The 1,153,433-nt window shown below is 36.9% G+C and overlaps 1 protein-coding gene and 1 long non-coding RNA gene across 2 annotated transcripts; both read left to right on the top strand.

Moving 5' to 3' along the window:
• Window positions 1-31,667: 31,667 nt before the first annotated feature.
• Window positions 31,668-35,572, top strand: LOC148126446 (uncharacterized). The gene is made up of 3 exons (XR_015742633.1): window positions 31,668-31,840; window positions 33,364-33,550; window positions 34,871-35,572. It is a non-coding gene; the product is annotated as an uncharacterized LOC148126446 (long non-coding RNA).
• Window positions 35,573-331,112: 295,540 nt separating this feature from the next.
• On the top strand, window positions 331,113-977,186 carry CSMD3 (CUB and Sushi multiple domains 3). The gene is made up of 70 exons (XM_087931634.1): window positions 331,113-331,322; window positions 444,869-445,091; window positions 484,251-484,363; window positions 533,095-533,289; window positions 562,414-562,621; window positions 589,124-589,236; window positions 642,939-643,016; window positions 653,767-653,854; window positions 657,034-657,158; window positions 671,903-672,024; window positions 707,718-707,821; window positions 712,967-713,079; window positions 731,439-731,621; window positions 732,294-732,620; window positions 734,745-734,939; window positions 739,386-739,524; window positions 746,487-746,674; window positions 748,327-748,515; window positions 753,610-753,726; window positions 754,480-754,695; window positions 755,376-755,564; window positions 759,382-759,551; window positions 764,277-764,433; window positions 765,394-765,585; window positions 768,825-768,951; window positions 769,704-769,906; window positions 783,829-784,020; window positions 791,814-791,952; window positions 796,095-796,282; window positions 797,695-797,889; window positions 805,814-805,930; window positions 829,466-829,579; window positions 836,381-836,476; window positions 837,702-837,905; window positions 840,372-840,496; window positions 847,387-847,483; window positions 851,128-851,232; window positions 855,802-855,920; window positions 856,996-857,065; window positions 857,694-857,810; window positions 858,330-858,539; window positions 860,506-860,694; window positions 861,945-862,122; window positions 864,990-865,135; window positions 867,765-867,845; window positions 869,445-869,558; window positions 874,101-874,289; window positions 874,537-874,683; window positions 876,499-876,687; window positions 886,022-886,207; window positions 889,513-889,707; window positions 892,526-892,699; window positions 898,300-898,473; window positions 899,667-899,840; window positions 905,110-905,295; window positions 910,094-910,267; window positions 912,277-912,459; window positions 915,831-916,007; window positions 917,823-918,002; window positions 919,633-919,806; window positions 927,795-927,968; window positions 930,173-930,246; window positions 934,173-934,284; window positions 936,634-936,813; window positions 940,633-940,698; window positions 950,133-950,291; window positions 958,222-958,334; window positions 960,336-960,423; window positions 964,735-964,870; window positions 974,265-977,186. The coding sequence occupies exons 1-70, from the start codon at window positions 331,121-331,123 to the stop codon at window positions 974,422-974,424; spliced, it is 10,836 nt and encodes a 3,611-aa protein (XP_087787760.1). The 5' UTR covers window positions 331,113-331,120; the 3' UTR covers window positions 974,425-977,186.
• The last annotated feature ends 176,247 nt before the right edge of the window (window positions 977,187-1,153,433 follow it).

Here is a 1,153,433-nt window from a genome sequence, read left to right as displayed (position 1 = left end):
CACAAAGTAGCTATTAATTTATAAAGAAATAAGATAAATATATTTTTTTAAAAGAAACATTGTCCATCTCTAAAGTAATGTTACCTACTATCAGCACATTGGGCAAATTTTGGGCAAATTTTGGCAAGTATAGTATACTACCCTATGACAGTCAGTTTCTTTGGATGGTGTCAGATAGAAATGGACAGCATAGACTGTCCAATGTCAGGGAATACAAGTAAAAGAAGCAGCTAAGAACAGCCTAAAACAATGTTTTTGTTCTTGGATGTGTTCCAAAATATAAGACATCAAGATGTAAGCAATATCACAGTAAACATTGTTAGAATCAGACATTTCTTTCTCAGTATGGACAAAAAAATGTTTTCACACTGAATTTCCGTGAAGTTTACAGGATTCTAGCTTTCACGAGTTTTAATAACACTTGCTCTTTCCTTATAAGTTGTCATCTGTTCATTCACCTTCATGAGATCAACATGGACCTTTTTTTCCAATCCCACAAAATTGTCCACTTGTAGACAATTTAACACTTCACTTCACTTCCCGGCCATTTGTGATAACTATACTGAAGGGTAAGGGGTCCTGACTAATTGAAGACGTCCTTTGGTCAAATAAATTGTTAGCAGTTAAAACAAGGAAAAGGTATAGCTGAGCTGTAGATCATAGGCTTTTCATGGAAAAACTTACAGGTTCAATTCTGTTTCTCCTCTTCCTCCCCACCTTTCCAGCCAGAGTTGAATTTTCTCTTTAAAGTGTTGAATTATTTCTAATCAATGACTCAATCTGTACAAGACGTTAATCTTTTTTAGTTCTAACCTTGATTTTTCATTTCCAATATACTATGTAGTAAAAATTCTGCTTGGCTTCTTTGTGAATGAGTTACAATAGATTAATTCAGTAACCAAATTAAGTGCGTTATAGGGATTCAGTCATAGTACATTAAGGCCTTTTTGGGAGAAGGGGTAAATGATTTGTCTTTGCGTATGGAAGTGTTGTAGTATGACTATTTGAAAATGATAAATGGATCAATATTTTACATTCAGGATAATAAATTTATCAATTAAAATAAGATTGCATTAATACTGCAGTAGTCGGGTTTCCTGCATGGTACAATTTACTAGACCACCGATTTCAAGAAAAAAAAAGAAAGAAGAAAGAAAGAACAAGTATAAGAAGAAAATGATAAAGCAGTTACAAAATTAAATAATTCTACATTTAAATAGGGGAGATGCTAATACAGATTCTGGGTGTTTAAGTATGAAAATGTATTGTTATCTGAAATGGATGCAATATATAAGAAATTTCTGAGTTTTTATAGCTGCATTGGTAGATATGATGAATGAATTTTTGTACAGTTACCAAACATCTTGGTTTTTAGTTTAAATGTCTACACACACACACACACACACAGAGTATTTATATGAATGAATTTGTGCCATCAAGTTAGTGGTAAACCTTCTTCAGGATGATCTGTCTCCAATCTTGCCCTTACAGATTACTGTATTATAATTATATGGATAATTGCATTAAAATAATTTTTGTATTGTGTTTTATCATTTCTCATATGGGCACTGATATAAAAAGTTGCAAGGAATGAACAAAAATATAATGGATTGTATGTATACAATTACAAATAGACTCCTAGAGCATGGTATTTTGTCAATTTTTATCAATGAGCATGGACACAAATAAACAGTGATGCATATAAAAGTTGCATATTTGCAATTAGAAATTTCACAGGAACTGGATTTCTGTGAACTTGTCAGTGAGTTAATGTATTTGTATTTCGCTCTCAATCCCAGATAAAATAATCTAAGTGCTGCCATCTATTCAAAAGTAACACCCTCCCTCGACAAACTATTATTTATACAAGCAAAGAAAAAAAAAAAGAAGACTCAGTGAATTTGGTAGGATTTTCTTCCAGGTTTGCGGGTATACTATTTTAGCTTTAAGAAACATGTTTTAGAAATCAATCAAAAATAAAATTGGAATCAAGAAGAATCTTGAATAAAAGTCAAGTATCTTCTCTTTTTCTCTCACTCTCTCTGCGTTGGGTGTGTTTGTATGTAGTCACAAATATATGTCTGTGAGAAAGAAAGAGTAACAATGAACTATTTTATTGTGTGAAAGGAACTACGGGGCTATTCTGATGTATTTTCTTGGGAAAGAGAATGATTTCACAACTGTAGGACTAATTTTCTGTTGTATATTCTCAGCTGAAAGTCCTTAAAGATAAAGGTAAAGGTTCCCTTCAGACATACATATTAGTTTCCAGCTCTAGGGGGCAAAGAGGCCAAAGAGTCAGCGCTGTCCGAACACGTGTCTGTGGTCATGTGGCCGGCATGACTAAATGCCAAAGGCACATGGAACGCTTTACCTTCCCACTTTCTACTTGCATTTTTACATGCTTTCAAACTGCTAGGTTGGCAGAAGCTGGGACAAGTAACGGGAGCTCACTCCATTATGCGGCGGTAGAGATTCGAACTGCCGAACTGCTGACCTTTCTGATCGACAAGCTCAGCATCTTAGCCACTGAGCCACCGTGTCCCCCTGAAAGTCTTTAGGAAGCCCTTATAAATGGTCTAAAGTTCTAAAAACCAGAAATTGGGAGAAAATACATTCTTATTTATCCTGTTTGTAAACTACAGATTTTCAAAGTTCACCTAATCTTAATGATTAAGAGGAAGTTAGAACATTGGTATAGTGCATTCAAAATAAACATCAGATAGAGAATTCTACAGCAATGTTCTTTTTTTTTCTTTACATGATCATATTAACAGCTTGAATGAATAGCAGTACATACCAACTGTTGACCGTAATTGGACTAAGGTGAGACAAAAAGGCTGTTTGTTTAATTTCTTTCTCATTGTTATAGTGACTACCTGAATGGAGTTCATGGGTCTCTTTTGCTTAATTTCAAAGCTTCTTTAAATACTTTTTGGATTGAATCTCAGAATGCTTTTACCTAGTAAATAATTTTCAATATTTTTTTGAACTTATTGTATTCAACAACATTTTTATTTTGATATATAATAGAGGTTCATATTGTCAGCTTTAGAGGAAGAAAATATTTCTATTGATTTTGATTAATGTAGAGAACTGTGAATTGATAAAATGGAGAAAGAAGGGAAGGGAAGGAATATACATTTCTGATATAGTAAACAAAAATATTCTTGAATATGAATATGCTTAGTTCTAAGGTGCCACCTTGGACTCAGATCATATTTCCAATCTTGCTAATGGTGCTGCATTGCCAATTAGAGTGCTGATGAGCATATCTTTGGAAGACTTGAAAGAACAAGTTAAGGATAGATCATCATGGAGAAAATATATGGTATCACTAGAATTAAAAAATAATTTGATGGCACATAATTAATCAGTCAAACAATCAACCATCAATCAATATCTTTAAAAGTTTTTTTAAAGTTCCTTCATGGCAAAATAAAACTAATAATACTATCTGTTCCTATACAAAATTGAATTTGTTGAAATGTCCATTAACTTCTCTACACAATGATAACTAATAGGAGTGATCAAAACATGACAGAAGTAGCATGCAATTCAAGGCGCCCCTTTTACTTATTCCATCTTGACTGTTTTGACTAGTCTTGACTAGTTTCCATAGTTGCAGATTCATAACCACAGTATTGTGGTTGTAAGAGTGGAAATTAAATTAAAATATTTTACTGCAAACAATATTTTTCATATGTAGAAATAATTCTGCTTTGCTCTGATTTTTCCCCTAAGTCTTGAAAACCAGGGCATTCTTTAGCTGCTTATTGAGTATAATCAGTACCTCATGGATTGGATCAAGATGGTTTCTTTTTCAATTATAAATTAGTGACAAACATTACAGAGTTGTGGTAAAGTTTTCTGATCAGTTTACAAATATCTAAATTCAGAAAAAAATGTAGTGAAAGTCGAGATGGTTTCTAAGAAAAATAATTAGAAAGGCACCCTAGGATATTTTCTGATGTAATCTGAAAAAAAAAATTCAATATTTTATCAAATAAAAGCTTCTGCTTGAACACAGTGAGAGTTCTTATTGGTCTCAGCAAAATCTAGTGATTTTGTTTTCTTTGCATTCACAATCAACCCAGGAAGAGGTGGGTGGATACAAGGCCCTTGAAGTATGTATGTGTCTTTTAGGTTTAAGCTTCTAATGATTTCCATTTTCAGCAGATAAAGAGAATAAAACATGATTAAAGAAGCTCATGGAATGATGCACAGAACAGATATCATATAGTTCTTGTTGACTGGTTTTATAAAGTTTCTTCTTTAGTTGTAAAATTACTGCTGTAGAGATCTAGTGTGTAGTTTGCCTATGCTTAGAGGTTTATCCCAAAGGTGCTTTTTCAAGAAGCAACTGGACTTTCTGATTTTTATTTGAAGACATTTAGCTTTTCATCCAACAAGCTTCTTGGATTAAAAACCAGAAAGTCTAGTTCATAAATGTATGGCACAACATAGGATAACAAACCCATCAGGACTAGATTCAGAAGTCTATTTGTATTTAAAAGACAAAGATCACTTTTTTGAAGACAGAAAAGTCCACATGTTGGACAGAGAGGAAAGAGGGATCAAAGAGGCTATCTATGTCAAAATTGAACAGCCCTCTCTCAACAGACAGTAGGGATACGACATCATTTATCTCCAATCTGTAACACAGTCCTTTCAACACTTCCAAGAAGGCTCCACACCCATTTGCACTACTAAGATGGCCGTGATGACACAGATAAACCTCCAAGTGGCCTTAATGACTTGCTAAAAGAATGCAAATGACCAGCTGTCTGCAAAGGAATGTAAATCCTTCTATTCCTCACCATCCAGTCAGAGCTGAAGATGTTTCTTGGATGAGAAGCAAAATGTCTTCAAAGAAAAACCAAAAAGTCCAGTTGCCTCTTGAAAAAGCACCTTTGGGACAGCCATGACCTGGATGACTGAGAATCTCCAAATATTTATAGGTTTATGTATTGCCTTTTTATACATCTTATGTCCATGGAAGTTCAGATGAGATGTTCAGTTGAATCTATATGTGTCTGTCGAGAAATATACTGTATGGTTGGGTGTTGTAATCCAACTTTACACGTAGATATCTGTAGGCCTCATTTGTAATATTGTTGATAAAAGTATTAATAACTTATTGATAAAGTTTATTTATCTTACTGGTAAATGTTGATGGTCAAGCCCATACATTATTTCATGATATATCTGCATCATGACCTAAATGTTTATAACCTCTTTTGAGTTATTTTTCTTCTTTAGAAAAATAGTTAATCCATTAAAATACTTGCCTTGTGCAAACATGAAAAATCAGTTCAGAATATTGCTGGTTTGTATAGTTTACTCCAACTAAATAAAAAAATGGGCATGTTAGCAATCACCAGAAACTCCACCCTATCTTGCTATCTGTACATTCAAACTTTACAGTAAATGGGATATTTATTTAAGCTAATTAGCTTATTTTAATTCAATGTAAATAATACTAGAAAATAAATTAGTATGATTATGTGACTTCAGAAGAGATGATAAATTATATGCAATTTATTTTAAGTCTATTTTTATTTTCCATATATTTGGATGACTTTGACTTTTGATTGTGAAATTAAATCTTTGTTTGCTTTACTGAATTTGTAATCTTTCTATCAATAAAAAATAATATTATTCTGATTTATTATCCTGTCCTGCCCATAAAAAATATCTTATTAAAGCTTCTTTTTTCTCTCTGCCAGAATGTCCACATGAAATAAGACTTTTTTTAAAAAGAAAATTATGGGAAATACTTATTTTTTTATTCAATAATACCACTTTGGCTATTGACTAGTCTTACTATATGCTCTGTCTGGACAGTCAAAACACAATTAAAATGAAATTCAAAATATGCAAAGAAAGGCAAATAATAAAGACAGGAAAAATGAATTAAATAACCTATCAAACCCTACTTTAAAAGAATTAGTATATTTTTCAGTGCAAGTGAATTAGTAACTAAGAGTGGTCTAATTTTACTTATCTTGGCAGAAGGTTCTATGCTCTGGAAGAATTGTGTCTTCAGTTTCCAACAAATATTGTTACAAAAATTAATAACAGGACCAGGAAAGTGTTTCCTTCAAAGACATTAAAGTCATGAGCAAAGTTGTCAAAGAAAAAAACAGCCTTTCAAATAATCTGATTTGAATTAGTTAAAGTTTCATGTATCATAATGAGCATTTCTATATCTGCTAAATAAATACCTGAAGCTGTGATTAGAGTAGAACCTAGAACCTGACACTCTGTATAGCTGATCTCAGTCAATAGTCCAGTCACTACTGATAATACCTTAAAATCAGTGGTGGGATTCAATTTTTTTTACTACCAGTTCTTTGGGCGTGGCTTGGTGGGCATGACAAGGGAAGGATACTATAAAATCTCCAGTCCGAGGTGGTATTTGCTGGTTCTCTGAACTACTCATAATTCTGCTACCGGTTCTCCAGAACTGGTCAGAACCTGCTGAATAACATCTTTGCTTAAAATATGTAATTAAATTTAAATTAGTGTATAGAGATACATCTTTTATGCCACAGAATCATGTCGTGAGTGAAAGGGAAATAACAAAAATGGATAAATGTTATTTTAAGGGTCTATATAAATGAGAAAGAGTTGTGGAAATAAGATGTCATGACCAGAAAGTCCTTTCTTTTACAGTCACTGACTTCATCTGATTTGTTGGTGACATTTAGCAGTAGAAAAAGGGGGGATATTTTAAAAGTGTGGTTGCAAGGTTGAACAAGTGAGAGATGATGGTATTAAAAGAAACCTACTCAGGCAAAGGACTGTTATAGAATTGCTGTTATCAACTTTCTATTGGGAGCAAAACAATAAATTAATTTTTAAGAGTAAAAAAATGACTCAAAAGTACATACTTTTTATATATATTCCACAGACAATTGATTTGAATGTATCTTGCATTCAATCTCATACATGTCTACTCAAAAGTAGTTTGAACCCACTTATTTTAGTTTCAGTTACCCAAAATGATCTTTTAGGACACTGGCAAATGTTTTTTTTTCCTTATGTCAAATCAAGTTTACAGCATTTCTTGAAAATTTAAAGAAACAAGGTAAAAAATGTTAATTTTTTTTTAGCTTAAATAAGCACTTTGCAGGCAAATTTATCAGAGCAACAAAGATGATTAGGGGACTGGTGGCTAAAACAAATAAAGAATGGTTGCTGAAAGTGGATATGTCTAGTTTAGTGAAAAGAAGGACTAGGAGTGACATGATAGCAGTATTCCAGTATTTCAGGGGTTGCCACAGAGGGCCAAGCTATTCTCCAAAGCACTTGAGGACAGGACAAGAAGCAATGGATGGAAACTAATAAAGGAGAAAAGCAACCTAGAATGAAGGAGTTAGGATAAAGGAATGTTCTTGATAGTTAAACAATCAACCAATGGAACAGCTTGCCTCCAGAAGTTGTGAATGGAAGTTTGGAAGTTTTTAGAGATAGGACAACCATTTGTCTGAAATAGTATAGGATTTCATGTCTCAGCAAAGTGTTGGACTAGAAGACCTCTAAGGGCCCCTCCAACTCTGTTATTCTGTTCATTCTGTTATCTCATTGGGAAAGAGTAAAGCATCTGTGTGTTGTTTTAAGAATTTCTATGGGGTTCTATGGTACAATAAAGGTTAATGGAAATTTTAAAAATCAGTCTCACCATAAGGAACATTTTATAAGAAGGAAACAGCAGGTATGGAGAAATGATTAAACTTCTGAGAGTCATTAGAACAAGAACAGGAAAAAATAAGATGAATTTCAAGAGAACAATTGGTTACAGAGGAATTTCCTTTCTAATGGTTTTCATATGCACATCTAAGAGAAAAATTCAAGATAGATAACAACAGCACATTTAGAATTGAGCAACAAAGACAGAATTTGAAGTTGTGTCATGTACAGATAATGAATATGTAATTGCCAAAATGTGCAAACTCTTGCTAAAATTTGTAATGAAAGATAAAGAATGTCAATAAAATGGGCTAAGAATTTTGGCCATATCATTTTGTTGAAAGAGTGGGAAAACATGTAGTTGAAAGGATTGAAATATGCATAATGTTACAACCAAAAAGAAAGTGTTTACAAAAATGATATTCCATTGGTAAATAACTCCAGAAGAATTGTCTAGAATGTATTAAGACACTTCAAATTTATCCTGGATATATCAAGGCATGAAGGGTCTTTTATCATGTCTCACAGACTTGTAAAAGATTTCAGAAAAATGTTGGGCTCAAATCCATGTACTGATACAAAGAACCCAAGAACAGGTTACAGGAATGAATGAAACTTCAGTGATATAAGTTGAATTCTTATCTTTAGATTTGTTTCATTTATAGGGTTTTCAGATCCTTTGCATTTGCAGCTATCAGGATATTGTAATAAGGAAAGTATTCATTTCTGATGTTTCTTCCTCCAATTTTAAATACAATAATTCCAGTGTTATAACAGTTCAAAACAGTGCCAAACAAACTTTAATAATTGATAATATTAGAAAATGAACTAATAAAATGCTAAAATCAGAGTCACCTTGATCTTCTAAATGAATGGCAAATAAATATGATAATAACAGAACTGTAATAAATTAACCCCACCCCCCAAAATACAGTATATGGAGGTTGATTTGATGGAGAAAAAGTTGGATTCTGGGGATGTCCTTCTCCAGAAGGAGCTGATTCATATTCTGAGAGTTTTCCTTAATCACCAACTTTTCGTGGATTGGAAAATAGCTGCTGTCATATGGAATATATTGGCACATACTCATAGAAGAAGCATATAATCACTGTACTGCCATAGAAGAAGCACTATACTCACTGGCTACATTGGTCTGCAGCCTAGAAGATGTATTTTGTCTTAATTGACTGAGCAGTCAAGATATCTTACCTATCATCTATTGCAGTAATCAAGATGTTATGGAACCAGAGCATGGATAAATGCTGGCAAGATCTGTCAGAGTATATTCATGAATTGGAATAGAGCATGGTAACAAGGTCAGCCAATGAATAGGCATAGCAACTAAATCAGCCAATGAGGACTGTTTGGAAACTGAAACTAGAAATAGCCTAGGCGTGGCTCTATATTAAGCTCTGCAGCTCTGCACCTATGTTAAGTTCTGAGTATGTCTATTGAAAATGAAACTGCTTCTCTGCTGTGAGACTTGCTTGCTTGCTGAAGACTGGACCTCTGCTCTGAACTTGTAACATGTCTGCTTCTGTTTGAGTTTGCTCCACGTTGGGGAAATCTACAACTGGTATTGTAGAATTTACTTAATATGTTTATAAAGACATTAAATGAAGCGTCAGCCATCTGTGTGGCTGGCACTGAATTTATTCTGCAAAATTCTGAACAAGATCATCTCGTTCAAGAAATTTGCAGTTGTCCCATTACCCATAATTGTCCCAACATATTACAAATGCCACACCCACTAATATAGATTCACATTCATCTTGGGATTTAAAAAGTACATCTATGTTTTCCATAAGAAACAAATAAGCTTGCTTCAAGACATGCATTTTCTAAGAGATCAGTGTTGATTTTAAAAGGAAATGGATAGAAGTTTATTGAAGCCAAATGAGAAATGATTTATTTTTCCTCCCCTATCAGAATTTAATGTGGAATAGTCACATTTAAATTATTGCCAGATAAATGCAAGAAGCTGAACTAATTGGCTGGTGAAATAAGTAATTAATTCAAATAGTAAGTTTTGAGCTTGAATCTTATAAAAGACTTAAATGTTACTATATTAAAACAAACAAATAAAAGCACTAATCTAAAAGAAATAACATTTCTGTAGTAGTACCGTGTTTCTCACAAAATAAGGCCGGGCCTTATTTTTTTTTTGATCCCCGAAAAAATGGCTAGGTCTTCTTTTTGGGGGTGACTTAATTCCCCCCCTTGCATCCTCAGGTGGGTGGGCAGCGATGGCTTGGATGTTGACCTCAGCATTGGTGGGGCACTTCGTATCGGGAGGCCTTCCACCACTGTTGCTTTCCCTTCTCCCGTGCTGCCGCGGCATTTAAAGCAATGCCGCGGTGTTTGGCACAGCCATGTGTGGCCAGCCAGGGCTCCTCCCTGCAACCAGAGCCTGGTGGAGACACAGCTTCAGGTGCTCCTGTCGCCGCCTTCCCTTCGCCTTTGAAGGCAAAGCCAATTCTTTTAAAAACGACGCCCTACTACCAGTACGACAAAGCCTCCCCTGCCTGAGAGGGCAGCCCAACCCCACATGGGGAGGTGAATCTCCCGGGGCTGCAGCGCAGGATCGGCCCACCCCGGGAGAAGCACCCAGCCACCATCCCTGCCTGGCGCCAGGCAGAGCACAAAGAGCTTCACCTGGAGTGCCCAGCACAGCTGACAAGCGGGGCCTCCTGCCCGGCGGTGGAGCTCTTGCCAAGGGACCGAGCACCTCCCTGCCGGACCCTCCACTCATCCCACCAGGGCTGCACCAGAGCCATGCGGGCTGGGCAGAGCCAGGAAAGTGAACCACAGGTGCGCGCCAGCCTGACAAGCAAAAAAGCCAGGCTGACCCAAGCTTGGCTTTCTTCCCAAGTCCCTCCAGCCCGAACCTGAAGGGGTGACCAGGAGAGGCTGCCCGAGGCAGTGATAGTGCCCACCCATCTGCAGACAGGGAGGCGAGGCAACGGCAGCACTGCTTCCCTGGCTGGCGGGTCTGGTGGAGAGAGCCCGAAGCTGCCCATCCTTTCCACCCCTCACCCAGTCCATCCCCAACCACACGCATCTCCCAATGTGCTGACAGCTCAAAACGCTGCAGCGGCACAGGCATTGGGCAGAGGTGCTGACTCAGTGGGGCTCAGCTCGGAGGAGGATGTGGTGCAGGCCATCGCCTTGCCTCCCTGTCCAAAGATGGGTGGGCGCTCTCACTGCTTTGGGTGGCCTCTCCTTGTGGCCCCTTCGGGTTCGGGCTGGAGGGACTTGGTAAGGAAGCCAAGCTCGGGTCAGCCCAGCTCTTTTGCTTGGCAGGCAAGCGCACACCCATGGCTCGCTTTCCCGGCTCTGCCCAGCCTGCATGGCCCTGGCGGGATGAGCAGAGGGCCTGGCAGGGAGGCACTCACTGCCTTGGTGAGAGCTCCACCACTGGGCAGGAGGGCCTGCCTGTCAGCTGCGCTAGGTGCCCCAGACAAAGCTCTTCGCGCTCTGCCTGGCACCAGGCAGGGATGGCAGCTGGGCGCTTTTCCCAGGGTGGGCCGATCCTGCGCTGCGGCCCTGGGAGATTCACCTCCCGACATGGGGTTGGGCTGCCCTCTTGGGCAGGAGAGGCTTTGTCATACTGGTAGTAGGGCGTTGTTTTTAAAAGAATTGGCTTTGCCTTTGAAGGCGAAGGGAAGGCGGTGACAGGAGACCCTGAAGCCAAGTGTCTCCACCAGGCTCCAGTTGCAGGGAGGAACCCTGGCTGGCTGTGCGTGGCTGTGACAAATGCCATGGCATTGCTCTAAACGCCACGGCAGCACAGGGAGAAGGGAAAGCAATGGTGGTGGAAGGTCTCCTGATACGAAGTGTCCCACCAACGGTCCAAAGTCAATGCAGGCAGCACCATATCCGGGTATGCAACAAAAGTACTTCCTAATGGCAAGCCCCCCCTCCATTCCCCCCCATTTCACATGTTTAATATAGGCCTTAATTTGTGGGGAGGGGCTTAATTTGATTTTATGCCTATAAAACATGCTGGAACTTCCTATTGGGGGAGGCCGTATTATTGGAGAAACACGGTAAATACCTGGTATGTTCCATATACCATGTTGAAGGAGGTATACTGGACCAAAACTCAACAGCTGAATAGTTGTTAATGAGTCAACCTGGCCATCTCATGGATACATACACCCCGAATCTATCTCTAAGACATATGTTCACATTTAAATATAACTGAAATTGTATGTTTTTTCTAGGACACATTTTACCTGCTTCTCTAAATATGCATATTCCAGTGAGGTTTGAATGGCTTTGGAAATTATCCATTACACTTGTGAAAATTATATTGGAAAAATAATTTCTCAGAAGAAGAAAACACAAATCCAAAATCTCAAAGGCAGGATGCACAAATATGCACACATATATACATATAATCATTCGAAACCATAAAACTCAACAAAATTGGCACCACTCAGTTCTAATGATCATCTAATTTTCTCCCAAAGATTGGAGGAATGTCCAGGTCTTTATGGAAGACTAAGAGGGCGGAGGCCTGGCAAACCTCAGAAGGCTGAGTGTTTCATAAAATAGGGTGTCCTTGGTAAAGACACCTCTTCTAATTAGGATGACAATATTTACGGGAAGGAACTAGGAGTGCAGCCACTCTAGATGAGCTGGTGGATGGGTAGATACCCTCAGGAAATATGGTCCTGCAGATAACCTGGTTGTTGTAGAGCGATGGTAAGGAAGAGGCAGGAACCAGAGCGTACAACGAACAAGGCTTTATTGCAGAGAATAAAGGGTTGTCGCGTCTGCTTGCTAACTGGCAGACTAGCTGGCGACAACGGGGCTGGCTCTGCTCGACAGCCGGCTTTTATAGCCGACTGTCAAACGGAGCCAGCCAATGGGAGCGGCTGGTGCTCCTGCTCAAACAGTGGACCTGGTTGGGAACTCCAACCAGTTCCACAGACATAACACTGGTCCTGTGCCATATAAGGTTTAAAGTTGATAATCAGGATCTTGAATTAATTCTAGAAAGAGACTGGAAGCCACTGCAACTTACACATCGGAGGTGTTGCATAGGCAAACTAGGGACCCCCATTACTGTGCATGCTGTTGTATTATGGACCAATTCAAAATTCCAGTGGTCCTTAAGTTCAGTTCCAAAAACCACTGTGAGAAAATCCTGTATTTCCTTGGAAAGTTAATAGAAGCATGAAAAGTGGCTACAATAATTGTACATCGTGATGTCACAACCCAAGATCCAAACTTTTATATTTGTGTTGCAACTACTGCATTCAAGTGTGCAAGGCATGGAGTCTGCATCATAATTTCATGACACTCTTTTTATTACTTGCCCTCTTCTACCTATCCAGATGCCTATGGTACAAAACATTGGCAAGAAGAATGTACAGGGAAATGCATGGCATTCAAAGACTCTTTGGCTAACTCCTAGTGCAAGAACAGTCTGATCTCAACATAAAGAATGATGGAAATGGATAGGAAATCTGACATTTTCATGCCTTTTCTCTTTTCACATGCAGAAGTTACAAGTCAATGAACAAATTTGTTTCAAGTATATCAAATAATGAATTTAAACATGATTTAGTGCAATTCCACAGGGCAATCTCTTTACTGGTTGCACTCGTTTGGCATAAAAAGTCAGACCTTCTGATTTTTCAAAAATCCTTAACGTTTGCAAAGGGACAGTGATTGCATCAGTGATCACGTCACTTCATTGTGACACTAAACAATTTTTTTTTTTTTTTGCATTAGTAAGTTTCATAGTCAGGTATGTGGCACAGAGTATTTATCATAAATGTAAAGCAATCTTAGGTAAATGTTTTAGGCCTGAGGCAGATCTGAATTTTCAGACCAATGGTAGGAACTTTCATCAAACATCTGTCATGGGGATTAGAGGTTTGCTTAGTTACAAAATGGCTGCCATGCGGAATATAGCCAGTCACCAAATAACTACTCATCAATAGGTGAACTAACCTCCTGTCTCTTTATCATTCTAGAGGGAATTCTGTGGAGTACAAAGGCATTCTAAGGTTGACATGCTGTATTTCTTATTACAAAGAAATAAAATGACTTTATGCATTTTATAGAGTGAGGAGGGGTATAGAACCAAGAATTTAATTTAGTTTACTTTGGTTTACTTTATTGTCATTGCACCTTATACAATGAAATCAAACACCATCTTCAGTGCACATCATGACCATGAAAATAAACACAAACACACATCCTTCACACTCCACACATTGAACCGAAAACCCACAACACTGCACCAACACTACACTATACAGTAGAATTCAAAAGAGCTACTGCCCTGGGATAAAAGCTTGTTTTTTAGCCTATTTGTGCTTGTTTTTGTTGTTCTGTACCGTCTGCCAGATGGTAATAGTTCAAAAAAGGGTTCCCAGGATGAGATGGATCTTTGAGAATGTTTTGAACTTTCTTAAGCCAGTGGGAACTATAAAGTTCTTCCAAAAAGGGGAGAGAGCAACCCATGATATTCTGGGTAATGATGTTAAACCTCTGGAGTGCTGTCCTATCTGCCACTGTGCAATTGACAAACCATACAGAGGTGCAGTGAGTTAAGATACTTTCTATGGTGCTGCGGTAGAAGGTTACCAGCAGTTTTTCATTCAGTTGTTGTTTGCTGAGAAGTCTCAGGTAGTATAATCTCTGCTGGCCCCTTTTGACCAGTGCTGCAATGTGAGCCCCAGATCAGGTCCTCTTTTATGGTAACACCCAGAAACTTAAAAATGGCCACTTGCTCCACTCGGTCTCCATTGATAAGCAAGGGCTGGATGTCTGATCTGTCCCTTCTATAGTCCACTGTAAGCTCCTTGGTCTTATTGGTGTTGAGGACCAAGTTATTGTCTCTACACCATGAAAGCAACCGTTCCACCTCATTTCAGTAGGCAAACTCATCCCACCTGGAGATGAGTCCCACCACTGTTGTTTCATCTGCAAATTTAGTAATATTATTACTAGTATGAGTGGGAATGCAGTCATGCACATAAAGAGTATAGAGCAAGGGACTCAACATGCAACCCTATGGTGTACCACTATTAATAATAAGGACTGAAGAGGTATGATTACCTAATTTGACCCTCTGTGAGCAGCCAGATAGGAAATCCATAATCCAAAGGCAGATTGAAAAGAAAGTCCAAGGTCCAGAAGTTTAGACACTAGTACATGTGGAAGAATGGTGTTAAATGCAGAACTAAAATCTACAAAAAACATACTCACATAGCTCCTCCCCCGCTGTTCTAGATGAGTCAGAGTAGTGTGAAATGTGATAGCTATAGCGTCCTCTGTAGATCTATTTCTTCTGTATGCAAACAGGTGTTTATCAAATGTATGCAGAAGACCAGGAAGGATGTGCCGGCAGACCAATTTTTCAAAGCACTTCATGATGATAGGAGTGAGTGCCACTGATCTTTAATCATTGAGGTTATTGATAGGAACTTCTTTGGCAGCAGAACAATGGTGGAAGCCTTCAAACAAGATGGAATAGTGGACTGGGATAAAGACCGATTGAAGATCCTGGTAAAGACTCCAGCCAACTGATCAGCACAGTCTTTAAGCACTCAGCCAGAGATACGGGCCGGGACTGGCAGCCTTTTTAGGGTCCACAGCCCTCAGAATGCTCCTTACCTCCTGTTCTTCCACAATGAGGTGGGGTCTACAATTGGCTGGTGGTTGTATTTTAATCTGTCTCTGATGTCTTCACTTCAAAGTAAGCAAAGAAATGATTCAGTTCCTCTGCCAATGAAACATCCCCTTCAGCAGGGATGACATTGATTGGTTGATGGTTGGTAATTTGTTGAATCCCTTGCCACACCTGCTTCGTGTTATTGCTATAAAAATTATCCTCAATCTTCCTATGACTGGGAACACAGCACTATCTATAGGGATCATGTTACTTCTTCTCAGTAAATGCCCCCAAATAAATTTCTTATTACTGACAGTTCCTATCATTTTTCAGCTAATGGTTTAGGATTAATAATTAATGGCTTAGGATAAAAGGAATACTTATTCAAAAATAAGTGAAATTGCTTAGGAAAAAGGCCTTATAAATTTTAATTTCTGCATTTATTACATCAGCAATTCAACTACCTTCCTTTTTCCCTCCTCCTTTCTTCTTTCCTTTGCTTCCCTTCCCTTCTGAAATTCATTTATTACAGGAAAAGATAGATATGCATTTTTATGCTATTTTATTTATTTATATGTCAAATTTAGAGACCACCAAATCACAGTAATTCTAGGTAGTGGATTTGGATTTGCACTGAGGCAAACACAACAGTAGCATCTAACCATGATTAACTTCAATATTATGGAAAAGCATCTCAAAAAAAATATTATGATACTTTGAAACCAATTTACTCAAAGATGGGGGAAAAAAATCCACTCAAATTTGAAGAAAGAAATTGTTACCCTCTCAGATACTGTGAATTCAATTGACATTAGCAATCAGATATTGAAAAGACCCAACAAAATGGAAGTTGATGATGGAAGCACAGAACGATAGAAAAAGTTATGGAGTCCAATGATATCATTGTGCCCTAACTTTACTTTATATCAGCAGCTTATCAATGTCAACGCAGCAACTCGTGGCTGTTCCAGTCTGTACATTGCATGAATAAATTCCCTCCCCTTGGTTGCCACTGGAGAAAATCAGCTAACAAAAAAAATAAACCCAGCAAGGGAAGGAAAAGTGGCGATGGCACTCCTCACACCCTTCTGCTTTGCTAATCCATTGCCAGCAGGGTTTTGAAATTGTTGGAAGCTCCGATGTTGGAGCTCTTTACAACATGTGGTAGGATTGCCCTGCCCATCTGTTTCCAGCCCTGTGGTTGGGTTTCTCATCATATTTTTGGATGCAGAACTTGCCAAAATAGCAACCACAAATATATCATCAAGGAATGGGGAGGGGGGAGAGAAACAAAAAAGCAGATGGAGATGTCTATAAAATTTTCAAAGAAGTTTTCACTGATGCATTAATAGGAGAAAATTCTTCAAAAACAAGGCTGCCTCCAAATCCAGATTCTATTTAGGATGTGAAAAGAGCCTTCTTCTTAAAAAAAAAATCATTTAGGGCAAAGAAATGCTGTTAAAAGAGTTTTGAAAGCATTGAAAAGTTGAGGCAATTTTTGTGTACTTACTCTTTCAGTTTCCTTTCAAATCCATGTGGTCAACATCTGTGGCAGGGATGAAACATTTTTTTTTCCTTTCCTCTTTGCTATGTCATTTCTTCATTGCCTTAAGAATCTTGGTTAAAATGCTGGGGCAGCAACAACTCTAATTTGATCCTATAATTAGTTTTTCAATAGGTTTTTCCTTCAAACTTTGAATTCAATCGACTGGTGTTTTTTTTTTTTTTGGGGGGGGGGAGCTTCAGTCTTTGTTACTGTTTATATGATATGCCTAACTCAATCCTACATATGTGTTGGGAAAGCAGCATGTTTTGATTGGACTCCAGAAGTGAATATCAGCTAATTTCCCTATCATGTGAATTGTTTTCAGGCAGGTTAATTGTCACTTTCAATTTTCATGATTGAAATAAAATTCAAGAGATACCCTAGGAAAATAGAGATTCCTGTAGGCAATACTTTTCTGAGGAGATTTCAATTTATTCCTTTCATTTTGTCCTTCACACACATGGATAGAAAAAGAAAGAAAAGAGAAAGGAAAAAAGAGGGGAAAAGAGGAGGAGAAGGAAAGTTTACTTTACTTTATCATCATTGCACCTCATATAACGAAATCAAACATCATCTTCAGTGCACATCATGATCATGAAAATAAACACAAACACACATCCTTCGCATTCTACACATTGAACCAAAAACCCAAAACACCGCACCAACACTGCACTATACAGAAGAATTCAAAAGAGCTACTGCTCTGGGATAGAAGCTGTTTTTTAGCCTATTTGTGCTTGTTTTTAATATTCTGTACCATCTGCCAGATGGTTATAGTTCAAAAAAAGGTGCCCAGCATGAGATGGATCTTTGAGAATATTTTGAACTTTCTTAAGGCAGCGGGGAGAGGGCAACCAATGATCTTTTGGGCAATGATGTTAACCCTCTGGAGTGCTGTCCTATCTGCCACTGTGCAATTGACAAACCGTACAGAGGTGCAGTAAGTTTAGATACTCTATGGTGCAGCAGTAGAAGGTCACCAGCAGTTTTTCATTCAGTTGTTATTTTCTGAGAATCTCAGTAGTAGAAAAAGAAGAGGCTGAATGGACCACTTTTCTGCAACATCTTAATGACATTTTCTGAAATGGAATGAGAACATTACAAACTACAGGTAGTTCTGGACTGGTTTCAACTGAGATTGTAATTTGAGAACTACCTATAACTTAAAGACAGAGCTGTCAAGCTTGCCCACCTACTGGCTGGATGCCTCACACATTGGCCACATCCTCACCAGTTCGGCGAAGAGGGGGGAAAGTCCCGATACAGCACGTGACTCCATGAGTTTGACATCCCTGCTTAAAGATATGAGACACACTCAAGAACTGGGATAGCTACCACCCCATCTCTGATATTTGCATGTTGATCTCTGGAAGCATTTTCTTTTTCTGCAACAGTTCACCACTTTATAATAGGCAGTGATATTTAAAACAGTTAGATGTAGATAAAGGAAAATGAAGACCTTTGACCTTTGGTAGTAATTACATTACCTTTTAGGACTTTTGTTTAAAAGTACAGCTAAAGCAGCTTTAGATATAGAATTGGTATTATATTGCTTTTAGGCATGAGACAAAATTCCTGCTATTAATAGCCCTTTATTTTTCATTGTATGTATGACAGTTAGTTAAATTATTTATTTCTGATAACTCTCTTTTCTTTTAATTTTGATACTTTTTGGAGAATATTTTTACTAAGTCATTTATATATTTTCCCCTAGACTGTTTTTTTATAAAAAAATATGCAGTCTATAGGCACTGTTGAGATAATGAAAGGCCTTTTCTTTCAATTTTGCTTTTCAGAGCAAGTTCCAAGACTTTCAATTCCCAGTGAACTTAAAACCCATGATCTTTGTACCAATCATGAACGGAGACAAATTACCTTTTTGCAGTTGTTTTTTTTCCCATTGCAGAAAACTACTTCATTGGAATTCAGGTTTATAATTCTTTTCTTTTCGAAGTGTTTTTAAGCATATCTGAATAGTAGATGGGTCTCACAATATGACTATTCTCTGTAGGAATTGTACATGGATTGTTATGCTGCTGAGATTTAAAAAAAAAAAGAAAAATAGGGTTTTTTTCCCCTTAAATAAAAGAAACACTAGCTTTCCTCAGAGTATTTTTAAAAATATACATATACAGTAAGATTATCAATGATTGAACTAACCGTTGTGGGAGTGTATTATATAGTTTACAGATCTTACATCTTTAACTAAATCTAGAAAGTCATGAAGAACAAATAAATAATTCACTACTATGTAAAATTGCAAACATAATTGCTCTTTTGTGATAAGCAGAGAATATAAATTATATTTGTCCCTGAAAATGATGTTATTTCTGTTTCTTAGGATGTTTTGCTTTCTGGATATTCTCTTCCATTCTTTGTTTTCGAAGGTATTTCCCTCCTAAATAATTATGCAGTTAATAAATAATGTATTAATTAAATAATGAAACAGCAAATAAAAGCCTTGAGGTTGACTATGTTTAGATCCAAGGACCCAACAGATCTTGGCTGGTCTAAAGGAGTTCAGCAAATAACCTATTGTTGGGAAATACTAAGTGCAGTAGTGTCAAACTTGATCCCATTGTGGGTCATATCAGGATTTTGTTGCCCTTGGGGGGCTGGGGTGGGTGTGGCCTGGTCATTGAGGCTGACTGAATGGGCATGGCTGGGTGGGCCTGGGCCAGGACTGGGCCAGCAGGGATTGATTCCTCACCATCTCTGGGACTGCCCCACAGGACAACTATGGGCTTGCTTATTTATTTATTTATTTATTTATTTATTTATTTATTTATTTATTTATTTATTTGATTTGTCAATCGCTTACAAGATACAGATATAAGAATAAACATAGTTTCGAATACATGAGATGGATACTTATAAGAAAAATAAAAAGAAACATAAAAAGAAACAATAGGACAGGGACTGTAGGCACAATTGGTGTGACCTGCTGGGCAAGCAACTTAGCCCACTAGCGCTTACAATGATTTCTCGGCAAGTCAACATGCCATCAATGACAACTGCCACACTCAATCCACAGGCAGCAGCGTTCCTGCCACAACCCCAACACCACTCCGGCTCCCAGGTACAACAAGATAACTGCGCCTGGCCTACACAGCAGAGTGAAGCTCCACCATCAACTCTGGAATGGCAGGATGACATCCTCCATAAACACTGTGAGGAAGGCTTCAACCCATCATTGACATACAACTCGAGCCTACTCTATGAGAATCCAAGGGACGACCCTCTATGTCAATGCCCCTCCCCAACTCTACAGATGATGCAGACAACTGGAGAGAGTTGACAGTAAGCAGAGGAAAGCTAGATTTAGCCACTAACGGTGTATACAAATTCTCTGATGAGCGAGGTGGTGCATATCTTCGATGGAAGAAAATTTTCCTGCGCCCCATTCAGGCTGCATGCCTGAAATCCAATGAAGTACTCGTACACTTGATTGCGTGGCTAGGGCTGTGGACTGCCGCAGCAATGCAGGCACTTTATGCCTCACACTTAGATGACCCAGACACTGCCCTACGGTTGTCATGGAAAAGACTCAATGAATTGTACAGTGCTGCCACAGCAGTAGAATCAACACTCTTGAATAGCATCAACGGATTTCCTAAAATTCCTATCAACAAGCCTCACTTGATCACAGAACTCTCTAATATACTTATAAAACTGAAAGCAGCACAACAGGATCCCAGGTTAGTGGGACTCACTTGTCTTGACCATGTCGACATGCAAAACAGAATCATTTGAAAAGTCCTGCAGGTGCTAATTGAACAGTGGCTCCAGTTGTCTGACACCTTCATGGCCAAGTGTCGCCACAACTTTATACTCTTTACCATTCCCAAAGAATTCGTGGCCGATGAGGCAACAGTTTGCAACACCCCCAGGGCCTGCGGACTCAGAGCTGTTAGTCCTCCCACTGACAAAAGGTACAACAGCAACCATATATCATCCACAGGCCCTATGCATGATATTAAAAACTTGAAGTCCTGAAGCCAATCAGTATAGAGACAGTTAATTTGGATTTTGTGATAAAGCAAAGTAATATTGAATCCAAGAGTGAATATTCAATGCTAATCTAAGCCTGAATTCTCATCATCTCTCTCTCTCTCTGTGCAATGTAAACTTTAAAAAGCCTGTTTGGATGCTGGAAGGGGCCATATTCCCCACTTCTCTTCAGCAAAGAAGCCTCTTTGTCTCAAATTACAACTCCTAACTCAGAAAGAACTAATTTGTAAAACAAAGGGAGGAGCCAGGTTTTACCCATCTACCCCTGTCTTCCCTCAGTCACCACCTACAAACTCCTTTTAAATGCAGATGAAGAGTCAAAAGTAGAAACTGGTTGTATTCTAAAAAAAAAGCTACATTCAGGCCAGATCCAGCCTGTGGGCCACGTGTTTGACACCTCTAACCAAAAGCTATCAATTCTAGGCTGGAAGACATCTCAGCTTAGTGTCAAGGTACAATTGTTGCCAAAAAAAAAAAAAAAAAACCCTACATAGATGGGTCATGCAGTCATCATTATTTGAATCAGCAAACATTTGAGTTGAGAGAAAAAAACACAAAAGTGAGACTTATGTTGGTGTTTTTTATTATTATTATAATTGGATTTTGATGCTAAGATGGTTCTTATTGTTAAGGAGCCTCTTAACCTTTTTCAAGGTTGCAAGAAAAAGCGTTGTCAGGGATTTTATCCCTTATTGGCTGGAATAGGACAAGAACAAATTCAATAGAATGGAAAAAATGGAATAATGAAGTAAAATGGTATTTGCCAAAATGGACATAGACTTCTTTTTAAATTTCTGCCTCTCCGGTTCCAAGAATGTTTTATCCCAATATCTTAATATTGTAACATTAGATGAAATATAAAAATCAATAAGCAAATGAACAAGCAGCTTGGATCTGCAGTGTTTTGTTTATAAATTATCATTAGTAAAATTATGTATAAGCTACCCAAGTTGCAGAATGGCTTTGGGTAGCTTTATATTTATAGAAACATAAAAGATTTTTAAAATAGATTTAAATTATAATGCAATATAACTTTAGCTGAAATATGACATATATTAGAAGGTTTCACTGAAGTTATTTTATTTAAAAAATCCAACTTCTTCCAAGGTTCTTTGCTTGCAAAAAGCTGCCCTAAATACCAATCATTAGATTAAAAAAACCTGAAAGCTGGAGTTACAAATCAGGCAGGGTGCCAGAGTACCTTGAGGAATTAAAGTAGTTAAAATGCAATGATAACTATCAGCAGCCAACTCTTGCTCATAAAGTGAAACCCTTTACCAGAGAGGTCATTTAAGCTCTCCAGAAAGAGCACACCCAGGAAAATCAATCCTTAGATCCATTTGCACCACTTAAAGATACCAGCTGGTTTCATTCACCTCACAAGATATCCTAAGTGAATCATCCAGATTTAAGCAAAGGTCACATGCCCCCCAGAAAGGCAGTAAAAAAAAATCAGTGCTGAGCTTGCATCCTGCATCTTGGAAGTACACCTCAAAAGGACAGTGCCAGATACCACTAAAGCAGTGAAGGAAGACTCCCTCCCCAGATAGAAAAAGGAACCATGAGGCAGAAAAAAATTCAAACACGATACAAATAATTGAATCACAACAGTAGCTGTTGCTTGTTAAACCAATTACCAGAACAGACACAGGAATTAGCCAGATTTCTCAACCCAGTTTCTTTTCAGGAAGAGAGATTAATCTTTTTCCTTCCAAACAAAGCTGAATAGAGAAAATTATCACATTAATAAATGCAAGATTAACCGTCACAAAACACAGAATTAAACTTCACCAAAAACGAGTTTTAGACCAAAACTCAGGGTTTGTAAACTCACATTTGAATGTCAATCTTTCTAACTAGTCAAGAAGCCTTGCTGAATGTCACTTCTCTTGGTTCCTTGTCATTAAAAAGCCCCAGCTCTGCTTTGTTGTTCAATTATTTCTTCAAAGTGCTGATCACTGCATGCTCAGGGGAGTATTTCCTCCCAACAGCAGTGTAAAAAGCTTAAAACAACTCTTCCCCTTTAAAAAAGAATCAAGAAACAAAAAAAATCTCCTTAGTCTAGACATACTGCCAAGAATGTAATAAGGGTGGAAAAAAAGAAAAGGAGATTTCTTCTAACTACCGGTTCTCTGAACTGCTTAGAAAGTTAACAAGGGGTTCTATAGAACCTGTTAGAATCAGTAGAATGCCACCCCTGAATATGAGACCTGTGGACTGGAGTTTTACAACTCTGATAAACTCTATTTTATCATCTCTGTGAAAATAAGCTATAATCTTATATTTCTGTAAAGCCATGATGGCCTTCTACTTAGTTCATATTTTACAGAAAATGATCAAGTTTGGGATTCTTCTGCTTTATATTAAGATTTTGGGAATCACTAAGATATATCTGGACTGGCCAAACTCTTCTCTTCCCTTCCCTTCCCTTCCCTTCCCTTCCTTTAAGATTACAATTTGATAATAAATTTGAAATAGTCTCAAGGTGTCACAAATTGGATTTTAAAAGATAGTGAGAGGGATCTTTGAGACCTTGGTTTTTGCTTTTGCTTTGAAATAGTGTTTATCTGAGATTCATTTTAATATAATGGTTAAGGCACCAGGATAAATCCTGAGAAAGTTTAAGCACAAATCCAGCTAGCTAGTCCAGGCAATGGCAAACCAGTTCTGAAATTTTGCGAAGAAAACAGCAGGGACCAATCCAGGACTGAAAGGTACATGTACACACAGAGAGACACAAATTCTTTATATGAGTAGCTAATAAAATGAATTTGTTCTGATGGATAATAGACAAAAGATAATATCTTTTTAAAATACACACTGGTAATTTAACAAACAACAATTTAAGAAAAATAATAAAAAATAATTAACCCCAAAAGATCACTTGATACTTTAGACTACATGCCGAAGAAAGGAGTGGATCCTAATTTCTATACTATCTCCTGTCCCCAAGTTGAACTTTAATAAACTAGGTCTACTGTTTCATTATGCATAATTCATTGTCAAGATTTATATATAAGTGAACGAACATAAAAGAAAATGAGTCTTACAAAACAGTGAATGACAATCAGATAATGAGAAAATGTAATAGCTAGCCACAGAAATTTCCCTAACCATCTCTTCAAAACATTGCAACAGGTAATTAGATATTTCTAAGTAACGGTTATCCACAGAAAGTAGCAATTTTCTGTTGTCAAGTAACTCTGTTCCTCTCTTAAATTAGCAATAATGTTTGAAATCTTTTTGATATATGTTTAATTTTGTTTTGTATCCTTTTTTTGTGCAGAAGCACACTTGATATTTTTAATAAAAAACTTTAATTCAAAAATGTCTCATTTTAAATTAAATCCACTAATTCCAGAAGAGAGCAATTAAAGCTAACCAGATTGCAACCTTCTCTCTCTTTGTACTTCCTACTGTCCTACTGCAACATTCTCCCAATTTTTACAATAGGAGAATATATATTAAAATCAAGGCTAAATTTTCATCCCAAATTATTCTATTTAGTTTTATGTAAGGAACTATTACAGAGATTATGGTGTATATAGTTTCAAATATGCTAAAGATGCAATATTAAGATAAAAGTATGAATTCTTGAATTTTCAGTTCTAGTTTAAAAATTTGGAACCAGTACATGAATTTACATATTATGAAGCTATTCTTTAAAATTCAGATGTCCTAATTTTGTGTTGCAATTCTACATTAAAAAAAAAAAAAGATTGCATATCTGAACATCAGAGAAAGTGTGCAGTCACGCATACGTAATCAAAAAAGACTTAAAAGCAATTGCTTTTAAGACAATTGCTTGCTCATTTTAAAAAGTTGCTTGCACATTTTTTGTAAAGAGATGTGCAAAGAAGCATGCTATATAGTAAAAGAAATGTACAAAAAAAAAAGAATTACATTCAAATGTGATTTTTTAAAAATGTAAATCAATATTGAAACAGGACAATTCCACCTCAACAATGGAAAAATGGGAAAACAAAACTGGACGATTTATATATGTCTACTTATCAGCATTGAACTTGTCGAGGAATCCGCTGTAATGATTATGACATTCTTTCATGGCTACCATCTAGTTCCAGCAATGTGGTTCAAAGTTCTAACTTGGTAGAGCACAGTCCACATCTACTGCAACAGAATTTATAGACAGTAAAACTTGACTTAATTTCCACTTTCTGAAAAGGAAGAGGGGGTTTTCTATCCAGTCTTTTTTTCCTGGAGTTCCCTGTATAAAGATATATATTGACCCATGGTGGTACAGTGGTTAGAATGCAGTATTGCAGGCTACCTTTGCCGACTGCCACGAGTTTGATGCTCATTGGCTCAAAGTTGACTCAGCCTTCCATCCTTCTGAAGTTGGTAAAATAAGGATCTGCATTGTTAAGGGCAATATGCTGATTCTGTAAACCACTTAGAGAGTGTTGTAAAGCACTATGAAGTAGTATATAAATCTAAGTGCTATTGCTATATAGAAGCAATGTGGAAGAACTGGTTGGGGACAACCTGCAAGCTACCTGTGTCCTATCAGTAATCAAAGCTTATGCTGTTGAAATGCAACAATGTAGTGAAAGCCTGCATCATAGTCAGGTAAAATGAATGGGGTTTCTAAGATTGTGAGCTGTCCTCACCATCTTGACTTTCTTGAACCAAGTGCTTTGGCTTTAATTTAAACCACAGTGAAAGACAGCATGATCTGGGTCTATGAAATGCAGGAAGCCAGGGAATATCAGAGTACTAATAAAATGTGCAACAGAAAGCAAAACTTCCACCACTGGCCGTCTTCTTCCAGCCTGCAATATTATTATACTATATATAAGCTGTGGTTTACCAAAGCTTACAGTATATAATAATTCTGTTTGATGTAAAGGTGTTATAATACTTGTTTTGTTTTCTTTTTCTATAAAATACTACCACAGCTCTGAAAGGTTTTCCATATTTTTATTTCAAGGTGTAAATAGAGTTTAGATAAGTACTTACCTATAAGCCTGGCTTCAGACCTGGGTAGTATGGTTCTCTGGTAACTGCCCTCAGTCTGAAGATGCTTGCATAGTGTAGACATAACATTAATTGTCAAGGAAAGTTAAGGACGACCTTATTACAGTAAGGATGGTGAAGTGCTACTACTTTTCTACCCTTATTGCATCTGCAAGTTGTCACTACACAACCCTGTTTTGGGTGATACAAGCCCTCTCTGGGCTAAAGGGGATTCAAAAACATCTTACAGGGCTATGCATGCTCAATATCTGTCATTGCTAGGATTCATTTCTAGTTGGATGTCAACCTTATGGAGGTCTGGAGTAGATGCGCAAAGAAGAATGTAGCCTGGTTATCTGGGAATGGTTCATCCTGTTGTAACTCAGGATGTGGACATTGAGCCAAAATGTCTGCTTAGTCAACTGAACATGCATACAAACATTCCTGAAATAGGCAGGTTTTCAGTTTTACTGATATGTGCAAATCATTCCAAACAAGTCTATTTCAGCTCTCCTTCTGACACATCTAAGCAATAATACTTAGACACTTTGAATACAGAAGCCAAGTACACCTTCATATTAATCATGCTTTTAACCCTTGTGTGTAGATTTAATATTGCAGACACCTTGAAAAGTCCATAGACTGTTGAAGTTGATAGGGACAATTTTGGAGAAGACTTGAATCCTTAACCTTTTTTAAAAATCCAATATTTATTTAGAAAATGTATGACCACACAACTCACTCATAGTGATCCTTAATTGGGAAGGAGACCAATAATATTCCTAGTCTGTGGTAGGTTGGATAGATGTAGCTGGGAAAAGATGGCCATTCAAATAACTTGGTTCCTAGCCATGTAATGTAACTTGATATAATGTAAGCCTAATGTCAGTACAATATAACATATCATTTCCCTATCTTTAAGGAATTGCTAGTGAGAGACATATATCTGTTTTATATACCTGTCTAAATCATACTCTAAAAGAACTCTGTCCCAATCTTGTACAAAAATATGTGATCCTTCTAATGTGGTTGTATAATGTAGCTGTACTAGCAAAAAAGGAGAGAGAGAGAGAGAGAGAGAGAGAGAGAGAGAGAGAGAGAGAGAATGAGAATGTATGGAAGTAAAAGGGAAGATGAAGGTGATTGCATTTAAAATGGAAGAAAGAAAAACTGCCTTGAGCCTGTCTTTGGTTTTACCTATTTATGTGATCAAAATAAAATTTCTGATATGGAAACAGCCTGAATCTATTTCATATTACTATGACAAGTTTAAGATGTCAGGAACACAGATCTTTCTGGATGAAAATCAACTGGCTGATTAAATTTGATAGCCTTCTAATAGAATTTTATAAAACTTCTGCAGAGGTGTACTGCTTAAAAGGAAAAGAAAAGAAATTATGCATGCTGCATAAGTTTTTTTTTCCCTTCTAGATTTATTACCACCCACTTCCTTAAACCCAGGTTTACATTTCTTTTACTCTTCACTTAAAAGAGCTGCTAAATTTAATGTGTAGAGAAGGAACAGCAAATAGGAACAGTCTAAATGGTTTTGATACATAAAGAAGTAAAGTAATAAAACTCAATTCCACAAACCCAAAATATACATATATGCATTTATGCATATACGTGTATATACATACACATATACATGCATATACTCTCATTTTGTGTGTGTGCATGTATGTGTGTGTGTGTGTGTGTGTCTGTAATCTAATCTGTAGAATAGTGCTTGCAGATAGAAAGCTCCATCACACCACAGTTGGTTTCCCAGGCAATGCGTTTGATCAGTGTTAACATCTTTCCTTGCAGTTGGTGAGAAGCATATCAAATCTGCATGCATAAACAAATGACAGAGTTCATTTGCAAGTTAAATAGCCCTGGGAAAGACACTGATACATTTTCATTTACTTCTGAAAACAAAAGATGTTTTCTGTTTCCTGTCACTAAACTGGTTTGCTTTTCTGTCTAAGACAGCTTGCTTCTTTCCAGGGATCCTATATAGGAGATAACTTGGAAGCATATTTTGGTCCTACTAACTGGGACATGTCTTGCCTAAAATCTGAAGGGCTACTTTGATGGGATCATTCCTGGCTGTCCTCGTTTCCCATTTTCTTTGGCTTCGTTAGTTCAAATTAGTCTCACAATACATGGTTTGTTTCTCTGCTTTTATCCCTATTGTAATTTTTCTTCAGTCTGCCATTTTATTCATATAAAGGTATTCATTCTTCTTGGATTCCATAATTGTAAAGAACAAGTGTTATTTTACTTGGACATGAGCTTTTTCTTGAGTGTGTGGGAGGAGAGAAATGGACATTTCCAGGGAAAAAGACTTTCACAGACCTGTTGACATGTTTGAAGTAGGACAAGGTTTGAAGTAGGACAGGTTTGAAGTAGGACAAGAATGGAAAAAGTGCTGGGTTGAATGGCATGGAGCATCAGGCCCAGTGGAATTCTGATGGAATGGGGGACCATACCAGACCAAGCCAAGTCCAAAAACACTAGGGAATATCTAGAAGACTATCATTCAATAGATACATAGGCATGAACTGTCATGCCCCAACATATAATTTGTGTATATACTGTTGTTCTCTGGCCCCATCTAGTGGCCTGGGTCAAATACCAATCTGTACTGTTTGGAAGCTGACTCACCACTTAAGAGGCATCTTCACAGCAACCCTCACTCCCAAAACAAGTGCATCCTATGAAGCCAGATGCCACTTCCTTTAGCATTCGGGAGGAAACAGAAGCACCAGAAAGAATCCAGCGTAATTTGTGGCACATGCTTATCTGCGGACAAAAATCCACATCCCATACATATACCATTGCTGGTGAGATTTAGATTTCTCTGTATTTGTTATGCTCACCAGCAACTCAATGCTGTATTTTTATTTGGCTTCTTTTTGTATGTATTTCTATTTTTTCCCAGTTTTGCCCATCCTGTTCCTTTAATAAAGCATCCAGATCTACACACATGATCTGTTTTTATTGAAAGACTAGCTGATAACCCGGCTGTTGCCTAGATATTTATTTATCCTAATCCTGTATTAGAAAGGAAAATCCTATAGTCAGGACTCACACTGTTGTACTGTATCTCGCAGGGCATTGCAAATCTTCTATTCCTCTCCTTGGGAGTTTCTTGTCTATGCTGGTGTTTCATTTTTTTGATTGCACTTGGCCAATAGCCTGAAGTTTTCTTGGAGGGCTGAGAGAGAGCCCCTTTGTGGAGTACTGGAGTACTGTGAAGCTGTTACCAAGGCAAGTCCACTGTGCTGTACAGTAGAAGCCATTTTAAAGCACACACACCCCAAGGGGTGTCTTACCCCCATAGTGTTTGTTTCCAGAGAGTAAGTCAACTGTGTACCAAGTTTGGTTGATTTGCTCGAGGCTTTCCAGAATTATGCTGGAACACACACACACACACACACACACACACACTGATAGATAGATAGATAGATAGATAGATAGATAGATAGATAGATAGATAGATAGATAGATAGATAGATGGGTTTTGCTGCAAGTCAAGTTGCACACAGAGTAACATGTAGCGAGGACAGAACATAAACAATAACTACATACTGTGTGGAAGAGACAATTAACAAGCCAAAAAGGAATAAAAAGATCAAAACATCTCCCCACCAAAAATCAGCACCCAGATCAGCATGAGTCACTTTCAAGATCAGACCAACAATCAAGAAGTAAACAGTCCAACCAAAGACCCTCCAAGGCTACTCCCACCAACATCGACAAGGTAAGCCACTAGAACAGGGGTATTAAACTCACATTGTCATGGTGGCATCACATGATGTATTGGGACTTTTTTTCCCTTTGCTAAACCAGGTATAGGCATGGCCACCATGTGATGCATCCAGCCTGCGGGCCGGGAGTTTGACAGCCCTGCACTAGAATATAAACCTCACTACTTTCTAGAATCAAGATGTTACCTAGTTTGGATAATGAAGCATGTACAAGAAAACAACCTAACTCAAGAGCACCAAGGACTTCTTACAAAGGGATCCTAAAACCTTGTTAAGAATCCTGTTTTGAAGAATAGCCGTGATTTTGTTTCCATTTCATTTTTATTGAATGTTTTTTTTTATAACAAACATCTGATTTGAGAATTCTTTCTTTCCCCTAATGGAAGTTCAAAAACTTTAAAGACTAATTTTAAAGACTCCTTTTACACAATCTGTCTACCGCTCAGGAAGTTTGCTGCTGAAGTTTCTGCCTTTCAGAAAATAAATACATTGGCTTCACTGGCAGCTGCCACTTCAAATTTATCCATGTGCATTTCCCATAGGAAACAGTTGGAAAACAGCATCTTGCTTGCAGTTAAGGGTGAAAAGAATATGTCAGTTTTATTTTATTTTATTTCATTGAGTTTTCAATATCTCAAGTTCTTTCCATCTAGTTTAAAAAGAAAGAGGTTGATTGCTTCAATGAGCCTGGAGCACCTTGAAGCACTTTGTTTCTCATGAAGCAGCTTCCTTTTAATTGCAAGAATAACAGCAAAGGTAAAATTATTTGTGTTTATGAATAATGAGCTGGACCTAACTATCTGCAACATTTCAAGTTCTTTTGATCTCATTTAGGAAAGTGGTTGTGAGTTGTAACTGGAAAAACCTAAAGCAGCTGTTTCTCAAGAAGATACTTTTTACTCATCACATCAGCAGGAACATATATAGGACACCCTATATATGAAAAAGAGGGAGGTAGATCTATTTGTTGAATACAACCCATATTATCACTCCCTAATTCTGCAGAAAACTAACTTTTTTTAAAAGGAAATCTTTCCTTCTTTCCACATGCTCTGAAACTCTTGTCACCTCAAACAGTTAAGAAAACAATTATTTAAATTAACGCTATTTTTTCATTTTGTCTGAAAGTGTAAGCATGATTTTATTTTTTGGTTGAGTTTGCTATGTTCAGCTATTTTTGCCCTACATCCATTCTTCATCTACATGAATTTTATTATTTTAAAAGACATTTTCTTGAAATATTCTAGCATATATTTCATACTTTGTGGACTGCACAGTTATGATGATAAGATATAAATGGTATATTTACATCATTCCTAGGAATTTTGCATCCTTTCAGGTATGAAACAAAAGCTATTTTTAAATGGGTAGGAAATTCCAAATATCTGGACTGACACTATTTTTAACACTATCATCTCAGCTTATGAGTTGGTAATTCATTATGACTATATTTTGGTGGCCATTCCAAAGTGGGAAGTCCCATTCAGACTCTGGAGCATTTGTGGGGGATGAGGAGGAAGAATTAAAAGATGGCACATTGGATCATATGATCAAAGCCCTGTTCCATTTTATCTGAGTTTGAGAAGCCAACTATTCAGTTGTAGCTATCATATTATCTTTTTTGACCCCTCCCCCATAGCTCTGTCAGGCACTACTGTAGGCTGAATGGTAAAAAAAATGCCTTAATTCATACAGGTGTTCCTTATCACAAGTTTGATATGCTCATTCATGTAGGCGAGACTGAACCTGAAGGAGGGGTCAAAAATGCCAAGAGTCAATGCCAAAGATATCTAAAGCCAGCCTACCTTTAATTCCCACTTGTTTCCCTTGGCTGTCTATAGTCCAGATTTTGCAATGAGCTCAAGATTGTAATAAATATTTATATGCATTTGAACTGCCTGCATCTCCTATCTGTGTCAGCACTTTCACTATTCAAGCTTGCTTCTATAGCACTAGCACTTAAACCAGGGATGTGAAACTTGCAACAGCATGCCATCATGTGATGTATCACAACTTCCCCCCCTTTGCTAAACCAGGGGTGGGCGTGGCCAGTGCATGACATATCTGGTCCACAAGTTTAACTTAGAATTATATACTGCTTAACAGTGCTTTATAGCCCTCTCTAAGCAGTTTACAGAGTCAACATGCTGCCCCTCAACAATCTGGGTCCTCCCTTTACTGACTTCAGAAGGATGGAAGGCTGAGTCAAACGTTGAGCTGGTAAGAATCAAACTTCTGGAGTGAGCGGTAGTTAGCCTGCAATACTGCATTCTAACTTCTGTATTACCATGGTTCTTTAAGCACAGAGAATGGAATGGATAAAATAAAAAATAACTCTTTTCTGGGCTTTTTGGAGTTCCAAATGCTTTCTCAGACTCCTTGACGTCTGGTCTGTCCTTTCAACATACTGCAGTCTGTTTCCACTGGCCTGATGGCTCAGTAAAATCCTGCTGGGCCTTCAGCTGCATATTCCTCCTCCAGCTGTGATTCTCCTTTGATTCTTTGGAGAAGATTCCTTCTCCAGCTGTGCGTGGATTTATGCAGCAAGTGCAATTAGCACAACACATACACCATACTGGCAATCTCCACCGATCTCCTTTGCCTAACTCTCCTGCTCTTTTATTTATTTTCATCAAAAAGCAGACCTCTCTATCCTATTGATTCTTTTTATTTTTCTTATATGTATCCATTTCATGTATTCATAACTATGTTTATACTTATAACTATTATCCTGTAAGTGATTGACAAATCAAATAAATTAGGAAGATAGTTTTTAAGCATCTATATTACAGTTCACCTGATGCCAACACAAAGAGAAAGAAAGAAAGAAAGAAAGAAAGAAAGAAAGAAAGAAAGAAAGAAAGAAAGAAAGAAAGAAAGAAAGAAAGAAAAAGAAAGATAACCTTTTTTAATTTTGAAACCATTTTGTCAAGCATGGGCCCATCACTTCATTATATCTTGTCACGAAGACTTCATTCTAAGGGCTGAAGTTTTAAATTTATAAGAAGGAATGTTTTGCAACTTTTCATTGCAAAACATATATAAAGGAATCATAAAAAAGAGGCTTCCCTAATCTCTAGATCATGCTTGAAGATATTAAGACACAAATTCTGCATAACTGCCATTATATTGCAGTGTTTCTCAACCTTGGCATCTTGTATGGATTTCTACTCCCAGAATTCCCCAGCCAGCAAGAGGAAATACAAGGAATTGAAGTCCACACCTCTTCAAGTTGCCAAGATTGAAAAACACTATATTATATAACACAGAATCTGCATTATAGACTAATACAGATTTAAAAAATATATAGAATAGTACAGGTTTTGTTGGGGAAAAAAAGAAAAAGCCAGTGAGGAAACTATAAACCAAGTAACTCCCATTTTACAACTCAGTTCATTTTACTCACCTTCTTCTGCTGAGGAGAAATAAGTTCCTTTCACGTGATATTTGATTTCGTGTCTGCTTTTTCATGGGCTAATAAGCAATGTTGTCAAGCCTTTTATTTTTTTTTCATGTATATTTTCAATACTTTGGATCAGACAGTTGGTAGTTATTTGGCTTGTTAATACATCTCTGTCTGTAAGTGCAAAGGCTCTACTCTACTTGTATGGGTTCTTTTTTCATCTCACACCTTCAGCATAACAAATAAAGAAATGTATGTTTATAAATAGAATCTCTTCTGGCCTCAAACTTCTGCAGTGAACTTCCCCTGATAGCCTAAGAGAATCCAATTTTCTCCACAGAGCTGATTCTTCTCTTCCAAGTTGTGCAGTTAACTCTTTGAGAAAGAGGTGTCACTCCCAGTTTAGTCTGCAAAATAGCAGTTATTTCCTCCATTGACAAAAGAGTTGATGACCAACTACAGTTGAAGGAGTAGAGTAAATGTATGTGTTCCAATCAGCTGTGGTTAATCCAAAGGTTAATTTTGAGGTAAGTATCATTCTAGTATTTGTCCTATTCATTTACATTGGTATGGGTAGATATATCTATATATATCTATATATGGCTGAAATCTCTCTATTTTTTAAGAAGGGGAATTTTCCCCCCCATTAAGATTCATCCAGATTCACAGGAGAGTGTTCTACTGCATGGATAAAAATGACAGAACCTCTTTTTTTTTTTTTTAGATATAGAGTTTGGGTAATGAAATGTCTCCAAGAGAACAATCAAGTCCAGAGAATACCAAGGACCTCTCATTTCAATCCCAAACTAAAAATATTCTCCTTTATTGGTTCTTTTTTCTTTCCATTCTTTCTGCTCCTCTATTCTTTCTTCTGTTTTTCTATTTTTTATTCTTTTTTGTATTTTATATTATTATAAATGTTAATATTTTTAAAGTATTTTTTTTAAAAAAAGATACTTGGAACCTTATTTGAGGTGTGCTGCATCATCAGTTTAGCAAGTCTTAAGTATTTATTTTCAATTCTACAATAGATTAAATTAAAATTTGCAAATAAATTAATGGGTCAAGCTTTCCTTCTTTATTCAAAAGTAATGAAAACTGAGGTCAATGGAATTTGCTTGTTTAATTTGCTTTTAGTGAATCTCAATTTTCTTAAACACACACGTCCAACCCTGCCGTATCACATACCCTTCAAAAGATTCAGCCTTCAAATGTAATTCCCAAACCATGTCTTCAAAATTAAGTATATTAGAATATACTTATACTTTAGAATAAATAGATACAGGTGTTTAAAGTAAAATTTAAATAGAACAGATGGATGTCAGGTTCTAAGAACGAATAAAAAATTCATACATTTACTTCTAAATACATTCCTTTATGGTTCCTCACCTATAGACAGAGAACTTTCCAAAATAAAAGAACTATTTGCTTCATTAATATATATTCTGAGAATTGCTAGGGAGGAACCATCTTAAGACTTTTTCTCCTAACCAAACTTTCTAAACTTTTGTCTCCTTGACTGAGGTGGTATTCAAGTTTTGACCAGTTCTGGAGAACCGGTAGCAGAAATTTTAAGTACTTTGGAGAACTGGCAAATACCACCTCTGACTGGAGGTTTTACAGTATCCTTCCCCTGTCACGCCCACAGAACTGGTAGTAAAAAAATTTGAATCCCACCACTGCTCCTTGCTCCTGGAATGCAACCCGTCTCTTCTGGGAACCCAGGGTACCTTCCAACACAATGAGATAGATAAACCACAATTAAGATTTTAAAAAGGAAAGGCTTGAAATTTTGTATAGAAAAATATTGTGGCCTAATATCATCAGATCTTTTTTCTCTTAACCAGGAATGGAAAGATATGAAAGAAAGAAAAATGAAAACTTCCACTGCCTAACAAAATTCATCATTCATTCATAAAAATTGTAAGTCCTAGTCACTTGGGCTCTTGCTGTAGTCGTCTGTTAAAATTGCAAATATGCATTTTCAAAAAGCAATTTAACTTTGTTTTTCCATGAAGATGTTTCACTCCACATTTTCAAGAAAGGTGCTTTTTTTTTTTTCCCAAAAGCTAACTGACTTTGTTTTTCTTCAAGGAAAAGCAAAGTCCAGTTCCTTTTGAAAAAGCACCTTCAGGACCTTCAAATTGCCATGAACTGGATGACTGAGAATCTCCATAGATGTCTTTCTATTCAAGGAAATCTAAACTCTCCCAAGGTCTTCTGACTCATCTACTATGGCAATTTTTGCCTCCAAATCCTCTCCTTACCATGATTTCTCAAGATGTGGTAAAACATAAGCTGCTCAGAAACATTGTTTTAAAAGACCTTCTTCCTCTGTGCCATCACTGAATGTCAGTCTGATCCTCTCAAAATGAAAGGACCAAGACTGGCTCCTTGCAAGGAACACCAAACCATGAAAGAGGAAGACAATCAACAAGAACCTCAATCCTTTTCCTCAGCTACAAGACTGAAGAGGACACAAAACAACCACAGACTGGAAAAAGACAGTGAGACATACAAGTAGCCAAGGAAACATCCTGGATGACCAGTTCAACTACCATATTCTTTCACCTTATTAAAAAAAATCTTTCAAGTTGCTTTGTGTAAAGCCTTATTGTACACATGTGGCAATGTTTCCAAAAGCTATAAAGCTGAGGTGCCAAAGCTTTTGCTTTGCTTTTTGCTTTGCTAGTAGCAGGAAGCCTGTCACTAAGCAGGAGCAGCAGCTGATTGGTTGTTCTCTTCAACCAATCATTGTAATGTTCAGTGCTTGCTGGAATCTGAAAAGGACTAGACAGCCTAGATTTTCCAACAATTCTGTAATCCTAAATCTTTTTCTTGAGAGACTAAGTAGGAAGAGCTAAATAGTTGCCCCACATTTCACTGGATTCTAGTATTTTAAGAGACCCAACTGGCCAAGAGAGGTGCTTTGATACAAAACAAGACTATACAAGATTTGTGATTAGAATTGTCTCCCAGCATACAGTTAACATATTTAAATATCCCCTCCTTGTGATCTATATTCTTATTTCTATGGAATTGAAATACTAACCATAAATAGAAATTATTGTTATATTAAACCCAAAGATATACTGTCTACAAGTCCCTTGCAAAGACTGGAAAAATCATTGGTGTCTTTTATCTACTACCTATAGTACCTACCTACCTACCTACCTACCATCTCTCATCTCCTATTTCTCTTTCTGTCTCTCTCTTTCTCTCTTGTGCCTGCTATAATCTCTGTAATCTGCCTGCCTGCCTGCCTGCCTGTGTAGCTATCTAGCTATCTAGCTGTCTACCTGCTCTATCTATCTATCTATCTATCTATCTATCTATCTATCTATCTATCTATCTATCTATCTATCTATCTATCGTATCCATCATCCATCCATCCAGTTTTACCCATTCTTTACAAGCTAGAATACTAATTTGAAGTGCCTCAGAGCTAAACCCAAAGAAAAATAATACAAGCATACATCTGAAAGAGAATAACTTTCTCCAGTGTTTTATGATGACAACAACTCATAGAAATGATGCTTGACTGCAAATTCTGGAAGGTTTTTTCCCAATACGCTTAGCAGGCACCTGGTGGGAAATAAAGTCAGAAATAATGAGAGGTAGGTTTTTCTAAGAGTTCCAAGAAATATTCTCCTTTGATTAACATCCATGCATGACAGAAAAGCATGTAGACTTAACAAACATTATGAAGCACCAGAAATTGTATTTCATTTTTGCAAGAATATTGTTCTTCCAAAATTAATGACCCATAAATCTAAAATATGTTGCTTCTAAAAAAATTTAAAAGGAGGATGGAAGACAAACTTTACTGTTTGTCAATCATTATCAAAAGGGAACATATCACTTACGTTAACTAGTTTACAAAAAAAGAGGAATATATATTGGTATATCATAATACATTTTTCTTTTGAATGTTATTAAAATTACTTAACCAGAAAGCAAGGGGGAAAGAGCAACATATTTCATCAAATTTTACTGCAAGGATGTTTGTCAAACTTAGGAGATGGAAAACGAAGACTTGAAAGACTATTTGAAATTATATTTTGCATTAAAATAGGAAGACAATTTTGAAAGTTGATGAGAAATGAAACAGGTTCTTAGTAGCATTTCAAGAATCACTTGTTGCTGTGTCAAATTATTTTTAATTATTTAATTTTAATGATTTATGCTGAATGCTCAACTTCATTTTTAAATCTCTTGGCTCATTATTAAAAAATAAAGGAGGGATTAAAGGTTCCTGACAAAAGGTTTTTTTACAATTTTTGGATATTCTATTGGGTAGAGACATACCAAAACATTTAATGCTTCCTCTACACTGCCACGTAATGCACAAAATAGGACAAGGTGCAAAAATATGGTCCTTGGGCCACAGATTGCCCATCAGAATTCCTTTGATTCCTTTAGAACAGAACAGAACAGAACAGCCTAGAACAGAACAGAACAGAATAGAATAGAATAGACTTCTTTATTGGTCAAGTGTAATTGGACACACAAGGAATTTGTCTTTGGTGCATATGCTGTCAGTGTACATAAAGAAAAAATAAAATACATTCATCAAGAATCATAAGATACAACACTTAGGGATAGTCATAAGTTACTAATAAGCAATTAAATCATGCTAGGAAACAAATAAAACAATATAAGTGGTAAAGATACAAGCAACATGGTTGTAGGCATAAGCAGAAGAGATAGGTACCAGGAAGGATGAGAAGAATAATAGCAATGCAGTCTTAGTAAATAATTTGACAGTGTTGTGGGAATTAGTTGAGAGTGAATGGTATTAGTTGAGAGTGAATGGTATTTGGACAGAGGGATGGCATTCGAGGGTCAATATATTGAAAAATTCTTTAAAAACCCATGGGTGTTTTGTATTTATCATGATTTTAAAAATCCAAATAGGCAAGTGGAGTTATGCATGGGCTTAACCAGGGGTCTTCAAACTTGACAGCTTTTAGACTTGTGGACTTCAACTCCCAGAATTCCTCCTCCAGTCATGATAGCTCAGGAATTCTGGGAGTTGTAGTCCACAAGTCTTAAACTTGCCAAGTTTGAAGACCCTTGGGCTTAACACATTCATTTCATGTCTTAAATACTCCCAAACTGGATCCATTTAAAGTGTTGGTCCCATTCATTGATGTATGACATTCAATATTCTGCACAAAGTTCCAGTTCTAGATGAAGAGCAGTTGTATGCTCCTAATTTAGGTTATTTGGTTGAATTAATATATGATTATTTCAGGGGTGTGATACAACAGGGTTAACTACCGGTTCGGGATTTATGAGCTTCCCACACACCTGTTAATTGTCATTAGCACACTATGTGCCAGTGCTGAGAAGTAGCCTTTGAAACAGCCCTCATTTCTTGTTTTTTTAACTGCAGCTGTGTCTCATTCGGCAGCTGAAGTTGAAAAAACAGGAAGTAAAGATCAGATAAGAGCCCGGGTCGGCAAAAATATCAGCAGACATAGAACCAGTTTTATGTCTGCTGCTCTTCAGAGCTACCGGTTCTACAGAAGTGGACAGAACCGGTAGAAACCCACCTCTGGATTATTTCATATGTTAGGAAAAAGGGAAATGCAAGGCAAGAGATTATTGTGAGAAAGAGAGAACATAAACAGAATCAACTTTTAAATACCAATTAAAAATTCAGTGAATGTGGAAGAAATTTTGAATTGCCAAACAGATTTTCTTTTAAGTTTCATTTCTTACAGCAGATTAAAAATGACAACAAAGTTCTTCCTTTGTGTTTTGTTTTGCTTCTTTAAAATATTACACAAAATCTTTTCTGCAAGAATTTAAAATTAAAAGATAACTTACCATGATCGATTCTCCTCTTTCCTGTGTTCCCAATGAAGAATATATCACCCAGAAGCTATTTGTATATTCTGGTGTATTTAATTCAGTACACAAATGGTACTTGAAAGCAAATCTGGGAAAAGAAAAATCCAATAATCTACCAAAAAACCCAGAAATCCTTCTCCTTGATTATTATTATTTTTTAGCTTACCACTTACAGGCTCTCTGTTTTTGACCTCTGGGACCTAAATTATTACTGCTGGAGGTGGTGCATGCCAACAGGAGTGAATGCAATATTTCTGACTGATGGTCCATCTCTAGCATAAATACAACTATAATGCCTCATGCTTTGAAGGGTTAGCTATTTGCAATCACATTAATAGAGAATGGAAACTTTTCTTACAGTTGCCTCAGTTATTAGGAACAAAGTGCACCAAAGACTTTCTGTAGACAGGACATGAAGCCACAGCTGCAAAGACTCTTCTCAATATAAGTACTAGATAGGAAGACTCGGGATTACACATAAATTCCATAACTAAGTAACCAAATACATAAAGAAATAAAGAGCAAAAGCTGAATCGTTCAAACCGATACATAAGACTCTGGTCAACTACTGGTCACCACTATATTGACCCTAGATTAAAGTTAGTGGAATTTAAGGGGACTGATTTGGAGCCTTCGTGGACACATAACAATTCTAGTCTGAGTTCTCTCTTGACTCTATCCCCAGGTTCTCTCTGCTCTTCTCCTATACTAACAGTGGAATATTGATGGTGGTACCACTGACATTATAATCATGTCACTTTGCCTACTGTAGTTATTCATACTGTACTTATACTGTACTTAATAGAAACTTGTTCCGAGATAAAATAATAAAGCCAAGAAATTTAATTTGATAACTTACTTTTAAATATAGTAATAATAACAGCAGCAACAACAATAATTTATTAATAAATTATTTTTTTCTTTTAATAAGAATAATAAGAATAAGTCATCTCAAATAGTGCAGCTTAAGAAACTACAAACTTGGTCAAGCTGTTGATGTTAAATTCTAAATGCATTTTTTTTAAAAAAATAACCATTAATATCAAAAGGGAGAAAATTTGACTTTTTAGGGAAGAGATTTCTCAATGATCAGGGTTGTAAATCATTCATGATGGTAACTATATCATTTTTTTTAAAAAAAAAGCAAAGTCTGAAAATAATATCTTGGCAAGCTGTGATTTTTTTTAGGATTAGGTGTCTGATAACAGCCTCAGACCTGCAGGGTGCACTTGCTAAGTTTTCTTCAATGTCAGAACCATATAGAAGATGCTACAGTACTCCAAACAAGGGAATCTCAGACTATTGTGGTCTGATGACACCCATCCATGAAATTTCAGAGGCAAGTACTGTATAGGAACCATTAGGCACTTCACTCTCTTTCTCTCACGCAAACTATCTGAACTCAGTTGTCTCCTACTTGTCTGGAAGTCATCCTTCTCTCCTGGGAATCAGCCCACTACATTCCATTACAAAGATGAAATATAGAAAAAGTGTTTTGTTTTATTTTCAAAGAAAGTGAGAAGTTACTGTGTTAAAAGGAAAGAAAATGAAATATAAAGATGGTTTATTTGATTGAGGTTAAAATATGGATGTATGTAGCTATTTCTGGTAATGCTTAATGGACTTTTGATGATTAGGACTGAATTATGAGCTTTAAAGAATCTGTTTATAGATGAGAGATGAAATATGGGAAGAAGAAATCCTTTATGATAGAATCAGAGGTGATAAATTATTGAAATTGTACTTGCAATGAAGGGGAAGTATTTCCTTATATGACTTTTCTTTTTTTTCTTCACGATTTAGGATTGTATGTTTGTATGCTGTTTTCATCACTCTAAGCATGCTGGTGAATAAAATCCTCATGACATTAGAAGGATTTTCTCTTCTCTGTGTGCACATAATCTTCAGAAACATGAAGCCAAGGGTGTGTGTGTGTGTGTGTGTGTGTGTGTGTGTGTGTGTGTGTGTGTCAAACTCAAGGTCTGTGACCAGATCTAGCCCATGGGGTGCTTAGATTTCCCACGGGGCCAGCCTGGAAACTGCCAAGGACCGGTTTGCAGGGCTTCTGCCAGCAAAAATAGATCAGTCTCCCAAGCTTGATTTTTGCTGGCAGAGGGCTTCAGATCACCGTCGTGGCTTAAAATGGGGTGCATGGGGAACACACTTGGCCCTCCTAGGCTCCATTGGTGCTGGTAGAGGGCTAGCAAAATAATCTAAAAGCAAAACAAAAAAGAGAAATGTTTCCCCTAGGTATCGGACCACAGCCCAGGAGTTGGAGACCCCTGACTTAGGCTACAATAAGGAATATCTTAGATAAAAACCAGGCAGGATGACAGGCAAAGAACGAACATAGAGTACGTCTGTAATTCTTCTATTTCCACTTCCTTGTGGTCAGTAGGTCATGAGACCAACTGAAGAATCATTATCATTGGAAATCCCCCTCCAATACTACTACATATTGGAGAGTTATAGAACCAATGCAAACAAACATTATGGGTTATGAGGTAAAGTTATGGGTTATGAGGTACTGGAGATTGTGGTCCGGGATTTGGATAGGCACTATTACTTTAAGAGGACTGTTGTGTTTCATATACTTTATTTTAATAGAAATGGACATTGCTTCATTATATTACTGCAAGGAGAGAGGTTATTTTATCTTGTCTGATTGAAGCAAACATTGCTTTATTATGTACTCCAAAATGAAGAGAGATTTGATTTGCAACAATGATTCAGTGCTGGTTAGCTTTCTTTCCCTCAGATGTTATTTGGATGTGTGTGCAGTTAAGATTAGGCTTTAAAAAAAAAAACAGATAAAATCAAACAATATTTTGCACACAGTCTCTGCTTTCCATAACATCTTCCCATTGGTTAAAAACATTTTATTTAGGGCATTGTAAAAAGATAAAAGTTGATAAATTCTCCTTTTAATATACAACTTTTTTTGATAAATATATTCAAGAATGCATCATTTATTTTATTTTATTCAGCCAACTATACCTCTAGACTTTAGGAAGAGTTCATTAATCGTTTATCTTACTTGGAATGATACAGTGGTGGTATTCTACCAGTTTAGCCCAGTTCTGTCAAGCCAGTAGCAGCGATGAGCAGCAGAGGCTGAACTGGTTCTCTCCGCCGCTCTGCCGTTGGGCCCACCCGACTGCCCGGACTCCCATATTCACCTTTATCCTCTGAATATGAAGCGCAGCTGCTTTGCACGGCACAGAAGAGTGCTGTGCAGCAGCAGCTGAAGTGACCGGGATTGTGCAGGCTTGCAGGAGGCAAGTAAGAACGCCTCTGCGCCTGCGCAAAGACCTCTGCGCCTGCGCAAAGACCTCTGCGCCTGCGCAAAGTACGCATTTGGCATGCATGCGCATACAAAATATGTGCATGCGTGCAAAGTGCACCCACCCACCAAGCCACACCCACCGAACTGGTGTTAAAAATATTTGAATCCCACCACTGAAATGATAAAATGGAAATGACCATCATCTAAACAATAGCAGAGAACTTTGTGCCTACCCCCATAATACAAGTAGTCCTCAACTTACAACAGTTTGTTTAGTGATTATTTGAAGTTACAATGGTACTGAAAATAGTGACTTATAACCATTTTTCATGCTTATGACTGTTGCAGCATCTCTATGCCGACATGATTTACATTTGGATGCTTGACAGCTGACTCACATTTATGATGGTGGCAGTGTCCTGGGGTCACGTGATCCCCTTTTGTAGCTTTGTGAAAAGCAAAGTCAATGGGGAAGTCAGGTTTATTTAACAACCGGGTTACTAACTTAACAACTGCAGCGGTTGACTTAAGAGATGTGGCAAGAAAAGTTGTAAAATGGGGGCAGAACTCACTTAACAAATTTCTCACTTAGCAACATAAATTTTGGGCTCGGTTGTGGTGGTAAGTTGAGGAATACCTGTCATTTGAGTTAGAATCCAACCAGCTCCAGGTGGCAAGAAAAGAGATCAAAGATTGCAGCAGTTAAAGCCGAAATATTCAGTGTGCCAAACCGTGTTGTATATTCATTGAGATAAACTCTTCAAATTTATCTAACTTCAAGTTTATCTAACTTCAAGTATCCCTCCCCCTTAATCAAACCACAAAATACTGCAAAATGTGTCTCTAGTACTGAAGGTTTTTTTTCCCCCTATTTGGAATATTGCATAAGGTAGGGAAACAAACAAAAAAAAACCCTCAGTATTTTAAGCCTAAAATATTTTTTTCTTTCTTTCCAGCAAATATCAAGATCCTACCAACTAAATCAAGATGTCAGTAATGGCTACCATTGCTCAGAAAATTACATAGTTGCTAGTATAAAGAACCAGAAGTTCATCTTCTCACTCTGAATAAGTCTTGTCTTTTCATGAGCTAAATGTGGAAATGTGAAACAGTCCTTTTTAGTGCAGCGAGGCTTTTTAATATATGCATTAGATAAGATTATTAAATTTATTTGTGTTAATTAGATGTTAGAAATACTGCATAGCAATAAATGTAAAAGTATTCTCAGAAATGCATAAATATTAGGGCTATGCAGTGCTTCAGATCCAATTTCAAAGAAAGGCCTATGTAGCATATGGCAATGCCTGCCTCCAACTCTTAAAAATAACTGTGTCTTAATCAGAGATCGCACAACAGATACAAAGCCTTAGTAGTCACATGATTCTAGAAAAAGCTACAAACGAATTTCAGGTGGATATCGTATTCCTTTTCCTGTGGGTATAGTATTCCTTTTTCTGCATGCCCCAAATCACATGGTTCAAAGGCATTTAATGCAAATAATACATAAACATAAATGAATACCAACTAATTAGAAAAAAGTAGACTGACAAAAATGAATATAGCAAATGAAAAAAAACCACATATCCAACCATTTCTAGAGTATTTGGTTTTCTATATCATCTTACTGTCACTTTGTCATACCTTTATTTAAATATCTGCACAATAACATAATACCCTGTAATTGACTCTAAACTGTTAAAATGCAATCCTTGCTGAACACAAGAAAATACTAGACCCAGAACTGTTATTCACAGCTGGTGAAGGCATAGGATTAATTTAGATTCAGGTGTTTTTCCTACATAAATTAAGTAACTACCATTAAGGCTACCCCTTAGTTAAACTTGGCTTCCTGCATTTTGAAAAACAGACTGGCTCTGTTGAAGTAACCATAATGTAATGTTTTTTATGACATTAGATTCATCATGCAATCTAACAGATTAGATGGCATAATCTGAATACCATTCTGTTCTTAATCAATTAGATTGCATGAGGGATCTTAGGTCATTTGACGTTTGTGAACCCCACCAGAAACAATCTTTGCAAACTTCAAATCTGGAATTTTGAGAGAAAGTTGGAAACACAAAATGACTGCTGTCTGAGGATTCTTTTTCACAAAAATGCCTGATGATTACAAAGTATCAGATTTTGTATATCATGCCATATCAAAGGGCTATATTATTGGGGTTGTTCCCTCTCTTTCATTGCCCCCCCCCCCATTTCATTGAATATAATATTGCTTAGGAAAGTGGAACAGAGGAGCTGTATGTAACTTAACGTTTGTATGAAGGCCAATGTGAAAATACATCATTTATAACCTATATTTCTCATATATCTGTCTGGTCATCTGTCTATTTCTTTTGCTAATGCTTACATATGCAATTCCTAAAAGGAGACCTCTAGAAATAAGTGGTCAATAATATAAACATGAATTGGAATCTTAAAATTGTATAAAATATAAATCTTGTAATGAACTCCAGATAGGACCAGTTACCTTGAAATAGGTATTTGACAAGTCAAGTTCTGTGTCACTGGTTGGGAAAGTGAAGGAATTAGCTGGGATTTGTTAGGAAACAAAATCAGTTCCAAATTGATTAAGCTTTCCTGGATTGATTATTTTGCTTTGTAAATATGCTATTCTAGTAAGCATGATCATTTCTCAGATTGTTTGATCCAACATATCCAAAGTTCAATATATGGAATGCAACCAGATGTAGATTTTTGCCTCAGACTACAGGGCGTGAAATCTTACTTTATGCCCTAGTAACCTGAATTATGGATCCATTTGTGTTAATGCTGGAGAAACATATTAAAAGATATAAAGTTTTGAAGGGTCTTTAATTCAAAGAAAGATTGAGTGAAGCATCAGAGCAAATGGTCTAGTCCTGAAGCATATTCCTGTTATTCTTAAGAGAATGGAGAAATTGTTTTCCACATAAAGTCATGCAGAAATCTGTCTTCTTTTCCATTCTATGAAAAAGTTTTCTGTGTTTGATATCCTTCTCAGTGTAATGGGGGACTTTTATTTTCCGAATTTCTCCTAGTCATTTTTCTAAACTTATTTCATTCTAGAAGAGTGGTTGCTGATAATGTGGGGTTTTTTTAAATATACATTTTTGTTTTTCATGCTAAAGTCTCCCTCTTCTGTCATTCTTCACACATAGAAAAAGTCAAAGGGAAGGAATTGTGAAATTCCTTTGGTTTTACTGGAAACCTAGAAATTGGAAAGGCTGCACATTGTTGCAGAAGAAATACTCCAATGAAACACAGGACATTCAAATACTCCCCGTTTCTGTGAAGTATAGTAGCCACAAGTTTTCCCTCTGGTTTAGAAGAAAAAGTTATTTCCAGCATAAGACAATTTAGATCCTACCTAGATATTTCTCTTCACTTATACTTGTTTATGCCACTGATGCCTTAAATATTAGATGGAAATCAGTGCGTGAATTATTAATGTTTCAAGTTCTAATTTGAACTTTTCGTCCTATTAGAGAATTGAAAGAAAATCATTTATAAACCAAAATTGTCTCATTGGAAATGAGTGGGAGGTTGATATGCCATACACCTCCCCCCCTCCAAAGATATAAAGGCTGTGGGAGGACATTTTTCAACATTAAGGGCATTAACATATATCTGATAAAAATGACTAATACTTTAATAGCTGAAAAAATATATTGTTGTTGAGTCATTTTAAAAGTACTAGAAGTGACTGGCAGTTAGCTGGGACTACATGAAGATTTATTCCATTTAGTAACATCTAGAGTTAACTGACAGTGAAGAGTTGTTTCAGTGGTGGTATTTAATTTGTTTTACTACCGGTTCTGTGGGCGTAGCTTGATGGGCGTGGCAGGGGAAGGATACTGTAAAATCCCCATTTCCACCCCACTCCAGGGGAAGGATACTATAAAATTCCCATTCCCTCCCCACCCTACTAATCTGCTTTCCAGCTCCATTCTCCTGTGCAGGGCAACAAAAGAAGACCTAGCCAATCACCTGGGACTCAGGAGGCAGTGAGTAGATGGGAGTCAGAGGTGGTATTTGCTGATTCTCCAAACTATTCAAAATTTCCACTACTGGAAATTTTTTACTGGTTTTTACTGGTTCTCCAGAACCTGTCAGAACTGGCTGAATACCACCCATAGTTGCTTCACTTATATATCATGATTCCAGATCCATTTGTTAATTTTAGTATTTATTTAGTATTTATTTGATTTGTCAATTGCTTACAAGATACAGGTATAAGAATAAATATAGTTTTGAATACATGAGATAGATACTTATCAGAAAAAAAAAACAATAGGACAGGGACGGTAGGCACAATTGGTGTGCTTATGCATGCCCCCTACAGGCCTCTTAGGAAGGGGATGAGGTCAATAGTAGACAGTCTAAAGTTTTGGTGGTTTGGGGAAGAAACCACAGAGTCAGGTAGAGTATTCGAAACATTGACCACTCTGTTGCTGAAGTCGTATTTTCTGCAGTCAATTTTGGTGTAGTTAACCTTGACTTTGTATTTATTGTGTGCTCTTGTATTGTTATGATTAAAGCTGAAGTATTTATTTGCAGGTAGGACATTGCAATGTATGATTTTATATTTAGATCAGACCGGAGATGGCATAGTTCTAGGTTTTCTAGGTCTAGAGTTTCAAGTCTGGTGGCATAAGGTATTCTGCAATGAATAGAGGAGTGGAGAACTCTTCTTGTGAAATATTTCTGAACTTTTTCAATTGTGTTAATATCAAATACATGATATGGGTTCCAGACTGATGAGCTGCATTCAAGTATTGGTCTAACAAATGTTTTGTATGCTCTAGTTAGTAGTGTGATATTACCAGAGTAGAAGCTACGTAGGATTAGATTAACAACTCTTAATGCCTTTTTGGCTATGTAGTTACAGTGGGCTCTAGCACTTAGATCATTTAAGATGAGTACTCCAAGGTCCTTGACAAAGTTTGAATCCTCAACAAGGTCTTAACTATTTAGCCTGTATTTTATTTTCTGATCTTTTTCTCCAATATGTAAGACAGAGCATTTATTTGTTGAGATTTAAAGTTGCCATTTGATTGACCATTCTGATACATAGTTAAGGTCTTTTTGGAGGGTAGTAGTATTGTCTGTGGTGTTGAATAGCTTTACATCATCAGCAAAAAGAATGCAGTTGTTCTTAATATGATCACAGAGGTCATTTATGTAGAGTATGAAGAGAGTCGGTCCTAAAACACTGCCTTGGGGGAACACCACTGTTGACAGATACAGAATTTGAATAGATGCTCCCAATTTTGACAATTTGTTGTCTGTTTGACAGGAATGCTTCTATCCATTTATGTAGGTGTCCAGAGATACCATAAGATTTTAGTTTTAGGAGTAGTTTGTTGTGTACCACTGAATCGAAGGCTTTACAGAAGTCTATGTAGATTGCATCTATTGCTTTTCCCTGATCGAGTTGTGTAGTCCATATGTTTTTGCAGTGTAAGAGTTGCAGATTACAGGATAGTTTTTTTCTGAAACCAAATTGTTTATTAGACAGTAGGTTGTTTGTCTCTAAGTGGAGGATAATGGATTGGTTAATAATTGATTCCATGACTTTACAGGTGACACAGCATAAGAAGATTGTAATTCTCAACTGGGCTGGGGTCTCCCTTTTTGAAGATGGGAATGACTATAGCTTGTGACCATAGTTTTGGCAAGAGCTGGTCCTGAAAGATTTTTCGAAGATTATGCTTAGAGGTTCGGCTATGGCAGTGGGTAGCTTTTTTAAGAAGTAGACACATATTCCATCCGGTCCAATAGATAGGAATGGTTTTAGATTGCACAGTGGTTTTTCAACAATGACTCCTGTAAAATCGATATGTATTAGATCATTGTAGTTGTCTGTGGTTCGACCAGAAAGTACTGGGCTTGATCCATTGCTGTTTACAAATACTGAGCCAAAGAATGTGTTAAAGAAAACTGCCTCTTGATCATGTAAATCTTCAAGTTGGCCATTGAGTCCAACCTTTTCATCAGTGCAAGGATTCAAATGTAACCATCAGATGGCTTTCTAGATAGGTCTAGTTCCAGTTAAGAAGAACCCATCCTTTTTCGGACTAACTGATTTCATTGATACTGTGATTTTCGGAACTCCACTTGTGAAGACTAACCACAAGCTATAAGTAAAGGAAAACTATAAAATGCTTCCGGGTCAATCCAAAACATTTTATACACTAGGCACTTAACCGGCAGTTCAAACATTCATCATTGTTAATTTTGGGGCAATGTTTCTACTAAAGAGACACTTCTGAAGGCAGGAAGTTTAGCAAGCTGCATACATGAAGCTTTATCCTCTATCACTTTATTTCTATATCCCAAAACCAGATGCCTGAAACAGTTATATGATAAGGTCAGAATTGAGATTGATGAGAATTAAGGATAGATTTAGAGGTTAAATATGAAGCCAGAGCTGCAGAACAAGAAACAAAGCAAGTCTTTAATTGCAAAACTTCAGAGTGGAATTACATTTATTTCTCTAAGATGGAACTATGACAGTGTATGCTACATGTGATACAGAATTTAGTTTTAGGTGCATTTTGTTAAAATTATTTATACCTACATGCACTTTTGTACTCCTGGAGACAGTAAAGACATTTTGCATAACCCCAAAGTGGCAAAGGGCCACTGAGAGAAGGTGGATGAATAAATTATCTAGTGGATAAAAGGGAGATGAGTGGGTGGGAGCTTGAGTGCTTTGAATTCTATAACTTGAGCAGAATAAAATTATGCAAAATAAGACGTGCTGATTTTTATGGACCGCCAAATTCTGATGTTCTTGGCAACATAATGGATCACCTTGTGGCTTTGACAATAGCATATTCCATTGTATACTGTCTCTGTGTTGCTAAGTGGTTGGAAAAGATGAAAGATTAGTCTTATGTTTTTGATGAACAAGTATTTCTCTATAGGAAAAGTGGCAGGCTAAAGTCAAAACTGCTGAATTATCTATAATAGGAAAGGAAAAAGATGAAAAATGTGAAAACATAAATCATGCTTTCCTTATGCTAATATTTATAAATTAAATGAGAAACTATAAATTCAGAAAAATCCAAAGCAGAAATATTTTCAATAGGACTGTAACATCCACAAAAGATAACACTGTCACTTCCCAAATGAACTTTTCACCTCTTTCTTAGCTTTCGTACTATTGTTGAATCTTACATTTTGCTTTCTTTTGTAGTATAAGAATTATCTAAAGACTAGGATAATGGCTACAACTCATTCCTTCGTGCTCTGGCCGAATGCTTCTTTGTCTCCTTTGTAGGAAGGAATTTCATTTCAGCCTCTGGATGTAAATGTAAAGCAACAGAGACAAAATCCAATCTTATTAAAAAGTGAGAAGCAAAAAAAAAAAAAGCATATACACCAGAGACATAAAAAAATAGATCAAAAAAGCCTAGGAAGAACAAATAAGTTTCCATTAAAAACAAAACTCTGAAAGATAACATAGTAAGTGTAACATATATAAATATATATATAAATATATATATAAATATATATATAAATATATATATATATATATATATATATATATATATATATATATATATATATATATATATATATATATATATATATATATATATAACATAGTAACCTTAGACTATCTACTATTGACCTCACCCCTTTCTTAAGAGGTCTGTAGGGGGCGTGCATAGGTGCACCAACGTGCCTACCGTCTTTGTCCTATTGTTTCTTTTATTTTTTATTTTTCTTATAGGTATCCATATATTCATAACTGTTTCTACTTATACCTATTATCTTGTAAGCAATTGACTAAATAAATAAATAAATAAATAAAATAAAGTAAGTAGGGAGTAAGAAACCAAAGAGAAAGGGACATTCTCCAAGCTTGTGGGTCAGTTTCTGAATATTTTGGTACAAGGTTGGGTAATTCTTCAGCAGAGTTTAGAGGCTTTTAATGTCAGTGTTCTTCTGTTTATAAGGGCTTTGTGTGGTCAGTAGGTCTTGTGATGGGTCAGGTATGGGTCAGGTATAATATTTTTATTACTCACCATCCAGTTAGAGCTGCAGAAGCTCCTTAGATGAAAAGCAAAACGTCTTTAAAGAAAATCCAGAAAGTCCAGTTGCCTCCTGAAAAAAAGCACCTTTGGTAGATGGATAGATGGATAGATGGATAGATGGATAGATGGATAGATGGATAGATGGATAGATGGATAGATGGATAGATGGATAGATGGATAGATGGATAGATGGATAGATGGATAGATGGATAGATGGATAGATGGAAAGGAATGCAAAGGAATGGAAAGGAGAAAGGAAAGGAAAGGAAAAGAGGAAAGAAGGAAAGGAAAGGAAAGGAAGCGAAAGGAAAGGAAGAAAGAAGGAAAGGAACAGAGGAAAGAAGGACCAGAAAGGAATGGAAACGGCAAAGGAAAGGAAAGAAAACCATTATGTGTTTCAATCACTGATCACCACTGAGACAAAGGAATGTGAACTGAATTTCTCCTGCATAGCCCGATCACATAGTTTCGTTGCAAAATCCATAATAAGTAACTGATGGAAGCATATTATCAGATTTGTATGCAAGTTATTCAGGATGTCTATATTGATTTTATTCTACATCTGGATTCTATACAATGTTGTACATAAAACCCAGTTTGAATCTATATTAACTAGAATCTGAATATTACCTCAATGAACAATTTGAATTGGATGAGAGCTGAGTCTCATCCATCATCTGTGGGATGCCCAGCCTTCTCCTGAAATAATGATTCATTAGAGGCATTATTGGAAACCAGGGGGGAAAAGGGTCCAAGTTCTGTTGTTCAAAGACTAACAAATTGAAAATAGTTCTATCAGACAGCATACTAAAAACTCACCTTATTTCATCCTATGTGTTATCCTCTCCCAGATGAGGTCTGCAGAGAATCACAAAGTAAAATTAAAAAGATAAAATGACCAAAATCATGTGTCAACCTCAAATCTCAGCAGACTTTTTGATTGCTAAAAATGGGAAAATCTTGAGATTTGTTAATCTCTTTAAATTTGGGGCATAAAAAAAGGGAATGTGATCTTGGCTACTGCAGCAAGGTCCATTTGAAGAGTTGTCACAGACCACTTGTGCTCCCAAGTTTAGAAACATGTATGTCATTTACAGTATTGGGCAAGTCCAGAATAGTCTAGGAAATGAGTATGATTTATACAATGAACTAAAAAGTTGCATCTTATTAGTAGATTAATATAGCATGTCACTTTTAGTTGAGGGCACCATAGCATGGAAGACAGGCACTAGTGGAGGAAACTGGGTGAGACATTAATGAAAGAGATATTCAGGGGTGGGCTGCTGGAGGTTCACAGGGGTTCGAAAGAACCCCTAGCTAAGATTCTGTACAGTTTGGAGAATTCCCAAATCCCACTCCTGGCTGGCCCTGCCCCGCCCACCCCAATTGCCCCTCCCAAGAGTCTCCATGGCCCATTTTGGATGCATTTCTGGCTCACAGAGAGCCTCTGGAGCCCAGTTTTCACCCTCCTGGAGGCTTGAGGAAAGCCTCTGGAGCCCGGAGAGGGAACCCCCACCACCATGTAGAGGAGGCCAATGAGGCCATGCTCACCATGGCCATGCCACCCAGCAACCAGGAAGAGGACCCTTTGCTAAAATTTGTGAAGCCCACCCCTGGAGATAGACTTCATTCCTATCTTTGGTGCTCTTTGAGCTTGTTTTTAGTAGACATTTCAGGTGACATCATTGGTGGGTAATGAAATGTCTGCAAGGAAACAACCAAACTCAGAAAGCACCAGGGACCCTCATTTCAACTCTGAACTACAAATATTGGTTCTTCAGTATCTTTTTAATATCCTTTTTTTCAAGTGAGATTCTCTCTCCCTCTCTTTTATCTTATTCTTCTCTCCTTATTCAAAGGAGGCAACCATTTCACATTTACCCCAATCTTGTCTGCCTGTTAACTTCTGCCATCCCATACTTTCAAGATATTTTTAGTTTATAATGAGACCAAATGCCTCAAGCAACTCTCAGTGTCCAAAATTATATGTCAGACTACTGTAGGTTATTAAGGGCATTCACAAAGGTTTGCTAAAAAAATACTGATAATTGTGGATCGATCATGAGTAAAACTTAGGGTCTTTCCTATCATTATTAAGACCTCCTCCATAGACTTTAAGAGAATCTTCTGAATTACAAAATAGTTAAACAAGGCCAAGTCACAGTAACTAGTTAGGAAGGTGTTTCTGAATTTAAGGTGAACACATTCCTATACTTCACCACCACCATAAAATAATAGACCAAAGAAAAAATTGCAAGATAGAACAATGTACACTGCCCAGCTTTTCAACCTAACTAGGGTCTCCAACTCTTAATATAACTTATCCAGGAAGTCCTTTCTTCATAAAAAATATATAACACCCTTGTGTCAGCATTCCGAGTAATGCACCCATTGAAAGCAGAACTCCAAGGCATGTAGATTCCTGAAAGAACAAGTTTATTGGACATATCATATCAGCAGAACCAACTCTAACAGTTCCCATAATAATTTTCACATAATTGGACTTCCAGTTTGAGCTTCTTTGGAGACAGACCGAAATCCGCGATCATGCGTGGTTTCAATCCATGCTTGCTGCTGGAGCTCTCCGAGCTGGCTGGTTTTGGGGCTAACCCATCCCGTAGAGGTGGTGAAGAGGGGGGAGACTGCCAGAAGGGTCAAGGAGAGCCGCATCTCTCCTCCCCAGCTGGCCATTACTCCCTTTCCTGGTTGCAGAGGTGGTCAGAAATGGCCACCTCAAAGAAGAACTCAACCAGAAAAGAATGTACAGGAGGAAGATAAGAAGAGAAAGTTTTGGCTGACTGGGTTGAACTGAAAAAGCAACAACATAAGGTACCCTGGAATTTGAACTATAAAGAATAACATTGCTCCCAAAGAAGATTTTGAAACGGTGAATGAGAGAGGGAAGGGAAAGAATTTGGGGTTTTTTCTTTCCTTTCCCATATTGACAACTAAAAGATTTAAGTAAGAAACTGACAAAAATCCACTTTGACATTAACAGGCATTTAAGCTGAAAAATAAAATGTCAAAGGGATAATAAAGATTTCTGGATTTTCAAAAAAAATTAGAAGGAAAGGAGAGAAAAGGAAAAAAAACAAAAGGGTGGGATCTGGAAAAATGGAGGAGACCACCTGAAAGTGAAAGGAATTAACAGTGAAACTTTAACAAGATTCCTAAAAGATACATTCTAACTGAAACCTTGTAACAAGATAATAGAACCCCAGGAAGAGAAAGTGGAAAAAGGATGCAAGAAGAAACAGCTTTGGGTTATTTGGATTACTTGGTGATTTTTGGTTATTGGATCTAAAGGACTAAAATCAATTGGGTGGTTGTTTAAAAGTTTTTTAAATGGTATCACTCTTGGAATAACTGAAAATGGAACTTAAAAAACAGAAAGAAGATGGAAGGAAGGAAGAGGTTTTTTTGGCTTCATATTTCAATTTTATAAATGGAGATCCTGAACTATGAGAAACAACAAGAAATGCCTGTAGAACAAGAAGGGCAGGACAAAGAAGAAGCCAGCTTCAATGACCAAGTAATTCTATGTGGGGAAAAGAAAAGAAAGGGGGGAAAGAGAGTGAAAAAATTAAGATCTGAAAAAAACAACCAAAAAAGTATAGTTTGAAAAGTAATTACAACATTAGGAAGGAACAGAAGAGAAGATTACAGAAGAGAGAATCAGAATTAGAGAGACAAGGGGTCAAAAAGGGGAAGGAGAAGAAAAGGGGGAAGAGGGAAAGGAAAAGAAATTATAAAGGGCAGAAACAGGATATAGAGAAACTGGGAAAACGTACGAGGATTAAAGGTATAAGCCTATTTAGAAGACACGGAGATAATGGGTGAAAACTTAATTGAAAGGGGGATTCTGCAACGGTACATAAGATAGTATTGTTATATTAGTAATAGAAATGAACTTCAAAAATATGAAACAAGTGTGATTAAAATGATAGATAAAATACTCATTGTCATGTAATGGAATGTTTGTTAATAAATAAATGAAATAAAGAGAATGAGAGAATGAAATTAGGAAAGGAGGGGAACATTTTAATTATTATTAATGAGATAAAAATTTAAGTGAAGAGGAATATGAAAGAAATATGAAAAAAATATGGAAATATTATAAGTGTTCCTAAGGAAGTATGATATCCCATTGAAAAGAAATGTTAAAGATGTTAAAGATTATAACTTGCATTAATGATAGAGCTGAATTGGAATAGAATAAGTATTTTATTTATTATTGTTATATATATACTTTCTATTTAAGAACTTAGTGTGTATTTTAAGAATGTACCAAGCAGAATTTGACTGGAAGTTATGTGTTATATTGAATGTTATAATTGTAAAGGCATAAACTGAAGTTTAAATAAGAGTTGAATGGACAAAAATTAAAAGATACAAAGGTGTCATATTCCAATATATATATCCATATATCCATACATATATATGTGTGTGTGTGTGTGTGTGTGTGTGTTTTCTTAAGTTTTGTTTTCTTAAGTTTTCACGGGAACTTACATGTATGGTATTCAGCTTTGTTCGGGTATTTTCCCACGTCATTATAGTTGTGCTTTTAAAGTTGTAGCAATGTTTCGACAGAATCTCATCTGCCATCATCATTGCTACAACTTTGCTGCAACTTTGCTACAACTTTAAAAGCACAACTATAATGATGTGGGTAAATACTCGAACAAAGCTGAATACCATACATACATACATACATACATGTAGGTCTAGGTGTGTTCGGGTCTTTTCCCATGTAAGATTAAGAGTATCTTGGTGACATTTCGGTGAGGTCCCACTTGCCATCCCACTCGTCATCCTGCTTTCGGCTTCGTGCCAGTGCAAGGAGTGCCGTCTCTCTATAAATACTGGTGGTGGGGGCTGGTGTGCTGGGCTGGTTGGCTGCGCTGCTGCCTCTTGATTGGTTGATGGAGTTGTTGTGTATCCTGGGTCCTGCGTTGTAATCTCCTGGGTTGTTTGTGTTTTGATCTCTTTTCCATTAGCCTCCTGTGTAGTAACAGCTTGGGTAATGGGTTGTGTGATGACCTTGTGAGACTTATTGCTGTGGTATCCTTGGTCTTGTGCTGTGATATTCTGGGTCATTTGCTGTGTTGCAACTTCTTGAGTTCTTGTGGTGTAATTTCCTAAGTTTTCTGATGTGATATCCTGAGCGGGTGGCTGTGATGTAGCATTCTGGGTTTTAGTCTGGCTTCGAGTTTGGGGTCTGGGTCTGTGTTCTTGGTGTGTGTCAGCTTGTTTGGTTTTGGGGTCAGAGGGTGCAACAGCTGGCGAAGCAGCTGTGGTCTGTTTTCTGGATGGTGGTGGTCCTTCGTTTATAGGATGGGCTTGGTCTGATAAGGGGGATTGGCAGAACACAGACCCAGACCCCAAACTTGAAGCCAGGGTTATGGCTACCCTACACAGGAGGCTAATGGAAAAGAGATCAAAACATAAACGACCCAGGAGATTACAACGCAGGACCCAGGATACCACAACAAAAGAACGCGCAAGCCCATCACACAACCCATTACCCAAGCCATTAAAACATGAGAGGCTAATGGAACAAAGATCACTACAAAACAAACGACCCAGGAGATTACAGCACAAGATCCAGGATATCTCCACTACAAAACTCACAAGGCCATCACACAGCCCATTATACCAACATCAACTCCATCAACCAATCAAGAGGCAGGAGTGCAGCCAACCAGCCCATCACACCAGCCCCCACCACCAGTATTGATAGAGAGACGGCAGCTCCAATCACACACTGCTTGCACTGGCACGAAGCCGAAAGCACCAGCCTGAGGATGGCGAGTGGGACCTCACCGAAACATCTCCAAGATACTCTTAATCTTACATGGGAAAAGACTGGAACACACCTAGACCTACATACCTGTACCCATGAAAATCTACGAATGTGTGTGTGTGTGTGTGTGTGTGTATTTTCTTAAGTTTTCGCAGGTACTTACATGTATGTTAGTTGTGCTTTTAAAGTTGTAGCAATGTTTTGGCAGAATTTCATCTGCCATCATCAGGCTTCTGTACTGTGTTTGTCTTTTACAGTTGTTTCAGATTTAAATTTGGGGCTAGCCTACTGCTGTGCCAGAATGGTTTTTTCTTCATCCTGATTGGTTGGGAGTCTTGGTCTGTGTTTATTGGTCTTGGAGTTTGCTGTGTTCTGCTTGATTGGTGTTTCTAATATCTTCTGTCTGTTTTGTGGCTTTTTTTGTGTCTTGATTGGCTGGCAACATTGTGTTCCTGTTTTGGAGGCTTTTAGTGCAGCTTGGCTCTGAGTAAATGGATGGCTACCATTTGTTAGGAAGCTAGCTTCCTATCTATCTATCTATCTATCTATCTATCTATCTATCTATCTATCTATCTGTTAGGTATAACATAGGTCACCTAACGTAGTTTGGGTAAAATAATATATATAAGCTATGATTATTGGTTTAAGTGTGTGTCACTTTAACTGCAAAGCATGTAATTTTGGGTGTGGTGTGAAACCACCATAAGAGGGAGCAAGAGACACTGATGAGACGCTGACGGTTTGCTGGCAATTACTGACAATTTACTGGATTGATTGGATGCTTGATGGTTTGTTAGCTGCGTATTTTCCCTACTGAAGAGTTGCTAAAGGAAGAGAGGAGTTTTTGAGTTATTCATATCTCTCTACTGCGAGGAGATATATCACCGGACTGATATTTGTAAGTGTACTGACCTCTCTTTTTCGACACTGGAATTTGCAAATGAATAATCCCTGGACGGACTGAACTAAGTGAATGATATATGGACTGTTTTGACTATGCTTTAACTCTTGCCGGAATAAAACTATTTAATTAGCACTGTGCCTCTGTTTTACTGTGTGTAAGCTACAAAACACTTATCTCACATATTTTGCCTGCCTGCCTGACTGCCCTGCAGATCTTGCTAGGGGTGTATCCCTAACACTGGTTATGGGCCCAGCTGCACAGTCAGACTAACCAGGATATAACAGGCTTATATAAAGTGAGAGTTAGTGTGGTTACACAATACTGTAAACAGACAGCTGTGTTTTATTAATTATAGTTTAATATCCAGAGAAAGATGGCACAAGTCAATTTACCAAGTTTGTCTCTAATATCCAAACTGGATGGAACAAACTATGTTTCATGGTCTATGAAATGCAGCCTACTTCTATGCAGAGAAGGTTTGTGGAATATAATTCAAAACCCACCAGAGGTAGATGCTTGGGATCCAGAGGATGAAGATGATGCCCACAAAATACAAGAATATAAACTGAAAAATGAGCAAGCTCTCTGTATAATAGGACTGACACTCAGTGACCAGCAGCTTGTCCATATTCGTGGAGAAGAAACAGCTGCTAAGTGCTGGGAGAATTTAAAGAAGATTTATGTTCGAGACAGTGTAGGAGCTCATATAAATCTTACACGGAAGCTGTTCAGAACACATCTTCAAAAGAATGGAGACATGTTGACTCATATAAACACTATGAAGAGAATTTTTCAGGAGCTGCATGAAAAAGAGCTTATCTTCACTGAACTGCATCAGGTTTATATAATTTTGTCTTCATTAGATCAGAGCTATGACGACTATGTAACTTCATTGGAAGTGCTGCCAAAGGATAACCTCACATTAACTGACATTACTGGCAGATTAATTGAAGAAGCCAGGAGAAGGCTTGAAAGGGATCAACTCAGAAGGGAACAACCACAAGAAGAGAAATTATCTTCTTCAGCCTACACAATTAGAAAATGTTTTAATTGTGGAAGAAAAGGACATTTGGCTAGATTCTGCAAGAAAGAAAAACGCCAAAATGCCAGCCAGAATGCTAAAAGGCATCAAAAGGATAAAAAATGCTTAGAGTTAGCCATGTATAGCAACCAAACTGTGAACAATAATAATTTTTGGGTTGTAGATAGTGGAGCATCGCACTGCATAACAAAAGATAAGAAAAGATTTATTAAGATGTCCACGAGTTCACAGCAGATATCGTTACCTAATGGGTGGAAACCGAAAGCAAAAGCTGAAGGTACAGCATATTGTTCTTGCATAAAAGAAAATGTAAAAATGTTATATGTACCACAACTTAAGTTTAATTTGCTTTCGGTTAGAGTTTTGATTAAACTAGGTTATGTAGTTACCTTTAGGGGAGAAAACTGCATAATAGAAAAGGAAGGTAAAAAAGTGACTGCAACTTTAAAAGGTGAATTGTATGTGTTAAATGATAATCAATTAGAGGTGGCTAACACAGTGTATAATAACGTTAAACCTCATGATGAATGCATACATTTGTTACACAGATGTTTAGGGCATATAAATTTTAAAATGCTCAAGCAAACAGTTGAACAGTCTAAAGGTATAAAACTGAAGCCTTGCAGTAAGTATTTGCACTGCAATGCTTGCAGTCAAGAAAAAAGCAAGGTAATACCAGCAAATAGAATTAATGGATTTAAGACTAAGGAGCCTCTAGAGGTCGTATTTGCTGATATTATAGGTCCTAAAAAACCAAGTGTGGGAGGTGCTCGTTATATATTAAGTATAATGGATCATTATTCTAGATATGGTTTCTGTTATTTAATGAAGAGTAAAACGGAAACATATCAAAATTTCTTTAATTGGTTGAAGTTTGCAGAGAGAAAAACTAAAAGGAAACTAGTAACTCTTGTAACTGATAGTGGTACGGAATTTATAAATAATAAATTCCAAAATAGACTGAAGATGGCAGGTGTAGAACATAAAAAGTCTGCACCATATAGGCCACAACATAATTCCTTTATAGAAAGGCGAGGTCAAACACTGCAGGCAATGGCTCGTACTATGTTGTCAGATTCAGGATTACCTGAGAATTTGTAGGGAGAAGCAACAATGTGTGGTAATCATATATTGAATAATGTTGTTAACTCAACAACAGGTGAATTACCATTCACATGGTGGCATGGTAGAAAACCTGACCTAAGCTATATGCACACATTTGGAGCACCAGCATGGGTGCATATTCCCACACAACTGAGACATAAGGGACAGCATAGGGCTAAAAGATTATATTTTGTAGGTTACGAATCAAACCATAGATCTTACAGGTTCTGGGAAGAGGGCACAACTAAAATTTATTGTAGTGCTAGTGCTCAATTCCTGGAACATGTGGGATGGCACAAATTGGAACAAGATTCGAATAAAAGTGTAATCATAGAAACCTACAGGGGCCCGAGCCACCATACTAGTGATGAGGAAAATTCAATTAAAGAGAAAATAAAGGAAGTGAAAATAGAACCAATTAAGGAAGAAATAAGTGAAGAAGAAATAGATAACCAGGAACAGGTGATAGATAAAAGTCCACCTGTAAGTCCTGTTCTACCTAGACGGTCAACACGAGTAAGTAGACCACCTGATAGGTATCAGGCAAGTGTGGTGTGCCAGATTAGCAAGATTCCAACTACTGTGGAAGAACTGAAATTGTATCCTGCGAAGGATCAGGAGAACTGGCATATAGCAATGCAAAAAGAACTGAATTCATTAAGACAGATGGGAGTCTATGAGAATGCTAAATTACCTCCAGGTGAAAAGTCCATTGGATGCAAATGGATATTTAAATTAAAAACAGGTAAAAATGGGACTGTTACCCATAAGGCTAGGTTGGTAGCTCAAGGATTTAATCAAACTGCATGTGATTATGATGAAGTGTTTGCACCGAGTCTAAAAGCAACAACCTTGAGAGCAGCTTTAGTGTGGGCAGCTAAGAAAAACTATATCATAAATCATTTAGATGTAGAAACTGCCTATCTGCATGCACCATTGCAGCACACTATATACCTAAAGAAACCTGTAGGAATTAAGGATGATAAAACTAATAATGACTGTTGGAAACTTAAAAAGAGTCTCTATGGATTAAAACAATCTGGTTATGAATGGAACCAATATATTGTTAAGGAGTTAAACAATATAGGGTTTAAAGCAGGTTTAGCTGATCCATGTTTATTTAAAAGAGAGACAAATGGAATAGTGTCATTATTATTGTTGTTTACAGATGATATTGCTTTAATTACAAAAACTAATAATGAAGCTACTGAAATAATATCATTATTAGGTAAGAGGATAAAATTAAAGCAATTAGGAGAGATAAAACAGTATCTCGGATTGACAATAAATAAAACCAATCGTGGCTATAAGATATCTCAAGAGGATAAGATTTATCAATTACTAAAAACATATAAGATGGAACTTTGTAAACCAGCAAAAACTCCAATGAGTCAGGAATTTTGCCGGACTGATGTTCAGAGTTCAAAATTCGATAAGACTATCTATCAGTCGCTAATTGGCAGTCTATCATACATTAGTAATTGGTCAAGGCCAGATATTGCCTATAGCGTTAATCAATTGGCTCGATTCAACGCTGAACCCGCTGAACGACACTGGCAAGCAGCAAAACGTATCTTAAGATATCTTAAAAGGACAATGCACTATGCATTGTATTTGGAGCCAAAAGATGATTTGATTTTAAGTGCATATGCTGATGCAAGTTTTGCAACAGATATAAATACTAGGAAATCAACTTCAGGAATGGCTATACTATTAGGAAAAGCTTTAATTGGTTGGAGGTCAATTAGACAGCAACACATAAGTATGTCCACAATGGAAGCAGAATTTTCATGTCTATCCTTATTATGTACTGATTTAATTCTGTATAAACAGTTGTTGTTGGATATGGGATTAACTGTTAATGATTCCATTGTTGTGTATGAGGACAATCAAGCAGCCATACAGATGGCTACAAATATTGCTGTAAAAACGAGAGCTAAGCATACAGATCTTAGATATCTGAATGTAAGACAATCTGTAAAAGATGGTTTAATAAGATTGGAATATTGTATGACTGAGCAAAATATTGCTGATCAGTTCACAAAAGCCCAAGGTGCAGTGAAACACAAAGAGAGTTGTGATGACTATGGTTTAAGGTTGTAAATAGATATATATATATTATTATATTACCCAAAAGGGGAGAATGTTAGGTATAACATAGGTCACCTAACGTAGTTTGGGTAAAATAATATATATAAGCTATGATTATTGGTTTAAGTGTGTGTCACTTTAACTGCAAAGCATGTAATTTTGGGTGTGGTGTGAAACCTCCATAAGAGGGAGCAAGAGACACTGACGAGACGCTGACGGTTTGCTGGCAATTACTGACAATTTACTGGATTGATTGGATGCTTGATGGTTTGTTAGCTGCGTATTTTCCCTACTGAAGAGTTGCTAAAGGAAGAGAGGAGTTTTTGAGTTATTCATATCTCTCTACTGCGAGGAGATATATCACCGGACTGATATTTGTAAGTGTACTGACCTCTCTTTTTCAACACTGGAATTTGCAAATGAATAATCCCTGGATGGACTGAACTAAGTGAATGATATATGGACTGTTTTGACTATGCTTTAACTCTTGCCGGAATAAAACTATTTAATTAGCACTGTGCCTCTGTTTTACTGTGTGTAAGCTACAAAACACTTATCTCACATATTTTGCCTGCCTGCCTGACTGCCCTGCAGATCTTGCTAGGGGTGTATCCCTAACACTATCTATCTATCTATCTATCTATCTATCTATCTATCTATCTATCCATCCATCCATCCATCTATCTATTGATAGGTACCTATCTTCAATACTCTTCAATACTCAAGGACTGGCTGAAAGGTAGGTAGGTAGAGAGATATAGAGATATAGATATATTTATAGATATAAATATATGCAAATGTGTATAGTCTCTCACACACCTAGAAATATAAACATACATTAATGAGAGGTTACGTTTTAGAAAGTAAACCCACCAAAATACCATTGAATGAACAAATAGTTAAAAATTCATTGCCAGTAAAACTAAACATTACCTTCATGAAATTAAGTCATTTCCTCATATTCTGTGGTGGCCACATGCTGGGAAGAAGAGCCTAGAAATCTCAGCTCAGCAAGTAGAAGCTTACTGCTTACTGGAATAGATCCAATTGACTTCAGTGGCTTTTATTCTCACTTGAGTATCTATCGGCTACTGCTTTTACTTGGATTTATTTAGCCCGGCTTATTCTGTGTAAATTAGAGTGGAAACTGGAAAAAACAAAATCCTTGATCCACCAACTTGTTTCTTTCATCCTATTTGTGATGTGCAGACAGGTTGATAGAGAAATTGTGATTGCTAGCACACAAAAGACAATGAAAGAAGGGCGAGACTGGTGTACTCATCTCAGGACTCTTTGAAGTTAGAGTGGAGGCTTCCTCTCTCCTGTTTTTGTTTCAGCCACTTGCTTTCATGATTTGTGCAAGCTACCTATTTACTCCTTTCAAAATAATTTTCTCTGGCTGTATTCTCAGAAAATGAGGAGAGCAGAACTGGCATATTTGTTCCCCTCAAAGCAATGGTTCATTTTCAAATTGCTTATTTTCCACAACATTTTCCTCTGTTACTATATTACAAGAGAATCCAAAATGTGCTATTGGATTCAATTGGCCCTGGTAGTTTCTATCTGAATTGACTCAGATTATGTGATAATCTGAAATTGTGGTAAAATAACAGGCTGGTGATTTGGACACTGCCCAGGTCTCTTGATATGCCAGCCTTGAGTCCCTCCAGCATGCACTGAAATTATCCCAGGCTTCTACAAAGACTAGGAACAGTCCTGACATTACCCAACATTGGACAATGCTGTGGGAGAATCCTTCTTCTGGATCAGTGGTCAAAGCAATTTCAGATCACATAATATGTTTCATGGAGGCAAAATGGGTGACCTCTATGTTTCAACAAAGTGAACTGGACCACTTCCATGGCTTAGATCATTTCATTTAAGGGAATCTGTGTTATTTCTAACTGGCCTAGTTGTCAGGACTGGATGGTTGTGCATTTGTATCTCTGACAAGTACATTTATTCACTTGCTTTGCTATTCAGTCATATCATGATATGAAAATGATATTGCAAATAATTCTAGGTTGGGGATCAGGAAGAAATAAAGCATCTCTCTGTTGAATAAGGAAAACAGTTACAAAATATAAGAGAACTACTGCAAATTGGATAAACATAAATATTAGATTTAATAGGAGTGTTAGAACATAGGGATATAGGCAAGAAATTGCCTGAAACTCTATAAAGCAAATATATCTTTTTTCCAGGGATTACTAATGTCTTTAAGATCCTCTGATGAAGTCTTAATCTAAATTTAATTATATAATGCTTAGATGCTAAATAAATTTTCCACCCACTGTCTTAGAAATCTCCATTAGTTTATATTTTTACACTCCGTTTTAGTGTACTCAGCTTGCCCTGAGTGGACTCACTCATTCAGATATTTATTTCTGTGGACTTCAAGGAAATAGATTTACCAAATAGTTTCCTGCCTAACTACTGTAGATGTTGGTAAATACAACCTCAAAGCATTGATTATATATTGTGCCTTCAGATTATGCCCTTGTTCATTGTAAACAGGGCACCAGAGGAAAAAAATCACAGAGCTGCTGAGAACCATAGAAAGAGCTTGACTGCTTTGTCCAAGGTTAAATGAATTTTGTCTGAAATGCAGCTGAGAATATCTGTCTCAAATGGAATAATCAATCATTTGCTGAATCTCAAATTAGTACACATAGGAAATCAAGCAAAACCACCAAAGGATAACAAAAGAGAAAATGGTTATCATGACCTTTGTTCTGTACAATCCAAAAATCAAGTTGATTTTCTATTTGGGCAGCCATGGCTAAATTAATGTTACATATTGCAGTCAAGTGCTTGAAATGTTCAAGTCCCTCTGCATTACCTACTAGTTCAACTACTGTATGAAGTAGAAATGTGTCAAAATTTGTACTTGCCATCTATGCTAAAGAAATAGTAAGGACTGTGAAAATGTATATCTATTGAATATGTGTAATCTGCAGTTTATTGAAAATTACTGGCAGTGCATGATTGTACAACAGGGCTTGAATATCTTTCTCCCCCCCGCCCCCATCTCTTAATTTATTTTCCTACCTAGCTGAATGCAAAAACAGGATTATCAAATGCTTGGCAGTACACAATACATGAACTATAGCAAAGGGACTATGTAAAATTTCTATTTTTGGATGAAAATCCTGGCTATCCATGTATGACATACATCCCTTCATTCCCATATTTGGAGATACTTAAATTGAGGATCACATGTTCATACCAGCTTTAAGGCTGCAGAAAATCATTTTGTTTTAGAAAACAAAAATCTAACTAATCAATGCTGGGAAAATGCTGGGCTCTTAGGATAAATCAAGATTCTTTAATTCAGAATTCTGTTTGGTTTTTAAGGAAATATTGATAATAGGACATATTAAGTAGCTATTTATTCGGTGCAATCACGATTGTGAGGCAAGAGAATCTTACTTCCATATTGTCACCATATTCATGGCACATTTAGACAGTAAAGGTGGTATAAAACTACAGTTTTTAAAAAGGGGAATTTAAAAAATACTACAGTTCTATGGGTATTTTTTTTGCTTTTTCGTGTCAGATTTTCAGAGTCTGCCTGGACAAATCCCTGCAGTTGTCTTGGCAAAGATTTTCAGAAGTGGTTTGTCATTGCGTTTTGTCATAATGTTGAAGCCCATCGTTATGTGCTCAGTTTTGAAGGATGATTCCAGAACTTCTAAATCTCCCTCCAGTACTTTTAATTTTTTTTTTAGTTAGAAATTTAGACTGGATGGTGTTAGAAAGTGAGGGCAGCCTTTTAAACAGAAGACTATCCTTTTGAATTAGGACATAGGGCACCCTAGGCATTAAGAAGAGAACAATGTGCACTCAGCAATATTGTTTTTATAGGAGAGCATATAATTGAGAGGAATGTTAATCTTGTTAAGCACTAAGATTGCTTTGGAGTTCTTTATGTTTTAATAATAATAATAAAAAATTGCATAAGCTAGTGTGAGTTGGTGGAGAGAACAACACTTTGCAAGGATGCCAGTCCTCTAGGAAATTTGCTTTTCATCTGCTCACTCTATGAACATTTCAAATATCAATTCAGCAAATACAGCCTTAATTGTTTCTGAACCATTGGCTTGGGAGGAAGACTTTTCTTTCTTTTACAGTCCCAAGTGGCAAAGTAATTCCAAGGGAAATAGCACAATTAAAAAAAAGGGAAGTATATTGTACAGGGGAGGTGGGAGAGGGCATGGCAAAGAATGAATACTGAGCAGTGATGAACAAATCACAAGTGTAGAGAGAAACCAATGTGGAATAAAGTCTTAAAGAACATTGTGCTTTGCATCCAGTGATGGAACTAGTTGTTACAAATGATATATTTGTTTTGCAGCCCTGGAAACTGCATTGGTAAGATTCACTTGCATTTCTATTCATTCATTTTATTTATCAATTTTACAAGGTGCCTACAACTTTATTACTTTTCAGCCTGAATGATACATATTCAACAATATTGAACAAAAGAGTCAGCACAAATGGCCACTGTTCAAAGCTACAGGGATATATTGTCTTGTATCTATGGAGACTACTGGACACCGGAGATGGTCTCTGCTCTGGCAGTTCAAGTCCTAACAAGTAAAATGAGCTTTCATAACTTGCCTCAGGTTCTGCCCATCTAGCAGTTCCAAGGCATGCTACATGTGAGTAGATAAACGGTACTACTTTGGTGGGAAACATGGCAACATTTTGTGCAGACAGTCAAATCCTTGTTGGTGCTGGACCTGCTGGTGCTGGACCTCACCTAATTGCAAGATGGCATTGAGTAGGGAGAGAAGCAGAATACACTGAATACCCAGAATACACTGCAGGACATCACTTCTGGTGTGGAATTAGTTCATCCCCTGATGTGACCCCGGATAGCACATGAACAAAAAGGACTAGCACTCTTCAATAGCCAAATAACTACTATGTACTAAGATTCTAGTTTCCTGGCTAATTCACCATATGTTAAATAAAATAAATTAAGAATATGGAGACTATTGGATTGGGAGAAGCTTGTCCTATGCTTGTTACAGGTGTTATTCATGTTGTTTGGTTAACATAAAAAGGGGAAGATGTTACAGGTGTTATGTCTACCTTATATGCAGCTCTATCATTCCTCTCTATCATAGTTGCCACTCTAGGATTCATCTCTATGTTCCTGTGATGCATTTGCTGTTCCTGTTGTATTACTCACTCTCAAGTAAAATAGTTTCTGCACAGTGATGGCTTGTAGTGTGCATACTTGTCAATGCTTGCCAAGTGACCTCGACTGAATCTATTATTGGAGAACCAGAAGAGTTTATGAGGTCTGAGATTAGCAGTTGAGTAAAATAGAGGAAGTGGTATTATATAAAGTGAACAAAAAGTCCAGATCTCTAAACACGATATCTTTAAAAAAAAAAAGAACTCTTGATTCCTACAAGAAAGGGAGATATCCATCCCTTTCTTTGCTGCCTATCATTTTTAGCAAAAACAAACCGAACAAATACACATGTCAGAACTTATAATTCTAGAATAGAATAATATTTTTTTTAAAAAAATCATGCTATGACCACAGATAATGGTCCAACTTTTGAAGAAACTTGGTGAAAGGAACCTTTCTTTTTTTCCCTTCTTCTAAACAACATGGGAAATTTAAGAGAATGTTGCTCAAGATTTTATGGTCCAAACTGTATGGATCAAACTATAGTGTCTCATTCTACAATTTGCCACCAAATTAAGATCTCTTTCCCCCACCAAAAGAGAAGGGATATTATAATGATTCATAGAAGGGCATTCAATGGTTAATAGTTTGTAGTCATGCAATAGGTGGTTCTTTCAAGATAGTTTATTTTATTACAGAATTCCATCCAACACCCCATGTTCCCACTGACAACATACAGTATCATCAATTTTTGTGGTGGCTTCCATTTTATTAGTAAATCATCCAATAGGATAAACATGGATTCATTAATTTGTTGAAGTCTTGATGTGAGGACATTTGCCTACTTCATAAATGTGAATCAAAAGGTAGAAAGGAAATAGGCAGCAGTTGTAGATGGCTGTGGATAGATGTTCTGGTTCTTTTGGCTGTTGGATGTCACTCAAACTGAAATTCTGCAAATGAATGCTTCTTATATTCTGATTAACCAGCTCTCTGAGCTACCTATGACCCAACTCCCAAGGATCACTATTGTAATCTTGCTAAGGAATTACTATGACCTTTATTCTGAGCAGGCTGCAATCATGTAATTGCTTGTGAAACTGGTTTTTCTCATAACTTAGGAAGAATTAGACTTTATTATTCTATTCTACCACTATCTTGTTAAACTGTTTGCACACATTGGAACTACAGTATGTCATTTCATTTTTAATCTAGACCATGGCTGATGAAATTCTAGAGATTAATCATGAGTTAAATCAATTTGAAAATTGAAAGGAAAGAACCAGAGTACCAGTTTGATTCTTCTGTTTCCTTTTCCAATTTCTCTACCATCCTAGAAAAACTGACAGCACTAATAATTTGTGTGGCAGTGCCGTGCCAATGCTCTGGAAAACCACATGTTCCTCTTCAACATCTAGCACAAACTGTGTGAAATTTAGCAAACCAATCCAAGATGATTATGATGCTTTTTTGTGGTGTTATTTATTAGCAAATGATCAAGAAAACTAACTTAAAGCTTAAACAGCAAGATAAAATGTTGATGATACATCTTACAAAGAGTTTTGGTTCATCATTAAATATTAAAAATATATTATTATATACATTTTTACAGATAGAATTCTGCTCCATCAAAAATATAATACTTTAGCACAATTTATTTATTAGTGAATCATTAAATATATACCTGCAAATTATTTATTATTTTATTTATAAGGTTTTCTTCTAGGAGATCAATCTTGTGTACAAAAATATACAAAGAGTCATAGAAATACAGAGATATGTACAGTCTATTCTGTGTATAAAACAGCCTCAATAGATAGCAACATCAAGATAAATCTTGGAAGTTAACTATCTGCTCAGAACTTGGATCAGTAGCTACTAAGGATATCATGATTGTAGTATTAGGTTGAAAATAATGAAGACAATATTAAAAAAATCAACTGTTTCCAAGAAAACTGAATAGACATGTCCATAAATGGCATAGCATATAAGGAGCAATTCATGAATTGCATCACTAAAAATACTTGGCAGAGGTACAACAAAAGAGGCAAAAACTAGATTTAATTAACTGAGATATATTCAAGAGGATTATTCTTTGGTGATGTGTTTCTCTCCCATCACTTAAAATTATGATTTCATAACAACAGAAAAACAAAACGGATATAGTGTTCTTCATGATATTAATATTTTTACTGTCCATGAAGCTTTTCTGCTGTATCCCCTCCTTCATGAAATATCCTTCTCCCAAAGTGAGCTTGGCTTCATCCTTTTTAACTTACTGGAAATCCTTCAAGTCTCATTAGGCTTGGGGACCTCCGGGGACCAGAAAAATATTGAGGTTGCTCCAATAGTAATTAATAGTAGTAAGTAAATGACATCTGCTGTTCACCCAAACTCTTTATTTAGTTTTGTACCATTTATAATTTTTTAAAAATAATATCAATAACATTACTATGAATGTATGTGTGTGTGTAAGTTTCTTATATGTCATTCAGAGTCATTTGATTATGAGGTAGGCAGCCATATAAAGATGACAAATAATTAAATATGCTAGAAAAATATTGTGCAGGTATGCTTTCATTTATTCGGTATGTTCACTGACCGTAATAAAGCAACTAACTCAAATTTAGTCAAACAGGTTCTTTAATTTAGCGTGTAATTGCTTATATCTGTGTGAAAAGTAGGCCTCTCCTATTTCCTAAAATAGGGAAATGCACAATGCTATTCAGGTCAAGGACCACTCTTGGCATAAAAGAGGCAATCCACGAATTGCGTTCTTAAAAGTACAGCATTTGGCAGGACCATAGTAGAAGAGACAAAAAATCCCCACCCCTAAATTTAATTTAAATTTAATTAAAATTAAATATAATCAAGATGATTACTCTCTGGTGATCTGGACAATGTTTTTCTTTTCCATCATATTTAAAATTATTATTTGATAACATGTGGATGCCCAATGGGCAAAAATCAAGAGAGACAGATTTTGGGAAAACCAGGCTCTAGGATCCTAGGAAAATCACTTTGCCTATGTACTTTTCCAAATTAACTGTATATCATGCTACAAATGGTTTCTTTCCAGTGGTGGGATTAAGAAAATTTTGCCACTGGTTTGGTAGGTGTGGTTTGGTGGGCATGCTTTGTGCACTTGCTCATACTTTGCATGTGTATGTGTGTGCCAAATGCACACTTTGCGCAGGCGCAGAGGCATTTGCGCAGGCACAGAGGTGTTCCAACTCACTCGGAAAGCAGCTGTGCTTCAAAAGCAGAGGATAAAGGTGAATATGGGAGCCCAGATGGGCATGTGGGTCCAACAGCAGAGTGGCAGAGAGAACTGGTTCGGTCTCCACTGCTCATTGCTGTGACCAGCTTGGCAGAACCGGGCTGAACCAACAGAATACCAGCACTGTTCCTTTCCTTTCCTCTCCCCTCTTCACTCTCCTCTCTCCCCTCTCCTCTCCCATCTCCTCCCCCTTCCCTTTATCCTTTTGTGTAGATGAGCTTAACTTTTTAGCAGAATAACAGAATAACAAATGTTATTCATTCAAAAGAGTGGTGAAATGGTGGTGAGGTACCATGAATTTGGAAAGAAGTGGACAAGCGCTGAGGTGCTAAGAAGGTGGAGTGAAGTGGAGGTTGTCATCCATTGCAAACTCTATATCCTGAAGTTTCAGCTCAGGTATAGAAGAATTGTAAAGGTTTCAGAGGACATGAACAAGGCACAGGATCAAATTTTACATATTGATATGTTCTTGGTTTTTGATAGTTCAGTTACTGTGCAATAAAAGGCTTGTATGATAGCTATCTGATGTAGTAGTTAAAGGCACCAGACTAGAAATTTGGAGACTGTCAGTTTTAGTCCTACCTAAAGAGGAAGCCTGCTGTCTCAGGCCAGTCACTCTCTCTCAGCCCAATGAAGAAAGCAAAGGCCAACCACTTCTTTCATATTGTCAAGAAAACTGCAAGGACTTGCCCAGGCAGTCACCAAAGCTCAAGAGTAATTGAAAAGCAAAATAAAAATTAGAAAAACCACAAAAACCTCACAACCCTATAATTCAAATGTAGCTAAGATATATGACAGATTTCTTGCATAATGCTGATAAACTTGTTTTCTCATTTTCTCAAAAACAATACTATCCTGCCTGTGTAAAAATTCAGAGCACTTAAAGAAGGTCCATTTTAAACCCCAATGGAAGCAATTATGATAATCTCCCTTTATGGCAGGCAGAACCAATAAAGAGTATCTGATTCTATAATCAAGGCCATTGCTGCGTGGAATATGTTCAAACAAAAGAATGAATAAATAAATACATTCCCATTCTCAGTCTTTCCAGTTGAGTTGCACTGCAGAATTTCCAGTCCTTGACCTTGTTGAGGAATTGGGGGAATTGAAGTCTGCTATATCTGGATAGCACAAATTTCAGAAATGAACGTTAAATATTACAGATAGATACCAAGTACAATCCTCTTTGTATCTATTCAGAAATGGACTTATGCCTACATTCAAACAAACGAGGATGACAAAGAGATTGGTGCCTCTATCATTACACAGAGATAATATTTCAATGTCAGGAAAGTCTCATGTGGTTATTTATTTATTTAATTTATATGCCACTCATCTCACTATACAAAGCAACTCTGGTGGCTTACACTAGAATGAAAACACAAATCTAAAAACATCCACAAGAGTAGATAAAACCAAGTATATAAGGAGGTAGAATCTATGCTTACTCTACTAGCTACTTTCAACATAGAACACCACCATCATGGCCCCAATCCAGTTGACAGAACCAGGTTTTGAGACCCTTCCAGAGGGCTAAGGAGGTGGGTTTAGATCTCAACTCTAGTAGCAAGTTGTTCTAAAGAGCAGGGACCATGTCAGAAAAGAGTCTTCTCCTAGATCCCATCATGGATGAGAAGCCAAACGTATTCAAGCAAAAGCAAAGAAAGTCCAGTTCCCTTCTGAAAAAGCACCTTTGGTTTCATGACCTGGATGATCTCCATAGGCCTTGACTGATAAGGTCCACAGCATACCCCTTCCGCTTCTTTGCTTCTTTTAATTCTTTTAATTGCACAGCTCTCCTATGCAGACTGGTTCATTTACTGTGATCCTAAACTGAAATGCTATTGTTTTTTGAAAGAAAATGAAGAGCTGATCTTATGAAAAGATTCCTGAAATAAATACCAGTCTGCCGTTATGTTCTCTAACTGAAATGGGCTCACTCTAAAAAGATGGTTACAAATGGGTTATCACTCTGTACATGCTGTACAAGGAAATTGTATCTATCCTTAAGGAAACTCAAAGTGAAAGTCACTGCAATAGTTATCTCTTCGGGAGTCGTCATTTGTGATATTTGGAAAAATTGGAACTGTAGGCCATTTATAGCTTTTTAGTACACAGTAAGAAAAATGGGCCATTCTCATTTCTGCAGATGGGAGTCGATTTCAAACAAATCAAAAGAAGATAGCAGCCCAGTGGGGATGAGTGGGTAGGTGGTGATCAAAAGAACATTGTTGGATGAAGAGCAGCAACAAAGTTTACCAAGTACTACTGAAAATATGATTGAAGTTACATGTATAACTTGCAGACTGGGCTGGATTTGCTTCAGATTCTTCTTCATCTGAAGGATTTAAGCCTATGTGTATGTGGCTTTGTAGATTATGTGAACCAAAAGATACTGAGTTTGTAAAATTTGGTGCTAAATTTTTTGTCAGGATCTATTTTTATTAAAACCAATAATCCACTGGGAGGCATGTCACTATATCATGAATCTAGACCAAAAGAGTGTTAGCGATGGATATTGGTGAATAACATTTCCCTTGTTCAATATTTATATGAACTGGTCAAAATTTACAAATGTTGATTCCTTATCAATGTTTAAAAACAAATATGGCATAAAGCAATAAATCCACATTTTGAGAGCTCTGGATGATGGTTATATGCCATCAAATCAAAAGAGTGTTGACTCTTAGTGACCACATAGATGTATTTGAATGTTTGAGTTTTTAAAAATCTTAGTCTGTTTTCCACTGTTTTCACCATGTGATGAACTGGAGATTCTAGATGTGGTTCGATTTCTCTTTCATAGAATTCTCATTTTTACCAGTTATATGGGAGGATATAAAATTCCCTGAACCAGTCTTGAATATTTAACTACATTGAGAATTAAAGTTGGTGAGAACTTATCAAAATCCACAAATACAATTAAGAGGACAACAAAGAGTTTATCAATGTCAATATGGGACAAAATAAAATGATCGGCCTCATCATTCCTTATTGGCTTGCTAATACCAGCTTTATAGCATGAGAACCATTCTTGTCCTATAGAGACAGGAATAGTTCTCGTTCTATAAATCATGCCTCGTTCACATGTTTAATTCCATAGTATGCAAGAATTCATATAATTCATATTTTCCTGATGAGATAATAATATATGTAGCAGTAGATGGTGATTTTGTTTCCCTCCAGAGCTGGTAAACTCACTGACCCAGACTTTAGAACACAATGAACCCTAAATGTGGAGTGCTAATGATTGGCTGACATCAAAGAATATAACTCCTTCCAAGCACCATAAGTTAGTTGGAACTAAAGAAGCTTCTTGAATGAGAAAGGAAACATTTTTAAATAAAAAAACCAAGAAAGTCCAGTTTCTTTTGAAACAAGCACCTTTGGGACAACATGACCTGAATTATTGAGAATCTCCTTAGACATTGAACCTTAATGTTTAGAAGCTCTTAGAAGATGCCATATTTAATGAAAGCTGAAACATGAAATATGAATATTCAGTGAAGTATTAACTCATTCAGCAGGCACATTTTCTAAGATGAATCTGTTATAGATAGTGGCAAAACTTAGTTGATCACTTCTTTGATCACCAAAAAGTTAAGCTGGTTAGCTTAACTTGTTAGTACATGGAAGGAGGAATGCTGGGAAATCTCAACTAAATTTGAACAATGAAAGAGAATATATGTAGCTCAGGGTTGAACTGTGTAGTCTTGGTGCTCTCTGAGCTTAGTAGTTTGCTTGCAGATATTTCATTACCCAACAAAGTAACATCATCTCTTCTTATGATAGATAGCCAAGTCCAGAGAGTACCAAGGACTCCACACACTGGAACGAATCAGAGGCAAATAATTTATATATTCCTGCCAAGAAAACTACATAGGTGTGTCCAGATAGGCAACCATAACTGAGATTGAGAAGCCTTTTCTTTTATTCTTCATGTATCATGCATGATATTTTCCTTTAGTATTTTAACCCTCAAGTCAATCCTGACTTCTGGCAACTGCCCAGATTAGTCCCTGCAGTTTTCCTGACAATATTTTAGAAGGGTTTTACATTCTCTTTTCCCTTCAGCTGTGAGAGAAAGACTGGCCTAACATCACCCAGCTTGCTTTGTGCTTAAGGCTATAACTCATGTTCTCCTAGTTTCTACCCCAGTCTTTAACTTCTCCATCAAATTGACTCTCACATACCATGTTATCATTCTTTAAGTCAAGATTTCAGATCTAAAATTCATCGTAATTACAGCCAAATTAATTGTTCCTTTGGATAGTGTGCTGCCTAAAAACATTTTAAATAACTTAAATAATTTAATTTAATAAATAATTTAAAATGTTTTTTTAAATAAAAAACATTTTAAATATTAAAAAGAGGCATGCATAAGTGCACCATCATGCCTCCTGTCCCTGTCCTATTGTCCCCATTTATTCATATCTATTTCCTGTATTCTTACTCATGTTTATACTTATACCTATTATCTTGTAAGCAATTGACAAATAAAATAAAAATTAAAATAAATAAATAAATAAAACTTTCTGGTGGAATACAGATGATAGTATATCAAATACAGGATGTGTTCTGTCCTCACTACACATTACCCTGTGTGTAGTTTGATATTCAGCTAAACCCTCTTATCCTTTAATAAACCAGACTATGTACATAGATCTTGATGCTTTATTGAAGAACAGGATAAGGTAAAACAGTGATGCTGTGTATTTTGTCTTCAGAAAAACATGTGTCACAGACTAAACTGGATTCTTCTGGATGTTTCTGTTACTTCAGAACATTACAAAATGGATTCTGGCTTCTCAGGCAGTATGGGTACTCATTAAGGTCAAAATATTACCAAAACTAACATTCTAAGCAATGAAAGATTGTGGTTGGCCACCAAATGGAGCTTAAGATACACTGGATAACAATAGCAATAAAATGCACAAATTATATGCTGGAGGCATGACAATATGCAAATAAAATGCTCTTTCATTGCCAGATATAACAACCATTTGCGGGTAAAGGTCAACAGATAAACACCAATGCATTACTGTAGCAAAAATATGGCTAGTTTTATTATGCTTCTTTATGAGAAATAAATTTAAATTTGAATACTGTATCTCAAACAAGTACAAATTGTTTTACCAATTAGCTACCATAAAATAGATCACAGATAATAAGTTTTTCTTCAACATGTTACTGAGTACAACTTAATTGTAAATCAAAACATTTAAGGTAATTTGCCTATAGATAGATGGGAAAAATGAAGAAATTAACCTTTGTCAAATGTACCACAAAAGATAATTTAAAACTCTTCATCTAGTTCAGAAGCATTTCTTATTATTCATTTTCTCTGCCTCTCCAGTTACATTGAAATCCTAAAAAAGAAAAAGAATGCATATACAACATCCCAATGGTACTGTTCCATTGCTGATACTATCCCAGATAAATGTTTACAGTTTATCAGATTAAGCTTTCAGAACTTATGTTTTATGTTCATGCAACAATGTTTATGCTTGAAATATCATACATTTTTCACAAAATCTGTATGCTTTTTAACCTTTCACAAAATTTCTGTGAAAAGAAATATTATTAATATTTGGCTTTATTTTATTCATTTTATTGTTGTTGAATTGTCTGGGACAGCAATTTTATGCAGTGTTGATGTATTCTTTAGTTAAAACTGTTCCCTCATGCTTACATTTTTTTAAAGACTGGGCCTGGATAATACCACATACTTAAAACTCAGAATAACAAAATACACTTTGGTTTGGCCATACAACATGAACAAAATGCCTGAACAAAAATAGCATACCTTAAGGAGCAATATGACGATTGTCCTCCTCACACAACATGGTAAGGCAATGGCAGATTGTCACAACGTCTCCAATCTCACTGTAGCCTGATTTAGGATAGTGCCTAAAGTCAACATGTTAGCTACTAGCCATTTTTTAATTTTTTAAAAAAAAGATCCAGTTTGACTGTTAGTTATTTCTCGTGGAACATAACTTACTTATTAGATTCTGAAATTTTAGATACCTAGATTTGCACATCAACTTTGACTTTCATTAAGTGTATTTTCTCTTTCAATGAATACATTTTCTTTTCTCTTTGGTGGCATAATTGTTATTTATTGTGAAGCTCTTGACTTGAGAGATAAAATACAATAATTACAGCAAGGAAATTCTCTCCGTTGAAGAGACTCTGTCCTGCTATGGGAAAGCAGCACACAAATATGTTGGAAATGGAAAGCAGATTAAGTTAAGCAGTTGATTAAGATTATAGACCTGCCTTGATAACTGTATTTCTTGATTAAAAAAAAACCTGTATTTCTATCCATGTCAGGAATTTAATATAGCCTGATGACTTCCAGAATGTATGAAACAAGCAACATATGCTATGGAATTGTATTTAACATGTTCACAAGTAATGTAGAAGTATGTGCCATGGTGGTATAGTGGTTAGAGTACAATAAAGCAGGTTATTTCTGCTGACTGTTGGCTGACTGCAATTCGAATCTCACCAGGCTCAAGGTTGACTCAGCCATCCATCCTTCTGAGGACCCAGATTGTTGGGGGCAATATGCTGACTCTGTAAACCGCTTAGAGAGACCTGTAAAGTACTGTGAAACAGTATATAAGTTAAATGCTATTGCTATGCGAAATTCTTGAAACATTTCTCTGGTTTATCATAACTCTTTAGATTAAATGTTGAAGGATAATCATCTGATTCCTTATTGTATAATCATGATGATAGGATTATTGTGCAATCTTATAGAGGTCTACTTTGTGGTAAACTCCATTGAGTTTATTGCATTATTATAGATTCAGTAGCTATAGCCATAATTGATTTATTGATCACATGCTATTTTTTTTATCCAGTCCTTTTATTTTTATAAAGGTAGTGAACATATTTATATGAACTTTCATCATACTCCTTCCTCCTCCTCTTATCCTCCCAGCAAATACCATGTGGGGCAATTTGGGGTAAAAGAGAGGGAATGTCCTAAAGTCATCATCTAACTTTCATACCTAAGGGGAGATTAGAAGTCATAGTTTCTTTATTTCTAGCATGATGTCTTCATCACTAGACTAAATATCAACAAACTTTAGTTAATGAGTTTGTTTCCTTGTAATAACTAAGCATACAACAGTTATAGGCACTTATCTGACATTTCATTGAGTGCAGTCCCCTAATCTTGAGTTAATTTGTATTGCATTTTGAAATCACATTTAAATTCAAATATGAAGATATTTTTTCAAAAATAATAAATGTGTATTTATTCTATAAAAAGGCCAAAATGTATTTTATTTCTAAAGACAAAATTTTTATTTTACAAATGCATACTACTGTGATTAGTGATATACAGATGGAAAAGTGAAAAAAAAAGATACAGGAAAAATAGTCTGTCAATTCCATGTTAATATTAATGTATTATTAAAGTTTCTTTTGAAATCCAGTAAAGTGATATAATATTTAGTACAAAAATCACAAAATGTCACATTTGATCCATTGTTTTTTAAAAAAACAAAAAAAAAACCCACAAGCTGCTTTCAAGTAACTACTCACTAGAAAAAAAAAAACTATGTTTTTCATGGGTGGAAGAAATAAAACAAAGTTCAAAAAAATATGAAGAAAGAAAGGTGCATGGTTCAAAGTATAAAACATATAATTTAGTTTAGCTTAGTTTAGTTTATTGTCATTGCACCTCATACAATGAAATTAAATACCATCTTCACTGTATATTATAACTATAAAAATAAAATACAAACATGCATCTTTCTCTTTCTATAAAATTGAATTGAAAACCTCTGATATTCCATTAATATTGCACTACACAGCAGAATTCAACAGAGCTACTGCCCTGGGATAGAAGCTGTTTTTCAGCCTATTCGTCCTTGTTTTTATTATCCCGTACCATCTTCCGGATGGTAATAGTTCAAAAAAGGGTGCCCAGGATGAGATGGAACTCTGAGAATGTTTTGAACTTTCTTAAGGCAGTGGAAGCTGTAAAGCTCTTTCAAAGAGGGGAAAGGGCAAATAATGTTCCTCTGGGCAATGATGTTAACCCTCTGGAGTGCTGTCCTATCTGCCTCTGTGCAATTGGCAAACCATACAGAGGTGTAGTAAGTTAAACTATTCTCTATCATGCAGCAGTAGAAGGACACCAGCAGTTTTTCATTCAGTTGTTGTTTCCTGAGAAGTCTCAGGCAGTATAATCTCTGTTGGGCCCTTTTGACCAGTGCTGCAATGTGAGTGCCCCAGGTCAGGTCCACTTTTATAACACTCAGAAACTTAAAACTGGCCACTTGCTCCACTCAGTCTCCATTGATAAGCTAGGGCTGGATGTCTGATCTATTCCTTCTATAGTCTACTATAAGCTCCTTGGTCTTAATGGTGTTAAGGACCAAGTTATTGTCTCCATACCACAAAAGCAACTAGTCCACCTCATCTTGATAGGCAGATCCACACCTCCCCCGGAGATGAGTCTCACCACTGTTGTATCATCTGCAAATGTAATAGTATTACTGGCATGACTGGGAATACAGTCATGTCCATAAAGAGTATAGAGTAAGGGACTCAACATGCAACCCTGTGGTATACCAGTGTTAAGAATAAGAGCTAATATATAAATATAAGAATGAGAATAATATATAAATATTTGTAGGAAGTATTAAAAGAAAATGTCTGTGAAGATTAATTCACTCAGGTCATGGTTGTCCCAGAGGTACTGTTTCCAAAAGGGAAGTGGAATTTCTTGGTAAGTCTAAAGGACCACATTTTGGGGATCCCCCCCCCCCCATCCTGAGTCTTAATTATCCTGCAACAAATAGTTGAGAGTTCACCTATAATGTGACAGTCTGCATTTGAGAATTACAAAAAAGCATGGACAGGAATAATAACATTTTAATGATAATGAATGTTAATACACTACCTTAATGTGCAGCTTTGTGGAATTTTTAAGCTGTCCTTTAAAATAATAATCAGTTTTCAGCAAACGTTCACTGTCTTGAAATGTAAAGTCTAATTTTTCATTTTAGTATACCAGTAAATGAAGAAATACAGAGATTTTGCAGCATGGATATGAATCATGCATTCCTTGGTAATTAGACTTTTGGATTCATTCTTAGACACAAAAAATGTTGGTGTGAGTAAATTCTCCAAGCTAGTAGCCAGTTTGGAAAGAGAAATGTCAAAATGTAATGGTAGCTAGACATCAATCTCCTGAAATCCTGTAAAGATTAACAAACATAAGGAAGGGAAAATCCCTTCAATAGCTTGGAGTTTTTCCGTCTACAATATGAAAACAAAAGATATGATCCAGATCATTACCCCTACTGAATTTTAAATTGAATATATTTGGTTGATGCTAATGAAACTAAAATATAAGAGGAGGAGGAGAGGAAGGAGAAGGGGAAGAAGGAGAAGATGGAGAATGATAAAATGGAGAAGACTGAAAAGGGGGTATTATTATTATTATTATTATTATTATTATTATTATTATTATCATTATCATTATTATTGGCATGAGGAGTCCCCCATCTAGAAAAGAACACAAATCACTTTAATACTGACAATTACAGACCAAGAAAAATATGATTATATGGGAGGGATACAAATCTCCAGAATGGCAGAAAATTATAACATTATAATCCAAGGATGGTTTCCAGTCAGAATGAAGTCTGCATCAGTTTTGCCTTTTATATAGGCAATATTGACATTGAAGCATAATCCCACCATTAGTTGAGCCATTCTTCCAAAGAAAGAATCAAAAACCTTTTCCAATCAGAAACTTAACAATCCTTGCAGCTATTACACACAGCGATGGTTCAGTGACTTTTGAAATAATATATGGTTTGGTGAAATTAAATAAAAATATCTCAGTTGAAATGGAATTTACAACTTGCAACAGTGGGAATCTTAACACAATAACAATAAATGTACGTTAAGTGCTATATTTTATTTTATATTATACTTCGAGAAAAGAGGTACAAGATGTCTCTATATATTACTCTAGCATTAATTGCTAATATAGTTCATTTTCAAAACATTGTTTAAAACACACACAAAAGAAATCAATTGGAAGTCAGGTGAAAACAACAACAATAAAGCTTGGAGTATTAGAGCATGACTAGTCAAGGGAAAATCTCAGAATGTGAATTAAAAATTCAGTTGCATAAAAGTATTATAGCTCAGTTTGTTATCATTTGCCCAGATGTTTAGCCACGTACTATCATGGATAGAGACTTTCTATAGTTAATAAATTCCATATAGACAAGCGTTTTATGTAGACCTATAATTAGACATGTAAATCAGATTCCTTTCCCTGTTGTGTTTCTTTCGCCCTACCTAATTCAAGAATCAGTAAAACATTATTATGTTAATTGAATAAAACTTTATCTTATCAGTGAAATAATTGTCAGCACATTATTTTATATACATTATTCATCCTTCAGCCCATGTATGAACAAATTATTGTTTACTAGTAAAATGAGCAAGAGAAATAATTAAACCTTAAGTGAAATAATTTCATCATCATCAGTCATTTGGAAGTACATTGATTTGAGATGTTAAATATGTAGAAACTATGCAAAGCATTTAGGCTTCATAGATGCATTAATATTATTTCTACTCTATGAAGACAGTCATTTAATTTGGGAGGTTAGTTTGCTATTCTGACTATGAAACTAAAATGGACATTCATTCGCATCAGGCTGAAAACATAAAATATATACATTGGCTTATCCAACTTTAGTTATCAAATCATATCCCATATAATTCATTTAATGCTCATTTTAAGGTAGAATTTAACTGCATTAATATCACTTGCTTTACTTTTTAAAAAAAAATATGGTTACTATTCTAGCTGGTCAAATGGGAAGAAAAATTGTCTACCAATCTAGTAAGAAATGATAAAACAGAGCATCAGATGATAGTCCAGTGAATAGTCCAGTCCACTGCGAGTTCATGTCCAGTGACATGAATTACATCATTTTGCATCATCACCTTAATGATGACATCATGATAACTTGATGTCATTTGGAAATCTTTGTGGTTTCTCCCATATGCACATGATTTCAACCTGTAGCATTATTTCCAACTATGCATATTAATAGTTGAGTTCTCCTGCCCCGCATGGACACACTTCTCTTTATTATGTGCTATATTTATGTAATAACTACTGATAAACTGTTGTGCGCTTTAGGGAATTTTTATGCAAACTGGCACCCACATTGGTCGCCTTTTTGAAACAAATGTATTTTCTGTCCTCCATCCTTTATCTACCATGTCTAGTCAGTATTATTGCAACCTAGGAATCTCGTTGCCTCCCCCCCCTCCCCCATTAGCCCCTTTTCAAAGAAATAGCTCCCTCTACTGACTGTAACTGATGGTACACCCAATGTAGTTTGCTTCTGCAGTTTCTTAAAAGAATGTCTGTCTTAGTTTTGGCAAAAGCTCATTTTATTGGCTGAAGCCTTTAGAAACTAGCCAATAGAGATTCAAACAGATTTTCTAGGGAAATGAATATTCCATGTGATTATGGAAATTCAGATCCACATTCCAGTTTCTGTGGGTTTCCAAATGAATGCTTATAATAAAAGTTTTAAAAATCAGGGATTTATAATGAAAAGGGAGCAAAAAACTCTATTTCAGACTGGAAGATAAAATGTATTTCAAATGCAGCTGGACATAAATCAACACTCTGGGAAAGAACCAAGTATCTTTCCTCTGTCTTCCTAGATTTGGTTATCTTTTTTCCAACCTGGGATCTCAGATAATTGATCTGCTACAGTTTGATTTTCCTCATTCCTTCAGATTTCTGTAATGTTTTCAGATGGCCATGAGTTGCATTTCTGTCCCATCATATTTCAATATATGCATGATCTCTTTTGTCAACTATGCTGAAAACTTTCTTTTTATTAGCTGAGCACAACAAATTGAGTAATATTGCCGGTTCATTGATTTCTTAAATCCGTTTTCCCTTTTCCTGGATGTGTCATGAAACTAAGCACACATCCATCATTTTGACATATTGAAGCAGCCTCCAAGCACTTTTAATATTACACTTCATTATTTTATTTATTTTATTTTTTATTTATTTTATTTTTTTATTTTTTTTATTTAAATGGATTGGTTGCCTAGCTTCAAAGAACTCTGGGCAGTGCACATTAACTTTGATAAAAATACACAAGAACCCCAGTGAAAATCTAGATGTCATGCACACTAATCTTCAGTCATCTGATCTTAAAAAGGTTGCCCTCCTTTGGACTAAAGGATATTATCCTGCAGCATGGTGTAAATAACATCTCATTGTTTGTTTTATTTTTTCTCTCCTCTCATTTCCAGCTGTTCCTGACTATCCATTAAATGTCTACTAGTTTATTCTCTGACATAGTGTTGACTCCTTTTTGCTCTCAATTGACCTCCTCCGAAGTCAGGTCTCCTGAAGTGTTGATAAGTGGCTTTAATTTTGTTAACCAAACGATATTTGTTCTTTTGGTTCTAGCTTTCAAAAAAAAAACTAGCTTTAAAAGGAAGGCCCATCCAGTGTTTATTTTGGACCAACAGAAGCTCCATATTTACAATTGTAAATGATAACAGAAATATGGAAAGATCCCATTTACTGACAATGCAGTTTCCTTTCATAAAGTGTTCAATAGTTCCTTTGTAATGCTGGAATAAGCCAAGCAATTCTGTTTCTTGTAATTGAATCTTCATTCAGACTAAGTCCCTAGGCAGCTTTTTGGTATGCTCCAGTCTTCTTATCTTCATCTTTGCCAGAGGCTATTGAAATTTCTTCTTTTATGTCTGGTAATTTTGGAAGATACTTTTTGGCCAGTGTTGAAATGCTTCAGGCTTCTTTTCCTATGCAGGGCGCATTCCTATTAATCCAAATATGTTGTCTTCTTGTTTTTCACTTTTTCCAGTTGCCATTTGTTTTATTACCTAAAATAGTCTCAAAGTTGAACAGTGCGGTGGCCTAGAAGTGAAGACGCTAGTCTCCCACTCAGGAGATTGAGAGTTCAGGTGGTGGCGGATGTTTCTCTATCAGAAGGCAAAGAGAAAATATCTACTGCAAACTCCATGTAGGCATCAGGAAGGGCATCTGGCTAGTAGATGCTCAGTTCCATTCAGTTACCCTAACTCCATCCCAATAAAATGGATTACAAATAAAAGGGTTGTAAAAAGAAAAAAAAATTCTCAAAGTTCCTATATAACATATCCTGCCAATTCTTTTCTTTCCTTCCCATATGTGTTTATTCCTGCTTCTGTTCTGATGTTCTTAACTAGTTGAATTTTTCTTTGATGGCTAGTATTTTTTACAGAGTCTCTAAAATATGCAGGTTAGCTGTTATATATACATCAATGAGAGCCAAGATTATTCTGTCCTAGCCTTGAATGATGCAATGTGACCTTCTCTCTCTTAACGCCTTAACTGCAATCTTCAACTGGATTAATTTAAGTTAAACCTTGATAAGACTGAGGATTTTTCATTCCAATCATTCTCCTCTATTACCTTTGTTTCTTTTTTACTTTTTAGAACTGTCGGGTAAAGGGATCTTCTGTGGTATTTGATTTCGGAAACATACTTCAGAGATAAAATCAGAAGATTGGATATTTGAATTATTCATGTGTAAAAAAACGGTAGGCAGCTATTGATGATATCCTATTACCTATATATAGTTCATTGGCAGACCTTCCTGATTCTGTTTTCCACCCACTGATTCAGGCACAGGATAGTGGACTTAATGTGGTCATAAATATTTCTTGATTCATCGCTATATCATCTTTAGCCACATCTACTTTGGTTAGATATTTGGAAGCATTTTTAATTTAAGAGTCTAATAAATAAAATTATTTCTGCTACCAGATTATTCCAAAGGTGCTTTTTCAAGAGGCAACTGGACTTTCTTCTTTTTCCTTGAAGATGTTTCATTTAACATCCAAGAAGTTTCTTCAGAATTTTGGGACATCCATGACCTGGATGACTGTGAATCTTTATATCCAGCTACCATAATTACTACCAGCCTCTATCCTTTGGAAAGATCAGTGATGTTGCCTTATGATAGGTTAAACAATTAGCCCATCTATACAATTTTCTAGGGTAACTAGTAATAGCTCTCTAGGACATTATGCAAACACCTTTCTCACCACGAGCAAACTTCAGCTTTTATCTAGAAATGCTGGAAAATTGACTGTATCTTGTTTTCTGTATAAGATACACAACAGCCCATAGTGACCAAACCATGGTCCTTTGCCAGTTCAAGCCTTAATTGAAAAACTAACTTTCATTCATGCAGAAAGCCTGGGGGGGGGCATACATTAAATGTTCATTTTGTTATCAAGACTTTTTTGGCTATTAGAGCTGGGCAAATATTGAGTGTTTGCTGTTTTTTGCCTCAGATCAGATCCTTTCAGTTTCAAATCCCAGATGATTCCTTAAGTCCAAATAGTTACTGCAGAGTTAAGTATGTATCAATTTCCCTGTTAATATGTGCAGCAAAAACTAGAACTTTTAAGACAAAATATTATGTCATGAGTAGATATAGTCAATGAACATTCAGGCCATATTACAATGAATGCTGTTTAAGGTTCTACCAGACTTTCCTAATTCCAAAGTATTTTACAGGTGTCTCTAAAATAAAATGTTTGCTTTTAAATCTATACATCAGAGATCTTGAGATGATCATATTTCTTTCATCTGAAGTTGTTCCTTTCTATTGATCATGACTGTAAATAGTTTATTAAAAGTTATAAATGTTTTCTTTGGAGACAGGAGAGGGCAATGTGCCATTATATAGTTTTGCATAGCATTGCAGCTGATGTAAACTCAGCTATGATCCCATTTCTGAAGCATCGAATTCCCTAAGTTCCATAGTTATGTAATGGTTATTTATGCTTTTACAGCAGGATACAATGAGATGTAAAACAGCCCACTACACCATGCAATGCAGCTAAAGATGTAACAGTGCAACAACACTGTGTCTTTATAATGAGCCATAAACCTGATTTATTAAACAAACCCCATTAATGTTACACCAGGGACAGAGTGATTACAAAACCCTTTACATTGTAAGAATGTATAATTATGACTTCTCCTTAAGAAGAGTGCCTCATATTTACAAAATGCTCACTAGCTATTCCACATGCTGGGCTGGATAAAAACTGATAATGACTTGAAAATTAAGACTGTCAGCAGCATATCTCCCTTGCAAACATATACATAGTTAAATCCAAACACAATTATAGGTACTCATTCATCTTCCTTCCTTCCTACTTTGCCTTCCTTCCACCCAGTTCATTAAAAATATAGAAAGCTTCTCAAGAAGTAGGCAGATAGAATGAAAATACCATTTACAAACTGAGTACTTAATAACACAAATAGTAAATATTTAATGGGCTAAGCTAGCCAGCAATTGAGAATACTTCTGCTCCGAAATTTGCAACAGAAGAAATGGGAAATGAGAACTTTTCCTTAGCATCACCAATGCTGCTTCATTTACATAGCATGATCTTAATCATGAATACTTAGAAATAATTCCCACTGATTTCAATGGACTTTGTACTTAAGTGACCTAAATATTGTTAAGTGAGTGGTGTAAACCCAGTTCATTTGGTTCATTTATGATTCAATGCAGTAACTGTAAAAATGGGTTAATTCAATAACTTAGTTGAACGTGTTATAGGAATGAAACGAAACAAAATTCCTAGTCAGATCAGTTACCTAAGCTAAATAATTAAATAAGAGCTTAAATTTGCCTCATTTAAGTCTCAGACCAACACCAAATCATGCTTAGTGAATAAATAGAAAGCCTTTTCAGATTGTTTGAAAGCTTTGAATTACAAGATATGTGTATCCTGCAAGCATAATTGCGTGAGTGGAGAATGCTTTTTGCTAATTTATATATGGACTATATATATTAGATATTATATAAGTTGGTTCAACTTTTATCAGCCTAATAAGGAACATCTTGAAGGAGAGTCCAGATTAAAAGAAGGTTCTTACTAACAGCTAGGGATTAGATTGATTAGATGGGCCATTTGATAGGCCAGATAAAATCTATGAGCTGGAGATTCCCTGTGCCTAGCTCAGATTCTTCTCTTGGGATCCTTGGAAAATTAATCAGTGCTAGCCTCTTCCTTGAAAGTGAGCTCCTGGACCGCAATAATTATCTTTCTTTGTAATGCATAGCTGGAGTTAGAAATGGATGTGTTTATAAGTGTGCTTAATTCACATGAGAGAAATTGAGGCTGAAGAAGCCTGGTTAATATTTTGCTTGCTAATTATGCATGCAAGTCCAGAATCCTCCACTGGAAACAGCTGTTCTTTGACAAATACACAGGCTGTCCTTCCAGATATGATAATGTATTTTTTTTTAACAGCAAAGAGTTTTAAAATCTGTGCCTTAGACAATAACCCCAATAGTTATTTAACATGATAAAAATAATCATTACTGGCCGGAACAGGCTTTTAAAACTTGTCATGTGCTGACTTATGATTATGAACTCTTCAGTGGGTATCAAACCGACAAGGGGACTTTCTACACACGTGAAAAGAGCTAATATCTACAAACAAATGAAAGCCTGGGTAGGATGTCATAGATGAACAGGAGAGATACAGTGTGTAGGAAGACATAAAAACTTTTCTTTGTTTACTAAGGAAAGGTCACCTTTGACAAAGTTTTCTGCATACGGCCTGCATTCCTTTAAACTACTGATGTTTCAGCAGAAACACACAATCCAGGATTTGGCATAATTACAGATCTGATCTATCAGCAGAGATGCATTTTGCATCTGTTTTTTTTCCCCAAGATCACGTTTTACATTTTTTTTAATAGTCCTTCCTTATGTACAATCAATAACAACCATGTACATATTGAGAGTGCTATGTTTTAGATTCTCCCTAACACATGATTTTAAAGAAAATCTATATTGAATTAAACCTTTAATATATGGATGTTGCTGTTTTTAAGGCTTTGGATTAATGTGAGTTTTTGCTAGCATTGTTTTCACATGAAATGCAGATTCTCAATTTACCGTTGAGAATGAGAAACATGTTTTTATTGATACGACTTCATAATTAGAGATGTATTTTTAATGTTTCCACAAGATTGCTCTATCCATCATAGACAAAGGGAGAAGAAACTTAATTTTCTAGAGAACAGGAAATTTGGAGATGGTTTTATCAAGTTCTTGTATAGGTTGTCCTTGACGTACAATCACAATTGAACCCGAAATTTCTGTTGCTAAGTGAGAAAGTGGTTTAGTTGTTAAGTGAATATCAACCCATTTTGAAACCTTTCTTGCCACAGTGATTAAGTGAATCACTAAAGTTGTTAAGCTAGAAATACAGTTGTTAAATAAACCTGGCCTCCCCATTGACTTTGTTTTCAGAAAGTCGCAAAAGCTGATTATGTCTTCTTCTTTCTTCTTCTTTCTCTTCCTTCTTTCTCTTTCTCTTCCTTCTTTCTCTTTCTCTTCCTTCTTTCTCCTTCTCCTTCTTCTTCCTAGCATATTCCTGCAGGTGCAGGGTCCACTTTTCAGATCATTGAATGCCACTTTGCACGGTCAGCTGCATTCCAGGGCACAGGGCCACGGCTCGCATATCTTTATTGATGGTGTCTTGCCATCTCTGTTTTGGGCACCTGCGAGGTCCCTGGCCATTGACTTCTAGTTTGTAGGCAGTCTTGGCAATAGTGGAAGCTGCTGCTCTCAGGTCATGTCCATACCAGCGGAGCCGCCCTCCTCTCATCTTCTCTATAATTGGTACCACATCAAAATGTTTGTGATGTTGTCAAGAAGGGAAATGTCCAATATCCAATAGAGCATTTGTATTTCCATGGCATGGAGATAGCTTTCGGTCTCTGTTGTTGCTGCCCAGCATTCAGTGCCATACAGTGCAACAGGGCGATTGTTTGTCTTGTAAATCTTAGATTTAAGGTGCGTTATGTGACAGATTCATTTGTCACATAACACACCAGTGAGTTCTGTCTAATGCATCCAGGCTGCATTCACCCTTGCTCATACCTCATCATTGATGTTGCCATTGCCTTGGAGATGGGATCCCAGATACCAAAAAATATCCACATTCTTTAGGTTTTCTCACAAAAGGTGATTATGTGACCAGGGACATTGCAACCATCATAAATATGAGTCAGTTGCCAAGCTTCTGAATTTTGATCATGGGGACGCTGCAAGTAATATGTGTGAAAAATGGTCAGAGGTCATTTTTTTCAGTGCCATTATAACTTCAAACACAGGCACTAAATGAACTGTTGTAAGTCAAGGACTACCTATATTAACTAAACAAAAATGTTAAGCAGTTGGATGATTTCTTTAACAAGAGAAGAAATTATCTGGTAATATTTCAGAGGCAAAATATTTCTTTAGTAGTGAAACTGTACTAGAAAATACCAATAGCTGATAATGTGGGAAGCTAGAAAACCCAAATGAAATTGTATTATAAAAGAGAGTATCTCTTTCTGCCATCTCCATTTGCTAAATAAAGCAGCTAAATAAAATAAGAGTTATCTGGATGCCTGATAAATTAACAGATTACCTGGACCTCTTCCAGTCAGAGATCAGTCTTGGGTATGAGAAGAGAAATAGTATTGATTGCTTTAGTTAATATTGCACCCATTAGATCTCTCAGCAGTATTAAATGCCATCAGCATGTTATGGTTCTGGATTGCTTGAAAAGGTTAGGCATAAGAGACATCCTTTTGGTGTTCCTGCCCCTTATAAAGATAAGAACTTCATCTGGTGGTATTTGTCTGGGAGGAATTGTTGAGCCCTTGATTATTCTTGAGTGTGGGATGTTATGGAACTTGATCTTTTCCTTAATTCCTTAACTTAATTTCTGTATAAAGTGGCTGAGAGAGACCATCCATTTATTTAGAGCCAGGTGTCAGGATGATAGGATGATTTATTTAGAGCCAGCCAGGATGATACTCAATGATATGTTGTCATCCCAATGATACTACATTCCTCTGTGAAGATCCTAATTAGTGTTTATATATTTTGAAGATTGGGGTTTAATAAGGAAACTACAAATCCTACATGGCTGAATGGCTGTTCACTAGACCAGAATCAACACAAATTGATTCTGGTTGAATGAATGAATGAATGAATGAATGAATGAATGAATGAATGAATGAATGATCCAAGACTTCATGATGTTGGAAAATGGAAGCAGAGGGCAAGGGAGCTTCTTCCATATCTGACAGGTATTCCAGTTGCAGACCTTTGTGCTGGACATGGCTCATTGTAGTGACTCATGATCTTGTGTTTAAAATACAGTAATACTCTATTTGTGAGGCTTTCCCTGAAAATGACTCAGAAGCTGCAGTTGGTTCAAAATGCAGTTTCCTGGTTCCTCTTGAGAAGGTATAGTATTAGCAGCATTGTGCCAGTGTTTTAGTATCTTTGTTGGTTGTCCAATCCTTAATTTTGTTATATATTTATTGCAGTTGCCTTTATCTTTGTCAACATCAGAAAGATCCCCAAGCCTTTTGAGATGTGTGATACAGAAATGTTTCAGTAAATGAATAAAACTGCAACTTTGGTCTTCAGAGTTCATCATTTTCTATCCATATGTTTTCATTGAGAGAAATATTTTAATTTTAAATGTGAGATCCCCCTTTTTCCTAGATCTATGGCATGGAAGGAGCCATGGATCACTACAAATAAGTGCAATACTATTAGATAGCTGTTGCTTAAATATGTTATGACCCTTCTGGGGGATGCTAAAAGATAGGTCTTCAGATAAGGATGAAGGAAAGATAGAGTCAAAAGCAGCCAGAACTATTAGTTGAAATAGGTGTCTATAAAAATCAAGTAAATAACTAGTAGCAGTTCAGAAATATTGAATAATATTCAGCAATATTGGATATAGTGATCCCGACTCTGATTTTGACAAACCCAGCAAATTCACAGGACCCCTCATTCGCACTAATTTAGGATGAAAGGTTCAGCCACATAGTTCTAGGCAAGGCACTTACTGATCTGAACTTCATCTGAGAAGCTAGTCAAAAGGTTTGTGAGTACTAACAGAAGAATATACTCTGCAGCTGAGGGTTGTCTCAGTTATACTTATTGTATTCTGATGAGACTCTCTCTTATCAGCTCTTGGGTGTTAATATCTTCTGTTGGTTTCTCTGGTCCTTGGACTTTCTTTGACCTTGTGTTTTCTCTTTTGGATTTCTCATCTGATTAATAGCTTATGGGTCTTGATCTCTGTTTGCCTGTTTCAGTATCCTCAAATGGATTCTTTGACTCCAGCTAACTACAATAAAGCTTAAATTTGTTTATGTCTAGCCTGCTGGAGATTTATAGCCTGCTAATTTGTTTCCTGGCAACTTGCCCTATTGGTCCAGGAGAGTAAGCCCTTAAGTTATGGTGGAATATAGGTTTAAATAAATAAATAAACCAGCATGTATATTTGCAGAAATGTAGCTAAAAGCATTATTGTAAAACTAACAGTATATAATATTTTCTCCTTGCAATTCTAGACAGCTCACTGCTAAGTGTAATAATGCAATATTGCCAGTATATTAAAAAGTGGACTTCTAATAGCATATAAAAAAACAATATACCAGTTTTTATTAACTCCTCCAAATTTGTTTGGGTTGTCTACTAATCAAATTCTAGAATCCACTATAAATGTTATTTTAGCTTGCATTTCTCTTTCTTAATGTACAGATTCATTTCACTTGAGATAAGAGAGCCATTAGATGGCACTCTGTGTAAAGTTGAAGGAATTATTTAACAAGGCTGGTGTAAGCTTCATTACTTGGGCAAAACAGAACAGGAAAAAAACTGGCAAACAAATTAGTCAGCAAATGAAAAAAAAGGGTTTTTTTTTTTCTGTTTCACATTTTAACAGCTTGGTTCTTTGAAACAGATTTTAGAACCAATCATTAGCTCAATTTGTAAGGAAATAAATTCATTTTTTAAAGGAAAGGAAATTCAAAGACATTAATGAAGCTCTTTGTGTACAAGGACTGCATTTCTTCCTCCTATTTTCATTTTTGGGTAGCTCTTTGAAAAATGGAGTAAAAGATTAGATTAATACAGAAGGTCAAAAGAAAATAGATTGGACTGAAAATATGGTGTTGTTACAGAATAATAGGAAAAAGCTTCCACAGTCTATTGTAGTTTGTTTTCTTCCATCCTATGCAATATGGCAAATGTGAATACTTTCAAACACACCACTGTACAGTTTCCTTCAACTTCATTTATATCAAATCAGTCAATGCTCCTCAATGGAATCAATGTCAAAAAATATTCTGTGCTTTTTTCAACTGGATTCATTCACTGCTGATAGGAAACAATTACATTTAAAATGTATTTAAAAGAAACAAAAAACAATGACCATAAGCAAAGAACAAGGTTCTGATTTTCTAATGATATGATCAAGAGCTTTACTGGAGAAACCACGTTTGTCTCTGAAAGAAAATAGTCTGCCATTAGATTTGAGCTTTCAGATACAAGCATAGTTTCATAGGGCTGGATAAAAGCTTGGCAGTCTTCTAGTCCAGGGGTTGTAAATATTATAAATATTTATATAAATATTATATTTTTTTATAAAAAAGAGCAACTTTTACTCAAAATCAGGCAAAGTGGGCAGATTGAGTTGTTCACAGAATCACAGATTTGCTCAGAGATCTATCTATCTGCAATTGGCTAGCTCAGTCTGTCACATAAAATTTGCTTGCAAGCAAATCCACAAAATTAACTCACAACACACCATGCATGTAAATATTGAATTTCTTATAAAAAAGAGCAACTTTTACCCAAAATCAGGCAAAGCAGGCAGATTGAGTTGCTCATAGAATCATTCAGTGATCTATCTATCTCCTATTGGCTAGCTCAGTCTCTCAAATTTGCTTGTGGTGAGTCTGCATTGAATGTGCTTGCAAGCAAACCTTCAGTCCTAAGGGAGGTTCAGCTATGCTGAGCCAAAGAGCCAAAGACTAGCTAGAAAGCAAGGAATCCAACCATTTCCTGCTTCCTAGCTAATCTAAATCTCCCAGCACAGCAGAACAGATGATGGTTGGAAAAAAAGAAAAATAGAAATTTAGCAGGCAAGTTTACCGGCTAAGGAGTGAGCGGGCGGGGAGGGTTCCCGCGGGCCATGTGGATGGCACAGCCTTGTGTTTCTGCACAGCCTGGATTAATTGCTTTGGGGGGTGCTCTGGGGATGAGATTTCTCTGCAGCCCACCAAAATTTTCTCACGGGCCACAAGTGGGCCACGGCCCACTGGTTGGCAACCGCTGTTCTAGTCCAACCCCCTACCCAAGGCAGAGGCCTTGTACTATCCTGGACAAATGGTTGTCAAATATTTTCTTGAAAACTTCTAGTGATGGAGTATGCACAACTCTGAGATGCAAGCAACTCCATTGATTAATCATTCTCATTGAAACTTCCCCTTAGTTCCAGGTTGGCACTGATTCCATTGACTAGTTTTCACCAATTGCTTCTTGTCCTACTCTTCAAGTGCTTAGGACAATAAGTCAACGCCTTCTTTTCTGTGAGAGCTCCTCAGGTATTGGAAGACTGCTATCACATCAACTTTAAACCTTCCCTTTATGAAGCTAAACATGTCTAATTCCTTAATGGTTCCTCCTCTGATTTATCCTCAGGACCCGTTATCAATTTAGTTGATCTTCTCTACACTCTTTCTAGGACCTCAGCATCTTTTTTTTGGGGGGGGGGGGTATTTTGATGATCAGAATTGTATGAAATATTTCAAATGTGGCCTCATTAGTGCAATATAAACCAGTACTGTCACCTCTTTATCTTTTTTTTACACTGAAAGCTATTGATTTCAATGGGTATGTTTCCCCCACAGGGAAAAAACAATCTAAATATATTCTGGACTTGGTAAGTAATCAGTGGAGGTGGTTAGTCTAAAAAGATAATTTTGCTCTGAATTTCACAATGGCATTTACAATGTGCCTTGAACAGCATCTCAGCAACATTTTGTTCCTGTGGACCTCCTTACAGGCTGCTATCCATTAAACGGAACCATCAGCCCATGGTTGGATTTATGTTCCCATCCATTCTTCTACCTATAAAGGTTAAAACAGCCAAGGAGAAATAAGGGGAAAATAATCTTTTACAGTAATGAAAAAGAATAAATGGTACGTAATAAAATTCCATTAAAATCAAAAGAAGAATCAGCATCTTCTGCAACTCAGCATCTTCAAACTGCTTACAAACCTCCATAAATATAAATCTTGCCTGTACATAAATATAATAAAACAGAAGGCAAACTGATCTCCTCTGACAGATACTGCTAATACACAACAAGCCATATGCTTAAATTGAAGTCCACAAATAGACAATAGCACCTTTCCACCTGCATTTTGTTCCAACAAATTGTTTTCACCGACCTATTGCTTCTGATCCTAGGGACAATATATTGTTATTATGACTAGTTCTGAAATACAATCAGTGGTGGGATTCAGTCAGTTTGCACCACTTCGGAAGAATCATTTGTTACCTTTCTGAGCAGTTTGGTGAACTGGTTGTTGGAAGAAATCAATAGGGCAAATCATTGGTTGTTAAATTATTGGAATCCCACCATTGAATACAATCCCTTTAACCATGAATTTATCTAATCCTCATTTGTTCAGCCACTGTCATCACATATTGTGGTGCCCAACTAAACTATGTATTATGTGAAGACATGCTTATATTTTTCCTGATCTCTAATTCCTACATTCTAGTACTTTTTAGAACAACTAAAACTAAGTCGCTTAGCAAGGTTCATGATGAGTTACTTAAATCAGTAAGAATTGGTTGACTTTTATTTGACATATAGATCAATAAAAATACAAATATCACTAAGCTGAAAATTGGTCATTTCAATTTTATTTTCCTGGATAATGTTTCAGCACTGGAGAGTATCCATATGAAGGACAGGTCACAGAAACAGTCATAAACCATATGGTCTGCATCAGTGGTGGGATTCATTTTTTTTTACTATCGGTTCTGTGGGCATAGCAGGGGAAGGATACTGTAAAACCTTCAGTCAGAGGTGGTCTTTGCCTGTTCTCCAAACTACTCAAAATTTCCGCTACCGGTTATCCAGAACTGGTCAGAACCTGCTGAATACCACCACTGGTGTGGATGTAGCAAATTAGACAAAGGTACAGAGGTGAGAGAGTCTAGTAGTAGACATTCAGATCTAACAGATAGGTCTTGATGGAGATGGTCACCTGAAGTAGCCTGAAGCTATACATACGTAGGTAGGTAGATAGATAGATAGATAGATAGATAGATAGATAGATAGATAGATAGATAGATAGATTTATTGGCCAAGTGTGATTGACACACAAGGAATTTGTCTGGTGCATACATACAACAAGTGATAAATCATGATCTTAATAATAATATAATATAAGTCATGAGATATGGAACCTAGACACATGAATGTGTCTACTGTTGATACTGTGTACGAAACACAGTCGCTCGTAAAATCTACCATCTCTACAGTTTTGAGTGTGTTCAGTTCAAGATTGTTCTGACCGGTTGCAAAAGAAGATGCTATTGCATACTTAATATTAAAAATTGAATTGTTGCTGCTTTGGTACATGGGGTGTTCTTTAGTTTAGGCATAAGATGATATGAAGAACACTGCTGGAGGAAGCCAGAGGCCAGTCCTGCCTTCTGATCACCTGGATGCATTGGGAAATTCAGAAATCTATAGTGCACAATTGTAGCTACCTTGTACAATTGCTTCCTTCAACCAGTATTTAAAGCATAATGTCTAGGTGACTTAGGAAGCTGCATAGTCTACTTTATAAGCCTAATTGGCTGTCATGTCCAAACAGGTGGCAGAAAATCTCAGTTTAACTATGTACTCTATGAAAAGCTATTTTCTTCTGCTGGCCCTAAATCTTTCTGCATTTGATTTCAACCTCAAGTTGTAACAGTTTGAGGAAAAGCAAACACATAAGCAAAAACTCTCTCTGTGTGTGATCTATGCCACTCATAATTGTATAGATAATAGAATAACAGTGTTGGAAGATCTTGGAGATCTTTTAGTGCAAACCCTGCTCAAGCAGGAAACTCTATACCATTTTAGACATAGGGTTTTCCAATCTCTTCTTAAAAACCTCCAATGTTGGACCCAGAACTTCCAGAACTTTCTAGAGGCAAGTTGTTCCACTGATTAATTGTTCTAACTATCAGGAAATTTCTCCTTAGTTCTAGGTTGCTTCTCTCCTTGATTAGTTTCCAACCATTGCTTCTTGCCCTGCCTTCAGGAGCTTTGGAGAATAGATTGACATCTCCCCCTCTTCTTTGTGGCAGCCTCTGAGATATTGGAACACTGCTATATAATTTTTGTAACATTACTGGGAAGATGCTGCTTCAGCCTGCTAATAGTTTTAGGTGTCCTTTGTTTTGTAGCTTGACCCTTTTATGTTGGGTCAGTTCTGGCTAGAAGCATTTTAGAGCTCCAGCACTTCCTGGAAATACTATAATTTGATGTTTGTGAGACTTCAGGTCCCTATCTCCCACTCTTCACCCCAGATTGTCAACTCTGTGGCATGATTCAGGTTGTCTGAAGAATCATCTCATCTTACCCCAAAGGGCTTCTCCCATTCATGCTAGTAGAGGGGGCGTGCTGCAGAGCCCACTAGTCAAGAATTTTCAATAGAGAGGGTCTAGGAAAAGAGCCAGCCATTTTTGATTTGGCTTCTGCCCTTTGGAACATTATATCTCTGAAGTTAGATCCATACTCACACTTCTGACCTTTCATAAGAACCTGAAGTCCTGTCATAAGAACCTGAAGTCCTGGTTGGCCTGGGGCCCCAAAGGAGGTGCACAATTCTCCTCCTCCCAATCTTTTGACAGTATTATTATTGTTTTTATTTATTGTTTTATTATTTTAATTTGTAATAGTTTAAATGTTTGCAAGTCATCCAGAATCATCTCTCACAAACCAAGGGAAAAAAATACAAAAAATGTATGTTCTAATAAAAATATCTAACAGTATGCATAAATGTATGTAAGAGACAATTCAATTTCCATATTTTTCTTACAAATGTGAAAGACTATACATTAAGTGGTATCATAGGTAGAAGGAAAGTTAAATGACCACAAATAAAGCAGGGAAATGTGGTTTTTGCAAATACATCTAAAGGACACTTTTCTGAAATAAAGGACCGGCCTTTAATATTATGGATATATGTAGCTGTTTATCCCTTGGAATCCTGTCATGCTTTAATAAAATAGGATTATACTATGTACAGGCAGAGATAAGAGGATAGGATCAGGGCCATATGGAGTAGGAGGTATGGAATGAGAGATGTATCTGAAATGCCAAATTTATCTCATTTTAATTCTTCTGGTGGAACGATATTTTGCCCTGACAGATGACCAAGAAATTGCTGCCTCAAATCTGCTTCCAAGCTGCTGTTCCCATGTAATGCTTCATAGAACCAGCAATATTTTTTTAAAGTAGCTGGCTGCTATGAAATAGCAGTGTTTACACGTCCCCAAATTCAACAGTGACTCTGCGCAAGTCATTCAGCTGCGCCACCAGTAGCCTGCTGTTTTCAGAAATCTGAAAGCAGCAAGGAGTATAGCGGAAAAATGGACCTTGAGCCTCTCGTTGCTTTCCTAAAACGAAAATGACAGGTTGCAGATGGGAAACTTGATTTTGTTTCACACAGCAGAAGGAATGGAAGATGAGAACAACCAGCTGCAAGTCAAATGATCACATTGCAGAGAGAAACCCACTCCTGCTGAATGGGAAAGAAACATCTTACTGCAGAAAGTTATTTCAACTCACTTTTCTATGAAGGCTTAGTATTTCACTATTTATGTATATATGTATGTATGTATCTATGTACGTATGTATGTATGTATGTATTTATTTATTTGATTTGTCAATCACTTACAAGATAATAGTATAAGAATAAACATGAGTATAAATACAGGAAATAGCTATGAATAAATGGGGACAATAGATAGGCACGATTGTGCACTTATGCATGCTCCTTACATTAGCTTATTATCTTAGTATGCTATCAGAAGATTCCAAAAGATTTTGCTGGCCACTAAGAAAAATTAGATAATAGAAGATAAGCCTTCCTCTATTCTTATAAGAGTTGCAAATAAATACTTTCATTAAAACAATTGGGTGATTGAAACTTATGTATCTTTTCCAGAAAAAGAAAATCTCTGAATTTATAGTTCAATGAAACTTGCTTGTTTCACATATTCAGTAGGATAAGATTTAGCTGACTTTGCACAAATACTTATCAAGAAGACCCACAATCCCAATTGACAAACTGTCTAAAGGTGCCAACATTTATACAGCTATGTAGCATAATAATTCAAGTCCTATAACTTTTCTCTGATGTCTCTCCAAGAAAGGTATGAATCACCAGCATTAGGTAAACATAATTGTAGTGTGTCTTGTGGTCTGTGTCAATTGAATATAATTCCACAGTCCTATGACAAGGATATATTCCTTTAAATATATTTCTACATTAACAACTTCAAAGTTAAATAAGGGTTAAATACTGAAGTCATATTATCAGTCCTCTAGCAGCAAATTCAATTCCCACATTCAGCCAGAAATAATAATGAGCCACTATAGATTATCAAGAAACAAGTGGAAGAGATCAGGAATTGTAGGGGGAAATTCATGTCTTGCGGAATTGAGGTCAACCTCTCTCTCTCTCTCTCTCTCTCTCTCTCTCTCTCTCTCTCTCTCTCTCTCTCTCTCTCTCTCTCCCCCCCATACAGAAATACTGACCCACCCACACTTATTTATATATCAAATTTGGAGACCACCCCATCTCACCCACAGAGCAAACATGTTAAATAATGCAAACACTGCTAAAATAATGCAGCCTAAATGCAAAATAAGAGCTGACTAAAACATCACATATTTTTAATAGAAAAAGCTGCAGAAATATTTTAGAAATGATAACGAAAAGAGTTGCTGAATTCTATAAACTACCATTTCAATATTGCATTGCAGTTTTTACTTAGAATTTTTTTCTTCTTCTTCCAAAGCTATTAGAACTGGAAGTTACTTGGCCACAGACAGTTCAGAAATTTCATCTCTGTACCTCACAGTTCATGGGATAGTTGTTTAAATGTGAAGAACCTTCCATGCCTGGATAAAAAAAAATAGCATGTTATTAGTAAGAAATAGATTTTTTTCTGTTGCTGAGGAGTTTTTAACACAGTAAAATAATTTTCGCCTATGTACTGATTACACATTGTTTCAAGCAGCAGATCTTCAAATATCTCTTCTTGAGGCTGAAGGACCCACATGGTGCTATTAACCAGAAGATGAAGAAGAAACTATAGTTATGAACAGCAAGTAGTCCAGCTCCATTTATAAGATGTAATATGCCAGAATATAAAGATGAAATGGGATGGAAAGAAATGCTATAATTTCTTAGCTTGCATTTCTGAAACAGCATTCAATGCTGCTACAGCACTGGCTTACAGGATAAATTTGGAGCTGAATGGAATAGTAAAAGTAAATGGAAGCAGTATTCTCCATCCCATAATTGGGTAGACTAGGTTGCCCTGATAGACCGGTCCTACCGGAGAAAAAACACTTAATCTCTCCCCTGATATAGCCAGCAATGCAAGGAGAACCTGTGGCTTAGAGGTTAATATATTTACCTGGTATGTAAGCAGCCCTGGTTTGAATTACATAAGGGTATGGCTAACTGATGAGAGCTAAATAGTTGATGAGAGCTAAATAGATCTATACTAGTCTCCCTTTATTTCTTTGTTGGTAGAACATAAATTTAATACAGTGGTTAAAGTAGCTTTCTTCCTCTATTTCCATATCTTTAAAAAAAGACAATGCAATATGTCAATATAGTGTACTGGTAAACAGTATCCCCCACATACATGTGAACTGAGACAACTGCCAAACTTAAGAAATACCCACTTCTCATACTTGTGAACTGCTCAAAGTGCACTTGTAATGCACTTTGTATAATGCATATACTCCCTGGCATATAATATAGTGCATATACTCCTTGGCCATATTTCAGAGCATGCTAACCTAGTAGGAAGGGATAAATATTGAAAAGGCCATCCAGATGTATTTACTGAAAGTCTTGTTGTAATTTCCACTGTGTCTGCCATTTCCTTTGTCTTGCTTGGAAATATTGTAGGCCAAAGGTATATAAGTTCTGGTTTCATTTTTGAATAGGGCTGCTATACTTTGATAGGAGGTCAATGTACATGTTTGTTGCTTTCATGTTTAATACATTTAAAACATTTACATTTAAAAAATACTTCAAAGTGATTTGGTTGTTTTAAGTGAGCCAAGTTTTACACACAGCACCTACTAGGAGATGGCAAGAAACTGAGGTGATGCATCATAATTATGCCCAAATAGTTTTGGAAGGCAACATTTGAAAGGAGACACTGTCCCATTTCTTCCCAAGATCAGCATATCTTGATCAGGTTAAGCTGGAGAAGGAATATAATTTTTCAGCTAACAGTTTTATCAATAGAGCTGTGGTGGCATAGCACAGAAATGTAGTGTTGCAAGCTAACTCTGCCCAAAGCTTGGAGTTCGATCCTCACCAGCTCAAGGTTGACTTGGCCTTCCATCCTTCCAAGGTTGGTAAAATGAGGACACAGATTGATGAGGATAATATGCTGACATGGTAAACTGCTCAGAGAATCTATAAAGCACTGACTGGAAAAAAGTCTAAGTACTATTGCTATTACTTTCATATTTAACCCTAATGACAGGGTTCTTCGAAATAAATAAAAGGCTCTTACGCTTTCTCTTCTCCATTTACGTCATTGTAGGCTTGTAGTAGCAGTAGCAGAAGCAGAAGCAGCAGGAGCAGCACTGGCCAGCACTTACTTATCTGTCTGCAGTGCTGTCCACATATGTTCTTCTCAACCTAGGACCGAAAATCTGAGTAAAACTTCCCTAACATTTTGTATCTCATGCCAGTGATTTAACTTAGAAAAGTAGAAGCTTTACACAACAAATGAATATATTCAGGAGAATTAATTCTACCACTGCTGGTAGTAAGAACAATTACCCCAATGATGTACAGATAGTCCTCAACTGACAATCATAATTAGGACCAAAATTCCCATGGGTCAGCATGTTGTGCCTGACTTTACAATCTTTTTTGCATTGGTTGTTAAGTGAATGACTGTGGTTAAGTGAAACATGTGATTGTTAAGAAAATCTGCTTCTCCCATTGACTTTACTTGCTGGAAGCTGGCTGGGAAGTGATGATCATGTGATCCCAGGATGCTTCAACCATCATAAATACATGGCAGTTGCCAAGCACTCAAATTTTCATTTTGATGTGATCATGGGGATGCAGCAACCATCAGAAGTGCAAAGACCAGTCATAAAACACTTTTTCCAGTTCCTCTGTAATTTTAAATGGTCACTAAATGAATGATTGTAAGTTGAGGACTATCTATAATGTCTGGAAAGGCCGATGGTTTTTTGGCTGAGGATCCTATTAAGCCTATATATTTGTCATTCAATAATTTCTCATTTATTCCAAGTCATACAATTCCTCAGCAGGATGCAAAAAAAATCTACACATTCATATAAATGCTGACAAATTTGGGAGGACCATTCTTTATTATAGAGGAAGGCAGAATATTTAAGTATTCCACTGAATCATCAGTGGTGTAAACATCTCTGGCAGCATGTTCCTCTGAGACTATATTTCCTTTGAATATTTTGCAAGAGAAATAATAAAATCTATGAGAGGGTCACCTAAGGCACAAACTCAAGATTCGTAAACAGCCCTGGGAAGATTTCCAGAAGGACTTTGTAAGAAGCTGGCAGCAGGGAGATTTTTTTTTAAAAAAAACAACTTTTTCCAGACTAACAACATCTACAAATATCATTGTAAAAACTATTAAGATCAAGGGTTTTTAAAACTGTTAATTAAAATGAATGTTAGTGAATTCAGTGACTAATCAAAATAGTTGTGAGACCAAAAGAACTGTCTATCTTTGAGGAAAAACAAACTTTTGTAGCTTGTTGCTCTGGTGCGAAGATCTTCACAAGTATGACCAAAAGCTTCAAGGTGGTAGCACAAGGTTGTAATAATTTTGCTTCATGTGCTTTTTTATGAGCAGTACTGCTACCTTGAAGGCTTTTACCATAATTTACCAACACCTCAGCTGATACCTTCTCCAATATTTTATTTTGTACTCAGGCATTCAACAATTAATATTGAACTTAACCAAGTGGTAGCCAATATTGGTTAATCTCAAAAAGCTGTGTTAAGTTAGTATTTGTTTGGAAGACAGTGGGGAATGTTACAGACTGGAAATATATATATATATTTTAAAACATGTAAAAGTCAATGGTGAAAAGTCATGAAAACTCAATAGACATGTCCAAAAAGTATACAGGATACAAGCTTAATTCAAAGTGTCAGTTTTACTTGCTGTTGACTGTTATATACGGTATGTATGAGTCATTGAACAACTTTATTTTTATGTGCAGGGTTCCTCTTTTTGTCCATTTCACATGCACACAAAACCATTTATATGTTATTATCCTGCAGTTGCTCTCCTAGTTTATCCACTGGCATGAGGTAGCAGCAATCAAATTTAAACCAACAATACATAAAAAGTCCACACTTCCCTGTTAAAAAGCCAGGGTTTTTTAAAAACCAGATTAGGATAAATGACTTCACAATTTGTCCACTTTTAATATAACATATAAGATGTACAATTCAATTAAAAAAACTTTTCAGGGTTAGCAAGATGTGAAAAGTACAACACTGCCATACATCAAAAACATATCAGAAACAACCAACAGGCTATTACAACAATATAGCACCAGCGTAGCACACAAACCAACTAAAGCTCTTCAAAACATCAAAAGTAAACCAAAAGGCTTAGTAGCCCTGGAAGAAAAACAACAACAAACGAGTCATTTACAACATACAGTACAATGTAAAGACTGCAACAGCCAGCATGTAGGAAAAATAGGCAGAAAACTAGCAGAATACACCAAGTAGCAGTTAAAGGCACAATTTCACAAAACATGAACAGACTTAACCATAGTGTCAACTGGAAAATTGTGAACATCCTAAACTAAGGCAAGCCCCAAAATGCTAGAGAATTCCTGGGACTAGCATTCTGACAAATCAATCATCAACAAGCACAAAGGCAGAAACAACATTTATATACAATTAAAAAGAAACAAATAACAAGCCAGAAAGGGGAATAAAAAGACCAGAACACCAGCAATCAACACCAGAACACCTCCTCACCAGCAATCAACACCCAGATGAGCAGAGATTAACACCAATATTAACATTACACCAACTATCAAGCAGCAAACAATACCCTGATCAAGCAATTGAGAAACAAACTAAAAGTAAACAGCCTAACCAATGAACCACCAAGACTACCCACACAGGGCAAGCCACTATAATTTAAATAAGAGCAAACCCCATTCCTTACTAGCAATGATGATGTTACCTAGTACCTGTCAACAGTGGTGTCCCCCAAGGCAGTGTTCTAGGACCAACCCCCTTCATACTCTACATAAATGACCTCTGTGATCATATTAAGACTAACTGCGTTCTTTTCACTGATGATATAAAGCTATTCAACAGCACCGACAATACTGCTACCCTTCAAAAGGACCTCGACTGTGTATCAGAATGGTCAAACAAATGGCAATTTCAAATCTCAACAAATAAATGCTCTGTCTTACATATTGGCAAAAAATACAAACTGAATAGTGAAGACCTTGTTGATTATCCAAATTCTGTCAAGGACCTTGAAGTACTCATCTCTAATTATCCAAGTGCTAAAGCCCACTGTAACTACATAGCCAAAAAGGCATTAAGAGTTGTTAACCTAATCCTGCATAACTTTTTCTCCGGTAATATCACACTACTAACTAGAGCATACAAAACATTTGCTAGACCAATGCTTGAATACAGCTCATCAGTCTGGAACCCGCTTTACGTATCTGATATTAACACAGTTGAAAAAGTCCAGAAATATTTCACAAGGAGAGTTCTCCACTCCTCTACTCGTTGCAGAATACCTTATGCCACCTGACTTGAAATTCTAGACCTAGAAAACTAGAACTACACCACCTTTGGTCCAATCTAAGTATTGTACATAAAATTATATATTGCAATGTCCTACCTGTCAATGAATACTTCAGCTTCAATCATAACAACACAAGAGCATACAAAAGATACAAACTCAAGGTAAACCACACCAAACTTGATTGCAGGAAATATTTCAGCAACAGAGTGGTCAATGTCTGGAATACTCTATCTGACTCTGTGGTTTCTTCCCCAAACCCCGAAAACTTTAACCTTAAACTGTGTACTATTGACCTCACCTGTTTCCTAAAAGGTCTGTAGGGGGCGTGCATAAGCGCACCAATGTGCCTACCATCCCTGTCCTATTGTTTCTTTATTCTTCTTATTCGTATCCATTTAATGTATTCATAACTATGTTTATATTTATATCTGTTATCTTATAATTGTTTGACTAAATAAAATAAATAAATAAATAAAATAGTCTGCAAAAAAGTAATCAAGCTCAGACATCACCGAGGACCCTCATTTCAACTACAGATATTCTCTTCTATGAGTCTGATTTTACATCTGACATTTTAACAAGGGTGTATACTCTTTTTATATTTTCTGCAGTTGCTAATTAGTAGTTACTAAGTGGAGAAGTAATTATTGGTTTTTCATTTCTGTGATTTCTCTTATCTTTCTGTTTATGGGTAGCTTAAAATTAAAAATAGAATGAAAAAGAAGTTAATGATACAACAGTTAAAGCCAACTTCAAAACTAATTCAAATGGAGACCAGCTAGCTGAAGAGAAAATACTTCATTCATTCTTAATAGTGGAGAGAGAGAATGTTCAAAGAAGTGGTGGGATTCAAAATGTTTTATTACTGGTTCTGTGGGCATGGCTTGGTGGGCATGGCATGGCTTGGTGAATGTGGCTTGGTGGGCATGGCAGGGGAAGGATACTGCAAAATCTCCATTCCCCACCCCCCCACCCCACTAACCTGCTTTCCAGCTCTGTTCTCTGTGCAGGGCAACAAAAGGAGACCCAACTGATCAGCTGGGACTCGGGGGCAGAGAATAGATGGGGGCGGGGCCAATCAGAGGTAGTTCTCCAGAACTGGTCAGAACCTGCTGAATACCACCTCTGTTTCAAAGGTAAGAGAAGAATGGAAGTGTTTTCTGTAATTAGGTGCACTTGTAGCATTTAATAACAATGTCTATGGAGATTCTCAGTCATCCAAGTCATGGTTGTCTCAAAGGTGGTTTTTCAGGAGTCAACTGGACTTTCTTGTTCTTGTTTGAAGACTTCTCATTCAAGAAGCTTCTTCAGCTCTTCCATTCCCCACCATCCAGTCAGAGCTGAAGAAGCTTCTTGAATGAGGAGCAAAATGTTTTCCAAGAAAAACAAGAAAGTCCAGTTGCCTCCTGAAAAACCACCTTTGGGATTTAATAACAATGTGCTGGAAATGGGTCAATAAATCATTGTACATGGTTCAATACAATTCAATTATCAAGAATGAACTTATTTTCCATGCACCATCACAATGAATGCCACAGGTTGTTCAGCATCTCAGAATATAATTTTGAACATATTTTCCAATTTCTCAGTTATTTTCTTCTCTTGAGAAAGATTGTTTTTCAATTTACAGTTGGAATGGACTTTGGAGGACTCCTAAACCAATCCCATATCCAGGACATGAATTTTCAAAAATTTCCTCTTTGATAGTGCTGTGAACTTATTGTTGTGGAAATTCTGTTGTTTGTTGTTGCAGAGATTAATTATATGGTTGTTGCTACTATTATCTGTTTCACAATCTGCAGCTTTGCTGCTTGCCGAGTCTTCCAATCTGGAAAAAAATAAATCAGAAATTTCCCTTTATGGTATTGATAACATAGCAACACATTTAAAATTCAAATCTTTTGCTCATAGCAAAACAACATCAAGGACTTTTTAAGGATTTTTTATCAAAAATATATTCAATAACTTTTATTTGTTTTTTTAGTAGAATAACTCATAATCAATAAACCCTAAATCAAATCCAAAATCCTTTCAGGGTGTTGCAGTTTTGATATGTGGGATGTTTTCAAAGAGGCACACTGATAAATCCTTAACAGAAGATATTTTACTGATTGTCAAGATCATAATAATTATGATAGAAACTATTTTACTTGCAAAGGCCTGTGTGTATCTGTGTGTATGTGTGTGCTTTTACATACAGATACATATAGTGTGTGTGCGTGTGTGTGTGTGTGTGTGTGTGTGTAAATTTATATCTGTATATACAGGTACTCCTCAACCTACAACCTCAATTGGGACCAGAATTTTCATTTCTAAGCATGTCAAGTAAATCATGCCAGGTTTTATGACCTTTATTTGCCACAGTTGTTAAATGAATCACTGCAATTGTTAACTTTACTCATTGGAAGCCAACAAAGAAGATATCAAATGGTGATTTCATTATCCCAGGATGCTGAAACCATCACTAATACATGATGGTTGCCAAGCACCCGAATTTTGATCATGTGACCACAGAGCTACTATGATGGTTGTGTGTGTAAGAACCAGTGATAAGTCATTTTTTAAAAGTGCTGTTGTAACTTCAAATAGTTGCTAAAAGTTGTAGCCCAGCTATTGAATAGATCAATATGTATGGTTATATATTAATGTCATGTCCCCATCGGATCTGTGGGGGAAGATGAGTTGGAACAAGATCCAACAGAGATTGAGAGGACGGCTCTGTTGACCTTGGAGGAAACTGGGAGTTAGTCCAGGCAAGGCATATCTGAATTAGTAAGGCCTGCAAACAGAGAGGAGCAGGAGAGACAGAGCTCAGGAGAAGAACAAGGACTACCCGCTCCTGATCTTAGAACAAGGAGGGAAAAGAGAATGTGAAATCAATGCAGATTAAGCCAGACTATGAGGGAGGAGAGTGCCCTGTCTCTTTTCACAAGGCACTTCTGGCGATTAAGATGTAAGGAGGTGCCAGTGGGAGGGGCATTTGTCAGGAACAAGTGCTTGGCTTACTGGAGGTTGCTGTATTGCTGCCGCCCGGGTGCCGCTTCACTGAAGGTGCATGTGATGGCTTTGTTCCAGGACTTGCATTAACTGTAGTCCGGTGTTTGATAACCTGGATTGGAGCAATGGCTGGAGTTGTTAGACCTGTTCTCGGTTGCTGTTGTACCTCAATTCGCAGCCAGAGGCTTCTGAAGGTGCATGTGAGAGCTTTGTTCCAGGACTTGCAGTTAATGGGGGGCACAATTGGAGCAATAAAGGAGAGTTAGACCTGTTCTCTGGTTGTGTTGCTTTCATGCCCCAGGTTGTCACAATTAGGCACCTTAGTTTTCTTTATTTGTTTTCTTCTTTGTCTTTTCTTTTCTTTTCTTTTTATATTAGTTTATTGTCTGTATTTTTATCACTGTTGTTAGCCACCCAGACTTATGTGCTACAAGATGGCTGGCCATATAAATGAATATTAAATAAAAAAGTAAAACATTGCACAAAGTTAATTTTTCTAGGTTATTTTCAGTAAGGATAACAAATATAGTAAAATGACACTAATGGGCCTCCCTTTCATATTCAAGTATTCTCAGCCAAACATCAAGGACATGGTAGAAGGAAGGGCATTAGCTATCTGTGGGAAGTTTGGGTTGAAAAATTTGACCCCATACTTCCATGCTGATTACTCTGGTTTCTTCAGACAACAGATTTAATAACCAATGGCCTTTTTCCAAAAACAGTTGTATCACTTACCCTGAGCTCTTTTTCTGCAGATTGACAGTTCCATTTTTCCCAAGGAAATTAGTTGTCAGGAAAGATCATGATCTTGGAGAAGGGGTGGTTTTTCATACATCTTGGGCCAGTCCCAGGGAAAAGTTTAAGAGCAAGAGTCAACTTTTCATACATTGGCCTCAAGTGGGGAATCAAAATAAGAAGTAAATAAATATGCACTCTGACCAGGCTTTCTTGCCAAGCAAGCAAGCTACTATGCACCCAATAAAAGTGATCATTTTAAATGCATACATATATTCATGCTTTAAAATAAAAATGCTGAATATTCACACCAAATTATGAAAGGAAAGAGTTTTTTCTCTCCCTTGATAATGAAAGGCAGAGGAAAGTTAATCAGGAAAGCAACTTTAAAATTAAAATAATACAGACTTTCTTCCCTTTCCTGAAGATAAAATATAACATAATGAATAAATTGGAAGCTCATGCTATCAACAGGTATGGCTATAACTTTATTGCTGTCTATTACAAAAGGAAAGAGATTGTGATTCTCCAACTATGATCTATAGCTTGTCATATTCATAATCCCAAGTGATGCAAATGTCACAACAGATATCGAGCTAGACACTACAATGTCTAAACAGAAGATAATATGAAGGTTCTTCTGCAATTTCCATGTAGTCAATGGGAAGTAGGCTTTCGACAATGGCCTTTTTCGGAACCTGCACTACATATGATGACAACATACTAATTAACAGAATTCAGGGCATGTTGTGTTGCCAATATAACCTGTTGTGTTGGCCACCCTTCCTCAGTTTCTCCTAACTTCATCAAATGATATCTTTCCTGTCTCATGCACAGAGGTGGATTTGTAGCTGTGCAGATGAAGATAGATATATCTCACAAAACAGCCATAACAAAGTACATTTATTGGTACATCAGGTATCTTCATAACTCACATTTGTGATGAAGTTCTTCTATAATGACCAATCCTTTGTATATCAGCCTTGCAGGTGAAAGATGGTTATCTCCTAACCCATCTCGTAGCAGTAGAAAAGCTACTATCAGTTCATAAGTCCAAGCAAGAATGGAGGGAAACCTCTCCAAAGCCCTCGAGGGTCAATTTAGTGACCAATCGGGATTACAGATGTGGCCATGTGACATGAACTACATTTCCCAGGTTATCTTTAACTACATTTACCATGATGCATTCCCTTAAGGGGACAGCTCATAATTCCTAAGTAACTATCCAATTCCCATAGACTGGCTGGGACAGCACAATATCACAAACCATGAATTGTAACTTGAAAGGTGGTTCCTATTTTTCCCCAAAATCTAGTTGAGCAGGGGCCTGAGGATTCCCAAAAGCTGTTTTTAATATAATTATCTAGTGAAAGAGATTAGCTCCTGAAATCATTACTTTCATAAATGTACTATGGACAGATATGTATCTATACTAATGTATCCCTTCTGAACCAATTGGATTTATCTTTATGAAAATTCAGAATGAAATTTTATGAAAAATGAAGACTATCATGTATAGATAAAGAGAAAGTGAAACCAGGAGACACTGCAATACATATGTATCTCAGATTCTATGTTTTTAGAATTATTTTGTAACTGAGGAAATCCATACAAAATATATGTATTGGAGAATGTGTATATTCTGACTATATTAAGAAAAATATAATCACTTTCCATACTTTTTAAAAAATGTATGTTAAGGGAAATGGTCATCACAATGTATGCAAACAAATAAAGAAGACATGACAACTGCAGTTGGAACCCAGATAGATAAATGCATAGTATTTGGTGAAAATGGAGAACAAAATTAAAGGGCTCATCTTGTTAGTTAACATGTACATTTATGAAAAAAATATAGATTTCACCTATCTCTCTCTCTGTCTCTATCTATCTCTCTATCTCTCATAATGGAATAATTTGTATTCTTGTCTCTAAGTATAGTAATTCAGCCTCTCTGCCTGAAGGGTCATTAACAATTCTCTGACATGTCCTGTCAAAGGAAGACTGATATGAGCAGCATGGATGCCCTTAACGAGCCCACAGAGGTCTTTCATCCTAAATATATCTCAGATCAACTAGAAATATTTCAGAGCTAATATTCTAAATATCTCAATTTCTCCTCTGAAAGTCCAACCTATTTCTGATAATCTTAACACTGCAGAATAGAGGCAATTTAACTACATTATTCTTGGAAGCTAACATTCATTCCTGCTTAGATCTCTCTCTCTGTTTCTCTCTGTTTCTCTCTCTCTCTCTCTCTCTCTATCACACAAACACACACACACACAAAGGCACATGTGAATGATTGATATTTTATCAAGAATATGCAAGAATGAGAGACACACCTGAGATTTCAATTGATACGTTGGGAGGGGAAATAGCAAATTGAAAATGGTTCCACAAAAGCAGAACTGACAACCTCAATGACATGAGGAAACTGCGGGTAGACCTATCTGGATAAGGAGAAGACTTGAGATCACCTACAAATGTTTCAGAGAGTTGCTTCTCATAAGGATATTGCAGAATAGCAGGATTTTTTGGCAGGTTTAGAATTCTGGAAAATAAGAGAATAGCTCTTGCTCAAACCATGGTTGGTGTCTTCAAAAGGACACTGGATTTCCATATTTCATTTTCTAATCACTTTCAGAAATTGCTTGTAAACTCCTTTCCAGCTATTAGAAACCTATGGATTGACAAGTCTGAAAATACTTGATGTGTTTCCTTCAATTCTCAGTGAAAGATTAATGCAAATTTTAAAAGTTAAGGACGTCTTTTTTAATAAACAGCAAAAGTGTGATCAGAAGTTGATTTTAGAAAGTAACAAACAGAAGAAGAACAGATAGAATTTGGAATTAATTATAATAATCTTCCTGTTAGAAAAGGTTTTTGTTTTGAATTATTTTAGGAAAAAATGATAAGATGGAACTTTGAAAACTAAACACTGGGGGGAACTAGAAAGAACTAAATATTACAATTAAAGAAAAAGACTACTTAAATTTAACTAATTCAGTTGGAGCAAAATACTTTTGAACAATGGACACAGAAGTTAGGAAAGGCATGGGTCATAGAAAGTCTGTGAAAATATCTTATATAGACCCAAGACCTCAAATTTTGTATCTCCATTTCAAACAACATGAACTGGGCATGACTCAAGTCTATTATTTCTCTCAATTTTAAAATTATTGTCACAGTTTCCTCTATTTTTTCCTTTAAAAGTCATTTTTAAAATTAAAAGTTCATTTGCATATAGGGGACACTGAGGTTAGAAGAATATTTTTTTTGACTGGCAGCTATTGATTCTTTTTTTAAAAATTGAGTTTAAGGCAGAACATGAAGCTCAACCCTAATATATTATATTGTCTGGACTTAAATAAAATTGATTGACCACGATCCAAAAGAAAGCCTAGTCCAAGCAACTCCCTTTTATTGCACAGGGTAGCTACTCACCTGTAGTTGACATATACAATGGAAAATTATCTTCATGAGTCCAATTTGTCACTGAATCTAAATGCAGTAACAAAATGGCAATCTGTATAAATCAAAGTTCCAGAAATAAGCAATCACTCTCTGCTTGTACTCAGATCCAGTTCATTTTCTGGATCAGGATGGAAATCTAGATAACAGAATTCAAATCCCCATCTTTTTTCCCCCATAGCTATAGCTAATTGGGTTTTTCAGTGAAGGGGACAAAATGTTCACATAAACTAGAGCTCAAGGAAGGGATGAATCCTGCCAGCAATTATAGAATTGAATGTAGGGATTAAAAAATTTTCTGAGTGTTTTACTGATTTATTTTTTTAAGTAAGTAATTTTATTTAGGAATAAAACATGGTGAAATTAGCAGCTACAATAACTCCCACCTGTGGACAACAACTCTGTAGGAATTTCAAAAATTCACCCTGCATGTTTTCTGTATCTTTGGATATAGTTCTACATAAAGCACCATCAATTAATTTTCTTCAAATACAGTTTAATTCCTGGTGTTTTTCTTATGATCTCATCTAAGTAGTTTTCTTAAGAACAAGACAGAAGTAATTTAACTCTACATGGAGAACTCTGCAATGGATACTAGACACAAGGAGAGAATATGTCCTCCAATGGCTGCCTTATATAAACACCTCTTAAAGAGGTAACACTTCTGTGGATCTATCCTTAGTTTTAAAGAGACAATACCAATGCTGATTCATCTTCATTGCATCAGCCTTACATTGCATCAGCTTTACAACTGGTCAGCTCTTAAATTTCAATACCTTAACAAAATGTTTATAATGTCAGTTCTTGTTCTTCATCTTCTACATGGTGATATTTGAATTTATAGCTCTACATCTATTCTTGACAGACTTCTTGATATGGGCTTGGGTATAAATAATGGGCAAAAAGATAATAGTGTAATTTTTAAGTTATTTTTTTCCACTGCAAGATGGAAAAATTTAACAAAATAAATAAATTTAACAAATAAGTAAATAAGTAAATAAATAATGTACAATGATTTATTTTATAACAGAATAATTACTTTAAGAATATATGATGACAAAGAATATACTACATACTGTATATGGCTATCATCTTACTATTTAGCCAAAGAGTTAAAAATATATATTTCACAATTCTGTACTATATATTGTGAAATATATATTTGCATCTCAGAGTTTCTACTGAGGTTTCAAAGGCAGATGGTGTGTATTTGTGTTTGACATATTTGAAGGGGAAATGTAAGCTAGTTTTAATGTACGTAGCCTCAAAAGAGCATAATGGAAATTTAAAAAAGAACACTGGAATAACCTGAAGAACTGAATCAATAATTTTAGAAAACATAACTTTATGAAACATTATCTAATTGCCTAGAATTTTAATATAAACATATTTTCCCTTTGGGTAATGACTTAAAATGTTTGGTTTTAAAACATTTTATATGTTTTCCACTTAAATATTACAAAGCATTTTATAGATAGTGTCAAACTTAAGGAAGTGTTTCAGGTTTCTTTAACAACTGAGAAAAAGGTAAGGTAGAGGAGAAGCTTTACTTGAAACCCACCAGTGGGGGGAGAACAAATGATATGCAACCCTTTCCATCAGTGTGTGTGTGTATGTGTGTGTGACTACTATTATGAGACAACCCAGGAGCAAAACACAGCACTCAGAGACTTAGACATTTAACAGTGGTTTATAAACAAAACATATGCAGTAATATATGTGGTAGGCAAATATCTGATGTGCAGTCAATCTTCCTAATTCTACATGGAGAACTCTGCAATGGATATCAGACATAAGAAAAGAAAATATTCCCTCTAATGGCTGCCTCATATGAACACCTCTTAAAGAGGTAACACTTCTGTGACCCATCCTCAGTCTTAAAGAGGCAATACCAATGCTCCAACATCACCACAGATGGGTGATTATTAAATGGAAATTAAAAGACACTTGCTTCTGGGGGGGAAAGCGGAACAAATCTAGACAGTATACTAAAAAGCAGAAACATCACCCTGCCAACAAAAGTTGGTATAGTCAAGGCTATGGTTTTCCCAGTTGCAATATATGGCTATGAAAGTTGGACCATAAGAAAGGCTGAGCACCAAAGAATTGAGGCCTTTGAACTAGGGTGCTGGAGAAGACTCCTGCAAGTCTCTTGGACTGCAAGGCGATCAAACTGGTCAGTCCTAGAGGAGATCAACCCTGACTGCTCTTTAGAAGGCCAGATCCTGAGGATAAAACTCAAATACTTTGGCCACCTAATGAGAAGGAAGGACTCACTGGAGAAGAGCCTAATGCTGGGAAAGATCAAGGGCAAAAGAAGGGAAAGACAGAGAATGAGGTGGCTGGATGGAGCAGTAGGCGTGAGCTTAAATGGACTCCAGAGGAAGACAGGAAAGCCTGGGGGAACATGGGTCAGACACAACTTCGCAACTAACAACAACAACAAATGTTTTAAGGTATTCTCATAGCATAACTATATCTACAGTTTTCATGAAGTAAACCCATATTAATTCTTAACCATATTAATTCTTAGTAAGGAGTAAATAACTTCTTAAAAAATTAAGAATATATAGATATTGTATACTCTATAAGTTTGTTCTGCCTTCCTGCCTCTCCACCCACCCACCCACCCATCCATCCAGGTTTGCTATTTATTCAAAGAAAGCCTCATTGATTTCATATGCTGCAGTTGCAGAAATAGTTCCAACTAGCAGGCACAAAATGTCACATCAGGACTGGACTTCCCCTCTGCTTTTTCTGAACAGATTGTGACTTTTCTAAAGGATTGCCACTGACGTTCTGATAGCTTCTAATGAACATGAAGCATTGTCAGAGGTCCTGCTCAGAGAAGACTGAAAAACTGTCAGCTTTTTGACCAAACAGGAACAGAGCCAGAAGAATTAATTCCACTTTACTGTGAGGTTACATTAACAGACTCTTGCAAGTTTGAAAGAACAATTCCCCCATCACCTTTAGAGCCTGGGAAAGGAAGGACCCTTCTGAGATTTTTTTTCTCCCCACCTATGCTCCTGCTATGGGGTAAGGTGTCTCTTATCTGACTATTCCCATGGCTGCATCTCTTCACTTTATCTCCAAAGCTCACCCCTACATCCTTACAATCAGGGGAGGAATTCTGCCAGCGCAGACTGATTCAGGTGAACCCCTTGCTCTGAAGATCAGCTGTCTCTGAACCAGTTCGCTGTGATGATCATGTGGGCCCACCTGCCCCTCTGCTGCACTGACCTTTATCGTACCAGCTGATCAGTGTGGACAAGTGGATTGCCGCTCCTCAGCTGTGTTATTCCCCTGAAGTAACATAGTAGATAAGGACTTTTTCATTGTGTTGGTGCACAATGCAAACAGCATCCCACATCTGCCTATGATTACAAAGACTAACAGACATCAGTAGTGAATTTATTATACAAGTATCTATCCTTACAGGGCAAATATGATTCAAGAGGGATATCAGCAAAACTAGGGAAAGGCCATGATTTACAGATAGGGCACAGAAAGATCTAAAATGTCAGAGGGGAAAGATATAACTGATGAATGAAGGGCAGAGAAGAAGTAGAAAAGGTGGGGAAAGTTAATGGATTGCTAGCTGAGACTTTGAAAAGTTATTAAAATGTATATTAGGAATCCAAATTATGAGCAATGAACAGGCAGCAAAGCAATCTTCACCTATTACAGGATTTAGTATAATATTGTGGCATAATATTATAACAATGTGATGGAAATGGTGCAGCCAGTGAAGGACAGATACATACCCTCTGATGATTAAATTTAGAAATGTATTAGTGTGAAAGAGATTTGGAGCTTTGTTTCAAATTTCCCATGTTAAGAAGCAACATAACTGACATTAGAAGCAAGATAAATGCAGAAATGGCAGCTAGATCATATATAAATTACATAAAGCTGTCTTTGGAATAATCTGTAAAGCTCCATTCCTGATTTTAAAATGCTACATAGATCCAGAAATCCTACCATAAAGAGTAACCTATGAATCAAGAAACCAGAGAGCTTCTTACTCTGCTAAATAAATGGGGTATTCTGTCTCTTAGAAGAGAAAGAGCTTAGCAAGAGACCTTGCGGGCAACATATAATTATTTGGCAGAGAACAGATAATGACAAAAGGCAATTAGCATCAGTTGGGACCCTGGATATAGCTAGAAGGACATGAACATATGTTACAAAAGGGCAACATCTTCTTTAGGGCTGAATCTTGTTTTGTTTTAACATTGTGCAAAAATAGTTCATATATACAGTTATAAAACAATCTACTATATCTGGATATGCAAAGACTGTCATTATTAAATATAATGGCTACTGGTTCTTATTTTAGCCCAATTATGTAGTATGATCACAGGAGAAACAATTGAGAGCCATCCATTCCAAAGTAGATATTAAGGACTAAGGGATGGGTAGAGTCAAACCTTTGTGTATTTGATCTGAACCATTAAAAATATTTTATGGGGCTTTTAGTATTCCTGAAAGCTGATTGACAGGGTCAGGGGACAACATAAAGAATCAAAAGAAAAAGAAGCAGCTGAGGTAGAAAAGGGAGAAGAGACATCACAGATGGAGATGTGAAATCTAACCTTTTCATCCCACAAAGACACAAACTTAACAGTAAACAAAGTAAGTAACGAGCTTTAGTCTTTATTATACTTCAGCCTTAGTCAATATAATCAGCTTAAATTTAATCTAAACACAGAAAACAAGAAAAAAGAAAGAATGTGGGTAAACACATTTCAAGTTTGTTTGCTAGTTGCAGTCGAAGACAGAAGATATTTATATTTCTTTCTTGTTTTACTGATTACTATCCGGATATTTAATGATGTCCTGAAAGAGGAAAACAAGCAGACACATAAACATATTTCAATATTGCAAGCAAAATTGAAGCAATATTTGTTTTATGGATGCTGATGTTAGCCAAAAGCATACTTTCATCTTTCTTGAGTGCTTCTTACAAGAAATGGCAGAATTGTTAGGTATTAGTGTATTTATTGTTATTGTTATTAATTATTATTATCTCTTTTATTCATTAAACATGAAACTCAGTCAACTGAACATTTAAAAATGTATCACAAGTATCATTGATTGGTGCTGATGATTGATATGGTTTGCTGCCAACATTAACCAAGTATCTTCTTAAAATGTACAAAGTAGCACAGTTTTTTGCAGGTCTGCTAGTGTTGTTGTAGGAAGCTGTAATTTCTTGATGTGTTTTGTAAAATTCTTGGACATGGTACCAAGTGCCCCGATGACCATGGGTATCACTGTTACACGTTTCATCCATAACCATGTAGCTTCGATGGCCAGGTCACAATATTTCATGATTTTCACAGTTCTTTTTCTTCGACTCTGGCATCTCCTGGTACAGCAATATCAATAAATTGTACACTCTGATTTTCAACAACTGTGATATCTGGTGTGTTGTGTTCCAAATGATGATCCATCTGTATTCGAAAGTTTACGTGTTTTCCAGTCCAGGTTTTCCAGTTCAGTCACAGTTCGGTTGATTATTCTAGCTGGGTAGTGTATCACTGGAACTGCCCATGTATTAATGGCTTTAATTATGGTTCCAGTATTGAGTTTTGATTTTAATATTTTACAGAGCCTTCTGATGTATTCATTTTGTGTTGACTCTTTGACTTTTCCATTCAAATTATCTGCTTCCAATATGCTTAGGTATTTGTAGCCAGCATCCTTTGCTAATGCTTTAATGATGCTTCCAATTATTATTATTATTATTATTATTATTATTATTATTATTATTATTATTATTATTATTATTAGTAGTAGTAGTAGTAGTAGTAGTAGTAGTAGTAGTAGTAGTAGTATATATATATTATCTTCAAATAATGCTGGGCAGCTCAAACAACTTTCTGTGCCCCAGTTCCTTTACTGCTAATTGGATCTCTATCTGGGGACCAACTTCTCTGCTAGTGCTAGGGATCAGTTTGGGAAATCCATGCTTGTTAAGACCTAATCTTTCTGACTTCTCCCTAGGGTTGAGCTTTAGCCAATACAGAAGAAACAGTTCTTTATCAGACTGATATATTAGCTTGTGCCTCTTATTAGGCAATTCTTCCCACTTGTAAGATTATTTCAATCAAATCACCTTCTGCATCTCTCTTTGGGTGATGCCAGACACAAGGCAGGTGGGGGTTAAGTTGAATCTCACACATGATGCTTCGGTTAGTATACACCTTATATAGACCCATGAGACTTTGACCTACTATATTTGTTCATTTCAAAGAGTACCCAAAACTTTTTTTTATGTCTAGTTCATATCCACCCTGTTCTTTCTCCCATCATTCCATCTGTATGATGATACTCTTGCCTTCCCTTTCTAATGCTTAATTTTTTGGCCATTGTTATATTTTTGCAGGATGGGCAATATATGAAATTCTATACAGGATGGAATGCCTTGTTGTTCCTCTGCACATTTCTTGGGTGAGTTCCATCAGTTTCCTCGTCTAATTCTGACTTCATTCATTCATTAATTCATTAATTAATTAATTCATTCATTCATTCATTCATTATACAGCACAACCCATTTCACCCTGCAACTCTTGCCATCAAATTCCAGGCACATGATGAAGTCCTTCTTTGAACCTCATGGACTTGTTTCTTATCTGGAGGTAATTAACAGAATCTGACATTACAAAGTTATTTTTTTCCTCTCATCAAAATCAGCCACACCCTCTGTTTTAATAACTTATATGGTGTGATATACGTATCTAAAGAAACTAGTTAAGGAGAAAACAACCTAGAATGAAGGAGACATTTCTTGGCAGAACAATTAACCAGTGAAATGGCTTGCCTTCAGAAGTGATGGGGTGCTCCATCACTGGATACGTTGAAGAAGAAACTGGACAGCCACTTATCTAGAATGGTATAGGCTCTCCTGCTTGAACAGTGGGCTGGATTAGAAGATCTCCAAGGTCCTTTCCAATTCTCTTTTTCTGAACCTCTATCTCCTGCAGTATTGTTAATATTATGTCATTATTCTTTCCAGATATCTACAATTTAATTGCTTATTCATTTGTTTGTTTGTTTATTTAGACATAAACCTTAGAACCAGATATTGTAATGTCCTCAAGTTGGACTTCCTTCCATACCATTTTATGTCATTGATTGTACAGCTAGTTCTTGACTGACAACAGTTCGTTTAGTAATTGTTCAAAGTTAACAATGGCATTGAAAAAGTGACCATTTTTCAAATGCACGATCATTGTGGCATCCCCAAGCTCACATGATCAAAATTCAGATGCTTGGCAACTGATTCATGTTTATGATGGTTGAAATGTCTCGGGGTCATGTGATCAACATTTATGACCTTCTGCCAAGAAAGTGGACTCGTGGTCATAAGTCGAAGACTACTTTATTGGAAACCTATTTTTCAAGTGGGTAAGTAGTATTGACTCTTCCCCTCACAATTTTTATTAAAGAGTTGTATATTCCCTCCCTGTTACACTATTCCATTCTGTCAAATAAGGCATATACTGTGATGTAAGATCCTGTCTCCCCTAAATTTCTTCTTTAATGGTAAATATACCGTCCCATTATCTGGCAACTGAGGATTTGTTTGTTTGTTTTTTTGCCAAATTTCTGATCTTGGTTGTTTCTTGCAGGTGTTTTATTACCTAACTAGGCAACCTCTTGTTTGTTACCTAATTGGGTAACTAATTGGGAAACCTTTGCAAAAAAAGAAAAAATCACTCAAAGAGCATCAAGGATGTGACAGTTCAACCCTGACCAAAAATATTATCTTTTATCCTTTTGTCAAATTTCTGGATTACCAAAGCTGTGTGGGTTTAGAATTTCTCTAGGTCTTCATTCTTTTCACTAAGAAAGTAGCAAAATGCAAACCAAATAATCTATTGATATTTGGTACCTCTATTAATTAGCATCTGGATTTGCTTGATGCAGCTATTTGCACTGAACCATAAATTTTGCAGTGGATGAATTATAATGATTGCTTTTCCCCCCGCCTTTGCATCCTCTCTCTGGAATTGAAGGTCTGGTTCTTTTTCTCTTTATACAGCAGAGCCACTCTGGCTGGGCTACACATGGTTGGATTCAGAGTCCTTTTGCTAGATTCTCTAATTTCTCATTTGTTTTGTTGCAGAGAATTACAGCTCCCAAATGCTAAGCACATATTTCCTCTACTGGAACAAATCGGATATTCTATTTCTATGACTTCTTCTCAGCAGGTCACAGCGAAAGTTTATTGCATTAGTATTTGTAAGTGACTTCTTCACCTACGAGGCTGCTAAAATTATGCAAACAATTATGCAGTGCAAATTATCATTATTAATTTTACTTATTCCAGAGTGTCTCTATGCAAGCCAAGACTGTATAAAATGGTTGGGAGCAACAAGTCAGCTTATTTAATCTGATCTATTTCTACTTGGCTGTGAGATGTCCTGAGAGCACCTTATGCAGAAGCCATCAAACGCATATTTAATTTCAGCTGTCACTGGGAAAGAAATCCCTCACTAAGCAGCAAATGGTCTTTACTATTCATGTCCTTTCCCTAAAATTCAAATTTCAAACTTAATGTATTACAAAAACACACATACTATTTCATGTGTACAATTAATTTTGACAGTGGTAATCATAGTCAAATACACCAAGGTTTTCTCAATTTCCTTCCCCTTAAGTTTAATATTTGTCATTATTTCAATTATCGCCTTTTTAGATGTAAATGTTTTTATGCTGAACTTGTAGAAAGATATCAGACTGCAAAGCTTTCTACATTTCAACTAGCCTACAACTGCCATCTATACAATTCCAAAATAATCAAGATGAATTGATTGTTAGTAAGACATGTTGACTCATATTAATATAGAGAACACAGATATTACTGTAGTAATCATTGAGAGATGCATGAGTAAACCCACCTTCAGTTTTAAAATTATTGTAACTGTGTAAAAAAAAAAAAAGACTTCCTAACACCCTGTCAAAACTGGAGTACACACCTCTTAGTATTTCTTTAAATTAAATGTATCTTATTTAGTTATTGCATACAAGGACACTAAAAGATAAGTGTGTGGGGGGGGGGAGGGGCCTGCAACTCCAAAACCAAAAGGCATAGTTGTTATCTGTTTTTCTGGTAACACAGAACAACTTTGTAGACTGCTTCGCTGGAACCTCTTGGAAGCAGAAAACACAAAAGGCCCCCTCTTGACCGCACGAGAACCGGGGTAGCACCCCCTGACAACCAACAGAGAAAAACTGGCCCGGAAATCGACTGAAGGGTCACCCTGCTTCTCTCCTCCCTTTTAGAGCTTAGGGGGTAAAGCGCAATGTGCCACCGCCTCCTTTTTTTTTTCTTTTCTATTCCTTTCATGTTTTTTATTCCTTTTTTTTCTGTAAACAATTGACAAATAAATAAAATAAAATAAAATAAAATAAACTTGTTTAAGAACCCACTACAAATGTAACATATATTTGGCAATGTATATGTCAGGAGAAAGCAATCAAAGCCACTCACGAATAGCAAAAGTTAGTAAACTTTACAGTCTACTGCCCATATTACAAGAATCTCACTAGTCTGCTTGCCTTCCCCTGAGAATGACCACATAAGGCTTTATTGATCTTGGGGTAAATCCATGAACAGGTATTGCTGTTTGTGGCTGTGCAAGGACTCCAAGCTCTGTCCCTACTTGACCCCTCCTTCCAGACTACCTGCCAGTTTCCCAATATATACTCCTTGAAATCCAGTTCATTGCACAGCCTTAGTGGCAAGCAGGTAATGTAATGGACAAAAAAACCCCTATAGAGAAACGTAGAACAATAGGACAGAGGATAATTGTATGATCAAGTATATTAGAAGAAAAGACTTGGAAGAGATAGAATTTGTATGGGAGGTAGGCCATAATGATAAATATTTGCCCCATGTTATAGTTATAAGGTATACTCAACTCAATAGTACCTAACTGATCTCCAGTAATATACAGTCATACAGTGCTGATACCACAGTGTTAAAAAATATAGAAATATTCTGCCACTTTAAGCATAGTAAAAACCATGTCTAAGTTGCTATGTGATAAAATATTGTCAAGCCATTATATTTTATTATATTACTGACAATAAGGTTGTTTCCTTCATGTAATGTAATTTTCTTAGCAACATTATAAATATGCTTTGCCATTCCTTTCTTCTATAATAGTTTTTGATATCCCAAGCTTATATAAACGCTGGAAGTAATTTCTTATCCAAGTACCAATAAGATTTGACCCGGTTTAGCTTTTGAAGATCAGCCAAGATGTTCTGTTTGATAGTATCAGGACAATTTATCCAGAAGATCTCCAGTAACCTGCTACCCTTATATTTTTCAAAATCAGTAGTTAAAACAATGATTCAATGGTAGACTTCCAAGGCATATTAAAATGCAGCAATGATTCCAAAAACTCCTGTAAGCAGCCAGTGTAGATAAATTAATTATTATTATTATTATTATTGCATAAAAAGATGTATAGTGAATTATTTGCAACCTAACAGGTCATTTGTAAAAGTATGTATTCATTAATGATAAACATGCACATAACTAAAGTTGTAATGAAGCAGAGATAGAAAGGAGACAAAGTTCCTAATATATTTCGAAGATAGAGAAGGTTGTAGTAATTTTAGTAATGCTTTTCAAGGATTTACTTTGTTACTTTGGTATTTCTTAGAAAAAGTTCTTAATCATGGTTCCATTCCAATTTCTCTGTAGCTTCAACTTGGTTCGTTGCATTTTAGCAGAATAAGAAACAATACTTCTGGAAATATTTATTTTTAAAGGATGGCAAGAAGACTTTAATGACAGAATAGCAGTTGAAAAAACAAAACAAAATTTGGATCTGGTGAACAGCAACACCACTGAATGGCATTTCTTTAAAGAGAACAATTGCAAACTTTGTTACACTGATATTCTTTGCCAATTGGAGATTATACCTTTTTTAATGACAGATAACCAATTTTCCCTTTCATATCAGCCAAGGACTTAAGGATGAATAGATCATTTATTTCTTTGTCCACTGTAATCTGTTAAATCACATATTTGATAATATAAATTTATCCTTTTGTTATCTATGTTACATCTACTGGTGAAAAAGAAAATCCCAATAGGTGAAAATAAGAGATGGATGCTCAAGCTTCTGAAGATGAGAACAGGAGAAATGACTCAATCTGTGGCACATTTGGGAAGAAAAAATTTCACCATGTGAAATCTTGACCTAGGATTGCTTTGCAAATAAAAATGGAAATCGTTTACAATTCCAAGAGTTTTGGAACACTGCCATTTCCTGAAGTTCTATCATCATGAAATTATTCCCAAAATCTTCTCTTAAGGGTTCGGGATCTTTTGGGTAAACATGACTTGTACCTTTTACCCATCCTTTTTTGGAAATCTCACCCAATAACATCTGTATCAATATGAATCTAACAGGCTTCTGCAAAATTAGGTTTAGGAACATTGCAGGTAGAGGTACAAAAGCCACACAGGCAGTTTATAACCAGAGAGAAGATTCAAACTATTCCTCTCTTTGTATCTATTGCTTTTGATGGAAGAAGCAGCTAATGTCTTGAAGAGGTACTGATCACATAAGTCTTTGTCTGTTATAAAACGGCTAACCGGCTTGGTGCATTAGTTTAGGAATGAGGCTAGAAAGAGAACAAGTAATTGACCCAAGGACACTCCACTGGTTTTGTACCTAATTAAACTAAAACTGAGTTTTAGTTTGGGTCTCTTTTTCAGCCTGGGAAGAAAGCAATGGGCAATGTTCCAGCTACTACTCCAGGAATCATAACAATAATGGGAAGCCCCCACCATGTGTTTGTGTGTTAGAAGGTCTATGGACCAAACCCCAAAAACTTTAGACTGTCTACTATTGACCTCACCCCTTTCCTAAGAGGTCTCTAGGGGGCGTGCATAAGCACACCAATGTGCCTACCGTCCCTGTCCTATTGTTTCTTTTATTTTTCTTTTATTTTTCTTATATGTACCCATTTCATGTATTCATAACTATGTATACACTTATACTTATTATCTTGTAAACAATTGACAAATCAAATCAAATCAAATCAAATCAAATCAAATATTGTATGACATTATCCGTTACACCAAAATTTTCATTGCTCTACTTCCTTTCAGAACTCTACTTCTTTTCAGAATGGAAGCAATGAAAGACTTAATTTCAAATACTAATAATAACAACCTAAAAATAGAAATTAATCTTTCCTTCAATAAGTTCCAGACTTTTCTGAAAGAAAAAAAGTGAATTACTTTAAGACCATTAGTCAGTTAATTATCTAAATTTGTACTTCTTACCACTCCTTGAAAAATGTCCATATTCACCAAACTAGACCTAAGGAGGCTTTTAATCTGCTACAAATTGACAAGGGTAACAAGTGGAAAAACTGCTTTTCATATCTTCTATGCCCATGCTTTAATACTCTATGATGTTGTTTGTCTCTTCATGACACATTCCAGGGTTTCATGACCCAGTTTGTCTTTGTCTATTTAGATGACTTTTTAATTTATTCTTTCTCTTCAAGGAGAACATACATAATATATTGGCAGTTTGTAGACACGATGGGACCATTATCTGAATGCCAAAGCTTGAGAAGGAGAAGTTCTCATGTTTCACTTCATGGACTACTGCATTTTATCATCATCATCTTTGCATGAGTGTTGCCAGCCAGGCTGAGAGGTTTGGGTGAAGCCATTTAGGAGAGCCCAGTCAGCAACTCATAACCTTGTGCAAAGGGTATGAATGTCAGGGAAAGGTGGGCATGAACCGAGGAATGTGTTGATGTATAGATGTGTTAGGAAGCTTTCCAGTCAGTTGGATAACAAAACTATGTGATGGACAAGGGGATCATGGATCTGGTCCAGCAGTGATGTTACTAGACATTATATGAGCTGTGGTGGCACAGTGGTTAGACTGCGGTACTGCTCACTCCAAAAGTTCAATTCTTACCAAGCTCAAGGTTAACTCAACCTTCCATCTTTCTGAGGTCAGTAAAATGAGGACTCCAGTTTTGATGGCAATATGCTGATTCTCTAAAACCACTTAAAGAGGGCTGTAAAGCAACGTGAAACAGTATATAAGCAAACAACCTACTCTCTAATAAAACAACCAATCTACTCTCTAATAAACAATTTGGTTTCAGAAAAAAAACTATCCTGTAATCTGCAACTCTTACACTACAAAAACATATGGACTACACAACTCGATCAGGGCAAAGCAATAGACACAACCTACATGGACTTCTGTAAAGCCTTTGATTCAGTAGTACACAACAAACTACTACTAAAACTAAAATCTTATGGTATCTCTGGACACCTACATAACTGGATAGAAGCATTCCTGTCAAATAGACAACAAATGGTCAAAATTGGGAGTGTCCCATCAAATTCTGTACCTGTCAACAGTGGTGTCCTCCAAGGCAGTATTTTAGGACCAACTCTCTTCATAATCTACATAAAAGACCTCTGTGATCATATTAAGAGCAACTGAGATCTCTTAGCTGACAATGTAAAGCTATTCAACACCACAGACAATACTCTACCATTCAAAAAGACCTTGACTATGTATCAGAATGGTCAAACAAATGGCAACTTCAAATCTTAACAAATAAATGCTCTGTCTTACATATTGGCAAAAAAATCAGAAAAAAACTTGAATTATGCCACCTTCGGTCTGATCTAAGTATAGTATATAAAATCATACATTGCAATGTCTTACCTGCAAATGAATACTTCAGCTTCAATCGTAACAATACAAGAGCACACAATAGATACAAACTCAAGGTTAACCGCACCAAACTTGATTGCAGAAAACACAACTTCCGCAACAGAATGGTCAATGTTTGGAAGACTCTACCTGACTCTGTGGGTTCTTCCCAAAACCCCAAAAACTTTAGACTGTCTACTATTGACCTCACCCCCTTCGTAAGAGGCCTGTAGGGGGCGTGCATAAGCACACCAATTGGGCTTACCGTCCCTGTCCTATTATTGTTGTTTTTTTCTGATAAGTATCTATTTCATGTATTCAAAACTATGTTTATTCTTATACCTGTATATTGTAAGTGATTGACAAATCAATCAATCAAACAAACAAACAAACAAATAAGTCTAAGTGCTAGTGCAATTGCTAGACTGTACTTCTAATTTTTTTTGAAAATGAACTGGGGGATGCTGTCATTCCCATAGAGTTGTCATTTTTTTTAGGCAAGCTTGGGATGATGAGAAGGCATCAGCAGTTGAGAAAAATAGCACTGGAAGGATGGATGTGGTGGTCCTTAGAATGGACATTTGCTGGCCTTCAGAAATTGTGAGTGCTCCATTTCTGGAGAGTTTCAAGAAGAGTCTGGACAGCTGGTTATCCAGAATAAAATGTAGAGTACCTTACTCAAGCAGGGGCTTGGACTACAAGACCTCCAATTTCTCTTCCAACCCTATTATTCTATGTTCCTGAAAATAAAAATGGTGGCAATCTTTCTTGGAATCATCAGTGAACTCTTCAGTCTCTCAGTGAAGGATAAAATATCTATGGCTATATGTTTTCTTGGATCAATCAGTGATAAATTCTTTTTGAAAGTGATTTACAGAAAAAGGATCTCAGGACTCAAGGGGAAATATGCAATAAATTTCTAGGGACTTCCAGTATACTTATCAGACAAAGAATTGGAAGACTATAACTAAAAACTGTCATTACTGCTGCTGAACCTATAGCTCCAGGCTCTTGCAAATCCTGGTGGAAGCTCATTCTTAGCACTCATTTGTTGGTTTTCCTGGGTCACTGCCTGGTTTGAATGCTAGCCATTGAATGCCTGGTTTGAATGCTAGCCATTTTATGTTCACTCCATTTCCCAACTGTTATTAACATTGATTATGACCCAGCTTTACAAGATACAATCCATACAATTTTTGATACTGATTTTTGGATATATAGCCAATCTTCAGTGAAATCATTATTAATGACTATCACATGCTACATTTTCAAAGAGAAAATGACTTTGCTTCTTAACTGCTATGTTGATCCACAGGAGAAAAACCACACTGTTCTATCAGGTTTTATCTATCTATCAAATTTTTATTTTCATTGAGAGGATTCAGCCCCAACTTCATTTCCATTAGTAATCTTTACCACGTTAAAGGTAAAAGTTCCCCTTGCACATATGTGCTAGTTGTTTCCAGCTCTATGGGGTGGTGCTCATCTCTGTTACAAAGCCAAAGAGCCAGCGCTGTCCAAAGATGTCTCTGTGGTCATGTAGCCGGCGTGACAAATGCCGAAGGTGAACAGAATGCTGTTACCTTCCCACCAAAGCGAACCCTATTTTTCTACTTGCATTTTTACATGCTTTCAAGCTGTTAGGTTGTCAGAAGCTGGGACGAGTAATGGGAGCTTACTCTATTCTGTGGTGCTAGGAATTCGAACCACCAAACTGCCAACCTTTCTGATCGACAACCTCAGTGTCTTAGCCCCTGCGTCCCACTCTTTACCACATTACTTCCTGGTTATTTTAAATGTTACAGGTTTCTGTAACCTACATGTCTATCAGAAAATGACTAGGTGACCTCTTGGAGCAAAAGGACATCTTGCAAGCTATGCCACCAAAGCCTTCTAAAGACATTTCAATGCTACTAATTACATGTGTCAGCAGAGACACTTCTGAATGATACACTTGCTAAATAATGCATGGGAGTTCTATAAAGCTTTTGATTATGAATATTAACCCCTCTCTTTCAGGTTACAGAGAAAGAAGAGATTTGTGCACCAACAGTGTTTGAACATAAAATACCCAATTTTTAGGAGTTGTAATTGTGGAGTTCTAATTTCAAACTGTCTCCAGATAGTGTGGTTGTTCCATCACTAGAGATTTTTAAGAAGAGGTTGGAGAGTCATATGTCCAGAATGGCATAGGGTCCCCTGTTTGAAGAGAAGGTTGGACTAGAAGATCTCCAAGGTCCCTCCCAACTCTCTTATTCTGTATTCCATATGGAAATACAAATTATGAGCTTTAAGATATTATCTTATGTTAGTGCACTTCAGGTAAGTACATTTAACAATTTAATTTTATCCCAAAGAAACAACAGAGTGATCAACAATGGAAGGGATATATTATCAGCACAATTCTATGACATTGTATTAAAAGCTATAACTTGATATATTTAAACGTCTCTTCATTGAACTTTCAAGAGTTCTATCCAGCTTTAGAAAAATACATTTGTGATTTACTGTGGTGTTTTATGAGAATTTCAGTGAAAATACATTAAAAATGAAGAATCAATAACCTCTAAAAATAAAAAAGATGACACGGCAATTGCTTTTCATCAACATTTAAGGTGGTTAGTTGAACTGATCTATTCACAGTTTCTACGTTAATGCATTATTATACATCTACTCTTTAGATTTTATACTTGTCTGTAAATGTAGGACCCAGATCTGAAACTGCATATAAAATAGGTTCATAAAGAATAGCTGTACACAAAAAAATTTGAAAGGAAAAATTGAGTACAAGTTGCATATAAACATTTTATAAGAAAATTAATGCAAACCTTAATTAATTCATTCCTTCTTAAAATCTCTTGCAGAGTGATATAAAATATAATTTTGTGGAAGTCTCCATGTGACTGTCATACCAAAAACTGTTAGGAATTTCTTTTTAACAACTCCTGGTGGCATACTTGTTGACAACAGATCAGAGACCACGATAGTATGTGGCTTTGATCCATGCTTACCCTGTTGGAGGGGTCCTTAAAAGACCAGATACATCTGACCCACCTCGTAGGGGTGACGGGAAGACGGGGAGACTACCAGCTGGGATGAGGGGAGCCACATCTCCCCTTCCTGCTTGGTAAACTCCCCTAGAAGACAGGGAGAAGCAGCTATCTTTAATGGCTGACCTGGAGATGGGAAGCTGCCAGGACACAAGTTTTGTGCTGGAGAGTGAAAGTGGTAAGCGGCGTGTAACTGGATAAAAGACTTTGAATATTCTTTTTGAAAACCCTGAAAAAGTCGAAAGAAGGAGCCCTCATTTGGAAGAATGGTAGTTGCAAACGAGAAATAAGAGGAAAATATAAGGTAAAGAAAAAAACCTGAAATAAAAGAATTATATACAATTAGAGACTAAATTTGGAACAACATATAGAATTGCACATTAATCAGGCATTATATAAAATGCTGGAATTATTTTGAACTGATAAAATTTAATATTAGTACTATGGAAAAGTGATTTAAAATTAAAGAATTCTAAGAAGAAAGTGATATAGAGCACTACCAAAGGGTTAATGATTTCCTTCTTTTTCCTTCTTCCATTCTGGCACAGCAGTAGGCTAGCCCCAAATTTAAAACTGAAACGGCTGTGAAAGTCTGACTCACAGACAAAAACAATACAGAAGCCTGATGATGGCAGATGAGAATCTGCCAAATATATATATAAAACTGTATATGAATTATGCTGCCATGAACCCTTAAATTGGAGGAATAAAACAGGAGAAGAGAAATGTATTAAAATATATAGACAAATTTTGGATAAGTGGTAAGGAAGAAAAAATATGATTATTAATGATTATAAGAAAAGTGAAATGTATTAAAATATATAAATTTTGGCTAAGTAGAAAAGGAAAAAAATATGATTATTAATGATTAAAAGAAAAGTCAAAATGAAATGAGATATATTAGGAAGTCATTTCAGCAATTCTAGGGGGGATACCTTGAAATATACATGTTTTAAAATAGACAGTTGATTATTTAATGTTAATATGCTTAAAGTTGGGGAAAGAATTATTAAATTAGATAGATTGAGGGGATATACCATGTGGATCCTACATGTATTGGTTTTGTTTTATTCTTGCATTTTTAAGATTGTTTATTATATAATTGGCTTAGTGAAAATTAAGGACAAGAATGATATGTAATATTTAATAAAATAGGTGGTAAACTAAAAACAGAAATAATATGGGATAAAGAACTGGGAATCTATATTTGGATGAAATGATACTGATATTGAATTAATGAATTGAAATATAAAATGGAAATTTATTTAAAGATAAGCAAAATGGATAATGATATGAAATGATATTATATAAGATTGGTGGAAAATAAAGTACGATTATGTATAAGTGTTATAATCTGGAACCACGTTGCTCACATAAAGAGATGTGTAAAAATTACAAAATAAAAAGCTTTTTGAAAAAAAAAAGGAATTTCTTTTTAACATTTGCAAGATCTTCCTTTTCATATATTTGGAATGATCAAAGGACTCTGGACAATTCTTCTGTTGACTATTTCATCTTCTTAATTCCAATTTTGGCTCATATTCCCTTTTTGCCCATGAGAGAGTTTCATCTGCCTATTTCAGCTGTCTCAAATGCATTCAACATGATATATTTGTGCAATATTCATGTAACTGAGTTGTCAATTAATAAAAGTCTGCAGAATCTGCCTGTGCGAATATATCTGTCATTGGGCAAAAGAAACAATTTGAACATGAGATTTTATCACTAGTGGCAGGCACAAGAGCCCTGGGCTTTTCTCTTTCTTAATTAATTGGTTCAACTCATTTCAACAAAATACATGCTACTAATTTCTAAGATTCTTATTGCATAGCATGACTGGGCTGCAAATCCAGACAGCCACACATATATCATTTGCAGGTATTCAGGATAAGCACATGATGATGTTTTAAGTAATTATTGGTATTTTATTCCATAAGTGGGTAGGAAAAGGAGTAGGAATATTCTTTACTGGTCAAGTGTGATTGGACACACAAGGAATTTGTCTCTGATGCATATCACAAGTCATAAGATACAAGCAAATGATAAATCATAAGATACAAGAAGGTATTCAGAAAGATGAGAAAGGTAAAAAGATGAGAAAAATAATAACAATAAAGTCTTATTACATTGGTAAATATCTTGAGGCATAAGACAGTGCTTTAGGAATTAAATGTTTAGCAGGTGACGGCATGGGGAGGGGAGAATTATCATTGTGTCTAGTTATTTTGGCATGCAATGCCCTGTAGTGGCATCCTGAGGGGCAAAGTTGAAACAGATGACATTGTACACAGCATGATGTCACATGGAAGTGGTATAAATAACAAATACTAAACAATTTGTATCACAAGATTATAATATGTCTGATGTAACATAATTACATAATTTACATCATGCACAGTGACATCATTACCTGTGTGAGGTATCATTTTACCGGATGCTTCTGATAGTTGTTTCATTTCTGTTATATTTCATTTGGTTTTATAGTTAACCACGTGAACAGATCTATAATTCCAGAAGTGTCCTAAAATAGTTGATGAATAACTATATAATTTACTAAACTTGCAGTAAATACAAATTTTGTATGGTAACAACGTGCAACCTTTACACCATGAATAACTGACAAGATACATAGGGAGGTACAGAAAATATGAGGGAACAGTAATGTAGCAGAGAAAGGAAGCAGCCAAGAAAAGGAGAATCTACTTAGTAGCTGAAAAAAAAATGTCATTGGTTTGTTTGCTTCCTATACCCTTTATAAAGCAGATGTATAGTTGTCACTGATTCTTTCCATGCATAATTTTCTCAGTCTTCTCCTTTCACACTCTTTTCATTCATATATTGGTTCTGAAATTCAATTCACATTCATTGTGTGAATATAGCCAAACTCTCTATCTATTTCTTTTGTACTGCTCAATCCATGTCAGTCAACCTCAATCCATGTCAGTCAACCACTTGTTCTTGACCTTCTCTTATATGTGGTTTGTCCTGGTCTATCCAACCTTCAGTTTTTATAAAATGTGCTGCTATTTTTATTTTGTTTCTACAAATATTCATTCTTCCAATAGATCATTAAACTACTGTACTCATATTTCATGCTATGGTGAGTGTCTAACCTTTTATATTTCAATGTATTGGGTATTTATTTCTAAGTAATACTTTGACAAGAGATAATTGTATGTCTGCTTCTAAATTTCATAATAGCCTTTCCTTTTTTGTCCCTGTATGTGTCTGGTTTTATTATTAATATGAAATAAAGGAATAGAAACTTCCAGCTAAAACTTTCAATTTGAATTAATCCAATTCTAGTGGGTCATCAGGAGCACAATACACGTATTTTCAAACTGACTTTAGATTTTTGAGAACTATACATGTTGTCAGTAATTTATTGAATGGTGGTTGAATTTTTAAAGGTCATTTTCTCATTTGGATTTCATCACCGTGGTCTTGATTTGCAGATAATATAAATATATGGGTTCAGCACTTCTATAAAAAGTAATATTTTAAAAAATATTTGGAACTCTACTTACTATCCCCTCCTTTGTTGGTACAATAAAAAAGTTGTATAGTAGATTAATGGAGTTTTAGTCTTTAAACCTGTAGGCTGTAGCTGTATCAATTTGGATTCAGTGAAGGTTATTTGAAGTGTGAATGTATTTGGTTGTACTAAAAATTCACTTAAATCTTCTCTTTGTGCTAATGTTCCTTCTTCAAGTTGACCTCAGGAATTGATAAAACTGAATCAGGTTATACAGAGTCATTTAAGGCCTGCTTAAATAAATGGGAAGTAAAGAAGACACTAAAATAATATAAGAAAAGATAATAGGTTGGAAGCAGACTAGATCTGCATTTATCATAAATGAATTTGATTATATCATTGTACTGGGCAATGCATTTAATTAAATCTGAGGAGATTCACATAAGACTGCATTATTGATCTTTGCTATTGAACCAAACTTTGAGTTGGAGAACTTTCATCACACCCATTACTTTCCCACTTTATTTTAGAATGCCTTGGCAGCAATAGCAATCACCCATGGTATTTCCTTGGGGTATTACTATTATTTAAATCTTATGTGGAAAATGATAGAGTAAAAACAAGTCAGTTTTTCCTTCTGCTACCTTTGTATAATGAAGCTTTGTGATGACCCCATGGAAGCATCTTCATTATCAAGCGTCTTTACTGTCAAGCAATTCAAAATGAAAGCCAAGGCAGGAAATCATGCTTCATTTCTTTAGGTTTGTATTCTCCTTGGTAAGAAGTGATAACAAAATATAATGGAAATATTCCCCTGTGAAAACAGGAATCAATTTTCTGATTTTAGTGGGGATAGGGTGGGAATGAAGAACATTTCAGCAAGGAGAAATCTGGATACCTGATTCAGCTCTATGACTCAGTTGAAGGTTTTCCAGTTCTCCCTTTGCTTTCAAATCTCATTCAGCTCTAAACCATTTAGAGGCAGATGACTGTCTCTTCAAATTTCCAAGGTTGTACTTCTTGAAATGCCTTGAAAGTAAAGGAACTCTCAAGGTATTCCATTAAGTACTGTCAATGGAAAACAGAAACAGAAAAGCTTTCCATTTCTGAGGATGCCACAGTAGGAGGGCAACATGACATGATGACTCTTCTAAACCCATTCCAAAAAGATAGGCTGTTGAAAAGTTTCAGAGAGCCTTCTTTATTATTTTATGAGATTAGTATCCTTTTCTGACATCCTGAAGACTTCATTCTTCTATGGTGGTAATGGTAGCTATGACAAACAAACAAACAAACCAACACATTTTATGTAGCAAATTGCTAAGAGATATCAAAGTTTTGATAAATGACAAATGGTTTCAGATTTCTCTGTTAGTTGATGCCAAAGTCCCAGGAAGTCAATAGAACACAAGCATGATGTATGAGGCTCATATAATAACTAGGACTGAACATGAACATCCAGTTTTTTATTCCAGGTTAAAAAAATAACAATCTTTGTTCTTGGAAATGAGAAATAGTAATAAATGCTGAACAGTAAAATAACCCTAAGACATAAGTGTTCCTTCTCCCTTTAATTATAGAGCTTTACTAAAGCCAGTCATAGAAATTACGAAACAGGGTCTCCTCTCTTCATCCCATTGATTCTTTTAATTGGGGAGATAGATAGACATATTTGCAGACTTTGTTTCAGAATTATCAAATGTCTAAATCCTCAGTCAGATTCAAATCTGATTTACTTGGGAAAAACTTTATTTTGATTTTATTATCTTTCAAATTCTGGATGTAGTATATAAAGATAACCATTGCACTTTGCTTAGGTGGTAGAACTATGATTTTCAAACTATGTTTTCGGAAGCAACACTTTTTTTAAAAAAAGGGACTTGTCTTATATGTTATATGCATGTTTCACCATATATATTATTGGTATTCCTTTAATTTTAATGGGTGAACACAATTACTTTTGGGGGGGTTGATTTTACTGTTGTTGTGGTTGTCATTTTTAGCTAGTCCTACTTGAATATGTCTGTGAATATAATTGCTCTTACATACATTTTACTGACAACTGAAGTATTACGGAATTAATGTCTAATACCATTATTGAGTACTTTTTCTTGCTGTTGAGTGGGAGACATCTAACACAATAATGAAAGTATTTCCTCCTTGAAAGTTTCAAAGATTGGTACTCAAGTCTTATAATAGGTGTTTATTGATTATGCTGTATCACTGTATCTTGTATTTTTTTTTTCCTGACTTACAAAGGAAGAATTGTATGCTCTTCAGAGTCAGCACCTCGCAGGGCAGCCTGTAAATCATGCAAATAAATATATAAAGAAACAAACTGCTTAAAACTCTAGACAATGTAAAAGGATCTCAACTACACATTTTGCATATGTCATCCCCTTAAGAGCCATGGTGTCGCAGTGGTTAGAGTGCAGTGCTGCAGGCTAACTCATTGCTCACTCCAGATGGTCCATCCTGAGCAGCTCAAGGTTGACTCAGCCTTCCATCCTCTTGAGGTCAGTAAAATGAGGACCCAGATTATTGGGGCAATATGCTAATTCTGTAAAACCACTTAGAAATGGCTGTAAAGCACTATGAAGTGGTATAGAAGTCTAAGTGTTATTGCTTTAAGTAGGCAATCCAAGAAACAGGCTTGCAGAAATTTCAAGAATGGTCTTTATTGTTGTAGTGTAGAATCACAGAATCTTTAAAAGAATCGGTTTCTGCCAGTCACATCCAATAAAATTAAGGTAGTGTTAGCCTGAGTTTCTTTCTCATACTTTCCTCTTTAAGGTGTCCTTGCAGATGTTTCATTTTCCAAACTAGTGCACTGATAATGTTACCTAGTTTGGGTAAGGAAACATCTGCACAAAATCAACCAAGTTCAGAGGAAACCAAGGACCCTCATTCCAACCTGAGCTACAAATATTCTCCTTTATTGATACATTCCTTTTTCTTGGGACTAAGTTTGATTGTTTTTCTGTGAGAATTCTCCTTCATGGTTTGCACATCCCTTTATTATTCCCAAGATTGTGTCTACATTCATTCACACCACACAAACAGTGACATCTGGGGAAAGTATTAAAAAAACCCATCAATGTGGAATGTGTAAACATATAATGAAAACCCTGGCTCCTTTTATATTTCACCTAAAAAAGACAGGGGCTTCAGGAGATGCAGCCACAATCTTCATCCCTTAGTGGTCAACTTGATGACATCAAGAAAAAAAAAACAGTTACAGAATTAAAAAAAAGTTACTAACTTCTTCAATGGGCCAAAAAGTAATCAGAGACTCACTCAAAAACAGTATCCAGAGTTTTCTAAAACTCATAAAGGAAGATGGCTATTATGTCTCCATAATATGTTCCAGAGTTAGAGGCACGACTAAGATAAAAAAAAATTGTAGGTCATATCTTCTCATTTCATCTTATGTTGTAAACTTTTATAAGATGTTAATAAACAGTTTCTATTCTTTTTTTAAAGAATGTATTGCTTTACAGGGAAGAGATACCACTGAAATATTGAGGTAGGTTAAATATGCCTTTGCCGTTAAAATTCATGCTTAAACAAAGAAGGAAAATGATAGAGTAAAGCATTCTTAGTAGCCTCAAAAGTGGATTTCTTCTTAATACAAATAGGAAATAGAATGAATTCATTTTGGAAAGCAGAAAGAAATTAATAAATTCTGCTTTTCAGATTTTTTTTCTCCTCCCTATTAGGCAACACTGTAACATTTCAAAAAAAAAATTTTTTAAGCATTCTTTTTTTAAAAAAATGTGCATATTGAATGTCAGGACATTTTTAAAGAAATTAAAATTTTGTTTGGCTCTTAGGAAGCTGTAAAGGAAGATTCCAGCAGAATTGTTAGAATGAAGAAGATTAACAGACAGTCAGAATCAAGATCAAAGATCTCTTCATCGACATATGGAAGTTACAAAGATAGATTGCCTCTGATTTTAAAGGTCATTCTATTTGAGGGGAATTAAATATTTTTGAGGCTAGATCATCATTTAGCTCTGTAGAGGATGTCAGATTGACAAACCCCATTAATACACCTACTATAAAGAGGTCAACAAACCATAAATAACATGATTTGGCCTTTTGGTGGTTTGGAATCAGTCATCACAACTTATAGAATATTTGAAGCACACACACAAAAAAATCTTCCTAAAAAGAGGAAATGTTTATTGTAAAGGATTTTAAAATGCAGCTGTGTTTTTCTCTCTGTGAAATATGTATTGCATCTTCCCAGGGAAAAAAAATGCTGACTCCACAGAAGACAACATTATAGTACTGTTGAGAAATATCAGTGAAGTCACCAGGATTCACATTCAGTTTGAATAAGTCTATGAAGTTTGATCTAATAGTTAAGGTGCTGGAAAGTGGTACACCATGAATTCTAGTCCCACTTTAACCATGAAAGCTAAGGTGACTTTGAACCAATCAATCTCCCTCAGTTCAACTCACCCATGGGGTTGCTGTGGGAAAAATAACAGAATAAAGGAACAGAATAACAGAATTGGGAGGGACCTTGTAGGTCATCTAGTCCAACTCTTTGCCCAGCAGGAGACCATACATCATTTCTGACATATGGCAGTTCAATCTTTTCTTGAAAGCTTCCAGTAATGAAACTCCCATAACTTCCAAAGACAAGCTGTTCCATTGGTTGATTGTTCTCACTGTCAGATAATTTCTCCTTATTTCTCTAGGTTGAATTTTTCCTTGATCAGTTTCCATCCATTATTCCTTGTCTGGATTTTGGAAGGTGCTTTGGAAAATAGCTTGACCCACTTCCTCTCTGTGGCAGCCCCTCAAATATTGAAACACTCCGATCATGTCTCCCTTGGTCCTTGTCTTCCCTAAACTAGTGGAGGAATAATAGAAGGAGGAAAGTGTGTTGGATACATTTACTGTCTTGAGCTTTTGCAAAAATAATAAAAATGGGATAGAAATAAATAAAATAAAATAAAATAAAAATAATAAAATATAATAAAATAATAAAATGTAAAATTTTGGAACTGCCAGAAGAATAGCTTAAGTTATTCAGAGTTATTTATTCATTTATTTTTGCCTAATCTATTTAACTTGTTTATACATTTTTGCATAGATTCCTGCAACATTACATTCATAAAAATAAGATTTAACCAAAACTTTATTATGAAAACATAATACAATAACAGAAAGATATAGGTGACAGCCATTCATTAATGCTAAAGTGCCCTTGGAACTATTCTGTTTTTACTAACTTCCTAAAGATCCTCAAGAAGGGCACTAACCTAGCCTCAAAAAGGAAGCTGTTCCATAACATAGGGGTTCTAATGGAAAAAGCATTATATGTTGTCACTTGTCACTTTCAATGCATGGGACAACTAACTGATTTTGTCAGGAAGCTCATACTGGATGAATTTCTCTCTCTCTTTTTTTTTTTTTACCTATATGGCATTTTATACATTAAAACTAGCTCTTTGAAGTACAGCCAGAAACCTGCAATCAAGGTAACACCCACAGTACAGATTTGACACAACATAGCAATTTTTGTTTGCCAACAAATGACACACATGATTTTGTACTATTTTTGGTGTCTGGTGTAAAGTGCATTTCAATAATCTACACTGGTGGTGGTAAGAGCATGTCACTGTTGCCAAGGCCCACTGTTCCAAATAGAAGTATCTTGGGTGTAGCCTCAAAGTACCTTTTGAATGAATCAAGGAGGACTTGGTCATTGACTTGCTCCTTGAAGGAAGGGACACCCACCCAGAACTGACAAAGAGTCTTTCTAAATATATGACAGAAAATGACCATTGGGAGCAATTGCATCAAGCATTCAGATTTCCTTCAAGTCTCAGAAATCTACCAGATGCTATCTGAACCTTATTGTCAGCTTGTTAGAAAACTTCCCCAGAAACGTTTGGAATCCATGCAGATGCATTAGGCATCTTCATTGGTCCATCCAACAGCAAGACCACTCATTAACATCAGGAAGTGACCTGACCACAACACAGGACTTTCTAATGTCTTCCACACCTAGATCACATTTCAACTACTCCAAGATGAAGTTAAGTGTATTTTCACCTGCATGTATTGGGGAGGAGAGGGGAGATATTATCTAGGAAAACCTCATATTGTTGTGAAAGCAATTAATGACCCAGATTGTTGTGAAAGCAATTAATGATCGATATTGATTCAGCTTTCCATCCTTCTGAGATCAATGACCCAGACTGTTGTGACAGTATGCTGACTATGTAAATCGCTTAGAGAGAGCTATAGCCACTATGAAGCTGTATATAAGTCTAAGTGCTATTACTGTTGCTATTGCTAATACCTGAACCTTTTTAGAACCCACTTCCAAAATATGAATGTTGAAATTTCCTGGCTACACCAGCTGAGATAACTTTAAAACCAATCCAAAAGCAAAGTTCAGGAAGAGGTCTTGGACCCACGAATGATGTATTCAGGCCAGAATCAGATACAAATGGTTCTGATGCCCCAAAATACATTTCCACTAGAATGCCCATGGAGATTCTCGCTCAGCCAGGCATGATTGTCCCAACAGTGTTTTTTGAAAAGGCAACTGGACTTGAAAAAATAAAGTCCAGTTGCCTTTTGAAAAAGCAACTTTTGGATTGCCGCTGGAATGTGCTCATCCCTGTTCCCCATAGTAAATCATCAACAATATCTCTGCACTTCCCTGGTAAATTCCACACTCCTAAATACCATGACCCATAATGTCAACCTCAAATAACTCTGACTTGCACAGTCCTGGTCCAATAAGCCTTTTACCTTGCTCAAGACCACTCCAATTGATTTATTAGGCTTCTTTCAATCATACATCACTACCCTTACTGTACCTACTAGATTCCTAACCAAACATACTGTAGCTCAAAATAAAATACATCAGCTGCACTACCAAGTAACTAGATTTCATCAGGTTTCCCAATTATAGAAATAATTTTAAGAAGAGGATACAGAGGTGTGTGTGTGTATGTGTATGTGTGTGTGTTTGTGTATGTGGTGGTTTTTGTTGTTTTTGAAGTAGCTGAAGCAGTTGGCTGAAAAATGCACAGCAAAGCACTATTCTACATTCATCCAATTAAAACTAATCAGAGAGAACATACAATAATGAACAAGGTATATGTACTGATAAATATACTTTATCAGTACATACCAATGGCATCAGTTTCTATTTTCCCAAGAAGAAAGGGTATTTCTGCAAATCTAATTTCTCCTCTTAACATATACAAGCATTATAATATTGTTATACTGGATTGTAATATTATACAACATTATTGTAAGTTGCCTAGAGTAACCCCATAGTGAAATAGGTGGCAAATAAATTTAATAAATAAAAGAAATACACATAAAAGTCACATTAAGGTCCAATTACAACAGACTCCATCTTGAGGACTTTTTTCTTAAAGTCATATCCTGCAGATACCCTTGTTTGGTACAATTTGGAAGTACCCTCAGATTTTTTCCCTCTCCCTTCAGCTAGGATTATTTTATTGCTCTGCCAGTTAAAATATATTGTCATCATTTGTGAAGGAGAAATTTGCCTTGACAGGTAGAGCTTGTGTTGTGCCTTTTATTTATAAGTGATTAAAGTCAGTTCAGCATGGATAATTTGGGAAGGGGAAAGTGACAGCTTCTTACTAAGATCTCAGTATGCTCATATGTTTCTGGCATACTGTCTGTTGGTTACTCACAAAAATGGTTTCATAGACTGGAAAATGGTTATCAATTAGCTGTTTGTACCTGGAGAGAAGCCATTAAGTTCATTGAGCAAAAGTGGATTGCTCAGTAGGCAAATATATTTAATACAAAATTCTGTCTCAGTAAAAATATATGAAAAAGGAGAAGGCTAACTATCGGTCATGGGTCCTGTGTAGTGTGGACTGAACCCAGACATAAATGTGGATCAATACATAAGTCATAAATATCTTCTTCCAATAATTAAAAACTTTTTCATTTCTTTAGGCCATTTTGCATAAGTTACTTAGAACTGTGCCCTAACATTAAGTGGGTCAGTTAAGGATGAATTTTTAATTCACATGCAGTAAACAGAGAGATCAAGCAAGAATCTTTATATCTATACTAATTTGATCCATACATCTTTGATTTTTCTTCCATTAGAAAAAAGAACTGTGGTGGCACAGTAGTTAGAATGCAGGCTAATTCTGTTGACTGCCAGCAGTTTGATTCTCACTGGCTCAGGGTTGACTCAGCCTTCCATCCTTCCACGGGCAGTAAAATGATGACCCAGATTGTTGGGGAAAATATGCTGACTCTGTAAACGACTTAGCAAGGCACTAAAGCAGTATATGAGTGTAAGTCTAAGTGCTATTGCAACTGATGTTAATTTATTCAACCCTTTCCTGCTTCTCAATTCCTTCCCTTCCTTCCTTCCATTATGTATTACACTCTTCTTCTTTCTCATTCTACTTTAAGGTTATATAGAGAGCTTGGAAACTGTGGGGCATGTGCTGTAACCAAAGCACTACATAATTTGGAGATCTTGTGTTAGAAAACTTCATACAAAATTTTGACTTATGAAATTTCCTCACGATAATGTAATACTTTGAGCAGCACATTGTCAGACAGATGTTGAGAAGTTAGAACAAGTCCAGATGAGTATAATAAAGATCTTGCACGGACTTAAAGATATTTCATATTTAGACAGAGTGATGGAACTTGAGCTGTTCAGAAAATTGGGGAAGACAAATGTATCAGTGTTCATGTACATAAACGGTGCCATTGAGAATATGATCAGGAACAATATATATTCTCACAGAAAGTAAAACCAGAAATAAGAAATATAAATGACTTGAATAAGAAGATCCTTGTGGTCCCTTTCAACTCTGAATTTACAAGTCTACACTTTTTAGAACATTTTATCAAAACAAGAATACAACTGTAAGGTTGAAGATATTTATCTTTTTTTCCATACAGTTCAAAATCCAGACTGAAAACAAGCCAGGATTGGCTATTCCATGAACTGAACAAAAAGAACAGGACTAATTCAAAGGTCAAGGATTTTGGTTGTTATCCTGATATCCAGGTCAACTTGATTGTCTCAGAAGGCTCTTCAGCCATTCATTTTGAAATAAATAAAATGAGCCGTGGTGATGCAGTGATTAGAATTTAGCATTGCAGGCTAATTCTGCTGACTGCCAGCAATTCGATTTTACCAACTCAAGGCTGACCCAGCCTTCCATCCACTGAGGTCGGTAAAATGAGGATACAGATTATTGGGGCAATATGCTGACTCTCTAAACTGCATAGAAAGGGCTATAAAGGACTATGAAGCTGTATATGTCTAATTTTTTTTTGCTATTGCTCAAATAAAAGAGTAAAGATTGCGCCATTCACCAATGTCATTGCCCATTAACATTTTCACTTACAAAGAAAACTGATTATCCAATTATACAACTGTTGCAATTCATGTAATTCTTCAATTATAAGCTGAAAATCAATCATTACCCAAAATCAATCATACGGTATTTCAATGCACAGTGATAAGTAATTCTTCACTGTGGCTTTCATATAGTTAAGCATGAGTCATATTCAAGTTTAAGAGAATCATGCATCAGTCTTGTTCCTAAGCAGTTTGACATAAACCTGACAAGAAAGGTTTAAGAAGATGCTGTGTTCTACTTTGAGAAAACAAGATAAGCTGACAGAAGGAAGAACATAGTGTGACCTTCTTGTACTCATTTGTGTTGTTTTCTCTGCCAATATCAATTTCTTACTGGAAATAAATGAGATTTTGTGTTAACCCTTCAAATATAATTCTAAGTCCATTTTGGCTACTGCTAAATGTTTATCAGTGGTTTTCCTAATTAATGAAGTATTCACTCAATAAAAGAACTAAGAATTAAATAATCCCGAGAAACAGAACTTGATACAGCATTATAAAACCCATATAATTATGAAAGCACTTGGTGACTGGTAGAACTCTATCCATATACGGCTACTGTTAAATTGCTGATTAATGAACTAATCTCCATATGCAAAGCTCTCTATCTTCCTGAAGCTAAAATGACATCATTCATGTCTAGGAGAAATGCCAGCAGATTTGGAGGAGCTTTGTATTTTTTCTCAAGTACAAGCAGGGGGATTTAAAATGTCTAGTGAGAATAAGCAAAAAGCATGGAAAAAGTAAGAGGTTCAGTATCTCAGTAGCTTAATGATGCTGGAGATTATTTTTGCTCCAGTGGTTTGAGTCCTGGCACTGTGCAGCAGGGTGAGCTCCTATCATTTGCCTCAGCTTCTGCCCACCTAACAATTGAAAAGCATGTTATATGCAAGTAGATAAATAGGTACCACTTTGGTGAGAAGACAATCTGGTGCTTTGTGTGGACAATCAGAATCCTGTTGGCACTGAACCTTCTCAGTTGTGATGCCTATTTGCAAGGTGGCTTCAGTGGGAGGACTCCAGATGATGATGCAATGTGCCATTCATCTTTCTTTCTGGTATGGAGCTAGTTCGCTCCCTGTGGTGTACCTTGGAAAGCACACAAATATGAACCAAACAGGGCTAGCAGTCTTAGGCAGTCAAAGTATTACTCTTTATTAGTCTCTGGCTAATGGAACATAACCATACACTAAATAAATACATGAAAAAAGTAAGGAGAAATACATGAATAGGATATTTTGGGAAGACATGATTTGCTTTATCAAAGGCAGAACAGGAACATTCTTACATTTTATTACAAATTATATTGGATTTGTGTTTGTGTCTCTCTCTGTGTTTCTCTCTGTGTTACAATTTAACATTAAAGTACAGTGGAGTCAAGTGCCCAATGAATAAGATTTTCTTTCTTCAAATTGAAATATTATTACTAGGATCAGTATGCTACTTAGCAATCATAACTCTGGGTAGCAACTTTTTGTATTGATGCTAAATCAGGAGTGATTAAATCTGGGATGCAAAGGTGTGGACAACCACTAGGTGGCAAAAAGGCACCACAAATGCCAGCCCTTTGGTGCCATCCAGTTGTCACCCAGGGTTCTGTTCTGCAGCTTACAATTAATGGCTTGATACTTGAATGCAGAAACATAGTAGTGAGATGCCACATGGCAGCACTCTCTCTGGTTGCTAAAGAATTGCACTAGTACATGTTCATAGCCACTTTTTGTTTTTGTTTTGCTAATCCTTTTCCTTCAGATCTAATGTGGGATAGATTGAAGAAATTAGATAACGTAATACATGCCAACCTAATTGCTTTGCTGCTAGAATCTGGTACGAGAAGCCTTTCAAAATTATCCAGCGCAATGTCTAGACAGAGTGAATGGGTGGGAGATTTCTTAATTTCTCTAGGAAGGGAGACATTTTCAAATGATTTCTTGAGGGCAGGATCTTGAGATTCAACCAAAAAGAAAGCAAAACATTGCTGTCTTCCATGGTTGTACCATGGACGACAGATCAAAAGGTGCTTTTTTCAAGAGGCAACTGTACTTTCTGGTTTTGTTTTGAAGACATTTCACTTCTCATCCAAAAAGCTTCTTTGGCTTAGAGTTGAAGAAGCTTCTTGGATGAGAAGCGAAATGTCTTTAAAAAAAACCCCAGAAAGTCCAGATGCTTCTTGAAAAAAAGCACCTTTGGGTCAACCAAGACCTGGATGACTGAGAATTCCCATAGGCATGGAAGACCTATTTTTCTGATATATCCCATGGGCTGCATTGTCACTAAATAAATGCCAAAATTTCACTCTCAGTTCATGAAAATTTCACCAAAGTTGTCTTCTCCTTTGAAATAATGTCAGAAGCAATTCCTTTCTGTCATAAAAGGTGTTGGATACATCTAGCATGGTTGATATAAGAATGAAAACTACTAGACAAAAACATAAAAAATATGTCTCTTGTCCTTCAAAATAATCTTCTTCAGCATAAATTCATGTTATTGCTGAATACTTTAAGAATGAATTCATAATACTGTATATCATAACTCAGAATGCTGAACCACACCAGTGCATGTTGATCATGACAAAAGATGAGCTAGAAACTATTTCATGAAGGACTGAGAGTTTGTATCTAAGAAATAGATGTGGTCAGGTTGTTTTCATCTACATTATGCTCTGAAGATGATATTATATTTTCATATATGAGCATATATATAATTTATTTATAGGTTCTGATGACAGAAGATAAAAAGAAAATTCATTTCATTTGTACATATTATTTTCCATAATAGAGTTCCTTTGCAGCCTTTAGCAATTGTTCTATTACTTGAGATGTTAAGAAACTGTAAATGTCCTTGATTTAATGTGTTTTCTTAATGGCTTAATGGTGCATAACTCAAAAGAGTATTAACAATTGCTAATGCACATTCATATAACATCCTTCTAGTAGCATCTTGGAAATGGATTCCTTTCTACAAAAAATTCAACCCTATGAATTATGTACCAATCTGTCTAAAAACTAATAAATTTTAACCATCATTTTGATATTATCTTGTGTCTCGATTTCATCAGCCTGTTTTGTCCAAAATCTAGTTAAGATTGGCCCTCGTTCTGCTAAAATGTGTTCAAGTGCACCCTTGTTCATTTTTGGCTGATACATAGATGAATGAAATCTATCATACACATCCAGGTGTTCTAACAGCTGCAGTTGTCACCTAAGACTTATTCTCTAGGAAAGAAGCCAAACATTGCAAAACAGAAATAGACATCAGTGTATAATTACAAAATTCTTTTTTTAAAAAAAATCAAGCTTGATGTACTTAGTCAATGCCATCTTTGCAGAAACGGTGTGATACATATGCATCAGCTAAAACTGCTTTATAGCAAGTCACTCACATCTGCATCCAGATTGGGTACAACAGTGAGCCTTCTGTAATCCATAGGTCTTTTGTGACCACTGCAACCAACAGTATCTCTCAGGCAGAACTACTAAATTGAGAAGCAAATCAGAGTCAATAGTAATTTTCAGCCAAATTTGGGCACAGAAACATAAAAACTCAGTGAATCTTGACAGATTTGAACACTTGGCACTAACTAACAAAATGAAATTCAGTGTAAAAATGTAAGGTTCTACATTTAGGCAAGAAAAACAACATGCACAGGTACAGTATATGTTGGTACCTCACTCAATAGTAGTAACTCCAAGAAGGATTTTGGAGTCTTAGTGGACAATCATTTAAATATGAGCCAGCAGTGTGCTGCAGTTGCTAAAATAAGCCAAGAGAGTTCTAGACTGCATAAACAGAGGTATAGAATCAAGATCATGTGAAATATTAATACAAGTTTATAATGTCTTGGTAAGGCTACACTTGGAATACTGCATCCAGTTTTGGTTGCCACAATATAAAAAAAGATGTTGAGATTCTAGAAAGAGTGCAGAGAAGAGCAACAAAGATGATTAGGGGACTGGAGGCTAAAATATATAAAGAACGGTTGCTGGTATTGGGTATGTCTAGTTTAATGAAAAGAAGGACTAGGGGTGACATGATAGCATTGTTCCGATATCTCAGGGGTTACCACAGAGAAGAGAGAGTCAAGATATTCTCCAAAGCTTGTGAGAGAAGGACAAGAAGCAATGGATGAAAACTAAAAAGAAATAATGAGAGAAGCATCCTAGAATAGCATAGGATAGGATAGGATAGGATAGGATAGGATAGGATAGGATAGGATAGGAAAGGAAAGGAAAGGATAGAATTCTTTATTTGCCAAGCAAATAACTGGACACACAAGGAATTTGTCTTGGTACATATGCTCTCAGTATACATAAAAGAAAAGATACATTCATCAAGAGTCAAGAATCATAAGGTACAACACTTAATAATAGTCATAAGGGACATTAAGCAATCAAATCATACTAGGAAACAATAAAAATCAAGCAACAAGGTTACAGTCATACAGTCATAAGTGGGAGGAGATGGGTGAAAGGAAGGATGTGAGAATTAATAGTAATAGTAATGCAGACTTAGTAAATAGTTTGACAGTGTTGAGGGAATTATTTGTTTAGCAGAGTGATGACATTCAGGAAAAAAACTGTTCTTGTGTCTAGTTTTTCTGATGTGTAGGGCTCTATGGTCTCATTTTGAGGGTAGGAGTTGAAACAGTTTATGTCCAAGGTATGAGGGGATCTGTAAATATTTTCACAGCCCTCTTTTTGACTTGTACAGTATACAGGTCCTCAGTGGAAGGCAAGTTGGTAGTAATTGTTTTTTATGCAATTCTAATTTCTCTCTGAAGTCTGTGTCTGTCTCTATTATTGAACTAAGAATACATTTCCTGACATTTACAACAATTAATCAGTGGAATAACTTGCCTCCAGAAGTTGTGAATGCTCCAACACTGGAAGTTTTTAAGAAGAGATTGGATAACCATTTGACTGATTACTGGTGGAGAGGTGCTGAAATCTTTTGGGCTGGTTGATTGTCTCTTTTGCATAGTCTATATATGTTGTTAATGTCTATGTGTCTATTAATGGCTGATTTGTCAGAGTCCCAGGCTTCTATAACTTCTCTCCCTAGAAGTGAATTAGCTCCATCCCTCAAGACCTGACTATTTTGCCAGCCCTGGGGATCCCAGGGAATCAGGGAGATTTTGCAATGGCTCTGTTGTGGTTCACCACAACAGTCTGTGGAGCTGGCAGCAGAGTCAGACAGTGGGGAGAAACATGGGCCAGTCCAGAAGTCTGGGAAGGACTTGGATGAGAGTTCTGCTTCTGATACAGAGATGGGGCAAGGGCCATCTGTGACCTATGTGCTGACTCCAGAATCTGACAGCAGTGAGAGAGTAGAACAGAGAGAGCCTGTTACCAGTGCATGTGTGTGCCAGAAGTCAAAAACAGTTAAGACAAAAGGGGCAATTCGGGAGTAAGGCTTGGAGGTGATTGGCCCTCCCATAAAGACATAAAGTTGGAGCAAAGGGACAGGAAACTTTGCAGGAAGCAACTTTGTTCATACTGGTTGGTTTGAAACCCGAAGCTCTGTGCTGACTTTGTGCTCCATTTTATTTTGTATAATTAATTGGAAATTTAGCAGTTGGCAGTATTTCATGGGAGATAAAAGTGTGTGCTTATCAGACTTATCCTGAAGGACTTTGGCAGACTTCCATGGGAATATTAACAAACTTTTGAGACTCATAATGGGCTGTGAAATAAAGAAAAAGGGGTTTTGGAACTAACATGTGTTTGTTAGTGTCTCAATAAGCCTTGGTCAGAACAGGCTCCCTTATTGTGCCTGACATTATCCTCTCCTCTTTTGAGTCTTTTTATAGTTAATTTTAAAGTGTGATTGTTTTTTTTTTAAAAAAATGTGCTGTATACTGCTCTTGTGTAAGATGGGTAGGTTTACAAATATGAAAAATAAATAAATAAAATATACAATTATGTATCTGACCCATATAAATAGTTGCACAAATGCTGCCTATTGATTTATTTGTGCTGCTTTCAGTTGGGAAAACTATGAAATTGCAAGTTGAGAATGTAGCCATACAAATGCAATACACAGAGGCCTGTTTATTGCAATGCCCTGTTTCCTTCAATAGTCAACCATTGCTTCAAAGACAATAGGAGGATATTCAGTAATATTCCCCAATGATGGCTATCCAAAGCCATGATTTCTAACACACAAGATTCATCTGTCATGACAAGTAACCACTGATAGCCTAACTCTCCATGAATTTGGTTGATGCTCTTTTAAAAGCCTTTGGGTACTTAATTCCCCGGTGGTTAACACATTCGGTAAAACATTTGCACTGAAAAATGAAATATTGGCTTTCTTTAAACAGTAAACTAGTACGATCAGCATGTAAGAATAAAGGGATGTGTCAGATACACCCCGGCCTACCCCTTTGCTTTCAGCCTACAGGTCTGATATATTTTTTCAAATAACATTTTTTTTTTTGCCTTAGCACCAAAGAAGATCAGTGGATAGATGGAATTGGCTCCCTGTTGGGAATTAATCAGAGCTTAAATAGCTGCCTTTATTTTCAGGATATACCATCTCCTGTAGACTATCATGCCATGTGAGTTAAAGCTATATTATGCATGGAATTCTTAGCTGGAGATTTTATTTATATAATATTACTGAACAGAATACCTCCCTCCACTGTTCCTGACATGTTCACTCTCCCTTCCTTCCTCCCTCTCTCTCTCTCCCTCATATTCATATATATACTGTATATATATATATATACTGTATATATATATATATGTGTGTGTGTGTGTGTGTGTGTGTGTGTGTGTGTTATTCAGCACAACTATAATGACGTGGAAAACACCCGAACAAAGCTGAATAACATACATGTAAGTACCCATGAAAACTTAAGAAAACACATATATATATATATATATATATATATATATATATATATATATATATATATATATATATATATATATATGTTTTATACACACACACACACACACACACACACACACACACACACACATATATATATATGGTATTCAGCTTTGTTCGGGTATTTTCCCATGTCATTGTAGTTGTGCTTTTAAAGTTGTAGCAATGTTTCACCAGAATCTCATCTGCCATCATCAGGCTTCTGTATTGTGTTCGTCTGTGAGTCAGACTTTTACAGTTGTTTCAGTTTTAAATTTGGGACTAGCCTACTGCTGTGCCAGAATGGTTTTTTCTTCATCCTGATTGGTTGGGAGTCTTGGTCTGTGTTTATTGGTCTTGGAGTTTGCTGTGTTCTGCTTGATTGGTGTTTATAATATCTTCTGTCTGTTTTGTAGCTTTTTTTCTGGCAACATTGTGTTCCTGTGTTGGAGGCTTTTAGTGCAGCTTGGCTTTGAGTAAACAGACGGCTATCATGTATTAGGAAGCTAGGTTTCATCTGGGTGCCTGGTTGGGGTATGTTTGAGCTGGAGGTATCAGGGGGGAATCTGTTTGTGCCCAGGTGTTTGCCTGGCTTGTGGTTTGGAGATTTTTTTGTTTGTGTGTGCAGGCTTCCAAATAATTGACAGTCTGGTGGAATCATCTCTTCTTCTTCATGCTTTCAGGTCTTTTTTCAATCTCTGTGGCTTCTCTGATAATTCTGTGGCTGGGATTTTCTATAGTGGCTAGGGTTTTGGTGCCATTGAAGTTGATGCTATGACCTGTGGCTTTTGTGTGTTGGACTAGTGAGGAAGTGTGTTCCAGTTTTTTTACTGCATTTTTGTGTTCATCCAGGTGGGTACTTATTCTTTTATTGGTCTGTCCAATGTATGTGGTAGGGCATGATGCACAGGGGACTTTATATATGCTTTGGTTTTCCAGGTCAATTTTATCTTTGGGGTTTCTAAGGATGGCTGCTATTTTTCTGTCTGTTTTGAGGGCAGTCTTGATGTGATGCCTGTGTAGTATCTTACTGATTTTGTCTATAGTACCTCTTGTGTAGGGCAGGACAGCTGTTCCATAGGTCTGTTCATCTTCTAGGTCTTCATTATGTCTCAGTGTGTTTTTGTGGATCAAGCTGGTGATTTTGATTTTGTGGAAACTGTTGGCTGTCAGTACTTTAGTCAGGGTGCATAGTTCAGTCTTTATGTGTGTCTTGTCTGCCAGGCGTTTGGTTCTGGTGATTAGTATTTTGGAGTTTATCTGTGCTGGGTGGTGGTGGGATTGGCCGTTGAGGTAGCGGTTGGTGTGTGTTTTCTTCTGGTATATAGTGTGTCCTAGCTGAATACCATACATGTAAGTATCAGCGAAAACTTAAGAAAACACACATATATGTGTGTGTGTGTGTGTGTGTATGTGTAATGCGTATGTGTATGTATGTATGTGTATGTATGTATGTATGTATGTATGTATGTATGTATATATATGTGTGTGGATCTTTGGTTATTCAGGTTTTCTCCCGCGTAAAATTGAAAGTGTCTAGGCGACATTTTGATGAAGTCTCATTCATCATCTTCAGGCTTGTGTCTTTGGCTTTGTGCTTCTCGGAAACAAAGCCGAAGACACAAGCCTGAAGATGATGAATGAGACTTCATCGAAACATCGCCTAGACACTTCCAATTTTACGTGGGAGAAAACCTGAATAACCAAAGATCCACATACAAATACCCTCAAAAACCTCAGAATATGTATGTATGTATGTATGTATGTATGTATGTATGTATGTATGTATGTATGTGTATAGATAGATAGATAGATAGATAGATAGATAGATAGATAGATAGATAGATAGATAGATAGATATTTGTAGATTTTCACGGATACAGGTATGTAGGTCTAGGTGTGTTCGGGTCTTTTGTGATGGCCTTGTGAGTTTTGTTGTGGAGATATCCTGGATCTTGTTCTGTAATCTCCTGGGTCATTTATTTTGTAGTGATTTTTTTTCCATTAGCCTCTCGTGTTTTAATGGCTTGGGTAATGGGTTGTGTGATGGGCTTGCGAGTTCTTTTGTTGTGGTATCCTGGGTCCTGCATTGTAATCTCCTGGGTCATCACACAGCCCATTATACCAACATCAACTCCATCAACCAATCAAGAGGCAGCAGTGCAGCCAACCAGCCCATCACACCACCACCACCCCACCCAGTATTTATAGAGAGATGGCAGCTCCGATCACACACTGCTTGCACTGGCACAAAGCCAAAAGCACCAGCCTGAGGATGGCGAGTGGTACCTCGCTGAAATGTCACCAAGATACTCTTAATCTTACACAGGAAAAGACCCGAACACACCTAGACCTACACACACTCACATATATACATATACATATACATATACATATACATATACATATACATACATACAAACATACATACATACATATATATATATGTATGTATTACACTAGAGGAAAAGCAGATAAAAAACATTCAGCAGCAAATAATCTTGCATCTTTAATGAGATTTTTGCATTTTCAATCTCTAAAGTCTTTGAGGAAAGCAAATAAATCACAAGAAAAGAAACTTGGATCATAAATTGTTGAGCTACAAGTATAATTTTCTGACAACTTAAATATTTAGGATGGATCAGAATAAATATTAAGAGAAGCTTACTACGCAGGAAGCTGATTTATTCTGAATAATTCTGATTGAACCTTTTTTTTGTTTTAATGGGGGAGGAAGCACATGTAAGCTTGAATGGAGGAGATAGGATGACAATCCCAGAAGCAATATTGCAGAATGATGGACCTGTATCAAAAATAAGAATGTGACCACACACACACACACACACACAGAGAGAGAGAGAGAGAGAGAGAGAGAGAAAGAGAGAGAGACATGAGAGAGGGATGGAAGGATGGATGGATGAACGGATGGATGAATGGATCAACAGATATGTTTGGATGATGTATGTATGGATGAATAGTTGAATATTGGATAAATGGATGGCAGATGGGTAGATGGATAGAATAATAGGTAAGTAGATGGGTATTTAAGAAAGGGATGAAAGTCATTTTTTGTTTGTTAAAACTACTGCTATACTGTTTATGTTCCCATGACACAATGTAAAAACATAGAATATCAGTATATCATATCTTCTTAAAAAAAGAACCTTCCTATGTAGGTAACCTTGAACCCTTGGAGAAAAGACAGGACTAGTTTTATAGGACTAATTTTACAAAAGGCAAAACACATTCTCTACATTATCAGCCATTGCAATGGAGAAGGGTGCCTTAGAGTTGCATGCAGCTCTGGGGCTTCAGATCAGTTGCCTTTTGAAAAAGCAACTTTGGGACTCTTTGGGCACTATATATATATCTGATGAAATAAATGCCAATTTATGAAAAATTTAAATTAAATCTATTAATCATGAAAGATCTTGCCAGATTACTCTCCTCTTTTTTCCTCCCCTTCTTCCTCTTCCTTTTCTCAGTTCCATTTGCTTTAGTGGAATCTCTTTGTTAATCTCATCACATATTTCTAAAATATTATTTTCATCAAAATCACTCTGCATTTGTTCTGCATCTGTTCTCATCATTGCATCAAACATCACTTTCTTATTTCCCACTAGCATCGTGATGGCCAACCTATGGCACACGTACCAGAAGTGGCATACAGAGCCACTTCTGCCAGCACATGAGAGGTTACTCGGAAGAGCCCCACTGTGCATGAGCACCTGCCACCCACCCAAAAGTTGATTGATGGGTATCTGGCGTGCATGCGCAGGGGCCGGAAGTATGCGGGATATTCATGTGCATGCGCAGACATGCACGGGTCACATGGGATGGGGGTCTCGCACACATGTGCAGGGGGCATGGGGGGGCACACACATTGCCTTCTGGGTGCTGGCATGTGAGCATGCATGAGCTAGCACGTGTGCAGTTTTTGACACGGGAGCCCAAAAAGGTTAGCCACCACTGCACTAGCATATCTGAGCCAGCTTAGCCTAGTAGTTCCTCCTTCCTTCACTAGTGTAACTACATTTTGTAGCATTTTGTAATGTAAATAGGTATAAGAAGATTTATTTATTCACTCATTTAATATAAATCGTTTCAGTTTAAGAACTCTGTTCTAAATAACACCCATGCCGTTTCCCTGACATTCGTTTTCTTTTCCTTCTGTTGAGAAATTCATCTATCTTCTAGTATTTTTTTTATTCTTTTTGTTTCTGAAGTCATTTTCCTATTGTGGTTTTTTTATGTTCATTTTCCTCCTGAATCTGCTCTTAAAACGATAAAATGGAGTCCTTTCTTACATTTAGAATTTCACGTCACCTTTGCATCCTACATTTATTCTTTCACTCCTTCATAATAAACAATTGAATCAATCATGCATTGAGGTTTACATTCTTTCCTTTTCTGTATATGTATTTATGCTTGTACCAAATAATCAAAACAAGCAGCATTTTTTCAAAGCAGATTCTCACTAATCAACATTTTCCTTTTTTTTCCCCTCCCTCTTTTAATAGTTTAAATTGCATTTAAAATAATGACAGAGAAAGAAGAAAAAACAAGTGTGAACTATATACTATACATAATAGAAAAATACAGCTCAAGTGCTTAAAAATGAGTGGAAAAATAAAAGAAAAAAATATGGCATTGCAATAAACATTTATAATCCCAAGTGGGCTTGATATATCTATACCTTTCCATAAAGAGTGATTAAAAAGTCTACCAGTAGTTTATCTACTTTTCAAGTTATAGAAAGAACTGTGAGAGACAAATCGGACTTTTCTTTGAGTTTATTTGCTGGCTTAGAGGTGAAACTTGGGAGTATATGAGCCATGGAGGTACAGTGGTTAGAGTGCAGTATTGCAGACTAACTCTGCCCACTGCCAGGAGTTTGATATTTACTTGCTCAAGGTTGCTCAGCCTTACATCCTTCTGAATTTGGTAAAATGAGGACCCACATTGTTGTGGCAATGCTGACATTGTAAATAGCTCAGAGAATGCTGTAAAGCACTGTGGAGCAATGTATAAGTCTAAGTGTTATTGCTATATATAATTATATTTTTCTGTCTCTAAAAACATTCCTTATTCTCTCATATTATTCTACCCATCCGTTGGTACCATATAAGAAAATATTCACTTATTCACAATGTTGCATATTTTCCCCCAAAGTAATACGGTACATGGCTTTTCCATTATCACCATTCATAAGCCCCCTATACAATTTATAGTTTATACAACCAGTTCTTAGTTGGTGGGTGTTGTGATTAGCCAGCAGCAGGTGCAGATGGCTGAGGAGAGTGATGACTCTGATGAGGGGCCAGGACCATCAGGGAGTGGACTCCTGCCTTCAGAGATTGTGGGGTTTGGCAGCAGTGATGAGGAGGTTCCCGAGGAACCTGTGCCAAGTGCACATGCATGGAGGATTACTCAGAGGAAAGAACAATTACAGCAGCACAGGTGACTCAGGAGTAAGGCTGCAAGGTAATGGCCCCTTCCTCAAGAGGATAAAAGCCAGGTTTGGAAAAACGTTCTTTGCAGACAGCAAAGAAGCCTGAAACTCAACTGGTGGACATCTTAGTTCATGTTTGGAGAATTTTGTAAATTAGTTCTTATCTCTGGGTTTCTGTCACCCTTGACAAATAACTTGGCAAGGCTCTTTCTTGTCGGGGCTAATTAGTGGAAAGCAGCCTTCAGAACAGAATTCGTTATAAAACCTTAAAACGTGGGGGCTGCTACCTTTGTCTGTGTTTGTTCTTTGGGAACCCGGTTGGGTCAGAACAGTGGGATACATCATAGCCCTTCATTCATTATTCAATCTACATTTTTAGTTCCTTGCTAGCATTCATCAACTTTATTACTGAAGAAAAACAACATCCTTATTGAGATCTATTACAGGTAATCCTTGACTTACAACAGTTTGTTTAGTGACAGTTCAAAGTCACAACACTGAAAAGTGACTTATGACCATTTTTCACAGTTATGGTCATTTTAGCATCCCCTTGGTCAGGTGATCAAAATTCAGATGCTCGGCAACTGACTCATACTTATGAGAGTTGTAGTATCCCAGGGTCAAGTGATCACATTTTGTAACCTTCTGACAAGCAAAGTCAATGGGGAAACCCAATTCACTTGACAGCCATGATACTAACTTAACAACTGCAGTGATTCCCTTAACAACTGTGGCAAGAAAGGTCATAAAATAGGACAAAACTCCCTTGACAAATGTCTCACTTAGTAACAGAAATTTTGGGATCAATTTTAAGTCATAAATCATACATTTTTGTTCTTTTGTTCTTAATTCTACAGCCACAAATCTTCCTTCCTTCCTTCCATCTGTCCTTCCTTCCTTCCTTCCTTCCTTCCTTCCTTCCTTCCTTCCTTCCTTCCTTCCTTCCTTCCTCCCTCTCTCCCTCCCTCCCCCTCCCTGCCTCTGTATCATTTACTCATCTTCCTTCATCTTTCTGCAATCTTTCATATGCCTCGGTTAGCACCAGATGGATTCATAAATATTAATTTTCAACTGAGTCTTTCATTTTCAAATTGACTGGTATGCACAACCAATGCCTATTCTATTTCTTGCATGTTTGTGCCATTGTATACAAAGCAGGATCTTTAACCTGGAGACTATTAATAATTTTGGGGGAAATGGATACAAAGTAGAGGAAATAAAAAGATTTTGATTATATATTTTTTTAAAATGAATTTCACAGAAAGATTTCACATCCCTGCAAAAGGAGATAAATTGTTTCTAAAATATAAATATTAATATGTTTTATATGTAATATAAATATTTCACAGAAAACTAACGTATATTAGGAACTATAAAATTAATTGAGACATAAAGAATTACAGATTGGTACTTCATTGTCTTACATTTACTCAATGAAGATAATGGCTTAGGAAATTATATTACATTTTTCTATAATGATTGTAATAATTTGTACAATATGGGTATCAGTAATTAATTCATACAATGAGCTCAACCTTGGTTTGCTTAAAAAAATTAAAGTCTGGAGGCAGTTCATGAATCTTTGTTATAGCTTAGTTATTAAGATTTATTCAATGCAATTTCCCAAGGAGATTTTAATTTGCTTTCATATTGTATTCTGTGGATGAGACACAAGGTGATCAAGGCAAATAATATTTGAATTTCAAGCAGAAAATTTTGTATTCAGAAATGTTAGGTAGATAAACTGCAATCTTCTGCAAAAATATATGAAAATATAGTTATAAGTAGAAATCTCATGTATTGCCAAATAGAAAAAAAATATAAACCTATGCTGAAATGTATAATAGCATTGTCATCTGAAATCTTTAGCCATTTTAAATCACATCTCCTTAAACTTAATACTAGATCAAATTTAAATTTAAATTGTTTTTGTTAAGAAATGTGACACCAAATTCATCTATTTCATGTAGCTCACCATCTGTCATACATTTTGAAATTGATAAGCATACTTGGGATGGTACTTTCATAGACAGAATTAATTTTCAATAAATATAGGTGGGCTTGATATACCTTTCCAGAAAGAGTGATAAAAAGACTACCTGCAGTTTATCTACTTTTCAAGATATGGGAAGATGTGGATGAGGTGTGGATGTGAGAAATATTGAAAATCTGATTTTTCTTTGAGTTTTCTTTGAGTTTACTTGCCAGTTTGGGATATATGAGCCGTGGAGCCATGGAGGCACAATGGTTAAAGTGCAGTATTACAGGCTAACCCTGCCTACTGCCAGGAGTTTGATCTTGACCTGCTCAAAGTTGACTCAGCCTTACATGCTTCAGAGTTGTTAAAATGAGGATCCAGATTGTGGGCGACAATATGCTGACATTGTAAACTGCTCAGAGAGTGCTGGAAAGCACTATGGAGCAGTATATAGTCTAAATGTTATTGTTATATATATATATATAGTATTTCTCAGGCTTGGCCACTTTCAGCTTTGTGGACTTCAACTTTCAGAGTTCCCGAGGCAGGATTTCTAGGGGGAGAAATCAGGTTTGAAGTCCCCAAAGCTTTCAGTCAGTGGCCAAGATTGAGAAACACTGATATATAGCAATAGCACTTGACTTATATACTGAGCCTTACTCTGAATCATATAACCTTCTTTTCAAATTAGCATCCAACACTACAAATTATTTATTTATTTGTTTATATGTTTATTTATTTATTTTTCTTTTCACCTTTATTATTTTTATAATAAAGGTGAAATATAATAAACCTGCATTACATATCGGATATTAATACAGTTGATAAAGTCCAGAAATATTTCACGAGAAGAGTTCTCCACTCCTCTACTCATAGCAGAATACCTTATGCCACCAGACTTGAAATTTTAGATCTACACAACCTAGAACTACGTCGCCTTTGGTCTGATCTAAGTATAGTACATAAAATTATCTACTGCAATGTCCTACCTGTCAATGAATACTTCAGCTTCAACCACAACAATACAAGAGTACACAATAGATACAAACTCAAGGTAAACCGCACCAAACTTGATTGCAGGAAATACAACTTCAGCAACAGACTAGTCAATGTCTGGAATGCACTACCTGACTCTGTGGTTTTTTTTTCCCAAACTCCAAAAACTTTAATCTTAAACTGTCTACTATTGACTTCACCCCTTTCCTAAGAGGTCTGTAGAAGGTATGCATAAGCGCACCAACCTGCCTACCGGCCCTGTCCTATTGTTTCTTTTTATTCATATCTATTTCATGTATTCATAACCATGTTTATACTTATACCTGTTATCTAACACTTGCTTGACAAATAATAAATAAATAAATAATATAAATAAATAAATAAATAGCTCAAGGTGCTGAGCATACCTAATACTCCTTCCTCCTCCTATGTTCCCTATAATAACCACCTTGTGAGTTGAGTTGAGTTGAGAATGAATGACTGGGCCATAATCAACCAGTTGGCTTTCACACCTAAGTCAGGTCTGAAACTCACAATCTTCTTGGTTTCTAATCTGGTGCCTTAACTACAGGACCAAATTGTCTAACTATATAAATAGGGGCTACCCTGTAATTTTGTGTTGGCCATCCTTTTTTTCTAAAAGTCCCAGTCAAGATATCTTGTGTCTACCAGAAGCTTATTGCTGTTTTCATAGAGGATTTGTTTTCCTCTTGGAAAAGACTAATGCTAACCAGATTTGTTCCTTCTAATGTTTCTCTCACTTGGATGCATTTGAGGAAAGCATCTATTCGCATGTGATCTGTGACCAGTTCTTTCAAACATCTGTGAAAAATCAATAGGGGATGGAGATTATTTCTCTTTCTCTCTCCCCCCCCACTTTCTCCTTCTACCTCCTTCCTCCACTCTTTCTCTTGTTCCTTTTCTTATCCCATCAGCCATTTAAGAATTCTGAGCAAAACACAATTATTTTGAGGCTCATGTATAAAGATTAAATTTCTGTACTGAAGGATTTTATTTCTTACTCTGTTTGAAGTGGTTTCTGTTGGTTTTATAGTGGTGCTTTATCACTTTATTTTTTTGTTTTCTTTTATAGAAAGCTGCTAGGATTCAACGGTTCCTCTCCCTGTCCCTAACATTGCAACTAAGCTGGAGGCTGCAAGCTGTATAAACTATTCTATTTACTTATTAAACTTTTTCCTTCTCTCTCTGAATATGTGTGGGTGTAATATATAATTTTGAGAAGGACTTTATGGTGGCAATGGTAATTGGTGCTCTTTGCTTCCTTATTCTAAACAAACTATATTTTCTTGCAAATTTCAAGGAACTGTGCCAAAAGGAAAGACATACATCTGCTTATTCCCTGCTATCGGAGGTCTCAAACCAGATTTTAAAGTGAAACAAATGCTTCTGTCTATCCTTCCAGATGCCTAACTGTGTTTTCCAATTATCTAGTATAAAAAGATCTAAGATTTTTAGACTATTTTACACTTGTGACATGTCAGTCTGCTGCACAAATAAGGAAGCTAACCTGACTGTAATATGAGGCAATGTATATTTTATGCCTAGATTTTAGAACACACACAATAAAATCCTTCAAGCTAAAGTGCATGTGTCTTTTAACATATATTCAAAAAATAATTTTTAACATGAAGTATTAAAAAATGAAGAGCCATGGCATTCAAGACCAAAATGTATTTCTGAAGTGTTTGAACTCCCCCTCTCCAGTTTCTTACCTAAAATTGTTCAGACTTGATGGCATCATGTGCCCTAAAGCACAGTTAAAATAGGAGTTTCAATTACTGCTGTAACTATATGTAATTGCTACAATACATAATTAATTTAGTTATGCATTCTAAACAGAGTGCATTGCAAAACACGAGGGAGGGAGGGAGAAAGTAAGGATACAAAAAACAAAACAGATACCAAATGCACAGGTGTAGAATAGTTGGTACCTGGTACAACTGTAGGAGGATTTAAGAGTCCTAGGGAAACCACTATATGAGCCAGCAGTGCGCTACAGCTGCCAAATAAGCCAATGCAATCCTAGGCTGCATTAACAAAGGGTTAATGAAGTTTTAGTACTGCTTTATAATGCCTTGGTAAGACCATACTTGGAAATTAGCATACAGTTTTGGTCACCATGATACAAAAAAGATGTTGAGACTCTAGAAAGAGTGCAGAAAAAAGCAACAAAGATGATTAAGGGACTGGAGACTAAAACATATGAAGAATGATTGCAAGGATTTTGGTATATCTAGTCTAATTAAGAGACGGATGCCAGTATCATGATAGCAGTCTTCAAATAGGGGGCTGCCACAAATTAGATGAGTTCATCATTTTCTCCAAAGCATCTGAAGGCAGGACAAGAAGCAGTGGATGAAAAATTATAAGGAGAGACTCAACCTAGAAGTAAGAAGAAAGTCCCTGACAGTTAAAACAATTAATGAATGGAACGGCTTGCCTTCAAAAGTTGTAAGTGCTCCATTACTGAAGGTTTTTAAGAAAACTATTTGTCTGACATGGTATAGGCAGGGTCTCTGGCTTGAGCAGAGAGACTAGAAGATCTCCAAGGTTCCTTCAAATTCGATTTGTTAGAAGGAGGAGGAGGAGGAGGAGGCGGCGGGGGGGGGGGGAGGAAGTGGAGATAAACAAATCTGCTCTCCAATCACTGCAATCAGCTCTTTGCAGTCAGAACACAATCACAGTTTCTTGAGAGGATTAGAAAGTACTTAAGAATCAAGTGACATGCCAATTATTTTATATGATTGTTGACCAGGGCTCTCTGAAGCAGTTTAATGTGTATATTAACTACCTGAACTGATTTAAGGAATTAATAGTTTATGAAAACGATTGGTGAATTATAATAACTTCCATTGCATTCAGGAAAAAGAGCATGGTTCCTTTCTTATAAATATATTTTTCTGTTGCCCAAATTCCAGAATATTAGTCTGAAATGTTTACACCAATGTTCCCCATGTTATTAGAGTTCATTAATTTTAGTTACAAGCTTAAGAGAAGATCATATTTGAGAAAACAAAAGGTTAAAAATAACAAACTTATAAGCTTCCTCACCTCATAAAACTTTTCACTTTCCTGTAAATTGCCTCCTGTTGTCACAAAAATCAAAATCTGACAACCTGTAATGGCTTCCCTGTTATACAGAAAAGAGAACTTTTTTTTTTCTCCCCTGAAACTTATGCCAGAACTGAATTTCTAATCAGATCAAGTTTCCTAAATGACCTGAACCACTCCCAAACCATCAATCTAGGTTCAGGAACAGAAGCAGATAATTTCTGCCAAGCCTTCATTTCGATGCTGGACTGGTTCATACAAACAAAAATGCTGAATTAAAAGACAAGCAACTTGCGGTGTCTTATATGTAACATTGCTTTTCAAAATATCATTCACTCCACTGCTAACAGTTTACTGGTAATATTTCACCTTTGAAACTTTATACTTTGAGATCATCACTTTCCCCCCTTATTTCATTCAACCCCATTCCCCTGAACATATTTTGTATTGCTTAATCTTGAACATGAAGTTTACAAGGTAAAAATAATTTATTCGCAAACACAGAAATGTGGTTACCCTAGAGGACATCAATTCATTTGTCAATAGCTAAGTACTACCAATGCAATTACCTAAGTAATATAAACTTTTTTTTCTTTCTATTTTGTGATAGTTGTAGAAATTAAGGCTTCTATTTCTCCATGGGAAGCAATGGCATTTTGAATTATTAGTCTATTTGTAATGTAGGGCTAAAGATTAAAAGATGTAAAGCTCAGCCTAAATTAAAAAGAATAGGTCAGAAGTGAAATTGTAAAGAGGAAATCAATTTTCTACATTAGAAGCTAAGATGTTTACAAATTAAATCACTTTCTATAAGTGAAAGGACATCAGAATAAACACTCTAAAAAGACATCCACTCTCCTGCCACCAACTACTTTGCAACTTGTAGCAGCAACCATGAAAAGGATCTAAATAAGTGACTTTAAGAAGATTTTTGAATCTGATTCTCTAAAAAATTGCAAGACTGCCACAGGTACCATAAAAACGATATAAAATATTATATTATAATATCTGTTTTGGTATTTTAAACTTGGAATCTGATGAAGATTGTTACAAGCAATCATATACTAAAATCTGTTTCACAAATACTCTCTTTTTAGGTAGTCCTACACCATGGTAGAAATGCAGAGAGGTGGAGGAGCAGGACTCTGGGGTCCTTGGTGCCCTCTGAATGGGGTGGTTTACTTGAAGATGTTTCATGACCCAACTAGGTAACCTCATCAGTGCCAAGGTCAGGAAATTCTGCAAGAAATCCATCAAGCTCAGGGAGCACCGGACACCCCACCATCCCATCCTCCTTTTCCTTACTACCTATCACACTCTGAACATATATAACAGAAACCTTCCATTTATTCCCATGTTGCTGAATCCAATACGCCACTTAATAGGTAGTTAAAAAGAAAATCACACTAGCTGTAGTAATTGTAAAAATATCTCTTTTGCACCTTAGAGAGTAGAGAGACATAGATAACATGTGCACACACACCACATTGAAAAGAGAGAAATCGCTTGTTCACACCCCAGGTTGAGCTAATCTTCTCTCTTGCAAGCCTGGACTATCTTTTGCTTCTATATTACAAGGAAACCCATAAACCAGGCTTCTACCCCAAGTGTAAATATTTTTGTGTCAGTGGTATAAACCACTAATAAATATACAGGACTATATAACGACCACAATTAGGCCAGAATCTATGTTGCTAAGTGAAAAAAGTGAGTTTTGCCCCATTTTAAAAATGTTCTTGCCACAGTTGTTAAGTGAATCACTGCAGTTGTTAAAATAGTAGCATGGATGTTAAATGAATCTGGCTTCCTCATTGACTTTGCTTGTCACAAAGTTGCAAAGAGGGATCACATGACCCCAGGACACAGTCATAAATAGAATTGGTTGTCAAGCATCCGAATGCAAATCACATCACTGTGGGAATGGGACAATGGTCATAAATGTGAAAAATGGTCATGTGTCACTTTTTTGAGTACCATTGTAACTTTGAATAGTCACTAAGTAAACTGTTGTAAATCAAGAACTGCCTGTACTCCACATTAAACACAAGATCATGGATTGCACCATTGGCTGAAATCTTCTGTCCCTTTGTCAAGCATGTAATGAGATGTGGCTCAGTGCAAATGAAGAGATAGAGTCTAGGTCCATGATGGTGAACCTATGGCATGCGTACCACAGGTGGCACAAAAAGCCATTTGTGCAGGCATGTGAGCCCCAGTAAAACCTACCTTCATTGCGCATTTGTGTGCCTCCCAGCTGATTTTCGGCCCATTTGAGGCCTTTTACAGCCTCCCAGAGGCTTGAGGGAAGCATCTGTAGCCTCGGGAGGCCAAAAAAACGGGCCTTCTGGAAATACTGGAAGCGCCCATTTTCAGCCTCTGGAGGGCCTCTGGAACATCTGGAGCCTGGGGGAGACTGTTTTTGCCCTTCCAAAGGCTCAAGGGAAGCCTTTGCATTCTTTGGAGGCTGAAGAACGGGCCCGTTTCATCACTTCTGGTATATTAATACTGATTTAAAATATCATTTATTAAAACAAAAGTGGTAAAATCCATATCATTTACATGATATTTACTGTATATATAATATTATGAACAGCCATGGCTTTGTTTAGCTGTCCATTGATCTGTATATCCCTAGCAGCTACATCTCTATTCCTCCTCTGAATCAAAGTAAGTTTGAATGAAATAATCCCTTTCATAATTTGACAATCTGTCATGCTCATTTGAAAGTAACTAATTCATCAAGTAGTTCAATGCACCAGCTGTGCATCAAGGCATGGAAAATACAAGATTTTAAAATTTAAGCATGAAGGATTTAGTTTATCAGGAGCCATGACAGAAACTTGTGATCCTTCACATATGAAGAGTGAAGAATAAGGCTCCAAATTCTGCTGTTGTCACAAAATCCCGCAGAGGAATAATTTTGGAACAGTGCTTGTTGTTTTCCAAATATCTACACTAGCAGAGGAATGAACTGATGAAAATCTCTACTAAAACTCAGTTGAACAAAATGTATTTAATGGTAGCTCTGAAGGAACAGCAATTCGGGTGAAAAATTGAGCTCTAAAGAATGTTTTGTAATCATCCAAGTTCTGTTTGTCTTCCTTATCTTTCATTCCTATCCAATAAATAATCTAATGCTGTTTTTGGTTTATAAGATTAAAAAAAAATCCTAGATAAAGACAACAAATAAAAATTTGAAATGATAGCACAGCTAGTGAATAGCAGATATGGAAAGCAGAGCTTGGTTTAAAACTAATGATAAAGTAAAACCATAAATTGAAGTTTTAAATATAACTTGGCATAGAAACAGCTCTTGAGTGACCCATGGACCAGATCTATCCTCATAACACTTCAATTATCTTTTAATCGTTATATGAAAAATGTTAATCCAACCCTTTTATATATTGAGGACATTTGGTTCAGTACATTAAGGGAAGTAAAAGATTGGAAAAGCTGGAAGTTACCAGTAAACTGAAGTATTTAGAAAAAAAAATAGTATGAAACAAAAACCATTGCAGTACCAAATGCTTTAATTTGTCTCCAAATATTTCTTAGTCTAAAACTATACACAGCATTGTATATTTGCAGAAGGTCCATGAAAAAATATCCACACACTTCGCATTAAATAATTTTACATATTTATTTACAGCCTGCCTTTATAATTTTAATAAATAACCCAATATTTAATGACAATAATATTTAATAACAATAATACAAACACAATACTGTTTCCTCCTCCTTTCTGCTTCTAGAGTAGCAACATTGTAAGATAAATTGGGCTGAGAGGGAATCACTGCCCCAAAGACATCCAACCGGCTTTCCTGCCTAAGGCAGGATTAGAACTCACAGACACCTTGCTTCTAGCCTGGTGCCTTAACCTACAAAAATGCATGAGTAAAAATGTTAAAGATATAAATGTATTTATTGGAGGAAAAAATGCATATGAAGACCAATTCTATTAACCTATCAAATAAATGAGAAAGAAGAAATAATTGAATTGCATTATGAACTTTTAATACAGTATTCATCTGAAGATGGCCATGGCTTATTTTTTTTTCTTTATGCAGAAGAAAACATAGAAATACAATGTGGGAAAAACATGAAAATGATATTCTACTGAAATCCTTATGTTAATTTCCCCGCTAAATTAAAACTATATTTTTCATTTATGTGGTTGACACTTACCACAATCATTTATCACAGAATGAAAAATAAATAGACAGTAGGCCAAAATATATTGGTAGATTTCTAGGTTACTTTTATTATCTTTTCCTGAAATTTCTGAGCCCAGTTGTCTGGTAGCAGACAGGCTATTATTTGCCTAGCTGAAATCTGAAAATCAAAATCAAATTCAATTTGAAATTAAATTAAAATGTAAATATTTCCACATTTCTACCAAAAATATTTTGAACTGTGTTATGGCAGGTGTCCCCATCTGTGGATGACCAGGTTCCAGCATGCCAGAAACCAGGCCATGCAAACAAGTGAATCCCCATCCATGGGATAGAGGCAGAACACAGATCCATACCCTCTCCGGTCTGCTGAGAAACCGGTACTGATGCCCAGAAGATTGGGGACCATTGTGTTTTGGGATAGATGGATGGATGGATGGATGGATGGATGGATGGATGGATGGATGGATGGATAGATAGATAGATAGATAGATAGATAGATAGATAGATAGATAGATAGAAATGGATTGATCAATAGTTAAATCCATGCATTCATTTCACCATCTATCTATCTGTGTCAATATCTGTCTGTCTGTCTGTCTGTCTGTCTGTCTGTCTGTCTGTCTGTCTATCTATCTATCTATCTAAATTATAAATTAATTAAACAAATAAATGAGCCACCAGAAAATAGCATTCCTTTTGACACACATTAGTTGCTGAGGTATTTACTCCATTTAAAGTCAATAATGTTTATTTCTCTTCCAAAACGCTCAGTTCCTTTTCAGTTGGCATAGTCAAGTCTCCAGTTTAAATTGCTTCTCTTCAGAGGACAGTTCATTAGTCACACAAACTAAACATTCTATAAGCAAACAGACACCTTGCATCTCACATAATGGATTTGGGTGGATGTTCATTTCCTAGATTGCTTCCAGTACGAATGAACATATTTATATGTTTCTGTCTCAGGCATGAAGAGGATATATATATATATGCTTAAGTTTTCGCGCATACTTACATGTATGGTATTCAGCTTTGTTCAGGTATTCTGTATTGTGTTCATCTATGAGTCAGACTTTCACAGCCATTTCAGTTTTAAATTTGGGGCTAGCCTACTGCTGTGCCAGAATGAGTTTTTTTCTTCATCCTGATTGGTTGGGAGTCTTGGTCTGTGTTTATTGGTCTTGGAATTTGCTGTGTTCTGCTTGATTGGTTGTTTCTAATATCTTCTGTCTGTTTTGTGGCTTTTTTTGTCTTAATTGGCTGGCAACATTGTGTTTCCTGCTTTTAGTGTGGCTTGGCTCCAAGTAAATGGACGGCTATCATTTATTAGGAAGCTAGGTTTCATCTGGGTGCTTGGTTGGGGTGTGTTTGAGCTGGAGGTATCAGGGGGGATCTGTTTGTGCCCAGATGTTTGGCTGGCTTGTGATATGGAGATTTTTTTGTTTGAAAGTGCAGGCTTCCAGATAATTGACAGTCTGGTGGAGATGAACACTATACAGAAGCCTGATGATGGCAGATGAGATTCTGCCGAAATGTGCTACAACTTTAAAAGCACAACTATAATGACGTGGGAAAATACCCGAACAAAGCTGAATACCATACATATAAATACCCGCAAAAACTTAAGAACACACACACACTCACACACACACACACACACATACATATACATATACATACACATAAACATACATATACATATACATACATATACATACATACATATATCATGGGAAAAAGACATTAAAGACTAAGTTTTCTGCCTTTTCTTGTAAGAAGTTTATTTGGATAGTTCCTAACATCAGTTATTGAACCCTTGGAATAGGCATAGCAATAGCACTTAGACTTATGTACCATTTTACAATGCTTTACAGCCCTCTCTAAGCAGTTTACAGAATCAACATATTGCCCCCAACAATTTTGGGTACTCATTTTACCCACCTTGGAAGGATGAAAGGTAAGGTACCTGAGGGTACCTTGGAGATTGTAATGATCCATCTTGATACCGGACCATTTCCAGACATTGAATGAGCTTTCTGAAATAATGTTTTACATACTTTCATTCTTAAAGAATAACTGTTCTTCTAAATAATATCTTATTATAACCCTTTTGTCAATGAAGATAAAGTATTATTTGGTGATTGTGAGAAAGCCACCAGAGCCATGTTTGATGGATTTTAATGCCAAGTTCATAATACACTCAATTTATTATCACCTGGCTGTAACATTATATGTACATTAAAAGCTTATGCACCAGAGACAAATTCCTTGTGTGTCCAATCACACTTGTCCAATAAAGAATTCTGTTCTGTTCCATTCCTTTCCATTCCATTCCATTCCATTCCATTCCATTCCATTCCATTCCATTCTATTCTATTCTATTCTATTCTATTCTATTCTATTCTATTCTATTCTATTCTATTCTAGGTATTTCTATTATTTATAAGAATAGGTTGGTTTCCATTAAGAAACAATAATATAACTAAACAATGATAGTGTTCTGACCAGGGGTGGGATTCTATCAGTTCGCACCTATTTGCTAGAACTGGTTGTTAACATTCTAAGCAGTTCAGAGAACCGGTTGCTAGAAGAAATTACTGGACTAATCCTGTAGGGAAGGCAGGAAGGAAACATTCTGGTGTTGCTTACAGAAACTGCCTCTTCATTAACCCTTATTACATTCTTGGCAGGACAAGACTTCTTCTCTCTGGAACTTCTCTGGAGTTTTTTTCCTCCCCTTTCCTGGTACTTTGCTTATGTGGAGCGACCATTCAAAGTTACAATGGCACTGAAAAAAGTGACTTATGACCATTTTTCACACTTACGACTGTTGCAGCATCCCCACAGTCATGAGAGGCCAGGTGAGTAGATGTGTGCCTCAATGTGAGTGATATTGAGTTGGCCATGCCCAGCCAATAACATGACCACCAAGCCACACCCACCCAGTCACATGATCAGCAAACCACACCCACCAACTAAGCCTCGCCCATGGAACCAGTTGTTAAAAAATTTGAATCCCACCCCTGGTCAGAACAGAGTCATATGGGAGCCAAATATCTCACAGAAAATGACATAAAATGTACAATGGAGATAAGTAATGATAAATTAGTTATAAATCTAATGATGGGTTCTTCTCCATCACTGGGGGCTTTGAAAAAAAGAGGCTGGACAACCATTTGTCTGAAATGGTATAGGATCTCCTGCTCAAACTGGTTATTGAACTATAAGGCCTCCAAGGTCTCTTCCAACTCTTTTAGTCTATGTTCTATGAAATTTTGTATCTAAACAAATAAAAACTAGTTAACAGCTTAATGTAAATTCCCATGGAAAATTAGTATCTCTAATCTATTAATCTCCAGTTAATATTTTATGATATAATTATGCAGTATGATTCTATGTACAACATTAATTCCACAATACATGTTAAAGGACACAGATACAACGGCTATATTTTTAATCTTTGTTCTTTCATTGAAAATCCGCTATATGCTTGCTTTCCAAATAATAATATGTTCTGTAGGTGGAATAATTTCATATTTGCATTGCACAGTTGTTTCATCGTTTGGAAGCCAATGATTTCCCCCCTTCCAAACATCAAGATGAACTAATATTTCAAAATAACTTTGCCATTTGACATGAAAATAATTGTTATTACAGAGCCCTGTATTTAGTGAAAACGCTCTCATTATTTTCAAAGTGGGTCAGATGTTCTGCATCTGGCAACCTGTAAAATTGTCGGGTTATTCTAACAAGCTTTCAAATTCCATGGCAATCTGATTTGATTGAACCACAAAGATGAGGGTCTAAGTATTGCCGAAAATGTCATTTCAAAGTTCAGAGTAATGTAGAAGGATTGTTGTTCAACAATTCAACAGTGAAAAGAAAATAATGTAAAGATTAGGCATACTTTTTATTGTACAATATTTTTAGCAGCAGTAGTCTCATTTCTTAGTCCACGTTTTTCAAATAATATTGTAATAATACATTTTGAATGGATGACTTCTTCCAAATTTCCTCCTTCCTTCCTTCCTTCCTTCCTTCCTCCCTCCCCTCCCTCCCTCCCTCTCTCCCTCCCTCCCTCCCTCTCTTCCTCCCTCCCTCCCTCTCTTCCTTCCTTCCTTCCTTCCTTCCTGCCTGCCTGCCTGCCTGCCTGCCTGCCTACCTATCTGCTTATATTACTTTTTTCTGTTTTCCACGTTACATTATTTCACAAACTGAACAATGCATCATTTTTTAAAATTTTCATGGTAATGACATTTGTACCAATTATTCTAATTATTACTTGGAAAAAAGATAAAATAGACAGATATACGTTATGGTTTTTCTTTTTTTTTTAGAAGTTGCAGTAACCAATGAATTTTTTGTAGCAGATCTAAATGTGATAAAATAAATAGGCTCTCAAATTATTTTGTTAAAGGAACTTGTACATTCCCATCTCTGCTTACACAAAGAAGAGTTCATTATTAAAATTTGAACTGCAGCACATGGATATGTCATCACCATATGTGATTGACCCATCATTTGAAACTTTTGTCTTTGCTCATTTTAATATTCTAACACCTGCATTTCATCATTGTACTTATCTGTTTGACTTCAACAAGGCTCTATTTGACTCCATTTTTAAATAGAAAAGAGTAACACAGCTGGAGGAATGGATTGTGGAAATGTCAGCTTTTGAAGAAATGGCAAAAATTGACTGTTGTTCAGAGAAGGGGAAAAAAAATTTTTTTTTTGAAAGACTGGAAACTGTATATGGACTTTTTACTGAAATAAGAAATGAAATGATGATTTATAGATTTGAAGCTTTAAAAGATGTGGAATGAATGAGGGGCTGAAGAGATTTATATATAACAATGAGATGACAATTACCTCTTAAAAAGAAGGTTGGAAGTCAATTATACATTTCTAACCTTTCTTTCTTTCCTTTTTCTTTCCTTCCCTTGCGTGCAATCTCAAAACAGTTGGAGCAGCATTAATAAAATCACCATCAGTCAATTGTAAAGGCAGCTTCACTCACAACAGCTTACATTGTGCAGTGATACTTTGAACACAATCAAAAAACAATATCTCCCTAACCCATGTCCTTGGGAAGAACTCGATAGGTGAACAGAAATGCTAAATCCAATCTAAATATCTGGCTGACTTTCCGATAAACCATAATAATAAATAATACTAACACAGGTACACATTTAGAAATATTAGTTCTAATTCTGAAAGGCACCTCCAAAATTTCCTGGAGATTGGATCATGCTGCCAAAGGACTTATCCATTTTTGCTCTTAGTTTGCAGTGGTATAACATAAATAAATGTAGTTCAGGAGTCTGTTTTATGTAGCAATCTATATAACTCCTGGTAATCCCTTAATTTAGGGGAAGAGTCAGGCCAACTGATGGAACTGAGCATTTACTGGCTGGATGCCTTTTCTGACTCTATGCAGAGTTAGCAGCAGATAGTTTTTCTTTGTGCCCTAGGAGAGAAACATCTGCTGTTGCTTAGGATTGAACTCTCAACTTTCTGAATGGGAGGTGAGTGTCTTCACCACTAGACTGCTTGTAGCAATCTATACAACTATTCCTTTGGGTATATTCTAATGTATCAAGTAGTTCCAAAGTCAGAATGATAAATCTCAAGTTCTTGCAGATATTTTTAAATTGATTTTTAGAAAATTCAACAACAGTTGTGAGGAAAAATAGACTTGGACTTAGAATAACTTTATTGACACTTTGAATGTACACTAATCAGCATACATTAAAATGAAATTTCATTGCATACAGCTCTCAAACGCTCACCACCTCCAATATACACTACATAAACACGACTAAATAAATAAATAAATACAAAATTATGCATATAGACACATATATTATATGACACAGTCTAGTTTAGATGTATACATGTTGTTGCTGTTGTTGTTATTAGTTGTGGAGTCATGTCCGATCCATCATGACCCCATGCACAACATTCCTCCAGGCCTTCCTGTCCTCTAACATCTTCTGGAGTCCATTTAAGCTCATGTCTACTGCTTCAGTGACTCCATCCAGCCACCTCATTCTCTATCATCCCCTTCTTCTATTGCCCTCAATCTTTCCCAGTATTATACTATTCTCCACTGAGTCCTTCCTTCTCATTAGATGTATACATGTACACATGTACATGGTGAGAAAACAGTCTTGCGAGATGGCATATGGATGGAATAGGAAACCAAGCTGTTGCAGAATCTGGTAGTCCTGCTAGAAAGACTTTGAAACCTCCTGCCAGATGGAAGCAACAGAAACCGACTGTAAAATAGGTGTGTGGGTCTTTAATAGAAAATTTCCCTTAGGATTACAAGTAGGAAGTGGGGGACAATTGGCTCCTTGATCTTTTTAAAGATCCATTATTTATATGTTATATTTTGTAATACAAAATACTGGGGCACTCACCTCTGGAGGTGGCTGATGGAATAAGAAGATCTCATCTCCATCCCATCTATCTCTTGTGGGTGTGGTTTTCAAGTGCAGTTTTTAATAATATTTTTATATTGGTTTGCTTTAATCTTTTAACTATTTTCTACTTGTTTCTATAATTTGTAAGCCTTGTGGGAGACATGGGCAGCATAGAAACATCATTATTATTTCTGTAACTGGGTTAAGACAAAGCTTTACATATTTTGAACTATTTTTATCTTAAGTATTATCAGATGAACATAAGATTAATTGGAACAAAATAAGTGTCTTTGAATAATTAACAAATACAATCTAATTTTCTAAATGTTCAAATTTATCCCAGGAATTAACATGATGAACAAAAGTATATGGCATAAAGATTGAATAGTCTATCTTACTCATGCATCCCTTGAAGGACTTTTAGACTTTATTTACAGAAAGGAAAATGCATAGGCACATAAACTGACAGAATCATGTATAACATTACCTTGAAGAGATGTAAGGCATTCTTTATACTGTTGGAGTTTACAGAGTTATAGGATTGGAGTATAAATCAGGGTTGGTACTTTCTGTACATTTCAATATTGTGGTTTAAAAAACATAATGGGATATTTCATCTTTTCTTCTGTGTGACTGATCCCTAAGGAAAATATCTACCCATAAATCAATATTTTTCAGACAGCACTTTAAATCTTGACTTCTATCATCAGTGACCTCTTTCATAACAAGAGTGAAGCACTAACATGCTAGTAACTTTGACAAGTAAGCAGAGGAAACCTCTTCAGAAAGTCAAGAGGACAGAAAGTTACAGCAATAGGGACATCATAAACTGTTGCTGACTGTTAGATTGTAAGAGATAAGCTGTTCATCATCACTTTTCAACCATCTAGTGCAGTGGTGGCTAACCTTTTTGGGCTCCTGTGCCAAAAATTGTATGCGTGCTCACACACACTTATGTACCAGCATCCAGAAGGCAATGCGCCCCCCCATGACCCCTGCGCATGTGCGCGCAATCCCCCCTGCCACCCCCTTACCTGCATTGTGCCTCCCAGCTGATCTTTGGCCCATTTGAGGCCTTTTTCAGCCCCCCAGAGGCTTGAGGACAGCTTCTGCAGCCTTTGCAGGCCAAAACATAGACCCATTTCATCACTTCTGGTATTACAGAATACAAAAATCAGCTGGGAGGCACGTGCATGTGCAGTAAGGTAAGTTTGCCTGTGGCTCGCATGCTGGCACAAATGACTCTGTGTGCCACCTGTGGCAAATATGTCATAGGTTCACCATCACAGATCTGTATATGGATATATGGATTTTTGCTGATATTCCCAATGAAGGTCCATAATCTTGTTGAGACACTTTATAAATACTCTCCTTCCTCAAAGAATGTATCCTTTACATTTATCAAGAGTTTTTTATTAGTTCATAATGTATCATATAAAGAAAATACAAGTAAATAATCAGAAAGATAGGGAAAGGAAAAGGAAAAGAAAAAGGGAGGGAAAGAAAAGGCAAAAAAGAAAGAAAGAAAAGGCATTGACTTCCGACTCCCTTTGGTGCAGTAGAATAAGACATTAACATCAAATCTCCACTTTTTACTTTTACATAATAGTTTACCCTAGCCATTTCTATAACAACAAATCTACCTAATTGATAAACCTGGAATCAAAGTTTTATTTTTTTCCACCTCAAGCACAAAGTCCATAAGCAGTTAATTTGTATTTTTTTCTTTGATCAAAGCAGTCAGTTTAACCATCTCTGCTAACTCCATAAATTTTTGCAGCCACTTGTCCATTTTGGGGATTGAGATGACCTTCCATCTCTGTGCATAGAGTAGCCTTGCTACCATCAACATATATAACATCAAAGTTCCACATTTTTTTTCCAAGTCTTTTTTCATTAAACCCAAAAGAAAAGTGTCTGGTTTCCTCTTTATATTCACTTTAAATATGATATGAATCCTACTCCAATATTCTCAAAGAACATATCCTTGTAAGAAACTCAATTGAGTTCTTGAGACACATATTATTTCATTAGTCTTTTTACAGGCGATCCTGGACAATTTTATTTATCCTACCTTGAAAAAACTGTTGGTCAAATAACATGGCTTTCATTTCCATTTCTGTCTGACCATTATTCAGCTACAACCTTTCATATTCACCTATCTTTAGACCTTGAAAAATCTGCCTTAACTGTTCTCCCCCACCCTTTTGGGTTTAATTTATCTTCAATTTTCCCTTTTTTTGTGTTTCTATTAGCTTATATTCTACTATCTGTTCAGTGAAAAAAAAAGGAGTAATCTCTCTTTTAAAATAGTTCCAAATAGCCTCTCTTTATTTGCTGAAAAGTGATGATGATGAGGAGGAGGAGCAGGAGGAGGAGGAGGAGCCTTTGAGGTAGTCTTTACTAATGGCAAAAACCAAAATATTCCTACGTGATTTTCTCATAGTTTTCTCCATACTTTTTGGAAGTGCTTTGTAATTGCTTTCTTTCTAGGTCTGAGATAGAGTGACTGACTCCCTGATTAACTCATAGACCTTTGATCACTATGCCAAATTTATGAATAGCCATAAATGAAATAAAATTGATTGAAGAGACTGTAAGATTTTGAAGATTTCTATCATCCCATATCTCCGTTGCCTGTTTTATCTTGTGAGTTTGTTCTTGGCATGAAAGAAATCCTTTCCCAGGGCACTGGGAAATGAATTTTCTCAGATTGAAACAGAGATCAGGTGCTTTGTACTTTGTTTACATCTATGCTAAGGAACATGGAGAAGAGTCAGCTTGTATGCCTTCCACAGGTGGAGAATAAGAAATGTAAAGCTAGAAATTGAACTGTTACAGATAAATACAGAAAATGGTATGTCTTATTCAATTCAAAATCTGTTTCCAGTCATGTCTCAAAAATTACTTAGTCCCTGAATTGGTAAGCTTCTTGATTCTTGGTTGCAACCAAACTGGACTTAATATGTAAATTGGCAAATTTCATTTTCCACTCTACATAATCCTGCCTATTATTCATCTAAGGTTTTAACCATTGATACAGGTTAAATTCATACTAGAATATGAATTGTATGAAGTTATCAAATATGTAAGAACTCCCCTGCCCTCCCAGGATAAAAACAACTTTTAAAGGCCAGGATAAGTTCATTAGACCCATCAATTTATTTCCCAAAATCAGTCTTGTAAAGAGTTATAGCTGCTGCAAGCCATTATGTCTACCATATTGATGTTGCTTACCATGAACATTGTGTTTTCTCAATCTTGAGTGAATCTCTAGATTTACTTGAACTGATGTTGAATCTTACTTTCTTCTCTGAGATGTGACAATTTAGCCTTTTGCAATTTATCATTCTACTGAAAGTGGAAGGAATGAATACATTAATACTGGGATATGCTAAATATATATGCTTTGCATTTGCAGGGATATTTCCTATATGAGTAAGCTTTGAAATTAAATGCTGGGTATCTCCAAATAGTGTCTTCCATAATAATTTTTACCTCCAGCTTTCTGTAATCATTCAACATTTTTGCATGTTAAAAGTAGACTCCCTTCAAAATATTATTTTCTCTGTCAAGATCTATTGGGAGGCATATGCAAAGAGGAAAGGAACAAAGCAATCAATCAATGAAACCAAGAGAAGTAGTTGGGACCAGGTCTAAAGTCCAAGTAGGCACTGTTCTATGAGTGCCAAATTTTAAAGGGCGTCAGCACCGAAAAGACTTCAGGGAAAAAAAACAAAAAGCAAATAATGGTAATCACAGACTCTGTGAGCCAGCATATCCATTTGAGAGCTGAATATAATAAGTTCACAATGTAAATAAGGTGAAAAAGCAGGGGTGCGATTCAGCAGGTATAACAACTGGTTTGGTGAGCGTGCGCTTTGAATGCACACACACACTTTGTGTGCATGCGCGCCAAACATGTGCTCTATGCGTGTGTTCCGCATTTAAAACAACTAATGCTTATTTTCAACTGCAGCTGAATAAAATAGCTGAGGCATGGCAAATCGCTCTGCCATGCGAATCAGCTGTGCTCTAACAAAAAGACATAGAGCACAGGAAAAAGCAGGGGCAGGCAGGCAGGCTCACATGCTCATCTCATCAGAGTGAACCAGTCTGGAGCCAGATGATCCTTGCGTTGCAACAGAAATTAGCCAATTGACTAGGAATTGCACAGTGTTTAGTTCAGAGCTACCTTTGAGAAGGGACATTTTCCAGCAGCACCAAAGAAGAGCAGATCTCAATACCTTTAATACATCTTTATGTCGTATCATAATATGGATAGTATCAAAGGTGATATTCAGCAAGTTCTGACCAGTTCTGGAGAACCGGTAGTGGAAATTTTGAGTAGTTTGAAGAATTGGCAAATACCACCTCTGACTGGAGATTTTATATATCCTTCCCCTGCCACCCGCATTAAGCCACCCTATCTCTATACATTTTAACTGCTTAATGAACAGTTCCTTTCAATTCAAATAAATGCCCTTTGTTGCTTCCATGTGTACTTAACATACCGTTTATCTTGTCATACTTCTATTTATGCTATTTATTTACACTGACATTGTTAGACTTTCATGTTTCAGTCATTCCTTTAAGAAGCTCTGAAAATGAAAGGTACTTTCCATGCAGTAAAGCAATGTTCTGATTAAATATGCTTTGCTCCTCTTAGTCTTTGAAGGAAATCCATTGATAGAATGACTTAATGTCCTGTTCAGAGGAAGATACAATCCCAGGATATGTTGACTGGAAAGCTTCACAAAGTATACACAATTCACACAATGCTCCATCAGTGAAAGATAGGCATTTCAGGTTCTCTAATTGGGCAAGCAGGAAAGCATCTTGCTTATTTCACAGCAGTTTTATCTCTATGTAGATAATTCATCACATTTTCTTTGCCTTGTACAATATCTTTATCACTGAAAGTGACAAATTATTCTCTCTCTCTCTCTCTCTCTCTCTCTCACACACACACACACACACACACACACACACACACACATCAGTGAAAGGATCCATCATGAAAGGGAAGGCAGTGAAATCTCAGTTAACAAATTAAAAGAGGTAAACTTTTAAATTTTTAAATTAAACTTTTGACTGGGTATGTAACAATTAAAAACACCTTATGATTCCAATGCAGATAACCTCTGCTAAAATAAGTAAAAGCTTCCTTTTCTTAAGAAGGTTTAGGTAAGATGATGTTACACTATTGTCAGACAAAAATATGTTGTGCATTTCATGTGAATATTTAGCTTGAAGGCAATTTGATTTGAATAATCAAATCACTTTTCCAAATCAATCCAGGTCATACAATTTAACTGAATCAATGATCCAATTGAGAGTAATGATCTGGTGAGATGATGGCCCTATGTGATGAATAAGTAAAAAATAATAAATTTGGATCAGATCAGAGTCTATTTCTATACCTCTAATATCCTATAGACAAACTATAAACAAACTGAAGAGGTTCTTAGCAGAGAAGGCTCCTCCAACTTTGCTTATTTCTTCATCATTGCATAGATTTACTGCAGGATCTATTTTAAAAAAGTCCTTTGCAGTGAACAAAATATGATCCATTTGTAATCTAACTTAGTTCTCATAGTCATTATATGCATTGATTCTTTCAAGACTAAGACTTTCCTTTCACAATCTACTTGTGCTTTTTTAATGAGTCAATAGATTCTTCTACTTGTTAGGAAGTGAATTATTATTTGTTCTTAAGAAAATTCAGATTGCACTGTTATCCCATGAAAATAATGAAGGAAGTGTAATTTAGCAAGGTGTCACAAAGTGCCAAGAGGAAAGGAGAATAATATTCCAAAAGAGGGTTGGCACATATAATTGAGAAGCATGATATTGCAGGGTAACCATACAACATTTTATTACCAAAGGTAAAGAATACGATGGCATCATTTTCTTTTTTCAGAGTTAATTCCACTGGTTCTCCCACAATACTATTAGAGCACTATTCCACATTATTAAATTTGGCTTCATGGGATCTGCCTGTACTCCACACAAATTTACAAAACTCCGAGGAAGAATAAAAATATTTAAACTTAGTTAAAACTAAGGCAAAATATAAATATATGCCAAAAGAGAGATACAGATGATGTTTACAGGTTCTCTCCAAGCTAACACTTTAGATGAAATTTCCATCTGCACCCTAGAGCAGTATCTTCTCATTTCAACTCTGTACAATAATGTTCACACTTAAAATGTAAACTTCCCTTTCCTTAGCATTTATGTATCTTTACATTTACAATCTTTACACATTCATTATCCATCACTGGGACAACAGAAATACCACTTGTATTGGGTTTCCAATCAGATTGCTTAATGTCTCATTGTATTTATAACTAAGATGGAGTTTTACACCCTTTTGGTTAAGAAAATTCTTTTTTCAAATTGTTGCCAAGAAAATTACATGGATTTATGAATTCATCAAGAGTTCAGTTTGAGTTGAAGGTAACTTTATCTTAACATATATAATTCAAACTTTTTGTTTAAGTAATTGTTTGGGACAGGATGGAGATTAATGTTATTTTTTCTCATAAATAGAGGTGAAATGATGGGTCCATTTAAGATGAACATTTATAGAACACTTTTCATAATTGAAAACTCTAACAGAAAGTATTGATAAATGTAACTAGATTGAAAAAGAAGATTCATTTATAATGCCTCACTGAAGGAATCTGAAGGAGAGAAACAGCTGCATGATACTGATTGTTAAAACTGATTGTTAAAAACCCAATACAAATAACTTTAGCAACCTATTTGCTTAGTTACTAGTCTTGAAGGAAGTGTTTAGGATTGTCTTCCGGTTCGGGCTTCTTCAGCGACAGACCAAAATCCACGATCATGTGTAGTTTTGATCTGTGCTCACCGCTGGAGCACCCCGAGTTGCCTGGATTTGGGGCTAAAGCCACCCTGTGGGGGTGGTGAAGAAGGGGGAGCTGTCAGTGGGGTTGAGGAGAACTGCATCTCTCCTCCTCGGCTGGCCATTACTCCCTTTCCCAAAAGGGAGCAGGTTGCAGAGGTGGTCAGAAATGGCCACCTCAAAGAAGAACCCGACTGGACAAGATTGTGCAGGAAAGTTTAAAGGAGAAAGTTTGACCAGGTTGAATAGAGAGCATCTATTTAAGGTACCTGGAACCTGAATTTTAAAGACTAATGCTATTCCTAAAAAAGATCTTAAGTGGCAAAAGAAAAAGGGAAAGGAAACGGAATTGGCTTTTTTTCCCTCTCCCATTGACAGTTTTAATTGACTTGGAACATTAAGAATAAGAAATTGATACTAACCCACTTTGACATTAATAGGCTATTTCTAGCTGAAAATAAAGTGTCAAAGGGATAAAGATTCTTGGATAATTTAAACATTTTCTTTAAAAAAGAAAGAAAGCAGAGGAGGGAAAAAGGAAACAAGAGGGTGGAATCTGGAAAATGGAGGAGACCACCTGGAACTTTAAAAAATCAATAGTGGAATTTAACAAGGCTTGCAAAAGATACATTGTAGCTGAAACTTTGTTACAAGATAACAAAGCCCCTGGAAAGAGAAAGTGAGAAAAGAAGCAAGAAAAAGTTTTGGATTATTGGATGATTCCTGGAATTTTGGATGGTGGATCCTAATGAAACAAAATAAAATCAATTGGGGGCTGTTTAAATTTTTTAAAAAATGGCATCACTCCTTGATGAGCTAAAATGAGACTTAAAGAACAGAAAGAAGAAGCACAAGAGGGAAGAGGATCTTTTGGCTTCATATTTCAATTTTTAGAAATGGAGATTTTGAACTATGAAAAACAAGAAATGCTGGCAGAACAAGAAGAGCGGGATAAAGAAGAAGCCATCTTTAATGACCAAGCAACTTTAAGTGGGGTAAAAAAGGGAAAGGGGGGAAAGGGAGTTAAAAGCTTAAGCATTGAAGCAACAACAAAAAATAAGAGTAATTTGAAAAGCAATCATAATATCAGGAAGAAGCAGAAGGGAGGATCACAGAAGGGAGAATCAGATAGAAAAGGGAATAAAAAAGGGACAAGAAGAGAGGGAAGAGGGAAAGGAAAAGAAGCTACAAAGGACGGAAACAAGATATAAAGGTACAGGAAAAGCATACAAGAATTGAAGGTATAAACCTATTTAAAAGGCACAGAGACGATTGTTAAAATTTAACTTAAGGAGAGGATTCTGCAAGGGTGCATGGGATAGCATTGTTATATTAGAAATAGAAAAGGGTTAGAAAATGTGTTTAGATGATTAAAGTGATAGAAAAAAAATTGTATTCCATTGTGTAATGGAATATTTGTTTGTAAAGAGAATAAGCCTCTCAATGATTTAAAAAGAATGTTTAAAAAAAACTGAAAAGAAACAGGAATTTTTTATCAGTTAACAAGATGAATTTGAATAAGAATAATAATTTTATTGACTACTGTTAATAACTATTGTTTTGTTTTTTATTTAAAGACAGTAATAAGTAAAATATGAAATATAGATGATTAAGTGAAAGACAACTGATATTACTAGGTAATGTTTGTTAAAAAAAATAGAAATGTAAAAGATTGTTATTAATATTAATGGCAGAGCTGTACTCGAATAGAATAATTATTCCATTTACTATTGTTATACATATGTACACAGATATATATACATATATACTTTTTTTCTTTTAAGAATTAGTGTGTATTTTTAAGGGAATGTACCAAGCAGAATTTGATTGAAAATAGATATGTGTTATAAAATGAATGTTATAACTGTAAAGGTGTAACTTAAATTTTTAAACAAGATTTGAAAAAAGATACAAAGGTGCTACACTCCAGTCTAGTAATTACAGGGGAAAATTTGTCTTATGAGAAAAGATAATATGAAATTATAAACAGGACAGACGAAAGCAATAAAAACATTGATTAGAAAGATTTTAAAAATTAGAAAAATATATTTAATTGAATTAAGAAAGGAATGAGTTGATTTAAAATAAGGCTATATAGGAAGTAAAGAAAGGGAAAAGCTATTGAAAAAATGCAAAAATAGTTATCTTATAAGATATGTATTAGAATGTATAAGATAAATATGTATTGAGTTTATGTCTGTATGGAGAAATGATAAACCGGGGTCAAGCTGTTCTCAAAAAAAGATATTTTATTTGTATTTGTATGTTTTGTGAACACTTAAATAAAACTTTTATTTTAAAAAAGGAAGTTTTTAGGATTGACTATGAATAAGTAAAAGAGCCAGTCATCAAGAATTAAGATGCAGATTAGAACTTGATAGGAGAGCATGTTACAAATGCCTTCAAAGATTATAATCCTACAGACAGTGGTTTTCCCTATATCATTTTATGGTTGAGAAAGTTAGTCTTTAAAGAAGCAGTATAAAAAGACTATTGATGTTTTTGAACTTTGGTGTCAGAGAAAACACTTGAACATACTCTGGATAGCAAGAAAACAAATCTAGAGTTCTTACTTGAGGCACAAATAACCCAGGCCCAAATATCAGATTCTGAATTCTTACAAAAAAACCCAAGCTTTCTGAGGAGACATAAACTGCTGGAAAAGATGAAAGGAAAGAATTAAAAAACAGCTAACAGTAAAATAGATGGACTCAACTGCAACAGCCAGGGTGAATACAGATCATCCAGGGTCAACTTTATTTATGGTTACTAAAATCTGACAAGTCTGTTATTTTGTTACATGAGAAAGTCAATGGTTATAATGCAGTTCTAAAGCCTTTCAAAAATGTTATTCTAACGTGTAAGTCTTTGGCAGCAATAAATGTTCACAGCCTTGGACCACAAAAGCCCATGAGCAAAAAAACATCAGTGCCAGTTTTAAATGCCCACTTGATCATCAACAGGATGTAAAATCAGGTTTCTATTTACTCACATATTATACATGGGTCAGCTGTTCCTCTTCACTACAAAAGCCAAAAGCCAATACTTTGCACATGAACAATTGTTTCAACTGCAGATATTGTATATACCGTCAGCTATTTCATTCTTATTATGCTGCCAGTACAGTGGCCTTGCTTTCTTCACTCAGCTAATATTACAAAATGAACAACTATGCTCCACATTCTGGGATTAGGTTCATTCCAGCTAATCCTTGAGCTAGATGGATCAGTAGACCATGCTACCAGAACAAGTAATTATCATCAACTACTAATGATGCAGTTGGCTATACAATATTGAAGGCGTAGTTCCTGACTTCAAAGCAGTAGAGATCTCACCAAAGGATATTTCACCTGAGGAGATCTCACTCAGGGATACTAATTCTGATCGGAAGGATGAAAGGGCTCCTTTGCAAAGTAGAAGATTTCTCAGATGTATTGTTAAGCTTCAATTCCTGCCATCCCAACTATGATGAATTCCTATTGGGCAAACTTTGTAGGGTTGAATGAACATAAGCATATACTGTATGTGTGTTGATTATAATAGTAGAGTCAGGTGAAAAGAGTGGATATGCATGGATGAGATATTAATCGAATGGATTTATGCATGCATTTAAAAAAAAACCTCTATATTTTACAGCTAATTAAGGGATGATGGTTTATCCAAATCTCTTCATATTTGTTTTGTAGTAAAGAAAGAATTTCCTAGGATTTGAAGCAGGGGGAAAATCCTTTAAAATAAGAAAAAAATAATAAAATTAAGAAGATGAGAAAAATAAAAACATTAAAAAGTACATCAGGCCATCCATGTCCAGATGTTTATTAATGGTACTTTGGAGGAAAAATTGGAAGAAAAATGAAAAACTGATTTAAAAGCACAGTGAATTTTGCTTTCCCAAAAGCAAGGGTAGGATTTTTCTCCCTACATAATAATTATTATTTTTGCCTGCTTCTATGTTGTACATGAGCATGAATTACCTAGGGATGTATTTATTTCCTAGGAATGTATGCAATATGACCCTACATTCCTATAAAACTCCCAGCAGTTCAATCCCATCAGGGCAGGTATCCATAGAAATCCAGGAGAGTTGCAAATTATCTTGGACTTTTTCAACAAATGTGTGTGTCTTACCCAGGTTTGTATCTTTAGTACAGCTTGTACAATGGTTACAAAGTCCATCAGTAATTCTGCAAGCTTAATTCTTGAGGATTTATATTACTCTAGAGGGAAAACTTGAGTTAGTGTCTGCTTTTCAGTGAATAAATTTTCACAGACTACTCTTAAGAAGCAGGAAGATGATGTTTGTTTTGTTCACTGCTGTTTTGGGGATGCTCATGAATTGCATAATGAAAACTTTTCATTGTCATAGGGGATCATTAGGAAAAGAACTAAAATGGCGTATTTCAACGCTAAAGGAGAAAATTATATATTCTATCCATTAAATCTCAAAATAGATAGTATAGAACTGGAAGAAATGCAGAAAAGGGGAGTCAAAATAACATAGGGGCTAAAGTAATTTTTTTATCCTAAAATCATAAACTTGTAGGGGATCTCAGAGGTCCTCTAATCAAACTTCTACATGGTGGACGACCTCCTACATATTTTTATTTAGTTACTGTCAGTAGACTACCAAAGGAATATATTATTTCATGAGACAACCTCTTCCACTGGTTGACAGTTTTTCAACCAATCAATTATGGTCCCTCCCTCCACAGTGACAGAGAACAAGTCTACATTTCCCCTTAAATGGCAGGCTTTTAGATGTTTGAAGACTGCTAACATATATCCCCTCAGTCATCTCTTCTACAGTCTAAAAGTGTTCCTTTAATTTTTTCTTACAGGACTTGATTTCCAACATGTTTTTAACTTTAGACTGCTTCACTTCTCCGTTTCTTTTTTCTATGTGAGGAGGGGGTTCCTTTTGCTTAAAAAATAAAGAATCAATGAGGATACAATACAGATCAATCAAATAATGCATAATGGGAGAGAAAGTGGTTAATTAGTCACACATTTTCCCACTTAACTTTTTTTAATACTAAAATGTCTAAACATAATTGTCTTGATAATTACAACTTTTTTTACAACTTGTAAAGTGGAACAGCAGAAACATAGCACATAATACAGAGCATTAGTGTGCTGCAAACATGCATGAAAGCATTGTGATAGGAGCAATTTGAATCTTATAAGTCTTATAATCTCTTTCATAAATTATTGTCCCCTGTATTTACAAGCTGAGTTGTCAGTTGCTTTAATATTCACCACAGTTCCAAGGTCTGTTTCAATTCTCCTTAAGAAGAGACTGGAGAGCTACTTGACTGAAATGGTAAACGGGAAGGGGTGTCAAACTCACATTGTCACAGTGTCATCACATGATGTACTGGGACTTTTTTCCCCTTCGTTAAATTGGGTGTGGGGGAATATGACACATCCAGCCCACAAGCCAGGAGTTTGACAGCCTTGGTATGGGGTCTCCTTGAGCAAGAAATCTCCAAGGTCTCTTCAAACTCTGATATTCTATGTTCTATGTCAGTGTTTCTTAACCTCGACAACTTTAAGATGTGTGGACTTCAACTCCCAGGATTCCCCAATCAGCCATGCTAGTTGAGGAATTCTGGGAATTGAAGTCCACAGGTCTTAAAGTTGGTAAGAATGAGAAACACTGTTCTATATTCTATCTTCTCCTGCTTATTCAGCACCAACTTAAATCCCTTCAGAGTAAGTGTGAAGGGCAAATTTTGTTTGTTTGTGATCCCAACATGTTTCACTTGTAGTTACATTGATTTCCTGCTTATGCCACATATTGATAACTTAAGTGTAGTGTTTTTCATATGAAAGCAGCTGGTTCTCTAATGCAGGAATCATGTGGCAACTTACCAAACACTTCACTCTTTCATAACAGCTTGGAGAGATTCTATCATAAGTAAGGGTTATATTGAACAAGGAGGAGAAAAAAAAAAGAGCTTTCACTTCCATTTCAAGCCTTAGTGCAAAGATTTCATTATCATCAGAGAAGATACCAGATTTTCCCTCTGTTCAGGTTTAAAGCTGCACAAGGTTAGAAAGAAAGAAAACTAAGCAAGGGGAAATAAGAAATGGCCCTCTGGGGTGCCATTTCTTTTGCTTAGGATCAGAGGGATTAGCCCTGAACTATATTGCTGGCTAGTGTTATTACAAGTGGTGTCATTTCTTCACCTATTAAGATGCTTTGTGGAACTCACCAGGGTTGTCTTTTATCTCTTTCTATATTTAATTTGGTATTGAAACTATTGGGCTGTGCAATTAGCCTATCAAAATAAATGTTGGGTATCAAGATGGCTGGACTGAAACACAAATTGTTATTGTGTGCAGATTATATTCTGCTAGTTATTGATTCTCTCTTTAAATTTATGAATGTGATACCACAATATGGTAAACCATTATCTTATTCAATTTGTGTTATTGCTCAAACTGGAACATTCTGAACAATTTTATATGAGAATTTGCAGGAAGATTATATTTGTTGGCCAAAGCAAAAATTGGAAACTGATATAAATAGTTGATTGAAAGTGGTGATGCATTTATGAGGAAAAATTCATGTGGTCAAAAGTATTATTTATTTATAAATTTTGGCATTTCTATGATAATTGCTTTATAATTGATAAAAGTATTGAGTATCTTTCCATTGAATGGATAATTCCACAGATTTTGTCTGATAAACTTAGAATTTCTTGCAGAAAGGTTATATTTGGGGCTTTATATCTGGCTAATCATCATCCCTTTCATTTATATGTTCCTTTGAAAACTTGACAAACTCACCTTTAAGTGAACATTCAATTATTTTCCCTGCTTTAAATGCAACAGGACACTGGTGTCCTCCCCAATGAAAACATGTTGTTGGTAAAAGCAGAAAAAGTGATTAATCCTTTAAATGATTCTTTAAATATTTTGACCCATTATAACAAGAACTTCACTGGCCTAAAATGCTTAATGAACTTGCCTAATTAAAACATTTGCTTTTCTCTTAGTTTGGATGTGACATGTTGATAGCCTTTAAAACTGATAACATATTTGGGGTACTAGAAAATGTCTCAGTGTAGCATAATTCCACAGCTCAGTTATATAATAAATTTAATTAAGAACATCATATTAGTTACTGCAAGAATTTTGGGACTAACAAGTGGAATATTCCCATTTTACAACTGATTACAATTAATATTGCATTCTAAAAAGTATTAGACATGGCTTCTGGGTGAGACTCTATGGCAGACAAGATATCCCTAAAGAGCAGGGATGACATTACAGCAGAGATTGGCTGCCTGAAAGCAAATTTTGAGTGGCATTCTCTTTTCCAAAAAGCAGAGATTGTCCACTTTTACTCAGGTCAGCTGCTTCTCATTAGGAAATACTAGGAACTGAGATTTTTGTGGTTGACTTTTAATCATGCTCATTAGACATGATGCAGCTACATGGACACAAGGTTCACACAAGGCTCACTTTCTTAAATATATTTGGATGTAATTAATGTACAGCTAGAGAAAGATTTTCTGAGCAGAAGGATAAGAGAATCCACTTGGTCAGTTAATGTTCTTTCTGGACTAAAAAGAAAAAAAGAATTTAAAACTTTTGGCAAAAGGCTTAACAAGAACTGGGGGTTCAAATTTACTAGTTCTACTGCTATTCTTAGAAAGAGTTGAAGTAGACAAAAGAGTTTATGGTTTTGAACATTGTAAAGCTAAGTTTAGAATGGAATTATGTACAAATGAACATGAGATTAAATGTATACATGTCTATTAAAATTTGAAACAGAAATAGAACTGAAAGAAGGTAGGTTAAAGTCAGCTAAATATGGTTATAAAATACATTGAGAAAATATGTGATTATAATATTTGAAATTTACATTAAGTGATGCAGCTTTGGTATGTGTCACCAGAGAAATTGTCTCAAATGTACATAGGCACTCAAATATGTGTTCAAATTGTAGAACTACAAAAGAAGGAATTTTTTAATCATATAAAAATTAAAAAAAAATGCATTAAAATACACACTTTGATTCAGAGGATTTCAGAGATTAATATACAATAAAACTCAGAAATTTTCTTTTGGGATTGATGGAGAAACAGTTGGAAAAAAGTAATGTAGATTTGCTTTTGTATATAATAACTGCAGCAAAATTATTGTGTGCATAAAGATTAAAAGATTCAACAGTACCCACAGTGGGGGAATGTTTGTTGAAGATGATGAAACTTGCTGAAATGGACATTTTGTGAGGTATTTAATTTTAGTTCTATTTAGTTCTATTTTTTCTTTTTATATTTAAAATATTCAAGAAAATATATTGTCATAATAAGAAGTGGTTTAGCTACAGTTAAGATATCAGTGAAGTTTGTGAATAATGCTTTATTCTCTTACTGTACTATTGAATGTTATGGAAAAACAGCCCTTTATGTACATTGAATTTATTGGTTATTTGTTTTTCTGATAATTTATTTCCTGTTTCCAGCTTTGTGTCATATTTATATTCCTGTTTTAATCAAGGTGTGTAATAGATATATTTCTACACTTAAATTAAATATTAAGTAAGCTGGTGTCCAGGCTTCACTCCTGACAGCTCTCATTCTTTTAACCTTGGTAATATGCATGGATTTGATCTGTTTTTGTCACTCCAATTCAACTAGGATCATACACATTCTGAACTATTTACTCATATCCATTTCTAAGTTGTATAAGGTTTTGTGACTAAGTGACCTTGAGTGAAAAATAGACAGCTGTCATGGCCCACTGGGACATATCATCTTCATCTAAAGATCTGCAAACTGAACAACCTGTCAACTCAGAAGCAGAGGAGTTGGGCTCAAGTACCAGTGGGGAAACAGATTCAGGTCTTGCCATCTCAAGTCCTACTGGATCTGCCAGATTTAGACCTCAAACTATAGTCAAGGCTATCTAGCCCTTGGGAACATCATTGTCAGCAAGTGGAAAGCGAAAAAATAAATAAAAATAAATTACAAGACAAAGAAATGGCAGTTTGCAAGTGACTGCTTGTTCCTGACAGAAGCCAAGGTTTTGTAGAGTCTGACTTCAATAAATAGATTTTTTCAGCTTCTAGTGGTACATCTGGAAGGGAATGAAGGAGCCTTGGATATTGATGGCTCTTTTGAACTAGGATTTAGGCTAAAAAAGACCTTTGCAATAGTGGCAAATATCTGTAGCTTGGGTGTAGGATGAGGGTGAAGGTTCATTCTCCGAGCTTGTGGGTTAGTTTCTAAACATTTCATTACCAGGCTAGGTAACACTTTCAGCAGAGTTTAGGTGATGTCAATGTCACTGTTCTTTTTATAAGGGCTTCAGGTGTGGGCTTCAAGTGTTCTGATGGATCATCTGTGAGTCATCAGTGAGTCTTGTGATGGGTCTTGTGATAAGTAGATTACATCAAGTCAGGGTCATTGGGAGGTGAACTGCTGGTGGACCTTCTGTATTAGTCCATACATTCAAGATGCAATGGTATGCAGGGACGACCTTGGGAAATAAGGCAAGGAGACAGAGCCAAAGAAGAATCAGATAAAAGCAGCTTAGCCCACAACAGAAATGTGGGTGGGTGAAATTCAGGAGAGATTCCCCTTTTGTTCTTTGGACTGTAAAGGGCATGTGAGGAATACAGAAATATCTTTAGACCTACAAGATCCTATTAATATCATTTTAAAATGAAAGAGAACTCACTCATCTGGTCTTGTTTCTTACCTGCCAAGTCTGACAGATGCCTTATAATGTTCTTGCTGCTTCATATCCTGACCCTCATATTGTCCATTCTGAGGTCCAGTTCTAAAGAACTTCATTACATTGCAAGCTCTTCTACCATGACTGAGTCTTCTTGTTTGCTAGAATTCCAACTCTGGGTTTTATCTGAAACATTATTATAGAATTATTGGCTTTCTACAACTCAAATGGAAGGTTTGGATTTATGATTAGCCAAGCAGTTGCAACCATAAATATCTCTGTGACTAATGCCCCCAGACTGTTTACATTTTTTGCAAGCACTGAGTTAATCCATGAAATCAGTTCACTTGTATGACTGCAGTCAAAGTTTTCATCTTTATTTATATATGTACATAGATGAATGGAGAATAGATGCTTTAGCAAGCATTTTAGCAAAGGAAAAGAACTCCTCTGTATAACACAACACACATCTTCAGAAGACGAGATGAAGCTACAAATGTAATTAAATTTCCCCACAAATTGACTGTAGGGTCTTTCAAGATGCATTTTTTAAAATTCTGCAGGGAATGGATTATACTAAAAATGGCACCAAACAGCTGTTGATGGACATAATAAAAATGAAGAAAGCGCATATTTCAATAATGCTCCAGACTGTTTATATTTTTTAAAAACATGCATTGGAAGTATAAACATACTCAAACCATAAGAAGGGTGGCAACTAAATTTAATAAACAAGCAAACAAATAAACAACTAAATAAATGCTTTGCAAATGTCAAGGGTGAACTCATACTTGCACTCAGCCAAATTAAATAGATCTCATTTTATTTATTTATGACGATATTTTCATTTAAGTGAACTCTTGACTGCTAACAGAAGTAGTCCTCCAATTTGAAGCATCCTGAGAATGCACATATGAAGATCGGACTGCTGAAACTGCTGAATCATGGGTGCCAGATTGCAACAAAAAAACCAACAACTAATAATAAAGATCTGAAATGATAATTTGCAATTGCTACACATGTGCGCGTGCGCGCGTGCATGCACACACACACATTTAATAAAGTTAAAAGTTTATGATGTTATGGTGCCTCTTTACTAGATGTCTAGGGACATATGTGCAGGGGTGGGATTCTACCAGTTCTGACTGGTTCTATAGAACCCTTTGTTAACTTTCTGTGTCTATTTGTTCTGGTAATTGGTTTAACAAGCAGCAGCTACTGTTGTGATTTAATTATTTGTATTGTGTTTGAATTTTTTCCTACTTCATGGTTTCTTTTTCTATCTGAGGAGGGGGTCGTCCTTCACTGCTTTAGTGGTATCTGGCACTGTCCTTTTGGGGTGCACTTCCAAGAGGGAGGATGAAAGCTTTCCCTTTCTGGGGAGCATTTGGCCTTTCATTAAATCTGGATGATTTCCTTAGGATATCTTATGAGGTGAGTGAGACCAGCTGGTATCTTTAAGTGGTGCAAATGGATCTAAGGATTGCTTTTCTTGAGTGTGCTCTTTCTGGAAAGCTTAAATGACCTCTCTGCTAAAGGGTTTCACTTTATGAGCAAGAGTTGGCTGCTGATAGTTACCATTGCATTTTAACTATTTTAATTCCTCAAGGTGCTCTGGTACCCTGACTGAATTGTAACTCTGGCTTGCAGGTATTTTTAATCTAATGATTGGTATTTAGGGCAGCTTTTTTCAAGCAAAGAAGCTGTTTGTATTTTTGTACAGGTGACTTACAACAGTTCATTTAGTGATCATTCAAAGTTACAATGGCACTGAAAAAAGTGATTTATGACCATTTGCAAACTTACGACCATTGCAGCATCCCCACTGTCATGAGGGCCAGGCAAGGAGAAGTGCCCCTTGACGTGAGTGACATTGAGTTGGCCATGCCCACCCAGTCACATGACCACCAAGCCACACCCACCAACTAAGCCACACCTACAGAACAGGTTGTTAAAAAAAAAATCAATCCCACCCCTGCGTATGTGGCCCAGGGACCATGGATTGGCCACACCTGCATTAAAGGATGAAAACAAGATTTATTATTATCTCTATCCTGAAGATATTAATTCACAGACATGGAGAGAGAGGGAGAGAGAGAGATACATGACTTAAGGACTGCAATTGCGGAAAGATTGGGTAAGCCCATCAGTTTCAATAATGAAATTAAATGCAAAATCATTTTCAATTGATATAGACATGAATTTGCAGTTGCTTTTTAAATTTACCTTTGCTAGCAAGATTCTAATAAGCAACTATCTTTCTCCTCCCATGAGTACACCTATCTTGTCCAAATCTGTTTTTTTAAACTAACAACAATAACTTTGTTTTTCCACATACAGAAAACAGTTTTACTGGTCTACATTTCAACTGAGACATTGTACTCTAAACTCTGCACCTTCTTGTTTTTGATTCCCCCCACACATATACACATGTATCAGCTTTTTGTCCAAACTGTCATTACAACAGCATCAAAGCAATTCATTTTATATAATTATTCTGATGGTCGAATATATGAAGTGGTGCGAGATAAGCTATCCAAGATCTCAAAACCAGAGACATGATATCAGAGTTGGTGTCTGCTTCATTCCAGCTCTTGCAGGCAGAAAAACATTTTAAATGATTCTCTGTCAAACTCCCTTTTTCTTTGTAACCCTTTGGGTGATACCAATGGTGCCCAGCTGCACTAATTGAAAAAAATGATATTTCTTTAGAGATTCACGTATTGGCTGTAAAATTCAGGAGACAAATTTATTTACTGGGAAGCTTGCAGTGCCTCACAGCAAATGATCAGATGTAAAACTATTAATCTGTCTCTGCCCTTGTGTGCTAGTAAGTATTTAATCCCTTATTGAAAGCCTTATAAATTTCTGGCATCCAAGCAGGCAATAACAGGACAAGTGAATGTGATTATTGAGTCACTGTTTTAAATCAAGGGCAGCTAGGGTTGGATAGGATTTGCTAAGGAGAACCTACTATTTTGAATATTCTTTTGGTGCTCCATTATTTGCTATAGACATGTTGAACTGTCCTCCAGAGAATTACCTCAGTGCATTAGAGTTTACTGTTTATCTCCAGCATCAGCTAGGTTAGCAGAATGTTTTCAGTAGGTATTTATAAAAGGGTTTTGAAGAGGCAAAAGGAAAAGTGAATTGAAAATTGAGGGTAGGTCCTGAAACATTGTGCCACCAACTTTCTTTTATCAGGAAGGTCGATCCAATGAGCCACCATTACAGAAGAAGATCCGAAGACAGTTATTTCTTGATAATTAGATTCTATGCAGTCATTTCTCACTTAAAAAAGAAGACAATTAAAAAAAACTGAATAAAATCTAAGATACAAGAAAGCTGCGACATAAACATCCCAGAGGGTGGTAGAGGCCTTACATATTGTCAAAATATAAATACAGCAAGCCATTCTCCTGTTTGTATCACTGGTTTCTTCTGTAATCTGGTCTTCAGAAGAGAACTCTATCCCATCCCACACACAAGAAAAGGAAAGAAAATATAGTGTATTTCTGTCAGGTAGCAGTGGGTTAAAAAAAGCATTCTGTTTCTAGGTGAGGGCCTTTTTCATTGTGCAATAATGCATGAGGATACTATACAATTCACTACACAACTCAAGAAAAATAGCTTGCACCCTGCAAAAAAAACGGGAAGAAGGAGGAGGAGGTGGGAGGTGAGGAGGAGGAAGGTGAGGAGGAGAAGGAAGAGGAGGAGGAGGAGGAGGAGGAGGAGGAGAAGGAGAAGGAGAAGGGAAGAGGAAGAGGAAGAAGAAGAAGAAGAAGAAGAAGAAGAAGAAGAAGAAGAAGAAGAAGAAGAAGAAGAAGAAGAAGAAGAAGAAGAAGAAGAAGAAGAAGAAGAAGAAGAAGAAGAAGAAGAAGAAGAAGAAGAAGAAGAAGAAAAGTTTTGTGTAATGTTCATGCTATTCAACCAGCAAAATTAAAAGCTGGATATTTTGATAACCATACCTATCCACCTATGGAAATTTGCTCTACACAGTACTGGAAACAAGAAAGGTAATGACTGGTTCTGAACAGGCAATCATATTTTTAGAAATATCCTCCACCATTTGGGTAATTGTAGGTGAGTTTGATGGACTATGAATATGCCTTTCTCAGTTGTGTTCTATATAAGTCATTTATGCCTGCAAGGATATAGGAGTTAGTAATAATTGCTTGGGTTTTTATTTTATTGATTAAATCATATTTGCACAAGCACCTGCCTTCCTGTATTAATGACATATGTTGAAACATAGCTATGTAGATTCCCTCCCTCCCAAATAATAGCTGACTTTGATTGAGAAAGTAGATCTATATTTATGTTCAATTTCTGATGCATCTAGTCTGTGATAACTTGTCCAACATGATGCTTCCATGCATGCAGGAACTGCAGCTCTCAGAAGGTAGCAGTCAAATATATTTAGGAGATGCCAGCTTGAAGGAAGCTATTATGTAGAGTTATTTCCTCTTTCATCATTCCACAAACATGTCTAACGTGACCTTGCAGAAATTGCCCATTTAGAAGGTAATGCTGTTGTCTTCTCCTCTGACCCTGTCTGTCATTCAGAATTTTTTTTTTTTAACCAATCTCTGGCATGTAATGGATGAGCAATTTTTTTCTACCATAGAGTAAATTAATAAAGTGAACTCTGGTTTCAAAAATTCAGACTAAGCATATAATTGTCCCAGTGGGGTAACTTCCTCAGCATCCTTTTTAGATGCCACTTTGTTTATTTTTAAATTAAAATTAGGGCTTAAGTGGTTGATTTCAAGCCTTCACAGTCCTGGTCAAAATTTTGGAAGACCAGACATCATTTACAGTTGTCAAAGGGGGTGTGCATGCATTTCCCAGGGAGGCATGGCGGGAAGACAAATTGCTGATAGAAGAATTGCTTCTATTGTTTAAGGCTAATCACAGAGAAGCAACTGGATTGCTTGGTAAACAAAGGGATTACGGGATATGCTGAATCTTTCCCTGGCTCACCTTTTAGCTCAGCATATCTAACTGTAGTTTTCCATTTAATGCTCCTGTCATCTTCCTGCTTTCTTTGCTGCCAGGTCAAACTAAATTGCAAGCTCTTTTGTACTTTTGTAAAGGACTATGTGCCTTGAGATCATAGCAATAATAATATGTAACCTTGAATTCAGAACAATAACTGTAGGAGTGGATGCTACAACATATATTTCCTCTCTCTTCCTCAGTGTTGTTTTCTGATCAAGAATTGAGTCCGAAAACAACATTGTCTTCAGGAGAATATCCCATGGGTGTGTGCCAGAGGTGGTATTCAGCAGGTTCTGACCAGTTCTGAAGAACTGGTCGTGGAAATTTTGAATAGTTCGGAGAATTGTCAAATACCACCTCAGACTGGAGATTTTAAAGTATCCTTCCCCTGCCACGCCCATCAAGCCACACCCACAGAACCAGTAGTAAAAAAATGGTGTGTGCCCATATGTCCAGTGGATCATAATGACATCACACATGTCCTGATATAACTAGCCAAATAAATATGCCATTTGATCCACTCACATCAGGCAATCATGCCCCAAGTAACCTACTTTGGGTCATTTATGCTAGAAGTGGAGAACTATGGCATTTTATAACTTGTGGAGTAGTATGAACCAGTATGGTTCAAGAATTCTGGGAGTTGAAGTTCACAAATCATAAAGGGGCTGTAGTTTCCCACCTCCGATTTATGCAATGACATCATGTAATACATGCCATTTGCTTCTCCTCCCTCCCCACTTTGCTCCCTAGAAAGATCCATGACTGTGAATTTCTGTGAACTTTAGTTAGTTCAAAACAATGGTGCTCTGGAAAGCATAGGGGCTTATGACAGGAGTATTTCCCTAACTCTATCACTTTGCTATTATGACCCTTTGTCAAAGCCAATAAATAAATATTAGGTTCCTTTTACAGCTCATGTGATTCGTTCCTAGTGTCCAAGAGGCAACAGGCTAATTGAAGCTTGATTAGACCAACTGATCCCATATTATTAGGGCATCCTTGTGCTATCAGTTTATAATGGATCTATTCTAACTCTGACTAAGTATGCTAAAGCATTAGCAGAGCAAGAAACCTTTCATCAACCTGCTGTATTATCTTTGTCTTGCTGGTCCTGGCTAGCCCATGGCATCTTAAATTCATACTGTCCCACTCTGTAGGCAGTCTCATCAGTCAGTCTGCTAACTCTGCAATAAAACCAACTCCTGTAGAGCACAACACCGCAGGGGCTGAAATGTAGCATGCCCTTCAAGTGGTTTTGCTACACACATTCCTAAGATTATGGTTCCAGGCACAAATTGTAAAATGTACAGATATGACAGAGTAAAAATAACCACTGAGGATAAAGTTAACAGTAATTACTCATTAACCAAAGGTCTTTACATTTTCTGGGATTATTAATATACAGACTTTCCACTGACAATTTTAACATCTGCACAATAAGTTCTGAATATGAAAAATGAATCTGAGCATTAATCATAGTCTCAATTTTAACTTAACACTGTTGATTGATTACAAAATTGAATAGTGAGCGTGTTTGTTATTGTCAACTGATATGGGCAGAAAGGAGTTACCATATTTCTTTTTGTATTGTCTTATAATTGATTTTTTTCACATACTCATGATTTAACTGTTGATTTCCCAATGCTTGATGGATGTGGAGACTAGGTGTGGATCAACAACTGTGTGGAGTATGCTTGTAGACCACTGTGCTTAGCATAAGATATGATGAAATTTTTAAGGGAGATTCTGCTGTTTATATTGTTCATAGAAACCTAGACTTTCCTTAATTAAATATAGAACAACTATAAAGATTCAAAACATATGGTCAAACATATTTTTTTAAATTTTACGATGATACATTCAAATGAGTATACATTCATTTCAAAATAGGTTGCTTATTTGCAAGCCTTAATGTTCTTAATGAGACTAAATTCAAAATATTCAGAAGCTTGACCATTTATATAAAAATCATATAGTCTTACAAAGGACAAATCAGTTGCTTTTAACAAGGTCATTAATATTTCATCCATCCTGAATTAAATGGATAGTTATGGAACTTACCATGTTAGAGTGTGGAAATGGCATTGAAAATTATCTGCGGCTGTATACTTACAGATGCCATGGAAGAGAGGAAACCAGAAATAGTTTGATATCCCGTAGATATGTGCACTGATGTGGGTAAGCAGAACTTGGATTAGTCATTCTACATTTAGGGAAGAAAAATCAAATGCACAGGTACAGTATATTTGGTACCTTGTTAAATAGTAGTAACTGTGAGAGGGATCTCGGAGTCCTAGAAAACAACCATTTAAATATGAGCCAGCAGTGTGCAGCAACTGCCAAAAAAGCCAACATAGTCCTAGACTGCAAAAACAGACAGATAGAATCAAGATCAAGTGAAGTGTTAATACCACTTTATGATGCCTTGGTAAAGTCATACTTGGAACACTGCATTCAGTTTTGGTTACCACTATGTAAAAAAGATGTTGAGACTCTAGAAAGAGTGCAGAGAAGTGCAACAAAGATGATTAGGGGACTGGCGGCTAAAACATATGAAGAACAGTTGCAGGAACTGGGTATGTGTCAGCTATGTAATTCATCACTGTCACATAGTTGGAGAAAGTGGGAGGGGGTGATGTTAATTAGTAGACAAAATATAATTATTTTGATAGTTCAAGGCTACAGAGTGTGGCGCAGAAAGAATTAGAACTTACTTTGGGATTGGTTCATGTGATGTCGTGATGAGGGAAAAGGGGATGGTTTGTAGGTTGGGACTTTGTGGGGAAGCTGGGAAGCTTTAGTTCTGGAATTCCACAGAAGGTGCCAGGTGATATTCTAATAAAAGTACTTTGACATGACATGTGTCTTGGAGTTACTGATGGGAATTGATTTTCCCTGGAACTCTGGCATTATGTCTAGTCTAATGAAAAGAAGGACTAGGGAGATATGATAGCAGCGTTCCAATATTTCAGGGGCTGCCACAAAGAAGAGGGAGTCAAGCTATTCTCCAAAGCACCTGAGGGCAGGACAAGAAGCAATGGGTGGAAACTAATCAAGGAGAGAAGCAACTTAGAACTAAGGAGAAATTTCCTGACAGTTAGAACAATTAATCAGTGGAATAACTTGCCTCCAGAAGTTGTGAATGCTCCAACACTGGAAGTTTTTAAAAAGATGTTGGATAGTCATTTGTCTGAAATGGTGTAGGGTTTCCTGCCTAAGCAGGAAGTTGGACTTGAAGACCTCCAAGGTCCCTTCCAACTCTGTTATTCTATTCTATTCTATTCTGTTGTGTTCTGCTCTATTCGATTTTTGCTCCCAATTCTGTTTTTTAAAATGTTCACACAAGATGTGGTATAGGAGATGACCAGGCTGAGCCTGAGGGAGGAGTCAAATGAATCATAAGTCATGAATCTCTGCATGCCTGAAAGAGATTTAAGTCCAGCCCACCTTGAATGCCTTCTTATTGCCACTCATTTCCCTCGACCTTAGTAGCTCAGATTTTTGTAGAGAGTTTAAGCTTGCTGTAAATCTTTATACTCATTGGAACTGCCTCAATCTCCTGATTTCTCCAAGGCTTGTCAGGTGGTCATTTAGCATTCAGAACTGTTAGAATGCAAGTAGGATGAATGGCAAAGCAACTAGGAAAGATATTTTACCAAATTAGAAATTTTGGTCAGAAGTGTGCTAGCTGCAATCTCATTTCAAATACAGGCAGGAACTTTCCATTCCTCGATGGATGAAGGAACAGAAGAATGTCAGAAACCAAGCAGCAGGTAATATAGATGGCTGGTATAATCCTCAATTATGTCATAATGAACAATTAGTCGTGCCATTTACACAGTGTCATCATGATGCTAGCAATGAATACTTGTATCCCCACAGTTACCCAGAGGTGCCCCCCACTTTTTTTTACTTTGTACACATTTATATCCAGAAGATAAATAAGCCATGTTGGAAAACAGTTTTCTTTTGTGAATATTGTCTTTGTCTATGCAAAAAAATAATGGAAGAAGAAAAGCCTAATGAATATATAGAGAAGAGGATAGAATCGGGTTATTTTGCTTCACTGTTAGAAGGGGGGAAGTTATTACAAAGTTGACAGATGTTAATTCCATTTACGATATAATTGCTCTATCTTTGGATTAAAGATTCTCAGTATTTTTTTTTCTCTACTGGGGAAACAGATATTTAATCACATATAAACTTTCAATGATAGTATCCATTAAAAAACTAATTTCTAAGTGATGCTGCATCATCATTTTATACTTAATGATCCTGAATTTCTGCAAAAAGGGCTAACTTAACCAGCTGTGTATAGCAGGAAAGTTGTATATAATGAATAGTCTTCCAAGTGACCTTCTAAGCAACAATGGGTTTATAAAATTTGGAACACCATGATTAGGTGCACATTTATTCAGCTTCTCCAGAATCATTTCCTTGCTTTTAAGAAAACAAGGAATGACACTGCAAGCACCTGTTTATTGTCTTTATGAAAATCTTTTTCTTATTAAATTCCACTTAACAATGGCCATGTTTTATTTTCTTCATCTGATGATCTCCAGTACAGGTTATTTATTTATTTATTTATTTATTTTTCTCCTAGCTTTGTACTCTAAGTATCCTAGAGAATTCCCACTTGTCCAGGATTGTGCCATTCTTGACTCTTTCTGGAATTTAGATCCTCAGCAACAGTAGACTCACAGTCTGAGGATCATTCTAGATTCATGGCTGATGTTCCAAATGGAGACTGTGGCTAGGTGGACTTTTGAACAGCTGTAGCTGGTATGCCAGTTGCTGTCTTACCTCGAAGATGATGCACTGAAGATGGTCATTCATTCTTGGGGAGGGCGGAGCTGGTGTCATGACGATACGGCATGCGATCTTGGAGGTCTGAGATCGCTGCCAATATCTTTGCTCCTGGACGGTCCTATCGGATCTAAACCATCCCGAAGAGATGGTGAAAGTGAAGAGTGCATCCTATTGATCCCAGGGATACCACAAAGTCCCTGGTAGATCCAGGAGAAGCTCTTCTTGCCAGCAGCAAACAGGCAGCCATTAAAGCTGCTGAAGTTGGGACAGCTCCAAAACGGAAGAGAACAGAAAGAGAGAGTGTGTCAGTTTGGTGAGAACTTTTTCTTTATTCTAAGATCTGAAAGGACACCCTAAGGAAAAGAAAGAATCTGTAAAAGTTTTGACAGAACTTATTAAGCAGCAATTTTAAACAGGAATGTCAAAGTAATGTTTTTTTTTCTCATTGCTGGATTTTCTATACACGATCTTGTATTTTGAAACTGGACTGGTTTTTTCATTTACATCTATTTTTTTTCCTTTTTGATTTTGTAATATTTTAGGCTAGAGGCTCCCTTTGGTTATCTCTTTTTTAAAACATCTTTTTCTTTTTTTTTTTATTAATTCTTATTATATCTTGCTTGGAAAAGGAGGGGGGAAATGAAAGCAAAGAAACTTTGTAACACTGCCAACTAGAGGCTTGAAAATATTCTATTTCATTGTGACCAGACAAAGCTGAGAAAGAAAGAACTGAGACTCTTTTTCAAGGACATTGTCATTTAATAAGATAGAGGGAAGAGCATGGGAGAGTATTGTTGCAGGTGCTCTTCTGGTTTCCATCAACAGCTGGAGTCTGGTGTTGAAACTGAGGGGGGGAAAAGGTGAAAGTTTTTGGAGAAGAGAGCTATAATAAGAGCCTTGGATAATTAAACAAAGTGCAGTGTGCTCTTTTTACTTTTTCTAAGTTGTGCTATCCCTCCTCACCAGCTTTATTGTATTTCATTTTTTTTTTGTAATAACTATTTGGTTTTTTGGCTTTGTTGGAGCTTGTCTTTGTTTTTCTTTTTTTCTTTGGAAGTCCAATCTCTACATTTGCTTTTTATTTTAAAGGGAAAGCCTTTAAGTATTAATGTTTTTTTTAAGGGAATCGCCTTTTTTTTTCCTTTCCTGGTATTTTTGTTTTTTTATCTACCTTTCTGGTTTATTCTTATGCACTCTTTTCTGTTTGAGACCTTTTAATTGGATTAAGGTGTTGAAGAACCTGAAGAATTTTTCTTTTTTCTTTTTTCCTTTTTATTCAAGCCTTTTTCTTCATCTAACTATTGATTGGATTAAGGTGTTGAAGAACCTGAAGAAATTTTGTCCTCCCTTTTTAAAAATCATTATTATTGGGCTTCTTTTTTGTACTATTTTTATTTTTGACCTATAATTGGTTACTTCACAATTGGATTAAGGTTTAGAAGAACCTGAAGATTTTGAATTGCTTAAAATGAGTAGGAAATTTACACCTCCTGGTTCTTCAACTTCTACTTCTTCCTCTCCACCATCTGGAGGATAACGTTCAATACAGACAATGTTAAAGCAAGAAAAAGAATATTGATTGAAGATCAGAGAATATTGAAAAGAGAATAGAGAACATTGAACAAAGAACAGAGAACACTGAACAAAGAATAGAGAACATTGAACAAAGAACAGGGAAAACCGATGAAAAAGTGGAGAACATCGAACAAATGATGTTGAAGTATGATGAGAGATTCCAAAAAATTGAAGAAGAAGATAAACAAAGAGACAAGAAGATTGGAGATATTGATAATAGATTAACAGTGGTTGAACAAGATAAAAGTGGTATGTTGAGATGGGAGATGGATAGATCAGAATTCTATCTTAGATTCCAAAATGTAGAGGAAGAAAAAGGACAAAACTTAGCTGAGATAATGATAGAAATACTGGCTGAAGCTTTGGAAATAACTCAAGAGAAGATGATGGATGGAATAGATGAGGTTTATTGATTTTTCACAAGATATGTGATGAGAAATAGCTTACCAAGAGAAGTTCGCATTAGATTTACAAAGAAGGCCATTAAAATGCAAATATTGCAAGTGGCAAAAGAAAAAACATTGAAATATAAAGACAAGGAGATTGTGGTCTTGAAACAAATACCCAGAAGAGTGAGAGAGATGAGAAGAGAATACCGATTCCTGATTAAAATGCTACTTAAAAAAGAGGTGAACTATAGATGGCTGATTCCAGAAGGCTTAATGTTCACATGGCAAGAACAGAGACATAGAATTGACTCAATTGAGAAAGCGGAATTATTTTATACAGAATTTTTTGGAGGGAAAGAGGAAGAGGCAGAAAAAGAGATCTCACTAATTGAATTCCAAGAGGACTGCCAAATGGTGACTGAAAAAGAAGAAGGTGCAGTTGGTGGAAAGGTGGAAGCCAAAGAACAATGTGAACTAAGATCTACAAGAGCTGCTAAACTTAACTACAAAATATAACCATGGAAGAGAAAAAATTGATTACAATTAATATAAATGGACTTTACTCAGCCGTTAAAAGAAGGAAAACCTTTCATAAATTAGAGAAGTTAAAATTTGATATAATTTGTCTACAAGAAGTACATATTAAAAAAACAATATGAACAATTGTTGATACAGCCAAAATTAGGGAAAATATTTACTTCCTTGACACAATGTAAGAAAAGAGGAGTGGTTTTATATATTAAAGAGAACACCCCATCAAAATTGATTTATACTAATGATGATGGAGGCAAGTTGTTCCCTTGATGAATTGTTCTAACAGGAAATTTCTCCTTAGTTCTAGGCTGGTTCTCTCCTTGATCAGTTTTGTTAGGAATCTGTCCACCAATTAGTTGGGTTGGCAATATAAAAACCAACAATGTATGTTTGTGGCTTTAAGACAAAGTCACTGTGTTGATTTGTACTATATTCTGATTGGTTGATTGTATTGTGAATTGCCATAAGAGGGATCTGGAGATCATGGCTTGCTCTCTCTGACATTCTGTATCTCTGACATTGTGTTGCTATCCAAGCTGAGCTTATCTTTGTTTACTGTAAATGACAAAGGCAACTGGTAAGAAGATTTTGTAATTGGATATTCTTTCGACTGTTAAACGTATATGACCTGGACCATATATTGGGTTGTGCTCTTTCTTAAAGTAAACTTTAACTCAATTTAATGTATCTGTGTATGGATGAATAATTATTCATAACTACTCTCGTAAATGTTTCCATGTGCATATCCTTGTTACTCAAGGGTTATTCTGTACATATCATAACATTGGTTATGGGCCCAGAGAGATATTTATTTATTTATTTATTTATTTATTTGATTTGTCACTTGTTTACAAGATAATAGGTATACGTATATACATACTTATGAATACACGAAATGGGTACTTATAAGAAAAAATAAAAGAAACAATAGGACAGGGATGGTAGGCACGTTGGTGCGCTTTTGCACGCCCCCTACAGACCTCGTAAGAAAGGGGTGAGGTCAATAGTAGAAGTCTAAGGTTAAAGTTTTTGGGGTTTGGGGAAGAAACTACAGAGTCAAGTAGAGTATTCCAAACATTGACCACTCTGTTGCTGAAGTCGTATTTCCTGCAATCAAGTTTAGTGCACTTTACCTTGAGTTTGTATCTATTGTGTGCTCTTGTGTTGTTATGGTTGAAGCTGAAGTATTCATTGACAGGTAAGGCATTGCAGTGTATGATTTTATATACCATACTTAGATCAGACCAAAGACTACATAATTCAAGGTTTTCTCTGTCTAGAATTTCAAGTCTGGTGGCATAAGGTATTCTATAACGAGTAGAGGAGTGGAGAACTTTTGTGAAATATTTCTGGACTTTCTCAACTGTGTTAATATCAGATACGTAATGTGGGTTCCAGACTGATGAGCTGTATTCGAGTATTGGTCTAGCAAATGTTTTGTATGCTCTAGTTTTTAGTGTAATATTACCAGAGAAAAAGCTATGTAAGATTAGATTAACAATTCTTAACGTCTTTTTGGCTATGTAGTTACAGTGGGCTCTAGCATTTAGATCATTAGAGATGAGTACTCCAAGATCCTTGACAGAGTTTGGGTCATCAACAAGGTCTTGACTATTCAGCCTGTATTTTATTTTCTGATTTTTTTTGGCCAATTTGTAAGATAGAGCATTTATTTGTTGAGATCTGAAGTTGCCATTTGTTTTTACCATTCTGATACATAGTCAAAGTCTTTTTGAAGGGTAGCAGTATTGTCGGTGGTGTTGAATAGCTTTACATCATCAGCGAAGAGAACACAGTTGCTCTTAATATGATCACAGAAGTCATTTATGTAGAGTACGAAAAGAGTTGGTCCTAGAACACTGCCTTGGGGGACACCACTGTTGACAGGTACAGAATTTAATAGGACACTCCCAATTTTGACCATTTGTTGTCTGTTTGACAGGAATGCTTCTATCCAGTTATGTAGGTGTCCAGAGATACAGTAAGATTTTAGTTTGAGTAGTTTGTCATGTACCACTGAATCAAAGGCTTTACAGAAGTCTATGTAGATTGCATCTATTGCTTTTCCCTGATTGAGTTGTGTAGTCCATATGTTTTTGCAGTGTAAGAGTTGCAGATTACAAGATAGTTTTTTTCTGAAACCAAATTGTTTATTAGAGACTAGGTTGTTTGTCTCTAAGTGGAGGATGATGGATTTGTTAACTTAAGTAGATCCACTTAAGATATCAGGCTTGATTATATTCAAGGTTAGATTCAGAAAACACATTTCCAGATCAAGGGATTCTTTCTTTCTAGGCAGTTTCATTTCTGCTGAGATGGAAATAACTTGTTTTAAACTGGATGCTGTTGGACTTCATTGCTACCACACCAGTTAGCATTTTGAAAGTTTTTGGGAAGCAGGTACCTTGCCAAGTCTTGAGATAGAACTGGTCCACTTCAACTGAAAATTACACTTTGAGGGAAGTAACTTCTGCACATGAACTCTGTGCTTACAAAGGAGACCACAGAACAGTTAGAAATGCAGCCAATTTACTGTAAATCAGCACAACCACGCAGTCTGATATAGAAAAGTGCTGCACTGATTTGTAGTGTAGATTGGCTTTGATAGAGTGAATCAGATTCAAATGGAATCCCCCCAAAGAAGATTTATGCAGACATAATGGGCTTTGAGAGAAGACATTGATGCTCTTTCTTAGGCAACAATGCATCCTTGGCTTGCTTTGATATTTACAACTTCTTGAGATTGCCCAACAGCTGGATTCAGGATTAAAGATCTTAAGAACTCAAGTTTTTGCCAACTACAAGGGGAAGGAATTTTAAATGCTTACACCTTGATTGTGGAAGCCCCCATCTGGAACTAATACATTATCTGTCATATCAACCATATCATGATTGAGTTTGTTGGTTATGCTTAGCAAGTTCAGTTTACTTGCTCCCATCTGTTGAATTGAATTTCATTTTTTTTGCCCAGAAAAGAAGGGGAATTGAGTTGGGGTAAAATTATGAATACTCCTTAAGGTATTGTCTTTGCAGGAAGTGAACACAGATCAAAGAATAGGGTTTATTGTAGTAGCATCTAAACTATATAGCAGCCCTCTTATATTTCTGAAAAAATCATCTAGAGTCCACTCCTTAGCATTCAAGAAGATACTGAACACTTTTCTTTTTAGACAGTCCTTTTGTGCCTAAGCTACATGGCAAAATATCAGATAATTTGAAATGTGGGTTAATTCTATTTACTAAGGCAATGAGATGTTTAATTGTTCTATATTGTTGAATATTGCCCAGAATTTTGGGAAAGAGCAAATGCAGACATTTTCATAATAAACAAACCAACCAATCAATCAATAAATAATATACACTTTGAATAATATATGTCCCTGCTAATGCCTCGTGGATGGTAGGGAAGGGCAGGATGAATGAAGAATGTCATGAGTATATGTCAAGAGTGTATAGTGATACCCTTTGACAATATTTGTAGCTCATTGTTGAAGGGTCCTTGATGCTCTGTGAGCTTGGTTATCTTTTAGACATTTCAATACCCAGTAGGCAATGCAAGATGATAACCAAGCTCACAGAGCACCAATGACCCCTCAAGACACCAATAGGGTCATCTGACATGTGAAGGTCATCATCCCAGCTGCCTAGCTAAAGTAAGCTGGCACCTATATTGAACAGCAGTGACACAGGAAGATGCTGAAGACAGACTATTAAATTAGTGATTTCATCACTTGGAAGCCTGACACATACTTTATTTTACATATCCAGCCCTCTGGATATGCCATCTCTCTGAAGTATCTCAGGTGGCACATACATTTTTCTCTCCTTTCCTTTCTCCTCCATGCCTTTCTGTTTCTCAGATCTCTTTGATCTAAGATCCAAGCTCAGAGAATACTAAGGACTCCTCATATCTCTTTCCCAAGCCTGTCTGTCTCTGTTTCATTTTTCTTTTTCTTTTTGAAAATAGTTATCAGTTTTCTTTATCTCATTATTCCTTTGCAACCACAGAAGATGCTAAGATCCTACACCGTGATGTTCTATGTGTGTCCAACATCATGACTACAGGAGGTATACTCACTGAAAAATGAAGATGCTCACCAAAATTGGTTGCCAGTTTGCTTTCAGCTTCAATTCAAAGTGGTGGTGGTGATCTATAAAGCCCTATAGGGCATGGGGCTGAGTTACTTGAGGTCTATGGAGATTCTGAATCATCATCATTTTCCTGAACTGAATAAGCTTCTTGGATTTTTCAAGAAAAGAAAAAAAAACAATAAAATCCAGTTGACTTTTGAGAAACGTGTATGGAAGTTACTAGAGGAATCACCTCTTCCCAATTACATCTGCCCATCTCATCAGGTCCAACAAGAGGAGCATGCTGCAGATCCCATCAGCCAAGGAATGACCTGATAAGATTCAGGAAAAAGAAACTTTTCTACTGTGGCACCCACTTATGGAATACCATCCCTCAAATCAGATTGACCTTTTGCCAGGCATTGAAACCATGGCTTTGGCAATGGGCATAGGGACCTAGGAATCTGATAGAGCTGATAGAATGGTTATACAGAGTGTTTTCCTGGATATGATTGCCTAAGCTGTGTGTTCTACATAATTAATGATAGCTTTAATAACTTTTTATAGTTTTCCCTTGTTTTAATTGTTGTATTGTTTGTTGCCCTTTTACAAATATGTCTCTGTGTGTAGGTGTGAGAAGGTATCTATATATATTTGAATAATAAATGCCTAGAAAAATTAATGTAAGTGTGCGTGCATTTGAATCTGGGTATTAGGTATTAAATAGCTGTCTTCCTATGAATATCAGGTATAAAAATAAACTTGCCAGCCTCATTTATATTCAGAAGTATATTTAACTTTTGCTTAAAAACTTCATTTGAGATAGATCCCCTTGGAAATTCATAACACCTTTTTTGTAGCCTTGTTTTCTCTCTCTCTCTCTCTCTCTCTCTCTCTCTCTCACACACACACACACACACACACACACACACACACACACACTATAAATAATTTCATGGTGGTTTCTTGTTGTTTACCACAAATAGTGAAAAGATTGTTCTTTTACAAAATTGGCAACTTGTAAATCATTGCAATACTGCTATTTCCAAATTTGTTTTGTTAGTGACATAGTATTTCTAGGAACCCCAAAATGTACAAGCTGTTGAACAAAACTAATCATGTTTCAAATTAGATACGGCAGCAGCTTTCAGGGTGGCATTTGGCTGGAGCAACAGAAGAGAAAGGCTGATGGCATGAGTTAATGCTATTAAATCATCACAGGCCAAGTAAAGATATCACGGAGGCACCTCCAATTATAACAAAACATGGCTGCTGTTGTGGATTAGTTATTTATGAAAATGCCCTCAGGCAAGTTCTTTTTTTTTTTCCTCCAGATGATTAAAATATAAAGAGATCTAGGCTTAAATATTTCCTAAATGTACAATATACATTCAGTTTGCAATTATGGATTAAAAAGAATTCAGCAACAAACCATGCAAAACAAAAACAACAAACCAACCAACTGCAAATCCATTGTGAGGACAGATGGATATGCAGAAATTTCAGGGCTATCATATTTGAGTTACAAAAATCCAGATGGCTAACTCAAAGCAGAAAATGATACAGAAACCCATCACTCTTTTCTGCTGTGTAGTAGAATCCAGATTTTTATGGTCCAGAAAACAGGTAGTCCTCAACTTATGACCAAAATTGGAGTCAGAATTTCCATTCCTAAGCAAAGGGAAGTGAGTTTTATGAGTCTTTTCACCACAATTGTTAAGGTGATTCACAGTGAATCACACGGTCATTAAAGGAATGTAGCTTCCCCCATTGATTAACCTTCATCACTGGATGTTTTTAAGAAGAGACTGGACAGTCACTTATCTGAAATGGTTCAGGGTCTCCTGCTTGAGCAGGTGGCTGGACTAGAAGACCTCCAAGGTCCCTTCCACCTCTATTCTGATTGCTTGATTTTTCTTGTTGAAAGCCAGAAGTGAAAGTCACAAATCACAATCCCACGATCCTGGGATACTGCAACCACTATAAATACATGCCAGTTGCCAAGCGCCTGAATTTTGATCTTATGACCAAAGGATGCTGTGATGGTTGTAAGTGTGAGAATTGGTCATAAGTCTCTTTTTTTCAGCATCCTTGTTACTTTGAAGAGTGCTAAACAAATGGTTGCAAGCTGCAGAGTATATTTAAAATAGTGATAACAAAGTGAACAAAGAGTGATTTCTCTCTTTAATTTTTCAAAAAGATATATGTTTTAATGGAAGGCCTGATCTCTGCAACTTCCAAGGGCAAGCTGTTCCATTGGTTGATTGTTCTCACTGTCAGAAAGTTTCTCCTTATTTCCAGGTTAAATCTCTCCTTGTTCAGTTTCCATCTGGCCTACAGGTGCTTTAGAAAATAGCTTGACCCCTTCCTCCCTATGGCAGCCCCTAAAATATTGGAAGACCTCTATCATGTCTCTCCTGGTCCTTCTCTTTACTAGACTAGCCAAGCCCAGTTCCTGCAACTGTTCATTGTATGTTTTAGCCTCCAGTCCCCTAATCATCCTGGTTGCTCTTCTATGTACTTTTTCTAGAGTCTCAACATCTTTTTTATAATGTGATAAACAAAACTGGATGCAGTACTCTAGGTGTGGTCTTACTAAGGCTTTATAGAGTGGTATTAGTACTTCCCTTGATCTTGTTTATATCCCTCTGTAAATACAATTTAGGATTGCATTAGCTTTTTGGGCGGCTGCTGTACACTGCTGGCTCATATATAGCTGGTTGTCCACTAGGACTCTAAGATCCCTCTCACAGTTACTGCTATTGAGCCTGGTTTCACCCAGTGTATATGTGTACTTTTGGTTTTTCTTGCCTAAGTGTAGGACTTTACTTTTCTCTACATTGAATTTCATTTTGTTAGATACTCCCCAGTGTTCTAGTCTGTCAAGATCCATCTGGGTCTTGAGCCTATCTTCTTGGATGTTAGCTATTCCTCCCAGCTTAGTATCATCTGCAAATTTAGTAAGTTCCCCTTCTATTCCCTCATCTAAGTCATTAATGAAGATATTGAAGAGTACTGGGCCTAAGATGGAACCTTGTGGCTCCCCACTGCTTACTTCCCTCCATGTAGACTTAGACCCATTAAGGACTACTCATTGAGTACGGTTTGCCAGCCACCTGCAAGTCCATCTAGTGGTGGTGCTATTTATTCCACTTTTTTCTAGCTTACTAAGAAGTAGGTTGTGGTCTACTTTGTCGAATGCTTTGCTGAAATCTAAATATATTTTGTCCACAGTATTTTGCTGGTCTACTAATTTAGTCACTGTGTTGAAGAATGAAATAAGATTGGTTTGGCATGATCTGTTCTTAACAAACCCGTGCTGACTGCTAGTTATTACTTGTTTCTAGATGTTGGCAGATCTGTTTTTGTATTATCTTTTCCTGTATCTTCCCAGGTATTGATGTTAGGCTGATTGGTGTATAGTTTCCTGGGTCTGTTTTTTTCTCTCCCTTTTTTGAAGATGGGAACCACATCAGCTCTTTTCCAGTTCTCTGGTAGTTCCCCTGTGCTCCAGGATTTTTGAAAGATATGGTGCAGTGGTTCTGAGATGACCTCGGCCAGCTCCTGTTTAATTTTTTTTGCTTTATTTATGTTAGGATTGATCTTACATTTTAAACTGTTGTTGTGTTGTACGCTATCCAGAGTCATGTCTTTGTGAGATGGGAAGTTATATAAATATGATAACAAAATTAATAAAATAAAATAATAAAAATATTTCTCCAACCTGTTCCTCACATACACTGAATGTACAGCTGAGAAAAAAAATGTAAACCATGGTCCAAGATATCTAAAACAGGCTTATTTGGGAGACAAGGCACCAATGAATGAGCTAGGCATTTCTTCAAAATAAAATAGAATGTCAACCTCTAGATTCTTGTCACCCAAATTGTCAAATTGTTCATTTGAAGCTTGAAAGTAATAGCACTGAAAGTCGTTTATAACACATTTGCTTTTCCTTTCCTTTTTTTTAAAGGTAGGCTGATTCACAGACTCTCAGAATAGGAATGTAATGAGCACAAATTGCTAGGGGTTTTACACATAAAATATCCTCCTAAATTCTAAATTTAAATGTAATGGGGGAAGAAAAGTTTGAAAATCTGCTTCTGTTGAATACGTGATCCAGATGAGTTTTCATGCATCTGAATTTGTTATCCTGGGTTCCTGACTTTGGTTGAACTACAGATATCCAAATAATTTGAACTGAAGTGCATATTAACCCGTAAAAGGGCTTCTCAATTATAGTGCTTTAATTTTTGGACAGGATTTTCTAGGAGTACTAATGCAATTTTAAATATTCCCCCACTCCACTCTCAAAATTTCACTACTTTACATTGTTGATTGTGCTCATATTTTAGGAATTATCTCAATCAAACTAAACTTTACTTATTTTAGTTATATGAACAGGATCATCTTCAGGGAAGGTGGGGATACAATGCACTTAAAATTATAGGTTCTACATTTAGGCAAGAAAAATCAAATGCACAAATGTAGAATAGGTGGTACCTGGATCAATAGTAGTAATTCCAAGCCCAAGTCCAAAAACCCCAAAGAATTTCTAGAAGATTGACATATAGACATTAACAGCATTTATAGACTATGCAAAAGAGACTATCACCCAAGCCAAAAAGAAATAAGAATACCCAAGCATCTCACTGCCAGCAATCAGCACCCCAATCAGCAAAATTAATTAAAAGGTTAACATCAGACCAACAATCAAGTAAACAATACCCCAATCAAGAAGCTGCCAAAGTATCTTTAAGACCAGCCCCGCCAACACTGACAAGGCAAGCCATCAGAATATAAACTTACAACAAACTGTGCTCCTTACTAGCACTTACCTAGCCAGTAATGAGTAACCTAGTTTGAGTAATGAAATGACTGCAAGAAAACAAGCAAATTCAGAGAGCATGAAGGACCCCGCATATCAACCCTGAGCTGTAGACATTCTCCTTTATTAATAGTTATTGTGAGAGGGATCTTGGAGTCGTAGTGGACAATCACTTAGTGATTTGCTAAGGGATCTGCTGCAGCTGCCAAAAATGCCAACATAGTCTTGGATTGCATTAAAAGAGGAACAGAATTAAGATCACGTGAATTATTAATACCACTCTATAATGCTTTGATAAGACCACACTTGGAATACTGCATCCAGTTTTGGTCATCACAATGTTGAGATGTATAGAGTATAGAGATGATTAGGGGACTGGAGGCTAAAATATATAAAGATCTGACTACGTGTTATGTCTAGTTTAATGAAAAGAGTGGCTAGGGGTGATATGACAGTACTGTAATGTACTTATAGGTAAGGGGTTACCATAAAGAAGAGGGACTTAAGCTATTCTCCAAAGCACATGAAGGCAGACAAGAAGCAATTGATAGAAACTAATCAAGGAGAGAATCAGCCTAACTAAGGAGAAATTTCCTGACAATTAGAAGAATTAATCAGTTGGAATGACTTGTCTCCAACATTTGTAGAGTTGTGGATGCTCCAACATTGGAGGTTTCAAGAAGAGATTGGGCAAGGGTTTCCTGCCTGAGCAGGGGATTGAGCTAGAAGATCTCCAAGGTTCCTTCCAACTGTTATTTTGTTCTTCTCTTACAGAGATAGAGATGCCCTGACCCTGGATTTCTGGAGCATTTAAATTCAGTACACTGTAAAAGAAAGACCTAAATTATTATAACAGATGTGTCCAAATCCATGAAGATTAAACCAAAGCGAGTCCATTAAGCCAATTTAGACTTTGATCATGTCAAACATATTATGTAGTTGTTGTATCCATAAAATTAGACAATCAAGTCATGGTTCTTTATCTTTAAAAAATGCATAAAACAAGAAGTGCAAGCTGGCCACCACAGACAAGGAGGAGAGTAGGAAACTATAACATACAAATATCAAAAAAGGATAAAATATATTTAAAAGATTCTGCTTTCATTGTCACAGCAGCAGTCCTAGCCTTTTATCCTCCAATCATCTAACCCAGATGCCCCTGGCTGGAAATAGTTTATCCTGTGATCCAGACAATAAGGGCCAGACTCTTTCCCCTTCAGACAATAAGAATTAACTTTTGAAAACTGAATATTTCAAAAGGAATTCTTTATTGAAAAGGAAGATATCCAGGTGATGTTCAAAGCATGGTCTAATACCCCTCTAGGCATGCAGCTTAAATAAAGGGTGTTAGAACCAGAGGAGGTATTCAGCAGGTTCTGACCAGTTCTGGAGAACTGGTAGCAGAAATTTTGAGTAGTTTGGAGAACCACTACTGGAAATTTTGAGTAGTTCAGAGAACTGGCAAATACCACGGCTGACTGTCCCTGCTCCATCTATTCTCTGCCTCCTGAGTCCCAGATGATTGGCTGGGTCTTCTTTTGTTGCCCTGCACAGAAGAATGGAGCTGGAAAGCAGGTTAGTGGGGTGGGGAGGGAATGGAAATTTTACAGTATCTTTCCCCTGCCACGCCCAGCAAGCCACGCCATACTCATCAAGCCACACCGGTAGTAAAAAAAATTTGAATCCCACCATTGGTAGAACTCCTCCCCTTAGTCCAGTATGGATTTCATCTATACAGAGAAGCAACATGTTAATTTCCCCCTCTTTTCTGGGAACGTAGTTGAAAAGCGCTTCCTAGGAAGTTTCTTTTGGAGCTGGAATTTTTATGGTCTCTTCTCCTCTTGCTATCTCTCCAAGAGGAGACAAGTTTTCAGGCATCTGGGCTCCAGTACCCAGTTGTAAATCCTGAACAGCAAATACAGATTCAATACAAGAATTAAGATATTCAGGTTACATCAAAAAGGATTACTTGTATCAACCTCCCCCTCTTCTTCCATTGAAGAATGGCAGATACACAGATCTGACAAAGAGCAGCTTCCATTATAAAATCTCTCTATGACAGTTAAAAAAAATGTATAGTGTTGGCCACTTTATGAATTGTCACTGTTAACACCATAAAATGCATTGAATGTGAGCCATGGAGGTTACAACAGTGGTTATAATTGTAGTATTGCAAGCTGACTCGCTTCTTAGAATTTGATTCTAACTGGCTCAAAGTTGATTCTGCATCCATCCTTCTGAGGTTGGTAAAATGAGGACCTAGATGGTTGGGGGCAATATGCTGACTCTGTATACCACTTAGAGTTGTAAAGCACTGTGAAGCTATATATAAGTTTAAGTGCTATTTTTATTGCTATTGAATGCTATGAATCTTGATCTGTTTTGTTGATATTACCTCAGGTTTGTGCCTTGCTTCAAATAATTTCACCCATTCAGTTGGAATTCAGGGTTGTTGTTGTTTTAACCTTCTAATTTTAATCTCAAGTGTTAAAACTTTACTTGTCTGTCTCCCAAGTCAATTAGTCTTCTCGTTTGTAGAAAACATAACTGGAAACTTTCTGAATATTGTATAGTACAGAGTTGAATCTGATGAATAACTCAGCAGTACTGCTAAGAGAGGCCTCAGAAGAAAAATGCTGCACACATCTCTAACCATCTTTTAGGTTCTCCAAAATGAATTACTTACCCCCTGTACAATGAAAAGCTATCTTCAGATTTTTTTGTGGAAATTATATATTACATAATTTTAACTAGTTCAGAAAAGTAGAGGAAATTGATAAACAGCAGTAGTAAACTGATAAATGATTTCCTTGTCTTCCGAACAGTAGAGAGGGAACATTGGTTGGTTAAGCTTTTTACCCATTCCATCAATTGTTCTAAAAGTAACTTTTTCTTCAGATCCCAAGAGCATGCTCACTTCACTATTGTGCTTCATTTGAATAAATGAAATATCTGCAACAATTATTGCTCAACAAAGTGATAGAAATGGGATGATTTTAAGTGGACAGGAAGAGACAAATACAACAGCTGTTCAGAAACAGATATCATGGAAAATCTGTAAACAGTCTTCGCAGTTCACAGCTGGTGTTTTTTTTTTTTTGTAATTTTTAAATGTTTTTAATTATTTTAGATATTTATTGCAATAATTATTTTAGATATTTATTGTTTTAGTTTTGCTGTAAGCGACCCAGAGTCACTTGATTGTGAGATTAGCAGCAATGTACATTAATTAATTAAATACATAAATAAACTGTTAAGGAGAAAGCCGATGGACCTGACAAAAATGTGCACATCATGAATATGACCTTCACAATCCGGAGGAATCAGAGCAGTATTACTTTTTATGCCAATTCTACACAGTTGTTTAATTTTCTAACCTCTATTCCTCATTACTAGCCATATGTCTTTTCAACTGATTGGTGCCATGAAATCATGATCATTTGCCAAGTCTTCATTTTAGAAGTTACTGATGCTCAAATGTTCTGCACAGATGGCAATAAGGCTTTTGCAGTTGTGCTGTGTGCTCTAGCCTATGTCTAGGAGGCCTACCGTATTTCCCCATGTATAAGCACCCCCTTTGTATAAGCCACTCCCCCCCAATTTTTGGACTGTGAAGTTTTGAAAAAAATATTTTATTAGAGAAACAAGTTATGAAGAAAGAAAATTTACAAAGAAACAAAATTCAACGTCTAGATCTACAACTTCGGTCATGACGCCGAAAGCGGTGCGGGCGACGCTAGCAATCTACGCATCGGAACAAGAGTAGGAACGAAGCATTCAGGCCGATGCCTAGCGTATGCATTTCTATCGCGTACTCGCACTCGTAATCATATCATCACGTACAATTTTTACAAAAAAGTATAGCATACTGCTGGAAAACCAGTTTATTCCTACTTTATTATTTTATGCATTTTTCACGTATAAAAAGTGTACCTGCTTTGTATATGCCACCCCCCTACTTTTTGGGCTTGAAAATTTTGGAAAAAAGGGGTGGCTTATACATGGGGAAATACGGTAGTAGCTATTTCAGAATCCAGTAAATACACCTGCATTGGTTTAAAATGCATGCCACTGGCTATTTTGATCCCAACGATAGTAAACAGAAAGAAAATGATTCTTTGTGCTAATCCTGTGTGAACATTTGCACAGTGGATCTCTATCGTGTATCAGTTGAATGGAAGGTTATCTAAGGAAAGAGAGAGAAAAGAAAATCCTTTGGTTTTCATTTCAGTTTTGTCACATGTTGCACTAATTCAAGGTGAAAGCAGAATTGTTCTTTTGACACAGTATCAGTTTACTATTTATCCTCAACTGCTTGGATGAGATGCCTGTTCAATTGGTTTCGACAGCTAAGTAAAATGGGCAATTCTTTTCAGAACAGTTAATTTTTGCTGAGTTTTGGATAGTTGCCTGTTCAGTGATAACATCTGTACCTTTCCTTGCCATCTGGTATAAGTAAAACTTTAACTGGAAATGGAACTTTAAAGAGAAAAACCTGTTATTGATTTTTTTTTGTTTAAGTTGCACACACATCCGCTTTTGTTATCTTCTCAAGATGAATCACATCTCCTTAAATCCTTCCTAGTCTTGTCCTTTCTTCTGTGTGATTGTCAGCAAAGTGGACCAAATACATTTTTAAATTTTCTCTGTCATCAGAAATAAGCTCCTCCAAAGTCAGCTAACCTTTACAAGACACAAGAATATTGGACTGAAATGAATATAAATAAATGATGGTGTAGAATAAAAAGAAAAGCTTTATAATTTAAGATGAAATTTTGAAGAAGTCAAGTATCTCTTGTTATAAAAGATGAAAAAGTATCCAATACTTCCTGTCTGCTAATACAAACTCCACGACAGAAGTCCTGGTTTCATTGTAATATATGACCAAATACCATCATTCTTGTACAAAACTGCTGCATTACCCATCTTAAAAAAATTTCCACAGTTCACCTTCATATTGTTTCACAGAATGTAAGACAACTTTATACGCTAGATCACAGATGCACAACCTGAATTCCCAAGGAACAAAACAACTCTCTAACGCTTTAAGTTGGTAATTAGCAATGACTCCAAAAGTAATCAACTAGTAGTTATTAATTTGAAGAAAAAAAAAGAAAATAAAGAAAATGGGTATCTCTGTATATCAAAATATTGAAATGGGTCCCCCTGCCTCCCTTTCTCTCTCTTTCTCTCTTTTTCCCCATGGGTAGGTGTGTATATGAACACACACACAGAGATGCTATATATAAACACCCCAATAGCACAGATGAATCAACTGCTAATATCTCTTACCCAGAATAACAAGGAAAGACAGTGCTTATTATGTAAGACCCCCCACAAGAGAACAACAGTGTCCAACTACTAGTCAAATAGCTGCCTTTCCATAACGTAGACAGTGTATCAGAATAACAGAGTTGGAAAGGACTTCTAATCTAACCCCCTGATCAAGCAGGAAAACCTATACGATGTCAGAATATGGCCACTCAATCAGAAGTGGTATTCAGCAAGTTTTGACCAGTTCTTGGGAACCGTTAGCGGAAACTTTGAGTAGTTCAGAGAACAGGTGGTAATCTCCCTGTTGTAGAGCGGTGGAATAACCTGAGGCAAACTTGGAGCGAACTTCAGCTTTTACTTTATTGAAACAATAAAGGGTTGCCACGGCTGCCGCACTAACGAGGCAGCCAGCTGGCAGACAACAGCTGATGCCATTTGACAGTTCCCTTTTATAGCCAGCTGTCAAATGTCATCAGCCAATAGGAACAGTCCATGTTCCCACTGGAAACACAGACCGGAGTGAAGACTTCAGCTCAGTCTTTTCCGAATGCCACACTCCTTTCCCCCAGAACGGAGCATGCGTAATCCTTCAGATAACTCGGGCGCTTGCGCAGGCAGCCAGATCTTCTAAGTCCTGATGAAGCTGCTGCTGGAAGGAACTTTTCTGCTTACTGGGCAACTTCTGGTGCCGACGAAGCTGGCGTCTCGGCTTCACGTGTTTCTGGGCAAGGGACAGATGGCTGTTCAGGTGGCTTGCATTCTTGTTGGATCCGAAGGAAGTTTCTTTGGGCACCGGCAGTTTCTCTGTTGCAGGAACTTCTTGAGGGCCATCTGCAGACGCACTCCAATGCCTTCTAATCTGATCGATATGGCGGCACCATATGCGCCCATCTTGCAGTAGGACCCTGTAAGACTTAGGACCAGTTACTGCCACAATTTGCCCAGGCATCCACAAAGGGTGTCCCACATAGTTCCGGGCATAGACCTGGTCATTCTCAGTGAACTCCCTTGCCTGGCTTTTTGACCCTAGGGGTGTGACTGGGGCATAATGCGGATGGAGTCAGTCTAGGGTGGTCCTCAGACATTTACCTATGAGAAGTTCAGCTGGAGACCTATTAGTGGTGGCACAGGGGGTTGTGTGCTGGGACAGGAGATACTTAGCAAGCCTAGAGTGCCAATCTATAGGCCCAAACTGTTATGTCCTGAGAACTCTAGGAGTTCTCACTCAGGTCCACTCACTTTGCGTGGGCGTTCTTCCCTTCACCCATTGGTTGGTTCTCCCCAGCAGCCAGCTACAAAAGCAGGCTGCGGGGTCCCACCAGTTGCTGATTGCTGCGAGCCAGTTCCAGGCGTGGCAAGCACGGTCAGCCCTTTATTGTTTCAATAAAGTATTCATTGCATTCATGCTCTGGTTCAGCCTCTCTTTTCCCAAACTTAACACTGGCGACGAGGATGGGATGGCTACCAGAAGCACCATGCAACCGCTGAGTCACTAGCCGCCAATCCGCAGCCAGAGAGAGCGATCGGCCGGCGATAGAGCAACACTGATCCGCAGCCAGAGAGAGCGGTCAGTAAATAAAAAGAGCAAACAAAAAGAGCAAACGCTGATCCGCTGACAGAGAAAGCAGCCAGCAAGCGATAAGAAGCGAACGCTGATCCGCAGCCAGAGAGAGCGGTCAGAATCGAAAGTTAGAAGCGTCTGTAGCCGCTTGTTAGCCCAGCTACAGGGAAAGTGAAGCGCTGCGAGCCGCAGCCGCTCAGTATTAGGCGCAAAATTCAAACGGCTGTCATTTGAATTTCAAACCTAAAAGGCACAGCACAGCGCTGTAGTCCAGTCACTGACGCCCACACAGGCGCGAATCTAGACGCCGCCAACGGCTAACAGCAAAACGTGGTTAACCCAGAGAGAAAGAGAGGATTGCGAAAAGCCTCTCCTGAGCTGAAATCACTCGCCTACCACAGGCACTAAAACATTGTCTGCTGCCCCAGAGAGATTTTTTCCACAGGTAGTTCAACCGGCCCCAGCACCATGAGTTCCAACCCAGTCTTCCCGGCGTTCAAACCAGACGAGGAGAAGTGGGAATCGTATAAGAACCGCTTTAATCATTATATCGATGCAGTCGGCCTGGCGGATGCGGGAGAGCATCGAAAAAATCCTATTTCCTAATCTACTGTGGAGCCACCGCTCACGATACTGCCACGGCACTCGTGGCTCCTCGTGAGCTGAAAAACGCCCGTGGTCTGAGTTACTTGAAATCCTCACTAACCACTATTCTCCCAGGCCCTCACAGATTGCCAGGAGATTCACCTTCCGTATGAGGAAGCAATCGAGCAAGGAGACCATCAATCAATATATGGCCACTCTCAGAACAGCAGCATTGCATTGTGGGTTTGGAACCTACCTGGAGGACATGCTCCTCGATCAACTAGTCTGTGGGGTTAAGGACCTCCACCTGCAAAGGCGCCTTCTCGCCAAAAAAGACCTCAACCTCGCACAAGCAGTCGAGGAGGCCTTGGCAGCTGAGTTGGCAACGAACTCAGCCACCAAATCCAGGGCCCAAGTGCCAAGCTGACATCACTTCCAGTCCACTCCGAGGAGGTGGTAGCAGAGGGAGCCATCAGTGATGAAAACGACGTCCACCGCCTCTCCAACGACAGACGGCCGCAGGTAGGAGCCAAACAAGAAAACATCGGTCCACCCAAGCACATCACCCTGTGCCTAGCCTGTGGGGGATCTCATCAGAGGGCCACCTGCAAGTTTAAAGGAGCCACCTGCAATAACTGCCATAAAAGGGGACACATCGCGAGAGTCTGCCAAGCCCCCAAAGCGCAGCACAAAGACACCCCCGCACTCGGGACCACAGAGGCAAGTATTGAACTGTCGCACGCACCACCTTGCCAAGCACACTTGCCACACTGTTAGTAAAATTTCTCTCTCTCCGTTTCCTAGAAGGTAAACCGTGCCGCATGGAGGTTGACACAGGGTCAGCGCTCTCAATTATCTCGTGGAACACCCTCAAGAGGCTCCAACCCAGCCTATCCACTAGCCGGCTCCAGAGATGCCAGTTTAGCCTGAAGGACTACCAGGGAAGACCATTCCTGTAATCGGCAGAGGCAAGTTCCTTGTCAGTTTTAAAGCTTTTTAAAGGTCACCTACCTCTAGTGGTAGTTAACGGCAATCTACCCACCTTATTGGGGCTCGATTGGTTTCCCCATCTCGGCCTAGGGCTAACAGGAGTCCATGCTGTCTCAACCTCAGACACTGACTCCTTATTCGCTGATTACTCAGATGTGTTCAGCGAAGAGCTGGGGTGTTATAACGGTACCCCATCTCATTCTCAGTTGACCCCAGGCAGTCCCAATCAGGCTAAAACCGCGTAGGGTCCCATTTGCTATTCGGCCAAAACTAGATGCAGAATTGGATAAACTGTTAAAACAAGGGGTCATTGAGCCAACAGATTTCGCCAAATGGGAGACGCCCATTGTCACACCCTCAAAAAGACGGTAGCCTGAGAATTTGCTCGACTACAAGACGACAATCAATAAATTTTTGCAAGTTAGCGCTTATCCTGTGCCCGTCATTCAGCATTTATTACACACATTCGAACCAGGCAGCATTTTTGCTAAATTGGACATGTCTCAAGCATATCAGCAGTTCCCTGTTGATAACCAAACAGCGGAACTCCAGACCATTGTCACTCACAGGGGTACTTTCCGATGCAAGCGCCTCCAATTTGGTGTAAGTGTTGCCCCAGGTATTTTTCAATCCCTCATGGAGCCGGATTTTGCAGGGCCTCCTGGTGTAGTACCTACTGACGACATCTTAGTCTCGGCCAGGGACAGACCCCAACTCTTCCAGAGAGTTCGAGCAGTGTTAGAGAGGTTCAGACAGCATGGCCTCAGGTTGAAAAAAGAAAAATGTGCCATTGCCACTAGACAGGTGGACTTTCTGGGTTATAAAATTGACGCCTCTGGCATCCACCCCTGGAGTCCAAGGTTAAGGCAATCCACGAGGCACCCACTCCAACCTCCAAAACTGAACTGCAGGCTTTCTTGGGGCTATTGAACTTTTATGCATCCTTCTTGCCCCATAAAGCATCAGTAGCTGAACCCCACACAGATTACTGGATAAAAAGTCACCGTGGCACTGGGGGCACAAAGAAGATCAGGCTTTCCACGCAGCCACAAATCACTACTCACGTCAGAGGCGGTACTTATTCAATTCGACCCTAACCTTCCTTTAGTGCTGGCAGCAGACGCATCCCTTTGGAATTGGGGCGGCCTAAGTCACAGGCTCCCCAATGGCGCCGAGGCCCCCATCGCCTTTTTCTCAAGGACGCCTCTGCAACGGAGCGCAATTACAGCCAGATCGATAAGGAAGCCCTAGCAGCTGTTGCAGCCGTGAAAAATTTCACGAATTTCTTTTGGCCATTTTTTCGAGCTGGTCACGGACCACAAGCCCCTCCTGGGCCTACTAGCCGGGACAAACAGACCCCCTCAAGTCCTTTCCCCTAGGATGACAAGGTGGACCCTCTTCCTAGCAGCCTACTCCTACAGACTTATACACCGCCCGGGTAAAACACTGTCCCACGCTGACGCTCTCAGTCGCTGCCCCTTGCCGGCTCTGGCTGAAGACCCTGCTCCTGTCCACGTGATTTTCGAGATCACCCAGTTGGACCTACCCATCACTGCCCTTGATATTGCGGCTAAAACCAAGGCAGATCAAACGCTCGCCCAGGTGCTCGACTGGGTGAGGAGGGGGTGGCCAGGGGCAATGTTGAAAACAAATTCACACCCTTCAAGACTCGCATGCAGGAGTTGTCCAGTTTGCAGGGCTGTCACTATGGGGCACTCGAGTGGTCATCCCGACCTCACTGCGTACCCGAGTTCTGGAAGCGTTGCACGAGGGACACCCTGGCATCGTGAGAATGAAGGCATTAGCACGCAGCTACGTGTGGTGGCGGGTCTCGACGAGGACGTTGTCAATTGGGTAAGTTCCTGCAGCATTTGCCAGGAATCCCGTCCTGCTCCCCCATTGCCACCCCTACTAGATGGGAAAGCGCCAGCGCTCCTTGGTCCAGAATTCACATCGACCTGGCCGGCCCTTGCATGGGAAGATGTTCCTAGTGGTCGTGGATGCCTATTCTAAATGGATTGACGTAGCACAGCTATCCACGACCACCACACTAGCAATCACCAACGTGTTAACACGCCTGTTCGTAACACACGGCTACCCGACGCCATTGTTTCCGACAATGGCCCACAGTTCGCATCGACCGAGTTCAGCCGTTTCATGGCCAACCTGGGCATCCGCTACATTTTCACAGCCCCATTTCATCCTGCCAGTAACGGATTGGCTGAAAGGGCCGCCAGGACCACTAAAGAAGCCCTGGCTAGGTTCAGCAGGGATGACTGGCACCACAAACTCTCGCGGTTCCTGATGAGCCAGCACTCAACTCCTTGCTCAGCCACCAATAAGTCCCCAGCCGAACTCCTGATGGGCAGGCGCCTGAGGACTGTATTGGACAGACTCCACCCACAATATTGCCCTGACTCTCCCTCGCTTCCACATCGGGGTTAGACATTTTATCTTACAGGAGCCAGTATTCGCGAGGAACTTCGCTGGAGACCCCTGTGGATCCCGGCGAGATCGTAGCCATCACCGGACCGCGGTCGTATCGGGTCAGACTAGAGGATGGCCGCATCTGGAGAAGGCACATAGACCAACTCGCGGAGGCGCCTCAGCACCCTCGCCAGCAGGGATCCAGAGTCACACGATGAAGGGAGACCTCATCAGCAGCCCCACATCCACATCATGCCCGGCGACCAGTTCACACCAACAGCTGATCCCGAAGGCCCGAACACGGACAGCGGCACCCAGACGGCTGACCAACCCAATCCTGTCTACGGAGCGCATCCCCAGAGACCAACCCTACGAGCCCCGGGCATGCCTGAACCGAGGGGCATACTGATGACACCTTGTCGGCTCTGCCTTCCCAGGCAGACCCGAACGGACAGACAGTGTTCCAGAGCTGCGCCTGCTCCGGGCGCCAACATAAACCTCCGGCCTACCTCAGAGACTATGCGTGTTCCGCATCTGGGGGAAGGGGTGTTATGTTCTGAGAACTCTAGGAGTTCTCACCAGGTCCACTCACTTTGCGTGGGCTGTTCTTCCCTTCACCCATTGGTTGGAGCCTCCCCAGCAGCCAGCTATAAAAGCAGGCTGCGGGTCCCACCAGTTGCTGATTGCTGCGAGCCAGTTCCAGGCGTGGCAAGCACGGTCAGCCCTTTATTGTTTCAATAAAGTATTCGTTGCATTCATGCTCTGGTTCAGCCTCTCTTTTCCCAAACTTAACACAAACCTTGCCAGGGCCTCCTTAACTGATCCGACTGCCCTTTCAGCCAGACCATTAAGTGTGTGCCTTATTCCTAGGTTGGCTAGGAAGGCCTCAAACTCACAGGAAGTAAACTGGGGGCCATTATCAGACACAGTGGTGTCAGGGAGGCCATGGGTAGCGAATATCCTTGATAGAGCCTTAGTGACAGCTTCTAAAGTTGTGGTGGTCATCAAGGTCAGTTCTACCCATTTAGAAAAAGAATCAACCATCACCAGGAATGTACGCCCATGAACGGGGCCAGCCAGATCAATATGCACCCAGGACCAAGGGGCCACAGGATCTTCCCACCTGCCTGGAGTGGATGTGGGTGGAGCAGGTCTGGTAGTTTGGCATGGCTGACAAGCATTCACCCAACTTGTAATCTGAGCATACATGCCTGGCCACCATACATAACTGTGAGCCAGGGCCTTCATCCTGACAATGCCAGGATGGCCCTCTTGCAGGACCTTTAAAACTGAGCCTTGCAACTTGGAAGGGATAACTACCCTTGTTCCCCAAAGTAAACAGCCTTGCAAAGAAGATAGTTCTTGCTGGTGAATTTTGAAAGGCAGGAATTCAGGGGCATAAGGAATTGCTGGCCACCCCCTTCCCACCCAGTCAAGAACTTGGGTGATTACCTTGTCCCTGGAAGAGCGGGCAGCAATATCGAGGGCAGTGATGGGGAGTTTGAGATCGTTGATCTGGAAAATAGCATTAGTTGGTGCAGGATCTTCCCAGGAACAGGCAGGGGGCAGCGACTAAGAGCATCAGCATGGCATAGACTCTTGCCAGGTCGATGAACCGGTGTATAGGAATAGGCAGCCAGAAATAAGCTCCACCTGGTCATTCTTGGAGACAAAATCTGAAGAGTTTGTCTTTTGCCATACAGAAGGCCTAACAGAGGCTTGTGATCCGTGATCAACTCGAAATAGTGTCCATATAGAAACTCATGGAATTTTTTGACAGAAGAAGCTGCAGTCAAAGCCTCCTTGCCAATTTGGCTGTAGTTGCACTCATCTGGGGAAAAAGTTCTGGAGAAAAAGGCAATGAGTGCCTCAGAACCATTAGGTAGTCTATGACTTAAAACAGCACCTATGCCAAAAGGAGAAGCATCTGCTGCTAAAACTAAAGGTAACTGTTATTTAAATTGTATCAGGACAGCATTGGATGTAAGTAATGATTTGACAGCATGCAAGGCATGGGCTTCCCTAGGTCCCCAGTGCCAGGGGGATTGCTTGTCCAAGAGTCTGTGCAGAGGCTCTGCAATGGAAGCTTTGTGAGGCAAGAATGAAGCATAAAAGTTTAGAAGTCCTAAAAAGGCCTGGAGCTCAGTTTTGTTAGTTGGCATGGGTGCCTTGTGGATAGCCCTTACTTTGGATTCGATTGGGTGAATACCAGAGGCGTCAATTCTGTATCCCAAAAATTCTACCTGTGGGGTGGCAATAGTGCACTTGTCTTTCTTTAACTTTCTTTAAATACGGAATTATGCTCAGTAATCCTTGAAGAAGTCTTTCCATTAAGGATTGGAAAATTCCTGGGGCTACACTTACGCCAAATTGGAGGCGCCTACATTTGAAAGCACCCCTGTGCGTTACAATAGTTTGTAGTTCAGCAGCTGTGTCATTAACAGGGAACTGTTGATAGGCCTGTAACATGTCTAATTTACCGAAAATGGTTCCTGGCTCAAAAGAATGTAGTAGGTGCTGGATAACAGGGACTGGATAGACGCTGATTTGTAAATATTTGTTCGATGATGTCTTGTAATCCGCGCAGATTTTTACACTCCTGTCTTTCTTCAGGAGTGTCACTATTGGGGTTTCCCATTTTGCGAAGTCCACAGGCTCTAATACACCTTGTTTAATTAATTTGTCAAGCTCCATGTCTAATTTGGGGCAGATTGCAAAAGGTACCTTTCAAGGCTTTAAACGGATTGGTACTGCCTGAGGGTCCAAGTTGAAAGATATTGGGGTTCCTGAATAACAGCCCAGCCTCTCGCTGAACACATCAGCATAGTCATTAAACAAGGTATCCACTTCAGGATTTGTAATAGAGTGGATTCCGCTTATATGGAGGCCAAGGGCAGGGAACCAGTCTAACCCCAACAGGCTAGGGAGGGCACCATCCACTACCACTAAAGGCAAGTGACCTTTAAAATTTTGAAATTGTACAAAAAACTTGCCTTTTCTGATGACTGGGATGGTCCTGCCTTGTTAGTCGCGTAGGGTTAACTGTCAGCCGTGAAGCTTCTTCTTAGCCATTCTGGGAAGTAGTTGTTTCAAGGTGCTCCATGAGATGATGGACAGTGCTGAGCCTGTGTCAACCTCCATTCTGCAAGGTTTCCCTTCTATAGAAACAAAAACACTGATTTTGTTAGAGCCTTTGTTAGCCAGCTTGGCTTGATAGCAGGTAAAACAGTCTTCAACTTGTTTTTGAAAATGTTGGGTTGTCTGAGGCTTTTGGGCAAAAGTCTTCCTGCTTGACAGATCCTGGCTAAATGACCCTTCCTTTGGCATTTTAGACAAATGGCATTCCTGAACTTGCAGGATGCCCTGAGGTGGTTTTCCCCACAGCTTAGACAAATGGGCTGATGCCGTGGAGGTAGATTGGGGTTTGGCCTGTTTTCCCCTTGACTGTTTTGTTGCTGCCTGAGGCAATTTACATCATTAGCCTCTTCAGAGCCTTCTTCTGAGGAGGCTTCATCATAATGGATGGCTGAACTGCCCTGGCTAATTGGATTTCCCTGAATTTCTGCTGCTGAAAGTGCAGATAGTTCAGCAGCTTGAGACTCTTCAATTGCTAATTTAAGGGTTAAATCCCTTTTAGCCAATAGATGCCTTTGTAGCCTTAAATCCCTGACTCCACAAACTAGTTGGTCTAATAACATGTCTTCCAGATAGTATCTAAACCCACAATGCAAGGCAGCTGTTTGTAGGGCAGCCATGTACCCACTAATAGTCTCTCCCTCAGCCTGAATCCATCTCCTAAAAGCATGATGCCTGGCAATTTGGGAAGTCTTAGGGGAATAGCGGTTGAAAAAAATTTCCTGCAATTCTTCCCATGGAACAGTCTTAATTGAACGTGGAGCCAATAATGCCATAGCAGTGTCAAACACTGTGGTCCACAAAAACTTAAAAAGTAGGACTTTTTCCTATGGTTGGAAATGTCAGCAAGGTCTATGGCATCTAGAAAACAGTCAAATCGGTTTCTGTAGGACTCCCATGTTTCCGCTATCGGTCTGAAAGACAGGAATGCAGGGTTCGAAGTCATCTCGACTCAGCGGTGCCGTATCTTTCGAAGAAAGTTGAAATTCGTGCTCGCAAATAGTGACAATAGCTCTTAAAGTGAAATTCAGAGACTTTGGCTCTTTTTGTAGTGACTTTGCTCACGATTCTTTGTCCAGTTGTCTCTTATAGGAATCCCGCCCTCGTCACCAGTGTTGTAGAGCGGTGGAATAACCTGAGGCAAACACGGAGCGAACTTCAGCTTTTACTTTATTGTAATAATAAAGGGTTGCCGCGGCTGCCGTGCTAACAAGGCAGCCAGCTGGTGGACAACAGCTGATGCCAGCTCCCTTTTATAGCCGGCTGTCAAACAGCATCAGCCAATAGGAACAGTCCATGTTCCCGCTGGAAACACGGACTGGAGTGAAGACTTCAGCTCAGTCTTTTCTGAACGCCACACTCCCCCCCTGGAGTAGGGTGGGAATGGAGATTTTACAATATCCTTTCCCTGCCACACCCACCAAGCCACTCCCACAGAATTGGTAGTAAAAACTTTTGAATCCCTCCACCGCACCCAATCTAATCTCTTCTTAAAAACCTCCAGAACATCCACAACTTCTGGAGGCAAGTCCACCAATCAATTGTTCTCACTGTCAGAAAATTTCTCCTTAGTTCTAGGTTTGTTCTTTCCTAGATTAATTTCCATCCATTACTTCTTACACTGACTTCAGGAGCTTTGGAGAATAGGTTGAGCCCCTTTTCTTTACTGCAGTCCCTTAGATATTGGAATACTGCATTCATATCACCTCCCTAGTCCTTCTTTTCATTAAGACATACCCTGACATACTAGACATGCCCAACTCCTGCAACCATTCTTCGTATGTTTTTTACTCCAGTTCCCTAATCATATTTGTTGTTCTTTCCTATCAGGTATCACACCTGCCAAGTTATAAAACTATCTTTAGATGTACATAAGCACATCTCAAAAGGGCATTGGAACAACCACAAAGGCTCATCTACTAGATGCTGATAGATAGAGCTAGTATCCAGGTAGATAGATAGAGCTAGTATCCATGAGTTTAAGCACAATCTGCCCTGATTACAGGAAAGTTATGTCTCAATGCCACACACATGGCACTATACAAAAATTGCAGGACACTAAGAACTTTCTTCAGGAACTCATTTGGATTGTGGAAGACAACACTGAAGGTAAACTCAAGAGATACTAGAAACCAGAAGCCTGTGTGTTTTAGTTCTGCCTTAGGTATAAAACCGAGTGAGTGTCTTTGGGTTCTCTTAGTCCCAGGAAGTAGGCAAACCGCTTCTGAAAAACCTTGCCAATAAAACTGTAGGGACTTGTCCAAGCAGTCACCAATAGTCAAGACTAATTGAAAGGCACACATATAACAATTAGTATAAATTAAGGAGTTGGTGTGGATTTTACTCTGCTAGTTATGGTTTTCATCTTTGTTTCAAGGGCCATTGAGCCAGCACTGCCCAAAGATATTTCCATGCTGACATGGCCAGCATGACATCACAGAGTGCTGATACTTTCCCACCAAATGATACTTATTTATCTACTTGCATTCCATGCTTTTGAACTGCTAGGTTGGCAGGAGCTAGGCGAGGACAAGATTTCACCTAATACATGGCACTCAGATCTCAAATCTGGGCTTCCAGCTTTCCAGCTGACACGTCTGGCATATTAACTGCAATATAAATCCCGCTTTTGTTCTAGGCTTACCTATTTCTTCATTTTATGCAATTTTGGAAGTGCAGTCCTTCACCTGACATATACAATATGCTGTGAAACCCAGGCTGAGTGATGTTTATCCAAATTGGACTATTGTTGTACTTGCATAAGTCAAATAGCAGTTGATTAACAATAGAACAAAGAAAATAAGAATGTGAAAAATCCTGATGCATATTAATAACCTCCTCTCCCTCCTTCATTGATTATCTAAACAAATCAATAGCCATAAAATCCTATTTAATAAAATTACTTTACAACTTAACCCCCATCTAGCAAAATCAATGCTAAGAATTATAACAAATCAAAGACAATCAGCACACCATTTAAAGGAAAATGATATAAATACAGCAGAATGCACAGTTTCATGATTAATATAAAACTCATATGCTGTGAGGAACATAAGGAATGATCAGGGTTAGACGGGAAAGCAAGAACAGATACTGATGAGTTGAAATTGGAGGGGATTTGTGTTTAAAAAAATACTCATAAAAATTATTTAGGACTACTTAACTTCTGACACATCTAAAATCTGTGAGGAAGAAAATGTGGATGTATCCACTTTTTGCTTTGCTTCAGATCTGGCCTTTCAGTTGGTTTCCTCCTTTTATTATTCTGCAGCAGTGTATATTGTACTGTTATTGCTTGTGCAAATTGCCTACAGTTAGATAAAACCATAAAAACTAACCTTAAGAATTGTATTTTTCAGCAGACCTGAGATAGAGATTGTACACTGAGTGTGTAATGGCTTTGAAGTGCAGATCTCATAGCTGAAACATTTGCTTAATATTCACTTCTCTAGTTTCTTCCCCCACCCAAGATCTTGCCAATAAATAATTCTGAAGAACTGCAAATATTTTATACTCCATGATGCCATTAGGGTTAATCCTAATAAATATACTACTGAGCTATGGATATTTTCCCCATTAACCAAATAAAATATGATTGCTTCTCATTTTGTCTTTGAAATAATAAAATAAAATCTCAATCTGTAGAAATTTGAATAACAAACAAAAACTATATGTGTTTTATGATAGCTCTACTATATTTCTTTTTTACAAATATTCTAAACTACTGTGTAATTTACATGGGAATCTTATTGTCTAAAATGAGATGTGATTGAATGCAATCACATTTAACACTTTGTGCAAGTTTGCTGGAAAAAGATGTTCATATTAGGAGTGTAAAGTAGTACAATGTTGTGTTGTTTAACTTATCATAGGGAAATATTTGCAGAGGAAAAGGAAAGATTATTAAATTGCTATTAGTGATAAAGTATTAAATTGCCAGAGGAGCATTAGGAAGTAAAGCTAAAATGGACTAGACAGCTCTATTGTTTTGTTTATTAAAACCACATATCTATTATAGATCTATGGTTTTAATAAAAATATTTTGGGTTGGGAATCTCCAGTTGAATTGGTCAGTGTTTACAATGCTGATTTTTTTTCTTGGTGGATAGAAGCCTTAAGGCCAAGATACAAGAACATATCCTGGAAATATGTCCAAAAAGGAAAAAAGAAATACCACAGGACCTGCCTATCAAAAATTGGTGATCCGATAGGAGTCAAAGTTGATGGAAGATCAAGGCTTTTACCAGGTTGGTCCACAGAAGAAAATTGGCTTCAGCATTTGTAAGCTCTTCCTTAACTCTAGATTTTTACAGTCTAGAAATAGAATATTTGCACATACAGAAAAAAGCTCAGTCATTCTCTATTATAGAATTTCAAGCAGTTGCTGTGATCACAAAATGGATAACAGAAGAAGAGTGCAATGGAATGCAGAGTTGGTTGTAAACTATACCCAGAGAAACCAAAGGTGCTTCGTCTTTAAAATATTTCAATTATCATCCAAGAAGCATCTTCAATTCATATAACAGGAGAACTTCAAAAAGTTATTGAGGATAGAAACTAATTGTATGCTTGGGGGAAAAGAATGTGTTACATTGTATTTTGATCAAATCCTGATACCCTTAAGAAGCTGTGTGTTTCCAGGTCTGTTTCCAGGTCTTACATTTGTTTAATAGTAACTGGTCTTATCAAAGAAATGCTAGGTAGGGCCTTGAGTTTATTGCAAGGAGACTCAGAGAACTCAGAACTGCAGAGTAGAGTCAGAAGTAAAAAATTTTTTACATATAAGAAAACTGCATGCATCTCTGATCTCACAGGAGATCAACTTAACTTGAAAAACATTTTATCTTTTTGGACTTCCGGTTTGCACGGCTTCGGCAGCGGCAGGAATCCGCGATCGTGTGCGGTTTCTGCTTGCGCTTGCCGCTGGAGTGCCCCGATCCAGCTGGATTTGGGGCTATAGTTATAGAGGTAACTGAAGATAGGGGAGATCCAGCAGGGGTCAGGGGGAATTGCAACCCCCCCTCTTCAGCTGGCTTAACTCCCTTTTCTGAAAGCGGTGGAGCAGCAGTCAAAAATGGCCACCACAAAGAAGCTCTCATCTGGAAAAGAATGTGCAGGAGGAAGCTGAGAAAGTGAAAGTTTTGGCTGACCGGAATAACAAGCAACATTTAAAATACCCTGGAATTTAAATTTCATCAAAGATACACTGCTCCCAAAGAAGATCTGGAAGCAGCGAATGAAAGTGAAAAGGGAAAAAAGAAATTCTCACTCTCCTTCCTTACAATGACAGCAGATGAATGAGAAATTGGAAAACCCCGCTTTGGCATCAGCAGGTAATTAAACTGGAAAATTAAAGCCAAAGGGACAATAAAGATTTCTGAACATTGAAAAAAATGCTGTAAGTGGGAAGGGAGAGGAAAAGAATTAAGATTAAGATTTTGCTGGAGGAGGCTGCTTGGAGTTTACAAAACTAGAGCTAAATTGTAACAAGACTTTTAAAAGATACATTTTAATTGGAACTTTGCAACTGAATTGTAACCCCAGGAAGAGAAAGTGTAAAAAGAAGAAAGTGTTAAATGAAACAGTCTGTTTGTATTTGGATTGCTTGGTGACTTTGGGACCTTTGGAAACTATTATTTGAAAGACTAAAAACATTTCGGTTGTTTAAAAAAATTTCTACAATGGCATTACTTGTCGATGAACTGAAAATGGAATTTAAAAAGTATAAAGAAGAGGAACAAGAAGGGAAGGGCTCTTTTGGCTCTATTTTTCATTTCTTAGAAATGGCAATTTCTACTTATGAGAAACTACAAGAACAAGAAGATTGGGATGAAGAAGAAGCCATCTTTAATGAACGAGCAACTCTAGCTGGGGAAGAAAAGGGAAAGGGGGAAAAGTGAATGGAGAATTTAAGATTTAAAAGACAACCCAAAAAGGGAAAAATAAGGTGAAAAGTCGATACAATGTCAGAAAGCAACAGAAAAGAGGAATACAGAAGAGGGTGGAGATCAAGAGACAAGGGGGTAAAAAGGCTAGACTGGAGAAGCATGGAGGGAAAAAAAGGGAAGAGAAGTTACAAAGGTTTGAAACAAGATGTAAAGAAACAGGATTTATTTAGAGACAATGGGTAAAAATATAATTAAAAAAGAGATCCTGCAAAAGTACATAAGATTATGTTGTTGTATTTATATTTGAAATAATGTTAGAAAATTGGAACAATATATGATTATAAAATGGGATAAAATATTTAATGTAATTTAATGATATATTTTTTTGAATAAAAATGAAATGAAATATGAGAGAATCGCACTAAGAAGTAATGGGAACATTTTAATTTCATAATACTTTAAAATATAAGTGAAACGGGGAGGAAGTAATTAAGCAAAATTTATAAGTGTGCCCATAGAAGCATGACACTGTGTGTAAAATGTTTAAGATTTAAATGAATATTAATTTTAATGATAGAGTTTAATTGCTATGGATTATTGTTTTAATTATATTATAAACTTATAATTTTTTTCTTATTTTAAAATATAGTACATAGCTTTAGAATGTACTACGCAGAATCTGAATGAAAATTATGTATTATTTTAAGTGTTAAATTCAGGGGAAAGATATAAAGGCGTCATACTCCAATCAGTGATTACAGGAGAAATTTTGTGTTAATGAGAAAAGATAATAGGCAGCTGAAATAGAACAGACAAAGGATATAAGTATAATGATTTAAATTGAGATGAAATAAATAAAACAGAATTAAGAGAGTGAAAAGAGGGGAGAAGCTATATAAAAAATGTAGAATGGTAAATAAGATATGAAATGGTATATAAAAGTGAGCATGAATTTGAATTTATGTCTGTACAAAAAGATGTAACCCGGGACTAAGCTGCTTTCCAAAAAGATGTTTTATGTTTTCATGTTTTGTGTTTTGTTTGCATATGTTTGTTTATTGAAAATTAATAAAAAAAATTAAAAAAACATTTTATCTTTTTATAGAGCCATTGTTATTAATTAAAATATCTCAGGGTTGCCACAAAGAAGAGGGAGTCAAATTATACTCAAAAAGCACCTGAGTGCAGGACAAGAAGCAATTGATGGAAAGTTGTTATGATATGTACAGAATAACCCTTGAGTAACAAGGATATGCACATGAAAACGTTTATGAGAGTAGTTATGAATAATTATTCAGCCATACACAGATACATTAAATTGAGTTAAAGTTTACTTTAAGAAATAGCACAATCCAATATACGGTCCAGGTCACATACGTTTTACAGTCCAAAGAATATCTAATTACAAAGTCTTCTTACCAGTTGCCTTTGTCATTTACAGTAAACAAAGATATCAAAGTATAAGCACAGCTTAGATAGCAACAGAATGTCAGAGATACAGAATGTCGGAGAGAGCAAGCCATGATCTCTAGCTTCCTCTTATGGCAATTCGCAACACTACCAACCAATCAGAATATAGTACAAATCAACACAGTGGCTTTGTCTTCAAGCCACAAACATACATTTTTGGTTTATATATTGCCAACCCAACTAATTGGTGGACAGATTCCTAACAAAACTGATCAAGGAGAGAAGCAGCCTAGAACTAAGGAGAAATTTCCTGTTAGAACAATTCATCAAGGGAACAACTTGTCTTCAGAAATTGTGAATGGTCCAACACTGGAAGTTTTTAAGAAGAGATTGGACAACCTTTTGTCTAAATGGTATAGGGTTCCTGCGTGACCAGGGAGTTGGACTAGAAGACCTCCAAGGTTCCTTCCAACTGTGTTGTTCCCTTCCCTTCCCTTCCTTCTCTTCCCTTCCCTTCCACTCCACTCCACTCCACTCCACTCCACTCCACTCCACTCCACCCCACCCCACCCCACCCCACTCCGTTCCATTCCTTTCCGTTCTGTTCCGTTCCGTTCTGTTCTGTTCTGTTCTATTCTATTCTAATATGCTCCTCAAAGACTTTAATATCTGCTCAAAGACTTTAACGCTATGATATGGAAGTGCTCCAATGTATTATGCCACCCCCCCCACCCCCCACATACAGGTGATGAACATATTTTAAATAAAACTGCCTTGACTAAACATATTACTTCTAGAAATATTTTTTCCTCCATGCATTTTTTAAAAAAAACGACACTCCACTGTTCCAAAGCAAGAACAGAAGGTGGGTGGTATTTCTTTAGCCAAGCACTTAAGAGAGGCCAATAGATCATCAACCTCCATCAAAAGGAAGCACTTCACAGAGCTTTGTATGTTCCTAATTAATGGAACCAATAATAATAAAACTTCCCTACTTTGATTAAAAAAAAATTGAGAAGTGATTCAGAACTGTAAAAATGTAACAAAGGTAACAAAGAAAATATCAGAAATGCTTTATTCTTGCTTCTTTGTGATTTATTTTAGTGTGAAATCAGTTCTGGTTTATATATTTTGTCGAGAAGGCCTGACATTGTTGTATTGCCTTGAGTTCAGTAACTTATTTGTCACTCTTTTTTGTATTTAATCTTATGGACTACAGGGCACTGATCCATTTGTAAGTTGCAGCTCTGCCTTTTATATAACTTTTTTTTTGTCACCTAAGCATCATTTGACAATGAAAAAAGAGATGAAAACCATCCATCAAAAATCTACACTTCTCTGAAGTTTAAAAATAAAAGTGGCAGATGTTGCAATATGTTTAAAACATAGAAGCAGGAAATATGCAGTAAAAATAAATGCTCACATATGGAAATGCTATTTTTTAAAGAGAGAAAGAGAGAGAGAAGAATATTATTTCATTACTTTGCAAACATACTTGTAGACATGCTCAATTTGCTGTGACAAGATAAACCCCAGAAAGCATGGTGTATTTATTTTGCTGATTCAGCCCCAAGACTTAGGCCATAGATTACAGGTATCTGCGGACAGACTGTCAGAAATCAAATCCCAATAAAGTGTTTCTTCCTCTTCTGTGTGACATTCTAACATATTCAACATATGTCATAAAATTATTTACTTCACCTTTTAGATTTACCTATATTGTTTGAGTAGATAAGCAGCATGGTGGCCTAAAGGTGAATATGCTCACCTCCCACTTGGAAGGTTGAGAGTTCGGTCCCAGGAAGATGTTTCTCTATCATAAAATATCTGCTGTGAACTCTGCATAGACGTCAGGAAGGACTTGTGGCCAGTTAACACTCAGCTCCATTCAGTTGTCCTGACTGCACCCTGATTATGGGGTTGTACAAAGAAAAAAATTGCTTGAGTAGATAGAGAATTCAGTAGAAAGCATCTGCTTTGCAAATAGAAGTCTTCATTCAATCACACCAGATTTTGATAGGGCTGTAAGAGTCTGCTTCCTATCTAAAATTTAGGAAAATCACTGTTAAAAATCTCAGTAAAGAGTTAAAGTATTCATGATATGATTAAGTACAGTTTTAGGCATTTTCCTTTCTTTGGACAATCAGGATTGTACCTTCTAGCACTATACTCAATGTTCTATAAATTATGCAGCTGCATGAAATTGTAGGGCTACCTCTGGGATTATGGATTAATTCTGTTCCAGAGCTGGCAAACTGTCAACCCAAGGAATATTGAGAAGAACACTTTGAAGTGTTGATATGTTTAAGGGATTCCCTGGTCTTCTTTTTATTTTTTCTCCCTATATGCTTCTGTAAATAATGCTAATAACACAAAGAAAAATAGTCTAAGAATACAAAGCATTTTTCCATACCATAAGCAACAAATTTGTACTATACCAGTGGTGGGATTCAATTTATTTTTTTTTACTACCGGTTCTGTGGGCCTGGTTTGGTGGGCATGGCATGGCTTGGTGGGCGTGGCTTGGTAGGTGTGGTGGGGAAGGATACTATAAAATCTCCATTCCCACCCCACTCCAGGAGGAAGGTTATTGCAAAATACTATTTCCTTCACATCCCACTAACCTGCTTTCCAGCTTTGTTCTCCTGTGCAGGGCAACAAAAGAAGACCCAGCCGATCAGCTGGGATCAGGGACGCAGAGAATAGATGGGGGATGGGCCAGTCAGAGGTGGTATTTGCCAGTTCTCTGAACTACTCAAAATTTCTGATACCGGTTCTCCAGAACTCGTAAGAACCTGCTGAATACCACCTCTGTACTGCACCAAATAATTCTGTAGGATAATCTGATCAGATATAGGCAGTGAAAATTCAATTTTTGCTTAACCTTTGTGGAGAAAGAAAGAAAGATATGGGGGGTGGAAGGATGGATGGATGGATGGATGGATGGATGGAAGGAAGGAAGGAAGGAAGGAAGGAAGGAAGGAAGGAAGGAAGGAAGGAAGGAAAATAAATTCAATTTTTGCTTAACCTTTGTGGAGAAAGAAAGAAAGATATGGGGGGGTGGAAGGAGGGAAGGAAGGAAGGAAGGAAGGAAGGAAGGAAGGAAGGAAGGAAAGAAAGAAAGAAAGAAAGAAAGAAAGAAAGAAAGAAAGAAAGAAAGAAAGAAAGAAAGAAAGAGGCAGGAAGTCAGAAAGGAAGAAAATGACCCAATGTTGTTATTATTTAGGTATAATAAATTTACATAATAATAACTCTTTTATTCCTCCTAAGAAAAAATGAATATTTCTCCCCACTTTTGGGGCCATAGATAGAGGTACATGTAAAAAAAATGGGAATACCAATAATGCACAATATTTTTTATTTCCTATTCTTCATGGTTATGACTACCATATTGACTTTTATTGACTTCTCACAAAAGTGTTCTCCCCCCATTATCCTTGGAGAATAATTGGATCAATACTATTTCTTGCAAAATCGGTTCCAATTTTTCTGGAAAAACATTCCAGGTTTAAAATTTTCAAATTTTCAGACTTCCTTCGAACAAAGAATTTCCAGTGTGTTCACAGAAATTTTCCCAATTTTCAACTTATTCTCATTCACAGGGTAGCTGTAAAAATGAACAAATGAGTGAGAGAAAAACCTTCATGAAAATTATTTCCATTGAAGATAGTTAAAAGAAAAAAATAATATATGATAAACTATAATGGATAGAATTTATGTAATTGTGCATACTTGATTGTATCATAAGAGATATATATGAGTATCCCATATTTCATTGCACAATCACCCCTTCATTGGGCTTATGATCCCTTTGGCACCCCACACTTCAATTAAAACCCAAAGGAAGACATCATGAAGAAACTCAAAGAGTTTTTTTTTTTTTTCAGTAGCTTTCAAAGGAAAGCTACCTTTGAGAAATTAATGAAGAATTTCTTTATCCTCTGGAGATATTCAAAGGACTTGTCTGTGCAATCTTCAGCCTATAAATTTGATGGAACATTGCAAAAGGTTATTCGTACTCAGTTCTAAAGATATATTAGGGAAAGTAGGAAGTATTGGAGAGGAGGAGGAGGACAGCTTTATATTCCCTTTAAAGATGAAATTCCCTTTAATAAGTTGAAAATCTATGAAAATATGTTGAAAACCTCTCTGAAAATTCACAGATGCACCAACAGATGCTTCGGAATATATACTGTAAACTGATTATGCATAATAGGTAACCTCATAATAAAATTGTGCATATTTTTATTTAACTATTTATCCAAATTAAAAGGCTGCCTGACTGCTTAAAACTCTGGATGGCTTACCTATAAAAAACAAAGGAGGGGGGGTGGGGAACCTGCGTATGAAGACACAAAGAGACCAGAGAGAAAATGCAATGAGCCCCTTACCAGACCTGCAATCCCTCTATCCCAAGCAGTGGGGAGACCAACCTGGTTTTTAACGGTTTCATAAATATTACAAGTAGGTAATGTCATTGCATAGGGCAAGCACTGCAAGAGAGAAGGATTGTTTGTTGGATCTTTCAAGATAACACTGTTTAACTCCCCAACCTGGAGTATACCCATTCTGCCTGACTAAACCAGCTTTTTTTAAAAAAAGCATCTAATACTTTACTAATCATCCATTCTGAATTCTGAGATTTGCTGTAACTTTTGAATCCAGGTTCTCTGTTTGAATATCTTGTTAAACAGCCATTTGGAGACAGAAGAAATTCACCATGTATTTCTGCATTATCAAGTATGGGATTAAGATTTTACTGGTGGACTGCTAAACAAAAACCTTAGGCTGGTTAGGAGCTCAAAATACTAAAACTATGTCTTCGTTGTCTGTAACTGCATACGAAAAGCATTGCCCCATCATATGATATGGGAGAGAAGAAAGTTCCCATTCCATTATTATATGACAAATGTCTCAGTTTAAGGCATTCATGCTGAGTTCCTAAAATTAATTAAATTCTTGCACACACTGAAGGAAGCAACAACAGCTCCAGCACATCTCCACCTACATACCTTGCAGTGCTCTCTCTGTCATGAAATTAAAGTTTGGATTAGCTTTCAGATTTGATTAATCAGTGCTCAAAGAGTTTTACTTGTGCACATGGTTGAAGCAATAGGGTTGAAATGAATTAAAAGAAATATTTCTATCCTTCCTCTGTCCCTGCAAAGCTCCAGACTTGAGCTCTGAAATTTCTCAAAGTATAATTATTAGTCCTCTTATCTCATGATTTGTCTCATTTATTTCATCAGTTTTGCAAAAAGTAGAGCTGCTGGTTGATGATGTGTTAGTCATCCTTTCATATAAAATCGATTATAGTAATAAGGAAAGAAAGAGTTGTGCTTCCTATTGACTAGTATGACAAACAAAAACATTATTACAATCTTCTTTTTCCCTTTTAATGAAATCAGAATGCATCTGTAAGCACAATACATTTTTTTTGATGCAATGGAGCTTGTTCGGGAATTAGGCTGGGTATAAATTTTAATTCTCTGAAATAGAAAAAAAAGAAAGAGAAGGGGTGAAGGTGAAAGGGGAAGGGAGGGAGGGAGGGAGGGAGGGAGGAAGGTAAAGAAGAAGGAAGACAAAGCCATGGAAAAAAAAAAAACAAGACCAGGTGTAAAGGATAAGAGCCAAAAGGAAAAAGAAAACAAATCTTTATCCTAAGAGCTGGGTAAGAGCTAAATCTTTAAAACTCATAAGAAAGAGCATATGACACTTGGAACAGGGGTGTCAAACTCAAGGACTGTGGGCCGAATCCAGCCCACGGGGTGGATCTCTGCCAATGAAAATGGAGCTCGAGAGGGTCGTGCACACACCCCCTCCCCATTTTTGGCCATAATGGCCTCCTGCAGCTCTCTGCCAGCAAAAATGGAGTCAGGGACCATGCAGCATGCTCTGTTTTTGTTGGCAGAGGGCTGCAGGAGGTTGTCACAACACAAGTGACATTGAGCTGGCCACACCCACCCTAGCCATGGGCATCTAATCCCCTGAGGTCACACACAACCCTGATGCGGCCCACAATGAAATCGAGTTTGACTCCCCCTGATTTAGAGGAATGCCATTGACAGAAAAAGTACATTTCCTCAGACATATGATATGTTTTCAAGGATGCCCATCTGCTGGGTATTATACATGGGGGGGCAGAGGGGATGGGAAGAAGGTATTCTTTAAGGAATTAGCTCCTATGCCATAACACAGTTTGCTAATGTAGTTAGCCAGTTAGATCAATTTACTGAAAGATTAAGATGTAACAGTTGCATCTAATACTTACTCTGTTGAGGAATACCTATGTCCCTGTTGGAGTTTTTAGAAATCGCTTGCCCTTTCCTTTGCTCTTTGACCACGGAGTCTCTGATTGTTATTTTAAAAATTTATTTAATAGTTGCCCAATTCAACCAAGAGATTCTGGGAGGCTTATAATGCTAAAATTATAAACCAATTAAAATATATTTTTTTAAAAAAACAATCAAAAATAAGCAAGTATAAACAGCCACGATGATTAATCAATCAATCAATCAATCAGAATAGCTCAGGAAGGAGCTTTGGAGGTCTTCTAGTCCATCCCCCAGCTCAGGCAGGAGACCCTACATCATTTCAGAGAGGATCTTTGGCAATCTCTTCTTAAAAACCTCCAGTGTTGAATTACCCACAACTTCTGAAGGCAAGTAGTTTCACTAATTAATTGTTCTCATTGTTAGAAAGTTTCTCCTTAATTTCAGGTTGCTTCTTTCCTTGATTAGTTTCCATCCATTTTTTCTTGTCCTGCCCTCTGGTGCCTTGGAAAATAAATTGACCCCATCTTCTTTGTGGCAGCCCCTCAAATAGTGGAATGCTGCTATCATGTCACACTAAGTCCTTCTTTTCTCTAGACTAGCCAAACCCAGTTCCTACAACCATTCTTCATATGTTTTAGTCTTCAGGCCTTTAATCATCCTAGTTGCTTTTCTCTGCACTTTTTCAAAGTATCAACATCTTTTTTGTTATGTGGTAACCAAAACTGGATGTAATATTCCAAGTGTGGTCTTACCAAGGTTTTATGAAGTGGTACTAATACTTTATATGATTTTGATTCTATGCCTCTGTTTAAACAACCAAGGATTGACAACCATGACCTGGATAGCTGAGAATCTCCATATACCAACAATTGTATTAATGTTTTTGGCTGCTGCACACTACTGGTTCATATATCAGTAATTGTCCACAAGCACTTACAGGTTCTTCTTATAGTTACTGTTTCTGAGTCAGATTTTGCCTAATCTGTACTTGTACCTTTGGTTTTCCTACCTAAATGTAAAACCTTACTTTTCTCTACATTAAATTTCATTTTGTTGGTTAAGACCTATTAGTCAAGTCTGTCAAGAACTTCTTTGTCTTCTAGGGTGTTGACTATCAACTGATCAACTAATGGTTAAGTCAGGTAATGGGGCATTTAACACATTCTGAGCCCCAAACCTAGCTACATAATCAAGTTTTTTAAAGCTTTGCAAAAAGCCAACATGACTGAGGGCTTTTCCTTTCCTTTATTTTTTTTATTTCTTTCCTTTATGTCTTTTCATATTGTGTTCTCTTTATCCTTTACCTTGTTCCACCTTTTTCTTTTTTTTTACTTACTCATCTAATATGGCATATATTTATGAATCATTTTGTACAAGATGGGTGGCAAACAAATTCCACAAATGCATAGCATTTGATGTATTTTTATTATTGGCCTTGGATATAAACAATCACTTCTACATTGTTTTAAGATCTTGAGTGGACTGCTGTGCAAAATGCCTAACTACTTCTTCCTTTGGTCATTCCTATAATCCTTCCTTCTTGGGAGTTAGGGTTTGGGGAAGAAGGGAAGTTGTATTGCATAGGCTGCAGCAGGTCATGGTTTCTTCTCAGAATTTCAAATTAGCATAATCACACAACATTTTTCATCTGCTTGTGCAGGACTTCAAAGGTACTATGTTGGGGATGGTTAACTTGTGTATAATTTCAAGAGAAAGATTGAAGGTAAAAGAAAAAGAGGGTGTCAGAGGATGAGATGGTTAGATAATGTCATTGATGTGGTGAACATGATGTCAAGTCTCTGACTAACAAACTCAAGCAAATCAGAACCCTGAGACGTAACTCCTTCTCAAAGGTCTTCTTTAATGAGTTCATCATATCGGCACAGCTTCAATGGAAAACTAAATCTAAATCTTTCCTGTGGCTTCAGTAGAAGTGCCACAGGTCATGTTGGCCAATTGAGTTAATTGGTGGGCTCTTCAGGGACTCTTTTCCCAACCTTATCTGGGAGTGAAGATGACCCCGGTTCTCATGAGAAAGCTCTTGGTTACATCTAGTAAGGCATTCCAATTTCTTTTCCCCTTTCTCCCTCTGTGTGGCAACTGAAGAACAGAGAGATGGCTGTGACCAGTTTAAAGCTGACACATGAATTTGAGCAAACTCTGGAAGAAAGTATGCTGTGAAGATTGGACAGGACGCAGCAAATGAACAAAAAATAATTCCAAGATATTTCTTGAAATTCAGCTCTTTCTACCCTCCAGTTTGTAATGAGTACTTTGCAGTCATTAACACTTACATGCTGCATGACATAAAATATTCATGAAACTTTCTAGGCCAACTGTCCATGCAACATCTTTTGACGCCGATATTCCAAGTTATTGCCTGTCAAATTCCTTTAATCCCAAGTTTCTAGTAGTCACATTGGGGGAGAGCAGTGGGAAGAATAAAATGCAATCTCTATGCTAGCTCCTGCTATGTTTTTTTTAAGATAATGGTATTTCTTTAAAGTTTGTCACAGCCTAAGCTGAGCGATTAGTCATTGACTTTGATCAATATTTTAAAGCCCATCACTAATAGAAAGAATGGGAAACAATTATAGAGCATTAACATTGAAGCATTATTCAAGCTTCAGCATGTCTTTAAAATCTTCTGCCTTTTTTCCATCAAAGAAGATGTTCTATAAATAATCTGGCATAAGAAATCGCTTTTTACCCTGAAAAAGTAGACAGCATTTTTCTTCAAATTAACCACTATTGACAAAAGATTCTTTGCCATGCAGAATGTTGGCAAAGAATCCTATATCAATTTCTATAACACGATCTTCTTTTAAAAAGCAGTCTTCTCTTTTCATGGTATTGAATAAGCTGTTGGCTTTTTGGTTTCTTGCCAAGCTGTTTGTTCCTTGTTCCTACCTGAAATGTCCTTAGTATATTGGAAAAATCCTTCATTAACTAGAACAAATTTCTTTCTTTACTGGAGTTCTACAATGAAAACATACCCTTTTAAGCATGGTAACATTATCTGTTTTCAGCTAGAAGAAGACTTGATTTAACAAATTAAGTTCAGCTCTTTTTTAAAAAAAAGTTCAGCTATATTCTATACTCTTCTATAAGATTGTTCAAACTTTTGATGTAAGATCGGGAAGGAGAATAACTAAGACCTTTCACAATTTCATGGTAGGAAGTCAAGTCTGACTGTAATGAAAGGAGGTTGTAAAAAGTGGTCGTATGATGCATAAGAGCCATTGTGGTGCAGTGATGTTTAGAATGCAGTACTGTAGGCGACTTTTGCTGGCTGCAGGCTACCGGCAGTTTGGCAGTTTGGCAGTTTGAGTCTCACCAACTCAAGGTTGACTTTAGCCTTCCATCTTTTTTTTTTTTTGGTGCTAATCTTTCCTTTTTATCCTTGTCTCTTTCTTCTTGGTATCAGCTGCCCTCAAAGAAACTATTTGACAATCATGTCACAAATGCCTTTTGTTGAATAAGTAGCACTAACAATCACTTGTTGCTAGTTTTCTTCCTTGTGTAGAAGACACCTGATCCTATATACAATACGAAAAGAATACTATAAAAACATATTGGAGATTATGTTACAACGTACCCCTAAGCCGTGGTGGTGCAGTGGTTAATATGCAGTAACAGATACCAGATAATCAGAGTTGGAAGGGAGCTTGTAGGTCATCTAGTCCAAACCACCACCACCCCAAGAAGGAGACCCTACACCATTTCTGACAGATGGGAGTCCAATCTCTTCTTGAAAGTCTCAAGTGATGGTGCTCCCACAACTTCTGAGGGCAAGATGTTCCATTGGTTGATTGTTCTCACAGAACATGATACAAATAAAATATCTTTTTTTGAGAATAGCATGGTCCTGGGTTATCACTTCTCCATACAGACACAAACTCAATTTCATATTCATCTTTGTGTTCTATTCCATATCTTATTAGTATTTTAACATTTTCTCAATAATTTTTCCCTTCCCTTAGTTTTCTCAACTTTGCTTTTAATTATCTCATTCCTTTCTAAATTCAATTATAGTATATTTTTTCTAAGTTTCAATATCTTTCTAATCATTATATTTATACTTTTGTCTGTCCTGTTTCAATTTCATATTTCTTTTCTCAAGTTTTGTTCCATTTTATGACTTTTCTTGCTGTGGTTATTAAATTAATCCCTGCAGGTGTTAAGTTAGTAACCCTGTTGTTGAGTAAATCTGGGTTCCCCATTGACTTTGCTTCTCAGAAGGTTGCAAAAGGGAATTACATGACCCCAGGACACTGCAACCATCATAAATATGAGTCAGTTGCCCAAGTGTATGAATTTGAACCATGGACATGCTGCAAAAATTGTAAGTGTAAAAAAAATGATCATAAGACATTATTTTGGTGCTGTTGTTAATTTTGAATGATTGCAATGTGAACTTGTGTATGTCAAGGATTACCTGTATATTTTATGGGTCATGGATATGCAGATTACAGGACTTTAAATAATCCATCCCAAACAGTGATGGGATTCAAAAAAATTTAGTACCAGTTCTGTGGGTGTGGCTTGGTGGGTGTGGCATGGCTTGGTGGATGTGGCTTGGTGGGCATGGCAGGCGAAGGATACTGTAAAATCTCCATTCCCTACCTACTCCTGGGGGAAGATTTGTCTTGGTGCAAATACTCTCAGTATACGTAAAAGAAAAGATACTTTCATCAAGAGTCAAGAATCATAAGGTACAATACCCAATGATAGGACAACAAGCAATCAAATCATACTAGGAAACAGTCAATATAAATTGTAAGGATACAAGCAATTATGTTTTTTTTAAGACTACCATATAGCCTACCAAAGTGCAGAATATCACTTCTTGAGCTATGTTTATACATGTTTAGATTCCTGCATACTTTTGATATCTGGATGGATTAGTCAATCCCACTGATCAAAGTGAGACTTACAATGTGAACTTCCTAATGAAGTTTTAATGTTCCTCCCTAGAAAAGGAATAAAGAAGACAGTGATAGAATCAGAGAGCCTTTTAGCACTGACTCATTTTATTTTTGGAAAAATCATGCCAATGAAGCTTCACCGAATTTAAATTGGGTGTGGGAGGTAGGGATCCACATACAACTGCATTTTCTTTCCACCTAGAATCATAGAATCAAAGGGCAGGAAGAGAACTTGGAGGTCTTTTAGTCCAACCTGCTGCCCAAGGCAGGAGTTTTAATACCATCTCAAATGGTTGACCAATCTTTTCTTCAAAGAGTGAGTTGAACCCACAACTCTGTTCCATTGATTAATCATTCTTATCATCCTTATTTACAGGCTGAATCTTCTTTTGATGAACTTTCACTCATGGCTTCTTCTCCTGCCCTGAACTGCTATGGAGATAAAATCTTCCTTGTGACAGCCCCTCAAGTACCCCTTGAGCCTTTTTCTCATTAGGCTAAACATACCTTAACCATTGACTTAAATGTTTGTTATATGATTTAGGCTTATCATCTTTGGTATTCTCTGTGTTCTTTCTAGGGCATCAGCATTGTTTTTTAATCATGGTGACCAAAACTGGATGCAATATTCCAAGTGTGATCTCACCAATACAGTATAAAGTTGTTTTCAGCGTTCCAGCAAATCTCCATTCCAATCAGTAACTCCAAGGCAAGCATAATCTCGAAAGTTCCTTTATTAGAATAGCACCTGGTACATCTGTGGAATCTCAAAACTAAAAGTTTCCCAGACTTCCCACAATGTCCCAAACAACAATCCATCCCCTTTTGACTATTATCACATCACATAACAGATAACAGATAATCAAAGTTGGAAGGGACCTTGTAGGTCATCTAGTCCAACCTCCCACCCAAGCAGAAAGCCCTACACCATTTCTGACAAATGGCAGTCCAATCTCTTTTTGAAAGTCTCAAGTGATGGCGCTCCCACAACTTCCGAGGGCAAGGTGTTCTATTGGTTGATTGTTCTCACTGTCAGAAAGTTTCTCCTTATTTCCAGGTTAAATCTCTCCTTGTTCAGTTTTCATCCATTATTCCTTGTCTGGCCTACAGGCACTTTAGAAAATAGCTTGACACCTTCCTCTCTGTGGCAGCCCCGCAAAGATTGGAAGACTGCTATCATGTCTCCCCTGGTCTTTCTCTTTACTAGACTAGCCAAGCCCAGTTCCTGCAACTGTTCGTTGTATGTTTTAGCCTCCAGTCTCCTAATCATCCTGGTTGCTCTTTGTACCTTTTCTAGAGTCTCAACATCTTTTTTGTAATGTGATGAACAAAACTGGATGCAGATTGTAGGTGTGGTCTTACTAAGGCTTTATAGAATGGTATTAGTACCTCCCTTGATCTTGATTGTATCCCTCTGTTAATACATTTAGGATTGCATTAGCTTTTTTGTCTGTTGCTGCACCCTGCTGGCTCATATTTAGCTGGTTGTCCACTAAGAGTCCAAGTTCCCACTCACAGTTACTGCTATTGAGCCTGGTTTTACCCAGTCTGTATATGGACCAATCACAATCCATTCCAGAGTAAGATCCTTTTTCCATCCTCTGCTATACTTAATATACTTGAACAAACAAAAGAATTTTATTTTGTCTACTCAGAACTACTCAATTGAAAAGACCCCTTCCCACTTTCTCAGGCTATGTGGCAGCATGGAATATGGCTTCCAAAGCTGACAGCTGTACTATCACTTCCTGTTACCTTAATACTATCTATCCCTCTGTTTTTGTAGCCTAGAACTGCATTGGGGTTTTTTGGCAGCTATTTTTGTTCCTGTTAGTTGCAAAGTCATGTCCAACCCATTGCGACCCCATGGACAATGTTCCTCCAGGCCTTTCTGTCCTGTACCACCTTTTCGAGTCCATTTAAGCTCATGCCTGTTGCTTCAGTGACTCCATCCAGTCGCCTCATTCTCTGTTGTCCCATTCTTCTATTGCTCTCAATCATTCCCAGCATTAGGCTCTTCTCCAGTGAGTCCTTCCTTCTCATTAGGTGGCTAAAGTATTTGAGTTTCATCTTCAGGATCTGGCCTTCTAAAGAGCAGACAATTGATCTCTTCTAGGACTGACCGGTTTGATCACCTTACAGTCCAAGGGATTCACAGGAGTCTTCTCCAGCACTATAGTTCAAAGGCCTCAATTCTTTGGTGCTTATCCTTTCTTATGGCCCACTTTTCACATTGCAACTGCACACTGTTAACTATCTGAGGAAAAAATGTAGAATACTGCATCCAATTTTGGTCACCACACTATAAAAAAGATGCTGAGATGCTAGAAAGAGTGCAGGCAAGAGCAACCAGGATGATTAGGGGACTGGAGACTAAAACATATGAAGAATGGTTAGAGGAATTGGGGATGGCTAGTCTAATGAAGAGAAAGACCAGGTGAGACACGATAGCAGTCTTCCAATATTTGAGGGGCTGCCACAGGGAGGAAGGAGTCAAGCTATTTTCCAAAGCACCTGAAGGCCAGACAGGAATAATGGATGGAAACTGATAAAGAAGAGATTCAATCTAGAAATAAGGAGAAATTTTCTGACAGTGAGAACAATCATCCAATGGAACAACCTGCCTTTGGAAGTTGTGGGAGCATCATCACTGGAAGCTTTCAAGAAGAGATTGTACTGCCATTTGTTAGAAATGGCATAGGGTCTCCTGCTTGGGTGGGGGTTTGGACTAGATGACCTACAAGGTCCCTTCCAACTCTGTTAATCTGTTAATCTTAATGATCTACCAGGACACCCAGATTCCTCCCACAGTTACTGCTACTGTTGAGCCAGATACCTCATATAATGATGCATTTGTTTTTTTCCTGCTTAAATGCGGGGCCTTACTTTTCTCATCACTGAACTTCATCTTGTCACAATGCTTAAGTCTAGGAGAAGAGCGTTTTCTGCTATGGCTCCTGGACTTTCTGTCACCAGAGGTGGGATCTACCCTCACACTCTTGACCTTCTGGATGAGCCTCAAAAACTTGCTCTGCCATTTGTATTGGGGCCCCAATGAAACCATATTATGCTAGAGGTGACTTAGTAGACTAAGAGAGAAGAACCCGCCTCCATATTGAGTGTGAATACTTATTGTTTTAAGGTTTCAATATTAAGGTTTTTATTGTATTTGAAAGCCACCCAGAGTTGTTTTGGATGGTGAAGTGAACAACATATAAATTCAATTAATAAATAAAAATCAGTATGCTACTTTCTAAAGACTGTATCTCATATATTAATATAGAACTTAAACTACCTTGCCATACACAGTCAATGTGTAAATCAGCTTCATACACGGCTACTTTTGAAATTTATCTGAAAGTTGCAACTGGTGTAAAATGGATTAGTTTGCAGGGCTGTGTGAAATATGATTATACAATGCCTGTAAGGAAAGATCTGCACCAGCTGCCAATTGCCCACTAAGCACAATTTAGAGATGCTATTACCATCTCTTGCATTTTGAATCTGCTGAGTTGCTTCAGATGAGACATTTAAAACTTGATTATCTGATATAGAGGATTTACCCAAGTGGATTTTGCAACACCTTGCATTCACAAAAGTAGTGGGCTTGGCCACATTTTCCCTACTGTTTAAGAAAATGGCAAAAACAAATCTCTTTCTTTAACTGCTGCAATTATTTTCATGGTACCACATTGAAGTTCTGATGTTAATTGGAAAGATTTTACAGAGAAAAGTTTTCTCCAGACAATATGTTGTCCATTTGCCATTGACCCAATGGTAGATATATCCTTCCCATAGTATCCATGTAAAAAGATTCAGATGTGATTGCATCTACCACATTGATTTTTTTTTTTTGACACTAGCCTCTGCCCTTATAGAGACTCTTATCCCAGGCAAGGCATAAATTCAAACTCTGATTTACTGACCCTAAAAATTATGGAGTGTAAGTTTGAGAGAGGGGCAGTCTTCTGAGAAATTTGAGTCTTCAATATGTTCTAGGAAATGTTATTACTTGAGCAATCAATTGCAATACTAAATATTTTGTTTATAGTCCTTGTTATCACAATTGTTTTAGTTTCATGATTTCTTTAGCTCAGCATAAGATTTTTACACACTTCCACATACATGCCAAAAGACTTCCTCTTGCAAGTTACAGCCCTAAATGCAAATAACAACAATTTAGAAAATTTTGGATGTAATTCACCATTCATTTAAAAAAAATCTGTGGAATTAGTGAGCTATAACTACAGTGAAGGAATGTCCAGCCTTTTCATGCTGTGGGCCAAACTTTAGCTGTTAATTTTATCTTCTGTTAAATAAGAAAATATAGGCAACTTTTCTACACTGCAACTTCTCCTTGTGGATAAGTCAGAAAAAAACAGAGAAAGAAAATCTCCTTCATGATATAATTATTCCATCCTGATGTGGCCAGATGTTATGAGACAATAACATCACTAGGTCCTATGCGTCTGTTATACCACCTATTTCTACTGATGATCAAAAGAGTCCTCAAAGTCTTTTTCTCAAATACATTTGCTTTTATGGACACCTTGCACAAAGCATGATTTTTTTGTGGAGGTGGTCAGGAGAAAGAAATTCAGGTATTTGGCTGAAAACTGATGTTCTGATGCAATCGGAGATGTAGTAATAATAGACATAGAAGAGAGAGTGGGAGGAGGTTAGTAGAAGTTCACAGAAAAGAGAAAATTTAGTAGAAGAGAGAAACTGCAGTAGGTATGGTGAAGTTCCATGTATATATGAAAACCGCTGGGAATGTTTGTGCCAAGTCAAGTGAAATTAAGAACATATTTTAACGACAACAACAAACGTTTAAATGTAGTTATATCCAGCGTTGAGTAGATAGTTCCAAGTCTTTATGCATTTGTTCTCCATCACTCTGACCTACATCTGCTCACTGATTAGCTTCATTTACTTGTCTGCTGAAAGAGTAATGTTACATGAGGTACAAACTTCAATTAAAATAGTTTTTCAAGATAGTCACATCAAACATATAATTAAGGCAGGTACACTTTATAAAATGAAACTTCAAGACAGATGCGCTGTACAGAAGTAAAAAATAATTTATCGAAGTATCTATTAACTTGTAGTGTATCCATTCTTTTCCTTTGCTCTCCTATAATTTGTTAGTTTAATTAATAAACGTATATGTTCTTCATCTTTAAAGCAGCCCATTATAAATGGCAGTAATGTTAATAGGTTACTAACACTTAAGTGTGCTCTGCTTAACCTTCTGTTACAAAACAAAATCTCTCAAAAGCCAAACTAACTTTTGGGGAAGGAATGGAAGTATACTTTTCTTGACAGCAATAGAGAAATGGTTTGGCATTGCTGACTCTTGGGAATTTTTTTTCTAATTTCCTAATCTACAGCACCACATAGGATATTCTTTGCATCCTTCTAAAAAGCATACTTAGGAAGATAGTTCCAAAAGATAGTGTCATGCCCTTGTTAGAATCGGACTCTGAGGGAGAGGAGGAACAGTTGACAGGGAGTGGAAGTGTGGCTGCGGAGGTTGTGGAGGAGGCTGGGGGAGGGCAGAGGCCAGCTGGGCAGTCAGAGGAAGAACCAGGCCCATCCCTTCTTCATCCTAAGACATGCAAGGAGGAACAGAGAAGGAAATAACTTGGCTTACGAGAGAGGAAGTGGTCATGATTGGTTGCAGCTGGGGAGAATAGTATATAAGAGAGACAGTTAAAACATAGTGATGCCAGAAGCAAAGTGTGTTTTATTTTGGGCTGAAGTTATCTTGGTTGGTGTCCTTCCAACAGACTGTGCCTTGTTATCTCCTTGGAGTTGGTAATTAGTTATCCTGTTCCATTGTGGAATTTCCTTCATTGTAGTTTGTTGGTTTGGTTTTTTATTTCACCTCTATCTGCTCATAAAGTTTGGACTGTATTGCTTTCTTTTGAAGATTATTTTTGAATAAATTTTTTCTCCAACTGAGAATTATTGAACAGTGGGGCCAAGTTGGAGGCGTTTTGGATTTTGTTACATTTGTGTTATACTCTGGGTCATCACAGATAGAATCATCTCGACTGTGATCCTTCACATATGTAAAGCCATTTTAAGAAGATCCTAGCCCAAAGGTGTCAAACTCATGGCCTGCAGGGCAGAGGTGTCACATGCTGATAACCCCCATACCCACCCCAGTTTATTGAAGGGGGAGAAAGTCATGTGACAACAATGTGACAACACAAGTTTGACATCCCTATTCTAGCCTAAACTGTGGTTCTTCTAGGCATATTTGTCATTACTTCAAATATTTTATGCTCATATTGCATTGCAGGTACTGTTATCTAAGCACTACATCGAGTATATTATGTATTTTTTCTTTTCTATTTATTAAAATATAGATTTTTAGAAAGTCTTTTTAATATTTTATTTATTTATTTTTTAAACAAGTTTTATTCAGTTTTCCATATTTTAACATCTCTTTTTAGCGAACAGCATGATTACAGGTTTCACATATACATACAAATATGACCATGATTACATATTAAATTTTTATATCCAATTCCTTATCTTAACAGTGCTTTTATACATTTTCTATTTTATTGTATTATTCCAAATATTTATCTCATTATTTAATTCACTTATGATAACTTCATAATTATTATACTTTAGTACTTTTAACTGTCACATTTGTATATTTCATCTTAAATTCTAATTAAAAAAGACACTTTTTCTATAAATTGGTTTCCCCACTGAAATCTCAACATAAGTGCGCCACCTCTAAGTTATAAATTCATTTATTTTCACCCCTTTTAAATCTCGTTAAAACATTTAACGTTATTATCTAAAACATTAAACTTAATAATCCCTTTAAAACTACATATCATATATAAATCAGATTCTGCATGATTTTTCTCCTTTTAAATTTCATTAAATTCCCCTCCACCAAAAAAGGACATATTAATCTACTCATTCAAACAGTAAAACAATCCTAAACCCTAAAGTTAATTCCATTTCAGCTCTCCTCCTATATCATTTCATTTATTTCCATATATTTAATACACATATTCCATTAACTATTCCATTCATATTTAAACCAAGAAAAGCCAACATTCCAATCTTAAAAAATATTTCAATATATCTAATATACTTATTCCATTATTTGTTACAATTATCTCTCTACATAAAGAGGAAGAGCATTAGATTCCATTATCCCAAAAATAACAATTCTGTTTTTCCATCTAGTCAGTCTATATGTCCCTATTTTGTAACTATTAATTTATTTATATTACCCCCCAATACCTTGCATATTTCAGAAATATCCCATATTTCTTTGTTTCCAAATCCTGTTTCTTGTCCCTTCATTCCCCCTTTCTTTTCTCCTTTGTTCTTTCACTCCAGTTATTATCCCTCTCTCTATTTATAGCTTCCTTTCGCCCTTTGAATTTCTGCTGACTCTTTTCCCTTTTTTAATTTTTCGGATATTTCCCTTTTTATTTAATTTCTTAAATCTCCTGTATTTATTTCCAACTCTTTTCTTCTTTCTTTTCAAGAGTTCTTGGTTCTCGATGATCACTAAAGATGGTCTCTTCTATGATTTGCTCCATCTCCTCTTCTGCCTTTTGTCTTTGTTGTTCATATTCTGCTATCTCATTTTCAATAAATTTTAAAGCAAAACCCAATGATTCACCTCATTCTTGTAGTGTTTCTTTCATTTTTCTGAGTTCCATTTTTAATGCCAAAAGAGAAATTGCCATTTTACAACTTTCTGGTTCACAATTTAATCCAAATAGTATCTTTAAAGTTTATTTCCAACAGTCAACTTTTCTTTCACTCAAGTTTTTAAGTCTCCATTAATCCAGTGCCAAATTCATCTCAGAGTCAGCAACTAATCCAAAGGCAGAATCTTCCTAATTCTTTCTTTGTTACAATGTTTCAATTTTTCAAAGTTCTTGATTTATTGTATCAATTTCCATGCAATTTCAAGAAACAAGAGTTTTTTTAGAAGAAAAACAAGTTGAGTTTAACTGAGATGGCACTCTTTATTATGCTAAGTCTTCACCCACTCTTTTCTTTTTTCTTCTCTATTATTCAGAACTTTTTAAACCACAATTTTCCAACAAGAAAAAGATCAAATCCAGCTGATATTAAATTTCCTCTTTAACAGTCTATAGTTCAGCTTTATTAGTGCCAATATAAAATCAAAGTATACTTATCCAAGTTGATTATATAGTTCCTTCTCCAGCTTCTACCTTTTGCGGTTTCAAAGCCCCGACGCTATCAAAAGCAATTTACACCTTTTTTCTCTCTCTCTTTCTCTTCTTTTTAATGTTTTAAATAATGTTGTAATTCACCCTGGAGAATTCTGACTGGCTGGGTTAAGCATATAATAAAATATAACTACATATCACAGAAGAGAATACATGTAGCTCAGAATATACGTAGAATGAACTATGAAGTCTTTGGTGTTCTCTGAGCTGGGTTGCTTGCTTGCAGATGTTTCATTATCTTACTAGATAACATCATCAGTGCTAGCATGTGGAGTTTTAATAAAGAAGAATATTTCTGACTCAGGGTTGAAATGAAGGGTTCTAGGTTCTCTCTGAGCTTGGTTGTTTTCTTGCAGACATTTCATTATCCAAGCTAAGTAATAACATCATATTGTGATCATGATGTTACCTAGTTTGGGTAATGAAACATCTGCAAGAAAACAACTAAGCTCAGAGAGCAACAAGGGCTCCTGAGTGTGGAGTTTGCTCCCTGCCAGTGTTGGTGAGAATATGATTTTTCTCTTTGTCTGTTCTTTGATTAGGATATTGTTTTCTGTTTGTTTGTTTTGTACCAGTCCTTGCTTATCTGGATGTTCGCTGTTGGAGATGTTCATTATTTTTGTTTTCTTGGATTGTTTTATTGTCTCTTTTGAATGTCTTTGAATTGTCTCTTTTATTGTCTCTTTTGGTTTATCTCTAGATGGTTATTCATGGCTAATTTATCTGAAAGCTAAGCCTCTGGAATTTCTAGCATTTTTGGATGTACCTTGATTTGGATGCTCACAGTTTTCCAGTTGAAATTAGGTTTACTCTGTCCATGTGTTCTGACATTAAGGATTTTTCATTGTGTCTTCTGACAGATGGCCAGGTGGGCGCCCACAAATGCATTTTACTTCTGCCTGTCAGTCTTTACACTGTCCTTAAACTGTATGTTGTAAATGATCCCTGTTGTTTCTTCTTGGACTGTTGATTCTTTTGGTTTAATTAAGATGTTATATAAGGGTTTACTTGATTTGTGTGGTGTGGTGACGCTGTGTGATTGTTATAGTCTACTGGTTGTTTCTGAGATGTTTTTGATCTATCACAGTATTATCCTTTTTATAGCTTGTGTTGTACTGACACAATTGTCTGAAATGGACTGAGTGGTCAGGCACTTTTTGACAAAGTTGTGTGGGTATCCATTCTGTTGCAAGATGTTGTACAAGAGGCTGCCTGTTTCATTTTTCTCGTATTCTGAACTGAATAATATTGCCAATCTTCTTGTGGGAGTTTGGAGTGCTACTTTGGTAATGGAGCACTTGCTTAGTGTGGGTTGTCTTTCAATAGACAAACTGCCACTGTAATGCAATCTAGGTGGAATTGTATTTGAAAAATGACTTAAATTGATTATAGTTGTGAGAATACTGCAAGGGAGAACTGCTATTGAAACATAACTCCTAAACTCCAATTGTCGTACTGGTTGCTGTTTTTAATTATATGATACAATATTTTAAGTATATTGTTTTATTTAGTGTGTTGTTTAAATAATGTAATATTTTGTTACAATTAAGCCATTTTTACCTTGACTTGAATTCATTTGTTAGGTGGTGTTAAATACCAAAATAAAACAAAAATCATAATGGTAATTCTTATATGTGTATGTGAAAGACACATACAAGAGCTGCACAAAGCAGGAGAACCATTTGGCTTAAAAATAAATCTAAAAAAGAGCCATGTCATGTTTAGTAAATTCATCAAAGAAAGATTTTTTGTATACCTGGAGAAGAACTGGATGTAGTAGAGCACTACAAATGTCTTTGCCTATGGATCTCAATGGAAGCTGAGACAATAATGGAAATTGAATGGTATCAGAGGTGGTATTCAGGTTTTGGAGAACCATTAGCAGAAATTTTGAGTAGTTTGGAGAACTGGTAATTACCACCTCTGGTTGGCCCACCCCCATCTATTCACTGCCTCCCGAGTCCCAACTGATTGCTGGGTTTTCTTTTGTTGCCCTGCACAGGAGAACGGAGCTGGAAAGCAGGTTAGTGGGGTGGGGAGGGAATGGGGTTTAACAGTATCCTTCCCCTGGAGAGGGGTAGAAATGGAGATTTTGCAGTATATCCTTCCCCTGCCACACCCACCAAGCTGTGCCCACCAAGCCACACCCACAGAACTGGAAGGTAAAAAATTGAATACCATCACTGAACGGTATGTTAAATGTGGTTGCCACACATTCAGTAAGCTAAGTGTCATTTTCAAGAACAACCTCCCACTGTAATGTTAATAAATATTTGATAGTGCTAGTTATTTTTATTTTTTTAATGCAATAATAACAATAACAACAATATAACATAGTCACCAACATAATTGCACTGAACATCCATAAAATTATCTTGTGCCAGTAATGAAAAATTGGTTGGCAACACAAATTTGAAAAAGTAATTGAAAATGACCAAAACATCTAAAGCACTACTTGAACACCACCAGAATTTACAAAATCATCATTGGTCAATTGCAAAAGGCAGCTTTAATCAGAACAGCTTACATTCTGGGATAATATCTTTAACAGCATCAAACCACAATGTCTACCTATAGGTCCCTGGGAAGGAATCAACAGTTAGAAGCCAAATCCAAAGCCAGCCTAAACGTCTGGCTAACTGTGCAACCAACTATAATTGAATTTCATCTCTATAATCTACCATTTGTAAATGGAGATTATTTGCTTATTAAGACTTAGAATACCTTTATTGTCACTTTAAATATACACTAATCAGTATACCTTAAAATGAAAATTCATTGCATACAGCTCTCAAAAGATATACCACATCCAATATACACTACATAACAAATAAATAAACAAATAAAAATTATGCATATACACACAAACCCAAATATATGACACAAGGAAACAAGACAGTCTAGTTCAGATGTATACATGTAGATGGCGAGAAAAACGAATCTTGCAAGTTTACTTGACAGATGGCATAGGGAACAAAGAACATAACATCATATTGATGCTATGGTACACAATTTTGTAAGAGACAATGAGCGATTAATTAAAGGTGTCATTCTCAAATAATGATTTTAGTGTAATTTAGGAAATATTCTGTGGACAGATCATACAAAAATCTAGCTCTCTGAAGAAGATTAAAATGCTGGAAAGGCAGAAGGAAAAAGAAGAGGATGAACAGCAATGAGGAAGATCGGGGGTGTCAGACTGGTGGCCCATGGGTCAGGTGCATCACGTGCAGGTCCACGAAGGGGAAAAACATCGTGAAATGTCACATGATGCTAATGTGATGCTGCAAGTTTGACATCTGTGATAAAGTTAATTACAGTGAATGAGTACACAGAAGGCTTGAAGGATGGAGTTAGGGAACAGTTCAGATTTCCTGAAGGAAATCTTTCTATGTGATTGCTAAGAGTTAACACTAGCCAGATAAGATATAATCAAAAGGAAATATGTATGTATGTATGTATGTATTATATATTTACTTATAACCCACCCAATCTCAAAGAACTCTGGGTGGGTGATATGCTACAGCAACACAAACAAAACACCCTTCATAGTAACAAATACCTAAATGAGAGTTGTTTAGAAAAAAAAAATCCAAATAAAATGCAAGATAGGTGCTACAATCAGTCAGCTGAGACTAACTGTATATTGCAATGATGTTAATGCTGGGCTGAAAGTTATATCTGCATGTTTTTGTGTGCCTATTTATACCCATAAAAGCAAGAAGGAATAAAACAGTGATCAGACTATTTCTAATTATCTTCCTCTCTATGTAGCCATTCTTCCTTCCTAATCATTACCTACTCACCCACTAGCACTTACTAAAATGGCACATTTACCCTGCCTTTTAAAAATAGAGAACAAAGAAAAAAGACTTTTTATGTCAAAGTAAATACCTTCTCACTTCCATACAAAGATAGAAAAACACACACATGCTTTAAAAAATAGGAATGAATATTTTCAGCTCAGATCTAATAGTCTTTGGATATATTATTATTATGGTTTATTGTATGAGCCACGATAGTGCAGCAATTAGAGTGCAGCATTGCAGGCTATTTCTGCTGCCTGCAATTTGGCAGTTGAAATCTCACTAGGCTCAGGGTTGACTCAGCCTTTCATCCTTCTAATGTTGGTAAAATGAGGACCCAGATTGTTGGGGGCTGACCCTGTAAACCACTTAGAGAGGGCTGTAAAGCACTGTGAAGAAGTATATAAGTCTGAGTGCTATTGGTATAGGGAGCCAGATGTTTAGGATGGATTTGGCATTTTTGTTCAACTATTGAGTCTTTCCCAAGAATAGGCAGATGATGATATCTGATGGTATTAGGAGTACTGTTACAGAATGTAAGCTTTTCCAAGTAAAGCTGCCTTTTGCAACTGACTGATAGTGATTTTGTCAATGTCAGTGGTGTTTAAGTGAATTACACCCAAGGCACCTATTGACATTATCTTTGCTTTCTTTTGCCACAGTTGTTCTACTTCTATTTTCAGGTCTTTATATGTTGTACGTTTCTCCAATTCTTTCTCTTCTGCTATCTCTGGGTATACAGTGTCTACTATGCAGACTTATTTTTTCTTTCTGATCAACAATGATTAAGTCTGAGATGTTGTGTGATAGATGTTTGTCAGTTTGAATTATAAAGTCCCAGAGTATTATTCCTCCTCCTCCTCCTCCTCCTCCTCCTCCTCCTCCTCCTCCTCCTCCTCCTCCTCCTCCTCCTCCTCCTCCTCCTCCAAACAAAGAAAAAATATTTAGCCTATATTTGGTGAACATTATAGCTTTAAGAAGACAGCATTTTGTTGGCTGCAAATTCATTCTCTTTAAGAGTCTACTGTACTAATGTTACAAAGAAAAGGTGAGCAGTTCTGTTGATGCACTGTGCTTAAAGAACAAAGCCAGTGAATGTTAAATCATATTGAAGAAGATGCAGGCAGGGAAACCTTGTTGAAATAAAACTGATATTCATTTTAGTTTTCTGAGTTTATTGTCAACAAATATGTTCTCAGTAATATTTGTCTCATTTCATAGCCAGTTATGTATTTTTTAAAAGCTTATTTTTCTGAAACTGATTAGTTTGCCCATGATTGTAAACATGGAAATAGAATTGTTTGGGAACTTGGCACAAAAAGATATAGTGTGTGTGTGTGTGTTTATAACAAGACTACCACAAGTTTTGTTTTTGTCTTCATGTACATATATACATCTGGACTAGATTGTGTTATTTCTCTGTGTCATATAATATATGTGGGTATATGCATAATTTTGTATTTATTTACTTATTTATTATTTATTTTGTCATGCTTATGTAGTGTATATTGGAGATGGTGACCCTTTGGGAGCTGCATACAATGAAATTTCATTTTAATCTATGGCGATTAGTGTACATTCAAAGTGACAATAAGGTTGTTCTAAGTTCTAATAGATTTAGATAGATAGATAGATAGATAGATAGATAGATAGATAGATAGATAGATAGATAGATAGATAGATGGTATAAATTTATACCTATCTATATAGTTATAGATAGGTATAGATTATGGATAATATAGATACAATATAGATACAGATACAGATACATACATATAGATTGTTATACTGTACATTCCAAATACAAATAAGAAGGAAGAGAGAGCAGAAAAAAATCGATGATGGAGCAAAGCTAAAGAACCATAGAATTGGCAGATGGTATTAACTAGCCACTAACTGAATATATGATAGGATAGATAATAGCTTATTGATCCACAGGAGCAATATCAAGGATTAGTGAATTTTTCTGCTTTTAAGGAGTTGCTGATAAAATCAATGCTTCTCAAAAATGGTTGCAACTGGAGATGCAGATGATGATCCTGTAATGGTTATTGAATGTTCTAAATTAGTATAATTTTAAGCTGTACAGTCCCAAGGACAAGTCAATGCACCATGAAATTGGTATTATTTCTTGACTGATGGAGTCATTTAAAAGAGACTCTGCTAGCACAAACTGTCTAATTTTTTTTTTTTGTTTTATATGTGAAACAAAAGCCCATTATAAAATGGCATTGCCCTAACCAACATTTTAATATAATTAGTTTAATATTATTAGTGATAGATTCTCATATATGTGTAGTAGCAGCAACACCCTGAAGTTAGGCTTAAATGAATAGGAGTCCAGATTAAATGTCAATGTTAGACAGAGTTCAGGGTTATTTGTACTTTAGGCTGTGATGAAACAACCTTTTACAGCAGCATCTTTTACAGGCAGAAAACCACTTTGAAACTTCCAAATGGTGTCTATGGAAATTCTTAATTATCCAAGTCATGGTTGTCCCAAAGGTGCTTTTTCTAAAAGCTAACTGGATTTTCTTGTGGTTGTTTTTTAATAAACATTTTAAACATTTTGCATCCCATCCAAGAAGCAGTCTTCATTTTTAACCAGTTTTGATTGCCACAATATAAAAAATATATATTGAGACTTTGGAAACAGCACAGAGAACAGCAACAAAAATGTTTAGGGGCCTGGAGGTTAAAACATATGTAGAATGGTTGCAAAAATTGGACATGTCTAGCCTAGTGAAAAGAAGGCCCGGGGAAACATGATAGCAGTGTTCCAATATTTAAGGGGCTGCCACAGAGAGGAGAGGGCCAAGCTATTTATCAAAGCATCAAAAGGAGGACAAGAAGCAATGGAGGGTAACTAATTAAGGAGAAAACCAATCTAAAACTAAGAAGAAATTTCCTGGCAGTTATAACAATTAACCGGTGGAACCATATGCCTTCAGCAGTTGTGGGTGCTCCACCACTGGAGGTTTTTAAGAAGATATTGGACAGTCATTTGTCCATAATGATATAAGATCTCCTGTTAGTGCAGGGGGTTGTGCCATCTGAAAAGTAAAACTGTATAGCTGTCCAAAGAATTTGATGTCCCAATCCAAGCAAAAAAAAAATGCATGAGTGGCACAGGATTCAGCTGCTTGAAGAAGAGAAAAAAATATCTGAAAATGTAAAGACAGCTCTTGAAGATAGCTACAGATTGAAGTACAAACACCAGTAATATTTATGAGGTGTGTATGAATGTGCCCTTTGTAATGTTTAATTTGGTGGATGTGCAGCTCTGAGGAAGTATTCTGTTGGACTTTTATTAAGTTTACAGATCTTCCCCTTTAATGTGTGTCTGGCTGGCTCTGGCACCACATCTTTGTGCACAGGAAAGCTTGTTTTGTGAAAGGATTGTCCTTCTTTGCTATTATTTGCACAGGTTAATTACTTTAGCCTGGATGTTACTTATGAGTGGCAGAAGTGATAAATAAAAGAAACTGCACAACCATACAAACATTCAAAAAATGATGTATTTTTTAAAGGGAACAAAAATTAGGAAAAAATTGCAACATTGTATTGTCTTTGCAACATAGTTTTCTACTTTTGGTTTCTTGCATGTCATGTTAATGATCAAAAAGGGGGGGATTAGAGACAGTAGATGGATAAATTTAATTTAGAATGAAAATTCTTTCCACATAATGTAGATGTAGAAAAGGTGGAGGAGTGTTATTAGACTCATAAGAAAGACATCAGATTTCTAAGTATCTGGAGAAAATTTTAAGCATTGAAAATTTTAGAATGTAGTCCTTCAGACAAGCATAAAGAACTATGAATCTAGAAGTTCTGCTCTTCTTTGTTGCCTGAATCTGACTAAATAATAATAATAATAATAATAATAATAATAATAATAATAATAAAAAAAAACTTGGCATCAGCGAGAAATAATTCTTTAGAAACTTCTGTCTTAAAGTACCTTTGTGTTTACACCAGCACTGTTAGTCAATATTTCCTTATACTTTGAGATTAGCACACAAACGCACACAAATGCACACACACACACACACACACACAAAGACACTGTGACTTCCCCTCTGACTTCCAACTGAGTGTGAAGAAAGTCAATATTTGAAAGAAGAAACGTCTGATTGTTACATCATTTATGTAAGTGCCCAGATGTTAAATTGACTGGAAACATCCCCTTGAAAGTCTCTTATTGATCAAATATTTGCCATGCAACAACTTAAGCAAAAGAGTTTTTAACAGAGGAACCAAGGCTGTTGAATTCCTTCCCTGTCTACAGAAAATATTGGAGTTAACTAAAGACATTACAGTTCACACAGACTGAATTCATATCACTGTTTTACTGTTGTTGTTTTGGTAGTCTGGTCCTTTCTTACAGTATTATTTTTTCTAATTTTGTAATGGCTTTTTCCTTTAAAAAATACACAATATTTTGAATTTCTCTATGGTTTGTGCCATTTGTTTTATTGTATTCTGTTTTAGGATTACTTTTATTTGAAAATGGGCTAAAATCAATCAATATTGTGAATATAGCTCAGTTTACACTTCTTTGTACTAAACTTTCATGCAAGTTTAGAATAAGTTCCCAAGGCTTTGCTCAGATCAATACCATGAAGTATTAAGTGCTGAATGGTAGTTGGTTCAATGATCTTACTGTACTTTGTTAAATATTATAAGATTGATTTTAATTTGGGCAGAGAGAGTTGACAAACTTGATAGAACATAACAATTAATTTAAGGACATGAAACTCAACTCAGAACATGACTGTAGGGCATTGCATGACAAAACAACTAGACACAAAGATAGTTTTTCACCTTTCAAAAGAGTGCCATCATTCTTTTGAACACCTAATTACCACAGTATAGTCTTATCTCTAAGCATATTTATCCATACAATTTGACTTACTTATTATTATCCTTCTCCTCTTTACTTCTTTCTTCTATTGGTATCTTATGACTACAATTTGTTGTTTGTATGTACACTGAGAGCTTATGCACTGAGGACAAATATCTTCTGTGTCCAGTCACACTTGGCAAATAAAGTACATTCTATTCTATTCTATTCTATTCTATTCTATTCTATTCTATTCTATTCTATTCTATTCTATTCTATTCTGTTCTGTTCTGTTCTGTTCTGTTCAAATCTCTGCAATGCAAAACTCCCCCCTCTCTTTATCAACTACTTCAATGACGTTGGCACTCTAGAGTTATTTTTGTTACATTGCTCACTCAATTTCAAAGTCAATATGGCAGAATCTAATTAAAAATCCTAAACTCAACTTTTTGGTCTGAAGGTTCTACTGATTTATCATCTCCTCTGATATTCAGCTAGCAAATAAGAATACAGCCCACGTATTTACAAAAATCAGGGAGACAACAGAGCAGAAAATGTGCATATAAAAAGCTTTGGATTTCACAGTATGGCTTTGTTATTCATATTTTTAGCACAAGTGTGATATGTGGAGATCTTGAAAAATCAGCAAATAGTGGTCATGATAATGTGTCAAAGTCAACTTACTACAGGTAAAATTGATGGGTATAATTCAAGATAGCAAATTCCAAAGTTGCATTTGCATAGGCATCTTGTACATTACAGTGGCTTCTATGAACATTAACCAAAATATCAAGCATCAACAGGGGAGGATTTATAATGAATGTTCAGAGATGTCTGTCAAATGAATAAACAAACATGACCCCGGATAATGTTTCAGGATCCAATCTGGGTCTTTCAGACTTGTGCTGGAGCCCATCTTTAGGGAATTTCTCTCTAGCAGAGTGTGTGTGGCATTTATAGTGCCTGTTGTAAGTGGCTTTTTGGATGATGATTGGGGTATGTTGATGGCTGGCTTTTAAATCATTAGCTGTCCTTTGCTTGTGCTGCCCAGCCCTTGCCTTCTAAGTACTTGATAGTCTGGTGGTAAATAAGCATTTATGTTGATTGCTGAAAGGCCTGTTTTCAGGCTTCAATCACTTTCCTAGCTGTTTTTGTGCTTGCTTGTCCAACAATCTTAGTAGCTGGCAAAGTGGACTGTGTGTCATTGTTCATTACAGTGTGGCGAATGGGTACCAATGACTACCCATTCTGCTTGAATTGTTCATGTAGCTACCTGTTCTTCAGCTGTTTAGCTTGCTGGGTACTACAGTGGGTTCTCACCCTGCCATATAGTACTCTGATGCAACTCTTTTTCTGTGAGAGTAGATGGTTGCTGTTGAAATTCAGAATGCATGCAGGTGTTGGTGGCCTTGTGATAAACTCTCGTTTCTAGGTTTCCATTCTCTTGTCTATTGACAAGTGCATTTAAAAATGGTAATTGCCTAACTGTTTCTTCCTCCACAGAGCTATCTGTGTCTGCAAAACCACAGCCAATACAGTGGAATAACAAAATAACATAACAGAGCTGAAAGAACCTGGAGGTCTTCTAGTCCAGGGGTGGCCAACCTTTTGGACCTCAGAGACTACCAAACACATAATTTCAAATCCCAGGGACCAATAACTGGTTCTGTGGACATGGCCTAATTTGTGGGTGTGGCTTAGTGGTCATGTGACTGGCTGGGCATGGCTTGTATGTAAATATTATAAACATTTATATAAATATTGATTTTTTTTAATAAAAAAGAGCAACTTTCACCCAAAATCAGACAAATCAGGCAGGCAGATTGAGTTGCTCATAGAATCATTCAGTGATCTATCCATCTGTCATCGGCTAGCTCAGTCTGTCACATAAAATTTGCTTGCTGTGAGTCTGCACCGAATAATAGAACCTTCAGTCCTAAAGGAGGTTCAACAGCAGAGCCAAAGATCTAAAGATTAGCTAGAAAGCAAGATATGCAACTGTTTCCTTTTTCTAGCTAATCTAAATCTCCCAGCACAGCAGAACAGCTGATAGTTGGAAAAAGGAAAAATAGCAATTATGCAGGCAAGTTTGCCACATAAGGAGTGAGTGGGAGGAGAGAGTTTCTGCAGGCCATGTGGGTAGAGCAGCCTTATGTTCCTGCACAGCCTGGATTAATTGCTTTGAGGGAGGGTGTTCTGGGGGTGAGTTTTCTCTGCGGACCACCAAAATTTTCTCATGGCCCACTGGTGAGAGACCACTGTTCTAGTCCAATCTTCTGCTCAAGCAGGAAATCCTGCATCATTTCAGACAAATTTTGTCCAATCTCTTCTTTAAAACCTTCAGTGTTGAAGCATCCGCAGTAAGTAAGTAAGTAAGTAAACAAAGTTTTAGTTTTGTAAATTGTGTGATCTTGAGATGATATTGGTTTTATTTTGTTTATTAATTTAAAGTAGTTGTAGGGATGCCTATCATAAAACACCACATTGGCCTTCATCGGACCCCTACCTTCAATTTTGCTTTAAAAATTGTGTAATTTCTTCATTACGTACCCTTCATATTTAAATAGCTGAACAAAATGCCACAGAGATTTGGAAACTTAGGAAGACTGAATATTGACAGAGATAAGCCAATATTTTGGAACATTTCAGATATAGTGATAAATTAGATTGGGAAATCAGCTTTGCTAAATTGTAGAGAATGGAATTACATATAACTTTGGGTTTTTTTTAAGCGAGATCAATTACTCTTGATAAAATAGTTATTGTTCTGGTGGTAGAGTCATTCAAACAGACTTCACTGTTTTTATAAAAGGAGATCAATTGAAAATTAAACCATTAGATTTAAATTATATCTTTGCTCTATTCTGTTATAAAAATTCTTAAATTCTGCATGCCACCAGAGTAAAGGAAGTAAGCCCTGGAGAAATAAGTGAATTTCTTCTTGAAATCAACTTTCAGAACAGAATAAACATATCAATATCCATATAACTCTGACAGGTTTCAGCTATTACATGTAATATAGTTTTCCACCAGTCATTTATATTTTATTTATATTTTTCAAGGCTGGCATTTTATTTATTCATTAATTATTAAGATTTTTATTATTTTTTTATGCTATGAATGCATCAGAACATCACACAATAAATAAAAACTAATATTTTTAAAAAATAATAAATTCTACAAATTACCCTAAAACATTAAGGTAGCAATAAAACACCAACCACATTTTTTTAAAAAAAGTGAAATATATGTGTGAATATGTGTTTTCTTTTAAGTTAGAAGTATAGTATAGAAAAAATAGATTTTGCAATTCAGGAACAATGTGTGAAATATTTTTTTCAGGGACTAAAAACTGTTGAACATGTCAACTTTTTGAGAATCAGTGCAAAACAGCCTTTGTTCTTTTATTACCTGTTTACTTATTCTGAAGTCAGAAACCTGATTTAAACAAGTAACTAAAATCACAAGATTGACATTTTTTCTGTTTAATAGAATATGAAAAGTTGCTTTTTAGAGCAAGGAAATTATGATGTATAAAATATCATTTCTATCAAAAGTGAACATCTATTTTGACAGCTTTTTTCAATTCTAGGCAGCCTTGTGCTAAAATCACTGAGAAAAATTGAAAATTACAAAATTATTATATTTCCAATACTGCTTTTTAACAAAGTTTTTTTTAAAAAATTATTTCTTTCAGACCTGTTGAACAGCTCAATTTCCTGTTTGTTACATTTTCAAATATAGCAATATTTTTTTCATGTAACATTCCTCACAAGAAGAAAGGGAAGGGAAGGAAAGGGAAGGGAAGGAAAAGTTGAACACAATTTTAAAACCAACAAAAATCAAAGTGATGACACAATCTTGAACTTTCAGGATTCCATCAAAACAGTTATGGATAGACAAACATGGTAAACTGATGTCCACAAAGAGAAAGAACTGAATAATAATATTTTTAGCTAACCAATTTTACTTTATAGAAACTATTTCCATACAGGCTTAATATTCAATCCCCAAAAATATTGAATTTCTTGGAAAGGAATGTGAGACTCCAAGCAGAGTTTTCTAATTCTGTTTTTAAAGGTGAAAAATTCTCAATATTTCTCAGTCTTACAAAAAAAAAAGTACCATTAAGTGGTACTTAAATATCTCCATATTCTATAGCATGTATTTTGAATGCACTGTGCGTTCCTTGTTAAGTGGGGAAAATGTGCACACAATGACCCATTGAATATAAGAGTTGTATCAGGCATCTTTATTGTGGACCGGGGGTAGATTCAATAAAGGGAACTTTGGATCATCTCAGGTTTAAAAAACTGTTGTTTTTGTTCAGAAATATTAGCAAGGTTCCTGGTTGATATAATTCTTCTTCCATGCCCGCTATTAAACCCAAGTTCAGAAATAAACTAGGTGACAAGTAGTAGGTGAAGAGAAAACTATGGAGTGAAGGAAGATGTAACAGTAGAAAAACAACTCTTTCTTCAAATTTTACTGCAAAGTACTGGCTGTTCTGACAGCAAGTAATAAAGGATCTTGTAGCTAGCAGAATCCCAAGCTAGACAGTGGGTGGCTACGAAGAAGAGGCAGTTGCTACTGACTTCTTTGTAATGATAAAAAATCATCACTATGACACCTAGTTTTGCAAAAGTGAAATGGAATGGGCAGAATGGGATTCACAGAAAACAAAACAATAAAAAGGATAGTAGCATGAAACTACTTATCAGCAGAAGATATTGGACAATCTATAATGGTAAAAGAAATCACAACACATAGTTGACAAATCGGTCTAGTTAGATATGACCTTTTAAAAAAAGAACTAGAGAAGGAACTTTTCTCAAATGAGCACTGAATCTATAAATATTAGGAACTTGCAAAAGAACTGACAAGAGTTTTGGGAAGCATTTATCAGATATTATATGGGTAATTGCATGTGCAGAAGCCAGCTATTTGGTTTCTCTTGTAGCTTATACCAAAATGGCCATTAAATGCTGTTTTCCATGGCCACAAAGGCAAAGGCATTTCCACTGAAGGTTAAAATGACCAATAGGGTCAAGGCAGATCCCAACCTGGTTACATCATCAAATTTTGGGGGGTAAAGTGTCGTATCCAAGACAAAGAAATATTGTTACATCTCTTTAAAGACATCAGTTCAAAGTTTGATGAAAACCTGACCTAAACAGCTTCTTTCTCACTTTGTGAAATCACCTCTGAAAGAAATTGGGGTTTAGCAATAGCAATACTACTTAGACTTATAGACCACTTTACAGTGCTTTACAGCCCTTTCTAAGTGGTTTGCAGAGTCAGCATATTGCCCCCAACAATTTGGGTCCTCATTTTACCCACGTCAGAAGGATAGAAGGCTGAGTCAACCTTGAGCCAGAGAGATTTGATCTGCCAAATTGCAGGCAGCCAGCTGTCAGCAGAAATAGCCTGTAGTACCACATTCTAACTGCTGGGCCACTGAGGCTCTCTCCATTTTGTATTTCTTTGACATTTTCTTTGCAACCTACCTTAATTGCTACAAAATATTTTAAATAAGTTAGGGAGCCAAAAGCTAAGAGTACCACAATGTTGTATGAGAAACGGATATGGATTGATCTGTCTGTTATTATCAGTCATGATGAATGTTTTCTGGAAGTGCAGATTCATCTTATATTTTTAACACAGGAATGGCCTAAACATTATTAGAGAAAATATAACCATTTACTCATCAAATGCAGTCGGTAAATTTATCCAATTGATCAGAGGAAGGTTAAACTTCAGTTATGCGTAAATTTGTGATCTGAGGGGGGTGGTTAGAGATGTTACAAATTCTCCCTACTTTTTAAAATGAAATTTCAGCCATCTCATCAGGAATAGTTCATTCATCTAATGCATATTGGAATACATACATAATATATGGAATGACTTGGTCCAATACAGCCACAGAAAATAAAACAGACTTAAGTTGGGCCCTAGATGATTTTTGGTGTAGCACTACTGCTCAAAACTGAATCATACTTGCTTAAATAAAATTATGAATAGTAGTGTTAATCTTACCATAGAAATTAGAAAAATCCCGTAGAAGACATTGCATTAAGAGTTAGCAAGGATTTTTGCTAAAAAAGGATGTCATACATCCTAGGAATCACATTTATACCAGGAAAGCTCTAAAGTTTACTATTTCTCACTGGTAGTAGGCTACAAAATAAGATACAATAGCCCAGAGTTTTCCCATCTCACTAATGAGATAAACAATAAACGGTGAGAGGCTACCACAAAGAGGAGGAAGTCAATTTATTCTCCAAAGCATCTGATTGCAGGACAAGAAACAATGGATGGAAACTAATCAAGGAGAGAAGCAACTTGGAATTAAGGAGAAACTTCCTAAAAATGAGGACAGTTAACCAGTAGAACAGCTTGCCTTCAGACATTGTGGGTGCTTCATCACTGGTGGTTTTTAAGAAGAGACTCAGTAATCACTTGTCTGAAATGGTATAGGATATCCTGCTTGAGCAGGGGGATGGACTAGAAGACCTCCAGGTCCTTCCAGCTCGATTTTGATTCCAAAATAAAAAGGAGTCCCGGCAGACTGTATTCCACTAGTTGTGTTGCCAACTATCAGAGGCAATGCTCATATCTGTTTCAAGGCAATTGAGCCAGTGCTGTCTCAATATATCTCTATGGTCATGTGGCCAGCATGACATCACAGATCATTGTTACCTTGTTATCACTAAAATGGTAACTATTTTTCTACTTGTATTTGCATGCTATTGAGCTGCTAGGTTGGCGGGAGCTGGGGCAATGACAGGAACTCACCACATCATCTGGTGCTTGGGTCTTGAACCTGGGCTGCTGGCTTTCCAGCCAACAAATCCAGTGTCTTAACTTCTGAGCCACCACATTGCTAACTATATTGAGTAATAATTGAGTAATAATTACTAAAAAGAAGGAGAAGCACAAAAAAAAAGAGAAAAAAAGAGCTTCCAAGTGAAAAATTGGGAGAAGTAATCAGGCATCTATATGTGCGTGACTGTGAAACATTCAGGACCTGAAAGATGTAATGAATTTGCCATTTTACCTGCATTCTCATCTAAAATTGCTTTGTATATTGGAATCTTATATTCAAGTTTGATCAATGGGATTTACTTCCAAGATAAATATAATTTTAATAATAGCCTTCTAGGTGGAGTAATGAAAGAGGGAGTCAAGGGATATCTGCTTCCTTGTGACATTCAATGTCCTTTCATTTATACTAACATTTCTTCAGCATTCTTCAGTGTCCCAAGTTTTCTATACTCCAGTGAAATCTGGGCAGAAGGCATAGGGGAGTTTCTCTGAATAGTGCTACCATAACCACTAAGAGAAAATCTTGTTCTTAAGAAACTGTTAGAAACTTTATCCTTGCCTAGAGAATCTATCTACCCATTTCTTAGCACATACCATAACTCTAATGAGGAATTTTGAAATCCATCTACAACGAGGTCTATTAGATGCTTAACAGTGTTTAAAAACTAAATTTCCCAAAACATAAAAACTTAAAATTTCCCACCATGGATATTTCATATCATTGTACTAAGTTCTATCCAAAAAAAAGGAAAAGGAGAAGGAGGAGTGGGAATGGGTGTGGGGAGGAGGAGGAGGAAGAGAAAGGGAAAGGGAAGGAGAATAAATGTTATCTAGCATCAATGTTACTAACAAATGTGTATCTTCAATGTTACTAAGAGATGAATATCTTATAGTTCAAGAAAGTCCACCTACAAACTAATGTGTGGTGAAGGGATTTATCGATTCATAAATATCAGCACATTATTTTTAATAACAAAGAAAGCAAAAACAAAAGCTGATTTAAAAATATGCTGGCTTATCTAGTGTGTATTGGCTGTTGCACATTAGTTGGAAGAAAATTTAAAAGAGGAAAGAGTGTATTGCTCAAAGTACCCCTCAGAAAGGGGGCAGCTTGTTAACACCCACTGAAATAGATACTACTGCACTAGATAAGAATATATTGAAACATTGTGCTGGAGGTATTTCTTATTTGTACCAGTCTTAAAACACAATCAATATTTTTATGTGTCATAATTTTATATCAAAAGATACATTACTGATATTATACAGTCAACAACCGCAGTCCTGAATCTTTTAGTATTTTTATCTGCCTTGCTTTCCTTATTTTTCCATTACAATATTATTATTTTTTGCAAACAATGTAACCATGGTGACCATGAAAGAATAAACAAATAAATAACTATCCATAGCACACTTTTTAACAAATTGCAGAACAAACAAGCAATTCAAAGAAGCATAAGAAAGACAGTCATTATAAATCTTTACATAATATAATTGCAAAAGCACAACAACCTATAAAAGCAATTAATTTATAATCACTGAAACAATAACACTGATTAAGACATTCAATTTCATACTCTAAGATAGCAAATTTTTAAACATCAAATATAATATGTAAGCAACAATAAAACTGAACTTCTGTATCTTATTTTACCAGGTTAAATATATTTTACAATATTAACCATGGTGTTTCAAGCATTCTCTTACAGCATTCTCTTGCAAAGATCATGCCACTGAAAAAGACTGAAAAAAGTTTTTCTGGTGAGCGTGGAAGAAGAAGGGTGAAGGACTCTTTTCCCATAGTGCTAGCTAGAAGCAGGGGTGGGATTCAACTGGTGTTACAACCGGTTTGGTGAGGACACACTTCATCCGTGTGCATGTGCTTTGCATGCATAGCGTTTGCAACTCACCTTCTGCTGCAAGCCCTTTGTGTAAACAGGTGATATGCCACATGAAGCAACTGACCTGAAAAAAACAGAAATAAAGCACAGACTAGAGCTGGGTCAGGCGGGTGGACCCAACAGCTGATTATCGGAGAAAATTGGTTCACTCACAGCTGATCTTTGGAACTACCGATTCACCTGAACTGACCCAAACTGGTAGAATCCCACCCCTGGCTAGAAGTCATCTTCACTGGATTGTTTTTGGTAAATTGTGAAGGATTGTGTACATAATACATGGAAGGCAGTTATTCTTCCACCCCCATGGCAAAGATAGGGCCATGATTAGTGGTTTACTCATTTACAGTAGTTATGAGCTGACTGGGGGTACATAGGAAGGTTCTGCCTATTTTTGTCTCTACAATTGTCTCTCCATCTGCCTGCAACTTCCCATCCTTCAACTGATTCCCCAAAAAATATCTCATGAGAACATTATCCATTGTTTAAATCATGGCATTCCACACAAAAAATGAGAATATTATTCCTGTTTGGCATTTTCAGATTACTTTGCTAAAGGGTAGTCATGCTTTTGAATAATTGACTGTTTCCTAGTATGATTTGATTGCCTATTTGTACCCTATGACTATATTAAGTGTTGTACCTTATGATTCTTGATGAATGTATCTTTTCTTTTTATGTACACTGAGAGCATATGCATCAAGACTCCTTGTGCGTCTAATCACACACGGACAATAAAGAATTCATTCATTCATTCATTCATTCATTTCTCTTCCTCTGAAAAAAAAATGTGGAAATTGTCCATACAGTTTCTCTGTCCCCAAGCATGGTGGAAAACTTTGGAAGGTCATTCCTAGCCAGCATTAGCTGAAACCATTATAACTCAATACGTATCTCAACCAATAAAGAAATAACTATGTCTTTCTGACATAATGTATGATCTATGATAATCATTACATTATATTATCTTGCATATTATACCATTCCTCTTTATAACCTATTTTACTTTTATTCGTGCAGAAAATAGGAAATACTAATTCTTCCCTGTTGGAAGCAATGAAGTGCTTCTATGGTGAAAGGATTTGCTAGTGACATCACTGTTGTCTGGAGGATGCCCAGTTGGGGGCCTCTTTCATATGCCCATGAAGGTACTCACTAAAGTGATACTCATTTATCTATTTGTAGTCGCCCACTTTCAATGTGCTGGGTCTGCAGGAGCTGAGAGTGTGATGGAAGCTCAGCCTTCCCCATGGCAGCAACAGGTCTCGAACACAAACCTGCTGATTGTGAGCCCAGCCTTCTAACCTTTTGAGTCACTGTGCTCCCTAATATAAGAAATTACAAGCATGGTAGATGGTGATTAGGGAAATAATAAAGGGAAATACAGTTGAAAATGGAGACATTGAAGTCAAGCAAATGGGCAGAACCAGGTCTTCCCATCTCTTATTATTGAAGGTTGGTCCCCCTATTCTATCTCACCAACAGTGTTTAGCTCATTTTAGGGCTTTCCATTTCAAAGTAACAGGAAACTTCACAAATACTTTTCATCATCAATTCTCGCTATGAAAACTAAGTGTGGTTATTACTTTTATTAAAGATGAAATAGGGTGTAAATATTCCTTTGTCCAACTATCCTTTAAAATGCAGACCAGCCTAAATACGAACAATTTCACAATGTCATTATTTAAAGAATGGAAAATTTAAAAAAATATGTGAATCTCTCTTAAAGGATTTTTTAACCAGTTAAGGACTTATTTTAATTTACATCCATATCCATTAAAAAAAAAAATCCAGATTAAAATGTGGAGGTAATGTTTAATGCCTGATAGTATTTTTAAAACTAAGCAGAATAAATTTTTTAAATCTAGAAAACTAGCAAATTCAGATTTCAGAAGACCCAAATTTACATGCTAAAAAAGAAAGAAAGAAAGTAGAAGTGAAACAAACACTTGAAAGAGCTGAGCTGCAGTTCAGCCGGAAAATTCAATATTTGTTCTTTTGGGAAACACAGGATTGGTCTGCCAAAGAAGCTGTCATTAAGAAAAGTGGGTTGAGGATTGCTCTGTATATGCGTACAGCTCAAGAATGATGTTATATTTGTATTTTACTGCTGTCAAAAGAAGTGAAGAATCACAGAAAGATCCTAAGTAAGATGGTGCCAGAACTATACTATATCACATTAAGGGTTGAATGCTTCCAAGTAAATGGTAACCATATCCTGTCTTCCGCAGTTCCAGCAACTTTCTGGACCATGTTGTGTGATATATTACTTTCGAGTAAGATGGCAGGCTGGAGTTATATAAAGCAAACTTTTGTTTTGATTAAACAATATTTCTGAATCTGATTTCCTTACTGAGTCTTTTTTTCTTTTAAACCCGTGTCATTTCCTCTGTCCTACCATCTCACACTGAATTCCTTCAGAAGATAGGGAACATAATAAACTGAGTCTATGCAGACATAGTTATAATTATATAGGTAAGATTCTTATTAACTCAGTTAAGGTAGAAAACATCTAAGTCATGACCTTCAATTATAACAGAGGCATGCAACTTCAGCATTTTAACACCATGGTTGTCTTCCTGTTAGTTACTTGAAGCTGTTCTTAATGTGCCCTTTCTGTAAGCATTTCATCTTTAATTGCCTGACAGCCTTCTCTTTTCAGGGTTTTCATGTTGGCCTGGTCTCTCTTCTTTCCCCATGCTCCTTCTAAAAAAAATGCAAGAAATGATATTGCTGTGCATAATGAGAACAGTTTAGTTCAGGGGTGAGAACAATATTCAGTCCAAAGGCACAATTTGTACGGGGGGGGGGGGGGGATTCCACAACTGGAAAGAGTCAAATGAATGTGGGAGTAATTAAAGAAAGCAGGGAAGGAATGGAAGTGAAATAGAAAAGGGCATAACACTTTGTGAGAGCTGTCATCCAGAAAAAAGAGAGCAGAATGCTACTCATACTTGCTGAGAAGCAACAGTGGAGTTACACCCAAATAACAACATACTATAATATCATAACACAAAAACTACCATTCCATATTTCATTCTCAACTTGTGCAGCATTTGCATGATGATGTTGAATTACTACTAACCCACCTCTTCTCTTATATAGACCTGATAGAAATTAAAAACCTCTTATCTGCCCCCCCTCCTTTTGGCACATCACTGGCTCCATGGGGTGGGGGGGAGGAATCCTCCAGAATAAAGGGAGACAGCAGAGGTAGAATTTACATATCTGAAGGCAATTTTCATTTCCTGATTTAACATGCACCTCAGGATCAAAGTTCAAGGGCAGAGGCATCCCAGTTTGCACATCTGCCCAGGAAGAATATAACTCTCTGGTTTGGCTCTGCAACCAAACAAGACAGACACAAATTTCAGTGGATAATTAGAACTGCAGAAAAAACAATTGCTACCAACCCACCTTTCATTGAGGACCTGTCTACTGCACAAGTCAAACAAAGGGCTGTGAAAATTTCTACAGACCCCTCACATCCTGGACATAAATTGTTTTAACTTCTACCCTCAAAATGACACTATAGGCACTGCACATCAGGACAACTAGGCACAAGGACATTTTTTTTCCCAAATACCATCACTCTGTTAAACAACTAATTGCCACAATACTGTCAAACTATTTACTAAGACTGTATTACTATTATTCCTCTCATCCTTCCTAATACCCATCTCTTCCCACTTCCTATGACCATACTGCTTATATCTTTACAATTCATATTGTTTTGTTTGTTTCCTGGTATGTTTTGATTGCTTATTAACAGCTATGTACAATTTGATTTCTTTTTAGTAACCTATGACTATCACTAAGTGTTGTATCTTATGATTCTTGATGAATGTATTTATGATACCTATTATCATGATTTATCACTTATATCTTTTATGTACACTGAGAGCTTATGCACCAAAGACAAATTCCTTGTGTGTCCAATCACACTTGGCCAATAAAGAATTCTATTCTATTTTATTCTACCTATTGTTAAAACCAGCAAATATACATACCACACCTCTGAGCTCACACCAAGCACCAGTCCCATTATAAAACCAAGTCTTTAAACCTCATTTTCTCTATAGCTATCCCCTAAAACAAATGTATTTGTTCTTGGGACTAAAATTAATCTTCATTCTCACAGTACTGTATTCCTGGATTTCATTTTTGATTTCTTCTAACACTTTTAAGAACCCCACCACCAAGACAAATACAATTTATATCCAAACATATTATGAACTGGAACAAGTAGAATTTATTATTCATCTGTAGAGAACAGTGTTTGCATCAGCTACTTCATCCTGAACTGATTATTCCAATTATTTTCAAAATAATATGGGAAATAAGTGAATCAAAACTTCAGAACTTCAAACAGAATAAGGGGTTTATTTATTTATGATGCAATATTTCTACATTTGAAAACCTTATTTACATTTTCATTTCCATAAATCTTAGCACTAAATGGCTAAGTAGAATTATGACAAAGGGGTTTCTACATAATAAATACAATTTTCATTTATAAAATGAATAAATTAAGATGCATGTCTAAAGAATTTAAGTTTTCCTTCCATTATTGGCTTATTAAAATGTACACTTAATCTCTCTGGAATTTCACTACTGGAACCACATATAGTTTCATTTTGAATTGTTTGAAGATAATGCCAGTAAATCAATATTCATTATGTTTCATTTGCATGTCATTAATTATGGTTAACAAAGGGGAAAGACAATATTATTATACAGTGTTTTGAAAGGGAAAGGAGGAAAGGACAGGGTAGCATAATTTTCTAAAAGGTCTTGTATTCCTTTGTTGCAAGCCCATATATTTTAAATGTAATATTTTATAGAATCTGTTCTAATTACATTTAGTAATAGGCTTAAGTATGCTCTGCCTCTTTTCAATGGAGAATAATTTCTCCCAATGTTAGATCCTATTCTTTTAACCATAAATCATTGTTTTACCAAGCTAACAAGCCTGACATCTTTTTTTCTTTCCTTCCTCCTTATTTTGTTTTTTGTTTTTGCCTGTTTTTCATCCTGGAAAAATTAGGAATCACAGCTCACCAAAATGATTTTTCTAATGTAAAGTGGGGAATTTCTTGAAGGCAACGATGTGCTATGTATGAATGGATATATTTCAACAAGTAAACACACACACACACACACACACACACACTTTGTTTCTGGGTAATTTTACATACCTTATTAAGCCAAACATTCATCATGCTGCTATTTTTCAAATAGAAAAGGAATTTCAGAAGCCAACAACAACAACAATAAATAAGAAGCATAGGTCCATTATCAGAGACCATATTCAGAGTTGTAAAGATAGTTTTAAAACCATTTCAAATATTGGCCAATGAGGAAATTTCTTGAACTTTTAAATAATTAATACTTATGTTGATATTTCTCCTGTCTTTTTGCAGGAGAATCTTTAATATTTTGAAGCATCTTGATCCTTTACTTTGGTGTATATAGTTTTTTTTTCTGCAAGAAAAACTATGTAGAATAGTCTTATCAAGATGAAAACAGGAATCATTGGCATTTATCAGTCCCATATATTGTCATTATGATATAAAAACTGACCACTTGTTTTTTAAACGAGTGCTCAATACATTTGTACATTGAACTAAAACACATACGGTAGGATAATATATTATGTGCATGAAGAAATATAACCTTATAAAATTGGATAATAGAAAAAAAAATAGTTCTTTTTGTAATCAAACATATTTTTCCTGCAAAGGAAACTGGGAACTTCTATTTCTTTTGGAGTTTTATTCTGCAGAGGGAGATCTAAACTTAAAACATGGAGGAGTTTTGTGACTGGGAGAGCTGTTAAATAGTGGAATAACAGCATGTAACCTAGAGTTGTGGGAGTTCCATCACCAGTCATTTCTGAGAAAAGATTGAGCAGCTATTTTGGGGGGATAGTCTGAGGTTTTCTGTACAGGACAGGGAGTTGACATATAGAAGACCTCCTCTTGTAACCCAAAAAAATTATCTAATGTTTTGTCATTGTCTAGGATGTCTTTCAATTTGGGCAACACATCCTAAGTAACTTGGTGTCAACCCTGAAGCTGCCCTGGCTGTGGTCATTTTGAGGCTTCAGTGCTGCCACAATTGGAGCTGTGGGAAAGAGAGAGAGAAGTAGAGATAGCTGGGGTCAGAGGTGGTATTCAGCAGGTTCTGACCAGTTCTGGAGAAACGGTAGCAGAAATTTTGAGAAGTTCAACTTCAGAGAACTGGCAAATACTACCTCTGATTGGCCCACCCCCATCTATTCTCTGCCTTCCAAGTGCCAGCTGATTAGCTGAGTCTTCTTTTGTTGCTCTGCACAGGAGAATGGAACTGGAAAGCAGGCTAGTGGGGTGGGGAGGGAATGGGATTTTGTAGTAACCTTCCCCTGCCTTGCCCACCAAGCCACGCCCACCAAGCCACACCATGCCCACCAAGCCATGCTCACAGAACCGGTAGTAAAAAAAAATAGAATCCCACCACTGGCTGGGGTGCTGTAACCAAAATAAAATGCTTTCTCTTGGGAATCAAGGACATCCCCACCAGGTTTCCAGGAGGAAGGAACTGAAATCATCTAGCGACTGAATTGTATCCTAATTAGACCATGTGACTGATTGCTTGGAGAAAGTGAAAGAACTTTTACTTTTAATTAGGTAAAAACCCTGGGAGTATTAAGAGCTGATTTTCATCAGGTGGTACCAATATGACATGTCTAATAAATCTATTCTTTGAGGAATCCACTTGCCTCGGAGTTTTGATTGCTATGGTGTGTTACTTGGAACTCTGACACTAGGTCTGATTTATTAAAATAAGGTCAACCAGATGCTGCCACCCTCTGAGAATAATTAAACTATTTTTTTATTTATTGTGTAATTATTATTTCCATACTGTATACTAAAATGCAAGTGAAACCAACAAAAAAGTAAACGTATAATAAAATTAGATCTGAGCTCTATACTGCTCTGTATTTGGTTCAGTGGTGGGATACAAATTCTTTTATTACTGGTTCTGTGGGTGTGGCTTGGTGGGCATGGCAGTTGAAAGATACTGTAAAATCTCCAGTCAGAGGTAGTATTTGCTGTTTCTCTGAACACTCAAAATTTCCGCTACCAGTTCTCCAGAACTGGTCAGGACCTGTTGAATACCACCTCTGATTTGGTTCCTATTTTTATCTAGTTCCTGTTAATTTTAATGTTTTTATTGCATTGCAAACCTTCCAGAGTCACCTGGATAGTGAAATGGGGTGGCATATGAATTAAATAAGTACATACATATAAATAAATACAAACATATAATCCAAATGTCACTTCACAATTAAGCCAACAAATATCAATCCCCACCCTTGAGAAATTCACTGGAATTTGCTTCTCTTTTGAAAGAATTATTCCAGCAAATTTTCATTCATTAAATAGAATAGGAACTGGTAGAAACCTTTATGCAAGGTGCATAAAGAAACACTGGAAATCCATTGAAAACCTACAGTAGATACACAATGAAGTAAATGCAATAGAATGGAATTGAGCTAATTCTATTTTGTCTTCCATCCTAAACTTTTTGAACCAAGCACCACCTTTCTCCAAAAAGCTTGCCCTTTTTCCCATAGCAGAAAACATACACACCATAATTGTAATTTATTACTTTGCACATCATCCTTTATGTCTCAGAATTGGCCTGCCGTGTTACCAAATTTAGTTTTCAGGTTCCTTTTGGGAGGGGGACTGTTCTCACACCTCCTTATTGTCGGAAAAAAAAAGGGTGATTTGAAAAGAAAATGTCTAGGGAAAGGTGGCACAAAGCCTAGCGGTCTGGATTTTTAAAACATACATTGTTCTCTACTTTCAGCTAGAGAGATTCTTTTGTTCTTTCCAGAGCATCAATTTTAAAGTGACAGGAAAATATAAATTTGCCTGTCTGTTTTATGGACTCTTGCATACATTAAAAAAATAAATAAATGAGGAAATCAATTCAGTCTGCAAATCCTGAACCTCTAGGGTCAGGAAAGCTTGCATTCGCCATCTGCTTACCTTCTAAATAATAGTTTAGCTATTTTCCTCCTACTAAACCTGGACAGAATTATTTTTCATCTATGTCTATTACACACTCCTCAATGTTTTCATTAATGTAAAATCCACATAAAAGTATGCAAGGAGCCAAAGAATTATCCATGTATAAAGAATCCAACAACCCAGTAAAACACTAACCCAATACAAAAATCAGACAACTTGATCAAAAAACTAAGAAATGTCAAATGATAAAAGAAGAATAGAAGATGAAAACGAATAGTTCTATCTTTCCACATTTCTTTGGACACCCAAAAATACACAAACCCAATGTATCTTTTTGTCCAATTTATCATTACCAAACACCTTAACATATCACTAAGCAAAAGAATTAACAAAAAAGCTTGGACATCAGGAGTGAATATTCTATTAACATTATTCTATTATTACAGTGCCTCCAGAAACTCAAAAACCTAAAATAAATAAATAGAAGATTATGGTTTCATTCAATGCCACATCATTGTTCATTGACCAAAAACTGGTAAAATAATCTATGGCAGCAGTCTTACATAATATAGCTAACATAGCTAAATACACTAATATGGAAATAGGCAGAATGATGGACCTCATCAATCTCTACCTACTGTTAACTTTACTTATTTTTAATTTGATGGACAAATATGAATGAATGAATTCATTATTGGCTAAGTGTGATTAGACACACAAGGAATTTGTTTTGGTGCATATGCTCTCAGTGTACATAAAAAGAAAAGATATATTCATCAAGATATATCAACAAATCAGAGAAAAACTCATGAGATCACTAATCTTAGAAACTATAGTATTCCTACATATATATTCAAAGATATTGAGCTTGTATTTCAATCCACTTGATTGAAATTTGGTTTCCTCCCCAACCTTCCCAACCTCTGACATCCTCTTCAGTCATAGTCCAGAGTATCTTTGGAATACTTCTAAGAGTTACAGGTTTTCCATACCTTTGGATATATACATCTTTGGGAGAATCTAATTACATCTAGGGGGAAAAGTACACTGGATTATATATTATCTTTCTTGACCCATTATTTGTTTATTTATGTAGCATTAACAGCTATTTGATCTTCCATAATCTACAGCTGAAAGATTTCATAGAAACTGGTTCATTCTTTTGATTGTATGGGTATGCAAAGGTCAGTTAAAATATTGAAATTGTTATCATTGGATAACATATCTTTTTTTCACTCAGATTCATTGTCAATATTCTTTTCACTCCATGAAAATGTAGACCTGCTGTTTCATATTGCTATCTATCTTGTTCTGGAACAGCAAGCTGAAAATTATTTTTTTCTTTTCTTTTTGTAAATTTTATTTGAGTTTTCACACACACAAAAATACAAATAAAAAATCTTTTTTGAAAGTGGCGTAATCCTGGGTTACATTTCTTTGTACAGACACAAATTCAACTTCATGCTCATTTTTATGCTCAATTCCATATCTTATTACTGTTTTACATTTTCTACATAGCTTCTCTTTTAATTTCTCAATTTTATTTTAATTATCTCATCTCAATTCAAATCATTATATTTATATTTTTTGTCTGTCCTGTTTAAATTATCTATTATCTTTTCTCATTAAACAAAGTTTCTCCTGTAGTTGCTGATTGGAGTATAACACCTTTATATCTTTTAAGTTTATCCATTTAACTCTTATTTAGGCTTCAATATATACCTTAAAGTTATAACATTCAATATAATACATTCAATATATAATACATAACTTCCATTCGGATTCTGCTTGGTACATTCTTAAAATACACACTATATTCTTAATAAAAAAGAAAAAATTATAAATATATGTAATTAAAACAACACATTCCATTCCAATTCAATTCTATCATTAATGTTAATATTCATTAAAATCTTAACTTCTTTAACATTACTTTTCAATTAAATATCATACTTCTATGGGACAGTTATAAGCTTTCCATAATTAATCCCCCCACTTCACTTATATTTTATAAAACATTAACTAGTTAAAATGTTCCCGTCCCTTCCTACCTTCCTAATTCAATTTTCTCATTTATTTTATTTCACTTATTTTATTAACAAACATTTGACTAAATTACACTATTTTCTCCTCATTTTAATCATACATTGTTTCCAATTTTCTAAAGATATATATATATATATATATATATATATATATATATATATATATATATATATATATATATATATATATATCTTTAGTGGATCTTTGTTTGTTCGGGTTTTCTCCGCGTAAGATTCAAGTATCTAGGCAACGTTTCGATGAAGTCTCATTCATCATCTTCAGGCTTCTGTCTCCAGCTCTGTGCTTCTCAGAGTAATGGAGATTGCAGCTGCTTCCTCCTTTTAACTGCCAGTGGGGTGGGACTTGATTGGGTGGGGGCTTGGCTGTGTTCTGATTGGGTGGGGTGTGTTCTCATTGGTAGGGGGTTTGGCTGTGTTCTGATTGGCTGGGGGTTAGCCGTGTTCTGATTGGTTGGAGGCGTGTTCTGTTCAGGTGGGGGCTTGGTTGTGCTCAGGTTAGTCTTAGTTGCTGGGGGATTTGAGCTGGTGAGCTGTGATCTTGCTGTTTGGCTTGAGTTCGTGGTCGTGCTGCATCTTCATAGTGGGTGTCGGTTTGCTTCATGTATGGCTCGGAGGGGTTTGAAGTGGGTAGTGATGCAGCTGCAGTGCAGCTTCTGGTCCATGGTCGTGTCTCATCTTCTGAGTGGGTGTGAGTCTGTTTTCTACATGGAAGTGTGGTGGTGGCATCTTGTGTGGCTCTCATGGGTGTGGGTCTGGTGTCCTTCTTCATGTTAGGTACTCGTCTGTTCATGAGGGCGGGTTTCCAAATGGCTGGAAGGCGGGAGGTGTCATCTCGTTTGTTCATGCTGTGTGGGCGTTTTTCTATCTCTATGGCTTCTCTGATTATTCTGCTGTTGAAGTGTTCGGTTTGGCGATGGTTCTGGTATTTTTAAAATCAATTTCATGTCCTGTGGCTTTGAGGTGTTGGACCAGGGAAGAGGTCGTTTCTTCTTTTTGATTGAGTTCTTATGTTCTTCAATGCGTGCACTTATTCTTCTGTTAGTTTGTCCAATGTATGTGGTAGGGCAGGCAGTGCAGGGGATTTCGTATACTCCTTGGTTTTCTAATTCGATTTTGTCTTTGGGGTTTCTTAGGATGGTGGATATTTTTCTGTTTGTGCAGAATGCTGTTTTGATGTTGTGTTTTTGGAGGATCTTGCTAATTTTGTCTGTAGTGCCTTTTATATATGGGAGGACGGCTTTGCCGTTTTCTTGTTCTCTGTCTTGGATTTTGGTTGGGGTTTCTTTTTGGATTAAGTGGGTAATCTTCTTTCTTTGGAATCCATTGGCTGTAAGTACGTTGGTGAGAGTGTGTAGTTCGGTTTTTGGTGTTGTTCATCGGCTAAGCATTTTGTTCTGGAGATGAGTGTCTTGGCTACGGAATTGATCTGTGCTGGGTGGTGGTGTGAGAGTGCATGTAGATAGCGGTTTGTATGTGTTTTCTTCTGGTAGATGGTGTGTCCTAGGGAGCCATTGGATCTTTTGTATACCAAGACATCTAGGAAAGGAAGTTGATTGTTGGCTTCTGTTTCCATGGTGAATTGTATTTTGGGGTGTAGGCTGTTGAGGTGTGTGAGGAAGTTGTTCAGTTTTTCTTTCCCGTGTGGCCAGATTATGAAGGTGTCATCTACGTATCTGAGCCAGAGTTTGGGTTTGTGGTCATATTTTTCTAGAGCTTGTGTTTCAAAGTGTTCCATGTAGAGGTTTGCGATGACAGGTGAGAGGGGTGATCCCATGGGTGCTCCTTCTATTTGTTTGTATTTTTGTTCGTTGTAGGTGAAGTATGTATTGGATAGGCAGTGGTTGGTCAGATCTAGGATGTGCTTGGGGGGGTTGTATTTGTTTCGGATGGCTGTCAAGGCTTCTTTTATTGGCACTTGGGTGAAGAGGGATATGACATCGAAGCTTACTAGTAGGTCGTTAGGTTGTAAGTTTTGTTACTAATATAACAATACAATCATGTACTTTTACAGAATCCCCTTTTCAGTTAAATTTTCACCCATTATCTCTAAATAGGCCCTGTTTCTCTATATCTTGTTTGGGTCTTTTGTAACTTCTTTTCCTTTCCTTCTTCCCTCTCTTCTTCTTTCTCTCCTTTTTACCCCCTTGTCTCTCTACCTCTATTTCTCTCTTCTGTATTCCCCTCTTCTGTTGCTTTCCAGTATTATACTTATTTTTTGAATTATTTTTCTTTTCTTTGGTTGTTTTTTTAAGTCTTAAATACTCCTTTCTCTTTCCCCCATTTCCTTTTTCTTCCCCACATAGAATTACTTATTCATTAAAGATGTCTTCTTCTTTGTCCCAGTCTTCTTATTTTGCAGACATTTCTTGTTGTTTCTCATAGTTCCAAATCTCCATTTCTAAGAATTGAAAAATGAAGCCAAAAGAACCCCTCCCTTCTCATGCATCTTCTTTGTACTTTTTAAGTTCCATTTTCAATTCATCCAGAAGTGGTGCCATTGTATAAATTTTTAAACAACCACCTGCTTAATTTTAGTCATTCAAATTCAATAACCAAGAATCCAAAGATCACCAAGTAATCCAAATACTCGCAAACTGTTTCTTTTTGCTCTTTTTTTTCACTTTCTCTTCCTGGGGTTCTACTGTTTAGTTACAAAGTTTCAGTTAAAATGTATCTTTTAGAAGTCTTGTTGAAGTTTTACTGTAGATTCCTTTTAATTCCAGGCAGTCTCCTCCCTCTTTCCAGATCCTGCCCTTTTATTCTTTTTCTCTACTTTCCTGCTTATGAAAATTTTTTAGTGTCTATAAATCTTTACTATCCCTTTGACATTTTGTTTTATTTTCAGCTTAATTGCCTGTTGATGTCAAAGCGGATTTTTCCAATTTCTTATTTAAGTCTCTTAGTTGTCAGTATAGGGAAAGAGAGAGAAGAAAAAAACCCCAAATCTTTCCCTTTTCACTTTCCTTCGCTGCTTCAGACTCTTCTTTGGGAACGATGTTATTTTTTTGTAAGTTTAAATTCCAGGGTATCTTAGTTGTTGCTTTTGCAATTTAACCCAGTCAGACAAAACTTTCACTTCTTATCTTCCTCCTGCACATTCTTTTCCAGTCAAGTTCTTCTTTGAGGTGGCCATTTCTGACCACCGCTGCAACCGCCTTTGGGAAAGGGAGTAATGGCCAGCTGAGGAGGAGAGATGCGGCTCTCCTCAACCGTGCTGGCAGTCTCCCCCCTCTTCACCACCTTTACGGGGTGGCTTAGCCCTGAAACCAGCTGGCTCGGGGCGCTCCGGCTCCAAGCCCAGACCGAAACCACGCATGATCGCGGAATTCTGTCTGTCACCGAAGGAACTCAAACCGGAAGCCAGCAAGCTGAAAATTCTGTTTAAAAAAAAAAAGCAACTTTTGATTTCATGTTCACACCCTAGTCAATCAAATGTCATAATCTTTCATTTGTTCCAGATCTTTCTTCTCACTGTTGCTGTTTGATAGACCTTTTTCAGGCTCTGTAATTTCAGATGAAGCACAAAATCTATAGAGTCACAAGTTTTGTTGCTAGGAGACACTTGGGGATCCATATAATATAAACTGTGTATGATGTTGTTCTCCAGGATGATCAGACTTTAAACAGTGTATTTTAATAACAGGCTTCAAAAATATATAAACCTTGAGCCACGTTAGCATTTTCAGTGAATTGTACAGTGCTATTTGTTCTTGGAATAAATTCATATAAAAACAAGTGAGATTTTTTTTATATGCGTTTAGTGGCTGTCACAAAGAAGAGGGGGCCAATCTATTTTCCAAAACACCAGAAGGCAAGAGGGGAAATGATGGATGGAAACTAATCAAGGAAAGAAGCAACCCAGAACTAAAAAATTTCTTGAAAGTTAGAACAGGAGTTGGGATAGAACATCTCCAAGATCTATTCCCACTCTGTTATTCTTTTAAATTTTAATGGTTAAAAAACCAGCAGTAAATATGCATTGTTCCAGAAAAGTAGAAAGTTATCTGTCAGCAACTTATTCTATCATCTAACTTATGTTAATCATTTTCAATTCTGAGTGACTCAGCATATATTATTATTCTTTGCCTTCTCTGTGCATTCAGGAAGCCAGTTTTTCTTTTTCTTTTTTCTTTTTGTAAACTTTATTGGTTTTTAAAAACAAACATAAACAAACAAAACATAAAAACATAAAACTTTCTTCCATAGGTATACAAGCAGTGTGCCGGTTGGTTTACAATTTTTTTTTTTGTGCATCCATTTCGTAGTCTTCAGTTACAGTTACATTGCATAATAGCTCATATTATCAATCAAAAATTGAATACCCTAGTATCATCATTAATCAATCATTTGACTATAGTTTTATTCATTCATATTTTATGAGATAACCATAATTTACTTAGTTTATTTTATAACAATTCATATTATCCTCCCAAATCTATCCTAAAAACATTTTGTAGATATAATAAAAAAGAAGTACATCTTTATATATTTATTATTTTCTAAAAATCTACATATTTAATTATTGTATTTTATTATCTAACCATTGATAGAAAAGGTCCCAAATTTTATAAAATTGTTTATCCTCTTGTTCTGTAATTTCAAATGTCAATCTACTCATTTCAGCACATTCCAATATTTTCTTAATGATTTCCTCCTGCGATGGTATTTTCTCATTTTTCCAGTTTTTAGCAAATACAATCCTAGCCGCTGTTAATACATTTACAATCAGGTATTTCAAATCTTTGCTATATGTACAGGTAAAATTCCCAATAAAAATATCTCTGGTTTCAAATCTATATGTTTTTTTGTCATTTTTTCCAACCACATGTAGATTTTAGTCCAGTATTTTCTAGCGTCCGCACAAGTCCACCACATATGGTAATATGAACCAGGTGACTGATGACATTTCCAACATTTTTCGGATTTATTCTTGAACATTCTTGCTATTCTTGTTGGGGGAAAATGCCACCTGTAAAACATCTTATACAAATTTTCTTTATAAGCTGTTGACATTGTCATTTTATAATTTTGAGACCACAGTTTTTGCCATTTCTCTAAATCAATTCTGTATCCAAAGTTCTTTCCCCAAACAATCATAGTTTCTTTAACTTGTTCCTCTTCTAGTTTAGTTTCTAATAAATATCCATACAGTTTTTAAATTACCTTTTCATCAGTACTTGTCAGAATCTTATCTAGATCAGTCAATTTATCATAGAAACCTTCTGTTTTAAAATCTTTATCATACCTTGAATGTATTTGCGCATATGAAAACCAATTCATCTTTATACCTTGTTCCTCTAGTTTTTGCATAGATTTAAGTTCACCCTTTTCATTCAATATTTCCCCATATCTAACTGCTTGTTCCTTCTTGTATATTATAGGATAGGAAAATGCTTCAATAGTTGATAACCAGACTGGAATTTTCAAATAACATTGTCTTTTAATCTTCTCCCAAGGAATCCAGTTTTTCTAAAGTTTTCCAAAGGTGTGGAAAGAATTTTCCATAGATACAATTATATGTTAAAGAACTTGTAGTGTCAGGGCTCCAACAAATCCACCCTCATTCAAATCAAAAGTCTCTAGCCGCATCTCAGAGAAAAGGAAATTGGTTTATTAGGAGTGGCCATGTTGGATGCAGACAATACTGAATTACATTTCCCCCTTGACCCTGGTCTTCCCCTCACTCCCTTATGTGACTTCTCCAATGGGACACATCCATCTTCAAGAGTCATCCATCATGCTGTCCAATAAACTTCTTATGCTCTCCAATAACCTTCTTATGCTCCGACAACTTTGGGCTGCCGGGGTGATTATCTAGGTATTTCAAGAATGTCTTGTTTCCCCCACTCCCTTTTTCTGGCAGCTAAAAAGATCAAAGGAGTATCTTTTTAGTTGACATGTAGTTTGTGTAGATGGATGAGTGATCCACAGGCACTATTCAGATAAACCTCCAAGTGGCCTCAATGACTCTCTAAAAGAATGCAAAGGAATAAAATTATTCCATTCCCCACCATCCAGTCAAAGCTGATTAAACTTCTTGGATGAGAAGTGAAACATAACAGATAACAGATAATCAGAGTTGGAAGGGACCTTGTAGGTCATCTAGTCCAACCCTGATTATCTGTTATCTGTTATGTTTCACTTCTCATCCAAGAAAGTCCAGTTGTCTCTTGAAAAAACACCTTTGGGATTCCCATCAGGAAGTACATTTTTCTTCTATATAGCCATGTAAACTGCTTCAGATCTGAAGGAGAGAAAGAAACTTTAGACTGTATGGAGTTCATCATGTAGCAATGATTGGCATCTCCTTAAATCTACTTCTCAGTATCAGATAGCCATTCTATACAGATGCAATGGAATACCAGGAGAAAATATCTTTGCCTACAGGTTGCCTATGTACACCAGGGCACACTCAAAGGCATAGCTTTGAATATAAAGCACTACACAGCCTTAGTATTATATTTCTCTATAGGTTTTTAAACCATTTTTAAATAAGTTGACTCTTTCTTTGCCAGATCTTTTTTAAAAACAAAAAATCCTTTTACTTTTTTAAAAAACTGAGTTAGAGGCAATTTGCTCAGTTAAAGAATCTAGATCAAAGAGACTCAAGATCAAAGTGAGACAATGTTCTGACCCAGGCTTTGTCAAATGTTCTGAAACACAAACTTGTTTGAAAAGCAAAACTTATTTTAATGCAATGCTGGGAATTACTTTCATTTCCAGCCAGAACTAATTATAAACAGTTCCCCAAGATAAGCCCATGCTTGTCAGTGTTGGGGAATGCTGCCAAAAACAGAAGTCTCCAAAGTAATTGTAACAGAACCCACCCGAAGTACAAGAAAAAAACATCCAAAGTACACAGAGCTTCAAGGAGGACTCAGAACCGATCAAACTACTTTGCTTCCTGCAAAAGTTTTGTCATCTTGGTCTGACTTTTATCCCTTATGGGAGGGGCAACTACCTCCCAGCCTTACTCCAGAGTTGCCCCTTCTGTTTCAGCTGCTTTCGCCTTCTAGCAGCTCTGTGCACATGCGCACTGGGAACAGGCTCTCCTGGGTCCTCTGCTTCACTGCTGCCAGACTCTGAAGGGTCCAAAGGCAGCACCCCACTCCCAGATGGTTCTGGCCCCATCCCTGCATCGGATGCAGGACCCTCAATCCAAGTCCTCTCCAGACTCCCTGATTGGTTCCCTTTCTTCCTCACTGTCCAACTCTATTTCCATCTGCACCAGCTGCCGGCGAACCACAACAGACAAGACATTTACTTATCAGGCATCAGGGATAGAGAAATCAAGAATTATGTCTCATTACCTCATGTTCCTCTTTTATTTTTCAATGTCCCTTCCAGCGCTGTTTATTCTATTCTATTCTATTCTATTCTATTCTATTCTATTCTATTCTATTCTATTCTATTCTATTCTACTCTACTCTACTCTACTCTACTCTACTCTACTCTACTCTACTCTACTCTACTCTATTCTATTCTATTCTATTCTATTCTATTCTATTCTATTCTATTCTATTCTATTATCTCTATGTTGACTGTGATATTTTTTCCATTTCTTGAGAATGGTGAATGAAAAAAAAAATTATCTCTTTTAACTAAGAGAAAAGTTGCCTTCTTAGATTATTTTTTTTAAAGGAGTGACCATGGTAAGAAAAAAATAAATATGTACTTGTAAGGTTCCAAAGATTATACATACATACATACATACATACATACATACATACATACATACATACATATTAATGAAAAGAGGACAAAAGAGGAGATATCAGTGTTCTGACCCAGCTTTCACAAGCCAAGTGAGTAAAACAAGCCACTTTTATAAAAGAGCAGTAACAATCTTTTATTCACAGGGATAAACAAAAAATTAAACGTAATTAGTCCCTGGGTTTATCCAAAAAATATGAATTGCTTGCTGTGTACTAGAAATGAATGGTTGTCTGTGACAACGGGCCACTTCCAAACCCTTCCTATTTATTTCTCAGCAGGGAGAGGCTGACTATCACCTGTGTCTGCCTCTTCCTGAGAGCCATCTTACTACTGTCCTTTGTTCTCCTCTCCCTTCCTCTCTGTGCATATGCCCATCTAGGATGAGCCCCATCTGTTCCTCCCCCTCACTCAGCTCAGGCCCAGAAGACAGCTGCCTCTCCCACCTGGACGAGGACAGAAGGCCTCGGCTCTGCCTCTGTCTCTGATGCTGTTCCTTATTAGAGCCTTCCAAAGGCTCTAAAGCTGACCCAGGCTCTCCCTCCACTTTGTCCTCATCTGACTCTGCAACTATTTCTGCTGGCAGCCAACAGGCCACAACAATCAAAGCCAAACATGTAATTTAAACCTAGATACTGACATAAAATTAGTATAGTCCAGAGAACTGACACCAGTCCGTGGCATTCCAGCAACCAGTCTGCAAACAAGTGAAGCCACATCCATGAGATCCAGGCAGGATGCAAAGCCATCTCCCCTCCAGTTCATGGAAAAGCATCTCTCCATGGAACTGGTCCCTGGTGCCCAAAAGATTGGGGGCCAATGAATCAATAATGGCCATGTTCTGTTAGTCAGCTGTAATTTATCCCCTTGATCAGGTAAAGAGTCACAAGTCTTTTTCCAAAATTGCACTATAGTTACATATTAGCTTTTGATCAGGTTAAAAGTTGAATGGGAGGTCTCAAAAAAGCGCACCATCTCAATTTTCACCATTGAAATCTCCTCTAAGCTGGTGAAAAAAAAAAAAACCCAGCTTCCAAGGTAATTGCCAAAATGTTTCCTTACAGAAGCTTCCAATTCCTGTTCCCACATTTATTTATTTTTAAGAAAGAAATTTCAAGAAACCAAGCCATCAAACATGATCCTTTTTACTTCTCTATTTCAAAGATAAAGTTTTCTGATGATTAATTATGTGCCACCAAGTTGTTTTTGACTCCTATGTAGATTTTTCTTCCATGATGATGTATTCCCTTTTCTATCTTTGCAAACAATCTACCTTATTCTTTTGGACTTTATAACATGCAGGTCAGTGGTGGGATTCAATTTGTTTTACTACCAGTTCTGTGGGCATGGTTTGGTGGACGTGGCAGGGGAAGGATACTGTAAAATCTCCAGTCAGAGGTGGCATTTGCCGGTTCTCTGAACTACTCAAAATTTCTGCTACCAGTTCTCCAGAACTGGTCAGAACCTGCTGAATACCACCTCTGATTCAGGTTCTTCCTTAATGTGCACCAGTGCCTTTCATGCATAAAGCAGTGTAGGGAGAATGATGAAAGCTAAGATTATTTGCAAGGATAAACATGATGGAAATGATATTATTTTTCCAGAAGTCAGATAAATCATGAACAAAACTTGACCTCTGACAGCTTCATCAAAGAAATTATGCTCTAACCCTAACCCAATAAAAACAATGAGAGGTGCTTTCTTAAGTCCTATATTTTATGGCATCTGGGCCTCTATCTGTCTTTCATCTTGTTTAGGCCTCTAACTCTGTTTAACCTTTATTTTATCTTCATGCCAGTGGTGGGATTCAAATTTTTTTACTACTGGTTCTGTGGGCATGGCTTAGTGGCAGTGGCAGGGGAAGGATACTGTAAAATCTCCAGTCAGGGGTAGTATTTGCTGGTTCTCCGAACTACTCAAAATTTCCACTACTGGCTCTTCAGAACTGGTCAGAACCTGCTTAATACCACCTCTGTTTCATGCTATTGTAGATCCCAGAAAACCTTTGTCATAACCTGGAGAACTCCATTCTAAATAACAAAGAACTCCTTACATCATACATCAGTAGTGGGAGCAGGAAGAGAAGGAAGACTATACCCAGCACAGAGGCACATGCTTATATCCTTGTGAAGAAAATATATGCTACAGAAAGAGTTCTTGAAACAGTATGTTCAAATTCCAAGTAGATCTTTGAAGTGCATGCTTGAATAGAGTATAAAAGATCAAGATGAAGAAAAGAATAAGCCTTCTTTAGTTGCATAACAGACATTGTATCCCCTTAACAACACAAATATAATATACCAACAAAAGATATGACAAAGAATAGTGATGATTTAAGCCTTCTGCACTGGGTGGAATTTGCCAACTCATTGAGAAAATCGATCCGTGACACAAAACAAGGATTATTCAGGTTTATATCCTTGAAGAGCTATTTACAAAAAGGAAAAAAAAAACACAACTGCATAATATTCATGGTCCCTGTACAATGAGAAATAACTCACCTTTCCATGCTGCTGAGAAAATATAATAGCCTGAGAGGCATGAAACACCAGGGTGATAGGCACCAATGTTAGAGATGAAACATTTTACTAATCTAGAGAGATGACACTGAAATACAAAAAAATCCCAATCTAAAAGCTTAGATACGAATCAAGTTTGCAATGTGAAATCCATTAGCTCTCTATGAATTTCTTAGTAGGAATATTTGATCTGGTCCTGACTGGCATTGGAGACACCCAAAAATTAAGCCACAGAACACAATTTGCATAATATTTTCCTTTTCCTGTTTTTAAGCTATTATCGTGTCAGATCTTTCTGTACAGTACAGATAATGCCAGGCAGCTATTTAGACTTTGCCTATTAGATACAAGCTTATAAGAGTTAGTTTATGGAACACAGGTTAGCATCAAGAAAGAAGGGTCAGTTCAGATAATGTTCCTCTATTTCCTGTAGCCCTAATTAAGCATAAATGGATATAATACCTCCTAATCAAATCCACTTCCACTGTAATGGCAATTATGTGTCATTTAAAAGCAGAATTTGATCTCTTCACATGTACAATTTATCTTCATTGTAGCATTGCAAAATACCATGTTTTTAAGTATGATAAACATTCTGGCTAATTTGGCACTTATATAAACAGGGTTTTGTTTTGTTTTTGTTTTTAGAGATCCAATGCAGTCCTTCTTGTATTACAACATAAATTTATGATATATAGAAAAATATCAATTGTGATTTGTTCCACTATTATTTCCAATGAAAATCAGGGCTGTTTTAATTACAGTTCTTTTAAAAACAGACATGCTCAAAACCATAATCAAATATTCTTTAAGGGCTGGGTTGAAGGCTGCAATCCTGACAAGTTTATATTCTTTCCTAATTCAGTTTAGCCACACTTTTCAGCCCTTTACGTTTTACAAAATTTCATTTTCTTTCCTCCTTTAGAAGTTCAGACTCTCTTCTTCCTATACAGCCCTTCGTCTAACCTGTTGATATAATCAAAAGGTTGATCTGGGAAAGCTTAGTAAAAGGGGTCTCCAGTGACAATACAAAATCAGCAAAGCTTTCAGAAGTAGGATTTCTTCTGATCTATATGTTTCCTTTCAGAAATGTTCACAGGTTGTCTTCCAAAAAAACACATGGGCCAATTTCGGATTGCCAGCTAAGATTAGCCCTGAATAAAACTAACTTACTTTCTTTCTTTCTTTCTTTCTTTCTTTCTTTCTTTCTTTCTTTCTTTCTTTCTTTCTTTCTTTTACCCCCCCCCTCCCAAAAAAAGGAAAATAATAGCTGATCATAAACAAACAAAAGCACAGGATTTTGATGTGTACAAATTTTTCTTTTAAGGTCAATCATGCCATAATATCATTAATAATATGATGGGGATACAAACCGCATATTCACACCTATGAAGAGAAATCTTAATTAATTAAAACAGTCTTCCGATTCCAATTCATCATGGTGCTAACGCTAATTGGATAGAAACATATTTAGATGAGAGCATATGATTTTTTAAGGAAACTGGCAGAGTCACAAATCTTCATTATAGGATAATTCATATGGTAATCTGATCACGTAAGTAAGTTCCTCTTCCTCACCTTCGCCAATATTGTTAATATTTTAAAACATTACATTTGCATTTTTTTCACAATAGGAATTGTAAATTACTGGCACTTTATATAGATAAAGGTCCATATAGATATTCATGTTTAAAAACATCCAGTAAGCATGATCTCTGTCCTTTTAAAAAAAAAGCATGTAACATCATATATGATAGGAAGAAATTGGCCATGCTCATTTTATGGTTAGCTAATTTTATCTGACCATATTTGTTGTAAAGATGAGTCATATCTTGGAATACATTTCCAGATCTCGGATTACCTTTAGTTGGCCAAATAAAAAGGTATATCAATTGTTTGTATATGTCCTTTTTTCCCCCTAGGTGAAACACCTTTAAGTCTTCCAGAAAGATATCCAGGAATCTTAGGAAGTAAAGAATTACATTTCTTTGTTAGGATTAAAAGTATTTTTATTAGAGTATTAAACAAATATTTACTTATTAAATAGGATTAAATAGAAAACAATAACTCCTCCAAATCTAACCAAACCTTCAATTACTACCCTAAGAAGAAAATTTAAAAAATAATATACTGTATATTCTTAAGTGAGAGGCTCTAGCTGGTTATCAAAGAGGGGGGAACATTAGGCCTTGAATCAGAAGTGGTATTCAGCTGGTTCTGACCAATTCTGGAGAACCGGTAGCAGAAATTTTAAGTAGTTCGGAGAACTGGCAAATACTACCTCTGACTGGAGATTTTACAGTATCCTTCCCCTGCCACACCCACCAAGCCACGCCCACAGAACTAGTGGTAAAAAAATTTTAATCCCACCATTGCCTTGAATGTTCCAATGTGGGGTACCTCAAGACTTGAACTTCTCCTGTTTTTACTTAACATTTGTGAAAAACCACAAATAGACCGGTATAGGGTGGGGATGCAGTGACTCACTGGCTAAGATGCTGAACTTGTCAATCAGAAAGGCAGGCAGTGCAGCAGTTCGAATCCCTAGCACCATGTAATGGAGTGAGCACCCGTTACTTATCTCAGTTTCTGCCAACCTGGCAGTTTGAAAGCATGTAAAAATGCAAGTAGAAAAATAGGGACCACTTTGATGGGAAGGTTCCCCACATCTTTGGCATTTAATCATGCTGGCCACATGACCACAAAGATGTCTTAGGACAGTGCTGGCTCTTTGGCTTTGCAACGGAGATGAGCATTGCTCCCTAGAGCTGGAAACAACTAGCATGTATGTGCAAGGGGAACCTTTACCTTTACTTAAAAGGGTAAGGGATTATCAGTGTACAGATAACACCTAGATTTATATGTCTGTTACACTTTAAGCACTTTAATCATATAACTCTTAAGAGTCAGCATAACATAGAATAAGATAGGAGTCCCTGCGGATTTTACTCTGCTAGTCATTACTGACTGTAGGGGCCAGAGCTCATCTCCATTTCAAGGCCATTGAGCCATCACTGTCTGAAAATTATTCTGGAAACATGTGGCCATCAAACATGATTTTATTGAGTATTGTTACTTTCCCACTGAAGTGGTACCTATTTATCTACTCACATTTGCATGCTTTTGAACTGATAAGTTGGCAGGAGCTGGACAAAGCTCACCTCATTGCATGGAGCTCGGGTCTGAAACTTGGTTGCCGGATTTCCAGCCAGCAAGCCTAATATCTTAAATGCTGAGCCACCATGCTGCCTTTGTAACATAAAATACATAATATTTAATAATTACCTTTAAAATATTTTTTTGTTAAAGTAAAATAAAAGTTCAAAAACCCCAAAGATTTGCATTTGTTACCAATAAATAACTCTGACATCTTAACTACAGCAAGTTCTTGACTTACAACCACTGATTTGAAGTTGCAACGACAGTGAAAAAGTGACTTATGACCAGTGACTTACAAGTATTGTAGCATCTCCAAAGCCATCTAATCAAAATTTGAATGCATGGCAACCAGCATGTATATGTAATGGTTACAGCATTCTAGGATCATGTGGATTGCCCTTTGCATCCTTTCTATCAACTTCTGATAAGCAAAATCAATGGGGGGAGTTGGATTCATTTAATGAACATGTAATTCATTTTAAAACTTCAGTGATTTGCTTAAATGCCATAGCAAAAAAAGTTTGCAAAATTGTGTGCAACTCACTTAACAACTGCCTTGCTTGGCAATGGAAATCTGACTCCAGTTGTTGTAAGTTGAGGACTGTCTGTCTGTCTGTCTGTCTGTCTATCATCTATCTATCATCTATCTATCTATCTATCTATCTATCTATCTATCTATCTATCTGATACCATCTAAAATGTATTACAATAATTAATAAAATAATAGTCATTAAACTATTGCTCTGCTGAGTTTGAGAATATGAATGCCATATAATGATGTGTGCTATTTTATCATTTTATTTGGAAAAGGAACAGAAAAAGTATTCTAAATACAACATTCATACAATCTGTCATTCCAGTCTCTGTTTGAAATTGATCTGATTTTAAGAACATCTGACATGTTGAGAAGTCTTCAAATCACCTTTAACAAAATGATCCCTTGGACATTACCAGAAGATTGATGCTGACAACCGAGTCAATGTAACTTGCAAGATAAGAATAGATTGAAGTTTATTTGATTTTTAAGACTAGTCATATATAACTTACAGCAATTTCATGAAGACTAGAATTGCCAGTGAATGTCAGCCAAAGGAAAAATGTGGGGTGAATGTAAAATTTTATCTATGTAGAATAAATGAGGAGGAGGTCTCCCAAAATTTCAGAACTTTTTTCCCAATGCAGGAAGTTTTGCTTTTATATCAAATGATTACATTGGTTGACATTCATAAGAACTCTAGCCTTCAAATAATAGCTATAATCTTGCTAAATTACTCCCTCCCTCTATTTCTTTCTGTCTTATAAGGCTAATGGTATTCCTTAGGGCAGTTTGACCATCCATTGTTTTCAGTGAATGGTGTATAAATCAACATTTCAAGGTGAACTTCACAACAAAAAAAGTCAGAAGAATTCAGGAACTTTAAAGAGATTTAATGACCATAATGAAATTTCTCATGGACAACAAATCACATATCCCTGCAAAAAACAATAAAGAAATCTGTGTAGAGCCGCCCTTTTTAGACCTTTTTAAAGATGTTCTCAACTTCAGACCAGAAATGATGTATTTTTTGTGCATGTTTAATATTGGACAGCGATAAGGATGGCATATAAATTTAATAAATAAATGAATAAATAAATAAATCAGGAGATGATCAGACTGAACCAAAGGGTAGGGTCAGATGCATCATTTGGAGACACTACTCTCACAAGAAACCTAAGTCCAGTCTCCTCTTTGAAGTCTATCTGGTGCCAATTTCTCTTGACCATTAGTAGATCTGATTCTAATGTAGAGGTAACATGAAATAAATTCATCGTACTTTTGAACTCTATTCTGACTCTTGGTGTCTTGCTCCTGACAATAAATGTTCCTAAGCAAGTGTGCTTCCTAATTTTTTTCAGTGAAGAAACTTTCACAGACTTCAAGGAATGAGTGTATAATAAATATTAGATTGAATTGTTTTATATGTTAAGAAGTAATCATCACATATTCAGTAGAAGGAACATCAGCTGTGAACATTCCAAGTAATAGCTCCACAAAAAGCAGAAGTCCAAGACAGAGGGGTTTCTCAAAAACAGTTTTATTGGAGATATCATATTGGCGCAAGCTTATGAAAACTAACTCTAAAAGTTCCCATGGTTTTCACCTGATTAAAAGTGAACATTTCCCCCTTTCCCCAAACAGTCACATTATCCAATCCAGGTGCTGGCTGGTTGCCTGGTTACTTCATCCCTCCAGCCACCTGTTGGAATGTCCTTAGTTCCCACAGAAACTATTTTGTTTTGGCTATAAAATCCCGCCATTTAACTATGTTTCCCCTCCTTATCCTTTCTTCACATCCTGAAGCCTCCAAAATGGACCCAGTCAGGTTCCCTTCAGAGTTGATAAGCTTCCTTTCAAAAGGTGGCCATTTTTTTTAAAAAAAATCTGTTTTGAATCAGTGAGTGGAGGAATGGTGATCACGCCTCAATTAGATATGTTGAAGCAAATGTTAGATATTCATTTGTCATGGATACTTTGATTTAGATTTCTGTACTGATCAAAATGTTGGGTTTTATAGTCTCAATGAGCCTTCTTATTCTGGCATTCAATGAGTCTGTCTTCCAATTGATGAAGTTTTAATAATGAGAAATCAGAATCCTTGAATTTTGAGAAGACTGACTAGCATAGGTTAACACAGTGAATCTCAGGTATAATTGTGGTGTAGAAAAAGCATGGATCTGCTATCATATGAAAAATATCATCATAATTGATGAAGACAGTCTAACGCAGTATTGTAAAAGAATACAACATTACTGAAGATTGTTATGATTATTCACTCATATAATAAATCAATTATGTAACAGTTGGAATACATCCCACTCACAAACACATACACACAGAGAACTAGCTTATATTTGATTGTAGCATGACAGAGCAGTTGCACTGTATCCACTATTATTTGTCATAGCTGATTCATTTAACAACCACTTGACTGTAAAACTTAAACAAATGTAATCAATGTACATTGATATTCTTTTTGTATATGCTTCATTATATAATTGATATATTTTTGACTCAAGATCTGATCTTTCTTCATGAAAACATTCTCAGTTTTTAGTGTTTATTTGATGTCCTTATTGATTCTTAGTAATTTAGAACCTATGCAAATCTCAAATTGCCACATAATTAAATCACTAGATCTTTATCAATAATGTTTTAGTGTGTATTCAACGATCATCTGTATCAATTCACCAGTGTGGACTACTCAGCTAAGGAGAAAAAACATATGATGTCTGATATATGTCTGATATATTTCTCTTAAAAACACTTATTTAACCAGCTTTGTTGCTAAGCTGATTGATGAAAAACACACTTTGATTTCTTTAACAATTCCTCTGTCCTATATATTCATATATTTCCTATAAAAGTAATATAAATTGCTTTCACAAGCCACAGCCTAACTTTATATGTGGTAACAAACAGTAAGTAATTTTATTTCCATTTACACATGTAAAATGCAATAGGCTGAATGAAATAGAATAAAATAAGGCCCTAACCCCACAAAACACACAATTATTACCATTACTCATCATATCAGCTGAAGATCCTTTATAAGCTCCTTAACACTTGGGTTGACTGAGACTACAACAGGGGTGTTTCCTGGAAAAGCTATCAATTAGTAAACCAGAGTTTTAATGTTAAAGCTAAGATAGTCTAGAACATCTTCCGAGTAGGAGGTATGAGATTACATAACTAACAAACTAATACAAATGTTGTATTTGGCTGACTTGCCAGCTTGATTACCAGGGAAGGTTTGGTAATTAATAGTTTAATTCTGAACTTGAACTCTTGGTTTGATCTCATGCACTTAGTAAGCCTTACTACATCACAAGCTCTAGGATTTGCGGTGCATGAGATTTTAGTCAATCTTTCTTATCCTCGCTTTGTAGTTTTTAACAGAAAGATGGAAGAGGGGAAAGGGCACTTCAAAGCTGCACTAAATAAGTCTTTCACATTCTTTTCATTGCTCATTAGAAAGTTTGGCATTGATTGGAGCTTTTTGTTTACTGATGGAAAGAGAGACAGAGACAGAGATTACAGAGAGAGACAGAGTCAGAGAAAGAGATAGAGGGAGAGACAGAGAGAAAGACAGACAGACACAGAGAGAGAGAGAGGGAGAGAGAAAGAGAGAGATAGACATACACAGAGAGAGACAGAGAGAGAGAGACAGAGAGATTGCCATATATTCTGCCTATACCTGAGGCATTGGGAGGAACCAAATTAGGTTCTGAAGTCATAAACAGCAGTTGAAAGTGTCTTGTTGCTTTTATTTGTCTCCACACTTTCCTGTTTCATCCGAACACTAAAGGCAGTACTGGTATGGGATTTATTCTGCATGTGAAAGACATTGAAGCCTTCATCTCAGGAGCTGATAGAATAATACACTAACATTAGTGGACACTCAGCAGAGGTCTATATGGCCAATTACCATAATGATAAGCCTTTAGGGCAGCTTTCTGGAACACAGACCCAAATCCCAAAAGTTTCTGTCAGGCATTGAAAATGCACTGTTCATGGCAACTACCTTAATGTCCCTGCCTTCATGTAACATATTTTGCTGTTATAGTGAAACTTATAGGTTTGGAAAGGAAGAAGGGATGACCCTTAAGGAATGAATGGGGAGGGAACAATGGAGAGGTGCAGGTTCTTTTGGCTAATGGTAGCCCTCCTTAGTTCTCTCTGGGGTAATTTTGTACTTCTGTACTTGGGAACAAGCCCAATTATTGACAATGGTTTTACTTTTTACAAAGTAAAGACACAGGATCACAATGTCAACAGTTTACAAGTCTTTTCAGCATTACATTTTATTTGGAATTACTCACAGTGTGCATAAACTAAAGCCTCCAATATCTGACGTTCATTTGTTCTGCTTGATGGCTGAGCAGCTCAATGGCACTTTGCACACTCTATTTATGTTTATCTTTATAGGGCTCTCTGGCAATGCTTGCCAGAGTAGGTTTGAAGAATGAAAACACTACTTTGCTTAGTATTTAACTGTGTTTAATACAGCACAGTTCATGGATCTGTCGAGTGGAGAATAGAGGAGAGAAAATTTGCAATGGAGAAACTACAAGAGAATAACACGTATCAATATCAAACACACATTTTTGCAATCAACATCTTAATTTCCTTTTTTAATACCCAACTGTTTAGTACAAGACAGAAAGAAATACTTCATCCAGAATGCATTAAGAAAAAGTCATTAAAAACATTTAAGTATTGATTCACCATTAAAAAATAATACTCTTTTAAAAACTGGATCATTTGATTCAGTTTCAACAAAAAATTATTGCAATTTGGGATTTAACTGCAGGATTGAGATGAAATCAATTCCAGTGCATATATTCTTTTTGAATCACTTAGCATTATTATAAGTTATAAAGAGAAACAGATGGCTTGAGAGGTATACCTAGGGTCTATTTTTTAAGTCATAATTATCTGATTTCACACTTGGAAGCTAATGGTGAAAGCAAAGGTGTAAGAGGCACCAATATATTTGGAACTTCATCAAGTTAGAGCAGAGCGGATTAAATAATATATAAACTCACTTAAAGCTACAACCAAGGGTGGGATTCTGTTCACCTCTGTAGAACTGGTAGTTCTGAAGAGCAGCAGGCATAGAACCGGTTCTGCTGCTCTTTTGGCTCACCCGCCTGCCTGGGCTCTTACCTGACCTTTATTTCCTGCTTTTTCAACCGCAGCTGCTTTGTGCGACACAGCTGCGGTTGAAAAAGCAGGAAAAAAAGGGCTTTTCCAACTGCTGCACACTTGAACACAGCACTGCTCAGCTGTCCGGGCAGCTCAGCAGGTCGTAAATTGTACTCGCATGACTCGCGCGACTCGCACATGCGCACGTGATGCACAGCAACAGAACCGGTAGTTATACCGGTCGGATCCCATCCCTGGCTACAACTCTATGTATCTGAGAATAAACTCAATAGATAGTATTCCCTGACTTCTGAATAAATGCATAGACAATGCATAGACAATCATGCAAAAAAAATTAACAATAATTTATAATAATAAAGTCTTTTCAGACTTTTAGATTTCAAGAAGAAGATAAAGAATTTCTGACTTCTGGTTTGTTTGTCATCAGAGCAAAGCGGAATCCATGATCGTGCATGGTTTCACCTGAACTCACTTGCTGGAGGGTCCCAATCAGGGCCAGAGCCATCCTGGTGAGGTGGTGAAGATGAGGGAAATTGCCTGGAGTGTCGAGGGGAGTTGTAAAGGAAAATCCTGAAAGGAAAATCCTTCCCAAAGGCAAGTTGCTGCAATGGTCCTGAAATGGCCACCACAAAGACGAAGAACAGTCTGGGAAACTAAGTTTGTGCTGGAGCAGAGAAGTAGCGAGCAGAGTATGAACCAGGCAAAGGACATCACTTTTGAAGTACCCCGGTATCAAACTAAAGGGTTATTCTGGAGGAAAGTGTGTGGAAGCGGTGACCAGAGAAAGTGAGAAAGGAATTGGATTTTATAAATTTGGATTGGATTACTGTATTCGACTAATTTGGAGGAAGAATTTAAAGGAAAATACTTTAACACAACAAAGGTTTAGAAATTAAACTGGACCTATATTGAACTGTGGGCACTTAAGGGGCATAACTAAATGCTGGAATTGAGTGTGCTGAAAAGAAAATAAATAATAGCTAATGATTGAAATTAGTGAACTTAATAAAAATATATTCAACAAGGAAAGTTAAAGAGAAAAAGAGTCAAGAGCACCACCTGATGTTACAGGAAAACTTTAGTACATTTTAAAAAGAGTATCTGGTCTTTTTGAGAGTTTGGACTTTGGAACCTAAAAGAAAATAAAAGGAACTTTAATATTGTCATAGAACCACCTGATAATTTGGGAAGCAGTTGGGAAAGGGCCAATTAGAAGACCCAGAATAAACACTCAAGAGTATGAATTGTTGAAAATAAACCCAAAAGATATTGAATGAAATAATAGACTGGACTCTGAGATTGAATATATCTATTAAAGATGTGGATTTCAGCTATTAAAGAAGAGGAAAGAAAAAGAAAAAAGGAGAAGATATAATGGACTTACAAGACATAAGATCGGATATGGAAGATACAAGGGACATGATAAAAAATAAACTTGAAATGTGTAATTATGTTCTACAGAAATTAGAAATGGTGACTCAGCATACACAAAAACACAATAAACCAGAGGGGGAGGAGTTCTATAAAGAAGAAGCCAACTTAGAAGGACAAAATGAACAACAATTATTTAAGCAGGGGGGAAAACGAATTAGAATTAAAAATTTGTGGTCTGATGGGATGATAAAAGGGAGAATGGTTTGGAAAACAGTTAAAGAGAGAGGGGAAAAAGCAGAAAAAGGAAGTGCAAAAGAAAAATCAAAAGAGGGAGAGAGAAGAGTTTAATAACTGGAATGAGAAAAGGAGGGGAATAAGAATGGGAAAAAAAGGAATTAAGAGAAAGGACCAGAAAATAAAGAGGAACAGGAAACAAACAAGAAGGTACATTGTCCAAAGAGTGAGAGATAGTGGGTGAAAAAAAGGAATAAGGAAGGGGATTCTGAAAGGTAATATGTTGTGATGTATAAGAAAATATTGAAAATAGTATTTTGTAATGTATAGATATTTATAGAGAAAATATAATGTGAAATCTGAGAAAAATATATATATTTGTGTTTTATACTAGATAGGTAGATTGATATTAAGGAAGAATAAAGGTGGTTAGTTTGAATTACTAACTAGAGAATGTTGAGTTAATTCCCCGTGAGGAGAATGAGTGCACACAGGGAGATGTAGTGAGAGTGGTGAGGAATAACACACAACCAGCACAGATACACTGTATAGTAAAATGTAGGTTTTTACTTCCAGTAAAAGCAAAGTCCAAACACAGTCCAAGTCATTCACTGTTAAAGCAGTCAGTTTTCAGTCCAGGGATAATTCCAATAAACAAAATCCAGTATCAAAAACAGTTCAGTAAAAGACTCACATCAAATCCAAGAATAACTATGATCAGTAACAGTCAATAGGGAAATGTAGGAACACACTCTCAGCAACAACAGAACAGGACAGAAACAACCCAGGTTTCTGGCTCCATCTTATGGCCGTTTGAGAAACCACACCCAATTACAATTTTAGCATTCCCTTAAAGAGACGGTATGAAAATGTCTATCCTGTTTTATATATTTTCCAACCCAACTGTTAGGTGACTTACATTCCTAACAAGGGGACAATTATATTTACAGATAAAGATTGATAAAATGACAAATGTGACAGAAAAAATAATAATATAAGAAATGACAATAGAAAGATGAGAATTTTAGATAACATTGTAAAATAAGATATGAGAATATACTAAGAAAAATGGAAGGAGATATAACAGGATTTGGAATTGAATAAAGATAACATTGTAAAATAAGATATGAGAACATAAATTGGGATTGGATAATATAAGCATAATATTCAGTAAATGATAAGGATGATGCAATATGAAATTAAACAAATAAAATGAATAGGTAACTATGGTCATGTTTGTATTGAGATGTGAAACCTGGAACCACACTGTTTGCCAAATGAGAATTTTTTTATTTAAAAATAAAATGAAAACAGAGAAAATTTAATAATGGAATTACTAGGTATGCTTAATTGATATGGTGGTAGGCATTTATTTTATTTATTTATTTATTGTTGTCAATTGCTTACAAAATAATAGGTATAAGTAAAAACATAGTTATGAACACATGGATACATATAAGAAAAATAAAAAATAAAAATAAAAGAAACAATAGGGCAGGATTGGTGCGCTTATGCATGTCTCCTACAGACCTCTTAGGAAAGGGGTGAGGTCAATAGTAGACAGTCTAAGGTTAAAGTTTTTGGGGTTTGGGGAAGAAGCCACAGAGTCAGATAGAGTATTCCAGACATTGACCACTCTGTTGCTGAAGTCATATTTCCTGCAATCAAGTTTGGTGAGATTAACCTTGAGTTTGTATCTATTGTTTGCTCTTGTATTGTTATGGTTGAAGCTGAAGTATTCATTGACAGGTAGGACATTGCAATGTATGATTTTATATACTGTACTTAGATCGGACTGAAGGAGGAATAGTTCTAGATTTTCTAGGTCTAGAATTTCAAGTCTGGTGGCATAAGGTATTCTGCAATGAGTAAAGGAATGGAGAACTCTTCCTGTGAAATATTTCTGGACTTTCTCAACTGTGTTAATATCAGATATGTAATGTGGGTTCCAGACTGATGAGCTGTATTCGAGTATTGATCTAGCAAATGTTTTGTATGCTCTAGTTATTAGTGTAATATTACCAGAAAAAAAAAAACTACGTAAGATTAAGTTAAGAACTCTTAATGCCTTTTTGGCTATGTAGTTACATATTTACTATTTACTATTACATATTTACTATTTGGAGAGACTAAGGTTGAAAATGAATATTGAAGAATTATGAATTAATATGAATATATGCAATGAGAGATGTATGATATATTGATGCCACATTGTTAACATATTGTTGTTATATGTAGATTGAAATAAAAAAAATGGAAAAAAAAGAATAATATAAAAATTTCTAAGCAATGATGATAAAAGCTGACAGCAGTAATGGCTGTATAAATTTTCCTGGGTCATAAATATTTGACTACATTACAAATTGCATTCCCTTATTAAGATCAAACATGTTGTGAGTGGATGTGCTGAATTGTACATGTGCATGATCAATGCTTATTGGACTTGGCATTCAAAATTACGAAGTGTGGTCTTGGAACAAGAAAACTATCTTAAGTAGCTGAAACAAAATCAAAACTTCAAAAAGTAAAATGTAAATGCACTTATTCATAGTTATTAATATCTAGTGAAGATAAGAAATGTATAAAAATGACTTAAGTCCCATGACTGGAGATGATTGGAAATATTGTGTTTCTGTACTGGATTCATTTCTATCCAGGAATTTACACATTGAAAGACATGTGGAAATCTGGTATAGTGCTCATGGCCAGATTCCTTCCAAAATTCATCACAAATTTTATTGTTTATGTGACCAAAGGTGAATTTTTATAAATTTAATTGTCATTTGTTTATCAATAATTTTGATCAAGTTATTTTTTTTACCTTTAGCTTTCTTTTTGTTCAAAATTTATTTATTTAATTTAATTTATTAACTTTTGTGCCTCCCATATTCCCTACAGGGTGACTTTGGGCCGTTATTCACATTATCAATTCAACCTAATTGATTGATTGATTGGTAACTAATGGATGGATGATAGCTGGATGGCTGATGGTTGGATAGATGGATGGACAGATGGACAGATGGATAGATAGATATAGATAATATTCTAATGCAAAACAGAGAGAGATATAATATCTATCTGTCTACCTATCATCTTTCATAAAATTAGTTTGCTAGATTCTGATTTTGCTTTCCCGACTTTCTTAAATTACTCTGAAACATTCTACGTTGTACTGACTTTTGTTTCTGATCCCCCCCCTCCCCCCCCGCAATTACTATTTTGGCCTCATAATTTAGTTTCTCTAATTCTGTTTGCTGTATAGTAGGAATTCAATGTAACATTCTTTTTTTAAAATGTATTTTTCCCTATCAAAGGGGAAACTACAACTCTTCCCTGAAACACAATATGTTTCACTCACTGTATTACCTAAGAATTTTTTCCCCTCAACCTTATTGCCTGCACTTGTGGATGTGTACATCTTGTAGAAGCAAATGCTGCCAGCTGTACCTGTAATGTGATAGCCAATGTTTGATTATCACTTCTACTGTTGCCTTGCCAGGTTTCCACTGAACTTCTGATGGTTTACTGAAGCCTTGGTGAGCTACCATATGTTACTTGTTGGCTGTATATGGCTTGAAGGGATGCACAAAATGCAAGTTAATGCTAATGCCAAACATCCAGTTATAAGAAGATTTTGAGCCATGGGGAGCTTTTTTAATTGGACTATGAATCACTTGCATAACTTAAAGAAATAACATTTCTTCTTTGCAGACTTCAAAGGCATTTCTTTCCCACTTCAGTATCAGAAGAAAACAAACTGTCCATGGGCATTTATGAGGTTTTTTTTCCCCCCTCCTTTAACCTCCTCTCTCTGCTTTTCTTTAAAAATGTCACTTGTGTGTGACAGTCCTGAAAGCCAAAATCCCCACTTATAGAGAGATCTCATATAGGGTAGGCATCTGCCATGATACACATAATTTTGACATGATTGGTGGAAAATGTAAAACTGACCCCCGTGTTTTGTCTACTGCATCACTGCAGTTCTAAAAACTCCAAACCATCTTTTTGAAACACTGGGGAGGTGCTGCTGAAGTATTAGAGAGGATAAAGACAAGAACAACACACAGAGCTTCTGAATTACAGTTTTAAAACTAAGTTGTGGCCAGGGGCATGACTTAGTCAAACCTTTGATTGCAAAGAGTGACTATTAAGCATGTGATATTAAGGATGAGACTGTATACATCACTATAAAGTTTACTATGTATCTCCTTTTCTTTGCATTAATGTACAATTCAGTTCATTACAGTCAGCAAGTGGAAAAAGAAAAACAAAGAGGAAAAAAGGGCAAGTTGTCTAATTTCTTCCTATATTCTGTCTGGAGTCTGACAGCATAGAACTAATTCTTACCTTGCAACTTAGAAAGATTAGTGCAATAGAGGGTTCTCTAATTAAATGTGAATAATGAATGTATCCTACAACTGGAAAACTAAAGTCACTTTCTTGTCATTTAATTGGAATAGGTATACTTAATTCTGATGGTTTTAATGCTTTTATACTGTAAGCTGTGCAGAGTCGCTTTGAAACGAGATAGGTGTCAAATCAAATAAACATACATACATACATACATACATACATACATACATACATACATGTCTATTAATCATTGTACAAGAGTGGCTTGTGAAAAAAATGCAGAAATTAACATGCGATAGGAAACAATTAGCATCAGTCTTGCCATCTGTGATATGGAGATAACAATTATGATCCTAATACACAAGATTTTGAAATGTATGTTAAATGTCAAGCATATATATTACATTTTATCAAAGTCTGTCTGTCTGTCTATCTATCAATCATCATCTATCTATCATCTATCATCTCTCTGTATCTCTATCATCTCTGTCTATCTCTATCTCTGTCCCTCCATCACATTATTTCTTTTTGAACTAAGCCAAACTATACACATTTCTGACCTTAACTAAAAATAATAGTATAAATGTAAAGTTAGAAAAAGACACAAACAGAATTAAGTCTAATTTATAGTACTGTTCACTATAATTCTCCATAGTGTTTTAATCTTGTAAACCCTCCTTGTTTCCACCACATAGATAGATCAAATCAAGCATTGCTATTTCTCTTTTAATTGCTAAAAAGTATATAATTGGATCTTGAATTAAAACAAGTATATTCTGTTGCCTAATTTCTATAAATGGAAACCAATTAGCTTATATAAATCTGGTACATGAAAACATCTACCTGATATGGAAATTTTGTCCTTTCATTCTCCCATTGATTTTAGGTATATTATGATGGATTTTATAAAAAGTGTGACTGTGTATGATGTTCCTAAATTAAGTTACATTTGTGAGCTTTCCTTGCAACAGAGGAACAGGTGGCCAACAGCATAGACATCATTCAGTCAAGATTGTATCAATTTATTTCCATTGCTTTATGAAGAATCAACCAATTTAGAAATATAAAGATTTCAGGGAAATTAAAGTCTAATAGCTCTACCGTATGGGTACATTGCTGATAGAAGTGTGAATTTTAAACCAATTTATACATTCTATCTTTATTCATGCAAAGATAGAACCTGGTTTATGCATGCTTCACATAAAAACTGGATGTCCCCTTAAAGTAGGGCTGTCAAACTCCCGACCCACGGGCTGGATGCGCCATGCGCTGGCCATGCCCACGTCAGGTTTAGCGAAGGGGGAAAAAGTCCTGATATATCATGTGATGCCACTGTGACAATGTGTGTTTGACACCCCTGCCTTAAAGGCCGTATTATATTCCTGGAGCAAAAGTAAGGAAGTGAGAAACATTAGAAAACAAATCAAATGTCACTTTAACTTCTATTGATAATGATCTCAGTCTTTTGGCCTTCAACACTTGATCTTCTAGAATGCCAGGAAAACAATTTGGAGTGAAACATGCCAGGCATTGAAATTCATTGGCTATAAATTAACTACCAGAAAATGAATTCAGGTCAAGTTACTGGTTGCTCTGGTTAAAGAGACTGGTTAAACATTCTTTATAAAACTTTACATGGCAGTTTCATAGGTATTTCTGAAGCTTAAATGGCTTCTAATGTCAGCGTTCCAGCAAACCTCCATTCCAATCAATAACTCCGAGACAGACATATCTTAAAGATATCTTTATTTGGATAGAAACTGGCACATCTGTGGAATCCCGAATCTGACAGTTTTCAGGCTTCCTTGCAATATTCAAAACTACAAATCTACCCCGCCTTGGCCATTATCATATCGCATGGCCCAATCACAATCTGTCTTAAAGTAAGATTATTTTTCATTCTGCGCCATACTCAATGACCTTGAACTAACCAAAAGAAATTATTTTGTCTACTTAGAGATACTCAATTGAATCCCACCCTCCCACTTTCTTAGGCTTGTGGCAGTGTGGGAGTATTGAATCTCAATATGGCTTTCAAAGCTGACATCTGAATGACTGTGTGACCTTCAGTTTCTTCTCTTTCAGAAGACGGATTTGACCACAGTGATATTTGCCTTGGTCACTTGTCATTAAAAATACTAAATTGTTCTACTCTAAAGCAGTGGAAGTTCAGGACCTGCAAAACAGTTTCTTGGGGATCAGTAACAAGGGCAGAATGTTTTTCTTCTAGATTGAGAATCTCTAAATAAGAGATGAGCAACCTTCATACCCAGACTGTGTGCCAATCTAAATCTAATTTGGAAACTCTGCAATTGTTCAGGTCAAAACTTGTAAAAGCAACCTACTGCTTTTAACAGTTCACACTCTGTAATTCTATTTCTTTGAAGCAATTACCTAATGCTTGGTGAGTCTTCGTAGAGGAGGAATACATTACCTTTTTTATTGTGGTAAGAGGTAAAATTGTACAACATTTCAGCTTGCAGCACATTCTTTGTTTGTCTGAATTCAAATATCCTGATTGTAATAGCTTCCCCATTGTAGTAGCTGTGGAATTCAGCATTCAGAATGCTCAGCAGTAACCTTGCTGTCCATTGGGGAATTCTGTAAGTTAATGTCCATACCAAAGCATGGAACATTCCCAGCTTGAAGAAGACTGATCAACTTAACCTTTGAAAGCCCATTTCAAAGGTAGTTAAACTATGGCATGGAGTTATTTTTAAGCTTTGAAAAAAGAATGAATGAGCATAGATTGAATATTGTAGTCCCAGAAATTTAAATACAGGTAGTCCTTGACTTACAGCCACAATGGAGCCCAAAATTTCTGTTGTTAAGTGAGACATTTGTGAAGTGAGTTTTTGCCCCATTTTACAGCATTTCTTGGCAAAATAGTTAAGGGAATCACTACAGTTGATAAGTTAGTACCATGGTTGTTATGTGAATCTGGCTTCCCCATTCACTTTGCTTGTCAAGAAGATTACAGAAGATGATCACACGATCCTGGGACATTTCAACCGTCATAGATATGAGTCAATTGTGTGAGATGGTGTATGACTTTGCTAGTCAAAATGGGATCACATGACTGTGCGACCATCATAATTATGAACCAGTTGCCAAATACATAAATTTTGATCATATGTTCATGGGGCTGCTACAAAGCTCGTAAGTGTGAAAAATAGTCATAGCTCACTTTTTTCAATGTCATTGTAACTTTGAACAATCACTAAATGAACTGTTGTAAGTTGAGGACTACCTGTAGTTTCGAGTCAGAATGGTTTCAGAGAATCATAGAACTATGGTGTTTGAAGGCACAATAAAAATATCTAGTTCAACTGTCCACAACATTCAGGAATATATCCAGTATTTCTGCTTCTAGTTTCTGTGGCCATTCTCAGTGGAAGTCTTTTATTGACTTGAACACTGATAGCAGAGCCCTCTTTAATCTTCATTTCTTCAGATAGAACATCCCATCTTCATCCCCTGTCCACATAGAGCACATCCCTTTTATTAATTTTTGTCATGATCCTAAACATGCCAATGTCCTTATATATTTAAATTTCAGATATAAATCATAATCTACATTTAATAATAACCTGTTTTCAGGTTAAATGTTAATTTAATATAAAATGTTTTTATCTTTCTAACGTCTTAATTTATAAGGGTCATGCATTGACCCGTTATCTAAGATGTTCCAGTGAAAGTTAACTTTTCAAATTTACATGGGAAAATATCTGATGAAAAGCTATGGAGTGTAAAGAGGGTACCCACAGGTCATGGAATATATTATTTATGTGGAAAAATATGAATATTTATGATTTCAGAGGAAAAGAAGCAACTAGTTTTTAGATCTAACAGAATATATACTGTTCCGGTATATACCAGTAACAGTTTACACTGAGAAAATCAATATACTGCTATTGACAGAATTAGTAGAGTTATATTTAAAAAATAACACTTAGAACATAGAATAAAAGAGTTGGAAGGGTCCTTGGAAGCATCTAGTCCAACCCTCTGCTCAAACAGGAGAGTCTATACCACTTCAGACAAAGAGTTGTCCAGCCTCTTCTTGAAAGCCTCCAATGATGGGGCACCACAACTTCTGAAGGCAAGCCATTCCACTAGTTGATTGTTCTCACCATTAAGAAATTTCTCCTTAGTTCTATGTTTCTTCACTCCTTGATTAGTTTCCATCCATTAGTTCATGTCTTAAAACTTAACTGTAGAACTTTTACTTCTGTTCTTTGAATAACTGATATCCTTGTCACCAGTTCCCTCTTTAGCTTCAAGAGAAGTGTGATGTAACACAGCACTGGAAAAGGCCTTATGTATCCATGCAGTTGCTCTTTAAATAAGCTGAGTTTGAATTATTTATATAACTAATTTAATTGATATTCACATACAGTGAATGCCCCATACAGTGAATGAATGATATCTCAATGGCAATCTCTGCAAAGATTTTACTTTAAGAAACTTCTTGTAATCTACAAATTTGGACTTTCTCACAGCATGAAAAATGACATTCAATATTCTCAACTCAAAACACCACCACAAACCAGGTAAAGGTACATGAACAACCACCACCAATCTATGTAGTGGAAATATCTATGTACAAAAAAAAAAAGAACATACAAAATTGTCCCTTCAAAACTCTACTAATGTTGTTAGTAGAAACCAGATGAATATACTGACTTTCAACAGGATAAGAAAAGGTCTGGAAGTCTGCTGTTCAATTGGAATGAAAGAGTGGATTTTGTTGACAACTAAAAGAATTTTAGAATTGAAAGAACACAATAAGAGATTTGGACACCGTGGTTTTCTATGGTATGACAAAGTTAAGGTTAAGGTAGATTTTAAGAATCATATTTAAGAATGACATGGTGGCCCAGTGGTGAAGACGCTCACCTCCCACTCAGAATATTGAGAGTTCAATCCTAGGCAGCAGCAGATATTTCTCTCCTAGGCACAAAGAAAAAAATATCTGCTGAGAACTCTACATGGCATCAGAAAGGGCATCTGCCTAGTAAATGCTCAGCTGCATCCAGTCAATCTGACTCTACCTTCCATAATTTTCATTTGCACAGTTAAAAGAAAGATTTAAGGTAAGTAATAGGACATTTGGAATTGACCAGACAGAAATTGAAGCTGAACTATGTATCATCATTCCGATCAATGAACTCGGGGAAGTCAGGACTCTGATACTTGGGTTAGGTTTAGAAAGTTCTTTTTTGAGTATATCGTGTTGGCAATTAGAAAAGTGAAGCTAGCTCTAAATAGTTCCCACGCTTAAGGATAGTTAAAAGAATAGGATACTCTCCCCCCCACCCCTTGGTGTCTTTTAGGTCACATGGCCAATCAGATCAGCCACAGGTTTCTGCTCAGTTCCGACAGGTATCATTGACATGACCTTGATTCACGCTGGCTGTTAGATGTTTTGATTAGCAGATGAGGCACCACACTCCTAAGCTCCCCCATCTCTCCCTCCATTAATGGCAACCAAGAAACAAAGAAGAAATAAGTGTGAGAAAGAATGGCTTTAGCTGAAGTCATTTTGCAGGTTGATACTATGTACAGTTGAACAGTATTCATCTACTAACATGTAAACTTTTATGGAAATTTGAAATGGAAAAACAAGTGAAAGTGTTTGATAAAGAACCTGAGACATAGCATATTGGAACAGTGGGAAAAGATATAGTCAGAAGGATTGACAGTTATATTATGGTATAATGTAAAAATGAATTTTTATAAAATGATGTATCATGGGTTTATGACTCCAGAAAAATAGTCTAGAGGTACTTCAAATTTATGATGGAAATGTGAACAGCATGAAGAATAATATCATCATATCTGGTAGACTGATAAAGAAGCAAGAAATGTTTAGGTTCATATACATATAATTATATAAAGATTTTAAAAATCAATATTTGATTGAAACCAAAACTTTTCTTGATTAATCAACAGTCAATTAGAAAAGAACCAATCAAGATTATGTTTCTATATGCTACAAGACTATTATATGAACAAAATTAGAGAGTAATTGCTAAATGGTGAGGTATATATTTTACATCCTAAAGGTCAAAATATATGATCATTGATTCTAGTAAACATATAGAAACATACCTATACTACAAATACATGAATTAATATATAGGAAACTTTATTTAAACTTATGGTTTATATTGCCTTTATTTAAATCAGTATATAATTCTAGATAGAGGTGAGAACATGGTGGATTCAGTTGGAATCACTACTTTCATAAATAAAGTAACTTAATGAAACTCACCATTGATATATCTAGATATTCACAATATTTTTATTTATTTTTATACCAAACATACAATACTTTTTCCCTGAAAAATGCCTTTGAGAAACTGATTCCACATGAAGCAACATTCTTTGTCAGACAGTTAGATACATACATTTATGCTTTCTAATTTCTTTAAAGTATTTATCATTTGAGAATAGTATTTCTTTGCTCAGCTCACAGAAAGAATTTTCTAACAGTAGGTTGAATCCAACAAGTAAATTTCCCCTGTGGTTCAAGCCATATAATTTTCTTAATTTCCAGCTGCTGCCCAAATGTTAGAGAGATAGGTGCATCAGCAGAAAGGCTATTTCTGCTGATCTGAATTCAATAGTATCTGATCTTGTCATAGGACAAGACAAATCACTAAACCAAATAAGCTTGGTGTTGAAATTTTGGAAATATAGACACATTTTTGAGTATATTCCAAATTTGAACTAGCTTTTCATCACAGTGGATCACAAAAATGATATCCCAAATCTTGGCTCTAAAACGGAAGGAATAATTGCTCTCTAAATTCTGTGTTCCATTGTACAGCTTTCTGAGCCATAGAATAAAAATATAATTCTTTATCTTCTACACAGAAAGATTACAGCTAGAGAGAGGGAGGAATTGAGTCATGGTTTTTTATAAACTTTCCACATGGTATTTGCATGGAAAGAAACATTCAACATGGTTTGATTCAGCAATATATATCTTTCTAATCTGTTGAAACATGAACTTTTCTGAAAAAATATTGTTTTCTTTCCCTGGAGCCCAAGAGATGCCCTATTCCTAGCAATATTGGTTGTTTATTGGTTGTGGGGGGGGTATGAAACTATTGTATCGTAGATAAATACATCAGTATTTTAGCTTTCTAGCCCCTATTTATTTATTTTTATTAAAAGGTCATTCCACCTTGGAACAATAGAGTTGAGAATGATCTATGATCTACCATGATCTATTCAGTATTTGGGGATAATTGTTTAAAATTAGTATTGATCACATCTTCTCCAAATACACCCAAAGAATTATCCTATGATAGGGCATATTCCTACAGCAATTTAAGGAAGAAATATGGTTGCTACGATTGTCTAACAATTTGGTGTAGTGATTAAGGCACAGGGCTAAAAATCAGGAAACTACAAATTATTGTTCTGCCTTTGGTGACTTTTCTATCAGCCCTAGAAAGAAGTTAATGGCACACCATTCCTGGAGATCTTGTCAAGGAAACCAAAATAATTCTCTTCATTAAAATTATATATGTCATGTATTTCCATCAGAATAATTTGTTGACCATGATGGGTGGAACATGCTTTCCTCCCAATAATTTCTCTGGGAGTTATGACATATCACAATTTGGTACTATGTCCATAATATTTTGTTTGAGAAATTTAGTCAAAATGCTACTCTTTGAAGTAGTGTAACACATTTTGTTCAAGAAAAAACATGGTTTGCTGAAAACCATTCTCTCTCCAAAAGCTATTGACTATCTCTCCTTCCCAGTTCCAAAGAAGGAATGGTGGAAAAAATAAAAATCCCAGCTCTAATTAACTCATGCTATTTTTTTAAAAAAAATGTTACTATTAATTTCTCAGTAATAAAAATAAACTGTAACTTAAAAGGAATTATACAAAAAATATATTTCCTTTCACTATATATATATATGCCACCAGATGTTGGGTTAGAATTGGGATATCATTAATGGCATTAAAATCCAGTTGCAAAAGGTCTCTGTAATACAAAATTAGCAGCTGCTGTTGTTTAAACAAAAGCAAAACATAAAAATTGAGATCCTCCTAGATGCTACTTATAAAACAGGCAAAAAAGTGCTAATGGAGGCAATACCAGGCAGCTTAGGAAGGAGTTAGGGTAAGAGTCCAAAACCATAATGGAAATTGGAATGAGTGTGCCAGGTTAAAAAAATAGAGTACAAATTTGCTTCCTGGGCTCTATAATTAGAGGAATCACAGGAAATTACTTTGGTAGGGCACAGAACAAGAAATAACCCATTTATGGTAGACACGTATGAGTCAAAGGCTCTTCCTCCAAAAGGATAAATACCATGGCAGAAAATGAAATTTAGGTGATAGGACACATATGAAAATGTGTCAACTATGAATTCAGAAAGAATGAAGCATGAAGAGAAGGAAGAAGTATCATCTAAGACAGGCAGTCTAAAAAGAGAAGAGATTCTTTTCTGATTCTGAAACAAAAAAGAAAGAAAGGAGCCTGTGAGGAGGGCAAAGAGGTGGATGGGAGAAAGCATAATTTTCTTCCTGCAAGCTTCTTCTCAACAGGAGTTCCTTTTCATTAGGAAACATGGAGGAGGGAAGAAGAGAAGGAGTTTCAGTTGGAAACATCTTGGCCTACAAAAGAAGAAGAAGCTGGTACACTTTAGGAAGAAAAACACCTAGGACTCATCTAGGGGTAGGTTGAGACTTGAAGAACCAAAGAGATCAAATAATCAGGATGTAAGAGAGAACAACCCAGAAAGCGAGGAGAGGAAAAAAAATGGGGGGGTTAGTATCAACCAGTAAGAAAAAAAAGACGTCTGCAAAACCTCTATTCCATATGGAGTATTTTACAAGGGGAGAGTGTTAAATATGTGTTAGCCTATTAATATGAGCTATTCTTTTAAGACTGTTCAGTCTGCAGCAGGTGTATGCAAAGTGGAACATCACATTGATTTCAATAGTATAGCATTGTTTCAGATTATTCATGTTACAGTGTTGGTTCTGGTTTCATAACTGAATTGTTGATATTTATCTTTAATAGCAGCAAACTCATTATTGCTCTCTCTTGAAACATGCAATTTGGAAAATTGCAAGTGGGAGGGAAATTAATTCATTGGCTCCTTGCCATCACTGAATGATGACAATAGAATAGAATAGAATAGAATAGAATAGAATAGAATAGAATAGAATAGAATAGAATAGAATAGAACTCTTTATTGGCCAAGTGTGATTGGACACACAAGGAATTTATCTTTGGTGCATAAGCTCTCAGTGTACATAAAAGATATAAATGATAAATCATGATAATAGGTATCATAAATACATTCATCATGAATCATAAGATACAACACTTAGTGCCACCTTAAAATAAATCGCAACAGTTATCTGGGCAAATGGTATAGGGTTTGGACTACAAGACCTCCAAGTTATCTTCCAACTCTATTCTGATTGAAACCAGACTCTGTAAATCAGAAGAATGTCTAGACCAGTGTTTCTCAATTAAGAAATGTGCACTTCAACTTCCAGAATTCCTCAGCCAGCCATGAATTCTGGGGTTTGAAGTCCACAAATTTTAAAGTTCATAAAATTGAGAAGCATTGCTCCAGGTTAACTCAGTGACTACATCTATGGATGAATAGCTACAGTCAGCAAGAACTGTAGGTTGAGATTATTCTGTTCTTAAATACATACAGATCTAGCTCTAGTTCTCTTTATATAAGATCCTATAAGATGAGAAAAAATAGAAGTCATAGAAAATCAGCTGTGGATGTTTTAATAATTACATTATATCCCCTATACTTATAAGTCCTAGATGTTGAAACATTGTGCCTTATAAATTAGATATGTTGTTTTTCCTTCAATCCCCACAGTAATCATACGATGACTTGTTTTTAAATAGCTCTCATTTACCCATTTAAATTACAAAACAGCATCTGTTCCAGCTACGTGACTAGATGTGTTTCATCAAAATACACAAGAAGCTCCACATCTGAATGGCAACCACTCAGATTTCCTTTCTCCTGTCAGATGAGGGAAAACAGCATGACACATCCATAGATACATGCCACCCCTGTCTTAACATGTAATGACTTTCAGTCAATATAAAAAGGATGTAAAGGAGTATGGAATATACTTGAAACCTCAACAATTAGACAAAATTTTATTAGGCCCAGATTAAAAAAAAATACCAAAATTTACAAGTATCTCCTAGAAGAAGAATTAGAAGAAGAAGTAGTGAAAGGATGCATGATCACATGGGGTCAAAATATTGGTCATAACATAAAGTTATCAGAGTGGGAGACTGTATGGAATAGAAACCACAAATTAACAAAATCAGTAACATACAAAGAAAATGTATTATCATATGTGGTGGTCTTGCCCAGAGGCTCAAAAATACTGGCTCAAAATTCAAAATTGGCTACAAGAAATCACCAATGAACAACTACACCTAGAACCAGAACTCTTCCTATTGGGGATCTTAAAAAAAAAATGTAAAGAGTACAAAATACTTATTATTACAAATACTGACTGCTGCCAGAATTGCCTTTGCCCAGTGTTGGAGACAGCCATATACACCTGTAGAGGAACTGGTTATACAAAAAGTTATAAATTGTTCTGAAATGGATAAATTAACTTTGAGTTTAAAAGATAAGGAATCTTCAATATTTCATAAGATATGGGAACAATGGTATAACTGGATAGATTGGAGACAGACTAAGGATAAGTAATTATTAAATATAGAATATAGATAAAATAAGAACATAATTATGCACAAATTAAGATTTGTAAATATCGTACAAATGATTGTTACACGATAAGCACCAGAAACAGCTGTTATTATATATTTTTTATGTTTTTTATGTAATAGAATTCAATAAAGTTTATTTAAAAAAACATGTAATGACTTTCACAACTGGTTTCATGGCCTCAAATAATTAATATCTGTTGAGGTATTCCCCGTTAGGAGAATGAGTTCACTCAGGGAAACGTAGTGAAAGTGATGAGGAATAACACACAACCAGCATACAGATACACTGAAATGTAGGTTTTACTTCTTGTAAATGGGTAAACAAAGTCCAACAAACAGTACAAATCATACATGGTTAAAGCAGGTAGTATTCAATACAATCAGTCCAGGGATAATTCAAAAATGAAGTCCAGTATCATAAACAAAGTTCAGTAAATGGAGTTTGCTAACAGTTTGCAAGACTCACAGCAATTCCAGCAGAACAACGATCAGGCAAAGGCAATAGGGAAAATGCAAGAAGAGAACAAATCAGGTTTCTGGCTCCATCTTATGGCCGTCGGAGGAACCTCAGCCAATCACAATTACAGCACTCTCTTAAAGATACAACAGTATTAAATAACTATCCTGGTTTATATATTGCCAACTCAACTGTTAGGTGACTATCATTCCTAACAATATCTCTTTCATGAGACGTGGCTGTCCTGATGCCATAGCTGAAGACAGAATTGTGATTAACCCTAATCATCTGCTTCTAATATCATCTTGTCTATTTTTATGTTGTCAGTAGCCAGTTTGACTTTAGCCAAAACATTTGTATCTAGCTATTACTATGGTTACAATGACTGGGACCCAAAAAAACAGAGATGGAACCTAGAGCTCTTGATGATATGAAATTGTCCTCCTATGGAGAGGATAACAATAAAAGTAAATTTGTGATTGAAATTAATTTTTAAAAAAAACTTCAGCAGTTACACAGGTTTTATAGGCACGAGTGAACTAATAAGGGTCTGAAAATTAGTTGAAGGAACAGTTCTGCGTACCGCATCATGTGGTTCTTAGTACAAATGGAATTCTAATTCCTACATCTAAATATTTCCAAAGTGCCAAATCCTGATAACTTTCAGAATATTCATAGAATTCCTGATATAGATATAGTAGACCGGATGAATGGGAAGATTCTGACAAAGAATAATTTAATCTTGCACCTAAGTGTTGCACTGACTAGGAATGGTTGATAAGTGTGGTTCTTGTGTCTGTAAGGGATGCTTTAACATTACAGAGGCTAACTATAACTATTTTTCCACTTCCATTGCCTAAAAAATACAAAAAGGGCCTTCAAAGATCCCCCACAATTGTTATCCAGAAAGACTTAGAGGAGTTGCCAGAATGAAGACGGAGTTGCATTTGGCCCTTGTAGAATAGGAGTATTTATCTCTACTAGAAATGGAAATAGAACGTAGAATACCACAATGCAATCCATACCAGACAAGAAAATCTCTTGCCTCCATCTGGATATTGTTTAACAAGGTAGTCTACGTTAAGTAGCCTACCATGAGGACAATGAACATGCTAAGAATGGCTATAAATACACTTTATGTAACTGTTATACCACAACTCCATAAAGTAGGCAGTTTTATTCCTATCATGGAAATTAAAAAAATAGTGAAAATTTGGCTGCAAGGGATGTAGATTAAGGAATATGTTTGATGGTGGACTTGAAGTATTCTCCAACATAAGTTTATCTGCAAACTCTCTCTCTCTCTCTCTGTGTGTGTGTGTGTGTGAGAGAGAGAGAGAGAGAGAGAGGCAGACAGGCAGACAGAGACAGAGAGAGGGAGAGAGACAGAGAGAGAGAGAGAGAGAGAGTGGGGGGGGGGATTAATTCAGAATAATAACAGATTTATCATTTAGAGGAAAATGCTTTTGCATGCCACTGCTTTCTCTGACACTATTATTTTCTTTCTTTCTTTTTTCTTTCTTTTCTTTTTTCTTTCTTTTCTTTTTTCTTTTTTCTCCTCCAGAGGCCATTAAGATGTCATGACAGAACTGTTTTCTCCCAAATGGAATAATCTTTCTCTAAAAAGCCAGAGAAAGAGAGATCTGTACAGCTAACTATTCAATAAGCTACATCCCATTTTCATTCTTATAATGGTTACAAAAATCTGTAGTGACAGAAACCAGGCCCTGACCAAAAGTATGTCTGACTATGCTTCAGAAAAGATGCAAGGAACCTTAATGAAAAGGAAAAGACATCTGGAAAACCAGAGAAGATATTTATAGAAGGGAGAAGATCTTCCTGAGCAATTAATTGTATATTGCGGTTCTATCATGCTTTTCTTCAAAAGATTTGAGGGTATATTTTGTATCTGCTCAGCAACTCAAAGTATATAATTTAGTTTGAAAAAGCACACACACAATCACCCTCATATATGTCTGTGTGTGTGAGAGAGAGGGGGAGAGAGAGAGAGAACATTTTTTCAACACTACCAACACTACACAATACAGTTGTTTTGATATGCAGTAATTAATGTAATTATCCTAATCAGGACTTTTGTGTGACTGTGTTGCTCAAATTTTCTGCAATGAAGCTGTAGTTTATCAGTTGTTAACATTTCTATAAGTGCCAGGCAGCCAAAACCTACCACTCTGTCTTAGCATTATAATAGCCAGTCCCCTGGCTATTATAACATCATTGTATCAGAGGTGGCATTCAGCAGGTTCTGACCAGTTCTGAAGAACTGGTAGCGGAAATTTTGAGTAGTTCAGAGAACCGGCAAATACCACCTCTGACTGCCCACACCCCCATTTTTCTCTGCTTCCCGAGTCCTAGCTGATCATCTGGATCTTCTTTTGTTGCCCTGCACAGGAGAATGGAGCTGAAAAGCAGGTTAGTGGGAAGGGGAGGGAATGAGGATTTTGCAGAACCTTCCCCTGCCATGCCCACCCAGCCACGCCCACTAAGCCATGCCCACCAAGCCACACCCACAGAACTGGTAGTAAAAAAAATTGAATCCACCACTGCACCATATGCTAAATAAATAAATTTCTATAAGCTTCTCTATCAAATCCAGTTTGATCTGGGTTGCTCGCAAACAACAAATAAAAATAACATAATTCAGCTTCTTAAATAAAAGTATTTTCAGCCAGGATTAAGGTAAAAAATAAATAAAACGCTTTATTCAATTTTATTTTATTGATTCCATTCTTTTACTCTCTGCTGATTACCTACATTTTCACCCTGTTAATCCTTCCCGTTCTTTGATTTCCTGATCAGAAAATGCTGATTGAGATGAATAGGGGTGCTTCATAATCAGCAGGTGCATTCTGAGTTATAGTTCCATTTTTATCATCTCTGTCAAGGTTACAATATTGCAGATTGAAAGGTTTATGGCTATGATTAAGGAATAACAAAAGGGAAAAATTGTGGTACTGTAATAAGAGTACTTCCAATCAACTTGTATTGCACATTATTTGTAAATACATACATTTTTGCTGAATCCAAATCCCTTCTTTCAACCTAGCTGTAAAATACAAGAATTCTGTTTCCAATCCTGCTTAATAATTCCCTATTATTAGTCAGAAATAATAGACTATGATTTCCATAATTTTGGGGCATTATTAAACTTTTGGATTTCTTGTATTGAAGAAGCCACTTATGAAATAATCAATTTTCCAAATTTTAATGTGTTTCCTTGTTTAGAACCACATTAGCTAAACCCTTGAATTTTTTTTTCTCCAATCTGGTGTTTTCTAGTGTCTGGAATTTCAATTCACTGTTATCATATGACAAGATCATCAATGATGTTACTTCTGAAATTACGGAACTGAAATACAATAAATAAAAAGTTCAACAGGATGGGAAAACTGCCTTTTGTATATATACTTGTGGAATATAAATCTGGTATTTGAATGTTCACTATTCAGTCCAATGCTTATTGTTGTGTCCTACTCTTTGCGACCATAGCACCATAGCACACCAGTCTGTTATGGACCATAGTGTCAGCTATGGAATTCATCGCTGCCACACAGTTGAAAAATGTGGGAGGGGGTGATGTAAATTGAATAGCTCTTAGTAGACAAAATATATTATTTTGATAGTTCAAGGTTACAGAGTGTGGCACAGAGAAGAATAAAACTTACTGCTGTGATTGGTTCACAGTAATGTGAAAGGAAAGGGGTGGGTGTAGGTTGAGTCTTGTGGGAAGTCTGGGAGGAAACTTTAGTTTCGGAATTCCACAGACGTGCCAAGTTCTGTTTTAATAAAGTACTTTGAGATTATGGTTGTCTCAGAGCTACTGATTGGAATGGATAATTTCTGGAACCTTGACACATAGCACACCAGTCTGCCATATTCTCCATAGTCTCCCAGAGTTTGCTTAAGTTCTTTTCAATGTAGACTTCTGGTTCGGGCTTCTTCAGCGATTGACCGAAATCCATGATCGTGCACGGTTTTGATCCGTGCTCACCGCTGGAGTGCCTCGAACCACCCGGATTCAGGGCTGAAGCCACCCCATAGAGGTGGCAGCCATCAGCAGGGTTGAGGAGAGCCACATCTCTCCTCCTCAGCTGGCCATTACTTCCTTTCCCAAAGGCGGTTGCAACGGTGGTCAGAAATAGCCACCTCAAAGAAGAACCTGACTGGACAAGATTGTGCAGGAGGAAGTTTAAAGGAGAAAGTTTGATTGACCGGGTTGAATGGAGAATATCCATTTAAGGTACCTGGAACCTGAATTTTAAAGACTAATACTATTCCTAAAAAAGATCTTAAGTGGTGAAAGAGAAAGGCAAAGGAAATGGAATTGACTTTTTTTCCCTCTCATATTGACAGTGGCTGTGATGTGACGTTCCGGGTTTTGGTTTGGCTCAGAGTTTTTTCTTGTAGCCAATAGTATCAACATTATAACCTCACTACCTTATATATATAAATAACAAAGTATATAATTCATTATAAATATTATCCTTCTATATGATTATGTCTATTCTTTGTTGCGTTCCACATAGTATTCCTTTTCATCTCTTAAATATTAATCACTTTTTATCTTCCATGAACATTTTTCTGTCTTGCTTGGTTAATCTATTATCAATTCTTATTTTCATGTCTGTTTTATTTTAATTATTCTTATTCTAGTTCTTAGTCCAAGCTCCTCAAAATCTATTTTATATATTTTACCACTAAAATACCTTTTCATGTAGAGTCCCCTTCTTTTCCATTTCTAACCATTGTCTCTAAGTCTCTCTTTTATATTAATTCATTATTTCTTTGCTTGCTTATCATTTTCTATTATGTTTTGGCTTTCCCACTTAGTCCTTCCTCTATTCTTAATCAGTTTCTGATATTTTTTCTCCCATTTTTTGAAGTTTATCCCCATCCACTTCTGATCTCCTTTCTGTAATTTCCTAGCCATTTCATTTATCAGCATTCCAATCTCAGTCTTTCTCCCCTTATTTATTACATCTATCATAAACATCTCAAATTCAATTTCCTTTTTCTTCTTCTGCATTATTTGTTATTCTTTTTGTACCATTTCACTGTTTTCTCTCTCTTCTGCCCCCTCCCTTTCTTTGTTCTTTGTTCTTCTTCTACTATCATCACCATTTCTAAATGTTTATGTATTCTGTATTTTTGTACATAAATACTTCAGCTTCAACCAAAACAATACAAGAGCACAAAATAGATACAAACTAAAGATAAACTGCACCAAACTTGATTGCAGGAAATACGACTTCAGCAACAGAGTGGTCAATGTCTGGAATATTCTACCTGACTCTGTGGTTTCTTCCCCAAACCCCAAAATCTGCAACTGTCTACTATTGACCTCACTCCTTTCCTAAGAGGTCTTTAGGGGTCGTGCATAAGTGCACCAAAACGTGCCTACCGTCCCTGTCCTATTGTTTCTCTTTTTTCTTATTCGTATCCATTTCATGTATTTATAACCATGTTTATACTTATACCTGTTATCTAATAATTGTTTGACTAAATAAACAAACAAACAAACAAACAAACAAATAAATCCAACATTCTGTTTTACATCTCATTCATGGCTCGAAGGTCCATCTTTATTTCTTTACATAAGTCACTCATCTTTGTATTGCTTATTATTCCAATTGTCCAGTATCCACTAATTTTATTTTATTTGATCCAGTGTCTCTTTTTTAATATCAATATTCTTAGATCTTTCTTTCCAGTTAATCAATCCAAGTCACCAATAATTCCAAAGATAATGTCCTCTTATATTCTTTGCTCTTTAATTATATTTCAGCTTCCAGGGGTCTTACTGTAGTGTCTTTCTTTTATTCCTTTTTAACTTCTTCTTTTGGTTAAAACATTAGTTTGAAGGGATCTGCAGGATTTTCTTTTCATCAGCAAGTGGTGCTTTTAGTCCAGTTTCACTGCCACTCTTTTTTGTTTCTTTCAATTAGCTTCACAAATTTTGTTTTAAAAAATCAAATATTATTTCTCTTTTAGAACAATTATTTCCAGCATTCAAATTAATGCCTTCCAATGCCAAATCCTGTCTGATTGCCAATTCTGAATTAGTGTTCTTCCAAATTTATTGCTTTTAAGATTTTAAAAGTTTACGCTCTTTTTATTTCCTATTTCTTCTTCCCTCTTCCAAATCGCCTCTCAGTTCTTTAATCTTCTCTCTTATAGTCTTTTTGGGGTAGGCAAAAAATAAAATGAATTCTTCTCACTCTTCTCTGAACACCGTTCCCAGTCTCCATTCCAACACTGTGCTTAGATGTTTTTCAGCTGTCCCAACTCTGTAGTGGCCATCTTGGTTGCTCTTCTCTCCATCAGGGCATAGAGAGAAATCTCTTTTTCAAATGTATCTATGATACGAAAGAGGTACACCACCAGATTTATATATGAATACGAGCTAAGAATAATGTTCCACCCCATTTCTAATTGGCCCAATATTCAGACTGTTCCATGAGGAACAATACATGTTTGAATTCAGGTACCTATTAAGCAGGTGTGGGATTCAAAAAAAATTACTACCAGTTTTGTGGGCATGGGTTGCTGGGTGTGGCTTGATGAGCATGGCAGGGGAAAGATATTGTAAAATCTCCATTCCCACACCACTTCAGAGGAAGGTTACTGCAAAATCCCATTCCCTCCCCATCCCACTAACCTGCTTTCCAGCTCTCTTCTCCTGCACAGTGCAACAAAAGGAGACCCGCCTATCAGCTGGGATTCGGGAGGCAGAGAATAGATGGCAATTTTCTGAACTATTCAAAATTTCTGCTACCGGTTCTCCAGAACTGGTCAGAGCCTGCTGAATAACACCTCTGCTATTAAGACACTGATGAATCAGATAAGACTTTCCATGCTTTTCTCATTCACTATTAATAGAATTTAAAAGTCTAAAACTGAAGAAAAAAAAAAGAATACTGAAGAAAAAACTCTCAACCCTGAAAGTGATATCATGAGAATGGAGTCAAAATTATGTTTTATAACTCAGAAGCAATTACTTTAGCTAATAAAATAAGTACTGCATAATTTTTCCCAACTGTTATCTTGAATATTAAATTACATATTAGCATTATAAACTGTTTTTTTCTTTTAATCATTGAGAGGAATTTTAATCCTATCTGACATACAGATGGTCTCAGATTTAGCTTGTATTTTTAGCTAAAAAAGTTTCTGTCTCTCACATAATCATATCTTTTTTTGCAAATGTAGGGATAGAGGGGAGTATATAATATTGTATAATAAAGTTGGCTTGGAATAAAAGAATTGATATAAAACCAAATTTATGGCATTCCAATTCCTCCCCTTTTTTTGCATCCATTTCTCTTTATCTGCCTGATGCTGTTATTTTTTTTCCTTCTCTCTTTTTCCTTCTCACATGGCAGCAAGCTGGGAAATGAAATGATGCATTTATATATCATATATATATTCTAGAGCAGGAGTGTCAAACTCATGTTGTCATGGCAGCATCATGTGACATATCAAGACTTTTCCCCCCCCTTTGCTGAAATGGGTGTGGGCGTGACCAGCGCGTGCTGCATCCGGCCCGTGGGACAGTTGGACAGGCCTTTTCTAGAGGCATAAATTGCTTACTTAGAGAGGGTTCTGAAATTAAACTAGGGCCCCTGTAAAAATAAGAAGAGGGTCTCATACATCCCTAGGGTTTTAGAATGCCCAGTGCTGCATTAGCTTTTATAGATATAGAAATTTAAGTAATAGATGAAGATGTGATCTTCATTTCACCTAAGATTCATGGAATTTCTTGATGTCAAGGCAAAAATAATGAACTTTGTTGGAATATTTGCGTTTGGTGTGCAAGACCATGGGTGTATAAACAGACTTCAGGTTTATTTTCCCTTTGCAAATAGTTATTTAACACTTAAGTTTCCAGCTTTTTCTAGCAATCTGCTTTGCTTTGCCAGGGTAATATATATGAAGTTGCTTATACTCTGCCAACTATTGGCCACTCCATTCTAGTTGGCATGTGTACAATAGAGTCTAAGGCAGCTTTCCTTCCCAGTTTATCTTCTCAAGCTCTATTAAGATGGCTCACATGGTAGTTACTGGAACTGGAAAATTGTATTTCTAATCTTTCTTTATATCTCTCCCCAATGTTTAGGAAATGAGGAGTGGTTGTGGTTCATAGTCCTTATTGACTTTAAAATCATGAGGAGGAGGAGGAGGAGGAGGAGGAAGAGGAGGAGGAGGAGGAGGAAGAGGAGGAGGAGGAGGAGAAGGAGGAAGAGGAGGAAGAAGACAAGGAAGAAGAAGAGGAGGAGGAGGAAGAAGAAGAAAAAGGAGAAGGAGGAAGAGGAAGAGGAAAAGGAAGAAGACAGGATGAGGACAATTCTTTATTAAAAACAAAACAAAACAAAAAATCCTGGCAACTTCAACCAACATTTTGAGTTCCTAATTTTATCTAGGCCCTTTATACATTCTTATCAAATAAAAATGGTGAGTATATGTAGCCTGGTGTTTTGTTTTTAAATGTATATATTGTCTAGAGAAAAAGACAATAAAGTGAGGGAGGGATTAAGAGTAAGTATCTTGGAGACCTAAAAAGGCAACATCACCAGTTTCTGTTTGTGTTCTGACCCAAGCCTCGTTCAAAGTAAACAAACACCAGAGATAAAAGCAAAATCTTTTTAATGCTTCTCTGTCAATTCCGCTCATTCACAGTAAATGCTATTAAAAATAGATAAGAACAAGCCTTGCCAAGGTTGTGCAAGGCTGCCAAGAACACTAGATTAAATTGCAAGGAAATAATCAAAACCAACAGTCTCAAACCAGGATAGTCTGAACTTCTACAAGACTTGAAGTGCAAGAACTTCTTTGCTTCCTGCAAATAACACCACCTCTGGGGGCTGGCTTTTATCCCTTAAGGGAGGGGCCATCACCTTGAAGCCTTATTCCGGAGTCGCTGTGCTGCTGCAGCTGCTCTTTCCTTCGAGCAGCCCTGTGCACACGCACACTGGGCACAGGCTCCTTAGGGTCCTCTGCATCCCTGCTGCCAGCCTCCACAAGCTCCAAAGGCAGCACTCCACTCTCTGATAATACTGGCCCCATCCCTGCATCATACGCAGGCCCCTCATCTGAGTCCTCACTCTCTGAGACCTCAACTGTCTGTACCTGCTGCTAGTGAACCATAAAAGTTTGTTAGTTAAGAGTTAATAGAACTGGACAGCTAAACTTTAGATTGCAACAAAACGAGCCAAGATTCTAATATTTGCCGACATCTAGTGCTCATAAGGATGTGCACAGTCCAAATCTAGTAGCCCTAACACAGTCTGCATTTGTTTTAGGAGCCATGTCCTTTTATAAAGATTTTTGTTCACAACAGTCATTGGGTGGGTATTCAGTCATGGTCTCAGATTTTTGAGTATATATCCCCTTGCCCTGAATGCCTCCTCTTAAAAGTCCAAGTCAATCCCCAAAGAACTTTGGTTGTTCCATTTTCTAACTCCTATTTGTTTGATCTTCAGTTTGAGAAAGTGCCTCTACATTAAAAGAGATTTAGAAACCCAAGCTGGTATAACCAATCTTGAGAGCCCAGAGCCTATCTTTAAGAGTTATACATCTTTTAAGTGACTGTTCACAGATGGGGAGCATTTATCATTAAATTCCAGCACAAAAGTGTCAAAGACATGACTAATTATGATAATGGGAAATATTAAGACTGAATCAATCAGAAAAAAAATCTGTTTTTTGTTGCCAAGCATAAAGGGATCCAGCAGATTTCTTTTGGATAAGTAGCTTCCAATGAGGGGTGGGATTCACATTTTTAGCAACCAGTTCTGTGGGCATGGCTTAGTTGGTGGGTGTGGCTTGGTGGTCATGTGACTGGCTGGGTGTGGCCAACTCAACATCACTCACATCGAGGCATGCATCTCCTCGCCTCATGACTGGGGATGCTGCAACAGTCGTAAGTGTGAAAAATGGTCATAAGTCACTTTTTTCAGTGCTACTGTAACTTTGAATGGTCACGCCACACAAGCAAAGTACCAGCAAAGGAGGGGAAAAAAACTCCAGAGACATTCCTGCGAAAGGAAGTCTAGTCCTGCCAATAATGTAATAAGGGTTAACAGAGAGGCAGTTTCTGAAAGCAACACCAGAATGTTTCCTTCCTGCCTTCCTTACAGGATTAGCCCAGTAATATCTTCTAACAACCAGTTCTCTGAACTGCTTAGAATGTTAACAACCATTTCTAGCGAATAGGTGCAAACCTGTAGAATCCCACCCCTGCTTCCAATCAACTAGAAGGTGTATGGAAAAAAATCATAGAACCTAGTTAATTAGCAATTATAACAGAAAAAATATTTTATGTACTTCCTTAGAAGGCACACTAATTTCAAATCAATGTTCTTATTATTTGCTCATATAGGAGTGCTGATAACTATTACTCATCACATGAAAAATTAAGCTAAATGTTGGCCATGAACAATCTGACTGCAAATCTATTTACAACATCATTTAACAAAGGAATGTGTCTTCCATTAAAGTTTGCATATGGGTTACAATCCTGGGAACACTGCAAAAATGCACAAACACATTTGATACTATATAAGGTAAAGTCAGGTTATTTCAATGAGCAAGTCTTCCAAAAATGTAAGAAATTGGAAAACCCTTAGTTTGATGGATAGGTTGATGGAAGAGGAAAAACCGGGAACAGGAGTTAGGAAGAAAAAACAAATGAAAGAAAAGTTGTCCCTCAGAAGCAATAAATAGATTCCCATAAAACTGTGACTCCCGTTAATGGCATTTCTGGTAAAATTGAGAGTTTTGCTGTGGGTAATCAAGGGAGACAATATTGAGCTAAATGGAACAGTGGCATAACTTGGTCTTGATGCAAAATCCAAATGGCCATTAGATGGCAGCAAAGAACTGGAAATTTCTATAACTGCTGCCATCTTGTGATCATGCAAATGTGTGCAGTCCAGATCAGGAAGCCCTACTGACAATTCAGATTAGATTCACCCTATACAGTGAATCACAACATAGCTATATTGGCTGGCTTTGCCTTTTAGCTTAGAATGACTATGAATTCAGCTTTCAATAAATGCCTTGAGGTGAGAAAATAAGCCAAACAGACAACTCAGTAGTGAAAAGCCGGAATTAATGAACCACAAAAGTGATTTTGATTTGAATACATGTCTGATTTTAATCTAAGTTACAATAGCTAACTTGGAAACTGATGAAAGCCATTGATTTCACTTGTATTTCTGTAGATGCTTTTCTCTCAGGTAAATTGGTATCCTCTCTGCTTTCAGACTTTAGCAAAAAGCCAATGGATAGACCAATACTAGTGCTTTATAGAAGGGGTCTCCAACCTTGGCAACTTTAAGCCTGGAGGACTTCAACTCCCAGAATTCCCCAGAGCTGGCTGGGGAGTTCTGGGAGTTGAAGTCCTCCAGGCTTAAAGTTGCTAAGGTTGGAGACCCGTTTTAGAGCAGGGGTCACCAACCTTTTGGACCTCAGGGACCACTAAAATCATAATTTTAAATCCTGCAGACCAGAGACCCTTTTTGGGAAAATCCCCCAAAAAGTCTTCAGGAAAATTCCCCACCCCATTTTCCTATCATTTGATCATTCTTTATTTGGGATCGCAGGATACCATCTCCAGCTCCATTTTCAGGGAGAGAGAGAAGGAGGGAGGGTGGGGGAGAGAGAGAGAGAGAGAGGGAGAAGAAAAGGGAGAGTGAGACTTTTGGCTTCATGCAAGGAAAGCAGCAGAAGCAGCAGAAGTCTTTCTTTCTCTCCCCCAAACTCTGCCAGAAATAAGTCTTTGTGAGACTTGTCAAAACCAATGCAGCCTCTTGGAGCAGGATGCCTTGCAGGGTCCCAAAGACTCATTTCTGACAGAGTTTGGTGGAGACAAAGAACAACTTTTGTTGCTTTTCTTGTGTGCAGCCAAAAGCAGAAGAAAGAAGTAGATCGAAGCAGCCCAGTGGCCAGGCAAGGTGTGTGGGGTGAGTGGGACAAGTTTGCCCCTCTGCCTTTTCCCCCTCCCCTCACTATGTGTTGTTTGCAATGCAAGTGACGCAAGCCGTATGTTCCCATGGACCATGTGGGCGTCACAACCTTATGTTCCTGCACAGCCTGGATTAATTGCTTTGGGGGATGCTTTGGGGGTGACATTTCTCTGTGGACCACCAAAATTTTCTCGCAGGCCACCAGCGGTTCCCTGCCCACTGGTTGGCGACCACTGCTTTAGAGGATTCAACAGGCTTGTTTCTTGTTCTCCACCCAACAGATTGATATCTTTGCCTTATGAGCCATTCAAACTACTCAACCAGCATGAGCTGGCCCATCTCACTCTTGAGTGATTAGAAAAAGATGTCAGGTATACAAAATAAAGCAGCAAAGTCATCAGGAGAGCTCATCACACATCATCATTTCCCAGTGGCATCTTTTAGCAAGCATGACCCTGATGATTGGATTATTGAAATAGCTTTCTATTCCCCATCTCAACACTCTACTCAAAATCCGGAGAGTATTTAATCATGGGGATTGAGTTAATGGGCCTTGGCAAGTCATTTTCATCCTTGACCTCTACCCATGGGATCAATAGGATATTTTATCATGCCAAAAAGCAAATATGCTGCAAGAATTTGTTTACTTATTTACAGTTTAAAACTGCCCAATAGCTAAACTCAATGACAACATACTAAAAATATGGTTTGAATAAAAAGTGCAAGATACAAAATGAAATTAGGTAGTGTAGAGTGGTCATTCAAATGGTAAAGCAATATCAATTAAAATGCAATTAAGGTACAATTAAATGCCAGCTGAAAAGTCTAGAAACATGACATAATCCACATTTACACCCCAACTCTTATATATTTCATGGAGGTGGAATTCTGGAGAACTCTCATAAATTGAAATTTCTGAATATATTGAAAATCATTTTTTTTAAAAAAATCAAAAGATGTACTTCAACACATAATCTTATCTTTCTTACTAACATATGTGAATGTGCATGTCTGAATATGACTAAACCTTTGTATATAAATATGTTTTATTAAAGTAAAGAAAAAATGAAAACACGAAGCGTGTGTCAAAGCATTTTAATATGGCTGATATTGCATAATATTGCTAGTCCTAACTAGGAATTCCTTCCATAAAAAGAGTCTGCTTTTATAATTCACATCAAGGCCTGTGCAACATAGAATCAATCATAGAACCCAATATTTTATCACATTTTATTGGTTGGTTGCCTAGTAAAATTATCCATTTATGTTTTGGGTTCATCAAATAACAAATTCATTAGAGCACATGCTGCCAGGTTACCATTTTGAAAATCGGAAGATCTTCCCTGTAGATCCTGCCCAATAAACCTAAAATTATTTGGATCACTTAAAATGATCTTGCTTTTCATACAAGGAACATTCAGTTGAACTTAATCCTCATTTTAACCTTATCACTTCGAGCATATGCATAATCCAAATAATGTCTTGATCAACCCCTCAAGAAAAAAAATCAGTCATTATTCAATAAATGATTGCTTTTTTTCTGAGGGGATGAGAATCTTAATAACTAATTCCTAATCTAGGATGTAAAGATCTCTATAAACCTTACCTCACTTTTTCTAAGCATCCAGTTTTTCAAAGACATGCATTGTGTCTCCATCCTACACTGTTATGTTTATACAGTTCAAATATCTTTTTCTTCCAGGTTCCTCCAATTCTTAAACTTATGTATTCCAATGATCTATGAGCAGTTATACATTCTTTATTCATGGCCTATCAAAGGGCTTTTAGTTTGTGGACAATTTTTTTTCCGTAGCTTTCTCAATTGTATCTGTAATAAGTGCTTCTGAGAATGAAGATGGAGTCACTGAAGCAGTAGGCATGAGCTTAAATGGACTCCAGAACATGGTAGAGGACAGGAAGGCCTAGAGGAATGTTGTCCATGGGGTCACAATGGGTTGGACAAGACTTCACAACTAACAACAACAAATACTGTAAGTGGGTATATCTGCATTTATTAGATTCCCAAGAAAAATGAATGAACAAACTCAAAGTGAACTGCACCAAACTTGATTGCGGGAAATACAACTTCAGCAACAGAGTGGTCAATGTCTGGAATACTCTACTTGACTCTGTGGTTTCTTCCCCAAACCCCCAAAACTTTAATCTTAGACTGTCTGCTATTGACCTTACTCCTTTCCTAAGGGGTCTGTAGGGGGTGTGCATAAGCGCACCAACGTGCCTACCGTCCCTGTCCTATTGTTTCTTTTATTTTTCTTATATGTGCCCATTTCATGTATTCATAATTATGTATATACTTATACCTGTTATCTTGTAAGCGATTGACAAATCAAAATAAAAAAAATAAAGATAATGCAGAAAATATTTTATATATCTATACATCCATTTGTTAGATACTTACCCCACACAAATCTTTTTTTTTTTGACAGAGGAGTAGAGTTGAATATTAGCAATCAAATAAACAATTAGCAACTGTTTGCCATCTTATTTTGATTCATATAGGGAATACAGTCTAAGGAAGCAATAGTCTATTTAATATTGGAGATAATGTAACTTTTTTATTCTGTCTTCAGGTCATGAAAATCTGTAGCTTGACTTTGGTGTAGTAACCTACTGAAAATCAGTGAAATAGATATAGAAATGGAGTAATATGTCTTAATGTTAGGCTATACATGATAAATATAAGCTGACACTTTGAAATTCACTTTTAAAAATGCTGTGCATTTTATCACTTTTCATTTTAAAAAAAGCATAGTAGAGGGAATCTCTTATGGAAATGCATAAGACCTCATGAAATAGGCATAAATGGAATATAGCAGAAAACACTATTTGCATAAAAGTATACTAAGTAACACTGCAAACAAAATGCATATGTTTCAGAAATGCTGTACCAAAATACACACAAGTTTTAGGGCATTTGAAAGCATAAATCTCAAGCTTGGCAAACAATCCAACAGATTCATAAAAATAAGCAACATAGAGAAACAGAAGTTGATATATTCACCCCTCTCAAATACGCATCAATGATTTAAAAGAAGTACACTTTTGAGTGAAAAAAGACATTATGCGTAAGTAGTCTGCTGCCTTATTTTTGGCAGCCTTTCTTTATAACAAAGTCAGCTTTCTCCAACGGAGAAATGGAAATATGAATTATGGACCAGGCTGGGATGTTTTATTTCTGATATTTCAGGTAATCAAGAAATATTTTAGATCCACTATCCTTTCCTGGAGAAGTGGCCATCATACTTCATTTCTCATCACTGTGGGAGACACCTATTCAAATTATATTTGATAGAAGCATTTACGGAAGGAAACTGCCCCTTTCCTTTCAGTGTCAAGCCAGGATATTTACCTTCAAATATATCAAGTTACAACTCCAATCATGTATGGGTGTTCTGGCAAAGGATACTGAGATTCATAGTGAAAATTGAAAATTACTGGGTTGAGGAAAGCTGAGCTATTGGAGATAGTCCATAGGAGAATGAATGGAAAAACTGGGGGGCAGAGTTAAAAGGGGAATTAGTCTAGAACAGTGATGGGATTCAAAAATTTTTACTACCGGTTCTGTGGGTGTGGCTTTTTGGGCGTGGTGTGGCTTGGTGGGTGTGGCTTGGTGGGTGTGGTAGGGGAAGGATACTGTAAAATCTTCATTCCCACCCCACTCCTGGGGTGGGGTTCCATTCTCTCCCCACCCCACTAACCTGCTTTTCAGCTCCGTTCTCCTGTGCAGGGCAACCAAAGAAGACCCAGCCAATCAGCTGGGACTTGGGAAGCAGAGAATGGGGGCGGGGCCAGTCAGAGGTGATATTTGCCGGTTCTCCGAATTACTCAAAATTTCTGGTACTGGTTCTCCAGAACTGGTCAGAACCTGCTGAATACCACCTCTGGCTTAGAATCATAACATAGCCACAAATGAACTTAAATCCAACTTCCCCCTGAATTCTCTTGGCCTTTATTTAACTCTAAGCAGTTGCTATTATTTGAGAAGATTCTTGTAAATAGGCTTTGTAGCAATAAATCAGTTTAATTGGATTTTCATGTATGGACCTGACATAGACATCCCAAATTCTTCATTATGTACTTTTAGAAAATGAATTCCTGGATGATTAAAAAAAAGGTACCTATATTCATCTGCTTAATAGATTCATGCAGAGGAGGTAATCTTCTGTGAATGGCTGGTTTCCCAGACCTCAGAAAGAATTTGTTTGATTGTTTTTTTATTAAATGATTACTGATGGCTTACAATTAAAAAAAACACATTTTTTTAAAAAAATGTTTATCTTCAAACTCTTCAATGTTTCACCTATAAATTCCTACAGACATGAAGATGTTAAATTAAAATAAAATAAAATAAAGAAAATTGGTGAACGTTTTTAAAAATGGACTCAGCTTTCCAATTATTTGATGGGTCCCCAGAATTTGTTAGACTAACCTGAAAAGGTAATTCAGGTTGTAGGCTGTGGGAACCCAGCCTTTAAACTGGACCTACTATTGAAAAAGACTTTTTTGAAATGTGTAGATCACACTTCTAATCCAGGACCACATGAGTGAGGCACACATTATTTCTCTGGCTGAAATTTCTTTCTGTTGCTTGAGATCACTTTCTACCAGCAGAGGACTCTGCCAGCAGCACAAATAATTTTGCTTTCAGAAAACCAGAAAACTGGATGAAGAGAGATAGAGAGGACAAGCCAAGTTGTATGGTGCTGAATCCCAAGTCAAACAAGGAAGACAATTAAAGAATGCAAAATCCTAAAGAATGTCCAGTGGGAATTAAGCAGCCAAACAGGCAAACCATAACTTTGCTTTTCAGGTTTGTTTCAGTGATATGCTAGATCAGAGATCTCTTAACTTGGCAACTTTAAGACTTGTGGACCTCAACTCCTAGAATTCCTCAACTGAGGAATTCTGGAGTTGAAGTCTACAAGACTTAAAGTTGTCAAGTTTGGGGACCTCTGTGCTAGATCCACATGTCGCACTAAATGATAAAGATCATTTGTTTGGTCAGTTTGTTCTAGCAAGGCACCAGGCTGGAAACCAGGACACAAGGAGTTCTAATCCTACTTTAAACAAGAAAATTAGCTGGATGATTTGGGGGTACTTTCTCTCAGCCTAATTCACTCACAGGATCGTTGTTGTGGGGAAAGTAGGAGAAAGCAACATTGAGTATCTTTGCCATCTTGACATTTATAAAATGACAATGGGGAGATAAAATGAAACAAACAAAATATAATGGGTGAACCTACCTATTGTATCTAATTTGTAAATTCTTTGGCTTAAGTGGGGTGCGTGAGTGAAGCTAATTATGGTTTACCCATGGTTAAGCAAACTAAGATTATCCTTCTGCTCTTGGGAAAAAATATAGAAAGAAAACAAATTTCCCTCTTCCAAATATACAACAGTGACTTTTCTAAGCTCAGGAATATATTTTAAAACACAGGAAACTGACACTCATTGGGTCAGACTCAATTTAGCCATATCTTTCTAAACTACAAGTCTCATTGTCCTTCACTATTAACTATGTTGGCTAGAACTGCTGGGAGTTGCAACCAAGACCTGGAAACCAGCTGGTTCTCCATTAAACCAGCCTGGCATTATTGCTACTGACTTTTAGACTTTCAACCATGATTTCTTTTTTTTACAGCTTCAATAGCGATATCAGTTATTCAGTTGGCAAAATTAATCTGTGTGCAAGGCAAATGCCCTACTCATGAACTCTGTTGCCTTTAAAAAAAAAATTTCTCTGCAATTATGATGTGGACGTGGGAACTCAACAGCATCTTGTTTGGATTCAAAAAGGTTAAGCCAAGGTGGCCCCTTGGTTAAAATTGGATGGGAAGAGTACCACAGAGATTGTAAATATGTCCTGAAAGAGTGGAATGACAAATTGCTTCTAAAACTACATGGATGATGGTTACCAAGAGTCAATCCTAACTGCATGGAGACCTTACCTTATGGTTCAGTCTCAGATGAAAAACCAAAACTTGCAACTCTGACTGTACTTCCAGATATTTTACTTAGCCTGTCGAAGCAGAGATCTACTCAAAACCACTGTCTTCTAAAGGTGGATATCAATCCAATGAAAACAGATATTAAATTACCTACAGGCAAATGCCGAGCTCACAAGTAGATGGAAGATCACTCCTAAGAATAGAGCCAGTCCTACAAAATAGAATAGAATAACAGAGTTGGGAAGCACCTTGGAGGTCTTCTAGTCCAACCCCCTGCTTAGGCAAGAAGCGCTATATACCATTTCAGACAAACGGTTGTCCAATCTCTTCTTAAAAACCGTCCAGTGTTGGAGCTTTCACAACTTCAAGGAAGACAAGGAAGCGAATCTCGTTTTCCTTCCACCACCCCACCCACCACCACCCGCCTCTAGCACCTTCTCTCTGCTCAGCCCGCCGCCCAGCATCGCTTTCACACGATATCCCAAGATTGGCGCCGCTTTTCACAAGTGAAGGTGGAGGAAGGGAGCGCCGGGAGCAGCTGTGGAAAACCTCTGCTCTGCTCTCTCCCCCTCCCCGACACAGGCGCGCGCACGCACCCCCTCCCTCCCCTCCCCCTGCGCTAACTTTCCCGCCCTTTTGCCCCCACGCTCTTCATCTCTCATGCCTTCGCTGACAAAACGTGGCCTTCACCGGCCATAGTGGCGTTGAGGATGAGGATAGAAACCCCAAAGCGGCTTTCCTCTTTAGGTGGGGGCTGACCCCGCCGACCACCCCCACCTTTACAGATATCAAAAAGAAGCCGCCACTCCTTTGGCGTGCGGTAGATGGCGCAAAAGCTCTTTCCTTGCCTGATCTTAACCCTTTCGGACCACCAGTCGAGCGCGCCTCTTTGCGGTTCCAGCCGGGCATCCCTCTCCTCTCTTCCCCGCTCCCTCCCTTCCTTCCCCCCCCCGCCGCGCCTCAGTTGCAAAAAGCTCTTCTTCTGTCTCTCTTTCTCTCCACTCACCCACCCCGCCAATCGCTCCGGGTTGGGGTCCCCGCCCTCTTTTCGGGCAACTTGTCAAATTTAAGAGCCACGGTTGGGCTCTCATGTCTAGGAGAGGTGAGGGGGGGGGATGGGTGGGGTAGGGGGACTCGGAGAGGAAGCCAGAAGAGGCCTTTGATGGGGAGGGGAAACACTCGGGAAGGAAGGGAAGGCGTCTGTATTGCTTTGGGGTGGACGCCAAAATCGAGGCCTGTTCGCCCAGCTTGCTAGTTTCCCGTCCCTCTCCAACCCCCCTTGCCCCCCCCCCCCCGGTCGCTGGTATTAGCGTCAACCTTGACCGCACCACCGTCGTTATCCAGGACACTGCACGTCCGAGGGGAACACAGGGAGCCATGATTGAGGGGGAAGTGGGGGGAAGAACAAGGTAGTCACCGGCGCGGGCGCTCTTGGGCCCGGCTGCCCTTCGCGCACGTTTGTGCGCTGAGCGACCGTTCCAGGCTCCAGGGCAGCTGCGTCCTCTCTCCCTTCTTTTATATACCGTCCGCCTGCGGGCATGGAACAACGCCTGCTTCAACGGGTTCTCGGTTGTTTCTTGACGAGGGTGCTGAATCCTATCCCGCGAACATCCGATTTGGGGTATTAAGGATGTTTATTTTATTTTATTTTTCCCTACGGGAAGGCTAGCTTTTCCCCCGCCCCAACCTTCTCCCCCAACCCCCCCGACCCCCCAATCATAATTATTCCCAATAGAAATCCCCTCCCCCCCAACAGTAACACTGCCCCCCACACACACACACACACGCCAAGGTTTCCTAAAGAGTGGCGAAAGAATAAGGAAAAGAGGAGAAGCCGCTTTTGCTCCATAGACCCCCGCAAACTGAGAGAGCGAGAGAGCGCGAAGCTAGTCAATTTCGAAACGCCAGTAAGTCAATTTCGTGGCGCTCCGCTCCTGAGATGTGCTTCCCGCAGCTCGTTTCTTGATTCTTTATATATACATATAAAGAATCATTCCTCTCGAGAGAACGAAGAAAGCTAGTGGCAAGGCGTTCGGGGCAGCCTCGGTCTGGCTTGGCGGCAGAATCGGCTTGCTTGAGCCGAGAGCCTCGCTGCCCCCGCCGAAGAGATGGTTGAGTCCTGCTCGTCAAGGTTGCTGTGGTATCCCAGAAACGCCGTTCACTTGGAGCTGTGACCGCGCACCATCAACACACACACACACACACACCCCACACACATACGCCACTCCGCGCGAACTCCTCCACTGCGCCTTGGACCGAAGCGAACAAGGAGGAGAGGAGGAGGAGGAAGAAGAAGAAGGCGAAGAAGAAGGGGTGGGTTGGGGGGCAACGGCTAAGGCAGGCAGGCAAGCCAGCAGTTCCTTCCTATCGGGGTGGGGGTGGGGTGGTGACGGCGTAAGGAGAAGCTCGTTCGCTCCGCTCGTTCGCTTCGGAGGAAAAGATGCAAAGGATTTCCTACAACTGCAAAGACACTACCTGGCCAAGGAAAGCCGACGCCGTCGCCGTCGCCGCAGATCTGGGGCAAAGGGGATGTGGGAAATGCGGCCGCCCGGACTTGTGCATCTTGGGCAAAATCATGGGGATTAAAAGTGGATTTACCTTGGGGAACCTCGTCTTTTTCTGGATGCTCTCCTCTGTGAAAGGTAAGGGCGCGGGGCAAAGGGATGTGACACCCCCTCCCCTCCCCAAGAAGCCGGAGGAGAGAGAGAGAGAGGTGGGGAGGAGGAAAAAAGGGGGGGTTTGCAAGTGAACGCTGGGAGGATGGTGGGGATGGTGGCCGGCGACTCGGGCTTTTCCCGAGGTGTGCGGACGCCGCGTTGTCCTTTCTCAAGGTTTCCCCTCGTTTATTCCGCGAACCTCGTTCATTCCGCGAATCCGGAATCGGATGGCTTTGCCAAATCAGCGGTCACTGGGGAAAGAGGAGTGGAGAGGGAGCGAGCGAGGGAGATGGGATTGAGGTTTCTTTTCTTTTCTTCCCATGAAAGAACGGGGGAGAGAGAGAGAGGGAATCCAGGCTCCCTCAACTGCGATAGGAAATGCAATTTGCTTGCCAAGGCTGGCGTTCAATGCAGTGACTGAAAATTGTGCCGAATAAATATTCTTGCAGGACGCTCAATCGGAGACGTGAGTTGGGTCCTGCACGCCACTGAAACGTGTGGATATTCCAACAAAATTAGCGGTGGAGGATTCATTCTCTTCCATTCCTCCCCCTCGCCCCCACAATCAACCCTGAGGTTGCTATTTAGAAAGTGGGGCTAAAAAACAAGACAAAATAGTCTGTCTGTCTGTCTGTCTATCTATCTATCTATCTATCTATCTATCTATCTATCTATCTATCTATCTATCTATCATGTATCTGCACACACAATATTTTTTTTTAAGCATACAAGTAGACCTTGGTAGAAATAAACATGCAGACACCAGTTGGCAGATGCTGTTCATTTTCCTTGAAGGAGTTTCTCCTTATTGTTTTAATTCCAACCAGCTTCCCATTGGTAAGTTAGGAAGGCTGGGGGAGTGAGACTCACAAATATTTTCAGCAGTCTGGGTTGTAGGTTGGATAGCAGTGTGTGTGTGTGTGTGTGGTATGGAATGGACTCTGTATTTCTTTTGTTGTTGTTGTTGTTGTTTAATTAAGCATTTCTTGTAGACTGGATCATCCAGGGATGGCCACAATTCTGCTAATTTTATCTGTCCCTCCTAATCTCTCAACAAGAGAAGTGGGCAAGCAGGAGGCACTTGGGAAGGTTTGGAGATCAGAGCATTTTGGCCAAGTATGGGGAAGATGGCATTTCATAAATCTGACTGAATGGAGAAATTGTTTCCTGAATACTTTCCAGAAATACTGAATTTGGGAGATCTTAGGAAAAAGCGATGAACATGGCTGGAAGAAGAGACTGTTTGTTTTTAAGAAACCAATTGCAGAATCAATCTATATCTATCTATCTATCTATCTATCTATCTATCTATCTATCTATCTATCTATCTATCTATCTATCTATCTATCTATCTATCTATCTCAGCCATGGCATCCCAATCTTCCCTATGAGCATGGTGGCAAAAGGGATTTAGGTGAACCTCCCAGGAGTTTGAAGAAATCAGAGTTTGTATTCCTTCTTTCCCTCTGGATTCTTTGGCTGTTCTTTTGAAAGGAGCTGGCATTTTCACTTCTTGTCTTTCCTACCCAGCCAATACTGAACTGGGTCCTTTTTTAATGAAACACTTGATTGTCTTGCTTCGCAGCTGGTTCAGTCCCCATTTGCATGGCAGGAGGGGTGAAGGAAAGGATGGAGCAGGATCATTCAGGGTTGGTTAGGCTCCTGGTGCTGGTGTGGGGGGGGGGGGAAGGAAGGGATTTACCTCATTTTCCCCCCACCCCCTCCAATCCTGGCTTAGAAAGGGACATGCTTGGAATTTTAATGCACCTTCTAATTACAGAAAGCTGGTCCTGGTTTTGTGGCATTGACGCAATCTGTTCCTTCACCACCCTTTTGCCTAATTTCTTCAGAGAAATGATTCAGCTAAGAGACTGAAATACCATTTGTTGAGAGTCAGAAAGAGCTGTTAGTGGAGTACATGGGGACAAAAAAGAGAGCAAAAGGGAGAAAAGGAGAGCGGGAGAGAACCAGATAGGTATGTTGATCAGATTAGAAAATAGCAATGCTCATTAATAACCATCCACCATCCTGCCCCCATCTGAATTCCTAGTGTGTGACTTGCTGGTTTGAATATGGCTATACTTTACCCATGTGAGGTCTTTGAATAACACACACACACACACACACACACACTGACATGGGGGAAGAAGGGAGACACCAGCAGACTAGAAGAGTGAAACAAAGTTTGCATGGAGGCAAATTCCAAAATCTCTAAGATGTAGATACCTCGTCTGCATCTGCATCAGGGATGGGTTGTATAGCACTTGTTGGACCAAGATTGCAATATCTTGAAAAGTGGGACGGAAAATACTGAATACTGAAATACTGATACTGAACTCGTTCAATAGGGGGGGGAAAAAAGGGAGGCGGGGTTAAATGCCTGCATTATCCTTGGTGGATCAGAAATTATTTGCGTGTTTGAAAAGACCATCATAGATCCAGTATCACTTTAGATTGTTTCAAACAAAATGAGTTTTTCCCCCTCTCATAATGGAGTTAATTCACTTCCTATTTTTATTTGTAGTAATAAGTCGTACAAATAAAGTAATGAGAAATTATGATATGATTTTCAATGAGTACACTAGACTACAGTTAAGATAGGAAGAGCCTTTTATGAAAGGCTCAAAGAAAATGTAGGAAGTAGATTAAATGATATTTTATAAAACCAAAAAAGTAATGAAAGCTGAAGGAAATTGCTGGTACGAATCAAAAGATGGCCCAGGGAGTTGGAAATGAATAATTACTTTGCACTTCCAGGGGGTGGGAGAACTGGAAGCAATGGGCTTCAAGCCATAGGAAAACAGCACAGTGCCATCACTACTAATAGTAGTATGGAAAAAAAGTAGCACAATAGGAAGTTTGTGCAAATGGGATACCACCTATTTCATTTAAATCAATGATTTAAACTTGCTTTAAGAGTATGTGATGGCTTTACAATGAATAATGGATTAAAAATGAATAAGTCTGGGGACAGTGCCAGATTTTAATGGATGAGAGAGTATGTAAAGGTGTGTCAGGCCTCCCTTGACAAACTGGACAGGAGATAGGCACAACTGGCCTTCAGGATTGAAGGAACTTCTAATAAGTAGATTGATTATAGAAAAGTTAATGAAATCATTGAGAAAAACAAAAACTCCAGGGATTGCTTTGATTCAAATGCATGTTTTATTTATATTGAACTCAAGGTTCCATTTGTATAACTTTTTGTTTAACTTTTTTGTTTAATCCCATCCTACCTGAAAGAGGTTTGAAGCCAGTCTTTTAGGCAGAAGAGATGATTGTTTTAATCTGCCCCATTTTTTTTAAACAAACTGGATTTAAACTATTTTCTTCTGTTGCTAGGACAGCTGGCTTTTGTAGGCCCAAAAAACATTGTGGAACATTTGTATAAGGAGATTAGAAATAAAGGATGCAGGTTAAACTTCTGAAGATGTACCTACTGCCAGAAGATTGGCTCTCCAGCTTGCGCGAGAAGACCTTCTTCTTGGGTCACAAGTTAAAGAATGTTCTCCCAGTGAAGTTGATTTAGCCTTCACTCTCCCAGTATCTGTGAAAGAAAGCAACCCTGATTTGGAAGGACAAATACTGAAGCTGAAGCTCAAATACTTTGGAAGCTAAATGAGAAGAGTGAAGTATTTGGAAAAGACTGATGTTGGGAAGGATTGAAGGCAAAAGGGAGAAGGGGACAGCAGAGAAGTAAATGGTTAGATAGAGTCATTGATGGAGTGGGCATGGGCTTGAGAAGACTTTGGGAGACAGTGGAGAATCAGGGCACCTGACATGCTGTGGTCCATGGAAACGTGAAGAGTTAGACATGACTTAATAACTAAACAACAACTCCCAGTATTTAGGAAAACAACAAATGCATCACTCACCATCCCTTTAATTGTTATTGATTTTAGATTTTAATTGCAATTTATCTCACTATCAAGTTTTATATTTTTGTGTAATTCTTCTTGGATGTCTGTCTAAGCAGAAAAGCTGCATATAAGTGTAATAAATAATTACTATTTCCAAGAAAATATATTACATCTCCTAGGATATTTGAATAAAAAGTGTTTAAGCATCTAACAGGGTTAATTATTTTGTCTCACTATTGATGTTGTCTTATTCTCTGATACTATAAACTGATCTATATTTCAAAGTATTATCTCCTGTATATAGCGAATCACTATTAAACCAATTTAACTAGATTAAATCAGTTTTTCTCAGATAGAAAAGATCGAAAGAGAACATCATTGCAGTCTTTGAATATATGAAGACAAAATGTTGCTGAAGAAGGCAGGACTGTAAATGGTGGGTAGGAATCTTGAGAAGTCTTGTCAGCCAAATATTAAGATTTATTTTCTAATTGCTTGAACTATTACTAGAAATATGCTGCTGTGTGGGCTTTTCTTGCTTGAATGAATTTAAACATACACAAGGTTGCTATTTTTAAGGAATGCTGTAGTAGAAGGTTCCTATTTCTGAGGATCATTTCCAAGACGTCTTCTAATTCTAAAATCAATTCTGGAGTATTTGCATCCAGTTTCTTCCTGAAAAATGCCAAAATTTTCATTCAATTGCTAATCTAAATATGTTTGTTTCCACATATGAATCCTAATTGATTGAAGTTTTCAGGCCAACCCTAATGTTTTTTCCACAAATAATATACAATCAGCGATGAGCTTATGGGTTTCCAGGGGAAACTTCTATTCTAAAATAATACAAATAAAAGAAATACTGGATTTCTGGAATTAAATATGGTAGGGAAGAGTTGATACTAAAAGGTTTGTGTTTGATGAAGCAGGACTACTCTATAAAATAGGTAAGCAAGTTATTGAAGTTGAGTTCTCTGTAACCCTGGCATCTGTGGTAAAGGACTCTTAAAATCTTAGAAATCTTTTGGAAAGTATTGTTAGAATGAAGGTTTGTAGGTAGCTTTGGTTTTGTACCATTCTGTTCCCCTTGGGTTTGAAAATGAGAATTAGTTAACACTTATTTTGTTATGGAAGAATGTCTTGTGTTGAACACAGCCAGCACGGTCATTGGGAGATGCTGTAGTTCTAGCTAGTAAGAAAATGAAGTGAGGCCTTGCCTGATACTTTTCAATGACTTAGAAATCATAAAAAAAAAAAAAAAAAACAAAAAAACAGGATGGACAGATGAAGAAAAAGAAAAGCTAAAGGAAAGCAGAGAGGAAGAGCAGAAAGGGAGAACAGACAGGTGGGTGTGAGGTAGGGGTGAATGAAAGTGGAATGCAAAAAACTGGAGGGTCACAGGGATTTCGACAACCTTATGAGAATGTTCCCAAGAAAGATGGGCCATAGATAATCAAGCTAGTGCCAGCATTGTTGGAAAATAGTCAGTGTGATAACCTAAAGTCAATACATGAAAAACATAAAGAGGAAGGATAAAGATTCTGCACATGCCAAGCTAATTGCCCACTGGCATATTGGTGTTAAGGATACCACAGCAGGGTTTTTCAAATTTAAGTTGTGTGGACTTCAAATCCCACAATTGTCCAACCTGTAAGCTGGTTGGAGGAAAGTGTGCTGATTCTGGAAATTGAATCCCACAGATCTTAAGGTTGTTAAGGTTGAAAAACACAACTCTAGAGAGCTGAGATGAAATTTTATCATAAGGTTTTTATTTGATTGTATTTTGTGATTTGAGATTACTGGCAGTTAACCTTGTGGTTTGTATGAATTATGCAGTATTGTGGAAGAATTAGGTGAAAAGAAAGGTCAATTTAATTTTACTTGACATCTACTGATGAATAAGTTATGTTCTCTGAAGGCGAACTTTGATGTTCCTTTATATGGAAACAACACAAGTTAGTTGGGGCAATGTTTTATCTCATGTATTACTTTTGCAAAATCTGTACCAATTGAATACATTGTATAAGATGATGGGCATATTCCTCCCTCCATCAAGAAAATGGTTCTTCCTGAATAAAAAGAACATACATGATTTGTAAACAAAACTGATCTCTACTTTTTCCCCTCTAAATTCAGAAATAGTAGTTCTAGGCAAGTAATATTAGTTATCTAAAATATGTTCAGCTACTGATTTACAGGATTCTTTGTAAAAGATCACTGGAGATAAGGTATAAGATACATTCATTCAGTTTCACAAATTTGGTTTTAAAAACAGAAGTAGGGGAAAAGATTATAAATGTTTCCTTCAGTCTACTTGCCAGGTCTTCATATTTGGAATAATTTATATGATTGCTGATGTTGCCTGGAAGCTGAAGATTTCAATTTTTTCTTAATATTAACCCTTCAAATTGTATGATCTTTGAGGTGAATTATGACTATAGATTATCTCAATCTTAACCTTCATCCATTAACTTCATGACAATGGTTTGGAACAATGCCAATTCAAACTTAGAACATGATTTTAACAGCTGAAACTCAACAGTCTTGTGACAAAGTCTGTATTTGCAATTGGCCTCATTGGATAGCCTGAGAATCTCAGGTTTAATACATTTTACAAGATGACACTTGAAGAATGTTATCTATGCGTGTATGGGAGAAGAAATTTCAGTCCTCAGAAATATAGACATCTGCATATGCATATTTTATGCATCTCTTTATTATCTTCAAGACTGCACTACTTCAACAATTTCAGCAGCACAACAGTGAGAAGAACCATTACCCCAAAATGTCAATCAATGTGGGTGTTGGAGGACTAAAAAGAATATTAGACATGTCAGCACTAGTAAGGAAGAGGAGGAGGGCAAGATAAGTAAATGGCAACACAAAAAGAGAAATAAAAATCATCTTTCAGAAATGATATTCTTGTCTGCCAAAGAATAAAAGAATTTATTTCAAGAGAAGAGCTGTGCAGTTGCTTTTAACTAAATCTTTCAAAACGTCTCTACTCCAAGCAAAAACTATATATTTTTCAAATTATTATGAATGCCATTGCATTAATCTGGCATTCATGTGCTATATAACTTTTTGATGGAAACAATATAAATTAAACTAATGAATCAGATTTTGTAGACTTCCCACTGTTTGTCCTTTGTTTTTATGTAGAAGATGATACCTAAATAAATATTACACATCATAATGGAATGTGGTGAAGATTATGGGAAAAATTCAATAATCTGTAATTGTAACCACCATCATTCCCTCTTTAAGATTTCTGGGGGAAAGGAAGGTATAATAAAGAAAAACTAGCCAACAGCTTATATCTCAGCAGCAGCATTACTTATTGTCTAATGACATCTTTTAAAAATTGATCATTTCTTGCACTATATCAATTCAGCTTAAGTGTATTGGCTGTAGTATCCTATCTGATTGGCCCATATTATAGCTATGCTCCTTTTTACACAATAATCTCTTTAAACTCAGGAAACACAATTATGTAGGTGTTTTGTCCCTCATCTAGAGGACAAAAAAAGATTGCTTTACAGAGTAGATAAACCAGCCAGACAGGATAAAGGAGAATTTTTAAAAATGGAGCTAAAAATATTATTTCAAATAGCATGGAAATGATCATAGCAGTGGTCTCTAATTGCTTAAAAAATGACTTTCAGCATAGTCAAAGCCAAATTCAAACATGGAGTTTGGATCGAAGTTTCTGTTTATATTTGTCAGGCCCAACCCCCAGAAATGACACAATGAGTCCAGATCTTTATTAACTCACACCTAATTGACAGGATCTTACCAAACTAAAACTATAACCTAACAGATATATAACCTGGGAAATATTAGGGTGTGCTTGAACCTTTTCCTCTCTACAACATCCAGTTCAGGACTGTACATTCGCTGGCTTTGAACCCCTTTCTGGAATGTGCTGCGTCCTCCTTAAGAATCTGAGACGTTATTGCTAATCCCACCCCACATTTCTGTTTCAGTTGCACATTTCATCACAATACTGGAATCCAGTCATATACCCCAAAATTCCACATAAGATCAGTTGTAAAAAAAATGCGATTAAAACAATATAGAATGCTAAGCTAGTGTGGTATCATCATTAAACTCTCAGATGTGAAAAAGCAGGTCCATCCATGAAAGTCCAATTAAGCGGATGTATTCCTAAAATGCCTTTGCACAAGAATCTTCTCAACCAACAGTTAACACTTGAACGGAGTTAGGTAAGAGTCAATGGAATTCAAGGAGAGTTAGACTTAGACTACCTGCTACTACACAGAGATTCTAGGCTGCGCCCTCTTTTAACTCTGTCTCCAGGTTCTGCTATTTCTTCTTCTGCAGGTGCAATGATTAGAATATGCAAGTTCAAATCCATTTATAGTTAATAAATAAAAATATTGCCAGCAAGCCTGGGGATCCGAGGTTGATATGGAGCCCATCAAGTGATTTGTCCTCAAGGAATTGGGTGCATATTTGAATTTGTATCAGGGTTTTATTTCTGTAAGCCACCAGGAGTCACCACAAGTGAGTTAGACAGTGATATAAATTTCCTACATATATATATTATACATTATATATATTATAATATAATGTAATGTAAATTATATAATATATAACATAATATAAAAACTCATTGAATAACTTCAGGCCCAATCCAGATTACAGAAATAAACTGGAAAGACATTCACAATGTAAACCACAATGAACTCCTGGAGGCACTGCAGGCTATACATGTAGTAAATATATATATCTAAAAATAAATATACACATCTCACTGAACCATGGTAGCACAGTGGTTAGAAAGCAGTACTGTAGGTTTCTATGGAGATTTTCTGTCATCCAGGTCATGGTTGTCCCAAAGGTGCTTTTTCAAAAAGCAACTGGACTTTCTTGTTTTTCTTTGAAGGTGTTTCGCTTCTCATCCAAGAAGCTTCTTCAGCTCTGATTGGATAGTGGGGAATGGAAGGATTTATGTTCCTTGCAGAGAACTGGTCATTTGCATTCTTTTATTGAGTCCATTTGGGGTTGATCTGTGTCCTCAGGGTCACTAAGTAGTGCGTGCATCTCAAACTGAAGTGCAAATGTAGTCTGCAATTTTTTTGGAAATTCGTTCATACTCTTGCATCATTCAAGGGTGTTCATCCCAAAGTGCATAGCTGAGTGTCTATGGAGATTCTTCAGCTATGACCTTGATAGCTGAGAATCTCCTAAGAATAACAAGAAAGTCTAGTTGTCTCTTGAAAAAGCACCTTTGGGCCAGTAGTGCAAGCTAATTCTGCCAACTGACAGCAGTTCGATCCGTACCATCTCAAGGTTGAATCAGGTTTCCATCCTTCCAAAGTTGGTAAAATGAAGACCTAGATTATTGGGGTCAATATACTGACTCAATAAGCCACTTAGAGAGGGTTGTAAATCAATATGAAGTAGTATATAAGTCTAAGTGTTAAGTGCTATTTAGTACATTGCTTTGGTTTCTTTAACAATACCAATTAACTTAAATAAATAACTGATCCTAATGTCTGATGGAGAAGTATTTTGAATTGGCATTTAGAGAGATCTATTTTTGTTGTGGTTAATATTAAAGTTTGAAAGAAAACATTGGATCCTCTTCATGAACATCCTTTGTATCTTATGTATATGAAAAAACATACAACTGATGGTGTTGAACATAACATTTGTAGCATTTTATGAAAAGCAAGAATAAATCTTCAGTTATTTCAGTGACACCTATTAGTCATTACTTGCCTATAAAATAGAATTAGTTGAACTGTATTATCATTTTAGCTCATATTGAATTTGTGGCAATTTGAAATCTGGATTTTATATTTCTAAGTGCAGAAGGGAAAAGGATTCTGTCACCTTAAATAACTGTAAATATCTTTGATTCTTTAATTGGAAAGCCTTAAGTTCTTTAGTTCTTTCAATAAACCTGTATTGGCCCAGTATATTTAATTATGTTTATTTGCATCTTCATCTACTGTATTAAGCTGATTATCCAGATTTGCAAATTTAATGATAAATCAGCCAAACATGATTTTGTTTAGTTTATGGTGGGAACCCAACCTTCACATTCATGGACCAGATTAGGTCAGAGTAAGATAAAATTTATTCAGGCCAGGCACCAATTTTTTTAAAAATAAGTTAACTGTTTAGCTGTCAATGACACTAGAAAAGTAGGGGTGGGGAGGGGAAAGACTGCAGGAAAACTGAACTTTTTTCTTTCTGGTTTGGATTTTGGTCAGGAGATTTGGAGACTTTCTTGAGGTTCAAAAATGGATAATTGGCCACCTGTGGTCTAGCAGCCTACATTAGGAACTTGCTTGTTATTTTAGGAAGCACACGTAGTCTTTTTTAAAATGCTATCGATCAGGTTTATAATGAAAAACTTTTTCCTGCAAGAAAAGTGTTTGCCTTATCTCATTTTCTTGTCCATTTCTGAATCTTCTGTCCATGGAAACTGTACACTTATAAGTGGTATGGCATTAAATGTTCCTCTTTAAATGGCACACTGATAGAAGTACATTGTTTTTTCTGGTTGGTTTTTAAATGAATATCTTAGTCCCAAAATTTCAATTGACATTCTCAGAGAATTGCAAGGATCTAGTCTTCAGGCTGTATCTTCATGCAACTGATCCTTTCAGCCAGTCCTGCCCTCTGACTAAATCCAGTCAATGATTAGGTTAATGTGAAAAAGAATAAATCAAATCAATTTGGTCCCAGAACTGAGGAAGGAAATTGCTCATTGGCTATATGACCTGTAGCAATCTATACTGAAGATGCTGAATCTGCAGGACATGACTTGAATATGTATATAATCTGCATTCATTAGTGGGAAACAAAATCAAGTAACAATCCTAAGCACGTTGCTCTGTAAAATACCAACAGTTTAAGGGGGTGTTGAATTTTGCCCATGGTTTAATGAAGATTGTTCAAAATTCTATTATTGAGGCTACGTAGAATAATTTCACTCTCAATGACAAACTGCTTCATTTCTCCGATTACCTAATAGGTAGAAAGAACTTACACAGAAGGATCTTCTGGAATTTTGTCAGCTGATAGAAACACAAGAAGTTTTTTTGTACATGTGCAACTCATGTATATAATCTCCTCAGGGCAACTAAAAGTATCAAATAAATGAACTGGAATGATGTGAAGCATCTCAAATGAAAACCAGTGTGATCTTGACAATTCTCTAATACTTTAACCTGGATTAAAGTATTGAGCAGCAAGTTGTATTCAATGCCTTAAGTAGTTCAACTGTATGATTCCATGTAGTTAAAGACTAAGCTAAACTAATTCAGATGTTCTTGATCTGGATAAGGGTAATCATTTAAGAACCATGGACAGCAGCTGCTTAAGCCCTTGGAATTGGGTTTGGGTGGACTTTTCAGAGAGGTCTTTTTTAATTCTCAAAAAATAACTCATGAATGATGCAATCTCTTGTTAAACATGACAACAGATCCAAGAAGTGGCTTCTCAGTCAAATCACTGAGGCATTTTAGAATGTCCATATTGCTAAGTGAAATATTGAAAACTTTTCTTTCAGGAAAATATATCACTGTGTAAAAGCATTTATTTAAGCATGCCTGCTTGGAAAACACCCATCTAGTCATCCCAAGATGGAATCTCTATTTTTGAAATAATGAAAATGATACCAAAGTAATAGGTGATAGAAATCCATTAGCTTTAATGAAATATGGCACCCAGCTGATGTGGTGAACACAGCCATAACTGGCATATAGGAATGATTGTGCATTGATATATTATGCACTAAGCATGTGATGGCAGTCTTTCCAAATTTAATGCAATGACAACAGAATAATTAAACCTCTGTTTAATATATACAGGGCTACAGAGAGATTGAACTTTTAAACATTTCTTGGCAAAACATTAGTTGAATTGTTGCCAGCTTTCAACCTGTTTTCAATGTTTTTGATTAAAAACTTTGGCATGCAATGAAAATGTTCTATAGTCAGTAAGGCATGTGAAGCTCCTTTAAGGCTTGTCTGTAAAATGTTTCCAAGCTTAATTATATTAGTGGATTATATTTCTTTTTCTTACCAGATGAAAATGGGAATAGTTTAGTAACACTAAGGGGATAAAGCTAAAGAAGAAGGGGGGAGAGATTGAATGGAGGCCTAGATGTTAGGATGATTTTAATCGCCATATCTCTTGATAATCAAAATCTTTAAAACTGCTTAAGGACAATATGAACCAGTGTGAAAAAGTTTGGGATAAACCGACAGTTTTTTACTCATTCATCAGATTGACTAGCTGAATGTGGTAAATAGCTATTTCTTAACACAAATCACCTGACAAGATTTGTGCTTGTTTTCTAACTTGAAAAACAGGGGATTCTTGTGCTTGGACAGGGCAATTTGTAGAAGGGCACTTAAGTTAGAGATATCCACACTTAATTAATAGGAATAATGGATCTACTTACTGGCCTTCAAAAATGCTAAATGTGTATAAAAACATGGATGGGTGGAAAATATTTGCAGAATAATGAATATTGCAAAGGAGAATTTCATCTACATAATTCTTTTACATTCCAGAAAATTCTAGGCTTATTTTCTGTTCTTGTGAGAGATTAACTAGTGCTGATGGATCTTGCTCAGTGATCTGAGAATAAGCCTTTTCACCTCAGCAGAAAGCAAGCTTTTAGTAAGGAGCCTTTCCCTTTCCCTTTCCTTTTCCTTTTCTCTTTCCTCTTTCCCCTTTCTCTTTTCCCTTTCCCCTATTTGGGGAGAAGCAGACTACAGATACTCATTGGGTATAGTGAGTATCTGTAGGGTGCATCTATAGTGAACACGGATTTCTGGAGTTTCCTAGTATAAACATTCCTCTGGCTACATTTGCTACCCCATTTATCTGCTTACCAATTCTATTCTTTGGATTGTTATTTCATTATGGAATATTGAAATTTGGCCCTGGGATTCTCCTTTAGCTACCCCATGACTCATAGGAAATTTCAGTTAAATTGGCTTTATAAAAAAATGGGGATCAATTCTTCCTATTTCTCTGTTTCCACAGAGAAACAGGGCATTATTGTGGTGGTGTATGCACTTATCAACAAGTCCAGCTGAGACTATAATATATTGGTAGAGAGGAAACAGTTGGCTGTGAATATTTCTATGGTAGCTTTCCATACTTACATACAATTTGTCTTACCACAGAACGTCTTGTGTGGACCTCAGCAACAAAAATAAAAGTTTGACCTGTTAAAATTTAAATAATTGAAAAGCTATCTGTCTGTCTATCATCTATCTACCTACTTCCCTACCTGTCCTGCATTGTGTGATAAATTATCACCCAAACAAAAGCAAAAATAGAGGTGGTAAAAGCTTTTTAGGCAATTCAGTAGCATTCTTTTGTTTTCTTAAATTCAGTAGAACTGTATCTCAATAAAAAGGATGGAAATATAGAGGAATGAGATCAGTGTGTTGTTGTTTTTGTTTTTGTTAAGCCCTTCCAGATTGTTGTACCTTGATGAAGAATTTGGCTGAATCACATAAAAGGAAAGAATCTTTGAAGTTTCAGTTTTCTGGCTGGTTTGTAAATTAAAAAGCAGCTGAACAAATTTAAATATTTTGTGTAAACAAATTTGCATCTTGGCTGCTAATCTGCGTGCCAGCTTTCCGTCTGACATTTTTCTGAAATGATAGAAATGCTAACAACTCCCACTCTCCCCACTCCCCCCCTCCACTAAGTGGATTTTATAATGGAAATGCTGGTGGATCTATAATTACTTGCTTGTGATTCTGCTGAATGATTATTATGAGAGAATTCCACATATAAACCTTAACTAGGGAAATGTATCTGAGTAGCATGCAGAGACATAGTTTAGCATTGTGATAGTCTAAAAATTACATTTGGACAGGATAGTCAGGGATATACAGTATATCAGTATATGCCACCTGTAGAAAGTTAGCACCCACGCCTCTCCTAGAAGAATGAAATATTTTGAGGAATATTAAAAAGGCAGGATAAAAAAATATTTCCTCTAGAAGAGAAATAAAAATCCTAAGGGAGACAGAAACTCAGAGCTCCAGCTCCCTCCCTCCAGCAGATATTTGGTGCCCATTAAGAAAGCCTGGGCTATCCTATTTACAAAACAAAACACCTTCATGTGTTTTGTTGGGATGGGTGATGGGATTAAGACACGAACCTAATAGGGACATAATAGAATTATCTATCAGCAGAGCTCACTGCATTGTAAAATCACCTGGGGACATTGCATCACTCTCCAGGGTTCAACCAGTTATCTCAGACAAGCTCCTAGATTTGCACATGACCCCTACAACCGCCAGTAGAATACACACTCTTGCACAGGAACAGGAAGCTCAACTTCAAATCTGAGAGAAGGTATAAATAATCCTCATTCTCCACTCCATGTGGTCACCTGCCCAGGAGCTCAAACCCATTTGGTCCTGTCCATCAATAAACCATCTTTCCAATCAGCCTCCATGTTTCCACTGTCTTCCTCACTACTTGGAACTAAACCAGATGGATATTTCTTCCAACACGCCCAAATATAAGAAAGTTTTAAAATGCCCTTGTAAATAATCATTCACACCAAGCTGAATTTACTGAGTGGTGACAGGCAGAAAACTTGGTCAGGAACCTATGGCCCAATATGTTTCTATCATATCTCAAAGACAGGATAGGTAGCATGATGACCTAATAGAAAGGAATAAATAATAATACGGACATATGAATGAGTTTATGTAAAATATTACAACATTATGGTGAAATTTGTCTGTATTTTTTTTGTCTTTCTTTGTTTTGCAATAGTAGGCCAAAGGTATATAAGTCCTGTTTTTTTTGCTCAGTGCCATTCAGTAAAGTATCAAAGCTTTTCTAAAATATATTATTGTATTGTTGCTTGTATGCATGGAAATCAAATTATGTTGTATCTTAAAAGTGATTTGGCTGCTTTAGATGAACCTGGTTTTGCCACAATGATAGATGACATATAGTAGATAGATACAATAAATAGAAAGATGGAAAAAGAAAGGAAAGAAAGAAAGATGAAGCATACTTGTATGTATTTCACTTTTATTGTACAGTTTGATCTGAAATTAGATGAATTAATACTTTGCCTGGAATCCAAGAGTAAATGAATAATATGTTGACACTAAAATACGCATTCAGTTTGTCACAGCAATACTATAGGGAACTTCATTTTCCCCTCCAGTATGCTATCTTATTGGCTGCTACTGTATTAATAGAAAAAATATACAAAAATGTGCAATTTTATAAAGTCAAATTATTGGGAAATTCTATCCTGTTGATACTGTCTTAGCAGTAATCAGCAGAATAATATAACATATCAGTAAACCTTTTTCAATGTAGTGCCATTCAAATGTATTGAAATTATATATAATATATTTGTGAAGATAATGAGTGGTCCAGTGACCTAGAGGTGGATCTCTCACCTCATAATCAGGAGGCTATGAGTTTGATCCTAGGTAGAGGCAGATATTTCTTTCTCTGGGCACAATCAGCAAATATCAGGTGTGAACTCTGCATTGGTGACAAGAAGGGCATCTGGCCAAAACCTTGGGAAATTCATGGAAGCAACTGTTTTCTCCTTCGGCACTCCTGTTGACTCCTGTGTGTTAATTTATATTTTGGATATAACTGCAAACAGAAAAGAGAAATATAGGATTTCTGTAACCAAAGTGAAGAAAGAATACAAAGCAATACCACTATCTCTGACAATGCCAATTTCACCAATTGCAGTATTTGAAGAAGATTTTTTTTTCCCCATGCAAGAAGACGTCTTCTTTGGGTATGGCCAAATATCAGAATGATGATCTCCATCTTGGGTGTGCCCATCCAATAGTGTTGGATGTTGAAAAAAATAACATATATCTGTAAAAAAAAAAAAGAGAGAGAAACCTTTGGTGAATCCTTTGGCTAATCCAACCATGCAGTTTTCATATTGTGGATTTGTATTTGTGTTTTGCATTCAAAAATACTCCCAGCTGACAGAATAAGGAAAGTGTGTGTCCCATTCTGTACATGCCAAAAGAGGGCTTGTATATCACCACGGATTCCTTACCTAGAAATCCTTTACAAATGTGATACACTAACTCAAAGGGCATAATAGTATATTTGTGTATTGTATATTGTATATTGTATATAGATACATAGAGTATTGGTATATATTGCATATAATATATTAATTGCTTATAGTAACCTATGACTATCAATAAGTGTTGTATCTTATGATTCTTGATGAATGTATTTTATTTTTTCTTATGTACACTAAGAGCACATGCACCAAAGACAAATTCCTTGGGTGTCCAATCACACTTGGCCAATAAAGAATTCTATCCATCTATCCATCTGAATATTGATAAAGAAGTAATATCCATATTACCCCAAATTAATTTGAAAATGAGCTGCTCCTTAGTTTCATCCTTCCTTCCCTGCCACCCTCCACCCTTCCTTCCACCCATCCCTCCATCTATCCATCCATCCAGGACATATAAATTAATTTTATTTAATTTATAAAATAATTTAGGATGAGAAAAAGTGTTGGACTGATCCAAGGTTACTGATTTTCCATAGCCCTGGTTGGATATTGTAACCATTAAACTGTTAAATGAAGTCAATATCCCTAGGGACAAAATACATGAAAACAGTGATCACAGAAATATATTTGAATGTGTGGTTAACAGATGGACAGCAGAACAGGATTCACAGATGGTAAAATGAGAGGTTTGATGAAAACAAGATTGATAGAAATATGCATCTGTATTCAAAAACTGTGGAAGAAATTGCTTTTGGAGTTAAGCCAGACCAAAGCCTTTCTTAAAGTATATTTATTTATGCAGACATTTAAATGATGTTGTTTTAGTTTGTCTTTTCTATCTGTTAGGCTTTTAATGCTACCTTATGGATGTTTTTATTATATTTCTGTAAATCACCGAGAACCATTAAAGGGTAGATGACATTTTCTGAATAATAAATGAATCTAAATCAAATAGCTATTCCACTTTTTCGAGTATGGAAGCGGTTGCCTCTTAGTTCTTTAATTTCACAGGAGACCATGTTGACTCTGTTTGGTCACAAGTTATCCCATGACAGTTCTCATAAGATTAGAGTTAAGAGATGGAATTGCAGGAGAGAGGGAAATAGATTCGATTTTTAACTTCAGTAAGACACAGAAATAACATATTACCCACCTTCTATTTTGAAGCATAATTTTTACTCTATTGTATAGGGCTTGCAGAACTGTTGAATTGATCTAGAGAATAGAGAACATAGAAGAACAGAGAATATAGAAAAACAGAGTTGGAAGGGATCTTGGAGGTCCTCTAGTCCAACCCTCTGCTCAAGCAGGAGACCTTGTATCATTTCAGACAAATGATTGTTCAGTCTCTTTTTGAAAACCTCCAGTGATGGAGCACCCACAACTTCTGAAGGCAAGCTATTCAGAGGTGGTATTCAACAGGTTCTGACCAGTTCTGGAGAACCATAGCAGAAATTTTGAGTAGTTTGGAGAACCGGCAACCACCACCTCTGACTGGTCCCGCCCCCATCTATTATCTGCCTCCCAAGTCCCAGCTGATTGGCTGGTTCTTCTTTTGTTGCCCTGCACAGGAGAATGGAGCTGGAAAGCAGGTTAGTGGGGTGGGAAGGGAATGGAGATTTTACAGTATCCTTCCCCTGCCACGCCCACCAAGCCACACCATGCTCATCAAGCCACACCCACAGAACCAGTAGTAAAAAATTTTTGAATCCCACCACTGAAGCTATTCCGTTTGTTAATTGCTCTCACAGTTAGGAAATTTCTCCTTATTTCCAGGTTGCTTCTCTCCTTAGTTTCCATCCATTGTTTCTTACCTTTTGGTATTTTGGAAAATAGTTTGACACTTTTGTCTTTGTAGGAGCCCCTCAAATATTGGAACAGTGCTATCATGTCACCCCAGTCTTTCTTTTTATTAGACTTATACATACCCAATTCTTGTATCCATTCTTCATATGTTTCAGCCTCCAGCCCCCTGATCATTCTTATTGCTCTTCTCTGCAAAATGTGTTCAAGATCAAACATGCTCATGAAAGAGATCTGAATTTCGTTTATGAGTATTTTTGAACTTGAACACATTATTATTGCACTGACAAATACATTACTTCTAAATAGGAAAAATCCTCAGGGAACCTGTTGCACTATTAGTCATGCTTCCTTCAGTGGTAGTAAATTGGAAGGGAGGATTTTGGAAAGGAGCCATGAAAAATTATGTTTTTCAGAAATATACAGTAAGATTAGATATAATGACTGTAATGAATGAGAATGTAAATATGGCAATTAATATTTTTAGGAAATGGGGCTTAAAGTGAGAGTTCTTTGGGAAATGGCTAGTAATAGAAGTTAATTAAAAATTATACTGCTACAAATAGGAAGTATATTGAAATATTGAAGCATGGCAGATTTTTTTCAAGGTACTCCACTCAATTAATTTTCCTAGTTTTGTGTTGTTCTCTATCAATAAGCATTTTGTGACTATGGAATTTGTACAGTTTTGTAAACATAGTAGACAGCATTTTTTCCCCCATCTTACAGCTTATTTTCCTAAAGTTTCCTAAAGTCTTCTATATGTCTATAGAGATTCTCAGTTATTGAAGTCATTGTTGTCTCAAATGATCGCTTTTCAAAAGGTAACTGGACTTTCTTGATTTTTTACTTGAAAACATTTTGCTTAACATTCAAGAAGCTTATTCAGTCCTCAGTTCAGTTCTCAGAATTGAAGAAGCTTATTGGATGAAAAGTGAAATTTATTCAACTAAAAACCCGAGAAAATCCAGTTACTTTTGAAAAGCACCTTTGGGATTTTCTAGATGTACTTTTCTAAGCTTTCTTAGATCTTCTTGTGATGACCCAGAGTGTGGCCCAAAGGCAACACAGTCAGATAATCAATAAGAGTTCATTTGTTAGCTCCAATTTTGTCCCCAATGTCCAGGTTACCTTCTGGCTGGATAAAATTTATCCCAGGAACAGCCTTTGACTGCAGATAATTAAGTCCAAAACATGGTCAACACAAACTGTAACTATAAATCCAATCAGGAGCAAGAATTCCAAACATGAAGGCACAGCAAAACTCACAAATTGGGAAGATTCCAGGAATACAGATAAGCCACGACAACACAGGATAAAGTCACGTTTGCTTCCAGCAGTTGCCACACTCAGCATTTAGTTCTTTTGAACTTTCATTCCCAGGTATGGCTAATGAAGGTAATCAGGGCCCTTTCCTCCCCCGTAAACTATGCAACCCATGTTGCTCTCTTCTCCATTCCTCCCTGCATGCTCTAGGATGAAGAGGGGGTGGGCCTGGGTCTTCCTCTGAACTCCCTCTACCTTGTTCTACCTCTTCCCTGCTCTACCCAGCCAGACTTTGCCCTTCCCCAGCCTCTTCCACAGACAAAGGAGCCACACACCCACTCCCTGTCAGCTGTTAGTCTTCTTCCTCAGATTCAAGCGCTGACAGGGGTAAGACACTTCTCAAAGTGTAGTCCTAATACAATTTACTATTAAGGTAAAGGTAAAGATATCCTTTGCACATATGAGCTAGTTGTTTCAGGCTCTAGGGTGTGGTACTCATCTCCATTACAAAGCCAAAGAGCCAGCGCTGTCTGAAGATGTCTTCATGTTCATGTGACCGTCATAACTAAATGCCAAAGGTGCATGGAACACTGTTACCTTCTCACCAAAGTGGTCCCTATTTTTCTACTTGCATTTTTACATGCTTTCGAACTACTAGGTTGGCAGAAGCTGGGACAAGTAACGGGAGCTCCTTCCTTTACGCGGTGCTAGGGATTTGATCTGCTGAACTGCTATTACATGTCTACAAACAAAAGACAATGTGTAACAACTAAACTGAAACATAGATAAAAGCCACATATTAACACTAAAATAGAAGTATACCTATAGAAAGAGTTGATATGCTAGAGTGCAAGGTCCTGGTGAGACAGTAACTCATATCTAAGTAACTCATGCTTTCATCATCACAGAGATGAAAGAGACTTCTGTAAGTGCTGAAGTGTAAGAACCCCATTAATCATATAGTACCCAATTGTGGTTGCAATGTTGGTTTTCAATGGGTTTTTATGTACAATTCAAAGTGATGGGTTTGATCTCTAAAGCTTTATGTGACTAGGTTGTCTAGTACTTGTAGGATTGTCAGCCCCACTAGAATTGACCAACCAGTATTTTCATCTTACTTGCAGATGCTAAGAACAGAGAAAGGCCTAGTGACAATATTTCTCTGGCCTCCTTCTAAAGAGGGATCTTCAAACTTGACAGCTTTAAGACTTGTGGACTTCAACTCCCAGAATTCCTTCCCCAGTCATGTTAGCTCAGGAATTCTGGGAGTTGAAGTCCACAAGTCTTAAATTTGCTAAGTTTGAAGACCATTGTTCTAAAGTCTACTTAGGCCTATTCTGAAAAGCTTTAAGACAGAGCTTTTCAACAAAACCTTTGAAAATAAGTGTAATTGGATCATTGGTGCTTGGTAACTGTTATGGCCTATTGATTCTGTTCTTGTTTTGTTTATGCTTTTTAATCGACTTTTAAGCCATTTTTCCCACTTGTATTATTTTTATAAATGACTCCAGGAAGCAAACAAACACAATACTCCTTCTTGTTCTTATTTTTCCCACAACAGCAACCCTGTGAGGTGGGCTTGATTGAGAGAGAGGGCATTCAGCCATCTTCCATGCCTAAGGCAGGGCTAGAATTCATACTTTCATGATTTCTAGATCAGCACCTTAACCACTACGCAAGTGGGCTCTCTGTTTAGTCTTTTAGTGGTAAATTGCTTTGAGTTACAAGATTTGGAGTGTAAGATCATAAGAAATAAAAGAGACAAATATGAGAACAATACATATTTGTCACAATCAAAAGAAAAATATATATATGCATAATTCTTCTAAAAATAATTGGAAAAGGAAGTCCCAATTAACTAAAGTTCATGTTGCTTTCAGTGGGATTTGCAACACAATAATAAATATGCTAATTCAATGGGGCAAACTCTTTAATAACCCCTCTTTAGAATAGCATCTAGAGTAGAATTAATTTTTAAATCCATTTTTATGACTAAATATTGGAGGATAAATGAAGCATTTCTCTGCGAATGCTCATAGAATTATACAAATAAAACAGAATGTAAAATTGTTGTGCTCTTTCAGACATGGCTTTGATTCTTTTGCTTCTATGAAGAACTTTTCTCCTATTTATAGAATTCAGTTAGAAATTAGGCCTGTGATGAATGTGGAACATGTTCAGTCCACAGGGAACATTTGCTGTGACTGTGGAGCACAAAGACTTCCCACAGAATCAAAGACCATTTGAAGCAAAGTGTTTGCTCAAAATCCATTTTTTCACAATCAATATTATGTCCATTTCAGCATAAATCAAATACGGAGCTCCAATGATTGTCCTATTTGTGAGAGTTTCCGAATTCCTGAAAGAATTTCCTGACAATCATTTTTTTCTTCTGCTATGCAGTCAGTTAAGAGGAAGACTATATTTATCTTCTTCTTCTTCTTCTTCTTCTTCTTCTTCTTCTTCTTCTTCTTCTTCTTCTTCTTCTTCTTCTTCTTCTTCTTCTTCTTCTTCTTCTTCTTCTTCTTCTTCTTCTTCTTCTTCTTCTTCTTCTTCTTCTTCTTCTTGAAATCAAGAAGCTCAGCAACTGATTTACACATTCACTGCTTTCATGTTCCTATTTCATATTTTAGTAATGATAACTTTCACAACCTTCATAAAAGTTGGATTCTTTCCACTTGGATTCTTTCATCCTTAATTTCTTCTATCTCTCAATGCATGGAGAATGGAGAGTGTTATTCCTCCTATTATGGCCAAGTTTTGATGTTCTAATGGGGAGCCAAGTGACACACTGAGGATGCCCAGTGCTAGCTTGACACATTTTTATTGCTTATTATAACCCACATATGTAACTGAGATGAGGTGTTAAAATATATTTAGTCAATTCCAGTGCGATCTCGGGCTCTTTCAGAGGCTGGTTTATGAGTTCTGTAAATGCCTTATAGAGTACAATTTGCCATCTACTTGGCAGTGAGATTAGTTATCTTGCTCACTCAGACAAGAGGAGAAAATGGGAAACACACATTGTTCCTTTGATGCAAGAAAGGGAATGCAATGGATATTTTTCAGAACTCGGGGACAGCTACCTGAAGTAAATTTCACTGCCAATAAGCAGGATTTACTTCAGAGCAATGTGTTCAAGACTGAGCTGTAAAATGTTTCACCCATTAAGCTACTTCAGCAAATCACTCAGGTGTATTTAGGAGTTATGCTTAGAAGACTTCTGTTTCAAGCCAGCTAAATTTCAACAAGAAGTAAGGAAACGGTATTGCCTGTAGAACTCTGCATTACAATATACTTTTTAACAATTCAGCATTAAGGGCCTTTTTTCTGTAATGCTGCAGAAAGCTATCTAGATAATTGGTTACCTGGCTTTCAAGATAATATTCCCCAAGTGACTTCTATTTAGTACAGCATCAAAACTAATCAATCCAGTTAGCATACTGTTACCTTAATAATAATAACCTTCAACTGATGTTTATGCAAGTATCATAACATTTGCCCATACCATCTGTACCTGTTATTCTGCTTTATTTTGTGGAAACATTCATGAAAACTATTAGGCAAATATACAAAACGACAATTTCAAATTGAAAGAGGTTTGAAGGAGATGGTGTAGAATCTGAAAATCAAGATCTTTGAGGAAAAACCAGAAGTTCTGGTTATGTTTAGCTTATTTATATTGGTAGAGCCAATTGAAATGAAATATGACAGGAGTTTTAAATATGTGAAGGGTATATATAACCAACATGTATTACCAAGTATGGTTATAATCCAGTTAAGTAGTGTATGAGCATTATTTGAACAATTTTCAATTATGAAAATGTGCAAATTAGAGGCAAAGAATACCCTTTGAAACAGTTTTCCTATAACAAAAGAACCTCAAGGCTTTATTTCTTAAATGTTTATAATTGAATTATTTATTACTGAATGTAAATTACAGTAGTAGCAACATTTCTTGGGGAAACTGTGAAAAGCAACAACAGAGGCTTCTAAAATGGCTTGCTACGCAATTTTAAGGAAAGAAATTCTCAGTCATTTCATCAGTATGGAATAATGGTACCATTTGAACTAGAGTTTGGGGAAGGATAAGAATAAGTCATGTCCTCTCCTTCTACCTGCCCAGGTAGTCCTGCAGACTAAGGGGAAAACATTCTCATCAAAGGATATTCTTTTTATTTCAAGATGAATATGCTATTCAAATCCATCAATGTTTTACCAACACATATATGAATACTCTTGTGAGTTAGTATCATCATTTATTTTTAAACTTACTTGAGACTATTCAGCACAGTTTTGTTTGATAAAGAGAGCCCTGGAAAAAAGAGTTGAGGTCATAGAAGCTGCCATAGGTATAGCCACCTTGATTATGGTGCATTCTTGGTCAGAATATCTTAAGTAGTCAGGTAATGTTCTCATTCCAGTAAAATGGTCAGCAAAGGCAACAAAGCCTCCAAATTAATAGGAAGCTACTGCAAGAATTCCTTAGGAGATGCTTGACAATTCTGACCTCTCATACCAGCTGCATATTGGGAATCAGTCCACTTATCATAGACAGACACTTCTTTTTATGTTAAATAGCATTTGAGCATTAGAATTGGTATGCTAGACCTCACTGAAATATTCTGAATCCAAGTTAAAAGACTGGACAGTGATAGTATTGCAAAATACTAAAATCAAAACAGCCACTAGTTGGCAGCAAAGAGATGTCTGCATCTCACATCAGTTGCTGCCCCCTATAGAGCATCTAGATTGTTTCAGGCCAGAACTGGTAGCTTTCCATCCAAAAGTTTGATGAAACTAAAGGCCAGAGAAACATTTCAGTTCCTCCCTCTTTGTCTTTCTCTTTAACATCCAAGCACTGTATTCTCCATGACAAACTGAAGACAATCTTGTCATTGCTTGGAGGGTTTTGAATTTAGTTCACACACAAGTGATCTAGTTAGGAAACAATCAGTGCCATTGACAGTGAGATGCATTATTGATAAAGAAAGATGAAGAGAGAAGAGGAAGTAGGTACTTCGTTTCAAAACACCTATTTTGCTTACAAAAGAAAACATGGGATTGTTCCCTATGGGTTGTTTTGATTCCTCACAGATGGAAATAAAGCTTGAAGCAATGAATCAGAAAAATAATGATGGGAAAATGAGTAAGCTTCACTTCTATTTGAATTTAAGACTCAGATAGTAGTGTCAATTGAAATAAATGCAAAAGAAGGATGTCCTTTAAGATGCACAGTCTTAAAGCTTTATTTGATTATTTTATCAGTGTGAAATAAGCAAACCTCAGTATTTTTGTAAGATGTAATTTAGTACTAATAATGTTCATATTGATTTTCTTTCTTTCCACATATTTCATTATGTTGCACATAGCACTTATTGAAGGCTATTTTTTCCTTCTCTACTTCATCTAAATGATTGAAAGATGACACAGAGCCAATACATATATAAATGTTATGGAATGTAGCGAGGAATGGATTTCCATGAAGAAGGCAGTCTATTTCAGAGGGGTAAGAGGCAACTCAGCTCAGATATCATATGTGAGAGAAATAGGGTGAAGACAACACCACTCCAATGGTGCCGTCTTCACCCTATTTCTCTCTCACACAATGAGTTCATAAAATATATTGCATATGCAAATAATAGAGTCTTCATTCTAGCAAGATTTTGTCTATACGAGTAGAACTTATTTTAAAACAATCAGCATGTGTCTTGGTTTGGGGCCTAACAATAATTCACAGAAGGATGGATCCTTGCAATCTGGAGCCTTTTCTTTGGCAAAGGGACAAATTGTATAGATGTATAATGTTCAAATAGGCCACAAACTCCTCTGAATGCACCAAGTAAGCATGGTTCATATCGTTTTTATTCCTCCCTGGATACTTAATTTAATATAATTGTGACATATCCTTTTTCATGCAATTTTGGTGATCCATAATCAGAGAGAGTTTAATTCATATTTTCATGTGAATTTTCCTAAGGAACTGAAACACAATTTCCTTTCAAAAGTTGAATTTTGTAATGAACAAACAGTCATAGGATTCTATAGATGTAGGTGACTTTACTTCTTACGTATCATGCTGCATTTTATTTGTATTAAGTTTCTATGACTGGAGACTTCAGGAGTATATTCTAGTCTGCCTTAGGTAGGGAAGCTTCACTGGGTGACTTTGGACCATTCACGCTTCTCATCTCAACCCATCTCATAACTATTGTGAGCTGTTGTGGGGAAAGGAGGATAAGTATTTGCTACCTTGAGTTATTTATAAAAAAAATAATATAGGTATTCAGTTCTTCAGTTGGTATTGGCCTTAATATACATCAAGTTCTCCTCAACAGCTTAGGATGTCATAATATATTGGTGCAATCCAATAATAAGGTGTGGATCCAAGCCTTTTGAAATTTAGAGATGAAAAGTGTCCTTCTCTCTCTCTCTCTCTCTCTCTCTCTCTCTCTCTCTCTCTCTCTCTGTATTTAATTATATACATTACTTTAATAAACTGAGAACAAATTGCTCTGCAATTAGATGGTCCAAACCAAATCCAAATATCTGAAATACTGTTTACAAAAATATGCATAACATTTCATATAATTTTATTGCATCTCTTAATTCAGTCTGGTATGGAAATCAGACACCTGGATTTAACCTTCCAAACAACATAAAGGGACAGCTGTATCCACCACATGGCTCAGTCACTTTTTAACTCTAAATCCAGAACCTAGAGGGGGAAAAAACCCATCAAAACTAGTAAAAAAGAAATGAAAGTGGAGTCAGTTAAAAGAACAGCTGCATGTTTGAAAGCTTGTGGAGTGTGAATAAGATGAGATGAGGTGGGATGAGATGGGCAGGGGTAGAAAATGTATCTTCAGAGAACTGGAAAAGAGCCTGTTACAGTTTTTGAGACCTCTTTTAACTAGACTATTTGCTTTGTTCTTTCATTGTCGCTTTTAATACCTTAGGCTTTTGTTTTCTTCCTGTTACCAGAAAGTCTGTTATAATCACATATTTTAATCCGGAATTTCTCTTCTGACTTGAGTATTGTTTACATAACTATGTAATGCTATATCTGCTCATTACTCAGCAAGCTCAGGGTGAGGTGCTTTGGATCAAAATGTCAAAATAAGCTTTCTGGTGGGTTCACTACTTCTTTTTCCTGATTTGAAAAAAAATATTGCAAACATTTTGTAAGTAGTTTATTGGCTGTGGATTAGATGCCAGTATGATTTAAATAGTAAAACCAGTGACAACTTAGCAGTGACTTTGTCAATACGTTGCAGATGCATTGCGTGGCTAAGAGCTCAAGTTCTCTATTTGAGACAATGCTTTGTGCAGAATAGTCTGGTGAGTTTCCTTTGTAAGCCAGGTTGAAAGCAATGAAAACATACTTTTCTTATTTTTTTTTAAATGTTGCTGAAACTGAAGAAGTGGCATTGGCTTACTGCCAAAAAATATTTGCGTCGTACAATCAAAATTGGAATCTTTTCTCTCTTCAAATGCAGCAGATTAGACTGCTGATTATTGTCTATTCTTCTGAACAAGCAAAGGTTAGTAAATCACTTCTCTTTATATCAATACTATCGCATCTACAACTGTCATAGTTTTTGATATAAAGATAATACATTTTGAGGAAAGGTCTAGTTGACTGGGGGAGAAATTCCTTATGTCATATAAAGATCCTTTTAAGGACTAACTCATTTAGGCCAACTATGCTATATTAATACTCGGTCTTTTTCTCCAGTCGAAATGGAAACTATGTTCTATGGCAGCATTGCAAAAAATAAAAATAAAAATAAAAATTTGTCTAGAATCTATGTTTCCGTGTATTTTTAAATGTTCTCACCCACCTCTCCTCTGGGGCTACACAGTGACTAGAAACTGATAAGAAAGGAACAGAATGAGCAATCTTTCCTTCTTCAGATAGGTGGATAGAATCATTTGGAAAATGAGACCTTCTCCACATCTTTGGGAAGATTGTTCCCAGATGTCATGCTTGATCTCCTGTTATGGTGCATAGGGCTGACTGAGATGTCAATGAAACAACTGACTCAACAGTGATTAGTATGCTAGTGAACTTCATGTTAGTTGGGTTTCTAGGATTTGTAAGGTTAAGGAAGACTAGTGTATGCAAAGTTGTTTTAAGAACATATAATGTAGAATAATAGAGTTGGAAGAGTTTTCTAGTCTAATCCCTGCTCAACCTTATACAAAGGGTGTCAAACTCAAGGCTCACAAGCCAGATCTGGCTGTGGGGTACTTAGATCTGGCTCATGCAGACACCCTGGAAACAGCAAAGGACCAGCCTGTAGTGCCTCTGCCAGTGGAAATGGAGTTCAGGAGGACTGCATGCCGTGACAGCCTCCTGCAACCCTCTACCAGTGAAAATGGAGCTCAGGGGGGGAGCATGCATACCCCCCCTCTGTTTTTGCTGACAGGGTGCTGCAGGAAGCCATCATGGCTGAAAATGAGACCTCGATGAGTGATGTCAAGCTGGCCCCACACCTCCCCTCTCCCAAGGTCAAATCAACCTTGATGTGACTCTCAATGACATTGAGTTTGACACCCCTGCCCTATACCATTTCACACAGAAAGTTGTCCAGTTTCTTTTTGAAGGAGTAACCACAACTTCCGAAGGCAAGCTATTCCATTGGTTAATTGCTCTCACCATTAGGAAATCTCTCCTCTACATTGCTTCTGTCTTTGGTTAGTTTGCAACCATTGTTTCATGTCTTGCTTTTGGTGCTTTGGAAAATAGTTTCAATCCTTTGTCTTTGTAGGAGCCCCTCAAATATTGGAACAGTGCTATCATGTCGTCCCTAGTCTTTCTCTTCAGTAGACTAGAATTTGCATGCATTCCAGTAATGTCAGATCATACATGGTGCTGAAGATGGGTGTGCAGTGACTCGATATTTAACATATGTTTAAAACACTTCTTATCAGTAAAATGTGCTGCCCGTAAGAAAGTGCCCCTTCTGGTGTTAAGTAAATTCTGATGTTTTCCCCTTACTTCCCTCTCAACACACTATATGTACAATATAAAATCAGTTTTAGTCTGTTGCATAAAATTGTGCATCTGTAACATGTTAAGTAATATATATTGTTGATATGACTGCATTGCTGATGACAATTTTTTTGAAATATAGAATAAATACTCTCATGAAGAACAAAGATTTATAAAACAAGATTGGAAGGATTGTGTCTTTGTGTGTGTGTGTGTAAAGTTTTTGGGATTTGGCTAATTGACAAGGGATACAGTTATAAACTACAAAACAAACATGTGCATGAAGAATTGTCTTAGTCAGAAATGTTATATGTAAACAATTGTATCCCCTTAGCTGAATTGGAATAACAGCCCCAAATTGTACTGAAACTTTAAACAATAAAACTCTGAGAAGCTCAGAGCCGAAGACACAAGCCTGAAGATCGGGTACTTACATGTATGGTATTTAGCTTTGTTCGGGTATTTTCCCACGTCATTGTAGTTGTGCTTTTAAAGTTGTAGCAACGTTTAGGCAGAATCTCATCTGCCATCATCAGGCTTCTGTATAGTGTTCATCTGTGAGTCAGACTTTTATAGTGGTTTCAGATTTAAATTTGGGGCAGCCTATTGCTGTGCCAGAATAGTTTTTTCTTCATCCTGATTGGTTGGGAGTCTTGGTCTGTGTTTATTGGTCTTGGAGTTTGCTGTGTTCTGCTTGATTGGTGTTTCTAATATCTTTTGTCTGTTTTGGGGCTCTTTTTGTATCTTGATTGGCTGGCAACATTGTGTTACTTTATTGGAGGCCTTTAGTGCAGCTTGGCTCTGGGTAAATGGACGGCTATCATTTGTTAGGAAGCTAGGTTTCATCTGGGTGCCTGGTTGGGGTGTGTTTGAGCTGGAGTATCAGGGGGGATCTGTCTGTGCCCAGGTGTTTGCCTGGCTTGTTGTGTGGAGATTTTTTTGTTTGTGAGTGCAGGTTTCCAAATGATTGACAGTCTGGTGGCATCATCTCTTCTATTCATGCTTTCTGGTCTTTTATCAATCTGTATGGCTTCTCTGATGATTCTGTGGCTGGGGTTTTCTATAGTGGCTAGGGTTTTGGTGCCATTGAAGTTGATGCTATGACCTGTGGCTTCCATTTGTTGGACTAGTGAGGAAGTGTGTTCCAGCTTTTTGACTGCATTTTTGTGTTCATCCAGGAGGGTACTTATTCTTCTATTGGTCTGTCCAATGTATGTGGCCGGGCATGATGCACAGGGGACTTCATATATGCCTTGGTTTTTCCAGGCACCCAGATAAAACCTTTCATTGTCTTTCATTGTTTCCAGGGTGGCCCAGCAGGCCAGATCTAAGTACCCCGCAGGCCAGATTCAGCCTGTGGGCCTTGAGTTTGACACCCCTGATCTAGTTGAACCATATTTTCTCATAGTGAGATATCAGTTGCCTGCCATATACTAAATAAATAATAAAATCAGTTGCCTGAGAAAGTTCATTGTAGTTCATAAAGTGTGGGTTTCAGCACACTATTGTCAAACCCACTATTCAGGGTTTGATCTGAATGTTGGAGGTATGAACTAAATAAACTCGAAAAGAAAACCAGACAATTTTGTTACCCAGGCCTATAACTAACACCACATAGTGGATTTTGTTTGGTAGGCATTGAATGCATTTTGAATTCATAATATGGAAAAAAGTGAATGGTTGTGCATAAATCTGTCTACAATTTTACAATCAACAGTTTCTAATAGCGGCACAACTGTTCTGTCCCTTTCATATGGGAATGTGTACATTTACTCATCTATTTCCAGATACCTGCTTTCCTGCCTTTGTTTCACCCATATCCCCACCATATTTTTTATTGCAATGGAAATGAATTTCTGTGCCAAGATTAGAATCTGTGTTCACTATCCATTTTTGCAACCTAATAAAATAGCATGTCCTTCTAATCAAAGGTTAGACATACGACTTAAGTGTTTAAAGTGGTCCAAGGTCCATCAGTCAAGATTCTTTTCAATGAAAATCTTGTTGTTTTTCACAAGCCACTGAGATCTTTCTTTGGGTTGCTTTGAAATCCCATGCTAATTTCCTTTGATGGTTTATGATAACAAGGGTGACCCAGGTTTACTTTATAATTATTCTGACAGAAGTGCCAAACATAACATTCTTATTTAACCATTAGTAATATTGAACTCCCAGTTTCATGTTCTTTGTTAAGTGAGTTTGAAAGGCCAATTGTATACTCTAAGGAGACAGAAAATATTAAGTGACATTTGCAAGTATAATTTGCGTGGAACTCAATTTGGCTGCAAGAACAATTGTGGGAAAAGCTTCTTGTTTAGAGAGATTAAAGCTCCAGAAAGTGAAATCAAGTTCTAAAATGCCCCTTCTGTAAACCTGCATTTTCCCCTTTTTATTTGGGTACCAAAAGAATATTCCTCCTTTAAAGATTGTGATGTATTTGTAGCTGTCGGCAAGTTAGTACAGATTTCTAATAGTTGTTTTCACAGTTTTTAATATACCATTTAATATACCCCAAGAAATAATATGACTTTTCAAGGAATTATCCTGAATATAAGGGCACATTTTTACAACCACAGGCAGCTCATCTGTATTCAAAATCAGTTTGTTGTGTAAAATCAATATCTCTCCAAGCATGATAGATTTGGATATTTTATGTCTCTCTTCTTCCCATCCTATGCTGGAATTTATTTATTGAATACATTTTCAGGCCACCTGATTCATAGGGGCTCTGTACAACTTCACAGGATTACAAGAAAACAGCAATTCCAGAACAATCATCCATAAAACAGAAACCAATGCAAGGAAATAAAACTACCCTCCAGTCCTGTAACCTTTTTCAAAAAGTATATGCTGAAATACCATATATAGGTGGTCACTGACTTACAACCATTCAGTTCGAGACTATTCCAAGTTACAATAGCACCAAAAATTATTTACAACTGGTCCTTGAATTTACAACCATTATAGCAGTTCCATGTATGGACACATGATCAGAATTTAGGTGTTTGGCAACTAACATGTAATTACAATCGTATGATTGCCATTTACAATCTTCCCAGCTGGCTTCTGTCCAGCATAGTCAATGGAGGAAGCTGGATTCACTTAAAAAATCATGCAATTCACTTAACAACCACAATGACCTTCCAGCAAAGAAATTGAGCACAGCTCACTTAATAACTGACTTGCCTAGTAATAGAAATTCTGGGCCCATTGTGGTCAAAAGTCATTTAGCATGGTGAGGTGCGAACAAGGATGAATACAGCCTGGATGCATTGGTGAGAACTTACGGTGTATTATGTGATAGGTGAATGCCAACCCATCTTAAATCTAAGATTTACAAGACAACCATTTGCCCCATTGCACTGTATGGCACTGAATGCTGGACAGCAACAACATCTCCATGCCATGGAAATGAGAATATTCTGTTGGATATCACATCACAAATAATACCATTTGACAACATTTTGATGTGGCACCAATTATACAGAAGATGAGAGAAGGGCGACTCCACTGGTATGGACATCCTGAGAGCAGCACCTTCCACCGTGGCCAAGACTGCCAAGCAACTAGAAGTCAATGGCTGGTGACTTCACAGCGGAACTGGTATTCAGCAGGTTCTGGCCAGTTCTGGTGAACAGGCAAATATTACCTCCTGACTGGCCCCTTGCCCATCTATCCTCTGCCTCCCAAGTCCCAGCTGATTGGCTGGGCCTTCTTTTGTTGCTCTGCATAGGGGAACAGAGCTGGAAATCAGGTTAGTTGGGTGGGGAGGGAATGGGATTTTGCAATAACCTTCCACCAGGAGTGGGGAGGGAATGGAGATTTTGCAGTATACTTCCCCTGCCACACCCATCAAGCCATGCCCACCAAGCCATGCCCACAGAACCGGCAGTAAAAATTTTTTGAATCCCACCACTGCTTCGTGGGCATCCAAAACAGAGATGGCAAGACACCATCAACAAGCAAGCCATGGGCCTGCACCCTGGAAATGCAGCTGACTGTGCAAAGTGGCGTTCAATGAAACGAAAAGCAGACCGTGTACCTGCAGGAATACGCTAGGAAGAAGAAGTTTGTGGTCGTAGGTCAAGGACTACTCTTAATAATGTGTATGTATGTATGTATGTATGTATATGTGTATATATGTGTGTGTGTGTGTGTGTGTGTGTATGTATATGTATATATATATATATATATATATATATATATATATATATATATATGTGTGTGTGTGTGTGTGTGTGTGTGTGTGTGTGTGTGTGTGTGTGTTTTTGTAGATTTTCACGGGTACAGGTACATAGGTCTAAGTGTGTTCGGGTCTTTTCCTGTGTAAGATTAAGAGTATCTTGGCGACGTTTCGGTGAGGTCCCACTCGCCATCCTCAGGTTGGTGCTTTCGGCTTCGTGCCAGTGCAAGCAGTGTGTGATCGGAGCTGCCATCTTTCTATAAGTTCTGGCGGTGGGGGATGGTATGCTGGGCTGGTTGGCTGCACTGCTGCCTCTTGATTGGTTGATGGAGTTGATGTTGGTATAATGGGCTGTGTGATGGCCTTGTGAGTTTTGTTGTGGAGATATCCTGGATCTTGTGCTGTAATCTCCTGGGTCATTTGTTTTGTAGTGATCTTTTTTCCATTACCCTCTCGTGTTTTAACGGCTTGGGTAATGGGTTGTGTGATGGGCTTGCGAGTTCTTTTGTTGTGGTATCTTGGGTCCTGCATTGTAATCTCCTGGGTCGTTTGTGTTTTGATCTCTTTTCCATTAGTCTCCTGTGTAGTAACGGCTTGGGTAATGGGTTGTGTGATGACCTTGTGAGATTTATTCCTGTGTTATCCTTGGTCTTGTGCTGTAATATCCTGGGTCATTTGCTGTGTTGCAACTTCTTGAGATCTTGTGGTGTAATTTCCTGAGTTTTCTGATGTGATGTCCTGAGTGGGTGGCTGTGATGTAGCATTCTGGGTTTTAGTCTGGCTTCAAGTTTGGGGTCTGGGTCTGTGTTCTTGGCATGTGTCAGCTTGTTTGGTTTTGGGGTCGGAGGGTGTGACAGCTGGTGGTTTATTTTCTGGATGGTGGTTGTCCTTTGTTTATAGGATGGGCTTGGGGCTGGGTCTGATGAGGAAGATTGGTGGAGGTGTCCTGTGTTGTTTTGGGTCTGGTGTTGGTTTTTGTGGCTGGGACTCATTTGTTTGTGAGGGCTAGCTTCCAGATGTCTGGTAGGCGGGAGGTATTGTCCCATCTATTCATGTTAAGGGGGTGTTTCTCTATCTTGATGGCTTCTCTGATTATTCTCTTGCTCTTGCTGTTCAGTGTTGGATATTAATTTGGTTCCTTCAAAATTAATTTCATGTCCTGTGGCTTTAAGGTGCCTGGAAGAGAGAGGAAGTATTTTCTTCTCTTCTGACTGCGTTTTTGTGTTCTGCAATGCATTCATTTATTCTTCTGTTGGTTTGTCCAATGTATGTGGCTGGACAATTGTTGCATGGTATTTCATAAACTCTTTGGTTTTCTAGCTGGAACTTGTCTTTGGGGTTTCTTAGGGAAAGAAACATCACACAACCCATTACCCAAGCCGTTAAAACATGAGAGGCTAATGGAAAAAAGATCACTACAAAACAAACAACCCAGGAGATTACAGCACAAGATCCAGGATATCCCCACAACAAAACTCACAAGGCCATCACACAGCCCATTATACCAACATCAACTCCATCAACCAATCAAGAGGCAGCAGCGCAGCCAACCAGCCCAGCACACCAGCCCCCACCACCAGTATATATAGAGAGACAGCAACTCCAATCACACACTGCTTGCACTGGCACGAAGCCGAAAGCCCCAGCCTGAGGATGGTGAGTGGGACCTCACCAAAACGTCGCCAAGATACTCTTAATCTTACACAGGAAAAGACTCGAACACACACACACACACACACACACACACACACACACACACACACACATATATATGCAATTCATTCTACATTCTACTTTCTAGGTCTTTAGATATCAAGTTTAGGAATCAAAAATCATTATTATTTCTCATTAAAACAACCCAGTAGTAAGGCAGATATTCCTTTAAGACAGCTAATTCTGTCTGGCTTGCTAAATGGCCGAAAGCAATCTTTGCTTGGGATAATCTGAAGCAGAATTCAAGACAACAATTTTTATGGGCTAGTTTTAAAATAATAATAAATAGTTAGCAAATCAAATGTGAAAGTGAATACTAGAATTCCATAAAGCAAGCAATCTTAGAGTTTTGTAACCTGCCTGACTGCCTGCCTTTCTTCTTTCTTTTCTTTCTTCCTTCCTTCCTTCCCCCTCCTTTTTTTTCCTTCCTTCCTTCCTTCCTTCCTTCCCTCCCTCCCTCCCTCCTTCCTTCCTTCCTTCCTTCCTTTTGTATTCCACTGAATCCTCCAAGGCTTTTAATGGCTAACAACAGCAGCACTATAAAACACAAAAGATTAAAGTGGCCACCATGGGACCTTGAAGCATTGTTGGTGTTTCTTGCCATCTTTTCTGTTTGCAAGACATTCTAATTATTCCATCTCACAACTTCTTTCCTGTCCTCATTTCCATAAACTAATATGGAGACCAAATTGCTGCCTTCTAGTGATTGTATAAATTGGTTCTCTTGTGCATTATCCTTTGCTGATGGATTAGTGATGAATTACTTATTTAGCCATGGGGGTTCACCTCCATAGTCCCTCTACTGATGAAGTCGCATGAATCGGGTTAGCTTATCACCCTTTTTAGTTTTATCTTTCACTCTTCTTTTTATTCTTATTCGACCCTAAGCACCAAAAATGCATGTCTGCCATCAAGAGGATATTAAAATGTACAGTGCCTTAGTAGTTCTCCTAAGCTACAATTTATGCCATGGTAAATTACAGATTTGAAAGCAACTGAGATGGAAAAGGTTGTGTAACCATCATGACATAAATTCTGCAATTGTTAATGACACCTAACAGGACTTGATTATAACAGTTACCTTGTAATGTTATTTTTTTCTTTATTTTTTTTTCTTTATGATGAGCAGTTTTTCTTGCTTTTCTGCTTCATCATATTCCTCAATTCCTCCTTTTGTGCTTTGTGATAGCACCTGGAATCAATCCATCCTACCAATTCCTGGATCTATATTTTTAAGACTAGAAGATTGTGCAACAGTTAAAAATGGTAGACATTAAAGAGTGGTTGGAGAATTGCAGGAAATTTAATGGAAAACTCAAATATGGAACATTATCTCTAAGAAAGTACTGACAATAAAACTTGGAGAAAATAAACATAAAAATAAGCAATTCAAAAGATTAGGGATCATGGTTTGCACTTGGAATGAAGAGAAATAGGTAAAATTGAACACTACTTGCGTCTTTTAATGATAAAATATCTTAGAATGGATTTGCCACTGCTAAAACCCATGAACATTTTCAAATAATTTGCCCTGCTTACAAGCCCCCAGTTCTCATTACCCACTGGCTAAAGGATACTCACAGTTGTCATCCAATATGTCTGGGGAATGCTAGGTTGGAGGATAGGGAAAAATAGTATTACATATATGCATAAAATTACAATTTTCCAAAATAACCTTCTAAGCAGATGAATACTAAGCAAGCGATCTTAATACTTACACACAAAAAAGAAACAAAACAAAACAAAACAAAACCCCATGATTTCAACTTATCTCCTGGAGGCTTTCAATCAAGTAGAGATGAAAGTACATTGCCTTGGCTTATCTCTCTTGGAAGACAATGTAGAAAGAGTCAAAATATGATAATGGAGGAACCTCATATGATTTCAGTCACATAGGAGATTTGAATGGGAAAACAGAATTCTATTATTTATACATTTCAATGTTATTGTTGTTGCTTCTGATTTAAAGAAATACATGAAAAATAAAGGAAGCTACTGGCAAAAATGAGAGAAGGAAAAAAAGAAAACAAGATTCTTGTTAAAACATTTGTGTGGGACCCTTTTTGGATTGAATTATTATTACTATGGCATGATAGTCAGCCAAAGCACATGGGCTAGGGCTAATCAGAAACTGTCTTCTCATTTTTTCAGATTCGTGGATGGTTTCAGCAGTGGAAAGTTTTCTTTTTTTCTTTTTCTTTTGCAAATAACATGGATTTGAAGCTTCCTTCCACCCAGGCCTTTTTATACTGTTATTTTCTCTCTCTTTCGTATTCAAGGAGTTGTATTCATATTAATTATGCTTCATGCTCCTCCTAACGTCCACCCACCATCTAGAAACAATCAATTAGAACTAAGTCTACCCTAATTTTATATATTTCCTAAACCTCAGCTCTGACAATGATTGATCTTTCTTCTTAAGGCAGAGGTCAACTCTTCTTCTTCTCACAGAATACCATACCATAATATGTTGGCAAAAAGTCCTGAAAGTCCTGTACATTCAAAGAATGATTCAGGAAATGGGTATACCTAGTGTAATGAGAAGAAGGACCAGGGTTGGCATGATAGCAGCCTTCCAATACTTGAAGGACTGCCCCAAGGAAGAGGGGGACAACTTATTTACCAAAATACCTAAAAGCAAGACAAGGAACAATGGATGGAAACTAATCAAGGAGAGAAGCAACCTAGAACTAAGGATAAATTTCATTACAGTGAGAACAATCAATCAGTGAAACAAATGACCTCAGAAGTTGTGGGTTCCGCACTGTGGAGGCTTTTAAGAAAAGGCTGTACAGCCATTTGTTAGAAATAGTATAAGTTTTCTGTGTGAGCAGACAGTTGGACTATATAATTTTCCAAATCTGTTACTGTTACTCTTAGCTCTGAGTCCCCCACAACACTGAGTAGAGCTGTAGTTAACATAAGGACACAATGCTTATTTCTAATGCTGTCCTTGGAAGGAAACAGATTTCCTTCCTGAAAAAAGCTACATTTAGAAAGTATGAGATGGCCTTTTGGATAAAAGAGATATTGAAAGAAAACGTGATTTCAGCCGAGCTAACTGCTTAGCCTCACAGATACAATTCTGACCTTTCTTAGGTTGGTGTTGTACTAGGGCAGTTGTTCAGACAGAATAAATTGCAAGTGTGGGAATTGGGATTCTAGAAAGAAGCAATAGATATGTAAACGAAAAGGGGTAATATAAAATATTGGTAAAACCACGAGAGATTAACCTCATATTAAAATTGGTTTTCCTCTCATCCATCAATTTTAATCTTTGTCTTTTCCAGTTCTCTTCCAGTTTGCTTTTGGATCTGTTGTCAAAATTAATTGTTTTTATGAAAAACATTGACCTTTTCATGAAACAAGCAAAACAAGTCATCAAATCGTATCAATCTTTTTGAAAGAATTTGTGGGTATTTTCTAAATAAAGCTCATATAGCTTAAAGAAAGTATGTACTTCCTGAAATAAAATTCATTTCTACAATATTTGTTTGCCCATAAAATCACTGGGATTTTGAACTCTCTGTGTGTCTGACACACACCCTTCTCCAAAGAATTAATATAAGTTTTCCCAAACATTTAAACTAAGCAATATTTGAAACTCCCAACTGTTACAAATTTCCACAGAGACATTGAAACCCATAGAAATTATGTGAGAATTAAACTGTTAAACTACTGAACTGTTCCACAATAACAATAGGTTTTAGCAGATAATAACTGAGGATATACAATGGACAATTACCACATAGTAACAATTTTTTTCACTGTTGAACTTGAATAATTCCATGAGATATTTTGGTAAAAGAAGAGACAATTCAATTTAGTGCACCTTAGTGTAGGTGGTAGGATAATACATCTTGATCCAACTGAAAAAAAAATGTATTTATGAAGTTGGTACTAATTATTTTTTAAAGATGTCTCAGAATAATCCATGGGAATGTTCTAATTTTGAAAGGGAACTTGCCATTTCCAGTCGAAATTTCTTCCCCTTTTAAGTGGAAGGCTTTATCTCCCAAATTCTACATCTCCCTTGTAGACCAAACTGTTCAGTCTATTCTTATTTAAAAGGTGTTTTACAATTTCTTCAGCATCTGCATTGGTGCTGTGCTGTTGTAAGAGTTGGTGTTTGTTTGGAAAACTGTATTTGTTTTTAACTACCACCTCAGAAATTAGAGAGGCTAATGGAGGGAGGGAAGGTTATAGAACAAAACCCAGCTTAACTTTCCAAATGGTGAGCTATCTTGCAAGTTTGAGTATCTGTCCCCTTTTTCCTTTCCTTTCCTTTTTCCTTTTCTTTCCCCTTCCCTTTCCCTTTCTTTTTGCTTTTCTTTTTTTCTTTTCTTAAATTAACTTATTTTCCCTTAAAGCAAGTAAAAATGTTTTTAAGAAAATCTGTGGGAAAAGATTAGCACTAAACTATTCTCAACAATCTGTTTTTGGTATTTTTGCCCAGTCTTCATTAATAGCCCTGAGATTAAATGGTATGCTGATGTAATTGAAGAGATCAAATTATTTTTGTTCATTTTGGGGTGTTTATAGAGTTTATAGAGATATTATTTATGAATATCCACATTTTACCCCACCCCAAATAGTACAATAAAGTAATGCTCATTATTATTATTTTTAGCATATATTGTGGGCTCACTATAACAATATTTGTTAAGTTTGGGCAATGAGAGGCTGAACCAGAGCATGAGTGCAACAATACTTTATTATAACAATAAAGGGCTGACCGTGCTTGCCACGCCTGGAACTGGCTCGCAGCAATCAGCAACTGGTTGGACCCCGCAGCCTGCTTTTATAGCTGGCTGCTGGGGAGAACCAACCAATGAGGAAAGGGGGAAGAACGCCCACACAAAGTGAGTGGACCTGAGTGAGAACTCCTAGAGTTCTCAGGACATAACACCCCTTCCCCCCAGATGCGAACATGCATAGTCTTTGAGGTAGGCAGGAGGTTTATGTTGGCGCCCAGAACGGCGTAGCTCTGGAACGTCGTCTGTCCGTCCGGGGTCTGCCTGGGCAGGCAGAGTCGGCAAAGTGTCACCAGTGTGCCCCTCGGTTCGGGCCTGCCCGGGGCTCGTAGGGTTGATCACTGGGGATGTGCTCCCGTAGACTGGATCGGGCTGGTCAACTGTCTGGGCGCCGCTGTCTGTGTTCGGGCTTTCGGAACCGGCTGTGGGTGTGAACTGATCGCTGGGCGTGATGTGGATGTGAGGCTGAGGATGAAGCCTCCCCTCGTCTTGCGCCTCTGGGTCCCTGCTGGCGATGGTGCTGGGGCGTCTACGCAGTTGGTCTATGTGCCTTCTCCAGACGCGACCATCCTCCAGTCTGACCCGATACGACCGCGGCCCAGTGATAGCTACGATCTCGCCCGGGATCCACAGGGGGCCTCCAGCGAAGTTCCTCGCGAAAACTGGCTCCTGTAAGATAAAATGTCTAACCCCCGATGTGGAAGCGAGGGGAGAGTCAGGGCAGTATTGTGGGTGTAGTCTGTCCAATACAGTCCTCAGACACCTGCCCATCAGGAGCTCAGCTGGGGACTTATTGGTGACTGAACAAGGAGTTGAGTGCTGGCTCATCAGGAACCGCGAGAGTTTGTGGTGCCAGTCATCCTTGTTGAACCTTGCCAGGGCTTCTTTAGTGGTCCTGACGGCTCTTTCAGCCAATCCATTACTGGCAGGATGAAATGGGGCTGTGAAAATGTGGCGGATACCCAGGTTGGCAGCGAAACGGCTGAACTCAGTCGATGCGAACTGTGGGCCATTGTCGGAGACAATGGAGTCGGGTAGCCCGTGCGTTATGAACAGGCGTGTTAGCACATTGGTGATTGCTAGTGTGGTGGTCGTGGATAGCTGTGCTACGTCAATCCATTTGGAATAGGCGTCCACGACCACTAGGAACATCTTCCCATGCAGAGGGCCGGCCAGGTCGATGTGAATTCTGGACCACGGAGCGCTGGCGCTTTCCCATCTAGTAGGGGTGGCAATGGGGGGAGCAGGATGGGATTCCTGGCAAATGCTGCAGGAACTTACACAATTGACAATGTCCTCGTCTAGACCCGGCCACCACACGTAGCTGCGTGCTAACGCCTTCATTCTCACAATGCCAGGATGTCCCTCATGCAACGCTTCCAGAACTCGGGTACGCAGTGAGGCCGGGATGACCACTCGAGTGCCCCATAGTAGACAGCCCTGCAGACTGGACAACTCCTGCATGCGAGTCTTAAAAGGTGTGAATTTGTTATCAACATTGCCACCCGGCCACCCCCTCACCCAGTTGAGCACCTGGGCGAGCGTTTGGTCTGCCTTGGTTTTAGCAGCAATGTCCAGGGCAGTGATGGGTAGGTCCAACTGGGTGATCTCGAAAATAGCGTGGACAGGAGCAGGGTCTTCAGCCGGGGCCGGCAAGGGGCAGCGACTGAGTGCGTCAGCGTGGGACAGTGTTTTACCCGGGCGGTATATAAGTCTGTAGGCGTAGGCTGCTAGGAAGAGAGTCCACCTTGTCATCCTAGGGGAGAGGACTTGAGGGGTCTGTTTGTCCCCGGCTAGTAGGCCCAGGAGGGGTTTGTGGTCCGTGACCAGCTTGAAAAAATGGCCAAAAAGGAATTCGTGAAATTTTTTCATGGCTGCAACAGCTGCTAGGGCTTCCTTATCGATCTGGCTGTAATTGCGCTCCGTTGCAGAGAGCGTCCTTGAGAAAAAGGCGATGGGAGCCTCGGCGCCATTGGGAAGCCTGTGATTGAGTACCGCCCCAATTCCAAAAGGGGAGGTGTCTGCTGCCAGTACTAAAGGGAGGTTAGGGTCGAATTGAATAAGTACCGCCTCTGACGTGAGTAGTGATTTGACGGCGTGAAAAGCATGGTCTTCTTTGTGCCCCCAGTGCCACGGTGACTTTTTATCCAGTAATCTGTGTAGGGGTTCGGCTACTGATGCTTTATGGGGCAAAAAGGATGCGTAAAAGTTCAATAGCCCCAAGAACGCCTGTAGTTCAGTTTTGGAGGTTGGAGTGGGTGCCTCGTGGATTGCCTTAACCTTGGACTCCAGGGGGTGAATGCCAGAGGTGTCAATTTTATAACCCAGAAAGTCCACCTGTCTAGTGGCAATGGCACATTTTTCTTTTTTTAACTTGAGGCCATGCTGTCTGAACCTCTCTAACACAGCTCGAACTCTTTGGAAGAGTTGGGGTCTGTCCCTGGCCGAGACTAAGATGTCGTCGAAGTAGGGTACTACACCAGGGAGGCCCTGCAAAATCCGCTCCATGAGGGATTGAAAAATACCCGGGGCAACACTTACGCCAAATTGGAGACGCTTGCATTGGATGGCACCCCTGTGAGTGACAATTGTCTGGAGTTCCGCTGTTTGGTTATCTACAGGGAACTGCTGATATGCTTGAGACATGTCCAATTTAGCAAAAATGCTGCCTGGTTCGAATGTGTGTAATAAGTGCTGGATGACGGGCACAGGATAAGCACTAACTTGTAGAAATTTATTGATTGTCGTCTTGTAGTCCAAGCAAATTCTCAGGCTACCGTCTTTTTTGAGGGGTGTGACAATGGGCGTCTCCCATTTGGCGAAATCTGTTGGCTCAATGACCCCTTGTTTTAATAGTTTATCCAATTCCGCATCTAGTTTTGGCCGAATAGCAAATGGGACCCTACGCGGTTTTAGCCTGATTGGGACTGCTTGGGGGTCAACTGAGAATGAGATGGGGGTACCGTTATAACACCCCAGCTCTTCACTGAATACATCTGAGTAATCAGCGAATAAGGAGTCAGTGTCTGAGGTTGAGACAGCATGGACTCCTGTTAGCCCTAGGCCGAGATGGGGAAACCAATCGAGCCCCAATAAGGTGGGTAGATTGCCGTTAACTACCACTAGAGGTAGGTGACCTTTAAAAGCTTTAAAACTGACAAGAAACTTGCCTCTGCCGATTACAGGAATGGTCTTCCCCTGGTAGTCCTTCAGGCCAAACTGGCATCTCTGGAGCCGGCTAGTGGATAGGCTAGGTTGGAGCCTCTTGAGGGTGTTCCACGAGATAATTGAGAGCGCTGACCCTGTGTCAACCTCCATGCGGCATGGTTTACCTTCTAGGGAAACGGAGAGAGAAATTTTACTAACTGTGTGGAAAGTGTGCTTGGCAAGGTGGTGCGTGCGACAGTTCAAGACTTGCCTCTGTGGCCCCGAGTGCGAGGGGGGGGTGCCTTTGTGCTGCGCTTTGGGGAGCTTGGCAGACTCTCGCGATGTGTCCCCTTTTATGGCAGTTATTGCAGGTGGCTCCTTTAAACTTGCAGGTGGCCCTCTGATGAGATCCTCCACAGGCTAGGCACAGGGTGATGTGCTTGGGTGGCCCGATGTTTTTTTGTTTGGCTCCTACCTGCGGCCGTCTGTCGTTGGAGAGGCGGTGGACTTCGTTTTCATCACTGATGGTTTCCTCTGCTACCACCTCCTCGGAGTGGACTGGAAGTGTTGTCAGCTTGGCACTTGGGCCCTGGATTTCGGTGGCTGAGTTTGTTGCCAGCTCAGCTGCCAAGGCCTCCTCGACTGCTTGTGCAAGGTTGAGGTCTTTTTTGCAAGAAGGCGTCTTTGCAGGTGGAGTTCCTTGACCCCGCAGACTAATTGATCGAGGAGCATGTCCTCCAGGTAGGTTCCAAACCCACAATGCAGTGCTGCTGTTCTGAGAGCGGCCATATATTGATTGATGGTCTCCTTGCTCGATTGCTTCCTCATACGGAAGGTGAATCTCCTGGCAATCTGTGAGGGCCTGGGGGAATAGTGGTTAGTGAGAATTTCAAGTAATTCAGACCACGGAACGTTTTTCAACTCACGAGGAGCCACGAGTGCCGTGGCAGTATCGTAGACGGTGGCTCCACAGTAGATTAGGAAATACGATTTTTTCCGATGCTCCCCGCATCCGCCAGGCCAACTGCATCGATATAATGAATAAAGCGGTTCTTATACGATTCCAACTTCTCCTCGTCTGGTTTGAACGCCGGAAGACTGGATTGGAGCTCATGGTGCTGGGACCGGTTGAACAACCTGTGGAAAGAATCTCTCTGGGGCAGCAGACAGTTTTAGTGCCCGTGGTGGGCAAGTGATTTCAGCTCAGGAGAGGCTGTTTGCAATCCTCTTTCTCTCTGGGTTAACAACGTTCTGTTAGCCGTTGACTGCTTTGATTCGCGCCCTGTGGGCGCCAGTGACTGGCTACAGCGCTGTGCTGTACCTTTTAGGTTTGAAATTCAAATGACAACGCTTGAATTTGCGCCTGATCAGCGCTCACTTCCTGCTTAAGCGCTACAGCTTTAACTTTTTCTGACCGCTTTTTCTGGCTGCGATCAGCTTTTGTTTGCTGTCAGCGGATCAGCGTTGCTCTTTGTTCGCTGTTTGCTGACCGCTTCTCTGGCTGCGGATCAGCGTTTCTCTTCGCCGCCGATCGCTCTCTCTGGACTGTGGATCGGCGGCTAGTGACTCAGCGGTTGCATGGTGCTTCTGGTAGCCATCCCACCTTCGTCGCCAGTGTTAAGTTTGGGCAATGAGAGGCTGAACCAGAGCATGAGTGCAACAATACTTTATTATAACAATAAAGGGCTGACCGTGCTTGCCACGCCTGGAACTGGCTCGCAGCAATCAGCAACTGGTTGGACCCCGCAGCCTGCTTTTATAGCTGGCTGCTGGGGAGAACCAACCAATGAGGAAAGGGGGAAGAACGCCCACACAAAGTGAGTGGACCTGAGTGAGAACTCCTAGAGTTCTCAGGACATAACAATATTTATCAAATATTTTTCTTGCTTTGTAAAAAAAAAATGAATCACCTGACAGCTGTTGTGGAATTTAGCAGATTAAACAACTTTTGTTTATGTATTTATTGGATATACATCTTGGCTTTCAGACAGCAGCTCAAGGTAGAATACAGACTCACTTTTTCTAGTCTCACCCAGAATAATAACTGTGTGAGATTGGTTAGGTTAACAAAGAATGTTGGGGCCAGAGTTACTGGAGGAGATATTTCACAGCTAAGCAAAGATTAGAACCTAACTCTCCCTGATGACAGTTTAATACCTTAACCATTACATCACACCACCTCTCTTTTCTTACAGTTTTGCAAGTCAAATGGAGATATAATTCATATGTGAATACCTATAGTGTTAACTTGCATATGCAACAATTTTGTGAAGTGATGTGTAGCATTTGCCATCTTCAGCACTGCCTCATGCTTAGCATCCATCTTACTTCAGCAATCCATCATTTTCCATTAAGTTGCAACACACTTGAACGGAGCTGATCTGCAGACCATTGCAGAGAATTGATTAGAAGAAAGTTGAACATAACAAGAATATGGAGTATGCTTTGAAATGGGGGAAGTTGTCAGCAATGCACATATATAAACACATTATTTTGCCCATCGAAAAGTAATTTGCAATTAATGCAAAAGCCAAGAATAGAACACAGAACCAAAATAGGTCAAGGACAGAGTCAAATCAGAATAAAAACAGTGCATTAAAAAGACCAACATTGAGAAAAATGAATGACTGTGGATGGCCAGCTTAAAAAGATATCAAAATAACAGAGTTGGAAGGGACCCTGGAGGTCTTCTAGTCCAAGCAGGAAACCTTATACCAGGGGTGTCCAACCTTCCACCTTCCCTGGGCCACATTAGAAGATGAAAATTTGGTTTGGGCCGCACATAAAATAAAATAACAGTAACGATACCCGATCATCCCAAAAAACCATAGAAAACATAGTTAACATATTAAATTTATTTGGAAATAAAGTTAGTGAGATGTTTTTATTATTTGTTATTAATTATTTATTAAAAATTATTTATTTTTTATCACGGTTTTTTTATCACACTTTTTTTTATCACAGTTTATTTTCCGGCCAAATTTTGCGGAGGGGGGGGGGAGAAAGCTCGCCTGCCTCACGCCTACCTCTCCTCCTGCAAATAGCCTGGCTGGATGAGGCAGGACTGGAAGGCAGAAGCAGCAGCAGCAGCGGCGGGGGCAGAAGCAGCGGTGGGGAAGGCTTCTGCCCCCGCTGCTGCTGCTGCAGCAGCGGGGAACACTTCTGCCCCCGCCGCCACCACCGCTTCTGCCGCTGCCGCCGCTGCTGCTTCTGCCCCCGCCGCCGCTTCTTCCCCCACCCCGCTGCTGCTTCTGCCCCCGCCGCCACCGTTTCTTCCCCGGCATCGCTGCTGCTTCTGCCGCTGCCGTTTCTGCCGCCGCCACCACCCCCGCCGCCGCCTCTGCCGCCTCTGCCACTTCTTCCCCCGCCACTGCTGCTGCTTCTGCCGCCGCCATTTCTGCCCCCGCCACCACCCCCGCCGCCGCCGCCGCTTCTTCCACCGCCGCCGCTTCTTCCACCGCCGCCGCTTCTTCCCCCGCCACGGGGGCAGCGGCGGCGGGGGCAGAAGCAGCAGCGGTGGCGGGAGAAGAAGCGGTGGCGGCGGGGGCAGAAGCGGCGGGGGTGGCGGCGGGAGAAGAAGCGGCAGCGGCGGGGACAGCAGCAGTGGTGGGGGCAGAAGCAGCAGCAGTGGCAGGGCAGAAGCGGCAGGGGTGGCGGCGGGGCAGAAGTGGCAGGGGTGGCGGCGGGGGCAGAAGCAGCAGGGGTGGCGGCGGGGGAGGCAGCGGGGCAGAAGCGGCGGGGGTGGCGGCGGGGGCAGAAGCGGCAGGGGTAACAGCAGGAGGTGGCGCTCTGACGGCGCCCGCCTTTTCTCTTGCTGCTTGGCCTGGCGCTTGCCTCGCCCCGCCTCGCGCCTGCCTCTCCTCCTCCTTCTCGCTGGCTGTGGCACGATGGTTGGGGTGGGCACTGGGCCGCATTACGAGGCGACCTGGGCCGCATGCGGCCCATGGGCCACGGGTTGGACAAGCCTGCCTTATACCATTTCAGACAAATGGTTGTCCAATCTCTTCTTAAAAACTTCCAGTGTTAGAGCACCTACAATTTCTGGAAGCTTAATTCTTCATTGTTCTGTCAGGGAATTTCTCCTCAGTTTTAGGTTGCTTCTCTCCTTGATTAGTTTCCACCCACCCCTCTTCTGAACACTTTTAAAAATCCCTGTAAATCGTTAAAAGGGGAGCTTAGTGCAATCATTTCCCATGGTAAATATCAGCACAGAAAAGGTTGCTCTTTATGGGTGTCTCAGCTCATAATTCTCTATCAACTGTGGAAGACCATTAGCAATTCCTGTGAAGAATGCAGGTAGTCATCAACTTACAAACATTAATTTAGAGACAATTTGAAGTTGCAGTGGCATTGAAAAAAAGCTATTTATTATAGGTTTTCACACTTGCAACCATTGCAGACTCTTCACTATCATGTCATTCAGATGCTTGGCAACCAGCACATATTAACAATGGTTGCAACGTCCCATCCACTATCCCATGTGATCACCATTTGCAACCTCTCCAGTAAGCATTTGATAAGTGAAGTCCATCCAAGAAGCCAAATATCCTTAAGGACTGCAGGATTCACTTAATAATTGCAGTGATTCATTTAATGGTGGCAAAAAGGCCATTAAATTGGGTGTGATTCACTTAACCTTAACTTAGCAATGAGAATTTGGTGCCTGGTTGTGATTCTGAACCAAGGACTACATGTATGGGAGGGCTGATATAACTGAAAGATAAGAATACTTACGGTACTCTTTAATAGTTAGTCACCAGTTTTATCTGTTAAATCTTCATGGATTTCTGTAGCAATGTTGATTGCTAAAAGCTGAGATGACCATAATGTCCCCTTTTAAATTCTTTGTAATTGTCATTCAATGATCCTCTGGGATATAACAAAAGATGAATGATACCTAGTGAGCTTCCAGGTAATCAGAATTACCTAATCTAGAAAAGATAAGGAAAGCTAACACAATATCTTGGCTGACTTCTTCTTTAGAGATTTTTCTTCCAAGGGTTCAGGAAGACAAGGATCTTCAATCTTATAGTATAAGCTGAAATAAACCAAAACAACCTTAAATCCATAAATATGTGGTACATCGGGCCATTTTACATCCATGGTAACTGAATAAAACATGAATCCTTTCTTCTTGGGTGCCAACACGCTTCTGTCTCAGAAATAGTGTTATTATTTGCCTAAATCCTATTGCACGGCCATGACATCTTGGCTAGAGAAGCTGAGAAGGGAGACATAAACAGATGCATTTCCTAGATCAAACTGTTACAGAGGGACCATTCCCTCCCTCACAGCAGATGACTCTTCTTTCTTAGCCAGAATTGTAAATGGAAGAGAAAAGAGAGAATTTGCTAGCTATTGATTCCTTCATTGGCACCAAGATGTATATCCTGTGTGATGTGAGTTACCAGATTTGGAAATCATGCATTTGTTGATCAAATCTTCCTGGAGAGAATCACTTGCATTCTTGGCTCCAATATCCATCCTGGATATTTCCAAACAGACATCATCTAGATTACATTGAAAATTGCCTTCCAGCCAAATAAAGTCATCCAGCCACAAACATTGTTCCCCAATACAGTGGCTGGGTTAATATATTGCCCTTTGTTATAGTATAGAGCGGGCCGGTTTTGTCTTAGCATATTGTTTAAATTTAGATATTATGGTTTTAATATCTATCTATCTATCTATCTATCTATCTATCTATCTATCTATCTATCTATCTATCTATCTACAGGTGAAACTTGAAAAATTAAATATCATGCAAAAGTTCATTTATTTCAGTAATGCAACTTAAAAGGTGAAACTAATATATGAGATAGACTCATTGCATGCAAAGCAAGATAGTTCAAGCCATGATTTGTCATAATTCAGATGATTATGGCGTACAGCTCATGAAACCCCAAATCCACAATCTCAGAAAATTAGAATATTGTGAAAAGGTTCAATATTCTAGGATCAAAGTGTCCCACTCTAATCAACTAATTAAGCCATAACACCTGCAAAGGGTTCCTGAGCCTTTAAATGGTCTCTCAGTCAGGTTCAGTAGGAATCATAATCATGGGAAAGACTGCTGACTGACAGTTGTGCAGAAAACCATCATTGACACCCTCCATAAGGAGGGAAAGCCTCAAAAGGTAATTGCAAACGAAGTTGGATGTTCCCAAAGTGCTGTATCAAAGCACATTAATAGAAATTTATGTGGAATGGAAAAGTGTGGAATAAAAAGGTGCACAAGCAGCAGGGATGATCGCAGCTTGGAGAGGATTGTCAGAAAAAGGCCATTCAAAAGTATTGGGGACTTTCACAAGGAGTGGACTGAGGCTGGAGTCAGTGCATCAAGAGCCACCACACAGAGACGGATCCTGGACATGGGTTTCAAATGTTGTATTCCTCTTGTCAAGCCACTTGTAAACAACAATGTCAGAAGCATCTTACCTGGGCTAAAGAAAAACAGACCTGGTCTGTTGCTCAGTGGTCCAAAGTCCTCTTTTCTGATGAGAACAACTTTTGAATCTCATTTAGAAACTAAGGACCCAGAGTCTGGATGAAGAATGGACAGGCATACACTGCAAGATGCTTGAAGTCCAGTGTGAAGTTTTCACAGTCTGTGTTGATTTGGGGAGCCATGTCATCTGCTGGTGTTGGTCCACTGTGCTTCATTAAATCCAGGGTCAACTCAGCCATCTACCAGGAGATTTTGGATCACTTCATGCTTCCTTCCACAGATGAGCTTTATGGGGATGCTGACTTCATTTTCCAGCAGGACTTGGCACCTGCCCATACTGCCAAAAGCACCAAAACCTGGTTCAATGATTGTGGGATTACTGTGCTTGATTGGCGAGCAAACTCACCTGACCTGAACCCCATAGAGAATCTATGGGGCATTGCCAAGAGAAAGATGAGAGACATGAGACTGAACAATGCAGAAGAGCTGCAGGCCGCTACTGAAGCATCCTGGTCTTCCATAACACCTCAGCAGTGCCACAAGCTGATAGCTTCCATGCCATGCCGCATTGAGGCAGTAATTGCTGCAAAAGGGGCCCAAACCAAGTACTGAGTACATATGCATGCTTATACTTTTCAGAGGTCTGATATTGTTCTATGTACAATCCTTGTTTTATTGATTGCATGTAATATTCTAATTTCCTGTGATTGTGGATTTGGGGTTTTCATGAGCTGTAAGTCATAATCATCTGAATTATGACAAATCATGGCTTGAACTATCTTGCTTTGCATGTAATGAGTCTATCTCATATATTAGTTTCACCTTTTAAGTTGCATTACTGAAATAAATGAACTTTTGCATGATATTCTAATTTTTCAAGTTTCACCCCACCCCCCCTCTCTCTCTCACCACGATTTATCATTCAGGGCCTAGTATTGTTAGTGAATTCAATCTCTAGTAATTTTGAAGCCCTGAGGTCCAAACAATACTGCAGCACTGAAATTCGACATGGAAAATTCATGATACTCATTAGAAATTTTGCATCAAATATAAAATTGGGATACAGATTTCAGATTAAAATGTATGCATAGTGTTCGAATTGGACAGTAATGTGTATAAAGGAACATAAATTGGACAGTAATGTTTAAAAAGAACATAAAGTAATTCATCATATCAGGATAAAAATGACTTGTTAAAAAGTCTGCAGACTACTGCACATAATAATGCACATATTGGGAAAAATATGGAATGAATTTCTGATGATACAATAAGAATGGAACATAGATAGAAGTTCCAGGTATTCCTATCCTACTTTTTCTGAGGTCTTTGACAGAAGTTCTGGGACCTCATCTAAGGAACAAAGAAACCCAAATATATATTTGTTCCAGGTGTCATTTATATCTATTGTTGTCATCATTGCTTCCATTTATGGAAACAGTTTGCTTAGCATTGTGTAGGTTTATTTCAAATTTAGCTGATGTGAAATTTAACCTTGCAAGCAAGTCGCCAAACTGAGATCTCTTGATGCTTTTTCTGATCAAGTAGAAGGCAGGTGCTCTGGAGCTGCATCTATGAAGATGGAAGGAAAATTGATAAGAAATGGCTGTTCCAAAAAGTAGTGTTTTCTGGATTTGCATGGGTCAAAGAAAAAAAAAAGCATAGTGTAGATTTCCTTGGTAATCTCATCAATGGATAGTTCCATTTGGAGAAGGTTGCTGACTTTTCTGATCATTTTGGAACTAGATACACACACACACAAACTCTAACTGGTAGTTGAGTCATTTTAATGTCCCCTAAACATAGAATATAGCCTTCAATTCTTCTCATAATCCTGCATAGTCTGTTGTATTAAAGATGAACATCCCATGAATATTTTTTGAACTTTGCAGAATCATAATTTACTTTTTAGTTTCAGGGTTAGACACTGGTTCATCACCTTTAAAATATGGTTAAGAAGGTACTCATATTTCAAATTAGAACTGGAAAGCAAATCAGTGTGCCGCACAATGGAAATTTGTAATCTTCCCATGGAGATCTAGGCAAATTAGTCCACAGTTGCCATTATGAATTCTCCTCTGCAAACTCTTGAGCTAGAAGGAAGCCTTTATTGTTGTTAATCAACAGTCTGTACAGATTTTTTTTTTTTGGGGGGGGGGGTAAGGAAAGGTATTGGGAGTTTTATATAACACTAATAACTCAATTCTGTTTTGCATGGTACATTTTTGTACACTTATTTATGCATATGTGGGAGCTGTACATTTCCATGCTCGGAAAATGACATTTAAAGTGAGTTTTTCCCATACTATTTTCATAAAAGATTTGACATTTTTGATAGATATTAGCACAAGTTCCTGTTTTATTTATAATTCCTGTGATTCATCTTGCCCTTAGTTTGCTATTTTCCCAGATCCAGCTTTGGATGCCCATTGTGATCTTATGAAGACTATTCATATTTTATGGTATTTCCCAATTTTTTGGTTTCATCTTCAAAGAAAAAATCAGTAAAATGAGCAAGAAATTGTAAGATAACATGTTGAAAAGTCATGTATCATTCTATGTGTAAAATTTGTGTCCCACCAGAAAAAGAATTCCTTCTTTCTTTCATTTGTTTGTTCTTTCTTTCTTTCCTTCCTTCCTTCTTTCCTTCCTTCTTTCCTTTCACCCTCCCTCCCTCCCCTCCCCTCCTCTCCTGTTCTCTCACTGAAACTGACAAGAGGAAGGGACATATAATATTTTACCTACGATATGTATTTTCATTGATTTTATTGCATGTGTTTGTATATGTTGACTAGTTTATTATATTTATTTTGATATACTGTGCATTTTACTTGAATTTGGCATATGGGTGTATATCTAGAAATGTCCACGTCATTTCTATCTTTATACTTCATATATGCATGATGTATATTTCACAAGTGTAGCATGTTTGTGTGTTTTGGGAACCTGCAACTGACATACAGATGCACACACCTACCACATATGTTTTTTCTTGCTTCATGTCAGCATTTCTCTGAGCCGCAACAATTTCTTATCTGTAAAATCTGAGTTCAGCATCATTCTGTTCCTGAAAGTGATTGACCCAAAACATCCAAATTGGCTCCAGCAGAATCTGCAGCAATCATTTTAATTGGTATTCTAGTTGTGATAAATAGCTGTAACTATTTAACTGAAAGCTAAAATCCTGTAGCTTCTTCTGTATCTTAATAGCTGCCCTGAAGACCTAAGGAACAGAGCAGGGATTGCAGAAGAGAGGAGAGTTGATGGAAAAAATATTCTCCCCATAGAATATTTTGCTGGGTCTCTTTTCTGCCCATGAGCAGAAAGCTTTATGTGTATTCATGGATACCTAATTAGTAATCTGGGTAACATAGTGATCCACTATATCATCTGATGTGCAAAGGTGCTATTTATCTCCTAACATTCAGTTTCAATCTAGCGTGATAGAAAATGGGGATTATACTCTAGAATAAACATGAACTTCACATTCTTTGGTCAAGGATCATTATTTCTTGTTTATTTATTGGGTAATGTCTGGGTTTTTTGCACTCCCATAATGCAAATGATATTCATTTATCACTTGGCAATACTCAAATAACCTTCTGCAATATACTTATAAGGCACATTGATTTACTATTTCATTATGTTAGTTGCAACTGCAAATATATTGGTTGGCTGGAAAGGAAATCATTCTGGGTTATCTTTACCAAATCCGTACAAGATTGGTACTATTAATTATCATATTGCAACTGCACAGGGAGTGGTTGAGGAATATATAATTTAATTGAAGGAAAAGAAGAAAAATAAATAACATGCATGCCAGTAAACCATTCTAATTAGAAACTGTATTAGTCCTCCAAGAGAAGAAAATCAGTTGAACAATTACATTGTTTATTATTGTTTATTATTTATAATAGACTCTTGGAACATCTTGCTTCTGTAGGAAAACAGCAGGCAGACCTTGGGGGTGGAGTTAAATGTTTCATCAGCTTAGAGTCCTTACATTGCCACAAACAATCCAAATCCAGCGCCCACCCCTTGAATTCCTTTGACCCTTATCTAGTGCCAATTTAGTGCTGACTATTAGTTAACTAAATTATTCTGTATAGGCTTGACTAAATCTTCTGTGCTTCAGGAAACAATGGATGGAAAGTAATCCCAGGAGAGAAGCAACCTAGAACTAAGAAAAATTTTCCTGACAGTGATAACAATTAATCAGTGGAATGACTTGGCTCCAAAAGTTGTAGATGCTCCAACACTGGACGTTTTTAAGCAGAAATAAGACAATTTTTTGTCTGAAATAGTATTGGGTTTCTGCCTGAGCAAGGGCTTGGACTAGAAGACCTCCAAGGTCCCTTCCAACTCAGTTATTGTGTTATTCTGCCTAACAACAGCTGTTTTTTATTACATTTGGGGTGATACACTTTCAATGTAGGCCATAATATAACCAAATTGCCCAAGCCTTTCCTACAATGAAGCATATATTCTACAACTAAAAGCCACTGTCCTCTCACCTACATTACAATTATATGCAAACATTGATGTAAAATATTTCTTGAATGCTTTTTATCTGTATTTGGCATGGAATAATGTTTGGTTTCAGTGTTTTACAGTGAATACATAATTTCTTTTTATATTTATTATTTTAACCTCTTTAAGTCAGAAGAAACGTTTGATTTCATTGATTATGTGTTATCAAGTGATTTTCATCTCCTAACAAGATACTTTTTTAAAAATGACAACCTATCCCTAATTTGTTCTTTCAGAACTCAGTGCATTCATTGCTACCATTAAGTCTGTCCACTTTTGCTGCTGGTCATTCTCCTTTTATCACCTTTCCCAGTATTTAAGTCTTTTCCAAAGAACTAAATGTTTGTATTCTGTGTCTGAAGGAGGATAATTTGAGCCTGGGCATTTGCATTTTGAGTGAGAACTCTAGAATGATTTGTTTGATGATCCATCAGTTTGTTTTCTTGATTCTCCACAGTATTCTCAGGAGTCTTCTCTCATTCTAACATTTAAAAGTGCCAATGCTCTTCCTATCTTGCTTCTTCAATGTTCAATTTCCAAAGAGAGTTACTGATTATTTATTTATTTAGTACATGCCGGCCATCTCTCTATTATGCCACATAATATCATGGCTTGCACAATTCTAATTTTTGTAGGTATAGACACATCACTCCATGTGAATATCTTTTTCAAGATCTAAATGGCTGCTCTATCAAATGCTAGCGGGAGAGGTACTTCTTGATTACTTGTTCTATACTGTTGATGGTTGATCCTAAAAGGCAGCATCTGTTCACCATTTCAGTAACTTCATTGTCAATTCTAAGGTTGGTTGTTTTATGTGGTTTCATTAGCTTGTTTTTTTTAATTAAATTTATTCCCATTTTTAAAATTTAATTTTATTCCTGTTTTTGCATTTTTTTGCATTTTTTTTGCATTTTTTGTCTATGTGACTGGTATCATCATCATAGAGTGCTTTGTTATTGTTTCTTCCTCCATTTTTAAAACCACACTCATCCTTTTTCAATATGGCTGCCCTTAATATATATTTGGTATATATATTTAAAAATATGGGGAGAATATACAGCCTTGCGGCTCTCCTTTGCCAACCTGTAGTCAGTCTGTTTTGCCATGTTCTGTCTGTTCTGGGGCTTCCTGACTTGTATATAAATTTCTCATGAGGACAATGAGATATTGTCATTTTTCTGAGCACTGCTTGATGTGCTCAACACAATTGAAGAACTTTTTATAATTAACAAAGTGTACCACAACTTGCTAGTTGCATATTTGCAAGGTTGGGTTCAGCCTTGTGAGGTAGATTAGCCAGATGATCTAATTGTATTTTATTGTAAGGTCACATTAACAGAATCTTGCATGTCTGGAATTACATTTCTCTCCCATCGTCTTTACAGTCCAAGAAAATAGGGAGGATTTCTTCTGAACATTTTGCCCTGCAGACTTTCTACTGCAGACTAAGTTGCTTTTTATCTGACTGTTCCCTTGACTGTGACACTTTGCCCTGACTGTTAAGGTCATTCCCACATACAATTACATAGAATTTTCATTCTTTGCTTTCAGGCACAATATGGCATACATGAGGGTTTCTTATTTTGTTTTTCTAGCAACAGAACTGATGGCAGACTGAAATGGAGGTAAATAGCCCAAAGACACTAGTGAGTATGGAATTGAGACCATTCTTCTCAGTTCTTAATCCCTATAGCTCTTACCATGATACACTATAGCTTTACATACTAGTGCTAAATATTCAAAAGTGAAGGCCTTCCTATTATCTTCCAATCTCCTTTCTTACTTCCCCCTCAAAAAATGTGAAATGAACATGAAACATATAATTTTGGGAACTTTTATGAGCAGTATTATTAATATTCAGTTCTGGAAAAGGTTTTCTGAGAATATTGCTAAGTTAGTCCAAACAGAGAAAATATAAATGAGGTCCTTGAACAATTTGTACTGACTTTTAGAGAAGAAACAAATGCCAAAAGAGACCAGATGGATTACAAGTCATGTGAGGGGTCAGTAATATTTAGGAATGGTGCACTGGAAAACAAGAATAGATAATCCCAACTCACAATTTACCATTACATGACAAAGATGTGTATCTATATATGTCTCAGGCTTTATGTGTACATATTGTTTTCTGCTGCTGTTATTATGCATTTTCTACAGCAACTCAAAGCATATTTCCCATCTCTAATTTTATCTTAATTACAGCAATAAGCTCTAACCAAACACCACCCAATGAATTTCCATAGCTGAGTACCGATGTGAACCTGAGTCTCACCATTTCTAGCCTGTGAAGTTGAAGTTATATTTACAATACAACAATGTTTAAATATTTTTTATCTATACTCACTTATTTTTGGCTTAACCTTTTAGATCATATAAGGACAACTACTGCTCTATGTGGGAAAAGCAGGGGATCCACATATTAAAGAAGGTCAAGATGATGGTTGTGACAGGGTGGTTAAACTTCCACCAGGTTTTTACATGGGAAAAGGTCGTACTTGATAAACATATTGCCTTACTCCAACATCCATAGGGTTAGAACCTTTGCCAGTCCCTCTCACAGGAGAAAGGAAAATTTATTTATTTTGTGACTCAGGATGGTGGAATACTAGTGACTTGACACATCTCCATGATTTAAGCAACATATTCATGATATGAAAACTGTATGATTACTTAAGTTGCTTATGATTATTATTTAATTTAAAGCCTTGAAAGTATGTCTTCAACTTTCGTTTCCATGAAGCAGAACCAGTTTCATGTTACTTCATAAATACAGAGTTTGGGATCTGATAAAGGGATGTTGCATTTTGTCTTTTAGTGTAGAGGCAATAGTGGAGCTTGGGGACCCAATGGCAGCACCATGTAGGGTGCAACTCAGTTGCTTTGAGACAAGTGAAAATGTAAATGAATCTATGCACTCGCACAGCCTTCTGATGCTACAGAGAAGGCCCCTACTGTGTTGCCTTAGGCTTCCAAAAATAGGTGCTCATGTCACGGGCATCTGAGAGAGAGGCACGTCTGAGGTAAGGAAATTGTTGAAATGTGCATCATTAAGTTACCATTCCAAATACACTAAGCCAGAAGTTTGTCTACTCCAAAGATAGAACATTGACACAAACTAAGCAATGTGATATATGCAATACAATGCAGTGAGACATGTGAAGATTTGTACATTGGAGAAACAAAACAACCACTTCACAAACACATGGCATAGCATAGGAAAAACAAACCCATCAGGACAAGATTCAGCAGTCTATCTGCATTTGTAAGACAAAAGGTCACTGTTTTGAGGTCAGCAAAATCCGCATTATGGATAGAGAGGACCATTGGTTTGAAAGAAGGGGAAAAGTGGCCATCCACTGTATGTTAAAACTCTCTCAACAGAGGAGGAGAGATGTGATATCACCTGTCTCCTGTCTACAACATAGTCCTTTCAGTAGTTCCAAGAAGATTTCACAACTATTTGCACTCTGATTCAGGTGACCCTGAGGGCACAGATAAACCCCAAGTGGCCTCAATGGCTCTCAGAAAGAGTTTTAACAACCAGATGATTGCAAAGAAATACAATTCTTTCATCCCCACCTCACACCTCATCATACTGTCAGAACCTATTCTCTCCCCCGCTCCACCCCAATCATCCAAATGTAATTGATGAAGCATCTTGGATAAGAAACAAAATATTTTCCTCTTCTTCCTCAAATAAAAAACAGTCCAGTTGTCTTTTGAAAGGAAAAAAAAAACACATTTGAGACAAACATGGCCCGGATTACTGAGAATCTCCACAGACATTTACCATTCAAAAACCATGGCTTTCATATCTGCATCCATTGTCAAGCTGCAAATATGAAAGGGCAAAGTTTGTATGTGTTCTCAAATAGATCTATCATTTTTTTTCCTACTGTGGTTTGCAGTAGATGCCTATATTTCAAGCTGAAAAGAAATCAAGGATAGAATTATTCAAATTAACCCAGAACAGAAAGAGCAAGAAAGGACATAATTGAAAAATAGTCCTGAGTACAAGATGCTCAGAGAAAGTATAAAGTGGCAAGATCAAAGGATTGAGAACAAGGTTCAGTAGCAAAGCCATTTATCTAAGAAAATGGCAGGAGATGTCAGCCATTTTAGGGGAGCTACAGTGTTGCAGTCATATAATAGGACATAGAATGAGAAGAGCTAAATCCAAATATATTGCAGGGCTTCTTTGAATTAGGCTGGTACATGACAAAGAAAAAAGAGAGGTTGCAATAGATAGATGGATGAATGGATGGATAGAAAGACAGACAAATAAATAGATAGGTAGACAGAAAGCAATCTGAAGCAAAATGGTTTATCAAGGTTGTCCAGTAATCCATATCTTTTTGCCTTGTGATAGAGCATCAGAGTTGCACTCCTAGTGGACTAGTGGGCTATTTTAGCTTCCTTTAACCAAAGGACCTATAGGGTTGTTAATAGATTTTGTAGGACCATTATAATTGCATTTGAGATATGGAATCAAAGAATTAATTTCACTTACTTTTAACTTAACTGTGCTTTACTTAACTCTGTTTTCAGAAACTAACCATATGGGCTGGATTCATCCAATACACTTGGCTAGAATATAGTTGGCTATTTTGTGGATTAGTGTGTGGTGTGAACATAGCCTAGGCATCTTCCCAAATGGAGCAGAAGCAGTTTCATGCTTCTTGCAGCATATTTATTTACAAAATAAGCTGTTATCAATACCCTTAGGTAATAATAACCTTAACTGTTACCAGGAGAGTAAAATTTGCATGATTTTGAGTATTTCCCTGTAATCTTGACTCTGAAACACATACCCAACCCCTTCTGGAAAAAAAAAAAAACCAATGGTTTTGTGTGTGTGTGTGTGTGTGTGTGTGTGTGTGTGTGTGTGTGTATAAAATCTGATGGCAGATGAGATTCTGCTGAAACGTCGCTACAACTTTAAAAGCACAACTACTATGATGTGAGAAAATACCTGAACAAAGCTGAATGCCATACATGTAAGTACACAACCAAACCCCCTACCAATGAGAACACACCCCCACCCAATCAGAACACAGCCAAGCCCCCACCCTAGATACTTCGAATCTTACGCGGGAGAAAACCCGAACAACCAAAGATCCATATATATATATATATGGTATTCAGCTTTGTTCGGGTATTTTCCCACATCATTATAGTTGTGCTTTTAAAATTGTAGCAACGTTTCGGCAGAATCTCATCTGCCATCATCAGGCTTCTGTATTGTTTTTTTCTGTGAGTCAGTTGTTTTGGTTTTAAATTTGGGGCTAGCCTACTGCTGTGCCAGAATGGTTTTTTCTTCATCCTGATTGGTTGGGAGTCTCGGCCTGCATTTATTGGTCTTGGAGTTTTCTGTGTTCTGCTTGATTGGTGTTTCTAACATGTGGAGATTTTTTTGTTTGTGAGTGCAGGCTTCCACACCACTAGCCAGGCAAACACCTGGGCACAAACAGATCCGCCCTGATACTCCCAGCTCAAACACACCCCAACCAGGCACCAGGATGAAATCTAGCTTCCTAACAAATGATAGCTGTCCATTTACTTGGAGCCAAGCTGCACTAAAAGCCTCCAATACAGGAACACAATGTTGCCAGCCAATCAAGACACACAAAAAAGCCACAAAACAGACAGAAGATATTAGAGACACTAATCAAGCAGAACACAGCAAGCTCCAAGACCAATAAACACAGACCAAGACTTTCAACCAATCAGGATGAAGAAAAAACCATTCTGGCACAGCAGTAGGCTAGCTCCAAATTTAAAATTGAAACAACTGTAAAAGTCTGACTCATAGACAGACACAATACAGAAGCCTGATGATGGCAGATGAGATTCTGCCAAAACGTTGCTACAACTTTAAAAGCACAACTACAATGACGTGGGAAAATACCCGAGCAAAGCTGAATACCATACATACATACATACATACATGCATACATACATACATGCACACACAGAGGATATATTGTCTGCCCTCCAGCTGCATAAGACAATGCAATAGAGCTACCCTTGGTTAACAAGGTCTTGGAAATGAATGTGTACTTAGTCAGTTCCTAATGTAATCAACAATGCCAGTCATGGATCTTACATTGACAAATTAATGCTCTGGAGAAAGAAGCAACATTCACTAGAAAATATGTCATTGGTGCTTAGTTGTCCTCTAACTCTCTGAAAGATTAGGCACCTGCAGCTTTAAAAAAGCAGCAAAAATAAATAGAATATTGGTTCAGGCACATTGAATGCTAACATGCAATTACTTTGTGTGGGTTTTCAGTTGCAGTCAAATATAGATGTAGCTGAATGCACCTTTTCACAAAATCAATTCCAAAATCTTTAATGAGACTGGAAAAGGTAAAAAAACGACAGTGAGGACAGAAGGAGTAAAGATATTTTTGAAGGAAAATAGAAAGTGCTAATGTCCATGACATTTTAGAGTGCACATTGCTTCTTTAATGTAGAAAATTGAAAATGGATCTTAGCTTTGAGGTAGCTGCACCTGAGGGCTTGTAACCTTTTCCCCAGAAGCAAGTATTGGGTGAAGTGGTTGAGCAATAAATGATGAGACAAATTATTTATGTTAATTAAACTATTATCAGGATGCCCAAATATAGGCCTATCATATCAGAGTTGCAGAATTCTAAAGCAATACAAAACAGCTCTCAAAAACTTTGCTGCTATCATTTGGAGATCATCTTTATTTTTGGACCCTGATGATGATAGCTGTGACTGAGAAGAGAGAGAGAGAGAGAGAGAGAGAGAGAGAGAGAATTCTCCTCACCCCATTCTCCCAATTGTTGTACAAATTATGGCATTTTAGCACTCAAAAGTATTTATTATACCTGCATTTTAAAAGTATGAGCTATCTTTTTTTAACACTAATCATACTATTTGTTTTGTTTGATTTATGTAGTATCAAGCGCTGGCTTTAACTAAGGATCATTATTTTCTTGGGTAGTTTTCACTTGGGTACTTGGGTTGTTTTCACTGGAATTTATGCATCACCGCTAAAAAGCAGAGTTGTGTTCTCCATGAATAAGTTACTTCCCGGTAGACTTAGAAAGATAAAATGACAGAAAGCAATTTAGTAGGCTGGCAACTGCGGATAGTGAAATCTACCCTCTGTGATGCGTAAGCTTCCCCTAGGCCATGATTGCCACTGGGAAATACTCAGCTCTTAAGCTACACTGAAGATGATAAATTAAAGCTGAGAGGCCTTTTCACTAAGGAGGTTTATCACACCAGGACAGTGATATCTTTAAAAGATTGTATTTCTGGTGAAGCTGTAGTACAACTGGTATAAGGATGATGTACATATGTTCCTTTTGTCTTTGGCAAGGGTTCTTATATGAAAGCAGAGTAGCACCAGCTTTGAGGCCACTGCTTTGGTTGTCAGTAGATTTATGGATCCAATTTAAAGTGCTGGTTAATATCTGTGAAGTCCTATATACTTGCTGGGATATATCAGGAACAAATACAATTCTGCCAGTGAAGAACTTCTACAAAGGCAGTCTTGAATATGACATAGTGGTGGACTATAGTGGTGGATTATTGATTTTTTTTTAAAAAAAACGTAGTTTTATTGATGGTTTTTAAACATCTGTCTTTATGTCTTAACCTGTTTCTATTGGCCTGTTATTTTTGAACTGTTGTGAGCCACCCATAATCACTTAGGTGAGATGGGCAGCTATATGAATAGAAACAAACACATAAGGAGATCCATAGAGGATTCAATGAAGAACTCACCCCTTGAAAAGCTACATGAGGGTCACTTAGATGGCAGGCCTTCTCAGTGGTAGGTCCCACATTTTGGAATAGCCTTCCATCATGATATACATTTAACCCTGACCAACCTGATTTTTGCATAGCGTTGAAGGCCATATTGTCCAAGTGCACTTTTGATTAGGGAGGACAGTCCTCCTTTTGATAAAAAAAATAAGACTGTTGTGTTCAGCGACCTCCTGAAATGGTCATGCTAGCATCATGCAGATTTTTTTTTTCAAGGATTTTTTACTGCAAGTTTCATATCAGCTTTTCCTTCTTTCCATGCTTCAACTTCATTCTTAAGGGAAGGAATCAGGATTTCTTCCATGATGGTTGTTTTCAGATTAGGAAGTGTGGGGATTCAGGGAGGCTGCATAGCAGTGGTGGGATTCATTATTTTTTTTCTACCAGTTCTGTTGGCGTAACTTGCAGGGGAAGGATACTGTAAAATCTCCAGTCAGAGGTGGTATTTGCCAGTTCTCCAAACTTCTCAAAATTTCTTCTGCCGGTTCTCCAGAACTGGTCAGAGCTTGCTGAATACCACCTCTGCTATAGAGTAACTAAATGAGTTATTATAACAATAACAATAGCTATAGCCATAGCAATGGCACTTAGACTTATAGACCACTTCACAATGCTTTACAGCCCTCTCTAAGTGGTATACAGAGTCAGCCTGTTGCCCCCAGCAACCTGGGTCCTCAGTTTACCAACCTGAGAAGGATGGAAGGGTGAGTCAACCTTCAGGCAGGTGGGATCAAACTCCTGGCAGTGGGTAGATTCAGCCTGAAATACTACATTTTAACATCTGCACCGTTAAGTTGTTCAAAACAGACTGAACCAAACAAACTAAAGTGAAGCAAAGGATTGGGGACTTTCTGCACTTTCTATAGTGGTCAAGCCATCTTCAAAAATGTCAGCAACCAAAATGGAAAAGAAAATGTCAAACACCGTAAGAATAAATTAGGGAAAGAAGAAGCTTCTGGGTGAGAAGGGAAAAAAAAGTGAGAAATTGCAAGGCAGCTTTCAACAGAGCAGAAAGATTTTAAAAATTACTCTTAAGTAGTAGAATGAACATGTTTTATTTTCAGCTAAATGAGTTTAGATCCCTGGCAGTTTTAAGATCTGTGGACTTCAACTTCCAGAATTTCTGACTGGGGAATTCTGGAAGTTGACATCCACATGTCTTTTTGGACACTCCTCTTTTAGATGAATGTGCTCTTTGTACTCCATGTGGAATGGTAGTGAATTCTGTAGCAGTGCTTTTGAAAAATGTACCATGGCATTCAGGTTTATGTTCAAGCAGCATTGCTTGGCCCTAAAAAAAAGTGTAACTGTCACAGATTTTCTTTGTTACTGAATCCATTTCACTACACTGTAACAATGAGCTTTTAAAATCCTTGTTTGTATACTGCAAATCATAGGGGGATAAATGGTGATAGTAGACATTGATGAGCACTTAATTGTGACAAGTTCTGTAAAAATCTGTGGTTTTTTTTGTTTTGGTATTCTTGGTTGGCTTGCTGAATGTTCAGTTAAGCATAGGACAGGAGCACAGACTTTTATTACAGCTGCATTAAGCGCTTGGAAGATTGCACTTTGGAGAATGCTAGCTATAAGAATGTGCAATTGTGCAAGTAATTACATCTACACTCTTAAGAATACACTGTCAAGAAAACTAGCTTTGATCCCTCATAAATACATGCTTTGAAATCATCATCAAGGAGAGAAAGCAATCAATCATTGTTAAAAGAGCAAATAAGTTCTTAGCTAGGTATGAGAAGCTATAATTCCTTTTTTTGCACACACACCCCATGGTTATTTAGGCCTAAGATTAAAAAAAAACATCCTTCTTTTTAACTTATTTACTTGTGGTATCACCTTTGACTTGCCCTGCCCACATCTAATTCTCTGCTTCCTGAGTCCCAGCTGATCAGCTGGGTCTTCTTTTGCTGCCCTGCACAGGAGAATGGAGCTGGAAAGCAGGTTAGTGGGGTGGGGAGGGAATGGAGATTTTACAGTATCCTTTTCTTGCCACACCCACCAAGCCATGCCCATGGTAGTAAATTTTTTTGAATCCCACCACTGATCCTCACTGACAGAAAGGAATTGACTGAAGTAAGAGTGAGTAGCATTTTAGGTGAAAGTGATGTTATCCTTAAATTTGCAAAATCCAGAAGAGAAGGAACTGAGGAGATTTGGGCCTCCATACTGAATTTCAGAAGAAAAGATTTTGGTAAATTTCATAGAGCAGGCAAATTTAATCAAATTATTTCTAAATGTTACAGAGAAAGTGTCCAAGAGGGATGGCAAATGAGATACTGAAGGAACATCATAGACAATTGCATAAAAGGGAAAAATGAGAAAAATCTAGAGGACAGCAGATAGGTATGCAAAGGTCTCTGAGATTCTGAAGAGAAAAAAGGGCATGTATAGAAAATGGAAGGAGAGGAATATAATCAAGAAGAATACTAGGTATCAGACATAAAATGTACAACTGCATTAAAAAGGATAACACTCAGAAACTAGAATGCATTTTGATATATGTACAGAATAGCATAAGAAATTTAAGAAATCAGGTCTTAACCTATTTAATTTTCCTCCCTCTAAAGTCTTTTTCTCTTATTTTCAACATATAATTTATTTCAACTGCTTCTCCCCGAAATACTGATCATGGAAAGTCGGGCAACTTAATGGAAAAGTACAATCATGAGAAAAAGAAAACTATATTACTTCTGGAAAAGCCATTGTGGCTTACATGTATGGCAGATTTAAATCAGAATATAAATATAGGCCCGTGTTGGAATTTAAAGGATGGATTTAGTAACATCTCCCTTGTGGAAATATAGTTAATGCAGGTTAACAATGAAAGAAGGAAGGTAGAAAAATTTCTATACCTTAATCCATTTTGTCCTGAAAATGGTAATATGTGTGGTTGTAGCTGTAGAACACCCTGACTTATAGGGATGGTCTGATTAAATGAGTTCGCATCTCAAATCCTGTCTTTTCCTTTCTTATGATGCTCCAATCTCAGCTTTTATTCTGGTTTTTCATATTCTTCTTTCCATCCTCATACTCCTAATTCCTCCTATGCTATGTCTACTTTGTTAGCCATACTTAGTGGACTCTATCTAATTACTGTATGACACGTGTGGTATTTCAGATGCCAGAAATAATTACGTATGATTATGCCATAATAAAATGATGATAATGACTACAGATTTAAATGCTGACCTTAAATCTGTTGGAATGGGTGTATACAACCAGATACACACCAAGACATTATTTCTCTTTGTAAATAAGGTAGTGTGCTTCATCTCACCCGTGTTATGGTTACAAAACTATTTCTAAAAACCATTTACTTTTTAAAGTGCTTTTCAAGAGGTAACTGGGCTTTGTTTTTCCTTGAAAACATTTCGCTTCTCTTGAAAAAAGCACCTTGAGACAATCATGACCTGGATGACTGAGAATCTCCATAGGCAGGAAAACCTTTAACTCCTGTTCACTATTTTTTTTAAAAAAATCAATCTTAATATTTAAGATCACTTTTAGTTAAGCTGTTTCATTTGCAGTTGAAGACATAATAGGCAAGAGTTCTTATTTGAGCACATTATTAATAATCTATCTTCTCCCAGTAGAAGTAGTAATAAAGGTTTTAGACATGAATTCTCTGGAGCTATAGGTAATGCAAATACAATTTAAGATTTAATCTATGGTTCTGAACAGTAATGGAAATTGTGGACACAGCATTCCATATTTTGAAATACGATAGTTACTCTATTCCAGGGGTGTCAAACTAGATTTCATTGAAGGCAGCATCAGGGTTGCGTTTGACCTGGTGGTGTTGGTGGGGTCAGGATGGGCATGGCTTTCTTGATGTCATTTGTTTTGGGAGTGCCTGTGGCAGCTCAAGCACTTTGCCAGCAGGCTCCCAAGCTCCATTTTCAGCTGTGATGCAGCCCTGCTGAGCTCTGTTTCCACTGGCAGAGGCATTGCGGGCCGGTCCTTCACTCTTTCCAGGGCACCCCCTGGAACTTTTTCCAGGGCACCTGCAGGCCTTCAGTTTGACACCCCTGCTGTATTCCATTCTTCCTATATTGTACTTATGATTGAAAGAAGTCTTCTTCATGGAGATTTACAAAGATTTCTTGCATGTGACAGAGAGAGAATGAGACTTTGAAGCATAGCAATAGAATTTAGGCTTATATACTGCCCCATAGCACTTTACAGTCAGGGTGGTTTACAGTATAAATATTATTTGCATTGCCCCCAACAATCTGGTCCTCATTTTGGAGATCTCAGAAGGATAGAAGGTTGAGTCAACCTTGAGCCCGTCAGGATCGAATACCAGGCTGTGGGCAGAGTTTGCCTGCAATATTGTTCTTTGACCACTGTGCCAGTGGTTGGAATAAAACATGATGAGTTTGAAAGTGATAATTGAAAATCTAACTGAAGTCTTGACAATTTTTCCCATTCCTGAATATTCAGGACAAAAGAAACTGAAATCTGAGGCCAACCTCTAATAAAGGTTCTGCAAATATTTCTGACTAATGACCATTGAGAGACTGAATCTCCATAAATTTATTTTAAACCTCCTTTTAAGCCAACTAAATCATCAACCTTCTTCACAATTTGGGGTAGTACATGCTATTAAGCAATTATGAAGAAATATTTCCTCATATCTTGCCTCATTCTGCTGCTTTCTGTACATCTTTCACATTTTTCCAAATCTTTCATTTTCCTTAGGGATTTAGAGATATTATTTTATAAATGCAAACTTACCTGCCTGTAAAATCTTACAACAGGAATAGTTGCCTGAATATTACCGGTATCTTTGTTCTCCTCTGTAAACTTAGAACTGAGATACTGAAGGATTTAAGTAGGCCTAAATAACTTTGCAACTGTGAATAAGCGAGATGGTGCTTTCGCCACCATTTCCTTTTAAACATATGGAAACAGACTGGCAGCTGAACCATACAATTCAACATCTTCAATTGCTGAATAAAGTTCCACCCATCTGTGTCTTCGTAGTTCAACAGCAATTTAACTAGTCTTCAATTTACAACCATTCATTTCATGACCATTCAAAGTTAGAATGGCACTGAAAAAAAGGGATTTATGACTGTTTTCAGACTTATGACCACTGTGGCATCCCCATAGTCATGCCTTTCCCTTCCGGCCCACAGAAAAACCTCTCTCCATGGAACCAGTCCCTGATGCTGGGGGCTGCTGGTCTACCCTATATTGGATTCTCAAGCACATAATTGGTTAACCAGCCATAGCAATTCATTTATTTTAAGAATAACCTTGTGAAAGTTTAGGGACTCTGGTGAATCGCCCATATACCCTCCCAAATTATTTTATGTCCTATATTACAGGTATTGTATTATACATTTTCGAGATACCGTAGTAATGGGAGTGACCTGCTACCAAAAACAAAAACAATTTGAGAATGTATGAAAGTGTATTAGGTACTTATTTGTGGAGAATAGATAGGTAACTAGGTAGCTACCTTGGTTGTTTGCTTGCAGGTGTTTTATTGCCCTACTAGGTAACATCATCAGTTCTAATGAGTGTGGGGTTTGTCCCTTATACAGTAGTTTTCCCTTATACAGTAGTTTTCCCTTATGCAATAGTTTTCCCTGCCAGTGTTGAACCACATCTCCACCGACACTGGCAGAGATCACCAAGAATACCAATGAACTCTTTTTGTTTTTAATTTAGCTCTAGCTTTAACTCAGAATCTCTTCTGTATTCCATGTCTATGAAAATTCTCAATCATCCAGGTAATGGTTGTCTTAAAGGTGGTTTTCAAAAGGCAACTGGACTTTCTTGGGCTTTTTTGCCTTGAAAACATTTTTGCTTCTGATCAAAGAACTCAAGAAGTTTCTTGGATTAGAAGCAAAATGTTTTCAAGGAAAAAAACCCCAAGAATGTCCACTTTCCTTTTGAAAATAAGTTTTGGGTGTTCTAGATTCAAGGTTCTGGCTTCTATGGAGGATTGTTCTAGGTTCTATCCTGTTCACTTTAAACAAATTTGCTGCCAAGACTCCAATCCATAGAATGGGAATTGGGTTGGGATGGTGAGAAGACTCTTACATATATTTTTTTCCTTCCCTTCCAGGGTTTTCCTTCACCTAACCTGTATAAATAGAAAGAACAATGCTAGTACTTTCAAAAGAAAAATGAACACATTTGCACAAACACATACACGTGCACACACGTATCACACAGGTAGAAAAATATCTTTAGGCAACAGCAAGCGATTGAATTCAAAGGATGAATCTCACTGTGAACTGCAGAAAAGATTGCTCTGAACTAGTTTAGTTTACATTTGAACAAATGAAGTTAAATAATGATGACTTCAAAGAAATGGAGAAGAAGCACAGAATTTCTCTTCTCAGTTGCTAACACACGTCCCTTTTTTGTGCAGTCTGGTGGGCCAGATAGTAGCTATTATGAAAATCTATACAGCTGAAATGGGGAACAGCACATTTTGCCACCTACATGAGAAGAATTCTAGAAGCTTATTGCTGATAAATATGTCAATTATGTTCGAAAATGCTAGATGCTATTTACAATAGAGCACAAATAAACAATTCAGAACAGAATGCAGATATGCTGAGTGGGAGGATTATTAATAATGGCAAGGAGAAATGAATTTCAAAAGTTCAAAAGAAATCTATAGATAAACAAAGAGATGGAAAGATATAAATGAAATGTCTGTTAGGGAATATGATGTACTCTAAGCATCACTGTCTATGTGTGCACACTTTTATTAATGGAGTATATTATACTGTACTCTCCTCAAGCCGTTTCATCTTTTTTTAAACTGAAACCTGTGATATAGACTGACCCAAATTACTAACCAGCAATTTTGTGGCTGAATGGATTATTTCCTAACTCTGTGTTAGACAAATATTTAATTTGTATATCATACTCCAGAAACAATTCTATCACCCTTTTGTCTCCTTACTCCTACCTACCAACCTCACAAACATCTAGGCAAAAGACGTCATACGGAGACATTGTTTTGATACTGCAATTTTTTATTATAATAATATTATCTCCCCTAAAATGAGTTTTATAAGCAACAAGCATAATATTTTACCTTCCTAAATTTTAGATACATTCAGCAGATAGTTTAATATATTTATCTTCTTATAATCCATAATCATGCATCTGCCTTAAAACAAAAGCTAATTCTGTCCCAGTTGAAAACAACAACAACAACCGATGCAGTCTATTAGTCTTTTTCTCTCTTTACACTCAAACTTAATGCAACAGTAGTAAAATTATTTGTGGATTTTGAGATTTGATTGCTAGGGTATATATTAAAATTTACTTTGGCTATATACCTGAATTCCACCAGATGGAGCTTGTCATTTCTTCCCATGATCAATTTCAATATGCATCGCCTAAAAAATTTGACACCAATTAAACATAGATTATATATGCAAGGAAAAAAATTGGATGAACTCAAAATATAGGAATCTATAGATTTGGTAGGAATCATTTTTACGTAATTATTCATACAATTTGGAAATATTTTGTGTAAGTAAAATTGATAAGTAAAATAATAATTATATATACAGTACACACAGGACAATGCCAAACAAACTAATGTTTTTTAAAAAATAACTTTTTTTAAAAAAAATAATGAATAAAATATATGGCTACTTTTTGCATAAGGAATATTTGGACTACTTTCTCTAAAAAAAAAAAAAAACATGAAAAAGTTTGAGCCTTAAACCAAGTTTTCCATTATTTCAACATCCACTTTCTTTTTCAACCAAAGATAGTCCTCAACTTACAATAGTTCATTTGGTGATTGTTTAAACTTACGGGCACTGAAAAAAGTGACATGACCATTTTTCAGTTATGACTCCCAGGAACATGTGATCAAAATTCAGATGCTTGCTTATGACTTATGACCGTTGCTGTGTTCCAAGGTCATATGATCACATTTTGTGACCTTCTGACAAGCAAAGTCAACTGCAACAATTCACTTAACAACTATGACAAGAAAGTTCATAAAATGGGGCAAAACTCACTTAACAAATGTGTCACTTAACAACAGAAACTTTGGGCTCAATTGTGGCGGTAAATCGAGGACTACCTGTAAGTAATTTTGAATTATCTAAACCAGTCACATACAAATTTTCTCTAGCGATAACATTTATTTCCTGGATTTTCTCTTTTGATCTTTTTAGAATTTAATTCTGAAATTTCTATAAGAAATGGAGTGACATCTATAGCCGATTTCTATAACAAATATTACAGGTTATAGGTAACCTAATTCAGCAATAAAAGAAATTATACAATACTCAGACTCAGGGGTGGGATTCAACAGGGTTAACTACCAGTTCGGTCATTTACGAGGTTAAGTGATTTACAATGTGCTTCCCTGCATGCTGCCGGCACACTTGTAAATCATCATCAGCATGCTGTGTGCAGAGAATCAGCCTTTCAAAAAGCCCTTTTTTCTTGCTTTTTTAACTGCAGCTGTGCCTCGCACACAGCTGAAGTTGAAAAAAATCAGGAAATAAAGGTCAGGTAAGAGCCCTGGTGGGAAGCTGGGCAAAAACATCAGCAGACATAGAACTGGTTCTATGTCTGCTGCTCTTCAGAGCTATCGGTTCTACAGAGGTGAACAGAACCGGTAGAAACCCACCCCTGCTCAGACTGAGTCGTGAAGTCCTCGATGTTCAGAGAAGTTCAGATAGCACCAAGAAATCCACAGTTTACATAGAGGTCCAGACAAATGCAGCACTGATGGTAAATGTAATGCATCAGTGCTGGTTCCAGCCTCTCTCAGTGTGATGTTGTCAGATGATCTGGGACTAAATGTTGCTGAAGTTCTCCAACACAGCTGAAAGTAGAAAAATATGTCATGGTGGCGCAGCAGTTAGAATGCAATATTGCAGGCTAATTCTGCCAACTGCCAGGGGTTCGATCCTCACACGCTCCATCACTCATCTTTCCATCCTTCCGAGATGAGTAAAATGAGGACCCATATTGTTGGGGGCAATACGCTGACTCTGTAAACCACTTGCAGGGGGCTGTAAAAACACTGTGAAGCGGTATATAAGTCTAAGTGCTACTGCTCTTGCTATGCAGAAAACCTTCCATGTGTTGGTGACTTTTCTATAGATAGGAATACAGCACTAGGCATAGTCAAGGATTTTATTCAGTCTGAATTTTAAAGTGAGTGCTTACTCAATTCAAATGGAAAGGCATTGTAGAAGAAAATAGTCTTATATGTGCTTATTCACATTTTTATGTCTCCTTTAACCCAAAGCAAGAGGAAGTAGGGAACAAGCACCAAGCATCAACCTTGCTGGTGATTGGTCCTTGAGAGCTTTCTAAAGGTTTTTGGTGATGTTATTTTATTTTACCTTTTTTATAAGTAGTGGTCAAGTAGTTGTTAAACGCTATTAAAATGATTGCAGATAAGAACTGTGCACATGTATTGTCTGGGACAGAATCTAAAATATATTTCTATCTTTAAACTTGCTTCAAAAGGTTGGCTTTCCCATTAAAATCAACTGGTTTCCTTTTTCATAACATCTACAGGGATGCCCCCAAGGGAATGGTGGATAAAAATGCTTCTCAAGATGGAATATGAAAAGATAGACAATTACAAAGCTGCATGCAAAATGTTTCATGCTGAAATCAATAACAGGAAGGCAGAAGGAGAAAAACAACATGGTTTACTTACTATAAAGAAGCACAGAAATGATTTATTGTCTTTTAAATTAAGTGCTTTGTTTTTGCATCATGTTGAAGAAACTCAGATATTCATATATTCAGATACACAATAAAAATATTTTTTTTTTCAAAAAATTGTTACAAAATCCTGTTTTTATAGGGAAAAGGGGCACGCTTTCTGAGATTGTGTGGTTCCAGTAACTCTTATTTCTGAATTGACATTATTCTGAAAGTGATCCCTGGAGAGTATTTCTTTCTGGTGAGTGTCAGTGCATATTTATTTTGCATGTGCTAATAAATGCTTAGAACATGCCTTTAAAGATAGGAAGGACTCCACTTTTAATGTTTGAATACTTTGTGGCAATCACATTTTAAATGCAACCTGTTTCAAAGCAATTCTATAAACTAGCTTAATAGCTGCAAACCTTTGGCATCTGTGCATTATGTGGGGTTCCACAAGGCAGAATTATGAAGAGATTTAATACATAATTGAAGAAATTTGACCTGGCTGAACGAGTCTGAAGCTAAACAGAGTCAGGACTGTTTAGCATTTGGACTGATCTCCTCCAGAGAACACAAAGTCTGCAGGCTAGATAGAAAAAGCTGAGCAAAAAAATCTTAAGAAGATGGTAGTATTACATACTTTTCATATCTCTGTAAATAAATCTATGTAGACATGACCTCAGGATTGTTCCAGTAGGATTGTCTGCAGAGAAAATTAAAAACTATCAAGATAATGGCCATAATGGTGTGAAACTTTGCATGTTTTTTATGTGTGTCACACATAAAGTTAGTTTCTATCTATCTTTATTTATTTATTTACCATACCTTGGGGACAGCCTGTTCTCTACCAAGAGTTGAGTTTGGTTTGAGGGGAAGCCTCCTGAGACCATTTCCATTTCAGCTCCTTTCTAGCCTACATGTTATACCTTGTAATTATACTTCAGGATGAAGGAGAAAGCTGAGGTAGAAAATAATATTTTCAAAATTATGGAGGTTAATAAAGACTTGAGCCTTTTACGGAGGGATGGCTGCCCAGGCAGAGAACAGAAACTCTTCCTAATCATGCTCTTGCTTCCAATTTATTTTGCAAAACCCCTTAAATGAAGCAAGTAAAGTGGAAAGTTATGGAGCCTTACACTTCTAGGAATATCTAAAGGCTGTAATATAGAAGAAAGGTACGTTCTGCTTGCATCTATAGTTGGGAACAAGGAAATTACAAGTGGATTCCATCAACAAGAGGGATCAAAGGATCTAAATTCTGATTCCCTATTTTGTTATAAAATAATAATTTCAAAACTCTGAGATAGACATAGACTAAGTTAGTTGAATTCAGTTAATTTAAATCAAGAAAACCCTCAGTCTTCTTTCAGTTTTCCCATTAATCTCAATGGGAAATTAACAGAACTAAATGCAATAGTTTTGCATGGGTATATGTGAGCTAACTAGTGAGTTATTCATCACTCTAAAACTTTGCTTTATCGTGGCAACCAGATCAATAAGTTAAGAGATCATGATGTAATGGAATGTACCAATGATTTTGGGAACAAGGGGAAGATATGCTGTCTAGGAAAAAGTTAGACAAAAGAAGGAGGACCCTCCAAGGGCTTAATGGACAGACAAATAAACTTAGGAAGTATCTGCCCTAATTGATAAGACAGTTAAAAGTACTGGTGAGAAGTCTGAACCTTCAGACTTTCAAGATCCTATTGATGTAGTTTTATGATGAAATAGAATTAGCTCATCTAGTCTTGGTCCCTGTCTGGTTTTCCTGGGAGAGCATTTCTTTTCTGTCTTCTCTTATACCCAGGGGTGGAATTCAATTTTTTTTTAACTACCAGTTCTGTGGGCATGGTTTGGTGGGTGTGGAATGGCATGGCTTCATGGGCGTGGTGGACATGGTAGGGGGAGGATACTGCAAAATCTGCATTCCTTCCCCACCCCACTAACCTGTTTCCAGCTCCGTTCTCCTTTGCAGGGCAACAAAAGAAGACCCAGCCAAACAGCTGAGACTCAGGAGGCAGAGAATAGATGGAGGCAGGGCAGGTCAGAGGTTGTATTTTCCAGTTTTCCGAACTACTCAAAATTCTGCTACCAATTCTCCAGAACTGATCAGAATCTGCTGAATACCACCCCTGCTTATACCCATTGAAACAAGTGGGAATAATTAGCCATACTTGCCTGGATTGTTATGGGTCAATTTTTGAGCTTTCTTGAAGAAACGGGGGAACCTTGGATTCAGTATCTCTAGTATCACACCTAATGCATATCTGGAATGCTGTATGAATTAAGAAGGCCCTTTGAGTCTTGTAACTGTGTCTCCATTTCCACTGTCAATTGACTGTAATTGATCCATCCAAAATCAGATATATTTCCAAATAGATTAGTTTGATTGGTTTGTTAGCATGCATAAACATTTGAATAAAACACACAAACATATCATGTTATGATTAGTAAAGTATAGTATATTACCTAATTCACCCCATGCCCTGTAAAATTATCCCCTATATGAAACCATCTCCAACAGCTGGCCATCTAGACTCTGTTTGAAAACCTCCAGTTCATACTGTTCCACTTCTTCACAATCAAAAAGATTTCTAGTAAAAGTCAGTTTGAATTACCTTTAAAAATATTGCAGGTCATTGCACATTATTTTCCCCTCACTTTCAACACAGAATGGGTTTATAGATCATAGCAGGCCACTGCTATTCCTTCCCTCAATCTTCTTTTTTACAAGCCATACATGAACCAGTTGTTTTAAATAAGTGCTCTATAAGGGAAGATATAATACAGGTTTTTCAATATGGTAGACATTTTAAAAGAAAAATATTTTAGACAAAATTTATCTTCTGTGTGCTACTGCAGACAAATGCGGCAGGATGTTGTAATTAGCCAGCAGCACCTGCGGATGGCTGAGGAGAGCGAGGACTCAGATGAGGGACCAGGACCATTAGGGAGTGGATTGCTGCCTTCAGAGATTGTGGGGGCTGGCAACAGTGATGAAAAGGTTCCTGAGGAAGCTGTGTCAAGTGCACGTGTGCGCAGTATTGCTCATAGGAAAGAGCAGTTACAATAGTACAGGTAACTTGGGAGTAAGGCTGCAAGGTAATGCCCCCTCCTTCAAGAAGATAAAAGCCAGCTATGAAAGGAACGTACTTTGCAGAAAGCAAAGATGTTTTGAAATTCCAGCCTCATGGACATTCCAGTATCCTGAGTTTGTATTTGAAGATTCTTGTATTGCAAATTATTTCTTGTCTGTTACCTTTTGGCAAGGCTTGCACAGCTTGGCAAGGCTTGTGCTTATCACAGCTAATTATTTGTAAAAGCATTACAAGGTTTCTGTTCCTTTTGGATTTTGTTTGATTTGTTGGGAAAGGGTGTGAGTCAGAACACAGGGTGAATTGCAGGGTCACATACAATTTGGATGGTTCCTATAGACAGATACTAGCACTATTTCCATGCTACTTAGAATATGTGAAGTCACCAAGAGGCTGGAGCTTGGCCATGCTTCATTTGATTTTGGTCTGCTGAATGATGAGGTTAGAAAGACATTTCTTCTTGCAATAATCAGAATATTTCTTTAGTTGCAGACTGAGGTAGAGTAGAATCTCTGATCACAAGGGCTTTTGACTTGTATTCCTTTGAAGATGAGAAGATTTTCCTTGTGGCATGGTTTGAAATCAGTGTACTAGACCCACTGGATGATTTACACAGAATCTTCACTAATTCTTATATATATATATATATTCAATTTTTTTACTGCTGGTTCTGTGGGCATGGCTTGGTGGGTGTGGCATGGCTTGTGGGCATGGCAGGGGAAGGATACTGTAAAATCCCCATTCCCTTCCCACCCCACTAACCTGCTTTCCAGTTCCATTCTCCTGTGCAGGGAAACAAAAGAAGACCCAGATGACCAGCTAGGACTCAGGAGGCAAAGAATAGATGGGGGCCAATCAGTGATGGTATTTGCCAAAATTTCCACTACCAGTTCTCCAGAACCATTTGGAACCGGCTGAATACCACCTCTGATATGAGACAAGGAATTGTTGAATTGTCCTTCAGAATTTTCAAATTTCTACACTGCTTCTCACCTAAAGGATTCTGATTTATAAACAAACATTTCTTTAGGCATATATGGCACTGTTTTGAGCAGAACATGAGTATGGAAAACTCTGGGGACAGTGTTAAATCTATATTCCTGTTGTACGGCATAAGCCTATGAATTGATATAGTTTGTTATTTAAAATGAAGAAGGATGTGTGTAAGTCCAATTATGAGCACGCTGAATGTTTATAATATAACATAATTATGCCTACTATTTCAAATAGAAATATCAAAGGGAATATGTCTTGTCAGACAATAGTAAAATGCACAGCTTTATGCAGAGCTTTATAAAAGTTTGGCAGAGAATCAGTTACACATTTTTTATTTTTCAAACTAGAGTTTCCTCAATGTTTTTTCACATAAATTTTTAATTGTGACTAACAGGGACAATACTTTCTTGCTCTTTACAAAGAAAAAAAGAAAGAAAACTCAACTTGGAATGTAACTGCTTCTAACCAGACATTTGTTCTACATTACCCAGAGGCAGAATAATAATCTGAGATCAGGATTTCCAAAGATGAAATTTCCAAACCAGAGAGTTATTTGTACAATGACATTCAGCTGTAGGGAAAAGGAAAACAATATTTTTTATTCAATAAATAGAAGATTTAGACTAGGAAGACCGAACTTAGGTGCACTTCGAGGACAAATTATTTTTCAATTAGGAAAATCTAAAACGGATAGATAAGTCCACCTGATAGGGAACATTCTCAAGTGTTCTTGAGAAACTTGAGGCTACAACTTCCTAAATTTCCTCCCTCTGTGGAAAGGATAAATCCCATTTCCATTTCCATCTGGTTTCATTACTGAATACTAATGTTCAGATATTCCAAATAAAATCACAGAACTTCAACGTACCTTAAGATGGAAACACAACCTTTGGTTTAAAATGGAGAGCAACTAGCCTTCTTGGATTCCTGATCTTAGTTGTTCATTTCTTGACTCAATATAAGCTTCTGTGGTTGCTAAGATCAGAGAGTGAGCAAAGGTAAACTGAGAAATCCTTTTCATCTAGGAAATCTTTTGGTAGACATAATTAGGATGAACTAAGTAATTCTCTAGACTATTTCAGTTAAGATGTAATTAATTATGATTTTGGTAAATGTTTGCTTTTCCAGATAATTCTTTTCACTATTTCTATGTTTATTGTGGCAAGAATGAATTTGGTCTCTGAAAAGACTTATTAAAAGCTTTTTTCCCCCTCTTGTGCATTGATCACTCCAACGTTTCTTTAATTCTTCTCTAAAAGCATCATTTCTGTTTTCTAATGGATTCTAAACCTATATTTCCCTTTATGTTGCTATTCGAAATACTAGAGATACTTATACTTGTTTTGTTCATTCATCATGCTTGTGGCTAGACTGAAGTGCATCGTTCTTTTTTAAATAAAGAATTATATCACCCAATGGTGATGCTGGTGCTAATTAAGAAGAAAAGATAACAAAGCACCATTCCTAGATTCACGAGACACAAATGTGACAACCTATGTAAAAAGAGAAATATTGGTAGGGGAGAAAATGCCCCCCCCCTACATATTCTCTACATATCTCTAATAAAAAATGATAAATGAATGGCTTGCCACTGAACGAAGGAAGGAAGGAAGGAAGGAAGGAAGGAAGGAAGGAAGGAAGGAAGGAAGGAAGGAAGGAAGGAAGGAGAGGAAGGAAGGAAGGAAGGAAGGATAGGAAGGAAGGAAGGAGGGAAGGAAAAGGGTGTAAGAGAGGGACTGAAAGAAAAGAAAAAAGAAAAGACTTGCCAAGCCAGCTTATAGAACTGGAGTTTCTCAGCAAAAAATGATATAATGGTGTTTGGTAACAATTATATAACTCTTCCTGACCACCCCCCAGTACTTCCCATGACCCACATGGCACCTCTTGCACACCCCAATGCATACTTCTTGATCCAGGCTTTTCACTTGCATACCCTACCTAACCCATATGGCATCTCTTGCGCACACCCACACACCCTCCCCAACCTGTGCAGCACCTTTCATACATTCTCATGTACAATTCTTCACCTGCACTCCCGCCACTCACACAACCGCCTGCTGGCCTTGGACCTTTAACTTTCTTCTGGCTTCCACTTAATTCCTCCCTGAAAACTTACCACAAGAAAAATAAAGGGGAATCTGGAATGAATAGGAGGGAGGAAAGAAGGAAGGAAGGAATATTTCTGATATTTCCTGCCAGTTTCCCACAATGAAACTCACTGGGGAAGCTGGCAGGAAATCGGAGGTCCAATTCCTCTTTTGCCCACCTTCAGTCATTCTTTTCCTCTGTTTAGGTGAACAAATATATCTGAAATGATGACCCAGAAGACACAGGTTGTTTACTTTCAGCAAATCACTTTGCTCATTGCCATTTCTGTAGCATCTTTGATGCTCATTGCATTTCTTCATTTTAGCTGAGTGGTGGGATCTATTTGTTATGGAAATGTTCTAAGGGAAACCACCAACAAGCTGGAGAGAGTTAACAGGTGCACTTTTACTCCATACAAAAGAACAATGCTCATCAGATTCTTCTCCAGGAAGGAAAAAGACACTTGGATAGAAACAAGAGCAGAATATATGCAGTACATTTATAACTACTCATTTAGCTAATTTTCATCTAATTGGTTTAAGAATAGCAAAGCCAGATTTCATCATAAATTCACCCCAATTTGTTCTTTGATAAATTCATTATATGGGCACGCCACCATAAATATTTTTGTCTTGAATGCAAATAAGAACTGTTTTTCAGCAGCCTGAGACTGTGATAGTCATTCTAACTCACTAGGTTAGTGAGACTTTACTTCAAGATATTTCTTCAAGACCATTTGGCTATTCCCAAGTCCTCCCTGAACATTTGCTTTATATTTTTCCTGTTATTAACTCATTTCCACCCCCAATTTATATCTCCAATAAGTTGTATGGGGGAAAACAAACATGATAAACATAGAACAGAAACCTTGAAACACATCCAGATTTTTTACAAGGAATTGCAAATCTTTCTGGAAAAAAAAAAAGCTCTCCCCTGTCTACTAATTGTAGAAGTGATTCATAGCTTTGATTCTTCTACCCAAAGACATGTGTGAAATCAAAGAGAAATTCTGATATGTTTTGAACAACAGCAGACAGAGACAGTAAAAAAGATGTAATGACTGAAAAGTCTTAAATCATGGGTTCTCCAATCCCAGGTCCATGGCCCAGTGTTGGTCTATGGTCCATTTAGAACCAGGCCACAAAAGTGGTGGATGTGTGTGTGTATGTGCGAGTGAGTGAAGCTACATTTGTAAAAGCAGTGCATGCACACGCATGAAACTATCCCTTCTCCCTACCACCACTGCCATCACTGTCTCCACCAGGTTGGCTGAGCTGGAAAGTTGGAGACCACTGCCATAATTGAATGGCCTTTGCATATATTCCCTATGTCAGTGTTGGCGAACCTTTTCAGCACTAAGTGCCAAAACGGGAGTGCCTGCCTGCATGCATGGAACTGCTGGAAGCCAGAAGAACAGCTCCCTGGCATGTGGGAGTGCTGGAAACTGGAAGAACAGCTCTCTGGCACGCATACACCTACTGGGAAGCTGAGCTTCTGGTTTCCAGCATGCACATGTATGCCGGCCACATGGTCTTCCAGTTTCTAGTATGTGTACTGGGGAGCTCTTCCAGTCTCCGGCACTCTTGTGCACACAAAGACCAGCTAGCATGCCAGAATTTGGAATAGCAACGGGCAATGCCTGGTGTGCCCAGAGAGATGGTTCTGCATGCCACTTCTGGCACACGTGCAATAGGTTCACCATCACAGCCCTATGTTGTGTGAATGTTTGGACAGTGAAATGTTCAAATGTGTCTTCACAGAAATAACTGCTTATAGGTCATTTGCTGCTCTCTTCTGCTGTTAGCCTTACACTACTGTACAGACCAGGAGGGATTAAATGTGTTTGCTATCATATAACAGAGATGGTAAACTTATTTTCTGATATGTTTGTACAGAGTTGTTACCTGCTTATCACTGCAGGGAGATTATGTACTGCAGATCTAAAATAAAATTATGATAGACAGACAATATACTTCTCAGGAAGGTCAAACTCAACCAGCAAATCTTATTCAAATCCCACTGACATGAGACAGCTACATAGAAAAGCTCCCCATATCTATTTACAATAAGCTGTAAATATACTGTATATTTGCAGAAGGCTTCATCCATCCATCCATCCACCCATCCACCTATCCATCCATCCATCCATCCATCCAGCCAGCCAGCCATTCATCTTGTTTCAAGTAGCTTTGCTTAAATCTAAGTGATTCTTGCATTATTCCTCCCATTTTAAAACAAGCTGAATTCCCCCTCTTTTTTTTTCTCACCCTAAATGAGAATACTGAGAGTGTTAAGTTCCGAAAAGGTGTAAGCTTGACCTTTTTAAAGATCAGATCTTTGACATATTGTTTAATATTTGGAAAATCCACTTCCTTCCATTATCTCTTTGACAAATTTTCCTGGATGCTCAGGATCTTCTGCTCTCCTATGTGAGCATCAAAATAAATGCCAATTTATATACAAAACCCATTTTTAAAAAGAACAGTGATGCAAAATAATAAGTCATGACATTCACAACTGAAGTTTTCTTTTATTTTTAAAGTAAAGTAACTGCCATAATTTTAGATTTAGAAAATATTTTTTCTTATAGGCTATGTGATTGACAGATGAATCTTAAACATGTTTACTAAAAAGTAACACTCAAAACAAATTCTGCATCAGACTGGAACATTAGTCAGCTAAATTATATAAGCTGATAAACCTTATTTATATAGGGCTTAACAAGATTAAATTTTTATTAACTCTATATAGACTTGACAATATACTATTTGGATGATTCATCAAACTCCAAATTCATTAGCAGTGCTTCCTGGAGTTTATCTTGAATTCATAATACCATTTCATATGGATCCAAAGGTGCTTTTTCAAGAGGCAACTGGACTTTCTTATTTTTGAACATGAACAGAATGAGCTGGAAGGGACCTTGGAGGTCTTCTAGTCCAAACCCCTGTTCAAATAGGAGAACTGATACCATTTCAGATAAGTGACTGTCTAGTGTCTTCCTAAAAACATCCAGTGATGGAGTGCCCACAATTTCTGATGGCAAACTGTTCCACTGGATAATTTTCCTCACTGTTAGAAAGTTTCTCCTTAATTCCAGGTTGTTTCCTTCTTTGATTAGTTTCCAAACATTGTTTCTTATCTTGCCCTCTGGTACTCTGTAGAATAATTTGACCCCTTCTTCTTTGTGGCAGCCCCTCAGATACTGGAATACTGCTATCATGTCAACCTAAGTCTTCTTTGCTTTATACTGTCAAACCCAAATCCTGCAGCCATTCTTCATATGTTTTAGTCTCCAGGCCTTTGATCATCTTAGTTGTTCTTTCTTTGAAGTCTCTGAAGTTTCGACATATTTTTTGTAGTATGGTGACCAAAATTTGTTACAGTTTGAAATTTGAATGATTTCTTTGATGACAGTTTGCTTCTCATCCAAGAAGCTTCTTCAGCTCTGCCTGGATGGTGGGGACTGGAAGGATTTATACTCCTTGCAGACAGCTGGTCATTTGCATTCTTTCAGAGAGTTGTTGAGGCCATCTAGAGGTTTATCTGCATCATCAAGGTCACCTGAATAGTGCAAATGGGTTCTTCTTGGAACTGTTGAAAGGACTATATCGTACATTTCATAGACATTTCTTGGGGAATTTAAAATTGTCAGAAGAAAAGAGATGACAATTTCATTTAAACTTATCTATTGCTATTTTAACTGCCTTGTACCTGAAGGCCATACCTGTCTAAACCAGTGAACCTACAGGTGGCCTTCAACTTATGAACAGTCACTTGATGATAATTAAAAGTTACAATGGAGCTTCCAGTGACACTAACTGGTTCCAAATTTCCGATAGCTACTTGCACCCCTGTGATCACGTAACCACTCTACAACTGGCAAGAATTTATGGCCATTTGCAGCATCCTGTGGTCATGATATTTTTTGTCCCAAACTGGCATTTAGAAAACGGTTCACTGAATGACTTCAGTGTTTGCTTAGTGACCACCATAAAAACATTGTAAAATTGAATTGGTCATGTGAGTGACCTGTTTTATAACAGTCACAAATTACAACTGTCATGGGCATGCTCCATTGTGGTCATAAGTCAAGAACTACATCTACCACAGACAGAGTCCTTGAAATTATGAAACATAAGAAAAAAGAAAATTATGATTTTTTTTTTCAGTTTAATCGTAAAATTCTATGAGACAAGGAGTTTTCTGCAAAATGTTATCCTGCATTTTCTTCCAGTATTAAAGTAATAATAGCAGTGGTGGAATCATTGGATTAATTTCTGTTCTGTTCTTCATCTATATACCAACACAAGAATTATTGGAGCAATGACATTTTAGATCTTTAATTGGATTTCTTAAACTATGGTTTGTACCTATAATGAATTAGTGAACAATGAAGGGGTAATTTCATTGAAAAAATGTTTATGGGAAGTGATGTTACATGTATCATCATGTCATCGCACAAATGATGTATGTCATGTATTTCATGATGCAAATCCCTAAATGAAATTTATATTATACTGGAAATGACATAAATTGTCACATTAACACAATGATATCAAGACATTTCTGATAACATTATAATGTCTACCAAGTGCCTAAGGAACCACTGAATTATATATGTAATCCATAAAGTATCTGTAGAAATGTAAAAGTTAATGAATCTCAGTACTTTTAATCCAATTTGTTTTATATCATTGGAAAGGGCTGTCATTGTGGCATTTGTTTTATACTTTAAATTTAGAAAGCTCTTTCATTTGTTCTATTTGATATACAGTTTAAATATAATCATTACAAATAATTAGGATATTTATTCTTGCCCAAATCTAATACCAACAAAATTATTGAGTTTATTCATTGTTTCATTTATTACTTATTACTTCATTTATTATTGTAGGGAAACAGAAAAAATAGGACAGAAAAAATATCTCATCTAAAGTCTTTGAATATGAATGTATGTAACAATAGACACTCAATAGACACTTTACAGGCACTCAAAACCAATAATTTATGATAACACTTTTTAATTTTTTTACCATTCAAACAGTGAGAGAATAATATTTATTTAAGGATATATGACATTCTTCTAAGAAATTCAGTTCACCTTTATGAAGCTAGCCAAAAAGTTCCTGAAAAGCCAAAATTTTAAATAAGAGAATGAAATGGTTTTTAATTCTGTCAATTAAAAATGTGGCGAATTTCACTTGCAGATCCAGGTTAATGCAGCAGAAGATCAGCATATCTTATTTATTTATTACATTTCTATCTGGCTTTTATTATTTTAGAAATAATAGGGCATTTTTTCCTCCTATTTTCTCCACAATAGCGACCTTATGATATTGGTTTGGGCTGAGAGAGAATGTTACTTAACTAAGGTCTAAGGTCACTTAACTGGCTTTCATACTTAAAGTGGGACCAGAACTCACAATCTCCTTGTTTTTAGTCGAATGCCTTAATCTCTAAACCAAACTGGCTCTCACTACATCAGGGCTGTCAAACTCCCAACCTGTGGGCAGGATGTATCATGCACTGGCCTCACCCATGCCCAGTTTATCGAAGGGGGAGAAAGTCCCGATACATCATGTGATGCCACCGTGAGAATGTGAGTTTGACACCTTTGCACTACGTGAACATCTATGATGCTGGGGGTACCGTAATATTGGAATAAATGCCATATATATGATGAGGGCATTACTGTAATGCCATAATTTATGAATTTGCAATCAACACAGGGGCAGAAGGGTATGCAATGAAGTCATTTACCTGACTATGTCATTAGGTGCACATCATCATTTTGGTATCACTGTGGTTTATTACAAATACCACTGGGAACTGAATATTTATTTATTATTTACTTATTTTACTTTCATCCTGCCTTTATATTCACCAAAACTGAAGAGTGAGAACATATACAACACACCTTCCACCTCCTATTTTCCCAGTAACAACAACCCTGTGAGGTGAGCTGAACCAAGAGAGAGTGACTGACCCAAAGCCTTTCATAGGTAAAAAAGTGACTTTCATAGGTAAGGTGGGACTTGAACTCACAGTCTCCTGTTTTCTAGCCTGGTACCTTAACCACTAGACCAGGGCTGTCAAATTGCACCCTGTAGGTCCAGATGCATCATGTGCTGGCCCCACCCACGCCCATGCCCAGTTTAGAGAAGGGGATAAAAGTTGCAATATGTTACATGATGCCGCCAGGGTGACACGAATTTGACACCCATACACTAAACCAAACTGGCTCTATATTCTATATTTTAAAACACAATATAATTAGCCTTTCCTTTGAAATCTGCTGAAATCAGCTTCCTTAGTTCTTCCTAATAAGGCTCCTGTATAAAGGTCGGTACTTTATACAGTACCTTTAAGATAAAAAAAAAATAGCTATTAACATGATTCAGTATCCATTTTTGTAATTATTATTTTATTACATATTAAATCAGACCTAGCTAGATGCAGGCAGATAAGCAACAAATCTCAACTATCCTAAAACTAATATATTTCCATTTCATCATTAGAAGCTTAGAGTATTATGAGATATTTCATTATCTCACGTCTAGTCAAAATCCATGTATCCCTGGAAAGCTTTAAACTAAAAAAATACTTAGTTAACATTGTTCAAATAATTCAGAAGAAAGTATAAGCAGTGAATAATACATTCAGCCAATTCTATTAATTATACATCAAGTTAAAATATGAGCTCTGAAGTTCAAACTTTGGTCTGGCACAATTCCATGTATAGGACTATAATCCAAGAACGGTTTCTAATTAAAATTCAGTTTTGGACCTACTTTTTAATTCTAACTTTATTCTGAGGCATAGTCCCACAATTTAGCCAGTACAGGTAGTCCTTGACTTACGGCTGCAATTGAGCCCAACATTTCTGTTGTTAAGTGGGATATTTGTTGATTGAGGTTTTCCCCATTTTCTTTCTTGCCACAGCTGTTAAGTGAATCACTGCAGGCATTAAATTAGTAACACAGTTGTTAAGTGAATCTGGATTCCCCATTGACTTTGTTTGTCTGAATGTCGCAAAAGGGGATCGATCACATGATCACACTTTTGATGAATCAGTTGCCAAAAGTCTGAATTTTGATCATGTGACCATGGGGAGGCTGCACAAGTCATAAGTGTGAAAAACTGTCATAAAATCACTTTTTTCAGTGCTGTTGTAACTTCGAACAGTAACTTGAGAATTATAAATTTCATGGGCAGGTCATTATTTTGGTGAGTACCTACTGTATGAAGCTAAGTCTGAGGGCTAAATTACAAGTGTTTAATGATGATCTTTTGCTACTTTTAAGTGAGCCTCAGTGGCGCAGTGGTTAGACTACAATACTGCAGGCTACATCTGCTGGCTGCTGGCTGCCTGGAATTTGTCAGTTCAAATCTCACCAGGCTTAAAGTGGACTCAGACTTCCATCTTTCCAAGGTGGGTAAAATGAGAACCCAAATTGTTGCGGGTACTATGATGACTCTGTAACTACTTAGAAAGGGCTGTAAAACACTGTAAAGTGGTATATAAGTCTAAGTGCTATTGCTATTGCTAAGCCTCTCAGCAGCTGATGGTACAGCAATGTAGCCTCTCCGAATAAGAATAAAAATTAATCTTTACTGGGATTCCCTGCTGTCCCAGTTCTAGCAAACAAAGCCCTTTTGGATTATTTATTTATTTATTTATTTATTTATTTATTTATTTATTTATTTATTTATATTTATTTTTATATGTAAAAAGCTTACCATACAACAGAAACAAGAATAATCATACATTTAAATACAACAAAAAGGAACCAATAATTGGGAACAATAGGACAGAGATGGTAGGCACAATTGTGCGCTTATGCATGCCCCTTACAGACCTCTTAGGAATGGAGTGAGGTCAATAAAGGTTAGTTTGAGAATAAAGAAGTGGGGGTTTGAGCAGATGACAACAGAATCAGGTAGTGAGTTCCAGACATTGACTACTCTGTTGCTGAAATTGTACTTCCTGCAATCGGGTTTGGAGTGGTTTACATTTAGTTTATATCTGTTGTGTTCTCTTCTGTTGTTGTGATTAAAGCTGAAATATTCATTAGCTGGTAAGATGTCGTAACATATGATTTTATGTACTATGCTTAAGTCCAAACTTAGTTGGCATAATTCAAGGTTGTCTAAGCCTAGATTATCTTGAAATGCATGAAGTCTTCCACCCAAGGATGACATTTCCAGTGTATGCCAGTTTTATATTGAGAAGAAAATAAAACAAGAAACATTGAAGCTCTTAGAAACTATTTCTGTAGCATACAAGTAATCCTTGACATAAGACCACTTTTTTGAGGACCATTTGAATTTGCAACTGCTGCTCTCATTGATCGCCATTGCAACATCTCTGTAGTTACCACTTTATAATGCCTTGGTAAGACCTCACTTGAAAGACTCCATCCAGGTTTGGTCACCATGATGTAAAAAAAGATGCTAAGGCTCTAGAAAGAGTGCAGAGAAGAGCAACAATGATGATTAGGGAACCGGAGGCTAAAACATATAAAGAATGATTGCTGGAATTGTCTAGTTTGATGAAAAGAAGGACTAGGAGAGTCATGATCGCAGCGTTCAAATATCTCAGGGTCTGCCACAAATAAGAGGGAGTCAAGCTACTCTACAAAGCACCTGAAGGCAGGACAAGAAGCAATGGGTGGAAACTAATCAAGGAGAGAAGCAACCTAGAATTAAGGAGAAATTTCCTGACAGTTAGAACAATTAATCAGTGGAACAATTTGCCTTCAGAAGTTGTGAATGCTCCAACACTGGAAGTTTTTAAGAAGAGACTGGATAGCCATTTGTTTGGAATGGTATAGGGTTTCATGCCTAAGCAGGGGGTTGGACTAGAAGACCTCCAAGGTCCCTTCCAACTCTCCTACCCTGTCCTATCATAGTGCTTGGTGACCAGCATTTATTTGCATTGGTTGCAGTAACCTGGGGTCATGTGATAGCGTTTTGTGACCATTTGTGACCCAGAAGACTTCTCACAAGCATAGTCAATAGGGAAAGCCAGATTCACTTAACAACCTTGGCAAAAAGATTGCAAATTCAGTGTGACTTATTTAATGACCATTTTAGTGATGGAAGTTCCAGTCTCAATTCTGGTGGTAAGTCAAGGATTACCTTTATGTCCTTCCTTATGCTTTATCCCCAACATACACACAATTGTAATTGATATATACATTTAAATTAAATACTTTATGGCCAATCTAATCCTTAATAACTGGGGAAACAAGTTCCACTAAGGTGATTATCTTATTCCCGTACCCCACTGTGAACTGGAAATTTCAATCTAAAAACACTGATTTCTAACATTAAATATAGAAATATAATTAGTCATACGTTCCTGTAAAACTGCAGTTGATATAAAGCAATATCATTCTTTAAAACAATTGTACTTCAATTTGGATAGCAAAATTGCTTGCATCAGTCTGACACTGTATGTGTATTTATTACTTTATTAAGCACTGATTCTTTATTAAAAGTAAATAAAAACATGAGCTCGTTTTTGAAAACTAACCATGCCCAAACAATACAATTCTATCAAGAAGAGTAATTCCATTGTTGTTCTTTAAATTAAACATTCAAATGAAGTGCCATGTCTCATTTAAATGGGTTTGAGAAGTCAATACTGAGTAAAGCATACAATAGAAAAATGTGTCTGGTGTATGGAAGTCTTGGAATTGGCTTTATATTGCCACCCAGTGGCAGATATATTCAGTTGTGAAAGCAGGATGAATTCCTGTCTGATAAAGCCAGTTTTGTGAAACAGTGAAATCATGAGTTAAAAAGCTTCCTTCCTTCCTTCCTTCCTTCCTTCCTTCCTTCCTTCCTTCCTTCCTTCCTTCCTTCCTCCTTCCCTCCCTCCCTCCCTCCCTCCTTACTACCAAAGACTGGAAAAAAATACTGTTCCAATCAGAGGTGGTATTCAGCAGGTTCTGACCAGTTCTGGGGAATCAGTAACGGAAATTTTGAGTAGTTCGGAGAACCAGCAAATACCACTTCTGACTGGAGATTTTACAGTATTCCTCCCCTGCCATACCCATCAAGCCATGCCCACAGAACCGGTAGTAAAAAAAAAAAAATTGAATCCCACCATTGATTCCAATCAAGAACGAGAAACTCAAAATATTAAATTTATATTTGAAAACAGCATTGTAGCAGAATACAAATGAAGCCAGCCAGAAACAAAAACTATTGATTATGGAATATAATTAATGGAATATAATTTGGGGGGGATTTTTCTTGGAAAACTTTCTAATAGTAGCTTGAAAGAAAGGGGCTTATTATTCATTTATTTGCAAACAAAACAAAACTCTGGTTAATCCAAAGATTCTGAGACAAGCTTCCAGTATGACATGGAATTATGGATCTCAGTTGGCAGATTACAAGCTCCATTTGCTAGCAAATATATACATTTATCATAAGCAATTAATGGCTGGTTTAGATCCTTTGTTGCCATCTGGTTAGGTCCTGTTTACTTTTACATAGCTTTGGCAATTTAAGCCATAATGAATCTCTTTGCACACAGCTGTGTTTCTTATCTATTATTCCCAGTAATCGAATGTGTTCTGCTATGCAAAGGGAAGAGGCATTGGCATGCAAAAAGACTGCTGATTCACAATCATTTCTTATTGGGTGAAGCCAGAGCTGAGTGTTGTTATTGCTGAATAACACCCAGACATAAAGTAGTAGGCTAGGCTGCCAAATTCTACTTAAAATAGTGTTTAGGATTAAGCAATGAAATTGAAACACAGTTAATACAATCTCTGCTGCTATGCAGCTTTTGCTTAAGTCATTAATATTATAGCTCAACATTCTTTCCCAATTAGAAGACATAATCAACTGTAGAATCATAAAGCCGTGTGCTTTTATTTTACATATTGCTCCAAAGTGCAGCTTATTATGCTCTATCTGGTATATATATATATTTGCACACAATTTGCACATAACTTACTCAAATATATGAAATCCAAAAGCAACTTTCTTAAAATAGACTTTTAAAAATGCATCAATGTCAAACGTACCCTTTCAAAAAATGGATTAGATTTTAATCTACATTTAATCTACATATTCTTTTATACATCTTCTTTCTGAGGATTTTTTTTTACAAAAAGAAATATTTTTAAAGAAAGGCAGAAGGAAAGAAAAAAAGTTTTCTGCCCCCTTCAGTAAGGCCAAAGAATTTGAAAGAATACAATAAATTTTGTAAATAAAAATGGTGATAGTTCACAAAGATTACTAGGTGAAAATAGAAATACTTATTATTTCCATAGCAAGGAAGATAAAGCAGGAATGGTTAAATTGAATACTTTATTTAAAGAGGAAAATATGTTCTTATTTGGACATCACTTCTGGAATTTGTGCTTGTGAAGAAAAAAAAATCAAACTTTGACTTTGGTTTTGTTGACTATAAAGATTTGGTGTTATAGAAATGGCTAGTTATATATTAATATGCAAAAGCAAAAAGTTGAGATTCGAGTGTATTTATCTTGTACTGTTCTAGAAAGAATTGGAAGTCAATGCCCTCTTTTCTTTCTTTTTCTCTTCTCTCTTATATTTCACACCCCCTTTTCCTGGTCCCTTCCCTTCCCTTAATTTCCTATTTTCTTTTCTTTTTTGTATTTTATACAATAAAAAAATGGTAGAAAAAGAAAAGGAAAAAAAGAAAAAAAAGTGCAAATCTTTAGACAAAGGATCAGAGTTGCTACCTGAATCCTTTCTCTGTTGTCCTTCTGTGCAACACTATAATGCACTTTGGCAGTTTGTATCATTTTTTTTCCATTAAAATCCATGGCACAGGACTCGTATTCTTAGCATTGTGCTTGTATTTGAGAAATATAATTTTGAGAAATCCACAGCTAATCACCAATGCAGCAATGAACGACATGAACTGTAAGAATAATGTCAATATTAATGGCATACATTGGAAATCAGCAGAACAGACAATAAATAGAAACTGTTGCTTAGGATTTCAGTAAAGACTTTTATACATCCCTTATAAATTACTAGTAATCTCAGTTATGCACTTGATAATACAAGAGCTTACTATTTATTTATTCATTCAATTGATATAGCTATCTATCTCAAACAAGCAATTCTTGGATGGCACACAATAATAAAATTAATTAAAATCAAATTACAAGAACAATATAGAGAATTGAATGTCAGGATTCCTGCAGTTACCCCAATTAAATCATGAGTCTTGAGCCAAACTTCCAAAACTTCAAAAGGATTTATTGGGAGTTAACGTGTCCAGCACTGCCTGAGTTAGCCAACTCTGAGACACATAATTCATCATCACCTTGATGATGGATTTCCCCCACCACCTGGGTGTATCATAATTCATATTCTCCAATGAGATACATCCATAGCCAAGAGTCATCAATCATGTTCTCCAGTTAGAATTTTGCAGGGCAGAAACTTCAGTCATCTAGTTACTATCTTTGAAAAACTATTTATGGAATGCACTTTCCCTTTCCAAGCTGTTGCACTGATCTTTCAAAACCCTTTCCCCCCTCCCTTTCTATTGGCAACTCTAAAAAGACCATAGAAATATTTTATGAGTTGACATTGAATACATATAGGAGCCAAGGAAATTATAATTCATAGATGTTAACATAACCAGGAAATGGGGTCCTGAACACATTTGGTACATCAGGCTGGGGCATATAACTACATTTTCAAGGTCTTATGAAAGGCCAACAGGGCTGGGACCATCCTTATCTATGAAGGGAAAATGTTTCAAGGACATCTGTGCAGTGGTGTGATTCAACCGGTGTAACAACCAGTTTGGTGAACACGCAGTCTGCATTTTTTTAAAAAGCCTATTTTCAGCTCTAATACTTATCTTCTACTGCAGCCCCTGTGAATAAAACAGCTGAGGTGTGGCAAACTGCTCTGCCACGTGAATCAGCCATGCTCTAAAACAGGGGTGCCCAACCTTGGCAATTTTAAGACTTGTGGACTTCAACTCCCAGAGTTCCTCAGCCAGCAAAGCTGCTCTAAAACAATGAAATAAAGCACAGGAAAAAGCAGGGGTGGGTGGGCAGGCCCAAATGCTCACAGGAACTGCCAGTCTGCCCAAACCGGTCCAAAAAAGTAGAATTCCACTCCTGCAACTCTGATGCTTCCCCAGACATCTCTCCAGATGCTAGTGCAGAAGATGATGATCTGGTCCCAGGTACATCAGGTGGAGAGGCAACTGAGAGCTATGAGGCAGGAATGGAGGAGTCAAGCAGAGGGGAGCATCCAGACAAACAGCTGGCTAAGCTGGAGACAGGAAAGGCGTAGCTACCACGGGAAGCCTAAAAATTTTGGGTGCAGAGAGCAAACAGCTGCATCTGGCCAGTGAAGATGAAGAATAACTGCCTTCTCCTCCTGATCCGAGAACACACAGGACTGAGAGGAGGCAGGCACAGTGAAGGTCAGCCAGGCTACTTGCAAAGAGGCAGCTTCACCTCTCTTGATGGGCTGCACTAGGAAGCAGTTATTTAGCTCAACGAGGGGAATGAAATGATGAACATTTCCTTGCTGTGTGTACTTCAGCAGTTGTGATTCTTGCCTTGAACTTTGGATCATATCTCTTCAACTCTGGGCTTGACTTGTGGACTTGCCTTTGCCTAGTCGACTTGTCTTTGCCTAGTTGATTTGCCTTGTCTTTGTGTTGTGGATTAGTGCTGATTTCTTTTGAGTAGCCTGTTGCACTCATTGGGGTGGGCTGGTTCTGGTAAAGGGAATTGCTAGGGAATATTTATTCAGGCTTAGAAGCCTCAATAAAGATTCATAACCCCTTGGTGTGTATGTGTCTGAGCAGGACAACACAATGACATAAAATGGTATGACACCTAGACCCTACTAGCTGACATTCTTGATTGATGGGATCCTGTAGCATGCCCAACCTGCCAAACTATATTTGATAGAAACAGAGAGAAGATGGTCTTTCTGGTATCCTAGTTACAAACCATTAAGAGCTTTAACGGTGACAACCGGCACCTTGGATTTCATTTGTAATCAATGCAATGCTATGTAAGAAGTACCTAACTCTTTTTACTACCCATGGTGCTGAATTCTGCAACAGTTGAAGCTTCTGAATGCTTTTCAAGGACAGTTCACGTGGAACACATGGCAGAAATCAAGATAGGAGTTCATGAGACCATGAGCAATATTAAGCAAACCCCTCAGTCCAGGAATGGGGGCCCAACATGTGCAAAAGCCCTCTTATACACAGCTCCACCTGCTCTTCCATCAGAGCCATGACTCCAAGAAGGCTTGTAGATTGCACAGTGGATCCATCTGGAGCATTGTCATCACATTGAGGACAAAAAATGGAAAAAAAGACCTTTGACTTAAATAACAAAGCCACTCAGTCTTGCTTGGGTTGAATTGAAGCCAACTGCATCTCATCCAGTCTGCTACAGCCTCCAGGCACCGGGACATGATTCCACAGCATCACTCAGGCAGCCCAGAATAAAATTAAGCTGGGTATCATCAACATACTGTTTATACTTTTTTTCTGAACTGTTGGATCGTCTCATGTAGCGGCTTCATGTAGATGCTAAATAAGACATCATAAATAAATATATGACCAATAAATGCTCAAACAAGCATGAGAATTATGCATCCCATCCCTATACCAGCCAGTTATCACTCCAGCTTTGGGAGTGCATATTCAAGATTAATAGAAATATTCACGGTCAACCAGGTTATTTTCTCATAAGGAGAAGCATCTTTGTTGATTTTGTGTAACTCTTTTCCTGCTACTTACAAATATGCAGCCATTGATAATATTTCTAGGCAGTCTAATCTCATTCCTTTTTCATACATCTACTGAAAAATTGGAGCAGTTACCTGCAGACAAGATGAGAGTATAGACATTTAGAAAGTGATTCTGAAAGACATTAACAGAGTTGAAGTGGACATTTTTGGAAGCAATATCCAAGTGAGTGAGTGTGTGTGTATGTGTGTGTGTGTGAGAGAGAGAGAGAGAGAGAGTGAGAGAGAAGCTTAATTTTACTTAGTGCCAAAGTGTCTTTTATTTATATTGTTAATTTTAAGGAAAAAAGATTATGCTTTTAGATGAAATTGTTATTTTTTCTCACATTTCCTTTAAAATACTAGAATTATGGGGGAAATAATATATAGTCCATGACTCTTGGCTGTCTGCTTTATTGTAGCTTTCTGAAACAACTGAGATGACATGGTTTCTGGAATTCTTTCTAATCCCATTTTCCAGCAGTAGTTAAGGGAGGTTTCTATTTTCTTCTGGGTGAAAATAATGTGCTGCATTTTTATGTTTCTGCTTTTTTATGGTGTTACATCTGTGTGTATTTGTGTGCCTGTGCATGCTGTAAAGCAGAGAGATGATGAAATGCTGTAGCTCATGTGGGAATAAAGGAACAATCAGTAGGATTTTGGACTCAACTGTCTCTTGCATAGAGATTGGAAGGCAAAATTTTTTTGTAGTGATTTTTGTAGGTCTCTGTGCAATGTTTTTCTCTGTAGACTCCAGATGGATCCATCCCATTTTCAAACTTGGTCTTTTTTTACCAGTTATTCTCACAGTATAAAATTTCAACCTGTTCTATTCTGGATCGGTGCTGTAATTTCACTGCTGGACAGAGTCCTGATCCTCTTTCCATAATTTCTGCCCAATACTGTGTTGGAAACAATAGAAGTAAGGACATTGGGATCTTGCAGTTCAAAAACCAGTTGTGTTAATGCATTTTATAAATTAAGAGTATGCATTCACCATCTCTTTGGGATGAAGAGGAAAGAAAACAAGGAGTGAACATTTCATTTCAATTAATTTACCTCTGAAATTCACTGAATAACTTAAGTTCAGTTTAACCATCATCTGAACATCTCCTTTTAATACAACCCAGATAACTAATCAGATCCTGTGGCACATTAGAAAGTAATGATTGTATTTTGTTCCGATGTTTCTCAAATTGTTGTTCCAGTTGTCAGATCCCCCTCTGTTACAGTTTCAGCTACAATCAATGTAGGTTTGTTGACCTCATATAGGTAGCTCTTTAAGATATCGAAATACATTGAAGTTTATGTGAAGGTTGTTGGGATCGTATGGCAAAGAAACCAATGTCATCAATTTTAAAAAGGAACAGCAGAACTTTTTTCGGTTACTGAGTCTATTATTGCAATTCTCTATCTATTACTCAAAAGTAAATCCCTTGGATTTCAGCAGACTTTATTTCTGAGTAAACAGAAACAGGTCACAAGTGCATGAAGGACAGTTTTGGTTGACCGACTGAGTATTCCTCCAGACTTTCTATGACAGAGGATCTCCTACATCTCAGCATTTGAGAAGCAGGCTGTCACTTTTAAGAGTGTTTTCCTCTGCCCTTTCCATGTCAGTACTTTCAAACACATAAAGGCAAGTAAATATTATGAAGGGAAAAGACATGACAGGCAGCTGATGTCTTCAGGATTCTTAGGCACCCAAGATGCATTATGGCTTCTCTGCAGATTTAACTCCAAACTTCCGAAGGCAATCTGATTGTAGCCACCTGACAAGATGCAACATCTCTCCGAAATGCACCCCCCCGGAAAATCTTTAGGCTACATGAAATGGAAATGATTAAGAGTAAATAAAAGGTCAGAGTTGAACAATGCATTTCATGTGGATAATTTTATGACTGGAAGGCTGGGGAAAAGTATATAAAAAAGGAAGTGTTTGAAGCTATGTTGTAATAGCATAGGAATGGTATGGTAAGAATGGATGGTAAAATAATTGTTAGAACATAGAATAAATATATTGTGTTTGTTTGTTTGTTTGTTGCTTGCTGGTTTGTCTTTTGTTTTGGTTTATTTGACCTAATCTCAGACTATATGACCAACAAAGTCAAGTTTTCTTCATGAAATATTTACTCAGCAATCAATCCAATTTGTATTGCCGCAAAAAGCAACTCTGAGATGTGTTCAACAAACGGATAAAGCAACATATAGGATATTGCTACATTAAGCAACACAATGAATTAATCCAGACATCAATATCTGCATTCTCTATATTGCAATTATTTTGTAGATGAATAGAATAGAATAGAATAGAACAGAACAGAACAGAATAGAATAGAATAGAATAGAATAGAATAGAATAGAATAGAATAGAATAGAATAGAATAGAATAATTTATTAGTCAAGTGTAATTGGACACACAAGAAATTTGTCTTTGGTGCATATGCTATCAGTGTACATAAAGGAAAAGATACATTTGTCAAGAGTCATCAGGTACAACACTTAATAATAGTCATAGGGTACAATAAGCAATCAAATCATACTAGGAAACAAGCAATATAAATCGTAAGGATGCAAGTGACAAAGTTACAGTCATATTGTCACAAGTTGGAGGGGATGGGTGATAAGGAGTGATGAGAAGATTAATAGTAATAGCAGTGCAGACTTTGTAAATAGTTGGACAGTGTTGAGGGAGTTAGTTGTTTAAGCAGAGTGATGGCATTCAGGGAAAAACTGTCCTTGTGTCTAGTTGTTCTGGTGTGCAGTGCTCTATAGCATCCATTTGAGGGTAGGAGTTGAAATAGTTTATGTCCAGGATGTGAGGGGTCTGTAAATATTTCCACAGCCCTCTTTCTGACTCGTTCAGTATACATTCAATGGAAAACAGGTTGGTAGCAACAGTTTTTTCTGCAATCCTAATTATCCTTTGAAGTCTGTGTCTGTCCTGTATTTCAGTAGTTGGCAAACAGCATGCATTTTCCCTGGTTGCAGCATTGCCATTTCCAACCTTCCCAGCCAGCTTCTGACAAGCAAAGTCAGTGAGGGGAGCCAGATTTGCTTCACAAGCTGCTGTCTATGGAGATGCTCACTCATTCAGGTCATGGTGGTCATGGTGCTTTTTCAAGAGGCAACTGGACTTTCTGGTTGGGTTAACAACCTGGTGATTCACTTAACATCAGTGATTCCTTTAACAACCATGGCAAAAGGAGTTAAAAAATTGAGGGCGACTCACTTAACATCTGTCTTGCTTAGCAACTAGAAATTATGGTTTCAATAATGGTCATAAGTCAAGGTCTACCTGTGTGCATATTATTGTGCCTTGACAGTTAAGATTTGGTTTCCTTGATTTTGATCATTATCTCCTGAAGATGAACTGATTACAAAAGACAAGGTTAAAGTTGGGGTACATTGCCACTTACACTGTAAACTGAGATTAAGCTATTTTTGTGTTGTGTAATATCAGAGACAGGACCTAATTTCATTTATTGAACCCATACAATGTATTCCTTGAGTCTCAAGGTTATGATTCCTTCCAAAGTTAGTAGGCAGAGGAAGGTAACTGAAGTGGAAGAGTAATGTTAGTCCTTCTTACCTCTTTCTCCTTGAAGACATAGTTGAACTTATCATCTTTCAATCTTTTTGCATCCCTCAACTGATCTACTTCTTATATATCTCTCTCTTTCTCCCTCTCTCTCATCTCTCTGTCTCATCTCTCTCTTTCTCCCTCTGTCTTTCATATATCTCTCTCTTTCTCCCCCTCTCTCTTTCTTCCTTTCCCTCTCTCTATCTCTCCCTCTTTCTGTCTGTCTCTCTCTCTCTCTCTCTCTCTCTCTCTCTCTCTTTTTCTCTGTCTCTCATGTATGTGTTCCCTCTTGAACCATTTCCAAAACCAGGTGAGGGTTGGGTGGTTTCTTTTTTTGTTGATGTTGTTCTTTCTTCTTCTTTGGGTGCTTTTTACCATATGATTTAAATCAAGAGTCATTTCAGGTTCCCAAATAAATAAAGCTCTCTTGTCCCCCTGCTGTGGCTTCCTGTTGGATGATTGGTTCGACCCGTCACTGGTTTGACCCACCCCTCATCCTCCCCTCACAGTCACTCCTCACCTGGCCTGAGAAGGTAAGGATGATGGTGGCAGATAGAGGCTTGCTCCATATTCCAGAGTAGGAGCAAAGCTCTTGTTGGTGCTGCGCTTGTCCTACACTGTTGGTGCTGCATTGGAGAGACACTGGCCTGCCCGAGCTGCAGCCCATGCTCCACATTGTAATGGGCTACAGGAGAAGTAGGGGATGCTCCATTGTGAAGCAAATTTAAGTGTGCAGTGCAAGGTGTTTCAAGGGCAGAGACCAGGCCATGGAGGCAGCAAGAGCAGCGGCATCAGCTGCAGTTGGGCCAGCCAGTGTCTTGGGTGGAGAGAAAGTTGTGCATCTTCCTGAGTAACCGAGATGCACTCAGCATCAACAAGGGCTGGAAGAAGAGGCAAGTAGAGGGGCGCTTCGCTCCTGCTCTGGAATATGCAGCAAGTCTCCATCTGCTGCTGTCACCCTTACCTTCTCAGGCCATGTGAGGAGTGACTGGGACGGGAGGGTGAGAGGCATGGCTAGCCAGTGGTGGGATCATCTGACAGGGCACTGCAACAGAGGGCCAAAGAGCCACATGAGGTTCTGGAGCTGCGGATTGCCGACATTCACCCTATACCATTTTGGATAAATGGTTGAACAGTTTCTTCTTGAAAACATCAACTTCCAGAAGTAAGTTGATTAATTGTTCTTATCTTCACTAAGACAATCCCATTTGATTTCTCAACAAGGCTGTCCAATTACTACATTTCTCAATACTGAGGCTGCCAATTTAAAATGGTCCTCAGCAATCAAACATTTACTAAGATCAACAGTTGTATCTAGTGCATTAAAAAAATCACTTTTAAATAATGTCAGATTAAATATCTGTAACATTTGTCTGTAACATTTGACCATGTAAACTTAGTGCAGGTATCACTAAGCTTTATTATATATAGATTTCCAGGTCAAATCCAGGTCTAGTTGCTAAATCTATTGTGTGAAGAACAAAATCTTTCCAGAATGTAAAATATGGACATTCCTGCTGTAAAGTATGAGGTCCAGTCCTTTAGTTATTACTTGAAAATAATCACTTATTCAAGTCCTTGGCCTTTGGTTATGAGATTCAAATCCTTATCCTATACATTCATATACATTTAATCAATGGACAAGTTCATGCATAATATGGATTTCAGTATCTTTACTATGAAAGTAATGTTCCCCTCTTTTCCATTCCAACTAATGTCATTGAGGCAACTAAACTCCTGAATAATGTATTTCCCTAGTTGGGTAAAACTCTGCAGGAAATCTTATCTTTGACCTGGGGTAATCCAGCAACGCAGGTGTTTTCTTTTCATATGTGTAATCATGGATAGTACAATATTGTTCTAAGCATTCAATATATGCAGCATAGTTTTCTATACTACTTATAAATCATCTTATCCTAAATAGAATGGTGATCATAGAAGACCTAGACACCCAGAGCTTTGGAAAGGGAAATTGAGACCTCACTTCATCGTGTTTATCATATTTTATTTACATTAGTTTAGTTTAGTTTACTTTATTGTCATTGCACCTCATACAACGAAATCAAACACCATCTTCAGTGCACATCATGACCATGACCATGAAAATAAACACAAACACACATCCTTTACCTTTTACACATTGAACTGAAAACCCCCGACAGTACACCAACACTGCACTATACAGCAGAATTCAAAAGAGCTACTGCCCTGGGATAGAAGAAGTTTTTCAGCCTATTTGTCCTTGTTTTTATTATCCTGCACTGTCTGCCAGATGGTAATAGTTCAAAAAAAGGGTGCCCAGGATGAGATGAATCTTTGAGAATGTTTTGAACTTTCTAAGGCAGCGGGAGCTATACAGCTCTTCCTAAGAGGAAAGAGGGCAACCAATGATCTTCTGGGCAATGACATTAACCCTCTGGACTGCTTTCCTATCTGCCACTGTGCAATTGGAAAAACATACAGAGGTGCAGTATGTTAAAATGCTCTCTATGGTGCAGCAGTAGAAGGTCACCAGCAGTTTCTCATTCAGTTGTTTTTTTCTGAGAAGCATCAGGTAGTATAATCTGCTTGGCTCTTTTGACCAGGGCTGCAATGTTGGCACCCCAGGTCAGGTCCTCTTTTAGGGTAACACCCAGAAACTTAAAACTGGCCACTTGTTCCACTTGGTCTCCATTGATAAGCAAGGACTGGATGTCTGATCTGTTCCTTCTATAATCCACTATAAGCTCCTTGGTCTTATTGGTGTTGAGGACCAAGTTGTTGTCTCCACACCACAAAAGCAACCGGTCCACCTCATCTCGGTAGACAGATTCATCCCCACCCCTCCCCCCCGGAGATAAGTCCCACCACTGTTGTCTCATCTGCAAATTTAGCAATAGTATTACTAACGTGAGTGGGAAAGCAGTCATGCACATAAAGAGTATAGAGTAAGGGACTCAACACGCAACCCTGTGAAACATTATTGGAATGTTTTGTTTGATTATTGTGAACTATTCCGAGAGTTGGGCAGAATACAATTTTTTTGACATTTCTACTTATTCACAAATGAAACATTCCTGAATCTTTTAATGTATATGTTCTCATCAATTTTAGTTTCTACTGAAAATCTTGTTACTAAATTAGATAACACATCTAATAGTTAATATGTCCTAGGAAATAATTCACTGACTTTTTCAAGTACTATATCTTCTATTTTTACTTAGGGAAGTTTGAACAATTTAATGTTTCTGAATGTCAGTACAATCTAAATTGATCTGCATAAAATAAATGTGAAGAACAGAATATACAATACTTATATACTGACTTTTGCTCATTTTGAACTGTTTTGCTTATTTTGAACTCATTTTGCTCATTTTAACACTGTTACAGAACACTTTTTTTCTCAATAAATGGATCAACGTACTTGGAAAAGAAAATTAAGGATGCACAGAATTACCCATTTCATTTGAATTATTTTAATTTTACATTTTTTTAATTCAGTTTATGAAGATTTTGCTCAATTTAATTACTGATTCTGTTTGTTTCAAGATCAAATGAGTGAAATTTTCATACACACATACACACACACACACAGTATATTCAAATGCAGTTCTTTTTATTTTAAATACAGTTTCTTAAAGTACAGTATATAAGGGATTGCAAATAAGATACGCCACAATTTATTTCAGAAAATGTGCACAATTACCTATAACTTTGTACATTTTAACTATCCTGAATTGTTGGGGAAATAAGAATAAAAGTGTTCCCTCATAAACAAATGTTTCAATGAAAAATGAAAGTTACATATAAAGATTTTTACTGAATTCATGAGATGGTACTTCCCCATTTGTTTCAATGGCTTGAATTTTGGTTTTACAAATCTGAATTTTTTCCATTTGTTGGTGAAATGTTTAATAGTGCCAGACAGCACTATTAATATGTTGTTTCTGGGTGAATACTGGATGCTCTACATAAGCATTGCATGTAACTAGTGATTAAATATGTGTTTACACAGTTCTATGTGAGTAGAGAGGGCATGAATAAGGTGCGCATACATGGGCTACAAAGAGTTTTTTTTTCTTCTTATACTGTTGCTCCATCTAGCAGTTATCCAAGTGTTTGTAGACCAGAACAGGTAGCTCTAATACAAGAAAATGGGGAAAATTGACCAGTGGACATGCTTTATACAGAAGAAGTATGTTAATTATACTATCTCAAGTATTTCTTATAAACCCTTCTCAATTTCACTATGATATTGTCCTTCTGAATCAAAAATATTTTTTCTATTCAGAAATTGACTAAATTGTCCCTGAATTCTCCATTGAACTGTTTATTGAACTGTGGCATAAATTAACATATTCAAATACTTATTAGTTATCCCAGAAGCTATTCTGTTTAGTCATCCATAATGTAAACAACACTTTTATTATACACACGTTTTCCTCTCCATCATTAAGTATTGTGTTGTTTCTTTAACATCCAATTACAGCAAAGCACTTTATTTTAATTCAATGAGTTACATAGAGTTCCTTCTAAAAATTATTCATGCTTTACAGAAATAATTCAATAGTCAATATACCCTATATTCTCATGATAAAAATATTGTTTTCCACAAAAATGCTAGGTTCACTGAGAACTGGTTTTAGTTTATAACACACCATTAATATATTAGTCACATCATTTAAATTATACTAAGTAATTAATTAGTAGACAAAAACAAAAGAAAATGCATACTTTGGGGACCATGTATTCTTTTACTTTTTATTTATTTCTATGCACACATTGCAAATGCTGTAAATTATTCAGTCTGGATCTGAATTTCATTTTGGATCCCTGTATCAATAACAAAATGCAAACATTTAATCATGTAATTAATAATTAAACAAATAAAGGGAGTGTCAGATTCTATAAGCAAGGATAATCTAAAATATACTTAAAGGGTGATTATAAAGAGATTATATAAAGTGCCACTATTTATCATAAAGTGACAATCTTCAGATTGTAAAAAAAAGATGGGTTTGCTGATGCCCATATACTGTTTCAGGGGTGGGATACGATAGGGTTAACTACTGGTTCGGGATTTACAAGCTTCCCTGCCCGCTGTGAGCTGCGTACCTGTAAATCATCATTAGCACGCTGCTTCCTTTGAAACAGCCCTCTTTTCTTATTTTTTTAACTGCAGCTGTGCCTTGTTCGGCAGCTGAAGTTGAAAAATCAGGAAATAAAGATCAGGTAAGAGCCCAGGTGGGCAAAAACATCAGCAGACATAAAACCGGTTCTATGTCTGCTGCTCTTCAAAGCTACCTGTTCTACAGAGGTGGACAGAACCGATAGAAACCCACCCCGTATTGTAACCTTCCAAAACATACTATAAGAGTTGGGATTATGAATCACAAATTTTTAAAGATGTAAATAGTCATTACTGAGAGCATGTACCCATGCTTCCCTGAAGATAAGACCCACTCTTATGTTTTTTTGCCACCAAAAAAATGTACCAGGTCTTATTTTCAGGGGATGTCTTCCACTGACTCACCACATGGCAGTGGCATTGACAGCCCCACCCAGCAGGAGCCTGCTGCTGGCCCATTTCTTCTGAGGCCATTTGCCGCCACTTGCACACATCACCCTCAGCCTCTGTTTCACTGTCAGAGGCTTCTGCAGCTGAGAAATGGACTCCAGATTGACGCAGTACCTCCCGGGCCCCGTTTCACCATTAGGAAAGTCCTCTGCAGCCAATAACATTGATCCAGAGCTCTGTTATCAGCTTCAGAGGCCTTTCCTGAGGGCAAGCAAAACAAAGTCTTGGGCTGATGTGCAAAAGCAGTGGTAAGTGGCATAGAGGAAGTAGGCTGGTAAGGCTAGGCAGATGTTGAAATGTGCAAGTCCTGTCTGGAATGCTCCAAAGGTAAGTAGTAGGGTGGCTCCAACCCCCAATCCCCATCTTAGCTTAATTTTTTACCCATGAGCAGGGATGGGATGCTACCAGTTCAGCCTGGTTCTATAGAACCAGTTGTTACAATTCCTGGTAGTTCGGAGAACTGGTAAAATGGGCCCCTACTGGGCCCCGCCCCTCTCCTCCCGTTCCTCCATTCTCTGCCAGGTCAGTCTTTATTGCACATGTGTGACATCGCATGCATGTGTGACAATCACTGACAGCATTCTCCCCCCCGCCTGCCCCGTCACTCCTTATAGTGCATGTCCGCTACATTGCTTCCCACATTTTTCCACCTGCTTCCATCACTTCCAGCAGCAGCAGTAGCCACCAGCCAGCCATTTCTGCCTGCCTTCCACCACCTGATCTCCCTAGGAGAGTGAGGCTCTGGAAGTCCCAGTTGACTATATGCTGCTGCTGTCACCAGCCTCAGTTGAGTCCCAGTTCCTGGGTTGGCCTAGGCCACCACCGCCACACCACTGTCGCTGCCCTTGCTCTTGCCATCACAAGCCCTGGTTGAATCCTGACTTCTGGGCCAGCCTAGGGCACCACTACCATGCCGCCGCCACCCTCAGTGCTCGTGGCCTAGCTAGCTTTCCCCCCAACCGTCCCTGTCTGGTTTGCTTAGCCACCAGCACTGTGGCTCCATGCGGCACTTGCAGTCTAGCAATTTCCTCCCCACCCCACTTGCCTGCCTTGCTTAGCCACCAGCACCATAGCTCCATGTGGCACTCACGGCCTAGCAAGCTTCCCCCCCATCCCACTTGCCTGACTTGCTGGTGGTCGAGAGGAAGGTGAGCCAAGGCTGACCCATCACTGCTTGGATCCCCACCAGCCTGCATCTCACCCCCACCTGGATTCTCCACAGCTGGTGGGCCTTGGCTGCTAGGGCCAGGGGTGGGACGGGGATGACCATGATGCTATGCTGCCACATATTGCCCCTTGCCTGCCACCCCTTTCCTCTGCCACTTGCTGGCCTGCATGCTTTGGCTAACCCCCACTCCTTTAACCTCAGGCTAATTACTATTGACCTCACCCATTCCCAAGAGGTTTGGAAGTGGCGTGCATAAGTGCAACATCATGCCTACCGTCCCTGTCCTATTGTCTCCATTTATTCATACCTATTTCCTCTATTCTTACCCATGTTTGTACTCATATCTATTATCTTGTAAGCGATTGACAAATCAAATAAATAAAAAAAAAGAGAGAGAGAGAGAGAGAGAGAGTTAGTTCATGGTGTCAAAACTCTAAAAACAGGTCAAGTAACTCTGTGAAGGTCAGTCATAAATTAGAATACTTGCTAAGACATTAAACAAGGACTGCTTGTATTTGGTTTGCCAGTCACCAGTCACCACCCAGTCATGTGACCACCAAACCATGCCCATCCAGTCACATGATCACCAAGCCACACCCCAAAATTAAGCCACACCCCAAAATTAAGCCACACCCACAGAACCAATCCTACCCCTGCCTGTGAGCCTTTTCCCACTCCATATATCTTGGAGCAGATGGGGTCTTAACTAGGGTTTTTTGGGGGTAGGGCTTATATTGGGTGCACACATAAAAAATCAAGCTAGGGCTTATTTTGGGATAAGTCCTATTTTCGGGGAAACATGGTAGCTGCCACTTCAAGAATAGCTGTTATATGCCTTGCTCTCTTGTTAATGCTCTATAACATATAGCAAGCTCTGTCATCTAGCTATCCTCCAGGTATTATTGAGGACAGCTCCCACCAACCCCCTGTTGATAATTTTGATAAGAAAAGTCATCCAACTGTCTCAGGACATGGACAAAGTCCAAATCAAATTCCTAATGAGCAATTATTGGGTGATCTTAGATGGAGCCTACTGTGTTCTTTGGAAGAAATATCAAGTTATAAATCAATCTATTTGTTTAAATTTTAATAATTGTTTCATTAAATGAAAAAGTAAAGGGCTGTCCTAGGTCTAGCTTTGCTTGTATTTGTATGAAACTATATACTTTTGGTGGAAATAAATTCTCACCAAAAGAGTTATATTATATGCCAAATCAAGCAGTAAAATGGAATAAGCGGTAGAGAACAAGCCATTGTATCTCTCCAATCTAAGAAAGCTGCCCCAAATATTGTGTTCACTTGTGTGGCACTTTTGAAGAATAAGGCTGAGATGTCAAAGCAAGATGTATGATCCTCTTAAGAGGCAGCAAAGAATCCTAGAGAAATCCTTGGATCTCCCATGCTTCTCTACTTTTTGATTCATTAATTTGATTTGATGTATAGCTTGTATTTTTCCTTGCAGGACATTTAACTGAATAAAACTCAAGATAAATGTTTGTATTCTCATATCAATATTCCCAAATCTAATGCATATATGTCAGCATGTGTAAATGTCTTTAGTGTATATTGTATACAAACACATAAATATACTAAGACGGAATTTTCAAAGAAGAACAAGATAAAATTTAACTCAAAACATATCCTTCCTTCCTTCTTTCTTCCTTCTTCTTTTCTTTCCTTCCTTCCTTCCTCTTTCTTTCTTTCTTTCTTTCTTTCTTTCTTTCTTTCTTTCTTTCTTCCCCTCCCTCCCTCCCTCCCTCCCTCCTCCTTCCTTCCTTCCTCCCTCCTTCCTTCCTTCCTTCCTCCTTCCTTCCTTCCTTCCTTCCTTCCTTCCTTCCTCTCCAGATGAAGATCCATGATTTATATCCATAAATTGTAGGTGCTACAATCCAGGCAATTTTTCATGTATCACTTTTTTTCTCTGTGCCACAAACTTTTAACAGATAAGTTCAACTGGTTTTCCAACAAAATGTCACTAGCAAACAAGGAAAAGCACAATGGGCTGCTTCAAAGCTTCGGAAGTAACAAAGGTTACTCATTTTTGTTTAATATTCTAAGGCATGTAGAATTCAGACTACAATTTCGTATAGGAACCTTTTGTCCTTTCATTCAACTCTAAAAACATTTACTGCCTTTGGGAAGTACTGCTGAATGGCATGGTGCCATGTCGAAAGCTGCTTTGTCAAACCAGAGTGTTTGACATTTCCAAAGTTCTCAAATTAAAGTATATTATTGTTTTGAAAAATGTTACAAGGGTTACCTCTGCTTACAATTTCTCCCATGTTTAACTTTTGTTATATTTTATCAACAAGGTTGTACAACTCCAACTCAAAGATTTTTGCAGTGGGAATAATTAGAATACAATAGAATAACAGTTGGAAGGGACCTTGGAGGTCTTCTAGTCCAACCCCTTGCTTAATTAGAAGAGTATGTAGCAAAAAGCTGGACCAGCTGCTTTTTATTCATAAAGGAGGCCAAGTTAAAATCCTTAGAACACCCATTTAAAAGATTTTTGATAGTCCCGGCTTGAATCCTTAGGAAAGAAAGATGCGAAAGGTATACTTTTACTAAAGACCAAGTGGTTACAAAATTGCAAAGCCAGAACTAAAGTTTGAGCATGAAGGTTCCCTAGTTTGCCTTTTCCCTGTTCCTCACCCTTTTAATCTGTCTAGTAGTCCAAGTACATTCAAAGGATTTGTTTTGCACACCTAGCACAGGCAGGCTAGGTGCTGAAAGGTTGCCTCTGGCCCGGTGGTGCATTTTGAAATAGTTTACCACTGGTTCGGTGGGCACACTTTATGTTCGAATGCCAAACATGCACTTTGCGCAGGCACAGAGGCCTCACCTCCTGCAATCCTGAACTCTCCCTGTTGCTTCAGCAGCTGATGTGCGGCAATCTGCTGTGCTGTGCAAAGCATCTGTACTTCAAAAGCAGGGAATAAAGGTCAGCATGGGAGCCAGGGCGCGGGGGTGGGCCCAAGAGCAGAGTGTTGGAGAGAACTGGTTTGGTCTCCACTGATCTTCAGTGCTACTGGTATGCCAAAACCGGGCTGAACAGGTAGAATACAACTACTGTTCTGGCCTTGAAGCAATGAATTGATGTCTCAGGATGGCACAATGAGTAATTGGTTTATCTCCTTCCCCGTGATTCCAGTAGTCCCCTCACCCCCACCCCTGCCATAATTTATGACAGGCTGGCATCTTGCAAAGCAAGGTTGAACTGGAAGCTCAAGATGGCAGTTCTGATATTCAATTTCTCCCCAAAAAACTTTGCTATAAGTGATTAATTAGCTATTTATTAAATAAGTTTGAACTATCTCCTTTCCAATCTTTGAGATAATGTTTGGTTTTTTTGTTTTGCTTTTGCTTTGACTCCTGGAGACTGCCTGGAGTAGTCCTTGCAGTTTTCTTGGAAAGGTTTTGCAAAGTGATTTGTCGTTGCCTCCTCCTAGGGCTCAGAGAAAGTGACTGGCCTGAGATCACCCAGCTGCCTTTGTGCCTAATGTGAGGTTAGAATTCAAGTTCTCCTGATTTTTAGCCTAATGCTTTTAACAGCTAGACCAAATTAGCACTTGGAATACCTCTACTTCATTTAGTGACTAGCACATGGGTGTCAAACTGGTGGCCCATGGGCTGGATGCATCACATGCAGGCCACGCTCACCCCAGCTCTGTGAATAGGGAAAATGTGACAAAACGTCCTATGACGGTAACATGATGCAGTGAGTTTGACATCCGTGAACTACTACTAAAAAATTCAGACCATTGTTTTCTTCTACACCATTTCATAACAAAACAAGTAAGCAATGGCAAGAAACTGTTTAGCACCTTCATAAATCTCAGTGAGACTTTTGACCCCACAAACATAAACATTGCAGGAGAAATTGGCCAACATAAACAGGGAACCCAGAAACTATTCTTGTTTAAGGTCCTTTATTCAAGCATCCATCTGAAAGTCTGTACAGCTGCAAATGGCTGGGTTTCTTGGATTCCAGTAAGAAACTATGGAAGCAAGTAGATTGTCTACCTGCCTTATGATTAGAATCATAATCCAAACTATTTTGTTCCTATGAATAGGACACAGTTGCTAGCTAGGTACATTGGGAGTTGTAGCCATGATGCAAGCACCCCTGAATGTCTTGCCATTCTAACCTTCTCTCCAAATGTTCTAAAGCAGGGGTGTCCAATGTTGGACTTCAACTCCTAGATTCCCCCAGATGTCCATGATAGCTGAGGAAGACTGGAAGTTGAAGTCCACAAGTCTTAAAGTTGCCAAGGCTGGACACCCCTGATTTAGATATCTTTGCTCTAAAAACAATGTGTTATTGTATTCCTTTATTAAAATTCTGTAATTCCACTATGCTATGGATTAGCCACTAATTAAAACTTATATTGAGTTGTATGCAGTTTATCTTAACTTACTCATGTTACTCACAATTTTGCAAAATCTCATGCCCCAGCAGGGTGATTTCAAGTAACCAGAACATATGCTAGATTTCAAGAAAACGGGATAGATATATTAAATGACTTTGCATCAAGTGGCTAGATTTCTATCTAAACCTCATTAACATTTACAAGCTTTAGTTTAGTGAAGCAGTTACATAACTATAAGGGAATGAGTCATCCAATTTTCCTCTCACTATTTTTTTTTAAGATAAATGATTCATTTTTATGACTTTACTTCTGACAGTCTAGTTAGGATAAGATGTTGGGGTATAATAGCTAGCTGAAGATATTGTGAGTCAAGGTCTTAAGTAGTTACTTGGAAGTTAGGGGTTAAGGTTCTTAGTGTGTGTGAAACCTTAGTTCAAATTCAGGTATCTGAATTTCATACCAATAAAATAAAGTTAATAATCTTAATAAATATCATTCCATATGGTAGGTAACAATGGATATTCTTGCTTATTGTTGTATTCTTCTGTTCTATTGTTGTATTTAACTATTCATTGTAGGTGTAGTATCACTTTTTCTTATCTCTTTGAAGCAATTTAATAGGGTACTTTATGAACTTTGATCTGCTCTAGCTTTGCTGTTTTGTTATCACAAAAGTCTTTCTGGCTTCAGGACTAAATATTTACTTCCAAATCACAAAGGTAATTTTGGAACACTCTTTCATCATCAAATTGGCTTTCTTCCTCTATCATCATACTCAAGAGTCTTGTCCGCCTGACTGGATTTTTTTTTCTTGATTCTCATTACTTTTTTTAAATTTTGATTATATAGAAATGATGCAAGATTCCATTAATGACCATAGGAAAGCAGCCAGCAATTTATGCCAATGGAAGATCAGTCATTCTAAGATGATGAGAAAGGGGAATGAGAGTAGGTGAATAAGTTGAAATAACACTGTATTTCATTGGAAAAGAAGTATGCACTTAAAGACAAACAATACGCTAACCAGCACAGCATCCTTTTTGTTCTACAGGAAGTAAGTGATACATGTTCCGATTGTTATACATTTGATTTGCAATTATACCCATAAATAGCTTGCATGTTTTTGGCAAATAGTTTTGTCCCAGGAGTTTCTAGACTTATTTCCCTATTCCTTGTCCTTCTAAATTAGAAACATTTTTCCAGTTGTTAGTCATTCTTCATTTTCTTTCAAAACTCTGTTCATCTGATCTACCAATCTCAAGTGTAGACTCTTCAGTGATTTTAGCCATAATCCAGTGAGTTTATCTGATCCAGGAACAGTCCTGTTTTTGACATTCTTTGACTATTTTCATACCATTACCTTAGTTATCCTTATATCTTCCATACTGGAAACTTTCACCATGCTTTCAACTTGCTTATCCATATTGCATTCCTATTGGGACTTAAACTTGACACAAATTTGTCCAAATTTTTGGTGTCTTTTTTGGGTTTTCATTCATTGATTATTTCCTATTTTCTGCTATTATTACTAAGTTCCTTCTATCCTTCTATACAAGACATGGCATATAAGCACTACAAGGTCTGTAGTATAGTAAGGGACTCTACACACCCTTTCCATGCCCTTTTTTCATTGTTGCCTTTTGAGAAGAGGCTTTGTGGTATCCAAAGCAGAACAACCGGATTCTGTAAGAGCTTTGTTCCTTATAGCACCATATCAACCTTGTTAACTCTCAACATTCTTTTTTCTGCTATGCATTCAAAGTGGACTGTGATTAATATATGTTTTGGTATCATTTTTGTATAACTTGGCATTTTTGGTGCTGCTGTTGTTATTATGTTATTTTTGTTATTCTTGGGATGATGACATTATTTGTTGGGTGCAGTTCCTTCCTTTGAGAGTGGGCATTGGAATTTCATTTTAATGTGTGCCATTCTGTATACAGGTAAATGACAACGAAGGTTATCTATCTTATCTTATTATTATGATTTGTCATACCATCAGCCAGATGTTTAGATTCCAGTTGGCATTTTTATTTACCAATCAAGTCCATTTCAAGAACCTGGGTTAGACAGAGTTCTTGTTTGATGATGTCAATTACTATTATTATCATTGATAGTGCTATTAGCTAAAGTAGCATTTATTAAATGATTTTCATAAAATTACTGTGAAATCGATGAATAATGTGAAACTTCATGAAAGGGCAAATGAGCTGAAGCGTTTGGCATATAGGTCTGAGGTGTACAAAGCAAAGAAATGACAAAATCTTTAATGCTGCATTAGTCCAAAAACAGAAAGTGCTAATTATACTTTAGAATGCATTATGCAAATCAAATGCATTTGCAAATAATTGTTCATCTTGGCTGTTCTGTTCTGATTGCTTTTGGTAGAATTTTTAAATTCTGTTGTATTTTTAATCTGTTTGCCAGTGGATTGAATTAAAAGTTGAGACAGCCTGCCCTTTCAAAACTAGCAAGGTGGGTAAAAGGATTATATACCCTGTATTTCTGCTTGATGATTTCTCCTTATTCAGAAAATTATTAAATCCCTCCATGATCCTGGAAATGGACTTTGAGACATAAGTTAAAAAAATTAAGAGGAATACCCATGTGTGACATTAATTTACCTCAGATATTTCTATTTTTCCAGTATCTTTCCAGCATGTTAGTAGACTCTTAGGAATGCACTAGTCATCAGATACAGAAGCAAACTAAATAGTTAACAGAATTCATGTCAGAGATAGATTTAGCTACCTGGACTGATGCTGAATAAAATTAATACAAGCTTTCCCCCAAATATCCTATTCAGGCAGTGGGAAGGTTTTAAGGACTTTTAAGAACATTAAATCAAAGTTGACTCTTTATTGAAATTCAGGAAATGCATTTGGGTTGTCCCCAAAAGAAACACAACTAGGGTTTTCTTGATCTTTCCTTAGAGTTGAGTACTGATTTGCTTATCTGTTCTTTTAAAAAAAAATGTGAATTCATGCATAGCAATACTATCTCTGCTCAGTTAGAGCTATTTTGCAAAATCTGTTCCCTGAGATAAAATCATTAATCTGGCCATATTAGATTTCTGTATTGATAAATAAAATAAGGTTAATTCAGAACTAGGCTGAATTTTGCTATTTCCTATGATGTAGATTTTAAAGTGCTGCTAAACAAGTAGAGATAACATTTCCTTCAGCTTGCATTGTAACTTCCTTAGCTATTGCAAGAGGAATAAAAGGAAAGGAGTCCTTGCAGGGATATAACTGTTTTTTTTTCCTGGTTGTAACTGATTAGAGGGGTTGGCATTCACCTCCATTTCAAGGGTCATTGAACTGGCACTGTCCAAAGATGTTTCATTGGTCATGTGGCCAGCATGATGTCATGGAATGCTGTTTCCTGCCCACAGAAGTGGTACCTATTCATCTACTTCCATTTGCATGCTTTCAAACTGATAGGTGGTCAGGAGCTAGTTGAAGACAGGTGCTCTCCCTGTTGCATGACACTCGGGTCTCAAACCCAGGCTGTTGTTTTTCCAGCTGACAAATCCAGTGTTTTAAGCCATCACACCATCCTATGGACAAAAGTTTATTTTCTTTGGGGTGGGATGTAGAAATGAGTTTTTCCTTCCGCTTTGATTTTCTGAAGAGAATTTCCACAAAACATTCTTCTGTGGCCTTGATAGGATATGGAAGATATGGAAGTTTTGGATTAAAAGACTACTTTGTTGTTTTAATAATGCTGAAGGAAGCAATGGACTTTGTCAGTTTCTGAGAATTGTTGGAGAATCATCTATTTTATTCCTTCTTATAGTGACTGTTGATGCTACATCTTTTCTCAGGGAGATTGATAACAGATTAAATCAGGCAAAATTCTAGAAGAATTACACAGTAAAACATAACACAGTAAATTAGATTAAATCAAATAATGTTAATAGCAGTAAATAGAAAAAAGGCTTTTGAATAACATCATGTTAAAGCAGTGTGCAGCGGCAGCCAAAAAGCCAATGTAATCCTGAATTGCATTAATAGAGAGATACAATCAAGATCAAGTGAAGTATTAGTGCCACTCTATAAAACCTTAGTAAGACCACACATAGAGTACTGTATCCAGTTTTGGTCACCACACTATAAAAAGATGTTGAGACTCTAGAAAAAGTGCAGAGAAGAGCAACCAGGATGATTAGGGGGCTGGATACTAAAACATACAAACAACAAGTACTTGGCATGGCTAGTCTAGTAAACAGAAGATCCAAAGGAGACATGATAACAGTGTTCCAATATTTGAGGGGCTGCCACAGGGAAGAAGGGGTCAAGTTATTTTCCAAGGCACCCGAAGGGCAGACAAGGAATAATGGAAACTGATCAAGGAGAGATTCAACCTAGAAATAAGGAAAAAAAAATTCTGACAGTGAGAACAATCAACCAATGGAATAGCTTGCCTTCAGAAATTGTGGGAGCTTCATCAATGGAGGCTTTCAAGAAGAGATTTGATTGCCATTTGTCAAAAATGGTGTAGGGTCTCCTGCTTGGATGGGAGGTTGGACTAGATAATTTACAAGGTTGCTTCCAACTCTGTTAATCTGTTAATCTGATTAGAATGGTTAACGTTATTCTTAAACAATTTCTGCATTTACCAAGTAATTTTCTGTGAATCTCAAAAACAACTTGCATGGCCATTCTGGAGAATGAAGACACTTTGCAGGCTGTATGCCTTTAGTCCAGGTTTTGGGAAGTCTCCCCCTAAATCCTAATGGAAAAAAATAGCTATACCAATGACTAAATGTGTCATCTGGATTTGAAGCTGAAAGACCTTGAGAAATAGGATACCAATAGAGTATGCTTCATCAACATGGGTTTCACATATTCCAAAAATTGTATCATTTTATGATATGAGAAAAAACATTTATACATAATTTAAGATTATTCTTCATTAGCAATTCAAACTTCCTTCTGAAAAGTAATATTCAACCCAGGCATACTCCCTATGGCTTCTACAGAATTAACAGTCAGTTAAAAAAAAAGAACAATTGAAGTTTTTGTCAGATGGGATTTAAAAATAGAAAAAGAGTTGATGAGGCAAGGAATGATACTGAGAAAGGAAAATAACACTTCTTCCCCCAAAATATTTTGTTAACAGCTGACAGAAGTGGACCAAACTTACTTGAGAAAGGTTTACAGGAAAACTATTTGCATTAATCCAACAATACATTGAATAATGCACTGCAAAGCAAAAGTGAACAGGTGCTGACAAAATAAACCATTGGATGAAATTTGCTTATTGTTGTGTTCAGTTAAAATAGTTGCTTATTGCAGCTATGCAAAAATAGATGATCTATGCACTTGAGAGGCACAAAGGAGACTACACACTTATTGTATACTTCTTGATAAAGCCTTGATGGGAATTTGTCTTGCTGGATAGATAAAACATGGAACAGCCTGAATGCTCCTTTTGTGAGGAACACATTTGAAGCTCCATTTGTCATTGACCATGTAGCCAGGAAGGAAGCTGTAGTTCAGCAAGGATTACTGGCTAAGTGGTAAATCTAAGCCTAATTAATTTCCAGTTTTAATTCTTGTCCTGGTGTTCATGCCTACTTTCAATATCCCTACACCAATCCTTTCTGCTTTTTCCAACATATTCCTATTGATGATTTTAGTTATAGTGGTAGAAGAGTCAGTAAGTAAAAAGAAACAGAAAGAAAGTTTTCTTTGTCTTTCTGTGTATCACCTTAACCAATGTGATTCAACCAGTGTAACAACTGGTTTGGTGAGCATGTGCTTTGTGCATGTGCTCAGCATTTTAAAAAGCCCATTTTCAACTCTAATGCTTACCTTCTGGTGAGTAAAACAGCTGAAGTGCAGCAAACTACTCTGCCACACAAATCAGCTGTGCTAAAATCCCAGGAAATAAAGCACAGGAAAAAGCAGGGGTGTGTGGGCGGGGGCAAATGCTCACCAGAACTACCAGTTCACCAAAACCAGTCTGAACCAGTAGAATCCCACCACTGACCTTGACATTGTGACCTTGACTACTATGTAGATAGCACACAAGCCAACAGAATATTTTTGTTCTCTGACAGAAGGGAAAGGGGGATATATTTTTTTAAAAAAACAAGACATTATATATTCAGTTATTTTTCTTTTCACTTGGTGGTGTTATTCAGTATGGTGAATTGTTGTTCACGTTCTTTTTGAGATAACAGGAGAGGGAATGGAAATTTCTGCTTTGGCAATTTATTCATGTAATGTGACCAAAAGGTGCTATATATGCCTAGGTAGATTCAGAGAAGAAGAGTTTTGCAAATTAGACATGAAGACATAGACCAAAGCAGCAAGGATTAATTGCAAAGTGGAAGATTGATCACAAAAAAATATATATTAAGATCCTTTCTTCATCTCAAGTGCTATGAGGTATTTGCCTCAACTACTGTAGTGTACAAAGAAAAAGGCAAAACTCTTTGGCAATCCAGTCTCCAACTGTTTGGGGCTTTGCTATTTAATAATAGCATGTTGCAAAAAAACCTTATTTTCACCCAGTATTACAAGCTCCATTATTCAGTTGGAAATTCTGCTTAACAACTGGGTCATAACATTCTGCTCTGCCTGTTTCTCTGTGGTTGGAGAAGTGGGTGGGATGGTCTTCAACAGAAGTGAAGACTGATAAAACATAAAGATAGCCATTGTCACGAACTACACTTTCCATTTCAAATGTGAATGGAGAACTTCAAAAAATTTGAGAAGTTTGAGCTTCAAAGGGGAAAGGGAAAATTTGTGATGCCATGATTTAATTCCCTATGAATCAACTTTAGAATAGTTTTCTATTCAGTACAGAGGGTTGGCAGTTTTGGGATGGGGAATTTAGATATTTGGAAAATTGGTTGGTAGGCTACTTGATTATTCATAAAATGCCAGTCCTGGTGAGCAAATTATTCAAATGGTTATGGTAGTAATAGATTAATAGAAATATTTTTTTTGTGTGTGTGTTAATATGTGGTATTGCAAGTAAAAATGAGTTGGTAGTGTGCTAGCTTAAAGTCAGGAGGGACACTAAAAGAGTTTTTTGAACCTGTATTGGAAATTACTGTCCGTTTATGTTTGGAAGTTTCAATGGAAAGTCACATTTTAAGGTAACAAGGGCTGACAGGTCCTCCATCTGCCCATAGTATATATCCTTTAGAATAAATTCACAGAATATGCTAAAGATTTATTTTAAATCAGGGGTGTCAAACTCGATTTCACTGAGGGCCGCATCAGGGTTGTGTTTGACTTCAGGGTGGCACGGTGGGCATGGCCAGCTCGATATCACTCGTGTCAGGGATGCCTGTGGTGGCCTGAGTGCTCTGCCAGCGAAAACGGGATCCATTTTCGGCTGCCACAGTCTCCTGCAACCCTCTGCCAGTGATAACGGAGTTCGGGAGGGCCACCTCCCGGGCTCCTTTTTCACTGACAGAGGTTGTAGGAAGCCGTGGCAGCCAAAAACAGAGCTTGGGAGTCCATTTTTGCTGGAGGAAGCATCATGGGTCACTCCTTCACTGTTTCCAGGGCAGCTCCATGGGCCAGATCTAAGGACATCATGGGCCGGATCTGGCCTCTGGGCCTTGACATCCCTGTTTTAAACCATAAGGTATTTGTAATAATGCCTAGCTTATAACTCTTTCTCTTTTTTTGCAGGATTTATTTATACATGTGGTGGAACTTTAAAAGGACTCAATGGTACTATAGAAAGTCCAGGTTTTCCATATGGATATCCAAATGGTGCAAACTGTACGTGGGTCATAATTGCAGAAGAAAGAAATAGAATACAGATAGTATTTCAGTCTTTTGCTCTAGAAGAAGAATATGACTATTTATCATTATATGATGGACATCCTCAACCAGCAAATTTCAGGACAAGGTAAATATTCTTTTTGTCTTACAAAAAACATTCTTGGTACAAATTAAAACCTTGGATTAATCTTTTCTGGCAACGTTCATAATTAATGCTATCACATTGCTCCCAATGGTTTCCGTTCCCTCTTGTTTTCCTAAATTCAAATTACAGAGTGAGATTTACTCAAATATATTGTGGCCCACTCAGTTGTCGGCTGACAACTCCTTTGACATAAACGCATGAGCTTTTGTAAAAATGGCACATTTAGAAGACAAGAAACTTGCCACATCCCATTCATCCTTACAGATGTTCTGCTATATACCTTGACAAAATGATATTAAAATGTATGATCTATATGCAAAGAGTTTGAAGATCAATCAATGGACACCTCTTTTTCTTAAATGTGATCACATATTGAAAAGTTTTGTTTCTGGTGTTTAGAAATTACTACGAAAATTAGTACATATTTGCCCCTTATTTCAATATAAATTCTATATTCATATATGGAATTTTGTAATTCTAATTCCATATATACATTATGTGTGTACAGTATATCTCTCTGTATGTGTGTATTTCTATCTGGCTATCTATCTAGATAGAAAATACTGAATGTATTTTTAGCTGCAGGTAGTATATGCCAGATTAAATATTATGTTACGTCATGTATCATGTATCATCTATATCAATGATCTTTTATATACTGTCTCTCTGTCTATCATCTACTATCTACACACACCACTTTTTGTTCATTCAACAATATTGTGGAAAAAAGCAATAACTTCAATTCTTTATTCTTTACAGACTGTAAGGGAATTCATTCAAAATTCAAATGTGGATGTTTAAGTCATCTTAATAATTTAACTTTAAATTTGTATTTTTAAAACTTTTTTTTTTATAAATGTAAAGAAAATAGTTATCTGACTCTGTAGAGTCAGAAAAGTAGTTGTGTACACATTTCCTGTCCGACATTGATTTTTCTGATGTTCCCTTTATAAACAGAGGCTTCCTGAGTTTTTCAGGTCCTCAGGGGGTCTTTCCAAAAAAGCACATAACCATTGCACATAAGGGTCCAAGTAATTTACTTCTCTCTTCACTACTCCTTCTCTGTCTAAATTGACCAGCTGAGCAAACAGTCTGAAATGATTAGGAGCAAATTAAGTGCTCAGCATTTTTGACACACCTTTGAACTACTAAACATGGATGTATTGATTGTCTTTATATAGTAATACAACTTTGACCACCGCTTACATGCAGAGAACTCTGAAGAAGTGTAATATTAGCCATGGGGAATTCAGTATGGCAAGACAGAAAGGAAATGACAGTTCAAATATTTCTATAAATAAAATGAAATAATAACATAATTTTATATTCATTAGCCATCTCAACCATTTCCATTCCAATTAATTATTGGAGAACAATTAAAAAAAGTATATTAATGTGATTGCTGTCAATTATATGTTGCCTATGGCCTGCCAGGAATTGGGTCATGCAAGTGAGTGAAGCCCCATCCTGAATCCATGCAGGATTTAGGCAGTGCACAAAACTGCACCTTTCCCTGATCCACAGACAAACTGTCCTCCACAGAACCAGTCACTGTCACCCAAATATTGGGGGCTGCTGAACTACAGGTTGGCCAAAGAATGTATACACCATGTACCACTTATTGAAGAAGAGAGCATATATAGCATACAACAGGTACTTACGCTTTCATTCATTCCTTCCTTCCCTCCCTCCCTCCCTCCCTCCCTCCCTCATATTTCATTGCTGGTTCTTACAACAATTTTACTATACCAACTAATTTTCAAAGAGAGAGAGAAGGAGAGAGAGAGAGAGAGAGAGAGAGAGAGAGAGAGAGAAATGATATAAAGAGGCCTTTATATCATTTCATATTCTCTCTCTCTCTCTTCAACAAATATGTTGTTCCCCATATTTGCTTAGTGACTTTTTTGTTTACAAAAAATAGAACTGAAGAGAAGTTGTCTGGAATCAAAATAAGATGATGAAAGGCTAACTGTTTGAGGTAGACAGGCAACAGTATGTGCTGAAAAGTGAAAACTCCACAATTAAGAGGTAATTATTAACATAAATAACTACAAAGTGGAAGTAAAATCAACTTAAATATTAAGATACCAGTAATGCCAATCAGCAGGTTTGCTGAATTTTTAAAGTGGCAACAGTAAAGCGAATGTGTTAGTTAGTTTGTTTTGTTCATCCCAAAAATAAATAAAGATTAACAGTGTACTGCAGAAGTTAAGAGATCAATTATAAGAATAACAAATTCAGAGAAGGTCATGAAGGATAATGATATTTTTGCAACAACAAAGATCAGAACCATTAAAACAATAACTATAGCTATGGAGTCTGGCTGCTGACAAAAAGGAAGAAAAAAATAAATGCCTTCAAATTGTGTATTTAGAGATTATCACTCTATATTTAGAGCTACTGAAAAGATTATAATTCAGTCCTAGAAAAAAACGAAGACTGGCCTCTTGAGTTGGTGCTCAGCAAGCACCAACCCATATACTTGTACTTCATGTAGATGATGAACAACAATAACAACAGAAAGGCTATGCTTGGAAGATAAATAAAAAGAAAAGGCAACAGATCAAGTGGATAGATGAGATCCAAGAACTTATAAGGCCTCTCCTTAAAATAATTATGCATTGTTTTTTAATACAGGTTGAGATAATGGATCAGGCCCAACTCAATGGCTTTGAACTATATTTATTGATTTTTGAAAATTTATCCTTCAGCCAATTGTGTCTCTTCGTGACCTCATGAAATATAGAGACTTGCTGCTAGGGTTTGTGTTTATTTAATTGTGAATGAGTGCCAGAAAACACAGAGATAATTATATACTTTTAATAATTATTTTTATTATTTGTAATTATTTATTTTTTTACCTTATTCTGACTATTTAGGGATGTTATAAGATTTCATTTACAATACAATGTATACAATTTGCACAGGTATTAGAGTGTGATTCTTGGTGCTTTCTGAGCATGGTGGGGTTTTTTTTGTAGATGTTTCCTTATCAAACTAGGTGACACCATCACTGCACTGATTATGTTTGGTAATGAAATTCTGCAAGAAAACCACTAAATTCAGAGAGCATCAAAGATCCCACAGCTCAACCCCGAGCTGCAAATATCCCCATATCAGAATCTGAGCCTTTTTACTTCTATTTTTTCTCATCTAAACTTTTCTCTGTTCTTGGTCTCTCTCTCTCTCTCTCTCTCTCTCTCTCTCTCTCTCTCTCTCTCTCTCTGTGTGTGTGTGTGTGTGTGTGTGTAAAGCACAAAGTGGTTTAACGTTTTTGTAAGCTTTCCTGGAGGCCTATTTAGTTGAACAGTGCGACATAAACATTATCAATCAATCAGTGAAGACCTTAGAGGTGATTCATTTTAAACCCTTGCTGATGCTTTAGTTCTCTTCCCACTTCTCAAATAAGTGAACGCATAATACAATTTAAGAACCTCTATTGGAGGGGAAAACACCACCATGGAAAACAGTCTTTTCCAGAATGTTACAACTGACATTCCTCTTCTTCATATTATCTTAACTATATTGTAATATGAGTTTTATAATTCAATAGATATGAATGAGAATGTTGTGGGGATTTTTTATTTTTTGCAAGAACAGCACATGTTACAAATGTCTTCAAAAATGGGTAACATACTCATTTTCAATACAGAAATGAATCATCTGAATTGGTAAACTGAGATTAAATTGGTCCTGTGGTCTATTGTGACATGTTTGAAGATGGTTCAAGATAGGCATTACTAATACCTGGTATGTAAGATAAGAAAAATTCACTGCTTTTTTTTAAAATCATTTTCCATGTGGCATGATACAATGAACATTCAAACCAAACCATTCTTTTTAAAATATATTTACATTCCTTCTCTGACTTACTCTACAAAATGTCTTAAAGGAACAACATGGTGTACAATTAAAAACATAATGCAAGATACTGTGTTAATGAAAGTTTCTACCTTGATGCTGTTCTGATAATTTCTTGTCTTTTGCAATTATGGAAATCAATCTTTGATTTTCACCTGTTAGGTTCTTTCAGCTCTGCTTCCTCATTCCTTGCAATTCAACTGTTTTTTTTTATTTCAGTTACTATACTTGGATCCTTGCATTGGATGGAGATTTTATAGTTAAGGATAAATTTAAACATTTCCTACCACCATCCGCTAATTCAAGGTGACATCTGCAAAAACTATCAGGCTCTCTGAAAGTTTCCTCGTTATAAGTGTGTTGATTACATTCCAAACAGGCCATTTTATTACGCAAAGCAAATTTATGTCCAAGCTGAAAGGACAGTTTCTTGGAACCTAGAATGTAACAGACCTTTTCCTGATAGATTTTTTTTCCCTCTCTGAGCAGTATTTAGCAAAAACACCAGATTCTAAATATAACACAATATTTATTTATTTATCAAAATTACATGGCTGTCCATCTCACAAATGTGGCTCTGAGAGGTGTGCAAGAATACACATATCAAAAACAGTATTAATTAAAAATTTAATAAACGTAAAACAGACAAAAATTGTATTAGCAAGAAAGCCAATTCATGATAGCACTGGTTCTTTCAGCCCCCCTGAATTGACTCCCAATGCCTCCAGGCCTAAGACAGTGAATATACAGTGAATATATAGTGAAAAGTGCATGACAATGTTCACTTGTTAAAGCCATGACTTTCACAAATATAATTACAATAGCATTCTACTTTTATATTAGTAAATTGAAGTCTTTATCAGGATCTGTTTGCCTTTGCAATGTGCTTGCCTATTACTTATAGCAAACTATCCATACATGAAGCAACAAGGAATTGCATTTATCACTTTGCTAGGCACAGAACAGAAGAGACTGTGAGGAGTGACTGGCTGGTTGCTTTCTAAGGGAGGATTAGAACCTGTCTTCTGAGTTGCAGTCTAGCACCTTAATACTACACCATGCTGGCTTTCTTACTTCATTACAGCTTGTTCTGTACCCTTCCTTTCGTTCACTTGTACAGTTAGTAGCTTTTCATTGGAACATTTGTTTAAGAAGGAAAATATTTTATGATATGTAATTAGAGAAGAGCAAAATAATTGGCAACATAGATCTGTGTATATATTGATCCATAAATGAGTTTCATAAAGCTTGGATTCGTCAGCAGTAAATCATCTTGAATCTATAATCCCATACCTATTTAACTTGGGCACGAAATATTGAACACAGTTGGAATTATTTCCCAGTATACATGGATGGTAGAGGATTTCATTGTTAATACATTAAATTTTTAGCATCAGAATTTTGCTACAAAAGAATTAAAGATGGAACCAGAAGATAATTTTACACCATTTCTATTTTTTAATAAAATTGCACTCGTTTTTGCATTAGTGTTTTTTTTTCAATACCTAGCTAAAGATCCATACATATTTAGGTGCATATTTCTTTAATATGCACACATTTGTGTGTGAATTCTACCATGTGCAAATATTGGAAAAAATCCAATCACTTTTAAATTAGCATTTTCTTTCCATATTTTGAGGAGTCTTAGTTTCATCTTGTGGTGGTTAATGCACTTTGCTGGAAGCAGGGACACTCTGAGTGCTAATTCCACTTTAGGCATGTAAGCCAGCTAGGTGACTTTGGCCCACTCACTGTCTCTAAGCCCAAACAATCTCACAGGACTGATGTTGCAGGGAAAATAGAAGGAGGAAGAAGTATAGTGTGTGTTTGGCACCTTGAGTATAAAAATAATAAAGATAGGATAATAATCAATCAATCAATCAAATAAATAAGTTTCCATTCCTATGCTGCCAATGTATATTCCAATAGAGATGCTTGTCTTGGTTCTTCTTTATTATTTTTCTCCCAAATGCTCTGTTATAATGTATTTTTACAATGTTTTATGAGACTGGAAAAATGAAACAGGATCTAAATCTAGACACTCAACATCTTTTCCACCATCATAAAAATTAACCATATCTTACTTAGAGAATGAATGTATATAGAAAACAAGTTTCCCAATCTTGGAAGTAAACTTTTATTTTATTGCTTTATTGGCATGAATCTTCAGAAACAGTTTAAATGAGGTTTGGTCTTTCTTTGAGGAATAAGATCTATGTGGTTACAAAATTTGCCACTACTTTTAGAGCCTCAAATAGATAGAAAACTATTTGAAATCTGGTCATTGAAAATGAATATCATTGTATTCATTGGAAATATGACTATGTTCATTGGAAGAGACAGAAGCCTTACAAATTCATAACTGCAGTCTATGAAAAAATGAGGAATTGTCAAATATAAGTTTCACTATGTTAAAAAAGGCAAGAAAGCATGGATAAAAAGCCAGCTTCAATCAGAGAAGTGTGGGACTCAATAGAACCATGCTGTATTAAGGTTTTATAGAGCTCCAGTTATTACGATGAACCCAATCTTTTAGGATGAAATATTCTGGTTATCAAGGAGAAACACCAAGTACAATAAAACAAAATAATAATAATGCACATTCTCAAGGAAATGGATGTCTACTCAGTTGATCCTTTTTTCCTTCCTATTATGCATTTTCATGTACTCATGGTAATACCAAATAGTATTTATTGATCTTCTCTTTGATTTTTATGTTCTAATCTCACTGGTTAGATTCCAATAGCCTTCATTCACATGATGAAATATTTAAAAAATATCCAGCTTACTTGCATTTATCATTTGAATAAGATGGGTGTCTGAAATCTATTATAAATAGAATAGGTAGCTGAATGTGCCCATTCTTAATGGTTTGAGGCAAATGGATTTTCCTGATGGCCATAATTCAACACTACTAACATTCCCAGTTTTGTCTCACTGCAAATTTCAAAAGCATAGAGGCTTGTTTAGTATAATTTGCACTATCTATAATTTTAATATGCATGAAGGCAAGTCCAAAGTACAGATAACCCCCAGCTTACAACTTGCAGTACATTTAGTGTCCATTCAAAGTTACAATGGTAGGGAAAACAGTAACAGTTTTTCAAATTTATGGCCATTACATCATCCCATCAGTCACGTGATCAAAATTTAGACACTTGGAAACTGGCCCAAATTTATGATTACTGCAATGTCCTGGAGTCATGTGATCCCTTTTTGTGACCTTCTGACAAGCAAAGTTAATGGGGAAGCCAGATTCACTTAACAACCATGTTACCCACTTAACAATTGCAGTGACTCACTTAACAACTTGGTTAGAAAAGCTGTAAAATGGGGCAAAACTCACTTAACCACTCTCTCAGTTGGCAACATAAATTTTGGGTTCAATTGTGGTCATAAGCTGAGGAATACCTGTAACTTTTATTAAAAAAAAGTTCATGTAAACATAGCAGCTAAATATTGATAAAGCTGTGTTCATTTAACAGCAACATAATCATATGTTGTAGTACTTAAACTTTCTTTACTTTGTAACCTCACCATATTAAATTTCATGATACTCATTGTACTGAGAAAGTTAAAAGATTTAGTCTCTGGTGTAACACTTAACTTGGTCCTGAGCTGAAGAGCTAATAAATCTAGAGATTTCCTAAACAGATTCACTTTCAGCTCCTGTAGTACTTTATTTGTATCAGGTTTGTAATCAAACTTTCCCCAGTAGAGAAAGATTTATAAGCCATTTCCTCTTGGCATCCAATAAACCAGCAAATTATACCATTTCAAGTTGTAAACATTTTCCAATTGTTTGGATATTGTTAGGAAACAATATACAAGCACTCAATATTCAAACTACTACTGAGACAATAAGACAAACCCAGCAAGTCTGGGATGAGTTTTCCAACATCTTTTTTAAAAAATTACCTACCCATCTCAAAAGAACTTTCCCTATGTTTTGCATCATGTAAATGGTAGTTTTGTAGTTTTGAGCTTTCTTGTAGCAACTTAATGTAAACTTCTGGATTGCATTTTCTACATTACTTTCTGAAACTAATGAATTATCTTAGGTTCAATGGTTATAAAATTATGCCACAGATGCAACTGTTCTTCAAGAAAGCCATTGAATAAATTATCTTATAGGTTTGAATCCCAAACACAGAAACTGGGTTTTTTTTTCACAATTGGGTTCTCAGAAGTTTTTACTTTGTCTTGAGAAGTCAGAAATCAATCAAGCTTAATAGTTGGATTGGTGAACTGTATCTATTGATTAATTCATACCTAGCATATCTTTAGAAAGGAATCTTTCAGGTCTTCATGTTTACATTTCTTGGCTCTTATAAAAGTCAGGATCATACACATATAAAACTATACATGCAAAAGTCTTATATGGACATCCTCAGAGTATTCACAAATGACTCTGGAAATGTTTAGTGGACTTCAGAAATCGCTTGAACCTATACAGTGATTATTAATGCTTAAGTAGGGCTTGCCTCATCCAGATCAAGATGACATATCGCCCCTCCCCCCATACACCCACAAATAAAACAAAGGAAACAAGGTATCTGTAGCAAAAATTCATAAGAAATTAGGACTTTAGAAGTCAGCAAAAGTGCTGTTCTATAAATGATATGTCCTAATAAACGTCTGACTGTTTCAAGAAATTCAGATATTAGAAGAAGAAGTGGAGCCCAAATTAGATATTGTTTTGAGTGTAGAAGTAATACTTCAAGATATCTTTGCCTTAGGTTATTTAGGATTCACTGTTTCTTGATATATTTTTGTTTTTCAACTTTGACACTATTATGCGAACCTCAAAGCTTCAAATCCTCTTATCTAGGATCATAACTCCCAAACCAACTATCCCTTATTTTGTTTCATCTTTAACTGTCTATGGCTATAGAATTGGCTTTTCTTCGGGGAAGAGTGGTACAGAAATGGAACAAAGAAACAGAAGGAAATCTAATTGTAAAAAAGTTCTACCTCAGCTGGAGCACTCATCAGCTGTTTTCAACAAACAAACAAAATGAATGGAACACAGTTCATGGATTTCTCAGCAGGATCAATCCCATTCTACAGATTTGTGAGGCTCTGTTGCTCTTTACCTTTTGGATCCAGAAAATATTTCACATTGTTTCATCCAAATGACATTAAAATTTGCATCTTCATTCAGGGAAAGAAATAATAACCCATCCTCCTTTTGTGGACATCTGCAATTGAACAAGCATCTCATACTCTTTCTTCTGTTTACTTTAAAGTTGGATCAGCAGGAATTGTTCCATTGGCAGTTTGCCTATGGATCCACTTCATAAATTCACAGTGCTTGGCAGTGCTTCATATTGTTCTAATGGCCTCCAGTGATTACATGTGATGTCAGCAAGAATATGCAACCTTATCTACCCATGCGGCCTCAGCTTTGGAATCATTTCCCTCCTATTATTTTCCATTAAGCCATGTGAAAAACTTAGTGAATGAAGAACTTTAGAATGGGAACTTCTTTTTATTAATAGATAAAGATTTCAAAGGGGACTAGAAAACTAAATTTATGATAAAGCAATAATTTATTATAAAATAAAGGTTATCATTATTTAATACTCTATTTCCATGTCAGAAGCACCAAAGCTCTTCCGTGATGAAAGTATCATCACTGTTGCCAGGGATGTTCAGTTGGGAGCTTCTTTCATGTCCCGATTAATAAATCCACCAAAGTGGGATATAATTATCTATTTGCTTTAGCATGCTTTTGAACTACTAGGTCAGCAGACTTTATGCTTATACCTTCCTATATAATATGAATTGTTCTGAATTTTATTATCTTAGCTATTTTAAATATCAATGTTTTGTTAATATTGAGTGATTAAACAAGGTGTCACTATGATCATGTGATGACATATCTCCCGCGTCAGCGTTCCAAGTATTACACCCACTGAAAGCAGAACTCCAAGGCAGGTAGATTCCTCATAGAACAATTTATTGGGTACATCATCTTGGCACAACTGGTGAAAGCCAACTCTGAAAGTTTTTGCAGTTTTCACCTAGTTAAAAAGTAAAAGTTTTCTCCATTCCCCCAGTCATTAGTCACATTGTCCAATAGATGTGATGGCTGGTTGCTTGGTTACTTCACTCCTCCTCTTCCCAGCCACCTGTTAAAATGTCCTTGGTTCCCACAGGAAACTTTTTGTTTTGACTACAAAATCCCCTTTATCTGCTTTCCCCTTCCCTATCCCTTCTTCTGCCTTGTGGCAACCCTGAAGCCTCAAAGATGGCCTCAGCTAGGTTCACTTCAGAGTTGACATCCTGTTTATAGGTTCAAATGACAGATCCATTAAAAGCAAAATAAATTCATTTCTTTTTTTATTCTAATATTCCAATCCAAGGGGTTTTTATCCTATGTAAAGTTTGAATGAAGGCTTACTAAATAGTTTAATAATTTCTCAATAGTTTCTTTAAAAAAATGACATGACAGAATAAAATTAGAGTACCTGACATACTTGTGCATACTGGATTATATTCATTCACATGTGTTCAGAACATGGAAGACTTCAGTAGTAGATCCATACTTATCAGAGTTGTGACAAAATGGGGCATGCTTATTGTGGCATTCTACAAAAGGATTCCTCTTCTCCAGAACATTTTATCTCCCTGAAGTGACTATGGTCCTTATTTTCTTTTTCTTTTTTTTAAATAAACTTTATTAATTTTACTTTTTTTAAAAAAAAGACAACAACACAGCTATAAATTATATACAACAAAGAGACGCACCAGTCTTGGCGTAAGCCAAGAGGGAAAGAAAGGAAAGTTTGAGAGAGGAAAGAGGGAAAGGGAAGAGAAGGGGGGAAAAGTGGGGAAAACAAAGGTAGGAAAGACAATTATAATAAAACCATATTTTGTGACTGTCAGTAAGGTCTTTTCTTCTTCAAAGCTATCGTCGGCCTTAGTCTTCTTAGCGGTGAACTATCTTTGATTAAGCCAAATATACAAAGGATTCCAATTGCTAGAATAAATTGAAGATTCTTTATTTTTTAATGCTTGGGTTAGATTGTCCATTTCTGCACATTGTAAAATTTTCTGAATGACCATAAGTTCAGTGGGGATGGAAGGTAGTTTCAGCACTGGGCAAATGCCAGTCTGGCGCAGTTAAGATATGGATTGTAATATACTTTGATTTTTGGATATTCGCTTATCAAAAATTCCTAGAAGGAAGGACTCCGGTTTGTACTCAATCTGTTCCATGGTTATTTCCTCTAGCCAGTGCCTAATTTTTTGCCAATACTTCTGGGTTTCTCCTTATTTTCATAGTATTTTAGAATAGGGGAGAAAGTTTCTGGATGGCTGGAGGACTGAACCATTATGAAGGAAAAACTCTTCCTATTTGGACTATAATTGGTCCACATTTACTTTCTCATTTTAACTTGTTATAGAAGATATTACAGATAAGAGAGGAACATGGCAGCTATTAATAATCATAATCCATGTTTATTGCAATGTCATATTCTCTGTATATACACACTTTATATTTATACAATATTTTTCCTGTTTCATTGTACATATTTCCATAACTTCCTTTGAATGGCTAGAATGATGAGCCATTCTTTCAAACTGTATTCAACACAGCATCTATCGGTGCTCGCATTTCTAAAAGGATATCAGTAAAATCAAAACAATATTGATCAATTACATTCATGGTTGACAGATAGAACATTATATAATAAAAGATTGATCATTGCAAAGCAAAATGCTCTTTTCTTTTCTTTTTTAATTTATGTTTTAAAAAGAATATAAATGATTGTACTGCGGCCTGACAAGTAATTACTTGTTTAGATCAATTGCACACTATTCAGGTCTGACCTATGATCATTGTTTAAATGATATGCTAATTGATTCAATAAGTTTGGCAGGAAAAAAATAATAATTTTACACAATAAATTAGTTCATATATCACATTCTGATTTTTAAGTCTAAGGAATATGCAAACAGAAGATACTCAGGCCTTTGTATCATGATCAATGGAAAAGAAGTAGATATGTAGATGTGCTCTTTCAATCTAGTTCATTTCAACATATTATAATACAATCAATTTGACATGATGGATCATCCATAGTGCTTCCAAAGGTGAAGAGTAGATGACAAAATGTCATAAGAACTCAGAGACTTTTCTTTTGGTTTATAACATTTTCCACATCCATCCCTTATTAATGTTTATTGATTGATTTTTTTTAATCCTTCCTTTATTATTTTTATAAATAACTCAAGTGGTAAACCTATCTGATACTTCTTCCTCCACCTATTTTTTTCTTGAAACAACAACTCTGGGAGGTGGGTTGGATAAGAGAGAGTACCTGACCCAAAGTCACCCAGCCCATTTTTATTATTTGTTGATTTGTTTGTTTGTTTGTCAAACATGTACAAGATAACAAGTATAGGTATGAACATAAACACGAACAAAGGAAGTAAATACAGATAAATGGGGACAGTAAGACGGGGATGGTAGGCATGCTGGTGTGCTTATGCAAGCCCCTTTAAGGACCTTTTAAGAATGTGGTGAGTCTTATTTACAAATACAAGCAAGTTACACATAGGACAGGAAAACATGGGGCATTAAGAATTAACAATTCTGGATAAGCTTTTGTTAGAGACTGTTGATAAATTAATAAAAATATTATATAGATATTTATTAGAATACATACTTGAGGAAGAACATGCTAAAGAAACAATGGTGGCATGGGCAAAATTTTTTGGTTATAATATTGAATTGGTTAAATGGCAAAAACTTTGGATCACAAATAAGAAAATAACATTGGCCATGGCATACAAAGAAAATCTTTATAAGATGTTTTACAGGTGGCATCTTCCATCAACAAGGCTTTCCAAAATTTTCAAAAATATATTTCCAAATTGTTGACGTGCAAAGATGTATCAGGCACATTTTTCACATGTGGTGAACTTGCAATGCTGCAAAAAATATTGGAGACTGATTCAGACATGGGTGGAACAAATGGTGGGAAAGAGTATTCCATTTTCCATATTCCATATCTGCATAACCCACATCTCAAACACAGCAACAACAGCCAAGCCATTGGGTTCACAACCTCTGGTGGTCCCAGAAAAAGAAGTGCAGGATCTATTTCAGACAAAAGCCAGGAAAAGCAGCAGGGCCAGACAAGATAACTCCTTCTTGCTTAAAAGTCTGTGCTGACAAATTGGCCCCCATCTTCACCCAAATTTTCAATAGATCACTAGAGATGTGCTATGTTCCTTCTTGCTTCAAGCACTCTACTATCATCCCAGTGCCAAAGAAGCCCTCCATCAAGGAACTGAACGACTACAGACCAGTTGCTCTAACATCGGTAGTTATGAAAATCTTTGAAAGGCTAGTGCTGTCCCATCTGAAAACATCACGAATCTGCGGTTAGATCCCATGCAGTTTGCATACCAAGCAAATAGATTGACAGATGATGCTATTAATATGGCTCTGCACTACATCCTACAAAACCTTGAATCTCCAAAACCTACGCAAGGGTCCTCTTTGTAGACTTCAGTTCAGCATTCAATACCATCATTCCAGACATTCTTCTAACTAAATTAAACCAGCTAGTAGTACCTGAACACACTTGTAAGTGGATCATAAGCTTCCTAACAGTCAAGAAGCAGCAGGTGAAGCTAGGCAGAATCACATCTGATACCTCCACATCTGATACCTGTACACAGCCCCCCGCCCCCAAGGGTGTGTGATTTCTCCACTTCTCTTCTCCCTATATACCCATTATTGCATCTCAAATGATCCATCTGTTAAAATACTGAAGTTTGCAGATGACACAACAGTGATTAGTCTCATTCAAGACAATGAATCCTCATACAGACAGGAGGTTGTACAACTTGCCTCGTGATATAACTGGAACAATCTGGAACTGAACACACTCAAACCCATAGAAATGGTGGTTGACTTTAGGAGAAACCCTCCCATACTACCACCTCCTACAGTACTAGACAACACAGTATCAACAGTAGAGACCTTCAAACTCCTAGGTTCTATCACATCACAGGACCTAAAATGGACACTTAACATCAAAAATGTCATCAAAAAAGCTCAACAAAGAATGTTCTTCCTGCGCCAACTCAGAAAGCTCAAACTGCCCAAGGAGCTGCTAATACAGTTCTCCAGAGGAATTATTGAGCCTATCAGCTGCATCTCTATAACTGTCTGGTTTGGTTCTGTGACCCAACAGGGCAGACCTAGACTTCAGAGGATAATTAGGACTGCAGAAAAAACAATTACTACCAACCTGCCTTCAATCGAGGACCTGTATACTGCATGAGTCAAAAAGAGGGCTGTGAAAATATTTACAGACCCCTTACATCCCAGACATAAATTTTCAAGTCCTTCCCTCAAAAAGATGCTATAGAGCACTTCACACCAGAACAACTAGACACAAGAACAGTTTTTTTTTCCGAACGCCATCACTTTGCTAAACAAATAATTCCCTCAACCTGTCCAACTATTTACAAAGTCTGCACTACTATTACTATTAATCTTCTCATCACTCCTTATCACCCATCCCCTCCCACTTGCGACTGTATGACTGTAACTTTGACACTTGTATCCTATATGGACTGTTTCCTAGTATGATTTGATTGCTTATTATTGAGTATTGTAACCTTATGATTCTTGATGAATGTATCTTTTCTTTTATGTATACTGAGAGCATTTGCACCAAGACAAATTCCTTGTGTGTCCAATCACACTTGACCAATAAAAGAATTCTTCTAAAATTTGAACCAGAAATTTTTCTCCTATGAATAATATCAGAAAGATATAGGAAGGATTTAATGTATCTAATAGTACATGTATTGATGGTGGCTAGAATAATATATGCAGAATACTGGAAAAATGAAATCATACTTCTAGAAACAGAATTAATAAGAAAAATTATGGCATATGCAGAATCAGATTGGTTAACTCTAGAATTAAAAAACAAATGAGAATTTAAATATTATGAAACATAAATTTTATCAACGGTTACATAGAAGAAGGCAAGTTTGGAACAGAAGTAGCTATGATGATTAGAATAATTAGTAAATAATATATCAAATAAGGCAATTATAAACGATGAAGTAAAATGTATATATGTATAACAATTGTAAAGCCAGATCGGCTGCACTGTGTTGTATTCTTATAATTATTTTTTTTAAAAAAAGATAATTTTTTTTTAAAAAAGAATAGGGTGAGGTCCATGGTAGACAGTTTGAAGTTGAAGTTGTGCGGGGTTGAGGCTGTAAGGCTTTATGCCTAAGGCCAGACTATAACTTAAGTCTCTCAGCTTCTAGCTGGTACTTTAATCACTACAGCAGGACTGTCAAACTCCTGGCCCATGGCCTGGATGTGTCACATGCTGGCCATGCCCACACCCAATTTAGTGAAGGGGAAAAAAACCCTCCGCTATGTCACATGATGCTGCCATGACAACATAAGTTTGACAACCCTGATATAGAGTGTGTGTATGTGGCTAATGATTCATCTGCAAGGTAGAGGAAAAAAAAAAACCAGGAATGTATTAAAGGACACAAAATCAAAGTTTTCACTGTCACTGCATATGAATAACTCAGAAATATACATTCATACTTTGACACCAGATGTCAAAATGGACACAATCCTTGACCTTTTAAAATGCTTACTTTATTAAGTAATCATTTCTCCTGCCAGATACCTCAGTCATAGAAAAAAAAGTAAATGCCATTTTCTTGTATATGCCATGGATTTAATCTTTTGGAAACAAAGATTTGACAGAGTTCAAAAGGGCAAGATCGATTTGAATGCAGAATAAAGGAGGACATTGGGTAGTAACAAAACAGCCGCTGAAAATAAGGCATTCTAGTCATACAAAAAAGCAGCTTCTTCAATGAAGAATTATAAACTTCATATTAACAAATAGCTTTTGATAGAAACTGAAGTTTCAAATATAATTCAAAACTTCATCCAATTTACTTTAATGCTAGAAGTGCTGCACGCTCACCATTCTCAGTGATACATATTTCCAGGGGTGGGATTCAAAATTTTTAACAACCGATTTTGTGGGCATGGCTTAGTTGGTGGGTGTGGCTTGGTGGTCATATGACTGAGTGGACATGGCTTGGTGGTCATGTTATTGGCTGGGTGTGGCCAACTCAATATCACTCACATCGAGGCACGCATCTCCTTGCCTGGCCTCTCATGACTGTGGGGATGCTGCAACAGTCATAAGTGAGAAAAATGGTCATAAGACACCTTTTTCAGTGCCATTGTAACTTTTAATGGTACTCCACACAAGCAAAGTACCAACAAAGGAGGGAAAAAGAACTCCAGAGAAGTTCCTGAGACAGGAAGTCTAGTCCTGCCAAGAATGTAATAAGGGTTAACAGAGAGGCAGTTTCTGTAAGCAACACCAGAATGTTTCCTTCCTGCCTTCCTTACAGGATTAGGTCAATAATTTCTTCTAACAACCGGTTCTCCAAACTGGTTAGAATGTTAACAACCAGTTCTAGAGAATAGATGCAAACTGGTAGAATCCCACCCCTGCATATTTCTGAGTGGACATGTGTTGTTTTATACAGTAAATAAAATAAATAAATAAATAAAACTAATAATTTTAATGTAGTTTTTAAAAAATATTTATAACTCTGTAACACTCTACGAGATTAGTTTAGGAATTAGACTTCTAATTCCAGAATTGAGGAGGAAGAGGTGCAGCCATATTTTAGCCATTGTCTAATTGAAAGTATTCTCTCTCATACAGGTTATTATAAATCACTGGGGGGAAAAGCGTGCTTGTCTGTCTTAGAATCATGGAATCACAAGGCTGGAAGGGATTTTGAAGGTCTTCTAGTCCAACTCCCTGCCCAAGGCAGGAGTCCTTATACTATCCTGGACAAGTGGTTGTCAAAACTTTTCTTGAAAATTTCCTGCAATGGAGCACCCACATCTCCAGGAGGCAAGCTGTTCTACTGATTAATAGTTCTTATATTTATATATCATGTATAGATATATATCTTTATATAATTCCATTTGGAAGAATGAGTTCTGGGTTATATATTACCACTCACATTAAAATCAGTACACAAAATCATATTTCAGTACTCATTTTTAATATAAGTAGAAATCAAAATGCTTAAATTCTTGGGTTCATAATCCATGGATAAACATACTTTGGATAAACATACTTTATCCATGGATAAACATACTTTAATACTCTGTATTAACATACTTCAAATACTAACTTCTGATTGGTCCACACAAACTGGAATGTGATTAGTCCACTGAACGGCCGTGATTGGTCCAATAAGAATCAACTGCGATTGGCCGAGCCGATCATGGGAGATTCAAAGACCTGTCATTGGCCGGCGAGCCCCAAGCAATCCCTATATGAAGGGCTGCCGCGGCTCCAAGATCTTGTACAGATCTTAACATAAAATAAAGAGCTTGAAGTACACTGGTCTCGCATCTCTTTTGTACCTGATCTAACACTGGCGACGAAGGTGGGATCGTGAGACAAAGAGACCAACAGAGCATGTGGCGAACCAACCCTGAACTCCCTACGAGATGGCTGGCGGCAACTCGCCACCCGCACCCTTCAATTCCTCATGTTCCTCAAGAGCAGCAACTTGAAAGATGCAAACGACCAGAAGAGGGCCGTGTTCCTGATGCACTGCGGGCCCGCAGTGTTCAAGATGGACAAAGCACTCGCCAAACCCCAAGATGTGAAGGAGATGGATTGGACTGACCTAGATCAGCTGCTATGGAACTACTACGCCCCCGCCGTACCCAACCTCATCCGCCGGCACAAATTCTACCAGAGGGATCAGAAAGAGGGTGAAAGCATCAGCGACTTCGTGGCTACCCTCAGAGACCTCGGGTGAATGTGCAGGTTCACCGACATGGACAACGCTCTGCGTGACTGTGTGGTCCTTGGACTATGGGACCCCGTCCTCCAGAGCTGACTGATGGCACGAAAAGACATCTCTGTAACCATGGCCATCACCGAAGCAACCACAGCCGAGGCAGCAAAACACTCTGCAGCAAAGATGCGGCAGATAAATGCAACCGACCACCCAACAACCACAGAGGCGATGCCAACCCCAGAAAAGCAACCAGAGGCCAGCCACAGAGACACAATGACACACCACAGGGATATTGACTCCCTCTCCAAAACCAAGGACGAAGAGGAGGAAATCCACAGACTGCAGGTGGAACGAAACTAACAGAAATGGAGAGGTCGTAAGTCAGGGTTCCAGTGTGCCGGGTGTGGAGGCAACCATCCCCGTTCGGAGTGCCAGTTCCTAGATGCTATTTGCCGGCACTGCAAAAAACAGGGACACATCTCCAAAGTATGCTGGAACAAAAGGAATCACAGCCCCCGGCGAAGAGATGGCACCCCCCCAGAACCAGAGACCGCCATACAGAGAGCCGGTGGAGCCGAGACGGAAGAAACAAGAGGTTCAACGAAACCTGGCGCAAAGAGGAGACCCACCAGATGGTCATCATTGGGCACTCGAACACAACCAATGCCTGGAAGATGACCGTGGAGGTGAGCATCGAGGGCCAACCATGCGGCATGGAGGTAGATCCTACCTCTCCATGATCTCCTGGCATACCATCAAGCATCTGATGCCCACCATCCACAGACGTGAATTGGAGAGCCAGAAGCTGACCCTGAAGTTTATCAGGGAAACCACATTCCCGTGGTCGGGATTGGACATTTTAAAGTGGCATTCAAGGGGCATACAGTGATGCTTCTGCTCACCATTGTGGACAAAGACCACCCGAGCCTGCTGGGACTGGAGTGGTTTGCACCATTGGGGATCAAGGTGACTGGCATCAACCACGTCGCCGATGCAGACTGGGAGGAGACGCTTGTGAGGGATTTCTAGGAGGTCTTCAGTGGTGACCTAGGCAAGTACCGGGGGTCCCCAATAACTTTCAACCTGAACCCGAACATTGCCCCAATCTGCCTTAAGCCACGGCGAGTGCCCTTCACACTCAAACCCAAAATTGATGAGCAACTAGACAAGCTCATCGCACAAGGGGTCCTAGAGCCGATAGACCACGCCCGGTGGGAAACCCCAATAGTCACCCTGATCAAGCCGGACAGATCCGTGAGGATCTGTGGTGACTACAAGGCCACCTTCAACCATGCGCTGCAGCCAAGTGCCTACCCCACTCCGATGGTACAGCACCTCCTACACTCACGGGGGGGGGTGGAGTCTTCACGAAACTCGATCTGGCACAGGCATACCAGCAGCTGTCAGTCGACGCTGAGACTGCTGAGGCGCAAACCATCGTGACCCACCTGGGGGCTTTCCTATGCAAAAGACTCCAATTCGGAGTCAGTGTGGCACCAGGGGTATTCCAGAGTCTGATGGAAAGACTATTACAAGGAATAAAAGGGGTGGTGCCCTATTTCGATGATATGTTAGTATCCGCTAAAAAAAAAAAAAACCAATTGGAAAGCCAGCTAAGGGAGGTCCTACAGAAATTTAAAGACACCGGGCTAAAGGTTAAAAAAGAAAAATGTCAACTTTGCACAGAGAAAGTAGAATTCCTGGGGCACCTACTGGACAAAAACGGAATACACCCCATGGGAAAAAAGGTTAGGGCCATCAAAGAAGCCCCTAGACCTCGGAATAAATCGGAGCTACAGGCTTTTCTTGGACTTATTAATTTTTACAATGTTTTCCTGCCCCAGAAGGCGACCATGGCAGAACCCTTACATAGGCTGCTGGACAAAACAGCCACCTGGTCCTGGGGTAAGTGAGAAGAAAACGCCTTCCAGAAAATAAAGGACCTACTATCATCAGACACAGTCCTCATGCAATACAGTGAAACCCTACTGTTGACCATGACCTGCGATGCGTCACCCTTTGGTGTGGGAGCCATCCTAAGCCACACTCTGCCAGATGGGAGAGAAGTTCCAATCGCCTTCTTCTCAAGGACATTGTCCAAGCCCGAAAGGAATTACAGCCAGCTGGAAAAGGAAGCGCTAGCAGTAATCACCGGCATGAAGCGGTTCCACAAATACCTATACGGTAGGACTTTTTCAATTATAACTGACCATAAACCGCTACTAGGAATACTGGCAGGGAACAAGGCCACCCTGAACATATTATCACCTAGGATGACAAGGTGGTCCGAGTTCCTTGCCGCCTACAGCTACCAGCTGACACAGCGACCCGGGTAGACCGGGTGGGAGTTGCAGCGATAGGCCTGACTCACCCTTCCAGGCGGTTCCATCGAGGAGGATGAGAGCGACAAGAAGTCTACCCGAACCGGCCGACGACCAGACAACAACTGAGTTGCGCAGGTCAAATAGGCAAGCATGGAGCCCCGCCTACCTGCACGACTACATCACATAGGACTGAACCAAGAGGGGAGGTGTGTTCTGTATTAACATACTTCAAATACTAACTTCTGATTGGTCCACACAAAGTGTATTGTGATTGGTCCACTGAACAGCCATGATTGGTCCAATAAGAATCAACCGCGATTGGCTGAGCTGATCGCGGGAGATTCAAAGACCTGTCATTGGCTGGCGAGCCACGAGCAATCCCTATATGAAGGGCTGCCACGGCTCCAAGATCTTGTACACATCTTAACATAAAATAAAGAGCTTGAAGTACACTGGTCTTGCGTCTCTTTTGTACCCGATCTAACAAAAGCTCCAGTGAAAGAAATTTTTATTCATGACAATAGCTGTGGTGCAATGGCAAGACATATTGCTTTTCCTTGAAAGAGCTCTGTTCAATCTCTAGCACTTCTCAACAAGTCTAGAAAGAACTTATTCGAAACATCATAGAGATGTTTTCATAAAAGTTATCTGGTTCAGGCCTACTGCTGGCGACCGTATGTTCTAATTCCTTCTCTTCTAATTTTTCCCTGAAGAAATTGAGAGATCTTCAGAAAAGTGATATCCCTGATTTAACCAGAATAGAGCTGGAAGGGACCTTGGAGGTCTTCTAGACCAACCCCTTGTTCAAGCAGGAGACTCTATACCATTTCAGACAGGTGGCTGTCCAGTCTTTTCTTAAAAACCTCCAGTGATGAAACACCCACAACTTCTGAAAGCTGTTCCACTGATTAATTGTCCTCACTGTTAGGAAGTTTCTCCTTAATTCCAGGTTGCTTCTCTCCTTGATTAGTTTCCATCCATTGTTTCTTATCTTGCTTTCAGGTTCTCTGGAGAAAAAAAATTGATCCCCTCTTCTTTGTGGCAGTGCCTCAAATACTGGAATATTGATATCATGTCACCCTTTAGTCCTTCTTATCCTACAATTGTTCTTCATATATTTTTGTCTCCGGGCCTTTAATCATCTTAGTTGCTCTTCTTTGCACTTTTTCCAAAGTCTCAACATTTTTTTTGTAATGTGGTGACCAAAATTGGATGCAGTATTCCAGGACTTACTAAGACTTCTATAAATTGGTAGTAATACTTCACATGATTTTGATGCTATGCCTCTGTTTATACAACCAAGCATTGATTTAACTTTTTTGGTGTTGGATGCAGACTGCTGGCTCATATTTAAATGATTGTCTACAAGGATTCCAAGATACATCTTACAGTTACTGTTTTTGAGCCAGGTTTCACCTACTCTGTACTTATGCAGAGTACTATCCTATCTAGCCGTAAAACTTTACTTTTGTCCATATTAAATTTCATGTTGTTGGATAGGGCCCATTGTTCAAGTCTGTTTGGGTTTTGATGGATTCCATCTATCTATATTATCCATTGTTTTCTCCTTCTACTTGCCTGTTAGTTGTTTTCCTATAAACCACTGTGTCAGCTGTGGAAGCCATATTTTACTTGGAAGCTTTCAGGCTGCAACATTTAGGGCCTGGGAATTTGGGAGGGGGGATTTCTTTATGAGTAGAAAATTAGACTCAACAACATTCTTCCTTAGAAGTCAAAGACAAGTTACCCTGCACCTGGAGACAAGTATCTGGAGGAATGGCTCCAGTTGGGACAATGTTTGATTGGGCCATGTGATGGACTGATGGGTGCCTGGGATGGAACTTTGATTTTCTTTTGGGAAAGGGAAAACCCAGAACTCTCAGATTCAGGTTTCCAGGTTTTCCCAGATGTGCCAATATGATATCTCTAATAAATTCTTACTTGGATGAACTTTATTTCTGAGTGATGAATGAATATGGGGAGGTTTTTTTTTTGGAACGCTGATACACTGCTTACATGACGGCATTATTTGGTCCAAGACTAATTGGTTGGTTATTTTTCCAGTCCATAATTTTCTTAGTAACTATCTCCAAATCCCTATTTCAGAAGTGTCTGTCTTCTTTCTTTCATTCTTCTGCAATATCTAGTTTTCATGGTTATACATTGTCACTGCAGAAGCCATTGTTTTAACTATTCTGAGATTTGCTGTCAGAGAAATATCATCCCCTGTCAGTTTATCTAAGTTGGCTATGTCCTTCCTGTTAGAATTACCTTCTTCTTTTTCAGCACATTGACTTAATCTGTAATTGAGCTCAACAGAACCATCTCCCCCCTTCATTTTTTTTATCATCAGCTGTCAATTCTCTAAGAATCTTGACAATATTAGCTTTTTCCTTCTTAATATTTAGTAGAAAACCAGATTTTTGCTTTTCCCTTTTCTTTATTTTCCTAATGAACTTTTCTAAATCTTCTTTTTAATTAATGCTAATAAAATGCTGCCATCTGTATTATTCGTACTTCATTCTGCAATTATAATCCCAACTGTCATTTTTCCAATTCAGCCATTCCTATAAGGTGCTTGCTGTAAAGATTAAACAGAACTGAGGACAACATGCTTCTTGTCCTCTCTCATGGTTGTTGGCCTATATCTGTTCATTTTATCCTGGAATTTAACAAGCATTCAGTTGATATCACAAATACATTTCTGCTTTTGCCTTTGATAATTAGATTTTGTTCTTTCCATCCTTTCTTTCTAGTAAAGTCAATTCCCAAATATATTCTTTCTTTGCTAATGATTCAATATTTTTCTTTTAGTATAATCCTGGGTGCAATGAAGAATATTTATGGTCATTTATGATGAAACGTGTATCATGACTTATGTACTTCTATTAGACATCCGTACACAAGAACATAAGGGTGGGATTCACATCATTTCATTATGGTAGATATTATGTTTACAACATTATAACTAGTTATAGCCATGCTTAAATATAGTCTTTAGTCTTATTTTACCTCTATAGTATCTTTTCCTTGGTTCCTTTTGAGCAGGTTTACTTTAGTTGTAAACATTCCTTTTTTTTCTGAACTGAATTCACTATCCTATGAAGAACCTTATTCTCCTCTTCTTGATATATTTTTTTTAATTGTCTGATGTTCTTAATTGAAATATAATTTTAGTCCTTTTTTCTCAAAAATTAAACTTGCCAGTCAGTCATTGCTTTACCCAAGGTTTTCATCCTCCATGAAGATAATATATTTGGAAAACATACTCAATATTTTCTTCTTCATCTTTTTTTCTGCTTTAGTTTTCACAATTTTTAGTTTCCTATCTCGTCCAACAATACCTTAGGTCCTCTTTCACTTAAATGTACTGAATCTATTTTTTACATTGATTTCATATCCTGACTGTAGTCTTCTATTTTAAATCTAGCTGGCACATCATTTTTAATTTTCTATATTTAACTTATTTACTTGGTACCAGTATTTCATGTCTACTATAAAATTATCACTTGAAAGAATCCTGTACTTCACATCTGTTTCCTATTATGTAATGAATTTAATTCTGATGTTGTTGAACCAGTGATTTTGAGGTGCAGAATTTCCATTTATGTTGTTTAATCAGGTGCTGGCAGGGAACAAGGCAATTTCTTTACTGATGTATATGTTAGTACCTTTTGAGCCCACTGAAGCTTAGGTAGTTTGCAACGGTGATACCAGATGCAGTTTGTCATGGATTAATTCATGTGTTCATTCATTCATTCCATAATGGCAAATGAGACAACCAGAGAGAGACCTTTAAACTTCAATTCATTTAGTCTGCAGGAAAGGAACACTGTCTTGTGATAGTATTTCAGTAGAAGAACATACACACCTGCTAAGCTCCCGCCCCCCACCATAAGATGCTTTTATAGGCATCTTATGAATTATTCCCTAAATTTATCATAATATTTCTGAGCAATTACATCAGATGATGGGTCATGCACAGAGTTTATCTCATATATACATTTGGAAAGTCCTACAGAACCAAACTAGGTTAGGCCCTCTTGTGATTACTAGCGCTTAGTAGAACTGACAGGCCAAAAGTAAGTTATCTTGGTACAGGTTAATAAGAAGGTTATTAAAAACGGTCTTGCTCTGGTTCAGACACATGAGTCAGTCAAGGAAATCATAGAGAGCCAAGGTATTACATTAAGGTAAGAGTTCATCTCTGTATCAGTACTTTTAATTCAGCATTCACAAGTTTTGTCAAAGTTCTTGTTTGGCAGATTCCTAAATGTTGTATTTGCTTGGTGTGTTTCTTCAGTTATTTGTATTACAGCCATACCTATCTCCTAAACTGTTTAATTTGCCCAGTGCCTTTTTTTTTGGTCCAATTCCATGTTACTCTTTTTCTTCAACTTTTGCTTTCCAATCATATTAGAAATATGTCCTTCATAAACAATGATTTTACCAGCAATTGCATTCTGTCCTACATTTTCCATCTTTTTCAGCAGATTAGAGCAGGGTTTTTTTATGTTATTCCTTGTTTCTTAATGTTTCCTTCCCTAGTATAGTAACATATATGTAATTATGTTGCCATGTATTCATTTTTATTTATTTATTGTTTTATTGTATTGTGCTTTGCCTAGAATTAGTTGGTGATTTAGACTACTTAATAGAATGAATTAATTTCTTCTAAAGTATCTAATTTAGGATACTTCATTTATAGTTTCAGAAGTTCAAGTTTTCTTTGCTTTACAAAATTTAAACCTTTATATAGCTGTCCTTATTATTCCCTTCTCAACCCCCAGATTGATTAACGAAAGGTCATAATTATTCCCAAGGAGCTATAGGAAAGTCTTCAAATAGCGATAACATCAACTGACATCCAAATTTGCCAAATGTTTGATCTATGTTCATATTGTTTGTTTATCAACAAGCTAAATGCAGAATGACATTGGCTTCTTCTGTATTTGACTAATATACAATTTCCAAAGCATGATCCCTTAAGTTCTGTGCTTTAGTTATAATTAAAACTGTTCTTCCCATAAAGCTAACTTTAATTATCAGCTTTTTATGTTTGAATTATTAGCAAGAAATTTGAACATAAGCTGGCTACAGTCTACATAATGCTCACTTTTCCAAATCTTTGCAGCCAAATCTATAATTACAGCTGCATTAAGGGCTGTCAGTTTATTTACATCATTTCATGTGGCTGTCAACTGTTTCACTCCAAGCATTTTTTACCATGACAAATCAAAACTGTTTCCCATCATTTTAGCTTAGGACTTTCAAAGCTATTGCTCTAATTTAATCTTCCAGTTGAAAGTGCATTTTAATTAAGGGCCAATAACTTTGGAGACCAGTTTGGAAACAGAATGCTCATTTGACATGCAATTAAATGTTCATCCTTGTAAGTTCAGTGCAACCTGGAAATAAAGCTTGAGGAAATCAGGAACAATTTCTACCATTTAAGAAAAAGAAACAAACATGAAGAAAGAGTGACGGGAAAAGATTATGATATATAACACCAATAGTCGCAGCAACATTTTATCAAGTCTTAATAGAATTAAAGAAGCCACAGGATGCTTCCTGCAATTGGTTTTCAGTAAAACACATTTTACACCTACAACATCACCTGCACTGGAGAATCCTACTGAATTCCAGTTAACTCATTGGTACTGACTCTTAAGTGCAGTTACCCTATTACAGATGCAATTAACACCTCTGTGTAGAATACTGATATTGTTCTATGGTGCTGAACATCAATCATTTCTCCAAGATGAAATTTGGTAACCTCTAACTGCACTAACTCAATAAAAAAAAACTTTGCACAGTAATTGAATGAAACATTATGCCTACAGAGACTTTGCTTAGGGTGAAAATGGTAAGTCTGAGCAGGTAAAGCTTTCTGGAGAATTAAACAAAATAGAAAAGTGTTTTATGAGATAAATATCTGTAAAGCTTCTCAGTGATCCAATTCATAGTTGTCTCAAAGGTGGGTTTTTTTCCTTCAAAAGGACTGTTTCTTTGCTTGAGGAAGAAGAAGAAAATATTTAACTTCACATTCAAGAAGTTTCATCATTTCTAATGGTGGGGAGATGGAAGGATAGATACTCACAGTTAAGACTGGATGGTAGATAACTTCTGATAGGATGGTGGGAGAGAAAATGGAAGGTTATATTTCCTTGCAGTTGTTAGCACTCTCTGAGGGCTGTTGAGGCCACTTTGGGGTTTATGAGCCATGGTGGCGCAGTGGTCAGAGTGTAGTACTGCAGGCTACTTCTGCTGCCTGCCAGCTGCCTGCAATTTGGCAGTTCAAATCCCACCAGGCTCAAGGTTGACTTAGATTTCCATCCTTCCGAGGTGGGTAAAATGAGGACCCAAATTATTGGGGGAAATATGCTCACTCTGTAAACCATTTATAGAGAGCTGTAAAGCACTGTAAAATGGTATATAAGTCTAAGTGCTATTGCTATTGCTATCTGTGTCCTCAGGATCAGTTGAATCAGGATGCAATTGGTTGTGGAATCTTCTTGGAACTGCAGCAAAAGCTGCAGTATAGATTGGAGATAGATAGTATCTAAGCCCTTCCCCTCTGTTGAAGATAGGTGTTCAATTCTAACATAGATTGATTCTTTTGCCCCTCTTTCAAACTAATGATTCTCTCCATCCAAGATATTACTGCCTTCAAAAGAGTGAGCTTCATCTTTCAAATGCAGGTGGACTGCTGAATCTTATACTGATCTGATCTCCTATATTGTGCCATGAACTTGGGAAGTTCATATAGATGTACAAAGCTATGATATGTCCCCTCCTCACCATGCATGTGAACTGCTTAAAAGAGCCATTGTAAAAGAACATTTACAGCAAGCTGAATTGACCCTAAGTGGCAACAGAGTGAAAAATAAAAGTGACTAGTGCCACAATAAACTAAATTGTTTCTATTTACTGACTGTATCTCAGAGATAGTATTGCTAGCGTGCTGACTTAGTAGGAAAGAATAAATAATAAGAAAGTCATCCTGGTAGGTTTATCAAAAGTATTCCAACATCATGCTGTAATTTACACTGTCTCTAGCTTTTCTTTTGCTTTGTGTTTGAAATATGGTAAGTCAAAACTGCATAAGAATAGAATAGAATAGAATAGAATAGAATAGAATAGAATAGAATACTTTATTGGCCAAGTGTGATTGGATACACAAGGAATTTGTCTTGGTGTAAATGCTCTCAGTATACATAAAGAAAATGTACATTCATTAAGAATCAAGAATCATAACGTACAACACTTAATGATAGTCATAGGGTACAATCAACAATCAAATCATACTAGGAAACAGTCAAGTGGGAGGGGATGGGTGATATTGAGTGGTGAGAAGATTAACAGTAATAGTAGTGTACACTTTGTAAATAGTTGGACAGTGTTGAGGGAATTATTTGTTTAGCAGAGTGATGGCTTTCAGGTTGCCTATAATTTGCCAGTGCTTTTCTTGATTCCTGATTTATTCTGTAGTTGTTTACATGCTTAATACAGTTTTGTTTAGTTTGGTTAATTTTTTGTCATTGCACCTTGTCCAATGAAATTAAATGCCACCTTCAGTGTACATTGTAACTATAAAATTAAAACACAAACACACATCCTTCACATTCTATATAATTGAATTGAAAACCTGATATTGCATTAATATTGCACTATACAATGGAATTCAATATAGTTACTGCCCTGGGATTGAAGCTGTTTTTCAGCCTATTTGTCCTTGTTTTTATTATTTATTGTTCCATCAAGTCTCCTACAGACCACATTGATAGATTTCTCCATGATCATCAATACTTAACCTGGTCTTTCAGATACACTGACTTTTAACTGAGTCAATTCATTTAGTTGCTGTTTATTTTCTTCTCGTTCCTTCCAATTTTCCCAGAATTATGACCTTCACTGGAGAGATGAGCCTTTGCAGGATGTGCATGAAGTGGTATAATTTGAACCTGGTCATTGGTTTCTTGAGTAAGAAGTCTAGGTTGATTTATTCAGTGATCCATTTGTTTGTTTTCTTGGCTATCCATTATATTTTCCAGAGTCTTCTCCAACAGAGAAGAGTTCAAAGACATCAATACTGCTTCTGATCTTGCTTTTTCAAAGTCTAACTTTCACTCCCCTGAGAGATTTGTACATTTAACTATTATTTGAACTGTATTTTAAGACAAAAGATCTAGTATAAAGTACCTGCTGTGTAATTACATATTGTCCTGTTTACCATTAGTAAAAACTTTATCTTCCACAAATATGTTGAAAGGGAAACAATTATAGTAGCCTTTCATTATGTCTGATCAAAAATACCACCTTAGAAGTAATCCTTGATTTATGACCACAATTCCTATCAGAATTTCCATTGCAAATCCAAGTGATTATTAAGTGAGTTATGCCCAATTTTATGATCTTTTGTGCCATGATTGTTAAGCAGATCACTGCAGTTAAGTGAACCACATGATCCTGAAGAGGATTCAACTTCCTCCATTGACTTTTCTTGTTGGAAGCCATTTAGGAAAGTAGCAATTGGTGATCACATAGCCCTGAGATGCTGCAACCATCATAAACATGTGCAGATTTCCAAGTGCCTGAATTTTTATCATGTGATCATAGGGCTTCTGTGATGGTTGAAGTGGTCATGAATGCAAAGATTGATGTCACTTTTTTCCATTGTCTAAGGAGATTCTCAGTCATCCAGGTCATGGTTGACCCAAAGGTGCTTTTTCAAGAGGCAACTGGACTTTCTAGTTTTTCTTTGAAGACATTTCACTTCTCATCCAAGAAGCTTCTTCAGCTCTGACTTCCATTCATGGGGAATGGAAGGATTTATACTCCTTGCAGACAGCTGGTCATTTGTATTCTTTCAGCGAGTCATTAAGGCCACCTAGAGGTTTATCAGGGTCACCTGAGTGGTGCAAATGGGTGTGGAATTTTAAGAAGGCTGAACATCTGAAGTATGCAACTGAAGAATAGTGATAGCCAAATCTGGTCCTAGGTTCTGCCTCGGTTTATTTTCCCAATAAGCAACCGAGTCAGAAGATCATTTAAAAGCAGTTTATTAGGTTACTCTGATAAAGTGGGATATCCCTATAAAAAAGAGAACCTCGAACCCCATGTTGCATTCCTTTTTAGAGTTGCACAGAAAAGAAAATACAAGAGGAAAATTGATTGGACAGGATAAAAGTAACCTCCCTTTTGCCTAGGAAATCAGTTACTTGTCGTCAAACATATTACACATTTTCACCCCTTAATATCACACATGTATAGACATGTTGCATCCATGGATTCTAAGTTGTTTGTGGTACCCTTCTTCATGTTTGCAAAACTTTATTATTTTTATGTATTTTGTTTAATTAAACAGAGCAAAGAAAAGTTTTTACAAGAATGTTTTAGTATTTCTTTTAAATAAAAATGGTAGGTGATATTACACAAATTTGTTAAATTATGCCCATCTGTGGGAGAGTGGGAAGAGGAGAAAATAAAGAGAAATTAATTTGGAGGCTAAAATGTAGAGGCTAAAATCTTGGAATATAAATATTCTCTGACCAGTCATGTTGTCCCAGAAAATGTTATGGAAACAGGTGTGCTAATTATATTATTTGATCTGGCTTCCCCTAAGGCAAGTATTCTAGAAGGTTTAAAATAAGTTCTGGTGAGAAAACATAGTATTTTGTAGATCACCAGACAGATATCAAAACATTTTATTGCTATAAACAAGAATTTTTCTGGGAGGTATTTTTTTTTTTTAGGACTAAACAGAAAACCTGAAGAAATCACATAACAGAATCATCCCTGAATTAATGCACCAACTGAGAGATAAAATTTCCACTTGATGTAAGATGTATTTTCTGTACTGTTCAGCATTAGACTGATGAGGAAGAATTTTGGCTTATTTGATTTCAGCAAGGGTAGATACATGAAATGTCAGGAAATGCTTAATCATTTATAATTAGCTTTGCTTTGCAAAATGATTTATCACTTGGGCTTTTCAGAAGATTTTGGAGCAAAAAAAATAGAAAAGTTTCCTAAATTTCACTTTGAAACTGCCTGGAACATTTGAATGTAATTATTAACATAAATAATTTGTTTATTATTTAGTGCATGGAAAATTATAGACCTATAGTCGTTCAAATGTTTATGTCTAGTCCATCCTACCATCGAAATGTCTTTATGTTAAAAACATAAAGAAAACATTCATTCATCAGTCAGCCCAGCAGGATTCTAGGGCAAATAAAACAACAGTGAGTTTTCAATCAAGGAATATTTGAAAGACAGTGATATAGGGTGGTTAGTACTGGAGTTGACAAGGAAGGGAATTTGAATTAAACTATTTAATGAAAGGGCAGTATCTGCACAAGAAGAAAATGTTGTTCTTATCTTCAACTTTTTCCAAACATTGTACAGTTCTTACATGTAAAAAAACCATTCTGTTAAAAACTATATAGGAAGCCTCCATACAAATTTAATGTAATTAGGGTTATGTAAATTTATGTCACTATGGAATTTTGCAAATCAGAATATAACCTGATGAACAATGATGAAACTCTGAGCAAATAGCAGCCACCTGCTCAGGAAACTGCAGGGCCCACATTCCTCCTCTGTCCATTGCCACCAAAAACCTCATGGGAAGATTGTTGGTCTTTCAACTTTTTTTACTTTTATTTACTATTGTTTAGGGTGCTTGAAAGATATTTTAGGAGAATTAATAGAAATAGCAATAACACTTAAACCAGGGGTGTCAAACTCACGTCCCACAGGCTGGATGCGTCATGCGCTGGCCATGCCCACCTCCATTTTAACGAAGGGGAAATAAGTCATGATACATCACATGATGACAATGTGACAATGTGATTTTGACACCCCTGACTTAGAGTTTGATGCCTGTCCATAGTGCTTTACAGCCAGTGGTGGGTTTCAAAGTAGTTTACCACTAGTTCGGTGGACGTGGTTTGGTGAGCATGGGCCACTTTGGGCATGGGCAGAGACTTTCCTGAAGTCCTGAACTCTCCCTGTAGCTTCAATAGCTGAAATGTGACAATTTGCTATGCTGTGTAAAGCAGCTGTGCTTCAAAAGCAGGGAATAAAGGTCAGTATGGGAGCCCGTACGGGTGGGCAGCACCTCATCAGACAGAACTGGTTCAGTCTGAGTTGATCTTTGGCACTACTGGTACTCCAGAATCAGGCCGAACTGGTAGAATAGCACCACTCTTTACAGCACTTTCTGAGCAGTTTACGATGCCATCATATTGTCCCTAATATCCTGGATTTGCATTTTACCAACCTTGGAAGGATGGAAGGCTGAGTCCATCAGGATCAATACCAGACTGTCGGCAGAGTTAGCCTGAAATAGTCCATTGTAACCAGTGTGCCACTAAGCTCGTCAAGATTGAACAGCAGACTGTGGGCAGAGTAAGCCTGCAATACTGCATTCTAACCATTGTACCACTAATACCCTAAAAGCAGGACAAAACTAAATATAAAGATGCTAGAAGGAGACTGGCTGAACCAAGGGGAGGAGTCAAATGGGGAATTAGCCTGGAATCTCCATGTTGCCACAACAGAGTAAAATCTGACACCTTTGACTGCTTTTGACCTTTATCTAATCTTATCCATGTGTGAGCTGTCAGTCTAAGAAGAATCTTGTTTACAGGCTTGCACTGTAAAGCAGCTAATTGAATGATTCACATCTGGATCTGATTATTTGCACCTGACAAAATAATTGTAATCAAGAAATAAACACTTAGGTTAGCATCTCACAGAAGATTTGTTTTTAAGAAGTGTTTTGAACTTTCTCAGTCAATTAGAAAAAGCTTTGTTTTGCAAAACATTTTCTCTCCTGTCAATTGTCCCATCACACTAAGAATAATATCACCATAGCATACTGTTGAATATATAAAATAATAGTCAGATCTTCTACAAATTGACAGTTGCTACCAATTGCAGCCACAGACAGCACTTTTATTCCCAATCTATAATGGTTGATAACAGGTCTGTTTCTGATTATACTGAATAGCTAATTAAGCAACTCAGCTGAATACTTTAAAGAACTTATTTAATCTACAAGCTCTCAAGACATGTTGGCTATCATTCAGTTATAATGGCTTTACAAATCCAATCAACCAAAACTGCCAGTATTACTAAACATTGTTTTCAAATAAATTAATAAAGCATCAAAGTGAAGGCCCTGCTTATGAACTTCAAGGAGCTATAGGCAACCTTTGTTGAATCTACAGGAATCTTCTGATGATTCACTGAAGGATTTGTATAGAATTCCAGTGACATCTGTTAAATCATTTTTAAATATCAATTCCATCTTCAATTCAATCAGTGGAATGTCTTTCATGTGCCACTTGGCAGAAAAAAGCATATACACATACGAACATATTCATCACACTATCCTTTTTTAGCATAAATAACTCATACAAAGCACAGAACAGGTACAAGAATTACATCAAAGAAATGGAAGACATGAGATAAGAAAAGGAAGGTTTGTATAGCTATATAATGAATCTGGTTTATACAAACACTGCTCACTAGATCTTTCTATCTTTTTATCCTGCTAAACCATTCTTGCTTCCAACACATCTTCATTACAATGGAAGTTTATTCATAGCACACAAAAAAAGAACAAATCAAGCCAGCTTTTTTATTAAAAAAAACAACAACCTTCAGAGATTTGGCACAGGGATAAGTTAACTTCCTTTTGCTTTGATTGTGGACATATTTCTTCTTGTTTTTATATGCATTTTGCAAGAATGTAGTAGAAGGATGAGTAGAAATCATCTGGAGTGACAGTTATATTGTCTCTTATGACAGTGTTTTTAATCTCCCTAGGTGCAAAACTTAACGTTTCATTTATTTTTGAATGTGCTTTTTATTGAAACTTTAAAACAAGAAGTTATAAACTATTCCAAACTAATGAAGTAAAGAAGAAAAAAAGTGAAAGCAAATAGTGCAAGAAAATAAAAAGCTGAAGATAAATAGAAACAAAGAAAACAGATACAAAGAGATAGCTTCCAGTATTTTTCACAGCCATTATATTTAAACCCCACTCTCTCTAAAGTTACATCATCATGGTTTTCTTTCTATAATCTATTCTGTGTAGTCATCAAAGCCATAAATAACAAGTTCTTTTAAAAATGTAGATAGTGTCTTTTCTCTAATCAAAGAAATTAATTTATCCATATAAGCTAGATATGTCAATTTCACCAACCATTCCTGCATAGTGGATAGTGTCAAATCCATCTCTCTGCATATAATAACCTTGCTGAAATATATTTCATATGTTGAAATAATCTTCAATGGCTTTTTTCCTATTTATTCATTAATCCTAAAAGCAAAAGTCCTGGCTTCTGCTGAATATTGATCTTTAAAATCTTCTGTATCATAGTATGTATTTGAATTTAAAAATGATTACTATTTTTTTACATGCCCACCATGCCTAATAAAATGTCCCTTCCTATGTTCGTATTTACAATATGCATTTGAAGTACCTTTGTACATTCTGCATAATTTCTCTGATAACACATCAAATCATCCTTTTTTTTAAAAAAAAAAACTATCTTTAAGATCATAACACAATCCAAATTTCAAACCCTTTAACCACATACCTCCCCATTGGTTCATCTGTATGTGATATCAGAAAATTTAACCCATTTTATCTTAGAGCTCTTTACAAAATTGGAAGTTTCTGAGCAAAAAAGATTAGCTTTTTTTCCTTAAAAGAGACCACCAGCTTTCTGTCATGCTCGAATATGATGGAACATGCAGAGAACTTATGAAGCATTTCTGATGGTTCCCATTTCTCTTCTCTTTGATGTTCACCAAACCAGTTCAGTGTGTCATGCTGACTCTGCATGACTGTTCCAATTACCCTTTAGATAGTGACTCTAGCGAATTTAGATAGCACAACATGGTAGTGAAGCTCTCAAAATGAGTAAAGCTTCTGTTGGCAAACTTTATATTTAGCATATCTATCATAGTAGCATTTGACTTTTGAAAAAACTTTATGCTTTCTGGGTGGGGGGAAGAGAATTTTTGGAAGATTAATGAATGTGATAATCCAAACTAATATAGATTTTGTAGTTACGAATAACAAAAAAAGATAATGAGGAGCTAGTCTCAGTCTCGGCCATACCCAAATTAGTGAGACATTCAGAATTTTCCAGGTTCTCAGGTTTAGACACATTTAGAGGACACAACGTGGATGATAGCTGCTGTATCATTTCAGAATGAAAATTGTTAAGCTGTTCTTTAAATGCACATCCATCTAAAACACTCATTAAAAATAATAATCTCCGTCCAAACTATATACCTTACTATTCATGGATTTATTTGCCATACATGCTGGATAATTTTCTTCAAGGGCAGAACTTTCTTTTATCATTTTAAAGCTTTGTAAACATATAAACATTGTGTTAATCTAGAATGTTTTCCTATATGGATGAAGTATTGATAGTAGTGAACTTGAACACTTTTTTTTTTGCTTAGTAGTATTTGAATATACTTATGTAGAAAGAAACTCATAGGGAAGGGATAAAATCAGGTGAAAACATCTACTAAAATTGAAAAAAAATACCCCAATTAAGGCAATTCAACAGTAAAAAATAGAACATCGACTCATTCAAACTATACAAATGGTTCTCACCCTGTGGTCCATGGATCCTTGGGGGGGGAGGCAGCTGTAATGTCCTCACAGGGGGTCCACAAAGACTTGAAGAAATGTTATGATTTAAATTGTGAGTTAAATCTTGTGGGTCCATGGCCATAAAATATATTTAAAGGGGTCCACGGTGAAGAAAAGTGGGGAACCACTGAACTATATAATATCCTGCATAGTCTTAAATAGTAAATTCCAAAGATCAACTATCTTAGTCTATCTAATATGCACACTATCATCTCTAAAATATATTATTGTATTATGTTCTACCTGGTGGAGCAATGATTAAACTGCATTATTGCAGACAAACTCTGCCCACAGCCTGGAGATCGATCCTGATAGAGTTCAAGATTAACTTAGTCTTCCATCCTTCTGAAATTGGTAAAATGAGGATCTAGATTATTCGAGGCAATATGCTGATGACCCAGAGAGTGATGTAAAGCACTATGGAGTAGTATACTATATAAGTCTAAGTAGCTATTGTTACCGTAAGATCATCTTTTGAAAGATGATCTAAAATTTCAAAAGATACAAATCTACATAACGATATTGGAGTGTCATTATGAAGAATATAAATATATTGCTTCCATTTGTGTTCATTCATTTGCACTGTCAAAAGTGGTGTTACTTTGATTTATTTATTTTAATTATGTTGTCCAACTCAGAGTGGCACAGGCAGATTTTACTGGTGTTTCTTAAACCTGGCAACTTTATGATGTATGGATTTCAACTCCTAAAATTCTTCAGCCAGCCATTCATCAAACAGAATACAAGTGATCTAAATATTCATTGCTATGCTAAAAATACCCCCTCCCCCATATTTTTATTTTAGTTTAGAAAAAATAGTTATTAATTTGGTTAGGTGTATCTATATACTTTGCTCTATTTATTTTTGATTTTTGCACTAGTCACCAAGTGAAACATAAGTGAACCATAACATGAAAGATGATTAAGGAACTAGAGGCTTAAACATATGAAGAAAGGTTGCAAGAACTGAGCATGCCTAGTCAGATGAAAAGAAGGACTCAGGATGACATGATAGCAGGATTCCAAATATTTGAGGGTCTTTGGCAAAGAAGGGGAGGGCTCAACCTTTTCTCCAAAGCATATCAGGCATGGCAAGAAATAACAGCTAGAAATTTAACAAAGAGAGATTTAGCCTAGCACTAAGGAGCCATTTTCTGAACCAAGGAGAAATTTTGCTGGAAATAAAAACATTTAATCAATGGGATGGTTTTTCTCCAGAAGTTGTGAGTACTCCATCAGCGGAGGCTTTTAAGAAGAGATTGTCAGTCATTTGTCTGAAATGGTGTAGTAGGGTCTCCTCTTTGAGCAGGGGAGTTGGAGTAGAAGACCTCCAAGGTTCCTTCTAACTCTGTTATTTTGTTCTGTTATTCTGTTAAAGTCCTATTCTATTTACATGGGATTACCCATCCCACAGCAACCCTATAAGATAAATTTGGCTGAAGAACTACCTCAAAGTTTTTAAGTGAGTTTCTGTGGACTTAAATCTTGGTCTGCAATCCTAGGAAGAGAACTATTGTACCATACTGATCTCATATATAAGATAAGATTTAGGGAATGCCTCTGAAGAAAAAAAAATCAACTGAAGTTCTAGGCCTGAAAGATAAATAACAATTTTTAATTTAAAAATGTAGCTCAAAAATACAATATACTTAACTCATTAAATTGCTGTTTAGCACAGGGGAAACTTTGTCTCTCATTGCCAAATATCAACCTTTCTTTCTATTTTAATTTTGAATTATGCCTACTTAATTTCCATTATATCCAGCGTGAATAGAAGCTGTTGCAAAGAATGATCATTGCTCTGTATTAACCTATTCATCAGTCAATGCTAAAATTAAAACAAGTCAGGGGTATTGGAGAAAATGCAGAACAGATGGAAATCTAACTTTTATTACATTTAACTCATGAAGCAAATCATCTGGAATAATTTTATGAGATAGAAAGTGGTACAGTCATATATTTTTGAGAATACAAGATGGCTTTTCTTGTAGCCATTATTTCCTGTCCTCTATTTCAAATGCACTTGGGAAAGCAAAATAACATTTCACAAATATTTTCTCCCTGACAAATTCACGATAAATTGCAACATGCATACCTAGTATGCATAATTATTTGTTTGAAGCTACTGTTCATTTACTTGTACATTTTATTCATGTACAAGGAGGAAGAGTGCCGTGAATAAGAAGAATGGCCCTTGTTTATAATGTATATTCTTCACAGAACAATCTGAAAATATATGATTACTACATTCAAAGAACTTGGAAAAGCAGATTTGATGTACTGGAGATGTTCACTATGTGTGATGGAATGTGTACAGCGGTGGGCTTCCACATTTTTTCCTACCAGTTCTATGAGAGTGTGCTTTGCACACATGCTCAGCACTCAAAAACTGCCCGCTGTGTCAGCGCTAATGAGGTGATCTGTTTTTTTTACCTCAGCTGAGGCATGGCAAACCACTCTGCTGTGCAAATCAGCTATGCTAAAACACAGGGGGTTAGAGGACAGGAAAGGGCAGAGGAGGGTGGGTGGGGCCAGCCAGCCAAACCGTATTTGCCAGGTCTTCGAACTACTCAAAATTTCTGCTACTGGTACTCGAGAACCAGTCCAAATGGCTGAATACCACCTCTGAATGTGTACCTGGAAAAGCAGTAGTCTTGGCAGCACCACAGTTTCCCAGGGAGGTGACAATATATTCCAGAGAAAAGTCCAGATTAATAGACTGCACATTCCCAAAATGGATGAGGTACAGGGAAAAAGTTCAGAGTAGTTGCACCCTCGAATCTCTCAGGATCTATCTACTACAGGGGTTTCAAACTCACATCATCATGACAGTATCACATGATATGTTGGGACATTTTTCCCCTTTGCTAAACCAGGCATGGGAGTGGCCAGCATATGGCACATCCAGCCTGCGGGCCAGGAATTTGACAGTCCTGATCTAGTTGAATTAGAACATTATAGCTTTAGATTAGCAAGTAGAGAGGTAAAACAAGTAAAGGATTGGACTCAATTTTCATTTCATTATGTGTTTTTGGGCTTGATCTGATTTATGCATCCTTTTTGCTGCTGCATGTACCAAAAGGAAAGCAAAAATCTTCTCTCAACACTTCACCTTTCATGTAGGAAAAAAAATATCATTTTAGGTTAAGATAAATATTTGTTTGGGCATTATTAATGTGTTAATATTCTATCTTTTCTTCTTGCAAATTAGGATTAGGTTCAAGGTTGACTCAGCCTCTCATCCTTCTGAGGACCCAAATTGTTGGAGGCAATATGCTGACTCTGTAAACCACTTATAGAGGACTATAAAGCACTGTGAAGTGGTATATAAGTCTAAGTGCTATTAGGGAACCCTAGAATAGTGGGATATCCTACCTCTAAAATATTCTAATTCGAGGATAGGTTCTACATTCAAGGGATTTTTGTTATTGTTCAGTCACTAAGTATTGTCCGACTCTTTGCGATCCCATGGATCATAGCATGCCAGGCTCCCCCGTTCTCCATTCTCCCGGAGTTTGCCCAAATTCATGTTCATTGTGTTGATGATGCTATCTGATCATCTCATTCTCTTCCATCCCCTTTTCCTTTAGCCATCAATCTTTCCCAACCCCCAGGGTCTTTTCCAAGGAGTCCTCTCTTTTCATTAGGTGGCCAAAGTATTTAAGCTTCAGCTTCAGTACCTTTTTATTAATGCAAAATAAAGAAATGGGATTCAGTGGTGAAGTCAATGGAGCGTTTTACCTTTGAGTTTTTATTTTTTTTAAATAAAAAAACTTTAAATTATTTTTTCATGAATTAGAAATTTAGAATACCCAGTCCCAAAAAGATAAATTTAAAAAACTGTAGCTGCCATCTTAAAGGTTTTCTGCATGAAAGAAGATAATTCTATGCCAGGTGCACTCAAAGTAGTTGAGACCAAAACCTATAGCACAATTATCTTATATAAGTTTCAAACATGTAGTACGATGAGAATATAGCTGTTAGATCTTATTCAACTAGGATTTGTAAGGGATATATATTTAGGGGAATCTTATGTTAAGATTCCCCTAAATTCCATCCTTCAGGCTGAGTCTGGAATGATACTAAATAAATCTCGAGTGCAAATTATATGTTAGTTATTGGCTAAAATTAATTTTTAACGCTAGTTGTTTGGCTGCTCTGACTCTTTCAGATAAATTCCAGCTTTTGGGTGGAAATCACTTAATTGTGCCCTAAGGTATTGTGGAGTTTCATCTTATGCATTGATCTTAATGGGTTTTGAAGAGGGCATGCCATTCCTTAAGCAACATGACAGAGAAAATAACCTCAAAATTATTTCAGCCAGAGTCCAGCTTACTTTATCTGAGTGAAAAATAATAAATTAAAGTAATAATCAGGATTTGTTTGTTTGCTTGCTTTCAGGTTAACAGGATTTCATCTTCCTCCACCTGTGACCTCCACAAAATCTGTATTTTCATTACGATTAACCAGTGACTTTGCAGTGAGTGCTCATGGATTTAAAGTATATTATGAAGGTAAAGTAATATATTATGAATATGTATGTTAGAACTGCAATAGCTTATGTCAACATTCAATTTTGGAAAACAAGTCATTTATGAACCATAAGGGTGGACAAAGGAGGGCAAATTATAATAAAAGAAAACAAAGGCAACAATTTATATTACAATCATACAATTGATGCTGCACAGTCTGATATCCTACAATAAGAGCATATTAATTCTATGTATTACTACTTACATGTGCTTACGTGATAACCAGCTGTTTTCTTTTTTCTTTTTAATTATCCCACATTAGTCTAGCCCTTGGTGCTTATGTTTCTTCATCTTCCTTATATGAGAATCACAGAGATCATACTGTGAATGGGATAATCATGTTCTACTGTTTGATCAAACTGATTTATAGCAATTAGAGGCAACCGAGAGTGAAAATCAATGAAACTAATCCAAGGAATGCAACATGGTTGTAAAAAGTACTAAAGAAAGACCATTGTTTCTAACAGGTTGATATACATATAGTGTATAATTAAAAATATTCAAATGATGTTGATACTCTGGAAAGAGTACAGAGAAGAGCAGCAAAGTTTATTAGAGGGTGGAGGCTAAAGCATATGAAGAACAGTTGGGTATGTCTAGTCTAGTGAAAAGAAAGCCTATGAGTGACATAATAACAGTGTTCCAGTATTTGAGAGGCTGCCACAAAGAAGAGGGGCTCAACGTATTTTCCAAAGTACCAGAAGGCTAGATAAGAAGCAACGGATGGAAACTAACTAAGGAAAGAACCAACCTAGAACTAAGGAGAAATTTCCTGACAATGAGAACAATCAGCCAGTGAACAGCTTGCCTTCAAAAGATGTGGGTTTGCCATCACTGGAGGCTTTTAAGAAGAGACTAGACAGCCATTTGTCTGAAATGGTAGGGTCTCTGGCTTGTGGATGGAGTAGGACTAGAAGATCTTCAAGGTCCCTTTAAACTCTAATGATGTTCTATGTTCTACTTTCTTCATAGTAACCTGAGACTCTCAGATGATACTATAATGCTGCTTAGGCTATTTTAGGATGGAATGATTTCCCACCCCTCTCTTTAATGAATGAGCATTTCAGCTCAGGTCAGTCACTGTTTGCTTCACTTGGAGCCAATAATAAAAAGGACAAAATGTTAGAATATCTGATGTGATATCAGTCTGGATGGTTGAAATTGTGGTGGGCTAGGGAACCTCCTTGTTCCTTGAAATGTGTTTTTCCCTCATTTATTTCCTTGCAAGTTCTATATTGCCACTCTTTTCAATGGAAAATGCTGTTTTATTACCTTTGGTTTCCTTCCATCTCTCTGATTATCTTTGAGTTCAGTATTGTACTTGACCCTATTTGAGTGTTATGGCATGAGCCTTTGTGAATTTTTTCATCACTGGTGTTTCAGGATTCACTAATATTTGATTAAATTACAGAGAGATATTTAAGAGATAATTATACTCTAGAGCAATCAATGTAAATTGGGCCATTTTCCATGCCAGCTTCCAGTTTTGGCATCCTTTTATTGTGACAGCACATAGAGTTCTATCAGGGTGGCAACAAGAAGCTAGAATGATTTTCTTTTCCAATCCAAGCATTACCAAGAAAGGAAATTGATTTATAATTAAAATAAGCTGAAGAATATTCAATTGAAGGGAAAATATTGCAACTCAGAATTGAAATGAGGGATCTCTGAACTAAGTAACATAATCAGTACTAGTGCTTGTGATCAGCGCTAGTGTTAATGATGTTACCCTAGTTTGGATAATGAAATGTCTGCAAAAAAGCAACCAACCTCAAAGACTACCAATAACATTCTATTTCTCGCTTTCTGTTGCCTTGGTTCTGAGAAGGGCTCCATTTCTCCTTATTTATCTCCTGCAAAACAATTCCTTCATGATATAACCAGATAAGTATTAGAACCAAGATGGCAGCCATGTTGCTTGGATAAGAGAAATTAAATTTATTTTTCCAGCTAGCAATGCACAGTGACTGTAAAATGAAAATGGGATAAATTCCATATTGAGCCCCTGGAAAAAATGTGATGAAATTAAGAATAAATAATGTTCTTCACTTATAAAATGGAGCCTTTCTGGATTATAGAAGGATTAGAAATTGAGTACGTGAGGGGTTTCAAATATTTAGGTGCTGTCTTCTAAGATTCAGGGTCAGAGAAAGCAACATCAATATGGTAGCACAAGCTCAAAAATAGGTTTTTCAGACATCTTAGGATTCTCCCATTCAAAAAGAGAATCAATCCCTACAGCTTTCAAATTATTCTCAGCCAAAACCTCTGGCTCAGCTGCTCCCAGCTAGGCCCATATCCAAATTATGCACAGATGGAAATTGTATAAACCAAGTTCATTAGAGCACTGTTCTAAGCTCCAAATGTACATCTAATACAATTCTGAGTTTGAAGCTGGTCAAATGAGAATTGAGGTCGGAGCATGGTTATTAATCTTTAATTACTTTTTAAATGCCATTATTTTCCAGCTGGGCTAATTCCATCCATTTTTTTCCAAATGAATTTGAATCCTCTTGAGACTCAAGCAATAGATAAAGATCTTCTATCTTGTGGCCTCTTCCTTGACTCTCTCTATCTTCTTCATTTCATTGAGTTATTAAATTTATTAAAGAAAGGCACTTAGTCATTGAAGCCCAGAATGAAAGAGTAATCCAAAATGTATTATGTCACATCTGGACTACTTCACTCTACATGGGGCTATTCCTGAAGAACATTTGGAAGCTTCAACTGGTGTGGAATGTGGCAGCTTGGGCAGTTCTTCGAGTTCTTAAGATGGTCAGTACCATACCACTGGTCCATATGCTACACTGGGTGCCAGTCTGCTTCTGGATGCAATTCAAGCTATAGGTTATTATCTTTAAAGCTGTGCAAGGCATGGTTCCATGTTAATTGAGGAACAATCTCATCCCACTGGGACTGGCCTGCCCCATCCACATTGGCACAGGAGGCAGGCTCTGGGCCCTGTTGATTAAGGAAATCTGGCTGGTGGGGTCCAGGAGAAAGCTGTAGCTCCTGCCCTTTGGAACAGCTTATTCCCTGAAATGAGATTGGCATCCACCTTCGGACCTTCTGCAGAAGCCTGAAGACTTGGTCTGGCAGATGGCTTGGGACCCAATAGGGGAGCATCACACTGCAAGTGGTTGATAAATTAAGAGGCAATCCCATTTCTCTCCCACACATCCTGTTCCCTCCCCATCTTTTAACTATATTTTTTATTTTGATGGGGAATTTTTATTTTTATTGTTTTAGAGATATTTATTTGTTAGGATTTTAATGTTTTAATGTTGTAAGCCACCTGGAATCATTTCGTTATGAGATGGACTGCAAATAAATTCAATACACAGACAGACAGATAGAAGATCCTAGTCATGGAGTTCAAAACTTTAGAGACTGGTCTCCTAAAAGCAGTGGCAACACTGTAGGTTCTACTTGAAAACCATTAAATACTAGATATTTCTAAATTCAGGGGGAAAAAACCCTCTGATCTGTGTAATTTCCTAGGGTCCCTAAGGTCCAGATGTTTTGGAAAAGGTTAACTCACTAAATTTAACATGCCAGGCAAGCAGGCAATTCAGTTTCTTAACCACAGTAAGATTTTAACAAGAATGCCCCTTGATTTGCAGTGAAACCAAGCATTCAGAACTGGCTAAGTCTGTAATACAAGATGAATATGAACTTTAGAATCATTACTACACAGGGCAAAATTGTCTGATAGTGCTCTTAAGGTTCCAATATTCACTTCATTAATCTTCACAGAATGGGATATTAATTAGAAAGATAATTAGGATTCCCAGCTAATAGCTGAGAATTGCAGCAATAATTTTTGCAGTGCATTGTTCTACGTTGCTCAGTGATAGTCCAAAACAAAATTGGTCTGTTTTGATTATTGTTGTTTTAACATAGAAATGTGATGACCCACCTAAGGTAGCTTCAATGGGGGATGTGCAGCAGTGAAATTTAGAATCCTGTGCCATCCTCCATGACAAAAGTTGTAAAAACCCATGTACAAAATCAACTTTCCAATATTTTGAAAGCCGAATAATAGTTTTAAAAAATTAAAACAGTTTGAAACAATTTTCAAGTTCCTCAAAATAAAATAAAAAATGTGTGTGTAAATAAAACCAATTTGGTGTAGTGGTAAAGCACTATGGTAAATACTAGGGGTGGGATTCAAATTTTTTAACAACTGGTTCTGTGGGCGTGGCTTAGGTGGCGGGCATGGCTTGGTGGTCATGTGACTGGGTGGACATGGCTTGGTGGTCATGTTATTGGCTGGGCATGGCCAACTCAATATCACTCACATCGAGGCACGCATCTCCTCACCTTGCCTCTCATGACTGTGGGGATGTTGCAACAGTCATAAGTGTGAAAAATGATCACTTTTTTCAGTGCCGTTGCAACTTTAAATGGTCACTCCACACAAGCAAAGTACCAGCAAAGGAGGGGAAAAAAACTCCAGAGACGTTCCTGAGACAGGAAGTCTAGTCCTTCCAAGAATGTAATAAGGGTTAAGGGAGAGGCAGTTTCTGTAAGCAACATCAGAATGTTTCCTTCCTGCCTTCCTTACAGGGTTAGTCCAGTAATTCCTTCTAACAACCAGTTCTCCAAACTGCTTAGAATGTTAACAACCGGTTCTAGTGAAAAGGTGTGAACTGGTAGAATCCCATCCCTGGTAAACACCCAGAGTAGGTGAAATGCAGTCCTGCCTTAGGCACAAAGCCAGCTGAATGACTTTGGACCAGTCACTCTCCCTCAGCCCTAGGAAGTAGGCAGTGGCAAGCCACTTCTGAATTGTTGCCAAGGAAATGGCAGGGACTAGTCCAGGCAGTCACCAGGAGTCTAAATCGACTTGAAGTTGTCCACAGCCATATACAATTTAGTAAACCATAACTCAAAACAGTCTTATCAAATAGTCTTAACCAGGGATTGTGCTGTTTTGGACTTGTTTGGGTGAACCCCTAGCTCCAAAGATCAGCTGGGAGCGAATCATATCACTCCAATGATTATGTGGGCCTGCCCACCCATCCCTGCATTGTACTGACTTTTATTGTCCCAGCTGATCAGCACAGAAGAGTGGATTGCCACTCCTCAGCTGTGTTACTCCCCCCGAAGTAACATAGCAGATAAGGATTTTTGCATTGCTATTCACACGCATGCAGCAGAACTAGAATGGTCCATTTCTAAAAATAGGGGTGTTCTAAACATTTTGGAAAACTGTTATGGTCACAATGGTCTGTGGTTATGTGTTAAAATGTGTCAGTTTCCATCTCACGCTTGTGCTTCACAACAATTCAGCTACCCATGAAATCTAGGGGCTGGATGGAAGGAGAGGATGCTCACTGTAATTCTCTGAGATGGGCTTCAAAGTCAACTGGCTGGGAACAGAATGTGGTTGCATACCAAACCTATGCCTGAAATGACTTCTAAAAACGTCATGTTTGAACTTGATTGGACATGGGGTTGGTGATGGCAATGATCGGGGGCAACTAAGGGAGGAAAACGTTAGATTTGGAGATTTTGGCATGTGATCTTCAGTTCTGGCTATGCACTATTGTAATTCACTTGACTTCTAGTAAACTATACCTTTCTCAACAAATGTAATTAAGGATCATTCTTGCTTAGAGGTTCAAGCTGAGGCAGACAAAATGAGTTTTCTGGTTGGCACAAAGCACCATGTTAGGAGAAACCAAACCTAGTATCCTAAGATTAACTCTATTTCCCAATTTCCTTCACAGAATTTAAAGGTACTGTGGCTGCTCATTATGATACCAGAAACTACAATAAGAGCATGACATCATGCTAGCAATTTGTGTATTATATATAATAGTTAATTGGCCAGTCAACTAAATATTTAAACATTTTTATCCAGCAATCAAGTCCTTCTCAAGAACCTGAAATATGAAAATGTTTGATTACGTTCAGGGTATTTTTTCAGGATATAAACTGTTTGAAGTAAAGTTGCCTTTTGCAATTGACTGATAGTGATTTTTATCAACATAGAGTAATGCATATGTTTTGGAATTGCACTCAAGGCATCTGTTACTATTGCTACTATCTTTACTTTCTTTTGCATAGTTGTTGCTACTTTAAAAAATAGTGCAAATAAAGGTTTGATAATATACGGTGTTATCTTCCATATACACCTGAGTTGTATTAGTGCTATTCTGTTTTTTTTTTTTAAAGAAATCACCAGTATCATAGGCATTCAGTTACACAGCCTTTCTCTCAAGGCCAATTCTCAGATATGTGTATTAACAGGAAGTACTTATTTGAAAGTTTTTGTCATGGCATTTATTAACAAAGCTAAGGTTAGAAAAGCAAATGCTGCAAAAAAAAATTGATTTCTTTAATCCCAGTCACAAACTGCAGTCATTCTGGAAACAAGGACTCAGAGTAAGTAAGAAAGGCACTTACTCACAGTGTCTGTTCTGTGCTGTGATGTTGAACAATATTGAAGTACAGTTGGATATTTTATGACATATAGCCTTCTTGAAACAAAGGCCAAAAATAATCATAAATTGGAAGTCCTTCTAAAAAGCACCATACATGCTACCTGAAAGAATGACAAGAAGAGATAATATGATTCAAACTAAATGACTCACCTACTTGACAACTTCTTGTAAAGTGATTATGTCTGACAACAGGTGATTACCATAAGGTACACACTGCTGAAACATGGCAACTAATCCACCTATACTTAGAATTTTAATCAATTATACTTTATTTTTTACAGGCCTGTTCCAATATGATTAGTTCTGGAGTGGTTTCCCTTAGGTCTATCTTTTCCAGCTCAAGACCAATTACATGTGATTTAGCTTAGTCTGCTGTGCCTATGCAGTAGAGATACCACTGTTCAGAAGGAAAGTAAAATAATAGCTTCCAGGACATCACAGGATCCTTTCTGAAACTTCTCTGATTTGTGTAGGACAATATGTTCATTTGTTCTTACTGAACTTTTAAGAATTGTAATTAGTTAGGTAACCAGCACTGAAGAGATTTCCATTTCATTAGTATTGAAAAGGAGGGAGGGAAAAAATTGAGCCAAGGAACAATTATAAATTAGGTACTTGAATTTCACCCCATGTTTTAAATCTGTTTACAAAACTCATATTTAATTACAAAGGAGTCCAGTAATACCAACTGTTTACTGTTTTGCAACAGAGATCTTTAATTCCCCTCTCCATTTTTGAGGTGATCAAGATTTTGACTTCCCTTGGAGATGTCTTTATCAACCCTAAATCCACTTTATGGATAATAGATTAATCGGAGCACAATGGCTTACATAGTTAGGACACTGGGCTGGAAGGTCACAAGCCTATGTTTAAGGCCCAAATGCTGCTATAAGGTGGGCTGAGGTCCTGTGCTTCACGCCATCTCCTGCTGGGTATAAAGACTTCAACTAATGAACTCAAGCAAATCAGAACCTTGAGTCTCTGCTCCTTCTCAAAGGTCTTCGTTAATGAGCACATCATATGGCATAGCTTCAGTAGAAAGCCAAATTTAAATCTTTCTCGTGGTTTCAGTAGAATTAAACTAGGAATAACCCTGACTCCAAGGGTCACCGGTCATGTTTACCAATTAAGTTAATTGGCAGGCTCTTCAAGTACTTCTTCCCCAGCCTTATCTGTTGCCAATGAAGATGACCTCACTTCTCACAAGAAAACTCTTTGTGGTAATGCATTCCAACTCCATTTCCTCCTATATGGCAACTGAGGAACATAGGCTGAGGCTGCAGCCAGGTTCAGTTTGAAGTTGACACTGGAGATACGAAATGAATCCCCAACTGGGCACCCTCCAGGCCGCAGTGATGTCACTGGCTATTGTTTTCGACCCAGACCACCTTGGTGCTTCCATATGTGCAATAAGGTGATAGGTCTACCTAAGCAGCATCCAACGAAACCTCTAGCCACTTTCAGATTGCTGGACTCTAGAGATAAAATAGGCCATAAATTTCATTCCTTGCTTTTAACTTTCTCAAAAATAAAATTATTTACTAGAAATAATAATTCTACTTAATTTAACAAGAGCAAGTTTGATATAGAGATTAAAAGTTCCAAGTCAGAAATGAGATACTGTAAGTTCTAGTCCTTTAGGCTGAAAGGAATAGGTAGCCTGGGGTATGACACTGTCTCTCAATCTTAGGAACCATTTCTGAATTTTTTCCAACAAAACTGCAGAGACTGGTCCAGGCAATTGCCAAGAATAAACACTAACTTGAACCTAAAAAAAAAAGTAAAATAAAATAAAAAATAAAAAAGTAAATGAACTTAATTAATAAGTTAAATAAATAATTCAATTCAATTTAAACTAATTTGATTTCACTTAAGAGCAAATTAATTTAATACATCACATTTTTAAAAAGTATAATATGACAGGTTTGCACATTATGCAAAGGAAAAATGATAAGAGGGAAAAAATCCACACATTTTAAAGAAAAAAGAAAATTCAATTACATAATATATAGTATTCTTTCTCTGATCTTCAAAGGCCTTGAAATGGATCTGCAGTATTTTTCCTACCTTAAACTGTCAGAATTCTAGATGACCACAACAATTAATAGTTGCTCACAAGATGAACTCTTACACTTTATTTTAAAATGTTTTGAATCAGACCAAATATTAACAAATGAATTTCTGTCTTCCAGCTTAGGCTGATACATTTAAACATGTTATTTTTCCCTAATCTTCATTTTTTCCAGCTTTAACTCCTGATAGCAATGCAACAGTAAGAGTCTCATCCATGAAGGGTAAATATCACATTTAATGTCTGATTGAATTCATTCATAGATCACAGATATGAAATCTTAAAGAGAGAAGTAAGAACTATCATCAAAGTCTCAGTGATTAAACTCAGTTTATTGAGGTTTCTTATATCCATTGAGTTAAAAGCTGATAGAAAATAAGAAGGCATGATCCTGTACAAGTTCATCTTAGCAACATGCCAGAAAATTCTATAAAAAATATTTACTAAATATGAGCTATACACAATGATTTGGAAATCTGCATTGCCATTTATACAGGAGCATTAAGAAAAATCTATAACTGATGTAATGGAGTACTGAAACATACAGAGATAATGTATTCATATAATTAAAATGTGCCAGCGTATGTTCGCCAGCTGTAATTTTAGTAGCTTGCAGTTAGAAAATATCAGAACAAATGAAATCTGTGAACTATGTTTAAACTACCAGTTAAAATTCAGAATGAAAACAGATGGTGTGTCTTGAAACTGAAAGCTAGTTGTGTTTTATCTGGACTGCACAAACGTTTTAATTTTATTGATTTTTTTTCCACCAAACAAAGTTTGATACAACAAAAATATTATTTGTATACAGCTTTTCCAACTGGCACACAAACTACCTTCTAAGATCAGTTTACTAGTTATTCCAAAGGTGCTTTTTCAAGAGGCAACTGGACTTTCTGTTTTTTCGTTGAAGACGTTTGCTTCTCATCCAAGAAGCTTCTTCAGCTCTGAAGCAAAATGTCTTCAAAGAAAAAACAGAAAGTCCAGTTGCCTCTCAAAAAAGCACCCTTGGGACAACCATGACCTGGATGACCGAGAATCTCCATAGGCAGTTAATTAGCTATCAGTACTTATCAATAGGGTTATTAGTATCAATATGAAAAAGCTAAAACATTACAAATTAAACTTTCCCTAAATATGCTACTTCAATAAATACATAAAATCAGTGATGATTAGATAAAACTTGACACACACACATACACACACATTCAACTTAATACAATTCATCAGATAAACATGTTATATTAGAGTAAAAATATTTATTCAGGATTTTGATTGTCATCTAAACTGATTCAACAAGTACAAACAAATAATGGTCTGTACAAAAAAAATTGTTATACAAATAATGTAAAAGAAGGACTAGGGGAGACATGATAGCAGTATTCCAATATCTCAGGGGTTGCCACACAGAAGAAGGGGAACAACCCTTTCTTCAAAGCACCTGAGGGCAGGACAAGAAGCAATGGATGGAATCTAATCAAGGAGAGAAGCTACCTAGAACTAATTTCCTGACAGTCAGAACAATTAATCAGTGGGACAACTTGCCTCCAGAAGTTGTGGATGCTCCATCACTGGAGGTTTTGAAGAAGAGATTGGACAACCATTTGTCTGAAATATTATAGGGTTTCCTGCCTTAGCAGGGGGTTGGACTAGAAGACCTCCAAGATTTCTTCCAACTATGTTATTCTATTCTGTATGGTTTGAGATAGAATATAGTAAGTTTATTTGCTGCAGGTTTCTGTTAGTGCACTTGATCCATTTTTATATGGTCTTTTTCAATTGAATTTTTTAAAGGGAAATGAAACCTATGAATATAGTTATTTCATTCCTGAGACACTAAAACTGCAAGGTCAAAATCTCTTTCCTAGCCTTCAGAAAAGAAGATATCACATCAATCTCATTGCTATTGTGCAATTAGTCTTGTAATCACAGTTGAAGATATAGTGGGGAGTCTGTTGCTTGGTAATGAATAAGTGTTGAAATTAAAATATTTCTTCAGCATTTCCTGAAAATAAGTCTTTGGCTTTGGGAATGTGTGGAAGATGCAGAAGAGTTGAAACTAAATTAAAAAAAAGGATCATCTTCAGTAAGGGTAGATTATTAATAGGTTTTAAAAGCATCAATGGCACTTTATGAAGCAGACTTACAGCAAAGTTACCATTCATAGCATCGTATCTGATTGGCACTAGCTGAAGGGAATATTATTAATCTGTGCATTTGGCTTCTTTCCACTAGAATTTAAGGTATTTTGTATTAAATATTTCAGCCAAACATTAACCTAGCTAAGCCGCTTATCTGAGATTCTCATGTAGCGGCTGAAATTGCCCGAGTATTATTGATCTTATTTCCAATATTTTCTTCTCTTTCTCACCCAAACAAAAATTAAAGGATGTTTTCTATCGTTTTAAATTTGATATCTGTAAGTTAAATTTAACTCAGTAATAGCAAATGGGCTAAGGAATGGCCCACAGAATTAGGTATGGTAAACTTTAATATCAGTATTTTTCCCACTGCACGCAAGACATTTACCACTGCATAATAAAATTTATGAAATTGAAAATTCTATTGTAGTACTACTATCAAGGTGCTAACTAGAGAACACCAAGGGACAGTTCATTTGCTCATTAACAATGGTTCTATGCAACTATAACTGAGAGCCAGTTTAGTATAGTAGTGGTATAGTAATAGAAATCAGAAGACTGTGACCCAAAGGCAACAGTATTTTCTTGGAAATGTTTTGTTCCTCATCCAAGAAATTTCTTCAGTTCTAACTGAGTGAGGATAAGAAGCAAAATATTTTCAAAGAAAAAAACCAATTGCCTTTTGGAAAAGCAGCTTTGGAATAACCATGACCTGGATAATTGAGAAGATAGGTAGGTAGGTAGGTAGGTAGGTAGGTAGGTAGGTAGATAGATACATATGGCATTCAGCTTTGTTCAGGTATTTTCCCACGTCATTATAGTTGTGCTTTTAAAGTTGTAGCAACGTTTCGGCAGAATCTCATCTGCCCTCATCAGGCTTCTGTATTGTGTTCGTCTGGGAGTCAGACTTTTGTCTGACTTTTGTCTGACTCCCAGACGAACACAATAGAGAAGCCTGATGATGGCAGATGAGATTCTGCCGAAACATTGCTACAACTTTAAAAGCACAACTATAATGACGTGGGAAAATACCTGAACAAAGCTGAATACCATACACGTAAGTACCCGTGAAAACTTAAGAAAACACACACAACACACACACACACACACACACACACATGGATCTTTGGTTATTTGGGTTTTCTCTTGCATAAAATTGGAAGTATCTTGGCAACATTTCGATGAAATCTCATTCGTCATCTTCAGGCTTGTGTCTTCGGCTTTGTGCTTCTCAGAGTAATGTGATCTTGCAGCTGCTTCTTCCTTTTAACTGCTAGTGGGTGTGTGACTTGATTGGGTGGGGGCTTGCCTGTGTTCTGATTGGTTGGGGGTGTGTTCTCATTGGTTGGGGGTTTGACTGTGTTCTGATTGGTTGGGGGATTGGGTGTGTTCTGATTGGCTGGGGGTGTGTTCTTCCAGGTGGGGGCTTGGTTATGCTCAGGTTAGTCTTAGTTGTCAGGGGATTTGAGCTGGTGAGCTGTGATCCTGTTGTTTGGCTTCGCGTTCGTGGTCATGCCACATCTTCATGGAGGGCGTCTGTTCACTTCATGTATGGGTTGGAGGGGTTTGAAGCGGGTAGTGATGCAGCTGCAGTACGACTTCTAGTCCGTGGTCATGTCTCATCATCTGTGTGGCTGTGAGTCTGCTTTCTACGTGGAGGTGTGCTGGTAGCATCTGGTGTGGCCCTCGTGGGTGTGGGTCATTCTTCATGTTAGGTACTCATTTCTTAGTGAGGGAGGGTTTCCAAATGGCTGGTAGGTGGGAGGTATCATCTCATTTATTCATGCTGTGTGGGCGTTTTTCAATCTCTATGGCTTCTCTGATTATTCTGTTGTTGAAGTGTTCGGTTTTGGCGATAGTTCTGGTATTTTTAAAGTCAATCTCATGTCCTGTGGCTTTGAGGTGTTGTACCAGGGAAGAGGTCGGTTCGTCTTTTTTGATTGAGTTCTTGTGTTCTTCAATGTGTGCACTTATTCTTCTGTTGGTTTGTCCGATGTATATATGGGGCAGGCGGTGCATCGGATTTCATATACTCCTTGGTTTTCTAACTCGATTCTGTCTTTAGGATTTCTTAGGATGGTGGATATTTTTCTGTTTGTGCAGAATGATGTCTTAATGTTGTGTTTTTGGAGGATCTTCCTGATTTTGTCTGATTTTGTCTTTGAATAACCAAAGATCCACATACAAATACTCACAAAAACCTCAGAAAACACACATTCATATATATCAAACACCCGCCTGAATTAGCAGAGGTTGACTCTGGACCCCTCGGCATCTGATTTTGGACACTCGGGTTTTCTTGGCTAACCAGTCAGAAGGGATTCCAGCGAATGCGCTGGTGGACTCAGGGGCCATGACTAACTTTATGGACCAGGCCTTTGCAGCCCATTTTGATGTCCCCTTGGTTCCGGTGGAACCTCCGATGAGGGTTGAGACTATTGATGGGTGGGAACGTATTGCAGGACCCATTAAATTTACCACCCAGCCTTTGCGCCTAGTCATTGGAGAACATGAGGAGGCGATCCACTTTTATGTCACCGCGGACTTCCATTTCCCATTAGTCCACGGCATGGCTTGGCTTAGGATTCATGTTCCTCAGGTGGCATGGTCGCAGAACGCCATTTCTTTTCCGAGTCTGCAGTGCGTGGACCACTTCCACCACACCTGAGCTGGCCAGGACATCACCACCTCTGCTGTCTCCATACCTCCTGAACTGATGGATTTCACGGATGTGTTCAGTGAGAAGGAGGCAGACCGCTTACCCCCGCATCGGCCCTATGATTGCCCAGTGGACCTTCTGCCCAATGTACCACTGCCAAAAGGACATTTGTACTCCATGTCCGAGCCCGAGCTGGCCACACCATGGGACTTTTTGGACAAAAACTTGGTCCAAGGGTTCATCCAATTTTCGTCGTCCCCTCTCTTAGCCCCAGTCCTCTTTGTTAAGAAGAAGATGGGAGAATTACGCTTGTGCTGTGATTACCGCCGGCTAAATGCCATCACAGTGTGGAATAGCTACCCCTTTACGCTCATTCCGGAGTTGTTGGTGAGGTTGAGGGAGGCCACTATCTTCACCAAGCTCGATCATCGAGGGGCCTACAACCTGGTGTGCATGCAAGAGCGGGATGAAGAAGACAGCATTTGGCACCCAATATAGCCATTTTGAGTTCACTGTGATGCCGTTTGGGTTGACAAACTCCCCTGCAGTCTTCCAGCACCTGATGAATGACATGTTCCGGGATATGTTAGATCGGTTCATGGTGGTGTATCTGGTTGATATTCTGATCTATTCCGGGTCCAGGGACAGCCACCTTCAACACGTTTGCCTGGTCTTGCAATGCCTGCGGGAGCACCAACTTTATGCAAAGCTGAAGAAATGTTTCTTCTTCCAGACTTCCATTGAGTTCCTTGTGTACATCATCTCTCCCAAAGGCATTGCTATGGACCCGCGTAAGGTGGAGCCTGTAAGGTAGTTGGGAACCCCCTCGTGGCGTGAAGGACATTCAACGCCTATTGGGGTTCGCTAACTATTACCAGACCTTCATCCCAGGTTTTGCCAAGCTGACAGGTCCAATAACCCAGCTCCTTCAAAAGAAGGTCCCGTTCCACTGAGGCCTCCCACAGCAACAGGCTTTTGAGGCCCTCAAGAATGCTTTCATCGCAGAACCCATCCTGCGGCACCCTGATCTGCACCATCCTTTTGTGGTGGAGACGGATGCATCCAACATGGCTATTGGGGTGGTGTTGTTGCAAGCCCCGGTGGATAGTGCCACTCTTTTTCCCTGTGCTTATTATTCCCGGAAACTCACTCGTTCCAAATGCAATTATACCATCTGGGAAAAAGAGTTGCTGGCTATCAAGGCTGTGTTTGAGGCTTGGTGACATCATCTTGAGGGGGCTCAACACAAGGTGGAGGTCCGGATGGACCATTGGAATTTAGAACATTTGTCAATGGCAAGAAAGTTGAACCAGCAGCAGATCCACTGGTTATTGTTTTTTGCCCAATTCAACTTTTCTGTGACCTATATCCCCAGTGGTCACAATCGGAGGGCAGATGCCGTGTCCCGCAAACCTGAGTACCTTTGCCCTGAGGACCCCCTTCCTCCATGGATGGTGCTGCCAGCAGAATCCTTGGCTGCAGTCCAAGAACCGGTGGACTTGCGGACTCAGGTGCAAGAGGCACAGTGCCTAGATGTTTGGTCGCAGCAGAGGATGGGGGAGATTGGACCCGAATCCCCATGGACTTTGGAGGAGGGTTTACTCAAGCATCAGGGCCGGTTGTACAAACCCATGGGGCCACTTTGAGCCCTTATTATGACTCAGTGTCATGACAACCCTGCAGCTGGCCATTTTGAGTTTTTTAAGACCCTCCATCTTGTAACACGGACTTTTTGGTGGCCTTGAGTATGGCATGATGCCCACACCTATGTTACGTCCTGTTTACCATGCAGGCAAGCGAAAGCCGTGACGGGTGCGCCTCCTGGTCTCCTCCAACCTCTGCTGATTCCAGAAAAACCATGGGGAGCAATTTCCATGGATTTCTTGACTCATTTACTGCCATCCTCTGGATTTACAACTATCCTGGTGGTGGTCAACATGTTGACAAAAATGGCCCACTTCATTCCATGTCATAAATTGCCAATGGCCCATACAACTGCCCGTTTATTCTTGCAGCATGTTTTTTGTCTCCATGGTCTGCCAGACAGGGTAGTTTCTGACCATGGTGTACAATTTACAGCCCAATTTTGGAAAAGCCTGATGACTGCATTACAGGTGCAGGTGTGCTTGTTCTTGGCACAACACCCAGAGACTGATTGGCATTCTCGAGCAATACTTGTGTTGTTTTGTAAACCAATGGTAGAACAACTGGGCTGATTATCTCCCTCTGGGGGAGTTTGCATTCAACAACTCCCAGCATACCTCCACCCAAATGACACCATTTTATTCTAATGTGGGGTACCATCTGCGGTTCTTCCCTTTGACACTATTAGATTCCCCTGTTACCAAGACCCGGGAATTCCTTTTGGAACTTCACTCAGTTCAGCAGTTAGTTTGGCAGCAATTGATACAGGCCAAGGAAGATTACAAGCAATTTGCAGATCACTCTCGATGGGCAACGCATCCGCTGGCTGTAGGAGACCATGTGTGGTTATCCACAAAACATCTTCAGGTCGACTGCCCAATAAAGAAGCTGGACCATTGGTTCATCGGCCCATTTCCCATCGAGATGGTCATCAACCCCGTAGCCTATCGACGGACTCTACTGCGCTCCATGCAAATTCATCCAGTCTTCCACTGTTCCCTTTTGGTCCCTGACGCCCCTTCATGTTATCTCCGACATCCCACAGCTGTTGATCCATTACCTGTGCCCGGGGAAGATGGCGCAGAAGAAGGCAAGGTGGCCAGCATTAGGGATTCCCGCTGGCTGAAAGGGCGGTTCCAGTATTTGATCGAGAGGCAGGGGGATGGAGGCACGGGGATCCACCTCTCCTGGGTGGATGCTTCCATGATCCATGTCCCAGACCTTATACGGATGTTCCATGACCATTTCCCCTTGTGACCACATCCTTGGGGGACTTGGGGGAAGGGCCCTGCGGTGGGGAATAGCGTTTTGGCCCCGCTTCCCGAGCCTATGCTGTCAGAAGAAGAAGACCTGGAAGATGAGGAGGAGGAACTGGGAATGCCTTCAATGCAGGGAGCCAGTGGGGTGTGTGGTTTTGGGGGTTTTTTTTTTGTTTTTGTTTGTTTTTTTTTTTTTTTTTTTTTTTTGGGGTGGGGTTTTTTTTTTTTTGTGGGGGGGGGGGGGGTGTTTTTGGTGTGGGGGTGTGTGTGATTTGTTTTTTTTTTTTTTTTTTTTTTTTTTTTTTTTTTTTTTTTTTTTTTTTTTTTTTTTGTGTGTTTTTTTTTTTTTGTTTCTTTTTTGTTTTTTTTTTTTTTTTTTTTTTTTTTTTTTTTTTTTTGGTTGTGTTTTTGGTACTTATTCTTCTGTTAGTTTGTCCAATGTATGTGGTAGGGCAGGCAGTGCAGGGGATTTCGTATACTCCTTGGTTTTCTAATTCGATTTTGTCTTTGGGGTTTCTTAGTATGGTGGATATTTTTCTGTTTGTGCAGAATGCTGTTTTGATGTTGTGTTTTTGGAGGATCTTGCTAATTTTGTCTGTAGTGCCTTTTATATATGGGAGGAGGGCTAACAGAAGAATAAGTGCACGCATTGAAGAACATAAGAACTCAATCAAAAAAGAAGAAACGACCTCTTCCCTGGTCCAACACCTCAAAGCCACAGGACATGAAATTGATTTTAAAAATACCAGAACCATCGCCAAAACCGAACACTTCAACAGCAGAATAATCAGAGAAGCCATAGAGATAGAAAAACGCCCACACAGCATGAACAAACGAGATGACACCTCCCGCCTTCCAGACATTTGGAAACCTGCCCTCATGAACAGATGAGTACCTAACATGAAGAAGGACACCAGACCCACACCCATGAGAGCCACACAAGATACCACCACCACACTTCCATATAGAAAACAGACTCCCACCCATTCAGAAAATGAGACACGACCATGGACCAGAAGCTGCACTGCAGCTGCATCACTACCCACTTCAAACCCCTCTGAGCCATACATGAAGCAAACCGACACCCACTATGAAGATGCAGCAGGACCACGTACTAGAAGCCAAACAGCAAGATCACAACTCACCAGCTCAAATCCCCAGCAACTAAAACTAACCTGAGCACAACCAAGCCCCCACCTGAACAGAACACGCCTCCAACCAATCAGAACACGGCTAACCCCCAACCAATCAGAACACAGCCAAACCCCTACCAATGAGAACACAGCCAAGCCCCCACCCAATCAAGTCCCACCCCACTGGCAGTTAAAAGGAGGAAGCAGCTGCAATCTCACATTACTCTGAGAAGCACAGAGCCGGAGACAAAAGCCTGAAGATGATGAATGAGACTTCATCGAAACGTTGCCTAGATACTTGAATCTTACGCGGGAGAAAACCCGAACAACCAAAGATCCACATACAAATACCCTACTCAGAAGAACTTTGTGTCTCTCGAGAAACATATATATATATACCTATATAATAATATATATAACCACCCAATATATATATATATATATATATATATATATATATATATATATATATATATATATATATATATATTTTCTGAGGTTCTCATATATATATATATTTGTTTTCTTCGTTGTCTCGGTTCTCCCGTGGAGAAAACCCGAACAACCAAAGATCCATATATATATATATATATATATATATATATATATATATATATATATATATATATATATATATATATATATATATATATATATCTGTGTGTGTGTAATAAAAGCTTAAATTAAAATCCCAATTAAAAATTCCCTGATAAATGTGACTCACATAAGAACTTGGAAATATATTAAAAAGCCAGCATACCAGCATGCAATCTCAAGCATTCAAATTAAATGTGGTAAATTAATATAACTGCTTATTACGATATAATTTTCTGGAGTAGTAGTAGAGAATGAGCAGCTTTATCTTTAAATAAAGGTTTTCCATGCACAACACCCCAGTTGTGATAGAATCACTGCCCAAAGGAAAGGAGGCTTCAAGGAGAAGTTCAACAGTAAGAAACTGCTCTGGCCCATTTGTGAAGTTGTTCTGGTTCCTTGCACCTGACCATATTTATTCTCTGAAAATACCAGTTAAAAAAATCCCAGATAAATGTGACCCACATAAGAACCTGGAAATCATTGTTAATTAGAAGAGTTAATAAAGAGACAGAAGATTTCAGCTGTTGGTCTGTTGTGGCATTATGCTTGTGTAAATTGCTCTTCCACTCAATTTACTTCTTGTGCATCATATTACAGCTTATGTGATAGGACAGCAACATAAGATGCTGTTCTTTGAATTATGTTAATCCTCTCTGCACCAGGAGACCAATAGAAGCTGAGAACAAAAGCTTCAGGCAACACTGTGCTTTGGAATATGCAAATTCTGCAATATTAGTGCTTCTTTATTATTTAGCTTTGGGTGGTTCCCCCCCCCCCCACGCCTTTGGAAAGGAGTTTATCAGCAAAGAATGTTCCTTTCTGATACTTCTCATAACATTGTCAAGCTCCTTGGTGCTTGTAATACTAATGTGCTGAGCATCAAATATCATTATGGAATATTTTATACTCATTGTGTCTTGTAAATGATCTGTCTGAAGCAAATCCAGATTGTGGTGTCACTTTCCCTAATTTAATATGACAAATACTATAATATAACAAAGACAGTTTTTTTTAAAATTACAGACACGTAAAATTCTTAAGATTGTCAACATCTGTGTGTATACATCTTTAATTGCAATTTGAGGCCAATCTATATAAAATTTGACATTTGAAAAGATAACTCCATCATATTTTATAACTGCCTTCCTCAGTGCACTTAAATAATGATTATGACACTTATTTCAGAAGGTTTTTTTCCAAATTAGACTTACTGAACCACAATGTCTTAATACTATTATTTCAATTGAGAGAATTGGTTACATCCATTAATTCCATACTTGATTTAATGAGCCCAAATAATCTGGAAGAAAACTTAACCTCCTTTTACCGGTCCACAATAGAAAGTGTCCTCACCAGTGGTGGATTTTTTTCATTACTGGTTCTGTGGGCGTGGCTTGGTGGGCATGGCAGGATACTGTAAAATCTCCAGCCAGAGGTAGTATTTGCTGGTTCTTCAAACTACTCAAAATTTCCACTACTGGATGGTCAGAACCTGCTGAATACCACCTCTGGTCCTCACATATTGCGTTACGCTGTGGTATGCTGGCTTGACAGCCACTGATAGAAAGACACTACAGAGGGTGGTGAACACAGCACAAAATATCGTGGGCTGTGCCCTGATATTACTAGATGACATCGCTAGGGCTGTCTGCCTTAGAAGAATGAGGAAAATTCTCAGGGACCACTGATATCCTGGTCAGCACTTCTTCTCTCCTACCACTGGGTAGGAGATATAGAAGCATAGCTAGCCACACCAACAGGCTGAAGAACAGTTTCTAGTGGGCTGTCAGACTTCTGAATGGAAAATAACTTCATGTCAACATAGTATGATAGACTTGCAAGGCCTGTGCGTTGTGCAACAAGGTCACATAGTGTAATAAGATTAGCATTGGGTAGGAATTCTGTCTTCACTGTGAGTTGTGTTGAGGGGGGGGGTGCACGAAGGTAGGCTCAACCAATCTCATTGTACACATGTTGTACTATGACAATAAAGGTAATAACAATAATTAACAGTTGATTCTTTAGGAATTTACATTCCTCTCCAACATTGTCTTTGAATGCATTGTACTGTTTTTGACCTTGAAAGCAGGTAGTAGTTGACCTTCAATTGGTTTTGTCTTATGGCTTATTTTTGTTAACACAGTAGTTGTGTTCTTTAGGAATGGATTTTAAGTGTCTATTCCAGGGGTGTCAAACTCGATTTCATTGAGGGCTGCGTCACAGTTGTGTTTGACCTCGGGGTGGTGGTGGCCATGGCCAGATTGACATCACTCATGTGGTGGTCCGAGTGCTGTGCCAGTGAAAATGGCTCCCGAGCTCAGTTTTCAGGTGTGACAGCCTCCCACAGCCTTCTGCCAGCAAAAATGGAGCTGGGGCCCATTACTGACTGCAACAGCCTCCTGCAACCCTCTGCCAGTGCCTCCCTGAGCTCAGTTTTCTCTGGCAGAGGCACCACAGGCCTTTGCTATTTCCAGGATGGCCCTGCGGGCCAGAACTAAGCACTCTGGCCACTGGCCTTGATTTCGACACCCCTGGTCTATTCTAAGCTACAGCCTTGTTACTCACACCATCCAGGTACTGATCAAAGGTGGCCTTGCTTAATTTTCTACAATCAGCCAGGTATATGCCCAGATTCCAACATATCTATGAAAAATTATAATCCTATTCAAACCCCAAAAATGATTATAAATAAAAGGTAATTGAATAATTGAACAAATTGAACAAAAAACAGTGAATAATGAGGAACTTGTGTTGAGGGGGTAACTAGAATTGCATTAAGTTCCCCTTGCTCTAAAACAGGTTTTCTCATTTTAATACAATGATATGCAATTTACTCTTTGAATTTCATCCAAATCTTAATCCTTAAGTACTATTTCAACACATCTGAAACAAAGTATATCTGGGAGGTTATAGGACAATTGTTATATTCTTCTGAATTTAGACACTCAAAATCATTATTTTTCTAGTTAATGTTTCATCTAACTAGATATATATGTGTGGGCAACTGACCATAATCTTTAGATATTTTTTTGTCTTTCTTCTGCAAGATTGCTGGCAAAATTTGTTATCTATCTTCTCATTAGTCAGAAACACTAAATTCTTAGTACAATATATTTTGTTGCCAACAACCAAATGCTCAAATAATGCATGACCCTGAGAGGGCAAGGCCATTAGACAGAATTCTGAAGCGAATCAAAGAGTCGATTTCATGGCTTAGACCATAATGGTCTCCTGAGCCATTAGCTTATAAATGACAACATAATAGATCTACTGTGTTTGTGGCTGTACGCAAACAGACAGAATGAAAACTAAATCATGTGTATGCATATAATGAAAAATATAACTTTAAGCTTTAGATGGAATACTCATTTAATGCAGATCCCATCTTCATAGCAGAATTTCTACTGAAAACTCAGACCACTTAAAGGAGAATATTTGTAGCTTAAGATTGAAATGAGGGATCTTGGATGCTCTCTGAGCTTCTATGAGATAACATTATCAATCCTAGTCATTTTACTGATAATCTATGCATAACCCCCAGCACTGATGATGTTACCTAGTTTGGTAATGAGACTTCTGCAAGAAAACCAAACTCAGAGAACATCAAAGACCCCTCAGATCAGGGGTGTCAAACTGAAGGTCCGTGGGCTTGATCCAGCCCATGGGATGCTTAGATCTGGCTCACAGGGTCAGCCTGGAAACAGAAAAGGGCCAGCCCATGGTGCCTCTGCCAGTGAAAACAGAGCTCATTGGGGGCTGCATGCAATTCCACACACACCCTGTTTTTGGCCACAATGGCCTGCAGCCATCCGCCAGCAAAAAAGGGGCTCAGGTGGATTGCACGTGGCCCTCCTGAGCTCCGTTTTCCCTGTCAGAAGGCTATCAAAGCAAACTAAAAAGAAAGCAAAAGGAGAAATGTTTCTCCTTTTGCATTTGAGCATGCAAGATGGGACAGGAAAGGAAAAAAGGAAAGACAAAGAAAAAGAAGGAAAGATGGGAAGAGAGCAAGGAAGGAAAAATAAGGAAAGAGGGGAAGGAAGAACGGAGAATGAAGAGGAAGGAAAAAAGAAAAGGAAGGAAGGAAGGAAGGAAGGAAGGAAGGAAGGAAGGAAGGAAGGAAGGAAGGAAGGAAGGAAGGAAGGAGATTATAATGAGAGTGAGTGAGTGAGGGTCTCAGGGATGTCCTATTTCAGCACTTGGCCACCACAGGTGCCTCTGACATTAGTGATGTCCAGCTGGCCACGCCCACCATGTCCATGTCCCATAGCCCTCCAAGGTCAAACATAACCCTGATACAGCCCTCAATGAAATCAAGTTTGACACCCCTGCCTCAGATCATTTAAGACAGCCTCAGCCATGGCAAATAAAGGTGAAAAACTCTTTTTAGAAAAACCTATCAAAAAACCTAGCCACATATAAAATACCATTCAGCATATGAAAGTTAGTAGATTTTACCAGTTCAGAGTTTCGCATCATATGTATAATTTAATGCATGATCCAATTCATAGATTTAGTATCTTATACATATTCATACATATACATACAAAAACACTTCTTTGATATGCAATTATTGGATTTTGGACACAACTACTCATTGAGGTAGGAAATTAGGAAGAAGGACAATTTTCTTTTTCAAATAATTTAGTCATTTAGTCTGCTTGTTTCATATTATAATGCTTTATTTCTACATTTTTAAAATAACATTTAGATATAAGAATGTATAATTTTCATCTTTTCTAATTTAGCACAAGTAGTATTTTAGCCATTAAATAGGGAAATAAGTGTTTAAAAACAACCCTTTTTATAGTTTTTTTTTAAAAAAAAACCTTTTCCTTGGCAGCTGCAAAATAGCATCTGATTCTATCAAAAATTCAAATGACTTTTTAAAGCAAATGCTTATAAAAATCAGGCTGGATTATTTTCAGAATTGTTTATTCCCCATCCCACACAAATGCATAACATTTTTGCAGTCCTCAGTACTTTCTTGTTTTGGAAAAATCTTTAATGTAAGAGTAAGAAAATATTTTCTGAAACTTCATGTCATATCTAGATTTTAAAACAGGTTTTTGATTGCTTAATTGATTAGGGTTCTGCAATCAGGGAAAGAGATGGGAACAGTTCTAACTGCTTGCAACTGCTCACTCAATAGAAAACTGCCACACTATCAGTCAAACCCCAACTCCTTTCATGATAGACAGAATGTAGAGATGAATTTAGTAGAAAAATTAGAAGGAAAGTTTGACTAAATCTTCTTTACTGGAGCATCTTCCTTGGACCCAAAACAGCTGCATGCACTGGAACCCACTGAAACTGGTCCTAGTTTTAAATGTCTGTCATAATATCTCAGTATAATATATTGGTACATTTCATTCGTGTATCCAAGAGGTCTATGAATGATCATGATTTGAATTGTGAATACCCATTCTGCAAACCTAATTAGCATTACTAATGATAATACTATTTGAGATCTATTAGAAGCTGTGATTACAATGAACAAGTATTTGTCACTTGAAGTCAATAACTCTTTTTTTTCCCACCGTATCAGTCCACACATATGCACTTGATTTAAATTGTGGTAGGTTATAATAAATTAGGAATATATATGTCTGTTTAATATAGGTAATATCACCTGTGTTAGAAAGAGAATCAAATTAAATTGCTGAAGCATTGCTTTTATGAAAATGAAATTATAGTTTATTGAAACTGATACATTGATTTCCATAATGTCAAGGAATATATAACTTATATTTCATGTTGGAATTTAAGATCTCTGATACAAATAATTGAGATTTAATTTATTGTTCTATTTTACAATTTTTACGGAGACCTAAATGTTATTTCACAGGCATGATCCTATTACATATTTTTCTTATAAACTAAATTAAACCAAAACAAAACAAACTGCCCCAAAAACATTTCATCTTCTGAAAAGATCATAATCCTATTATTATTTTATAAATCTTCAGCTGAATTAGGTATTAAATACCTATGTGTCAAAAGCAGAGCAGAGAAGGAGAACTCAAGTTTGCATGTAGTTTTATTTATAAGAAAAATGTTCAGTTATTGCATCCATGCTGCGTTCCATTCTCTTTTGTTGCTATCTTCATGGCTAAATGAGTTAAATATGTAATTATAAATATGCTTCATGATTTTTATTGTACCATGAGTTTGATATTTAAAAGCATTTACAAATAAGAGGGAGGTCTCACTCCCTATTCCCCCTTTTTTTATTATTTCCAGATATAAAAAAGTCAAAGCTCAGGTATCTGGAAGCAACCTTACAATGTGATGGTTGCTCGTGTGGAAGTGATAGACCTTTTATTTATTCATTTCCAAATTTACATGGCCACCCGTCTTACCTGCAGTGATTCCGAACAGCATACAATAAAAAATATTTTTGGATCCTTGGCACTCTCTGAGCTTGGTTGTTTTCTTGCAGATGTTGCATTGCTCAACTAAGTAATATCTTCAGTGCTAAAAGGGAGTGGGTTTTTGCTCTCTGTTTAAATACTAGTGGCTTGCCCTGTCAATGTTGATGGGAATGTTTTGATTAGGCTGTTGTTTATTGTTTGAGTTGGTAGTTCCTTGATTGGGACATGGTTTACTGCTTGATTGTTGGTCTAGTATTAATCTTGGTGTAATATTTTGCAAACCCACTACAATCTTTTTTGTTGTTCTGTTTAATCATGTCTAATTCTCAGAGTCTGCCTGGACAAGTTTTTTTTGGCAAGGTTTTTAGAAGTGGTTTGCTATTTCCTTCTTCCTAGGACTGAAAGAAAGGGTCTGGTCTATGGTCATCAAGTTGATTTTCTGTCTAAGGCAGGACAGAATTCACAATCTGTGAACCTTAACCACTACACCAAATTGCTCTCAATTAAAAAAAAAACATAGGTAAAGTAAGTAAAGTAATGAGAGAGAAGACGTTTACATGCAGTAAAACGATACAGTGTCCAAGGTCTCTATAACCAGGGGATCCCAAGCTTCCTTAAGTAAACATGTATTCAGAGCTTTATGGAAGGCAACAAGAGTAGGTTCTCTCAGGAGAGAAGGTATTCAAAAGATAGATGCCATGGCAGAAAAAAAATTCCTGTAAGATGGAACTCTTTTGCAGATGGGATCCAGAGCAATTCAACCCAAAAGTTCTTCTAAACTGTTTAAATTTATTTTTAATTTTCCACAAAAATCTAAGTTATAGTTGCATTTTATTAATGTAGTGCCTTAACATTCTTTTTTTTAAAAAAAAAATCTATAGACCATTACTATAAGGCAAATTATATTCAATTTATATTACACGGAAGAATTCTGTTGAAGAAAAAATCATATTCTAAGCTAGCATGAAGTGCATCTCAAACCTGAGTAATCATGAATTTGATCCAATAGGAGCCAACATGATTTATATTTCTAGATTATGGTACAATCCTAAATATGATTATTCAGAAAACTGTTTAAACTGACTATATTCATGCAGATACTACTAGATGGAGAAACAGAGTGCTTAAATATTTATTCTAAAAGACATCATATTTAAAGAAAACTTATTCGGATTCTTGGTATGTATATTACAAGAATGGAACAGAACCGAACAGAATGGAATACTATACAACAGAACAGAATAGAACAGATCAGATCAGAACATAATAGAAGAGAATAGAATTTGTTGGATAGAAATATAGAGTTTGGAAAATCAGCAAAAATAACAGTACAGAAATACCAACTAGTAACTAAGATCTTCTAAAGGCAAATACACAATTTATGGTTATTTTAATTGTGAATCATTAAATCCTAGTGCTGCAGAATCATTTAATTTTCTTTCATCCAAATCTACATTTAATAACAAAAGGGCAGGAGAGGTATATTTTCACATCTAATTTAGCACGTAGACACCACAGTATAAGGACTTTCAAAGATACAATAATCATTAATTTCAATATTATTTGGTTGATAAACAAAACAGAACTAAAGTATGAAAAATATGTGATTATATGATGTACCACCAGATGGCATTTTTTAAAAAGATCTGGTTCAGTTAATTCAAGGATGTTTCAAAAGCTACTTATCATGTTTCCAAGTTGTTTGCATTACAATTTAGTTATTGTTTTGATATGCAGCTTACAGGGCTACTTTGATTTTGAACACTATTATTTTCGCACTTCAATCTCTCTATATATTAAAAGCAAAATACCACTCATGCATCATCACAAAATCTCCAGAACCGTAAAGCCTACAAACTTGAAATTTGGCACATATGTTCCTCTTGGCTTCCAGATGCTAACTAAGAAATTATTTTTTGAAATGACCATCAGAGCATTAGTATTTTGTATATTATTATTAACACACTCTAATGCTAAGGAGTTCTAGCCTCCCTCCCCACCTAAAAAGAAATCTGTTCCAAATGCAAAACACAGGAGAGGAGTTTCAGTTTCAGTTTTAGTTTCACAGCACCAAGCAGCTTTAGTACAGAACAGTTGAGCTAACCCATACCTAGCTGTCTCCTTCATGCTCAGCAAATACTATTTCAGTTTCCAAACAGCCCTCAACTCTCTCATACACTGACAGGATGTTAGCCAGATGAATATCGATGGATGCTGGTAGGCAGAGGCAGAATTTTTTCCCCTTATTTTCTTCCCAAAAAACTAAGCCCAACCACAGAGTTTCATAGTGAAGCCCAGGTGTTGAGCTAGTTACTATATAGCCAAGATGATAAACAGAAAGGAACAATAGATCCTAGAGCTTTCTAGAAATTCAGGGTCAGTAGAGGGTTTAAAGGATGCTTGCCAATTCAAATTAGTTCCTTCCCTCTTCATCTTATGATTTTGTGTTTCTGCCTTTCTGCCATGTATCTTTCCCTTAATTCCTTTATTGTTAATTCTTTTCCTCTTTCTGTTTTTCTCTACTCTTCTTTCTTTTCTTTTTTTTTTCCCGCCTCCTTTTTTGAGGTTAGGGGATAGAAGATGGAGAAAAAATATTAATCTTTGCCCAGCTACTCACTGCATTTCATTGTTGGACAGTAGAAACATTAAATGAGGTAGCAAGGCACGAATAACATTTTTTCCTGCATTAACTATCTACTTCCACATTGTATGTGGATAAAAGGAAGTTTTTTGTTTTGTATGTAGCACAAAGAAAAAGTGAACTAACAATAAAGGAAGGAAGCTTATTAACACAAGAAATATCTTGCAGCTCTGGGTGGTACAGTGGAATTCTTGATGGATTCTGAACTTGGTTGTTTCCTTGAAGATGTTTCATTATCCAAGTAAGTAACATCTTCAATGCTTAGCACTGAAAATGTTACCTAGTAGGGCAATGTAACAACTGCAAGAAAAGAAAAGCTCAAAGAGTACCAAGGATTTCTCAGAAAATTTACTTTCATGTACACTTACCTGTATTACCTTTCTGCATTTCACCTAGTTCTCACAAATTAATTTTTCCTTTTATCTGATGTGATGATCCAGTCCATAGGAAGTTTTTTTTTCCCTGATGGAGAAACCCAAGAAGAAAAGTTAGGCTTAAGAAGATGCCTCTGAGCCAAATGGAAGAACTCAGAACCACTTTGAAAATATTTTCTCCTACTAAATGGTTAACTTTTCCATGCAATAGCTAGACTTCCTAATTTTTGCACTGTTGTAAATGAGAATTATGGCACCTTGCAGCTTATTTTTGCAGACAAAAGAATTGTATGGAGATGAATAGAACTGTTAAAAGCAAAGTAGTGATAAAAGTCCCTTTTGCCACATTAACAAATATGTGCTTATGCTTGTGCCAGAATTCCAGTATCTGCCAAAAAGACAAGGAAAAAAAACAGAGACTGCTACCTTCTTACCCAGAACAGTCAAATACTGGATTCACCTTGATTAGTCTTTAATATACCAATTGAAATGATTATGCTCTAAGAGGCATTCATGGTAAATGTTTGAAGATAAACACTTAAAAGCAATGTCTATCAACATAAAAAGAAGTGTCCATGTAATCAACTTTTCAAGTTTATTGATGCATTGCTTGGATTTATTGTGCAGGTTATATTTGCTACAGCCATTGTTTACTGTTTCATAGTACTCTTTCTACAAACATAGTTAAGTATGCACCATATTTGCTCAATGCTAATGAGGATTAGATTGCTTATCTGTAGGCTATGAAACTGAGAATTCAAAAATCTCATGTTTGCATTAATTACTGGTATCTTTACTTAGCCCAAGCAAATAGAACTTATAAAACCAACTCGTGTGAAAATTCAGAGGTTTATTTTTCTCCTGAAAATGCAAACATAATATATTCACCATGTGAGATAAGCCACAAGGAAGATAATTTCCAACACCTTCCAAAGCACACAATACATCTGGCTTTCTGCCTAAGGCAGGACTAGAAGTCATGGTCTCTTGGTTTCTAGCCCATATATAATGAAAAATACTTCAATAAGCAAAAAGATGAACCACAAAGTGCAGGGACCAATACATCACAGGGTTCAGTTTTCTCAGGACAAACAACAACATATATGAAGAAAAAATCCTGCTTAACCAAATGGGAACACTGTTGTAGAGCGGCGGAGGAACGAGGCTGAACCAGGGTGCAGTGTAAAAGGCTTTATTACTATGAATAAAGGGTTGCCGCGTCTGCCTTCTCACTAGGCAGACTAGCTAGCGGCAACAGGCTGGCACTGCTCGACAGCCGCCTTTTATAACCGGCTGTCAAACGGTGCCAGCCAATGGGAGCGGCTGGTGCTCCCGCTCAAACTGCGGACCTGGTTGGGGACTCCAACCAGTTCCAAAGACATAACACTCCTTTCCCCCAGCTGGGAGCATGCGTAGTCCTTCAGGTAAGTTGGTTGTCTGCGCTGGCGGCCGGAACGTTGCAACCCGGGCAAGCTGCTGGCTGGCGTCAAGTCCTCGCCCCCAGGCATCGTCTCGGAGGTTGTCGGGAAGTGGGTTCGGTCAGGTGTGGTGCTCTGTGAATTTGGTAAGTCCACATTTTCGGGCTGACCTTGGTGAGTTGCTTGGTCCGGCCGGCAGGCTGGTTCCGCTGGCTGTTGGCTCGATGTCTCTTGTTGACAGCTCGGACCCTCCAGCAGAACCTCCTGGTCGATGGGGTAGCTCGGATCCTGCAGGGAGCTCCCGACTGGGCAGGCTGGTACCGGCAGGGAGTCCTCGGTGCTAGGAGGTCGGGTTGGGTTGGTATCAGTTGTGCTCCTCCATCGTCTACGGAGCTGGTCCACGTGTCTACGCCACAGGCGTCCATCTTCCAAGAGGACCCTGTAGGATCTAGGACCTGTGACTGACACAACTTGACCTGGTACCCACAGAGGATCCCCTGCATAATTCCTGGCGTACACCAGGTCATGCAAGGCAAAGTCCCTGACCAAACTGTCAGATCCCAAAGGGGTGTCTGGGCAATAGTGGGGGTGCAACCTGTCCAGGGTGGTCCTCAGGCATCTCCCCATCAAGAGTTCGGCAGGGGATTTATTAGTAGCGGTGCATGGCGTCGTATGTTGGCTCAGGAGGTAACGTGACAGTTTGGAATGCCAGTTTTCCTGGCCAAATCTGGCAAGTGCTTCTTTTGCTGACCTGACTGCTCTCTCAGCCATCCCGTTGCTAGCGGGGTGAAAGGGGGCTGTAAGGATGTGTCTGATGCCCAAGTTGGCAACGTACATGCTAAACTCACATGACGTGAACTGGGGGCCATTTTCAGACACCAGTGTGTCAGGGAGCCCATGGGTAACGAAGAAGCGGGTCAGAGCCTTAACAATTGCTTGAGTGGTTGTCGAGGGTAGTAGGGCCAAGTCTATCCACTTGGAATGAGAGTCTACTACAACCAAGAAGGTCCTGCCATGTACTGGTCCAGCCAGGTCGATGTGCAGGCGAGACCAAGGCCCACTAGCACTCTCCCACTTGGTAGGCGTGGCTGCTGGTGGGGCAGCCCTGGTTTCTTGGCAAGGTTGGCATGAGCTTACCCAGTTGGAGATTTGGGCATCCATGCCGGGCCACCAAACGTAGCTGCGGGCCAGAGCCTTCATCCTTACGATGCCCGGGTGGCCCTCGTGAAGTACCTTCAGGATGGGTACACGAAGAGTGGCTGGGATGACTACCCTTGTCCCCCACAACAGACATCCTTGTAGTTTCGACAATTCCTGCTTACGGGTTTTGAAAGGAGCAAAGTCAGCGATGTATTGTGTTTCCGGCCACCCCCTTCCCACCCAGTCCATAACTTGGGCAATTATTCTGTCTTTTTTTGAGTGCGCAGCAATGTCCTCGGCTGTAACCGGCAATTTAAGTTCGTTAACTTCAAAAATGGCATGAACAGGTGCTGGGTCTTCGACTGGGACTGGTAGGGGGCAGCGACTAAGGGCATCGGCGTGACTCAAGTTTTTTCCAGGGCGATGCACCAACTTGAATGAATAAGCGGCCAGGAACAAAGTCCACCTGGTCATTCTAGGTGATAGTACCTGTGGGGTTTGCTTGTCCCTTGATAACAGTCCCAGGAGTGGTTTGTGGTCAGTTATAAGTTCAAAATGGTGTCCAAACAAAAATTCATGAAACTTTTTTACTGCAGCTACTGCAGCCAAGGCCTCCTTATCAATTTGGCTGTAGTTCCTTTCTGCAGTAGAGAAGGTCCTAGAGAAGAAAGCGATTGGTGCCTCGGAACCGTTGGGAAGCCTGTGGCTCAGAACAGCCCCAATCCCAAAGGGGGATGCATCTGCAGCTAGGACCAGGGGAAGTCTTTGATCAAATTGGATTAAAACTGCATCAGATGTGAGTAAGGATTTGACTGCCTTGAAGGCATGGGCTTCCTTGGGTCCCCAATGCCAGGGGGATTCTTTGTCTAACAGTCTGTGTAAGGGTTCAGCAATAGACGCTTTGTGCGGGAGAAATGAGGCGTAAAAGTTTAGTAGCCCCAGAAAGGCTTGGAGTTCCGTCTTGTTAGTTGGTGTAGGCGCCTCATGGATGGCCTTTACTTTGGATTCGACTGGGTGAATGCCAGAGGCATCTATCCTATATCCCAGAAAGTCCACTTGTCTAGTGGCGATGGCGCACTTCTCCCTTTTAAGTTTGAGGCCATGCTGCCTAAACCTCTCTAGGACTGCTCTGACTGTATGAGCTGGGGTCTGTCAATTGCTGAGACTAAAATGTCATCGAAGTAAGGGACAACCCCTGGGAGACCTTGGAGGATCCTTTCCATGAGGGATTGGAATATACCCGGGGCTACACTTACGCCGAATTGGAGGCGTTTGCACTTGAATGCCCCTCTATGTGTGACTATGGTTTGTAACTCAGCTGTCTGATCATCCACAGGGAACTGTTGGTATGCCTGGGACATATCTAATTTGGCAAAGATGGTGCCGGGTTCGAAGGTGTGTAACAGGTGTTGAATAACAGGGACAGGGTAGGCGCTGACCTGTAGATAACGATTGAGGGTGGTCTTATAGTCTGCGCAGATTCTTAAACTGCCATCTTTCTTGAGTGGGGTGACTATGGGGGTCTCCCACTTGGCAAAGTCAGTTGGTTCTAACACCCCTTACTTTAGTAACTTATCTAATTCTAAATCTAACTTTGGACGGATGGCGAAAGGCACCCTGCGTGGCTTAAGGCGAAGGGGAATTGCCTGGAGGTCCACAGAGAAGGAGATGGGGGTGCCAGAATAACAACCCAGCTCACTGCTAAAAACATCAGAGTAATCTGAGAATAGGGCGTCTACGTCAGAAGTTGAGACAGCATGGATCCCAGTTACACTAAGGCCGAGGGAGGGGAACCAATCTAGCCCCAACAGACTGGGGAGGGCACCATTAACAACCACCAAAGGCAAATGGCCTTTAAAGGCTTGGAATTGAACTAAAAACTTGCCTTTCCCGAGGACAGGGATGTTCTTGCCCTGGTAGTCCCGCAGTGTCAGGTGGCATCTCTGCAGCTTCTTCCTCGCAAATCTGGGATGGATCTTCTTTAGGGTTTCCCAGGAGATGATTGAAAGTGCAGATCCTGTGTCTACTTCCATCCTGCAGGGCTTACCTTCTAAAGAAACAGAGATAGTGATTTTATTGGGAGTCTGGGAAGTTTGGTTAGCGTGGTAGCAGGTATAGCAGTCCTCCACTTGCCTTTGGAAAGTAGTAGGTGGTGGAGGTCTTTGAGGAAAAGTTCGCCCTGCTTGGCAGATTCTAGCGAGGTGGCCTTTCTTTTGACAATTCAGGCAGATGGTGTTCTTAAACCTGCAGGATGCCCTAGAGTGGGAGCCCCCGCAAGCTAGGCAAATGGGAGGTTGCTTGGGGGCGAAGTTGTTTCTCTGCCCTGCTCCTACCTGTGAAGGCTTTTGTTGCTTAAGGCGGTTAACGTCTGTTGAGTCTATGGGGTCTTCTTCAATGGAAACTTCCTCTGAATGGATGGTGGAACTGCTGGGTTTTACAGGAGTTCCTTGAATTTCAGCTGCTGATTGCAGCCTAAGGTCTTTAACCCCACAGACGATCTGGTCTAGTAGCATGTCTTCTAGGTAGTCTCTGAAACCACACTGTAAGGCAACTGTCCTCAGAGCTGCCACATACTCGTTAACTGACTCTCCCTCAGCCTGTTTTCTGGTTCGGAAAGCATATCTCCTGGCTATCTGGGATGGCTTAGGTGAGTAGTGGTTGGAGAGGATCTCTTGGAGTTCATCCCACGGGACGCTCCTGATAGCGCGAGGGGCGACTAGTGCTGTAGCGGTGTCAAAAACCGCAGCCCCACAGTAGCTGAGGAAGTAGGATTTTTTCCTGTGGTCAGCAGCATCCGCTAAACCGATGGCATCGAGGAAGTAGCTGAAACGATTTTTATATGAGTCCCACGTTTCCTCGGCTGGCTTGAATGGCGGGAATGTCGGATTGGCATTCATTCTGGAAACGGCAGTGCTTGTCTCTTCAGTCTTGATTCAAAGTTCGCGCTCTTAGAAGAGCGCTTGCGGCTGCGCTATCCGGCGGTGTCTGCCTCTCCGGCTACGGAGGCTTTTTTGAATTTCGCACCCTTTTTGAGCATCGGCGGCTGCGGCTTCAGCGCCCATGACTTCGCTCTAGTGACTACAGCTCAAAGCCCGGAGGCTTTTTTTGAATTACGCGCTCTTTGTGAGCATCGGTGGCCTCAGCTCTTCGGAATCGCACTACTGGTAGCCTCTGATCGCATCCCGCCCTCGTCGCCAGTGTTGTAGAGCGGCGGAGGAACGAGGCTGAACCAGGGTGCAGTGTAAAAGGCTTTATTACTATGAATAAAGGGTTGCCGTGTCTGCCTTCTCACTAGGCAGACAAGCTAGCGGCAACAGGCTGGCACTGCTCGACAGCCGCCTTTTATAACCGGCTGTCAAACGGTGCCAGCCAATGGGAGCGGCTGGTACTCCCGCTCAAACTGCGGACCTGGTTGGGGACTCCAACCAGTTCCAAAGACATAACAAACACATTATTTCATTTATTAATTTTATTTTAAGTATTTATTATAAAATGATGCTATAGGAATTGAATTACAAGTAGCAATAAAGCTTTAAGTAGGAAATGAAGAAGCTATGGACACATATAATTCTGCTTTCTACCTCCCACTAATATTTAAGTTATGGTAACTGAATTATTAACATAGATTGAGATTTTTGCATTCCCCTGATATCTATGCTTCCATGTGACTCTGAATAATCATTGACTCCTGATCATTACCTGGACAACTTCATGTAGTTTTCTTAACAACACTTTTTGGAAGTCACTTGCATTGCAGTAACTTGCATTAGCACTGAAAGACAATGACTGGCTCAAAGTCATTCAGTTGGTTTTGGGCCAAAGGCAGGACTTGAAGTCATGGTTTCCTGGTTTCTAGCCCAGTGTCTTTAAATACTGCCCCAAAATGGCTCTCGGATTTTTGCTTATACCTGCAATATATGCGACTTTTAAATACGGATGGGCTTTACTTCAAATATGTATGGTAAAAAGCATTTGCAAGAGGGTGTGATACAGAGACACAGTCATACTGGAAAAATGATTGCTAATGAAGAACATATAAGACACAAAAGACAACTAAAATACCATCAACACACAGTAATAAGGAGACAATAAACCATGATATCCCCAACATCTGTAGAACCAACAGAAGGATGTAGACATTTTAATTCAGGAAAGCAGAATATTGGACTAGTGTTATGGATGCAATTAAAATCTGAAACTGAATGTAGAATTCAAAGGATATTGATGGTTAAAATGAAATTAAAGTAACAAAAGGAGAGGCAAAGATGTTTATATATAAAATGGCATGTGCTCATGATGAAATCCCTGAAAGATTTGCTGAAAGTATAAAATTCTTTCAATGCTTTCACAAAAGTAATACTATTGTGAAAATATAGTTAGGTACTTGTTTAAGTAGAAACTGTGAACAGTCACTTAATCAATTCACTAAGTTCTCTATAGGGCAGGCTAATCTCTGCTTGAAAACCAATCCAGCTAGGTATGGAGACTTCAGCAAATTTCTGATTGAACTTATTAGAGAAGCAAGGACAAGAGCAGTCATCTTGGATTTAATACCAATCCTCAAAGATAATTGGCCAATGGATTAAGACACTTTGAGAAAAAGGTTAGTGTCATAATAGAGTTCAACATAATTAAAGGAGGAAAAGCTGAAAGAAGTCAAGAAATGGAAGGCACATTAATATAATACAGGGGGATGTTGTGGCCCTGATTCCTGAGCCTATGCTGTCAGAGGAAGAAGACCTGGAAGATGTGGAGGAGGAACTGGGAATGCCTTCCTCCCCAGGACCTTCCTCTCTGGCAATGCCTTCCTCCCCAGGACCTTCCTCCCTGATAATGCCTCAGGTTCCATCAGACAACCAAGAGGAACAGCCTGAGATTAATCAGGAGGAAGGCATATCGGAGCAGCCCCTGACAGGGAGTAAAGAGGAAGAGTGTTGGCTCGACCTAAGCAGTGTCGTAGGGAGAAATGTGAGCAGCAATGTAGGAGGCGTGGGAGGGTCAGAGAGTGAGCTGAGTCATTGAGCCACACCCCACAGGGGATAAAAGTGGGTGTGTTTTCTCCTGAAACTGTACGGGACGAAGTTTAACCTTACTTCATATTTTCTTCGTGAATGACTATTTTTGTGGACTGCCTTGTGATTTTCTCTGAGTAAAACTTTATCAGTTCGGACTTGGCAGGCAGGACATGTGGGAATGCCAAGAATATTATCAGTTCCAAAGAATTAACTCTGTGAAGTCCAAGCCAGCTTGCCTGCCTGTGTTGGTGTGAGTTTGTACTCTTTCATATTTTGGGAAAGAGGAAAGGTGAGACAGAGAACAGGGGGATATGTCTGAAATGAACATCTACATCTGTGTTCTGTCAGAGAAGGAAGACAAATTACAGGATTAATAAAAAAGAGAAAAATGTTTGGTTTGATTCTCCAGGGCAAATACAGAATTTGCCAGGAGAAGACAGGTCTAATTTTCTTGTTCACATCAATTTCATCTTTTAGTTCTCATCTTCAGATTGGATTATATGTTTGGGTTATATGAAAATATCAAAAAGAGAACCATGTTTTCTATAGGGATATAGTAGTTATATTCATCTTCTTGATTTTTCCAAATCACTGTGTGATTGTGTTATCTAGGAGCTGAGTTCAATTTTTTAAATTTATTTCTGTGTTGGCCTGAAAATACTCTGTAGTGACAGCTAGGAAAAAAATCAAAGTAGGTTAATCACAAAAGACAGGGATATATATATATATTCAAGGAAGAACCTGAAGAACCTCTCTGGATCCATGGTGGCTTCCAAGACTTATGGCTCAGAGCTATACAGTTTATAGTTTTATGCTGAAGGCTACAAAGAGTGATGACATGCAAAGGTTATTCTTCTTACATGAAGAGGTATGGCTTGGGGAATGAAATGTTTTATTTATAGCCTCAACTCAAGATATGATATGGGTTTCTTTTGCTTTCTCCTCTAATAAACTTAGCTCTATGTAAACTGCATCTGATGAGTGATTTTAGTTAATGCCATTTATACAGTATGTTTCTTATTTTATATATCTGGTGAATTTTTTTATCTGGTCACAAGAACATTGCAAATTTGGGGGCTGTTATTGGTTATACTGGTTCTGAATAAGTCTTTGTTACTATAGTCAACTTGTGGACTCAGTTTAGATAATTTGAACAATTATCAATAATTGATGTTTTGGATATAATGGAGCCTTATTAAAATAAATCTGTACAGTCTTCTTCTGATACGGAGACTTTCTTTTTTATATATTAAACTATTTCTTTGGGTTTTTTTTTCTGTATTTGAAACTAAATACACTTCACTTGTTTGGTCTTTATATTTATATTTAATAGCTTGAAAATGACAAGCCATGTAAAGGTTTATTACATCACCATTTATGCTCACATTTATTATGCTCTTGTAAAAATTGATATTTTGCTATAAATTAGCTATAAACATATTGACTGTTATACTTCATTATTTTCCATGTTTTCTCTATTAGCATGTACAGATATCATTTTTTGAATATTTTTTTACATCCATTATTGTAAGATACATTACTCTTATATTTACAGTATGTGACTAGTCTTTTTGTGGAAGGAAATATTTGTTAACAATGAAGGTAGTTAAAGCTAAGGTTGCTTTATAATCAATATTCTTGAACTCTCACCTTTTAGTCCTATGTCAGATGGTGAAGTGAAAATAAATTATATCCCTAAGAAAGGATCACGTAGATCCTAAATGCATTATCTTTCAAAAGTTAAGTGTATGTGCTTCCTCTCAACCTTATATTTAACCATTTTTTAATCTGATCTCTAAACATATTTAGTAGTAAGAATGTTCATGGGAAGACTTGAAATGCTCACACTGCCTGAGATATTTCTGAAAAGTGAAAGTCAGACAAAAGGCTAACTTCTGTTGTCTGTTTAAGGAAAGCATTAGACTTTTTTTGTATAAAAATAACTTTTTACAGGTAGTCCTTGACATACAGTTATTTGTTTGGTGGCTGTTCAAAGTTACAGTGGCACTGACAGAAAGGACTTATGAGCATTCTTTGCACTTACAACCAGGGGTGGGTTTCTACCGGTGCTGTCCACCTCTGTAGAACCAGTAGCTCTGAAGAGCAGCAGACATAGAACCAGTTCTATGTCTGCTGATGTTTTTGCATACATGCCTGCCTGGGCTCTTACCTGACCTTTATTTTCTGCTTTTTCAACTTCAGCTGCCCCATGAGGCACAGCTGCAGTTTAAAAAGCAGTAAAAAAAGTCCATTTTCAAAGGCTGCTTCTCTGCACGCAGCATGCCGATGATGATTTACAGGAGCGCACGCAGCATGCAGGGAAACACATCGTAAATCACCAAACCGCATAAATCACCGAACCAGTAGTTAACCCTGTCAGATCCCACCCCTGCTTACAACCATTGCAGCATCCCCATGTTCACATGATCAAAATTCAGATTCATATGTTGCAACATCTCAAGGTCATGTGATTGCTATTTGTGACTTTCCCTGTCAGTTTCTGACAAGACATGTCAATGGGAGAAGCTGGACTCAGATTGTTGGGGATGATAGGCTGACTCTGTAAAGCACTTAGAGAGGTACTATGAAGTGGTATATAAGTCTAAGTGATATTGCAATTGCTAAAACAATTAGTTAAAAATTTAAGAAAAATTCCCAAACCAACATTTTCCAAATCTCTAGTTCTTAGAGTATTTTTTTAAAAAAGAAGCACTGACCTGGAGTCATAAATGGTTAGTATTGCTTATGCAGTGACATTTGGAAAGAACCTCAAACTTCCTCAGTCAATTCCCTCCTATATAACTGGAAATAAGGGAGATAGATGGTGGACATTTGGTATATAAAGCAGAATAGCTTGTTACTGAATTTGGCTTGTTCTTTGATACTTCACATTTACACAAAAGGAAAGTTCCTTTGTTTCTCTCTAAATCATTACCTGAGAATTGGAGAGTCAACTTAAATTTATTGTCAAGAACTGAAAAGGTTTTTAGAGTACCTAACAAAGGAAATTTTTTCTTTTGTCTTTTCTATTTCTTGTCTCTTATCTCACCTCACCACTCCTTTTTCATATTGGCTCCTTTTTTTTTTCCTGAAAAAAACCAAGGAACCTGTGTGTGTGTCTGATCTGAAGTTTTTGTGTATGAAAGAGATACTGGCGGTATCTTTTTCATACATAAAAAATCTCTGAGACAGAGATCATAATTGATCTCTGAATCAATTGTGAATCCCATGGAAAGAAATATTTAATTTGTTTGATGGAAATAGAGGCATAGAGGAAATAGAGGAGGCTTCAGAATTGTGACAGGTCACAATAGAGCAATTTGGGCTGCCTCTTTCACCCAGTATTGCAGGGAAGGTTTCTCTAACATCTCTCTCCTAGCACTGGCTAAACTGCTTCTAAGCTGACCAATTTTGGGATTAACCACAATGTGGGTCAAAGCTGCACACTGAAAAATTCACACAACCCAGAGCCCTCTAGCGCAAATGACCTTCAACTAGTCCTGGAGAGGTTTCTGTCATGTTTCTCTTGTCCCAAGAAATCTAGAGTAGATGCTGAGATGATGTCCAAAACTGAGCAAGGCAATGAGTTAGGTGAAGGTTGCAGAGCTGAAGCTTCATCAGATGAATGCAATCCTTCAAAGCTTTGAATAGCCCTAGCAAATAGATTACTTTACATTGCACTATATATTAATTCAAAGTTATTGATTCAGCCATATCCATTTTGTTAAGTATGGTCGGTGGGTCCTATAGAGACACAAGGCTCAAGTAGTAAACAACAGCTCTTTATTAAGGAGACAGATTTTGAGACAACGAGCCTAGCCGCGGCAGCCCTTTTTTACCCCATACGAACCAATCAGGAATGCGTATATCATCCAATCACGGCCCGGCTCTTCCGTACCAATAGGAATGCAGGTCTATAAGCCTGCTAGTATGGAACACCCCTCCCCTCTTGGTTCCATCCAAGCGGTGGGGTAACGTAGTCACGCAAGTAGGAGGGTCTTCGTACCTGCCTACTTGACTTGCGTTGTTCATAATGTCTCTGGTCGTCGTCAGGTTTGGACGGGCTCCGTGTCACTATCAAGCTTCTCGATGGAACCACCTGGAAGGGTGAGCCAGGCCTATAGTGGCGACTTCCACCTGGTGACTCCGGGTTGGTTGAGTCATTCGCTCTGTTGCTCCCGCCTGGGCTCTCTGGGCTGGTGGAGCTTGTCCGGCTGCTGCTTCCAGGCGAAGTACCCGTCTGTCACGGTTCTCTGTTGGTTGGTAAGTATTGTTGGATTGGTGTTTGGTCTTTATTTAATGTCTGTGGGGGGTGTTCTGCTTGCGTAGGTGTCAGTTCTTTTTCAGAGTTTGGGGTTTCCCCCCGCCCCTCTGATTTCTTGGGTAGGGTCTGGAAGAGCCAGCCTGGACCTAAGCTGGTCAATATGTCGTTTCCAACACCTACCATCGGTAGTTTCGAGGCGGTAGGAGCGCGGGTGATTTCATCCGCAGCCGGCGCACTGGTACCTTGACTTACGACTGCGCCGGTCTTGCCGTTCGCGATCTGATTGAAGTCTGTGAATTTCTTCCTCTTCGCTGTCAGAAAGGGATTTGATGTCGCCATGGTGGGTGGAGGCTGCGAGTTTTTCTGTTGTGGTGGTCATCTTGCTGGTTGAATGGCGGTCAGTTCTATTTGAGCACCACATTCTCGCCGCTGACTTACGGGTGGCTTCGGCTGCGGTGGCTTCGGCTATGGCATCGGTGAGGGAGATGTCCCCTTTTGCCATTAATCTGCTTTGTAGCGTCGGGTCTTTCAGGCCAAGGACGACCCGGTCACGCATGGCCTCGTCTAGGTTAGCGAATCTGCACAGACCCCCTAGGTCTCTCAGGTCGGCTATGAACTCACTGATGTTCTCACCCTCATGCTGGTCTCGCTGATAGAAATCGTGCCTACAGATGAGCATCGGCATGGCTGGAGCGTAGTGGTTCCGGAGAATGGGAGCTAGGGTGTCCCAATCCATCGTCTTGATATCTGCGGGCTTCGCTAGTGCCTTAGCCATTTTAAAAACAGCGGGCCCGCAATGTGTTAAGAAGACTGCTCGCTTCTTGCTGCCAGTAGCGTCTTTTAAGTTATTGGATTCCAAAAACATTTGGAAACGATCAACGTAGGACTCCCAGTCCTTGCTGGCTGGGTTGAATGGTGCGGGCAGCACGGCGCTGCTGGCCATTTCGCTGGTCGTCTTAGCGTTGTCTGCCACATGCTGATCAACCTTGTTGTCTCAGAATCCCATCCTAGTCGCCAGTGTTAAGTATGGTCGGTGGGTCCCATAGGGACACGAGGCTCAAGTAGTAAACAACAGCTCTTTATTAAGGAGGCAGATTCTGAGACAACGAGCCTAGCTGCAGCAGCCCTTTATATAGAGCTGGCTGCAGCCAGGCAGCCTATGACAGTTGTTTAAGCTTGCCGTGCTTGGTTTTACCCAATCGCGGCAAACCCCATACAAACCAACCAGGAATGCATATATTGTCCAATCACGGCCCAGCTCTTCCAGACCAATAGGAATGCAGGTCTACAAGCCTGCTAGTATGGAACACATTTTTTTCTCTGTCTATTTTTGTGGATTGTGCCTCTGTCAAAGAAGGGTATGTATGTGCATGTAGACTTTCATATATGCAAATACAGACTTTCATATATGCAAATTGTTACATGTATATCTTTATTGGGCAAGAGAGAGAGTTCAAGATAGGTTTTAATTGGAGCTGGCTAATTTAGGTTCACATAGAATCCCATTGGTCTTTTTCTATTTATCATTATTACTATTATTATTGTATCCCTTGTTTCTCATTTTAAGTTTTGGGCCAACTTTGTTGATAAACGAAATATTTGATCTAAGCTTGGCCAATTTATTTCATAAGTGAACTATATTTTATTGCACAGTTTAAGCTTTGAATGAGTTGATAATTAGTAATAAATGTTCATGAGTAAATAATCATTTCTGATGATTACTTACTTTGTCTTGACTTTGTCTTACTTTGTACTCATTGGTCTGCCAAAAACTCAATTTATGGCAAATTTTGAAAGCATATATGACTTCAGTTCAATCAAATATTTTGCTATTAGCTTACAAAAGATTGTAAGAAGAAAGCTATGTTATTGCATGTAGCTAAATATCAGGATTCTCATGGCACTTTTGCTAACAGCTAACAAATTTAAATAGAGCCATATACTTTTATGAGTTCACTTCACCAGATGCATGGAATGGCTAAAGAACGCAAGTCTACAATACATGAAAATAACTTTGTTCAAGATAATGATGGGCCTGCATTTTACTTGCTTTAGCAGATTATAGATAAAGTATGTAACAGAATAATGTACTAATGATGCTTATTCTTTCAATGTTATCTTCCTATCTGAGGAAGAAGTTATAATGATTGTTATAAACTTTGTTATAAACAAAATTTAACAACCATTTATTACAATTCTGAAGATTTTTACTACTGAATAACCTCCTAACTTATTATTTCTGAATAAACATGTTTAGGATTGTACTGCCAGTAGATATCTTCTGTCTATTCATTTCCCTCTTCCCTGCTAACTAACTTTCCTATTTGAATATGCCTGGTCTTTCTCATTTAGGATAGTGATCTATGAATAGTTAAGTACAAAATGAGCAGCGCCTAGTTACTTACATTTCACCATGCACAAGGGAGACATAGGGGCTTTATAATTAGAACAGAAGCATTGTCAGTAGTTAAGTTCAATTAAAAGCCACAGAAAATATAATTTTAGTAGCTTATACTAAATGGCAACAATGAATATCTATAAAGGATATTCTTTCATACATTTTTTAAATAATGATTCCCTCTAAAAAGTGGAGAAAGGCTGCTAAGGTGACTGGGTACTTTGGTCCTTAAAATGAGTTTGGATTTAGTAGCATCTGTATATAGGTAAGTATATGGAAACAGAAAAGAGAAGGAAAAATAAACAGAGATCTATGCTGAACAGCGTGGTGGCCTAGAGTGGAGCTTTCACCTCACAATCAGGAGGTTGTGGGTTTGATCCTAGTTAGCAGCAGATATTTCTCTCTCTGGGCGCAAATTCTGCATAGGCAACAGGAAGGGCATCCAACCAGTAAATGCTCACCTCCCTCCATTCTGCCACCCTGACTCCACTCCAATATAAGGGATTACAGGGTCATTAAAAAAAATAGGGCAAAAACATGCTTTTGAATTATGCTATATGATATCAATTCTGGAATATTAATTTTGTGGGAACTATTTTCATAAATTTGTATAGCACTATGAGCAGTGTTATAGATAAATAATTCATCCTCTATGTACCTCTATACAATGGAAATCTACTATAAAGAATTTCAGTTCTTTAGGAAAAATCTGAACAGTTAGCGTGGGTGATGTTTAAACTTCTTTAATGCTGAAGCTGGCATTTCAGCAGGGAGCATAAGGCATTATTTTCATTCTATAAATAAAGTTGCTACACATTTTGCAAACAGAAGGACAATATAACCATTATAATCCTGTTCTCCAAAATAAAAGTGTCAGCAATGTGATCCTGTGGAATTATTTTAATGTGCTAAATATACTTAAAAGAAAGCTTCCTTTTTTTCTTACACACAAGCATCCATGAACAGATATATATCTAAATCCCTAGGATATTTGTCTGAAAAGACATCTTGGTTATTTATTTAGAGATTGGGAAGTGGGGGAAGGAGACACGTTATAATGGGGAAATATTATAGCCAACCATACATGCATAAACTATATGTACTATGGAATACCAGCACCCAGTAAATAATTCTATGTGTAGTTTTTCTGTTTCTTCTGATTATTATTCATGGAAAGGTTAGCAAAGTTATTCTGATCAATATTTTTCATAATTTAGTCCCCTATCAATGTATCCTGATTTTAAGTAAGTAAGCATATTTTTACAGTATATGATTTTAGCTTTTTATATGAAAGTATCAGGACAGCACCTGCTGGATTGCTCAAAGGTTCATTTTTATCTAGAATTTTTCTCCCCTCACAGTAGCCACAGATGTCTTATAAGCAGGAAATAAAGATTACTGTTGTTCCAAATCTATTTATTTGTTTGTTTATTTATTTATTTATTTATTTATTTTGGTTTGTCAATTGCTTACAAGATAATAGATATAAGTTAAAACATAGTTATGAATACATGGATACATATAAGAAAAATAAAAATAAAACAAACAATAGGACAAGGATGGCAGGCACATTGGTGTGCTTATGAACACCCCCTACAGACCTCTTAGGAAAGGGGTAAGGTCAAGAGTAGAAATTCTAAGGTTAAAGTTTTGGGGGTTTGGGGAAGAAACCACAGAATCAGATAGAGTATTCCAGACATTGACCACTGTGTTGCTGAAGTCGTATTTCCTGAAATCAAGTGTGGTGTGATTAACCTTGAGTTTGTATCTATTGTGTGCTCTTCTATTGTTATGGTTGAAGCTGAAGTATTCATTGACAGGTAGGACATTGAAATATATAATTTTATATACTATACTTAGATTGGACCAAAGGCGGCATAGTTCTAGGTTTTCTAGGTCTAGAATTTCAAGTCTGGTGGCATAAAGTATTGCCAGTATGTAAGATAGAGCATTTATTTGTTGAGATTTGAAGTTGCCATTTGTTTGACCATTCTGATACATAGTCGAGGTCTTTTTGAAGGGTAGCAGTATTGTCTGTGGTGTTGAATAGCTTTACATCATCAGTGAAGAGAACACAATTGCTCTTAAAGTGATCACAGAGGTCATTTATGTAGAATATGAAGAGAGTTGGTCCTAGAACACTGCCTTGGGGGACACCACTGTTGACAGGTACAGAATTTGATAGGACAATTTTGACCATTTGCTGTCTGTTTGACAGGAATGCTTCTATCCAGTTATGCAGGTGTCCAGAGATACCATAAGATTTTATTTTTAGGAGTAGTTTGTCATGTACCACTGAATCAAAGGCTTTACAGAAGTCTATGTAGATTGCATCTACTGCTTTGCCCTGATTGAGTTGTATAGTCCATATGTTTTTGCAGTGTAAGAGTTGCAGATTGCAGGATAGTTTTTTTCTGAAACCAAATTGTTTATTAGACAGTAGGTTGTTTGTCTCTAAGTGGAGGATAAGTGGAGGATAAATAATTGATTCCATGACTTTACAGGTGACACAACATAAAGAGATTGGTCTGTAATTTTCAACTCGGCTGGGTTCTCCCTTTTTGAAGATGGGGATGACTGTGGCTTGTGACCATGGTTTTGGCAAGGAGTTGGTCCTGAAAGATTTTTCAAAGATTATGCTTAGAGGTTCGGCTATGGCAGTGGATAGCTTTTTTAAGAAGTAGGCACATATTCTGTCCGGTCCAATAGATAGAGATGGTTTTAGATTGTGTAGTGCTTTTTCAACATTGTCTTCTGTAAAATCAATATGTATTAGATCATTGTAGTTGTCTGTGGTTCGACCAGGAAATAACTGGGCATGATCCATTGCTGTTTACAAATACTGAGCCAAAGAATGTGTTAAAGAGGTTGGCTTTAATAGTGTCGTCGTTGCAGTCTTTACCGTTAGGTAAATTATGCATACTTTGTTGTCTTCTATGCTTACAGGACTACTTTTGAACTATTGATAAGATTCAGTACTGTTTTATTTCTGATACTAATTTTTTTCATGTAAAGAAGAAAAACAATCAGTTTCCATTCGCAATACAAAGAATGGTGGGCTGAAATATTTACTTGGGTCAGATTTTTAATCAAAACCTCCCCAAGTAAAAATGTTCCTCTTCATAGGTTGTTTGTATCAAAATATTATGAATTGTGAGAAGTATTTAATTTAAATGGTCTTAATTAATATTTACAAATAGTGGAATTTTATTAATTAGGTATTCTCAAAACATTTCCCATTTCTGGTAACGAGAACTCTCCAGAGCATATTTTTCTCTAAGTTTTACTGCACAAAACTCCTATTAACATTAGAAAGATTTCTCCATGCAGAACAAGAATGGAATATGAAATGAAAAAGCTTACTAGAAATATTTTATGAGCAATTTGCTCTTAGAGTTTTATTACTTCATAGTTGAAGGAAGTTTGATTTCAACATCAAAAACAAAATAACAGAGTTGGAAGGGACCTTGTTCATCTTTCTGTCCAACCCCTTACTCAAGCAAGAGACCCAACACCATTCCAGACAAGTGGCTGTCCAGTATCTTCTTAAAAGCATCCAGTGATGAAAATCAATATGTATTAGATCATTGTAGTTGTCTGTGGTTTGACGAGGAAATAACTGTGCATGATCCATTACTGTTTACAAATACTGAGCCAAAGAATGCGTTAAAGAGGTTGGCTTTAATAGTGTCGTCGTTGCAGCCCACAATTTCTGAACGCAAGGTGTTCCACTGGTTAATCGTTCTCACTGTTAGGATGTTTTTCCTTAGTTCTAGGTTGCTTCTCTCCTTCATTACTTTCCATCTATTGTTTCTTATTTTGCCCTGTCTTGTCATTATTGACTTTATTTGAAATGATGATGGGATCCTGTTCTAATCCAAATTAAAACATAATTATGGAGAATCTTCTCATTTTAAGACAATTAAAGAGAATCAGTCTTCAGATTTAATTGATGAATTTTCCAATCAACCTCTTACAAAAAGCAGATTGGAAGACAAAAAAACCTCAGCCATATCTGGAAAAAATCAGGAAACTAATTAAACTCACCTTACTCAAAAATAAGCACATAGTACTGTAAATGAAATTTATTTTTATATAATATTTCTTAAATAAATATTGCAGTTTCTAGGAAAACTGCTTCAAACATTATTTTGAGAATGACTCTTAACCTGAAAAATAATCCTTCAATTCATGGTAGAATTTATAATCTATGTTCTAAAGTTCCAATACATTCCTAGGGAGAACTTTAGATTTCTTGCTTCTTTTTTTAAAGTGTGAAGGAGGAAAATGAAAAATCTTCCTTGGTTTAAAGTTTCCCAGCACATCAAAGTTTAGTATCTTAGTAAAAACTTAGTAAAATAATCTTAAAAAGACATTTCAACCAATGGAAATATTATTTAAAAATAAGCACAAATCCTGGTGAAATACATATAACTGTCTGTCACAATTTTTTTAAAGGAACATACAGAGAAAATATTAACAGCCACAAATATTTATGATTCCTGAAAAAGAACATAACCCTAGTTTGTAGCCTTCCTCAGACACACGAGTTTTAAAATGAGGTATATATTATATTTGATCATCACAATATAAAACAGATGTTGAGACTCTGGAAAGAGTGCAGAAAAGATCAACAAAAAAGAGTAGAGGAGGTTAAAACATATGAAGAACAGTTGCTGGAATAGAGTATGTCTAGTTTAATGAAATGGACTGGAGATGACATGGTAGCAGTATTCCAATTATTGACTGGCAGCCACAAAGATGAGGGAGGAAACCTTTTTTCGAAACCATCAGAAGGTAAGATAAGAAATATTGTATGTAAACTAATCATGGAGAAAAACAGTCTTTAACTAACTTAACAGTGAGAACAATTAATTAGTGGAACAGCTTGCCTTCAGAAGTTGTGCTCTATCACTGCAAGTTTTTAAGAAGAGATTGGACAGCCGAATTGAGAGGGGGCTCCAAGAGCCCTTCCAACTCTGTTATTCAGTTATGTTATCAGACAGCAACACAAACAACATTCTTGCTATTAAAAAGGAAAATAATAATTCTGGATGAGATATATTGGATGGCATGTTGGATGGCACTTAGAGAATCTGTATTGACAAAATTTCCATCTGTCAAAGACCATATTGCTCGGATCTGCACATATACTATGGCAATACATTGTGACATTTTAATTTTAGGGGGGAAGAACTGGATGTTTATGAAGGGCACCACCAGCTAGAATAGGCAACTGTGATTTCATAACATTGCATACATAATAATTATGCAACAGGGTATATGAAAACACTTAGGAGTTTGTTTGCATTATGCACAATTTGGACTGCCATGAGGATTTTCCTAAAGGACAGCTTTTCTGCAGCATTTATTAAAAGATAAATATTTATTTACTGGAAGGAACAAAAATTATTCTTTCAAGAGTTAGTCATGCTTTAATTGCTCATAGTGTCTAATGAAGTAAAAGAATGGATTGATGAGTTTGTATGGGATAAATTACTACAATTGCTAGACGCAATTGCAATTTACAGTACGTTCAAAGTCTCTTGGAAATAGCTTTAATTAATGGTTTGGGTCTAATTATTTGTTCTTGTGGTCTAAAATTGCATCTCAGGTGAAAAATAATTGGTTAAAAGTATAAATCTGGTTAATGTTCTTCATTATAATTAGTTATGGGAATTCATATTTGAAGAACAAATGCAGTTACTTAAGCAAGATAATTTTTGTATGCTTGGGTCAGTTTAGCGCTATCTAATTCAGCTCCATGTTCTCCTTTATCATGTTATCAAGGGCCATGTGTAAATTAGTAAAATATGGGGGAAATCCATTTTGAATTGCATTCAGAAATCTCAGAAAAGATGCTTTTTTCACAAAAAAGAATCTTGAGAAGCAATAAGTACATTCATTTCAAGTTTTTTTAAAATGAATGTAAGTTTTAGGTCTTAAAGAAAAAAAAATACCTAGGTATGATTTTCTCTTTCTTCAGACTTAGGAATTGTGTTAATCATTGTGCATTTTTTTTTTGATACTCTAGACCATTTCACATCAAAGTTAATATATCTATAACATTTTGTCTGGCCTTAACTAACTTGATCTTTGACTGAATAGAATGAATTTTATTTTTAAAGAGAAGTGTAAATTTTAATATGGTAGTTTGTCTTATTCATATGTTGATCCACCTTTCACATTTTTGGGACAGCCTTATTATAACCACATACCATAGAATTGACCATTCCTAGTTCTCATTATGATTTAAAACTGCTTTTCATGAAGAGGGGAAAAAGTATCATTCACAATGGCAAGACTTGGTAATAAGATTAAATATTCAAATATTATGCAATGTGTATTGCTCTTGTTATTGAACATGCAAATCTGATGTCATATTTGGAATAATTTTCCTCTCTTCCAAGCTTTAAAACAGAGATGTTAATTTAAAATAGTAATCAACTAAAAGGGAAAGTTATGAGAGCAACTGTAAATCAATAAGACAATGAGCTAAGATCCAGGCTTTGCTCAACAGGCAGGGCAGGAGAAACAATTGGAAAAATTCTAATAATTCAAGAATTTCTAATGAGTTAATGGAGAAAAATGAGAGAGCTGTAATAGGAATAATATAGGGTCTCCTGCTTGAGTCAGAGATTAGACTAGAAGTATATGTAACTTTCTATGTAATTCTCAGAGTATTCCAATGACTGTTGTGTTTCTAGAGGGCAAATCAAATAGAAATTCTTTTTCCAGTCACAATTTCATGTAAGAATGTGTACTTTTTTTAAAAAAAAGGTGTACATCTATTAAAGCTGAATACAAAATATACTGAATACAATATATACTGAAAATAAAGAGAAAATTTGGTTTATAATTTTAGAAAGTTACTGATAATGAAATACATACTTATAAAAATGAATTTATTTTTTTTATAAATAAATATAAATAAATTTGGATCTTTAAGGAAACAAACTGCAGCAACATTTGGAATGCAAGCTAATGGAAACACAACAGAAAGGAATAGTATGTAATATATCGGGAAAGAGATAACTGGTTGGGTATTGGCTGGTACATAAGACCACTTTAAACAGCAGTGTTAAGTTGTGAACTATGAGCTCTAGTTGTAATTCTTTTCTTTGTTTCTTTCATAGAGTTACAGAGCAGTTCTTGTGGAAATCCTGGAATTCCATCCAAAGGTATTTTATCTGGAACACGATTTGATGTTGGTGACAAAATTCGATATAATTGCGTGACGGGCTATATATTGGATGGTCATCCCCAACTTACCTGTATAGCCAGTTCAGTAAATACAGCATCCTGGGACTTTCCAGTTCCTATCTGTAGAGGTAAGTTGAACATCCAATAAAAATTGACATTCACTATAAAAAGACTGGTATTAAATGTTTAAAAGTTTAATTTGTGAAACTTTGTATTAGAACTAGGAGGGTGGGCTTTATGATACTGGGTATTTATTAAAAATGAGGCTGCTGATATGACTGTAATGTTTGACTTATAACCTGGATGACAAATAATATAAAGGTGAATCAAGCTAAATACGTTATTTGCAAAGTCCTAATTTTTAAGGAAGTGATAGTTCTTTCCATTCTGGAAGGGAATACTATCTTCCAAAAGGAGCTCTAATATTAAGCCTACCTAAAAGATTTGGATTCAGGTAATCTGAAATATGTTTTTCTGGATGATTCTTCTCTCTGTAGTTTAAAGTCGTTTGGGGAGATTCAGTGCAACGATCTTGTTTAGCAATAGCTCAGAAATAAAAGTCTTCGGTATTTGTAGTGGTTTCTAAAAGGTACAAATTAAAAAAGTAACTTTTAGTCGGGCATTTAGTTAGATGACATTTGCCTGAGAGTAAGCCACACTACATGCAAAGGAGTTATTTCTAAGTTGACACACATTAGATTTTATGGATAACCATTTCTAGACCATTAGATCGAGTACAGATATGCTAGATCATTAATTATGCAAAACATAAACTGGAAACTAAATTGCAAAAGAAGATGTAATATGGGGAAAGAAGAAGACATACCATTGGGAGGTATAATGCTAAAAAGAAAAACCCACCCTAATATGAACTCATAGAGGAAGTGAGTTGAAAAATATTTATTTATTTATTTGATTTGTCAATCGCTTGCAAGATAATAGGTATAAACATAAACATAATTATGAATATATGAAATGGATACATATAAGAAAAATAAAAAGAAACAATAGGACAGGGATGGTAGGCACATTGGTGCGCTTATGCAATGCCCCCTACAGACCTCTTAGGAAAGGGGTGAGGTCAATAGTAGACAGTCTAAGGTTAAAGTTTTTGGGGTTTGGGGAAGAAACAATATTTATTAGGAAATTCTGAGTTACGTAGCCACTGTATGTAAATATTATGTAACTCTTCCTATTAAGTCTTATGGTTGTTCTTGTTGCTTTTGAAATTATGTTCTGCATTGGTTTTCCTAGGAAGACAATAGAGCTTAAATAATGCATAGAGAAAGCTTTGGCTACAAGCAGTCTATTTATCTTATTTTAAATACTGGTGAAATAGTGGTTGCCCTTGAAGTGTCTTCTTACAGCCAACAATTTATTGTGCAATTCCAATTTCCCTTTGCATGGCAACCTGTAGAAAAAAACAGTTCATCTTCAGAGCATCCAAGTGAAGCAGTGAAAGCAACTGCTACAGACTTATGTATAAAATAAAGTTTAGTTCAAAGTACTACAGAGTTTTGTTTGAAGTACAATTACAAATGTTTCTCCCCCAGTATTTGGTGTTCTTTTTTTTTACTGGGGAATTGATTTTATTGAACAAAGGGGGAGACAAAAGGGACAGTAAGAATTTGCACTGATGGAGATCTGATGAAAGGAAGCTGGAGTCTAAAAATTGTTCTCATTGCCTGGTCACAGAGAAAATTTACTGTATTAATATTTCCTGCTTACATTTATGTGCAATAAAAGAAAAGATGTTATATGAGGCTTTCAAACATGGAGTGTTTTAACAATAGCAATTGACTTTGAGGACAAATTTAACATTGCGGTCCTATTGCAGCCAATTAGTGGAGCAAGGAAGAATATTCTGACATCCAGAGAGAGAATCCCAGTACACTGTCCAGCTAATAAATTACAATAATGATACGAATAAATAATTACTGTTCTTTTGGTTCACCCAAAATTTACTGTCTGAAGTGGTTTCCTCATTTTCTCCAGGTTCTGAATCTTCCATGTTTTGCGAAGACAATCTTTGGTCTTTGCACCACACACAGTGTAAAAAGTGGATCTATCTGACCTGATTTAAATTTGTCTTCAATATTGTACATAAAAAGATGAAATAATAGTATATTAATATTGCGATTATGTGGAGATGTTTGCTATGCGGCTGGTAGCTATTTGTATTGCAATAATAGATTTAAATAAAATATTTTGGAGTGAGTTTGCTGCAGGGGTACAATTCAACCAGTGTAACAATATTACACTGGTTCGGTGAGTGTGTGCTTTGCTTTGCATGCACCCAGGGCATTTGCTACTGATCTTCTCCAGCAATCTCTCTGTGTTAATCAGCTGATGCGTGGCAATCTGTTGTGCTGTGCGAATCAGCTGAGCTTGAAAACCAGGATATAAAGCATTGACTAGAGCCGGAGCCGGCAGATGGGTCCAACAGCTAATCGATGGAGTGAACCTGTTCATCTAAACTTGGCTGAATCGGTAGAATCCCACCCCTGGTCTGCTGAGTACATCCGTGAGGGCTGAGAAAACATGTTTATCCCAACAGTATCATGAGGAGTCAAATTCTGTTTCAGATCTACATACTGTAAATACTCCTTATCATTATACAACTAAAAATGGAAAAATGCTATACCATTCGATAGAAGGGAACATTTATAACTCAAGGTTGAACCGTGGAGTCTTTGGTGCTTTCTGAACTTAGTTGTTTTCTTGCAAATGTTTCATTATCCAACTAGGTAACATTGTCAGTGCTGGAAGGAAGTGAAGTTGTGTATATCATCCCAATTTTATTCCAAGGATCATGTTGAACTTGAAGGTTATTTGGGTGCTATGTGTGTGTACATTCAGGACATTGTTTTAGTGATTTAAATGACAGAACTTTGGAAACATTTAATTATCCTAAATTCAATTATTATCAGACATAAACTTTTTTGTGAACTTAAGGGATCGACTTGAGAGCCTACCAGTTTCAGCAGTGCATTCCACTACCTGAATATACATGTTTATTATAGATACTGAATTCCTCTTCCTATTAAAGTGTCTGTAAAGAAAGCAAAACCTTGAATCATAGATGCATAAAATTTCAGAAGTCAACTTTCTTTTTTCTTTTCCTAATATTTTTCTGAAACTGCACTTTCTGGAAAGGTAGGCACAATCCAACCAATTCATTTAAACCCTAATATAATGCTGTAAACATAAAACCTTAATTTAAGTCTATGAGATATCCATTTGGTATGTTCCTGTCTAGTCCAGTTTGATGGATTCTGCTTTCCTACTGAAACTTATTATTTATTTGTCATGTGTTGTGACTAACATGGAAGCGATGAGTTCCATTCCAGAAATATGAAACAAATTGCAGATGTGAGAATGGGGATTATTCCTGAACTACATTTACACTGTCTTCTGGCATTAGCAGAAAAAGCAACATTACTGGGAAACATTCCAGTTTTTTTATCCCCTTTCCTGCAGAGACCAAACAGAAGCTTCAATTTTGCTTATCATACTGTTCATTGAGGAATGGGGTTCTGAATCTCAGTGTACTTTCCAACACTGAAATGTCTGTTGCATTTTGAGCATTCTGTGCCTCTTTGAAGCATCCAAGATTCAGAGATTAAAAACATTTGCTGCCATAAACCCTCCCTGGACAAACAGTCTATTGCAGATACTTGACAGACATTTTTAAAAATAAGTTTGGGGAATTTGCTGTGTGTGTCAGCATTCATGTAGAATATCTGGTCAATCAGTGGGACAAAAAAAAAACAAACCTTAGTTGGTTCGTACTATTATTCTTAAGTGCCTTCTTCTTCCCTGTAGTAGAGCTCAAACTGTTTATGAGAAAACTGAGAACAACAGAAGATAAGTAGAGGATTGGAGTGTGCATGGAGAACTTTTGCAATGAATCAGATTGAACACAGAGTGGGTCCTTTGTCAGATCCATTTGAAGTCCCACTAAAAAGCAGTAAATGCAGCTAGGTTTGTGCAGAATGAACCAATGATTTTCCATACTGTGTGACATCTGTTCCATATGCAATGCTGTGGGAATATAGCTGGAACAATTCTAAGCTTGCTATCAACAATTTTTATCATCCTTTACAGACAAGGTCAATTGGATTCAATTATTTCTGGATACCACTGTTGGATCAGATCATAGAGAGATGACCTTGACAAGTGCTTGACAGGTTCCTAGGCTATTATTTTTAGGTTTTAGGTCTCAAAGACAATAGAAAAGGTATGTCAAGAAACGACACTATCAGTGACTTAGGTTACTCTTTCCCTTTCTGACTCCGAGGGACAGGAGGAACAGCTGACAGGGAGTGCAAGTGTGGCTCTGGAGGTTGTGGAGGAGGCTGGGGAAGGTCAGAGGCTGGCTGGGCAGTCAGAGGAAGACCCAGGCCCATCCCCTCTTCATCCTAGGGCACGCAGGAAGGAATGGAGAAGGGAACAACGTGGCTTACGGGAGAGAAAGCGGCCATGATCCCTCTCATTGGCTGAAGCTGGGGGGAATCGTATAAAGGAGGGACGTTTAAAATACAGAGTTGTTAGAAGCAAAGCATATTTTATTTCTGGCTGAGGTTTATCTTGGTTGGCATTCTTCCAATGGACTGTGCCTTGTTATCTTCTTGAAGTTTGTAATTAATTATCCTGGTCTGTCATGGAATTCCTTCAGTGCGGTTTGTTTTGGTTTTTCATTTCTTCGTTATCTGTTCTTTGAGCTTGGACTGTATTTCTTTCTTTTGGAGACTATTTTAGAAAGAGTTTAATCTCCAACTGTGAACAATTGAACAGTGAGGCCAAATTGGAGGCATTAAAGGAAATTTATTTACATTTGGGAATTTATTATGTGTGTGCTGCTTCCCGGGTCATCACACTACCTTGGGATAAAAACACAAGTGAAACAGATCACTAGTGCTTTCTTGAGTTTAAATTGTGTTTCTTCCTGCAGATTTTTCAAATTGTAAATCAGTTTCAGATATAGGTAGTCCTTGACTTATGACCACAATGGAGCCCAAATTCATATTGCTGAGTGATAAATTTGTTATGTGAGTTTTGCCCCATTTTATGACTTTTCTTGCCCCATTTCTTAAGTGAATCATTGCAGTTGTTAAATTAGCAATGGGTTGGAAAGTGTATCTGGCTTCCCCATTGACTTTGCTTGTCAGAAGGTCACAAAAAGTTGATCACATGACACCAGAACACCGCAACCATCATAAATATGAACCAGTTGTCAAGCATCCAAATTTTCATCATGGGACCACGGGGATGCTGCAGTGGTCATAAGTATGAAAATGGTCATAAACCACTTTTTTCGGTGCTTTTGTAACTTCAAACAGTCACTAAATGAACTATGGTAAAATAATAGTCTCCTAAAAGACTATTATGCCCTACATTTTAAAATCTCAAACACTAAGTATGTACCAATCAGAGGTGGTATTCAGCAGGTTCTGACCAGTTCTGGAGAACCGGTAGTGGAAATTTTGAGTAGTTCAGAGAACCGGCAAATACTACCTCTGACTCGAGATTTTACAATATCCTTCCCCTTCCATGCCCACCAAGCCATGCCCATAGAACCAGTACTAAAAAAAAAATCGAATCCCGCCACTGGTACCAATGAAAAATGAAATCATACAATGACAATTCAGTTTCATAAAATGTTAATAAAATATACCAATTCATTTAAAATTGCTTGGATTTTCTTTTTAGAAACTGAACATATGAGGTACGAATTCAAACCATATATAATAAAATCCAGTTTAATGTCAGTACAACTTCCTGCCATACAAGATTCAGAGATAGTTACTCCAGAATATTTCATCTAGATGCACAGTTTTAGGCCTAATTACAGTCTCTTAAACTAATCTAGTTATCAAACCACTAGTAAATCTGTATTTCAGGACTACTGTCCTGAAATACAGGGCAGGATGGGGAATGATAATGAACATAATGACAAATAAGCTATCACTGTATATTATTACTGTCTATATTCAAAGCCATATGTTAAGTCACCATTAATAGGTGATACGTCATTTACAGTTAATACAGATATTATGCTGATACAGATATACACATTCAGCATCTTCTAGAATTGCCAATCTCCATTTAAATTATTGTAGTCTAGACTCATGAGAAATGCATTCAAAGACAGTCCTTGTTTAACAACTGCCTCATTTAACAAACATTTGCAGTTGTGATGATGACAAAAAAGTAAGCTTATAACATGTTCCTGCATTTATGACCTTTGCAGGTCTGTAAGGAAAGAAAAATCTGAAATAAGAGCATCAGCAGAATTGTGGTTTCACTTAACAATTGTGTTGCATAACAACTGAGTAGCTAATCTCAATTGTGGTTACTAAATGAGTACTATCTGTACAGACAGCCAAAGTTTAAATGGAGTTAGGGCAATTTTGATTTATTGTGTTATGAAGTGTCAATTACTGTGTGCATAGCCCATGACCAGTTTTTAAATTAATTTCCCCCTCTGCTGACATATTAATTTTGATTGGGTCATTTTAAATGATGAAATCTGACAATAGTCTCATCCCATCATCTTCTACTTTTCATATGGGGAAGGAATTGAAGACTGCCACATACTGAGGATTGGTGAGAATGATTCACCAAAGGCTAATAAATAAGGTCATGGTTAAATATAATATAGTCATTCTGTAAAGGTTATATTAATTAGGAGGTTTGATAATCAGAGATAATATCTGTTATATTTTTGAAAGGTTGTTCTATTTATAGGTAAAAGTCACAACTATCTTATACCACGTTGCCTCTTTCAGAGATGTGGTTTAACTGTTGCATATTGAAAGGAACTATTTTTATTTCATTTTATTGCTTTGATATGAAAGGCAAAAATTATGTGTGTGTGTGTGTGTGTGTGTGTGTATGTATGTATGTATGTATGTATGTATGTATGTATGTATGTATGTATGTATGTATATGTTGTGGCTCCAATTCCCGAGCCTGTGCTGTTAGAGGAAGGGGACTTGGAAGATGAGGAGGAGGAACTGGGATTGCCTTCCTCCCCAGGACCTTCCTCTCGGGGAATGCCTTCCTCCCTGATAATGCCTCAGGTTTCATCAGACAACTGAGAGGAACAGCCTGAGATTAATCAGGAGGAAGGCATATCGGAGCAGCCCCTGACAGGGAGTCAAAAGGAAGAATGTTGGCTTGATCCTAGGCAGCGTTGTAGGGAGAAACGTGAGCAGCAACGTAGGAGGCGTGGGAGGGTCAGAGAGTGAGCTGAGTCATTGAGCCACACCACACAGAGGATAAAAGTGGCTGTATCTTAAATCATCTTTTACCTAAGATGGACCACCAGCAGCAGTTTCAACAACAGCTGCAAGATGAAAATCAAACTCTACAACAGCAAGTGGCTCAATTAACAGCCCAATTTGCTTTGCTGCAGGCTCATGCAGCTTCTCCTCCCCCTCCTCGTCAGAAATGGCCTGTGTCTGTGCCAGATAAGTTTTCTGGGCAGCCTGAGATGTTCCCGGCTTTCATGGGACAGTGCCAGTTATTTATGGCTATGAGGCCAGAGGATTTCCCAGATGTCCAGGCTTGGGTGGGGTTTGTGATAAGCCTCCTTTCTGGCTCGGACGCCAGATGGGCCACACCTTTGTTGCTCAAGAACAGCCCATTATTAAGTGATTACCAGGGTTTTGGGCAACACATGCGACACATATATGAAAACCCCATATGAGTGCAGATGGCAGCCAGGCGTCATAAGGAACTTCGACAAGGGAAGCGCCCCTGCAAGAATTTATTTCTGAATTTTGGCTTTTATGCCTGGACTCCAACTGGAATGACGCAGAGTTAATGGAAGCCTTCCAGGATGGCCTGTCAGATGAGCTGCAGGACGAGTTAGTTCGAGAGGAACTGGCCCCAACCCTCAACGCTCTGGTGGTGCAGTGCTTGTGTATCGGCGCACGTCTCCAATGGCAAAAGAACCATTGCACCGTCCAGGAGCAGCCATCTGCATCTGTACTGCAGCGCCTTGTGCTAACAGCACCCTGGGTCACCCAAAGTGTCATGGACATGGCCGAGGAACCAATGGAGTTAGGAGTGGTCAGACCTCACCTGACAGCTCAGGAGCGAACGCGGAGACGCCAAGGAGGTTTGTGCTTGTATTGTGTGTGTGGGGGGGCAGGACATTTTGTTATTTCTTGTTCTCTAAAGCGAAGTGGGGCACTCAAGCCTGTGCCTGAATCTTGGCATGATCAGTTGGGAAACAAGGCAGGCCCCACCTGGGGGGAAACCCTAGGCTGGGCATGTATCAAACACCCACCTGAATTAGTGGAGGTTGACTCTGGGCCCCCTCGGCATCTGATTTTGGACACTCGGGTTTTCTTGGCTAACCAGTTGGAAGGAATTCCAGCAAATGCGCTGGTGGACTCGAGGGGCACGACTAACTTTATGGACCAGGCCTTTGCGGCCCATTTTGATGTCCCCTTGGTTCCGGTAGAACCTCCAATGAGGGTCGAGACTATTGATGGGTGGGAACTTATTGCGGGACCCATTAAATTCACCACCCAGCTTTTACGCCTAGTCATTGGAGAACATGAGGAGGCGATCTGCTTTTATGTCACCGCAGACTTCCATTTCCCATTAGTCCTCGGCATGGCTTGGCTTAGGATTCATGATCCTCAGGTGGCATGGTCATGGAACGCCATTTCTTTTCCGAGTCTGCAGTGCGTGGACCACTTCCGCCACACTTGTGCTGGCCAGGACATCACCGCCTCTGACGTCTCCATACCTCCTGAATTGACAGACTTCACGGATGTGTTCAGTGAGAAGGAGGCGGACCGGTTACCCTCACATCGGCCCTATGATTGCCCAGTGGACCTTCTGCCCAATGTACCACTGCCAAAGGGACGTTTGTACTCCATAGTCCGAGCCTGAGCTGGCTGCACTACAGGACTTTTTGGACAAAAACTTGGCCCGAGGGTTCATCTGGCCTTTGTCGTCCCCTCTCTCAGCCCCAGTCCTCTTTGTCAAGAAGAAGACAGGAGACTTACGCTTGTGCTGTAATTACTGCCGGCTAAATGCCATCATGGTGCAGAATAGCTACCCCTTGCCACTCATTCTGCAGTTGTTGGAGAGGTTGCGGGAGGCCACTATCTTCACCAATCTATCTTTGAGGGGCCTACAACCTGGTGCGGATGCGAGAGGGGGACAAATGGAAGACAACATTTGGCACCCGATACAGCCATTTTGAGTACACTGTGATGCCGTTTGGGTTGACCAATGCCCCCGCAGTCTTTCAGCACCTGATGAATGACATGTTTCGGGATATGTTAGATCGGTTCGTGATGGTGTACCTGGTTGATATTCTGATCTATTCCGGGTCCAGGGACAGCCACCTTCAACACATTTGTCTGGTCTTGCAATGCCTTCAGGAACACCAACTTTATGCGAAGCTGGAGAAATGTTCTTCTTCTAGACTTCCATTGAGTTCCTTGGGCACATCATTTCTCCCAAAGGCATCTCCATGGACCTGTGTAAGGTGGAGGCCTTATGTAGTTGGGAGCCCCCTCGTGGCGTGAAGGATGTTCAATGCCTATTGGGGTTCGCTAACTATTACCAGACCTTCATCCCAGGTTTTGCCAAGCTGATGGGTCCAATAACCCTGCTCCTTCGAAAGAAGATCCCGTTCCAGTGGGGCCCCCCTGCAGCAACAGGCTTTTGAGGCCCTCAAGAATGCTTTGGTCACAGAACCCATCCTGAGGCATCCTGATCCTCATCGTCCTTTTGTGGTGGAGACGGATGCGTCCAACGTGGCTATTGGGGCAGTGCTGTTGGAAGCCCCGGTGGATAGCGCCACTCTTTTTCCCTGCGCTTAGTTATGAATACATGGATACAATAGGAAAAATAAAAGAAATAAAAGAAAAAATAAAAGAAACAATAGGACAGGGACAGTAGGCACATTGGTGCACTTATGCACGCCCCCTACAGACCTCTTAGGAAGGGGGTGAGGTCAATAGTAGACAGTCTAAGGTTAAAGTTTTCGGGGTTTGGGGAAGAAACCACAGAGTCAGGTGGAGTATTCCAAATATTCAACATCTGTTGTTGAAGTCGTATTTTCTGCAGTCAAGTTGGTGCGGTTAACCTTGAGTTTGTATCTATTGTGTGCTCTTGTACTGTTATGATTGAAGCTGAAGTATTCATTTTCAGGTAGGACATTGCAATGTATGATTTTATATACTATATTTAGATCGGACCGGAGGTGGCATAGTTCTAGGTTTTCTAGGTCTAGAGTTTGAAGTCTGGTGGCATAAGGTATTCTGCAATGAGTAGAGGAGTGGAGAACTCTTTTTGTGAAATATTTCTGGACTTCTTCAATTGTATTAATATCAGATACATGATATGGGTTCCAGACTGATGAGTTGTATTCAAGTATAGGTCTAGCAAATGTTTTGTATGCTCTAGTTAGTAGTGTTATATTACCAGAGAAGAAGCTACGTAGGATTAGATTAAGCACTCTTAATGCCTTTTTGGCTATGTAGTTACAGTGGGCTCTAGCACTTAGATCATATGAGATGAGTACTCCAATGTCCTTGACAAAGCTTGGATTCTCAACAAGGTCTTGACTATTTAGTGTCCATGTTTCCCCCCTGCCAAGGGAGTCATAGACTGGATCCCACTTGACAAAAAGCATCCATGTAAGAGATATAAAACAAGATGGATTGACAATAAGTATCAATGAGTATTGTGGGCCCAATTGGCAAAAAAAAAGTGTTGGTTGGAAACATGTAGAAGATGCCTTTATTCTGCAATAGATAGACAATGGCTAAGATGATGATGGTGATATTTCAGTCAGGTACTGTCTCCTTAGTGCTAACATTTGATCCCATGATTGCATTTAGTTTTTAGTCTTTTCTTTTAAGCTGAGTAGAAATCTGTCACAGTTCATTAAAATAGTTGCATTCCAGTTTGCAAATGAAGGACAATTGTATTCTTACTAGGAGATCCTATTGTTAATATTCTCATCCATGGAGATATTTCTTTGAGGGTTATATCTGACCTCTAGATCTGCAAGCTGGAATCACTGGCCATGCATCTTATCCTGCCTTGTTTTAGATAGAAGACAGCAACTGGAAATTCATCATGCTTCTCATCAGCTCTTATATTTCAATATAATTCTTAGGTTTCAAATAACTCAAAGGATTTGTAGTCTGGTGTGGTTATTTATAAGACGGTAATGATGCAAAAGGTTACCTGGCTGAGTTTAATCAGCCTTTGATTCAGGTTTTGTTCAAGAATTTAATATAGTACAAGGAACATAGTCCAACTTTTGATAAATACCAATATTGTTACACTTTGGGTTATTTCCAAATGTTACCAACCCAAAAGAAGATCTGCATTGAAATTCTTTTCTTTTTACTCACAAGTTATCTTTAAAAATCCTACCCAAATTACTTTGTTTCCAAGTTTCTATCAATACAAGTTGAGAAACATTTTCTTTATTGAGGTATAATTTCCTGGCAATGTATTATTTAATATCTGGGGATTAATTTATTTTTCATGAAACTATGTATGTGTGCACACACACATACAAAGACTATTTACTTGCTCTTTATGTGACTGGCATGTTAAAACTATAATAAAATGAGTTTAAATTAGTCAACGATAAAAAACTATATTCTCCTTATTGCTTTTCTTATTCAAGAAATGTATATAATTGTCAGGCACAATCTTCCCATGTGAAGGTTCCATTAAACTGTAATACTGCTAAAAGCCTACGCACAGGAATCTGCTCAACTAATGGTCAGCATCTGCTCAGAGTTAGAGTCAATTACACTCAAATGGGGTTGGACTTAGTTTGCTTGTAGCTATGTAGGGATTCACTGATTATTTTCGGTCATTTCTTTCTCCCAATGTAAGAATAGATTATGTTCAGTGGTGACATTGGCAGTCTCTTATCTGAAGATCTAATTGGCATATCCATGATTTTTCAAGAGATTTGAGGCATATCTAGAAAACCTTTCAGAGGTATGTAAATATTATAGGGGGAACTTCCAATGTGTGAAAACAGCTCACCTAGATATTAGATATTGCTGTTAGATATTACCCAATTATTTTTTAACTATATTTCCAGTAATATTTAAGAATTAGGGCACTGAATGTGGAATGCAGTAATTATAACCTTTGATTGAACATTAACTATTCATTTCCTATAGAAGCTTTTTTGACTCAACAAGACCTTTTATTCTTGTATGAAATTATCTATCATCTGTCTGTCCATCCATTTATCCTCTGTTCTCTATCAACAATCTAGACATATACAGTATGTCTTACAATCCTTTTTCTTTCTCCTAATCCATTGGTGATAGAATATTCCTTAATAACTCTATTAGACTTGATAAGCATGCATTTTTAAAAAATCTTTAATGTCAACTTTTCTTTAAAGAATTCCAATTGATTCTAGATTCCTTTAAGCTTAACAAGGTCAAAAGGGTGTAAATTACATTTGCAAGTTTGAATTTTAATGTATTTCAGTCATTAGAATTGGATGATAATAAGAGATAATTTGAAATCTGTGAGGTCAGGCCCCCTTTCCCCTCTCATTTTTGAAATTTTTCTGTTCTGAGCTTTCTGTTGCTATAACTATACATATTAGTTTGAGTTCATTTTTAATATTTTAATGCTTTTTAGTACTTGAATATTTCTGACCTCATGATTCTGATCCATTTTAGTAAATCCTACATTGTAATGCAAAATCTAACCATTTGATAATTTTCCCTAATTATGTTCAATTATATCCCTCTGTCCTTCCATTAGAAATAACAGCAGGATTATGTACATTAGTTGGCTGATCACCAAGGGAAGCAAAGCATTTATCTTAATTTCACAAGAAGAAGGCAGCATGAAGGTTAGCTGCCACTTCCCATTTTGGCCCACGTCCATCTGGAGCTGACTTTCAAAATAATCTGGTCCATCAGAAGTGTTTGTCCTTAGTTTGCCATATGTCAGCTTAGTTCCATTTAACTTTCCATCTTCTCATGCACTCTTTCTCAGAACATAAACAGTATTGTCAAGGTAAATAACGCCTGTCAAATCTCTCTCTTTGGAAAGTTTTTGCTCGGGAGTAAAAGTCATCTAGTGTTGGTCTATTGATTGAAGGTTTTGCTAATGGAACTGAAAGTGGAATCATTATATTTGTCTTTTGCTTTCCTCTCTAAATTTGTCTAGAGAGGAATCATTGAAATATGATTTGGAAGAAGCTCAGGGAGTTGTCAGGAGAATAAAATTTCCATTAAGCAAGAAAATTAAACAAGGTGGATGGATTCAGTTACAGTAGAGATGAATGCACCACTGGAAGACTTGAAAAGTAAAGTTAGGAACAGGTAGTTATGGGGAAAATCGATTTATGTAGTTGTTAAGAGTCAACACTGACTTCCGGGCATATAACCAACCAACATAATAAAAAGGAAATTAGGTTTGGTTGCATTTTATTTCCACTATCTTGATCTGGCCTTAATTCCAAGTGATTAGGTAAAAGTACAAAGAAAATTGGGGAGAGCTAACACAGATCTGTTTTTCTCATTGGATGAGTTAAATGTAATGTGATTTGAGGTGGTGAAAAAAATTAGACCAAGAACAGCAATTAGACCAGAAAATAATCCAGTATAGGCAAGAAACAAAGACAGCAAAAATATTCTGTGAAATATTCTGTGGAAGGGTATCTTCACCATTGGCTTTAATGAGTTGGGGCTGATGAAAAATGGAACCACACAATATGAGAAGGGCTGAAACTTCCCTGCTATCGCTTTAATACAGATAGACTTTGACAGAGGAACACAGTGGGATCAGAACTCCTGTTGTTAAGTGGTGTGGTCGTTAAGTGAATCATGCCCAAATTTGCAACCTTTTCTGACATAGTTGTTAAGCAAATCAGATGGCTGTCTACAGAGATTCTCAGCCATCCAGGTCGTGGTTGTCCCAAAGGTGCTTTTTTCAAGAGGCAACTGGACTTTTTGGTTGTTGTTGTTGTTGTTTTTTTGAAGATGTCATCAAAGAAAAAGCAGAAAGTCCAGTTACCTCTTGAAAAAAGCACCTTTGGGACAAATCAGGTGGCTGTTAAGCAAACCTGGCTTCTCCCATTGTTTTTTGCTTTTTGGACACCTACCCAAAAGGTCATGAATGACAATCATGTGGCCCTGAGATGCAGCAACTGTCATAAATACATGTCAATTGCCAAGCACTTGAATTTTGAGCTTGTCACCATGGGGGGATGCTACTGGGGTGGGATTCTACCGATTCGGACTGGTTCAGGTGAACCCCTTGCTCTGAAGATCAGCTGGCAGTGAACTGGTTTGCTGCGATGAGCGCGAAGGGCATGATAACCCAACCAGTCTTTATACCAGTGGAATCCCATCCCTGGATGTTATAGTGACCATAAGCGCAATGACCAGTTGTAAGTCACTTTTTCCAGCACCGTTATAAATTCAAATAATCCTTAAATGAATGGCTGTAAGTGAAGTACTCCCGTAACACACATTCCATGGTAGGAACATGTTATCTGTTTAGACTATTTGGACCAACTATCCAGTGAGTTTTGATTCACTTTCCCACATGCTAAATGGGATCTATTGCAAAATAAAGATGGTCAGCCTAAGATTTCCTGATGCCTGAGAACTGGCCACAAAGCAAAAAAGGTTCTGATCCCAGTGGTATTGCTTTGGATTCTTCTCATCTGACAGAATTGTTTTGTAAGCTATCAGAAATGTTCTATAGGCAAGGGATGAATCTTATCTCAACACAGGTAACCTGCAAATGATTTTTTTTTACTGTGTCTTTTTTTACAGGGTGATCCAGACAAGAAGGACTGTATTTTTTATTGATCTATAACTCACACTAATCTATAAGAGATATTGGCTGAAGTGTAGAGTGTAAATACATTAAGTAATAAATAATAGAATGGTGGGGGAAAGGAGAGATTAGTTCCAACTAGCAATCTGTATCAATTTAAGGTATTCTAGAACTGGACTGGTTCCTCCAAGTACAATTTGTGCCAATTTAAGATATTTTGCACTGTAAGAAATAATAGTATTTTGTCCTTTTCTTTCTAAGTTTTCCAAACTGAGTATCTGGAATAGCTATCTCTCTCACATATATAAATATAGGCAAATGTATGTATCCCAAGATAATGTTGCAGGATCCAATCTGACTTGGTCACTGGAACCAGAGTTTTAGTCTTCCGTGCTTTTGGACTCGTGCTAGAACCTATCTTCAGGGAACTTTTTTCTCTCCAGATTGTGTCCACAGAACAAGAAGTTACCTGAGGATGGGCTTCAGCACAAGTCTGAAAACTTGGAATTCTAGTCCCGATGACCAACTCAGATTGGATACAGTCCCTTCTCTCTCTCTCTCCCCTCCCCCTTCCTCTTCCGCTCTCTTCCCATCCCTTCCCATCCATTCCCCTAGTTGTTCATGCTAAATTATAAGAAGAAAAATTCTAATTCATGTAGATCCAAAGTCACATTATCTTCAATGCCATATGAAAAATGGAAAGAAAATCTATTAACAATTATGACACCACACTAATGGTCTTTCAAATGACTGATAAAAGTTAAAGTCATATCTTTTGATGTTAGCTGTTCAAGAGTCAGGGGGGAAATCCATTTTTATAGCTCTGCTAGCCAAACGGCAGTGAGCTTACATCATTATTACTATTATTACATTTGTGACAGGATTTCCTTTCGAATATATTATCAAAAATAAGGCCAGGAGTCAGAGACAGCAATATTTATAGCCATGCTAGTAAGTGAGACACAATGAAAATAAGGTAATATCAGAAGGCAATGACAAAATAATTATAACAGAGTTGATTTTAGAGTAGAATACATTCTTGTACAGTCAAAACTTTGTTCTATTTGATCACAGACATTAAATAATGACATGCTAATGATAAACAGCTGGCATCTTAGCCAAAATAGTTATCTCTGCAGCTTTCAAAGATTTTATGTGCTGAGTTAACCTTTTAGTTCACAAAGAAAAAAAAATTTTTTTGCAACAGATGAAGACAAATGAAGCGATTAAAGTCACAGCTGCTTCCAGTAGGTAACAAAAGAGACAAATATTAACCTTCACAATTTTCACAATATACTGTCAAAGAATTTGTATGACTTTAATGTCACTTTAAAAAAGGGAACAAATTGAACATTAATGCTCCAGCATTAATTAATTAATTCAGACAGTCCATCCTTTAAACCTGACACACTATTTAGTAGTGATAATTATAACAATTATAATTCCTATTCAATCTAAAAGCTATTTCAACTGTGTCAAAGAAACAACAACATTGACAACAAAGGAATCATGAAAGAAGACACAAAACCACTGATATGTACTTCAGTTAGAAGGAGAAAGAAGACATTGATTCAGAGCTGACTTAGGCTAAATATTTTTTTGTTGTTTTCTTCCATCTTTGGGGGGAAAAAATCTGAAATTTGAAACTTCACACATCCTTTAATAATTGACAGGCAAGTGGTTTATATGTCAGTTCTTTCCAGCCTCTGATACAACAGCTTTTGATGAAGTCATTTGCCACTTAGATTCAAGATATGGCACTTGATTGTCAGTTCATCTTTCTAGCTTTCTCCACTCTTCATCTTTTGGGTGCCATTATGTTGAAGACGCTTCTGAATGTTCCATTTTTCTGAAAGACTTCAAGATAGTATTCATCAGAGCTACCAAAACTCTGATAACAGTAGTCTAGGTGCCAACATGCTAATGTTGTTGTTTTTATAATGAAAGCTGAACAATTGCATATCCTATGGAAATGGCAATTCCTTATACTTGAGCTCAGCTGACAATCAAAATAATGATTTTCTTTTGAAGGGTTTTTTGTAGACCCTGTGATCATTTTCATGAGCTTGAAAATCCTACCTGGTATGCATTTTAATATCACAATCGTTCAAATCATGTCTCAGTTCAAATTCTTAAGAGTAGAATATCTAAAATCAAATGTTGGCCTTTGCTACATGGCCTATATAGGATGCAATTCTCTGCACCCTTTTCCTAGGAGCAGACCTTCTATTTCTGAACATAAAATATAGACCTATATTCAGACAGCAAAATAGTAGTGGAGGGATCCATATTGCAGTTTTTTGTAAGAATGGGCATTTTGTAAGAATAGAAAAACATTTCAGATCCTCACTGGCAATTAATTAGCTTCTCAGGGACATCTGCAAGCATCTCTCAAGACTCCAAATTAATCCCAGTTCTATAGCGGATGGACTTTGGCATCATTGATATATAAAGCATATGTTCAACAAGCGAACTTCAGAAAACCAACTGTGAAAATATGTTATATATCAAAAGAAACATGTTATTCTCTGAAGCACACTTATTGACTGAGCAGACTTACCCTTTTTAAGGTCATTTGTTCATCTTCAGAGTGACCATGATTTTATTTATTTTTTTTGTTAAAAGGGAGGGAGGGATCAGCCATCAGGAAGTGACTAACACATTTTAATAGGAATGATACACCATGAATTGTTTAAATGTAGATTATGAATAATCCTTCAATTGATTACATTCATACCATGGTTAGGTTCACATAATGCACCAATCCTAAACATATATTCATTATACACAGAAAATGAACATAAATTCCACACCTTAGGATGAATTCCAATTTTCCTTCTGTAATTTGACAAACATTTTCAGGATGATTTGTGCACAGATGATTGCCACTTTTGTGTGGCATTTGTGCATAGAAGAGAATATCAATTTTGATTCATGCAATTAAAGCCCTTTCATATCATCTAGAGGGAATTCATTTCAATCCATTTTTCAAGGTACTAAAATAGATATGCAAACCTGGGGCACTGCAGTTTTCTGTAGTGTGCAGTTTGCATTTATTATTATAAAATTATTTTACTTGTGGGGAAAATGGAACAACTGCAAAAAAAAAAAGGACACCAAGTACCAATTTTCCATATTTCAGTTGCATCTGCAGAGTTTTTTTGTATTGACTACTCTGGCATGAAGAGCTGCAATAGTGTCAGGTCCCAAAGATAGATTTTCTAGAGGAGACAATAGAAAGAAAAAAAACTAGCTGCATGGAACAGACACTTCCCGAACACTTAATATTGGATTTTGACAAACTGTGGATAAATGCCATTCCTTAATGTTTGCAGTCCCGGCTGGGGAATTATGAACATTGGAGTTCAAACAACTTAGAGATGTTAAAGTTGAGATGTTAAACTTGATTTAGAGGATTATCACCTTAAACCAAGACAATATCATGATGCAAAATTTTGCATGCAGCAATTCTTGATTATGAAAATCCAACAGATTTCTTCTTTTTCCTTTTCCTTTTTTCTTTCTTTTAATTTTTTATGACACAGACTGCAGGATATGTAAATGATCTGTCAGTTCAAAATAATATGGGTTTGGTGTTTACTACCTAAATGGTAAGATCAATAGAGAAGCAAGTTGTTGGACATAATAGCATGGTTCTTTTCTGTTTAAATTTACAGGGACATGCCCAAAATGGGAAATAAGATGTGTTTCCAAGTCATAACAAGATTTTTGATATATATGTCATATCATTCTAAGGCTCAATCAATTCCACTTCATATGTCATACCATTTCAAGGCTGGATCAATTTATTTGTTCTGGGTTCAGACAAACCAGAATACTTAAATGTTGTAGATATTCTGCCATGGGAAATTGGAATTCAGGACAAATCTCTTGAGAAAAAAAAACTGTAGAACCACTAGATTTCATCAAAAAGTTACACACTTTGTTACTGCTCTTTACTGCCATATATTATTTTTCATGATTTTTGTACCCTTGACCTTATTCAACTTAGCTGTAGTTATTCTAATTAAAAAATATGAGGAAGCATGGGTGGCTCCATGGTTTTGGTCCATTATAACCAAACTCTCCTGATTATCTTTTGTTGATGTTGAGATCTCTTTATACAAATGGTGAGTCTGACAACTTCAAAGGCATTCTAAAAGCTGGAACAAAGGACATTGAAATGGTACGCATACTCTGTTATGCTGATTAAGTTATAATTGTGATGGTAATTTTGTACCATCACAATGTTTGCTCACCAAAACCTATATTCTGATGGGTTGCTTTGGTTCTATTTTTTTTTCCTGATTTAATTTGAAAAGCAAAGAGCAACTGTGTAGCAGACCAACAAAACTAAGAAGGATTAGTATGAGGAGGTTTTTTTACATTTACATTTTACACTTGAGTCTATCTGCTATCAGTAGCTTACCTTGCAGGGAGTTGGATAATTGAATGATAATGGAGAAGAAAAAAATAGTTCTCTTTTTCTCATACTGGCCTAAGCATCAGCATCTCTGTGGTCATATGGTTCAGAACATGGATAAACTGTCTGAACTAGTTTGGCCAGGCATTGGAGTCCAGCAATGTTATCATTGGTCAAATATGAAAAACAATAGAATATGGCTTTAGGCTTATGAAAGGGTTAGGGGATAAATGATAGATGCATTCAATGTAATTCTCACAGCATAAGGATGAGGGAAACCCCTATAATATCCTTTAATGTGAGCCACATTCATTAGTTCTGGTCTGAAAGTCCATCCAAGAAGCCATAAAGTTCAACGTGAGCTTTATTTAGTGGTGTGTCTAAGGACACTCATCCAGTGTGCATCTCTCATGGTGACAGATAAAGACCCATGACAATATGGTTTTCTCAAGTTACATGAATTATTGGCTTACAGAGTGTCTCAGCTGAGTTACAATTCATGGGGAAACATTTTGGGAGTAAGCAGAAATCTAAAAACATTAAGGGATTAACATTAAGTCTTCTTCCATTGGCAGTTCAAAGCAATCCAGCAAGGAAAAGTTTATTTTAACAATAAAGGGAACTACTTCCAAAAATTAAGTGTCCACAAGTATCAGTTGAGGCTTATCCAGCTTTATCTATAATGGAGAACAAACTATTATTTTGGATGTGAGTTGTCGGGTAAGAGATATATTGTTGGATAACCATTGCCAAGTGTGACTGACATTGATGTCACTTGCTCAAAACCCATGTTGACCCTTTCCTTTAACTTTTCATGACTAACTCAAGTCAGAATGGAGAATATTGTCATGCTGACCAACTAGCAGCATTTCTCTACTACATGGCAATGTGACAAATACAATACCACAAACTAGAGCATGTTGAATCAGGAACTGCTGCTGCTAGAAGAACATGTGCTGGATGATTCCAGCCCACTTTGGTTGTCTTCTACCTGGGCCATTTCTGTCCATGAGAATCAGTGAACTTCCGATAAGTAGTCTGACTAGTTCTCTGACTATCTTAGCTCTTCCAGCCATGCTTTATCAAGCCTCTTAAAAGCAGAATATCAAATATTTCCATTAATGTATGTACATGTATATCTAGCATGCAATAGTGTGACAATTCAGACCAAACAGAAGAACTCATTCCCTCAAATAAGCAAATGCACTATATTGGGATGGGTGAGAATGTCCCTTTAATTTTTATAGACATTTTGTAATCAATGAAGAAAACAATGGAAAAGGACAAGGAGGGGGAATCTCATTTTGTTTTACTAAAGCTACTACCATTTTAGTACAGTGAAACAAAACTGAGACTGAATTAGATTGGGTCTATGTAGCTAGGCCCAGAGAAAGGCAACTAGATATTTATCATTAGTCACCATCACAGTATTTATCCAATGGATGTTAGCCTTATTATGACCCGATATATGTTACGTTTTCTGTATATGTTGCTTCACTCCAGGATTCTACCCAATCATCTTATTCATCCAGGCCTTCTTAACTCTACTGGCCTAGATGTCTACAGAAATTCTCCAAGAAGGTTTCACACCCATTTTCACATTCAGGTGACCCTGAGGGCACAGATAAATCTCCAAGTGCCTCAACAACTCTCAGAAAGAGTGCTAAGGAATATAAATCCTTCCATCTTCCACCGTTCATTCAGAAGAAGCTTCTTGGATGAGAAGTGAAACATCTTCAAGGAAGAAACAAAGCCCAGTTATTTTTAAAAAAGCACCTTTGGGTCTGTTGGCCTAGATAAGAGAATTCAATAACCCAATTGCAAGATAAACAATAATGTCCAATTCGAGCAATAAAGTAGAACATTAAAAATATGTCTGGTATAAAACGTATGAAAATCATGGTTCGATTCTGGAACAGACTCCTATGCAGATGTGTATATACAAGCATATACACATAAATAGACCCATGCCTACTCTTCTAGATAGCACAGAAAAAGATAGATAGAAAAAGATGGGTATCTTTTTCTATTTCTCATAATTGCCTACATTCATTCATTCAGGAAAAGGTGGTTTCTCATTTGAATATCATTGGGCTCCAGCTACCAGCCCTGGTTGACATATTTGCATCTCACTGTTTAAGGAAGTTGTGCAACATTCTCAGAGACTCTTCCCATCCTGCTTACAATCTTTATGAACTGTTGCCTTCTGGTAGAAGATACAGAACAATTAAAACTCAGACCATAGGTTTTCTGGATAGTTTTTATCCCAGAGCTATAATTGCACTTAACAATGAACTTAAGGACCACCATCAATGACAATTGTTGGACAATATTACTTGGTCTGATGTGTGGATGCTTGTGTTTTAAGGAGGTGGGGAATTTTGGTGAGTGGGGAGGTGTTTGGGAATTATCATGTGTGTGCATGTTGAGTCTGGTCTCTGGTTGTTATGTGAATTTCACTGTATGTATACTGTGTATATACATACAATGACAATAAAGAAGTCAATTCAATGTCTCCCTTTATAAATTCTGACATATTACACTCACTCCATTATTTCTAAATTGTCAGTATAGTAAAGAATCCATTTTTTTTAATGAAAAGTCTTCCCACAATGTTATTATTAGTAATTGTCACAGAAAGAATGTGAAGGATAAGTTGCTTAATACAAATGAAAATTTGTAATTTTGGAAACTGTTTTGATTTTTGAGAAATGTTTTGCTTAGTTATGATTTCACTATGTGCCATTTAAAAACACTGTCAGAAATTACATTTTCTCATTAATTACCAAATCTGATTTTCAGCAAAGAATCATTATAATAGTTCAATCAATTTGTGTGTTAAAGAAGCAAATATGATAGCAATAGCTATAAAACTTAGACATATAGTATTTTATAGTGCTTTATTGTAGCCCCCTCTAAGTGTTTTACGGAGTCAGGAATATTGCCTCCAACAATCTGTGTCCCCACTTTACTGAACTTGGAAGGATGGAAATCTGAGTCAATTTTGAATTGGTCTGGATCAAACTCCTGACACTGAGCAGAGTTAGCTTGATGTTTATTTAAAATGGTGATTCAATACAGCAACTGTGGGATGTTCCTTTGGAATCTACCAGGTCTCCTGATTAATTTGATATGCATTTTCTAAAGGGCAATTCCCTTATCTGTTTTTAGCTGTAGAGTGCTATAAAAGGATCAACTTCATTTATTATTTGTTATTATCAATGTCAGATAAGAATAAATGAGAGTAAATAACTATAATGGTATATGACCATGACCTTGGGAGATAAGAGGAATGCCCTCACCCTGGTCAATTGTCTGGCAAGAGGCAACTTGGTTTACCAGTGTGAAAAAAAAAGAACATGTCTCTGACAAAGTCATCTTCCTTACTCTATAGGATATCAAGCATAAAGTATCATTTTATGATAGTCAGATTCTTGCAAAATATTTCGAGTATCATACAATGATACGTATTTTTGATTTTACTGAAAGAAACCCAAACCCTTGGAGGCACTGTTCTTATCTATGCAACAGTGGTTACCCAATGAACCTTCAACAAAGGCTTCATTACAAAACTTCAGATCATTTGTATTCTTTGAGTCTGTAATACATTATTGTAATGTATGTATGTATGTATGTATGTATGTATGTATGTATGTATGTATGTATGTATATATCTTTGGTTATTCGGGTTTTCTCCCGCGTAAAATTGGAAGTATCTAGGCGACGTTTCGATGAAGTCTTATTCATCATCTTCAGGCTTGTGTCTTCGGCTTTGTGCTTCTCGGAGTAATGTGAGCTTGCAGCTGCTTCTTCCTTTTAACTGCTAGTGGGGATGTGACTTGATTGGGTGGGGGCTTGGCTGTGTTCTGATTGGGTGGGGATATGTTCTCATTGGTTGGGGGATTGGTTGTGTTCTGATTGACTGGGGGGGGTGTTCTGTTCAGGTGGGGGCTTGGTTGTGCTCAGGGTAGTCTTAGTTGCCGGGGGATTTGAGCTGGTGAGCTGTGATCCTGTTGTTTGGCTTCGTGTTCATGGTCGTGCCACATCTTCATGGTGGGCAATATATATATGTATTTGTTTTTGTAGATTTTCATGGGTATAGGTATGTAAGTCTAGGTGTGTTTGGGTCTTTTCCCATGTAAGATTAAGAGTATCTTGGTGACGTTTTGGTGAGGTCCCACTCGCCATCCTCAGGCTGGTGCTTTCTGCTTTGCACTGGCACTGGGAAAATACCCAAACATAGCTGAATGCCATATATATATATATATATATATATATATATATATATATATATATATATATATATATATATATATATATTTCATATTCTTAAGTTTTCGCAGGTATTTATATGTATGGTATTCAGTTTTGTTCAGGTATTTTCCCATGCCATTATAGTTGTGTTTTTAAAGTTGTAGCAATGTTTCGGCAGAATCTCATCTGCCATCATCAGGCTTCTGTATAGTGTTTGTCTGTTCAGGTGGGGGCTTGGTTGTGCTCAGGTTAGTCTTAGTTGCCGGGGATTAGAGCTGGTGAGCTGTGATCCTGTTGTTTGGCTTTGCGTTCGTGGTCATGCCACATCTTCATGGTGGGCAATATATATATGTATATATTATCATTTGTAGTATATGTCATTGCATTATTCAAATCAGATTAAAGGTTGATTCTCTAGGGCCAGACATAGATAGACTGAGAAAAATAGTCTAGCCATGTGTTCCCAAAGAGTTGACACTGACTTGATAGCCTTACTCAATCAATCAGTGTATACATCAATGGTGGCAATTCATTTATCTTACCAGTTTGGGAAAGCTTAATTGTAGCCTGTTCCATTTATCAATTGCATGCTGTTCAGTCTTAATGGAAATAAAACCTTTGTATAAAATTGAGGCTGCTGGATTTGGTCTTCTCTGACCAGACTAACAATGTCTTATCCAGGAAGAAGCACTTACAAAGACTTATGTTCATCCTTAACAGCAATAACAAACGTATCTGCCTTATAGGTCAGATTTTGTTGTTGTTGTTGCATCTGTCAATGGCAAAGGCAACTAAGCTCCTGCCAACATTAAATTTGCCAGTTTCATAAAGTAGCCACATATAATTATTTTTCTATGTTTTCATATAAAATAGTTTTTCAAAATACTGTAGGTGGAAATGAGACTGTTGTATTAGCATGTACATCTATGACATAGAAAATGAGAATTCTACAGTATATTAACATTTCCATTAATGGCATTGCATGCATTAGTGTTCTGATCCATAAGAAACTGCATGTTTTACCTCTTTAAGACTTTTAAAAATTAAAGTCGCCTGAATCCCAGAAGATCACCAAATATCAGATTTTACTAATTTTATCAAGGTCTCTGTTTATGTGCTCTTATATGAGTGTATTAAAAAAAAATCAAATAAGTTTCTCACAAGTCATGTTTTGCTTTTCTGGAAGAAGGTGAATCATGTACAGTGGCCAACCTCTGAATTAGAGTCATTTTCTTATTTACTTGGGAGATTCCTCAGCCATATTAAGAACATAGACACTCTGAAATCAACCAAAAGTAACCTGGAGCAGTTATACAACTTACTGATTTGCTGTGTAGATTGTTTGTGATTTATTCATTTACACTTATGAATCTTTGTATTTATAAACCAAGATTTATTGAAGGTCTGTTCTTAGAGATTCTATAACTGATGAAAAAACTCAAGATGCTCACATTTACCCACTAAAAGGAATGTGTATATGAAGTGATGGATGCTTATTCTTGCATAGAAGGACTTTTTAAAAAAATCTATAATACATTAATCTGGACCATGGGAAAAGCTCACGCAAGTTATGAATATATGAATATTTAATGTATTCAGTAATAGAGTAATTATTTGAAGTGTTAAACTCAAATTATTAGAATGACCAAAATTGTAAAACCTTGTCTCTGCTCAAATTTGGGTTTATATGTATAATCTGCAAATGACAGATTATAATTGCTCTTAGTGATTAAAACTTTAATGCTTTATACAGCCTGTGAGAGATGATTTGAAAGCTTTAATTGCACATAATTATTTCTTTCTTTGCATTGCAACAATTTTTGGTTTTACACTTATATCAGCACAATCCAGAGCATTTAATAGTGCTTTGGTGTTCATTCCCACATTCTGTATTTTATAAGTAAAGTAATTTTGACATGAGATGTAGAAGAAGGCCATTAGTTTCATAGGGTGCTTTCTCTGATATGCAAATGGTGCAAACATGTATTCAAACACATCAATTTTGTTTTTGCAGGTGCAAAATCCTATTAATAAATTGTAATAATGATTTTATGGTACATCAATAGAAACACACAGAGATGCATTAATAATCAAGAAGAAAACTTTGAAATAACTGTATTTCAAAGAGCTGTAAGGGACTGAGAATGCACTGAAAAAGTACAGAAATAATCATTTGAAAAGGCTGAAGATTAATCTAAAAAGGTAGAGGTATTGTGTTTTGAGAAAGCATAGCCTTCTTCTAAAAATTATGAACGTTGTCGAAATTGTGGTATGTATATTGAAAATTATTGATATGGACATTAGTTTCCCACATGTCCTAGTAATATTATATTGTTTTCAAGGATTAGGTTTGTAGTTTATAATCTTCTTGGACTCCATATTACCTGTAGAACATGGATATTTTAGTGGTGGATTTATCAGTTGTGTTGGTGGTGGCTTTGTATTTTTATCAGTTGAGGCTAGTAACTAAGTATATCTGTTCCTAAAAGGAATAGACCAGGCCTTTGTTAGCCATATAGTACGGACACCCATCTAGACAAGTCCTGTTCTGTTCTGCTCTGTTCTACTCTACTCTATTCTGTTTTGAATTCTTAAGAGTTGCAAAATAGACAGATACAAAATGTAACTAAAGTACTATTACTAGAAGCAAAGCTTTTCAGTAAGTTTACATGAGTTGTACTGATTGCTGTTGGATTTAGGATCAATCTCCTTATGTTCTGAGATATTCAGAAAGTTTACTATGAGGTTAGATAAGTGATGAACATGAGAAGTAGGCCTTTTCAGAAAGAAAGAAAAAAATAACTTATTTTAGATGACTTCCTACTTTTGAGTAAAATTTCTTTTCATCAGCTTTGTTTTTATGCTATATAGAAAATGTCTTTTCTCTCTAACATACTTTCTACTTTTCATTCTCAATTTGCATTGCTGTTAATTCTCTCAGAGGAAAATGTATTCTGGCTGCTAAATATTGACAGAACACAGAGAGATGGGGGAAAAAAATCTTACTAAGCAATCTCTATAATGTAGCTGAAGGTCTGTTCAGAATAGGTCAAGTCCTAGTTGTAATTTCTGAGAAAAGTGATAGTGAGAAGTCAAATTCTGAAGGGCTGAATTTAAAGTTCTTTGCATAATTACGCTTTCACAAAAATTAAAGGAGACTAGATCCTTGAAAGCATTTTGTTGTATGAGATAGACACTGTTCTGAGATAAAAAATGGAAGCTTTTTAAAGACACATTTCTATCCATTATGGGATTAAAAAGAAACCTGCATGCTGCTGCTATACTCTATTATATTTTCATGTCAGGTACAAGGTATTTTTTTCAACTAATTTAGGGCCTCGGCAGTCTTCTACAGCCATTACCACTGTAATTGAGTCAATCCATGTCTCTGCTGGTCATCCTTTTCTTTTTCTTTCCATCTTTTCCAAGAATATGAAAAATGGGTCTTCATATAATGGTCCAAAATATAACCACTTGAGCCTGATCATGGGTATCTTGGCTGAAATATTTGGATTGATTTGTTCTAGGATCAGTTTGATACCCTGGGTATCAATGTTCTTCTTGACTTTTTCCCAACACCAGTGTTCAGAAGTGTCAATATTCTTTCTAGTTTGCTTCTTCAAAATCTACTTTCATTTCCATAGAGCAGGGGGTGTCAAACTCAAGGCCCATGGGCTGTATCCATCCCATAGGGTGCTTAGATCTGACCCAAATGGCCACCCTGGAAACACTGAGGGACCAGCCCACGGTGCCTCTGCCAGGGAAAACGAAGCTCGGGAGGACTGCGTACTCCATTTTCACTGGCAGAGGATTTCAGGAGGCTGTCACAGCCAGAAAGGGAGCTCAGGAGCTCATTTTCGCTGGTAGACTGCTTAGGCAACCACAGGCACACCCAACACAAGTGACGTCAAGCTGGCCATCCCCACCCTGGCCACACTCACCCCAACACCCCAAGGTCAAACACAAACCTGATGGGGCCTTCAATGAAATCAAGCTTGACACCCCTGCCATAGAGCATCACAGGGAAAACCATTGCCACAGATTCTAATATGGTCTCTCTCAATATTGATTTCAGCATATGCAGTATATAGAATAAATTAGTAGAGAGTATACTTCTTGTCACACTTTTTTTGCTGGATGTAGAAATAGTCTGTTTTTTGTCCTGTGTTCGGATTTCACATAAGAACAATAAAAAGTCTTGAAATTCCCATTTTCCCAAGGATATTCCATTATCTGACATGGTCATCACAATCAAAATGTTTTGTTTTTCAGTTTTCGGGCATAGCTTAGTTAAAAATCTTCTTCTATTATAAATCTACATAACAAATCTGCCAGATCTTGTAGGGCTGATGACAAGACATATACCTGAGCCAATATCTCTTTTAACAAATTAGTAGAAAACCCTTCTCTGCCATTTTATTTGAATCAGCAGATAATTGCATCGCTGAAATTAAGCTGGCTGTTGATTGTTTGGGTTTGTTGTCAGTTGCCAATTGCCAATTGCTATGCCAGGATTATTAATAGACAACAGACATATCCTTGTCCTACATATTAACATTAGATTACCTGGAAGGTAAATGGCTGCTCTTCTTATTAATTTTCCTAATAGTAATCAGGGGAAAAAAATCATGTTGCCTGTATTTGGCCATTCAAATCAATCCACACAACACACAAGTATCCTCGTGTTTTTTGCTCAGTTTAACATAGTTATCATTTGGAGGAGATGGTACAGAATTGGGAACATCACTATCTCACTTTTAATCACATGTTGACTAAATGTGTAAAAGGCCAAAATATGGAATAAGGCATATTAAATTCAGTGAGGCTTCATTAAATAAAATCAAGCTTGGAAATGTACTGATAAGCATAGGCCTGGCATGTATTTGTTAATATCAAACCAATTAAATTAGAAGATTAGAGCCAAAGTAGTTCAACTGAAAGTAACATTGTGACCAACATTGAATGCAAATGTTGAAGAACTAGGTAGGAATTAACCTTGTCAAATAATAGATGGATTCTACATCTATTCATCACCATACTTCATTAATGTGTTCTGAATAACAAGTTGAAATCTTTGCTGTCAGCTATAAAACAATTGTTCCATGAGCCAGAGATAACCAGACCATATTTCTTGTGTTCAATTCAGCCTAATATTTTTTTAGTCTTTTTACTTTTGCCCCATTGAGATGGATTTATTTTACATTGACTCTGGAAACGAGATTAAGAGAATGCCTTACAATGCCAGGATGTCCTTTTTGTTGCCACTGCAGGGTTTGCAGCTGATATTTACTCATAGTTCCCAGAGAGAGAAATGTCGCTATCTAGGATCGAACTCACAGCTTCCTGATTGTGAAGCGAGAGCTGCACCTCTAGGTCACTGCACCATTCTTATAAGACCCAAATATGGCTGTCTAAAATATGTGGCACAATAGAATGGAAGCAAGAGGAGAATGAGCAACGTTAGACTCCAGTTCTTAAGACAATAAGGGAGAAGAGAAACAATTGAGAGGGGAATAAATTGTCTGTTTCATTTTGTCTTGCTTCTCACTTTTTTGCATATTATAAAATTATGCTGTGGAAAAAAAAGATGCTAACAAAGCTGATTCTTAAAAAATTTGATGAAGTAAGCCTGGTTTGTATTACTCTCTCCTTCCAGTAGTCCTTAAGTTAATTATATTTGTTGTACACTAGTAGACCTGTTTCCAAATACTTTTTTTTCTAATGGATACTTCACATTTGTTGTTTTTGATAGCGGAAGATGCATGCGGAGGAACAATGAGGGGTTCCAGTGGTGTCATCTCTAGTCCTAATTTTCCAAATGAGTACCACAATAATGCAGACTGTACATGGACAATTGTGGCAGAACCTGGAGACACCATCTCACTCATCTTTACAGATTTTCATATGGAAGAGAAATATGATTACCTGGAAATAGAAGGTTCTGAACCACCCACAATATGGTAAGTGAAATCATTTGTATTAAAAATGGCAAAAAATTCCTTCTGGAAAATAGCACAAATGTGTATGATTTTTCCATGGGTTCGTGTAAACATCCTATAGATTTTATCTGAACAAGACTTTTAGAGAGATTAGGTAAAACAATATAAGGAGTCCTCAAATTATGTGCCCAATTTTACAACCTTTATGTCATGGTTGTTAAACAAATCACTGTGGTTGTTACAATGAACTGTGCAGTCATTAATCGAATTTGACTTCCCCCATTGGCATTGCTTGTTGGAAAACCAGAAGTTTACAAGTAGCAATCATATAATCCTGAAATGCTAAAGCCATTGTAAATACATTGCTTGCCAAGTGCCTAAGTTTTGATCATATGACCATGGGAATGTTGTGACAGTCATAAGTGTGAGAACCAATCACTTTTTTAATGCTGTTAATACCTCAAATTATTGCCAAACAAATTATTGTTAATCAAGGTCTACCTGTAGTTGGAATTGGATAACTGAATTCTACTTGAAGCTGTTTGTTGAAGTTTAGCAATGTCATTTTAACTTTGCTTCTGTTCTGTGAATATTTTTTGGACTGGATATGCTTTTGTACGTTTATTTTAGAGTTCATTAAAAAAATATTACTACTTTTTTTTTTACTTCTGTGGGTGAGCATGTGATATAATTTAATTATTATTTGTAACATCTTACTAAGTGACTATCTACTTCACTGTTTGCAAGACTGTGTGCATGTATGTAAGTATGGATAGATAGATAGATAGATGATAGATAGATAGATAGATAGATAGATAGATAGATAGATAGATAGATAGATAGATAGATTTCATAGTAGCCACTACACCATGTCTAGTATGAATGTTCTACTCAGTGAAAGGTGCTATTAATGTTGGACTGTTCTGAAAATCTGTGATCAGTTTTAGTTCTATGAATGAGCTGAGATTCTAACCATCAGCTTAATCAACTCAATTATACTGTATAAAACATCTACCCATATGCTAGATAAATATCCCAGCTGCGGTCTAAAAGATAATTAATTGTTACTAATTAGATTGACTTTGTATACTTTAATGCTTCTCCAAGATAACAATGCACATCCTTTTTAAAAAAAAATGAAATAATGATAAAAGAAAAGTAGTAGGGTTATTTTCTAGACTTCTTGTGTAGTTTACAGCATAGATATGCTAATAGTTTCTTGTCTACATAGCCTAGGATTTGGGAAATCAATTTCAATTTGATAAGTAATTTGATAGTGATTGGGTTTATGTAATTTTGCAAATTTCAAATTTGTGCCTAGTTCCCCCAATTGTGTTTTGTATAACATGAATCAGAGTTACATTTTATTATTATTTGCTGATTAAAGAGGTCATAACAGGCTATAATGTTGTTGCCATTACAATATATTCTTATTGTATTTTTTAGTATATTTTTTTCATATTAGAGGGATAAAAGAAAGACTTGTTTTGATTTTTTTCTTTTACTTTCTAAAAGATTATAAATGTATAGTTATTATGATGTGATTGTCATTGGTTTCACTTTTCAATTCATATGAAATCTGATGTTATCAGTTATTTGTGCTATATTTATTGATCTCTAATGTGCCAAATATAAAAGAACAGTAAATGATTGGTGATACAAATGGTGGCTGCATCACAAATGTACAGTTTGCTTTTCAAAGAATCCTATCTAAGTTGACTTTTAATTATTATTTTTTAAATAAGGCCATACTGCATATAATATATACTTAATTTGCAAGTATATATTATTGTGTGGTATAGAATTAAGATATTTATGTTCTATGGAACAATGTTATAACTGAAACTGACTGACTAGTGAAATAGAAGTAAAGTTTTGAACTGTAAAGAACTGTTGATTAATGAATTGAATTGTTTGATGAATGTAGGCCATTTTTTTTCATCTTATTTGGTCAGTTATTATGTATACAGTATAATAGCCTAAATCCAAAATCTTGGGAGTCTCATTCAATGGGACCCACATTTTGCCTGAGATTGCAAAAACCTAATTACCTAATGGAAAACCTAATAAAATATAAATGTACCAATAGTTACTAATCAGAACTACACAATTATTAATATACATATTAAACACCCATTTTAGTTTTCATAAAAAAAATCAGGAATCTAGTAAGGGGGTACAGTGGGACATTGGCTTTAATGGTTGATACTCTTGGGCCACAGATGGTTGGCACTCTGGCAGTTCAAGCCCATGTCACCGCATTGCAGAGTAAACTCCTATCATTTGACCCTAGCTCCTGCTATGGTGGCCCGGGACATGGCACAAAGGCAATATAGTCACATAAGTAAGAAAAGTCCCTTTAATATCTCCAACTTTGCCCCCAATGTCCAGGTACCTTCATCTGGAGAAAAAAACTCCCCCAAGAACAGTCTTCAAATGAAGGAAATTCAGTCTGAAAACAAAGTACATATAAACTGTAAATAAAAATCCACACAAACCATGCTGCAGCAATTAACTGGACAGATAGGATAAAGAATTGCAGACTTCAAAGGCCAACAAAACACACACAGTTGGGAAGACGCCAGAAACCCAGATAAGCCTCAACCATAAAAGATAACTCACAATTTGCTTCCCATGAGTTGCTGTGTGCAAACTCCCTTTTTAAACTCTGTGTTCCCAGCTGCAGCTAATGAAGAGAATCGGGACTCTTTCCTCCCCCGTAGGCCATGTTACTCATGTTGCTCCCTTCTTTGTTCCTCCCTGCATGCCCTAGGATGAAAGGGGGATGGGCCTGGATCTTCCTCTGTATTCCCTCTGCCTTGCTCTACCTCTTCCCTGCTCTGCCCAGCCAGACTTTGCCCTTCCCCAGTTTCTTCCACATTCACCAGAGCCACACTCCCACTCTCTGTCAGCTACTCAGCCCCTCCCTTGGAATCAGATTCCGACAGGGGCATGACACCTGCCCACCTAGCAGTTCAAAAGCATATGAAATGCCATTAGATAAATAGGTACCACTTATTTAGGAAAAGCCAGCAGTGTTCATGTGGAAGCAGGAGCCAGTGCTGGACCTGCCTATATGCAAGGCAAGAAGAAAGCCTGGATGACTTAATATCCCCTATATGCTGCTAGCCGGCAGGTGCAACATTAGTTTTCCCCCATGGTATATCTTGGTATTGTGCATGCATTAACCAAATGAACTGATGGTGTTGGGTTACCAGAACTACTCTGTGTTATTTTTTAAAAATGTGGATTTGCCTGGTTATGTACGTCATATGCTAAAACAAAATAAATGAATAAATTAGGTATCTAGTACTAAACTATGAGTTAGCTTTACTTGTCATTTTGACAAAATCAATTGCACAGATCAAATCTTTGCTCTCAAAGGACCGGCTGAAGTGGGTAATATTAGGCTAGGCAAAGCATGGATAAGATAGATTTCTTATTTCTCAAAATGTAACGATTTCACTGAGCTCTTTCTAATGGAAAAATTGCACTGGAAGTGAGGACAAATAGAGTTTAGGTGAGAAGAATGGGGATCTTCAGATCCAAGGTGCTATGCAGGGGTGGGATTCAAAATTTTTAACAACTGGTTCTGTGGGCGTGGCTTAGGTGGTGGGCATGACTTGGTGGTCATGTGACTGGGTGGACATGGCTTGGTGGTCATGCTATTGGCTGGGTGTGGCCAACTCAATATCGCTCACATCGAGGCACACATCTCTTTCCCTGGCCTATCATGATTGGGGATGCTGAAACAGTCATAAGTGTGAAAAACAGTCATAAGTCATTTTTTTCAGTGCCGCTGTAACTTTAAATGGTCACTCCACACAAGCAAAGTACCAGCAAAGGAGGGAAAAAAAAAACCCGGAGAAGTTCCTGAGACAGGAAGTCTAGTCCTGCCAAGAATGTAATAAGGATTAACGGAGAGGCAGTTTCTGTAAGCAACACCAGAATGTTTCCTTCCTGCCTTCCTTACAGGATTAGGCCAGTAATTTCTTCTAACAACCGGTTCTTCGAACTTCTTAGAATGTTAACAACTGGTTCTAGTGAATAGGTGTGAACTGGTAGAATCCCACCCCTGGTGCTATGCATACTTTCAGTTTTAATGACTGTTATAACAAGATTATTCACATCACCACTTAAGTGAGTCAATTATCCATGGTGAAATGATTCAGATTTGTCAATGATTTCTCACACAATTACACTGTTTAGACATATATGTAGCCTAATTATTTTAAAAGCCTAATTTACTCCAGTCATTAGTGGGATTAAATATATATATATATATATATATATATATATATATACATCATTTGTCTTTTGTACACCAATTTGGTGACTTTATGCTATACTTGAAAAATGTGTTGTTGTTTTTTCTTCATTTTTTAAGAATGGAAGATGTTTAGATAAGTGAGATTGGTAAATATATACAGATCAAAACAGTTTTGTTTTCCAAGTACATTGTATAAATTATAACACAGTATTAAAATGTTAATTTAATAATGGTTAATGTGAAGTTGCAGATTGAAGGAGCACTCTATCCTAAGCTTGTCATTCATATTGTGGGATGAGATCAATGTATTGTGTTATGCAAAAACACCTCACCATATGTTAGGGAAAAAATAGATCTACAAAATTTAATTAGCTCAGATTTCTTAATTAGATGCATTATGTTAATATTTTTATCCCTTTAGAATAGTATTGAAATTCAACTTCTAATTGCTTATATATGAAAAGAATACTCTCTGTCAATGAAAGCTTATGTGTTGTTTTACTTTAGATAGAACTGATATTTTAAAATCCTATTAAAACTAAATGCTGGATTAAAAAGTTTGTTGTAGATGATATTACATTTTGAAGAGCTACTCTATTCCGATATAAAAATATTTTTTAATGACATTTGCAGACTTCTAAATGATAAAAGCTTTCTTTCTTGGGTAGTTTGGATAAAAGATTGTCTAAGAACAAAGCTTGCTATTTATCCTGACCTCATCTTTGTCATTGTTCCTAGACTGACAATTTTACTGTCAATCTAGGCTGAAAATTCAAATGGGATGTTAACAATACAAAATATAATTATATATAATAATATTGCAATATACCATGGTAGGGTCATAATTGGGAGTAGCCACTTTTATATCTGAATTGCCACAAATCATATTCTGATTCATCAATAAAGCCTGCTATGACAGTCAACTGCATGTTAATTGAATGCATCAGATGACAAGCAATATCTTTATTAAAACTGGTATTCTAAATATTCAAATCAGTCCACCATATAATGCTTTATATACTGGGAATATATGGAAATATCCCAAAATAATTTTAAGTTAACTTTTCGGGTTAGTGACAACATTTAGAAACCTTCAAAAACATGAATATTCCTTCTTCTTTGCTTCATTGTTGTCCAATTTTAACTTCCATAGTATTACAAACAATACCATTGCTTGCACTATTTTGATCTTTGTAGATATTTGATCTTTGTAGACATCACAGCATCTGAATATCTTTTCTAAGGCTTTCATGACAACTACATCAAGTACTAGTCTGTGGTCCATCTTTTGGTTTATTCTGACATCCAGTTGGTTTTCTTCCATTTCTCCATATTTGGCAGTCGTTTTTCCCATTTATCGTCAATGACTTCTTTAAGTCCATTTCAAACTTTTTCTGGTTCTCTATCATAAGATTTATTTTGCATCGGTGATTGGAGTAAAAACTGATGAGCACAAGATTATGTAATTGGTGCTATTCAGTCATTAACTGCACTGTAACCAGCATTGTTCTTGCTATACTTTTCCTAGCAATAGCAATAGCATTTAGATTTATATACCACTTCATAGTGCTTTACAGTCCTCTCTTAAGTGGTTTATAGAGTCAGCATATTGCCCCCAACAATCTGAATCCTCGTTTTACCCCCTCAGAAGGATGGAAGGCTGAGTTAACCTTGAGCTGGTAAAACTCGAACTGCCAGTAGTTGGCAGTAAGAAGAATTAGCCTGCAATACTGTATTCTAACTACTGAGCCAACATGGCTCTTTCCTAACTATAGGAAACTATAGAATTATATAAAAGCAATGTCATTTATTTGTTTTTTCATATTCTGAGTTATTAACAGGGTAATCTAACTGAAAATATTCTTTTTTTAATTTTTATCCATCTCCTTCATTCAAGCTGTAAATATATTCCCAGTTCCTTTATTTCCTTATCCAAAGCCTTTTAGTACTCAGATTTTATTCTTCTCTTCTGGCTATAATATTCATCTCCACATGAACTAAGTATAATTTATGGTCAGTTTTGGTAATCTCTTTTTTGTTACCTGGAGATGAAGTCCTGAAAGGCAATACATAGCCAGTCTGCAAGGTCTTATTGAGTCTGCACACAGATGCTTCTGTTTCCTTCAGCAGGGTATCATTTACCATCATGTCACAGCTGTTCTTTCTTAAGATGCTTCTTGGATTTCTTCAAGGTCTATTACAGTGTCAGTAGCAAGTTTCACTTAGCCAGCTATTAATTGTCTTTGGAGAGAGAGGGGGGGACCAATTCTGGTTCCTAAGTTCTGCTGACACCATGTCCTTTAATTGCTTTACTTTTATGGATCACTTACTTCCATAAAGGGAACATTGTTTTTTTTCCCTCTATGCTCTTCTGTACTTTTGGAGAACTTTAGCTCTCTTGTCCAAGAAAATTCTCATTTTTCTTGATTCATTGCAATGCACAAACTCCTAAAACTATTTCACTTTGCCTTCCACTAAGGACATATGTTTGCAAATGTTGCATTATAATTCCTCAGGCAGGAAGACAAATATTGTACACCCTAACTTCCAACATTGTTTACCCAGTCACTTTCTATAGACAAAATTCCACACAAAACATCTTTGTTATGAGTTCCCTGTGGCTGCTTGTCCGTATAAAGACTAGCCTTATAAGGGCTTGGGTGGGGATTGAGATGAGGAGATGGGAGGATGTATACAGTAATTATTTTGTATCTGTCAAGCAATTTGAAATTTCAGGACTGAAGCCACTCTGGGAACTTGCCTGCTCATCAATGCTGAAATGCTACCAGTTCGGCCTGATTCGGCCAAACTGGCAGCAAAAATTGCTATCAGTTTGGCCAAACCAGTTGTAAAAAAAGCTTCAATGATCAGCTGAGAGAGAAAGAAGAGAAAAGTGCAGGATCAGCCCTCCCTCTGTACTTTTTTAATCCTCTCAGCTGGTGCAGAAGAGCCTTAGCTGGTGTTTGGAAAGCTGTACAGACACGTTAGGTGTGTGCACACACATGTATGAAGTGTGCAATAACCGAACCAGTAGGGAAACTGGTAGAATCCCACCATTTCTGCTCATGCTGCTATCAAGATAGGAGAACAGTGAATATTCATCAGTATTCCTACGCGGGAAGAAAGAATTAAAGCAGCAAAGTTTTAAATAACCGCCAAGTACTTAAACCACAAAACAGAACGCATAATTTGCAGTGATATAGCCAAAGTGCTCCTTTCAGGTTAAAAAAAACCAAAACAATAGAAGATAATGACTATGTATTAATTGCATTTGTTTTGTTGCTGTCAAATATGATATGCTAGCAAAAGCTGTTTTAAAGTTAGTTTACATTTTATTTCAAGTGTAAATAATTCTGCCCATTTATTTGTTTTTAGAATTTAGAGACAATATGACATTCAGTTTGTGCTTTTTAACACTCCTTAGCACTAATGCATTTTAAGTTCTTAATGTCAATCCACATGAACTATACAAAAATATCCTTCTGACTCAAGCAGCAGTAAAACAACATGTTTAATACTCTATTGAATCTACAGCATGCCCATAGGAAAAAGAATATATACATATATATATATATATATGGAGTAGTGTAAGGCCAAAGCCATGATTATTAATATTCAAAGATGAGAAAATACAGATCTTGAATTATGTAGCAAAGAAGTTTAGAACGCTGGGGATATGTAAAATTAAGTTGTGATATCTTTGGTGATTTGCTAGTCAAAGGGAAAAAAAAAACAATCCAAACACATCTTCTTCGACTACCTAAAGTAATTCACTGTGTACGAGAAGTTTGCAGCCCTTTCAGGCACATTGAGAAAATACATGCCACATATATTTTCTTGGGAGTGTCCTATCAAATTCTGTATCATTATCCTGCACTAGAGACAAACAACCTACTCTCCAATAACCAATTTGGTTTCAGGAAAAAACTATCCCATAATCTGCAACTCTTACACTGCAAAAACATATGGACTACACAACTCGATCAGGGCAAAGCAATAGACGCAATCTACATAGACTTCTGTAAAGCCTTTGATTCAGTGGTACATGACAAACTACTCCTAAAACTAAAATCTTATGGTATCTCTGGACAACTGCATAACTGGATAGAAGCATTCCTGTCAAACAGACAACAAATGGTCAAAATTGGGAGTGTCCTATCAAATTCTTTACCTGTCAATAGTGGTGTCCCCCAAGGCAGTGTTCTAGGACCAACTCTCTTCATACTCTACATAAATGACCTCTGTGATCATATTAAGAGTAACTGCGTTCTTTTCGTTGATGATGTAAAGCTGTTCAATACCACAGACAATACTGCTACTCTTCAAAAAGATCTTGACTATGTATCAGAATGGTCAAACAAATGGCAACTTCAAATCTCAACAAATAAATGCTCTGTCTTACATATTGGCAAAAAAAATCAGAAAATAAAATACAAGCTGAATAGTCAAGATCTTGTTGATGATCCAAGCTCTGTAAAGGACCTTGGAATACTCATCTCTAATGAACTAAGTGCTAGAGCCCACTGTAACTACATAGCTAAAAAGGCATTAAGAGTTGTTAACCTAATCCTACGTAGCTTTTTCTCTGGTAATATCACACTAACTGGAACATACAAAACATTTGCTAGACCAATACTCAAATACAGCTCATCAGTCTGGAACCCACATTACGTATCTGATATTAGCACAGTTGAGAAAGTATTTTATATACTTATACTTTTATAAAATATACTTTATATTTTAATTATACCTATTATCTTGTAAGCGATTGACAAATCAAAATAAATAAAATAAAATGAACATATTCTGTGGAGGCATGGGCACACACAATAATATCAATTTATCAAAGTGGAAACAAGTTAGCAGCCTCCGAGGAAGGTTTTCGTTATCCTAAATTTTCTCCCAACATTCTAATCTTCACGTTTTGAAAGTTGTTATGATGGGCCTGTCTATACTTACAATGCTTTTCTCTGTAACACTCATTGCAACTGAAGTCATGGAGCATCCGGCTGGGATCAGATTATTGTGGAAAAAAATTGTGATCTCAAAGAGTTAATTCTGACTTTATTACACATAATCAATCAACCAACGGGCCTAAAGAAACTTCTTGATGGTGCTGGAAGCTAATGCATTTGTTTGGCAATTATTCTTATTTTCTTTCTGTCTCTCCTCTTCTCCTTCTGTATTTAAGAATCTTAGGAAACTAAAGATACAGATTAAAAACAGAGGGGGAAAGATATTATATTATCATATCACATTATATTACAGCATTTATTATATTAGATATATTATTTATATTATGATATTATAGTGATTTTGAGCTAAATGGGTAGATGTGGACAGTATATCACAGCATTTTATGTTTATATAAATATTCCATCAGTGAGTTTCTTGGCACTTATAAGAGAAATGTTTCCAACTAAGTCATCATAAAATATTTGGTAATACATGAAATAATAGAGGAAAGGAAGGGAATAAATTTGTGTACATAAATAGAGATTTATTCCCAATTTAATATTAGCATTTCTTTTGTTCTGTGATAACTTAGAAGAAATTTTCATACATTAATATTCTGTTTATCATTGTAAGTAACAGTTTATTTCAACAAAATATAGAGAGAAGCAACAGCATTTTGGAACCAATTTCTCTCTCTCTGTATGTGTGTCTCCCTGTTTTCCTTCTGATATTATTTTATCTTTTTAAAAGGATGCTAGTCTTTGAATCTATGCTTTAAATATGAATAGCAAAGAATAGAATATATGCCAGATTCATAGAAGAAGCATCCCTGTATCAGACACTATACTGTAGCCAGAATGATTTCATTTGAAAGTCCTTATTTTTGTATACTATAAATATTATGCAAATATGTGAAATCGCAGTTAAAATCTGAATTAACTTCATTCATGCAATGTCTCCTCTCCTCTCCTCTTCCTTCTGCTTTAATATCCAATGATTCCATCCTCTGGAAAAGATCTGGGGGAAAGAGGAAACTACGGACATAAACAGTTGTCTAATTGGAGTAACTTAATTCATCAATAGTTACAACTATCTGTATAAAAATGAATGTATTGCCTTCCTTCCTTCCTTCCTTCCTTCCTTCCTTCCTTCCTTCCTTCCTTCCTTCCTTCCTTCCCTCCTTCCCTCCCTCCCTCCTTCCCTCTTTCTTTCTTTCTTTCTTTCTTTCTTTCTTTCTTTCTTTCTTTCTTTCTTTCTTTCTTTCTTTCTTTCTTTCTTTCTTTCTTTCCCCATAAAGTTGGTCACCCATTTCAGAAAAAAAATGATTCTGGTAGGCATACTACAATCAATCAATACTGTGGGGGTGTGTTTGTGCATGTGCATACAAAACAGGGAGTCTGGAACTACAGCATCAATCCTAACTAATCCCTAAATCCAATTTAATGAAGAGGTTCTCTCACATCTGGGGACCAGTGGTGCAATACCACTCAAAGCTGCACAACTTCTGGTTGTGCTTCTGTCATGTTGGACTGGAATCCATGATCGTACGTGATTTCGCTCCATGCTCTCTTGTTGGAGAGTCCCAATTGAGACTGGAACCACCCTGGAGGGGTGGTGAAGAAAGGGGGATCTACTGGAGGGTTGAGGAGAGCCACATCTCCACTCCCTGACAAGGAAAAACCCCTCAAAGACGAGTGCTGCAGTGGTCTAAAATGGCCACCAAGAAGACGGGAGGCAGTTCAGGAAACTAAAACTGTGCTGGAGTGGAGAAGTTGTGAGCGGTGTGTGAACCAGGTGAAACACATGGACATTAAGATACCCCAGAATTAAGAAATGAAGAAATTTTTAAGAAAGATTGTAGAAGCAGTGAACAGAGAGACAGAGAAGAAAATTGGAAACTGGTGAAACTGGCTTTGCATTTTGAAAAGCACTAATTTGGACGTGGAAAATTCAGAGAAAATATTTGACTATAAAAGACTTGGAAATTAAATTGGATAATTATTTGGATTTTGGCACTAAATAGGCATAATTAATTGCTGGAATTGAATGTGTTAAAGAGAAATAATAGCTAAGAATTTGAATTATTGAAAATTAAAAGCCTTAAAAAGGAGCGGAAAAAAGTGGGGGGAAAAAAGAGTGGAACTTGGACATAACTGAGAGTGCCACCTAATGGTAAAGGAAAAATTTCAGTGACTCTTTGAAAAGTGTTTGGTCCTTTTAAAATTGGAACTTGACATGAAATAAGAGGAACTTCATCATAATAATACAGAAACCCTGAAAAGTGAAATACTAGAATACTACAAAGATAAAAAAAGATATGTGAATAAATTACCCTGGGATTACTTGGTGATTTTGGGGAAAAAATGGAAAAGGAATTAATAGAAGGAACCTGGAAACAAAGATTCATGGACATTGACCGTTGAAAATAAATATCAAAGACTCTGGGTGAAATAAATTATCGCTTTGGGCATTAAAGTCAGCTGGGGGACCTTGGGTTAATTACATTCTCTTAGCCCAACCCACCTCACAGGGTTGTTATTATGTAAAAAAGAGGAGGAGGAGGAGGAGGAGGAGGAGGAGGAGGAGGAGGAGGAGGAGAATATTGTGTAATTTTGCTGCCTGGGTTATTTATTAAAATAATAAAGGGGAGTATAAAATAAATACATTAAAATGTGTATTTTTTTTTCTTACCACTTGCCTTAAATTCATCAAATTCATTTTTTTGTATTTTTTATCATTTTTCTATGTTCTGCATAAAAAGCTTAAAAAGATCAGGAGACTGTGAGTTCTAGCCTTGTCTCAGGCACAAAGCTAGCTGGATGACCTTGACTCTGTTCTTCTCTCTCTTAGATTATTCAGGGTTGTTTTTTTTTTTTGCATTTTACTGGAAAATCATGTTTGATATTTTTATTTTTTATAAATGTAGCAGTTGTGCCATTCCATAATGAGCACTTGAAAACAAAACTACAGTATATATATGAACCTCTCCAAACTATTTTTTTATTATATCTACCTACCTGGCACTTCATTAAGCAAGTTTTTCAGTGGAGACAGAGATGATAGTGTTAAGTTCGGATAATGAGAGGTTGGACCAGGGCATGGTGCAACAAATACTTTATTAGAATAATAAAGGACTGAACGTGCTTGCCAAGCCTGGAAATGGCTCGCAGCGATCAGCGACTGGTTGGACCCCGCAGCCTGCTTTTATAGCTGGCTGCTGGGGAGAACCAGCCAATGAGAGGGGGCAACCGCCCCCGCAGCACGAACGGACCTGGGTGGGAACTTCTTTAAGTTCCAGGGACATAACACCCCTTTCCCCCAGATGCGAACACGCATAGTCTTTAAGGTACGCGGGAGGCTTATGCTGGCGCCCAGAACGGCGCAACCCCGGGGAGTTGTCTGGTAGTTCAGAGTCTGCAAAGGAAGGTCGGACCGGTGGTGTGTCACGAATGCGTTCCTCGGTCAATGCCGGTTCGGGACTCGAAGGGCTGGTCACTGGGGATGTGCTTCCGTTGACTGGTTCGGACTGGTCAGCCGTCTGGTGGTCACGGTCCGTGTTCGGGCTCCCCGGCTCGGCTGCAGGCGTTAACTGGTCACCGGAATTGATGCTGATGTGGGGTTGATGCTGTCGCCTCGCACCGGTCTGCAACCATGAGTCACTGCTAACGTGAGTGTCTTGGCGCTTCCGCAGCTGATCCAGGTGCCTTCTCCAGATCCGGCCATCCTCCAGTCTGACTCGATACGACCTGGGTCCGGTGATGGCCACGATCTCACCCGGGATCCACAGTGGGTCTCCAGCGAAGTTCCTCGCGAACACGGGTTCCTGTAAGACAAAATGCCTAACCCCCGATGTGGAAGCGAGGGGAGAGTCAGGGCAGTAATGTGGGTGAAGCCTGTCCAATACAGTCTGCAGGCATCTACCCATCAGGAGTTCAGCCGGGGACTTATTAGTGACTGTGCACGGGGTTGAGTGCTGGCTCAGCAAGAAACGGGAGAGTCTGTGGTGCCAGTCTTCCTTGCTGAACCTAGCTAGAGCTTCTTTAGTGGTCCTAATGGCTCTTTCTGCCAGTCCGTTACTGGCAGGATGAAAGGGAGCCGTGAAGATGTGGCGGATGCCCAGATTGGCAGCGAAGCGACTGAACTCGGCAGATGCGAACTGGGGGCCATTGTCGGAAACAATTGAGTCTGGTAGCCCGTGCGTTACGAACAGGCGAGTTAATACCTTGGTAACCGCTTGCGTGGTGGTTGTGGATAGTTGTGCCACATCAATCCATTTAGAGTAAGCGTCCACGACCACCAGGAACATTTTGCCGTGCAACGGGCCCGCTAGGTCGATGTGAATCCTGGACCAAGGTGCGCTGGCGCTTTCCCACTTAGTGGGTGTGGCAATTGGAGGGGATGGACGGGATTCCTGGCAGGGATGGCAGGAGCTTACCCATCTGATGATGTCATCGTCGAGGCCAGGCCACCATACGTAGCTGCGTGCTAATGCCTTCATCCTGACGATGCCAGGGTGGCCCTCGTGCAGCGCCTCCAAAACTCGGGTACGCAGTGAGGTCGGGATGACCACTCGTGTGCCCCACAGCAAACAGCCCTGCAAACTGGATAACTCCTGTAGGCGGGTCTTAAAAGGCGTGAATTTGGTTTCAACATCACTGCCCGGCCACCCCTCCTCACCCAGTCCAGTACCTGGGCGATCGTTTTGTCTGCCTTGGATTTGGCGGCAATGTCAAGGGCAGTGATGGGGAGGTCCAGTTGGGTGACCTCAAAGATAGCATTGACCGGGGCAGGATCCTCCACCGGAGCAGGCAGGGGGCAGCAGCTGAGGGCGTCTGCGTGAGACAATGTTTTACCTGGACGGTGTATGAGTCTATACGAGTATGCCGCTAGGAAAAGAATCCACCTCGTCATTCTAGGAGACAGGACTTGAGGGGTCTGTTTGTCACCTGCTAGTAGACCCAGGAGAGGCTTATGATCCGTGACCAGCTCGAAAAAGTGGCCAAAAAGAAATTCATGGAATTTCTTCACAGCTGTGACAGCTGCTAAAGCTTCCTTATCGATTTGGCTATAATTGCGCTCTGTTGCAGAGAGCGTCCTGGAAAAAAAAGTGATGGGGGCCTCGGAGCCATTGGGTAGCCTGTGGCTTAACACTGCCCCAATTCCAAAAGGGGATGCGTCCACTGCTAGCACTAATGGAAGGTTGGGGTCAAACTGAATAAGGACCGCCTCCGACATGAGTAGTGATTTGACTGCGCGAAAAGCGGAGTCTTCCTTGTGTCCCCAATGCCACGCCGATTTTTTATCCAAAAGTCTGTGCAGGGGTTCCGCCACAGATGCTTTATGGGGCAGGAACGACGTGTAAAAATTCAATAGCCCCAAGAAGGCCTGCAGTTCCGCTTTGGAGGTTGGAGTGGGTGCCTCGTGAATTGCCTTAACCTTGGACTCCAGGGGGTGAATGCCTGAGGCGTCAATTTTATAACCCAGAAAGTCCACCTGTCTAGTGGCAATGGCACATTTTTCTTTTTTTAATTTGAGGCCATGCTGTCTGAACCTCTCTAACACTGCTCGAACTCTCTGGAAGAGTTGGGGTCTGTCCTTGGCCGAGACTAGGATGTCGTCGAAGTAGGGTACTACACCAGGGAGGCCCTGCAAAATCCGCTCCATGAGGGATTGAAAAATGCCTGGGGCAACACTTACGCCAAATTGGAGACGCTTGCACCGGAAAGCACCCCTGTGAGTGACAATGGTCTGGAGTTCCGCTGTTTGGTTGTCAACAGGGAACTGTTGATACGCTTGAGACATGTCCAATTTGGCAAAAATGCTGCCAGGTTCAAAAGTGTGTAATAAATGCTGAATGACGGGCACTGGGTAAGCGCTAACTTGTAAAAACTTATTGATTGTGATTTGTAGTCCGAGCAAATTCTCAGGCTACCGTCTTTTTTGAGGGGTGTGACAATGGGCGTCTCCCATTTGGCGAAATCTGTTGGCTCAATGACCCCTTGTTTTAATAATTTATCCAGTTCCGCATCTAATTTAGGCCGAATAGCGAATGGAACTCTACGAGGTTTTAGCCTGATTGGGACTGCTTGGGGGTCGACTGAGAATGAGATAGGGGTACCGTTATAACACCCCAGTTCATTGCTGAATACGTCTGAGTAATCAGCGAATAAGGAGTCAGTGTCAGAGGTTGAGACAGCATGGACTCCTGTTAACCCTAGGCCGAGATGGGGAAACCAATCAAGCCCCAAGAGTGTGGGGAGATTTCCGTTAACTACCACTAGAGGTAGGTGGGCCTTTGAAAGTTTTAAAATTAACAAGAAACTTGCCTCTGCCGATTACAGGAATGTCCTTCCCCTGGTAGTCCTTCAGGCTAAACTGGCACTTCTGGAGCCGGTTTCTGGATAGACTGGGCTGTAGTCTCTTGAGGGTGCTCCAAGAGATAATTGAGAGCGCTGACCCCATGTCAACCTCCATGCGACAAGGTTTACCTTCTAACAAAACGGAGAGAGAGATTTTACTAATGGCATGGCAAGCGTGCTTAGCATGGTGGCGAGTGCGACAGTTCAATACTTGCCTTTGGGGTCCAGAATGTGAAAAGGAAGGGTGCCTTTGTGCCGAGTTGTGAGCGGCTTGACAGACTCTAGCGATGTGCCCCTTTTTGTGGCAAATGTTGCAGGTGGCTCCCTTGAATTTGCAGGTGGCCCTCAGGTGAGATCCACCACAGGATAGGCACAGGGTGATATGCTTGGGTGGGCTGATGCTTTCTTGCTTGGCTCCTACCTGCGGGTGTCTGGTGTGGGCGAGACGGTGGATGTCGGCCGCATCGCTGGGGTCCTCTTCGATGACCACCTCTTCAGAGTGGACTGAAACTGCACTTTGCTTGGAAGCAGGACCTTGGATTTCAGTGGCTGAGTGTGCTGCCAGCTCCGCTGCCAGGGCTTCCTCGATGGCTTGCGCGAGGTTGAGGTCCTTCCTAGCAAGTAGGCGCCTTTGGAGGTGAAGATCCTTGACTCCGCAGACTAGCTGATCGAGGAGCATGTCATCCAGGTAGGTCCCAAACCCACAATGGAGTGCTGCAGTCCTGAGGGCAGCCATGTACTGGTTGATGGTCTCTTTGTCTGATTGCTTCCTCATTCGGAAGGTGAACCGCCTGGCAATCTGTGAGGGTCTAGGAGAATAGTGGTTAGTAAGGATTTCTAACAGTTCTGTCCAGGGAACGTTTTTTAACTCACGTGGAGCCACGAGTGCTGTGGCAGTATCAAAGACGATGGCTCCACAGTAGATCAGGAAATATGATTTTTTCCAGTGTTCCCCTGCATCAGCCAACCCTATGGCGTCGATGTAGTGGTTAAAACGATTCTTGTATGACTCCCACTTCTCCTCATCCGGCTTGAACGATGGGAAAACTGGGTTGGAGTTCATGATGAGAATCTTGTTGGATAACCTGTTGAGGAAATCTCTCTGGGGCAGCAGCAGGAAGGTATTTTGTGCCTATGGCAGGCAAGTGACTTCAGCTCTGGGGAGGTTTTCACAACTCTCTCCCTCTCTCTGGATTAACACGAGGTTAGGCTGCAACGGTCGTTGGCAGCGTTTTTAAATTCGCGCCTGCGTGGGCGTCAGTGACTTTGAAATACAGCACCGCGCTGTACTCTTGGGCGGAAATTCAAATGACAGCCGTTTGAATTTCGCGCCTAAAGAAACGAGCGGCTGCGGCTCGCAGCACTTCACTTTCCCTGTAGCTGGCTAACTAGCGGCTACAGACGCTTCTCACTCTCGCTGTTTGCTGACCGCTCTCTCTGGCTGCGGATCAGCGTTCGCTCTCGTTGCCTGCTGATCGCTCTCTCTGGCTGTGGATCAGCGGCTAGTGATTCAGCGGTTGCATTTTGCCTCTGGTAGCCATCCCATCCTCGTCGCCAGTGTTAAGTTCGGATAATGAGAGGCTGGACCAGGGCATGGTGCAACAAATACTTTATTAGAATAATAAAGGACTGAACGTGCTTGCCAAGCCTGGAACTGGCTCGCAGCGATCAGCGACTGGTTGGACCCTGCAGCCTGCTTTTATAGCTGGCTGCTGGGGAGAACCAGCCAATGAGAGGGGGCAACCGCCCCCGCAGCGCGAACGGACCTGGGTGGGAACTTCTTTAAGTTCCAGGGACATAACAGATAGCATATCCCATTGCTACTCCATTTTGGGGTTCTGAAATCCTTCATTTTAGCCCAGTGAATCAATTCCCTCTCCTGAAATCTCTCTTCCCTCTATATATACTGTATATCCACAGTTCCTTCAAAGTTGCAGGATCTAGTATTCCACTGTAGAAAGATAGAAGATAATATTTTTAGCTCAGAGTTTAAATGTGGGGGTCCTTGGTGCTCTGAGCTTAGCTGTTTTCTTTGGGGAGAGAGATTGCTGACATTTCCTTACCTAGGTAGGTAATATCATCTATGCTAGAAGTAAATTGGTTTGCAGAGAGCAAACCTCACTCCCTTATCCCACTCCCTTCTAGCATGGAATATAGTTAGGTAATGAAATGTCTGCAAGGAAACAACCAAGCTCAGAGAGCACCAAGGACCCAATTATAGGGTGACCTCACATTTTTCTTCTGAACCTTTCCGTTGGACCTCAATTTTCTTAAAGTGCACCTAGAATTGATGCAATGTTCTGTGTGCTGTCTGATTTAATGCTTAATAAATAATGTATAATGATTGTTTCCCATCTTTTGGAAACCCTTGTTCTATTAATTAAGAGCCGTGGTGGCGCAGTGGTTAGAATATAGTACTGCAGAGTACTTCTGCTGATACCCTGCTGCTAGCAATTTGGCAGATCGAATCTCACCAGGCTCAAGGTTGACTCAGCTGTCCATCCTTCCGAGGTCAGTAAAATGAGGACCCAGATTGTTGGGGGCAATATGCTGACTCTGTAAACCACTTTGAGAGGGCTGTAAAGCACTGTGAAGTGATGTATGTCTAAGTGCCATTGCTATTAATGTATTTTAACATTTTTTTTAGCACAATATTATACAAGTAAGCCTTTTTCAATTTGTGACTATCTACAATTTGGGAGATTTTTTTGTGGGGGCAGGGACTACCACTAAACTCTGATTATATATATGTATTCTTTTTATTCATTAAAGGCAAATGAAGCCTTTAATGAATTGCACTGACTACAATTTAAAATTTGTACCCAGTTTTTAAACACCACTACTGATGGTCAGCATAGCTTACTGCCAACTAAATCAATATGAGATTGCATCCTGATAGTATCTACTTGTTCTGATTCACTACTACATTATTTTTCTTCTTTTATGAGACAAATAGCAATGTCCCTTCAATACTTAACTCCCAAGTTTTATTTTATGTGCGCTCCTAGATTTTAGTTGCCTTAAAATATGTCCCCTCTAGAATTAAGGCATATTAGATCAGGAAATAATCTACCAGGAGAGAGATATATCATTCCTCTTTTCCAGTAATTGTGTAATCAAATAAAGGCTGTCCGAACTTCTCAGCAACAAATGAAACTTTTGAGTGGATTGGATAATTCAGTTAACTAAAAGCAGATATATGTTCATTCCAAGATTTAAGCTGAGATGGATGAAGACAAAACATTCAGGCTTCTTTCTGCCCTTCTCCCTGGAGTGTGTTTAAATAGATTAATTTGCAGATCAGATGTTTTGGATTTAATCTAAGCTATTCAATGCTGATTTGATTTAAATAAAGCTTTCTCTAGAGAGATTAACTCATCCTAAAATTGATCTCTATTAGATACATGCTTATGACATGAAAGTGAGGCCTGAGTTTGAAAATTGGAGAGGAATCCGTGCTCAGAATGATAAAAGAGTAGCATTTGACAAATGAAAGCCTGGCGCGTGCAAGCACACCCACACACAAACACCCACTCATACACAGATATTGTACACTTATACATATACATGTACATGTGCAATACATAAAGTATGCATATGCACACACACACACATCTAAGACAGAATGACTTGTCAGCTATTATAAGATGAAGTTTATTGTTTCATAGTGTTTTGCTATTTAAAATAATGCCAGTCTTTGTGTATGTGTGTGTGTTTTTGGTATATTGCTTCTGAACTACACTGGCAGGCTGATAAATCAGATCACCAACCATACATAATTTAGTTCAGTGGGTAGCTTGCTGTGCAGCACAGAATACAAATATACTTCCAACAATTTTTTCCCCCTTCTTTTCCCTGCCTATTGTTGGAGGAAGTGATTTTTATGCTGCTGGAAAATGGGAAGCAAGCCTGAATCAGACTAGTGAAACAAGTTTTGGTCATTTAACAGAAAGAGACTTGCTTGTACAATTGCAGGGAGGGAGAAAGTTATAGGTAATACTTGAGGTGAAAGAAATTGCATGCCAAGATAAATCAGGGAGAAAGAAGAAATTGATCAGCAGTCTCAAAGACAGAGAAATGGTTGAGGAGGACATAAAAAGGGAACACAAGGAGAATTTCTAACCCTTCTTCTCTATTCAGCTTCCCTTCTGTGTCAATAGGTTATGAGGTGCTGAGTTGCTATGCAGCAAAAGCATACTTGACCAGATTTTAAATGTATTCAGTATGAAAGATTTGCCTCAGTTTTTCCCATAGTCCAGTAAGTGAGGTAATATGCCATCATTTAACTTTACGAATAGCATTTCAGTTGTGTGTGCTAAATGAAAACATTGGTGTAAAATGGTGTCCTGTAGTTCTATGATCATTTGGGCTGACAGAACATTTCCCAAATTAGATGACTATTAAAATGTGCATTCAGTGAAGACATTGTGAAAACAATAGATTAATGAATGTAGAGCAGGGCATATAGACCAGTCATGCTCTGGCCATGCCCACAGCCAGTTTAGAGAAGTGAAAAAATTCTGATATGTCACATGATGCCACAGTGATGTTGTGACCACTGATGTAGAGAAACATATGTAGGTATTTATCCATATTCCATAGAGCTTGTGGAAGTTATTTGATATGTTCAAATATTGATAGAATTCCAAGAGAAAATCGGTACACAGAGAACACATTAGGTATCTTCGCCTGCTTACTGATTTTATTCATCAGTCTGGACATTATATGAAATATGAATTATTAATACAGATTTATTTTAAAAATTGGGGTAACACTGTGTCTTGAAGGAATATTTGGCATACTTCTGTGGCTGTACTGCAAATGTATTATAATAATAAGCAACAGCTTCTTAATTTTGTTTGGAAAATAAATTGACATGAAAAGAAAACATAAGTATATAATTGGAATAAACAAATATTTCATGCCAGAAATCCTTGTAAATCCTGTCACTTTGCAATATTACTTCAACTGAAATAATCTCAAAGAAATCACTATAGAAATCAGAAGTGTTAATGTTTAGTCCAATATTATCATGTGCTTAATGAGAATAATCTGTATTAATACCAAACCTATCACATCAAAAAAGTATCCTGAGGGGCAGACTAAAATATAAATGAGTACTAAGAATGAAATTGTTCTATCCATCCATGTTTGTACCCCTGTTCCACCCCATCTATGTTAACTGAAAGTCTTTGTGTACTAATATTTCATTTGGCATAAAATAAATTCTCTGCTTAATGTTTATACTGTGTCATTTGAAGATTAAAGTGTGAACTCTGAAGCTGACCTGACCAAGGTCATTTTGAGGCTTCAGCATTGCCACACTGAAGTGGAGAGATAGGGAGGGGGTAATAGTTGGGGATTTGTATCCAAAACAAAATACTTTCTCCTGGGAACCAAGGACATTCCCATAGGTGGTCAGAAAGAGGAGGAATGAAGTTACTAGGCAACTAGATTGGCACCTTGATTGACTGATTGTTTGGGAAGGGGAAAAACTTTTAATTAGCTGAAAACTGTGGAAACATTTAGAGTTGGTTTTCACTAGCCTGTGCCAATGTGATATGTCCAATAAACCTATTCTTTGAGGAACCCACTTGCCTTGAAGTTCTGTTTGCTATGAGCATATTACTTGGAACCCTGACATAAAGATTAAATTTGATATGATATATGAAACATTTCAGACAAAGATTTTTCTATATCTTCTTTGCTTTAACTTTTGAGTGCAAAGAGATTGAATGGATTTCAACACACATAAGCATTTATTTAAAAGAAAGCCTTCATATTCTGTAAGATTGCTTATTTAATAAATATGGGTAAAATATGAAAAAAAATATGGGTAAAAGTTCAGTTGGAAGAAATAAATGTCTTTGTAAATCTTACAAAATAGTCAAGCTTTTGAATAATGGAAATATTATGCCTTCTTCAATAATTATGGCAATGTCTGCCATGTATGATAATAATGGCATAAAAAAAGAATAATAATTCATGTTACTTGACATGGGATGAGTAGCTGACAGTTGATTTTATTTAATTCTTTTTAAAATTTCCATTGTATAATTTTATATTTAATTTTATGAGTTATTTAACACAGGTTCAAAGGAAATATGGGGGTAAACTGTGAAAATGAATTAAGGATATGCTATTGGTGGCTAGGTCAAGTCATAAAGAGTGCTATATTCTGTTAGTATATTCTCCAAAGCCAGTGGTAGGATTCAACCAGTGTTACTACCAGTTTGGTGACTATTTTTTGACTACTCTGTGCACGTGTGTAATAAAACCCTTACCTGTACCACCCAGACAGCTGAAAAGCGCTGTGTGCAGGTGCACAGCATTTGGAAAGCCTCTTTTTTTCATGCTTTTTCAACCTCACCTATGCCGCACAAAGCAGCTGAGGTTGAAAAAGCAGGAAATAAAGGCCTGGTAAGAGCCCAGGCAGGCGGGTGGCCCAAACAGCAGCAAACACAGAACTGGTTTGGTGTCTGCAACTCTTCAGAGCTACTGGTTCTATAGAGCCGGGCAGAACCAGTATCATCCCACCCTTGTCCAAAGCACCTGAGGACAGGACAAGAAGCAATGGATGGAAACTAATCAAGGAGAGAAGCAAGTCAGAACTAAGAAGAAATTTCCTTTCAGTTAGGACAATTAATCAGTGGAACAACTTGCCTCCAGAAGTTGTTGAATTCTCCAACACTGGAAGTTTTTTAAGAAAAGATTGGACAACTATTTGTCTGAAATAATATAGGATTTCCTGCCTGAGCAGGGGGTTGGACTAGAAGACCTCCAAGGTCCTTTCCAATTCTGTTATTCTACTCTGTTCTGCTCCACTGTATTCTATTCTCTATCTATTGCTATAAAACAATGTAATATGCCTTTTAGAAAACTTGACAATCAGAACAGTTTGACAGTGGAAACAGTTGTTCAGGAGAGAAGGTAGGTAGGCTTCCACTCATTGCATGCAAGCAGAGACTACCGAATCATGTCAGTAGAGCAGGGATCTTCAAACTTGAGAGCTTTAAGACTTGTGGACTTCAACTTCCAGAATTCATCCTTCCTCCTCCCAGAAATTCTGGGAGTTGAAGTCCACAAGTCTCAAACTTGCCAAGTTTGAAGACCCTTCCAGTAGAGTATTTTAGTCTGGATTTATGCTTTGAAGAGAGGGCTGGACTCAGTGGCTAAAATGTCCCTTTCCAACTGAAACCAATGATTCAATGTGCCTGATTAATACTTTAATAACTAACAAGGATTAATTAATATTGTATGTAAAATAAACCATTCATAATGTTATAAGTACTGTGCATTCAAATTATCAGCATGCATAAGCCACAGAAATTTTAAGGAACTGTGTATTCGCATTGAGTTGTGTCTCTTCTATAGGAAGCTTCATTGTGTACTTATTCCTTTTGAGCCTAAATATAGAATAGAATAGAATTCTTTATTGGCCAAGCATGATTGGACGCACAAGGAATTTGTCTTTGGTGCATATACACTCAGGGTACACTAGAAAAAAATACATTCATCAAGAATGTACATACAAAGCAGTGATCTTCATAGGATACTAAATAAGAAATCAAATCATACTAGGAAACTAAATAAAACAATATAAATCATAAACATACATGCATTCTAATATCAACATTTGGCCCATTCTTGGTCTACTATTTACAGTTAATTAATAGGGACTTCTTCTAAGACCTGAGCACATGTCTATTAACATTTTTATTTCTCTTTCATATTAAAAAAAAATCTAGAATTTTCTAAGCTACTCTGCTTTTTAAAAGAAAATATTTTAATTTTGTTTACTAAATTAAGGAGAAATGATATTCCCAATCCAGAGTCATGTGCCAACAAGTCAAATTAGGTCCCATGAGTATAACAAGGTCATGAAGTCATGTTGCCAGATTTTGCTAAAAAAAAAACCCATAGGATTGTTGTTTTCTGTTGGAAAATTCTTCATGGGTAGTGTAGAAGCTGATTTCCCATGGAACATCACTGTTGCTATTATTAAGGAGCCTTATTCTGCAATATGAATAAACGTCTGAGAGACAATGATAATGTATCCAACAACTAATCAAGGAGAGAAGCAACCTAGAACTAAGAAGAAATTTCCTGATACTTAGAATGGTTAATTAATCAGTGAAACAACTTGCCTCCAGAAGTTGTGAATGCTCCAACACTGAAAGTTTTTAAAAAGAGATTGGACAATTATTTGTCTGAAGTGGTGTAGGGTTTCATGCCTAAGGAGGGGTTGGACTGGACAACCTCCAAGGTCCCTTCCAACTCTATTCTATTCTATTCTATTCTATTCTATTCTATTCTATTCTATTCTATTCTATTCTATTCTATTCTATTCTATTTTATTCTATTTGATTCTAATAATACTATCTCCATCAGGCACCAATAATATTCAGAAGCAATCTGATAGAAAACACAGCAACCTAATAGCTATTAACTATTAACATAGCTATCTTTCTTAATTTGGTTTGATACCATTTTAAAGCCATGGAGGCTAGTAAACCTTAAAAAAATGGTGCTGTGCATTATGCTCAGTGAATTACTGCTTTGTCAACACCTGATAAATAGTAGATTTATTGGATGAATGTTAGTTCTGGTATTATTGCAGACAAGTATCTGCAAATCTTTTCCCACTGTTTAGCATTTCATTTATTAAATAGGCTTTTGATCAATAAGATGCTTTGGCATCTTATTTTCTATTGCACTTTGCTACCACTGTAGAGATACTCATGGATTTAACAGCAATTTGTTTAGCAACCTTTTGAAGTCACAACAATACTGAAAAAAGTGCTTATGCCTGGCCCTTGCACTTATGATCATTGAAACATCGCCATGCTCATGTGATCAAATTCTGGGTGCTTGACAATCAGCATGTGATTTACAACAATTGCATCCTGGAATTATGTGATTTTATTGTGATCTTCCCAGCTGGTTTCTGACAAGCAAAGTCATTGGGGGAAGTGATTCACTTAATAATCATGGTGATTTGAGAATTATAGAAATAATAAGAAAAGTTGGCTATTTAGAAAAAACAATCAATATCATGACATAGATTTACAGTTACTTTGGTGTCTCAGAAAATTATTGCTGAGATCCCCCAAGTTTCAGATTTTATAAAAGCCCATTTCCCTTTCTCCCAAAAGCTTACAATCTAGATATGCAAATAAATATATATTTGTTTGATTATATCCTTTTGTTTCTTCAGAAATTCAGGAAAGTTTGTGCATGGATATATCTTGGCCACCCAAAATATTATTAGATGCTTTTACCTGTGGGCCACATCTTCAAAGTGATCAAATATTTACTATATGACACATGAAAAATCTTGAAATGATAAATAAATGAAGGGAGGGAGGGAGGGAGGGAGGGAGGGAGAGAGAGAGAGAGAGAGAGAGAGAGAGAAGAAAGAAAGAAAGAAAGAAAGAAAGAAAGAAAGAAAGAAAGGAAGGAAGGAAGGAAGGAAGGAAGGAAGGAAGGAAGGAAGGAAGTTTTTTCATGGCAGAGAATAGATTTGAACTTGAATCAAATGTACTTTTTTCAAGAGGCAACTGGACTTTCTGGTTTTTCTTTGAAGTCATTTCACTACTCATCCAAGAAGCTTCTTCAGCTCTGACAGGATGGTGGGGAATAGAAGCATCTATACTCCTTGAAGACAGCTGGTCATTTGCATCCTTTTAGAGAGTCCTTGAAGCACTTGAAGGTTTATCTGTGTCCTCAGGGACACCTGAGTAATGCCAGTGGTTCCCGTAGTCTGTATTTCTCCCCGTCTGGAAATCTGTTCCTGGAGATTAAGAAGCTTCTTGGATGAGAAGCGAAAACATCTTCAAAGAAAAACCAGAAAGTCCAGTTGCCCCTTGAAAAAAATACCTTTGGGACAACCATGACCTGGATCACTGAGAATCCCAAGATACTTCAAATTCTTGCACTCCAGGTCCAACTTTCTAACTGCTGTGTCATGGTGGCTGTCGTGTTATTTTTTGCTATTGTCCCTTAAAACTGATCTTGATAGTCAACTTGGTACTGATCTGAGGGAAATCATAGAAAGAGACATTGGGGTGTACTGATATAACCAAGTTCAAACCCATCCATGGACCTGAAAACTCAGGGTGTAATTTTGGTTCAGTCTCTTGTTTTGATTTCGTTTTTTTGGTGGAGTTCCTGGTGCTCTGTAAGCTTGGTTGTTTTCTTTTAGACATTCCATTATCCAAGCTGGAACCATAATCAGTTGTAATGTTAACTGGATGTTACCTTTGCAAGCAAACAATCAAGTTCAGAGAACACCAAGGACCCCACAGTCCAACTCTGAGCTACAAATTTTCTCTTCTATTGGAGGGTTGTTTCTATGAAGACAAAATTGGAGCATTGTGTATATTGCCTTGAGCATCTGGATGAAAATCTAATAAATAAATCTAATATTTAAATAGTCATCATGTTTTGTAGCTATTAATAGACTTTTTTTGCCCTTCAAGTCAGACTCCAACAAATCCATGCATGCACTTTTAATTTATCCGGTCTTTTAAATGCAAATTACATATCTCTACTATGTAAAGTCCCTCTATTTCTGTGTCCCAATGAATTCTGAAAGTTCTGAGCTAGGATAATGAATTTGACGAAGATGACACATTATAATTTTATAAAGCTTTATCTCAATATTGGTAGTAATTCTTTAGCAATAACTCCTGTATTTAACACTTCTTTCCTAAAGAATAGAAAAGTCTTATCATTCTTAATCGCAATTCCAAATTAGACAGAGCAAAATTATACAAAATAATGCACAATAGTTTCCTGTTTTTTTTTTCTTTTCTTTTCTGAGTACAAGTCTTTTCTGAGTACAAGCCTTTTGAAAGAGTTAGTGGCCTTGGTGACTAACTGGGAATTTCTGATCCTGTTAAATATGTTTGCCTTATTTGTCTTTTTCTCATTCAGGTTATCTGGAATGAATATCCCACCTCCAGTTATCAGCAACAAAAACTGGCTAAGACTTCATTTTGTAACAGACAGCAATCACCGATATCGTGGATTTAGTGCTCCTTATCAAGGTATATTTAATGAAAACCATTTTTCCTCCTTCTTTCAGACTTAGGATTGGAAGTGGGGGTTGGTGCTGGGGTGCAAACAAATATACCACTCATTAAAAAAGGAGGAAAACTTCCTTATCTAAGTTCAGACATGCAGAAACTGGCATTCTCTATGGAAAGAACAAAATTGCATTCAATACTAAGGTTTATTTGCCCTGCAAATACCACATATTTAAGAGAGATTTGGATCAGTGCAGTTTATGCTGTGCTATACTTTAAAGCATAGTGATCCTGCTATGGTCAGTACTTATTTGTATACAGCTAGTCCTCGACTTACAACATCTCATTTAGTGATCATTCAAAGTTACAGCTGCATGGAAAAAAAGTGACTCATGAGCATTTTTCACAGTCACAACCTTTGCACAATCATGTGAGCAAAATTCAGATGTTTCACATTTATGACCGTTGCGGTGTCCCAAGATCATGTGATCCTTTTTTGCGACCTTCTGATAAAGTCATTGGGGAAGCCAGATTCATTTAACAAGCAGATTACTAAATTAGCAACTGCAGCGATTCACTTAAGACCTGCAGCAAGAAAGGTCGTAAAATGGTGCAACATTCATTTAACCGATGTCTCACTTAACCACAGAAATTTTGGGCTTAAGTTGTGGTTGTAAGTCAAGGACTACCTACAATTGCAGCATTATTAAGCAGAGTTCTTTTGTTGGATAGAATACATTTCATTGCCCGCAATAGCTTTTTACTTGTTTACTAACCAGTTTTTTAAAATTTATTATATTCTATTAAATATGAACAATTTTGCATGAACAGAAAAAAAAATACATTGTTTAAAGGCTGCCACAACTATTTTGCCAGTTTGTCTGAGCTTGAAACACATCAAAATATTTGAAATAGCCTGATTCAGATACAGAAGAGCCTGTCAGATGTGAAAGGATTAAAAAGAAAATCTATTTAGGCTTCGATGGGAATTAGCTTGAATTCAAACAATCTGAGTTCCGCCAGGGAGTACTAATTATACATCAAGCAGGGCTTTCTTCCCACCCTAAGTTTCCCACCCCATTATTTTTTTATTTAAAAAATGGTAAATTATAATTTAGGTTTTCTAAAGCATAAACTTCAGGAAAAGGTATTGTTTTCGGATGTAATATAAAGCTGAGCCTTTATATCTGTTCTAAACTTCAGAATAACTGCAGCTTTATATGAGAATAAGTCAGCATGAGTACTTCGATTCTGCAAACTGTACTTTGCAGAATCTCCTAACCAACTTGAATTTTAAACTACCTATAAAAGCAACTTTTCTCACATGGTGTTGGATATCTGCAAAATAAAACCACAAAGAAATACAAGTTCCAATAAATATCGGTGAATGTCGCCATTTGCCCCTTGATAGCATTTGCAATTTAAATGGAAAAGTTACCAACATAAATTATCTATTTATTACATGTTGTGTCTCCTACTAAATGCATTTTAAAATGACAGTTGTATATCTGCTTAATTCAACTGAACTCAGAATTACTGTTAAATCTGTAGAATTTTATTATTAAAGTAAAGCAAAATGAAAATGTGCACTCATAGAAAGTGAAATGGTTTTTAAAAGTGTCAGAATTTTATATGGGAAAATTCAGGAGTCATATGTTTTGTTACATCACATCTTAAACAGGAAAAAGTACAAAGATACTTAAAAAAAATGACTGTTAAATAAAATGTTTAAATGTTGTACATATTTTGACTGTGGCCAACATCACCAAAATGATTCCTTCTTAGTCGGACTTTGCTTTCTTAATTCCTTCAAATGTGTTAGTTTTCAGAATCTGCTGTGCAATAGTTCAACAACTCTTCAGAGCAGTATTGAGGTGTGCAATGTTGGGGTAAAATTAAACAGAAAAAAAAATGGATCCATCACAAAGTTATAGAATTAATATGAAGCAAATAAAGCACAATATTACTCGATGTGCTTAACAGAAACAGGGATATGATAAATTTTATTGTAAGATAGTCCTCAATTTACGACCAAAATTGAACCCAAAATTTCTGTTGTTAAGCAAGGCAGTTGTGCCCAATCTTATGCCCTTTCCTGCTACAGTTGTGGAATGAATCACTGCAGTTGTTTAGTTAGTAACACGGTTGTTAAGTTAATCTGAGTTCCCCATTGAGCTTGCTTGTCAGAAGGTTGTAAAAGGGATCATGTGACCCCAGGACACTGCAACCTGTCAGGGTTCCGATGGATGCCCTAATTAATTCATGAGCCTCCTTTCTATGGCAACTCGAGAGCAGACCGGGAATGCTTTACAAGTTGACACAACCGTTGTAAATACATGACAGTTGCCAAGAATCCAAATTTTGATTGTGTGACCATGGGGAATGCTGTAATTATTGTAAGTGTGGAAAAACGGTCCTAGGTCACTTTTTTTTCAGTGCCATTTTTAAGTTTGAATTGTCACCAAATGGTTGTAAGTCAAGGACTATCTGTACTTAAGGTTTCTGATTTATTGTCTCAAAGAAGAATTGAGGGCTCCCCCCGGTTGACAAGCTGATGAGTGCCGGTCTTTTTTCCCCCAATATAAAGTTATAATATATAATACAATATGAACATATTTTTATTTCAGTGGAGACATTTTTTTTACTTCAGGATGGGACAATAGTCAGAACCACAACTCCTAGCATAAATTAGTTTAATTAGTAGAATCATTAATTTACTGTCCTAGCTGATTGATCAGTAGAATAACCTAAATTATTGCTTTAGCATTTGTTATTACTAATGAAAATATCTTTCCTGCTAATTAAAGGAGCATTGAATTATAGTTCAAGCATTCTATTATTTCAAGTTTTCTAAATATTGTGTAGAAATACTATAAAATAAACCAATTAATAATTTTAGAAATAATTAATCACCTAAGTTCTCTATATAAAGTGACCCATTTATATATAAAACACTACTAATATTTTTATTATTACATAATATAATCAGCTACTGAGATTCACATTCACAAATAGCCCTTCTGTTACTTATATATTAATCCAAAATAAAATCATGTTATAAAACAAAAGGAAAATGACTTATTGTAAGTTAAACTGTGTAAAAACATGTAAAATAAACAAATGAAAGAGCAAATATAATCCTAAAACTAAATGAGATCAGAGGAAAGTAAAATAGCATTGATTTCAGAGTTTACAAAGCAATCACATCCTGGAGCTAAAATATTTAAAATAATACAAGATGGGTATTTTAAAATAGATAGTTTAAGTAGGATTTAACAATAGTGAACTTAGTTACAGCACATTTGTTAATGTATGTATGGTATTTTTTTTTTCCTGAAGAAGAATAGTGAGTCTATTATGGCATCTTAAATCTTCAATCTCCCCTTAGTGTATTTCAGTGATATCATTTGAAATGGCATGCCATTTCAAGCATTTTTCCAACCCAGATTTTTTCCCTTTATTATTTCTGTAATGTTATAATAAACTATATTAGGCATATTCTGCTGTATTGGGTATTTTCTGAAACAAAATGTGGTTCATAGAGCATCTCTCAATTGCCACTTCTCTGCAGCTTTTTTGGTGGACTTCATATTTGGCTTTCTTCCCTTTGCACCATGAAGGTTAATTCACCAGCTGGGAATGGGGTTATGAATAATCCACATTTGCTTGGGAACTCAAAGTCTTGCCATAGTGGTCATTCTGCTGGTTTAAATCATTTTTTTTTCACTGTGTTTACCTACTTTTTTATCCTTAAGATAATAAGCATCTGTTGGTTTCTGCTTTCTCATAAATTTGCTATCTGCCTGCCTCTCTGTTGTATCACAATGTTGCTACCTTCTTACTGAATAAATGTGTCTTATGAATTAGAGAGAGTGTGAATTTAGCTTCCCAGCAAACATCAGGTTGGCTTGGACTACAATGAAGATGTAGAAGAGGGGAAACAATAATATGTGTGCAAGTTGAAGAAGTAGCATTTTAAGTTTTCCCTTGGCAAGCACAAACCAGGATACAGTGTCTATAATGGTGATGAAAGGCCATACAATGTAAGGAGCTAAAATATGAATTGTTGCCTTTCTATACTGAGACCCGATTGTCTGTAAAATCGGAATGAGATGATTCATTCACAATAGGTTTTTTTTTGTGCGTGATAAGACTATTTTTCTTCTTGCTATATTACTTTAACATCTAAAGACAGACCGTTATCTATACCAAAAAAGATATCTCCCAGAATTCAAAGAATGTTCCCTGAGATTACAAAGATGGACTCTTTTAAATTATTGAAACAATAGGGAAGGACAATAATATCATCCCATAAATTAGTGCTATGAATGAGAAACTCAGTTGCAGGCAATAGGATCCAATGCAACAAGGTGACATAATTTCTATTCTCAATGGATGGATGGATGGACAGATGGACAGACAGATAATATTTATTAACTTTTTCCTGTATATACAAACATACACACACAAACACACACTGTATGTGTCCCTGTGTGTGTGTGTTTAATCTGTAAATATCCATCCATAAATCTATAAGGTTAAATAAACTGACTATGGAAGAAGTACATTTAGTTATAGAACTAAAATGCATTTGTAGAGTCTACTACTGGTTCATGTGTTATGTATATCAAAATTTATGCCTAAATAAATAGATAGTATACAAATATTATTTAGAGTATTTTCCAGAATTTTAACAGGCCTTAAAAGAAAAGAAAGTGAAAAGAGGTATGAAAACCTATTGGCTAGTCAGAAAGTTAAGTATGGCATCCAAACAGACAATCCATTATTGCAATAGCTGTTAAGAAGGAGGTAGTGGTAGGGAAAAAGCAAGAAAACCAAATCTACACATAGTTTAAGCATTGTAATGTTTCCTTTAAGAGATGAAAATCCTATAAAATACAGTATGTCATCACAGAACATTACTTTATTCTATTTGCTGCTATTTCTTTAGGAAGTCACCAAAGGACAGATTATTTTTAAAATTGCTTTTGAATTTTTTAAAATTGTATTCTTTGCAAAAATGTAACTCAATTTAGGTTTTATTATTAACATATTTCATTTTTAAAGTGGGTAAAATCAAATCCACTGACTCTTCCTTCAATTCTTATTTGCATTGGATATGGAAGGGTGAGTCTTAAAATGGAACAACTTTCCAACCTCTACCTTTACATTTCAATGACTGGAGTAGTATTTGATTAGTTACATCATACAATTGGCACTAAATTCTACTACATAGTTTTGTAAGGATGGGCTGTTCACACTGAAGATTCATCTCGGTGATTCCTCTAGGTCAGGGATGTCAAACTCACATCACGGCAGCATCATGTGCTGTATCAGGACTTTATTCCCCTTTACTAAACTGGGTGTGGGCATGGCCAGCACATGACACATCTGGCCCATGGGCTGGGTGTTTGACAGCCCTGCTCTTGGTGATTCTTCAAATTGTGTTTCGGTGATTTCACAGTTAAGTAAAGTGATTTTTCAGTTTCTCAGAATTCTCAAAATCGGCTGTCTGGGGCAACCTTCCTACTATAATTAGAGTAAAGCATACTATGAAATCTATGGGAATTGTGTCTTTGTGGACACATTTTCCTACTTTTAGTGCATCCATTGCAAGAAGAATGCTACAATTCCCCTGCCCTGTATTGGACAAGAAAAGCAGATCATCATACAGTTTCCAGGACCAGAGAATTTCAAAGATGCCCTCTATTTCTGATTGATAATGGTAGCCTAACTTGTGTGAAGATAAATTGTTATTAGTAATAATGACAATTTTCAGGTTGCACTTAATGCCTGTGTCTAGCACAGAAATTAATAAATTGTATATTAAGATAGAACAGCTGTGTCATGTCTAATTTCAATAGCAATCATAATATCTGCAATGTGAAAATATTCATATTCCAGATTATTTACTTAGAGTAATTGATTCAATGTTGGTCTATAATCAATGGTATAAATCTAACCCCAATACCAATGTCTATAATTTCAGGGGAACATGTTCCCTATACTATTTAAAAGTAAGGAAGAATAGAGATAGTTAAATTGAAATTATTATATTTTTTTCAATTTTTTTATAAGGACCAAAGAAACTAAAAAGATACAAGATGCAATGATTGTATCTGTCTTCTGGTTCACTTCCAATGCATGCCTTTAAAAATGAACATGATTTTTTGCATTCTTTGATGGAATTGATGGAACTTTTGAATAATCAATGTATCTAATAGAAGAGAATATATGTAGCTCAGGGTTGAACTGTGGAGTTCTTGGTGTTTTCTGAGCTTGGCTGTTTGGTTGCAGACTTTAATTACCCAACAAGGTAACATCATCAAAGCTAGTGGGCAAACAGGAAGCAAATGCCATACTCACTAGCAGTGATTAATTATTAATGAAACATTAATTATTATCAATGAAACATCTGCAACCAAACAAGCTCAGAGAGCATCAAGGTCTCTATAATCAATACATGTTGAAAAAATATGGCATTAAGATTACCCTTAATGTAATTATCCTTAGCAATCAACCAGTGAGAAACTCACCATATAATTATAAGATTAAAGCACTTGTCTTAGTTTTTTTATTACCTGTTAATGAAACAGGAGAGGTAAAGCCTATTTTTTATAAGTTCCCTTCAAAAAAAAAAAGGTATGGAAATGACAACAATACCCACAATGGAAAACAGAATGGAAAAACTGTAACAAAAAACTGGTTAAAGAGTTATTTGGTAGTGCTTGAGTTTTATTAGGCAAGATTATTGGCCGTTACTGGGATGGGGTAGAAATTTGCTTAGTTGGCAGTTTGTGCAATCATTCTGACAGAGTTGAACATTATTTATTACTGCAGTTGATAATTTCAATACTGCAGAAGGCTCCAAGCAGCTTATAAATAATACAAAAAGGAAGTAAAATCAAACCCATAATAAAAGTCATAGCACAAACCAGACCAATAATAATTCTGTCTGCACATGACCAAGCCTTAAGAAAAAAGACATATAAAGCCAGAACTTGAAGACAGCAACAGACATCATCTGTTTGCCATCTCTGCAAAGAAGCTGAAGAAACATCTGGTTAGCTGCTGCATCAGATCACACAGACTGACTACAAACATCAGCATGATAAAGTAGCAACAAAAATACATTGGAATCAGTGGTGGTATTCTACCGGCTCAGCCCGATTCGGACGAATCATTAGTGAAAAATGCTACCCTTCAACCAAACCAGTAGTAATCAAACATCTACTGGTTCAGCCAAAGTATTATTTCATTTTTTTCCCTCCCAATGATCAGTTGTTCCAACGATCAGCTGTGCCAGGATCCCTCTCTCTTACTGCTTCGCCCAGGAGGCTTCCCTGAGCCCCAGGAGGCAAAAAAATGGAGCATGGGTGTGTGTGTGTGGGGGGGTGCTACACAAAAAGAAGCCATGCCCACCCAGTCACATGGCCACACCCACTTAGCCACTTCTACCTAGCCATGCCCACAGAAACGGTAATAAGAATACCACCCCTGATTGGAATATTTGCAGGATAAATTACTTGCCTACAAGCAAGAATGGATGGTAATAAAAGTAAAGGAGTCAAAGTGTCCTGGAGCTATAGAATTCAACAGACAAGCAACTGCCACACTATGCCTCATACTTATCACTGTTGATAAGAAAGACAAAAGGTTTGGATCTGGGATACTGCCTCAGAATCAGCTGTTTCCCTCCACTTTTCCCTGGCAGTTATAAGCCTAATTTGGGTAGGTTTTTTTTTTTCAACTACAGCTAAATAAACCATCTCCTACATCAAGGTCCATGAGAGTCTGGAAGAGGCTCCGCCCTGCTCTGTTATTCATACCATTGGCTTCCATTATGTCAGCTGCAAACAAACAGCCAAGTAATCAGGCTCCATACAACGCTGTAGAAAAAAGGGTATTTTCTTTTCTTTTTCTTTTAAATATTTATGTGTCTGCCATGGGAGGACCATACCCAGCACCTTCTGTCCTGTAGACTACAACTGTCCCAGACTTGGGGATGGGATGAATATAATGGAGAACTTAGCTTTGCACTCTGCTGAGAACAATTTGCATTGCTAAGGATTGTATGTGGGTTCATTATATCTTCACAAAGTAGACAATGGTTATTCGTCCACCAAAATACTAATTCCATACCAGGAAGATATCTAGATTAAGATTATAAATTATTCTCTCTCACATTATTTCTGTGTTATATATATATATATATATATATATATATATATATATATATATATATATATATATATATATATATATGGATCTTTGGTTGTTCGGGTTTTCTCCGTAAGATTCAGTATCTAGGCAACGCTTTCGATGAAGTCTCATTCATCATCTTCAGGCTTCTGTCTCCGGCTCTGTGCTTCTCAGAGTAATGTGAGATTGCAGCTGCTTCCTCCTTTTAACTGCCAGTGGGGTGGGACTTGATTGGGTGGGGCTTGGCTGTGTTCTGATTGGGTGGGGGTGTGTTCTCATTTGGTAGGGGTTTGGCTGTGTTCTGATTGGTTGGGGGTTAGCCGTGTTCTGATTGGTTGGAGGCGTGTTCTGTTCAGGTGGGGCTTGAACAGAACACGCCTCCAACCAATCAGAACACGGCTAACCCCAACCAATCAGAACACAGCCAAACCCCCTACCAAATGAGAACACACCCCACCCAATCAGAACACAGCCAAGCCCCCACCCAATCAAGTCCCACCCCACTGGCAGTTAAAAGGAGGAAGCAGCTGCAATCTCACATTACTCTGAGAAGCACAGAGCCGGAGACAGAAGCCTGAAGATGATGAATGTGACTTCATCGAAACGCTGCCTAGATACTTCGAATCTTACGCGGAGAAAACCCGAACAACCAAAGATCCACATACAAATACCAAGAACCTCAGAAAATATATATATATATATATATATATATATATATATATATATATATATATATATATATATATATATATATATATATATATATATACCCACACAGATGTTCATATAGGTTTATATATGCACATATTTCTTCTTCTTTTCTTTATGTCCTAGTTGTATATGGGCATTTGTTGTTCAGTTGCTGAGTCATGTCTGACTCTCCATGACTCAACTCTTCATGACTCAATGGACCATAGCACGCCAGGTCCTTCTGTCCTTCACTGTCTCTCATAGTTTGTACAAATTCATGTTCAAATTTGTCAATGGTACTATCTAGCCATGTCAGTGTCTATTGTCCCCTTCTCATTTTGTCTTCAATCTTTCCCAACATCAGGGTCTTTTCCGATGAGTCCTCTCTTCTCATTTGGTGGCCAAAGTCTTTGAGTTTCATCTTTAATATATGTCATTCCAAAGAACAGTCAGGATTGATTTCTTTTAGGAATATAGGCATATGTATAATATATGTAGCTAATCATAGAATAATGTAATATGTACACATATACATAAATCCTTCATACATTTATACCACTCTTTTCATTATGAGCTCCGGGAGATTAACAAAAACCATTAAACATATAAATTTTCCCATTAAAGTGTATGGTAGTTCTTCGCTTCCTCTTTGTAAATCTATGAATTCTTCATCAAAAGGAAGCAAAATTATTTAGGAAATGACATAATGAAAGAAGTGATAATTTTGTAATCCTGATGTGGTCTTCCAAAAATGTTCTTTCCTTTATCATTGCCAACTTGAGCTTATCTAAATCTTCTAGTATTTAAAAGCAAATCATTGCCATAACTTGCAGCTCTGTAACAAAAAAATACATATACAGTCTTATATGCAAAACATCAAAGGTCAAATGTGCTTCCTTGAATTCTTGAAAGTCATTGCTAAACTCAGGTAATGAACTAATGCAGAAAACAGATTCATATTTTTCTGAGCTACCTAAGAGATCAATTTCAATCCACAGGGAAGCTTAAGCAGGTTTTGCCATGGTTAAAGCTTGTTACAGCAAGGAATGCTAGTAAACATTGAATGGCAATTTGTGTGTACAATGGAGTAAGCATGTTATTATCTATATCAATAGGAAGCCTATTTGACAGTCCATCTGCATTGTGGTACAGGCATTCATATGCTAATAGGTTGAAAAATAGTGGCCAGAGCTGTACAATGAGTAAAAAAGGTTTCAGTTTTGTATATTAATAATTATAATAATCCATATTACTCCATTGAGCCATTAAGGAATTACTTAATTGCAATTAAGATTCATTACCATAATTACTAGAGGTTCTCTTGCACCACTCCACTAAGCATTTCTGCTTATATGCATTTATTACCTTGCATTGTTGTGGAAGTGATGGTAACCAGCTGTGGTCTTGGTTACAATTCTTCATTATAGGATGAGATACCAATAGTGGATTTACTTATTTGATTTATATCCCACTTTGCAATTCAATTTGAGGACTCATAGGTGATGAATTGTAGTCTGTAGAGTAGAGATGACCATGCTGAGGGAGGGGTCAAACATTTCATCAGTCTTCTCTTCATGCCCACAAAAGATGTTAAGTCCAGCCCATTTTGAAATCCATTGACTCTTATCTACCACCAATTTACTTTGAAGTTAGTAATTCACATTCTTGCTTATTAGCAAGCAATAAATCATTTTAACTGCCTTACTTCCTGATTTTTTGCACCTGACAGGAATAATAAAAGGCATAATAGAGAAAGAAATTAAAAATTAGTCACAATAAAGAACAACAATTGCATAAAATGAACATTTCAGAGTCTGGCAGAAAAGATACAGATTTTTGAAGAGATGCAAAGTGCACAATTCTTTGGGAAGCACATCTAACTATTTGAAATAACACACAAAAACTGTTTCCTGAATTCTATACAAATGAGATTCTGACAGGCATGGAAAAAGAGAATGTCACCATTTTTCTCTTGTACTTGTGACCAACCCACTGATTAGGTTCACTAAATTGAAATCTACAGGTCATATGCATCTAGTTTTGTGCTAAAAATCATTTCTTCAACTTGATAAAAAAGAAGTTGTGTTCATTTTCTTTTTCAAAGGAGGATGAAAACAAGGGATTTTAATGGTACCTTCAATTTATGTAGGTCATGAACAGTTTAGAATTGTGCATACAGTATTTCCCTGGATTTTCATGCCTTGTATAAATCCATATGGACACATCATAAAGGGAGACTACAGAGCAATAAACGAGATGTAGGAGATGATTTTGTATTAGTAAATTCATCCACTATATGATACTAAAAAAAATGGAAGATACTACAAGAATATATTTTTTAAAAAAAACTCTAAGGCATTCTATAAACAATACCTCAGGTTTATAGAGAAAGAAGAATTTTGAGAAACCAAACTAACAATTTGGCCACCAAATAGGCATGAATCTATCCATCCATCCACCCATCCATCCATCAAACACTCCAATGCCCAAATTCTCTCCAAGTTTTAATTCTGCAGAACAAAAGATTGGTAGGTAAAATAAGAAAGAGTCATTGTTCTTCTGCACTTTTTGTTTGTTGTTTGTTCAGCTAATTAATGTTTTAAATATTAAAATTCTGCTAGATTGAAATAAAGTAGTAATCATGAACTGTTAGATCCAAATCCAAGAATGAACATGGAGTTATTCCAAGGTTTTTATTGTTTCACATTCATAGTCAAAATCTTGCCAGGCTGAGGACTCAACTATCTGTGTCTAAAATATAGTCTATGAACAATTAGGGAGGGACTGTCTCAGGGGTGGGATTCAAATTTTTTAACAACTGGTTCTGTGGGCGTGGCTTAGGTGGTGGGAGTGGTTTGGTGGTCATGTGACTGGGTGGACATGGCTTGGTGGTCATGTTATTGGCTGGGTGTGGCCAACTCAATATCACTCACATCGAGGCACACATCTTCTCACCTTGCCTCTCATGACTGTGGGGACGTTGCAACAGTCGTAAGTGTGAAAAATGGTCATAAGTCACTTTTTTCAGTGCCATTGTAACTTTGAATGGTCACTCCTCACAAGCAAAGTACCAGCAAAGAAGGGGAAAAAAATTCCAGAGATGTTCCTGACACAGGAAGTCTAGTCCTGCCAAGAATGTAATAAGAGTTAATGGAAAGGCAGTTTCTGTAAGCAACACCAGAATGTTTCCCTCCTGCTTTCCTTACAGGATTAGGCCAGTAATTTCTTCTAACAACTAGTTCTCCGAACTGCTTAGTATGTTAACAACCAGTTCTAGTGAATAGGTGTAAGCTGGTACAATCCCACCCCTGGACTGTCTTCACCCTCTTTTTCTTACATATAACCTCTGGACTAAGTTGCTTTTTTACTCCTCTAGAATCTATTTTCTTTTCTCCTGGGAATCTTCACTGAATTCCATCCCACAAATATATGAATGACATCTACAACTCTTCCTTGATAACTCCTTGGATCTATGCTTTTCAGTCTCTTTCTTTATTCCAAACTCTTCTTTCTTTAATTTGAAATACAGTTTCCATTGCCACAGTAAGAGACTATCATGTTTACCGATCAGGTCATGAAATTTGTAGAGGAGGTGGTGTTGCTATCTTCTATAAAAAGTTCTTACATCTAAAAGACATCCAAGTTACCCAGGAGCTTGCTCTTCCTGAGACCATCATCTGTGAACTATCCTTAAATATCACATTTTGATTCTTACTAATGTTACAGATCACCTGATTATAACATCAAACATGTAAACAAGCTAAATACACTACTAACATGGGCAGCATCCTGCCCACACGCTTTTATCTTTCTTGGTGACTTCAATCTACCTCATATTGACTGGACCCTAAATGAATGTACAACTGAACCCATACATGCAACCTTCTACAATGCTGTTACAAATCTGGGACTGGAACAACTAGTAACCAACATCACTAGACTAAACAACTGCCTCGATCTCATCTTCTGCAATAGTTTGAATTTAATTTACGGAATACAAACTAAAGAACCCTTTTCCAGCAGTGACCACAATATGATTGACTTTTGTCTCAACATACGCCCACACAAAAATCATCACAATAATGTAATCCCCAATTATAACTTCAAAAAAGGCAACTATGATCTTATAGACAACGATCTCTCATCCCTTGATTGGCAATCTCTATTCACTGGATGCAATACTGTTGAAGACCATTACAACATATTTTTACATGAAGTCAAAAGAGTCATCAAACTATACGTACCAACAACAATTCCCAAAACAAAAACAAAAAAAAACCAAAAAAAAAACCCACAGATTACCCATAACAATAAGGAAACTTCAATCCAAAAAGAGATCACTCTGGCGGAAAAACAAATTTGGTCACGTTGCCAATTTCAAAAGCTATTACAAAAATTTATGCCACCAGATAAAGACTGAATGCATCAATTATCACATTAAACAAGAGGAAAACCTATGCACCAATTCTACCCACGCTTTTTACAATTTTGTAAACAACAAACTAAAAGACTCAAGGTCCATCCCACCCCTGATAGGACCTAATGATAAAGACTGCAAGGACGACACCATTAAAGCCAACATCTTTAACACATTCTTCGGCTCAATATTTGTAAACAGCAATGGATCATGCCCAGTATTTCCTAGCCAAACCACAGACAACTACAATGATCTAATACATATTGATTTTACAGAAGACAATGTTGAAAATCACTACACAATCTAAAACCATCTCTATCTATTGGACCGGATGGAATATGTGCCTACTTCTTAAAAAAACTATCCACTGCCATAGCCGAACCTCTTAGCATAATCTTTGAAAAAAATTTCAGGACCAGCTCCTTGCCTAACCTATGGTCACAAGCCATGGTCATCCCCAATTTTCAAAAAGGGAGACCCCAGCCTAGTTGAAAATTACACACCAATCTCCTTATGCTGCATCACCTGTAAAGTCATGGAATCAATTATTAACCAATCCATTATCCTCCACTTAGAGACAAACAACCTACTCTCCAATAAACAATTTGGTTTCAGGAAAAAACTATCCTGTAATCTGCAACTCTTACATTGCAAAAACATATGGACTACACAACTCGATCAGGGCAAAGCAATAGACGCAATCTACATAGACTTTTGTAAAGCCTTTGATTCAGTGGTACACGACAAACTACTCCTAAAACTAAAATCTTATGGTATCTCTGGACACCTGCATAACTGGATAGAAGCATTCCTTTCAAACAGACAAAAAATGGTCAAAATTGGGAGTGTCCTATCAAATTCTGTACCTGTCAATTGTGGTGTCCCCCAAGTCCAGAAATATTTCACAAGAAGGGTTTTCCACTCCTCTACTTGTTGTAGAATACCTTATGCCACCAGACTTGAAATTCTAGACCTAGAAAACCTTGAATTACGCCGTCTTCAGTCCGATCTAAGTATGGTATATAAAATCATACATTGCAATGTCCTACCTGTCAATCAATACTTCGGCTTCAACCATAACAACACAAGAGCACACAATAGATCCAAACTCAAGGTTAACCACACCAAAATTGATTGCAGGAAATACAACTTCAGCAATAGAGTGGTCAATGTCTGGAATACTCTACCTGACTCTGTAGTTTCTTCCCCACACACGAAAAACTTTAACCTTAGACTGTCTACTGTTGACCTCACCCCTTTCGTAAGAGGTCTGTAGGGGGCATGCATAAGTGCACCAATGTGTCTACCATCCCTGTCCTATTGTTTCTTTTATTTTTCTTATATGTACCCATTTCATGTATTCATAACTATGTATATACTTATACCCATTATCTTGTAAGCAGTTGACAAATCAAATAAATAAATAAAATAAAAAAGTTTATTGTATATTCTATTTGACACTAATGAACAAAAGTAAACTACAAACCAGTCTCATGTGTCAATATCATATTATATTAGTATTGAAAGACCTGTTTATTTTATATCTATTATTTCCCAGTCTCACTTGAAAAATTGGACTCCAACTTTTCCAGCTTGGAGTACTGACGGAGGCGGCAGTGATGAAAGAGGGAATGGTTTTGTGTGTGCATGCTGCTTAAATAAATACAGCATTGTGCACAATATATGTGTTCTATCCTAGGCTTCCCCAAAAAGCACTAAGCCAACTCTGAGTCCCATCAAAACCTCTTTTATTAAATTAATGTGAATTTAGTGCATTCACATTCAGCCAACGGCTTGTCAAACAGTCTTGCAAAGGTATACTAATTAGCTCAGACCATATCTATCCTGGAAAGGTGCCCGGTAAATATTTCCACACACAGTGCTGACAGGGAAGGGCTGAGTTACACAGACAAATCTTAATGAGGCTGGAACAAACAAATGAATGAGTGAGCAAAAGCCTTCTCCCCTATTAATCCTGATGGGAGGGGTCATTCATTATCCACCTTTGACCTTACTCCCACGTCGACCCTGAGTTCTTAATTGTTCCTTCCTTTGGCAGCTCTGTGCTTCTGCAGGCTAGGAACTGGTTCCAGAAGCTCCCCTGCCTCACTGCTGTCCGAGCCCGAAAGCAGCTGATGACTGCCAGCCTGCCCAGGCCCCGTTTCTACCTCTGACGCATAGCCCTTATCCAAGTCTTCCTCAGCCTCCAGGACTGACCCATCAGCCCACTGATGGGCCACAACAATATGCACATACTTGCTTACCAGTAGTGGGATTCAAACTTTTGACTACCGGTTCTGTGGATGTGGCTTGGTGGACATGGCAGGGGAAGGATACTGTAAAATCCTCATTACCTCCCCACCTACCCCACTAACCATCTTTCCAGCTCTGTTCTCCTGTGCAGGGCAACAAAAGAAGATCCAGCCGATCACCTGGGACTCAGGAGGCAGAGAATAGAAGGGAGCGGGACCACTCAGAAGTGGGTGGTATTCCGAACTACTCTGAAATTCTGCTACTGGTTTTACAGAACTGGTCAGAACCTGCTGAGTACCACATCTGTTGCTTACCTCTTCCAAGATCCAGTTCCAAATAGGCTGCAGCTCAACCCCAAGTTTCAGATCATCTAATTGCCTTTATTATTTAGAATCTGAGATGTCTTTTTCAGACCATGGATGCTAACAGAAGCTCACAGGCTATACATCCATTCTGCTTCAAATAATGAAATATTGTTTCTGTGGAGCTATACTTGTCCACATTCACAAATTTTGGAATGGTGGCTAAGACATATCTTTTTAACTTCAAAAACATTTTAGGGGTTTCATATTTTTAGAACTGTTGGTTGTTGTTGTTTTCTTTATATTATCTTGGTGGATGCTTGCACAAAGCAAGCATATGTTGAGAAAAAAATATGTCACAAATATCTGTAATTTGCTTTACCCATTCTAAAAGAGGAAGCAATGAAGATTAAGATGCTGTGTAATCCTATGACAGTACAGATCAGGTTGTTGACAAAGGATCCTGAGAAAAGACATAGTTACTTTAAAGAGCTTCAGACTGATGTTATTTTCATGCTCTCTTGAGCATTCTGAACCATATTTTTTTGGAATCAAATCTGAAATATAGCATAGACCAGTGGCCCCCAACCTTTTGGCACCAGGGACCGGTTCTGTGAGCAGAGATGTGGACCAGAGGGGATGTAGTTTCATGTGCTGCCTGCATTCTGCAGATGGGTCTTTTTTTGTTTTTGTGGCTTGGTTTCTGGCATGCCGTGGCCTGGTGCTGGTGCATAGACTGGGGTCGGGGACCCCTAGCATAGACTTAATGCAAATATCCTATATGTGAGTTTGTCATTAAAAAGACGTTGAAGGGTTCAACTGCCTAGAATAGAACTAACATCCTTTTGAATAATCATGGTGTTAGTTTAATTAAGAAAGGGATAATAAGCAAAGCAGAACTATTTCAACAAGAGAAGCTTGGTGGATTTTGGAGACAAACCTAAACATATGGCCTTGCAACAAAAATGTATCCCTGTGCATTTCTTGTTTACATTATGCTTGCCTGAGGAAAAGGGGCTATACAATCCAATTATAGAAACATTTCTCTTTGCCTTTCATGTAATCAGAACAAAGTCTGTGAGGTCAGGAAAAGCATACAGTTCAAGTCAAATTTAGGAGTCATCCGCAGGGCAGTTAATATTGTGATATGGCAGTATTTCTTGTCCTTTATTGTTGTAGTCTCTTTGACAGGACTGGGAAGCTGTGATAAATATCTACCTCTCGGCTCCAAGACCTCAGATAGAGGGTAATTGAGATAAGAAAAAAGCAGTGGGGTTTGTTACAGATAGGTTAGGGTTTGGTACACTGTTTTGGTGCATGCATATTGGCAACTCAAGCTGTAATATACAGTACTTCAAGTATACACTTAATCATCCAATGACTGAAATAAAACTTGATGACAAGTAAGATAGCTATTTGTATATTGAGGTGGTCTGGCAGCTCCAATATTATCTCTTGATAGAGCTGTAGTTCCCTTTTAGTAGAAGATCTGTATCTTTGGGTGTCTTCCAGAACTTCAGCTTCTGCTGGATGGAAAGAGAGGTCATGTCACTACCTTTGATTCGCTAATTGGACTGAAAGGACATTATGGGGGTGATTCATGTCTGATCAAGATTGATTTGGATTACTGCAATGAAACCTCCATGGGACTGCCTTGAAACCCTTTGGAAGCTATTGTTGGTCCAGGATGCAGCAACCTGACTATTGGCTGATGCACACTGACAGAAGCATATGGTATTCATGCTTCAGGACTTGCACTGGCTTCCTGCCAGCTTCTGGATGCCATTTGATTTTGTTGATTTTGTCCTATAGAGCCTTTATGATTTAGTAGAGTTTTAGCATGAAGGTTTTCAACCGTCTTCTCCAACCCAATTCTTATTCAACTCACCTTATTCTCTCATCCCAGGAGAAACTGCTACTGAAGAACCCATTTTTGTAAAGTGAACACCATGGGACCCCGTTTCTTAGTAAGGACTCCTGTATTATAAAAAAAAGCTTTCCTCTGGAAATCAGATTAGCCCTTATGTTGACAATTTTCCATACACTTTTTAAAACAAACGTTTTTTTTCAGCTCATGGAGAATGGAATGAAGCTTTTATTATTTTGTTTTTATCTTGTAGATGTTACCAGTTTTCCATTTTTTTTTACTGTTGTAAATGTTTTATTGAATTGGTCACACTTTTTCTGAAAAAAAAGAAAAAAAAACACAGTTTGTAAAGTGGCTGTACTCTTTATGAGTAATACAGAATAATACAGAACACAAAATATATTATTAGCTGTTCATGGCATACTAGACTAGGATGAGATATTTAAGACTACTAATGCTACTAATTATAAGATTACAGTACCAAAATTGTTCAAGTCTCCATGTGCTTCGCCCTTCCTCCCTTTAGCTTTCTCAAACTACACTTCTGCCCCACATTCAAATTTCTTTTATCAGACTATTGTCTTGAGTTGCATCTCTTCCTCCTGCTCCTCAAGGTTTGCACATGAGTGTGCACACACATGCGGACACATAGACACATATAAGCTTTGTGTTAACAAAGAAGAAAGAACTGAAAACATTAAAGTCATTCCATTCAAGGACGCCAGTTTGAAACGGTTCTGCAAATCAATCCTAGCCTAGGTTTGCACATTTCTTGGGGAAAAAAACGGTGTAGATTAGATAATGCAGAAAATTGTTCTGTGAAATAGAATGAAATGAGGCGCGCAGAAGTAGCAGATGTTGTGGAATGATTAGAACATGATGGAACACAACATTTGCTGTGTGCCTTTGTTTTCATCCCATATCAAGCTTGTAGTCATCCGTATGTACTGCGGCCAGTTAAAAGGACAGTCAGTTTCTCAGCAGGATGATGTGTTCATGCAGGAAAATATCTTCTTCAGCAGATCGTTATGTTTTTTTTAGAAAAAAAGATGTTCATGGTGATCATTTAATATATCATGAGGTATGTTTATGAAGATTAATCATATTGTAATATGGAGTTTCTTTGCCTCGGCAACTATAAGATGTGTGGATTTCCAAATATTCCTCAGCGAGCATGCATTTTTTTTTTACAGATTACAGATTAACAGAGTTGGAAGGGACCTTGTAGGTCATCTAGTTCAACCCTTCCACCCAAGCAAGAGACCCTACACCATTATGCTGTAAGCTGCCCACAGTCTCTTCAAAATGAGATGGGAGGCAAATAATACTACATTTTGAAGTTTATTAGTTGTGGGAAAACTTTTTTCTTTCTTTCCATTATTTATTAGTGTCCAGAAGAAGGCAGTGAGGAGTAGTTAGTGAAATTTGCTTCAAGATGAAAACTCACCTCATACCAGGCAATATTGTGACACAATCAGCACAGGTTTGTTTTGTGATGTCATGTTACACGTTTTTGTCATTCTGAAGTCCTGGTTAGATATAGACGTCTTAGACTATGGAATGGGAAAATAGTTGAGGCTTATTTAAATCTAAGTGCTCTAGAGGCTTTAGCTTAAACTCAGAGTAAGAGTTTATCATATTGTCAAATTCAAACACTTCCTAGCTATTTATTAACTGTACATTTGCCTATGCTTCATGTATACCTCCTGTTCCTTTTTGCTAAGAATTCAGAAGCTTAAAATACCTATGAAGTAGGTTAGCTTACACGATTATGGTTTCCCCAAACATCTTGCTTTTTTACTACATGAACTTTGTTAAAAACCTATTTCTGATCTGAAGAGGGCAAAAGGTTGGCCATTTTTAATCTCCTGAACTGCTTGCAATTTTTCTGCCTTCGTTTTAAGTTCAGATATATTCCTTTTTAACTCTCTATAAACGTCTATATTTTTCGTCACCCTAGTAAACGCTTCTTTTTCTGATTCTGCAATACTTCTTATCTGTTGATTTCTGATACAATGGCACCCACATATTATCCAAAAGTCAAAAAGTTCTGATCCAAAAGACAGCTACCCTGGACATGGATTCCATCTACTGTATAGGTCCATTGTGGCGAACCTATGGCACACATGCCAGAGTTGGCACTCAGAGTCTTCTCTGTGGGCACGTGCACCCTCACCCCAGCCCATCTCCATCACATTTCTCCATTATGTTTCTCTGTTCTGTTTCTCACCATCTCACTAATGGGGGAGATAGGGTCCCTTCTTCCTGGAGTCCATTATGATGCAGGCCTGTGTCATCACGGGCTTGCTTCTGCCTCTCGGATGTCAGTTGCTTTTCCTGAAGAGGTGCCAATGTTGTGATGCTCTGCCTTTGCCTCTCTCCGCTGATCATCAGTGCACTGCTCCTGGGATTCCCACCACCCTGCACCAGTTCAGGAGTTCCTTTCCCCCCGGGGGGAGAGGGGGGAGAGGGAGGAAGGGAGACAGAGAGGGGAAAGAGAGAGGGGGAAGCGAGAGAGGGAGACAGAGAGAGGGAAGAGAGGGGGGAAAGAGAGAGGGAAAAGGAGAGAGGTAGGGAAAGAGATAGAAAGAGAGGGGGAAGGGAGAGAGAGAAAGAGAGAGGGGGAGAGAGAAGGGGAAGGAAAGAGAAAGAGAGAGAAACGGAGACAGAGAGAGGGGGGAGAGAAAGGGAGGGGAGGAGAATGAAAAGATATTACAAAGTTTTCCTTTTTTATTGTTGCTAAATGTAATATTTCAAAATCAGAAAAAAATGAAAAGGAATAAAAGTTCATTTATCACATTTTTTCTTAGAAGCATTAGCTGAACTCTTCCTCATTTATCATTATTTTAGGTAGTGAAACCTCAGTATTCAGATTAAATTGCCATGTTGGCACTTTGCGATAAATAAGTGGGTTATGGCTTACTGTTTGGGTACTTGGAAAGATTTGGGATATTTTTTAACCTCTCTATTAAAAATCTTTTTTACCAACTATTTTGGTTTCTGATTTTATTTTGCTTTCTGCTTAGAGAGAATATTATAAGAAACTTCCTCTTTTGGAAATATAGTTTCTGTTGGCAATATATATCTTCCTAGCATCATTAGACTAAGAAAGTGTACTGACATTACTAAAGTCATTCAAAATATGATTTGACAATACAGTTTCTTGACTTCTTTTTTCCAGTAATTATACTTTTAGAATAAGAATCTCAAAATCCTCATACAGAGATACAATCTGATGCATTTTTTGTTATATTTTCCCCTGAGTACAAATTTCAGTATATTTAAATTCTTTCTAGTATTACCAAGCAGCGTTTTTATTTATTTCTATAAATAGTTTATGTGCTTGCTGATAAAAACAACTTCTATTAGAAAATCCAGTTTTCAAGCAGGTTTATTTCTTTGGTCTTCTTTTGTACATTTGGTTTCAGTTTTAGCTAAATTGAATTAATTTGAACAAGTATTTTTTTTTCCTTTACTTTTGTGCTTTGGTTGGTTTGTTTCTTTTTGTTTGCATGCCCACACGCAAAACTGTGCAATTCAAATACTTCATAGATAGCCCTCAATTTACAAGTAGTCACTTAGGAACCTTTTGAAGTTACAACAGACCTCTAAGAGGTAGTTGGGTTCTGAAATTCCAATTGTTCCCCACCCACTCCCCACAATTAGGGTTAGGGTTTGGGATGCTTAACAACTGGCCTGCATTTATGGCCAATTCCAGTGTCCCACAGTCACATGGCTGTGTTTTATGACATTTTTGCCAAACTGGTACTTACTTCCATTTTTCGGCAAAACCAATCCATAGCAAACAATTGATCCACTTAATGATTATTGTGGTAGTTTAACAACAACTGCAAAAAAGGTAAAACTGAGTCAGTCAGATGGGTGGCCTACTTTATGATCATAATGGACAGGCTCCATTACAGTCACAAGTCAAGAACCATCTGTAAAATGACAAATAAATACTGTATATGCCAGTCATCCTTAAAAATTCAAGTTATTCGTATATCCCTATTTACTACCTAAAATATACATATAGGCCAGAGGTGGTATTTAGCAGGTTCTGACCAGTTCTGGAGAACTGGTAGCGGAAATTTTGAGTACTATGGAGAACTGACAGATAACACCTCTGACTGGCCCAGCCCCCGCATATTCTCTGCCTCCCAAGTCCCAGCTGATCGGGACTTCTTTTATTGCCCTGCACAGGAGAATGGAACTGGAAAGCAGGTTAATGGGGTGGGGAGGGAATGGGGATTTTTCAGTAACCTTCCCCTGCCATGCCCACCAAGCCACACCCACAGAACTGGTAGTAAAATTATAGGCTCTAAGAAAACCAAAAAGGCCACACTATAAACAGCAGTTTTAAATTAAAAATGTGTTTGTGCCATCACACTGTTGATTGGAAAGGTTGCATATCCCTAATTCTGTACTTGATCATAACTTTTTGAAGAACTCTAAATCAGTAACTGGCATTTTCTGTATTCTGCATGCACAAATTCATTCCATACCTCAAGGACATTATTCTGAGCATAAGGGCCCATCTGGGTTCTATTCAAGTACTTGGTGTAAGGCTTTTAACTGTTTCAAAGCAGCTGGTATTCTTCTTCTTTTGTAAAATAGAACCATTTAATTGAATGTGCAGGTCTTGATGCTGTCTAGGACACATAATCACCTCAGACAGCATATCATAATAATGTTTCCTTGAAGTGAAAAAAATGTCTGCCAGGTATTAGAAGGTGTGAACATCTTCAGTTGGGTTCTGCCTCTATCAATTTTAACTTTTGGGGAGAAGAATGACTTTGGAGCTTTGGAGCTTTTGCACCAACCTATTTTCCTTGCAATATTGAACTGTAGTATCCATAGCCTTTTTGAACCCTTTGCGTGAAGGAGAAAGAAAGACTGTATTACCGCATAAAATAATATTGAAATGCTGTGACCTACAAACTCTCACCCAATCCAATTATATGTGCAAAGGAGAAAATCTTGTTATTGGCTCCTTACTGCTATTTTTATTTGGGATGCAATTATGCATAGAAAATATCTTGCTTTTCTGTGTATAAGAAAAGTGAAATCCAAGCACAGCTACTTCTCAAACCGGCTATAGCCAACAACTGAATCCTGAAGTCAGTTATCATTTGCTTCAAATTGTTGAACGCAATTGTAATTACACAGCTCCTATTTGCATGTTAGGATTTTGGTTTGGCTTGCTCTGCTTTTTTATGAAACGAGTCTCCAAAAGCTTCAATTACTTTAGGCAATATAATGAGTTTTTTTTGTTTGCAATGAATATTAAAGTCACATACTGAGATTATATTTCATCTTTCTCTGCTCGGTTATGCAGCCTTATTCCCAGAGAAGAGGCTGCTTTAACTGCATTTTCAATTGACATCAGGGATTTCCATGAAGAAGCTTCTAGTATTATCCAATTGTAATTGGATCCTATTCAGTACTCCTGATTGAAAAGATCCATGGAGGATATTTGTCACTACTAATCTCCAGAAATGCCAGATGTAAAAGGTTCAGATATCAACCAGACAGAGGGCACACTTTCATCCTTTCTAAATTGGAGTACAGAATAACAGAAGTGGAAGGGACCTTGGAGGTCTTCTAGTCTAACCACCTGATCCAATAGAAGACCATATACCAATACAATTCCAGACAAACAGTTGTCCAATCTCTTTTTTAAAAAAATCTCAAGTGATGGAGCACACACAACTTCTGGAGATAAGTCTTTTGCAATTTTCTGGAAGAAATTGTTTACAATTTCAGCTGAAATAAGGGGTACAGTCATTAAATATTTATTTACCTCTAAGATCAACATCAGATGAATAAAATATATTCCTAGAATGAGGAGAATTAAAATAATATATAATTTTATTTCATCTCTAAACTATTTAAAGGACAAGTGTCTAGAGCAGTAGAAAGTAAAACCGTTGTTTAATAAAGGAAGACTCAAGACCCCAATCATGGGACCAATAATGAAGAAACCATACTTCAACCAAGACTGGGGTGTATGTAGATCACACTATTACATATAAATCCCACTGTCTCTCACACTGATAATATTACATAGTCTGGAATGAAACATGTGGAAGAAAACAGCCAAGATCTGGGAACAAGCAAAATGCAACAAGAACAGCAAAAACAGCAATAACTCATACAACACTGGAGTCCTCAGGAAGAATATTATGTACTATGTAAAGTGATTCAGGATTTTAAAAAAATGTTATTACTAACATATCTTTTTTTTAAAAAAAATATGGCATTTATTCTTGTGAAGATAATAATGGATGATTTTTCTTATTCTTCATGTATCTGTCCTTCATGATTCTCTGTAATCAGTGGTGGGATTCAAATTATTTTACTACTGGTTCTGTGGGCATGGCTTGGTGGGTGTGGAGTGGCTTGGTGGATGTCTCAGAGGAAGGGTACTGCAAAATCCCCATTCCCTCCCCACCCCACTAACCTGATTTCTAGTTCCGTTCTCCAATGCAGGGCAACAAAAGAAGACCCAGCCAATCATCTGGGACTCGGGTGGCAGAGAATGGATGGGGGCAGGGCCAGTCAGGGGTGGTATTTGCCAGGTCTCCAAGTACTCAAAATTTCCGCTACCAGTTCTCCAGAACTGGTCAGAACCTGCTGAATACCATCTCTATCTGTAATGTCGTGTGATGAGAACAGCACCTTTCATTGAGGCTTTAACTTGTTTCCAGGGGAAAAAATAGTTGGATATTTAAAACAAGAAACCAAAAAGGATACTGATAGGCATTTGATGATTACCTTCTAAAAGAATGGAATATCCTATAAGGGGTGCATCATGCTGAGGAATGACACACTCACTGGAAACTGCAGGAAAGTAATTTCAGATTAGATATTAGAAGGACTTTTCTAATGTGAAGAGCTATCAATCAATTGCATTGTACTGTGATATGTTCCTTCACTGCAAGTTGTGAAGCAGAGGTTGGAATTATGTAGGAGATATTGCAGCAAACATAGTGTTGCTCTGTTATATGACCAATTAATATTACCAATTAGTCATCTCCATACTGAATGTAAGAAATGTGGAAGGGAAATGAATAGAAGTATTTATCTCTGAAGGAGTTGGAAGCTTAAGAAATATAAAGTATAAATAAATAAATGTATTGCATCATTAACTGGATATACCTCATGGTGAGCAGGTGTTAGGATAAGGAATGTATTAGAACAATGGCACATATTAAGTAGGCCCAGGAGAGCATTTAGCAATGATTTTGAATCAACGCCAGAAACGGTGCTTATCTAGGTAGTTATGTGTGAGTGTTAAATATTAATAAATTAACAGGATAGAAAGATGAACAGTTAATGAAGTAAATGAAGACTTTCTCCCTTAAAAACACAACAAGAAATAGGGAAGAAATTAGGAAAATAATATATCAAAGGAGAAGGAGCAAATATTGATGGATGTAAGACTAGCTTGACATTTATGCCATTTTTTTCAACCTCTTTGGTATTTGACAGTGTGCAGCTGCAGGCAACTTTTGCCCTATCTGTTGTTCTAACACACAACCAAATCAAAACTATTCTTATACCATGATGATAGCAGAAAGTCTGCCAGTAAAAACAAGGGAAGAAATATGATTTACACAGTAAGTATGCATACATTCCCATGCCTATTTCCATTCCTTGAATAGCAGAGGTTTAGATGAAGGTGGTTTCAAAAAGGCAAGAAATTGCATAAAGGAATGGAAGACAAGAACTTTTTGTGATAAGTTTCATGTTCTGAAATAGCAACTGGCAACAGATTACAAATGTCTTAATTTTTTTCCATGTATCCCAAATGAAAAAGAACCTAGACACTAATCAGCAGTGACAAAAGAAAAAAAGTCACAAAAAAGAAGACGATGAAAATTTTGTGATGTGGCATTTATTCTTTGTATGAGAATTCAAAGACTGCAATGTTTTTTTCTCTTTCTCTTTATTAAAGCTATTGTAAAATTGTTATTTATGCTCTTTTAAGTTTTTTCAAAAATGATGATAGATAAATAAATACATAGATAGATAAAGATAAAAGCTCTTGTTATATATCTTTACTTTGGCCCTTCAAAGGATACTTGTCAACATTCGCACTGTAAGACTCATTGGTCCTAAAAGGACAATATGGTGGTCCTAAAATCTCAGTTAATTCCACAGTTGCTATTTAAATGAACAGTAAATTTAGGCAAATAGCATAGACATGGAATCTCAGTGGTTTAAATTAACATCTAAGAGACAAAGTAATAAAAAAAACATGCCCTAGATACACAAATTTCACATTTTACATCTTTTTTGCATCCTAATTTAAACCTGTATAATATAGTTCTGTTTCAAGGAACTGAGGGAAATACTAATTGATATAATTAATTAGGGAGTAGCAAAATATCTCTCAAAGTCACTGGTGATCAGCCAACATTCTTATCCTGACTCATTTTTCATTGGGGACACAACTTCTTGCATCTTCATTGTTTCATTAAATGTCCCTCTTTATTTTATTGCATAACATCCTCTTGCAATTGTTGCATGGAATGTTCCTTACCTTCTTTTTCTTTCACAGTCATGTTCTGGTTGAACATATTCTCAGTTGTGTAGCCATTAAAATGTTCTACTCTGTATGTATTAAGTAAACATGTTCAATATATTGAAATATTTATGGGTAATTTTTTCCTCAGTCATCAACATATTTGCATATTTAATGCTTTGTCTCTGGATGATAGGTTATATTTTATGTACATAACTTAACAGTAGAGTACTTAGTTCTTCAGCACATTTTTAAAAGAGAGTGTATTTTCCTACCCTCCTTTTTAGTCTTTTTCCTGAAATAGTTGGAACATTCCTCTTATTTCAGATTTAATGCATAATGTATCCACAATTGATACATTATGGATACATACTAAATACAAACTGGATAATAAGACTAAAACTTGTGCAAGACCTTAATTCTTTATAATATAAATAACCATTTCTATTCCTTCCTTCCTTCCTTCCTTCCACCAAGGGACACTCAAATATCAATCATATTTTTAGCAGACAAAAATAGTACCTATTGTGTGTCCACCACGTGTTTTTAATGAACATTGCCAAACAGAAACAATAATTTTACTCGTTAGGTCATGAAAGCTGTTCTCCAAGAATCTGATTTTTTTGACTAGAACAAGGCAAAGTGCTTTTGTGACATTTTCAACGGCTTCAGTAGCACAGTTGCTAAATCAGAATCCAGTTATCTGAATGGAATGGTCAATTGGAATTTTGGTTCAATTAATTTAACAGCACTCTGACATTGTTCAGATGTCATTGCTTTGTGAGTGAAAGAGATGTTGGAATCTGCATGATTCTTAAATTTTCCCCCTCCTTTCCAAGGATGTGTGTTTTTGTGTGCGAGAGAGAAAGAGTCTGTGGATATTGTAAAACACTGTAACATCTTTATTTTTTTACTTTGTGAACTTAAGGGAAGATGAGTTCTCTTTGACCTTATGATAGAGTTTTGATGGAACTGTGACTTTACTTGTTTTATTAGAATGTGATTTTTCAAAAAACAAAAATGTTCTAGGTTTTCTCTTCCACCCTTTCTATTACTACTTTAATTTGTCATTGTGCTATGCATCAACATTTCTAGTTGTTTCTCTTTCCTGTCTTCCCTTTCCATAATTTTGTTGTCATACAGCATATGATAATTGTAACTGAAGGCATATAGTTTACTGATTGAACTGATTAAAACCATGAACTTTTACAATCTGAAGTATCTACCATTAAGAAGGTCATATAGCTAAAATAAATAACCTGTTAAACTGTTGTCAGCCTGAAATAAACATTACATAGTTCCAAGGGGGAAAAAATATCTTTTACCAAGAATAACACAATTATATAATTATGGCCTGCCAAATCATTGACCATCCATTCATTTTAGCAGGTCCAGAGTGACAAGCTGCATTCAGCTTTGGAAATGCAGATCAAAGAGATATTGGATCATGGTTTATTAAATAATATACTTAAAGCTTTTTGTGGAACACTGTGTACTTGCTGCAAAGTTGAAAATATCTTTTTAGAAAAAGATTTGCATGAACTGATTATTTTTAATGAGAAAAAAAATGTTTAATTTTGACATTTTATGAAACAATCAAAAATTGAAATAGACATATTACTTTACATATGTTACATTATTGAACTATCATTAGGGGAGATTAGTTTTTGTATGTTGTTTATCTATAGCAAGTAGTAATAGTAATTTAGTAGTAATAATTTAATAATAATTGTTTTTTAAAGTTTGCTTTTTTCCACGCAGACTATTTGAAGCGTGGCAGAGAAAGAGAACTTTTTTGGCTCAGTGGTTATTGGAGTAAGGCTAAATGGAAATTGGATTCTTGCTGGATATTTATACCATATGAAATACAGTATTTCTGTAAGCATTTTTGATAAAATTTCAGAATTTGTCATTTACGCATAACGAAAATTGCTAATGTTCTTGTATGATTCATTATACATTCTGAATAAATTCTAAAACATCATTTATAGAGGAAAGGAAATGAAAGGGGAGGAAAGAGAGGAGAGGGATGGAAAAGGAAAGGAAAGGAAAGGAAAGGAAAGGAAAGGAAAGGAAAGGAAAGGAAAGGAAAGGAAAGGAAAGGAAAGGAAAGGAAAGGAAAGGAAAGGAAAGGAAAGATAGAGGCATATAGAAATATGGTAACCAGCAATCTTGGACAATCAGATTTCATGGAAAGCCATGCTGTTATATTTTGAGTATAGAAATGTATTTATTTTCTCATCTCTAGACCAAATAGCAGGAATGTCATTTGTCATTTGTATGTATTGAAGTTTTGACATGACTCGGTCACGCTTGTCTATAGTTTCAAATCAGGCAAGCAGAAACAGAGGAAGCTTAAACAAAGAATCTGAAATCAAAGTGTAGGTTACCAACCACACCTTCATTATTGCAAGACCGAATGGAAGCTAACAAGGCTAGTGTTACCAATGTCTACATACTGTGTTCATTGGAAAGGAAGGTGAATTTTTCCCCCTCCAAACATTTATTTTTAAAATAGAGAATAAATTTAGATTGGCTAACAATAAAGTAAAGGAAACTACTGTTTCAAAGCAGAAGATTGAGAGATAAGAGATGAGAGACGATGGATGGACAGACAGATGGATGGACATTCCATCTACATTTTTAGTAGATGTTTGGTACTGAAATGTATGAATATTATCATAATATGGATAAAGAGAATGGATAGAAGAAGAGTGCTTAAACTTCTTTCAAATAATAACATACAATACTTTTCAATCTTTAACAGACTAAAATCTGTATGGCACGATTAATATCTTAGATAACTTTCAGAAAGATTTCTATTTTCTTTTTCAGGGTTCACCATTTTTTTTCCTGAACCTATTGTACTTCTTAAAGTTCTATTTTCATGAGCGACTGATGCTAATAGTAATTTAATTTGGTTAAAGATGACTTCTGAAAGTGATGCTAGAATATTGATATAAGAGATTCCCACTGATAGCTCCTAAAGATTAATATTCCCTTTCACACTTTCATTGTGCAAATATTGTAAAAAGGGTTGGATATTTCTCAGATCTATTCCTTGTCTAAATACATATTATACACGTAATGTCTATTTGATTTAAGTGCCTCCTTTTACTTTTCTACCTAATAGCTTGAAGCAGAGGTGAACTCAGCTAAAACCAATAGCTTAAAATAAGCAAATAGCTTTTCCCTCATGGAAAGAACATTTCAATTAAGATTCTATTTCCTCCTCCCTTGCATACAAATTTTAAAATTTGTCCATGTATAACTAGCCCTCAGATTACCCTTGTACAACTTCTAGGCATGCACAGCTCTTAGTGAAAGGATCAATGATGCATTCTTATGCCTTAAAAACTCTACATAGTTGCATGGAGATTCCCCCAGTTTTTAGATATCCTTTGTCAGAATGAAAATTATCACATATTTTTGAGATGGAAGAACAATTCTGCTAATGTATTGCATGGTGGGTGTCTGATGACAGGTGGTATCACTTTGCTGACCATGAATATTCTTAGAAAAGATAAGCAGGTTGAGAACTAAAACTAGGGCAGTGGATTTAGTAAGGCAACTCAGAAAACATCTTTAGAGAGAGAGCAGTGCAAAACTACTTCTGTACTATTGTCATGGACATGTATGTACTAGGGTATGAGCTCAGTTCAAATATCTTATGTTTATATTTCATTTCCTTTATCTTATTTCTCCACTGTTTATTCTCAACAAGAAATCTATGCAGAAACCTTAGCAAGTAAGGCTAGTCTGATGTCAACTACTGAGCTTCTATAGCTGATGATGGATTTAGCAGTTCTCCCCAATTCTAATCCAGCATTTTAACCATTGCACCAGGCAAAAATTCCAGTGTAATAGTTTAAATGCTGTTGAAATGATGCCACTGTGGTGAATTATTTCTGATCTCTATCTGTCACATGTTTTTTTCCCACTGTCTATTGCACAGCTTCCAATAAAACATGCCATCCTCAGATAGTCTCATTGGTGACCAGTAGAAAGAAAGAAAGAAACCAACTTATTTACAATTTCCTAGTTCTTCTACTCAGTTCTGCATTGTGTATTCTTGACCCCTTTTCCATTTTGCTTACACTGTTACTATGCAATGATAGTATAGTAGGTACATGATGTTTGTTGATACATTGCACATATGTTCTCTAAGTATGGCAGATTTTATTTTAAATTGACAGCCGCTGAGTTGCTAAGTTATGGTAAATGTTGTAAAGACAGGGCAATTTTATTTGATTAACTTGATCAAGAGAAATTTAAAAAAACAATATATACACCATTCCAAAGAAAAAAAAGTTAGCATCTAGTGCTACTGTGTATCCCACAGGTTCTTCTTCCACTTTGACCCAAACTGACTTCACTGGTGAGTTAAAGGAACATATTGCGGCTACCGGTGCTGATAATACCTTTGCTAGCACATCTGCTGATGTTACTGTATCCAGTCTTACTACTATCACCAGCCATAGAGTTTCCGAAGAGCAGCGAGGGCAAGCCGTGAATCTCAGAAACTCAGATCTGGAGCTCACCACTTTCAAGGACTCGCTCTCCCTTCAATCAGCAAATACGCAAATTACCAGAAGACGACCAAGAAATGCTGAGCAGATAGAAAGAACTAAATCGCTTGCAGTTGTTACACATAGAGGTATTGGATGTTATTTTACTTGTGTCCATTTAGTCCTCAGCAATAGGGGTGCCAACTATATATTTATATATATATATATGTATGGTATTCAGCTTTGTTCGGGTATTTTCCCATGTCGTTATAGTTTTGCTTTTAAAGTTGTAGCAATGTTTCGGCAGAATCTCATCTGCCATCATCAGGCTTCTGTATAGTGTTCATCCGGACGAACACTATACAGACGAACACTATACAGAAGCCTGATGATGGTGGATGAGATTCTGCTGAAACGTGCTACAACTTTAAAAGCACAACTACAATGATGTGGGAAATACCTGAACAAAGCTGAATACCATATATATAAATACCCGTGAAAACTTAAGAAAACAAACATATATGTATATGTATATGTATATGTATATGTATATATATATATATATATATATATATATATATATATATATATATATATATATATATATATATATATATATATATATATATATATTATTCAGCTTTGTTCGGGTATTTTCCCAAATATATATATATATTTTCCTGATTCCACTAATGAGAGGGCAGGAGAGTTGGAAAGTAAAGGGGTGGAGACAAGATCAGCATTATAATTTGTGTAGGATATGCAAGGCTTAGAAATGACTGATTCACCATGTTTAGCCCAAGAATTCAGCAAGTGGCACATACTTGTGTCCTGCAAATTAAGATTAATAGTATTTAGCAATAGCATTTAGACTTATATTCTGCCCCATAAGTGCTTTACAGGTAGTCCTCACTTTATGACCACAATTGAGCCCCAAATTTCCATCCCAAATTTCAGAGACATTTGTTAAGTGAATTTTACCTCATTTTACAACTTTTCTTGATATAGTTGTTAAGCGAATCATTGCAACTGTTAAGTTAGTAACCTGGTTGTTAAGTAAATCTGGCTTCTCCGTTGACTTTGCTTTGTCAGGAGGTTGCAAAAAGTGATTGCATGTCCCTGGAAGACTGCAATGGTCACAAGTATGAACCAGTTCCAAACATCTACCATAGTCAAGGGGATGCTGCAAAGATCATAACTATGAAAAAATGGTCATATTTTTCAGTACCATTGTAACTTTGAATGGTGACTAAAGGAACTGTTCTAAGTTGAGGACTATCTGGCACTATCCAGCACTTTCTGGGCAGTTTACTATGGAAATATTATTTTCATATTGTTCCCAACAATCTTGGTCCTCATTTTAGTGAACTGAGAAGGATGGAAGGCTGAGTCAACCAAATGCAGATTAATATGCATCTTGGTCATGAATAGGAAATATAGACCTATAATTTCCATGGCATCTCTCATAATGTGAGGGCAACTGAAACATTTATATCTGTATGGCATCTTATTACCTGTTTTCATTCTATCTGTATGGCATCTATTACCTGTTTTCATTCTTTTTTCTTTCCCAACCATGAGAATCAATTCACTTCCTGCATGGCTTCTTTCCAAGTGATTCTCACCAACCCCCATTTCCATTAAATAACGTCCTCTTCCAACATAACACAGTACATTTATCTTAAAGCATCATCAGAATAATAATAACAATAATTCAAAAATAACAAATTGTCCTGTGGAGGTTTACAACTATAGTGTTAATCACTGCATACTGAAATAAACAAAGAACAGGTAATCAATGAGAAGTTTCAAAATGAAAAACTTATTCAAAACAGTAATGTTATTTATTCCAATTATATATTTTTGCATCATGCAATCCAAATTTAGCATTTGAAATAGCTTTGGTAAAATACTGAAATTTGAACTGAAAAAAGTAGTTCAATGTGATCTAAGAATATACATACACATGTGTGTACATTACACCACACATGAGTACACACTCGTGTGCTTCTGTATATTTGTACAATATTGTAACAAATTATTTAAAGCTGTAAGTTGCCCTAATTGAAAACAGGAACTAATTAAATGTTATTTAGTTTGTAGCTAAGTATATTAATGTAAAATATATTTGTTTCAACTTATTACTTATTCATTACAGAAATTTTAATAGTTGTTTTTAATGGAAAATCAAACTGCAGTAACTATTAAAATAAATAGGGTGGCATTTTAAAAAATGAACAGCTTACAATCACTACTAAAATAAAAATGGATCCAATTAAAATGTAATCAAAAATGCAAGCCTCTTTGCCAGACAGTTCAAAATAGCTGGTATATGACTATGTAACTTTGCTGGGAGACATCATCTCTAAGAACATTTTATATTCTCTTAATTGCGAAATGAAAATAGGTACAATTCCACGTACTTAAAAGAAAAATAGGAACAGTGTTTGCTTCTTTGTAGCTTAAGTTTAATATTGGAATATAAGATTGGTCAACAAATAAGGATAGTTTGAAAACACAGAGTTATGTCAATTACTGTAATATGAAAGGCATTCATTAGTTTGCAGTTTTCTAGCTTATAGTTTGTCTTATTTAAATTCATAAATGTGCAAGACAAGAAATATATTAATTATAATAAAACATTGGTCAAATAGGTTACATGGTTTTACTGCAGGATTGAATTTGACTTGTTTCTAACTTGTTTCAACAAACCAAGATTTAATGTCACTTCTGGAATTTTGCTATAATTTTATTAAATAAATAAAATGTATTAATTGCTTCCCCTGCATACAAATTTGTTTATGTACCATAGGTTAGCTCAAGATGGCAAGAGAACAAGAAAAATAGTCTGTTACTTTATTATTGATCTGGCCTTACTGCTAATGGATTGGCTGATTTGCTTCTACATGACATATATTTATATGTTTTTATATACCTTTACTATCAGAACTTATTATATGGCTTCAATATTAGATGTTAATAGAAAGGGGAAATCATTTTTTTAAAGATAGGCTACCTTAGTAAACTATGCAATTATGTCTGTGAAGCATTTTAAAATGGTTCCAAAACTTCTCTAGTTCTGATATTATTGCAGAAGAAATAACTGGGGAAAATTTTTCATTTATCTGAAGGTCTATATAGTTACTTTTTAAAATTGTGCTTCTGCTTATCTTGGTTTTGCTATTTCTATTCTTTGTCCTAATTTCCCTTGAACACCTTTCCTCACAAATCCATTTCTTTCTTGTTGGATCAAGACATAGCCCCACAACCTATGGCTAAATCATGTACAATCCTTTATTGGCTACATTAGATTATTGACAAAATCATGAACACCTTGTAACTTCTAACCTCACCAGTATGTAAATAATATGAACATAGTCACAACTGTTATCTAAGTGGCATGTTATTTAAATATGGGGGAACACAATGTCAATATAATAGGGGTAATTAGCCATCATTGTGTGTGTGTGTGCTTGGGTGTGTTTACTTTTGTGGGACAGGAAGGCTGCAGAATCCAGGAGTATAGCAGTGACAAGTGATCCCTCCCCTGCCCAGATACAATAAAACTGATATTTTTTTGACTTTTTTTGCACTTTTTTAAAAAAACAAATGCAAGTACGCCTCCACCTTTTCTTTCCCGCTGAAATTTGGAATGAAACCATGCCACCAATATTCAGTTATATTTGGGTTATATCTCCTTAAAAGAGCTAGCATATTAAGGAAAACAAAATGGGTTGGGGGGTTGTGTCCATGCAGTCTATGGGTTGTTCAGCTCTGTTTCACATATAAGGATAGGATTCCATCTTAGATGTAGGCGCTAACTAAAAAGACCAAAGAAATGATTTGAATAGGGATGCATGTCGGAGCCTTGACAGTAGGAGTGATCTTGGGGAGTGAGGGGAAGAGATGCTGTCTAAGAAACAATTGGAGAAGCTTCCTATCAAACAATTAATCAGAATAGAGTTTGAAGGGACCTTCAGAATCTTCTAGTCCAATCCCCTGCTCAAGCCATTAGACAAATGGTTGTCCAGTCTCTTCTTAAAAACCTCCGGTGATGAAACCCCTACAACTTCTGAAGGAAAGTTGTTCCACTGGTTAATTGTTCTCACTGTTAGGAGAAACTTCCTAATTCCAGGTTGCTTCTTTTCTTGATTAATATCCATCCATTGTTTCCTCTCCTGCTTAATGGTTAGAGAAAGAAACAGAAAGGACCTGTCCTAATAGATCAAGCAGTTAAAAATTGTGGCAGAAAGTTTTGTACTTTCAAAACTGCAAGATTCTGTTAATGTAGCCTTACAATCAAATAGATTTAACATATTTAGTTGTGCTTCCTATCTGATTTAGGTAAATTGTGATGGATACAATTTGCCTAGAAGTATAATATGAACTGAAAGAAATATTAAGAGTAGAATATGCATTTGAACTGAGCAGAATATATTCTGGGGTTTATGGAATGCATGACAAACCTGTGACCTTGGGTTGGATCATCCTTTGAGACTAAGTCTGATTTGACCAGAATAAACATTACATTTTAAACTCATCATATTATTTATTTTTTATTATTAAATCTATTTGTTGCCCATCTCAAAGTTTGAGGCAACTCTTTTGTCCCCAATGTTGGATGGTCCAATGATCATCTATGGAACATCTTGCCTCCTGATGTGAGGTTGGCCCCAACTCTCCTGTCTTTTGATAAGCACCTAAAGATGTGGCTGTGCCAGTCAGCTTGGAGCCCAGTAGAGGATCAGTGTAATGGAGGTGGTTAATTGAGTAATAACAGGTCCTACCTCCCCTGCCACTCCACCCTTCCCCTCCCCATGTGACTTTGTTTTAAGCTTTGATTTCAACATTTTTGTTTTAATTAAGATGTAGCTGTAGGCTGCTCAGAGGTACCCCATTGTAAGATGGCCAGCCAATAAATTTTATTTGTTTTTTTGTCTATTATAAATAAATAAAAATGAAATCTAAGAAAAGTATGTATCTTAAAAAAACGTAGTGACAAATGAATTTCAATAATAATTTAATATTTACTTACCTAATAAGGTAAATAGAAAGATCATGAAAAGATCATGAAGGGGGGACAAATTCTGTTTTCCTGCTGTCTTCCCCATTGATTTTGCTTGTGGAAAGCTGGCAGGCAGGGTCAAAAATCACAACCACACAACTGCAGGGACTAGTGCAACTTTGCAAATAAAGCTGGCCTGAACATGAAAATTTCAATTTCACAAGTGCAATGGGTTTTTTTTTTTTAACAAGTTCTTTAGGTTAGTGGATTTTAAGGTTGTTGGTTCCAAAATAGTTTTAGTGTAAGAAATGCTTTGGGCTAACTTGTGGGTACAGACAATGTCTAAACACAATGAGTTTAATAATGTATAGATATTCAGTAAATTGACTTTCAATAGGTTGTTAAATTTCAGCATTTTGCCAAGATTCTTTGAAAAACAAAAAGTGCTTAAATAAAATTTGGGAAACACCCTAAGTTGTGAGCATCTCCCAACAGGAATAAATGCAATGATTTCCTTTGACTGAAATTATTAAATTTTCTGACCAATTTTGGTGAAGAAAGGCTGAAAATAGGTATTTGGGAACCTGTTTGGATATGTTTAAAAAGGAAGTATATATACAGATAATAAACAGTATTAATAGTGCATTAGTATTCACTTAAAATGAAAATGGTTCAAATTGTATACACTTTGTTTGTCATTAACATTAATGTATGCTAATATTCCATAAATTTGTGACTTCATAAATATTCTCATAACTATCCATATTAGGAAAGGGGTGTTAAATGATGATCTTACAATGCAAAAAATCACTTCTGTATTTCCATCCAATCAAAGGATGAGAATCAAAGACATGTACATTGTGACAATGTGACTCGTATTCTGTCTGTTTTGTTGTTGCTGCTTTTGTGCTTTGGACCAGATGCCTATGAAAATACACTTTCAGTAATGAATTTATTAATAACATGGACATTTTACCAAATATGTGCCACATTGATCTCTAAATTTAAATGCACATCTAACCCCCATGCTGTTTATTAATTCCTGCCTATTAAAAGATAGACCAATTAAATATAGCTATGACTCATCATGTAGAAAGTAATAGAAATAGCTTTAAAGTAAATATTCAGAAACGCTTATGTAACCAAAAGGACAAAAGCATTTTTAAGTCTTGGAAAGGAGTTAGTATTAGTAAGACTGGTTCTTCCTGACTTATTGGGGTATAATAGGGAGAATTTCAAGGTTTTGTTAATGCAGCATACCTCAATAAAGTATAATCTGAGTTGGTTCTTAATCTGCTTTACCTTTTAGGGCTAAGACATCAAATACTTTTCAAGATAAATTGAGTTTAAACCTTATATGTTAGAAAAATACTCAAGCACTATGAAAAATGGATAAATTAAAGACACAATAAAACACCAGCAAATAAAGCTGTCCAATCTTAAAATGCCCACATTCACTAAAAGGAATAAATTAAATATACTGAAAATGGAAACTACTTTTCACTGGCATGTAAATAGGGTTTCAAACAGGGTTAAAATTGTAATAAACATATTTTAAGGCTTTATGGTTCTTTTAAAGCCTTGAAATTCTACATTTACTTTGTGATTTTATTGTTGGAAATTACATGAATAGCACAAAGAAGTAGACTAGAGCATAAATTTGAGTGAGAAAACTAACAAATATAATGATCATAGAAGTAGATGACAAAAATTTATGGGGAGGGCACTCCAGACTTTCAGTGCACCAATGAGAAAGCTTCAATTCCTTGCTAATGAAAAGGGATTCTTGCAGAATACCTCTCAATTATCTGTGTGGTGAAATTTGCGTAGCAATAGCAATATATGTACATTATTATATGGTTGGTCAGACAGTCATCCTGAAATTTAGGCTGGATTTGGCATTTTTATCTACCTATCTGATCCTTCCCAAGGACTTAGGATAGGCAGATGCTCTTTTGTAATATTAAAGGTATTGTCATGGGATGTAGGCTTCTCCAAATAAAGCTGCCTTTTGCAATTGATTGAATGTGAATTTGTCAATTCCAATGGTGTTGAAGTGGAATTGCTCCCTAGGTGCCTATTATTATTGGTAGTATCTTTGCTTTGTTTTGCCGCAGTTGTTTTATTTTTATTTGCAAGTCTGTATTCTGTGCTTTTCTCCTGTATTTTCTCTTCTATTCTGTTATACCCATTCTCCAGACTTCTTTTCCCTCCTATTTTATTGACAATTGTTAAATCTTGGGTCTTATTGGGTCTGTTGGGATTCTAAAGTCCAAGAATACTTCAGCATCTTCATTTTCTATTATTTTGTCTATTTGACAGTCTAACCAGGTTTTGCTTGCAGACAAATGGTATTACTTGCAAATCTTCCAGTGTACTATTCTACTTTTTCATGATATTGTTTGTAATTGATCTGTTTGATCTTCTTATAGCAACTAACTAGGCGGTCCACTGTTTCTTCACCTTCTTTCAGAGATAACATTTGCTGTTTATAGCTGTCTTTTTTAATTCTTGCTTTGTATATTCTTAAGGCTTGGTCTTGTCCAGTCATCATCATCATCATCATCATCACTAGTAGTAGTAGTAGTAGTAGTAGTAGTAGTAGTAGTAGTAGTAGTTAAATTGCTCTGGGACTTCAGAATTCAGACAGTCAGGCACCTGCCACCCCCATACTTAATAAGACAAAGAAAGACAAAAAAGTCTGGATACTGGATGTGGCAGTGCCTGGACACAGCAGAATAGAAAAAAAAAAAGAATCAGAGAAGATAACAAAATACAAAGACCTACAAATAGAAATAGAAACAATTGTGGCAAAGGCAACCAAGGGTAGTACCAATACTAATAGGTGCCTTGGGTGCGATTCCAAAACAACTGGAGCACCACTTGAACATGATAGGCATTGATAAATCTGCCATCAGTCATTTGCAGAAGGTGGCTTTACTTGAAACAGCTTTCATACTGCAATGATAACTGTAACACAATCAATCATCCAGATTTGCCTATCCCAGGTCCTTGATGAGGACTCAATAGGTAGGCAAAAATGCCAAATACAGACTGAACCTCTGGCTGATTGTGCGATTAACAACAACAACAATGATAAATATAATACATCAAGAAATTGCAGCTTCCTGCAGTAATACCAGAACTGCAAAAAAACTGCACTACTCATCATACATTTTAAAATAATACTTGGTTGATACCTAGGATGCTGACAGCAACCTGTATCAACCATCAGCACCAGCCAATGATATTTGTGATACATTTTTAAATGTTCATTTGGCTGAGTTTCATGTTTAATGAATAAAAGAGATAATAATGAAATTGTCAATTCAATTCACAGTCTGGGATTGGTAAAAACTTAACAGTTCAGTTCCTAACCAGAGATCTAAGAGCCGTTAAGGTAAAGTCTGAGTATATAGGCAGTTCTGAGTAAGGTGGGTTTTTTTTTTTTTTTTTGTGCAAAGTCTGATAAGTTCAGACGTTGAATATTTAAGTCTGATAAGTTCAAAATTTCCATGTGTTTAGGCAACCTTCTGGGTACTGCTTCAAGGACTCCTATTACTTTTAATAACAACCATTGATTTCTTCCTCCACTATCATTCAACTTCAATTTGCAGATTGCGGTATTTCATTATTTTTTTCTAGTCGTTTCTTTTCAATTTGTGCATTACCTGGTATTGCAATATCAGTGAACTAGACTTTTTTTTATTTTCTGCAATATTGATATCAGGTGTGTTGTGGTCTGTCTGTCTGTCGTTGTTATTATTATTATTAGTCTGGCTTTATGGTATAACTTTTCATTATTGCTTTTTAATTACTTTCTTTTTGTATTTATTTATAGTGAAGGATCAAATGTACCAAGAGTTATGTGCATGTTTCAGTCTCCTTATTTCTAGACTCAAATATGTGCAAATAATGTTATATTTATTAGCCATCTCTTATTTTCTCAATTATTTTCTACACTCAAAGGAATCAGATCACTTTATTCCCAATTCTGCTTGTTTGCACCTGTTCCTCCTGCAAAGTAATAATGAAAAATTTTTTTCCAAGGTTTCTTAAGAGCTTAAGTAAAAGCCTCATATATCCATAAAATCTTTTAGCATAACTGCTCAATTCTGCATTCATATATTCCTGATATTGGAGAAGTGCCCAAGAACAGTTCCATATTATATTTACTGCTGAGACATATTGGACTAAATAAAATGACAATTTTTAAAGAAAAAGAAATCAAAGTTTCTGTTTGCATTGTTATGGTTGGGTAGATCTATAACTATATTGATATTTCGAAATATTCTTTCAAATTGTGTAGGTCAGAGGTATGTATTCATTTTAATTTGACCAACCATAGCTTGCATTGAATTCAAAAAGTTTAATTATCACTCACTCTCCAAAGTAGAGAATATATCTTTCTATATTGGGTTGCCTATATTTTGCCTATAAATTGAAAAACTTATCCAGTTCCTTTCCTTTCATTCCCAATCCCAGTTTTTTTTTCCCCAATCCTTTTGATATCTGCTTATCTAACAATTAAGCCTTCTCACAACTGTCAATGACAACTTAGAAAGTTTGAGATAAATCTAATTCCTATTTGGACAAATCCTTTTCTTAAACTTTTGAGATATTTCCATGATCCATCAGTGCCTGAGATAGAGAAGGAGAGTAAAATCTCTTTTCCTTCTTTGTAGATACTTTTCATCACTATCCCTGTCAGATACATCCCTGACAAATTATTAAGTTACTTGAAAAAAAAAATAGTTATAGGTTGAATAATTATTGTTCTCAGTGCTAGAATTATGCTTAAATCACAACACTCAAAGTTTGGCTTAATTAAGATACTTATGTTTTATTCTGGCATTACTTAGACTTCAAAAAAAGATCATCAAATTCTTTTATTTAAATAATAAAAGGAACATTGTAGATTGGACTTTCAGTGAAATTATTCTTTTCTTACATAGAATATTGTTATGTCTAATGTGCTTTAGGTCACATTCACATAATCTCTGCATGAATAAGGCAAGACAGACTAATCCCAGTGCTGGTACAGTATGTTATGTGCCAATTAACATCTCCTGAGTATCTTTGAAAATGTACATCCTTCTAAAAAAAGAACAATATCTCCTGTTGTAAAAAAATAACTAATAAATCATTATTTACATGCTGTGAAAAAAAAAGCTAGTTGTTGCCTACCACCTCAGGAATAGTGATTTTTAAAATGCACTTCTAGTTACTATGCACAATTGTAGACAAAGAATGCCAATTAAACACACTGTGTTATTTTATCAATGAAAAAGTAGCACTTTTTTCAGAACATGGCATATATTATTACAGAAAGAATATCAATAATGTGACAAATCAGTTTTTTTTAAAAAAAAATAATTGTCTGACCTTAAATACTCACATTTGTTATAATTATTTTCTTGTTACCTAATCAAAAATACCATTTCATATTCTTTGTTTCATGTAATAAAGGTTTCCAACATTCTATAAATAAGATATTTATTAGTTCTACCATTATAATTTTTTCCTTGATATTTTGTGATGCAGAAGATGAGATAGCCTGGAGTACTTTTTCTCTAATACACTAAGACTTACTTTTCCTTTCTTCCCTCTTTTTATAACTTCACTGTCTCCACCCCCTCTCTCTTTCTCTCTTTCTCTCACTCACTCACTCTCTCTCACACACATACACAATATATATGTATATGAACATGAAACTTCTTTAAAAAATAAAATATCACTAATTTCCATCATTAAATGGAAATTTAAGAAAACACGGTCAGATTTGTCAAAAATCTTCTATTGGTCTCTCTGTCAAATAAAATATTATTTACAGATTTGTAAATAAAATTGATTGGCAAACCATTACAGCAAATATATTCCCCATTTTAATATATATTTTCTCCCTTTCACCCTGTGTTTGCTATTTCACAATTCTTAATAACTTGGTAAATTTCAAGTACAGGGATCATGGTCCACTAGACAACATTATTTTTCTCCTTTATAAACAGCTATTGCACTATATTAATATTGATAACTGCAAGATAAGACAAAGAAGCTCAATTCTCAATTGCATATCCAAAAGCAAACCATTATAAATATCCCATGTTGAAAATACTGAATTCAACATACATATATATTGCAAAGGAATAGAAAGTACATTTGCTCATATATTTGCTCATATATTTGTTTTAGATCAAAGCAAGTTAGTTTCACAGTTTTTGCAACAACTTGTTGCTGCTTTGAAATACAAACATACATACATACATACATACATACATACATACATACATACATTAGGTAAGTAAGTAAGCAAGCAAGCAAGCAAGCAAGTAAGTAAGTAAGTAAGTATATAGGGGCATTTAAGATTAGTATTTAAAAAGTATTGCATAAATAATATTATTGTACTTGCTTCTTTCAACTTCTTATAAAGACTTGTTATTTGGCTATTTGAATGTTGCATTTCAGAAAAGGATATTTTGCTAACTGCCACCTGCTAACTTCAGAATACTGCTTTTGCTAACTGAAACAGGCCGTTAGATTTTCCTGGGTTTGTTAATGCTGATCTTAATGTAAGACTTCATATTTCCATTTAACTATAATGATTGATAGATAACATGATCACTTTGAGGATCCCAGATATCATGTTCCAATCTCTAAAGCCCACAGTGATAACAAATCAACAGATATAAAGTAGGCATGTGCAGACAAACTTAGATTCAGTTAACAAAGAGATCAATGTCATTGAGATAACATGATTAACATGATAATAGATAAATGCCATTGAAGTAACATTGTGAAGTAAAGAGGTGTTTGTTTCAACTTGATGAAGCAACTCGGAAAAAATATTTCAGGTCACAATTGCAGGAAAATATTTCACTAAGCCTTTCCCAGTGCTGGCTATTAATAACAATAGCACTTAGACTTATATACTGCTTCACAGTGCTTTACAGTCCTCTTTAACATAGTCAGCATATTTCCCCCCCAACAATCTGGATCCTCATTTGACCCACCTCAGAAGGATGGAAGACTGAATCAAATTTGTCCTAGGTCTCCTGCTCCAGCAAGGGGTTGGACTAGAGGACCTCCAAGGTCCTTTCCAACTCTATGATCTATGAATCTCTATGATCTGTGAATCTATGAACCTGGTGGGATTTGAACTGCCAAATTGAAGGCAGCTGATAGTCATCAGAAATGGCCTGCAGTACAGCAATCTTGATTTCCCACAGCATTCCATACTGACATCCAGCATGAAAGATCATTAGCAAATGCCAAGAGTACCTGGCATTGATTTTTTTTAAAGGCATTTTTTATCCTACCTGTATTATTTTTTATAAATAACTCAAGGTAGTGAACATACCTAATACTCTCTCTTCGTCTTGTTTTCTCCATAACAACAGCCTTGAGAGGTCCGTTGAGCTGAGAGTTGAATTTGGGTTGACTGGCCCAAGCACATCAAGCCAGCCTTCATACCTAAGGTGAAAGTAGAACTTAAGGCAGGCTTAAGGCAGTGCTAAATTTCATAATCTTCTGGTTTCTAGGCTAGTACCTTGACCATGTGGATTCTGAAGAATTCCAGTATTTCCTAAAGTAGTCCAGCTGGAACCTCCTTAAATCAGTGCTGCTGGAGAAGGGTCCTTTTCTTGCTGAAAGAAGTTCCTCTAGTGTTCTGCCATAAAATCAGCATGAAGAAGACTGAGGTGTGCTCAAAATCAGAGATATTATTTATTAAAAAGGGACTAGCCTTGAGATGCGTATTATCTGAACTTTGTTTCAAAGGGATACAAGGCCTCAAAACTTCACAATATGAATTTAATATACTGATTGAAATATAGTTTACACATATGGCATTTGGCATACATTCAGTAGAAAAATAAGGGTGCTGGAATCAATAAAAAGCTGACACTTCAAGATTTTAAACATGAAACCAAATCAAAACCTTGAACAGAAAAGCTAGTTACAAATTATTGGATGGTGTTTTTCTTTTCTCCTGGAATCATATTCTAGATTTATGGATAGGTTTACTGACAGTAGTAAATATAGTTAATTCTCAAAGTTAGGCAGAACTAGTCACACTGCCCCCATAAGTTTCTAGTCACACTGCCTCCATAAGTAAGAATCAATATATTTTATTATTTTAACATTCGTCTCATACTGTTTTTTCCAGAAGTGCTGCAAAAATGACTGTTTAATAAAAAACTTTATTCCATTCTAAGTATTTCAGGCAAGAATACTTGATAATTTATTCTTAGTTGATAGTGCTCTCTCTCTCTCTCTCCCCCTCCCTCCCTGCCTCCCTGCCTCCCTCCCTCTCTCCCCCTCTCTCTGTAAAATATAGTGTTTTATCAGTTTAGGAATATAATTATATATGTGGCCTTTGAAAGTCCCATTTATTATCGGATCACAATGTATACAACCCATTCTTATTTTCTCTTTTTAAGCATGTAATATTATTTTGGCTGAACTATCTGCAGCAGCATCCACAAGGAAGGGAACAAGGAAATAGATAGACAAAATCAGCATTGTAGCATAACAATGCACACCCTTCCCCTTTTGTCTGTGCATGGTGACACTGCACTCATATAACAAAAAAGAACAATCTTCCTCTGGAAGACCACAATTGTACTTTAAACGTTTTGACAAAAGCAGTAAAGTCCTATGGATGCCCATTATCCATTCATGAACTGCAAAATCTTTCTACTTTGTAATCTATTTTCTTACAATGCCTTCACAATACATATTAAATAAGCAGGATGAAAAAGAATACATTCAAGGAGTACCAAGGATAGAGTACATGTATTCTTGAATACAAGTTTGCTTAAAACTGACCATTTATCTCCAAAACCACATGCATTTTCACAACAAGATCCATAGGAGACAAAAAATATTGGCTGCTACATCTTTCAGAGGTTTGTTTTTCATTTCCATTTAATACATTACATTTTGAAAGTAATTGTTTTTTGAATTAACTTCCTTTGATTTTGACAGGAAAAACAAGAAAGAGTTTAAACGTCTTCCACTCTTTGGACTGAAAAATACTTAACCCCGAGAGACAATATCTTCTATACGAAGCCTTAGGCAAAAAATATTAATGTATAGTTTAGTAAACTTAGTTGTACAAAGATGGTTGCTTTGCAGCATAATGTATCATTTTTCTGCTGGTGCTCTCTGATGTTGGTTGGGTGAAATTACTGCACACAGAAGCAATAAATAGAATCACCCATGCACATTTTTATTACCAATGTGTAGTGTATCTGAGCTGTCAGCCTTACAATATATTTCTATAATAATGTCTTCATAATGCTATAAACTGGTGCTACAGATCCTATTTCTGCTAAAAACCTTAAAGAAGCTTCAACCATGTGATACAAATATTAAACATCTCAGTTAAATGAACAATGGTCACTCTTGCTACAAGAAGGGCAATAGGTTTCTCTATCAATAAGGAATGCTAATCTAGCTTCATTGGCAAAGACGATTTTAGAAAGGTGTTGACATCTACAATACTGGAAAAGAGCATGTTTGACTTAATACAATAATGAAAAGATTCACACTAGACTGCTGGATTTTGTTTCTTTGCAGCTATATAGTAAAACACATTTGTAATTATGATAGATAGAGAAAAAATGGCTGCACCAAAAATGCATTTCAGTCTTGTGCATAGGACTTTAAACTCAAAGTACAGATCACTCCCCAACATCATGAAAACAAGTCACAATTTATGCTTGATTCCCCACAACTCAAGAAGGCAGAGAGAAGACCAAATTGAATCAAGTTAACTTCAAGATCAAGATTATGAAATGAAAAGTGGATTGGGGAGAGATTTTTCATACACAAAAACACTACTTGAAGTCCATAGTTCAAATATTGTTAAGTAAAGCATTAACTCATTGTTCAGAGAAGGAAAGTACTACAAAACAGAAAAGGATCTATTATTCCTGAGAAATACAGCAGCATAAATTGATGCCTGAATCTGTTTTTCCTTATCTTTGGAACCTTTAATTATGATATTCTATGGGCTATATGTGGGGATTGGGAGTGGAAGATAGGTATTATTATCTTTCTCTTTTTCTCTATGTAAATGGTTGGATCTTCATCATTCTTCCAGTGCCTTGTACACTGCTCAAAAAAATAAAAGGAACACTTAAACAACACAATGTAACTCCAAGTCAATCACACTTCTATGAAATCAAACTGTCCACTTAGGTAGCAACACTGATTGACAATCAATTTCACATGCTGTTGTGAAAATGGAATAGATAACAGGTAGAAAGCATAGGCAGCTAGCAAGACATCCCCAATAAAGGAGTGGTTCTGCAGGTGATGACCACAGACCACTTCTCAGTTCCTATGCTTTCTGGCTGATGGTTTGGTCACTTTTGAATGCTGGCAGTGCTTTCACTCTAGTGAGACAGAGTCTACAACCCACACAAGTGGCTCAGGTAGTGGGAGTCTACAACCCACACAAGTTGCTCAGGTAGTGCAGCTCATCCAGGATGGCACATCAATGCGAACTGTGGCAAGAAGGTTTGCTGTGTCTGTCAGCATGGTATCCAGAGAATGGAGGTGCTACCAGGAGACAGGCCAGTACATCAGAAGATGTGGAGGAGGCTGTAGGAGGGCAACAACCCAGCATCAGAAAGGCTACCTCCTCCTTTGTCCAAGGAGGGACAGGAGGAGCACTGCCAGAGCCCTGCAAAATGACCTCCAGCGGGCCACAAATGTGTATGTGGCTGCTCAAACAGTCAGAAACATGAAGGTGGTATGAGGGCCTGACATCCATAGGTGGGGGGTTGTGCTTACAGCCCAACACTGTGCAGGATGTTTGGCATTTTCCAGAGAACACCAAGATTGGCAAATTCACCACTGGCGCCCTGTGCTCTTCATAGGTGAAAGCAGGTTCACACTGAGCACATGTGACAGACGTGACAGGGTCTGGAGACGCCATAGAGAATATTCTGCTGCCTGCAACATCCTCCAGTATGACCAGTTTGGCAGTGGGTCAGTAATAGTGTGGGGTGGCATTTCTTTAGGGGGCTGCACTGCCCTCCATGTGCTTGCCAGAGGTAGCTTGATTGCCATTAGGTACTGAGATGAGATCATCAGACCCCTTGTGAGACCATATGCTGGTGCGGTTGGCCCTGGGTTCCTCTTAATGCAAGACAATGCTAGACTTCATGTGGCTGGAGTGTGTCAGCAGTTCCTGTAAGATGAAGGCATTGATGCTATGGACTGGCCCGCCTGTTCCCCAGACCTGAATCCAATTGAGCACATCTGAGACATCATGTCTCGCTCCATCCACCAATGCCACATTGCACTACAGACTGTCCAGGAGTTGGGGGATGTTTTAGTCCAGGTGTGGGAGGAGATCCCTCAGGAGACCATCTGCCACCTCATCAGGAGCATGCCCAGGTGTTGTAGGGAGGTCATACAGGCATGTGGAGACTGAGCCTCATTTTAACTTGTTTTAAGGACATTACATCAAAGTTGGATCAGCCTGTAGTGTTTTTTTCCACTTTAATTTTGAGTGTAACTCCAAATCCAGACCTCCATGGGTTGCTAAATTTGATTTCCATTGATAATTTTTGTGTGATTTTGTTGTCAGCACATTCAACTATGTAATGAACAAAGTATTTAATAAGAATATTTCATTCATTCAGATCTAGGATGTCTTATTTTTGTGTTCCCTTTATTTTTTTGAGCAGTGTATTTTCCATCTTTTGCTCTGAATTAGGAATCATGGTGGCACAGTGGTTAGAATGTTGTATAGAAAGCTAAATCCCTGCTCATTGCCAGGAATTTGATTCTCACTGGCTGAAAGTTGACTCAACCTTCCATCCTTCTGAGATTGGTAAAATGAGAACCTAGACTTTGGGAGGCAATATGCTGACTCTGTAAACTCTGTAAGGGCTGTAAAGTACTTTGAGGCAGTATATAAGACGAAGTGTTGCTATTGTTGTTATTAGTTTATTGTCCCAGTCAGAATTGGGCTACTGTGATGATCTGGGGCATGGCACAAAGGCAATACAGTCAGATAATCAATAAGAGTCCCTTTATTAGCTCCAACTTTGCCCCCAATATCCTGGTTACCTTCTAGCTGGAGAAAAACTCTCCCAGGAACAGCCTTTGACTTCAGAGAATCAAGTCCAAAATCTGGTCAACAAAAACTGTAACTATAAGTCCAATCAAGGCAAAATGATGAGTTTGGCAGGGCAGGACCAAGAATTCTAGATGTGAACACATGGCAAAACTCAACATGATTGGGAAGACGCCAGGAACACAGATAAGCAAAGTCAACACAAGATAAAGTCACATTTGCTCCCAGCAGCTGTCGCACGCAACATGCATTTCTTTTAAACTTTCTTCACAGCTGTGGCTAATGAAGGGAATCAGGGCTCTTTCCTCCCCTCTAAGCCATGCAATCCATGTTGCTCTCTTCTCCGTTCCTCCCTGCATGCCCTAGGATGAAAGGGCCTGGGCCTGGGTCTTCCTCTGAACTCCCTCTCCCTTGTTCTACTTCTTCCCTGCTCTGCCCGGCTGGACTTCTACCTTCCCCAGTTTCCTTCACAGCCAACAGAACCACTCTCCCACTCCCTGCCAGCTGTTTGTCTTCCTCCTTGGATTCAGACTTTGACAGGGGCATGACAGGAACTATTTAAGCAACTTTCAAGATTTATAGCTCCTTCTCAAAGAGCCATTAGCAGCTGTGAGTAGAAAGACCTTTACCCAAATTCATGTACACCAACGTTGTCTTGTTATAGAATCCTTATCACAGACAATCATGCTTTAATCATCTTGCAGATGGACTGTGGCAAAACACAAAGCATGGGTGTCTTCAAATTATCCAGCTGGTATTGAAAGTAATGGAAAAGTCAGGATGTGCTTTTGTACATGTTATATCTCTGCTGTGCCAGTTATACTAATTTCCAGTAAGTGTTCAGTACTATTCAAGGCATTGTTTTTTTCCCCATTTATGAAGCCTTCATAGCCAAAAGCCTAGTAATTTGAAGACCATATTTCTCCCATTATTACTGCATGAGCTTAGAATGAATGTGGTCCATGTCCCATCCTTCCCATCAATGCCACCTGATGAAGCCGTTGTGTTAATAATACAAGTTAAAACAACTGGGACATTTTTTGACTACCTCTTGATTGGTTCTGTTCATTTTCTCCTTTTCATCATATGATTGGGAGGAGGAGAGGGAGTGTTTTCTTACATTTAATGATTGTCTTTAGCTCTAATATAATAATTATAATATCAGTACAAATGAAGAAACAGAAGTTTTTTCCCCTTAACATCAAAATTCTAGTGTCTATTTTATAGGTTCTTTGGTTCATTTTTGTTTGATGTTTGTTTCTGCTTTGAAATACTATCCTATAATGTAACTATCAGTTTATTCCACCATTTCCACTCCACCTACCCATTTACTACTGATAAATGAAATATTTTATTTAGGTTGTGTAATATAATTTGATATCACCTCATTGGAGATGCGCCATTTGTATAATAAGAGAAGAAATATTTGTAATAAGGACTTGAAAGACAATCTAACCAATTATTAAGAAAGTCACTATGATTTTAATATACCGTAGGAGATATAATTGTATTGTATGTACTCAAATTCAACATACAGGAATTAGCATGAAATCTTGCAAAGATTTATATCTAAATTACAGCATCTATAATCACAACCTAAGTCAGATGCTTAATTAGTTATTTGAAAGTCTGGGGCATTGTTCCACTTGTATTGCAAAAGTTTTTAGCTAAAACCTTTTATTGTTGTTATTGTTGTTGTTTTAACACACTGTTACCATTTCCTCTATTTCAGATAATTAATTAGCTAAATTGTAACGCACAGGTATAAGAAGCAGAAATGAGCAGTGTGGGCAGATGGAATAAATCCCACAAATAAATTTTAAAAATCTCCAAAATAGCCAATGATCCTTTAACAGCCAAGAAAATGTTGATTGAATGAGAGTGATGAATACTAAACATTATGTAAGAGAAGGGGGAGGGGGATCAGAATAAGAATTGCTGGAAATATGCAGAAAAATCACACTTAGCATTTTTATCCACATAGCAAGTCCTTTCTAAAGGATTGGCAGATGTTGTTTTTTAATAATATTAAAAGTATCATTTCAGGATGTAAGCTTTTCCAAGTTTAGTGCCTTTTGCAATTGATTAATGGTGTTTTAATTAATGTTGATGGCGTTCATGGGTGCTCTAGTTGTTTTGGGACTGTATTCAAGATGCCTATTACTATTGGTGCTATTATGCTTTCTTTTGTTATAGTTGTTCTATTATTATTGTTGTTGTTGTTCTTGTTGTAGTTAAATTGTGATTGATCACACAGCCAGCCAGTTTTTAGACTCGATTTGGCGTTTTTATCCACCTATTGATTCTATCCCAAGGACCTGGGATAAGCAGATGTTGTTGAATGGTGTTTACTATTATTACTATTATGTGTAAGTAATCTACTGTTAGATCAACAGTCTTAAAATGTAATAATTCAAGTACTAACAAAGGACCTAAATATTATTAAGATAAAGGAAAAGGAAAAGGTTCCTAAGTCTAGTAGACAGTTCTCATCTCCATTTCTTAGCTGAGAGACCAATGTTGTCTGAAGACCCTTTCCATAGTCATCTGGCCAGCATGGCTATATGCCAAGGCACATAGAACACTGTTACATTCTTATCGAAGTGCATATGAGTAGATAAATAGATGCATGCTTTCGAATTGCTAGGTGGGCAATGGGAGCTTGTCCCATCAAAGGGCACTTGGATCTCGAACCCTGGCTGCCAATTTTTCAGTTGACAAGCTCATAGTCTTTAACTGCTGAGCCATTGCATTTATTATTAAGATAGCATCTAAGAATAGAGGCAGTTTCAATCAGGGGGCTTTTTTGTAACATTAGAGTGCTCAAATCGGATAAATTCAATATTTCCAGATTTTGAGGAAGTCCTTTTGGTATTGCTCCAATGACTCCAATCAAGATTGGTGTAACATTTTTTTTTAAAAAAATATTCAACTTTGATCTGCAAGTCCTTATATTTCATATTTTCCCCATTGTTTTTCTTCGATGCTAAAATCACTCTCAGTAGCAACATCAGTGAACCAGGTTTACCTCTTTTAAATCACTGTTTTATCAGGCATGTTATGAATAAAATACCTGTCTGTTTGCATAAAGTTCATAAGATCTTAACCCACTCATTTTCTAAACCCTATTCGATTCCAGTAGTTTTTACTATATTCAAATTCAAACTTCAGGCAAAGTTTCCAATTAATAATTTTGGCAACTCAGTTGTGACTGCTTGTAGTCAGTTTGTGAAATTTTGCTGCAGCCACTGATTAATTGTTTCATCCTTTTTATTAGAAAGATGGCATTTGCTGTTGTCAATTACTGTAAGATTTTTGCCTTCACATAATTAGTTGTCAAAGTATGTTCCTGAGCCACTAAAATAGAGACTTCAGCTTCTTTAACTCTGATCTTAACCAACTCCATGTGGGTTTTTTAATCAGCTATTTTAATCCATCAAGTATTAACCATGCAGCAGCTTGTTCTTCTAATTAACAAATTTGTTTCCAATTATTTCTTTTCTGTATTCAGCCTTCATCTTTGTTATTTTCAAGAGCTTTCCTTGATTGACGTCCTTAGCAAGCATTCTTGGCTCTTCTTAATATGGTCATTGAGGCCATGTTTTTCTTCCTGCTTTGCCTGTAGAAGTCTTCTATCCCATTCAGCTTTTGGCAAATAGAGTAAAACAAAATCACTTTTTGGATTATTATTATTATTATTATTATTATTATTATTATTATTATTATTATTATTATTGCCTAGGAATCCTAAATGCTTGGGAGATATCTCAAGGATCATGATTTGGGTAGTTGGTGGAGAAGAAAAATGGGAAGAATACAAAATGGTTTTCTGAAGTCAAATACCCTGAAATACTGCCTCTTGTTTCTGACTTCCATCTCTTCTATTCACATTCAAACATTTATCATTTGCTTCATGAATTCTGATTCCTTTCTCCCTTTTAGTTTATGTTCTCTATTGCATCTCAGGTAGTACTCTAAAATATAATAATAACAATAAAAAAGAACACATAATTTTGTTATTTGGCCAAAATGCAGCATAAATGTGTACAGCAAATGATCTGAAAGCAAGTAGCTAAGTAATATATTTTTATAATCATTTAAATCATGGAATGAAGAACCATGTTTCCAACATGATTATTAAGTAACATAATATATATAATGTGAATTCCAGAAATCCATCTTAAGACACTTCCTTTATTGGCAAACTCACATGGGAAATAATTATGGAAAATTGAAGATAGTTAGGTACTTTTGTCAGAAAAGATGCTATAAAAAGGAGGTTTAGTGGTAGAAAATGTTGAGGAAACTGATGGAGTTGTGTATTTTGCTTGGTGAGTTTCTTGATGAAATCTGGAAATGATACAGCCATAAAATTACTCAGTAACTTGGACTGCAATATTTAAGATATATCTAGGATTTGTTCTAGGACAGTTGGGCAAATATGATTTTCCCCTCTTTTGAAGGATATAGAATTGATCTATCTGTAAAATATTTTTATATCAAAATGAAACACTGCACTTCTTTGAGAGATGAAAACAAAGTAATAAATTTAGAAATACTTTGTGAGGATGTGCTAGCTACAGATGGGCAGTAAACATTATTTCTGAAGCATTCATAGATGGAAAATGTCAGATTTCTGGATCTTTAATATTTGTGTAGAAGCAGGAATTCCAGCTGCAGAAATCAAATGGATGTTATACTAAAGATGAATATACTTAGTTCACTTTTGTAAATGGTCATTCTGTAAATGAATAGCTCTATAAAAATGAGACTATGGTAACAATGTAATAGAATAACAATACAGGAGAACAACAATAGGGACTGTTGTTACAAGCAGAGAACTGTGATTCATAGATTAAAAATCATTTATTTGATTAGTTATAAACTTTAAACATTGTAACCATGCCTTTTCTCTCTAAGTTCAATTTTCCATATTTAATTTGAATCTATGATTAAGTTATAATACAGTAGTTTATCAAACAATATTATTTAATTTTATCATCAATCTCTTTCACTTGGTTAAAATCTCAGTATACTATCCTGGTGATTGAATTGTATATAGTGGCTGATTGTGTATTGATAGATTGGTAGAAGGTTATCTATTCATCACAAATGTGGATACTATTTTAATGCTGTAATTTTCTTTCCCTAGACATTTTAAAATTACTTAAAATTTTATAATTAAATGAGATGGAAAAACAAGTCTATATAATACTTTCTTATTGACTATGATTATTTTCTTGAACTGTGGTTGGAAAATAATTTGATGATAATTCAAAGTCTTCCCATATATCCTCATGGGTAGAATTTTTAGTCCATTGTGCTAAAGGATCGGTGAAGTATCAACTTTGTGTTTTACAATGCCATAATGGATTTGAAATATCATAGTAAAGTTCTTGGAAAAATAAGATAAAATGTTGGTCCCCATTAATAAGGGAAATAAACACACATTAAATAAGAAAAGGATTGCCAAGTCTGCTGTGCCCCATAATTAAATTCAGTTTTCCAAGTTCCATAACTGCACAGTGAAATTGCCCAAATCCAGTTATGGCACATGGGAAAATATTTAAGTTAATTTTAATATTTTGCATAAAAGGCATAATATACATTCATTTCAAGAAAATATATGTTTTTCCTTTGTGTATGCCTTTGTAGCTACTGTATAGAAACATTATAAATATTTGCCTTTTGTGTAAAAATATATATTCTTTTCAAGTCTTTTGGGTCCATGATGCTGTTGGAAATAAATTACTTTTAATTTGTACTTCCATGATTAAAAATAATTGTCAATTGAAATGAATTTTTTTTTTAGATTGCTTTATCTGATATGTGTTTTTGTTTGTTTTCTTAACTAGTGAAAAAGGCCATAGATTTTAAATCTAGAGGATTTAAATTGTTTCCAGGGAAAGACAACAGCAACAAGTTTTCTATCTGTGAGTGTACTTCTTTTTGTTACTTTTTTAGTGCAAGAGTGAAGTTTGTGCTGTCTCTGTTGTTTGTGTGTTGTACTGTTTCACATATATTTAAGCATTTATGTGTATGAAATCTTTATGCTCCGGTCTGCATGATGAATATGCAAAAGTGTAGATGTGCTGTGAAGAGTGACTCTGTATAACATTGGCATATCAGAATATGTTTCTTTCACTGTTAATGTTCCAGTTTAAATTAAGAATTATAATAAATTTAAATATATATAAGAGCCAGTGGTTAGAATGCAGTATTGCAGATTAACTCACTGTTCACTGCCAAGAGTTCAATCCTGATCAGTTCAAGGTTGACTCAGCCTTCCAACCTTCTGAGGTCAGTAAAATGAGGACCCAGATTGTTGGGGTAAGATGCTGACTCTGTAAACAGCTTAGAGAGGGCTGTAAAAGCACTGCGAAGTGGTATATAAGTCTAAGTGCTATTGCTATTTTCCTCTTCTGCTTTTGTTGGAAGTTACGTTAATATAAGTAACTATGCATTATTTTTATGTCTTCATAAAAAGAATTGAAAGAAACATATTTTTCCATTAATATATAGGATGACAACCTTTCAAATTTGATTGATGCATACAAGGAAATAACATCTTCATTATGTATAATAAACAGATTTATTCTGCAGTGGTAGAGAGTTTGCTTTGTATTATTTTTCTCAGAGAAATATTTAGCAATGCACAAAGGATTGAAATGTCAAGCTTTGTTAATTATTTTTATGGGCTGGCAGAAAGTAATAGAAAAATGATTTTGAACAGGATGTCATATGATCTCTCGCCCCCACCCAAGGCTGCCAATGGGTTCCATTGTCTGATTTAGAGAATAAATGATGAAAAATTAGAAAGAATAAAACACCTCCAAGCCCATGTTGAAGCATGCTCTGCTTAGTTTAGACTTTTTTTCTCCAGGTTTTTCAGTCTACCTAAATATTAAACTCTAACTTTTTAAAAATCCAGTCCAATTTTTTTCCAATATTTTCTTAGTTTCCCTTTGGTTGATGTAATGATTATACAATGACATGAAATGTTGGTATTAGAAAGCTAACAAACTCAGTTATTCCCTCTCTAAAGAAGATAAGGGAAAAGGATACCTAAAATAAATGGATAGTGTACACTACTTTGCCGTTGGAGAAGAAAAACTGAACTGAGAGACTAAGTCTTCTTGAATCTTGGAACCTGAAGGAAATTGATCTGTATAATTGTACAGTAATATTATACCATTTATGCAAAAACTAGAGTTTGTGGAGAATACAAGACATCTGCTACTAGATAAGGGCTTCAGACAAAACTAGGTCACATCAAAATTTTGAATTTTCTCTACATGTGTTATTACCTGGTTGTCCTTCAGATTTCTGCAACCCAGGTTTGGAATACCGATAAAGGAGAATATTTGTAGCTCAGGGTTGAAATGAGGGATCGTTGGCTCTCTCTTAGCTTTGTTATTTTCTTCAAGATGTTTCATTACCCAAATTAGGTAACATCATCAATGCTAGTTCTATTGTTTAACAGATTATTTCAATATAGTATGTTTTCCAGGCACTTTATAGTTATTATTTTAGTAGCAGAACTTCATTTTCTGCAAAGGACAGCTGTGGCAATCTCAGGAAAAGACATGGTGTTTTACGAGATCACTAATAGATGTTTAATTGTGTGCTCATACTTTTTCTAAAACATTTTGAAGTGCTACACATCTCTGTTAGGATAAAACTTGGCTCCAGATTTTATTGAATATTAGGTATGACTTAGATTCCTACACTTCTGTAATTGGGGTTGCAGTTGAATTGACCTGCATCAGATTCTGCATAGGGAAGAGGTTGACATCTTCACTCACTGTAAGATTTTATTTATGGCGGGGGGGGGGGTAGCTTTGGAAAAACACATAGGATAGTCAGTAGTCACATGACAATTTATAATCTCACGCTTGAGGAAGGGGTCAAGTGATGTTAAACTTCTATGAGACTTTTCCTCCCATTTCCACTCTTCAAAAGGAAAGAAACAGCTAGAAAAATTCTGAATAGCCCCTTTTCAATTATGGAACAGTACCAAACAATTTTGTGACAAATTCTGACCTCAGAATTTTATGATCTTGGGCAATACAAATAAAATAAAAAATATGTCATTAAAAATCAAATAACTCCTTCAGACATTTAGAAGGTACAGAGGTTGAGCTGACTTCTCAAACATTGGTTATCTTGATCCACGTGCCCCACCATATATTTGGACCTCTCCTGATCTACCATAAAATGCCTGTATCTATTGGCCTTCATCCTAAAAATATCACATATAGTGACATCCATGTCTGAAGTGTCTTGAATCAATTAAGTTAGTCTGGGCATTGTGACATTTAATTTCAATATTAAAAAAGAGCTTGTTCAGAGCAATTTATTGTATTATATTCTTCTTCTTGCGCCATATTCACCATCGGATATTGGAGATCATTTTGGTGATCCTATTTTTATCAACAGCTGCACGAAAATGTGCTGCTGAGTTTTGTCCAAACCAGTCCCTTAGATTTTAAAGCCATTATGTTCTTCTTCTGCCTGGACCTTGTTTGCTTTTAATCTTTCCCTGGAGGGAAATTGTATTATATATTAAAAAGATTATATGGCTGTCCACACTGGTGACTCCAAGCAACTTAAACATTAAAATCCATAACATAAAAACCAATGAAACTCCATCCTACACATAACAGCAGCAACACAATCAAATCAATCACTTGATCAGTTCCGTCTCCATTCATGGTCTCCAGTCCACATCTTCAGGGCCTTTGGAAAAAAGGAACATGGTGGAGGCCAGTGGAACTTCAGGGAAAATGGTTTTCCACAGATAAGGGTCCACTGCTCCGAAGGCGCCCTTATCATGTTCCCATCAGAGGTACATCCCTAATATATTGGACCCATAATCTATCTGCCTTCCTGTTATGGTGAGCTCGGTGGATGTAAAAAGGGAGAGCAGCTCTTCAATTTCTTAACATATTCTATTCTTTGATCTACTTAGAGACAACATGCAAGTAAAATCTACATGCCTATTTTTGATAAGAGTAATGGGGATGAACAATATTTTTAACTTAGGTTCTGCTGAATATACAACATTAAGAAATTAATACCATTTATACATTATATGAAGTCAGAAAAGTTTTAAAAGAGCAGAGGTATTGGTAAAAGTGTATAATTATTACAGTCATTTTTCAGGGTGGAACTACTTTCAAAGCACTTAGATACTCTCTATATGCATAAAATGTATTGCCTCAAAGAATGAATTTTGTTTTATCTGTGAATTTTAGGGGGTTATTTCCATACATAATGATTGTATTGGAATTCATATCCCATATTTAGGTTAATGAGAACTTTCTATCACAAGCTTCAAAAGAATATTTAATGGTTATTAAATATTGTATTTAATATTTAATATTATTAAATATTGTACATCCACAAGCCTATGCAGTTTCACAAAGTGAAATTAATCTTCCACTTGTTTTGTTTTACACAGAACCTGCCCACCCCCTAAACTTCAGCATTAGAATACATGCAATTCAAAATATTGCACTCCAACTATAAAACAGATACATGTTGCATCATTCAAATATCAATATTGATTAAGATTCCTTAAGGGGGGGGGGGGGTCTTAGATTTTCAAGTTCATGCATGAAAAGTGCTAATATTTCCAATGAAGGTAGTATTTCTAACCTTTTAAATTATTGTTATCTTTAAAATTATATGTTGGTCATGCCATTGTCTATTGACTCTGGGTGGCTTAAAACATCATGAGAAGAGTAATATAAAATATTAAAACATTAAAAAAAGAAGAGCATTATATGTTAACAAAATTTGAGTCAAACAGGAACCAGTTTATCAATGGGATGGAGGTGGGATCTTCTTCTCATCTACTAACCATCTCCTGCAAGGGGGACTGCAGTTGGGATCCCAAGCTAATCGGCCGAACCAGGTTTTAAGGCCCTTCTGGAAGACAAAGAGGGTGAGGGCAAATCTCACCTTTGAAGGACATGATATTCCAGAAGATTAAAGCCACAGCAGAAAAAGGCTCTTCTCCTGGATCCTGCTAGCTGAAGTTACTTAGCCAATGAGTCCACAGCATGCCCTTTCTACTGGAGTGAATGGATGAGCTAACCCCATTCGGTGAAGTGCTTTCTCAGACACACTTAACTTTAGTTTATACTTTCATGTGTTTTATACTAATTTGATTTTCAAAGAAGTTTGTTATCTAGAGGTAGATAAACTTGATACTGATGCACATGATATATAGATCGTTTAATGTACTGGTGAAGGCATCAGGCTAGAAACCAGGAGATTATGGCTTCTAGTCCAATCTTAGGCACAAATTCAGATGAGTCACCATGGAGTAGTCATTCTCAATGGCAGTTGAGGCCATGGCAAGCCATTTCAGGGATCTTGTCAAAAGAATTGTTCAGACAATTGCTAAGAGTCAACATTAATTCAAAGTTACATGCATAGACACCCATAACCCACAAAAGTTAGAGGAGAGAGAGAGAAAGAGAGGTAGAATTAGATAACTTGGAGAAAAAGGACAGCGAGAAAGAGGGAAGAAGAAAGAGAGAGCAAAAAGATGCAGTTAAGAAAAATAAAGTAGAAAAATATTGGAAAATGAATTTGTTATGCTGAGTATAGGAGATCAGTTCCCTCCTGTTTTTTGCATAAGAATGCAATAGGGGATAAATAAATGTGAAACTCAGTTGCTTTTATATTGAAAGAGGTGGATGAATCATTTTTAAGCACGAAGTGAAGGTAATGTACTACTGCTTTTTTTTTTCTTGGAAAATTAATATGCAATGTGTTTGATTAGTTTACATATTATTTCTTATAATGCTGCTACTAAGGTTCTTTTAATGTGACTAATGTTTTCATTTGCTCTCATTGCTACTAACGTTTAACTTTGATGTTGCTACACTACTACTCTTATCAAAGTTCCTGACTTAATGCTAAATACTTACTGTATTTAATGGATAAGTGGGTCTTGATTAAAATGTAGCAACCATGCAGACAAGAAAACTGTATTTTCAACTAATTGAACATAGGCAGCCACAATTATTTTGTAATACATAGTGTACAACCTTATTTTTAGTAAAGGATAATATTTTGATGTATGTATGATATTCTGTTTAATGCTTATGAAGTCATTTGTTTTCTATTTTTAACTAGATATGTCAAGGGTTCATTAACTCCAAGAAGATTTAAAAACTATTGTTAGCCCTAAGTTTCCATATTAAAAGTTTCTAAATATTTACAGGAAGTCTATCTCAAAATTTCAGATGTATCAAATCAAATTAATATCATTGGCATAAGCCTTCTTCCCGCAAACTGTTCAGCAAAAATGAACAGTTATTAGTGTTCAATAATGAACCATTAGTTATTCCACTAATGGTCTATCCTAATTTTACATTCACACTAATGTCATATTTTTGTTGATCAAAAACATTAAGGTAAAAATATAAGGAAGGAGGAAAGATAAAAAGGATCAAAATTAGACAATGAAAAAAAAACTGGAATTAAAATGCAAATGATATTGACACATAGTATCAATAACACTAGTTTTCACACAAGGCCATATTTAAACCTAATTAATTCAATTGAATATAGCCAAAAAAATGGTAATAAGGAACAGCAGATGCATGAGCAGGAAATAAAGTCAGAGAGTCTTATTTCTATGCTTGCATATTTATGCTATTTCAACAATCACCAGGAGAAGCAAGAAAAGAAAGAAAACTTCAAAGATATATTTGATCAATGAATTAAAATCAGGGAATATATCTCTTGAAATTGTGGCTATCTCCCCAAAGCCTTTAATTAACAAAATTATCAAACAAATGCATATAAAAAAAATGAGTAAACAGAAATGTTAATCAGAAAGTAAAAACCTTTCTTTTTTGTCTGTGCTCTGATCTTAATATTTACCCTATTCTTTAAAAATAGTTTTGTCTTTCAATCATTATAATATCTACATAATATATTTTTATCATTGTTGTTATTATTATTCCTCTTCCATTAGGAGCAATCTATTTTCAGAGCAAATGTGGGAGCCAAAGAGGAAGTCACTTTACTTTTAATTTTAAATTATTTTACTAGAAAAAGAAACCTAACCCATCACCGAAATGTGACAGTTTTCTCAATTTTGATCAGCTGAACATATTATGTTGCACAATCTTATCTCAATTTTCATAAAGTACAACAAGAAGCAAAATATTTTCCCTAGCTCTCTGTGGACAAGGAGAACATCTTAAAAGAAACATTTCTAAAAGGACATCATGCTTTCATTTTTGTTATTTACATTTTAATTTGCTTCTAAACATTCAATAATGGGGTAAATTAGAAGGAAGCAAACAATGAAACAAAGCAGGCATGAAATGGAGCATGTACATTCTAATTCTTTCTGGGTCTAACAAAAGAATATCCAGTAATAATAATATTAAACAGAAAGATTCACAAATCAGAAAGTATTATATCAAAATATCTTCTTTCTTCTACCACAACTGGAGAATAAGAACATACAGTGAAGTCCCCCAGCATTTATCTAGATTATGACATTATCCACTCATTGATGAGCCGTTAAAAACCATGCAATTTTCTTTCTAGTAACATTCTAGGGCCTAAAACTTAAATCTAGAAGAATATAAAAGACCAAACTAGTATTTTAAATGTTAAAGGAAGCATTGGCCTTTATTTTAAGAATGTTTCTGAAATTTCATTGAAGAAAGTTAATCCATAAGCTTAACAATACAAGCAAAATATAATACTTAATATTCTTCACTGTACCTGAATTAAATGCGGTAAAGATTGCCAATTCATAGACAAGCCTGACCAATTTTATATTAGCTATTTGGAAAATTGATACTTAAAAAGTGAGCCAAGCAGTCAATCTATGGAATTACTGTATATAATACAAAGACTATGAATACATATTATCAAAGGATGAAAAGTAACTGAATAAATGATAAAAATAATTTCTGCAATACTTTCACAATGTGTATAATTCTGGGCTACAGCACAATATATACTTTGATATATATAAAAGATAATAGAGTTATTAGTATAGAAATGTTGTCGGTATGACATAGTAATCCATATAAATAACATATATAAATGCATGTAAATACCAGATAGAAAAAAAAAAGTGAAATATTTGAGTTTTTAAAAGTTAGGGAAAATATTCAGGCATTTTGGATTTGTTTTCCAAAATTAAGAAGTTTAATTTCCACTTTTTAAATTTAACCCAGATTTGAAAATGTTGGATGAATAGAATAGAATAGAACAAAACAGAACAGAACAGAACAGAACAGAATAGAATAGAATAGAATAGAATAGAATAGAATGGAACAAGAGTACACTGAAGATTGTAAACTTTTGTGTACCACCTGTTTGTCCTATTGTACATTAGATTTTTTGGGGGGTAAGGAGGTGAGTATATTTGTCTGTTTGTTTGTGTGTGCAAGATAATAGATAAATTATAGAAAATATGATTTTATTCATACATTGTTACAGTGTAGGTATAAGCCATCCAATTCTGTTTTCAAAAAAGTACAGTTACATGGGATCATCTACAGTTCTTGTAGTAATGCAGGGAAGATTCAAAATACTCCTTATTTGTCTGTTGCAATTTCTCTGTTCTCAAAGTTATTTTCAAAGGAAACACCCAGACTCAGACCTACAGCACAGCGATGCTGAAATCCTAAACCATAAAATGCTAAACAGGGTAGAAGTTTGTTTAAATTCCTAATAAATGATTACTGAGACTAATTTAATACAAATTGGATAAGCTGGACAAAAATGATATTTATTCTCATTTATGGTCAGACTTGCAAAATGAAAGGTTCTGCAATTTCAAAGATGAACCAAAATAATAATTCATAATGTTAAAATGTTTATATTATTTATCTTTCAGGATCAAAGGTAATCTCAACCTTAGACATAATGTTCTCACTCCAAATTGGAAATAAACAAAAAGCTTTATATCATTTCCTTCCATCTTCATGCACCATAATACTAGCTGTTTAGTTAATCATCATTCTCCATTATATTTGATCTTCTAAGCTACCATTACAATCCTTCTCTCTTGGACTCTTTGGCTCAAAGACATTACACCCTAAGAATCTTATCTATACTTCGGACATTGAGGGGGAAATGCACAATTGGGCAATGGAATTTGAGAGTACATATGTATAATGCTATTCTTTTCCCAGTATATCATACCTTATTAGATCACTATTTGTTAGATCTTAATTTGGTCCTAGTAACTTGTCACCTATGTGATCAAAAAGTTACATCATGAGCTTTTTGTTTTCCCAGCAATATTTTATAGATATAGATATAAACACAATTTACTCTTGTCATTGACTGAATTATAAATTATAAAATAGATTTGCTCCATAGTGATATCTCTGATTTTATTTCAGAATAAGAGAGAAATAGCCATAGTGTTTGTGTAAAGTATAAGTTAATTAATCATTAGTGCACCATTGAAGGATCTGAAGAACCAGCCTGGGAACAGACTGTACAGGCGGGAAAATCTATACAGTCAGTGAGAATCAACACCATTGTGATTGATAAATTCTCTCTCTCTCTCTCTCTCTCTCTCTCTCTCTCTCTCTCTCTCTCTCTCTCTCAGAACAGAGAGACAGAGACAGACAGAGAGACAGAGACAAAGTGAGAATTAGCATCATTATGATTGATAAATTGTGTATGTGTGTGTATCTATATAATATTCACATACATACATACATGCTGTTTATCAATCACAATGGTTTTGACTTTCAGTGATTATCTCTAATATCTATCTATCTATCTATCTATCTATCTATCTATCTATCTATCTATCTATCTATCTATCTAAAAGAAAAGTGTCAGGGTTCCAAGTAACACACCCAATGGAATAAAAACTCCAAGCTTGACTCACTTCGCTGTGGCAGCCCTGAAATTGCCGAGGGAGGGGGGATAGTTCCAGGGCTGGTAGAAAGAGGAAATGAAAGAAAAAAAGAAAAGAAAAGAAAAAAAACTTCATAGCCCTTGTTCAGCATATGCAGAAATAGTCTTAAAATGATGAAATTACTTGGAAGTAATGTGTATCTGAACAGAACGATACCCTTACCATTTGCCACCTCATTCTTTCTTGGGTAGCACTGAAGTGTAATGAGTTCTTCAAAAGTTCCCACTGCCATGAGGCATCTAAACCAAAGAGACGGGTGGGGAGAGACAGAGGGAGAAAGGGAGGGAGGGAGAGGGAGGGAGAGTTCAATTAATAATTGGATGGAAGATAACCAGAGAAAACCAGAGCTCGGCAGTTAATAAACTTCTCAGAAGAAAATAGGAAAGCAGCCTGTATTATATCCAAGACAAATGCATGGACTTTCCATAAAGTTACAAAAAACCAAATTGTATTATAAAAAAAAAATGTGTATTTGAGAAAATGTTCCCTGCTAATATTATTTTAAATAAATGGGTTGTGTATTATTTTATTTATTTATTAATCACATTTCTCTGGCTGCCCATCTCACACAAAGCAAAACTGGGCAGGGGTGTAAAGCAATTGACTAAAACAATGAGCTAATAAAAACAATAATTAAGAAAGGATAAACATTTTATACATTATAATAATACATTATAAAAAGTAAATATTAAAATAAGAATATTATCAGAAATTATGCCACTTCAGTTAAGAGTGTTTCTTCAACATAGCATTGGCAGAATATAAGCATTTAGAACTGAAAACATCTGACATAAAACAACTGTTCTCAAAATTGCTTTTAGAACACTGGGCACAGCATTTGGCCTAAGGAAAACCACATTGTTGAATATGAAGCAAACTAATACTCCTATAAAGTTGGATACCAATAATATGTCCGATTTTTTATTCCTAATATCAGAATCTAGGAGATTTGTAATGTTTTATCATCTATTAGCCATGGTGGCACAGTAGTTAGAATGCAGTACTGCAGGCTACTTCTGCTGACTACTGGCTGCCAGCAATTCAGCAGTTTGAGTCTCACTGGCTCAAGGTTGACTCAGCTTTCCATCCTTCCAAGTTAGTAAAATGAGGATCCAGAACGTTGGGGCAATATCAGATGTGGCATTCAGCAGGCTCTGACCAGTTCTGGAGAACTGGTAGCAGAAATTTTGAGTGTTTAGGAGAACTGGCAAATACCACCTCTGACTGGCCCCGCCCCCATCTATTATTTGCTTTCTGAGTTCCAGCTGATTGACTAGGTCTCCTTTTGTTGCCCTGCACAGGAGAAAGGAGCTGGAAAGCAGGTTTGTGGGAAGGGGAGGAAAAGGGATTTTACAATAACCTTCCCCCCAGGAGTGGGGAGGGAATGGAGATTTTACAGTATCCTTCCCCTTCCATGCCCACAAGCCACGCCCACAGAACCAGTAGTTAAAAAAAAATATTATACTGTAAATCATAAGTCTAAATGCTATTGCTATTAGGTATCTAATAATACCATCTGTTTCATAATAAATGATGGAAATTAAAGTTTAGGACCAATGTTTAGCTTTTTGGTATTCAAAGAAATAACAAAGACAAACTTGCATTTGGCTTTTCTTTCCCATTGTAAAAATTGTGTACTAAAAAAAAATCTAGCTCATTAAGGTAGCAGGGAGAAACTGCAACAATAACCTACATCTTTTTTCTTTGATATTTTAAAATAATTCCTAGCTGTCTATGTTGTTTTTATTTTTCAGTAAACGAAGGAGGGATCAAACAGGCATCAAATTTGTGTCCAGATCCTGGAGAACCTGAGAATGGAAAACGAATAGGCTCAGACTTTAGGTAATATTTACTAACCAAAACTTCACATGCATTAGCAGGGGTGAATTGACTTAGGGATTCTCTAAGTTGAAGTCCACAAGTCATAAAGGGGTCATAATTGGCCACTCCTGCATTAGTGTTACCTTTAAAATTAGTCTGATGTATTCCACTCCAAAGATGAATTTGAACATGATCATGAATGCTGTACTTAAGTTTTCATCTATGCAGGCATTTAAATATCTGTTGCTCTACAGGTAGTCCTTGACTTTTGACCACATTCTGAGACCAGAATTTATGTTGCTAAACAAAGTGAGTTATGCCCAATGTTATCAACCTTTTACCACCGTGTTTAAGCTTATCACTGCCTTGTTAAATCATATAGTATTTAAGCAAATCCAACTTCCTCCCAGTGGTTTTGCTTGTCAAAAGTTGACTTGAAAGGTCACAATTGTATTTACAATGGGCAGGATGCTACAGTCATTTTAAATATATTCTGTTGCCAATTGCCTACAAGTGACTATGATGAAATGGATCATGTGACTATGCTGAGATGGTTGTTTAGTGTGAGGATTGATCATAAGTCACTTTTTTTAGTGCCACTGTAACATTGTAACTGTCACTAAATGGTTGGTTGTAAGTCAGACTAGCCATATTGGTTATAGCAATTGAAGGTCATTCATTTTAGCATTAATGGTTATGTAGCATGCATGTATATGTAGCTTCATCAAGAAATATAGCTTTAGATTGAAACAGCTTTTGAAAATGCAAGATCTCAACTTATTCATCTGGAAAGAAATGTTAATCAAAGGAATTAATTTGTCACAGTGTAAATTTTCAGATTTCATGTATTTTTGTTCATGGCTATTTCTTCCAAATCACCTAATTTAGGCATCCACATTGGGGAAACAAGTTTAGTTTATATTAGCACTTCTTCCTGTGTAGATTAGTCTAAGATGGCAATATCAGTGGCTTATTTATATCTTTAAATAGGGTAATATAGTAATACTCTTTCAGGTTAATTCTAAATATATATTTCATTCTGTCAAAGCACAAGGATGATTATAGTTTCAGGAAGTAAACAAGCCAATATAAGTTATTATCCAGGAAATTGCTCAAAAACATTTTGTCATGGTTTTGTTTTAAGAGGTGTCTCTAAATATCTGCAAAGACCCAGCACATGGATCACTCTGATATTAATGGAAGATCAGTCTGTGAGACCTTCACATTTCCACCTTGTGTTACAGTCCCATCAGATCAGTATGAAGTAATGCTATAGTCACAGACAAGCTGTATTTATTAATATGAGACCTTTAAGTACACTTAATTAAAAGGTTACCATAACTGAACGAGCATCATAAATCTATCTCACATTAAAAAAAATGAGATAACTTTTAGATAACATAAAATTATTTATGAACAGCAACAGTGGTGGAACTCATCTCTGGGGGGCGTGGGGGTGGATGAGTCTGCCTATCGAGATGAGGTGGACCGGTTGCTTTTGTGGTGTGGAGACAATAACTTGGTCCTCAACACCAATAGACCAAGAAGCTTATAGTGGACTATTGTAATGACCTGTAGTGTCTCAAAATAAGCCAAAACCCAAAACATACATTAAAGTCTGGTAATGCCTTCAACTTAACTTCACTGCTTTATTAGGCACAGTTTAAAGTCACAAAAGTAAATAATGAGGCAAAAGGAAACCAAAGCAAACCACATTGACGAGAGTTCCGAAGCAAGCCAAGATAATTAATCATGTACTCCAGGAAGATAACCGAGGAGAGTCCATGGAAGAACGCCAACAAAGATAAACCTCTTTCAAAGGAAACACTAAACTTTGACTCCAGCAATTCTGACTACACAGTTACAAACTTATACATAGCTCCCAGCTGCAAGCCATGAGGAGGATCATGGTAATCTCCTCCTGAGTAGACCTCGCTTTTCCCTGATTCTCTCCTCTCTGTGTGCCCTAGGATGGATAGGGGATGGGCCTGGATCCTCTTCTGATTGCTCAGCCGGCCTCTGCCCTTCCCCAGCCTCCTCCACCACCTCTGGAGCCACACTCCCACTCCCTGTTTGGCTGTTCCTCCTCTTCCTCAGAGTCAGTTTTCACCAGGGGCATGACAACTATAGAAGGAACAGACCAGACATCCCTTGCTTATCAATGGAGACCAATTGGAGCAAGTGGCCAGTTTTAAGTTTCTGGGTGTTACTATAAAAGAGGACCTGACCTGGGGTGCTCACATTGCAGTTCTGGTCAAAAGGGCCCAGCAGAGATTATACTACCTGAGACTTCTCAGAAAACAACAACTGAATGAAAAACTGCTGGTGACCTTCTACCGCTGCACCATAGAGAGCATTTTAACATACTGCACCTCTGTATGGTTTGCCAATTGCACAGTGGCAGATAGGAAAGCACTCCAGAGGGTTAACATCACTGCCGAGAAGATCATTGGTTGCTCTGTCCCCTCTTTGGAAGGGCTTTATAGCTCCTGCTGCCTTAAGAAAGTTCAAAACATTCTCAAAGATCCATCTCATCCTGGAAACCCTTTTTTTGAACTAGTACTATCTGGCAGATGGTACAGAATAATAAAAACAAGGACAAATAGGCTGAAAAACAGCTTCTATCCCAGGGCAGTAGCTCTTTTGAATTCTGCTGTATAGTGCAGTATTGGTGTGGTGTTGTGGGTTTTCAGTTCAATGTGTGAAGGGTGAAGGATGTGTGTTTGTGTTTAGTTTCATGGTCATGGTCATGATGTGCACTGAAGATGGTGTTTGATTTTGTTGAACGAGGTGCAATGACAATACACTAAACTAAACATACAGATTAAAAGAGGAACATGTTTTTAGTTTCTCATTAAATAAATTAAACAATGACAGAAAAAGAGAATGTTGAAATGAATCCATTTGAATATGTAACATTAACCATAATTACAGAAAAGGGAAAAAAATGAAACAAATTTCACATACCTTTATTTGTTTTTAGACATGCCTTCCTTTTTGGTGCATATGCACCAAAGACAATATTTTTGTGTGTACAATCACACTTGGCCAATAAAGAATTCTATTTTTAAGACAAATCAGAACTAACTTTTACCGTAAAGTGAATACTTATTGAATAAATGTAATAAGTGATTATTAAAAACCTACAAATATTTTTTGAAAAATATAGTACATATTAATCTGCTTGTGTTCAATTTTAGCTTGGAGTCAACAGTGCAGTTTTCTTGTGATGAAGACTATGTGCTACAGGGGGCAAAAAGCATAACCTGCCAAAGGATAGCAGAAGTTTTTGCAGCATGGAGTGATCACAGACCAGTGTGCAAAGGTAAAATATGAAAATCTGTATACTTTCATGCCAGTTTTCTGTACTTCTTTCATCTTGCAATAAGAAGGATATCTTTAAAGCTGGGGCATTGACAGGATGATTAACAAGTGACAGGGGATACCATCTTGAATTTTCTGACACATATCCCAGTTTATGAAAGCACTCCTACAAAATTATAGTTGAAATAAATCCTTCTGTACTTTTGAGTGGTCGAAGTATCTTCACACCTTCAAATATTATGGTTTGATTTTTCCCAAACAAAACAAAAATAGAGGATTTGCTCCATTTTTGTTTCATTTGTATTGCTCATGTCTTCTAGGTATAAGGAATTTTGCAAGATGGTTAGTAGGTTTTCTTAGCTAGGTCATATAGTTAAGTAAATACCATCACATATCTTCTTTAGTGAAGAGACTCTATAGCTATAAGGGAGGCTGTGGGGAAAAAAAGGTTTAACTTCAGATTTAATTCTAGAATTACTTCAATCCCTTCTGCTTTCCAAAGTTGGGATATAGTCAATGCATAATATCTCATTTCCAAACATTGATTTATTTCCCATTCCTACCTTAATCAGGGAGTCGTGGTGGTGCAGTGGTTAGAAAACAATCTTGCAGGTTAACTCTGCCCACTTCCAGGAGTTCGATCCTGACCAGCTCAAGGTTGACACAGCCTTCCAACCTTCTGAGGTCGGTAAAATGAGGACCCAGATTTTTGGGGGTAATATGCTGACTCATGTGAGTTTAGAGAATACTGTAAAGTACTATGAAGCAGTATATAAGTCTAAATGCTATTGCTGTTCACATTTACAGTGACTAAATGGACATTCTTGAACATACTTTTTCAGAAATATATATTCCTTTAAAAATTCCAGTAAAAAAATAATTTTTTGCTTTTATGGTATGCTGGAGAATATACCCCACTTATTTTGTTATAAAGTACTTCTTCCTTTTATTAAAAAAAAACAGCAGGATTGATCTTAAAAGAAAACCAGTGAATCTTTGTTTAACCTGCATACACAAATTTATATTTTGTGCAATGCAGAAACCTTCATAATATAGTCCTTTTTAAATGTTCATTTTAAGATTTAACTTAACATAAAAATCATACTGTATTGATTCACTTACTGTATATAAATCAATAATACTTATGATAATTAGCAGCTATCTCCCTATTTTTTAAAAAAATCTAAGAAATATAACTGTTAGAATATTTTTTTCAAATAACAACACCAAGAACATATACAAAAAATAGAAGCATGTTCTTTTGTGAAACATATCCTGTATTTTTTCCTAATAAAAAGATAGTGTTCTTAAAATACAATTTTCCATGGTATTGACTTCTATTTATGCAGAAACAGGATTTTATTTTCCTGTGTTAAAACCTTGCAGGTTTGTTAGAAACATGCTGTGTTCCTTAACACAATTCGTTTTTGTATGTTCAATAAATCAGTTCTAGTAAAAAAATTATGGCTGTATAATACAGTGCTCATCAGTTACTTTTAAAATGATATAAAAACAAATTTTAAAAGAGTGGCAGCAGTTAATATTCTGAAGCACTATTTTATTATAAATACAGAATATTTCAGCTGTATGCTTGATTTTAGTTTATCATTTGATAACACATCCTGCAGTATTATTGCTTCTTTCATAGCACCCAACTGGCAGTTATAAGCCATGATTACAGATATTTTTAAAAACCTTCTATTAAGTTTCATATGTTCTAATCTTGTAAGAATGTTTTGTGTGAGCTCTTTACTTTTTATAGGACTGGATATTGATTTATTGTTCCTACAAACGATTGTATATGGCATTCTGTAGTATGAGTGAATTACGCTTACAAAGATGGTTGATATACTAAAATGATAGGATGATATTTGTACTCATAGAGAGAATATATACATACATATATTCTCAAAGATGAATGAGAATACCAGGAAAGCTAAACAGAACAATTTTATTATATATGAACATTACTGAAATTTGATTAGTGGTGTATAAAGTTATGTATTACCTGGTTTATCTAAGGGTAACTGGAGCCTTTGGCCATACAAATTTTTAATTCTACTTGAAGAACAGTTTGACCCAACATTTTAAGTATCTTGCTAACAATAGGTTTTGCAGACTGTTAGTAGAAAGTAATATTACAAGAATTTTTTTTTCCTATTACAAGCCTTGAGAAAGAATATACCAACTTTCAAACTAATCTGTATCTACTCATTATTGGAAAGTAAGTGGTGAGTTCTGAGATTTGCGCATTAGCAGTTTTAATTTAACCCATATATGGTGATGGGTTAAACCAGTTCTGTTCTGGGCTTTATAATGTTGAATTTTCCCATATTGGGGAAAAATGATTTCAAAAGTCAAACAATAAATGTAAAAGACTCTTAAATCTCTTAAGACAAATCTACAAAAATGGGGCAATGTTTTTGAAGTTTCGTGGCATTCAGAATCTATTTTGATCATGCTTGCTGAAAACTGATAGCAGAATAACCTATGAAATGGAAAATATATGAACATTCACTCTAAAGAATTCAAATCACAATTCTGAGAGAAAGAAAGCAAGAAAAAGAGTTTCAAATATCCACTCAATGGCATGATATGCTGTTTCTAATTTATAGTTTTCAGCATTCTCTTCTACAACATTTTAACCTAACCTGAACCCCAAAAGTTTCTCCTTGCTTGCTCTGGCACCATAAAAGTACAAACGTTACCAGAAAAGAGTGGATTAATTTCTCCATTTTTGAAGCAAACTGCTGAAATCATTGAAACTGATACGCATTTTCCCCCTCTGGCTGAAACAAAGTATGGATTAATTCCTTTTTTTTTTTTAAGAAATTAGATTGCAGTGTTTTCAGGGCAGTAATTCTCACCACCATATTAGATCATCAAAGAGCTAATAACCAAATACGCTTAATGATTTGTTCAGTATTTTAGATTATATTTAAGAAATCAACTACATTGAGTAGTAATTGGGAGAAACATGTGCTACTTATTATTTTCAGCTTGCTATCTCAATAGAAGAACATTGATTCTTGAGAGAAATGTATTGACTGTGAAGGTCACTTTTAAAATTTTCTTGGCTTCAGTTTCTCCTTTTTCTTAGATCACAACAGTGAAGTTTAAAGTCTATCTCTCCTTTGAGAAACATTCTGATTTATTTTGAAGTTGATTTATTCAATACGGAAGTTTGTTAGTAAAACTTTTGCATATGTATTTATTTTATAAACTTATACACACTTTCAAAAGAACATTATTCCTTAGCTCTGTTGAAATACATTTCCAAGTAAATGGATGATCAATGTCCAGTGCAAACTTATTTATTTATAGTTATATCATCTGATTTATACTGGACTTTGGTATTCAACCTAATACACAATTGTTTCATTTTTTAGAAAAGTAGAAACTATAGTTTCAGAATTGAAACAAGGATATTTTCTGGTTGTGCTGTTAAGGTATTGATTAGTTTACTTGAACAATTACTTTTCTAATTTCCTTAAAGTTGTACCCATATGTTTTAATATCCAAGAGTGCTAGTTGTCAAAAAACTGAAACTGTGGTATTTTACTTATTGATAAATATATTAATTTGATCATAACTGTTCCACTTTGAAACTTGATATGTGTAGATGAAAGAGAGTTTGCATAATAATATCTCCCTTTTTAGATTGCTAGATGCAAATTGCTGGGAAAACAACAATAACCATACAATAAAGTGTGTAAAAGAAGGACAAGAGGAAAATGATGCTATATAACTTGAAAAAGTATGAACACTTTCAGAAGCATCCATCAACCCTATATTGCAGAATTATATCATATTCTATAGTAAAACATAGGGCAAAAATAAAATAACAAGTGCAGAACATGTATTAAATTTAATTTAATTTCAATTTTCATTTACTGCAGAGTTTGAAAGTTGTTCAAAGAAATTGGTTGGATTCACCAATTCTATAAAGTAAAGATTTAAAAGTGGGGAAGGGAATTTTTTTTAAAAAAGTTTGCACAGTTTTAGGAATTCAAAATTATGTTCTCTTCCCCACAAAAGTTTTAGAGTGCTAGTGATATATAAAGCACCAAAGATAGCAAGTTAAATTAATCATCCCTTCTATTTATAGAGATTTATTCTTTTCTGCAAGCAAAAGGGGGAGGAAAGCAATGTTAACAGATTATTATTGATTCTTCTTGCAGTTGCCCCTCTCGGCTGTATAAAAACATATTCAGTTCCAGAGATTACTTCAGATTTGGCAAGTGAACACTGGAAATATAAAAACTGCCTCTTTTTTTTGCCTTGATCTCTCCACAAACAGGACATCCTTAAGAAGAGAACAAAAAACAAAATTAGTGCAGTGGTAACAACAGAAATGAATTAATGTTCCAAATTTTCACCATAAAAGCCAAAAAACCGGTTATTCATCATTTGAGTTCATTTCAGTTCAAAGGCATAAAAGTAAGAAAAAAAAGTAATACAGTGACTTTGGATATTAAAAAAAAATATTAATGCCAACTCCCTCCTATCTACAATTAGGAGCTTAAATGTAGTGATGCTTGTGGTAATGAAACTTGAAATCTTCAAATATAAGAAGATCATTTTTTTGGACTCAGTGAACCAAAATTATTACCCTCTAGATTAGGCTTTTTCAAACCTGGCAACTTTAAGATGTGTGGAGTTGAACACTCAGAATTGGAGAATTCTGGGAGTTGAAGTCCACATATCTTAACATTGCCAAGTTTGAAAAATAGTAATCTTGAATTAAAGCAGGTTTGAATAGCACAGCACAGCACAGCACAGCACAGCACAGCACAGCACAGCATAGCATAGCATAGCATAGCATAGCATAGCATAGCATAACAGACTTGGAAGAGAAGGTTTGCATTCATATCAGTTGAAGCTTTCTACATGCAACAGAGAAACTTTTAAAAGATGTCTGCTTGTTATAGTTTCAATAACAGGATATGTAGAAGCTTATAGAGTAAAGCCTATAAAATAATATTTTCCTTCATTGTAAGAATGTGAAATGAATAATTAATGACAGTACAGAGAACTGCATGTTCAGGGGATATATTGCTCCTCATGTCCTTCAAGTTTGCATTCTTTTCCAAAGAACAAGAAGTGATTATCCCTAGTTCACATTCAGTTGAGATCACTACATAAAAGTAGACCTGTAAAGGAGTAGTTCATGTTGGTTTGGCAGTAATTATTTTATGTAGAATATTATACTGCTTTTAGTCAGGAGTTATGTCTGGCTACCATCTGTCCCATTATAATTCATTTTATTTATTTATTTATTTTGTTGGCCTTGGTTGCTGCCTATCTCACTGTAGGGCTATTCCATGTGGTTTACAACAACAATAAGGAAGAAATGAAAAGAGTGTACACATAACAGAAGTAAGATAATAGAGCAATAAAATAAACAATGAAAAAACAACACAAGAAATAGAACTATATTATTATCATAAAAGAAAGATGGACAGATAAATAATACTTGAGAAGGCTCCTTGTTTTGACTCTTTATCATCAGAATCACTCATTTTCTATAGCAATATGCTTGAAGTTTCAAAGACAATATTGATGTGGGCATAAGTAAGAATCAAACCAAATCATGCATAAAACCTATATTTTTGATGTTATTATTTCATCAAAACCAATGTAGATGGGCCTGCTATACTACCTACTTGAGAGTATGCCTCTTTGAAATCAGGATTATTTCATTTTTGAGTAGCTAGATCCACACACATTCCAACAATTGAGATAGAGTATCAGTATCAACTCCAGTAAGGACAGGTACAGTTTCAACAAGGAAGGTAACAACTGCTGGCTGGATTCCACCTGTCTTGGCTGTATGCCAATTAGCAATGATCACACATTGTATTTATGAAAAAAAACCCTGCATAAACAGTAATTTCCAGAATTACAGTGGAGATGTCTATTGGCAAACCAATAGGCCTATTATTATCTTGTTGCTATAAGACTTTTTGCATGTAACATTGAGTCAGTCTTGATTCCTGGGAATGGTTTGGACAAATCCCTGGACTTTTCTTGAAAAGATTTCAGAAATTGTTTACCATTGCTTTCTTTTTCCTAGGACCAAGCATGACTGAGGGACACATTGACTTTGTACCTAAGACAGGACTAGAATTCATGCTCTCTGGCTTTCTAGCCTGATGACTTAACCACTACACCAAACTGCTCTCTGTTATAAGATTAGATGTTTTTTACAAGATAGATTCTGATTCTTATTTATCTTATTATCACATTCATCTAATAAATCATTTAAATTGAGCTTTTTAATTATTCTGTATTTATTTTTAGTTAGTTCTGGTGTTTCTGTAGGGTATGGTCAAAGAAAAATCAAGATGGTATGCCCAATGGGGCAATTGAAGCAACTGAATTAATAAAACCATCTATTTCACTAATGTATCTGTGTATGGCAACTGTTATCAAAGTTCACATTTATTGTGCTTCAAAAATGTAGATGACAACTATAAAATGTGTACACGTGTTTAATTGGAGTCCTGAAAGTAGAACAAAGTGTTATTCAATAAGCTTTTTACTAAGGGATTTGAGGGTATGCCACTGGAGCGTTTATCCTTAACATATAAGGAATGAATCTGCAAAATCAAAGAAGAGTAACAGAACAGAATAATAGAATTGGAAAGGACATTTGAGGTCCTCTAGTCCAACCTCCTGTTCAAGTAGGACACCCTGTTCCATTTCAGACAAATAGTTGTCTCTTCTTAAAAACCTCCAGTGATGGGGCACTAGCAACTTCTGAAGACAAGCCCTTCTACTGATTAATTGGTCTTACTTTCAGGACATTTCTCCTTAGTTCTAGGTTGGTTTTCTCCATTGCTTCTTCTCCTTCTAGTATTTTGGAAAATAGGCTGACTCCCTCTGCTGTCATGTTATTATTAGTCCTTCTTTCCACTACATTAGACATACCCAATTCCTGCAATTGTTCTTTATATGTTTTAGCCTCCAGACCCCTAATCATTTTTGTTGCTCTAGTAGACATAAAAAAAATAATGGCTGAAGGAAAGTATCTTCATACAATTATTTGGAAATGCTAACATTTTGGTTCATAAATATATATATATATATATATATATATATATATATATATATATATATATATATATATATATGGATCTTTGGTTGTTCGGGTTTTCTCCCGCGTAAGATTCAAGTATCTAGGCAACGTTTCGATAAAGTCTCATTCATCATCTTCAGGTTTCTGTCTCTGGCTCTGTGCTTCTCAGAGTAATGTGAGATTGCAGCTGCTTCCTCCTTTTAACTGCCAGTGGGGTGGGACTTGATTGGGTGGGGGCTTGGCTGTGTTCTGATTGGGTGGGGGTGTGTTCTCATTGGTAGGGGTTTGGCTGTGTTCTGATTGGTTGGGGGTTAGCCGTGTTCTGATTGGTTGGAGGCGTGTTCTGTTCAGGTGGGGCTTGGTTGTGCTCAGGTTAGTCTTAGTTGCTGGGGGATTTGAGCTGGTGAGTTGTGATCTTGCTGTTTGGCTTCGAGTTCGTGGTCCTTCTGCATCTTCATAGTGGGTGTCGGTTTGCTTCATGTATGGCTCGGAGGGGTTTGAAGTGGGTAGTGATGCAGCTGCCATGCAGCTTCTGGTCCATGGTCGTGTCTCATCTTCTGAGTGGGTGGGAGTCTGTTTTCTACATGGAAGTGTGGTGGTGGCATCTTGTGTGGCTCTCATGGGTGTGGGTCTGGTGTCCTTCTTCATGTTAGGTACTGCCTGTTCATGAGGGCGGGTTTCCAAATGGCTGGAAGGCGGGAGGTGTCATCTCGTTTGTTCATGCTGTGTGGGCGTTTTTCTATCTCTATGGCTTCTCTGATTATTCTGCTGTTGAAGTGTTCGGTTTTGGCGATAGTTCTGGTATTTTTAAAATCAATTTCATGTCCTATAGCTTTGAGGTGTTGGACCAGGGAAGAGGTCGTTTCTTCTTTTTTGATTGAGTTCTTATGTTCTTCAATGCGTGCACTTATTCTTCTGTTAGTTTGTCCAATGTATGTGGTAGGGCAGGCAGTGCAGGGGATTTCATATACTCCTTGGTTTTCTAATTCGATTTTGTCTTTGGGGTTTCTTAGGATGGTGGATATTTTTCTGTTTGTGCAGAATGCTGTTTTGATGTTGTGTTTTTGGAGGATCTTGCTAATTTTGTCTGTAGTGCCTTTTATATATGGGAGGAGGGCTTTGCCGCTTTCTTGTTCTCTGTCTTGGATTTTGGTTGGGGTTTCTTTTTGGATTAGGTGGGTAATCTTCTTTCTTTGGAATCCATTGGCTGCAAGTACGTTGGTGAGAGTGTGTAGTTCGGTTTTTTGGTGTTGTTCATCAGCTAAGCATTTTGTTCTGGAGATGAGTGTCTTGGCTACGGAATTGATCTGTGCTGGGTGGTGGTGTGAGAGTGCATGTAGATAGCGGTTAGTATGTGTTTTCTTCTGGTAGATGGTGTGTCCTAGGGAGCCATTGGATCTTTTGTATACCAAGACATCTAGGAAGGGAAGTTGGTTGTTGGCTTCTGTTTCCATGGTGAATTGTATTTTGGGGTGTAGGCTGTTGAGGTGTGTGAGGAAGTTGTTCAGTTTTTCTTTCCCATGTGGCCAGATTATGAAGGTGTCATCTACGTATCTGAGCCAGAGTTTGGGTTTGTGGTCGTATTTTTCTAGAGCTTGTGTTTCAAAGTGTTCCATGTAGAGGTTTGCGATGACAGGTGAGAGGGGTGATCACATGGGTGCTCCTTCTATTTGTTTGTATTTTTGTCCATTGTAGGTGAAGTATGTATTGGATGGGCAGTGGTTGGTTAGATCTAGGATGTGCTTGGGGGGGGTTGTATTTGTTTTGGATGGCTGTCAAGGCTTCTTTTATAGGCACTTGGGTGAAGAGGGATATGACATCGAAGCTTACTAGTAGGTCGCTAGGTTGTAAGTTTTGTTTCTTTATGATCTCGATGAATTGGAATGAGTTTCTTACGTGTGAGTTAATGGATTCTGCATAAGGTTGTAGTTGTTTGGCGAGAAATTTGGCTAGGTAACTCCTCCCCCCCCCCACAGCCACACATGAAACAAACAGTGCACAACATCTCAGACAAGATCCTCACTGAAGCTGAAACCAAGGTCCTTTCAAAAGGATTCAACTTTGCTGTCGCTCCCAAACACATTCCCACAGAAACCATCATATGCGGAGTTGAAACCAGCCTGACCAAAACCAACCCTGATGATGCTAACAAAATCAGACTTGAAATCACCAACATCCTCTGCACTAGCAAACCACCCAAAAGCAACTTATCCAAAGAAGAACAAACTGCACTACTTAACCTGAAAGAAGACACCAGCATAATAATTCTACCAGCAGACAAGGGCAATGCGACAGTGGTTATGAACACATCTGACTACCAAACCAAGTTAACCAACATACTCCAAGACCCCACATACAAACCCCTAAAGACAGACCCCACCACCTACCTAGAAAAAACTACCAAATCCAAAATAAAAGCCTCCCCCATCAGTGAAGAAATCCAGCAACGAATCATACCCAGAGAAAAATCATCCAGATGCCCCAAACTTTATGGTCTCCCCAAAATACACAAAGAAGGAACCCCACTCAGACCAATAGTCAGCTCCATAGGCTCACCTCTACAAAACCTAGCCAAATTTCTCGCCAAACAACTACAACCTTATGCAGAATCCATCAACTCACACGTAAGAAACTCATTCCAATTCATCGAGATCATAAAGAAACAAAACTTACAACCTAGCGACCTACTAGTAAGCTTCGATGTCATATCCCTCTTCACCCAAGTGCCAATAAAAGAAGCCTTGACAGCCCTCCAAAACAAATACAACCCCCCCCAAGCACATCCTAGATCTAACCAACCACTGCCTATCCAATACATACTTCACCTACAATGGACAAAAATACAAACAAATAGAAGGAGCACCCATGGGATCACCCCTCTCACCTGTCATCGCAAACCTCTACATGGAACACTTTGAAACACAAGCTCTAGAAAATACGACCACAAACCCAAACTCTGGCTCAGATACGTAGATGACACCTTCATAATCTGGCCACATGGGAAAGAAAAACTGAACAACTTCCTCACACACCTCAACAGCCTACACCCCAAAATACAATTCACCATGGAAACAGAAGCCAACAATCAACTTCCTTCCTAGATGTCTTGGTATACAAAAGATCCAATGGCTCCCTAGGACACACCATCTACCAGAAGAAAACACATACTAACCGCTATCTACATGCACTCTCACACCACCACCCAGCACAGATCAATTCCGTAGCCAAGACACTCATCTCCAGAACAAAATGCTTAGCCGATGAACAACACCAAAAACCGAACTACACACTCTCACCAACGTACTTGCAGCCAATGGATTCCAAAGAAAGAAGATTACCCACCTAATCCAAAAAGAAACCCCAACCAAAATCCAAGACAGAGAACAAGAAAACAGCAAAGCCCTCCTCCCATATATAAAAGGCACTACAGACAAAATTAGCAAGATCCTCCAAAAACACAACATCAAAACAGCATTCTGCACAAACAGAAAAATATCCACCATCCTAAGAAACCCCAAAGACAAAATCGAATTAGAAAACCAAGGAGTATATGAAATCCCCTGCACTGCCTGCCCTACCACATACATTGGACAAACTAACAGAAGAATAAGTGCACGCATTGAAGAACATAAGAACTCAATCAAAAAAGAAGAAACGACCTCTTCCCTGGTCCAACACCTCAAAGCCACAGGACATGAAATTGATTTTAAAAATACCAGAACTATCGCCAAAACCGAACACTTCAATAGCAGAATAATCAGAGAAGCCATAGAGATAGAAAAACGCCCACACAGCATGAACAAACGAGATGACACCTCCCGCCTTCCAGCCATTTGGAAACCCGCCCTCATGAACAGACGAGTACCTAACATGAAGAAGGACACTGGACCCACACCCATGAGAGCCACACAAGATGCCACCACCACACTTCCATGTAGAAAACAGACTCCCACCCACTCAGAAGATGAGACACGACCATGGACCAGAAGCTGCACGGCAGCTGCATCACTACCCACTTCAAACCCTCCGAGCCATACATGAAGCAAACCGACACCCACTATGAAGATGCAGAAGGACCACGAACTCAAGCCAAACAGCAAGATCACAACTCACCAGCTCAAATCCCCAGCAACTAAGATAACCTGAGCACAACCAAGCCCCCACCTGAACAGAACACGCTCCAACCAATCAGAACACGGCTAACCCCCAACCAATCAGAACACAGCCAAACCCCTACCAATGAGAACACACCCCCACCCAATCAGAACACAGCCAAGCCCCCACCCAATCAAGTCCCACACCCACTGGCAGTTAAAAGGAGGAAGCAGCTGCAATCTCACATTACTCTGAGAAGCACAGAGCCGGAGACAGAAGCCTGAAGATGATGAATGAGACTTCATCGAAACGTTGCCTAGATACTTCGAATCTTACGCGGGAGAAAACCCAAACAACCAAAGATCCACATACAAATACCCGCGAGAACCTCAGAATATATATATATATATATATATATATATATATATATATATATATATATATATATATATATATATATATATATATATATATATATATATAGTGACAATATACCCTGTTTAATAACAAATGCTATTTTTTCTTTGAAATTGCATTCTTTTCTGAATCTTTCTTTATGTCTGTTTCTTTCATTTAGGGAAGGAATACTGGGCCTCATTTGTAGTTTTGTTCTTTATGCAGTCTAATTATGTTGCAGAATAACTACTTAAATTTTCCCCCCTAAAATTAGCTAGAAACATCAACACCCTCTTTCATCTATCTCACCCGATACCTGTGCAAGAGTCTTTGCACTTTTGCTCCATTATACTTTCACTAAAGAAATGTTAAAACATTTGATTTAATGCAAGAGAATCAGAATAATTTATGCTAAGGTTTTATATAAAACTGTATCTGTTTACCCTAACATGAGTTTCATTATTATATTTTTGGTGCTTAATCTCTGAACTCATACAATGTATTTTTTCCTTAATTAAAACCTGCCATTTCTCTATAATCTAGCAGATGGCAGTGACAAAAGTGATTATGGGACATGACTTTTGAATATATTACTTCATAAAATATCTTAAATGCTTTATAAATAGAAACAGCTGTCACATATGCATATAAAAAAAAAATCTTTCAGAAGAATATCTGAGTTTCCACTGTAGAATTTGGAATGAAATTATGGTTCAAAGGTGTTCTATGAAATTTCTAAAATCTGTGTTTCTATTCAATATTTTTCTTTAAAGAAGTTTATTGGCTTCAAGGTGTTAGTTACATGCACCATTAAGCACAAAGCATGAACATAAAACACCTTCTGTTCTCTGGCAGTAGTAAGCTACTTTTGAATAGTTTTCTTTTTTTAAATGTCAGAAATAACATATGGTAGTTAGTAGGGTTATCTGCATATAATTTTAACTGTTTTCTTACTAGTTTATTGACACTCTTACTGTGTTTACCAAAAGTCCATATCCCTTGCATGTTAAATGGCTCAGTGGTTAAGATGTTGGGTGTCAGCTTTGGAAGCCATATTGAAATCAGATGCTCTCACGCTACCATATTGGAGCCTGGGAAAGTGGGACAAATGGTGATTTAGGCCATGTGATTTGATGAGGGTGCAGGGGATGGATTTGTAATTTTTACTTATTGTAAGGAAGCCCAGAACTTTCAGATTCGCGATTCCCTAGTTGTGCCAGTTACTACTCAAATAAAAAGCAACTTTTGAGAAGATGTCCATCTTGGAGTTATTGGGTAGAATGGAGGGTTGCTGGAATGCTGACCCTGGGCTTATTGGCTGGAAATCTGGCAGTCCAGGTTCGAGATCCAAACCCCACATGATGGGTGAACTCCCATCTTCAGCCCAGCTCCTGACAGCCTAGCAGTTTGAAACTATGCAAACACAAGTAGATAAATAGGTACCACTTTGATGGGAAGGTAACAGAGCTTTATGACATCATGCTGCCCACATGACCACTGAAATATCTTCTGACAGCACTAGGTCAATGGCAGTGAAATTGAGATGAGCACTCCCACCTATAGTCAGCAATGACTAGCAGAGTAAAATCTCAGGGACTCCTTGAATTTTAAAGCATATAATTAAGACATATTAAAAACTTAGCTGGCTTCAATGTCTGGTTTTTCCACTTGTTTGGTCTTCTCCAGATTAAGTTTCTACTTTTACAGCAGTTACATCATTCTCACATGGATATGTTCCTAAGTTCAAGCCATTAATTGGATGCCATTACAGTATTTTTAGTTATTTATTGCAGTGAGAGGTCTTAGATTATTTCACTTTTAGTTTGAGTACCAAGGACATCACTGTATATATTTATAAGTGAATCTTGATGGCTTATGCAATCAATTGGAAAGGATAATTTAGGTTACTGATTCCAATATCTCACTTCTCTCATTAGTGGACAATCACTTAAATATGAGCCAGCAGTGTGTAACAGCAGTCAAAAAAGAGCCAATGCAATCTTAGATTACACTAACAGAGGGACAGAACTGAGATCACATGAAGTTCCAGTACTGTTTTATAAAGTCTTAATAAGACAATTACTTAGAATACAAATTATAAGCAAGAAGGATCACCATATTATAAAAAAAAAAAAGATGTAGAGACTCTGAAAGAGTGCAGAAAAGAACAACAAAAGTGATTAGGAGTCCGGAGGCTGAGACATACTGTATGAAGAACATTGCAGGAATTGGGTTTGTCTAGTCTAATGAAATAAAGGACTAGGGGTGACATGATAGCAGTGTTCCAATATTTGTAGAGTGCCACAAAGACAAGGTGGTCAACATATTTTCCAAAGCACCAGAAAACAAGCCATGAATTAATGGATGGAAATTAATCAAGGAGAAAAGCAACCTAGAACTAATGAGAAATTTCCTAATAGGGAGAACAATTTGCCTTCAGAAGTTGTGGGTGCTCCATCACTGGAGGTTTTTAAGAAGAGATTGGACAGCCATCTGTCTAAAATGGTATAGGGTCACTTGCTTGAACAAGACCTCCAAGGTCCCTTCCAACTCTGTTATTGTATTCTGTTCTGTTCACTTCTGTTCATCTTCTCTAGCTTCTGGAATTCATGAGTATACATAGCCATAATCCTAGTCACAAATACACTTATATTGATAAACGAATTCATGTAAATCCTCCATGACTTCACTCCATATAATTAACAGTGCTTGGATTATATATAGAAGTATATTAATAACTCTTTATTTTTTTTAGAATCTCTTTCTATTCAAAATGTGCCAAGTGGCCCAAATAAGGTTTTGCTACAAACTTATATTGCATTTTTTTCAGCTATAGTCATTCTGACTGATGCAAAATATTTTGTTTTCATTCTCCCCATCCATTTCAGGCAGGAGCATATTTTGAAAAAAAATATTGTTGGGGAAATGTGTGGATATTGCTTTTCTAGACAGTGTAAGAAATGTGTTTTATTGTGAAAGCATTTCTTTGATAGATAAAGGACTGTTTGAGTAAGTCCTGATGAATCCATGATTGGGTCTTCACAATTAGTATCTGAACTTCACCTTGCCCAATTGTGCAACTCATTAAACATTTTAAGACATGTGAGATGAATGCAAACAAAAATGTAATTAAGACCTCATTTGGAATATAACATTGATTCTTTCTTTTGCAGTAAAGACATGTGGATCTAATCTTCAAGGACCAGGTGGCACTTTCACATCCCCCAATTTTCCTTTCCAGTATGACAGCAATGCTCAATGTGTTTGGGTTATCACAGCCATAAATCCAAATAAGGTATGTTTACCTGTGAGAGCGTTTTAAGCACAGTATCAAATGATAAATTAGAAAATCAATACGAAGTCAGAAAGAAAGTTAGAAAGATTAGTTCATTTGAGACAATGTGTGTGGGCATTGGAGTGGTGCAGTGTTTTGGAGTTAAAAAATGGATACTTCAGAGTACTGATATAACATTGATTGGCAATTGATTAAAGAAACTGCATCTTTCCCCAGAATTACCCTTTTACCCTCCACAACTACTGGACAATGTATGGGGAAAAAAAAATGCACTTGGCTACACAAAAAAAAAAAAAAAAAAAAGGCCAAGTTGTCCTGGACAAACTTGAGATTGATGCAGACAATAAGATCTGCAATAACAAGCTTGAGAGCTTTTTTTTTTTTTTTGATGTACTGTAAATCCTGAGGCAGCAATAAGTGCTTGCCATTTCTTCAAAGAGCAAGCATATTCAATCAGATTAAAAAAAAGAAGTTGTGATCATGCCAAGTTCTGCAAGTTGCTAGCCAGGCAAGTTTGACATCAGAAATTTTGAGGAGACTAGCTCAGGAGACTAGCTCAAGGCACTCCTTATGTCAGGTGCTAGAACCTTTCACAAATGACTGTCCAAAAGCCAAGTCTAAGGTCTCATTAGAAGACAAGGAGAAGGAGGTACCTGAAGCAATGTGTCACAGGAAAATAGGTCTGGAAGATGAGAATTGCTTTCAAAAAGGAAATATCTTGAGTACCCAGAATCCATGTTCTTCTTACAGGAGTTAATAATCATTCCTCTTAAGGAGCTGGGTCAATCTTCACTGCTCAGACCTTTTTAACCCAACAATGTAATAAAGTATGATTTAGGGCTTGGCACTTTCACAAGGTCAGACCATAAGATCTTAGAATCTATGGCCTCCTGTATTAACTCAGACTCATCACTTACAACTGAATGACAAATCTCTTGAACTCCAAGCTATATATTCACAACATCCTCTTATTCAGGATCCACATTAAAGACTCAGAAACATCCATACCACAAGCACACTCAAATATGATTTGAAGTACCTTTGTCCCTTCAAATGCAAGCCGCAACTTGTTCAAATGTTTGAGAAACTTTATGCTGAACATCTATTCAATTCTGCAGGATTGTTGTGTCTGGAGCCTGTTATAATCATGTCAAGGCGAAATATAGTAAGATATCACTCTTTCTTATGGATTTATCTTCAGTCCACCTTCTTTAGCATATCACTAGAGGTAGTAATTTTCCAATAATGTATGTATGTATGTATGTATGTATGTATGTATGTATGTATGTATATAAACATATACATATACATACACATACACATACACATACACATACACATACACACATATATATATATGAGAACACACCACCACCCAATCAGAACACAGCCAAGCCCCCACCCAATCAAGTCACACCCTCACTAGCAGTTAAAAGGAAGAAGCAGCTGCAATCTTACATCACTCTGAGAAGCCCAGAGCCGAAGACAGAAGCCTGAAGATGATGAATGAGACTTCATCGAAACGTTGCCTAGATACTTCGAATCTTACTCGGGAGAAAACCCGAACAACCAAAGATCCATATATATATATATATATATATATTCCAAAGTTCTTGCGGGTATTTGTATGTGGATCTTTGGTTATTTGGGTTTTCTCCTGCATAAAATTGGAAGTATCTAGGCAACGTTTAGATGAAGTCTCATTCATCATCTTCAGGCTTGTGTCTTCAGCTCTGTGTTTCTCAGAGTAATTACACACAGTGTGTGTGTGTGTGTTTGTGTCTGTGTCTGTGTCTTTGTGTGTCTCTGTGTGTCTCTGTGTGTGTGTCTGTGTGTGTATGTGTATGTGTATGTATGTATGTATGTATGTATGTATGTATGTATGGTATTTAGGTTTCTTCGGGTATTTTCCCACATCTTAATATTTGTGCTTTTATTATAGCGAAATTTCGGCAGAATCTCATCTGCCATCCTCAGGCTTGTGTATTGGGTTCTTTTTTATCTTGTGTGTCAGGCTTAGCAGCCATTTTTTGTTTGAATTTGGTGCTCGCTTTCTGGTTTATTTGAATGGTTTTTTCCTCATCTTGATTGGCTAGGGGTCTAGGTCCTGTCAACCAATCAAGATATATATATATATATATATATATGTATGTATGTATTGCTTTGCTTTTGATTTATTCTGACATAATTCCAATAATCTTCTTGTAATGTTCTATATGTTGTTCTATATTTGGCTGAGGGATACAATCAGAATTATATAGAGAAACAAAATGGATAGAAAAAATATTGTCTCTGTGCATTGATATTTTTTAAATGCAAGAAGTAACAATTTCTATTCAGTTGGCTGAGATGAGAAAAAAGAAAAAAAACACAAGAAAAAGCACTATATTTATATATTTAAAAGGAAACAGAAAACATAAAATAGGTGTCTGAAAGAAGATTCATATCAAAAAGTGACAAAGAAGATTGAATATGAACTGGAGAGTGATTGTTCTCAAATTAGAAAACAAATTAATCAAAGCATCTATTTACTATTCTTATATAAAAGTGCTTCTCATATCATTCTCATAAGAGTCGTGGTCGCGCAGTGGTTAGAATGCACTACTGCATGCTACTTCTGCTGACTGCCAGCTGGATGCAATTGGGCAGTTCGAATCTCACCATGTTCAGGGTTGACTCAGCCTTCCATCGTTCCGAGGTCGGTAAAACAAGGACCCAGATTGTTGAGGGCAATATGCTGACTCTGTAAGCGCCTTAGAGAGGGCTGTAAAGCACTATGAAGTGGTATATAAGTCTAAGTACTGTTGCTATTGCTATCATAGTTGACATCTTGCTTTCAGCCCGTATGAATCTTAATGCTAACTTACAATTCAAAATGTATCATTAAGAGGTATATTTTTGATATTTCAGTTAATACATGAAGATAACAGTTGTGATTGTATTATCATTCATAGGCATAGGCCTATTGCAATTTTGTATTTTTTTCACCCAAACTAGCAACTGTGTGCTCCATCTCATCAGAGATCTCATTTGATCTCTTTTATCTGTTGTTATTGCTTATGGTCCTGTTATTTCCCTTTATTTACTTTTTATTTTCTCTTATTGCTTCTAAAACATTTGTTCAATTTTTGTCTCAAAATACTATAATGCTCATTAGGATTCCTTATAGATTTTAACATGGAAAAACATATTTTCAGATATGATATTTGAAACAGGAACACTATTTATATATTATCATGGGGAATGTGTAAAGTGGTAGTCTCTTTTTCTTAGTCCAACAACCCTCAAAGTGCTGTCAGTTCGAAGTCCTGGAAGAAAAACAGGATCAAAAATGAATCTAGTAGAAGTATCTGTAGACAAATAAATATGAACAATGTCCTATAAAATATCTTCTTTGGGAAATTATTTAGAGAACAAAAACATTATTTCTTGCATAGTTTTTATAACTAAGATATAATTATCACAAACATATTTATTTTAGAGATAATCTCCATTATAGTCACTACAATGGTGTATATTTCTTATCAGTAAGTCCACCAATATCATTGGAAGGAAATATGGATAGAATTACACTTTTACTTTATCTTGCAAGAAAATCATATAATACAAATTGCATTATTTTTACTCTGTCTCCAATTGTTTTTGACCCAGCTGATTAAAAAATAAAATAATAAAATAAAACAAGTAAAATAAAATAAAACAAGATGTCCTAAGTTGTAGTTTCTAAGATACTCAAGGAATATAGGCCTGCATTTATTTAATAAAACCAGTTTGATATATCTCCTTCTCAATCCATATATTTCCACAGCATTTTTAAAAGGGAAATCTTTTGGCCAACAGTTGTGGAGGAGGTAAGAGATAACTTTCTTCTGTCTTGAAGTGCTTTTAGGCTACCTACATTTCTTGGCCAGTGTCTTAGCACTTCACCTTCACAAAACAAATCACACTTACTCAACAACAAAAATAATGAAATGAATAAGTTGTTTCAAAGTCTAATAAAAAAAGATATGTTTCCATTAAGGTTAAAGACACAAGTGATTGTCCATTAATTTTCAGTGTGGTTTAGTTTGTATTTTAGTATAAATTCAAATTACTATATTATGACCTTTGGCAAAGGCTTAAATAACTTTTTGAATTAAGTATTGAATGACTGTAATTTTCAGCTTGTGTAAAGAATTCTAATTAGATTCTTTCCCCACCCAAAAATATTCCTTTGTGTTGTATTGTAGTTAATGTAACAGTGAGGTCAATTGGTAGTATAATTAAAAATTAATAATCACAGAACTAATTATTTTATTTTATACTGTTTATACCTTATTTAACTCAATGTAACATTTATTCTATTAACCTGATTTGTATGATTTTTTATCTGATCAGCAGATATTTTGATCATGGAGTAATTACTTACAATGCTGAAAATTCATGCTTAATTAAGAAAAAGCTACAAATCTCTTTGTATCCTCATTTTTTTATTCAAAGTCAAATTTGAGTTTAATATAAAAAGTCATCAACATGAGTACAATAACTCTAGCAATAATCATAAATTGAGAAAAATAATCTCATGTAAATAGAATTTTTTATTTTTTATTTTCTTTTAGAAAATAGGATAACTTTAGGGGAAATTGATGAATCCTCCAGTTACAGTTGTAAGTTGCAAACTGGGTCACTATGTAACTGGACCCGATTTATGACCTGCTTTGCAGCAGTCATTAAGTGAATGGTGTGGTCATTAAGTGAACCCATTGTTCATTATGGGCGGAATTTTGTTAGAAACAGAAAGTAAATGCCATTGTAAATCATGGTTATATGACCATGGAGCATTGCAAATGTCTGTAAAAGCAGGCTGGTTGCTGAGTGTCCAAAATCTAGTCACATGATTATGTATGTATTATGTATGATGATGGTAAATAGCTTTTTTGGAGGGGAGGGGGGTCATCATAATTTTGAACTGTCACTAAGTGACCCATCATACGTCATGTATGGTTCTTTTAGCTTCTTGCATATGTACTGTATACTGTATATCCATCAACATTGTTCATGATTGTATGTATGTTGTATGTATATATGCATACATACAATCATGAACAATGCCAATAGTTGGAAAAGTAAAAGAAGCAGAAGAAACCAAAAATAATTCCTTCAGAGAATAACAACAGCACTTAGACTAATATACCACTTCATAGTGCTTTACATCCCTCTACAGAGGAATAATTGAGTCTGTCATCTGTACCTCTATAACTGTCTGGTTTGGTTCTGCAACCCAACAAGACAGACACAGACTTCAGAGAGTAATTATGACTTCAGAAAAAACAATTTCTATCAACTGCCTTTCATTGAGGACATGTATACTGCATGAGTCAAAAAGAGGGCTGTGGGAATATTTACAGACCCCTCACCTCCTAGACATAAACTGTTCCAACTTCTTCCCTCAAAACAACACTACAGAGTTCTGCACACCAGTACAACTAGACACAAGAACAGTTTCTCCCCGAATGCCATCACTCTGCTAAACAAATAATTCCCTCAACACTGTCAAACTATTTACTAAGTCTGCATTACTATTAATCCCCCCATCCTTCATTTCACTCATCTCCTCCCACTTATGACTGTGTGACTGTATCTTTGCTGCTTGTATCCTAACCATTTTTACTGACTGTTTCCTAGTATGATTTGATTGCTTATTTTACTTATTTTACTTTACTTATTATTAAATGTTGCACCTTATGATTCTTGACACTTGATGAATGTATCTTTTCTTTTATCTACACTGGGAGCATATGCACCAAGACAAATTCCTTGTGTGTCCAATCACATTTAGCCAATAAAGTATTCTATTCTATTCTATTAAGCAGTTAACAGTGTCAACATATTGCCCTCAAAAATCTGGGTCTTCATTTTGCAGACCTCAGAATGATGGAAGCCAGTGAGACTTGAACTACGGAACTGCTGGTAATCAGCTGTCAGCAGAAGTAGTCTTCAGTTCTGATTTCTGCCAAGCATTGGAAAAATAAACCATAAGGTTATGATTAGAAAGCTAATTTAATTATGCTTTTGGTGGATTCCTGCAACATTGATCAAATAGACTTCCTAAGTCAGTACACATCAAACTGAAATGACTTCAAGTGGGATGCCACAGGTTTCATTCTTTCCACTTTTTAATTTCTTTCCCCCCCTTTTTATTAATCTTGTAGATAAGAGAGGAAGAAAACACTGATCAGATCTGCAGATATTTGTAGAACAGGCTGAGTTTACTCTAGAAAATAGTGCACAGTTACAAAATAAGAACCAGGTTGAAAATTACAGAATTGATTTAAGAGAAAAAAATGGTTTCCTGGCTAAATCATTTCTTGGGAAAAAAGATCAGGAAAGGAAAAGGTAATCCAAGCTTGGTAAAAGTTTTCATGAAAAAGAATTATTGGAATAGCAGTTGGCCACAAGCTAAGTACGAGACTCTAAAGTGAGATGGCTATAGAAAAGATAAATATATATTTAGCTGAGTGAACAGAAATATACTTTCCAATAAGAATTCATTTTCTTCTGTATTGGTGAGATCCAAACTTAGGTACAGAGATCATTTTCGAGAAACTAGGGCAGTTTGAAAATAAAGGCAATAAACTTGATCAGGAAACTAGAAACTTTTTGAGAGGAGAGTTTTAAGGAACTGAGTAGGTTTAGCATTCTGGCGGGGGCAGGGGGAGGAGTAGTGTTCATCCAAGTGCCTGAAGGGATACTTGAATATTTATTTTATTGTATCCTGCCAAATCAATCAGGGCTTTCAGCAATTGGCAGCAATCCAATAAAACATAGAACCAGTTAAAACATCCACGGGGAACATCATTAAAATTAAAATTATAAACTGTTTAGAATAAAAATGATAACCATGATTATAATGAAAGAAAATAAATTTCATAGCTGAAATGCAAAATAAAGAAGAAAGACAACAGTGAAACTAAAGTTTAAACAAATCAAAAGTCACAAAATGTTCTATAAAAGAGTTCTCTTTTAAGCACTTGCCAAAATATTTAGAGGGCTGGTACAAACCTTTATTCCAAACTGAAGTGATTCCATAAGTTATGAGCAGCAACTGAGAAACAGTGGCCTCTAGTATATGGAGGTAAGATCTATTTGAATATTATGAACAGTTTCTTAATGCCAAGTTCAACCCTTTATGCGGCTTTGCTCCGCATTAGGAGGGCTTCTCATTGAGTCCAATGCATCAAGAAAGAGACCAAGCCGGTTCAGTCTTGGATGAGCAGCCCCGAACACGTGCTCAGGGAAGCTCTTTTATTGAACACACATTGTTAAACGTCACAAAAGAGAAAGTTCAGTCTACTTTACATGTTAAAAGAGTGGGGGGGGGTCTCAGTGGATACATTGTAGCACCCAATCACAGTGCTTAAGGGATACAAAGTAACCAATCCGCGCCTGCAGTCCAGCCAGTAGCCCAAGGAGGGCAGCATCCTTTTGTTCCTGATACCTGCTTTCAGCCTACGTGAGGTCTTGCAGGTATCGAAACTCCTTTGCCTACGTGAGGCTTGGCATATATCAAAACTCCTTTGCCTACGTGAGGCTTTGGCATATGCCCAGGCTGTTAGATGTGGATTCACTGCTGCACCTTTACTTGGAGATATCATGGCTTCTGTTTACTGTGTGGTCAAACACATTTTAGGTAGAAAATTTTCAGAGATGTTTTGAAGTTGCACATTGTGCTCTTTCCAAATTTATGATGCTAATTTAATTCAAATAGCATGCTAAAGTAAAATCTTGGATATATTTCACTGCAGTACCGCTTGATCTTAGTATGAGTCTGACACTACCAGAACAATAGCCAATGTATAAAGCACTCAAGACATGTAAAACTTCACCATTGTTTAACATATGTAGAAAAAGACTTAACTACTACAATGGTACATTTGTGTTGGAAACACCGACCAAGGCATTTTGGGGTTGAAAGTAATATCACTGTGGTGCAGGGGACACCCAAAGTGCTCCTTTCATGTCTCAGGTAAGAAGAGTTATCTGAAGATGTACAAGTAGGGAAACATTAAGGGAAAGTGATTAATGACACAGTAAGGGAAACCAAAACTTAAGGGAAAAGAAACCACTGAAGTGAGGAGAGAAGAAAGTCAACAAAAGAAGTCAACAAAGATCTAAACATTCAAAAAGGACTCATACAAGAAATGCAATGTGGGCCAGGACACAAAATAAAAATAGATAGATAGCTCTAAATTTTGGCGTAACCATCAGGAAAGTGAAAGCTCAGAAATAAAGGAAATGAAGCAGCCATATTATTTTCTTACATACTTTACTTCCTTCACACATTGCTCTTTTCTGATTTTTCAAGCAACCTGAAGAATGAGTTCTATACTCATGGAACCAACATGAATTCCATACTCATGGAAAACCTATATATTCAAATCTGCTTATTTCATCACATTATTTCTCTAAATCAGGGTTGTCAAACTCCCAGCCCATGGGCTGGATAGATCATGTGCTGGCCATGCCCAAGCCTGGTTTAGTGAAGGGGTGAAAAGTCCTGATATGTCAGGTGACACCACCATGACAATGTGCATTTGATACCCCTGCTCTAAATCAACAAATGTAGAAGACATTCCTCAGGTTCATACATGTTTTAATTATCTGGTCTGTACACAACATTCCAAGCATAAATCCTCTTTACAAATGTTCTGCATTTTATGTTTATGTAGTCTTTCAGTTACACCTAGCACCATTTTTGCATTTATATTATTTCAGCATTTATGTGCATCTTTGCTTCATTTTTTTTCTTGGAGACGTATCGTTGTCATTCCCATGCAAATGTCTAAAATAAATATTCCTTCCAGCATTTCATCACTTCAGTTGCATCTCAAAATAATTTGGATGACTTTTATTTTTAATTCCGTTCACCTTGTTGCTAGTCCCTTATTATAACTTTTCACACACTTTCAAAACATATTTTTAATATATTCATATTGTTGTACAGTGTTTCCAAGGTTTTCATGACAGTTGTTCCAAGCTAGGCTATGGTGTATTTTTCAGCAGCCTGTTCTTGTTGATTGATTCTCAAAGGCAGAAACTATCCTCTGCTTTCATATCTTCATTGTCAGTTCCAAGGCCAATATTCCATTTGTTGACATTAGTTTGATCTTCTTTATATTTAATTTTAGTCCTGTATTCCTTGAGTTTTATTACTAGGATTTTGGAGATTCTCCTATTGCATTTTCACATATCTTCCAACATTAAAACCATATCTTCTTCCAATCCAGGTTCCCTTAATATATATTTGGGATATAGGTCGAATAGATAACAGGAACATATAAAGCCTTGTCTCACTCCTTTGCCAACCAGGAGCCAGCCTATTTCATTATGTTCTGTCTGTATTGGAAGTTTCTGACCTAATATATAAGTTTTTCATCAAGGCAATAAAAAATTATGGAGTTTTTGAAGTATTTTCCACAGCTTAGCCTGATTGACACAAAGTCATTTCTATAATCAATGAAGCAGATACTGATCTCATTTGATATTCTTTGGTTTTCTCAATTATCAAGTGTGCATCAGCAATAAAGACTCATGTTTCTCCACATACTCTAAAGGCAGTTTGCACATCTAATAACATTCTACTATATATAAATATATTATAGCTACAGTATATAATTATATTATAGAAAACCTAGGATAAAGTATTTCCAGGGATTTGAACAGCACATGTAGGGACTGAACCTATGTGGTATTTCAAGAATTGCAGCAATTACAAACAGTTGGTAATTACCAAGCAGTTTGTGGCTGATATTAATAGTAATAGAAATAGAATTTAGACTTACATACCAATAAGTCTTATACATACTTATATGCCACCCAAGCACTCTCTGGACAGTTTACAATGTACAATACATACAAAGCCCCCCAATAATCTGGGCCCTTATTTTACCCACCTCGGAAGGATTGAAGGCTGATTCAATTTGAGACCTGTTTGGACCAAACTCCAGGCTGTGAGCAGAGTTACCTGCAATATTGCATCATAACTCCTATACCACCAGGGCTCCTGATACTTAAGCTGATATATAAAGGGACAGTACTTAAACTCTACCTTCTGCCAGTTCATAAGACCATTTTATTTTTCTGAGTGGCCCTGTATGAGACAAAAAGTTCACCTTCCATGTATAACCTCTATATTTCTGCTGATAATTTCTTGTGATTGATTCCTGACAACTGGTACAGAGAATCCAATAATAAACTATTTGAAGTTAAGGACAAAAACATAATTTAGGAAAGTTTAAAGTGCATATTGTTTTGCCAAGTATAGAGTGGAACCTGAATTTCATAAGTGTAATGGTATGTGGGAATGATCTTGATGGACAAGAGGAAGAGATGCTGCCTAGAGATTGATCAAATAAAAGAAAGAGCCTGTCACTGCTTACCAGGCAAAGAAAGAATGCTGAAAAGAATTTGCTTAAAGTATCAGAGCTAAAAGTGATGGTGGGAGTTTGTGCTTTCAGATTTGCAACAATTCTTTTAATGTAACCTTACAATAGAGTAGAATTCACTCACTCATCTGGTAATATTTTCTCTCTGGTCCCTGAGAAAATTGATACTGAGGCAGTTGGCAGAACATGGACATTAGCTTTCTTGGACTTTTCCAATCCAAGTTCCTCTTGCTCCTGCTAAAATTCCCCCTTGTTAAAAATTGCTGGAGGATTGGGCTAAACCAAATAAAGAGAAATAAAAAAGGTTAAAAGGACACAGAGTCATTAAGAAGGGGGAAGAAAGATAATTAACAGCACAGAATTAGATAAGAAAGACTAATTTCAAAATGAAAATGGGTACAATGAACAAAAAGGTGATTTAGGGAAAGCTTGAGAGTTTGCAATATAAATGTGAGCTGCTGTTAGCATTCTAGGCTAATCAGATATTAAACTGCAAATATTTAAACCTATCCCCAGCTTTGCTGGGCTATTGCTGTGAATAACACGTAGTGGAAGAACTGTTTTAATTTGAAGGTAAGAGCTGCTGCAAATAAATTGTCCACCTGGTGGCAGTTGTAGAAGAAGAAGGTCCAAGAGTAAATATTATACCCACAATAGGTCATATTATATTCTCTCTTTCCATTTTCATATAATATTACCCAAATGTTAAACTATATTATTTGTATTTGTATCCAGACTGCACTTAGGAAAGTTATATAACACAACACAGTATGATAGTAGGAAGGAAGAAAATGTGATTTATGAATTAAAATAAGAACTTATTATCATGGCTTATAAATCAATCACTCAATCAATCATAAGACAATGTGGAGTAGGTTTATGAAGAAGTAAGGCTATTCTAATCTTCTCCCTTTGTTCCCATTAAATGTTATATGTAATTATGCTAACAGCACATTCCACATTTGTGTTACATACAAATATATAATGTATAATTACTATATGTTCTTCCTTTGAAAACTTGAACTTAACATTAGGGTTGGGTTAGTCCAAATCACTATCTTTCTCGTATACTAGTGGAAAATATGACCAGAACATGACTGAAGCACCTATAAATCTTGGATCTAACTCTCAAATTTTCAGTCAATAACTATTTTAAATTTAAGCAAAACACTGAAACTGAGAGTAGATAATGTAAATAACAAAATTAATAAATTTCAATAAATTGCAGTGATAACAAAAATGATATTTTTCTATTGCAAAAAAGGTTATTATCAATTTATATTTCCATCAAGGATGCATTAAGTACGAACTGTACCTGACAATAACTCCATCTTTGCAACTATCTTGCAAAGACTTGTATAAATGCAGTTTTTAACATTAGAATTTTGTGGGGAAGCTGACTAGAAAACTAAGAGAATCAGTGTAAACATGAAGAGAAAATTCAAATTTTTATTTGCAGTTAATGGGGGTGGGGTAATCTGGGAAAAAAACATCTGTCTTTCTTAAATAGAATTTGTATTGGGAGAAAGTTAACACTGGTCCCATAAGTTTATCTTCTTTTTCTACCACTAATTTCATTCATTCAATAATACACAACTGATTTTTTTTTTAAAGATTACCAAATATATGTAGTCTGAATTGTAATTTGGCCCTAAAATGAATAGCATCTTTCTTACCAAGCTATAGATAAAATGATATCTGAGCTGAAGTGGTCTCAGGAGCATTCATGGGCTGTTTCAAAAAAAGTCAAGATAGCAACTATGACTGCATGATTAAACCCTGTCTCTTTTGGCGTGGGTTTATTGTTTTTAGTTTTATTTTAGATTTTTCATCCTGACCTCATTATTTTATAAATAACTTAAGGCAGCAAAGATATATAATACTCCTTCTTTTTCCTATTTTTCATACAACGAGCTGTGAGGAGGTTTGGTTGAGAGAGAGTGACTGGCTCAAAGATACCCATCCAGCTTTCCTGCCTATAATCAGATTAGAAGTGATTGGTTCCTAGTCACCCAGCCAATTTTCATCCCTAAAGGAGGACTAGAGCTCATACTCTTCTGGTTTACACCAAACTCACTTTATTTTTTTGGCCCTTCCATATAGATACTCTGCCTCATCCTTCATCCCAAGAGATCATCACCAAATTACTGCTGACTTCTTATGCTTGTATTATTGTTAACCAGAGTACAATTGCTTATTTTTTTCAAGTTCTGTTTTATTTGTTTGCTTGTTTGTTGTACCATATTGTAAAAAGAAGCAGCACTGGGGCTAATTTAAGAGACTATCAAGCCTGCAGGTCTATTCCTTGAAAAGAACAATAGAAAGTTTCTAAAAAAACCAATAGAAAGTTTCTAAAGATTGATTTTGTTTTTAAGCCCTGCTTCCAGTTATTTTTATTTGTGTGTCAAGTGTTTCAGATACCTGTTCTTGATGAAAGCCAATTTCTCAAGAAATCTTCTTTTGAGGAGCACTTCAAGAGATGATTGTCTTCTGGTCAATACTTAGATAATGACCACAATGACTTCTATGACTTTCATATCAGCTTGTAAGAGCTGACAAAGAAATAAAGTAAATGCTCAGCTGGGAAGGAAAATTCATGAAGGTCAAATACATACAACTGAGGGCTGTAAGGAATAAAATTATTAGGGAAGTTGTACATTGTACATTACACACTTTGTAAAGTTCAGGAGGCACTTTTCTGTAAAATAGCCTCAGAGATGTGTCAGATGGATAGAGCATTTCTTTATTAGTTTAATGCATTTTATGCCATTGTTTCTCAAAATGGGTTATAATAAATATCTTCAAAATGCAATAATAAATGTAGAAAGTCAGAGCAAAGTAACATTCCAGCTTTATAAAATGGAGGTGGAAATAAAGCAAAACTATTTATTCACCATTCATTACAGAAAGAACTGGATAGTAAGTCTTCAACAGACATCTAAAAGGGATTTATTTTATTTATTTATTGGATATATGTGCTACCCATCTCATCCAGGAGTGGCATGGTGGATTAGTGGTTAATACACTGGACTTGTTCACTGGAAAGCCAGAAATCTGACCTCATTATTTTATAGATTCAAGATGGGTGAACTCCCATCCTCATTCCAGTTTCCGTCAATCTAGCAATTTGAAAGCATGCATTTGTGAGTAAATAAATAGGCACCACTTTCATAGGAAAGTAACAATGCTCTTTGATGACATGCTGGTGATATGACTGTGAAAATACCTTCAGACAGTGCTGGCTCAATGGCCTTGAAATGGAGATGAGCACCATCCCTATTGTTAGCAACAAAGGAGTAAAATCCTCAGAGGATTCCATCTCATCAGGAGATGACTCTGGGCAGCTTACAAACATTATAGTAGTGCTAGACTGCCCAATAATTTCAGTATTATTCTAGGAGAAAGATGCCATCACTGAGTAGATATATCTATAATAAATAACTTCATGCAGCAAAACCTTCCCTAGAAACCCTGTCAATCAACCAAGAATATACAGGTGGTTCTTGACTTATGACCAGTTGCTGCTTAGTAACTGCTCATTTTTATGACAGATCTACCTGAGGGCTACCTACAACCTGAATTGAAAATTCTGACAGTCATGCACAACCTGCAGTCACATGACTGAACTTCAGATGTTTGACAACATGGCTACATTTATAGCCATCCACAGTGTCTTCTGGTCATAGATTGCATTTATGACTACTTTGCCAAAAACTAGCAGTTAGTTATGTCTAACAAAACTGATCCCTTAGCAAACCATGGCTGCACAACATCTGTGGTGTCCATTTAATTAGTGCTGCAAAAACAAAAGTCGTAGAATTGGGTCAGTCATTTATGATTTATGACTGTTGTGACTTACAATTGTAATGGGCAGGCTCAATTATTGTTGCATGTTGAGGACTGCCTGTAACTTCAGATTCTGCCTTGTATTCTCATTCTACTTTTTAGAAATTAAATATCCTATCTATCACTGATAGATAGATTGATACCACTATCAATTCTTTTATTCTGTCTGTACTACCAAACATAAGATTATTTGGGGAGGGGAACTCAAATAAATAATCCTTGTGGATCTAGACTCAATTAAACTTAAATGGCACTTAGCTTAGATCGATTCCTAGTGTGAATAAATCTCGATCCAACCCATTATCCCATGATTGTAGTTTTTAAAGAACAGCACACCGTACATACATTATTCCTGGTGCTTGCTACTTTTTTAAAAAAGCAGGTAAAGCTATTTTATGCATACATCCTTTACTTGTTTAATATGAATATCTTAATCCTGATAACTTTTTATAGTGTAGAATAAAACAGAAATATTTGAATAGTGAAAAGCCTGGGGGTGAAAGTTTAGAAATATGAAGATCTGTGTTGTATTAATATTTATTTTATCACAACCACCTTCCAAATTCATATGGAATATAAAAGCAATAAATCACAACAATATACTATTTGTTAAGTTTTTACTACTGAAAATATTTCCAGTAGTTTACAAGTCTTTAGTATTCATTTTCCTTCATTCCTGTATGCTTTCTTTCATCTATTTTAGTCCCATGTATTGTGACCTTATACCATAACAATGTACTGACTTTAAAATATTTTCTAAGATGTCACTGAAGGGTTCTTGATATCTTATGACATTTGAAAATGGCCTCATATTTTCTTGAATAGAAAGAATGTATTTATATGTCAAGCTAAGTCTGGTTTTCACTGAACTCAACTCATAGTTGATGTGGCCATGTAGTTTTCTTGGCAGCTGTCACAGCTTTTTCCCAGCAAGGTAGGGTAAAAATCCAATTAAAGAGACACAGAATTATCCTGGGATTTCAGGAATAAGTTATTGTAAAAATGAATAAAATAAAAGCTAAGAATTATGAAATTATGCCAGCAACTTCTGAGTAAGTCCTTTCTATAGTAACCAATCATGAAATTTCTCGCATCTATTTTTACATCATGCTCTGGGTAAAATATTAGTACAGGTAGTCCTAGTCTTACAATCTTTTGAAGTTACAGTGGCACTGACAAAAGTGACATATGACCAGTTTTCACAGTTACAACCATTGCAGAATCTCCATGGTCACATGATCAAAATCCGGGCACTTGACTAGTGGAATGTATTTATAACAGTTTCACTGTCCCAGGGTCATGTGATCACCATTTGTAAACTTCCCAGCCAGCTTGGCAAGTATAGCCAATGGGGAAAGCCAGATTTACTTAATGACTCATGATTCATTTAACAACTTCAGTGATTCATTTAACAATTTCAGTGATTCATCTAACAACTGTGGCAAAAGAGTGCAGATTGGAGCTCAACTCACTTAACAACTGTCTTACTTAGCAGTGGAAATTTCGACTTCAGTTATGGTTATAAGTCTTCTCTCTGTGAGCCACGGTGGCGCAGCGGTTAGAGTGCAGTAGTGCAGGCTACTTCTGCTGCCTGCCAGCTGCCTGCAATTTGGCAGTTTGAATCTCAACAGGCTCAAGGTTGACTTACCCTTCCATCCTCCCAAGGTTGATAAAATGAGGACCCAGACAACAAATTGTCAAGGTTGGGAGTGTCCTATCAAATTCTGTACCTGTCAATAGTGGTGTTGGGAGCAATATGCTGACTCTGTAAATCACTTAGAGAGGGCTGTAAAGTACTGTGAAGTGGTATATAAATCTAAGTGCTATTGCTATTTCTATTGCTCTGTATGACTTCTCTTAAGTGGTAAAGTTTCAACTGTTTTTGGACACACACTAATTTAATGTCATTTTGTTAATTTTTATGCATGTAAGAAGTAAGTTCCATAGCAACAATGCAGAGATAGTTTGGCATTATAAGTTTGCTCTAGTTTTCCCAACAGTTTTTTCTGTAACCTTGTATTCTCCGATTGTCTTCCATTAACTACTACCTATTTATCTTCAAGATGAGACAGATCTAAATTAGCCAAGCACTGCCACTTGCTAAGACATGCATTAGTTAATTAAATGCTCTAGGTTTGATTCAGAAGAGGTGCTTCAGAATGCACAGGAACATAAATGCAGTGCCTGTCTATGAGTCATAAAAGCAGCTATGTCTTTTCTCAGGATAACATGACTGTTGAGGTCATATATTCCAGAGTGCTTTCCCCAAATTAAACCCACCATGTCCCTCATACAGAAAATCTCACAGTACATTTTATTTTAAGTGCAATTCACCAGTCTCCGAAGGTATTAATGCAAGTCAAACAATGTGATTTAATCAACTCCACTGAACATTACAAGATGGATTCCTGGACAATCATTACCAATGGTCATTTTTAAATAAAACTCAGAAAAAAAGAATGCATAAATTATTTAGAAAAAATGATTAAATGCCATTTGGGAAAACAATTCCTCCTTCAATCCCCTGTCTATCTGATCAGCTAATAGGAAACTTTGAAATATGAAGCCTACGTTCCTCTTTAATCTTCCATGAATTTAGTCAGCTTCTGTCTATTAGTTTTCTGTACTATTTGACTTCCTAGTCCAGTTGCCTTCAACTTTTATTATCTTTTCAACATTAACCTCTTCATTCTTATGTCCATTCTGTCGGTCTGTCTGTCTGTCTGTCTGTCTGTATGAATTCTTTATTGAATTCTTTATTGAACTTTTTATTGAATTCTTTATTGGCCAAGTGTGATTAAACACACAAGGAATTAGTCTTGGTGCATGTACTCTCAGTGTACATAAAAAGAAAAGATACATTCATCAAGAATCATAAGGTACAATGCTTAATATAGTCATAGGGTACAAATAGGCAATCGAATCATACTATGAAACAGTCAACATAAATCATAAGGATACATGCAACAAAGTTACAGTCATACAGTCACAAGTGGGAGGGGATGGGTGATAAGGAATAATGAGAAGGTTAATAGTGATACTAATGCAGACTTAGTAAATAGTTGGGCAGTGTTGTAGGAATTATTTGTTTAGCAAAGTGATGGCATTTGGGAAAAAACCTGTTCTTGTGTCTAGTTGTTCTGGTGTGCAGTGCTCTATAGTGTCATTTTGAGGGTAGGAATTGAACAGTTTATGTCCAGGATATGAGGGGTTGGCAAGTGAGAGGTGGACTGGGGCCTGCATGCATGAGTGCTGACCTACCACTTGCATGGCACGGTTCCCCAGGCTGCCAAGCCATAAAGTTTGGGGAGCACTTCTGTGAAGGGATAATTCCTTGTCCTTGCCTCTATTCTCTTCATTCACCATTCCTTGTAGACCTTCAAGTAAAAGGAAGAAGAATCCATTTTATTTAGATTTTGGAAGTCCTTTATAGCAATATAATGGGCTACTGTAATCCCGATAGTCAATTCACCTGTTTTTTTTCCCCTTTCTCTTTCTTTATTTTATATAAGTCTTTCAGATATCGTAAAGCAGAGAATAATCAACTATAACACTAACTTCCTTTCTTTTGTTTAAGAGGGTAACGTTTTCAATATATTGCATTTTTAAATGAATACAAATAGAAGTTGGATATTGAAGTATAAATAATTCAATGAACAGCAATATAAAATAACTAAGGCTCTGAATTTAGAACATTTGGATAAGGATCTTTCCAGAATAAAGCATTATGAGGCCATTGTCAGCTGCTTTCCTACTGAAGCAGAAAGGAAACAGGGCTATGTGGAATCCATGACAAGCCCAGTGCCTCTTTCTGAGGGCATTTGGCATTGTGAAAGAAATGGTGGTCTTAAATGGCTGCTGTCCATGATGTGCTGATATTAAAATATTCTCCAAAGAAATTACTGAGGAAGATGTGGCTTATTGCAATTGTTGCCTGGTCATGACACATATGCTCAGCACTCTGAAAAATGTTCCTACCTCAAAGGCCTCCCTCTCTGATGATCTCAGAGGGTGGCATTGGGAGAGAGATGGTCCAGAGAAGAGTACACCCATTTCAGTGTTTTGGCAATATCAGTGCAGGAAAACTGACAAGCAGTTATTTTGTATGCAAAGCTGGAAGGAAAGAAAGTTATGAATTGGCTTTGATCCTCTGCTTTTCCCGGCCAGTAATCTGATGCAAAAGATTGTGCTTCATGAGCATGCTGGCCATGTTCGACACTAGTTGAAAATCATTCAACCAACATGAAACTGAAATCATATCTAAGAAAACTCTGAAGAATATGCTTCAGTCTTAGAACAAAAGACTGACTACTTCTATTTTTCACTTACAGCATTTAATGAATTATTCACTTTAATATTGTAATGGGTAGAAGACAAAACCCTTTTAGGAAATCATCTAAAGTACTTGCTGTTTTGCTTTGTATTAATTTGTCTTAGTTTTGGTCATATGCAGCCAGAATAACAGAGTTGGAAGGGACCTTGGATGTCTTCTAGTCCAATCCCATGGTCAGACAGGAAACCCAATACCATTTCAGACAAATGATTGTTAAATTCCTTCTTTAAAAACTCCAGTGTTGGAGCACCCACAGCTTCTGGAGGCGAGTTGTTCCACTGATTAATTGTTCTCACTTTCAGGAAATGTTTCCTTAGTTCTAGGTTGCTACTCTCTTGATTAGTTTCTACTCATTGCTTCTTCTCCTTCAAAATTTAGTCCCTGTCTCTTTCTTAAACTTTACTGATTTAGCAATTGGCTGTTGTTTTTTGCTTTTTCTATGTTCTAGCCACGTAATACTTCATTTTGCCACGTCTTATAATCATTATGATTTGTCACACAGTCAACCAAATGTTTAGACTGCATTTGGGATGTTTGTCCACCTGTCAAGTCCTTCCCAAGGAGCTGGGACAGGCTGATGTTTCTGTCTGATAGAGCCAGGTCTGGAAGGAAATAAAGGTGGAATAGCATAGTAGAAAATGAACATGGGAGAGGGAAGCAGATCTGAGTATACTAAAAATGTATAAAAGGCTGAAAAGCAACATCTTCCAAGTGATATGCATCAGAGTAGGTTAGTGATTGTGAAGTAAAGAGGAGGCATCAAAGAGTATGTTTCACTATCCTCCAAGGTGGTTATAGGCCTCAGAACTCTGTTGTCCTTTGGACCTCCAGAATTATTTGACACATCTAAAAATGTTTTTTTTTTATGAATATGAGACTGGGTTGGCTTCACACTGCTTTTAGTGAGGTTGAAAATGTATTCATTCAGGGTTTATGGACAATGCCACTGTGTAACTAGTTCTACCTATAATGTTCTGTCTTGTCCCAACTCCTTTTTAAGGAGCAAATTTGGAGATTGGTTTTATATTTGTTTAGTGCAATTGATTTACTTATTAAGCAAATACACTGTGGTTACTGCTCTGAGGATAAGCCTCCTTTTAGCTCAGAGCTCTAGAGGAGTGCATCAGTGACAGCCACAATGCAAATGTTACATTGCTGCATTTCTATATCCTCACAGCAAGGAAGCTAAAGGAGATATTAACAGCTGTAAAAGTAATAAAAGAACACTTAAAGGAGGATATGTATCAGTGGTGGGATTCAATTTTTTTTTATGGGTGTGGCTTGGTGGGCATGGCAGGGGAAGGATACTGCAAAATCCCCAATCCCTGACCACCTCACTAACCTGATTTCCAGCTCCGTTCTCCTGTGCAGGGCAACAAAAGAAGACCCAGCCGATCAGCTGGGACTCAGGAGGCAAAGAATAGATGGGGGGGGGGGCAGTCAGAGGTGGTATTTGCCAGTTCTCCAAACTACTCAAAATTTCCACTACTGGTTCTCCAGAACTGGTCAGAACCTGCTGAATACCACTTCTGATATGCACATGAAAATTGGTTATATCTGAATGGGAAAATGAAATATCAATTAACCACTTTGTAACTAAAAAAAAAAAGGCTATTTTTTAAGGAACTTGTAAAATAGTTCCTTTCTTTAATATTCTTTGGCAGCCATGGTTTTGTTCCTATTTACCACTGTAATTCAGGAACAAGGCCTGCATGATAGTAATGGAATAAAAAACTATTAAGGCTTACATAGACTACAGCTTTAATTCCATTTGCAGGTAACAATGCCCATTAAAATGTCTCCAGGAACAATTATTTATCTCTGGGGTTGCATTCCAGGAACAATAAAATATGTCAGGATGTCTCCTCCAGGTTGGAAGAAATTGTCTAACTTTATATACAGAGATTCAACATCAGAGATATCTGCTGCAATTTTGTAAGCATTTACAATGCAATTTTCTTGGTCATAAAGTTCCAAATGATACAGAAGGAATAGCACATAACGGTGAAACTCTGTAGGTTTTTTTAAATATTTTGATGTATGAGCTCTGTAGAAAGTAAAATAAGACTTAAATTTGATTATAAGAAACAGTTGGAGTTTTGCTGTTGAGATGCTAGTAGCGAGTCCAAGAAAATTCAAGGAGCTTCTCCAGTCTTTCTTTGATCTCTTCAAATGCAGTGAATTGGCCAGTTAAGTGATCACTAAAAGGCATTTCTGACTCCATTTATTGATATTTCTTTTATTCCCCTTTGCCTTATTAATTAAAAAAACATCTGAAAAAATGTTGTTACATTATTTTCAGTACCCTATGGAGTGATTGCTAAAGATGTGATGGCCTATTAGTGGAGCTCTTATTTTACAATGAGGAGGCTATGAGTTTGATCCTGAGTAAAGGCAGATATTTCTCTCTCTGGCCATAATGAGAATATATCTGCTGAACAAAGCTCCACATTGGCGACAGGAAGGATATCCGGGACTTTGAGTTTTAAGAAAGAAAATGGGAGCAAAATTGTCTTAAGAAAAAGGCCCCTTCTTTCTTCCTTCCTTCCTTCCTTCCTTCCTTCCTTCCTTCCTTCCTTCCTTCCTTCCTTCCTTCCTTCCTTCCTTCCTTCCTTCCTTCCTTTCTTGTTACATTGCTACATTCTGCAAAAAGTTCAATTATGTTTTTTTATTTACTTACTGCTTCCAAATGTCCCTGAGCAGTTTACATCAAGTAGCAAAAACTTTAAATTACAATCAATCAATTTTACAAGCATAATAAAAACATTGAAGCTATCACTTCATCCAACCATTACTTCCTACATTACGTTCAGTGTCTCAATGACTAGATTGTAAATAAAGGCCCTCCTTAAAAAGCCCTGTTTCTCAAGAGTTTCCTCAAGATCAATAGCAAAGGTGCCTTCTGTATTTAGAGCTGAAGACTATTCCAAAGGATACATAAAAGGTAAAGGTTCCCTTCGCACATACGTGCTAGTCATTTCCGGCTCTAGGAGTGGTCTCCATTACAAAGCCAGAGTCAGTGCTGTCCAAAGACGTCTCCATGGTCCCGTGGCCAGCATGACTAAATGCCGAAGGTACATAGAACTCTGTTACCTTCCCACCAAGGTGGTCCCTGTTTTTTTACATGCTTTCAAACTGCTAAGTTGGCAGAAGCTGGGACAAGTAACAGGAGCTCACTCAGTTAAGCAGTGCTAGGGATTTGAACCACCAAACTCCTGACCTTTCTGATTGACAAGCTCAGCATCTCAGCCACTGAGCCACCATGTTCCTTTAAAGGATACATGCTACTATTCAAAATAAACAAGTTTCTTGCTATTCCACAAATCTGTCTTGAGGGAGGGAGAGACCCTCAGGATCCTAATCTGCATAGATTTGAGGGTTAAAATCCCATTGAAAATGACCCTTGGTCTCAAGTATTTTCTGAAGTTCAATCTTTAAGCCAACAACAGCTGAATCAGCTATCCTGGCTGTTTATGATGTTTATCCAAACATCAGTGAAATCTAAATCATCTTCAGCACTGATCGAAATTTATTTCATTATTTTGCAGTTGAACAGTTCCAAGAAGTAGATGGTGATTTTGCCAGGGTTAACAATAATCAGTGATGCAAGTGAATTTTCAACTTTTGTTTGTTTGTATAAATGACCATATTTATGTGAAGACAGCCCTGAATTTAATAGATTCTCACAAAAAATAAAGAATAGTCAGAATTCTTCCCCCACCCTCTCTCTCTCTCTCTGTCTCTTTCTCCCTCTCTCTCTCTCTCTCACACACACACACATACACACACACACACACACACACACACACACACACCCTTTCTCCCAAATGAAGGAATTAACTGATTTTATCTACATACTGTACGCCAACCATCGTCATGCATGGAAACACATTAGATGTTTAGGCATTACAAAAAGGGACAAATTCACCTGGAAATAATGCCTTCCAATCAAGTCTTAAGTTTCAGACATAGGTGTCAATATGTCAGTGTCGATTTGCATATTTGGCCATTTTTCATTTAGTAGCCTCTCCTCTTCTTATTATTCAGTGGCAGATTATTCTTTCCCAACTGACAGGCAATTATTATAGGAAGACTCTCTTTGATCTCAGTTCAAACAGTGTTAACTTCTTACTAGGTATTTATTAGTGCCTTCACATACATACATGCATTTGACTCCATCTGTAATTGAGTGTGTTTGGTGCTGAAATACTACCTTCTGCATTAATAATCCTATTTCAATCATTGAATGCTATTTGTAGTCAGCATGCTTTGGTTTATCTGTGTCTCAATTTGAGAAATAATTTTAAGTATATTGCATATTTTGTTGATTATGCATCATTAAATCAGTGTCATCCTTAAAGATTTTCTTCTGGACAATCTGTCCCCAGCCTGGTTGTTCAGATATTCAAAAAATAATGATCATCACTATAATGGAATCAGCTACCTTGTGGGTCATCCTTTTTTTTTCTTTCCTTCTACTTTTTCTTCTTAGGACATCTAGGTTTTTCACATGATTTGTTAATAACAACCCTGTCCTATTTGTGCCTCAAGGGAGAATTCTGCATTGATCATTTGTTTGATGGTTCATTTTTGTTTCGTTTTGTTTTCTTAACTGTCCATGATATTGACTGAGCTGGAAAATTTGCCAACACTAAAGTTCAAAGTGTTGGTGCTCTTTCTATCCTGCTTCTTTGAAGTCCAGCTCTCCTTTCCATAGACTGTAACAGGGAAAACAATTCCCTGCACAATTGTGATCTTTGAAGGTTGTAGAGACATCACATCATCTAAAAGAATGATGCATAAACCTTGCAGCTTTGCACTATTAAAAACACAAACAATTAAAAAGATCCCTTTTTAAATGGGTCTTGTAATCTAAATGTGTCACTTGATACATTAATCACTTTTCAGATTTCTAGATGATAAGCAAGTAAGTCTGGAAAAAATGAGTGAAGATTTTTCTGCCAAAATAACCCATTGTTTTTCCTTCTTCCCATCATTTGCTTTCCTCAGAAGTAGTTATATTTTTTAAAATGTAGTCAAAATCAGATATAGTACTGTTGAGTATTAGGAAGTCCTTAATTTTCACAGTGTGAGATACTTGTAATTATGATTGTATTTTAGATCCATAAAATCTAAGTTAAGTAAATCTACACTGCATTGCTTGAATGGTGCCTCAGCTGCCGAGTAATAAGAGGGCAACTTCACACATGGATAATTATTGTTTGATGACTTGCAGGTGGAAAAAAGTCATATTTATCACCTCAAACTTAATTCATTCTATGGAAGTTTATGTTTTCAACTGTATGCTGTTCCTTGACATGCATACCTGCACCAAGTACAATCATGAGATACAAAAGAGTCCTGAATATGAAACCTTCTGAGGACATTACAGGTGAAATGGAATAAAGATCAAGTACATCAGTCAAATCCCTTTAAATCTGCATTGTTCCAACCCTTCTCAAATGGTTTAAACATTTGGAAGAACACAAGAGGTAGCTAGGAAGCATGGAAAAAATGGTACTGTTTTCCCTCTCAGGTTTTATATACAAATAGACCCTATAATGGAAAGGGAAAATTTAAAAAGATACAGTTTGGAAATGAAAGATATAGCTTCAGACCCATGAATGTGTAGTTATAATATTGGTCACACAGTCAGCCAAATATTCAGATTAGATTAGGCATTTCTTTATCCATCCCTTGAGTCCTTTTTAAGGGCCTGGAATAGGCAGAAATTGTTGTTTAATGATATTAAAAGTATTGTCTCAGGATATAAACTGTTCCAAGTAAAGCTGCCATTTGCAGCTATTTATGGTGAATTTACCAATGCCGATCATGGTCAAGTAGTGTTCCAGATGTTTTGGAATTGTACCCAAGGAGTTTCTTTGCTTTCTTTTGCCACAGTCATCCTATTTCTATTTGAAGGTTTTTATACTTTGTGGTTTTCTTCAGTTCTTTCTCTTCTAATTTGCTGTCTCCAGATGCTATGACATCCTCTATCCAGAATTTTTGTCTTTCTTTTCCACAACTGTTAAGTCTGTGATGTCATATGGCAGTGCTTGCTTGTCTATTTGAATTATAAAGTCCTAAAGCATGTTAGATTCTTAGTTTTCTATTACTTTGTGTTATTATTATTTTTCCTTGTCCAAGAAGAGAGCATGGAACAATAAAAATAGGGTTAAATAAAGATATACTGTAGAAAAAGGAATCTGCAAAAATGATAAATATAAAAATCAAGATAAATTTCCTTGAAAAAGAAAATAATCCAATCATCTTGTTATAAAGTAGCTGTTCCTCACCTGATTTTACCAGGACTTTCCAAACACAATGACTTATTTAAGATACATTGAGGCAAAGCATTCAACTTGCTTATGGATCTATGACCCACTTAGCCATTGTTGTCTTTTTAATATAGAAAAACTGCAATAGTAACAAATTTTCCCATTACAACAGCCTAAATACAGAGACTACATCTAAAAACAGTGCCATAAGTAGCTGTTGTTTGCTGTCTGGTAGCTGTCTCCAAACACTGACAATTAGATTATGCTGTACTTCACTTCTGATTGTCAGGCATCTTGTTATTCTTGCTCTAGAAGAAGACAGAGGAGATTTGATGCCTTCTCTGTCTTAGCTCCACATCTTTAAGCTTGTCTCCTCTACCTGCTAACTGTTTCCAAGCAATTTCAGTTTTGAACCTGCAGTTCTTTTTTCTGTTGAAGCATGTACATTAATGCTGGGATTGTTCTAATTTGACAAGGGTAGTCATTTTCATTTCAAATTGCTTCCCTGTCCTAGGCTGTTTGCTCAGCTAATGACACAAAATCTAGTTGGGTGTCTGGATTCTCATCGTTTTACCAGTATCTTCCTATTACCCCTTCTTCCTGTTCAGTTACCTCTACAGTATTTTGGTCCAACGTGTATGCCAATATCACTGAAAGCAAATAACTGAGGTGGTATAAAATTAACTTTTATTTAGTCATTTCTCATATTGGCTCCAAGATTTTCATACATACTCTCTTATCTTTCAAATTGTTATCTTTTATTTGTTTAAATTACAGTGGTACTTCAATATTCATCCTTAATTGGTTCTGGGAGACACAATGAGTACTCTTCTAAAATAGATGACTATCAAACAAACCATGTGACTTACCAAGTGACCCTTTGTTTTGGGTGGGAAGGACTTCCTATCTGTCCCTTTTCTTATGTCAGTAACTTTCCCACCTTGGCTGACTTCCCATCCACCCTCTGTGGTTGTCTTCCGTTTCTTTTTTCAGCAATCTTCCCAGCATGGCTGATTACCTGTTTGCCTCTGTGGTTGTTCCCACTTCCTTTTGCAGTGTATCAAGTACCAAACAAACAATGAATACTGGGACAACATTTTTTTTTGCATCAAAATGTTTATCAAAATCGATAAGATTGAAGCAATTGAGTACTGAGGTACCACTGTGCAAGAGTTTGTGCTTGATGGTTCATATGGAATAGCTCAGAACATCTGGACAGTATCAGCTTGGGAAAGCAGTTATGCCTGCTTCATATAAACAATAGCCATATAGAGGACAGAATAATGGCTTCCAATATCCTCCCAAAAATCTGCAATGAAGCTTCTAACCTACAACATTACAATAATTTCCAGACGATTATTGTAGTCATAGATTAGCGTACTATTCTACTTCTATCAAGACTAGCACTGAATTGCACACTATCCTTTCTTTATTTGTGGCAGCAAAAACTTGGCAACTTTAAGATGTGTCAACTCCCAGAATTCCCAACCACAATTCTGCAAGTTGAAATTCATACTTCTTAAACTTTCAAGTTTGAGAAACTTTGCTCTAAAATAAATGTTCCAGACCAGTGCTTGCTGCATTGAGGTGCATTGAACTGCCCCCCCCCAGCATAGAAATGAGGGAGAAAATTGAGTCTCAGTATTGTTCTTACATCAATACATTCATCTTTGTATCAACAACAACATGCTGTGAATTTAATTCTTTTTTTCTTTAAATATTGTTCATTAGAGTTTTCAAAGCATACATTAAGCCAATCCTAGAATACTATTCAACTGTCTGGAATCCTTACTGTATATTGGACATCAATGCAATCGAGCAACTTCAGCAGTTTTTTACAAGAAATGTCTTGCACTCTTCTGTTCATAATAAAATATCTTATGGCTACTAGGCTTGAAATTCTTGGTTTGGATAGTTTAGAACTGCGATGCTTGCGGTCAAACTTAGGTATTGCATACAAAATTGTACATAGTTATGCTTTTTCTGTAAATGACTTTTTTAGCTTTAATCATAATGTAACACATGTGAACAACTGCTTGAAACTTAATGTAAACTGCTCTAAACTCCAACGTAAAATAATTGATTGCTGTGATAGAATTGTCAAAGTCTGGAATATCTCATTACCCTTCTTACCTGTCTCAGCCATTAATTTTCACAACTTCACTCCTGTGGACCTCACTCCATATTTAAGAGGCATGGATAAGTGCAGTGGCATGCCTATTTGTCTCTGTCACATTTTTTATTTTCTTATTTTCTTTGTTTGAATTTGTAATTCTTGTTTGACAAATAAAAATAAATAATAATAATCTGCCAAAGTACACTGCACATGGCACTACAGAGCTCTAGAGTTTGCAGTTGTGGGAATGGGGGAAAATTATGAATCCAATGCATAAGAAATTGCAAGACCCCCACCCACCCACCCACCCACACACATCTCAAATTCCACCAAATCCCAGCCTTTCAAATAGAAAACTTAAGTTGTGCAATTTAACCTGTATTACAACTAAGCCAGAAGTAACTTTGCTTGGAAATATGAATGTTGGGTCTTAGTACTAAAGAAAAGTGATTGTATGGCCCCCTGTTGTAAATTCTTATGTTTAAAATAAAAGAGTTGGAAGAGTTCTTCTGGTCCACCCCACTACCCAAGCAGTTTAACTCTCTGTGCTGTTTTGTATATGGACAGAAACCATTTTCTTACACTTAGCAACACAGAGGTCATCTATGGAATCCATATGAACATCACCAGTGGTGGGATTCAATTTTTTTTTACTACCGGTTCTGTGGGCATGACTTGGTGAACATGGCAGGGGAAAGATACTGTAAAATCTCCAGTCAAAAGTGGTATTTGCCGGTTCTCCAAACTACTCAAAATTTCCACTACTGGTTCTCCAGAACTGGTCAGAACCTGTTCAATACCACTTCTGAACATCATATCCCCAATCCCCAGGCTGCAACCCACACTTGGGCCCTGACTCTTCAGAACTGGGCTGCGGAAGTGAGAGTGCACAGATCCCCACTTGTGGAGCAGCAGGCTAGCGTGGGCACCTGCGCTCCATTTACACAAGTGGATGGTGCATGTACCTGCCACTCATTCAAATGGAGCTGTGCATTCATGGCTTGCCTGCCATTCGTGCAGAATCATCCCCTCTCCCCTCAGCTGATCCACAACGCTAGAAAAGTTGCAGAATTCTGATATACATCATAGTGTCATTATACAAATGATATCAAAGTTGTAACCTGCACAGTGAATTCATGATAGGCTTGAAGATGCTCAGAGCTGATAGATTGCAACAATTTATAAGCTCTGCAAATAAATAAACAATGAACAAACTGTTCACTGCTTCTTTTCTCCCAGATTAATAACTATTCTAATGTTGTTCACAGTATAAAGGTTAATATATGCAAGGCATTTAAGAGAATGTACAAGTGCATCAAATTATTCTATGAAAGTCTAAATAAGAAAAGCATTAGAGTCACTGATATTTTCAGCGTTGGTACAGCAAAAGCAATGGATTTCTTTGATTGTGTTTGGGAAACTATATTATATGCAAAAGTACTTATTTAAAGAGTAATATTGTTTTCTGATATTTATTCCTTGGCCTTTTTTATGAAATTACATAACTGTTAAGAGGATACATAATTGCTTATTGAGACTGCATCTTAATTGCTTCTGAGCAAATGCAGCGTAAAATAATCAGAATAACTTTCATTTAACACAAGACTTTGAACTGACCTGTAGCCACTTTCAAATTGATTGGAATATTGACTATTCTGCCCTGTCCACTTCAGAGAACTAGTATCTTAGTAGCTTAGATAATTGAAAATGCATAGCTTGCTGCAATAAACCCAGGAAGATAACATATTACTTTCTCAATTTAGCTTTGCCTCTCAGGTTCAGCTCTTTAGTCTGATAAATGTCAGTCCTTAAACATACAATTTTCTAGCCTGATAACAAGATTATCTGAGTGATTCTTTACCAAGTTAAGTTGCGGATTAAGACACCAGTTTGAAACTGGGAGCCATGAGTTCTAGTCTTTCTTCAGGTTTGAAAATTGTCTGTGTGATTTTGGTTCACTCTTTTCAGCTCAATATAATTCACCAGCCTGTTGTTGTGTGGAAAATAAGAAGAGAAATGAATATTTCCTTGCTGCTTGAGTTAATTTTAAAAGCAATAAAGATGGGAGAAATCTAATAATAAAGAAATAATGTTCTGTTTAGCAACATAGAATGGAATTGTGCAGCAGCACAAGATCTCTCAAACCATGATAGACCAATATCCTTCATTGCATTCTTTGTAACTATAATTCATTGAATTTGAAATATCATTACTTCATTATATTAATAATTTCAGATATTTTTACTTTGTTGCAATTTTAGATATTTCATTTTTAATATGACTTTAGGGTTTACATTATAATTCAATATAGACTGTATCCTTGATCTTATTTATAAATGTTGGTTAGGTTGCTTTACAAATACATGGTAACTGTCTTAATTTTTATTTTCTTTATTGTCAATACTGTCCTATAACTGCAATAAATTGAATTAGAGGATGAAACTAAATGGAAGATTCTTATCAAAGGTAAAATAGTTTTTGTGAGGATTCTGACTTGAGGCTCATAGATTTCAGGTTATTTTGGCCAGTGCCTAAAGGAGAAATATTTTCTCAGAAAGCAAGATATATTCAAAAGAAAGGGTTGACAGCAATATCTCTCAAAGTACATTAGGGTGGAAACTACTGCATTTTCTTTTTAACTTCCACTCTTTGAATTGGAAAACTGACAGGTCTTTTCATGGATAATGGAAATGTCTGAAGTTGTTTGTTTGTAAGATGGTGTCTTAAATCTATCAGTCTGGGAGTCAGTTATTATCTCCATCAGCCTCAAACTGTTTATTAGAAGCTTGATCTGGTTTCATAGCCAGAAGCATATCATTCTCATAATCTGATCATACTGATCATACTGTTTCTGACCGGGCTATAATCTTGATTAAAAACATATAACAAAAAACCTTCCCTCCCTCCCTCCCTCCCTGCCTCCCTCCTTCCTTCCCTCTTCCTCCTGTTTCTTTCTTTCTTGCTTGCTCTCTTTTTACTCTTCTCTATTCTTTTTTAATGTTATTTTGTATTGGATTTGACTATTGCAATCAAAGTTTTTAATAAAAAAAATATATACATATAGACATTTAATTGAGCAGCAGGCACAGGTTAGAATTTAGAGATGTGGCTTTAGAGGTTGAGATGTGGGTAGTGGTGGTGGTGGAATTATCAACATGTGCATCATAAAATATGACCACTATCCTAGTACACATTTGTCCTGAACATTGAGACACTAATCTCAATGAAAAGATACTTTCACCATTTATTTATTTGTTTATTTTCAAATTAGCAATGGATGCTTATGTTACATAGAATTGGGATGTGACTGAATAAAATGAATGAAAATATATTGAGATATTGCCTGAAACCCTTCCCTCAATAAGTATTTGTGGCACCCTTTCTTTTTCTAAATAAATTAAGGAAAACATACTGGGGGGAAAAAAACCCTGAAAGTTTTAAAAGCAAATGCTTGCTCTGTGGGAGTTACTTGAATGTCCTGAGACATATCCTTGAAGCAGTGTTTTATAAAAACAGTAACATAATTCTTTATTTGTGCTTAATGAATATGAGGGGTGATTATTAGCCATGGTGTCACAGTGGTTAGAAATGCAATATTGCAGGCTAATTCACTGCAACTTCCAGGAGTTTGATTCTGAATGTTGATCTTCAAGGTTGACTTGGCCTTCCAAACTTCTGGGGTTGGTAAAATGAGGACCCAGATTGTTGCAGGCAATATGCTGACTCTGTAAATTGCTTATCAAAGGCTGCAAAGCACTATGAAGCATTGTATAAGTCTAAGTGCTTTTGCTATTATCATTACGTGCAGAGTAACAGAGTTCGAAGGGAACTTGGAGGTCTTTTAATCCAATCCCCTGCTTAAGTAGGAAATCCTATACCATTTCAGACAAATCTAATCATTTCTTAACAAACTCTAGTGATGAAGCTCCCAGAACATTTGAAGGCAAGCTATTCCACTGATTAATTGTTCTAATCAGAGGTGGTATTCAGCAGGTTCTGACCTTTTCTGGAGAACTGATAGCTTAAATTTTGAGTCGTTTGAAGAACTGGCACATACCACCTCTGACTGGCCCCACACAACATCTATTCTCTGCCTCCTTAGTCCCAGCTGATTGTTTGGGTCTTCTTTCATTGCCCTGCACAAGAGAACTGAGCTGCAAAGCAGGTTGATGGGGTGGGGAGGGATTTTGTAGTATCCTTGCCCTGCCAAGCCCACCAAGCCACACCCACCAAGCCACGCCCACAGAACAGGTAATAAAAAAATTTGAATCCCACCACTGGGACTAATAGTCAGGAAATTTCTCTTTAGTTCTAGGCAGGTTTACTCCTTGTTTAATTTCCATCCATTGCTTCTTGTTCTGCCTGCATGTGCTTTGGGAAATAGTTTGACCCCCTCTTCTTTGTGGTAGCCTCTTCGATATTGGAACATTGCTGTCATGTCATCCCTAATCCTTCTTTTCATTAAACTATGCATACCCTATTCCTGCAACTATTCTTCATATGTTTTATCCTCGAGTTCCCTAATCATCTTTGTTGCTCTTTTCTGCATTCTTTTTAGAAACTCAACATCATTTTTTTTTTGTGGTGACCAAAACTAAATTCAATATTTAAAGTGCAGCCTTACCAAAGCATTATAAAGTGATATTAAGACTTTATGTGATTTGATTCTATCCTCCTGTTAATGCCATCAATTCATTGTCCACATGTGACCACATAGTAGACTTTATCCACAATGACCTGTCCCTAACCTGGTCTTCCAACTTTTTCTATAGTGCCTATATTGTATCTGTCAATCAATCTTGCTGCTGGTCATCCTTTTGTTCTCCTTCTTCCTACCTTCCCCAGCATTAGAATCTTTTCTAGGGAGCTATATATTTGCATAAACTGTCCAAATAAAATAGTTTGAGTGTGGTGATTTGTGCCTGAAGTAAGAATTCCAGGGCAATTTATGCAGTTATTTATATTCTTGGTTGTTCATGATATTCTTGGGAGTCTTCTCTAGTGGAAAAGCACAGAAATTTCAATATCCTTCCTGTCTTGCTTCTTCAAACTTCAAATTTTGCTTCTCTATGAACAAGATGGCTTTCATAATTCTGATCTTTGTAGATATAAACGTACCATGGCATTTGAACACAATTTCCAAGACATACATACATTTATTTAGTTATTATTTTTAATTTGTCTAGCATATATTAGGTAACAAATATAATTAGAACATGATTATGATTACATGAAATAGGTACAAATAAAAGGGAGAGATTAGGAGAGGGATATTAGGCACATTGGTGTGCTTATGCATGCCCCTTGCAGACCTCTTAGGAATGGGGTGAAATGAACAGTAGACAGTGTAAGGTTAAAGTTTTGGGGGGTCAGGTAGTACATTCTAGGCATTGACAACTCTGTTGCTGAAGTTGTATTTTCTGCAGTTTGGAGTGATTTACCTTAAGTTTGTATCTATTTTGTGCTCATGTATTGTTGTGATTGAAGCTGAAGTAGTTATTTACAGGTAGTACATTGTAGCAGATAATTTTGTGTACTATGCTTAGGTCAGACCAAAGCAACCAAAAAGATATTCTTGGTTGCTCTACTAAGTGCTAGTCTGCAACATATCCCTTCACTGCTTTCTTTTACTATTGATGGTTGATCTGAAAAGGCAGAAGTTGCCTACTACCACAATATCTTCATTAAATTCTAATGTAAACTGACACTGATATGAGTTCAACTGACCTGTATTAAAATCCAGAAAGAAAAGGTTTTGATCATATTCTTTATTCAGGGATGTATTGTATTTTGCTAGAGAAAATAAAGAACCTCCCAAAGAAGCCTCTATTGTATTTATTACCTATTGAAAAATATTAATTTGCTAATCTGTTGAAATTTATCAGTATCCTCTCTTAGAATTATTGTTTTATTATTATACTAATTACCTGCTGTTTCCAGGTACTGCCATGTCCATTGTTCAGACTTTTTGACTTTCTTATTGACAATTGTTAAGTCAGGGGTGTTATGTGGCAGGTATTACATAAACCAGCATGATGTAAATAAAAGTATTAGTTTAAACATATTTTAAAAAAGCTTCTAGGCACATAAATTAAAAAGTATTATGACTATTGCTTAGGACTTTTCTTTTAAATGGGAAATTATTGAGAAAAATAAAAAATAAAACCCAATGTGATTCGGAAATGTTCTATGCCATCAGGAATATTTCATTCACAATTTAGTATATCTGGCTTATCTCAAGACAGACCATACTAGAAGGCTGAAAGAGGAGACAACTTTTGCTAATTGATTGGTTTTTTTAAATTGTTTTGACTAGGAACAATTTTTATCAGAATGCACATACTATCTTACCCCCAAATTACGACCTCCTCAGAAAGTAAGTCCTAGCTTGATTTTCACACATGTGACCAATATAAGTCTTATCTCCCAAAATAAGCCCTAATTAAGATCCCCGCCACTCCAGGGTACACAGGTAAAAATTAAGCTAGGATGGGAATGGGGAGGTAGAGCTGCCCTACTACTTAGCCTTGGACAGTTGTATAGAAGGCCTCGTACTCCTCAGCCCATTTCTTCTGCAGTCAGCAAGACTTTCCTGAAGGCCTCTGTAGCCAATTACAGAAATCCAGATCGATCCAGAAGTCTGTTACTGGCTTCAGAAGCCTTTCCTAAAGGCCTCTGTAGCTCATAACAGAGCTCCGGATTGATGTGGAGCTCTGTTATTGGCTGGAGAGGCCTTCAGGAAAGCCTTGCTTGCCTTGCTTGCTGAAGAAATTCCTGAAGGCCTATGACAATGAAAAGGAGGCTGGGGGCAATGCGAGCAACTGAGGTGCGTCTGTGGACAACATCCACCCCCCCAAAAAAATAAGATCTAGTGACCTTTTCAGTGGCAAAAAAATAAGACAGGGTCTTATTTTGGGGGAACATAGGTAGCAAACTGTCAATTCCATGTGTTGTGACTCTACATTGCATAACAATTTATTGTGTGTAAAATAAGGTTCAGGTTTGAATCCTCTGCTAAGCATGGTATTTATTCCCAGGCATACCTTATTTATTGTCCTTCTTATTCATCAATTAACCTTCAACTCCATGTTCAAGGAAAACATTCCGTGATTCAAGCCTATTCAGTTTATTGATTTATTACTCTAAATCAACAAGCATTTGGAACTTTCTTCCATGGTGCATTCATTTACGGGGACAAATGTAAAGTTAATGAATCTCCCATCCTAATGTCATTGCATCCTACAAGTTAGTATAGTTTGACAATTGAAGTGTCAGCTATACTTTTGCCTGGTAGCTTTTGGCTATGGCTACCATGACAACACTATTTGAAGATTCTGAATACTTCAGATAAATGTCTTAAAATGGAGGAGTAGATCCAGCCAGGAGAGAAGCTGACCTGACTGTGGCCATTTTATTTTCTTCTCTGTAGTTTTTTCTCTATGGATTTCTTTTCACATGGCTTCAGGCTTGACATACCCTGGAGCTCAGGGGGCAGTAGAGATAGTTGGGGTTTTGTAGCCAAAACAATATAGTTATCTTATGACTCAGTGACATTCCAATGATTGGCTGGCCAGAGGAGGAGAACAAAAGTAACCAGGCAACCAGCCAGCACCCAGATTGGACAATGTGATTTATTGTTTGGCAAAACAGGAAACTTGCACTTTTTAATGAGGTGGAAAGTGCAGGAACATTCAGAGTTGGCTTTCTCCCAGTCTGTACCATGATGATATTTCATAATAAAACTGTTCTTTGATGAATCAACCTGCCTCAGAGTTCAGTTTGCAATGGGTGTATTACTTAGAACCCTGACAAGATCTATAGTAAGAATGGTGTGGGTTCAAATATAGTATGCCTGTTCAAGTATAGAAACTTCTTTCATCTGGAATTTAAGGTTCATAAAGTCTAATGTACCTATCACAGATAAAGCACAACAAGACTTATCAAGTGTTTATTGAAAATCTTAAATCACCTTCTAAACACCCCCTCGTGTAGGATATAAATACAAATTGATTCATTTCTTTTATGCACACTGAGTTATATCAGAGAAAGTTTAATCTTCAGATGAAAGCCATTATATGAAACATTTTACAAATAAAATAACATTGATTTATTTATTATAGTATTTGCAGATGTTAAAAGACAATATTGCTTTTGTATAATATATTGTATCAAATTATATTTCCTTTTTATTATTTGATAATGAATATCTTTCACTGGTTTGTATAAATCCTGTAAACTTGCATGAATAAATCAGGGTACAATTAAATGGGGATATAGTTAAAAACAAAACAAAAAAATCTGTGACTTTGATTATTAATGTAATTTAATAAATCTTAAAAGAACTCAATTTCTATATAATATAGAAGCCCAGGTTGTACAGGGATTACAATGCAATATTATAGACTAACTCTGCCCACAGTCTGGATTTTGATTCTGACGGGCTTGGGGTTGAGTCAGCCTTCCATCCTTCCTAGGTTGGTAAAATGAGGACCCAGATTGTTGGGGGTAATATGCTGATTCTGTAAACCGCTTAGAGAGTACCGTACAGTACAATGAAGTCGTATATAAGACTAAGTGTTACTGCTAGTGCTATATAATAAAGCCTGTTATAGAGTCTGTCTGAGCATTTGTTTGATTGATAAAGAAAAGATACTTGTAGGTATATTAAGTAAATTTGCATTTGTTTTTCATTCTAGGTTATTCAAATTAATTTTGAAGAATTTGACCTGGAAATTGGCTATGACACACTAACAATTGGAGATGGAGGTGAAGTAGGTGATCCTAGAACTGTGCTTCAAGTGTAAGTCTCCATAATCTCTATCCTGATGAAATAATGGTTTGTTCAATCTCACCAAAGAATGAAAAAGAGCAGTCCTTCTATTCACATGGCTTTTAAATATGAATATAATTTCAAATTCACATGAGAATGTATAGCAAACCAAATATGTTAAAGGTAAAATAAATCACATGATCTTTATGTTGGCTGTTGATCCTAACATCATTTGTTTTATTATGATCATGTGAGCAGAGAGCACAGAAGCAATGCATTTTAAATGTAAGATATTTTACAGGCATACACATGTATTATTTCTCCATTTTAAGTTGACAAAATAAATAATATAACATTATAATCTCTGGGGTCCTTGGTGCTCTCTGAGGTTGGTTGCACACATTTCATTACCCAACTAAGTAACATCATCAGTGCTAGTGCAATCTCTCTGGAGCTGTTATGTGATTTTTTTCCCCAAATGCCATTACTCTGCTAAACAAATAATTCCCTGAACACTCTCCAACTATGTACAAAGTCTGCATTACTATTACTATTAATCTTCTCAATACTCCTATCACCCATCCCGTCCCACTTGTGACTGTATGACTGTAACTTGTCGCTTGTAACCTTATAATGTATATTGACTGTTTCCTAGTATGATTGAATTGCTTATTATACCCTATGACTCTTATTAAGTGTTGTACCTTATGATTCCTGACTCTTGACAAATGTATCTTTTCTTTTATGTACACTGAGAGTATATGCACCAAGATAAATTCCTTGTGTGTCCAATCACAGGCAACAGTGATGTCACCAGCTAATCTTTTCAATCCAGAAGTGCCTTAGTGATTCTGACATAAGTGCAAAAAAACAACATTGAACTTCAATCTGATTTCATATCATGATAATCTTTAAATTCATCTAATATAGCTTTAGTTTTATCATTTTCTAATATTCAACCTTGCATACTTACTGATTTCTCCGCTCTTTAATTTCTCAATCTCCCTTAGATAAATATAAATCATTTTTCTCTGCATGTCTAGTCTGGTTTAAGATGCTAATGTTTTGTAGTAGCCAATTCAAAGCAAGATATATATTTAAAAAGACTGATGAAATTACACTGATTTGTTATGAATGCAAATGAATGTTCTATCATTTTTTTTCTTATCAGAGTATTATTCAGAGCATTGTTAGCTTCACAGTAAAGTTACCACTATATTATAATAAAGAAGCTATAGTAGACAAATATATGCAGATAATTTGCTGATTTTTTTTTCAAAATGCAGTACTGTCAAGCTGAGCGTAACTATCTCAAAGTTATTTCATGTTCCAATTGCATTTTTAATCTGTTTTGCAAGATTTATTCATATATATATATATATATATATATATATATATATATATATATATATATGTGTGTGTGTGTGTGTGTGTGTGTGTGTGTGTGTGTGTGTGTGTGTGTGTGTATTTAGTATGCCTGTGAATTCAGGCAAACATAATGGAGACTCTTTGAGGATACATTTTGATGTATCAGTTCTGTAGAAAATAACATAAGATTCAATTTTATTATAAGAAGAGGTTGGATTACTGCTTATTGAGAAGATGGCAGTGAACCCAGGAAGTTCTTGGACCTTCTAAAATTCTTGGTCTTTTCAAATCCAATTAAATGGATCCAATGAAATGGAATCCAGTTAAATGATCATGAAGAGCATTTGTTACTGAATTTATTTTTAGTAATTAATAAAAGCCCTGAAACAATATTTTTGTATGGCTTTAAATATCCTCAGGACTGATTGCTAAAAACTCAAACCAAAATGATCCAAATTTTAAAGTGTGTTTTAAGAGTGGAAGGAAGAGAAGATCTTGTAAAAGAAACCATGACATATGTCCTTCCTTCCTTCTTTCCTCCCTCCCTCCCTTCCCCCTTCAGTTCTTCTGGTTTTTTTAAGGCTACCTGAACATATTTCAGGTTTTGTACTACAGCTTTTAACTTTTTCCTGCCAAATATTCTACTATTGGTCAGAATAGATCTGGAAACTGAAGGGGAAAATTCTGACATGGTCTTAAGTGTATCTTCCTGTTCTAAACTGATTTGAGCTTGGAAAATTCAGTAGAAACCTAGATGTCTCTAGAAACATTGTATTGAAAAGCATTCCATTTGGGGGGATAGTTATGAAGATACTTTATATTACAAGAATAAGAACCACCCAAAGTCACTAGCAGGGACAGTAAGATAATGGACTTCTTCTTGGGGAAGTTCACATTGAAAAATACATCTATTATCACTCAGCATGTTTAAACATGTTTTTGGGATGGCAAAAAGAAAAACTGAAGAGATATCATATTGTATGATAATATTTGAATGATTCAAAAATCAAGATTTCTGAAAGCCAAAGTTGGTTTATTTAATCAAGATTGAACTAAGATGTACACTGCTCAAAAAAATAAAGGGAACACAAAAATAAGACATCCTAGATCTGAATAAATGAAATATTCTTATTAAATACATTGTTCATTACATAGTTGAATATGCTGACAACAAAATCACACAAAAATTTTCAATGGAAATCAAATTTAGCAACCCATGGAGGTTACATTCAAAATTAAGGTAAAAAAAAACACTACAGGCTGATCCAACTTTGATGTAATGTCCTTAAAACAAGTCAAAATGAGGATCAGTGTGTGGCCTCCACGTGCCTGTATGACCTCCCTACAACACCTGGGCATCTCCTAATGAGGTGACGGATGGTCTCCTGACAGATCTCCTCCCCCAATTCCTGTACAGTCTGTGGTGCAACGTGGCATTGGTGGCTGGAGCAAGACATGATCTCCCAGATGTGCTCAATTGGACTCAGATCTGGGGAACGGGCGGGCCAGTCCATAGCATCAATGCCTTCATCTTGCAGGAACTGCTGACACACTCCAGCCACATGAAGTCTAGCATTGTCTTGCATTAAGAGGAACCCAGGGCCAACTGCACCAGATCTCATCTCGGTACCTAATCACAGTCAGGCTACCTCTGGTGAGCACATGGAGGGCTGTGAGGCCCCCCAAAGAAATGCTACCCCACACCATTACTGACCTACTGTCAAACTGGTCATGCTGGAGGATGTTGCAGGCAGCAGAACGTTTTCCATGGCATCTCCAGATCCTGTCACGTTTGTCACATGTGCTCAGTGTGAACCTGCTTTCATCTGTGAAGAGCACAGGGCACCAATGGTGAATTTGCCAATCTTGGTGTTCTCTGGCAAATGCCAAACGCCCTGCATGGTGTTGGGCTGTAGGCACAACCCCCACCTGTGAACATTGGGCTCTCATATCACCCTCATGGAGTCTGTTTCTGACCATTTGAGCAGCCACATGCACATTTGTGGCCAGTTGGAGGTCATTTTGCAGGACTCTGGCAGTGCTCCTCCTGTCCCTCCTTGTACAAAGGCAGAGGTAGCAATCCTGATGCTGGGTTGTTGCCCTCCTACGGCCTCTTCCACATCTCCTGATGTACTAGCCTGTCTCCTGGAAACACCTCCATGCTCTGGACACTACACTGACAGACACAGCAAACCTTCTTGTCACAACTTGCATTGATGTGCCATCCTGGATGAGCTGCACTACCTAAGCCACTTGTGTGAGTTGTAGACTCTGTCTCATGCTACCACTAGAGTGAAAGCACCGCCAGCATTCAAAAGTGACCAACCATCAGCCAGAAAGCTAGGAACTGAGAAGTGGTCTCTGATCACCACCTGCAGAATCACTCCTTTATTGGGGATGTCTTGCTAACTGCCTATGCTTTCCACCTCTTGTCTATTCCATTTGCACAACATCATGTGAAATTGATTGTCAATCAGTGTTGCTACCTAAGTAGACAGTTTGATTTCACAGAAGTGTGATTGACTTGGAGTTACATTGTGTTGTTTAAGTGTTCCCTTTATTTTTTTGAGCAGTGTATTTCTACCACATACTGGAAACCATTATGGACTTTTTGCTGATGCTCAGATTGAAATGTTAATGATTTATAGATTGACATATGTGTAAAGGATAGGTTATGAGAAGAAAAGAGACTTGTATATAGTTTCATGGGAGAAAAGAATTACTAAATTTGTACGTGTGATGAAGATCAGAATCACTTCACTGCATCATGGTAGAATTTTAGTTTAGTTAGCATTTTTTTTACAAAGTCCAACAGAGTGTTTTCTTATCAATTAAACACATAGCTTTAGTTCTTAGACAATGGTATACAAACTGCAATGATTGGGTTCAAAAGGCATGCTAAACTGAATGCTATTATGGTTAATGTATGAAGTATGCATGAGTAGGTAAACCTATCAGAATATAGTATAATTTATGTCTTTATCAACCTTCACTATTTTAGTCCCATTTGAATCTCTTGTAATTATGTGATGGCAAAGGAAATCTGTGATTCTCTGATTATAGCTCTCATGAAAACCTATTCTTATGTTGCCAGCTGAACAGCTTTCTCTTGAACTCTGTGTCAATGGCAAGACTTAAATAAAAACACTTGCATGCTGCGGCATAAGGATATTTTACTGTTAAGTAAAGTTGTTAGTCAGCAGGTACCTATAAGTTAGCTTCTCTTAATAAATCCGTGGTGTGTGTGTGTGTGTGTGTGTGTGTGTGTGTGTGAGAGAGAGAGAGAGAGAGAGAGAGGCAGAGGCAGAGGCAGAGGCAAAGATACAGAAAGAAAGAAAGAAAGAAAGAAAGAAAGAAAGAAAGAAAGAAAGAAAGAAAGAAAGAAAGAAAGAAAGAAAGAAAGAAAGAGAGAGCAACAAATGCTGTCATGCAGTTACTCAATTATGGAAAACAAAAATGATTTTCAGCTAGTAATTTCTCCTGATTAGTCTCTTCTCCTTCCCCTTCCCCTTTCCTTCTCCCTTTCCTCTCTCCTCTTCCCTCTTTCCCTCCCCCTTCCCTTCTCCCTCTCCCTCCCCCTTCCCTCTCCCCTCCCTCCCTTCTTCCCCTTCCCTCCACTCTTCCCTTACCCTCTGTTGTTTCCATTTCGATGGTTCTTTTTTTAAAAAATGCTAGTATGCCATTAATATGAAGTTCTAGCTTTTAAAGACTAGAGTGCTATAATCAACTTCTCTGCTTGATTTTTAAAATAGCGTTATTTCATAGCCAATTTACAGCTAATGGACTTTTTATTTTGTTTATGATTAGATTAACAGGAAGCTTTGTGCCAGATTTAATCGTTAGCATGAACAATCAGATGTGGCTGCATCTTCAGACCGATGAAAGTGTGGGCTCAGTTGGTTTCAAAGTTAACTACAAAGGTAACTTTAATCCTATTAGAAATTCAGCTAAAAAAGGAACACAAATCTTGACTTTCCTTTGGAAATCTGTGTTGTTTAAAATATTTGTTATGAATACAGAACTAAACAGAATACACATACATTTTTTAAAATAGGATACTGTTATAAGTCAATGTGAGTGATTGCCTGTAAGCTTTCTTTCTTTCTTTCTTTCTTTCTTTCTTTCTTTCTTTCTTTCTTTCTTTCTTTCTTTCTTTCCTTCCTTCCTTCCTTCCTTCCTTCCTTCCTTCCTTCCTTCCTTCCTTCCTTCCTTTCTTTCTTTCTTTCTTTCTTTTTCTCTTTTCTGTCTGCAGGTTTTAACAATGGGAGCTCATCTTAAAATTGCTAATATAATATTTGATTCTAGGTATCTCAGATGATGAATATGCAGTTCTTTTGTCTTTAAAGGAATAAAGTCCAAGGCATTTTTATGCAGACTCAAAAGCCATACATCAAATATTTATTTATTTTTTCTTTTAAAGAATGATTCAGGACGGGAGTTATAAACTTTCTTGGAAGTGTCTTTTGCTTTTCTACATTATATATGTTTCTGCATAGAAAAGAGAGGAGAAAGAATCCTTCTGGATTTGTTTCTGAATAGCAGTGTGAGTTATTGATCTTATGCAGTGTACCTGATTAATATTTCTCTTCAATTGGTTGTAGAAATGTATCCTGGAAAGAGAGTGGAAAAGCTACAAGGTTTGCTAATGACAAAACTGTCAGTAACACAATGCTCTAAGCAAGCAGACTTGAAAACATGTTCCTGTATTGAATCAAGGGAACATTACATACACTTTACTCCAGTCATTCTTTAAAAGAATACTTTTTGTAGAATTTGGCAAGTCCACTTTTCTTTCCTCCTGCGGAGTAGAAAGTAAAATTGCTAGATCCTTATATAAACATGCTTAAAGCTTATTATGAAAAATCTTTACATTCAATCGATTTCATATTTCTATAAGTGTCCTTTTATTCTTTGAGTTTGCATATTAAATAATGTTCTTGCTTTTGAAACTGGTGTCAGAGGTACCCATTTGGTAGAAATATAGTCCTCTGAGAAATAGATGCTCCAATTATTATCATAATTCTCAAATACCTTAGAACAGGGGTGTCAAACTCAAGGATCCAGCCCATGTACTGCTTAGATCTGACCCGTGAGGTCTGCCTGGAAACAGCAAAGGACTGGCCCATGGTACCCCTGCTAGTGAAAATGGACCATGGGAGACCATGCAGGGCACGGGGAGAACGTGTAGCCCATTTTTGGCCTGGATATTCTCCTGCAGCTCTCTGCCAGCCAAAATGCAGCACAGGGGTATGCGTATCCCCTACCCCATTTTGTCTGGCAGGGTGCTGCAGGAGGACATCCAGGTTGAAAACAGGTCCCATATTCCATCCTTCCTGTCCTGCTCCCACCCTGCCACCCTGTGGAGGACAACTACAATGCCCTCAAAGAAATCCAGATTGACACCCTGCCTTACAATACTTTGGATAGACATGAAAACAAACTAACAAAAAAAATGCATTCTAGAACAGATCAATTTAGAGTTTTCACATGAGTCACAAATGCCCAGGCTCATATTATCCTACATCAGACAGATTAGTAATTCTAGAAAAGACAGTAATTCTGAAAAAGATGGAATAAAGAGAAGAGGACAACCAGCAGCAAAATGGACTCAGTTATAGTATGGATGGGTCACTGTTGGAGATTGAATGATCGGATTGAAAGCAGATCATTCTAGTAAAAAATCTATGTCGTTGCTAAGCATTGATACTGAGTTAATTACTTTGACATCATCAACATGCAATTTTATTGCTTTGGGTTAGTTTTGGTAGTCCTAAATTGTTTTTTTTTTCCTATTTGTTTAAATTGGTCGATATGGTCATCAAACTGAAAATCATGACACTGTGTGGCTAACATGATACTAGAAAGTACAAACCAACCAATATAAAAACAACAACCAGAACAGAATGTATTTCATATGGAAATTACAGAAATTAGCAACCAAACTATCTGAACTCAACTAACTTCACAATCTTCATGTCTGAGAATGCAGCTATGCTGCAAGTCATTCCAGAAAAAGCAATATCTGCTTTAAGATATTGCATACAGATGTTCCATTATACATTATAAAGATATTGCACAGTTAAAATAGCAAATCAAAATTTTATAGGGAAAAATAATATATGCTACCACTATACAAATGACTACATGGAAAACATTATTTTCAAGGATCTTTAGTGGAAGTAGATTGATTTTGTTAAATTTCCATTTTTGTTAAGCTTACCTGGTAAACTTGGGAATTTTTTTAAAAATAATTCTCAGGTAATATCAGGTGTTGTCTTATAATTTTACTTTTCTATATAAAGTCAATATGTAATTCAGTCAATGTAATATTACTTATATTATCTCATCTGTTTGAGAAATTCCCTAGAACAGATTGGAAGAAGGCAGAGGGGACCAATTTATACAGAACTGCAATGAGATTGAATGTACCAAAATAATAGAGGAGTTTAATAGAATGCATATCTAGTGCTATTTATTTTTACTCAATAACATTACATTACTCAATTCAGATTTATGAAACTATCACATCAGAGAGCAAACACGTTGCCTAAATTTGATTTGAGACTTTTTAATAATCTAAATATCATGAGTTGTAACATGGTTGCTTCTCACTGCATAGATGTATAACTCAAATCATGCAATTGCCAATGTTTTGAAAATACTGATGTACAGATTTTTATTGGAAATATCCAATGGTGTCATTATATAATCAAGCTATGTTATTGAAATATATTCTTAGTTAATATATTACTTGGTTCTATATTCCATGGCATTTGTGAATGTGTTTTGTAAATAGATGCCTAAGGCATGTTTAATTATTCATAAAATTGATTGTTTAATTAATGTTCTACAAAGGAGATTTTAATATGTCACTCTCCACTTTATCTCACAACCTTTTAATGAAGTTACAAAACAGTGAAACAGATTTTTTTTTTGTTAGAAAAAAAATGTTTGTAATAAAAGGACAGATATACATATATTATAATTTTCTGGTCTTTCTGAGCTGAGCTGCTCTGAATTTTAAATACAATACTAAAAAGAATATACATGTTGTAATTAGACTACCACCTGCAAAATAACTTTACATTTATCTCTTTACAAATTTCTATACAATTTTAATATACATTGAGAAAAGGATGGAAGCATTGCTACAAATAGCAGGCAAAATAAAGCAAATGTCATATATTATGGTGATGACAAATAGAGAAATGAAATTATGTCAGGAAATGCCATAATTTCCATAAAGACTGCTACCCAAATGGGATCCTTAATGTTACTGTAATTCTGTTTACAAATCACTGCCAAAATATCCTATACAGAATGAGTTCCCAACCACCCAAGGGGAAAAGGGTGAATTTTAGCTTAATATTTTGAATTAATTTGGAATTATTTTGACACCACTCAGAAACAGAATGGCAGAAAACAACTAATGATCCACAATTAATTAATTTAACTAACTAAAACTAAATCTTTCTTATAGATCAACAAATTTAAATATTTAACATTAATTACTTAGTATTTTACCATTGACTTATTTAGTATACATCCTTTCTATCTGTGTGATTGCTGGCAAGCATAAGCAGAAAAAGATTTCTGTGTGCATGTATAATTTGTCTCCAAAGGGTTTGTTTGTTTTTTTTCCCTTCTCTTCCTCCTCCTCCTCCTCCTCTCTGTTTTTGGAGAATTCTCTCTCTCTCTCTCTCCTTCTTTTTAGAGAATTATGAATTGTTCCTCTGGAATGTATATATCTGCCCATTCTGGGATTGTCCAACAGTTCAGTATAAATAAATGTTCTGGAATGGAAAATGGAAGTTCCTAATGTCTTTGGACTTTTTTAAGCATAGATTTATATGATAAGAAGAAAAAAATGAAATGGTTTGAATTTTCATGGAATACTGCATCTCTGGGATAGAACATTTTGCCCATTAATAGAGAGACAGAATACATATCAACAGAAGGTCAAGTTTTGAACCTGAATTTGAATTGTACATGGAATAGTGTGTTGCAGATCGGTTCTGCTATAGAATACCGTATGTAAATCCTAAACAAACTGGATTATATAGGCTCTCTGAAGTAGTTTTGGTAACTTCGTGTCCTTTTCTTTTTAATGATTTCTTTGATATTATCCCGTTGCTTCATCAAAGACTGGAATTTGATTAGTAGGTTATCAACCATTGGTCTGCCTTTTTTATGGAGGCAGAATGATTAATACTTTGTGCGGGAAGGACTGTTTGTGATGTTGTACTGAAATTTGTTTTTACTCCAATCACTATGCAATGATGCATTCCATTACTCTATTCTGAATAAGCCAAGCCTTTGCTCTAAATTATTTGCTCAAATTGCAGTTTATAGAAGAAGATGGGTTTTTTCCCCAAATTAGGCCTGCTGGAATAATATCCTAGAAAAATGACTACATTTACAGATTCCTGGCTTGCATCTGGGATTAACTGCATTTATCAGTATTGCTTGTCAGAAATATATCTGCTGCATATAATATAGAACGTGGGTTGCAGATACAATATACAACACAAGTGAAAACATTCAGGTGGACATGGATATGATTCATAACTGCAGATGTTCTCATTAGTTTAGAATGATGAAGCATTGAAGGCTGGTTAAACTGATTTTTTGTAGCAAATTAAGGAAGAATAAAAAAAAAAATAGGACCCTTTCAGACATATCTATCTACTTTCTCTTTGAAATACAGCTCCATAAGACATATTGTAAAAATTGCAGTTGTGTGATGGACCTGGAAAATTATATTTCTTATTATTTTTTCACATTTCACAGGAAGGTAGATTCGTATTTTTTCTTCTTTCTTTCCTCGATGTAGTGAGTTATTCAGAAATGAATATAATCTTCAACCTGCTTTAGAATTTCATATTGGGAATCTTTCTGAGTTTCTGCAATTTATGCATAAATTTCTTTAAATCACCTAACAATAAGATTCTAAGTTGTATTTTAATCATTTTTTCTCTATTAAATTTAAACCTGTCTATGAATATCGCAATGATCAATCAAACAAGAAATAATTGACATGGATATAGAGGGGTTCAGATGGTTTCATTTTATTTTGTTATCATAAATTCCATGCATTTTTATTGTTTAATTTTAGAACAAAGATTATAAATATTGGAGATTGTCCAGTTAATTGCTTTTATTATTATGAGCTGTCTGTGGGCACTTTAGAGAGGCTGTTTGGTCTTAATGTTAAGTTCTAGACCTAACTTGGCATGAAGCTAGTTGGTTAATTTGGGGGCATTAATTTTGTCTTATCCATGAAAGAACACAAGAACAAAATACTTATGAAAAATCTTGCCAAGAAAATTGGCAGGAAAGGCATTAAAAAAACCCCAATGATTCAATGATTCCCCATAATCTCTCCCATGTCTCCAGTTATGACCACTCAGTCACACCTCTGGTTATGACCACTCATTCACCAAACATTCAAAACTACACTGAATAAGGGAACTTCTGACCAGTTTGAAAAGTGGCAGTCATCACAGCATCCCCACAGTCACATAATTACAATCTGGGCATGCCCAATTCACAGTCACAACATTGCAGTGAACTACAATAGTATGATTGCCTTTTGCAATCTTCCCTGCTGGATTCTCACAAGCAAACTCAATGGGAAAGCTATAAGGGAAGGCTGCATGTTGTCCCTGTAAATCACGCCTGCTGCCTCGGTGCCCACTTGCACTTCCCCCTATGTTCCTGACCTTATAAGCCTTGGTGGGCAGTGGATAGAGTGCAGTACCGCAGATTACTTCTGCTGACTGTCAGCTACCTGCAATTTGGCAGTTCAAATCCCACCAGACTGAAGGTTGGCTCAGCCTTCCATCCTTCCAAAGTGGGTAAAATGAGGACCCTAACTGTTGGGAGCAATATGCTGACTCTGTAAACCACTTAGAGAGGGCTGTAAAGCACTATGAAGTGGTATATAAGTCTAAGTGCTTTACTATTACCTGAGACTCCCACCTGTTCCCATTTAATGACCTTCGTGCCCTGGGATTATAATGGAAACCAGGTCTGCCAGTATTGCTATTGCTAAGCATTACCTTACAATCACATCCCTTAATGGCAGAAATTCCAGTCCCTATTGTTATTATAACCTGAGGACTAGTTATAATTCATGTTACTTATAAAAGAAAGAAAAGAAGCACATTCTTCAGCTATGGTTACAGACTTTTGACAAACAGGTTCTCTTTGCTGCCTTTTAACTTGGATTGGTTATGTCTTTACTTTGCTACTGAGTCTTTACTTAAATGTCTTTACTTTGCTACTGAGAGTAAATATCAGAGAGAGAGCAGGTGGGGAGGGAGGGAGGGAGGGAGGGAGGGAAAGACTCTCTAATAACTGTGTAAACAATTCCTTCAAGGGCTATTTTGTTTCTTCCTTTTTGTTTGTTTGTTTAGGCTGCCATCTAAAGTCCTTCCATTTCATTACTTTCATACACACATTCCTTAAAGTTTCAGTGAAATCAATCTCACTTTCAGAATTTCTTTTTTTTCTTTTTCTTTTCTTTTTTCTCTAAGGTAAATAAGGCCATGTGTTCTTAGTAGTAGCAAGCTCAAATTATTGTCTATGTTTGGCTTGTGAGCCATATTTCTATCAAAGACATATAGTTGTAAAAGGATTGGATTTCCTCCATAGTGAAGAAATGTTTAAGATTTTTTTTTTTCACAGAATGGAACAATTGTGAATCTTGTGATGTTTCTCAGACAGCTCAAGTTAAACCTTGCTCAAGTGATTCTCAGCTTCTGAGGATTGCAGGGATACATCAACATCATTTGAGTGGCAACAGTATAGAAATAGTGCCATTGTCAGCTTTGAAAGCCATATTAGCACCAGAAGCTTCCATGCTGCCACATTCCTGTGCCTGGGAATTTGGGAGGGGGGATTTTGTAAAGTGTTTGTAGTTAGACATAGTTCTTTACAGTCAAGGTCATGTTATTCCTGCACCTGGATGAGGAGTGGTTTAAGGGATGTCTCAAATTGGAACAGATGGTAATTGGGTCATGTGATGGAGTGATGGGTGTAGGGGATCAATTTTATTATTTTTAATTATTGGAGGAAAACCCAGAACTCTCAGATTCAGGTTTTCCCAGATGTGCTAGTATGACAACTTTAAAGAAGTGGAACTTTGAGAAAATGCCTGTCTCAGAGTTTTGAGGTTGGAATTTGTTTCTCTGGAATGCTGACAGCCATGTTACTTTCCCCCATCCCCCCATTCCCATTGTAGGGGAATGTGTGAATCAGGTATTACACATCAGTCACACAAGAAGAGAAAGGTATCCAAAAAGAGAAGCCACCTTCTGGTTGGGGACTCAATTGTAAAGGGATGTAAATTTAGGAAAGGATATGGAGGTTTTGAAAGAGGTCAGGTGTCTGCCAGGTGCTACTACCAGCAGAGACAAGAGATGTATTCTTAAGATAGTCAAGAACGCCAGTAAGGACTGACTTCCAGTTTGCAGAGCTTTGGCAGCAGCAGGAATCTGCAATCGTGCGTGGTTTCTGCTTGTGCTCGCCACTGGAGTGCCCCGATCCAGCCAGATTCGGGACTATAGTTACCCTGTAAAGGTAACTGAAGATAGGGGAGATCCGGCAGGGGTCAGAGGGAATCGCAACCCACCCTCACCAGCTGGCTTAACTCCCTTTTCCGAAAGCAATGGAGCGGCAGTCAGAAATGGCCGCAACAAAGAAGCTCCCATCTGGAAAAGAATGTGCAGGAGGAAGCTGAGAAAGTGAAAGTTTTGGCTGACCGGGATAACAAGCAACATTTAAAATACCCTGGAATTTAAATTTCATCAAAGATACACAATTCCCAAAGAAGATCTGGAAGCAGCGAATGAAAGTGAAACGGGAAAGGTTTTTTTTCTACTCTCCTTCCTTCCGATGACAGCAGATGAATGAGAAATTGGAAAAACCTGCTTTGGCATCAGCAGGTAATTAAACTGGAAAATTAAAGCCAAGGGGACAATAAAGATTTCTGAACATTGAAAAAAAAATATTTTTTTTTGCTGTAAGTGGGAAGGGAGAGGAAAAGAATTAAGATTAAGATTTTGCTGGAGGAGGCTGCTTGGAGTTTATAAGACTAGAGCTAAATTGTAACAAGACTTCTAAAAGATACATTTTAATTGGAACTTTGCAACTGAATTGTAATCCCAGGAAGAGAAAGTTTAAAAAGAAGAAAGTGTTAAATGAAACAGTCTGTGTGTATTTGGATTGCTTGGTGACTTTGGGACCCTTGGAAACTATTATTTGAAAGACTAAAAACATTTCGGTTGTTTAAAAAAAATTTCTACAATGGCATTACTTGTCGATGAACTGAAAATGGAATTCAAAAAGTATAAAGAAGAACAAGAAGGCAAGGGCTCTTTTGGCTCCATTTTTCATTTCTTAGAAATGGTGATTTCTACTTATGAGAAACTACAAGAACAAGAAGATTGGGATGAAGAAGAAGCCGTCTTTAATGAACAAGCAACTCTAGCTGGGGAAGAAAAGGGAAAGGGGGGAAAGAGAATGGAGAATTTAAGATTTAAAAAAACAACCCCAAAAGGGAAAAATAAGATGAAAAGTCAATACAATGTCAGAAAGCAACAGAAAAGAGGAATACAGAAGAGGGTGGAGATCAAGAGACAAGGGGGTAAAAAAGCTAGACTGGACAAGCATGGAGGGAAAAAGGGGAAGAGAAGTTACAAAGGTTTGAAACAAGATGTAAAGAAACAGGATTTATTTAGAGACAATGGGTAAAAATATAACTAAAAAAGAGATTCTGCAAAAATATATAAGACTATATTGTTGTATTTATATTTGAAATAATGTTAGAAAATTGGAACAATATATGATTATAAAATGGGATAAAATATTTAACATAATTTAATGAAATTTTCTTTTTTTTTTAATAAAAAATGAAATGAAATATGAGAAAATTGCACTAAGAAGTAATGGGAACATTTTAATTTCATAATATTTTAAAATATAAGTGAAATGGGGAGAAAGTAATTAAGCAAAATTTATAAGTGTGCCTATAGAAGCATGATACCTATTTGAAAAGGAATGTGTAAAATGTTTAAGACTTAAATGAATATTAATTTTAACAATAGTTTAATTGCTATGGATTATTGTTTTAATTATATTATAAACTTATAATTTTTTCTTATTTTAAAATATAGTACATAGCTTTAGAATGTACTATGCAGAATCCAAATGAAAATTATGTATTATTTTAAGTGTTAAATTTAGGGGAAAGATATAAAGGCATCATACTCCAATCAGTGATTACAGGAGAAATTTTGTGTTAATAGGATAATAGACAGCTGAAACAGAACAGACAAAGGATATAAGTATAATGATTTAAATTGAGATGAAATAAATAAAACAGAATTAAGAGAGTGAAAAGAGGGGAGAAGCTATATAAAAAATGTAGAATGGTAAATAAGATATGAAATGGTATATAAAAGTGAGCATGAATTTGAATTTATGTCTGTACAAAAAGATATAACCCAGGACTAAGCTGCTTTCCAAAAAGATGTTTTATGTTTTCATGTTTTGTGTTTTGTTTGTGTATGTTTGTTTATTGAAAATTAATAAAAAAATTATATTCCAGTAAGACTGTGATGTTGATGCTGTTATACATCTTGGTACAAATGATCTGTCCCAAGAGGATGTACTTTCTGTGCAGAAAGACTTCCAGACAATGGGATATGAACTTAGTAGTGTGGACTGTAGACTTATCTTTTCAGAGGTTCTACTAATATACAAAAAGGGAAAGGCCAGTGAGTAGCAGAGTTTAATGTGTGGCCAAAGGAGTGGTGTAAAACGGAAGGCTTTGGTTTTATGAGTAATGATGTCTGCAGCTGGTCCAATGTACAAAAGAGATGGTTTGCATACATCAAAGAAAGGGACTGAGTTACCTGGCATTAAATTCACAAATTTTCGGGATAAATATTTAAACTGAACAGTGGGGACAGAGAATTAATGGATACAGAACATTTCTGTCCCCAGCAATCTAAAATTAATAAGGATATCAGTGCATGTAACATAGATGTTTGTGCATCTAAGATTATCAAATTTGCCATCAAGCAAAATCAAACATTTAATAGTAAGTGCCATACCATGTGCATTAATCAAACAGGTGGCAAGAAAATATGGGCAATCAGCAGGGGTGGGATACGACAGGTTTAACTACTGGTTCGGGATTTATGATCTTCCCTGCACGCTGTGAGCCGTGTGCCTGTAAATCGTCATCAGCATGCTGTGTGCAGAGACACAGCCTTTGAAACAAACCTCTTTTCCTGCTTTTTTAACTGCAGCTGTGCCTAGTTCACCAGCTGAAATTGAAAAATTAGGAAATAAAGATCCCAGGTGGGCAAAAACATCAGCAGACATAGAACCAGTTCTATGTCTGCTGCTCTTCAGAGCTACTGGTTCTATAGAGGTGGACAGAACCAGTAGAAACCCATCCCTGACAGTCAGGCACAACACAGGTTATGTAGACAGTAAACACAGCATCGGACATAAAGATCTCAACTGCCTATATATACAAAGTGTGGGGAACAAACAGAGTGAACTCAAACTACGAATACATAAAGGTAGATATGATATATAGTTGGAATAATATAAACTTGGTGGGATGAACCCCATGATTGGAACATACTGGTAGAAGGATACAAACTGTTCAAAAAACCCAGACCCCATAAAAGAGGGGGTAGAGTTGCACTGTATGTAAAGTACCACTATATTGCTACAGAAATGCATGAAACCAAAGATGAAAACTTCCTAGAATGCATATGGGTCAATATATATAAAAAAAGAATGACATGGCCATAGGTGTATATTATAGGCCACCCAATCAAGCAGAAAAAAGATAGGTTTTTTTGCCAGCCAACTAACAAACACATGCAGCAAACACACAACAATAGTAATGGGGGACTTCAATTATCCTGATATCAATTGGAAAACTAATTCTGCACCAAGTGAGAAATCAGATACATTCTTAACCAACCTAGCTGATGACTTTGTTGTCCAAAAGGTAGAGGATGGAACTAGAGGGACAGCTATACTGGACTTAATTCTTACAAACAGAGAAGAAGTGATAGAGGAAGTTGAAACTGCAGGAACCTTGGGTGAGAGTGACCATGTCATTCAGCAGAATTCACCCCACCCCATCCAATCCAACATCATTCAAAACTAGGCATGCATGCCCCTAAATACCTCTATTCCAACCACAACTGGCTTTAAATGCAAGCTATTCAATGCAAGAAGCCTTGTAAATAAAATATCTGAATTTCTCCTCTTTCTCCCTAACTCCATTACCACAGTAATAAACTATTATGTTTACTGATCAGATCATGAAATCTGTAGAGGAGATGGTGTTGCTATCTTCTATAAAAAGTCCCTACTTCTAAAAAACACCCAAGTTACCCAGGAGCTTGCTATTCCTGAGACCATCATCTATGAACTGTCCTTAAATATCACATTACAGTTCTTACTATGTTACAGAGCACTTGATTATGACATTGAACATGCAAACAAGCTAAATACTCTACTAACATGGACAACATCCTGCCCACACACTTTTATCTTTCTTGGTGACTTCAATCTACCTCATATTAACTAGACCCTTTATGAATGTACAACTGAACCCACACATGCAACTTTCTACAATGCAGTAACAAATCTGGGACTAGAACAACTAGTAACCAACAATACTAGACTTAACAACTGCCTCGATCTCATCTTCTGCAATAGTTTGAATTCAATTTACAGAATACAAATTAAAGAACCCTTTACCAACAGTGACCACAACATCATTGACTTTTGTCTCAACATATGTCCACACAAAAATCATTCTCAATGATGGAATCCCCAATTATAACTTCAAAAAAGGCAACTATGATCTTATAAACAATGATCTCTCATCCCTTGATTGGCAATTTCTATTCACTGGATGCAATACTGTAGAAGTCCATTACAACATTTTTACTTGAAGTCAAAAGAATCATCAAACTATATGTACCAATAACAATTCCCAAAACCAGAAAAAAAAAACAGATTACTCATAACAATAAGGAAGCTTCAATCCAAAAAGAAATCACTTTGGTGGAAAAACAAATCTGGTCACATTGCCAACTTCAAAAGCCGATACAAAAATTTATGCCACCAGATAAAGACCGAATGCACCAATTATCACATTAAACAAGAAGAAAACCTTCTATGCACCAATTCCACCCACACTTTCTACAATTTTGTAAACAACAAACTAAAAGACACAAAGTCCATCCCACCCCTGAAAGGACCTAATGGTAAAGACTGCAACGATGACACTATTAAAGCCAATCTCTTTAACATATTCTTTGGCTCAGTATTTGTAAACAGCAATGGATCATGCCCAGTATTTCCTAGTTGAACCACAGACAACTACAATGATCTAATACATATCAATTTTACAGAAGACATTGTTGAAAAAACACTATGCAATCTAAAACCATCTCTATCTATTGGACCGGATGGAATATGTGCCTACTTCTTAAAAAAACTATCCACAGCCATAGCTGAACCTCTAAACATAATCTTTGAAAAATCTTTCAGGACCAGCTCCTTGCCAAAACTATGGTCACAAGCCATGGTCATCCTCATCTTCAAAAAGGCAGACCCCATCCTGCTTGAAAATTACAGAACAATCTCTTTATGCTGCGTCACCTGTAAAGTCATGGAATCAATTATTAACCAATCCATCATCCTCCACTTAGAAACAAACAACCTACTCTCTAATAAACAATTTGGTTTCAGGAAAAAAACTATCATGTAATCTGAAACTCTTACACTGCAAAAACAGATGGACTACACAACTCGATCAGGGCAAAGCAATAGATGCAATCTACATAGACTTCTGTAAAGCCTTTGATTCGGTAGTACACGACAAACTACTCCTAAAACTAAAATCTTACAGTGTCTCGGGACACCTGCATAACTGGATAGAAGCATTCCTGTCAGACAACAAATGATCAAAATTGGGAGTGTCCTATCAAATTCTGTACCTGTCTATAGTGGTGTCCCCAAGGCAGTGTTCTAGGACCAACTCTTTTCATACTCTACATAAATGACCTCTGTGATCATATCAAGAGCAACTGCATTCTCTTCGATGATGATGTAAAGCTATTCAACACCACAGACAATACTGCTACCCTTCAAAAGGACTCTGAGTATGTATCAGAATGGTCAAACAAATGGCAACTTCAAATTTCAACAAATAAATGCTCTGTGTTAGGAATGTAAGTCATCTAACAGCTATTTGGGTTGGAAATATATAAACCAGGATAGACATTTTAATACTGTCTCTTTAAGAGAATCCTAAAGTGTAATTGGGTGTGGTTTCTCAAACGGCCATAAGATGGAGCCAGAAACCTAGGTTGTCTTAGTCTTAGTCTCAGAAGAGAGTGTATCTCAGTGAGTCTGTTTTCCTTCTGTATTGCCGTTCTGCCTAATTGACTGATATTCCTGGATTTGATGCAAGTCTGATACTGAACTGTTTTTGATACTGGACTTCGTTATTGGATTATCCCTGGATGAAAACTGACTGATTTAACCTGTGAATGACTTTGGACTGCTTATTTTGAACTTAACATTTCTGAAAGTAAAAACCTACATTTACTGTATCTGTGTGCTGTGTGTGTATTATTCAAACACTTCTCTCAAATACGTCTCCCTGTATGCGTTTATTCTCCTAACGAGGAATTACCTCAATACTCTGTCCTACATATTGACAAAAAAATAGATAAATCAGAAAATAAAATACAGGCTAAATAGTCAAGACCTTGTTGACGATCCAAACTCTGTCAAGGATCTTGGAGTACTCATCTCTAATGATCTAAGTGCTAGAGCCCACTGTAACTACATAGCCAAAAAGGTGTTAAGAGTTGTTAACCTAATCTTACATAGCTTTTCCTCTGGTAATATTACACTACTAACTAGAGCATACAAAACATTTGCTAGACCAATACTCAAATACAGCTCATCAGTCTGGAACCCACATTACATATCTGATATTAACACAGTTGAGAAAGTCCAGAAATATTTCACAAGAAGAGTTCTCCATTCCTCTACTCATTGCAGAATACCTTATGCCACTAGACTTGAAATTCTAGACCCAGAAAACCTAGAACTATGCCACCTTCTGTCCAATCTAAGTATAGTATATAAAATCTTACATTGCAATGTCCTACCTGTCAATGAATACTTCAGCTTCAACCATGACAAAACAAGAGCAAACAATAGATACAAACTCAAGGTTAATCACACCAAACTTGATTGCAGGAAATACGACTTCAGCAACAGAGTGGTCAATGTCTGGAATACTCTACCTGACTCTGTGGTTTCTTCCCCAAACCCCCAAAACTTTAACCTTAGACTGTCTACTATTGACCTCACCCCTTTCCTAAGAGGTCTGTAGGGGGCGTGCATAAGTGCACCAAATGTGCCTACCATCCCTGTCCTATTGTTTCTTTTATTTCTTTTATTTTTCTTATATGTATCCATGTGTTCATTACTATGTTTTTACTTATACCTATTATCTTAAATAAAATATAAATAAAATATGACCCAGCAGTGTGCAGCAGCAGCCAAAAAAGCTAATGCAATCCTAAATTGCATTAACAGAGGAATACAATCAAGATCAAGTGAGGTACTAAACCACTCTATAAAGCCTTAGTAAGACCACACCTAGAGTACTGCATCCAGTTTTGGTCATCACATTATAAAAAAGATGTTTAGACTCTGGAAAAAGTACAGAGAACAGAATCCAGGATGATTAGGGCATTGGAGACTAAAACATATGAAGAACAGTTACAGGAACTGGGCTTGGCTAGTCTAGTGAAGAGATGGACCAGGGGAGACATGATAGCAGTGTTCCAATATTTGAGAGGCTACCAAAGAGAGGAGGGAGTCAAACCATTTTCTAAAGCACCTGTAGGCCAGACAAGGAATAATGGATGGAAACTGAACAAGGAGAGATTTAACTTTCTGACAGTGAGAACAATTAACCAATGGAACAGCTTGCCCTCGAAAGTTGTGGGAGCATCATCACTTGAGACTTTCAAGAAGAGATTGGACTGCCATTTGTTAGAAATGGTATAGAGTCTCCCGCTTGGGCAGGGGTTGGACTAGATGACCAACAAGGTCCCTTCCAACTTTGATTATCTGTTATCTGTTAACTATAGTGTACAACTCAGAGGCTTTCTGGGGTCTCCTGGTACTAACATGTCTCAACTTGGTTATCTTTTTAGGATCAAACTGTTTGCTCCCACCATATTTTAAATGAAATTTAAAAGTGATACATTATATTGATAGCCTTCTCCTATATGTCTTTCTCATATGAGGCATTATAACTCTCCTTGTGTCCAGCAAATGTTGTGTCTACCATTCTTGTTTGGGTTATTGAGAGACATAAACCAAGATTTTGAGGAGCTATCATGATAAGAAGGTCAGCGCTGCTGCCTCATATACAGAATTTTCCATCACTTTTTATCCAAGGCAAAACAGAAATGATAACATTTTAGCACCTTTCCCAAAGCTTGAATCAATTTGATTGATCCATTCACTACATTTTTTATAAGCGTTAAATATTCAGCATGTTAGAAGAATATTCAGTCTTCTTTGAACCAAAGTCTCGGTGCCTTGATTACTTATGCACAGAGTCTATTCCACTTTTTTTTCTTCTAACCTTTGAACCCCCTAAATAGATGAAATGTTCTACTTTTTTTCTACTTCTGTACCTTCAAAGAGCTTTCCCCAAGCTTATCCTTTTTAAATAAAGTAGAGCTAAATTTAGTTCCATTATTTGCAATAGATCCTTGAAAGCTGATAGGTTTAGCTCTTTTCAAAATAATTAAGAGATGATTCCCAGCTAAAAATTATAAATTTGAGCAGCCTCATAAATAACATTTCTAGCTATTGGCTGTTTCAGCACAGCCAATGCTAGCAATTTGTAAATTCTCTTGTGAATGGTTTCAGTTACTGCTTATTGGTTGCCAAAATGAGACTGGTAAGGAAGTGTTGATTAGAAGCAATTAGAACCATATTTCAACATAGATCCAAATTTAAAAGTTATTGGAGACTAATTCAGTCTTTCAATTAGACAGGAGAGTTTATATTTCCAACAACTTGTTACCAGTTTTCAAACCAACCTCATTATTTAGCCAACACTCTTTCTGGCAAGAATATATATACAAAAAATGCAATAATAACAAAGAATAGGTCTCTCGTCTCCTCTGGCTATAACTCAGTTCTGAATTATCACAATTCTCCACACCTGTTGAATGATTCATTTCTGCTTATTTTATTTAGAAAATGCACATGGAATATAGTCTCTTATGTTAGGTGGCTTACACAAACATCAGTGATTGTCATTAAATACCACTCTGACTGGCCCTGCCCCCATCTATTCTCTGCCTCCTGAGTCCCAGCTGATTGGCTGGGTCTTCTTTTGTTGCCCTGCACAGGAGAACGGAGCTGGAAATCAAGTTAGTGGGGTGGGGAGAGAATGGGATTTTGCAGTATCCTTTTCCTGCCATGCCCACCAAGCCACACCAAGCCCACCAAGCCATGCCCACAGAATCGGTAGTTTAAAAAATTTGAATCCCACTGTCTTGCTTATTTATTTTTCAATAAGTTTACTCCCCGCTCAAAAAAAAATCCCTATACAAATGAATTTCAGATCCCCAGGGCTCAGATCCCATGCTATCAACCTAGCTGGAAGAAGGATATCTTTTTTTAAAAAAATGAAACTTAATATCTCTTTTTTAACAAAATAAATGGAATATAGCTGATTACTATTCTTTATTTTCCCATGTGGCTTTCTTAGAGCAGGATAGACAGTCTGGAATCTTCAGACAATTGATTCATCTTCTCTTTCAACTTGCTGAATAGGACGAGGAGATGGAGGAGGAGGGGGAGATGATATTATGTCTTGACACCTTTTAATTCTATTCCCATTCAAAGTGGCTTCAGTGGAGTCTTTGATGCTCATTGAGCTCGTTTGTTTGCTTGCAGGCATTTTATTATTGGACTAGGTAACATTAGCAATGTTAGAGAGTGTGGGGTTTGCTTCCTGTTTATATACAGTAGTTTTCTCTACTTGTATTGGGAGGGTTCCCCTTCTTGGTTGTTCCTTGACTATAGTATTGTTTCTGATTGTTTCTCTCATGTTAATCCCTGCTTATCTTGATCTAGACTGCTGGAAATAACATGGTCTTTCTGTTTCCATCTAGTTGGTGGTTATTGTTTTTTTAAAATGATTTCAATGGACTTCTACATTACCTCTGGAAAAATGTGTCCTTTAGCAGAACAACTAGCTTTACAACTATTAATATATGGAATGAAATATATGGAAATGCAGTTGTTAAACTGGAGAATCATAATCATAATGTCAAAAATGTAATCAGGATACACGTGGGAAGAAGAGATATCAAAAGACAGTGTGGCTTTTTGTCCAAATGGCCAAGGTTATTTTGAACAAAATATAAGATTATAGTTGTATGTAGATCCTTCCCATTGTTGGAGAAATATAATTGATAAAATAGAATTTATTCTTCTCTTTCTTTTCTTTGTGTTTTTTTCCTCATGCTTCAGACTAATCAATCTTTTTTTCTGCTTTCCATTTCCCTTTACTGCCTCTCCTTTTATTATAAAGAGATCTAGTTAGTTTAATAATGATTTTACATAGATTTGAGGACAATCACTTGAAAGCTTTTTCCTGTACAATTGGAGTTTCTTGTCTTCTTGTTCTCCTAAAACAAAAGTAAAGCATCTACTACACACTTTATTTTGCCCAGTAAAGCATGTAGTGTGAGGAAGAGAAATATCTCATGTGAGTTGCTAATTTGGAGATACATCATATTTCATTTATATTGTTATGCTCATTGGATCCAATACAGTAATTAGATCTGATTACAAATAGGAATTCATCTTGGGGCTTCTAATAATTTCAGGTGATGGATTATCTGAAAACCCATCATGGATCGAACTAAAATAATTATTTCAGTAGTAATTGAGATAATTTATACATGCATGATAATTCTGGCAATGTAAATCTTAAAGCACTTTCTTTTTTCATGGGATGTGCATGTTCATTTGCACCGTTTTCTACTTTTCAGATAAGAGGTGCTAGTGCTACAGTCAGTATCTTATGATACTTGCATTTCTATTCATATTCTTAAGAAAGCCTCAAATGTGTATCGTTAATTTATTAATTGATAACTTGTGTCTTTTAAAACAGAAATTGAAAAAGAAAGTTGTGGAGATCCAGGAACACCTTTGTATGGCATCAGAGAAGGAGATGGGTTTTCCAATCATGATGTATTGAGGTTTGAATGCCAGTTTGGATTTGAATTGATTGGAGAAAAAACTATTGTTTGTCAAGAGAATAACCAGTGGTCAGCAAATATACCTATATGCATTTGTGAGTATAAATTAATATATTCCAATAATTTCTAACTTACTGTATGCATATATTACTGAAAAACTATTTTAAACTAAAATCTTTTTTGAAACATTTTTATGGTCTCACCAAACAATATTTGGTCTTCAAACTTTCAATATTTGTACTGTATCTTATGCATAGAGCAACCAAGATCATTAGGGGACTGGAGGCTAAAACATATGATGAACAGTTGCCAGAAATGGGCAGGGCTAGTCTAGTGAAGAGAAGACCAGAGGAGACATGATAGCACTGTTCCAATATCTCAAGGGCTGCCACAAAGAAGAGGGAGTCAAGCTATTCTCCAAAGCTCCTTAGGGCAGGACAAGAAGCAATGGTTGGAAACTAATCAAGGAGAGAAGCAACTTACAACTAAGGAGAAATTTTCTGATAGTTAGAACAATTAATCAGTGGAACAACTTGCCTCCAGAAATTGTAAATGCTCTAATACTGGAAATTTCTAAGAAGAGATTGAATAACCATTTGTCTCAAGTGGTATAGGGTTTCCTGCCTAAGCAGGGGGTTGGACTAGAAGACCTCCAAGATCCCTTCCAACTCTGTTATTCCATTCTAAATATAGGGAGAAAGGGCTCAGAAAGTCAATTTTAATTGGGTTCTTATCTCTTTTCTAATTTCTTTCCTGACTTTTGACAGTTCCTTGCCTATCTAATTTCACCGCGCCGATGGGAACTGTTCTTTCTCCTGACTACCCAGAAGGATATGGGAATAATTTGAATTGCATCTGGACAATCATCTCAGACCCTGGAAGTCGCATTCACCTTTCTTTCAATGATTTTGACCTGGAATCTCAGTTTGACTTTCTTGCAATTAAAGACGGTGATTCTCCTGATTCTCCAATCCTTGGCACATTCACTGGAGCTGAAGTGCCATCCCATCTGACTAGTAACAGCCACATTTTACGCTTGGAATTTCAAGCTGATCATTCAATGTCAGGCCGAGGATTTAATATCACCTATAACAGTGAGTAAATGTGTTTATTATGTATTTAATAATTATATTCATGGCCTTATTTATTAATATTTTTCCCTGGAGGGAGGGAGGGAGGAAGATGAGAGAGAGAGAGAGATTGTTAGTACTATTAGTATTCAGATCATATTAACTAATTGAAGGATTATGATGCCTTCTGGTTTCTCCTTCCTTCCTTCCTTCCTTCCTTCCTTCCTTCCTTCCTTCCTTCCTTCCTTCCTCTCCCTGCCTCCCTCCCTCTTGCTATCTTTCTTTCTTTCCTTCCTTCCTTTTTATTTTCATCTGGAAAACACTATATCAAATGTTTGTATCTTGTTAAGTTTCGATTGTTTTAATTTGCTTTCCTGCACTATCTACTTATAGTACAACTGCATCAAAAATAGAGTTCCTATGACATGAATGCTTGGCTTTCTTTCCTTCTTCTTTTCAAGCCACAGTATCAAAAAAAGCTATATTAACATTTTTACCCCTTATAAATATGGCAAAGAGAGTGGATGTCTAATGTTATTGCAATGTATAGATTTGTGTTAATGTAAAGTAATACACAACTTTATGCTATTAATAACAATATATGTTTGTGCCTTTTCAAAAGTGACACTGGTGGCAAGAGCTGTTAATACTAAGTTGTCAAAGAGTAATTGAAGAACATTAAATTTAAATGAACTCTGATGGATGTCATAACAGATTGTTATATAAAATTACTTCAAGGTTTTGTTTCTGACATGTTTCCAAATTTTTTCCGAGTGACAAATGTTATCCTAAATTAAGATAGTGTTCTTTCCCAATGACCTTTAAGATTCATTTTTAATACCAGTTCTTTATTCTTAAACTTGAATGATACCTTTCAAGTTTTGAATTAAATTTTCTGTTTGGAAAAACAAGGATGCAGGAGTTTTAGAATGTAATTGTACGATGAATAACTATTGGATCTTGTGCATTATCTTATATAAATAATTATATCTCATTCCATCCCTAATATCTCTGTCAGTCTCCTCTTAAAACCATACTAGTTAGCTTATTAGCAATCACTCTTGTGAGTGAAAATATTTGTGGATCATCAAACACTGGTGACAACTGCAAAAGCTTTTCAGAGTTACATTGATTATTTTTCCTTTCTCTCTCTCTTCCTCCTTTTCTCTTTCTCCCCTGAGAAAGATGAAGAATATACAACCTGAATCAGAAATTGTCACAGTTCTTGTTCTGCTTTCAAATTATGAACTGTTTGACAAATTGCTATTGCTCTCAAGCCACTTGACTTTGTCAACAGTTGACTCTCTCATTCATTTGAATAGAAGAAGGGGTTTCTACTTAAAGGGTAATTTTATGGTAATTTATTGTTTTGGAATATAAAACTTTATGTGTTAACAAAACTATTACAATGACGCCTTTAGGTTTAGTGTTTTTAATTTTGCATCCACTTAATAATAATAGTAAAATTATCAATTTACTTTGCTTGTATGTGAATACAATTGCCTACAAATGCCATATTTAGGATTTATCTAAATTTTGAATATGGAATTTACCACATAATTACCAAATTAAAACAGGCACCAATGTGGTGTTGGACAGCATCTGTCTATCTATCTGTCTTAATCTATCTATCATCTATCTATCTATCTATCTATCTATCTATCTATCTATCTATCTATCTATCTATCTATCTATCTATCTATCATCACCTGAAATGTCAGTCTCACATACAAAGAAAATGAAAGTAATTTTAATTATAAAATCAACTAACCTAATTTGCACTTCTTGAATTAAAACATATAAAATCAGGTTCTCCCTCCCCTCCACTTTTTTTTTTCCTTTGAATTTTGTAGTTCAGTTCTTCAGTGGAGGGGAAACAAAGCCAAAATGTGGAAATTAGGAAACACTTGTCAAAACAATGTTTGAAAGTATTCATCAACTAGTGCGGAACTTATGCAACAAATATAATTGGGGGTAAATTGGTATATTATAGAGCCTAGTGCATCTATGTTAGAATCAATATTGATTAATATAGAGATCAAGAAAAAAAATTCAATATATAAAACCTGGGATCAAAGAACTTTGAAATATAATTGATAATGTTAAATATTTGTACTGTTCCTTCCTTATCTTCTTCATGTTTTAAAGCATTTGGACATAATGAGTGTCCTGATCCTGGTATACCAATCAATGCACGTCGGTTTGGAGATAATTTTCAACTGGGAAGTTCTATCTCTGTGATTTGTGAAGATGGTTTTATTAAAACTCAAGGAACTGAAACAATTACTTGTGTTTTGATGGATGGTAAAGTCATGTGGAGTGGACCTATCCCTAAGTGTGGAGGTATTTGTAACTTTTTAATAGTTTTTGTGTTAAAGTTAATGTATGTTACATATTGGTTCTTAATCTGTAATCTAATAGGTGAATTTCACAGCAATCCTTTTTTGTCATGATGATGATGATATTTGCAAATATCATCTGATATGATTATCTTGGATGATAATCTAAGTTACTAAATATTGCATATATGAAATGTTTGGTACAGGAAGCGAAATACATGCTGGTCTTTTTTTCATATGTTTGTTCAGATTCCATATTTCTCAAGTGAAACGGCTTGCTTATTGTCATATATAAAACATCTAGGTCTACAAAATCTATTTTTCCTAAAATACTCAAATATCTTTACACTGACTGACATGGTGGCCTGGAAGTGGAGCTCTTACCTCACAATCAGGAGACTGTAAATTTAATCCTAGGTAGTGGGAAATATTTCTCTTTCTAAGCCCAAAGAGAAAACATTTGCTGTGAGGTCTGTGTAGGTGTCAGGAAGGGCATCTGGCCAGTAAATGCTCAGCTCCATTCAGCTGCTCCAACTATACCTCAGATCAAGGGATTACAGGGTCAATAATTAAAAAAAAAACCTCAAATATTTTTACACAGCCATGTCAAAATACCATAACTTCCTACATAGTTTCAAGTAATAACATTATCAGTTACATAACTAAGCTGAATAAAACTATCTTCTTCAAACTTAAAAAAAATATTTATCAGCTGGTACCATTTATATTCCTTAGTTCATTTATGAAAGAAATGTAGCATTAAAATTAAAGCAGTGCTCTATTAATGTTGTGTTCAATCATTCAGTTAATTTAGTATTATACCCTATCATGGTCAATTTAATGTAACAACAATGTTTTGTTTTGGCTTGTTACTGTTTTGAAGGATAATAGCAACTGATTGATTTAGATAATTATTTATAACATTTTAAACATATTAGCCATAGAATATTTTCAGTTACATGAAATCATTATAGTTAAGATTCATTTCCTGGGAATATACAACATATATTTCTACTGAAGCCCCATTTCTTATTTGATAAGCAAATAACATATTATCATGTTAGGAATTATTTTTCTACAGTAAGTACTATTTTTAATATAACAATAAATGTAATTTTATGGGATTAAGATTATGATATTTGAACAATTGTGTTTTGATAGGATTTCAGGAATGCTCACTCTTGCAAAAGCTATTTCTACTTCAGATAAACTTCAGTTAAACATTGACAACCTTCAGAATTATAATCATAGCATGTTTAATCAATTAAATGCAAGTAAAATAATATCCTATCTTATTTGGGTATATATAGCAACAGGTCTCATTTTATCTAACTGAAAGGTTTTAAAACATTCAAATGGAAACTGTTGCTTTTTCGTACTGCAGTTTCCGTACTGCAGTTTCCGTACTGCAGCATTTTAGCATTTAAAAAAGAAATGAAAATAAGCAGAAGGTATAAAGTATAGAAATGAACATTTTAGAAAGTGTGTGTGTGTGTGTGTGTGTGTGTGTGTGTGTGTGTGTGTTTGTGTGTGTGTGTAAAGTCACTCTACCATAACATAGAATCTGTGTCATCCATCCTGTGCCAGGCTGAGTAGCAATAAGCAAATATTTCTATCAAATTTATAAGCTTAGTTGTAAACAATTAGGAAGTGACATTAGTGCTGCAACTGTAAATTAGGTAAAAACAATCTCCATGAATCGGAGTAATTCAGGAGACACCAACTACTCCTCAGTGCAATATTGTTCAAACATTACTCTCATACTCTTCAATACTGAAGTCAGTTTGGGGACTCTAAATAGGAAATTGCTACTATGACTTAGCAATGATCAATGGGAAGAACAAAATGCAGCAGACAATTTTCATCTTACATTTTTATTCATTCACATGCAGATATGTTCACATAGCCATAATCATGTCAGGTCATTTTTAAATCTAAATTGTATAATCTTTCAAGCATACTGACAACAAACTATCTTGCCCAGCCAGGAAATGTCTCAAAGGTGCTTTTCCAAAGGACAACTGGACTTCCTTTCCTTCCTTCTTTGAAAATGTTTTGCTTCTTATCCAAGAAGCTTCTTCAGTTTTCAAAGAAAAAAGAAAGTAAGTCCAGTTGCCTTTTGGAAAAACGTCTTTGGGGCAACAATGACCTGGATGACTGATAACCTCTACAGATATTGGTTCATGGAAATATATTTCCCTATAAGAACAAGTGCAAGCCCATATTGTACTTTAGCCAAATTGATTTCTCTGCTATTTCCCCCCCAAAAGTGCTAATATGTACATAAATTGCTAATTGTAAATACATAAAGGAGCTATTGCCATTTCAGAATCCATTCATCTGTCAACTTTTTCACAAGAACTTGCTGTTGAGTCACTCACATTCCCTTAGAGAAATTAGCTGTTTTTTGCTGTGGGTGGGTGGGAATGATAGGAGGAGGGGAATCCATGTTCAGGCATCATGAAACTAAATAGGGCTTCAGATAGAATGATAAAGTCTTGCCCCATTGCTGTAAAGTATGAATGCTTTTCAGTTTCATTTCAGATAGGTGTGAGGGTATGATGAATCCCAGGATATGTGAAAACTGTCAATTTTGTGAAGGAAGATGAATTAGAAGTGGTTGGAGCATATAAAATGTACCGTACAAATGAAGCACATTTTAGCATTTAAAATAATTTACTTTCGCTTTGACAAATTGAGATAATATTTAAGAGCAAAACATTTTTTTATGGATGGGCATCTGGATGAAAGCAGGATCACTTTAAAAGTGACATCATGACCCACATAGAAATAGCAACAGCACAACGCAACTTTCATTGGGCTCACTGGTTGTGAGTGCCATTGCTTTTAGGTAACAATTTGAATAGTGCCATTGTTTTAGGTAACAATTTGAATAGTCTTTGTAATAACCATACAAGAGGACTCAGTGTCAATATCCCCCTACTGTAGAATAGTAATTTAATGACTTATTTAGAAAAGCACATTGCTTGTTTTGTTCTGATGGGGTATAAAAAATATACTTCAGAAGTGAAGCTGAAAATCATCCCCCTCCAAAAACAAAACAATCATGGGAAGGAGGGATTGAGAAAAGGCAGAGACCAACAAAAATTTGAAGCTTACAGAAGTGACAGTAGAACAGGACCATATTTATTCTCCTTCCTGTTTCTCAGTTAATCAGTTAAAAACTCCTTCCTTTTAATCACATATAAACCTCTACCAAAAAATAAAAATAAAAATGTTGCACACATCCTTGAGTGACCATGCTTTAAATGAATACAATTTCTACCTTGCCTTCAATTGAATTAGTGAGTTGATGAGAGTGGTTATTTATTTATTTAGCATATGGCAGATACATGGACTTACAATTGAGAATATTAATGTCTTGTCCCCCCAACTATTCAAGGAAAGGGTGATCTATGTTGAAAAAAATCAGACATGGGGCCGGTGTAAACTCTCAATGGACATTCGGACACAAGGTGATGGATATTTTGTCAAGAAGCACCAGAGTTACACTAAAGGGTAGAGACAAGATCCACTTTTAAACAATGAGTCCTGACAGACACCATGTTGGGTATGATCCTGTTCAGAGTTGACCAATGCTGGTGAGGAAGGTCCCTGGCACCTTTTGTGTAGGGTCAACTATATAACTGCCTATATCTGGGCTTTCAACAGCCCATTTGGCTTTCCATTGGTGTGAATGTCAAAGTTGTTAGACAGTTGTTGAGCAAGTGCCAGAGAGGGCTTCCTGGATTTAAGCCTGCCAATTGATAGATGACGAAGATCAGCATGAAGAAGTGGATTTCTTATAATTTTGTTGTACTCCTTCACTAAGGCTTTCTGCCTTCATAGAGGTGGTTTTTTATTTATTTAGTGTATGGCAGTACATGGATTTATAGTGAATCAAATGTTAATGTCCAGTCCCCCCAACCATTCAAGGACAGGGTGGTCTACATTGAAAAAAAATCAGACATGTGGCCCGTGTAAGCTCTTGATGGACATTTGGACACAATGGGATGGATATTTTGTCAAGGAGCATCACAGTCACACTGAGGGGTAAAGACAAGAATCCACTTAAACAGTGAGTCCTGGCAGACACGATGTTGTGTACAGATCCTGTTCAGAGTTGACCAATGCTGGTGAGGAAGGTCAAAACCTGGCACCTTTTGTCACAAAAGATGACATCTCACCCAAAAAAAAGGTGAGAGTAGTAAAATCTGAACTAGAGACTCGTTATTTTGTTATATAGGATTGCAATGCCAGCTTATGGCTGCAATAGTTTATTACTGACTTTCTTTGATTTATACTTCGCTGTAATTCAAGTTCTGAAGATAAACTAATTCCTTCTTTCCAGCCTTCCTTTCCAGTCTTGTGATTTCCTTTTATTTCAGAAATGTGAACATGATGACTGTTCTAGCCTGACAATAACAACTTGTTGTTTTCTTCTTTATAGCTCCATGTGGTGGACATTTTGCAGCCCCCAGTGGAGTCATCCTTTCTCCAGGCTGGCCTGGCTATTATAAAGACTCCTTGAATTGTGAGTGGGTGATTGAAGCAGAACCAGGACACTCTATCAAAATTACATTTGAAAGGTCTTGACAAAAGCTTTCTTTTTTCCTCCTTCTGTTTTTTTTTTTACTTTTAACTGATGGCCAGGAGATTACAGCAGAAAAAAAAACCTTGATTTAACGGACAAGCAGGGTAGGAGGGAGGTGTCCATTGCTTCTGAATGTCCATTAAATCCAAAAGTCTTTTGCACTGATGTATGTTCTTTTTATCATGACATCCTTACAGTTGAGACAAATCAGGATGTTTACAGTGATTTTTCATGATTTGTGACCTCATTATACAAATAGTCTGCAATTATATCATTGCACAGTGATGCAAATTGACATAGTTACATAAATTTAAGAGAATTTTCTGTGAAGAATGCAATGCTTAAGAATGTCTATTACATTTTTTTAAAAGATGCTCTGGTAAAAAACATCTTGTCTGTTGAAAATGGAGTTAATTAAAAGCTTTTATGATATTATTGATTTTGTAACAGAAGCCAATTTTTATTAATCATGTTTTATTTTATTTGTACTTCAGTAAACACTGGTAAAGGTGTCTGGGTCATTGAATGTATAACACTGTTATCCAATGGATTCAGTGACAGAGGATATTTACTCTAATTTCATGACTTAAAGGTTTGATGGAGGTGGAGAGGTTCCTTCTGTTTTGTTAGCTCAAAGTGATGGAACATACAGGTTCTGAAAATTCTGTGTGAAATCCCCACTATTCTGTAACATATTTTACTGATAGTGCCACAATTAGGATGTATTTCTACACAGGGTATTAGATTATAGTAAAGGCTTCTACAGAGGTTTTGTAATGTCAGGGCAGGGATACATATATATGTGTTTAGAAAATTGTCTCTTCAATATTTGTATTTAGTTTTAATTTTTTTAAACTTTCTATGTACTGTTTTGCTTGTCTAAGGCATCATATTAACTACAAACTAGATCTCCCAATTGAACTTGCTTCCTTTTATTGAAATATAATATTTTTACACAATTTTTATGTTTTTAAGTATGTACTGGCCTCTGAGACTATGATTGGTGGTCTCTAAATTTGCTGAGTGAATACATTTCCAAAATAAAAATAAATAAATAATTACTTAGCTGTGTAGATCCAGGACACAGCTTTCCTTTGATACCCTGTAATATCCTGATGCTTACTAATTAGTCATAATTGCTTTATATTCCATCCATTAATAAAAGCATTGTATATTTCAATGGTATTTATAGTAAGATATAAATAAAATGCCATTGTGATTATCTACTTTTTGTGAGGTTACCATAAGTATCTTGTGGGTCATTAAAAAATAAATACAATACACTATGATTCTTCCTATGTTTGGAAAAAAAAATCTAGTCATCTAGATTAAAAAGACCTAGTATGATATACAATATAATCTATAAAATTGTGGGTTATATTAAATGTATCATTTTTGAACAGGTCATAACAGTAGTAATTATTTTTAATAATTTTTTTTGTGTGTATGTATAGACTGACAAATATTTAGACAGGATTTGTCAAGGACCTAAGGTAGATAAGTGTTGCTGTTTGATGGTGTTAAAGGTACTGTTGCAGTATGTATGTAAACTTTTCCAAGTAAAGCTGCCATTTGCAAATGACTGGTAGTGATTTTGTCAATGGTAATGGTGTTCAAATGGTGTTCCAGTTGTTTTTGAATTATTATTGCTTTGTTGTAGTTGCTGTTGCTTTTCTCAGTCATCTTCAAAACTCTTCTTCCTAATTCTGAAAGATGTATCTCAAAAAAGATGTAAAAAAGGGAAAGAACAGAAATACTAAAATAAGAAAATATAAATCTTCTAAATCTTCTAAAATATCTATATTTTAATCACTATTTTTCCTTTCTTTTTCTATCGACTTCACTTTTTCTAAGCCTATGGTCCTCTACCTAATACATAGGCAATGGTTTGAGCTGTAACTTTGCTCCTCTAATGTTTGGAAGCTAGTCACCACAACTATCACTTCCCCAAACACATTCCTATTCTTATATTTAAAAAAAAAAGAAAGAAAGAAAAAGCACTGGAGGGCCCTTGTGGGAAATACAGATTGGCTCACCCTGCTCTACTTTTCCCTTGTAGAAGGGAATATTGGTTTATAATAGATATATTTCCTTTAAACATGTAAAAAAACCCTTAATACTAAATACTAAAGTCTGAGAAGTCTAAGAAGGAAATATTTTACTTCAATATTTGCAAATGAAATTTTCTCAAGGGACCTTTCCATAATAAAAAAATTCATTGAAATTGTGATTTGCCAGAATAACATGAAAAGTTAGTTTATTTTATAGATTTTATAGCCTGTCATAGTTCAAAGACTCTCACTACATTACAAGGGAAACATAACAAAAATAAACCACCCAAACTGTGGCGACTCCTAATAATCAGAGTTCAAAGTTTGATGGAAAAGAATCTTTTTTTTTTAAACTATCTGTTTCCTCCTCCAAATAATATCATTTGATATATTATGTATATTTAAATGATAACAGTAGTATACAAAATGCAACACACATTTGTTTTTATTCTTTCCATAGCTTCAGTGTTTGTTCTCAGATACCTATGTGACAATGGAGTCATTCATATAGGATGAATAAGCAATAATTTAAAAGTTTAAAGGTAGTTCTGACTTCATCATATTTTCTTTCTTTCTCTGAATTGAGAAGATAAATTAGTTAACTCTACAAATTTTCTCCTGCTGATATAATTCTCAAACAGCACCATTCTTTCTGGAAATTTAGCTTAGATGACTGTTTCATTATTTTGTTTACACTTTAGATATTTGGCTGAATTATCCAGGTTAGCCAAATTCAAAAAAAAAAAAAAAACACCCAAAAAATAGTGAATAAAAACTAATTTGACATATTAATTTGCTTGTAGAAGGTCTGACATCCATTTGTAAATCTATCTTTCAAATTGAAAATTCATGCAATTGATCCTGAATAAGACTCCATAGCTTTAGAGAATGTGTTTCCCTTTTTACTTCAGTTGGAAAAGTGATGACATGATCTGTTAAATGTTACAGGTTAATGTATTATCACAAAAAGGGGAAACAACTAGAAAGGGAATATAAATTAGTACTTTTATCTTAGCATGACAATTGAAACATGATTATTGCAGTTTAAATGCAAGTGGTTAATCAGCATGTTGTTAAGTACTGCATTAGACTAATGATCTTGGATCTTGCTCATGAAACCATTAATTCATTTCCCAGAATAATATTGTACTGTATATTTCAAATCTGATTACAGGTAAGCTTAATGTTCTTTGGATTTTCTTAGTTGCTTAGATACTGAGGATTTTTTTCTTTGTTGTTACATCTAAGAAAAATATTAAACCTGGGTTTATGCTTCTTTATAACTAAAGTACATTTGATTTTAATCATGAAATCTCATTTAATGAAGAGGCATTAGGCATTTGACAATATATTGAATCAATTTTCAAGAAATCATTTGCTGAATCAGATACATGCATTACTCTTTCAAACATAATTTTGCCTTAGGCAATATAGTGAAAATACTTGTCTTTGCAGAACAGTTAGCATTAGTAATGGTTTTTCCCCTCCAGTTTTGGTGTTTGTTTCTTAGTGGGTGTGAGGGAGTGGAGAAAATTGCTATTCAGTCGTGCCCAATTTAATAATTCATCAAGTATTCTCTGTAAAAACAAGACATTCAGTTTCAGCTTCAGTAAACAAAGTTGAAGAGGACAGATTGCACATTAAAGACCAGCTGCATTGAAAACAAATATTGTAATAATTCAATATAAACCTTTTTTTTTTTAAGATAGTTTGGAAGGTACTTGAAATTCACAATATAATCTTTGAGCGATTTAGAAAAAAGCTAAGTTAGGTTTGGTCTGCAATCTTGAGGTTTTTCTGGGCTGACAGCTCTTCTTGAAGAGCAGGTGGCAACTGTGCTTAGAACAGCCTTTCCATAGAGAGATCTTGTCTGCAAGTCATGCTCATTCTTAGATTGGGATATGTCTGCTCATAGTCACTCATGATTTGGTCAGTTCCCAAAACTAATGCTTCCATGTCAGAAGCACCAAAGTGCTTCTGTGGTGAAAGGATTTTCTGGTGACATAACCATTGCCTGGGGGTGTCCAGTTGGAGATACCTTTCTTGTCCTTGTGAAGTTGCTCACCAAAATGGTACCCATTTATCTACCTGTTTTCAAACTGCTGGGTTGGTGGGAGCTGAAGTATGTGAGAGGAGCTCACCCTGCCCTATGGCAGTAACAGGATTTGAACACGAGGCTGCTAATCATCAGCCAGTGTTCTAACCTCATCAGTCACTGAGCTCCCAGGTCCCAATTAGAGCATTGCAATGCACTCCACATGGAGATATGCCTGAAGAGTATGCAGAAGCTGTGCTGTTCCAGAGTGCAGCAGTATAGGCAGTAACATTACAGCTATGGAACATGGCTACTGTGTGGTGGTTCCCAATAGGCTTTTGAGTTCAATTCATCAGGTTTAAAGACCTACAGAGAAATGATGCATTTTGCCTGTCCTACTAGGCTTAGCTGAGTGAGCATACTCTTGGCAAACTGTGCACCTTCTGAGGCCACAGAGGTGCATCTTCTTTGTCATGGTGTCTGCCTTATTCCATAGGCATCCCCCATAAAATGGATGGTCTCAATTCAGTTGTCCTTCAGGAAAGCAGTGAAGACCTGTTCATGAAATTAGGATGGTATTGTTGATTAATGGATACAAGTTTTATCCAGACCACAATATGGTTTTTTTTTTAGGTTTATTGTTTTAAAATATTTTTTAAAAAATCTTGTTTCCCACCCAGAATTCCTTCAGGTAGATGAGCAACCATTTATTTTTTTAAAGAAATAAATATATTAAAATCTTTGCATATCCCTTTTACACAGAATGTAGAATAAATCGATAGTGATAAATGTTCAGTGAGACTGTGTTATGGCTTAGATCAAAACATCCTGTCTTAGTAAATTGATGCTATCTATTTGGATATTATTTTGTTTCAGTAATTTCAACTAATATTTATTTCATAGGATTTTTAGTTTTAAAATTATGCATTATGGCTTATGCAATAAATATTTGATCATGAGGTAAAAGAAATGGTTTGATTTGGACAAACCTATGTGGAGATACAGAAGCCAATAACATTTCAGTTAGTCAAAGAGGCTTAGATAATTTAAACAAAGCTTTAAAAGACAAACAGTGGTAAATGCAACAATGAGAGTTAGATAAGCATTATGTTCAGTTAGTTGATTCAAATTCTGTCTGAATCCAGTGTAATAACTGTCCAGACTTAGATATTTATACATAGGTTTGTAGATATTTGACTTTGCAAAATAATTAATGTTATAGTATTTCTTGTGATTCACTGAGATTAAATCATGATAAAATGGAAAGGTAAAGATACAACAGATATATAATTCATATAAATTTAATTATATTTAATTAGAATGTTATGATTCATATGGGTAAAGTTGTGGCTAATTATTACTTGATTATGCTTGTTTGGACTAGCAAAAAACGTGGGTATCCCTGAGGCATAAACTGCAAAGGGCCTGAAATGTGATTCTGAATATGCTACTAAATCAGGAGGAATATCAAGATAGCAGCCCTGACCATGCAATTAAAAGTGGGTGAAGCTTTGATTGTGGCTTCCTTGTGGCTGTCATCTTGCTTTTCTTGACCCTCATCACACCTTATAGATATCCTTGGTGTTGAGGCAGCACAGTGTGTTTATTTCAACAACAATCCTAGAAGACATTGTTTACTGTAGGCACATGCAAGAAGCTCAGGGATTACCAGGAATTTGAGGCAGCCATGCTGATTTTTTCAGAGAACATAGAACCTTAATGATTCAGCACCCAAATATCGAAATGTATTTCAATAGTTTAACAAGTCTTCCTAAAAATAGTTTACCCCTAGTCATATCTTAGAGAGCCAGTTTGTTGTAATGGTTAAAGTAACAAACTAGAAATTGATTGATCAAATTCTAATTCTGCCTCAGGCATAAAGACAGCTGGGTGACCATGGGCCAGTCACTCTAGGAAGCAAGCAAGGGCAAACTACTTCCAAAATCTTGCTAAGAAAACTTTAAGAATTAGTCTAAAGTTAGCTGAGCAGTCTTAAAACAAAACCTTATATGTCAATGGAGGTTCTCAGTCTTACAGGTCATGGTTGTCCCAACAGTGCTTTCCAAGTGTCAAGAGGTGACCTTGATAAAAGAGATAAGTGGCCTCAAAAACTCTCTAAATTATTGCAAATGGCCACCTATCTGCAAGGAATATAAATCCTTTCATTCCCCACCATTCAGTCAGAGCTGAAGAAGCTTCTGGATAAAAAGTGAAACATTTTCAAAGAAATACAAGAAAATCCAGTTGCCTCTTGAGAAAGCAGCGTTGGGACACCATCTTTAAACTTTAGCTAAATTCTTTCAAGGTCACTTTCAATTTTGAAAAAAAAATCAAAACTGAGGTAAATCACATGAAAAATATTTATTAAAATGATGTCCTCAAACAAATACCTGAAAAAGGATGGTCTATAAATATAATTCACAAAAGTTATTTCAGTTGACAATATTTCCCCTACACCTAGGATTTTTCCTCCAAGCTTAACTCCTAGATTGGGAGAACCCTTGAGAGTTTCACCACATGACTTCCTTCATTATACAGTCCATTTGTAAAACAACATAAAGGGTGTAAATATAGCAACTGAGCACTATCACCATAGAACGGAAATTGATGTATTATACAGTTGAGAGGCAAAATTCATATGTTTAAAGATGTTCAGAATCATATGGACTTCTGAGACATGCTATAGTAATATCTGCCATGGTTTTAGAACATGATAAAATAAAGGAATACACTGCTCATCATTAGTATTTGAAAAATGTATTTGGAATATGATTTTGAAGGACATTTTTTTTTCAAACAGTAAGTATATCAATTTTCTGAGCATGCAGTCTTTGATTATATTTTATGTCTCTGTGTGCTTCTCCAACTTAGATTCCAGACAGAACTCAATTATGATGTTCTTGAAGTACATGATGGACCAAATCTTTTGTCACCACTTCTTGGATCTTACAATGGTACACAAGTCCCTCAATTTTTATTCAGTAGCAGCAATTTCATTTATCTCTTGTTTACAACAGATAACAGTCGATCTAATAATGGATTCAAAATCCACTATGAAAGTAAGTAATTTTTTTCTTCATATTCTTTGGCAAACATAATGTGTATTATTGTTTCCTGGCTATATAAAATGAATACTGGTACAAATGTCTTTCATGATCTTAGCTACCACCTTTTCCTCAGTGCTCATAGGCTGTGCTTATGAGACCTACACAAGCCAGTTAGATTTGGACCCTATTACCAATATATTTTCTAATCATAAATATGAAAGATTGTTTCTTGCCCTGTGTATAGCCAACCTGACTCCTGTAACCTCTAAGGTGGATGATCAGCTCCTGGTTTGCTGTATATTAGCCAAGTAATAATATAGGTCTCCAGATGCAGTATCCAAATTACCAGCATTTCCCACAGGCATTGCTAGTTCAGATATTTGAGTTGTAGAAATGGATTGAATCTGCAATGTTTAGGTGAGATGGAGAAGAGTAAATGAACAAACTACAACGTATAAGTAAAAAGAGACCTGGAAAAAGTTTACTAGAGTGGAATGGTGGGTCAAACATTGATTGTCTTTTCAAACATAGCAGTCAAGATTGTAGGGGAATAAACCCTCAGTTCTCTCCACTGATGACCAGTGGAAGTACCAAATAATGAAAGCTTTCAAAGCATGGAACTGAAAGAATTGAAAGGTTGAAAATTATTATGAATATCTGTACTTCAGAGAGATGAGGGTAATACTGCCACACTGTCAAAACTGTTTTTTTTTCTCTTAACTTAAAAAAAATATTGATATAGTACTGGCATTATTATAAAGTTCTAGGTTAGTTCTTGGTGGCTCCCAAAGGCCATAGAATAGACTTTGATAGTCATTTCTCCTATTTGTTATGCATTCCTTCCTTTTAAAATCTTCCTGAAAATGTATTATATATTGGTAATCCTTGACTTACAATTATTCATTGTAAGTTACAACAATGTTGGAAAAAGTAACTTCTGAACTGAGCTACCACTTACCACCATCACAGCATCCTTACAATTATGTGATCAAAATTCAGGTGCTTAGCAACTGGCATATACGAAAATTGAAACATCCTAGGTTCATGTAATTGCCATTTGTGCCCTTCCCAGTCAGCTTCCTTCAAGCAAGATCAATGTGGGACTTGGGAGTCTCTTAATGACCATATGATTAACTTAATAACCATAGCAAAAAGGTCCATAAAATTGGGTGCAACTCACTTAACAATTTCCTTGCTTAGCAACAGAAATTCTAGTCCTAATTGTGCTCATAAGTTGAAAACTATCTCTATGTAGTTAAATGTATCATTTAATAGAATAGCAAAATAACAGAGTTGGAAGATATCTTGGGGGTCTTCTAGTCCAACCCCCTGTTAATCGGAAAACCCTACACCATTTCAGACAAATTATTGTCCAATCTCTTCTTAAAAATTCTCATGTTGAGGAACCCACAACTTCTGGAGGAGAGTTGTTCCACTGATTAATTGTTCTAACTCTCAGGAAATTTCTCCTTAGTTCTAAGTTGCTTCTCTCCTTGATTAGTTTCCATCCATTGCTTCTTGTCCTAGGTTTAAGTACTTTGGAGAATAGATTGACCTTCTCTTCTTTGTGGCGGCCCCTTAGATATTGGAATACTGTCACATCATGTCACGTCATGCTGTCATGTTGTAATTTATTGGGTATTTCTTTTTTTCCTGAACTTCAGGTGTAATGGTTAATACCTACTCTTGTTTGGACCCTGGTATACCTGTACATGGTCATCGTTATGGGCATGATTTTTCCATTGGATCAACTGTGTCATTTGGGTGTGACCCAGGCTATAGACTAAATCATGAGGAGCCTCTACTTTGTGAAAAGAACCACTGGTGGAGCCATCCACTTCCAACTTGTGATGGTATGAATAATCAACTTTGCCCACATTAATAACAAAGACAAATTCATTATATTCATTGAGACAACGATAGTCATTCTTCCTACATAAACTCTTTTTGTGTGTGTGGTGGGGAGAGGCTTGTCTACAAGCCTACATTTAGTGAACATTACAGGGTCTCGACAAAAATCTTGTAATTATATCTGTGATCAGTGATGTAGGCAACCTAATTTGCCAGCTGAGAAAAAGATATTTAGAATTCAAGTTCACACCACTTTCTAAACAGTTATTAAGAAACAATATAAGAATCATTATTTTTTAATAATTTTCTTAATATGATACTATGGTATTTTCCTCGGTGGGAACAAATAACTATCATACTTGCAGATGGGGTAATTAATAGAGTGGTTTAATATATTATGGTATACATCTTACAATGTCAGGGTTTCCAAAACATGCACAGTGGCCTTAGAATCAGATGTAATTCTTATTAGCACCAAAAGGAAACCTTATTGCAAGAACTCAATCAAATTGTTTTGTTTTCTTGGCCCAGCCTATATCTTGAAGGCAAGGTAAGAACTCCACAAACTTAGAAAGTATTTAAGTATTAAAACATTTTTGTATTTGTTTTAAAAGCACAGGCTTCTGTTTATAAAAAAGGTATTTACTCCCAAGTATATCTATACCTACGTATTTACAATTTGAAAGAAAATTGCATTTTTTCAGTAGCATATAAAAAAAAAGAAGATGCTGAAATACGTGCATTAATCTTCTGCAAAGTTTAAGGTGTCTATTTTCACTCCTACATACAGTCTCTACTTTTGATGAGTCTGTAAACAGATGACAGAATTTAACTGAAGTTGTTTTGGTTTACAGGCTAAATAAGATCATACCTAAAAGTGGATAATCTAAGGCAGTGGTGGCTAAACTTTTTTGTCTCCCGTGCTAAAATTGTGCACCCCCATGCAGACTGCACATTTCACACATGCAAGTGCAATTTCCCTGCATGCCATGCATCTCTGTGCATGCATGTGAGACCCCCCACATGCACCATGCGTCTCTGCGCATGCAGGCATTGTCCCACGCCCTCCACGGCCCCCCACATCCATGCCAGATACCCAACAATCAGTTGTCAGGTGGGCAGCATGTGCGCATGCACAGTGGGGCTCTTCCGGACGACCTCTTGCATGCCACTTCTGGCATGCATGCCATAAGTTCACCATCACGGATCTAAGGACTCAGCTATAAATCAGATAATTAAAGGATCTAAACAATCCTATGTCATCTAATTTCAGCCCATTCCTACACATCAAAGTCTCCAAGTTCATTCTTTTTCTGGTAGTGGTGGATCAGCAAAGGACTGTAATTTGTTAATGTTTTCTGAACAACTGAGATTATTTTCCTGTTGTAACAACTGAACCTGAAGTAGTAAGGTGGGATAATGGAGTGTGTTCATTATTCCTTCAGTGTTCTTTCCAACTGAAGGGGAACATTGTAAGAATATTTTGAAGCCTATACAGATCAAGCTTCATAGAGGATAAATGAGAATGTCTATAGGAGACATATTTCTTTATGCTATAACATACTACATGTTTACTACCTAAAAATAAACACTAAGAAGCAGCTGTCTGTGAAGAGTATTCTCTACTGTGCAATAATGTTACATATTGTGACAAATGTCTTCCTCAAGTGGTTGAACTACTATACAGTTCATTAAGTAAATGAGATTTTCTTTCCTTCTAGAACAATGGGATTTGTCCATTAAGCAAACAAAAGCTCCCAATTTGTAATCCTGTATTTTTCAGATTGAAATTGGGATGGCTTAATTTAAAGAGAAAAAGAAACTATACCTATAAATGACCCAATTTCTATTCCTCAAAAAGCATCATACAGAATTGCCAGCCCTTGGACCAGCAGAAAAAAATATATATGATGGGCCTCCATGGCTGAGCCTTATTTGGTCTCAGCAACAAGACTACTTATAAGTCATTATCCTTACAATATAAAAGTAATTCAAAGAAACTAATGAGTTGATTCCTGGCTTCATTTTCTGATTGAGCATTACCTTCCAGTGTGGAGAGCAACCACCAATCACTCTTTTTAATGGGAGACAGAATGGGGCTGGGCAAGTGTAGGCATGCAGAAACTTACCACAATTTAAACTGCAAGTTTAATCATCAGCATCCTGACTTTAAAAAAAAACAGTATGGAGGGGCAGAAATCATTGTCATGAGGTGTCCTTCTGTTTAATCCCTTCTCTGATCTTTAGCTTGTTGGGCAATTTGCAGACAAGATTTGGTACTTTAAAAAAAAAGAAGTGCTGGACCCATTGCAGAAAGTGATGCAATCTGTAATGAACTCACTGATAATAAAATTCAGGAAAACCAAACTGGCATCCAAAATAATTAAAATTATCTTTCTTTCTCAGTTTAAATCTACTGTCTGTGTATTGTATGTATGTAGCATCGAGGTAGTGTCTCTCATTGGATTGTGTGTTTTTAGCCTGTATTTAAAACCCATAGTAAAATGAATTATTTAAAACTAATAGTTCAGTTATTCTTTTAAAAGAATGGTAAACCCAAGTCATAAATGGAGACTGCCTAATTCCTTATTTATTTTTATTATTATTTATTTGTATCTTGCCTTTGTTATTTTTAAAAGTTACTCAAATCCCCTCAATTGTCCATTTGTAACATTCAAAGAATTTCAATTCCTAATACAGATTCCTATTTCTGTGACTTCCCATGGTGTATTATTTAATTACTTTTCCCCCCAAATCTTACCTCAAAAGTACAACTCTTCCAAATTCTTCTGGCCTCTTAGTCCATTTACAACTTTTTAAGATCAAAATTTCTTTTTCCTGCATTTTGCCAACTCTTAGGTTTCTATTTAAAAGTTTTGCATTGAAGAAAGAAGGTAAAATTCACCTGGTGTTTTGAAAGTCTGTAATATCCATACTATGGTCAAATAAATCTTTCCAAAAATGATTTCTAAATGGAGAAAGTGAATGCAGCTGGCTTAATGTCCTTGTTAAAGTCTCTCTCATGCCTGAGAGCAAGATGGAAGTTATTCAGTTGTTAAGTGAATTTTGCTCCATTTTACAGCCTTTCTTGCCACAGTTGTTAAGTGAATGACTGCAGTTGTTAAGCTAGTAACATGCTTGTTAAGTGAAACTGGCTTTCCCCATTGACTTTGCTCATCAGAAATTATCAAAAGTTGATCACATAACCTCAGGACATGCAACTGTCATAAATACATACCAGTGCTGTTGAACTAAATGAATGGTAGACCTGTGTTGTTTATTTCTTGACTGTTGATCTAGTGTTAATCTTGGTGTTAATCTCTGCTCATCTAGGTTTTGAGGAAGTGGTTAGAACCTTGTTTCCTCTTTGGCTTTTTGATTATCTCTTCTTCTGGGGCTGCTGGGCCTTTTGATTTACTTAGGATGTTTCAGAGAGTTGGTTCACTTGCTGTGGTGCTGTGTAATGCCATGCGGTTGCAATTGTTGGTGGTGGTTTCTGAAATGTTGTTGATGTATGGTAGTGTTAGCCTTTTCAAAGATTTTGTTGATTGTGCTGTAGTGGTTTAGTGGCCAGGCATATTTTGATAAAGTAATATAGGTATCCATTTTGTTGGAAGGTATTGTATAGATGGTCTGTTTCCTGAATAAGCAATGCATATGTACGTTCTGTAACACAAAACAATTTCAATGTTAAAACAATAGTAATTTAATGGGGAGGGAAGAAAAATCTCCGATCACAACCCAGGTTATGTGTTCCCTTGTGGATTCAAGGGACTCATGCCTTGAATCAATATATCATTCTTTTTTGTGCCATGTGAGTTTTATTTAATATTTGCTAGATATGATATTGTGATTCTCTCTCATCTGTTTTTGTATTACAGCTATTCTATATTGTTGTAAACTCTGAGCTCCAATCTTTTGAATGATGTCAAAGTTAGAGGTGTATATATTTCACTGAGGTCTGCTTTCCTGATCACAAGAAATTTAGTGCATTTCTCAATTTTGCAGCATATTTCTATATCTGTGTTAGTTGAGCATAAAGTGGCAAAATGCTGCAGAGCAATGTTTCAAATGATTACTGCTGATCATAAAATTTCTAGAACAACCTTAATGTCATAATATTTCTCAGTCAAGAAACAAACTCCTTTTCAGAACTGATTTCTTCCCTTATCTGTTTTCATCAGCAAGTTTCCTATTTCAGATACATGTGGATATATAGAATATTCCAGAAAGATTCTGGAGAAACTTATCTATAATAGAATATAAGGTTAAAATATGCCAGTTTTAATTTAGGTATTAATCAGAGGTGGTGTTCAGCAGGTTCTGACCAGTTCTGGAGAACCGGTAGTGGAAATGTTGAATAGTTCAGAGAACTGGCAAATGCGAACTCTGATTGGAGATTTTACAGTATCCTTTCCCTGCCATGTCCACCAAGCCATGCCCACAGAACCGGTATTAAAAAAATTGAATCCCACCACTGGTATCAATTATTATTGCAAAATCATTATCATAATTGGAAGTAGAGTAAAAAAAATGTAGAAGACATGAAATATTTCAGCACATGCTTTGATTTCCCCAGCCTTTCAAAAATGTATAAAATATTCAGATAAAAGATAGATAGATAGATAGATAGATAGATAGATAGATAGATAGATAGATACAGTTCAACAAGTTCTTGTTGAATTGAGTCTATATATATTTTTGTACAAAGAATTATTTTTTTCATTCTTCCATTTTGAAATCAATCACAGTAATTAGCAATTAATAATTAGTAATTAATAATTAGCAACTAGCAATTCAGAATACTTATTACCAAAACTTTTTAACAATTAATTAATTAATTGTATTCCTTTGTGAACATTTTGTGTAAATGTTGGTTGCACTTAGGGATTGTTGTATGGATTCCCTAAGGTCCTCCCAGTTACAGACTGTCATTTAAGTAGTGATATTAGAAGTTCTAGTTGTTCATCCCAGTTACAGACTGTCATTTAAGTAGTGATATTAGAAGTTCTAGTTGTTGTTTAGTAAACTTATAATGATTACCTATGTTGATGTCCTTATATTATCCTCCTAACATTCTTGCCTTACATCTTCAGCTCTATGTGGAGGGGATGTTAGAGGACCCAGTGGAACTATTCTGTCTCCTGGTTATCCTGAACTATATCCAAATTCATTGAATTGCACATGGACTGTGGATGTCACACATGGAAAAGGTATGAATTCACATTTCATTTATTCATGCTTCATATTATGCACCCTTAATATTGCCATTTGAACTTCCAAGAATAGCAATATTTTTAAATAAAATATTGTTCAGTTTAGTTTAATTTACTATTTAGTTTAGTTTTTAGTTTAGACCAGGGTTGTCAAACTGGATTTCTTTGAGGGCTGGATCAGTATTGTAGTTGTCCTCACTGGCCGGATGGGGCAAGGGAGGCAGAATTGGGCAAGATGAGACAAATGCCTCCTGCAGCACTCATGTGGCCCCCTGTTCCCCCGTTTTGGGCAGCAGAGTGATGCAGAAGGCCATCCAGGCCAAAAATGGGGTATATGGGGCTTTGCACAGCCCCCTGCACCCCATTTTCACTAGCAAAGGCAATGTGGTCCAATTCTTTGCAATTTCCAGACCAGCCTCACAGGCCAAATCTAAGCATCTTTAGTTTGATACCCCTGGTTTAGACAAACAGTTAATGTTAATATTTTCCTTTAGTTTGTAAATGAAAAATAGTGTCATTTTAGCCCTATTGTTCAATACCTTCAAAATGCAGAATAATACTCACAAATAGAACAAAAAAAATAGTTTCAGTAAAGATGAAAGAAAAAATAGATGAAGACCCTGAGGGCAAGGGTAAAATAAACCTTGTTTAATTTTCTGAGCCCATGGTTGGGATGAAATGTATGAGTTTAATCAGTGATATAATTGGTTTCATGTTAACTATGTGAGTCTAATTTTATTTTTCTAATAGGAGTGCAATTCACCTTTCACACCTTCCATTTGGAAGATCATCATGACTACCTACTAATCACAGAGAACCGCAGCTTCACTCAACCACTAGCACGCCTGACTGGTTCAGAACTTCCATCTCCAATCAACGCTGGTCTCTATGGAAATTTCAGGGCTCAATTGCGCTTTATTTCTGACTTTTCAATATCTTATGAAGGATTTAATATTTCTTTCTCGGGTAAGGGAACAAAACAAGCAATTTTTTTTAAAAGGTTGATGGAAATGCAGTAGTTTCCTCAGAGAGAGTCACAAAGATGGGGCATGGTGAGAAGGAAAAATCCAAATATTACATTTTTTTCTGATATGTATTTTTTTTTCTTTTAAAAATGCATGTTGCAATTGCTTTTGATGTTACTTCCATTACACAGATCTCAGTATGTTTGGTGTGCGGGTGTTGAAGAAAATTGTAATAACAGTAAAGTAAGTTATTTAACAGGAACATCACAGCACATCAGAGTGATTTCAAGACCAATTGCAAGACATAATATTCCAAATAAACTCATAAGAAAATAGATTTTGTTTTCAGGATGCAGACCTTTTTTGGATAATTTTATAAGTTGGACTCACACTCATTTATAGCTGCAATTGGAATCATAAACATGCCTCTCACAGATTCTGTTGAACATGCATGAGCATGATTATAAATGTCAACTGAATTGTCAATACTTATTTGACCATGAATATGGTGAAATTGCTAATATTTATTTGACCATGTATATGGTGGTGGGAGTATCTGAAAGCTAACTGATCTTCAGATACACATGTGTGGTCTACAATAAGATAGCAACACTTAATGATTTGGGCTGAGTGAGAGCTTTGTTTGTCAGATGTTGATTTGCTTTCTTATTTCCATCTTAGAATACAATCTAGAACCATGTGAGGACCCCGGCACACCTCAATTTGGAAGTAGAATTGGATTTAACTTTGAAGTAGGAGATACTCTTACTTTCTCCTGTTCTTCTGGATACCGCTTAGAGGGAGCTTCAGAAATCATCTGCCTTGGTGGTGGCCGAAGAGTGTGGAGTGCACCTCTGCCCAGGTGTGTGGGTACGTGGTCAGCTGCTTTCATTTGCTTGTATGTGTAGTCATTGTCCATAAACTTGCAACTATACAGCATGTCTAAGCATGGTGCATACCTTATTAGTTTCGGTACAATACAGTGTTTACATTTCTCATATCTTTTCACTTTGATTTGTCAGGTATTTCTGGTTCAGTATGAAGTCCAATTTTGAGTTTTAATATTCAACTGTTCTATGTAACTTTTCCTCTGTTTTATCAATTCTACCTTAATGATGTGTTTAACATGTAAAGTTTTGAAAAAGTATCTATAAAAAAAATACTATGATGACGTGGGAAAATACCCGAACAAAGCTGAATAATATATATATATATATATGTATGTATGTATGTATGTATGTATGTATATATATATATATATATATATATATATATATATATATATATATGTATGTATGTATGTGTGTGTGTGTGTGTGTGTGTGTGTGTGTGTGTGTGTATTTTTTCCACATCATTATAGTTGCGCTTTTAAAGTTGTAGTGACATTTAGGCAGAATCTCATCTGCCATCATCAGGCTTCTGTATTGTGTTCATCAGATGAACACAATACAGAAGCCTGGTGATGGCAGATGAGATTCTGCTGAAACGTCGCTACAACTTTAAAAGCGCAACTATAATGATGTGGGAAAATACCCGAACAAAGCTGAATACCATACATATAGATACCCGCGAAAACTTAAGAAAACAAATATATATATATATATATACAAAGATCCATTCACTGTATACAGGATGTTAGATTGTCCTAGGCAGTTTCTTAAATGTGGATAATAAATTAAAAATAGACCATAGCCAAAAGTATCCTGTTTCCAAGTTTTTCATTAGATGTCTGGAACAGCATTGCTAATCTTCTAATGGAATAACTCAGTAATCAGCATCTAATAAATCCAATCTGAAAACATTTAGAAACATATCAAGTCTTGGTTATCATTTTTGTGTCCAACCATATTTAATTAAAAGAAAAAGATTTTGTTGGTATGTATTATCATTCATTTACCATTATTCTCCCTTAGAAATAATATATTATTTTCAGTCAGACATAATTTAAATTGCCACATCTAATATTTGATCTTTCTTAGACCTATAAGAAAACCTCTGGGTTTATGTCTCTCTCTAAGTATCTTGATGGGGGAGAGACTTTTTCACTTTCTCACTACAGTTTTTTTTTCACCAAGAACCCTTCAAATCAGTTTAAGTAAAAATATCTGGAAACCTACTGCTTCCAAATGAATGACATGAAGGGTATTAGAGTTAAATAGTGGTTAAGAACTGATAAAAAGGTTGTAGATCATGCCATGAAGGTCTTGTGATTCCTGTAACATATAATAATAACGACACTAATCCAGCCTCTGTACTCAGTAATTTTAATCAAATCATGTTTGACCCACGGCTGTCAAGAATATTATAAAACTTTGTTTAATTTCTTCTTCTGATTAGTTCTCTTTATAACAGTCTAAAGTAGGTTGCATTTTAATCCTAAAATCCAATCTGTCTCTTATAATAACATCCCCTTCATGTTCTGGTTCACTGTTTCCCTTCACAATTTTAAATATGCTCAACATGGATAAAAAAAAGCTGTGCCTTATATTATCAGAGCAATATAGATCTCAAGGGGGAAAAAAAAAACCTCACATTAATAGCTCTCTGAGCCCCTAAAGAATGGCCATTGAGCAAAAAGTTTTAATTTGAATTTCCTTGCTGAAACTATATGGAAACATAGATTAAAGCTATAGAAAATCCAGACACTCATAGAATTTAATTCGGTGAAGTGCGAAAATAAATCTGGAAACAGTTCATACAAATGATTTCAATTGACAAATAAGAAAATGCAGCTGATAAAATGATATTTCTTCCTCTAAATATTGTCTCTAGGCAGGAGACATAACAAGCCATATTTCCTATACTTAGTTTTTACAAAGCATGAAGCCTTGTGTATATACTATATGTAACATTCTCACTAGTATTTAAAAATAAATCTACCCCACAAAATTAATGTTTGGAGGGTGTTTTTTTTTCCCCTCTGTGAGAAAACTGCTTGTTGAGATAATTAATTTGTTGGGATTCCTATGCATATCTGTTATGCCAGAAATACTTGTTTTTATCTACAGTTTCATGCATGTGTTCAGACAACCGTTCAAGGTGCAAAACTATCCCTCTCTTCCTAGAATAAGGAAAGGTGGCTATAACTTGCCACAAACCACTTAATCATCAGTTGAAAGGTTCATCATCAGTTCTTTTCAGGGCTGTCTCTATGACAATGCTGAAAATAACAAGGAATATCTTCATAAGCAAACTCTGTTACCAAAATAACAGGTGTAAAACAGGTTTTTAGTTCACAAATAGATAATATTCAGAAGTGGCTGAGACAGGCACGTCCCTACTTTACATGAGTATAAAAGGTAGAAGAATGTGCAGTGGCATCTCAGTACATGTTAATTCGTTTCAGGCAGTCCAACAAGTATTAAAAAGGACAAGCCCCAAGCAAACCATATGACTTACTATGTGACCCATTGTTTTTGCTGGGAATAACTTTCTCCTTGTCCCTTTACTATGTCTGTGACCTTCCCAGCCGGGCTGACTTCCTGTTTGTCCTTGGTGGCTTTCTCACTCCTTTTGCAGTAACTTTCCCAGCATGGCTGACTTCCTGCTTATTCTTTGCAGCCATCCTCCACTTCCTATCACAATGCGTTGAATACTCAACAAAGGCCCAATATTGGGATAATATTTTTGCATTGAAATGCGTCCAGTACCAAATTTGAAGAGTTTTGAAGCAGTTGTGTACAGATATACCACTCTTTCAGCCAGGATCTTTTTCTTCTTTTTTAGAAGAAGTAGATATCATGGATATTTGAAGGCTGGACCTGATTATTGTCTATCAGAGTATAAGGAAAGACAATGGTTCTAGCATAAGCACACACACACACACACACACACACACACAAACAATTTTAAACAGTTATGTTTTCCTCTTGAAGGAACCTTGCAAGCATCTCAGGAAAATGAAATGAAATCAAAATGCTTTAAGGAGAGTTGTTTTGCTTAGTCTAATATGCTTTCAGAAGCATTATTAGGAAAGGGAGGCATCCATGTTATATACATACATACATGCAATGATTTTCACAGTCCTACATACTTTTTTACTGGAGTGGCCAAAATAAATATATTAATTTTAGTGATGACTTTGAGTGAGGTGGCATTCTAGATCCCTGGCTTTCCAGACCTCTCATTGTCATTCATTGTGTTAATACGTATACCATTATTATAATCAGGTATTTTCATTACCTTCTTCTTTCTTTCAACTATAGCGCAATCTGTAAGGATAAATTATACTTCTCCTGCAGTCTAATCCCCTTTCATTTAATAAGTTATTCTCTAAATCATAGTTTCTGTGTGAAACTGCTTTCTTTCTTTTTTATTCTTTTTTCCCCTATCAGTTTTGAATTAGAAATCTTTCTTACCTGTCATTATTTCTGCCATTCACCCCTGTGCTTAATTCTATTGAATCAACATTCCCCTACCCAATTCTGTTCATCTCTCCCAAGGTATCACCATTTCTTCTTTATTTCTGTTTTCAGAAATGTCCACAAAAATAGAGGGGAAAATAAAACACAAGAGACGTCATATAAAAGAAGATGAAGAAGAATTTGAAAATGAACTTTTTTTTTGTTCCTTATAATTATATCTATCAGGAATTTTACATTGACCAGGCAGGACAGTTATTAAATTGCAATGCAATTTCATGTTTATTTTCTATTGAGTTACACACTGAATTCTGTTTTACCTGCAGCTGAATGTGGAGCTTCTGCCACCACTAATGAAGGAATATTATTATCCCCCAATTATCCCCTCAACTATGACAACAATCATGAATGTATATACAGCATTCAGGTGCAAGCAGGGAAGGGAATTAATATTTCTGCCAGAACATTCCATTTAGCACAAGCAGATGTTCTTAAGGTATGTTGGATATTGGTAGGGATGCATTTATTTCTGAAAATAGGTGTCATTAATCAGGTTATCATAAATTATTTCAAATTAACCAGCAAGAAAAAGTAAAATGCATTTTGCTTTGTTTTTATTTTAAATAGTTAAAACGATAAATAATAATGAGATTTATTATTATTATTTTATCATGGATTCAGGCTGTATAAAGATGCATCTCTGTATGTATACCAGTATATATTAACAGCAATCGATACAGGTAATCCTCGACTTACAACAAATTGTTTAGTTACAATTGCACTGAAAAAAAGAACTTTATGGCTGTTTTTCACAGCTAAAACGGTTGCAGCAGAGATGGTATTCAGCAGGTTCTGACTAGTTCTGAGAACCTGTAGCATAAATTTTGAGTAGTTTGGAGAACTGGAAAATACCACCTCTGACTGGCCCCAGCCCCATGTATTCTCTGCCTCCTGAGTCCCAGCTGATCAGCTGGGTCTTCTTTTGTTGCTCTGCAGAGGAGACCAGAGCTGGAAAGCAGGTTAGTGGGGTGGGGAGATAATGAGATTTTGAAGTAACCTTTCCCCAGGAATGGGGACGGAATGGAGATTTTGCAGTATCCTACCCCTGCCAAGCCCAACAAGCCACGGCTACCAAGCCATGCCCACAGAACCAATAGTATTATTATTTTTTAATCCCACCACTGAGTTGCAGTATTCCCCATGGTCAACTGATCAAAATTCCAAAGTTTGGCAACTTGTATTTATTATCGATACAATCTCCCTGAGTCATGTGATCCCCTTTTGACAAGCAAAAGAAGGAAGACAGATTTACGTTACTAACTTAACAATTGCAGTGATTTGTTTAACAGCTATGGCAATAAAGGTCATAAAACAGGGCAAAAATTCACCTGACAACTGTCTCTCTTAGCAACAGAAATGGGGGGCTCCATTGTGGTTGTAAGTCCAGGAGGACTACATGTATGAATTTGCTTGCCTAATGGCAGTCAGTGCAATTTCTTATGAATTTGCTCACAAGGATTTATTCAAGGGAAGTATGCTGCTGGATAACTTGAGGATCCAAATGTTTTATGTATTGTCTTTTTAAGTGTAACAATTAACATTAAGGTTGTAATCCTAAAGATTACATTATCTAGGGAAATTTGGGTGTATTGATAGTTTAAAATAACAAAAGTAATATCCCTATTCAGAAATATGTGTTAAAGGTTTTCGTAGAACTTATAAGAACATTTTCTGTTATATTTTATGAAACGCTTTATTAGCAAATGATTCTGATTGAGATTTAAGGTGCAATTGATTTAAGAGTCTAGGACAGGTTTTCTCAACCTGAACAGCTTTTGAAATGAGTGGACTTTAACTCCCGGAATTCAGAATTTTCCAGCCAGTGAGGAAAATCTTAAAGCTGTTGAGGATACACTGGTCTAGGAAGATGCAAAGCATTATGTAGCACTAAAGAATGTCAAATTAAGTATCCAAGTAAAACTCTTCACAGAATTATTCCATCATTTCCAATCTGTTGAAATGAAACTTTTTCTGACTAACCTTACACAGTCGCATGAGCTGAACTTTAACTGAATGTACATTTTTGGGTGTGTGCCTAGGTATAGTTATATTTCATTATTCCCGAATGCTGCTATAAGCATTTTTATCATAAAAATATCAATCAATCATTCAGTGAAAGATCATACTGGTCACTGTTTAAAACAGAATGGATAGTACCATATAGGGTATCCTCGAAAATATTTGTATTGTGGTCATGTTTGCTTTTCTTTATTTGCTTTCTTTGTTTGATATCTGAAGTTTTAATGGAATTAAAACTAGCTTTGAGTTTTGAGATCAAAGTAGAGGTGCGATATTAAAATGAAGGTGTTAATTCAATGATATCTGCATACTTTTCTGTAAAATAAATGCATCAGTTTATGGCACACTAACTCCTGGATTTAAAGCAGAGGTGTTGTTGTCCAGTTCATGCAAACCAGTTATTTAAAATTTCAGTTTGATAAAAAATTTAACAGCCCAGAGAGGGGTTTGAATTTGGAAAATACAGTCCTGGATGCATATTGATTTCAGGAAAAAGCTGTATTGTTTCTGTTGTTCAGCAATACAGATGGTCCTTGATTTACCAGCAATATTAGGACCAGAATTTCTGTTGTTAAACAAAGCAGTTGTTAAGGGAGTTGCACCCAATTTTACTACCCTTTTGGTTATGCAAATCATTGCAGTTGTTAAGTGAACCAAACAGTCATTAAGTGAATCTGGCTCCCCCCCCCCATTTCTTCTGCTTGTCAGAAACCAGCTGAGAAGTTTGCAAAGGGTGATCATAGAAGCCCATCTTAAATACAACCATTGTAAATAAATGCCAGTTGCCAAACACTCATATTTTTTATTATATGACTGGGAGGAAGCTGCTATGGGAAGAAATATTCATCTGGTTCAGTTCCAAGCTGGGGAAAAAAAAACTGGAAATGTGTACGTCTGATTGGAAAGAAGGTTTAATGATGAACCGAACCACCAAACAGATGGTTCTGGTGCAGCTGACCAGATGGAGTTGAGAGTGAGGGGGTTTTATACCTTCTTTGAGCTTTATATTTGAGCTTCCTGTTCCTGTGCAAGAATATGTATTCTATTGGCTGTTGTTAGATTCTTATCGGGGTCATCCTAGGTGTTTGTCTGAGCTATGTTTAGTTGAAGTTTGGACCATTCTGAAAGGGTGTTGGAAAATTCCTATTGTGGCTTAATGGCTTTGCCCTGTGTTGGATTTTGAGTGAGGGATAAATCCTACGATTCTGCCTTTGTTTCAGAATATCCTATCTTGAATGGATTACCAAATCTGAATTTCTAAAAGGTTGTCTCCTCAGTTTGGTTTCTGAATAGGCTGGGCCAATTTTTCTTAATGGGCACAAATTATCTACTGGGACTATTAAGGAAAGTGGGGTTTGCTTTCTTCCTCTAAAAACATGTTTCTCCATTTTTCCCTTTGGGGAAACACAAAATTCTGCTTTTTAAAAAATATTCCTCAAAATATTTCATTCTTTTGGGAGAGGGGGTTCCCAGATTACAAAGTTCATAAGTGTGAGAATGGTCATAAGTCACTTTGTTCAGTGCTATTGTAATTTTGAACAGTCATTAAATAAATAGCTCTAAGTGGAGGATTTCCTATAACTGCTAATTGAGGTCTAGATAAGAAGACCTTTAGATATACAACAAATGTCTCACTTCCCTTCCTAATTGAAACCTGAGTGGTGCCTGAGCTATTCTTCTCCTTATCCTGCTTCCTAAGAGCAGATGTACAGTGGAGATAATCTCCTGTTGATCTTCTTGCAACCAGAGTTGAAGGTATACCTGTGGGGATGGACAAGGACAGTTTGGCCTGGGTTAAATCTGGATACCAATTAAGGACTAATTAGGCACCTCCACCCTGGAGTCTAGAGGAAGAACTGCTTTAAGGCTGAGATTCAACCTATGCTTTTCTGGGAATATATCCCATAGAATCTCATGAAACCTCATGCCCAGAAGTAGTAGTTGTTTAATGTACTGTGTTTCATAAGTAATTGCTGTGCTTGAATGCCTTGATCATAAATATGTGAAACCACACAAGGGTCAATTTGTGATTGCTGTAAGTCTTGGAACAGGTCTTGAAATAGGTTAATAATCAGGGTTTTTAGGACTTCTCTTCATTGTGATTACGTAGAACAACGGAATCTCAAAAGCCTCTTTAAGTTTCTCTCTGTCGCATCTCATACTAAAGAAAATCAAGATGGGGTTATTTTGAGTTTCTTTCTCCTACTTCCCTCTTCATAAAGACTGTATGATCTTTTCTGCAAGTCCCACCTTAATGATTCATTTATTCCTTTCCTCTTCTTAAGATCAGGTCTATATCACTTTACAGACACACACAAATGTAAACTATCTCTTGAAATTTGGAAACGTTATTAGTGCCTTAGTTAAATTAATATTTTTTTTTTAAGTTCAGCATCTAGTAATTACATATTTATAATATAATGTTTTAATAAAGTAAAAATTCTCCCCCCCTCTCTCTGTCTCTCCTTCCCTCCCTCTTTCTCCTCTGTATGTTGTATGAACAGAATATCTGGAAGTTTAAAATTCAGTGTTTTAGATGAACCCATAAAATGGGTTAATTTAGTAACCAAGTTAAGTATATGAAGTGAACATAATCCTTATCTTTTCAAGAATTTCTTATGCTCCCCTTTTTTTCCAAGGATATCTGCAGGGGAGTGGAAATTGTTTAAGATAATAAATAAATTGGTACTTCAAAGCCAACTACGCAGCCTAGATGTCTAATCTGCATATAGATTACAATGTCCTAAAGACTTATAGCTAGTTTGTTTGCTAGTCCCACTGTAGTCATTTGCTTTGTTTTGATATCAGTATATGGATTAGTAAACTGTTTTCAAAGAAATAAACTTCAGAGACTCTTTTAATATGACTTGAAAAGAGAAAATGAGTGCCATCATTAAAATGCTGACTCTCAGTGTAAACAGTTGTTTACAAATTATGTACTGAAATAGAAGTCCTACCTTTATCATGGATTTTTGTTTTTAAGTAATTTGGCATTTTTTAAAAAGTAGTAAGAAATTGAGACAATACTCTGTGTTATCAAACTAAGTAAAGCCAGCAGTCCTGATCTATCTCAGTGGAAGTTTTGTGGTTTACTCTCTGTTTTCTGCTTATTGAAATTATCTAAAGTCAGTTTGCTTTTCAGATATATGATGGGAAAGATAATACAGCGCATTTGCTGGGTGCATTTACTGGAGCTTCTCTAAGAGGACTAACGCTGAGCAGTACTTCAAATCATATTTGGCTTGAATTTAATTCAGATGCTGAAGGTACAGATGAAGGGTTTCAGCTCGTATATACCAGTAAGTATTTCAGAAAGTAAAATAAAGAATCAACTAAGAAATTATCATGAGCTTTATTTTACCATGGTGGCATAATAGTTAGAATGCAATATTGCAGACTGACAAAGTCCCATTGCCAGGACTTTGATCCTGACCAGCTCAAGGTTGATTCAGCCTTCCATCCCTCTGAGGTCAGTAAACGAATACCCAGATAGTTTGGGGCAATATGCTGACATTGTAAATCATGCAGAGAGTGCTGTAAAGCAGTGTGAAGCTGTATATAAGTCTAAGTACTATTACTAGTGCTATAAACTTGGTGAAAACAATGCACTCCAAATTAATCAGAAATAATATTGAATAGACATTATTTAAAAAGAGTTGCATAATGTGTCATCCAAATATATGCCCAAGCTAATATATATTGACTATTAATAATAAATACATTGGATTATCATTTTGTCCATTGGAAGGTCAAAATGTTTGACTGGTGATAAAGAAGTCTCTTAAACTTTTTTAAATCAAATTTTCTTCCTTTCATCATCAATTCAAAATATTATAGTAGTAACAAAAACACTAGCCCAGGAAATTATATACTGCCCCATAGTGCTTTACAGCACTCTCTGGGTGGTTTAGAATGTCAGCATTATTTGCATATTGCTCCCAACAATCTGAATCCTCATTTTACTGATCTTCAGAGGATGGAAAGCTGAATTAACCTTGAACCCCTAAGAATTGCACTCCAGACTGTGGGCAAAGTTAGTCTGCACTATGGCATTCTAACCACTATGCCACCAGGCTCAAATGATACATACATACATACATACATACATACATACACACACACACACACACATACATGCATACATTCATAGCTACGAAGAAACAAATCATTGCATTAAACAGCCTAAATTGTGATCTATGCTTTGAGGACAAAAATCCTAGGTTGGAAACACTGTTGATTTTCTTTCCTTCTTTTTATAGGTTTTGAACTTTCTCACTGTGAAGATCCAGGTGTTCCACAATTTGGATACAAAATCAGTGATCAAGGTCATTTTGCTGGCAGCACTATCATTTATGGATGTAATCCTGGTTACACTCTCCATGGGAGCAGTCTTCTAAAATGCATGACTGGAGAAAGGAGAACTTGGGATTATCCCCTGCCATCTTGTATCGGTAATCAGTTTCTTGTTATTAGAAATATACCTCTATCACTTTCAATCAATCAGAATAGAGCTGGAAAGGACCGTCAAAGTCTTCCAGTCCAATCTCCTGCTCAAGCAGGAGACCTTATACCATTTCAGACAAGTGACTGTGTGGTCTCTTAAAAACCTCCAGTGATGAAGCACCCAGAACTTCTGATGATAAGCTGTTCCACTGGTTAATTGTTCTCATTGTTGCTCCTTAATTCCAGGTTGCTTCTTTCCTTGATTAGCTCCATCCATTGTTTCTTGTCTTGCCTTCTTGTGCTTTGGAAAATAAGTTGGCCCCTTCATCTTTGGGGCAACCTTTCAAATACTGCAATACTGCTATCATGTCCCCACCAGTCCTTATTTTCTCTAGACTAACTTTGCAAAGTAGTACTTTTATTTTTATTGTTCTTCATTTGGTGAACTTTTTGTCTTTTCTCTCAAAGCAATGTTCTGATGTAGATCATATGGAAAGATGCTGATTGATCATGTCCCAACTGATCTTTATGAATAAGTCTTTTCTGATTTTACTGACAAACTTCATCATAACCATACATATTACACACACACACACCACATCACATCACATCACATCACATCACACTTATTTGTATGGAGGAGATTCTGAATATTGTTGTTCTAGAACATGAACTCATTTTGTTTTCTTCATTCCTCTTTTTTATTCAAACATTTTTTTTAAAAAAGTATAAAATAAAAAAGCAAAGAAAAGGGAAAGGGAAAAGGAAAGGGATAACTAAAACATAGTGAGTACAAGCAACAAGAACAAACTATAAAACATGAGAACTTCTGACTTTGTTTGAAACAGAGAAAAACCTATAAATCAATGACTATTTGAACTAGAGTGAACCTTCACAAACAGTACTTCTATTATCATAAATAGATCTAATCATCAAAACTCAAAGTTATTTTTTTTTCTGTTGCACTTAAAGATCCAAGATTTACCTTGTTCTTCATTATTTTTTTCAACAGTTAAAGGCATTGAGTGATTATATAAATAATTAGAAGAGTCAGATTCTTTTTCCTCTTTTGATCCCAATTGATATTGGAAATGGAGGAGAACAATATACACTCTGCATATTACAAGTAGTTTTCACTTACCAACCAGAATTTGGACAGAAACTCCATGGCTAAACAAAGCCATTGTTAAGTGCAACATTACAACATTACTAAACTTATAATATCAGTTCCTACTGCAGTATTAAATTCCCACAGGTCATTGGGTACTTAAGTCATTAATTGGCAATTTCCTATCAGCTTCCCCATTGATTTTGCTTTTTGGAACCCATCTGCAAAAGCTACATGTAGCAATCATGTGACCATGGAGTACTGGCACCACCATAAATGTGTGCTGGTTGTTAAGCATCTGAATTACACTGCTCAAAAAAATAAAGGGAATACTTAAACAACACAATGTAACTCCAAGTCAATCACACTTCTGTGAAATCAAACTGTCCACTTAGGTAGCAACACTGATTGACAATCAATTTCACATGCTGTTGTGCAAATAGAATAGACAACAGGTGGAAAACATAGGCACTTAGCAAGACATCCCCAATAAAGGAGTGGTTCTGCAGGTGGTGACCACAGACCACTTCTCAGTTCCTATGCTTTCTAGCTGATGGTTTGGTCACTTTTGAATGCTGGCAGTGCTTCCACTCTAGTGGTAGCATGAGACAGAGTCTACAACTCACACAAGTGGCTCAGGTAGTGCAGCTCATCCAGGATGGCACATCAATGCGAGCTGTGGCAAGAAGGTTTGCTGTGTCTGTCAGCATAGTGTCCAGAGCATGGAGGCACTACTAGGAGACAGACCAGTAGATCAGGAGACATGGAGGAGGCCATAGGAGGGCAACAACCCAGCATCAGGACTGCTACCCCCGCCTTTGTGTAAGGAGGGACAGGAGGAGCACTGCCAGAACCCTGCAAAATGACCTCCAGTGGGCCACAAATGTGCATGTGGCTGCTCAAATGTTCAGAAACAGACTCCATGAGGGCGGTATGAGGGCCCAACGTCCACATGTGGGGGTTGTGCTTACAGCCCAACACCGTGCAGGACATTTGGCATTTGCCAGAGAACACCAAAATTGGCAAATTTGCCACTGGTGCCCTGTGCTCTTCACAGATGAAAGCAGGTTCACACTGAGCACATGTGATAGACGTGACAGGATCTGGAGACATCATGGAGAACATTCTGCTGCCTGCAACTTCCTCCAGCATGACCGGTTTGGCAGTGGGTCAGTAATGGTGTGGGGTGGCATTTCTTTAGGGGGCCACACAGCCCTCCATGTGCTCGCCAGAGATAGCCTGACTACCATTAGGTACCGATGTGAGATCCTCAGACCCTTTGTAAGACCATATGCTGGTGCGGTTGGCCCTGGGTTCCTCCTAATGCAAGACAATGCTAGACCTCATGTGGCTGGAGTGTGTCAGCAGTTCCTGCAAGATGATGCTATGGACTGGCCCGCCCGTTCTCCAGACCTGAATCCAATTGAGCACATCTGGGACATCATGTCTCACTCCATCCACCAATGCCACATTGTACTACAGACTGTCCAGGAGTTGGGGGATGTTTTAGTCCAGGTATGGGAGGAGATCCCTCAGGAGACCATCCACCACCTCATCAGGAGCATGCCCAGGCATTGAAGGGAGGTCATACAGGCATGTGGAGGCCACACACACTACTGAGCCTCATTTTGACTTGTTTTAAGGACATTACATCAAAATTGGATCAGCCTGTAGTGTTTTTTTCCACTTTAATTTTGAGTGTAACTCCAAATCCAGACCCCCATGGGTTGCTAAATTTTATTTCCATTGATAATTTTTGTGTGATTTTGTTGTCAGCATATTCAACTATGTAATGAACAAAATATTTAATAAGAATATTTCATTCATTCAGACTAGGATGTCTTATTTTTGTGTTCCCTTTATTTTTCTGAGCAGTGTATAATATAAGCACAGGGTTGCTGGGATAGCTACAAGTTAAAAGATTAATCATGAACCTCCTTTTTCTTTGCCTTTGTAACTTTGCGTGGTTCCTGAGTGAGGCCATCAGTAAGTGAGGACAACCTGCTGTTTAACTCAGATATCAAGTTATCATAGGTTTGGAATTAAACCCTTCCTATTCTACATGTTTTAGCTGCTACAGAAACATCCTAATCAATATTTATGAGAAATAATTACCATTTTCCACTTTGTTTTTATCAGCTGAATGTGGAGGTCGTTTTAAAGGAGAATCTTCAGGAAGAATCTTGTCTCCGGGCTACCCTTTTCCGTATGATAATAATCTGCGTTGTATGTGGATCATTGAAGTAGATCCAGGAAACATTGTCAGGTACTCCAGGACACTTTAACTGATAGACTAAGAAAAAAAATATTTTAGAATACAAAAACTAAGAAATCCATCTGGAATCCATTTATTAGTGTAAATGTTGCCTTTTATTCAAAATTTGATGTTATATTAATTTATATTTTGGGGGGAAACAGCAATATAAGCATTACTGGAATAGTGCTTGGCAGATAGGATATAGTAGTCGCTTTATCTACTACATTATCTGGGGGGCTAAAATGACTTACCACAGATTTGGGTGAACAAATATTTGTTCCAAATCTAGATGGAATATTGTAGTTGTGGGGTTGGGGCTGGGTTGATGGTTGAAAAAGGGCTAATGGTTGTTTGGAATCTCTAAGATGTAATGGATGTCTTCATTGCTTTACTTTGCCTTCCTTCTGACTTCTTGTCCAGCAGTGCTAACAGCTACAGAAGTTGTTACACTTGTACAGAAGCCTCATCTGACATTTCCATTTAGTGCCAGAACTTTGATGTATGCATTGTATGTACATCAAATGTTTAGTCATATTAGATCTACATAAGAAGTCTTGAAATCAAGGCATAAAGATCCATAGAGGACAATCTCCATTAAAGAGAACAACGCTGTTCAGGACCTGAGAGGCAGGCTTCTTGGTGTAGATATTTTAATTATCAACCAAATGTCCTGATCCCTTCTAAACTGTAACTGTAATAAATTGTAATAAATTTCATTTATTTATTTGAATTAGACATTAATATTTGGTGTTTTTTTACAGTCTCCAATTTTTAGCATTTGATACTGAAGCCTCACATGATATCCTACGTGTTTGGGATGGTCCACCTGAAAATGACATGCTGTTAAAAGAAATTAGTGGCTCTCTTATTCCAGAAGGCATCCACAGCACTCTCAACATAGTGACAATACAATTTGACACAGACTTCTATATCAGCAAATCTGGATTTGCCATTCAATTTTCAAGTAAGTTGATATACACATGTGGTTCTGAGTAGTCAAAATATTGCAAACATTTCCTTCTAGTTTATAGTGTCTGTATATCTGGATGTCCGGTTTTCCTCGTCCTTTCCATCCTTGGTCAACACAGTCTTTCCAAAGGCCATAAAGATCAGGGCTGTGCAGGCTCAGGACTAAAGTAGGTCATAGTTCAGACACTGTAAAAGAGAAAGCACAACTGCTCAGTCCCACAAGTTGGCCCTTTTAATAAAAGGGATCTGGAGATATACTCTTGTAGGATATTGCAAGACAGGCAGAGATCTTCAGATGTAAGCAGTCACAGAAGTAGATTGGCTCTGCCATTTACAGGGTTTTAAATAGGATAACCAGCATCTTGAATTGTATCTGGAAGCATAACAATGGTATAATCCAGACAAACCATAGACTTTCCAAAATGGTGTGCACTGACACATTATGAGATAGCCTGCCTTAAGGTTGTGCCTGTAATGAAGAGGTCTGGAACCAGAAGACAGGTTTTCTCTTTAGCCCCTATGCTATGTAGAACACTATGCCTAATATATAATTGGCTTCCTTTTTTTAAATTTAAGAAATCATTTAAAATTATCCTGTTTATATACATGATATAGAACTGGCCATCTTGGGGCAGTCTGTAAATGTTTTAAATTAAAATGAATTAATTAGGTTTTGACAAATTTCCCAAATCATACAAGCCAACATAGAACAGTTTAAAATTAAAATATTATTAATTAATATTAAAATATTAAAATTAACACTTTCAAAATAAAGTTAGTTGATATATTAGTTGGTGTTTCATATGATCTAATTTATTCCAGATTTTCAGATTTCTTTTTAATGAACAAAACAGTATTTTATGAAACTTCAAAAAAGTGTTTTCTTTATCTTACTCAAATGCAGTATCCATAATATCAAAGAAAAAAGACTGCTCTGCCACAATTTCATTTTATCTTTCTTATTAATTGACTCCCTTTGTTAATTCTTTCTCTTTCATTAAATTTATTTAAAGTTAACATTTGATTCAGTGGAAATACAAAATGCTCAGTATGTGGCCAGACTGAAACTTGGTACAATTCAGTAGCTTTGATTGTTGACAATCAAACTTCTTTGAAGAGTTAAATTGCTGAATTTTTCTTCCCTATCTCATAAAAGACACAAAGAAATATATTGCTTGGGATACTTTTGAACCAAACTGTGCAGCAGCTTTGTGTCAATCAGGCATGTTCCAAGTTTGTGCTGCCAATACAATAAAATAAATAGAAGTCTTTTAAAGGAAGCAAAATTAGCAGAAAACCCAGGTTGAATAGATATACTGATAAATGACTAAATGTAGAATCTCTGTATAAAGGAAAACCAAACTGCTATTACTTACTGTTATCAGCAATGACTTCTGCTATAATTATCAGGCTTTCACATGTTGTCCAATACATGACATGAAAATTAAAGTTCATCTAAGTTTCAACATACATCTACTGAGTTGATAATTAAACATTGATATATGTCACTCTTCATCCTTTAACTTTTTTAGACCCAAATCATTAATTTGTGATGTTGACAGCAATCTGTTTGTAGAGGGTACAGTTGTTAGTTTATGATTTAGGGTAATTGCAAGACATGGTCGATAAAATCAAATTCGGGGTCATGCTGGTATGATTGGAAACTCTGTGATGCACTAAAAATGGCACCATCTTCAGAACTTCAAGGCACCATTGTGGTTAGCATCTTAATATTCTGATCACATCTTTTGAACATTCCTGCTGGGATTCAAATCATTCATTGGGAGAATATGCTTTTTCCTGGCACCAGCAAAACTAACAAAGTATCAGCTTCAGTAGTTGAGGGCGATACTTCCAAACAAATTACTCACATTTACCATTTTGTAATCTTCAGAGTGGGATTCCAGAAATGTAGGCATGTGGAAATGATGGCAAAATAACGGATCACACAAAGATAAATCAGACTAAAGATTTAATTCTTCTTAGAGCCTATGTGTTTCCTTGTTTGTGTGTATATTATTGATGGAAAATTAAAACAGAACAGTACAGAATGCTAATCTCATCATGATTGTAGATGTACAATTGGAATTAGCAGATCTGCATGAAAATAATATGATATGTGTTGTGGAGCGATGGTAAGGAAGAGGCATGAGACCAGAGCGTACAACTAACAGGCTTTATTGCACAGAATAAAGGGTTGTCGCGTCTGCTTGCTAACTTGCAGACCAGCGGGCGACAACGGCTGGCACTGCTCGACAGCTGGCTTATATAGCCGGCTGTCAAACGGAGCCAACCAATGGGAGCTGCTGGTGCTCCCACTCAAACAGCGGACCTGGTTGGGGACTCCAACCAGTTCCACAGACATAACACTCCTTTCCCCTAGCTGGGAACATGCGTAGTCCTGTAGATACGAGGGTTGTCTTCGCTGGCGACCAGAACGTCACAGTTCGGGTGAACTGTCGGCAGGTGTCAAGTCCTGGTCTTCGGAACGTGCCTCAGCAGTCATCGGGGCGTGGGTTTGCCCAGGCGTAGTGTCCTGTGGTGCTGATGAAAACCCCTGCTCAGGTTGGCCCGGCTGAGTCTCGAGGTCCGGCTGGTCAACTGGGTCGCTCGGTGGCTGGATTGGTGACTCTGGCCGGAAACTCGGGTTCTCCCGCCAGTCCTCTCGCTCGTCAGGGAAAACCAGGTTCCTCAGGGGATCCGCGTCAGGCACTGGTGAGGCGTCGTTGGCACTGGCAGGTTGGCATGGGTTGGTATCTGTCGCGCCCTTCCGCCGCCTTCTGAGTTGATCCACGTGTCTCCGCCACAAACGTCCATCCTCTAGGAGGATCCTGTAGGACCTGGGACCTGTGACTGACACGACTTGTCCTGGCACCCACAACGGATCCCCCGCATAGTTCCTGGCGTATACCAGGTCTTGTGGGGCGAAGTCTCTGACCAGACTGTCGGACCCTAAGGGGGTGTCTGGGCAGTAGTGGGGGTGTAGCCTGTCCAGGGTGGTTCTAAGGTGTCTCCCCATTAGAAGTTCGGCAGGAGATTTGTTGGTGGTGGTGCAGGGCGTTGTGTGCTGGCTGAGCAGGAAACGAGACAGTTTAGAGTGCCAATCCTCCTGGCCAAACCTGGCGAGTGCCTCCTTGGCTGACCTAACTGCTCTCTCTGCCATCCCATTGCTAGCGGGATGGAATGGTGCTGTAAGGACGTGTCTGATACCCAAGTTAGCAGTGTACATGCTGAATTCACACGATGTGAACTGTGGGCCATTGTCTGAAACCAGCGTGTCAGGAAGCCCGTGGGTGACAAATAGACGGGTTAGGGCCTTAACTATCGCCTGGGTGGTGGTTGTGGGCAGTAAGGCTACATCAATCCACTTGGAGTATGAATCCACGACCACCAAGAAGGTCCTGCCATGTACAGGCCCAGCCAGGTCGACGTGCAAGCGGGCGTGGCAGCTGGAGGGGCAGCCCTGGTTTGTTGGCAAGGCTGGCAAGAGCTTACCCAGTTGGCGATTTGAGCGTCCATGCCGGGCCACCAGACGTAGCTGCGGGCCAGGGCCTTCATTCTTATGATGCCCGGATGACCCTCGTGAAGCACCTTCAGGATGGGCACTCGAAGGGAGGCTGGGATGACCACTCTTGTTCCCCACAATAGACAACCTTGCAACTTTGACAGTTCGTGCTGGCGGGTTTTAAAGGGGACAAAATCAGTTGTACATTGAGTTTCCGGCCACCCCCTTCCAACCCAGTCCAGAACCTGGGCGATGATTTTGTCCTTCTTTGAGTGCGCCGCGATGTCCTCGGCTGTCACTGGGTGCTTGAGTTCGTTGACCTCAAAAATGGTGTGGATAGGCATTGGGTCTTCGACTGGGACTGGCGGGGGGCAGCGACTAAGGGCATCGGCGTGGCTCAAGTTCTTACCGGGACGATGCACTAACTTGAATGAATAAGCGGCCAGAAACAGGGTCCATCTGGTCATTCTGGGTGAAAGTACCTGCAGGGTTTGCTTATCTCCAGACAGAAGTCCTAAAAGAGGTTTGTGGTCAGTCACTAACTCAAAGTGGTGGCCAAACAAGAATTCGTGGAACTTCTTAACTGCAGCCACTGCAGCCAAGGCCTCTTTATCGATTTGGCTGTAGTTCCTCTCAGTTGGAGAAAGGGTCCTAGAAAAGAAAGCAATTGGTGCCTCGGAACCATTGGGGAGTCTGTGGCTCAGGACAGCCCCAATGCCAAAAGGGGATACGTCAGCAGCCAGGACCAGGGGAAGACGTTGATCGAATTGAACTAGAACCGCTTCTGATGTGAGTAAGGATTTGACTGACTTGAAAGCATGGGTTTCCTTGGGTCCCCAGTGCCAGGGCGAGTCTTTATCTAGCAGCCTATGTAATGGTTCAGCGACCGATGCCTTGTGCGGGAGGAATGAGGCGTAAAAGTTCAGGAGTCCCAGGAAAGCTTGAAGTTCAGTCTTGTTGGTTGGTGTGGGTGCCTCATGGATGGCCTTCACCTTGGACTCAACGGGGTGGATGCCAGAGGCGTCTATTCTATAACCCAGAAAGTCCACCTGCCTAGTGCCGATGGCACACTTCTCCCTCTTAAGTTTAAGGCCATGCTGCCTAAACCTCTCCAGCACTGTCCTGACTCTCTGAATGAGCTGGGGTCGGTTTGTGGCTGAGACTAAGATGTCATCGAAGTAGGGGACCACTCCTGGGAGACCCTGGAGAATCCTCTCCATGAGTGACTGGAAAATGCCTGGGGCCACGCTGACCCCGAATTGGAGGTGCCTACACTTGAATGCCCCCCTGTGCGTGACTATGGTTTGTAATTCCGCTGTCTGCTCATCGACAGGGAACTGTTGGTATGCCTGGGACATGTCTAACTTGGCGAAAATGGTGCCGGGTTCGAAAGTGTGTAACAGATGCTGAATAACGGGGACAGGGTATGCGCTGACCTGCAGATAGCGGTTGAGCGTGGTTTTGTAATCCGCACAGATTCTCAAACTGCCATCTTTCTTAAGTGGGGTGACTATGGGGGTCTCCCATTTAGCGAAATCAGTGGGTTCTAGCACCCCTTGCTTAAGTAGTTTGTCTAGTTCTGTGTCCAATTTGGGACGGATGGCAAAAGGTACCCTACGTGGTTTTAAACGAAGAGGGGTTGCCTGGGGGTCTACTGAAAATGATATGGGGGTGCCCGAATAGCAACCCAGCTCATTGCTAAATACATCGGAAAAATCAGAAAATAGTGTATCTACATCAGAAGTTGAGACAGCATGGATCCCGGTTACACTAAGGCCGAGAGAAGGAAACCAATCAAGTCCCAATAGACTAGGGAGGGTACCATTAACAACCACTAGAGGCAGATGGCCTTTAAAGGCTTGGAATTGAACAAGGAACTTGCCTTTCCCGAGGACAGGAATGTTCTTGCCCTGGTAGTCCCGCAGCGTCAAGTGGCATCTTTGTAGCTGTTTCCTTGACAGTCTGGGCTGGATCCTCTTCAGGGTATCCCAGGAGATGATTGAGAGCGCGGATCCCGTGTCCACCTCCATCCTGCAGGGTTTACCTTCTAGGAAAACAGAAATTTTGATTTTATCAGGGGTTTGGGAAGTATGGTTAGCGTGGTAGCAGGTATAGCAGTCCTCCACTTGCCTTTGGGAGTTAGGAGGTGGTGGAGGCCTTTGAGGTAAAGATCGCCCTGCTTGGCAGACTCTAGCGATGTGACCCTTCTTTTGGCAGTTCAGGCAGATGGCGTTTCTGAACCTGCAGGATGCCCTAGGGTGGGAGCCTCCACAGGTTAGGCACATGGGAGGTTGTTTGGGGGTGAAGTTGTTTCTCTGCCCCACTCCTACCTGTGAAGGCTTCTGATGTTTAAGGCGGTTAATGTCAGATGTATCTGTGGGGTCATCTTCGCTGATTACTTCTTCAGAATGGACAGTTGGCGTGCTGGGTTTAGATTGAGTGCCCTGAATTTCAGCTGCTGACTGGGCCGAGAGCTCAGCAGCCAGGGCTTCCTCCATGGCTAAGGTTAGAGTCAAGTCCTTTTTTGCCAGTAAACGCCTCTGGAGTCTCAGGTCTCTCACCCCACAGACGATCTGGTCCAACAGCATGTCTTCCAAATATTCTTTGAATCCGCACTGTAAAGCGGCTGTTCTCAGGGCGGCCATGTATTCGTTGATCGACTCCCCCTCTGCCTGTTTCCTGACCCTGAAGGCATACCTTCTGGCTATTTGGGACAGTTTGGGCGAATAGTGATTTGAAAGTATTTCCTGTAGCTCGTCCCATGGGACGCTTCTGATGGCGCGGGGTGCGACTAACGCTGTAGCGGTGTCGAAGACGGCGGCTCCGCAGTAACTCAGGAAATAGGACTTCTTCCTATGCTCTGCAGCGTCGGCTAAACCGATGGCATCAAGAAAATGGCTGAATCGATTTTTGTAGGAGTCCCATGTTTCCTCGTTTGGTTTGAATGGAGGGAATGCTGAATTAGTACTCATCGTGGAGAAAAGAACAGGTTCGTCTTCTTCAATCGCTATTTGAATTTGCGCTCTTAAAAGAACGCGGCTGCGGCTGTCTCTCTGGGCTGCGTAGCTCTTTTTGAAAATCGCGCTCTTGGTGAGCATGGGCGGCCTCGGCTGCGGTGCCTGTGGCTCATTTCAGCGAATCAGCTCAAACAATATCAGTTTGAATTTCACGCTCTTTGCGAGCGTGGGGCGGCTGCGGCTACAGTGCCCGTGGCTTCACTCTCCGTGACTTACAGCTCTTTGAATAAACGCGTCTGGTTAGCCTTCGACCATCCCATCCTCATCGCCAGTGTTGTGGAGCAATGGTAAGGAAGAGGCATGAGACCAGAGCGTACAACTAACAGGCTTTATTGCAAAGAATAAAGGGTTGTCGCGTCTGCTTGCTAACTTGCAGACCAGCGGGCGACAACGGCTGGCTCTGCTCGACAGCCGGCTTATATAGCCGGCTGTGAAACGGAGCCAACCAATGGGAGCTGCTGGTGCTCCCACTCAAACAGCGGACCTGGTTGGGGATTCCAACCAGTTCCACAGACATAACAATATATATTTAGTAAACTCTGAACTTCTGCTTTCTAAACTCATGTATTCCACTACTATCACCTGAAAAACAGTTTAATAACAAGTGTGTTTGTGTGTGGGTTAGGGTGATGAATGTAACCATGAGATTACAGCTTTGTACTTGACCAGCAATGCATACAAAAATAGGTGATGCTTTTAACTATTATATCTGTGACTTGATTTTTTTTTTAATTATACTTTATGGATAATCTGGCTTAGTTTAAACTTTGTGGGTTTGTCTTGCATTTCTGCATCCAATTTTATTTCTATATTGAATAATGTTAACCATGTTTAGTCAGACGTGTTCTTCATAATACTGATTAGTCCTGGTAAAATTGATGATATGAATGAGATAAGAAGGAGTTTTTCACAAGATTGCTGAGATTTTCAATCATGCTGGCTAATAGATATTACATGGGAAGTGAGTTGGAGGTATTAAAAAAAAAAGTAAAATCATTCATGAATAGGAAAAGGTGCTGAATTCTATGGGTAGAATCTTTCAAGGGAGACGATTGAGAATTAGTCTTGGGAAAAATGTTTAATATTTCATTTTAATAACCCTGGCAGTGGATAAGGCAATGTATTCATGCAATTTCGTAATGGCATAAAGTTGGAAGTCATTGTTGAGACCGATAGAGCTGGGAGATTAGGCAGATAGAACTTCTTAGAATACAGTAATTGAAAAGGGATAAAATTTCATCATACAAAGAACTTAAATGGGACTCCCCCTCCCAGTCTGTAATTGTATTTTGGAGATGGTAGAAGTACAGGAGACCTTGGGATTTATCCATCACAGAATGGTGAATCATGAATGTGAAATAGCTACAAACAAAGTAAATATTATTCTACAGTATGTGTTAAATGAGTATTTCCAAAAAGTGAAATAAAATTTCAGTGGTACTATACAAAACATTTTGTGTTTAGTTGTTTGTGGCAAACAGAAGAAGGGAAGGGAGGGAGGGAGGGAGGAAGGAAGGAAGGAAGGAAGGAAGGAAGGAAGGAAGGAAGGAAGGAAGGAAGGAAATGTTTTGATAAATAACAGCTGTCATTATGTTCAATTTTCCAACAAGAAATATATGTAGCTGTATTTTAACTTCACATTAATCTATTCTAACCACTCTGCCATCATGTTCCAAACACCCAATAAAATATGGCATTTAAACTCAGGAAGTTTGTCTAATCAGTTGTATGGATTTGTGCTCCTGACCTAAACACTGTGGTCCACAAGGGATATTCAACAATGTATATTCTAACATGGCGGCCCAATTTCCATTATTAGTCCAAGAAAGAGAGTCCCCCTGCATACATAAAATGGATTTTCATTTTAGAAATAACTTTAAATGTAACCAGTTGTGGAATTTTAAAGCAAAGAGGTGATAATGAATATGATTCAAAGGAGGAGTCCCCTAGTTAACTAAAAAAATGTGCAAGGCATATTTGTATTTTCTGTTATGAAAACTGTGTATTTTCCTTTTTGCTTTTCAGAAAACCTTCTCTGAAGGTAGCTTATAAAGAAAGAATTGAAATATCTGAGAAAGAAAACACATTTGAAAGGGGGAGAAAGCAGGTCAAATAAACATTTGTGTTTACAAGATAATAGTCCTTTCCCATTCCCAAATATAGCAAACACAGAGGGGAAGGTCAGACCTACAGAGAAAAATAAAGCAAAAGAGGAGGGTTTCAAATAGATAGTACTGAGAGTATTTTTCAAAGTAAGAATATATTTAATACTGTACCTGCTAACCTTCCATCAAAATATTCTCAGTGTATTGGGCACTGAAACACAGCAGCCATATATACATACATATGCATGCAATACTGCTTTATTTTATATACGTACCTCCATGCAAATAGTTCTTGACTTACAACTGTTCAATTAGGGACTATTCAATGTTACATTGGATCTCCCTAAAGATGCTTATGATCTGGTTCCAAAGTTCTAAACTCAGACAGTCATATGACTGAATTTCAAATTCTTGTGCTGCCCCACTCACCCACACATATATGTCAGTGTTAGTGTAGAGAGAGATTTACTTTGTCTTTCCCCCAGCAATTCTGTTCCAGGTTTCAGCTTACCCACAGCTGCTAGATTAGAACAGCGATTGGCTCCAGACCAAGTAGATAACAAGGAAAGGAACATATGGCAAAATCAAAACAGTCTCAGGAATAAAGGCTTCGCCTGGGTTGTTTCAAAAGGCAAGCCAAAATCTAGTCTTGAGATTTGGAGCTTCCAATTAGGTTTGTCAGCCTAATGGTCGGATATCAAATTATGTACCTGTCAACAGTGGTGTCCCCCAGGGCAGTGTTCTAGGACCAACTCTCTTCATACTCTACATAAATGACCTCTGTGATCATATTAAGAGCAACTGCGTTCTCTTCACTGATGATGTAAAGCTATTCAACACCACAGACAATACTGATACTCTTCAAAAAGACCTCAACTATTTATCAGAATGGTCAAACAAATAGTAACTTCAAATCTCAACAAATAAATTCTCTGTCTTACATATTGGTAGAAAAAATCAGAAAATAAAATACAGGCTGAATAGTTAAGACCTTGTTGAGGATCCAAACTTTGTCAAGGACCTTGGAGTACTCATCTCAAATGATCTAAGTGCTAAAGCCCACCATAACTACATAGCCAAAAAGGCATTAAGAGTTGTTAATCTAATCCTATGTAGCTTTTTCTCTGGTAATATCACACTACTAACGAGAGCATACAAAACATTTGCTAGACCAATACTTGAATACAGCTCATCAGTCTGGAACCCGCATTATGTATCTGATATTAACACAGTTGAGAAAGTCCAGAAATATTTCACAAGAAGAGTTATCTGCTCTTCTACTCATTGCAGAATACCTTATGCCACCAGACTTGAAATTCTAGACCTAGAAAGCTAGAACTACGCCACTTTCAGTCCCACCTAAGTATAGTATATAAAATTATACATTGCAATGTCCTACCTGTCAATGAATACTTCAGCTTCAACCATAACAATACAAGAACACATAATAGATACAAACTCAAGGTAAACCACACCAAACTTGATTGCAGGAAATATGACTTCAGCAACAGAGTGGTCAATGTCTGAAATATTTTACCTGACTCTGTGGTTTCTTTCCCAAACTCCCAAAACTTTAACCTTAGACTGTCTACTATTGACCTCATCCCTTTCCTAAGATGCCAGGAATGATCCCATTCTGTCCTCTGAGGAAGAAGTAAAGGAGTCATCATCCACAGGAGACATCACAATTCTTGGCAACTGGCCTGCATTTGCAGGCATGATGTAGGAGATGATGAGGCTGAAGCTAAGAGAAGGGTCAAATGCATCACCAGTCATGAGTGCATGCTACAAGAGATCAAAGTACAGCCCACCTTGAATTTCTTCTTAACAGCCACTTATTTCCTTTGACCATTAGTAGTTCAGATTGTTGTGGAAAGTTTAAACTTGCAGGAAATATTTATACTCATTTGAACTGCTTAAATCTCCTGATTTTCCCAAAGCTTGACAAATTTGCATTACCTCATGGTCATGTGACCCATGTCTTATAATGTTTTTGCTGAAAGCAGGCATTTACAATGTGTTCTCTTCATGACTGTGGCTTTTGCTTAATGACTTTGATGATTTACTTAATGACCATTGCAAAAAAAAAAGGCGTAAAATCTGGTCAGTCACATGATGAGCTCCTTTATAACCATCATGAACATAATTGTCAGGTTCCATTGTGATCGGTCATCAAGGACCGCCAATATATGTATATAAAATAAAGCATTATTTTACACTAAAACAAGGGCAGAAAAAGCTATAACTAAATATAGAAATAAGTAATGATGACTTAAATCCAATTTAAATAAAATGTGTCCATGGTTGGTGAAAACTTTTCAGTGAAGTAGTTGATCAAAATTTGCAGCTGGCGGGGGGGAAGAAGAGTCAGCAGATGAGTTATTTTTGAAAAGGGTAAGCCAGTCTGTCTTAGCCACTAGAGTCTGTCTAAATAAATGAGAAGGATCATCTCCATCTTATCAAAACAAACAGCATGTGGTCAATAATGAGGTGTCAAGGGATAATCTTGTGCATTCCTTATAAAAACAAGATCCAGTACTTCTGTTATACACTGAGAAACTGATAAATGTATGTATTTATGCTTAATATAGGAGACATAGTGAAGGTGAATGCTCAAGTAATGGCACATGAAATCTAACAGATAATTAAGAAGGCAGTCTCCTAAAACTCGAGTTCAGTTCCTTGTCATTCTCATATAGCCATTTATTCTCTTTTGTTTTTGCCAACAATATAAAAGTAGGTTTCTATTAACTTCTCTCTCTGTCCTTGTATGTCTTTCTTTTTTGTATGATTGTTCAAGAGTTTTCTGGTGGTGGTCCTGGAATTTCTTGATTTGGGATTTTTATCCAAAATGCCAACTTGATCCAGCCCTGTTTAGCTTTTCAGGTTCAGTCAAGGTTAACCAGATAGACAACATATGTGTAGAATCTTTAAAGGAAGCCATTAAAATTAAATAAGTTGCTAGTCTCTGAGAGGGAGTGACTGGCTTAGAGTCACCGAGTTCAGCGATGGCTAACCTTTTCAGTCCCCAAAGCGTGTACACATTCCCAAAATTCAATGCACACGCACCCCATGCATGCGCCCTGCCTCCTCATATGCATGCATGACCCCCTGTCCCTGTGCATGCCCCTTGATCCCTGTGCATGTGTGCACGACCCCTGTGCATGCACAGCAGATATCCAAAGGCCAGCTGGCAAGCGGGAGGTACACATACACATGGTGGTAGAGCTGAGCTGAGCTGGGCTGACAGGTCATGTGCCCAGAGAGAGGGCTCTGCATGTCACCTCTGGCATGCCTGCCATAGGTTCACCATCACGGGTCAAGCCTAGAACAGATCTAGAACTCATGGTTTCCCAATTTGTAAGCTGGTACCTTTAACCACTACCCAGTCTGGCTTTCAATAATATATGTAAATTTATTTGTTGTATTTTTAAGTATTAACTTAGGGTTAGAATCATGCCTGAGAAAGATACTCACTTCTAAATTAATCGGTTAATTCCTTCCTAGGAGTATTGGAGTGATGTTCAGTGGTCTTTGAGGAAGTTTCAATTCTATTAATATTCAAGGCACATTTTTGTTCTGGAAAGGACACAAAGTGACCTTTTTCCTATCTTATCAGATCTGAATTATTATGTTATATACATTATTCAGTGACCCAGGTAAAGGCAACATTAGGACAAACCAGAGGTGGTATTCAGCAGGTTCCGACCAGTTCTGGAGAACCAATAGCAGAAATTTTGAGTAGTTCAGAGAACTGGCAAATACCACATCTGATTTTACAGTACCCTTCCCTTGCCACGCCCACCAAGCCACGCCCACAGTACCAGTAGTAAAAAAAAATTGAATCCCACCACTTGGACAAACCATATCTTTCTGCTGCGCAGGATTAATAGATATTTCTTTACAATAAGGGTAAGTGTGTTTTGATAATCGCCTGCTAGTGGCTTGTGCTACAACTGTTATTTAACTGACCCTTTCTCTGAGGTGTTAAGTAACCTCATATACAATGAAATAAGAGTTTGACATTTTGTTTATTTGTTTGTTCGCTCACTTTGGCATTTACTGTTAAACAAACAACAAACAAGCCAACAACTGGCTGAAGGCTAAAACTTATTTTATATTAGTATTGGCAGATCCTAAAGGTTGAGCATGCTGATTAAATACTATATGCTTTCTTTTCAGTTAATCTGTCAAGTTTTCTCCTGGCAGTATTATTATAAAATATATAATGAAATGCTACCGTCAAACACTTCTATTTGGAGTTAAATGTCACGCATCAGTTTTGGAGTATTCACTTCTTGCTGATGTTGGAATGTTTTTTTTTATAACTAAAAGTGTTCTTTTTCCACTGATAGCTAATAAACCTAATGAATTTAATTATTTTATGCTTACCAATGATAATATGACCAATCTGTGACAACCTCTACTCAATCTTGAAAAGATTTAAAAGCACAACATAATTCATATTATTTATATCATTTCATCTACTGCAACCTTAATTTTTTAATAATGTGTGTAGTAAACAGATATGATTAAATGCCAGGTCTGTGGAAAAAAGTGACATTGACAGTGCACTCCTATTCTTACTCAGAAATGTGTCTGTTCAAAAAATTATATCAACAAATAAGGGAATACCATGGATATCCACAAAGGACAATGTAAAGCACAATAAATATTTCATTTGTGTATTTATGTAATTCTGTAAGTGGCACAAATGATGTCATTTACAATGGTACATTGGGCTTCCTTTACAAGATGATGTCGTGGTACAAATAGATGATGGATTAAACAACTGTGATCCCACACATTATTAAAACAGATGATAGATAAAACGAATAATAGAGTAAAATAAAGAAGGCATGCTCAAAGAAGCAAGAATCTCAGTGGCTTCAATAAGGGAGTTTTAATGACAGGGGTTGAAGTTAAGTACAGAATTTTAAGAGATTGGATACTGCAAGCTCTCATTTATTAGCAAATTTATTAAACTGCTATCTCTCTGAATATTATGAACCTCATCTTCCCAGGATTTTTGCAATCCTGGATTGAACTTCTTTTTTATTAGATAATCTACTCACTGTTCCTATCTTTTAGTTGCTTATTTCTAATATTCCTCCCAATACTTTCACAAACCTCTCTTTAATAGATGTGAATCATAATGCCACAATAATTTCTTGCAGGGATAAAAATATATTTAGGATTCCTAGAATGTGTTAATTACCCCCCCTCCCTAACAAAAATTGAATCAAAGCTTTTGTTGATTTATTCCTTTCCCTTCTCTTTTTTTTCCTAGGCTCTGTGGCCACGGCGTGTAGAGATCCAGGTGTCCCCATGAATGGAACCCGTAATGGAGATGGAAGAGAACCTGGGGACACGGTGCTATTTCAATGTGATCCTGGCTATGAGTTGCAAGGAGATGAGCGAATAACCTGCATTCAGGTAGAAAATCGGTACTTCTGGCAGCCCAACCCACCAGTCTGTATAGGTATGCAGAAACCTAAAGAAGACACAACTTTTCTGAATTCTGGAAACATGTAATAATCCTTATTACATTGTCATAAAGCCCAAAGTCAGCAGCTAATAGTTGGCAGCTTTGTGTTAAATATAAATGTAAGGACAGCCCACTTTGTTTGGGTAGGACAATATTCTGTACTTATTAAAAAAAAACATACTTTACAAGAGAAAAGAAGGGAGGACAGCACTTAAAAGTACTTTCCTAAAAGAAAAAATAATCAATACCCAATATAGTTACCTTCATTTATAAGATACCTACAAATTTAATTACTATGGTTGCCTATACTGGATGAAGTTGTTCTTCATTGTTTTCATTTTTTAATCTAAATAGGAGATTTTTGGGGTTCTGTGGGATAAAGGGTCACCTATGATGAATAGTGGGCAAAATCAAAATGTTCTAGCCCTGTTGGATTACTTTAATGCATTGTACCTTTTACAATGAAAAGTTCAAATACTTTTTTTAAAAAAAATAAATGAACAAAGCATTCGGCCTTCCCATCTCCCTGGTTTTCCTGTGTTTAGTCTGCTTTGGCAGACTTCATCCCTACTGTTTCTCAGTAAATTGATTAAAAAATTTCATAGTGTCATTGTATTTTTTTTATTTGCATTAGGATTAAGAAGGAGATCTAAAAATTAACTTCCCCTCTCTGTTGTATTTCTCTTTTCTGTTGCTTTCTAACATTGTACCTTTTTTTCACCTTATTTTTCTTTTTCTTGGTTGTTTTATTAAATCTTAAATTCTCATTTTTCCTTCCTCTCTTCCTATTTTCTTTCTTAATTGAACCTTTTTGTCCATTAAAAATGGCTTCTTCTTCCTCTTCTTCTTCTTCTTCTCCTTCTTCCTCATGTATTTGCTGATATGTAGAAACCACTATTTCTAAAAAGTGGAAGACAGCTCCCAGAGAATCCTTGCCTTCTTGTTCTATTTCCTTTAATTTTTCATATTCCATTTTTAATTCATCCACAGATAGTGCCATTGTAAATTTTTTAAAAACAACCCAGATGTTTTTAGTCTTAAAGTAATTTCCAAGTGTCAAAATTATCAAACAGTACAAACAAACACAAAATATTTCCTCTTCTTCTCTTTGCAGTTTTTCCTCCTGGGGCAAAATCCCAAAATATATTTTAAAGCCGTATTACAGTTAGTTGCTGGTCTTATAATCTTCAAGGCATCTCCTCCAACAAATTTTTAAAGGTTTTTTTAGTCCTCTCCTTCCCACTTATAACAAAGAGCTTATTTTTACCTTAAAGAAGTAGATTTTTCAGTGCTCATTTGCTTTCTCCATAGGGAAGGGGAGTAAACTTTCCTTCAGCACTTTCTCCGCTTTAACAACTTCTTTTGGAAACAAATGTATCAATCCAAAAGTCAGGTTTCCAGGGTGTTTAAAAGTATCTTAATGTCCCGGTTCAGCCAAGAAAACTTTCTCCTTCTAATTCTTCCTCCTGCACAGATCTTATCTGGTTGAAGATTCCTTTGTGGCTGCCATTTCTGACAGCCACTCCACCACCTCAGGAAAAAGGAGTCTAGTCAGCTGGGGAAAGGGGTTGCGATATCCCCAGACCCCTGCCCAGATCTCCTCTATCTTCCGCTACCTCTTCGGGGTAGCGACAGCCCCCAAATCCAATTGGATCGGGGGTACCTCAGTGGTGAGCGCAGCAGGGACCCGCAGTGTTGTGGATTCCTGCCGCCGCCGAAGCCCCCCTCCCTTAAACAGCTCAGGAAATAGGTACAGAAATTCTGCAGAGCATCTGAAACAGATATCAATTTTCTAATAAGGGAAATGCAGACAATTATTGTCCTCACTTTATGATCAGGTCCCCTTATAGAAAAAGCAGTATCTATCTATCATCTATCTATCTATCTATCTATCTATCTATCTATCTATCTATCTATCACCTATCATCTAAATTCATTCTTGTTGAAATATTTTTTATTCTATTTTTTTTCCAAATTCTATTTCATATATAGCTTTTATATTAAATTTGTTTGTGTTAATAAAAATTCACAGAAAAGTATTGGCTAATAACATAAACACAATTTTATGACAGTTATTTTTAGGAATTTTATTATTTGTTTTATTAGAATTAATTAGTTGGAAAATGTTTTTGGATGTTGCAAAATGTTAAACAGCTTTATTTTCTGCAATGATGGGAAAAATACAATAACCCAGATGTATACCTTGGCATGTGTTTAATTAACAACATTGAACAAAGACTTTAATATGCTAAATTTAAAAAAGACAAGAAGAAATCCATATAGTTATTTAACTATGATCACAAGCCATGATCATCCCCATCTTCAAAAAGGGAGACCCCAGTCTAGTTGAAAATTACAGACCAATCTCATTATGCTGTGTCACCTGTAAAGTCACGGAATCAATTATTAACCATTCCATTAGCCTCCACTTAGAGACAAACAACCTACTCTCTAATAAACAATTTGGTTTCAGAAAAAACTATCCTGTAATCTGCAACTCTTACACTGCAAAAACATGGACTACACAACTCGATCAGGCAAAGCAATGGACGCAATCTACATAGACTTCTGTAAAGCCTTTGATTCAGTGGTACGCAACAAACTACTACTAAAACGAAAATCTTATGGTATCTCTGGACACTTACACAACTGGATAGAAACATTCCTGTCAAACAGACAACAAATGGTCAAAATTGGGGGAGTCCTATCAAATTCTGTACCTGTCAACAGTGGTGTCCCCCAAGGCAGTGTTTTGGGACCAACTCTTTTCATACTCTACATAAATGACCTCTGTGATCAAATTAAGAGCAACTGCGTTCTCTTCGCTGGTGATGTAAAGTTATTAAACACCACAGACAATACTACTACCCTCCTAAAAGACCTTGACTATGTATCAGAATGGTCAATCAAATGGCAACTTCAAATCTCAACAAATAAATTCTCTGTCATACATATTGGCAGAAAAAACTCAGAAAATAAAATACAGGCTGAATAGTCAAGACCTTGTTGAGGATCCAAACTTTGTCAAGGACCTTGGAGTACTCATCTCTAATGATCTAAATGCTAAAGCCCACCGTAACTACATAGCCAAAAAGGCATTAAGAGTTGTTAATCTAATCCTACATAGCTTCTTCTCTGGTAATATCACACTACTACCTAGAGCATACAAAACATTTGCAAGACCTATACTTGAATACAGCTCATCAGTCTGGAACCCATGTCATGTATCTGATATTAACACAATTGAAAAAGTCCAGAAATATTTTACAAGAAGAGTTATCCACTCCTCTACTCCTTGCAGAATACCTTATGCCACCAGACTTGAAACTCTAGACCTAGAAAAGTAGAACTACGCCGCCTCTGGTCCGATCTAAGTATAGCATATAAAATAATCCATTGCAATGTCCTAACTGCAAATGAATACTTCAGCTTCAATCATAACAATACAAGAGCACACAATAGATACAAACTCAAGGTTAACCGCACCAAACTTGACTGCAGAAACTACGACTTCAGCTCACAGAGTGGTCAATGTTTGGAATACTCAACCTGACTCTGTGGTTTCTTCCGCAATCCCCAAAAACTTTAACCTTAGACTGTCTACTATTGACCTCACCCTCTTCCTAAGCGGCTTGTAGGAGATATTCATAAGCGCACCAATCGTGCTTACCGTCCCTGTCCTATTGTTTTTTATTTTTCTTATAAGTATCTATCTCATGTATTCAAAACTATATTTATTCTTATACCTGTATCTTGTAAGCGATTGACAAATCAAGTTAAAAACCATTCACACACTTAAAAGGATACCAAAAGTTGGTAAGAAAGATGTAGAAGGTTAATGGACAGATTTGAATAAATAATTAACCTGAAAAAGTATGGATATGATCCATTTCCTGCCTTGTGAGTCCTACTTAAAATGGATGCTAAAGGACTTTTTTTATTCTTGTCAACTACAGAATAAGCCAATTAATCTGCTAAGTAGCATTGCTGAGCAATAGAAAAATATAGTTCAGTAAACACTCACAATAGCCAGAATTTGGAGGTACATTTTGATAGATCTCTGCATGCAAATATTGAGCCATAGTGGCACAGTGGTTAGAATGCAGTACTGCAGTCTACTTCTGTTGACTCCCAGCTGCCAGCAGTTCAGCTGTTTGATTCTTACCAGCTCAAGATTGACTCAGCCTTCCATTCTTCCAAAATGAGGACCCAGATTGTTGGGGGCAATATGCTGACTCTGTAAACCACTTAGAGAGGGTTGTAAAGTACAGTGAAGCAATATGTAATCTAAACCCTATTTCTAGAAAGCTAAACATTTCTAATCAATCAACATGTATCACTCAAAGCCTCTGAATCCTGTGGAAGGCAATTTATGTTAAAGAAAATAAAAAGAGTCAAAAAATAGTGGCACTTGCAAAAGGATTTAACTGGAGGCAAAAATTATGATAGCAACATTGTGGGTTCATGACTAAACCTTTCTGTATGAGCATTGTAATGTTGCACTCTTGGTGTGGAATGTTGTTTTCCTCTTCCTGATAAAAACAGAAAGCTGCTGTGGATGCTACTGCATCATGAATCTCTTGGCTCAGACAGAGTTTGTGATGGCATAGCTTTTTTAGCTTTTCCTAAACTCATATTTTGCTCCAAGTATCCATAAAAGCAATATTTTGTGCTATTTCTCATACAAAATGCCTGATGAGTTTACATCAATCTTAAAATGGCTTGATTGGAGTTATAATTATGATGATTTAATTGCAGTTGACTTGTCATGTTAATTATATATATTATATAGTTATTTCTTTTGATCACAAATCACTAGTTTATGCTTTTTTATATGATTATGCTCCCATAATATTATTTTTTGTTAAAATTCAAAGGATCACAATATGATGAATCTTCTTTTTATATAAATTTCTTAAATGATCAGGAATTGTCCAAGTCAAGCATTTTCCTGCCTTTTGCTGGTGAAACCCTCAATGTAAATTGTTCTAATCCTATGGAGCATTCCTCCACATCTTACCAGAAGTCTCTTGGGGAAAAATCACCACTAAAACCTGTAACCAATATATCATAACTACATTGCGTTACATTTAACTTGTGATAGTAAAATAGTTAATTACCCAGTGCTTTAACTGATTTTTATTATGACTTGTTTCTAATTAACCTAGTAACCCAATAACTTAATATTATAGAATATTTTTAAAAATGGTTGGCTTTTTAAGGTTAAGTTTCCTGCATGGACTTTGTGTTAGAGCGATTCTATCACATTAGAGTTACAGTATGTTTTTAATAGCAGTCTTTAAGGTCTTTGAACACCAAAACAGAAATATTTTATTCTGGGAAAAGAAACCTAGACTTAGGAGTGTAATCTTTTGCATATCTATTCAGAATTAAACCTTGTTTAAATCAGATTTCTCAATAAGTGTGAATGACTGTAGTTGCCAAAGGCTGGAATGTATGGAAATCTGTTCCTAAACACAATGGCACTGCCATAATATTACATGTGTATTGACATCACAATGCAAACACCATTCAACATACATTGATCACAATATTGTATATAAGTATATAAAGTTTGAGTTTGCTTTGGGGCATCATAACCTCCATTTGTAACCTTTGCTATGTCTAACTGTGTTTATGCTATAATCCATGATTATTATTGTTATACATATAACATATAAAATCACAGTTTTACACAGATCATGAGCTAGTGTTGGCTTTCAAATGCATCATGTTCTTCCCAACAATTTAGGACATCATAATGTGTCAGTGTAGTATCTGAGTAGACCTAAGAAGTGTTGCTTTTTGTAATTGACCAATGGAAATTTTGCACTTGAGTGATGGTGATCTTGTCAATGTCAATGTTTTGGGTTTGCATGCAAGGAGCCTATCACTATAGGTACTACCTTTGCCTACTTTTGTCAAATATGTTCTACTTCTGTTCACAGTGGTTTGTATTTTGTTACCTTTTCCAGTATTTTTATCTTCTATTCAGTAGTTTCCAGGTATTGCTATGTCTGCTTTTTTTTGTCTTTCTTATTGAAAGCTTCTTCATTTTTTATTACTTTGTTTATTTTGTGATCCCACAAGTTCTTATTTGCAGGTAAGCAGTATTTTCTACAGATATCCTTATGAACCATAATTGTTCCACTCCATTGCTAGTCTGTGTGATATTCTTGTAGTAACTGGCTGGATAGTTATCGTTTCTTTAGCTTCTTTGCAAAGGAAGAATTTTCTGTCAGTTGCTCTTGTCTTAGTTCTGATTTTGTATGCATTTGTTCATAAGGCTTGGCCATATGCAGCCAAAGTTAACCTCTCTGTCTATCTCTTTCTTCAATTTTCCTGCTTTTAGCCATTGCCAGGTCTTATTGTTATCTGCTTGGCTTGCTAGAGTTTTTTGTTTTGTTTTTTAGTGTACTAGTTGTCTACTCTGCCTTGCCAGAGCCCTCTTCTAATCTTAATTAACTTTATTGTAGACCACTTTGGTCTCTCCCATATTCAGTAATTTTTCACGTTGCAATAGTTTCTATGCATTTTCTTCTTCAATATCCTTCAGATATTTCTTCAACTGACTTTGGATTTTAAACTTTTCTTCATTCTCATGATGTATTCATTTCTAACCTTTTACTTGACTTCAGTGCCCTTGATTTTGTCAGCTTGAGGGATAACCCAGCTATTTGTAGTGATGATTTTCATTCAGACTCTCTTTTCATAGGCATCTTGATTCATTCAGTTTTAACTATTTTTCCCTTATTGATGATGTGGGTGGCGTGGCACATTGTCCAGTCAAAATTTCATTGTAATATCTTGGCTCTGTATACATAGAGTATTTAATAATGATTCTATTTCAGGTGGTATTTTTACATTAAGCTTCATGTTATGCCTGTAAAGGAGGGGAGATAGCCTGGCAGATGTTTTTTCATATTTAATAATTTAACTTGTTCAGTATTGTTGACCAAGGAATCAGGGTAATAACAAACAATAGTGATGATGATGATGATTCATCTTAAAGATTTCTCTCTTGATACTAACCTCTCCTACTCTATCAGCATTGGATTATAAAATGTGTCTTCCTTTTGTAATTATAAAAGGAAATAAATATTTGCATAAATCATGTTATCATAAATGGGCTCCCCTCTGGCAAATCCACTGCCAAACTAAGCAAGTCAAAATAATTTCAAATGAGAATAATTCATAGATCTGTTTATGCATACAACTAGTAAGAAGAATGTAGAGGATAAAACAAATGGGGAAGGACATTAAAAAACAAGAGAAACATACAAATCCAATGTTGTATAACAACAAAAATATACACGTTTTCAAAATTCATTGCAACTACAGCTTCTAGAAGTTTTAGTTATCTAAGAAAATTATGTGAGTGGTAAACTCAGCCTTAATATGCAATGTCATTCTTATGTTTGCTATCAAATGTACTTTTTTCCATCTTGTTCCTAACCTGGCTTTATTTATATCCATTATTAAATTCTGGTTCTCTTTATATGATTCGATATTCCCATGCTTTATTCATAGTAATATTTTCCAAATAAAAGTTAAGGCAATAGAAGTGCAGCTCAAAAACTTGAATGTATCCTTAGGAGGTGACTCTCTTCTTGTTTCTTTGACCAGAATGCCTTTTAATTTAGAGGTACTAAAGAATAGAATAAATTAGCTTGTTTGTTTTGTACAACCCAAAGTTGTTTGTTTTGTTTTTACATTGCTTATTGTTCATTCTTTATACTGTGGGATGCAATTGCCTTTTTTACATTCTTTGTTTAATTCATTCACAGCACCTTGTGGAGGCAATCTGACGGGATCATCAGGTTTTATTCTTTCACCAAATTTCCCACATCCTTATCCCCATAGCAGAGACTGTGACTGGACTATTACTGTTAATAATGACTACGTAATATCATTAGCTTTTATCAGGTAAGTATCTGCTTAGTAAAATTTCAGTAATATACTCATTCAAGATTTCTTTGTTTTCCCAAAGGTGCTTTTTCAAAAGGCAACTGGACTTTCTTTGATTTTCCTTGAAGATGTTTCACTTCTCATCCAAGAACTCCAGAACTGAAGAAGCTTCTTGGATGAGACACAAAATATATTCAAGGAAAAACAATGAAAGTGTAGTTGCCTTTTGAAAAAGCATCTCAGGGACAACCATAACCTAGATGACTGAAAATTTCCATAGACATCTGTTTTGTTTGGTTTTTGTAAGCCTGATAAAATATCTGCTTTTCAAATCCAAGCACTGTTAGCTTCCAGAGTAACACATTTAATGAGGTTATCATAAATGTTTTTTCAGTTCTTATGAGATACAGCTATTGAGATATTTGCTCAAAAAATTAAGAATTATATATTAAGACTCTTTTGACTTCAGTATTTAGATAATGATCGTATCATCTTATTTAATTTCTAACCTGTTCATTTGTCAACTGTTTCTAGGCAACTTAGAAAATTCATCAATAGCAATAAATCTAAACCTCAAAATTAAAGCTTTTCTGCTGTTCTTTATATCCTGGTATGAATATTTATCACTCCATCAATACTAAATATCTATAGCAAGGCAAAAAAATGAATAGTCTAGAACACAACTAGATCCACTGGGGAAAAGTGTTTGTTTTATTTATTTGTTTACTTAAACATTATTTCATTGCTTATTATATTTCTTGTCTGCCCTTTGGTTTAAATTCCCTGAGCAATATCCAATTAAAAGAATAAGGCAATACAATTAATGTACCCAGAAATAGTGCAGGGAATGAATTATGCCAATCAATAAAAGACAGCCAAGCAATAAAAAGAGAAAGAAAAGAAAATTGAACAGCTATTATGAGAATGTTAGGTATCTTGGGAAAATCTTTAAACCAATAAGACACCAAAACCAATGCTTGATGACTTGCCTGTTTAGAGAATTTAGGATATTTTTTGTATGTGAGCTACGACTTGTAAATATATTGTTTTATTCTTTTGCTGAAGACTTGGGGGAAATTGTAAGATTTAGATCTAAGACTGTTAGAAGAGTGGCAATAGGCACTGATTTGTTTTCCGGAAGTTCTTTAATTATAACAGGAAGATCTCCATCTGCCTTTTTAGTTTATGAAGATATAGCACATAGAAAAATGTATCTTATGAACAATACTCTACAAAACCAGTTATTGAAACTGACTTCATTTAATCTTAACATGGATTTGCGAGCCTCAATGGCTTTGCTCAACCCTTTGGATCTATGCATTCTAGGTTTTCCACTATTAGGCAAGTTTAAAGAGTAAAGAATCAAGGTTAATGTCCCCTTTACTTTTACTATAATATTGACACAAAGAATATAGTTTTCACCACTTCTAAGAAATGATAGTGTCAATGGTAAGTTTGAAAGAAGAACATAGCCTTAAACAGAAGCATGGTGCCAGGTATGTGGGTGGGTATAATTAATAAATTAAATAAAGTCAATCACTTAGTCAGCACTACCCTTCTTGTAGGAGGCAAAACAGGTTTACCTGTTTATAGTAATAAATGAGATTAGGCTTAAGAGGGGTTTTATTTGTTTTGTTTTTATTTTTAAGAATGTTGGTAACATTATCCTTCTCTTTTATATTAATTAGTAGTTGTTTACGTAAAATAGGTTTATTTTTAAAACAGATTTGGTAAAGAAAAAAGACATATTTACTATTTTTACTTTTTGGGGGTGAATTGGATAACCCAGATTCCTAAGAAATCTTCTCCCTTGTTTTCTTCTGAAGTGCATCCATGCTGTGATTACAGAATTTGTGCCCCTGGTTCTGTCTCTTATATAATAATTTTAGTGCAATCCTGCCTTCCAATATCCAATGTTATGCTTCAGAAATAGTAGTTGATAATTGTTGTTGCATAAAGATGAAGAATTTGAATATAGGTAATCCCCCAGGTATGATCATAACTGAGCCCAACATTTCAGTTGCTAAGTGAGTTTTGCCCTATTTTACAACCAGATTAATTTAACACAATTGTTAAATGAATCTGGCTTCCCCCTTGACTTTGTTTGCAGAAGGTTCAAAAAGTAGACTTAGATTTTATTGTCACTTTGAATGTACACTAATCAGCATACATTAAAATGAAATTTCATTGTATACAGCTCTCAAAGAGTCACCACCTCCAATATACACTACATAATCATGACTAAATAAATAAATACATGCATACATACATACATACATACAAAATTATGCACATACCGACATATATTATAAGACACAGAGAAACAACACAGTCTACTTCGGATGTATATGTGTACATGGTGAGAAAATGAATCTAGTGAGTTTATCAGATGGATGACATAGGGAACAAAACTGTTAAAGAATCTGGTAGTACTGCTAGAAATACTTCAAAACCTCCTCCCAAAGGAGAGCAACAGAAACAGACCATAAAGTGGATTTGGGATCAGTATCACATCTAAGCAGTATCCTGAATAACAGGAAGTAAGCTTCCTATCATCTTCTCAGCTATCCTTACCTGTCTGTATGAACTTTCTATGAGAGGCACTGTTGTCCCCAAACCAAACCATGATGCAATTTGTTAAAATGTTTCTCAGTTGTGCCTCTGTAAAAAGTGTCTAGGACAGAAGGAGAAAGATGTGCTCTCCTCATCTGATGCAGAAAATGCAGGCACAATTTGATCACATGAACCCAGGATATTGTAACGGTTATAAATGAATGCCAATTGCCAAGCGGGGTGACTTTTGATCACATGACCATGGGGAGGCTACAAGAGTTGTAAGTGTGAAAAAAGGGTCACAAGCCACTTTTTTCAGTACCATTGTAATTTTGAACAGTCAGTAAATCAATGGCTGTATGTCAAAAACTACCTGTACCATGTTGCATATTGTATCGCATGAGAAGCTGCTGGTGCCTGTTCCTTGTGGACAATGATACCTGGAATAGATAAGACAATATAGAGTGAAATGAATGCCATGCTACTGTATAACATTGCACCTTTAAGTATTCAATGCATGAACAGGAACAGGTGAATAAGATGGAAGCAATATGAATTATGCTGAGTATTTATTCAGCTCTTAAAGGTTTAATGCAGACAATCTGTATCTTTGGTTCCTATACTAAAATCGGTTTACAGCTTTTGGAAGAGATGAATGTTTGAAATTAAAGAGAAATGTCATCGTCAGATTAAGAGTCCATTTTATAAACCACATATTTACATACTACCATGGCTTAGGTGAACAATGCTGTCTTAGTTATTAAATGTTATTTGGTCAAATTCTCAAAAATAGTCGAGGATCTAAAACAAAGTTGGAGATTAAATAAAGCAAATCTATTAACCATAGTACCTTTTTGGATCTATGAAGGATAAAAAGGATGACATATTTTTGAAAGAAAAGAGCTAACAAAAATGTCATGACAAATTTTATGAAAGAGGATAAATAAAATGATCTTAAAAAAACACCAAGAAATGCATACAGAAAGAAATAAAATTTAATTATTTTAATTTTCTGACACTTTAAATATTAATTTTCTTCTCTGAAACAAGAAAAAAAACAGTCAAATGCATTTTATTAGGAGGAAACCCACATTTTTATGCCAACATTCAAAGGAAGTTATGTGGTTATTTATTCAATCTATATCCCCACTTTCCTTTAGGAGATGAAGATGATGGACAAAAAACTTCTCAAGATGTTCCCATATCTAAATCTAAACCACACTGGTTCTCATTGGTTCTTTCCAACTAGTATTCAAAAGATTATGCAAATGATAAGCATCCAATTTATAAAAAAAAGAAGAAAAACTGACAAGCATTTTTAATGTACTTTCAGTGCAACTGGAGAGTTCTTTCCTTATTAAGATATCCAAGCAAATATAAGATTGCTGCACATTGACCATTAGAAAAGAGTAATTATATTTAATAGTTTGAATTCATGCTTATCATTACATTAAAATATAGAAACAATGGTGAATACTTAAAACTAGGTATTACATATACTTAAGACTTATTTCCATAATTCCAGTGGTCTACATTAATTATTGCATAAGCAATATTTTTATCTAACGTGATATATACATATATATTTATTTTTTACAATTTTACAGCTTCAGCATAGAACCAAATTATGACTTTCTCTACATCTATGATGGGCCAGACAGCAATAGCCCATTAATTGGAAGTTTTCAAGATAGCAAATTGCCAGAGAGAATAGAAAGCAGTTCAAACTCAATGCATCTGGCTTTTCGAAGTGATGGATCTGTTAGTTTTACTGGGTTCCATTTGGAGTATAAAGGTAAGTAACTTTAACTCTGTTGTTAACGTGGGTCATAGATGTTGACACACTCAATCCGATGCAACTACTTTACAGTTCCTGTTTGCATTGTGTCAAGCATCAAGTCATTTTGCTTATTTACCTTTTTCACTTTACCTTATTTGTGACTTATTTAATTCTTATTTCATTTGAAATGATTGCTTACTTATGTTACTTACTTATGGTATTTATGTTAAATGATTGCAGAGAGTCCTCAGTGTGACAAACTGAGGCTGGATTGATGGCCATAAATTATTGGGGTCATTAAGTAGGTCACCATCTAACTGTGCACTATTTTATAAACATGTGAATGCAGTGGTTATTAAGCAAACTTGTTTTACCTAAACAGCATTTTTTTGCCTGGAAACCAGATGTAAACAGCAGAAACCAGCAAAATATGTCAAAAAATATGGTCATATGACCATAGGAACCTGCAAATGACTGTAAATGTGAGCCAATGCCTATACATTGAAAATAAGATCATATGGTTGCAGCCGCTGGAACTACAACACTAGGTTATAAGTACTTTTTGTGGTTTGTTGTAATTTCCAACAATCTTTGAAAAACTAGTTGTAAAGCAAGGACTACTCTGTTTTTCCAAAAATAAGATCCAACCATCCAACTAGCATGATTTTCAGGATGCTCGTATTATAAGCCCTACCCCAAAATAAGCCCCAGTTAAGTTTGTCAGCCAGATGGGTGCATTTAGTGCTGTATTTCCCTGAAAATAAGACTAATTGGAAAATAATCCCTATATATCTTTTGACCAGTCTTATTTTTGGGGAAACATGGTACTTATAGAAAAGCTCTTTGATTTTAAAACATCATAATGTGGTGACATCCTCAGGACCTCACTGTTTTTGGTATTGTTATAGCGTTATAGCATTGTACTATAAACTCTGGTTCTTGTGTGTGGTCTGTAGCCTCAAAACACAGATAGAAAAGAGACATGCATTAAACTGCCACAACACTGCTTTCATTAGTCTGAACCTTATACTGCCCCACAGTTAAAACATTAAAAAATGGTGGGAAAGAAAAAGAATGAAACACTTGATCCTTTATAAGAATTTTGATTACTTTGTGTTTTTGTTTTATGTTTAAAGCAAAATTGGTAGTGAGAGAAAAAGAAGTTGTTAGAGCATCTTAATCTTGTTTAGCACAAGGGAAATAAAGATCTAAGAGGCTTTTGACATCTTTCTTTGCAAAGATTATTTTAGACTACTTAATGGCATAACATGTAGTTTGAAAAAGAAATGGTGCTTATAATTATGGTGCTTATAATTATTTTGCTGGTTGTCTCGTATGGGTATGCCATATTTTAAAAATCCAGCACATCAAATTAAATGTAGTTTTTCTAACAGTAGCGTTGTCTTTTCTCTCTGCTCAAATTAAAGCCAAGTTACGTGAGTCATGCTTTGATCCTGGGAATATCATGAATGGTACAAGACTCGGAATGGATTATAAACTGGGATCGACAGTCACATATTATTGTGATGCTGGCTATGTTCTTCAAGGATACTCTACCCTTACTTGTATCATGGGAGATGATGGAAGACCTGGATGGAACAGAGCCTTACCTACTTGCCATGGTAAGATATTAGCATTTGTTCATTCATTTATTCAATCATTCATTCATTCATCCTCCATCCATGGTGGTGATGCTTTTATGGGTGCATGATGAAATGTATGACTTACATAGGGATTCACATGAAGTATTGCTTTTCTCCTTTGTTACTTTCACAAGCTGGTTATGTACTGCACCAGAGTGGTTCTTATGAATACAACATCAAAGTATCGTTTTCCTGTTTTCCATTCAGTCATCTGGAATGCTGCCTCAAATAACAAGAACACACATAGAGGGGTGGGAGAGCAAGAAAATAATTGTGTATATTCTCTGGAAAAACAACAGCAACAACACTGATGTTAGATGAATATCAGTGTTCTCATTGGAATTCAGACTATCCCATCACAAAATACTGTAAAGCTGGTCATCCAATGGAACTAGGCTTCAGACAATTTTATGTTTAATCTGAGAATTTTTAGGAGATAATACTTAGTGTGGTCAGTCATCACAACTTTACTAACATGAGAAGCCTGAAGAAATGAATTTTGCATTGCACCAACTATCTAAGCGGCTTTTTCAACATGCTGCCCACGATGATTATGTGAACTACTAAAATTATTTCATTATCCCTAATCACTTCCATCTTGACTATTGCAACACGCTCTACATGGGGCTGCCCTTGAAGAGCATTCAGAAGCTCCAGTTGGTGGGAAAAGGCAGCGGCCCACATGGTTTTGTGCAGACTCAAGTGTGCACATGTATTACCTCTTCTGCAGGAGCTGCTTTGTCTGCTGATTTGCTACTAGGTGCCATTCAAGGTGGTGGATGCCACCTTTAAAGCCATTCATGGCTTGAGACCAACATATCTGAGGGACTGTCTCTTACCAATCACATTTACCTGACCCATCAGAAAGAGGAGGCAGGGAATGCTATGGGTCGCATCACCAAGGGAGATACATCTTGTGGGACCCAGAAGAAGGGCCTTCTCTGTGGTGGCTCCCTCTCTCTGGAACATCATTCCTCCACTGTAATGCTTTTCTGGAAGGCACTGAAGACCTGGTTCTTCCAGTGGGCCTGGGGAACCCAGAGCAGGGTGGAGCCCATTAAATAGCTTGTGTGATATGCTGTCACTGGGGCAGGGTGATTTTATTATTATATTAATTTATTTGATTCTTTTTATTAGTTTTATTGTTTAAAATGTTGTTTTATATTCTGTAAGAGTTGCCATGGGCAAATAGGTGGCAATATAAATTTAATAAATAAATAAGTAAGTAAATAAATAAATTTAAAAAAAAACTCAAAAAATCATTATGTACCATTTCATTACATAGCATATCAGAACTCAAAAAGATTGAAGTTCTGAAACAACCTTAGTTAGGTATTATATCTTTGTTAGCAGACACATTTTTTGTTTAGTTAGAATGGTTGGATTTTCTGAAATAAAGTGAGCTGGAACACCAATCAGTGGCAAAGCATGAATATTACTATCAGAACCTGTTCCAATATTTGAGGGGCTACTACAGAGAGGAGGGGAGTCAAGCTATTTTCCAAAGCACCTGACAAGGCCAGACAAGGAATAATGGATGGAAACTGATCAAGGAAAGATTCAACCTGGAAATAAGGAGAAATTTTCTGACAGTGAGAACAATCATCCAATGGAACAGCTTGCCATCAGAAGTTGTGAGAACTTCATCACTGGAGGCTTTTAAGAAGAGACTGGACTGCCATCTGTCAAAAATGGTGTAGGAGGTCTACTTGGGCAAGGGGTTGGACTAGATGACCTACAAGGTACCTTCCAACTCTGTATCTATTGATATCCATTCAAACATTTTTTTTATAAATGTATATAATGTTTATTTATAATCTTTCTGAAACTCCGTTTAAAATCATTTATCTTAATGGTTGCTGTGATTAATTTTGGAAACAAATAGCTAGATTGAAAGCTTTAAAGCTCCTTTGCAAAAGTACCTTTTATTTTCTCTTACTCGTATTGTTTGGACTAGATTCCTTTTTAAAATACATTTAAGGTATGGGTTAAGATTTAAAAAAAATTCTTAAAAACTTCTAGTGTTGAAGAATTCACAATTTCTGGAGGCAAGTTGTTGCACTGATTAATTGTTCTAACTGTCATGAAATTTATTCTTAGTTCTAGGTTCCTTCTCTCCTTGATTAGTTTCCATCCATTGGTTCTTGTCTTGCTCTCAGGTGCTTTGGAGAATAGACTCCCTCTTCTTTGTGGCAACCCTGAGAACACTGCTATCATGTCTCCCCTAGTCCTTCTTTTCATTAAACTAAACATACCCAATTCCAGCAACCATTCTTTATATGTTTTAGCCTCCAGTCCTCTAATTATCTTTGTTGCTCTTCTCTGCACTCTTTGTCCACTTGCCTGTAGCTAATAACTTTATTGTATATGTCCTTTAAGCCTTTTTCATAAGAAAGTGACATGAAGGAAGTCCATAGTCTCATTCTATCATGAATGAATGCAAATATTAACTAAATAAATATACTGAATCATTTGACATGTCATGATAACTGTTAAAAAAAAGTAATTAAGGTTTAAGGGACATGATGGCTCAGTGGCTAAGATGCTGAGCTTGTTGATCAGAAAAGTCAGCAGTTGGACGGTTCAAATTCCTAGCACCATGTAATGGAGTGAGCTCCCATTACTCGTCCCAGCTTTTGCCAACCTAGCAGTTCGAAAGCATGTAAAAATGCATGTAGAAAAATAGGGACCACTTTGGTGGGAAGGTAACAGTGTTCTATGTGCCTTCAGTGTTTAGTCATGAGAGCCACATAACCATGGAGACATCTTCGGACAGCACTGGCTCTTCAGCTTTGTAACGGAGATGAGCACCGCACCTTAGAGCTGGAAACGTCTAGCACATATGTGCAAGGGGAACCTTTACCTTTAATTAAGGTTTGCCGATTATATTTTTCACACTGGACAAAAGATAACATGTAATTTCTTTGTCAGTGTCAGCAAGTGTACTTACTTTCAATCACACTATATAAGTTTCATGAAACTATTATTTATTGTTTATTAGTTAGTACTTTATTGCTCAGTGTGGTGAAAAACCCATTTCATGCTAAGAAGAATTTACATCATTTTGCAATTCTTGCTGAGTCCAAAAGCAAAAATGCCATGCATTTTTCTTCCTTTTTTAAAAGTTAAGTCTACCACTTGCTATTTATTTTTGGGAAAGAAGAAGAATTATCTCTGAGAGACTACTACTCAGAAGTGGCTGACAAGTATTTATTCTTGATGCTAATAATATGCTTATGGCCTGCATTCTTAGGCAGAAAATATTATAAATATGAATAATAACTGTTCATCCAAGAGAAAACCATACATTCTCATTGTAAAGTATATCATTTATTTGGATATATAAGTTATAGTTATTGCCAATCCAAGTCAAATAAAAAGTTATTTGTTATAGTTTTGATTTTTCCCCCAAATCAAGAAATAACACAGCTTGTTTTCAGGAATGCTGGTGAAATTAGTTGACTTTTCGCATAGTTGACTTTCAGCATAGTTAATATGCAAAACAGACTATATTGATTTACCATCATACTTTATCTTTTCCCAAATAATAACTGCAACAGTAACCACAACTGTATATATTAAGATATGAATGAGGGAAATGTGCCTACAAAAATGTTTCCTATTTACTCCTTTCTTCCTCTCTGGTTTGCAGTTTGTCTGAACCAAACCATTTGTGTTTTATGCAAACTTTTGGTATACAAAATTATCCAAAGGGTAGAAAGATGGATGCATCTACCAGGAAATGAAGGTGAATTCCATCAAATCCTTTCCTCCCACTTCCTTTAGATTTTAATGGATGGATTAAGAGTGTGATGAGGGTGAATAAATGTTTGCTTGTGGCAGTAGAATAATGTAGAGCAGGGGTCTCCAAACTTGATAACTTTATGATTTGTGGACTTCAACTCCCAGAATTCCTCATGGCTGACTTAAAGTTGCCAATTTTTAGAGACTACTGGTGTAGAGTAAAATATCTCTTTAGTTCACTCCTCTGCTCACAAGAGAGGAACAACAACTACTACTACAAAAATCACCCTTTCCAGATTTATACAAAGCAAATAATCTTTTAATGTGGGATAAAAGATAATCTGCACATCTGTAACATGAGAGTGAATTAGCAAATGCGCAAATATGTTTATTTAATACATTTAAAAACTAAAAGGCAATTTATTTTAAGATGTTTTCAAGAATAATGTTAACTGGGTGATGATTTGCATAGATTTGTACTTTGGGGTCATAATAAAATATTGTACCATCTATGCTAGCTAAACTTCTCTGCTGCAGTTAGAAATAAAATAAGCATTATGCTAAAATATTCCTGAGCTCAACTTTATTTGAAATTGATACTTTCATATAAGGCTGAGCCACTATATAATGTAATTAAAGCTTTATTGTTGCTCTATTTTATTGCAAATTCCATATGTAATTTGACACAAACTACTGCTTTGACATTGTGTTGAAAAATATAATAGAATTTGCATATCAAATTTCCTTCATTTAAAAAATGCACGATTATGAAAATGCTTTCTTAGTTTCTTCGTCATTTTACACTTTTTATAAATGACTTTGTATGTATTTAAATTCTCAACATTTTATTCAATATGTAGTGGACATTAGAAGAAAATAAATCAATATTTAGTCTTGTGCAATCTGAATTTCAAATCCACTGATTTCTAGTGTTGTAGCACTGTAACTTTTAAATAACAAAGAACTGCAGTCTGGTATATATTAGATATATACCCTTTATAAAATTTGATAGAAATAAATTCTTTTGGAACAATTTGAATAAATAAATACTGCTGGAAAATACTCCATGTGTATTCATTCAAATTCATGGAATGGAATTCATTTGCACTCAAATAGCCTTAGATTATGTAATACCACTTCCTGGTCTTTATCCTGCCTTTTCACCTTTGCATCCTGTATCTCCATAGAGCAACAGAATTGGCTCCAGACAGATAGACAATCCATCAGAACAATTACTTTGTAGCTGTGGGGTTGAAAAGATAAATGAGTTGCCTGCTCATTCTGGTCGCTAAAACTTCTTCCAGTGATAGTAACATGGTTTTACTCTTTGTTGTGATCAAAAGAACAAGTAGATACCATATAAATTGTGAGTTTTTCAGGAATTATTAAAAATACATAGAGCTTTAGAGAACTTTATGAAGTTTCTAAGTTGTTGAATTGTTAGAGAAAATCTAGATAATAGATCTTATTCATCAAGATCTTTTAACATTAATTTTGTATTTAAAAACAAAAACAAAATGTAAACAACACAATGGATCTATTATCAAAATATTTCAATAATTAAAAATACTAATTACAATTTTTATGGCTTTACTAGAAGTAAAACTTCATAGAAGTAACCTGGATTCTGTTACTTTTCATGAAAATTACTTTGAAATAACTCAACACAATACCATGATTTGATTGCCTATTTGTACCCTATGACTATATTAGGTATTATACCTTATGATTCTTGACAAATGTATCTTTTCTTTTTATGTACACTGAGAGCATATGCACAAAGACAAATTCCTTGTGTGTGTTATCACATTTGGCCAATAAAAAATTCATTCATTCATAAAACTTGGGTGTTTTGGCTTTTTTCTCTTCCACACAGTCTGTCTTGCTTTATTCAGGGTGAAAATCTGGTATAAGTGTGTTCATAATTTTTATTCTTAACTGAATGATTAAATAAATTTCAGCAAATACAGAAAATATTTTTTTTTCTGTTCGAGAAGTGAACCAGTTTAGTGTAGTGGTTATAGATTAAAAACAAAAACAAAACATAAGACTGCAAGTAACAGTCCTGCTTTATCTCTTCTTTGATGACCTGTTTGGTGACCTTGGGCCAATTACCAGAAAGCACCCAGATACAGAATATATACCTCAAGAGCAAGTTGAAAGAATGAGTTTTTTTTTAACTACTTGTCATGTGATATAAATACAAATGTATGTGCCTTGGGTTTTTGTCATTTGCATCTACCTCCTCTCCTATTCCTTTGAATGACATATTTTTTTATGAAAACATTTCATGTTTACATGAAATACAGCACAAATAAGTTAGAGAGGCCCTACTATAGCTGTGAGACATCCTAATCCTTTGAGAAACAGCTTCTGATGATTGCTTAGCAAAATATGCTTCTATTTGTTTTGTTCAACCACAGTAATATTTACTGGATACATCTGCTTCAGAGAGATATTGGGGCTCTGATATAAATTTAATTGTGTGATGAAAGGCTTGTGTGAAAGATGGGGTTTCTTAAAAGAGCGTTCTGTTGTGCAGTCTTAAAGGCAGTTTTAAGATGCATTGACTTCAACTCACAGAATTCTCCAGCCAATGTGGCTGGCTGGGGAATTCTGGGAATTGACTTTTTAAATTTATTTATTTATTTTTATTTTTATTTATTTATTAAACATTTAAAAAACAATTTCCACTTTTTACAACAATTCTGTAATGGCGTTCATACTGGTTAATAAAGTCTATGTCTATATAAATTACTTCTTCATTCTATTCACTTATACTCTTATTTCTTAATGCAACTTATATACATATATACACATTTATATAGATATATACAACATTGATTATTACTTTCTCATTTTTGCTATCGATTGATGCCTTTGCATCTTCTTCCTAACCACTCATACCAAAGGTTCCATATCTTATTATACTCTATTTCTTCTTTATCTTTTAATATCATCGTTAGCCTGTCCATTTCAGCACATTTGGGGATCTTTCTTATTATTGCTGGCTCGGAGGGAACGGTATCCTGTTTCCAATTTTGAGCAAATGAGATCCTGGCAGCAGTTACTATATGAAATATGATGTATTGGATGTTCCCGATAACATTAAGTCCTATTATACCTAATAAAAACAGTTCTGGTTTTAATTCAATTTTTTTGTCTCATTATTTCTTCCAACCAAGTTTTAATTTTAAGCCAATACTTCTGTGCTTGGGGAAGGTCCACCACATATGAGAATATATTCCTTGGATGTGATTACATCTCCAACATTTTGCCAATATATTGGTAAACATCTTGGCTTACTTTGCTGGAGGGAGATGCCAGTGGTAGAACATTTTATAGAGATTCTCCTTGTATGCAACTCACAGCATTAGTTTATAATTTATCTGCCATAATTTTTCCCATTGTTCCAAATCAATACCATATCCAAAATGTTTAGCCCAGATTATCATATTCTCTTCTACTGTTTCTTTTTCCATTTTATATTCTAGTAAATAATTATATACTTTGCTAATCATTTGTTTCCCAGTCTTTTGTAAAGTTTTATCTAATTGTTATTGAGTTCTATAAAAGTTGAATTATTCCGGATCCTTTTTATACCGTGTTTGAATGTGGAAATATGGCTCCACCATTTCTATTCCTTGAATCTTTAATTGTTGTTGAGTTTTTAGTTGCCCCTTTTCATCTAATAGCTCTTTATATTTTATCATCTTATTTATATCTAATGCATTAGGGTATATCATTGCTTCCATTGACAGCCATGTTGGTATTTTCATATAGTGATTTCTTTTTATTTTGTCCCAGACTTACTCTGGGAGTTGACTTCTATGAGCGTGAAAGTTCCCAAGATTGAGAAATACTGCTATATAGCCACACTTAAAGTCAATACAGTAGTCTTTGACTTTCAACCATTTGTTTAATGGCCATTCAATGTAAACCATTCTAAGATCATTCCTTGTTCTAGCTCCCAAACCTGTCAATAGCATTGCAATAATTAAAAGGGATTATTTGTTTGTTTACTCAGAAAGTGAGAAAAACTACATGAAATGTGTGATTTAATCCATTGAATTATTTCTAAAGGTAGAGTTTAATTTTGCTTATATATTAACTGCTTTGTCCTATCATATTGTGAAATGAATTATCTTTTACTTTGTAGCACCTTGTGGAATACGTTCCATGGGTTCTGAAGGAACGGTTTTATCACCAAACTACCCTAAAAACTATAGCATAGGACATAACTGCATTTACTCGATTGCAGTTCCTAAAGAATTTGGTAAGTAGCAGTTTTTTTTTTTTTAATGTTATATGTATTGTATTGCATTGTATTGAATCCATATTGCAGTTAAAATCCCATGTATTTTCTTTAACCTTATGTTTATTTTGTGGAGAAATCTATATGATACATCTGAATCATATCTTTCATTCAAACATCTTTCATTCAAACATAATACTCCTAAATTTGATTCCAACTATCAATTTGTTATGTAGACAAATTATTTCAGTTTCCTAATAAGAAGGATATTTTCTTGGACAGTGGTATCTTCAGAGGTTCTGGAGTTCCGGAAAGCTGATTGTGACCAATGCATAGCTACCAGCTTTAAATCATACATTTTCACAACATACAGTTATAAACACAAAGCAAACAGCTATTGAGTAGGATTTTGAAAATTCAAATAGCTAAGAATTGGAGCTATGTTGAATTTTTCAATGTGGGTTCTAACCATCAAGCTAAAAATTAGTTATTTTGTAAATGACAAAATAGCTTAATGTATACTCCACTAAAAAAAATTGCTACTAGTAAATATGGCTTCTTACATATTTGATTAATTAGTTTATATCAAAGTAAAGCCATATATCTATAATAACAATCATTGGCTCTGAAATGTGGGAAAAATTGGATGATTGCAGCCCTCTAGTTTTTACTTGCATGCAATATATGCAACACTGATAATACAAATCAGAACCCATCAGTATGAAAACAGCTAAGGACATTTTGATGTCTCATTCCAGTCAATGCCAGTACTGGGTGACATCTTCATGGAATTTTTACGTAGTGGTGGTGGTGGCAATACTGACATATTTTATCATTATCTGCTTCTTCTTTTCAATTTTCTAATCAAGTCTATGTCCCTAACATTGGGTTTCTAAAGATTGGATGTATCCCCTAAATCCAGGTTAGTTCAGACAAGTTGAAAGACTGAGTAATAATTTGGAGGTTGACATTCTGGAAGTTTTAACAAAGAAAAGAAGCTTTAAATATATGTTTGATATTTTCCCTTCTTCTTGGTGTGTACATGTACAGTTTATAGGCATGGAGCTGTATAGTAAATTCAAGATTTATCTTTCAGTATGTTCTCTCAGATAACCTTTTTAAAAGATGTAAGGCATTTCCGAAAAATCAAATAAAATTCATGCATGAACAACATCTGAATGCAATAATATATCATTGTGTTAAAATGTTTTTATATAGAATATTCTGCAGGAAAATTCACATATAATAAAAGATACAAAATTTGTTTGGAAATATTAAAATAGAATAGAAATTATGAATACAAATAAGCAAGTGTTTGTGGGGTGGTAGATATGTGTATGCATTTTGTTTCAAAATAAGTGGTATACATAAAATAAAGAGTTTTGCATTTATCTCTTTTTCTGTTTCTGATTTTTTCTTTCCATTTTCTTCTGTCTCATTTATCTTTATTTCTTGAGATTTTCTTGATCCCTTTTGTCTTTGATCATATTGATGCTTTCTCAGAGTTTTGTCATATTTCATGTAACAATGGAATCACTTTAATTCAGTGCAAATGCTTTGTTTGATAAGCTGATTTCTTATTCTTTTTGTTTCTCCTTTGGATTTTTTTTCTATTTTCCAATTTCTTCTCCTTCATACTATTTTCCCTCCTTGTGTGCATTTTCCATAACCTTATGCAAGCAATTTTAGAAAGTAATCCATATACTTTACTTTAGTTGTGATATAATATTCACAACTAGAGATGTCTTTTTCAGACAGTATTTCTAGAATGCTGCCATCCAAAGCTTTTTTTTTTTTAATGGCTGTGCAAATTTTGTTAATGTGGATCACTCTGTTCATCTCTGTGAATCCTGTCACACAATGTCCTTACTGAATTACTGCTTATTGTATGACACTGTAAATCCGTGCTAATGCATTGCAAGTTTGTTCTTCGCAATTCTCAGAAATTCAGCACTGTTCATATGGATAAAACCATTTCCAGCACGTTGGCCTTAAGTCTGTGAATCTCTCTTTATCAGCAGAGATTGCCTCTGTAAACTACTTATCAGCTCATGCTTCCACTAGGCCAATTCCATGCCAATTTAGTTAGTATTGCAGTTTGACATCCATACAATATTTTAATTAATTTTCTGGGGTGAGGCAGTGGAAATATTCACTGCAAGGCTGATTTGGCATCTTAAATAGAGAAGTGCCTTTTAGGGTTCTGTTGCAAAGATTAGCTCTTTTAGAAAGCTTTTTTTTTTCCAGTTTCCCACCCCTCCAAAAATATGTTGAAACAAATGCACACAAATATATATTTCTAACAACATGCATTCATTTGGTATATATACCAAACAAATGACCTGTTGGGATCCCCGTATCAAAACAACTTACCTTATGTGCAGCCAGAATCTGCAAATAACATTTAACACAACGCAGAACTTAAGCAAAATGGTTTGGTTGAGTACGGCATATGTGGGACTAATTGGGGTAGATTGTAGGGGTGATACTGAAATATAATTTTATCATATTTTATTTATCTATATATTAAATTATTGTATTTTATTCCAATTTCATTTTAAACTGTGCTTATTCCAATTTCATTTTAAAATGTATTTTATCCAATTCCATTTTACATTATTTTTATTCGATTTTAGTAATAATTTGTGTCTGGAATTCTGCACTTTGATGTGGCTGAAAATAAAAAAGTAAACTGAAATTGAAACAACATGCACTTGTGTAGGTATAATTTACATTACTGGTTTAGAATAGTGTATATGCCACATACTCCAGAAGGTGATATTATTTATTTTCCTTTTTGGAATCTGAAGAAAAAGCATGTTGGAAACTCAACCATTAGTGAGTTTGAAGTAGAAAAGAGAGCATAGCTGCACAGCATTCGCTGTGGATAGCTCTCATTCATCACGTTCACTCAGCTAAGGGTTTTTTCTGTGAGCAATTTACCTGTAGGTATATTAATAGACTGAAAATGAGATGGTTGGGTCTTTCAAGGCAGAAAATAATGGACCCAAGACCAGGTAAGGTTAGTATGCAACCCATTACCACAAAGGAATGGGAGGGGAGAAACTCAGAGTTTAAACTTGGAGATACGTATATATGAGCAGAAACTTAGAAACAAAGAAACTAATTTTTGTGACTTTGTAGGCTATTTGTATTTGCAATTAAGAACTTGTTTATTTACCAGCTATGTACTTGACTACAGTTGCATTGAGAAAGCCGATGGATGTGTTGGTACTTCTAGAAAGAGACTTATCATGGTAACAGAATATATTTCAATATAATAATCACCTCTCACCAAGTTATCAATGATATAATTCCAGGAAGTGAGTAGTTAGAAACCTAGTTAAGTAAGCTGTGTAAACTCAGACATTTTATATATTTTCACTAAATCAGAGTATAATAGACCTTCTGAATCTAGAGGTAATTATAAAAAAAATGAATTGAAATAATCCTCCCTTTTAAAACAAACCAGCCAAAACATTGAATTTATTCTATTTGATTTATGTCTTTATGGGTTATGTCTTTATGGTTTTAATGTACTGCTTGCACTGAATAATGAAAGACAGTAGCAATCAAAAACCAGTACATACCAAGATAAAATAGTAAAATACAATTCAGCATTTATTTAGCTGTGAATACAGTAAATAATGTATAGCATAGAGTTATAAACAAGAAACCTATGAAACCCATTGTGGATAAATAAACTTAAAGAAGTCTATTTTCCTGGTATTTTATTAGTGACATTTATATAAAAGGTGTAATAAAAATACTAGCAGTATAATTATTTCCCCTTTTTGATCAATTACCATTTAATAAACTAAAATTCCAAAATAGTAGCTTTACAAACATCCATCTGTAATGTTAATATTTTGGTATTTTGGTTTAGAAAATAGAGTGCTAGGGTACTGTATTCACAGAAATCATTATGCAATTAACCTCTTTTGATATCTGCAGGTGATAGAGCAGTATTTAGCAAGCATCAGAAAAAGTGTGTCCATTCTATCAGATAGAAGATGCTAGAGATAAAATGAGTCTGGTATAATGTGCAATTAAGGCTGTCAAATAGTGTGCTAGTTTTCCTGCTAATGGGGGAGGAGGAGGAGGAGAAGGAGGAGGAGGAGGACAGTGGCTTCTAACAGATCCAGCAAAATCGTAAGAAGAATGAAGATCTGTCTATTAGGTTCTCCGTAACATTGAATTTTAGAGCATCATTGGCAAGGATTCTTTATCTAGAATGACAGGGTGATATAATTTGCATTGATTCATTCCATTTCTTCCTACAAAGAGCTGGCCTCAAGTCTTACCTAAAAATGAAAGTGAACTATAGCTCACTAGGCTTTAGGTAGCATATTGAGGATCACTTCTAAAAGTGAGTGGGGAACCACAAATTTTGTGGAGCAGGAAGCAGTTTTAAAATGGGAAATTATGGTCTTTCATATCCAGTTTGTCCTTTAATGTTCCCCGTAACATAAAAAAATGCCAAAAAGAGAAAAACAGTAAAAAAAAAAAAAGATTATGATCTACCTCTAGATCTTCAAAAGGTGCCTTCTATTAGATTAGTTCAGTTTAATTCTTTGGGGATTTTTAATAGTCCTGTTGTTTTAAAATCTTTATTATGTTTTTCATTTCCTTATTAGATTTTTTTATGAAATTGCTATGCATATTATTTATGTTAAATCATATTTTAAACACACTACCTCCCCTTTTTGTACAATTTTTACATGTCAGACTAGCTATTTGAATGCAACAAAAAGGAAAAGTCCAAAATAAAAACAGATTGGATTAAAATTAAAATACAATTACTATGTATTAATTGTATATTTGCTCCTGGGACCCAACGGAAGATGTTGAGAACTCAGCTTGGGACTTAATACTTCTCTAGTTTATCTTTATAACTTCAGGGGATTATATGTACAGAAATGTGCCTGGTTGCTAAGACTTAGCACCAATTTGATGGCATCTAATCAATCAATCCACCAATCAATTATACCTAATACATCAATATTCTGTATGTGATTTCATATAGACTCCAAATATACCTAAGGATTTTTATTCAGATTTTTATATTTATTAATATAAATTTTTTAAAAAGAACAATCTTTATTAGAAGAGTTAAAATTAGCAACATTGTAAAAAAGTAAACCATTTATCATAATTGTTTCTTGAATATTCTGGAAGAAGTGACATATCTTGACATCAAATTATTTGGATGATTATATTTTATGGAGAATAAATAAAAGCTATTTCACTTTCAAATTTTCACCACTAACTTTCTGAGGAGGGGGGAGATCATTGCAGTAGAGCTTGTTTTCAGTATTTCATTATTCTGTCATGCAGAATCAGAACTTCAATATTTCATACAGTGATGGGCTTAAGCAAGAAGATAAATGATTCACAAAAGCACACAGCATGCCATAGACAGAATCTTTTTTGTAAACATAGGAGACTCATCATCTTTGACACACTCCCACTGATACTGCAGAAGGGTGCAATGATAACTAATTGTTTAACTCTGAAGTCCTTCACTGATTAAAATTAAATGACAGTTGCTTAATTTTAATATCTCCCTCTCTCTCTGATCACAAGATATAATTTGTACTTAATGGTGGAACACACATGAGTAAGCTCTCAAAAGTTTACAAACTTGTTCTGTGGTAAAATGGAGGTATGTTTACTGATTTCTTGAAGACAAAGTGAGGAAATTCAAAAGCAATATACATTTATGGCCCAGAAGACCATTTATTTAAAAATAATAATAATGGACAATTATAAAGTAATAATATTATTTACAACATCTAAATTAATGTGAAATTCCTTAATTATAACCTCAGTATTTCTAATAAGCAAATTGCAAAGACTGATGATAGCAGTTAAAAACTGTCACTGCTAGAGTGCCTGTAGGAATTTGATCATAAGATATTTAACGTACAATGAATTAGAATGCCCAGGACCAGATGATGAAATGGGACTAATAAATTCATTACACAAACAAAGATAAAAGGTACAAAAGAAGATTATATTTACCAATATATGACTTTATCAGAGGTGGTATTCAGCAGGTTTTGACCAGTTCTGGAGAACCAGCTATTGCCATACCCACCAAGCCATGCCCACAGAACCGGTAGTAAAAAAAATTGAATCCCACCACTGGACCTTATGCCATAATTATTATGTGAACACCTTCTCTTTTCCATAATATATATGGTATTCAGCCTGGCTTGTGGGGTGGAGATTTTTGTTTGTGAGTGCAGGCTTTCAAATAATTAACAGTCTGGTGGAATCATCTCTTCTATTCATGCTTTCAGGTCTTTTTTCAATCTCTATGGCTTCTCTGATAATTCTGGGGTTTTCTATAATGGCTAGGGTTTTGGTGACCTCTGGCTTTGATGTGTTGGACTAGTGAGGAAGTGTGTTCCAGTGTTTTTACTGCATTTTTGTGTTCATCCAGGCGGGTATTCTTATCAGAGAAACCATATAATTTGGAAGCCTGCACTCACAAACAAAAAAATCTCTACACCACAAGCCAGGCAAACACCAGGGCACAAACAGATCCCCCCTGATACCTCCAGCTCAAACACACCCCAACCAGGCACCCAGATGAAACCTAGCTTCCTAATAAATGATAGCTGTCCATTTACTCGGAGCCAAGCTGCACTAAAAGCCTCCAATACAGGAACACAACGTTGCCAGCCAATCAAGACACACCAAAAAGCCACAAAACAGACAGAAGATATTAGAAACACCAATCAAGCAGAACACAGCAGACTCCAAGACCAATAAACACAGACCAAGACTCCCAACCAATCAGGATGAAGAAAAAACCATCGTGGCACAGCAGTAGGCTAGCCCCAAATTTAAAACTGAAACAACCGTAAAAGTCTGACTCACAGATGAACATAATACAGAAGCCTGATAATGGCAGATGAGATTCTGCCGAAACATTGCTACAACTTTTAAAGGACAACTATAATGACGTGGGAAAATACCCGAACAAAGCTGAATATCATACATGTAAGTACCCGTGAAAACTTAAGAAAACACACACACACACACACACACACACACACACACATAAGATACAGTAACTTAACAGTAGTTTTTTAAGCAGGAGTCCGAGGTCTGCCCAGCACAAACAAAGAGGCAGGGACCATTTCTCTCTGAGTCACATATTTATTCAGATCTTGACAAAGGTAGGTCCTCCCATAAAGCTGGAGGAATCCCAAATTCCTTTATATTTTATCTGGTTACACAAGCAGGAAATACAGCTATTTGCACGAAAGTAGATAAAAAGCAGAAGTTGCTGCAATGTTGCTCATCAAGTACATTTAGAAATATTTAGCAAGCTCATTGTGCCCTATCTGTAGTCTCCCATCATGCAACCCCTGGGCTATGGACAGTTACATGATATTACAACTCATTTATTCCTTTTAATCCAGCCATTTTGATGCAAGAATCTTGTTTATCCTAAAGCCAATCAATGGATTACCAAGACTAAGTTACAAAGAAGAAATAAACTGTTTAATAACAAAACATTATTGGGGACATACTTTATTTATTTTATTTATTTGTTTGTTTCTTTATCAAACATGTACAAGAAAACAAGTATAGGTATGAACATAAACATAATGAAAGGAAATAAAGACAGATAAATGGGGACAGTAAGACAGGGATGGTAGGCACGCTGGTGCACTTATGCACACCCCCTTTAAGGACCTCTTAAGAATGGGGTGAGGTCCATGGTAGACAGTTTGAGATTGAAACTGTGAGAGGTTGAGGCTTCTGGGGGCAAGGTGTTCCATTGGTTGATTGTTCTCACTGTCAGAAAGTTTCTCCTTATTTCCAGGTTAAATCTCTCCTTGTTCCGTTTCCATCCACTATTCCTTGTCTGGTCTACAGGCGCTTCAGAAAATAGCTTGACCCCTTCCTCCCTGTGGCAGCCCCTCAAATATTGGAAGAATGCTATCATGTCTCCCCTGGTCCTTCTCTTTACCAGACTAGCTAAGACCAGTTCCTGAAACCATTCATTGTATGTTTTAGCCTCCAGTCCTCTAATCATCCTGATGCTCTTATCTGCACTTTTTCTAGAGTCTCAACATCTTTTTTATAATGTGGTGAACAAAACTGGATGCAGTACTCTAGGTGTGGTCTTACTAAAGCCTTATAGAGTGGTATTAGTACTTCTCTTGATCTTGATTGTATCCCTCTGTTAATAAACTTAGGATTGCATTAGCTTTTTTGGCTGCTGCTGCACACTGCTGGTTCATATTTAGCTGGTTGCCCAGTAAGACTCCAAGATCTCTCTCACAGTTACTGCTATTGAGCCTGGTTTCACCCAGACTATATGTGTACTTTTGGTTTTTCTTGCCTAAGTGTAGGACTTTACTTTTCTCTACATTGAATTTTATTTTGTTAGATATGCCCCAGTGTTCTAGTCTCTCAAGATCCATCTGGATCTTGAGCCTATCTTCTTGGGTGTTAGCTATTCTTGCCAGCTTAGAATCATCTGCAAATTTGGTAAGTTCCCCTTCTATTCCCTCATCTAAGGAATTAATGAAGATATTGAAGAGTACTGGGCCTAAGACAGAACCCTGTGGCACCCCACTGCTTACTTCCCTCCGTGTAGACTTAGACCCATTAAGGACTACTCATTGAGTATGGTTTGCCAGCCAGTTGCGAGTCCATCTAGTGGTGGTGCTATCTATTCCACTTTTTTTCTAGCTTACTAAGAAGTAGGTTGTGGTCTACTTTGTCATTTTTTTCTAAGCCTATTCCTAAAACCCATGAAGGTTGTTTCAAATTTTATTATTGTCTTAGAGAATATCATATTTTGTATCATTTGAAAATCTGATAAGCATTTCTTTGATACATGTGATAAGCTTCAGTTTTCCCTAAAATCAAGAATATCACAATCGACATTTCCCACCCGCTGTCTTCTACATCCATTACTTCAGTACCTAGTACTGGAAAATAGGACAGTTCTAAGAAGTTAGTAATAATAACAGTAGAGCCATTGTTTTCCACAAAATTCTCCTTTTGCTTAAGTTTTTGAATATATGAAATACTGTATATCCAAAATATTCCATACTCTGTGATAGATCTGAAACAAATAAAAAAGGAATTAGTAGTGGTAAAAACAACAGGCCACTAAAATTTTGTTGTTCAGTGGTCCATACAAGATAGACTAGAATTCTTCTGAAAATGCAAAGACAAAATTTGTTCTGCCAGCTGAAATAAATGCAACCAAACAATGTTGTCAACCCAAATTATCTCAGAGAGAGGGTTCAATGATTGTGGAATCTTTAGACAGTTTAAAAGCCATGTCATTCCACAGTTACTTTGGCATTGTCAGTTTTGCTTTAAAATGTACTTTGTATTGGAAAAAAGTAATAGCATAAACAGAGAGTTGATTAAAGGGCAGAGCTTGTAGGAGACCAGATGAAGCATGACAGAAATATAGTAAACTAATAGGTTGCTTTAATTATATTCTTAAAGTGTTGCATTTTTCCATTTTTCACAGTATTTCAAATAACTATTTGATTCATCTAGGAAAATTGTGTTTATTCTTACTGAAGAAAATGTGTTTTACAAAAATCTTAGGGAGAATTTTTTCCAGATTATTTTTGCTTTTTTATATATAAAAAATAATTTATATTGCTGAATCTTCATTTGCTAGTATTATACAATTCCCTGATATTATAATATTGCTTTCTAAGGAACTCCAGTATTAATTTAAAATAGTTGTGATGACCATCACTATTCATTTAAATGGTGATACTATAATGTAATAATTATAAAATAATTATATTATGAATTATATGGTATGTTTATTAAACTAGTGATTATAAGTTTAATATATAAGGTAGACCTTTCTTCTTTGTCTAGCTTTCTGGATTTCTTTCCTTCCTTCCTTCCTTCCTTCCTTCCTTCCTTCCTTCCTTCCTTCCTTCCTTCCTTCCTTCCTTCCTTCCTGATTGCTTAATTTGTTTTTGATTTTGGAGTATATTCTGGTATTTTGCGCTTAAGTTTTTTTAAATAAAACCATAGTAGACTTCTACTACTACAGCTGTATCCCTATCTTCTTGTAATTATGCTAAAACTTTCTAGAAAATTTTCCATATTATACCCAATATTTGTGATTATTATTATCAGAGTGGTAGAGAAGATATGCCTAAATTAGACTAGGGCACCTCATACCTATTTCTATATGCTAATAACACAAATATATGTGGGTATGCAGTGATGAGTGAAAGCCTTGTTTATAATTCCAGGGAATACCTTTAAATTAATTATTGTAAAACAAAAATTATAGTATTTTCAAGAAAGTGCGTTAACCTTCAATTATCTAGGTGTTCAATTTCAATTTCCACTTGTTGGAAAAATCAAGTGAGTGACTTAATGTAAAAGTTCAAAGAGTGATTATCTGCAATTATCGAAGAAGCATGTCAACCATTACATCTCAGCATCAATTAAGTTATTTGAAGACATAGTTCTGAATCTCAGGCATTATGGTACCCAGTTTTGTATCTACAAGGATACTTCTAGGCTCAAAAGCAATCAATCAGAATTTTTAAAATATATAGTTTGTGCCCTTCATTCAACTCGTAATGCTTGAATGTGATTAGAACTAAGCTGCATCTCCTTTGGGAACTGTTTGAGTCTTTGTCACCTTAGATTCTGATAAAAAGAAATCATTTGGAGAAACTCTTTAGAACACTGTACCCTGTTATATAGATTTGTTTTGTCTTTAAGAAGACAGATAAATCAATCATTCGGCATATTGTGCCTTTTTACTCTTGGCCATATCCATTCCTGGTCTTGATGAAACTTCGGCTGAAGATAAGGAAAGGATTTATGATCAAGACTGCCAAATTGTCACAGCTAGTACTTCTCATCTTTGTTATATGCTATTTTTCCTCCCTGTGACAATATTACTAGATTTTTTGAAACAACAACAACAACCATTCTACATAGCCCACACAAGACATTTTTTCTCCCTTGTCTGAACCAACTTGTTATGCATTTGGATGGCACTAGGCAGATATACCACTCTCCTTTATGAATGTCATACTTGCATATGCTCAGAGATGGCAACTGAAACCTTAATAACATGTATTACTAAAAAAAAAGCACTTTGTACACACAATGAAACCTTATACCATATATTCTTAGAAATTGGGCATATTTATATGACCATGAGATGACTTTGCTCCTTTTGCAACCAATTTTCAAAACCTCCCAGATGGTTGCAACATTTTTATCTGTGATTTCTATGACTGTCCAGTATCTTGTTTGCCTTACTGATTTTACCAGACCTGACTTATACACACACACACACACACACACACACAAACACACACACATAAGAAAGAATGTGCATCTCTTTTTATGTGCTTGCATTGTCCACTGTATTTGATATACTTTTAATGATCAGTCTTGGAGTATAAACACATAAAATTCAAATTCTTTTTTTTTTCTAGAAAAATAGTTATCATTTTTATTTCATATTTTCTTTTCCTTTGTACCTTTCTATTCTTCAAACATATTTTTCTCCAGCCCACTAAATGTTTAATATTAATTATTTTTTTGCATTGGTGTTAAAAAAGTAGTCAGAGCTACAGAGTTAGACTCTGATTTGCATACTATAGGAAAGACCTTACAATCTAATTAAAATGAGATACAGTCAGTCATGGCACAGCATAAATGTTCCATTTATTTTAAGGGCCTAAAAATAGCAACGTAAGTACTAGCTTTAACAATGGAAAAGAACATACTTGCACTGGAAGAGAAGGCACAATCTCCCTTTTATTATTTTATGAAGCTCATTAACTGCAGCCTGCTTCTTTTCTGGCAGTTTGTTGGAAAATCTTTGGAGAACAGTGATCCATTGCTTTTAAATGCCTCTGTAGTTCACTGAGTTCACTGTAATTGTTGCTGAGCCTGGGAAAAAATGCTACATGGCTACGTACAAATGTACAAGAGGAAGAAATTAAAGAGTAGTTTTCACAGCATTGGAGCTCATAAGACGTTGCAGGTGAGGAATTATATTAATGAAAGTTCTCCCCTCATTCAAGTTTCTTCCACATCCAAAATAAAAGTATTCCTAGAGAAAGGAAAGTCAGGAACCCATATATATGTAAATTTTCTACATCTGACAGAGTGAGAGAGACGAAGAGAAAAGTTTGATCAGAGGATTACAAGACACCTGGAGTGCCAGTATGTATAACTGGAGTGGTCTAAATTATAAAGAGTGGTACAGAAGAAGACACAGTGGTCAGTCTTGCTAGACAACCACTAGGAAGGACAAGATAAATGCACCAAGTTAATTCAATTGTATGACTTTTCATTCCAGGATAAATTACAAATGCAGTTTTAACCTTCACTCACAATATACTGAGTTTTTGTCGTGGAATCTGAATGCACCTGTGTTACTTATGGCTTGGTGGAGACCTGAACTCTCTGGATACTGGATGAAGGCCTATCTGTCCTATTAAAAATATGTCTGGGTATTTTCACAATTATAGTAATCATCAGCACTATACAGATAGATATGTGTAGATATAGATGATAGAGAGATATAGATAATAGACAGCTAGAGAGATAGATAGATATAGATGGAGATCATATGATAAAGAGTTATGTACATGATGCAGATGTTGATGTAGATGTTGATTAGATAGATAGATAGATAGATAGATAGATAGATAGATAGATAGATAGATAGATAGATAGATAGATAGAACTGAATTTCACTTTTGAGACCATGTTAGGGTTAGACTTAGGGAGAGACAGAAATAAATTTCCAGCTACAGTTAAAATGTGTGACGTAGCTTTCTCAACTTTTCATTACTGGACTATCTCTGTGTCCCACTGCCCCCCAAATACTGCCACTTACAAACCAAATATTATATTGAACCAAATAAGTAATATATTTATTTTGATTATGAAGTTCTTTGGATCTTTACTTACAAAGTTTTGATATATAAGGGAAAGATGAGGTAATCCCATGTTAGTTATTTCAGCAGTAACTTTTGTAGAACAAAAGTTTTGTTGCAGAGCAAAAATAAGCAGGGCTTAATTACATTGAACCCCTTTTTCATGCCATAGATTTTTTAAAATCAAAAACTTCATACATGTCTTGTGCATCAATAAAATCACGTGACAGACATTGACATCAAGAAAATGCAAAGGATGAGACAGTGCTATTTTGTAAGAAAAGATCAAAGAAATGTTGCAATGACATTTTTAAAAATAACTTGTTCAAAGTTTTTCACTCCTTACTTTAAATTCAAGGTCAACACTGCATCTCTTAGATGTGGATTGCTTAATGTAAAAACAATTTCAAAATCACTTTCAAGCCTTAGGCCTATGGGAGGAAAGTTTAGCAAATTTTACATCAAGAAGTATTTCATTCACTAGTACAGTTTTTTTGTAGGTGTGTCCACAAATCAGATTGTGTTGACTTTTAAAAGTAATAATTCAGGATGAATTATGAATTATCTCTGTTCTCCTCCACCACTCTCTCTCTTTTTCCTTGAATACAGTGTAAAAAGTAATCAACTTTGTAAAATGGGCACCACAACTTATTCTTTGAAATAATTATTCTTTGTTTTACCGAAGCTTGATCTATTTGAGATAGGGAAAATTGTCATTAAGATGGCTGGCTTTCAATTGACTGCCCAAGAATATGTGCTTAATGGAACTTGACATTTCAAAAATGGTAATAATAATGACTGCTTTGAACACAGATAATTCTGAGAAAATATCAGCGTTTCAATTTAGTATTTTTAATACATTTTACAGCTCAAATTCAACCTGACAGAAAGGTTTATTAGTCTGATTAATATGTGTGTGTGCGTGTGACACACACACACACACACACAGAGAAATGTCCATATGTTTCCATTGTTATAGTGCTCTGAACACACGTGAAATAGATGTGAAGAAAATAGAGTAAACCTACCCTTCGATCATTACATTAAGTTATTGTACCAATTAATAGCCCAACAGAAGCATAGAACAAAACTTCAATTTTTTTCCCTTCTTGAAACCTTTTTGGGGGATTTCAGGTCCAAAAATGGAAATAGTGAAGGAAAAACATGGTCACCATTTACAGAGCAGTCAACAATATCAAAATGATAGGCTCAACAGGAAAATTAAAGCCCTGGGCCTTTTACGTATATTGTGATGCATGTGGCATTCATTAAAAGGTAGGAGGCTTCAATCATCCAGTCATAGCCTTCATTTTATTGTCATTTATTACTCCTGTGGATTCCCCTGTAGGGTTCTTAGCCAGTCTGCTCAGTTTTTAGTTTCTTATTTCTTAAAATGATATTAAATTTGAAGACAGACTATATCTCTAGACACTACTATCTCATACATGAGAATATCAATTAGGGATTTACCAATATGTACTTCATGTTTATTGCCCAAAGCAAAACAAGCTATGCAGCCAATTTGACAATGTTGATGGCCCTTTAAGATGTCTCTGGTGACCATGTCTTTCCATTGAGTCACCCGTCTGTTCTGTCTGGTAATAATATATCCATGTTCTAGACAAAAAATTGTGCCTGTAAATTGTAAAGGTACAACCTAATACAATAGATATGTTTCCTGCCATGTTTTCTCTGCTACTCCCAAGAAAAATGGAAAGTCTCTTTGATCACAGAGCATAATTCATTTTGCTTTGGGCAATAAATATGAATTGTGTGTGTGTGAGCATGCAGATACTCAGTTATAATGTAACTTTATCATATTTATGGACATATCTGTCTTTAATGGAATGTTTAATAGAACATTTTCCTCCTTTAACTTTTGGGATTGCAGCTATGTGCATATCAGCTAGCTAAGGAAAAATATTATTGATTTGTGGTTGTTTATTGAGGAAAATTTAACTGTGGTAAAGAAATGCAGAAGAGAACTGTAGTAAAGAAAAGGTCATGATTCTCAAGTTGATCAGATAGTTCAGTAAGTTAGAAGATTGTATTGACCCTTTGGGCTGAATCAGAGTACAATTCAGCAATTTTATACAAATATATGTAGAACCTGGTCTTTATTAGCCTTACATTAACTTTTGTTGGCATTATCCAATAGGAGAAAATTTAATGAGCATATTAATACTTAATAAACATTACTTAATTTAAAATAGCTAATGCCAAAATTTCCATTAAAAAGTAAGTAAATTACTAGTTTTGTGACAAATAATTGTCTTTTCCCTGAATAATGGATATGGGTTATTGATGCAGGAGCTGCTTAAGCATTTGTATTCGTACATATGAGAGAGGGGAGCAGGGAAAGGGAGGGAGGGAGGGAGAGAGAAAGGGAGACAGAGACAGAGACAGAGAGAGAACTGAATTTCATTTTTGAGAACATGTTATTTACATTGGGTATAATGGAAGGGATAGGCAACCGGATCAGTGGTATGTATTATTATATTGATTTGTATTAAAAAATCTTAAAGAAGTTTGTCCATAATGAATCACAAATATGTAATTCAAATGTGTATGTTTCATTGTGGATGACTTTTTGCATGTGTTGTATTGAAAAAATATGTAAAATTGTAATGATATAATAATTTATATGATTTGATGGTGAAAGTGGTTATCTATAGTGTGATCTATGCATTCTTACTTCCCATAACTCTATATGATCCATCAATTCTTTTTGTATATTCTTTTTGTTGAAATGAATACACATAAACACATACATGTACCAGTATACATTCAGTGCTATATTGATATATCTTCTAAGTGTGTGACCAAAAATCCCCAATATTGAAATGTCACACTAAATATGGACATACATTTTTCAACACTTACAACTTGTAAAAATAGCTTATTTTCACGTAAGCTATTATCACACAGGGTTTTGAAAATGTTACATTTTCTATCGTTTCTTTACTTTACCTCATAAATTCAATTACTTATTTCTTAAAAGAATCTTGAAGAAACACATTTTCTTTCTTTTTTTCTTTTGTTGCTGTTCAACAATCTTTTTAGAATTTATATAAGCAAAATTATTTCAAAGACAGAAATTGCCATCACTAAACAATTGTGGTCATAAAGTACAATGTCATAGCATAGTCCTAATTCTGATAAAGGAGAATATTTAGCTCAGGGTTGAAATGAGGGGTCCTTGGTGCTCCATGATGATGCTACCTAGTTTGGATAATGAAATGTCTATGCCAGCATCCCAAGTAATGCACCCATAGAAAGCAGAACTCTGAGGCAGGTAGATTCCTCAAAGAACAATTTATTGGATACATCATATTAGCACAACTGTTGAAAACTGACTCTGAAAGTTCCTGCAATTTTCACCTGATTAAAAAGTGAAAGTTTCTTCTTTCCCCCCAGGTCATCAGTCATATTGTCCCATAGAAGCGCTGGCTGGTTGCTTGGTTACTCCACTGCTCCTCTCCCCAGCCACCTGGTGGAATATCCCCCTTGATTCCCACAGAAAAAAACTTTTTGTTTTGACTACAAATCCCCATCTGGCTATTCCACCACCCCCCATCCCTTTTTCTTCCTTGTGGCAACCCTGAAGCCTCAAAGATGGCCTCACACTGGTTCAGTCTTCAAGAAAACAACCAAGACAACATGGCTCCCACAGTCCTATGTTGCTGTCTTAACTCCAAGACATGTCAGACATTAAGCTGGAAGTAGCATGTATGGTGGCAGTATGCTCCAGGAAAGAGGGGAAGGCCCTTGGAGGGCTAACCCAAGGTATATTTGCATAGAAAGTCCAGGAAGGAGATGGCATGGCAGAGTACAAGCAGAAGATGGCTCGGTGGTGGATGGTGCAATGTGGTATGAGCACAAAAGGGTGGCTGGGTGAATGGTGTAGCATAGTGGTATACAGGTACATCAGAGATGAATGCTATAGTGCAGCATGAGCATAGGAAGACTAGAGGGTGGATGACATGATATGGAGCAAGTGCAGAAAGGCTGGGAGTGGATAGTGGGTTGAAAGATTGGGGGATTTACAATAGCTACTTCCAACCTTTTCTGTCAGTTCTCCAATGACTGGTGTGAACCAGTTGTCAAGCACCTGAATCATGGTCACGTGACCACAGGGATGCTGTGATAGCTGAACTTTGAGCACCGTTAGGGGCCATGGTGGCTCAGATGGTAAGATGCTGGGCCTGTGCTTCGCTGAGGTCATCAGCTTGAGGGTGGCTCAATTCCCATGAGTGAATAAACCACAGAGGGACAAGAAAGGAGCCTCCCCCAATTGTCTACCAGCATTCGGGTGTCCAGCGGGCAAAGATAACACTGCCCAAAAATATCCTTTCACAGAGGCAGCCAACCACTTCCATGATCCCTGGCTAACATGTGCTAAATAAAATAAATAATCTGAGCACTGATCATAAGTACCACTTGTTCAATGCCATTGCAATGGTTACTGAATGATTTCAATGGTTACTGAATTAGTGGCCAGTAAATGAGAACGACAAGTATAGTTGTACAAACAACCCAATATAATTAACAAAAATAGGTGTACGATACAGTGTTATATATGTAGCAAATAGAAGGCATATTATTATTGTTATTGTTGTTGTTGTTGTTGTTGTTGTTATTATTATTATTATTATTATTCAATAATTTTGGTAAAAAGTGAAAGAAAATATAATTCTTCCTTCTTTCTATATATAAATAATTAATGGGCATTGGGAATATTTGGTATGTATTTTTTTTTCCGGGCCTCTCCAAAAAATAAATAAATCCTTTATTGGTTTTTCTACTGCACACACTTATTTTCAGAAGAAAATAGATCTGTTCTAAAGTAATGGTGTTGCTGTAGGTGTTCATGAACAAACAAATCTATCAGGATCAGTCCAATCCATGTTTGTGGAGATTGGAACCTTGAAATATGTTCGGTATTCAAAGGATAACCAACAACAAGGATGAATGAAAGGATGTGATATAGCCTTTATATTCCTTCAAGTTTGTTGGGGAAAATTAACCAGAACCGCTTGAGATTATTAAAACAACCTTACATCCAGAACTGTGTCGTAAAAAGAAATAGTTGCTTCTATAATTATCCAGATTATAGAAAAAACTAAAGATCAATTTGTGTAAGAATCAAAATCAGTCATTTTTACCACTTGCCAAAAATGGAAGAAATGTCCATGCCAGAAAATTGATAGTGTATAAATCATTTCTTGCCTATTTTTACAATATTGTTTTATAGTTTCTGTATGGGTTACTGTATTATACACAATGATATCTGATATAGTAATGAGGACCATTTAGATGAGATGAAGGGGATAACAACATTTGCCAGGTGAAGATTGAGGACTATTTCAGTATAAACAGAAAATAAATTACATCTATCAAGACTAATACCAAGGAATGAAATTCCTTCTCAGATGTTAAAGTTTCCAAAGTTTTATTTTGATTCTAAAATACTTTGTAAGTACTTTCGAACTTCATTGAAACCATCCATCTTTTGAAGAAAAAAAAAAAGCAAGATGATATTTTTCTTCCTCTACATCCATAATTCCTTCATGAATTATTTGCTTTCATATTTATTCATTTTTATAGCTGAGTTCTGGGTTTTTCTCTTTGCCAATTTTAAAGCTCACATAATTTTCTGTAATGGTTTTTCACCTTCCTGCGTAGTTCTGTTAATTTCAATTAAATAACCTTGTATTGAGTGATAATTACAACTTTGTTTAATTTAATATACTTTTTTTTTTCTTTTTACATTTAACAAAGCAATTGGTGCAGTGGTGGTAGTGGGAATTTGTTTGAGCTGACTATGTCTGTTAGATAGAGATTCTTGGTCATCTATCATCTATCTCCAGTCTATAACACAGTCCTTTCAACAGTTCCAAGAAGGCTCCGTGTCCATTTGCACTACTCAGGTGTCCCTGAGGACACAGAAAATCCTCCAAGTGGCCTTGACGATTCTCTAAAAGACTGCAAATAACCAGCTGTCTTCAAGGAGTACAAATCTTTCCATTCTCCACCATCCAGTCAGAGCTGAAGAAGCTTCTTGTATGAGAAGTAAAATGTCTTCAAAGAAAAACAACACAGTCCAGTTGCCTCTTTAAAAAGCACCTTTGGGACAACCATGACTGTTAGGAAATTATAATTAGAACTAAACACAAATGACTTACTCTGAAAATTTAAATTTTGATGACAGCCAAGGAAGAAATCTAGGTTCACACCCTTTAATAATTTTGTTACAGTTTAGCAAGAAGGAAGAAATCAGTGCCGAACTGATCTCCCACTCTGACTTCTTCAGTACCCCATGCATGTTTTGTGTCAGTGATGGGTCCAATGCTCTTCTTAGTCAGCATTGCTTGCCAGGCAATGTTTCTCTTTTTAAAATGTTAATATAAAAGCCTTTCCCTCCTGATGAGATCCTGAAGATGAGAATATTACCAAAATCTAAATGCTTGACTTATATGTTTGGTGAGGCAATCTGAAAATATTTGTGTATAGCTGCTGCATTTTCTTGTCATACTCCATTAATGATCTTTTTGGTTAATTCAGAACATCTCTAAATGTCATTTATTTCTTAAATGAGCAGTGGGGTAGCCTAGTGGTGAAGACACTTACCTTTCACTCAGAAGGTTGTGAGATCAATCCTAGGAAGCAGCAGATGTTCAGTTACCCTGATTCTACTCCAAATTAAGTCATACAAATGAGTATTTTTTATTTGTTTCTTTAAATATTTGTTCATGAGTTTTGTATACCATTCTTCAAACTCAGTTTTTTCCAGTAATGGTAGGCTTCAGATTGGTATCCAGAATGTTCAGTTAAATTTAACATTTATAATTCCCTTTAACACCTTCATAAAATTTGAACAACATTTGAAATTTAAATAACTCAATGTATTTCAAGTATGTGGTTTTATTATTAGGACTGTTGCTTTTCATAAATGTTTCATGAAAGCTTACAACAATCAACAATTTATATTGTGGAAATCTATTCTTTGTTTTTCATAATATAATATACTTACTTATACTATACTTGTTCTGTCTCACCTGTGACCATGAGGTGAGAGCCCAAGTTTCCAAAGGAATATAAATAAACAGACAGGACCAGGAACAACAGAGTTAAATTCCTTTGGCTGGAGAAGTCCTTGGCAGTCTTCCAAAAGCTGCCTGCCAAGTCCGATAACAAGACAAGACCATAAATCAAAGGCAAACGCACAGAGAATTTGTCAAAGCTTCTATCCCAAATAAACAAGTTGTCCCGAATGAGGATTCAGAGCTAACACCCCCCCCTTTTATTTCCTGAGGGGCGTGTCAGTCTCTCATCTCAGTCCCTGATTTGACATTTCCTTTTACATTACATTTCATGTCTACGTCTACGTCTTTGCCTTGTATCAAACCAACATTCCTCAGTTTCATCCTCAGCCAAAGGCTCTACTACGCTCTCCTGATTATCTGCCGACATCTGAGGCACAACCAGGGAGGAAGGTCCTGGGGAGGAAGATGATTCCGAATCCTCCAGCAAAGCAGGCTCAAACCTCAGAGCCAAATCCTCCTCTTCCTCCTGGCTGAAGTCTGTGTCCTCCAGCAAAGCAGGCTCAAACCTCGAGGCCAAATCCCTCTCTTCCTCATTGCTTAAGTCTGTATCTTCTAACAAGGCAGGCTCAGACCTCCAAGTCACAACATATACTTATATATCTGAACATGTAGCTATAAATTAAGAGAATTCACACATGACTATTCTGTGAGTTATGTATCATTTTAGAGTAGAAAATTCACCAGAACCAGTTTTTTTAAGATAACCTACTTATATAAAAAGTTTGTTACAAAGTCCTAAGTTCTGAAAGTTTAAAGATTTTAAGGTAAGAGTAAAACAATAAATAAATGTTAGAAGCCTGATCCTATGAGCATTTTGTATTTGGAACTATTGGAATACTTCTTTTTGAAGATTATCATATGAAATTCATGTATTCATTCAGTCATTCATAAAATCTGATTACAACTGATAGAGTGAGTTATTTAAAAGTGATACAATTGAAACTTATTTTTTATAAAATTTATTTGCTACCCATCTTGTATCCAACAACTCTGGGTGCCTTACAACTAAAAAACATTGAAAAACATTAAAACCATCCATTGTAAAAACATAGCAGGTAAAAATGCTGTAGAGTATTTGAAGGAGTTTGTGTTTTTGTGTATATTCATGTGCATTCCTGCAGATGCAGGCACACATAATCAACTAGCCTGCTTTGTTAAATCTGTTTAAAGATGCACTTCTGTTGCTTTTGAGATAACATTCCATGTCCATCAGCTAAACTCAGTTTCCCCTTCTAAAAGTATTCTGACCTTGCCAGGACAAATCTGTTTCTCATTCACACACACCCCTCTACACCAGTGTTCAAGGCAGGAAGTGCAACTCCAAAGCTGGAGAGCAAAAGGAAAATATGGCATGGTGATTTAATTTTACTCTACTCTCAATGGGCAGAGAACTTTGTTGACTGATGAGAGTCAGAATGAACTATGTTCCTCCTGTACCTTCTTTTTAAAAGAATTTTGCCTTAGCAAAGTATTAGATTTCTTGACCCATTTGAAGCCTGTATTTCTCCAACAGTTAGCAGTGTTTTCATAGGTCCCATGTAAGCAGAGACTTTCATAGGTGAATACATTATACATAGTTACCAAGTTGAAGGTACAATATTATATCCAGGGCATTGCCCCAAAATTGCTATCTCAGTAGTATTATAATTATCCTGGTTTGGAAAGCAGCAGGAAAAAAAAGTACTAAGATAACATAACTCTTTGCCCCAGATTTGATATAAATACCCTACCCTTCAAGTCAACCAGTTGCAAGATACCATTTTTGCAACTGGGTCCAACCATTGCTCAAGGCAGGAATCTAATATAAATTCCTTTGTCAAACTTTTCTAACTACTTTTTTTTCCTGTACAATTCAATTGGAATCTGTTTTCCTGTGAAATAGATACATTATTTTGTATCTTATCCTCTTAAATGCAAAACAAATTGTGATTCTTTTAAGTTGCATCCATTCTTGTTCTTGAAAACTGTTATGGTATTATTACTTTGCCTTTGTTTCTAGTTCCTTGAATGTCTGCATAGAGTTTAATTACTAGTTTTCTGATTATTCTCTTTGATATTCACTGAATCTGTTCCAACATTTTTCCAGTGGCCAGAAGTGGAACCAATAAATGAGATGGAATCTGACCAAAACAAAATAAAATGGGGATTTTTTTTTCTTCATTTAGGAAAATAGAATAAATATTTGTTTCATTAATTGACTTTTCTTTCAAATTACTTTTAGATAACTTTAGTAGCTTTAAGAAGTTTTACTCTCCTTATTACCTAGTTTTCCATTATTAAAACTTTTCACTTTTATACCTTTATATCTTGGCCATTGCATATCTGTATTGTAGAAACATTATATCCCAACTTACTGTAATTCTTAATTAATCTTTGTCAGAATAATAATTTGGGGTTCTAATTCGAGCTGAGGCTGTGCAAGATTAAATAAAAATGAAATCCAGACAGCTGTAAGGAAAGAAGAAATATTTATTCCTAAAAGCAAAACCGTTTATTTAGGAGTAGGCTGCAGAGAAATGGGGTACAGCAGATATTTTTTAAAAGGGGGAGCTTGTTTGTGTGTCGTGTGCTGATTCTAAGGGGTGTGTGTGTAGGTATATTTATTCTTGTGAATATGAAGTTCCTCTAGAAGACATAATTTAATTAACTGTTTGTGTTTCCAGCCCTTATCCTTTGATAAGTGGATTAGGTCTGGGTAACATATTTGGGGGTTTGAAGACGTTTGAAAAAGGGATTTTCCCGTTTGCTATTTTTACTTGATTAATTTAGTTTCAGCTTGGCTGTCAATTATCTAGTGGAGACACTGATTGTCAGACCGTTATAGATTCTGTTAATATTTTAAGGGAAGATGGAAAGAGTGTAAAAAGTAAAATATATTTTGATATAAAACTTCTCACACCTTGTTCCATGTTTCACATATGTTTCTTCATCTTTTCTTTTTATCTGTTTAACTTAATGTATTCTAATCATGTTCATTTGGAATATTAGGCAATCAGGAATAACAACAACAACAACAATAATAATACATTTTTAAATGTTCAGTTGACTGAATTTCATGTTTAATGAATAAAATAGATAATAACACTGAAATTGATTAAACTTCCAACACTGTAATCAAAATTATATGCATGATGATATTCGAATGAAAAAGATATAAGTTTTCTTTCTATGCAAATTTATTTTTTCTTATTCTTTGCTCACATCTGGCCTTTGCTAATCATAATGAGAACAAAAAGTGTTCTAAATATTCCTCAATTTCATATGATAGCTATGTTGGATCTAAAGGTTGCTTCCTAATTACCTTCCCTCCTAACATACATCTGTAACAGCTTATTCCTCATTCTACTTTTCATCCTCTTTTATCCTACTGAACTGAAAAAAAATAACTGCATTTGTACCTATTCTATTATGGTTTAATATACCAGTATAATTTTAGTGTATATGTGGCCAGAAATTGAAAAAAAAATACAGTATTTCATTCAACTTTTCCTTTCCCTTTTTTCCCCCAAACCTTTTAGTGGTTTTTGGCCAGTTTGTATTTTTCCAGACATCTCTCCATGATGTGGTTGAAGTATATGATGGGCCAACTCAGCAATCATCCTTATTATCTTCACTTTCAGGATCACATTCAGGTATCTCATAACAAAACTGTCCTAAATAAGTTATATATTGAAGTAATTTTTACTCTAGATAGTTCTGCTGAGAATAATTGGATTTGAACATGGAAGAACAATCAAGAATGCATAAATTAAAAATTAAATTGACACTATTATGGGATTACGGGATATCAGTTGAAAGAAGAAGAAACAATGTGATGGATACCTTAGATTATCAGTACACACACACACACACACAGAGAGAGAGAGAGAGAGAGAGAGAGAGAGAGGAAATAATTATTTGAGAATAATTAGGGAATAAGGTGTACCTAGTGTGAGTTTCTAATGTTTTTTCTTTATTTTCCAGGCTTCAAACATGTTTTTGTAACTATTCTAACAAATAAAAGAGCAGTAGTCATTAATATTCAAATATTTCTTAAGATTTAAAAAGAGTTACAGCACAATAAATAGTTACATTGCAGTGCTTCCCTTTCTCTGTAATCTAAAACCCACTTTCCCATCAAAGGTAATAATTTTTAACATAATTAATCAGATTATTTTTAATTAATCTTATCTTATTTTTAATTAATTGCAGATAACATGCAGTTCTTGTTGGAACTGCATCATGCAAGAAAATAAATGTATTTTTTCCATTATCTAACATGAGATAAATTCAGCGACCATCAGTCTCGTCTTCCACTAGCAATATCCTCAAAGCTGTAGTTAATTAAAAGAATTCTGGAGATGTGCCTACAGGCTATACATTCAGAAAAGAGTGTATGTAGTTTACACAGTGATGATGATTTACATGCATAATAATGATAGAATTATGACATGCAAAGATTTCAATTGAAAGATACTTAGCATGACTTGACATAACTGTTTATGCAAAGAAAATATATTATAGAATTTCACCTGAATTTTATAAAAAAAAGATATGCCACTACACATTAATTTCATTTTAAATTTCACAATCCAGACCAATTTCATTTTTGTGCCAGTGCCAAGATGTTGGGAAATTATCAGCTGGGAAGTAGGAGGGATCATTAACCTTGAGTCATTGTGCAGCCTCAAGAGAACTATGACTGAAACCCCACCCCACCCCCCACCCCCTACCCCCACCCCACACTTAATATATTCTAAATGATATTCTCCATGGAACCTTATATCTTTCTTCCCAAGTGAAGGCAAGCAGTCTGGGGAAACTCATGTATTATAAGCAGAGTATAACCAAGTAGTAAGCTTGAACCCTTTGTGTGTGGATCTGATTGCTTTGGCTGGACACAAGCTGCCCTCAGTATTGATGAAAACTCTAAACAAACTGATATTCGGTAAAGTGAATAGCAGTTCTCAGAGTGCCATCATATAAAAACAATAAAAATAATAAAAGAGAGAGTCATATATCATAAAATAACCAGCGACAATACATTATAGAAGCCATTTAATGGGCTCCATCCCACTCTGTGTTCCTCAGGCCCATTGGCAGAACCAGGTCTTCAGAGTGTTAGAGTGGTGGCTATTCTAATCTCTGGTGGAATGATGTTCCAGTTTGCTTTGAAACAATGTACTAGTAGATAATGAAATAATAAGCCAAGGTTGTTAAGTTTGAGCAATGAGAGGCTGACCAGAGCATGAGTGCAACAATACTTTATTTTACAATAAAGGGCTGACCGTGCTTGCCAAACCTGGAACTGGCTCGCAGCAATCAGCAACTGGTTGGGTCCCGCAGCCTGCTTTTATAGCTGGCTGCTGGGGAGGACCAACCAATGGGAATGGGGGAAATAACGCCCACGTAAGTGAGTGGACCTGAGTGAGAACTCCTTGAGTCCTCAGGACATAACACCCCTTCCCCCCAGATGCGAACATGCATAGTCCTTGAGGTAGACGGGGGGATTGTGTTGGCGCCTGGAGCGGCGCAACTCGGGAACATTGTCTGTCTGTTCGGTATCAGTCTGTGACGGTTGAGCCGGCATAGTGTCGCCAACACTCTCTCTGGACTGGGCATCCTCGGAAACCACCGGTTGGTTACTGGGGTCGAGGTCTCGTGGGTCGGATCAGGCTGGTCAGCTCTCTGGGCGCTGTTGTCTGAGTTTGGGCTGACCGGGACGACCGCTGGCGCAGACTGGTCGCTGGGTGCGATGTGGCTGGGCGGCGGATGAGACGGTTCCTTTCGACTGGAGACTCTGGGTTCTCGTTGGCGAGGTTGCTGAGGCGCCTTCTGAGTTGGTCTATGTGTCTCCTCCAGACGCGACCATCCTCCAGCCTGACTCTATACGATCTCGGCCCGGTGACGGCGATGACCTCGCCTGGAATCCAAAGTGGGTCCCCAGCGAAATTCCTTGCGAATATCGGCTCCTGTAACATAAAATGTCTAACCCCAAGTAGAAGCGAGGGAGAGTCAGGGCAGTATTGTGGGTGCAGTCTATCCAATACAGTCCTCAGGCGCCGGCCCATCAGAAGTTCCGCTGGGGACTTATTGGTGACTGCACAGGGGTTGAGTGCTGGCTCATCAGGAACCGTGAGAGTTTGTGGTGCCAGTCATCTCTGCCAAACCTAGCGAGGGCCTCTTTGGTGGTCCTGACGGCCCTTTCAGCCAATCCATTACTCGCAGGGTGAAATGGGGCTGTGAAAATGTGGCGAATGCCTAGGTTGGCTGCAAAACGGCTGAATTCTACTGATGCGAACTGTGGGCCATTATCGGAGACCAAGGAGTCGGGCAGTCCATGTGTAACGAACAGGCGCGTTAACGCGTTGGTGATTGCTAGTGTGGTGGTCGTGGATAGCAGTGCCACGCCTATCCACTTGGAATAAGCGTCCCACGACCACTAGGAACATCTTTCCATGCACGGGCCGGCCAGATCGATATGGATTCTAGACCAAGGGCGCTGGCGCTCTCCCATCTGGTAGGAATGGCAATGGGGGGAGCAGGACGGGATTCCTGGCAAATGCTGCAGGAACTTACCCAATTGACAATGTCCTCGTCTAGACCCGGCCACCACACGTAGCTGCGTGCTAATGCCTTCATTCTCACGATGCCGGGTGTCCCCGTGCAACACCTCCAGGACTCGGCACGCAGCGAGGTCGGAATGACCACTCGAGTGCCCCACAGTAGACAACCCTGCAAACTGGACAGCTCCTGCATGCGAGTCTTAAAGGGTGCGAATTTGTTATCAACGTTGCCTCCCGGCCACCCCTCCTCACCCAGTCAAGCACCTGGGCGAGCGTTTGGTCTGCCTTGGTTTTAGCGGCGATGTCAAGGGCGGTGATGGGCAGGTCCAACTGGGTGATTTCGAAAATGGCGTTGACAGGAGCTGGGTCTTCAGCCGGAGCGGGTAAGGGGCAGCGACTGAGAGCGTCGGTGTGGGATAGAGTTTTGCCCGGCGGTGAATAAGTTTGTATGAGTAGGCCGCTAGGAAAAGTGTCCACCTTGTCATCCTAGGGGAAAGGACTTGAGGCGTCTGTTTGTCGCCGGCCAGTAGGCCCAGGAGGGGCTTATGGTCGGTGACCAGTTCAAGAAGTGGCCAAAAAGGAATTCGTGAAACTTTTTCACGGCTGCAACAGCTGCTAGGGCTTCCTTGTCTATTTGGCTGTAATTTCGCTCCGTGGCCGAGAGCGTCCTGGAGAAAAAGGCGATGGGGGCTTCGGCGCCATTGGGGAGTCTGTGACTAAGGACCGCCCCAATTCCAAAAGGGGATGCGTCTGCTGCCAGTACTAAAGGAAGGTTGGGGTCGAATTGGATGAGCACTGCCTCTGACGTAAGTAGTGATTTGACGGCGTTAAACGCCTGGTCTTCTTTGTGCCCCCAGTGCCACGGTGACTTTTTGTCTAGTAATCTGTGTAGGGGTTCGGCTACTGAGGCTTTATGGGGCAAGAAGGATGCATAAAAGTTCAGCAGCCCCAAGAAGGCTTGTAGCTCCGTTTTGGAGGTTGGTGTGGGAGCTTCGTGGATTGCCCTAACCTTGGACTCCAGGGGGTGAATGCCAGAGGCGCCAATTTTATAACCCAGAAAGTCCACCTGTCTAGTGGCAATGGCGCATTTTTCTTTTTTTTAACCTGAGGCCATGCTGTCTGAACCTCTCTAACACTGCTCGCACTCTCTGGAAGAGTTGGGGTCTGTCCCTGGCCGAGACCAAGATGTCGCCGAAGTAGGGTACTACACCAGGGAGGCCCTGTAAAATCTGCTCCATGAGGGATTGAAAAATACCTGGGGCAACACTTACGCCAAATTGGAGACGCTTGCATCGGAAGGCACCCCTGTGAGTGACGATGGTCTGAAGTTCCGCTGTTTGGTTATCAACAGGGAACTGCTGATATGCTTGAGACATGTCCAATTTAGCAAAAATACTGCCCGGTTCGAATGTGTGTGCAATAAGTGCTGAATGACGGGCACAGGGTAGGCGCTAACTTGTAAATATTTATTGATTGTTGTCTTGTAGTCCGAGCAAATTCTCAGGCTACCATCTTTTTGAGGGGTGTGACAATGGGCGCCTCCCACTTGGCGAAATCTGTTGGCTCAATGACCCCTTGTTTTAGTAGTTTATCCAATTCAGCGTCTAGTTTTGGTCGAATAGCAAATGGAACTCTACGTGGTTTTAATCTGATTGGGACTGCCTGGGGGTCAACGGTGAACGAGATGGGGGTTCCATTATAACACCCCAGCTCCTCGCTGAACACATCTGCGTAGTCAGCGAATAAGGAGTCAGTGTCTGAGGTTGAGACAGCATGGACTCCTGTTAGCCCTAGGCCGAGGTGGGGAAACCAATCGAGCCCCAATAAGGTGGGTAGATCGCCGTTAACTACCACTAGAGGTAGGTGGCCTTTAAAAAGCTCTAAAACTGACAAAGAACTTGCCTCTGCCGATCACGGGAATGGCCTTCCCTGGTAGTCCTTCAGACGGAACTGGCATCTCTGAAGCCGGGTGGTAGATAGGCCGGGGTGGAGTCTCTTGAGGGTGTTCCACGAGATTATTGAGAGCGCTGACCCTGTGTCAACCTCCATGTGGCACGGTTTACCTTCTAGGGAAATGGAGAGAGAAATTTTACTAACAGTGTGGCAAGTACGCCTGGCAAGGCGGTGCGTGCTACAGTTTAATACTTGCCTTTGTGGTCCCGAGTGCGAGGATGGGGGTCTGTGAGCAGCGCTTTGGGGGCTTGGCAGACTCTCGCGATGTGCCCCCTCTTATGGCAGTTGTTGCAAGTGGCTCCTTTAAACTTGCAGGTGGCCCTTTGATGTGATCCCCACATGCTAAGCACAGTGTGATGTGCTTGGGCGGACCGGTGTATTCTTGTTTGGCCCCTACCTGCGACCGTCTGTCGTTGGTGAGGCGGTGGATGTCGTTTTCATCGTCGTGGGTTTCCTCCGCTTCCACCTCTTCGGAATGGACTGGGAACGATGCTAGCTTGGCACTTGGGCCCTGAATTTCGGTGGCTGAGTTCGCTAGTTCGGCTGCTAGGTTCCCGGCTAGCTAGGTTGAGGCTTTTAGCTAGCAGGCGCTCTGTAGGTTGAGATCCTTGACCCCACAAACTAATTGATCGAGGAGCATGTCCTCCAGGTATGTTCCAAACCCGCAGTGCAGGGCTGCTGTTCTGAGGGCGGCCATATATTGATTGATGGTCTCCTTACTTGATTGCTTCCTCATACGGAACGTGAACCTCCTGGCGATTTGTGAAGGCCTGGGAGCGTAGTGGTTAGTGAGGATCTCGAGCAACTCTGACCACGGAACGATTTTTAATTCTCTCAGCGCTTACGAGTGCTGCGGCGGTATCAAACGGTGGCTCCGCAGTAGATTAGGAAATAGGATTTTTTCCGGTGCTCTCCCGCGTCCGCCAGGCCGACCGCATCGATGTAATGATTGAAGCGGTTCTTATACGATTCCCACTTCTCTTCGTCTGGTTTAAACGCCGGGAATACTGGGTTAGAACTCATGGTGCTTGAACGGCTGGGCTACCTGCGGAAAAATCTCTCTGGGACTACGAGCGCTAGTGATATCAGCTCTGGAGAGGTTTTTTTGCTACCCTCTCTTTCTCTCTCTGGGTTACCACGTTGGCTGCTAGCCGTTGGAGGTGTCTTGATTCGCGCCAAAAGTGGGCGTTAGTGACTTCCTACAGCGCTGTGTTGTAGCTTCCTACTGACTCGAAATTCAAATGACACCCGCTTGAATTTCGCGCCATTGCAGAGCGGCTGCGCTCGCAGCGCTTCACTTTCCCCAGAAGGGCAGCGGCTAACAAACGCTTTTTGAATCAGACCGCTTTCTGGCTGCGGATCAGCGTTTTGCTCTTTTTGATCGCTGCGTTTGTTGGCTGACCGCTCTCTGGCTGCGGATCAGCGTTTCCTTTATCGCCAACCGATCGCTTCTCTGGGCTGCGGATCGGTGGCTAGTGACTCAGCGGTTGCAAGGTGCTTCTGGTAGCCATCCCATCCTCGTCGCCAGTGTTAAGTTTGAGCAATGAGAGGCTGACCAGAGCATGAATGCAACAATACTTTATTTTACAATAAAGGGCTGACCGTGCTTGCCAAACCTGGAACTGGCTCGCAGCAATCAGCAACTGGTTGGGTCCCGCAGCCTGCTTTTATAGCTGGCTGCTGGGGAGGACCAACCAATGGGAATGGGGGAAATAACGCCCACGTAAGTGAGTGGACCTGAGTGAGAACTCCTTGAGTCCTCAGGACATAACAAAGGTCATTAGTTTTTATAGGCTTATTGCAAAACAAAAAGCCCTTCATTTTATACAAGATACTTACAGAAGGATAAGAACCTTTGAAATATTCAGCAAATTATATTATAGGATTCTTGACAGAAAATTGTTTCTGAGGTGCAGTGTTTCTTTTCTTGAGTAGGAGAATCCCTTCCATTGAGCTCAAAAAACCAGATAACTGTCCGATTTACTTCAGTTGGACCTGTTACAGCCAAAGGATTTCACTTCGTCTATCAAGGTATGGGGCATAAATACCTCTAACATGTTTCCATTAATTTGATTTGCTAATTTCTCACCTTTTACTGACTTTTCAGGGTTTTTTTTTAAACCATTTACTGTTATATTACTATGTCTGATTATTTTGAATGTTTTCATTATTGACATTTTGAAGACGATACAGCAGTATATAAATGATAGAAAATCTAAAAGTCAGTGCTGGAATGCACCAGGGCCTAAATGGAATGGATTATATTGAATGTTGTAGCAGATATTTAAGCAGTAGCCCACAGATTTAATCTAAAGTTTTTTTGTATTTAGCCTGAACCTCAAAATCTTTTTGTTTTTAATCAGAAAATATGCCAAGTTAGTAGGAATGCTGCAAAAAAAGTTACTTTCTCTCTCTCTTTTTCTCTTCCCTCCCTTCCTTCCCCTTCCTTTTGTTTTTTCCTTTCTTTCCTTTTCCCTTTTTTTTTCTTTCTTTCTTTCTTTCTTTCTTTCTTTCTTTCTTTCTTTCTTTCTTTCTTTCTTTCTTTCTTTCTTTCTTTCTTTCTTTCCCTTTTCTTCCTCCCCCCTCCTTCCCTTCCTTCTTTTCCTTCCTCTTCCTTTTTTGTATTTTTCTGCAATGCTTTCATAAGGGTTGAAATCTAAAGGGGAAAAGTGATGACCAGATCTTTTTGCTATTTCACTTATCTATTAATATTCAATCTAACTTTTTGCTCAGATACATATTTCTATATCTGAATATAGACAGTGATGTTATATGGAGCAGTACAACTAACTTTGTTATTAAATATTAAAAACATGTTATTTGAATTTACAAGGCAATCCTATCTATGAAGAAAAAAGTGGGGGTAATCCAGTGTATATAAAGAGCAGAGCTTTCCATTGTTTCTCTTTTTGTAAATGGATCAGACACTTTAAAATAATTGCATGTCAACATTTAGCCTTTAAAAATCTGAATATCAATATGACAACCAGAGCAAAGATTCATAAAAATGTAGCTAATTAATTTAAATATTTACCCGTCATAAAAATAAGAATTTCACTTTTTATATTAATTCAATGAAACAGTACTTTTCATATTATGAAAAGCTAGATACAATTATTCTGTTATGTAATGGGGATGGAAGTTTTTGTTGCATTTCTAGCCATTTGAGCCTCTTATTTAAACTGTGATAAATATATTTAGTATTATATCATTTTCTGCCATGAAACAGTATATATTATCTCTACTGTGTTTCTAGCGGTTCCAAGAACAAGTTCAACACAGTGCAGTTCAGTGCCTGAACCACGATTTGGAAAAAGAATTGGAAATGAATTTGCAGTTGGTTCATTGGTTCTTTTTGAGTGTAATCCAGGCTACATACTGTATGGTTCAATAGCAATTAGATGCGACACAGTGCCCAATGCATTGGCACAGTGGAATGATACCCTTCCTACATGTGTTGGTGAGTAGCCAAAATTTGATTATTTGCAGGGGGTCTTTTATTTTAACAGTATGGGATGGATTTATTCTGCTTATCTTTATAGTTTGAGATAAAATGACCAGTTCATTTGAACCTATTATAAACCCTATAGCAATGTAACACCATGCTCTCCTGCTTTTAAGATTTTTAAAATTGCCATAACTAAGAGGAAAGGCACACCCTTCAAAATTGAAAGGAGCCAGCATTTTCTTCAGGTTGTTGAAGAATCTAATTTATTCATGAATAGCGATATATCTGCATTTTGTTTGTTTATTTATTTATTTTGTTTATTTACTTATATGCTTCTTCAGTTGCACTTGGCTCTAAGCAGAATAGACAACAGCTCAACTAATTAAACTGATTAAAATAAACCAATAAAACTGGTCAACTGGTTAAAATCGACTAGTAAAAATATATTGCAGTAACATATTGGGCAGGGGGGCAGGTTGGAACAATACATATGCTGCTCTTCTAACATAAACATGCAATTAGACAATGAGTTTTGTAATTGAAATGCTACACATGGCCACTGCTTGCTAGCAAATACCTCAGTGTTTCCTTACAGATATCAATTATCAGTCATTGTGTCTGCTCTTGCTTTTACCAGTAATTATTTAAACTGTTTAAGTGACTCTGACCTTTAGTTTATTCATGTAGTCCTTGACATATTTTATCAGTTATATGCACTACAAAATGTAACTCCTGTATTCATTACTTAGATAAGTTTCCTTCTTCTGCATATTCTTCAGGTTCTCATATTTGTATCTAATGAAATGAGCCACAGGACTTAATAATGCTTTTCTGCCAGAATGATATATTGGCTACTAATAGTGCTGATAAAACTTCTCATCAATCATTTCTTCAAGCTATTAAAATTCTAGCAGAATGTCTGTATTTAGGTGACAGCCTAATGTGATTATATTAGAATGTCTAGTGGCTTGACCGAAAGTATCATTCATATTTAGCATTAAATTTCAATGCAGGACCCAACTGCATTCTTTCTATTTAGGTCCAATATTACTGTCATTGCAATAGATATCTGTACTGGATGCAATTCATATTTATGTTGTATGCAAGAAATATATATGGATATTATTATTTTGAAGAAGTCTGAAGGGTAATTTAGCTGTATTAATATCAGTGATAAAATTTAAATGCCTCAGAGTTTTGTAATTAAAGCCCTACATATCAAGCAGCAGTTCTTCAGCATCACATTTATGGCATGGACTACAGAACACACTATACAACAGTGTTCCCAAGTTCAGTTTCTGGGTATTCACTAAAGTTTCCAAGAGTTCACTGGGATCTCACTCTCAATTCCCATTCAATTATTATGTATTATTGCATATTTCATTTTTTTTTTGTGGGGGGGGGGAGATTTGGAATGAAATGGAAAATCTCTAATATTATCTCCAGAACAAGAATTTCCCAGCATAGATAACCCAAATAAATATTTATGGTAACTTGATCATCCTTTTACCTCATTCTTTTCTGACTGAGATTTATGGGCCAGCTTTCCTACTTGGCTACTCATTCACATGTTTTACACATCTTCTGTGTCAAGGGACATAACCTCAAATCTCAGGACTATAATGGACTCATAGAGAACCACAGAGAATACCTTAAAAATGAATGTGACAATTGCAATGAATGTATCTTTAAATCACCTATGTGGGCAAGATTTCATTACTCCTTTGATTTCTATCAATAGCCCCAATATGTTTCCTTACCTGGCCTGCACCCTTAAAAACCTAACAGCATTTTCCAGTCCTCCCTCTTACAACAAAGAGAATTAAATTTGGCGATGGAGTCTGCCTAGCCCCTTTTTTCTTGGGCTTAAATCATATTTTGCTAACTGCCACATTCCTTCTTCAAAATCATTACTGTGGTTCTTTACAAATGCTGTCTATCCCTGACATGCAGATTATGCATGAGACATAGGAATGGGCTGGTTGCCTACAGACCCTCCCATTCCTTTGATATCCTCTCCAGAAGCTCTCAAAGTTGCTTCTGAATTTAATTTAATTTTTAAATAATAGGTGCATTTTTTAATAGGGGAAACTATAAATCCATCCAAGCGTCATCGTATTAGGTCAAATTTTCAGTTATTATTTTTTGCCTAATTGTTCAGCTACAACAACAGCATAATGAAGTAAATTATGTATAAATAATTACAGCAATACATTCATCTTACTCCATTAAAAAAATAGGTTTTGAAGTAATTTGATATATTTCCAGTTTTTGAAACAGATAATCTGTTGTGTCAAGGCTTTATTTCTTCAGTAGATTATTTGCTTCCAATTTCTTTCCTCAAGTCTGTCTTGAATTCTGGAATTGTACTGTAAAACTTCTCAGAATGATAATGCCTGTAGTCATGTAAGCTTTTATTACATTACATTTCTGTTTTGATATATGAACCATTTCCATAGTTAATGTATCTGCTTCTAGTACCCTGTGGAGGTGTTTTAACTAATCGTAAAGGAACAATTTTATCTCCGGGATATCCTGAGCCATATGACAACAATCTGAATTGTGTGTGGAAGATCACGGTGCCAGAGGGAGCTGGGATTCAGGTAAAAATACTTCTAATTGTACAAATGTTAACAGCTTTTACCATTAAGAGATTTAAAAATTAAGCAGGCCTGTTTTTGTTTGACTCATAAACAAAAATACTATTTTGTGTCCTTTTTTCCTCTTGTGAATATTTTTGCAATTCCTTCCAATTTTTGAAACCCGCTTTAGTGCTTTGTGTCTGAATTATTTTGAAAAATGTTTTTTTTTTCTTTATCAGAAAAATGAAGGATATTTAATTCATTTTGATAGAATCTCTCTAACTGTCTCTCTCTTCTATTATGAGTAATACATATGCTTAATGGATAAGAAAGTGATTTGTGTAGAGCTTACAGAAAACATGACATGCCAAAGTTCTCCATCTGTGATATAGCCAAAAAAAAGTAACTCTTGTTTATATAGATATGGTAAGGACAAAGCCAGATGGGACAGTGATGTCAACTTTATAATCTGTTGTGCCCCAGAGACATTTGTAATGCCTACAAATGCATGCATATTTTGAGCCATGGTGGCACAGTGGTTAGAGTGCAATACTGCAGACTACTTCTGCTACCTGCTGGCTGCCTGAAATTTGGCAGTTCAAATCCCCACAGGCTTAATGTTGACTCAGCCTTCTATTCTTCTGAGGTGGATAAAATGAGGGCCCAGATTGTTGGGGGCAATATGCTGACTCTGTAAACTGTTTAGAGAGGGCCATAAAACACTGTGAAGCGGTATATAAATCTAAGCGCTATTGTTATTGCTATACAAGTTTCTCTCTGTGTGTGTTTGTGTGTCAGCTGCAGAGGGAAACTGTGATTACACAGAAAGAGACCTAGCTGAGTTAGGTGCTACATACATATTAACACATGTTCCTAACTCAGAGTTTGCCCATCAAATCCAAATCTCTGTACATCTTCAAGACATGCATACCTACATAAATACATGCTATATGATACAGCTTTGGAATATGGTCTTGACAAAGCTTATGAAATCTGTTAACATTGAATAAATAGAGAATGTAAATAATGATCTTAATTTATAGCAGCTAATCAAGATATGCAGCTCTTTAACAAGTGACATGAATCACTCATTAAATCACTTTGTTGAGAATGTCATTGTTGCAAAACTACTAGTAGTCAAAGCATATGGTATTGCTTTAAGGCAGCTGGTTACTTTTTCTCATTTGATTATACAATGGATTCTCTGAGAAACTTAGAATATTATTTGAGTTATTAGCAGCTACACACACACACACACATATGCACATGTTCAGATTCTCTCATAGTGAGAATTAGATGGTTCACTATTAAAAAAAATCCAATAATTCAAACAGCATTAGTAATTTGTAACCTTGTCTTAACAGCATTTATGATTACAACTAGAACAGGGATGAAGGGAGTATTTTTTTTATCAGTCATGCAAAGACCTTTGAACCATATTTAATTTTGGTTTTGAGAAGTTAATTAACTCATGATGTGAAAACATTGTGGTATCTTCAGTATTTTAAGCCATTTATCTAATTATCAACTAATTATATTAAAATTCACATTATATCAGGCATCCTTAGTTTAAGAGCATTGGTATGTGAACACACTACTGGCCACACTGAACGTGTTACACTGATATGTGTCAAGTGCTGGGGAAACCAGGAGATTCTGGCATTTCAAATGAGTATAAAAAATATTTAAAGCTTACACTTTCTACAAAATGATGTACTTGACTCCTCCCTCAGTTCAGCCTGGTCACCTCCTGCATCATGTGTCTTATACTTGATGATGGAAGTAAAGGAAATATGCAATAACAATGAATTGGTACATTCTCCTCTAACTGTATTTAGTACTTTAACACTGGTTTATAGAATATTTAATTTTTCTACATTTCCAAACATATGAATCATAAATTTATAAACTCAAGAGCCATATGCATAAAAATGCATAAGATTATAAATTCAAGAGCCATATGCAGAAATACAAATGGAAGTAACTTTGCATGATCCAATCTAGGTCAGTCAAGTTCAGATTTAGCCTTCTGAGCTTTCAGACTTGTGCTGGACATCTTCAGGGAATGTTTTTCTATTGGAATATAGAGAAGGGAAGTTGGCTCTACCAGAATGAAGAAACTCTGATAGATGACAAATCTCTAGATTCTCCTTGATTTTCATTGAACAGGAATCCATCATTATCTTCATAATTTTTCTGATGTTAGGAAGATATTTCTAAAATTTACTCAGAATCTGACTAACTTAAGCCGATTATTTGTGAAATGATAGAAAGCAAGCCTTGACTTTCTTCTGTGAGTTCAATTTTCAGATATTTGAAGAACATTGCCATATTCCATCTAAATCTTATCTTCTCATGGCGAAACATGCCCTATTCCTCCCTATCAGATGATTTAATTTTTAATTCTGATTAATCTTCTTATCTTTAAATAACTTGTTTCCACTTCTAGAAGTCTGAGGCAATGTTTGAAATAGGCTTTAGTTAGTTTAGAACAAGATAAAATATAGCTAAGGAAGGTATCAATATAGAACAGGATGGAGGTGGAATCTTCTTTTCATCCATTAACCACCTCCAGTTTTGAATACCCCCAATGAGAGTCCCGAACAATCAGTATACCCAGTTTTTGGGCCCCTGCGGAAGGCCACGAAGGTCATTATGGGTCTCACTTCAAGGGGAATGATGTTCTAAAGCAGTGATTCTCAAAGTGGGTGGTACCACCCCTGGGGGGGGGTAGGATCACTTAGAGGCAAGGGGGAGCAGGGGGTGCTAAGAGGCAAGGGGTGGCAGAGGAGTGCTGGAGGTGGGCCCCTCGCAGGGCAAAAATCAGGGATACTACTGGTTCATTATCATTCCTGGTAGTTCAGAAAACCAGTAAAACAGGTCCCTGGCTGGCCCCACTCCTCTCCACCTGCTCTTCCATCCCCTGCCCAGTCAGTCCTTATTGCACATGCGTGACATCGCGTGCATGTGCGACAATCGCTGATGGCCATGGCGGCATGTTGGAGAAGCAGGACAAGCAAAGCTGAAGGTCAGTAATTTTTGCTGCAAAAAGCATTCAGATGCCACGTCTTTTTTTCCAGCTGCACCAAAAAAAAAAAAAAAAAACACCACTTCAAGGGCATCTGGAGGCTTTTTGCAGCAAAATTTACTAACCTCTGGCTTTGCTCTTCTTCTCCAATGCAGCACCGCCACTGTGTTCTAGCCGTCGGCCATGCAGGCTCACCCCATTGACTACTGCAGCACTCCGCTCAGACTTTTTATTTATTTTATTTTATTTATTTGTCAATTGTTTACGAGATAAGTAAAAGTGTATACATAATTATGAATACATGAAATGAGTACATATAAGAAAAATAAAAGAAAAATAAAAGAAACAATAGGACAGGGACGGTAGGCACGTTGGTGCGCTTATGCACGCCCCCTACAGACCTCTTAGGAAAGGGGTGAGGTCAATAGTAGACAGTCTAAGGTTAAAGTTTTTGGGGTTTGGGGAAGAAACTACAGAGTCGGGTAGAGTATTCCAGACATTGACCACTCTGTTGCTAAAGTCGTATTTCCTGCAGTCAAGCTTGGTGCGGTTAACCTTGAGTTTGTATCTGTTGTGTGTTCTTGTGTTGTTATGGTTGAAGCTGAAGTATTCATTGACAGGTAGGACATTGCAATGTATGATTTTATATACCATGCTTAAATCAGACCGAAGACGGCGTAATTCAAGGTTTTCTAGTTCTAGAATTTCAAGTCTGGTGGCATAAGGTATTCTACAACGAGTAGAGGAGTGGAGAACTCTTCTTGTGAAATATTTCTGGACTTTCTCAATTGTGCTAATATCAGATACGTAATGTGGGTTCCAGACTGATGAGCTGTATTCGAGTATTGGTCTAGCAAATGTTTTGTATGCTCTAGTTAGTAGTGTGATATTACCAGAGAAAAAGCTACGTAAGATTAGGTTAACAACTCTTAATGCCTTTTTGGCTATGTAGTTGCAGTGGGCACTAGCACTTAGATCATTAGAGGTGAGTATTCCAAGGTCCTTTACAGAGCTTGGATCATCAACAAGATCTTGACTATTCAGCTTGTATTTTATTTTGGATTTTTTTGCCAATATGTAAGACAGAGCATTTATTTGTTGAGATTTGAAGTTGCCATTTGTTTGACCATTCTGATACATAGTCAAGATCTTTTGAAGGGTAGCAGTATTGTCTGTGGTATTGAACAGCTTTACATCATCAGCGAAAAGAACGCAGTTGCTCTTAATATGATCACAGAGGTCATTTATGTAGAGTATGAAGAGAGTTGGTCCTAGAACACTGCCTTGGGGGACACCACTATTGACAGGTACAGAATTTGATAGGACACTCCCAATTTTGACCATTTGTTGTCTGTTTGACAGGAATGCTTCTATCCAGTTATGCAGTTGTCCAGAGATACCATAGGATTTTATTTTTAGTAGTAGTTTGTCATGTACCACTGAATCAAAGGCTTTACAGAAGTCTATGTAGATTGCATCTATTGTTTTGCCCTGATCAAGTTGTGTAGTCCATATGTTTTTGCAGTGTAAGAGTTGCAGATTACAGGATAGCTTTTTTTCTGAAACCAAATTGTTTATTGGAGAGTAGGTTGTTTGTCTCTAAGTGGAGGATGATGGATTGGTTAATAATTGATTCCATGACTTTACAGGTGACGCAGCATAAGGAGATTGGTCTGTAATTTTCAACTAGGCAAGGGTCTCCCTTTTGAAGATGGGGATGACTGTGGCTTGTGACCATAGGTTAGGCAAGGAACTGGTCCTGAAAGATTTTTCAAAGATTATGCTTAGAGGTTCGGCTATGGCAGTGGATAACTTTTTAAGAGATAGGCACATATTCCATCCGGTCCAATAGATAGGGATGGTTTTAGATTGCGTAGTGCTTTTTCAACATTGTCTTCTGTAAAATCGATATGTATTAGATCACTGTAGTTATCTGTGGTTCAGCTAGGAAATGCTGGGCATGATCCATTGCTGTTTACAAATACTGAGCCAAAAATGTGTTAAAGATGTTGGCTTTAATGGTGTCGTCATTGCAGTCTTTACCATTAGGTCCTATCAGGGTGGGATGGACCTTGAATCTTTTAGTTTGTTGTTTACAAAATTGTAAAAAGCATTGGTGGAATTGGTGCTTAGAAGGTTTTCCTCTTGTTTAATATGATAATTGGTGCAGTTCGGTCTTTATTTGGTGGCATAAATTTTGTATCGGCTTTTGAAATTGGCAACGTGACCAGATTTGTTTTTCCGCCAGAGTGATCTCTTTTGGATTGAAAAAAGCCAGACAGCGCCCGCGGGACTTGAACTGCTAGGAGCTAGAGTTGAACACGAATTTAACAAATTGTGAAGGAACCGCTAGGCTAAGCTGGCTCGGCAAGTCCCTCTGGTGCGGCGGGTTCAGTGGGGTGGACCTACAGACCCGGGGCCTAGAATGTGGCCACAGTGATGCATTGGAGAAGTGGAGCAAGCAAAGCCGGTAGTGGTAATTTATGTTGCAAAATGCCTCCAACCGAATGTTTTTTTTTTTTTTTTGGTGTGGCTGCAGTCCAGCCACACTGAAAAAAACATGCAGCGGCTGCAGGCATTCATGACAAGGGCGACATGGGCTGGCGGGGAGCCCAACGATAACAATGGCTCAGCCCTGGCAGCCTTCCCGGGCAGTCAGCCATGGGAGGAAGGTAAAGTCATGACCATGAGAAAGAAAGAGAAAGAAAAAAGAAAGAGAGAGAAAGAGAGAGAAAGAGAGAGAGAGAGATGAAGGAGAAAGTGAATGAGATATCTAGTCCAACCACCTGCTCCAGCAGGGTTAGACGGGAGTGTGTGTGTGTGTGTGTGTGTGTGTGTGTGCGTGCACATGTGCATGGCTGTCAAAACTCCAAAAACAGGTAAAGCAGCTCTGGGGAGATCAGTCATAAATTAGAAAACTTGCTAAGCAACTGGCCTTTAAGCAAGGACCACTTGTTATTTGGTTTGCCAATCAAATGGCCACATGGCCACACCCACCCAGACACATGACCACCAAGCCACACCCATAAATTAGGCTGCACCCACATAACCAGTTATTAAGAAATTTGAATCCCACCCCTGGGTGGAGGGCACTGAGGATGAGTTTGTAGCACCAAGGGGGTGGCGGACTGAAAAAAAGTTTGGGAACCACTCTTCTAAAGGGTGGAAACCATGACATATAGGTTCTTCTCATGGATACTGCCTGCCAGAATTCCTTGACCAATGGTGTACTGAGCATAACCCTTTTATCTGTGTGATTAGGCTGGACCAATCCCTGCCTGAGCCCGATATGTGATTACATGACTCTGAGAAATGTTAATGCTATACTGATCATAAAGTATCCTTTCTGTGACCATTGTAACTTTGAACAGTTGTAACCTAATCAGTCATTAAGAAAAGACTACCTGTATTATAGAGTCTAACTTGTAAGCAAACAAGCTATTGCCCAAATCCCACTAACAGAGAAGTAAGTATGTAATAGTGATACATATCCCTGTCCTATTGTCCCCATTTATTCATACCTATTTCCTGTATTCTTACTCATGTTTATACTTGTACCTATTATCTTCTAAGCGATTGACAAATTAAATAAATAAAATAAAATAATAAAAAATGATACATAGCTAATTATAGGATGTCTATTTTCAGAATTGAGTAGTGTGTGTTTGTGCGGGGGGAATTAGAGAGACAGGTTTCAGTGATTACAATCATTATTGTGCATCAGGTCATATTTAGAAATAGAATTGGCTGAAATCCAATATTTAGTCAAAATCCATAAGCCTGAATGAACCCTCCAATAATGAATCATTTCTGGCAATATAATATGAAATAGAACAATTCCATATTGTCTTGTAATTTTGCCCTATGTCTCTGTCCTTAATAGGTACAAGTGATAAGTTTTGCAACGGAGCATAACTGGGACTCTTTAGATTTTTATGATGGTGCTGATAACAACGCCCCAAGACTTGGAAGCTACTCAGGTGAATGGAAAGAATAACTTCTTGTCTGATATTCTATTTTGTGGCAAAACAACAGCTTGTGTGCTAGGAATAAATGCCAAGTATAAAATACCTTACATCATAGTCATGCAATATATGAAGGTGTTGAAATGCACCATTTTACAGAACAAGTTAAACCATTGATTCATGGTAGTTCCATTACTTAGTACCACCATAAATTTTTGACAGTACTATAACTGATTTTATTACCATCTGCAGCAACAGAATCTCTATATTAAAGGAAATGGACACAATACTGACTGACATTCATTTTGAGTGCAAGGAAGTTTGAATTATATTAGTAATGAACTTTTTTTTTTAAAAAAAAAGCGGGTCTGAAGGATGCTGTGATATATACATAAGCTGAGTCAAACTTAAATGTTATTATAAAAAGTCAAGGTTGGTTAAATATGTTACCAAACAACTTTCTTAATATAAAGCTTTTATATAACTTTGAGTCATTTAATTATCCCACTATTCTTTTGCTTTCTCTTCAAATTAAGCCATGACCTTGCAGTTCCTCCGCTTTTGATTCTTCCTGTTTTTCTCCTAAGCATCATTATTTACTCTGTATGTAGGTGGAAGAAGAAAAGGAAAGAAAAAGAAAATAATAGTAATTTGCATGCTAGATTGGCCGTGACTTTTTCATAGATCTGATGAATAGCTGAAACTATTAACTTCTTCAGCTAGTTTAGACACTTCTGTGCTATGCCAAAAATATTTAAAAAAATACTATCTGTGTTTTGCAAAAGTTTTAATGTGCTTATAAATTAAACATGCTTGATATTCCAAGAACCTTTCACCTTATGGAAAATCCATTGTTATTTTGTTCACCTTTCAACCCTCAGTGCAAAAATATTTGTCATTATTTCACTTCTTTCTGAATTGTTCTTTTTTACTTTTAACTATTTTTTTACTGTTAAGAAATGGTGGTACCAAAAAGTTGCTGTTTTGCCCAACAAAGTATTCACCAATAACAATGGACAATAATAATTTGTCTGTAAAGATCCCAAATGTTCTGGTCCATCTATCAACTTCTGTACATATTTATAGTGACCACAGTTAGTAGCAGCAGTTATGCCTGGAAACCATATACAGGGATGGGATTCTACTCACACCTATTCGCTATAACTGGTTGTTAAAATTCTAAGCACTTCAGAGAACCAGTTGTTAAAAGAAATTACTGGCCTAATCCTGTAAGGAAGGCAGGAAGGAAACATTCTGGTGTTGCTTACAGAAACTGCCTCTCCATTAACCCTTATTACATTCTTGGCAGGACTAGACTTTCTGTCTCAGGAACGTCTCTGGAGGTTTTTTTTCCCTCCTTTGCTGGTACTTTGCTTGTGTGGAGTGACCATTCAAAGTTACAATGGCACTGGAAAAAATGACTTATGACTGTTGCAGCATCCCCACAGTCATGAGAGGCCAGGCGAGGAGATGCGTGCCTCGACATGAGTGATGTTGAGTTGGTCACGCCCAGCCAGTCACATTACCACCAAGCCATGCCCACCAACTAAGCCACGCCCACAGAACCAGTTGCTAAAAAATTTGAATCCCACCCCTGGCCATATACCATTGATTTTTTTGTTAATACTCCAGAATAATGCTGAAAGGAACAACTGAAATTGTAGCTAATTTAGGGGACCTTACCAGAACTTACTATGACTTTTATTTTAAACATTAATTTCTCTAATTAAGCTTTCTTGTGGAGCTATATATTTTAATTATAGGTGTAAAGTATAGATCAGCTCCAGAGTTCATGTGTGATTTGTTTTTGAGTGCATATAAATTAATTTGTGCATGCAGTGCAAATTGGGTATGTGTTTTCATGAACTTGGCATAATTAAAGTGTACAGCAAAGACTCAATAATAGGCAGACTGACTAGTGGAGTAATAGTAGAGAGATAATAAGTAACAGGAGTCTGTTGTGAGGCATACATATAGAAACTGAAATGGCTGTGTTAAGAGCATGCTTCTCCTTTGTGTGGAAGTAAGTTGAGTGTAGTTAGAACAAGGCATTTAAGAACTATTGTGATAAGCAGAGTAGATGAAAACAAATGGTTGCCAAACATTGGGAGATTGGCAGTTAAAAATGTGAAAAATATCTATATACATGCATACATATATATGTACATGAAAATAGGTTGCTTATAAAAGTCAATAGTCAATATGAAAGAAACAATTTGAGGATTTGATCACAGCTACAGAATGAATGCCGATTACATTACAAAGGATTGAATTACAAAACAAACTTATGAAAAAAATAGTACAGGTAGTCCTTCTCTTATGATCACAATTGAACCCAAATTTTCTGTTGTTAAGTGAGACATTTATTAAGCGAGTTTTGCCCCATTCTATGACATTTCCTGCCACAGTTGTTAAGTGAATCACATGCAGTTGATAAGTTAGTAACCCAGTTGTTAATGAACCTGGTTTCTCCATTGACTTTTCTTGTCAGAGGTTGCAAAAGGTGATCACATGATCTTGGGATGTATCAATGGTCATATGAATATGAACCAGTTGCCAAGCATTTGAATTTGGATCACATGATCATGGAGAAAACTGTCACATTTTTCAGTGCCATTGTAACTTTAAATGGTCACTAAATGAATTGTAAGTCAAGGACTATCTGTAAATGTATCAAGAGGATGAAAAGACTGAAAAAGACAAAGATAGGTGGACTTGAGAAGATCCTCATAGGTGTGGTAGAAGCTGGTATAGTTTGGAAGATATAATGATACAAACTACATGTACTTTAATTTCATTTTTTTCTCATGCTTTTTGGTTCTTTAGTTTACTACTTCAAACTCACTTTCTAAACCTTACTTAATTTTAAAAGAAATGAAATCTTTCCAAATTCAGTCACCAAGAACCAAGGTGATTGACTGGATCCTATGGTTGCTTCAGAGTCGAGCAAAAACTGTCTATTAAAAGCACTCTTTTGAAATGGATATAAATTGTAAACTGAGACATTTATAGATAAAACTGTGAAATGTAGAAAGAAATAGCAGAAACCACATTACATATCTGATATTAACACAGTTGAGAAAGTCCAGAAATATTTCACAAGAAGAGTTCTCCACTCCTCTACTCGTTGCAGAATACCTTATGCTACCAGACTTGAAAGTCTAGACCTAAAAAAATTAGAACTACTCCGCATTCAGTCCGATCTAAGTATAGCATACAAAATCATACATTGCAATGTCCTACCTGTCAATATATACTTCAGCTTCAACCATAACAATACAAGAGCAAACAATAGATACAAACTCAAGGTTAATCACACCAAACTTGATTGCAGAAAATACGACTTCAGCAACAGAGTGGTCAATGTCTGGAATATTCTACCTGACTCTGTGGTTTATTCACCAAACCCCAAAAACTTTAACCTTAGACTTTCTACTATTGACCTCACCCCTTTCCTAAGAGGTCTGTAGGAGGCATACATAAGCGCACCAACATTCCTACCGTCCCTGTCCTATTGTTTTTGGGTTTTTTTTCTTATATGTATCCATGTATTCATAACTATGTTTTGTACTTATACCTATTATCTTGTAAGCAATTGACAATAAATAAATAAATAAATTGAAGATTAATAACCTGGAAACTTCTTTTTTCCTTCCCAGGAACCACAATACCTCCACTTCTTAATAGTACATCCAACAATTTGTACTTAAATTTTCAGTCAGATATTAGTGTGTCGGCTGCCGGCTTTCATTTAGAGTACACAGGTAATGTAATTGCAATATATATTGCCATTAGATAGACTGAATGACTTTGAAAATGTAGACATTTACGCTTCAAGAAATTAAATGTTGGTTCTTTTGAAAGACTGGGAATGATAATTTCACAAGGTAGCGAATTTTCATACAATTATTCTGGCTTTAATTATGTATTATTTTGTTATATATAAATCATTCAATTTATGAAACAAATAGAGTAACAAAAGATAAATATTTAACCACAACGATCCTATTCCCTATAAAGAATCCCAGAGTCTGTATTCATTAGGATTGAGAATTCAGGATATTAGCTGATGAAGTATTGAAAAATGAAAGGGTAAAAAAAGGGAAAGTAAAAGGTAAGTGTTAAAAATATATGTGGAACATCAAGCACCTTCAGAGATAGACATGAAAAAGTGAATCATTCTGGGATAAATCATTCTGGGATTTGGTTTAATTTGTTTCTATTGATCCTTTGAAGTAGGGAGAGGAAAGGCTGCCAATTTTGAATGACTAAAGTGACATATTTTTAGGCAAATTGTCCCAGAACTAATGCAAGGCTTAAATCACATCTGAGACCATAAGTCAACTTGATATCCACGGGGTTAGTTAAATTTATCTGCCTCGTAGTTTATACTTTTGAATTTTGTTGAAGAGTGGACAATGGCTAAGACAACAAGCAAGAGAAACAAAGAAAATTCAGGACAGCAATAAATCACCAAGGTTTTACTTCTCATATTTCAGATTGTATGTGCTGCTTTCTTATTATTAAATGTTTATTTGTCAAAAGATAACTTTGTTACAGAATTTGTAACATTCAATTGTAGCATTCAATTGTAACATCAAATATAAGCTTAATCAACTCTTGCTTGGTTCCTATAGTGTCACTTGCATATTTGAAACCAAATCTGTGTCCTTCTCTCCATAATAAAAAAAACAATAACCATTATTTGTGTGAAAAAGCCTGTATAAATGCAAAAGGCTTTTTCTCTAGAATGTATGTTATTTTCTCATTGTTCCATATAGAAGACCTTGCGTGTCCTATAGATATAAACAAAACCAGACCCATAATCTTGCATGTTGTGGGCATTTGTCTGATCTGTGAAAACCCCCAAATTCTTCAATCACAGTTCCATTTTGTAATATAACTAGATATTCTTATTTATTTATTTTTTTAAAGTAAGAATTATGAGAGATGCGTATTATCAAATCATCTTCCTGCATTGACATGCAATCCTGTTCTTTTATTTTACATTTTACTGCCTTGCTGCCTTTTTTTTTTAATGTTCAAGTAATTGGTTGTTTGAAAGCTGTAATGATACTTTGAAATATCAGAAAGTTGTCACAATTATATATAGATCTCAATATTTGATTCAGTCATTTCATACAGAATATATCTTGCAGTTGTCTAGCTCTGTTAACTACTCACTTACTCAACAATGATTTAAGTGACATGGAATAACTGGCAATATTAGGAAGTAGTTGAACCACAATTCATAATTTCTTCACGCTTCATCTCTTTGTCAAAACTGCACACAGTTGATGAAAGTGAAATGAAAAGAAGAGGATATAGATAACATAATTTCTAATGTCAAGTTAAAGGATGGGATAGCATGTAGTTCAAAACTCTCATCTCAGGTTCCAAAAAGTCACACTAGATAAAGTTTACTCTGTATGTTAGTGGGAAGGGAGGATAGTTTGTATGTGTTTGGGGATTATTCAGCTCTTTATATAAGAGATGGGACAGAATCATGACCCATAATAGACCACTCTATATTTTTTGCCACCTCCTCCATTTTTCTTTTTCTTCTTAGTTCTTTTCTTCATGTCTCCCATTCTTATTTCCAATGCCAGATAGGAAAAGTATTCCTATATGTCTCTCATACAATTTTTTTATTCTTCTTATTGAAAGAAAACCTGTTTTTTGAAATATTTTTCAAAATGGAAAAAATTTTTGGTGAAGAATGTATGAGTTTACCATTATTTGTGATGGTATATCACCTGACAATCATTTTTAGCAGTTTTTTTTTATTTATATCCACAGGCAAAAAAAATCTCAACAGAACAAGGGTATTTTCAGTAGCAGAGCTATTAGAACCAGGAAATAGATGTTGTTGTTTTTAAAGTTATATAAGGTATTAATATCTTTCCTGATAAAACTCAGTAAAATTAGTCAATTTATGTGCTCCCAGATTTGATGAAGAATTACAATAGGCCATTTGTGGTTAGATCTACTTATCTTTTATTTTCTTTCTCATTTTCATATCCTCCATTGCAGATAAATGATAATGACAACTAGTCCTCAACTTAGATCAAAAGGTGGATGCTCCAACAGTCATAAGTATGAAAAACAGTCGTAAATCACTTTTTTTCAGTGCCATTGTAACTTCAAATGATCATTAACAAATGGCTACCTGTATTATGGTAATATAGGGAAATCATTTTATAAAATTATCAATTTCATAGGCTAGAATCTACCTGAACCTTTAGACAATTAAACAGGAAGCAAAATTATAATGGGATACGTATCATGATGGTAATCTTTGCTTCATTCCCCAAAGTATGTGATTGGTTTTTTGTCTCCAACCATTTTTATTTTATATTTTATGGCTCATTAATTACATTAATTAATAATCAAATGATCCATTTTTTCCAGAATTAATTCTAATAATCCGAGTTTATCTTGTTCTATAGGTTTGAGAGAAGGGGATAACTACAAAAGAATAAACGTATTTCCCCTCCTCCATTTAATCTCTGTGTTTGTGTGTAGAAAACATTTATACACTTTACAAATTAATGTAACAAGATTAACTGGATTCTCTACTGTGCATATGCTCTCTTTATTTATTAAACATTACATATGAATTGTCAACATCAGTTTGAAAAACAGACTTGATGCTATACTTGAACAATACAATTAATATAATTGATTAGAGAAAAAAGATTGCACGATATATAGAGCTTATTCCCAACTGGACAAGCACAGCCATTTTTCTGTGTTGGAAAGATGAACAAATGCCTTTCCTGGTCCTAATGATAGGACTGACTTATTTTTTGATGGCTCTTTTGAGGCAGGAATGTGAGATGGGCTGAGCTGAGAGAGAGGGACTGGTTCAAGATCACACAGTGGGCTGTAATGGCTAGGGCAGGAGTAGAACTCACAGTCCTCCGGTTTCTAGTCTGCTACCTTAACCACTAGACCAAACTGGTTGTCCTATATTATCCATGCCCAGAATGAATGTCAACACATAAGCTATCTCTGAGTCTCAGAGTGCTCCTCTTTTGTTTCTGATATTAGTTGTGGTCTTAGATGGAGATCCTCAAGAGACCAGCTTTCCCTTTAAGCCTCAGTCCCAGTTGTGGGGAAATGTTCAGATCTCTTTCAGCTTCATATGAGACAAACTGTTAACAGCCAAGTATCAGACTTTGATTACAGTTGCTCCAGAGCATTGGAATCAGCTTTCTGTTGACATGGGAAACTGTTTTTCTCTTCTAGCCTTTGGAAAGGTTGTAAACTCATTTATTTTGGAAAGCTTTTAGCTTCTGTGGCTATTTGTTGGCTGTTTAGTTTTATTTGACTCCAAATTTAGAAAAGCTTTCTTTTGTTCCACTTCATATTTGATACTTAATGTTCCATCCTTGCTTACTATATTTTAAATGTTTGTATTGTTCAGCTTTCACGCAAAGGACTTAGAACATAAGAATATAGAAATAGTTTATATAGCTCAGTGAAAGGTTTGCCATGTAATATGTGAATTTTTGAAACACATTTTTAAAATCCAGGATGATTTATTTATCCTGTGAACAACCTTTGACCAACTGTCCTTTCTAGGAGGAATTTTCTAGGAGGTACAGCTGAAATACAAGGGCCTGAATTGTGATCATGGTGGTGATACAATGGTCATAAATGGGAGTGCAGGTCATAAGTCAGTTTTTTCAAGATGTAACTTTGAACTGTTGTTAAACAAAGGGTCATAAGTCAAGGATGACCTGCACTTTATTTTCATACTGTTCTGTTCAAAGGTCATAATTCTGCTTTTTCTCTTGAAGCTCCTAATTGTTATATATATATATTCATATTTCAACTATACTTACGTACAAATGGTAATTAGTCCTCTTCTTTGTCCATTGTTCTACATTTAGCTTTTCCCTTTTCCAAGGCAGTATCATGCACTTGGCTTTTGTTGATGGGTTTTGGAAGTCTCTGAAAGAGACAGGAATCCAATATGGTTGTATTCTGCTAACTGTCAGGATTCCGGCAGTTACTCCAATTAAATCATGAGTAGCCAAGCTTCCAAAACTAAGCCAGATTTATTGGGAATTAACATGTTGGCATGATCTGGGTGTAGCCAACTCTGTTTTATAGTTGCCACTAACTCTGGGAGTGGTCTGTCAAATGTTTAAGACTTGTGAAGCTTCTAGAAGGTAGACAGTTTTAAATAATTATTTATTATTGTGTTACTGATTCAAATCTTCCTCGGTATGGGAATTTTGTTAATGTTCTACTTTTTATGTCAGAATCTGCATAACAAAGGATAAATTTATTTTGTCATTTTTAAGTTTTTTAACTTTCCACAGCTATAGGTTTGGACTCCTGCCCTGAGCCTCAGATCCCAAATAGTGGAATTAAGATTGGAGACAGGTACATGGTGGGAGATGTCGTTTCCTTCCAGTGTGACCAAGGATATTCTCTCCAGGTAGTTTCTTTTTTCAAGTTCAGATGTATTATTAATTTTTTAATTAAGATGTTATCATTTCTGTAATCTAGTAGAAAATAAAATCATTATTTGAATGGAAAAACATACAAATTGATAAAGATTGAGTTTTCTGGAAGTTACTATAACTCCTTCAAAATATAATTTTGGACCCAAGACACAAACATAGATGCAGTTGTTTTAAGGAACACCCACTTCTTGTAATACCATGAATCTTTAGAAATATCAGTAGCATTTTAGGGGAGAAAAACATGGATGACTACAATGTGTAGATTATAGATGCAGGAAGAAATTAGAGATCTACTAAAATTGTTTTATTTATATATATATTGGGTTTCTTTCATATTCTTTCTTCCATGTCTGTTTGTCATATTTTTATCTTTCTATCATCTATCTATCTATCTATCTATCTATCTATCTATCTATCTATCTATCTATCTATCTATCTATCTATCTCAAAACATTTCTCTTTCTCACAAAATTAAAGACTTCAGTAGCATATCCAACATATTCACCAAAATCTGACATTTGTTGGAGCTTGTAAATCATCATGTATGGTTTTGTTTTCTTTTAATTACAGTGTGATTGTTATTTCCAGATCCTAAGTGAAAATATAGTTTGGAATGTGAAAATCATACTTTATAACATGATTCAGAGAAGAACATCTGATCACTTGCCCATATGATAGATAAGAAAACATTATCCATTATACCCCATGATTATGCCACGCTTGCCATATTCCACACACCATCACTGGCTTCTGTTCTTTGCCATTTGGCATATATGTTAAAATTCAGTAAAGCAACATTGTCTATGCAATCAGCTAGCAGGGCCAGAATTTGGCAGCATATGAGGCATCCAGTGGAGGTTTTTGTGCCAATGACTTGCTAATGTTGCTGCAGCCAAACCCGACCACAATTGGCCATGTTAATGAGACCTTCTGAGACAGTTTGGCTCCCAGGTTTACATCTCATGATGGAATTTTATTGTTATGCATAATAAAGGGTAGCACAGAACTGTTAATTTGATCATTTTAAAATGTTTTGTCATTTTATAGGGACATTCACATATCACCTGCATGCCTGGACCAGTGAGAAGATGGAATTATCCTATTCCGATTTGCTTAGGTATATCTTTCATATATAAATTTAAAAAAAAAATGGAACAACTGTATTAGAGATATATTTGGAAGTATTATGGTGGCTTGATGGAAGGATGGAGGGAGTTCCATGATGGAAACAGAATATATTGTGTTTAAAAAAATGCTAAAATAGTTACATTTTTTCTAAAGGTAAATAAAAACATTGTGGAGGCTCAAGTTTGATACATTATGAAATACAAAGAGAGTCTATAACAAAATAAACTGTAGGGAGTACTCTGTTCAGTATTTCAACTACTTTCCCTGTTATCCTATTTCATTTTCTAGTCCCTACCCTCCTTTAATCTTTTCTATCTATGTAACTCTTGTTCAGAAGAGATAGAGTTTGTAGCTAAATTTGGATCAAAAGAATAAGGAGCTGGAGATTCAGACACTTGAATAAACTGTGTTAATGTAAATAATTGCCTAACAGAAAAATCCAATTCTTTTCCGTGTATTTCTTTAAAATACTATTTTAAAACTTGGCAATTTTGAAATGCATGGACTTCAACTCCAAGAATTCCCAGCCAAGCTCTCGGAATTCTGGAAGCTGAAGTTTACACAGGCAGGAAAAGATAACATGGTTTAAATGAGCTTTTCCCCCTTCTCATTTGTAGCACAATGTGGTGGTTCCATGTCAGACTTCAGTGGTGTGATCCTTAGCCCAGGATTTCCCGGGAATTATCCCAGTAGTTTGGATTGTACATGGACCATCAAGCTGCCTGTTGGCTTTGGTATGTCTTATTCAATTTATTACCATTTAGAACAGTGGTGTGTTTCAAATATTTTTACCACTGGTTTGGTGAGCATGTCTTGGTGGGCACACTTTGTGCATGCGTGCAAAATTCGGATGTGCACGCATGCTAAACAAGCACTTTGTGTAGGTGCACTCAGTTTCTGACTCATCTCCTGCAAGCCTGCACTCTCCCTGTTGCTTCAGCAGCTGCTGCACAGCAATCTGCTTGCAGTGCAAAGCAGCTGTGCTTCAAAAGCAGGACATAAAAATTAGTATGGGAGCCCAGGCAGGTGGGTGGGCCCGACAGCAGAGCGTTGGAGAAAACCAGATTGGTGTTCCTGGTCATCGGTGCTACCGGCTCAGCTAAACTGGGCAGAACCGGTAGAATAACACCACTGATTTAGAAGAAGTGAAGCCCGACGAAGTATGATTCTCATTTAAAACAGGGCATAGCAAGTATACTTTATTCATCAAATTATTATTATTATTTTTTTTTTAAAAAAAAAACTATTTTCAGGTGTGCACTTGCAATTTGTAAACTTTTCAACGGAGACAATCCATGATTACCTGGAAGTTAGAAGTGGATCCCCCGATGTTAGCACTGCCATTGGTAGACTCAGCGGAACTCAGCTCCCTTCTTCCCTTTTCAGTACAACGCATGAAACTAGCTTATATTTTCACAGCGATTACTCTCAGAACAAACAAGGATTTCATATTGTGTATCAAGGTGTGTAATGACCTATAATTTTTTTTTTTTTTGTTACAATGCAAAGCACATTATTGAAAATGGTGAGAAACTATAGAAATATAAAGAATGGCTTGTTTTAGTTTTAGGTTCACAGTGATTTCATTTAAGGAATCATAGGATAAAATAAAGTGGAATAAAATAGACCATTAAGTCCATTATCCCAAATTATAGCATTACCAACAGATTACAGTCTTGTTTGTGTTTGAAGTGATCGACAATGTTACTTACTAATTATTTCTCGTGGTAATTGGATCCACTATTTATGTTTGGGAGCATATAATCACAAATACACACACACACACACACACACACACACACACACACACACTATGGTACAGTTAAAATAGTCCAACAAAAACCTCTCCATTTAAAAGAACAATTTCTATGAAACCTGCTTTTTTTTCTGACCAGTTTTCTTACAAGTTGGCAGTTCTCATACGATATTATGAAAGTGGATGATTTCAGTAAATGAGGTTAAATAGGATTTGTTTATAAATAAGTTGTCATGTCGTGTGCCTCCCATTAAATTTAATTCACTATTAATATGTAAGCCCAAAGAGCTTTTCAAACAATGCATAAGTGTTGTGTGCCAAGGAGGACACACAACAACATTGATTTGTCATTATTGTTGGACTTGCCACAACTTAAACTTTTAAATAAAAAAGATCTTTGGCTCCATTTGTTGAGAAAGGTATAGTTTTTTTATAGATATCAAGTGTATTGCAGTAATGCAGAGCCAGAACTGAAAACACAGATGAGTAAGATGTCTTCAATTCTATGACATCTTACTATGATATTAAGGACTTGATAGATTGACAAAAATGCCAAACCCAGTCTGAACATCTGGCTGACTGTGCGAATAATAATAATAATAATAATAATAATAATAATAATAATAATAATAATAATAATAATAATAACAACAACAACAACAACAACAACAACAACATACAGTAAGTGCCGCCTATGCAAAGAAGCTGAAGAAACAGTGGACCACCTGGTAAGCTGCTGCAAGAAGATTGCACAAACTGACTACAAGCACCGGTATGACAAAGTAGCAAGAGTGATGCACTGGAAGATCTGTAGGAAATATCATTTGCCTGTAAGCAAGAACTGGTGGGACCATAAAATAGAAAAAATCATAGAAAATGAAAAAAAAGTGAAATTGCTCTGGGACTTTAGAATCCAGACAGACAGGAACCTGCCACATAATAACCTGGACTTAACATTGTCAATAAGAAAGACAAAAAAGTCTGGATGGTGGATGTGGAACTAGCTGGAGACAGCAGAAGAAAAAAGAAAGAACAGGAGAAGATAACAAAATATAAAAAACCCCAAGTAGAAATAGAACGACTATGGCAAAGGCAAGTAAGCGTAGCACCAATAGTAAGAGGCACCTTGCGTGCAGTCCCAAAGCAACTGGAGCACCACTTGAACACCCTAGGCATTGACAAATTTGCCACCAGTCAATTGCAGAAGGCAGCTTTACTTGAAAAAAGATTCCATCCTGTGGCGATATCTGTAACACCATCAAACATCCAGATTTCCCTATCCCAGGTCCTTAGTAAGGACTCAATAGGTCAAGGGTCTTCAAACTTGGCAAGTTTAAGACTTGTGGACTTCAACTCCCAGAATTCTTGAGCTAACATGACTGGAGGAGAAATTCTGGGAGTTGAAATCCACCACAAGTCTTAAATCTGTCAAGTTTGAAGACCCCTGCAAATAGGTAGACAAAAATGTCAAACCCAGTCTGAACATATGGCTGACTGTGCAATTAATAACAATAACAACAATGAATTAGGAATATCCTATGGTTATATGAGTACTGTGATCATGTGTTAGTAAGAGAAGCACACAGAAAAAGGGGTGTGTAAAATTTGTCAAGAATTATTTGTCAATAAATACCTTTCATGTCTGTGGTACACCGACATATTTTTTTTTCTAGCGTATCAATTGCAAAGTTGTCCTGATCCACGTCCCTTCCGAAATGGATTTGTAATTGGAACTGACTTTACTGTAGGACAGACTGTTTCATTTGAGTGTTTTCTTGGATACACTTTAATTGGAAATTCAGCCCTTACTTGCCTTCATGGAATCAGTCGTAACTGGAACCATCCTCTTCCAAGGTGTGAAGGTATGTTTTCAATAGATAAATAGATTGATAGATGATAGACAGACAGACAGACAGACCCTTTTTATTTCTTATGTTTGGTTTTGATTTTTTACAGCACCACCTATTAAAAGCTCAAATATTGTAATTTAAATTCAATGTTTGAAAAGATAGGTATAGACAACAGATTGAAAGCAGGATAGGGATCTACACAGTAATTAGACTGTTGAGCAACAGAAGATATCCAAGGAAATATTCCTGCTGCAAATAAACCATAGCAATTTTAGTCAGACTGACTAAAATTGACTGACTGGCATTGGAAGTAGAATTCTAACTTTATTATATTGCATGTAGGAGGGGGTAAGAAGATCTAACCCCCATCCTATCTGTCTCTTAGATCTGGTTTCAAGTTGGTTTTAAAATCTTAACATGTGTAGTTTTAATGTTTTAATATTTTGATTATTTTTCTACTTGTAGAACTTATAAGCTGCCCAGAGTCACATGATAAGTCAGATGGACAGCATAAAAAATAATTAATTAATTAAATGTGATGCTATTATTAGTCATTTTGCAGAGAGTTTTTTTTTTCTTTCCGTTTTTTGATTTAATAACATATATTGATTGATAGAATATTACAAATGTGAAAATGGTTTAATAATAAGAATGTACGTTTGAATTATATATAAGATATATCATTACAAGAACATGGATTTATTGAGCATAGGGTGCGGCTTAAAAAATTACTCTTCAAAGTTGAAAAACTGTGGTTCTAGAACTTTAGCCTTCGATTGATGATACTTATTATCTTTCCCTTGGTGAACAATTTCTGATGTTCTTCCTGCTGAAAATTTTTCAGTGTAGTGAACTTTTTAATATTATTTTATGAAATTATGAAGCTAATTGTAGCTTTAAAAAAACAGGGTTTCTAAAAATCCATAATATGTGTTTCAGTTTTGATTTGCTTTCTGGCAGGGCTATCTATATTTGGAATCATTTGTGATTTAGTTTTGCTCTTTTTATACTAAAGCTATAAAATATATATTTTCCCATTATATTTTTTTTAGAAAATTCATAAACATTATGAAATTGCTACGCTTAACTTCCTTCCTTCCTTCCTTCCTTCCTTCCTTCCTTCCTTCCTTCCTTCCTTCCTTCCTTCCTTCCCTCCCTCCCTCCCTCCCTCCCTCCCTCCCTCCTTCCTTCCTTCCTTCCTTCCTTCCTTCCTTCCTTCCTTCCTTCCTTCCTTCCCTCCCTCCTTCTTTCCTTTCTCATAGCTCTTTGCGGAGGAAATATAACTGCTATGAATGGTACAATATATTCACCTGGCTACCCTGATGAATATCCAAATTTCCAAGACTGTTTTTGGCTTGTAAGAGTACCACCAGGAAATGGCATTTATATCAATTTTACTGTTCTTCAAACAGAACCAATATATGATTTTATAACAGTTTGGTAAGCAAAAATTTCCATAATATTTTTTATTATGCAATAACTCATGCATAGCAACATGTAAAATTACTAAATGCAAATTGCTGTTTTGATTGTTTGTAACAGCTCTGATGTTTGATTATTTTAATATTGGTTTATTTATGCTAAGTATTCCATACAATGTAGTCTCAACTAGTCCAGGCGTTGCCAACCTTTTGGACCTCAGGGACCACCAAACTCATAATTTAAATCCTGCAGACCAGAGACCCTGGGAAAATCCCCCAAAAAGTCTGCAGGAAAATTCCCACCCATTTTCCTACCAATCGATCATTCTTTATTTGGTATCGCAGGATAACGTCTCCAGCTCCATTCTCAGGGGGAGAGAGAGAGAGACTTTTGACTTCATGAGAGGAAAGCAGCAGAAGCAGCAGACATCTTTCTTTCTCTTCCCCCCCAAATCCAGCAAAAACGAGTCTTTGTGAGACGTGTCACGCCGCCCAACCTCTTGGAGCAGGAAGCCTTGCAGGGTCCCAAAAACTCATTTCTGTCTGAGTTTGGGGGAGAGAAAGAAAAACTTGCATGCTTTCCTTGCATGTATCCAAAAGCAGAAGAAAGAAGTGGAAAGAAGCAGTCCGGTGGCCAGGCCAGGGACATGGGGCAAGTGGGGTAAGTTATCTCATATTGTTTGCAAAGTGATATAAGACTTGTGTTCCCGCAAGCCATGTGGGCAGCGCAGCCTGGATTAATTGTTTTGGGGGGTGCTTTGGGGGTGACATTTCTCTGAGGACCACCAAAATTTTCCCAAGGACCACCAGTAATTCCTGGCCCACTGGTTGGCAACCACTGAATTAGTCAACAATAAGTACAATATTAATATTGTTCACTCTAGGATAGGGTTATAGTTAAGATCTTTGAAAATGTATCTTTGGGATTACATGTTTATAAAACTTACATTATGAATTCTGTAAATTTATATTCAAAAGACTAAACCTATTAATACAGGATCATTGAACATAATTTCACTTAATTGTGGTCAAACACATTTAAGGTTGATACATCACTGAGAAACATTTGTTTCTTAATCAAAATTAATGTTTATTTCTATATTCCTCACATATTTAATGTGTTGAATTATTGAAGTTCTTTTTCTGGTGTGTAAATGAATTTAAAATATAATATGCCAAATGTCTCATTATTTCAAATGTATAAAATAAAATCATAATCCAGACATTATCTATCTATCTATCTATCTATCATCTATCTATCTATCTATCTATCTATCTATCTATCTATCTATCTATCTATCTATCTATCTATCATCTTCTCTGTATCTATCATCTATCATGATTTTTATTACTTTAATAATCATCTATCTATCATGATTTTTTAATAATTAATAATAACTTCTAACACCTGAAATATAGTTACTTAACATGAAGGTTCTAATTCTGTATTTTAGATTTTTCAGTGCAGCTTTCTTATTAAAATCAATGCAAAATATTTATTTTAAATGAAAAACAAATATTTACACAATGATTACTAAATAAACACAGAACAAATATGTATTTGAAATATATTTATATTACAGAAAACAGCAACAAAGTTTTATGTAAATTAACATAAAAGAGTATAACAATTCTATAAAAATAGTTTTCAAAATATTAAACATTTATAAAATATATTAGAAAGAATCTCATTAATTCCAAAATGTGCTATATGAGTGTGTGTGTCTGTAAAACACCATGTATCATATTACATAATGGAAAAGAGTATGAAAAATTCAAACTACTATAAATCCCATAATTGAAACAAGGGAAAAATATTATATCTATCATCCTAGAGACTTCAAGACCCAGTGGGCAGGGCAAAATGAGGAAATAAATATTCTTACGAATCAGGGTTAACACAAAATAGGTATAAACCAAAATATTGAAGTGGAACTTTATTTTAGCTAAATGTGAATAACGGTGTGTTCAGCCTAGGCCGTTTGCCTTTTATGATGTTTTATTAGTTTTATTTATTTGGATTCCAAACAAACAGAGTGTGTTTTCCAGGAACTACTTCTGCACATCTGTTGATGTATTTATTTATTTATTTATTTATTTATTTATTTATTTATTTATTTATTTATTTATTTATTATTTTTGTCAATTGCTTACAAGATAATAGGTATAAGTAAAAACATAGTTATGAATACATGGATACATATAGGAAAATAAAAAATAAAATAAACAATAGGACAGGGACGGTAGGCACATTGGTGCACTTATGCACATCCCCTACAGACTTCTTAGGAAAGGGGTGAGGTCAATAGTAGACAGTCTAAAGTTAAAGTTTTGGGGGTTTGGGGAAGAAACCAGAGAGTCAGGTAGTATATTCCAAACATTGACTACTCTGTTGCTGAAGTCGTATTTCCTGCACTCAAGTTTGGTGCGATTAACCTTGAGTTTGTATCTATTGTTTGCTCTTGTATTATTATGGTTGAAGCTGAAGTATTCATTGACAGGTAGGACATTGCATCTATATTCTATCCATATTATACATCTACATTATACATCTGTACTTTTCTATGTACATTTCATCTCAAGTTCCATTGTAATGAAAAAGAAAAGTAATGTAAAGGGAAACAGATGCTCTCTATGAATTTAATCTCTTGTTGATAGAATTGATAGAGCTGATAGAATTTCTTGTTTTCTTGCTTTCATTTCACTTGCGATGTGCCTTGAATGTTTACTTAAAGCAAATATAAATTTATTTAACTGTGAAATCTTTCCTTCCTTCCTTCCTTCCTTCCTTCCTTCCTTCCTTCCTTCCTTCCTTCCTTCCTTCCTTCCTTTCTTTCTTTCTTTCTTTTCTCTCTCTCTCTCTCTCTCTCTCTCTCTTTTTTCTAGGGATGGACCTGAGCAAAATTCACCTCAAATTGGTCAATTTAGTGGCAACACTGCATTGGAATCTGTCTACAGCACCTCAAATCAGGTTCTAATAAAGTTCCACAGTGACTTTACAACAAGTGGCTTCTTTGTCCTTAGTTACCATGGTTAGTGTCGCACACCTAAAGGATGTGTGTGCATGTGTATTCTTTTCTTTTTTTAATAATAATAAACACATAGGACATATTCCTAGTTGGATTGGTAAATGATTTCTGCTTGGCAGTAATAATTACATAATAGTAAACATGAGGATTTATAAGAAGTCCAAGAGGTAGAATGAGAATCTAATAACAGAGCAGGGCAAAGTTTGTACCTGAAATGTCCCATTGACATTGACAAAGACCCCATCAGTCAATTGCAAAAGACAGCATCTTGGAATAGCTTACATTCTGTGATGATACCTTTAACATCATCAAACAACAACATGTTCCAATGCAAGGTCCTTGGGAAGGATTCAATAGGTAGATAAAAATGCTAAATCCAGTCTAAACATCTGGTTGAATGTGGAATGAAGCATAATAATGATAGATTGATTTCTATAGCATACATCAAGAGTAGAAAGAAGCAAGTAGAGGAAGACAATACTTTGAAGGTCATCTAATTCCACCTTTTGTTCATTATAAAATATAGTATTTTTTATAAAAACACTGTGGCATTTAAATAAAAATGTATGGTATAATATGGAATATAATATAGAGGACAAGTTTCATGTAGCCTTTAAGGAGCACATATTTGGTAGAAAGAGTTGTTCAGACTAATAGTTTTGAATTTAATTAACAGGATTGCAATCTAGCTCATATTTGACCAATATATGTGAAATATACAACAAATCCTAGAATCCTAGGGAGTATGCATGCAATCTCCTGTGTTTTAGAGCCATGTTCCCTCCTGGCTTGGGAAAGCTTCCCAGGAGATGACAGGTGGGTGGACTCTGGTGATGATTAATATTTCCTTACAAGAGGTGGCAGTGCCCCAGCATTTTAAGGACACTGTGGTCCACCCTTCTTCCTAAGAAGCCATCGCTGGATTCCACCTGCTTGGATAATTTCTGATCTGTCTCCAACCTTTCCTTTTGGGTGAAGGTTGTTGAGAAGGTGATTGCTGAGGTTTCTGGATGAAACAGATTATCTCAACCCCTACCAGTCAGGATTCAGGCCTGGATTTGGACAGAAATGGCATTGGTCGCACTTTTGGATGATCTCTGACAGGAGTGAAATGGGGATAGTCCATCCATCCTTGCTCTACTTCACCTCTCGGTGGCTTTCTATACCATCAACCATGGTATTCTCATGGGGTGGCTTTGGGGGATAGGAGTGGGAGGCCTTATGCTGTCTTGGTTCACTTCATTCTTCTGCGGCCACTCTCAGTCAGTGTTGATAGGAGGGGAGAGATCTAGCTTGCTTTAAGGGGTTTGGCAAGGCTTAATACTTTCTCTGCTCTTGTTCAACATTTATATGAAGCCACTGGGTGATATCATCCATCACCATGGACTATGGTATCAGCAATATGTTGATGATACTCAGCTGTATGGCTTGGCCCATGTTGAGTTAAGTGATGCCATGTCCTTCCTCTCACAGTACCTGGAGGCTATTGGGGGCTGGATAGGGAGCAATAGGTTAAAACTAAACTCTTGCAAGACTGAGTGGCTCTGGGTTTCAGGTTCGTTGGCTCAGGAAAATTCCCACCTTTGGTCTTGGGTGGGGTGACACTACCCCAAACAGTCCCTGTGTGTAATCTAGGGGTTTTCCTGGACTCATGACTCCTGCTCAAAGAGCAGGGGGCAGTTGTAGCCAAGAGGGCCTTTGTGTAACTGCAGGTTGTACAACAGTTATGCTCTTTCCTGGACTAACAGTCCCTACTCACAGTTACTCATGCCCTAGTCAATTCCTGTCTTGACTATTGCAACAAGGGACTGCCCTTGAAGAGCATCCAGAAGCTCCAGTGCAAAATGCAACAGCCCGCATGGTTTGTGCAGACCTAGTGTGCACATGTATCACCTCTCCAATTTGCTTCCAGGTGCAATTCAAGGTGCTGATTGTCACCTTTAAAGCCCTTCATGTCTTGGGACCAAGTTATCTTAGGGACCATCTCTTGCCGGTCACATCTACCTGACCCATCAGAGTGGAGAGGCAGGGAATGTTGTGGGTCCCATCCCCGAGGGAGATACACCTGGTGGGACCCAGAAGAAGGACCTTCTCCATGGTGGCTCCCTCTCTCTGAAACATCATCGCCCAGAGATTAGAACAGCCCCCATTCTAATACTCTTCCAGAAGGTGCTGAATACATGGTTCTGCCAGCGGGCCTGGGGAACCCAGAGCAGAATAGAGCTCATTAAATGGCTCGTGTGATCTGCTGTTGCCAGGGCAGGGGGTTGGGAGTTGGGGAGTGATTTTGTTATATTGTACTATATTAATTTATTTGATTCTTTTTGTTAGTTTTTATTGTTTTAAATGTGGTTTTATATTCTGTAAACTGCCTTAAGTCGCCATTGGTGAATAGGCAGCAATATAAATTAATTAAATAAATAAATATCAATAAAGGTGTTTGTCATAAATATTATGAAATATGTTCCCTAAAATCCCATAAAACCTTTTAAACCTAATAAGTGGTGTTAGATGCAAGCTAACTTCCCTGTAATTTCTTGTGTCTATTTTTTTTTCCACTTCCAATGTGCTTATTGTTATAATATAAACTGGAACAGTGTACTAAATTGAAACATTTCTGCTACTTTCATAGCATATCAACTTCGAGTGTGTCAGCCTCCACAAAGTATACCAAATGCTGAAGTTCTGACTGAGGATGATGAATTTGAAATAGGTAAAGTTAATATTTATATAGACAACATCTATTTAATTCCAAAAAAAGTACCATATTTAACATGCATGTCCATATCTGTGGCAGTTCCTATATTTAGGTTTTCTATGATGTATGCAAATAAAAGACATATCTATATATAGATATATCTAAGTGAGGAACAGAGGAACTTCTGTAATTACATGGATTCATTATTTTGTAAAGTTATAAATATTAAGATACCTAGATTAGATTAGATTAGATTAGATGGGTGGGTGGAGGGAGGGAGGGAAGGTGGGTCATATTTTCTTTCCCAAAATAAAGTACTTAACACTTAAATTGGCTTGTGGAAAAAACTGTATTTTCTATTTTTAAATTGCTTATACACTTTGAAGTAATTTCAGCTATTCAAGGCTGATTTTATCAGTAATAAAACTGCAAGAAGACATCCTATTATGAAATTTCCCAGACACTCCAGGTATATCCAAAGAGCCCTTTTCTATTTTTACCATAGCCATACTTTATATTCTATGGTCCCTCTGAGATACTTCATTTTACTGCTCTTGTAAAACCTTTTGCACTCTGTGGCATTCTTCATCCAACCAATAGGGTTTGGCTGTGATCCTAAACAGCAAAATGTGCAGATAGAGGAGACAGACATGTACAGCCAGAGGCAATTTGATGTCCATTACCTGGCTAAATGCATCTTCCTTAAAACCAGTTTTCTTGTTGTATCAGATGTTCACTTGCTGTAAAGGCTTTAAGAAATCATTCTGCTGCTTAGGTGTACAGCTATTTCAGATTGTGTTCTCTCTAAAGATGTTGACGCTAAAGTAGGCTTCACAGGGAAACATTCACATATGGCAAAATAAATATTGCTAAATACTGCTAAGTACCATAGCTCTGCAAAAAATTAAAACAAGATTTTTATTAAATGATAGGTGAAACATCCTCCCTAGAAGCCAGGGGTGGGATCCGACCGGTGTAACTACCAGTTCGGTGATTTTACATTTTTGCTCTGAAGAGCAGCAAACAGAGAGCACGCATAGAACCAGTTCTGTTTCTGCTGCTCTTTTGGCCCACCCACCTGCTTTGAACAACACAGTGGCGGTTGAAAAAGCAGGAAAAGGGTGTCTTTTCAACTGTTGCGCACCAGCGCGCAGTGCTGCTCAGCTGTTCTGGCAGCTAGCTGATGATGATATACACATGTGCGCAGCAAAACGTAAAATCACCGAACCGGTAGTTCCACCAGTCGGATCCCACCCCTGATATGTGGTTATGAAGAGTCAACACCAACTTGATGACTTTTATAGATATATAATTTCTGAAATTAGTGCTAGAAATAAGAAAACTAGATGCTCTTTTTAAATTACTGAAATAACTGCAACATATAAAGCTTTTCAACTCCACAAATTCACAATCATGCAAATGTGTGACAAATTAGGCTTATTTGCCACATCATTTCCTCTGTCTAATGGAACCTATTTGTGCTAGTGGTCATTTTCACATTATATATGGTGGCAAACATGCTTCGTTAATCAATGCTATTGTCAACACTGAAAGTCCTCATTAATTGCTCTTTAACTACAATCTTTTCTCTTTTCCTCCTTTTTTATTACACAGGGGACATAATAAGGTACCAATGTCTACCAGGTTTTACATTAGTTGGTAATGAGATTCTGACATGTCGACTAGGAGAGAGATTGCAGATGGATGGCGTGCCACCTTCTTGCCAAGGTTTTAAATTCTTTTTAAAAACCTTTTAGTATATATTTGCTTACTTTGATGTCTTGCATGCAATATTTAGTTAGCATCGATAAACACCAGAAGAGAGTCATATACAATATATAATGGGAATACTAACTAAGTTTGATTTGAAGTTGAGGAATATCTAGAGGGTAAATGTGAACCCTTCCTGAAAGGATTTATTCAAAAGTGTTTTTTGTGCATTGTCTTATTTCCTTTCCTTTTTCTTACCATATGCTATGGGTAAAAGAACAAGAGTGGTATTGCAGCAATGATCTTCTCAATCATAATATATGGCTATTAAAACCGGACCATCAGAAACAGTGAATGATGAAAATCTGGTGCCTCAAAACTGTGCTTCTGGAGAGAATTGTTGAACATCAAAAAGAGCAAATCATTAAATACCAAACACAGTAAAATCAATTTGTTCACTGGAGCGCTAATAATAAAGATAAAGCTTAAATATTTTGGACATATACTGTAGAAGAAGAGGCTTTTAAGGGGTTGTTTGGGAAATTTAAAGGCAATCAAGAAAGAAGCTGACAAAAGATGAGATGGCTGGCTATAATTACTGATGTCAAAGCACAAACTTACAAGACTTCAAAGTAGCTGACAGACAATCCTGGGAAATAATTGTCCATTAAATCATGAAGAGTCAGAAGTGACTAAACAATTGAATGACCAAGTAGCTAAGATGTTAGACTAGGATTATAAAGATCCACAGTTGAAATTAATATGTAGACATGAAAGTTTACTGAATGACTTTGACACAGTCCTTACTTTTCAGCCAAACTTATTTCTCATAGTTGTGGTGGATTCAAATTGGAGGAGGGAGTAACTAACTTGACTTCCAGGATGAAAGTCTGGCTGTAACTCTAACAAATATAAATAATGAATATCCACAAATAGAAGAACTAGGTTTAAAGAAAAGTAGCACAGCTAAGCAAACTAACAGCAAATGGAATTCAGATTAAAATGTTCTAGACTGGCAACAGCTCTCCTATAGTTTTTATGGTACAAATAATATAGTCATTTTTTCTTTTCACAGCACTCCATGAAATTCTATTTCTTTGGTAATTCATACCTTTGATAACTTGTTTATTTCAAATGCCACTTGACTCATTTAGATCAAAGCAATAACCAGCCATTTGTGGGAGGGGAGATATTTTCCAAAACTTGAGAGAATTTGTATTTTTTCTTTGAAAAAGATAAGCAGTGCATAAGTTCAATAAATGAACAAATCACTGAATGAATGAATGATCCACCAAAGGATTATAATTACTCATGTTCTATCATCTCATCTCATCCCAACCCAGCTATGAGTAGAAAAACAAGGATCTTGAAAGTTTTTATTAAAAAAAAAATATCCATGGTTATTTTTCAAAAAAGCAACTTGAAACTCAAATCAGAAGCCATGTCATGGTTAGGGTCAGAAGTAAGGTATCTATGAACAGATCAGAAGTTTCCTAAGCATTCATTTTCTGACATCTTTTTATTAACGGTATTTTATTAAATACAACAGTTGAAGAGAAATTTTCATTTTTTTATTAAATGATAATGTTACAATACACTTAGTCTATTGTCACTCAATATGTAAGGTTCTTGAACTCGTAGGTATTCATCATTCTTAATACTTTTAATTGAAACTGCTGAAACCTGGAAATTACTTCTCCTTTTATTAGAAATATTGACCTTTCGAATATATTGATAAAAATCTACATCTAGAAACTTAATTAAAGATAAGTCATAATCAGTGTCTAAATTCCTAATAAACGCATAGATGTTATTTTGTTCTCATTTTAGTCTTCCATCCCACAAGTACATCTAGAGAGGTTAAAAAATATTCAAGAAAGTGTTGTTGTTCCTGGCTTGCCTAAAGCAATCAAATCACTCTGAAGAGACAACATAATTTTATTTGCATGCAATCAGTAAATGGTGTATCCTGGATTACCAGCAAAGCAGAACCAGAGTAGACCTTTAGTGTACTATATTGCACACACAAGGAAAAGGAAAAAGCAGACAGATTGGAGTTTACAGTTCACGGTGGAATCTTTAAGATATACCCATCAATGTTACTTTCATAGTTATACCCTCATACTAGACCAAGCCTAGTATGTTTGACATGTATATTGGTGAATAGGAACAATTGCTTCACTGATCCTTCTACCATTGTTGTCATTCAAGATCAATTCAGCTCATTGTGAATGTTGCCTTAGAAGGATAATTTAAGCAATTCCTGTCTGGGGGGTGGGTGGATGAGCAGCTCATAGGTTTCGTCATCAGTTTACATGGGTTTGGGTGGTACCGTTTACCATTGTGGGATACCTTTTACCATTGGTCACAACTATATGTATCAGCATCAGAAAAAATATACTGTGTAACAATAATGGACTTCAATTATGCAGTCTTGACCATCAATTTGACTTTTTAAAATCTTTATTCCATCCTTAGCCCAGAAACTGCTGGCCCCATCATCTTTCTCTATTGAAGAGCAAAAGCATTATAGAATACAAAAAATAATTCCTTAAAGAAAAAGAGAGAGAGTCAAGTATTATTTAATTTAATTTCACCAAGCATATGGTGTTAATAGATTTTCAATCTAGAGTTGACATAGTATTTTTTTCTTCAGTTATCATATTGGTGATAGTAGAAAACAGGTGATAGTCTGTATTAGGACTAACATTCAGTTAAGCATTAAAGGGAAATATAGCTCAAATTGTCAAATGTTTAATTATAAAAAAACTGTTGAGTTGTGAATAGCTTTGCTATTCAATGCCTAGGCATTTAATGAAAAAAATATGCACATTCTCTTAACTTCTTTTGTTTAAAAAAATACCCATCATCTAAAAGAATTGTTTATTAATCCATTTATTTAGTAAGGTTTAATTATTATATTCTCAAAGGATAAAAATAATCTGTGCCACTAAAATATTTGAATAGCACATCATTTCACAAAGCCACACATAACTTCTGGGGCAGAGAATCCTTTTCTTTTCCTCCAAATTATGCAGGGATGTCTAAAAAAAGAGAAAAGAAAACAATACCAGAGAAAAGAAATAAAAGCCTGTTGGTCAGACAGACTTGGAAGTAGCTCCATTAATTTTCAGACACAAAGCATACTAAGCATATGCTAAGTAGAGAGACAAAAAGAGCGAGCAAGCAAGCCACTCAGTTGATCAAAGATCAACTTGCTTGCTTGGCTGGAAGGAAATTCTATTAAATTTATGGAAGCTTAGTTAAGTATCGTGGTGCCTGCCTTCTGGAATTAGTTTTCCTCTGAGATCCAAATGGCGCTCACCTTGACAATGTTCTGGAGGATAATAAAGCCCTGTTTGTCCAAGGATATGCTATCAAGTTTACCATTTTCTATTTAGACTGTTCATTTTAAAAAAAAATCTAGTTCTTACACTGTGAACTGCTCAGAGTCAGTCTAGAACTGGGAGCACCTACATATCTTGAAATTTACAGCATATGGGTTAGAGAGATACTAGGGACAGATAAAACACACACCTGTTTTAATGATTAAACAAGAGTTAATTTTGTATTTTTCTGAATGTCCTGAAATATCTCTCTCTTTGCACAGTTCCAATAATTTTGTGCCTTGCAAGCGCTGAAAATTTCAGCCTAGTGTCCCCACAGAGTGACCTTCTTGGAGGATGAAAAAAGAGGAGAAGAAGAAGGATATTTATTTGGTATATACTACATTTACAGTCTATACCAAATCCTTTATGTAGTTAATCTATCCATATTGAAAACCCTTTCTTTTTCAAATCTTTAAGAGATTGAAAGATGGCTAGCACTGATGTTACCTAGTTTGGGTAATGAAACAACCAAGTTCCAAGACCACTAAGGACCCCTCATTGAAAGATGTAATTTTACATGCAATTTTTTTTTTCTCATTTCAAGAGATACATAATCTATCAAGTACAGACTCAAAAAGTGACTAAGGCCAGGAACCATTTTATCAGGGGAGGGAAATGCAAGAACTAAGGCAGGACTCAAACTCACAGCCCATGGGCCAGGTGCATCACATGCTGGCCCCTCCCCCATCCAGTTTAGCGAAGGGGGAAAAAGTCCCAGTACATCATGTGATGCCGCCATGATGACGTGAGTTTGAAATCCCTGAACTAAGGAGTAAAAGGGTCCCTTAAGTCTGACAAGGTTTAAGACACCAAAATTTACACAAAGGATGTCGATAGTCAATAAATGCTGCATCCCTGTTCTATTTGAAGTGACAATTATTTGGAAGAGTTTAGCTTCTGTTTATTTGATACATAATAAGATATACTTGGATCATGGCATCATTTCAGAAAAGAATATCTAAAATATACAAATGTGAACATATAAAATACAAGAATCTGAATATGTTTTTTCTCTACTTTTTTCAGAGATTTATCCATGTTTTGATTATTTGAGATGAAGTGTTTGATGTCCAAGTTTAAAATACCCCACATATCCTATATCTTTCCAGTTATTGTATTGTTTACAGCTCAATTCCTTTCCCCTTTTCTCTTTTCTCTGTCTCTCTTGCAGTATTGTGTCCTGCAAATGAATTGCGCCTTGATTCAACTGGAGTAATCCTAAGCCCAGGCTACCCAGATAGTTATCCAAACCTTCAAATGTGTGCTTGGACCATTACAATAGAAAAGGGTTATAATATAAGCATTTACTTTGAATTCTTCCAGACTGAAAAAGAATTTGATATACTTGAGGTGTTTGATGGTAACTAAATGATATTCAACTTTGAATGTATAATACTTGCTTTATTAAGTAATATTACATTATGCATTATATCAGGAATAACACAGTGTGACTGTTACGTGCAATTAATGAACATTTTCACTTATGCTATGAACAGATGGCTGCAATATATTGCATTATTCAAATGATTATATATCCCAGAATAATGTTTAACATTTCTCTAATTTTGGCCTTTCTTTTTTCCTCATATGTGTTCTCTGGGATCAAGGACCAAACAGTCACAGCCCATTGCTAATCTCCTTAAGTGGAGATTATACTTCCTCTCTCAATATAACAAGCACTGGCCATGAAGTATTTCTCCGATGGTCAGCAGACCATGGTACCAACAAAAAGGGTTTTAGGATAAGATACATAGGTAAGTCACTCCTTTCCCTTTTTTTCATTCTACTTCAAAAGAATCAATAAGGGGAACAACTAGCAGATTGGTATGGAAGAGAAATGGAAACTGGACAAAGTCTATATAGAGAAGGGGGAAATAAGATATGGAAGATGTTATTTTAAAATCCAATGAAGTGAAAGTTCAGTTCTATTGTCAATATAATATCTAATCCGAAGATATGGTGGTTTTCTTTCTTTCTTTCTTTCTTTCTTTCTTTCTTTCTTTCTTTCTTTCTTTCTTTCTTTCCTTTCCTTTCCTTTCCTTTCCTTTCCTTTCCTTTCCTTTCCTTTCTTTATTTTTTCTTTCTTCCTTCTCATATTTTCTCTAGTTCAAAGTAGCCAACTACCAAATGACCTCAGAATAATTTGTCTGTCTTCAAGGAAAGTAACAACATTAGTTTAATCATGGCAGCTCTTTCTGGAACAATATACTGTACTTTCTTTTAAACTTTTGCTTATTTGTGTTTAGGAATGTAGGCAACCATGAAGCATGTAATTTTGGTTTCAACTTAAGAAGAACCCCCACCCCCCCTTGAATTTCACTTTAGACAAGATTTAGGTGGCAATTTTAAAATGGAACAATGTCAACTATTCCTACAAGGTGTGATCTGGACAGTTATTTTTAGGAGAAATACAATAGTGGTTCCATTCCAAATTGAAGATTAACATATGAACAAAATGCCCATGAGTTGGCAACAGTAATTGATTATATTTCTTGAATCCCAAGATTAATATATATATATATATACACACACATACACACACACACACACACACGATAGATAGATAGATAGATAGATAGATAGATAGATAGATAGATAGATAGATAGATAGATTCAAGCATGTGGCTTTTAAACAGTCACCAAATACACAAAGAGAATTTATCACTAGAATGCTGGTTTCTGTAAACCAGTGTTCATTTCTGAATTATCCTAAAGATCTTTAAATTATAAGCCTGTTTTCCTGCAATTTTTCTAATCAGCAGCAGAAGATATGGATGTGAAAGATAGTCTGTTGTGCAAAACTCCACTGGAGTGAACAAAAGAAAGAGACAAAGAGACAAAGAGAGATGTACATTTATAGAAAATTAACAAGTCATTTCCATATTCCATGTTTTGTGGCTCTCTGTCCTCTTATTCAGCCAGGAAATATGTGTCATCTTTCTTGATCTTTCTTCCCGATGTTAAATTACCTTGAGCTCACATTAAAAATAAGTACAATTACAAATTTGTACAATCTTCAAATGGAAAAATTAAACAGATGACAGTTAACACAGTATAAGTAAAATTGTACTTGTAAGTGACTTTTCTTTCTTTACAAATGGGGAGAATTCATAATGTTGGTACTTGGGGAAAAAGACAATATTCCTTTGGTTCTTATTTATAAGCTTTATTTCAATACTGATATTTTCAACATCTCTTTACCCATGGGTATAAGAACATTGGAAGTTGCAACATCCTGTTGGCTGATTGGAAATCTAGTTTAACTATATAGATCTCACTATCTGCATGTCTGTCCTTCTATACATTACCGCATGATTCCCTTTTCCCCAGAAGGGAAATGATGCCAGGGAAAAGATCCCCTGTAATATGAACCCAAGATGAATGGATTTATTTTTTTCTCTGTTAGGTAAACAGGGCAATTTTATTTTCCCACTGTTTGTAGCATCATTGCTAAAAAGCAATCACACATATAATTCCTGCAGACACCTGTCTGCTATTAAACAGTGCAATAATTAACATCCATAGGAGGAAGAAATTAACACATTGTTTCTTTTGTTCCATTTTTCAAGCTCTTTACTGCAGTACTCCAGAGTCACCCCCTCATGGTTTCATTGTAAGCCAGACAGGAGGGCAGCTGAACAGCGTGGTTCGCTGGGCTTGTGACCGAGGATTCCGTCTCGTTGGGAAAAGCACTGCTGTGTGTAGAAAATCTCCTCTTGGATACTATGCATGGGATGTACCTGTACCAGCCTGTCAAGGTTAAGATTTTCACTACAAATTTACCTTCTCATAGTTTGGCTCTGATAATGTTAGCCCTTGAAGTAAACCAGGTCAAGAAACAGACATTACAAAAAATAAAATAAAATACTAGAACTCTACTTTATGGAGTCTAGCTATAAAAACAGAATTTTGAAAGCCTGGTAGATTTTCTTGTTCCTTTCCTCTTATTCTGATCAGAGTCAAGGTGGGCTTGATCTTGAGTATCTTCTTCACTCCTTTCTTTAGTGGGGGGAGGCTTAATTACTGCCCCATATTTTTTCCAGGCTAACCCTGTACACTTCTACAAATGCCAACCAACCCCTTTATCCTAGTTCATGGGCAATCCTGCTTACTTTCCTTAATATAGCACATAGCTGCCAGTTAAAGAATACACATATCTCCAGATGATGAAGTATAAATGGTTTGCCAGTTGCTTTCCAGTAACAGTTAATAGTAAGAGTTGTTTTGGGGGGCATCAATAGATAGGCACATGAGGAAGTCAAGTGGCAAAAAAACTTGACATTATCCACCTGCATGGAAATTGTGATTCAAATATGGAAAGGGAATTATGACAACATGATATCCATTTCTTCGTTTTGGCACCATTGCTGCTAATTGAAGATGACTGAAGTCCAAAATAAATGGAGTCTTATGGTCTTTGTCATAGATCTTCATCTATTGGAACTTACTCAGGCAATAGGTTACCACATAGAAATGATGGTATGAGGCAAAGTGAGCAGTTCTTATTCTTAAATCACACTGTTAGTCACTGATTGTCTTTATTTGATTGTCATCAATAGGAACTTCATATGCACCAAAAAATTCTAATTGTTAACTTAACCGATATCAGAACTTATGATATTTAATGTTCACACTGGAATTTAATAAATATATTTTTGCCTCATCATCATTGGACATTAGAGAATTAGTGATTAGAGAAAGGGTCCTATCACATTGTCTTGACTATGGAATATTGTCCTATGAGACATGCTCACAATAGGATTTCAAACTTACTTTTTGTTAAAATCTTGGCCGTAACTTCTGACTTTTAACCTACGTGGCCTAGGAATGGATTACCTAGAGGAATCATCTTTTTTTTTTTTTCAAGACTCGGTACTCCTCTAACCAGTGGTGAAATTCAATTTTTTTTTACTACCAGTTCTGTAGGTGTGGCTTGATGAATCTGGCAGGGGAAGGATACTGTAAAATCTCCAGTCAGAGGTGGTATTTGCCGGTTCTCCAAACTACTCAAAATTTTCACTACCAGTTCCCTAGAACTGGTCAGAACCTGCTGAATACCACCTCTAACTCAATTTAGCAGAATGGGCATGCTGCAGATTCTGTCAGCCAAAGAGTGTTGACTGGCAAGCAATAGAAGATGAGCTTTTTCTATTCATCTTGAGCAGAAGAAAGGGCCCTGTGGATGTGGAACATCCTCCCATGGACATTAGAATGGTCCCAACCCTCTAAGCCTTAAGGTCCTAAAAACCTGGATATGATACCAAGCCAATTGTAATATATTTTTTTAATTGTAAGAGATTCAGAGTCATTGATTGAGATGGGCAGCTATAGAGATTATTTTTACAATGTTAATGAATGTACTTTAAAAAAAACAAATGTAGCACTTAGAGATTTAGAGCTCTATCATGGGTTGCTTTAACCCTTGGATATCATATTGTTGACGTTTTTTGTTTTAGTTATTATCTTAATTGTATTTTATGAGTTTCATTATTATGATTATTTTGTGAGTTTTATTATTTGGATATAAGCACTACACATACTGGAGATAAGCAGAATATAAGCACTGCAAAATTAATTAATATCAAGATCTTTTTATCAGCCTAGGTTATATACAATGTACAATAACTTTTTAATTTGTTTTATTTTTGTTCATATTTGGTGCATGACTTTCGACTTGAAAAATATCAACTTGAAAAATGAATTTTATATTGAATTATTATTAATATTGTTGTTGTTGTTATGTTCACTATAATGTGAAATCACAGCTGCCAGTTATTTACCTGATGTTGGCCCTTCATAAGTTTCAAATTATAAATCAAGAACCTAGGATGTTTTAGGACCAGCGTAGTGTATGTTTTATTCCAATCAGAGTGGCCTTTTGTAATTGACACATGGAATTTTTGTCAATGTGCAGATTTTCTAAGAGCTCTCCAAGAATTTTTGGTATGGCACCCAAAGTGGCAATAACTACTGAGACCACCATGGCTGGTTTATGTCATAATGTTTCAACTTTGATTTTCACTGTTCCCTAATAGTGCCACAAATTAACCACACTGTCTTCTTGTATTATAATAGTTGCACAGGCAGTTAGGCTGGATTTGGCATTGTTATCCACCTATTTAAGTGCTCCTAGAGATCTCAGGATAGGCACATGTTGTTTGATGATTTTAAATGTCTTATTACAGGATGTAAGCCAGGGGTCTCAAACTCGCAGCCCGTGGACCAATTGTGGCCTGCAGGACGATATCCTGTGGCCCCCACCATGATATGAAAGTATAATATTAGTGCGGCCCACAGGGGGAATGGACCTCTGAAGGAAGTCCCGCCCACTGTTCCTCATCGTGGCTGACATTCGGGCCCAGCAAGTCCGAGCAGCCAGCACATAGAACAGGGCGGCGCTGGATGTTGGAGAAGCAGAGCAGAGCAGGAGATCATTAGCCGCCTCTTTCGCAGCACAAGAAGACTCCCCCAACTGGCCAACTGCTCTCCTCCTTCTCTGCCTGTTTGTTCTGTATGCCCGAGGAGGAGGAGACCAGCCGGCTGGTTGGGGGAAGTTTTCTGTGCTGAAAGAGGCAGCTACTAATCTCCGGCTTTGCTCTGCTTCTCCAATGGTCCAGCTTCCCCTCTTGCTCCTCACAGTTGCCCTGAGCTGGTGCAGTTCTTTACTTGGGCAGCCAGACACCCACAGCAGTGAGTGCAGCAGCAACAGGCAGTTCCGCCCGGGCTCTGCTCAGGTGTCCGGCTGGGGCTGTCAGGAGTTGCTACTGCAGGTGCAGCTCCACATGGCTCCAGTCCCGCATTGCCTTGGGAAGGGAAAGGCAAAACCAGGAGCGGCTGACAAATAGAAGCCGAGCGGAAATGACGTCTGCAGTGCCACTGAAGCCTGCAGTGAAGAGAATCCCTTATGCGGCCCAGCCTCACACAGACTCTGCCTCCAGCAGCCCCCAAGTAAATTGAGTTTGAGACCCCTGATGTAAGCTATTCCAAGTAAAGCTGCCTTTTGTAATTGATTGGTAATTTTGTCAATTGTGTTCAAGAGATGTTCCAATTGTTTGGTGATTATTTTATTATTATTAACTGCAGTATTATTTTATTAATAATGTTTTGTTTTGTATTGTTTAATTAGGCATATAATGTATTCTAGGAGACTGGAATATTATTGTCATTCATAATGTTAATAGCAAACTAATCTTAAATAATCTTAAAATAGTGAAATGACTACCAGAATATTTGCTGATGTTTGTCTCATGCAGCATTGTCTGGAACTAATTTCATTAGCATCCACCCTTCACGAAAATTATATTGCATATCACCATTCATATTATACCACTCATAATAATAATACTCATATTATTTTAATGTGAATTTTCTTTAAATGCATTTTCTCATTTAAAAGCATGAGTAATACACAATGGTAGGAATATGAGTCACCTAACAGGTATTTGGGTTAGAAATATATAAACCAGGATAGACATTTTAAAACTGTCTCTTTAAGAGCATGCTAAAAACTGCAATTGGGTGTGGTTACTTAAACGGTCATAAGATGGAGCCAGAAACCTGGTTTGTCTTGGTCTGAGTCTCAGAAGAGAGTGTGAGTTCTGTTTCCTTCTGTTGGAAAGTATTGCCGTTTCTCCATTTTTCCTAATTGACTGATATTCATGGATTTGATGTAAGTTTGTTATTGCACTGTTTTTTGACACTGGACTTTGTTATTGAATTATCCCTGGATTGAAAATTGACTGATTTAACCTGTGAATGACTTTGGACTGCCTATTTTGAACTTTGCTTAAACCTTTATTTACCCTACATTTACTGTTCAGTGTATCTGTATGCTGTGTGTGTATTATTCAAACACTATTCTCTATACATCTCCCTGTATGTGCTTATTCTTTTAATGGGGAATTACCTCAAAACACACTTATGGTTAACATTTGCAATTTAAACATACTATATACAAGTGAATACGCACAAAGAAAAATGCCAGCAAAATGTTTTCCCAATTTTATGCAAACCATTTACTGGTGGAGGCATGATTTCAAGGATTTGAAATTTCCTGAGATCCAATTTGTTATGTCCTGAGGACTCTAGGAGTTCTCACTCGATCCATTCACTTTGCGGGGGCGTTTCTCCCCTTTACCCATTGGTTGGTTCTCCCCAGCAGCCAGCTATAAAAGCAGGCTGCGGGGTCCAACCAGTTGCTGATCGCTGCGAGCCAGTTCCAGGCGTGGCAAGCACGGTCAGCCCTTTATTGTTATAATTAAGTATTGTTGCACTCATGCTCTGGTTCAGCCTCTCTTTTCCCAAACTTAACACAATTCTTAAAAGATTAAAGAGTTCCAAACAGAAGACACCATTTAAATTTACTGAAATCAAGTTTATTTTAAAACTCTTACACTGATTATTTAAGTTTTATAGATTTATAAATATAGCAGAATGCTCTACAAATACCTGTGTATTTGAGAACTTAAGGGCAATATGATTTTCTTAGCTGAGCTCGTATATCTATTTGACTTGATTATCATTTGGTAATTCATGAATAAAATAGCTACATGCAAAATGTTTTCTGGTCAGACTGTCCTGGCCCTATAAAGTTCTGTTCAGGGGTGGGCTTCAAAAATTTTAGCAAAGGGTTCTCTGCCCAATTGCTGGGTGGGTGGGGCCATGATGGACATGGCCTAGTTGGCGTCCTGCCATTGGGGGGGTCATTTTTGCCCTCCCTGCACTCCAGAGGCTTTCCTCGAGTCTCCAAGAGGGCAAAAACAGCCTCCCTGGGCTCCAGAGGCTTCCTGGAAGCTGGAAACAGGCCCATTTCCAGCCTCCCTGAGCTTTCAGGAGGTCCATTTTTTACTCTGCCCAAGTGTCCGTGGGCACCCTGCACTTACCTGTATCTCAAATGGGCTGCATGGGGCTCCTGGGAGGGGCAGGACGGGGTGGGCAGGGTCAGCCATGAGAAGGATTTGGGGGTTCTTCAAACTGCACAGAATCTTAGGGGCTAGGGGCTCTCCCGAACCCCTGCAAACCCCCAGCAGCTCTGGTTCTGTTCCTGCTGACTAGTTTAGATTTGTAGGATTGTTTGGATGTTTTTTTTTTCCCATTCTAATTCTTGGAATCTCAAGCAGCAATAATCATGTGAAAACCTTTGTCTGTGTCTACATATGTGAATCAATCCACAAATGAAACTGGATTTATTTATTTTTTACTATTTTTGTCTTCCTAGATCTAAAGGGAGTAGCATATGCAGTGTTCAAAAACATTTCAGAAAAAAAAAAATTGTTGGAATGAAACAAGGGGAAGAGCAATGTATTTTTAAAACAGATGTATCTGTCTTTTAGATTCCCATGTAATCTGGAATACAAATGTGTCTCTTTTGATTAGTTGATATACAAAAATAACCATGTCTATTATGTAGCAGCATCCTATGACAAACTCATTTGGAAGTCAAGAAAAAAAAAAGTTATGGCTTATAAGAGGAATGCTGTACTCATACTTGACCATACCTCTTCCAAACAATGCTCAAAGTGTGCATAGTTTTTGTACAAAGCTTGAGCTATTAAAGGGCTTAAAGGGATTCAATTAAAGGGAAATAACACTTGACTTGGACATTCATTGTATACAGAAGTTGTTTGAAACCTGAATAATAATAATAATAATAATAATAATAATAATAATAATAGGGGGTGCTTGGTGCTCTCTGAGTTTGATTGTTTTATTGCAGGTATTTCATTACAAAACTAAGTAACATCATAAGTGCTAGAAGGGAGTGGGGTTCACGCTCTATTTATATACAGTACTAGTGGCTTGCCAGTCAGTATTGGTGGAGTGTCCTTGGTGGTTCTTTGATTAGCTGTTTGTCTGAGTTGGTAATTAATTGATTGAGCTTTTGTTTACTTCTTATCTTTTGTCTAGTATTAATCTTGTTCCCAAAGATATTTTTTTCAAGAGGCCACTGGACTTTCTGGTTTTTCTTTGAAGATGTTTCACTTCTCATCCAAGAAGCTTATTCAACTCTGACTGGATAGTGGAGAATGGAAGGAATTATATTCCTTGTAGACAGTTGGTCATTAGCATACTTTTATTGAGTCATTGAGGCCATATCTGTGTCATCAGGGTCACCTGAGTAGTGTAAATTGATATGGAAAACCATGCTCTGGATGACTGAGAATCTACATATGCATATAAATCTTACTGTTAATCTCTGATTATTTGGGTGTTAATTGCTGGTGAGGAGGTGTTTTGGTCTTTTTATTTCCTTTTGGGCTTTTTGATTGTCTTTTGAAAGATATGTACACTGATAGTGCAATTTCCATTTCTAATCTTAGATTAACAGAAAGTGATGTTCCTTTTAGCAGTACAGCATAAATCAGTATGTCTTTGCTTTCCATTTGTCTTGTCACCACAATTATGACTGATAATTTACAAAAGTCAGAGTGTTGAGTCTTGCCATTCTTACAAGTAATCAGATGCCCTTTATGTTATCTTAGCCACCAGCAAATCACTAATTGATGAATAGCTAAGTGAATTCAGTAAGATCAACTTTCTAACCAATATGGATGGAGATTCAAACCGATGGTCCTGATCCTCTAAGCAGTACCCACTGCTGGAAAAATGAAGAAGAGGTTGAGGAATGCTATGGCTCAGTGGTGGCTCATAGATATATGAGATTCCTAGTCTGTGACATGGTTCTGAGCAATTGAATCAGGACTCAGAAGCTCCATTCAGGCTTGAAAGACCTTTTATTGAGTACATCATATCAGCACTTAGAAAGTTGAAGTTAGCTCTGAGTAATTCCCATGCTTCAGAGTAATAAAAAGAATAGAAACGCCCCACCCACCCCCTTAGGTGTCCTGGGTCATGTTAACCAATAAGGTTAGCAGGATCTTTCCGCTCGGTCTTAGCAGATGTTCATTGCTATGACCTTGGTTCACACGCTGCGCCTGTTGGATGCTTTGTCTAGTAGGCTCAGGCACTACATTCCAGTTCTTTCTACTCCCCCTCCCCCAAAGAGTGACAACTAAAAAACAAAGCAAAAGTAAATATGGCTTCAGCTGTAGTCATTTAGAAGTTGACAGTCTGCTTTGGCTGATGGTGCTACCATCTGCTGATATAAAGATTTGAATTTTCAGAATGATTCTGAAGGACGGGTGGTATTGACTCCTCACCAAGACTTTAGCATCCTAGGCCAATGCCAATTTGTCCTTAGCCTAACCCTTACCCTGATGCAATGATATTTAAACATGTACACTACACATCATACAAACTGAGAATTATTCCTTAGTTAGGGTTGTAAAATAGGAATAAGGGGCTAATAAAAAATAGTGTCCCTTTTCAACAGCTATTTTTACAAACATCAGATTTTTGGAAGCAGATGGATACTTATATAAACTCTTCCAATGATGGTTCTCTATGGCTTCTAGAATACTTTTAATGACTTCCAAACCAATAGTTCCCCTTTATTTTAGTTTTATTGAACTAGTTTGTTTTATTGGACTTGGTTGTGAAATATGCACATACAAAGACACAGGGATTTTATTTTTACCCTCAGGAAAATCTCTAGCAAGTGAGGAAAAAAAATTCAAGTACATATCTATTATTTCTCCGTACAGAATGCATTTAAATCTTTTAAACATGTCTATTAAATAAGCAAGCATCAGCGTCAAATAAGCATCGTTTCAAAACTTGAACAAATAATATCTTTTGTTTCTTTTCAGTGTTACAAATTATTCTATCAATGCTGATTGGCAGGTATAAAATTCAAAGCTATAAAAGAGATGGGGAACTGAATAGGCTGACCTTGGTCTTCAGTTTGTATTGCTCCAGGCATCATATTTTTGAGAGAAATGAATACCACAGAGTGCTGAAAACCTTTATGATAAACTACTTGAAGGAAACATGGTATCAAGACATATTCTGCTAGTCTAACCCAGTAAGAAAATAGAGCAAATAATTTGCAAAAGAAAGTATGGAAAAATGTGTTATTCACCAAATGATCACCCAGAGAGCAGTAGTGATGCTATGCTGCTAAATTAGCCACCTAGTAAAAAACAGCAAGCAGTTAAACATATCACCTGAAGCCTTTATGGGAGTGAAATGAGAGTCCTTCTAAAACATCATTGTAGAACCTGCTCCACTTTTCCTGTTCAGAAAAAAAAAAAATCATTCTTTTCAGTCCTGATGTCTGCATTTTCTTGAGTTTTAAACTTCTGGAAGATTTTGTTGGCACTGAGTTGGTTCTTCTCTTTCGATAGATCCCATTTTGCTCAAAAGCCCAAAGCAATTATATTCCAAGTCATATTTAGAAGAAACCAACCTTTTGATGACTAAATAAATAATATTTAGAGTATTGTTTAATATAATTGAGTCAGAAAGGCATAAAAGTACTTGAATCCTAAGTAGTTGGAAGTTATTGTAATCCTGTTGTATTGATTGGGAGTTTTTCTGGCTTCAGACACTGCAAAGGGGTAATGAAATGAAGTTTGATGATGTGAAGCATCAAAAACTAAGAAAGACATGCTGAGTTTCTTCTAAGAAGTTTCCTTTATTGTTCATCACGTATAGAAGAAATCTTGCCAAACTAAAGTAGATTACTTGCATAATTAAAAATAAACCTTGAGAACCTTTAGGGAGGATATGTCTTGACCCTCTTCCTGCCAACAAAACTATCTAAACTTTGCTATCTCTTGCTCCTCTGGAATACAACCCCCATTCCTGGAATCCAGACTACATTCTACCACAGAAGACACTCATTTGCAAGGACAGGTGGTTGTGAAAATTAAAAAAAAAAAAAGTCTGAATGGTACATTATTTTTGATACTGCAATCCTACAAAGCATTTTAGTCATGTTTTCATATCTGAATTACAGTTCTATCTCTGAATATTAGAGGTAATAAACATAGAAATCAAATTTGCCTGTGTAGTCAGATCCTGCAAACTTGCTAATCCTTCCAAGCATCTTTAACAATTTTAAGAACTCTGAAATCATATTTTCATATTTGAATTACAGTTCTATTTCTGAATATTAGAAATATTATACAGAGAAATTGAATTTGCCAGTGTAGTTGAATGACATTTTGCCTGCCTGTGTTAATGTTTCAGCTATCTCCTGTGGAATTCCAAAAGCTCCTTTAAATGGTGGGATATTAACTACGGATTACTTAGTAGGTACATACGTTACTTACTTTTGCAATGATGGGTACCGGCTATCGTCCAAGGAACTAACCACTGCATCCTGCCAGCCAGATGGCACATGGAGCAACCACAATAAAACACCTCGCTGTGTAGGTAAGCATAACATAGAAAGGATTTCTTTGCTTTGTTGTTAAGCAGTTAAAGATCATTACTACTGTTTCACTTTCCAAATAATTATAGACTTAAAAAGATTGTAGGTAATGAGTGAAACATCCCATACACATAAGTGAATGTATGTACAGGTAGTCTTCAACTTACAACTATTTATTTATTGATTGCTAAATAAGCTACAACATCACTGAAAGAAGTGACTTATGAGCAGTCCTCGTGCTTACTAGTGTTGCTTGTTGTAGCATCCCTATGATTATATGGTCAAATTTAGGCTCAGGTGGTTACAGCATCCTGAGATCATCTGATCATTATTTGTGACCTTCCCAGGGGGCTTCTGACAAGCAAAGGCAATGGGGAAATCTGGATTTGCTTAATGACCACCTGATTCACTGCAGTGATTTGCTTAACAACTGTGGCAAAAAAAATGATGCAATTCACTTAATAACTTGTTTAGCAATGGAAATTCTGATCGCAATAATGGTCACAAATCAAGGATTACCTGTATTCAAAGAAAAAACTTATTGAACGTGGAACATATATCATTGCAGGTTTTCCTTAATTCTCACTTAATGACTGTCTCATTTATCAGCCTTTAAAAAAAAAGACCTTTATTGTCAGAGTACAACATGTGTACAATGAGATTGACTGAGCCTCCCTTTGTGCACCACCCCACAACTCACAGTGAGGACAGAAGTCCCTAACTCAATCCCAATCTTATTACACTGTGTGACCTTGTTGCACAACACGCTGGCCCCGCAAGCAGTGGTGGGATTCAACCAGTTTGCACCACTTTGGGAGAACCAGTTGTTAACTTTCTGAGCAGTTTGGTGAACTGGTTGTTGGAAGAAATCATTATGGCAGAGAACCAGTTGTTAAATTATTTGAATCCCACCACTGCCTACAAGTCCATCATACTATGTTGACATGAAGTTATTTTCCGTTCAGAAGTCTGACAGCCCACAGGTAGAAACTGTTCTTCAGTCTGTTGGTGTGGCTGGTTGTGCTTCTATATCTTCTAGCAGATGGTAGGAGAGTGAAGAAGTGCTGACCGGGGTGTGAGTCATCCCTGAGAATTTTCCTCACTCTTCTAAGGCAGCGAGCCTTAGCGATGTCATCTAGGATGTTATTTTGAAGTTACAGTGGGATAAGAACTATCTGTATCAGATAAGAACAATCTGTACCAGATAATAATTTGGGGATTAAAAAAAGTTTTCCTTCCAAACATTCTCTGTAAGAGAGAAATCACAAAGCTGGCAGAAGCTTTTCCAGCTAACCATTATGTGCAGCTGCATCTTATAAAATATTTTGCCTTTAAAAAAAAAAACTTGTTAATCAGAAGACATGGAACCAGACTTATTGTAGTCTGAACTCTGTGTAGTTTCACCTTATACCAGTTTTAATTCATATAAACTACATAGCTTCAATGTTATCTTCCTAACCACACACTGAGGTTCAAAAAAACAAACACCCTTGTGTAACTTAAGTACTGGGAACCTTTACAGTCACAAAATCAAGTAAGGCTTGTTTTCTTGAACAGTTTAAGCACAGTATATATTTCCATCCAAAACTCTTTGGACATCTTTGAGAATCCTTCATGAATACCTAATTAAGCTAAATGACAGGAGAGATAGATAAAGACCTCATTTCAATACTGTGCTTGGGAAAATTGCTTGGCACCTACCAGATAGACTTCCTACTGATGGTCTTTTTTCAAGGTGGCTAAAATCAAAGATTTTAACTGTTTGATAATTTTTCAATGCTGGGAAAATTTGGGAATTAGGAATCTTATATATTTTACATTGTTTCTTTGTAAAAGCTCTTCCAGGCTAATTGTTCTCAAATGTTATTGTTTTTTATATTAGGTTAGAAGGGTTTTTTTTTTTTGCTTTTGTTTTTTGTAAGCTACTAGATAATGCTTATTTAATGAATCTATTGATTCATTTAATGAATTTATACATTCAAAATCATCGTGATCAGGCTAGAAATAAATAAACAATGCTGGAGGGAGATACTATATACTTATCAAAAGCACAGATAAAAATAGAATCTTCTTTTGAATACAAAATGGACGTTTTATGCTCCAAACTTTAATAAAACAAGTTAAAACTTGCTCGATTTTCTTTTAATGAACAAAACAGAACTTAATTATTGCCAAAAGTTATGCATATGGTAATGAGAATGAGAATGATGATTGAAAGAGTGTTCCATTTGTTTTTTCAGAAGAAGAGAATGTTGCTTATTTCGTAAAGGAATAGACAAAATTCACTAAGTGTGCAGAAGGTTTTGCTATGCACAGACACGTAGATATGCACACATATACATCATCCGTCCATTCTTTGTTTTTATATCTGGGTGCCATCATTTGACATAGTGACTAGGAGGAATAGAAAATAGAAAAAGCAAAATAGCTAATTGGGAAATTAAAATCAAACTGAATATAACAGAGAGAAGAGAAAGACCTTTGAGGTCTATTTAAGCCATCTGCTGCAGAACCTGCTTCATAAAAATGCACCAGAAACTGTAAAGATCTCCACATGTAGAACAACACCGTAAAGGCAATTAATAGTGAGGAAAAAGCCTTTCACCTAGAAAAGATATGTTGTGTGAATTATTGGAATGGACCTTCTTTTAGAGTTTTAAGTGGATCATTATTTAAACATGGTGAAGTACTCTTATTATTTCCAGTATTGAATAGAATCCAGATATATACAAGCATAGTAGAAATAAGGTATAACTACAGTTGCAAAGTTTTGTCACTTGTTTGTGCAGTCTGGTTTTCCATCCTATAGTCAAGGATATTGTTAGGAGGGAAAAAGCACTCTTATTAGTTATGACATATATTTATTTTCTGATAGAAAAAGCAATTATGGATAGACCCTAGTGATGTGATTCTGCTGATATTAATAATTTACAAGTCATAAGTTAAATAAGAAATTTTCATTTTAAAATATGAATATCCTGCTTCAAGATGTACAATAACCATCTGAATTCCAGAAATGTTTATATAAGGAACATATTCCTGTTCAAATAAACAAGCATGTTTAAACTCTAATATGTGGTCCACCAATTACTTATTTTGAGCAATAAAACAAACATTCTCTGTAGCCCAAAAAAATGTTAAGCTGAAAGAAAGGATTAGCTACAATCTAAAGATTACTATGCAAGTACTGCTTGGTTTAATTTATGAATTAAGATTAAGATTCATGTCCTAATACAGAAAGTGATATCAAGGATAGATCCTTTGAAGCTCTCAAAATATATTTCTTTTCTTTCCTTTCCATTTCAAGTTGTTACCTGCCCAAGTATTAATTCATTTACACTGGAACATGGAAGGTGGCGAATAGTGAATGGTTCTCACTATGAGTACAAAACAAAAGTAGTTTTTAGCTGTGATCCTGGCTACCATGGGTTGGGTCCCGAATCCATTGAATGTCTTGCTAATGGAACTTGGAGCTGGAGAAATGAGAGGCCATACTGCCAAAGTAAGTATTCTACTATTAGTTATTTGTCTTCAAATTCAAAACATATCCTCCCCAGCAATCAACATCCAGTTAAGTAGAGATTAACACCAAGATTAATACTAGACCAGTGAGTGTCGCGTTGAGCGACCGGTCTGTTGTTTCGGCTTACTGGTTGATTGCTGAATTCCTCTCAGAGAATAACCCTCGCAAGGGTGAGTTAGTCCTCGCAAGGACGAAGTTTAAAGTAACCCTCGCAAGGGTGAGAAAATAGCCCTCGCAAGGGCGAGATAGCGCGGGACCCTCGCAAGGGTGAGGCTAGGCAAGACTCTCGCAAGAGTGATTGCCAAGCAAGCACAAGAAATAAAACACACAACACACAAAATGATCTTCAAAATGAGGCAACACTTTGAGCCTGGGGGAGATGGGATTCCCTGGCTTCCCTGGAACAGATGGAAATGTCCGGGCTTCTGCTTCTCCTGCTCCTTCCTTCTGCTTCCCCCAGGCTTTTAGCTGTCCTCTTTTATTGTGCTAATTCAAGGGAGGAGGTGAGAGAGGAATTTTACAGGAAGGTAAAGAGATACAATGTTAATCTTTTAGACCAGTCTACGTGACATGAGCCACATACTCTGTAGCTGCTATTTTGTAACTGCTATAGACAGGCATATCTTCTTAGAATACACATTCTTTGTCTGCGGTTAATCTTTTATTAACTCCCTTCCTGTCAGTGCTTTCCTTCTATAATGTTCTGAACTGAATACATGCTTTTTAGCAAGATTTCTTCCTGTGGAAAAATACAGGACAGAGCCAATGTAAAATAGTCACAAGTGAGGACCACATCAGGGCTGTGGTTGACCTTGGGGGGCTGAGCAGGCATGGCCAACTGGGTTAACTACCCTCCAAACTGCTGGTATGTTTTCTCTTCTCATTGGGTAGACTGGGCCAGAGCAATGCAGGCCAGCCCCTTACATTTTCCAGGATGGACCTGAGGGCCAGATCTGACCACATTGCCAGCTGGATGCAGCTCATAGGCCTTGTGTTTAACACCCCTGTACTAGACCAACAACTAATAAGAACAGGTAGTCCTTAACATATAACAATTCATTTAATGACCCTTCAAAGTTACATGGCACCAAAAAAAGGATTTATAAGTGTTTTTCATCCTTACAACCATTGCAGCATCCCATGGCACCTGATCAAAATCCAGATACTTGACAACTGACTTTTATTTTGATGATTGCAACATCCTGGACTCATATGATCACCTTTTTGACTTTTAAGATAAGCAAAGTCAAAGGGGAAGCCAGATTCACTTAGTAATCATGCTATTAACTTAAAAACTGCAGTGACTCCCTTAACAACTATAGCAAGAAATGTTGTAAAATGGGGCAAAATTCACTTAGCAGCTGTCTCCACTTAGCAATAGAAATTTTGGCTCAATTGTGGTCATAAATTGAAGATTACATGTAAATAATACCCCAATCAGGAAATGTCCGACTCAGACAAACAAGCTAACAGTAAACAACAGCCCAATCAAGGAACCATCAAAAACACTCCCAGCAACACTGACTACTAGTATATCAATAGAGAGTAAACCCCATTCCCCTTCTAACACTGTTGATGATGAAGTTTGGTAGTGAAATGTCTGCAAGAAAACAACCAAGCTCAGAGAGCACCAAGGACCTCACCGTTTAACCCAGGGGTGGGATTCTACCAGTTCGCACCTATTCTCTAGAACCAGTTGTTAACATTCTAAGCAGTTCGGAGAACTAATTTCTAATTTCTTTTAGAAGAAATTACTGGCCTAATCCTGTAAGGAAGGCAGGAAGGAAACATTCTGGTATTGCTTACAGAACTGCCTCTCCGTTAACCCTTATTACATTCTTAGCAGGACTAGACTTCCTGTCTCAGGAACTTCTCTGGAGTTTTTTTTCCCCTCCTTTGCTGGTACTTTGCTTGTGTGGAGTGACCATTCAAAGTTTCAATGGCACTGAAAAAAGTGACTTATGACCATTTTTCACATTTACGACTGTTGCAACATCCCCAGTCATGAGAGGCCAGGTGAGGAGATGCGTGCCTTGATATGAATGATATTGAGTTGGCCACACCCAGCCAATAACATGACCACCAAGCCATGACCACCCAGTCACATGACCACCAAGCCACACCCCCACCTAAGCCATGCCTACAGAAACGGTTGTTAAAAATTTGAATCCCACCCCTGGTTCAACCCTGAACTACAAATATTATCATCTGGTAGTATCATTCATATTCAACTAGTTCCAGGTCCTTATTGATCCTTATATTCAATAGCTATTTATTTCCAACATCCTTGTGTTAGTCTTGAAGACCAGCAAACTGAAACTTAGGATCCTTTTTCAATATGGCAGACTTTTTTCATATGAGGATAATAAGCCTATTATCCTCATCCTGGTATTACTGCTGGGAAAAATCTCATGGACTGTATCAGTAAAACTTTTAACTACTCAAGACGATCCTTGAAACCTCCAGAAAGCCAACATAATAATGTGATGGCTTCAAAATAAAGTACATTCACCAGTTTTATGCTCTGCAGTTTTCAGAATCAGCCTTAGACCTATCAGTAGTCGCAGAATCAATTTTATTTCATTGCACGGTATTGTTTTCTGTCACTTTACCTACACACTGTTTAAAATACACTTCAGATTAAATATTTTTTTTTCAGGTGGGTCTTATCCTAGCCAGTCCTAAAGATTTTAGCATTTTTATTGTCATTGCTGTTTTTTTAAAATATTTTAATTCATTTTGCTGATGGTTTGAATGCAACATACATTGCAAATATGTATATTTCTTCTTTTCAAAGTTATTTCCTGTGGAGAACTTCCTACACCTCCAAATGGGAATAAAATTGGAACTCAGATTACATATGGCTCGACTGCTATCTTTACTTGTGACCTAGGATTCATGCTGGTGGGCTCAGTGGTAAGAGAATGTCTCTCTTCTGGACTATGGAGTGGAATTGAAACACGATGCTTAGGTAAGGAAACACACACAAAACAAATTGGATATATTTTAGTATCATAACTTCCTTATAAAAATTCTGACTTGAATACTTTATTTTCCCAATGCATTTGTTTCCACTTCACTGGCCAGTCTCGGATTTGTGAACACGTGACAGATGAATGAACCTAATTGAGGATTATGCTATAATTAATTAAAGTTAACTATACCATCCATTTAAAGCAAAATAATTATCATTTACAGGTTCTCCCAGAGACCAAGCTATAATTCTCTTGGATCAAGGGTGTGCAATTTTTAAAAATTATTATTTATTATTATTATTTATCTATACTGTATATTTTGAGGGGGGAAACCACTTTCTTCACTGGACATTGTTTTTTAAATCAGTTTTACAACAATGGCTTGGCAATTTTTAGTTTAAAAATTGCATAGGACACAAGACTCTTGACAATCCCTAAACAACTTCCCTAATTTCAGTTAAATGTTTTAATTGGCAGTTCTTTGACTCTTCTGTGGAAAACAAAATATGAATCATCTTAATCCTTTTAAATATTCACCTTAAGTTGAAAAAAAACGGTTATACTTCTTAGGTAATGTTACTTTTTCTAGATTGTGTTAAAGACTAAATATCAGTAATTTTTTCCCTTTATTATTATTTTTTATAATATGGAAATGTTTGTTACTGTTTTCTTCCCAATCTTGTTTATTGCTGTGATATTGTCTGGAAAACATCCTATAAAAGTTCTATTCAGTCCTGACCCTGCTTTGCTTACCAAACTAGACAAGGCCAAATGGATGCTTCTTTCCAGTAAAAAGAATATTCCAGTACTTCTCTAAATCTTAAAGTCTACCCTCCTTATTCCCTTAACAGACATATTTAATTACCAACTAAGGATATATTTTATGTAGGAAGATAAACAGGGTGCAAAATACAGTAGATACATTTAGTTATTTAGAATGAGAGAACTTAGAGAGCTACAGAGAAGATCCCTGAAGATGGGCTCCAGCACAAGTCCGAAAGCTCAGGAGATAAAATGTCTGGTCCAAGTGACCAACACAGATTGGGTCCTGCAACATTTACCATATTTTTCGCTTTATAAGACACACTTTTTTGTCTTCCAAGAGGGGTGGAAATGTCTGTGCATTTTATGGAGCCCCCCCCGCCCCCCCGCCCCCACCCTTTGGCCCCACCCTAGCATGTCCCATTTTCAGCCTGTGTGCACCCCATTTTTTGTCTCTGTGTGTTCCATTTTGCGGCTTTGTGCAGAGGCCAAAAACGGGATGGACGGAGGCCAAAAATGGGGCACATGGAGGCCAAAAATGGGATGTGCAGAGGTCAAAAACATGATGCGAAGAGGCCAAAAATAGGGCACGTGGAGGCCGAAAATAGGGGGGTGTCTTATGGTCAGGTGCGTCTAATGGAGCAACAAATACAATAGTTATTGTATGAGTATTATATGTTTAAACTTTTTTTTTGCTGGGGGAGGGGGAAGCTAAGTGGAACCATTCTATATATCGAATGTCTTTCTGCTGAAATGTTGTTTAAAAAGACAGTAATTGTGCTGTATAAAATCTATTGCTTAATCTTGGACAATGCTGGCTTCATACTTTATATCCATACATAATACACACACACACACACACACACACACACAAATCCACACACTTTTACATTCATACATATCCCTCAGCTCCTCCCTAACAGAAGAAACAACATTATTCAGAAGGCAGATTAAAAAGTAAGGAATGGTAAGCTAGAGATATTAAAGGCATCAAGTAAGAAAAAGAAACAGAGTTGAAATAATTTAAAGCAAGTCCAATCCCTATACAGTACAGATTTATCATTGAAATCTATTTTTTTTCTTCTATTAGGCCCATGCACCAATCCATGCAATCCCTTTTATTTTTTTTAGACTTTTCACCTCTGCCTTTTTTAGGTATTCAATATTTCAACAACTCTCTCCAAATATTACTTTATTTTTCTGTCCCTTCATCTTGACCCAATCGCTATTAGGTCATATATTTGTTTTGCAATTCCCTCTCCATTCATCCTATATGATCAAATCACTTCAACTTACTGTTTGCACACTGCTTGTACACATTTGCTGTTCAGACATCATTCATGCAGCATCTATCCACTCCTGATGCTTTGATGCCTACTTTACTCAACTTCATTTGATGTTTCTCCTGATATACCCCACTCTCATATAGTAAAGTGGTCCGAAGCATCCTCTTAGGGTACTGCTTGTTGGAGCTTCTTCTGACAAATATTGATTCCTCACAAAAGATTTCATATTGCCAACACTTATACAGACTTAAAATTTCTTCAGTGCTTTTGCCATTTTTTCTATAAACAAGCTACCATGTAAGGTATACAAATGGATAGGTTTGCTCTATTTTTTTGTTAAATTTTATGTAACTTGCAATCATTCATCCCATTTTGCCTGTCAAACACAACTACCTTGGCCTTTGGTACCTTAATTTTCAGATCAATATTCTTCTTTGAATTGTACATTTTACTGTAGGTCATTCTGGTTCTCAGAAAATCACCTAACATCATCTGAATACAAACTTGTACCTATAATCACATCTGCAACAATGTTCCTGTCAGAATGGCTGAGCCCAATTTTCCAAACCACACTGTCTTTTGTTCTGTGTTCATATCTAATGTGATTGCAAGCATTTTTGATATAATTAGTCTGCTCTTTTAAACCATGTTCTGAGCATTCCAGTAATTCTTATACATTTTTTTTTACCTCCAACATGTACCACATTTATACCCTCCAGTAAGCAGCCTTCAACATATGCAAATCATGCTGTAATTCTATTTACATTACAGGTAGTCTTCAATTTGGGTCCACAATCGGGTCCAGAATTTCTGTTGCTAAGCAAGAAAATTATTAAATGAGTCATACCCAATTTTATGACCTTTTTTGTAAAAGTTGTTAAATGTGTTGCTGTTAATCCAGCTTTCCTTCGACTTTCCTTGTCAAAACATGGCTGGGAATTTAGAAAATGGTTGATCACATGAGCCTGAACACTGTAACTGTCATAAATATGTAAAACTATACCATGTGACCATGGGGAATGCTGTGATGATCATAAGTGCAAGGACTGATCGTTATTCAGGGCCATTGTAACTCTGAATGGTTGCTTAAATGAACCAAGGACTACGTGTGTTATACGCTCTTTCTCTAAGTCAACGAACATATTTTTTTCATATATTTCTGAAGTACTGAAATGTCTCCATGCTACCTGTCTGGGATAAACTTATCATTTTCCAAACTTTGTTCCTTGTCAGTAGTTATACTCTTATCAATTAGAATTCTGCCCAATACTTTCCTGAGTACATCTAACCATCTAATTCCCTTGTAGGGAATTCCCTTTTCCCTCTAATTCCCTTTTCATTCTTCTGTCTTTTCTATCTGTATAGAGGAGCAGTAATGCTATTTTTTCCAATGCCTGAGGCAGAGATCCATTGTTGGCACATGAAAACTATATATACAAAGGATATTTATATGTTCTCCTTTTGAATCTTCAACACCTACAGTTTTATTGTTCTGCCCCATTTTGGTGTGGGTGGGTGTCTGTGTGTGTCTGTGTGTCTGTGTCTGTGTGTAAATGCATAAATCTGTGCCTTTTAGTTAGTTTTTCACTCCTGTGAATTACTAAGACAAGTCCTTCTTGGCAAGACTTTGGAAATAATTTACCATGACCTCCTTCTTGGGCTAAGAGAGATGGATTGGCTCAAGATTACATGGCCAGATTTATGGCTAAAATGGGATTAGAACATTGTCCTAGTTGCTAGCCTGATTTTTTTAACCTTAACACCAAAGGGGATCAGTTAACTCTGCAGAGAACTCATTGTTTAGCTTCTTAATCTACCCCTTCTCATTTTCTCACTCTTTTAATCTTTAGCATTCCTTGCTCTTTCTGGTGATATTCTTTGCACTTAACTTTTTTCCTTGTGTATACGTTATATTACTTTCAACCTTATTCTTTATCAGCATCATTCTCTTAAATTCTTTCACGTTTCCACATTTGTTCTGTCAATCATTCTTTTTCATTCTTTCCATTACTGTAACTGCATATACTATTATGACATGCTGCATTTTTTTAACTCTATTCCAAGAATTTTCCACATCCTTTCCCTAACATATGCTTCCCATTCATCCTTTTGGGACAATCTATCTTCTAATTCTTAAGAAAATGCATCAGCCATTATTTTTCTACCTACAATTCTTTTCAGTTCTTTCACTTCAATTTTTTCTCTTCAAAATTTAATGATATATATCACGTTCAGCATTTTTAGGTATGCATTGCAATGGGGGAAGAATTATGTAAATAGAAAAGAAAATCATCAAAAGACTTTTGACAACAAGGGGGACTAAAATACATTCAACTTTTAGTAGGGTTTTCATGTGGTGGGTTCTCATGTTCTTGCCAGGGTCAAAGAGACATCCTTACACTTCAAGAAAAAAATTGAAGCACTTGAGGTGGGCTGAGGAATTTGCTCCCACTTATTGAAAGAAAGGGAATTAAACATTCCACTCTGGAATGGTTATGTAAAGAGTTACCAATTATCTGGAATATTATCATTGTTAAAATCCCTGTGCATCCTCTTGTTCACAGAATAATGAGACAGCTATTCTGGAAAATGAGCTGGAGGTGGGGGATAGAACAGTTTCCTTGGAGATGAAATTGACTGTAAAGTAGAGTTCTCACATATCGGAAATTGCATTATATTATTTCCACAATTCATATATCATTTTCTTCTAAAGGAGGTCTGTGCTATCATGCATTTTAGCACTTAGCTAATGAAGAGAATTGAGGTGTGTGTATCTGTGCAAATGGATTTTCTCAATCTATAGGTGTTATGTTGCAGTCTTATCTTTAGTGTATGTGTATTAACTTGAGTTTGTGGGTGAAGGAGTTGAGATAACAGTTAGCATCCTTGATGGTCACTTCTAATACGTTTAAGTGTAAGTGGCTGGTAAATTGATAGTAGAAAGGTAGGTAGGTGACCCTACACACACACACACACACACATTTAAGAATACAGTTAAAATACATGAAGAATAAGCACACTACTCCTGGAACAATTTAATTGACAATTAACAATTAACAATTTAATTTAATTTAATTTAATAAAGAGTTTTATATATTTCTGTCCTTAATTCAGTTTTGGAGAATTAGTTAAAATCACTAATTCAGCAAGGTAGAATTAATGGACATTTAATGAGACCAAGGAAGATGTTGAGGTACAGTATCTGAATTATTTGTGGGAAAAATAACTTCTTTTGCCAGTTCTGTACTATTTTGATAAAAAGGCTACAGAGAGATTGTAAAGAAATAGCCATCTAGTTGACTTTTCTCAGGTAGCTGTTTAGTTCAAGGTTACTCAGTTGCATTAAAATCTAACACTTCAACCATTTCATTGACTCTCACAATATTTATTCAATAAAGGCATGAGCTGCGTGGGAGAAAAGGTAAAATATGAAATATATTATCCAAAGAGCAAATAAAAAAGAATAATATTAATCACATTGGTAGAAGAAGAAAGATGATGTCCCCATTTTTAACTAATGTTGCATCCATTTTTGTGCTTTATTTTAGCGGGTCATTGTGGAATTCCAGAGCTTATAGTTAATGGTCAGGTGATTGGTGAAAATTATGGATATAGAGACACTGTTGTATATCAGTGCAGTCCTGGCTTTCGGCTTATTGGTTCTTCTGTACGGATATGCCAGCAAGATCACAACTGGTCTGGTCAGCTTCCATCCTGTGTGCGTAAGTAACACAATGAAGGTTATCATGCTTTATGATACCTGGTTTTTCTAAGATGAGGAAAGGGATAAAATTAGAAGAAGAACAAACAGTTAGATTCTTTTGGTCAGATAAGTTGAGACTATAGTGTCTAGGAGACAGATACTCAAGGAGAAAATCTATCCATACAATTACTAAGAGTGTTCACTGGCTTGATGGCACATAATAAATCAAAAGTGCCAAGAATTCATAGCCAGGGGATAGGATTGCACCACATTTGTATGTATCTACAATATCTTGGAAAAAGCAGTGCTACACTGAAAGCCAAAAAATAAATAAATCTTAATTTAGAATTGTATAGGATATTATTTTACATATTTTATTTATTAATATTTAATTTTATAATGAAATCCTATTAAAATACCATATTATATATTGCTATAATTTAGTATAGACAGTTGGGTATTTGTATCATTCAATTCAGTACATATTTCTTGAAAAATAAATAAAATGAAAAATAAATGTTGTAGTCACAATGATGTAGTCATTAGAATTTGATGTTCAGGACAAGCAGGTAATAAACATGTGAAAGGTTCAATAATATTGAAGCATTCATATCAATAGGTTATCACAAGAGCTTTTTCTTCAACCTATCGTTAAATTCGTTAAACATTATCTTGTGGAGTTTAATACATACAAAGCAAACATTGTGAATGAAAACCCAATCTTTCTTTTTCAGGATATATTCTAACAGGCAGCATTAGCAGATATATTTCTAAATTGATTTAAGGATAGGTTTAATTTAAATTTATTAATAATTCTGAGTACTTCTAGACTGTAAATAAATATATATGGATTAATAACTATTCTGTAGATCAATATGGAGGAAACAAATTTAATTTTTAAAAATAGAATCTCCAACAAAATATTCTGTTATCACCTTCCTCTTTCTTCTGTCAGTCTTAGTTTTTCTACTATCAGTATTCAGTATTCTGAAATGTAAGGTACACTTACAAGTTAGGACATTAATGAATTGGAAGTAGTAAAGATTTGGGTGTGGACACTCACAATACAATTGTTTTCTCATGCAACACTTTCTCCTTTCTGTGCAGGATCACCTTTGTAGTCTACAAAATATCTCACAAAATAAGAGATTAATATTGGTTATGTAGTCTAATTATAACAATATTCTTCTCTTTTTCTTCTTCTGATATTAGCTGTCAGTTGCGGTCATCCAGGGAGCCCAATTTATGGACGAACAAGTGGGAATGGTTTCAATTTCAATGATGTTGTGACATTCTCTTGTAATATTGGCTATGTTATGCAAGGACCAACAAAAGCTCAGTGTCAGGCAAACAGGCAGTGGAGTCAACCACCACCTATATGCAAAGGTGAGATATGTCAAAGGCAGTCTTTTTTTTAATGAAAGGGGTGAGTATTTTAATGATAGGGATTACGCTATTAATATTACAGTTAAAGGTAAAGGTTTCCCTCACATATGTGCTAGTAATTTCTGGCTCTAGGGAGTGGTGCTCATCATTACAAAGCTGAAGAGCCAGTGCTGTCTAAAGATATCTCCGTGATTATGTGGCCGGCATGACTAAACACCGAAGGAGCATGGAAAGCTGTTACCTTCCCACTAAAATGGTCCCTATTTCTACTTGCATTATACATGCTTTCGAACTGCTAGGTTGGCAGAAGCTGGGACAAGTAATGGGAACTTACTCCGTTATGCAGTTAATATCCAGTTAGACAACATCAAATGGAATGATACGTTGAATATTTTTATTCTTAGATTTCTGTTCAAATTATTTTTGTTTACAGAAATGTCTGCAGCTGACATGGGCATTAGGCTAACTATGATCCATCAGAGGTCTTTGGTGCTCTCTGAGCTTGTTTGTTTTCTTGCAGAGGTTTCATTACCCAAACATAGTGCACTGATAATGTTACCTAATTTGGATAATGAAATGTCTGCAATAAAACAGCCAAACTCAGAGAGCACCAAGAAACCCTCATTTCAACCCAGAGCTATAATTATTTTCCTCTCCGTTTAATCCACTATTAAGACAATTGTATTTGATTAATATATACAGCTACTCCTCAATTCATTACTGTAATTGATCCCACAATTTCAACGAACTTGTTAAGTAGCTCACCATTTTTGGTATCAGGAATTTTTTTGCAGCAGCATGGAAATAAGTGCAGTTTGCCAACAAAAACATTGTACACAGTCACGTAACCATGGAGCACTGCAAATAGCTGTAAATGCAGGTTTATCATACTTAACAAAGTTGTTAAACAATTACTCATAAGTTGAGAACAACTTGTAGTTGGAAAACTATCAGGAAATCCAGGGTCATATGCTATATTAGAAAAAAAAAAATCACAGCATATTGTTCCTGTATTATCATCAAGAGAACATCAGGAACATTATTTATGAATCTCTCAGACTTAAGCAACTTTTTATTGGTAACCTATCTTTGCAGAAGTATTTCTGTTTGCAGGTAACAAATTTTCCACAATGACTGAAGCATGAAATAATGCATAAAACCATGTTCAATTAATTTTGCTTTTTTTTTTCTTGTTATGTTTGTCTTCTCCTTCACAATTTTTTTTTTGTAAATTTTATTTGAGTTTACACAAAGAGAAAAAAAATACAAATAAAACATCTTTTTTGAAAGTAGCGTAATCCCGGGTTACATTTCTTCGTACAGACACAAATTCAGGTTCATGCTCATTTTTATATTCTGTTCCATATCTTATTACTATTTTACATTTTCTGCATAGCTTCTCCCCTCTTTTAATTTTCTCAATTTTATTTTAATTATCTCATCTCAATTCAAATCATTGTATTTATATTTTTTGTCTGTCCTGTTTCAATTATCTATTCTCTTTTCTCATTAAACAAAATTTCTCCTGTAGTTACTGATTGGAGTATGATGGCTTTATATCTTTTCCCTAAAGTTATAACATTCAATATAATACAAAAGTTCCATTCGGATTCTGCTTGGTACATTCTTAAAATACACACTGTATTCTTAAAAAAAGAAAAAAAAATATAAATGTATATAATTAAAACAACATTCCATTCCAATTCAATTCTATCATTAATATTAATATTCATTAAAGTCTTAACATCTTTAACATTACTTTTCAATTAAATATCATACTTCTATGGGAACAATTATAAGCTTTCCATAGTTAATTACCCCCCATCTTCACTTATATTTTATAAAACATTAACTAATTAAAATGTTCCCGTTCCTTCCTAATTCAATTTTCTCATTTATTTTATTTCATTTATTTTATTCACAAACATTTCACTAAATTACACTAACTATTTTATCCCTCATTTTAATCATACTTTGTTTCCAATTTTCTAAAGTTATTTCTATTACTAATATAAAAATACAATCTTATGTACCTTTACAGAATCCCTTTTTCAGTTAGCTTTTCACCCATTATCTCTAAATAGGCCCTGTTTCTCTATATCTTGCTCCAGTCCTTTGTAACTTCTTTTCCTTTCCTTCTTCCCTCTCTTCTTCTCTCTCCCCTTTTTACCCCCTTGTCTCTCTACCTCGATTTCTCTCTTCTGTAGTCCCCTTTTCTGTTGCTTTCCAGTATTATACTTATTTTTCAAATTATTTTTCTTTTCTTTGGTTGTTTTTTTTAAGTCTTAAATTCTCCATTCTCTTCCCCCCCTTTCCTTTTTCTTCCCCACATAAAATTGCTTGTTCATTAAAGATGGCTTCTTTTTTGTCCCAGTCTTCTTGTTTTGCAGTCTTTTCTTGTTGTTTCTCATAGTTCCAAATCTCCATTTTTAAGAATTGAAAAATGAAGCCAAAAGAACCCTTCCCTTCTTGTGCATCTTCTTTGTTCTTTTTAAATTTCATTTTCAATTCATCCAGAAGTGGTGCCATTGTATAAATTTTTAAACAACCACCCGATTGATTTTAGTCATTCAAATATAATAACCAAAAATCCAAAGATCACCAAATAATCCAAATACACGCAAGCTGTTTCTTTTTTGCTCTTTTTTTTCACTTTCTCTTCTGGGGTTACTATTTAGTTGCAAAGTTTCAGTTAAAATGTATCTTTTAGAAGTCTTGTTGAAGTTTTACTGTAGATTCTTTTTAATTCCAGGAAGACTCCTCCCTCTTCCAGATCCTGCCCTTATTCTTTTTTTCTCCCTTCCTGCTTATGAAAAACAAAAATTTTAATGTCCAGAAATCTTTATTATTCCTTTGGCATTTTGTTTTATTTTCAACTTAATTGCCTATTGATTTCAAAGTGGATTTTTCTGATTTCTTATTTAAGTCTCTTACTTGTCAGTATAGGGAAGGAGAGAGAAGGGAAAAAACCCAAATCTTTCCCTTTTCACTTTCCTTCGCTGCTTCCGACTCTTCTTTGGGAGTGATGTTATTTTTTGTAAGTTTAAATTCCAGGATACCTTAGTTGTTGCTTTTACAATTTAACCCGGTCAGCCAAAACTTTCACTTCTTATCTTCCTCCTGCACATTCTTTTCCAGTCGAGTTCTCCTTTGTGGTGGCCATTTCTGACCACCGCTGCAACCACCTTTGGGAAAGGGAGTAATGGCCAGCTGAGGAGGAGAGATGAGGCTCTCCTCAACCCTGCTGGTAGTCTCCCCCCTCTTCACCACCTCTACGGGGTGGCTTAGCCCCAAAACCAGCCAGCTCAGGGCGCTCCAGCAGCGAGCCCAGACAGAAACAACACACGATCGCGGATTTCTGTCTGTCGCTGAAGCCCTTGAAACCGGAAGTCCCTCCTTCACTGATTTTGTTTGTTTGGTTGGAGCTACACAAATTCTTTAGATGTTCTCTCTGTTTGTTTTTTTGTAAAGTTCCCTTTTTAAAAAAATACCCTCTGCATCTTCTGATAAATTAACATTAACACATTACTTAGAAAAGATAAATGATTTGGGGGTCACTGAACATTAATTTATAATAGTTTAAACTTGATTTTTAAAAGATCGCTTAATATGTGTATTGATTAGGGTTTCTTTTTGAAAAGCTGAAACATCCAGAAAATTTTATTTGTTTAAAAAGGGGAAAATTGAAACAAATGAGTTGATTTAAAATCAACAGCTTATACACATTTTCTTTCAAACCAGTTCTTGAACACGCTGAGAAAGAAATTGATTAGTATAAAAATTAATCAAAACTACCTGGTGGAAGCTAGTTAACTTCTTAAATAACCTCAAGCTAACAGTTCCTTATATGAAAAGTTAAATTAATTTATTCCCTAATAGTGGGGGGGGGGGGAGGCAGAGTAGCATTCATGCTATGAAAACCACTCAGGATATTTGTAAAATGTAATTTTAAAAAATTCGTATTGAAGTGTGAGGGTTGCTACTTACCTTTTATTTAGCATTATAGCAATCCTTACAGTTATGTTATGTTGTTATATAATATATAATATATTGTGTTATTTTCTTTTATTTTTTTCTTAGATGTAAACTTTATATGTTACTCATAATTTTAGTTCTTTATTTTATTATTTATATTCTGGTTTATGTACATTTGTGGTATATTATAAAGTTTTCTTTGAATAGTTAGCTTTTTTCTTTCAGTTTTCTAACCTTGTCTGTAACTCTGGAATTTTCTGAGAGTCTTTATTCCTCATCCAAGTTCTAATCACACATGATCACACTTAACTTTTTCAAATCAGTCAAGTTGGGATAAGTGCTGGTATATTTCTCCCACTAAAAGACGTTTCTTTCTAGATGCTTTAATCATCAGAGCAGCAAACTCCAATACTATTTAGTTATTTATTTCCTATGGTGCTGTGATGAAAATTAGTTAAAAATGAAAAACTGTCCTTACTTAAACGATTTCTCTATATAGAATGATGATGATGGGGAAAAGAAACATGTTTAATGCATGCTTTATAGCTGATGTGATGGATATGGCTGCCACAGAGAACGCGTAAGTCTGTGAAGTTCAGAGTTTGAAATTACTTAGCTGCACCGCTGGTTAGCATGATAGAAATTATTGAATGTGTCTGGGCTGAGTTATCAAGATATACTATTGTGCAGACAAAAAACACTAGGTATGCTCAATAAGTGGCCTAATTATTTTTGACAAGATACATAATGACTATAAAATGTAATTTTCATTCAGGGCAATATTTTGCAGGTGCTGCAATCTTTCATATTAGCATTAGGAAGTTTGCCCAAAGTGTTGCTTATTAAATATTATATATGAAAATGATGCAATTCTATGGTTACCTATAAGCAAGATAGGTATGTTTACTCACAAAAAAGCAGTGCATTTTCATTAATAGTCTTTCTTTCTCTGGATGTGAATTGGAAATAAAGGTGACTCATTTTTTAAAAGGCATGTGGATATCAAAAAGTACTGCTGTGCTTCAGTATTAATTCTGTAAGGTTACAGAGAAAGAGAGAGTGGCATTAAGTTTTATTCACATAAAATCACCACTTATTATAGGATACATACATCATAGAGTGTATGCATACAGAATACAATGCAAATATTTTTCAAGTTTTTCTAGTAAAAAAATAATGCATTAAAACACAATATTTATAAGCCAGCATTAATTAATATTAACTTTACACACCTTTGATATGTGAATGGGAAATATACAGGTCATGTCAATTTCTGTTATTTGCTCTTGTTTAGTGGTCAACTGTTCGGATCCAGGAATCCCTGGAAATTCTATAAGAGAAAGTAAAATAGAACATGGAAATTTCACCTACGGAACGGTTGTTTTTTATGACTGCAGTCCTGGGTATTTTTTATTTGGCTCTTCAATTTTAGTCTGTCAGCCAAATGGACACTGGGATAAACATCTGCCAGAATGTATTAGTAAGTATTTTAAAATATTGGTATTTATAACTAAAATTTGCAGTAAGAGCAATCCTAAACACTTGTATTCTAAGAGCTGTTATCCAATTGTAATTCCTAGAAAAACTGACTAAGGTAAGTCAGTGTCTGAAGTAATGTTTATTTTTTATTTTTGTATTTATTTTTATTTATCAGTTGTTTACAAGACAATAGGTATAAGTAAAAACATAGTTATGAATACATCGATACATATAAGAAAAATAAAAAAATATAAAAGAAACAATAGTACAGGAACGATAGGCATGTTGGTGCGCTTATGCCCGCCCTCTACAGACCTCTTAGGAAAGGGGTGAGGTCAATAGTAGACAGTCTAAGGTTAAAGTTTTTGGAGTTTGGGGAAAAAAACATAGCGTCAGGTAGAGTATTCCAGACATTGACCACTCTGTTGCTGAAGTTGTATTTCCTGCAATCAAGTTTGGTGTGATTAACCTTGAGTTTATATCTATTGTTTGCTCTTGTGTTGTTATGGTTGAAGCTGAAGTATTCATTGACAGGTAGGACATTGCAATGTATGATTTTATATAGTATACTTAGATTTGACCAAAGGAGGCATAGTTCTAGGTTTTCTAGGTTTAGAATTTCAAGTGTGGTGGCATAAGGTATTCTACAACGAGTAGAGGAGTGGAAAACTCTTCTTGTGAAATATTTCTGGACTTTCTCAACTGTGCTAATATCAGATACGTAATGTGGGTTCCAGACTGGTGAGCTGTATTCGAGTATTGGTCTAGCAAATGTTTTGTATGCTCTAGCTATTAGTGTAATATTACCAGAGAAAAAGCTACGTAAGATTAGGTTAACAACTCTTAATGCATTTTTGGCTATGTAGTTACAGTGGGCTCTCTAGCACTTAGATCATTTGAGATGAGTACTCCAAGGTCATTGACAAAGTTTGGATCCTCAACAAGATCTTGACTATTCAGCCTGAGTTTTATTTTCTGATTTTTTTTCTGCCAATATGTAAGACAGTGCATTTATTTGTTGAGATTTGAAGTTGCCATTTGATTGACCATTCTGATACATAGTCAAGGTCTTTTTGGAGGGTAGTAGTATTGTCTGTGGTGTTGAATAGCTTTACATCATCAGCGAAGAGAACGCAGTTGCTCTTAATACGATCAAAAGAGGTCATTTATGTAGAGTATGAAGAGAGTTGGTCCTAGAACACTGCTTTGGGGGACTCCACTGTTGATAGGTACAGAATTTGATAGGACGCTCCCAATTTTGACCAAGATTGAAGTCACCAAGAAAGATAAAAGCATGTGGGCAAGATGCTGCCCGTGTTAGTAGTGTATTTAGCTTGTTTGCAGTTCAGTGTCACAATCAGAGGCTCTGTAACATAGTAACAACCGAAATGTGATATTTAAGGACAGTTCACAGACTATAGTTTCAGGAATAGCAAGCTCTTGGGTAAGTTGGATGTTTTTTAGATGTAGGGACTTTTTATAGAAGATAGCAACACCATCTCCTCTATAGATTTCACGATCTGATGGGTAAACATGATAGTCTCTTACTGTGGTAATGGAGTCAGGGAAAGATGCGTTGAGCCATGTTTCACAGACAAATGTAATGTCGAATTTTGCTGTATTTAGTAAGAGGAGAAATTCAGGTATTTTATTTACAAGGCTTCTTGCATTGAGTAGCTTGCATTTAAGGCCAGTTGTGGTTGGAATAGAGGTAGTTAAGGGCATGCATGCCTAGTTTTGAGTGATGTTGGATTGGATAGGAGCCTTGAGACTATTGAGACAACCAATTAAATATGAGCCAACAGTGTGTGGTGGCAATCAAAAAAAGCCAATGCAATCCTAAATTGCATTAATAGATAAATATAATCAAGATCAAGTGAGGTTCTAATACCCCTCTATAAAGCCTTAGTAAGACCACACCTAGAGTACTACATCCAGCTTTGGTCACCACATTATAAAAAAAGATGTTGAGACTCTGGAAAGAGTGCAGAGAAGAGCAACAAAGATGATTAGGGGACTAGAGGCTAAAACCTATGAAGAACGGTTGCAGGAATTGGGCATGGCTAGTCTAGTGAAGAGGGTAAATATGATAGAAGTGTTCCAATATTTGAGGGGCTGCCACAGAGAGGAAGGGGTCAAGCTATTTTCCAAGGCACCAGCAGGCCAGACAAGGAATAATGGATGAAAACTGATCAAGGGGCGATACAACCTAGAAATAAGGAGAAATTTTCTGACAGTGAGAACAATCAACCAATGAAACAGCTTGCCTTCAGAAGTTGTGGGAGCTTCATCACTGGAGGCTTTCAAGAAGAGACTGGACTGCCATCTGTCAGAAATAGTATACAGTCTCCTGCTTGGATAGGGGATTGTATTATATTACCTACGAAGTCCCTTCCAACTCTGTTAATCTATTATCTGTTTATTTGTTTTTCAATTTTGGTTCACCACAGTTAATTGCCTTTCATTAGGCGACATTCAATAATTTTCAATAAAATATTTTCAATCAAAAATTAAATAATTAAATCAATAAAGCTACATTACAGTGTCAAAAATATATATTCATGATGTGTTCCTCAGTTAGTGCAGGGCAGATCCTTGCTATTATCTTTGAGCTCTGTCACTTTATACCAATAATATAGTCCATCTGATTTCTCTCTGGTTAATCTTCTACGGTCCATGGATAAAAGTATTTATAATACATAAATACCAATTATATATAAGTATTCAGTTTGAAAACTGTGTTCCTGATAAAAAAAAAATAAAGGGATTGGTAGAAATTAAGATGTTGATATTCTGCTTCATTTTGGCACCTAGCCCACGCAATCTAACTACTTTTTTCCCTCCGTATTCTTTCCAGCTTTGGCTAGTCTCCAGCCACAAGTAGCGTATGTGGCTTGCATGTTTCATCAAATTCAAATTGAACTTGATCATAACATTGATCAGAATTGTCTTCTTCTGCGTCAGTAGCGGGTACATAAACTTGGACAATTGTTCTATTAAAAATATCTCCACAAGATCCAATTCATATTGCCCATTCCATTGTACCCAGGCAGCTTTTTCCTATGCTCTTACTGAGTATGAAAGCAGCGGCATTCCTTGCTCCCAAAGGTGCCTTTCCAAAAGGCAATGGGAGTTTGTTTTTCCTTAAAAATATTTTGCTTCTAACTCAAGAAGCTTCCTTAGTTGAGAAACGAAACATCTTCAAAGAAAAACAAAGTACACTTGCCTTTTGGAAAAGCACTTTTGAGACACCCTTGACTTGGATGATTGAGAATCTCCATAGACAGTAGAATTTCTTTTTCGTTTGTTTTTTAGGCCCTAGTAAATAGTATGATTTGCTGACTGAAATTATCTCTGATGCCTAAGATGTCAATGTGTAGTCATCTTTTCATATGGTGAATTTTGCCATGTTCATTTATTTATTATTATTTTATCATTTTTATATCATTTATTATTTTCAGCATTTATTATTTAGCTGTAAAGCAATCATCCATCTATCAGAATGTCTTCACTTTCCCAAGGTAACCCTGTCTTTACTACTTCAGATTTGCTTTTTCTACCTGGCAACATCAATAATTAAACATCCCAAAGGCTTTAATCTATCTGCATCGTAAACACTATTAGTGTTCCAAAAGATCCTCAGTTCTTCTTCAGTAGCTTGATGAAGACCATCTGACCTGAGGGACCCATCATCTGGCAGTATATCATCAATCACTTTACAGTGCCTCTTCGTGTGGTTTTCCTTTCCTATAAAAGGAAGGAGTGCTTTACCATTGTCTTTCTTCTATGGAGTATGAAATGAAGGCCCCCGCGCCCCGTGTCACTAAAATTAGTATATTTTTCTGACATCTTCCTACCTAGCAGTTGCCTGCTTGCTTTAGTGGAGCAGCTAAAATGGCTTTCACATCTTGGATGACTTTGCTGAAGGTCACCAGTATTCTTTGTTCATCCTTCTCTCCTTTGCTATCATGTGGCAACTGAGCAGATTTGAGGGTTGACTGACTTTCTTTTGCTCTGCAAAATGAAAAGGATGGTGACCTTGTGAGGGATGTGGAAAATGAATTATTATTCCAAAGTAATTGACCTTAGCTGGAAAACCAACTCTTGTCCAGATTAGCACTTTACAAGAAGAATTGATCTGGCTGATCAGACAGCTGTTTTCATGATGGTAGATTTGATTTCTAAAGACTATAATACTATTGATCTTGATTGTTGCATAGATATTTGTCATTTCTAGGTTTATTCAAAAGCAACTGTTGTAACAGTTCCTTTTAAAGCTGAATTTAGAGGGTGATATTTCTCACAAAGCACATATCTTGACTCCTAGGACTTATTAAAACTGACCTTTCAATTTCTTAACTGCTCCATTTTCAGAGTTAGAATAGAAGATCCCTTTTAATGTCCAAGCCTAAGACCAAAATCTAATGTTTTGTGCATGATCACAACATAATCTCAAAAGGGGATACCATATAACAAGAAACTATTCCAATACTCTCTGTAAATTCAGATAAGACTACATGTTTCTTTGTTTATTTTTAAAAGGTTTAAAATATAACAAACACACACACACACACACACACACACACAGTGTGAGAGAGAAAGAATAGCTATAGGTTAGTGAATACATTGGTAATAATGAAGAGCAATTTGTTCTATGAATTATATGAAAAACATGTCTATAAGATCATCTTCACCATAATATTGTATTGGTAAAATATATTGATAGTGTGCTGGCATAGTGGAGAATTTAGTTGGCTGATTATAACATAATTTTTATCTCCAATATTTATGTATCGTAGTGATTGACTGTGGTCATCCTGGCATTCCCCCAAATGCGATCCTTTCTGGAGAAAAATACACATTTGGATCTACTGTTCATTATTCTTGTTCAGGAAGGAGATCATTAATAGGCCAGGCATCCAGGACATGCCAATTAAATGGACACTGGAGTGGAACAATGCCTCATTGCTCAGGTACCACTTTTAAAGTATGTGAATGTGCTTTTGAAACCATGCAATACAGCTTTCTTTTTGGGTGCCCTTGTTTCTTTTTCAGGATTTCTAAAACCAGACCTCCTTTAAATCACAAACAATTGTAATCAAAGATAAGTTTCATATTAGGTGCCCTCATTCACCTATAAATTCGCAAAACTAAAAGGGAAGTGATAGATTTCAAACAACGTTTAATCTAAAAGAAAATTAGTAAATAAAACAGGAAGATTGAAAAGTAGGTAAGGAATTTATTTATTCTTTCCCTTTGCATATTACTGGGAAGGATGTTACATTTCATATGGGTAATTTGTGCATTACCATTGTCTTCTCCTAGATTTGTTTTTGTTTAATTTGGAAAATAATTGCTGCATACCAACAGTCTTCATCCATATAATATCTGTTTCTGTTGAACTCATATCTGAACAGTTTCTGGAGAAGATTTTTCAAAACTATCTCTAATTCATGGCATATTAGAGAACTAAAATTCCACAAGGGTATCAATACAGCTTTCAAATAAATAGAAATATATAGTTTGATTAATAGTATAAATAGCAAGCAGAGCTGTGCTTTGTTATATTGTTTAAAATTAGAATCACATCAGAACCATAACACATAACTTGAGGGAAGCTGAATGTCTTAATCTTTTTTCTTAAACAAATGTGTTGTGATAGTTTTAATTGTATAAATTATTATTGTAAACTGATAGAGATCTCTGGAAAGTTCAGCTGTATACAGAAGTTATAGTATTATCTATTAGCTACATCTTTAAAGTTACTGTTTTGGTGTTTAGCTTCCTCAAAATTTGGATGTTCTGGTAAAATCTTACTGGAACTGAAATTCATACAGCACCTATGTAGAGATTTGTGAGTGTGCCTGTGTCTGTGTGCTGTTTACCTTGTATTTGGTAGATTTATCAGAAAATTGCAGAGGTGGATATATGAGTTTTAAACAAATTCACCTGTTAATGTTAAACAGATAACTGAATAATATCTGAGTTGTACTGTAGCTTAACAAAAAGTAGTATTAAATGGCATATTCACACAAGTCAAGGACTTGTGTACACCGATATAAATAAGAAAGCATAAACAGTTTCTGTGGATTAACTCTCACACGGAAGTTATGATTTGTGATCCTAGAAGGTACATCTTCCATAGTAAAATAGCAGGTTTAATAATTGTCTTGTGGCAAAACTAACATGTATTCAATAATTCCTAACATGCTTTGTTATTATATCCTATTCTTTAATCACACAACAATAAGAGAGAAGAAGAGCATATGATAGACACTATTTCTACATAATCAAATAATATTAGAAGGATTGCCTATATATTATTATTTGCTAAAGGACATATAAATGTATAGATGAAATATTTTCTCATATTCCAAATGTAACTGGAAATGTAGGAACCAATTTCACTTTATTTTACAATGCTTGTAATAACTTACAAGCTTGAAGCTCCAGAGAAACTTCTACAACTTTATAATAAATTCATAATATGACACATTTTTCTTGTAATGTATATCACATTTTACTCTTGGTAAACTGCATTTTTATTACAATAACTTGGACACTGATTTTGCCGCAGTGTAATTTACGCTGAATATAATTTGATTTTAAACTAGACAAGCCACTGACTTTAGTTATAACTCATATTCTACATTGAGCTCGATAGATTCTTTAAAAAACAATACCACAGAAACAAAGCACTGGTTTTATTTTATTCTGTTTTTTTAAAAAAAATAATAATTCAAGAACATTAAATAAGGGACTTGAAATTTCTATGGTCTCAACTGAGTGCTATATGTTCCAAATTAAGAAAGTCAGTGTACAATTGTTAAGTCTGGAATGGATACCCCCCCACTTTTTTTTTATAGCCTACTTTTATTTTTGCACCGATTATAAATTGATTCCTCTTGTTTCAGGTTCCTATAGCAGGACCAATACAATGTAACTCTAAGTATTCTACCCCAAATGATCTTTTTTCTTCCAGGTGACACAGCAGGAACTTGTGGGGATCCAGGAATCCCAGGCCATGGTTCTAGAGAACAAACTAATTTTAGAACTAAAAGTGTTGTACAGTTCTCTTGTGAGCTTGGTTACATCCTTCATGGATCAGAGGAAAGAACTTGTTTGGCAAATGGAAGTTGGACAGGGAGGCAACCAGAATGTAAAGGTAAATTATTTTCATAACTGTATTGGTTTTAAAAGCACTACATGAGTTTTTATTAAACAAAAAGTTATAATAAAGTCCAGTGATGGGATTCCAAAATTTTTACTACTGGTTCTGTGGGCATGCCTTGGTGGACGTGGCAAAGGAAGGATATTGTAAAATCTCCATTCTCACCATACTCCTGGGGAAAGGTTACTGCAAAATCCCATTCCCTCCCCACCCCACTAACCTGCTTTCCAGCTCCGTTCTCCTATGTAGGGCAATAAAAGAAGATCCAGTCAATCAGCTGGGACTCAGTAAGCAGAGAATAGATGGGGCCAGTCAGAAGATGGTATTTGCCAGTTCTTTGAACTACACATAATTTCAGCTACCGGTTCTTCAGAACTGGTCAGAATCTGCAGAATACCACTTCTGATAAAGTCATCATATATCTGAAATCTATTAGCTGCTTATATTAAACCTAATGACCTTAACACAGTCATGTATAGTTTTGATTATGTGTGTGTGTGTGTGTGTGTGTGTGTGTGTGTGTGTGTGTTTTCTTAAGTTTTCATGGGTACTTACATGTATGGTATTCAGCTTTGTTCGGGTATTTTCCCACGTCATTATAGTTGTGCTTTTAAAGTTGTAGCAACATTTTGGCAGAATCTCATCTGCCATCACCTGGCTTCTGTATTGAGTTCGTCTGTGAGTCAGACTTTTACAATTGTTTCAGTTTTAAATTTGGGGCTAGCCTACTGCTGTGCCAGAATGGTTTTTTCTTCATCCTGATTGGTTGGGAGTCTTGGTTTGTGTTTATTGGTCTTGGAGTTTGCTGTGTTCTGCTTGATTGGTGTTTCTATTATCTTCTGTCTGTTTTGTGGCTTTTTTTGTCTTGATTGGCTGGCAACATTGTGTTCCTGTATTGGAGGCTTTTAGTGCAGCTTGGCTCTGAGTAAATGGATGGCTATCATTTATTAGGAAGCTAGGTTTCATCTGGATGCCTGGTTGAGGTGTGTTTGAGCTGGAGATATCAGGGGGGATCTGTTTGTGCCCAGGGGTTTGTCTGGCTTGTGGTGTGGAGATTTTTTTTTTGTTGGTGAATGCAAGCAGAACACAGCAAATTCCAAGACCAATAAACACAGACCAAGACTCCCAACCAATCAGGATGAAGAAAAAACCATTCTGGCACAGCAGTAGGCTAGCCCCAAATTTAACTGAAATGGCTGTGAAAGTCTGACTCACAGACGAACTCAATACAGAAGCCTGATGATGGCAGATGAGATTCTGCTGAAACGTTGCTACAACTTTAAAAACACAACTACAATGACGTGGGAAAATACCCGAACAAAGCTGAATACCATACGTTTAAGTACCCGTGAAAACTTAAGAACACACATATACATATATATATGTGTGTGTGTGTGTGTGTGTGTGTGTGTGTGTGTGTGTGTGTGTCAAATAAATTCCTTTCATTGCTATATTTGAAGTTATATGAGTCACGGTGGCACAGTGCTTAGAGTGCAGTACTGCATGCTACTTCTGCTGATTGCCAGCTGACTGCAATTTGGCAGTTCAAATCTCACCAGACTCTAGATTGACTCAACCTTCCATCCCTTTGAGGTGGGTAAAATGAGGGCCCAAATTGTTGGGGGCAAGATGCTGACTCTGTAAAACTGCTTAGAGAGGGCTGTAAAGCACTGTGAGTCTAAGTGCTATTTCTATTGCTGTATTTTTTTCAATATATATAGATTTGATTGGTGTTTTATATAATTTATGCAAAGCAATTTATGCTTTCATTTTTATGCAACTTTCTGTGCTATAGTACACTTTTTATTTAGATATAGCTAGCACTTGCATACAAAAATGATGCTGTTTTATCTGTAATTTTTTCCCCACAACTTTTCCATAAGATTCCCTTTGAGACTATTGTCATTGTCTTGGCTGGTCTCTTAAAATGAGCATATTTTATGCAAACTAAAATTCGTGTATGATTGACATTGATAGCATCTGGCATCATTGTATTCTCTGTGGGAATATCATTTGTTGCAAATAATTTGAACAGTAATTAGTGTTTGATAGGACACAAAGATCTGAGTACAATAAAACAACTTGGTTTTAACATTTTAGTAACATTTGAGCACTCCACCAGCAGAAATAATCATGCACTTTACAGGTGTGTAGTAAGTAATACAGATTTGTTTATTTTAAATAAATTTGTGTGCTAAATAGCTGTGTACTACTTGCAAAAACTAACTAGATTCATAAATATGGCTAGTGATTATTCACTTTTCACAAAATCAATTATTATGCTGTACATTTAAATTACAGTTCAATTTTATATTAACTAGAAGATGAGGATCCATAATGAGCTACTACAGTGATTTCAAAATGATAAATGCAACATGACTTCACTATACAAATGATACAGTCATTTGTTTGTATCAGGATGTCTGAGGCAGGTGCAACTATTTCACCCACATGATGGAGATTTAAACACATGCATATATACATACAGATAGGCACATGTATATGCCAAAATGGCCTGAAAATACTGAATTACAACACAAAAGATAAGTAAATAAAATAAAAAAAAGAATTGTGAATTTTGAAACTGGGCAATTCAACCTGGAATTTTTCAAATTGGCTAGAATTCTTAAAATAAACTAATTTAATGAACAAAGCGATAGATAAGAGAGTGAGATCATGCTGAATGTTATTAGAGACTTGCTTTCTAAATGTTTGCCAGTTGAATTGTATGAGTGGGCTTGTTAAAGTAAAAAAATGATTATTTATGTAAAAGAAAAAGATGTTCAATAGGTAGCCATTAGTACTCTAGTGTACAACAAAAATATACATGGCTTTTTGCCCTGTAGCTGTAGTACTGAATAATTTATTTACTTTTCAGAATGCTCATTTTCCTGCTCAGAAGCAGCAAATGATCAGGAAAAAGTGATAACATTTGATATAAAAAATTAAGCTGATAAAAGCAAACTATTTCATCATTTCAAAAATGTAGATAAAAGCTGAGAATATTTTCATGAAAAGCCATAAATTTTGAGCTATAGTTCAGCATTTCAATTGAAGCTGTGTAGAAATTTATATGAGGGAATATTTATGGTATTCTGAAAACTGCAACTGTATTTCAATCAAGAAAAATTAAAGAAAGGCTCCATTTCAGCTGAATATATGAAAAGTTGGGAGGAAAACTCAAGGCATTTGAGCAAGATTTATGCCACTGAAAATGAAGCGGTTTTTATCTCCTTCATGTAAACTACTTTTTAATGAGTAGATTGGATTGTTAGTTGCAACTTCAATTATTTAAGCTATTAAGTAATTGTTCTCTGTGTTTGTTTTCCTTCCCAATTCTGGCATTTCCACACTGACTGTTCAAGCTGTTCAGTGTGGTAACCCTGGAACAACAGCTAATGGGAAAGTGTTTCAAATTGATGGCACAACATTCTCTAGTTCTGTGATTTATTCCTGCATGGAAGGCTACATTCTGTCTGGACCTTCTGTACGACAATGCACTGCCAATGGGACATGGTCTGGTTCCTTGCCAAATTGTACAAGCAAGTATCCATTGTTCCTACTATTATTGCCATCTTTAGGACACCACCTACATCTGCTATATTTGGGGAAAGTCAGATTGGGGAAAAAGAGCAGATTTAGCTTTTGTTTTTCCCAGGACCAGGTTTCCAGAGCTTGACCATTCAAGATTGTTCCATGCAAACCAATGATGGTGTCATAGCTTCTCTACACAGAGAAGGCAAAGACAGCTTGGAGACTTGATACATCCATCAGACTCCTCTTGTGTAACTTATGATGCATCTCCAGTGTTCCTTGCCCTTTGTCCCTACTTTCCTCTGTCTTTATCTTAACCTTTTATCTTGACTCCCATTTTTGAAAGGAAGAGTGGTCCTTTCTGTCATTAGCCTGCAAGTGTTAATAGTACTGCTGAGGCTCTGAGATGTTCAGCACTCAATATAATAGCTGACCTGAGTGACTAACGACAGCAATGATGGGCGAAGATTTACAGCGGCAAATATAAGTATCATGCAGTCATCAAAAGTCAACCCTGTCTTGATGGCACATAATAAGTTTCATGGGAAAAAATAGAAAGAATATTACTGCCCTCTTACTGTAATTATATATTATTTCTTATGTGTAGGTTGAATCTTTTCTAATGAAAGGAACTATACTTCAGTGTTAATGCACAATTATGTAGATATGCCTAAGCAATTCCTGGCCCCACTGCCTAACACTACATTTGTTCATTTGGGCAAAAATACTACACCCATCCCTGGGTCTACCAGATTCAGATTTCCTGGAACCATTAGACAAGGCTGCTGTTAACTCATAAAACATTTTGTATACACGTTTTATAGTTGTCAACAGAAAGAAGGTGGGGGGAGTTTCAAAGAGTAGGCAGGAGTGTGGAATTGAAAGTACATTCCATTCATATTTTCTTCAAAGACTGATTAGAAGACTGAAGCTTCTGGGCAAAAATCTAATTGGAGAGCATGATTGATGACTCTTGGCTATGGATATGTTTCATTGGATGATACACCCAGAGGGGTGGAAGGGAAAGCAGGGTCAAGGGTGATAGTGAATTATGTATCTCAGAGTTGGCTAGGCCTAGGCAAATGCCAAAATGTTAACTTCTAATAAATCCTCTTTAGCTTTGGGGGTGTGGCTCAAGGATCATGATTTAATTGGAGTAACTGCCAGAATCCTGGAATCATTAGACAAGGCTGCATCCTTTACCCCCTTTCTCAATGAGTTCTTTTTGGGTTGGAAGATTAAATGTTTCTGGCCTTAGATATTATGTCAAACTATAAGGTACAGTCTCCTGAAGCTGTTCAAGCAATCTCTAAAGTGGACAACTTGCACAAATTCCTGCCTTTTGCTAAATATAATTTCCTTCTCTTTTCAAGTCAGCATATAGTAGGTGGGATGCTGAAGGAAAAAAAATAAGGTCTCATTTTATTGTCCCAACACCTTGACACAGAAGATGGTTGGCAGGTAAGAGAGGACCTTTTAGGTAGCAGCTGTTGGAAAACTGCCAGCTAGTCTGCAAGAGCAGGTGAGAGTCAAGAATGGGCTTACCTTAGAGTCCTTGCATAGTCACAATAGGCATAAGCTTGAACTCCCCTTCCAAGCTAGCTGACAGTTTCCCAATAGAAGCAACTTGCCATTGTGAATCATTGTCCAATTATATTATAAGACTATCTTTGTCTTAATTCAAGCTTCACAAAGTTAGAAAAGTGGAAATGAAAGAAGTTGCCATCGATGTCACATTCTAAAATTATTCTAGATTTTTCACCTTCTAAATTGGAGACACCTTTTGTCATATTATTACATCTTCAATTTCTCCCCCTTCATAGTAATCAGTTGTGGAGACCCAGGAATACCAGCCAATGGATTGAGATATGGAGATGATTATGTAGTTGGACAAAATGTTACTTACATGTGTCAACCTGGGTACACAATGGAAGCCAACAGTTCCAAAATTCGTACTTGTACTAGTAATGCTACATGGAGTGGAATTCTGGCAACTTGTAAAGGTACTGCTTTTAATCTGGGTGTATGGATGGGTCGGTGGGTGGATGGATGAATGTATGGGTGTAGAGAGATACAGAAAGTGTGTGTGTGTGTGTGTGTGTGTGTGTGTGTGTGTGTGTGTGAGAGAGAGAGAGAGAGAGAGAGAGAGAGAGAGAGAGAGAGAGAGAGAGAGAGAGAAGGAGAGGGAGAGAGAGAAGGTAATGGCATTGGCAAATGAGCTTGGAAGTCAAAGAGAGAGCCACAACTAGGTGAGCAGTTAGTTAGGAGGCAGTTTAACTGCCATGTGCCTATGGCAAATGTCTCATAAGGGAATCTCCCTAGATTCTTGGACTGTAAAGGTTATAGGGATAAAATGTAGTTTAAGACATGCATGGTTGATGTTGGCCTCATAAAGTTGTCCAGGCAGAAAGCACACCCAGATGAACGAATTCCACTTTATACTAAGATTATGTTAATAGAATTTTGTAAGTTCCATTTATCCTTCTATTACATTCTTCCTATGGCTAAATTGCCTCTTATCCAACCAGTCCCCTGGCTGTGGCTCTTCCCAGGGTTTCCCAAGGTGATTCCCACACACCATTGAAGAGAGATATGTGCTTACAGTAGTACCTCAGTACTCAACTCATCATAAAATTTAGTACTTCATGCATTTTGATTGAAAAATGTCCTGATATTCATTTTGGCTTGGCATTTGACATTCTGCAAAAGGAAGTGGGGTCAGCCACAGAGGGTGGACAGAAAGTCAGCCATGCTGGGAAGGTCACTACAAAAGGAAGTGGGGGTCAGCCACAGAGGACGGACAGGAAGTTGGCCATGCTGGGAAGATCTCTGACATAGGAAAAGGGACAGATAGAAAGTTGCAACAAAGAAGCAAGTGATACGTTACATGGTTTGTTTGATACTCATGTTTTATAGTACTCATCATAGTCCTCAGAATGAATTGAGTACTGAAATACCACTGTAATAGAACTGTTGAATATGATAATGCTTCACATCGATTTGATTTGACTTCAGAATGATTCCCTGATACAAATCATGCACTGGATGGAACAGAATAACATGTAAATACACATAGGTAGAAACCAGATTTAGAATGGTTCCTTCAACCTTATTTCTTGAACAGTCAGAATTATATCCAATTGCATCCCTTCCAATATCTATAGCATGTCTTTCATAATTCAAATAGTGTTCTGGAGAATGACATGAGGATATCCCATTTGAAATGAGATTATAAAATAGGAAATACATTTCTATTAACTTTTTATATCTTAACCTGTCTTAGTATCCAAATTGTGATGATTTATTTTTAGCTACTGGGTTATATATCTCAAAATAAAAAAATAAAGATCCCAACTTTCTTTTTCCTTATGTGTGTAACTGCAACTCCTATAATTATCAATGAAAGTGCCCATCAAAATGGCAAAAGGCTGTGAAAATAAACAATATTTAAGCAAAAAAAAAATGATTTGCACAGTAAAGCAAAAAAAAAAAAACTCAAAACCATACAGCAACCTTTTTTTCCTAAAAAAAATAAAAATAAAGTTGAATTAGCACATATGGTTATTTAGTCAGTATAGACACAGGAGACTTGTGCTGCAGCTGCTATGCTAATGACTCTAAATGTTGTTACAGCTGTTACCTGCCCAACTCCACCCCAGATTTCTAATGGAAAACAGGAAGGAATAAATTTTGACTGGGGATTTAGCATTAGTTATGTCTGTTCACCTGGCTATGAATTATCCTTTCCTGCTGTTTTGACTTGTGTTGGGAATGGAACATGGAGTGGTGAAGTCCCACAGTGCTTACGTAAGTATTTTTTTTTAATATTTGAATTCCAGGCTGATAATTGTTTCCATTCAATCTTAAAAGAAAATGTAACAAAAGAAAAACTATAGATATATGTAAGAAATAATTATGTTTCCTCTACACACCCAGTGGGGCACTATGGCTGAGTAGCTTAAAAGACACCACAGAAGGCTGATGCTCTGGTGGTTTGAGTCCTACATTGTGTGACAAAATGAGCTCCCATCACTTGCCTCATCTCCTCCAACCTATATTCTAATGCATGCTACATGCAAGTAGAAAAATACGTACCACTTCGGTGGGAAGGTAACAGTAAGTCATGTTTCACTGGACACTCTGTGCTGTGGTGTGATAACGTACTGGCCATGATCATTTATTTTATTTATTTAATTTAGTTTGTCAAGCATGTATGAGAAAACAAGTATAAGTATGAAGATAACGGGTATAAGTATATACATAATAAATGAGTATGAATAAATGGGAACAATAGGACAGGGACAATAGGCACACTGGTGCACTTATGGATGCCCGCTTACAGACCTCTTAGGAATCGAGTGAGGTCCATGGTAGACAGTTTAAGGTTACAGTTATGGGGATTTGAGGATGTAACAATAGAGTCAGGTAGTGAATCCCAGGTGTTGACCACTCTGTTGCTGAAGTTGTATTTTCTGCTATTGGGTTTGCAGTGGTTTACTTTGAGTTTGTATCTATTGTTTGCCCATGTGTTATTGTGGACATTATCATAGAAATATATTTTACTGGCTTTGGTTCAATGGCCTAAAGAAATGGAGATGAGCATTGCCGCCCAAAGTCTGCTACAAGAAGTGAAGTAAAACCTACAGGGATTCTTTACCACATATATAAATTCAACAAAACTGCAATATCCATTACAAAACAAGGAACAAATTGCAGTGACCACACAGGTGCTTGTGATCTCTTTCATCTTTGCTTTCTAGTCCTTTTTTCCTTAAACATCTTAACTCCAATTAAACAATTTAATCGATCAGTTGTCACCTGCAGCAACAACTAACTGGATCCTAGTTGTTTATTTTGTTCAATCAAGTATGTATTGACTCCTGGCAATTACTTGGAAAAGAGCCTGCAGTTTTCTTGGCAAGATTTTTTTGAACTGGCTTGCCATTGCCTTCTTCTAGGATTAAGGGAGAATGACTGGCTCAGAGTTATCCCACTGGTTTCATACCTAAGCCAAGAACTAAAATCCATGGTATCCTGGTATTTAGCCTTGTGTCTTGATCACTACTTTAAATTGACTCTTATTGTCTTTTTTAAAACTGATAAGCAAAAAAACTAATGAAAAACAGACATCTTATTAGCATTAATTAATCAAACAATCAGTGATGTTTTAGGGAGGTTTAATTATAGTCATACCCAGGATGAGAAAGATGGTGATAGATTGCAGTGAAATGAGGGGGAAAGTCCCAATTTTCCTGGATAATGTAATCAAAAAATGAATTTTGCAGAGACTGCTGTTCCTATTCAAACACTTCCTTGAAATGCTGATGCACCCCTATTTTCCTGAATGTTTAACGCTGGATCATATTTGAAATTGCAATAGTCCATGATTTATAACAGTTCATTTCATTTGCTTAATCAGTGGGACAACTTGCCTCCAGAACTTGTAAATGCTCCAATAGTAGAAGCTTTTAAGAAGAGATTGGATAACCATTTGTCAGAAGTAGTGTAGAGTTTCCTGCCTGAGCAGGGGATTGGACTCACTAGAAGACCTCCAAAGTCCCTTCCAATTCTGTTATTCTAAGAATTGTAAGCATATTAATATCTATAGAGTTGTTCAACAATGAAACATATTTAGTGACCATTCAAAGTTATAACGGTACTGAAAAAAGTGACTTATGACCATTTTTCAAACTTACAACCTTTGTAGCATTCTCATGATCATGTGATCAAAATTCAGATGCTTGGCAACTGGTTCATAGTTATGACTTGCTGTTTCCCAAGTTCATGTGATCACATTTTCCTCTACTTAGAGATAAACAACCTTCTCTCTAATAAACAATTTGGTTTCAGAAAAAAACTACCCTGTAATCTGCAACTCTTACACTGCAAAAACGTATGGACTACACAACTAGATCAGGGCAAAACAATAGACGCAATCTACATAGACTTCTGTAAAGCCTTTGATTCAGTGGTACATGATAAACTACTCCTAAAACTAAAATCTGATGGTATCTCTGGACAACTGCATAACTGGATAGAAGCATTCCTGTCAAACATACAACAAATGGTCAAGATTGGGAACATCCTATCAAATTCTGTACCTGTCAACAATGGTGTCCCCCAAGGCAGTGTTCTAGGACCAACTCTCTTCATACTCTACATAAATGACCTCTGTGATCACATCAAGAGCAACTGTGTTCTCTTCGCTGATGATGTAAAGCTGTTCAATACCATAGACAATACTGCTACCCTTCAAAAAGACCTTGACTATGTATCAGAATGGTCAAACAAATGGCAACTTCAAATCTCAACAAATAAATGCTCTGTTTTACATATTGGCAAAAAAATCAGAAAATAAAATACAAGCTGAATAGTCAAGATCTTGTTGATGATCCAAACTCGGTCAAGGACCTTGGAGTATCATCTCTAATGAACTAAGTGCTAGAGCCCACTGTAACTACATAGCCAAAAAGGCATTAAGAGTTGTTAACCTAATCCTACGTAGCTTTTTCTCTGGTAATATCACACTACTAACTAGAGCATACAAAACATTTGCTAGACCAATACTTGAATACAGCTCATCAGTCTGGAACCCACATTACGTATCTGATATTAGCACAGTTGAGAAAGTCCATAAATATTTCACAAGAAGAGTTCTCCATTCCTCTACTCATTGCAGAATACCTTATGCCACCAGACTTGAAATTCTAGACCTAGAAAACCTTGAATTACATTGTCTTCGGTCTGATCTAAGTATGGTATATAAAATCATACATTGCAATGACTTACCTGTCAATGAATACTTCAGCTTCAACCATAACAACACAAGAGCACACAGTAGATACAAACTCAAGGTTAACTGCACCAAACTTGATTGCAGGAATTACGACTTCAGCAACAAAGTGGTCAATGTCTGGAATACTCTACCTGACTCTGTGGTTTCTTCCCCAAACCCCGAAAACTTTAACCTTAGACTGTCTACTATTGACCTCACCCCTTTCCTAAGAGGTCTGTAGGGTCATGCATAAGCGCACCAACGTGCCTTCCATCCCTGTCCTATTGTTTCTTTTATTTTTCTTATATGTACCCATTTCATGTATTCATAACTATGTATATACTTATACCTATTAACTTGTAAGCAATTGACAAATATAAATAAATAAATAAATAAATAAACAAACCTTTTGACCAGGAAAAACAATGGGAAAGCTATAGTTGGTAACAGCTATGTTACCAACTTATCAACTGAATGTGATCTCTCAGAAAACAAAGTTCCAGTGATCGCCATGGGACGTTTTCTAGTCTCAAGATGGTCCTTCTAGAAAAAAAAATACATGGTTTAGGGTGATATTTTATCTCAATTAGTGAAGAAAAAAACAATCATATCCCTAGTTTTTTTAATGAAATTTTAGAGGAAGGAATACTCATACAATACTTGAGATACCTAAAGCAAGTTTGTCAAACTTGGCAAAAATGTCAACAAGAGCTAGTCTGAACATGGATGTTTCAACCAAGCAAAACCCTGGATATTTTTATTGTGGCTGACATTTGTAATGGCTAAGTCTGTGAGGAATAGAGAAGAAACTCCAGCCTGTTTCTCTGACAGTTGGACTTTGTTCCAGTGTTATATTAAATTAAATTTATGCAGAAGTTTTTATTAGCATAAAATTGGTGACATTGATGGATTTTGCATAGCTGCAGATTTCATTACAATAACAAATGTATGCTCACTTTTTACAGAACATTTTTTAAAATATTTCTTTTTGCTGTTGAAAAAAAGTATTACATTTTTTTAACAGAATAAATTAAATAGGCTGAATTATCAAAGAGAAGAGGAATGGTGCTTCTTGTTTCACAGTAAAGAAAAAAATCATAAATAAAAATTGAATAAAACTATAATATTTTTCATTCAAAATTTCAATGATATAAAGTAGAAATGTTGCATTTTGATTAATGGATTAAAACCCATTTATTTTACTTTGGTCACCACATTATAAAAAAGATGTTGAGACTCTAGAAAAAGGACAGAGAACAGCAACCAGGATGACTAGGAGACTGGAGATTAAAACATATGAAGAACAGTTACAGGAACTGGGCTTGGCTAGTTTAGAAAAGAGAAAAACCAGGGGAGACATGATAGCAGTCTTCCAATATTTGTGGGGCTGCCACAGAGAGGAAGGGGTCAAGCTATTTTCTAAAGCACTTGAAGGCCAGACAAGGAATAATGGATGGAAACTGAACAAGGAGAGATTTAACATGGAAATAAGGATAAATTTTCTGACAGTGAGAACAATCAACCAATGGAACAGCTTGCCCTTGGAAGTTGTGGGAGTGCCATCACTTGAGACTTTCAAAAAGAGATTGGACTGCCATTTGTCAGAAACGTTGTACGGTCTCCCGCTTGGGTGGGGGTTGGACTAGATGACCTACAAGGTTCCTTCCAACTCTGATTATCTGTTTAACTGTTTACTCAACAGATTCACAAATCTTGAACGTTTCCCTAAGTCTTGTAATCTTTTTCAATCGCTACAAGATCTTCCTGTTTGATATGATTTGTGACAGCAAGAAGATTAGAGCTTTTGAAGCTCTTTCATGTTTTAGTTATTACAATAATAAATGTTTATACAATTTGTTAGTGATCGGAGGTCATATTTCATTCTACCTTATTGGCAGTTGATATTTTTTTATAGCTGAAATTGCGAGCAAAATCTGCTTATGGTGGCTGAATAACAGAAGAAGCCATGGGATCATTAATTAGCAGAGCAGAAAGAAACACTCTGTTTCATCAGATAAAGGAGGAGGAGAACATTGAAGTATGAAATCATAAGATGGAGGAAGCAGAAAACATGACCTCTGAATTCATTTCTCAAGCTGTCCAAAACACTCCTCCTACACTTGATCAAATATAAAGATTTTTCAGTCTGTGTTTTCACAAACATGCCCATTACCAAGACTGCAAGAGTAACACAAGGACTTTTCTAATCATTCATGCCTTGATCACCTAATGGCTTGACTACTGCAATGCCCTCTACATGGGGCTGGCCTTGAAGACATCCTGGAAGCTTCAATTGGCTCAGAATGCAGTGACACAGGCAATGGTGGTCCTGCCTCAGTGTGCCCATGTAACACCTCTGCTTCGTGATCTGTATTGTTTCCAGTGTGCTTCCAGGTGCAATTCAAAGTACTGGTCATTACCTATAAAACTCTTCATAGCATAGGCTTTATTACACTAGGGTTCCTTCAATTAAACAACAGTAGGTTGGGGCTGTTGGAATCTCAGGCAGAACTATAAAAAAATTGGCTTCCGGGATCCTGAAAGATCCCAGAAGCCAACTTCTCTGTAGTTTTTCCTGATATTGCAACAGTCCCAATCTACTGATACATCTAAGTATCCTGAATTGGCCTATCATGATTGAATCCCCTGTTTTCTTGTTCTTTTTTCTCCCTATATCCTGTCTGGGTTTTTTTTTAAATCTCTGGCATCTCTATTCTTTTGTTTTAAATGTTACTAACAATTTGTAAACTCATCAGACTCACTGGGAGTCAGATGAGATATACATGGTTTGTTGCAGTCAGCCAGATGTTCAGACTGGATTTGGCATTTTTATCTACAATTGACTCCTTCCCAAGGACCTGGGATAGGCAGATGTTGATACTTTATAGTATTAGAGGTATTGTCATAGTATGTAAACTGATATGTGTAAAACTGCCTTTTTGCAATTAACTGATGGTGAATTTGCCAATGCTTAATGGTCAAGTGATATTCCAGTTGTTTTGGGACTGCACCCAAGGCCACTATTTTTATTGGTACTCCCTTTGTTTTCTTTTGACACAGTTGTTAATAATAATTATTAATTAATATTTCAGTGGTCAAATAATTTCTCATCTTGCTATGTACTGCAATTTTTCTACAAAATAAGTGTTTGCTATAACATCTGAAATATGGGAGCAAGTGTGGAATAGAAAAAGTTGAAAGAGAAAAATATTTATCTAATTCACAATTGAAGGAATATGCTGTTGAATTGTCCTCCCCTTTCCAGTTATCAACCCAAATCATTATTTTGGTCTTTGTCACAAGTAGGAAGATTTTAAATTACAACCGTAAAATCTGCCATTAGACTCACACAGAAACAATGATATTTTAGAATAGAATTATTCTACTGCAATCTAATTATTGCATTTATAGCTTGTCTTTTTTGGTGGATCTTGAAATGATGTAGATACTGGTCTCCACAGGCTATGACTCTGTTAGAAGAACTCCATGGCTGAGAGAAATAGCAAGAGGCTCAAAATCATTCTCAATGTTCTGAACTCAAATGTGGCCTTTGTTCATCCCAAGGCGAATATCCTAACCACAATAACATATAGGCCTTAGGATAATCCTAAAATACTCTTGAGTCTCATTCTCAATTTCATTCATACTTGATTCATTCAGTTGATTTACCATTGTGAAAACAGAGCATTGGATATTTTCATAGGACATTTTATATTTCTCTTTTAATCTACTATATATCAATGATTTTAGATGTAATAGGGCGACACATTTAGAGAGATAGATAGAATTGATTAGTGGTATATCAAAAACATGAACAAGATTGTCAAGGCACATTTCAGATTAAGAGTGCATATTCAGTTTTATGGGAAGATGTCTTAACTATCATATCCACAGATGCATATCCACAGATACATTGTGGTAGTGGTTCCTTCAAGGGAAATAAATCCACTTTGATCACTATCATATAAAGAGCACTGGAATGGGTAGCTATGTAAATCAATGCATACAATAAATGAATAGGCCAAAATTTGCTCTTATTTATATCTAAAAGGTTCAACATTGTGTGTTATACTGCAGTGAGATTTGTAGAGGTATTCTTTGGGAAAGGACATATTAATGAAACAAATATAATTGCATCCCCAGATATTCTAATCAAATGTAATCTCTTTTACATTACTGCAATATCAGGGCTAATATGCCTGAATTGGACTATGTCTTCAGCCAAGTTTCAGGCATATCTTCTCAGTTTTATCATTCTCTGAGTGGAATAATTCTTTCTCATTGCTCAGCTACTCTGGTCAAATCCAATACCATCTTCCCAGTTAATGTTAAGTGACATAAAACAGATGTCTGATTAATTTTCTTTTGTACTTACAGTTAGGATGTTGTCAGAAATAGAAAGGTGTAAGTAGTGCTGACAAGAAAGACCCCATGACTTATTCTCTACAACAAAAAGTAGCATTTTATCTGCACAGTTTCCCAGGTCTGGTGTGTGTGTGGGAGAACTGATATACATTGCCATGATGTCTAGTTTCTATGGTTACATACTCAGACAGAATTGATTAATATCCAATAATGGAAAGTGGCTAGGAAAAGGCTGGAGAATATCAATGCATGATGTAATTCCTGCAAGTATTCTCTTATTAAAGCAATAATCAAATAGTAAAAAAAAATATGTGTTATATTTGTTTAAGAAATGTTTTAAATATTTTCTTGAATGTCCTTGTTAACACAGTTGACAATGAACAAAAAGAATTTTGGACCTTCTGTATATTAAACTATTAACTTTTGACATTTACACAGAAAAAGACAAGTAAGATTTTGACCATTCTATCTTAAGAATATGATTTACATTTATCCTTTCTGTAGGTATTTGTGTACATACTGCAATTCCACTTATTTTAGAGCAGAATTTTTATATGATTATATAAAAGGCTTCAAGCTTTCTGTTTTTCATCACATACACTTTCCCTCTAAAAAGAAATATCAATATATTTTCCACATGTTTTTCCCCCTACAGCGAAGTTTTGTGGTGACCCAGGAATACCTGCTCAAGGCAAAAGGGAAGGAAAAAGCTTTATTTATCAGTCAGAAGTCTCTTTCAGTTGTAATCTTCCATTTGTGTTGGTTGGTTCCAGCACTCGTATATGTCAGGCAGATGGTACGTGGAGTGGATCATCTCCCCGTTGCATAGGTATGGTGGCATCTTTTCTAATAGATAGCTTGCTGGATTGGGTTTTTTTTTTACTTGTTGGTTTTTTTTTTCTGGTTTCCAGTTTTTACTTCCTGTTTCTGACCAAAAGAAAAAAGTACCATTGGGTATAAAGGATTCACTTAATGACTGGGCATTTGCTTGATGGCCAGTCATTAAGCAAACCAGAGTATTTGCTTAATGTCTGAGGCAAAAAAAGTTGTAAAATTGGTTACATGGTCTGCTGCAGTCAAAAACTACCTATATGGGAAAAATTCCATTCCTTTTCTCCTCCATACATACTTTTAGAGCCATTCTACATTGCTAAAATGTAGTGTGGTTTTTCAGCAATGAGAGACATATAATTCAAGAGGCAAAAAGTATTCTCTATCCCAAATAACAAAGTTTGTACTACACATGTGTTCTGGGTTCTAGAGTTTGGGATATGTTTTATTTTTAAAAAAACCTCAAGGGTCAAAGGTGAAATATCAAACTTAGAAGTCCATATGTGAGTGCTTTCTATTGCCTTACTATTTACTCCATTACAACTCCATTACTATTCAATATTGCACTGTGTAGTGATGCTGTTAAATAAAGTATTTCCTTCTTAAAACACTATTATGCCTTAACGCCTATCTTTGAAATTTCTTGGATATTTTTTCTACTCTGGTACTGGGCTGGCCAGTATGTAGAATACTTTCAACTTTCTACATTGTACTTTTATATTTTTACTTTTCCTTAACGCGCTTCTGTTTTTGCTGTGCCTGTTGTTTGGGCTATTTACTCCTTTTGAAAGAAAAACATCTCTCCCTTTACTCTGGTGGTAGTTGCAGAGCTTCCAAAACACATGTCTTCTCTCACACCTGTTTCAAGGTTGAAGCATTACTGGCAACTCTGCCTTGCTGATGCTGGGGACAAGGCCAAGATAGGAGCACAGGTGCCTGCAGTTTTTCTAAGCAGCCTGTTTTTCCATAATTTATAGCAGGATGTATAATTGTATCTTCAGTGCAAAATTGCAATCTCACCAAGGAAGAGGTTCTTATACATTGCGGCATTTAGAATGGAATACAGATTTGGTAATGCTTAAAAGAGCTCCAGTGAAATCAGATTATGACTAGTAATTTGTGACTCACCTAAGCCTCACATTGTGAATTCATTCTAAGCATGACTGCAGAAATAGAAATAGCACTTAGACTTATATTACCACTTTATAGTGCTTTATAGCCCTCTCTAAGTGGTTTACAGAGTCAGCATATTGACCCAAGAAATTTGGGTCCTTATTTTACCCACTTTGGAAGGATGGAAGGCTGAGTCAACCTTGAGTTTGGTGAGATTTGAACTACCAAATTTCAGGCAGCCGACATTCAGCAGAAGGAGCCTACAGTACTGCACTCTACCACTATGCCACCAAAGTTCATATAGGATATCCATCCTATTGATTGTAGGCCCCCTGCATACTATGAAAATATTTTTATATAAGTTGTTTTTTTGTGGACAATTAAGCAGGGATGGAAAGTTATCATCGGGAATGCAGAATTTGGCCTATTGTCTCTTACGAATTGGATAGCTTTACTGGGACAATTTTCACCAATAAGCATAAGATATGAAAGATAAGGACCAGGAATCCTTTGGGTTCACTTTTTTTTTGCAAAGCAGCATTCTAAACCTTGCATTAATACTTTATGAAATATGAGTTTCAATATTCAAACTCATTGAAATGATGATGCTTCTGAAAAATGTTTGGAAGCATTTGGATATAAATGGAAATATGTTTTTAAAAATCTATTTTATTTCACAAATGCCATCGCCCAGAGGATCATTGGTTGCTCTCTCCTCTCTTTGGAAGAGCTTTATAGCTCTCCGCTGCCTTATGAAAGTTCAAAACATTCTTAAAGATCCATCTCATCCTGGGCACCTTTTTTTGAGCTATTACCATCTGGCAGACAGTACAGGATAATAAAAACAAGGACAAATAGGCTGAAAAACAACTTCTATTCCAGGGCAGTAACTCTATTGAATTCTACTGTATAGTGCAATACTAATACAATATTAGGGGTTTTCAACTCAATTGTATAGAATGTGAAGGATGTGTGTTTGTGTTTTATTTTTATAGCTATAATGTACACTAAAGATGGTATTTAATTTCATTGTGCGAGGTGCAATGACAATAAAGTAAACTAAACTAAATTTTATTTTATTTTACAAAGAACCTACTCGGACAGCCTGTGAAAATCCTGGGGTTCCTCGTCATGGATCACAAAACAACACCTTTGGTTACCAGGTAGGAGTCCTAATTATTATTGAATAAGAAAGAGAGATAACTTCCTTATCTCTCTTAAATATAACTCAAGCTTCAGTAACTATTGAATTTGATTGTATCCTTTCTGTATCCAAATAGTCATTACCATTAATATCACTACTGAAAACCACTGATTTTATACAATAGTGTATAATTTTCATTGATCCATGCTATTTATATGGAATAAATGGAACAAAAATTTTTCCTAGGTCTATTTTGCATTGTGAACAATGCTTAAATGCAATAGCAGCAATGTGTTGGGAGGCTTTAAAAATATAGTCAAGCTTTTTTGGGGTGTGTGGCATTTATTCCACACAGATTTCAAAGAGAGGTTTAGAATTAAAGACTGGGATTCTAAACACACTAGGATCTAAGCCTGTTTAACCATAATGTGACATACAGTAGTTCCAAATAAGCATGCATAGAATTGCACAGTTCCTTTGTCTATGAAAAAAAAATCTTCTGGCACCATTTTCAAGATATAGAAGACAATAATGCTCAGCCAAAAGGAACTGAAATAGTGAGTGTGGTTTTCTACTTGTTAGTTACTTGATTAGGATATTGTTTTTTGGAAGGAAGGAAGGAAGGAAGGAAGGAAGGAAGGAAGGAAGGAAGGAAGGAAGGAAGGAAGGAAGGACCCAGTCTCTAAAGTAAAGACAGATAATGGAGGAAATAACTAGTGATAGGTAAAACTTCTAGAAGTATAGCCTAGTTCAGGGGTGTCAAACTCACAATGTCACAGCATCATCACATGACATATCGGGACTTTTGCCCCTTCGCTAAACCGGGTGTGGGTGTGGCCAGCACATGATGTATTCAGCCTGCAGGCTGGAAATTTGACAGCCCTGGCCTAGCTTAAAGCTGACCCAGCTCACTATTCTCCTTTGCCTCCTGAAGCACTATTTTCATGAGATAGTTCAAAATGAATTCTTTGATGTCGTTGCTGAGTCATTTCCTCACCCAGAATCAAATTCATAAAAATTGCCCAAGTTTATTGACTTTAAAAAGTGCTATCCTTTTACATTCAGTCTTTGATTATCTTTAATGAGATTTGCTTTCCAATCAACATTTTAACAGCATGTCCATGTGCTTGCTCCATTCCACCACGGAAGATTTACCCTAAAGGCAGTATTGACATTATTCCTGAACAAAAGGTCACATTTGCAACTTGAAGAGGGCAGTAAGAAAATGAGAAGCATTGCCCTGAACAAAATATATGGTTTCTCCAGTACCTGTCAGGATTTTCTTCTTGCATAAGCATAAAATGAAGCTGTATTATAATTTCAGAGATGAGAATCTCTCGAGACAACCTGAAGGGGGCAAAATCTGTGATCCAATTCTGAAGGTTGTTGTGCTATAGTTAATACTAGTAAAATTATTTTAATCTATATACATGCTAGGTTACTAGCTTTTTTCAATCTGATCTCAAGAAATTCAATCTGATCTCAAGGCTTAAGCATAGTACAAAAAATTATCTGCTACAAAGTCCTACCAATCACTACTTCAGTTTCAACCGCAACTATACAAGAGCACACAACAGATACAAACTCAATGTTAATTGCTCCAAACTTGATTGCAAAAAGTACAACTTCAGAAACAGAGTGGTCAATGCCCTGAATGCACTACATGACTGTAGTTACATCCTCAAACTCCCACTCCTTTAACCTCAAACTATCCACTATTGACCTCACCTCATTCCTAAGAGGTGTGTAAGGAGCGTGCATAAGTGCACCATCGTGCTTCCCATCCCTGTCTAATGTCCCCATTTAATTCTACCTATTTTCTGTATTCTTACTCATGTTTATACTTATACCTATTATCTTGTAAGTGATTGACAAATCAAATAAATAAATAAACAAACAAACAAATACATAAATAATAGATAAGATGGTATCAAATTGCAACCATTACATTTCATGTCTTCTCCAACTTGTCTACTGCTTTGCTATATCATAAACTTTTCCAAAACAGCTGCATTTATTTTGTGAAGACAAAATAAAGGGCTTTTGCGAATTTCATCTGCAAGTTTTAGAAGGAGATTGTTTTCCTGAAATGAATTCTGAGACTTGAGATATATATGTTGCTGGTAACATATGAAAGTTGTTTATAGAACCAGCAACCATTAATGGGTATCACAGAATGTAACTGAAATAAAAGGAATTTATTTAGAGAATGTGTCATACATGCAAACAATTAAACATTACTTCTTGGTAGTTTATTTCATGGCATGTTCACATGAATGTCAATTCAGCATTTATGTATGTATGTATTCTGAAAGTTTCCCAGGCACAATCTGAATTTAGAAATAAAAATAGATCCATTATATTTGTAGTAGCCTCTGGGTCAGTTTTATCCTGTTTTATATGAACCTCGATATGCAGATGAGGAGAGCAGAGAAAGCTACCTTTTTCTAGTGAATTAAATGTTCGCAAAAAGAATAATATTGATAGCACAGGGAAATGAGTTTGTGTAGCTATAAAAAGTGCATTGTGAATAAAAATAAGAGAAGAACTCAAAGAATAAAGAAATTACCATAGCTGTAAATTTATTGCATGGAATTCATTCGTGTATAGCCCTAGTTGATCATTAAGTCCAAATGCCTGAAGAGGTCATTTCAATTTAGTTGCATTTTATTATTGCAACTCATAGGTTGTAATATAATATGATTCACCAAGTGTGCAATAAAAATAGTAAACTGTAATTAATAAGCAAAATTTAAAATTACATAAAATCAAGTCAATAACCATTAAAAAAACACAATAACAAAATGTAATTATATAATGGAGGAGATATTTATGATTCTCAGCTGCCTGAAGAGGTCAATTTGTGTCTGTGAGAGACATTTTGTCTCCTTAGCGATGACATCAGTGACATGAATGACACATCACCAGTATAAAGTGACCTACTGTATGAAAGGAGTCACTGATCCCTATCACAGTCATTACCATGATCCACATCTTAACTGTTTTGTGTTTGCATATACTCATCAGGAATCAGTTGATGCTTGTAAAACAAGAGTGTCAAACTTGTGGCCTGCGAGCCGGATGTATCACACAATGGCCCCAGTTTAACAAAGGGAGAAAAAGTTGTGATATATCACATAATTTAATTGCGAGTTTGATACTCCTGCTGTAAAATGTGAATGAGCTGGGCACATTTTAAATATTATGGTGGGATAAAAATTAAGATAGCAAAGATGATCCATTGGCTATTTGTGCATTTCTTATGATAGACTCGACTTCTTTTCATCCTTATCATAAACTGAATTTTCTTACTCTATTTTCTTACTCTATGTAAAAGAGGAAGAAATTAAAAAAATGTCAATGAAAATAGGGAACACAGCTTGATGCAATCCTAATGACAACAGATATTTGCAAGTGATTAAGAAAAAGCTGGTTTACCTCATCCTGTATGTAGATTGTTCATAGACCTTTTAGTGTAACTAAAACTAAAACTATTTTAGCAACTAGTGTTTAAAATATCTTATGTTGATTAGGTTAGTGTGGGGATTGGCAACCTTAAACACTCAAAGAGCCATCTGGACCCGTTTCCCACAGAAAGGAAAACACCAGGAGCCACAAAATCCTTCCCGGGCAGCCACAAAACTAGCATATGTACTTGAATTAAACATTCTGTTTTCTTCTGAAACTTTTCTTTTCTTGGTTGGCATACCAGAGGTCAAAAAGCTCAATAAATTGTGTGCCTGTGGTGTCTCACATTGACAGTTGTGACACATATTTTGAGTGACCAGGAGCAACAGCAGAGGGATGAAAGAGCCATATTTGGTTCCAGAGCTGTGGGTTGCTGACCCCTGGGTTAGTCTATGTATTCAGAGACTGATGTGTCTGTGATCTTTCTATGTTGAGTTGATCACTAATTAAATTGATATATTCTTAAAATTTTGATAGGTAGGCAATATTGTGCAGTTTCACTGCAGAAAAGGCTACCTGCTTCAAGGGTCTACAACTCGAACCTGCCTTCCTGATCTTACATGGAGTGGGATTCAACCTGAATGCATTGGTAAGTCAAGAACAGGGAGAAGAGTCAGATATGGAATGGAAAAGTAATATTATTGTGATGTAAATTGAGATTCATATCATATTCCTCAAATCAGTATCCAAACAAAAAATAAGAATAGTATCTTATTTGTGCTGTCATTCTCCAAACAAGCTAAATATTATAATATATATATTTAAAACAATTACATCAAGACTCTTATTCATCTAGCAGTTTTAAGAGACCTTAGACTTTCAACCTGAATTTTCATATCACTCCATAGAGTCTTCTCTGGGAATTTCTGGAGTCCCCTTTTCCCATGTATTGGGAATATATTAAGGTCAAATGTGGATTCAATTACAATTAATGAATTTTAATACAGAACACAGTTTACACTGGAAGCAGTTCAAAGTCATCAATGCTGAAATGGGCCCAAACATTTTGTGATAATTAAGAAGGACCTAACTTTGTTTGAAAATATTCATCAATATTTTTTTACAGATCAAATATATCTATTCTTAATCTTTTAAAGAGTGGGAAATATTGTGCAGTTTCACTGTAAAAAAGGCTATTCCCTCCCCCCCCACACACACACACAATTTAAACCTTTCCAGATTTTGAAGGAGGAATGATGGAGGCTTATATTGGTAAGGTTCCATCTTTTCTTTTACCAATGATTTTAACTTTAGTATAGAGTAACTTTTCTACAGAGATTCTAAATCATTCAGAAAATGTCAGCGTTCCAAGTAACATACCCACAGCAAACAAAACTCCAATGCTGGTAGATTCCTCAAAGAATAAGTTTATTGAATATGTCATGTGGCACAGGCTGATGAAAACCAGCTCTGAGTATCCACACAGTTTTCACCTAATTAAAAGTAGAAGTTTTTCACTTTCTCAAAACAATCAGTCACACAATCCAATCGGGATACAGTCCAGTTGCTAGGTGACCTCAGTCCTCTCCTTCCAAGCACCTGCTGGAATGTCCTTGGTTTCCAAGAAAAAGTATTTTGTTTTGGTTAAAAAACCCCAGCTATCTCTACTCCCCACTCCCTATCCCTTAGCTCCAGTTGTGGCAGCCCTGAAGCCTCAAAATGGCCTCATTCTGGTCAGCTTCAGGGTTGACACTAGTGTTAAAGTGAAACCCTATTGGGTGGATTCTGACATTATTCTTTCCTTTCTGAATGCCTTTGAGAATAAGGATGTTGGTAGAGGTCTCTCAGGTTTTAATGCTAAAAATAAAGAAAAAATGTAATACAGGTAATTTTCAAATTACAACCATTCATTTAGTGACAATTCAAAGTTACAATGGCACTAAAAAGTGACCTATGGTTGTTTTTCACACTTTGCAGCATCCCCATGATCGCAATATCAAAATTGAGCCACTTGGCAACTGACATGTATTTATGATGGTTGCTGTGTCCCAGAGTCATATGATCACCTTTGGCTTCCTTCTAAGAAGCGATGCAAATGGGGAAGTCAGATTAACTTTACAACTGTATTACTAACTTAACAACTGCACTGATTCACTTAACAACTGGCAAGAAAGGTTGCAAAATAGACAAAACACACTTAACAACTGCCTTCCTTAGCAAAGCAAATGTTGGTCTCAGTTGTGGTTGTAAGTCAAGGACTACCTGAACATACATACAACCCCCCCCCCCAAAAAAAAAATCTCTCTTCTCAAAGCACTGAAAAGTATTTCGTATTTCACCACCCTGTTCACATCTCAAGGTTCACTCCAAAATTCCCAATTAGTTGACCCATGCCCCCCAAAGGAGTGAAAAAAGATGACTAAGACCAATTTAAAATGCAATTAAAAAATAGAGACAAACAGGACAATGCATTTTGAATATTATCATATTTTAAAATAGCTCTCTGTCCATCTCGGCTTGATCCACTAAAAATGCTTTTCTGCTTATCTTGTTTCAATTATTCCTCTTGCCATCTAGCAAATGTGTATGGTGTATTATCCATTTATTCTGTTTGAACACGTACAGCACCATCAAGCATAAACATTTACAATTATGGTCCAGGCAATGTAATTCATGACAAAACTGATGCAAAGATTCCCCAGTTAAAATGCAGTGATAAAACATAAGAATATGCTCTTCATCTTCCACATTGTCTCTAGTATTCAAATATATGGAGAACATATGGGATCTAATCCACTTTCTCTACTGCCAAAACCACCACAATACTTAATCGCTCCCAGGCATGGTTTGACATAAATTGAGGAGTTAATAAAAGTGTGGAGTTATTAAAGACCTTCTCACACATTTCAGAGCAATTTGAGCAATGATCATTACTTGTAGTTGAAGGATATGCCATTGTGTGTCATATATAACATGGATTGTGATTTTTTTTTTTTAGCTCACAGCTGTAAGCAACCTGAATCTCCAGCTCACACAAATGTTGCAGGAATGGATCTTCCATCCCTCGGTTATACCTTGATATATACATGCCAACCAGGATTCTTTCTAGCAGGAGGATCAGAACACAGAGTCTGTAGATCTGATGGTACATGGACAGGGAAGATACCTTTCTGTGAAGGTAATTAATTGCATATCTTTCCTCTTCCTGGGAGAATTAATATTTCAAAGTTGCCAATTCCTTTGTTTCTTTTGATTCACATTTTCTTCCAATATTAAGGATATGGAAAATTCATTTTACCCTTTACCAAAATGAAGGCAGAGTTTAAATACCTACCTGATATAAATGAAGTTATTTGATTTACTTTTTTATTTACATAAACATATCTATCCACTCTTGTAATAAATGTGCTGGGTTCAGGACAATGAACAGCTAAAACCAGAAGAAAACTGGAATGGGATATGATGGAATGGGATGGGATAGGACAGGATAGAATTCTTTATTGGCCAGGTATGATTGGACACACAAAGGATTTGTCTCTGGTGCATAAGCTCTCAGTGTACATACAAGAAACAAATGATAACTCTTGATTATAATCATAAAATTCAATTATCATAAATCATAAGATACAAACTCAGTGATAATCATAGGATACTAAATAAGCAACCAATATAAATTATAATAGGACACTAAATAAAAACAATCAACACAAATAATCAGATAAAAACAAGAAAGTTATAGTCACAAGAAGCTAAGTAAATAGGTAATAGGAAAGATGGAAATATGAGAAGGATAATAGGTAATACAGTCCTACTAGGAGTTTTGACATTCCAGGGCATAAGACAGTATTGTGGGAATTAGTTATTTAGCAGAGTAATAGCATGGGGGGGAAATTGGTGTTGTGTCTGCTTGTTTCTCATGCAATGCCCTATAGCATCGTCTTGAGGGAAGAGGTTGAAACAGTATATGTCCAGGATGTGAGGAATATGTAGATATTTTCACAGCCCTCTTTCTGGCTTGTGCAGTGTTCAGGTCATCAATGGAAGGCAGGCTGATTGCATTTTTTTTTCTGCAGTCCTAACTCATCGTTGAAGTCTGTGTCTGTCTTGTTTGATTGCTGTGCCAATCCAGACAATTATAGAAGTATAAATGACAGACTCAATAATTCCATTGTAGAACTGTATCAGCAGCTCCTTGGGCAGTCTGAGCTTTCTCAGTAGGCAGAAGAAGAACATTGGCATAGAAATAGGAAAGACTGTATATTCCACTCATCAGAGTTTTATAATTTTCTTTTTTTGTCTCCCTTTTAATATCATTAGTATCCTTTCCAACTACCCGGTTGTTTGATATGCTTAATTCTGGCTTGCAGAATTTCAGTTCAGTTATGCATACAGACACTTGGGAGGAAGTTGTGAAGACAAACTCAATGGGTGCTTTTTTTCCCTTCATATATTAGTACAGAGGAATATGAATCTGCTCCAGATTTCCAGCACAACAGAAAAGACACAAAAGGCTGTCATTTCTGAATGGAAAGGTCATGAGAGTGGAGGGGAAAAGCAGTATGTTCCTCTATCTTCTTTTGTTGCTGATGAATAGATTTCACAGAAAAGTGACTTCACTGGTGATATAAAAGAATAAAAAAAAATTAACTTTATATTTCTCATCACCATCCAAAACATAGCAAGGATATGTGTGGCAGCCTTTAAACTGTGAAGGTTTTTTTAAATAGTATATATCCATTTCTTTTCTGAAATCTGTAGAAATCTATATGAATATAGATGAACATTCCAAACATACTCACAATAATCTGATGTGATTCTCAGAAACAAACACTAATTTATTATGCATTAATATTAATGTTAATATTTATTATGGTTTGTTGAAGCATTGGAAACGTGTTAAATATTTAAATGAACATTTTAACCATATTAAACACTTGGGCCTACCAACTGCCTTACTTTCTGGCAGTAGTTCTCCTCCTCTTCCTCCTCCTCCTTCTTCTTCTCTTCCTCTTCCTTCTCCTCCTCCTCCTGCATGGAGGTATATCTAATCTAAATATTTCTTCCAGACTAGGACCCAATAGAAACCTCACCGTCTAATCCTGAAGGATCAAATCTGTGTGATTCTTTGGGCCTGATATGCTGTTCTATTAAGAGCAAAATAAATACATGACTAAAAGCTTTAATCAGATTTTCTTCCCCATCTACCCCTAGTCATCATGGACCAAAATAAAGTGGCTCTATTGTTGGAAAAACAAATCACATTGAATATTATGCAAAAACATTTGTGTGAAATAACATTTATAGATACATGCAGTTTTCAATTTGAACAAATAGTTTACAAATAATGTTTCCAACTAGAATAGAATAGAATAGAATAGAATAGAATAGAATAGAATAGAATAGAATAGTTCATTGGCCAAGTGTGATTGGACACACAAGGAATTTTTCTTGGTGTAAAAACTCTCAGTATACATAAAAGAAAAGATACCTTCCTCAAGAGTTGAGAATCATAAGGTACGACACTTAATGATAGTCATAGGGTACAATAAGCAATCAAATCATACTAGGAAACAGTCAATGAAAATTGTAAGTATACAAGCAACAAAGTTACAGTCATACAGTCACAAGTGTGGGGGGATGGGTGATGAGTGATGAAAAGATTAACAGTAATAGTAGTGCAGACTTTGTAATAGTTGAACAATGTTGAGGGAATTATTTGTTTAGCAGAGTGATGGCTTTCAGGGAAAAACTGTTCTTGTGTCTAGTTGTTCTGGTGTACGGTGCTCTATAGTGTCGTTTTGAGGGAAGGAGTTGAAACAGTTTAGGTCTGGGATGTGAGGGGTCTGTAAATATTTTCACAGCCCTCTTTTTGACTTATGCAGTATACAGGTCCTCGATTGAAGGCAGGTTGGTAGTAATTGTTTTTTCTGCAGTCCTAATTATCCTCTGAAGTCTGTGTCTGCCCTGTTGGGTTGTGGAACCAAACCAGTTATAGACTATAATCATAAAAACAGCCTAGAATTCCGCACGCAGGATTGATCATAGGAGTTCATAGGATTGATTCTACTTCCACTACAGGTAGACTTAATGTGCATTCAGACTTATGTGCCTTCAGTTTCACTTCACACATTTTAGCAAATGCAAATCATCTGAAGAAAACTTTAGGGTTGTTGTGATGGTATTTGGAAATCCATTCCTACAACCAAAGGAATGGACAGACAAAAGGTGACTTAGCCCACAGCAGAAATGTGGGTAAGATGAGCAGTTCAGAATGTAACCTCCACAGTTTTTGAATCCTGTAAAGCAGAAAGGTGAGGAAATGTTTTTTCAAACTTGCAAAAAATCTATTAATGTAGCCTTACTGTACAGTCAAATTAGGTCCTTTGGCGATGTTTTCTGGCTGGTCTGCCTTGTTAAATTAACAGTTGTATAATTCATTTTTATTTATTTAGCACATATTTAGTACATTTCTACACTGCCCATCTTACCTGAACGATTCTGGTGATTTACAAATAAAAACATACCTTATTAAAAGCAGTTAATGCTTCAGGTTCAAAGTATCTCTGCCAAATGAAACACTGAGGAGTCTAAAATATACCAACAGATCTCAAAGGGAACAAGAGTAATACACAGAAAATATGCAAAAGAATTGAAATATTTAGAAAGGGAAATGTAGATGTAGCACTTTAAAAATCAATTTTTGATTTTATATTCTACTAATATAATCATAGTTCATAATGATCATAAAATTGTGTTCTCATTTCTGTAGGGTCATTATTATAGTACATTCTGTTAATTTGAATTATTTTTATATGCAGTACAATGAAACTTCAAAATATTTTTGTGGCATTAGCTGCACTGATTTTTGTCTTTTGAATATCTTAGCCAATACTGTATTTAATAAATATTAAAAGGTTCTATATCACAATGGCTTAATGTTATTGTGAATGAATGCCCTGAATTTAAGCAATCTGTTTGTTCTTACTTTTATCAACAGCTGGTTCCAAAATATTGGTAAAAGATCCTAGACCTGCTTTGGGAACACCAAGCCCCAAATTAAATGGTGAGTACCTTTTATTCTAAGAACTATAAATAGTCCTTGTTTAATGACCACTCATTCAGCAACTCTTCAATGGTTTGATGGTGCTGAACAAGGAGCATATAAGATGTTCTCGAAGTTTTGGCCATCCCAGAACCCCAGAATCACATGATTATGATCTGGGCATTTGGTATGCAGCTTATGCTTTTGCCAGCTATAGTGTCTCACAGTCATGTTTACTTTAGTTGCAACCTTTCCCACTGGCTTACCAAATGCAAAGTCAATGGGGAAGCTAGAAGGAAAGCTTACAGATTGTTCCAGTAAGTTGTTCATATTTACCCTAACCTGCAGCAATCCTTGCCATGCCTGTGCTGCACTAATGCAATAAATGGTCACAAGATATTGAATATTCATAAATGAATGCCAATATGTCCAATAGTGTTTAATTCCAAAGTGAATAAGTGTATTTCAGTTGTTAGTGCACCTTGATGATAAAATTGGCTTGAGAAAAGAATAGGAAATATACTGTAATTCACAAAAAGAATGACACAGTTTTGGAATAATTGCATAATTTTCCAATGTGCAAATACTGTACAGCAGTATAATCCAGCAAAATATTCATTTGGTTTCTGTTTTAACCAAAACAGAATCTGTTTTAATCTAGTGAGCTGAACAGAAATGCTTTGTATGGATTATAAACTCACTTCTCAGATGCCTTAAAAAACCTAGTACTTTTGAAAAATAATAAGCTCCACTGAAAAGAGAGGCCACACTATTTCAATGTTTTTCTTATGGTAAATCCAGAATTGGGTTGTTGTTGTTATTTTTTGGGGGGGTGGGGGATTTTATACAATAATCTCTCACTGACAAACACTCACACACACAATAAAATAAAGTGAAAATTGGGTTTTTAGAAGCTTCACATAATGGTTTATGTAAATGTAATATTTGCTTTCTTCTTACAGATCATTTGATTCTTTTTTTCAGCCTGAACTCAAATAACATTTTACTATTTTCACCCACTTATATGAACTGACTCATGGTCTTAGTATACATGTTTAGAGAGCTAAGCATTGTGGAACACAGTTTTCTATCAGGTGCATTTTTATATATTTGTAGGAGATGAGGCAAGATCTTGATGTCTGTATATTTCCATTATGCATCTGATTATAAATAAATGTCCATGTTATGATATTCATTTGTACCTCATCGATTTTCTTAGCGATAGCCTAAAAATAACCATTCCTTTCATCCTTAGTAATGAGCAAATTAATCTTTTGTGCTTGCTATTTCATCTAAAACTGTGCAATTTATAACTCTTGTCTGTCTTGTTTATACACACATTTTCAGTTTTATACTTTCTTGCACATTTTCTGTTTTGATATTTCTTTTAATCATATTTTCTTTGAAAATATATTTTCTTTTTTTTTCAATGACCATTTGCAACAATTTATATTTTATATATAAATTAAAATTTCTCATATTCCTGTCTGCACATTAACCTAGAAAATTATTCTGATCAATCTGTATTTAACTGCAAAGTTCAAATTCCTCAATATATATGAAAAGGTATTGGTAGAAAAGAATATTTGTAGTTCACGATTTGAACTGAGGATTAATAGTAGAGACTGTAACACAATGCCTGGAATCTTTAGCACTCCCTTGCATGTAATCCAAACTATTGGACCTTTGTCATAATAAAAAAGGACCGGCTGGCGAACTCACACAAAACCATCAACAATATCTTCAAATGAGTAAAATGTACTAGGGAGGAAGAAAACAACACACTACTCTTCCTGGATATCCACATCAGCAAATTTGCCAACGACAGCAAATTTATTATAAAACTACCCTCACCAACCAAGTGCTCCATTACCAAAGCAACAATCCAACCTTCTATAAGAGAAGCTATGTAAGAACATAATATAGATGAGCACACACACTGTAGCAACCTTGAACACCAGAAAAAAGAAACAGATCATCTACAAAACATCTTCCAACAAATGGCCACCCACATAACTTCATCAATAATAACCAAGTTCAGAGAGCACCAAGGACCCCACAGCTATGAGAAGTCATACCTAAAAATAAGACCTTGTGAACACATCATGTATTACTATCTAATATGAAAGCCTATATATTTAATATTTTTGACAGTACTGAAAAGTCTCCTTTCGGTTATTTTTAATAAGCTTTTCATATAAGTTGTATAATAATGGGATGTTTTTTCCCAGCAACTTTATGGAAAACTAATTAAAAAATAATCCTTGTTTAGCAATCACAGTTGGGACCAGAAACAGCTACTAAGTGAAGCAGTTGCTAAGTGGGAAATCCCATGAACATAAATGTGCTTTCCAATTCAAACAAGCATAATCAGTTAATACATTTGGCTTTTATTTTTCTCCTAATTTCTTCCCCACCCTTTCTAATATTCATTCCTAAATGGTAGTTTTTATTAGGGGAAGGTTCCATTCCTTTTGACATTAAGTTGGTATCTCTCTTCCTGTAATTTAAATCCATTGTTTCACGTTCTGTTCTCTCCAAATAGAACAGCTCTTGACCTCTTTCTTTGTGACATTTTTCCAAGTGTTTGAAAAATGCTATCATATCCCCCTTACCTTTCTTAAAGCCAAGCATTTAAAAAAATCTGTAATTCTCAAACTCATTTGTGTACGGGAAAAAAATAGTGGACAATTCTTGGCAGCTAAAGCTTAAGTCAATTTTATCCTAGGATTTTTCTACACACTCAGAAAAAACTTCAGCCCTTTTATTTATGATCTAGCCAAAGTTGAGTGACTTTTGAACCTATTATCCATATACCTAAATTACTCAGTGAAATTCTTGGAACCTTTAAGTACATAATATTGGCAAGATTATGATTCTTACTTTGTTCTAATGAGGATTTACTGTTGTTTTTGGTATTACTTATACATTTCAGTGTACAGTTGGAAATGTCAGTATCATTCAGTTTGATGAATTATGTACTTTTAAAGTCTAATGCAATGGTCTACCACTTAGCTAGCAATTTTGGTCCAAGTATTGATATTTAATAAGATTGGGTGCTAAATATAGAAATGAACAGATATAGGAACTCAACAGAAGTAATGTTCTGGGCAAGTACCTGGCATTGCTAATAATTACATGAAGTAACTATCAGTAAATTAGTGTTAATATGTTGTTTGTTCAGGTTAGTTAATCTGAATCAATCCCAAGACTAAAGCATTTTTGGGGTGATTTGAATATCGTCCCCATCATTATACCATTAGGGAATGAGGCACTTAATCAACCCTCTGTTAGTAATAACTTTATTTTTTTTAATTGATGGATTGATTTTCAATTACTTGAAATTTAGTTTAGGTTGTTAGTCATTCTGACTACACCATGGACAGAAAGATGAAACATACTGCATAATAATTGTAATAATCACAACAGAAACATCTAGGGCAACATCTGTTGAAAATGATGCTTTGAAAAGGGTGAGAATCTAAATGGAGCCCCCTTCTTCAAATTCTTAAAATAGCTGGGTCCTTTTCTAAGCTCATGAAAAGCAGTTCTCAACTGGTATGCATGGATGTGCAGTGATAGCCATTTCATTGAGGATGCCAGCAGTGAAATGCAGTATGTCTACATACCAATGCAAATTGTAGATAACTGGAGACACTTTTGAAACAAATATGTGAATCTTCCAAAGGACATGGTTTTGGTAATTTTAAAGTGCAAGAGCTATATTTGTAACAATGTATCTGTTTCTGACTTCTGCATATCAATAATCATTGTTGTCACTTCACTTCTGGTTTTCACCCAAATGGCACATCAAATATTTAAAAATGTACGAAACAGGTCAGATCAGCAATTCAGAATTATAAGAACCACTTGTAATGTGAAAATAATTCTAACTGATATGATAAATTTAGAAAGAAAAAATAATGACATCAAAAACGAACTTGCATTATTATTATTTATTCATTCACTGCATTTCACTTTCTGTTTTATCTGTGATAAAATCAGTAATTTTTCATGGATCCAGAAAAGGAGGTGGGAACATACAAATAAATAAATCCATACCAGAATGCCATGATATGGGCTTGTCACATCTTGAAATTCAAAAGTGGCTATCTGTCATTTCAAAAGCAGATATAACCTGTTATTTTATCATATTTTCAGTAATTTAAAGTAGCAGCTCCTAATCTTTTGGACTCCAGGAAGTAGTTCTGTGGAGGCTGGGTTTTCCATTGGCCGGGGGAGCATGATTTCACACATTGCCTGGATCTAACATGGGCGTGGATAGGGCTTCACTCGCTTGCATGACCAGGTTCCTGGTGGTCGGTGGATCAGTGCCAGTCCATGTCCCAGGGGTTGGAGACTCGAGATCTAAAGCTAATTAAAGGCAGTACCTAGTATTTCTATCCCCTGCATCTTTTGGTACTAGTGATATATGTAATAGATTCTATGTGAAGAGTTACTGAATTTCTCCAATAGTGAGAAATTATCTCAGTATGACTTTGCTCTTGATTTCATATTTATGCAGCAAAAATATGGCTTGAATAGGTCTTGAATCAGTAGTGAGTTCCACTAAATCTACTGAAGTCTTGTTCTCATATCCAATTTGCAATAATCTTGGACTGGTATCATATCCTTGCTATCTCAGGTCAAACATTTTGCCATCTCTTTCTCTGAGTAGATTATCTTCTGTCTCAGCTGCAGTGCAAGAGAAAACGCTGGCAATATGAATGTACAAACTATTTCAAATTTGAAACCAGTTGTTTCAACTATTCTGGAAATATTTTGAATCTGAAACAGCTACAACCTGAGCTCATATTACTTCTGAAATGAACAGAACAACTTGTTCCAGAGTCAGACAAGTGTTCCAAATGTGAAATATTTTGAACATAAAACATTTTGTATGCATCTATTGGAAATACAGCTTTGCATTTTTAATATTGGCAAGAATTCTTGTCTCATCCTGGCTCCTTGCTAATGTTTTTCCAGCATCTCAGCTGGTTAACATGGTATCTCAATATATTTATGTTCTTTTTAAACAAAAGAGAAGATTTTCTGTACCACAACTGTTCACAAAAACTGGCTTAAAATGTTGCAGTGAAAAAAAATTCAAGTAATGACAAAGATGGGGACAGTCTGGTGATGAAGATTTTTGCATTTGCCCATTGGTTAATTGGAATGAGTACCGGTTAGATTATGGAAGATGATGAGTGTTGTATGGACAATAACAATGAAGACACCCTGAAGTACTACAAGCATTGTTTTATTTTGTAGAAGGAGATGATGCCTATAGCTTCATGGAAGTCCTTTGTCTAGTTCAATAAACATGCATTCATACTTCCATTGCTACAATAACTAATTAGGAATATAGATCTTTATAACATTTCCTTAAATCATTCATAATTATATTATTTTTAATATAAACAAATTTGCTTTGAAATTTCATGAAATTTAATCTTAATCTGAGAAATAATGATGTTCTACAATTTAATATCAATAAATATAAGATTACATTTAAGAAATGTGATATGCTTTGAATTTTATGAAACATGTATTAAAATTGTCGGTGAGGTATTGCCTTATTATTCTATTACTGCCTCAGTAAAAGAGACTTTAACTAGTTATACAGAAGGATAAATAGGCTTGAACAAGGAAACATGATTTCATTACAAACTTTAATGTTCAAGTCAACATAAGCACATACTAAAATGCCAAATGAAGTAATCTCATTACGATGGAACATAAAATGAAGGATTGCTTGCTTTTCTCAGAATGTCTTTTAATTGTCCTTATTCTATAATTTTATTGGAACATGATCATGCTTTTAGTATTTTAGTATTCAAATACATGTAGGATTATTTGCATCTATTCAGATTTAAAAGTCTAAGCCCAGTTTATTGAAATGAATGAAACCTTTGCCATTGATTTATGCTTGGCATTAGATAGAGCTTAGCTCATCATTCTGCACTTCTGTTTGATGATTAGCATTCATTTATTCCAAAGGGATACTTTGATTTAGCATTAAAATGTGAGAAATGCTTATAAGAGATTAAAAGAAGCCAATAATAATTTTCTTCACTTATGAAATATTTCTATTTGACATGTCAAAAATAAACTCACACTTTAAAACTACCTTGAAGAATTTGCAGTTTAAGTACTCCAAGGATGCAACTTCATGAGCACTAATAATTCAATCCTACTTGAGTCACCTTGGAAAACAGCCTGAGCTTAAAATTCAGGTTAAGTAGATATATGAATTTAATGAACAATTCCGCTCACCACCTGAACATAAGTTGCAAAGTTGATAAGTTCATTTTAACATTGCCTGAAATTTCAAAATACAGACTCATAAATAACCAGATGTATTAGAGCAAATGAGAACATCTAAATAGGGTGAAGATCTAATAGATAGGACTTCAAGCAGAATACTGTACATGCCTTGTAAATATTAGTGTTTTACATGGGCATCTTTTGCCTGAGTGGTGCAGTGACCTAGAAGTGGAGCTTTTGCCTCCACAATCAAGAGGCTGTGAATATGATCCTAAGTAGCAGCTGATATTTCTCTCTGGGTACAATGAGAAAATATGTGCTGTGAACTCTGCATTGGTGATAGGAAGGGCATCTGGCCAATAAACCTTCAGCTCCATTTGGTTGCCCCAACTCCATTCTTATGCAAGGGATTACAGGGTCATAAAAATACCAGAAAATGGACATCTTTTGACTCTCCCATATGAGATCAATTTAAGAAAATGAAGATAGGTTGGCATAAGAAAGATGGTTATGTCACAGTTAAGGAGTCAGCCTCGTGTCTATCTTGGATCATTTTGTGTGGTCTTATTTTTTTTCTTTAAAGGTTTGTCTTTCCTACAATTGGAAATATAAAACAGGGAAGTTTTATGCCTCTTCTACTGGACAGACCATAGAAAGATCCTTCTTTCATAGATTAGAATTTATAGAATAGCTACGTGCTGTCTATATCCATGGGAAGGTATTTTCTCATCTGAGTCAGAATCATCAGGTTGGAAGAGACTTTGGTGGCCTTCTAGTCCTATCAGAACAACTCTTGATTTAAATATGTTGGCAAACTTTTTACAGAAGATTGAATTCACTGCAGTCTTAGCTGAGTAACCTGAAGTATGAATAGGTCTATCTGAACTATTGATTAGACATTGTATCTAACAGCACAGGTTCAAGCTCATAATACCTTCTTACATAAAATATCAATTAAAAAGGAATGGGTACAAACCCTTACCACTGTCAACTCATAAAACATTTCTATGCCTGTTTTAGAGTTGCCATGAATGGGAGAGAAATTTGAAGGGGCAGTGCAGCAGTTTAAAACCAAAAGAGCATTCCATTCTTATCCTGCAAAGATTGTAACTAAGCTACTAAGCAGAAACTAAGTTTCTGCCCATGAAAATCCCTAATTGGAGAATGTGACTGAAGACTCTCAGCTATGACCGTGTTTCATTGGAGAAAATGAATTATGATACACCCAGAGTGGTGGGGGGAAAACAGGGTGATAGGTGATAGTAAATTACATGTCTCAGAATCGGCTTCATACAGGTCATGCCGACACATTTGCTCCTAATAAATCTTTTGAAGTTTTTGAAGTTTGGCTCGAGGCTCATGATTTAATTAGGGCAACTACTGGATCCTGACAGCAAGCCGATCTGAGACATGTAATTTATTTAATGCTCTAAATTTATAACAGACATGGCTTCCTTTGTTTTTTCATGGCTTCTGTGAAATGCCATATATGGGATGTTTCTGTTTATAAAATAGATTATTACACTCTGTTTATAAATTCAAGAATGTTTGTGGGGATACAGAGTATAATAATATATTTTTCAAACAGAGAATGGAGCTAATCATAGCTGAATGAGAATCTGGTAAACAAATTGGTTCCTCTGGAGTAAGGAGAGGACCAGAATTGACCACAAACACTTCCTACAGTGGTTCTCCACAAGAAAGCAGTAAGACAGCAGAGTCCTGGGAGCCAAGGTAAAATCAGCTTTTCCCAAACTGCGTTTAAGAGCCTTGAAAAAGACACTTTTCATATTTCCTTTCTTAATCATTTTTGGAAATTGTATGTTAATGGCTTCTTTGGATATTGAGAAACTTTGGAAAGGAATATTTGATTACACTGGGTGAATTTCTTAACAAATCTTTCATGTAAATCTAAGGATTTTAAAACATTTTTTGTTTGAATAAAACAAAATGTCACTTAAATCATTTATTTTAGAAAGTTTATAAACAGATTAAGGGGCCAGAACTGTAATAAGCCTTCTCATGACAAATTGTTGATTATGAAGAAAATATATTAACAGGGGACGTTGAAGTTTGGACAGTGAAAGAAATGAAAACAACAAAAGTTTATAAGGAGGAGAGACCCATTTGTCTCACAATGAACAAAGATATCTGAGTTTGTAAGAATTTAAGGATATTTGGGTACAATACTAGGAAAATATTCTACAGATGGTTTGCTATTATAAATATGGATTTTAAAAAGGTTATAGAAGAGGAACATCTTACTGGACAAAACAGACAGAATCTTACAATGGATCTACAAATGAAATTTTCTGATATCTCAAGTAAAAGGGATATACAAATAGTAAATTGAAGATTGACTTGGATAACTTTCTTATCTTGGATTTACAAGAGACATATTAAAGTTGTGAAGGAGTTTCTGAAAAGAAACAAACAGTTTCTAAGAAATCAATTTTTGACACTACTTAAAAGAACTAAAAACAATAGTCTAAAAGTAAAGAGAAAGGAAGGCTAACTTGATTGATTTGATCAAAGTTAAAATATATATGTTGTATTTCTGGTAGCTCTTAATGGAAATTTTTTGACTAGGACCAAATGATCAGGCTATAAAGATTTGTTTATAGATAAGATAAGCTATGGAATGAAAAGAGGGTGGGTTCTTTTTGCTGTATTTTAAAAGTAATAAGTGATTGTGTTGAAAATAAAAAATATATAAAATTGATTTATTTGATTGAGGTTATACTATGTATGTTATTAATGGTCTTTTGCTGATTAGGAATGAATGGCAAAGCTTTATAATTTAGAGATAAGAGATGACATATGGGAAGATCTTTTGTTGAAATATCAGAGAAAGTGATAAATTACTGAAATTGTACTTGTCTTGAAGAGGGGAGGCATTTTATTTATGTTTTTTCTTTAAATTTTATTTTATTAAATAATTGGTATGGAAATGTTTAAATTATTGATGATACAAAGCTGTAACATATAGCTGCATAGCACTTACATGTGAAATTTCAGAAAAGTAACTAACAAGAAAAAAAGTATTTCCAGGATAGAATTCTACTACTCAACATTTCTCGAGTATTTTTTTTAATGTTCTAATCTCATTTTAACTAGTATTATCATAGTTCTAATGCTCTTTATTGTTTAATGTTCCTTAATATTTAGACTTTATTTTTATTTTTCAGTTCCTGATGATGTGTTTGCTCAGAATTACATATGGAAAGGATCCTACAATTATAAAGGCAAAAAGCAGCCAATGACTTTGACCATTACTCATTTCAATACATCATCAGGAAGAGTGAATGCGACCCTTACTAATAGCAATATGGAGTTGTTGCTTTCAGGTAGGAACAACAATTATAAATGTCTATATTTAATTTTCTTAACATGTTTACCAACAGCCTGATACCCATTTCATGGAAGTGATTTCATTGTAACATCACTTCACAGTTTTGGTGTTGGATATTTTCAAGACAAACTTATTCAGGTAGAATCTCACTGCTTCATGCGATTTCGTATGGAGCGATTGTGCTTTACACCCACACTGAAAGTGATAGCACACTCAACATTCAACACATTCAAATGTCTCTCCTAAAACAGTTTCACAAAATGGAAAGTGCTTGGAGCTGTCTGATGGTAGTAGCAGTTTTAATTATAGTTTAATTAAGAGTTTGTTGATATTAGTCCTACAAGTATTTTGCAATTGTTCTGTTGTGAGATGAATCATGAGATGACATACAAATCTTTAAGAATGCAACATAAATTCATCATTTTATTTCTTTTTCTCCCTTATGCATAGAAGCTAGCTGCATAGCATTAGTCCTGCAACTCTCTTTTAACACTGAACTGGAAAGTCAATAAAATATCTAGATCTGCATTAGGTTCTCACAATAGATTATGACGCATAACCTTCAATAAAGAGGCTTTTTTGATTCAGGATAATAATAACCACAACCTCCAATCAATGTCAACCACACTGACATTTTCTGTTTCATTGGAGCTCTTATTACTTATGAAATTTAGATTTGCAGAAATTCTTATGTTGAAAGGTGTTATTGAAGGGTGACTATTTCTGAATTGACATGTTTAGAATTGCACTGCCAAATATGCTAATCACAGGATTATATCTTCTATTCCAAACAGTAGTACCATTTAATGGCTATTGAACAAATAGACATATGAACCCACACTTGACTACTTGGAGAAGATTGAGATGAACAATTACTTCAAATATTTTATTCTTATGTAAAACAGAAAGCACAGTTTGGTATATTTGAGTATTTAATGGTCTGTAATTTCCTGCATCAAACTACATTTTAGAGGACATTAGAGATAATGATTCTGTGAAAAACATTAAACAAAGTAAAACCAAAACAGGTTGTCAAAGATTTGGAATAGTTGTTTGTGAATGGATATTCTCATGTATGCATGGATAATCCATACACATAATATCTGGACAAATAAGTATATAGGAAAACTCTAGGGCAGGGGTGTCAAACTCAAGGCCTGAGGGCCAAATCTGGCCCATGGAATGCTTAAATCTGGCCCATGGGGTCAGCTTGCAAATAGCAAATGACCATCTTGCGGTGTGCTAGGAAAAATGGATGCAACGACCCCCTGTACCCCATTTTTGACCTGGGTGGCCTCCTTCAGCACCCTGACCTGGGTGGCCTCCTTCAGGACCCTGTCAGCCAAAATAGGAGCAGGGATCTGTGTAACCAACCCCACATGTCTCATTTTGACTGCCAAGGTGCTGCAGGAGACTGTCTAAGCTGAAAACAGGGCACACCCCATTTTGGCTGATAGGGTGCTGCAGGAGGTGTCCATCCCATCTTTCTCTCCCTGCTCCTCCTTCCCCGCAGCCTGCCTGCAGAGGAGAACTCCAATGCTGATCTCTCAAAGAAATCCAGTTTGACACCCCTGATCTAGGGGTTTCAAAATAGCATGTTAAGCCTTTGATAGGCTGCAGACATTTTGTGAACTAAGAGAATAGATCTATTTTGGGTCATCATATGAATTTCACAGGCCTATTAAATGAAGATCAACCTCTTTATAATTGATGTATGTGTGGATTTTTTTTTTAAAAAAAGTTCATTAATATGTGAATGATGATGTCTTTGAAAGATAGAGAGAAGTCCACTACTAAGGAAATGATCAAGTAAACAGAACAAGAAATGAGGGGTCCTTGGTGGTTTGGTTTGGTTTTTGGAGGTAACATCATCAGTGTGAGTAGGGAATGGGATTTGCTCTCTGTTTATATTCTAGTGGCTTGCCCTGTCAGTGTTGGTGGGAGTGATCTTGATGGTTCTTTGGTTAGGATATTTACTATTAACTTGTTTGGCAGTTCCTTAATTGGGATACAGTTTACTTCTTGATTGATGGTCTGATGTTAATTTATTTATTTATTTATTTTCTTTGTGTCAATTGCTTACAAGATAATAGGTATAAGTAAAAAGATAGTTATGAATACATGGATACATATAAGAAAAATAAAAAAATAAAAGAAACAATAGGACAGGAGTGGTAGGTATGTTTGGTGCGCTTATGCACTCCCCCTACAGACCTCTTAGGAAAGGAGAGAGTTCAATAGTAGACAGTCTAAGGTTAAAGTTTTTGGGGTTTGGGGAAGAAACCACTGAGTCAGATAGAGTATTCCAGACATAGACCACTGTGTTGCTGAAGACGTATTTCCTGCAATCAAGGTTGGTGTGATTAACCTTGAGTTTGTATCTACTGTTTGTTCTTGTGTTGTTATGGTTGAAGCTGAAGTATTCATTGACAGGTAGGACACTGCAATATATGATTTTATATACTATACTTAGATTTGACCGAAGGAGGCATAGTTCTAGGTTTTCTAGGTCTAGAATTTCAAGTTTGGTGGCATAAGGTATTCTGCAACGAGTAGAGGAGTAGAGAACTCTTCTTGTGAAATATTTCTGGACTTTCTCAACTGTGCTAATATCAGATACGTAATGTGGGTTCCAGACTGATGAGCTGTATTCGAGTATTGGTCTAGCAAATGTTTTGTATGCTCTAGTTATTAGTGTAATATTACCAGAGAAAAAACTACATAAGATTAGGCTAACAACTCTTAATGCCTTTTTGGCTATGTAGTTACAATAGGCTCTAGCAGCTCATTAGAGATGAGTACTCCTAGATCCTTGACAGAGTTTGGATCATCAACAAGGCCTTGAATATTCAGCCTGTATTTTATTTTCTGATATTTTTTTTGCCAATATGTAGGACAGAGCATTTATTTGTTGAGATTTGAAATTGCCATTTGTTTGACCATTCTGATACATAGTCAAGGTCTTTTTGAAGGGTAGCAGTATTGTCTGTGGTGTTGAATAGCTTTACATCATCAGCGAAGAGCCCGCAGTTGCTCTTGATGTGATCACAGAGGTCATTTATGTAGAGTATGAAGAGAGTTGGTCCTAGAACAGTGCCTTGGGGGACACCACTGTTGACAGGTAAAAATTTGATAGGACACTCCCAGTTTTAACCATTTGTTGTCTGTTTGACAGGAATGCTTCTATCCAGTTATGCAGGTGTCCAGAGATACCGTAAGATTTTAGTTTGTCATGTACCACTGAATCAAAGGCTTTACAGAAGTCTATGTAGATTGCGTGTATTGCTTTGCCCTGATCAAGTTGTGTAGTCCATATGTTTTTGCAGTGTAAGAGTTGCAGATTACAGGATAGTTTTTTTTTTCCTGAAACCAAATTGTTTATTAGAGAGTAGGTTGTTTGTTTCTAAGTGGAGAATGATGGATTGGTTAATCTTGGTGTTAACCTCTGTTCATCTGGGTATTGATTGCTGGTGGGAAGTGTTTTGTCTTTTTATTCCCTGATTGTTTCTTTTGAATGTAAATATTGTTTATGTCTATGTGCCTGTTGATGGCTGATTTCTCAGAGTGCAAGGCTTTCAGGAATTCACTAGCATTTTTGGATTTGGCTTGGTTTAGATAGTTACAGTTTCACAGTTGACACTGTGATTAAATCTGCAATGTGTTGTGAAATTAAAGAATGTCCATCATGTTTTCTAACTACTAGTTGGTGTATTCTTGTAGTCTTTTGCCTGTTTCTCCTACAGACCAAGAAAGTGGTGTGTGAAAAAGAATCAGATAACTATCTCTCCCCCAACTCCCTAACTCTCATGAAATTAGGAAGAAAAGAGAGAAATTAGGAATAATGTTCAGACTCCCAAGATTCTGTTACTATAGTTGTTCTAATAAAAGTACCTTTATGGTTGCAACAACTTAATATCTTCTTGACAAACTGAAAATGTGTATGGATACTTAAATGTTTTTGTCCCCTACTTTTTTAAAAAAAACTCAAATTGGAAAGATATTAGATATAAGAAAATCATATAAATTTGCCAAAATTAGGTATCTTACCATGGAATTAAAGAGCATTGAAGCAACATTTCTTTTAAAGGAATCCAGCAGGAACCAGGAAATTAGTCTAATTCTTGCACTCTTAACTATTCCCCAATAAATTGGTGGAAAGCATGACTAATTTAAAATGAATTGTTTAAAAGGAATCAGCATGTCTTCTATGAAGGAAAATCATGTGCCAACATTCTTGGAATATTAATAAATATGTGGATAGGATAGTCTAAGTAGACATTATACATGGATCAACTAATTAGATTATTGGTAGATTCATGACTGAAAAAGATATCTTCATCAGACATTCATAAATTATTCCATTCACTTGGAATATTGCATCCATTTTTTGTCACCATGATATAAAAAAGTTGTTGAGACTCTAGAAAGAGTGCAGAGAAGAGCAACAAACATGATTAGGGGACTGCAGGCTAAAACCTGTGAAGAACGGTTGCAGCAATTGGGTATATTTAGTTTAATGAAAATGAGGACTGGGTTGACATGATAGCAGTCTTCTGATTTCTAAGGGGCTGCCACGAAGAAGAAGGGATCAACCTATTCTGAGCACATTTCTTAAATCAAGTAATGCATTGCAGATGCATTTTTAAATAAAAAATGGTGCAGTAGGTTTTTTGAGCACAGGTATATTTTGATTAAGAAAAAAGCACCAATACAGGTAAACAATGCATTGCAGCTAGCATCTAGAATTACACACAGTTAAATATAGTCTTTTTTCAGGAAGGTTGATTAATCACAGGAGATCTATTTATAAAAAGAGAGGCATATATTTTTGGAGGAAAACCTGTGAATTTTGTAGAGAAAATCGTCAGACATGAGTTAGAGTTTATGATTTCAGATCAGGTACATGCAACAATTCTTCTTTAAAAAATCTAAAAAAGAAATGAATTATACAGTTTAAATGTATATTTAAATTATTTTGTATGTCCATTTATATATTTTAATGGAAATGGAATTCTAGCAATATTTAAAAAAGTAACCTTCAAGAATAATTCAACATCTATTGTTGTTCTATATGCACAGAATCTCCATACAGAGAAATTTTACTTAGTAAGTTTACATGCTGCCCATTTCACTGTCAGGCGATGAGCAGCAAGACTGAGCTACTCGCTCTAATCGTAAATTATGCACAGCTACTTTTTGTTTGTTTGGTTTTGATTTTTTTTTCATAACGAATTGTGAACTGTTGCTAATTTGTATGCTATCCTTTAACTATGACAACTATACTTGACAGCTAACATTTGGATTTTCCCATGCACAGACATCTGGATTCTTGGAAACTGCTACTTTCCAAATGGAAACTTTCCAGAAATGTAATTTCTGAATTAGAAGGATGCCTCAAAGCAGCATTGGATGGCTCCTTATGCAAGTCAATTTGCTGTTGAACCTTGCAGTGTCTGCAAGTGCTCAATCATAATTTGCCAAAAAGAATAATCCAAGGAATTCTTCAAGGAAGATGATTCATTCATCCTGTTAAAACCTGTCAGTTTAATTTCAGCTTCCAATCTTTTCCTGAATGGAGTAATTCATTGGCAAAGAAAGGAGACATCTGATTATAGCTGGATATCTGCTTCTCTTTGGGCAGTTAAACTTAGATATGGACTATATTGAGAAGTACCATCAAAATGCAATGTTGCTGTAAGGTCTGATATTGCACCCAACAATCCTCAGAAGGATGGAAGGCTGAGTCAATCTTGAGCCATCCAGAATCAACAAAATTAACTGCCCAAAGAGAAGCAGTTATCCAGCTATAATCAGATGTCTCCTTTCTTTGCCAATAGTGCATTGTAACCACTGCACTAGATCAGATACAAAATATCTTATAAAGGAAGTGGCTAATTTAATTTCTAATGAGAGTTGCCCCAGTGATATAGAAATTGTTTCTTAAACTTAAACTTGGAAGACATTCTTTGAGTTGATCCCCAGGATAGCTAAGGACGGTTGTTTTGTTGGTTTGAAACCACTCAAATTTACTAGCTAAACACCCTACCTATTTATAAAGAAGATATTGATACACATTCCTAGGATGACATGTTGAAATATAAATCACATATTTTAAATGGATAATTATTGAAAGTTGTACTAAATTTTTCCCAACATACCTTTGTGAAAATGCATTTTCCCAACATACTTTTGTGAAAATGCATTTTGAACACAACCAACAGCAAAATAAAAACAGATTAGATATTATGATGATTTAAAGACATCCTTAAATAAACTTTACTTCAGACATACCATATGTAAACAAGTTAATTGACTATGTATCATCAAGTTCATGTTGACTCTTAGTAAATTGATATATAGCCTTTTTTCCAGGAGCATCTGGTCCCAACTTAGTCTTTCAGGTTTTCCAGTGGTACATCTATTACTGAAATTAAGTCCATCCATTTGCTACCCTATCACCCCACAGGTTTCATTGGTCTTAGTCCTGGTTTTTTTCCAAGGTGAAAGCATCAGGGATCCACCTAATCCTTTTCTCAAGTAAAGTATGATTTATGTCCTTGTTCTAAATGTACAGTAACTATCAATTAGAACTGTTGAAACATACTGGTCAAGGTATCCTCTCTGCAAAGTGGAGAAATTATAGTTTAAACACAATTTTAACATGGAGGTTGAGAATGTTGTTTGGTCTTCTAAATCTACTATCTTTGGTTTTCTAAATCTATTATAGTAGATGGTAGTCTAATAGTAGCCAAAATCTACTGTAGTGGATTTAGAGTATAATCTTAGTATTTTGCTGAGGATCAATGTGTTGGCAATGAATATTGAACAAGGGGCTTTTACATGATTTTTGTTTATCTATGTACATGTGGGTTTCAATTTTTCCCTTTCAGTTTTCCTGAACCAAATTGAAATTACCCTTTGTAAATGAAAACACCAATGCATACCTATCTTTAGCTCAGAACTACCTGTCATTTTACTGTCTTATTTTATTATTTACTTATATCCTGGATTTCTTCCTGAATTAGAGAGAGAGATAGAGGGAGGGAGAGGGAGAGGGAGAGGGAGAGGGAGAGCGGGGGGATGGATAGATGGATGGATGAATATTATGTGGGGAACTTGGGTAGTAAGCTTCCATTGATAAGTGGGAACCTGCACCCGAGATTTTCAGATTCAAGTATAATCCAGGTTTAACACAGCACCATAATGTCTTTAATCTTTTTTCACCATTATTATTACAATATACATAAACAAAAGTCTCTGTTTTTGTTTCCATGGACCCTTTATTTTCTTTCCTTGAATAAAATCAAATATAAGCTAAGATACAGGCAATTAGCAATAACTGGTTAGAAGAAAACTTATTAGATTGTGTGTGCACAGTCTCTCTCTCTCTCTCTCTCTCTCTCTCTCTCTCTCTCTCTCTCTCTCTCTCTCTGTGTGTGTGTGTGTGTGTGTGTGTGTGTGTGTGTGTGCATGAGTGCAGACATATAGATATTACATTCTGTTCAATCATGTCCAATTATTAACAATTCCCTGGGCAAATCCCTGCTGTTTTCTTAACAATGTTTTTCAGAAGTGGTTTGCCAATGCCTTCTTTCCTAGGGAAAGTGATGGATCAAGGTCATCAAGTTGGCTTTGTGCTCAAGGTATCAGGCCTCCTGGGTTTTGCCTGATGCTTTTAATCACCATCTTAAATTGGGTCTTGTAGGTGTTATGCTTACTGAAATAACCTTCTAAACTGTTGATTCACAACATGCAATTAAATAAATAGGTATGCTTTTTTTAGTTACCTAAAGAAATATAAATATATAAGATATAAATATAAAGACATAAATCTTTGACCCTTGTGCCTCTCCCTGTGCAAAGATGGTCTAAAGAGGATGGCTTTGGTTTTATTTACTCAGATCAATTATGTTTATGTTTTACAGGGTTGTATAAAAGTCAAGAAGCCCGTTTAATGCTCCATATATATCTCATTAAAGCACCATACCATACTTCTGCAAACAATCTAAAAGAGGACAAATGGGCAATGGATGGCTTTGTGAGTATACTTCTGGCAAAATCCAATGTGTCTTAATAAAAAATGATGACATACATGAGACCAGAAAGAAGTCATTTTTTAAAAAATGAAAGTTTGATTAGGAATTAAAAATGAAAAATAGGCTTACACAGGCACTTGCTGACAAGACAAGAACAAATGTTGGTATTATAGGTTAGTGGCATTCTTAAAGGTCATGGGAAATGCCATTGATTGGATTCAAAGGTAGACTAGCATGAAGGAAAAAAACAACAGCAAACATTATGGATGACTGCTTTCTTTCTTGCCAATAAATTTGTATTAGAAAACCATGTCCTTACATATTCATAGAATGGATGCACGTAGAATGGGTACACTAAGTTGCATTTCTACATCATGGTATACATGCTTTATACTTACCAGGATGCAGTGCAAGATTGATTAATAAGGAAAGATGTAACACAACATTACAATTAGAAAATGAGAATAATAGTCTAGATTTTCTTTCAAGCACCTATGTCCACATCAAGCAGTGCAGTACTGCATCAGTGATTAGTACTTTGCAAAATAGAAACCCTGATAAATGTGCTTTGGTTCTCTAGCAAAGTATACAGTGCTATTACTTTCTGGATTGATTATAATCCTAACATTATGATAGAAGTGCAAATATATTACAGTTTAATGGATCATATAGAAACCCTACATTTCTTTAAGTTTTATAATTGACAAAAGATCAACATGCATTGTTATTTACAGTATAACTATGTCATAGTGCAATACATATTAATAGATTAGAGCAGAAATATTGCAAAGATAAACTAAAGTGCAATGTGATAAATTTTATATTGGTAACCTAATTAAAATATATATTTATTAGTTTGCTTTCAGTTAGTGTTAAAACTGTTAATACTTTTAAAACTTTTAAAAGATTTCAAAACAACGAAAAAAGCTAATAAATTAAAGATAGTGATAAAAAATAGGCTAAACAAAGCACTGAATTTCAATGACAAATAACCGGGGACAGAGATTCTCATCTTTGCAGGTTTTCTAAACGCTGCAAGAGTGGAGGCCATAAGACCTTCCAAAAGGGTGAACTAATACAGAAGAACAATGCTAGAACAATAAATTTCTGACTGGAGGGGCATCTTAAATCAAATCAAAGTTAGATTTTTATTTATGGTCAAGACCAGACAGGAAACTTAAAACATTTTTAAAAGTCTAGATGGCAATATCTATCTGAATTGACTGTTCCAGATTAAAAAAAAATGGCTAGTACTTAGAAAAGAAACACCAAGGAATATCAGGGGAAGTAAATACTAATGACAATCACATTCAGTCTTTAAAGCTGTTGTGAATCAAACTCAACTAAAAATAGTATTTGCTACTACAGACACATAAGATTATTTATTAGATGTTGCAATTAGCTATTTTGTGAAACATAAAAACAGACAATTTTTTTTCTCTTATTGCTTTGTACATGGTTTTATATACTAATAAAATTATAGCACATTTAAGGCCAGGTAAGAGAAGACAACAAGCAAAGATTTTAAAAATTCCTTGGCTCAACTACCAATAAAAAGAATAGTGGATTTTTCCTTTTTTTCTTTCTTTTCCATATTCTTCAAGTATTTTCAAAACATCTTTTCTAAATCTTCATATACTATTTCCCTATCCTCTTTGCTTATCCTCTTTCCCTATTTCCTCTTTGCTTTTTTTACACTGTTTTTAATTTTTTTGAGTATCTTTTAAAATAAAAAAAGTAAATGCAACCACTTCTAAATCATTATGGAGAAAATCTATCAATGTGATAGTTAAAAATTGACAATGACTTGATGACATATAATCAACTGATCACTTCCAGATCAAATGAATCAAATAGCATGAAAAATAACGAAGTGTATAAGTAACTGAATGGTGAAAGAGATTTTTTTTCCAGATTGAATCTAATATGTATTTCAAGTTATTACCATGAATATGCATATGCATATTAATTTTACATACCTTTCTTTTTATTATTCTACATAGGTTTCTGCAGAACCTGATGGTGCAACTTACGTTTTTCAAGGATTTATTCAGGGTAAAGATTATGGTCAGTTTGGACTTCAAAGATTAGGTGAGCTGATGCTTTTAATTTAGACATAGTCAAACATGGATGAGCCAATGGAGCCTTCATACACTTATTGATTCTGATAAAATATTGGAAGGCAATCTATGTGTGTATTTTTTACTTAATGTGGAAATATTTTAAGATTGGGAAGAGTGATGCTACATCCTTTGCCTCAATAACTGACTCCATTTGAATTATCAATGACTTTTTTTGATAAATTCACTGATACAGTTTCAAGAAAAACTAATTTGAGCCATAGACTGGAAAATGAAAATATTTATATCTGACACTTTTTCCCATAGCCAAACTGTACTGAATTAATTTTAAGTTTAGACTCCAAAATATTTTGAAAATGGGAAAATGGGATTGTGTTGTCACCAAAAGTACAGTAGGGGTATCTATGGCCAACTCAAGATTTCATCAAAATAAGAAATGTGCATTGTAATGTCATAATACCAAGTGGGTTAGTATGTGCCTAAAGCAGTTGAGTTTGTATGATGATGTTAAAATGCACATTTTGTTACTTGTCCCCTTGCCAATACAACAGACTCTCTTGATGGGCAACCTAGTTAGATTAGATAATGGTCAGTGATATGTTTTTAACCAAAGTTCTGCTGATTTCTAGCATCTGGTATTTAGATACACTGAGACTATAAACTATGAATAGTCCCAAATATTAGTTAAATGTACTAATATGTATGATATTAGTTAAATGTACAAATATTAGTTAAATGTACTAGTAAGGTATGATATTTTATTTCATCTTAGTTATGTACAACGGAAATTTTCTTAGATTCTTCTCTCCCAGCAATTTCCATTGTTCATTGTGCAATATTGTTGAAATATTATATTTATTCCTGTACTTAAGTAGTTTAATTACAATTTTGCTATTCAAAATTTCATTATAGCAGATATCTACTCACTTCTAAATTGTTGTAGAAAGTTTGTGCTCATGGGATAGACCATTTCTGTGAGATAGATAGATAGAATAGTTATAGAATGTTCTGACCCAAACCTTGTTCCAAGGAAACAAACACGAAACAGAGGTAACAGCAAAACCTTTTAATGATTCTTTATGAATTCTGTTCCTTCATGGTTAAAAGGCTGTTTCAAACTAATTGTCTCTGATAAGAACGAGCCTTGCCAAGGTTGTGCAAGGCTGCCAAGAACACTTTCAAACACAAAGAGCCTCCAAACACCAACCAAGATATTCCCAATGTCCACCAGGTTTGAGTGCAAAAACTTCTTGCTTCCTGCAAAGAACTCCAGTTTCTCAGCTGGCTTTTATCTCTTAAGGGAGGGGCCATTACCTTGCAGCCTTACCCCTGAGTCGCTTGTATTGCTACAGCTGCTCTTTCCTTCAAGCAGCCCTGCGTGCACACTCACTGGGTGGAGGCTTCTCGGGGACCTCTTCATCACTGCTGCCATCCTCCACAATCTCCAAAGGCAGCATTCCACTCCCTGATGGTCCTGGCCTCATCCCTACATCACATGTAAACCCTTCATCTGAGTCCTCGGTCTCCAAGACTTCAGCCGTCCACACCTGCTGCCAGCAAACCATGATAGATAGACAGACAGACAGACAGACAGACAGATGCTAAATGGGTATAAGCAGGTGAAATTGTTTGCCATTTTTCTCCTCTAAAGATGAAAAATGAAAACTATTTTAATATGCTATAGTGGCAGCCCAAATTACTGTATCTGATTCAGAACCTACAAACATAAATGATAAAGTCTAGGTTTATGCTTTTGCTTATCCAAACATAATGTTTTTTTATTAGTCTTTTTAAAGAGAACTCTGGGATGAATTTTGAAATTTATGTGATTTGCTTTGCTCTACGTGCATGTCTGCTTACCTTTCCTTCCAAATTCCTAAGTACTAATAAAATATAATTGCCTGCATCCATAAGCATATTAAAAAACAGGAGAAATGGGTAAAAGAAAATATTAAACTGTAATTATTAGAGTCAATTTCTGTATAGTAGCATTTTTTCCCTTCTTAATTGAACACTTGTATTGCTAAGTGTACTTATTCCTCAGGCATTAGAATCCCATTTAGCACAAACTGAATGGTCTTCCAAGAAGAATTTGTTATCTTGGCAGTAATCTTCCCTCCCTTTCTGTGTGAGCATTTTTAAGTATTACCCAGCCCACTTTATAACAGATTTAAAAAGCAAACACAATCTGCATCCATATTGTTTATTTTTGCATAGGTTTTCACATTTTTTTTTGCCTTGATTGGTCCATAACTGACTTCGCCATGGAATTCTCCTGTTAGAGGAAATCTGCAACTTAGGCTTCCTCCTAGATTCAGAGTTCCTGCTCTAGGAGCAGATATCTGTGGTCAAGAGGCCTATGTACAGTTACAGCTTGTTCGCTAGTTGCAATGGTTCCTGGATTTGAAAGGCCTACATACACTTGTCTGCTAGCTGTAGTGATTTGGATTGGAAAGTCCTACTCAATAGTCACCTCTGCTGTTGTCACCTTCCATTTGGATTACTGTAACCCATGGGGCAGAGGTGGTATTCAGCAGGTTCTGACTGGTTCTGGAGAACCAGTAGCAGAAATTTTGAGTAGTTCGGAAAACTGGCAAATACCACCTCTGACTGGAGATTTTACAGCATCTTTCCCCTGCCACACCCACAGAACTGGTAGTAAAAAATTTGAATCTCACCACTGCCATGGGGACACTCTTAACAAGCATTAGGCAGTACAACTGGTACAAAATACAGTAGACTGGACAGTGATGGATGCATACTTGGGTGACTCTATTGCTTTGGAATGGCATTTGTTGCAGGTTGATTACTACACACAATTAAAGGTGTTGGTTGTGACTGTTAAAGCCTTAAAAGTGGCTGTGGATCATATTCACCAATATTTGTCTCCCCATTTAAGCAATATCCTTATCTGATTGGGAAATTCTCATCTGTTTGAGAATGTCATCTGATGAGAGCTAGGAAAATGATATTTTTAAATGGCATTCCTATGCTTTGAAATTCTCTCCTTATTCCCTTCTGGGTTTCGTGAAAGCAGTTAAGACCTAGCATTTCCATTTAGCCAAAGAAGCAGGCATTTTTTGAATGCAAAACAACTTGTTGGACGCAGAACCCACAATTTTTTCCTTTGTTCCTTATAAGGTTGTTGGGATATTGTTTTCTTTCTGGCTGTGGATATTCACTTTTGGAAGAGTTCTTTTTATGATATTTTTAAATATTAGCCATCATTCCATCAGATGGAATCAGATAGCATGAACCATGTAAGTAAATGAATAAACAAATGGTTAGACACTCAACATGGTGGAAGACAGAAATAGAATGGTGAAGTTGTAAAATTGTGAAGAAGTTTGAAAAGACAAAGAATGCATGAACTGATTGGACTTCATTTAATTGCCCTTGTAGGAAGAGAAATAAAGATTTTTACAGAAAGATGTTTTAATCACAACTTAGGCAAGGTTGTTATCTAGCCAGTTGTGTTTAATTTGTACAAGCTAGTAATTGACTGTTTTCTTCCTGCAAGGCATAATTGTGGGACCTGGTTAAGATAGTCAGTATGGAGGATGATTACACAACCAAATTGCATATTTCATATCAGAAGTATATGGCTTTGATTGTATAGTCAAAGCCAGTAGTTTGACTTTCTGACCACCCTGATGTTAATTATATATGTTCATTTCAAACAGATGCATCTCTTGCAGAAGAACTATATTTTGCTATGGAAGCTGTTCAACTGGGAGCAATTTTAATAGATTGCAAAAGAACCTGCTCTTATAAGTGTGGAACCAGGAACAAATTAAGCGCTGAAGCCAGTTTCCTGCACCTGGCATTGGGCATGGAGAACCTCACCAAATAGAAGCAGATGAATAATTATCTTCATAACTTAATTTTCCCTAATTTAGATAATAACCCTGGGCATAAATATGACTTGATGTAATCCTAGTGCTGTTGCAAAACTACTTGGGTGGAAAGAAACCAAATATTTTGATTCATTTTAACCAGGATGATTTTTATCTGAAGCCAGTCATAAATTGTTTTTGTTTTTGAAAGTACTTGACTTCCCATTTTGATTATCAGCTAGAAAGAGCAGGAACTCTCAAATATATGGGTTTCACTTAGTTTAGTTTGCAAAATAATTGGAAATAGTGGTGCAGTCACATGGCCCAATCAAGGCAGCATCCAGTGCATTATAGAAAATAAATAAATTGTGCTTTTGTATAATATACATTTATATATATAAATATTTTTAAATATTTGGAATACATATTTTCCCATGACAGTAGTAACAGAAATAATGTTTATCTTTATTGTTTTGTTTTGACAGGACTTAATATGTCTAAAGGATCAAATTCATTAAACCATTCACATGGTACAAACAGCAGTTCTGTGGCCATTGCTATTCTCGTGCCTTTTTTTGCCCTTATTTTAGCAGGCTTTGGATTTTACCTTTATAAACAAAGGTAAGGGAATATACATCTATTTTGTATGCACAGTGATATATAATTACACATAGGAGGGGGTAGGGGTAGGGAGGGGGAGAGAGATTTAATAAAACTATCATCTGAAACAAATCAGAGATTAAAATTCTGAAATTTTCCCATTCCTTTGTACTTCATGCCTAGGGTTACATACTTTAGTAATCATATTTTCCACCAACTCATTATTTACATTATTTATCTTGACAATTGTTCAGGCATTTTCCAATCATCATTGCTTATAGAACATAGGCTGTATGGAGAATGTATTATATTTGGAGGGTGGGGTGGGGAGGACCTAATTATGAAATCCCATTAGGTTCATCCAGCCTCAAATCTACCTATATCTCTAAAGATTCATTTAGGGAAGCTACCAATTTGCATTAAAAATAATATATATTTAAATCAAAATTTACATTGCATATAGGAAACTCAGCAGAATACAGAAATTTTATACATCCCAAAAAGTATTTATAATGTACCTCTCCCTTTTCAGGTACTGATTAAAATGTTACATAATAATAAGGAAAAAAATCTTATATTTCAAATTGTTCTGAGTGAAAAGCAAATTGTGATTAGGACAGCAACCATGAAAAAACAATACTCATCCTAGATTATAATAACCTACATCAATAGGCTGAGTCACAACCCTAACCAAGGTTTGTGTGCATACCAATCTCATCTTGTTCAGGTCATAGTGACAGAGGAATATATTTCTTTTAGGGACTCACAACTATTTCTTATAATTCCAATTATCCAATTAGCTGTTCTTGGAGAATGGACCCCTGAAAAGCCACAAGAATTATTCCCAGGAAGCATAGAATAGAATTTCAGGTCAAAGTTAGTTTTTTCCTTTGTTTTCAAGGGTGAAAGAGCCTAGGTCTTCCATCACTACTTTACAGATTAACAGAGTTGGAAGAGACCTTGTAGATCATCGAGTCCAACCCCGCCACCCAAGCAGGAGACTGTACACCATTTCTGGCAGATGGAAGTCCAGTCTCTCTTGAAAGCCTCCAGTTATAAAGCTCCCACAACTTCTGAAGGCAAGCTGTTCCATTGATTAATTATTCTCACTGTCAGAAAAAAAAAAATCTTTACTTCTAGGTTGAATCTCTCCTTGATCAGTTTCCATCTATTATTCCTTGTCTGGCCTTCGGGTGCTTTGGAAAATAGTTTGACCTCCTCCTCTCTGTGGCAGTCCCTCAAACATTGGAACACTGCTATTATATCTTCCCTAGTCCTTCTCTTCACTAGACTAACCATGCCAAGTACTTACAACTGTTCTTTGTATGTTTTAGCCTCCAGTTCCCTAATCAGCTTGGTTATTCTTCTCTGCACACTTTCTAGAGTCTCAAGATCTTTTTATAGTGTAGCGGCCAAAACTGGCTGCAGTATTCTAGGTGTGGTCTTACGAAGGCTTTATAGAGTGGCATTGATACCTCTCCTGATCTTAATTGAACCCCTCTGTAAATGCAGAAGGATGTTAATAGTTGGTTTAGCTATAGACGCCATCATCACCACTTTTCTCTTCAGCATGATCCATGAACTGCCATTGCTCTTCCCTATAGTTGTGCCTTCAGTTCTGATTGTTTCTTTCCCCAAGAAACTCAGTACAAAATGGTTTGAAATAAATATTCTCTACAGAACACAGAAGCAGAGCATTGGGCATTTTTCCAATGCCAACTGAGGCCATATTTTCCATTGGCAATGAAATCCAATGTCTTTAATGGTTGGTTTGGAAATAGAAATATTGTTTTCTCCTTTTGCAATTGGAGTGTTCTCTAATTAATGTTTCCCAGCACACTTACTCTGCTATGACTGTTAAGTTTTAAGTTTTATTTAATTGTTTAAACACGTGGTTTGCAGGAACCATCTAGAAAACCCTGTACTTGATGACAAAAGCCCACTCTAAACGTTTACTGTCTATCTTCCCATTAATGGGAACACATTTGAAAAGTGAAAAGAACATCTAAATGGTGTTGACCAGTCTGTACTCTTATGACGCAGCTGAACTATTTACCCTTTGAACATCTTATTACTTTCTTCATAATAAAGTCATTTATGAAAAGTATCCCATCTACATTAACTTCCTTTCAAAACTGTCAGAGATGCTTCATAGATAAGGTCATTGTTTCACATTATACCTTTACTTTCAGTTTTTGCAACTGTCGTAAATTACTGCCCTTTAGAGAGAAGCAACATATTCAAATGTCCTGATGCCTTGAAACACTGCAGTAATAATGGCTTTGCTGTGTACTTCACATATTGCCTATATTTCGTTTTTGACATGTACAGTATTGTGAATTGTATTCCTTGTATCATTTATCTTACATCAGCTATAAGCGCCATGAATAGTTTTATTACAGACAGCTGTTGCATAAACCATCATTGGCAATTCAGCTCCTATCAATTTATGCTGTCATTACAGACTTTGTCCAAGATTTATCCTACTGTTCTCACCTGGGAGATAGTTGTGCATAAAATACCTAAACCAATGTCAAGATCCTTTGATCGATCTTCTTCCAGTTCATATAAAATCTTGTGTGTTTTTGTGAACATTTGAATCCTATCAGATATGAGTAATGAGGTAGGCTAATGTTTATAAATGTAAGCTTCCACATTAAAATGTGCAGATCTACTGTAGAATATAAAATAATGAGGCCATGGTGGCTTAGTGATTAGAATGCAGTACTGCAGGGTATCTTTGCCCACTGCCAAGAATTTGATCCCAACCAACTCAAGGTTGAGTCTCCATCCTTCCAAGTTGGTAAATGAGGACCCAGATTATTGGGATTAATATGATGACATTGTAAACGCCTTGGAGAGTGCTGTAAAGTCTAAAGGCAACTGCTAAGTGCTATTGATATAATATTCTTTTTGCACTGCAGCAAAATGAATAAAAGACAAAGTTATTCTGTGCTTTTCATTTGAGATCTACACATTTCTAATACCTCAGAATTATCTAACAAGCTTTTTCTAACATCATCAAATGCAATCATCTAATACTTTATAGACCTGGAACAATCTTTATTGTATTGTTATATGCTGCCCAGACTCACTATCCATGAGATGGACAGCCATATAAATTTGACTAATAAATAATAATAAAAATCTCCTGAAATCCAGTATCTCAGGTATGGCTTTGATCAATACACTTGCTAAGAATCCTTCCTCTAAGCTATATGACTGTGCTAGGCAGAATCAGGATTGTAACTGCACATTCTGTACAGTCATCCAGTCAGCAAGTGATAGCTTACAGAGAATATAAAACAGAATCTTTTGAAGCTTTAGTTTAGCCATGTCTGACTTTTCTTCAGCTTAGTCATATCAGATCAGGGATCAAGTAGAAACTTTCCTTCGCGTCTGGGAAGCTTTATTGAGATGTACCATATGGGAAGTGCAGAGAAGTACTTTGCTATTGTTGATGCCTGCACATAACTATTACATTTTTTTTTTGACTTGGGCAAGATGTAAGCAACATTTTTTAACCAAACACTGCCTTATTAACTGGTTTCTGGTGTATCAGAATTGGACTGCTGATGTTGATTCTTATCCATAAAAATTTTTATAATCTGGATGCAGGATTTTTGAGAGAGACATCCTTTTCATCCAAAAATAAACATATATTTATATTTATATTTATGTGTGTGTGTGTGTGTGTGTGTATGTGTATGTGTATATGTATATGTATATGTATATGTATATGTATATATATTTTCTTAAGTTTTCGCGGGTACTTACATGTATGGTATTCAGCTTTGTTCGGGTATTTTCCCACGTCATTGTAGTTGTGCTTTTAAAGTTGTAGCAATGTCCACAGATGGACACAATCCAGAAGCCAGATGATGGCAGATGAGATTCTGCTGAAACGTTGCTACAACTTTAAAAGCACAACTACAATGATGTGGGAAAATACCCAAACAAAGCTGAATACCATATGTGTGTGTGTGTTTGTGTGTGTGTGTGTGTGTGTGTGTGTGTGTGTGTATTGTTATGGTATAAATATATATATATGGTATTCAGCTTAGTTCGAGTATTTTCCCACATCATTATAGTTGTGCTTTTAAAGTTGTAGCAACGTTTCAGCAGAATCTCATCTGCTATCATCAGGCTTCTGTATTGTGTTCATCTGTGAGTCAGACTTTTACAGTTGTTTCAGTTTTAAATTTGGGGCTAGCCTACTGCTGTGCCAGAATGGTTTTTTCTTCATCCTGATTGGTTGGGAGTCTTGGTTTGTGTTTATTGGTCTTGGAGTTTGCTGTGTTCTGCTTGATTGGTGTTTCTAATATCTTCTGTCTGTTTTGTGGCTTTTTTTGTCTTGGTTGGCTGGCAACATTGTGTTCCTTTATTGGAGGCTTTTAGTGCAGCTTGGCTCCAAGTAAATGGACAGCTATCATTTCTTAGGAAGCTAGGTTTCATCTGGGTTCCTGGTTGGGTGTGTCTGAGCTGGAGGTATCAGGGGGGATCTGTTTTTGCCCAGATGTTTGCCTAGCTTGTGGTGTGGATATTTTTTTGTTTGTGAGTGCAGGCTTCCAAATAATTGACAGACTGATGGAATCATCTCTTCTATTCATGCTTTCAGGTCTTTTTTCAATCTCTATGGCTTCTCTGATAATTCTGTGGCTGGGGTTTTCTATAGTGGCTAGGGTTTTGGTGCCATTGAAGTTGATGCTATGACCTGTGGCTTTCATGTGTTGGACTAGTGAGGAAGTGTGTTCCAGCTTTTTTACTGCATTTTTGTGTTCATCCAGGTGGGTACTTATTCTTCTATTGGTCTGTCTAATGTATGTGGCCAGGCATGATGCACAGGGGACTTCGTATATGCCTTGGTTTTCCAGGTCAATTTTATCTTTGGGGTTTCTAAGGATGGCTGCTATTTTTCTGTCTGTTTTGAAGGCAGTCTTGATGTGATGCCTGTGTAGTATCTTACTGATTTTGTCTGTAGTACCTCTTATGTAGGGCAGGACAGCTGTTCCATAGGTCTGTTCATCTTCTAGGTCTCCATTATGTCTTTTGTGTATCAAGCTAGTGATTTTGCTTTTGCGGAAGCCGTTGGCTGTCAGTACTTTAGTCAGGGTGCATAGTTCAGTCTTTATGTGTGTCTTGTCTGCCAGGCATTTGGTTCTGGCGATTAGTGTTTTGGCCACGGAGTTTATCTGTGCTGGGTGGTGGTGGGATTGGGCGTTGAGGTAGCGTTTGGTGTCTGTTTTCTTCTGGTATATGGTGTGTCCTAGTGCGCCATCTGTTTTTTTGTAGATTACTACATCTAGGAATGGTAGTTGTTTGTTTGTTTCTGTTTCCATGGTGAACTTGATTTTGGGGTGTGTGCTGTTTAGGTGTGTTAGGAAATTGTTTAGGTTTTCTTTTCCATGGGGCCAAATCACAAATGTGTCATCGATGGGTTTGTGGGTGCCGTTAGCCAGGGCTCTGGATTCGAATTCTTCCATGAACAGGTTTGCAATGACGGGTGACAGTGGTGATCCCATAGGGGCTCCTATCTATATCTATATCTATATCTATATCTCTATATCTATCTATATCTATATCTAAAAATTTGCTGCCTGCATTTTGCATCTCCATTCTGCTACGTGGCAGAGGAGAGATTCTGTCTGCAAAAGGAGAGGAGAGAGGCTGGCTAGAAAATGCCTCTTTAGGTGCCAGATTGTCTGCAATCAATTCTCCAAGCCCATGGAGCAATTTTAGGATTACCAAATTGGCACTAAAGGAGCCATTATCCCCTACTTTCTCTTCCCATTTTCTTGCCACCCAGGGTAAGAGATGCAGAAGACAGCAAAACATTACCTTCCACACTTCTCTTGGTAGGTTAAGTGGAGGGGAGCGGGACAATGATCTATGGTTGGCAGAAGATGTGCTCCTGTGACAGCTAATCCCTATATAGGGGTGTATTTTTGACACATGTCCACTTGTTTTCCAGAAGGCTGATGCACATTTATCAAAAACTACACTTTTCCAACCCTCTGAATCAAACTCTCCTTGTATTCTCTACTAGTGCTGATGGATAGGCTTACCTATCAGTGGTGACTAAGTGGTGTCTTTTTTATACATGCATACACAAACATACAACTTTTATCATTTCCCCAAGCCCTGTAGTTTAGGGATCTGCTGCTAAGTCTGATGAAATTGTTAGGAAAACTGGGAGGGTTGATTGTCTGGCACGGTGAATGAACTCCAGTTCTGCTGTCAAACAAATGGTTGGCTGTAAAATCCATTGATCACAGAGGCTATGTTTGCCAGAACCTCAAGTACCCAAAAAGGAGTAAGGTACTTATTTAAAATTACCTCTGATGGTCTGTCTTGCAAGGATTGTGTTAGTTGAATGGGAAAGTGCCACATTAAAACTAGAAAAGAGGGGGAGAGCATTGTAGGCCAGGGTGACTGAAAGATGATCTAATCTGTTTCTGTCTTCCTGAAATATATCTTCCAGTCATGATTAGAGGCTCCCAAAGAAGCATCTTTTTTCTTGAAACACATTTTCTTGGAAGCAAAATTATAACATTATTTTACTACAATTGTCCCAAAGGTGCTTTTCCAAAAGGCACAACTGGAGTTTCTTGGTTTTTTCCTTTCTTTGAAAACATTTCATTTTTCATCCAAATTCTTTTTTTTAAAACAAGTTTTATTCAATTTTTCCAAAACAACATAAAAAAAGCTCTTTTCGGTGCACAACATATTTCCGAGTCACCACTTTTACATGTAAATATGACAGTAATTATATATTCATTTTTACATTCAACATTTTGTCTTGACCATTTTTACTTAATTCTATTATTACTTCTCCATTTCAACTTTTACATAAGAAAAGAAACAAACACATTAATTCTGTTAAGTGATATTACTTTCATTCTAAGCATCTTCTCAATTCATTTCAATTTATTTCAAATATATTTTTTAAACATCAACATTTCTTTTAAGCGTGGCCTTTTCCAAAGTACTCTTTTCTCATTTTACCTCTCAACTTTTATATAAGAAAAGGAGCAGGCAAGTTAATGCTATTCATTAATATTACTCTCATTCTAAACATCTTCTCAATTCTTTTCAATTTATTTTAAATGTGTTTCTTAAGCCTTAACATTTCTTTTAAACGTTGCCTTTTCCAAAGTACTCTTTTCTCATTTAAATCACTAATAGTTTCCATATCTTCATACTTATTCCCTTTTAAATCTTTTTTATCTTGTCAAATTTGCAATTCCATCGCATATCCTTTTCATAAAGTCTAGATTAATACAAGCTTTTCACATAAAACAAAACATAAATTTCCCCTCTCTTTTTACTAGTTTGGGGTGTCACCTCAGTGGTTTAAGTATGCTATTTCTTTCTTTCCGGTTTTTATAAATATTCCCCATTTTAGTTACTTTTTTAAGTCTCCAATTTTTAACCCCCCTTCTTTTCCTTTTCTTTGTCGTGTTCTTTGTGTTGATTGTCTATTTAAGATGGCTTCTTCTTGAACTAACTCCTCCTTGTCTGAGGTTTCTTCTTCATATTCTTCAATCGCCATTTCCATAGCTTTTTTCCATAGTTCACCTCTTGCATAAAGTAGTTCTTTCAAATTTTTAAGTTCCATTTTTAGATCCCACAGAGATATCATCGTTACATATCTTATAGTTATTAAAATCCACCAATCACCAATCTTTTTCTTTTTTCTTCTTCAAACTTTCTGGGTTAACAACTGATTTTATAGCAAAATCACCAATCAGTCCAGCAATCCATATTGTTTCTTTTGTTCTAATTCAATTTTCACTTTTTAAGGTACTTGTTATATTGATTCAATATTTCCTTTTCATTGTATCAGAACTGATTCATAGAGAAATAGGAACTTTTTAGCTTAAATTTTTGTCCACCAGGTGGCACTCTCCGTAATACAATGTCCTCACCTCCCCCCACCCCCGTTTTATTGTTCCAGGCTTCCCAAACCTTGGTATTCCAAACCAATAAAATCATCAATTTAAATATTTCCCCCTTCTTTTTGAAAACTCCTAAGTCCAGCTTTAAATTGTTCCTGTTTGTTAGCAATGCATTTTAATTCAATTTGTTTGGGTATCTTGTTCCGGCTTCTTCCAATCCTGGTTCGAAGCCCTGCTCAGCTGTCAAAGATATTTTCAATTTTTTTTCCTTTCCCTTTAAAAATCTGCCGCTTTCTTATTCTTTCATACAAATTCTTAAAATACCATCCTGGAGTACTTTTTAATTAATTGTTGCACCAAGTTGCCCTGTTCTTATATGTCCACCTCTTTCTTCTCTCCTGCACAAATCTTAGTCCAGCTAAGTCCTCCTCTTCAGGGTGGCCATTTTAGACCACTGCTCGGTCATCTTCAGGGGAAAAAATTGCCTAGCCCAGGGCGGGTGGATACAGCTCCCCTCAACCTGGCTGGCAGCTTCCCCTTACTCTGCCACCCCTCCGAGGCAGCTTCACAGTGATTGGGGCTCTCCAATGAGAAAGCACAGACCAAAGCTGCAGACAGTCACAGTCCCTGGTATGTCAACAAGAAGGGCTTAACCATTTTCCATCTAAATTCTGAAGAAGCTTCTTGGATGAAAAGCAAAACATTTTCAACTGGGGAAAAAAAGCCCCCCAAAAGTCCAATTGCCTTTTGAAGAAGTTCCTTTGAGACTGTTGTGGCCCACCAGTGGCCAGCGGAGCTGTCGGAAGATTTGGACAATGAGGAGGTTGGGGATAACATGGGCCAATCCTGGAGTCTGGGGAAAGCTCTGACAAAGTGTTCTGCATCGGAGGCAGAGATGGGGCCAGGGCCATCTGACAGTTATCAGCAGCCTTTGGAGTCAGAGATCAGTGGGGTAGAAGAACAGCTGGAGCCTGTTTCTGATGTGTGTATGTGCAGAGCTACCAGGAGAAGGGAACAGTTAAGGAACAAGGGTCTATTCAGGAGTAAAGGCACAGGTGGATGGTGAATAGCCCCTTCCATAGGGAATAAAGAGGAGTGAAAGGGGATTGGTGTTTTCAGGAAACAAATAGTTCATTTAATTAGTGTGAAGATTTGTTCATGACTCTCAGAGACTCCTTGCCAAGTATTTTCTTGTACAGCCTTGCACTTGTAAGCTATCGGCATGGAAACTCTCCAAGCCTGATAAGGTCTGTGGTTATAATTCACCCTTGAAAAACTGTTTGTCGGCACTTTGCTGGATGTGAATGATAGGAATTCACATTAGCCTCAAAAAAAAAAGAAGGAGGGGGAGGGTTGTCAGGTCAAGGAGTCTGTTTCATAATTTTATGAAGCCTAGGTCAAAATAGGGACAACCATGACCTGGATGATTGTGAAAGTAATTTTCTGTTTATATATGCTGATTTGTAATTGCAATAATCATTTGATTCAATCTTCTGTTTTTCTGCCATTTGCCACAGAACTGCACCGAAAACACAGTACACTGGTTGCTCTGTACATGAAAATAACAATGGACAAGCTGCATTTGAAAACCCCATGTATGACACCAACACAAAGTCCGTCGAAGGGAAGGCTGTGCGATTTGATCCAAACCTGAACACAGTTTGCACAATGGTATAACATTGCGATGACCTGACTGCAGTGGTTTGAAGATTGAAATGCAGTCATAATGGACTTATCATTCACTGGTTTTTAAAAGAAAAAAGAAAAGAAAAGCACATTTTTTCAGGATCTCCTGGATCACCTTCTCCTGAGGATGAGACAGAGACTAGAGTGGGTTTCTTTTTTTCATAAATATATATTGACTTCATGGTTACTGTGGAGTATTTTACAGAACGTCTGCTGCACTCCATGAGTGCTTATTCACAGTTTATTTGCTTTTTTAAAAAAAGAAGATTATTCTAAAAAAAATAATAAAATAAAATAATAACATATTTGCATATAATGGAGGAGCATCCACTATCAGTACGTCTGTGCTTTATAAACTGCTAGAGGGACTGGATTTCAAAGAACAAATTAATATGTGATAGGAATTAAGAGTTATATTTACAGGAGACAGCAAGAGACTATGGCATCTCTTTAATAGTCACAGGCAAAACCATTCCATCATATCTGGTCTTTAATAATATTTTCCTCTCCTCTCTTCCTCTTCACTATGAATTTCTAAGATTATGCCATGATCATTAACGTGCTTAAGCTTGCAAGCACAACCCATTATTTCTGAGCCACAATGGGATAATTAATTGTCTGGTCTCAGATTCTTTTAATTCACGAGTTTCATCCCCTGCTTTGTTGTTCTTGTCATGCAAGCATCTTTTCTTTTCCTTTGTGTTATCTGTCCCAATAGTGATCAATTTGTCAGCGAAAGAATAAGATTTGAAAACTGCCACAACTACAATTATCTTGGTTGCTAAGATCTATTGCAAAAGTATATAAATTTCATACTGCCCCTCCTTTTCCCAGTAATTCAATTTTCTCCAAGTGAACAAATGGCAGATTAGAGTAGCATCACACTTCTAGACAATGAAGGTGACTAAATGGTACATTTCCCATCTCACTCTATCATCCACTTCATCAGTTTTGTTTCTACACTGCATTAAATGCTGGAGATAGATGTGATCCTCATGGTGCCATCAACCTGCAGTCACAAAAATATAGATTTCAGCTCATCAATGCCTTTGATGCATTTCTCAAAATTTCCAGAGCTTTCCTGTTCTAAGACAGGGAAACAGCATGATACGCATTTTATGGAATATGCTTCTGAATTTTTTTGTCCCACAGAAGAAAACCCACAATCTTTCTGCATCATATTACAGTGTACACAGATTCCTGGATTAGGGGTTAATCTCTTAGCGTTGCACTCTCTTTACTGAGAAGTACATGATTTCAGGAGTCATTTACCCTAATTAAGAAATAATAATAATTTCCTTTTTAATTTCCTTGCATCTGCAATCCTTGCCTTGGTAAAAAAAAAAATCACCACCAACTTCTATCATTTTGTATAAGGAATCTGTTGTGAATTTGCCTGATTCTTAAATTTAGCCTATGATTTACCCACAAATGTAAATTTGTGCCAATTTTTTGTCAATTTTATAATATACATTCTGTATGGAAGAAGGTAATTTTAGCATTACAATGGTTGTGTCACTATTATATGCTGTGTGCCAAGAAATAATGAGTTTCAGTAAGTGCACTGAATTTTGTGCCAAAGCAATGCCACTATAGGTACAAAGGGTGCTGCCAACACAAATATTTTAAATGAAGGCTCTATAATCCAGTTCACAAGCCTATTAAGCCAAAGTACAATCAATTACAATTGAATGGGTCTGTTTAATTCCAATCAGGAGGTTATTTTCCTAACTGTTTTAAGGTTCAACAAATTCTGCTTCATATTAATTTGGGAAAGTTTGTTTTCGAATGTACTTTAGAATTTATGTTGTGGAGTTAAACCTTAAATTACACTTGTTCCACGGCAGTATACAATATAAATTACAGTACAGAAATGAATACACTCATTTCTCCAAATCATACTTTCTTCTGTCAGATTTGAGATTCCATCTACCTGTTTCATTCTCATATAAAATAATACAATTTTAGTTCAGACTGGAGCTTTATAACTGAATTATCAAAATATGGTTTGAGTAATGTCCACATCAGAGTTCATTGTCTTCCTTTGATAGCATGAAATGATTTTGAACTCATCAATGCTGTACATTAGCTGGTGTGAATTATCTGGAAATATTCTTTTCTCAGATATGAACATCTCTATGGGAATAAAAAGTAATTTTTATTAATGTAATAAGAGAGTGCCTATTGCCCCCAAAGGATCACAAGTTTCCCATTTCCATCCTCCAATCTGTATTAAACCAAGAACTACTGCTTGGATTTCTATAATGTTTAATGAATTTCTTATAAACCATTTTCTTTTGAAAATCGTACCCATCTTTCCAGATACTGTCTTCTACTAAAAGAATGCCATTTTTATATTTTATACCATCAATTTGTTATTTATTCTGGTTTATTCAAATGATTGCAATAATGATGATTCATTCATTACTGTTATGGTTAATATTTGTGACCTTGTTTAAAATCTTGTTTCTTCTGCAACTGGCTACTCCTCTTATATTAATGCATACACTTTTGTAAAGAAGTCTATTTTTATGAAAAAAAGGGGATTTGTAAAAGTATGATGTAAATTTTCAGTGCAATGTAAACAAATAAAAATGGATAATTGCTTTTATAATATGAAGTGTGTTTTATAAAAGATTTAGAATCATAACAGCTGCAGAACTTGGAGTGAAGTCAAATTCATTGGCCACACACTACGAGTTTTTGGAGAACATAGCATTTTCTTGCTATTGTGTGTTTGTGTATTTTGTATATGTGTGTTTGAATTGCTTGCTAAGTATAAAAATACTGTAAAGATTTTCAGTTATGTCTGAAAATAGAAAAGATTCCGGTTAGTAAACACTGATTATAGATTCTATCATTAAATACAAAGAAGCAATTAATAAAATGACTATATTTTCATCCAGTATAAATTATCTGCAGATTTCTAAATAATGCCATGAATTACAATATGTTCACTTCTAGCTCTAAGTAAAGATCCATTATTGAATTGATTGAGATCAATAAACTGTTCCTCAAGCTTAGCAAAATGAATGCAGTAGTATAGAGCTGTATTCGGGAACTGTAAAATTAGATCTATACTTTCTACAATAACACCCTTTTGTGATTTAATTCAAATGAAGTTAAATAATACAGAATATCTAAATTGTCATCTTTTATGATATGAAAGATCATAAGAATTTCATGTTTTTTTAATGCTATGGAAGATAATAGAGTGGCTTAGTGGTGGCATAGTGGTGAAGGCACTAGCCTCCCATAAGGAAGGTTGAGAGTTCAATCCTAGGCAGCAGCAGATGTTTCTCTATTAAGGAACAAAGAGAAAATATCTGCTACAAACTCTGTGTAGATGTCAGGAAAGGCATTTGGCCACTAAATGCTCAGTTCCATTCCACCCCAAATTAAAGGATTACAGGGTTGTAAAAAAAAGCGGGGGGGGGGAGGGAATGCCATGGAAGATAATTAATGGATAATTTCATACATGAAAGCATAGGAATTTCATGCTTTTCTGCTTTCATCTGAACTGGGAATTATAGGTGTTTAAACACAACTTGTGACATATCTTTTGTTGATGATGTTACAGTTCCTAGCAACCAAACCAATTTTGCCAGGGGTAGGAAAAATGGAATTGGAAATAGTAATTTGTCAGTCTGTAAAAATTTCAAAATGATAAACTAATAAGATGATAAAGATAAAATCATTGTTATTTGGAGAAAACATTATTTATACTGCCTAGTTTTTCTGATCATTTAAAATAAAAAATATATAATTCATATCTAACGTAAATATGCATATGCATATAGTACAAAAGAAATATCTATTGAACGTACTTGATCTATCACAATAGGATTGGTAAAAAAAATGGTTTTGTATTCCTAATTGCTGCTGATATAATATCATTATGGTTTGGTTTAGACTTCTATATTTTGGATAATGAACAGAGAACTCTCTGAAGTTATCAAGCCAGCGTGTTCTTTGCCCCTTCTTCTTGTCCACTAACCATTGCTAGCATCATTGCCTTCTCCAATAAATTTGCATGCATGACATGGCCAAAGTAAATCAGATGTAGTCTTATGATTTTTAGCTTTTAGTGATGTGTTTGGTTTTATATGATTTAATACGTCTTTGTCATTTGTTATTTCAAATGTCTCTGAGATATTTGCCTCTATAGAATAGAATACTTTTATTGTCATTGCATTCTATGAATACAATGAAATTTGAAAGCTACTCCAGCACAGTGCCCCAAACACCACATCACAATCACACTACAGAGTAAATAATAATAATAATAATAATAATAATAATAATAATAATAATAGGACTAAATCACAAATGCACTGTTTGTTTCTAAACAGTCACTGCCTTGAAAAAGAAACTGTTTCTCAATCTATTAGTCCTCATTCTAAGACACCTATAATGCCTCCCTGATGGTAACAGTTTGAAATATGAGTGTCCAGGATGAGAACGGTCCATGGAGATTTTTAGTATTATCTCATCCAAATTCTATATTCTTTGACTGGTATGATTTTAGATGATCTTTAACATGCGTTCTCGTCATAGTGTCTAGTAGCTTGGTCAACTTCAGTAAAGAGTTGGACCAATGCATGGAAGTCAAGTGAATCAATATTAGCTTTGATGGCTCTTTATAAGCCATCTGCTGACTTCTGTTTTTCACCGAGCACTTAGTTGGCACCTGTGAGATCAGACTAATGTGGGTTAAGACAGTAAGTCATTGCTTATATTTTTATTGGATTATATTTGAGTTCATTTGTATGCCAGCTACTTTCAAAATTCTGGTGATTCAGAATTATAAAAATACGGTAGACACCGCTGAAATCACTATAACAGAACCCTGAAAAGTATGAATAATAATACATCATTCTGTATTGCATTGAAAATAGGTTTAGAACTGTTTTAAAATGAGTCTTCAACAGTATCAAAATTTAGATTTTTTTTCCTTTTTGATCAAGAACAACCAATAACTCAAAACATTTGTTTCCTGATCCATCATGTCATGTGAACTTGTACACTGCAATGTTGCCTAAAAACAATTCAACCAAAAATATTGGCACTTTCAGATAGTCTTTGAATACCTTGGTTTAGTATCTACCTATATTTTTGGCTATGTAAAAGTAAGATATCCAATTGAAAGATTTTCTTTAAAAAAACTGTTCATAAACTTGAAAGAAAATAAATAACCAAATAGGCTGAAAAAGTTGCTTCTTTGAACATAAATCCAGCTTTCTAAATTATTTTAAATAGGTAGGAAAGCAATTTCTATTCTTGTTAAAATCATTTGCTAACATGTAGAACAGAGGTAGTATTCAGTAGATTCTGACCAGTTCTGGAGAACCGGTAGTGGAAATTTTGAGCAGTTTGGAGGACTGGCAAATACCACCTCTGACTTCCCCTGCCCCCATCTATTCTCTATCTCCCAAGTCCCATCTGATTGGTTGGGTCTTCTTTTGTTGCCCTGAGCAGGAGAACAGAGCTGGAAAGCAGATTAGTGTGGTGGGGCGGGAATGGAGATTTTGCTGTAACCTTCCCCCAGGAGTGAGGAGGGAATGGAGATTTTGCCCTGGCATGGAGTGGGAATAAAATTTTTACAGTATCCTTCCCCTGGAGTGGGGTAGGAATGGAGATTTTACAATATCCTTCTCCTGGCACACCCACCAAGCCACGCCCACCAAGACATGCTACGCCCAGAGAACTAGTAGGAAAATTTTTGAATCCCATCACTGGTATAGAATAAGCTTCATAAATACTTGTAAGAACGGAACAGCTTTAATAATAAGGAAAGAAAAGACAACAATAGAAAAGTGGGTTCACAGGATTTTTTTCATCTTTTATTAATTTCTGCTTTGGCAGCAGGTAACCTTGAGAATGCTAAAGCTCTGTAAGAGTATGAATCTCATTTGCTACCACTCTGATGAGCACATAAGAAAGGAATATCCCTCCCCCCACAAAAAAAGAAAGTGTAATACATTCCCCATGAGGTTTTCAGCCTTTACTTTCCTTCCTTCTTTGCATAATAGCCCCCATTTTGCATATTTCCAGAATTAAAATTTTACAACTGCAAAGTGTGTTAAAGTTTATTATTTGCTTTATACCCACTTCTCTTTTAGTGACTACTCCAGGTAGTGACTATTCACAAAGAAAATAGTAATAAAAATAATTTTCCAAACAATGTGAATATTTGGAACCAAATTTCATGCACCTGACACCACTGCACATCAGAGTAAGGCTGGAGAAGAGTCAGAGTAACACTGGCAAAAAGTAATGCTGATGAAACTGTAGGAGAGAATTTTATCTGAATCTGATGGCAACAACCAGTGATCTTTGCAGACTCCTTCTTTCTCTATAGTCATTTCATGTAATAGCCTGGTCAAGTGGAAAGAACATGATCAATAAACAAGAAGTGAATATATGGATGCAAGGTATACATAAAGCAACAATTATAATGCAATATATAATGTTCATATGAATGAAATAGTCATGCATACTGTATAATATTACAAAAAAGCTCTTCTAATAATCTGTATCTCAGGAAAAAAAAAGAATTCACTTGTTAACACAGTTGAGAAAGTCCAGAAATATTTCACAAGAAGAGTTCTCCACTCCTCTACTCGTTGCAGAATGCCTTATACCACCAGACTTGAAATTCTAGACCTAGAAAAACTAGAACTATGCCGCCTTCGGTCCGATCTAAGTATAGTATATAAAATCATACATTGCAATGTCCTATCTGTCAATGAATACTTCAGCTTCAACCATAACAACACAAGAGCAAACAATAGATACAAACTCAAGGTTAATCGCACCAAACTCGATTGCAGGAAATAAGACTTCAGCAACAGAGTGGTCAATGTCTGGAATACTCTACCTGATTCTGTGGGGTTTTTTTCCCCAAACCCCCAAAACTTGAACCTTAGACTGTCTACTATTGACCTCACTCCTTTCCTAAGAGGTCTCTAGGGGGCATACATAAGCGCACCAACGTGCCTACCGTCCCTGTCCTATTGTTTCTTTTATTTTTTATTTTTCTTATATGTATCCAGGTATTCATAACTATGTTTTTACTTATACCTATTATCTTGTAAGCAATTGACAAAAATAAATAAATAAAGTTTATTTGTGCTTAAAAAAAAAGAAAATACTAATTGATGGAAGCGTCTATTCCATGTCTACTCAAAACTAATTGAATGACTCTCTATTTTATGCTTTCTCTGGGAGTTTAAACAAACTTAGTATTCTCTGTTTATTTCAACTGATTTCCCTGGCTCCAACTACACATTTTGAAGCATAAATTAAACAACTAAAGAATGAACACTAAGATTCTTTTTGGTTGTTTGGAAAGAATTCTTTTTCCATTAACAGGACAATTTCTGGGCATATTTTCCAAAGGAGTCTATAAAGAAAAATCTGCTTCGGGCCACTAAGAAACTAGCTTCAGCTATGGAAGGATTCTAAGGTCTTTTTCTGAATACTCTGACAAGTTCCAAATGGTCTTGGCAAAGTACTAGTCTGTTCATATAGAATGAGATAAACTGAGCACATTGAGTGTTCCAGTCTAACTCCTAGACTGAGGTTCAGTTATATGTTGTCTTCTCAGAACAGAATACCATCTGAATAGGATATTATATTAGAGAAGAAACAGAAGGCAAGAAAAGAAAAAAATATAGACTGGCAGGCACAGAGAAAGGAGATGCAATTCTCCAACTGCAGAACTAAGATGCCAAATCAATAGGCAAAGTCTCTCCTAGAGAATCAATCAATGGACCCAAAAAATATAAAGAACAAGTTTTTGCCTTGAGCACACTATCCTGAATGTAGAGATATATAATTCTTTAAGTGTTCCTTTTTTATTAAAATCTTAAATATTAAAGTCTTGATGGGAGCAGAGGTGGTATTCAGCAGGTTCTGACCAATTCTGAAGAACTGGTAGTGGACGTTTTGAGTAGTTCGGAGAACCAGCAAATACCACCTCTAACTGGAAATTTTACAAAATGCTTCCCCTGCCACACCCACTAAGCTACGCCCACAGAACTGGTAGTAAAAAGTTTGAATCCCACCACTGGATGGGAGGACTCCATACAGGAGATTGGTGGGTTAAAAGAAAACACAACTTCCACCCCATGTGAATATTGGTTCCCTCCCCACCTAATCTTTATTCATTTTAATGTTAGTATTTACTGTTTTAATGTTTTATATTGATAATGAAATGAGTGGTATATAAATGTAATAAATAAATAAACATAATCTAGACAAAGGAAAAAAATTCAGTGAAACTCAGCATAATAAAATTGTTATCTGCCACTTTATTACCCCTTTCCACCCACTGTTTACAAATTTAGCAATGGGGATTTTTCTGTTGCTTCTCTTGCTTCACAGTCATTTCTTAAGGTATGTACTTTTTACACTCAATTTTCCAATGTAAAATACCAAATTATAATTTTAACAATTGCAAATTATATTGCAAAACTTGTATCTACAGACACCCTGGATTACCTTATCTGTTTGGTAGGGTTAAAATTATTGCATTGAATCAAAGTTCTTATCCTGCTCAAATGAACAAGGAAACCATGGAAGGATTTTAAAAAAGCAGGCATTAGAAATCAAACAGCTAAAAAAATACAAATGGAGCAAGGGGGAAAAAAACAATATTTCTAAAGGATTCATTAGTACAGAAAAAATATGTATCCAGTATTTATTACCAACTAACCTGCATTTACCCCAAAAGTGTTAAATATAATTTTTGAGAGGCAAAATCCTACACGATGACATCTCTAGATATAGTATGGTCATTGATCTTTATTATCCCAGGAGAAGTCACAGGCCTGAGCTGGATAGCTTATCAACAATTTATTTTAATTTACCATAATGTGCATTGTAACACACTGGGGACTATTTTAATGGTACCCCCAAACTAGATAATTTTAATCACTTTAGGGGAAATCTCAACTGGTAGTGTTTTTACCAAGGAGTTGGATGTCTAGTTAATCCTGAATGCTCATTTTGGAGATGGTAAACTGGAATTTTCATAGATTTAAGTTTGTTTATCCTGGCTTTCTTGATTCTCTCCTTGAAGATAGCCAGTTAATTATAAATTTAATTATAAATTATAAAGACAACTTATCATTGTCTGACTGTTTCATTTGTATCTCTGTTGTTTATATGTTGTACTAAATGTATACAAAACAAAATAAGCATGTCTGTAGAGAACCACAACATAGAAGGCTTCATTAGTATAGTTTTAATTTTTTACATAAAAGTGTAGCTACCTTACTAAAGAATCATCAGAGCTCCTGAAAGTGCTGGGCTGTTACTATGTGACATAATTAACTTTCTTATATGTATGGTGGAGAACACAATAAAATCTCAGCTTTCCCCAAGTAAGCACTTTCCATTGGAAATAAGGGATTTTTATTATGCAAGAGAAAATGATTGAAAATGTGCTATTCTTGATTTACATAATTGATACAACACTCAGGGAGAAATATTATAGTCTTCTTTCAATAGGAGCCTTAAATGCCCTATTTTATTAGCCCCTACTGAATATTTTTACTTGTTTCACAAATGTTCAAAAACCTTTACAATAGAAGACTTTAATTATCTTATCCCTTGTAAACCTTCCAGGAGTAGAACATGCAGTTAAGTTTCAGTAATATATTTCTTTATAGCATTTTCAAAGCAAGCAAAAATTTTGAGGGTTTTTTTTTTCATTTCAAACTTCTTTTGCTGCATGTGGGTCAGCTCATTTGACCATCTGAGCTGTTAACAACTTGTTCAATGTTGATATATTGTAGGTCGGCCTTTGGGATCAGAGAAGATATGTTGTTGTGCAATTCATCCATGAACACAGAAGTGGTTATGCAGTTTCAGTCTGAAAGCACAGAGTCTAGCACAAAAAAGTCTCTAATTACAGTAACTGTGGATATTATTCTGTGATGCCACTAATGATTTTCCATCAATTTTTGGGAGCTCCTGTCTTCCAAGCTGATGTAGGCATCATAGCACAGGTTTCACCAACAGGTTTTGTCCGCTGATGCAGCTTCTAATTTCCTTGGGTGGGTGTCACAACGGCATAGATTTTCCTTCACAGTGTCTCTGTAGCATTTGCATGGATCTCTTTCTGGTCTCCAATGCATCATAAAACAACTGGTGAGGCATATACAGTGGTTGTCCATTTTGATGACCTGTGCCATCTACTACATCCAAGTTCTTATGATCACAGATTCAAGGCTGGTGGAGTCTGTATAATCCAAGATGTCCAGATTGGAGACAAAGTCTTGCCAATGAATGACAGTGGGCACAGTTGTGAAATTTTTCCAAGTTTTTTTTTTTTTTCATCATCTGAATCTGCTGACCTGAAGCCTGCTTTGCAGGAAATGCTTACTGAGGTACACATTTCCTGTGGATATTTTCCTGTTCTGGAATTTCCTCTCACCACAAGTCAGATTTGCATCTTGTTTTCATATTTAAAAAATCATGGTCACTTTCCAAGATATTTTGGATTACAGATAAAAAGTTTAGTCTGCATACAGAAGAGAAATTGTGGGTTACCCACAAGTGAACTGTGTTGATATTAGAATGACTTTGTGTTGTCTTTTTATATTATTGGAACCCTGACAAAATTCATTATTCATGCCTAAATGTTTAAAACAGCCAAGATAGTACAAACATACTTTTACTGGATATTGTCTCAGCAAAGAAACTACCTAGCAGTGGTGGATTCAATTTTTTTTACTACCGGTTCTGTGGGCGTGGCTTGGTGGGCATGGCATGGGAAGGATACTATAAAACCTCCAGTCAGAGGTGGTATTTGCCAGTTCTCTGAATTACTCAAATTTTCTGCTACCGATTGTCCAGAACTGGTCAGAACCTGCTGAACACCACCTCTGCTACCTAACGCACATAACCCACATGTAAAAATGACCCAACAGCCAATAAAGAGCTTTCACAGTTGGAAAAACTGTTTTAAAAATCCAGAGTTTATGACTTTTATGAGTGAATAGGATTAGCAGTATGTTAAAGCATCAAGTAGTCTGATAATCATGTTCTTGCACATAAGAATTATGCCCAACAGCTTCTAAACCCTAGTTAGCTGTAGTGGCACCATGATTAGAATGCAGTATTGCAGGCTAATTCTGCTGCCTTCTGGGTGTTCAATCCTCACTGGGTCAAGGTTGACTCATCCTTCCAAGGTTGGTAAAATGAGGACCCAGATTGTTGGGGGCAATATGCTGACTCTGTAAACCACTTAGGGGTAAGAGTGTTGAAAATCATTGTGAAGCTGTATATAAGTCTAAGTGCCATAAGAGTTGTTTTATTGAGGAAGATAGAAAATTCTCTTTTATTGTGAAGCTGATCAAACCTGGCTATGTTCAGGTAAAGGCTTAAAATGTTCTAACCAAATGCAATTTAATCTAAAAAGCTGTAACTGAAACAATTTCCTTGACAAGCTAATATATTCCCACACCTTAATTCAAACTATATCTCATTCCCTGGAAACCACAGCTCTTCACTTTAAAAACATTTCTTCTATGTTCAGTGATACTCGGCAACCAATAATGGATTGTACTCATCTCAAATTTAGATAGATTAAAATTAAGATCTGTCTGTTATCCAACAGTGAGTTCTTTTGTTCATCTTAAACATTGACTCATAATAATTTCACTGAAAGTTTTAGTAATAGGATTATGTCTTCCCCAAAAGTTATTTAGGTGCACATCTTGTCAGCAAGATGGTGTCCACCTGTTCTTTGAACAGGTTTAAGAGATCTCTCATGCACTTTAATTTTTTTTCCATGCAATTAAGAAAACTTTAAAGTTAAGCAGTTTCTCCAGACTGAAATAATATCCACATACAGCCTACTTTCTTCCAGAACAAAATATCTCTAATCAAGGAGCCATGGAAAGAAATTGAGAAGTTGGTCATCCATCAACTCTAAGGCACCAATCTGAAATGTTTAGAAACTTATTTTTATCCACATTACCAGATTTATATAATCACTATAATTTTCTGTGAACATCTGCAGAAATCATGGCAGATACTGTAGAGCAGGGCTATCAAACTCCTGGCCCATGGGCTGGATGTGTCATGTGCAGGCCACGCATGGGTGAGATTCTACAGTTCAGACTGGTTTGAATGAACTGATAATTCCGGTGAGCATTTGTCCCCATCCACCTGCCCCTGCTCTTTCCTGTGCTTTATTTCCTGATTTTTAACACAACTAATTTGTGCGGCAGAGTGGTTTGCAACACCTCAGCTGTTTTAGTCCTAGGGGCTGCAGTAGAAGGTAAGTAATTGAGTTGAAAATGGTTGTTTTCTTTTTAATGTAAAGCATGTGCACAAAGCACATGCTCACTGAGCTGGTTGTTGCACTGGTTGAATTGCACCACTGTAGCCATGCCCATGCCTGGTTTAGCAATTTGTGTATGCATATATGAGTGTGCTTAACCTCAGTGATTCTCTGAATAGTGTGATAGAAACCTCATGTCATTAAAATAGGATTTTAAGACAGAAAGTAGCCAGAAAGTGTGTCTTGCATGCAACCTTCAAAATCACAGTCTATTATGAAAAATTAAGAAGTCTATTTGTAATGTACTATGTAATCTACTATGTTACAGAGCACCTGATTATGACATTGAACATGTAAACAAGCTAAATTCACTAATAACATAGGCAACATCCTGCCCACACGCTTTTACCTTTTTTGGTTACTTAAATCTACCTCATATTAACTGGACCCTAAACGAATGTACAACTGAACCCATACATGCAATCTTCTACAATGCTGTTACAAATCTGGGACTGGGACAACTAGTAACCAAGAATACTAGACTTAACAACTGCCTCAATCTCATCTTCTGCAATAGTTTGAATTTAATTTACAGAATGCAAACTAAAGAACCCTTTTCCAACAGTGACCACAATATGATTGACTTTTGTCTCAACATGCGCCAACATAAAAATCATCACAATAACGTAATCCCCAATTATAACGTCAAAAAAGGCAACTATGATCTTATAGACAACGATCTCTCATCCCTTGATTGGCAATCTCTATTCACTTGATGCAATACTGTTGAAGACCATTACAACATATTTTTACTTGAAGTCAAAAGAGTCATCAAACTATATGTACCAATAACACCCCCAAAAAAAAAACCAGATTATCCATAACAATAAGGAAACTTCAATCCAAAAAGAGATCACTCTGGCGGAAAAACAAATCTGGTCACGTTGTCAACTTCAAAAGCTGATACAAAAATTTATGCCACCAGATAAAGACTGAATGCACCAATTATCACATTAAACAAGAGGAAAACCTTCTATGCACCAATTCCACCTGCACTTTTTACAATTTTGTAAACAACAAACTAAAAGACTCAAGGTCCATCCCACCCCTGAAAGGACCTAATGGTAAAGACTGCAACGACGACACTATTAAAGCCAACCTCTTTAACACATTCTTTGGCTCAGTATTTGTAAACAGCAATGGATCATGCCCAGTATTTCCTAGCTGAACCACAGAAAACTACAATGATCTAACATATATCGATTTTACAGAAGACAATATTGAAAAAGTACTACGCAATTCTCTATCTATTGGACTGGACGGAATATGTGCCTAGTTCTTAAAAAAGCTATCCACTGCCATAGCAGAACCTCTGAGCATAATCTTTGAAAAATCTTTCAGGACCAGTTCCTTGCCTAACCTATGGTCACAAGCCACAGTCATCCCCATCTTCAAAAAGGGAGACCCTTGCCTAGTTGAAAATTACAGACCAATCTCCTTATGCTGCGTCACCTGTAAAGTCATGGAATCAATTCTTAACCAATCCATTATCCTCCACTTAGAGACAAACAACCTACTCTCTAATAAACAATTTGATTTTAGGAAAAAAAACTATCATGTAATTTGCAACTCATACACTGCATATACATATGGACTACACAACTCAATCAGGGCAAAGCAATAGACTCAATCTACATAGACTTCTGTAAAGCCTTTGATTCAGTGGTACACAACAATCTACTCCTAAAGCTAAAATCTTACAGTATCTCTGGACACCTGCATTACTGGATACAAGCATTCCTGTCAAACAGACAACAAATGGTCAAAATTGGGAGTGTCCTATCAAATTCTGTACCTGTCAACAGTAGTGTCCCCCAAGGCACTGTTCTAGGACCAGGTCTCTTCATACTCTACATAAATGACCTCTGTGATCACATTAAGAGCAACTGCGTTCTCTTTGCTGATGATGTAAAGCTGTTCAATACCACAGACAATACTGCTACCCTTCAAAAAGATCTTGACAATATATCAGAATGGTCAAACAAATGGCAACTTCAAATCTCAACAAATAAATGCTCTGACTTACATAGTGGCAAAAAAAAAAAAAATCAGAAAATAAAATACAAGCTGAATAGTCAAGACCTTGTTGATGATCCAAGTTCTGTAAAGGATCTTAGAATACTCATCTCTAATGATCTAAGTGCTAGAGCCCACTGTAACTACATAGACAAAAAGGCATTAAGAGTTGCTAACCTAATCCTACGTAGCTTTTTCTCTGGTAATATCACACTATTAACTAGATCATACAAAACATTTGCCAGACCAATACTCAAATACAGCTCATCAGTCTGGAATCCACATTACTTATCTGATATTAGCACAGTTGAGAAAGTCCAGAAATATTTCACAAGAAGAGTTTTCCACTCCTCTACTCATTGTAGAATACCTTATGCCACTAGACTTGAAATTCTAGACCTAGAAAACCTTGAATTACACCGTCTTCAGTCTGCTCTAAGTATGGTATATAAAATCATACATTACAATGACTTACCTGTCAATGAATACTTCAGCTTCAACCATAACAACAGAAGAGTAAACAATAGATACAAACTCAAAGTTAACTGCACCAAACTTGATTGAGGAAATACGACTTCAGCAACAGAGTGGTCAATGTCTGGAATATTCTACCTGACTCTGTGGTTTCTTTCCCAAATCCCAAAAACTTTAACCTTAGACTGTCTACTATTGACCTCACCCCTTTCCTAAGAGGTCTATAGGGGCGTGCATAAGCACACCAACGTGCCTACCATCCCTGTCCTATTGTTTCTTTTATTTTTCTTATATGTACCCATTTCATGTATTCATAACTATGTATATACTTATACCTATTAACTTGTAAGTGATTGACAAATCAAAATAAATAAATAAATGAAATAAAAAATCTTCTTCCTTGAGGTATTCCCAATCATTGGAGCTATATATTGCCTTACTTCGGTAGTTCAGATCCCTGAAGTTAGAGAGACAGATGGCTAAGTATTGAGCAGATGGGTAAAAATGATGAATAGCTATAGACAGGGTTACTAATAGTACATTTGTCCACTATATTAGCGCAATCTGCTTCCTCCTGGAATACACCCTGAACTGTTGAGCAAGCTAACAATGAAGAGCTTTTTATTATTATTGCTCATATTTTATCTGAAAGAACAGTTGTCAACATCACTCACTTGGGTTTGTGCCATGAGCCACTTTTTAAAATGATAAAGCATGGCATACACTTTTGCATGTGTTAACTATATGTCTCGTATGACATCTGTTATTTAACCCTGCTGCTTGCTTTATGCCCTGCTGGAATTTAGGAAGGGGAGGGTAAGTAATGACTCCAATCAGTAATGTCTCAGTGCCCTTGAATGTATCATAAGATGGGAATATCCATGTGTCCCTCCTGATTCAAAAGCAATGAATGTATCAGTTTTGTTTTCCTGATAGATGAAGTTTCCAGTTGATATAATCTCCAACTCTGAAGTTGAACCTCTCTGATTCGGGGGCATTTTTCAGGAGGAGGAGGTTAATCTAGCTGAAAATTCATATGCTTTTTTTTTTTTTTTGAGTTTGGTTTTCTTTGTAAGAATTCTTAGATAATAAAAATGGTGACTCATTTATTTAAAAGGTGCTCATAAAATGGGATGGTATATCTTACTCCTTGAGATATGATGTTTGGGACAATGCTGAATGATTGTAAAATTATTCTGATTTATCTACTCAAGATCTAATACTTATCTGCACCAATATGACATTTCATATTGATTAGTTTCTACTCCTTATAAGTGCTTAAAATTTCACTCTTTAGAGATGGAGGCCTTGAATTAAGCATTATAGTTTACATTTGAATTAAATTATTCTACAGTGTATCTAACTGGTTACTTATATATGGTTAGGGTAGTTACTTCTAGAGTGTATTGAGTCAAGGACCCTTTAGACTTGTTAAAGAATTAAAGTGCTTACATATTTACAGTACTTACTTGAATTATTTTATGGTGTACTAGATGTACTACGGTGTACACTCATAATTCTACTTCTCAACAAACAAATTTGCCAAGTTCTGTGGAATATCTGCTTATTTATACATTCTGTTACCAAGTGAATATGATTAATTTGGAACATAGGTATCATTTGCATTTATTTTTGATGTTCAAATTCATAAGCCTGGCTTTCTGGAAAAAATTCTCTGTCATTTTCAGAGCATTACAAGAACTACAGTGTTGAAAGAAGCAGAATAAAAAAAAATGTCCCTACAAAATAATATTTAAGGCAGTAAAGAAATCAACTTTGAAATCAGATAAGCATCAGAGATAAGAAAGTTAACTGCATACAGATTTGACCCAGAAATCTAAAAATCAATGAAAGAACAGCTGAGATTGACATCATGATGGAAGGCATCTGGCAAAGGGTAGGCTGGACAGATCTGACTGGAAGACTCCCAATTTGTGCATATAACTTTTATCCCAGTCCTCATACCTTATCTACCCACAATATAGCAGAGCAGATCAAAATGTGTCTCTCTTTTCCTGGCTAAGAAGTTATGATTAACAAAGTTTTGTAGGTTAACAGAGGCTCTCTGTGTCTTCCAACAAGCATGTAATTCCTGCATGAAACCTCAAAGTTAACAATAAAGCTTCAGAATTTCGACTGATGTTCAGTTTTAGTTCAATTTTGTAGAATAAGTGATACTGCTGACAATCTTTCAGTTATACATCTCTCTACCTTCCTCCTGTTTCTGCTATCTTGGTTCCCTTCCTATGGAAAAAGTCAATATAGTAATGTACTTCCTAGGCAATGAATTGGGAAAAATCAAGAAAGCTACACATTATTTCTATAGTGGAAGGATACTCTTGGACATTTTGTAACTAGCAAATGCAAAATCCCATAGTCCATCAAGAATATTTTCCTAATATTGTTCTTGTAATGGTGTGGAAGGAACGTTTGAGAACATTGCCTCCCCACAAAATTGAATAAGTGCAGTTAAAAGATTGTAGACAACATGCTTGACTGGTGGAAAGAAAAGGAAAGATGGAAGGGAAGGATTAGAAAAGGAAAAGGGAAGGGAAGGAAAAAGTAGGCTATATGAGTTAGTTATATAGGGCAACCTAGTGAATATTTTTGTGATATACTGTAAAAACCTACCTGCCCCAAGTATTTCTCTCTAGTTTTGTGAACAAACATTCGTTAAATATCCTTCTCTTATATTTCAATAGATAGAGGATTAATGCATTGATTGATAATTGCATTTTTTGTTTATACATGTATTTGTGCTATATATGAATATATGCAGCTGCCATTGATTTTTAGTGGCAGAAATGTGGTTTGAAAAAAGATCATGGTTGTAAATCAACTTGTCATTTTTAATAAAACAGAATTGAAGGCTATTAATTGAACAAAAACAATCCTATGTCTACCTAAAGGTAAGTGTTACTGATTTACTGATCATTGGTGCCTACTCCCATGTAAAATCTTCTCATTCATGAATTAAATTTTGCTGGAATGAAGCTCCCTATTGTTTCCAAGCATGACTAATAGTTTAAAAAAACTGCACTGAAAAAGGGGCTACAGAAAACCTCACAGCAAAACACTGTTAGCAATTTTGCTGAAATCAATATTAAATAGATATTAAAAATATTTATAATCCACTAAATTTAAAGAAGCCAATTTATTTTAAAGAGCCCACCTCTATATGCTTATTTATAGACTAGTGCTTATTAACAATTTATACCTAAGATTTAAATGAATTCATCAGGAAAATAACCTTTTCATATTGCACTATGAATATACACAGTATTCTCATAATTCATAAATTCCAAATAAAATATGGGTACAAACAAAGGATAAGGCAGGTGCTCTTTTTATTAAAGGATTCATCATGCTTGTATAGAGTGGTAATAGAAAGTTACCCATTGATATTTGCTATGCAATGTTTGTGAACTGTCAGCTCCAACATCAAATTTATATTTGTATATTGAGGCCAAGAAAGATTAATGGCCAAACTCTATACAAAATTAGGTCTTTTGTATCAGAATATTATTTCCTACCAAAGTGGCTTTGTGATATAACTTACTAATAGTCTTTAATCTTGAAAAATCAGGTTTCTAAAACCTTGGGGAAAGCTTCTGCTGATAGAAGTTCTCCTTTGAAGACAACCATGCTGTATTTGAATACAGCTAGAACAGCCTATCTGTTGTCCTTCAGATATTTTGAATTTATATTTCTACTAACATCAAGAATCATAGCCAACAGGAAAAAAAACACCTCTGTAAAATCTCTAGCACAAAACATCTGGAGTACCAGATCAGGATAATAAGAATTATGGGGGGTGGGGGTAGATCTTGCAGACTTATCTTTTCTCATTTCCATTTATAGAGGTTAGTTGTGAAGAGAAATGAATAACCTATAGTTACTGAAATGAGAAGACAATCAGTGCTGTGAATATGAAGTGTAAGAGTCAGTGATGAGCCAGGAACGAGAAATGCATCGTATTTAGTACATTCCTAAGGTATTTAGAACTGCTTGGTTATACTATAATCCTCAACATAAGACTTCCAATTTGAGTTAGATTCTTTTTCTAATTAGACCCACTTATATTAAATTAACAAATGAGCATGACATATTATATTTATAGCTTCTTAGTCAAGCAACCACACAATCATAAACCTTATGAATTAAACACCATTTCAAGCCACTTGACACAGACTCTACCTTGGAAGGTATCCACTGAAATGTGATCATTTATTCAATTTACATAAGGGATTGTTCACATATTCCTTTGCAAATCGACCTGAAAGAACCTGGGAATGTATACATTAGATGTAGGGGGAAATCTGACATATTTACTTATCTCTAGATGTTTATAAACCATTTTTCATATTTGTCATTTCATGGTCTTCCTGCTACTAACACTCAACCCATTTCAGATCACCTTGATTCACTAGAAGATGCATACATATCCTGCCATTATTGGGTGATCATTCAAATATGATCCACACAAGCAAATTGGGGTATGACACACCCCAGTCTGCAGTGTAATGAAATTGTTCATCATTCTGGGTATGGATGCTTTTGCCTTCAAAGGACTAGCAGATTTTTCATTGTGAACAGAATATGAACCAGACTTTTGGCACTAGTGACAGATCTGATTTATTAATAATAATTATTCTGGACACCAATGTCTGCAGATAATATGGTGGGAAAGTGGGCAAAAATAATATTCCCTGAGGCAAAGGAAGGGAAGGGTATCAACTCTGAAGCTGACCTGGCTGATGCCATTTTTCTCCTGCCTCATAGTTGCCATAAACATTGAAAGAGGGAAGGGAGGGGGGGAAGAAGATAGACCAGCTACCCATCAAAACAAAAAAGTTTTCCTGTGGGAACCAAGGTCATCCCAACAGATGGCAGAGGAGTGACCAAGCAGCCTTCCAGCTATCTTCATTGGACAATGTGATCGGTGACAACTGGGGAGGGAGTATTTGTTTTTTTCATTAGGGGAAAATCATGGGAACTTTTAGAGTTGGTTTTCACTAGCTTTGCTGATATGGTGTGCCCAAAAAACATGTTCTTTGAGAAATCTACCTGCCTCGGAGTTCTGCTCTTGGTGGATGCATTACTTGGATCTTTGATAAAGGGAAGGGATCTTCTTTAAACCTCTCAAAAAAGGTCTAAAATTCACTGGATCATCAGCTTCATCTCAAGGGACAGGTGATTTGAATATTCCTACATCGTTTTGCAAGGATCAAGAAAGTGTGGATGCTCTGGGTAGGAAATAGGTGTCTCTTCTCATTTATAAGGTCATTAATCAGAATGGAAAGATCTGAGAGCAGGAAGATGCTACCTTTACATTCACACCTTCTTCTTCCTAAAATGTAAACAGTTACACATTTTTGTTAAAAAAAAAAAAAATTTGAATCTGAACTTGGATAAGCTATTCCTCTCTGTATCTCCTTTTTCCTGTAATGTCTGTAAAAGAAGCTTGCTATTACATAAAATGGAGGCGTAGGTGAGATCCATGTTTCTATCTTACCCCTGTCCTCTTTCCCTTCAAAAGAAATACATTTTCGAATGTCAGTTTGAATCTTCCAATTACAGTTCTTCCATTCCATTAGTGTTCTTCCAGTCCTCTCCTTAAAATAAAATTAATAACTAGCTGAAAGTTGACAGTGCAATTATATGCATTGCTGGTCAGAAATATGTCCCTTTGGGCTATCATCAAGTATAAGACAAATACTGATTCCCAAAAGAGTGGTTGAAAAAAGCACAGTGACGGTGGAGGAATTTATTGATAAGGAAAAAAGTGCATCAGTTCTGTTCAGGGGCCTATGTATATACAACTCGTTTAATTATGTCATGGGGGATTAGCATATCATATGACTAGCCTAATTTACCAAGTTACAGACTGAGACCACTAATTCAGTGTGGGGAGTGGGTTTTAGCTTGAAACAATGGAACAAATGATACAAAATCCCTGTTCAGGGAAACTTTTCTTAATCTAATTACTTTCTTTTAACTGCTAAAGAAATTTGGGCTTTAGAAAAAAGATTTGAGTGAAATTAGCCACAAAATAACTCTTTGCGAGAGACACTGCATTAGCACTAAATTTAAAATAAGTCCATACAGCTGCAGGGCCTTGTATCACCTCCCACATACCCTGTAACAACAAACTGTTTCTTTTCTGTGATGTGAAAATTTGATGGTTCATGCTTTGGGTAAGTCATAATACAGCTCATTAGGTTTGGGCAAAACATGTTGTGTCAACCAACTGTTGTAGTTTATAACCCATGGTTAATGTTTTATTGCATTATGTGAATTTAGCGTGATTATTCTATCAACCATAATAACAAAAAAGTAAAGCATTGATCTTAATTGCTGGTATAAGCATAGGTGATCCATGTATATTGTATTTTTTCAACCCTAAACATTGTAAGGTATCACAAAATGGCATTATCAAAATGTGATCCTGAAACAGCAATTACAATAAAGAGTGATTTAAAAACAAGAGATTCATCAGATAATCCACCCCACAGTATGGAGTTGGAGGCATCACAAAAATATTCACTCTTGCCCAACTCATCTTTCTGTTTGCTTATGTATTACATTATTTCCAACCGCAATCAATTCAACTCTCAGCAGTTTTCTGGATCAGAAGCTAAGCAGCCTCCAATAACATTTTTATTGTTGTTGTTTTAAGCAGTAGAATAAACATTCACTTTAAAAAAGTCACCATAATGGTCACTTAGTCAATGCTATTCACTTTAAAATAAAAATGGGAAAATTATTCAAGCATTTCTGAAAACATTAAGCCCCAATCCCTGAAGAGGAGTACAACCATTCACAGATGCAACATGACAAAGTATTTTTTTAAGTACCAGTGGATTGACTGATTTTCTTTTTGCTGTCTGAGCCTCCTAACAGTGAGCTGTCTGTTCAAAATGTGCAGTTTAACTGGAACCTGTATCACATTAAAGCTTATAATGAATTTAGTTTCTTTCCCTTTGGAAATTGGAACGTCTCTTGCTGGGGTTTAACAGAGGAAGCAATATTTCATGGTGTATCAAAACACAGGGTGATGGTATAATTCAGTGAAATGAAGTGCTGATTTCCAACATTTTCAAAGTTTCACATCTGTTCTCAGCTGGAACAGAAAGCACCAGAGACTTTTATTCCACTAAGCAGTCAACCTGAGCCACATATTAGAGTTTCTCCTTTACATTTCCAAATATAAACATAATAGGACTGCCATCCTTAGAAATGAAGACAAGGCATAGTAGGCCACCTCAATTGTGCCTTTTGACAATATAGTGCAGCTCCTCCAACAATTTGTCTCTTATTTTGATATGTACTTAGTTGCTGCCTTATTTGCACACATGGATCATTCAAAGGAGATAGATAGATAGATAGATAGATAGATAGATAGATAGATAGATAGATAGATAGATAGAAAACAGAATTGCTAGATAAACTGATTTCATTTTAGCAAGAGAACAGATGTTTGACAATCCTATGCAAATTCAAGTCAGAATCTTTCTCTTTCTCATCTCTTTCAATCTCTATCTATCTATCTATCTATCTATCTATCTATCTATCTACCATCTCTCTCTCTCTCTCTATCAATCTATCTATCAAGTATCTATCCATCATCTATCATTTATCTATCTGTCTCTATTATCTCGTTTCTATCTTGTCTCTGTGTCTCTTTCTCTATTTTAGTGCACACACACACACACACACACACACACAGAGAGAGAGAGAGAGAGAGAGTTCCGTGTGCATGTGCATGCCAACCTGCCACTCATGCAAGTTGAGTTCCATGCATGGGTAGATGCTGGCCCATCTCATACGGAGGTCAAATTCCAGTTGTGTGCCAGCCAACTGCCCATGCAGCCCAGTTAAGAAGAGGCCATGACCCTGTAATTGGGGACTGGATTCTTGTGTGTAGGTAGTAATAAAAAAAAAAATCTTCAGTGCTTTGAAAAGTAGCTATAGTCTGAAAAAATTCTATTTTTAGATGAACAACAATAAATTAACTACTCAGAAGTAGTTCTGTGTGTCATTCTTGGCTCTGTGGATCTCACAGCTTCTGTATCAATGCTGGGAGAAAAAAAAAGGAACAAACCTCTAATTTGCTGTGTGATGCCTTACCTTTTTCAGAACGTTCCACCAGCAGCAAATTTGAGGTGGTATAGTAATGAAAACATAACCATTTTGTGTGCAGTGGCTAGAGAATATAATTGAAATACAGTAATGTTTTAATTTGTGCTCTTAGTTAACAGCTCTAATTTTCAGGGTGATTAATCCTTAGGACTGGAAAGTCATGCAGTAGAAACACATCAGTTATGTGGCATACAACATGAGCCAACTTATAGTAATTGAACTAAAAGCATGCAAATCAGATGGATGGACAGATGTTTTGCAATCTAGTTCTCATCTGGTCTTGTTTCTCTCTTATTGGGCGCACCAAATGTTCTTCGGACTCATTAGACAAAATCTAATTTTGGGGATGATTTTTTTCAATATTTTGTAGAGTACAAGATAACATAACCACTTTAAAACAGTAATATTTAGTATAATATACTTGGAATGTATCACCTGTTCCCAGAGTTGGCTAGATTTCTAAAAGCTGTTTTTGGATTTATTCTAAATTTCTTCTGACGGTTTTTTGTTTGTTTGTTTCAGAGGGGAGAAGGGAGTAGAAAGAAAGAAAATAAATCACTCAAGTCAAACCAAGGCTTTATCACAAGAAACGTTTTGCACTCTAATAAATATTAACAGTATATCTCAGAACAAGCAGACTAAGCCCATTTTGTTTAGAAGTTGACAAAACAGTGTGAAAGGGAAAGGTTTTTTTTTAAAAAAGCAACTTGTTATTAGAGTTTTATAATCACCTAATTCCACTATATTTCATTTATCACTTATATTGTGAAGCTTGTATTACAATATGAAACTTTGACAAAGTATAAATTATAATCTTGGCTCAGTATGATGCTGAAATTTCTACAACACAAGCCAGGAAGCTACAAAGTAATATTATATGTAATTCATCCATTTCATTCTGGATGTATAAAAAGTAGACATCTGATAATACCCGAATAGTAAGGGAAATCTTTGATTTACAACAGTTCATTTAGTGACCATTCAAAGTTACAATAGCACTGCAAAAAGGGATTTATGATCATTTTTCACAGTTAAACCTTTGCAGTATCCCAATGATCATGTGATCAAAATTCAGATGCTTGGCAACTGGCTTAAATTTATGACTGTTGCTGTATTCCATGGGATTGTGATCCTTTCTGCAACCTTCTGACAAGCAAAGTCAATGGGGAATCCAGATTCACTTAACACCCAGGTTACTAACTTATCAACTGCAGCCATTCACTTAACAACTGAAGCAAGAAATGTCATAAAATGGGGCAAAGCTCACTTAACAAATGTCTCAACAGATATTTTGAATTCAGTTGTGGTCATAAGTTGAAGACTATCTGTAATTGATATTTTCTTTATTGCAGCTGAAAAATTGAAATCAGCCATGCTAATTTGGTTGGATGTTTGAAAGCCCAAATTTGTGGTCAAATTTATGAAGGGTTTTCTAAGAAGATATTGGTTTCCACTATCTTCTGTTCACTGAATTTCAATTTTGTGTCTTTAATCCAGGGGTTAGTGTTATTACAAATTAATTGGACTTTCTAACTATTAAGTTATAATATGGTATCTGTCAAGGATGTATCTTTTTTTTAAATCTACAGTTTGGTTCTTGAAACTTTAGCTTATTCAGTCTAAAGATGTTAAGGCTGAAATATTGGGAATTTGAATTCTTCATATACAGCATGATGATATTATTACAACTATTTTGGGTAATTAAGCAATGTCATTACCAAAGTTTACTGAAGTGTATAATAATATGACATATTCTGGTTACACCATTAAGTAGAAAAAGTTAATTTGCAGCTTTTGAGATTAACTAGATATTGTCCACTATAAGAGACTGGAATTTACAATTCATACTGTCTTTATAAAATGCCAGGGTTTATGTCTTTCTCAAAATACATCATATTAAGCTGAGATAAATACATATAAAAGTATAGGTGCAATGTTATTAGACATAATTCTGTTAAAATTTCCATTTAGTCTCTAGTACAAGATTAATGTTATTAAAGGGAACATTACTTCAAGATTAATGTATATTTCAAGAAAGATTCTAATGGTAATCCTTATTAGATACTTCAGACAAATATATAAATTAAGCAGAGAGGGTTGTAGTTTGTCTGGCAGGCCCTTGAATATCCTTGGCCCAACTGACCAGATTTTAATAGAATGGCAATTTTGGAAGGAGCTCACAGAACCATGGCCTTCATAAACATGGTGCTAAGATACAAAGGTGGATAAATGTTACTAGATAAAGTTTAATAAAGGCATGGAATTCTAAGGACGAGGAGGAGGAGAAGGAAATGTGTGTGTGTTTTTGTCATGGTGAGATTTAAGCATAATTTTGGCATTTATCTTCATCTGGATCCTCGATCTTGCATTCATTTCAGTTTCAGAATTCTATATTGGAACAATGGTAAAAATCCAGGGTATATACACAAACTTTTATTCAGGCATGACACAGAGACAGAACAAACAAAAAAGCTGTATGATAAAATGAATACAAAGTTTTAAAGAAACAGTGGCAACACAACAATGGAAAGAAATATGGATAGATCTCTCAGATTTACCACCCTTCTAACCTAAAAGAAAATTGGTTCAGAATGTTGTATTGATGGTATACAGCATCATCAATAATATTAAGACAGAGTAATCATAGAGTAATAGATGTTGGAAATGCCATGAAACATTTTATCACATGGGTTGGACATGTTAATAAATAAACCCAAAGTACTCAAAAGACATACGTAATACAATGCAGAATTTTTTGAATTGCAATTGAAAGGAAACCACATTTGTAATCTCAGGAAAATTAACAACACCATAATTTAATGGGATGTATGCTTACAACAGTAATACATGCTGCTCAGCTTTGCAAGAGACACCCATTTCCAGCAATATCTAATTTAGAACTTTAACTAAATTTAAGCAAGAATGGTTCCCATATATACAATACATTGTGCAGCATGGGTGAGTTAGTAGCCTACAATTTGATTTATACTTATAAACATTTCAAATTAGTAGATGTGTAAAAAAAGAAGCCAGAAACTTAAGAATTCTTGTAAAATTCTTTTGTTTTTCTTCATTTTCTTTTGTTCAACTATCTTTTCCTTTCATTAACATGTGTATGTCTCTCTGTGTTTGTGTGTCTGTGTGTGTTGGTGTGTCTGCTTCAGCTTGGGAAGAAGGTGAATGGTGGATTGATTGGCCCAGTATCTACAGTACTAGAACAGGAGTGGCCCGCGGGCTGGATGTGTCACATGCAGGCCACACCCATCCCAGCTCCACAAAGGAAAAAAAAAGTTGTGAAACATCATGTGATGGCAATGTGATATTGCCAGTTTGACACCTGTGTACTAGAACATCCATAAAGATATTCTATGCTGTGAATTGTAACTTGTAAAATGAATGAATGTATGAGTACATAACTAAATAATACAAAGTCAATAAAATAAATCATTCACTGTTCCATGTGATTTCCAAAAGAAACAATTTATTCCATTAAATGCAAAGGGAGTTTAATTATTAACTTTAATAGGAACAGAACCATAAATACCAAAGTAGCATTGTAGCCATGTTAGTTATTGAATCAGCTTATTAATGATATAAGTTCCAAAAAAGTTTCTTACTGTTATTCCACACGCAGTATTGCTTCAAATTAAATAAAGATAAGTTTTGTAGCACTACTTACCCTGTAAGTAGTTCACTTAAAATAATGTCAAAATTGGTTGTGTTGCCTTTCAGAAGATTGGTGGTTTGCAGTACAAATATTCAAATAGCTTCCAATTAGATAGAAAATAATTATATATAAGAATGAATATTAACACATGCTGCAAGGCATGAAAGGGGGAAAATCTAATGGTGATAACACTGCTGTTTATTTATCATACATCAAGTTAACACAGTGCCATTTGATATATTTTTCATTAAACCCTTGCATTTTCAATCAATATTTTAACATTCAAATTATCCACCACAATCTGGGTAGAAAAAAGACAGCGGAAAGTACTTTTCCTTCTAAGTTATGTTATTAAATAGAGTGGTGGTGTTATTATAGTTAAAATCAATGTTCACAGCCCCTTCATTTCTGATCCAGAATAGGTAAATATTATTTTTGATCTGAAAACACAGATATCTAACATTCAATGGCAATAATCTGATGTCTTATATTCTCACCGTTGGGGAGCCAAAAGAGTGAAGAAGCTAGTTACAATTATGCAATTGAAACCTTGTGTCCACAGTCTAATTAACAAACCCAAGAAAAGTAGACACTTTTCAGGAACTTTGAAATCCCAAAAGCAAAACTTTATTGGAGACACCATTTCGGTACTAAAGAATCAAAACCAACTCTGTTTTTTCCCGGGAAATGCATATATGGTTAAACAATAGCTTATTTTTTTTCTTACCCTTAGCTGGTCACATTGTCCAATTATAAATCGTCCTTTTTGTCGGTATGTGCTCCTTTCAAAATCCAAGAAAGAAATACTCAGACTCCATGGTTCAGAGCAAAGTTCTTCTTTTACTGGAAGATGAAAAGGAAGCTACAAATGGAATTCCGAAAGTGAGAATTTGGCGCGCAGATCACACATACAAAGAAATGGAATTGTTCCCACCCCCAAAGTCCAGAAGTCTCTGCCAATTAAAAGTTCCGAATATGATCATGTGAGCATCTTCAGGTAGTGATGAGGCCTCTGTCCGTTGACCTTGACATATTTTGATAAGACCTCGCAGCTGCGCAAAAAGGATAGAGGCTAGGAAAGAAATGGAAAATTGGAAAGAAGAAATCCCCCTTCTTCTGCCCACAGTAAAAGAATGCAAAACACCTCCAGCTCTCTTCCCCCACAATTACCCCTCCCCGTTGCTAATGACAGCCGAAAGAAGTAAGCCTAGTAGTAGAGATACTAAGGGAGAAATAAAGGATAATAGTTGGGGTACCAAGAGATCTTGAGGCTGACATTCGGACCCCCTAGAAAAGGACATTAGTCCCTGTAAGAGAGAATAAAAAGATATGTTAAGCATTGCATACATTCTATGGTTTATCAGGATACTTAGTATAAAATTTCTTTAGCAGGTCAGGAGCCCTAACGTCTTTTTCGTTCACCCACTCAGCATGAGAGGGGGAAATGTTTCCAGGCTACAAGATATTGTAGGCGACCCCTCCTTTTCGAGAGTCTAAAATCTCTTTAACTTCAAAATGTTGTTCACCCTCAATCAACAATGGGACGGGGGGATCAGTCTGAGTCGGTCTCAATGTACAGGTGTGTTCGGGTTTTAGCAGGCTGACATGGAAAACAGGATGAATGCGACGAAGAGTCTTTGGTAGCGTCAATTGAACTGTCACGGGATTCACAATTCGCTCAATAGGAAAGGCCCCACATACTTAGGGCCTAACTTCTTTGATCTCTGAGTGGTTTTTGCAGATACTTGGTTGAGAGGAATACTTTGTCGCCTACTTGATACGACTGTTGTGGGGCTCTTTTCTTGTCTGCAAACTTCTTATGGGATTGATGCGCTTCGTCCAGAGCTTTGCGAGCGACTGGCCAATTGAGTTGTAGTTGAGATATCCAGTCATCCAATGACTGGATATTGGGTTTCTCGCGAGGAAGTTCAGGTATGGGTACAAAATCTTGTCCCGTGGCCACTTTGAACGGGTAAAACCAGTGCTGCTGTGAACGGAGTTGTTATACGCTACTTCGGCAAAAGGTAGCAGGTCCACCCAGTTGTCTTGCTGATAATTTATGTAACATCGGAGATATTGCTCTAGCACCCGTTAGTCCTCTCGCAGGCCCCATTAGTTTGGGGGTGGTGGGCGGAGCTTAACCCTTGGGTGGAGCCTATCAACTTCAAAAATTCCCTCCAGAAGTTCGAGGTAAATTGAACTCCTCGATCTGATATTATACGTTCAGGAACACCATGCAGTCTGTAGACGTGTATAATGAACAGTTTGGCTAACGACTTCGCCGAGGGAATCTTGGTGCAAGGTATGAAATGTGCCTGTTTGGAAAACAAGTCGGTCACCACCCAGATCACCGTGTGCCCAGCACTCTCAGGTAAATCTACTATAAAGTCCATAGAGATTTCCTTCCAAGGGGCAGTTGGCCTGGCCACATTCTGCAACAGACCTGGCGGCTTACCGGGAGGTCTCTTAGCTGAGGCGCAAACTGGGCAGCTTGCTACATAAGTTTCAATGTCTTTTTTCAAAGAGGGCCACCAGAACTGCCGTTTCACCAGGTGTAAGGTCTTCACGAAACCAAAGTGACCCGCTGCCTTGGAATCATGAGTTTGTTGTAATACTTGGCTCCTCAATGTTTTAGGTACATACAGCTTCGTTCCCATCCAGGCTAACCCATCTCTAACAGTGCAGTTATTTGCATTTGCCTGGAACCATTCATCTGTTTTCAAAGCTTCTTTAAATTGTTCGATCAAATCATTGGACAGATCTGCCTCTTGTTTCTTCTTTTGCGCCCTGGTGACCACTGGTGCTGCCAGCTGTGTGTTGGGCACAATCGGACTTATCACTTCTTTCCGAACACTGTTGTATTGTGGCATCCTAGATAAAGCATCCGCCATAAAATTCTGGGATGTACTTCAGAAAGAAATTGAATCGTTTGAAGTACTGGGCCCACCTAACTTGCTTAGGAGATAGTTTCCGAGGCTTTTTAAGGCCTCCAGGTTTTTATGATCAGTCCAAACCTCAAATGGGTGCCTCGCGCCTTCCAGAAAATGCCTCCAGGTCATTAGAGCCCAGCAGACTGCAAAAGCTTCTTTCTCCCAGACAGCCCATCTACGTTCAGTGTCAGTTAATTTACGGGATGTGTAGGCACACGGTTGTAGTGTCCCCTTCTCGTTTAGTTGAAGTAAGACCGCTCCTACCGCTACATCACTTGCATCAGCTTGGATCACGAAGGGGACATCCATGTCCTGATGCTTTAGCACTGGCTCGGCAGCAAATAGTCTTTTTAGCTTCTCAAAAGCGGCTTGGCACTCCATAGACCAATTCAACGGCTGGCTAGGCTTTGGCTTCGCTTCTCCCTTTGTTTTTAGGAGGTTGGTGATAGGCATGGCTATTTTAGCAAAACATGGGATGAATTGCCGGTAAAAGTTAGCAAATCCAAGGAAACTTTGAAGTTGTTTTCGGGTTCTTGGTGGGGCCCACTCCAATACGGCTCGTACCTTCTCCGGGTCCATCTCAAGACCCTCGGGTGAGATACGATATCCCAGGTAGTCAATCTTTTCCTGATGGAACTCACATTTGGACAATTTGGCGTACAATTTGGCAGCGCGCAATTTGTGCAGCACGGACCGTACCAGTTTCACATGTTGGTCTCTGGTCTCCGAGTAGATAAGGATATCGTCAAGGTAGACCAAAACCCCTTGTATAAATGTTCGTGGAGCACTTGGTTGATCAATTGCATGAAGACAGCTGGTGCCCCCTGTAGGCCAAACGGGAGAACATTGAATTGGAAGCAACCTATTGGGCAATTGAATGCAGTTTTCCACTCGTCTCCCTCTTTAATTCGGATTCGGTAATAGGCCTCCCTCAAGTCCAGTTTCGTGAAGATCTTCCCCTTGGCCAGGTGAGCCAACATGTCCTTCATTAGAGGGAGGGGGTACACATTTTCCACGGATACCGCGTTCAAATTTCGGTAGTCCACCACCAAGCGCTTGGAGCCATCTTTCTTCTCGCGGAACATCACAGGGGCCGCCACTCGAGGTCTGGCAGGTTGGATGAACCCTCGTTTCAAATTCTTGTCGATAAACGATCTCAATTCCTCTAACTCCTTTGGGGTCATCGAATACATCTTTGGTTTCGGTAGTGTCACCCCGGTAGAAATTCAATGCTGCAATCGGTTGACCGATGGGAGGGAGCTCATCGGAGGCCTCTTCGCTAAAAACTTCTCTTAGGTCCCAGTACTCTTTCGGGATTTTCTCCTCCCCTTCTATGCGTTCGGCCCCTGTGGAAGCTGTCTCAGCAGGGGTTTGGGGCTTGGGATGGGGATTCTCCCCGGTTTAAGGGGGTTTGCTCCTCCCTTCCTGGAGGTTGGTCAGTACGAATCCGTATCCACCCCTTTCTCCAGTTTACTTGGGGATTCCATTTCCGAAGCCAGGGCAATCCCAAGATTAGGGAGTGTTCCATCCCGGGAGCCACAATAAAGCACAAGGTCTCGCTGTGGGTTCCCATGGTCATCTCTAAGGGCTCCGTTATGAACCGTGCAGGGCAACCCCCGCTTCAGACCCATCTAATTGGTAAAAGGATATGGGCGTTTTCAAATTTCTCAGTCCAATGCCCATGCCTTTAACTACTTTCATGCTAATTAGGCACCTCGTGTACCCCGAGTCCAATAAGGCCAGCATTTCCCCCTCAGTACCCGAGGTGGGCACCCTTAATTTAATTGGAATGGTAAGGGGGCCCCGGTTAGGACTTACCGAGACGTCATCTTCCGAGTCGGTCTCACTCTCGTCGGGAGGAGTCGGGGGTCCCAGCTCTTTTTCCGCTGGGGGAGTGACTTCTACAACCTCCCCTATCGTTAGCCCGGTTTCGCGAGGCCTGGTTGGGGAGGATTCGGGCTTCCTTCCAGGGCCCCGTCCTTTTTTTGGATCTGGTTTGACTCGACAATCCGCAATTCGGTGGCCTTCCTTCCCACAACGGAAACAGGCAGTGGATTTGGCCCTTGTCATCACCCTTCCTTTCCGGGGCTTAGGGATCTCTCGGAGCCGAGGAGGGAGCATGGTGCTCCATGCGGAGCCTCCTCTGCGTCTACTTCGGGCTAGATCTATTTCCACCTCTTCCGCTAACAGGTACCACAACTGCAAGTCATGGGGATCCCTTCTGGAGATGCACATGTGGTATACCTCTTCATTTAGGCCATCTTTGTAGGCTTCTATTAGAGCTTCCTGGGACCAGCCTCGAATGCGATATGCCAGCTGTCTGAACTCTTGGGTGTAGTCAGCAACTGATCTTCCCCCTTGAGTTATGGTTTTCATCCTGATCCTGGCCCTTCTCTCTGCCAGAGGGTCTTCAAACCTCCTCCTCAAGGCAGTCATAAAAACATCAAGGCTTCGCAGTTGGGGGGAGTTATCATTATACAGAGTCACCACCCAGTCAGCTGCCATCCCCTCCAGGGTTCTGGTAACACATCTTACTTTGGCTGCTTCAGAGGTGAACTCCCTTTCATATTCTGCCATATAGCTTCCAACCTGCACCAGGAAAAACCCCAAGTCCTTGGGATTTCCTCCAAACTTCACATCTAAGGAGGGCAGGTGGCGTCTTCTAGGCATTACCCCCGCTGCTGGGGCTCCCCAGACGGGAGCTGGTGGTTGCGCCGGCGTGGGATGGGCCAGGGGGGGTGGTGGCAGCCCGACTTCCCCAGGCTGAACTCGCTCTCTCTTCCCCCTCATATGTTGGAGCCCTGCCGGGTTTCTCAGAAGCATCCTTAAAGCTTTTCCCGGCTTGATCCAGCCTGCATTCCATCTCCTCCCCCCCCTGCCACAGCCATTCCCTCGCACCTCTTCGACTTACAGTGATTCCAGGAGGGGGGGGGTCTTCCGGATTTTCCCATCCAACTCCTAACGACCATCTGGGCATCTCGGTTGGAGTTTCTTCCAGTGTAAGGTCAGCTAACAAATCGGTGGCTGGCATCTCTGGTAACAGCATTTGCTGCCCCCCCACAGCTCCCTGCTCATCCTCCTCGCTGGCTGGAGATGACATGATGTGAAAACCCCCTCGGAAGAAAAATTGGTGTTTTCTCCGGGTGGGCTGATGGGGACTTTCGGAATAATGTCGGTATGTGCTCCTTTCAAAATCCAAGAAAGAAATACTCAGACTCCATGGTTCAGAGCAAAGTTCTTCTTTTACTGGAAGATGAAAAGGAAGCTACAAATGGAATTCAAAGTGAGAATTTGGCGCAGATCACACATACAAAGAAATGGAATTGTTCCCACCCCAAAGTCCAGAAGTCTCTGCCAATTAAAAGTTCCGAATATGATCATGTGAGCATCTTCAGGTAGTGATGAGGCCTCTGTCCGTTGACCTTGACATATTTTGATAAGACCTCGCAGCTGCGCAAAAAGGATAGAGGCTAGGAAAGAAATGGAAAATTGGAAAGAAGAAATCCCCCCTTCTTCTGCCCACAGTAAAAGAATGCAAAACACCTCCAGCTCTCTTCCCCCACAATTACCCCTCCCCCGTTGCTAATGACAGCCGAAAGAAGTAAGCCTAGTAGTAGAGATACTAAAGGAGAAATAAAGGATAATAGTTGGGGTACCCGAAGAGATCTTGAGGCTGACACTTTTGTTTTGAGAACCGTTCACTTTTCTGTCAGACACCTGCATCAGTGGCCTTGATGGGTTCTTGCCTCTCACAATCCATCTCTGGTGCATTTGCATTCTTTCTCCCTTTCTCTCTCCCCAGTTCTCTGGCAAGTTGAATAGCAGTAAGATCTAAACATTTCAAAAGTGGTTCAACCTTGATACTTTGTCTCTTCCAGTGTGAATACAATTTAATAGATGTGCAAAATGGATAGCAATTCAACCATCCTGCCTTTTTTTAATACCAATTTCTCCTTCCCCCAAGCAGAAAGTCCCATTCTTACCTGCTAATAAACAGGTAAGTGTCTTGTTCCAATTCTGAGCTTAGTTTTAATAAAGAACGTGGAATGATAAACTAAATAATCTAGGCTTATATTTTCTTTCTGGTCAGCTTCATGTGATTAGGGATTTAATACCTGCCATCTTGGTGTTCCTTTTCATTTTGCATAACAACATGCTTGATTGGTTAAAAGAAATCTAATTCAGCATTATAATACATACTCCTATCCTGGCTTTATGGACTGGCAGGAGAGGCAGTGGTGGGAGGGGGAGATGGATTTGCACATGCAAACTAGAGCTTTGCACACTCACCTATTACTTGCATTGCTCAATTTCCTTCAGACCACTGACTGTACCAGTCTACAGACTGAGGGTTGTGCACCCCTGTCCCAGCCCATCCCCTGTCCTGCTATTCTGGCAAGAGTGCTCCGAGGAGGGATGAGGAAAGAAAACTAGAAGTGTATACTGACAATATATATTCTCATCAGGCTCACTGAAGGTGTGCTCATCCCTGCTACCTATTTAAACCAAGAAAATCAATTGATCAAGCAGCAGTGTCTCTGAAGTGTAAGCCAAGGCAGTACACTCTCTATTTAATGTGTGTGCTGGGTGGATCAGTGTAGTTTTAAAATTGGAGGTGGAAGCATCAATAACTTGCATTTTGTGGGTGACACTATTTTGATAGCTGAAAGTACAAGTGATTGTCAAATTCTAGTCAAGAAATGCCAAGAAGCACAGAAAACAACTAGAACTTTGAAGAAGCAGAAGAGAGATTGACGCTTCCGAACTTTGGTGTTGGAGAAGACTCTTGAGAAGACCAGGAGAAAACAAACAAATGGATCATAGAACAAATCAATACAGACTTCTTATTTGAAGTACAAATTACCAGCCAAAAGTATCATATTTTGATACATTATTCAAAGACCTAGTCCCATTAGTGCGACAAGATTTATATTTCTTTTTCTTTTCTTTTCTTTTTTCATCTTTTTTTTATTTTTAACTGTAAGCCACCCAAAGACATTGGCAGCTGGGCAGCCTGTAAAATTATTTAATTTAATAAACTCTATTTGCTTAATGGATATCAAGGGCCACCCAATTTAAACAATGTGACTTTGGATGGTATATGACAAAGGCAAACAATAAACAAATGACCACACAATATAAAAAAGGCATCCAGTATAAAAATGGTGATCAAATGTGATAATTAAACAACTGAAACAGGAACTCCAGTCACCTAGTTCTAAATTCCTAAAGAAAAAGCCAGGTTTTAATGATCCTAAATGTGCTTTTTTCCAAAAGGCAGCTAGATTTTCTTTGTTCTGAGAAAGCCATTTGGATGAGAACAAAATGTTTTCAACCAAAAACAAAGAAAGTCCAATTGCCATTTGAAAAAGGACCTTTGGGACAACATGATCTGGATGACTATCTCCATGGACAATTTTAACAGCTTTTCTAAAATAAAGTACAGTTAAAATCCTGTCATATATTGGAGGATTTCAGAGGATTTCATTCTATAGTACAGGGGTAGGCACTGAAAAGGAATGATTCCTAGCTCTCATAGGATGGCAAAGTTTAAAATAGGAAACCTGTATTATGACCTTTTATGTGAAGAGATCAGATGTGCTTAGAGAAAGTGGTCCAGCAAGTAACCCATTACTACATTACAGAAGTTAGTTTTTCTTATTTTCTCTTGTTGGCATGTTTTGTTTCATAATATGTATTTTTTATTGTTTTTTTATAATTTTATAAATACTTTTTTAAAATACACAGGCTATTTTATTACATTGTTGTATGCCACCCAGAATATCATTTTGTGAGATGGGCACCCATACAAATTTAATTCATAAATAAATAAATTTGTAAACCACATCCTTTGCCACTTTAAGATGATAACCAGCACCTTGATTGATACATGGAAACCTACTGGAAACCAAAGTAACTCGAAGTAGTGATGTCATATGAGTGTAAGGCAATGCCTTTATGCTTGCCCTCGGTACTAACTGAACATGTTGCAATATTCAAACTGGGAAGTGGCTAAGGATTGAACAAGTTTTCCTAGACTAGGAATGGGTGCAATTGGTACACAACATGCAGCCTGGCCACAGCTGCCTGCATCTTTTTAAACAGGAGCTATAAGTCTAGGAGACTTCAGATTCTGAACAGGATAGTACCAGCCCAGATAGAACCAAAGATGAATATACACCAGTTCCCCAATACCCAAGAACTTAGAACTCACTCACTTTGGCAAGGTTGAGCAGATGTTCTTTTTACAGTATCCAAACACTGGTATGGAACCTAAACACTTCCACTTTGACATTCAGGAGCAGAGACATACAGTTGGATATCATGATGCATAACAACAGATGACTTCTCTCCGTGAATTTATGTGGGTATTGAAAAAGTGGGGGAAAGGTTATAGCTCAGAAGCACCTTACAAGTCAGGTTCCTAGGGCTTGGCCACTCTTCTCCCAACAGCACCAACCGGACCTAGCCTTGGAGGAGGAAGAACCACCACAAAGTAATGTGTCCCGCTCCCAGTCTTTTCAACTGGTTGAAGCGGGATATTATCATTGATGATGTTGAAGGTCCCGAATACATCAAGGAGAGCAGTAGGGAAGCATCACCTAATCTTGACATGTTCAGAGTTCATTAACCGAAGCTATCTCAGCCCTATGCTCCCATCTGAATCCCAATGGGAAATGGTTCAGTTAATCTTTCTCCTCCGTGTCCAACTGAAACTGTAAGCCAGGGGTGTCAAACTCAATTTCATTGAGGGCTGCATCAGGACTGTGGTTGACCTTGGGGGGGGGGCTGGGCTGGTGTGGCTGACTGGGTGGATGTTGGCCAGCTTGATGCCACTCACTGGGCATGTCCTACTGGGTGGATGGGGCTGACTGGGTGGGCATGGCCAGCTTGATGCCACTCAGTAGGTATGTCTGACTGGGTGGGCATGGCCATCATGACGCCACTCCCCAAACTACTGGTATGTTTCTTCTTTGTACTCAGTAGACTGAGCCAAGGCTATGCTGACCCAATGTTTCTTCTTTGCATTACGTAGACCGAGCCAAAGTGATGCAGACCAGCACCTTACATTTTCCAGCCCAGTGGGCCAGATCTGACCAAATTGTGGGGCAGTTGCAGCCTGTGGGACTTGTGTTTGATACCCCTGCTCTAAGCCAACTACCTTCTCAACAAAAAATATTACAGTAGTGATGGGTACATGTCTGGGGCAAGAGCAAGTTCAGATTCTTCTGGAGAAGTCTATCTGTTGTATATGGTTATTAACAGTCAACATTGATTTGATGGCAAATAAACAATTAATCAAAACAATGTAGTTTGTTTAATTGAATTGTGGACTCATAAATGTCCAGGATAATTGAATAGGTTTGTAGTGAAATCTAAGTTTGGAAACAAACCCTTCTGTTAAATCCATCAACTGTTTAGATTCTCTGTATTTTTCCCTTGATAAAGGATACAATTCCTAAGTATGAACACACTTTACTGTAAAATATGGTACCCTGATAATTCTCTATAGAATTAGGAATCTGTTTTGTGGTTAAAAGAAGTAATAATATGATTTCTATATTGGGATTTGTTATCTACATTTATCATTAATAATCCTAATCTGAATCTGAATGAATATGACTTCAAAGGTTTATAAAATAATTTTTTGTATTATGTCAAAAATGCAAAGAAATTTTGGCAAACCACTACCCCCTTGGAAGAGTAGATGCTGACTTCTGTTAAACCAACTCATTGGCCCATTTTGTTTATACGACTTTCTCTAGAGAGAAATTATTCTTTAAGATCTGAGCTTCTTAAAAATGTTCCCCAATATGCTTTGAACTCCAGTGCCTAGAGCACCCACTGACCTTCAAAATTCAGCAATTTCTATGTTTTTGAATAAGTCTTTTCTGGGGCATTGATTTATCTGTTTAACACATTCCAGCTTTGCTCTTGATTGGAAAATAAGACCTTTTCATAAAAGAAGCCTTTCGTAGCCTAAAGAAATAAACTTAGTCAACTTGAATGAATGTATTGAGTAATCCAATATATGGATCTCATTTCAGGATTTAAGGTAGTTAATAGGTGACAGCCACCCCTAACTAAGGTGTTGTATTAAGTGTATTGGTTTTCAGGTTAGCAACCTACTGAGTTGCAGGTGGCATCAGAAACAGAAATTTGTCCCAATTGGTGGTTGATACCAATTAGAGCACACAGCAAGGGATTCCTTTTTTTTTTCTTTGCCTGGGGGAACAAGCCAAACTTCCAGAGATTTAAAAGACAAAAACTTACAAGATATAATACATAATCCAACAATAACCTACTTGGGAGAAAATGGAGTTTGATCAGTTTGAACTGCAACTTTCACATATTTATTAGAAGTAGACTTTTCCAAATTCTTTTGAAGCTACAAGCCTTTTGCAAATGTAAACTAAACATCTGTTTTAGATCAGACATCAAACTACTTGTGAACCCTTTGGATACTCAAAAACCTTTAAAAGCAGGAAAGGAGAGAAAAGGAAAGAATAAAAGGGTGGGATCTGGAAAAATGGAGGAGACTGCCTGGAACTAAAAGGAACTTATAGTGAAACCTTAACAAGATTCCTAAAAGATACATTCTAACTGAAACTTTGTAACAAAATAATAGAACCCCAGGAAGAGAAAGTGGAAAAAAGAAGCAAGAAGAAACAGTTTTGGATTATTTGGATTACTTGCTGAGTTTTGGATTGTTCGCTATTGGATTTAAATGACTAAAATCAATTGGGTGGTTGTTTAAAAGTGTTTAAAATAGCATCACTTTTAGAAGAACTGAAAATGGAACTTAAAAAACAGAAAGATGCACAAGAAGGAAGAGGTTCTTATGGCTTCATATTTCAACTTTTAGAAATGGAGATCTGGAACTATGAGAAACAACAAGAAATGCTTGTAGAACAAGAAGGTCGGGACAAAGAAGAAGCCATCTTTAATGATCAAGTAACTTTAGAGGGGGAAGGAAAGGGGAGAAAGAGAGTGAAAAGTTTAAGATGTGAAAAAAAAAAACCAAAAAAGAGAATAGTTTGGAAAAATAATTACAATATTAGGAAGCAACAGAAGAAAGGATTACAGAAGAGAGAATTAGAAGTAGAGAGACAAGGGGACAAAAAGGGGAGGGAGAAGAAGAGGGGGAAGAAGGAAAAGAAAAAAGATTATAAAAGACAGAAACAAGATATAGAGGAACAGGGAAAATGTATAAGGATTGAAAGTATAAGCCAATTTAGAGATAATGGGTGAAAATTTAATTGAAAAAGGGATTCTGCAAAGGTACATAAGATAGTATTGTTATATTAGAAATAGAAATGGGTATTTTCCCACATGTTAATATTTGTGCTTTTATTATAGTGACGTTTTGGCAGAATCTCATCTGCCATCCTCAGGTTTGTGTATTGGGTTCTCTTTAATCTTGTGTGTCAGGCTTAGCAGCCATTTTTTGTTTGAATTTGGTGCTGGCTTTCTGCTTTATTTGAATGGTTTTTCCTCATCTTGATTGGCTGGGAGTCTAGGTCTGTTTTTATTGGTCTTCGAGTTGCTGTGTTCTTGATTGGTTGGCAACATTGTTTTTTGTGCATTGGGGTTTCTTAGTGCAGCTTAGTTTCTTGTGAATGGCTGATAATTATTTATTAGGAAGCTAGGTTTTATTTGGGTGGCTGGCTGGGGTGTGTTTGGGCTGGAGGCATTGGGAAGGGGGTTGTTTGTGTCCAGGTGCTTGCCTGGATTGTGGTATAGATATTTTTTTGTTTGTGAGTGCAGGCTTCCAGATGATTGATAGTCTGGTGGAGTCATCTCTTCTATTCATACTGTTAGGTCTTTTATCAATTTCTATGGCTTCTCTGATGATTCTGTGGCCAGGGTTTTTTATAGTAGCTAGGGTTTTGGTGCCACTGAAGTCAATGCTATGACCTGTGGCTTTCATATCTTAGATTAATGGGGAAGTGTATTCCAGATTTTTTATTGCATTCTTGTGTTCTTCAAGGCGGGTACTTATCCTTCTGTTGGTTTGTTCTATGTATGTGGCTAGCACCAAATTTAAAACAGAAACGGCTGTGAAGCCTGACTCACAGACGAGCACAATACACAAGCCTGATGATGGCAGATGAGATTCTGCCAAAACGTCGCTACAACTTTAAAAGCACAACTATAATGACATGGGAAAATACCCGAATAAAGCTGAATACCACACACACACACACACACACACACACACACACACACACACACATATTTAAGAACATAGTGTGTATTTTAAGAATGGACCAAGCAGAATTCGACTGGAAGTTATGTACTGTATTGAATGTTATAATTTTAAAGGCATAAATTGAAGTTTAAATAAGAGTTGAATAGATAAAATTAAAAGATATAAAGGTTGCATACTCCAATTAGTAACTACAAGGGAAAATTTGTTTAATGAGAAAAGCCTTGGGACTCAGAAACTCAGAGACTCTTCAAAAATAGCAACATAATTATATTTGAATGAAATAGTAATGTATTTTTATTTATTTAATGAATTTTATTATTTAATGAAATGTATTGTCAAAGGAAAAGCAAGGAACTATAAGGAAAGAGACCAATTGCAGTAAGTTGCCCTTAACTGATTTTAGCTAGAAATAGAAATAAGAAAATGAGGTTTCTTTTTGGCATGAACTAAGGCTTGCAAGGAGGGACAGCCCAGTGCTGACTGCTTTATTTTCCCTTTAAATGCTTTCAGCTGAAGATTCCCAGGAAGAGTTCAAAATAAAGATGTTTGTACTTCTTTCTTTAGGTGGATGTGCTGAACGTAGGACTTCTTCTTATGAGAGTATGAGCTCTGATCTGAGCAACATATGTTATCCATCTTACTTTGAAAGAATAAATACATTACCACCTCCAATTGCAACACTAGTCAATGGGGTGTCAAGAAGTAAAGACAATGTGAAGATTACCTACTTGTCATTTTTATTTTTTCCAGCCCAACAGAATGTTAGAACAATCTGTTGGCCAGTAGGATTCACTTTCCAAAACCTAATAGCAGATGACAGGACAAGCTTTGACATGGAGGAAACACTAAATTAAAAACCAAACAAAGAGGAGAAAAGATTGGTTTGTTAGCCTGACAGCATCAAATGTAACTGTGGACTTGGCACATCCCACCTCCTTCACCAATATAAGTCTACTAACAATGAATAGAACAGCTTGCCTTCAGAAACTGTAGGAGCTTCATCTCTGGAAGCTTTCAAGAAGAGACTGGATTGCCATCTGTCAGAAATGGTGTAGGGTCTCCTGCTTGGGTGAGAGACTGGACTAGATGACCTACAAGGTCCTTTCCAACTTGTCATTCTGTTATTACTCTGCTTCCTTGTCATATGTCACATTCACACAGATATATGTCCACTGCTGGTTAGAGGGCTGGAAAGTATTGCAGAAGCCACGAACTGCCTGCTTTCCTGCTCTGTTAAACATCCGCTGTATTTTTTACAAGGGCTTTGAGTATGACTGATTTCATGTATCACCTGCAGCATTCATGTCTGATTTTTATTTCCATTAAAGGAAAGTGGAAAGGTGAGTCTAGAAACTCTGAAAAAAAGTTTTCTGCAGGCTCTCTCCATGCAACAAATATTTGATCAATACAACACAAGCTGACTCTGAACAAGACCATAGGAACAAAAGGGGGTTAAGCAGGAGCAGTCAGTAGTAGAGACAAACCATCAGAATAAATGATCTGAGAGCCAGGGGCATTTGGAAAAAGTCAGAGCAACTGCTGGAATTGACTGCCAAGGAACCAGATGCTGTTGGGGGAATATATATATTTCCGAGATAGGCATCCAATTTTGCATTCTCTGTCTGATGAAAAGATGAACTGGCCTCTCCAGCTCAAAATGGTTTACATGGGAATAAGTCCCATTGAACAGCACGGCGCTGATTTCAAAGCAAACACAATTAGAACAGTGATATGAGGATGATTCTATGATGACTAAGTGGCACTGTTCCATGCTACTATGGTTGTCCATTTTCAATGACTTTTGACAAAGCTGTTTCCCAATGCCTCTAACAAATGCACATTGCATAAACAGCAATGCAATTCTTATTCATTATCCTTTAATGAATGGCAGGCTGGGATGAAATCATACCCTGCTTTATCCTTTTAGAAAGATAGCATTTCACTGTTTTATTGCATGGAGTAATTCTGTGTACATGCATTAAGAATAAATGAGGGTATTTGTTATGTCCTGAGAACTCTAGGAGTTCTCACTCAGGTCCACTCACTTTGTGTGGGCGTTCTTCCCCCTTTCCTCATTGGTTGGTTCTCCCCAGCAGCCAGCTATAAAAGCAGGCTGCGGGGTCCAACCAGTTGCTGATTGCTGCGAGCCAGTTCCAGGCGTGGCAAGCACGGTCAGCCCTTTATTGTTATAATAAAGTATTGTTGCACTCATGCTCTGGTTCAGCCTCTCATTGCTCAAACTTAACACTGGCGACGAAGGTGGGATGGCTACCAGAAGCACCATGCAACCACTGAGTCACTAGCCGCCGATCCGCAGCCCAGAGAGCGATCGGCGGCGATAGAAAACGCTGATCCGCAGCCAGAGAGAGCGGTCAGCAAACAAAAAGAGCAAACAAAAGAGCAAACGCTGATCCGCTGACAGAGAAAGCGGCCAGCAAGCGATAAGAAGCAAACACTGATCCGCAGCCAGAGAGCGGTCAGAATCGAAAGTTAGAAGCGTCTGTAGCCACTTGTTAGCCCAGCTACAGGGAAAGTGAAGCGCTGCGAGCCGCAGCCGCTCAGTATCAGGCGCGAAATTCAAACGGTTGTCATTTGAATTTCAAACCTAAAAGGTACAGCACAGCGCTGTAGCCAATCACTGACGCCCACACAGGCGCGAATCCAAACGCCATCAACGGCTAACAGCCAAACGTGGTTAACCCAGAGAGAAAGAGAGGATTGCAAACAGCCTCTCCTGAGCTGAAATCACTTGCCCACCACGGGCACTAAAACATTGTCTGCTGCCCCAGAGAGATTTTTCCACAGGTTGTTCAACCGGTCCCAGCACCATGAGTTCCAATCCAGTCTTCCCGGCGTTCAAACCAGACGAGGAGAAGTGGGAATCGTATAAGAACCGCTTTAATCATTATATCGATGCAGTTGGCCTGGCGGATGCGGGAGAGCATCGGAAAAAATCATATTTCCTAATCTACTGTGGAGCCACCGTCTACGATACTGCCGCGGCGCTCGTGGCTCCTCGTGAGTTGAAAAACGTTCCGTGGTCTGAGTTACTTGAAATTCTCACTAACCACTATTCCCCCAGGCCCTCACAGATTGCCAGGAGATTCACCTTCCGTATGAGGAAGCAATCGAGCAAGGAGACCATCAATCAATATATGGCCGCTCTCAGAACAGCAGCACTGCATTGTGGGTTTGGAACCTACCTGGAGGACATGCTCCTCGATCAATTAGTCTGCGGGGTCAAGGACCTCCACCTGCAAAGGCGCCTTCTCGCAAAAAAAGACCTCAACCTCGCACAAGCAGTCGAGGAGGCCTTGGCAGCTGAGCTGGCAACAAACTCAGCCACCGAAATCCAGGGCCCAAGTGCCAAGCTGACATCACTTCCAGTCCACTCCGAGGAGGTGGTAGCAGAGGAAACCATCAGTGATGAAAACGAAGTCCACCGCCTATTCAACGACAGACGGCCACAGGTAGGAGCCAAACAAGAAAACATCGGTCCACCCAAGCACATCACCCTGTGCCTAGCCTGTGGGGGATCTCATCAGAGGGCCACCTGCAAGTTTAAAGGAGCCACCTGCAATAACTGCCATAAAAGGGGACACATCGCGAGAGTCTGCCAAGCCCCCCAAAGCGCAGCACAAAGGCACCCTCCCGTGCACTCGGGACCACAGAGGCAAGTATTGAACTGTCGCACGCACCGCCTTGCCAAGCACACTTGCCACACTGTTAGTAAAATTTCTCTCTCCGTTTCCCTAGAAGGTAAACCGTGCCGCATGGAGGTTGACACAGGGTCAGCACTCTCAATTATCTCGTGGAACACCCTTAAGAGGCTCCAACCAAGCCTATCCACTAGCCGGCTCCAGAGATGCCAGTTTGGCCTGAAGGACTACCAGGGGAAGACCATTCCTGTAATCGGCAGAGGCAAGTTTCTTGTCAGTTTTAAAGCTTTTAAAGGTCACCTACCTCTAGTGGTAGTTAACGGCAATCTACCCACCTTATTGGGGCTCGATTGGTTTCCCCATCTCGGCCTAGGGCTAACAGGAGTCCATGCTGTCTCAACCTCAGACACTGACTCCTTATTCGCTGATTACTCAGATGTATTCAGCGAAGAGCTGGGGTGTTATAACAGTACCCCATCTCATTCTCAGTTGACCCCCAAGCAGTCCCAATCAGGCTAAAACCGCGTAGGGTCCCATTTGCTATTCGGCCAAAACTAGATGCGGAATTGGATAAACTATTAAAACAAGGGGTCATTGAGCCAACAGATTTCGCCAAGTGGGAGACGCCCATTGTCACACCCCTCAAAAAGACGGTAGCCTGAGAATTTGCTCGGACTACAAGGCGACAATCAATAAATTTCTACAAGTTAGCGCTTATCCTGTGCCCGTCATCCAGCACTTATTACACACATTCGAACCAGGCAGCATTTTTGCTAAATTGGACATGTCTCAAGCATATCAGCAGTTCCCTGTAGATAACCAAACAGCGGAACTCCAGACAATCGTCACTCACAGGGGTGCCTTCCGATGCAAGCGTCTCCAATTTGGCGTAAGTGTTGCCCCGGGTATTTTCAATCCCTCATGGAGCGGATTTTGCAGGGCCTCCCTGGTGTAGTACCCTACTTCGACAACATCTTAGTCTCGGCCAGGGACAGACCCCAACTCTTCCAGAGAGTTCGAGCTGTGTTAGAGAGGTTCAGACAGCATGGCCTCAAGTTGAAAAAAGAAAAATGTGCCATTGCCACTAGACAGGTGGACTTTCTGGGTTATAAAATTGACGCCTCTGGCATTCACCCCCTGGAGTCCAAGGTTAAGGCAATCCACGAGGCACCCACTCCAACCTCCAAAACTGAACTACAGGCGTTCTTGGGGCTATTGAACTTTTACGCATCCTTTTTGCCCCATAAAGCATCAGTAGCTGAACCCCTACACAGATTACTGGATAAAAAGTCACCATGGCACTGGGGGCACAAAGAAGACCATGCCTTTCACGCCGTCAAATCACTACTCACGTCAGAGGCAGTACTTATTCAATTCGACCCTAACCTCCCTTTAGTACTGGCAGCAGACGCCTCCCCTTTTGGAATTGGGGCGGTACTCAGTCACAGGCTTCCCAATGGCGCCGAGGCTCCCATCGCCTTTTTCTCTAGGACGCTCTCTGCTACGGAGCGCAATTACAGCCAGATCGATAAGGAAGCCCTAGCAGCTGTTGCAGCCGTGAAAAAATTTCACGAATTCCTTTTTGGCCATTTTTTCGAGCTGGTCACGGACCACAAACCCCTCCTGGGCCTACTAGCCGGGGACAAGCAGACCCCTCAAGTCCTCTCCCCTAGGATGACAAGGTGGACTCTCTTCCTAGCAGCCTACTCCTACAGACTTATACACCGCCCGGGTAAAACACCGTCCCACGCTGACGCACTCAGTCGCTGCCCCTTGCCTGCACCGGCTGAAGACCCTGCTCCTGTCCACGCTATTTTTGAGATCACCCAGTTGGACCTACCCATCACTGCCCTGGACATTGCTGCTAAAACCAAGGCAGACCAAACACTCGCCCAGGTGCTCGACTGGGTGAGGAGGGGTGGCCGGGTGGCAATGTTGATAACAAATTCACACCTTTTAAGACTCGCATGCAGGAGTTGTCAAGTCTGCAGGGCTGTCTACTATGGGGCACTCGAGTGGTCATCCCGGCCTCACTGCGTGCCCGAGTTCTGGAAGCATTGCACGAGGGACATCCTGGCATCGTGAGAATGGAGGCGTTAGCACGCAGCTACGTGTGGTGGCGGGTCTAGACGAGGACATTGTCAATTGGGTAAGTTCCTGCAGCATTTGCCAGGAATCCCATCCTGCTCCCCCATTGCCACCCCTACTAGATGGGAAAGCGCCAGCGCTCCTTGGTCCAGAATTCACATCGACCTGGCCGGCCCTCTGCATGGGAAGATGTTCCTAGTGGTCGTGGACGCCTATTCCAAATGGATTGACGTAGCACAGCTATCCACGACCACCACACTAGCAATCACCAACGTGTTAACACGCCTGTTCATAACGCACGGGCTACCCGACTCCATTGTCTCCGATAATGGCCCACAATTCGCATCGACTGAGTTCAGCCGTTTCGCTGCCAACCTGGGTATCCGCCACATTTTCACAGCCCCTTTTCATCCTGCCAGTAACGGATTGGCTGAAAGGGCCATCAGGACCACTAAAGAAGCCCTGGCAAGGTTCAACAAGGATGACTGGCACCACAAACTCTCGCGGTTCCTGATGAGCCAGCACTCAACTCCTTGTTCAGTCACCAATAAGTCCCCAGCTGAGCTCCTGATGGGCAGGCGTCTGAGGACTGTATTGGACAGACTACACCCACAGTACTGCCCTGACTCTCCCCTCGCTTCCACATCGGGGGTTAGACATTTTATCTTACAGGAGCCAGTTTTCGCGAGGAACTTCGCTGGAGACCCCCTGTGGATCCCGGGCGAGATCGTAGCCATCACCGGGCTGCGGTCGTATCGGGTCAGACTGGAGGATGGCCGCGTCTGGAGAAGGCACATAGACCAACTGCGTAGACGCCTCAGCACCATCGCCAGCAGGGACCCAGAGGCACAAGACGAGGGGAGGCTTCATCCTCAGCCGCACATCCACATCACGCCCGGCGATCAGTTCACACCTACAGCCGGTTCCGAAAGCCCGAACACAGACAGCGGCGCCCAGACAGTTGACCAGCCCGATCCAGTCTACAGGAGCACACCCCCAGTGATCAACCCTACGAGCCCCGGGCAGGCCCGAACCGAGGGGCACACTGGTGACACTTTGCCGACTCTGCCTTCCCAGGCAGACCCCGGATGGACAGATGATGTTCCAGAGCTACGCCGTTCCGGGCGCCAACATAAACCTCCTGCCTACCTCAAAGACTATGCATGTTCGCATCTGGGGGGAAGGGGTGTTATGTCCTGAGAACTCTAGGAGTTCTCACTCAGGTCCACTCACTTTGTGTGGGCGTTCTTCCCCCTTTCCTCATTGGTTGGTTCTCCCCAGCAGCCAGCTATAAAAGCAGGCTGCGGGGTCCAACCAGTTGCTGATTGCTGCGAGCCAGTTCCAGGCGTGGCAAGCACGGTCAGCCCTTTATTGTTATAATAAAGTATTGTTGCACTCATGCTCTGGTTCAGCCTCTCATTGCTCAAACTTAACAGTATTAGTAGCTTTTCTCTTACCAAACCCAGATATATATACTGACTTTAACACCAAAACAAAAACAACCCCCTAATGTGGCTTATAACTAGGATATGATGCTCTTGGTTCATAGTCTACAAATTCTCAAAATAATTTTCAGATTCTGAACCTGTCTACAATTGATGAGGAGTTCTGTTCCTTTTAGATCTCCATAAATAAATAAATATATGGATAGAAGCTATAGAGAATGTGATTCCATCTGTCCAAGAAATGAATTCCTAGTCCTTTTTTTTCAGGAGCTATGTGAACAAAATGAGTGGCACAGAATATATAGTTTGCTCTCTAACTGGGATAAATTTTCTAACTGGGATAAATTGAGGCCTGTAAAGGCTGTGCAAGGGCTGGATACAGAACTTGAGATGTCATTTCCTAGAAATAAGATTTAAAGATTGCTGTGGTTTCTAGGAGCTTTTCAAATTATTCCTATCTTTCCTATGTTTAGAAATATAATAAAATATTCCTATATTCAGGGGTATCTTTGAAACATTGCCAAAAAGCTGTAGATGTTCTTTTCCTGGGCAGAATTTTCTGTGCCTGGTAACAGTAGTTAAAGATTTGTGACTACACTTACACTTTTTTTTTAATCCCATGGGGATTTAACACAGATGGATTACAAAGAGAACAAGGAGAGCATGTGGGAAAGGTTTTGGAGGCTGAACTGATGGCAGAGAGGTTGCAGAGTAATTTTGTACTGTAGCTCAGATTAGAGGCCAAACTGATGAAAAATTCAGAGGCCATAACACTTGCTTCAAAGTTCAGGAAGCATTATGAATGTTGTAAATGATATATCTCCCCAGATCTATAGCATGTGCCAATGACATCTCTGCCTAATTACATTTAGTGGTTATATTTCCTAAGGAAAATTATAACATTTTTATATTTTTTGTCTTGGAATGATAATAGTTACATTAAAAATTGAAAAGAAAAGGTCATAGGTTTATCTTTCTAGGACAAGCCCAATAAATAAATTATTGGAATATCCTTCATTGATCCTCAAGATGAGATAATCCTTAGATTGAAATATCATTTTAAATTATTTGTTAGTGCATTTGCCCCACTCCCCCCGTGTGTGTATGTGCATGGCAAATGTTCAATTTCTCACCTTTGGTTAGACAATTCATATAAATTATATGCAGTTAATATATCTCAATGTTTAATATAATAGGCTTCAGAATCAGATAGATGGATGGATAGATGGATAGATGGATAGATGGATTGATAGATCGATCGATAGATTGATCGATCGATCGATCAATAGATAGATAGATAGATAGATAGATAGATAGATAGATAGATAGATAGATAGATACATAGATAGATATGGATGGTATAGATTTATCAAATTTCAATATCAAATATTGACATATACAATACATATACAATGCTGTACTAAGGCAAAAAGGCACTGAGGTGCATCAATATTGTACAGAAGTTAGAGAGGGGAGGGAGGGAGAGTGTGAGAGAGAAAGACAGAGTGTGAGAGAGAAAATGAACAAAGCTAAGCAAAAGCTGTGACAAATTTTGTATGTACTGATTCCAAAATTAATTACAGACATATCTGGTGCAGAATGGAACATGCGGCAGAGCGAATTGATGGAATAAATACTGGCTGAAATAGAAGGAATCCATTCACCCCTGACCGCTGTAGAAACTGCATGTAAGAATGCTTTTATAGTTCAATTGATTACTGGCCTCAAGAAGGACTGTGCTGCAAAGTTACAAGATTTTCAGCTGGTTTAGATGATTACAAGCCATGCTTGCTTGGACTGTTACTAAGGGATTTTAAGGATAAGCCAGCTCAGTCTTAGCCTCCCCTATCCTTCATGGTTTAATAAACTTAATGTTATTTCATCCAAACTGATTTTTTTTGCCTGTGCAATGACTATGTCACAATACTTAGAGATTTGGCAAGTCCGTGCAAACACAAGGGGGGGGGGGGGTCCGTCAACCTACAATACTGAACATCTACTAAAATCTTGGGGATAAGTACATTTCCCAAATAGCTAGGTTTCCATAATGAAAAAAAAATTCTTGTGAAGGGTGTCTGTCTCCTTAGAACACAGCATTATGCCATATCATGAAAGTGTACTGCACCGAATGTATACTCCAAAACACCGACACATCTGTGGTAATTGATTACACATTGAATATGTGTAAAGAAGGCAAAGGCAATTTATCAAGTGAATACGGATAACAACTGAAAAACATTTTTGAGCCAATGTTTTAGAAATTATGAATAGACTGCTGGATTAGTTACTAAGAGAAGAACTGGAATCTTGCTCCAAAAACCTCCTAAATACATAATGAATATTTACATTGCAATAAAAAGACATATAAATGACATTGATTAAATTAATAATGATAAATATATCTCTTTCCATGAAATGGAATGAGTAACTGGAGAAAATTAAAACACTCTGAATTCATTAGTTTACCAGACAGGGACTTGGTAAGAATGCCAAACAGATGCAACTAAACTAATGGTTCAATGAATTGTGCATTAACAATTTGTGTAGAGGTTGCTCTGTAATAGACACAAGGGTCTTTTTTTCAGCTCTCTGGAAAAATAACTTGAAAAGTTAAACTGACAAATCATTTTACTTTCTATTTTCAGAATGTTGTCATTACATCGGTTTCACGTTACATGTGATGGAAATGAGAGAGTTAGAAGCTTCTGGACAACAAGGAAAATATACGAGGAACATATCAATGAAAATTGCATCTGTTTGCTCAATATTTAAAAAAAAATTAAGAGAGGCTTATCTCTTGTTGTTACTTCCTCCCATTGTCTGACTTGTATTTTTAGAATAGTTTGTTTTATATACATATACATATTCACACACACACACACACGCACAAACACACATATAGTATTCAGCTCTGTTCAGGTATTTTCCCATGTCATTATAGTTGTACTTTTAAAGTTGTAGTGACGTTTCGGCAGAATCTCATCTGCCATCATCAGGCTTGTGTATTGTGTTTGTCCGTGAGTCAGGCTTTCACAGACACACACAAACACAGACACAGACACAGACACAGACACAGACACAGACACACACACACACACATATTCATTCATATGTATAGAAGAAATAATTGTTTGGCCTTGGAAGCTAAATAGATCCACAATGGGAGCCACCAGGAAATCCTACTGCTACAATTTACACTGAGAAATAAACATCCCAGAAGAAAACTACGGGAATCTACTTCCATGCACTTTCCAAGAAAACTGCAGAGATGTGTCCATAGAAGTCCCAATGGTTCAAACTCAACTTAAGCACAGTTTTAAAAAAATCCTGTAGATAACTATCTGTCCTGTCCTTTGCCTTCCAATTTAACACAACAGTTTTTTTAATTGCATCCCATTTGTATGATTTATAGTATCCCAGCAAATGTATGACCCATTAAGCTTTACACAAATTGATTTAGATATGTATTGCAAGATGTAGCAAAATGAAGATTGTCCCACAATTGAGGAACCTATATTGAAATAGGTTCATCATCTCATTTGCTCAGGGAACAAATCCATACCAAATCACTTTTTGTACAATTAATATGCAAAATATTCTTATGTATAAGTTATAGTCCTTAGTGGATCCCATTACAAAACAATATCTTATGTATTAGGTATATATGTAGAATCCTTCACACAATCAATTAATATGTGATCCTCAGAAAATCATAGGCAGTTGATCGTTTATTGGCAAATGACGTGGCTAGTCACCAGAATACTGCCATTATTCCTTTTTATGAAGAAATCTTGGTCTTTCCCCAAGCTCCCTGAAAATCACAATTTCACAGTAAATTATCAGTTGAAAATACTTTATATTTCGAATCAACATGCTGTAGAAATATATATTTACAAAACATTATATATCTGATAATTTGTTCCTATCTTATGGATATGATGGCAACATTTTAGCTGGAAACATTTATATGAAAGTCCTAATGTGAAATGTTTCCATCACATATTTCTTTTAGTGTAAAATGGTGTACCCTACCAAAATGGTTTTTTTGTGAATAGATAGCATAAAGAAAAGATCCACTAATATCTGATTTCTTTTTTATATATACACTGAGAAGGAAACAGATTAAAAAAAAAATTGTATCCATGACCACTACAGCACCATCATTCATTTGTCAATCACCATCATCACCATCATCATGTTTTTTCATCATCATCAATTTATCCCATGTTTAACTTGAATTGTCCTAACCAGCGTCTTTTTTTCCTTTATGTCATCCCAATTTAAATCTGTCATGAATCTAGTCAGTCTATACATCTGACAAAGTCAACTGCAGCTCACAACAATAGTACAAATACACACATATACAGAGAGAGAGAGAGAGAGTGAGTTAGTTGGTTGATTATCTGCCATGAAGTTATTTTAATTCTGATCAACTTCATGGATAGGTCTTCTGCATGACAAACTATTCCTTACTTGTTCTTTCAAGTCTTCCAATAATGCAGTCATCCCCATTGTGAATGACTTGTCCATCAACCTTGCTGATGATATCCTCTTCTTTTTCCTTCCTCCTTTCCCAGCATTAGAGCCTTTTCAGATTGCTGGATCTGAAAATGTGTGTTAGAAGTAGGATAATTTGAGGATGTTCATTCATGCTTTGAGTGGAACTTTGGATTGACCTTTTCGATGACCCATCAGTTTCTTTTCTTTTCTTGAGTATTCAAATTTATTTATTTTTTATTTACTTTTATTGTTTTTTATTTGTTTGTTTTGTCAACCATGTTTTAGATAATAGATATAATTAGGAACATGATTATGAGTACATGAAATGGGTATGAATGAGTACATTAAATGGGTATGAATAAAAGAAGGCATTAGGACAGGGATGGTAGGTACATTGGTGCTCTTATGCATCCCCCTTACAGACCTCTTAGGAATGGGGTGAGGTCAACAGTAGACAGTCTAAGGTTAAAATTTTGGGAATTTGGGAAGAGATCACAGAGTCAGGTAGTGCATTCCAGGCACTGACAACTCTGTTGCTGAAGTCATATTTTCTGCAATTGAGTTTGGAGCAGTTAACCTTAAGTTTGTATCTATTGTGTGCTCGTGTATTGTGGTTGAAGCTGAAGTAGTCATTGATTGGTAGGACATCATAACAGATAATTTTAAGTACTATGCTTAGGTCAGACCAAAGGCGGCATAGTTCTAAGTTGTCTAAACCCAAAATTTCAAGTCTGGTGGTATAAGGTATTCTGTTGTGAGCAGAAGAGTGGAGAACTTTTCTCGTGAAATATCTCTGGATTCTCTCAATTGTATTAATGTCCGATATGCAATGTGGGTTCCAGACAGATGAGCTGTATTCGAGAATTGGCCTAGCAAATGTTTTGTATGCTCTAGTTAGTAGTGAAATATTACCAGAGAAAAAGCTACGCAAGATTAAATTAACAACTATTGTATAATTGCATGCTCCTTTCCTTTGGGAACTTAATTTTGTATGGAAATTTTTCTAATAAACATTTTGGTTTAGAAAAAGTCTCCTGAGAATACCATTGAAAATGGAATTCCCAGGACACCTTTTCAAAACCAAAATATTTATTTAAAAAAGTTCCATACAAAATTAACTTCACAGAGGCACAGTGTTTGCAACCATACAAGTCAATTGTCTCTTTAAAGTAATCACAGAATTGTAAGGGAATACATATGACTCTGACATGGACTGCAGTGTGGCATGTCAACCAAGTCATATTCCACTCACTGAAAATATGTTTTGACAGAGAATTATAAAGAGTTATGTCATTCCTGAAAGCCCCCCAAAAGTAGAGATTTGGATGAGCATTATAATGCAGCCTTTTCTTTTTCCAATGGCTGATTGGATTATTTGAAAAATTGCAAACGAGCATCATGTCAAATATTTCAGAGTGACAATTTATTTAGTCATTAACATAGGCATGGCTACCCTACCTATATAAAACATGAGTTTATGTTGCTGTTTTAGCCGGTGCAGGAGATTAGATGACAAGTGAAATAGAGGAAAAGGGATTAGAACTCGCTACAGCATTTGTCACACAGATTTACAGCTCACTTGTTCATTTGTTTGTTTGTTTATTTCACTGTTGAGGAAAAACAGTATGGGGAGGGAACAACAATTACAAGGAAAACAATTTAGAATGAAAAGGAAATATACTTGTTCTGTTGAATGGCATGTACACATTCCAAAGTCTATGCAAACATATATATATGTCTCAATAATAAAATGCATGGTTAAATAAATCAATATACAAGCAAACAATTAAAAGATGGGAGATGAAGCTTTTGAAACCACACATAACTACATTGGTTTCCATCTAATTTTTCTAAGACGTATGATAGGAAACATTAAAACACCAATAGGGCAACCCCTGCAACAAGCAAATTCTTGCCCAAAGAAGTACTTTAAGTCCCATTTCTCTTGATGGGAACTTAACTTTCAGACATTGAAATAAATTAGTGTTCAGGGTTCAATTAGATTTGGCATAAATGACTATTTTCTAAGCCAATCAAATGTCGGTAGAGAGTTGAAAATGTTTGGCTAGATCAAGACTGTCCTTATTTATTTTATTTTTAAGCATGTTCAGCATATAAAATGCAACTGCTTCTAGAATGTAATTGGTTTGGTGCAGAGAGCCAAAATCAGGTTTCTATTTCCACTTTCACTCCAACAAATTACATGGAAAAAGAGGCACTCAGATGCTAAAAATATGCAGAATGGAAAGTTACCCATTTGACTCCATGGCCACATTAAGATGCTAATACAAGCAGAACAAATATCTAGACTACTCAAATATAACAATTAGGACTGAGCATATGGTGTCAGTTATAGAATACAATCTCATTTTGTTTTGTTTTGTTTTTGAGCACAATAGTAAACTAACTAATGACTTAGAAGGAAAGGAAGTAACTGTCTTGCCAGACAAGCAATATTACAACTGGAGTAAGCATGAGGGTAATGAACTAGACTAGATTAATTCCAGTCTTTTGGAGGGAAAATAAATGCCACCAATTCACACACAAAAAAAATCCGACCTGAGAAGGCCAGTACAAAATATCCCAGTGAGAAATGTGGTAATTAAAAAAGGGGAAATAGAAAACTGTCAGGGAAGTAAATTGTCACAAGGCCCGACTTTAGATGATCTACGCTGAATAGGGTCATATTACTCCTGGAGTTATTGCTTAAAAGGCCAACTTTCTGTTTTGCTCAGTATACCAGCCATACTGTCTTCACAGGGTTAGAGTTATGGCCAAAGAAGTTTTATTTAGCACTGTTAATAGACATGGCACCGTACAAGGGAAGAAGAGAAGAGTGAAAAAAAAGAGTAAATTTGTAAATTTGGCAGCCTTTTGAAGAAAGCATTTGGCCATAAGAAAAATACTACACATTGAAGAGAAATGCTTGCTAATAATATTTCAGACTGCTAAAAAAGATTTAGTTTATACTTACAGCCTCTTAAATAATATTTTACAGGTCCACCTCTTAAATAATATTTTCTCTGTTGAAGATCACATCCTGAGTTGAGTGCCATCATGGAAACTTTGTCACAAAGTAATCAACAACTGGAGTTGACAATGTCTTGTCATAAGATGAATCATTATAGCAAATATTTTTAGAAGTTGTAAATAGGAAATTCATTGGTTGCCTTGCTGGTTTTTCAAAAGAAGCGTAAGACATAGGTTTCAGCCTACTTTTGAAGGAACTCATAAGTGTTGTTTAAATATGGCTTCTGCTGTTGCTGTTTTAGTCTTTAATTATTTTGATGTTGTTTTAGCATAATCATCTTTTGGTTTTTATTTTTTAATTAACTGATTAAAAGGCATGTCACTGCTATCAATGTATGTAGCTATAGTCCCATTTTTAAGCCCCAGGTCTCAATGTATCTAAATTGGAAATCCTTGATTTACCAGCCCAGGATGTCTCTTGCTGAGTGAGACAGTTATTAAGTGAATTTTGCCCCATTTTATGACCATTCTTGCCACAACTGTTAATTTAATCACTGCATTTGTTAAATCGGAGTTAGGGTTAGAGTTATATGATTGTTGAGTGAATCTGGCTTTCCCGTTAACTTTGATTGTCAGAAGATCAGAAAATGTGATCACATGACCCTAGGACACTGTAATCATCATAAATTGCCAATTCATGAAACTTTGATTTTGTCAATCAAATAGATTTGTTGTTATATAAATGGCTAGTTATATATTAATATATAAAAACAAAAAGTTGAGGCTGGATTGTTTTTATCTTGTACTCTGCTAAAACAGTCAGAAGTCAATGCCTCCCCCCTCCCCCCACTTGTACTTCATAATTTGGTAAAAGAATGTCTACTTCAAGGTTCTTCAAACTTGGCAAGTTTAAGACTTGTGGACTTCAACTCCCAGAATTCCTGAGCTAAAATGACTGGAGGAGGAATTCTGGGAGTTGAAGTCCACAAGTCTTAAAGCTGTCAAGTTTGAAGACCCCTGGTCTACTGTAAGAATTCTATCAGAGCAGGAGTGTCAAACTCAAGGCCCAGAGGCCAGATCTGGCCCATGGGGTGCTTCTATCTGGCCCATGGCCCACCCTGAAAACAGTGGAAGACTGGCTTGTGGTGTGTCTGCCAGCAAAAAGGGATCTTGGGAGGGCTACACACAGCCCTCCTGGGCTCTGTTTTGGGCCACAATGGCCTCCTGCAACCCTCTGCCAATGAAAATGGAGCTTGAGAAGACCACATGATAGAGGGTTGCAGGAGGTTGTCGTGGCCCAAAATGGAGGCTGGAAGGGCCATCATGGCCAAAACCAGTCTCGATGAGTGACATTGCTGAGTGGACACCCACCCTGGCCATGTCCACCCTGGCCTTGTACTCCTGGCCCCTCAAGGTCAAACACAACCCTGATATGGTCCTCAATGAAATCGAGTTTGACACCCCTGTATTAGAGTAATAATCATAGGGTAACTACTGTAGGAAGTTAGCATCCACATCTGTCCTAGAAAATTGAAATATTCTAGGAAATATTAAAAAGACAGAATGTTTCCCCTAAAAAGAGTAGAAACTCACCTCAGAAGCAGAAACTCACTCCCACCTTTGTTAATGGGTGGGCCATTAAGGCTTGGGCCAGAATACTTTACATAACAAAGATCTCCAGGTAAATTTATAGCAATTGCCCAAAGCCCGTTTCAGTGCATCATCCAGCAAAGCTCAACCAAGCCTGGAACTCAGGACAGCCTACAGAGTTGCCCCTGCATGGCCCCATGGGAGTCTGACAAACAATCAGAATATAAGCTTCAGTTCAAATCCCAACAAAGGTTATAAAACTCTCAGCACTCTTAGCATATCATTCCTTCTCTTTTCCTTCACCTTGGAGCATGTGATCATCCTTCTTTGGAGCTTCAGGCCATGTGGTCCTAATGTCCACCATTAAACCATCTTTCCTAACAGCCTCCACTGTCTTTTTCCCCACTTGGAACTGAACCCAGAAGGATATTTCTTCCAACACTAGTAAAGAGAACACCAGGATAGGCTGAATGATAAGAAGTATACCATGTCAACCCTATTAAGACATCGCTGTTGCTTTTTTCAATCCTTCTGTGAAAGGTTGTTTCTAGAACTTGGAGCATTATAGCCTTCTTTGCTAACCATTGTGTCAGTCTCTGAGTTAGCTACTGAGCCGTCAGCTCCTAACACAACTTGCAGCAAGAGAATATCACCTTAGCTCTGCTGACGGATCTGTATTATGTGCTAGACGATGATGTTGAAGGTTGCTTTAGAACGACTCAGCAGAGCTGTGAGCTGCAGGATGGATTCTGAAGCAACTGTGGGATAAAGGATGGATTCTGAAACAACTGAATGGCTGGAAATGGCTTTTTTCATGTATTGATATGATGCATATTATTAGAAGAAGTTGGGGCACATATAGGTAGTAATTAAGCATTGAGTTAAGACATGGTGAAGGTGGCACCAGGTGGGGATCAGTTTGTGAGGGTCGGAATAGGTTAGGGATGTAGACATGTTATAGGGTTAATAGAATTTATAGATAGTAGGTTAGGCGTGGTCAGATCTAGAACTGCGTACAGGCCTGGGTGTGGTGGGATGTGCCTCATGATAATGGTAGTAAAAGGAAAGTGAGCAAACTCAACCCCAACACTTACCTTGCCTGGCTTTTAGCCATTCTTGCCTGATTAGAGTATTTTTTGCTGATATTTTGAATAAACTATCATTGTCCTAAAGAGGAGCTGGACTTTGGATTCATTTAAAGACAAATCTTCAATACTTAAGGACTGGCTGAGACATTGTCTTACTTTCTGTATCTTCACTTCTCTGAAGTCATGAGTGTTTCTGGTAGCTCTTACACAGTTAGTCATCACCTATTTTTTGGCTGACTTTGATAGCTGTCACTCAGAATTATTGGAGAAGAAAAGCAATGTATGGTTCTTCAGTTTCAGACTAGGGCATAAACCATCGTTTCTCAACCTTGGCAACTTTTTAAGTATGCGGACTTCCAAAAATTTTCCAGCCAATATGTCGGCAAAGAAATTTTTGGAGTTAAAATCCATACACCTTAAATTTGTTCAGGTTGAGAAACACTGGATAAACTATAATAAATATAATCTAAATAGCATTTTTAGAAATATTCATTTCTCCTGTTATAGTAAAACCAGATTTTCACCTTCCCCTTTGAGCCCTCATGCTCCATGTATTCTTTCCTGCTTTGTATCTTTCAAGCCCTTTCAAGGTGACTTGACTTATTGGCAAAGTACCCATTTATCAAGCTCTCTATGACAGTCTTCTAATCCTCTATTTCACAGAGATATTCTTTAAAGCACCTGGTACCTCTTGACAATACCTTTGAGCTGATATACAATCTTGACTTCTGAAAAGTGAATTGGCCCTGGAGACTTAGAGTGAAAAGTTTGTTCTGAGGGAATGGAAGCGTTAATATCATAAGAATCTCCCATCCTCAACTCTTGTGATTTGCATTATACAAGAGAATTTAAGAGGAATCCAACAATGGAGCTCTGTTTTCAATGTCTCAAAGTTTCAGTTCAATTTTCTTATAGCTGAACATTTTAAACTCTGCCAGCATTCTCATTGTCATCACATTATTCAATTGCCTGGCAACTCAGATTTTGTTGTAATTGGTCACTCTAAAAACACTTGCTCTACCTTTATCTCTGTGAAATAGAGGATTAGAGATGCTTCAGGTTAAGCTTGATTCCGAGTGACTTCCTAGACAAGTCTGTGTAATTTTTTTTTTGGCAACAATGCACAATTGATTTGACATTGCTTTCTTATAGGCTATTATATTTTTGTTCTTGGTTTTTGCAATTTAAAATGTCCAAGATATAAACCTGGAATTTTTTTATGGTCGCCCATACAAAGACTAACCAACTTATTTGACGTTAGCCAAAGTTTGCAAGATGCAATTATGAAGCTAATGAAGCTTTATATTAATAGGGTGTCACAGTTATCTTTGATTAGCTATTGGTTTCTGACAGTTATTTTTATTGCTATCTAATATATGGACATCCTATGTGGAATGTGATTCCTGAAGAGGCAGCCAACCTGATGAAGTCCCTTCTACCAAATTGCTGAGCCAAATGGCACAGCAGAAACTGCAGATTGCTAGACCATTTTCCTGCAAATATTTGATCTAAAGCAACATCTCCCAATGTGGGAGGAAATTAATTCTAAGTCATCTTGAAAAAGTAGCACTGTTTTCTTAGAGGAAAAATTGCATAACACTTGCAGATAAAACTGTCAACATTTCTTATATTAGTGGAGAACACTTACATTTCACTCAAACTGAACTAATTTGGAACCTAGATACCCAACTGAGCAATGCTATTATTTGTGTGTGTTCAATGAGACAATAAAATAGAACATTAAAAATAAAAACAAAATGCTATTTTGCTGCTTAATCCAATTAAACAGAGAGCAAGTATGGTCTAGCAGTTAAGGCACCAGGCTAAAAAGTGAAAGATCATGAGTTAAGTCCCACTTTAGCCATGAAGGTCAGCTGAGTGACTTTGGGCCAGTCACCCTCTCTCAACCCAAGTCACCTTTACAGGGTTGTTGTTGTGGGGAAGAAAAAAAGTGTGGTAGGTATATTCACTGCCTTGAGTTATTATAAAATAATAAAGGTGGGATACAAAAAAAATGAATCAGAGGCTTAATATCATTCAAGTTCTCCCTGAAGAAAACCATAATCCTTCCATTTTACAGTTTTGCTTGCAAGTTGCTTCTTTATGGCAAAAACAGATAGTTGATAAAGGTGAGCTAGAAACCACAATGTAAACCATTGATCAGATTACAACAAAAGAACAAATCAAGAGCAATATCTATAACAACAAAGCAGCAACCCCAAGCCAGTTGTTACAGAGAACCTCTTTTTTTTTCTTTTTTTTTAGTTTAACTGCATGTGGATTTAACAAAGTCTAAATCTGAACTCGACTAATCTAAATTCAGCTTTACTGTCTTTCTTTTTAAGTTCTGGGCAGATCCCAGAGTCAAGAATTTTATCTAGCTTCTTATTATATACAGTAGTCATTTTTGATCTTGGAGGATCTGAATTGATGAATGTTTCAGAAAGCAGAAAGCATTATTTGTAAATCTGAGTTGCAAATTCTGGAAGACAAATAGCAACAAAAACATCTAATAAAGCACCAACTCTATGCTATCATCATGAGTAGACAAATTCCTTGTCTGTCCAACCACACTTGACCAATAAAGAATTCCCTTCCCTTCTCTTCTCTTTTCTCTCCCCTCCCCTCCCCTTTACTCCTGTTCCTTTGCCTTTCCTTCACTCCCCTTTCATTCTATTCTATTCTATTCTATTCTATTCTATTCTATTCTATTCTATTCTATTCTATTTGATTTTGCAGCCCAAGTCTATTGGTTTTAGCTATCTAAAGGGTGGTAAAGGAAGAGTCCATACATTTATTAATTTACAAAAATGCATTCTGTTATGGAACATGCACCTCTATGTAAATATTACCCCCCAATTCACCATGGGACAAATTGCCATGGCCAACTCACTGTGGAACAATTCACCACAGGACAATTCAGTGCTGTATTAATCATTTCATTTAATTACTTTTATTATTGATGACCATATTTTTGTTAAAATTATTGTAATTCTTGTACTTCTAGATTGATTTCCTTTATTTTATTATTTCTGAACACAGTTGAAACTAATTTAACCTTTGAATATATGTAATTGTCCTGTGGCAAGTTGTCCTGCAGCAAATTGGCCATGGTAAATTGGCTGCAGTGAGTTGACTATGGCAAGTTCGCCCATTCAGTAGCCTAAAATCCCTTAACCCTGTATGTAAGTAGGCTTGAGTTGTAGACTGTCTTGGAGACTACATTAATTCATTCCAGCTTTAAGATGCAATCTAAGAGGACTTTTGCACTATGTTTATTGTCTAGACTTAGACTGAGAAAGATTAGGAGATTAAATTTCAAGGGGGCACTTCGCAGAACAGGTTTAAAAATGACATTTTTTTTGAGCTCAAAGAGGAATGTGTACTCATTTCTCACATATTGTGGGTGACAAAATTCCAAATTTAAAACTGGCCTTTAGAGACGTATATTTTTTTTTCAATGAGCAACTTAAACAGTAAAGGAAATTTGAAATATCATTAATTCATGGGAAATATTTCTCTCAGGTATGAACATTAATTTTGTACTGTAAGTCCTGTTCCTACAATAAATGCAGATTGTCCCATTTATCAGCCGCTTTACTATTTAAGATTTTGTGATCTGGCAGAAATCGATTTACTGCTTCTGCCTTGCTTTTTCCTAATAAAGAATTGTATTTCATCACTATGTAAAAGAAGGGGAGAAGAAAAGGATAAGGAAGAGGCAGAAGTACTTGCTGCAGAAATAAAATAAAATATCCAAACAAGATTGCAGATAAGAAACATTGATGATGATGATGAAATTTATATATTTTGCTTTTCTAAAAAACCCATAAATTACAAAGCACTAAAATAAACTCCAGTTATAATTAAAATAGAAATGTTTCTGTATAAATATTAAGCATAAAAATGCTATAATAACTATAATGAAATGAGTAACATTTTCAAAAAAATGTTAAAACAAAATAAATATCTTAAAATACAGAGATAATATTGCATGATGGTGATTAAGTATTATTATAGATTTTGATGGTTTTACTTTGTGTATGAGTTTTTAATTCCCCATTTTAAAAGCAAATCATAAACTCCTTGATAGTATAAAGCAAGGGTATCAAACTCACAGCCTGTGGGCCAGATGCAACTGGCCATGCCCACATCTGGTTTAGCGAAGTGAAAGAAAGTCACGATACATCATGATGATGTGAGTTTGGTGACGTGAGTTTGACACCCCTGGTATGAAGCCATGTGACTTTCTAGACTTCAGATCAGTGTCTTGATCAATATCTTTAAATCCCCAAAAGTATTAGCTGCTATGGTTTCTTCCATATACTTTATTCCCAGTCATAATGAGTCATGGGAAGTCTATCTTTTCTGTAGTGAATTTTCTGTGTATACCCTCTGCTTGTGGCAACAGATGATGTTTCCATCAGATGGAATAGCAGCATGAGGCAAGTGTAATTTGACTAGATAAGCTACATGCTTCATTCATTGAAGCTCCCTTGTAATGGAAAGCATCCTTTTTTATGCTTTCCTCTGTGGAAAATGAGCTGCTGTGAATCCACAGAAAGCTATTTCCTTCAGCAAACAGATGTGTTCACTCCACTGTTTAGAAGTGACATGGGGTGTACCAAAGCTGCTAGGAAGGGTTACTTCACATAAATCTTCATCAAGCTGAAGGACCCCTTCAGAAATTTGCACAGCTCTATCAAATAGCACAAATGGAAAAGGAGAACTGAGATCTGTGGATTAAAATGAAAAGGGATTAAATTCTAGGAATAAATTTAAAGCATTTCTGCATGGCATATACTGATGAGTATAGTATCAAATTCATTCATTCATTCTTTACTTCTTTTTTCTTTTCTTTTCCTCCTCCTCCTTCCTCTTCCCACCTCCCTCTCCTCTTCCTTTGTAGATCATTGATAGATTTTTTTTTTTCAATTTTATATAATTCTATATCTGCTTGCCAAAAAATGCATGGCTTATAAAAATGTTTCCTTGATAATAGATCACACTAATCAATTATATTTTCTACAATACACATTTTTGTGAAACAGTCCAAAGATGTATTGCAAAACTTTGAATTTTAGTCAATGTTCTGATTAGAATAGAGATGTAGGGGATCTAAATTGGACATAACAGAAAAATGCTAATTGAGCCACTTTTCTATCATCAGTAGATGTTCTGAGTGTCTGATTTCTCCAGGGATTGGGAGACTGGATCAAGAAATAAACATTGAACTTAAAATTAAGAGTAGCTGGGAAATTAGGGACATGTATAATAACCACTTACTCCAAATCTAATCTCCTGAGTTTTTAAAGGTTTGTTATAATTAGGAAGAAGCACAGCTTTTATAAAGCTTGTTGTGGAAAATTACTCAGTATTTACTGATTGTTTAAGGATTGCAAAAATAGGATAGTAACTTAGAGATACATGAGAATTTGAATTGGTAGGAGGGTCTATGGAGAGGGTCAGATGTAATCAAATGACCCTGCATTTTGCAAATTGCATTCTTCTATCACTAGGACATACTTTTTATCATTTGTATGATGATGTAAAGCTGCATGCATTATTATTTTGAGATGATTGTGACATAACAGTTGTCCCTCAAAAAAAAAAAAAAGATATTTTGTTAATATGTCTGCAGCAATAATGACACTTGGACCTCAGTATTTGCTTCACAGAGTGCCATAAAGTTCCAAAAGCTCTTCACTCCAAGTTCTATGGGAGAAATATTGCCTGCCTGCATAATGTCACTTTAATGATGAAGTGCTGGGTAAATAGACTAAAAAAAGATATCCCTTATTTAGAATTGAAGAGTTGAGTTGCTTGTCCCAAAGCCTGTATCAGAATAATATTGCATCAAAACATAATTATCTTTTTGAAGCAGCAGTGAGTACTATTGTATAGCTAGTGAGTTAATTTTATTCTTCTAAATAATTCAAAAATGACTCTTTCTGCACTGACTGGTTGATAATGCAACAGTAAAAATAAGGAGGCATTTTTAGCAAGTTCTGAGCTCATATGATTTTTTATAAGCTTTTTTTATAACATGACTTATCACTCCAATCTGCAAAATGTATTTCCTTACTTCCCAACCTCTGCTTTATTTGGCCTTCAGCAGCCAGAGTTCATCCTTCCAGAACTAGAAGTTAAGATATTGAGCTTTTAGAAGTACCTTATTCAGCCTTTAAACTGGTATTGAGGTGTTGAACTATAGCTTTCCATCATTTGGTAGTAATATTCTCAAGCACGTTAATTAGGATTATTTGTAAATGTAATCCAACACATCTGGAAGACCAATATATTTTATTTCTGGGATATGTATGGGGACTTTCAGGCAACTAGGTAACAGATGGGAAAAGTTGATGTAGTTTCTCACAAATATATTGCTAATAAGAAGCACATATACCACTCTATCTATACCTATATTATATCTATCTATCTATCTATCTATCTATCTATCTATCTATCTATCTATCTATCTACCTATCTACCTACCTACCTACCTACCTACCTACCTACCTGTCATAAATCATCTATATTGTCTATATATCTGTCTATGAATGTACATATATGCATATGTCTGTATACACACCCACAAAAGTTTTACTATAAACTATACTAACTCACAATTAGAAGTAACACTTAGGACATTAATAGCAATTTGGAAATCTATGCCTAAAATTAAAATCAAATTATGCTTTGATTTGCTGTTATTTTATAATATCTCTGACATAAACGGGAATTCATTCAGAAGAACTCTTCATAGCTGCTGCTTGAGGAAAAAAATATGTCTAGATTCTTAAAGAACATGACTGTGAATGGACATGAGCCATCTAAAGAAGCCAAGGTAAGTAACTTCAAATTGGTCAGTGAAACGTCTTTATCATTCAGAAGTCATAAATTTTAATGATTCTCTTGCAATTTTCTCTGAAAAAATTACATATTGCTTTTTTGCTAATCCAATCCATAAGCATTAGTGAGGATACAACTTTTTAAAGGAAGAGATTCTAAGGCATATGGCCAGCCCTTTAGAATGGAAAAGAAAAAAAAAAGATTATAAAAATGACTTTTTGTTGAATATTAGCTCTATGTTAAGAAGGATTTTGTTAAATATATGTTCTCTGAGATTGCATCAAGAACACATTCCTTTTGCAATTGGAATCTCATCTCATCTAATCTATTGTATCATCTAATCTGCTGTGGTCCAGGATGTCCCAATTGTTCCATTGTCCCATTGTTTATTATGGTATGGAATTTTAACATGAGTCCCAGATCTGTGAAAAATGCTAGTTGGACATGTCAGTTTAAAATTTTCCTCCCCAAACTTTACCCAAATGAACTGCCTTCTCACAGTACGGATTTCAGCTTCAAGAAGTCTTGTTTTCTTGCTATCTTACATTTTATTGTAGGTAATGATATTGCCTAATTTGGTAATGAAATGTCTGTAAGAAAACAACCAAGCTCAAAGAACACCAAGGATGCCTTAGTTAAACCCTGAGCTACAGATATTATCTTCAGTTAGCATAGCCATTGTTGAGAATTCTGGGAGTTGACATTTAGAAGACTGGAGCAGGGAAATGTAAAGGATATTCAACATCCTGCAAAAAATATTTCTATTCAAAATGTTGGAAAAAATAAAATTGCTTATTTAAGAATTTGGGATACCTCCCAGTAGGGAATAATAATATTGATATTATTGCAGGAATTGGGTGTAGTTAAAAAGAAGGACTCAGGGAGCAAAGGGAAAATATTTGCTGCAAACTGCATGAAGGCATCAGGAAGAAAATCCAGCCATTAAATGCTCAGCTCCATTCAATCACCCTGATTCTACTTAATTCTATCCTGAATTAAAGGATTAAAAGGTCATTTAAAAAAATCTACGTTGGAGTCTAGAAAGAATAAAGAAATAAAAATCTGAAATTTGTTACTTCAGATAGTTCCATAAGCAGTCTGTCACTACCAAAGGAATCCTTCCTTTATTGGTTCTTATCAAAGCTTCCATCTATATGAGAAAGACTGAAGATGGATTGGCCATTCCATGTATTCTCAATATTGGAGAAAGAAAGAACCAGTCTCAATATATTTTCCTGCACAGCAGAAAAAAATCAAACTTGGGTGGTACATATTATGAATATCTCTCCGTGAATCTGTCAGGTAGTGGTCCTGTCTATCCTTTTCCTTGAGGTATCCACCACACTGATAAATAAGTGCTTCAGGCCCTTTTTCTGATGAGTTGACACCGCTATCTTACAAGTTCCTACAGTACTCCACTATTTTTGTCTTTCAGGTTCATCAGGGGTGTTGTTTGAATTGCTGAGGCAATCTCCCTTGGCCAGCAATTCAGAGAGGTTTATTCTCAGTGTCAGTATTCTCACTCAGTTGAATGATTGACTTTTATACCTGAAAGGCATTTACGTTTAATCTCCCAGAGGCCAGTCATTTATCCTGCCAAGATTTTCTATCACCAACTTGAGATAAATCACCAAACAGCTTTTAGAATGTCTTGTTCTTTAACACACTGTTATTTGAAGCATTAAAAAGGTGCGTGTTCTCGGAAACTAAGAATTTCCCAGTTGCATTTGGATTTGTTTCAACCAAGAGGAAGAGGAGGATGAGGAGCAGGAGCAGAAGAATAGGAGTAGGATGGTTTTCTAAACATGTAGACAAACTATTTGTTTCTAAACTACTAGAGCAGAGGTGTCAAATTCATGTGTCATGTTGTTGTCATATGATGCATTGCAATTTTTTCCCCTTTGCTAAACCGGGGGTAGGGGTGTCCAGTGTGACATATCCAGCCCACAGGCTGTGAGTTTGACACCCCTGTACTAGAGGAAAAAACATTTTTAAAGGATTTCAAGAATGGAGGCCAGATCAAAGCAGATTTATAATAAGAATCAGAGGTGTCCATAGGGCATGGTTAAAAAGTCAAATTGATGGTCATGGTGGTATGATTTAGTCACATGGCATACAGTCACAGTCACATGGCATTCATAAAAATACATGGTCCTTGGATCAAAATATTGTGATGCCTTTTTGATTTTTTTTATCATATCCTGTTGGCACCACTGATTAGACTGCATCAAATGATTCTTCTGCTGATATTTTACAAATAATATTAAAAATAACAATGAACAAAAGAAAAATATCTATAACAGATACAAGATGGATTGCAACTTTATATCAAATGGTCCATGTAATTTGTTAGATTAGCCTAACATAGATGTATTTACATCACTGGAACTTCAGTTTATCAATATTTCATCCATGTTTAATCCAAATAGTTGGAAATAGCTTCTGTATTTCAACAGAGCTTTTGGGATGAAACTAAAAATGAAAAATAATGAAAAAATAAAATAAAATTGAGATTAGCAATTGTTACCAAAGCTTGAGAATACCTAAAGGCTGATAAGTGTAGAAGCAATGCCATTGGATATGACATATATTCCAGAATAAAATGGCACAGACAAGAAACTTATATGTTGAATCCATTGGTTCTGAGGTTTAGATGCCTATGTTTGCTGTTTCAAATATGAAGCATGAAGCTTATTGTTCAAACCACACTTCAGAAAATATATTGGAAGAAAGGGAGGGAGGGAGGGAGGGAGGGAGGAAAAGGGGAAGAGAAAGAGGAAGAGAAAGAGGAAGAGAAAGAGAAAGTGAATGGGAAGGGAAAGGATGGCATTCCATGCAACTGCAATTTCTCATTTAAATACACATAAATCTAAATTGTACTGATGCAAATTTGTTTTTGTAAAACAGATATTAAATGTTGTAACATAAGAACCAAGCTTTGGTGTCTCTCTCTCTCTGTGTATGTGTGTGTTGTGATGGATAATGCTTTATCAAGGTCAGTGGACTGCAGGTTATCTGCTTCTTGGGAGATTACTTCCTGGGGCTCACCTGGATAGAACTATCTTGCAAGACCAACAAAATGACAGCAGGGGACAGGCCATGCTGAGGAAGGAGGTACAGTGAAAGGGTCCTTTGCTCAGATATTCAACAAATGGAGGCACTCCTTTGGAAACTTGTAGAGCCCTTTGTTCTTCCATTCTGCATCACCTGGGATGGCTCTTTATCAGATACATGCATGCAATCGTGTTATCATGCATAAAATGGGGAAAGCATCTGTTTGAACAGAGAAAAAACATATTCTCCCTGCACCGAAAAACAGCCTCCTACAGGCATCTCTTCTGCCAAGGTGGGAACAAAATGTATATTTAGAAAGGTCTTCATCTGATTGAACTCATTTTTTTTTTTTTAGATTCTTATGGAAACAATGGGGCTTGACTGATAACACATTGGCTGCAATGGGGGTGGAGTTCCTTTGTTCCAAACAATAAAACATACATTGATGGAGAATACTTTTTGTAAGGATAACCAGCTGCTTTTAAAAGAATTTTAGATTGAAATGTTTTGCCATTCTCAAGTCATAGAACAATTTGCTACTGCATTCCAGTCGTATCTTTTCAACAGTTTCATAAAACACACACACACACACACACACACACACTGCATTTTTTCAGGGAGAAAAACTATGTCTTTTATTTTTTTGAGTCAGCACTGATTTGGTGGCACCTAATCAATAGTATTGCATTACAATGCAGCATAATCTGAAAAATCAGAAAGATAAAAACAAGTCAATAGAATGAAATCCATCTAGATAAAGATAAAAAGAAAGAAATGAACCTCTTCCAGAAGAAACTGATATTTTACTTTTAATTTCCCTATAAGGATTGCAGATTGGTCAGTTTTAGATTTTCTCCCATCTTCCTATTTGCCACAATATGAAGCTTGTTTGATCCAATCTGAGATTTTTTTAAAAGGATGTTTGCTTTACCTTTTCTGTGTTTTTTAATGTATTTTTAAAATATATTTTTGGAGGGTATATTTTTCTTACTGACATCTTCTGCAAGATGTCAGTAATACAATGAATATACAATATTTGTTTCTCATAAACAGATATGACTTTGTGCATGTCTTTCACTCCTAATAATTTATCAGGAGTAATAAATACTTTAAAAGAGGGAGAGCTCTGCTTTTCCATTTTTTGTCATATTTATTAGTATTCTTCCCCAATTTTTTTTTAACAGCTCACTGGAACTTTCCTTCTCTCTAATCTTCACTAACAGCATCATGCTTCCCAAAGCTATTCTGTAGACGATGTATCTGAACCATTGCTTATTGGACTTTTCTGTCTAAGGAAGGCTGATTCAATGAATTTTTCAAAAAATTCTATTCTGCTATAATCTTCTCCAAAACCCACCACTGATCGTGTGAAGGATAGGTCACTTCCTCAAATTCTAAACCTTTCAGAATTACCTAGTAATCCTTTAGTATGGAATGTTCTCTGAGCTTAGTTATTTGCTTGAAGCTAGTTAGGTTACATCATCAGTACTAGTGAGTGTAGGGTTTATTCTTGTTTAAATACAGTAGCTGGCCTGCCAGTTTGGTGGGGATGATGAGTTAATAAGGCTATGCTTTTCTCCATAGTAGTTCATTGATTGGGCCACTATTTTCTTCTTTATTGTTTGTCTGGGTGTTGGTTGCTGAAGAGGATGTGTTCTGCCCTTTTTGTTTCCTTCTTAGCTTTTGTATGTTCTCTTTTGAATACAGCATACATGTGACTTATCTCTCTGTGTCAATTGATGGTTGATTTGTCTGAATGCCAGGCTTCTGGTGCTGCCTAGCATTTTGGATTTAATCTTCTCTAGGATAAAATCTGAAATTAGGAAACTAAACTCGGTCTTTCCATATGTTATGAGATTAAGGATTTTCACTGTGTCTTCTGATGACTTGTTGGTGTTCATGGATGAGCTTTGTTAGTCTTCTGCCTGCCTGTCCTGTCCTACATAGAGGCTGTTGTGATCCTTACAGTATATACATTGTATTGTTTATATCACAAGCTGCTATATATAAATAGGCAGCAGTTCTAACACCAACTAGTACTGATGATGTTACCCAGTCAGGTAATGAAACATCTGCAAGCAAACAACCAATTTAGGGAGCACCCAGGACTCCACAATTTAACAATGAACTACATATATTCTCTTCTATTGGAATCTTTTACTACCAGTTTATTTTCTCTTGCCAGCAAGAGATGACAGAAACAAATGTTTCAACCACAGCATCTTCAGGGCCACACATGGTTTCCCATCAGCTTCATAAAAATAAGTCTCTCATGACTGAACAAAGAAACATTTTGGTGCCAAATAGTGGTGGTTGTTTTTGCCTTTAATAATATATATTTCTGTTACATTCCCAAAAGAGTGGTCACTCACTTTGATTAATTCAGAAGCTGTAATCTCACTGTATCTTTTTCACAACATGGTTCCCAGAGGACAGATATACAGGGCAGTCACCTGAAAGGAGTGGAGATAAGTTTAGTGTTCAGGAATAAATATCTAGCAGTCAGCAGAAAGCTTAGGAAATTGTTGGTGTAATGGTGGCAAAATCTTCTTTCTCTGTAAATTCCTTAGAATAGGTACCACATTCCAAATCAGTTACAGGCTGAATTTGAACCATCCCCTCTCCTCAGCCCAACCTACATCACTGATTTGTTGTAAGTAAATGCAAAAGGAGAAATAATTCTATATGCTACCATGAAGTCTGAAATAAAATTTGTAACATATCGTATTTACCAGACTATAAGCTGCTACTTTTTTCTCATGCTTTGAACCCTGCGGCTTGTACAACGATGAAGCTTATCTATAGATTTTTCTTCACTAACTGCCATCAGTGGGCACAAAAACATGACAGACGCAAGAGGTCAATGCAAAGAAGAAGATGCTACCGGTACTTTGCGTCGGCACTCGACGCAAGCAGCACAACACGCACGAAGGCAAAATATTTTTCATACCCTCATCATGGAAAGTACATGAAGAAAAGCATATGATGCAGCTTTTAAGTTGAAAGCAATTGATATGACTATCCAGGAAGGAAATAGAGCTGTTGCACGTGAGCTTGGCATTAATGAATCAATGGTGAGATGTTGGAGACGGCAGCATGAAGGACTGATTCAATGCCAAACGACAACAAAGGCATTCAGAGGTCATAAAAGCAGATGGCCTAAACTTGAAAATGTTCTTGAGGACTGGGTGAACACACAGAGAGCAGACTGCCGAGGTGTATCCACCGTGCAGATCCGACTGAAAGCTAAAACAATTGCTAGCAAAATGGGTATTGAAGATTTTAAAGATGGACCATCATGGTGTTTTAGATTTATGAGACGAAAAGATCTGTCCATCAGGGCGCAGATGACTGTCTGTCAGCAACTCTCGACTACGAGGAAAAAGTTGCAAACTCCCACAAATTTATTGAAACAAAACTAGCTGAGAATTCCATCAGACCAGATGACATCATAAATATGGATGAAGTACCTTTAATGTTTGACCTGCCTCTAACTAGAACTGTTAACAAGACAGGAGCGTCATCCATTATGGTGAACGCAACTGGCCATGAGAGAATGCATTTCATGTGTGTTTTGAGCTGCACCGCATCTAGACAGAAGCTTCCACTGATGGTGATTTTTAAGCGGATGATTATGCCAAAATAAAAGGCATAGTCGTTAAAGTTAACAAAAAAGGATGGATGGTAGAAAGCCTAATGACAGAATGGATGACGGAGTGCTACAGTAAGCACCTGGGAGGATTTTTTCACCAGAAAAAATCATTGCTTGTTTTGGACAGTATGAGGGCCCATATAACAGATTCTGTGAAAGCAGCCATCAAGAGAACAAATTCAATTCCAGCTGTGATTCCTGGAGGTACAACTAAGTTTTTGCAGCCACTCGACATCAGTGTGAATCGTGCATTTAAAGCGGCACTCTGAGGTGAGTGGGAGGCTTGGATGACCAGCAGTGAGAAATCATTCACAAAAATTGGCCGCATGCTAAGAGCATTCTCCTCTTTCTGTGTAAATATCTCATTTCACAATGTATATATCTGTGGCTTATAGTCTGGTGCAGCTAATATATGTAAAAATATTTTTTCTTTGAAAATTTAGTGGGTGCAGCATATATTCCAATGCACTCTATAGTCTGGTAAATATGGTACACATTATATAACAATTTAAATAGAATAGAATAGAATAGAATAGAATAGAATAGAATAGAATAGAATAGAATAGAATAGAATAGAATAGAATAGAATATTTTGGACACATTAATTTGTCTCAGATGCATAAGCTCTCAGTGTATAAGCTCTCAGTGCATAAGCTCTCAGCATACATACAAGTAATAGAATGAGAAATCATAAATCATAGGATATAATCATAAATCATAACATGCAACTAACAAAGTGATAGTTATAAGATACCAGTGGGAATAGGAAATAAGAAACATAATAAGGATAATAATAATTCAGTCCTGCTACATGGTTAATTATCCTTAGACATAGACAATGCTGTGGGAATTATGTGTTTAGCAGAGTGATGGCATCGGGGAAAATACTGTCTAGATAGATAGATAGATAGATAGATAGATAGATAGATAGATAGATAGATAGATAGATAATTTCACCCAGAAAAAAACAAGTTAGTCATTTTTATACAATAAGGGTTGCAAGGAAGCAACAAAATGTACAACTACATTTTTCACACTACCATGACAATTTTTATTATTATTATTATTATTATTATTATTGTTGTTGTTGTTGTTGTTGTTGTTGTTGTTGATCACACAGTCAGCTGGTTGTTTAGACTGAATTTGGCATTTTTACGTACCTATTGAGCCCTCCCCAAAGACCTGGGATAGGCAGGTGTGCTTGTTTGATGGAGTTAAACATATTGTTTGCAAGATATAAGCTACTCTGAGTAAAGCTACATTTTGCAATTGACTGATGACGATTTTGTCAAGCTGAATGCTAGTGCTTCAGATGTTTTGGGATTGCACCCAAGACACCTAGTACTATTGGTACTATCTTTGCTGTCTTTTGCTACAGTTATTCCACTTCTATTTGCAGGTCTTTGCACGTAGTAATTTTCCCTACTTCTTTCTATTATTGTGCTGTTTCCAGGTACTACAGCACTTCTTTCTTTCTTATCAACAATTGTTAAATGTGTGGTGTTATGTGGCATGTGCTTGAAGCCCCAGAGGCCATTGACTTCTTTGTTTTCTAGGACTTTATTTATTTGATGGTTTTACCAGTCCTTGCTTCCAGGCAGATGGTATTTCTTGCAGATATTCCAAAGCATCATCATTTTACTTTGTAGTCAGTTTGTGAGAACGTCTTGCAGCAGCTAACTAGGTGGTTCACTGTTTCTCTACCTTCTTGTAAGATATGACATTTGCTGTCTGTTGCTGTCTGCTCATTATTATTATTTTGAAAAGTATCTTCTCCTACAAAGGCTCCTGTTGCTTGTTTATGTGCATCTCTGTCAGAAAGAAATAGAAATTCATTTTGCTGTGTCTTAAAATTTTCCTTGATGCTTTATGGTGACAAGGAGGCTGTGTATCCCTATCTTAGCACCACCACCATCTATTACACAACTTGGCAGCCTGTCTACCTGCATTTTTTGATCCAAAAACCCTTCCAGAATGATATTGTATAGGAAAAATGACCAGTTAATCAACTTTCTTCAGACCACTACTGAAATGTAGAAATCCAGGAAAACTGCAAATTGCCAGTGAGAGAATGACATAAGAGGGCATGTTTTATACCTGAGCATCAGTACCAAGTGAATGTCATATATTCTCCTTTTACAAAAGGTGGAACAATACAATAGAGTTGAATAAAGGTAATTGAAAAATGCAACTGCTTTTCTTTGCCACAATACTGGCTTTTAATTCATACAGGGGTTCCAGCATAGTTTTAGGAAATGAAATAAGTGAGCTGCAGGAAACCTATCTAGTCAGGATTCCTTGATTTATATATGTGCTTTTTTTACCTTTCTATATTCCAAGGGTTGAGGATAAGTTACAGACTGAGAAGACCAGTAGACCTAGGCACTTTTAACTCTCTCAGAATCTTTAATGTTACTGATTTCCAGGACAGAACATAACAGAACAGAAAGTAGACATCTATCTGATGAAGGGAGCTGCAGTTTATGAAATCAAATGCCTTTTAATAAAGTTTAATAATGGAAAGGGGTATTACCAGACTCCTTCTGACTTTCAGGTATAGTATGTGGCCTTCCAAATACTTCTATGATTCAAATAGGAAAATGGCAAGCAAGACAATAGTAAATCAGCAACATCTGGGGGCCCAAGTTATCTGCACCACGATCTTAATTTTCTGCCTGAGGCAGTTTTCTATTCCCTGCACCATTTTTATGCATGTCACATGCAGTGTTTCCATCACATGCCTGATGTTATCTTGATGTTTTTGAATCTTCAACTTCAACTCCTGAAACACTCTGGGTGGAACAGTGAATAACACAGATAAGACAAAACATCACTAGGAATGTTTGGAGGAATGGAAGTGTAATTTCTAGGATCCAGATATGCATTTTCCTGCCAAGAATTGGAAATTCATGATACAAAACTCATGGCATTAAGCACACTGCTTCTGCTGCAAAAAGAATCTTTTTTTTTTTTTTTGATGCATCAAAAGGCAGATGATGTGAGAGTAATGTACTTTTATAGTTATTTTTAATTGAGGATAAATCAAGTCAATTAGCCTGATGACTAATCTCTGGTTAGTATTTGCATGTCTAGGTTGGACAGGATATGACTCAAAATCAATGCCCACTTCTTATTATTTCCTAGTTTAACCCTCTTTCTTGTTTTGTAAAAGATATTCCTTCTTTATTCACAAAAGTTAAAAATTGGGAAACCAGTAACATTACAACATTGCTTTAAAAAGTGACGTTTAGCTATTCTTCAATATGCTTTTGTGAGTCAGATTTTAAAATGTCATGGAGACTTTTTCCATTATGTAAAAATATAGTTTAATGACCCAGTATAGTCAGGTATTTCAAGAAAGATAAATGAAACGAAATGGGAATTTTAACCAATGTTTCTGAAAGTTTAACATTGCCATTACTATGGCTCAGAAAAACAAAATAAAAAGTCTGTATATTCAAATGGTAATATAGTGTTTTAAATGACTTTTCAAGACTTATTACTTTTTCTGTGATATTCTTTTTCCAATAAGTAAAAAAAAAAAGTGACTCCTAATCATGCCATAAAAACTGGATGAATGCTATCTTTATCCATAAAGAACTCTTTCTCGTATCATTATGTTTTGCAGTTCCTTGTCTGAACTGACTCAGTTTGCTCTTGGCAGGAATGCTTTGTTGTTATTTCTGTTTGATTAGGTAGTATCTTCCCTGCTTTATGGGAGAATATTTGCAAATGGATAATTATGTGAGCCTTTGAACCATTGTTTAAATATTTTGACAATTTCGTTGTATGCATTTGGATCCCCAAATGTTTTATTAAATACTGGTTAATATAATTGCACACATTTCTTTCTTGTTTTTCAGCAGTGAAACAATATTAAATTACTGTTCAGACACATATATGTATGTATGTATGTATGTATGTATATATGTATATGTATATGATGTATATGTATATGTATATGTATATGTATATGTATATGTATATGTATATGTATGTATGTATGTGTATATATATATATATATATATATATATATATATATATATATATATATATATATTTTCTGAGGTTCTCATGGGTATTTGTATGTGGATCTTTGGTTGTTGGGTTTTCTCCGCGTAAGATTCGAAGTATCTAGAGCAACGTTTCGATGAAGTCTCATTCATCATCTTCAGGCTTCTGTCTTTGGCTCTGTCCTTCTCAGAGTGATGTGAGCTTGCAGCTGCTTCTTCCTTTTAACTGCTAGTGGGGGTGTGACTTGATTGGGTGGGGGCTTGGCTGTATTCTGATTGGGTGGGGATGTGTTCTGATTGGTTGGGGGTTTGGCTGTGTTCTGATTGGTTGGGGGGTTGGCCGTGTTCTGATTGGCTGGAGGCGTGTTCTGTTCAGGTGGGGGCTTGGTTGTGCTCAGGTTAGTCTTAGTTGCTGGGGGATTTGAGTTGGTGAGCTGTGATCTTGCTGTTTGGCTTCGGGTTCGTGGTCGTGCTGCATCTTCATAGTGGGTGTCGGTTTGCTTCATGTATGGCTCGGAGGGGTTTGAAGTGGGTAGTGATGCAGCTGTAGTGCGGCTTCTGGTCCGTGGTCGTGTCTCATCTTCTGAGTGGGTGGGGGTCTGTTTTCTACGTGGAAGTGTGGTGGTGGCATCTTGTGTGGCTCTCATGGGTGTGGGTCTGGTGTCATTCTTCATGTTGGGTACTCGTCTGTTCATGAGGGCGGGTTTCCAAATGGCTGGTAGGCAGGAGGTGTCATCTCGTTTGTTCATGCTGTGTGGGCGTTTTTCTATCTCTATGGCTTCTCTGATTATTCTGCTGTTGAAGTGTTTGGTTTTGGCGATAGTTTTGGTATTTTTAAAGTCTATCTCGTGTCCTGTGGCTTTGAGGTGTTGGACCAGGGAAGAAGTCGTTTCTTCTTTTTTGATTGAGTTCTTATGTTCTTCAATGCGTGCACTTATTCTTCTGTTAGTTTGTCCAATGTATGTGGTGGGGCAGGCAGTGCAGGGGATTTCGTATACTCCTTGGTTTTCTAATTCGATTTTGTCTTTGGGGTCTCTTAGGATGGTGGATATTTTTCTGTTTGTGCAGAATGCTGTTTTAATGTTGTGTTTTTGGAGGATCTTGCTGATTTTGTCTGTAGTGCCTTTTATATATGGGAGGAGGGCTTTGCCGTTTTCTTGTTCTCTGTCTTGGGTTTTGGTTGGGGTTTCTTTTTGGATTAGGTGGGTAATCTTCTTTCTTGGGAATCCATTGGCTGTTAGTACGTTGGTGAGAGTGTGTAGTTCATTTTTTTGGTGTTGTTCATTGGCTAAGCATTTTGTTCTGGAGATGAGTGTCTCGGCTACGGAATTGATCTGTGCTGGGTGGTGGTGTGAGAGTGCATGTAGATAGCGGTTTGTATGTGTTTTCTTCTGATAGATGGTGTGTCCTAGGGAGCCATTGGATCTTTTGTATACCAAGACATCTAGGAAGGGAAGTTGATTGTTGTCTTCTGTTTCCATGGTGAATTGTATTTTGGGGTGTAGGCTGTTGAGGTGTGCGAGGAAGTTGTTCAGTTTTTCTTTCCCGTGTGGCCAGATTATGAAGGTGTCATCTACGTATCTGAGCCAGAGTTTGGGTTTGTGGTCGTATTTTTCTAGAGCTTGTGTTTCAAAGTGTTCCATGTAGAGGTTTGCGATGACTGGTGAGAGGGGTGATCCCATGGGTGTTCCTTCTATTTGTTTGTATTTTTGTCCATTGTAGGTGAAGTATGTATTGGATAGGCAGTGGTTGGTCAGATCTAGGATGTGCTTGGGGGGGTTGTATTTGTTTCGGATGGGTGTCAAGGCTTCTTTTATTGGCACTTGGGTGAAGAGGGATATGACATCGAAGCTCACTAGTAGGTCGCTGGGTTGTAAGTTTTGTTTCTTTATGATCTCGATGAATTGGAATGAGTTTCTTACATGTGAGTTGATGGATTCTGCATAGGGCTGTAGTTGTTTGGCGAGAAATTTGGCTAGGTTTTGTAGAGGTGAGCCTATGGAGCTGACTATTGGTCTGAGTGGGGTTCCTTCTTTGTGTATCTTGGGGAGACCATAAAGCTTAGGGCATCTGGATGATTTCTCTCTGGGTATGATTCTTTGCTGGATTTCTTCACTGATGGGGGAGGCTTTTATTTTGGATTTGGTTGTTTTTTCTAGGTAGGTGGTGGGGTCTGTCTTTAGGGGTTTGTATGTGGGATCTTGGAGTAGGTTGGTTAACTTAGTTTGGTAGTCAGATGTGTTCATAACCACTGTCGCGTTGCCCTTGTCTGCTGGTAGGATTATTATGCTGGTGTCTTCTTTCAGGTTAAGTAGTTCAGTTTGTTCTTCTTTGGATAAGTTGCTTTTGGGTGGTTTGCTAGTGCAGAGGATGTTGGTGATTTCGAGTCTGATTTTGTTAGCATCATCAGGGTTGGTTTTGGTCAGGCTGGTTTCAACTCCGCATATGATGGTTTCTGTGGGGATGTGTTTGGGAGCGACAGCAAAGTTGAATCCTTTTGAAAGGACCTTGGTTTCAGCTTCGGTGAGGATCTTGTCTGAGATGTTGTGCACTGTTTGTTTCATGTGTGGCTGGGGGGCGGGGGGGAGGAGTTGGTTTCTGGCATTGTTGTAGTTTTCTGAGTTTGTTGGTGTGTGTGTCTGTCTTGATGGTGGTCTGTGTTTAAGCTCTCCAGACAGCGAGTTGTTTGGATTTGTCCCAAAGTAGGGGGTGAATCTTGTTGCTGAGTCTGAGGTGGAGTGTGAGGAGATCTTTGTTGATTTGGTCTAGGAGAAACCTTTTTGTGTGAAGTTCATTTCTAATTAGGGCCAATTCTGTTCTTTTTAGGATGCGTTTGGTGGCTGCTGTGTTGGTGTGGAATTTCAATTGGAAGCTTGTGGGAATTAAATTTTGATCTCGGCAGTTGCATAGGAATGCAAGGTCACATAAAATGGAAGCTCTTTGGACTTCAAGTTTTTCATAAGTCCTGGTCAGATGGTGGGTTTCCTCCCCGTAGAGGTGCAATATTTGTTTTCTGAGGTTCTCGCGGGTATTTGTATGTGGATCTTTGGTTGTTCGGGTTTTCTCCCGAACAGAAGAACTAACAGAAGAATAAGTGCACGCATTGAAGAACATAAGAACTCAATCAAAAAAGAAGAAACGACCTCTTCCCTGGTCCAACACCTCAAAGCCACAGGACATGAAATTGACTTTAAAAATACCAGAACTATCGCCAAAACCGAACACTTCAACAGCAGAATAATCAGAGAAGCCATAGAGATAGAAAAACGCCCACACAGCATGAACAAACGAGATGACACCTCCCGCCTACCAGCCATTTGGAAACCCGCCCTCATGAACAGACGAGTACCTAACATGAAGAATGACACCAGACCCACACCCATGAGAGCCACACAAGATGCCACCACCACACTTCCATGTAGAAAACAGACTCACACCCACTCAGAAGATGAGACACGACCATGGACCAGAAGCTGCACTGCAGCTGCATCACTACCCACTTCAAACCCCTCCGAGCCATACATGAAGCAAACCGACACCCACTATGAAGATGCAGCACGACCACGAACTCGAAGCCAAACAGAAAGATCACAGCTCACCAACTCAAATCCCCCAGCAACTAAGACTAACCTGAGCACAACCAAGCCCCCACCTGAACAGAACACTCCTCCAACCAATCAGAACACGGCCAACCCCCCAACCAATCAGAACACAGCCAAACCCTCTACCAATGAGAACACCCCCACTCAATCAGAACACAGCCAAGCCCCCACCCAATCAAGTCCCACCCCACTAGCAGTTAAAAGGAAGAAGCAGCTGCAATCTCACATCACTCTGAGAAGCAAGAGCCGAAGACAGAAGCCTGAAGATGATGAATGAGATTTCATCGAAACGTTGCCTAGATACTTTGAATCTTACGCGGGAGAAAACCCAAACAACCAAAGATCCACATACAAATACCCGCGAGAACCTCCGAAAACAAATACCGTATTTCCCCATGTATAAGCCACCCCTTTTTTCCAAAATTTTCAAGCCCAAAAAGTAGGGGGGTGGCATATACAAAGCAGGTACACTTTTTATACGTGAAAAATGCATAAAATAATAAAGTAGGAATAAACTGGTTTTCCAGTAGTATGCTATACTTTTTGTAAAAATTGTATGTGATGATACGATTACGAGTGCGAGTCGCGATAGAAATGCATACGCTAGGCATCGGCCTGAATGCTTCGTTCCTACTCTCGTTCCGATCGTGGATGCTAGCGTCGCCCTTTGCTTTCGGCGTCATGACCGAAGTTGTAGATCTAGACGTCGAATTTTGTTTCTTTGTAAATTTTCTTTCTTCATAACTTGTTTCTCTAATAAAATATTTTTCAAAACTTCACAGTCCAAAAATTGGGGGTGGCTTATACAAAGGGGTGCTTATACATGGGAAATACGGTATATATATATATATATATATATATATATATATATATATATATATATATATATATATATATATATATATATTTGTTTTCTGAGGTTCTCGGGTATTTGTATGTGGATCTTTGGTTGTTCGGGTTTTCTCCCGCGTAAGATTCGAAGTATCTAGGCAACGTTTCGATGAAGTCTCATTCATCAACTTCAGGCTTCTGTCTCCGGCTCTGTGCTTCTCAAAGTAATGGAGATTGCAGCTGCTTCCTCCTTTTAACTGCCAGTGGGGGTGGGACTTGATTGGGTGGGGGCTTGGCTGTGTTCTGATTGGGTGGGGGTGTGTTCTCATTGGTAGGGGGTTTGGCTATGTTCTGATTGGTTGGGGGGTTAGCCGTGTTCTGATTGGTTGGAGGCGTGTTCTGTTCAGGTGGGGGCTTGGTTGTGCTCAGGTTAGTCTTAGTTGCTGGGGGATTTGAGCTGGAGAGTTGTGATCTTGCTGTTTGGCTTCTAGTTCGTGGTCCTGCTGCATCTTCATAGTGGGTGTCGGTTTGCTCTAGAAAAATATGACCACAAACCCAAACTCTGGCTCAGATACGTAGATGACACCTTCATAATCTGGCCACACGGGAAAGAAAAACTGAACAACTTCCTCACATACCTCAACAGCCTACACCCCAAAATACAATTCACCATGGAAACAGAAGCCAACAATCAACTTCCCTTCCTAGATGTCTTGGTATACAAAAGATCCAATGGCTCCCTAGGACACACCATCTACCAGAAGAAAACACATACTAACCGCTATCTACATGCACTCTCACACCACCACCCAGCACAGATCAATTCCGTAGCCAAGACACTCATCTCCAGAACAAAATGCTTAGCGATGAACAACACCAAAAACCGAACTACACACTCTCACCAACGTACTTACAGCCAATGGATTCCAAAGAAAGAAGATTACCCACCTAATCCAAAAAGAAACCCCAACCAAAATCCAAGACAGAGAACAAGAAAACGGCAAAGCCCTCCTCCCATATATAAAAGGCACTACAGACAAAATTAGCAAGATCCTCCAAAAACACAACATCAAAACAGCATTCTGCACAAACAGAAAAATATCCACCATCCTAAGAAACCCCAAAGACAAAATCGAATTAGAAAACCAAGGAGTATACGAAATCCCCTGCACTGCCTGCCCTACCACATACATTGGACAAACTAACAGAAGAATAAGTGCACGCATTGAAGAACATAAGAACTCAATCAAAAAAAGAAGAAACGACCTCTTCCCTGGTCCAACACCTCAAAGCCACAGGACATGAAATTGATTTTAAAAATACCAGAACTATTGCCAAACCGAACACTTCAACAGCAGAATAATCAGAGAAGCCATAGAGATAGAAAAACGCCCACACAGCATGAACAAACGAGATGACACCTCCCGCCTTCCAGCCATTTGGAAACCCGCCCTCATGAACAGACGAGTACCTAACATGAAGAAGGACACCGGACCCACACCCATGAGAGCCACACAAGATGCCACCACCACACTTCCATGTAGAAAACAGACTCCCACCCATTCAGAAAATGAGAAACGACCATGGACCAGAAGCTGCACTGCAGCTGCATCACTACCCACTTCAAACCCCTCTGAGCCATACATGAAGCAAACCGACACCCACTATGAAGATGCAGCAGGACCACGAACTAGAAGCCAAACAGCAAGATCACAACTCTCCAGCTCAAATCCCCAGCAACTAAGACTAACCTGAGCACAACCAAGCCCCCACCTGAACAGAACACGCCTCCAACCAATCAGAACACGGCTAACCCCCAACCAATCAGAACACAGCCAAACCCCTACCAATGAGAACACACCCCCACCCAATCAGAACACAGCCAAGCCCCCACCCAATCAAGTCCCACCCCCACTGGCAGTTAAAAGGAGGAAGCAGCTGCAATCTCCATTACTTTGAGAAGCACAGAGCCGGAGACAGAAGCCTGAAGATGATGAATGAGACTTCATCGAAACGTTGCCTAGATACTTCGAATCTTACGCGGGAGAAAACCCGAACAACCAAAGATCCATATATATATATATATACACACACACACACACACACACACACATATATATATATAAAATCAATCTAGTATAATTTGACAATAAAAAGCTTACTGTTTTTGATGAAATATTGAATGGTATGTAAACACAGAGGAATAAACAAAGGAGCACTGAGCTTGTATTTCAATTCCAACAGTGGAGACAGGCAATTGATTTGTTACCTTTAGTTTCTAAGTGCACAGTGTGTAAAAAAGAATAATAGAATTTACTCAGCTAATCATTGTTGACTATAGAGCAGGGCTGTCAAACTCATGGCACCCAAGTTGTTGTCATGTGACGTACTGTAACTTTTCCCCCTTTGCTAAATTGGGAGTGGGCATGGCTAGTGTGTGACACATCCAGCCTGTGGGCTGCGAGTTTGACATCCCTGCTATAGAGCGTGATGCTCATCTCCATTTCAAGGCCATTGAGTCAGAGTTGTCTGAAGACATTTCCATGGTTAGTTGACCAGCATGACAGTGTGGAGTGCTGATCCCTTCCCACCAAAGTGGTTCTTATTTATCTACTTTCATTTGTATGCTTTTGAACTGGTACATTGGAAGGAGCTGGAAGAAGGATGGGAGCTCACCCATCACATGGAGCTCAGGTCTCGAACCTGTGCTGCTGTCTTTCCAGACGACAAGCCCAGCATCTTAACCACTCAGGCACCATCCCGCATTGCATGTGATTAGATTTAAACTGGCTCGTGAATACTGTAGTATATTTTTCCTTGGGTTAGATGAAACATCGAAGAAGCTACATGATTGCAGAAAAATTATCCAGAATGTATACATTTTTTCTTGCTGGGACTAATGAGCTGAAAATTAAAAAAAAAAAAGCTATGGATCACTCTGATTGTACACAATAACTGCTGAAAACTATTATATGCACCAAAATGTGGTTGTTTGCATTTTCTAGATCGTTTTTATGTAGTATTGATGCATCAGCTTTGATGTTGATGTTCTGACCCTTGATACTTCCTTTTAAAGGTTAAAATACTATCTACTTGTCTATTTAGCAAGTTCATCCTATTGATTTAAGAAACAAGAAAATCCTTCCTTCTTTCCCCCTCCCTCCCTCATTCTTTTCCTCCTTCCTCCTGTCCTCCCCTCCCCTTCCCTTCCTCATATTTCCAAAGTACCTTTTTTTTTCTTCCTGTTAATATATTTTCTTCCTTCATTTTGAGAACATTGACTCAGCTTGTGTTTTATCCTGATCAAATTGTAGCTTTGTTCTATTCTCGCATTTGCAGGTTATTGCATTTTATTCCAGTTGTGTCCCTTTCTCCCCTGACTTTCATCTCATTTCAGCTTAAATGAAATCTTAACAGTTCTGTGAGGTCCTCTTGTGTCCACAGATATCTTTTATAATTTCCCTGACAAAAAAAGAAAAGAAAAGTCTGGTCTTCATTAAACAACAGGCTTGGCTTACTGTATTATTAATTAGAATCAGGCAGAAATGACCTTTTTTAAAAAAATCTAACATCTGAGGTGAGGAAATTGAGTCAGTGATTTCTCTACAGGAAGGAGAAATTTTCAGCAATTTCTAAAGGGAAGTATGTATACTTCTTTTTTAGTAACAATTGTTTTCATGGAGAAACAACACCAAAGGAAAGTTTCCTCATGATTATTTCTCTTGGAATATCATTAAAGTATGAAAGCGAAAATATCTGCAGACCACCACACACAAACACACACACATAAACACACACATACATTTAATGCATTATCCAACTAAGAGTTATTCTGTAGTAAGGTGAGCTGCCAATACATTTTATAAATAATAGATAAATAATAACCCAATTAGTTGCACAAATACTGCACTTTAATCATTATAATTTAATTCAAACTCAGTTCATGTTTGGCAGAATTTCTCTGAAGTTGTCTCCACTTTGAAAAATATCTAAAGCAAAATTTCCATCAAATTTAATAACAAACATTAGAATTTTTCAATGCAGATTAATTCCACAGTCTGTTATTACTTACTGTTTAGAACCGCTTTTCAGAGTAACTGATCAGTGGGGGAAAGCTAATGGGCAAATTCTTGATTTTAGGTGGGATACCACTGAGCACACATTTGGAGCCATCCTTTTATTTACTATAACATTTATTTCAGTCTACCTGTATACTTCTGACTAGGAAAAAGAAAACCTGTTTTATAGTTATATACTCTACAGGATATATTTAAAATGGCTTTCTTAATAATGCTGCATTTACTTGCAATATGCATGCTCTGAAAACATGGCAATTTTCCCAGATTATTTTCCTGAGCCTTTAAGAAGATATGGTACTTTAATATTTAAAGCAAATGGCTTTACCCAGTCATAAGCAGATACAAATGATGATAAATTGGTTCCAGGTAGCAAAACCATGGCTAGTTTCTGCCTGAAGCTAGAAATACAGCTGAATGTGGCTAGCTACTACTAGTTAAAAAGATCACATTGGCAATCTGGACAATATAGGAAAGCTTTACATCTTTAAAAACTGTTTATCACTTATATCCTACAGATAGATGATGATGATTTAAAAAGAAAAACTAAATGTGTATGATATTTCCATTAAGTATTTTTAATTATTTTGGAAAAGTTGATAAGAATCCAACATTGCATTGTTGGCTGGAAATAGTGCTATATAATTCATATCAAATGTTTGTATTTAGTCATTATATTCAGTAGAAGGACAAATCTTGAAGTTTATATCATCAGTTCTCCAGTGTGCCAAATGTGATTAAAAAAGTGTCACTAGATATTTTAAAGCTATTATTTATTATAAACAAGATTGCAATTGTGTCAAAGAACAGTAAGAAAATGAGCATTAAGTCAGCTAGTGTAAATATTCAGATCAACTAACTTCTTCTTCTTTTTCTTCAGCGTTTGTCTCGCGCTCGGGCGAGGTCCGCTAATGTCCTTGAGTACTGCTTCCACACCTCTCTGTCTGCCACGTGTGTCGGGTCTGCCTTCGCGATCTCTAGATCGGCCTTGATCGTGTCCATCCAGCGTTGTTTAGGTCTACCACGCGGTCTCGCTCCTCCGACAGTCACCTTCATTACAGATTTGATGATGGATTCTTCCTTGGCGCGGCTCACGTGGCCGAACCATCGTAGCCGGGACTGCCTCATGACCGTGGGGATGGGCACGACGTTGAACCGTCTACGCACTTCTTCGTTCCTGACGCGATCGAGTAGGGTGAGGCCTACCGACCATCGGAGCATTCGCATCTCCATTATCTGGAGTCTGCTTTCGACTTCTTTGGTCGTGGCCAGCACTCTGCGCCGTATATGGCCACGGGGCGCACCACAGAGTTATAGATTTTCGCCTTCAGGCGCATCGGCATCTTCTTGTCACAGAGGACGCCCGTGACGGACTTCCATTTGCCCCACGCTGCATTGATCCTGGCTGCCACCTCAGTTTGTAGTAGGCCTTCTTCCCCAAGAGTAGTTCCCAGGTACTTGAAGGTGGAGGCGCGCGGTAGCTCCTGCCCGTTCACGTGGATGGAGCCTGTCATTTCATTGTCAGTGGTCAGGTATTCGGACTTCTTTAGGTTCAGCCGGAGCCCGAACTGCTCGAGGCGGTCGTGCCACTGTTGGACTCGGTGCTCGAGTTCAGCCTTGCACAGGTTGGCCAGGAACACATCATCGGCGTAGAGCAGCGTCCATGGGCGGGCGTGTACAGGTCGGTGTGTAATTGTGTCCATCACCAGAATGAATAGCAGTGGTGAGAGAGCAGAGCCCTGGTGTATGCGCCGACGGTAATATTAAACTCCTCTGATATCCCAGCTGCCGCTTTACACGGCTTTTGTGACATCTGTATAGGAGTTGGACCCATTGTACGAGCAGCTCAGGCACGCCGTGATCTCGCAGTGCGTACCAGATGAGATCGTGCGGGACTCGGTGAAGGCCTTTTCCAAGTCTAGGAAGGCGGTGTGGAGCGGGATTTTCTTCTCTCTGTGAGCCTCCATCAGCATCCGCACACCGAAGATGGCGTCGGTGGTGCCGCAGTTCTTAATGAATCCAGCCTGGTTGGCGCTGATGTTGACGATGTCCCGAATGCGCTTATCAGGGACGCGTTCAAAGATCTTCATAGTGTGTGACAGTAACCTGACCGGTCTGTAGTTGGAGCAGTCCGCTGGGCTGCCCTTTCCCTTCCAGATCGGAACAGTGGTGCTGCGGTACCAGTCGTGTGGCACTTTTCCCGTGGAGACGATGTTGTTGAACAGCTCGCACAGCCACAATGCCGAGCCCGGTAGTGCCTTTTTCCAGAAGTCGGCAGGGATGTCGTCTGGTCCTGTTGCCTTACCGTTTTTCATGGCCTTGATGGCGTCGGCGACCTCGCTGGCATAAATGCCTGGGACTGGGCCTTCAACTGGGTCACCTCGCGGGGTTCGTGGGTGTGGGAACTCCTCGGTGGAGATCTTCTCAAGTATTGCCGCCACCTCTCCGCAGCGTCTCTGGGGTTGACGATCAAATTTCCCCTTTAGTCGTTGATCCCATGAAACTGGTCAATGTCCAGGGTCTTCCTGTGTCTGCTTTTGGCTAGGCGGTAGATCTCATTCTCGCCTTCTCGCGTGTTCAGCTTCTCGTAGATGTCATCGTAGTGGAGCTTCTGGCTGTCGCTACTGCTTTCTTGGCTGCCTTTTTGGCCGCCTTGTATTCGCAGAGCTTCTCGCTGGTCTTGTCCTGAAGAAAGGCCTTGTAGAGCCGTTTTCTTCAGGTGTACGGCATCTTGTACTTCCGGTGTCCAGAGCCATGTATCTCGTTCGATGCGTCTCCGTCCTGGCTTGGTGCAACCAAGCTGTTGGCAGCCGGCAGTGTGAACAGTGCTCTTCAGCATGGACCACGCTTCCTGTGGCCCGTCGACCATCTGCAGGAACTGCTCCGGTTTGATGAGGGGTCCCGCCATCTTCTTCTGGTTCCACCACTTGATTCGTGGCTGGTCTGCATTCCTTTTGTCAATCCTGGTCTTGGGCTTGCTGATCCTGATCTTCGCCATCAGCGGCCTGTGCTGACTGCTCGATTCGTATGGGTACACCTTGGCGTTGAGCACGTTTTTAGCGCCTCTTCGTCGTGCGATGATGTAGTCGATCTGTGTGTGGTGGCTCCGTTTCTGCTATGGTAGGTGAGGAGTTGAGATTCTCGCCTAATGAAGCAGGTATTCGTGATGGTCATATCATGGGAGTCGGCAAAGTCCAGGATCCTCTGGCCATTCTCATTCGTATCGCCTGTGCCGTGCCCACCGTGGCACTGGTGTCCGTTTTGTCCCGCCCTACATGACCATTCAGGTCGCCGAGATGATGATGTCGTCTTCGTGTGGGATCTGCCTGAGTTGGATGTCGAGCAGTTCCCAGAAGGTATCCTTCTCCTCCTCGTGACATCCAGTCTGAGGGCGTGGCGGACAAGATGTGTGGCGCTGCCTCTCGGTCGCTACTGACGATTATCATCAGTCGTTCTGTGAGGCGCTTAACTTCTGCGACGGAACTTTGCCAGCTTGGACTGACAACCACAGCTACACCGCCGCGGTTTTCCTTACAGCTGGTGTATATGATCTTGTAGCCGTCTATAGTCGTAGCCTTGTTGCCCTTCCAGCGAGTTTCCTGGAGGCAGCAGATGTCCAGCTTCCTGTCCCGCATGGCCCTGACGATCTCGGTCGAGCGTCCAGTCAGCGAATCCATGTTCCAGGTGGCCACCTTGAGCGTCTGGCAGTCCTCTGTTCCCCGCTTGCGTTTTTCACACGGATCGGGTAGTCTCCGTGCGCATCGGACCCGGACGCAGTCGCCCCGAACGCGGTAGCATTGGACGTGTGTTTTGTAGTGGACGTTTCCACCATGTTGATGCGGCATTTGAGTACTCCAGCCGGCCTGTCGCGTGGGCCTGTCGTCGGAGGGTCTGCTCTCAGTTACGGTCAGCGTTTGACGGCTTCGCGCATCCAGGGGACACCACTTGGAGGTGGCAGACCGCTCGTCCCCCATTCAGATCAACTAACATGTATTAATATATCTGACAGTAATCTTACATAAGTTGATTGAGCATTGTAGGATTTAGTGGGCAAATTTCTGTGGTCTCAGCAGATGCATGTGGGATCAAATACATTTTCCAGTTGAGTGCCATAGTTCATCACAGACATGAAGAATAAGGCTATACTTTGATTTATTTTAGGGAAATTTTATATGCATTAACATTTATGTGGTCTGAAGGATCTATTTTCCTCCCAACATTAAAAAAGTACTAAAACTCGGAAATATTGTCTCTTGGTTTTGATGGTGTGATCAAAGAAAAGAGGAAGAACTATATGTGAGACATGTGGCTATATAAATTGAACAAATAAATAACATAATCCAGATGGCCATAGCAAGCCAACCTTAGCTAGTTTCATAAAATATTTTAAATATTTGGATAGCCACCAGGAAATGCCATAGCTTGAATTTTTGTTTTTTAAGTTTTAGAGGAAAGCACACCAAAACATTTTTTTTTTTAATCTTACTAAGAAAACAACATGAAATGACCAAGAGTCAAGCTGGACTTGAGGAATCTTTACTTTAGAGATAGGAAATCACTTTGCAATTTCTTCTCTCTTCCATATATTTTTTAGAAGGTTCAAAACAGCCCCTTAAAATGTTTTATTCAAAATATCACAGAGGGTAAAAAAAATGCTGGCTAACACAGTTGTTGCTAGAGAAAGATAAGGGGAAAAATCAGTGGGACACATTTTGTGCTTTGTTACTCTAACAGTATGTCCTGCTTTAAAAATGGTTGGATAAGTTATCTTTCCATTGCATCTGGAGAATTTTCATGAGATGGTTCCTCCAATTTCTCTGCCCACAAATAGAACTGGGTTTTAAAGACATTTTGCACAGAATTTAAGTTGCATATATTATATACAGAGAGGGAGAGGGAGAGAGAGGGGGAAGAGGGGGAGAGAGAGAGATAATTTCATGCTGGGTAGAGAATTCTGGGAATTGATGTCCACCTTAAAGTTGCCAGGGTTGAGAAATACTGGGTCAAATTATTTACCTTCCTGGTTCTATGTTGTCTATTCCAAGGAAGCCATCCTGTGCATCCCAAATGTTACTGAATTAAAACTCTCAGTCTCTGTAATAAATATGGCCAATGAAAGGAATACTAAGGATTGTGGTTCAACATTTACAAGCCTGTTGGAAGAAAAATCCACCTGGTTCAGTTCCAAGCTGGGAGAAAGATGCTGGAAATAACATAGAACCTGGAGGCTAATTGGAAAGAAGGTCCATTTATTGATGAGTAGAACCACCAGGGTTTGTGGTTCTGGTGCAGCTGACCAATTGGTTTGATGAGTACATGGATTTTTATAAGTTTCAGAGTTGCTGCTAGGGAATTTGTGCAATGTCTGAAATGCCCTTAGGAGATAATGCAAAGTAATGAGCTCTGTATCTTCTGCTAAATGGCAGTGGGTTGATCCTATTATGTCCTGAAGGAACATGTACTGTTCTTAATCCCATCACGATGGAGCTGAAGTTGTTTTTTGTTTTTTTTGTTTTGTAGATAGGCTGGCCTAATATTTCTTCATGGGCACAACATATATGCTGGGGAGGGAGGGCTAGTAAGAAAGACTGAAACTGCTTTCTGTCCTCAAGAACGTATTTTTACATTTGTCCCTTTGGGTAAATGTAATATTCTGCCTTTTTAATATTTACCAACATATTTCATTCTTCTAGGAAGGGGGTGGACAGCTTCCCACAAGCCCAACAATTGTTTTCACAGGGATCCATTCTTCAGGAGCTGACACATTTTTTAAAATCTATTTCAGAACAGAACCTGCTTCCTTGGAAGACAAAGACTGAAGCTACCGTTGCATGGAATAGGTTCTGCTGGTGAGTTGTAGAATCTGTTCTGAAGAAGCTTCTTGGATGAGAAGCTAGACACCTTCAAGCAAAAACAAAACAAGTCCAGTTGTTTTTCTTTGAAAAAGCACCTTTAGGAGTTCTAAAGATAGTTAGTCTCAACAGTACTGCTGTCTGATGTCTCACCCTTCCCATAATATCTGGTGCTTTTTCTTTTCTAACCCTTACAGAAATGTCTCCAAAATCTACAGCATTATTCTATCATCATTCTGTTGATAATAAAATACATTCAAATTGCTTACAATAAATTTTTGGAAAAGTAGCCAAATCTTGTAAATAATACATGAACCTGAAATTATCAATTTTTCAAGGTTGGCAGCCACCCACATTATTTTTATAATCCTGAATATAATTGATCTGGCATAAGTATCTGCTTTAAATATCTGATGCAATCAAACATTAAAAAATGAGCAATATATGCAAGTATGTACATAGGAGAAATAAATTCTTATGTAGCATAACAAATAATTGCCAATGGTCCTTGTCCTAGAGATAAAGAAGGATCATGACTGCAATATTTATTAATGAATTTATTAATGAAGTATAATCCAATTTTTGTTTTATGTCCTTCCTTTATAAAATATAGGCAGATATAATGTAAAATTCCATTCAGTAATTCAAAGTGCTAAAGAAATCTAAGTAAAGGAATGTTATTGTATTATAATATATTTATTTTTGTATTCTGCTTCTTATACCAGAGTTTCTTGAAGTATCTACAATTACAAAGTGCCAAATACATAATAAAATATATAAAACAATATAAATAAATATTCAATCACATAAAGATAATAAATATAAAAGGTAAAATCAAAACATTTGTAGTGGTAAGGTTTATAATGTATGAACATAATCATATAGACAGAAATGGTGGATTGTTTCTCAGGACAGGTCATTTTTAAAAGAATAACTAGGAAGAAAACCCATTAGCTTTATTCAAATGAATCAAGTTTGGATAGTTTTTTATTTCTTTGCTTTGCTTTTGGCTATTTTTTAAAAAATAAGAGAATTGGTTTTGTTTTGGAAGATTAAACATCTTTGTAGCAGAACTTCAAATTAATTATTTCTTTTGTAAAACTATCACATATCCCTGATCTCAAGGTAAAGTTCAATAATTCCAATTAGGTTTTTCATGTCTTTGAAGTGGAGTAGATAAATTGAACTTGTTTCTTTCAGATTCTTTAGTTCCAGTTTAATTGTCCAGAGCTCCAGAGCAGGAATATTTACCTAATTTATTAATCAACTATATATCACTGCCTATCTAACCTATGGATCTCTATATAGCTATTTAGCTAATCCATCTAATCCATCCCCAACATTTATATTAACGTGATAACTGAATCAGAAAAATGGATCCCCTTAGGAGGTTGAAGCATGAAGTAAGATAAAAACAATTGTTACCCATTTGGGGATGATCATAGCTAACAGTAAATATGGAGCTATTTTTACTTGATGGTTGTACAAAATGTTAAAATCATTTTAAAAATAACCACATATTTTACAGAACAAAGTTTACCTTCATATAATAGTTTTTACTAATACAAGTGTTCTGATATCTGTAGTTCTTTTTAAAAAAATATAAATTAGATTCAAAATTAGATTTTGTTGAAGTGATTTTACTTTTTAATTTGTTCATCATTTTGATTGATCTTATTTTATTTCCATAGCTGCCCAACTCAGTGACTCTGAGCAGCTTACAATTTTACTGGATTTTATTTATACATAAAGATTTTTGTGCACACACACACACGCACGCACACACACACACACACACACACTTAACTGTCAGCATGCAAATATTAAATATCTGCTGTGAGCTCCACATAGGCATTAGGAAAGGCATCCAACTAGCAAATGCTCAGTTCCATTCAGCCACCCCAACTCCATTCCATGAATTCTTCACATCTATTTTCTAAATAGAATCCATATATCTCAATTGAGCTTTAAACTAAAAAAAATATATCTGCTGTGCTAAAAAACAGGAAAGCACAGGAAAGAGCAGGGGTGGGTGGGTGCTCACTGGAATTACCGGTTCACCTAAACTAGTCTGAACCGCTAAAATCCCACCCCTGATACTAAGTCATTAGCATCATTCCAATTCTTAGAAACCAAATTCCAGATATAAAATTTTAATTCTAGAAAAGTTTCCAATTCAAATTAGATCAAACTTATGTTTAAAAACCAAAATTATTTTAGACATTGAGGCATCCCTCACAGTTTAGTCATTCTTACAGAGACATGCTGATGTATACAATGACATTGAGTATATTTTGAAATAATGTATAGTTTAGCACAAGTTAATAAACCGTGTCTGATTGTATTCTATAGAAGAAGAAATCCTTGGACCTCTATCTATAATGTTTAGGCAACAATGCATAATGTGAAAATGTAAACCTTAGAAGCATATAGATGGTTTCAATTTTTTTATCTTTGAAATATTAAAAGGTCCAATTAGACCAAACGGTAAATCTTGAGTCATATTACTCTGGCTTAATGGGTTTGAACTGTAAGTTTTGAACATTAACTTCCCAACCTGATTTACTAAAAAAAAAAAAAGTAGTATAATTGTGCTACACCAGGATTTGATTCACAAGGGATCTATCAAATATTTCTTATTTTGCTATTCTATGATCATTCCTGGGTATAGTATCACATAGACAGCAATGTTTTATGGTTTAACACCTCTATATAGTTAAGGCAGATATTTATGATTATATTAATTTTGTCTGAGTGTCCTTGTTATGAATATAATACATCAGGAAACTCTGGAAATTTTTCCAGAGTTTTGAGATAAATTATCTGTTTATTTGGACTTTAGTACCATCCATACAGTATGCTGTTTGGAGCAGCTAATAACATTTTCTGCAAGTAAATCAGCAGGAAGGAAATTACTGTTGCCTTCCATATTTTGACAGATGCATTTCTCATTTCCTCCGTGTTATGCATAAACTGGCACACTATTCTATTAAGAGGTTTTTGGAAAATAAAAGATATAGTACTATATGCTTATGAAAAATATATTTGTTATAAAACATATGCTTTTTCAATCAGTCCATAGAGTTCTTTATAATTCTTCTAATGGTCCAGTATATCTTCCATAGCACAATTGATAGTATTAATTTTTAAAAATTACAAGAAAATATGACAAAAATTATGTTTATGTATGAATGTCTGCCCATAGTATATGTTAAATGTATTTATAGGTTACAATGACTAGACATGTACAATGTTACAATGACTAGAACAAGTATTCAAAGCTCTAAATAGACATCCAAATTGCCCATCTCTCTAAAGTGAGTTTTTTGAATGGAAAATATAATTGCATCCTTGGTGCTTTCTGAGCTTGGTTGTTTTCTTGCAGATGGTTTAGTATCAAACTAAATAATTATCAATGCTAGTAAGGAGTAACATTTGCTCTCAGTTTATATTGTAGTGGCTTGCAGTGGTGGTGGGGATGGTCACACCTACCAACCTATAGTTTGTTACCTAGTTTTAGTGATGAAATGTCTTCAAGAAAACATCCAAGCTCAAAGAGCAAAAAAGGACCCCCTCATTTCCACCCTGAGCTATAAATGCACTTATACTTTATTGAAAATATTTGTCTATAGCTACTCCCAAATAAAACTATAACCTGCAGTTCCAAAATAGAGAATAGTGTCCAGTGTGTTCAATCTGTTGCTCCTGGTCAAAGAAAAAGTGTTTAGGTTCCACTGGCTATTTGTTTTATAAAATTGTAATATGTAGTCTCTCAAAAGTGCTTAGGAATTGCAGTGTCCAAACTCTTAATCTGTCAAAAATAATGAAAATATTCTTGTCCATTCTCTATCCATTTTCAGTCTATCTCTATATATTTATGGCCAATGTGGATAACTTATTGTCTGCCAGGTGATTTAGATTTTATTTAGCTAGAAATAAATCATAGGAGTGAGATTTAACATATTTAACTAAAAATATTAACTGAGAATTGCTGAATGCTGAGAATATTCGACTTTACATACTTTCTCTAGCCATGATATGAATAATTACTACTTTATGGCCTATGTTGGAACTTAAGTTTCTCCAGGTTATTTCAGAAGCTTTTGAGTCTATTTGATGCTTAGAAATGATGGATGATTCTGTTTAGAAAGAGAATGAATTCAGATATTTCATCAAATCATTGTCATATCATTTTTTTTTACATAGCCCGATTTCTTACAGTCTGGTCCCCAAAACGAGATATCATATTCTGCATGAGTGGAACATCCAGACTTGCTTGAATGTAAGCATTGCACTATCTCAAATAAGATATTTTTAAAGGAGGGACATGTGTTTATAAGATCTCGTTTTTTTTAATAAACTTTAGATTTATAGTACTAAACCAGTTTGAGTTTGATTGTAACACAAAGAGAGACCTATATATTGAAATAAAATGATTACTTAAAGAACGAGAGATAGATCAGAGAAACCCTAGTCAACACAGGATAACCCTATTTCCTATTTTAGAAAGGAGAAACACTCAAAATAATTCTTCAACATAAAAAGACTGCCTGATCCACGCCCCGGTTGAAAAATAATTCCAAGTAAGATTCAGATTGATTGCTTTTCAGATGTATTAGTGTTAAGCCTCCTTCTTCACTTATTTACTCTAGATAAGGCATAGTTTAATTTAGATCTAGATCACCACAAATTGGAATTTTAAATCTTTCCTTATCAGTCTCAAAATTTTAAACATAATTAAACTTTATTTCCCTGTGTCCTAGTCTCCATTTAAAGTTGATCTTCAAAATGTTTGCTGGATTATATAAAAAAGAGAAGAGAACTGAACACTACGTGTACCACCAAACATGAAGCCTGAGGCTAAATCACAGAGAAGATGTTGATAAAATGATTTATAGGGAGGTTTAAGTGGGATGAATTAAAAGACATAAATAAGTGGGAAGATGTTGTTCTGTAGAATACAACATCAGCTTGGTAGAAAATAAAAGTGGAAACAATGCAGTCCCATAGTTTCATTTTTATTATACTTCGTTGCTCAGGGAAAAAAAAAGATTGGTGTGATAGACAAAAGCCAGTTATACTTGAGAATCTAATAGGAAATAACTTAACTAGTGTCCTGTCGAATGGGAAATTGATTTTTTTTTATATAGCAGCTTCTTTATTAATGGATATGTCATCTACCTATTTCCATTTAATCAGACACCCACAATGTTCTATCAAATTGTGCTTACTGTTACTGGAATATTTTCTCTCTAGTTCTACAATGCCATCCACTTCCTCTTTAAAGGAAACACACAAACAAACACACACACACACAAAGAGAGAGAGAGAGAGAGAAAGGGAGACAGAAATATCTTCTAGGAAGGTCTTCTGGAAAGAAAAGAAAAAAGACAAAAACTTAATATATTTTCTGCAGCTCCATTCCAAAAAAAGAATCTCTACAGGGTTTTCCAGCTGATCAGTTGATTCAGTTAATCTCTTGGCCTATGTGGTCTTTGTCTCTTAAAATGTCTTTACAGCAACATTGAGCTGATACAAAGCCTCTTCTTATTTTTTGCTAAATCAGCACAACAATTTCTGAAGGATGTTCAGAGTTCGTATAAATCACCAATGAGGGAATGACCTATATTACAAAATGATAAGGGTACTTTGGGGGAAAATCACAGAAAGATTTGTTCAAGCAGACAGCAGAATATGGCATTACAAGAACTGATAGAGAACAGAAGTCCTGTGAGTATCAAAGTTATTCATGCAAGAAAGTAGCTGGCACTGTGTGGCTACAACAATTGTGCAAAAATGTCAGCAAACAGTCTCATTTACTGAAGATGTATCTTCAGTTGGGGAGAATGGTAAATGCTTGTTTGCTCATCAGGGCCACAGTTCTAATCTCTGGTAGTCAGGAGAGTCTGTAGAAGGGAAAGGAATTCAAGATGGACATAACATCAAAGTTGGATCAGCCTGTAGTGTTCTTTACCACTTTAATTTTGAGTGTAACTCCAAATCCAGACTTCCATGGGTTGCTAAATTTGATTTCCATTGATAATTTTTGTGTGATTTTGTTGTCAGCACATTCAACTATGTAATGAAAAAAGTATTTAATAAGAACATTTCATTCATTCATGCCTAGGATGTCTTATTTTTGTGTTCCCTTTATTTTTTTTGAGCAGTGTACTTTTAATTACATGCAATTAATTATATTAATTGTGCATAGTTAATATTTTTAAATCACGTAAAACTCTTTGTGACATCGATTTGGGAGGAGTTAATTTTTTCTGTTAAAACAATTTTCTAGCATATGTTTATGATTTTGATTATATGTTACAATATTTTTTAATTCTGTAGCAATTATGTCCAGTGATTGGTTTGGTCCTTTCTGATTTTATTTTTAGGTGCTTCCAAAACCAAATTGTGTATAAACATTCTGAATCATAATCTGCTTGGGTTAGACTCATTAAAATAAACTGTGTTTTAATATTAAAGTGAAGAAAACACACAAAATAAGACAAGCCAGAAACATTGGGAAGATGCTAATAAGAAAATCAACAAATTTATAGAATAATCTGTTCGTGGAAGATTTAAGAACCACCTTTTTATTTCTTTGTTTCTTTTTTACATTTCATTGAAAATTATTAAGATTATGTTAGAAGTTTTGAATCCCTTAATTATGAAATTAATTAGCCTTTTTAATCACAACAAAGATGTTTGTGTATATGTGTAGAGAGAGATGAGAATGAAGGCTGGGATCATGCTATGACAGATAACCACTATGCTGTTTTGCATAATTACAGGTATCCGTAGGCAAAGAAGTTTCACATTTGATCTCCTACTTTAATTTCCATATATTTAACATAAATTCCTCAGTGGTTTTATCTGAGATTTTCCTACGAGAGAATGTTTAGTAAATGATACTTGATCCACATACATTTTGACAGTGCAACTAGTTTTAATATATTCTTTATGTGCACACTTGGAAAACTTTCTGGAATACTTTTTTAATCCTTGATTTTGTATTTGAGGTAAGTTCTCAGGAGTTATGAAGGCAGATGCTCAAACCTTATAGATACTAGAAAATATTTTCCAGGCCACATTAAAAATTGTGGACACAGCCAACCTTATTAAGAAAAAGATGGGCACAGGTTTATGCAGCCAAGAAAATAGCCACATATGTTGTATGGATTTGCTGATAGCAGGGCATTTTTTTCTTGCCAGAAACACTCAGCTGTTGACTATACTGAGTCTATTGCTCCTAAGTACATGATACTGTTAAGTTTGATATATTTTCTATTACTAGAATGGATAAAGTGCCACACAGATCCATCACATAGGCACATTTGACTTGGAAATCAAGCTGCATTCAACATAAGGAATCTGAATCCACCCACTGTTCAACTAGTCCTGTGTGCTAAAATGGCTTCTAGCTTTCACTAATTTAGCAATGCCTTGTAATTAAAGGTGGCAAGCATGCATTCCTAAGTTATTAATCTGCTCTACTTCTTACCATTTTAGGGTTCCATGAGTAAAATAAATAACATGTTTGATTACAAAAATATTCACATAGCATACTCTGTCTCCATTGAAACATCAGAAAGAAGGCTGTAACTGAATATATAAATCTTTCAAAAATGGCTGAAGTATCTATGAAGTTCAGATTCTAGTATCCAGGGATAGAGAAGTTCTATATTTTAAAAATTGTTTCTGAGATGCTTCAAGTCTGACATTCACAGATAACTACTCAAAATGATAGACAGAAGGTCTTTGAAGTAAATACAAAAAACAAACCATAAACATCCTCTCAGACATAAACTCTAACATGTAGCAAAAAGTATTTTTTCAACCCTTCCCTATTCAGGTGAAATATATATACATATACTCATACATATACATACATACATACATACATACATACATACATACATACTTACATACATATACATACATATACATATATATATATACATACATGCATATACACACACACACACATATATATATATACATATACATACATATACATTTACATATACATATACATCATATACATATACATATACATATAGGATTCTCTCCTTCCTGTCTGAGAACTTGCAACCATTTTTTCATTTCATATATATATGAAAAAATAGTTGCAAGTTCTCAGACAGGAAAGAGAGAATCAAGAAGTGACATATTACAGCTAGAAGAAAAAGAAAAAAGAAGTAAGATATTATTGTACCGGAGGTTCTAATAAAAGTTGTAATACTACAAGAACATGAGAAATTCAGAAAAGCAAACAGAAACCTTTTGTTCATAAATCAGTTTACTTCCGAGGAATAGATAAAGAGCTTTAGTTAGAAATCTACATTAGTTTGATTTGATTATATCAAGGTGAAGGTGTGTTGACGGAGAGAAACAGAGAAAGAGAGGAATCATGAGAAATAGCTATGTGGTCACTAAGAGTAGCCACTCACTTAATGGCAAATAAGAAGTCAATATCTGATTTATCACATCTTTTGATTTAACTATGCAATCTAAGCTACTAAATGTTTAATGCTTCTTGGGAACTCTGTTTAGCAGTCTGTTATATTTGTAAGAGATCTGTCAGATTTGTTTAAATCTTTAAAAGTGATGGGTTTTTTTTTTTTTTTTTTTGGTAATATTCCATGAGAGCTTCCACTACAACACTATTTGTGATAGATAATAGTAATTACTATTACTCTGATTAGTTGCACAGTTATTCAGAAGTTTAGACTGGATTTAAATATTTTATCCACTGGAATAGACAAAATGTTGTTTAAAGATATTAAAGTATTGTTGCAAGATGTAAGCTGTTCCAAAGTAAAAATGACTTCTCCAATAGATCAAAAGTGATTTTGTCAATGTTGATGGTGTTCATGTGGTGCTACAAGTGGTTTTGGGACACCATTTATATCATTCAACCTTTCTTTTATCCCAGTTTCATTTTTCCAGTACTCAGTAAGCCTTCTTTGTATACAGCTTCAGTGCATCTTTTTTACTGTCCATCTTATATTCTTCCAGTGGTCTTTTTTTCTGGCACTGAAGTGGGAAAAAATATAGAAATAGAGGATTTTCCAACCTCACTGCTATTGCACAAGTCTATCCTTTTTCCTTTGTGCTCTGATGGTTGGAATTTGGATTTAAACAATGTCATCTGTCTCAAATATTCAGTCTTTCTGCATCTGTGCTACTGCCACCAAGAATCCCCCTCCTCTTCTCCTTATCTCTACCAAATACCTGTCCAAAGATACTCTTATAGCATCAATTCATAAAACATTTTAAATACTTTGCATATTATAAAGGCAGTGTTCATCAAAGAAACATTTTAATTTAATTTAATGAATTTGTTTTGATATAAATCTATGCAGAGAATAGAATACAACTACAGTACATATATTTTTAGTGGAATATGGTTTGCCAAACGTATTGAGATGTACTGCTGAATATTCATGCCTAAAAATGCAGTATTAATAGAAGTTGTAGAGTGGATCATGGTCTTGGACCTTTTATTAATCTTACAGAATGACATAATTCAGAAGCTACTTGATATTTGGGGAGGGAGGGGAGGGTTGAATCTCAAATTTTTGATCAACTAGAGCTTTCAGACATGAGAGTCTGTAACTATGAAGCCTTTTAAACCTAAGGGTATTATCATAAAAAATCCTTGTTTCAAATGTCATATTTTAAGTTCATTTAATAAGCAACAATCTCATCAAGTGGTAGTACTTGACTAAGTGATGTTCAGAAACAAAGTGGGATTACAACTATTTAGGACTTGGATAAGATACTTCTAAAGTATTCAAAGGTTTAAACCAAATTGTTGAATCCAAAACATCTAAGAACAATAGCAAACCACATATTTTTGCTAAGAAAAAGATATATGCCATATTTTATGAATATGCCATAAAGTCACAAGGAACTGAGAAAATCCTAAGGGTACATTTTATTTAGGAAATAATGACATCCAAATACTTTCATGTGGTAGAAGTGGACAATTTAATTTTTAAGTTTTTTAAAGCCCCAGAATCTGACTTAATAGCAATTGCTTTAAAATGTTGGCTACAAAAAAGCTTTTTTTTAAAAAAAAAAAAACACCTAAACAACACCCCAGATCAAAAAAAAAAAAAAAAAGGAAAATTTGTTCAATATTTTCAGGTAGAATACAGCTCTTTGCAGACTTTGCCATCCATCAAAATGTACCTTGCCCACCAGAAATGTACATTATGTGTTCAGTACAATAACAACCATTTGGAACAATGTATAAGCTGAATTTAATGAAAAATCTTATCTAACTTGAAAAACATGACATTATAAACAAGTACAAAATAAAATGACAGTGTACAATGGGAGTAACACACATCTGAGCATAAAGCAATAGTGTAAAGCTTTATCTTGTTACCTACGGCCTATATAAATCACCTTCTGACTTGCTATGCTGGCAAGTCTTGGTATGCAAAAAAAAAAAGTGTTGATTTTTTAAGACCTGTCTGGGCACAAAAATGGTATCTTTAAAGGTTATAATGAATGAGCTTGCCATATCGGCACAGTAACAATTGAGGGAAGAAAAAAAAGTGTAAGAGCATTTATGGGAGACCTGGATGAAAAAGATATTAAATTTGTAGTGGGTGTTGACCTTGCAATATGATAATAGGATGGTAGGAAGTGGAAAGTATTAGATCATTAAGAGGCTGGCAACACTTGTGACTGGGAGATTAGTTTAGAAACAGGCTTTCCAAATAGAATAAAATTGAGGCAGCCTTCAGATAGAAGAAGGGATAATGATGGTTAAGCAGTTCAGGTTATATATTTTGATGAAGACAACCAAAGAGTCTTTGCTGCTGATGTTCTAGATCCTAAACACATTAGAAAAATAGTCTGATGGTTCCACTGTATAAGCAGATTTGTCCTTGTAAGATACAAATAAGAAGTTCTGAACTTCTTTGATGGATTAGCCTATATATGTTTATATTTTGTTACCTATTGCAGATGATTTCAGGACTTCCACATTCAACATCAGATAAATGTACACTTCTGATAGTTATATCTATTTTATTTGGATGGCAAAATATGCAGTGGACCATATCCAACTGAGAAACACTGAAGGACTCATGTGACAATAGATGGGCAGCATATAAATTTAATAAATATATGTTGTCATAAAGGAGAGCATTTGTAGAATTTGTGGGTTGAAATGAGGGGTCCCTCATGCTCTATGATCTTATTTGTTTTCTTGCAGACTTTTCATTACCCAAACCAGGCAAATTCATCAGTTCTTGTGCTAGCATTGATTATCATCACTAGCATTGATGATGTTCATTAGTTTGGGTTATGAAACGTCTGCAAGAAAACAACCAAGCTCAAAGAGCAACAAGGACCCTTTAAACAAACGCTTAATAAAGAAAAAACTATTTTAATCATTGCACAGTACTTTCACCAAATTGACATAAGAAAGAAAAAGTTAATTGTTTCTTAACATCCATTGATATCAGTATGATTTATTTATTCATATTGTGCCTTATGGTTTTTAGTTTCATCCATGAACACAATTCAGAGTTTCAAATGGAATAAAAGAATAATATATGCAAAGGCATATGAGATAAAAGTGGGGCATGCAGGTAGAAATTTCTAGCTTTGTTTCTTGTCAATGCTGAACTCTGAGAAAAGATTAGAAAATAGTTCTTCCCCAGGAAAATTCTCAGAAATGATTTTTTTCTCTAATTTATCTGCCAAGAAAAGATGTAATTTATTATTTGCAAACCTACATATTTTTTGTCTTTCAAATGTAGTCTCAAGACTAACAAAAATGCACATGCATAAAAAAAAAACATACTTTATAAGGAAAATAAGAAAATAAGCGAGGGGAAAGGAAGCAATTTCTGTCCTTCTGTCCTTCATCAAACAGCTCTGTTTTGGTTTGTTTTTAAATAAAATACCTTAAGAAAGGAGTATCTTGTTCAGTATCGTAGCCTCTAAAATGATAACATAAATATGGGTGAATAAAAATATGTTATTGGGCTTTTGTTTAGGACAAGGAAAAAAACCCATTTATTTTAATAATTAATTATTGATTGATCAATTGATCTATGCAATAAACTTGCAAGTAAGCATTAAACATTTTAAGTACACAGCAAGGTTATAAAATAAAATGTTTTCACAGAACTAAAAATGGTCACTAAAATTTAGAAATGTGTATGTAGTAGGAAAAGTGAATTCTTTTTCTTTAGACTAAAATCTGGATATCATTTTTAAAATGTCTGATTTCTTTCTTCAAAGTCAGGAGGAAACAAAGAAAGGGATATTTTCTTGTCTTAATGTAGCTTTTCTCAAGCTTCTTTTATATCCCTGCAGGTTGCAAAAAAACTGGAAATTCTTCTTGACATTTTCTCTCTGAGGGCAGCCCTACTAGATAATCAGCCTAGTCCTCACCTGTTTCCACTTTTTGTCTGCAAAATGATCATTAAATGAGAGCATCAGATCTTCTCCTAGGTGTCCACTTACAAATAAATAAATAAACCATTCCTCTTTCCTCACAAATGTATGTGAGAGGGAAGAAGAGAAGCTAGTTCAGGCTTATACAGAGCTTGAATACCATCCTACTATTTTGAAAAGGAATGTAAGGAAAAAGATTTTTCTTCTATGTTTTGGAGACCATGGGAGTCACCATCTACATTGAGGGAATCATTGCTTGAAACTGCAGTATTTTATTCCCAAGTAGGGTTTCACTAATGCAGCAAGAAATAAATGCTTGGAATGGATTTCAGAAGATAAATTGAAGAATAGCTGCTTCTGCCATTTAGGTTTTGCAGTGAAAATAGAGTCCAGAATTCCTTAGTCTTTGTGACATCAAAATAGTCACCAAAGTCTTTTGTTTATATTATTTATATTGTAAATAGACATTTGCATACTCGTAATACTACGTTCCGATTGGACAATCAATACCGCCTAACGATTGGTAGTTAACAGTTTATGATTGGCCGCCCAAATGGTGGGAGGTTTAAAATGATGCCATTGGTGAGGCTGCCGCCGCTCAAGTTTAGTTGAAGTTACTGACAGTTGAATAAAGAGCTGAACTCAACTCCGGTCTTGAGTCTACTTTGTTCTGGTGATAAAACAATTTATATGTTTCCTTCACCAAGAAGGAAACTAGAATTTCAAGTACAGTCTAAAATGCATAATAATATATATCAACAATTGCAGATTTGGATTTGTTCAGGGGTGGGATGCTGCCGGTATAACAACCAGTTTGGTGATCATGTGCATTCGCTCCTAATGCACACTGTGCATGTGTCAGCATAATGCAAAAGTTCTTACCTGCTATGTTACTTCAGGGGAGTAACACAGCTGAAGAATGGCAATCCATTCTTCTATGCTAATCATCTGAGATGATAAAGGTCAGTACTGCTCAGGGGCAGGGGAGTGGGCCCATATGATCATTGCAGAGAACTTCAGAGCAATGGGTTCATCCGAACCAGTCTGAACTGGCAGAATCCCATCCTGGATTTGTATTTCTCTCTCGCTCTCGCTCTCTCTCTCTCTCTCTCTCTCCCTCCCTCCCTCTCTCTCTCTCTCTCTCTCTCTCTCCATTCTATGTCTCTCTCCCTCAGATTTTTTATACCACCTCAATCTATGACTTTTTGTAGTGTTCATAGATAAAATGTTCACCAATCAGAGACATAAACATAACAACAAAATCAAAAATAATAAAACTCTAAAGACAAAATGACATGTATAATTCTATAGGAGTTTCCTACTTTACAAAGCTTTAAATAGTCATAACATAATTAAAGGAAGAAAGGATCTTCAGTCTAGAAAAGAAAAGAAAATCATAACCTTCTCCATATGTCATGCCCTTCCGTCATTGTATATGATGACTTCAACCACTATGACACTTGATTGTGGCAAAAATAACAATTCAATGTATTTTTTCATCACCACTGATTGTCTAACCTTAGCCTATTGAAATCAATAGTAGTTAAACTACTTAAACTATTATGTCAGTTCTAAATCTGGCTGACACCATGTCTTTGTTTTAAAAAACAGTATATATATTTATACATCTAATTTATTTTCATGTGACACTTATTGCTCATGCTGATACATTAGCATACTGAAGCCATTTAAGCTTCACTAGATTAATGCAAATCATAGTGAATTTTAAGATCAGATATCCAAAGGTGTTTTTTACAGAGGCAACTTGACTTTCTTTTTCGATGAAGACATTTCACTTCTCATTGAAGAAGGTTCTTCAGAGAACTTCTTGGATGAGAAGCAAAATGTTTTCAAGAAAAAACAAAAAAATATCCAGTTGCCTCTTAGAAAAGCACCTTTGGGACTACCATGACCTGGATAATTAAGAATCTCCATAGACATTTAAGATCAGATTTTTTACTTGATTTTTTTGTATAAAATTGCTCTGAAATAGAAGTTCTTTTTAAAGTTAAATTTTATGTGTAAGCAATTGCTAAGCTCTTGAACGATCAAGAGAATTACACTGCAGTTTGTTTTGTTTGACAAATGTTAGCACTTGTATTCCTTAACAGATATTACAGTTTTGAATATTGGGACACAAGAACAGCTTGCTTATTTTGATGATGTTCTTTTTGATATTTGAATAATATGAGAAAAGAAATTAGATAGCTAATGCCCCCCAACTATACATTATTATATAGCATACATATACTGAAAAATAAATTTCAGCAACCTGAAATATGCCTTTTACAACACATGGTAGCAATATTAAAATAATTTATTTTTCTATAGTTCTATAGAAAGGCTGAAAAACAATATTGCAGATGAGGATCTTACTTTTTAACACATCAAACAAGCATAATGAAATATCCCAATTTGCTGATAGCCGGCATAGCTTTGGAAAATATTTATACATGCTAGACAATTTTTCCTATGATATGTATCAGTTACACATCATTATAAAAATTATCTTTAGTACTGTAACATGGTTTAAGTTTAAATCGTTTCAACCATATTTTTCTCCACACCAACCATTTGCAATTTATAAGCCAAGTTTTAGTCCCATTTTATCATAAATTCTTTCACTTATTATTCTGTTTTATATTTTAATAAAAGTGGATGTACTTTAGGAATAACATATTCATCATTTGTACATTTCCAGTTCAAATTCAATTTACATTGTTCATAACCAAAAAGTCTTATCTGCTTTAAATCTTTCTAATAATTGTATGAATGATAACCATTGAAGGTCCATGACCAACATTTCTTCTCTTGTCTACATTCTCCTAGATAAAATTCTAATATATTAAAGTAACCATCTAACTATTTATGCTTAATAAACATTTCTCTCCTATAAATTGTTTCCTGCGCTGAGAGCCATAAAGATATTTTTGGGCACAACCTAGACTTATATTTGTTCCATATTTTCAGTATGGCCTGTCTGACAGAATTTTTTTTTTAAAAAAAAAAATTACATTAATTTTAGTTACTAAACCATGGATCATGCCAGCCAAATTATAAGCCATGTGATTTCTAACTCCAAAAACCTTCAGTTTCACAGCAACATCCATACTTTCATCCAGATCAAATAGCAGGATGAAAAGTATAACTTCAAATCAAGACCCCAAATGTTTTCTGAGGTGTTCATGGGTATTTGTATATGGGTCTTTGGTTAAGAGATAAAGAGCTTCCATTTTATGTGACCTCGCATTCCTACACAACTGCCGAGATCAAAATTTAATCCCCATAAGCTTCCAATTGAAATTCCACGCCAACACAGCAGTCACCAAACGCATCCTAAAAAGAACAGAATTGGTTCTAATTAGAAATGAACTTCACACAAAAAAATTCCTCCTAGACCAAATCAACAAAGATCTCCTTACACATCACTTCAAACTCAGCAACAAGATTCACCCCGCACTTTGGGACAAATCCAAACAACTCGCTGTCTGGAGAACCGAAACACAAACCACCCTCAAGACAGACACACCCACCAACAAACTTGAAAACTACAACGCCAGAAACCAACTCCTCCCCCCTCACAGCCACACATGAAACAAACAGTGCACAACATCTCAGACAAGATCCTCACCGAAGCTGAAACCAATGTCCTTTTGAAAAGATTCAACTTTGCTGTCTCTCCCAAACACATCCCCACAGAAACCATTATATGTGGAGTTGAAACCAGCCTGACCAAAACCAACTCTGATGATGCTAACAGAATCAGACTCGAAATCACCAACATCCTCTGCACCAGCAAACCACCCAGAAGCAACTTATCCAAAGAGGAACAAACTGCACTACTTAACCTGAAAGAAGACACCAGCATAATAATCCTACCAGAAGACAAGGGCAACACGACAGTGGTTATGAACACATCTGACTACCAAACTAAGTTAACCAACCTACTCCAAGACCCCACATACAGATCCCTAAATGCAGACCCCACTACCTACCTAGAAAAAAACCACCAGATCCAAAATAAAAGCCTCCCCCATCAATGAAGAAATCCAGCAAAGAATCATACCCAAAGAGAAATCATACCCAGAGAGACCTCCCCCACTCACATGTAAGAAACTCATTCCAGTTCATTGAGATCAAAAAGAAACAAAACTTACAGCCCAGCGACCTACTAGTGAGCTTCAATGTCATATCCCTCTTCACCCAAGTGCCTATAAAAGAAGTCTTGACAGCCATCCAAAACAAATACAACTCCCCCAAGCACATCCTAGATCTCACCAACCGCTGCCTATCCAATGCATATTTTAACCTACAATGGACAAAAATGCAAACAAATAGAAGAAGCACCCATGGGATCACCCCTCTCACCTGTCATCGCAAACCTCCACACGGAACACTTTGAAACACAAGCTCTAGAAAAATATGATCACAAACCCAAACTCTGGCTCAGATACGTAGATGACACCTTCATAATCTAGCCACATAAGAAAGAAAAACTGAACAACTTCCTCACACACCTGAACAGCCTACACCTCAAAATACAATTCACCATGGAAACAGAAGCTAACAATCAACTTCCCTTCCTAGATGTCTTAGTATACAAAAAATCCAATGGCTCCCTGGGACACACCATCTACCAGAAGAAAACACATACAAACTGCTATCTACACACACTCTCACACCACCACCCAGCACAAATCAATTCCATAGCTGAGACACTCATCTCCAGAAGAAAATTCTTAGCCTACGAACAACACCTAAAAACCGAACTACACACTCTCACTAACGTACTAACAGCCAATGGAAAGAAGATTACCCACCTAATCCAAAAAGAAACCCCAACCAAAATCCAAGACAGAGAACAAGAGAACAGCAAAGCCCTCCTCCCATATATAAAAGACACTACAGACAAAATCAGCAAGATCCTCCAAAAACACAACATTAAAACAGCATTTTGCACAAAAAGAAAAATATCCACCATCCTAAGAAACCCTAAAGACAGAATTGAGTTAGAAAACCAAGGAGTATACAAAATCCCATGCACCGCCTGCCCCACCACATACATCGGACAAACCAACAGAAGAATAAGTGCACACATTGAAGAACACAAGAACTCAATCAAAAAAGAAGAACCGACTTTTCCCTGGTCCAACACCTCAAAGCCACAGGACATGAGATTGACTTTAAAAATACCAGAACTATCACCAAAACTGAACACTTCAACAACAGAATAATCAGAAAAGCCATAGAGATAGAAAAACGCCCACACAGCATGAATAAACGAGATGACACCTCGCGCCTACCAGCCATTTGGAAACCTGCCCTCATTAACAAACGAGTACCTAACATGAAGAATGACACCAGACCCACACCCACGAGAGCCACACAAGATGTTACCACCACACTTCCACATAGAAAGCAGACTCACACCCACACCGATGATGAGACATGACCACAGACCAGAAGCCATACCGCAGCTGCATCACTACCCACTTCAAACCCCTCTGACCCATACATGAAGCAAACGGACGCCCAGCATGAAGATGTGGCATGACCACGAACGTGAAGCCAAACAACAGGACCACATCTCACCAGCTCAAATCCCCTGGCAACTAAGACTAACCTGAGCACAACCAAGCCCCCACCTGAACAGAACACACCCCCAGCCAATCAGAACACAGCCAAGCCCCCACCCAATCAAGTCACACCTCCACTAGCAGTTAAAAGGAAGAAGCAGCTGCAAGCTCACATTACTCCGAGAAGCACAAAGCCGAAGACACAAGCCTGAAGATGGCGAATGAGACTTCATCAAAACGTCGGCAAGATACTTCCAATTTTACGTGGGAGAAAACCGAATATATATATATATATATATATATATATATATATATATATATATATATATATATATATATATATATATTTTCTGAGGTTCTCGCGGGTATTTGTATGTGGATCTTTGGTTGTTCGGGTTTTCTCCCGCGTAAGATTCAAAGTATCTAGGCAATGTTTCGATGAAGTCTCATTCATCATCTTCAGGCTTCTGTCTTCAGCTCTGGGCTTCTCAGAGTGATGTGAGATTGCAGCTGCTTCTTCCTTTTAACTGCTAGTGGGGTGTGACTTGATTGGGTGGGGGCTTGGCTGTGTTCTGATTGGGTGGGGGTGTGTTCTCATTGGTAGGGGTTTGGCTGTGTTCTGATTGGTTGGGGGTTGGTTGTGTTCTGATTGGCTGGAGGCGTGTTCTGTTCAGGTGGGGGCTTGGTTGTGCTCAGGTTAGTCTTAGTTGCTGGGGGATTTGAGTTGGTGAGCTGTGATCTTGCTGTTTGGCTTCGAGTTCGTGGTCGTGCTGCATCTTCATAGTGGGTGTCGGTTTGCTTCATGTATGGCTCGGAGGGGTTTGAAGTGGGTAGTGATGCAGCTGCAGTGCAGCTTCTGGTCCATGGTCGTGTCTCATCTTCTGAGTGGGTGTGAGTCTGTTTTCTACATGGAAGTGTGGTGGTGGCATCTTGTGTGGCTCTCATGGGTGTGGGTCTGGTGTCCTTCTTCATGTTAGGTACTCGTCTGTTCATGAGGGCGGGTTTCCAAATGGCTGGAAGGCGGAAGGTGTCATCTCGTTTGTTCATGCTGTGTGGGCATTTTTCTATCTCTATGGCTTCTCTGATTATTCTGCTGTTGAAGTGTTCGGTTTTGGCGATGGTTCTGGTATTTTTAAAATCAATTTCATGTCCTGTGGCTTTGAGGTGTTGGACCAGGGAAGAGGTCGTTTCTTCTTTTTTGATTGAGTTCTTATGTTCTTCAATGCGTGCACTTATTCTTCTGTTAGTTTGTCCAATGTGGGGCAGGCAGTGCAGGGGATTTCGTATACTCCTTGGTTTTCTAATTCGATTTTGTCTTTGGGGTTTCTTAGGATGGTGGATATTTTTCTGTTTGTGCAGAATGCTGTTTTAATGTTGTGTTTTTGGAGGATCTTGCTGATTTTGTCTGTAGTGCCTTTTATATATGGCAGGAGGGCTTTGCCGTTTTCTTGTTCTCTGTCTTGGATTTTGGTTGGGGTTTCTTTTTGGATTAGGTGGGTAATCTTCTTTCTTTGGAATCCATTGGCTGTAAGTATGTTGGTGAGAGTGTGTAGTTCGGTTTTTTGGTGTTGTTCATCAGCTAAGCATTTTGTTCTGGAGATGAGTGTCTTGGCTATGGAATTGATCTGTGCTGGGTGGTGGTGTGAGAGTGCATGTAGATAGCGGTTTGTATGTGTTTTCTTCTGGTAGATGGTGTGTCCTAGGGAGCCATTGGATCTTTTGTATACCAAGACATCTAGGAAGGGAAGTTGATTATTGGCTTCTGTTTCCATGGTGAATTATATTTTGGGGTGTAGGCTGCTGAGGTGTGTGAGGAAGTTGTTCAGTTTTTCTTTCCCAAGTGGCCAGATTATGAAGGTGTCATCTACGTATCTGAGCCAGAGTTTGGGTTTGTGGTCGTATTTTTCTAGAGCTTGTGTTTCAAAGTGTTCCATGTAGAGGTTTGCGATGACAGGTGAGAGGGGTGATCCCATGGGTGCTCCTTCTATTTGTTTGTATTTTTGTCCATTGTAGGTGAAGTATGTATTGGATAGGCAGTGGTTGTTCAGATCTAGGATGTGCTCGGGGGGGGGGTTGTATTTGTTTTGGATGGCTGTCAAGGCTTCTTTTATTGGCACTTGGGTAAAGAGGGATATGACATCGAAGCTTACTAGTAGGTCGCTGGGTTGTAAGTTTTGTTTCTTTATGATCTCGATGAACTGGAATGAGTTTCTTACGTGTGAGTTGATGGATTCTACATAGGGTTGTAGTTGTTTGGCGAGAAATTTGCCCAGGTTTTGTAGAGGTGAGCCTATGGAGCTGACTATTGGTCTGAGTGGGGTTCCTTCTTTGTGTATCTTGGGGAGACCATAAAGCTTAGGGCATCTGGATGATTTCTCTCTGGGTATGATTCTTTGCTGGATTTCTTCACTGATGGGGGAGGCTTTTATTTTGGATTTGGTAGTTTTTTCTAGGTAGGTGGTGGGGTCTGTCTTTAGGGGTTTGTATGTGGGGTCTTGGAGTAGGTTGGTTAACTTAGTTTGGTAGTCAGATGTGTTCATAACCACTGTCGCGTTGCCCTTGTCTGCTGGTAGGATTATTATGCTGGTGTCTTCTTTCAGGTTAAGTAGTTCAGTTTGTTCTTCTTTGGATAAGTTGCTTTTGGGTGGTTTGCTAGTGCAGAGGATGTTGGTGATTTCGAGTCTGATTTTGTTAGCATCATCAGGGTTGGTTTTGGTCAGGCTGGTTCCAACTCCGCATATGATGGTTTCTGTGGGGATGTGTTTGGGAGCTACAGCAAAGTTGAATCCTTTTGAAAGGACCTTGGTTTCAGCTTCGGTGAGGATCTTGTCTGAGATGTTGTGCACTGTTTGTTTCATGTGTGGCTGTGGGGGGGGGGAGGAGTTGGTTTCTGGCGTTGTTGTAGTTTTCTGAGTTTGTTGGTGTGTGTGTCTGTCTTGAGGGTGGTCTTTGTTTCAGCTCTCCAGACAGCGAGTTGTTTGGATTTGTCCCAAAGTAGGGGGTGAATCTTGTTGCTGAGTCTGAGGTGGAGTGTGAGGAGATCTTTGTTGATTTGGTCTAGGAGAAACCTTTTTGTGTGAAGTTCATTTCTAATTAGGGCCAATTCTGTTCTTTTTAGAACACGGCCAACCCCCCAACCAATCAGAACACAGCCAAACCCTCTACCAATGAGAACACACCCCCACCCAATCAGAATACAGCCAAGCCCCCACCCAATCAAGTCACACCCCCACTAGCAGTTAAAAGGAAGAAGCAGCTGCAATCTCACATCACTCTGAGAAGCCCAGAGCCGAAGACAGAAGCCTGAAGATGATGAATGAGACTTCATCGAAACATTGCCTAGATACTTCGAATCTTACGCGGGAGAAAACCCGAACAACCAAAGATCCACATACAAATACCCGCGAGAACCTCAGAAAACAAATATTACGGGGAGGAAACCTACCATCTGACCAGGACTTATGAAAAACTTGAAGTCCAAAGAGCTTCCATTTTATGTGATCTTGCATTCCTATGCAACTGCCGAGATCAAAATTTAATTCCCACAAGCTTCCAATTGAAATTCCACACCAACACAGCAGCCACCAAACGCATCCTAAAAAGAACAGAATTGGCCCTAATTAGAAATGAACTTCACACAAAAAGGTTTCTCCTAGACCAAATCAACAAAGATCTCCTCACACTCCACCTCAGACTCAGCAACAAGATTCACCCCCTACTTTGGGACAAATCCAAACAACTCGCTGTCTGGAGAGCTGAAACACAGACCACCATCAAGACAGACACACACACCAACAAACTCAGAAAACTACAACAATGCCAGAAACCAACTCCTCCCCCCCCCCAGCCACACATGAAACAAACAGTGCACAACATCTCAGACAAGATCCTCACCGAAGCTGAAACCAAGGTCCTTTCAAAAGGATTCAACTTTGCTGTCACTCCCAAACACATCCCCACAGAAACCATCATATGCGGAGTTGAAACCAGCCTGACTGAAACCAGCCTGACCAAAACCAACCCTGATGATGCTAACAAAATCAGACTCGAAATCACCAACATCCTCTGCACTAGCAAACCATCCAAAAGCAACTTATCCAAAGAAGAACAAACTGCACTACTTAACCTGAAAGAAGACACCAGCATAATAATCCTACCAGCAGACAAGGGCAACACGACAGTGGTTATGAACACATCTGACTACCAAACCAAGTTAACCAACCTACTCCAAGACCCCACATACAAACCCCTAAAGACAGACCCCACCACCTACCTAGAAAAAACTACCAAATCCAAAATAAAAGCCTCCCCCATCAGTGAAGAAATCCAGCAAAGAATCATACCCAGAGAGAAATCATCCAGATGCCCTAAGCTTTATGGTCTCCCCAAGATACACAAAGAAGGAACCCCACTCAGACCAATAGTCAGCTCCATAGGCTCACCTCTACAAAACCTGGCCAAATTTCTCGCCAAACAACTACAACCCTATGCAGAATCCATCAACTCACACGTAAGAAACTCATTCCAGTTCATCGAGATCATAAAGAAACAAAACTTACAACCCAGCGACCTACTAGTAAGCTTCGATGTCATATCCCTCTTCACCCAAGTGCCAATAAAAGAAACCTTGACAGCCATCCAAAACAAATACAACCACCCCCCCCGAGCACATCCTAGATCTGACCAACCACTGCCTATCCAATACATACTTCACCTACAATGGACAAAAATACAAACAAATAGAAGGAGCACCCATGGGATCACCCCTCTCACCTGTCATCGCAAACCTCTACATGGAACACTTTGAAACACAAGCTCTAGAAAAATACGACCACAAACCCATCTGAACAGAACACGCCTCCAGCCAATCAGAACACGACCAACCCCCAACCAATCAGAACACAGCCAAACCCCTACCAATGAGAACACCCCCACCCAATCAGAACACAGCCAAGCCCCCACCCAATCAAGTCACACCCCACTAGCAGTTAAAAGGAAGAAGCAGCTGCAATCTCACATCACTCTGAGAAGCCCAGAGCCGAAGACAGAAGCCTGAAGATGATGAATGAGACTTCATTGAAACGTTGCCTAGATACTTCGAATCTTACGCGGGAGAAAACCCGAACAACCAAAGATCCATATATATATATATATACACACATATGTATGTACATATGTATGTACATATGTACATACATATATACACACATATGTATGTACATATGTATGTACATATGTACATACATACATATTTTTTATTCGGGTATTTTCCCACGTCATTATAGTTGTGCTTTTAAAGTTGTACCAACGTTTCAGCAGAATCTCATCTGCCACCATCAGGCTTCTGTATTGAGTTCGTCTGTGTGTTCGTCTGTGTGTGTGTGTGTGTGTGTGTGTGTGTGTATTTCATAAAGTCTGATGAAAGTTTTAGAGAACATATAGATTTAATGATTACGATATTTCAGATAGACTAACAAAATTATTACTTTGTAGATTTGTTTTTTAAAAAAACCTCCAATAAATCAGCACAGTTGGTTTATGATTAAGAATGCTGTACAACATGTTGTACACCTGAATGGAGAAAAATTGGGCACTATTAGCTAGTTGAGAAAAAATAAGTAACTTTATGCTTACTTAAGCCCAAAAACCAGAATACTTTTATTTATATAACTGTGGCTATTTTAATTGTGATAGAATCATATTAGCTCTATCTGGTGGATGTTTGCAAAACTGCAACTTCCCTGGAGTTATTCTCTCATAGGTTAACATGCACTATCTACAAATCCCACAATAGAAAGAACATTGTATGAGAACCCTAAGTTTTTTGGATTTAAAAATGCTTAGAGTGCTTGACTTCCAAAGGCTAATTCAATTTCAATCACTTTCCTAGATTTTCCATGGAAATCTACTTCTACCTTGGAATATAAATTCTTTACATTTCTGTTAATCTTCAATAAATATCAGAAAGAGAAAAACATATTGGTAGGTATGTCAGGATAGGGAATAATTTACTCAATGGGCTGCTCTGCACAGTTTGTAGTGCTACCTCTTTCACATTTACAGTAGGTTAGTCCAGTTCTAAAGGGAAAATAGTCTCAGAAGAATAAAAATATTTATTTGACAAATAACAAAAAGAAGATATTAGTAATTGGTATAGAAACTATGTTAGAAAATGTGTGTGGACTTTCATGCCAAAATCAGGAAATAGAAGCAGACTTATCTAAATAGTTTTGCTTTAATCAGAATGAATTTTCTACCAATGTTCTGAAATTGCCATTCCCAGAAATATTAAATTATGTTGCAGAAACACAGACATAAATAGATATGTAGATGAGAGAAAGAGAGGGAGAATTTATATTTTAATTTATAACCATAATTTATATTATGAATCCCGATCAAGCTACATTTTTCTCCAAAGCTATATAAATATATCCTTTTCTGAAGGCTTGATATACTTCTCCAACCTGGGAAGAACAGGAGAAACCAAATGCCTTGCCTTAATTTTGAATAAGATTTTGAAAATAACGTGTTCTGGAACAACAGTGTGTTGGGCTAGTATAAGAAGCATTGCTTAAAAAGTAAAAAATTGCAATTGATTTTTTTCCTTGATCCATTATCTCAACACTCAGGAATACAGAATTAGGAATATAAGAATTACAAACATTTTCCACAATTGAGGTTGCTATTTTACATTGTTTTATTACCACTGTTTATAATTTGTTCTCGTTGTAAAGCACATTTTTTTTGTAAATTTTATTTGAGTTTTCACAAAAAAAAACAAGCAAACAAATAAAACATCTTTTTTGAAGGTAGTGTAATCCCAGGTTACATTTCTTCGTACAGACACAAATTCAATTTCATGCTCATTTTTATGTTCTATTCCATATCTTATTACTGTTTTACATTTTCTGCATAACTTCTCCCCTCTTTTAATTTTCTCAATTTTATTTTAATTATCTCATCTCAATTCAAATCATTATATTTATACTTTTTGTCTGACCTGTTTCGATTATCTATTATCTTTTCTCATTAAACAAAGTTTCTCCTGTAGTTGCTAAATGGAGTATGACACCTTTATATCTTTTAAGTTTATCCATTTAACTCTTATTTAGGCTTCAATATATACCCTAAAGTTATAACATTCAATATAATACATAACTTCCATTTGGATTCTGCTTGGTACATTCTTAAAATACACACTATATTCTTAAAAAAAGAAAAAATATATAAATATATGTAATTAAAGCAACACATTCCATTCCAATTCAATTCTATAATTAATGTTAATATTCATTAAAATCTTAACTTCTTTAACATTACTTTTCAATTAAATATCATACTTCTATGGGAACAATTATAAGCTTTCCATAATTAATTCCCCCGCTTCACTTATATTTTATAAAACATTAGCTAATTAAAATGTTCCCGTCCCTTCCAAATTCAATTTTCTCATTTATTATATTTCACTTATTTTATTAACAAACATTTCACTAAATTACACTATTTTATCCCTCATTTTAATCATACATTGTTTCCAATTTTCTAAAGTGATTTCTATTACTAATATAACAATACAACCTTATGTACCTTTACAGAATCCCTTTTTCAGTTAGATTTTCACCCATTATCTCTAAATAGGTCCTGTTTCTCTATATCTTGTTCTGGTCCTTTGTAACTTCTTTTCCTTTCCTTCTTCCCTCTCTTCTTCTCTCTCCCCTTTTTACCCCCTTGTCTCTCTACCTCTATTTCTCTCTTCTGTATTCCCCTCTTCTGTTGCTTTCCAGTATTATACTTATTTTTCGAATTATTTTTCTTTTCTTTGGTTGTTTTTTTAAGTCTTAAATTCTCCATTCTCTTCCCCCTCTTTCCTTTTTCTTCCCCACATGGAAATACTTGTTCATTAAAGATGGCTTCTTCTTTGTCCCAGTCTTCTTGTTTTGCAGACATTTCTTGTTGTTTCTCATAGTTCTAAATCTCCATTTCCAAGAATTGAAAAATGAAGCCAAAAGAACCCCTCCCTTCTTGTGCATCTTCTTTGTACTTTTTAAGTTCCATTTTCAATTCATCCAGAAGTAGTTCCATTGTATAAATTTTTAAACAACCACCCGATTAATTTTAGTCATTCAAATGCAATAACCAAGAATCCACATTCTTTTCTGGTCGAGTTCTTCTTTGAGGTGGCCATTTCTGACCACTGCTGAAACTGCCTTAGGGAGAGAGTAATGGCCAGCTGAGGAGGAGAGATGCGGCTCTCCTCAACCCTGCTGGCAGTCTCCCCCCTCTTCACCACCTATATGCGGTGGCTTAGCCCCAAAACCAGCTGGCTCGGGGCACTCCAGAGGCGAGCCCAGACCAAAACCGCGCACGATCACGGATTTCTGTCTGTCACTGAAGGAACTCAAACCAGAAGGGGAAAAGCACATTTTTATGTAAATAAACTTCTGTTAAATTTAAACCATTGTAAACTGTGTAAAAATGTGAGAAGTAAATACTTAAAAAAAAATAAAAATAGGTTTACTAAAAAGCTTGAAGTATAAGAGGTTTAGAAATAAGCTGATATGCTTTTAGGAAGAATTATTTCCCAGTCTTCTTTGTTCTTTCTTTTAACTTTCTTTCCCAGCTAAATTCCTTTAAGCTGTAATCTGATCAATAGAGACATGGTACAAAGGAAAAGCACATGTGATACAGTACAATGTGTCAACAAGGCCATCACAAAAAGCAACAACAAAAAAAGATCCTTTACTAGCTATCAAAAGCCAGATACTCAAAGCTCCATCTAATAAACAACTTGAAAAGTTCTTAGCTTAAAGGACTCCATCAGGATGGTCACTTACTAAGTTGCCTTCATTCCCAAAACATGGTGGTGTCTTAGTTTGTTTCAGTATCAGAGCATTCTAAGCAGTGGTGGGATTCAAATATTTTTACTACTGGTTGTGTGGGTGTGACTTAGTGGGCATGGCTTAGTGGGCGTAGCTTGGTGGGCATGGCAGGGGAATGTTACTGCAAAATCTCAGTTCGCTCCCCACCCCACTAACCTGCTTTTCAGCTCCATTCTCCTGTGCAGGGCAACAAAAGAAGACTCAGCTGATCAGTTGGGACTCAGGAGGCAGAGAATCGATGGGGATGTGGCCAGTCAGAGGTGATATTTGCTGGTTCTCCAAACTACTCAAAATTTCTGCTACCAGTTCTCCAGAACCTGTCAGAACATGCTGAATACTGCCTCTGATTCTAAGGGAATAAAATGTTGGAAAATATGGTCTCAATTATAATTGAGGATAGATGGTTTAAAAATCATGGTGGCACAGGTGTTAGACTGCAGTATTGCAGACTAATTCTGCTGGCTGCTGACTGCCTGCAGTTTGGCAGATCGAATCTCACCAGGCTCAAGGTTGATTCAGCCTTCCATCTTTCTGTGGTCAGTAAAATGAGGACCCAGATTGTTGGGGGCAATATGTTGACTCTATAAACTACTTAGATGGCGCTGTAAAGTCCTGTAATATAGTATATAAGTCTAAGTGCTATTGCTATTGCTAAAGAAGGGATCCACATCCTCTGAGCCACAGTCCACTATTGGTCCATGGCCTATTTGTAAGGGAAGTGACAAGTGACAGATTGGCATGCATGTGCATGTGCATGCACACAGTTCAACTGTGTGTTTTTGTTTTATTTTTATAGTTTTCTTATGTATGATGGACACTGCATATGGCATTTAATTTTGTTTTACGAGGTGCAATGACAATAAAGCAAACAAACTAACTTACAAAAGTAGCAGGCCAGTGTGCATTCACATGCACAAGGAGCTCAACTTTGCAAGTCCAGCTGTGCACATATACATGTACAGCCTGGCCCACCACTCGAACAAGTCAGCACCAGCCAGCACCATTCAAATAGTCCAGTAAAATAAGGACCCAGATTGTTGGGAGCAATATGTTGACTCTGTAAACCACTTAGAAAGTGCTGTAAGGCACTGTATATAAGTCTAACTGCTGTTGCAATTGATAAAGTATCCCCAACATAGTCTTTCAGGTTTTCCAAGGGTCACCCTTCTTATATGCAAACAGGTAGTCAAGAACTTTTGTCACTAAGCAATGTGATTAAGTGAATCAAACCCAATTTTTTTACCATTTTTGCTGTGATCATTAAGCACATGGCATGGTTACTAAGCAAAACCACTTTTTCCCCATTGGCTTTGCTGCTGGAATTCCCTGGGACTGTTGCAAATGCTGATAATGTGATCATGGGACACTGCAACCATTATGAATACATTCCATTTGCTAAGCAACACATTTTGATCACATGACCACTGTGTAATGGCCGAAGGTGAAATAATCAGTCATAAGGGACTTTTTTTCAGTGCCGTTGTAACTTTGAATAATCATTAAACAAATTATTGTTTGTCGAAGACTATCTGTAGTCACACTCAGAAGGTCCAAAGAGTTCTTAAAGGGGTATGTATCACTGGTCATGATTCCAGTCCTTTTTTTTTTTCAGCAATGGATTTCTTGATGCCTCTCTTTCACAGCCAACATGAACTGTAATTGTGATACCGAAGAATCCACTTGCTGTTTTACTGGGGGGAGGCAGCATATAGCTTATTAAATGGATGCTTCCTTTGATACATGTCACAAAAATGCACAAGAATGGAAAGTGGTGGTGGTATTGTTAGAACAGTTTTAAAAAGAAGGGCAATGTGGAGACTTTAATTTAGACCTATCATGCCCCCGATGGAGCCTGAATCTGAGGAGGAAGATGAACGGCTATCAAGGAGTGAGAGAGTGGTTCCATTGGCTGAGGAGGAAACTGGGGAAGGGCAAAGTCAGGCTGGGCAGAGCACGGGAGAGGTAGAACAAGGGAGAGGGGGTTCAGATGAAGACCAAGGCCCACCCCCCCTCTTCATTCCAGGGCACACAGGGAAGAATGGAGAAGAGAGCAATGTGGGTTGCATGGCTTATGAGGGAGGAAAGGGTCCTGATTTCCCTCACAAGACACACCTGGGGAGGGAGTTTAAAAGAGAACCAGTTGGGAGGAGTGTTTGTCGGGAACAAACATTGAGTTTATCTTGTGTTTGGCTGCAGTAATCTGAGTTCCTGGCATCCTCCCAACTGGTTTGATTTACTGCCTTGTTACTTCACTTCTGGAACCCTGTATCTTGCTCTTCCAGATTTAATTACCTTAATTTTGTCTTGGTGGATTTATAGTTTAACATTTTTAGTTTACAACATTTGGACTGGACTATCTGCAGCTAAAGGCTGGTACAGGTTTGTGGGAGAGTTTTTCTCCAGCCTGGAAGGTAACCAGGTCATTGGGGGCAAAGCTTGTTTATTTGTTTGTTTATTTATTTATTTATTTATTTATTTATTTATTTATTATCAATTGCTTACAAGATAATAGATATAAGTATAAATATGAATAAGGATACAGGAAATAGGTACAAATAAATGGGGATAATAGGACAGGGACGGTAGGCATGATGGTGCACTTATGCCCGCCCCTTACAGACCTCTTAAGAATGGGGGTGAGGTCAATAGTGGTTAGTTTGAGGTTAAAGGAGTGGGGGTTAGATAATATAACAACAGAGTCAGGTAGTGCATTCCAGTCATTGACCACTCTGTTGCTGAAGTAGTACTTTCTGCAATCAAGTTTGAAGCGGTTTACACTGAGTGTGTATCTGTTGTGTGCTCTTGTATTGTTGTGGTTGAAGCTGAAGTAGTCATTGACTGATAGGACATTGTAGCAGATAATTTTGTGTGCTATGCTTAAGTCTAACCATAGGTGGCGTAGTTCAAGGTTGTCCAAGCCCAAAATCTCAAGACTGGTGATATAGAGTATTCTGTTGTGAGCAGAGGAGTGTAGTATTCTTCTCGTGAAATACTTCTGGACTTGCTTGATTGTATTAATGTCTCATGTGCAGTGCAGATTCCATACTGATGAACTGTATTCGAGTATTGGTCTGGCAAAAGTTTTGTATGCTCTTGTTAGCAATTTGATATTTCCAGAGGAGAAGCTTTGTAAGATTAGATTTACAACTCTTAATGCCTTTTGGGCAATGCTGTTACAGTGAGCTCTGGCGTTTAGGTCATTTGATATGAGTTGGAGCTAATAAAGTTGGAGCTAATAAAGGAACTCATTTTTATTCTCTGACTGTGTTGCCTTTGTGCCATGCCCCAGCTCATCACAAGACCCTTGAATTCGATATTTTAAAACTCAGGATGTAATTGAAATATTAGGCCATGTTGCAGGGCAGAGTGACCAAAATATAAGGCCAGAGAAGACTGCAGGAACAAGCTTTCAGAGATAATTAATTATGGTATAAAATGAGAATCAGAGGACAGCAACCAGAGATAAGAAAATTAACAATTAAGTGTAATGTAGCAACTCATTTCTGACCCAGCAATATTACAGGTCAACTAAAGAACAGTTAAGGTCATGTATATTGGAATTCTGGTGGAATATTGCTTGCAAATGATAAAAGAACAAGATGTGTCGGTTTCAGTTGGAAGGATCTTGTAGGAGAACCAGTGAAAACAAGTGTGTGGGTGATAGCATAAAATGCTTGAGCAGATGTAATAAATAAAATATACATGACAGCAGAGACTTCCTGTTTTCTGGATATTCCCTTGAAACTACATAAGGTGAACTCTTTCTTATTGAATGTGTGTGAGTATGTGTTGCAATAAATCTCATTCACTTCCACCAGCAAAGGTTACATGTCATGAAGCCTTTCTTGTACATATCTAGTCTCTACAGACCCCTCACATCCTGGACATAAACTGTTTCAACTCCTACCCTCAAAACAATGCTATAGAGCACTACACTCCGGAACAACAAGACACAAGAACAGTTTTTTCCTGAATGCCATCACTCTGCTAAACAAATAATTCCCTCAACATTGTCAACTTACTATTAATATTACTATTATAGCATTACTATTACTATTAATCTTCTCATCACTCCTTATCATCCATTCCCTCCCACTTGTGACTGTATGACTGTCACCTTGTTGCTTGCATCCTTACGATTTATATTGACTGTTTCCTAGTATGATTTTATTGCCTATCTGTACCCCATGACTATATTAAGAGTTGTACTTTATGATTCTTGACAAATCATTTTTATGTACACTGAAAGCATATGCACCAAGACAAATTCCTTTTGTGTCTAATCATACTTGGCCAATAATTCATTCATTCATTCATTCATTCAGCCAGTCAGTCAGTCATTCAGTCATTTATTCTATACTTATCTAGTAGAATGCTAGGGGTATGATAAGCACATATGCTTCTGGTTTTGTCTGACAGTCAATGAATGAACTATAAGAGGAGATTCCAGGGTGTAACATTCAGGTGATGGATAATGTGGATATCAGTTGAAATATTCATGGTGAATTTATTGGTAGGTATGATGAGTTGAAAAGCAGAAAAGCTTGAAAGAATAACTCTCATGAATGTGATATGTTGGATCACCTGCAGGGATCTGAGGGATTTAATTTCAAGCAACTGTATATACAAAAATCCAGAATCCAGTTTTACAAAATTTCATTGATGATACATTATATATAATAGGATAAAGTGAGATCATTTGCAAAACTGGATAGATTGTTTTAAAACTCTAGAAAAGGCCAAGATGTACAAGGATTCAATGTACAATGTACAGTGTACAATTCAATTCAATTGTATTCAATGTACGATGATGATTCAATGGTACACGACAAATACTCCTAAAACTAAAATCTTATGGTATCTCTGGACAACTGTATAACTGGATAGAAGCATTCCTGTCAAACAGACAACAAATGGTCAAAATTGAGAGTGTCCTATCAAATCCTGTACCTGTCAATAGTGGTGCCCCCAAGGCCGTGTTCTAGGACCAACTCTCTTCATACTCTACATAAATGACCTCTGTGATTATATTAAGAGCAACTGCATTCTCTTTGCTGATGGTGTAAAGCTGTTCAATACCACAGACAATACTGCTACCCTTCAAAAAGATCTTGACTATGTATTAGAATGGTCAAACAAATGGCAATTTCAAATCTCAACAAATAAATGCTCTGTCTTACATATTGTCAAAAAAAATAATCAGAAAATAAAATACAGGCTGAATAGTCAAGATCTTGTTGATGATCCAAGCTCTATAAAGGACCTTGGAATACTCATCTCTAATGATCTAAGTGCTAGAGCCCACTGTAACTACATAGCCAAAAAGGCATTAAGAGTTGTTAACCTAATCCTATGTAGCTTTTTCTCTGGTAATATCACACTACTAACTAGAGCATACAAAACATTTGCTAGACCAATACTCGAATACAGCTCATCAGTCTGGAACCCACATTATGTATCTGATATTAGCACAGTTGAGAAAGTCCAGAAATATTTCACAAGAAGAGTTCTCCACTCCTCTACTCGTTGTAGAATACCTTATGCCACCAGACTTGAAATTCTAGAACTAGAAAACCTTGAATTACACCGTCTTTGGTCTGATCTAAGTATGGTATATAAAATCATACATTGCAATGACTTACCTGTCAATGAATACTTCAGCTTCAACCATAACAACACAAGAGCACACAATAGATACAAACTCAAGGTTAATCGCACCAAACTTGATTGCAGGAAATACGACTTCAGCAACAGAGTGGTCAGTGTCTGGAATACTCTACCTGACTCTGTGGTTTCTTCCCCAAACCCCAAAAACTTTAACTTTAGACTGTCTACTATTGACCTCACCCCTTTCCTAAGAGGTCTATAGGGGGTGTGCATAAGCTCACCAACATGCCTATCATCCCTGTCCTATTGTTTCTTTTATTTTTCTTATATGTACTCATTTTATGTATTTATAACTATGTATATACTTATACCTATTATCTTGTAAGTGACTGACAAATCAAAATAATTAAATAAAAATAAAATAAATATTTGAATTTGCATCAGTCCAAAACAAAGGCATAAAACTAGTGGTCTTGCCTTCCAAGCATAACACTAAATGTGTACAATGTTAGATGGATTTTCTAACTCTAGGAATAAAGAAATTGCTTCCATGAAATCCTAAAGATTTCTTAACTGGATTATTCCAAAAATAATGGAACCTAGCACAGCCTTTGAAAAGCGGGACAAGGAAAGCATATATGTTTCTCCAATAGTGAACATTGTTATAAATTGTGAAGAAAAGCTTTATACTGACTAATGCAGTTTTCCAGGAAAAGTTTATTTTGGGGATCAAATTATTTATTTAAGAAATAACTTTGCAAGACTGAAGAGAACTCAGTGGGACTATTACTTCTGGGAAGATAAAATGATTAAGCACTGCAAAGATTCAACAGTTTATAACTTTTAAAATTCAAACAAAAACTTATTGAAGAAAACAAAAGTCTCAAGGACAAACAGAAAATCTGTTGTCCAACAAACATGCAAAAGAGAAACCATTGGAGAATTCTTAAACAGCTCAAAACTAAGTGCATGCATAATGTAAAGCATAAAGTAAAACAACAAACACAAAGCTTTTTAAAGAGATGCTAGGAGTGCAACTTAAAGGCATGAATTCAAAGTATTGCTTTAAATCCCTTTACACAACTATTATGGGCAAGGAATGAATGGAGTGATTGTTGTGTATATAGTCTAGACCCCAGAAGATCTGTGCTGTTTTCTTACAGGGCATCTAGATAAATTTTTGGGGAAAGGCTCTTTAATGTTATCAAAGGTTGCAGCACCTTTAAAATTAGGAAGACTCACGATCCGTCTTTTGACTTCCCATTGTCCTATTCATAGACAGTTTCTGCTGAGGTTCACCAGCCAAGCACAGAGGCACAACCACATCATTCAGACCCCTCCTAAAGGCTAGCAAGAATAGAACCAATGTAAAGTCTAATAATATTCCAAAGAGTGGGATACCACAACAAAAAGGGCTGTCTACATGAGTCCCATAAGATTACATAGATGAATGTGTTTTCTAGGTGTAAAGTCCTTCATGACTTGGGACCAGGTTACCTGAGGGATTGTCTTCTCTCAGTTGTTTCTACTTGTCCAATTTGGTTTGGTAGGTTGGGCATGCTATGGATCCCATAGCCAAGGACCATCAACTGGCAGATAATAAGAGGCATGCTTTCTCTGCTGTCATTCCTGCCCTCTGATATATTATCTATTCAGCAATTATGCTGACCCCCCCAACCTTTTTGCCATTCATATGGTCATGAAGATTTGGTTGTGTGCCCAAACCTGAGACCCACATACAAATCAAACAGAGGGGCTTTCACATGGACGAGTGGGTTGACTTATATTCCAAAGCACTGAGTAGAAGTTTGTCAAAGAGAGATCCAACCTGGAACTAAGTAGAAATTAGTTCTCACTCCAGACAGTGAGAACAATTAATCAATGGGACTGTTTGCCTCCCAGAAATGTGGGTGCTTCATCGGTGGAGGTTTTCATGAAAAGATGGATAACCATTTGTCTGGAATGGTATAAGAACTCCTGATATCACTCCTGTAGTGAAAGTTGGACTAGAAGACATCCAAGGTACCATCTGTCCCTATGATTCTATTCTAATCTAGCACAGAATTAAATTAAATTCCACTGATTTTGGACTGGCAATAGGAAGAAGTGTTATGAAATATATGAGGCTACCTAAATCACCTACTGGATTATCTTTCCAGCAATGAAATGGTTCTGCTTTTCGAGGGACCAGTACATGTAAAATGGTTTTTATTAAGTATAGGCTCTTACAGGAATATAATGTTTATAAAGGGATAATACCACAATATTATCACTCAGCAAGATGCCAAAGCATTTATTTACAGAAAAATCTTGCGACAACGGATTCACTGCTCTGATGGGATATTATTTTATTTATGAAACTAAAGCCAATGAATGTGTGCCTAGCAGATGGGAGGATTCTGTCACATTTCTAGTATTTACCTGAAATATAGGATACATTCCAGTTCCATAACGGTCCAAGTAAAAGAAAAACAATATTTAGAACAGGAAGATGTTTTGCTATTAAGTATTCAAATCAAGAAGTAACGTGAACAATTATCCAAGTGAGAAAATTAAGTTGCATTTTAGAAGAAGTTGACAGTGACATTGTAAAAACAATTAAACTTCTAAAAAAAGAAGTAGAGACATCCATATAAAATAGACCAGCTTCAGAACATGTGCTAGTAACAAAAACATGTGCTTGTGGTCTGATAAAGTGTTGACGTTATGTTTGTATTACTGACACTATTAAAGATCTTAACAAGGCTTCTGTAGGATACATGGCAAGTGTGTCTAAATGTGGGGTGACTAAAAGTGAATTTGTAAATATTATAGAAGAGCTGCATTAGTCTACAGCAGGGCCGTCAAATTCACAATGACACATTGTTGTGTATTGAAACTTTTCCCCCTTTGCTAAACCAGGAGTGGGGAATGACCAGCATGTGATGCATCCAGCCCATGGGCTACAAGTTTGACCCCACTGGTCTATGGTAACAACAACAAAAAAAGTCAATACTTTTTCTATGTCTTCTTCTTTATTGTTCAAAATGTAGGGCATATAATGAATTTAAATTCCAGGAATGCAAAGATTAAACAGGATATAAAAATTTATAATTGAATAGAATTATGAAATGTTTTATTTCGTAAAAATATGATGAATTATTCATAAGAGTCATTCAAACAGAAGTTGGACCTTCATCTGTTGGGAAAGCTAGATGTCTATATTGAATAGGGCATTCAAACGGATGGAGCATCTTTTTGAGCCTTCCAAATCTGTAATTCTGTGCTGTTCTTGTGTCTCAGTGTCCATCCTCATAGCATCTGATTGTTTTATTTCCTTGCCACTTTTATTATCAATAATTTTATTTTTATGAGATTTAGAATAGAGCTGGAAGGAACCTTGGAGGTCTTCTAATTCAATGCTCTATACCATATACCAGGAGACTCTATACCATTTCAGACCAGTGGTTGTCCAGGCTGTTCTTAGAAACCTCCAGTGATGAACTGAACAGAGCTGAAGAAGCTTATTGGATGTGAAGCAAAACATCTTCAAAGCAAAACCAGAAAGTCCAGTTGTCTCTTGAAAAAACAGCTTGACAAGCATGATCTGGATGACTGAGAATCTCCATAGACCTCCAGTGATGAAGCATCCATGACTCCTAAAGGCATGCTGTTCCACTGATTTTGTGACGTTCCCCTATTTTTGAAAGATACAAAAATACAAAGCTACTTTTGAAATATACAAAAATACAAAGCTACTTTTGAAAGATACAAAGCTACAAAGATTCCTCTACTTTTGAAGGATACAAAAGCTACCCATTGTTTCATTTCTTTGAAGTTCTCCTGGCTGTCATTCTTCATGGGAGGAGTTTGTTAATTTATTTTTATCTTCACTAAATACATTGAAACGTGGAAAATCAAGAAAAGTCACACATACTGGAGAAATATTTGAACAATGCAACTCTGAGTTGCCACAAACAATCTCCTTGACCATGTCATTTTCATATTTCATTTTTGAGATTTAATCTTTTTTTAATTTTTTAAAAACAGTTTCTTTCCCATCATGCTGCATGAGAATGAAGTCTAAAGAAACACAGAGGTAAATTTTAACATAGCAGTCAAAAGCAGCAGTCATGGTTTGTGGAACCTAAATGGAAAAGGATACGCCCTGCTGTCTTTCATCAACAAATGTACTTGAAACATAATGATCAGGAAGCCAACTCTCTAAACTAAAGAGAAAATCAGCAGAAATGTTTGGAAGTGTAAATAGAGATCAAAACTGAACTGGATACAAATTTATTCGTGTGAGTTGGCTCTCTATGACTACTCTTAGAGTTGATGCACAACATCTTGTGAAACGCAAGGAAAATAAGTGATAGTTTTGGCCAAAGATTTAATTTTTGCCTTTAGTAATAAAAAAAAAAGTGTAAAAAGCACTGCTCCTGAAAAATACCCAAGAATGATTCTTCTTCCACTGTTAGAGTACAGAACTAAAACAGTTGGATGTCAGTAGAAATAAAATGGCAAATAATTACATGGATGAAAGATAGGAACTATCTGCTATGTTTTCTTACAAACTAGAAAATACAATTTGTGATTGATAAACTTGTACAAGGTCCACTGATTTCTTTCTTTGCATTTTCACAATATTCTTCTTGTGTTCAGAAAGTCCTAAGAATTTCTCGCTTTTCAAATAAAAGCTGAAGGCTTTTAAATAAATTTCATTTTTAAACCAAAGCTTTTTTTATTATAGTTTTTTCAGTGTAATAAAATTACCCAAGACCAACAAAGAAGAGATAGAAAGAAGATAAATAGAAAGGACATAATAAATGAAAAAAAAAACATGTAACCATGCCTTACTCTTCTTTCTATTGAATAATTATTGTCTTAATCTTTTTCCATTCCTCTTAATCCCAGAATCCCAAAACAATAAATTCACCCTTTATTCTTTCAACAAGAAGTTTGTATAAGATTTCAAGCTGAAGCTATGTGTTCTCAAAAAGCACTTGTTCACTGTTGTATTCAATTTGATGGCAAAAACTCACTGATTTGGCTGATCTGATCCACATACTAAGTAGAAGTGGTCTTGATTAGTTTCTATAATGGAGTTTGCCTGGAAATCTGTAGGAGACGAGCAGGTGGAGATTGAAAGCCCAGTTAAATGTGTCATCAGTTTTATTTATTTATTTTTATTTATTACATTTTTTATGCCTCTCATCTCATCTATAAGGTGACCTTTATAGAGCTTAGAGTTCTTCTGTTTCCATAAAAAACCTATGTTCTTTAGAGGTAGCAGGAAATAAACCTTTACTGCTTTGAATGGTACTCCTGTTTCTGGTTTCTTGCACCTGATAAAATCCCACACTTGAAAAATTGAGAATAAAATATCCTGAAGAAGGAAGTGATAAACAATTTGTCTTATGGATGTTCTCAGTCATCCAGGTCATGGTTGTCTCAAAGATGCTTTTTCAAGAGGCAACTGAAGTTCCTTTGTTTTTCCTTGAAGATGTTTCACTTCTCATCCAAGAAACTTTTTCTTGAAGCTGGCCTTTCTTTTTCTTTTCTTTTTTTCATTCTTCTTCAGAAGTTTGAAGAAAAAGCTTTTGGATGAGAACTGAAATGTCTTCAAGGAAAAACAAAGAAAGTCCAGTTGGCTCTAGAAAAAGCACCTTTGCAACTATCAAACAACTTCCCTATTGTTGCCCCACCTTACAATATATGGTTGTGACCATGTACTCCTAAAGAACTGGACTTCATTCAAGTAAGGCTCTATTTTATTGTAAAAAATCAGCCCCAGTGGAACATAACATCTTGCCAATCTTGACTGACTTCTGAAACTTGAGCACATGATCTCATTTTTGGATGCACATTAATAAGAAATCCCAGCTAGTGTAGGGATTTGAGAAAAACACTCCAAGTACAGGCAGGGGTAAACTAGAGAGGTACAAGGACTGTAGTCTGATGCTATCATTACTGGAAATAAGTTTTATTGAACACAATATATTTAGCACCCAACTCAACATTTGTAGAACTGCATTGCCAAGTTCAGTATAATCAAATCTATTTTATTTGCATCATTGTTGTTGCCATTGCATTTTTTTTTAGATGACCAAGGTAAGTAGCTATAAAACAATTTTCCCTTCTACTGTACTGGTATCTGGATGTTGTATGAGGGGCTAAAAAATGACAACTGAAAGTTAAACTTGCAGCAGACATAAACAGTGAGTCCTGACTCCTTTTTCTCTACAAGTTGCACATCTGAAGAATACAAATGTAGATATCTCCATGAATTAATTTCTAAGAAATAAAAATTCCAAAGCAATCACATTTATATATATACTTTATTTGGGCAATTAACAAGCTGTTCAACTGTTGTGAAAAATAAGCCACAATTTCCTAATACAAAAATTAAAGCAGGCTTTGGATTTCTAGAAATGTTAGATTTAGGGTTTTTTTCTTTGCCAAAAATTAAGACTTGTAAATAACTTTATAAACATGCTGTGTGATACTGAGGCATTAGTCTGAGATCATAATTTTGAGACCTACTACTTAATTCAAACAAATAGAGGCTCTGAAGTTTTACTGCTCTCTGGGTATGCCCTGGATCCAAAGAAGAAGTTTTTGTTATTAATCCAACCCACCAATAAAGCAAATATGGAATTTGTTTTATTGCTGTCTAAATAACTCTTTGACCAAAATTGGATGCCATTTTTTTTTTTCTAAAACTTGGCAGGGTTTATTAGACATGTACATTAGGCACAGTGATTCAGATATCCCTAAAACATTTGATACATCCTCCTTACATACTTAAGAAACTAACTTCTTTAAGGGGTAGTGGAGAAAAGACATTTTCTAAAACCACGGTTTTTCAATTTTGAAATAAATATTGCCTTTTATTAGTATGATAGTTAGTTTGGAATAAAAAGTTTTCAAGCTGATGCCTTGATGATTTACCCCTTGAAATCCTGATTTGCTTGTTTCATTTTTTTCCCTTTTACATTGTCATTCTCATATCCCCACCACCCCCAGTACTATTTTGAGTACATTGTAATTCATCAGAACCTAGCTGAAATGATTTGGTACTAAACTGAATTACTTCTACAATGTGCTGAAGGCCAAGAATGAAATGAAATCCCCCATGTAATGGCTATACAAGAGGCAGAAGTGGGGCCAACATAAAACTAGAAAATGTAAGATCTTCAGATGATTTTATTGGAGATTGCTTGAGTTCTGCAGGGTACTGTTTAAGGTCAAATATTAAGACTTCCAGAAATTGAGCTGTGTATGTTAAAGATGTGAGAATCAGTTTGGTGTAGAAGTTAAAGCATCAGGCTAGAAACTGGAAAACTCAGAATTCTAGTTGAGTTTTAAGGCACACAGACAACTAGGTGATATTGGGCCAGTCACTCTCTCTCAGCCCCAGGAAGAAGGAAATGGCAACCCATTTCAAAATCTTCCAAGAAAACTATAGGGACTGACTTGAACACACACACACACATACATACATACATACATACACACACACACAAAATACCAGAGACAAGCAACTTCATTTGTAAGTCATGAAGCATCTCTGAAATTTGGTGTCAAAATGTCTGGTTTCAGTGGGCAACTGTAAGCACAAAATGCCCCAAGAAAGACTGGGAATAAATGTAATCTGTGATACAAAACTCATCTACAGCATTTGTACCTTTTAAATGAGAAAAAGAAAAGATGCTGCATTTTTTTTAAACATGATCTCTCTGTGAGTTCACTATGTTACTGAAGCCTTCATAGCAATCAATGGTTGGTTCACCCAGCCGTTCCCAAATCTATTATTTGCAGAGCTGGACCAATAGATCATGACTTTCTTCCACAAATCTCAAGTTAACAAGAGTTTAAATAAAGTTTCAATAATATGTAAAGATTGCCTAGCCTTAAAACGCTATTCTATAATGTCTATTCCTATCATAGGTCTTATTTTTGCCTACTTTCTACATAAGAAGCATATAGCACACTGATTTATTTCCTATGGAAAACGGTGACTGCCAGATACCTTTTGTATGAGCTCACTTCCAAGTTTAAGCAAAAATTCTATAAAGAAAATACAAATAATTCATAGTTCCCTTAGTCTCCTGCTGATGCATTTTGTAGAAAATAAAAGAACTTTCTAGAATTTAAGGCCAGAGTTATCCATGCTTCAAAATTGGTTAAGAGGAAATGTTTTTAAACTCATGGAAATGCAAGCACAGCATCCTTTTGTTATTTATCAAAATAACCTGACTGTTTAAGTTTCTGCACAAATCTGAAAAAGGAACTTGAAAAATAGATTTCTGAAAAGCAGCAATCTCTTCTCTGCCCCCCTCCCCCGCAAAGTTCAGGTAAAGATTGAAAAGAAGAAAATAGATTTTTAAAAGAGATATTTTGTAAAGTGGCTCTGTGCACAAACAAGCTCTGGATTCTTTTAAAGGTTCAAGGAAAGATCAGCTGACAAAATATAATATAAACATAAAATGCAATATAAATAACATCAACAAATGTGAATTCTGTGAATTTTGAGATCCTAGAAAAGTATCTCAGAATTGCACATGAGAAATTGTTGAAGAGTTAAAGAATATTTTAGTGTGAAGAAAGCCTTGCATTTTGAAGCATTAGTAATATGAGATTTTAGTATTATTTTATAGTATACTTGCTATTGAATAATATCTTTCTAATTTTACTAAATAGATAATGCAATTGATTATACATTTCAAACTATAGAAGCAAATGCATAATTATTACTTATGCCTTCTTTGTTCTAGTTTGGACATTTTATTTTCCTCTCTCTCCCTCTCCCTCTCCCTCTCTCTGTCTCTGTCTCTCTGTCTCCCTCTGTCTCTGTCGCTGTCTCTGTCTCTCTCTTTCTCTCTCTCTCTCTGTCTCTCTCTCTCTCTCTGATCAATGTTTATGCCATAGCTCATAACCTCAAAAACATACTAATTTTCTTTTATTTATTTTCTTATATTGACAATGTATTCCTTTATAAATCTCCAGGTAGTCTTTTGAATTAATTTTATATTCCGTAGACTTAATAAAAAGAAAACTTTAATGCAGCAATTAAACAGATGTCAGGTTGATTCACAAACAACTATTTTCATTTGATTTCCAATCTATTCCCATATTTAAATAATTAGCCCTACATATTCCCTTGAAATTAAACTATTAATTTCCTTTATTGTGCAAACACTCTTAACAACTACATTATCAGGACTTCTGCTGGGAAAATTAAAAGTCCTACGTGAAAAGAAGTTGCTTCGAAATTCAATTAGTTGAGAGTTCTTGTTTGTTTGTTTGTTTTTCAATGAACTTGGGAGGGGTTACATTGATATATTTTGAGCAATAAGCATAGTGATCTCTTTTGCTAATTACCTTTGGGAACATGGATCAGCTAATTTTAACTTTTTTTTCTTCCATTCACATTTTGAACTAGGTGTCAAAAGCCTGAACTTGTGGCAACATTTTATATAGACTGTCCCTATGCCACAAATTGTCCAAATTTGCCAGAGTTGCAGTGCCAATATGGGCATACCATGAGACATACCATGTGACCAGTCCAAGCATCAACTGTTGACTGGTATCAGTCTTTTCTTCACAGGTTTTCCTCTTCTTTGTTTTGCTGTTTTTCCTTTTTTTAAACTATTGCTGTCATCTGAATATGTCACTCAAAAGTATATAACCAAAAAGTCGGGAAGCCTATCCTATCCCACAGAGCTGAAAATAAAACTGTTATTCCCCCAAGCAGGAACTCACAGCTACTCTTGTTGTTGTTTAACCCTGTCCTCATTAGCCAGACCCCAGCACACTCTAGGCACTGGAACAAGATCTTGATATCATCTCTCGTCTAGAAGGTCAGATGTATAGCTGAATTATATGATATGTGATTGTGCTGATGAAACACTTCTCACAGAGGCTCATTATAGATATGAAAGGGCAATAGAAGATGGGCAAAACCTAGCAAACTTTACAACTCATTAACATAAATATTTAAATATATGCATGCATATATATATATATATATATATATACACATATTACATCAAACTGATTACAAGAATTGACGGGGAGGAGCCAAGACATGCAAATAAACAAAGGTAGAAAAATAATATGTGTTAAGTTGTGGAAGCTTCATCACTTGAGACTTTAAAGAAGAGATTGGACTGCCATTTGTCAGAAATGGTGTAGGGCAGTGGTGGCTAACCTTTTTGGGCTCCTGTGCCAAAAATTGTGTGCATGCTTGTACACTCATGCTCGCGTGCCAGCACCCAGAAGGCGATGCGCGTCCCCCCACACCCCCTACACAAGTGCATGCAATCCCCACCCACCCACCCACAACTTCCGGTGTTTTCGGAAAAACTGGAAGTGATGAAGCAGAAGCCTTCCTCAAGCCTTTGGGAGGCCAAAAAATGACTCAAACCCACCAAAAATCAGCTGTGAGGCCAGCAAATGTGCAGTGAGGTAAGTTTGCCTGGAGCTTGAGTGCTGGCACAAATGGCTCTGCATGCCACCTGGAGCACGCGTGCCATAGGTTCACCATCGTGGGTGAAGGGTCTCCTGCTTGGGGGGCAGGGTTGGACTAGATGACCTACAAGGTCCTTTCCAACTCTGTTAATCTAATCCAGTTCTGTTAATCTGTTAATCTAATCCAGGTTCTTAAAGTGGATGGTACTGCCTCCTGGAGGGTAGAGGATGCCTTAGGGGTGCAGTAAGAGGCAAGGGGGGCAGCAGGGGGGTGCTAAGAGGTGGCAGGGGGATGTTCGAGGTGCCGGCCCCTCAGGCTCACTGACTGCTGGCCACGCAGCCCATTGACTGTTTCATTGCTCCGTAGCCGGCACCTTGAATGTGGAACCCGCGTGTGGTGAGTCTTGCCAAGCCTGGGGGAAGATGGCACCTTAGCTTGCAGGCTGCCCTCTCCAGTGGAAGCAGCAGAGGCATGCCAGAAGGCCCAAAAGCAAAGCCCTCCAAAGGCACACAGTGGAACGGGTGGGTGGTCTGGTGTAAGGGCTCCCTTCCCTGGAGAAGAATAAGGGAGCATGCAGCACCCGCCTGGCCTCCGCCTCTCCAGCCAGCCGGGCTTGTATGCAGGATGCGGATGGGTACAGCTGCAGCTCTCCAAGGTGCATGGCTCGGTTCGGTTTGGCTCCACGTGGCCATCCCAGACCTAGAACCTAGCCTCCCTCTGCAGCCCGGTTCTTCCAACCGAACCCTGCACTTGCTTGCTTGCTTAGTTTCCAAGCGATCGTTCCCTCTGCCTCCACTGGTCTGGGCTGCTTCCGCACACCTTCCTCATCCTGGACGGAGCATAAAAATGGGTGAAATGCTTCACTGAAGTTGGGAGTCTCTGAGCATGTGAAGAGTACCTCCCCTTGCTTGGCCAGATGGAAGTGGACCTAGGGTTGAAGCAAAGAGGTTGAGGTCGGCTGCATCGCTGCCCTGGGGAGGTTGGCATTGCAAAATTGGATGCCAAAGGGGGCTGGAGAAGGGACAGAGGGGCAGCTGGAGGGGCTGGAGAAGGGGCAGAGGGGCAGCTGCAGGGGGCTGGAGAAGGGGCAGAGGGGCAGCTGGAGGGGCTGGAGAAGGGGCCGAGGGGCAGCTGCAGGGGGCTGGAGAAGGGGCCGAGGGGCAGGTGAAGGAGACTGCAAAAGGGGCCGAGGGGCAGCTGCAGGGGGCTGGAGAAAGGGCAGAGGGGGCAGCTGCAGGGGGCTGCAGAAGGGGCAGAGGGGCAGCTGCAGGGGGCTGGAGAAGGAGCAGAGGCACAGCTGCAGGGGCTGGAGAAGGGGAAGAGGGCACCTGGCCATGACCACCCAGTCACATGACCACCAAATCACATCAACCCGGTCATGTGACCAGCAAGCTATGCCCAGCCAGCAAGCCACACCAGCCAGTCACGTGAACAGCAATCCATGCCCACCCAGTCACAGGCCAGCAAGCCACACCCTCAAATTAGGCCATGCCCACAGAAATTTGAATCCCACCCCTGGGTGGGGGGCACCGAGGATGAGTTTATTGCACCAAGGGGGCGGAGGACTGAAAAAGTTTGGGAACCACTGATCTAATCTAATCTAATCTCATCTAATCTCATCTAATCTAATTAAAGAATTAAAAGTTACAAAGTGGTATAGTACTCTTTATTTAATATTGTCAGACTGCCTGTCAGATGTGAACAAACAAGTTCATATGTGAAGCTCCAATTAAACTGGTTTATTGTTAAAAACCTGCACAGGAATTTTCTCAACTAATGATTAGCACTTGCTGGGGGGGTTGATAAGAGTTAGTGGAATTCAAGTGTGCGTGTGTGTGTGTGTGTGTGTGTGTGTTAGACTTAGTTTGTTTGTGGCTACATAGGAATTCTAGACTGATCCCTTTTTTAACTCTGTCCCCAGATTCTGCCACTCCTTCTCCTACAACTTCAAAGCTAATGAAGAAATACAACAACATGAATTGCTTGGACAATGTCCATATTGGTGGGTGGGAAAGAGCTGAGACTTGTCAACTTTTCATATGCTGCAGCTCTCTTTGAAAGCAATATTTGTGCCTAGCCTAGACAGCAGGTATTGTTCTCTCTTTCTCTCTCTCCACCTATAGAATGAGATAATTCTTAGATTTTCAGATAAAAAATGGTCCTGAGTTTGTTGCATTTGTTTTGGTAGTGGCTTTTTCCCAGCCTAACTTTTTTTACTTGTTTTTATTTTTCTGTTTTATGTGCTTGGCACAAATCTCATGGAATTAATCATTCAGAGGCATCACAGGAAGAAAAGGAGAAGTAATAAAGAAAAAAAATGCATAGTCAAGTCCTCCCCTCCACCAAAAATAAATCCCCTTCGATCTTTTCATGGGCTGCAAGTTTTATTGTCTTTAATGACATAAAATCCATCCATCCAACCAATATCAGTAAAGAGACTCCTAAGGATTTCCAAAGCAAAAAGCACCTGTCTTAAATTATTTCATTAAACCCACATTTCGCAGTGCTGGGACAATAATTAGATTACATGATATCTTGTGAGTTTCTATTTGGTCAAGAGAGGCAGAGAAAATATGATTTTATTATACATTTGCATATTGCACTATATAGATTCAAGTGTACTTTGAAGAGCTCTTTAGCTCATTATTAGCTTCTTTTTTTTTTTTCTAATAATGTAACAAATATTTATCACTCCTGAAGTAGCAACCCTACTAGAAGTATCCCAGAGGCAATCCTGGCCAAAGAGCCTTCTTTACATGTGCATGCATGCTCAAAAGATCAGGCAATGGCCTTCAGGAAGTGGTTTTACTGAAACTTTAAGACATGGCTATTACGCTGCACTGCACAACAGTTTTGGAGGGTCATTTACATATGCTTTACATAGTTCTGCCTTTACATACCATATAGAGGTGGAATTTTCCATCAGTGATGAAGTATTTCCATTAAAACACATAAACCCTAATTCTGAGTCCCTCATATCTTTTTTATCCCTAAGCATAGGACTTGTTTTGGCCTTTCAGCCTAGAACATCTGAGGAGATTTTACTATGCAGTCAAGCCTATATGATAAGATGGAACAATGGTAATTTTGAAGGATTTATTTATCTATTTGGATCCTTATTTGATTCATTTAAAGAAGTTATCGAGTCAGGAATAAAATATGTTCAAGCAAACAACCAAGCTCAGAGAACACCAAGGACCCCATAGATAAATGAGAATGGACAAATCAAGAACCAGCAACATGGGGGGTGGGGGGTGGGGAAATCCATTAAGTTAAAATATAATTTGAAAATAAACCTAGCAAAGGTTAATAATTATAACTCTGACCAAAGAATCAAGCAAAGAAAGTACATTCTGCAGCCTATGAATGAGCCAAGAGAAAGTTCTATCTTGAGTACTGGATAAGTGAGCAGTCTAACCCAATAAATGAGTAGCAATCAAGCAACAAACAGTCTAATCAATGACCTATGAAAGAAAAAAAATACCTTCAATAAGAAAACTGACAAAGCAAGCTACTATATATAAACAAAGAGCAAATCCCACTACTTTCTAGCACTGAAGATGTTATCTAGTCAGGAATAAAATATCTACAAGCAAACAACCAAGCTCAGAGGACACCAAGGACCCATAGATAAATGAGAATGGACACATCTTCAACAAGGTATCTACTACAGAACAGATATATAAAGAAAGAGACAGTTTTCCAGATCATCTGATATTAAAGGTAATAGCAGGTATTTAAGTTACAATCAATAAACAGCTGACAACGAGTACTGTCATTTCACTGTGGACTAATTCTGTATATTTTTTCCATTTAGCTTAAAAGTTTTAAAAACTCATCTTTCTGATGTGAGATGTTTGGAGTTTTTTTAAGTCTCAGATTTTCAGGAATTTCCATGAAGTCTTCATTAGTAAGCTAGTAGCTACCTGTTTCTCTCAGGTGATAATGAGAGTATCTTCAGAGGTATCCTGATCCTAGAGTTGTTTCATATTGAATGGTCCAACTGTGGTGGCACAGTGGTTAGAATGCAGTACTGCAGGGTAATTCTGCCAACTGCCAGCAGTTTGATCCTCATCAGCTCAAGATTGACTCAGCCTTCCGTTCTTTCAAGCTTGGTAAAATGAGGACCCAGATTGTGTGGGCAATGTGCTGACTCTGTAAACTGCTTAGAGAGTGCTATGAAGCACTATGAAGCATTATATAAGTTTAAGTGCTTTTGCTATTGCTATTGCTAATTTCTTCCCTCAGGGTTCAGTTAACACTACCTACCTAGCCAGATCCTAAATTACATTATTTCATGTTTTCACTTAATTTTCTGTTATGTACTTTACAATTTCCTTTTTATTTTCCCAATTACTAAAGTAAAGGTAAAGGTTTCCCCTGCCAGCCATGTCTGACTCTAGATGGTATGCTCCTCTCTCATTCATAGCTAAAGAGCCAGCTTTGTTCATTGACACTTCTGTGATCATGTGGCTGGCATGACTGTATGCCAGGCACATGGAATTCTGTTACTTTCCCAATTTATCTGCTTGCATTTGCAGACTTTTGAACTGCTATGTTGGCACGAGCTGGAGAAAGTAACAGAAGTTCATTCTGTCACATGGTACTTAGGTCTCCAACTGCCAAGCTTCTAGTCAAGAAACCCAGCATCTTAACTGCTCAGCCACTGCACTCTTTCCAATAATTATTTGTTCATAGAACTACATTGGCTGGTAGATCATGGAATATGTGCAACTGATATTTTCTATGGCTTTTTAAATTCTGGTGAGATGAATTTATTCCAAAATTCTGTTCGTTCATAATTAACTGATTTCCACAAAGGTGACTTGATTACATGGACAATTTTGAACATGCATGAATGAAATAAGTAGTATTCAGAACTTTCAGGTAAGACACAAGAGACTCTGTTCTTCCTGTGGAATGGCTTGTTTCAAAGAATGTTAAATTTAAAAGGGCTGTCAACACTACTGGGGGGCGGGGGGAACCTGATTTCTCTAAGACTTCAGTTCTAACAAAAGCAAAGGATTCTTAGAAGAAACAAGCACATCTAATGCATTCATAGTTTTGCTTTGATATGGATATGTTGATTTATGCAAGGTGTCACAATATATCACCCTTAAATTAATAATAGAATAGAAGACGACACAAAATACAAAAACCAAGCCATTTAAAAGAAATGTAAAATCCCTTAGAAATTCTGATAGGTATTGAGAGAACTAGATTTATCTGGAGAAGACTTCCATGTTTCAAGGGTCTTCTTGGGGTGTTCTGTTGGTGATAGCTATCTTTCCTTTCACAGAGGTCAAAGAACACAAAGGAGGGAATCTCAACAGATAAAGAGAATCTGTATTTATATCAGATGGATCTCAACTGTGAAAACCTTTGAAGTGCAAAAGGTGGTACAGAAATGACAAGATAGCCAGTTTACAGATCAACAGAGTTGGAAGGGATCTTGTAGGTCATCTAGTCCAACCCCCTGCCGAAGCAGGAGACCCTATACAATTTCTGACAAATGGCAGTTCAATCTCTTCTGGAAAGCCTTCAGCGATGAAGCTCCCACAACTTCCAAGGGCAAGCTGTTCCATTGGTTGATTGTTCTCACTGTCAGAAAGTTTCTCCTTATTTCCAGGTTAAATCTCTCCTTGTTCAGTTTCCATCCATTATTCCTTGTCTGGCCTTCAGGTTCTTTAGAAAATAGCTTGACCCCTTCCTCTCTGTAGCAGGCCTTCAGTTTTGCTAGGATGATATAGGCATGATTATTCATCATCATACTGTGATGTTAATGACGTAAATATTTTTCCTTTGCTTTCTTAACATGTCTTTTTTGGTTTTAAGGGAACCCAGTTATACTCATGACTTTGTTGAGCTTGATTTGAGAGCTCCATAAGAGGACAGGCAGCCAAAGTCAGTGAAGCTGAACAAATGAGAGAATATCAGGAGCGTATTGCAAAGAACAGGAGACATGATACCAGCTCAGCTTTCTTATCAATTGGTTGGCCTGAAGCTTGAAAGCAGATAATCAAAGTGCAGAAAGAAGAGTCATATATTTTCTGATAGGATCAACTGATAACAAAAAAGTGTGTGTGTGTGTGTTGTGTGTGTGAGAGAGAGAGAGAGAGAGAGATCAGGACAGTAATTTTAAATCATGGTCTGCAACAGGACTTTAAGAAGGAGAGATCTGATCAATGAAGAATGGCTAGCAGCAGAGATGGGGAGAGAGACATCCACAGATGCTATTATTCATAAATGATTTATTGACAGGAAAGGGTGGGATGGAGAGAATACGTGCACAAGAATAATGTCTATGGTGTCACTGGAGGCTGTTGAGACAATTACTGACTGTAAGAGACCAGTTGCTGCTGCTAATAAAACTATTTCAAAGATACAATTTAAATTGTCAAAGGATCTGACAAAATGCATGTTAACGCTCAGTGAGAATCTTGTACGTCTCTGTTTCTGTTTCCCCAAAAAGCATATTTACCTTTTGGAAAGAAAAGGGTCACAGGAGACCATGGGGGAAGACAAAAATAGTCTGAAGCTAAAGCAAGTGAAAGTTTCAGTCTTTGACTGCCTTCTTGCTGGACTGACATCAAAATACATTGTCAAAAGTAGCTCAAGGGAAGCTTGGAGGTTTGTGGTGGTGGTAAGGGATGTGATATCAGCCCTGATGTTACAGATGAACTTTAGAGTAGATAATTCAGAAAGTAGGTACTAGTGAAACAAGGGAATGTAATACTTGAAAAGGGAAGACATATCACAGGAAGGATGCAATAGGAAAAATAGGTAGCAAACTTCCATATGATGCTGTTGGTGCATCTTTCAGTGCTGCTCACTGAATTAGTAGGATGACACACTAGTTAATAAAAGCCTTGTATTGCTGGATCTAAGGCATAAAACAACTAGTTTACCATGTCCCTGATGGATTGCCATTTGTGACAAACAAGTCGTAATTTACTTCACAAGATGCTCAGTGAGGTTTTGTGCAGAAAGAATAGATAGATATGCATATACCATTGGAAGCATACTTACCACTGTTATTTTTATATAGCACTCTTAATATCTATGGAGGTTTGCAAATATGATTTAGTCAATATAAATCCTATATTGAGATAAGCTTGATTTTGTTTTGTTTTTTTCCTTCCATTAAATTTTGTCCAGTTCTGGCAATCTGCCTGGAAAAGTCCCTGCAGTTTTCTTGGCAAGGTTTTTCAGAAGTAATTTTCCATTGCTTCCTTCCTAGGGCTGGGAGAAAGTGACTGGCCCAAGGTCACGTAAGCCCAGCTGTTTATGTGCCTAAACAAGGACATGAATGCATGGTCTTCTGGTTTTTAGCCCACTACCTTAACCAGTACACCAAACTGGCTCTCCAAGTGTGATTTGCAGAGGGGTAAAATTAACTGTTATTTACATATTGCAAATAACCTAATAATTGGTGCTAAGAACCAGGTATCTTCTGCACTGACTCTTCTCTTATTCCACCAGTTATTGCTTCTATACTATGTAGGAATTCCAATGTTAATCCTTCAAATCTTCCACCATGAAATACTTTCACAGTCTAAGAAATATCTCACTGTGAGTTATTTTGAAAAATATCAACCATTTTTGTTTAATTTCTTATGTAATGAAAGAGTTGGTCATTTGTTTTAATTTAATCACCATTAGACTATCCAAAAGTGACAAAATTAACTATTTTTTTTCCTAAACTCTTTGTTTGGGAACATTTACCTTTGTTTTTTGGTCAAATTGCAGGGGAGTTCATGAAGAAAATAGTAATTCAAGTGAAGTCAATTACAGGTATGATAATAGAAAAAGGGATGGAGCTTTGGTCTCTCATATAGAGTTTACATCTTGACTTTTTTTTGATGCAGATGTCACTGAACAGTTACTTTATCAAAGTAGAAAGCACCCTTCTATTATTGCTAAAGACCAGCAAAGCCAACATGGGATAAAATGCAGTGGTGCTATTCTATTGGTTCATCCTGGTTCTGCAGAGCCGGTAGCAGCGATGAACAGCAGAGACCAAACTGGTTCTCTCTGCCAATCTGCTGTTGGGCCCACCTGCCAACCCGGGCTACCATACTCACCTTTATCCTCTGAATTTGAAGCACAGCTGCATTGCGTGGCACAGAAGAGTGCTGCCTGGCAGCTGGTGAAGTGACCGGGATCGTGCAGGCTTGCAGGAGGTGAGTTAGAATGTCTCTGCACCTGCACAAATGCCTCTGTGTCTGCACAAAGTGTGAGTTTGGCACACACATGCAAGCAAAGTGTGTGCATGCACACAAAACACATCCACCAAGCCATGCCCACCAAACCGGTGGTAAAAATATTTGAATCCCACCACTGGTAAAATGTTTTTAAGATATCACAATCATCCACTTCTCCTCTCATTTTTTTTTTCATTGAAAAGGGGAGAGATGAAAAGAGAGAGGGAGAGATATAATCCTAAGAACAATCTTGAAATCTCTTGGTTCTCATAACCAATAAAGGCCAGTTGCCATGGTAGTATCACCTATTTTAATAGAATTAAAGAATTTCAGAGTTGGAAGTGACTTTGGAGGTCTTCTAGTCTAATCTCCTGCCCAAGCAGGAAATCTTATACCATTTCAGTCAAATGGTTCTCCCATATCTTCTTTAAAAACCACCATATTGGAGCACCTAGAACTTTTGGAGGGAATTTGCTCCATTGATTAATTGTTCTAGCTGTCAAGAAATCCTTAGTTCTATGTTATTTCTCTCCTTGATTAGTTTCCACCCATTGCTTCTTGTCCTGCTTTCAGGTGCTTTGGAAAACAGGTTGACCCTCTCTTCTTTGTGCTGGACTTAAATATTGGAATATTTCTCACATATTATCCCCAATGCTTCCCCCCATTAAACTAGACATACCCAATTCCTGCTACCCTTCATCCTATGTTTTATCTTCCAATCTCCTATTATCTTTGTTGCTTTTTTCTGTACTTCAAAGACACTTAACATCCTCCATTTTGAGACAGCTTGTTTTTGTTATGCTTCTTGCACATTTGTCTTTTCATCAAAGGTTCTATGGACATGTAGAAGAGGCTATCAAAAAAGGGAGCACATAATAACTGACAAGAAAGAAATGAGAAAGAAAATTTTGGTGGATAAAACTCAAGGCAATAGCTCAGAAAGGAAAAAAGAGAATGAAGACAACAGAAAAAGCAGATGGACAGAACTTTTGATTCCAAGAAACAAACATAAAGAGATAAGCCCAATTCACAGAAGAGGAATAGATGAAGAATGTTAGCTGAGTGAGCAAAGAAGGAAAACTTTAGAAATCTAAAGACAAAGGGAAAAATATAATAGTTCACTGAACTTCAGGCGCTAGGACACTTGGATTATATTTTATTGCAATAATAAAATGTACAAAGCCACAATAAAGACAGTTATTACCTCCACTGAGAATTCTGATTCTTCATGATGCTTCTGAAACACAACAGTAATGGAACATTGGTGGATCATATTTCTAACCTTGAAATTATTTCCACAGAAGCAAAACCAGGAATATTTCACAAAATACTTAATGTTGTTTAAGAGTACAATCTGATCCAGTAAAGGGATCATAGGGTAATTTGAATTTCTCCTTCTGAGACTGGTGGAGACAGAGGGCTTTCAAGGCCACTGTTCCAAGACCAGATTTCTCAGTGTCTGGATGATCAGAAACAATCAGCTGCTGGATGCACCTTCTGAATCCAGTATTTCATTGGAATATATTTTGTGCAGCAGTGCCTTTTCCTTGTAGCACAAAAAAGGAATGAACAATCTTTTAAAAATAAAGCATTATATGTACTTATTTATTTAGCAAATGTATATGATTACCTATCTTAGAAAAGGGAATACTTAGAGTTTGTCACCACCCCTGGAACACTTCAAATCAATGGAGAAAACCTAAAGAAGGTGGACATTTTTCAGTATCAGTATCATCTCCAAGGCAATGGCAACATCAATGGTGAGGTGTGAGCAAGGGTGAATGCAGCCTGGATGCATTGGCGAGAACTCACTGGTGTGCTATGTGACAGACGAATGCCAACCTGTCTTAAATCTAAGATTTACAAGATAACCATCCCACCTGTTTACCACTGAATGTTGGGCAGAAACAACAGAGACCGAAAACTATCTCCATGCCATGGAAATTTGAATGCTGTGTTGGATATTGGGCATCTCCCTTCTTGACCACATCATAAATGACACCATTCAACATAATTTTGGTGTGGTACCAATTATAGAGAAGATGAGAGAAAGCTAGTCCCACTGGTATGGACATGCCCAGAGAGCAGCACCTCCCACCATTGCCAAGACTGCCTAACAACTAGAAGTCAATGGCTGGTGACCTTGCAGGCATCCAAAACAGAAATGGAAAGCACCATCAACAAAGATATGCAAGCCACAGGTCTGCTTCCTGGAGATGCATCTGACCATGCAAAGTGGTGCTCAATGATCCGAAAAGTGGAGTCTGCATTTGTGGGAATACACTAGGAAGAAGAAGATATGACTTCCTATCTTAATTATAGGGCATAGGGCTTTTATAAAGCTTTAAATGGTATTGCCAAATTCTGAAAAGTTTATTGTAAATGTTTTCATGTTAAGTTAAAGATGCATTCTATCCTAACATTTCACTTTTCAAAAAAAGCCATGATTTTGTTCCTTTTCTTGTTAATATAATTCCAAATGACATTGCTTTGTATATGAATGGTAACTACAGTACTTTTTTCCCAGCAAAATTATGCGTGAAAGAGCTCTTTCTCCTTAATATTGATGACATGATTCTTATTTTTCACACCAAGGGTGAACTGTATAGAATGTTATCATTCTTAGTCAAACAACATCCTCAAAACTTGCTATCAGTTATAGTCAAACTGAGGTTGGTACTCATTTAACACATATTAACCCTGCTTTCCATTATTATTATTTTTGAAACCATTTCCAATAAAATTCAAAAAGTTTTAATGGGAAGTTACAACTAATTCATACAGAACATACATTAAAATGTTATATAAATGATGCAATATACAAGAGCAACAGCAATACTAGGGTACTTAAAATTTTATGTATGTATGTATGTATGTATGTATGTATGTATTCAATTTGTACAGCCTTATATCCTAGCAATATAATTTAACAAATTATTGAAAAGCCAAAAGTCAAAAATCCTGAAATATAAATAAAGAATTTTTAGATCAGGATTCCCCACCCTCCAATTCATGGCCTATGCACAACTGGGTCATGGGCTGATGCACACACAACATGCACAGCTCAACTTGTTCGAGTGGGGGCTCGAAAAAGGGAAAACCAGATTTTGAAAGTTCCTGTCATGTCCCTGTCAGAATCTGATTCTGAAGGGGAGGCCGAGCAGCTGACAGGGAGTGGGAGTGTGCCTCCGGTGGCTGTGGAAGAAACTGGGGAAGGGCAAAATCCGGCTGGGCAGAGCAGGGAAGAGGTAGAGCAAGGCTAGAGGTAGAGGTAATTCAGAGGAAGATCCAGGGAGGAAGGGAGAAGGGAGCAACATGAGTTGCATGGCTTATGGGGGAGGAAAGAGCCCTGATTCCCTTTAATAGCTGTAGCTAGGAACACAGTGTTTAAAAAGGGAAGTTGCACACAGCAACTTGTGGGAAGCAAATAGTGAGTTATCTTTTATGGTCGAGGCTTATTTGGGTTCCTGGCGTCTTCCCAACTGTGTGTGTTTTGTTGGCCTTTGAAGTCTGCAATTACTTATCCTGCCCTGTCCAGTTAATTGCTGCAGTGTGGTTGGCATGGATTTTTATTTACAGTTTATATGTATTTTGTTTTTGGACTAAATTTCCTCTACTTAAAGACTGTTTTTGGTAGAGTTTTTTCTCCAGCCAAAGATAACTGGACATTGTGGGCAAAGTTGAAGGTATTAAAGGGACTGTTCTTATGTGACTGTGTTGCCTTTGTGCCATGCCCCGGGTTATTACAGTTCCAGGTTTTCCTCCAATAAGTAAAAAAGTACAAATCAACCCCCCGCACCCATCATTCCATCATGTGCCCAATCACCATCCATTCCAGCTTGAGACATCCCCTCTACTACTCCTCAGCCAGGTGCAGGAATAACATGACCTTCACTTTAAAGAAGAATGCTATTATTTCTAACCACATACACTTCATGAAATCCCCTCTCCCAACTTCCCACGCTCAAGAATGGGGCAGCATGGAAGCTTCTGGGGCTAATATGGCTTCCAAAGCTGACATTTGACTTGCAACTGAGCAGCCCTCCATTTGTGTTAGTCAAGCTGCATGCACATGCCAATGTATCACTCATGTGAGTTGAGCAACATATGCGTGTGCATGTGCCAGCCCACCACTCACACAGGCTGATTCCCCTCCCCCCACAAGCTGGGTCACCAAGCCGCAAAGATTGATGTTTTAGATAACTTTTTTTTTAATTTAACTATTTCTTATAGAAACTTATATAACTTTTCCTCTCTACCTGAATCTAATCTTTGGGGACATGGCCTGATCATTATACTAAAAATTAAAAATTAGCCAACAATTAAACTAAATTGTAACATTTTGGCAGTCATCCAATGTAGTCACTTATACCTGTATTGGAATCAAATATTTAATTGGGATTTGAAAGAGATAAAATATACAAATTGCTGTGGTTAATTCTTGAACTATATATTATACATGTATAGAGGTTTCAAGTCAGTGTTGACTCCTAGTGATAGCCTAATAAATCCTTTCAATTTTCTTGGCAATGTTTTAGAAATGAGAGAGAATGACTGCTCAGTTGGCATGAGATGGGACTAGAACTCGCATCTGTTAGTTTCTAGAGTAATGCTTTGACAATGCACCAGATTGACTCTCTAATTCTTGAAGGTCCACTTTGTGTTTACCTCCTAAAACTAAAGCAACCCAGTTAGACTCATCTACTCATAGACAATTTATTTGTCAGTAAGATTACTTTGCCAGATTTACCAGACCCCAAATTAACCAATGTCTGTCACTGGGAACAAGTAAGAGTTAAGTTAGTAGCACAGGTTTAGAAGGATACTTCAGAAGAAGTATATGATTTTAATAATATCATATTTTAGTAATATGATGTAATATTACTGCCATGACAGATTTTGCTCTACCACCTTCTAACATAGGATACATTTTTTTTTATCCCTCCAGCCAGGATTACAGCTATTATGAATTTGATCTTGCATGTAATAATTTTGTAGGTTATATAACCTATGGGTAAATTTATATGAAATTTCAAAACATATTTCTTTTCTATTTTTAATATACAAGATTTGTTGAAATTAATTTTGCTTGATGATATCTGCTGGGGACCCATTAATATTCTCAAAATGTAGAAAGACTATAAGTCTTAATGTTCTTTTCTAGCATGGTTAAAGCCCATTCCCCCAAGCTGGCCAGCAATATTTGGATTTGAAATACTGTATATTTAGGAGAGCATCAGGCTAAGGATAACTGGATGTGGATAATATGAGCCCTCAAACAGAAAATTAGATGATGATCCTTTTTAATGTTATGTTGTCACTGCTAAAATAACTTCCCCCAAACTTGTTATTTCTTTCACATACTGATGCAAGTCTTCTTTACATACTGATGCAAGTCAGACATGTATTTCCTGTAGTTCTTTTTCTATTTCCCCCACAAGCTTCATTTTGTTGAGCAGTTTCCAGTTATATGGAAATTGAAACAAAACAAATATGGGAAGTTTTTAGAATAAATAAAAGTTAATTGCACAGGTAGGGTATTATAAAAGCATTTGGAGAGGTATCCCATTGTCCAGACAAATTTTTCTATTGTTTCTAAAATATTTTAAAATGCTACATAACAGAACTTCATCATTTACTCACTCAAGATAAACTTAAATGCTCCAGAGTACTGTAGCTCTTGAAGAAGTCTTAGTTTCTCTTGATGAGGAGGGATCTCATAAAAACTACCATGGAAATAGATAGTCTGATCTACTTTTTTGTAGGATATTTGTTTCCTTGTTTATTTGGATGATTGTTTTGGTGTTTCTTTATCATTCTTGTTCAGCACTAAATAAGTCTTTCTTGCCCAACCATTGGTCTATTCCAGGGGTGGGATTCAAATTTTTTAACAACCGGTTCTTAGCTGGTGAGCGTGGCTTGGTGGTCATGTGACTGAGTGGATGTGGCTTGGTGGTCATGTTATTGGCTGAGTGTGGCCAACTCAATATCACTCACATCGAGGCACACACAGGGATGGGATCTGACTGGTATAACTACCGGTTCTGTCTATTAGTGTCGTGTGCGCATGCGCGAGTCACATGAGTGCAATTTACAACCTGCTGAGCTGCCCGGACAGCTGAGCAGCGCTGTGTGCAAGTGCACAGAAGTTGAAAAAGCCTTTTTTTCCTGCTTTTTCAACTGCAGCTGTGTCACGCAAAGCAGCTGCAGTTGAAAAAGCAGGAAATAAAGGTCAGGTAAAAGCCTGGGTGGGCCATAACAGCAGCAGACATAGAACCAGTTCTATGTCTGCTGCTCTTCGGAGCAGCCAGTTCTACAGAGGTGGACAGAATCAGTAGAAACCCACCACTGGGCACACATCTCCTCTCCTGGCCTCTCATGACTGTGGGGATGCTGCAATAGTTGTAAGTGTGAAAAATGGTCATAAGTCACTTTTTTCAGTGCTATTGTAACTTTGAATGGTCACTCCACACTACCAAAGTACCAGCAAAGGAAGGAAAAAAAAACTCCAGAGACATTCCTGAGACAGGAAGTCTAGTCCTGCCAAGAATGTAATAAGGGTTAATGGAGAGGCAGTTTCTGTAAGCAACACCAGAATGTTTCCTTTCTGCCTTCCTTACAGGATTAGGCCAGTAATTTCTTCTAACAACTGGTTTTCTGTACTGCTTAGAATGTTAACAACTGGTTCTAGCGAATAGGTGCGAACCGGTAGAATCCCACCCCTGGTCTATTCACAAATCTAAGAGAAAACTGTTTCTTGCTTAAAATAGATAGCAGCATCTAAGCAACCTTAGTTGATTAAAAGAAAGCAAAATCAATCAGTTTTGGATCTGAATAGGGCTCAGATAGAAGACTAGTAGGAACTCCAAGGGTGAAGTTTGCACTGTGAAGTTAAAAAAGAAATCCAAGAAGAAAGCAGTGGCAAACTATTATCTCCAGGAAAATGATATGCAATTGTTCATTTTACTTCACTTAATTAGCTCTTTCTTATTGCACCAATGGATCAATTAAAACTGTATTATTTCTAATGGTAAAACATTTAGAGATTAGAATTGTTGGGAGAAAAGACCTTTGGAACTATAAAAAAGTTACAAAACAGACTCTTTCTCCTTTCAACCAATGTTTCATTAAATGGAAAAAGAGTTTTAATTCAATATATAGGTCATAAGCATACATAATAAGGGTAAAATATGCTTCTGGACTTTTAAGCCATATGTCTGCCTACCTGCCTGCCTGCCTGTCTCTGTCTCTCTGTCTCTCTGTCTCTGTCTCTGTCTCTCTCTCTCTCTCTCTCTGTCTCTCTCTCTCTCTCTCTCTCTGTGTGTCTCTCTCTGTCTCTCTCTGTGTGTGTGTGTGTGCGTGTGTGTGTGCAAGCACATATTTGTTGTTTTTGTGTCTTTGAGTCTATTTTGACTATTGACAACTGCCTGGGCCATCTCACCATTTTTCTTGGTGAGATTTTGATAGTGGATTGCCATTTCCAATAGCTAGGAGAGAGAGAAAGAAAGAGAGAAGCACAAGGTCACCCTGCAGGATTTGTGCCTAAATCCAGACTAGAACTCATAATACTAGCCTGATATATTAACCATTATACCAATCTGGCTCTCTTGTACATATATCTAATCGAACATTGAAAATATTTTATTATATATACCATGATATTACTCCATACGTAATATTTTCAAAACACTGTTGGTTGGTACAAATGAAACTGGTTTTCTACTAAAATAAGCTAACAAATCATTTATTGATCTTTATGGACAGCTAAACTCTAGAGACTTATTTCTAGAAACATCCATGGAAAAGGGATGCAATTGATCAATCAATCAATCAATCAATCAAGGGCCCTTACCTACCATCTTGATTTAGTTGACATATCTGTAATTTCACTTGTTCATCCCCTTTATGTTCTGCTGTTTGGTAAGTGCCATCATCAAATAGCATTAACTACAAAGAAAATGGAATAAACCACCTTCCTTAAATAAGGCTTCTAGTTTCCAACAGCTAAATTATATACGTTTAATGTAATGAGCCATCTTTTTTTACCATCTGCTATTTTTTCTAACGTGTTCTTTTTTTCTTGAAACCCATATTGCGAAGATCATTTTTATTCCAAGCAAATGTCAAACGACTGTGCATAAGTTATACATCAAGAAATGTTCAGTTTCATACCATATTCTTCTCCATGCAGATATCTTACGGGGACTTTTTTCTGCATAAAAGAACCATGTCTCTGTGGATATCATCATAACTCCATTTTAAGAAGATGGTTTCTTTACAGAACACAGTCCAAAAAGTATTGTATTTTACAAACATTTCCTTTCCCAAAGGCAATAACTAGGCCAACCAGTTACCACCTAGTTTTGTTTTAATTTATATGTGTGAAACCTCCCACTAGGAATGGTGCAAAGCAAAAATACAAGGCTGCTGAAGCACAGCATTTTTTACAAGTTTATACACAGAGAGATGCTCAAAGCAAAAATATGATTCTTTGAAACTCTAGAGTCTACTAACTAAACTAGCAATAGCTTAATAGGTGCTATTTGCTTTAGCCCATGTATGAATCTGCAAATATAAAGCTGAAAACCAACAGCTCTCAGGCCAGAAATGTCAGTAAGGTCAACAGCCAAAAACTCTTTATCTTCAAGGTATGAAATACATCATAAAGAGCCCATTGAAAGATGGGGAGTAAAGCAATGTATTTAAACTGCTGTGGTTACAAAAGGGAATTGCATTCTCACATTAAGAGAGGACAATCAGCTATTTATGTGTGGCTTTGCTTAGTCGCTTCTTTCTCCGCACCATTTCTAAGAGACTTTGGCTGAGTCTAGGCCCGCCCTCCTTGTGCCAGGATCAAGATGATTTGCTCTTCATCTTCTGAAGACAAGTGACTGTGCAGTGAGCCAATGGGAGCTCTGCAGGTAACTAACCTATCACAAGCCCCTCCTCTATTTAAATCTCAATGTCCCAGAGCGGGGGTCTCCAACCTTGGCAACTTTAAGACTTGTGGACTTCAATACTCAGAGTTCCTCAGCCAGCTTTGGAGACCCCTGTTCCAGAGGAGGTTGTACCTTCTTACCAGGAGGTAAAAAAAAATACTTTTATTGCTTTTAAAATAGTAACAGAAAAAGAGAAAAGAATTCAAAAAGAACAAAATGGAGGCATAACACAGAAGTCCTCAACTTACAACAGTTCATTTAGTTACAACAGCACTGAAAAAAGGAACTTATAACCGATTTTCACACTTACGACCATTGCAGCATGCCTACTGTAGGGTCCTGTGACTAAAATTCAGATGCTTAGCAAGTGCCTCATATTTATGACAATTGTAGTGTCCCGGGGTCATGCAATCACCTTCTTTTCCAAGGCAATAATTGTTTTGAATCAAACAATGCATATGTGATTTAGCCCTATGTATATAGTGGCATTTTTAAACCATATAACTTAGTATAGGTTTTAGATAGGTTTTAGACTAGGTTTTTAATTATTATTTTAATTATTTTAATTTTTAAATACTCTGTAGTGTGATTGTGATGTGGTGTTTGGGACACTGTGCTGGAGTAGCTTTCAAATTTCATTGTATTTGTAGAATGCAATGACAATAAAGGTATTCTATTCTATTCTATCTATTCTATTTTTTTACCTTCTGACAAGCAAAATCAGTGGGGAAGCCAGATTCACTTTACAACTGTGTTACTAACTTAACAGCTGCAGTGATTCACTTAACACTATGGCAGGGAAGGTCATAAAATGGGGCAAGACTTACTTAACAAGTGTCTCGCTTAGCAACAGAAGTTTTGGCCTCAATGGTGGTCATCAGTAAAGGACTACCTGTATTGAAAAAAACATAAGGCATATTTAAAAATAAGTTAAAAAAATACAACCGAAAAAAAGGTATCAAGTATATGTTGTTACAATAATAAACAACAATATGTTTGGTCATAACATACAATTAGAGGAATGGGAAAAACTGTAGAACACAAACTATAAATTAACAATGGCTGATGCCTATAAAGAAAACCTTTATAAAATATTTTACCATTGGCATCTAGCAGCAGCAAGACTGACTAAATACACGTTAACATAAACCTGAATTGTTGGAAATGTAAAAATAAGCAAGGTACCTTCTTTCACATGTGGTGGTCCTGCCCTAAAGCAAAAAAATATTGGAATAAAATAAGGAAATGGTTGCAAGAAATTACTGGTCCACAAATAGAACCTAGGCCTGAAATGTTTCTTTTAGGAAAACTCAGAGGGGTATTTAAGAAAGAAATTAAATATATTATAATACATGTACTAACAGAGGCAAGAATAACTTATGCACAAGGTTGGAAATTGGAAAGGATCCCCACAGATAGCATGATAATAAAGAAAATAATGGATTGTGCAGAAATGGTCAAACTCACATTAGACTTACAAGATAGAGAAAACATGGAATGCTATACGGTATAGGAAAAATGGTACAATTGGTTAGACTGTAGAAATAAAAAATAATGTAAATATGTATATGCCAACTTAAATGGAAATGTTGATGTCACATCACCACAAAGACTGTAAATATGTTGTTTTTATATGTGTTGTTTTATGTGTTGTTTTTTAATGTAAAAAAGTTTAATAAAAATTTAAAAAAGAAAGAAAGAAAGGCTGAGCGCTAAAGAATTGAGACCTTTGAACTCTGGTGCTGGAGAATATTCCTGTGAGTCTCTTGGACTGCAAGGCAATCAAATCAGTCAGTCCTAGAGGAGATCAACCCTGACTGCTCTTTAGAAGGCCAGATCCTGAAGATGAAACTCACATACTTTGGCCACCTAATGAGAAGGAAGGACTCACTGGAGAAGAGCCTAATGCTGGGAACGGTTGAGGGCAATAGAAGAAGGGGACGGCAGAGAATGAGGTGGCTGGATAGAGTCACCAAAGCAGTCAGTGTGAGCTTAAATGGATTCCAGAATATGGTAGAGGACAGGTAGGCCTGGAGGAACATTGTCCATGGGGTTACGCTGGGTCGGACATGACTTCACAACTAACAACAACAATTATCTAATGCAAACATTATTCAAGTGATCCCAGGAACAATGTAACTATCCAGAAGAGTGTAGTGATAGGAAGATCTAAGACTCCTCAAACTCTTCAAACCCTCCTATTCCCAGTTAGGAATGTCACAGAACCCTTAAATTACAAGGCCTCTGATAGAGGACTTGGGATTGAGGAAGGACAGACTACCTATAACAGTGAAAAGGGAATTATTTTATAATACATATATGTGATTATCATGCTTTTTTTTGTTAACCTACTGCAGTTTGTATAAATAAGTCCATCTTTTGTTATATTTATCCATACACTCGCAACCTATATGCATTTATCCCAACATAGGACTCATTTATTTAAAATACAGTAGGTTTCTTACTAGATAACTTTGATTCAATGTCTCCTGTGTCAAAGGCAGGCAGGCACTAAGATGGAGGCTTCATTGTGGGATATACAGTGTATAGCTGCATCTCAGAAGTAAGGGCAAAAGGAGAAAGAAGGGGGGATGTGAAAAGGTCCACAGTGTTTGTTTAAAGACGAGATGATTTCTCTAATAAACCTCTAGAGAAACCTAGTGAGACAGGGATCACCTGGTGGGAGAAGGCAGTGAAGATTACCCATGAGGTTGTTGTTTCTATGTGGCTTTGATTTTTTTTTTAAGCAAAGTTTGATTACAAAGAGATGTTTACATATTTCCTTCAGCAGCCAAAGTAGAAATGAAGGCTGCTGAAGATTTTTTCTTCAATATTCCACCATCGTTGTTTAGTCAATATATGATTTATTATCTAGTTAACAGGAACAGATGCACATCTTAAGTAATTAATTTGTCAGGTTGGTTTCATGCAATTACTGGGCTGGTAAGGTGGAAATACCTGCCTTTCATATTCTATGCCAGGGATGCATCTTTTTACCTTATGTGGAATTGGAAAACAGTAGGCACCAAACAGTCTAGCCATCAATGTTTTTCTGCTGCTTGACATGACACTCCAGTCTTAGAATTCTCATTTTCTGTAGATTACTTCTTTCCCTCCCCTTCCTTTTAATAGTGACTAATTTTTTTCTTCGTGTAAATCTTAATTTACAGTTTACTTATATGTGCAATTTGTTACAATTAGCAAAACATTATATTCTGTACTTAGTATTTTGCAGCTTCCCTGGTTTTCATAAAATCCTGCAGACACGTTAATCACAAAATAATTCATCCCATTGGTGTTATATTTTTCTTCTGTGTAATCATCCATACCTCCCCTTTTCACCATCTTAGTTAAAATTGAGAGACATACCTGAAATGAGGAGTTTCTACCTCAAATTTACCTGGAAATTAAAAACTTCCTTAGCTCTATCCATCATTTTAATGCTTCTCAGTATAGTATGATGGAATGAATTTGCATCACTGTAAAAATGGCTTTGGTTAAGTAACATGCTTCCATCTGGATCATTCAACTTTCCATGACAGCTTGAGTTTCTTATTATGTCAATATACTTTAGTAATCCAATTTTTCACCAGTTATTCTTGTTACCTGCTTCTGCCCTTCTGGCTAGTGGCTTCTTTTGTTGGCGAATAGTGAACTACTATATAGCAAATAATAGGTTTTGAATATTATAATTTTACAGACCTCTATTCCTATTCTTAACATCAAGAAACATGGAAGGGTAGTTGAAGAATAGAACTTCTATTTCAAAATGGAAAGGACTATGATGTCTTCTACTACACTTGAACGCAATAGACCAGCTTTTGTGACACATAGAAATATATTCATGGAGGGTACTGTTATAATGGCAGAGCTAGTAGTTTAATTGGTTGAAAACCTTAATGCTAACCTTCTTCAATTTAATATTTGCCATCTTAGGGATACAATATACTTTGCTTCAGGACTGATCCTCCTTCTGGAATTTCTAGAAAAGTGAAGACATTGTTTATTTATGAATAATTTACCAATGCTATCAATGGTTATTTGTGGTTGCCATGCTCATTTAAAGCATTTGAAGCATTTCAGTTCCAGTGTTTTCTACAGAAATTGTCATTAAGTGACAGTCTTAGGAACAAAACTGAATATCTAAAAAGCCATCAGCTTGCAAAGTGTTATGTCTCAAAGGTTAATGCAATCTGTCTATGCTTTGTGATAAGTATACCTGTATATTTTATGACTATAGTGTCCACTCTGCTTTTTCCTCAGAGTTCTTGGAATTTTTCCTTTCATCTTTTGACCAAGTATTCTTTTTTTTAAAAAAAAAAAAACAATTTTATTGATTTTTAAAAACAAACAAAACAAACAAAACATAAAAATATCAGCTCTCTTCCATAAATATATACAAACAGTTTTGTGCATTCATCAGTTTTGTGCATTCATTTCGTAGTCTCAATTACAGTTACATTACATAATAACTCATATTATCAATCCAAACTTATATCTCCTAGTATCGCTATTAGAAAATCATTTGACTTTAATTTTATTCATTCATACTTTATGAGATAACTATAATTTAGGTAGTGCAGAGCAGAGAAGACTTATATCTCTGTATCTTTTCTTTCACCATTCCAAGTTGTTACACGAAACAAGAATGAATATCATCTCCACTTGTTTGGCACCATCTTTAATATCACAATTTAAACATGCTTAAAATTTTAATCTACAAATATTGGGAAATGTTACCATGGTTCAGAGACAGATAACAATGAGAAAATGGTTCTATGCACTACACTGCAGAAGGATTTAATAGAAACTAGTTCAGAGAAGGACAGTGAAGATGATCAGATTCTGGAATAGGTAGAGGGGCTTTATGAAGAAGAGCGAGAAGCAGTGGTGAAATTCATTTTTTTTTTTTTGTAAGTTTTATTTGAGTTTTCACAAAGAGAAAAAAAATACAAATAAAACATCTTTTTTAAAAGCAGCATAATCCCGGGTTACATTTCTTCGTACAGACACAAATTCAGTTGTATGCTCATTTTTATATTCTATTCCATATCTTATTACTATTTTACATTTTCTGCATAGCTTCTCCCCTCTTTTAATTTTCTCAGTTTTATTTTAATTATCTCATCTCAATTCAAATCATTGTATTTATATTTTTTGTCTGTCCTGTTTCAATTATCTATTATCTTTTCTCATTAAACAAAATTTCTCCTGTAGTTACTGATTGGAGTATGACACCTTTATATCTTTTCCCTAAAGTTATAACTTTCAATATAATACATAACTTCCATTCGGATTCTGTTTGGTACATTCTTAAAATACACACTGTATTTTTTAAAAAAGAAAAAATATATAAATGTTTATAATTAAAACAACATTCCATTCCAAGTCAATTCTATCATTAATATTCATTAAAGTCTTAACATCCTTAACATTACTTTTCAATTAAATATCATACTTCTATGGGAACAATTATAAGCTTTCCATAGTTAATTCCCCACCCACCCACCCTTCACTTAAAATAAATGAGAAAATTGAATTAGGAAGGAACGGGAACATTTTAATTAGCTAATGTTTTATAAAATATATTTCACTTATTTTATTCACAAACATTTCACTAAATTACACTATTTTATCCCTCATTTTAATCATACGTTGTTTCCAATTTTCTAAATTTATTTCTATTACTAATATAACAATACAATCTTATGTACCTTTACAGAATCCCTTTTTCAGTTAGATTTTCACCCATTATCCCTAAATAGGTCCTGTTTCTCTATATCTTGCTCCGGTCCTTTGTAACTTCTTTTTCCTTTCCTTCTTCCCTCTCTTCTTCTCTCTCCCCATTTTACCCCCTTGTCTCTCTACCTCGATTTCTCTCTTCTATATTCCCCTTTTCTGTTGCTTTCCAGTATTATACTTATTTTTTGAATTATTTTTCTTTTCTTTGTTTTTCTTTTCAGTCTTAAATTCTCTATTCTCTTTCCCCCCCGCTTTCCTTTTTCTTCCCCACATAAAATTACTTGTTCATTAAAGATGGCTTCTTCTTTGTCCCAGTCTTGTTTTGCAGACATTTCTTGTTGTTTCTCATAGTTCCAAATCTAAGAATTGAAAAACGAAGCCAAAAGAACCCTTCCCTTCTTGTGCATCTTCTTTGTACTGTTTAAGTTCAATTTTCAATTCATCCAGAAATGGTGCCATTGTATAAATTTTTAAACAACTACCCGATTGATTTTAGTCATTCAAATATAATAACCAAAAATCCAAAGATCATCAAATAATCCAAATACACGCAAGCTGTTTCTTTTTTGCTCTTTTTTTCACTTTCTCTTCCTTAGTTGCAAAGTTTTAGTTAAAATGTATCTTTTAGAAGTCTTGTTGAAGTTTTACTTTAGATTCTTTTTAATTCTAGGCAGTCTCCCCCCTCTTCCAGATCCTTCCCTTATTCTTCTTCTCTCCCTTCCTGCTTATGAAAAAGAAAGTTTTTAATGTCCAGAAATCTTTATTATCCCTTTGGCATTTTGTTTTATTTTCAGCTTAATTGCCTATTGATGTCAAAGCAGATTTTTCTGATTTCTTATTCAAGTCTCTTAGTTGTCAGTATAGGGAAGGAGAGAGAAGAAAACAAAAAGCCAAATCTTTCCCTTTTCACTCTCCTTCGATGTTTCCGACTCTTCTTTGGGAGCGATGTTATTTTTTGTAAGTTTAAATTCCAGGGTACCTTGATTGTTGCTTTTAAAATTTAACCTGGTCAGCCAAAACTTTCACTTCTTATCTTCCTCCTGCACATTCATTTCCGGTCGAGTTCTTCTTTGTGGTGGCCATTTCTGACCACTGCTGCAACCACCTTCAAGAAAGGGAGTAATGGCCAGCTGAGGAGGAGAGACGTGGCTCTCCTCAACCCTGCTGGTGGTCTCCCCCCTCTTCACCACCTCTTTGGGGTGGCTTAGCCCCAAAACCAGCCACCTCGGGCACTCCAGTGATGAGCCCAGACAGAAACCACGCATGATCACAGATTTCTGCCTGTTGCAAAAGCCCTTCAAACCGGAAGACCGGGATTCAATTTTATTTTTTTTTACTACAAGTTCTATGAGCATGGCTAGATGGGCATGGCTAGGTGGGTGGGACCAGGTGGTCATGTGACTGGGGGGGGGGTTAAAAAGACTTTTTTTTGTTTTTTTCTTTCACAGCACCCGCTGCCCCCTGAGCCCATTCTTGGCCTAGGGCCCCAGGGAAGCCTCCTGGTTGCTGAAAAAAAGAAGCATTTTTGAAGCCTTCCAAGGTAAGTACAAAAGTGAAGGGGGGAATCAGCTGTGCTGTGCAATTTAGATTAACTAGAAAGCAAGAAATCTCATGATTTCCTGCTTTCCAGCTAATTTAAATCATGCCGCACAGCTGATTGTCCCCCTGCTGATCATTGGAAATACTGATTCAGCTGAACTGATAGCATTTTTTTACTACTAGCTCTCTCAAACCAATAGCATTTTTTTTACTACCGGTTCGCTTGAACTGGGCTGAACCAGTAGCATTTCACCTCTGGTAGGAGGCAACATGGCTGAAATCTGTACAGGAGAAGACCAAGATACTTTCTCTTTTACTCAGAAGCCAGTACACAGAATAAAGCATTTATGTTACAGAAAATAGCTGTAGTTGAATGTTATGAAAATTCTTTAATATTGGAAAAGGCTTTTTAATAGTAGTAAAAAAAAAATAAAGGAAGAAATGACATAAATTTGTCTGCTTCTTATTCACTCCCATGGACATGAGTGTGAAAACTAAAACAAAACAATCAAATAAAAATGATGAAGTTAGACTATGTGTAGTTGTGTATTTATGTATGCATGTGTAATCATTTTATATATAGGCTGAGTCAAATGTGTCTATTGTACATTTTATACAATTCTTTCAAAAGTTCATTTTTGCCAGCTGTTAGATATATTCTTAAATATTCTTTGTAACAATAAGAAGAGTTTAGCCACACAGTATTTGGATCAATAACTGGGGAAATTTACAATATTTGTTCAGCTTCAGATTATTTTCTAATTATTCCTCCTTTACAATATAGAAAAGCTGTTCTTTGGGAAGATTGTAGCTGTGAAAACAACTGATGGGAAAACAGTAAATGCTAGAAATTTATACTACAGTCCTGACGGTTTAGAATGATTTTATGTTCATTTTATATTCCTTTTCTAGTTGTGAAAAGTCAACATAGATATCACCTGAAACCTATTTCAGGTTGCACATGCATCTGAATATTTTCTACTGTTTACATTCTAATTCTGTATGACAGAAAACAGAATAGATTTCTGATTATGTAATACAAAAAAGATGGCAACAACACCCTGGTGAGATGTAGATGTCCCAATTATTTCAGTGAAGGGTGTATATAGTCTTGCAAATTTGAAATAAGTGGGAAAGAAGAGAGAATGAAAAAAACACAACAGTTTATCAGACTAAGAGTACCTATTTCATTATCCATTTCCATTCTCTCCTTTTTTTTCATTTCTATGTCTTTCTCTGCAATAGATAGGGCATATATTTTTTTCTTAGATCTCCTTTGGATTTCTCAGTGTGAGGCAGAATAATGTCTCAAGGAAAAAAGTAGATGAAAGACATGGTGTTTCATAAAATATCACACTTTTAATTATACCACTATCAAGATTATTTCATACTCCTAATTAAAAGTAGCCCATGCCAACTATTTTTGGCACAACTCAAGTTGACAAATATACATTTCTATTCACTTATCCTGTCATGGGCTTCAAAGTTGCTGCCTCTTGACAAAGCAGGGTACCATGCAAATAGATTTCATGCAGATTTGAGCTCAAACTGTAACTTTAAACTTCTCAAACACTAATTGCATTGGCCTTCATCTTGATATGTCTTAATACCATGTCACCGGTTACCTAAAATTCATAAACTTTGCTTGCCAAAAGATAGAATTATCATCTGATTATTTGATACCAGAAAGCTCTATGGGGGTAGGGAATCCTTTTATGATTTGTGGACATCAACTTTCAAAGATCTAATGAGCTTTATTTCTCAAAAGATTATTAAAGGGGTTCTAATTAATTGCTGAACTTCAACTCCCAGAATTGCTGAGCCAGCTGGCTCAGCAATTCTGGGAGTTGAAGTCCACAAGTCATATTGAGGCCATGGTTCCCCATCTCAGCCCTAGAAGAAGGGATCCCAGTTGCTTGATTTTAAATTAATGTTGCCACTGAGCTTGTCTCTTGGTAACTTACATGGACACATCCATCCATCCATGCATTTTATTTTTATTTTTTGCAAGAATAAGGGAGAGGTTTTCTGTTATTTATTTTTTTTCAAGGAAGTGATTTTCCACTTTAACCTGTGACTTTCACGGTTGACTCTCATCTGAATGCTAGTGGGAGTGACTCAAAATCAGCTAGATCTGGGCTGTCAAATTCGTGGCCCATAGTCTGGATGCATCATGTGCTGGCCATATCCATGTTTGATTAAGCAAAGGGGAAAAAGTCGCAGTACATCACATGATGACACTGTGACAACGCAAATTTGATGCCCCTGAGCTAGATGTTGCCACATGGTGAATTGGTTTATTTGGTTATGCATACTCTTGTGAAGAATGTAACTAATGTAATTGGAACCCCTTTAATAATCTTTTGAGAAATAAACCTCATTAGAACTCTTTGGGTGTATTGTTTTGTAATAATTGTGTTACAATTAATTATAAGCCTCTCAGAGTCATTGGCTGAGATGGGCAACTTGAATAAATGCATAAAAAACAAATAACAATATCCTGTTTAAAATTTCTATTTTTTGATTCTAACCATGCTCTTAGAGAAAAAAAGAGAAGAAGCCTATTCTACTTTTGAAATGAATATATGGCAGTCATTGAATTCCAGTACCTCTCTCTTTCATATTCTTTTCTCTTGTAAGATTCACCTCTTTCAACTCTTTCTGTCAGGTTCCCACAGAGACATTGATGACTGGAAACTGCATTTTAGGAAATTGTAGCTATATAAAATAGTTTAGAATTACTAAAGTCAATAGCAGTAGTTGTAGGAATACTGTGTCTATTCAGATTTAAATACTTAGTGCAGATAAGGGCCAGTGCAATTTTAAGAGTTAACTTGGGTTTTCTCCTGTGCGTAGGTTCTCTAATATCTGTTTATGATGGATACTTTCTTACATTCAGATAAATTTCATACAGATACATTCCCTAAAATTAGGCTTGCATCTGTCAGCTAGTACATTCCACCCCCCATTTTCAGAAAATCAGAATAAGAATCATTCCTTTTTAAAGGGCCAATTATCTATAGCAGGATTGTCAATCTGGTGGCCTGCAGGACAGATGTTTTACATGCAGTCCATGCCCATGCCAGCTCCGCAAATGGGAAAACTATTGTGAAGCGTCATGTGACGGCAATGTAACGTAGCAAGTTTGACACCTGTGATCTACAACAATGTTTCTCAACCTTTGCATCTTCAAGCTGCCCAGACTGAGAAACACTGCACTGATCTTGTTGTCGTTCCAAGTAATGAACTCTGGGAAGTCAGGACTCTGACACTTTGTTCAGGTCCAAGAGATCCTTTATTGAGTTCATCATATCGGCACCTGTATACTGTACAAGTCAAAAAGAGGGCTCTGAAAATATTTACAGACCCCTCACATCCTGGACTTAAACTTTCTCAACTCCTACCCTCAAAACAATGCTATAGAGCACTGCACATCAGAACAACTAGACACAATAATAGTTTTTTTTCCCCTGAATGCCATCACTCTGCTAAACAACTAATTCCCTCAACACTGTCCAACTATTTACTAAGTCTGCATTACTATTACTATAAATCTTCTCAGCACTCCTATCACCCCTCCCCTCCCACTTGTGATTGTATGACTGTAACTTTGTTGCTTGTATCCTTATGATTTATATTGACTGTTTCCTAGTATGATTTGATTGCCTATCTGTACCCCATGACTATCATTAAGTGTTGTACCTTATGATTCTTGATGAATGTATCTTTTCTTTTCATGTACACTGAGAGCACATGCACCAAGATAAATTCCTTGTGTGTCTAATTACACTTGGCCAATAAAGAATTCATCCATTCATCCATTCATCCATTCATCCATTCATCCATTCATTACTTAGAAAGGTGAAGCTAGCTCTAAATTATTCCCACACTTAAGGATAGTTAAAAGAATGAGACCTCCCCACCCCGCTTTGTCTCTCAGGTCATATGGGCCAATCAGTCCAAATGTAGGTTCCCGCTAAACTCCAACAGGTGTGCATTGACATGACCTTGGTTCTCATGCTGACAGGTATATGTTATGGCTAACTGGCTAAGGCTCCACATTTGTGAGTCCCCCCCATACTCTCCCTCTCCCCTTGAATGGCAACCAAGAAATGAAGTAGAAGTAAGTATGGCTTCAACTGAAGTCATTTTGCAGGCTGACAGACCTATAGATTTGAAGAAGCATGGAGTCATAAGTTGGTTTTAAAATGGCTAGTAAGATAATTGCAGATGTTATTAAGAACATTATTCTTTTTATAAACCTCATTGAATCACTGTCATCAACTCCTAAACTTTCACTGTCTCAAGTGTTAAATTCTGACTTATGAGCCATGTTGATTATATGCTTTTGATATTAATTCTGAGATTATGATTTTTTAAAAGATATTCTTCTTCAATTAGGCCAATGTTCAAGACAAAAGGAAATATCTGACATGCATTCTAGATTTTATAAAGATAGTGATGCATCTTATATAATTTGATTTAATAAAGATGTTTCCTTTGATACCTTCAACTTCAAATTTACTTTTGTAACCTTAATTAGAGGAATGTAATTGAAAACTGACAGGAGAGAATAAAAAATAAGGACTACATTGTAAACTGAAAAGGTTCATCATTAAACAATGTGTGGTAAGTAATATGCATGCCAAAGTGTGAAAAAATTAATTTATCTCTGTTGCTCCTAATTATTATTATCCGAGCTATATTTCTCACATTAACAGACAAAGTCAACAGGATAGCTTTTATTTCTATAATTTTCCTCTGAAATGTTGTGTGCAATTTCTGAAATTTGTTCTATAATATAATGAAATCTAGCTTCTAGGAAGTGAAGCTCATAATTAGCAATTCGGTTATTTTAAAATGTCAGGAAATAAAATAAAAGATTAAAGGCACTAAAGGGATAAAATGTCATATACAATCATCAATTTGTAAAAGAACGTGAACATGCTTCATATGCTGGCCAAATAGCAAAATGCAAATTGTTTCCACTTCACATTAGTTCTATATATCCTCTCGAAGGTATTTTAGAACATGAGAGTTATTTATATCTGTAAACATACATACATGTTTTTGTTTAAAAATCCAAAATAGTTGTCAACCATATTAAAAAGTTAAAGTTCCTTCATGCTGAACTTGACATTTGATGACTTTATGGCTACATTCATGTAGTTTTACTGACAACAGCTGAGAGATAGCTTGCCATGCTTTCTTCTCACGACCTGCGAGATGGATGTGTCACGCGCTGGCCACGCCCACACCTGGTTTAATGAAGGGGGAAAAATTGCAATATGTTATGTGACAACACCATGATGGTGCAAGTTTGACACCCGTGTTCTAAAAGGTTGTTTCAACTTCTAGCATAGCCTACAGTCTTGAATATTTCCTGGAGATTTCCTGTGCAAGTATTAATCACACTTGATCCTACTTAGTTTAGGAGGTCAGAGAAAGTTGGCCAGATGCTGTGGCTTGCTGAGATATCAACTATATTAGGCATTTCTCTATTTATCCAATTTTAATGGGTGGATGGCCAGTTCTCAAATTCTGATGCTTTTCAGCCAATATAGGATTAAAGAATAAAAGGGAAAATACAAAAATAAAACAAAAGCCTATAACGTATCCAATGCTGAATCCAATATATCATCATTCCAAGCACTAGAGATGGCCTCTTACAATGCCAGGAAAAGACCCAAACTTTCAAGATCATATGGAAGGTGACACGATAATTGATTGTGTCCTTTATAGATATTTTGCTACATTTTGCATCTTACCTTCCAGTACTTTTATGTGCTTTCATTATCTTCACTATCAATAATTAAATTTCTATCCTGCTTTAGGATGGGAAAAAGAAATCACATAAATATTTGTATGTATTATTTTTCTAAGGCAGGAATTTTTTACATTTTCCCTAGAGTTTATCTGCTGCTTCTTTCAAAATGCAATCCAAACTGAAATAATCTGAAAAATGAAAAGTTCAGAGCCTATCCTTTCTGAATGATTTATTCCAGAAGACCAAAAATGAAAATGATTTTCAGCCAAGCTGGGTCTCAGGATAATTTTTGATTGCTGTAGTTTTTGAGCAGAATAAAGCTGATATCCAACAATGTTGGAAATAGAATGTCTTTCATTTTATGGGGATGGGTTAATAACAATCTTTACAGCTGCCAGCTATTTACTGTTGCTTGTACATTGAATCAAGATGTTTTCTTCTTAGCCAATCCAGAAGCTTATCCCTTCCATTTTTAGAAAGGAAATATAGTCATATATTAACATAAAGAAAGAAATAAAGATACCACATGTTCTCCTATTATATTAACTATCCACTCTGAATCCCCATTCTAATTTAGATATAATGATAAGATTATTATATAATCCATCTACCACCAGAAAAATCATAACTATTATAGTGACATGCACTGTTTTAATGATACCTCTGGACATGGAGATTTGTTAAATACATTCAGATAGAAGTATTAATATTAATGCTGTCTTAATTCATTAATGTAGCTAATGTAGAATATTACTTTTTCCTCCTCTTCCTCCTCCTCCTCCTCCTCCTCCTCCTCCTCCTCCTCCTCCTCCTCCTCCTCCTCCTCCTCCTCCTCCTCCTTTTTATCATGTGCATTTGATCTAGGATTATAAATAAATCAACAACAATGGAAGAGGACTTGCAAGCTCTTAGATTTCACATTAGCCAAATAAGTAAATTTTGAATATCTAAAAATACAATCCTCATTCAAAAATTTGATAACAGAAAATTTCCACAGATCTATCAGAGCAAGAAAAATAATTTTATCACAGAAAACAAAGTAGTGTGTATCCACTGTTCACTGCAATTCATGAATTTAATCCATGAATTTAAATATGCATTTGTGATCCAGGGTTTAAAATAAATCCTAGATTCACCCATGATTCCTAGTAGATCTAACCCTAGTCCTAACCCTAACCCTAGATTCATTTAGATTATCCCATATAATTCACTGTGGTTCATACTCAACTTCAAACAAAAAGCTTTAACAGTTACTTTCCTTAGAAAACATCTAATAATCCATCCCTAACACTAGTTTTTGGCCATGATTCCAAGTAGAACTAACCCTAACCCTAGATTTATTTTAATTGGCAATGGGATTTTGCCATGTGATTTACAGAGGATTACAATCAACTCTGAAACAAAAACTGTAACCATTCCTTTCCTTAGAAAACATTTAAACATCCATTGCTAACATTCATTTTTGACCATAATTCTATACCTAAACCCAACCCTCACCCTCACCCTATATTCATTTAGAATGGAGTTTTTCCATGTAATTCACTATGGTTCATACTCAGTTCTGAACCAAAAACTGTGTTACTTTGCTTAGAAAACCTCTAAGCATCCATCACTAACATTCATTTTTGGTCATGATTCCAGGTAGACTTAATCCCAATCCTTATCCTAATCCTATCCCTTGATTCATATTCGGCAATGGAATTTTCCCATGTAATTTTCTGTGGGTTATAATCAATTCCAAACCAAAAAGCTGTAACTGTTATTTTCCTTATAAAATTTCTACAAATCCATCCCTAGCATTCATTTTTGGCATTCATTCGAAATAGACCTAACCCTAACCCTAGATTCATTTTCATTGGTCTTTGTGGCTAAAGAAATTATGTTGCACACACAGTTTTTAAATATACATCAATTCTATGAAGCATTTTAATTATATATCATTTTCTATGATGCCTAAAACTACTTGACTTTTGTTAAAATATCCAAACTATTGTATGATTTTCTACTTCGTTTTCCATATACACTGTGTCTTTTTTTGGTGCTATTTCTACATCCATTACATCTCTTGTGTAATTTTGTTGAACATAATTTCCCCTTATAGTGGCATACATTTTAGAAATTATTCAGAGCACAACAGACAACTATCTTTTTTATTTCATTAGTAGTAATTGAAAAGGAGAGTAAAAAAGAAAGTGGAAATTTAATAAGCTAATTTGACAATAATATTCCTAACCACATACTCTTTTTGTATGACCAATATAACATGAAGGTGACATTTTAAATTTGATACAGTCATTTTCCTTCTTAAAGTCATGCTTTCTTAAAACTCAGTGCTTTCTACATTCAAAGAATTTTCTTTCTGTACTTTCAATATAACTTTCTTTTAAATTGGAGCAAGTATGTGTTGATTTTCTCAGTGAATTTTAAACAGTTTATCCAGATGCCTACATATACATATACATCAGTGCAAAATGGCTGGATTTCTTGCTGTAATGCAGGAAAAATAATCGTTGAATATAGAAAATTTTAATATGTTTCTGAGTAAAATATTAATTAGGAACTTCCTAATGGTTGTCCTGCTCTTTCAAGAAACAGAACAGAAGAAGATTAATTCAACTAATATTTTCCTTTCTCAATAGAAGATTTATACAATTCTAAAATGCCAACTATTTAGTATCTAAGAAGAATTTTGTGTAATGAAGAATATAACAATTTTGTTCAGGAGAAATTTTTATCTGCAAGTCGTCTGCAAGCTTTTTTTTTTTTTTTTGCTAAATAAGAGATACTATGTGCTTCACATGTGTCACAGAATCTCAGACATACCTAATAGATCTTTAGCACTATATGAAGTGTGTGAATGTTTTAAAGTAATTAATAAATTGTTGTAACCAATTCACATATGAGTCACACCCTGAATTTATATGTAAATTAAAGTTAATGTGTTTTTACATATTTTGTCATGGGAAATCTGATTCCTAATCTGTTCATTAAATTTCTTGCATACTGAATCTTTTGTCATCAGCCTGAAATTACTGATTTGGAAACTGTTGTTGATATGAGAAATAAATGTAAGCTACAATTCCATATACCTAGAATATATATCTGAGGACAGACCCAGGAACCACATTAGATTGCTCAAATACAGCACCACCCCAGCAGCTGGAAAAGTCAGTTGAGATGATGTAAATCTTCCTTGTTCCTGCAGTATTGATGAGAGCAGAACAGCAAATGTCTATTAGACTCCTTGTTAAACTAAGGAATAAACCAGGGCTGTCAAACTTCCGACCTGCGGGCAGGATGGGTTATGCGCTGGCCACGCCCATGCCCGGTTTAGCGAAGGGGAAAAAGTAGTGATATGTCACATGACACCACCATGACATTGTGAGTTTGACAGCCCTATAATAAATCTACTGAATATTGACAACTTGCTGCAGCCTTATTTAAGAAGCATCTCGGAGTTGGGCTTTCAGTGTTGGAAACAATATTTGACTTAGGTGTGACATTCATGTTGATTTTACCCTTGAACCTCTGACCTTTGAAGTGGAACACAACCTTGCCTCAGCTCTCTTTAACTTGGACTGATGTAAGATGATTCTTCTGTTTCATGGATGTCAAACTTGCCACATCACGTTGCCATCATAATGCAATGTTTTTTTTTCCCCTTCATGAGTGGGTGTGGCCTGAGTGTGACACATCTAGCCTGTGGGCCACCAGTTTGACAATCTATTTCAAAGCAAACCTTACAGGCAAGTTTTTGCTTTGTTTACATTCCTTTGCCTCATTATTGATTCCTCAATCTTGAAGTAAAACTGATAATCTCTTGAGAAACCATGTGTGAACGTAACTTATAGCTGTTATAGGATCACACATTCTGAATTCAGTGGAACTTATTTTCTGCTGATATTCATGCTTCACATAATAAAACAAGTTCTCCCATCACAAAGAAATGAAGTCTATGGTTGACCACCATGCTCTAAATAGAAATATTTAGAATCATTAAAATCTGCTGTGCCTTATGTTTTCTCCCTGTACCTGAATTGTCACAGCTGCTACCACAACGAAGCAAAGAAAAGTTCATTGAATTCTTGTACTTTGTCAGCCTTTAATAGTTTTGATTGCCTAATTATCTGCTCCAGTGCAATGGTAAAATGTTGCAACATTTCATTTCCCCCTCAAGGAATGAACACTGTCTCTGAAGAAGTTACCATCTGCTCTTTTTCTTAAAAACTAAGCTCGAAAAAAAAATCCATCAGTGCTTTTACCATTGTCACCTTTATGTTCCTATTTCTTTTTCTCCACAAAGGAATTGAATTTCAGTAAAAAGTAGCTCAACACCTCAGAGAGAGGAACCTTATCGAAATATGTGTGTGTACAGTATGTATATATATATATATATATATGTTTTCTTAAGTTTTCATGGGTACTAACATGTATGGATATATACCCGAGCAAAGCCGAATTCCATATATATATATATATATATATATATATATATATATATATATATATATGTGTGTGTGTGTGTGTGTGTGTGTGTGTGTGTGTGTGTAATCAAAGAATGTGAATAGTTCCTCAGGTTTCAGAGATGATTTTCAGAGTTCAATGGCTTTACTATATGTGTAAAATGGATTTTGTATACAAACCTTTGAACTGGATATGGCAGTTATGGAATATGTCTAGCACTAAAATATTATCCCTGATTTCTAGAAGTCATCACTATCTTGCCAACATATTTCTTTCTATAATTCGTACTAATAAAAGGCCCTCTCTATATATACTTTAGTTATTATGTTATTTGTTAAAGGTTAGAATAAGTCTTGGATAAATAAATAATTTATGTTTTAACACTACTTAGAGTTGAGACATGGTAGCGCAGTGGTTAGAATGCAGTACTGCAGGCTAACTCTGTCCATAGCCTGGTGTCCAATACTGACTATCTCAACATTTTCCATCCTTCAGCATTAATAAATGAGGGCCCAGATTATTGGAGACAGTGTGCTAACATTTGTAAAAAAAAACAAAAAACATTCAGAGAATTCTGTAAAGCATCATGGAGCAATATATAAGTACTATAGCTGTTTACTTATTCTATTGAGAATTCTTATCTCAGGATTGTTAGCTTTTAAGCAAACTTTTGTCTTGGAAGTTAAGTTGGGCCAGATCTAGCTGAATTTCAATAAAAGTAGGCTATAGGCTATATCAGGGTGTCACTCAAGGCCTGCGGGGCAGATCTGGCATGCGGGGTGCTTAGATCTGGCCTTCAGGGCCACCCTGGAAGCAGCAAAGAAGAGGCCTGTGGTTCCTCTGCTGGTGAAAATGGAGATCAGGAGTGCACAGCCCCGCTGATCTCTATTTTCGCTGGCAGAGGGTTGCAGGAGGCTATTGCAGCCAAAAACAAACCTCAGGAGCCCCTTTTCCTGGCAGGGCATTTGGGCTACAACAGGCCTCCTTGGCCATGCCACCCCACCCCCCCAAGTCAAACAAAACCCTCAATGAAATCAAGTTTGACACCCCTGGGCTAGATATAAAGGAATGTCATGGCAAACTCTTTTCTATTTTTGTCAAAGATGATGCTATGAGCAAGTCATCAGAAGGAGCTTGAAGAAAATATTACCTTTCTATCGTTCCAAATTCTGAACTGTACCAGGAATTTAGAATTGCTTTCTATTACATGATTACATGAATGTTTCAAAGGAAAAATGTGAAATAGGAATATAAATAAGTTATGATGATCAATTGCTGTCAGGAACCAATTAAATATGGAAGATACGATTTCAGATTCTTATCATCCAAAGTTTATCATATAGAATCGGGAATTCAATTACTTTACCTTGCATAAGGGTTTAGTCACAAATAAGAAATGTGTCTTAGGTGAACATTAAGAAATTGCAGAATGTATTTCCAGTTCACACCTGCTTCCAGTCAGATATTTTGGCTCATCTAAATGACCATGCATTTTTTTCCATTTGTTTACTTTATAATCTATTCTAATTCCAATAGTGCACTCTGGCCCTCAGTACCTGTTGTTGCTTGAAATGAAAGAGGTTAATGGTTACCATTAATATTTTATGCAATAAAGGAAAACATGTTGTCCTTTAGGAAACAAGCAAATAACATTCATACGATGTCTAGGACTTCAGTTATTTCCTTCTTTCCTTTTTTTTCAAATCCCCTAATGAGCAACATCTGCTGTTGTAATTTATCTAACCTAATAGGGGATAGAAAAGAGCAGATGGGGGTTCATAGTACATAATCTTGGTTCAAAAATAGGGCGAGAATTTATTCGTGGTTATATTTATACACCAGAGGGACACAGTGGTTCAGTGGTTAGACACTGAGCTTGTCAATCAGAAAGGTCGCAGTTTGGCAGTTTGAATCCCTAGGGCTGTGCAACAGAGTGAGCTCCCATTACTTGTCCCAGCTTCTGCTATCCTAGCAGTTTGAAAGCATGTAAAAATGCAAGCAGAAAAATAGGGACCACTTTGGGACCAGTGTTCCTTGCACCTTTGGCATTTAGTCATGCTGGCCACATGACCATGGAGATATCTTTGGACAATGCTTACTCTTCGCTTTGTAATGGAGATGAGCACTACCCCTTAGAACCAGAAAGAATTAGCACATGTGTGCTAGGGGAACCTTTATCTTTTATATTTAAACACATTCAATGGAAACATAGGCATTCAGAATTCTTTTCTGCCTCAGTTTAGACTTTCATTGACTATTACATGAACTTTCAAAGTTCTTATCTTCTTTGAAAGCTGTTGATCCATATCTCATCTGGTCCTGATTGTTTGTCTCCCTGTACAATTCCATGGGACAATTTTCTCCACTAAGTGATACCTCTGGTTGTTCCTGTGTTTTATCCCTTCCTCTACACTTCTATATTTTTCCTGGGTTCAGCTCTCTCTCTATATTTCTCCCAATGTTTTATTTATTGAAACATTTTGATTTTATCATTGCAGGTTCATTCCATTTTTACATGAAAATGAATCCCTCGCTCCATATGTGGTGCTGTTTTTGCAAACTTGTTTACAGACATGGCCAAATATATTACACATGTTTGATTAGCCTCAGAAAGTTCAAATGTAACAGAATGCCTTGCTGATGGTTCTTTCCCAGTTGGACTATTGCAATGTGTTGTACAAAGGCTTGCCCTTGAAGACTATCAGAAGTTTCAACTGGCCTAAATTGCAACACAGTACTTGGCACCACTCAGTTTGCCTGTTTTGTACTATTGCTGTGAAAGCTGCATTTGTTCCCTATTTCTTTTAAGTGCTGAAATAAGTTTCTAATTACCAGTGATGGGCAGTAGCAATAACCTTGAGGAAGAGGAGGAGAGCAACAAAGACAATAGGCAGGCAAAAGAAACTTGAGTCTGAAATGGAAATGTACTTTGAGGAAGCATCTCCCCTAGTTCTCTTGAAGAGTGATGGTGGTACAGTTAGATTTGTAAGCTTTTGAAACCAAAAATGATGCATACCAAAATTCCTTTTATTATAAGGTTGCAGTAACAGAATCTTTGCATTTTTACGTCCAGATTCCAGTCCTCCTGAGAGTTATACTAACATTTATATATAAATAATACTTATATGTTATGTCCCACCTTCAAAAATAAACAGATAAGGCTGAAAGCAGCAGTCCTCGCAAACAAAGGCAGCAACCAGGAGTCTCCACCGATCACAGCTGTGGCCAGCCTCCACAAAACAATCCAAAATAATAGTTCCGACAAATCCAATTCAAACAAAAATACTTCAGACCCAAATCCTCCAAGTCAAAGTCTTCAGCTCTCCTTGCAGACAATTTGTTCCCGACAGAATGCAGAGTCATTCCTCTTCCTTTTATAGAGCAGCAGCTAATTAGTCTAATTACTGATCTGCCCTCCTTCTGTGCTCCCGTTGGTTTCTCTCGTCAGGAGACGCCTGCTTCTGATATCCACCCAGCGATTATCTAAATTATTACTTTCACCTGAAGACTTCCCGGCTGATAACCTGATTGAGAAGCCGAGGAGGTTGAAGGTTCAGGCCGTCCTGCAAATCAAATGTCCTCCTTGTAACATTCTCATTCAAAACTGCAGGCAAAACTGTTAGGATTCCCTTTTGAAATTCAAACAGTCATTTCACGATCAAATCAAACTACAGGGAGTAACGTTCCCTGGTTCTGACGTCAATCCATGATCTAACAGTCATCAGATTCAAAGTTCCTAACAGGATTGGACCTTCCAATCACAACACTATCCCCCACCTCAGGGCCCGTCCCCCGAGTCTTACGTTCAGGATGTGGTTTTGAAGGGAATTCTGCATGATATCTTCGAACAAGGTCTGGGGCATGTACCTTGGTCACATCCTGCCAATGACGGATCTCCGTTTCATTTTCTACTCTTCCCACAAAGTACTGGAATCGTCCCTTTTTCCATCGTGAATCATAAATTCCAACCACTGTAGTATCTGTAACAGGTTCAGTGCGGGGCCTAGATGTGAAACGTACCAGACCTAAGGCCTCCTTAAGGTCAGGTCTACGCTGTTTTCCTGACGAGCCAAGAGTGGTTTCAGGTACGGGTCCGCGGTTCCCTCTCCGATTGCAGGAATTAACAAAATGTCCCAGACCCCCGCAATAAAGGCACAAGCCTTCCTGGAACCGTCTCGAACGTTCCTGCGCTGTTAAGCGAGGGCGGAGTGATCCCAACTCCAACGGCTCCTCTGTCAGAGGAATTCTGGGAGTTGAAGTCCACAAGTCTTAAAGTTGCTAAGGTTGGAGACCCCTGGACTAGAAGCATTAAAGAAAGGGTGCCAAAGTGATAAAATGAAAAGTGAATAACAAAAATCAAAATACATTTTTAATTATTTAAAATAATTAAATTGAATTGTTGAACTGTGCCATAGAAAGTTGTCCTGTGTTGAATTGGCCATGTCAAGTTGTCCTGTGGTGAGTAGGACATGGTGACCTGGTTGCGGCAAATTGGCTGCAGCAAATTGTCCCATTTTGATGCTGGGGATCTCTTGTTCTAAGGGGGAAATGAATAATAAGTAATTGTAAAATTATTTTTTCATTACCACTGTAACTGTGATTGGTCACTAAGTGAGGCATTTGCTAATTAGGAATAGCTTGTGCTAATCTTCAGTTCTATGCATTGCTTCCTTAAATAAAGACCAGCCTTCACAGTGTCTCAATAAGAAAGAGAAGGAAAGAAGAAAAGCAAGGTAGGTACGTAGGTAGGTAAGTTTTGGATTCATCTGAGTTTACTGTTTTCCAATTGTTTTGTTTTTTATGAGACTGTATTTAAATTATTGTACTATACTGTAACCTGCCCAGAGTTTTTTCCAGACTAGAATACTATAGACCATGTGTCTAGACTATTAAGGGAAAAATAGTCATTTTTTGGCTAGCTAGTTTGAAATTCAAAGTTTGTACTCCTTGTAAAAGAAAAAAAAAATGTAAGACCATCTACAGTGCCAGAATTCTCATTCACTAAGATGAGAAGAAAAACTGCTTCTGATTTTTTTTAAGGAAAGTATACCTTTGACATTTGCAAGAGAAGTTACAGTTCTTTCATTTACCTGGAAGTGTTTGAGAGATAGATGTGAGTGTGTTTCACTGCACAACTCTCTTCAGTGCTGTGCCACCATTCTGCCTTCCTTTAATTAAATCCCAGGTGACGGAATTATGACAAAAACATAGAGATTTTTTGGGTCAAGACGTGTGTGCAGATCAGGAAGATGCAAAGCGATGGAGATGTGAGTAGAAAAGTAACAACCACAAAAAAAGAAATCTTGGTAACTTCACCACAACAGGCTAAGCTCGGAAACACAACCAAAAAATGTCATTGGAAAGCCAAAACTGCCCTGACAGTGAAGTATTAAAATATAAAGTTATTTTGCAGAAGAAAAGTTTTGAAATATTGGAAGACCAATTTCAGCACATTGTTGGTCCATATGCTGAAAACTCATAATCCAAGTATAATAATTGTGTTAATGTCATCCTTGACATTCTTGACATCAAAGCATACACTGTACAGATATCATGTACATATGTCACTGAAGACTGAGTCAGTCTGGATGAAGATTGAATATTAAGGTATTAAGAAAGAAACATGAGCTACATTACATGAAAACAATCGTTCTCTTTTACTTCTGTCTGAACAGTTACAAAAGGTATCACTGAACTGACTATCCACTTAAATTTTCAGGCATTTCTTGACTCATTATTTTGGATTTTTTCTGAAATTCCAAATAAACATGATGGTGAGCTTTCCTGTTATCAAAATATTTATGTAGATGAGCTACATCACCAACCCTCTGATTCTGCCACAAACAGGGCAGTCATAGCAATAGCACTTAGGCTTATATACTGCTTTACAGTGCTTTACAGCCCTCTCTAAGTAGTTTACAGAGTCAGCATATTGCCCCCAACAATCTGGGTCCTCATTTTACCCATCTTGGAAAGATGGAAGGCTGAGTCAACCTTGAGCCTGGTGAGATCCGATCTGCCAAATTGCAGGCAGATGGCTGTCGGCAGAAGTAGTCTGCAGTACTGCACTCTAACCACTGCACCACCATGGCTCATTCATATCTCAGTCATATCTTTCAACATTACGCAGATAAAATGAAATATACTGTATACCTGTAATGAAATGTAATGGAAGGCTTAGATTCCCAGGAGGAAGGGGATGCATTTCAGAGAATAAAAGGCAGCTCAATCCAGATATTTTGTGTGGATGAAAGAGGGTGAAGATAGCCCCTTTGTTATAGTTCACAGAATATATGTCAGATGCAGATAGTAGAGAGCTTCACTTGTCGGGCTCAAAAATCAAGGAAGATACATAGTGATTCTGCCAAGCAGAGTTCTTTATTGTCCCACACCAAGACATAATCTTCTCTGATACAAACTATCTGAACTAAGTTGTCTCTTATTCCTCTGGAATGTATCCCCTCCCTTCTGAGAGTCCAGCTTCTACATTTCAATAAACAGAACAAAATAACAGAGTTGGAAGGGACCTCAGAGGTCCTCTAGTCTAGTCCAATTTCCTCACTGCAGCAGGATTTCCTCTACCTTTCAGACAAGTGGCAGTCCACTCTCCTTCTTAAAAGCCTCCAGTGATTGAGCAATCAAGCTTCTGAAGGCCATCCCATCCCACTGATTAATTGTTGTCAATTTTGGGAAATTTCTCCTTAGTTCTAGCTTGCTTCTCTCTTTGGTTGGTTTTTATCCATTGTTTCTTGTCTTAACTTCTGGTGCTTTGGAAAATAGGTTGACCCCTCCTCTTCTTTGTAGCAGCCCCTCAAATATTGGAACTCTGTTATCATGTCACCACCACCCCAGTCCTTCTTTTCACTAGACTAAACACACCCAATTCCTGCAACCATTTTTCATATGTTTTAGCCTCCATCTCCTAATCATTTTTGTTTCTCTTTTCTTTCTAGAATCTCAACATCCTGAATACAGTATTCTAAGTGTAGTCTTACTAGGGCTTTGTAAAGCAGTAATAGAACTTCACATGAGCTTGATTCTATCCCTCTGTTAATGCAACCTAGGATTGCATTGACTTTGGCTGCTGCCACATATTGCTAGCTCATATTTATTCATATTTCAGCACATGAAAGGATTTAATTGTTCAACTACACCACATAGATAAAGCCTTGACAAAGTATCTAGATGCTCAAACCAATGATGTCAGTATACATGACAGATAACATAGTATACTAAATTCTGATCTATTAGATTTGAGAAGGAAATGAGAGTGACTTTGGATTTATTGTCCAGGCTCTAAAACATGGTTGTTCATCAACATTATGTTTTGTGATGTACTCCTTTTAGAAGAAACCATTCTTGAAATAGTCTCTGGAATAGGCAGCCTGCTAAAATAATCAATGAAAAATAAATTTTAATCTCTAGTGATTAATGTCTTAAGTCTTGTTAAAGGTCTTTCTCATATGCATAAACCATTTTCCATATTTCCTTTTTAGGAAGCCCAAGAGAATGTAGGACAGTTATGTTCACAGTTATTCTTTCAACTTTCATTTGTCATTTTTACAGGGACAACCTGATAACGCATATTTTAGTGCTTGTTTGCACATATAGCTAAAGTATGCTACAGCCTTTCCTTTCCTTTTCATCTGCTGCATTCTATTAAAAAAAATTGATATAACTGTGCATGATGTAGTAATTCTGTCTTAAGCCCCCACAAGGCAGTCCTTGTAAAAAAATAAAATAAAGATGACCAACTAAACTTGGAACTATGTTATAAATTTGGCTAGAAATTTTCAACCTTTTTTTTGGATTAAACAATATTTTAAAAGTCCTTTGAATCTATTTATTAAACAAGTTTTTAAAAGTTTCTTTTCAGTTTATATATGCTAAGAAGATCACCATGCAGAGATGGCTGTGTCACATCCAACTACTGTATTAATTTGTTTGTTGTCAATGTAATTCTTATATTTTTTCTTTCACAACTCCTTTGACCCATTTCTTCCTCTTCTCCCTTCGTCCAAATAAAAGCTCTCTGGGCTGACCCATCCAAAGTGAAATGAGATAATGCTAGATTCTTCAATGGTGTCAGGTCAGGCTAGGTTAAGAAATAGATACCTCTTCTGGTTTGAAAGGCTTCGGTGGCAGCAGGAATCCGCGATCGTGCATGGTTCCTGCTGTGCTCGCCGCTGGCGTGCCCCTGATCCAGCTGGATTTGGGGGTTAATAGTCACCCCGTAGAGGTGACTGAAGATAGAGGAGGTCCAGCAGGGGTTCAGGAGGATCACAACCCCCCTCTTCAGCTGGCTGAACTCCTTTTTCCAAAAGCGGTGGAGCAGCGGTCAGCAATGGCCGCCACAAAGAAACTTTCACCTGGACAAGACTGTGCAGGAGGAAGCAGGAGAAAGTGAAAGTGTTTGGCTGAACCAGGATAATAAGTAACACTTAAATACCCTGGAAATTCAACTCTTTTAAGATACATTGTTCCCTAAGAAGATTGCAAAAAAGTGGTGGAAGAAAGTTTAAAGGGAAAGTTGGTTGTTGTTTTTTTTTCACTCTCCTTCCCTATGGAAATAGCAGAAGGAAATCGGAAAAACCCGTCTTGGCAACAGAAGGTAATTAAATTTGAAAAATAAAACAAAGGGGATATTAAAGATTTCCGAACACTGGAATTAAAGATTTAAAAATTCTTTTTTTGCTATAAGTGGGAAGGGAGAGATAAAGAACCTATTTTAAGACTTTGCTGGAGGAGGTTGCTTGGAGCTTTTAAGACTAGAGATAAACTGTAATAAGACTTCAAAAAATACATTTTGGAACTTTGCAATTGATTCTACCCCAAGAAGAGAGAGTACAAAAAGAAGAAAGTGCTAAACGAAACAGTTTGTGTTGATTAGGGTTGCTTGGTGACTTTGGGACTTTTGGAATCTATTTTTTGAAAGACTAACAACTTTTGGGTTGTTTAAAAAAAACACTTCACAATGGCATTATCTGTGGAAGAATTGAAAATGGAATTTCAAAAGTTAAGAGAAGAGGAACAAGAAGGGAAGGGCTCTTCTGGATCTGTTTTCCACTTTTTGGAAATGGTGATTTCTACTTATCAGGAATTACAACAACAAGAAAGGTGGGATGATGAAGAAGAAGCCATCTTTAATGAACAAATAACTTTAGTTGAGGAAGAAAAGGGAAAGAAGGGAAAGAGAATGGAGAATTTAAGACTTAAAAAAACAATCAAAAAAGGGAAAATAAGGTGAAAAATCAATACAATGTCAGAAAGCAATAGAAAAGAGGAATACAACAGAGAGGGGAGATTAAGAGGGTGGAGACTAAGAGATGGGGAGGTAAAAAGGCTAGATTGGACAAGAAAGGAAAGGAAAAAGGGAAGAGAGGTCATAAAGGCTTGAAACAAGATGTAAAAAAACAGATCTTTTTCAGAGACAAAGGGTAAAATATAAATTAAAAATAGATTCTGCAAGAGTACATAAGATTGTATTGTAATATTGCACTTGAAATAGAGTTAGAAAATTGGAATATTATATGATTTAATAAAATATTAAAGGGAATATGTAAAATGTTTAAGATTTAATTATAGAGTTTAATTTGTTTTGGATTATTGTTTCAACTATATTATAAACGTCTTATTTTTTATTTTAAAATGTATGTAGAATGTACTAAACAGAATCCGAATGGAAATTATACATTATTTTAAGTGCTAAATCCAGGGGAAAGATAGAATAGTTTGTGTTTATAGAAGAGAGTGGAGATGAAGAGGGTGGAGATTAAGTGATGCGGGGGGCGGAAAAAAGACTAGGATCACAAAAGAGATTCTGCAAAAGTACATAAGATTGTATTTTTGTATCTTTAATTGAAATAATCTCAGAAAATTGGATCTTTATATGATTTAACAAAATACTAAAATGCATAAATGATAACGTTTAATATACTATGGATTATTGTTTTAACTATATTATAAATTTATTATTATTTTATCTTAAAATGTAGTAGGTAGTTTTAGAATGTGCTAAGCAGAATCAGAATGAGAATTATATATTATTTTAAGTGTTAAATTTAGGGGAAAAATATAAAAGCGTCATACTTCAATTAGTGATTACAGGAGAAATGTGTTAATAAGAAAAGAAAAATAGATGATTACAGAACGGACAAAAAATATCAGTATAATGTCGCGTTGAGCGACCGGTCTGTTGTTTCGCCTTTCTGGTTGATTGCTGAATTCCTCTCAGAGAATAACCCTCGCCAGGGTGAGATTTAAAGTAGCCCTCGCAAGGGCGAGACAGTGGGACCCTCGCAAGGGTGAATTAGTCCTCGCAAGGACGAAGTTTAAAGTAACCCTCGCAAGCGTGAGAAAATAGCCCTCGCAAGGGCGAGATAGCGCGGAACCCTCGCAAGGGTGAGGCTAGGCAAGACTCTCGCAAGAGTGATTGCCAAGCAAGCACAAGAAATAAAACACACAAAACACAAGAGATCTTAAAATGAGGCAACACTTTGAGCCTGGGGGAGATGGGATTCCCTGGCTGCCCTGGAACAGATGGAAAAATCCAGGCTTCTCTCCTTCTCCTGCTCCTTTCTTCTGCTTCTTTCTCCTTCCCCAGGCTTTTTGCTGTCCTCTTTTATTGTGCTAATTCAAGGGAGGGGGTGAGAGAGGAAATTTACAGGAAGGCAAAGAGATACAATGTTAATCTTTCTTAGACCAGTCTACGTGACATGAGCCACATACTCTATAGGTGCTATTTTGTAACTGCTATAGACAGGCATATCTCCTTGGAATACACATTCTTGTCTGGGGTTATTCTTTTATTTAACTTCCTTCCTGTCAGTGCTTTCCTGCTGAGCTGAATACGTGCTTTCCAGCAAGATTTCTTCTTGTGGAAAAATACAAGACAGAACCAATGTAAAATAGTCACAATTCCTCCTTTTCTTTCTTTATTTATTTTTTTTTGTGTGTGTGCTCATGACTCTAGGTAGAGTTCTTTCTCCTCCAGAGTAGTCTCACAAGGTGGCAACAAGCCCTTCGGTTTGTTGATGCCTTGCTGAACCAGCTCATACGAGGAGAAGTCCTCATCCCCCGAGTCGTGGCTGGACCTAGTTAAGAAATTTTCTTTGGGAGAAAAGAAGTTATTAATGTCTATTTCCTCCTCTGACTCTTGGTCAGAGTACCATTCCAACAGCGGTTTTTTGACCAGATCTTTTGATTCAATGCTGGATGTAAGAAAGCTAACTGTTTTTTGAGTATTGTTAATTTCATTGTCAAGTGTTTTCAAACGATCCCTCAATAATTTTAGTAAATGTCCTATTACACATGGACCAATAGTACATGCAAGAAGCAATAACACAAGAGGACCTATTAAGGCTGATACTAATAGGTTCATTGGAAGCTACTGCTTCATAGAATGGTGGCAATTCAGATAAGCAAAGCCAACATTGATCAGTTTTGGATGAATCATTAAGTGTAGTTGCTAGCAATTTGTAAGAAGAATTAACCAATTGTACTAATGGATTCACCTGAATATTGGGTTTTTGTAGAAAGTTTGATTTCAAATTGTGATTGGGACCAATATCATAATTAGACATAGATATAGAAAGACGAATTGTAAAAATATTCCCTTCATCTCCTTGACCATCCCACTGACGTCCTCCCCAAGTAAACCCAACCATCCATTGTTTTTTTGTAAGTGTTTTTCCTTTTGCAGTAAATGTGATTCTGAGTGGATTTAGTCTCTGTCCACAACAAGGCATTGAAGAGCAGGGAAGATGTTCTTGAGCACGGGTAATATGAATATAGTCATTTTTGGAGGTGCTTCCCACCAGATATGACCTGTGGATACACAACTCCATTTTTACAATATCTGTCAACTACCCCACACGCAGGCAGCACGAGAAGCACCAGTACTGTGAGCAGGACAAAAATATAGTCTAAAGTTGTGAATAGGTGCTGGAGAACAGGAGCCTTGCTTGTCCCATATATCAGCTTGTAGTTCTTTATCTGCAAATTTTTCTACTCCTGTCCCCATTTCAGCAAAATCCATGAAAAGCTGAGAAACCATGGCCATCTAGTATAATTAGTGGTGGTGTTTAAAATATTTCCTTGAAAATCAAGGATAGTCCAGGTATATTTTGAGGTTGATGTTCATTTGTAGAAGGTTGTATGCGCTTCGAGGAATGCGATGATAGCCAAATCTTGGAACAGCACGAGATGCAGACCGCTTAGAGATGGAGTTGTCAGCGATGAAGACAGGATACCCAAGATGGCGAGCTCGAATGGGAGCTGTAGTCTTACGATGAGTGTCATCAGGGATGAGGTGGCGTCTTCGTACGACAGG

The sequence above is a fragment of the Pseudonaja textilis genome, chromosome 3, assembly GCF_049901715.1.
Source record: "Pseudonaja textilis isolate UNSWEBS1 chromosome 3, rPseTex1.2, whole genome shotgun sequence".
NCBI classification, from domain to species: Eukaryota; Metazoa; Chordata; class Lepidosauria; order Squamata; family Elapidae; genus Pseudonaja; species Pseudonaja textilis.
Note: the sequence above shows the minus strand (reverse complement) of the source record. Positions and strands in the feature narration are given on the sequence as shown.

Coding starts and splice junctions, on each gene's coding strand:
- CSMD3 (XM_087931634.1), top strand. CDS start 331,121: ATGCAAAGGATTTCCTACAACTGCAAAGACACTACCTGGCCAAGGAAA. Junction 912,460..915,830: donor GAGGCAACCAGAATGTAAAG/GTAAATTATTTT, acceptor TGACTGTTCAAG/CTGTTCAGTGTGGTAACCCT. Junction 916,008..917,822: donor TTCCTTGCCAAATTGTACAA/GCAAGTATCCAT, acceptor CCCCCTTCATAG/TAATCAGTTGTGGAGACCCA.